We start from the raw sequence: 849768 nt of genomic DNA, 5'->3' as shown, positions 1-849768 counted from the left end.
GAGATAATGGGAATTGTTATTTTATTTTCCTTATGGTTTCTTTCCTGACTTTTTATTAACTTTTTTTTTCTGGTTGTCTTCATTCAGTCAAATTAGTATTTAAAAAAAGTCCATTTATTAGAATAAGCTGTAATTAATTTAGGAGAATAATGTACGTATTAGATTTTCATTTCTATAATATGTTATTCTGTCTTAATTGTTATAAATCATAGGAAGAACTTTAAACTTTGTTTTACCTGGAACTGAGCACTATTTTTTTTTTTTTTAAGACCACATAGTTTTTGCCCAAGGGGAAGGGTAGATAAAATGAACTTAAACAGAAGTGGCACGTGTTTGTTTCTCACAGAATTTTGCAGTAGCAAGTAAATGTTACAATGTACTACATGGAAAATGAGTTGGTAAAAAAAAATCATCCAATTCTAGAACCCAGAGATTATTATAAATAGTAAGTTGGTGAAGTATACTTATGAATTATGAAACATGTTGTGACAATGTGTTTAAATGCATTTTTATATTACTTACATATATTATTCTCACATTGATTTGTTGTGCAATAGTTCAGTTTATGAGAAATTTTCCTAGATCATTTAGTTTATTTTTATTTATTTTCACAAGTATTTGCCAGTGTGGTAGAATAAAAAATGATTATAAGCTTAATTTAAAATGTAAAAATTGCTTATATATTATTCTGAAAGTCATTAGCTTGAAAAAGTAAAATTATTATGGTTGCTGTTGTCTCTTGTTCACAGTTTTTTATTATAAATATTGTCTTCATTTTTGAACCTATTCAATAAAGATGAAGCAAAAAAAAAAAAAAAATTCCAGTCGGTCTTTATTAATGTCTTAGCTTTTACCCAGACATAGGTAGAAAGATAAGAGCACACTGAAATATGAAGAAAATATTCAAAGTCTAAATACAAATTTTTTTAAATGGCAGAAAGTAGCTTTTAATTGGCCATTTTTTTGTGCCATCAGCTTTTAAAAAAAATTGCTATTACTTTACTGAATTGCAGTGTTTTCTGACTTCAAAGTGTTCTAAATGTTTCATTACAAGATTTCTAATGCATAGTAAATTCTCTTCATGGCCAGTAAAATATAGCAGTTGAAAACATTAGTGAACTTAAGATTGATAGAAAACGTTGCGTGTGTATTTCGAATTAGGTAATGTTACAGTTAATGGCTAAAAGTATTGGTTTGTCATCAATACTTAGTAATTTTAGACTATCATATTTAAAATTTTAAACAGGAGCTGTCTCTAGTAAAAATATAATCAAATTAGGGGCACCTGGGTGGCTCAGTCGATTAAGCATCCCACTTCTGCTCAGGCGTGATCTGGCGGTTTGTGAGTTTAAGCCCTGCATTGGGCTCTGTGCTGACAGCTCAGAGCCTGGAGTCTGCTTTGGATTATCTCCCTCTCTCTGTCCCTCCTCTGCTTGCACTCTGTCTCTCTCTCAGGAAATGAATAAATATAAAAAAAATTTTTAATATAATTAAATTAAACATGTTTGATTTGTACTCAATGCAATATATTTGCATTATAGGTATATGTATTTTATGTGGTGGATATATTTTTAGTACTAAGATAATTTTTCCAACTGTGTTACTGAATTGAGCAGTAGAAAATCATTAAAACCAAGTTAATGATAGCCACACTTATTTTCAGAAGTTCAGAAGTTTTTTAGTTAATTACTACTATCAGAATACTCATTATATGGAAGTTTGCTTGGCTTATACGTGGATTGCTTTTTTTGCCACTAGAGGGTGCTTTTAGATAATTTAATATTACCAGCTTCCAATTTTATTTTAAAGGCCTCTCCGCAACATAGATATATCTATATCTATCTCATGACATTATGGAGGTTTATAAAAGATAGTTTTTATTCTTCATTTTGTTGTGACTTTAATAATTCATAAGCTGGTTTTTTTTAATGTTTATTATTTTTGAGAGAGTGAGAGACAGCAAGCAGGGAAGGGGCAGAGAGAGAGGGAGACACAGAATCGGAAGCAGGCTCCAGGCTCTGAGCTGTCAGCACAAAGCCCCGTGCGGGGCTCGAACTCACAGACCGTGAGATCATGACCTGAGCTGTAGTCGGCCACCCAACCCACTGAGCCACCCAGGTGCCCCCATATGCTGATTTTTAAGAACCTTAATCTAGCTCATTTTAGGCACCATTGTGGTAGTAATTAATAGGAATGTTTAATATTTAACCCTCACATTTTGTTAACAATTTATGCATCTCAAACCTATTACTCAAACATTACCAGATACTCTTTATGCTATTACTTTAATATTTCATTTTAGTTGTACAAGAGTTACAATCTTTTTTAAGATAAGAATTTTTTTTAATCATCTAGCCTAACTTAACGATATTTAATATAGGTGAGTGACATCTACCTATTTTTTGTTTTGTTTTTTCTTTTTAAATGTTTATTTTGAGAGGGAGAGAGAGAGAAAGAGTGGAGAGGGGCAGAAAGGGAGAGAGGAAGAGAACCCCAAGCAGGCTCTGTACCCTCAGCATGCAGCCAACACAGGGCTTGATCTCACAAACCACAGGATCATGACCTAAGCTGAAATCAAGAGTCAGATGCTTAACGAACTGAGCCACCCAAGCGCTCCTAAGTTTTTAATTCCAGTTAGTTAACATACCCTGTTATATTAGTTTCAGGTGTACACTATAGTGATTCAACAATCTATCCATACATACATCACACAGTGCTCATCACTGACAAGTGCACTCCTTAATCCCCATCACCTATTTTACCCATTTCCCCCATCCCTCCCCTCTCGTAACCTCAATTTCTCTGGTAGTGACTAGGGATGCTGCCAATCATTCAGTCATGCACCACACACCCACCCCCACAACAAAGAATGCTAATTTCTTGGTTTGGATAAATGTACCATGCTTATGTAAGATGTTAGTGTTAGAGGAAACTTGGTAAAAGGTATACAGGAACACTCTGTACTATCTTTGCAACTCCTATATATCTGAAATTATTTCAAAATATATAAATAAAGCTTATACTTGAGGGCAACATACAGCTTCAGAGTCAACAATCGATATTTTCATAATTTATTACAATGTACTATACTATAGTTGAAGTATTGTTTTGATTTTTTGCAAATTACTTGAATCAATGAAATTTATATTGCCAGTGATATATGTTGACATTTTTGAGACCAATAACATACTTTCAAATGTCTTCAAAGGGGTTTTTAATCATCTTACCTAAAATACCTCCTCTGTTGATCAATCTTGTTTTTTCTTTGTTTTCCAGAGAATTTGTTTTCTGTAATAATTTTGTTCATTTGTTGAGTGTTGCCTTTTTTGGAATATATGCTCCCTGAAGGCAGGGGCTTTCTTGTACCTCTAGGTCCAGAACTGTCACATTAGAGATGGATACTTAATAAATATTTGTTGAGTGAATTATCTGTATCTGTGTTGCATCTTCCTGTTAAGTGGTATTCAAAGGATGGGGCTTCTTTAAACCCACTGGGCTGTGAAGATAGAAGTCCCAACCATAGTATTTAACTTAACCTTGATGAAAGTAACTCCTCTTTCTTAAGTATAAAGATGTATTTGTCTACATATTTAAACTTTTTCACAGCTAAAGACAAATCCTTTCCTTTCTGCTGGGAATGCTGGGTAAGGAGATGATAAGGTAGATATCTGTGATTTTATACTTTCCTGTCAGATCTTTCTGATTTCTCCTAGAAAGCTTTTACTTCACCTGATGAGATGTTCTTCAAACCAACCGCCTTTCATTTGATAGGATTTGGACCATTTCCAGAACAATTTATAAGAGTTCCTGTCCAATTAAATTCTTAGGTAAAATGTTCCCATTTGATTCAGATTATTTTCAAACATAAAATTTGTGATAAGCATCAAAGGTAGAAATTGGCAAGCACATGCCCATCTCTCACATGGTGGCACCTGGTAGATTATTGAGTTATTTGTTGACCTTAATGGTGGCACAAACGAAAAAATCATCAATCCCACCCGGGAAGTGTGGAAAGGATGGGACCCTTAGTCTGTGTTTTAAAGAAAGAAAAACAGGAGCAGTGAGCCCTAAATTGTAAATGTTTCCACAATATTCCCCATGTAAGATACAGATAGAAAATTGATTCACTTTGATAATAAGATCTTAAAGTGTATCTAACCTCCCCCCTACTTAGAAAACTCGTTTTCTACGGAAAACCAGTTTTTTCTTACCGTTGTGTAGAAGAGGATGTAAAACAAATAAATGAAAATAAACCCCAGGTTATTCCAAACCAAAGTAACCATTTTGCGTCTTTCTCAAATACTAAATACTTGGTGAATCTAGGTGCATACATATATTTAGGTACTGAGACATAAAAAACTGTTGGAATTGGTGATTATCAATGTACCTACCTATTGTATTTTTTTTTGTCCTATAATATCTCCACAGATTCTATTATTTGGTCAGAATCAAGACTGAAAGCTGTTTCACAACAAAGTTTAGAAATGAAAATTCCATGGAGATGTTGAGAACACAAAGCTGTGGAGTCCTATTGGTTTAAATTAATTATGTTCTATGCTCCTAGCATATCTACCTTTAAGTAAGTTGTATTTTATTGCAGTAAAGTATTTTTTTGATAATTAGATTTTTATTGGTACACTGGTTTAATGCGATTTGTCTTTATGTATTAACCACCATATACCTAGCTTTTCCCATTAGAAACTTAAAGGAACGCAGAAGATCATATGCTTTTTCAGGAGAAAACATTTTAAACAAATGTGGATAGAAAACAAATTGTATAAATAATAAGTTGTATTTAAGATAAAATATTAAGATGAATCTGATCAAATAATAATGCCTGATACCGGAAATTAAGTGCTGGGCAACGAAAGGAAGAAATATTAACATTATCTAGAATCATCATGGAAGCCATAGCAATTGAGGAGAAAGGAATTGAGATGCCCCTTGAAGTTTGAGCAGGATCTGTAGTTTTAAGAGAACTGTCTTAATCCTGGAAGGAGTATTTCCTTCAACGGATTCCTTGGGAGCCTATTCTAAAAGACTTTTAATTGAGACCCTTTATATAACGCAATATTCCCCAAAGTGCATTTAGGTAATGGATTTTACATAAAAGTAGTGCTCTCTAGTCAAATTTTGGAAATGATTTTTAGTGTTAAGCTTTTTTTTTAAAGCTGTATGTGTTTATACATCCTTTAATATACTTGTATAAATTGTAAATCTCTGAAAGAAAATTTATCTGACTCCAGAACTCAGAATCCTCCCTCTTTTTATTTTTCTTTTTATATTTCTCCTCCTCCTCCTCCTCATCTTTCTTCATCTTCTGTGCCGTCATCATCTTTTTCTATAGCATTGATGAGGATTAGGATTACTTGGGACAAACTTTAGAAAATACTGCTTTAAAGCATTGTAAATGTACATACTGGAAAGAAAATGTTCATTGGGATAAAACAAGTCTCTAATTGGAGAGTAAAAATATAAAAATATAATATCCAAGTTCGTTATTAACTAGCCTGCCTTGTCTCCACTTACCTTCCTAGTGGGTAGGAAACAACGAAGGTAAATACAACCATAAATGCCTGGGTATTTTTTTTTCAAGCATTTGGTACACAGTATAGGCTGAATACTGTTTTGAGTGTGAATTTTCTCTAAAATTCAAACATATCATAAACAAATGAAAATCAAGGAAGAAAATTTTAATAACTTATTGCAAGCATTTAAAAATATTGTTCTTTATTTTGCCATAATCTCAGAATCATTTTCAACACTTGTTAGGGATGTTTGAGACAGGCTTCAAGGAACACTTTCAAGGACAGTTTGAAGAGCTTGCCTTAGAAACTTAAAATTCCCTCATTTCTACAGCTGATGGTTTACCGACAATACCAGTTCATCAGAGTGAAGGTGTACCACACAGTTGACCATGTTTTATGGTGGAAGGAAGCATAGCTTACTTGGAAAAGTCCATCTGAAGAAAGAGCTTGGTGAAGAATCATTTGCTCCTGAAAGTGTGAGCTCCCTTTTCTGAGTTAATAATGAAAACCAAACAAAAACATAATTGATTCAAAGCCCTATTAATGGAGCAGTCAGTGAATTCTGTACAACTGTCTGTACAATTCTACACAGCTACCTGCACCAGTGAGGGTGAAACGCCATAGGATTTAGGGAGAGGGAGAAAGAGAGGCAGGGACACAAACCTGAACCGAGAGGAAAGTCTTACCACCACACACTGGCACCAGAGCCTCATCTTAAGCTCAAAGCCGGTCAGCACTTTACCAGGTGGTAATGAAAGCATAAAAGAGCAGTAAGGCTGTGAGTTAAGCAAAGTGGTGGCTGTTGAAGGACTCTGGCCTGGCTAGAATAGGTTTTTCATTTCCCTTTATAAGTAAGCAAAGACTATTGGCAGACTTTTCTAAACTGGATGTGGTATACACAAAAGCTTCTTTTAAAAGACTAAAATTTAACATAGAAAGCAAAGTTCCTGTTCTTATATAGTTTTGGGTCCTGGTTTCATGCACATTCTGAGTAATAAGGTATTAAAAGTCACATTCAATGACAGTGAGAGATCAAATAGTGGTACAGTATTAAAATCTTGTTTTAAAAGGCATTAAGTGAATCTGACAGTGTTATTACATAGACCATTTATTATCAAAGGAGGAATGTTATCCAAACTAAGCAACGTTTGTAATACTGTATGAAAATATTTGTATATAATAAGATACAGTGTCAAAATTAAATATACACATTTCATTAATTAAAAGGTCAACATATATTATTCTGTTAAAAATATACTTCCCAAATTGCAAACTCATTTAGACAAATTTTATTACATATAAATGACCAAAATAACTCAGTATTATGGTTTAGCATCCTTAGAACAGGTGAGTTTCTATTTTGTGAAACTATCCTTTATGGTCATCTTAAAACATTTGCTATACCATCTAGTGAAGGCACTGTGTTATACATTCATGTATGATTACATGTCTTAATCTCTCTCTTAAATCTCTTGTACTCCTTCATACTGCTGCTGCTTTAAGGTATATGACTCCTCCTCTCATGGATGTTACCCACATCTCACTGTTAATTCTGAAACATTTTCAGCACAGAGACACCAATTTCCACTCTCATTGTAGTATGCTGATGCATAAAATTAATTTGATAATAAAGCAATGTTATTTTTTAATCCTTGCAACCTTTATATACTTCACAGATTTTATCTCTTCTTCTGAAATTGTAAAACAGGTTTAAAAAGTATTATTGCAACTAATAGTTTACATGGATTATCTTACAAAAATCACAGAATTAATACTGATTGATTATGTCCAAAAACATATAGTTTGTTGATTGCAGCATTTGGTTTCCACTGTCTGCGTCCATCTAGTTCTAGTTCTATTGTATGAATTTCTCAGCTGCTGTAATCCACTTTTACCAGGAGGCATTCTGTCACTTCTAGGGTATTCTACCCCCAAAAACTGTAGGAGCAAATAGATTCTTGGAAGATACAACTAAAGTCATATGTCTTTATATTGCCACTCCATATTTTTCAATGTTCTTTAGAGCCCCTCAAAATTTTATTCCAACAAGTTTTTATCTTTTGTAGTAGTATCCCTAGGAAACACAAGCTCTTCTGTTTTCTCTGTTCCTTTAAAGATTTGCTGTCTTCCTAGAAAAATAAATTTAAAAAGTTTCAAATTTACATTAAAAAAACACCTTTTAAAATATTCAATTATTAATTTCCATCCTATTAGGTTATGCTGAAAGTTTGGTGAAATTGAAAAGGGAGGATCTTGAATGATATTTTTTTTTGAACTATGATTTCTAACTATACTTGTGATAATTGATGTGGAGGAAATTCAAGATTGTTGTGGTTTAAGATTTAGGATTAAAGAGCTACATCAGGTGGCTGCCATTTTCACCACTGCAACAGTGTACATGCTATTGAAATTCTGCTGAAATTTACATGGAAAAGATATTTGTGGATTACTCAATTGTCTTGTTTAATATAGGCAAAAGTGTATTTTTTTGTGGAAGGAAGAATTAACACTGAAAACATTCAGGGTATTTTGGCAAAGTTGATTGATGATGATCTACCTGATTGAGCTTGTGCCCTAAGGTCCACCCTGACAATCTGGTTGGTTTTCACTAGAGTATAGAAGACACGTGCCTCAAAACTCGTTTTCAGACCCTGATGAAAATCTTACAAAAGGCTACCTGTACAACCTACAGAGAGTGGAGAAAGAAATACTTCACACGGAATAGATACATAAGGGAGCAGCTCTGTATACACTTGATCACATTCCAGTAAACCCCTGGAAGGGGGACATGGAGGGTAGCGTAATTCACCTTTTGGATAACAACCAATTATTGAGTGTTTTCTAGGTCACGTATTGCGTTCCATGCTTTACATACATTATTTCCTTTTATCTACTTAATGACTTTATGAAGTTGATGATTTTGCCTCCATTCACAGATGAGGGAACTGAGCTGCAAGAGGATAAATAAGCTACCATAGTCATGTAAGTATAATACCTGTGGTTTAAGATCATCTGTCCTATTATTAGTTTAGCCACAAATTGGGATCTCTCTTTGTTATATATTTAGTAACACTAACACATAGCCTTTAAATAATTCACTTAAAAGATTAAATAGATTTCAAAGAAAAATATGAAGGAGAATTTCTCATATTCATTTTATTGAGGGTCTAGGACATCTTCACAAAATACAAACTGAAATTCATAGGACTAAGCAGTTTTGAAATGCATAGATGTGAAAATTTAAGTGACATTTCCTAGGACACCAAGATTGAGCATTCATTAAAAAGACAAATGCAAAAAAAACATGATTTTACCTCTGTAATCCTGGGAACACAGATGTTATCTCCCTTCTCTAAGCTTTGTTTCCAAATTTTCTTAGCCAGAATCCCTCAGTGTATTTATATTGCTCGTGTTCATTTCCACTCTTCCAGTTCAGCTGGAATTCCTATGATTTCCTGAGTCCCAGAGCATGCAACTCCCCCTCCTTCTTTAAGAGAAATAAGGGATTTCCATGCTCCCATATATCTATTGGTAGAATAACATTATAATAGTAACAGAAATGTGAAATAACAGAAATAACCCATCATTGCTATGAATCAACTGTCTTCGTTTTCCATGTCCCACTCTAGTTAATATTTACATCATTTTTAAGTTTTGTATTAAGCTTTTACTTAAATTCTAGTATAGTTAATATACAGTGTTAAATTAGTTTCAGATGTACGATATAGTAATTCAACACTTCCACACATCACTATGTGCTCATCACAAGTGCACTCCTTAATCTCCATCACCTATTTAACTCATCCTCACACCCATCTCCCCTCTGGTAACCATGTTTCTTCTCTATAGTTAAGAGTGTTTCTTGGTTTGCCTCTCTCTCTCTCTCTCTCTTTTTTTCCCTGATGCATATTTGTTTTGTTTCTTAAATTCTTTCCTGCTTTGCTGAAGATTCGTTGACCATATAATTGTGGGTCCATTTCTGGGCTTTCTATTCTGTTCCATTGATCTCTGTGTCTGTTTTTGTGCCAGTACCATACTGTCTTTGATGATTACAGCTTTGTAATACAGCTTGAAGTTTGGAACTGTGATGTCTCTGCTTTGGTTTTCTTTTTCAAGATTGCTTTGGCTCTTCAGGTCTCTTCTGGTTCCATACAAATTTTAGAATTGTTTGTTCTAGCTCTGTGAAAAATGCTGGTGGCATTTTGATAGGGATTGCATTCAATGTGTAGATTGCTTTGGGTAGTATTGACATTTTAACAATATTTGCTCTTCCAATCCACGAGCATGAAATATTTTTTCATTTCTTTGTGTCTTCTTCAATTTCTTTCAAAAGCGTTCTATAGTTTTCAGAGTACAGATCTTTTGCCTCTTTGGTTAGGCTTATTCCTAGGTATCTTACAGTTTGGTGCAATTGTAAGTGGGTTCGATTTCTTGATTTCTCCATCTTCTGCTTCATTATTGGTGTATAGAAATGCAACAGTTCTGTATGTTGGTCTTATATCTTGCAACTTTGTTTAATTTGTGTGTCAGTTCTAGAAATTTTGGGGTGGAGTCCTTTGGGCTTTCTACATAGAGTTATCATGTCATCTGCGAAGACCGAATGTTTGACTTCTTCCTTGTCAATTTCAATGCCTTTTATTTCTTTTTGTTGTCTGACTGCTGAGGCTAGGACTTCCAGTACTATACTGAACAACAGTGGTGAGGGTGGACATCTTCGCCATGTTCCTCACCTTATACGATAGGCTTTCAGTTTTTCCCCACTGAAGATGATATTAGCTGTGGGGCTTTCATATATGGCCTTTAGGCTGCTGAGGTATGTTCCTTCTATCCCTACTTTCTGGAGGGTTTTTATCAAGAAAGGATGCTATATTTTGTCAAATGCTTTTTTCTGCATCTACTGAGAGGGTAATATGATTTTTATCCTTTCTTTTATTAACGTAGTGTATCATGTTGATTGATTTGTGGATATTGAACCACCCCTGCAGCCCAGGAATAAATCCCACTTGATTATGGTGAATCATTCTTTTATGATACTGTTGGATTTGATTTGCTAGTGTCTTTTTGATAATTTTTGCATCCATGTGCATCAAGGATATTGGTCTGAAATTCTATTTAGTTGGGTCTTTGTCTTGTTTTGGAATCAAAGTAATGCTGGCTTAATAGAATTAGTTTGAAAGTTTTCCTTCTATTCCTATTTTTTGGAACACTCCCAGAAGAATGAGTATTAACTCTTCTTTAAATGTTTGGTAGACTTCGCCTGGGAAGCCATCTGGACCTGGACCCTTGTAGTTGGGAGATTTTTGATTACTGATTGAATTTCTTCACTGGTTATGGGTCTGTTAAAATTTCCTATTTCGTCCTGATTCAGTTTTGGTAGTTTATATGTTTCTAGGAATTTGTCCATTTCTTCCAGATTGCCCAGTTTGTTGGCATATAATTGCTTATATTATTCTCTTACAATTCTCTGTATTTCTGCAGTGTTGGTTGTGATCTCACCTCTTCAATTCATGATTTTATTTATTTGGGTCCTTTCTCTTTTCTTTTGTTAAGTCCAACTAGGGGGTTATCAATTTTGTTCACTCTTTAAAAGAACCAGTTCTGGGTTTCGTTGATCTATTCTTTTTTAAAATTTCTGTATCATTTATTTCTGTACTAATTTTATTTTATTTTATTTTATTTTATTTTATTTTATTTTATTTTATTTTATTTTATTTCCCTTCTTCTGCTAGGTTTGGGTTTTAATTGCTGTTCTTTATCCGGCTCCTTTAGGTGTAAGGTTAGGTTGTGTATTTGAGACTTTTCTTGCATCTTAAGGAGACCTGTATTGTTACATACTTCATTCTTAGACTGCCTTTGCTGCATCCCAAAGGTTTTGGGCTGTTGTGCTTTCATTTTCATTTGCTTCCATGTATTTTTTTAAATTTCTTCTTTGATTTCCTGGTTAACCCATTCATTCTTCAGTAGGATGTTCTGTAACCTTGTCTTTCCAAATTTTTTCTTGTGATTGACTTCAAGTTTCATGGTGTTGTGGTCTTAAAATATGTGTGGTATGATCTCAATCTTTTTGTACTGCCTGAGGCCTGATTTCTGACCAGTATGTGATCTCTTCTGGAGAATGTTCCATGTGCACTCAGAAAGAATGTGTATTCTGCTGCTTTTGGATGCAATGCTCTGAATATATCTGTTAAGTCTATCTGGTCCAGTGTATCATTCAAAGCCATTGTTTCCTTGCTGATCTGCTTAGATGATTTGTCCATTGTTGTAAATGGGGTGTTAAAGTTTCCTACTATTATTGTATTATTATCAATGAGTTCTTTAAGTTTGTTACTATTGTTTTTCTTTTTATTACTAATTTTATTTTTTTCATTTACATCCAAATTAGTTAGCATGTAGTGCCACAGTGATTTCAGGAGTAGATTCCTTATTGCCCCTTACCCATTTAGCCCATCCCCCCTCCCACAACCCCTCAAGTAATCCTCTGTTTGCTCTCCATATTTGAGTCTCTTATGTTTTGTCCCCCTCCCTGTTTTTATATTATTTTTGCTTCCCTTCCCTTATGGCCATCTGTTCTGTGTCTTAAAGTCCTCATATGAGTGAAGTCATATTATACTTGTCTTTCTCTGACTGACTAATTTCGCTTAGCATAATACCCTCCTGTTCCATCCACATAGTTGCAAATGGCAAGATTTCATTCTTTTTGATTGCCGAGTAATACTCCATTGTATGTATATACCACACCTTCTTTATCCATTCATCCATCGATGGACATTTGGGCTCTTTCCATACTTTGGCTATTGTTGATAGTGCTGCTATAAATATTGGGGTGCATGTGTCCCTTTGAAACAGCATCCCTGTATCCCTTGGATAAATACCTAGTAGTGCAATTGCTGGGCCATAGGTAGTTCTATTTTTAGGGTTTTTTTTTTTTTTGATGAACCTCCATACTGTTTTCCAGAGTGGTTGCACCAGCTTCCATTCCCACCAACAATGCAAAAGAGATCCTCTTTCTCCACATCTTCGCCAACATCTGTTGTTGCCTGAGTTGTTAATGTTAGCCATTCTGACAGGTGTGAGGTGGTATCTCATTGTGGTTTTGATTTGTATTTCCCTGATGATGAGTGATGTTGAGCACTTTTTCATGTGTCAGTTGGCCATCTGGATGTCTTCTTTGGAGAAGTGTCTATTCACTTTAAGTTCTTTAAGTTTATTATTAACTGATTTATATATTTAGGTGGCTCCACACTGGGGGCATAAGTATTTACAATTGTTAGATCTTTTTGATGGATAGATGCCTTTATTATGATAGAGTGCCCTTCTTCATCTCTTATTTCAGCCTTTGGTTTAAAATCTAGTTTTTCTGGGGGTGCCTGGGTGACTCAGTCAGTTAAGTGTCCACCTCTTAATTTCAGTTCAGGTCATGATCTCGTGGTTTCATGAGCTCAAGCCCTCCATGGGACTCTGTGCTGACAGTATGGAGCCTGCTTGGGATTCTCTGTCTCCCTCCCTCTGCCCTTCCTCACTCACACTGTCTGTCTTTATTTATTTCTATTTAAAAAATAAAATGAAATAAATAAAATAAAATAAAATAATAAAATAAAACAAAATAATAAAGTCTAGTTTGTCTGAGATAAGTATGGCCACTCCAGCTTTCTTTTGATGCCCATTAGCATGATAAATGATTCTCCATATCCTCATTTTCCATGTTGAGGTGTCTTGGGCTAAAATCAGTCTTTTGTAAGCAGCATATCAAGGAGTTTTTTGGTTTTTTGGGTTTTTTTGCCCATTCTGATACCCTGTGTCTTTTGATTGGAGCGTTTAGTCCATTTCCATTTAGAGTAATTATTGATAGATATGAATTTAGTGCCATTGTATTACCTGTAAAGTCACTCTTCTTGTAGATTGTCTCTTTTCCTTTCTAGTTTTTGTTGTGTTTGGTATCTCTTTCCTGCTCATAGGGCCCCCTTTAAAAATCCTCACAGAGATGGTTTAGTGTTCACCAACTCCTTTAGTTTTTTTTGCCTGTCTTGGAAACTCTATTTCTCCTTTTCTGAGTGACAGTCTTGCCAGATAAAGGTTCTTGGCTGCATAGTTTTCCCATTTAGTATGTTGAATATATCATGCCACTTCCTTCTGGCCTGCCAAGTTTCTGTGGATATGTCTGATGCTAACCTTATGTGTCTACCTTTGTAGGTTCAGGACCTTTTGTCCCTAGCTACTTTCAGAATTTTCTCTTTACCTTTGTATTTTGCGAGTTTCACTATGATATATCATGGTGTTGACCTGCTTTTGTTGATTTTGATGAGAGTTCTCTGTGCCTCTTGAACTTGAATGCCTGTTTCCTTCCCCAGATTATGGAAGTTCTCAGCTATAATTTGTTCGTATAAACCTTCTGCCCCTTTTTCTCTGCTCTTCTTCTTGGACTCCTATGATATGGATATTATTGTACTTTATGGAATCACTGAGTTCCCTAAGTCTTTATTTGTGACCTAATAGTTTTTCCTCTTCTTTTCAACTTTATTATTTTCCATAATTTTATCTTCTATATCACCTATTCATTCCTTTGATTCTTCTATCCCCATTGTGATTACATTCAGTTGGTTTTGCCTTTCAGTTAAAACATTTTTTATTTCAGCCTAACTAGTTTTTAGGTCTTTTATCTCGGCAGCAAGCGTTTCTCTGGTGTCTTCTATGCTTTTTTCGTGCCCAGTTAGTATTCTTATGACTGTTGTTCAATATTCTTGTTCAGATACTGCTTATATCTGTTTTGAGCAAATCCCTGGCAGTGGTTACATCTTGATCTTTCTTTTGGGGAGAATTCCTCCATCTTGTCATTTGTCTAAGTTTCTGTCTTTTCCGTGTTATGAAAGGTTGTTGTTTCCTGCTCCTGAGAGTAGTGCTATATTAAGAAGGGATCATACATTGTCCAGGACCTGGTGCTTTAGGAAATGTTTCTGGTGTATGCTGTGTGCAGTCTCTACTTTTGTGATTTGGCTGCTCTTTCCCCAGGTCAGTCCTCTGCAGAGTTCCCCCTTGTTTGCAATGGGGAGTGTTTGGGCCTTTATAAATAGGTGTATTTGATTTGTTTGTTAAAATAAGCCTGATTTTTAAAAAAAATCCTCCAAAAAAAGAGAAAAAGAAAAGGAACAAAAACAAATAAGCAATGAAAAAACTTTATGCCTGATTCCAATGAGAAAGAAAGAAAGACCTGATCCAAAAATGGGAAAAGGAAAAAAACCCAAACAAACAAAGAAAAATTATAAGCCTAATTAAAAAAAAAAAAAAAGCCCAGTCCTATTTCCACCAGAACCGAAGCAGAAACTTTGGAGCACTCTATGATCAGTAGACCTGCTGCATGCGGGGTGTCTGTGTTGGTCCTCTGGGGAAGAGACCTGCTGTGCTTGCTCACAGACCTGTCCTAATAAAGATGCCCCTGCAGGATACAGGGGGGCAGGGTTTGGTGTAAGTGGCTCCAGCCTCCACTGGTGGTGCTGTATTGCTCACTGAATCTTGTTATGTGGCAAACACTTTTTAAAGCATATTATATAATCATATTTAATTCTCATATAACAGAGGTAGCTACTTCTATTAGTCTTAATGCAGAACTGAGGAAACAGGGATTCAAAGAAGTAACTTTTTAAAGCTCATTCCAGGAGCGCCTGGGTGGCTCAGTCGGTTAAGCGTCCGACTTCAGCTCAGGTCACGATCTCGCAGTCCGTGAGTTCAAGCCCCGCCTCAGGCTCTGGGCTGATGGCTCAGAGCCTGGAGCCTGCTTCCGATTCTGTGTCTCCCTCTCTCTCTGCCCCTCCCCCTTCATGCTCTGTCTCTCTCTGTCTCAAAAATAAATAAAACCTTAAAAAAAAATAAAAATAAATAAAAATAAATCTCATGCCATCAGTCAATAGTACAGTTGAGATTTGAATCCAGAGTCTGACTCCAGAGGCTTCACTACTGGTATAGAAGGGAGATAGAAACTACACTTGAATCAGCAGCTAGACAAGGCAGTAATCATTTCCTGCATTGGTTACCTTTGAGTCAGCTGAAAGAGGTTTGTCTGGAGAGCATGCCTCATGTTTAGGGTATACAGCAATCTCAAGGGTAAGATATTTCCTACCCCATACCTACTTCCCTTCCCCTTCTGGACATATTCAGTCTGAATTACAAATGTCCTTTTCAGTCTATCCAGAATGCATTCTCTTTCTAATTTAATGTTGAATATAATCTGAACTCAATCACTACATTGACCCTCAAAATGGGATTCTGAAAAAGGCAAAGAGGTTCTTTAGGTGTGGATCAGAGCAAGATATTCAGACAGATAGGGGTTTGAATCCCAATTTGTTCTTTTACTAGCTGTATATCCCTGGGGAAATTAAATATTTTGAAGCTCAGTGTCCTCATCTCTATAATGGCAATATGACCACCTCTCCTAGGGTTATAGAGAGGGCTAGATACATAGTGCTTAATAAATGATAGTACTCCTACTTGACTTACTAGGAATATCAATTCTGAAGGCATCACACCTAGCAAAGGATGGGGTGTGCTTTATTGAGGGGTAAGTTCTAGGAAATAATGCCAAAATGCACAGTCTGGGCTGGGCTTTCTCTTTGCACTTGTCAGTTCAGGTTCTCTCTCCAACTGGGGAGCCTTTTGGACTCCTGCTGCTCTCTCTCCAACTGGGGAGCCTTTTGGACTCCTGCTGCATACAGGGCTAGACTCCTGGGGAAGTGTTCAGAGTCCTCACTTTGACTTCAGGTCTAAGCCATGTTCTTCAATCCAGCTTCTCTGGCAATAAAGCCCCACTTTTAATTCATATCTGCCTTCTGTGTCTATTTCCTAATTCATTCACAGAATTTGGCCGTAAAATCGGACTACAGTTGAGGCAGTGTGGTGGCGTGAGAGATCATAGCGTCAAACCACACCAGCTAAATTGAATCCCAGATGTACCTCATACCAATCTGTGACCTTGGGAATGTTTCTAACTTTTTATGTGTTGTAGTTTCTTAATGGTACATACTTGCAGGATTTTTGTAAAGTCTGAGGTAATATATATATAATACCTAGAGCAGTGCCTGGTACTCTCTTAGCACTAAATAAGGGTTGTTAAAAATAACATATCTGGAGAATTTGTGTCAGGGTAAAGGACAAATAAGAATCCTACTTCCAAGCCCCATCTTTGCTGACCCCAATCAAGCTCTGCCACCATGAAACACAGAACTGATTATTTCAGTGCTATTTGTGTCTCCTTTCCAAGATCTCCCCACCCTTGGTAGCTATTTTGAAATGTCTCTTAATTCCATCGCAATCACTCAGGGGATCCACTTTAAAAGTTGAATTCCCATGGCATTCCCATGTCCAGCACTATGTTAATGCCTGTGAGATATAAAAACTAATATAGAAGGGTATACTAACCGGGACAAAAGTAGAATTTTAATCAACATGAAAATAAAGTTAGCATTAATTTATTAAATCCTGACCATAAATTTTAATAAGCTTTATCCATTGGAAGCAAAATGAATTAAATAACAATAAAAGCTTATAACATGCTTGACTCATGAAGGAAATTCACTGTAGCTAAATTCAAAATTTAACATTTTGCCTTATAATTTCAAGAAAAAGGTGGGCTGTATCAGGTTAGTTAACTTTGTAAGAATTTAATTTAATTTCAAGATAGAAATTATTTGTGTATTTTGTTCTACAATTAGTTGATTTTGGAACATAGTATTCCATGCAACTTTCAACACATGAGAGAAGGAATTGCAAATATATAGCATACCTCTAACCCTTACTGCTTCCTAAGCCAAGAGTTGATATCACCAGTTTTGTCTGCAGACTTCTCAGTTCAGCCCTGATTTGAGACTTTATGTTCAATATAACTTTTCCAACAATAGTCACTATTAAGCAACTGGATGTATAAGCAATAAGAAGCCTATCTGCCATTCCTCCATTAGACAGTGCTTTGAAATCACTCTAAATAAGGATTAAAAGGCAGTCGCCTGGAGTATATGCCTTCAAAAGATGTAAGCTTGGCCTTGATGGATGCATAGAACAGGATAGTCCAAAGTTATAGAAAAAAGGACAGTAGAAATTCCACATAAAGGACTAACATAAGTAAGGGGAAAAAATTGGAAATAAGCTTGGTAAATCCAGGACACCAAGAGGAGACTGGCTTGCATCAGGTAGATAATGTAATGATAAATGAAGTTCAAATTCCATTGTTTTTATTTTCATCACTGTCAATAGGGCTCAAAGATAATTTTACCATTTCACCTTCTGTGGGCAACTACTGGTATTAAAAAATAGAAATGCACATGACCCTTTCCCTATCATGAAAATGTTAAAAATGTCTTTTTAAAAAAGCATAAGAAACTTTTTGGCTTTCTCTCACAGCTGGTAAAATTCCTCAAGGGGGGGCAATGGTAATAATATATTTGTTGAAACTTTTTTTAGTACTAAGCACTTTACATGAATTATGCCATTTAATCCTTTCAACCTCCTATAACAGATAACTATTTTTTTCTCCATTTTGCACATGAAGAAACAGTTGCCTAGTGTCAAGATAGTGTCTTCCAAATTTTGTTTTGCTGTTTATATTTAATAACCACTCGCAGACAAGTAGGGGAAAATTAGCCCTATATACTTATCAAAATTATTTAAAAAAATAAAAAAAATTGTTGGACATATATATATGTCCAGTTTTAACATGTGAAGATATTTGTTAAATACATTAGATAATCTCTTTTATTGGCTATGAGTTCTTATAAATGTGTACATATACAGATTAAAATTATTAATGTGTTTTAGAGGTAAAAATTTATCACATTAGCCTCTTGGAAAGTTATTATAGAAATGAGGTATGCAGTCATTTATTTTTACTCTTCTTTCATAAACTATTTGCCCAGCTAAGAATTGGTAAGATTTTCCTCTACTAGAGTTGAGTAAATGTACTTAAACCTCAGGTAATAATAAGCACTTAGAATTCTAAGATAATAGATACATCCATAAGAGAATTATAGCACCCTATCAGAGGACTAGTTTGTATTTCTGTTCAAAGTAAACAACTTACCTTGGGGGTACAGTTCAACAACTGTAACATGCCCTGTGAAACTCTTGATAAGTGGAGATTGAATTCCTCACTGTTATTCACTTTGACAAAGTGCTTCAACTTGTGAGCAGCACGATATAAAAACACAGCTTCCTATTATAGAAAAAAAATCAGAAGTGTTGTGGTTCAAATAAAATATGAAGAAATGATAAGCTTTCGTAAGGAGCCTAAAGCCAGAGCTGTGCTGCCAAATAATGCCTCACCTCCACCCCAGATTTCCATTCCAGTTAATCACATGACTGACAAATAACTAGACTAAAACTGTGTAGCTCCTAAGTGACAGTCTGAAGTCCCTAGAATTTGGTTTAATGATTATTTGACTTTTTAAAGTCTCCTTTCTTTATAATATACATTTATGATCTCATCACTTATGAGTGAGCATATAATAAGATTATTCAATTTTAAATGAGATAACCAAAGGAGAGGGTTTCTGGAGGCAACAGTAATGAAAGGTATGTGGTTTCTCTTATTATTTTTGTACCTTTTGAGCTATGGATGAATAGCTGGCAATAAGAAAATAAAGGTCCATATTCACTTCAAACAAGTCTTTCAAATATTTAAAGAAATTAAAATTAAAAGAATTTATGAATACACTATGAGATACTATGAGGTTAACTTGGTTACTGTGAATTTAAAAAAGACTTGAATATCATACTGGTTTCTGTAGATGGAAATAACACATACTATTTTCTGTAGAAGGAAATGACACAGACTTTTGTTGTAAGGTTTGTAAGTTGTAATATTCCACCAACCAGAGGTAGTAGTTGTTTGAAGATAAACAAATATTGAAAGAAAAAATTTCAAAGCCCTAGAAGTAAATTATCATCATGACATGTTTGTGAATATGTAAGCAATCACTCTAACAAATATTTTGCTGCAGAAGAATTTCAGAAATAAGGGATATGTATGTCTTTGAATTCATCAGCTCTTCTAACAGTTTCAAAGTGAAAATAGAAATGCTAAAATAGAAAAAAATTATTTACCAAATAAGAATAGGGATCTTTGTAAAATAATTACAAAAGAAGACCACAGTATAACCTAATAGGTCAATGGGAACTGTCTGGTGAGAACCAAAAGAATATGATATGAATATAAGCAATATATTTATCTCTAACAGACATACAAATAATATAAGCTTCTATAAAGTCAAATTTGAATGACATAAATTCCAAGTAATTATTATTACCTTATTATCATCACATGCATGTTTTTTAAAAACGTTAGGTTCATTATTCGGGCAATTGGTACGATTTTTTATCATGGTGTCCTGTAGAAAGTAATTATATAACAGTATGGTTAAATTGGGGACTTTTCTAATATGTAGCAATTTTTAAAACAACGTTATAAAACTTTGTCTTAATATATGCATTTTAAGGAAAATAACTTTAGCCTGGTTCAGCTGACTAGGCATAAAGAATAGTTTTCTGTAGTTGAAGAATAAACAAATATATATACAACCCCTCACATCTTTAGAGCTTCCCCCAGACTCCATAATTTAATCCCAGAAGTCACTGAGAGAATCTGGTTCATTTGGGGAAATAAAAGTAAGTACCTATTTCAGAAGTTATGTTATGTAGACAAAATACTATAAAATTTGAAATCATGAAGTTGAGATGCATTTAAGAGGTTTTCCAGTCCGGTTTCCTGCCACTACAAAACAGCAACAAAAGAAACTTACATTAGAATAAGAGAAAACCTCTTGACACAGTGAAATTGTATTTATTCTACACAGCTTTTTTTAATAATCCAATTTGTCTGGGATGCTTGAGATAGAACTTTGCTAGAAACTATGGGATTGAATGTGTGTGTGTTGTAATGTAGGAGTACGGAGGCAGATAGTACATGTTCATTTTTCATTTCTAAGGAATGTAGTATTAAAATGTGGGGACTACTTGAATCAAGAATTTAGTTGAGGTATTAGGAAGAACTTCCTAAGGATTCAGATTCTCTTATGCACAGGATTGGACTATTCTGTCAAGCAAACCAGCAATTCCATGCTATGAGAGCTTCTAGAAAGACTTCAAGTAATTTTAGCCTATAGGTTGTCACCAAAGAAACAGGAGAAATGGAGTAATGGCAAACTTTAGTCATGGTCTTCTCTCAGAAAAGTGTGCATTACTCTAGTTACCCGTGAAAAGCATAAATGGTCTCTGGGTATATGTTGGCCTTAAGTGTAGTATATACTATCTATACTATATAGTATATATACTATATATACTATAGTAGTATATACTATCTATACTATAAAGCACTATATCCTGCTTTACCTGCAGGAATTAGTGTCTGAACATTCATTTAACCACTCAACACTTACTATCAGCCAAAGTGCAAGGTCCCTGCCCAGCCCTATGAGAAAAAGAGACTAAGAAAACACAGTCCCAGTTTCTTGTGCCATTTGATACAAAGGGCAGGTGCTGCATCCCTCGGACACTTTTACATCACTTTTTACCTTTGGAAAAGTATGCTTTTGTAAACAGAAAATTTGTTAGTGTCAACCACCCCCATTATACTGAAAATGTCTCAAGTGAAAATGGGTATATTTTCTATAACTCATGTCGCCATTATACACATTCTAGAAGAAGTAGTGAAGAATTGACATTTGCCTATTAAATCATTTTCCTATGGATATCCATTTAATTCCAAAAAAAAACCAATAAATCATACATATATTTCTCTTTGATAAAACACAGAGCATTTTTTTGTCATGACATTATTTTTAAAAAGCTATAGAAGAGACTCTATAGAGAACAAACAGGTTGCTGGAGGGGAGTTGGTGGGGGGATGGGCTAAATCGGTGATGGGTATTAAGGAGGGCACTTGTGATGAGCACTGGGTGTTATATGTAAGTGACAAATCACTAAATTCTACTCCTGAAACTAAAAGTACACTATATGTTAACTAACTGGAATTTAAAAAAGAACTTGAAGCATTTAACAAAAAAGAAAAAAAGAAGATAGACAAATTTGCGGCTAATCTGTAATGTTTTCCAATTTACCAAAAATATACAAAATATACACAATGAGTACATAATTAGTACATTTATTGGATCATTGTAACAAATTGCATGGCACATGAATATCTGAAAAGCCATTTGGTGAAGCCATTGCTCCCAGTATTAAAAAAAACAACTCATTGATATGTAGTCATATGTTGTTGTATGTATGTATAACATACAGAAAGCTAATGTTATGCCAGTTGATTTGTTTGCCAAATGCTTGTTATAGTATATAAAGAAGTGACAATACACTTAAAAAGTTGACTTCTATAGAGGTAACAATTATTGACTCCAGTGCATTTTATGAATACATTAACAGATGCACATGAGTGCCAATTACAGCTGGCTTCTGAAATTGTTTTTATGCAAACTTGATGAGAAGGATGGCTCAGACTAAGGTCAATGGAATCACGGAGTTGAAGAGAACCTTAGATATCCATCTCTTGAGTTACTTTACTTGATTTATCAATAATAATTTCTTATAGGCATCATGACATATTTGAAGATTTCTTCATATTTATTATGAATAGGTAAAATCAAAAAAGAAAAGCCAAGATCACATTGACTTTGAACTGCAATATTTTCCAGTATGAAACATGTTATATAAATTGTTCTAAAAATACATAATGTCCTTTCAATTATAAACTGACATGTCTTTCAGTATAATTTCCTTCTTGGGAATTTTTCCTATTATGTTTGTAACAGTAGCTTCTTCAGAAACACTAATTGTATATAAAATGGATTTCATCTTTTCTTTTATATATTTATCTTTGATTTTTAAAAATCGCATTTTTTGTGTTTTTCCCCCATATCTTCCGTATGCCTGTTCTAACACAGCACTTATTCCTTGTTCCATCTATCCTCCATTTTCCCCCTAAATCTAAAGAGCTCACCTTAATTTTCTCTATTTTCTCTTCTCTTACATTGTATTATTTTTAGATCTTTTTACTTTGGTTTCTTAGAAAGTGTTGAGAAGAAAAATTTTGACATTTTCTACTGCTTTCATGGATAATTCATCTTTGATATGAATTCATTTTTCTCATCTATGTATTCATTTGCTTATTTATGTGTTTATTTGTTCATTTATTTTGGTAGTATCAATACATAGTCTTTTTATTGTCTGGTTATCTTTTGAAGTGATGCTAAAGTAAATTAGATGATTTTTCAGCCAGTATACAACTCTTCCCTCCACCTTATCAGAGGACGTATTAGTTTCCTAGGGCTATTGTAGAAAGTTACCAAAAACTTGGTGGCTCAAAAAAATCAGAAATTTATTCTGTCACAATTCTGGAGGTCAGACGTCCAAAAGGAAGGTGTCAGAGATTCTAGGAGAGAATCCATTGTTTGCCTCTTCTTTCTTCTGATGGCTACCAGCATGCTTTGGCGTTCCTTGGCTTGTGGCCACAAGGCTCTAGCCTCTGCCTGCAACTTCATCAGCTTCTTTTCTATGTGTTTGTTAGATCTCCCCTTGTGTTTCTCTCTCTTCTTTTTCTTCCAAGTTTTTATTTAAATTCCAGTTAGTTAACATACAGTGTAATATTAGTTTCAGTTTATTTAATTAGCACTTAAATAAAATACCTGTTGCTCATCACAACAAGTGCACTCCTTAATCCCCATCACCTATTTAACCATCTCCCCATCCACCTCCCCTCTGGTAACCATCAATTTGTTTTCTATAGTTATGTGTCTGTTTCTTGGTTTGCCTCTCTATTCCCCGACAATGTTCATTTGTTTGGTTTCTTAAATTCCACATATGAGTGAAATCATATGGTATTTGTCTTTCTCTGCCTGATTTATTTTGCTTAGCATACTACTCTCTAGCTCCATCCATGTTATTGCAAATGGCAAGATTTCATTCTTTTTGATAGCTAAGAAATATTCTAGTGTGTGTGTGTGTGTGTGTGTGTGTGTGTGTGTGTGTACTATTTCTTATTTATCCATTCATCAGTCGATGACATCTGGGCTCTTTCCATAATTTGGCTCTTGGCTATTGTTGATAGTGCTGCAATAAATGTCAGGGTTCATGTATCCCGTTGAATTAGTATTTTTGTATTCTTTGGGTAAATAACTAGTAGTGCAATTGCTGAATTGTAGGGTAGTTCTATTTTCAACTTTTTGAGGAAGCTCCATACTGTTTTCCAGATTGGCTGTACCAGTTTGCATTGGCACCCCTACCTTCTTCTTATAAAGAGAATGCCACCTGTGATGGCATTTAGGCCCAACTGGGCCTAAATCCAAGATAGTTTCATTATGTCAAAATTCTTAATCACATCTGCAAAGACTCTTCTTCCTTATAAATTTCTGAAGATTTGAACCTGATGTCATCAAGTGACCATAGCCTCCTGTAGAGAAGTACTTCCCTGCCCATTGATGTTGAGTTTGACCAAAATACTGTGCTTTTGGATAGTGGACATTTGCAGATGGGACAAGAGTAGAGGCTTGAAATGTACTTGCACAACTGAGTTGGGCTACTTACACCAATGTCTTTCAACATGAGGAGAATAAGCCTCTGGTAGCAGCTTGTTCATTAGCTAATACTGCCTACTAAATTATCACAAAACTTAGTAGCTTAAAACAAGAAACATTTATTATCGTATAGTTTCTGGGGCCCAGAAATGTTGGAGGAGCTTAACTGAGTGCTTCTGACTCTGCATCTTCCATGGAGCTACAGTCAAGATGTTGGCCTTATCTGTAGTCAAGTGAGGCTTGACTAGGTCTAAAGGATCCACTTTCAAGAGGTCTTATTCACATAGCTATTAGCAGGAGGCCCCAATTTCTCACCACATGGGACTCTCCATAGGTGTAAGTATCCTTACCAAGATGGTGGCTGGCTTCCTCACAAGCATGCAGTTCAACACAGAGCAAGGAGGAGGCTACAAAAATGTCTTTTATGACCTGGTCAAAAGTCACACACTGCCACTTCCATCTTATTTTATCGGTTGCCAGTGAGTCACTAATTACAGTCCATACTCAAGAAGCAGAAAATTAAGCTCCATCTCTTCAAAGGAGCATCAAAGAATTTGTAAACATATTTTAAAACTACCACATAGCTGTTCCTTCTGGGTCCTGTGACCCACAATGAAGCATGTAGAGGTGATCGAGCCCAACCAAGTTGCATACCTGTGATTTGGAGATAAATGCATACTGTTGTATGTCTTAGTGCTGTTTGTTATGAAGTAAAAGCTGACTCACAGAAAACTATTGCTTCTTGGATCAATTAATGGCCAAAAATAAGGTGGAAGGGGCAAGGGTAATGGCCTGGGGCAGCTAGTACCTTCAGTTCACATATATTGTCTTAGAATATTCTTACTCAATTAGCATCATAAAGAGATAGTTCTCTTCTTAATTTTTCTTTTTCCTTTTTTTTTTTTTCTTTTAGGAGAGAAGGTCAGTCTGGCCTACATGGAATCTTCATGGTCACATGTGTCTAAATGAACTAATGTCTATTGCTGATAAATGATTCTGGTCATCAGCTCATGCTATTTCTTTTCTATCTTCCTATTCATTTTGTAGGACAAGGCTGATTCTAAGGATTGGGGTTTTGATGCAGAAGATAAAGATTCAGACTCATACCTTGCCATTCTCTGAAAATGAACTTGTTGCCTACAGAAATAGTCTTAATTTCTGATCAGCACTATCACAACCTATCCATGGTCTAAAGCCTTGTCCCATATAAAGATTCATTTGGAGGGCCTTTTCAAAGTGAGACTTATTTTTGGTGAAATCTGTACTACATCTGAAATTTGAAAAGGTGTATATTGCTCTTGAATCCTATTTTAATTGGGACAAATTTTACCATTTGTCAGGTAGCTTAGCAGACTGTAGTATGAATTGGTAGTTGATTCTTAGTGTAAATAAAATGTCATTCGTTTATTCTTCAATCAAATACTTGTTGAGCATCTACCATGTACTTTACAGTAGTAGAGACAGAACTGTGATCAAAATCATAAATGGTTGCAAACTTCAGGAATTTTACTGTCTGGTAGCAAAGACAGACATTAATCCAGTAATAATCACAATCAAATCCAAACTTGATAACTGTTAAGAATAAAGGGCATATGCAGCCATGAAAACCTATACGAGAACCTATACAAGATTTTACTTAAGAACCTCAGTGAAGACTTTCATGAGAAAGAAATACTTTAACTGAGATCTGAACCATGAGTGAACTAAAGAAAGAAAAAATAGAGGAGGATTTGTGATGTAGGAAACTGCATGTGTGGCTACATTTAAATGGGGGGGAGGGACAATGACAGATATGCTTCTGGAAAAAAAGAGTAAGGGAAAGCAGGTGTATAGCTGAGAAAGCAAAAGAAATCACTGGTTCTGCATGAAAACAGAAGGGCTGGAAGAGAAAATTATGCAGAAGCTTAAGAACATGTTAAAGAGCATTGTCTTGATCCTAACAGCAATAGTTAATGGCTAAATACCTTTTTCAGAGATTATATTAATAGCAGTCTGATGAACAGAAGAATTCAAGAAGGTATATGCATGAATCTTTAGGAAGCTATTGCATTGTCTGTGCTTGAGATCACGGTTTATTGGACGTGGTGGTGGGAGAGAATGTAGAGATAGGTGAATCTTTAGGAAGCCAATTTAACATGATTTAAAAATTAAAGTTAATGGAGATTGACATACCAAGGATGATTGATGGTTTTTCTGGTACTGTGTTGCAATTTACTGAGAAAGGGAATAGTAGAAAAGGTGGAGTAAATAAGTCATGTGTGTGATTTTAAACAGATGAAGTTTGAACTGATGTTCAGAGATCTAAGAACAGATGTCAAATAGACACATACATAGAAAAGTCAGAGAACTGTAAACAAAACCAGAAGAATAGATTGTTTTAAAGAGGTGAAGTTCCATTATCTAAAATGCCAACTAAAAAGTCAAGTAAGTGGGCCACCTGGGTGGCTCAGTTGGTTAAACGTCTGACTTCAGCTCAGGTCATGATCTCGCGGTTCGTGGGTTTGAGGCCTGTCTCAGGCTCTGTGCTGACAGCTCCGAGCCTGGAGCTTGCTTCAGATTCTGTGTCTCCCTCTCTTTCTGCCCCTCCCACACTCATGCTCTGTCTCTCTCTCTTTCAAAAATAAATAAACATTAAAAAAAATTTTAAAGGTCAAGTTAGCTAAGTTCTGTATGAAATTTATCCACATAAAAGGAGCAAACTAAAATAGAAAAAAAACTGATAATAAATGGTAATACTAATGATGGAACATAAAATATTAAGCAGATATTATATTTGTTTTGAGGTAATGTGTGTGAACAAAGGAATATGCTTATAATAAAACATCAAAAGAAAAAAATATTACATAAAGCATATATTCAAATGTATGTACATATGCACACATATGAACATATATAGGAGAGGCTCTCAACTGATCAACATTAAACTAACTTTCTAGTTTGGTCAATACTCTGTATTTTCTGTACAATCTGTACAGATTTTCTGTACAATCTCTATATTTTCTGTAAAAACATATTGGCCAATGCCACAGCACACTGAACACCCCCAACTAGTAGTCTAGTTCCTGACATACTCATACATTTTTGCTCTTATGACTTGAGTTGCACATTTACTAAGTCAATTCCTTAACACTGAGTTATAGTCTGGCATGTAAGGAACTTAGATGCTGCCACTCTGTCATAATAACAAGTAAAAAGCTGAACCAACCGAAGAATCAACAACTCTTTATATCTGTCAGAAAAGGGAGTTTACAGGGAAAACTGCTGCCCCAAATATTGGAGAGACAGACAGGTAGATACAAATAATCACAATTTATAGCGGCATAAATCTCCATGGGAGCCAGCTAGACAGAAAAACCTAATCCATAATTTACAATTTGCTGAATGCTGAGTGGACAAGTTTGAGAGTTAAAACTCCAAGGGTACCCTATCATCAGTGTGTGTGTAGTGGGGCGGGGCGAGGCACACTCTTCTGAGTTTTTCCTATAGAAGTTCTATGAGTTCCTCACAGTGAATATCTAAGAAAAATCCCTATGTGCTTCTGGCAGAGGGAAGGAAACAAAATGATTTTCAAATATGTCAGAGCATTATGTTGTTCTTAACAAGGCCTACCTCAGGAGAAACTAGTTAAACAGAACCTAACCTGATGGGTTTTATCAGAGCCCAACCTATCTGGGGTAAGGGAAATATCCAACTCCATCCTCTCTAGCCATCTTGTCTCACCTAACATGGGGAGATACTGAGAAGCATGGGGAAAGTTTACAGTCCAGGGGCACAGACTCATCAAAAGACTGAGACCTAATCATAGTGATATAAAATGTTCCCTTTCTCCCCACGTCTTATCACTTCATTACTCAAAGCCTATTTGCCACAGATGCCTGTTCAATACATCATGTCCATCCTTCAATAAAAAAATTACAAGGCATACTAAAAGGCAAAAGGCACAATTTGAAGAGACAGAGCAAGCATCAGAACCAGAATCAGATAGGGCAGAGATGTTGGAATTATCAGACTGGGAATTTTACAGTAAGGGCTTTATTGGGAGAAGTAGACAACATACAAGAAAAATGGATAAGGGGCGCCTGGGTGGCGCAGTCGGTTAAGCGTCCGACTTCAGCCAGGTCACGATCTCGCGGTCCGTGAGTTCGAGCCCCGCGTCGGGCTCTGGGCTGATGGCTCAGAGCCTGGAGCCTGTTTCCGATTCTGTGTCTCCCTCTCTCTCTGCCCCTCCCCCGTTCATGCTCTGTCTCTCTCTGTCCCAAAAATAAATAAAAACGTTGAAAAAAAAAAAAATTTAAAGTGTTGAGAGAAAAAACCACCAACCCAAAATTCTGTGCCCTGAGAAGTTATACTTGAAAGAGGAAAGAAACAAAGACTTTCTCAGACAAATAAAAGCTAAGGTAATTTGTTGTCAGTAGACCTGCCTTGAAAGCAATGTTAAAAAAAAAAAGTACTTCAGAGGGGAGGAAGATTATATAGGTCAGAAATTCAGATCCACATACATACACACACACACACACACACATACACACACACACACAAAGGGAAGAGCATCAGAGAATAAGTAAAGATAAAATAACAACTTTTATTTTCTTATTCCCTAACAGTTCGTTTAAAATAATATTAGCAATGATGCATTTGAATATATATACATATATATGTGTGTGTATACATATATATATACATATATATACATATACATATATATATGTATACACACACACATATATACATATATATAACTTGATTATATATATGTGTGTGTGTATGTATAATGTTTGCTTATAGCTGAAATGAATGAAAGCAATGATACAAGTGACAGGAGGAAGGAAGAAAAGGATTGAGAATATGTTGTTATTTTAAGGTACTTGTACCACCTGTGAAGTGGTATAGCATTATTTGGAAATGAACTTGGATTAGTTGTAAATATATATGGAAAACTCTAGGGTAGCTACAAAAAAGTAAAAAATGTGTAATTTCTATACTAACAAAGGAGAGAAAATGGAATTATATAAAATTTCAAATCACAAAAGGCAAAAAAAAAGGATGGAAAACGAAAATAGGAACAAAGAGAATATAGGAACAAAAAGAAAATAGTAAAAAAATATATAGTAGGCATTAATCCAACTGTATTAATAACCACTTTAAGTGTCAATAGTCTAAATACATCAATTAAAAAACATTGTCAGATGGATCAAAAGGACATAACTCAAGTATATATTGTCTACAAGAAATGCACTTTTTAAAAATTTTATTAAAAAAATTTTTAATGTATTTTTTTTTTTGAGAGACAGAGCATGAGTGGGAGAGAAGCAGAAAAAGAAGGAGACAAAGAATCTGAAGCAGGCTCCAGGCTCTGAGCTGTCAGACATGGGACTTGAACCCACGAACTATGAGACATGGAGCTTGAACTCATGAACCGTGAGATCATGACCCGACCCAAAGTCGGAGCTTAACTGACTGAGACACCCAGGCACCTCATCCCCCTGAACGCACTTTAAATATAAAGAGAAATGTAGATTAAGAGTAAAGTGATGGAGACATATATACCATGCCAACACTAATGAAAGGAGGGGTAACAGTATTAATTTCAGACAGAGATGACTTCAGACCAAGGAAAGTTATCAGGGAAAAAAATGGGCAATACATAATGGCAAAGGAGTCAATTCTATTCTTAGTGTGTATGTGCCTAATAATAGAGACAAAATAAATGAGGCAAAAACTGATAGGATGCAGAGAAATAAATGAATCCACTATTATAATTGGAAGCAATAACATCCCTCTCTCAGAAATGGACAGATCTAGCAAGCAGAAAATCAGTAAGGACATTTGAACACAAGTTGAACATAAGAGCACCGTCAGTTAACTGTATATAATTGATATCCATAGACCATTTAATCCAACAGCAGATTACATATTCTTCTCAAGCACACATGGAATATTATCCAAGACAGACCACATTCTGGGCCATAAAATAAACCTTAACAAATTTAAAAGAATAGAAATCATACAATGTCTGCTGTTAGATCACAATGGAATTAAGCTAGAAAGACAGCTAGAAAATCACAACATATTTGGAGATTAAACAACATACTTTGAAGTAATATATGGATCAAAGAAGAAATTTAAAGATAAATTTTAAAATATTTGAAATAAATAAAAATGAAAATATAATTTATCAAAATCTGAGATGCAGTGAAAGCAATCCTTAGTGGAAAATTTAAAGTATTGAATGCTTTAAATTTGTGTTAAAAAGGAAAAAGTATCTGGAAAAAAAAAGGAAAAAGTATTGATTTTGAATATATATATATATATATTGAAATCTAAGTAAAAATCTAAGAAAATCAGTAATCTAAGCTTCCACCTTAGGAAACTATAAAAAGAAGAGAAAATTAAATTCAAAGTAAGCAAAAGAGAAGAATGATAAAAGTTAGAGCAGAAATCAATTAAATTGAAAATAAGAAATCAACAGAGAAAATCAGTAACACCCAAAGTGGCTTCTTTGAAGAGTTTAATAAGATCAATAACCTTTAGCCAGTTTAACTAAGAAGAAAAACCACACAAATTACTAATATCAGAAATGAAAAAGAGGACATCGCTACAAATTCCATGACCATTACAAGGACAATTAAGAGAATTCTATTAATAACTCTATATCTCCAAATTGATAACATAGATAAAATGGACCACTTTTTTGAAAGACATAATCTGCTATATATAATTTCTTATGTGTTTGATAGAAGTCATCAGTGAATCTATCTGGGCCTGGTATTTCTGTTTTGAAAGGTTATTGGCAATTAACTGAATTGCTTTAATACTGATAGGCCTATTCAGGTTGTCTATTTCTGGGTAAATTTTGGCAGATTTGGCATTTTTCATATATAGTCTTATTATGTTGAAGTATGTTCCTCTAACCCCACTTTATTGAGTTTTTTTTTTTTTATCATGAATAGATATTGAATTTTGTCAAATGTTTTTCCTGCATCTCTTGAGATGATCATAAGTTTTTTAGCCTCCATTTTGTTGATGTGGTATATCATGTTGTTGATTTGCAAATATTGAACCCTCCACATATCTCCAAGAATAAATCCCACTTGATCATGGTGAAAAATCTTTTTAATGTATTGTATGTGGCTTTCTAATATTGTGTTGAGAATTTTTGCATCTGTGTTCATCAAGAATACTGGCCTGTAGTGTTTTTGTTTGTTTGTTTGTTTGTCTGTGGTATCTTTGTCTGGTTTTGATATGAGGGTAATGCTGGCCTCATAGAATGAATTTGGAAGCTTTCCTTCCTCTTCTATTTTTTTGGAATAGTTTGAGAATAGGTATTAATTCTTCTTTAAATATTTGGCATAATTCACCTGTGAATCCATCTGGTCCCAGACTTTTATTTTTTGCTACCTTTTATTTTAAATTGCAAATTCAATTCAGTTACTTGTAATTGGTCTGTTTAGAGTTTCCATTTCTTCTTGGTTCAGTTTTGGAAGATTGTATGTTTCTAGGAATTTATCCATTTCTTCTAGGTTGTCCAATTTGTTGGCATATAATTTTTCATAGTATTCTCTTACAATCGTTTGTATTTCTGTGGTGTCACTTGTTAATTTTCCTCTCATTTCTGATTTTATTTATTTGGGTCCTGTCTCTTTTTTTCTTGATAAGTCTGCCTAAGGGTTTATCAATTTTGTTTATCTTTTCAAAGAACTAGCTCTTGGTTTCATTAATTTTTTTCCCTTTATTCCTTTTTTTGTGTGTGTCTCTATCTCACCTATTTCTTTATATTTTCTTTATTCTACTCATCTTGTGTTTTGTTTGTTCTCTTTTTCTAGTTCTTTTAGGTGTAACGTTAGGTTGTTTATTTGAGATTTTTCTTCATTCTTGCGGTAGGCCTGTATCACTATATATTTCCCTCTTAGAACTGCTTTCACTGGGTCCTGAAGATTTTGGACCATTGTGTTTTCATTTTCACTTTTCTCCATTTTAAAAAATTGCTCTCTCTCTTTTTTTATTTGAGAGAGAGAGAGAGAGAGCGTGTGAGCAGGGACAGAGGGAAAGAGAGTGAGAATCTTAAGTAGGCTTACGCGTGGACCCTAATGTGGGGCTTGATCCCTTGACTGTGAGATCATGACCTGAGCTAAAATCAAGAGCCAAATGCTCAAGTGACTGAGCCACCCAGGCACCCCTGGAAAATTCTTTTTAAGAATTATCTTAAATACCAAAATTCATATACCAAAATTATAAAACATATGAAAAGAAGCATAAAGAATAGTATCTGACAGTAAGTATGAATCACTTTAAACTCTGAAATTGAGACTAACTGCACAAAAAAATGGATTATATGAGATATACAATGGAAATAAAACAAATTTTAAAAATATTTCTTATATAAAATGTACAAATTGATTATTAAAAGACAAACAACCTAAAAATGGGTAAGAATAGGCTTGATTAATATAAAAGGAAATGCACACCGTCAACATGAAATGATGGCCATTTTATAGTAGCAATAGAAATGCAAATTTAGCCTATAATTAGGCACAGATTTTCACTTATCAAGATTGGTAAAAATGTTAAAGGCTAATGACATCTGTTGCTGGCAAGGATGTGACAAAATGTGCTCCCTTATTTGCTGGTCAAAGTGTGAATCATTTTTCAAATGAATATACCATTTTCTTCAACAAATCTCAATTAGGGGAACCAATTTTACAGAAATTTAAGGATAAGGAGTAACTGGGTGGTTAAGTTGGCTGAGCGTCCGTCTCTTTGTTGCAGCTCAGGTCAGGTCACGTTTTGAGCACCACATCCAGCTCTGCACTGACAACGTTGAGCCTGTTTGGGATTCTCTCCCTCCCTCTTTCTGCCTCTCCCCTGCTAGTGCTCTTTCTCTCTCAAAATAAATAAACTTTGAAAAAAAGAAATTCAAAGATTAACTCAAAGGAGGTAATATGCACATATAAATATATATATATATATATATATATATATATATATATATATACACACATACAAAGATGTCTGTTGTAACATTGTAGGATTAAATATTGACTGATCACCAATAAGAAAACTGTTGGAAGAACTGTAGAATACACTAAATGTGGAACATAATGCATTTATGAAAAAACTGTTCTAGATATATTTGGCCTAGAATGATAGTCATGATATAAAGTGAAAATAATGCATAACAAATAGAAGAGCCATGAATATATTATGAACCCTCTATTAAAAATTGTAAAGGAAAATACCTTCATATGTCCTATATATGCAGATATGTGTGCGAATTTTGTATGTTTGTATGCACATTACATATATGCATAGCTTTTCTTGAGCAAGAAGGATATTTTCATCAAACTGCTAATATTAATTATTTCAGGTGCATGATTCTAGTGGGGACAGTGGAGAGAAATTAAAAAGGTTTCATACATCTCAGTACTGTTTGAATAATGGCAAACAAGTAACATATTTGACATTAAAAATATTTTTATGTTCAAAGTAAGTAAAAAATACAAATATAGTAAAGCTCTGTACCATGCAAACCAAAAATTAAAGTAGCATAGTACAAATAGTGTGAGCAAAAAATTTATTGCACAAACTAGAACACTTTTAAGAATGCAAGAGGAAACTAACCAAATAGGCTGCCATTCTGGTACAATCCAGAATGGTCCCAGAAAACTGGGGTATGTGGTCACCCTGTGAAAAAAATAAACTTCAAAAGTATTATCACAGAGAACAAAGAAGAATATTTTCTTTTTTTTTCTTTTCCAAGTTTTTATTTAAATTCCAGCTAGTTAACCAATAGAGCAATATTAGTTTCAGGTGTAGAATTTAGTGACTCATAACTTACATACAATGCCCGGTGCTTATCACAAGTGCCCTCTTTAATACTCATTACCAGTTTAACATGCCCCCACCCAACCACCTCTCCTCCAGTAAGCCTCAGTTTGTTCTCTATAGTTAAGGATCTGTTTTTTGGTTTGCCTCTCTCTCTCTCTCTCTCTCTGTCTCTCTCTCTCTCTGTCTCTCAAAATAAGTGAATCAAAATAAGAGAATCCTCTCTTAGAAATATGCCAATCTTCTCATTCCCTTCTGTCTTGGAGAAAATGCTCTTGAAATTTTATATGCTCAGACTCAATTTGGATATAATTAGTTGTTTATTCTTTTTCTTGAAACACTGGCTTTTCTACTAAAAAATCCCATTCCATAACAAATATGTCATATAACTGTTCCAAAAGAAAGCAGTTACAGCAATACAGTTATGAAAAGGGCTCTGGATTTAGATGGTGTGGGCATAATTTTATATTCTAGCATCCACTAGCTGTGACTCTGGGCAAATTATTTCATTATGCCTCAGTTTTTCCTATGAAAGAAACTGTATATTATATCCCAGTGTGGTAAAGGAATAATAATAGTACTGAACTCAAAAGATCTTTGTGAGAGTAGGAGAGATATGTAGTTAAACTTTGTGTCTTTTACAGAAACACACATTGAAAACTGTGAATGAAAGTATCATAAGAGTACCTTTACATCTGTGGATCTTCAGTCCCTAGAACCACACCTGAATCTTTAAGTTGTTTAGTAAATATCTGTTAAATTTAAAAATTCAATTATATTATCATTATTACTAAGATACCCCTCTTTATTTTCCTGTTTTCTCCACTTTTTCCATAAACTTTAATGTTACCTCAGTCCAATTAAAATTGTTTCTACCTCCTCCAGTCTACAAGCTGTTTCCTTTCAAATACAACAATCCTATCTCCAGCATGTTTGTGTGCTAGGGCCTGACATAGAGCCAAATATGCTCTAAAAATGTTGGATGCAGGGGGCGAAATGGGTGAAAGTACTCAAAAGGTACAAAATTCCCATTATAAAATTACTAAGTCTGGGGAATGTAATGTAAAGCATGGTGACCATAATTAATAGTGCTATACTGTATATTTGAAAGTTGCTAATAGAGTATATCTTATAACTTGCATCACAAGAAAAAAATTGTAACTGTGTAGTGATGGATGTTAACTAGACTTATTGTGGTGACCATTTTGCAATATACACAAATAGTGAATCACTTTTGGATGCCTGAAACTAATGTTGCGTGCCAATTATATCTTAACTAAAAAAAAGTGTCTAGGAGGCCGATACAGGTAAGGCAGGAATCTATGGTTTGACTGTATGCTAAGTCACTTCGTACAACCTTATGTGGTAAAAAAATGTTATAATTCTACATTGGTATTCATCCGGTCTAGGGAAAAATCACCTCTGGGTGGAATGGCATCATTTAAAGACACTTAGATTCTTAAGAAATTATTTACTGTGGCTGCAAGGCTAATCACAGGTGTAGTCATTTAGATGATAGCATGTGATAGCATGTTTACCTTCTGTTGATTCCCTGCTTATCTATGTGAAGAACCTTAGTAAAGAAGTCCCTAAAAACATTTATTTTGCAAACTTTGTTTTCAAAGACATAGGTATATGTGTGTGTGAATATAATAAATATGTAACTATATGTACACAGTGCTACAATAACATATGTCATATGTTACATATATCATAAATTACATTACATACATATATAAATATGAATAGTGCTACTATAATTACTAGGATCAGGGGAAATATATATATGTATATATACATATATATGTATATATACATATACATGTACATATGTATATATATGTATATATACATATATATTTGTATATATACATATATATGTATATATACATATGAATGGGTTTTGATTTTTTTTTAATTTTTTTTAATGTTTATTTATTTTTGAGACAGAGAGAGACAGAGCATGAGCAGGGAAGGGGCAGAGAGAGAGGGAAACACAGAATCTGAAGCAGGCTCCAGGCTCTGAGCTGTCAGCACAGAGCCCTATGCGGGGCTTGAACTCACAAGCTGTGAGATCAGGACCTGAGCTGAAGTCAGTCGTTTAACCGACCCTGGGCCAGAGCCACTCAGGCGCCCTTGAAAGTTTTGATTTTAATAAACTCCAGATTATCATTTACTTTCATTAACCATTCCTTTGGAATTTTATTTAAAAAGTCATTACCAGTGATGCTGAACATCATTTTATGTGTCTGGTGGCCAAGTGCATGTCCTCTTTGGAAAAATGTCTATTCATGTTTTCTGCTCATTTTTTAATTGGATTATTCATTTTTTGGGTATTGAGTTTTATAAGTTCTTTATACATTTTGGATACTAACCATATATATATATGTGTGTGTGTGTGTGTGTGTATTTCCAAAGATCTTCTCCCATTCCATAGGTCTTTTAGTTTTATTGATTGTTTTCTTTATTGTGCAGACGCTTTTCATTTTGATGAAGTCCCAATAGTTTTTCCTTTGGTTTCCCTTGCCTCAGGAGACATATCTAGTAGGAAGTTGCTATGGCTATGCTATGCCTGTATTTTCCTCTAGGATTTTTATAGTTTCATGTCCTATAGTTAAATCTTTAATCCATTTTGAATTTATTTTTATGTATGTTGTAAGAAAGTGATCTAGTTTCATTATTTTGCATGTTACTGTCTAGTTTTCCCAATACCATTTGATCATCAGGGAAATACCAATCAGAACTACAATGAGATATCACCTCACAACTGTCAGAATGGCTAAAATTAACAACTCAGGAAACAACAGGTGTTGGTGAAGATGTGGAGAAAGGGGAACCCTCTTACACTGTTGGTAGGAATGCAAACTGGTGCAGCCACTCTGGAAAACAGTATGCAGCTTCCTCAAAAAGCTCAAAATAGAACTACCCTACAATCCAGCAATTGCATTACTAGATAGGTTACCCAAAGGATACAAAAATACTAATTCAAAGGGATACATGCACCCCAATGTTTATAGCAGCATTGTCTACAATAGCCAAATTATGGAAACAAGTCAAGTGTCCATCAACTGATGAATAGATAAAGAAGATGTGGTATATATATACACAATGGAGTATTACTCAGCCATCAAAAAGAATGAAATCTTGCCATTTGCAATGACATGGATGGGGCTAGAGAGTATTATGCTAAGCAAAATAAGTCAGAGAAAGACAAATACCATATGATTTCACTCATATGTGGAATTTAAGAAACAAACAAAAAAATGAGCAAAGAGGAAAAAAAGGAAGAGAGAGACAAACCAAGAAACAGACTCTTAACTATACAGGTGAACTGATGGCTACCAGAAGGGAGGTGGGTGGGGGGATTGGTTAAGTAGGTGATAGGATGAAGGAAGGCACTTACTGTGATGAGCACTGTGTGTTTTATGGAAGTGTTGAATCACTATATCGTATACATGAAACTAATATTACGCTGTATGTTAACTAATTGGAATTTAAATAAAAACTTTAAAAAAAAGTCATCACCATACCCAAAGTCTCCTAGGTTTTCTCCTGTTACCTTCGGGAGCTTTATTGTTTTGCGTTTTAGATTTAGGACTGTGACACATCTTGAGTTATACTTTGTGAAAGATGTAAAGTGTGTGTATAGATTTGTTTTTTTGCATATGGATGTTCAGTTGTCCCAGCACATTTGTTGAAGGGACTGTCTTTGCCCCATCGTATTACTTTTGCTTCTTTGTCAAAGATCAGCTAACTATATTTATATGGCTTTATTTCTGGGCTCTCTATTCTGTTTCATTAGTCTATATGTGTATGTGTGTGTGTGTGTGCGTGTGTGTGTGTGTATTGCCACTTTCACACTGTCTTGATTACTCTAGTTTTATAGTAAGTCTTGGGTTGGGTAGTGTCATTCCTCTGACTTAATTTTCTTCTTCAAAATTGATTTAGCTTTTCTGGATTTTTTTCCTCTCCATATAAACTTTACAACCAGTTTGTTGATATCCACAAAATAACTTGCTGGAGGTTTACTAAGACTGTGATAAATCTTAGATCAAATTGGGAGAAGTAACATCTTGACAGTGTTGAGTCTTTCTATCTATGAATATGGAACATCTCTCCATTTACTTAGTTTTCCTTTGAACTTTCATCAATTTTATAGTTTTCCTCATACACATCTTGTACATATTTTGTTAAATTTATACCAAAGTATTTCATTTTGGTGGGTGCTACTGTAAATGGTGTGTTTTAAACTTCAGATTGCATTTGTTCATGCCTAAAGTAAAAAAATTTATAACCAAGAATATGCTACCCAGCAAGATTATTATTTAGATTTGAAAGAGATATAGAGTTTCCCAGACAAAAGAGAAAGGAGTTTATCACAACTAAACTGGCCTTACAAGAAATGCTGAGGAGAGATTTCTTTAAGTGCAAAATAAATGGTCATAATTAGACATAACAAAATATTGAATAAAAAAGTAAAATATGACCACATATACATAAAATATGGAGGAGGGAGTAAAAAAATGGGGGAGAAGAAAAAAGAAAAACAAAGAAAGGTTTTTTTCTTTTTCTGTTTGTTTGTTTAGAATGTGTTTGAACTTAAATGACCATCAAATTAATATAGACTGCTGTTTATTTAGGATTATATATATGTGTGTGTGTGTGTGTGTGTGTGTGTGTGTGTATACATATATATATATATATATGTATACACACACAAACCTCATGGTAACCACAAACCCAAAACCTATGCCAAATACACAGAAAATAAAGAGAAAGAAAGCCAAACATAACACTATAAAAACTCATCAATCACAATGACAAAGAGGAAAAGAAGAGGAAAGGAATTGAGAGGAGCTACAAAAACTACCAGAAAACAAATAACAAAATAGTAATAAGTACACACGAATAAATAATTACTTTGAATGTAAATGGTCTAAATGCTTGGATCAAAAAACATAAAGTGGCAGGATGGATTAAAAAACAAGATCCATCTGTATGCTGCCTATAAGATGTTTGCTTCAGAACTAAAGACACTTACAAATTAAAAGTGTAGGCTTGTAATAACATTTACCATGCAAATGGAGGTGGGAAAAAGCTGGGTTAAGGATGCCTGGGAAGCTCAGTTGGTTAAGTGCCCGACTCTTGATTTGGGCTCAGATCATGATCTGACTGTATGCTGGTTTGAGCATACAGCAGCGCATGCTTAGGATTCTCTCTCTCCCTCTCTGTCCCTCCCCCACTCATGCTCTCTCTCCCTCAAAATAAATAAAAAACATTTTTTAAAATCTTAAAAAGAAAAAACTGGGTTAGCAGTACTTATATCAAATCAAATAGACTTTAAAATAGACTGTAACAATTGTAAATATCTATGCACCCAACACAGAAACACATAAATACATAAAGCAAACATTAATGGACATAAGGAGAGAAATTGATAGTAATACAATAATAGTGGGGGACTTTAACAATCCACTTACATCAATGCATAGATTACCCAGCCAGAAAATTAACATGGAAACCGTGTCTTTGAATGACACATTGGACCAGATGGACTTAACCGATATATATAGAATATTCCATCCCAAAACAGCAGAATACATGTTCTTTTCAAGTGCATATGGAACATTCTCCAAAATATATCACATGTTAGGTCACAAAACAAGCCTCAATAAATTTAAGAAGATCTTTTCCAGCCACAACGACATGAAACTAGAAATCACCAGAAAAAAATGAAAAATCACAAACACATGGAGACTAAACAACATAATACTAAATGACCAATGGGTCAATAAAACAATCAAAAGAGAAAGTTAGGGGTGCCTGGGTGGCTCAGTCAGTTGAGCAGTGGACTTTTGATTTTGGTTCAGATCATGATCTCATGGTTACAGGACTAAGCCCCATGTCAGGCTCTGTGCTGAACATGGAGCCTACTTGGGATTCTCTCTCTCTTTCCCTCTGCCCCTCGTCCCCGCTTGCATGCTGTCTCTCTTTAAAAATAAAAAAAAGTATTTTCAAAAAAACTGTTAAAATTATATTCTTTCTCAATATAAGTGGTAAACATATTTGGTTATTCTGAAATGTGAAGAGGGATTTATTTATTTTTTTACTTCCTCTCAGTCCCTCTGTAATCACATGCTTTGAATATTTTTAGTTTTTAGGCAAAACATGTTATTGTTTCTAGATTTATAATAACCATCCAGACATCACCAAACAGTTCAGTTTTTAATAGTAGTCATTTTTATAGTATCATTTCTTCACTATTGAAATATATTAATACCTTCTTTTGTTGGACAATCGTGCAGTCAGGTTTTTGTTGTTGTTGTTGTTGTTGTTGTTAATATAAGAAAATTGTATCCTAACTGAGCTCTGTTTATCTTTATTTCCCTTGGCACATTAATTAAAATTTTCCTATGTGTAGGATTATGGATTCATGCTCTTGTTATTATAAATCTCAGTAGAGACTGGTCAACTGGAGGTAAAAATGAGTGAAAAAATGGAGAGGAGCCAAATTTTATTTTCTTTTATTGGAAACCTTTCCTCTTTATTCTTCTAGGATGAATGCTTGCTTGAAAAATTTCTCTTTGATATATCCTAGTGTTTGTCTCTCCTTATTACTGTTGACATAATCAAGAGACTTTATATACGTATTTTTAAATACAGAAATAGATCTTTCTTAAATTTTGGAATTTCTGCTTCTATTTCATTTTTTTTTTCTTCAGAATCACTTGTTTTCACAGATTAGCTCTCCGGACTATGTCTTTGGTATCAATTGCCTTCTCTTAAATATGTATACTCACACATACACAGATGAATAGGTAGTTATTTGTGCCAGTGTTTGTAAGACAGTGTTTATAAGTGGGTAGAAAAGTAATGTATATAGTTACATAAAGTCTTTGCTTTTCCTTTTTCTTTTTAGGAGATCTTTACATGTGTGTCCATCTAATGATTAAAACATAAATTCACTCTTCTTTTTTATAGATACATCATTATAATACAAGCCTTTAACTTCCTACCCGATTGAGATAAACTCCTCTCAAAGTGCCATGTTATTTCTGAAAGTCCTCATGGTATTATCTAATGTTTACTCTGTAATAACTCCTCAATTCTTCTGTTTGATCTCGTCAACTTTCTGTCAAGATCTTCCTCTAGAAATGATGATATTCATGAAATCACGACTTTGTTGGTAAAGCTGTTTGTCTAGTGACAACCACAATGTTCCCACCCAGTCGTGGAGAGGAATCACAGCTTTTTTGTGTAGCAAGCATTTTCTTGGCTGTTGGAACTCCAAACGCTCCTATTGTGTTTTCTTTCCATATCTTATCAATTCCTCCCCCTCTTCATTATTTAACAGTCACATGATTTTTGGGACTTAATCCACTCCCACTTCTTCTTTTTCCAACCCCTGGGGGCTATTTTAGTCCCACCTACTCCTTTGGAATCTTGCTTTAAAAAGCATTTTATAGCTTTCAGAGTACAGATCTTTGCCTCTTTGGTTAGGTTTAATCCTAGATGTCTTATGTTTTGGTGTAATTGTAAATGGGATCGATTCCTGGGTTTGTCTTTCTGCTGCTTCATTACTGGTGTACAGAAATGCAACAGATTTCTGTATATTGATTTTCTATCCTGCGACTTTGTTGCATTTGTGTATCAGTTCTAGCAACTTTTTGGTGGAGTCTTTTGGGGCTTCTACATAGAGTATCATGTCACCTGCAAAGTGTCAAAGTTTGACTTCTTCCCTGCTGATCTCAATGTCTTTTATTTGTTTTTATTTTCTGATTGCTGAGGCTAGGACTTCCAGTACTATGTTGAACAACAGTGGTGACAGTGGGCATCCCTGTTGTGTTCCTGACCTTTGGGGAAAAGCTCTCAGTTTCTCCCCATTGAGGATGATATTAGCTGTGAGCCTTTCATATATGGCTTTTATGATGTTGAGCTATGTTCCTTCTATCCCTACTTTCTGGAAGGTTTTTATTGAGAAAGGATGCTGTGTTTTGTCAAATGTTTTTCTACATCTATTGAGAGGATCATATAGTTCTTATCCTTTCTTTTATCAACGCAATGTATCACGTTGATTGATTTGAGGATATTGAACCATCCTTGCAGCCCAGGAATAAATCCCACTTGATCATGGTGAATAATTCTTTTAATGTACTGTTGGATCCAGTCTGCTAGTATCTTGTTGAGAATTTTTGCATACATATTCATCAGGAATATTTGTCTGTAATTCTCCTTTTTAGTGGGGTCTTTGTCTCGTTTTGGAATCAAGGTAATGCTAGCCTCATAGAATGAGAAAACTGTGAACTTCACAGTACTGGAACCCATTCTGCCAGACTGGTCTTTTTATACTTATGTTCAATATCTAATTGCTTGCATACAACCACTAACGGGCATTCCATAAGTGCATACAAAATTGCATTGAAAACCTTGGACTTCAAACTTGATTCAAGTAGTCCTCTATTCTCTTTCATTTGCCTCCTTAAGACCTACCATTCTTCAAAGCCCTATTAAAATTGTAATTTTCCATTCAGTCACTAGAGCTCTTAGAGAGAATAAGATCCATTTTTGAGTTGGAAGATTGCAATTGTCAGATGCTTAATGAATGTTTAACTGAACCACTAAGGAACAGAAGTTGCTATTTTACATATATCCGGAAAACCAATTGCAAACCTGCCAATGTATGCATATTAATCATTTTAGGAGATTTTAATCACTCACTAGTGTTGATGTTAATAGGCAGTAATGATTATATAACATCTTACAATTATAACAACCAGCAATTAAAAATGTGCCAAATATGAATTTGTAATCATCAGTGCTGATGCTAAATGATGAAAATCATCATTTTCTAACTGCCTTATTACTTGCCTGAACTTTATATATCACTTTCAACCTAAGGACACATCAAATTTTATTAATGAGAGAATATGAGTGAACCAAGTTCTAGATTGACTATATTTAGAGATTATAGTGAGCTGAAGTGGGGTGGTCACAGGTAGAACAAAGATGAAGATTTACTAAAGAAAAATGTCAGGCAAAGCAATATAATCAAGTATGGTGGAACAAAGTATCATGCAGAATCAGAAGGGAGTGCTTTAATTTACTCTGGCAGCATAACTGTAAACACTGCCTGGCCCACCAACAGTAAGCAAGACATTAGGTGGGTTACATGTTCTAATAGTGATAAACTAAGAGTGGTGAGGAGTCATGAGTACAGTCAATATGGTAAGTCATTTATATGTAAGTCATATTAATTTTACAGTTTCACTAATGCATATCAACATCTTTACACTATAATTTGAAATTAACATTTAAGATTTTTATGTAAATATAGTAAAGTATGTTCACTCAGTCAATTAATATTTTTGAGGGGGTCAACTCTGTGCTGGGTAATATTGTAGATTCTGGGGATACAGTGATTAACAAGAAAGCCTCTGCCTCACAGATAAGAAAATTTCAGATATTAGTAAGAACCATGAAAAAAATAAAAGAATACAATATATTTTGGGGAGAGGAGAGACCACTCTAATTTTAAAAGAAAGTACATTTTATGCTCATCAATTAACCTTTTGCTACTGTATCCTTTTTTCTCTTGGCTAGCTGGATTTTGTGGCTGGTAGTTTTTTTCTTCTTCTTCTTCTTCTTTTTTTTTTTTAATTTTTTTTTAATGTTTATTTATTCTTGAGACAGAGACAGAGCGTGAACAGCGGAAGGGCAGAGAGAGAGGGAGACACAGAATCTGAAACAGGCTCCAGGCTCTGAGCTGTCAGCACAGAGCCCAATGCGGGGCTCGAACCCACGAACTGTGAGATCATGACCTAAGCCGAAGTCTGACGCTTAACCGACTCAGCCACCCAGGTGCCCCTTTCTTCTTCTTCTTTAAGGCTTATAAGTGCTCTGTTCCCCTACAGTTTGGCATTGATGCATAGTTTTCTGTCTCTGCATTTTATGCATAAACAATAACTTGGCTAGGTATAAAATTCTTGAGTCACATTTTATTTCCTTCAGAATTTTGTGGTTATTATTCCATTATCTTTTGCATTTAGATGTGAAAAATCTGAAGCCACTCTGATTTTCCCAAAATTGATTTGCCATTTCTGTCTGAATGCTTGAATTATTCTTCCTTTATCTTGAAGTTCAATAACGTTACCAAGATATAACTCACTGACAATCATGTTATATCAATTTTTTATAGTACATGATATGCCCCTTTAATTTGTTAATTCCATTTTTTTCAGCCATTTTGGGGGAAATTTTCCTCTATCATAGGTTATTTTGCTCTCCCATTTGATGGGTTTTCAGGGATAATTATTCATAAATTGACTTATTACTGTCTGTGATATTTCTGCAGGGTAGCCATGTTGTTTTCATCTTAAGTTTATAGGGAACCACTCTATGCTGATATTTATTTGACCTCATATGTCCCTTCTCACCTATAAGAGAACACTGTCTCTTCTCAGTACTTGTAGATGAGGTCATGGTCTACTCCATAACAATCTTTTCAAGTCCATTGTGGGGGGTTTGGTGAGCTGCCTTTCTTGGAAAGAGAGTGGTCACTTCACTTTCAAGGTTCTCTTCCAATTAAGAGTGAGGTGTTTTGCTTTTAGTAGAGACTTTGATATTCAGGGAGTCCTCTGTCTGCTTCACTTGCCTTTCCCCAGCAGATATTTCCACTGCTTCTTTCCAAGATGGAGTTATTAGTGAGATCTTTTTCAGAATTATGTACACTTTTGCCACCATCTATATGAGTTTCCTATAGCTGCCATAACAAATGTTCACAAACTGGGTAGGTTAAAACAACAAAAATGTATTCTCTGGAGGCCTAAATCCAAAATCAAGGGTTAGCAGAGTTACATGCCTCTCTCCTAGCTTTTGGAGGCAACCAGCAATCTTTGGCATTCCTTAGCTTGTAACTTCATAACTCCAATCTCTGTCTCTCTTTACCTGGCTTTTTCTTTGTCTCTTCTCATATTCTTTACTTCTAAGGACACTTGTCATTGGATTTGGAACCCACCTAATCCAGATTGATCTGACTTTGAGATTTTTTTTAAAAATTTTTAAATGTTTATTTATTTCTGAGACAGACAGAGAGACAGAGAGACAGAGCGCAAGTGGGGGAGGGACAGAGAGAGAGAGGGAGACACAGAATCCGAAGCAGTCTCCAGGCTTTGAACTGTCAGCATGGAGCCTGATGTGGGGCTGCTCAAACTCACAAATGGTGAGATCATGACCTGAGCCGAAGTTGGACATTTAACGGACTGAGCCACCCAGGTGCCCCTTGAGATTCTTAATTATATCTGCAAACACCTTTTTTCCAAATAAGATCACATTTATATATCCCAGGTGTAATAGAGGTGCCACCATTCAAACCACTATACCACTTATATTACCATTTTTGGAGGGGTGTTCTTTTAGGACATGCTGTAAGTCGTGAGGGTTCCTGAAAGATCTTTCTCATTTGGGCGCTGACAGTTTTCAATGACTTTTTTGCATAAAAAGTGTCTTTTCCTTAGTTTGATTCTCTATTTTATACTTTGTAAGGTTTTAGGTACCCAATTTTAGCTCATTTTAATGTGCTTCTATCTGTCATCTCACCCCAGCAGTACATTTTAAATCACGAATACCAATGATACATATACCTTTAGACTCTATTGTGTGATCACCTGTTAAAGCCCGCTATGAAGGTTAGAACATATGTTACGTCATTTCTTTGTTGTATGTAATGAGATCATAGTAGTTTTCAAAACAGGTATGACACGCTTCAGCAGACTAAGAGGAGTCAGAATGTCACGTCTTTAAAAACTTTCCAACTAAACTAGCTCTATTTCCACTTGTTAGACTTGTATAAATCTCTCTTTTCAGTTTTCTGAATTAGCCAAGAATGTGGAGGGTTTATTCAGTGCAAACAGACTAAGTTTCCTTCCAAATTCCATGTAAAGAAAACAGGACCGTGTGATCCATCCATAGCTTTCTGCTTATGCTTTTTCTCTCTGTTTTAATTTCTGTTGTGGATATAAGGTATCAACACAGAAAATCAGTGCAACATAGTCTGATGTTCTTCCTGGTCCATATATGTGTATATGCTCCAACTGTGCACAGGCTTGAGGTCCCAAATTCACAATTTAATTCATTCTTGTATGCCCACCATTGTCTCCAAAGAGATCTACAATAGCGGGGTACTCAGATCTAAAAGTGATGCCAATCCTTACACTCTTCTCCAGAGTAAACTTTTCCTAACAAATGTCTTGAACAATAGTAAGTATCTTGTTGGTGTTCAGTACAGGTAACCAGTCAAGACTCCTTTCTCTCATGATGAATCTTCCTGCCAGTGGATATCAGCCAGGAACAATTCAGTCCTTCATAAAGAACCTATTTTCATTGGGCCTCAAAATATAAGAGGTTGAGTTCTTAATCTCATTTTGCCCAGGAAACTGTCTTTGGAAATATAATTATTTCCTCCCCAGCAACTAGTTGTACATACAAAAGGATGTTGGATTTGGAAAGTTTGTAGCCATAAAATAAGTACTGTTAGCCTTCTTTTATTTTTTAATGAATGAATGAATGAATGAATTTTGCTTTGTTTTAATAGACTTTATTTTTTATTTTTAAAACATTTATTTATTTTTGAGAGACAGAGAGAGATAGAGCACAAGCAGGGGAGGAACAGAGAGAGAGGGAGACACAGAATCCAAAGCAGGCTCCAGGCTCCGAGCTGCCAGCACAGAGCCTGACGTGGGGCTCGAACTCACAGACTGCAAGATCACGACCTGAGCCGAAGTCGGATGCTTAACCGTCTGAGCCACTCAGGCGCCCCTTAATAAACTTTATTTCTAGAACAGTTTTAGGCTTGCAGAAAAACTTGGAAAAAAGGACACAGTTCAAATATATCCACTCCTTCTATCCATCATTTCCCCTTTATTAATGTCTTGCATTAGTGTGGTATCTTTGTTAGAGTTCATGAATCAGTATGGTTACATTCCTATCAACTTAAGTTCATAGTTTACATTAGGGTTCTCTCTTTATGGAATAAAGTCTATTTTGACAAATGTATGTCATGTATCCACCATTACTGTGTCATATAGAATAGTTTCACTGCTCTAATTACTCTGTGCATCACCCATTCATTTCTACCTTCCTCCTTCCCCAACCCCTGGCAACCACTGATCTTTTTACTTTCTCCATAGTTTTGCCATTTCTAGAATGGTGTATACTTGGAATCATAAGGTATGTAGCCCTTTAACTGAATTCTTTTACACAATATGCATTTAAGATAACGTCATGTCCTTTTGTGGCCTGATAGCTCATATCTTTTAATCACTGATTATATGCCACTGAATCTAGGTACCACACTTTGTTTATCCATTCACCTGTTGAAGCATGATGTAGTTGCTTCCATTTTGGGCCATTATGAGTAAATAAAACCTTTATAAACATTAACATGACAGTTTTAACATGGACATTCATTTTCAACTTATTTGGGTAACTACCTAGAATCATGATTACATGGTGTGACTATGTTTAACTCTGTAAGAAACTGCCAAACTGTCTTCCAAAATAGCTGTATCAGTTTTCACTCCCATTGGTAATGAATAAGAGCACTTGTTGCGCTGCATCTCTGTCAGCATTTGATGTGTGACTGTTTTTAGTCATTTTAGTCATGACAGATTTTAGTCATTCACCGGGTGTGTAGTGCTACCTCACTGTTTTAGTTCACAATTCCCTAATGACATGATCTTGAGCATCTTCTTCTATGTTTATTTCCTATGTGTATTATCTTCTTTGGTGAGGTGTCTAGTCCGGTATTTGCCTCTTTTTTATGAAGTTGTTTTGTTGTTGTTGTTGTTGTTGTTGTTGAGTTTTAATAATTTTTTGGATATTTATCAGATATGTGTTTTGCAAATATTTCTCCCAGTCTGTGGCTTGTTTTTTCATTCTCTTAACAGTGTCTTTCTCACAGCAGAGATTTAATTTTAATGTAGTCCAATCTCAGTTTTTTGTTTGTTTGTTTCATGGGTTGCACTGTTGAGTATTGTATCTAAAAAGTTATCGCCAAATTCAAGTTTACCTAGATTTTTTTTCCTATTTTATTTTCTATGAGTTATATAGTTTTGTGTTTTACATTTAGGACTACTTTCTACTTTGAGTCAATTTTTGTCAAAGCTACAAGGTCTATTTGTTGAAAAGACTATCCTTTCTCCAACTGAATCGGCTTTGATCCTCTGTCAAAGATCAATTCTCTATATTAGTGTTGGTTTCTTTGGGGCTGTTTATTCTGTTCTACTGATTAGTCTATTATTTCACCAATAACACACTGCTATTATTACTCTAGGTTTATAGTAGTCCTGAGTTTGGACAATGTCAGGACACTTTGTTTTCCTTTTCAATATTGTGTTGACAATTCTGGGTCTTTTGACATTCCATGTGAATTTAGAATCAGGTTTTTGAGATCCACAGGATAACTTGTTATATTTTGACTGAAATGCTTTGATCAAGTTAGAAGAATTGTCATCTTAACAATATTAAGGCTTCCTACCCATGAACATGACATAAATCTCCATTTATTTGGTTCTTCTTCAATTTCTTTGATAATTAGGGTTTTATAGTTTTTCTCATATATATATTATACATATTTTATTAGATATATCCATGAGTATTTAATTTCTTTTATGCTTATGTAAGTAGTGTTGTAATTTCAAATGCAATTGTTCATTTATTGGTATATAAAAAAGCAATTGTCTTTTGTCTTTTTGTAACCTGCAACCTTGCTGTAATTGCTTATTAATTCCAGGAGCTCTTTTGGTTATTCTAAATTTTCTATGAAGATAATTATGTCACCAGTAAACACAAACCATTTTAATTCCCCTGAGTATATTTTATTTTCTCTTCTTATTTTATTGTATTAACTAGTTCTTCTTGAATAATACTGAACAGGGGTGATAAGAGGGTATATCATTAACTTGTCCTGTTAAAATTTTTTAACCTTTTTTTCTTCTTTTTTAAAATAATATATTGTCAAGCTAGCTAACATACAGTGTATACAGTGTAGTCTTGGCTTCAGGAGTAGATTCCCATTATTCATCACTTACATACAACACCCAGTGTTCATCCCAAGTGCCCTCCTCAATATTCATCACCCATTTTCCCCACCCCCCAACTCCGCACCTCCATCAACCCTCTGTATTTAAGAATCTCTTATGGTTTGCCCCCCTCTCTGTTTGTAACTTATTTTTCCTTCCCTTTCCCTATGGACTTCTGTTAAGTTTCTCAGGATCCACATATGAGTGAAAACACGGTATCTGTCTTTTTCTGACTGACTTATTTTACTTAGCATGATACCCTCCAGTTCTATCCACGTTGTTAAAAATGGCAAGAATTCATTTTTCATCACCGAGTAGTATTCCATTGTATATACATACCACATCTTACTTTTGAGACAGAGAGAGAGAGAGAGAGAGAGAGAGAGAGAGAGTGAGGGAGCAGGAGTGCGAGTGGGGGTGGGGCAGAGAGAGGGAAATAGAGGATCCGAAGCAGGCTCTGTGCTGTGAGTGCAAAGCCTAATGTGTCTCAAACTCACCACTCAGATCATGACCTGAGCCAAAACCAGAGTCAGCTGCTTAACTGACTGAGCCACTCAGGAGACCCTTCATCATTAACTTGTTCTTAATCTTAAGGGAAAGTATCTGATTTCTCACCATTAAATATGATGTTACCTGTAGGATTTTTGCAAATGAATTCTATAAGTTTGCTTAAATTATTTTCTAGTCATAGTTTTCTGAGAGCGTTTGTAATGAATCCCCGTTGGATTTTGTCAAATCCTTTTTCTGCATCTATTGATATGATCATGATTTTTTTTAATCTGTTGATATTATACTTTAATCAATTTTCAAATGTTGACCCAACCTTGCATACTTGGAATAATCCCACATAGTCATGATGTTTAATTATTTTAATACATCATTGGACTTAATTTGTTGATGTTTTGTTAAGGTATTTTTTCCCCATCTGTTCATGGAAATATTTACCTTCAGCTTTCGTGTCATGCAGTGTCATTGTCAGATTTTGGTATTAGGGTGATACTGGCCTCATAGATGAGTTGGTGAGTATTCCCTCTGTTTCTGTTTTTGAAAGAGTTTGTAGAATACTGGTATACTTTCTTACTTAAATGTTTGGTAGAATTCACCAGTGAAACCATCTGGATCTGGCATTTTGTATTCTGAAAAGTTATCAATTCTTATTCAATTTCTTTAATAAATAGTCTTATCCATGTCATCTATTTCTTCTTGTGTGAGTTTTTATCGTTTGTGTCTTTTAAGGAACTGGTGCCTTCATCAAAATTATCAAACTTGTGTCCATAGAGTTGTTCATAATTGTATTAGTCAAGGTTCTCCAGAGAAACAGAACCACCAATAGGAGATATAGATAGATAGATAGATAGATAGATAGATAGATAGATAAGGAGTAGGAGAGAGAGACAGGGAGGGAGGGAGAGGGAGGGAGGGGAAGAAAGAGGTGTGTGTGTGGGGGGGGGTGGTATTTTAAGGAATAGGCTGATTTGATTGTGGGGGCTGGCAAGCTCAAAATCTACAGGATAGGCCAGTAGACTGGAAGCCCAGGGAGGTTGATGTTGTAGTCTTGAGTCTGAAAGCAGAATTCTTTCTTCTTTGGGAGAATTCAGTGCTTTTTCTTACAGCCTTCAGAACATTGAATGATGTCTTAGTTTGCCCAGGTTGCTATAGCAAAATACCAAAGACTGGGTGACTTAAACAACAGATGTTTATTTCTCACAGTTCTAGAGGCTGGAGAGTCCAAAATCAAGGTGCCAGTCAATTTGGTGCCTGGTGAGAACTTTCTTCCAGATTTGCAGAGAGCCATCATCTCACTGTGGCCTCATATGGTGGAGAGAGAAAGCTCTGGTATCTCTCCTGCTTTTCTAAGGGCACTAATCCCATCATGGGGGCTCCACCCTCATGACCTCATCTGAACCTAATTACCTCCCAAAGTCCCACCTCCCAATAAGATCATCACATTGGAGGTTAAGGGCTTAAATATATGAATTTTTGTAGAATACAGCCATTCAGTCCGTAACAAATGAGTATCACCCACATCATGAAGGATAATCTGTTTTCTTCATTGTCTATGGATTTCCATGTTGACATCTAAAAAATACCTTCACAGCAACATTTATGTTGCTAGTGGACCAAATGGGTGTGTATTGTAGCCTAGCCACAATGACACATAAAATTAACCATCACAATAATATTCTTTTATTATCCTTTTAATATCCATGGTATTAGTAGTGGTGTTCTTTCTTTTATTTCTAATATGTGTAATTTGTGTCTTTCTTATCTTATTGGTTAGCCTGGCTAGAGAAAAGTTTACCAAGTTTATTGATCTTTTCAAAGAACCAGATTCTGATTTCACCGATTTTCTCTATTAATTTCTTGTTTTGAATTACTTTTTTAATTCTCATTATCTTTCTTCTTCTGGTTAATTTAGTTTTAATTTGTTCTCTTTTTATTTTCCTAATATGGAAGCTTCAATGACTGACTTACATCTTTCTTCTTTTCTAATATATGAATTCAATACTCTAAGTACTGCTTTCACTGTGTCCAACAAATTTGGTAATGTATATTTTCTCTTTAGTTCAAAATATTCTTAAATTTTTCTTGAGACTTTTTCTTTGACCTATATGTTATCTAAAATGTTGTTTAAACTCCAAATATTCCATCTATCTTTCTGTTATTGATTTCCAGTTTAATTACAATTATGTTTTAGTTTGAGAGCATACTTCACATGATTTCTATATGCTAAAAGTTTGTTAGGATGTGTTTTATAACCCAGAATATGTTCAGACCTGGATATTGATATTCCAATGATATTCCATGTCACCTTGCCCAAAATGTGTATCGTGCTGTTATTGGATGAAGTATTTTATAAATGTCAGTTGGGTCCAGTTTTTATAGTGCTTTTCAGTTCAACTATATGGTTACTGATTTTCTATCTACTGAATCTGTCAATTACTGATAGAGGGGTGTTGAAGTCTTCAATTATAATAACAGATGTATCTATTTCTTGCAGTTTACCAGTTTTTGCTTCACAAATGTTGATGCTGTTATTAGGCACATACACGTTAAATATTGTTATGCTGTCCTAAAGAATTTACCTCTTTATTATTATTTAATGCCTTACTGATAATCTTCCTTACTGCATGCTTTGCCTGAAATGAACATGGCTACTTCAGCTTTCTTTTGTTTAGTGTTAACATGGCATATCATCTTCCATCTTTTTACTCTTAGTCTATGTATATCTTTATACTTAAAGTATGTTTCTTGTACACAACATATAGTTGGGCCTTTTTTTTCCTTTTTTTTTTTTTTTTAAATCCACTCAGAAAATCTTTCTTTGAAGTAGTGTATTTTGATTTTATTTTTATAACTAAAATAAAGCATTAATAGAACAAAAAGACTGGCCTCTTAAAAGCTAACTTCTCTTGTTAAATTGCAACTGATTCAGTCAGACTGCTAAATTATATACACAGAGAATTTATCTTCTAGCATAATCTGATATAAAAAGAACTAATTTAAGGTTTACTTTAGCTCCTTTAAATCTTTTTTCTTCTGTTAATAACAGTTTTTAAACATATTTAGACATGTTTATAAGGTAATGTTTGACAAGACTTTGATCATTTATTTTCTTGGCTACCTTTATCAGCAAACCAATGAAATGAAATGCAAGATCAAAGTCTAATTGGTATCAGGTGAGAGAGATTTTTAAATGTTAAAGAGCTTTTTGAAAAGGAGAGAGAGTGTATCAGGTTTGAATTATGGAAAGATAACAAAGTGCCAGCAAAGAGGACAGATGCACTCTGGTGGCGGGGAGATCATACAGCGGGGAACCTCCTGATGGCTATGGAAGCCATCTCAGTGATGTTCGAGGACTGCCTGATCTAAAATTATACTAGTGGAAGTCAATAGATGAATGACTTAAACAGGTGTTAAGGAGGTATAATAATCTGTGATGGGTGAAATGAAGGAGTGAGGCGCCAGGGATAATTCCAGGCTTTCAACACTGATAGACTGGGCAAATGCAAATGATGTTACCTAAGATAGAGAATGTAGAAGCAGGAACAGGTGAAAAGTGATGATAATTAGTTTTCTGTTACGCATGATGTGCCAGTACAGTACATCTGAGTAAAGACTTCTAATTGATATTTAAATTAAATGGTGCTAAAGTTTATGAAAGGGGTGTAAACCTTAGGGCCATTTATGTATGCAAAGACGGAAGTTGAATCCGTGAAGGCCCCTCAAATAAAGATGGAGATGGAGTTAAGGACATTGGAAATTGTAAAGCCAGTTATCACCTATTCACATTTTATAACTTAATAACTTACAATAAAGAACAGCCCTTCATGTGCCTATAATCAGACTGACTCATTCCTAGAAAGTATGTGACCATATCTAGCAGCCTTTTTATTTTTTATCAGCCTCTGTTTTGGTGACTAAGAGTTATGTAACTCAACCATATGAATCATGTTTAGGCAAAATATTTTTTTATGGAAAAAACACAACAGTATTCACCATCTCAAACTAGTTCAGACTGAATATCAGGAAGGTACCCGACATTTGATTCATAACAAATTTCCAAAGAAACAGATGTTCAAGTAAAGAGACTTCTAGCCTATTTGAAACAAGGTCTGGGTTCTCATTAACTTATGGTACTGATTTTGAATTCATTTATTATTATCATATATTATTATAATTCATATAGTTACTTATGAAAAACTGCTATATGCAAGGTACTCTGTTAAACATTCTATGGGATACAAAGATAAATCAAGCATAAACTGTCCTTAAGATACTTACTGACTAGTATGGGGAAATAAGATATAAACTTAGGTAAGTGTACAAGGAGTACTGGGTTAAGAACCACAGACAATTTTAAAATGAAATTAACAAAACAATCCCATTAACAATATCAAGTGCATCAAAGACACATAAATTACCCAGGAATACATTTAACAAAAAAAGCTCAAAGCTTACAGTCTGAAAAATACAAAATATTTGTTCAAAGAAAGTGAAGATCTAAATAAAAGGAAAATCATCCCACGTTCATGTGTTCATGAATCAGAAGCACTGTTATGCATTGTTGAAAAGACAAAGCCCTCACATTTAGCTGCAGGTGCAACAAAATCCCTATCAGACTCTTGACTGACTTCTTCCTAAAAATGGAAAGCTGACTCTAAAATTCATATGAAATTGCAAAGGACCTGAAATAGCCAAAACAATAGCAGAGCTATTTTCTGTTTTTCCTCACAATAATGAGTATATTTTCTGGAACCAGATTGCTGGGGTTTGATTTCCAGTGTTGCCACTTTCTACCTATGTGATCCAGGTCTCAGTTTCCCCATTACTAGAGGTGTTTTAAGAATCATATAAGTTGATACACAGAAAGTGCTCACAGCAGCACTGGCACATTGTAAACCTTGTATTTGTATTAGTTATTATTATTATTACTATTATTATTATTATCACCTCATAGGGATATTGTGAAGCTCAAATAAGATAAGGTATGTGAGGGCACCTGGGTGGCTTGGTCAGTTAAGCGTCAATCTCACGGTTGATGAGTTCAAGCCCAACATCAGTCTTTGTGCTGACAGTGCAGGGCCTGCTTGGGATTCCACTGCTGTGTGGGAAGAAAATTTTAGAAATCCTATCTACATGTGGTTTTTATCTCATCCTTTGTAAATTTTCTTCTGATACATACATATATATATATATATATATATATATCTTAATGTATGAAAAAGATACTATGAAATGCTCTAATATGTAAATAAATGCTAAATGTGTATTTGTAGTGCAGGCTCCAAAAATTTTACTAACGAGTGTACTGTCTAAAGTCTGGAGATCAGTGCACTATCCCACAGCATGTTCTCTCTCCTAGGGCCACGCTAATCTATTCTCCTCCTCAGAGAACCCAGCTTATATCTTCTGATTCCCAAATCTAGCTTGCAACCAGTCTGTTTGTTTTGAATGACAGTATGGCAGCCGCTCCATATGAAGTATGCAAGTTGCATACTTCACACCAAGACTTAACCCATCACCAAATGAAAGCTTCTTTAAAAAAGGGTCCATACCTAGTCCATCATTATATCTACCCTGAAGCCCCCACCACTTCACCCCACAGAAAGGTTTTCCATAATAGCAGTCTCCAAATAGATGTTTGCTTCATGAATACGCTAACACAGATAATTGCTATCAAGAGGCAGGTGAGTGTGCTGGTTAACAGCAGAGGCTCATATCCGGGTTCTGACACAAACTGGGCGCCCCAAGCCTCAGGTTCTTCCTCTGTGAAATAAATGTGATAAAAGCACCTTTCTTATAGGCATACTGTTTATTTGGCTAGCACCTGGAACATAACAAACATTTCGTAAATATTAGTATTATTATGGTGTCCCTGAGACTCAAACCCAGTAATGTCCACAAAGCGTCTAGTACACACTGAGTGAATGAATAGTCTTCATGTTGATATGAATAATTCTTTGTGAATTCTTTCTCCTTCCTTCTGATTTATCACCTCACATTTACAAACAGCTTTCTCGAGATTATCATGGCACTATTCACTGGAATTGATTAGTTCATACACTCTTCCATGTCTTGTGAATTAATCTCTTAAGAAGAGTAGCCATATTTTGCTTTGTTTAAATAGCATCATTGCTGCTGCTGTTGTTCTTGTTGCTGCTGTGTGGTTTAATGAGATAAGCTCCTCTAAATTTCCAGGAAAAATGTGCTATGAATCTGGTAGATAAAACTCTCCTTTTGGATTGCTAGTAGCATTTTTTTCTTTTTTTGCAGTTTTACACACATAATAGTTATTTATAAATGTAGGACCAATTCTAGTTGATTCCTTGCCCAGATAATAAAACTTAATAAAAGCATTATCTTGACTCAAAAACATTAATTTAGTAGCATTAATGCAGAAAATGTCGTGTCAAAAATGAATGAACTATAAAATGATATAATTACTATTTAGTGTACATTTTTTTTTCCTTGTCAATGAGAAAAATCAGGGACCTCTGTGGTTCCTGTTCAATATTATCTTGAATTTCCCATATCCCTCTAAGAGGTAGAACAATGATTTTCTCTATGTGTCACGTGCTACTTTAGTATAAGCATGTGGAGAGGATGATAAGGAATGGCAGGAGGGGGCAGATTAGACAATTTCTCCCAACTCATGAACATTTGAGAGGGTTCTCCTTTGCCATTTGGGGCTTCAAGAACTGATTATCTGTTAAATCAACACATCTGATTATGTTGATATAGCTCTTAAATTGTCAAAAAATTCATTTTTTGTAGGTGGCATAATTGTGTAAAAAATCCCAAAGGATTTTTCCTCCTGGAGCTAGTAAAGTGATTACAGTAAGGTTTCAGGATACAAGGATAATATACAAAAGTCAATTGCTTTCCTACATATCTGCAATGAACAATTGGAATTTGAAATTCAAAACATAACGCTATTTACAATAACACCATAAATATGGAATACTTAGATACAGATCAGAGAAAATGTAAGCAGGATCTATATGAGGACAAATATCAAACTGATGAAAGAAATCAAAGAAAGCTCTAAATAAATGGAAAGATATTTCACAATAGGATTTAATATTTTTAAGATGTCAGTTTAGATGTGAGTTCAGATACTTCATCGATCAATATGTACAGATGGCAATAAATGTATGAAAAGATGTTCAACATGTTACGATATTAGGGAACTTGATTAAAACAACAATGAGATGCCATCACACACCTATTAGAATGGCTAAAATTAAAAACACTGACAACACCAAATGCTGGTGAGAATACGAGGCATCAGGAGCTTTCATCCATTGCTGGTAAAAATGCAAAATGGTATAGTCATTTTGGAGGACCCTTTGACAGTTTTATATAAAACTAAAGACAGTCTTACAATATGATCTAGCAATAACTCTCCTAGATATTTATCCAAATGAATTGAAAACATATGTCCACACAGAACCCTGTACATGAATGCTTATAGAAGCTTTATTCATAATTGCCCCAAATGGGAAGCAACCAAGACATGTGTTTCAATCAGTGAATGGAGAAACAAATGTGGTATATCCATTCAACGGAATTTTATTCAGCAAAAGAAGAAACGAGCTATTAAGCCAAACACTTACACAAAAAAAATCATGGATTAACCTTAAATATACATTGCCAAGTGAAAAAATCCAGTCTAAAAAAGCTACATTCTGCATGATTCCAACTATATGACATCCTAGAAAGGCAAAATTATAGAGACCATAAGCAGATTGATGATTGCCATGGATTCAAGTGGAGGGAAGGAGGGAGGGATGAATCAGTGGAGCACAAAGGATTTTTAAGGGCACTGAAACTATTTTCTGATACTGTAATGGTGGATACATGATACTGCATTTGTTAAAACCCAAAGCACTGGACAACAGAAAAGGTGAACCCTCATGTCAACTATGGACCTTAATGAATAATAATGTATCAATATTGGTTCATCAATTTAACAAATATACCACGCAAATGCAAGATGTTAATAATAAGGGAAATTGTACAGAGGAAGAATGAGTATGTGGGAATTCTCTACTTTCTGTTTAACTTTTCTGCAAGCCTAAAACTGCTCTAAAATATAAATATATTGTAAAAAAAAAGTCCACAGTAAATTAAAAAATTAATTCACAGCAAGTTACTTATATACATGGGTATAAAAATATCTGTATAATACATATGCATGTACACACAGTCAGATAAAATAACTATATACCTCTTTTCATGATAATTTTTTAATGTTGTATTGTTATTTTCCCTTTTCTTAAATTTTTTTTTTCAACCTTTATTTATTTTTGGGACAGAGAGAGACAGAGCATGAACGGGGGAGGGTCAGAGAGAGAGGGAGACACAGAATCGGAGGAAAACAGGCTCCAGGCTCTGAGCCATCAGCCCAGAGCCTGACGCGGGGCTCAAACTCACAGACCGCGAGATCGTGACCTGGCTGAAGTCGGACGCTTAACCGACTGCGCCACCCAGGCGCCCCTTCCCTTTTCTATTATAGTGTTCTACAGTGACTAACTGTCATCAGGAAGTGAGGAAATGCAGATAGTTATGCTAAATTATGCTTATAAGAAATTTAGTAGTGAATGGAACTGGGCTGAAATGGATAGTGGTGGGAATCTGAAGGTCTACTAAGGAATTATTTTAAAAGGATATAATGATGCCAACTATAAAAATATGTACTTAGTAGCTCATTAAATTTTGCTCTTTAGTTATTCCACTTTCTTCCAAGGAATACAGATGGATACTTGAATATAAAACTGTTAAAATGTGAGAAAAACAAACAAGCACATACCAAGTAATTGATGCTGATCATTAGAATGTGCTGATATTCTCTTCCGTCTTTACCTTCAATATCACAATCAGATGATGCTACTGGCAACAGAACAAGGATCAGGGGAGGAATTCCAAAGATATACCTAAAAGAAACTAAATTGAACAGTGAGTAAGAATAAGCTAAATGTTATACGTCATATTATATAGTTTGATTGTGTTGTTTCAATTGGCCTGACCATTTCTATCTTTCTTTTTAAATTTATTTTGAGAGAGAGAGCAAGCACAAGCCGGGGAGGGGCAGAGAGAGAGAGAGAGAGAGAGAGAGAGAGAGAGAGAAAATCCCAAGCAGACTCCAAGCTCTCAGCTAGAACTCCGCATGGGGCGTATCCCACGAACTGTGAGATCATGACCTGAGCCAAAATTAAGGGTCGGACACTTAACCAACTCAGCACCCCCAGGCACCCCAGACTGACCATTTATTTCTAGTAAGTTTTTAAAATGCATCTTGGCTTTTGGATAGTGTGGGAAGAACCCTAAAATTCAATATTATGTAACAGCCAAAGTAAGATTACATTTTAGAGTTCAGATTTCTTTTACTTTTTTTTTTTTTTTTTTTTTTTTTTTTTTAATTTTTTTTTCAACGTTTATTTATTTTTGGGACAGAGAGAGACAGAGCATGAACGGGGGAGGGACAGAGAGAGAGGGAGACACAGAATCGGAAACAGGCTCCAGGCTCTGAGCCATCAGCCCAGAGCCTGATGCGGGGCTCGAACTCACGGACCGTGAGATCGTGACCTGGCTGAAGTCGGACGCTTAACCGACTGCGCCACCCAGGCGCCCCTCTTTTACTTTTATATTTAAAAATTACTCTTTGGAAAAGTGCCGAACAGGCGTGATGAAAGCAGCCTCTTTGCCTCTGAAAAACACTCTAGGGTATAAATCAGTTTATTCAATTTCAGTTTATGTTGAACATTTCTACAAAAAAAGCATCTACAGGTAAACAAGTAAACTATAGGTAAAAAAAACAATTAAAATTTTTTGAAATTTTATGATTTGTGGCATGTATATTTATGTAAACCTTGATAGTTGCCCAGGTATCCAGCTGCTTCTGGAGGCAGCAGTGCAGAAGGTTCTGCACTGTAATTACATTCTTTCTTTTTAATACTGGACCTTAAAGGGTTTACCCTTCCCAGAACTGTGACAAAATTGGCATTTATATTTTGACATTTTATCTTTTCAGTTTCTAAGTGCCCAGAGACTCCTATTTCCTTCAAACACAGTTCTATCTAGCTTCTTGACATGTTAAAAAAAAACCCAATAAATAAATTCACACCCTGTTAGCTAATGATTTATATCTGTTTTGGGTAAGCCTTCCCAGTTAGAGACAATCATCTAAACAAAAGGAATGAAATTAAAAATGGTTATCATTTCAGACAGTAATAATGCACTGATGGAAAGCCAGTTATTCCCAGAGACATTAAAATCTGGTCATATACAGACTTATTCTTCGTAAGCCTGTGAAAATGTCTTGTTTGCATCTTTCTGCAAACTTTTGACCTAAGTTGACAATATATTTCCTGTGAATTTCCAAATGAAGTTTAATTGTACTTGTTGACTGCAAGACATTTCACATCTGTGCCTTTTCGGAGTAGTACTACAAACAATACTCCTTGGAACCCAAGGACCTAATATTATGACAATCTAAACACTGTTAAATACATCATAAAGTTCCCAATAACATTATCATCTATTATATCATTATCTGTCATATAAAAATCAATAGCACTCCCCAATAAATTATATGCTATTAGTGACCCAGATTTTTACAAATAGTGGAACTGGGCTAAATAGCAGGTGTAACAACAAATATGAATCCTATATCTCATCTTCATATATCATGGACACTTGACAAGGTTAAGAGAAGCAAAATGAGACACGTAATGTATTCATAGCTCTGCCGCTAAGTGTCTATATGCGTTCAGGCAAAATTCACATAGGAGATGAATAATGATGATGACGATAGTTATTTTTGAGTACCTATCATGTGCCAAGCACTTTGTTACCTTACATACATTATCTGTAAAGATCAAAAGAGTCCTGCAAATTTTTTTTTGTAAAAATCAGATAGTAGGTCCCAGGTCCAGATTCTAATCTGAGTTTACTGCCTCACCAGCATTTTATCAGAAATGGCCATAATCTTTTAATAACATGTAATTACATTAGTCCTCTGAATGAAACCCATCTCTGTGTAATATTACACAGCTTTGCCTCTCTCTTGTACTAATGTTCCTGCATCCTGAAGATTCTCAAACAATAATCAATTGCTATTTATTCACTAAATATACTGGATTTGTATAGATTGCATACAGCCAAATTTCATTTTTTCTGTCATTTTACAGGTGTCCCAAAGGTATTTGGAAAGAGTAGATGATAAGGAGAAGCTATACAGCATACAATTTAGGGGGAATATAATAAAATAATTAAATACTAATGAAAAAAGAGACATTTTTACTATTTAACATGAATGTTATTTCAAACGTCCACCTTTCATGTTTTAATAAAGGAGGCCATTTTACTTTCTATGAGCAGTATGTGTTGTGTCCTCTTCACCCTAACTTTCAGTAATTAGTGCTCCCCAAATTCGTATCAATTCAGTTATTCATTGAATGACATTTTATCAGGGCTTTCAATGATGGCTTGGTAGAAACCTCAGTCATTTTTATGTACTACAACTAATTTCTCAGTTCTGAAACATAATTTGCCTTGTCTGTAAAGAGTGTCTTTTGTTGCTGTTGTTAAACAGCTTAGCTCCAGAGGGACTAGAGCAATACAAAACACAGAGGGTATGGAGTATGGAGACTTGGGGGTTTTGTCTTGCTCTGACAAGGGGTTGTATGACAACGTGTTGTGAGACTGATTGAATGACAGCATCTTTTAAGTCTCGTTTAACTGACTTGTAAAAAGAAATCTTTAGACTAAATCATCTCTCAACGTCTCATTCAACTTTCAAGCACCGTAATTCTAAGAATCCCCCTGGCCATCCAAATAAGGCATTTCTTTAGACTTGACATCACCTCTGGACAATATTGCAAACACACCCAGGGCTTCAGACTCACATCTCTCAGGTTCCCACCTCTCGAATTAACAATTTGCAGTTTGGTCTGCAATTGAAGTCTTTTCTCCACACCATATAGAGAGTAAACATATTAATATTGCCTCGTGTGAGCAAGCTTTTGACATCGTTGTCACAACAGGAAACAATCTCTGCTTTTATTCTGTTTTGTTTCAGGTTATACATAGATATGCACCCTTTTCCCAACCCTGAACTTTTCTTCAGGTTACAGAAAAGACAAACCATAAGGAATAATGCAAGGCAAGCTTGGGCCTGTGGAATTGTCTTTAGATTTCCTGAAGGGATTGAAACTGTAGAATTTGTTTTCAGTAGGGAATTTGGTCAAACCAGAATGATGACTGTCTAAAAAATTCTTGTTGGTTTTTAATTTAAGCCAAATAATACATTCAATCCTCAGCTGTATAAGTTATGGGGTCAAAGTGAACGTAAAAAAATTAGTTTCTACAGAGGAGCCTGGGTGGCTCAGTGGTTTCAGCGTCTGACTCTTGATCTTGGCTCAGGTCAGGATCTCTGCTTAGGTCATCATCTCAGAGTTCATGAGATTGAACCCTGAGTCGGCTCTGTGCAGACAGCATGGAGTTTGCTTGGGATTCTCTCTCTGTGCCCCTCTCTCTCAAAATAAATAAATAAACTTAGAAAAAATTAGTTTCTACTGTGTATCAAATCCAATCTTTCATCAGTCTTTAAGACCAATAAGTGCTTATTTAATATCCATTATAACATTTCATAGACCCATTTTCACTGGGAATTAAAAAAAAGTACTCAAAAAACATTCAGGATGAAACAGAAAACATTATCTGAATATATAAGACTTGCCTTTAATATGAACAACTGGCGCAAGCAAATTGGTGCAATAAAGCAAACAAAAAATTAATAAACAGAAAACCATCTGATGTATGGAAATCATCTCGTTAAGGTTACAAACATAAGTTTGATTACAGCTAAAGAAATCTAATATCTGCCACAGCCAATATTAAGATTGCACTGTAAACTCTATCCACAAATCCCATGATAAACCCTTAAAGACATTTCTGCAGCTGTCCTATGATACTGCATACAATATTTCATTTAATCTCATAACCACTTCTGTAGGTAAGTACTACCAGTTACTCAGTTTTGCAGATGGAGAATCTGAGGAACAAAGCAACTTTGTGAAGAGTGAAGAATTTAGAAACTCAGCTTTTAGCCACCGAGCTACACTGCTTGCTACAAAAAAAAAAGTGTGTGTGTGTAGTTAGGGGGAATGTACAAAAACCCATCTTTTCCCACATGAACCTCACTAAGGTGCTTCCTGGCCAAGCTCTGAAATACTGTACCATAATACACTCTTATTTCAGAAAACAGACATTAAATATTTGTTCTTATTACACTAGGTTATGTGTCAGAGGTGAGATCCTAGAAAATAATCTCATGTGCATGAGTGTGAATATGACATGTAACTTGGTCCTATAAAATAGCCTTTTCATTTTTGTTTCAGATATGGAAATATCAATGCGGTACCATGTGTGATTGTCCTGTGTACCTGTTCAGGCTTTCTCATCTTTCTCGGTCCCCTGTCTTTATTACTATTCCACTTTTGCCCCTCAAATATGATTACATTACCTAAACTAGACAGCATAGTTGAGAACCACATAGTAGGGTCTCAACGACTTCAACTCCCAAAACAAATAGCAAAAAAACAACAAAAAACAAACAAAACAAAACAAAACAAAACAAAACAAAACAAAAAACCCTCCTTACAGTAACTCTGTCCTTAAGCTTCTAGTGAAATCTCTTGGAACAAAATGCAAAAGCCACACATTATGAGAAGTTCAGTTTTCTATTCTATTGTTTGCTAATAATACCTTATGGTAAATGAACAATATAGATACACTTCAGGAAATAAATCTCCCTGTTAATAATGCATACCCTAGCTTCCATTTCTTTTCTTTTCTCTTTGTAACCTCTCCACTTAAAATCAGAGGTGATGCAGGGATTAGAACCAAGAGCAATAAGAAAGAAAGAATTGCAGGCGATCCATGGCATTGTAAGGAAGGCAGGGATATACCTAATTTCTAATTCTATGCTGAACTTCTGGACGGCACCCATTACAAATCTTTTTCCATAATTGTCCTCCACACTCTATCCCCACAACCCCCTTTATTTTGGTACTGATCTGGTACTTCTTCGCTATGCCAATTCTTGATTCTTTAACACCTACGAGAGAGGAAGGAAAGGCTCCTTTGATCTAACGGTGTAGCCTGGAAAGCGCACAGACCAGGCATCAAACGGAAGAGCAAACTGCTCCCTACTCCCGCACCCTCCCCCACCCGTCTTTTTTTGCTTGAGGAAGTATTCACTATAAAGCATTCTAATTTCCCTCAACAGATCTTCGCCCCTCACATCTCGTCGTCTCCTTTTTCCCCTTCCAGTAAACTTTCTGGCTCTTTTCCTTGGCCATATGGCTGCCACCGGAATCCCGGTCCCTCGACTCAGCTCTGCCCTTGTCCTTTTTACTCTCTGTCCGTAGTCCGCACAAATAAAATATATCGGATCCTAGCAAAAGCCTAGAATTTGAACTTTTGCCTATTTAATCCTGCCTCCTCCAAGGAGTACCCATATAGGAAAAAACAAAAACCCGAAACTCGCCCTTCTCGGTGCCAGCTCAAGGACTCGGTTTCCCAGCAAAGGGCACGAGGTACAGCCCCAGTCGGAAACTCCCAGCCTCACTGAGGGGGCGAAACGGGGTTTTCCAGGGACCTGTCCCTTTAGGGTTTAAAAGCGCGTCCCGTGGGAGCTTCGCTTTCACTTCTCTAGAGAGTACGGAGCTACAGGAGCCCAGGTACTCGCCCCTCTCCAGGCGCCTGTGAGTAACTGGGCGCCGCCAGCAGCACGGGAAGGGCGGGCTGGGAGCCGGGTCGACCGAGGACAGCGCTGGCTCGGGAAGACTGACGGCGAGCCACTGGCTACCTCTGAGACCTGGTTGCCACCGCTGAGCGGCGCCGAGGCTGCAGCTCTAGGGCTCGGGACGGAAAGCCGGCGTCTGGGACGGCTTCTCGCAGCCGGCCAGGAGCAGCAGTCCCAAGTGCAAGTGGCTGTGGGCCAGGGTACTGAGGCGCGGCTGACGCCTGCCTGTGACAGAGCCAGTGCTCTCGGCAGGTCCAAAGTGCAAGGCTGGACTGTTCCCGGACGCGCCTGGGCGCCGGGCCCGGCAAAGCGTCCTGGAGTCCCCGGGCGTGCAGGGCGCGCGAACCGGTGCGCCTGGAATAGGAGTCCTTACCATGGAACATGGTCTGCGGGAGGCGGGCGTGGTCATGATGACCGCAACTGCAGCAGGAGCAAGCTCTCACCGCCCATAGTCGCTGCCAGGCCCCTGGTCTTCCGCGGAGTTGCTGGGAGCGCGTGCGGGGTAGGGCGGTCTCTGCGGCTGGTTCCTTTCACCCACGCCGCGCCTGCTGCTTCATCCATCCCAAGGGGGGCGGCACACACCACGGCCAGGCTCTGCGCTTTGCCTTTCCCATAACTTCCGTAGGATCAGCCGGCAATGTACTTTCAGTTTCTACTTTGCGCTGGGTCTGCAGGTTCGATCTTTGGGTTCACCACTCGGGCGCCTTCACCGCCCCACCTCTCTTGAGCACCTGCGTCCTCCCCCAGACGTTTCTGTGCACCTGAACCGGGACCAGAGGAGGGCGCGAATTTCCAAAGCACCACAGAAGGAATGAGATGGCCTTCTGAATGAGAACCATTCGAGGCAAAACACTCTCCAAGTGACCTCTGACTGCCTTGGCAAAGCTAGGCGACTGGGATCTAAAAGCGTTGGTTGCTAATGTGTCCACGGAAGCCGCAAATGTGTAGGGCGAAAGCTGGGCTATTGCAAGCCTACGCCACCAGGGAGGCGTCGCCACGGATGTAGTGATGCCAAGACGTCTTGGGGCAGGGGGGGGCGGGGGGTGGAAGGAAGTAAAGAATGTTTAAGAGGGTCACGCCCTCAGCCCCTCAACCTCTGTAATCAGTCTCTTTCTGCCCTGTGGTTTGTAGATGCACCTGCCCAGGTGAGACCTCAAAGAAAAATAATCCTGTGGGTGCATCTAATCTGGTAAGTGGTATGTTTGAACCCGACTATAACTTCCACGTATACGTTTGTCAGAATTGGCCAATAAATCATACTATCCATTTTTACCGTGTTTTACTGAAGAGTTAGTGTGTTTTTCTAAGCCTGAATTATTTTACTATTTCCTGTTTGAATTTGTTTTCTGATATTCGGCAGGAACCCTGCGTAAAAGAAGATGGGTACTGTAAAGTGACAATAATGATGATGATAATGGCTATCATCTATCTAGCATTTGCTTTGTACTAGTATTGTACTAAGCATTTTATATATATCCTCTCATGCAAACTTTTCTCTGAGTAGACAATTTTCTTATCTACACTTCACAGATGTGGGAACAGAGACTTCCTTAAGTAACTTGCTAGAGTTCACTTAGCTAGTTAGTAATAGAGCTTGGGCACAAACCTGCTGTATTTTGACTCAGAGTTCATGCTTGCAAACTCTGTGTTAGTGATCCTTGTGAATAGTGTAGAGATTGGTGCCAAGAGGGAGGCAGGGTCAGGTATCATGTGGGTGTGTCTATTCCCCACTGTAGGGACCTCTGGAAAGCTTTCTGGAGTTTCTGAGTTCTAAATGGAGACTTAAGCAGGAACTAAAGTAGGGATGTGAACCTTCCAGAGTCTATTACAGTGTGAACAAAGAAAAGAGGAAAAGAAAGAAGGGAGAAAGAAATAGAGAATAACAGTGAAATAGAGAGTGAGACAGAGTTGCTCAAGCCTGACAGCTGGATCTCTGATTCCTCTTTTAGTCTCACTTCTCACATCCAATCCATAAGCACGTCTTGTCAACTTTACCTCTAAAATGAACCCTGAACCAATCTATCCATTATGTGAATTGCCTATGGGCCGATCATTAAAACCCTGCTGTCTAGGGGATCATCCAGCTTTCACCCTTGCTGAAGACTCCTTCACTCTCCTCACAGCAGCAGGATATTTGATTTCCACAATGCCACCTTCTGTGGTCACCCTCTGGCCACTTCCCACTGTATACCGAGCCCTCCAGGTTCAGGGTGATCTGGGTACTGTTGCCTTCTCTGCTCTTCCCTGCTGCACATCTCACAACGCTCCCCACGCCTTTTCTTTCCTGTGCCCAGCCAAGCCTACATCCACTTAGAAGAACAGTACCCAGTACACAGGCATTCAGGAAGTGAGTGACAGAATGAGAGAGAACAATTGTATGAAAATGCATGAATGAGAACACACATGAAGAGGACGTACATAAAGGCAGAGGGAAATAGAAGAAAAGAGGAAGAGTGGAGGGAAGCAATAGAGACCAGGAGACAGAATGGGGTGGAAAAAGCCAAGTATTTCCATTTGAGTGGAACCTAGAGTGGCAAGTGGGGAGTGGAGAAACAGGAGGCTGGAGTGACTTTTAAAAATGAATTCTGTAACTGAACACACCTAGATTGGTCATTTATAAATTTAAAATCCCTGATAGCACCACTGAGGTATGCAATTGCACATAGCCTACACCTTTAAAAAAAAAAAAAAAACTTTTCAGGGACAAATAAAAGAGCATTCATCAATAACTTGCTCAAGAGGAAATCCGTCTTCCTTTTTCATGCAGTCACCATAAAACATGGCAGAATAAAGGCTTGTGCATAAATGAACTTTGGGGAATCATGAAGGGAAATTATGTAGAGCTCCAGGAGAGGACATGTAAATTCCTCACTAAATTTTGGCCCCAAATGTAAAGAATCACTCTGAAGAAAATATTCATAAAGAATTTGAAATTGCTATTGATATATGAAAAGGGATACATTGTCACTACATCAAGTTATTATTTTTCTGTGTATAAGAGAATAAATACTGTTTGGAAAAAATTCCAAAATGAAGTCAGTGGTTGATATTTTGATAAGCTGAACATTATTTTTTATCAAACAGATGGACAAGGATTAAACATTTTATGTTTTTTTTATATGCTCATGTTTTATAACTAGAGAAATGGAGTGGTTACTATAATGTTCACTCATAGAATCCATGAATCGTGCAGAAAAATCACCATGGAAACAAAATAGTACACAGTTTATAAATTACAATCAATAAATATTAAGAGGGAAGACATCATCTCAGAATGATTTAAACAATATAATAGAAAGAACTGAAATAAAACGATAGGAATGTCTACTTAAAGAGAGAATCGTTAAAGGTTAATCAATGTCTTTTTAGTTGTTCTACAATCTTCAGTCAAACTAGTTAGTTTGTGGTAAAGTTGAAAACATTTTCTTTATTAATTATATGAACTACTTTTTACCCAACTTAATATGACTATTGTTTATAGTCTGAGATCTGAATGCTAGCTATCTTTCTGTCTATGGATTCAAAAAAATTTTAATGTTTTTATTTTAGTTTGGCGGGGGGGAGGGGCAGAGAGGAGAGGGAGACACAGAATCCAAAGCAGGCTCCAGGCTCTGAGCTGTCAGCACAGAGTCGGACATGGAGCTCAAACTCGTGAACTGCAAGATCATGACCTCAGCTGAATTAAGATGCTTAACCAATTGAGCTTCCCAAGCACCCCTGTCTATGGATATTTTTTGAGGTATCTATGACTTAATTTTCCAGGCATAATACTCAACATATGTCAATCACAGACACACACACAGACTCACCACACACACATAAAGCCTTATACGTACTGTGCAGTTGCACAGGGGCCTATGCATGTAAGGGCTCCCTGCTTAATTTAATACTCTGCAGTCACTGTCTTGAAATTCTTAATTATTTTTGGATAAGGGGACTTTCATTTTCACTTTGCGCTGGGCCCTGCAAATTCTGTAACTGGTCACGCACACACATATATGCATGTCTTCAAGGTGGTTTCACTCTGGGGAGGGGGGGAATGTATGTTAAATGTATGATTTCAAAGATAAAGAATGTTATGAAAAGGAAAGGATGAGATGTATTTCAAATAAGGGTTAAGGCAATCTAGACCCATTTTAAAAATTAGTGAAACTAAAATCTAAAAAATGTTAATCTACCTGTCTGATGGAAAAATAGGTGTAAGTGGACAACCTATAATTCTAAATCATATCTGTTTTATTTTCAAGCCTGAGCTTGAGGATGGATTTTGAATTTTATCAAATGACTGCTGAGTATCCATTTACATGGTCATATTTTTTTCTTGTTGTATTCCTGAATCAAATTTACCATAATGCTAAATTCAAGTTGCTAATATTTAACTTAGACTTTTGCAGTTATATTTATAATTGGTATGTGTTTGGGTAGTGTGCCCACTAATTTGGCAGAGCAGAGTTTGTCTGTGGTTCTTGTGACAACGATTTGAGGGACAGTATAGAGAAAAGCTATATTCCAATTTGTGGGGTACCAGGGAAGATGCAAGGAGAAGAGACAGCGTTTAAAAGATCTTTGGTAAGATAAAAGAAATCAGGCTATGGTTTGAAAGGCATGTAAAGCATAATAGAAGTTTCTGTTTTCATGCATGAGTGGTACTAAAGCATATTTATATAATAATTAGTGAAATTAGGTTCTCTGGAAGAAGCAGGAAAGGATGGAACTGAGAAACCCAAGATACACGATTTCTTCATGTGATCCCTTCATTTCTCTCTCCTCTTTCATTTTAGTCCTTAAATTGTGTAATTCTAAACAACCAGAATCGATTATAAATCTGGTGTCTAATTTCATGTTTCTTATTGCAATGTCTTCTATGACCTCACCTGTGTACTCTGGATTGAGTATTGGCTAGGGTAAGGATGAAATATTGCCCAAATTGTCTTTCAGAGGGAGGAGCAGTAGCTTATGCAGGTTGCATCATCCCGTCCTTTTTTACACTAATGGGTATGTTGTTGGCAATTAGGGGTTTCTTTTAGGTACTAAATTTTGGAGGGACTGTGCTTTAACTATTGCCTTTATAGATGATTAATTAAAGAAGATTACACTTATGACAATTTTCCTCGTGGAAATTATTCGAAGAAAGTGGAAAAATATTTTCCCCTTATTGCTTTAAAATCCCTGGACAGAGTCCCTTAATATCAGCCAGTTGCTATGTGAAGATGTTGAGTTGTTCTTGTGAGCTCCATGGACAATAGCAACAGTATCTTATTCAACCTGGAATTCTCTGAAATCAATAGAATTCAAGTTACAGATTCTTTCCAAGTATGACTTGTAGAAAAGGGAGATATCCAATTGCACGGGTCTTGACTTGCTATTCTTACAGAGGACCAATGCTCTCGGCAAACCTGTGGTAATATCCAAGAATGTTATAGTAACAACTACTGATTGACATCGATATGTCTAGGGATCTGGTAGGCATGTCAAAATTCTTATATTTAATTTAAATTTAGACTTCTTTTTCTAGTATGGAGGACTGTGTGTCTTATTTAAATCCTTTTATTGTTATTAAATTACAAAGTTAGTTCAATCTGCTTCTCCTTCAGGCAAGCCAAGTTGCTCCAGCACATTGTCACTGTGTCGGATTCTGATTGGACTCTTAGAATATCCATTAACTTGTACATGACATAGAATGATTAAGTGTATTGCAGCAGTAATTAAGTTAAATAGTAATAATTAAAAAAGATCTTATATGTCCCTGAGTTCCCAGGGTATCAGTTGTTCCTCTATGCCAATAGTGTGTCGATTAATTAGCGACCCAAAAGCCTGGAACCACCACTGACATGCTTGCCTAAAAATTCAATATATTAGCTGGTAGTGACATATACACTTCAATGTTAAAAGCACAAAAATGGAAGTTTTTGAGAGATCAAAACACTGAGCTGTTGAGTTTGGTGTTTCAGGAAATGATTTCTTCAAACAATGGAGCAGAGTGTCATTGGTTTCTTGAGTAATATGGCCTATGAAATGGCGGTTATATGCTTTGATTTCCTTGTTTCTTTTACTATGTTAGCAATTCTCCCTAATGTTTAACTAACAAATTTTCTAATCATGTCTTCCTCATTACATTATTTCTCTGACAAACACTTTTGTTCCTGGTCTGTCCTGGATAAGACATTGTTTTTACCAGTGAAATGTAATATTTTCTATTTCTTTTTTTTAATTTAATTAATTTATTGTTTTAAATTTACATTCAAATTGGTTATCATATAGTGCAACAGTGATTTCACGAGTAGATTCCTTGATGCCCCTCACCCATTTAGCCCATCCCCCCTCCTAAAACACCTCCAGTAACACTGTTTGTTCTCTATATTTAAGAGTTTTGTCTTATGTTTTGTCCCCCTCCCTGTTTTTATATTACTTTTTTATTTTTATATTATATTTATTTTGTATTATTATACTATTTTTGCTTCTCTTCCCTTATGTTCATCTGTTTTGTATCTTAAAGTCCTTATATGAGTGAAGTCATAAGATATTTGTGTTTCTCTGACTAATTTCACTTAGCATAATACCCTCTACTTCCATCCACATAGTGGATGGCAAGATTTCATTCTTTTGGATTGCCGAGTAATACTCCATTGTATATATATACCACAGCTTCTTTATCCATTCATCCATCAATGGACATTTGGGCTCTTTTAATACTTTGGCTATTGTTGATAGTGCTGCTATAAACATGGGGGTGCATGTGTCCCTTCAAAACAGCACACCTGTATGCCATGGATAAATGCCTAGTAGTGCAACTGGTGGGTCGTAGGGTAGTTCTATTTTTAGTTTTTTGAGGAACTTCCATACTGTTTTCCAGAGTGGCTGCACCACCTTATATTCCCACCAGCAATGCAAAAGAGATCCTCTCTCTCTGCATCCTCGCCAACATCTGTTGTTGCCTGAGTTGTTAATGTGAGCCATTCTGACAGGTGTAAGGTGATATCTCATTGTGGTTTTGATTTGTATTTCCCTGATGATGAGTGATGTTGAGCTTTTTTTCATGTGTCGGTTGGCCATCTGGATGTCTTCTTTGAAGAAGTGTCTATTCATGTCTTTTGCCCATTTCTTCACTGGATTATTTGTTTTTTGGGTGTTGAGTTTGATAAGTTCTTTATGGATTTTGGATACTAACCCTTTATCTGATATGTCATTTGCAAATATCTTCTCCCATTCCATCAGTTGCCTTTTAGTTTTGCTGATTGTTTCCTTCACTGTGCAGAAACTTTTTATTTTGATGAGGTCCTAGTAGTTCATTTTTGCTTTTTCCCTTGCCTCCGGAGACGTGTTGAATAAGAAGTTGCTGTGGCCAAGGTCAAAGAGGTTTTTGCCTGCTTTCTCCTCGAGGATTTTGATGGCTTCCTATCTTACATTGAGGTCTTTCATCCATTTTGAGTTTATTTTTATGTACGGTGTAAGAAAGTGGTCCAGGTTCATTCTTCTGCATGTCGCTGTCCAGTTTTCCCAGCACCACTTGCTGAAGAGACTCTATTCCATTGGATATTATTTCCTGCTTTGTCAAAGATTAGTTGGCCATACATTTGTGGGTCCATTTCCGGGTTCTCTATTCTGTTCCATTGATCTGAGTGTCTGTTTTTGTGTCAGTACCATACTATCTTGATGATTACAGCTTTGTAATACAGCTTGAAGTCCAGGATTGTGATGCTTCCTGTTTTGGTTTTCGTTTTCAAGAGTTCTTTGGCTATTGGGGGTCTTTTCTAGCTCCATTCAAATTTTAGGATTGTTTGTTCTAGCTCTGTGAAGAATGCTGGTGTTATTTTGATAGGGATTACATTGAATATGTAGATTGCTTTGGGTAGTATCGACATTTTTACAATATTTGTTCTTCCTATCCAGGACCATGGAATCTTTTTCCACTTTTTTGTGCCTTCTTCAATTTCTTTCATAAGCTTGCTATAGTTTTCAGTGTATAGATTTTTCACCTCTTTGGTTAGATTTATTCCTAGGTATTTTATGGTTTTGGTGCAATTGTAAATGGGATCGCTTCCTTGATTTCTCTTTCTGTTGCTTCATTACTGGTGTATAGGAATGCAACCGATTTCTGTGCATTGATTTTATATACTGCCACTTTCCTGAATTCATGGGTCAGTTCTAGCAGTTTTTTGGTGGAATCTTTAGGGTTTTCCATATCATGTCACCTGCGAAGAATAAAAGTTTGACCTCCTCCTGGCTGATTTGGATGCCTTTTATTTATTTGTGTTGTCTGATTGCAGAGGCTAGGACTTCCAATACTCTGTTGAATAACCATGGGGAGAGTGGACATGCCTGTCTTGTTCCTGACCTTAGGGAAAGATCTCAGTTTTTCCCCATTGGGGATGATATTAGCGTTGGGTCTTTCATATATGGCTTTTATGATCTTGAGGTGTGATCCTTCTATCCCTACTTTCTTGAGGGTTTTTATCAAGAAAGGGTGCTATATTTTGTCAAATACTTTCTCTGCATCTTTTGAGAGGATCATATGGTTCTTGTCCTTTCTTTTATTGATGTGATGAATCATGTTAATTGTTTTGCGGATATTGAACCAGCCCTGCATCGCAGGTATAAATCCTACTTGGTATTGTGAATAATTTTTTTTGTGTTGTTGGATCCGGTTGGCTAATATCATGTTGAGGATTTTTGCATCCATGTTCATCAGGGAAATTGGTCTATAGTTCTCCTTTTTAGTGGGGTCTCTGTATGGTTTTGGAACAAGGTAATGATGGCTTCATAGAAAGAGTTTGAAAGTTTTCCTTCCATTTCTATTTTTTGGAACACCTTCAAGAGAATAGGTGTTAACTCTTCCTTAAATGTTTGGTAGAATTCCCCTGGAAAGCCATCTGGCCCTGGGCTCTTGTTTTTTTGCAGATTTTTGATTACTAATTCGATTTCCTTACTGGTTATGGGTCTGTTCAAATTTTGTATTTCTTCCTGTTTCAGTTTTGGTAGTGTGTATGTTTCTAGGAATTTGTCCATTTCTTCCAGATATCCCATTTTATTGGCATATAATTGCTCATACTATTCTCTTCTTATTGTTTTTATTTCTGTTGTGTTGGTTGTGATCTCTCCTCTTTCATTCTTGATTTTATTTATTTGGGTCCTTTCCTTTCTCTTTTTGATCAGACTGGCTAGTGGTTTAGCAGTTTTGTTAATTCTTTCAGAGAACCAGCTTCTGGTTTCATTCATCTGTTCTACTGTGGTTTTTTTTTTTTTGGTTTCGATAGCATTAATATCTGCTCTAATCTTTATTATTTCCTGTCTTTTGCTGGTTTTGGGTTTTATTTGCTGTTCTTTTTCCAGGTCCTTAAGGCATAAGGTTAGGTTGTGTATCTGAGATCTTTTTTCCTTCTTTAGGAAGGCCTGGATTGCTATAGACTTTCCTCTTATGACCGCCTTTGCTGTGTCCCAGAGGTTTTGGGTTGTGGTGTTATCATTTTCATTGACTTCCATATACTTTTTATTATCCTCTTTAACTTCTTGGTTGGTCCATTCATTCTTTAGTAGGATGTTCTTCAGTCTCCAAGTATTTGGTTGATTTTGAGTTTCATAGCACTGTGGTCTGAAAATATGCACACTATGATCTTGATTGTTTTGTACTTACTTAGGGCTCATTTGTGTCCCAGTATATGGTCTATTCTGGAGAATGTTCCATGTGCACTGGAGAAGAATGTATATTCTGCTGCTTTAGGATGAAATGTTCTGAATATAACTGTTAAGTCCTCTGGTCCAATGTGTCATTCAAAGCCATTGTTTCCTTGTTGCTTTTCTGTTTAGATGATCTGTACATTGCTGTGAGGTGTTGAAGTCCAGTACTATTATGGTATTACTATTGATGAGTTTCTTTATATTTGTGATTAATTGTTTATATATTTGGGTGCTCTCACATTTGGAGGATAAATGTTAACAATTGTTAGGTCTTCTTGGTGGATAGACCCCTTAATTACGATATAATGCCCTTCTTCATCTCTTGTTGGAGTCTTTATTTTAAAGTCTAGATTGTCTGATATAAGTATGGCTACTCCAGGTTTCTTTTGTCGACCATTCAACAAAAGATGGTTCTCCATCCCCTTATTTTCAATCTGAAGGTGTCTTTAGGTCCAAAGTGGTCTCTTGTAAACAGCATATAGATGGATCTTGTTTTCTTATCCATTCTGTTGCCCTCTGTCTTTTGATTGGAGGATTCAGTCCATTGACATTTAGAGTGAGTACTGAAAGATGTGAATTTATTGCCATTATGCTTCTTGTAAAGTTGGAGTTTCTGGTCGTGTTCTCTGGTTCTTTCTAGTCTTCGTTGCTTTTGGTCTTTTTTTTCCTTCTTTTCTCCCCTCAGAGAGTCCCCCTTAAAATTTCTTGCAGAAGAGGGCTGGTTTAATGGTCATGAACTCCTTTAATATTTGTTTGTCTGGGAAACTTTTAACTTCTCCTTCTATTTTGAATGACCGCCATGCTGGATAAAGAATTATTGGCTGCATATTTTTCTGATTCAGCACACTGAATATATCCTGCCACTCCTTTCTGGCCTGCCAAGTTTCTGTGGATAGATCTGGTGCAAACCTGATCTGTCTTCCCTTGTAGGTTAAGGACCATTTTTCCCTTGTTGCTTTCATGATTCTTTCCTTGCCTGAGTATTTTGTGAATTTGACTATGATATGCCTTGCTGATGGTCAGCTTTTGTTGAATCTAATGGGAGTCCTCTGTGCTTCCTGGATTTTGATGTGTGTGTCTTTCCCCAGGTTAGGAAAGTTTTCTGCTATGATTTGCTCCCATAACCTTTCTACCCCCATTTCTCTCTTCCTCTTCTGGGACCCCTATGATCTGATATTGTTCCTTTTTAATGAGTCACTCTTGTCTCTAATTCTTAAATTATGTATTTTCACCTTAGTCTCTCTCTTTTTTTCTGCTTCATTATTCTCCATAAGTTTGTCCTCTATATCACTGATTCCCTGCTCCACCTCATCCATCCTTGCCACCTTGGCATCCATTCGAGATTGCAGCTCAGTTATAGCATTTTTTATTTCATCCTGACTAGCTTTTACTTTTTTATCTCCACAGAGAGGGATTCTAATCTATTTTCAACCTCAGCTATATTCTTATTATCGTGATTCTACATTCTGGTTCAGACAACTTGCTTGTATCTTTGTTATTAAGTCCCTGGCAGTTGTCTCTTCCTGCTCTGTCTTTCGGGATGAATTCCTTCATTTCATCATTTTGACAGGAGAAAAGGAATTAATAAGGTAAAAAGAATTAAAAGTAAAGAATTAAAAACAACATACACACACACACACACACACACACACACATCAAATAAATGATGCTAGATCCTAGGTGTGTTTTGGTCTGGTTGTTGAATGGAGCTTGATAGATTAGAGAAAAAGAGGAAGGAAAAAAAATAGGAAAACATTTGAAAATTTGAAAAAATGAATACAATGAAATAGAATAATATGAAATTATGGAAGTAAAATCGAATTTGAGAAATTTACAAAAAAGTAAAAAATATACTAAAAAATAAAGAAAAGTATTTTTAATAAAAATTGAAAATAAAAATATTTTTTTTCTTTCTGTATTCAAGAAAAAGAAAAAAAATGAAAAGGAGAGAAAGAAAAGAAAATTGAATAGATGGACCAGCAAAGAGACCAAAGTACCATTGAAATTACATCATTTTCCCCTAGAAGTCAAACTATGAAGCAATTTATAGTCCGTATACTAAGCAGGCGGAGAGACTTGTGGTGTTCCTGAAGAGGGAGGTTGGCCCAGGTGGGCGGGGCTTAGTGTAACAGCTCTGTTCTCCACTAGATGGTGCTGCTTAGCTTACTGGAGTGGATTGTTGTGGCGCTTGTAGGTGTGTATGCACATGCGCGGGAGGGGTGAAAATGGCGTCAGCCAGTTACCGAGTCTGTAGTTACAGACCTTTGTTCTCCAGATCAGCAATCGCGCGCCTGTCCTTTGTTTCTGTTTTCTGTCCACTCCCCGCGTTTACACTGCCCGTGACCAAGTCGTCAGATTACCCGGCGGCACCTCCCTCCTGAGTTGTATCTCAGATGTGGCTGTGTTTCCCAACCCCTCACTTCCCGGGGACTGTGGCTTTATCCCGCTCTGACTTTCTGGGGGAGGTTCTCACCGAGCAATGGCCGGGTGCCGGCCACACCCTGGAACGTTTGCAGGACTGTGCTGCTGCTGGTGTCCAGAGACTGCTGCTGGATGCCAGCCCACCCCAGAAAATGTTCATGCACTTGTGTAGCAGCAGCATTTCGGGGATTATGGAAAATCACAACACACATCTGGCACCAGGCTTCACTCCTAGCGACTTTGTTCCAGCACCAGAGAATGTGTTTGTTCCCTGGGGTCTGCTGGCACCTTTGTCAGCTGCACAGCTTCTACCAAATGTCCTCCCAGCAAAGGAGCCGCTTTTCCCCATGTCGCCCGAGAACTGCCCGGACTTCACTCTGTTCCTGGGGATTCGCCCTTCTCATCAGAGCACCACCAGGTATAGAGCTGCGGAGTTGCAGACTCTCCGCTCCCCTTGTTTATAGAGTCTTAGTGGCATTTAAACCCGCTCTTTTCTCCTTTCTCCCTTTTCAGTTTAGTCCCTGTGGCTATTTCCACTTTTCCACTTTCTCTCCACCTGCTTTGGGGGGGAGGGTGCTTTTCCCAAGCTCCCCCATCCCTCACCCCGTCTCTGTCATCTTCCTGCAAGCAAAAACAGTTCCCTGCCCTCTGTGGGTTTCTCCCTCCCCTCGTTCACCTCTCTGCACCACGTACCTGCTGAGTTCTGTGGTTCAGGTTGTGCAGATTGTTGTGTTAATCCTCAAATCAGTTTTCTAGGTGTGCAGGATGGTTTAGTGTTGATCTGGCTGTATTTCACAGAGGCAAGATGCAAAAAAAACTTCCATGCTGTCCCACCATCTTGGCTTCTCCCCCCAGTGACCAATAATTTCTATTTCTTATTATTTCTTTCCTTTCAAAATGATGTTCTGTGTTATTTTCATTCTCTGAGACTTTTAAACTTTTATTTATATTAGAAAAGTGAGGATCTTTTGGTTCTAATTCCAAACTAACCCATGTTAGAACTTTTTTTTTTGAAAGAGAGAGAGAGAGAGCACGTGCACACACACAAGAGGGGGAGGGAGAGAGACAGAGAGAGAGACAGAGAATCCCAAGCAGGCTCCACACTGTCAGTGCAGAGCCCGACATAGGGCTCAAACTCACAAAACATGAGATCCTGACCTGGGCCAAAATCAAGAGTCGTAGGCTTAACTGACTGAGCCACCCAGGAGCCCTCAGAACTTTTGTTTTTTATCTTAAACTTTATGAAATTAGAGCTGTTTACCAAGTACAAATATGTCCTCAGGTATTAAATGATTTAAATGTACATTTAAACTTTTAAGAATATATATTTTCATTTTATATACATGATCTAAGTGGCTTCCAATGAGATCTAACCAAAAGACAAGACAAAAACAAATACTGCATGTGCTGGTGCATTGATCATTTAAGAATGATCCTTTGAGACTAGAAGTTTTTTCAAGCATCGTCCCATGGCCACATATAAATCAGTGACTTTAAAGTAAGATCCCCAAACAATCAGAACAATACAAAACTGAAGACTTTCAAGAGCCACAAGACACTATCAAAAGGCAAAAAAGATTAAAGGCCCAAAGAAATTTCAGGAGGTGATCTAGAAAAGTGCTAGGAGATATGGAGTAGAGCAAATTCATACTTTTGTTCTTGTTTCAGTTTGCAAGCAAGCTCCTAAGAACCTCCCAGGTGTAACCTAAAACTGGTCCATGTTCTCAGGGGTCAGGGAGAGACAGAAGAAAGAGGCAGGCCACTCCAGATTGGCAAGGGGCTTGTCCTGGGCAGAAGTAAGATGAGTAGATCTCTGCACCTGCCCACCAAATCTTAAAAGTTTAGACAGAGGCCTTAACTGAGTTCAATCACGTATACCATCCAGATGGTCTCAACACCACATCATTGTTTCAAGGCTGTATCTTTGAAGAAGCCACTGGGAAGGGAGAATGCAAGTGGAACCTACATTACAAGGAATGGGGGGAGGAGGAGGGCAGTGAGGAATCTCTGATTTGTGGTCCAGTTCAAGGTCAACCAGCAGTCACATCCTCCAACATATTATTATAGTTACTTTGTGTTAATATTGATTGAGACTACTATCTTTCTGACTTTAATTTCCTCTATGTCTTTTGATTCTCTTAATAAATATTTGTATTGTTGACTTTGACTTAATACAATTGCTTTTTTTCCCTCCTTTTAATCTTTATTGAATATTAAACTGTAAAAGGAAGTAAACCTTATGACACCCCTGTTCTTGTAAGCAGACCTTTTTGACAGTTCTCTTTTGGTACTTTTCCTTCTGTGTGCATGCAGTTGATTCAATATATCATATCATTAAATGGAATTAACTGGACCTTTGCTTTTCCATGGTAGTTAGTACCAACTCAAACAGCCTGTGTTTCTGAAATGCATGGTTGCCAAAGCAATGACTATCTTCCACTGAAAAAGCACCAACAAAATTTGGTATAGCTGTTCTGGCAGTGCATTTTATGTTACTAGAAATAAAAGCCAAATAGCAAGTACACAAAATGGTAATCAGTTCCACTCTTTCAATGGCATATAAGACATCCTGAACTGTTTTTATCTGCTTACTGCTATACATGTGATATATACGCTCTAGGAAGATACAAAGGAAATATCATAAAGATTGCTTTGCCGTCGTGAACTTCATTGATCAGGGGTTACCTTTCTTCCTTTCTTCCTGAGAATAGTTAAGATTAGCACATAAATGTGCTTAAGTCTTTCCCAGTCCTAAATAACCCTTCTTTTAATTCAAAACATAGTTATCAAGTAAACTATGTGGCATACACTGTTCTAGGTACTTAGAATATATCAGTGTATAAAAAAGACAAAATATAATTTCTGTTAAATTGACTTTACATTCCAGGGGAGGAGATAAGCAAGAAAAAGGTAAAAATTATATAAAATTTAGAAAATTATCAAGATCAATGGAAAAAAAGTAGCATCAGGGCAGGGGCTTTGTGCAAGTGGAAGAGAGGGTAGGGGAGAGAGCTGTGATTTTGAACAGACTTCAGTAGGAAGCTGACACTTGAACAAAGATTGAAAGGAGGTAATTGAGTGAGTCACATGGGTATGTCTAAGAAGCATCTTCTGGAGAGAGGAAATCCAGCACCAAAACTCTAGGGCAAAGAATGCCTTTAGCCTGCAGCCACCCCACAGGCATTTGAGCCTTTGAGAAGCCTGCTTCTAATTGCTCTCCTTCTTTCTCCCCTTCTTCGGCATGGGACTCCCGAATAGTTTTCACTTACAGTTTCCACTCCTGTTCATTCATCACTGCACTCTGGCTTCTGTCTACCATGTTCCAGATCTTCAGGGAACTAGTTGGTAAATTCTTGATGATGTTACTTCTTAAACTGACTTCTTAAAATTATAAAAGCAGAACATGTGGGGCGCCTGGGTGGCGCAGTCGGTTAAGCGTCCGACTTCAGCCAGGTCACGATCTCGCGGTCCGGGAGTTCGAGCCCCGCGTCGGGCTCTGGGCTGATGGCTCAGAGCCTGGAGCCTGTTTCCGATTCTGTGTCTCCCTCTCTCTCTGCCCCTCCCCCGTTCATGCTCTGTCTCTCTCTGTCCCAAAAATAAATAAACGTTGAAAAAAAAAATTAAAAAAAAAAAAATAAAAGCAGAACATGTAAAGTGTAAACATTGAATAAATGGAGACAAGCAAATTTTAAAAAATTAACACTCTATCTAGCCATCATACTTATGATGGTCATGCTGTTAATATATATTTTTAATCAAAGTGAGATCATACTATACATATTGATCTGCAACATGCTTTGTTTTCATTTATCTGTCTCTACCTTTATATTTCAGTAATTCATATCTAATATCTAGATATTCAAATTTCCAAAATTGACCCCAAACCTCTATTACACTAGAGCTTTGGGTTATTTTAGTAGGTTATTGTATTAGAGATCACATTCTGGGCACTAGAAGTGCCCATGTCTTCTAGACCTTTCAGTAGCCACAGCGGGGAAAAATTATGAGTTAGTCTTGATCTTTCTAATTACATTTTAATAGTTCAGCTTTTTTTCACTTAATTTCTTTATTTAGAATGTTATCACTTTTCTCTTTCACTGAAGGATATTGACTCTTGATATCCCTAATTTAATTCCTTGTTTTTTGACAACAGACATAAAGTAGTTGCAAAATATTAATACTAATATTATATTAAACAACATACCTTCTAATGGAATTTTAAACCGTTTACATACTTCTTTCTGTTCCTGAACACATCCCTCTAAGGACATATATAACATCAAAATGTTGCATTACAGGGTAATTTAAAATCAATCTTTTTTATTTATGGCTATTTTGCTGATTTAATATATGATAGGTTCAGTTGTTTCCAATGGTATTTTCTAAACTGAGATACATAGAAAAGCCTACTACAGAAGTTCTGTGTGGCAGAACTTCTACTTCTCTTTCCTCTTCTATCCGTTCTTTGCTTCCCCCAGTAGGTAAATATGTTCTCCAAACCAGAGCATAGAGACTTTGTGTGTGTGTGTGTGTGTGTGTGTGTGTGTGGTAGCTGCATTATATATAAATGGCTCATAATTTTTAAACATTATCTATTGCTGGCCACTTGGTTTGGATGCAGTCTTGTAAAAGCACTTTGTGTCCATTTTACTACTTAGCTTACTCGATGTCTCAGAAACATTGCCATTTAATCACTCCTTCTTGGAATATTTTTTCCTTCCTATGTTTTCATGGCCATCCTTAATTCTCATTTTGTAAACTGAAAATCTTTCCTTCTCATTCCTTTGCTTCTCTTCCTCTGCCTATTTGTTGTAACATTTCTATTCTTTTTTTTTTCAAGTTTATTTATTTAGTGAGAGAGAAAGAGAGAGCATGCATGTATACAAGCAAAGGAGGGGCAGAGAGAGGGAGAGAGAGAGAATCCCAAGGAAACTCTGTGCTCTGCACTGAGCTGGACACAGGGCTCAATTCCTTAACTGTGAGCTCATGACCTGAGCTGAAATCAAGAGTCAGATACTTAACCGACTGAGCCACTCGGGCACCCCTGTAACATTCCTATTTTTCAGGGTTCTGTTTTCACCTATCTCTTCTCATGCTACACTCACTTCCTGAGTTACTTTATTCATTCGGAAGGTTTTAACCATTACTTTCTGCTCATTGCCTACATTTTTTGTTTCTGGGATAATCCTACCTGACCTTAAATTCCAATCCCGTTATCCAACAGGCTATGGTGCATCTACCTGAGTTTCTCAAACATATCTCAAACTCAACATATACCATCATATGCTTATTTTCTACCTCATTATTCCCACTCTATATCCTTCCAGAATATATAAGTTAATTGTACGTTTTATCCCCTAGGCTAGAAACCTAGGAATGATAAAATTAACCACTAAACCCTTTGTGATACCATTTGCTTATTACTATCTTCTCATCCATTGCCTTTGTTTAGGCAATAGGAATCACTCTCTCTTTCCTCCACTACGAAACCTCCTAAAAGATGTTTTTGAAAAAAAATTGATTAGCTATGTCACTCCTTGCTTAAAGTTTTTCAGTGACTTCCTGTTTCTTAAGGGCTGTGTCAATAGACACTCTGCATGGAATACAAGATTCTTCATGATTTAGCTCCACCCTCCTGCCATCCGATCATTTAGACAGACACCCCACCAGCATCCTGAATCCTCAAGTCATTCAGATTCCCAGGCTTCCCTCTCTCTGCACCTGCTGTCCTTGCAGTCTAGAGTGCTCTTGACATTCTTCAGGTTAAGCTCAGTTTTTATTTCCTAAGGGATGTTCTATCTAGTGTCCCTTGTATGAACTAGGTCTTTATTTTATCTAACACTTAGCAGCTTTATTGTAATTGTTTTGATGATTTTGAGGCTACAGACTTCTTTTTTGTTTATGCTATCTTTTGAGCCCAGCACAAAGCTATCTTGCCTTAGGCATTTGATGTGTGTTGAATGAATGGATGGCTACTTCCACTGTTGTATGTTACACTATTAGACTTTCACAGTTTCCTGAGGATAGGCACCTATCTTATTTTTGGTTCTATTCTCAATATTTAGCATAATCCCTTGACATCACAGGCACTCAGTACACATGTAGCCAATATCATCTTAGAGGTAGGTGCATGTATTCATGCTGGTTTATTTACACATCAATTCATAACTAGGGTTTAGATTAATTGGAATATCTCACTCAGAAATTCTAAATACAGACAGACTCTACCTTTTAGACACATTCAATTTAGTTATATATTTGCACAACAAATGTATTATGATTTCATCATGCATATCTGATATCAACATACTAACATATTTGGCTATGTTAAAAATGTAGTATAAGAGGGGTGCCTCAGTGGCTCAGTTGGTTGAGTGTCTGACTCTTGATTTTAGCTCAGGTCATGATCCCATGTTCGTGGGATCAAGCCCCATGTTGGGCTCCACACTCAGTGTGGAGCCTGCTTAAGATTTTCTCTCTCTCTCTCTCTCTCTCTCTCTCTCTCTCTGCTTTTCTCTCTCTTTCTCCCTCTCCACCCCCCCCCCCATTGGCCCTTCTCCTCCACTCTCTCTTTCTCTCTTTCAAATAAAAAAAAATGTGCTATAAGAGACAATTACTGTCCTGAAAATTCAATATCTTTAAACCTCACATAATCTACATAAAATAACACTATAAAGATGAAACAACTTTGTGTGTGTTGTATGTGTTCTATAACTAAGAAATACATAAAGGAAATCGTAAAGTGATGGGGAAGAGAATTCAGTTAATTATGAAATAGCTTCTTTTGTCAAACATTTCCATTCATTCTATACTATTAAGTTGAAAATATTATGGATTTAGTTGTAAGATCTACTTTAGTTATTTTATCCTCTTCCTATTCCTTCCCACAAACAAACAATTTGAAATCAAGGAGACTGGTTCTAGAAATTATTCCAGAATCACTTGTTTTTATTTGCAACATTTGGTTTATGGGAATTATTTTGGTTATAGCAATATTTATGATGACTAATAGTGGTTTCTAGGCAGCATTGTAAATAAAATTTTTTAAGTATGTGTCTTGGCAGACAGAAGGTGATGTTGCATAAAGTGAGTCCAGAAAATTTGTTTTATAAATTAGTGTAGGTATTGGTTTTGCTGTTTGTTTTGAATTTTATTTGCATTCTGGAATTATTAATTAAAGAAATATTCTATCTGAATTGGATGGGCAGTAATTTGATATCCTTTATACTTCATTCATTGATGAAGTTATTTTCATTAATTTGTAATTAATTTTGTCAGACTTCCTCCATATTGTCTAATATATATTAAATACTTTCAAAGTATGAAATGCCACATGTATGTCACTATATTTTAGTAATGCTGACAGGGTAAGGGCAATCACAAGAAAAAACTATGCTCCAAAACTAACAATTTATGTTGAAATGGACACATATTGAAAAATATGAATATCTATATAATATTATATATCTTGATTACTAATAAAAAGTATTATGACTATTTTAACATTCTGGAATTTTTACTTCTTAATTTTTTTCCCTTTAAAGTGGCTATCTTGTGAATTTATAAATCAATTTTATGTTCATGCCATCATTTTTCAAAATGTATTTTAGAAACACCTTATAGAATAGGTTACAGAGCCTCATTAGTATATTACTTTTTAAAAGTTTGTGGTTTGATTTTCAAAGACAATGAAAAAACTGATTTGGAAACTAAAAGAATTATGGAATTCTTTTTCTTAAATGTTTATTCATTTTTAGAGAGAGAGCATGAGCAGGGGAGGGGCAGAGAAAGAGAGGGCAGAGAGTGGGACAGAGAAAGAGAGGGGGCAGAGAAAGAGAGGGGGCCAGTCTCTGGGCTGACAGCAGAGAGCCCGGTGTGGGGTTTGAACACACAAACCCTGAGAACCCGACCTGAGCTGAAGTGGGACACTCAACTGACTGAGCCACCCAGGCACTCCAGTGGAATCCTTAAAAAAATAATTTTTAATTAATTTTGGCAAGGTCAGGAATTCAAATGGCTTCAGGGGCCATTTGAAAGCTAGACAGCCTTTAAGGGACTGCAGTGACTGCCTGGGGAGATCAGGCCTTTGTAAAGGAAATCAGAATGTAGGATCAGCATTTCCTGGTTTTCCAGTCTTGTAGGCAAAACTGAAAATTTGCATATTCACTGGATCTTCCCAATTTTTAAATGGTGGGTCAGTTCTTTTCAACACTTCATTTGCAATCTCTGCTTAGGAGTAATACCTCTTCATAGTACTTATATTGTATGAAAGCTTCTTAAAGTTTTTATAAGTTCAACTCTCTACACACCAACTGCTTTTCTCTCTAATTTATCAAAAGCTTTATGGCAAACTGTGAAGATTAAATATATCATATGGTCTTTTATCAGTGAGGCCTTCTCCCCATATAAAATAGAAATCCCCCCTACCTTATCCCTATATATTTTTCTCTATATCATTTATCGACATTTGACAGATTGTATGTTTACTTGTTTTTGTTTATTCATTATCTTTTCCTCTCCATTTTAACATAAGCTCCATGAAGATATTTTTTGTTCATTGATGTATATTAAGTTCCTGGAACAGTTACTGGGAAATAGTAGGCCTTTAATAAATACCCATTGAATGAATGAATATTCCACATATAATCAACTGCATGGGGGAAATAACAAAAAATTAGGGATATTTAATGTTGGCAAGAAAAGACATGATCAGGAATACATCCAACAGTGTGTTGGTTCATACTGGACTAGGAGAGCTGACTGTATGCATCTCTTCTAAGCTGTGCATTTAGTGACATCCTATTGGTTGCTTGAAGCCAGCCACGGTATTTCTGCCACAGAAACTAGAAAATGATACAGATGTGTCATTTACCAGCACACCATTATACACAAGAGTTGTGAGATATTGGCTTAGCAGAAGAAAGTAGTTTTTAAACATTTAGGGCCATCACACAGAAGAATGGCCTAACTCACAGGAAGTGTTAACTCTATTTTAGAGATTTACTTTTTGATATGATACATTGTAAAACTTACTCAGGTAGTTTATAGTGCCCTGATGAAATATTTAAGCTTGGTGTTTTATTTTTTATTGAATAGGGGTGCCTGGGTGGCTCAGTCATTTGGGTGTCCGACTTTGGCTCAGGTTATGATCTCGTGGTTTATGAGTTGGAGTCCTGCATCGGGCTCTGTGCTGACAGCTCAGAGCCTGGAGCCTCCTTTGGATTCTGTGTCTTCCTCCTCTATCTGCCCCTCCCCCGCTGGCACTCTGTCTCTCTTTCTCTCAAAAATAAATAAAAAACATTAAAAAATTTTATTTTTTATTGAATAAAGTAAGCACGTGTGTTTTATAGTTTTCTTATACTTCCACTTATTTATGGTAAGGATAGTATGCTAAGTATTTGTGGGTATGTTTTTATCTACTGTTATTTCTGCTTGCTTTCACTCTTAAAGTCTTGTTTCTTTGTGTGCCTGGTTATGGTCCTATCATTTTGCGCTAGACATTGTTGTAGAAACCTTATTTGTAGGAATGACTGGAGGTCTAGAATGATAGACATCTTTCTCCAGACAGAACTTTTGTGTTCTTATGACAGGTAACTAGATGTACTTCCAGTTTGGGACCGTCAATCTGAGTTCCAGGTTTGAAGTTTCTTGGACCATCCAGATAATGAAAAACCAGACTATCAGTGTATATGAGGCTTGTGTTGCTCATAGTGCTCCTCCCGTGAGGGCACAACTTTTTGATGTCTCAGTTTAAAGTAATGAGTGATTAATTAAGCCCCAACTTTTGAGCTCTTATTTTCTGATTCCCGCCCCCCCCCCTTTTTTGTAGAGAAGCTTTTATTGATTTGTGGCTGCAATATTTTTTTTTATGTTGAGAGAGAGAAAAAGACATTTAATTGTCCCATTTTTTACCTACATTATCTGCACTTATTTGAGTCTTTCCCACCCCCTTTCTTTGTTTTGTTATCTGCGTCTCTTGCTAAAAGCAGAGAAGATTCTTCCTATCTCTTAGAATTGGGTGGTTGCCATAAATCTAGCTACCAATTTAAATAACACTAAATGCTAATCATTTTTAAGTACTTGACACATATTAACTAATTTCAGCCTCAACCCCATGAGATAGTGTATCAGTTATCCATTGCCATAATAGCTGTATAACAAACCACTCTAAAACTTAAAAATGTTAAACAATTTGCAACAATCGCTGTTTATTATTTTTCAGAAGTCACTGGTTTGGTGATCTGGACTAAGCCCAAAAGACCTTGACCTGGATCATTCACTTGTTTACACTCAGCTGCCTACTTGGGTTGAGTTGTGGGGTCTAGGAAGGTCTCAGAAATGACAACTTGGTCCTTTTCTGTGTGGTCCCCAATTTTTCAAAAGGTCAGCCTAGGATTTATTCTCACAGCTACGGCAAGATTCCAAGAAAGAAAAGTGGAACTTTTGAAATCCAAGCTCAGACTGCACACTATCACTTCCTATATATTCAAATGGACAAGGTAGGTCGAGACATTAGTCCAAGTTCAAGAGATGGGGAATAGAATCTGCTTCTTTATAAGAACAGTTGCGAAGTCAAATGCCAAGTGTATGGATCCAGTAAAGAACTGGAGCCATTTTTGCAACTTTTTCCACAGATGGGTATTATTATGCACATTTTAGAAGAAGCTGAGATATGGAGAGGCTAAGTAAGTGGATGAAGGTCATGGAGTAATTAGATGATGGCACTAGTGTTTGAATTCAAGCAGTCTGGTTCAGTCCGTGCTCTTAACTGCTACAATCTACTCTCTTCCAAGTGAGATATTAAATCAGTTGGTGGAATGATAGAGGAGGAAAGGCAAAGGGTATCAAAGGGGCTTTGCAATAACTCTATAGAGAGAAAGAAAGAACAAGCCATATAGAAAAAAAATGAGGATTACAGTAAGAAGGTGACACTAAGAACCCTCCTTCTGAAATCAAATAAAGGTTTGCATGTATTCTATGGATTTTGGAAAGGGAGAGGAATGCTGTTGAAGATAGATGGCTTACTGGGGGCTGCAGCTTATTAGAACCCATCTCATTACAGTAACTGGAAGGAGGGCACAGTATCCAAAAAATGTCACACACAAGGATAAGATCCCAGTGCTGTGAACAGTTGGGAAAAGGGTTTTGCAACTTCTTGTACCAGCTGCAATATTAACTTTAAATCTTATAGTTTGGTTGATGAAATTGGTTTTTAATGCTCAGTTTTTGTATGAAATTGACATGGAAATATGATCCCCCCTCCTGATTTAACATAATAGACATACCCAAATTTGTTAGGTGGTAGATATTCTTAATTTTTAATTTATACTTTTATTACTACCTGCAACAGTGCCTTCCTTGATCTCTCAGTTCCCAGTTTTTCTGCTTCCATTTTTTATAGAAGCCAAAGCAATTTTAAAAAATGCACATTTGATCATACCATTCTTCTGCTTAAAATTTATCAGTAATACCCATTATCTCCAGAGTGGAGCCTTTAAGGACCTTTATCAGGTGGCTGTTCTTTGCCTCCCAATCTATTTCTTATCTTCATTTCTCTCCCAGGCAAATACCTTGCAGAATTCCAAATGTGTCATACAGTTTCATGTCTCTTTCCTTTACTTGCATGGCTTTTTTTTTTATAAATATCTTGATCCACACAGGTCCTTCCTTCCTTCCTTCCTTCCTTCCTTCCATCCATCCATCCGTCCATCCTTTTTTTTTTTTTTTTTTAAATCTTTGCCAGTTTGAAAGGTTGGCAGAGAACAATGCTAAAATTGGAAAGGCATGTGATAAGTATCAGCCAAGGAAATTGTGAACAGAAGCGGCATGTGTTACTTCTAGGCTAAGCCAGAGAAAAGATTATGTGTGATTCTCATATCTCTTCTCATAATTCATTGGCTAAGAAGGGCACAGGTTTCAGATTGAAGAGCTGTGAGTTAGTGGGACCTTCTTCAGTGTAGATCTCTAAGTAACTATATGAAACAGAACTCCCCTCTAATCTGTGATAAATTTGTTGCATGAATGAGAAACCAGCTTTCTTTTGCTAAATTATGGAGATTTGGGAATTAATATAGTGCCACACCATAACCTAGGCTATCAAAAAAAACCATTCACCATTGGTTTTAATTTTCATTCTTCATAATACTAATGAGTTTGAGCTTTCATATGCTTATTGAACATTTAAGTGTTATTCATGGTCTTTAGTACTTCTTTGGTAAAATTCCTGTTCATGTCCTTTACCTATTTTTCTACAGGCTATTCATATTGATTTATAAAACATCTTTATATATTAGGTAACATTAACCCTTTTACTCATCTATGCTGACATAATTTTTCCAATTTATTAATTACCTTTTGATTTTATAATGTATTTTCATGTTCAGAAATTTTAAAATAATATATACAGTAATCTATAAAAATTTAAAATTATTCTTGTTTTAGGATGAAAAAGTCTTTTGAAATTTGGTATTTTGATTTTTTTCTCTAGCTTTTTTAAATATTGAAATGTCATTGACATATCATTGTATAAGTTTTAGGTGTATCATATAATGATTTGATATGTGTGAATATTGCTAAATGACTATCATGATAAGGTAGTTAACATCCCTCAGCACACATAGTTACAGAATTTTTTTCTTCATTGAGGACTTTTAAAGTCTACTACTCCTTTAGGGACTTTCAAACATGCAATACAATAGTGTTAACTATAGTCACCATGCTGTGCGTTATATCCCTAGGATTTACTTATTTTATAACTGAAAGTTTGTAAAATTCTGACCACTTTGACCCATTTCTCTAGTTAATTCTCTTTGTTATTTCTTATTTTTTAAAACATAAAATTCTGTAATCTGTGGTGATTTATGTTGATGTGTGTGCCAGATAGGGGTATAGCTTTGTAGTGAAAACATTGTCTTAAAACTTGGCTCTTTCCAAATTAAAAAGACCATGCTGGTGGTGTGCTTTTGAATTATTCCTCCCTAAACAACATCCTCATGACATTAATTATCCATTCAGTGCATTTGGGACACCTTGGCCAGTTAGCAGTGCACTAAAGATCTGTCTATCTACTACAGGGGCACAGAGCCCACCACAGGAGGACATGCAGGAAGCAGAGACGTTTCCAGCAGCAAGGGGAAATGGCCTGATTCTGTGATGCAAGCAGTCTGGAACTAGAGGGGAAACAGCTCTCTTCCTCAGTCGCTTTTTGGTTAGCACTTGATTTCTTCACTTAGTGATATTTCAGTCTTTTATGTGGTAGTAAAATATAGATTGAGGACTGAGAAGCATTTTGCTAGGCTCATGGGAAACGCTCTTGCTTTAAACATTTTTTTTTTTCAGTTTTGTAAGTGAAACAGTGTAGTAATTTACAGTAATGGAGACTTTCACTATGCTTGGAGATAAAGACGGTATAGATAGTGAAAAATTATCTCGTTATTTTTTTCAGTTACATGTCATATGTTCTAAGATTTATATTAGGATGTAATAATCCTCAGTTCTCTAACCAAGTACATGTAGATGCTCCCTTAACACAAAGGTCTGGTGAACACAAGATCTATAAGAATCCACAAAACTGAGATTCTACAAATCGCAATCAGAAATGTGTCTGAGTGATGGTGATGGTATAAAGGCAATGAGAAAGACTGAGAGTGAGAGAGAGAGATTGAGAGGGACAGAGAGAGAGTGAGAGAGCCTAACCAGATGCAGCCTGGCCAGAGGCAGGTTTATTTACATGGTCTACAGTCTTCTGCTTTAGCAGTGGGTCTTTTTCTTTCATGAAGTGGACCACATTCTCACCCTGTCTTAGCCTGACTCACTTTGCAAAGAATTTTAGGTGATCCTGGGCTACAATGGTTCTAGGAAAAAAGGAAGATGAGTCTTAGTACCACCAATGCAGAGTACTGGTAATAGTCACATTACCAGTTTTCTGCATTTGTAGAAATATCAAGTCCTACTGTGTCAGCTTAAAATACTGCTTCCATCATGGTTTCCCATGAAGTTGCAGTTGGAAATCTATGTAGAATTGATCTGTTGGTTTGATATTAGATAGAATTTTAAAAATATTGGTAATATTTCATCACTTATTGATTTTTGAAATCCATTGTATTTTAACATCTAGAACAGGTAGGGGAAAAACCCACCCATGCATCAGTGATGTTTTGTGCTTAAAGACAGGTGATCTAAAAATTGACAGGATCACATTTCTAAATTTCTCAAAGCACAGACCCATTCTTTATATAATCTGGTCTCATTTCTCCAATTTGGTATCTTCAAAAGCAGATTTGTATACTCTACAGATTAGAAAGCATTATCATCCTTTATCACAAATTGATATGTTATTAATACTGAAATGTAATTGCAACATGTCCACATACAGTCAGAAGATGATCTAAATACTTCCAATGTTGTGTGGGAAATGACCTTGGTGTTATTTATACTTAGAGCTTCAAGTGCACTACCAGGCAAGTTATCTGTACAAGAAAGAGGTCACAGAACAGATGGGTTTACAGACTAAATTATATTTTGAGCTACATGTTTTATTAGATAAATTTAAAATATACTGTGACAAGCAAAAGGAAAGAGTGGGTCAGTTAATAATCTAAGGATATGAGGCAAGCAGGTGGAAAATTCACACGCTTAAATACTGGGATATCACAAACCAAGGCTGAGTTTTAACAAAGATTCAACTATTTGGAAATATCTTGTTGATTATCTAAGCTTTAAATTGGAAACCTGTTTCTCTAGAAAATCATTTTGCAACTCTGAGTTGAGGTGAGTAACAGTGAGTAAGGTGCTAAGCAAATGTAAGATGTCATTGTTTTTGACAGTAACACCAAGCTTACTCTGGAAGCAAAATATTCTTGTTGTAAATCCCATTGTGGTAATGAGTTACTCAATTAGATTCATTTATTCATTCACTCATGTAATGATTTATTATGTTTTAATGTACTTTTAGATAGTGGGAATAAAACAGTGAACAGGACAGCAAATATTCCTGCTCTTACAGAACTTCTATTCTGGTAAGGAAAGAGAGAGAGACAGAGAGAGAGAGAGAGAGAGAGATAGAAACAATAAAACATAAACAATTAAGTTGCAAGGTATGTAAGAAGATTGTAAGTATAATGAAGAAAAAATAAAGCAACATAAGGGGGTTTGGGAATACCCAGAGGGTTAGGGGTTGCAGTGAGGGTAGGCCTCATTGGCAAGGTGATGTCTGAGCAGAGTGAGCCCTATAGATATTTGGGGTGGAAATGTGAGAACATTTTTTTGTTGTTGTTAAGAAGAGATAAGATTCTAGAATTAATTTGAAGATAGAGCCACCAGGATTTGTTAACAGGTTGGATGTAGGCTGTGAGAATAGCCAGTGCAAAGGCCCTGAGACAAAAGAGTTTCTCATTTCTTCTAGGAATACTAGTGGATCCATTGTAGCAAAAGCAGAAGGATCAAGGGGGAGAGCAGGACACCAGGAGGTCAGAGAGGCAGTGGTGGGGCCAGATATGTAGGACTTTGTAGGCAATTTTAAGAATTTGGCTTTTGCTCTAAAGTGGGAGTTATTTATTTTACATGCAGGGTTTCTTTTTTTTTTTTTTTAATTTTTTTTAATGTTTATTTATTTTTGAGACAGAGGGAGACAGAGCACAAGTGGGGGAGGGGCAGAGAGAGAGGGAGACACAGAATCTGAAACAGGCTCCAGGCTCTGAGCTGTCAGCACAGAGCCCGATGTAGGGCTCGAACCCACGAACTGTGAGATCATGACCTGAGCCGAAGTCGGACGCTTAACGAACTGAGCCACCCAGGTGCCCCTACATGCAGGGTTTCAAATGCATATTTATTTTACAGGCAGGTTTTAAGCAGAAGAGTAATTGGCTATGAGTGACATTTTTAAATGATCACTCTGGCTGCCTTATTGACAGGCTGGAGTGGGTTAAGGGTGAAAGCAAGAAAACCAGTTCGGAGGGTGTTGTAATAATCCAGGTGAGAGGAGCTAGTAACATAGTTCAGGGTGATGATATTGAGGGTGTTAGGGAGAGGTTAGATCCTATATATAATTTTTAGAATGAGTCATCAGAATTTGTTAAGAGAACAGATGTAAGGTATGCGGAAAAAGAGGAATCAAGGCAAGTCCAAGGGTTTTGATCAGAGCACCTGAATAGATGGTAATTGCATTACCAGGGATGGGGAAAAAGTGCAGCATTTGGGAAAGAAGAAAGCTCTGTTTTGGATATGTTAATCTAAGTTGTAAATGTCACATAAGGACCCTAGATGTATGAATATGTAGTTCAGGAAGATTGTGAGCTGCAGATATAAATTAAAGTGTTCTTCATGACAGGGTGATATCGAAAACCATGAATCAGGATAAAATCACCAAAGGAGTTAAGGTACTTTGAAGTGGGGCTAAAAGACTCAGTGTCAGGTGTTTGGGCATTAAAGGGTCTGGGAGGAGAGGAAGGGATGAAAAGAAAATGGAGGAGGAATAACCAGTGGGGGCGGGAGGGGTGCGGAGGAAGAAAATCTGGAACATGTCTTGAAAGCCATGTAAAGAACCATTTTAAAGGATTCTTTGTAGTGGATCAAATAAAATGAAAATTGAGACTAGGTAAAATTGGATTTAGTAATCTGGAGGTCATTGGAGATGTTGGTCTGAGTGTGGTTCAATGGAGGGGCAAGGCAGAGAGAGAGAGAGAGAGAGAGAGAGAATCCAAAGCAGGCTCCAGGCTCTGAGCTGTCAGCACAGAGCCTAAAGCAGGACTCGAACTCATGAACTGAGAGATTATGACTTGAGCTGAAGATGGACGTTTAACCAACTGAGCCATCCAGGCACCCCTTCTTTTTTGTTTTTTTAGATAATCTCAGTGCACAAGCATTTGGGGATGTGTGGGGGGCACCCTAACCATGGTAGCTCAGGGCAGTTCGGTGCTCTAAGGTCAGTCAAAATTGCTGGAGTTCTACCCTCAGCCTCTCTCCTCTTCTGCCTCTGCTTCTTGAAGAGTAAACCTCCAACTACGCTCCCTTTCCTTATCTAAACTTCACTGCTTGCACTTCTGTGCTTTACCTACTGTCCTGGGGCTAATTATTTGTACTTTTAATTTATTCCACTGTTGTATCAATAATTAAAGTTGACCATGGGGGTTATGTTTGGCTAAATGAGGATTTATGACTAGATTTAAAAGAAGGAACTGTTTTTGAGTCAAGTTTGTGGAATGGGATCATGGAAACATGATTATAAGTTAGTATAACCATTTGATGAATAAAGCAATATCTAACAGCTGGCCACAAAACCTTTACTTCTGTTTAGAGAGTTTCTGGAATGGGCAAGAAGGACGTGTATTTTTGTAAATGGACAAGTCCCTTTTATCTGTTCTGTTCTTAGATGGATAAGAAGGGGCCAAAGGAGTCCCTGGAAAGAGGAATATTTGCCCATTTTTAGTTTTATCATCTTAGCAGAAAATATGCATTGTTGTGGCTGTGGCAGAACAGTCAGTATCAGATGAGAAAAGATACACACAGGAATTTTCAGTGTCAGGCTTGACTGAATCCCCAAATCTCCACTGACAAATTTTTACTCCAGGCTCTCAGTATGAGTGACAGAGTTGAACAGAGAGTCAAAAAAAGTGTTTTATTAACACTCTAAATCTAAGTCAGATGAAACAAAGACCATGAAAGGCTAAGACTTAGGCATTTGGTATAATGGAGAGTGAGGTAGATAAGAGGAATCAAGGTAAAAGTAAAGGTAATAGGGACTCAAAATCAGAAGTCCTGGGTTTGTCATTGACTAGAAATCTTAAACAAACCCTTTATAGGGAGGCTCTAATTTCCCATTTGAAAATGAGGGCTTGAGGTAGACATATTCTTTTTTTTTTTTTTTTTAAATTAAGAGCAAGGAAGCCAACAAATATTCTTGCATGACTGCAAATAATTAACTTTATTATTTTTTTTTAACATTTATTTATTTTTGAGACAGAGAGAGACAGAGCATGAACGGGGGGAGGGCCAGAGAGAGAGGGAGACACAGAATCTGAAGCAGGCTCCAGGCTCTGAGCTGTCAGCACAGAGCCTGATGCGGGGCTCGAACTCACGGACCGTGAGATCGCGACCTGAGCGAAGTCGGACGCTCAACCGACTGAGCCACCCAGGCGCCCCGAGGTAGACATATTCTAAAGACTCTCCTAGTACTAAAAAAATAAAATAGTAATAATAAATAAAATGAAAATAACTAAAGCAATATTTCCATGAGGTGATTCTTAAATTCTATCACCTATTAAAACATAATCATAAAATTTATTGATGGATTTTATTTTTCAATTTTTAAAGAAATAGGTCTTTAGATTTTGACAATAAAATTGACAGTTCTTTTTAAAGGATGAGGCACTTAGGTGGCTAAGTCAGTTAAGCTTCTGACTGTTGATCTCGGCTCAGGTCATGATCTTATGGTTCCTGGAATGGAGCCCCACAGCAGGCTCTGTGCTGACAGTGTGGAGCCTGCCTGGGATTCTCCCTCTCTCTCTCTCTTTCTCTGTCCCTCCCCTGCTCTCCTTCTCTCTCTGCCCCTCCCCTGTGCTCTCCCTCACTGCCCCTCTTTTTTGTGTGCATGCATGCACACACTTTTTCTCTCTCAAATAAATAAACAAAAAAATAGAGATGTATAGAAAACTAAAAAAAAAAAAAAAAAGTTGGGAAAAGTCCATGTATTCCCATTTCTTACTATTTATATTTGATGTCTGTAAGACTATTGCCTAACAATTGCTATTGTCAATGGAATATGTTTAAGTAGTTATTTGCTGAAAGATAAAATATTAATTTTGAAAATGAATACCTTTGTGGAATTGTCTTATTTTCAGTTATTTTGAATCAATGTTCTTGTTTTCTTCATGTACAAAACTATTTTCTCTGCAATTGATAAATTTTGAGCCTGGGGTGCCTGGGTGGCTCTTGATTGGGCTCAGGTCATAATCTCATGGTTCATGAGTTAGAGCTCTGCATAAAGCTGTGCACTGACAGTGTGGAGCCTCCTTGAGATTCTCTCTCTCTCTCTCTCTCTCTCTCTGCCCCTCCCCTGCTCATGCTCTCTAAATAAATAAATAAATAAATAAATAAATAAATAAATAAATAAAAATTTTGAGGCCTATCAAATAAGGAATCTTTGTAAATATCAATACTTCATATTTTTTGAAAATATTTTAAAATAATTCCTTAGGTATTTTCTGAAACAATATGTCTAGGACAATATATCATTTCTAGAACAGTATGAATAGTAGGTTGAGAGTAAAAATTTCTGGCTATTACTGAGGGCTTTTTTTTTTTAGCCATGTTGTCATTTATTAAGAAGTTAAATAAAATGTAGAATAGATGTTTGATGACTTTTGGCACCTATGATGATTACAGAGTATTTTTCCCTTCATCCAATTTTGAGAGAAATGATACTTACAAAACTTCTATTATTAAACTATTCTTACATTCTGGAAATCAGTATCAGTTGGTCATATAATAGAATTTCAATATGTCAATTGATTACAAATGTTAACATTGTATCAGCAATTTTAGCTGTTAAATTTATAAAAGAAGAGTCTGTGATTTCATTTTTTTGTATGATGTTTTGGTTAGGTTTTGTTTCAGGATTACATTAACTTTGTGTAAACTGAAGCTTTCCTTCCATGTCCATGCTCATAGAAATATTCTTCCTTGAAATCTGAAAGAATTATCCTGTAATGCATACTTTGTTGTTGCATAGCAGCTTTGTCAGTGCTTTATTTTACCATTGATATGTTTTGAGGGGCTGTAGTTCATTTATGCTTTTCCAGGAAAAAAGGTCTTTCAAACATATTTTCACACTTCTAATCATAAAGTTGACTACATAAACTTAATAATTTCCTTGGGAACTTGAAAAGAAGGGGAATTACCTGTAGATAATAGTTTATATTATTTTATATAGTTATAATTATCTTGACATTTAAATCCCCTAAAATTTTCTTTCTTGGAATACCTTTTTTTGCAACCAATATCTTAATCTACATTTTGCATACTTTGCTTTCTGCCGTATTTTTTAACTTTTTATTTTAAAACAATAAAAGAGTTTGAGATTACTAAATTTCTATAAAGTGAATAATTTTTTAAAAATCACGCTATTGATGTATTATTGACATGTAAAAAAGCTGTATACAATTAATGTGTACAACTGAATCAGTTTGTAAATAAGTATATGCCCATGAGACCATTGCCACCAAGGCTGTAAGCACATCGATTGCCTCTCAAAGTTCCCTTCTTACCACTTTATTATTGTTATGAGCTTATTTATTTAATTTATTTATTTTTGTGATTAATTTATTTATTATTGTGATTAGAATACTTAACATAAGATCTATCATCTTAGCAAGTTTTGAGCATACAGTACAGCACTGTTAATTGTAGGTATCTTGCTATATATATCTCAAGAACTTATTTATCTTATGTAACTGAAATAAAGTGAATAATCTTATTACCATCACTTAGCTCAAGAATAGAACTTTAGCAGTCATCTCATAAGCCCCTCCATTTTCCATCTCTTTTTGGAGTTTTTGTTGAATTTTACATTTTTATTTATTTATTTTTTTATTGATATATAACTGACATATAATATTGCATCAGTTTTGTATGTACAACTTAATGATCTGATACATGTACAATTGCAAAATGATTATCATAATAAGTTTAATTAACATCCATCACCACACATACTTGCAATTTTTTTTTCTCTTGTGATGAGAACTTTTAAGATCTGCTCTTTTAGCAACTTTCAAATATATAATGGAGTATTATTAACTATGGTCACCATGCTGTGCTTTCTATACCTAGGATTTACTTATCTTATTTTCTCATCTTAATCATGGCTCTTCTCCCTCCAAAAGTACCCACTTTCCTGACTTTTAGCATACTTACTTCTTTGTTTTTCCTTATGATTTTATCACCCAAGAGTACATGCCCACTTTCAAAAACTTTATTTTACTACTGTCTTTAAATCTACGCATTCTTTCTCCTTTCTTTCCATCCTAATAAATATCTTGAAGAACCAGGAGAATTGGACTGACAGAGTTTTTTACAGCTTAGTAGGTTTTTTTTTTCTTCTGCATTTCCTATTAATTGGTAACTGGATCCAGATGCTTGATTAGACTCTGGTTTGATTGTAGCCGGGATGTAGTCTTTCATTAGGAAGTACATAATGTCGGCTTTTCACTTTTTTTTTTTTTTTTTTTTTTTTAATGTTAGCATCCACTGATGCTCAACACCTACATCCATTAAAACATCGGGAGTTCTAAAATGTTAACACTCAAATTCTCTCATTTTGTTTTCATTCAATAACTGGAACAATTTTACAAGATATTTTTCCTAAGCTACTTGATTGCTCAATGGTATAAATAACAGGAAAGTAAGGATAAATGCTTGATTCATTTCTTTTATTTAACCAATTAAAAAATTATTTTGTTAAGAGCACAACACGAGATCTACCCTCTTAATAGCCTTTTTTTTTTAAATATGAAATTTATTGTCAAATTGGTTTCCATACAACACCCAGTGCTCCTCAATACCTCTCACCCACCCTCCCCTCCCTCCCACCCCCCATCAAACCCTCAGTTTGTTCTCAGATTTTAAAGAGTCTCTTATGGTTTGGCTCTCTCCCTAACTTTTTTTTTCCTTCCCCTCCCCCATTAAGTGTGCAGTACAGAATTGTTATCCATAGGCACAGTGTTGAACAGCAGATCTCTAGAATAAGCCAGTCACAAAAAATGCCATATGATTCTATCATATTTTTAAACAAATTTTTTGCTTTTACTTATCTTCGTGTAAAGTAACAAAGGCAAGACTGCTATTGTTCCCAAAAGAGCTTAGGTAGATTTTTCATGGTTTCCCTTTCTGCTTATCTGACTCCCATTTTAATTCATCTTTAAAATTTAAAGACAAATTCAGTTATGCTACACCTGAGACAGGTAGTAAAAGAGCTGTGGCCATGGGAAACTTTATTTCTGTATGCATTACTCTCTGTATGTGTTGGGGAAAATGCACTGGGATTTCTCTTCTAGTGTGTGGGGTGAATTCCAGTGTGTATGGACAGGCAGGGGTGCGGTGGAAGAGGTGGGCAGGGTGGGGGAGATGAGACATTTGAGGAGGTAAGTAGGGAGTTGTATGTGTGTCCTGAATTGAGGGTGTAAAGGAGGACCCCTTTGATTCTGTATTATTTACCTACTTTAGCTAGGCAGGTATTATAGACTGAATAGTTATGTCCCCCAAATTCATATATTGATCCCCTAATGTGATGGTTTTTGAGGTAGGGCCTTTGGGAGGTGATTAAGTTTAGATATGGTCATAAGAGTAGGACTTTCATGATAGAATTAGTGCCCTTTTAAGAAGAGGATGAGAAACTATATTCATTTAGGTAAGGCCATGTGAGCTCACAGTGAGAAGGAAGCCCTCTACAAGCCAACAAGAGAGCCTTCAAGATGTTGCTATGCTGGCACCCTGAACTTGGTCTTCTGTTTTCAAGAGTGTGAGGAAAAAAAAAAAAAAAAAGTCTTGTTTAAGCCACTCAGTCTATGCTATTTCTTAAGTAGCCCAAGCAGGCTAAGACAGAAGATGGGAAGTCAGGTTAGAGAAAAACTATAGGGCCTAAGACCTTGTAGTTTGGTAAGGCCAAGTGTTTTTTGTTTTTTTGTTTTTTTTTTTTACTTCCTGTTTCTTTCATAAGCACCTTTGTATCTGTAAAAATTGCTCACCCTTACTTCTAGGGTCTTCAGATTATGAGGATCCCTTACCAGCAGCCAGGTTGGAGAAAATAATGTTACTTTTAAGTAAATGGCACCATTAAACAAATAACCATACCAGAGTAGCTGCTCATTCTTTCCTCCACCACCCACCACCCCCGCGTTAGCCTGGGGGCAGGGACAGATTAGGGCAGAAGTCTTTCTCCCAAAGCCTCTTGTGCTTCTAGTCTTGTTCTACATTTATTCACCATTAGTGGGAATTGGCAGAATTTGCCTTAGTTACTTCTCTGAAAACTGCACATTTTCAGGAAGGGAAGTTGCACATCAACCTTCGATGTTTTTCTTCACACTGATTCAAATTTACTGTATTTGGTAGTCATTCCTGCCAAAGATTTGTGATACATCCTTGGCAGTATTTACTAGTTTTCAGAACTGATAAACATTTTTTTCTCATTTTTGTTTCTTTTGGTTTTGTCAGTTTCAAGAAGAGGCCTTTATAAGGGATTTTCATAAGATTATTGCCCATTTTTTTTCTATCAAATAAAAATGAGTAAAAAGCATCCAGAAGGCACGTTATTATTTGACCCATGAGACAGTTAACACTTCACAAAGCAATTCTCAAAATGTGTTTCTCAAAACCGAATTACATGTCATGTTAAAAGGAAGCATAAGAGAAAAGTTTGTCATGGTCAGATAAATGTTAATAATACATATGAAGCAGGGTGCTTGGGTAGCTCAGTTGGTTAAGCGTCCAACTTCGGCTCAGGTCATGATCTCGCATTCCTGAGTTCCAGCCCTGCGTGGGGCTTGGTGCTGACAGCTTAGAGCCTGGAGCTTGCTTCCAAATCTGAGACTCCCTCTCTCTCTCTGCCCCTCTACCACTCATACTCTGTCTCTCAAAAAATAAATAACTGTTAAAAAATTAAAAAAAAAATAATACATGCGAAGCAAAACTAAACATGATTCTTTCCTGAAGGAATTTTCAGCACCTTTACTATACAAAAGGGCATTGTGAGTCCACAAAACAGCCATAATATGCAGTGTTTCCTAGAACTTATTTGAATTCAGTACCTTTTTTATTTTCTATAAAGCATTACAAGGGAAAAATGAATTTGTAGAACAGACTCTAAAATACTGGTATAACAACATGATTTCCTAATTGCAGGTGAAGAAGTTAAGAATAAACTCTTTTGAATGTGAGCCTTGCAAAGTTAAACATAAAGGCATCCCTCCAAACCCCCCTTTCTACTTCTTCCTTCCCTCCATTCAATGCAGCAAATGCTTAAATGTCCCTTGTGCAACACAGAACTGCTTACTGGGCTTTTAGTATGAAGGAAGTTATCTGTGCATCTCCCACTTTACAGGAATATTGTGAGAACTGAATGAAGCAATGTATATGAAGTGCCATAATAATCCCATTGCCCTGCAATGAAACCTATGGACCCATACTTTTCAAATATGCTCTTGTAACACATTGACGTGTTGAGATTCATTGTGAAGTATGTTGCAAGTTCCTTAATATTTCCAAGTCAGTGATATCATATAGTTTCCTTTTTAAAGACAAAACATACTGTGTTCCATGTTAGACTTATAATAGCATCATCACTAATTTGATTTATAACAGTTTCTTTTTTTAAAATTTTAATTATTCTTTTTTTTTATTTGAGAGAGACAGAGAGAGAGACAGAGAGAGAGAGAGAGAGAACAAGCTGAGGAGAGGGGCAGAGGGAGAGAGAAAGAGAATCCAAATCAGGTTCCACATTCAGTGCAGAGCCCAACGTGGGGCTCAATCCTAATGGTCCTAAGATCATGACCTGAGCCAAAGTCAAGAGTCAGATGTTCAACCAACTGAGCCACCCGGGCATTCCAAGTAATGTGATTTCTTAAGTGGAAAAAAAAGAGAAAAAACTCTAGGTCATCTTTTGGATATTGGGGATAGCTCTGGGGTGGGACTGTCTCTGTCATTGCATGTGGTATGTGAGTGTAGCCCATAAATGTTTTGAACTGAAGGAGACCCTGCACCTTGGAATAGTGAACATTCATCATTTTGGTGAATTAACACTTGCCCCAAAGTGCAATGATTTGAAATATTGCTGAGACAGGAATTTAATTACATGTGCTGAGAGGCTGGGTAGTTGGGAATGAGTCACTTGGTAGTGACTGAGTTTCGTGTCCCTTGGCAGAAACACAATCGGTAGCAGGGAGTTTGGGAAGCTGGTGGAGTAGGAGGACCCAGCCTTCAACCCGTCTGATGTTTTCAACTAGATAGTGTCCACATCCAAATCAGAGAGAGCTCGGAGAGAGCGTGCCCATGACTGCCAGGACAAAGTCCACAAAACTGAACATGGAGTAGAAGCTGGAGCTGAGAGGTTAGGAGGGTCTGAAAAGTGGAGGGAGGCTTCCTGCAGGAGGCAGGGAGCTGTGAGGGCAGACAGGGCAGAGAAACAGACCCTTGCACCCATGAGCTCACGTGGAAGACTAATCCCCATCACTTTTAGCTTTAAAAACCAGAAATATGATTTGGGAGAAAGTCCAAAGCTTATGCAAATATTCTTGTGAACAATATGGGATGAAGGCACAAGTTTGGCTGCTACAAGTGAAATGTGAACATTTAAAGAGAATTTTTATTTGCCTAAGATGATGTTAACAGAAACCATCAATCACTTTGGCACCCTAGAGTTTTCCTTTTGGGCTAAAGAATTTCATATAAGGGAAGAGTTATAAGCTGATTGGAACTAATGGTCAGTGCAGAGGAAATTAGAACTTACTGGAAAATATATGAACACACATGTCCAGTAAGGAGAAGTCAACCCCAGCATTTAAAGGGAAAAGGACACACTGATTTTTTACTTAGTTGCAGTGCAGCAGATTTTATAACTAAGGACAGACTTGCTCTGCTTTTCTAACCTAACTGCGTATTGGTGCTCTAATATATACAACTGTGACATGGCAGAGCCCCTTCTGGGCAGATTTCATTAGGGCTGTGTCTCTTGCAAACAACACCAGAAACACAAAGCCATAAAGGCTTTTTTGAGTCAATTCTCCACACTGAATTATCCCTTTTCATCTTGATTGGCATATATTCTTTTAGATACAGTAAAAAATACAAAAAAGATGACAAATCTTGTTTTTTAAGCTACCTTTTGGAAAACGTGTTGCCAAAAAAAGGACTTTTTACCTATGTCTACCAAGTGTCACTGGTTTTATAGTTTAATGAGCTATTTGGGGAGTCAAGCATGCCAATAGATGCTTTAGAATTCAATGCATTTTATTCATAGAACTAATCTCAGTCATGGTAATCAGTATCTCAGGAAGACCAATAGATCCTATTTAATATATATAATATACCTGACATGACTACTCTATTAAGGGAAATTCAAAGCTAATTGCTGTTGGGGCGCCTGGGTGGCTCGGTTGATTAAGCATCGACTCCTGATTTCTGCTCAGGTCATGATCTCACAGTTGGGTGAGTTCAAGTCCCTTGTCAGGCTCTATGCTGACAGCAGGGAGCCTGCTTGGAATTCTTTGTTTTCCTCTCTCTCTGCCCCTCCTGTGAACATGGCTCACTCGCTCTCAATCTCTCTCTCTCTCTCAAAATAAATAAACGTTTAAAAATTAAACATTAAATAAACTTCTATGCTAATTGCTGTTAATATATAATATGCTTAGTATTACAGTTTATAGAATGCTTTTCTCACACCTGCTCTGGATGTTTTTGTGATAGAGTTTAGAGTTATACACTTTGATGCAGGTGTCCTAATAGGCATTAAGCCTCCTAAGGTCTTGTTGGAAGCTGCAATCTGAGCCAGAACCAGGTTGGAGGACACTGATCTTGCTATTGAGGCTGGCTCAGTGGAGGGCAATCAGATGGTGATGAATCTATCTCATTCCTAACTCTGGAGGTGTGCATACCAAGCTAACAGTCCTATGGGTGGGGCATGATAGGTGTGATTCATGTTGTATTTGGAAAGTTGAAGCCCAGGTGGTTGGCATGTGTCTTCCCTAGAAAGCCAAGCCTTGACTCAGGTCCAACATCACAAGGTACACACAAAGGAAGGGCCTGACAAAAATTACCTACAGTCCCAGGATTTAGACACATTACCTAGAGTCCAGAAAATGCTTCAAGTCCTAAAGGGAAACCAAGAATATTAAGCAGAGGAACAGGAAAGACTGGGAGTGGGAATCAGCATTTTGGGAGATAATTGGTCTTATGCTTAGGAAGATCAACTACCAGGGCTAGGCTCTGGTTAATTCTTTCTGGCATCCTTGTTCGAGTTTGCAATCCCTGAGTCCAGCAGTCATGGTAGGACCCTATACAAGAGAGTGTAGGAGACAAGTGTTGGTCAAGTTGATGGACACTGGCTCTACAAGTGTACGTTAGACTCTCTCCAGGAGATTTCAGGGTTAAGAAATACATCACCTGAATAATCTCAGGACTGACCAAGAATCTGAAGTTGCATGTGGGAATCATGGGAGGAGCTGCCTGAGGGCTTGGAACCCTCCACCCTCAGGTGGAGATTAGTTCATAAGAGCAGTTAGGTCCCTCCTATCTCTCCTTATTTCCGCTTCTGTTGCCCCCATTACTCTTGCTCATTTGATTCAGTTCTTAGTGAAGGAGGAAAATGGTGACATTTTGTCAACAGCAATATTGGGCAAGAAGAGGAAAGAGGATGGAAAGAACACCAAAGAGCTATAACCAAGAGGGAAGGAGGTATTTTTTGACTATTCATCTTGAGTTTTCCACTTGACTATCTGGGTACTTCTAACTATATAAGCATTTGGGCCTCATCCTAGAACATTATTATCAGCCACTGGGTGTGAGATCCAGATATTGTTTTTGTTTTCTTAAAGCTCCTTGGGTTATTTTATGTACAGCCAGGATTAAGATCTAGTGACTTCTATCAATAGGCCAATATAAAGGTATGTATGAATTGAAAATTTGTCAGAAGAACTTGGATAGTAGTACTTGTTTATATACCTATATCTTCTTATTCATTGTTCACTTAGTTGCTATATTTATATGACTTACACTGTGAAGCTTTTCCAAATTATGCTCTGTGGATTGCTAATTCATGGAACATTTATAGGCTGCTGTTGACAGTGGGGGAACACCTTGTTTTCCCACTGTGGTCATGGTAATGGGTTGCAGGATTCAGCAGAGTAGGGTGGAGAACACTTCACCCACATTCATACATTGGAAATGGAATGTTCAGAATTCTCTCAGCCCCAACTCTCTTTTTCTCTCTTTTCATGTTCTCTATTCCCCTTTTTTTTTTTTTTCAACGTTTATTTATTTTTGGGACAGAGAGAGACAGACCATGAACGGGAGAGGGGCAGAGAGAGAGAGGGAGACTCAGAATCGGAAACAGGCTCCAGGCTCTGAGCCATCAGCCCAGAGCCCGACGCGGGGCTCGAACTCACGGACCGCGAGATCATGACCTGGCTGAAGTCGGACGCTTAACCGACTGCGCCACCCAGGCGCCCCTCTATTCCCTTTTCTAAAAAAATGTTTATTTATTTATTTTTGAGAGGGGGGAGGAGGGGCAGAGAGAGAGAGGAAGACAGAGGATCTTAAGCAGGCTCTGCACTGATAACAGAGATCCTGATGAGGGGCTTGAATCCACGAAGCCAAGATCATGACCTAAGCTGATACCAAAAGTTCCATCCTTAACCCACTGAGCCACTCACGCACCTCTCTCCCCTTTTTTTAGATTCAGTAAATATATACATACACATGTTTTTTTTTTGTCTTTTTCATCTTTGTCATCCCCAATAATATAATATTGAAACATTCCCCAAACACAGCTGATCTTCTATTTTTTTCTCCCTAGGAACATTGCTCTGCAAGTGCCCTATGACAACCTATTTAACACTCTAGGTATAGGCTGAGAGAAAGGATGAAATTAGCATTTGTACGGTAGGACCTTGCTACTTGTGGCTGCTTTCTTAAAATTTGCCATCTCAGGGATGGTTCTCAAACCACTTTGCTCTTAAAATATGAATAGCTCTTAAGATTTTAATGGCATTTAAATAATAGTCTGTGGTTTTTTTTTCCCTAGAAGAATCAAGTGTTCTAGTTTTTTTTTTCTCCCCATCAGTATTCTGTGGGTGTAGAATGGGAAAGGAAATTATCCAACTGTTCCTCACAGGCAGAGCAGAGGCCCCTACCAGGCTGGTTCTCTCCAGTAATGAAGGGTCCTGGATCTCCCAGAAATGTCAATTTTTATTTCAAATGTCAGGCATCTTATAAACAAGACTCCAAGTCACATTTCCCTGTCGCTTGCCAGGTACCTTTCAGTAGGACAATTCTTGGGAAGGGCAGTGCCTGGGAGCATTCTGGTGTTTATTGCCTCTCTACCTGATGCTAAAGATTCTCAAAGTTTTCTAACATAGTAACTCGATCAACCCTATTTTGTGGGTATGGAAATTGTTGTTCACAGAGGTTAAGCAAATTACCAAAGCCATGGAGCAGATGAGTGGGAGACCTGGGAGTGCTTCCAGGACTCTTAACTGCATTGGCTGGTATACTACCTTCCATTGCTTCACAAAGCTGCAAGCTGGCCTGTTTCTTTCCACTACATTTAATTAGAATGAGGTATTTTAACTTAAAAAAATTTTTTTAAGTTTATTTATTTATTTTGGGACAGACAGAGACAGCGCGAGCAGGGGAGGGGCAGATAGAAAGGAAGGGGGAGAGAGAGAGAGAGAGAGAGAGAGAATCCCAAGCACACTCTGTACTATCAGTGCAGAGCCTGGCACAGGTTTTGAACTCAAGAAACTGTGAGATCATGACCTGAGCCGAAATCAAGAGTCTGATGCTTAACCAACTGAGCCATCCAGTCTCCCCTAGAATCAGGTATTCTCATTTCTGAGTTCAAGTCAATGGTATTGCAGCAGCATACCTAGAATGTTGTCTCAATAAAAAAATAAATTATAAACATCTGAATAGTAGTGCCATCCATTCACTGAGAGTCAGCATTGATATATTCTTCCTTCTTCACCTCTTTTCCCCTCATTCTCTCCAGGCTGCTTACAAATGTATTCAGCGTGTGGGGCACCTGGATGGCTCAGTTGGTAAAGCATCTGACTCTTGTTTTTGGCTCAGGTCATGATTTCACAGTTCATGAGTTCAAGCCCTGCATCTGGCTCTGTGCTGACAGGATGGGATTCTCTCTGCTTCTCTCTGCCCCTCCCCTGCCTGAATATTAGCATTTTGGACAGAAAAATTCTAGTTGATGTTAGCATAATTTTGCTCTTTACCTAGGTATATATCTCTCTGTGGATTATTTTATTTTATTTTATCTTTTATTAATTTTTTAATGTTTATTTATTTTTGAGAGAGTGCAAGTGGGGGAGGGGCAGAGAGAGGGAGACACAGAATCAGAAGCAGGCTCTAGGCTCTGAGCTGTCAGCACAGAGCCCAATGTGGGGCTCGAACTCACAAACCCCAAGATCATGACCTGGCCAAACCTAAGAATGAAATGCTTAATGGACTGAGCCACCCAGGTGCCTCTCTGTGGATAATTTTAAAACTATTTGTAAATAAAGTAGAACATTAAATACATAAAGTCTCCAATTTGATTTACATTTTTCCACAGAGCACAACCTTTCTTTAACAAATTGGTATTTAGCAAATTGATTGATTGGGGTCTTCAGGCTAACCGAGATCACTTCTCTTTGAATCTAAGAGGCCTGAGCCATCATCCCGTCTCCAGACGCCTGGGGAAACAAGAAGCCAGGTACTCCACTGGGATTATTCCCTGGGCCAGGATTTCACAGTTGCCGTCATAGGAACCAAGGAGATAAAACAGATACTGCAACATTCTAGCTCCCCCAGAAGCACAGGGCATCCAGAGTGCTATTTTTCCCTTCTCTTAGTCCTCCAGTGACCCTGTCACACCTCCTTAAAAGGCCATAGGGCTGAATTTGTACAAAGTGCAGGGCCCTCGTCACACACACTCTGTAATATACACTAACATGTACATGCTATTGCTGCCTCCTCAGCTTACCACAGGGGGCAGACGCCGACTGGTAAAGTGTTTAAAGAAACAAATTCCCAAGGACAAGCAGAGAGCTGCAAAAATGTAAAAAGAAAAGAATACTTTTTAAAATGTGTTTTCTCGTGCCACCTTTAGTAGCACATCACTTGAGATGGAGTTTATTTCACTTACTGAAAAATAAACAACTCTTCCTTAACGCTTAAGTTGTATAAACTGAAGGTTTAAAGCTAAGGTGATTTAAAATTATTCTGCGGAAAAATACTTCTGGATAGTGCCTTTTTAAATTTTTTTTACATTTCAAAGTTCTTTTTTTTTGCATTTCACATTTAATAATTCTATGAATATATTTCACTCAAATATTATAATCCCCCAAATAAATAACAAAGTCCTAGGAAGGATCCTTCCCAAAGGAGAAAGCCCTTGAACATTCATTTTGACTTTCCTTGTCAGTCACTGATTTTCATTCTTTACTATACTGTCTAAAACCCAGAGCAAAGGCACATAAAGCATTGTTATTCTCAATGAGATGAGTTGCATGCAAAATTCAAAAATCTCAAATCTGTGGAAAGGAAAACATTATAAGGAACTATCACTATCGGTTATTGCTCTGTACAGATTGCCTATGCTGTTTTAACTCTTTTTTTCTCAATTTTTTTAATGTTTATTTATTTTTGAGGAGAGAGAAACAGAATATGAGTGGGAGAGGGGCAGCGAGAGGGACACAGAGAAACCAAAGTAGGCTCCAGGCTCTGAGTTGTCAGCACAGAGCCCGACAATGTGGGGCTCAGCAGGGGGTGGAAGGTGGGAGGGTAAGACGTGAGGGGTTGGGGGTACCTTGAACTCACCAACTGCAAGATCATGACCTGAGCTGAAGTCAGATGCTCAACCAACTGAGCCACCCAGGCACCCTTTAATTTTGCTTTTTAGCATGATGGTCATGACTATGAACATGGACACTGAAACCTGCCTGCCAGGATCTAAAATTTTGATTCACCACTTACTGAGGTATCTCAATTATAATTTCTCTGTGCCTCAGTTTTCTCATTTGCAAAACAGAGATAAGAATAGTATTGATCTTGGACTTTGGCTCAGGTCATGATCTTCCAGTTTGTGGGTTCAAGCCCCACATTGGGCTCTGTGCTGACAGCTTAGAGCCTGGAGCCTCCTTTAGATTGTTGTCTCTCTCTCTCTCTCTCTCTGCCCTGCCCCTACTCTCTGTCTCTCTGTCTTTCTCTCTCAAAAATAAATAATCATTAAAAAAAAAAAAGAATAGTACTTATCTCATCATGTTGCTGATATTTGTAAATTGTGGGTATTTATTTTAAAAAAGGATGGTGCCTGACAGTGGTATTTGTTTAAATATAATAAACATTTTTTTTTTTATAGAATCACTATGCTCTAGGTAACATGTTTATATTAACAATTAGCTCTCTTTTCTCCTATCCCTCCAGAATGTTTGGATAGAAGTTCTTTGATAGTGGGATGCAATGGGGAGCTGTCTGGGTCTCAGTTTTCTCATCAATGGAAAGGTGATAACCTTGCATTAGAGGTCTGATGTGAAATGGAGCAAGGTAGCACACATGAAATGCTTAGAAAAGGGTCTGATTGATAATGGGCACTCAATAAATGTTCACTGATAAGTAGAAATAACTATGTGCAAAGTCATCATAGAAACTCAAGTCATGCAGAGATTCAAGAAGATAAAATGGTTATCTCAGAAAAAAAAAAAAACAATTGTTAAAAGGTTTGGATTGTTTTAACCTAATTTGTTTTCTAATTAGAAATTTTCAATCCATACTTCAACAGGGATTATCCCAACAGAATTTCTGAAAATTTTCATCCCTTTTGGGATAAAATAGCCATTTCTTGATTTAAGCAGAATAAAAGTTGCCAGTATTTTATTATTTATTTTTATTAAAAATTTTTTTAATTGTTATTTCTTTTTGAGAGAGAGACAGACAGAGTGCAAGCAGGGGAGGGGGAGAGAGAGAGAGAGAGAGAGAGAGAGAGAGAGAGAGAGAGAATCTGAAGCAGGCTCCAGACTCTGAGCTGCCAGCACACAGCCTGACATTGGGCTCAAACTCACAAACCATAAGATCATGACCTAAGCCAAAGTCGGATGCTTACCTGACTGGGCCACGCAGGCGCCCCTAAGTTGCCAGTATTTTAATAATGAATTTTTAATTGTTGGAAAATATATGTAGAAATACTGTTAAAGTTTACTTAGAAGCATGCAAAACAAATGAAGATACTTGTATATTTCTTTCTTTGTACTACTCAGTGGTGGAGGAATAACCATTCATGGTTTCCTTTGTGAAGATGATTAGAGAAAAAATGCAAAACATGCCTAGAAACACTTGAATTATTTACATGCAAAAAAGAGGTAAAATAATGTGGTGTGAAGGAGGTATCATCTTAATTTGAATGAACTAAATTTCAGTTTCAGATGACTGGAAATATGCCCTCAAAAGCTCCCCTCATACATTATGGCACATTCCTTAAGTCACTGCAAATATTATTGCCTTCACCAAAGACTTTAGTCACTCAGAAGCAATTTCAGATAAAGTCTTGAGAATTGCCTTAGTTCTGGTGAAAAATAAGTATATTGTGTTAGAACTAAGGGCTTGGTGGATGGTAGGATAGATTGGATTTAGGAATGCAGGTTCATAGGGTTGCATAGGCCCACTGAGGTATGGCGGAGTATTTTGGAAAGCCTCTGAAGTGGGAAAGAAATGAGAAGGCTCTGAAGAGAGATACAGTCAATGGCCAAGAGATGCATGGAGAACAGGCTGAGAACCAGTAAGTGTGAAGAGCTATGTGAGGCCAATCCGTCTCATCCAGATAGCCATCATTCTATCATAAGAACAGGAATTTAGAGACAGCTTCCTAATACTTAGAAAGACTGATGAGGACAAGGCAGAACAAAGACCTTCTGGGAAGAAAAACCTTACTAGAACAGAATTCACTTAGTGAAACTAAGTCACAAGACAATAACCTAATTTTAGAGATTAGGATATATCGACAGAACAAAACTAAAGTTTTCTCTACTTTGGGACAAGATATGTTTTCAAACCTAGGTTAAGGCTGAATCTACAGGTGACAGCTTTACTGAGCAAAGTAATTAACACTATCTCATCAATATCTGCCAGTGAGTATGTTTATGAATTTCATAGGATGATTTCATTTAATATCCTTCACAAAGGCAGATGGCATAGAAAACCAAGTTCAGTTTCATAAAAGAAAAGTCAAAACAGAGTCACTCAGTATATATTCCACAGATACATGTGATCTGTCTTCACGCCAAGAAATTTTTGTTTTGTGCTGGTGGTACCAAGACTTAAGAGGCTGAGCCATACATTTCTTCTTATGAAAGAGCTAAAGTCAGATTCATGAGTTTACATGAATATTGAAAGATGGGGATGAAAAATAATATTTATATCTACATCAAGAGGTGAATGAAGGAGGCAAATGAGACTTGTAGCCTATGAAGAGTGCTGCACTTGGATTGCTTCTCTCTTTTTTAAACATGTAACTATGTTCCAAGCTCCACCAAGCAGAGAGTTGACAGCATGGAGAGTGACTCCTGACATGGTGGTCCCCAGTGCTTCCATGTCTCCTCTCTGGTATAGGCAGCTAGGCAAATGGTAAACCATGTCCTGTAGAGACATGCTTCTCTTGTAGACAAGGACAACAGGGAAGAATTGGTAGAGAGGCAAAGGCCCTACTTGAATTATGTGGGGATATGCTAACCTATTTCCCTGATGACAACTCGATCTCTGACCTGAGATATTTTTTAAATGATCCAAAGGAAAAAAAATCAGGCAATAAAATTATCCCTGCATTATTAAGTGCCTTAGGGGGAAAAATTGGGGCATAGTTTTTTTTTTTCTTTTCCTTTTTTCTTTTTCGAGGGAAAATGCTTCCAGTGAAACATCCTGTAACACAGACAGATTATTGGTCATGTGTTTTGGCAACAGAAAGTTCTTTTCTTGCATGCAAACTCTAAGAAAATACACTGCCCACATTCACTTCTGAAAAAATATTTAGCAGTTGAAAAAGAGATTAATTAAAATAGAGATCACAAAAATGGGGAAGTTATGGTATAAAATGACAGTCAGTAAGCATTGAAACTATTTGAAGATTGTTTTATTTGATACCCAGGAGCTATAAAAACAGCTGTAACAATTAATGTTAGCATACAAGGACAATTCTTTCAGATACATACCATGTATTAATACCAAAATGGACCTAAGAATCCAGATTATTTTTTATTAAAACTAAGCAGTGGGTGGGGTTGTTGGCAGGAGGAGAGGAAGTAGAGCACACTAATTTCTCGTCTTTCATAGGAGGAAGTCAACGGATAGCACTTCTGCACTGATGTAGAAAAATTTAAATATAGATATTTTCCACTGCATTTTTTAGATGTTAATTTGTAAGTGATCAGTAGAAACATAAAAACAACGTGACTTTTAAATCACTACAGAAATTAAACAAAATATCTAGATAGAGAAGGACAAGTAAAAGGAAACAGAAAGGAGGCACAAAATAAACAGAGCATGAAACACAGGGATGTTTATATGACTAAATATCTCATACACAACCATAAATGCAAAGGAAAAAGAAGTTTAACTCTCTTATAAAGCATAGAGATTAATAGAGAACAAACTGATGGTTACCATGGGGGAGGTGAGGGGGGGGGATGGGAGAAATAGCTGAAGGTCTCATAATGAGCAGTGAATGATGTATGGAATTGTTGAATTACTCTATTGTACACCCAAAATAATTTAACATTGTATGTTAACTATATTGGAATTTAAAAAAAGATTAGCATTTGGTCACCCCAAATATGTAAATATGTACCATACACAAAACAGTATAGCAGAAAAAAGTAAACAACAAAAGGATGAACAAAGGTATATTCAGCAAACAATAACTATTATTTATTAGGAGTGTGACTACAAATGTCCCCTGAAATATAATTCACAAACAAAACCAGTAAATGGAAGAAAGGTAAACATTACTGTCTGCACTCAGCATATAATAGAACCAAAATCTAAGCAGCAAATAACATGGCATTGACGTATACAGAGCAGAAACTACTAGAGAAAAGAAAAGTAAGTAAAATAGTACAATTTGAAACGTGTTGTTCTTATCACTTTCAATTTTTCACAAATGATAAATTATAAAATAAATAAGGACATAGAACATCCTAATAGATTTAATAGTAAATTCTAGTAGATTGATAATTGACATTTCTTCCCTTAAAAATATCTCATCCTTGGGGCACCTGGGTGACTCAGTAGGTTGAGCATCTGACTCTTGATTTCAGTCCTGATCTCAGGGTTGTGGGATCAAGCCCCACATCTGGCTCTCCACTGAGCATGGGGCCTGCTTCAGATTCTCCCTCTTGCTCTCTTTCTCTCCCCCCATCTCTTTCTGCCCCTCTGCTCCTCTCCCCTGTTCTCTCTCTCTCTCAAAAAAAATGCATATGTATGTGTGTGTGTGTGTATTTATATATATATAAATTTATATATATCTATATCTAGATATATATCTGTATCTATATCTATACATATATATCTATATATCTATATATACATAATCCTTTTCATTTTTCTTAAAACGTTGACCAAATTGATGATATTCTAGGCCACATAAGAAATCCCAATAAGTTACCCAATTGGGGAAACACACAGGTCATATTTTAGAATAACCCTTCAATAAATCTCAAAAATCGAACAGCAATACTCAACAACTATTTGAAAATCAAATATTATCTTCAAGGAACTCTTGAATAAAAGATGAAATTTAAGTGAAAATTTCAGGACTTGTATTTCTGGCAATGATGCAGAATCCATACTCAGAAAAACTTCACTACAGCATACATTTATGAGGATAAAATATAACAAACAATTTTTAATGCATTCATCAAAAGGTGAGGGAATCTCCAGAGATAAAAACCAAAGAGTTAGAAAACTGATTGGGAACTAGAACTGAAATTTATAATTCTTCTGCAGAAGAATCCCAGAAAACCAGGAAGCTTTCCCAGGAGACCAGGCCTTGGCTGTCTTTAGGCAAAGGGAAGGAGGTTGGATGTGAAGTTCTTGAATAGAGTTGAGAATCAAAAGAGTTAAATATTAGTAAAAGAATAGATGAAAAAAATAAAACAAACCAAAAATAACAACCAAAAAATTTTTATTGTAAAGAAAGAAGACAAAGAAAATTATCTGGTTTGGCTACTACTTTCAGTGGTCAAACAATGAGCAAAAAGTTTACATTGAGAATGTGTAATCGCATTGGTCTCTTGTGGTTTTCGGGAACCACAAGCAGAAACATGAATTTAAGTTGATCCGAAAGCAAATAAAATATAACACGTAATAAAAGAAAAGCAAAATGGAACAGAAAGAAAGAACAAAATAAACAGCATGAAATAAGATGCTTCACATATGTGGTCAGAAGAATATATATCCTCTGAAGAAGGATGCATCCCAGGACAGGTGAAAATTCCCCAGAAAAAGTCCACTGAATAGAAATCACAGTTAAAACTAAAACACTGGAAACAACTGCAACATAGAAAATATGAGAAAGATGCACATATTTTAAGAAGAACAAGTATACAAGGAAACAAAAAGAATCTGTAATAAAAAATATATTCAAACATATTTACCATGAAAGTTTTAATCAAACCGATAGGACTTTTCTTTAGAAGAGTATGGAATCAATGAAGGAAAGAATCTATTTAATAGATAAAGTCTAAGACTTTTCATAATTGATTAAAGACATTTATTACTGAATTACAGAAGGTTAAATGAATCTTAAGCAGATAAAAGGAAGATAAGATAAATTCCTAAATGCATTACAGTTTCCTAACTGACCTCCAAAGGTAAAGAGATCTTTAAGAAGCCATAGAAAAATGAACTTAATGTGAATAAAATTGACAGCAGATTTCATGACAGTGAAAGCCAGAAAAGAAAGGAAGGGTTTTTTCAAAGTTATGAGAAAAAAATAATCTAGAATATTTACTCTTTTTCAAGAATAAGAGTTTTTCATTCATTAATTTTTTTCAAATTAGGACAAATAAATACTGAGTTTATTCTTATACTCACTAAAAGAACTTGAAAAGGATGTACTTTGGATAAAAGGAAAATTATCCTAGAAAGAGTGTGAGATACATTAAATGGGCAAAAAATTAACATTAAAAAAGTGTTTATTTATTTTTGAGAGAGAGGGAGGGGAAAAGAGAGAGAGGGACACAGAATCCCAAGCAGGCTCTACACTGTCAGCACAGAGTCTAATGTGGGGCTCGAACTCAAGAACTGTGAGATCATGACCTGAGCTGAAATCAAGAGTCAGACCCTTAAATGACTGAGCTACCCAGGTGCCCCCAAAATTAACATGTTAAACACATGAGTAAATATAAACAATCATTGAATATATATAACAATAGTGCCTACACATTAGAATAAATCAACAGACATATAAAATATGGCACAACGATAGCACCAAAGATGAGATGGAAATGATCAGAGTGGAAACAACTCCAAATATAGCAATAACTGCAATAAATGTAAAAAGATCATTTTCAGCAGCGAGAATAAATAGGTTATATTTTTAAAAATCAGCTCTATGCAGTTTACAGCCGACAACTGAAGATGCAAAAAGATAGCAAAAAGAAAAGTTACCCAGAAGATATTAACCAAAGAAACTCATTACTTTATTAATATCAAAAAATTATTTTTTAAGACAAAAGAATTAGAAATAAAAAGGACCACTACCTACAGATTAAGTACTCAATTAATCAGATTATACCATGCTTTTATTGGTCACGTCCTTTGTGCAGTTGGTAGTTCATATGCCTTTGCCTATTTTTTCTTGTGGTATTAGTTTTTCTCTTACTAGTTGTAGAAATTCTTTTTTATGTTTTGGATATTAATCATTTGTAGCTAAATGCATTGCAAGTATTTTGTCCCAAGGTGTGTTTGTCTTTGCAAACATTTGGGTTGTCTTTAGGGATTGGTTCAATTTCTCTCTGAAGTAAACTTGAATGCAGTGCTACCATTCTTGCGAAAATGAAATGGGATCCAGATAAGTCATGGCATTCAGTGATGTCATGATTAACACATTTATCATCTCCAGTTGATTGTGTGGTAAAGTATCCAGTGAAACAAATGGTTGGAGAATTGAAGTGACTGATGTGTTTCGCTGTTGTGGCTCCAATGATGATCAAAAACGCTGTGGAGGGCGATGGCTGCTCCCCAGTGCATTGAAGTGCTTTCAGAAAGAAAATGGTACTTCAAATCTTTAAACTTTCAAGTGATGTGAATCTCAGTCAAGTCACAATCAGGGAGCCAGAGAACTTAACCATCATCTTTATTTCCTGAAGTTCTATGATAATCTCCCTGAAAAATCAGAAACAAAATTTAATTGTATGGATTACAAAAGGTGAATTCACAGCCTCATCAAATCTCTTAATGTGAAGGTCAGGACATTGATGGAGAATGTGTGGACCCTGAGACTTGGAATAGGATAATTGGGAAGACTTAGATATGTTAAGAATGTTGAACATTTGAACACTCTGAACTTTCTTTGCTAATGGAAATAGCCCTCCCTCCTGTTGTGAGGTTAGCTTTCTCTTACTAAAGATACTGTAATAACCTTTCCTGATTTAGTTGTCATACAAGTAATGCCCCTTCTTCTCAAGATTCATCCCAACCATCTTATAACTGGTGTCAATTCTCAGCATGCTCCAAGGGATATGCTCAAAGTGACCTGGAGGAAATAGCTTATACTCCAAAATCAATTGCAAAATGTGTATGAATAGATAAGGCCAAATTTACTGATATGGGTGTACCTATCAAAGGGTCTGAATGTAATGTATTCATTGTGACAGGTGGAAGGGCCTCTAACATTTTACCTGGTTTGTTGAGTAAAAATTTGTTTCCAGTAACTCAATAATAAGTTGGAGATACCAGAACTTCCTTGGTATAATATAGAGGAAAGAATTCAAGGACTTAGGGAAATAGGCAAATTGGAATGGATTTATCATGTGCAACCAGTCCTCCCCACATTGCTTTTTCTGTGAGAGCCTAAAGGACACTCCCTTCACTCAGTCATTGGAAAATTACATAGGTGAGAGGAACATACGTATCTTTAAAATATGGGAATGTCTTCGATAGGTTTAATGTTAGGATATGCCATCATTGAGCTGGGCTACTCATGAAGATAATGCAACATTTAATGGCCAGGGACTAAGTGAGAATATTAGTGTAAGTACATTAGAAGTTTTGACCCACAGAAATCTTTAGAAATAGCTAATCAATCTCACATCCTTAAAACAAAGTAAATGTACAGCATAGCAAAAACATTACCTGATCTAGAACAAGAAAAATTCCAGGTAGTGGCCTAAATTAATTATTTGAGTCAACACAATGGAGAATCATGTCATCTCCCCTAATTCCAAACCTAAGTCAGTTCACAGACCAAGAGCCTCTTCATTGAAGGAAGAGTTTGGGCTCACATTCAACACTGCCATGGACATCAACAATTTTTCTTCCTCCAGCCCTGTTAAAAGAAATCTGAGGTAAATTGCTACAGTAATTGTACATTGGAGAAAATGAGAAATCTAAACTCTTGGAGATTAACATCAATTCTTAGGGACTCAAAATATCAATGTGAGGTTTATAATAATCAAGTAATAAATGGAGCTATGTCCCAAGTTTGAATCATCAAGTGCCCAGTGGATCCACAGACCCATCCTGTGTTTATTTCTTCAGTTCCTGAGTGTATACTTGGAATGAGCATACTTGGCATCTGGAAGAATCCCTCCAGTGGCCCTATGATCCAGGAAGTGATGGTCATTATGGTAGGAAGGGTGCATGGAAGCCTTTGAACTTCTCCTGTCTTCAGGATGTTGAATTGAAAGTACACTTTACTTATGCTGGGAATTGCTGAAGTGTGTGCCACTATGAAAGGCTCAGAAGATGAAGGGTAGTGATGCTGTTCACATTCCCATTTATCTCTTCTTATTAGCCTGTGCAGAATGTGGTGCGTCTTTGAAAATGATTGCATTATTTTAAACTTTATCAGGTAGCAACTCCAATTCCAGCTACTGTTCCAGATACGAACTATTTTTTTCTAAGAAACTGTGACCAACCATCATTTTGAAGAATCTGTTACAGGTTGGAGTGAACTCAATATAAGATGGGAATGGGTGTGAGACAAGCAAGGCTTGTCCCAAAGGGGACAATATAGATGCCCTGTCATGATCTTCTCAGATCCTCTTTTATTTATTTTTTTCGGGAAAACATCTATTTTATTAAGTGAATAGCACTTCTATAGAAAATTGTATTTTCTATGATTTTTGTAAGTGAAGCTGACAGATTCTGTGCAGGAATCTTATGCAAAAGTCTCCTGTTACCTTTACTCCTTCTCAATCTCTGTTTGTCTGTCTCTCTCTCCCTCTTTCTCTTTTTATTTATTTATTTTTTGAGTATAGCTGACACACAATGTTACATTACTTTCAGTTGTACATAGAGTGATTGGACAAGTTCATACATTATGCTATGTTCACTCCAGATGAAGTTTGCACCTGTCACCATACAACACTATTATGATATTGATGCTATTCCCTACATTGTGACTTTTATTCTTGTGACTTATTCATTACATAACTGGAATCACTTATCTCCCATTTCCCTTCACTCATTTGGCCCACCACCAACCAACTCTCCTCCCTTTTGGCAACCATCAGTTGTTCTCTGTATTTACAGGTATGATTCTGCTTCTTGTTTGTTTATTTATTTATTTCTTAGATTCCACATATGAATGACATCATAAAGTATTAGTCTCTCTCAGTCTGACTTATTACACTTAACATAATACTTTCTAGGTCCACCCATATTGTTGCAAATGGCGTGATCTCATCCTTTTTATGGCTGTGTAATATTCCTTTGTAGATATATACCAATCTTCTTTGTCTTTTCATCTACCAATAGACTCTTAGGTTACTTCCATAACTTGGGTATTGTAAATAGTGCTGCAATAAATATCAGGATGCCAAATCTTTTCAAATTAGTGTTTTTGTTTCCTTTGGGTAAATATCCAGTAGTGGAATTATTGGGCCATATGGTATTTCTATTTTTTAATTTTTAAGGAACTTTCATACTGTTTCCACAATGACTGTACCAACTTACATTCCCATCAGCAGCGTATACGGATTCCTTTGTATCCGCATCCTCACCAACACTTGTTATTTCTTGTCTTTTTTATTTTAGCTATTCTGACAGATATATGGTGATATCTCATTGTGGTTTGATTTGCTTTTCTTTTATTTCATTGATGATTAGTGATGTTGAGCATCAGGTCCTCTTTTTACTGTTTTTATGTGCCATGGCTTTAGTATCTTTGATTTCCAGTAGGTGGATTTGTGGCACTTGTTTGTTGCATAACTGCATTCAGGTTACTAGTGTTTACATTTTCTCAATGAATATCTAGAAGTCTCTGGGAATTTATATTTCCTGGGTCTGTCCATTAACCATTGACTGACATTCATGGGCATATGAAAGCTCGAGTTCCTTGACATGAGTCTTAGCTTACATGTCATAGTTCCCCATAGGATCAAGTTGAAGGTACTTTAGGCAAGACTTGGTCTGAGACTGTATCCTTGCTGAGATTTTACCTCTTCTCTGTCCTCCTTAACCCCACTCTCTTGGGAATACATTTCCATGGGAATACTTTCTTAATAAATTACTTGCATATGAATATTTGTCTCCACATCTGCTTTTGGGAAACCAACCTAAGATATCATCAATGACCTGTTACAAAATACAATGGGAAAAAAAATTCCATTCATAATAAATCACAGAAAAATTTAAAATACATATTGGGCATGTGGGCGGCTCAGTCAGTTGAGCATCCAACTCTGGGCTGATAGCTCAGAGCCTGGAGCCTGCTTCGGATTCTGTGTCTCCCTCTCTCTCTGTCCCTCCCCAACTTGTGTTCTCTCTCTCTCTCTCTCTCTCTCTCTCATAAATAAATAAATAAATAAACATTAAAAAAAGAAAAGATATTTAAAAATGCAAAATACATATAAATAACAATATGAATTAAATTATAAACTGTTGGTGAGCAACATTAAAACATGAAAAGGGAGAGATAGGCTATGTGCTTTTGTGGAAATATTAAATATCATATAAATATTATTTTCATATATTTCCTAAATGTAAAAATTTAAAGTTATTCTACAACCATATAGAATAATTAACATGTAATAATTACTATTCACCATATTGAGATCATCATGTCAATTTATATTAAAATTACTATTTTTAATTTATTTTTTTTTTGAGAGAGAGAGAGGGTGAGCTAAGGGGAGAGGGGCAGAGGGAGAGACAGGAAGAGAATCTTAAGCAGGCTCCACACCAAGCGTGGAGCCCAACGTGGGGCTCAATTTCACAACCATGAGATCATGACCTGAGCCAAAATCAAGAGTTGAATACTTAAACAACTGAGCCACCCTGGGGCCCCTATAAAGATTATTATATTAATTTTACTTCTAGTAAAATTTATAACATTTTGAAAATATACTTAGCATGGTTAAAGGTATTAATTTACAAAGGGAAAAATAAAATAACTTCAGAGGAAACTCGTCACCAAGAAAAATATGAAAAGAAAGATGATCTCTAATTATTCAATAATAACAATAACAGCAAATTCTCATTTAGCATTTTATATATGTATGTTTATAGTATACACATGTATCTGTACATATATGTATAATCATTTGATCCTTACAACCTTTCTGTGAATTAGGTACAGAGATATAGAGAAAGAGATCTATGCACAGATGGGTTAAGTAACTTGTTCAAGTTCTTACAGGTAGGAATTGGTAGAGGTGGAATTTAAGCCCAGGTATTTTTGATCCAGATTCCATGTTCTTAAACACTTTTCTATGCATGCACATATATAAAAATATATTTCCAAAGACAATTAAAAAATTAGGACCAATTACAAACAAGTCACATTGTCATTTGAAAAATGCATTATTTCTACCAAAAGAGGTATTTCAAAATTGTTTTGAGCACTGACAATTACGGAGAATATTGTATATCTGCTCAGAGTGATTATCTTGAGGAACAACGCTCAATGGATGTAAGAATGGAACTCCATCAGATTATAGCTCCTGGGTTTATTAAAACCATCTGTCTCAGGATCATGTGCCAGTTATCTCTACGTCTTCAACAGCCACCCCTATATGATCAGTCCTCGATATGCAGCTTAAAACCTGAAGTGGCAGTTGCTCTTTCTTCTTCATCTTTTACTTTATCTCCTAAGGTGTTTACTGGCACTGAACAGAGATTTGTTGATTCATTCAAGTTTGGGACAACTATTGTAGATGTCTTGCTGAAAAATATCTCTGCTAGTTTCATCCAGATACAGAAACAGAACCACCATAAAATATTCTCGTCTGTTCTGTTATGCTATATGACTCATTGTGACTGCAGGTAGTTGAATGACCTACAGAATGATCATGGACATTTGGCCTTTACCTAACATTTAAACCATCAATTGAAGCAATGAAACAGGTGTTGGTCCCAAGGCCAGGTTAGATTTAGTTATAACATTTTACCTCCTTTTTTGGATAACATTTTCAATCACATTTTGCAAAAGGCAGCACTGAAAGAAAGCATATTCTTATTCAAGAGACATGCACCATGGTTCTAATCCAATATTATTTTCTTTTAAAAGTATTTTGATATCAGATGTTATTTATATTTTTGTAATTTTACTTCCCTTAATATCTATTTTGTCCTAAATTTAAAAACAATTCAATCATCTTTAAGTGTATGAATTCTTACAGAAAATGATGGCAAGAAAGAGTTATAATTTCAGTTATGGAAATTGACTATAAAAATTGTACCTATTAGCGCAGATATCACTCCTTGTTTGTGTGTATTGCAGTCATTCAAGTCAGTTGAGATCAATAGTTTTTCAATATCACTGTCTTTTCTTCCACATAATTAGTGAAAAATAAACTGGCAGTTAATTACTGACTATTCTCTCCTTTCTGAGGGTGATTCTGTTATAATCTTTGAATAGGAAGACCAGAGACGAACCATCTTATATCTGTTCTTTTATTCTGATCATCTTAATCTTAAAACCAAACTCATTGAAAAGTGAGAAAAGATGGGGTTAAAATACAGCAACAAAAATAAATATGTTTTTCATTTGGTACAGTGAGAGGATTACCAATGAGGGTGATGATTGTGTATGTCTGCTGATGAAAAATGACCGACTGCTGAGGAGAGAACATTCTGGCAGGAAACAGAAAGCAGACACATAATTCACAAACCAGACAGTGAGAGAGAAGTCTCAGAATAAAAATAAGCACAGACATATGTAGCAGTGGCAGAGTGCAGTCCTGGAGGCTGTCGCCCCTGTGGGAAGGGCAGTGGCGTTGAGTCTTTGAGCACGTTTCAACTGCAGATACTAAAGAGCCGCATAAAATGGGAAAGAATGTTTGGCTGTAGAAAAGTGATGCAATTGTTTCTGGGAAGAAAAATTAAGAGAGGCAACCTAAAATAGAGAAATTTGCTTCAGTTTCTCCTCATGCATACCTAATACAATTTGGACTTGTTTGGCATTTACAGTGAATAAACTGTAGACAGTCTGCCTAATCTGTGTGTGTATGTACAGCATTATGCATATGAGGAAACTGAGGCTCAGAGAAGCTAAGTGGCTTTCCAAGATCCTGAAGCTTGATGGTGGCAAAGCTGAGGCTAATGCCAGCATTTTTCGGATGACAGATTATGTACAAGTGTTTCGGATGACAGATTATGTACAAACACTTGTTTGTTTCACCTTCACTTTTTAATACAAATTGGAAACGTTTTAATTAGCAAATGGACTTATAATAATTACTCTACTTTTGTGTTTCTTAATTCAGTTCAACTAAAGACATTTATTGAATACCCAATATATTTAAGCACTATTTAGGAAACACAAAATTGAAAGAGGAACTCTCCCACATTGAAAATGAGCTTAGAAATTATTCAGAGACTCTAATATAGAAGTACATCCAATATACCAATAGCTTGTTTCCATACCTTCCTGTTGGTGAGATTTACCTAGGGCACTTTTTATGTTTTTTTTAATATTTATTTTTAATGTTTATTTTTTGAGAGAGAGAGCACAAGCGGGAGAGGGGCAGAGAGAGAGAGAGAGAGAGAGAGAGAGAGAGAGAGAGAGAGAATCTGAAGTAGACTCCAGGCTCTGAGCTGTCAGCATAGAGCCTGACTTGGGACCCAAACTCACCAACTTGAGATCATGACCTGAGCCGAAGTCTGACGCTTAACCAACTGAGCCATCCAGGTGCCCCACCTAGGACACTTTTTAACAATACAGATTACTATGTCTCTGCCTTGGAGAATCAGATTCTGAGGTTTGAGGAGGCTCTTTTAATTATTTAGTAAATATTCCAGATGCTTCTTTTGTGATCAGGAAGATTGGAGGGATACTATTGCCATAGTTCTCAAGTTTGTTTTCCCATTGGAATCACCTAGTGAATTTCAAAAAAAAAAATTACAAATTCTTCTGTTCCACCCCCAGAGATTTTGACTTGGTTAATTGTCCTGAGGTGTAACCTGGGATTTGGAATTTTAAAGATCCTCCATATGATTCTAATAAACAAAAAAAATTGATGGAACTACGTCACTATGTTACTGAGATTGGTGGTCAGAGGTGTCATGAAGGAAATGCCATCCAACTAATATCTTTGAAAATGTACCATATGATAAGCATTTTTCATATAAAAGATACAAATATTTTAATTTTTAAAATAAGTCTGCCAGGTTGATGTTATTATTATCTGTAGTTTATTGATAACAAAAAAGTCTAGAAAATATTCTCAAATTCATAGAGTTTGAAAGTGGCTGAACAGGTATTTAAATCTAGATTTGTCTGAATCTGGAGCCTGAGCTTTTGTCCCTGCCAGACTGACTTTCAGAGGCAGCTCAAAGGATGGAAAGGTTTGTAACTGACAGAAATTCGAATGGAAGGCATTCCAAGGGGAGGCACCAATGTCAGCAGAGGAAGAAGTATGATAAGCCAAGTTGGAAAGTATGTCTCCAGAAAATGGAGGGCCATGAATTCATTTATTGCTTGGCTAATCATCAGGAGACTGGTTGATTGATTCATTCATTTAACATATTGTTATTTAATAATAATATTACAAGTATTACCTATTAAAATTTTAGAAAAAAAAACACTTTTGGAATGAGTATATAAGTTAAACATTCACCTAGATTTTGAGGCTCAAGCTATTTCAATTTTATTTTCCTGTTAACATAATGTGGCAACTTATAATTAACACATTGAGGACCATGCTATCATTGCAGGTAGAGTGTTAAAGAGTGCTGAAAATTCACTTTTGCTGGGACTTTAAGACCAGAGGAGCAGGAGTAGGAACAAATAAGTTATGATATTCTTACACAAAAGGATATTCTACTGAAGTTAAAAGGAAAGAACTAGATATATGTTTCAGTCTTCATCAATCCTTTTTTTAAAGTTTATTTATTTATTTTGAGAGAAAGAGAGAGAGCAGGGGAGGAGCAGAGAGAGAGAATCCCAAGCAGGCTCCAAGTGGTCAGCACAGAGGTGGACTTGGGGCTCAAGCTCAGGACCTGCGAGATCATGACCTGAGCTGAGATCAAGAACTGGATGCTTAACCAACTGAGCCACCCGGGTGCCCCACAATCTACATCAGTCCTAAAACAACATTGAGGAAGGGCATCTGGGTGGCTCAGTCAGTTGAGCATTGGACTCTTGATTTTGTCTCAGGTCTTGATCCCAGGGTCATGGGATTGGGCCCACATTGGCTCTGTGTTGAGCGTGGAGCCTGCTTGGGATTCTCTCTTTCCCTCTGCCCCTGTCCCCTGCTTGTGCACACACACTCTCTCTCTCTCAAAACAAAAGAAAACAGAACAAAAAAAGCAACATTGAGGAAAAAAAAAACACAGATAGCTTGTGAAAAATATGTATAAAGTTTTAAAGCATAAAAATGTATTTTCATTTTTACATGCATATATACTAAACTTAAAAAAATACATAGAAATATCAAATACCAAATTCTGAGTAGTAATACTGCAGATTGTATATTCCAGGAATGGCTACAATAATATCTCTCATCCCACATATTCTTATAATGTGCCCTTATCATTTCTTTCATTTAGTGTTGGGTCTGTGCCCCTTCACCATGAACCTGGATGGAACTTTGTGACTGTCTCAACCAACAGAGTACAGTAGAAGTGACTTTATATGTCTTCCGAAGCTAGATTGTAAAAGTGCAGGCATTTCTGCCTTGTGGACTGGGGATACTTGCTCTTTCAATCCATGCTGTCACACTGCTGTAAAGAAGCCCAATCATTACTTGGAGAGACTTCATGTACCATAGAGTCCCAGCTAAGGTTTCAGCTGAAAGCCAGCATCAACCACTAGACATGAGTGAACAAGACTTCAAATGATGCCAACCTTTAGTCATCAACTTACCTCCAGGCTACAAGACTTCCTAGCTGAGGCTTCCCATATGGAACAGAGACAAGGCATTCCCACTGATCTCTTTCCCAATTTTTGGTGCACAGATAACATAATAAAATGGTTATAGGGTTTTTTTTTTTTTAAAGACCAAAGATATATGATTAAAAAAATACATGGATAATGTTTGTCCTTCCTAGAAAGTGGGAGCCCCAGAAAACTTTAGACTAGACAAATGGTGTTAGCATCTATCCCCAAGGAAAATGCTTCCTATATGTAACTACTTTCTGTCCAGAGTCCTCTGTTTTTTCAATACAGTTAGAGTTCTTCCAATTATCAAAGAGAAAAAGCAGTTGGGTGTTGATGGTCTAAAAACAGCTAATCTCTCTTTTTACAAGGAAAGGTTTGTCATAGAATCTGTAGACAGGGCCGCCTGGGTTGCTCAGTCAGTCAAACGTCCCAGTCTTGATTTTGGCTCAGGTCATGATCTCACGGTTTGTGAGTTTGAGCCCTGTGTTGGGATCCCCAGTGGCAGTGCAGAGCTTGATTGAGATTCTCTCTCTGCCCCACCCCAACTCATGCATGCACGTGCTCTCTCTCTCTCAAGATATATTAATAAAAACTTTAAAAAAAAAGAATCTGTAGAAAATAGAGAATGTTTGGGAACTAAAGGAAGGGATTTTAGAAGCTCTGAATCTTGAATCTTTGGGGGAGAAGAATTTTCTGGACACAGAATTATAGTTTCTGTGTTGATTATAAAGTTGCTGTCATTTTCATCAGTCATATGCACATGCACAGTCATGTGATACATACGGTATCAGTATCAGTAAACACACACTAAAATGTATGACAATCAAATAACTCCATAAAATTATTTTGCCAATTATCTTTTCCATCTGAAGGAATGAAATGTCAGTGGTATCATGATTTTAATGTTTGGTATCACATTTAGAATTTAGGAACTTGTATATGCATTCAATTATTGTTTACTCATAAAACATGTTTTTAAGTGTCTATAATGTGCCATGCAGTACACTACACAAAGGGGATACAGAGTGAACAAAAGACAACATTCCTTGTTCTCAATGTTCTTATAATCTAGTGGGAAAGACTACCAAATACAGTAGTCATACAAATACACAAGCATGTTCTCAATCTGATTGTACATATAAATACAAATATTTTCAAAAGAAAATTTAGCTATCAGTATTTATTAAAATAAAAAAAAGTATGCAAATATGTCAGTGTTTTAACCCAGCAATACCACATTTAGAAATTTCTACTAATGCACTATAAACATCTCTTGGTAAATACGTATAATGTAGGATTAGTAGTAATAGCAAAACACTAGAACCATTCTGAATATCTATTAACATGGCAACTACTGAATAAATTATGAAATATACTTGTTTTAAAATATTATGTAGGAAGGGGGTACCTGGGTGGCTCAATCAGTCGATTAAGTGTCTGACTCTTGGTTTTGGCTCAGGTCATGATCACTGACAGGGAAGAGCCTGCTTGGGATTCTCTCTCTCTCTCTGTCTCTCTCTCTCTCTCTCTCTCTCAAAATAAAGAAATAAACTTAAAAAATAAAAAATAAAACATTATGTGGCTGTTAAAAAAGAATAATTACATCTGGACATTTTGTTTGACTGTGAAACATGTTTTTGACATTTAAGCTAAGCAAAACATATAAATAGGCAAACTACAGAAAAAGAAACACAATAGAATAATAAAGACATATGAAAAGATGCTTAGACTCACTAATAATTTGGAAAAAACAAGAAGTTAGGACTTTTCCCCCTAAGATTGAAAAAATTACAAAGATTGATAATATCCTCTGAAAGTAAGTATGAGGAGAAAAAGATATTATGGGTTGGTACATAAATGAATATCATCTTTAAAATGATTTTTTTTGCAGTATGTATCAAAATTAACAGAGTATGTATCCCCATACCCATTAATTTCACTTTTAGGTTGTTAGTTTTCAAAATTACTCATACATGCATATATAGGTATATATGCTATTGTTATATGCAATATGTTTGTGACATTGAAAATTAGAATAACTGAAATGTTCACCAGCAGGGGAATGGGATAATCAATCGTATTTTCATTCCAGGAAAACAACTTCAGTAGAGTTGCATAGAGATAAAATTGAAACTCATTGGAGAGGTAGATGACAAGATGAGTCTAGAGGTACCATGTACCCATTAGGCAGTATTGTACTAACCCTGGCGATCTTACTATGGAAAGACACTGAGAACAGGAAGAACCAACACTTTTCAAAAGTAAAGCAAAAAGGAATTATAAATTGATTCGAATAGAAAGGAGATGAAAAAAAGGGGGGAGAAATTAACATGATTCTGAGCTTCCTAATATGTGGAATGAAGAGCAAAATGTCATAATTTCAGAAATAGTTGAATCCGAGTATGAAGTTCTCATATGCCAAGATTGGTTAAATGACTATTAGAAACGATACACAGGGAATGCATGGATTTTGCACTCTATGCAATGTATAAGCTACAAGTGAATCTATGTTTTAAATTTTATGTAAAATATTGGGAAACTTAAGAATATGAAGTGTATATAGGAAGTCAAATTACTTATTAATGTAAGCAAACACAAAGGGTTGACTTTGTAACACATTGTTCAGTGTCATGTCTGTGGAGAGGACCTAACAGTAGGAAAAAAGGTATGACAGAACAACTGCTTTGTCAAGTCCATCAGATTCTGTAACAGAGAAGAAGAATAAGGAGAAAATACAAAAGAACTATTTTTATAGTGCTGGATATATTTTAAATATAGTGAACTTCATCTACACTGAATGGATTTAGATTTACAAAGAACTTGACGTAGTTTGATCATTCTTTTCTTTTAAGGTTTTTTTTTTTTTTTCTTTTTTTAGGGAGAGAGAGAGGGAGAGAGGCAGAGAGAGAGAGGGAGACAGAGGATCTGAAGCAGGCTCCACACTCTGAACACAGAGCCCGAGGTGGGGGCTCAAACTCACAAACTGTGAGATGATGACCTGAGCCAAAATCAAGGTCGGCCGCTTAACCAACTGAGCCACGTAGGTACCCCTAATTTGATCATTCTAAGGATATGTGTTAGATATGTAGCTTGTTTTTAAATTAAATAAAAAATTAAATTCAGTTTATCTCTTTAATTAATTAACAGAGCACAGTGGCCAGTTATGATTTTTACACTACTTGGAAACTTGTTGAGTTCAATTTACTAAAGAGCTCAATCTAAATTCAAGTTAACTTCCTGCATTTTATTTGTCTGAGGCTTTGCAAAGATGTAATAGTAGAAAGCCAACCTTCCAAGATCAAGTTTCACCATGGATTTCAAGGGAGTTGCCACAAAACAGTTGCCCACAAAAATCTCTCAGGCTAGTTCCATAATATCAAATGCAACAGACTCTGTAATGGAGTCTATTTAACACAGAAATGAGATGGCTTCTGATCCAGTATTACACCAATAAAAACATGTCACTGGTTAGTTAGGGCAGTTAAATGAGATCAAGTACATGACCTGCAAGAGCACAAGCATGCATACATACACCAGCTTTATGAAGCTGAAACCCAAACATAGTGTTCACAGTGTTATCACAAATAGCTCCAAGCTGCAATAAATGTGGAGTGATGTTTCTGTCTCGAAGGTATTATAATGTATTTTGATACAAGGTAAGGTAACAGGATACATACATTCGGGTTTTTTTAATGTTAAAAAGATTCTTTTTTAAAAAAAAAATTATTTATTTTTGAGAGAGAAAGAGAGAGAGAGAGAGCGAGCATTAGCAGGGGAGGGGAGAGAAAGAGGGAGACACAGAACCTGAAGCAGGCTCCAGGCTCTGGGCTGTCAGCACAGAGCCCAACACAGGGCTCTGACCCATGAACCGCAAGATCATGACCTGAGCCAAAGTCAGATGCTAACTGACTGAGCCACCCAGGCACTCCAAAATGTTAACAAGATTCTTATTAACCACTGGATTATTCAGCTCTCACCAGGTAAGGTGGAAAGGCTGTGAAATAATAATAGAGCTGAAGAAAATGACAAAACTTTAAAACAAATAGTAATATGAACTCAGGTTGTCTTGCCACGATGATTGAAGATATCCTATTATCTTCCACCTTTTTAACGTACAATTGTGAAAGCAATAATGCTTAAAATGACTCCATATTCTGATGAATATAGTCGTATTAGATTGCTAGAAGCAGATGCAACATTGTCTACTTTTTCACAGAAGAAAAAATAATTCTAGTCAGATTGCTTCACATTCTATAGAGAACTCTCTAATGCAGTGTCTTAATTCATTCTCAAAACCTCACAAGCAAATTGCATGTAGCTGAGACATCATGGATCATAGGATCAAGCCCAGATTGGGCTCTGTGCTGGGCATGCAGTCTACTTAAGATTCTCTCTCTCCTCCCTCTGTCCCTACCCTGGTTGCACGCATGCTCTGTCTCCCTAAAAAGAAGTCAGAGAAAGCCAATGAGTTTCCAAATAGATGAGAACATGCCTTGAGGTGAGCTGTACTTAGAAATCCAAGAGCATAATTTCCTCCACACTCCTTAAGAGACAATATTTTCATATTTCAGACTGTACTCCTTGTTTTCTCAAATGTCCAGGGGCTATTTGTCATTTTCAGCAATGCAGAGTTTGATAAATGAAGGAGAGTAGATTCTAATTACAAATAATTGATCACTGTTAGGAGGGGAACATTTTTTTTTAATATGTGGAAGAAACATATTAATTGGGCAAAGTATGTAATTATCTTTACCTTATTTTTGTGAAGAGCAATTTAGTGTAGGCTATACTGAAATACTTAAGACATGCAAGGGTATAAAGAAGAATGACATAATCTCATTAACAGGGTCTTGTTTTAATTCTAAAGTACCAAATATCTATGTTGAATAAGGATCCTTTTCTTCCTGAATGAAATGTGCATGTGGGGTTGTGTGTGGAAGTGGACTTGGGGTCTGAATGTGGTATAGGGGAAGGTATATTAAGTGGGGCATAATAAGCATTTCAGAAGAACTAATCATCTGCAGATCATCCTGACTTGCTTTAGGGCCCTTATTTGCAATACAAATATGTCACGATGTTCCATCCTTAATTAAAGATAAATAACAGGAATCAGGAGGGCCTGAATCGGGAGGCCTGAACTTCCTCTGACCACCTAAATGAACTTACTGTGCCTTAGATTCCCCATCCGTGAAATAAAAGGTGTAAAATATAATGTTTTATATTCTACTGGTTTTGGAAAGTGCATGCTATGAGCCAACTCCTCATCAATGATGTGACACCACACAACTTCAGGTGGCACTCCCCATGGAGAGCACACAGCAGCCTGGATTTGATGAGTCAATATTTTAATCAGTTCCATCTTGTTCTCATTGCAATTAATTAGCATCATGGCCAGATTTTCCTAAGCATACCGACTTTAATTTATAGACACATAAATCACTGACAAAGTCCTTTGGCATTTCAATATAAGAGATACTAAGCTTTCTCAACAGATCTTTTGATGTAATTTCCATTTTGAAAAATGAATTCGCTAAGAATTATAAATAAAACAAATAAAAGCATGTGAAATGAGGAAAATAAATTGCTCTTAGTTTTGGTCAAGTCTATTTCTGAAGGTGAACAAATAAAGAGCAAACGTGAAACTAAGTGAAACATTCTTCATACCTTCTCCTGGGTAGTGTCTTGTTAGTTATTTCTTGTTTTGCATGTCATCCTTTCTTGATCAATCTATAGCAGCCCCCAGTTATTTTTGATCTTATGATTCTAATTTAATTCACCTCATAGAATTTACCACAATCCTATGTGGGATTTTTTGTTATTCATTTGTTTATTATCTGTATGTCCACTAAAATAAGCTTCATTATTAGGAGGACATCGCCTATCTTGCTCCTCACTGTATCCCCAATGTTTAGAATAGTGTCTGGAACATAGAAGACGTGCACGTGATATTTGTTGAGTAAATAAGTGTGAAAAGTTCCCTTTCTGCATGAAGAAAAAAGTAGTAGAGCATGGTGATTAATTGCAAGGTTGCCATAAATCAACAACCCATTTTCATATCCAAGCAGAATCAGCTACGTAACTTGTGGAACCTAACACAAAATTAAAATGCAGGGCACCTTACTAAAAAATGTGTTAAGAATTTTGAGACAGCCACAGTAGAGCATTAAAACAAGTGTGAGCCTTTCTAAATACAGGGTCCTTCAAGGCAACTATACTAGTTGCTTGCCCTTGAAGTTGATCCTAAGTAATCTTGGGCAAGATGCTTAACCTTCCAGTACTTTTTTATGTGAATCTATTCTATTTCTTTTTAAGGTTGTTGTAACAATTAAATGAAGTATTGTATCTAAAACTCTTAGAACAGTATATGGTTCATAATAGGCACTGTATAATATATGGTTCATAATAGGCACTGTATAAGTGTTGACTCTTGTTATGATAAACAAATATTATCAATATTATATAATGTAATGACAATAATCATATTATGATTGTTATCATTCTTTTCTGCTGTATTCCTAGAGGATTGACTAAATAGCAGGGGCATAATAAATTATATTGAATAAGAAGGGAAGAAAGAAAATCCATGATGTCAAATTGAAGCCATCTGCAAATATAGGACATGGCATACAGAGGCATAAATGCAGCTTGCAATGAGTTTTTTCTAAAAAAAAAAAGTTACTTATTTTAATAAATTTTCAGTAGATATCAATGAAATCTAGGTACTTTTCTTAACCCAGGACATCATATAACAGGAAAGGAATTAATTGAGGATGATTAAGTCTATAATTTTGGAATGAAATTTTATTTACTTTATACAATTACCTTTAGTATACAAACACATAGACAGGCACATTCTTTTTTTTTTTTTTCAATATATGAAGTTTATTGTCAAATTGGTTTCCATATAACACCCAGTGCTCATCCCAAAAGGTGCCCTCCTCAATACCCATCCCCCACCCTCCCCTCCCTCCCACCCCCATCAACCCTCAGTTTGTTCTCAGTTTTTAAGAGTCTCTTATGCTTTGGCTCTCTCCCACTCTAACCTCTTTTTTTTTTCCTTCCCCTCCCCCATGGGTTTCTGTTAAGTTTCTCAGGATCCACCTAAGAGTGAAAACATATGGTATCTGTCTTTCTCTGTATGGCTTATTTCACTTAGCATAACACTCTCCAGCTCCATCCATGTTGCTACAAAGGGCCATATTTCATTCTTTCTCATTGCCACGTAGTACTCCATTGTGTATATAAACCACAATTTCTTTATCCATTCATCATTTGATGGACACTTAGGGTCTTTCCATAATTTGGCTATTGTTGAGAGTGCTGCTATAAACATTGGGGTACAAGTGCCCCTATGCATCAGTACTCCTGTATCCCTTGGGTAAATTCCTAGCAGTGCTATTGCTGGGTCATAGGGTAGGTCTATTTTTAATTTTTTGAGGAACCTCCACACTGTTTTCCAGAGTGGCTGCACCAGTTTGCATTCCGACCAACAGTGCAAGAGGGTTCCCGTTTCTCCACATCCTCTCCGGCATCTATAGTCTCCTGATTTGTTCATTTTGGCCACTCTGACTGGCATGAGGTGATATCTGAGTGTGGTTTTGATTTGTATTTCCCTGATAAGGAGCGACGTTGAGCATCTTTTCATGTGCCTGTTGGCCATCCAGATGTCTTCTTTAGAGAAGTGTCTATTCATGTTTTCTGCCCATTTCTTCACTGGGTTATTTGTTTTTTCGGGTGTGGAGTTTGGTGAGCTCTTTATAGATTTTGGATACTAGCCCTTTGTCCGATATGTCATTTGCAAATATTTTTTCCCATTCCGTTGGTTGCCTTTTAGTTTTGTTGGTTGTTTCCTTTGCTGTACAGAAGTTTTTTATCTTCATAAGGTCCCAGTAGTTCGTTTTAGCTTTTAATTCCCTTGCCTTTGGGGATGCATGCACATTCTTTACAATGACATTAGGTAATGTGTGATAAGGTTTTTTTTTTTTTTTTTTCAACGTTTATTTATTTTTGGGACAGAGAGAGACAGAGCATGAACGGGGGAGGGGCAGAGAGAGAGGGAGACACAGAATTGGAAACAGGCTCCAGGCTCTGAGCCATCAGCCCAGAGCCTGACGCGGGGCTCGAACTCACGGACCGCGAGATCATGACCTGGCTGAAGTCGGACACCTAACCGACTGCGCCACCCAGGCGCCCCAATAAGGTTTTGATATTAGTTTATAATAACTTCCTAGTAAAGAATTTGTGATCTATGCTGTCAGATGAAATTAAGGGAAATATCTTTCTTTATCTGTTCTCCTCCTGCCATTTCTTCTATTGTCTGGCCCTTCTCATGTCCCAAAGCCATTTTTTAAAGCAGGTCTAATCTTGAATAAAGGGTCTTCATTTTTTTTTCAATTATAAAATGTAGAAAAATTCCATGATGACAGCACATAGACTTATCAAATATAAAATTTTATCATATTTGCTTTAGATTAAAAAACTGCAGATTCAAGAAATTCAACCAGTCAATAATTTTTTTAACTTCTACTATTTGACAGGTGCTGTTCTTGTTACAATAGGTACAAAAAACAATGAAGCACTATCCCTACTCCATGGAATTTGCATTCTAATGAGAGCATGCAGTAAAACCAAAACACCCATAGGAAATATACATATTATATAAAAAATACACAGTGTGTCAGGAGTTGAGAAATGCCATGGAACAATTTATGCAGGGGAAGGAAAGAGACTAAAAGAAGAGGGGATTTTAGAGAAGGGTGGTGAAGGCAAGCCATTCTTGACAATGTGAAAGGACAACCCATGTGGAAAGGTGTGTCTAGAAGATGGAAGGGTAAGCCCCAGGCCTTCTCCCAGACACAAGTGGAAATGTGTTTAGAAGGTTGAAGGAGCATTAAGGAGGCCAGAGCAACTAGATTTTAATCTGGATGTCATAGGAAGCTCATTGAGTACTTTGAGCAGAGAAGTGACATGATTAGGCTAATCTTTTAAAGGAATCAAGTCTGCCTGCTAATTAAAAAACAGATACCAAGGGGAAAGAGTGGAGGCAGCAAGATGAGTAAGAAAACTGCAGCAGCGGTCCAATCAAGAGATAATGGTCAACTTACCAGAGTGGGGATGAAATTGGTGGTGAAATTGAGCCATGAAAATTGGCCAGTGGATTGGATGCAAGGTCTAAGGATAAACAGAGGTCAGGGATGTCCTGAAGAACTTTCATCTGAGCACCTAGATGAATGGATTTATCCTTAAAAAAGAAGTATGGGGAATGCTGGAAAAATAAGGACTTTTTTCATATTTACATTTTTGGTGCATGTGGAATTCTTTACAAAATTATTTTTTAGTTTATTTATTTATTTGGAGAGAGACAGAGACAGTGTGAGTGGGGGAGGTACAGAGAGAAAGGAGACACAGAATCCCAAGCAGGCTCCACACTGCCAGCACAGAGCCCGATGTGGGACTCAGTCCCAGGAACAGTGAGATCATGACCTGACCCAAAACCCAGAGTCAGACCTTTACTGACTGAGCCACCCAGGTGCTCCATGGAATTCTTTTTTTTAAATTTAATTTTTTATTTTTTTTTAATTTACATCCAAATTAGTTATAGTGCAACAGTGATTTCAGGAGTAGATTCCTTAGCGCCCCTTAGCCATTTAGCCCATCCCCCCTCCCACAATCCCTCCAGCAACCCTCAGTTTGTTCTCCATATTTATGAGTCTCTTATGTTTTGTTCCCTCCCTGTTTTTATATTATTTTTGTTTCCCTTCCCTTATGTTCATCTGCTTTGTCTCTTAAAGTCCTCATATGAGTGAAGTCATATGATTTTTGTCTTTCTCTGACTAATTTCACTTAGCATAATACCCTCCAGTTCCATCCACGTAGATGCAAATGGCAAGATTTAATTTTTTTTGATTGCCAAGTAATACTCCATTATATATATATATATATATATATATATATATATATATATACACACACACACTACATCTTCTTTATCCATTCATCCATCGATGGACATTTGGGCTCTTTCCATACTTTGGCTATTGTTGATAGTGCTCCTATAGACATTGGGGTGCATGTGTCCCTTCAAAACAGCATCCCTGTATCCCTTGGATAAATACCTAGTAGTGCAATTGCTGGGTCGTAGGGTAGTTCTACTTTTAATTTTTTAAGGAACCTCCATACTGTTTTCCAGAGTGGCTGCAACAGCTTGCATTCCCACCAGCAATGCAAAAGAGATCCTCTTTCACCACATCCTCGCCAACATCTGTTGTTGCCTGAGTTGTTAATGTCAGCCATTCTGATATTTATAAGGTGGTATCTCATTGTGGTTTTGATTTGTATTTCCCTGATGATGAGTGATGTTGAGCATTTTTTCATGTGTCAGTTGGCCATCTGGATGTCTTCTTTGAAGAAGTGTCTATTCATGTCTTTTGCCCATTTCTTCACTGGATTATTTGTTTTTTGGGTGTTGAGTTTGATAAGTTCTTTATGGATTTTGGATACTAACCCTTTATCTGATATGTCATTTGCAAATATCTTCTCCCATTCTGTCAGTTGCCTTTTGGTTTTGCTGATTGTTTCCTTCACTGTGCAGAAGCTTTTTATCTTGATGAGGTCCCAGTAGTTCATTTTTGTTTTTGTTTCCCTTGCCTCCAGAGACGTGTGGCGTAAGCAGTTGCTGCAGCCAAGATCAAAGAGGATTTTGCCTGCTTTCTCCTTGAGGATTTTGATGGCTTCCTGTCTTACATTGAGGTCTTTCATCCATTTTGAGTTTATTTTTATGTATGGTGTAAGAAAGTGGTCCAGTTTCATTCTTCTGCATGTGGCTGTCCAGTTTTCCCAGCACCACTTGCTGAAGAGACTGTCTTTATTCCATTGGATATTCTTTCCTGCTGTGTCAAAGATTAGTTGGCCATATATTTGTGGGTCCATTTCTGGGTTCTCTATTTTGTTCCATTGTTCTGAGTGTCTGTTCTTGTGCCAGTACCATACTGTCTTGATGATTACAGCTTTGTAGTATAGCTTGAAGTCTGGGATTGTGGTGCCTCCTGCTTTGGTTTTCTTATTCAAAATTGCTTTGGCAATTTGGGGTCTTTTCTGGTTCCATACAAATTTTAGGATTATTTGTTCCAGCTCTGTGAAGAATGCTGGTGTTATTTGGATAGGGATTGCATTGAATATGTAGATTGCCTTGGGTAGTATCAACATTTTAACAATATTTGTTCTTCCTATTCAGGAGCTTGGAATCTTTTTTCCATTTTTTTGTTTCTTCAATTTCTTTCATAAGCTTTCTATACTTTTCAGTGTATAGATTTTTCACCTTTGTGGTTAGATTTATTCCTAGGTATTTTACGGTTTTTTTGTGCAACTGTAAATGGGATTGATTCCTTGATTTCTCTTTTTGTCGCTTCATTGTTGGTGTATAGGAACGCAACCCATTTCTGTGCGTTGATTTTATATCCTGCAACTTTGCTGAATTCATGAATCAATTCTATCAGTTTTTTGGTGGAATCTAGGGTTTTCCATATAGAGTATCATGTCATCTGTGAAGAGTGAAAGTTTGACCTCCTCCTGGCTGATTTGGATGCCTTTTATTTCTTTGTTGTCTGATTGCAGAGGCTAAGACTTCCAATATTATGTTGAATAACAGTGGCAAGAGTGGACATGCCTGTCTTGTTCCTGACCTTAGGGGAAAAGATCTCAGTTTTTCCCCATTGAGGATGATATTAGCATTGGGTCTTTCATATATGACTTTTATGATTTCAAGGTATGATCCTTCTATGCTTACTTTCTTGAGGGTTTTATCAAGAAAGGTTGCTGTATTTTATCAAATGTTTCACTGCATCTATTAAGAGTATCATATGGTTCTTGTCCTTTCTTTTATTGATGTGATGAATCATGTTAATTGTTTGCAGATATTGAACCAGCCCTGCATCACAGGTATAAACCTACTTGGTTGTGGTGAATAATTTTTTTAATGTGTTGTTGGATCTGGTTGGCTAATATCTTGTTGAGGATTTTTGCATCCATGTTCATCAGGGAAATTGGTCTATAGTTCTTTTTATTTTTTAAAAAAAAATTTTAACGTTTTTTATTTATTTTTGAGACAGGGAGAGACAGAGCACGAACAGGGGAGGGTCAGAGAGAGGGAGACACAGAATCCGAAACAGGCTCCAGGCTCTGAGCTGTCAGCACAGAGCCCGACGTGGGGCTCAAACTCACGGACTGCGAGATCATGACCTGAGCCAAAGTCGGCCGCTTAACTGACTGAGCCACCCAGGCGCCCCTATAGTTCTTTTTAGTGGGGTCTCTGGTTTTGGAATCAAGGTAATGCTGGCTTCATAGAAAGAGTTTGAAAATTTTCCTTCCATTTCTATTTTTTGGAACACCTTCAAGAGAATAGGTGTTAACTCTTCCTTAAATGTTTGGTAGAATTCCCCTGGAAAGCCATCTGGCCCTGGGCTCTTGTTCTTTGGCAGATTTTTGATTACTAATTCGATTTCCTTACTGGTTATGGGTCTGTTCAAATTTTGTATTTCTTCCTGTTTCAGTTTTGGTAGTGTGTATGTTTCTAGGAATTTGTCTATTTCTTCCAGATATCCCATTTTATTGGCATATAATTGCTCATAATATTCTCTTCTTATTGTTTTTATTTCTGCTGTGTTGGTTGTGATCTCTCCTCTTTCATTCTTGATTTTATTTACTTGGGTCCTTTCCTTTTTCTTTTTGATCAGACTGGCTAGTGGTTTAGCAGTTTTGTTAATTCTTTCAAAGAACCAGTTTCTGGTTTCATTGATCTGTTCTACTGTGTTTTTTGTTTTTGGTTTTGGTTTTTTTTGGTTTCGATAGCATTAATTTCTGCTCTAATCTTTATTATTTCCTGTCTTCTGCTGGTTTTGGGTTTTAATTGCTGTTCTTTTTCCAGGTCCTTAAGGCATAAGGTTAGGTTGTGTATCTGAGATCTTTTTTCCTTCTTTAGGAAGGCCTGGATTGCTATAGACTTTCCTCTTATGACCGCCTTTGCTGCGTCCCAGAGGTTTTGGGTTGTGGTGTTATCATTTTCATTGACTTCCATATACTTTTTATTATCCTCTTTAACTTCTTGGTTGGTCCATTCATTTTTTAGTAGGATGTTCTTCAGTTTCCAAGTATTTGTTACCTTCCCAAATTTTTTCATGTGGTTGATTTTGAGTTTCATAGCATCGTGGTCTGAAAATATGCACACTATGATCTCGATTGTTTTGTACTTACATAGGGCTCATTTGTGTCCCAGTATATGGTCTATTCTGGAGAACATTCCATGTGCACTGGAGAAGAATGTATATTCTGCTGCTTTAGGATGAAATGTTGTGAATATATCTGTTAAGTCCATCTGGTCCAGTGTGTCATTCAAAGCCATTGTTTCCTTCTTGATTTTTTGATTAGATGATCTGTCCATTTCTGTGAGTGGGGTGTTGAAGTCTCCCACTATTATGGTATTACTATTGATGAGTTTCTTTATGTTTGTGATTAACTGATTTATATATTTGGGTGTTATCACATTTGGAGCATAAATATTTACAATTGTTAGGTCTTCTTGGTAGATAGACCCTTTCATTATGATAGAATGCCCTTCTGTATCTCTTGATACAGTCTTTATTTTAAAGTCTAGATTGTCTGATATAAGTATGGCTACTCCAGCTTTCTTTTGTTGACTATTAGCATGAAAGATGGTTCTCCATCCCCTTAATTTTCAATCTGAAAGTGTCTTTAGGTCTAAAGTGGGTCTCTTATAAACAGCATATAGATGGGTCTTGTTTCTTATCCATTCTGTTACCCTATGTCTTTTGATTGGAGCATGTAGTCCATTGACATTTAGAGTGAGTACTGAAAGATATGAATTTATTGCCATTATGATGCTTGTAGCGTTGGAGTTTCTGGTGGTGTTTTCCAGTCCTTTCTAATCTTTGTTGCTTTTGGTGTGTATGTATGTATGTATTTATTTTTTCATCTTTTCTCCCCTCAAAGAGTCCCCCTTAAAATTTCTTGCAGGGCTGGTTTAGTGGTCACAAACTCCTTTAATTTTTGTTTGTCTGGGAAACTTTTTATCTCTCCTTCTATTTTCAATGACAGCCTTGCTGGATAAAGAATTCTTGGCTGCATATTTATCTGATTCAGCACATTGAATATATCCTGCCACTCCTTTCTGGCCTGCCAAGTTTCTGTGGATAGGTCTGTTGAAAACCTGATCTGTCTTCCCTTATAGGTTAGGGACATTTTTTTTTCCCTTGATGCTTTATGATTCTCTCCTTGCCTGAGTATTTTGTGAATTTGACTATAATATGCCTTGTTGATGATCAGTTTTTGTTGAATCTAATGGGGGTCCTCTGTGCTTCCTGGATTTTGATGTGTGTGCCTTTCCCCAGGTTAGGAAAGTTTTCCTCTATGATTGGCTCCCATAACCTTTCTACCCCCATTTCTCTCTCTTCCTCTTCTGGGACCCCTATGATCTGATGTTGTTCTTTTTTAATGAGTCACTGATTTCTCTAATTCTTAAATCGTGCCCTTTTGCCTTCATCTCCCTCTTTTTTTCTGCTTCATTATTCTCTATAAGTTTGTCCTCTGTATTGCTGATTCTCTGTTCTGCCTCATCCATCCTTGTCGCCGCTGCATCCATCTGTGATTGCAGCTCAGTTATAGCATTTTTAACTTCATTCTACTTTTTACTTCTTTTATCTCTGCAGAAAGGGATTCTAATCTATTTTCGACTCCAGCTAGTATTCTTATTATCGTGATTCTAAATTCTGGTTCAGACATCTTGCTTGTATCTGTGTTGGTTACATCCCTGGCTGTTGTTTCTTCATGCTCTTTCTTTTGGGGTGAATTCCTTCATTTTGTCAAAGGGAGAAAAGGAATTAATGAGGTAGAAGAATTAAAAGTAAAACAAATTAAATTAAAAAATATTAAAAATAAAAACTTGCACACACACACACACACACACACACAAAATCGCACAAATGATGCTAGATCCTAGGTGTGTTTTGGTCTAGGTGGTGAAAGTGGTTTGACAGATTAGAGAAAAAAGGGGGGGAGAAAAGGAAATCGTTTGAGAATTTGAAAAAACGGATACACTGAAGTAGACTAAAATGAGATGATGGGAATAAAATATAATTTGAAAAAAATTATACAAAAGTAAATAATATGGTAGAAAAAAATAAAAATATTTTTAGTAAAAATTGAAAATAAAAATGAATTTTTCTCTTTCTGTACTCAAGAAAAAGAAAAGAAACAAAAAAGAGAAAAAAGGAAATTGTTTGAAAATTTGAAAAAGTGAATACACTGTAGTAGACTAAAATAAAATGATGAAAGTAAAATAGAATTTGAAAAAAATTACACAAAAATAAAAAATATAGTAAAAAAATTAAAGAAAAATATCTTTAATAAAAATTTTCCCTAGAAAAACTTTGTTTTTCCTAGAAGTCAGACTATGAAGCACTTTATAGTCCATAAACTAAGCAGGCAGTGAGACTTGTGCTCTTGAAGAGCGAGGTTGGCCCTGTTGGATGGGACTCTGTATAATGGCTCTGCTCTCCACTAGATGGCGCTGCTAGCCTAATGGGGTGGAACATTGTTGCTTATAGGTGCATATGTGCACACGCAGGAGCGGTGAAAATGGCGCCACCCAGCTATCCAGTCTCTAGTATCAGAATTCTGTTCTCCCTGATCAGCAATTAGGCACCCCAGCTCCGTCTTCAGCTTTCGTCCACTCCCTGCTTTTTCACTGTCCGTGACCAAGCCCCAGGCAGTACCTCTCTCCCGAGTTTTGTCTCAGATGCGGCTATTTTCCCTGGCCCCTTACCTCTGAAGGACTGCAGCTTTGACCTGTTCTGACTCTCTGCGGGAGGGTCTCACCGAGCAATGACTGAATGCCAGCTGTACCAAGGAACACTTGCTGGACCCTGCTGCTGCTGGTGCCCCAAGATTGCAGCCAGATGCCAGCCCGCCCCAGAAAAAGTTCGTGAGATAGTGTAGCAGCAGCTTTTCAGGGATTATGGAAAATCACATCACACGTCTGGCACCAGGCTTCACCTTAAGGACCTTGTTCCAGCACCAGCGAATGTGGCCCCCTTCTGGGCTGGGACCAGGTGGCTTCAACAGTCTCTACCAAATGTCCTTCCAGCAGTGGAACCGCTTTTCCCTGTGGAAAAGCGTTCCTTGTGGCCCGAGAACCTCCCGGACCCCACTCTGTTCCTGGGGATTTGCCCTTCTCACCAGAGCACCACAAGGTAAGGAACTGCGGAGTTGCAGCCTTTGTGCTCCCCTTGTTTACAGTCTTAATGGAATTTAAACCCTCTCCTTTCTCCTCTCTCCCTTTTTAGTTTAGTCCCTGTGGCTGTTTCCAATTTTCCACTTTCTCTCCAGCTGCTTTTGGGGGAGGGGTGTTTTTCCCATATTCTCCCCCGCCCCAGTATTTATCCTCTCTACGCCTGCAAAGGCGGCTCCCTGCCCACCTCTGGCTTCTCTCTCCCCAAGTTCACCTCTCTTTGCCATGTACCTGCTGAATTCTGTGGTTCGGGTTGTGCAGATTGTTGTGTTAATCCTCCAATCAGTTTTCTAGGTGTGCAGGATGGTTTAGTGTTGGTCTAGCTGTATTTCATGGACGGGAGACACACAACAAATTTTCTTGCTGTTCCGCCATCTTGGCTCCTCCTCCATGGATTTCTTAAAGTGGTCAGTTTGAAAAAATATTAACTTTCAAAAATCTGAATTTCAAAAGAGTTTAAAAATGAGAGTTCAAAATGTTGAAGCTTCCCTCTATGATCCAGAAGAAACTATTATCCTTCATTTAGTGTTTATTATCCCCATGTATCTGCTTTATTATTACTATGTGACTGTACATCAAAAAACAATGTATATGTGATATATTTTTTAACTATTATGGATACCATATTAGATAGTGTTGTAATTTTTTCTCAACATTGTATCATATAAGATTTATCCAGGTTATATATGGGTTATTTCATTTATTTAAACTATGGTATTCTACACCACTCAATTAATAATATTAATACATTCTCCTTATGATAGATATTTAACCAGTTTCCTTTATAATAAAAATGCTTTTAGATATTCTTGTACATGTATTCTTGCGCACATGTGCTAGAGTTTGCTTAAGAGTTACATCTAGAAAATAAACGACTGACTTGAAGGATATAGACATCTTTAGCCAGACATGGTTGAATTGCTTTTGTGTGTGTTATATCAATTAACTCTCTCATTAGCCTCCATGAGAGTTCATAATTATCCATACCATCATCAGTGTGATTTTAATTTAGTCAGACATTTTTTTTTTGCCAGTCTGATGAGCTGGAAATTATACTCATTATGTTTTACTCTGAATTTTTCTGATTTCTATCGAGTTGGGCATTCTTTCTTATGTTCATGAATATTCTATTGTCTCCTTCTGTAAATTCCCTGTTCATATCCTTAACTGATTTCTTATTTGATTATTTATGGCTTTATTATAAATTTATAAGAGCTTTTGTTCTTTCTTTCTCACTCTCTTTTTCCTTTCTTCTGGATATAATTCTTGATTGGTTAGGTGCATTGCAAATAAATCCCTCTGTCCATTGTTTCTCTTATTTGGTAAATGGCTTAAATAGTAAGGAAAGTGTATCTTCTTATGAAGCACAATTACAGAGTAGTGGTCTTAAGGATCGGTCAATTCAGTGGCTTCAGTAATCATCAAGAATACAGTTTCTTTCCATCTTTCAGCTCAGTCATGCTTAACATTTCTCTTTTCCCCTTTGGCTTGTTTCCCTCCTTGTCACTGAGTGGCTGCCACACAGGCATCACAGCTAGACAGGGAAAAAACTACTAGAAAAAGAGCCTGTGTATACTTTTAAGAGCAAGTAACTCTGAGGGGCAGCCCTCACGTTTCCCAGCCACCACTGGCTTAGGGGCTGTCCCAAACCAATCATAAGCAAAGGAAATGCTAAAAATCAATAGCTGACTTAGTCTTTTTAGAATATACTCCTGAGCTGGGAGTGGTGTCCCTTCTGTCAGAGATAAGAATCTGAACACCATCAGACTCTTTTAATAAGGAAGATAAGGATAGATAGATGCTAATTTATAGACAACATAAAGTGAATAATATGGTTATAATAGTTTGTAGCCACAATAAATGGGACCTCTGGCCCACTGCATTTTCTAAGCATTTATTACTGAATTACAATGATACCAATAATTGTATGTTTTTTTGTTTTGTTTTTTTACTTGCAACCTTGCTGAATTCCCTTAGTAGCTCAACTAACACAACAGTAAACTTGATTGGTATTTTTAAGAATACTGTCATATTCTTAAATGGAATAATAAGGACAATCATATTTTCTTTTTCATTTTTTATTCCTTCTTAGTTCTTTTCCTTCTTGTATTGGCTAGTACTTCTGATATAATGTTGAATAACAGCAGAGATAGCGTCTTTGTCTTATTTCTAATTTTAGCAGTACTTAACTTATTTTCTAAATAAACTCATGTACTAGAACTAACCTACGTGTGTGGATATTTTCAAGAGACATATATCAGCCCAATATATATCAAATTTGTAAGAGTTGTTCATAGAACAAATGAGATATTTTGCGAAGCCTTCAGATTCTCATTGAAAGAAGTTTGCAGGTAATGGCTTTGCCAACTTCTTGGTAAGTATATTGTAACAATAATTCAACATTATCTCAAAAATAGGACCCTTTATTGTACCCAAAGCATTAGATATTCCCTTGATCCTCCCATATGAGTAAGCAGGGATCCATTTCTTGATAAATTCATCCATTTTCTTCATGCAACAAACTTTTTAATTAAAAAATTCCTAACTCTGGGCTAAAACTTCAGGAACAGATAATATAAACACATTGAGAACTTGTATCTTCCCTTCCAGATTACATTATCTATGTCAAAAATAAATATGTTCATATATTAATTAGTTACAGAAATACATATTAAGAGCTACAAAAAGCTATATGCAAAATGCCAGGAAAGGTGTGTTGAAAATTTCACCTACATGTGAAATTTAAGGAAAAAGATGATGGCGATGTGTGGGTGGACTTACTGTAGAGAGTGCACAGTGAGAGTGCCCAATAGCAACAGAGTCAAATGTCATAAAATTGGGCAGGTGGAAAATGGCATTCATGTTCTTTAGTGCAAGCTTAGACTTTCTTATTCCATCCAGGTTCTGAGGCTTCCATTTGTTTTGTTAAATCCAGCAACTATGCTCTGTCTTTTACTGCCATTGTGGTTGATGCTTCTCGTACAATGTCTGGGAGAAGAAAGAAATGGAAACGAGCCTGATAGGTGGTGGAGGCCTGGGGTAGAGGAGTGTGTGTGTGTGCGCGTGAGAAAAAGAGGAATTGCATTGTTCTTCTTCCTTGTGGATCCCAGAACGTGGCAGTTTGTCACAAATGACCCTAATGCTTCAGTGGTGGAGTGTGTCTTGCTAGTGTCAACCAAGAAAAGTGGCAGTGGAGCACGGGGGTGGCTCAGTCGGTTAAGCATCTGACCCTGGATTTCGGCTCAAGTCATGATTTCACACTTCGTGGGCGCTGGGCGCTGGGCGCTGCTGTGCTGACAGTGCAGACCCTGCTTGGGATTCTCTCTCCCTGTCTCTGCTCCTCCCCCACTTGTGAGCGCTCTGCCTCTTTCTTAAAATAAGTAAATAAAGTTAAAACCAAAGGAAAGCAGCAGAGCTGAAATAAAGCCAAAGTACTAGTTTGGGGTCTCAGAATTGTAGTTTGGGGAGCACAGATTTAAGTAGCAACACAAAACGTGTCCCCTAGGGAACAAAAGTCAAGGACTTTAACCCCTTTGTGTGTTATTTGCAAAGAAATTTGATTGATGTTGAAAACTAATGTTGGCTGAATGTAACCGGCTACCAAGGCTATCGCTAAGCAAAGTCTCGTACTGCAACGAAGTTGCAGGTGTTTGGGCAGAGTCTTTGGAAGAGTTGCAGTGCGGGCCCGTTCAAAGTTCATGCCTTCATCTGGTTAGGACATGATAAGGCCCATCTCCTTAATGACCCCCCCCCCAACCCTGCCCTGCTCCAGTTTTGAAGTCTGACATAAGTGATCCCTTTCTCTTTCATTTTTCACACTAAGTGACTGGTCAAGAGGTCCCCCTGCTAGTCTATGCGAGCCTAACACATTAAATCCAATTTAAAATTCTTTTATTCTGACAGCAAAAAGTCAGCTTTGAATTCTGCTGAAGTGTATTGCAACCACCAGTGACCCAGTCTCTTATAATTAATACACAGTAGTCACAATGGGCCCCATTCACAACTGCCCACAATAGGGCAGAAAAGATTCAGGCTAAACCTTGTATTTATAACTGAAACCCAGCAAGGGTTGCCATCTGAGAGTTTTTCATCCTGTGAATCCAAGTCCATCTGGACCAAAAGATAAAGATTTACATAGATCATGTAAATGGCACACATGGATTACATTCCAGAACTGTCATGAAAAGGCTTTTAACAAGTCGGAGATGCTCAGTGTCATCCAAAGGTTGTCACTATCCTGTGACTTCTTCAAGAATCAAATTACAATCTGAGAACTTCAATAAACCAGTGTTAAATTAGTTCCGTTGTTTGTTTTTCCTTAGCCTTGTCAACAGGAAGATTAATGTGAAGGTTTTTTTCTACACTCAATGCAGCTTTTCTTACAGAAATGTGGTACCTGAATCAAAATTCCATTTGGATGCAGAGAAACTCACTAGCGTGTGATGATCTTTCATTTTCCCTCCAGTTTCCCTCGCCTTTAATTTTTTTCCCAAGTAAGTAACCACTTACTCTGTTTAACTCTCCCTCCTTACCCTCCCCTCTCTGTGATGCTGAATACAGAATCTGGAGTCTTACTGCATAGGTGAAAACGAAAAGAGTTTGCAAAGGTGGAAGTTAAGAGAAAACACCGGTAGGATCATTTTATAAATGGAATCACTAAGAAGCAGTGCTTCTTGCTGGGTAATAGGACAGAACCTTTAAATCACAGAAATTAGAGACAGGAGACCCATCTGGTCACCTTGTCCACCTGCTATGGCAGCTTTATGTATTTTATATGAAATGACATGAACAGTGAAGCATTTCTAGCAGCCCTGGGAGACGCCACTCTTTGGTAACACATCTTCCTGTTGAGAAAATGTTCGTGAGAGCAGTTCAGCTTTTCTTTTACCCAATTTCTCATTGTTCTGCTTTGCTATACCCTTTAAAAATGCAACCACACTTTCTTTTGTTCCTCCAAAAGAGGAGGTTTGAAAACTGCAACCTTGTAATCCTACATTATTACTGTCTTCCTTTGTAATTATTTGAGCCAAGGTATACAAATCTGCCTCTTAAAATACTAACTTATAAATCAGTCTCCATTGCTAAATCCATTGCTTTTTCTAAAGGATTATTCATTGCACTCCCTTTCGCTTTGGTTCAGGAACTGTTTTTCATAATTTCGTGTGTGTGTGTGTGTGTGTGTGTGTGTGCTTATAGAATCCAGTTTTGCTCCATTCTTTTCAAAGACGAAGATGGTGCTCAAGCCAGTGACTGGACCTCACAATTCGACTATGATTCAGAGAAATTTGTAGCCAGCTCCTAAAATCATGATTTATTTTTCTCTAAGACATCATCAAGTTCAGTATCCCACAAATTGAAATATTTCCTAGAGTATCAGGCTGTCCAAGTATATATCTGAATAAACACTGTCATTTACTACCTCTTGCTCTGGGCAAAACCTCAGGATGGCTACATGATGACACTTTCTTGAATAAGCTATTTCTTCTATATGTATTTTATAATTTCACGCATTACACTACCTTCTATGAGATAAAACTTCACAGTCTGTAGTTACAAAACTCCCACTTCTCCTAGTTTGGAAATGGAGAGATAATCCCCACTGAAGGTGTTTGGGTGGGGAAAAAGTCAGTTGACTTTCATTCTAAGCTACCCTACCATGGAAGGGGGAGAGGCTCTTGGATTTATTTCTGCTTCTTCCACCAGCACCACTATGTCGGCCTCAAACAGTACACAGCTCCCTGTTGAACAACCCGCCCCAAGCATGAATGTGCAGTCTTTCTCATGATGTCCCAGGGCAAGGCTACAACGTTTAAACAGGTGGTATGTAGCAAAGGGTTTGGGGCAACCAACGAGACATATGTACAGAAAGACACTGACACAGAGATTATAACTTGAATTCTTGGGAATCGTAGGTCTCATTCCATGTTAGATTTTAGCGTATCTCCATTTAGAGATTTACTGTTTCATGCAGGTGCCCGAAGTGTAGACATTAGGATGCCTCAAACTTAAGACTCTTTTGAACCCAAGAAGAGTGATACTGAGACAAAGAGTTACTTATCTGGAGTTACTTACCCTCTGGAGACTTGATTAAAGGTAAGAGCTGGACTCTTGCTGACGTATGACAAATGAATAGTGATAGCAAACTTATAGGAGCTCTTTCAGAGGGGATCAGAATACTTTTGTGCCACTAAAACAAAAATAAGACAAAAACTTTAATGAACTTGTCTCAGGTTGCATGGTTACAAAAGGGAAGAAGGGAGAGGGGAGGGATTGCCAGAGCAGGGGGAGGGAGAGAAGAGCAGAGGGGTAAAGGGCTATCGGTCTGGAGAGATAGAGAAGTAGGGAGAGAATTATGTATTGAGTGCTTACTGTGCAGGTACATACTTGATGTACATTATCTTATTTACTCATGACTGAAACAATTTCCAGGTAGGTACATAGAAAACAGGTCTGTCTGATTCCCTGGTTCATACCCTTCCATCCTCCCAACGCTGCACGATTTTTCAAAGACATGAGATTAATGAGACAATAATGTTGGTAAAGTGTTCCAATTTCCTTTGAGAAAAAAAGCCATAAAGTTTTATTGTTATTGTTACTCTTATTATTGAAGCTCAGTGAATGCTTTAGTAGTGCCATTGATGTAACTAATATTACTCTCATTTATTTCACTTAGAGAAATAAAGTCTAAAAATAAGAACAAGCACATTTATTGGGTTTTAGATTCAGCCAGTTATCTAGTTCAACTGCAACTTTTTGCAAATCAGGATCTTAAGCACTAAATCTATGACCAAGGGCATAGAGGCTCTTAGGGGCGATTTGAGGACTGTGACCCCATAGGTGCTCTTTCTAATGCTTGCTTCTCCTAAGAAGTAAGAAAGGGGTGGATTCAGGTGAAAGTCCTGAACCATTGTCTTCTCACTCTGTAAGTGTTAAAGAAAGAATGCAGTAATAAATCCTCTCCTTGTTTGTGGAAATAACAATGGACTCGATTCAGATAATTGGCTTCACCAACAGGGCATTTTTTTCCCCTTTTCTATGAAAGAGAGGTAATTGTGCTAATTATGAAAAACAAAATTATGTAGAGGACAGGAAGGCCTTGTAAAAGGACACGGTGCTATGCACACATTCAATTCCAAACAAGAACATTGGCACGATTTACTTTACTTTTGCCATTTTTAAAAGTCTCTATATTGGGAAACAATTCAGTTTCCTCCCAAAAGTTACATTTATGCTCAATAATCACCAGCTGGGAACTGTAACTTGAGACTGGAAGACTGAGAATTTGAGCTGAGTTTTTAATGTGGCTATTATGTATAGTCCTCATTTGCCTAAGCTTGGACTTTATTATGTTCAGATATTTTCAACATACTCCTTATTTTTTTTAATTAGTTGAATTCTTCAGTTTGTTTGGTCTTGGGTCTTGACTGGACTTTAGGCATAAAACATTGTCCATGTGATCACCCTCTTTTTTTCGGAGAGGAAAACTGAAGGCTGGAGAAAACACGTGCCTCAACCAAGGTCCCATAATTAGTTAGCAGTACTTGGCATGTAATCTAGGTCCCCTTCCATTGCAACATTCTTTCATTTCATTGATGATAAATTTGGATAAACAAGCTTTTTAATGTATTTTACCTTGATTTCTCTAAACTTTTTCCTAAAAGGACACTATAAATAAAATAAAAAGGAGAGAGGAATTTCTGTGTGGCTGTTGCTAAGCCTAGGGAAGGTGGAAAGCACCCAGTAGACTTTGCTGAGCCTTTCCATGTCCTCATATGTGCTGCAGCTGTGGAATTTCAAACCTAAGCCTATGCATTGCATCGAGGCCAGCAACTATTACGTAGCCGTACATACATCTGGGGATAAAAACCCATTGATTACTGCAGATCTGCAAGGGCAAATTATTCTTCATTGCAATCTGTAAGACATGTCTCTAGCAGCACCTTTCAAAGTTTCTCTTTTCTTTTCTCAATCTTGCTACGACAGGTGCCCAGCTCTGAGATTTGGGGGAAAAAGAAATGGGGACATAGAAGCAGTGGTCAGGAGGAAAAGAGATACCCCAGCAAATGACTGTAAGAGTGTGTGGGCTGGGAATAACTTCATTGTTTTGGGCTCCTAGTACTTGCTTGTTATGTATGTATGTATGTATGTATGTATTTTGGTAAGCTAATACACACACAAAAAAATTGGTCCTTATCATTACCTCCTCTCCACACTCTTATCCACCTTCCCAGGAATCTGGTTTTCTTTAACCAAACTTCTTCCCAAATTGAAAGAAAAGGAAAGGAAATATTTTTGTTTTATAGTTGAGCAGCTTCTCACTTTACATAGGGGAACATTTTAATTTTCCTAGCTAAAACTAATACAGTATCTAATACAGAATAGATGATAAGAATGTCCATTGAGTGGGTTGATTGGATTTGGTGATGAGTTTAATAGTCATTTTTTTTAAGTATCTTCAACTGATCGGGCTTTGTGGAAGGGGGAGACACATCGCCCCTATAATTAAAGAACTGATTGTAGTCTAATGGAAGAGACATATGGGTGAGTAGTAACAAGAGTGTTGCCTGAGAAATGTCATTAAGAAATAGAAACAAAGCATGGTGGAATCATTGAAGGGAGAATGACAAATTCTTAGGGGAGTCAGGAAGGTCTTGCAGATGTGTCACACTTGAGTTGAATCTTAAAAGACAGCTAAGATTCTCTCAGAGTCGTAGGTAGGAAAAAGCTTTAAGGCTTGTGTGAAGACTTGGACATTAGAGGAACTTGACATATTTGCTGAACATTTAGTTCAAGGTGGCAGGAGCATTAAGGGGGGTGACAGGAGATGGGGAATGGGGTAGGACCAGGGTTTGAAAAATCTCATATGTTATACTGTGGAGTTGTGTTTTATTCTGTGGGTAGAAGGTAAGGAACGGAGGCTTTCAACCTGAGAAATAACAGGATTTTTTTTTAAAGAAAGGAGGCTTAGAGATAATATGTGAGGATCATGGCAATCTACTTGGGGAACTATTTCAATAGCCCAAGTCAGATATGATGAAGATTCTCAGTGGCAGTGGAGATAGGGGACAGAGGTCCTTAAAGCATGCACACAGATTTTGATGATTGAGAGGGGAGTTGCTATGGTGGTAAGTCACTAAATTAATGTGAGAACACAGGCTGCCAGTAAGATTTTTATTCAATGTGCCTTTCATGGATTATCTTCCATGTGACAGGAGCTGCCTAGGAACCTGGCATAAGATGACTGAGAAATGGTTGCTACCATCAGGAATCTCAGTGTTTAGTGGGTGGAGATGTAGGATTAAAAAGCTTATTATGTTCTGGTAAATGCAGTAATGACTAATAATGGCTAACTTTGGAGTGATTACTATGTACTAGACATTTGTGTAAGTCCCTTCAGGCTGTTATAATAAAGTAACATCGACTGGGTAGCTCTAACAACACAAGTTTATTTCACACGCTTCCTGAGGGATAGATTCCATGTCTGGTGAGGTCATGCTTTCCAGTTTTCAGATAGCTCACATGGTGCAGAGCAGAGAGACAGAGAAAAAGGTATGCTCTCTAATGCCTTTTTTCAAGGGGCCTGAATCCCATTCATGAAGGATCCACCCTCACGATCTAATTGCCTCCCACTTCCTAATACCATCACATTTGGAGCTTTGGATTTCAACATGAGTTTTGGGGAACACAAATATTCAATCCATAGGAACACTCTTCTGAATATTTTATACGAACAACTTCTTTACATCTTTATAACAATCTTAAAAGGAGCTGCCATCATCATCCCCAGTTTACATGTGACAAAGTGAAGCACAGAGAGGTTAGGCAACTTGTCTAAAGTCACAAAACTATCAGTGCTAGAGTCAATATGTAATCCCAAGCAGTGTGGTCCCAGACTCCATGCTATTGAACCTTAAATACACTTCCTGTCTGATGGAAGTATATGCAGGATAGTCTGTGTGTGAATATAGGTAGGTTAAGAATTTTATTCTGGATGTTAAGTTGGAGCTGTGTGAAAACAAAGTTTATTTTCTCAGGAGACAATTGCAAAATTGGATTTGGAGGCTGGGAAATAGACAAAAGCTAGAGACATAATTAAAATTTGCACAAAGTTAAAGCAATGAGAGTGTTTCTCCAGAGGAGAGTATTTGGAGCAAGATTAGAAGGCCATAGTCTGGGAGCTCTAACACACAGTGAATGTTCAAAGGGCAAGTCAACAGATGAAAGAGTAGAAATTGCCACAGGATTACTAGACAATGGAGAGGAGGGAATACAGAGATCAGGATAGAGTTTCTAGAAAGAGGGAATGAGGGTGAACAATGCCAAGTGTTACAGGAAAGTTATGTAGGGCCGAAATTTAGCAATTGATTGGATGTAGCAACTGGAAGAATAGTGATGGTTTTGGTGAGAACAATTTTTATTGCCTGACAGTGAAGGTAGCTGCACTATAAGAGGTTGAGAACAAAAGGTCATGTGAAGAGTGATTGATAATTTGCTTTAAGAAGGTAGTTTATAGAAAAAAGAAAGCTGTAGTTTGTTAATGCCAGGTCATCAGATAGAATTTGGGAAATAGTTTTGAGGAGGGAGGGAACAGATCATTGCAGCTACATTCTTACAGAGGAACGAGGTAGCCTACAGATTGAAGGTGGTCAATCCAAGTGTTCATTATTTGTACTTCAACTCTGTCAGATAACAACTTAGCAATGTATCCATAATACACTTTCATTAAACTCTGTCAAGTGCAGTGAGGCTAGAGTTTATGAGGGTTGGTGGCACACAGTGTTATTATGGGCAGAAAGTAGGAAAGCCAAAATCGTGACCTGATAAAAAGGGGCTAGATTGGATCAGAATTTATTTTTTAAAAATTAAAAACTGTCCATCTACATTACTACATTTTAAGATTAGTGTTAGTAATACTAACATCATATCCTATGGTTTTCTCTCTCTGTCGAAATATGCATGATCACCATATTTATGAACATGGGATTCATCATCCACACAAAAATCAGTTTATTGGCAAGTTTTAGTGTTCTCGAACTGATATTTCAACATTTTAGATCATTAATAGCAGTTGTCCGTGGTAATGAAGAAGCTGTGCAAAGCTGCTATTAGAGACGGTTCAAGGAATAGCAGACTTCTCCTTGGATCTTGATCCAAGGTGCGTGATATAACCACCTGTGGAGCAAATGTACTGCCTTGTACTGAATATACCACCTAAACGGCAGCAAATATGGCTCTATGAACCCTTTACAGCAAGCATTTTTTCAGGGAAGAGAGTTGAAAAATGAAAGAAAAAAACGCCATAAGAAGGAAAAGTGGAATGAATGGAAGTCAGGGAAAGACTAGAAAAAGAAGAGAGAGAGGAGGCCAACGGGAAGTTCTGGAAGATGAAGTGTGGAATGAGAACCTCTGTGATAATTGGCTTTAACATGATATATTTGAATAAACATGAAGTGCTTATTTTGTTTCTGGTTTTCCTATTGTGGCAGATGGCATGTGAAGTGTTAATTTTTTGTAGATTAAAACTTGAAACACCATATTTCATTCTTTCATATGTTTTCACTCTTATGTGGATCCTGAGAAACTTAACAGAAACCCATGGGGGAGGGGAAGGAAAAAAAAAAAAAGAGGTTAGAGTGGGAGAGAGCCAAAGCATAAGAGACGCTTAAAAACTGAGAACAAACTGAGGGTTGATGGGGGGTGGGAGGGAGGGGACGGTAGGTGATGGGCATTGAAGAGGGCATCTTTCGGGATGAGCACTGGGTGTTGTATGGAAACCAATTTGACAATAAATTTCATATATTAAAAAAAAAAAAACAAACTTGAAACACCAAACAGCATGTATTGTTTTATTTTCCCATGACAACCTTTGCCCTAAAGACAGACAGGCGTTCATCTTTTGCTCTAAGACAGTTCGCACAAAATAGCAGAAAACTAATATAGAATTTTCAGCTTCTAATGTAAAATGTGTGGGTATTTGTGTGGTTGAGATACAACAGGGTTCCCTGGGAAATATAGAGGAGAAGAGAAACAGACATGTTGTTTAATGAGGAAGCTGCCTACCACAACACCCAACCCCATTTGAAGATGGGAAGAAAGATGTTTCAAGGCGTACTCCAAGCTTCATTATAACTCTCACAAAGCGTGTGCCCTGATCATTTGGGAGATTTGGGGACAGGTCCCCAATTTCTAGGCTGGTTGGTTTATTGGTAACTAAGGAGAAAGGCCTCGTTGGGAGCCAGCCTCAACTATACCAGTGGTGGAATAATGGAAGGAGAGAGTACATTGAGATGACCCCACTCGAGAGGCCTTTCTGCCAGGAATGAGAGGAACACTTCAGGAAGAGCCTGGGGGGAGATTTCCAGATGTCGGAGCTGAAGTGGGGGTGCTTCACCTTGTAAGCTACCAGCCAGGTGGAAGGAGGCATTTCCAACTGCCTGAAATTGTAACCAGAGGTTCTCATTGAGGATAGATATTTCTGAGAAATCCAAAATAGCACCTATGAGAGAAAAACCAGAGGGCCATATTAAAACTTTACTAGTCTCTTAGAACATTTGCTGACCCTTAACCTCCCTGCCTAACCTCAATTTACACATTTAGAAGAGGCCAGAAACTAGAGCCAGCAGGAGAGAAACAATAAACCAGTGCATTCCACTTAAGACAGATTCAAGCTGGGGAGTGAAGATGTATTTAATTGGCAGAAAGTTGAGAGCTTTAATACTGGACTTGGCTGGTCATGTTAATAATTATGTGTTGTTCAGTAGCTAGTGTTAAAGGGAATGATTAGAGAAAATGAAATTGCTTTGCTTTGTATCCTACTAAATCTACCTCATCCAATAAATCGGTATTCTCTTATTATATCAGTAAGCATCTTATGTGTGAAAGATAAAAAGAGTAGTACAATGGGAAAATTCCTCAAATTATAAAAGCAGGAGCTGAAGTTTGAGAGTCAGATCTATTAGCTATAATGTCTCTCAGCCTTAATTTCCGCTTATGTAAAACCAGTCAATTTCCCTATTTCACTGAAATTTTAAAATTCCTAGTTTTTAGATTATGTTTTATTTTTAATGTACTAAAACCTATTAGAAAAAATATTCCTCTCTTCTCTGTTATGTGTTTTAGATATAAGAATCTTCAGTGTAGTTATCAGGTCTCATTTACTTTTCTTATCCTCTGGTCCTTGAAAATGTGTGCTTCACTCCTGAATCTACTAGATTTGTCTTTTGTGAGACTGGACCGTATTTCTTCAATGTGACCTGTGTCTGCATTCTGCATCTTTGATTTCTTTGAGTTTATTCCTAATTTCTAAAATCTATAGCAACCTAGCCATTTACCAGGGGCAGCAATTTTATATATATAATCTGATTAATCTCAAACTCCTGGTATCCATCTCTTCTCTCCCATACCTTCACCCCTTCCTTTTCCTTCCCTGTCTCTCTTTTTTCTCTTTCTATATCCCTCCTGACTCTTGATTGACCTCTTCAATATTCAACATTACCTCTAAAAGGATAATGATTTGTATTTCAAATCTTCAAAAGATTCATTTCCCTCACTTTCTTCCTTACCTACTTCCTTTCACCAAATGGTCCTCCTTCTCCTTCAAAGTGATTTTGTAGTCTACTTTTTCACCTCACAATGCTGGTTCTTTGTATCTTCCCTTAATTATTACCATAGACTGTAATGGACATTCTCATCTCTAGGGTTTCACGCTCAGATCTGTATAGCTGTGACATTTCTGAAATAACGCATCCATCCCTTCATTTTCTAGTTTAAAACCTTCATATTTCTCCACATGATATTTAAGATGGTTTCCAACTTCTTACTTAGCATGACATTTGAGGCTGCTTGCAGCATGACCACAAACTTGCCTTACCAATTTCATCTCTCATCTTTACACTCTGCTCAGATCCTTGTTTTTTCCCATGACATATCATGCACCCTCACCTCTCTCAGCTTTTACGTACGCCATTCCTTTCACCCAGATCCCAGATTGCCCTTTCTTTTCTTATCCAGTTGCCGAATTCCTCTTCCCCTTCTGCCCAAATATCAAATACCCTTCTCTATGAAGCTTTTCATGTAACTTTAAGTAAAATTAATCACTCACATCTTTGCTTCAGTACACTCTCCAACTCCCCATTTCTCTTTAGTTGGTAGTCCCTGTGTTTCCCCAAAGATTATCAGGGCCTGAGGACTGAAAATAGGTTTGCTCATCCTTTTAAACCCTTATGGGTAAAGGAAATGCTCTGGTTTAATTAAAATATCTAATGTGTTTTTAGGGTTTACTATGCATGAGGCACTGAAGACTTTACCTACATTTTTCTTAGTTAATTCCAATAGCACTCCACTGTGATTTCCTGAAGGAAGGCACTTTGTTTACTCATTGTAGGTTCTCTGGTGTCTGGCCCCTGAAGATGCTAAAATGATCTGCTGACTGATGGAATGAGTTAGTGAATGAGCAAAGAACTCCATGAGGAATAGATGATCACAATCCGCATAGGACAAATGAGGGACGTAAAGCAAGTGAAGTTAAGTGATTTGATTCTTACACGTAAAATATGTTGTAGTTGAAAACATGTCTACCAACACCATAGTCAATGCTTTTTAAACATTAATGCAATAGTGTTCCATTCAGTTGGGCTGGGCAATGGGAGTTATTTTAGAAGCAGCCTTTGGAAAAGAGACAGCAGGTAAACTAGTCCCTACATAAAGCAAAACAAACAACAATGACAGCAAGACAGCATCACACAACCAACCTCAATACTTTAATCAGAAATTAGGTTTAAGTGCTGTAAGGATTTTCAAAAGAATTTAATTAACACCTGTAGAAATTCCAAATGAGAAGATTTTAGATATTTTCCATTATAAAGGGAAGATGCTTTATAACCTAGAGCATGTGGATCCAGATCTGTGCATCAGATCAGGGCTGGACTTTATAGTAGAAACAGACATTGTTTTTTCCATTGCAGCCAAAAAAATATTTAATTATATGTTAGATACATACAATAAATACATGAAAAGACATTTAATTATGTCTTCAAATATTTTACTCCATTATATTCCTCAGATGTTAAGACTTCCAAGTGGACTAGAACTGGTAGAAATATTGCTATAAAGTATTATCTTCAAAAGGTGGTGCTTACCTCGCATTACTAAAGGTATTTGAAGTTTTCAGAGTTGAGTGCCATAAGAAAGAAGTTTGTTTTGATTAATAATAAAGTGGATCTCAGTGAAAAGTTATAGTAATCAAGAGAGAGAAGTTGCTTAGATATTGAAAGTGCCAAAATGTTTCAGAGGGTCCAATTTTGTCATTCTCTTTTAAACTCACGTGTGCCTTCAGTAGCCTAGTGGAATAATTGAGAACACAGCTGCAGATCCAGAACTGCATTAGTTCAAATCACAGCTCAGTCACTCAATAGTGGTAGTATGTTGGGCAAGTTAACCTCCTTGTGCCTCATTTGTGTAAGGGTAATAGTAGAATCTCATAGGGTTGTTCTGAAGATTCAATAAATTGGAATGTGAAGCACTTAGAATAGTGTCTGTCCAGGGGCCCCTGGGTGGCTCAGTCAGTTAAGCGACCAACTCTTGATTTCGGTTCAGGTCATGATCTTGCAATTCGTGGGTTGGAGCCCTGCATCCAGCTCTGCACTGACAACGTAGAGTCTCTCTCTCTTCCTCTCCCTGGATTCTCTCTCCCTCTCCCTGCCCCTCCCCTGCTAGTGCTCTCTCTCAAAATAAGTAAATAAACATAAAAAAAAGAATAGTGCCTGCCCTACGAAACCACTTAATAAGTTTAGCTGTTGTTTGTGAAGGGAGGAAATCAAATCAGACAAAAAAAATAGTTCTTATGACAATCCAGATCTCAGTGTCTGCTTTTACCTATTCAGATTTAAGTATTAGTAAATGAGACAATCTACAAGGAGACACCTTGAAAGGCAGTGGGCATGCAGGAATGAATATGAAGTGGGCCTTGTCTTCAAATGGCAAGCTGTACAGGTTCAGCAACCTGTAATAACATCAATGCTCAAAGAGGATGGGTTTGCAATTGTTTATAAAACCTCCATGAAATTCTCTGTGCTGACATGAAAATAGTATTCCACTAATTTTGATAGTATTCTAATCTCTTTCCTCTCCTTTTCATAGCAGTCAATGTAATGGAAAGAACATGCACTTACCACCTGTTATGCATTGTTCCTTATTTAATTCACATTTCCAGAATGAGGACCACTCAGCCAGGTCTCTGAATAATGACCCTAAAACTACCTATGCAATATTTTTATAATTAATTCAGAAGTTCCATCACTTCAGAGCAAAAGATAGTTGTTGCTGCAAACTTCTAGCAAAGCAGGTTTGTAAGCAGATCACATAGTCTATGCAATGTCACCAATCTTGCAACTTAAACTTGGAAAGACTGTGGAGCTCCTGGGTGGCTCAGTCGGTTAAATGACTGACTTCGGCTCAGGTCATGATCTCGGTGTTCATGAGTTCAAGCCCTGCATCCAGCTCTGTGCTGACAGCTCAGAACTTGGAGCCTGCTTCAGATTCCGTGTCTTCCTCTCTCTCTCTGCCCCTCCCCTGCTTGTTCTCTCAAAAATAAACATGAAACAATTAAAAAAAAATAAACTTGGAAAGATGATGTGTATCATGCATTCCCATTTGGACATTGTATAATTTACTGTTTTACATTTGTGAGAAAAGTCTTAGCTGGCAAAAATACCACTATGATTATCTCAATAGTTTTGAGTCAGATTGAGCTATTTGGTAGTGGCTATTAGGATCTATCAAAAGAGTGGCTTCCTCTCACCTGAGAGTACAGGAGTAGAATCTGGTGCCTCATATCCAAGTCATAGAGTTTCACTGGCGTGATGCGTTCTGTGACATGCCAGATCTTGGTAACATTTTGCTTGAGCATGAATAAGAAATTTGTAACTCTAATGCTGGCCAGGGACATATTTTTCACAGATTAAACCAGCTACATGGCCCACATTATATTAAAATATTGTTTGTTAGATTTGCTCTTTGCCTAAATGTTATTTTCCATTCTCTACAACACTAGAATTGTGTTGTTATGGTACCTTTTGACATTGTGATTTTACATAGTATAATTGTGCATTTCTGTGATTTTTAAACTTGGTTTCTTTGTAGAGTACGTAAGGGCATATAGAAGCACAATATGCCAAAGATATGGTAAATTTTCCTTCACCCTCAGAAATAAGATAATCACACATCAGGTCTCCATAAAAATTCATTCAGCAGAGCAGAGAGAGGTCTCACATTTCATATTTAGCCACCGCTGAGAATATGCTAAAAGTTTTTTCTCAGACAGACTGTCATTTCTACAAATTTCAGGCTTATAGACATGCCATGCTCCAGAAATTCACTTTAACTTTGATAATAACTAAGAAAGAGCTTGTCACATGCTAAGTCATTGGAACTATTTTGTACTCAATTCTGCAACAAAGAAAACAGCAACTTTGTCCCCAAGCCTCTTCTATTTTCCTCTCCATATCCCACCATCAAAACACACTATTTTATAGCATTCAAAAAAAAGTTTTGAGTATTTTAGGTCCCTGATGATACATCATTTTGGATCATTTTATTACTGTTATTACTGGCTTTTTCTATGCTACTCCTTAATAACGGCTTCTTAATAGATATAAAAGTCTGTCTCACTCCTGAGAAAGCATGAAATTACTGTATTAATATTTATTTTGCAAAGAAAAACAAGATATCAAGGAAAGACTATGTTGGCATTACATGTAGATAATGTGCAGAATCTTATGTATGTGCCATCAGTTTCCACATGGGTTTGATATTTCTCTTATGAATTCTGGGGACACTGGCTTAAAGATTAGATTCTTCCTCTTTCTTCCTACAGCTTAATATTAAATAAAGAACAGTATTGATTCTGAGTTTGTATTCCTGAGAATTTTAAGGCTTTATGCCCTTAATGAAACATGGTCACTGGAGGAATACATACTCCTGAGTTGTAGGCAATTATATGAGTGATTTTTATTTGCCACAAAGCAAGAGATGGCACATGCTTTAGGGATGTTTCCTTGGTGTTGAGTCTCAATCCCTCATTTGAACCGCTTCAGTATCTTCAATGACTACCCAAGGACCATCTGCCCATTGTCTATAACAATATACCCATTGTCCATAACCAAAGTCTGGTTCATAGGTAAGAGTGAAAAAACAGGACAGACATTGCTGGTAGAGGACATTCCCAGATTTTAGGCATTTTCAGAAGCCACATCAATGAAGGAACTTGGTTTGAGAAATGAGTATTCTAATCCAGTAGTTTGAACCTAAAGTGAATTTTTCCAAGAGTCAGAGGCAGGAAAGACCTATTCCAGGGGCAGTAGAGGTGGCGGCAGCATCTTTGTTTGGTATCAACAGACCCCTTGAGTGGATCCACTGTGACATGGTGGCAGCAATGATGTTCCTGGTGTTCTCACCTGACTGTTCTGAGGACTGGTCTGGTTGCTGGCCACTCGGTTTCCTTTAGTTCCTTAGTTTACCCAGGCCTGGAACTTCACCCATCTCATGGATTCTGGAAGGCAGCCAATGTGTTTATAACACATTCATTTCATGCTACAGGAGTATTACAACAATTTGGAGGAGGATACTCAAATAATTTGTGGTAAAGGACCAGGTTTATATTATTATTATTATTATTATTATTATTATTATTATTATTATTCAAAATCTGTTACAGACTGATCTTTGTGTTAAATTAAAGGGAAAAACATCTATAACTGAAGAAATGGAATAAGGAAATTAAAAACCTTCAAAAAACCCAAAACATCATGTCCAGGGTTTTACTGGTTAATTCTATTAAACATTTAAAGAAGAAATTATAACAAATGATATTCCTCACAATCTCTTACATAAAATAGAAGCAGAAGGAACATTTCCTAACTCATTCAATGTGGCCATCCATTATGCTTAACAAAGATTCCTTGCCTGACAAAATATGAGTCATGTGTCTGAACCTTCTCCTAGGCCAATTTGCTCACTTCCTTGTAAAATTCAGCTTTAGTAAGAATTCTGCTAAGTCAGTTTAACCAGAAGCCTGCTCCCCCAACCCCGCATCATCAATATCAAATCCCCCTTCATATCTCCTCAGGCTCCTCATCCTCCAACATCTGCTAGATGATGTCTAATTACCATGGCCTGTCTAAAAAACTCTAAAGAATAGAAATTATATCAACTGGCAAAAATAATTTGACAAAATCCAGTACCCACGCATGATAGAAAATGTCAGCAAACTAGGAGTAGAATGGGAACTTCCTCAACTTGGTAAAGGACTTAAATAAAAAACTGAAGTTAACGTCATACTTAATGGTGAGACACTAGACCTTTTCATCTAAGATCTAGAACAAGGCAAGGATGTCTTCTTTCACCACTCCTATTCAACATTGTACTGCAAGTCCTAGCTAATGCAATAAGACAAGAACAATAAATAAAACATATACATATTGGAAAGAGAGAAATAAAACTGTTTTTATTTACAGACGAGTTTATGTAAAACTCTTGATTTTTTGCAAGGTTGTAAAATATCAAATCAATATATAAAATCCAATTATTTCTCTGTATACCAGCAATGAACACTTGGAATTCAAAATTAAAAAAAAAGTCCAATACCATGAGGAATTAAAGTACTTTGGCACAAGTCTAACATGTATGCACAATTTCTGTGTGTGGAAAACTAGAAGACACTGATGAAATAAATAAAGACTAAAATACTGGAAAGATAATCTATGTTATTGGTTTGGAAGATTTTCCCAATTTTATATAGTGATTCAATTCAATTCTAATTAAAGTCCTATAAAGGTTATTTTTAGATACCAACAAAATCATTCTAAAATGTGTCTGTAAAGTCAAGAGACCTTGGACAGCGGATGCAATACTCAAGAAGAAAGAAAAAACTGGAGGAGGACTCACAGTAACATTTCAAGACTTACTCTAATGCTACAAGAAACCGTTTTTTGACAGGAATTCAAAGATAAGTCAATGAGGAATTGGTAGTCTTTTCAATAAATGGTGCTGGATCAGTTGGACATCCATGTGTAATTAGATACACCTTCATTATGTGACCATTAGAGAGACATTGGCTTGTACCCATTTATTTAAGCTTTCATTCTATTGATTGGATCTGTGCAAGAATGTGATTGGTTGAACTGAGCTGAGCTCAAAGATATCCTGACACTCTGGCTTCATTTCTATCTGACAAACTGTGTTTTTTCCACAGATTTTAATGTGCTCTGACGCATCCTTGTTCTAAACCTGTGAGGTGAAATGTATGTCATCACTCTTTCTGCTCTTGTTTTTAGTGATATAACTGTACTCCAACAGCTTTTCTTTCCCACAAGAGTTACAAGAGAATAGAATGAACCCATCTCTAGATCATCACCTTGTTCTGGTAGTGATCCAGGTGGCACCAGATTTATTTTCATTTAGAGATAACCAAACACAGTGAGGACATACACATTGTTGTCCTTTTTTGGAACCTGACTCAGATGCTTCCTTTTCTTCCTGTTTGTAAGCCTCAGTGGTCAAGAGGACCTGATACTGACCCAACACCCACAGTTATCACTCAGTTGCCAAGAGTGGCTTGAGTAGGAGACATATTTTCCACATGTTTTTGACAGAATGTGGCAGTCCTGGTATGTGTGATTCTTCCTGCTCTAAAAACAAAATTCCTTTATTATGATTCTCTTTCTTTTTTCCTTTGTGTTGATGGTATTTTCACTATTTTGACTAATCTTGCTCTCTTTCCCCTTTCCTAAGTCACATTTTGCCTATAGAGCTTCCCCCATTTGGGAGTGAGCCATTGCTGTGTGGTAGAAACAAACACTCTGAAACCAGCTCAGGTATTTTCTTTTGAGAGAGGAAGTCATCAAAGACATGTGTGTGCAGACCTTGTTTCTTAAAACTATTTAATTGAAGAAGATCTAATTTTCCATTTGAGAACCTGTACCCTTCAGACCATTTCAAATGAGTTGTAATTTTTTTTTATTGAGGGACAATTGAGCTTTTTTTTATTGAGGGACAAAGCTAATATATTAGCTTCAGGTGTACAACATTAATCTTTGATGCTTGTATACATTGCAGCAATGATCATCATGGTAAATCTAGTCACCATCCATCACCATACAGAGTTAAATTTTTTTTCATGTGATGAGAACTTTGAAGATATAGTCTCTTAGTAACTTTCAAATACGCAATAAGTATTATTACCTATAGTCACCATGCTGCACATTACATCCCCATGACTAATTTATTTTATAACTGGAAGTGTGTACCTTTTGACCCCCTTCCATCATTTCACCCATTTCCCACCTACCTTCTTCCCTGGTGACTACCAATCCGTTTTCTGTGTTTATGAGCTTGGCTCTTTTGTTTGTTTAGTTGGTGTGGTTTGGTTTCTGATTGTATTGGTCATAGGTGTGTATCACAGTGGTGTAGAGATTATGTGCCTTGAAGACCAACATCATGGCCACGTCTGCAATTGTTTCAGCTCATCATACATGGAAACAGAGGAAGGAGCAACTACATGATTTATTTCAGTGCCGTACCCATAATTCTGTCCTTTCACTGTTGACAAGCCCCCTTGATTTGATAGTTGGGAGCCTGACACTTTTATTCTACTCAGTGGAACTTTAACTTAAGGCCTTTGCCCCTGTTATAAGTTATTTATTTCTATTTAATCTGAAAGTAAGCCTGAAAGGGTAGAGGAAAGAAGGTGTAGGGAGGCTTGAGGGCCTGAGGTAAGAGGTTAGTGCTGCTAGGAGTAAGGGATGAAGTAAAGAAGAGAAAGCTGGGGCATAAATACCTTACTGCTTATTTAAATTTTTTAAAGTTTATTTATTTACGTTGAGAGAGAGAGAGAGAGAGAGAGAGAGAGAGCAAGAACACAGGTGGAGGAGGGGCAGAGAGAGAGAGAGAGAGGAAGAGAGAGAATCCCAAGTAGGCTCTGTGCTGTCAGCACAGAGTCTGACTCAGGACTCGAATTCACAAACGGTGAGATCATAGCCTGAGCTGAAATCAAGAGTCAGTCACTCAACCAACTGAGCCACCCAGGTGTCCTTTACTGCTGATTTTAAAACACTATGTGAGTCTATACTTCTCCTAAAATTGTCTTTGTTGTCTGGCAAACTTTATCCCTTCTTGCTGCCACAATAAAAAAAAAAAAAGTTTCTGTAGGCTAGCCCAGCAAGATCTGTCTCTAAAAGCATAGATTATGTCTTTTAAAGGAAGAAGAAAAAAAAGACCATTTTATTTGTAAGTGGCCTGAAAGTCTTAAATGCATTCAAAACTACCAATAATTAAACCTGAGTCTAACCTTCTACTGTTACCTGTCTTCAGTTTTGGTGTATCTGGGGCTACTTCAGAGATTTGATATGACTGTTAATTATTTTCTTTCTGTTCCCTTTGGGTGCAAAGAGGATCTTAACCCTTTGACTCCCTCTGACCTTAGTTCCCTCCACATACAAAACTACACATGAAAAGAGTATTTCTCTAAAAGAAGTATTTGTAGAGGCGCCTGGGTGGCTCAGTTGGCTAAGTGTCTGACTCTTAATTTTGACTCAGCTCATGATCTCAAGGTTGTGGGATCGAGCCCCACTACTGGCTCCATGTTGGGCGTGGAACCTGCTTAAGATTCTTTTATAATATTTATTTATTTATAAATATAATATTTATTTATTATTAATATTTATTTATATTATATATTTATAAATATTATAAATATTTATTTATTATTTTATTCGTGTCAAGGTGCACCTTAACCTTTGAAATTATTAGAAAAATGCCATAGTTCTCTTCCAAGAATAGATAAGTTCTGGCGCCTTTTATAAAACTGTAATGCTCTTTATTCAAATTTACTATTTTTTAAAGTTTGTTTATTTATTCTGCGAGACAGAGAGAGAGGGAAAGAGAGAGAGTCCCAAGTAGGCTCTGCACTGTCAGCATGGAGCCCAATGAGGGGGTTCAAACTCACAAATCGTGAAATCATGACTCGAGCAGAAATCAAGAGTCAGACACTTAACCAACTGAGCCACCCAGGCGCCCCTCAAATTTACTATTTCTTGCCAAAAGATTTCAGTTCTGGATTAAAAAAAATTATACCAAATCACATGATAGATTAAATGTGATTTAAAAACTGAAATGTTGCCATGATAAATTGAATAATAGGAAGAGAAAATTTGATTAATGTAAGAGAAAGGTCCAGTAGTTATCTTTTTGGAAACCAAGTATCTACTTAGTTGGTTTATTATTCTTCTTTTCAGATCTACCAAAAAGTAACTTTTCAAGAGAGTGTTCTAAGAGAGTTCATCTCTGTGTATTTATCCCAGGAACATCATTATTTTCAAAAGCTGAATGTATTATAATTACTAAACAAAAGTACACACTAATTTTTGGCAATCATGTTCATTTTTAGACAGGATTCAAAATGGTTTACAAAAAACAATCTTCAGTTTTAATAATTGTAAAAAATGGGACTGCCAAGATTATCTCCCTCTGCTGCCACCTGTTGTTCTACCAAAGAAATGACTCACTTGTAATATTTTTCCTTTTACATAAATTGCTAATCAAAATCATTATTTCCAAAATTAAGATCAGGTTATCTTTATGATACTTTTTTCTACGGGGAATCTTTTTGTTGCTAACAGTTGGGGAAACAGGTTTTCAAGTACTCACGCATGACCATACAGAGATTTAGATTTTCCTCCTGGCACAGGCAGTAGACATTTGAGGAGGTTGAATAGACAAAAACAAAGAAAGCCTCTGATTCCTAAACAAGCTCATGATACCCCAAAGAGCTTGTAAACTAATCTGTTTAAAGTAAAAGCATTTAACTTGATGATAGCACTCTTAGCCCTGGAAGCAAAATTTAAATTCAAAATCCCTCTACCCCACAATTGCTGTGTATTGGGCACACGTTCTAATATAACATTGTATATCAATTGCACTTCAATAATAAATTTTTGAAAATTAAAAACCTGGAAGTACAGACATGAACATATCATGGTTCCATTCGTTGATCATTTCAGAATTTAAAAGAGAAGACAAATTACGTTGAGAAGGAAGTCCCTTGTTTATGTTGACACAGGATGTATTGTACAGGAAATTGATGCATCGGGAAATCCAGCTAGGAGGCTGTGATAGCGATCCTGCTATGAGGTACCATCAGTAAAAAGGAGAGTGCTGGTGACGGGCACGGAGAAGACACAATGAAAGAGACAATTTGAAGACTGAGACCTAGTGACTAAAAGAGTTGGGATACAAGAGACCGTTTCAAGTTCAGAGAGAGGGAGGCTGGATGGCAGTGTTGGTTGGCAGGAATAAGAGGTTCTTTATCTGTATTTCACTTACCGGGATATCCATACAACTACTATAGCTATCTGAAATGTAAATCCAACAGACCACAATAATAAACAAATAGAAATCATATGACAAACAGTGGAGCAATTCCAAAATAGATATGACAAAGATATCTCAACTTAAGCTCTTATATTCTATCCACATTTTTGTTATTTTTGTCTCTGGCGAAGATGATACTAACTTTTATTTTAGAAAAAAAAATTGACTTAGTTAAAATTTTAATGCATGGTAGACAGGAAATAGGAAATTAGGATGAGGAACAAGGTGGGCGAAATAATTTCTGGAGGCAGACACACTGCAGCTTGTACGAGTCTGACAGCTTTCTAAATATCTGAGACTTCAACTTTTAAAAATTTCACCTGACTCCATGTTTTAATGTTATACTCTTTCCCTTCTCAGAATCTCTCGGTGTTCACATTGGCCTTAGACTGATGCTTTAACCGGGAGAGTTCAGTTTGTGAATATCCTGATATGAGTTGGCAAGGAGTTTCCTAGGAAGAGTGCTGGGTGGACTCTGCTTCTCACGCAGGATAGTAAGCCCACTTGCATGACAGCCAATCATGTTTCAACAACACTGAGGGCAACAAAAATAATGCGAACACCTACATAGCACTAAGTAAGTGCCAAGCACTCTTCTGAGTACTTCGCATATATTCATTTACTGAATCCTCCCCATTACCCTATAAGGCAAATGCTTTCTCTGCGTCTGTTGTACAGATAAGGAATGGGGCACTGAGATCACACAGAGAATGAGAGGTGGATCTACAATGCAAATCCAGAAAATCTGGGGCTGAGCCTGTGTGCTTCCCACCGCACCACGGTACTCTACAGCCAGTGAAGAGCCTTTCCAAAGGGAGTAGAATTATATTACTTTCAAAGTATTCAAAGTTTGCAAGCAGTAGACATGTAAAGCTAAAGATATGACATCGGGGCTGGTGCTTTGTGCTTCAAACCATCCTTTCGTTTATGGTGGAAACAGTTTACCCCATGGGTTATTTTCTCACAGTTGTCTTTACAGGTAGATATTTAATTCAATGAATTAATCTGTCTCTTCAGAAATGGACTATATACATCTGAAAACTGGTACTATATGTTATTTTTGCCAAATGACTCTTTTTTGGGGTTAGTAAGGCATTTTATTGAGCACCCTCTTCTCCCCAACTTCTGAATTAACCTGTTACATTACTTGAGATGGATTTTTCATACACATTCTTATTATTAAATTACTCTTCATATATAAGGAGTACCATATAATAAGAATATAAGTGAAATACAAGGAATAAAAATTGGAACATAATAGTATACAGCATAAATAAATTCATTTTCCCTTCAGTTTTGTCCTTACTAGATTATCTAGATAACTGATCATTTTAAAGAGAAAAAAATGACCAGATTTACTAAAAAATAACAATTCTTCAATTTCTACTCATCTGAAATATTGAGTTTTAATAACGTGGTCTGTGAAAGACGGGGAGAGAAGACTGGAAAACAAAAACACAAAAACAAAAACAGAAACACAAAATCAAGCCAAACCAATATCAAAAAAGATAAAACCTCCCAATATTTATTAGAACATTTGTGTTATATCCACTCAACTAAAATAGTATATGAACTAAAACAGAAGGAGAAAAAAGAAATACAGTCACACACACACGCACATGCACACACACACACACACACACACACACACACACACACACAAACTCACACTTGTATATCAGAAATATCCCTGATAGATTACTTGATAAAAATATCAAGTCACCAAGTCAAATGTGCAGCATGACACTAATCTAGTAGAAATAAGCAAACCATTATGTATGAACATATGCTTGTATATATTCATATTTGTTTAAGCAAGAATAAAGATGAGAAAGAATACATCCTGGGCTGTTAACATTTGTTATCACAAGGGGTGGCATTGGAGAAAGGGAATAGAGACATGAAGCAGGGGCAATAATTAGCTTTTCTTTGTGTAGTTTAGTATTTCATTTGCTACACCAAGAATATTTTACTTTTCAAAAATAAAAAAATATAATGTAAAAGAAGGTTTAAAATGGGAAAATATTGGGGCACCTGCGTGGCTCAGTCAGTTAAGTGTCCAATTCTTGGTTTCTGCTCAGGTCATGATCTCACGGTTTGTGGGTTCGAGCCCCACATCTGGCTCAGCTGTGACACAGTGAGGAGCCTGCATTCTTCCTCTCTCTCTGCTCCTGCCTCACTTGCATTTTCTCTGTCTCTCTCACAATAAACAAAGTTAAAAAAAATTAAAAAACAATAAAATGGGAAAATATCAAATAGCGACAAATACACGGTCTAATAGGTATGTCTTTTCACACTTTTTTTCCTCGTCCCAGAAGCATTTAAGCACATACATAGGATTTACTTTATATAAAAACTGAATCATATATACTTTACAAATTGATTTTCACATAGAAGAATAAAACATGTGCATCTGTATCACCAGGACAACAGACATAGCTCCAACACATTCTTTCAAATGGTCACATAATGTTCTATAGTTCTTCCACTGGTTAACATATAGTAGTAGGTTTATACTACTGAAGTTAATGCTGCAATGCAGCTCCTATATATACACACACTTAGTTCTAAGGGATAAATCCCGACGTGGCTTTCCAGGCATTAGTCATATACTTTTAATAAATTTTGCCATATTAAATCCCAAAGATTGCAGCAATTAATATTCTACCAACCCTAGATGTTATTATTCTTTTAAATTGTAGGCCAATTTAATGTCTTAAAAAATGATATCTCCCTCTAGTTATAATCTGCACCTTTCTGACCACTTGTGGGACTAAACACCTTTTTATTTGCTCATTTTCCATTTTAATTCCTCTGGCAAATAGTTTTTTGAATTACTTCAGTTATTCTGTTTTTGCGTCCAGGTTTGTTCTTTGATTATTTTGAGTATTCTGGAGTCCTTGACTTCTGGAAAAGATGTCTTACATGTTAAATTTATATACAAAATTTTCTGGATTTTATTGTAATATTTCAGTTTTTTTTAAGTTTATTTACTTATTTTGAGAGAGAGTGAGACAGAGACAGAATCCCAAGCAGGTTCCACACCCAGCGCACAGCCTGATGTGGGATTCAAACTCACAAACTGTGAGATCATGACCTGAGCCCAAATCAAGAGTTGTATGCCTAACTAACTGAGCCACTCAGGCACCCCTATTATATTTCAGTGTAAAAAAACATTTAAGTCATTTATTCATTTGCAGAGAAAGCCAATTTAGCTTACCCTTGCAAATTGATAGTAATTATTTCTATTTATTGTGTTGGAACATTAGGAAGTCTAAAATAATTTTAATTAGCAATAAAGATACACTATTTCTCATTTTTCATGATCCACTGGAATTGGTGACAGTATTTCACCATGCATAGTGTTTGCTATTGATTTTGGGTAACCTTTAACATGTTTAAGTAATTTATTTTTTAAGGTTTTTATTAGGAATGAGTTTGCATTTTATCATATGCTGTCAGCATCTATTCCTATAATCACATATTTTTCCTTCTTTAATTTAATGGTGCAGTGAGTGACGTTGACAGATTTTCTGCTCTTGAACCACACCAATAATTTTAGTAGAAAACTCAGTTGTTAATCTTCTAACATGCTACTGGATTTGATTTGTTGATATTTGGAGTCATGACCTAGTATTCATTAGTGAAATTGGCCTACAGTGTTGTTTTTGCAGGATCTTAGTCAAGTTGTGGTATCAAGATTTTTCCAACTTTATAAAACGAGTTAGAGAAACTTCTATTTATTTTTAAATAATCTGTAATATTTTAAATACTATGGTGATCATCTTTAAACATCAGGTAGAAGCCAGCTGTTATGTCTAGGTTTGTTGCTTTTTAAATTAGTAGGTATTTGACTGATCTTTTGTATGATTAGTGGTTTACTCAAATTTTCTCCTTCTTAATGTCAAATTTGGGGGGTCTCCTTGTTTCCTCTGTGCTGCCCCATACCCTATACAGTAGACACTAACCATAGGTAGCTATTTAAATTGAATGAAATTGAAAAAAATTAGTTCCCCAATCTTTTTTTTAATTTTATTTTTTATTTTTAAAAATTTACATCCAAGTTACCATATAGTGCAATGATTTCCACACTAGATTCCTTCGTGCCCCTTACCCACTTAGCCCATCCCCCCTCCAGTAACTCTCAGTTTATTCTCCATATTTATGAGTCTCTTCTGTTTTGTCCCCCTCCCTGTTTTTATGTTATTTTTGTTTCCCTTCCCTTATGTTCATCTGTTTTGTCTCTTAAAGTCCTCATACGAGTGAAGTCATATGATTTTTGTCTTTCTCTGACTCACTAATTTCACTTAGCATAATACCTTCCAGTTCCATCCACATAGTTGCAAATGGCAAGATTTTATTCTTTTTGATTGCTGAGTAATACTCCGTTGTATATATATACCACACCTTCTTTATCCATTCATCCCTCAATGCACATTTGGGTTCTTTCCACACTTTGGTTATTGTTGATAGTGCTGCTATAAACATGGGGGTGTATGTGTCCCTTTGAAATAGCACACCTGTATCCTTTGGATAAATACCTAGTAGTGCAATTAATTGCTGGGTCATAGGGTAGTTCTATTTTACTTTTTTGAGGAACTTCCATACTGTTTTCCACAGTGGCTGCACCAGCGTGCATTCCCACCAATAATGCAAAAGAGATCCTCTTTCTCCACATCCTTGCCAACATTTGTTGTTGCCTGAATTGTTAATGTGAGCCATTCTGACAGGTGTAAGGTGGTATCTCATTGTGGTTTTGATTTGTATTTCCCTATGATGAGTGATATTGAGCATTTTTTCATGCGTCAGTTGGCCCTCTGGATGTCTTCTTTGGAGAAGTGTCTATTCATGTCTTTTGCCCATATCTTCACTGGATTATTTGTTTTTTTGGTGTTGAGTTTGATAAGTTCTTTATGGATTTTGGATACTAACCCTTTATCTGATATGTCATTTGCAAATATCTTCTCCCACTCTGTCGGTTGCCTTTTAGTTTTGCTGATTGTTTCCTTCACTGTGCAGAAGCTTTTTATTTTGATGAGGTCCCAGTAGTTCATTTTTGCTTTTGTTTCCCTTGCCTCTGGAGACGTGTGGAGTAAGAAGTTGCTGTGGCCAAGATCAAAGAAGTTTTTGCCTGCTTTCTCCTTGAGGATTTTGATGGCTTCCTGTCTTACATTGAGGTCTTTCATCCATTTTGAGTTTATTTTTGTGTATGGTGTAAGAAAGTGGTCCAGGTTCATTCTTCTGCCTGTTGCTGTCCAGTTTTCCCAGCATCACTTGCTGAAGAGACTGTCTTTATTCCATTGGATATTCTTTCCTGCTGTGTCAAAGATTAGTTGGCCATATATTTGTGGGTCCATTTCTGGGTTCTCTATTTTGTTCCATTGTTCTGAGTGTCTGTTCTTGTGCCAGTACCATACTGTCTTGATGATTACAGCTTTGTAGTATAGCTTGAAGTCTGGGATTGTGATGCCTCCTGCTTTGGTTTTCTTTTTCAAGATTGCTTTGGCTATTTGGGGTCTTTTCTGGTTCCATAAAAATTTTAGGATTATTTGTTCCAGCTCTGTGAAGAATGCTGGTGTTATTTGGATAGGGATTGCATTGAATATGTAGATTGCTTTGGGTAGTATTGACATTTTAACAATATTTGTTCTTCCTATCCAGGAGCATGGAATCTTTTTCCATTTTTGGGGTATTCTTCAATTTCTTTCATAAGCTTTCTATACTTTTCAGTGTATAGATTTTTCACCTTTCTGGTTAGATTTATTCCTAGGTATTTTATGGTTTTTTGTGCAACTGTAAATGGGATTGATTCCTTGATTTCTCTTTCTGTCGCTTCATTGTTGGTGTATAGGAATGCAACTGATTTCTGAGCGTTGATTTTATATCCTGCAACTTTGCTGAATTCATGAATCAATTCTAGCAGTTTTTTGGTGGAATCTTTTGGGTTTTCCATATAGAGTATCATGTCATCTGTGAAGAGTGAAAGTTTGACCTCCTCCTGGCCGATTTGGATGCCTTTTATTTCTTTGTGTTGTCTGATTGCCGAGGCTAAGACTTCCAATACTATGTTGAATAACAGTGGCGAGAGTGGACATCCCTGTCTTGTTCCTGACCTTAGGGGGAAAGCTAGTTCTCCAATCTTACCAGCCACATTTTACGTGCTCTACAGCTACATGTAGCTAGTGGCTATCATGTGGGATGACACAGAGAGAGAACATTCTCACCCCTGCATTAGTATTAGGCACCACTGGTACCATTGCTCTGGCTACTTCAATATGTTGCTATGAAGTCACGTGGTATATTGTGATTCTTTTCATTGCTGCCTTATCTACAGTTATATTCCTTCATATTGCTTTCTTAAAATTTTTTATTTCCTCATTCAGGTTTTTTATCTATTTAATTCATCTCCAAAGAATTAGGTTTTGCTTTTATTATTCTTTTAATATTTTGTTTTCTATTTTAATTATTTCTCACTACTTACAGTATTTATTATGATTGATTCCTTGCTATTTTGTTTTTCCTTCCATTTTCTTAGATTAAACATTTTACTTATTTTCAGTATTTCTTCATATTTACTTTGGTGTTGTAACATGGGTTTTATTTCTTAAATCTTACTTAAGTTACTGTTTTTTTCACCGTTTTTTCTTTTTTCTTTTGCTTTTCCTTTTCTTGCCTTTGTCTTGACAAATTTCTCTTTTTGTTCCTCTTTATTCTTATTCATTATAGAGTTTGATTCCAGTCTTTAACAATCAAAATTAAACATGTATTTTTCTAATATTTTAAGAGTGTTAAATAATAACTATACTCTCTTCCTACAAGGTTTTCCTTGCTGTCTCTTCTACACTTCACACAAACATGAAACCTTTAGAAAATATTTTATTTCCTACTTCCTTCCATGCTTGGTTCAAATCCTTAGTTAAAACAATTAAGAGGGGCGCCTGGGTGGCGCAGTCAGTTGGGCGTCCGACTTCAGCCAGGTCACGATCTCGCGGTCCGTGAGTTCGAGCCCCGCGTCAGGCTCTGGGCTGATGGCTCAGAGCCTGGAGCCTGTTTCCGATTCTGTGTCTCCCTCTCTCTCTGGCCCTCCCCCGTTCATGCTCTGTCTCTCTCTCTGTCCGAAAAATAAATAAATGTTGGAAAAAAAAATTAAAAAAAAAAAACAATTAAGAATTTTTAGTCTCATGTTATTGTGAGACTGTCTCTTAAATTATATTTTCTTTTTCAATAATTATTTTTCTCAGTCTTATTGAGAAATAATTGACATACATCACTGTATAAGTTTAAGGTTTACAGCATGATGGTTTGCTTTACATCTTCAATAATTGTTTTAGAATGCATTTTACAAAATTCTGATCCTTCTGGCATCATCGAGACTTAACTCTTAATGAAAGATGATTTGAGAAGTGTGTCTTTCTTCTGTAATTTCCTCTCTGGAAGTTGTAAGATTTTTCTCTCTTCTTCCATTTCAGAAACATTGCCATGATCTGTCTAGACGTGAGTGTGTGTGTATGTGTGTGTGTTTATTAATACTGCCTATGGCATGGTGAACTCTTGATCTGAATATTCTACAATTCAGGGTAGATTTCTTTTTTTAAAAAAAGTTTTTTTCTAATAATTCATCTCCCATCTATACTCCACTGTCCTTTTGGGCATTCTTGTTACATTAGATCTTCTGGGTCTGTTCTGTGTGGCTCATGGCCTCTCACTCATAAATTCCAATTCTGTGAAACTTAATTTTTTTGTAACATATCTCTCTTAATCTTTGAGAACCCTAAATGGCTAATTAGCATACATCTTTCTTTTTTTCTTTTTGTTTTTAAATGTAAGCTTTAAAAAAGCAGAACCACATTTGTTAATTCTAGAAAGTCTTTTTGGAGCTCTAATTCTATTTCCTGAAGACTCTTGTTACTTTTTGTCTGAAGATTTTGTTCATCTCTTCTATTACTTCTGTTTCAATGAAAGCTACCAGTTTTTTGGGTTTTTTTTCCCAACATGATTTTCCAGTCTTAAGTGAATAAGTACCTTATACAAATTCTATTTCTTATTATTGTTTACCTGTAGATGTATTTCCCCTAAGTGTTGTGGGTCAGGCTGCTGGCTTCTTTATAGGTAAGGAAAATAGGGCTGTTTCTTTCCTGGGGCAAGGACTATGAATGTTGCCTCTGCTGACCACTGGGAAGGGTCTGCCCCAGCCTCTTAGGGTGTGTGCTACAGTTCTCTCCTGTCCAGCAGCCAGCTGAGGGGCTCTTTCACCCATTGGCATATTGTCCCTCCAATCTGCTATTGTCCGTGGGCTAGTGGTTTGCAAAGACCCACAGGCAGCAAGTGGTCAGAAACGTCTTCTGAAGCCTTGAAGAATCCTGCCAGCATGTCCCTATGGAGTCATAGAGAGAGAACTGAGAGAGAAAAGAAGCAAGTTAAAAAAATGTTTTGAGATGTGGATTCTATTTGGAAAACAGATAACTTGCACCGTTCAGTAAAAATATTTAACTGCAAAAGTTGTCGATAGCTCTCCAAGTCATATAGCTTCAAAATTTATGAAACACATAAAAGTATCATTTTACTGTGCTCTAAGCAATTCAACCTTCAACTTGTAAAAACTTTGTTTCCTGATGTGCAAAATAAGTCTGGTAAATTCTTCAAAAAAAGGGTTTGGAACAACCTCTGATGTGATTATGTGAGAACATTCATAATTTCAGTTATTTTCTAGGCATGGTTCAAGAGATCTACATTGGATTCAGCATATCTATTCACCATTTGTGGCCCCCGAATAAGTCATTTAACCTCTCATCTACAATACACACAATATGAACAGGATATTTGACAATTAACTGAGCTGACCCATGACCTATAAAACATACTCTTCAAAACAACCTGAGAAACTTTTTTAAGGCACCTGGGTGGCTCAGTTGGTTCAGTGTCCAACTCTTGGTTTCGGCTCAGGTCATGATCTCACGGTTTTGTGGGTTCAAGCCCCACATCAGGCTCTTTGCTGACAGTGCGGAGCCTGCTTGGGATTCTCTCTATCTCTGCCCCTCCCCCACTCATGCTGTCTGTGTCTTTCTCAAATAATGAATAAATAAACTAAAAACATGTTTTAAGAAAAGAAACTTTTTTTTTTACTTCAGCTAAATTAAAAATCACAAGCTCTCATTGTCTTTGAAATTTTGTTTTGTGAATACCAAAACCTAGGATGCTAAATCTGTGAATACCAAGAGTCCATGCTATAGTGCTGGTCTCATTTTGAATTTTCAGCCTGTGCATGTGAAGCATGTGTGTACATACATATGCATACAATGGGCCGTGTGAGAAAGTGATACTAAGCACTGGACCTTTTCAATAAGACTTTGCATAAGGTCTATGGTGGGCCAAGAAAATATTATGGAAACCCTACAGAGTAAAAACTCAGATTTAGGGAGCACCAATTCAAGCTCGCTTCTGTAGAAAAACAGTACTGGATGGGGGATACCAGAGACAGATGGAAGCTAGGGTAAGGTTTAAAGAAATTGTAGATTCATAATCTATAAAGCCAGAATGTTTCCCATCAGATTTTTTTTTTCCCTGAGATTCTCTATTAGCAGTTGCTCTCTGCCTTTGGGTGATTTATTAGAACTACTTGAATTTCCTCCTAGCTGTCACAGTTGAGCAGACTAATAGGCCTTTGGGAGGTTAACTATGTCCCATTACATTTATTGCTTTTTTTATCCAATTAGGATAGATCTGGAACAGACATTTGCATAGATTGCAGCAGGTGACAATCATGTACTTAAAAAGGAGGAGTGTGTGTGTGTGTGTGTGTGTGTGTGTGTGTAGGAATGAGTTTGGACCTTTGCTGAATACCTTGCTAGAGATTTGGAAAACAATATGTGTCATCCCTTACCGACCTTTACAAGCAAATCCTTTGATTTTTCATACACATACAAAAAAATGCGAATGATGCTCCTTGCTCATCTCTACACTGCTGCCTTTCCAATGGGAGGCTGAGGCCTTCCTTTACTGGCCTTAGCTTTTCTATCCTATGGTGAATAAAAGCTGCGACCCTTTGTAGTTCTAGCCACATCATATATTTCCTGCTCAGCAGGAGCATCAAGAAATATGCCTCTCTCAGTTCTTGCCTCCTAATGCTATGCTGTGGCACACACAGAGAAGTCACAGCCTGGCCTCTGACCTGATCAGTTACCACAGGTTGGTTTTCTCATGTCTGCATCACTGCCGTTTGAAAAAAAAAGATGGGGGGGGCGCATAGAGGGGGGATTGTTTGCTTTGTAAGAATCCATATTTTTGAAAAATCAATTTTATTAACACCTTCTCATTATTATATTCACCATCACAACAAATCTGTCATATCTAACCATTTAGAATCAAGGAGCTTTGTGTATTCTGTCTGCCTCCCTCACACACACCGCCTCACATACACTCTTATTTCTGAGAAATTAGATCTTTGTCCGTTGCCTGGCAACTTAATTTTATCCCGAAAGAGGCCCAAGTAATTGGACCAGGATATTTCTCAGCGGGGCTGCATTTATGTTTCTAAATATTGCATGTTCATTGCCAATTTCTCAATACATTGCCTGCACATCTATGCTGGAAAAAGGGAGAGATTTGGTGTTGAATAGAATATTCCTTTGTCATTTTCTTATGTGTGATTATATCACTAACACACTTCTTCAGCCTGGGATGCTTTCAGTCCTTGCACACCACCCATTAATCAGCAGTCATATGTTGAATCTTCTTTAAGTCCTTCTAACAAAATATGACAGATGATAAATATTTTTTGTGAAATGACTAAGTATTGTGTATGTTGATTCTAGTCAGCACTGATTTACATTGAAGTCAGTGCTGACAGCTTTTGATTTATAATTTCATTTATCTCTTCCTTTGATCTGTCAGCAAAGCCTCCTGACAATCAGCTGAAAAGTGAAGTTCTTTTTGTCTGTTAATTACTTTGTTTACACAAGACAAAAATACTAGTTTAGCTGCTTGTTTTGTCACCGTTAAATGATGCAAATTTTAGCAAGAATTTAATTTTGGGGCAGTTGCAGTGAACAATGAAGTTAACTTATGATTAAGGTAAAGATGTTTTAAAAAATAAATATGCAGATTTATCTGGTTTGCTATAATGATTGGAAGGAAAGATGGTGGCATTTTCTTGAGACTCAGAAAAAATGATATCATCTTTTTTACAGAAACGGCAGCTTAGGCTGTCTCATATTGCAATAGAAGGAAGTGACATTGCAGTTCAAACCTGGATTTCACTCCCTGCTGTGTCACAAGGCTGTGTAACTGCTGACTTTTAAAGAAACTGTACTGCTTTTCACTGTTATCAGTTTAAAGAAAATCTATTTTAATAGATCCCTGTTATTATTCGTATATATTGACTTATTGAGTCCATCTTTTGTGGCTAATAATAATTTGAAACCAAAAGGATTTTGTATCTAGGGAGGAGTAGACCTAGCTATGAAATACACAGTGGGGTACGTGTGATCCAATGAACAGATGCGTCTGGAAGTGATGTTTACATCTCATTCTGAGTTACCTGGACAATGTGCTAGCCAGGAGTGGGTTGTGGCTGAGAAGTCCCCTCCTCCTGGCTAGAAAGGTTGCATCTGAACTGAACTTACCACAGAATTGGAGAAAACACTGAACCTCCCATGAACTCCATGTTCTTCTACTGTTAGGCAGATGGCTTTTCAAGCCAACTCCTCTGGCAATGAATCCCAGACTAGTTGGAGCTGAATTCTTTGCTCATCCACATTTACCTTATAGGAAGGAAGACTAACAAAGAGGATGGGATTCTTCTGCTCAAGGGCATACCATGTCTCCAGCAGTGCTTGGGTCCTATTCCCCTCTCTGTGGGTTGATGGAAGGAATGAGAGGCTGAGCCCTGGGCATATAATCTTCCCCAATACAGCTCATTATTTAATCCATACCATGTGACATAGTAGGATTCACCTTCTTGCCCAGTAGTGGTTTTCCCAATCCATTTCCTTCCTCTCTTATCTTCCAGGCCTCATCCATTCTGTGTTTAGCTTTTGGGCAGCCAAGGAAGTTTGTGTTGCTGGATATGAAGAATATTTCCAGGCCTTGCAGGAGGCTCTAATAACCAGGGATCCAAGCTGCTTAATTTCTATGTTGCTGTAGACTATCAGGGCCAGAGTTTTTACTTTTCTCTCCATCTTCTGCTCCCAAATTCTACTTTTCTTTTTCTCCATAGGGACAGTTGACAAAAAGTACTTTAAAAAAATATACTAAGTACTATGGCAGAAATATATAATAGATGTATTTCCCCCTATACCTCTCATTATCATCACCTAAAATTCCTGGAACTTACATATAAAACAATATATACTATTAAAAATGGAGAGAAAAAGGCAGAGACAACCTAGAAACTACAGTACCTGAGGAACAGGATGGTGGAGAGTTTCTTTTTTTTTTTTTGCCATATACATCCTGAACTGGAGAAGCCAGCTACTCATCAATGCTAACAGAAACAAAAGAAAACACTAGAAAAAAAGCTTTGTCTATCTAGCCAAAGACCAAGAAAGTGAAAAGACAAAAAAAAAAAAAAAAATCGAAAAATCGAAACTGTATTCTTCCAACCAAAGACCACACAATAATTTGTGGCCCTAATTCAACCTACACCAGCAAAAGCTGAGTGGGGAGTATAGACTTTTACCCTCACCCTATGGAACAAAACACTCTTCTTGCTATGTTGGTGTCAAAAAATACCAAGGGGGTCTTTCATTCCTACCAGGCAGCAAGGGCTCCCTGGATCCCAGTGTTAGCGGAGATCTGGACTTCCATTCCCACATGACAGTAATGAGACATCCTTCTCTGTACTCGCTGGGATAATGTCAGAGGAAGCCTTGTAACTAGTCAGGGTCTCCAATGTCCAGTGATAATGCAGCCAGATGATACAACACCACTGGAGGCCACATAGGGAGGAGTAACAAGGCAGTCTACCTCTCCTACTTCCATGGTGGTATCAGTAGAGGCCTAGTGGGTGATGTGGGGTCAGTGAGACATTTTCAGTGCAAAAGGGTGGTTCTGTTATAGCATGGAGACAGGACCGTGGGCTGAAAGAGCTGCACTGGGATTGTGAGGAGTGACTGATTCTATACTTTTTAGTCAGCAGTGGTTAGGGATAGTATAAGTCTCCAAAGAATTTGTGCACGTTAAAAGTAAGGTCTCTAAGACCGTGGAAAGTTGGCTATTGTCACGATAAGGTTACTCTTTATTCTGTAGTAAAACATTAGTCACGAGACCCTTTAGGAATGTCATGTCCTGTATATCCCAGATGTGCATCGGTGGGCCACATGTTCTAAGATTCTTCATTTTTGGTTAAATTTCTCTTGCTTTGTTCTCCTTATTGGTAGGGAACCTAAATCCCGCCCCTGCCCACAGTAACAGGTTACCCCTCCCCACCTTCCAGGTGTCACTGGGGGTCAAGTGGGGAACCTGAAGTTCCTCCCCCATCTAGCAGTTAGGTCAAAGTGCCCCATTTTCTCACTGGTGTGGTGTCAGGAAAGGTCTACTGAAACAGCAGAGCCTCATAACATACTATTTCAAATGTTCATGGATTCTTGAAAATCAGCCATCATACCCAGAGCCAGGGCTAGCTAAATTTGAAGGAGAAAAGTCCATCAACAGATGCCAACACCAAGATAAAAGAGAGGTTATCATTAACAGGCAAGGATTTTTAATCAGCCATTGTAAAAATGCTTTATTAAAAAATTGTGAAGAGGCTTGGGTTGTCTGCCTGGCTCAGTCGGAAGACCATGGGACTCCTGATTTTAGGGTCATAAGTTCGAGTCCCACATGGGGTGTAGAGATTACTTAAATAAATAAAAATTTAAAAAATTATGCTTGAAACAAATGAAAAGACAGAAAGTCTCAATAAAGATATAGGATATAAGATATAGGATATGTAGGATATAGAGAGAATCAAACGGAAATCTCAGAACTTCAAAATAAAACAACCAAAAACCACCCTAAAACAAACCAAACACTAGCTGCTGGGTTCAACAGTAAAATGAAGAGGACAAGAGGAAAAAAGATAGAAGATAACTTGAAGGTACAGAAATAGAAATTACTTGATAGAGAAAGAGAAAGAAAATAAACTGAAACAAAAGGTAAACAGAACTTCAGGGGCCTTCAGGACTATAAGAGAAGATCTAACATTCATATCCTTGAAATCTTAGATGGAGAAAAGAATGAAAATGTGACTGAAAAAGTATTCAAAGAAATAATGGCTAAAAATTTCCCAATTTTGGCAAAATTCACAAAGGATTTAAGAGCTGAACAAACCAGGAAACAGACTAAATCCAAAGAAATCCATACCAACACAATTCATAATCAAACTTCTAAAAACTAAAGACAAAAAACCCCTTAAAAACAGCAAAAGAGAAACAATATCTTATCAATAAGGGAAACACTATTGAAATTACAGCACATTTCTCATCAGAAACCAAGGAAGTGGTATGATACTTTCCAAGTACAGAAACACTGGAACTGTCAACCTAGAATTCTGCATCTAACAAAAATTACTCTTCAAGAATGAAGGATAAATCAAGACATTTTCCGATGAAGGACAACTAAGATAGTTGTCAGCAGGCAATACTAAAAAATAGATAAAGGAAGTTCTTTTAGCAGACAGAAAGTGAAAAAAGCAGGAATCTTGGAATATCAGAAAGAAAGAATAGTAGAGTAAAAATATGTGTAAAAACAATACACTTTCCTTCTCTTCTGGAGTTTTCTTAATTTTATTTGTCATTTGAAACAAAAGTTATAATACTGTCTGATGTAGTTTTCAGTGTATAAAGAGGAAACCTTTAAGACACTTTTAGATAGTGGAGGGCATAAGGATGTAAATGGAAGTAAGTTTTCTAAATTTACTCATACTGGTAAAATGTCAATGCCGATAAACTGTGACCAAATGCTGGCAAGGACATGAAGAAACTGAATCTCTCATGTATTGCCTATAGGAATATAAAATGGTGCAGTCACTCAGGAAAATGTTTTAGCAGTTTCTTATAAAACTATATGTGTACTTATCATATGACCCAATAATTTCATTCCTGGGTATTTATCCCAAAGAAATTAAAATTTATAGCCACATAAAAAAACTACATACCCAGGGTACTTGAGTGGCTCAGTCAGTTAAGTGTTGAACCCTTGATTTTGGCTCAGTTCATGATCTCACCATTCACAAGATCAAGCCCTGCATCGGGCTCTGCACTGACAGCATGAGTCCTGCTTGAGATTCGCTCTCTCTGTCTCTCTCTCTTTCTCTCTCTCCCCCTTCCCCTCACATGTGCTCTCTTCTCTCTCTAATAATAAATAAAGATTTAAAAGATATATAGGAGTGCCTGGGTGGCTCAGTCAGTTAAGCATCTGACTTCGGCTCAGGTTATGACCTCATGGTTTGTGAGTTTGAGTGCTGTGTCAGGCTCTGTGCTAACAACTCAGAGCATGAAGCCTGCTTCATATTCTGTGTCTCCCTCTCTCTCTGCCCCTCCCCTGCTCACACTCTGTCTCTCTCTCTGTCTCTCAAAAATAAACATTTAAAAAAGTTATATATATATATATATATATATATATATATATATATATATATATAAAACAAAAAAACTCCTGCATACCAAATGTTCATAGTTCCTTTATTTTTAATAGGCAGAAAACTGTAAACAATCTAGATAGGCTTTAATGAGTTAATGGCTAAATAAGCCATGGTAGCTATGGTGCATCCATACAAAAAATATCACTCAATACTGTAAAGGAACAAACTATTAATATGTGCAACAACAACTTAGTTCTCAAGCGCATTATGGTAAATGAAAAAAAAAATCTAGTCCTAAAAACAATCACATATTACATAATTATATTTAGATAGCACTCTCAAAATGACAAAACGGTAGAGATGGAGAACCAACTAGTGGCTTCCAGAGACTGAGAAAAGAAAAACAAGGAAATGGAAGTGACTATGAAATGGTAAAATGAGGGAGATCTTTGGGGTGATGCAATAGTTATATATTTTGATTGTGGTGGTGGTTACACAAGCTGTCACACGTGATTAAATAGCATATAGTTACATACACATGGTACTAATGTCAGTTTACTGGGTTTGATGTTGGCAACAACTATCCGGGGAAGACTGGGTGAAGGGTACATGGCACTTCCTGTACTATCGCTGCAACTTCTTGTGAATCTGAAAATGTTTTCAAGTACAAAGTTAAAAAATGAATTTAAAAAAGAAAACGAAATAAGTAAAAATATCATGATCTCCTGTTGGAAAATCATATATTTTGGGGAAAAAGTGAGTAGTTAAAACCAACATAATACTATATCTAGTCACCGTCTTTCTTTACACTAACATTATATTATATGCTGCACATGGTGGCCGTGATGAGAATACAAGAGGGAGAAAACAGAGTCCTTGTCCCAGCTAATGGAATTTGGAGAAGGTGACACAGAGAAGTAAATAAGCAACTAGAACACTAAGTTAGAGCCTCAGGATAACTATGAAATGCTACGTCTATCTTAAAGTCTTTCTCTTAAAAATTCACCTCAATTCATTAAAAAAACAGATGAACATAAGGGAAGGGAAACAAAAATAACATAAAAACAGGGAGGGGGACAAAACAGAAGAGACTCATAAATATGGAGAACAAACTGAGGGTTGCTGGAGGGGTTGTGGGAGGGGGGATGGGCTAAATGGGTAAGGGGCACCACGGAATCTACTCCTGAAATCATTGTTGCACTATAGGCTAACTAATTTGGATGTAAATTTTAAAAAATTAAAAATGAAATTAAAAATTTAAAAAAGAGAGAAAAAAAGCATATCCTTCAGTGTTGAAAGCAACTGTAAATCTTTCTCTTCCCTTAATTATGTTAACCTCCACTAAGCTGTTTTTATGTGCTGGGCAGTGTGCTCAATATCTCACACACATTACCTCATTCAATTTTTGCACACCTATAAGGGAAGTATTACTGCTGAGGTACAGAAGTAAAAAGAAATTCTCTGAGTGGTTGCAGTGACACAGTAGGTGGGACATAAAGTCAGATTTGAAACCGGGTGGTCTGACTCCTGAAAACGTGTTCTTAATCCCTGTCCTACATTTCATGGTGTTTTGAGGGTAGTGCTCCTCATCTCAGCTGTTTGTGAGGGCACATGGCTTTCGATCTTACTTGGTCACCTCAGGCTTTACATTTTGTGATAGTTAATAAGGATACATTTATTATAAGACCATTTCTAACTGGAGGGTATTTCAAGTGCCATCTATTTAAATCCCTTTTGTCTACCCTATTAAAGGAGAACATTTAGTCAGTCAATACAGCTATACAAAGGTTTATCAGTGTCCCTTGAAAGAGTTAGGCTTATTATAGATGAGGAGCCTGGCAACTGAGTACCCGCTCTCATGAATCATTCAGAGTTAGAACTAGACTGCATTGGAAACCCATGGATATCTCTCAATTTAGGGCAGTGCTGTCTACAATTGCTATTTGTAGCTTATATTCCAAACCGAGAAAGCAAATTATACTGATCCTCTTCCATGTTGTACAATACCAAACATGACTGAGCCCTTCTCTCTGCTCTTTTATTTTTCTCCCACCAGAGTCATTATGAAGAACAGGTTTGCATCCTTGGGCTGAGGAAGAAGAACCATACTAGACTATTTCTGCTTGATTCATTATCTCCCTAGAGAAATTCAGCACTTCTAGTCTTGCTCAATATCACTCTATGTTCCTTTACCAGTCCTCTTTCCTAAATTTCCTCCCTTGAATGGGAAAGAATGGATGTCAGCCAAGGGAGGAGTCAGAGAGGAAGACGTACTTTCATACAAACAGGTACGGAGATGAAACAAAAGGTAGAGATAAAGAAAAGGAGAGAGAAGAGAGAAGACACATCTTCAAGAGATATTGAGCCATGGTGCTGCGGCATAAACCTCCAGTAAGTCTAATCTAGTAAAGGCATTAATATGTGTGAAGAATTTCGTTTCTTTCTCAAAAGGAAAAGAGGGAACAAGAGCTTCTCAGAGAGACATCATGGTCAGGAAGATGGGAACAGTGTTTATTTGTTTGTAAGTTTCACTCAGGCTCGCAATGACTGCATAACTAATCTTGACTTCAAGAAAGGTCTATACATTTCTAAAGTTGGGTAAGGGAGGCATCCACAAGTACTCTTCAAAAGTGAAATAATAGCAGCAAAGAAGTTCCAGGAAAGAGAAGGAAAGAAAGAGGGAAAGGCCAGTCATTAATTAGAATACCTGTCTTCGACTATTAAAATATTGGTAAGTCAAGAAAATTTTTTTATTGTTCTTAGAAGTTTGAAAACAGAATATATTCTGTCATGTTATGAATCAGGAATGAGAATGCTTTATTATGCATTATCAATTTTCAGGAAAAAACTTCTGGGAATACCAACAAAAACAAGCTAGTTTTGTTTGCTTTTGGAGTGAATAATACATTTAATGTATTCATCTTAAAAGTCAGTCATTAGGACATTAACCAATTATGAAATTAAAAATACTTAATTTCCTTTTCCTTCTAAATTAATCACAGTAACCCACAGTGGTTAAGAACATGAGTTCTACTTATACAGAGCTGAGTCTATTAGTTATGTGACCTGTGGCCAGTTATTTTTCCCTTCTCTGTGCTTCTACTTTTTCATCTATGAATTGGGAATAATGACAGTACCTACCTCAAAGGACTTTTGAGGGTTAAATGAGGCAATCACTATAGTGAATTTAGCAGAGCACCTTGCATATTGTAACCCCTCAACATATTGGCATCATTATTATTATTTTAAAGGAAATACAGAGAATTGTATTATGGCCATCATAAATAAGGTCAACAACTAAAGCACCATAACATAAATCATTTAAAAAGCACCCCAAAATAATGCAAATGATTTAAGCAAGGCCTAAAGCATTATTTATTTCTAAAAGTGAAAATCTGAGGAGCCTCAGAGGAGATTTAATAAAATCCTGATAAAGCCAAGCAGTGGACTGGGTTTCCCTCCATCATTGGTCAAATAAAATGCTTCCTGAAATTTGCCACATAAAAAATGAATCTGAGCTTGGCTTCATGCTAGGCAAGCGAAGTCATCTTAGAAATGAGTTTATAGAAAACAAATTCAATAACTGACAGATTCAATAATTTATAAGGCAACATGCCACCTCTTTGCTGGGATTTGCTTAATTTCCCACAGCTGAAGTTTTCAGAGGACGGTTCTCAGAAAGAAGACAAATTTGATCAAACCGTGCATAAAGAATATATTGTTAATAAATATTTTCATTTTTGTTTGACTTTTTTATCATCATCACTTCAGATTTAGTCTAGTCCCACAGTTTTCTCATACCTGTTGGTATATAGTCTACTAAGTTGTGATCACAGCAGACATGTGCTTCCTGTTTACATCACTTAGGAGTCAACCAGAGAAACAAAACCATTAGAAGATACATACTGAGGAAGTTACTGCAGTAAGTTAGCTTATGGGACATGTCTGGGCAATACCAAAGCCCATTGGGCAGGCCACTAAGAAGAGCAGACTGGGATTCTTGGGTACAGTCAAAGCTATTGTCTGCAGGCAGAATTTCTTCTCTTAGGAAACCTCAGCCCTGTTTTTAAAGCCTTTCAACTGATTGGCTCAGGTCCAGCTAGATTATCTAGAATAATCTCCCTTCCTTAAAATCAATTAATTATAGACTTTAATTACATCTACAAAGTACTTCAACACCAATACCTAGATTTGTATTTGAATACCTGGGGTCTGAAGCCTAGTCAAGTTGACACAACAAAAACACCACCACATCTATATGCATTTCCTTAACCCATACTTAAAATCCAAATAAAGCCAATAACAAAGTCATACTTCCACCTACCAGGATACAACTATTCTACTTAAAAATGAAAAGACACTTGGGGCGCCTGGGTGGCGCAGTCGGTTAAGCGTCCGACTTCAGCCAGGTCACGATCTCGCGGTCCGTGAGTTCGAGCCCCGCGTCGGGCTCTGGGCTGATGGCTCAGAGCCTGGAGCCTGTTTCCGATTCTGTGTCTCCCTCTCTCTCTGTCCCTCCCCCGTTCATGCTCTGTCTCTCTCTGTCCCAAAAATAAATAAACGTTGAAAAAAAAAATTTAAAAAAAAAAATGAAAAGATACTTTTCTTTTTCCACAGAAGAAGATACAAAGTTCTTGAGTGATATTCACTGTTATCCCTTGATATCCTGTAACTCACTGTTATATAAAGGTAACTAATAGTAACATCTCATATTTGATGATGAGGGATAAGAGAGGAAAAACAAAAATGTTTGGCTAATATATATGCATACTTATTCAAAATTAAATAAGTAATACTCATAGTATTATACTCCTTCTTCCTGAAACTGGTCTGATGATTATAGATAGTATTTATAATTACTTTTTTCCACTATCCATTCCATATTCCCTTTGCCCTCTACAAGCATCTCGGTTGGTCATAGTTCTTTGGCCACTGGGATGGCCTAAACTTTCATGTCTAAAGTGTTGGGCCATTAGCACACCTCCCTGAAACAGGTTGTAGTTTTTCATTTAATCAGAAAACATTGAAGTACTAAGAGATACTCTAAGGGATCTCCTGTATTCAGGATATCCCTTCCTTCCTCCAGGTATCAACCCAATGTCCTTGATAATAAGGATCCTTGATAATAAGGATTAATAACCTCAGCCAATAGGGTAACCCCTTTCTTGCCTGTTGAGGAAGAAGCATGAGGAGCCCAAAGTAGATGGTTAACATTCACTACAATGTAATTATTATTGTGTCTCCTGATTGAAATATTGCTCTTTGGAACTAAGATCTCTAGACCATCAGAGCTTACAGCTGAGAGGACAGGAAGCAATAATTTTGCTGGTAGATCACTCAGGATAATAATGAGTGGAGTTACTCCCATTTCTATCCCTTGATTTAGGGATTCATGATTCTGGGTATGGACATATATATTGGACAGTACTTCAGGGGATATACACCCTCCTGGAGAACCTTGCCCCAGTCTTGCAACATACCACCACCTAGCTGGAATATTTTTTTTTAAGTTTATTTATTTATTTTGAGGCAGGAGGGAGGAGCAGAGACAGAGGGAGAGAAAGAGAATCCCAAGCAGGCTCCATACTGTCAGGGTGGAGTCTGATGCGAGACTCAAACACATGAACCACGAGATCATGACCTGAGCTGAAATCAAGAGTAGGACACTTAAGCTGCTGAGCCACCGAGATGCCCCTGTAACTGAATCTATAAGGCCATTCCATCATTCCATCAGACTAGCTGCTTCAGGATGATAGGGAACACATCAGGGCTAGTGAATTCAATGAGCATCAGCCCATTGTCACATTTAACCGTTGTGAAGTAAATTGCTTGACCAAAGCAATGCTGTGTGGAATGCCATGATAGTGGATAAGATATTCTATAAGTGCACAGATGATAGTTTTGGTATTGCATGCAGAGAAAGAAATCTGTATCCAGAGTAAATGTCCATTTTGGTAAGAGTAAAGCACCTTCCATAATGGAAGCAGTACACTGAAATCAGCCTGCTATCAGGTAGCTAGTGGATCTTGGGGAATGGTTCCATATTGGCGATATAGCATAGGCCTCTGCTGTGGGCAGAATGGGCACTCAGAACTGGAGGTAGCCAGGCTGACCTTGGTCAAGGAGTGAAAGCCCATGTTGGTGAGCCCATGCATAACCTCCATTCCTGCCACCATGGTGACTGTTCTTGAGGCCATCGGGCAGTGATAGGAGTGGCTGGGGAAAAGGTCACTGGTATCCACTCAGTGGTCCATTTTCCATGCTTGATTATTAAAATATTTCTCTACTAAGGTCATTCTTTGACACAAATATCTTCACCTAATTTGCCCATTTATAGAGGTTCTTCCACATGCCTCTTCCCCATACTTTTTTGTCACCACTTATTCTAATTATGTTTCTTCCAAGTCCTGCTGTCCTCAGCCCATTAAACTATACAGATTAATACCTCTAACCATTTTCCTTTCCAAGGAAAGTGAACAACCAGGTGAACTATTCCTAGTTCTGCTCACTAAGAGGATTTTCCTTCCACAGTGTCTTTCAGCAATGTACCTGAAAAGCTGTAAAGTAGTACCACCACATAGGCCAGGAGTTATGAGGCTCAATTTGTTTGGTCTATGTGAATGGATTTGAAAAGGTTGATTCAACTTAATCTAAACAATGCTTTGTAAGTACATTTACTCCCTATATGTTATGCAGAAGTCTTCATTAGCCCTTCCCAAACCTCACAACTTGATGACCTCTCCCTCCTTCTATATTTTCTCTCATTATCATTGGCACCAAAATTCCACTTGGTTATCAAATCCAAATCTTAAGGGTCATCTTTAAGCCTTCCCTCTTTTTCAACCTTCTCATCTGTAAATTCCCTCCCATGCTCCTCATGTGAACAATTACCACTTTATCCCCTAAATTTGTCTGCAAATACTCCTGTCTATCACCACTGCTTCAACTTAGTTTAGGATCTCACTGTTTCTTGACCCCAGAACTAGTGTGATGTCCTTCTAAATGGTGTCCCAGCTTAGTATTGCTTTCAGCCAATCTGTCATCCAATGACTGTCAAAATGATCTTAAGTTATATAAATCAGTCACTGTCTTACTCCCTATTTTAACCCCAGTGAATTCCTGTATTAAAAAAGCAAAACAGGGGCGCCTGGGTGGCTCAGTCGGTTAAGCGTCCGACTTCGGCTCAGGTCATGATCTCGTGGTCCATGAGTTCGAGCCCCGTGTCGGGCTCTGTGCTGACAGCTCAGAGCCTGGAGCCTGTTTCAGATTCTGTGTCTCTCTCTCTCTGACCCTCCCCCGTTCATGCTCTGTCTCTCTCTGTCTCAAAAATAAATAAACGTTAAAAAAATTTTTTTTAAAAAAATAAACAAGCAAAACAAAAACAAACTTCTTGGGATAACATTCAAGTATGAACTCATTTAAGACTTACTCTCAAAGTTTACATTCAGAAAGTGAAAAACAAAACTAAAACAAAGCGGCTCAATTATGAATAATCAGTTTTCTCACTTTAAAAGAATTAAGCCCTTTTTGCTTCCTTTAGTCTCATATTCTGGTGTTCTTTCCTTTTTTAAGACTTGTATTCTCTTTATGCCAGTCTATATGAGGATCCTGTTACATAGGAATATTCATGAATACTCTTTTTTTCCAAGTCCTGAGGTGATACACAAATTATTCTTTAAGTCCCAAATGAATTATCAGTTCCATAAAGTTCTTTCCCAATCCCTCTAAGCAGATTTTATCATGTCTCCCGTAACACAAGAATAATGGATTTGATTTTATTATTGTACTTCACTTTTTTCATAATTTTATATTTCATGGCTATTGCTACCACAGCAAAGTGAAGTTGGTTTTTTTTATTATTACATCCTCAAAATCTAACATAGGTCTTGACTTATACGTGCTACATAAATCTCTGGTGAGTGACTAAATGATTGAATGAATCAATAAACAAATGAATGAAGTCAGATAGACTGGCAATAAGTATGTAGTTCAAACATATTGACAATAGGGAGGCAGACTTGGTATCTGAAGACGAAAGACTATGTATCTGTTTTTTTTTTTTTAATTAGAAGAAAGTAGCATAATAATTCCAGGGGAACTGAAATATGAGGCAGATCACCAAGTCAGTGGCTGCTTCTAAACACCTAAACTTCCTGGTCCAGTCATGTGATTATTTTTATATTTCCATTTTTACTGTATTATCTTTTTAGATATAATATCTGATATACATGATAGATATTAGAGTATGAAGCATAATCATTAAATGCATATTTCTGAACCCAACACACAACATTGGAACTACAACACCATAAAAGAGTTTTTCTAAATGTATACATATTTTTAATTATTTTTAAATTTTTTTAGAGAGAGAGAGAGAGAGAGCATGCAAGTGGGGAGGGGAGGGTCAGAAGGGGAGAGAGAGAGAGAGAGAGAGAGAGAAAGAATCTCAAACAGACTCCACTCTCAGCACAGAGCCTGATGCAGGGTTTGATCCCATGATGCTGGGATCATGACCTGAGCCAAAATAAAGACTTGGATGCTCAACTGACTGAGCCACCCAGGCACCTGTGAATATATTTTTTAAACTTGGGAAACATAAAGCTATTCTGGGACATGCATGGCTGCATTTCCCACCCATTTTTAAGGTAGATGTGCCCATATCACTTATTTTGAGCAGTAAAATGTGAAGAAAAGTGTAGTATGAGCCAATGCATGATTCCTCATGATTCTCTTTATCTACCACGATGCTTATAGAAACATCTGTTTGTTGAGATGGATCCTCATCAGTCCAAGTCCACAAGTGACCCCCGTGAGTAAATACTCCTTGCTGACCCACGTTGTACATGTAGTGAGAGTAACAAATAAACTCTAATTTAAATTGTGAAATTTGGAAAAATATTTGCTACTACAGTTTAACCCAACCTATCCTAACTAATTCATACCATATGGATGTAATAAAGATTTTTTATTACACCCCATCCATGTTGCTACAAGTTGTGCCAAAGTATTATTTTGACAGTCTTCTGTTGATGTGGCATTACTTTTTTTTTTTTTTTAAATTTTTTTTTTTTTTTTTTTTTTTTTTTTTTCAACGTTTATTTATTTTTGGGACAGAGAGAGACAGAGCATGAACGGGGGAGGGGCAGAGAGAGAGGGAGACACAGAATCGGAAACAGGCTCCAGGCTCTGAGCCATCCGCCCAGAGCCTGACGCGGGGCTCGAACTCACGGACCGCGAGATCGTGACCTGGCTGAAGTCGGACGCTTAACCGACTGCGCCACCCAGGCGCCCCTAATGTGGCATTACTTTTTTAAAGTTTATTCATTTATTTTGAGACAGAGAAAGAGAGAACACATGTGTGGGGGGAAGGGGAGTGAGGAGAGAGAGAGAGAAGAGAGAGAGAGAGAGAGAGAGAGAGAGAGAGAATCCCAAGCAGGCTCCACGCTGTCAGCGCAGAGCCTCACAAGGGCCTTGATTCCATGAATAATGAGATCATGACCCAAACAGAAATCAAGAGTTGGATGCTTAACCAACTGAGCCACCCAGATGCCACTGATGTGGCATTTTTTTAAAGAAGTTCCCTAATTGTGTGATTTTTAGATGTTTTCACATTTTTATATTTTGTTACTTTCCAACAAACCCCCTTAAGCTTAAATCTATGCATCTCTACTTATTTAAGAAAAAGGAACAGAAGTAGAATAGGTCAAAGCCAAGAGCTTGTCAAAACCTTTGACATAATTTGCTATTTTTTTCCAGAAATAAAGTGATTAAATTTATAATTTCACCATGTATGCATGAGCACACATCTAGTACCTTGTTTTTATAACATGTAGATTTGAATTATGATAGTAAATATCTTTTCCATGTACATGGTGGTTCTATTTTTATAAATTTGATACTTTACACACTTAACCTATTTTTCTTTTGGATTTATATGGCTTTAATATATTAAGTATATTAAACATTTTCTGTTACAAATTGGAAAAACATTTTTGGAAGTCAATTTTTGTTTTTAACTTGATTTATAGTATTATTTTTAATAAATAGAAATTAAAATTTTTATGTAACCAAATCCAACAGTCTTATACTTTGTGACTTCTATTATTTTTATTTTCATTATTTTTTGATGTTTAGAAATCTTTCCTCATCTCGAGGTACAAAAAACTCCCATAGTTTTACCCAGTATCTTGAAGTTTGATTTTTATTTCAAATTTTTGACATATCAAAATGTATCTAGTTGTAAGAAGTGAAGTAAATGTATTTCCCCCATGCAGTTAAGTAATTTTTACTTACACAAAAACTATAATGTTACATATTATATATTTAAATATTTCCTGGTTACATGTGAATATTTGTGTGAATATAATAAATGTATATATATGTATCTACACATGTATAAATACATGTATCTTAAATGATAAATGGTATACATATTTCCTGGTTAACCTTGTTTATCCTCCAAGGTATCTTTCTATGAGTCTCATGTTTTATTGCAATAGATAGAATATCAGAAATGTTAAATACTAGCAATGTCATACATCATATTATGGTTCCTGATTTGTTTTTTTAGAATTCACTTTTTAACCAAATAGTTTTGAGGGCCAGGTAGAGTTTTGAGGACCCGCATTTGAGGGTCTAGTCGATGTGCCAGGCAGTGTTTTGTGACCTGGGAATAAAGTGGCGAACAACACAGACAGTCTTCCTCTTCTGTAAAGCCCAATTTCTACTTAGGGAAGATAGTCCACAAGTAGACAAAGAAATTGACAAGATCATTGAAGGCAGTGATTGGAGATGTGAAGAAATAAAAATTCTAGCACCGTGAGATATTAGCATGACCGAGAAGCAGTACTATTGTTTCAGTGGTCCGGAAAGGGCTGAAGAGGCAGTATCTTAGAGGAGATAAGACAAGATGCTGGCCAGTAATGACCAGGGAACATAGGAATGAATGAGTAATAAATTCAGAAGCCTTAAGTCTTCTGGTATTGGAAAAGCAAGAGGATGATTGCAGTGTCTGCACTTTACTGGATAAGGAATGGAGAAAGGGAAGCGATAGCAGAAGAGATTGAAGTTTGGCTGAATTAGGCTTGTGTAACTTCTCAGAACACGGAAAGGATTTTGAATTTGGTTTAGAGCAGAAGTCAAGTTATTTGATGTGGTTTACATTAAAAAAATCACTCCAGTGATTTTACTAGTATGAAAAATGGATATAGGGACACCTGAGTGGCACAGTGGGTTAAGTGTCAGACTCTTGATTTCAGCTCAGGTCATGATCTCATGGTCATGAGATTGAACCCTCCATTGGGTTCCACGCCAGGCGTGGAGCCTACTTGGGACTCTCTGTCTCATTCTCCCTCTTCCTCTGCCCGTCTCCCACTCATGCACATACATACTCATGCTCGCTCTCTCTCTCTCTCTCTCTCTCTCTCAAAAAATGGATAAAGAAGTAAGAGGGAAGTAAGGAGGTCATTTATCTGTCTGTTAAAATGGCTAGGTGAATGATGATGGAACTTTGGACAAGCAAGCTAGCAACAGGCATGGAAAAGCAGAGGATTCTGGGGAGGTTTTGAAGGTAGAGCTGTCAGTGTACTGATTGCTTTGCTATTGGGGTTAGAGAAAAAGAAAAATCAAGGATAGTTGCTATGGGTTGACTCTTGGATGGATAAAGGAATAACATACTGAGATGGGGAAGATTTGGGAAAGAACTGGTGCAGTGGGGTGCAGCTGTGAAGAGTTTTGGCTCTTTTGAGGTTAAGACATCTTTTTGATATTCTACCTAGTACAGTATGGAGTATACACTTGTGTACAGAAATCTGGACCTCAGGGAAAAATTTAGAACTGGAGATAGAAATATTTATTTTTTGAAGGAGGTATGTGAGCTTTAGTATTATTATTATTATTACTATTATTATTTTAATATGAAATTTGTTGTCAAATTGGTTTCCATACAACACCCAGTGCTCATCCCAACAGGTGCCCTCCTCAATGCCCATCACCCACCCTTCGCTCCCTCCCACTCCCCATCAACCCTCAGTTTATTCTCAGTTTTTAAGAGTCTCTTAGAGTTTGGCTCCCTCCCTCTCTTTTTTTTTTCCTTCCCCTCCCCCATGGTCTTCTGTTAAGTTTCTCAGGATCCATATAAGAGTGAAAACATATGGTATCTGTCTTTCTCTGTATGACTTATTTCACTTAGCATGCCACTCTCCAGTTCCATCCATGTTGCTACAAAAGGCCATATTTCATTCTTTCTCATTGCCAAGTAGTATTCCACTGAGGACTGGAGATAGAAATATTTTTACTGCCTCTTGTGACTCACCATTAAGAATGAAGATTGTTAATAGCTAAGTTATTAAGTTATTATTATATTTTCAGAAAAAAATAATTTGGAGCCATTTTCCAATTTTTTCACTATACTCCTGAATATGAACATAAAATTATTTCTACATTTCTGATTTGTAGAATTTTGTTGAGGAATTGATTACACTGGTTTAATTATAAGTACAAAATGTATGTAGAAACACAAAACTATATGTCAAGTAGCAAATAGCAGAAAATTAAGGAAGTCAATCAAAATATGTAAAAGATCCAGATTTCTGGTTCTTAAGTAAAATATAGCATGATTCAAATTGGTGAACTAACTTATGGCCTTCACCACTAATAATACACTAATATATATACTATATATATATACTATATATATATACACATATATATACTATATATATATAGTATATATATACACATATATATACTATATATATATATACACATATATATACTATATATATATACTATATATATATACTATATATAGTATATATATATATACTAATATATATACTAATAATATATATATATTTTCACCCAAGATTCTTTAAGATTTAAAAAATAGTGTTTTTTTAAAATAATTTTCAAACATTTTCTAAGAAAATAATCCTGATAATTTTCCTCTTTTATTAAAAAACTCTATAAAAAAAGTATGAATCCTTAATCACTACACATTTTGTCTTATCACTTTTTAAAAAATACCCAATAACTAAGCATTAAAATGTATTATTCTGTTGTTATTTTTCAATGTGAAATATTTCAAGCACATAAATTTATAGATACTAAGGCACCTACTACTTGGGTTGAAAATTTTATTAACGTATTTGTCTCAGATCTTTTTCACCCCAAGAAACAAAAATTTACAGGTACAATTTGTGTATATTTATATATTATGTGTGATAGATATATATTTTTGAAAATATGATTATTTAATTATCCCAATATAATGTATGTCTGTCACATGCCCAGTTTCTATATATTTATGTATCTGCTTCAGTACTTCCTCCTTCTCCTATTTGTCTATTTGTCTATTCCTTTAACAATATCATGCTCTCTACAATGCTATAGCATTACATTAATTCTAGGGCACGTATTCCTTCATTCCTTTTCTTCTTCAAAATAATCTTATCTGTTCTTAGCCTTTAATAGCTCCATTTAGACTTTAGAATCAGCTTCAGTTCCATGATGAACTGTGTTGTATTTGGTTTAAGTTGAAATTTTTAAAGAATAATTTGGGAAAATTGCCACATTTTTTGGTGGCAATACAATTCTCATTCACTAATAAAATATGTATCTCCGTTTCTTCTTTTTTAAAAATGTTTATTCTTGAGAGGGAGAGAGAGAGCATGAGAGGGGGAGAGAGACAGAGCCTGAGTGGGGGAGAGGCAGAGAGAGACAGAGACACAGAATTTGAAGCAGGCTCCAGGCTCTGAGCTGTCAGCACACAGCCTGACATGGGGCTCCAACTCAGAAACCGCTAAAACATGACTGGGCTGAAGTCAGACGCTTAACCAACTGAGCCACCCAGGTGCCCCTCTTCTTCTTTTTTTAAAAATGTCTTTAAAGATCTTTCACATTTCTATTGGATTTCCTTGGGAATTTTATATTCTCTTCTTATTGTGATAGGTGCTTTATTATTGCATTTATTACACTTTTACCTGTTTTGACTTTTGTATGTTGGCACTGGGTCCAACAACATTGACGAAATCTCTCAGGTTACCAGTTCATCTGCAAAGTCACTTGGATTTTCTATGTACACAATCACATGATTTCTAAATAATGAAAATGTTGCCTTTCTCCTTTTGGACCTTATCTCATATACTGTATTTTTACCTTTTGCATTGGCCACAACTCCTAAGGGAAACTTAAAAAATGATGGGCGTTGGAATGAGAATAATAAAAGGGGAAGCTAGAAAGAGAGGAGGAAAGACCTGAGGACAAAACTTTAGAGAATGCTTGTTTTCAGGAATCCAAGGCTGAATCAGAGAAGGAGGTCAAGAATGCCCAGGGCAGAAAGGAAATCTGGGCATTATAGTGTCTCAGAAGTAGAGGACGATTTTTTTATTTATTTTATTTTATTTTATTTTATTTTATTTTATTTTATTTTATTTTATTTTATTTTATTTTTGAGACAGAGAGAGACAGAGCATGAATGGGGGAGGGTCAGAGAAGGAGGGAGACACAGAATCTGAAACAGACTCCAGGCTCTGAGATGTCAGCACAGAGCCTGACGCGGGGCTCGAACTCACGGACTGCGAGATCATGACCTGAGCCGAAGTCGGCCGCTTAACCGACTGAGCCACCCAGGCGCCCTGAGGACTATTTTTAAAAAGAAAGCAGTATCAAAAGTTGTAAAGTCACTATCATTTCTGAAAAAGGTCCACCGATTTTGTAATCCTTGCTGATCATTGAGAGGCCAGTTTCAGAAGAGTGGCTAGGGTGAAGTTAGCTTTCGATAGGTGAAGTACTAAAAACAGTGTAGAATTAAAGCTGGGGAAATACGATTCTTTCACATTGTTCAGGGGAAAAGAAATAAATGAAATGAAGCAGTAGCTTAAGAGGTCATATGGCTGAGGAGAAATTTTCTGGCTTTAAAAAATAGTGAAGACAGAATTTATTGTAGGCAGAAGGGAAAACGCTATTGGTGATAGAATGATTGAAGAGCGAGATCAGGTTCCAAGAGAAGATTGAGATGGAATAAAAAATAGGACAAGGAGTTAAGCCTTACAAATAGAAGGAAAACTGCTCTCACAAATGCTGGTAGGAGAGCAGAAAGGGAGAATAAGAATTAAAGAAACAGTAGGAACTGAAGACACACATTTGAAGGACTCAAGAATGATTTGTGGGGTTAATGCAAGTCACTGAAAGAACTGGTTTTTTTTTGTTGTTGTTGTTTTTTTTTAATTTTTTTTTTCCAACGTTTTTTATTTATTTTTGGGACAGAGAGAGACAGAGCATGAACGGGGGAGGGGCAGAGAGAGAGGGAGACACAGAATCGGAAACAGGCTCCAGGCTCCGAGCCATCAGCCCAGAGCCCGACGCGGGGCTCGAACTCGCGGACCGCGAGATCGTGACCTGGCTGAAGTCGGACGCTTAACCGACTGCGCCACCCAGGCGCCCCGAAAGAACTGTTTTTAAGATCATTCTCTAACCTAACTCTGTGGTCTCCTGCTCAAAAGAGGCTACACAAAAGTCCAGGCACTAAGCAAAAGCTTAGATTCATTAGCATCTCTCTAGGACCTTATGATCACAAGATGACCCTGGTGAATCCCAACAAATTTTAGAGCAAGATTGATAAGCCCTTATGTCTGAAGTGGTAAGGGACAAACACACTGGAAATGTATTTTCCATATAAAAGTATTCAAGTTTAACCGTCTTAGTAGGTGGCTGAAAGCAACATAAGAACAACAGTAACAAAATAACACCACCAACCACAAATTTTTGACCTGGATTTAATCACTAAGCAAGCAATTGCAGCCACTCTTTTGGAGGGAAAGGTGACTGGCTCAACGTTGGAGACTTAGAGGCAGCACTCACAGCTTTGGTTCATGTACCTGTAGCTTTATAAGGAAGTCCCTCCCTACTGTCTCCCTCATTCTCATTGTTCTCATCGAGCAAAGACTGGACAAGCAGGAGCCAGCATGATGGATTGAATTAGGGTTTGCTTTGGTATTCTCAGGGCAAGGATATCTGTGGGGAAGGATGAGGCTGGTCAGAAGGTTGTAACGGGTTTAAACAAAGATTCTTCCAGGGCAGCACCCAAGGTCCAAAGACAAACCAACATCAGGCTATTCATTTGAAGGAGACAGGCAGAGCAGAGTAACAGTACAGAACTCAGGATGGGAAGTATCCACAAGGAATTACGGACATTGCTGGAACTTAGCTAAGGCATTTTAGAGCAAGCACATCTATCAGCTTTATGCATCTTAAGGTGAAACTAGCTGTTGAGAAGGTAGCTTTCTCCAACACTTCAGATCAAGGTCATTTCTGTGTTTGAAAGGCCCCAGTGGCTTGACAGCAGGAAGAACTGGATAGCAGATGGCACGAAGGTATAATCACCTGAGGGATTCCTAGATGTAGTGGAGAAAAAAATTGAGAGGGCTGTAGACCACATAAGGGAGTGGAAACAGATGGAGAGGAGTGTTATTATGTGTCCTGTTTAACTCCAGGGAGCTGCGCCCCGCCCCGGGGGAAATATGGTTAGATTTCAATATGGATTAGAAAATGCAAGCTTAGAAGGTGGATTTGAATCCAGGATTTGTTACAGGGGGAGGAAATTATGAAATAGATAAACGTTAGTTAATGAGAGAAGTTGAACTAACCCTGACCAGGGACAGGTGTGGTATTAGAAGCCTGTCTTGTTTCTGAAAATCTAGCTTATTGGCTAATTCACAGTTTGGACAATGAAGGAGTAATTATGTTTTCTTTCTTTTTTTCTTTTTAACATTATATTAAGAAAGAGGTTGGGGCACCTGGGTGGCTCAGTCGGTTGGGCATACTGACTTCGGCTCAGGTCATGATCTCGTGGTCCGTGAGTTCGAGCCCCGCGTCGGATCTGTACTGACAGCTCAGGGCCTGGAGACTGCTTCGGGTTCTGTGTCTCCCTCTCTCTGACCCTCCCCCGTTCATGCTCTGTCTCTTTCTGTCTCAAAAATAAATAAATGTTAAAAAAAATTAAAAAAAAAGAAAGAAAGAGGTTAGCTTACTTCATTGTGGTTAATAATTATTATTGAACAATCCAGGGAAGTCATTTGATTTGAATTTTCAAATTTACTGAGTAAATATTGACATTGAATTATTGCTTTTATTTGTGGAATCGCTCTGTATGGCCCCCAAAGTCATAAGGCATGCCCCCTGATTATTTCAGTTTTCAATATATACAGACAGTTGCATGCAGTGGCTTTGGAATCAGTCAGATTTGATTTGAATACTAGCTCTGGAAGGTACTAGCTGTGTGACTTTCAGCAAGTGAGTCACTTAACTTCTTAGAACTTTAATTTTCTCTTTGGTTAAATGATGATAATAATATCTGTCTTGAAAGAGTCACTGCTAAAATAATGTTAAATGAGGCAATGTATATAAGGTGGTTGAAACACTGTAGATAATAACTTATTAATGCATATTATTTTTATTAGCATTATTATTACTGATTGCTACCCTTGCCAAAAATGTTTAAAATGTTCATTGCTTAAAGTCAAATATAAAGAATGCCAAAGACTACCACATCTATGCTTCATTGGTTAATTGGTCATATGCTCACTTATGTTTTGAGTTGTTCTCATTTTAGAACTAATTCAAACTGGAATTGAATTGAAGTCTTGGTGTCATACATTTGGCAATGTACCTTAGGCTCTAAAGAGGCTCCAGCAGGGTGCACAGCTCATCATATCTTGCCATTATGATATAGTAAAGAGAAATATTATGATGAGGTATTATGTTAAAGATAGTAGTGCTCACCAACACTCCATCTGCTTCCCAGCAACCTTGAATGAGTCAGGTCCATATCAGCGACTCTGGCAAATGTCCTGTGGTCAGAACTGATTTCTGCATCAAAGTATGGAAGAGCAGTTTGCAAAGCTCTCCTTGTCTCTGTCCTTCTCGCAGTGACCAGGAACATTCTAGAGAGCTTCAGATCAACTTGGGTGCCTCAGTGACTATGTGGCATAAACTTCCCTGAAGATTCATGTTACATACATAGCAAGACTAGGAAAGATCCTCTGTGGTATGAGGCCACTGAGATTTTGAGGGTGACTTGTTTGTGCAGCATACCTGGTCTATCCTATACACAGTGTATTTTTGCATGCAAAGATACTTTTTGTCTAATGCTTAAAAATTCATAGTCTCAAGATATAGTATGCACTCAGAATATTTTATTTACCTGCTTATCTCATGTATATATATATATCTCATGCATGATATTATATATATCATGATAGATTTTATTATAATAAATTATATATAATATGAAATTATATATCATCTATAGATACTTTAAATATCTATTTTATATGTATGCAAATTTATTTTATATTATATTTCCACATAATTATATGACAATATAAATTAATTTTAACATATGTAATTTATTACAAATACAGATATAAGATGTGTGTGTGTGTGTGTGTGTGTGTGTGTGTGTGTGTATGTATGTATAATGAGTGAGAGAAGCAACTATATAAAATATTTTGGAGTGCCCTGTCTTTTGAGACTATAAATATTTAATGAATGGAAAAATAGTATCTTTGCACACAAAACATTTTCATAAATATATTCATTCAAAAACATTTATGAGAACCTACTATTGTCTGATTGGGGAAACAATAGATAGGAACATAAAAATCAATGCTGTTATGGAGCTTATATTTTGAGAGAGGACACAGACAATAAACATCATTTTAAAGCAAATTATATACTAGGTATACTATAATTGAAAATTACATTGAATTTAGAAACTTGCCAGGAAGAAGATTAAAATGGGTCAGGGTAATAGTAAGTGTTGGGGGAATTGTGGGGTGTCTTGTTATTTTATTTTATTTGTTATTTTTTAAGTTTATTTGTTTAATTTGAGAGAGAGAGAGAGAGAGAGAGTGAGAGAGAGAGAGAGAGAATGAGCACAATTGGGGTAAGGGCAGAGAGAGAGGGAAAGACAGAATCCCAAGTAGGCTCTGTGCTGTCAGTGTGGAGGCTGATGTGTGGCTCAAACCCACAAACTGTGAGGTGAAATTACCTGAGCTGAAATCAAGAGTTGGATGCTCAATGGACTGAGTCACCCAGGCACCCCTGCCTTGTTCATTTAAATAGGGTGGATGAGGCAGGATCACTATGATGATGACACTTGAAAAAAGCCTAGAGGGAGGAGAAGGAAGTGCAGAAGCAATAAAAAGAGACTTTGGGGGAGTATACTGCACCAATTCAGACCAGAGATGAGAGTGGATCTGACAGGAAGGTGGCAGTGGAGATGGTGAGAAGCAGCTGAATTCTGGAAATACTCTGAAGGTCATTACAGAAGTGGCACATAAGATCAAGAGACTGATTAGATAGACAGGAGAAGTTCAAGGACAGAGTCCTGGGTACTTCAACATGAAGATGTCTGAAAAAGGAGGAATCACACTTGATCTTAGCCAAAAGGCCGAGAAGCGATGAAAAAGGAGGAATCACAAAGGAGGCTAAGAAGGAATCTAGGTAGGAGAAAAGTGCAAGTGTATGGGGAGCTTGAAGCCAAGTGAAGAAAGTATTTCCAAGAAAAAAGAGGGTTTTACTATGTTAAATGCTTTGGAGAAGTCAAATATGATGCTATTAAAAATCAACCATTGAATTTAACATGCTGAGAGAATTGGTGGCCGCAACAAAAACAGTTTTGGAAGTAGAAAGTGACTAGAGACAGACAATTCTCTGAAGGAGAGCAAACATGGGCCATAGCAGTTTGAGAAAGTGGGGTGAAGAGATTTTGTTTTGTTTTGTTTTCAAAGACAAGAGAAGTAACAACATACAAATAAATAGATGGAAATGTTCCAGTAGAGAGGATAAAATTAAGAGCAATGTTGGAGAAAAGTCAGAGAATGTCTGGAGACATGTTCTTGGGCAAGCAGGAGGGATAGGTTGTGGTGTTGCAGTTGGGAGAGAGATTAACCTTTGGAGAACTGACTGCTGGTATGTAATAAGGAAGGAACAGTATATGGGTACATATACTCATATTCTGGTGGAGAAACTCCTAATTGGTTAGGAGATGCCTCATTCTATGAGTATTCATACCAATGTTCTTTTTAGTATGAGCTGTAGGGGTGTTTTAAAATATAATTTGATTCCTATAAATCAACGAAAAGGTGAATTTTTGCATTTTAGATATAGTGAAATTAACTACCATAACTAAGTAATCTTAAGAACTAAATGTTATCAGGGTGCCTGGGTGGCTCAGTTGGTTGAGCATCCGACTCTTGATTTCAGCTCAGGTCATGATTTCACTGTTTTGTGGGTTGGAGCTCCACATCGGGCTCTGTGCTGACCATGCATGGAGCATGCTTGGAATTCTCCCTTTTCTCTTTGCCCCTCTCCTACTCTGTCTCTCTCAAAACAAACAAACAAGCAAACTTAAAAAACCCTAAAATGTTAAGAAATTTTAGAGCTTGACATTAGAGTGTTGTCTTCCCTTAAGAAAAAAATTCAAGGGGATTAGCATTATTAATATTTTCTTCCATGAGTTTCCAAGCAGTTCTAGTTAAGTGTTTGTTATAAAGATCAGAGTTTGGCAAACTATAGCCTGCTGGTCAAGTGGGCCTTCCATCTGTTTATGTAAATAAGAGTTTATTTTAACACAGCCATGTCCATTCACTTACTGATGTCTATGGTTGCTTTCATACTATGAAGGCAAAAGTGAGTGTGACAGGATCCTTATTGCCAGAAAGCCAGAAATATTAAGTATGGGTCCTTTATGAAATAAGTTTGCAGACTCGTGATTAAACCTATTGGCTCAATTGAGGCTAATCCTTGAAATTTTGGATGAAAATAATGAATTTCTACAAATATATAATTATATATGTATATTTATATATGAATAACTGTCATTCAATATTTCTTATAACCAAACCTTAAAAGAATGTTATTGTATACATCTTTTATTGTTTCAAACAATTACATCTTACAACTTTTTAACTTAATGATTGTAGCATTTCTTTAGTCTGTCACTGGTGGTAATAGTGGTGGTGGTAGTGTGTGTGTGTGTGTGTGTGTGTGTGTGTGTGTGTGTGTGTGTACTGAATTTTTTTTAAATTTTGCTTTGTTTGTTTTGGTGATTTGGCACTGAGATGCCATAGCTGGAATGAAAAGCCGTGGGTGCAAAATAAAAATGTTATCCAGATGGTGTTGTAGCAAGGAATATTAGCACATTATTCTTTCTTTAGTTTTATTTAAAAATTTAAAAATAGATTTAGCTTTTCAGAGCAGTTTTAGGTTTATAACAAAATTGAGTCAGAAGAACGGATAACCTCACATAACCCTTGCCCCACACACACACCATCAACATTTCCCCACCAGAGTGGCGCACTAGTTACACGAGCAATGAACCTACATTCACATATCATTATTTTGACAGTTTACGTGAGGATATACTCTTGGTGTTGTACATTCTATGGGTTTGAACTAATATATAATGACATGTTTCCACCACTGTAGTATCATATAGAATAGTTCACTGCCCTAAAAATTCTCCATGCTCTGCTTATTCGTCCCTCCTTCCCCATCTCCCCTGACACTCATCTTTCTATATCAATAGTACATCTTAGTTTTTCCCAAGTTTTGACAATTATTAATAAAGCTGCCATAAACATCCATGTGCAGTTCTTTGGTTTGGATATAAGTTATTAACTTCTTTGGGTAAATACCAACGAGTGTGATTGGATAAGAGTATGTTTAGTTTTGTAAGAAACTGCCAAGCCATCTTCCAAAGTGGGTGTACCATTTTGCATTCCCAACACCAATGAATGAAAATTCCTGTTGCTACTCATCCTTGCCAACATTTGGTTTTGTCAGTGTTTTAGATTTTGGTCATTCTAATAGGTGTGTAGTGGTATTTCATCGTTGCTTTAGCTTATGATTTTCTAATGACATATGATATTGAACATTTTTGCACGTTTATTTGACTTTTGTGTATATTCTTTAGTAAGGTGTTTGTTCAGGTCTTTAGTCCATTTTTTAATCAGGTTGTTCATTTTCTTATTGTTGAGTGTTGACTTTTTTTGTGTGTTTTAGATAATAGTCTTTTATCACATGAGTCTTTTGCAAATATTTTCTCTCAGTCTGTAGCTTGTCTTCTCATTCTCTTGACATTGTCTTTCACAGAGCAGAAGTTTTTAATTTTAATGAAGTCCAGCTCATCAATTCTATCTTTCATGGATTGTGCCTTTGGTGTTTTATTTAAAAAGTTATCACCACATTCAAGGTTATCTAGATATTTTCCCTATGTTATCTTCTAGGGGGTTTATACTTTTGCATTTTATATTTAGGTCTAACATCTATTTGGATTTAATTTCTGTAAGAAATGTAAGATCAGCAGACTGATCAAAGATCAGCAGACTATATTTGTGTGGGTCCATTTCTGGCTTCTCCACTCTGTTCCATTGAACATTTTTTACAAAATCACATTATAAAAGTATAGTAATATACCTTTATATACATATACTATATAGAAATAAATTTATATTACCACATTACATAAATATAACATAATGTAGTAATATAATAAATAACAATATATATGAATATGTATTACTTATTATATGTATAGTAATATACCTTTATAGTAAGTATTGAAGCTGGGTATTGTCAGTTGTCCAACTTCATTCTTCAGTACTGAATTGGCTGTTCTGAGTCTTGTCTCTCCGTATAAACTTTAGAATCAGTTTGTCAATATCCGTAAGATAACTCGCTGGCATTTTGATTGGGATCGTGTTGAATGTATAGATCAAGTTGAGAGGACTGAAATGACCATTTTAAACATTTCTACCTGTGAACACAAAACATCTTTCCATCTATTTAGTTCTTAGGTTTCTTTCATCAGATTTTGTAGGTTTCTTCATATAGGTATTACACATATTTTGTTAGATGTGTACTTAAGTATTTCTTTTTTTTTTTTTGGTGCTAATGTAAATAGTAATGTGTTTAATTTCAAATTCTACTTGTTCATTGCTGTTATATAAGAAAAGAATTGACTGTTGTAATTGAATGTGTATCCTGCAAACTTGCTGTAATCACTTTTTAGTTCCAGGAGTTTTTTCCTTTCTAATCTGTGAACTTTTATTTCATTTTCTTGTTTTATTATAAGAACTAACTAAGGCTGAGTGGTTAGTGGCATTAGCTTCCAAATCCTAGGAAAAATTGTGTTTTGGCCCTAAAATTATTCTTGGATGTGCTTTTGAAGGCCCAATCATTCCATTTTAGAGGGAAAAGGGAACTAGGAAGCTGTAAAAAGATACAGTTTGTTACAAGAGGTTAGCCTAGTTGACCTCCAGAAAATGAAAAGGACACACTCCAGTTAAAAGGATTCATGTCTGAGGGAAGAATTTGGAAGAAAGTAATCTCCAATGAATCATCAGCTATGGCATCAGCTATGGAAAGTGGGATTCTTCAGTCTCAGAACCATCATACTTGTTTCAGAAAAACCAAACAAAAGTGAGGAATTAGGCAATAAAGTAGTCAGTAAAGGATTACTTTTAAATGTTTTCCATTTGCTAGCCATGTCAACAGTATGAATTTTAATGTTATGTTTTAATGTTATTTTACTTATTTTGACAAACTAGAAATCATTTAAATTTTGCCAGTTATCCTTCTGGATTTTGGAATTAAGCATGTAGTATGTTAAAGATCTAAACATCATGTCAGGCATGCAGGACAATGTTCTGTTTTCTCTACAGACCTGTGGAAGAATATACCAAATAAATGTCAAAATCATCTTCCCAGAGTCCATCCTCAAAGATTGGGGAGAACGCAGTTTCTCTCTGAAGCCATTTAAGGTCATTATTCCTATATTCTTTTCCTCAAATCCATTTTGAATTCATTTCTATTCTCTGACAATGCCATTTTTTGAAGATCACAAGCTCCCCATGTTTAGTTATATGTTGCTTGAAGCACAATGTGCCTTCACATCTTTGTGACTCAGATTTCAGAGCTAACTCTTATTTAATGATTGAAGAGTTTGGTAAAGAAGTCTGTGTTCACTTTACGCAAGTCATTCAGAGTGTTATATATTTACATGGTTTCCCCTTCTTTTTCTTTGACTTTAAAGGGTTTCAACTGTGTAGGGAAATAGGAACACCCTTACCTTAAAATGTAAAATAGTTCATCTTCTTTGGGGGGGGGTATGTTTAGCATAATCTACTGAAATTTAACATGTACACATCATGTCACAGCCACTTATCTTTAACAGTAATGTTGGAACGAGTATTCTTTTTCTATGTATGTCTCTTGGCACACAAGTATGAATATTTATATAAGATAAATGCTTATATCTCTGCAAGTTCTGGGTGAATGGATGGATGTGTATATGTTAAGTTTCCGTAGATAATGCTAAAATGGCCCCCTCCAACATGTCCATTGACTGATGAATGGCTATATATATATATATATAGTATATGTATATAGTATATGTATATATATGTTATATATAACAGAATATTACTTGGCCATAAAAAAGAATGAAATCTAGGGGCGCCTGGGTGGCGCAGTCGGTTAAGCGTCCGACTTCAGCCAGGTCACGATCTCGCAGTCCGTGAGTTCGAGCCCCGCATCAGGCTCTGGGCTGATGGCTCAGAGCCTGGAGCCTGCTTCCGATTCTGTGTCTCCCTCTCTCGCTGCACCTCCCCCGTTCATGCTCTGTCTCTCTCTGTCCCCCCCAAAAAAATAAATAAATAAACGTTGGAAAAAAAAAGAATGAAATCTTGCAATTTGCAATGACATGGATAGAGATAGAGTATTTTATGCTAAGAAAAATAAGTCAGAGGAGGACAAATACCATATGATTTCACACATATGTGGAATTTAAGAAACAAAATAAACGAGCAAAGGGGGAAAAAGAGACAGGGACAAATCAAGAGACAGACTCTTAACTATAGAGAACAATGACAGTTACCAGAGGAAAGGTGCGTGGGAGGATGGGTTAAATAGGTGACGAAGGGGCACCTGGGTGGCTCAGTTCGTTGAGCATTCAACTCTTGGTTTTGGCTCAGGTCATGATTTCACGGTTCCTGGGATTGAGTCCCACATGCAGCTCTGCTTTGACAGTGTGGAGTCTCCTTGGGATTCTCTCTCTCCCTCTCTTTCTGCCCTTCCCCCAAATAAATAAATAGCTTAAAAAAATAGGTGACAAGGATTGAGGAATGAACTTTTGATGAGCACCAGGTATTGTATGGAAGTTTTGAATCACTATGTTGCACACCTGAAACTAATATTACACTGTATGTTAACTGACTGGAATTTAAATAAAAACTAAAAAAAATAGTGTTAGGTAAAAAGGGAACTTATATAAGAATAGCATAAGTGTATATAAAAATGTTTAAAACAATGGAAATACATGTGTGTTTATTTATCATGTTATATATACGGTTTATGAAATTTATTAAATCCTTGGGGATGGGGCCTAGGAGTCAGGAAGACAGTTTATGTTTTAAAGTTTTATATTTTAATGTTTTTAATTTGCATGTATTATTCTTACAATAAACAAATTTCATTAATATACTCCTGGTATACCATGATCCTACCAGAGAATATCTTTTTTTTTTTTTTTTTCAACGTTTATTTATTTTTGGGACAGAGAGAGACAGAGCATGAACGGGGGAGGGGCAGAGAGAGAGGGAGACACAGAATCGGAAACAGGCTCCAGGCTCTGAGCCATCAGCCCAGAGCCTGACGCGGGGCTCGAACTCACGGACCGCGAGATCGTGACCTGGCTGAAGTCGGACGCTTAACCGACTGCGCCACCCAGGCGCCCCTACCAGAGAATATCAACAGAAGGTTTTTAATTTCTTCTTTTTAACATTTATTAATTTTGAGAGATGGAGAGAGACAGGGCACAAGCAGGGGAGGGGCAGAGGGAGAAGGAGACACAGACTCTGAAGCAGGTTTCAGGCTGTGAGCTGTCAGCACAGAGCCCAATGTGGAGCTTAAACTAATGGACCCTGAGATCATGACCTGAGCTGAAGTCAGATGCTTAACCAACTGAACCACCCAGGCACCACTAATTTCTTTTTTCTTTAATGTTTATTTATTTATTTTGAGAGAGAGAGAGAGAGAGAGAGAGAAAGAGAGAGAGTGTGAACAGGGTTGGGGGAGGAGAGAGAGACGGAGAGAATCCCAAGCAGGCTCTTCACTATCAACACAGAGACCCACGTGGGACTCTATCCCACTAACTGTGAGATCATGACCTGAACTGAGATCAAGAGTTGGATGTTTAACCAACTGAGCCATCCAGGTGCCCCTTTAATTGTGGAGTTTCCTCAAAACATTAAAAATAGAACTACCATATGATCCAGCAATTTCATTTCTGGGTATTTATCTGAAGAAGATGAAAACACTAATTTGGAAAGATATATACATCCCCATGCTCAACGCAGCATTATTTACAGTAGCCAAGGCATGGAAACAACCTAAGTGTTCACTGATGGATGAGTGGATAAAGTAAATGTGGTTCATTTATACAGTGGAATATTATTTGGCCATAAAAGAGAGTGAAATCTTGTCACTGTGACAATGGATCATGAGATATGATGCTAAATGAAATAACTCAGAAAAAGATAAATAACATCTGGTTTCACTGATGTGTAGAACCTAAAACAAACAAAAACAAAAACAAACTAAAACCAAGACCAAACAAAATCAAGCTCATGGATATAAAAAACAGATTGATGGTCGTCTGAGGTGGGAGGGAGGGAATGAGGGATGGCAAAATAGGTGAAAGGGGTCTAAGGTACAAATTCGTAGTTATAAAGTGATTGCCATAGGGGTGTAATTTAGTACATTAGTACTAAATTTAATACATTAGTACATAGGGGTGTAATATTAGTACATTAGTTATAGTTAATAATATCATAATGCATATTTGAAAGATGCTAAGACAGTAGATCTTAAAAGTTCTTATAATCAGAAAAAATGCTTTGTAGTTATATATGGTGGTGGATGTTAACTAGATTTATTGTGGTGGTCATTTCATAATGTATACACATATCAAATCATGTACACTTAAGATGAATACAATGTCATATGTCGATTATACCTCAATAAAAAATAGTCAGGGATTCATTTTAAACTCAATAGTTTATTTTTCAATTTTTTTATTTTAGAGACAGAGAGAGAGCATGCATGGGAATGAAGAGAGGGGCAGAGAGAGAGAGGATCTTTTTTCTTAAATTTTATTTATTTATTTTGAGAGAGAGCGTGAGCACCAGGAGGGGCAGAGAGAGAGAGAGAGAGAGAGAGAGAGAGAGAGAGAGAATCCCAAGCAGGCTCTGCACTGTCAGTGCAGAGCCCAACATAGGGCTCAAACTCACAAACCGTGAGATCATGACCTGAGCAGAAACCAAGAGTTGGACACGTAACCGACTGAGCCACCCAGGCGCCCCTCAATACAGTTTATAAAGTTCAAGTTAATTTCCCATGGACTAGTAAGTACAATTGGTCATGTAATACTCTGTAGATTTTCTGTTGGATTATACACACTCTATCTTTCTTGGTTGAATTGTTTTCTTAAATGGTTTAATGTTATTAGATTACCTTTTGCAATTTATCATTATTATCACAGCAATGTATGGCCAAACTGTGTCATGTTTTTTTAAAAGATTTGATTCACAGAATCCAAACCTAATGTTATATTGGTATTCCATTATATTTTCTTTTTTTTTTACCTAAAAAGATTTTTATTTATTTTTGTGGGTTTTTTTTTTTTTTGGTTTTTTGGTTTTTGATTTTAATGTTTATTTACTTTAAAAAATTTTTTTTTATTTTTTAAAATTTACATTCAAATTAGTTAGCATATAGTGCAATAATGATTTCAGGAGGAGATTCCTTAGTACCCCTTACCCATTTAGCCCATTATATTTTCATTGTTATTTTTTTCTAGGAGTAAGTACAGATTGGCGCCTGATTCCTTCCATGGTCATTCCATTCCAATTCAGCAGATTAACAGTAGGTTTTGGCATAACAGTAGGATGAAAAGTACCTGCATCTTACTCATGTCTAGGTCCGGAGGTTAAAGTGAAATCATAGCATTTGGGGTTGGCGTGAGCTTTCATTTCTTCTATTCTAACCTCTTCTTCCACAGAGAGGGAAAAGACCAGAATGCAGTCTTCCTGACCTCCACTCTACCTCAACTACCAGCTGGTTTTGCAGAATATTCTTGGTCTGCCCCTAAAAAGATCAAGCTTATCCAATACTCATATCAGGCCTGTGTATATGCCCAGTAAGAGCTACAGCCAGTTTGCTGGGTGACTGCAAGTTATAAGCTCAGTGTTTAGATATAAATGTGAAAGAAACTGCTACATCCATAATCCCACCTAAGATCTGCAAAGCCCGTTTAAAAATGCAGCCTGGAGCACGGTCTTGGGGAGGGCAGGCATCTCTAGGCTCCAGCCAACACCAAATCAAACACACAAGAAACTGTAGAGTGACTCCACTCATTGTGCAAACCTAGTGCCCAGGAATGAGCAAACAATCCTAAATGGAAAACAAACCAGAAACACTTGCATTTAGTCACTGAGGTTTAAAATCCTTGGCAACAAAAAAGAAAATAAAAAAAAATTCTTCACACATGCACATGCACATGCACATAAGGAATGAAAGGAAGAAATCAATTTTTTCAGAGTGGTGGAATTGGATTAATCTTGTTTCTTTTGTAATTGTCTGTATAATGTAAATGCTAAATCTATACATAATTCATAAACACTTCCTTTGTAATTTACTATTGTTATCATGACTTCTGTGGATTCTACTGTTGAATATTCTGCTTTGCCTAGTTCTGAGCTTTTATAATCTCTGTTGTGCTACACGGCGTATTTGCATTCACAGCTGTACTTTCTCGTAGATACCAGGGCTTTATACTCTCAGGAAATGTAGGGCTCAGGGTCAATAAGCTGAACGATCACTGGTTGTTCTCACTTTCTAATTTAATGGACCTGCTGTGTTTATGAGTTTTGCTGACATGGTGTTTTGAACACTAAGCCTAGCTAGCTGCACTTCCTACGTTGGCCTCTCATGTTTCTTTGCACTATCTTTGTTGGATGGGCTCCAGGGTCTGTTCTCACTTCATTCCAACACTGGTGTGCCTTTTGTATCATAACGGAACTGGAAGGTTGCTATCCTAGTGTGCGTATCTTCCTCTCGATACATGATTTGAAGCAGGAAAGGATAACTTTAAGGAAAAAGGGATTTTAAAGTGTCTGCCTATCCTTTAGGAAATAACGGTATTTTTTCTCCACATTCTCTTCCAGGGCCACTTTTTTAGCCCTTGCCAGAACAGGGTATCAAGAATAAAAGTCAGAAAAGCCAGGATGAGGGGGACCTTGATGGCTCCCTTTAAGCATCTAACTTGATTTCAGCTCAGATCATGATCTCACAGTTTGTGAGTTCGAGCCCCAAGTCTGGCTCTGCACTGATAGCATGGAACCTGCTTGGGAACCTCCCTCTCTCTCTGCTTCTTCCCTGCTCATGCACATGCTCGCTCTCAGAATAAATAAATAAACATTTAAAAAGAAAAGAAAAGGCAGGCTGAAATTGGAAATCTATTTCTAAGATATTTTAATGTCATATCTGATTATTAATCAGTGTATGAAATTTGTTAAATGGGGTTAATTATAAAAAAAGAAAAAAATTAGATATTAGAGGTAATATCCCACTTTCTAGAGATAACTGCAGTTGTTATTCTCATGCATGTCTTCCCATGCATGTCTTTAAAGTCACTTTAAGGAAAAAGTGACTTTAAAAGTGTCTATTCCTTAGGATGTATGTGTATATATGTGTATGAGACTTGTTTTAAGTACATGAGATGATAATGCCAATACTTCTTAAAAGTCCTTCTCTGATTGTTTTTGGTGGATTTGAGATATAAGATTGATCAATTTGTAACCTCATAGGTTCTTCCTTTAGCCTTTTTAATGTGGGTTTCTGTTCATGGTGAAACACTTTAGGCTCTCAGTTTTTCCTTGAAATTTTAAAATATCCCTGGTGAGTGACATCTATTTGAATCGATTTATCTTCAATTTATTTTTCAAAGCAAATTGGAAAAGTATCAATATTAGCCAATATTTTCTCTAGAACTGCAATCTGCTTATTTCAGGAAAGGAGCAGAAGAAATAAATTAGTATTTATTGAGTACTGTGAGTCAGATGTGCTCTTGTATGCAAATTAGACTTCATTTTGGCAGCATTTAAGTCACTGTGCGGGTATTTTTCTCTCCATGAGGCATCTGACTCTGGGGAGCTTGTTGCTTTGCTCCAAAGTAGTGGAGCCTGATTCAGATCTCCAACTTGACCTTGGAGCCCAAGTTCTTTTCATACCATAGTGCTTCCATACACTGTCCCCTTCATAGTATATGAGTAAGGGAATCATGAAAACATTGACCTCAGTAACATTTGAAGAGTTACACAAGGCCACCAGCTACATTCAGCACGATCCTGCTAGTTCTCATGAACTCTCAAGCATTGAAGGATGCCACCTTTTCAATTATGTATAGAATCTTTTTTGTTCAATTTGAAGTAGTCCATAAAAGGTTCTGCAATTTTTTTTTTATCATTTGCTTCTTCCTCTACACCCATTTCCCTCATGCCTCAGTCTATCCTGAAGCAGTAGGTACCTAAGAGAAATATTTATCCTCTCAGCCACCATTGACATCCAGAACAAGGAGAACAAGATACTTCTAAAACTGTCCAGAATCTTGTGTGCTGTTTACAAAAACAAAAAAAAATAAGTATTATTTCTAAGGAATTTGTTAATGCAGTTTCACAATTCCTAGCATGAAAAACTGCAGGAATAAAAAAAATAAAAAGGGCAAGTTAAATCAAAAACATGAAATTAAAAAATATATATATAAGGTTTAGTCAGTTAAAATATTTTTCAATAAGAAATCAAAACATACTTTTTTCTTCTCCCATAATTCTTGCTGGTGAAATTTCAAAGCTAAAAGAAACTAGCTACTAAGGGTGTACTAACTTACAGATGAGTTTATAATCACTCATATTTGGAATGGGAAGGAGTTTAAACAGGCACTAGTCCAATTATTAAACTTGGCAAGAATGATTATATTATTTGTCCCAGGTCACATGTATTGTGTGTTATAAACATAGTTAAATTTGATGATTAAATAGTTATACTTCCTACAGCTAAAAAACCATTTAGTTAAAAATGACACAAAATACTGTCATTCTCATTTTTACTTTGCATAAAGTTTTTATTGAAGTATGACAAATATAGAGAAAAATGTGCAGATCACAATTGTGCAGCTCAATTAATTTTCATAAGGCATGCATGCAAAGTCAGCATCCCCAAAGACCCATTCGTTAGTCCTCCCAGTGACCACTGTTCTGACTTCTAACAGGAAAATTTAGTTTTTTATTTGGAGGCTATGGAGAAGAGTTTAATTAAGGTCTATTTAGTTATCACCCAGACTTGTCAAATATTAATATTCTGCCCTATTAAAATGCCTTTGAATAATACTTTAAAATTTATCTTTTATATTATATAGTAATTTTTTTGCTGTTTAGTTCTGAAATTTGATAATTGTGTAGAACCTCATCCATATCAAAAATATAGAACATTTCCACCCCACCTCCCCCACCAAAATTCCTTCATGCCGTTCTCCCTTTGTAGACAACCATCTTCTCTAGGCTTAACCCCTGACAAACCGATTTATTCTCCATTCTTAAATTTCTCCTTTTTTAGAATGTTATATTAATGAAATTGCACATTATGTATTCTGTGGAATCAGGCTTTTTCCACTTAGCATAATACATCCATGTTGCAGTATGTAGCAATAGTCCATTTGGTTTTATTGATGAATCGTATTTCATTGTATAGATGTACAGCAGTTCATCCATTTACCATCTGTAGGACATTTAAGTTGTTTCCAGATTCTGGAGATAATGAATAAAATTGCTATAAATATCCATATGAAGTCTTTTGTGCAAGCATATGTTTTTATTACTGTTGAGCATAGGATTTCTAGGTCATATGATAAGTGTATGCTTAACATTATAAAACACTGCCAAAATATGGTCCAAAGAGATTGTACCATTTTGCATTCCCACAACAATGTGTGAGGATTTTGGTTCCTTTCCATCCTTGTCAACACATTACTTTTTTGTTATTGTTCAATTTTACGTATTCTAATAGATGTGTAATGGTATCTAATTATGTTTTTAATTTGCACTTGATTAATAAGTAATGATGTTGAGCATCTTTTCATGTACTTAATATGTTAAAGAAGTCCTCTTCTATTCCTAGTTTGATGAGTGGGTTTTTTTTTTCTTAATAATGAATGGATATTGAATTTTTTCACAAGCTTTTCCCAAATCTATCGAGATCATCCTGCATTTTTTTTTTTCTGTTTTAGTACATTCACATAGTCAGTTACATCGCTTGATTTTTGAATATTGAAACAATTTTGCACCCTGGGATAAACTCCACCTAGTTGTGACATATTATCCTTTTAATATATTGCTGGATATGATTTTCTAATACTTTATTACATGTTTTCATTTGTATTCATGGAGAACATTTCTCTGCCATGTCCTTTTACTGTGTGGTTATTTATAAGATGCTGGGTGTTTCAGAAGTGACAATGAGCGAGCTATAGTTTTTTCCCTCCCGTAGTTTGTCCTCTGGCCAGTCTCCTGGAAAATGTGGTTCATGGGTTACATCTGTATGCACATAACTTACAAAGACTACAGTACCTTTGAAATATGTCTAGTTTGCTTAATGTCCAAGGCTTTTCATTTTTCTCAACTCAGATTAGTAATTTAAATTAATGAGAAACAAAAATGTTCTACACTACTGGATAGGGTGTTGCATTATATGTTAGTTGTGTTCTAATCCAGTCATACCCTGGACTATAATTCTTAAGCTAGTCTAGGCAATGCTATGATAATAAACTCCAAATTTGTAGTGCCTTTTCTGATCAAAAAGGTAATTTGTTGTATGGGAAAATGTTGGTTAGACTCATCAATACTCAAGACAAACTATTCTTGAGCAGTTATTCAGCAACCTAGGCTGCTGTGATCCTGCTGTATCATTTCAACATGAAGCCTCCACAGTGACTAAGGCAGGGCACGAGCGAGTGGAGTTAAAGAATTACTGTATTAGGCAGGAATCCATTTCTTGACTATTGTGGAATAGGGGACTTTCAGAGGAATGAGTCCTTACATATTTATGGGAGACTGTGGGTGGAGCTGGGGAAGTAAGTGTCTGAAAGGTGGACTTGGAAAATCGAGAAAAGTCACAAAAAATCCGACCTTAAGCACTGGCACGTGTGGGCAAGTTGTAGCCTGCAAGGGAATTTGCAAGCCAGGGCTATGTAGTTGCCACCAAATCTTTCCAGATCTTTACTTCTGGCTTCTAAATCATGGGACAATTCTAACTCAGAAGCATACAAAAAAGGCAATTCTTCAAAACATAGTTCCAGCTGAGCTAAGGGAATGTACGTCAACGCAGACCATTACTGTCACTTCCCAGTTATTACACGACGCGGCCTGGAACGAACACAGATTCATTTTTCTCATAGCCCATTGGACAGAACCAGTCATCTGACCGCACTAAGTACAAAGAGCTTGGGAAATGTGGGAAAATAACTGGACATTCATTCAGCGACCGTTAACTGTCCCTGCCACACCTACTATGTCAGGGGGAAGCATTTATAGATGTCACTGTACAACAACCTGTGTAAGTTACCAACTTGACCTCTAACAGAATGTTTCGTATGGGCGAAATTGTCTTCTGAAAAATTATACATTAATTTCAGAACTATTGACACTGTAAGCCAGGATTTTATCCAGAAATCTGAACCTGTTGTCACTCAGCTTTTTTCACAGAAAGCCTCTCTGTAGAGAATCTTCAGTTCCTCCTCACCTTTCTTGTTTTCTTTCTTAGGTGTAAGCATTAGTAAAACATTTTCCAGTATTGAGCTTTCCTAATTGCTATGCTCAGCAGCCTTTGGAGTGTAGTTTCGACTATATTTTCTTTGGTAGGTGGAGAGCAGGAAAGAGAAATAATAAAATGGAAGATTAAAGAAACCTTGCAAATTAGAAAACTAATAGAGCGTTTCTGTATGTAATCTTGTGGCCAATTTGATGTTACCTAGAGTGGAACTCTGAACATTTCGGGAAGGTATATATTTTTACTGCATCTGAGAAATGCAAAGCTTGGTCGTTTTTATGTGGTCTGAGTCATTCTGGACATTATGAAGAGTGTGCTATATTTTTCAGTATATCACTCTTCCATCTAAAGCTGTTATATAATAGCAATAACATGCAGCCAACATGAAGCAATTGCAGTTGTGGAATTTCTAGGTAAAAGGAAGAAAGAATTAAAGTTAATTAAAAAAAAAAAGACTTGTTACCATCAAGGCAAATGAAACATTTACAAATCAGTTGAGCTAGCCAAAGTTCATGTAATTACAAATTGGTATAGGACTTTATCCATTTGAAATTAAAATTAAACATAAATAAAACATAAAATGGATGTTTCTTTTACGAATTAATCTTTTGATGTTTAAAAAAGTAAAGATACAGCAGCATCATTGGAGGTTTCTTGCTGAAATTTTCTTATCCTCTTAGATATAGCACAGCATTTGCCAGCTGGCCATCAAGATATTTTTCTAAAACTGGACTGGAAGTCATAAGCTCTTGCACTTAATCCTGACTCTGACCAGCTGTGTTATCTTCGAAAAGTCCCTTAAACTCTCTGAACCTTCATTTGTCACCAGCAAAATTTGCTATTTTGATGATATATCTTCCTTAAGTTTTTAAAAAAATGTTTATTTTTGAGAGAGAGACAGAGACAGAGGGTGAGGGGCAGAGAGAGAGGGAGACACAGAATCTGAAACAGGCTCCAGGCTCTGAGCTGTCAGCACAGAGCCCCACACGGGGCTCAAACTCACGAACCGTGAGATCATGACCTGAGCTGAAGTCGATGCTTAACCGACTGAGCCACCTAGGTGCTCCTTGATGATATATCTTCTAAAGCAGCATGTCCAATGGAAATATAATTTGAGTCACATATACAATTTAAAATTTTCTGGTAGTATTTAAAAAAGTAAAGTGAAACAGATGAAAGAAATTTAATCATATATTTTATTTAACCCAAAATATCTTAAAGAGTATCATTTCAACATGATTATACATGATAATCATGTGATAAATACACAAAATTAGTGGTGATATCCCCTACATTCTTTTTTCTTTACAGTCTGGTGTGTATGTTACGCTTACAGCAGATCTAATTTTGGAAGCTCAATTTCATTGGAAATACCTGATCTGTATTTTGATAAAATTAAATTAAAGTTGAAAAAGTAGATCCACATACCCAGGTTTTTCCAAACATACAGAATGTTCCAATGACTGAATCAAATGTCAGCTTTTAAAATAAAATAAAATAAAAGTTCCCATTCCTCAGTTGCAATACCTGCATTTCAAGTGTTCAGTATTCCTGTGGGGCTTCTGATTATTGGAGAGCATAATTATTTTTATTTAAGTTTGTTTGTTTGTTTGTTTGTTTGTTTATTTAGAGTGCATGAGTAGGGGGCAGGGGCAGAGACAGAGAGTGAGAGAGAATCCCAAGCAGGAGCACTGAGCCAGATGCAGGGCTCCATCCCAGGAACCATGAGATCATGACCTGAGCCAAAACCAAGAGTTAGATGCTTAATTGACTGAGCCACCCAAGAACCCCTAGACAATGTAATTCTAAAATCTTTGGTACCGGCACTTAGGGCCCAGTACAGTCTTGCATGGGTAGTTTGGGTGCATTATGACACTGATTTGCAGATAAGGACCACACACGTGGTGTTTGTTCACTGTGTTGGCTGCTGGAGGCTACAAGGACTTGGATTTCTGGCTCAGCTCAGGGCTGGGGTGGGGGCATAGCAGAATCTTTGCTTTCTCTTCTGGCCTCAGCCCTGGCCCCTCAGCCCCATTCCCATTTATCCCCCTCCCCCACTTTTTAATCCCAACCTGAAGCTGTGATCTGAGCCTCCAGGGACAGAGAAATAAAAAAGAGTGCTTTGTTCCTATCTCATTAAAACACGAAACGTTTACTGTTGTAGAGAATTTGTCCTGTCTCCCCACCTAACTTGGGGTGGGATCGTTGATGATTTCTCTGAGAAGGGGGGTCCCAAGAGCTCTTTTATGCCTGGCCTATTGAGGTAAAACTGTAGTGTGAAATGGAGAAACCTGGTTGTTTGCCCTGGTTCTGCATTTATTTGTATTTTGTTAATTCAGCGCATAGCTACTGAGTACGTGCTGGGTACTGGGAGTACAACACCCAGTCTGGGTCCTCACAGAGCTCACGGTCAACCAGGGGAGACAGACACTAATAAAATATTATCTTAAATAAATGGGTAGGCTTAATAATTGCAAAAAATAATAAAGCCTCTGCTACCTCTACTTCTATCTTTGTGAAGCTCTTATGTGGGAAGTGCTCCTTTAAAGAAAAAGGAAGATCAACCTTTCTCATTTCAGGGGAAACTGATTATCAAAGGAGATATAGCTCCCTGTGACATATTTCTCCACTGAGGTTCTGTTTCTTGTGGATAAAGTTCATAAGTTCCCTTGCTTTTCTACCCAGCTGATTATTCGGTTTCATGAGTTTAGTAAAAATCATTAGCAGAAAAAACAAAACTTTCCAGCCTGTCTTTGATAGATACTTAAATAAATAATTGTTTCTGTTACTACTTTAGTATGAGATTTACTAAATAAGATGTGTACAAAGATATTTGTGGCAATGCTGCATGAAATAGCAAAGGAAAAACATAAATGTCTACCAATCAGAGAAAAAATACATAAAATGCAATATCTACTTATATTGGTTTATCATACATCAGTCAGAAGCAATGAATTCAATTTCCACAAAGAAATATGGATCAAATAGTATGTTCAAAAACATAAAATCGTATGAAAGACTTAGGAAGCAGAATGAAAAGCAAGATTGAAAATGCATATGTCAGACAATACTGTGGGTTGTTTGAGGACACACACACACACACACACACACAGTTGTTTGGACAGTGGATTGGAAAGACACATTTGTGATGGAAGAGAGTGGGTGCTTACAGAAACGGGGGCTGGATTGGACCGGGGGCTGGGGACATAAACAAAGAGGCGGTGTGGCTACAGGAAATATAACATTGTTCTACAAAACCTGAGAAGATGAGATTGCGCTGCAAAACAAGAAAGAAGATTATATCAGTATCTACCAAATTCTGTGCACTTGATGTCTTCAGATCAAATTTGAAATGCACAATAAAAGTTCTATAATGGGAATGTTATTTATTCACAGTCCTTCAAGGACTTAATACTCTATAGAGCGAAAAAGACATACCCACAAAATTATGAGTCTGCATAATAAACTATGACAGAATTAATGAATGTCTCCAATGGTTAAAACAACAGTATCTGACGGGGAAAATTAAGTGGAGCATTGGAAAAAATATAAAGTAAGCATAATATCCCATATCTATTTCTGATATTTTCAAAAAACACATTTAGATAACATCTAATGCCCATTTCATTGTCCTACACATTGCTATTAATAACAAGAAAAAAATCATAGGACAAAGCTAACATTTTGCGAGAACTAATATGTGCCAGATGGATTGTATACCAATTATTTTATGGATTATCTTATTTTATCTTTCCAGTGACTCTCTGTGGTAAACATTATTTCCATTTTATGCATAAGAAAACTGAAGTTTGAGGAGGTTGACGAGCTTGAGCAGTGTCACCAGCCAGTCTATTTTGGAGTAAGATTTATAGACAAGTGTCGCTCCAAAACCCGTGTCTCTCCCACCGCACTATGATAATGCCACAACAAAATTAATATCTCTGCCTCTGAACAAGAAGTGATAGGAAATCCTTTACTGTTAATGGCTGTCAGATACTGAAGAGAAGCTTCCGATCTAAAGAAAATTAGGGCTATTATAGAATTACTCCTCTCTGCCCTTTTCCCCAACCCAAAACTTTTCAAGGATGTTTCCTTAATACCTGTCGCACTAGTCCCCCTCCTCCAAGTCAGCCTCAAGGTCAGCTACCACATGAGTTCAGTTCTTCATCACTTACTGCCTTGATCATTGATTTATCTTAATTGATTTCCTTCCTTTCAGTGAACCCTTCCTTAATTCCATATTCAAAAGTGCTGCTAGAGTGATCTAGAAAGGCATACATCACCATGTTGTTCCTCTGCTTAAATCTGTCAGGAATTTCTTTTCAGAACAAAATTCAAAGTCTGTAATTACAAAGAAGAGGCTGCCCAAACACACAAACTTTCCTCCATCTCTTTTCTTTATTCCTACAATGGTTATTTCTACCTTTTTGTCTGATAATTCAGCTTTTGCTTTTCAAGGTATATTTGAGTAACATCTCCAGGAAGTCTTCTCTGCCCTGATCCAGGAAGATGGGTGTTAGGTCCTCTTCCTCTGTACTTCCCACTGCCTTGTCCATGCCCTTTATCATGCTGTGTATTGGTTTGTCTCTCCATTGTCTAAGTTCCTATGTTTTTCATTGTTATTCTTAAGAATTAGCACTGTGCCATAGTAAAGTTTCAATAAATGTTTCTTGAATGGTGAAATTAATTTAATGGAGTGTAACCTAAATATAAACTGAGTTTTCCTCACTTTTATTTGTCAAGGTTCTTTCTCTTGGATCTCTACCTCTCCTCCCAACATTCATTTGGCTTAAGGAAGAGTCTCACCATAGAACTCTTACTTTCTCCTTCTCTCCTTTGCTCAGTATATAGAATTGTGGTGGTAGTTTGCAGGGAAGGGGTAGTGAGGAGAGATTGGGATGATGGTTGAAGATGCCCGTGTTAGTTCTGCTCTCTGTTGAGAATTTCCAATGGAAGAGCAGCACTCAATTATTTTTTATAATACGGAATACTTAATGCATCATTCTCCTCAGCTTTGGGCTCAGTCATCAATTCTCATGTAGTGGGAAAAATTCCACTCTATATGCTGTTATGCCACAATCCTGAATACAGCTGTAGTCACGCTCTGTTCTCAAACGAGAACTTATCCACTTTGCACCCAGTACCATTCACAGGGATTATGGTCTCTAAACCTGCTCTGCAAGTCCAGGTCTACCCAGGAATATCCTTGCTTCCCAATCTGGGCAAGACGTCATCTTGATAAGCTCTAAATTATAAACCAAATGGAAACAACACTGTCACTACACTGTCAATACACAGATAACATAGGATGACTAAAGAGCAGAGACAAACTATAATAGAACAAGCTAAGAAATACAGGTGAGGCTACAGTTGTCCCAGTAGTTATTGCTGGCTTATTTATGACTGTTTTCATTACAATATTTACTCATTTTCCCTTTGACTTAGGGTAGCTCCTTGATTGATTGAAGTCCTTTGTCTTGGGAGGGGATCCAATGTTTCATTCCCGAAGAACCTACCTACACCTTTATTGGTCCTTCACGTATAAAATTGCAACAGTCTTTGGTCAAACTTTTCCCCTAATTAAGGCAATAGAAGAGGTGTGCTGGGGACCAAAATGTCCCTTTTATGCTTTCCTGCTCCATTCTTGAAGGTCAGGCTTAGTTTCCATAGACAACACAATTTATACTAGCTCTCTTAATCATATATTGGACATGACCAGATACTACTCATATTTCAATTAAGTGAAACCAAAACAGAATCAAGTATTCCGTAGAAATTGTTCCTCCCTTGGATTTTTAAATCTCCATAACAAAGGAAACTACCTCAATATAATGAAGTCCATAGATTTTAAAAACATAGCTGATACACTCAATGGTGAAAGATTTAAAACTTTTCTCTATGACAGGAACAAGATAAGAATACCCATTTTCACCACTTCTACTTAACATAGTATCAGAAGTCCCACCCAGAACAATTAGGCAAGAAAAAGATATAGAAGGCACTTCCTTTACTTCAGAAAGGACGAAGTGAAATTATCTCTGCTCACAGATGATATGATCTTATAAGTATAAAATCTTCTAAGTATAAAATAGCACCAAAAAGAATGAAATACTTAGGAATAAAATTCATTCAGGAAGGAAAAAGACTTGAAAACTACAAAATATTGCTGAAGGAAATTAAGGAAGACATCAATAAATGGAAACACATCTCATGTTCAGGGATCAGAAAATTTAATATTGTTAAGAAGGCAATAGTATTCAAAGCAATATTCAGATTCAATGCAATTCTTATCAAAATATTAATGATGTTTTTTTCCAGGCACAGAAAAATCCATTCTAAAATGCATATGGGATCTCAAGAGACCCCCATATAACCAAAATAATCTTGAAAAAGAGAAACAAAGTTGGAAGTCTCACATACCCCCAATTTTAAAACTTACTACAAAGCTACCATAATCAAAACAGTATGTTACAGACATAAAGGCAGAAAATATACACCAGTAGAATAGAACAGAGAATTAGGAGATAAAACTCTCACAAATATAGTCAAATGATTTTCAACAAGGATATCAACAAGAATATGCAATGGGGAAAGGACAGTATTTAGTAAATGGTCTTGGAGAAGCTGGATATTCACATGCAAAACAACAAAGCTGAACCCTTACCTTACACCATATGGAAAGTTAGCTGAAAATGGATCAAAGAGCTAACCATAAGAGTTAAAATCACAAAACTCTTAGAAGAAAACATAGGCCAAAATTTCATGACACTGGATTTGGCAGTTATTTCCTGGATATGAAATGAAGGCAACAATGCCACCAACAACAATAAAAATAGATAAATTGGGCTACATCAAAATTGCAAAATTGTGTGAATCAAAGGACACTATTAACAGAGTGAAGATACAATGCATACAATGCATAGAATGGGAGAAAATATTTGCAAATTATAAGTCTGATAGGGGATTAACATCATATATATATATATATATATATATATATATATATATATATATAAAGAATATATAAATAAATATATAAAGAATATATAAAGAACTCTTACATTTCATCAATTTAAAAAAACAAAATGAAACTATCCAACACAAATGGGCAAAAACTTGCATAGACATTTTTCCAAGGAAGAAATACAAATGGCCAAAATGCACATGAGAAGATGCTCAACATCACTAATCATTAGGGAAATGTAAATCAAAACCACAATGAGATACCAGTTCACACCTATGTAGCATAGCTCTTATCAAACAAAATCCAGAAAATAGCAAGTGTAGGTGAAGACGTAGGTGAGGAGAAATTGGACCCTGGTGCACTCCTGGTGGGAATGTTACTTGGTGCAGCTTCTATGGGAAGTAGTTCTAACTCAACACCCCAAAAATGAAAAATTCAATTAAAATATATGCAGAAGACACAAATAGACATTTTCCCAAAGAACACATACAGGTGGCCAATAGACACATGAAAAGATGCTCAATGTCACTCATCAGAGTGAGGTACCACCTCACAATTGTCAGAATGACTAAAATCAACAACACAAGAAACAACATGGGTTGGTGAAGATGTGGAGAAAGGGAGATCTTCCTGCACTGTTACTGGGAATGCAAACTGATGCAGCCACTCTGGAAAACAGTATGAAGTTTCCTTAAAAAAGCAAAAAAATATATGGGCACCTTGGTGGCTCAGTTGGCTGAGCGTCTGACTTCAGCTTAGGTCATAATCTCACAGTTTGTGACTTTGAGCCCCACATCGGGCTCACTGCTGTCAGCATGGAGCCTGCTTTGGATCCTCTGCCCACCCTCCCTCCCCGCCCTTCTTCCTCTCATGCTCTCTCTCTCTCTCTCTCTCTCTCTTTCTGTCAAACATAAATATTAAAAAAAATTAAGTCAAATATAAAACTATCCTATGATTCAGTAATTGCACTACTAGGTATTTACCCAAAGAATACTAATTCGAAAGGGCACATGCACCCTGATGTTTATAGCAGCATTATCTACAGTAGCCAAATTATGGAAACAGCCCAAGTGTCCATCAACTGATGAGTGGATAGAGAAGATGTGATATATGCGTACAATGGCATATTAGCCATCAAAAAGAATGAAACCTTTCCATTTTCAGTGACGTAGATGGAGGTAAAGAGTATTATGCTATGTGAAATAAGTCCGTCAGAGAAAGACAAATACCATATGATTTCACTCATATGTGGAATTTAAGAAACAAAACAAATGCACATCAGGGAAAAGAAAGAAAGAGAAAGAAAGATCGGAGTGTGGGGGGGAGTGGAGAGAGAGAGGCAAACCAGGAAACAGACTCTTAACTATAGAGAATAAACTGATAGTTACCAGAGGGGAGGTGGGTGAGGAGATGAGTGAAATAGGTGATGGGGATTAAGTAGTCCACTTGTTATAAACACCAGGTGTTGTATGGAAGTGTTTAACCACTATACTGTACGCCTGAAGCTAGTATTACACTGTATATTACCTAACTGAAATTTAAATAAAAACTTAAAAAAAAAATAGAATTGCCAATGTCCAGCAATTCCACTCCTAGGTATACACCCGAAAGAATTGATAACAGAGACTCAAAGAGATATTTGTACACTCATGTTCTTAGTGGTATTACTCACAGTAGCTAACAGATAGAAGCAACCCACATGTTCATCCACCGATGAGTGGATAAACAATATGTGGTACATACATACTATGAAATATTATTGAGTCCGAAAAAGGAAGGAATTCTGACCCATGCTGCCCACGTGGATGAACCTTGAAGATATAGGCAAATTCTGTATGATTCTACTTATATGAGGTAACTACAACAGTCAAATTAATAGAAACAGAAAATAGAATAGTGGTTTTCAGGAGCTGAGGGGAGGGAAAAATTGAGAGCTAGTGTGACGTGAGAAGATGAAAAAGTGCCAGAGATGGAGGTGGTGATAATTGCACAATGTGAATGTGTTAATGCCACTGAACTGGGCGCTTAAAAAGATTTAAATGTTGAATTTTATGCTATGTATATTTTACCATAATAAAGAAAAAAAACAAGACAAAATCTCTTTAACAGTATAACTTAGAATCCTCAAGATAGGAAACTATTAAGCATCATCAAGTGTAATTATAAACATATAATAGATTCAGGCTACTAAAGGATAATATATCCTGCAGAAGAGCACCCGGCTCTGAAGAATGTTGACTTTCAGTATGCTGCAGTTGGGTTTTCAATCATTATTGTCCCTGTTATCTGAACCTCGTCCTTTCAGATAATGAGGGTATAAGATAAAATCAGGAAACCCCACTGACATCTTTCCAATGCTATATTTCTTTCAGTGTTATAACACTAAAATGCATAAAACATGGTGGTAAGTTTGGATATGGTGGTGCTATTCCATGAATTACAAATAGAGAATGCTAATCAAAATCAGATTGGCTAAAGTGTTTATGCTAGAAAGGACAAATTGCTGCCCAGTCCTCATCTAAGAAGCTTGATTTAATCTGCTTTACACCACCAGGTGACATGTCCACCTCTGAAGGCAGCTGCCACCTTGGGAATCTGCAATTGTTGGCTGCTGTTAACAAATTCAACCCTCAGCAGAAGCAGCAGCCAGACCAAGTTTGTGAAGGGCTTGTCTCTGCATAGTTCATTTCTAAGCTCAGGGGAACACATATTGAAACCTCTGGAAAAATAGAAAGACCCCTGGAGAATGAGTCATCAGTCTTAACCACAGTTCTGCCACCAAAATCTATTGGAACCAACAGGAAGTCACTCATTCTCTCAGTTGAGTTTCCTGGTCTATAAATTGAGGTTTATGTCCATCCTTTTCATTTCTAAAAGCCCATGATCTACTACTGTTCCACCCATATATATTAGGAACCTTAAAGTGGTTCATGGAATAATAGTAGTGAGTCAGTCAGGCTGAACTGTAGTTTGTTATGAGAATAGGAATAAATCTATACAAAATATTTTTAAGTCTTCAGTAGAAGGACACATTGGCATAGAAACATTTAACTTGGGGTGCCTGGGTGGCTCAGTCGGTTAAGTGTCAGACGTCAGCTCAGGTCATGATCTTGTGGTTCATGAGTGCGAGCCTGACATCGGGCTCTGTGCTGATAGCTCAGAGCCTGGACCCTGCTTTGTATTCTGTTTGTGTGTCTCTCTCTGCCCACCCCCCCCCCCTTGCACTCTGTCTCTCTCTCTCTTAAAAATAAACATTTAAAAAAAGAAACATTTAACTTATAAATCAATGGATGTTGGTGATGGCTGACTGTTTTGATGAAGGGGCTTGAATAAATGTATACAAGCAGGTTTTATGTAGTTATGCTATGCATTTAATTTTCTTAGCACACATAAATAATGTTTTTTTTTTTTCCTTTTTGGTACAATGATTGAAAAGACCTCATAGAAAAGAAGGAGAATTTATTCTTCCCTTCTGTACAAATGGGCCCCACGATGGTAACACATCTCCATCTAAGACTTTCCTGGACTTATCCTTTTCAATAAAAGACTTCCTACTGTCCACTCTCCAGATCCTGATCCTGCCCACCCGGACTTGTGCTTAAAGTCCCATAGTTGATTCTCACTGTTACTTGCCCATGTTTGTGGGCAAGTCCCATCCACCCCCACGTCTAAATAGCACTTTCAGGAAAGCCAGATTGGCTTAGAGTCCCAGCTCCACATGCAGCACAGGAGAAATAGGAAGGCTCTCTATGCACTTTGTTTACCAGAACTTTCTTCTCATTCTTGGGATGTCTACAGAATGAAAGCATTTCCCCTGCACACTTTCTGTAACACCAACAGTATCTGTATCTGCAGCAGAGAATGTAGCACCATGAAAACATATTTTTTCCTTCTGTCCAAATAATTCCAAGAAATAGTGAATGCCAGCATTGGTATTATATCCAACAAAATTTACAGTTATGAGACCTAGTTTTAAGCATATTGACTTTGCTAGTTATTAGTTTCAAGACATTGGGAAAGTATTTTATCTTCTGTTAGCTTCCATTTCTTCATTTTTTATGGGGAATTAACTTGTGATGATGATTAGAAAGAATATTTTGAAAGTTCCTAGCACAATGTCTACACCTAAATAAGTATCCAATATGTCTTAGTTCTTCGTATTATAGAGGAAATAGAAGGCACCCTACTTTGAATTTGAATTTCACTAATTGTTCATCTTCTTCCTTAAAAAATTATTTGTAATACATAGGCTGCATTGAGGTCTGCTGCATAGTTGGGCAAGTTGTTCTCTGAACTGAAGTTCCACTTTGTATCATAGACACTTTTATTTTGAAGTTAGTATAAAAAAATTCCAACAAATAACAGCAGTTAGTTGTGGGCTTCTCTTTGAAGGTATTAACCTTTTATTTAAAAACAAAAAGGCTGGATCTTACTGTCTTCTTTTTGTCCAGTGCAGATCATGTCTGGGAGCTGAATTTCATTAAATCAGTGTTTCCACCCATGGACCATCTAAAACAATCCATGTGCCGGGGCCACACCCTGGGAAATTTTTATTCAGTGGCCCTGGGTGGAGTTTCCAAATATATAATTTAGAAATACTCCAGAAGGGGTTATGATTGAGCATCTCTGATTACCAAAAGCCAAATTAAATCAGGGCAGAAAAAGAGCATGAGCTATTACGAAGCCCAGCAGGTTTCTCAGTATCATTCTTGATTTTTGGACTCTTGTGCACAGTTTCATAGAGAAGAGAAGAGAATTTTAATTGAGGTTATAGTTCCATGGGAACAAGAAGCCCAGTGATCCTTCATGTTCCCAGTCATGTCTGTAAAAGGTATCATATTGTTCACTCCAAACTGCTGCAATGCAGCAAACACTACTAAAACTCATTTGCTGATTTACATAGCCTGTCAGAGTACAGCTTACACAGTTGTAATTGCAGACAAGGGTGCATCTTTGCAAGATTTTCCATCTCTGTGGATTATCTTCATAGCAAAGAATTTTGGAGATGACATCCACCATTCTGATCTTACAAAAAAAGAAATTGAAACCTATGGCGAATAATGATTTTTGCCTAAGATCACACAGCTGGGTGAAAAATTTTTTCTTTATTTAGTATACTATATGTAATTAGGTCTTGTTTTTGTTGCAGGGTAGAGAAATGAATACATTTTATAAAAAGTAGCAAAAAGAGAAAAATTTGTCAAAGCACAATAGAACTGTCAGCACACTTCAAAGGATCCAAGGTATTTATGTCACTCCATAGTTTGTAATAATTTTTGGTTACTTTATTTTTCTACAAATCTTCTAATTAAAATGAAACCTATTGGCAACCTGTAAAGTTGGAAGCACAACGTAATACGGCTCTGTTTGTTCTAGTCATAAAAAGAGCAACACCTTACCAATCACCTTTCACTCACGACACAGTAGGAAGAGAAACTTGGATTTTTTTTTTTATTATTTTGTTTCTAACCAATATATGAAACTTGTAAAACACACATAAAGTAATAAGTGGAATGCTTGGTTTTTGGAATCCAATGTACTGTTTTGTCTTTCATAGACATTTTCACAAAATGCTTGTCAGAGTGAGTTGTGAACAAAACAGACACAGATGTTAATATCTTTTCCTTTCTTTGTCTGGCTTTTACTTAATTTTGAGTATGTTGAAAAAGAGTTTATATTCTATGTATTGATATAAAAAATATAACAAACACCTGTGAAACCACCGCCACTTTTCTTATGAAAGCATAAGAAATAAAACAATTATTGTTATCTGAAGCTCCTCTGTCTTATTCTATTCTCTCTCCTTCTTCAGAAATAACAAATATACCAAGTTTGGGGCTTATCATTCTCTCGATTTTCTTTATCATTTTACCAAGCATGCACATGTTTTTAAAGTTTGTATAATAGGAGTCTTACCATATATGTTCTTCTATTGCTCACTTTTATAATTCAAAATATATTTGTCCTTTCATAGCATTGTTTTGTATAGAGTCTTGTTTCATTCCCACTTCTAAAGCACTCCTTTGGATGGATTTACTGTAAGTTATTTATTTTTTCTATTAGACATTTACTATTATAAGTGGTGCTTCTCTAATTGTTCTTGTCCGTGTCTCTTGGTGTGCACATGCAAGATTTCTTGAGGGTGTATTTACCCAGTAGTAGAAATGCTGGATCTTGGGACATGTGCATTTAACCTTAACTGATTTTTTTTTTGTTTGTTTTTCAAAGGTATTATGGTAGTTAACATACCTAGCAAATCTGTCTGAGAGTTGTTGCCCCACAGTAGGTGGGATAAGACAACTTATCGTATTGCAGGTTTAATTTGCATTTTCACAATTCTAATGAGACTAAATATATTACCAAATGTTTATTGGTCATTCCTGCTTTCACCTTTTGCAGATTCCTACTCAATTCGTTTGTCCATTTTATTTTTTACACTGGGATGTTTGTATTTTTTAAACTTAATTCATTGCAGGGTCACCCGGGTGGCTCAGTCGGTTAAGATTCTGACTTCGGCTCAGGTCATGATCTCACAGTTCGTGAGTTCAAGCACCACCCTGGGCTCTGTGCTGACAGCTCAGAGCCTGGAGCCTGCCTTGGATTCTGGGTCTCCCTCTCTTTCTGCCCTTCCCCCACTTGTTCTCTCTCTCTCTCTCTCTCTCTCAAAAATATATATACGTTAAAAAAAGTAATTTATTGGAGCTCTTAGTGTCTTCTGCATTCTCTTGACATTGGCAAATACATCCTAATTGATTGATTGATTTTCAATTTTAGGAATGTCTCAGTGAAACAGTTTTTAATTTTATTGTAGTTGTATTGGTCAGTCTAAGCCCCTCTCGGGTCTTACCGTAAAGATGTTCTCTTAAATTTTCTTCTAAATTGTTGCAACTGTCCTCCCACATATGAGTTGAATCTGATGTGAGAAATAAAAGCAAAAGAAAAAATTAAACTTCCTTACTACTTACAGTCCATTGATAAGTCCTTGCAACAGGCAGAGTGACCTTCCTCTAGGAACTCAATTGTCTGGATGTTAATACTTTGCCAAGGGCAAAAGGCAACCTTAGCTTAACATTATCCTGACCTCCAGGATCCTGTAAGTCTACTTTAACATATAAAAATTACTTTGGAAACTTCCTTTATCTCTACTCCTCAGGATATATGTTAGCAATCATCTTCCAAGCATATGGCCCACTGGTATACATCTGAAGGGTCTCATAACTAAGATTTTATTTGAAAGTGATAAATGACTTTTTCTTAAAAAGAGCTAGCCCCTCCAGGTACTGGAAACCTTGTTTCCAAAATCCCTTAGAGATTTACACTATCCCTGAACCCCTTCCCAACTTGAAAGTATATAATCAGTCACCCATCACAACCTCAGTGCAGCTCTTTCTGTCCACGGGTCCTGTCCCTGTGCTTTCATAAAACCACCTTTTTGCACCAAAGACATCTCAAGAATTCTTTCTTGGCCATTGGCTCCAAACCCCAACACATGTACGTCAACTCCATACGGATTTGCTTTTTCTGAATACTCCATTTTTTTCCTAAGTGAATAAGCAATTGCCCTAGCAACATTTACCGAAATATTCATCATTCCTTTGCTGAATTTCCATATAAGTTCTACTATAAATTAAATATTTGTTTACATACGGATTTATTCTGCATAACAGAATTTACAGCCAAGGAGCAGAGTGGAGGGCAGTTGACAGAAAATTAGGAGGAGGTGTTAGAGGTAGAGTGACCAGGTGATCAGACATCAGGTAGAGGAGGGTGGAGGATGAGGAAGCTGATCAGATATCAAGGGAGGTTTTGGCTAAACTCACTTGCACAGGTCTTGCTAAAGCTGGATTTTATGAGAAAGTACACAGATGGACCTAGGAGAGGTTCGAGAGCCTGACTAAAGTTTGGCCAAGCGAAGAATCTTTAACTTCTTGCCTTCTGATTTTGTTGCCCATGTTTCTTCTGCATCTCATTCACAATGATTTTGGGTTTTGCTGTATTTTGTGTGTGGGTGTCTTTCTGTTTTGTGTCTTTGGAATTTCATCCCTCAGCATCTTTGAGAGCCCTGTCACAAGTCTGATGTTCATGATTGGTCAGCTTGTGCTTTTCACATCAACCCAAGAGGTGCTTCTCACATGGCAATTATAGAATTCTTATAGAGCTACTACACAACCGGGTTCTCTGAAGGTGGTGATAAAGTTCTGGAAGAAGGGAAAAGTTTTGCTAATTTGTGCCAAACCAATTTGAACTAACTCTGAAGCTGGAAAGCTTTGTGTTTGTTTCTGCAATATGCCTCAGAGCAACATTAAGCCAGACCACTTTAAACCAGTTCCCTGCTGTGTGTGTGTGTGTGTGTGTGTGTGTGTGTGTGTGAGAGAGAGAGAGAGAGAGAGAGAGAGAGAGAGAATTTAGGTAGTATGAACCTATGCTGCAAACCTCAGAAAAGGCACCTGTGATCTCAACCTATCAAAAGAAATCCCCTCCCATCGCCCCCTCACCTTCACCCATCACCAGAGTTGAAGATAATGCAAATTTCCTTACTAAAGATTGAGGTTGGGGGGGGGGGGATGGGCTTATTTCTAGCTCACCCTTAAACTGATATGTTCTAGCTTTTTAGTGAGATCTCTGGTTAGATTTCTGATCTTGGCTGGCCTTAGGCTTTGTTCTCCATTTGATTATTTTAATACTCTGTGAAAGTGTTAAAACCAGCTCATAGCGGTGCACTGCACGCCAGAGGGCTAAAGACTACTTCTCCACGATAACTACTTTCTTAAAGTTATTTTATTTTTTTATTTTTTATTTTATTTTATTTTTTTAAATTTTTTTTTTTAACGTTTTATCTATTTTTGAGACAGAGAGAGACAGAGCATGAACGGGGGAGGGGCAGAGAGAGAGGGAGACACAGAATTGGAAGCAGGCTCCAGGCTCTGAGCCATCAGCCCAGAGCCTGACGCGGGGCTCGAACTCATGGACCGTGAGATCGTGACCTGAGCCGAAGTCGGCCGCCCAACCGACTGAGCCACCCAGGCGCCCCACGATTCCTAGTTTCTAATCAGCCCATGTATGAAATCACAGTTTTAAAAATCTTTAAAAATTACTGAAATCAGTAATTCATTTATAAAAAAGAAAACATCTGCTATTTTCAGAGAAACAGATGGAAAGAGGGACTTCAAAAAGGATATTTTGTTACCAGGATTTAGGCTTCAACTAGTTGTCAAGAACTTTTTAATATTATAGAATTGATTTAAAAAAAGACAATATTTTGAGATAAAATTGGTAAGGAGGAATTATAAGTATTTATGCTGACACAGAGCAGGTACTGAATACTCATTGATTGTTTTTTCTCATCAAGATTGTTCCACATCCCAAATGACTGTCATATACTGAAGCAGAATATAATGTAAAATGAATATATGAGAAAAGGCTAAAGATATCCCTTTAATATAGTCAGCATTTCCCAAACATGTATGAGTTGCTCAATTGACTTAGAATGGAGGAATTATAGACTTCTAAGATCTATAAAGGACCTTAGGGAAACTATGCCTCCACTCTTCGATTGTACAGACAAGTGAACTGAGCACCAGAGAAGATAAATAAACTGCCCAAAGTTATACAATAGTTTAAAGACAGAGCTAAAGCCTGAGGCCATGTCTCATACTTCTTAATTTGTTGCTTGTCCTGTCATCATGAGGCACAAAATTCTGGGTGGTCTAGATGTTTGCTAGGAAAATTTTCTGTCAGCATCCTCTCTGGAACTGTGAGATAGGCACAAATCTCAGTTACCATGTCAGGGAGAAAGCATAATTATTTATTTTTAAGTTTGCTTCTAGATCTCAAACTAGTAGCCATGTCTTTAATTGACTATAACCTTAGTTTTTTTTTTTTTCAAATATGACTGAATTTTCCCAAAATTCACAAGGGAGGTTGTGAATCAGAACATAAAAAGAATCAATAGGGTGAGTCTTTGGGGGAATAATCAGGCAGAGATTTGGGAACCAGATTATTTATTCATTATTTATTCATTGCAAGCCCATTAACTAAAAGGCAGATCTGGAGGCAACATGATGACTAAGTTCATGGTGACTTATGAGGATAAACTTTATCCTTTCATGCTACCATAAATCTGATGCCAGGAGGGGACTCTGGAGACAGAAGAGTGAGTCATCAAGGCAGTTCAAAGTTTCCTGAAAAAGAATATCTTAATACTGTCATTTATTGGGGACATATTTTGGAACTGTTCCCATTTTGTCTTTATTTTATTTTTATTGTTTCGGTGATAATGACTTTAATGCTTTCTAAGGGGTACCGACTCAGAACTAGAATCAGAGGTAAGTCAAGCAAGGCCTTGAAGTTCCTCTTCTGATACTGGGATTGAATGTATCTACCCTGTGTTTGCCTGGCCCGAGCACAGTGGCTGTGAAATGTAGCGCTGCTCTTTCTGTCAGGGTTTTACTGACAGGTTCACAGAGGTGTTTATATTTCGAAAAGTCTGAACATGCTGTGTCGTATTTAGAGTCAACAAATGTTTGCCTTGCTTACAATTAGTCAAGCAATCTATTGTGTGCTTTTATATACGCTTTCTCATTTGTTTTTCTTTTTCATTTCTTTTGCTTTATTTTTTTAAGTTTTTATATAAACTCCAACTAGTCAACATGCAGTGTAATATTAGTTTCAAGCATACAGTATAGTGACTAAGCACTTCCATAAAATGTTTAGTGTTCATCACAGCAAGTACACTCCTTTTTGGGAAGTCTCATAAGCACTGTCTCAATTTAAAAATAAAGACATGCTGGGGTACTTGGGTGGCTGAGTTGGTTACCATCTGACTCTTGGTTTTGGCTCAGATCATGATCTCACGGTTTCAAGAGTTCAAGCCCCGCGTAGAGATTTGTGCTGACAGTGCAGAGCCTGCTTGGGATTCTCCCTCTCCCTCTCTCTCTGCCTCTCCCCCATTCACCCTGTCTCTGCTTCCCTCAAAATAAATAAATAAACTTAAAAAGAATTTTTTTTAATAGAGACATGCTAAATTTTCTCAAGTTCACAGAGCCAATAAAAAGCAGAAATGGGTTTGAATCTGGGGCTTTTTGTTCCAAATTGTATCTCTAACCATGTGTCCAGCCACCTTTAGAAATGAAACTCCAGGGAGCACCAGGGTGGCTCTGTCGGTTAAGAGGCTGACTTCAGCTCAGGTCATGATCTTGCGACCTGTGAGTTTGAGACCCGCATCGGGCTGTGCTGACAGCTCACAGCCTGGAACCTGCTTCCGATTCTGGGTCTCCCTCTCTCTCTGTCCCTCCTCTGCTTGCTCTCTGTCTCTGTCTTTCTCTCAAAAATAATAAACATTAAACAATTTTTTTTAAAGGAAAAGAAAGAAATGAAACTCCAATATGACTTGTTATTTATTTATTTTTTAATCAATTTATTTACTAAAAACAAAAGCAATTTGCCCATTTCTCCCAACCCCCACTCCTGGCAACCACCAATCTATTCTTTGTATCTATGAGCTTTTTTTTTTTTTGTACATATATTTTTCAGATTCTACATATAACTGAGCTCATATATTTGTATTTCTTTGACTCATTTTACTTAGCATAATGCCCTCAAGTTCTCTCCATGTTGTTGCAAAAGACAAAATTTCATACTTTTTTTTATGGCTGAATAACATACATATATATAATCACAATTTCTTTATCCATTCATTCACTGATGGATATTTAGGTTGTTTCCATACATTGGCTATTTTAAATAATGCTGCAATAAACACAGGGATGCATATATCATTTCAAATTAGTGTTTTTATTTTTCTTCAGATAAATACCCAGAAGTAGAATTGCTGCATCATGTGGTAGTTCTTTTTTTTTTTTTTTAAATTAATTTATTTGTTTTGAGACAGGCAGAGAAGGAGTGTGGGGGAGGGGCAGAGAGCAAGGGCAAGAGAGAATCCCAAGCAAGCTCTGCACTGTCAGCATGGAGCCTGATGCCGGGGCCGGAACTCAGGAGCCGTGACATCATGGTACACAGTCCTATAGGTTCCCTTTTCTTCACATCCTCACCAACACTTGTTATTTTTTGTCCTAACAGGTATGAAGTGATACCTCATTCTGGTTTTGATTTGCATTTTCCTAATGATTATTGATGTAGAGCTTCTTTTCATGTACCTGCCAGCTCTCTGTACGGCAGCTCCATAGACGACTAACTGTGTGCCAAACCTGAAGTCTTCCCCTCAGGCCAAAGCTCCAGGACAACCAAAGAGGCTTCCTTCACACAAAGAGTTGGGAGTGTGCCTGAGTCCACTGTCTGTGTGGAGCCCTAGTGGTGGTAGCCTGACAAGAATTGTCTCTCGGATTGCCACAGTCCCGTGGGACCCAAGAATGCAAGTCCAACTGACCACCAGGGTCAGGCAATCCAAGAGCATCCCCTGGGCAGCAGGTGCAAAATCTGGTGTACCAGACATAAAAATCAGGGGAACAGATGTGGGTAAAGCTCCCCTCAAGGAGACACTGGCATCTATATAGTATGGCAGGAGGTGAGCTCAAACGTATCACCAGCCCTTGGAAGTCTCCGGAAATGATTACAGTCAGGCCCAAGGTGCATATTTAATAAGAAGCCTACCACTGAGACCACAGTCTTGATGGGTAGCTAATAAGTCTCCTTCACAGAAAAAAACTAAGCCACTGGGTCCATTGCTTCTTGCTATGCCCTGGAGATGGTGCTGTTTAAGGAAAATTTCCCCATTGGTTACAGTTCTATGGGCCCCCCGGGTGTCAGCGGCACCAACCAGAGCCAGGCCATGTGTAGAGGTGTCCTCTGGCAGCAGTTGTAAACTGGGGTGCCACACAAGGATATGAGTTCCTTTCTGGGTGATACTGATTATTATAATCCCTTGGGACCAGGAGTGCAAGCTCCCCTGGCCTCCAGAGCCTGGCAATAAAGAGATGTCCCCTAGGTGGCAGCACAAAGATCTGCTGCAGCAGATTCAGGTAAAGGCTCCCTTCCAGGGAGATTCTGGTGCTCCGGAGCTCGGTCAAGGGAACACGCCACGATGGTGCCCACCAGTCTCCCTCTCAGAGAGCGTTAGAGCAGCTCCTAGATGTGTGAGTTGCATTGGATGTCTGCCCGGCAGACCAACGCTTTAATACAAGCAGGTGAGCCTCCTTCACTTTAAGTCTGGGCGCCCTTGGCTGCCTCTGAGCTGGGCTCTGAGTAGGATGAATTCAAGTGTGTAAGCGTTTTAAGAGCAGTTTCTTGGATCGCTAGTCTTGCGGGGGGGCGTCTCATGTTTTGAGCTCTAGTGGTTTCCAAATGAGATGTTTTGAGGGTTTCTCACATGTATGTCTTAAAAAATTGGGGTGCCCAATGTGGGATTTGAAACCTTTTCCCCTCAGGGAGAAGCTCCTTTTGAGTTCCCTTCTGGTTGTGGGGCATCATGTGGGGGGTGGGGTTAATGGCGAGATTGTTTCCCAACCTCTTCTGCATCAACCTTATTTTCTTCTAGTTGCCTTTATGTGCAGTTGTCAGTCAGCCTTCGGGTGGTTTTGTGTGTGTGTGTGTGTGTTTGTTTTACTTTAGACAAAGAATGCACTGGGGGAGAGGCACAGAGGGAAAGAGAGACAATCTTAAGCAGGCTTGATCCCATGACCTTGGGGTCGTGACCTGAGCCCTGCTCAACTGATTGAACCACTCAGGTGTCCTCACTTTGATGTTATGGAGACAACTTCTTTTCTTAAATCTCATGAACCAGCCTCTGCTAGCTTCAAACTTTTCTTCTGCAGCTGCCTCACCTCTCTCAGCCTTCTAAAAATTAAAGAGAGTGGATCTTTTATCCACGCCACTCAAACTTTCTCCCTACTAGTAGTAAGGCTGTCTTGCTTTCTCGTCATTTGTGTGTTCACTGGAGTAGCACTTATAATTCCTTCCAAGAACATTTCCTTTGAATTCACAACTTGGCTAACTGTTTGGCACGCGAGGCCCAGCATTTAGCCTATCTCAGCTTTCAACATGCCTTCTTCACTAAGTGTAATCATTTGTAGCTTTTGATTTAAAGTGAGAGACTTGAGACTCTTCCTTTCACTTGAACATGCAGAGGCCATTGTAGGGTTATTGACTGTCCTAATTTTAATATCGTGTGTCCAAGGGACTAGGGAAGCCTCAGGAAAGGGAAAGAGATGAGAGAATGGCTGATCGGTGGAGCACTGAGAACACACACATTTATCAAGTTTTCTGACCTATATGGGCATGGCTTGTGGTGCCCCCAAAACAGATGGGAAGACGATGCTATATTTTCTGAAGAAAGATAATCTGTACTAAAATCAATTTTTTCTGTGCTTTTAAAGTTGCCAAAAAGGAGGTCTGAGGGAGGTAGAGTCCAAAAATATATATTAGGATTCACTTTTATTGAAGAAACAAATTAGTTTGCATGCACTAAGAGCTGACAACAAAATAATAAATTGCTGAAGGGTTTTGTGTTCAAAGTAAACTCTGGGAATTTTGACTAGTAAACATTTTTTAAGTTGTTTGTAAAGCTACAGACTACTCATATGTGCTTACTTTTAGAGGGCTTTTTTCCCCTAAAACAATTATCTGTGTTAGTTGTTAAGACTGTTTTGTAGTTTTAGGCAAGAATCAAGTATTTGATACTCAAATAAGTAAGAAAAATGTTCCATCAGCTTTAATTTAAATATATTATCTTCTATATTTCTCTTCATCTTGGAATTCCTGAATTATATCTTCAACTTCTAAATGATGAATAAACCTATTTTAAATGGTCAATTTGCAAAATCAAAAACCTTAGAGAAAGCAGATATAACATTTAACATTGTAATCATTATGAGGATGGCTTTCTGTGTCTTCCCCTGCCCCCCAATAGGAAAAAGCATAATACTATAGAAAATCATTAAATAACAAAGAAAGAGCAAGAGAGAAAGAAAGGAATTAAAAAACAATAAGAAAATTAACAAAATGGCAACAGTAAGTTCATACATGTCAATAATAACTTGAAACAGAAACGGGCTAAATTCTCTAATCAAAAGACATAGAGTGACTAAACGGATTTAAAAAAAAGGACCCAAGTTTATGTTGCCTACAAAAGACTCACTAAAGCAAATATTACCATATATGAATGGAGAAATACCAATAGAATAATATAAGGAGATTCCAATATCCACTTTCAGTAATGGACAAATCATCCAGATGGAAATCAATAAGAAAACATTGGATTTAAACTACAGGTTAGACCAGATGGACCTAACAGATATGTACAGAATATTCCATTCAACAAAAGCATAATACACATTCTTCTCAAGCACATGTGAAACATTCTCCAAGATAGATCACATGTTAGTCCACAAAACAAGTCTTAATAAATTTTAAAAGATTGAAATCATATCAAGCACCTTTTCGAAGCACAATAATATGAAACTAGAAATCAGTTAAAGAAAACTGTAAAATCCATGAACATGTGGAGATTAAACAACATGTTACTAAAGAACTAATGAGTCAAAGTCAAAGAGAAATATAAAAATAACCTGAGACAAATGAAAATGGAAACATAACATACCAAAACTTTTGGGATGCAGCAAAAGCAGTTCTAAGAAGAGAGTTTCTAGTGATAAATGCCTAGATTAAGAAAAAAAGCTCTCAAATAAACAACCTTTATAACTCAATTAGATAAAGAACAAAGCCCAGAGTTAGCAAATGGAGGAAATAACACTGATCCGAGCAGAAATAAATGAAATAGAGACTAAAAAGATAACAGAAAATGTCCATGAAACTAAGAGCTGCTTTTTCTTCCCAAAAATAAACAAAATAGACAAACCTTTAGCTAGACAGATTTACCGAGAAAAAAAGAGAGGACTCAAATAAGTAAAAATAAAAGGGAAGACATTATAACTGATACGACAGAAATACAAAGGATCATAAGAGGCCATCATGAAAATTATGTCAACAAATGGACAAGCTAGAAGAAATGAATAATTTCCTAGAAACATACAACCTACAAACACTGAGAGGCAGTGAAAAGAAATAGATGGTCTTATGAAAAAGACTAAATACGGGGCGCCTGGGTGGCGCAGTCGGTTAAGCGTCCGGCTTCAGCCAGGTCACGATCTCACGGTCTGTGAGTTCGAGCCCCGCGTCAGGCTCTGGGCTGATGGCTCGGAGCCTGGAGCCTATTTCCGATTCTGTGTCTCCCTCTTTCTCTGTCCCTCCCCCGTTCATGCTCTGTCTCTCTCTGTCCCAAAAATAAATAAAAAAAAAAAAAAAAACGTTGAAAAAAAAAATTAAAAAAAAAAAAAAGAAAAGAAAAAGACTAAATATTGTCTATGTCATAAACCTATCCATCACCTCTGAAAGTTTCCTCTCACCTTTCTTATTTATGATTCTTTTTTTTTTTTTGTGATAGACACATTTAATGTAAGATCTATCCTCTTTGCAAAATTTTAGGTATACGGTACAGTATTGTTAACTATAAGTGCTGTGTTGTACAGTAGATCTTTAAGACTATTCATCTTATATAACTGAAACTGTACCTTTGACCAATATCTGCCTATTTTACTCTCCCTCCAGCCCTGACAACCACCATTCTACTCTCTCATCTTGTGAATTAGACTATTTTAGATTTCTCATGAAGTGGTATCATGTTGGCCACTCATTTCAATCATATTGGGCTTTTTTTTTTTTAATTCTGACTCTAGGATTCCACCCCCAGAGACTATGCTGTATTTCATCTGATGAGCAGGATTAAGATATCAAGTCCTCAGATGGTTTTAACATGTTGACAAAATGGAAATACTGCTTTAGAAAAATATCTAGAGATGCATTTCTTTGCCCAAGAGATTACACATTTGGAAGCCAAATGGGTTTCTTGACGCATGTTTTTATATACAGGAAGACTTTGGATTGTGAGTAACTTGTTCTGCGAGTGTTCTGCAAGATGAGCAAATATTTCTAATAAATTTTAATTTGATAAATGAGCAGTGTCTTGCAATACGAGTAGTATGTGACATCAAACATCACATGATCACAACTAAGCCAATGGTTCTTCTCTCTTTCTCTCTGCCTGTCTCTCTTTCTCACTGTGGGATTGTGGGTGATCGTCTCCCATGCTTGGATGCTCTGTTTCAGGCCCCAGTGTTTGACAGAAATCAGTGATTTTTCAGAACATTGGAAGGTACCCGCATCTGACACTAGTGTATTTTTTGTCACTTCACAATACCTATGGACAGTCCTCTGCTTTTCCATACAAGAATAAGGTTAGGAATGGTTTGCTACATCTAGGTCAGGCTGCCTGCAGATATGGACTCTTTCCTCTGCTGACTTATTGCCAGTTACATTAAATACAGTAGATGACAAGAGTTTATTAATACTGTACTCTAGTCAGCATCCGTGCGAACGTATACATTGGCCCCCATGCAGAAAGAGTCCAATGAGCCAACAGCAGTGATTCCATTAGTGATAGTGAAAGTCATCCTACACAATAACCCTCCTCTCTCTTGTTTCCCTCACATCAGCCACTAGGGTTTTCAAATGCAGTTTAATATAGTTATTTTTCTTTATATTTTGTATTTCCTTTATTATTTTGTATTTTATTACAGTATTGTAATCATTTTATATGAATATTTTTGGGTGGTGGAACAAATCATCTGAGTTTCCATTATTTCTTATGGGGAAGTTCACTTTGATATACAAGTACTTTGAATTACAAGCATGTTTCCAGAACAAATTATGCTCGCAAACCAGTTTTACTGGATTTACATGTGACCAATGTAATTATGAGTATGAATAGTATTTAACCAATTCTTACATTTCTCCATATGATATAAAGTACATTAAGAAATTACACTTTTGTGTTAAGCAAGGAGAATATGAATATATAAATACTTGAGGACAAAGGGAGAAATGTGGACTTGAATAAAAAGAGAATTGATTTAATATCATCACATGTACTGAGAAACTCTTCCTCTGGCATGTTTAGAACTACTCATTAGTTGACATAGAATTGTTGGCTCTAATAATCTTTTTTTTTAATGTTTATTTATTTTTTGAGAAAGACAGAGTGTGAGCAGGGCAGGGACAGAGAGAGAGGGAGACACAGAATCCAAAGCAGACTCCAGGCTCTGAGCTGTCAGCACAAAGCCTGATGTGGGGCTCAAATCCATGAACCATGAGATTATGACCTGAGCCGAAGTCGGAAGCTCAACCGACTGAGCCACCCAGGCACCCCAAGAACTTCTTTTCAAAAGAAACTGTTAAGAGAATGAAAAGACAAGCCATAAAATGGGAAAACATATTTGCAAATCACGTATCTAGAAACTTGTATGTATGAAGAATATATTTTTAAAAAGTCGCAAAACTCAGTAGGAGAACAAAAACCCAATATAAAATGGATAAAAGATTTAAATAGACATTTCCTCAGAGAAGATATGCAAATCTCAAGTAAACATGTAAAAAGCTCAATATCATTAGCCATTAGGGAATTAAAACCAAAACCACAATGATATACCACTATATACCTATTAGAAGGATTATAATTTAAAAGACTGACCATCCCAAGTGAAGGCTAGGATGGGGGACAACTGGAAATCTCACTACTGTTGGGGATGGAAAATGATACAGCCACTCTGGAAAACACTCTGGTAGACTCATAATGTTAGTTATACACTTACCATAAGACTCAGCCATCTCATTCTTAGGTATTTATACAAGTGTAATGAAATTCTGTGCTCTCACAAAAATCTGTGCACAAATATTTATAGTGGCTTTATTTATAATTGTTCCAAATTGGGAACCACTCAAATGTCCTTCAGCTGGAGAATGCATAAACAAATCTGGTACAACCATACAAAGGAATAAAATTACTATTCAATAATGCATGAACTACAGACAACAACATGGATGATTCTTATATGCATTATACTAAGTGAGAGAATTCAGAATCAAAAGGTTACATTCTGTGATTTCATTTTTATTATATTCTTGGAAATACACAACTATAAGGAGATAAAACCGATTCGTTTTTGCAAGGGTCTGGGGGTTGGTGGAAGGGTTGACTACAAAAGGCCATAGGGAAATATTTTGGAGTGAGGAGCTGTTTTATGCTTTGATTGTGGCATTGGTTACATGATGGTGTGTTTTTCAAAAACTGCAGAATTATTCATTATGAAATAGGGTAAATTTTACCATATATAAATTGTATATTAATTCTGTAAGTGTAAAAATAAAGAACAAAAAAGTCTGTGTATGATGACAAGTTACTTCCCTGATGAAGACAATTCTTTATATACATGAAAATTACCCCACAATGATTCAACTCTTATTGGATTCCAAATCAGCACTCAGTAATGCCCTGGATACCAGCTCTGCTCCATGCTGACTTATTTGTACTTGAACATCTAATCCCTCCATTCTGGGCCTAACTTGAGACACTTTTAGGATAAACTGAAGGGTCTATGATGTTTAACCTGGAGAAGGTCAACGGTCAAAGCAAGGACAGTGTTCCATCGCTGTAGAAGTGATTTACATCATGCACAAAGAACTTCCTCACAGATGAGTAGTAGGAGACACTAGAATGGTTGCAGAGGAAACTAGAAACACTTTCCTAGAACCCTAAAGGAAGAATACGGGCATCTGACTCTCGTGAATTGTTTTATGCATCACATATTTACTGAATATCTCCTGAGCACAGGGTACAGGCAGGGCTCCAGGCACACTGATACAGAAGCTGAGTAAAATACTGCCCTCCATAAAAAGAGGTAAATACAGAAGCTGAGTAAAATACTGCCCTCCATAAAAAGAGGTAAGCTATGATACACAATTATGAAAATAAATCCACATGAGATAGCTCAAATTTTAACTTTGGAAGTGCCAGGTCAACATAGCCATCATTTGCAGACATCTAGCTCTCCCAAAAGAACACAATGTTGCAAATATTTTTAAATAAGTATTTAGGAAGTAAAGACGTAGCATGTTCCAAAACACTGGTGACTCAGGTCTGTTAGATAAGAAGTGCTCTAAGCCAGGCCAACAATATCTAGTCTTTTTCATAAAGCCATCTATTTCTTTTCACTGCCTCTCTAATTAGGGAATATATAGTAATTAATACAATTTAGCTGGCAGTTACATAGCACTGCCTGCTTTCCTGTAAGTTATGTATAAGAAAATCCACATACTGACTTACAAACATAAGATTTTGAGATTAAAATGCTCTATGATATGCTATATTTCGTAATAAGGTTAGTTTGTTTAATGCATTCTCTTAGAAACTTTTTAACATCCTGTTGAAATTACACTTTACATAAACATAAATCATTCAGTTAAGTCAATTAATGTAGAATATAAAGCAAACAAGAGTCCTAAACTACCGTTTATGGGCATGCTTTTCTATGTTTATGACTGTAATTCTCAAAGCACAAATTTGTATAGCCATCACTTCAGGAATCTGGAGACATTCTGGCATCTGCTGTAACGAATGTAGTATCCATGTTACTGCAAAGGTGTGAGCTGAATTCTAACAGATGCAAAGCAACCCAGACAATCTAGTCTGATTCAACACATACCTCAGTGGCTGCCAGTGGGGACACCATTACTATTCTCATTCCACATTTCTCCTTTAAACACTCAGGCTTATGCTGATGCACAGGAGGCATAGAGTGATTTATTGAGTCACATTAACGTCCTCAATCTGTGGTTAACAAATAGGTATAGAAGTCAGGGTTGATGGAAGGAGAAGGTAGATAAGGTGGGCAAAGGAGGAAAGGAATTGTTATGTGGCAGTCATGATTCTAAGAAGGTGGCTTGATGCATTGTTTAATTACCGCAGTAAACCATAAAAATAGGTAATAATATCTTCATATCATATCTGAGCAGATATAGGTACAACCTGTATGGTATAATTTGAAGGATATCAGCAGGAACGAGGAAGCGCCGCCCTCCAGTGCCTCTCAAAGTCTTTCTGGCAACTTCCCTTAAACCCCCAAGACTCTGTGGTTACCTCCATTAGGTTCAGGCAGTATTCTGCACTGTTACCCACCCAGGACATACACATTAGTGTGACCTATGATGTTTGTTAAAGATACAGATGTCTGCGTCTCACTTCTGTTTGCCGATTGCTAGGATTTGGAATTTGGGAGTGAGAAATTGATTTCCTTTAATCATAAAAATCTGTATTTTTGGTATCATTATATTCATGTGTTTTTAAATAATAATGAGTGACTATAATCATACATGAGGAATCATTTTTCTGTCATATGGTTATCTTAAACATTTCAGTGGTTTTCCATGAAAAAAGACCAGTAAATGCGTGGTTATTTTTTATTATTGATTAATATAGTGTGACAAGATTATATATTTCTGTGACATGCAAAAATATTCTGTATTTGATATAGACATTGGGAACAAGGAAATATTAAAATATGGGAACAGTAACACGAAATGAATATATAAAAATCATTAAAAATGGAAAGATAATACCACAAATATTAAATATTTTAGAATTACTTAGAATGAAATTTTAAAACATACAAAGCATTCATTGCCATGATTGTCTTTATTTTATTTTTTCTTGACAGATATTCTGGATGTAGAATTTCATTCTACATTCCATTTCATTGAATTGTTAAGAGGGCATCCAATATTCTTTTTAAAGCCATTTTCCTCTTATATTAGGGAAATACTTTGTCTTCTTGCTCTGACTGTATTTGTTTGTTTCTGGTTGAAATTTGTATTACTTCCATTAATTTATATTCACCTATAACAGATATTCAAATACAAGAAAATTCCAGGGAATATTATTGAGTAGGATTAAAATGACAAAACATATGGACCTCCTAAGCAAGATTTCTAGCAGAATAGTGAATTATGTGTCAGAAAGGACTAATTTTGCTTCCAAAACTTATTTCTTGAGAGTCCCTTCATAAAATTTGTACAAAGTATATTGTGCATAAGCACTTATTAATATTTATTTTAATTGCAACAATGACTCACTGGTAGCAGCAGATAGGAACATGAATTACACTCTAAATATGGCAGCAGCTCTAAGCAATACTGGCTGATGGGATCCTAACTACTAGCTGGTTCCCTCCTACCTTCTCCAGTCCTGGTTCCTAGAATTGTTGACCTTGACTTTCTGCTCTGAAGGTCAGTGTTTTCTGCTCTTGCTTGACTTGAATCAGTGGATTTCTTTAAACCAGCTCTATGTCCATTGTTAAGCTTTAAATCTTTCAAAAGATTTTTCTGTGTTCCTGATGTTTTTAAATGACTTTTTTCTGAGTTGGGAATGACATTTCCTGAGAAACATCAGGAAGGAATTCTCACATTGAAACTCCGTGCCTTGCGTCAGAGATTTCAACCGATTGAGGCAATACCTGAGAGTCTGCATTTTTAACAAACTGCCCAGGTGATTCTTGCAATTGCCAAAGTTTATGAACTACTGGATTGCCTTTTACAGACATTTTTCATTAAAATATAAATACATCCAGATGGGGTGGTAAAATAAATTATTATAAATTGCTACCACCTTAATGAGAATATATTACATAATAGCTCTACTTTAGGGCAGGAAGCTGAAAGATTTTGAAGGAAGGGGGTTTTTAAAGAGGTCTTGAAGAAGAAAGGGCAATTATGAGACCAGGTGTTGGTGAGCATTTCTTTGGACCATTCTGACCACCTATGGAGAGAACAAAGCACAGTTAATAAGAGGGAAGAAGGAGAGAGGAAGCTTATGTGAAACAGTGATTTTTAGAAGAGCAATTTTAGCTACATCACCATTTTGCCTAGGCATTTTCTAATAAAACTGAGAGGTTAGGGAAGGAAGTTAAAGGTCTGGGACTGTAACTGCCTGCTGGCAGGTAAGGACAGCAGGGAGCTGCTAGTGAGAGTAAAGCTCTAGTAATCTGGGTTATCAGACAACTGGAGAGAACATGTGGTCATCAGCCTCAAATTTAGGACTACAAATTAGGGGATTATATTGGGGAGGTGGTTACTTAAAGGAAATTAAGGTAAGCTTTTTGGTGAAAAGGCACTGGAGAATCCAGAGAAAGTTGCAACTGGGTTAGCTGCATTTAATCGCAACAGCATGGTGGTTTGAATCCAAAAGATCCTTTTAGAAGGTGTTTCACATCCTCCTTTTTTTTTTATTTTTTTTTGCTGCAAATGCATTTATGCATAGGTGTTCCCAATAATGGTAGGAGATTACTTATTCTGTACAAGGGCTAAATATGACAAAATGGATTGTATTCTGAAGGACTTGGTAATTTAGCCTTGATACTCAAAATGTGCCCCATGGACCAAGAGCATCAGCATCACCTGGGAGCCTGTTATAAAGGGAGAATCTCAAGTCCCATCCCAAACCCACTGAATCAGAATCTGCATTTTAACAGAACCCCCAGGTGACTGCATGTTAACTAAAGCTTGTGAAGCCCTGGGGTAGGACAGACAGGGGGTCTCAATGGCAGCATTTTTCAGAATTAGCTGGAAGGTGAATTCAAGCAGAGTGCTGAGTCCCATTTATAGGATTTCTGATCCAATCAGTTTAGGGTAGAGACCAAGAATTTACATTTCCAACAGATCATCTAGAAGTTGATGCTGATGTTGCTGGTTCAGATCCCAAATTAGGAGCCACTAGTTTAAGTAATACCAATTCTGTTATATCACCTCCTAGTTTCCAAATTTCTTTGTCTTTTTTAGGGACACGTGGGTGGCTCAGTTGGTTGAGCATCCTACTCCTTATTTTGGCTCAAGTTATTATCTCATGGTTCGTGGGATCAAGCCCAGCACTGGGGTCTGCACTGACAGTGCAGAGCCTGCTTGGGATTCTCTTTCTCTCCCTCTCTCTCTGCACCTCCCCATCTCATGCTCTTTTTTTCAAAATAAATAAATTTTTAAAGTTCGTTTTAAGAAAAAAAACAACTCTGTGTGTCAGCTGCCTGGTTCTCTTATTTCCTACTATATAATATGCCAGGTGTAACTGACTCTTGGTAATGTTTCTTTCAGTGTATAATTGAGATTTTGTTGTAGTATTAACACAAGCCTTAGAATGGCTGCCCTACCTACAGACTCTTCTTTTAAGGAGATCTCATCTATCCTGGTGATTCTTTCACCCCTGAATCTCTGCCCGATTTTCTATGACTCTCTTAGCTATAGTTGATTGGACTTCGGTAGGTCATGAGGCTCATGGATAGCCAAGTTACATATTAGAAAGGAGCTAGTGGAAACATTTTGTAAAGAAATCTCTATCCAAATAATAAAAATGGTGATGAGTTGGACTTATTAAATTCTCTTACTTGGAAATTTAAATTGGCCTTATAAGGAGAGAATCTTTTATGTTTTAGAAGGACAAGTCAAAAGAGACATTGAGAATGTAGTAAAGCTGAATCAAAGATGCAATAAGGGGTCTTCTAACAGCAGAATTTATGAGAAAAGATGAGGCTAAGGATAGAGTTTTGGAGACTTGGTTCATATTTACAAACTTCAAACAAACACTGAGATGTACAGGTGATTGTCAGTGATACTTACCTAAAAAAAAGTCTATACAAATATGAGCTCTATTCTTTATTTGGGAATTGAATTTGAGAATTGTCCTGTCTGTCCTGATCTTATTTTTACGCATGGTTTGAAAAATCTCACTGTAACAGGGACAGATTCTTAACATTATAGAATTAACCAGATAATAACTATATCTGGGGACTATGATGAAGAGAACATTCTAGTGGTTATTAGTGGTCTTATTCAAATACTTCTAATAGCCCTCTAGTTTCTGGAAAGTAGGCTGGATTTTGCTTTCTGGCTCCCTCTTATGTTAGTGGTAGATAAATCAGGATCCTGGGAGAAAAAAATGGCACAAACAGAATAATGAGAGAAATGTTTAATAAAAATATGACTTTTTATTAATAAAAATATGACATATTACCACAACTGTTAGGTTGTGGTAGAGTTTACAGAAACCAATAAATGACAAGGTAGAACTCTAGAGTTAGCAACAGAGAAATCTGTTAACCTTAGGTCTGAAGGGACAAGGGGGAGGGAATGGTTATCTGGTTTCAGAACCTGAAGAGTGCAGCTGAACATAGAGGGCTACCTGACTGGAAATTGGGCAGTCAGTGGAAGAATACAATCTATCCACAGTGACCCCAGAGTGAGGGACATGGCAGAACAAATAATTCAACCTGATCTCCTGCCTTCCAATTACTTACTGGTACCTCCAGTGCTTGAACCCAACTGGAAGTCCTAGGACAGGAAGGTAGCCTTCCAAGTCACAGAACAGTATGCAAAAGTGTGCAGAATAGATCTAGAGGATGTGGAGAAACAGGAGCCCTCTTGCACTGTTGGTGGGAATGCAAACTGGTGGAGCTGCTCTGGAAAACAGTGTGGAGGTTCATCAAAAAATTAAAAACAGATCTACCCTATGACCCAGCAATAGCACTGCTAGGAATTTACCCAAGGGATCTAAGAGTGCTGATGCATAGGGGCACTTGTACCCCAATGTTTATAGCAACCCTTTCAACAATAGTCAAATTATGGAAAGAGCCTAAATGTCCATCAACTGATGAATGGATAAAGAAATTGTGGTTTATATACACAATGGAATACTACGTGGCAATGAGAAAGAATGAAATCTGGCTGTTTGTAGCAACATGGATGGAACTGGAGAGTGTTATGCTAAGTGAAATAAGTCATACAGAGAAAGACAGATACCATATGTTTTCAGTCTTATGTAGATCCTGAGAAACTTAACAGAAGACCATGGGGGAGGGGAAGGAAAAAAAAAGGGTTAGAGAGGGAGGGAGCCAAACCATAAGAGACTCTTAAAAACTGAGAACAATCTGAGGATTGATATAGGAGGGTGGGGAGGGTGGGTGATGGGTATTGAGGAGGGCACCTTTTGGGATGAGCACTGGGTGTTGTATGGAAACCAATTTGACAATAAATTTCATATTAAAAAAAAGAATAGATCTAGAGAAATAAGATATTTAGCACAGGTGTAGTAGAGAAGCTAGTTTTCCACAGGGACTCCTGAGAAAAAGAAATATATATCACTTCTGGGACAGAGCATTTAACTGTTGGTGCAAGACCCTTCAGAGCTCAGAAATATTTCAGATTGTAGCTCCTTTGTTGGCCTGGGTTGTAGAGTAATGACACCCAGAACATAGCTTCTAGTTAACTTTTGATGGGCATATAATATGAATGAAAAATAAACCATCTAAAGCTACTAGAATTATGGAATTATCTGTTATAACAGCATAACCTATATCACTAATACAGATGTTGTTACCTATAACTGGTGTATTGTTTTTTTTTTAAGTTTTTTTATTTATTTGTGAGAGACAGAGAGAGACAGAGCATGAGCAGGGGAGGGGCAGAGAGAGAGGGAGACACAGAATCTGAAGGAGGCTCTAGGCCCTGAGCTGTCAGCACAGAGCCAGATGCAGGGCTCCAACCCATGAACCATGAGATCATGACTTGAGCCGAAGTCAGATGCTTAACCCACTGAACAACCTAGGCTCCTCAATTGGTGTATTGTTAAAACCAAATCCCTATAATGTCTGTCATTACTTAGGAAACATAGAGTGGAAAGCAAGGAAACTGGTATTTGAAGCTGGAAGAATGGTAATTCATATTATTTAGTGATGAAATATGCGGTAAAACGATAATCTACATTCATCTGATAGGCAGATAATATGCCAAATGCAGCTGTAATTTTAAAGAAAGGTGTTATAAAACAGAAAAGTGAAAGCATGTATGGAGTTACTATTGATATTTGACAAGGAGGGACGGGAAGAAAGAGGAAGAGAGAGAGAAATGAGAGAAAGAGGAGATATTGAGAGAAAAGAGAGAGAGAATAGAAAAGAGTTAACCAACTTGTAGACAGTAATTAAAGAGAATAGTTAAGAATTTTAGCCACCAAGGTGCCTGGGTGGCTCAACTGGTTAAGCATCTACTTCAGCTCAGGTCATGATTTCACAGTTCAAGGGTTCAGTCAAGCTCTGCATGGGGCTCTCTGCTGTCAGCACAGAGCCACTTTGGATCCCCGCTTTGGATCCTCTGTCTCCACCTCTCTCTACCCCTTCCCTGCTTGCTCTCTCTCTCAAAATTAAACAAAAATTAAGATAATATATTTAATATATGTGCTGCCGAAGCGAGCACTAAGATAATATATTTAAAAAGAAGAAGAATTTTAGCCATCGAACCTTGTAAGAGGCAGCTAATTCTCATCCAAAATTGGTGAAAGATAAAACTGAGGCAATTTTTGACAAAGAAAGGTCAATTAAAATTCATTCTTATGGCGAGTTTCAAATTTAAAATAAGGCTGTCACCTCTTTTATAAAAACTCTGAATGGATTAAAAAATCTTAGAACAATGGTCCAAATGAGGCTATAGTATCTAGGAGGCCTATTCATTTGAATAAAATGATTGAGAGAGAAGAGATTAAGCATGTGACTCTCCAACCAAAATCTGCAAGAATCAAGTATCTTATAATTAAGGCTGGAGGAAAAAGAAGGTTGGCGGTGATAAAATAACAAAGAAAGGTAATATATCTAAGAAAGGATAACTAAAAATAATGGTACACATGGATCTGACTTAAATAGGAAAAAGTTTACAAAGTCTTAAAGAGAGTTATATTGCCAAATAGACCATAATTTTGACTAAATATTCTGTGACAAGAGTGAGTGTGATTGTAGGTATTCTGTCGTTGTTCCACTGTTGAATATTGAGTTGACATTTGCAGATAACTGTTTAGTCCATTGGTCTTCAGATCAAGAGGAGCTAGACACACTTGATGCTGGGTTTGGGTTTGATGCCAAGCCTGGATGGGGTCTGGGGTCATGGAATTGATTCCCTGGGGGAGAGGCTAAATATTTCTTTTCTGAAGGAGGGAGAGAAGGTGAGTATTTGGTAGGCAGCATGTTCATTAATGCTATTTAGCAGTAGTATTTTTGTTTCTCTTCCTTCCAGGCATTCATTAACTTCTCAGGACTGGTAATCCTGACCCTGTAACTCAATGGAGCCATGTGACTAGTTTGGGCCAATGAGTTGTGAGGCAAAGATGAAGCATGAGAGTACCTGTCTGGCACAAGATTCTCCAGAGCTCTTCATCTCTGCCACTGGGACCAGCACTTTTCCAGAGAGTGAGCCCTTCAGTTTGGATTCAGAATAAGAACAATCCAGAACAAAGATCCACCTGGATTCATAATAGACAGGTAATATGAATGAGAAATTATCCTATAATGTTTTAACTCTCTGAGATTTGGGAAATAGCCTGTCACTGAAGCGTAACTTTTTCTCTGACTGATATAAAAATAGATGATTCTTGTGGGGAAGTAAGATTGGAGTAGAATATCCTTTCTGAAAAAAGTTACTTTTCCTCACTGTGTATTTAAAGTTGAGCCAAGAATTTACAGATTATGATTCTTTATGTATCATACAAATCTTTCTTCAGATTGTGACCCAATAGAATTAAAATTAGCTGTTTTCATTTCCTAGGTTAGTGTGGGATGGAGGTGGTTATAAAATTTTGTGAACAAAGTTGTTTATAAAACTGACCTTAGAAAGCGGCAGACTGGGGGCGCCTGGGTGGCGCAGTCGGTTAAGCGTCCGACTTCAGCCAGGTCACGATCTCGCGGTCCGGGAGTTCGAGCCCCGCGTCGGGCTCTGGGCTGATGGCTCAGAGCCTGGAGCCTGTTTCCGATTCTGTGTCTCCCTCTCTCTCTGCCCCACCCCCGTTCATGCTCTGTCTCTCTCTGTCCCAAAAATAAATAAACGTTGAAAAAAAAAAAAAAAAAAGAAAGCGGCAGACTGTAGCCCTTATATTTCACTTTTATGTTTTGAATGAATATATCACTTGGTGAAATACTGTTAATTTGCCCCTGATGTTTCTTTTAAAGATGCTTCCCGTTTCAAGGTATAGTGCAATCAACATGGACATTTACATGGGCGTCCACACTGAATGAATATGATGTGGGCTGTTTGCCTATTACTTTTGTAGTAGCTCTATCCAAGAGACATTCATCCACATAGAGACAAAATAAAAGGGTATCTCAAGGTTAAAGCATTCCTCCTCCTCAGCTAGAGTATAGATGAAGTAGATTTCTATCCTATACAAGTATTCTCTGAAATCATTACCATTGCTTCATCTCTATGAGACTTTAAGAGTCAAATTCTGGAAAGAAGATGTCCTTCTTTGCATTGGCTTCTTTAAGTCTCAGAGACTTGTTGGAATTCAGGACAGAATGAAGAGCATTTCAAATACTGCGTCTGTGGGCATGAGGAGGAAAAAAGGTTTTACTCCTCCATGAATTGTCATAGAAGGAAATGAAACTTGCTAAACACATATCTGCTATAAAACTGTGATGACAGAAAAGAAAAAAGAGCACTTCTATTTTTCAGAACTTTATCATTGTAATTCTTCCATGAATACTATTAAACTGAGATCCCTGCAGAAATGGCATAATTGGTCAATATATTTATGGTGTACTTGGCATAATTTTATAGAAATTATTTTGATTAGTGATGTGAAATATTTTAGTTGTTGCCTTTCTCCTCTTTTCTTCTCACAGTGTGTATTAGCACACAACAAGCTCTAAAACCTGTGCAACCAGGGGATATGAATATAATATGACTGGGAATTTTGAAATGAAATTTGCAAGAGTTCAGCACTGACTTATCTAAACATTTATCCTATTAGTGTTTTCTGGGGTAACAATTAGAGGTATTAAAATTTCTAATAGCATTTGATAGACATTTGCATGTTTGGAATAGTAAATATGGTTGAACATTGCAAGTAATGCATCATATCCCTTAACATTAAATATTTGTAAAGGATTATTATCTTGAATTTCTAATAGAGCACATAAAGCAAAAGTATTTTATTCTAACAAACACATTTTTCAGCATTAGGCACTTATGATTTCATAGTTTCAATAAGTAAACTAATATAATTTAAAATGAGAGAGATCTAAAAATTAAACATATCTATATATACTGAACTAAAGGAAGATCTACAATCTTAACAAAAATTTAAAAGCAAAGTTCCAATTAATGGATTAGTACCATACAATTCTTATGAAAGTAATATAATATATATTACATATTATACATTATACATACATTATATATTATATACAAATCTATATAGCTATAGATATATGTTTGTACATAAAAGGATCAAAGTAGTGGTTATCCAGGGGTGTGTACAGATTCTTAACTTTTTTTAGGTTTTATTTGTCACTGAAAGCATGTAATATCTTTGTAATTTAAAAAAAGGTAATAAAAAATACAAGCAACTGTAAAGAGAATAAGCAAAAAGATCAAGTATGCCCTATTATGTTTGTGTCTGATAAGGTGTGTCTGCTTTTTTTCCTTTTATTCCTACTAAGTATAATAAAAATCATTAGTAGTGATATCAACCCAAATATAATTATCTAAGTTACAGTTTTTAATTCATTCTTATTATTCAGAACAAATTTACTTAAGTTCCATGTATGATATTTTTTTGTGGTTTAAATAATTTAATGTTTAAAATTAGTTTAAAGATGCCCAGTTATACAGAGAATATATTATCTTTGCCCCCTTAAGCCTTGCTAACATTTTTTATTTAACTTAGCCTTTCTGCAAATCATAAACAATTTTCATTTTTGCCTTTAGAAGAACAATTTGTGTTATGAATATTTTGGGAAGTCGCTCAGCTGTTTAGATAATAGTAATGGATTTTCCTCAGCAATTTTGCTTTTTGGAGTTTAATCATGCTCTAAAGCACAGTTAATTTGTGGATTAGAGCTTTTTGAACAACACAATTACCAACACAATTACAGAGTGCTGTGGAAATTATTTGCAAGGCAAAGAACAAGAAGGTCAGCACAAATGTTCCAGACAGTATCATTGAAACAGACGTGGGGGATATGTGATCAGTAGCCACCAGACTATTTACAAACTTCATGTTTTTTGTATTCACTTATTTGCAGCATCTTTGTTGAGTATCTACTGTTTCATGCACTGACTATGCTAGACCATAGCTTTAACCTGATAAGCCAATGCAAACATGTCTTTGCCTCACAGAACTTTTAAGAATGAACCAAATGTAGTAGAAGCTTTTTCACCTGACCCTTTGTTAACTGACACCCCTCATTCCCTGACACTTTCCATTACTCTATAAAACTTCATGGCTGAGGTAGCAGCCATGCTAAGCACTAGCAAGGAGTAGGCTGCTCACTAATATGCTCACTTTTTGTTCCTACCCATTCTGTTGTGCCCTTATTACATCAGTTGCATTTGTTCTTAAACTTTTTATGCTATAGTTTTACTTGTTATTTTAATTATGTAATTCAATTAGTTATAGCCTGAATAAACATAATATGAATGCAAATAGAAAACTGTTCCTTTGAACTTCAAGTAGGATGTTTTAGAAAGAATTGGTATAGATGCTGGAGAGGATGTGGAGAAACGGGAACCCTCTTGCACTGTTGGTGGGAATGCAAATTGGTGCAGCTGCTCTGGAAAACAGTGTGGAGGTTCCTCAAAAAATTAAAAATAGACCTACCCTATGACCCAGCAATAGCACTGCTAGGAATTTACCCAAGGGATACAGGAGTACTGATGCATAGGGGCACTTGTACCCCAATGTTTATAGCAGCACTCTCAACAATAGCCAAATTGTGGAAAGAGCCTAAATGTCCATTAACTGATGAATGGATAAAGAAATTGTGGTTTATATACACAATGGAATACTACGTGGCAAAGAGAAAGAATGAAATATGGTCTTTTGTAGCAACGTGGATGGAACTGGAGAGTGTGATGCTAAGTGAAATAAGCCATACAGAGAAAGACAGATACCATATGGTTTCACTCTTATGTGGATCTTGAGAAACTTAACAGAAACCCATGGGGGAGGGGAAGGAAAAAAAAAAGAGGTTAGAGTGGGAGAGAGCCAAAGCATAAGAGACTCTTAAAAACTGAGAACAAACTGAGGGTTGATGGGGGGTGGGAGGGAGGGGAGGGTGGGTGATGGGTATTGAGGAGGGCACCTTTTGGGATGAGCACTGGGTGTTGTATGGAAACCAATTTGACAATAAATTTCATATATTGAAAAAAAAAAAGAAAGAATTGGTAAATGGCTATTACTTAGTTTCTATTATTGGAGATCAGAAAACATCCTTGAGCAAATGATACTTGAGTCAAGATGTGTAGGCCAATGGGCCAACTCAGCGGAGGTAATATCAGGGACATAAGTGGGAGACAAGCTTTCTGAAAAGAAGGAATAGCATGTGATACATTTCTATGCAGGAAAGTTTCTGTGACATCTTTGAAAGGCTAGTGAAATAAAGAGAGTGAAGGGACGAGGGATACAAAGTAATGAATTAGAGTAGGAAGGATCTAGATCATGTAGAACCTGGAGGGCCATAGCAAAGACTAGGCTCTTTGTCCTAGGGCTTTGGGAATCCTTTAAAGGGTACAATGTGATATGACTGGACTTGCCTGTAGAAAAGTGTGCTTTGGCTGTAGAATGCAGAACAGACTATGGAAAGAATGCACATACAACAATCAGTTAGTAATTTGCTAGAGGAGTCCAGGTAAGAAGTGAAAGACAAGGTTGGTGAGGTCGGAAGAGGTGGGCATATTCAAGAGGCTTAGGAGGATATGGATTTAGTTTCCTTACATCATGTACACACATATTCACCACCTCCACATGTATTAATATGCCACATCTATAAAACAGTAATCAATATTTTCACTATTATATGCAAACATTTTCATCACAATTAAGCCATGTAGTATACTGTTCTTCCTTTTTTATCCCATCTTTTCATTTTTCATGGTGTTGTTAATCATTACTTTTTTGGGCTATTCGCTGAATTAATCTAATAACTAAAACTAATTCATTGTCAAAATCTTTGCCAGAGTTACGCAAACTTCCTCAATCACTTCAAAATGTATCAGCTGATTTATCAGTTTCAATATCTTCTTTTGAATTTTTGTTTTGAAGCAATGTATTGTCCAGTAGCCCCTTGAGAAATGGTCTACAGGACTAATTGTTTAAAAACTTTCCATGTCGGTTGATACCTTTATTATAACTTCAGGGTTGACATTTTGTCTGGAGATAGAATTATAAGTTGGAAATAGTTTGTGTTTTGGATGTAAAATTATAGCTTTAAAATTTTAAACACATTGGCCCTTGTTCTAGCTTACAATATTATAGACAAGAAATCTGATTTCTGGTACTCTATTTTGTTTTTTTGTTTTTTTTTTTGTCTGAAACTTTTATTTTCTGCCCTAAAATTTCAAAAATAATTTGTATTGGTGTGGGTATTTTTATTCTTGAATTTAAGGTATTTCACAGGTCCTTTGAGTATTTAAGTTCTAAGAGTTTACTTATTTTATGCCCTTTATACATTGTTTGCTTTGGATTTCTCTAGTCTCATCATTAGGGACTCCCATTCGTCATAAAATTGTACTTCTATTTTGATTAATTTATTTTCTCATATATTTTCTTCTCTTTCTTTTTGGTCTGTTTCCTGGGAGATTTACTCTATATCCTATATGTATATTCTATATGTTTTATTGTATTTTATGTTTTTCTATTATATGTGTAATTTCCAGGAGCTCCTCCTTATTGCCTAAATATATGTTTTAAAAAATCAAGCATGCTGGGCACCTGGGTAGCTCAGTAGTTTAAGCAGCCTATTCTTGATTTCAGCTCAGGTCATGATCCCAGAGTTTGTGGGATCGAGCGCTGCATTGGGCTGTGCACTGAGAGCCCAGGGCCTGCTTGCAATTCTCTCTTTCCCTCTCTCTCTGCCCCTCCCACTCATGCACATACTCTCTCTCTCTCTCTCCCTCTCTCTCTCTCTCAAAATAAATAATAAATATTTAAAAAATCAACTATGCATATTTTTCATGTTTTTAGATATAATATATTGTCTTTATTTCTCTGAGACTATTAAAATTAGGTTTCTTTTCTTTCTTTCTTTGTTCTTTGAGGGAAGTTTTTTGCCCCCTGCATTAGCATTCTCTCTGCTTTAACATTCTTTTCTTTTCTTTTCTTTTCTTTTCTTTTCTTTTCTTTTTTAATTAGAGACCTTATGGTATATGACAGTGCTTTCTGTGTCCTACTTATAATTAAGATGAAAGCATTTATGAGTTAGAAGCTATTTTGCAGAGCTAGGATTTGTGGGCTGGTAGCATTACTGTATGGCTATAGCTTGACAAAATGCTTTTTCATTGGGTAATTGTGGATTTTTTTTCTTTGGAGTCTGTCAATTCTCTCAAAATTAATCTTTCATTCTTTACTCTAGCATAGAGATTGATTAAGCCGGTTTAAAAAAAATAAATTTAAAAAAATCATAAAAGCCTGTTTGTAGAAGTAGAGAAAGGCCCAGGAATTGGGCATTTTAGTGACCAGACTTTCCATTTTCTATCTCCCTTTATCAGCATCATTAGCCTATCTCCTTTAAACAAAGTGCCTAAATCTCAAACTCTGTTTCAACATCTCCACAAATCAAACTCTCCTAATATTTTTCACAGGACTGTATGATGACACTCATTTGCCTTCATGAATACCTTCCTCCTTAAAAAAATAAAACAAGAATTATACTTTATGATTGTGTTTGTAAAGAGAAATATAATCCAGGCTGAATGAAACTCACTTTTTAGCTCCGAATGTACAAGAAATTAAAACATTCTTATGGGTCTCCAAAAGAATTGTGGGCTTGTGCCTGCTGTGCGTAATACATAGGTTGGCTCAGGTTACCCACCTTCTTAAAATGGGGAAGGAAGTCTAGGTATCTAATTCTCACATTTTTATCAAAGCTTTCTACTAACTGTATTTTCAGCCCCACTCCCTACTGTACTCTAGTTTAGAACATTTCCTACTAGGGTACAGGGTAACCATTCTGAAACCACTATACATAGAATCCATGGATTAGAGGTGGATAAATCAATAAGAGGTCATGTTTATCTTAGTATAGATACAAATGGATATGCATTAGAGAGAAATATTTATAGATATGTGCATATACATGGGTTAATATAAACACATATATTTTCTCTGTCAGCTGAAAGGTCTTAAAAGCAATGATACCCCAGTAGCAAAAAGTATACTTAGCACCCACCTCTTAGTTTCTAATACCATTCCCCAAAAAAGAAACCAGGGCCTCATGGAGAAACGCTGATTTTAGGAATGTTGCAAAAAATATCCATACAAGATCATCCTGGAGCATCTTGCAGTGCTAGAAATTGAGGAAGAGTTCAAAAAAACCCCACAAGATAGGGAAATATCAAAGGGACACAAAGCCAGATGTAAAAGCTTTGCTGTGTAAAGCTGGAAATATGTAAGCAAGAAAACAAATTAGTATTGAATTATAACCTAAAACATAAAATAAATATCCACAGGAACATACTGATGTAAATAAATGGAGAAGGAGAGACAAATCAGTAGAATTCCAAATATTTGATATAGGTACTCCACCCTCAAGGAGAAAGAGCATATCTTGCCATTCCTTAAGTGTGAGTTGTGCACAGTAACTTTCTTCCCCAGAGTATAGCATAGAAGCAGCAAAAAGAGCAGAGTAACATACAGTGGAGAGATCTGACAAACCTTTGAGAGATCTCACTACCTTTGTGAGGTGATCAAGGTCAACATCAACAGTGATAAGTCATGTTGATAGTATGTACTTTGACATGATGTGATGAAAATGTCATTTTACCTCTTGATCTTCCTCTCAAATCCTAAATCCTAATCTAATCCTGGAGAAATTATTGGACAAATCGTAATTGAAGGACAGTTTACAAAATACCCGACCAGTGCTCCTCAAAACTGTTAAAGGCATCAAAAAACAAAAAAAGTCTGACAAACTATCATAGCTAAGACTAGCTTAAGGAGACCTGGCAACTAAATGTAATTTGGTATCCTGGATGGGATCCTAGAACACTAACAGTACATTAGGTAAAAACCAAGGGAACACTTAGGTGGCTCGGTTGGTTAAGCATCGGACTCTTGGTTTCTGTTCTGGTCATGATCTCATGGTTCATGGGTCAAGCCCTGTTTTGGGCTTTGCTCTGACAGCACACAGCCTGCTTGGGATTCTTTCTCCCCTCCTCTCTCTGCCCCTCTCCTTGCTCGTGTGTGCTCTCTCTCTCTCAAATAAAATAAAATAAAATGAAATAAAATAACTAAGAAAATTGGAATAAAGTGTGGACTTTAGTTGATAATGTATCCACATCAGTTGAACATTGTGATAAATGTACTTTACTAATGAAAAGATGTTAATAAAGGGAAAATTGGCAATGGGGAGTGTGGGAAGTTTTGATACTATCTTCACAATATTTCTGTAAATTTAAATCTATTCTAAAATAAAAAAAGTTTACTTAAAAAGTAAAAACAAAAAGTTAACATGAATTACTAGGTTACTAGGACATTTATTCCAGGACATTTAACCATGGTTAAATTGATGTGAAAGAATATGAGAAGATTTGGAAAATTATCTCTGAAAGAAGTTCATCAGGGGACCAGAGAAAGCACTGTTAAACATCTTTCCCTGTAAATATTAGCCTGGATTGATGTAGACAGATAAATAGATAGATAGATACTTATTTATATTATATATACATATAGTTATATGTAGTTTCTATGTATTCTAAATGCTACTTCAAATAGGATAAAATGGGCAAAATTACATGTTTCAATTATGGTTTCTTTGCCACTCTCGGAATAGTACAAATTAGGTGATTTGTTGATTCAGGAAATTTTTTATTCATCTCTCATATACCAGGAATAGGGATTGTTGGTTATTTTATTAGCAAATGTCAAAATTTAAGGGCTGAGATTAGTCGTGAATCTAATGGCTCATCTTTTGTGTTTTTTTAATGTTTATTTATTTCTTTTGAGAGAAAGAGAGAAAGAACACATGAGCATGTGGGGGGTGAAGGTGGGGGAGGCACAGAGAAACTCCTAAGCAAGCTCCATGCTGTCAGCGCAGAGCCGATGTGGGGCTCTATCTCACGAACTGTGAGATCATGACCTGAGCTGAAATCAAGAGTCGGATGAGTAACTGATTGAGCCACTCAGATGCCCCTGTTTTGTTTTTTTGATGATCAGGGAAGGGTGAAAATTCAGGGTAAGATAAAACTAGGTCAGTCTCTCCATTCTACTTTCTGCTATTGTGTGTTTAGGGATGGTGATTGTATTTTGACACATTTATTCTAAAATCAGCTGTCTCTTCCTTGGGCAGCATCTCTGCCAACAGCAAATATCCTTTCATGGCTCCAGCTCCTGCTGGACAAGTCATTGATTCTGACTTATATAATGTGACCCTGGTTTCTGGGTTTAAGCTAAACCACACCTTCTCATCCAGGAGTGGCAATGGCTTCCTAATGGCTTATTTCTCGGTTAATGACCCCATAAGTTCTTACATCATCTATGCATCTATTTTACTGTAATAAAATACCTTTTTTATTTCATTTTAATTTTTTCTTAAAGTTTATTTACCTATTGAGAGAGAAAGAGAGAGAGAGAGCATGTGTGTAAGCAGGGGAGGGGCAGAGAGAGAGAGGGAGAGAGAGAATCCCAAGCAGGATCCCTGCTGTCAGCACAGAGCCCAACCTGAGGACTTGATCTTACCAACTGTGAGATTATGACCTGAGCGGAGATCAAAAGTCAGGCGCTTAAGTGACTGAGCCACCCAGGCACCCACAAATCTCTCTTTTAAACACTTACAAGGTATTCTGTTTTTATTAGACCTTGATGAATATAGTGATTGATTACAAATGCTATCCTAATTAATGCATATTCAGTAACTTCATCCTCTGCTGCCTAGGGTTGCTCTATTTTCATTTTATATTATTATATTCTTAGTTATTATATTATTATCTTTATTGAATTGATAATCAGTGAAACAGAGATAAGCATGTTGGAGCTCCAAATTGAGAGTTGCACTCAATATACAAGATTCCATGTTAATTGGAATACTAAATACTGTGGCAATTAAGAGGGAAATGTGTTGATGGACATTGTCTAGGCCTCTTGCCTATTGTGAATTCTAAACAAGGTATTTAATGTATTCAACCTGTTTTTTGGAAAGGTATTTCCTTAAGGAGGTAACTATTCTTTTTAGACTTCAAAAGAGGCTGTGGAAATGATGAGTGGGAGAGGAGAACAAGCAGATGGGAAGGATTAGAACATATTGTGCACAATTAGAAGTGTACTAAAGACGAACTGTCTTAATATGGTGGAAGAAGGGAGAGAGGATGTTAAGAATGTAGTCCAGGCATCTTGACTGCAGCTATCACAAATGTTCCAACATGCCCAGTGAGCAAGACAAAAGAGGCAGGCCATCTCTCTCTTTTTTTCTTTTTTTATTCACAGTTTGATTGGTACTAACAATACCAGCGACATGGCTCTGAAGATTAGAGGCACGTCCAACATATTAAAAAGTATCGTAATGCTAGTCTATGTTCTCATGACTAAAAAATGATAAATAGATTTAATTTAACATTATGAAAAAAGCAGTTTCAGCTGAAAATATTTTCTATGTTGAAGCCATATTTGCTCATTAAATGCAGACAAACAGGAGGAAGAAAAATCGTTCCTAGCACCATACACGGCTATTATTAATAATTTAGTGTTTTATCTATAGATAGTTCTAATCTTTTAAACATTTAACCTAGATGTCCTTGACTCTAACAACAAATAAGGTTACAATTTTTCTCTTTCTTTAAGCTTTTCATTAAAATATGTATAGGAGAAAGGGGAAAGTAGTATACAGATCAGTGAATTTTCATCAATTGAGCACAACCATAACCCATAATCCTATCAAAAAAACAGGGTATCATCAGAACCCAGAAGCTTTGTTTATTTGTAGTTATCTACAACCTTCTTCCCCGGAAGGAGAACACTATTGTGATTTCTACATCCTAGATGATCTTTGCCTACTCTTATACTTTATGTACATGAAATCACACTATGTATTCTTCTGCTTGACTTCTTTCATTCAGCATTATGTTTATTTGGTTTATTTATATTTTTGCAAGTAATTGTCCATTTTTCATTCTTTAAAATTTTTTTAATGTTTATTTATTTTTGAGAGTGAGAGAGACACAGCGTGAGTGGGGGAGGGGCAGAGAGAGAGGGAGACACAGAATGCAAAGAAGGCTCCAGGCTCCGAGCTGTCAGCACAGAGCCCAATGCAGGGCTTGAACTCCCGAACTGCAAGATCATGACCTGAGCCGGAGTCAGAAGCTCAACCGACTGAGCCACTCAGGCACCTCTGTCGATTTTTCATTCTTATTGCTGCAATCGGCTATGTGAATATACAATAATTACTTATCTATTCTATTGTCAATGGGGTTGGGATAGTTTTAGATTTGGGCTTATTTCACATAAATGCTTTTATGAACATTCCAGTGCACATCTTTTAGTGAATACATGCACACATTTAGATCCTGCCGAACATTTTTCCACAGTAGTATACCAGTTTACACCCCCACCAGCAGCATATGAGGGTTTTGGTTTTGACATCCTGTCAACATTTGGATTTTTCTGTTTTGTTTTATTTTGTTTTGTTTCCTTTTAGTCATTCTGGTGGGTGTGTATTGGCATCACATTGTGGTGTAATTTGCACTTCTTTGATGACTAACAGAGGAAATCATGATTTTTCATGATTTATGTTGGCCATTTGGATATCCTCTTTTGTGAATAGTCTATTCTAACCTTTTGCACATTTTTTTTGTTATCTTATTCATTTGTAGTGTTCCTTATATATTTTAGAAATGGGAACACCAAGAGGAACCCAATAAGCCTTAGAATTCCATATATTGTCCTTGCTCCTATTATTTAGCAGAATTCTAGTTCTTTGTGAAAAATAGAGCCAATTATGATAGCTCCTTTCATTGACTGCTTGTTTTCTGGCATAAAAAATTCAGAATGACCACATGGTCATAGCTTTAAGTTTAGCAGAACACTTACTGCATCCATGATGGAAGCATTAGCTGCCATTTCCACCTCGCACCCACTTCCAGTATTTCAGGACCTCTATTCCCACGAAGGCTAAAGTTGCAGGAATAGAAAGCACAAATGTCCCACATGAGTTCTTGAGAGTGATGGTGAGAGGATAAAACTGTGTGTTTAGTTATCAATTACACAATACCATATAAAGACCATTGGCTTCAGATATATCCACATCACGGAGGGTGGTGATTATAACTGGCAGGATGCTGTCCCCAAACTGAAACCGTAGCTGAACCTCTAAGAGTCTGTTATAGTGCTCTATCAGGCTGACTATATGAATTATGAGTTTGGTAGAAACAGTAAGTCCTCTGATCTGTACCCATGTTTGCATCTCTGTAGGTGTAAGATGGGATCCTTAATCTGATGCATTCATATTATTTGGACACCTCATGTTGATCGGTTGGGCACATCAGGCCCTCTGTAAACCCTGGGATAGTGGTGTTAGCATAAACCCATATTTAAGATCTGTCTCCCGCGCGTGCTGTCTCTCTCCCTCTCCATGCTTTTGGCCCATTTATGGCTTCCATCCCAAGATTTGATAAGTCTGAAAACAGAGGTTAGCTGACTTCCACTGAATGAGACATCTTTTCTACCTGGTTGTTTATTGTCTCTTCTCTAGTCATTGATATGAGAAACAAAGTTCTGCACATTTTGTGCCCACTCTCATCTCTATATTCACACACATTTTCCCGAGATATGGTCATGTCTCTGACCTTCCAGTCTTGTTATTTTGATCCTTTCCCAATGAATAGTATTGGGGGTGGGTAAACTTGTTATATAAAGAACCAGATAATAAGTCTTTGCAGGCCATAATAGTTCCTCCTGCAGCTACCTAGCCTCTCCCATTGTAGCCAAAAGCACTTATAGGCAATATGTAAACAAATGAGTGTGGCTGTGTTCCTATAAAACTTTATTTATAAAACAGACATCAGGTTGTATTTGGCCCACAGGCTATGGTTTACAGACCCAGAACTACACTATTGGGTACTGCCCAAGAATCAGTGTGTACTCCTACCTCAGGGCCCCTTCTCTCTCCATATAAAAGAGATACCAAATATACTGCTCAAAATTCTGTGTACTTGGAGGGTTGCCTCTTACTATGGACAGTCTTTCAGTGAGCCTGTAGTCTTCCTCACTCCATTTTCAGCTTATACCTACACACATATTTGACCCATCTGTGAACTATACCCCAAATTGCACTGTTCCACCAGCTGGGCCTTGTAGAAGATAACCTAAAAGGTCTTAAATATGAAGCTGATAGAGAAGTATGTGAATGCAGGAGATAGGTGACTAAGGGGTCTTGGCCACATATTTGTGTCGGTTATTTGATCCATTGAGACCATCCTGGGCTTGATTCAAAATGTACCATTATCACAAGTTGCTACTTTGCTCACCTGGCATTGTACCTTGATGGACTTGACAATATCTAGTTACTTATTAGAAACTCTGGTTATATAGTCACTTGATGCCCATGGACTTTACTCTTTATTTGGGTCTAGTTACACTAATGCATCTGGTTTTCAAATGACAAATAGTTTTTTGTTCTTTCATGTGTTTGCTCAGGAAACCCAGAGCCTTAACTTTGACTCTTGTTGAGGCTTCTCAGACATGGCACAAATTGTTCTTATCCACCATGGATACTTTCAGTAGCATTGGATCTAATGGTCACATTGCCCAAGAAGCAGGGCAATTTGTACCATACTCTGAGTATGCTGCAGAATCCTTGCTTGGTCTGAACCCCATTCAACTTGGCATCCTTGAGAGTCACCCGATAATTAGACAGGGCAATATTTCTGAGGCAGTTTGTACTATCTCACAAATTCAAGGAATCCTACTAGATGCTATTCTTCCTTCTTAGTGGTAGATTATACAACATGCTAGATACAACATGTTTAACTTAGAAAGGATATTCTGGATATGCTTGACCACTGGACTCCTAAAAACTTATGGCCTTGGTAGGCTTCGGGAACTTTGTAGGATATATTCCAATCCCTGCAAATATGTGTTTCAGCAGTATATCCAGAGTATTTGCTACTTCTTGATCACCTTATACAATTAGCACAACATCATCAGCATACAGGACCAGCAGGATATTTCATGGAATATCAAGGCAATGAAGTTCTTCTTCAGACTGTATTATAAGAGAGAGCACATGTTAATACAGACTTGGGGCGATGTACTGAATGCATACTGACTGCTATCTTTTCTGGGTGAATATGAATTGTTTTGTATTTCTTTAATGATGGGAATTAAAAAGAATGCAAATATAAGATCAACTGCCACGTGCCAAATGCAAGAGACTGTGTTTATCTACTTAGTAAAGATCATACAGCAGCATAGGAGCTCCAATAGGGAGCTCTCAGCCCACTGTCATTTGCCAGGATTTCTTTTAACATTATTTTTCTTACCTAGTTGTTGCTATTATATAAGGATGCCATATGTTTTTCTAAAGTTATTTTTAATATAGATACTTTACTGAACTCTTCTATTAACCTTTTAGATTTTCAGTTAATTCCTGTGAATTTTTAGATATCCCATGTTATCTTTTTTTATCTTTTGCCAATGATATCTTATCTCTTCCTTTCCTGTGTGTATCCTGTTTTATGTTTTATAATATTTGCAGAATGACTAAAACATTGGTGAACAATGGTAATTGTACATGCCTTTGTATCATTCTGAACTTTAAAGGAAGTAATATTTCACCAGTAAGTATGATATTGGCTCTTGATTTAAAATAGACACTCTATTTCGGATTGATACAGTATAATTTTATGTATAACTATGAGGAAGTTCAATAGAAGATAACTAATTTGGGGATTTAATCCCTTTCAGGGAAATTTTTGCTATTTATTACATTTTTGAAGTAATGGTATATCATAGGAAAAGATTTCCCAGTATTGAGCCAACTTACCCTTCTTGAGATAAATTATACTGTGCCAATGGTGCATTATTCTTTCAAAACTACCATTAAATGGTATTCATTAATATTGTATTTAGGAATTTGTCTCAATAGCATAAGTATGCTTGACCTTTTTTGATTTTTTGTTTTTTGGTGTAGAATATATTTAACTCTATTCTCAAAACATGTATATAGCATGTGCATTACCTACACTTTGAAAGAATTTATTAATAAAACACCTTGGGTTTTAGAACGTTTGAGAACTTATCAGAGTATATCTTATGTACATTTCTATTCTAATACAATAAATGCTGTTAATTTCAATAAAATTATACTTCTAGACTTTGAAATGTATTCATAGGTCTTAGAATTTTTAAAAAATTCTTAAAGTTTGTTAAACTTAAAAAAATCAGAGAATTTGATGGTCAGCTGTTCTGAGTTTGTTTATTTGTATTTTAGTTTCTCCCTTGATAGAGTTTTCAGTTTGTTGTTTTCTATGAACCATTTCTTAAGTTAATCAATTTCATTTGTTTTTTATTGAATTCTTTTGTTTATTGTCTTATGATTTTTTCCTAATTGTTTCTATTTGAGTATAGTTGACACACAGTGTTCCAGCTGTACATCATGGTGGTTCAATATCTCTATACATTATGCTGTGTTCACCACAAGTGTAGGTACCATTTGTCACCATACAACACTCTTACAAGGTCATTGACAGTACTCCCTATGCCGTGACTTTCATTCCTGTAACTTATTCATTTTATAAATGGAAGCCTATCTCCCACTCCCCTCCACCCATTTTTTTCATCCTCCTATCCCCCTCCCCTCTAGCAACCATCAGCTTATTCTCTCTATTAATAGGTCTAATTCTGCTTTTTCTTTGTGTTTGTTTTGTTTTTTAGACTCTACATATGAGTGAAATCATATGGTATTTGTCTTTCCCAGTCTGAATTATTTCACTTAGCATAATTCCCTCTTCATCCAACCATGTTGTCACAAATGGCAAGATTTCATCCTTCTTTATGGCTGCATAATGTTTGTGTGCGTGTATGTGTGTGTGTGTGTGTGTGTGTGTGTGTGTGTGTGTACATATATCTTCTTTATCCATTCATCTACCAATGGACACTTAGGTTGCTTCCATATTTTGGTAATTGTAAATAATGCTGCAGTAAACATAGGGCTGCACATATCTTTTCAAATTAGTGTTTTTGTCTTCTTGGGGTAAATACCCCATAGTGGAATTATTGGAGCTTATGCTTTCATGGAACTTTTTAAGTTACTCCTCTTATTAAACTCTAGATTTTATTGTTTTTCTCCATTTAAGTACTGAACGTATACAAAGATGCATAGTTTCTCCCCATCTCCTATGCATAATATATAGACAACTAAAATGTATGAACTTCCACACTGAATTAATTTTCTCTTTTGCCCCCAAGTGAATGGCACACCTGAATTACGTTTAGTCTTAACAACCACTGCCTGAGTAAGCATAACTGTCCTTTTTATACATGGGAAAACTGAGGCTGAAAAGGTTAAATGACTTATTTGAATTCATTCATCTTGTAAGCTAGAATGTGTAGCATGCATGTGTCTATCTAAATATTTGCCTTAGGAAATAAATCGCTCCTTTCATCAGCTTTAGTATCTATTATAAATGCATTTTGTTATCTGATATTAAATACTTTTGCACCTCAATTGCTTATTCAATTATAAGTGAATTCTATATTTAATAATTTTCTAGGCTCTAACTATCTTAAGCAATTAAAAAGTTACAAATAAGTGGGATGGAAAAAAATTAAGTCTGAGTCTTCAAATAGGGAGAGAACATTGCCTGAGGATTCATAGCTACAGGCCTTGGGGAGAATGAATTGCTTTTGAGAAATTCAACTTCCCTTGTTCTGAACTACTATTTTGAGGAAAACCAGTAAGGAAACTTCAGATAAATAATTTTTAAAGCAGAACTTAAAGAATCACAATACAAAGGGCTTGATTTATTATTATGTTATTTGTTGTCCTGATATCAAGTATACATCTACTTGGTTGATTGGAAGCATATGCTTTCACATATTCAACATGAATTGTGGTACCAAAAAGTTTTTTAAAATGAAAGTGTCTGCTTGTATGATTATTTATTAGTGTATATTATTCAGTAGAAGTATAGAAATATTTGTATGGGATAATATGATCATTTTGACTTGAAACATGATAAATGCAAAAGTGAATGGTGAAATTTTAGATAATGATAAAATAAATGATGAAAGTCAACATATTTGACATTTCACCTTTTTTTAAACATATGTATTCAGGATATTACCTAACGCAACTCTCCAAACTTCATTTTTTTATGTTAGATTAAGGATATATCGAATTGTGTGAAATACTCCTGGCTTTCTTTCTTCCCCGACTCCATTGTTTCCCGCTTGCCCTGGCAATATCATAGAGGCCTTGAGCCTTGTTTCTTTCCCAGAGATATTCTGGCTAGAAGGGAATAGAAAAAAATTGAAAAGTGATGTTGCTGTGCAGAGAGGAGCCTCCTCCACACTTTTTCAGAGGGGAATGAGGAAAGCAGAGGAGAAAATCTTTAATCTGTCTAATTGCTAATGAGCAAAATCTTTCCTCTTGTCCAAGAGGGCATGTTTTTTGAGCTCTTCCCATTTGGAAATGTCACAGTACATTTCAATGTCGGTTGATCTGTTGAAGTGGCTTGGATAGCAACCAAAAACACCCACTGGACACTGTGCCTGTTCCCCAGAGAGGTATTTGTGGTCTTGGGAATGCTCACCATCTGCAGCCTAGAAATGTCAGTCTTCTAATGACTGAGGGAGGTCTGCAGCAGCTCCCCAAACTTCTACTCGAAGCAAGAAGGGTGTGCTACATTGATTGATAGAAACATCGGGCCTATTGGCACCTGCACATCCTATGTGTTAATCCAGCCAAGGGACATATGCATGAATACGCAGGCTTTATCCTGTCTGGTTCCAGGAAAGAATGGGCAGGAGGGAAGAACCCACTGGGCTGAATTAGAAACACATCCTCCACATGTCCTCTGCCATGCTCTCTGTGATTACTTCCGTGGAAAATAGTCATGGAAATATGAAAGTCATAACAAACATTTCCCAATCGGCACTCTTTTCCCTTCCTCTTAAGCTTTTGTCCATTGGGGAGAAAAATGTTTCTTGGTTTTTCAGAAATTGCGTACTTCTTTCTGCAGAAGGCAAATTCCAGGAGAATAAGAAGTAACCCTTTTTTGTTCACAGCATCCAATAGGGCTAGAGGTTACCATAATATAAATAATTCAACCCTAAATTCTTGGAAACTGAATTCTGATACCTCTTAGAGATTTACAATCACATTTCATTCAGTGAGGAGATGAATAGTAATTAAGAGAGTATAAATCTGAGCATCAGACCTGGGTCTTACTTTAACCCTACCACTGATGTGCTATGTGTCTTAACTTTTCTAAGCCTCAATTTTCTGAGTATAAATGAAAATTACAACTGGTACTTTGAAGATGAAATGAGATTTTATATAAACTTTATTAGATCATGCATTCGACATTTATATGTTAATGCCCATTAAGTGCCAAGCATTTGTCTCACTGCTTGGGGTATACCAATGAGCAACACAATCCCAAACGGTACTCACATCATTCTCACTATCTAGCACAGTTTTGTACATCAATTAAGCCCATATTAGTCAGAACTACTTCAATTGTAAGTGGCATACAGTGATCATGAACTAACTCATGCAAAAATTGGGGTAATTATTAGATCATTGTGGAGAGATAAGCAGGATTGTCCAATTTATGACCCTGCAATCTCAGATTGTCTGGCCACAAACAAGTGGGATCGTGCTCAAATTCAGCTTTCCAGTGGATGATTGATGGGCCGGATTCCTTTTTTTACAACTTAAATTCAATCTTCCTATAAAGTTGATAGATGTTAGCACACCGTAGAAAGCTGGCCTTGGGCTGCTAGGCTCCTGAGCCTTTAATATTTATTCTCTATACAAGACTATTCCCATGCCTGCAAGAAGTCAGCATTCTTCTCCTGGAGAAGAGATCTTCAATGCCCAGTACCACCACAGCCTCTATCCACATTTCCATTGGATGATAAGAGAATAATGGGTCACGTGCCTCCTCTTGTAAACTACTTTCAAGTTTTTCCAATTAAACATCCCCTCCCAAAGCACATGATGATGTAGTATTAACCTCCACCACATTTACACCACCAACTTACCACATTTACAATAACCCACCCACAGAAAGGGTAGGTCTAGAGTCAGCCTCATGCATGGCTGGATGCAGGGCCACTATTTTTTTCTCATGATTGCATTATTTTCTCATATTACTTCTCTCTGTCTCTTAATTTCATCTTCCAAGGCTCCAGATGCCTACTTGAGTCTGAAACATTGACTGTAAGCAACATCAAGCTTATATCACTAGAACTTTATATCAAAACGTGAGAATAGGGTCCTTTCCCATTATTCTCATTTCAATGAAAAGTTGTGAAAAGGCACTCAGACCAAACTTGGGTTATATGCCCATACCTGGATCTATACTTCTTTAGGTCCTCACTCAACAAATGCTGAGTGCCTATCATATCCAGATGTTGTGCTAGGACCTGGATGTATAGATACAAATAATTAGGGTTGCTCTCCTCAAGTAACCCCTGTCTTACTGGAAAAAGGAATGGTGCCATTTATTAAGTATCAAAATGCTGGGCCATCTCAATTATTATTGCTAACCTTAAAGAGTTCTTGGAATAGCTTTATTATCACCTTTTAATAGAAGAATAAAGTGTGGTTTTGAATGAATCCATTATTAGTAGCTATTTATTGAGTACCTATTATGTACTAGGTGAGGTTCTTAGCTGTGGTGATCAGAGGTAAACAGAGATTAAGTAACTTACTTCAGTTGTTATATTTAGTTCTTTTTCACTTAACCCTTCCTAATGCCCTGGTTTTTGTTGTTACTTGGAATTAAAATAATTAACCATTCTATCCAACATTAAAATGCGGTTGCTGTGGAAACATTAGAGCAAATGGCAGAGCTATGATTTGAACCCTGATTTATTTGGTTTAGCCACACTGTGAGTCCTATTATCATCTGTCCTCCAGAAGTGTTCTAATAAAAGTCATTCATACCATGTACATGACTGATAACTTTCTGCTAACGTCTTTTGAAACACACCTTAAGTCATCACGGGAAAAAAAACTATTTTGACTAAAGATCTGAGGCAAGCTTTTTTCACTATGAATATCAGTTCAAAGTAGCCATTCTTAGTACAATATATTATCTCTTTTGTTTTAACTAATTCAAGGTCATTTTGAGGCTGAGATAGAAATTCACTTCCCTGGGATATCACTCCCAAATCATGACGCTCCCCACGCCAGCTCCTGTATAGGACCTTGTGCTCAAATATATAACAGTGGGGAGAGGTCTAAGTGAAACGGTAGGGAGGTTTCAATCCTTTTTTATCAGGGAAGGGGAGTAGCAAGATGAAAGACTTAATTAAAGGATTACAAAAAGATTTTTTTAAGTGGGTTTTATCATAGGATATGGCATTGGGATAAGAATAAAGAAGCAGTATAGCTATGACCTAACAAAAATCTATTTAACCTCAGGTTCAGCACAAAGATACCTTTTCAGAGGATGTGATTATAAGTAGGATATATATACATATATATACGTATATATATTTGTCCAATTGTCTAGTATCAATTTCAAGGACTCAAGCTGTCCAAATCACTTTTTTGGAACACTAGGGTGGATATAAATAAATGAATCAAATATGACACAAGGATTAAACAAGAGCTTCTTGGCAGGTTTATGAAAACATTTAGGTGCCATTTTCCTTTCATACCCTCTTCAATTCAAAAACAGCACAGAATTGCACATGCTAATATGTCATGCTGTGTGCTCTTATATTGGCATTGAGTCTTTCGATACCTTCAGAAAACAAAAATCCCAGAACTCTGCTGTTTCCATGGCAACTGCATTTTAAGAAGGTGAAGTTTCCAGTTTGATAGAGCTGAAAGGCTATTAACATCAGGTCTCAATGATACTAAAACCATAGTGTAGGGAGGAGTCAATACACCACAGAGACTTAGCTTGACCCCACCCAGCATTCATTTTGCTGGGGGAATAAGATTTTTAAAAAACAATAAAAATTATTAAAATGGTAATTATTCTATAATCCAATATCACGTAACACTAGCACAAATATATAGACTGAAATTCTAGTGTAATGCCAAACTTGAGGAAATATTAGAATCAGAACCAAAATCCTTTCCTAAGGAATTGCATTGCATCAGATCTCATAGTGGTTTTATAAAAAGCAAAAATATGCATGATTAATGCTCCCTTCCCTTATGTGCTCCAAACTCCACAAAGACTTTTAGCTAAAGTTTGAATGTAGAAACTCAAAGAAGCAGAAATATACTCTAAAAGAGAAGTATTCTCTGGTCCAGGAAAAGAAAAAGACATTTCAGTTGAACACAATGTATTAGTTTGCTAGGGCTGCTTGTAACAAACATGGCAAACTGAGTGGCTTAAACAGCAGACATTTATTGTCTCATTTTGTGGAGGCTAGGAAGTCCCAGATCAAGGTATCATTAGGGTTGGTTCTTTTTGACAGCTGTGACAGAGAATCTGTTTCACGTCTCTCTTGTAGTTCTGGTGGTTTGCTGGCAACTTTTGGCATTCCTTGGCTCATGGACATATCACCCTGATCTCTGTCTTTTGTTCACGTGGAATTCAGTGTGTGTGTGTGTACTTAGATGTGCACGGCATACCTGTGCCCCAGGACACCAGTCATATAGGATCAGGAGCCCACCTCTAATCCTGGAGTAAAAGTCTGAAAGCTTCTGCCTGATGCATCTTGGTATTGGAGTAGCCAACGTAAATACAACACTGTCAAGCACTGGGTGGAATCAGGCTTTACTCTTCCTAGAAGGGACAGAGCAAGATGAGTTTCAGTAGTGGGTATGGGTCCCCTGTGGCCAGAAGCTCCCTCCCACCAGCCCCATGTGACCTGTACACAACTGTCCTGTAACAGGCTCCCGTACTACCACAAAAGGACCCCATCCCCTCCTTGAAGGGGACAGATAATGTAGAAGGGTTGGCTAGGTGCGTGTGACACACGCTTAAGCAGAACAAGGAAATACACGTTGAGTCTGAAATAGGGAGATAGTTTCCCACAAGATGATAAGCACAGCACAGTCTATGTGGGCTCTTTTTTTTTTCTATTTAAAATGTGATCATTTAAAAATACAAACTGTTCTTAGCTCACAATCTGTTTAGAAAAAAGAAAACCACAGGTGGTTTAAAGACCTCTGATTTATAAGGTAGCAGGTCATCCATAGAAAACCTAATGTAAATTTCTGAGTTAAATTGACCAATTACAATGGATCATAAAACAATGTATTATAAGGGAATTTACAATGTGTCCAAGACTGAACTGTAGATCAGAGTTGGATCCCAGAACTCCAAGCAGAAAACAGAAGTCACAGGTTGAACTATGGCACAAGAAGCTTTCTATTGGAGCTGAGACCCAGGACAATTTGCTTTTGGGAAATTCAGAGGCACCACGCCATGGAGGCACTTGCAGGAGGTAGAGTTCTCTTGATGGGATTAGTGCCCTTATAAGAGAGTGTGCTTGCTCTCTCACTGCTCTCTGCTATGTAAGAATACAAAAAGAAGACAGCCATCTGCAAACAAGGAGAAAGCCCTCACTAAACAGCGTGTGCTGTCACCTTGATCTTGGATTTGCAGTCTCTAGAAGTGTGAGAAATAAATGTTTGTTGTTTCAGCCACCCAGTATGTGATCGTTTGTTATAGCAGCCTGAGCTGACTCAGACAACTAACTATCTCTATCTCACTATCCACCTTCAAAATAGCTGTCATCCTCAGCCATGCTGCAATAAACCCAGTTAATGTTTTGCTGTGGGTAATTAAGTGAACTGAAATGAAAACAGTTGAAGGTCTTATTTCAAAAGCACTCTAAAGTTTTAGAAAACACTAGCCATACCTCCACTTAATAACTCTGTTTATGAAAGGAAGCGTAAAAACCTGGATTGGTAGAGATTTCAGTCATTATTATTATTATTTATTTGGAATTGGGGGCATGAGGGTGTACACAGTCAACTTTGCAGACACAGGTATATAGCTGCCTCCAGTAACAGGGATCTGTTCTTCCCATGCTACTTGGTGCCAGCATTGACATAGTGCACTACCCTGCCCCCATTACAACCCGATCCTTTCTGATAGTTATGTGGCATGGGGTGGGAGGCAGCGTGAGACGGAGGCAAAGAGGCAGCATTGATTGCAGAACTTGGTACCAGATGGACTCTCAATACATTTTTCTTTATGATGATAAAGATCATCAACAACATTTGTAGCTCATCGAATGTCACCATTTCCCAAAGTGGGTACTAGAAAACACACTCACTTTACTTTTCTGTTACCTAATGTTTTAGAAACTTATTTGGCCACAGATTTTTTTTTCCCATCAAGAATTATCAAAATCATACAGAGCACATATGAGGAAATATTGAATAACTAGAAACCATAGCTCATCAATTGCCAAGGCTTCTACTTTGTTTGGGTTTAGATATTTTTTTAGATGATGTGGTACCATGGCCTCATGAAGTTAATGGCTCCAGAGTTTCAATGGTACAGTCAAAAATCTAAAGGCAAGAAACTAGATGCTTTCTTGCTAAGATTAGGAACATGGCAGGGATGTCTTCTCTTAGTTGGCCAATTCAACATTGTACTGAAGCCTTAGCTAATGCAATTGTTTTCATGCATACCAGTAATGAAAAATTGGAATCCGAAATTAAAAATACAATTCCATTTACATTACAATTCCATTACATTAGCAAAAAAATGAAATACTTAGGTATAAATTTAGCAAAATGTGTATAAGATCTATATGAGGAAGATTAGAAAACTGATGAAGAAATTAATATTTAAATAAATGGAGATATTTTCCGCGTGTATGGATAGAAAGACTCAATATTGTGAAGGTATCAGTTCTTCTCTGTTTGATTTATAGATTCAGTGTAATCCTAGTCAAATCCCAATATGCAATTTTTGGGATATCAACAAACTGATTCTAACATTTATGCATAAAGGCAAAAGAACCAAAATAGCCAGTGTAATATTGAAGGAGAAAAACTAAGTTGGGGTCCTGATGCTATGTGGCTTCAAGACTTACTATAAAGCTACCTAATCAAGACAGTACGGTATTGGTGAAAGAATAGACAAATAGATCAATGGACAGGATAGAGAGCTCAGACATAGACACAAATATAGTCAAATGATCTTTGACAAAGAGGTAAAGGCAATCCCATAGAAAGAAAAGATAGTCTTTTTAAATAAATGATTCTGGGACAACTGGACAACACATGCAAAATAAGAAGAAGAAGAAAGAAGAAGGAGGAGAAGGAGAAGGAGAAGAATGTAGACACCGACCTCACAACTTTTATAAAAAGTAACTCAAAATGGATAATATACTTAAATGAAGTGAAAAACTGTAAAACTCCTTCAAAATAACATAGGAAAGATGACCTTAGGTTTGGTGTAAACCTTTTAGATTCAACAATAAAAACACAATCCATGAAAGAAAAATTAAGAAGTTAGACTTCATTAAAATTAAAAACTGCAAAAGAGAATGAAGAGAAAGGTCACAGGCTGGGAGTAAATATTTGCAAAACACGTATCTAATAAAGGACAGTTATCTAAAATATACAAAGAGCTCTTAAGATTAAAAATAAGAAAATAACCCAATTAAAAAATAGAACAAAAGTTCTGAACAGGTATTTAACACAAAGAAGATATAGCAAATAAGGATATGAAAAGATGATCAATATCATATGTCGTGAGGAAATTGCAAGTTAAAACAACAATGAATAGCATTACACACCTGTTAGAAAGGACAGAATGCAAAACACTGATAACACTAAATACTGGCCAATATGTGGAACACCAGGAATTTTCATCCATTTCTAGCGGGAATGCAGTATGGTACAACCACTTTAGAAGATAGTTTGGCTATTTCTTACAAAACTAAACAGATTCTTACCATGTGATATGGCACTCATGCTCTTTGAGTATTTACCCAGAGGAGTTGAAAACAAAACACAAAAACATATGCAGGTCCCCACAAAACCCTGCATATTGATTATTTATCAACTTTATTCATAATTGCCAAAATTTGGAAGCAACCAAGATTTTCTTCAGTGGATTAATGGATAAACTGTGATACATCTAGAAACTGAAATATTATTCAGCACTACAAAGAAATTAGCTATCAAGCTATGAAAAGACCTGGAAGACATATTAAGTGCGTATTACTAATTGAAAGGAGTCAGTCTGAAAAGGCTACATGTGGTTTAATCCCCACCATATGACATTCTGGAAATGGTAAATGTATGAAGACAGTAAAAAGATCAGTGGTTGCCAGGAGTTGCCAGGGGATAGGGCAAGGGGAGGATGAATAAGTGTAACACAGGGTGGTGAAACTGTTCTGTATGATATTACAGTGGTGGATGCATGGAATTACAAATTTGTCAAAGCCCATACAACGTAAAACACAAAGACTGAACTCTAAACTATAAACTTTAGTTAATAATAGTGTATCAATATTGGCTTACAAGTTGTGACAAACGTACCCCACCAAGGCAAGATGTTAATAAGGAAGACAAGGGGGTGGGAGGAGACTGAGCAGTACAGGCACTCTTTTTACTTTCTGCTCAAGTTTTCTGTAAATTTAGAACTACTAAAAAAAAAATAAGTCTGTTATATTTTTAAAAATCTAAAGGCAAAACCACACGGCCAGTGAGCTCTACTCTGAATTCTGTTTGAAGATAAACAACTTTTCCCTAGCCCACAGTAATGAATAGTTCTTTCTAATATTATAAAAGGAAATTTGAAGGTAAACACTGATTTTTAAATATAAAGCTCTCATTCTTCAAGAATAAAAGCTTTTTATTCATATTCTCAAACTTGCTTAACACTGAAGAGGATCCACTCTAATGAAATCAACCAAAAGAAAATAAAATTCATGATCAAATAATTTCCAGGTGAAAAAGCATGGAAAGAAAAAGAGTTTTAAATACAAAACTGGTACTTGTATCTTAACTCTTGCTGTGGTGGGGAAAAATATGCTAAAGCTGCATCAAACACACTGGTGAAATGCTATTCTGATATGAGCTTCAGGACTCATTTGGTTGACACTTTTTAACTACACAAATATTAATATAGAATGCATCAAATATATTCTTGTGAATGGTTGCTTTAATGTGAGTGGAAGTTTTATGTCTTTAAAACGGTGTATTTCTGATCAAATGATCATAATGACACCAAAGATTCCTAAGGGAGCTATAACACTGATTTACAAATCTATGTGACACTGCCTGGTAAAAAAATAAATCAAAAGATAACTGAAATGTGATGCTGAAGAGATCATCCACCTAATGGCTCAATCAGGTCCCACTCCTTTTAGGATTCCTTTGGAATCTTCCCCACAATGTCAGCCATCTTGTTTTAGGAAACTTGAAAAGAATGTATTAATTTAAGAAGCTGGAAATGATGGCAGCTCTATGCACTGTGTTTTAACTTAAAGTATGTGTATACACATACATAGGGAGAGAGACAGAGAGACAGAGAGACAGACAGAGACAGAAAAAAATATATGGAACAGAGCAAAATCTGGGTAGAAGGAATAAACACTTGATCAGAACACCTGATAAACTTAAAGCAATCATTTCACAAGCTACATTAGATGTTTAATCATTAAATTATATGACCCTGGTTTCTAGTTTGAATAAAATAGGCAATTTGTGGACTGAAAATAGAATATAGTTTTATGATATACACATAAAGTCCCTTCACTTGAGCAATATTTATTGGCTTTGTTTTTCCTTTCCAGTGCAAGCATTAGAAATATTAGAGACACTTATGTTGTATATTTAATGTTTACATGCTCTGATTTTGAGGGTTTTTATCTGTTAAAAAATTAATTCATCTCTATAGATATAACTAAATACCTGCTTCATTCTCAACATGTATGGGCTAGAAAAAAATTACTGTGTTTCCCCCAATTTTTTATCTTAATGCCATGCCTTGAATTTCTGCTCAAGTTGAGCTCAGGTGTACCAAGCGCAATGGTTTTGCAAAGCTCATTCAGATTGTCCTCAATTCCTACCAGATGGGTGGGATCTGTCCTGGTACAGACTCACTCCTGCACCTGAGGATAGGTATGGACAGGAGAAGAAAGGTGGAGTCAGGGCAGTTGGGTCAGTTATGGTAGCATCGCTCAAAGCCTACCCACATTGCCATCCTGTACTCTATTTACTACTATTTATTTTCTGTCATTAATAAAGAGCTGAAGGGTAGAAACACACATTTCTCTTTCCTCTTGTCGCACTTCACTGTGCCTAGCTCAGAGTTTTATAAATATCAACTAGTTAAGTAGAGCCAAATTGGGAGTGGGGTGGGGGAGGTACTACTTTAGATTTTAGAGGAAATATCAATCTAAAATATGCATTCCAAGTGAAATTCTTTGTGTACTTCACATTTCTCACTTCCTTTGAGTTTGGCATACATTTTAGGTGGAGAGAGGCTCATGCACATACTAATTAAATAATTACCTTAATTGTCAGATGTTTCTAGGAACAAAATGCATAATTGGCTTTTCATGATATTATGAATGTTTTTACAGTAACTATTTTTACAAATTAGAACAATGAGTCATTTTAGAGATTCTCAATCAAGTATTTCCAGGATAGTGGAGTCCTAGCTGCCACAGCTCCAAGGCTGGCTGCCTGTGGCCCAGCAGGCTTACCTGTGGTTCATGCAGGCTGCCTGACTGGAGCAGGGTCTGTTGCTGTTTCACATGGAACTTGCATTGTGACTGGTGCAGGGCCACCAGCCTTGCTGTTCCACACTGATGGGCAGTGCCTGTCCAGGAGGAACTTCATGGTCTTGGTCAGCTGCCTCAGTAGACAGTGTGGGGACTGTCAGGCCTGAGGGGACAGGGGCCTATGGAGCTATGGGAGGGTAGGGTAGGAAGACAGGGTAAGAAGGAAGGGTGGGGATTCCTGGAAGGCCCTAGACTCTCCATCTTTTCAGTATCTGAGGCTTCTGTTGTGGCTTCTGTGCCCTTTTGTGTGTGTCCATGATAGTTGAACAGTGATTGTTCTAAAATTGCATGTGCGTTGTGGAATTTATGGTTTCATCATTGTTTTGGGACACTTAATATGAAAAGTTCAGCCTCACTGAAAATGTATTCAGGTGCTAACAGAAAATGCCACGAAATGGATAATTACATTCATCCATTTTTTAAAGGTGAGAATATTAAATTTCTTAAATATAATTTTAGCCATAGTACAGTTTAAAAAAGTTGTGAAAAATGATTGAGAATTTTTATTGCTTATTTATACAGAAAAAGTTTGGCACTGATAGTGACCATCAAACATTTGAAAAGATCTTCAGTACGTGTTGTTCACTGGGATTTGTTTGTGGATGGAAATTCAAGTTTCTCATGAAAGTTTATGAAAATAGGTTTTTGGAAATCATACAAATTTAATATTTAATATGGTCCCATATTCTGCAATTGCATTGATAATTACAAAACATAAAGAATTTGCAAGAAAAGTTTTGTCAAGTGTCATACACTTCCACGTTCCCTCACTGTTCCATACAAATGTTATTGTCTTGGGGGTGCCTGGGTGGCTCAGTCAGTTAAGTGTTTGACTCTTGATTTCAGCTTAGGTCATAATCTCACTTTCTGAGTTTGAGCCCCATGTCAGGTGCAGAGCCTGCTCTGAATTCTCTCTCTCTCTCTCTCTCTCTCTCTCTCTCTCTCTCCCCGCCACCCCCCCGTCAAAAATAAATAAATAAACATTCAAATGTTATTGTTTTTATGTGTACCAGGCTATGATAAAGGTTGGAAAGTACCTCTTTAAAAGATAAGAATGCAAGCATTGTAAATAGAACCAGAGGCTATGAGCCACGTTAAGAAGGTAGCTAGTTAGCTTATCATCACTGAGATAATGGCCCATAGAGGGATCTCATGACTAAATTCTGAGAATGATTCTCACCTCACACCTTGCACTCTTTTGTGTGCTTCACAGTTCAATGCACTAGGGACTCGGGACTAAGGAAGCCTCTATTTCCGTACTGTAGTTTTATTTTTCCTATTTTGATGATCTAAAAATTTCATATAATATTTTGTGTCTGTATTGGTATCTCTTCAATAAACAAAGTAATAACAAAGCAAAGCAAAGCAAAGCTTTTAATCTTTCTTTACCAAATTACTGCCTGATAAAACTGTGGATTAAAAATTGAGGCACCAGCTTGCATGTACAAAAATATTACTTCAGTTAAATCTCCAGACCTGAATTTAACTTAGGTTGCCAGCTTTCATTTCACCAGTGATAGAGACATTGAAGTTAATAATTTGAAGAATCTTATGCACTTCTGGTTTAAGCATGATCAGAGATTTAAATTTGGACAACTCAAGATCTGAGGATCAGAAGATCTTTTCTGTATAAATAGGCAATGTTTTCTGTATTTTCTGTATAAATAGGCAATAAAAATTCTAAATAGCTTTTCACAACTTTTTAAGACTTTACTATGGTTGAAATTATATTTAAGATATTTAATATTCTTGCCTTTAAAGAAATGGATAAATGTTATTATGGCATTTCCTGTTAGCATATGAATACATTTTCAGTCAGGCTGAACTTTTCATATTAAGTATTCTAAAACGGTGATGAAACCATTTCAACCCTTCTTCTGTTTCACTCTCTCCTCAAGATAAAGGGTATGGGCATGGAGTCTGTATGTTATAGGTTGTGACTCATCATTCTGGTCTTGAATGTTGCACGTTTGCCTCCACTGACTTTCGGCTTGTCTGACCTTTGAGCATCACGCTCTGACATCCGCTGCTGGCAGTCATGATTGATGTCATGACCTCTGTGACAGCCATTACATTTGGTCACCGAAATCTGCTTCTCCTTGACTTCTGAGTTCCTGCATAACCACATTTCCTCACTTTTAGACAAGTATTGACTGTGAAGCCGATGAAGCTTAAGCTTTTGGGGCCTGCATTAGTTGATTGCTGCATATGCATAATAAATAAATAACCACAAACTCAGTAGCTTAAAGTAAAGATGTATTATCTCCCAGTTTCATGGGTCGGGAATCCAACATGTTTTAGCTGGGTTCTCTCGCAGGGTTTCCCGAGGCTAAAATCAAGGTGTCAGCTGGGTGCGGTCTCACTAGAGACCGCCAGGGAAAGATCTGTTCCAAGATTCCTCAGGTTGTTGGCAGCATTTATTTCTTCGCGGTTCTATGGCTGAGCACCTTGCTCCCTCACTATTGTCTGTGAGTACCTCTGTCTTGTCCAGGAGGCCAATCTCAGATCCTTGCCAAGGGCTCCCCTTCACAAAAGGCCCTCTCTTGCTTTGAATCTCTATGCCTTCTGGAGGTGCCCAGTCTGCTTCATGAAGTGATTAGATGAGGCCCACCTAGCTAACCTCCTTTTCAATTAACTCAAAGTTAACTGATTTGCAAACTAATCATGGGAGAGATATTGCATCCTATTTGCAGGTTCTACCTGCCTTACCAAGGAGAGGATTGATTATAGAGGGTGTGTGCACAAGGGGCAGTAATCTTGGACTTTGTTTGCCACAGTGCCCTTCACTCTACAGCCCCCTTCCAAGACAGAAAGACCCTAGCAGTGTGTTCACAGGGTCCTATGTTTAGATAAAGTTTGAAAAATTAATATATTTTATTCAAAATTTATTAGGACTGCTATCTCATTCCACTTGACTCTGTCTTTGTCATAATTCCCCTCATGCCAGATAGCATTACAATACTGACTAAACTTATACAAGTTTTCCTATATTTGACAACAGTCCAAAAAATTATATGATATTTTCACATGAAAAACAAGCTATTAACCTGAATGAAATCATTCTAAGCTATCAATAAAAAATATAGTCATGTGAGAATTAGTCATATGAGAAGACTAAAATGTCTATAGAAAATATTAAATTGGTACCAAATAAGCATATGTAGCCAAAAATAAAAAGGGAAAAGCATTATAAGGGTGTATAAAGTAAGTAATTAGTTAAAATATTCTGTCTGCTTTTTGTTTTAAAGAGAACCCATAAGCTTATATTATTAGCTTCTGGTCTGATGGAACCTTGATCTGTCTGTCCCTTCTTGCCATGGTAGATTATATATGTATTTTTAGATATTTCACCTTTTCTCTCCTTGATCATATTTCACCAGGTTTTTTTTTTCCTGCTGCCTCAAATTCAGATAAGTAAAAGGAAAAATGGCATGTGTCCCTTCTGGCTACAAACTTGTGATGGTTGGCACTCTGCTTACCTATTTTCCTTTCCTTGACTCAGAAATCGTAAATGCATGTGTTGAGAAAGGGTCATAATACCTTGAAGCCAACATTGTTCTAGTTCTCTGAGTAACTACAATGAACAGATCCCCCTGTTCCCACCCTTTATCCAAACTGCAGGGGACATGATTCATAATAATTAAATCTTAGTGTTTTAAGTTGCAGAGCTTTTTGGCATTGTTTGTTACTCAGTATAACCTAGCCAGAACTAACTGACACAGCTTTGATTATGAAGTCTAGCCACAGGCTGCTTTGGGTTCTGGCTCATGATTGTTGCCATATCAGTATTCTCAGTGGACAGTGACAACATTTTGGATGTTTTTCTGTACTAATCTGGGTGAGTAGGACACTGTGAAGCTGCTTTGTGGCAGACTTCACTACTGTAACATTAAACCACCAGGTTGAATCAGAAGCTTCTTTAAGAGCTCTTAGGGGCTCCTGGGTGGCTTAGTCAATTAAGCATCTGACATCAGCTCAGGTCATGATCTCATGGCTTGTGGGCTTGTGCCCCACGTTGGGTTCTGTGCTGACAGCCCAGAGCCTGGATCCTGCTTCGAATTCTGTGTCTCCCTCTCTCTTCTGCCCTTTCTCCATTCACACTCTGTCTCTCAAAAATGAATAAACATTAAAAATAAAAAAGAGGCTTTTAGTATGGCTGAACCACTCTTTCCAAAGCAAGATCCAAGTATCTGCAGTTCTTGGTTTTTCATAAGCCTACCTGGAGTTTTTCACCTAGTTTCTTTAGTCTTGGCCATCCTTTGGTATTTACCAGCATTTAAACCCAATTATATCTTCTGTGATTTTTCTAGTGCCATGTAATTATGCTAATTCTGTGAAAACTCCTATGGTAATGTACATTATATATTTATATACAAATCTATATTTATATAAATTCATACTTATAATTTATATTATAAATCTAATGCTCTAAATTCACATTGATTAACTATATGACAAGCATAAAACATCAGTAACAATAAAACAAAACACATTTATTCTTTTATTAAGGGTTTATCATGGGTTCTGTCAGTCAGGCCTTTGGCTTAGCTAATTTTTTTTGCCACCTTTTGGTTTAGCTGATTTTGACTGGGCTTCTTCATGCATATGTGACCAGCTGGTGGGGCGGTGGCAGGCTAGCTCTCTGTGATGACTTTACACTGCTCTGTGTAATCTCCTTTTGGAGGCTGACCTGCCTTGTTGTCATGGAAGAAACAGGAGTCTGAGAGAGACAAGTGTTCATGCCTCCTGAGGCATTGGCTTAGAATTAATAAATTTCCACTTTTGCTACATTCTCTTGGCCAAAGCAAGTCACAAGGCTGGTCTTTTTATGGTGAACCTGCTAAGGCTCAGAGCAGGAAAGATGAATTGGGACCATTTTAAAATTAATCTAACCACAAAATCCTTAGGTTCTGGTCTTTGGGAATACATAAACTGTTTTCCTGGTTTTTTTTTCTTTCTTTCTTTTTTTTTTTTTCCTTCTGAGCAAAGCCTGGATCTTGAAAGCTTTGCTTTATTGTTTTTACCATAAATTTTTAAAAATGCAATCAAGAATGTTAACTCCTTGCTTTTTTCTGGGGTGTGTTTGCTCTACTCTGAGGTTAATCTGTATAAAGTTATTGACATGGTATGAATAGTAGAGATGGGTAATTGGTAACAAGGAAACTTTTGCAGGAAACATCTTTTTAATGTCAAAATATTACTCCTTTATTTATGTGGATAATGTAGACATTTTAGAAAATATAAATGAACAAAAAGAAGGTAAAATCACTGAAATCATTCTTAATAATGTAATTACTGTTAACATTTAGATTAAGTCCTGTCTGGTGTGTGTGTGTGTGTGTGTGTGTGTGTGTGTGTGTGTGTGTGTGTGTGTGTAGTTAAAGAGAAAAGTAGACTGATGTTTTCATTACATAAAAATTGAATGATATAATAACTAGTACCTTGATTTTTAATTTTATATCATGAATATCTTTGCATAATATTACCTATGCTTCTATTGCACTGTTTCATTAGCTATATACTAAATACATAGTAACATGTTTAATCAATTTTTAGACTACTTTTTTAAGATTATTTATTTATTTTGAGAGAGACAGAGACAGCATGAGCAGGGGAAGGGCAGAGAGAGAGAGAATCCCAAGCAGACTCCACACTGTCAGTGCAGAGTTGGATGTGGGGCTTGAACCCACGAAACTGTGAGATCGTGACCTGAGCGGAAACTGAGAGTTGGATGCTTAACTGACTGAGCCACCCAGGTGCCCTTGACTTGTAGGCTATTTTAAATGATTCCTATACTTTAAGGGCATTCTTGTAGTTAAAACTTAATTAAATATTAAGGATAAATTAAGTGTAAAAAATTGTCTTACAAAACAGATATAAAACTTTAAATTTTTCATATAAAATTGCAAATTTCCCTCTAAAAGTTTTTCAAATGTGTATGCATACCAATGGTATGAGTTCTGGTTATCTGAACATAACTTGCTGGGTTAATATAATTAAATGATAAAACTTAAAAAAGTTATATGGATCTGGTAGTTCAAATAGTTATCCATACTTTCTTTGATTTCTGTGTATTTGTATTGAATATTTTCTCATCTGTTTTCTGGGCAATTTTATATCTTCTGTGAATTGTCTCTTCATAGCCTTTGCCTGTTTTAATTGTTGTGTTTATCATTTTGATTTTTAACTTTAAGTCAATTTATAGATCAAGGATAATATTTACTTACATTATATATAGGTGTATATTTTTCCAAAAGTTAATGAGTTTCTTTCTTAGGTTTAAATAAAAGTTTAAGTAGACTAAAAAATTTATAGTTGTCTTTGGACTAGATGCAAATCACTTAGTTTTGCCTCTATAAGACTATTTTGTCTTTTTAGCTAAAGGAAAACCATCTGTATCTGAATAAAAGACTGATTATTGATAGAGGACTGGATTCTTAAAAGTGAACTTACTGTGGGTGTATCCTGGGTATTTTTATTTATTCAGTGCATTGTGGGAAATATAAAGAGTTGAGTAAGATATCTGCAGGGTAACTAGGTTTAACTGTGCTTTTTGAAGGGACCCATTTCCTAAAATTTAAACAGTTGCTCACTATGCAACTAAGCTCATCTATGCTTTATTTTTTATGATCACACTTAAGAAATAGATGCCAGATACTATGAAGAGATTAAAAAGGAAAATAAAACAGGTGATATTTTTCCTTTACAATAAAAAGCATATTTTTTTAAATACAGCAAAAGCAAATTGTTAATAATTAGTTAATTTTCTATAATGGTGAATTTATGCATATGTCATGGTAAATATCTTGGCTGATCCCAACACAGAAGAATAAAGTAGCAAATTACACAACTATGTCTCATTTTTTATATTATTGTAGATTTTTAAATCCTACATATAATTATTAAAAAATCCTAGACTCTTCATTTATATTGGGATAAATCCTTTACTAAACATATAATTAGAGCTTGAAAATGGAAGTGTAAACAGAATGAAGAAAAAGAATAGAATTATTTTTGCTGCATGCAAGAATATAAGATAAAATTTCATCTGTAGAAAAAGCAACAGTTTTTCATGAAATAAATAATTATTATCAGGTATAATTGTTGTGACTAGATCATCTATAATAATCCATGAAGATTCCTTCATTCCAAATGTTCCATCATAATGCATGTTAAAGTAGCAAAGAATATTTACATTTTTGAAGCCATCTGCAAAGTTTATAATATATTTCATAGCTAAGAAAGTGAATAATCTCTACTTATCAGATGGTGAAAGTCTAAAACTGAATACAGGTAAGAGTACCATGAATTCAGTTAAGAGTACCATGCCTGGTTATCTGATCAAGGAATAAACACTTTGATTTATAACATTACTCATTCTACTAAGCATTTGCTGTGATCAATTGTGCTCCAGGGCAAAGGACCATCTGTCCAAAGGTGGAGTTTAATTTGAAAAAAAGAAACTCTGCTTAGAAATTAAAATGAACATGTCTATCTCTTGGAAAATGGCATGACTGAGCATTTGATAAATTTGTTTCACCATCTAAATACTTCTTTAAGCAATGATTTATGGTAGAACCTAGAAATTAATACAATATCTTTCCTTTGCCTTGCTGGATAATTACAGCAACGAATTTTCTTAACTTTAGAAGGACGAGTTATTTTATTTCAAAGTCGGATAGCCAGATCCTCAAACCTAGGTCCCGTTCTAGAAACTATAAGAAAGACCCATAATGTGAGAGAATGGGCCCACATTTCATTACAGGGAGAAAATAATATGCAGAAAAATTGTAACAACATAATTGAAGTAAAAATTAAAGGCTTTTAAAAAGCTAATTCAGTAAAAATTATTATCCCAGAAATGGTACTACCATTTTGACAGACAGATCATTTAACTGCATATAAATGGCTTTGGAACAAATGTTCCAGTAATGAAGAAATGAAAAATTACAATTTGATCTGATCTTAATGTAATGAGAAACTTTTAGGTGCAGTAAATGGGAAAAAAGATGACAATTTAGGTTAAATACTGATTTTTTCTTATTGAGATATAGTTAATATATGACATTATATTAATTTCACATGTACAACATAGTGATTTGTATACTGCAAAACAATCACCACAATATGTCTAATTACCAACCATGAGCAAAATTACACAACTTTTTTTTCTTGTGATGAGAACTTTTTAGGATTTACTTTCTTGGTAACTTTCAAGTATGCACTATAATTTGATTGACTATGGTCAGCGTGGTGTACATTACATTCTCATGACTATTTTATAACTGAAAGTATTTTTTGACTCCATTTTGCAAACATCATTCTGTTTTCTGTATCATGAATTTTGTTTTGTTTTGTTTTGTTTTGGTTCGTTTTGTTTTTAGGTTCCACATATAAGTGAAATCGTATGGTATTTGTCTTTCTTTGTCTTTAGCATATTACCATTAAGGTCCATCCATGTTGTCATAAATGGCAAGAACTTATTCTTTTTTATGGCTAGAAATATTTTATTTTCTATGTGTATATGCTGCATGTTGTTTACCCATTTATCCATTGATGGCCATTTAGGTTGTTTCTGTATCTTGGCTATTGTAAATAATGCTGCAATGAACACAGGAGTGCACATATCTTTTCAAGTCAGTGTTTTCACTTTCTTTAGATAAATACCTAGTAGTGGAATTGCTGGGTCATATGGTATTCTATTTTTAATGTTTGTAAGAATGTCCATGCTGTCTTCAATAGTAAATGGAATTGCTAGATCATATGGTATTCTATTTTTAATTTTTGTAAGAACTTCCATGCTGTCTTCCATAGTAAATGCAGTTTAGATTTCCACCAACATTGCATGAAGGTCCTCTCTTTTCCAGATTCTTAACAACACTTGTTATTTCTTGTCTTTGGTAATAGCCATTCTGACAGGTATCAGGTGATGGCCAAATGAGGTTTTGATTTGCATTTGATTTAGTGATGAATAGTGATACTGAGCGTCTTTTCATGTGTCTGTGGCCATCTGTATGTTTTCTTTGGAAAAATGTCTATTCAGGTTCTCTGCCCATTTTTAATTAGATTATTTGGGTTTTTTGATGTTGAATTATAGGAGTTCTTTATATATTTGGAATAGTAATCCCTTATTGAATATATCACTTGCAAATATCGTTTCCCATTCAGTAGCTTACCTAATGGTTTTGCTGATGGTTTTCTTCACTATGCAAAACATTCATAGTTTGATGTTGTCTCAATTATTTATGTTTGTTTTTGTTCCTCTTGCTTTCAGATTAAAAAAAAATTATCACCAAGACCTATGTCAACAAGTTTACTGCCTATGTTTTCTTCTAAAGTTTTATGTTTTCAGGTCTTATATTCAAGTCCTTAATCCATTTTGAGTTAATTTGTGTGTGTGGTATAAGATAGTGATCTAGTTCCTTCTGTTGTGTGTGGCTGTCCAGTTTTCCCAACACCATTTATTGAAGAGACTGCCCTTGTCCCACTGCGTAGTCTTCCCTCCTTTATCACAAATTGATTGCCCATATATATGTGTGTTTTGGGGGGAATCTCTATTCTGTTCCATTGATGTATGTGTCTGTTTTTATCCCATACAATATTGTTTTGATTTCTGTAACTTTGTAACAGAGTTTGAAATCAGGGAGCATGATGACTCCAGCCTTTTCTTTCTCAAGATTCATTTTTCTATTTGTAGTCTTTTGTGGTTCCATACAAATGTTAGGATTTTTTTGTTCTATTTCTGTGAAAAATGCCGTTGGAATTTTGTTAGGGATGGCATTAATTCTGTGGATTGTTGTTAGTGTCTTATAGTTTTTGATGTGCAGGTTTTTGCACCTACTTGGTTAAATTTATTCCTAGATATTTTATTCTATTTTTTTTTAGTTTATTTATTTATTTTGAGAATGAGAGAGTGAGAAAGTGTGCATGCACAATTGGGGGAGAGGGAGAGAGAGAGGAAGAATCCCAAGCTGACAGCTGACTGCACAGAGCCAGAGCCAGGGCTCGATCCCAGGAACCATGAGATTATGACCTGAGTTGAGGCCAAGAGTGGGACACTCGAACAACTGAGCCACCCAGGCACTCCAGTGTTTTATGTTTTTTGATGCAGTTGTAATTGGGGTTATTTTGTTAATTTCTTTCTGAAAGTTTGTTGTTATTGTGTAGAAATGCAACTGACTGTTGTATATTGATCTCATATCCTGAAACTTTACTGATTTTTTTTTATTAGTTCTAATAGTTTTGGGGTAGAGTCTTTAGAATATTCTATATACAAAATAATGCAATCTGAAAATAGTGACAACTTTGCTTCTTCTTTTCCAATACAGATGCCTTTTATTTTTTTCTCCTTGCCTAAATTCTCCTAAAGTATTAGGACTTCTAATACTGTATTGAATAAAAATAGTGAGAGTGAGCATCCTTGTCTTGTTCCTGATCTTACTGGACAAACTTTCAGCTTTACTCTGTTGAGTATGATGTTAGCTGTGGGCTTGTCAGCCTTTATTATGTTGAGGTACGTTCCCTCTATACCCACTTTGCGAGGGTTTTTATCATAAATGGATGTTGGCTTTTATCAAATGCTTTTTCTCCATTGATTGAGAGGATCATATGGTTTTTATCCTTTATTTTGTTAATGTGGTATATCTTATTTATTGATTTCTGGTTGTTGAACCATAACTTGCATCCCTGGAATAAATCGGATTTTATCATGATATATGATGCTTAAAATGTATTGTTGAATTCAGTTTGTTAATAGTTTGTTGAGGATTTTTGGATCAGTGTTAATCAGGAATATCAGCCTATAATTTTCTTTTTTTATGGTGTCCTTATCTTCTTTTGGTATCAGGGTAATGGTGAACTCATAAACTGAGTTTAAAAGCATTCCCTCTTCTTCACTACTTTGGAACAGACTGAGATGGATAGGTATTAAATTTTTGAATATTTTATCAGTGAAGTCTTCTGGTCCAGAGCTTTTGTTGGGAGATTTTTGATTAGTGGTTCAAAATTTATACTAGGAATTGGCTTATTCAGATTTAGTATTTCTTCCTGATTCAGTCTTGGAAGATTGCATGTTTCTAAGAATTTATCCATTTCCTCTAAGTTGTCCAACTTGTTGGTGTATAATTATTCGCTGTAGTCTATTATGATTCTTTGTATTCCTTTGGTATCAGTTGTAACTTCTCTCTCATTCTGGTTTTATTTATTTGAGCTCTCTCTTTTTTTTCTTGGTGAGTGTAGCTAAAGGCTTGTCAATTTTGTTTATCTTTTCAAAGAACCCAGCTCTTTTTTTTTAATGTTTATATATTTATTTTAAGGTGGGAGGGACACAGAGAGAGTGAGAGAGAATCCCAAGCATGCTCTACACTGTCAGCATAGAGCCTGACACGGGGTTCAATCTTATGACTGCAAGATCAGGACCTGAGCTGAAATCAAGAGTCAGACGCTCAGCTGACTCAGCCACCAAGGTGCCCCTCAAAGAACCAGCTCTGTCTCTTTAATCTCTATTTCATTTATTTTTACTCAGATCTTAGTTACTTCTTTCCTTCTACTAACTTTGGGCTTCATTTTTCTTCTTTTTCTTCTTCTTTTGAGTTAAAATTAGATTTTTTATTTGAGTTTTTTCTTGTTTCTTGAGACGGGCCTTGTATTGCTATGATCTTCCCTCATAGAACTGCTTTTGCTGCATTCCATAGATCATGGCATGTTGTGTTTCCATTTTCATTTAACTATATGTATTTTTAAATTTCTCCTTTGGTTTCTTCATTGATCCACTCACTGTTCAGTAGCATGTTGTTTATTTAATCTCTCTATATTTGTATCAATTATGATGTCTTGTTGCAAGTTATTAGTACAAGACACAGAAGAGAGACCAAAAAAAGTACTCTTTTAGGCAGGTTACTCTTCCTCCGAAGAGACCACATTAGCACACCCACTCCAAAATTACATCCAGAGTTCTCTTTATTTGCTCAAACATGCTGGAAATTATTGGACAGAATGGGGTTTCCCAGAATCGGATGAGCAGTGGCCCATCATGGTCAACTTCCTCTGGCTGCAGAGTTCGTGACAGGAGTCATACAGCAAACAGAAAACAGTCAATGGAAGTGACATATTGCCACATGTGAAAATATCAACTTTTTTTTTTAATTACATCACGGTCCCTTTATATTCACTATTCACAAAAAACTTAAATAACATATATATCTTATTGAAAATATTGCAGATATCGGATACAGCCTATATTTTGTCTAAGCCAAGCAGCATTACTAATGCTGTGACTTATTCTGTGGAAGTAAGGAAGTCTCGGAGCCCAGAGACCCCCACTAAAATCTCTACTTCAGCCATCCAGTTTGTAGGAAGTTTGCTTCTCTGCAGTGCATCACAATAATCTAACTTAATACCTCTTTATCTGGGTGCTCTGAGACTGAATTTGTTAAGGACCATGATCAAGACTCCCTACAGTCCCCTTGCTGACCCTTGGTGGTGATCATACATCTAGACACTACATATTACATACAGCTATCTTTCTGGCAATCTAGTAAAAAATTTGGCCTTGTTAGTACATATGACTTTTCTGTCACACATTTTATATAATTTGTCCCTAAAGCATTATTAAATATTTATAGGTGTTCATACATGAAGCTTGTTTCTCTTGATCATAACCATATTTCCTACTGTTCAGAATGCAGGCGATTTAACTCTTAGAATTGGCTCCTGTATCACTATGCTCAGAAAGCCGTGCTTTCTTCCAAGAAGTATTCTAGGTCCACCTTGTTTTTTTTATTTAGCAAACTTAGAATGTGTTACCCTTCAAAGAATAGATTTAGATACCAAAATATGAATGCCTAGGGTAAACATTATATGGTGTCTCATAATCACTGGGAAAAAGCAGGGTGACAGAAGATTCTAGTTACTTTAGTGAGAAAGCAACAAAATATTTTCCTTTTTAAAGTAACCATGAGTTTATGTTGAAGTTTTTAACTTTACCTCTATTTTTATAATTTTTGTGTAATATAATTATAATATTTTGACATTCACCTCAATTTTTATATTTTATAATCATTTAATTATAATATTTTAAATTAATGTTTGTGAATACATTTCTCCATTTTCCACTAATCTGCAAGATAACTTGCTATACTAATATCATACTATGAGGTAAATTTAAGTATTTTTTCCAAATTTATGAGTCCCTCTTTTCTTCTTGAAACTCATGGATCAAGCATCCTGGAGCAGGATAAAATCTAGATGACTCCTCTTAATGGCTTAGGGACAAGGCACTCCCACATTGAGTTGAGACATTCTGAAAGTGAAAGAGGGCTTTGTTAGTAATGACTGTGGGGTTACAAACATAAACAACAGATATCTCAGGCAAATGTGGACATGTGGCCACTCTTTCAAGTACCAAATGTACAAAGAAAATTCTCTACATGTGAAACTGCCATGTGATATATAGAGGAATAGAACACCTTGTATTTGAGGTAGAATCTCATGCAACCACAGGAAAGGAGACAAAGAAAGACTCAACATAATTTATCTTCAACTCTTCATTTTCATAGGCATAGTATTATTGTTAATTTTAATATAAGGATATTTAATATTGAACTCTAATTTCTTAAAAGCTTTAGATAAATAAATATTTATCATCTTAGTATTTCCCTTTCAAATTTCCAAACATCAGTTCTGAATATCAAAATTCATAACTAAATTTATATCAATAATTTTTTAGAAGTATAACTAATACTACATTGTGAAAAGCTAAATACTGACAAATTTCTTAAAAATTTTTCCATATGTATAAGTAATGTTCAAAATGTTGACTCATAAGAAAAACTCATGAATGACAAACATGCAATTAGATTATAGCATGGCTTAGATGCAACGTCATATTCAATACCAATATCCAATACCATATTCAATACAAATCCAGTTAATGGTATACTTAGGGGTTTTCTTATAAAGAAAGTATAGGGGGGCGCCTGGGTGGCTCAGTCGGTTGAGCGGCCAACTTCGGCTCAGGTCACGATCTCGTGGTCCGTGAGTTTGAGCCCCGCGTCGGGCTCTGTGCTGACAGCTCAGAGCCTGGAGCCTGTTTCGGATTCTGTGTCTCCCTCTCTCTGACCCTCCCCCATTCATGCTCTGTCTCTCTCTGTCTCAAAAATAAATAAACGTTAAAAAATTAAAAAAAAAATAAAGAAAGAAAGAAAGTATAGGAATTTCATACAGTTATAGCCATAGAAAACTTCTGTGCAAAACTTCAAATCTTTATATAAATTATAGCATATCATATTCATAATCTGAACATTTTAGTATACAAAACCATAATAATCACCAAAGATATAATAATTTGTCTATCCCTGTTTGGCTTTAATGACTTGGTGGCTAGGCTTTAATCAACAGTGTGGAATAGAGTTTCCCTAAAATCCAACTAGGCATTAGGCTTCTCACATGGATGGGTCCTTGAGATATCTGTCATACCCTATATTACCATCCCAGGTATTAGGGGAAGGTTATCCATTTTAGACACTTGGGCCACCTTAGACTACTCTTCACTTTGATTTTTAACTCCCTTGATTGGCATAGTCAAGAGAGTATATACCAGGAATTATGCTTTGAGTCATCATGCCCTCAACTCAGTCTCCATTCTTTAGATATGACCGGTTAGAGACAAGAACCAGTAGACACATTCTGCAGATAAAACTTCACAACACAAACTCTCCCTAACAACCTAATGATATCCCATAGACTATCTTCTCTCCACACTAGCATCCAAAGATTACTATTTCTTCCTTCAGCTTCATTTACTATCTTTCAATAATAAACTATGTATGATGATGGAGGAGGAGAGAATCTTCTTGCCATTTTCACTTGTATTACCAATAGCATCATTTCAAGTGAGTTACTTATTGGTAGCAAAGACTCATGTGCCCATGCACTCATGTGTACATGCATGCGCACACACGCACACACACACACACACACACACACACACACACATATACACATTAACACAATAACAATGGAAGAGAGTTTCTATTTAGATAACAATTTCCAATAAATCTTATCAGAAATGAAGCATTCACACATCATAGGAGCAGATACTGTATTGTGTATCAATTGACCTACATTTGTCACATAGAATTCCTACTGTCAGAGTGCTACTGGGGTATTGGTGTATGTACAGGAGAGAACTACTGAATCAGAGAAGCCTTAGTTTCATTGTGCCTCTGTCCTTTTATATTCAAAACTTTTATCTTTATTCGGGAAGATTTGAACAAATAGTTTATGCTCTTATAGAAGAAAATATTTACCTGGTTCTTGATTCAAACTCAGCCTTAGCAAAATCATATCCTATTCCAGGTGAGAAAGCAGAATTCCTCATTGCCCAGTTTTCAACTGCACAGTATCTGTGCCCCCAGCCTTTCAGTGTCCTAGAAAGCCCATTTCCCAGTAGAATTAATTTGGCCAAGGGCCTGCCAGATGAAAGATTCATATGATCCTTCCCAGAAGCTATTTTTAAAGTATTTCAGGAGTAAGACTTAATAGTGCTGTGAGATTTTAACCATATGAACACCTCTAGGAAATCTAGTTTTGGTGAAAGAATGCCTGATAAGTTATTATTCTTTGTTACTGAGAGGATTTATTCACCAAAGAGCAGAGGAAACAAAAGAGGATTTGCTTCTTTGAATTTAATTCTAAATTATAAGAAATAACTGAAGGATGGTGTGGTTGTGATAGAAACCTTGGGGAAAAGTAGCAGGTCATGTTAGTTTCTAAGTAGCTGAGAATGAAAATAATAGGCACATTTAGACACATATCTTATACTTTGGTTTTTGGCATATTTTAAAAGTTAAGAAGAATGAGAGCTATAAGCTATGGCAAGTAAGTTAAAGAAGCATCCTATTATAAAAGAATAGTGAGCCCTAAAATGAAATTACAAAGGACATACAAGAGGGAATAAATAAATAAGCCAATACACCTACAAAGATAGTTGTTTTATGATCTTTCATTTATGACTATGACATAATGGTCATATAACCAAGGGGAAAAGTAAAATAAAGGTATATTACAAACCCTATAAAATAGGTCAGGAAAGCTAAAGCTCAGGCTTAAGAAAAACTGTAAAGAAAAATGAAGAATGCTATTTTAGCTATTTTGTAGCAAGAAAATATACAAGTAAGGGATAAAACACTGGATAGCTGCAAATGGGAGAAAGAAGCAATGTTGAAGGAATATCTCTTACATACCCAATACTCAGCTATGAAACTGTATGTAATTGTGAGAGTAATAAACCCTGAAAGGACATTATTATCAGTCCCATTTTACAACTGAAGATCAGAGAAGTTAGGCAATTTTCCGAGGTTATATGACCAGTAAATGTGTTTTTGGAATCAGGTCTTCTTGACAACAAATATCACAGGGGAATAAACAACCAATGACTATTTTACTTTCATTTTTACTACCAAGGAAAATGGTCTTCAAACTGAAATGAATAAAAAAATTAAAACTGAAAAGAAATTAAAGTTTAAAATATACAAGAAGATAATGAAAACCTACTTTGTTTGGAATAATCAGTAGCTCAGATGGAATTACATCCTGGGCTACTGAAAGAACTTGACCTACATTGTCTCATGTAAGCCTTGCAATTATTTGGAAGATTTTACAGATCAGGAAACCAAAAGTTAAAAGATTTTAAAATTGTCAGGCACCCAAGAAACTAGGATCTGCTGTGGGGGGGCTGGGTTTCAAACCCATGGCTGTAATTGAAAGCACATACTAAAGTACTTACTTGCCAAATGATGTTGGAACAAGTTACTTAATTGCTCTAAGTTTCACTTTTGCCTTTTGCAAAATAATGACAGAACCTGACTTATAGAAATGTGGCAATTATCTGTGTTAAGAATACCCAAATTCGCATGGTACTTAGCAAGTGCTCAATAATATAAATAGTGTCAACAATTCATAATAATCAGAAGAATTACCTTTTTAGGTGGAGTGCTATCATGCACTATCAAGCATTAATAAAGTGACACTTTCCCATTTGGCTGTCGGTTTTTCCTTGTGTACAGAACTACTTCATAGGGAACACCGGAGAGAAGGGGCCTTCCACTGCCTCTGTCCTAAACCTTCATCGCATGGGGGGCCCAGTGAAGGTCAAATAAGTATTACAGCACCTCCTGCTAAATCTCCTACTGTTTAGCAGATAGATCTGTGCCTGGTGGTGTTAGAAATTATACATTGTTGCAGCTGAGTTTAGCAAGAAGTAATCATATGGGTTGAAGGCATACCTGGGCAGAAGCTAAAACAGGAATCTGGTGTTAGGTGGGGTCAGAGTTTTCTCCCCTTGAGAAAGAGGCTTTTTGTTAATCTTACTCTGCAGAGAGACTGTCACTTCACATGGGCAGCTTTTCATAGAGGACAAAGCTTTGCCAAGCAAACTTGACCAAGTACAGTGTATTCCTCAAGTGCAACTGAGTACACTCGCAGACCTCCAATGTGAGAGATTTCTTTGGAATTCTGAGTGATGATAGAAAAAAAGATCTAATGAATTTCTACTTCTTATTTCCCTCTATCCTTTTACTGCATTGACCAAGGGAAATCAATAGCAGGGTAAGTCTTTCTTCAAAGAGAAAACAGATTTTTGCTAATGTTGGGAGAGTATAAAATGACAAAACGCAGGTCATTTAAGATGCACCTGACTAGTGTGTCTTTGAGAGCACAGGCTTGAGGAATGTCAGCATCATAATACATTAAAGAAATACATAATACATAATACATCAAGATATACCTAATACATCAAGTTATTGTAAAGTTTTCGGAGACTCACTTGGCAGCAAAATTAAGTTCCTTTAAAAATTATTGAGGGGTGCCTGGGTAGCTCAGTCAGTTAAATGTCCGACTCTTGGTTTCCACTCAGGTCGTGGTCTTCCAGTTTGTTGAGTTCGAGCTCCGTGTTGGGCTCCGCACTGATAGCAGGGAGCCTGTTTGGGATTCTCTCCCTCTCTCTCTGCCCTTCCTCTGCTTGTTTCTGTTTCAAAAATAAATAAAAAAATAAGCATTAAAAAATTATTCAGATACAAATTATATACAGTGAAGTGTACAAATCTTACAAACACCACCCAGATCAAGGTATAGACTATTACTATGTTTCACTTTATTTCTTTTTTGTTTTTATGGGAAAATAAAGAGACTGGATTTTTTTTAATTCAAGTATAATTAAAATACATTGTTATGTTAGTTTCAAGTGTACAATACAGTGATTCAACAATTCTATCCATTACTTAGTGCTCATCATAAGTACTCTTAATTCCCCTCACCTATTTCACCCATCCTCCTACCCACCTCCTCTCTGGCAACTGCAAATTTTTTCTCTGTATTTAAGATTCCAGTTTATTGTCCTGGAATTACTGGATCATATGGCAAGTCTATTTTTAATGTTTTGGAGAGCCTCCATACTGTTTTCCTCAGTAAACAGCAAATTCCCTTTGTTCCTCTCAGTCTATACAATACCTCCAAAGAGGTAATTACTATTTTTATTTCTAGCGCCATAAATTAGTTCTGTGTGTGCTTGTTACTCATATACTTAGGATTGTGCAGGATGTAGTATTTTGCATCTGGCTTTTTTTTTTGTACTTTTTTAAAAGTGTTATTTATTTACTTTGAGAAAGAGAGAGAGCATGCACGTGCATATACACACAGGGGAGGGACAGAGAGAGAGGAAGATAAAGAATCCCAAGCAGTCTCCACACCCAGTGCAGAGCCCAACATGGGACTTGATCTCACAACCATGAGATCATGACCTGAGCTGAAATCAAGAGTTGGTCACTTAATCATATGAGCCACCCAGGTACCTGGCTTTTTTTGGCTCAGCATTATATTTTTGACTTCCATTTCTGTTACTGTATATTATCAGTAGTTAGTTATTGTTATCATTATTTTACTGTGTATTATTCCATTAAATGAATATATCACAATTTAAAAAATTCTATTCTCCAGTTTGTTCCCAGTTTGGGGTTATTGTGAATAAAGCTACTATAGATACAAGTACTATGAATACATAATGAGAATATGAACACATAATGAATACTGTGACTATTTTTGTATAAGTCTTTTTATTGTCATGAGTATGACGTAAGAGTGGAAGTGTTGGGGCACAGGATAGGTATATGTATAATATTATTGGAAACTTTAAGTGAACTTTATAATCTGACATTTTAAAATGGTCACTCTGGGGCGCCTGGGTGGCTCAGTCGGTTAAACGTCCAATTTCAGCTCAGGTCATGGTCTCACGGTCTGTGAGTTCGAGCCCCGCATCGGGCTCTGTGCTGACAGCTCAGAGCCTGGAGCCTGCCTCGGATTCTGCGTCTCCCTCTCTCTCTGCCCCTCCCCTGCTCACGCTCTGTCTCTCTCTGTCTGAGACATAAATAAAAACAAAAATAAAAAAATAAAATAAAATGGTTACTCTGCTTATTGAATTGAAAATAGAATATTTGTGAGGGTGAGAGTGGAAATACAAGACTGATTAGGAGTTGACTGCAGGAAATCAGGAGATGATAATGGTGGTAGTACTGAGAAGTAATCACATTCTGGACATATTTTGCAGGTAGATATAAGTAGAACTTCCAAATTATTTGAATATGGGTTATAAGAGAAAAGACAACTTATAGATGACCCCAAAGATTTTGCCTAAACAATTAGAACAATACAATCCCTGTCAACTGAGATCAAAATATGGTAGACAGAGCTGGGGTATTTTTTTTTTGAGGGAGGAGGGGTGGAGATGGAGGGAAGGGATGGTGTGGGGGTTTGAACAAGCTCCATTTCAAATGTGAACTAGATCTACATCCCAGTAGTGCTGTTGAGTAGGCAGTTGAAGAAATAAATCTGAGTATCAGGAAAGAGGTCTTCCTTAGCCAGAAATATAAATTTGTAAGTTGTTAGCAAAAAGATGGTAAGTAAAGTCAAAAGACTGAATGAGATCTCCAAGGGAGTATGTGTAGAAAGAGAAGAGACCATAACTAAGGACTGAGCACTGGACACTCAACATTAAGAGGTTGAGCAGAAGAGAAGGAAGGAGCATAAGAACTTTTGAAGGAGTGTCCAGGAGGAAAACCAAGGAAAAGGAAAGTGTTTCAGGAAGAAGGGATGAGCTGTGTCAAGGGGTCCTGATAATGAAGATAGGGAGAGCACTGGGGATCGACCGTTGGTTATTACACTGAAGGGTCATTTGTGATCTTCAGTAAAACAGTAGGACTGTGGGAATACTGACTCTTTTTAGGAATTGCTACTGCTATAGAGAAATTTAACAAGTTTTGTAATATTTCACATGATATATTTTGTTTTTATTTGGAGAGAGAGAGAAAGAGAGAAGGTGTGTAAGCGAGGGAGGGGGCGAAGGGAGAGAGAGAATGCTAAGTGGCTCTATGCTCAGCACAGAGCCCGACACGGGGATCAATCCCACGACCCTAAGATCATGGACTGAGCTGAAATCAAGAGTCAGATGCTCAGCCCAGTGAGCCACCCGGGTGCCCCACGTGATAGGCTTTTTGTCAACTTGCAAGCTGCTAAAAGCCACACACCTTCCGGTGAAGTGCTGCATGTGAGCTGTTCCAAACTCTATCTGGACACGTAGGAGAAATTCACCTGGCTGTGACCAAAGCATCAAATAAGGGAAGAAAATAATGATGAGCTTATATTTATTTGGCTTTTATTTTTTTAAGAAGAGGGGGAATTTAATTTCTAGCTTCTAATTTCTTTCTGGGAACCTTCTTATGGGAGAGAAAATTTCAAGGAACATCAGTTAACTAGTAGGCATATTTTAGAAATCAGACTTTTAGTCAGTTCACACCCAATAGTGTCAGATGCTATGATATTATTTGTGTCTTACAAATAATAAAACTGAGGCATAGATATGATAAGTTATTTGCCTCAAGTTACACAGCTAGAAGATGCAGCCAGTTGGCTCTGGGATTTATGCTCTAAAGCATTGTACTCCAATTTAATGGAGGTGAAATTTGAATATTTGACTGGGCACAAAAATACAAAAGGTATGAAATTCCAAAGTGAGATTCCTGGCAGATCAGCTTACAGGTTTTCAAAGGATGTAAGAGAGAACTGGTTTTACTATCCTAAAATGACTTATCCCAAGTATATAAAAGGATCAAAAGAGTTGCAAAAAAGAAAGGGGTTTTCTAGGGTGGATTTCTTTTTTTATTTTAAATTTTAATTTAAACATTTACTAAAAATGGTGTATATATTTAAGATGTACAACATGATGATTTGGTATACAATTTTACATAATGAAATGATTACTACATGTAGTTAACATACCATCTCCTGACACAGTGGCCATTTTTTGTTTGTGATGAGAAGGCTTGAAATCCTAGCAAACTTCCAATATTCAGCACAGTGCTTTATAGTCATCTTGCTATACACCACATCTCTAGACTTATTCATCCTATGTAACTGCAGCTTTGTTCCCTTTGATCAGCATCTCCCCATTCCCCCAACCTTGACACCCCTAGTAACCACTCTTCTACTATGTTTCTATGTATGCAGCTTTTTTTTTTTTTTTTTAGATTCCACATATAAGTGAAATCATGCAGGTTTTTTCTTCCTTCCTTCCTTCCTTCCTTCCTTCCTTCCTTCCTTCCTTCCTTCCTTCCCCCCTTCTTTTCTTCATCTTTCTTTCTTTCTTTCTTTCTTTCTTTCTTTCTTTCTTTCTTTCTTCTTTCTTTCTTTCTTTCTTTCTTTCTTTCTTTCTTTCTTGTCTGGCTTATTTCACTTAGCTTAATGTCTTTCAGGTTCATCCATGTTGTTGCAAATGGCAGGATTTTCTTTTTACAGCTGAATAATACCCCCTTGTACATACATATCACAATTTCTTCATCCATTTATACATAGATGGACACTTAGGTTGTTTCTATATCTTATCCATTGTGAATAGTGCCACAAGGAATATGGGAGTGAAAATATTCTCTTGGAGGTACTGGTTTCATTTCTTTTAGGTATATACCCAGAAAAGGGATTGCTGGATCATATGGTAGTTCTGTTTTTAGTTTTTTTGAGGGATCTTCATACTGTTTTCAACAATGGCTGTACTAATCTAGATTCCTATCAACAGTGTACTGGCATTCCCTTTTCTCCACATCCTCACTAGCACTGGTTATCTTTCTGATAATAGCCATTAAACATAAGACCTAAAACAATGAAACTCCTAGAAAAAACATAGGACACTGACATTGGTATTAGCAATGATTTTTTTTACTATGACACCAAAACGTCAGGAAAGAAAAGTAAAAGTAACCAATTATTAAGACTGAATAACCAAGTGGGACTACATCAAACTAAAAAGCTTCTGTGCAGCAAAGGAAATAGTCAACAAAATGAAAGGGCAATCTATGGATTGGGAGAAAATATTTGCAAAAAATGTATCCAATAAGGAGTTAATATCCAAAATAAATAAGGAACTCATATAACTGAATAGCAAAAAACAAACAAACAAAAAAATCAAAATCAAAAACAAAAAACAAACAAACAAACAAAAAAAACCAAAGAACTCCATTAAAAAATGGGCAAAGGACCTGAATAAACATCATCCAAAGAAGACATACAGATGGCCAATAGGTACATGAAATTTTGCCTGACTTCACTAATCATCATGGAAATACATATCAAAACTATAATGAGATATTAACCTCACACCTGTTAAAGGAAGATTTCTTTAGAGAAAGGCTAGTGTTTAATTATTAATCCTTAAGGTGTGTGTGGAGGGTGGTGCCTCTTGACCCCAAGTAGTGAGTGAAGCTTCAGGGGAACCATGTGAAAGTTCGGTGTGTATCCTCTATATTCAAGGGAACTGGCCCTTGATACACACAGAGAAAGCAAAGCAAACTGCGGTGTCAAGATTGAGACTGGATCTTGGCAATGATCTCTCATATATCCTACAGCCAGCCAATGGTGAGGAACCCCAGTTGGACTGTTAGGTTCAGGTTGTTTTAAAAGCGACTTCCTAAGAGACTGTTTTAAAAGCGACTTCCTAAGCCAAAGCAAGAGGATGTCAGAACTTAGATGTTCTGGAGAATACCCCAGATACAGAGCTCGAAAAGTCCTGAAGCTGTCTAGAAAGGTAGACAACACAACTCACGAGTGTTATTGATGCCCCATGTGAAAAGTTGCCCAACAAAAAAACACAAGTGAGGAAGTAGCCAGCAAATAAATTCTCATCCCTCTGCAGCCAGCTTGCTTTTGAGAGTTGTCAGTGGTTCAAGGAAGTCTGTCAAGAAGGTGACCTGTGTGTAAAAATCAGTTAGGATTTCATGCAGTTTTGGACCAGGTTAGTATTGAACCCACCATCTCTACTTGCTTTCCTTCTTACTTCTTCTCCCTCTGCTCCCCATCCCTTCCTCTTTTCCCCTCACTCTTGTTATCTTGGTATAGAATCTACCAGTAAAGTCTCACTTAAAAGCTTTGCTTCAGTCTGTTTTCAATCAAAGGTAGGCTCCTCCAGCATTGCTTTGGGCCTTTCCAAGGATGGCATTGCTTGAGACCAGGGGTGTGCAATAGGTCTGCCCTATTTGAACTTCATTTGCCTCCAGTTCTAAAGCTACAGCCTTCAGGTTGATTCATCATTGATAAAGCTGGCATTCTGATCTTCTTTTGTCCATATTCTGTGTTTCTTACTCAACGGGTCTCAAAATCAGTAAGAAAAGCATATTATTGGTCTCTTCCAACCCAATAGCATAGGCTGTTTCTCTCCTTGCTCTCAACTTTTAAATACCACTTACAACTCTTACAAATTTAATTTATATTGTGAACTATCTGAAGTGAGTGGTCCTAATTTAGACTTACATGAGTTACTTACAATGTCTAGTGCCATATATTGTATATAGTAGGTGGGCAACTACTAAACTAAGTCAAACTATTTCTCATTCCCCATAAAATCAAATTATTCATTTTAATAAAATGATCTTTAATATTTGGTACCCATTTAAGAAGACCTGAAACAATTGAGACCAAAGAAAAAGTGAATACAATGAATAATAAACATCTGAAATTATTTTAAAAAATCTCTGGAGCTGGAAACTCCAGCAGAAAATTGGAAGCAAATATCGGAGACTAAATTCTCTGAGGTGTGATGTTTAATTAAAAGGCAGAGCTTGTTAAAATAACCACAATGCAAAACAGTTCCAGTCACTAAATTTTACCTTTGAAATTAATGTTAGTTTTCATTAGATGATAGCGGAGGGTCCAGATTTAGAGGATATGGAAAAGCAGTAGAGCTTACAACCTATGGTCACATAGGTTGCTCTCTGGCATTAGCTGCTCTTAGCAAAGGAAGTCTTAATAAAGGTACTCCATGCTATTAGAACAGAATGCAAGTGTGTAAAATGGATGAAAGTAAATGCATCTTCCACGATGTGCGTGTGTATGTGTGTGTATGTGAGTATATGTTTTGTGTTTTGTGTTAAAAATGAAATGACATTTTTCAATTAGTCCTCCTCCTGAGTGACTATATAGATACCAGATAAGGCAGCAGAGAAATAGAAAGTGTCAAAGCTATTAACAGGATGATTTTATTTTTAAGATTCAGTCTAATAATTATCTTAATAACTACCAACACAACAATAATAGCTACCACTTTTAGAGCCCAAACAATATTCTAAGCATTAACCTAAGCACATGTGCACACACACATGCATATATTCACACATACACACACACACACACACACACACACACACACACACTCATGTAAAACTCAAAACAAATACATTTGAGGTTTCTTTTGAGGATGGTACCATTGTTTCCTCCATCTTATAGATGAGGTAACTAAGACACAAATGAATTAAGAGACTTGTCCAAGTATATACAGCTGAGTGTCAGAGTCAGGATTCACGCCAGGTACTCTGGCTGTAGGCTCCTTCCTATTCATCTTTAGTTTAAAATTGTTCTATAATAATTTTTCTTTTATCCTCAGAAGCATGCTCCAGTAAATATTTTCAAGCCGAACATGCCATTAGATTTGGCATTAAATACAAAGTAATTTAAACTTACTGAATCTTGGAAACATTTTAGTCTTTCTCATATGGCAACTTCCAGTTCTATTGTTAACTCATGATCCACTCCTAAAACCACCACCATGTGTGTGACCTTTGACCCAGAAAATTTACTTCCAGGAATATCCTGAGAAAAATACTTTGTATCTTTCTATGATGCTACTTACATCATAATGTAAAGCATTATTTACAATAGCAAATAATTACAAAAATCTATAATTTCATAGAATAGTAAGAAATTGTCTAATTTCAGTTACAGTCATTCCATGGAATACTAGACATCCAATAAAAGCACCTTGTAAAGTGACAGTTACCTAAATGTGAAATTTCATATATATTGCAAAGTGAAAAAATTACAAGATGTTATTATAGTATTTCCCTCTTTTGTTGGTATTAAACTGTATTTGACTGCACAACACACACACATACAGAAAATCCTTAAATGTGTGTACATTAAAAGGTTTTACATTGTTTATCTTTTGATGGACACATAGGAGTCATTTAAATTTTCTTCTCAGAACCATTCAATGCTTCTTAAATTTTTCATAAGGCATATGTATTATCTTTGAAATAAGAAAAACATGGATTAAAAGTAAAAACAACAATTTATATGTATCTATAGACATAAATATACATATGTAGTTCCTAATGAAATATTAAATTGCAGTGGTGTAAGCCAGCTTTTATGTCCCAAGGGTAATCCATCACCATAAATGATTTCTAAAAGTATATGTCAGAAAGCTTTTTAGGACTTCCTGCTCTGCATTTTGTTCACATCTCCTCACTTGGCTATAACTGAGAGAATTCTTAAATTTTTTTAAATGTTGATTTATTTTTGAGAGAGACAGAGAGTGAGCAGAGAAGAGGCAGAGAGAGACACACACACAGAATCTGAAGCAGGCTCCAGGCTCTGAGCCATCATCACGGAGCCCGATGTGGGGCTTGAAATCACGAATCATGAGATCGTGACCCGAGCCAAAGTCAGATGCTTAACCGACTGAGCTACCCAGGCACCCTAACTGAGAGAATTTTTAACCGTAAATGGCTCATTTTCTTATTACATGAGTATTTTACCTGTGGCACAGTAAGTTTTTACAAAGCTAAGACAAACTGCATTTGAAATGTATAGTCAAAAGTCAATGGAGGTCATTTTTATGTTGTTGCTGTAATTTCTATGGCAGCAAGTTGATTTAGTCATATTTCTCACCTGCTAGTGAATGATCATCTATCCGCTTTTAATTTTTTCCCAAATCCAACTACTATTTTTCCTCTCCTTTATTAATCACCACTTTCAATGTTACATCTGTGTCCCCAAATAGGTGTTTACCTTTTTAAAACACGTGGTATATTTTGTGATTGTGTTTAATTTATGAAAATGGTACACTATAGATCTTGTTCTGTTTCTTACTCTTTTTTTAGCGAGCACCATATTCCTGAGATGTATCTATATTCTACCATTACTGCATCATATCCCCTAATGTCTGGCTCCAGCACATTTTACTCATTCATTCCCTTATTGATGGACACCTGGATTGCCTTCCTCTTGTTCTCCTAGGAAAGACCTGGATGAGAGGCTTTGTGCATGCTCACTGAGAGTCCTGAGCCAGAGGTTCTCAATGTGACTGCTGGGTCCCAGGTCAAACCCAGAATTATTTCACAAAACACTGGCCAATTTCCTTCCAGAATGATTGTGTCAGTTTATATCCTAAACAAAAAAGAAGTGCTAATTAAAAAACAAGAGAGTTGTAACTGTTTTCTCATTCATGTGGGACAGAAGAATTCATTTTTCAAGAAAATTTTGTTTGGGAAAATATTTTAATGAGTCCATTGGGCTTATTTAGTGAGTACATAATCCATCTAGAATGGAAAGTTAGAGACAAAGAAAAGCTAAATGGCTTTGCCTGCTAATAGAAAAGACCTTTTATTTTGGCAAAGGAACTCGTTCTACATGATGATGCATTTAGAAAATGTATTTTTTCCTTAATGTGGGCAAAGATTATGCTATCTTAGAAAATTATTATTTGTTCTTGGAATTGGTGTGTGTGTGTGTGTGTGTGTGTGTGTGTGTGTGTGTGTGTGTGAAGCCACTCGGGAGGAAAGGAATAGAACCAAGAGGACTAGAGGAAGCATGAGGAAACTCATGTTTTTCTTCCATTAATGGGTCCTAAAGCTTACTGAACTTTAAATGCCAAGACCCACTACAGATATTCTGCTGAAGCTCTAACTCAATTACTTTAATTCTATACTGACTATGAAAATGAGCCTCCATTACTCTTGTATTTTCATTGTGCCTAAGAATTGTCTTGTTGTGAGCAGAAGTAGGTTCCAGGAAGTTTCTCCTTGGGATAGAATAAATCGGTTTCCTATACTGTCCCTTCTTTGAAACAAGGCTACAAATAACAGACATCCCAACCCAAGTGGGCTTAAGTAACCAAGTTTTATGTAGATTCGCTCATGCATCAGAAAAGTCAAGGGATGAGCCATGAAGCTGAATTCAGAACTGAGGCAATGTTCCTATCTATGTTTTAGCTCATCAGCTAATATTTTGGGCTGTGTGGTAGCAAATGTCAGTGGAGGCTTTAGTAATTATATCCATTTAGATTTTACATCTAGGAGAAAGGAATGAGATTCTGTTTATGAAAAATTTCAGCAAAGTCTCATTTTATCTCTCTGGATCTAATTGGACCACATGTTCATTCTTGAACCAATTGTGTAACTAGGGTCTTCTGCCATTCTTCTTTATAAGACTAATCAGAGCCTATGCCAATCTCTGGAGCAAAGAGTGACATTCACATGAAACATTTATGTTGATAATGGGGGCGGTGTCCTTACCTGAAACCAAAATCAGATCCTGAAATTGTATGCACAAATGCCAAGTAACAAATATAATATTTTCGTTCTCTCAGTAAAAGCTTGCCTCTTCTCATTTCCTTTATCATACGTGAAGAAATGAAACAGATGCTCCAGGAGTACCAAGATACTTGAAGACAAGTGGGTATATCTTATGCACAGAACACACATTTGGAAATGTTATCTTGGACAATTTGTCCATGGTAGATTTTCTGCCAAAAATGTTTATCTCTTAATCTGCTGGCCTCTCTTTTTCTTCATCTCAGTCGTTGTCTTACAGTTAGAGATCTTAAATATACAAAAAATTGATTAAATGAATAACTAAATGAAATCACAGTTCTATTCCACATGTTCTTCTAAATCAATTGCCTCATAGTTTAAGAAACAAAGCAGATAAACATAAGGGGAAAAAGAGAAAGGCAAACCACGAGAGACTCTTAACTATACAGAACAAACGAAGGTTGATGGAGGGAGGTTGGCAGGGGGATGGGTTAAATGGGTGATGGATATTCAGAAGGGCGCTTGTGATGAGCACTGGGTGCTGTATGTAAGTGATGAATCATTAAATTTTACTGCAGAAACCAATATTACACTGTATATTAACTAACTAGAATTTAAATAAAAACTTGGAAGAAAAAAAGTACTCATCTAGGTCACAAAAAGGATAATATACATGCTAATATTTCCCATTTATATTAGAAATAACTGAACCAAAAACAACCCCACGTATTCTTCACACAAATTTATAGCCAGAGAGTCTTAATTGGCTATCAGAAGTATCTGTCCCTCCAAATAGTCTGCACATAAAAAATATATTGCTTATTTTGTACTTTTATAATCTAAACTGGGAAGGAAATCGAATGTGACATATTTTTATCTTCCAACTAGGAAAGATTTTTAGACAAAGTAAGCCAAAACATTAAAATTCAAGACTCCGATTAACAAGCATTTGTTTGGTGATTATTTTTTCGAAAAGTTTCTTGCACGATCATCTGAATAGAATCAAAGTTTACATATGCTCTTTGAAAAATGTTGCTATTACAGAACGGTAGATAGCAGATTCTGCAGTATGTCTTCTTGAGGACTTGTAAATGATCACTATTCATAAATGTCTCTGTATAACATGGATCCTTACTATGCAATAAAGTTAGCATATAGGATCATTCCTAATGTTGAGTTTGTGAACAAGTGCTTAAAGGAGAAAAGAATCAATGATTAAATGCCAGGTATGGTGGCAGGCACTTAGCATTTAAAGTCTCATGGTAAAGATAATTAATCCCTGTTTGTAAGTGAGGGAACTGAAATTCAGACATTAATACTAAAGCAGAGTTAAATGCTTTCCTTTGTGTATAAATTGATTAAATGAGTGGATTAATTAGTGGCACAAAGGGTCCAAGTATGTGGTGGGTAAAAGGGGAAAGAGGCAGAAAATAAAATTAAAATTATTTAGCACATAATGATATGTCAGACATCGTGTAAGAAGATTTACATATCAGACCTCTTTAAATACCAAATTGTATGGAGTATGTCTTAAATAAGATAATGGAAGCAATAAATCAGGAAAGCAATTAACACAAAATAGGTTTTTAATAAATGCAACAATGTAGAGTGTATATCTCTTTAAATGCAAGGGAACATTCACCAAGATAGACTATATGTTAGGCCAATAAACACATATGTATTAAATTTAAAAGAATCGGGGCGCCTGGGTGGCGCAGTCGGTTAAGCTTCCGACTTCAGCCAGGTCACGATCTCGCGGTCCGTGAGTTCGAGCCCCGCGTCAGGCTCTGGGCTGATGGCTCAGAGCCTGGAGCCTGTTTCCGATTCTGTGTCTCTCTCTCTCTCTGCCCCTCCCCCGTTCATGCTCTGACTCTCTCTGTCCCAAAAATAAATAAACGTTGAAAAAAAAAATTTAAAAAAAAAATTTAAAAGGATCAAAATTGTACAAAGTATACAATTTGCCTACAATGAAATTAAATAGAAATCCATAACAATAAAATTATTTAGGAAAATATAAATTATCTGGAAATTTTAAACACTTCTTTTTTTAAAGTTCATTCATTTATTTTAAGAGGGAGAGAGAGATAGAGAGTAAGTCGGGGGAGGGTGGTACAGAGAGGGAGGGAAAGAGAATCCCAAGCAGGTGGTCTGCTCCACACTGAGCCCTACGTGGGACCCTATCTTATGACTGTGAGATCATGACCTGACCCTAAATCAAGAGTCAGATGCTTAACCTACTGAGACAGCCAGGCACCCATAAAACTCACTTCTAAATAATTAATGAATCAAAGATCGCATCACAGAGGAAATTTGAAAATATTTTCAGCTAATGACATTAAAAATAATACATATCAAAATTCTGTTGGATACTTTATAACAAAAAATTTATATGAAATGGACAAATATCTTTAAATGTCATGCAAGAATAAATAGAAAATCTGAATACCACTGTGTCTATTAAAAACTTTAATTTGTTATCTCACACCTTCTAATATCACATATAATAGTGAAATACCGTAGTATGTTTCTTCCTCAAATCATGAATAAATCAAAGATGTCCACCTTCACCACTTCTATTCAATATCGTATTAGGGGAGGTACAAGTCATTGGAATCATGCCAGAAAGAAAACTAAAAGGCAGAAATATAAGATGAAAGTAGAACTCTCCTGGGGCTCACTTGACTAAGCATCTGACTCTTGATTTCAGCTCAGGTAATGATTTCATGGTTCGTGAGTTCGAGTCCCACATCGGGCCCTGTGCTGACACTGCAGAGCCTGCTTGAGATTCTCTCTCCCCCTCTCTCAAAATAATAATTTAGTTATCTCTCAAAATAAATAAAACTTAAAAAAAATTTTTTAAGTAAAACTGTCCTATTTACCAATAGTATGATTGCTTAGTTAGAATACCCATGGAATCTACAAACCTAATTAATCAGTTTAGCAAGTTTACAGGATATGATGCTAATATGAAAAGTCAATTGGATCTTCAAAGTATAGCAGCAAAAATTGAAAGTTAAAATTTCAAAATACCCATTTATCATAGAATCAAAATTTTTTTAATATGAAATTTATTGTCAAATTGGTTTCCATGCAACACCCAGTGCTCATCCCAACAGGTGCCCTCCTCGATGCCCATCACCCACTTTCCCCTCCCTCCCACCCCCCATCAACCCTCAGTTTAGAATCAAAATTTTAACATAACTATGGAGGCATCTGGGTGGCTCAGTCAGTTAAGAGTCCAACTTTTGATCAGGTCATGATCTCGCATTTCATGGGTTTGAGCCCCACATCAGTGTGTGAGCTGACAGATCAGAGCCAGAGCCTGAGTCAGATTCTGTATCTGCCTTTCTCTGCCTCTCCCCTGCTCACACTTTGTCTCACTCTCTCTCAACAATAAATAAACATTAAAAATTTTTTGAAATAAAATAAAATAACTGTGAATAAATGTAACAAAAACATTCAAGACTTCTACGCTGAAACTACAAACATTGTTGATTGCAGCTAAAAATTCAAATAAATGAATGGAAGGAATAAATCCAAATATGTTAATGGACTGGAAAACTCAATGCTATTAAGATTACAATTCTCTCTAAACTGACCTACAGATTAAATGCAATTCCATCTTTATACCACTTTGGCAAGCTCATTTTATTTTTTTTTATAATTTTTTTTTAATTTATTTTTATTTATTTTGAGAGAGATACAAAGAGCAAGTAGGGGAGGGGTAGAGAGAGAGAGGAAGACAGAATACCAAACAGGCTCCCTGCACTGTCAGTGCAGAGCCCGACGCAGGGCTCGAACCCAAGAACTGTGAGATCATAAAGTCAACAAAGACTTACATGTAAGTGTACACAGCAGGTTTATTTATAATAGCCAAAAGCTAGAGACCAACGAAATATCCATTAACAGGAGAAACAAATTGTGGCATATTCATGAAATGGAATACTACTTAGCAATAAAAAAGAAACAAGAAAGTCTTCAGTATACACAGCAACATGGATAAATCTCAGAGTCATTTTAATAAGTGAAAGAAGCCAGGTAAAATGAATACAAAGTGTATGATGCCACTTATGTAAGATTCTAGAAAAGAAAACTAATCCACAGTGAAAGAAAGCAGATTAGTGGTTGCCCAAGGATGGAGATGGAGAAAAGAATGGATTACAAAGGTAGCCTAGGAAACTTCTGAAGGTAATAATATTCATTATCCTGATTATGATGATAGCTTATACATATATCAAAACATCAAACTCTGTATTTTTAATATTGGTAGTATATTATACTTTATATCTCAATAAAGTCATAAAAAGTAAGTATAGGGAGAAAGTAAGATTATTCCTTTCAGCATGAAATTGTGACACAAAAATATTCCATTGCCTTCCAGAAATCTGCAGAATTCAGTGCGGCATAACAATTTGCAAGTCTGAACAACTGCAGATGGTAGGAAGCTCTTTCTTTTCTCATACGCAGTGGTAGTCAAAGAATGCAAAATACTTCTACGCCTCACTTTGCCTATCAGCACTCCTTAAAATTCCATGCCCAGAAATACATTGTTTTCTTATTTGATGTCTACAGACATGAACATGCTCAGACCTGCAAACACACTGGCCTCTAACACTTACATGGCAATAACTGCAATTGAAATTATTTGGATTTGTGCTTTACAAACAACTTTTCTTTTTCACATGCTCTACTCAAAATTACCAATTTTTTCCATTTTGTTTAATAGGTAAATGATTCAGCACTATTGTCTCTGTGGCAACAGGTTTTCTTCAATTTACTTTTCCCACTTTTTTGTAGGTCTTTTTAGCATAATGCTTCTTCTGTTTTACTCCCTCCACTAAAGTTAGATTAACCTTAAAAAAATTGATGCTAAAGCCAGTGATTATTATGTGAACTGAATATCTGGTGTCAGTTCAGGTCCTTTGCTTTTGAATCTTCACTTAATTAGCACAGATTAGGGGAGGTGGGAACATTTATCTTGAAACACTATCAAAATTGTGCAGAAACGGAATAGATCATTGGTCTATAAGATTATCATTTTATATGAGACAAAGTGAGTTAATTAGTTAATTACTTGGTATGAAGGATAAAAGTCACTTCTGCTTTTATTGTATTTACTCTGGTAATAAACAGAGAGTTTCCGTACTTAATGTTTATTCACTCTTTGGCAGCTTTCCTAAATACCAAAAAATAGTTGCATTTAAAGTGCCAAAGATTTCCTGGCAGTAGAAGTCAAATAATTCCAGTAAAGGTCTTATATAACTTGGTTTTTAGAGTAATTAGACATCACTGAAGACAGCTTATAATTTTAGAGCTGAAAGTGGCTCCAGAGATTACCTGATACAGCTGTCTGGTTTCCCAGGTGAGTCAACTCCAGTCCATGTGGCAGGTGACTTACTCACACTGACACACTGAGTCATCTATTTTATTCTTCACGTAATTCTATAACTTCTTAGTGTGGCAAATAGTCTCATAAGTTATTAAATTAATACCACAGAGGAGCATGGTGAATAACTTATATTAAGGTGTGATATTTGAACTTTGACCACCCTAGGGAATAGAGAGGTATATGATGACACAAGACTGAAAAATAATCACACTCTCCCCAATCTGTGCCCCAAATATACACAACCCAATTCTATAAATAAATTAACATTTCCACTTTCTCCACTAATTTACCAAAATAGCTTCCGGATTTTAGTATCTTCATGCTTCTGAATAAATCAAGGTCAGTTTCCACATACATTACACATTCTCCATTTCCTTGTTTAAGAATCCAGTAAACACTAAGCACCATACAAGATCATTTCCTTTTTGAATGTGATAGAATCAAATTTAAGTTTTAAAACCCTAGTGGTTGCTTTTGTGTAGAGGATAAATTATAGGTGTGGCAAGAGCTGAAATAAGGATATAAATTTGGCATCCACTGCCTTAGTGTGTTGTGAAGTAGAATAGGCTGATAGCAAAGAAGTGGACATATCTGCATGGTATTTTGAATGTGAAATTGGCAGATTGATCATGAGTAGTAAGGAAGAGAGAAATTGTGGATGTCTTCCAGGCTTGGATCCTGGATGGATGAATGGGTGATGGTATAATTTAGTGAAACAGAGATTAGGGAGGTGGAAATAATTGCCTTGGAGGATGCCAATATAAAGAATTCTATTTTGGAAATAATAAATTTAAGATACAAATGGAATGAAAAGAAGTCAAGTGGGGGGGTGGGGCGCCTGGGTGGCTCAGTAGGTTGAGCTTCCGACTTCAGCTCAGGTCATGATCTCACACTCTGAGAGTTCTAGTCCCACGTCAGGCTCTGTGCTGACACCTCAGAGCCTGGAGCCTGCTTCGGATTCTGTGTCTCCCCCCTCTCTCTGCCCCTCCCCTGCTCATGCTCTGTCTTTATCTGTCTCAAAAATAAATAAAAACATTAAAAAAAATTTTTAAAAAAGAAGTCAAGTGGGTAGAAAAGGTCAAAGTTAAAAATAAGAATGTGGGAGTAATCAGCATATAAAGGATATTTAAACACATAGGACTAAAGGCAATCAGTTAGGAAGAGACTATAGATCAACCAGGACATTTTAATAGTTAGCATTTGGGCAGAAAAGCAGTGGAAGTTTCAGCAGTGAGACTGAGAAAAAGCAGCAGAAAGGTAGGAGGAAAAGTGTGTGGGGGGGTATTTTCTGTTAAAAAACAATAAACTAGCCATCAGGAAAATGTATATCAAAACCACAATGAGATACTACTTCATTCCCGCTAGGGTGGCTTTAATCAAAAAGATAATAACAAGTGTTGATGAGGATGTGGAGAAATGGAACATTCATAAATTGCTTGTGAGAATATAAAATGGTGTGGCCACTTTGGGAAAGAGTCTGGCAGGTTCTCAAAATGTTTTTATTTATTTATTTATTTTAATGTTTATATATTTGCAAGAGAGAGAGAGACAGACAGAGTGTAAGCAGGGGAGGGGCAGAAAGAGAGGGAGACACAGAATCTGAAACAGGCTCCAGGCTCTGAGCTGTCAGCAGAGAGCCCGACGTGGGGCTCAAACTCATGAACCGTGAGATCATGACTTGAGCCAAAGTCAGACGCCTAACTGAGCCACCCAGGCGCCCCGATTCTCAAAATGTTAAACATAGAATTACCCACGTGACTAAGCAATTCCACTCTTACATACCCAAGAGAAATGGAAACTAAGTCCATACAAAAACATGTACTTGAATGTCCATAACAGTATTACTTATAATAGCCCGAAACTGGAAACAAATGTCCACCAACTGAAAAATTGATTAATAAATGTGTTATATGTATGCAGTGGAATATTATTCTTCAATAAAAAGGAATGAAATATCAGTACATCCTATAACATAGATGAACCTTGAAAGCACCATGCTAAAAACCCAGTCACAAAAGATTACATATTGTATTATTGCATTTATATGAAATACCTAGAGTAGTCAGATCTATGGAGATAGGAAGTAGGTTAGTGAGTAGTTGCCTAAATGGTGGTAGGCAGTGGACGTGGGTAAAGGAGAGGAGAGGGAGGTAGAGAAGGAAGAGTGTTTAGATATGGGATTTCTTCAGGGGATTATAAAACTGTTCTAAAATTGATTGGGGTGATATTTGCACAACTTGCGGAAATACTAAAAACTATTAAAGTGTATACTTTAAAAGGGTGAATTAGATGGCATATGGATTATATCTTAATAAATTAACTATGTAAAAAAGGAAAACACAGTGTTTTATGATGGCAGAATGTTCAACTGTGCTGAATATTACTGAGCCTGATAAATTGGCCATTGTTTTCAGCAAGATCAGTCATGACTTCGACAAAGTAGTTGAGTATGGGAGCTTACTTGGATTGAAGAAAAATGATGAGCAAGTGGAAACATTATTTTAGGCAACACTTTAGTGTATTTTACTATGAAAAGGATCAGATAAATCAAATTATAGCTGGAAGTCAGAGTATAATTGTTGCTTTTAAGATATGAGATATTAAATCATGTTTTTATGCACCTATGCATAAATCAATAGAGAAAAAAAGTTTAGAATTAAGGACGGTGTAGTAATTTCAGAGATACCAGAGTGGCTAAGATGGCTATGAATATTGAATGCAGTGAAAAAAGGAGGACCTGGCCTTTAGAAAAGCAAACTATTCCTCCACTTTAATGGGAGGGAAGGCCAAAAACACGGATTCAGACTCATATTGGCTGATAGAGTTGTTGATAGAAAGGTGAAAACTTTTCTGACTGATACGTTCTAATATTTATACTATTTCTAACATAGTATAGTTAAATATTAGGCTAGGGGATTAACTGAAAGGGTTTCAGAGTAAGGAAGTGTACGTATTTGTTGTGGAGAATGAGAAAATTAAGTAAATTGGTATCCATTGTTTTTTGGGATGAGGATTTTAAACTGCAATTGTCAGCACAGATGTGGAAAAATTTTTCAATAATGTTTAACGTGCTATGGTGTAAGTAAGTAGTAAGTAAATAATTGGGTTTAAACTTAGTTTGGGTTTTTTTCCAACATACTTTCACAATGGAGGAAGCAAAAAACAAGTAAATATATGATATTTTGGACCATGGCAGGTAAGTAGGGAAAAGAAGACATGAGATGCATTATAGTGAAAGAGTGATAGAGTCAACATGTCAATGAAAAAATTTTTTGTTGTTGTTGTGGAAGTGTTTGCAAAAGTAAGGAGCAAATGTATTAGGTGGTATATTCATAGTAGCATTAAAATACACCATAATTTGAAGCATTACTGTTCTCTCCTTCTCCTCTTCCTTCTTTTCATCTTCTGTCTCTGCCTCTTCTATCAGTTGGCCTAATAATTAATTTCTAAGCAATTGTTCTAGGGAAACATCCAGATATGCTTTTTATTTAAAATAATCTCTCTGATAATATTTCTTTGGTGCGTCTACCAAATCATATTTCTAAGCTGGAGAAAAATATTCACATAGAAGTAATGAAGCTGTTTTATTAAGATTTTATTGATAAATAACAGTCTATGATAGAAAATATATTTTGGAAAAATATAGTGCCTTTTGATTGTTTATGGCTATTTCTTTTTTAAAATTTTTAAAAAAGTTTTTATTTAAACTCTAGTTAATGTACAGTGTTATATTAGTTTCAGGTGTACAATATAGTGATTCAACACTTCCATACATCACCCAGTGCTCATCACAAGTGGCCTCCTTAATCCCCATCACCTATTTTATCCATCCCCCCTGCCCTCCTCCCCTCTGGTAACCATCAGTTTGTTCTCTGTAGCTAAGAGTCTGTTTCTTGGTTTGGGTTTATGGCTATTTCTAATCAACTTGACTTAAAGAAATGTGGACAATATGCAGAGAACAAGAGTGGGAGTTAAAAAAATTTTGTTTGAATTAAATACAATGTAACTGATGTCTTTAGATGATAAAACTAGCATCAGGACAAAAAGCAAAAGGTTTATGAAGAAAACACAGCTTTGAACAAAAGTAAGCATTTCTGAAAGGCAACTAGAGATCTACCAGGAAGTCATTACCCACATTCAGTTATTTTATCCTAATCACAGCTGCCTCATGGGTTGGCAACTGAATAGTGACAGCACAATTACTTACAATAGAAAAAAAAATATCTGGATTGGTTTTTGAGGAAGGGAAAAAAGAAAATTTCATAATATTCCTCATCTGAAAGACAAATGAAAAGAATTAATGTCTTAATTGAAAGTAGTTTTTAAAAAGATTTCCAAATTGTTGAACAGAGAATTATCTTCCTTTATGGCGTAAGGAAATATTCTGCCCCCAATGCCAAGGAAGTTTAAATAAATTTATTTTTCTTTCTTTTTTTTTTTGGTTTTTATGAATAATTATATCTGTTTGCCCTTGTCTATTCTATTTTTGCAAGCTTTATAAAACTGAGTGTTTTATGATATGTTTGTTGTGGAAATTGTGATAGAATTATAAGGACATGAGGATTCTACTGGGTTTTATAGTTCTCTTTTATTTGTCAGAATTGTTATTATAATTTTCCACATATGGTAGGTAGATGCTTAATAAGTACTGTTGACTGCTAAAACATTTTTAGTCTTATTAGTTATGAATCTTACCAAGATCATTGCAATTAAATCAGTTAAGTTCAATATATACTGATCAGAATCTCCTCCATACTAGGCACATCAGGGATGAAGATACATGAAATCCTTATATATACAAGGTGTTTACATTCTAGTTTGGAGAAAGATAACTAATACTTAAGCAAGAAAAAATATAATTTCTGATTGTGATGTGTATCAAAAAAGGCACAAAGTGATAAGAACAACTGGTATAGATGACCTGAGGGAGAGGTCAAGAAAGGCTTCTAAAAAGTAGTATTATATGAGTAGCCATTTGAATAAAGTGGAATGAGACATAAAAATGTGTTGGGGAAGAGTGGTCTAGACAAGAGAATAGCAAATGTCAAGTTCAGAGCCAGCAGTGCGCCTGGCATATTTGAAAAACAGTAAAGTGGCTAATTGCCAGACTGTTCTGATCAAGAAATATAGTAGTAGAAAATAAGGCCAAAGGATTAGGTAGGGACTAGTCACATAAAGTCTTAGGAGAGAATATTAATGAATTTTAAGCTCAATTTTTGATGTGAAATCATTGCTTGTGTTTTGAGCAAGGGAATGGCATGATCTTGTTTGTGTTTTAAATAGATCAGGGGCTACTGGTTGGCTCAGTCCGTTCAGCAGCCGATATTGGTTCAGGTCATGATCTCAGTTTGTGAGTTCGAACCCTGCCTTGGGCTGTGCTGACAGCTCAGAGCCTAGAGCCTGCTCCGGATTCTGTGTCTCCTTCTCTCTCTCTGCCCTTCCCCTGTTTGTTCTCTCTCTCTCAAAAATAAATAAATGAACTTAAAAAAATAGATCATTCTAACTTCTGTATGGAAAATAGATTGTAGGAAAAGTGGAATCAAGACCAAATGGTAATCTAATGTGGTATCCCAGGCAAGAACAGATGGCTGGAATTAGCCTGGTAACTGGGACAGGGGATCAAGAGAAGCAGATTCAGGTATATAAGTAGAAATTAGTGCTGATAGGGTTTTCTTATTTCCTAGAAATGGGATATAAGTTAGCACGAGAGGACCAAGTGTGACTTCAGGTGTTTAGCCTGATAAAACAAATGTAAAGAAAATTGTGACCAAAAATAAAGAAATATTTATCTCAAAAGTAGAAATTTACCAATGAAAGAAATTTGGTTGACGTTAGCTAGTAGTTTAATTGTTTGGGAAGTATAATTTAGTCAGTACACATTTCTGAGCACCTAAAGTGTCAGATCAAGTACTATGTTAGGCACTCATATACAAGATAAATGAGGCACAGCTTATCTCAGGAATTCATAATTCATAAGTTAGTCCTAGGCTGTCATATTTTTTAGAAGATTGAGATCCTTGACTCTGGTTTACATAAAAGATAGAAATAAAATCAATGTTGCTTCAATATTCTAATATAACTTCCCTAAGTCTTAGCTGGCCACTTATTTTCTGGACTTCTCTTCCAATAGCAAGGATACAAAGAGTTGATTGGCTTTGAAGAGAAATCCAACATAAACAGATTTATGAGCTGTTTTCTTTATAGTTTATTGATACATATAAATTATTGGTTTGTAAACTCTAATGTCTAACCCCCAACCTGGTAAGAAGGAATGGAAAACAAGGAAAATAAAAAGTTATCTATATTCTATTCTATTTCTGTCTATGTCTATCGTCCATTCAGCATTAGGCTGCTAATGTTAATTCAACCTTAAGGTTGCAAACCGGTGATCCTTTTGGTTAAATCCAACATAGAGGCAGGTTTTATTTAGCTCTAAGTGGTTTTTTGAAAAAAAAAAAATTTTAATTGGTTGCCAACATTTAACAATCACAAGATTTTATATCTTTCTCTTTAAAGAAATCTGACGACACTAGAGATAAGATCTATATTCCTGTAAGACAGCTGGCTAGAGCTGATTAAATGCCATGTCTTTAAATTTAGCAGTTTGCCACATTCTCAGACACTCACTGTTGTCTCCCAATTCTTCAGACCAAGTGTCAATTTAAAGTTGTCTAAATTGAGGCTGATCCACTCATCTGTTTTTTTTGGCTGCCACTCTTCTCCCATAATCCATCCTCCACACCTCAGCATCAATTTGAATGATCTTTCAAAGCGGAAATTAGATTGTATCACTCCTCTGTTTAAAAGTCCAAGTAATGTCACATTGTACTTTAGAATAAAATCCAAACTAACTTTACAGCAAGGAATATTCTATTAATAAATATAATTCATGTGAATGTATTCTTCATTTTTAGTAAATGGTACTTTGTGAACCTAACAAAGAATAGTTAGAGAGAATAGAGAGAGAAGCAAGGCTCACCCGAAGTGGATCTCGAGCTCACCTGAAGCAGGGTCAAGCTCACAAACTGTGAGATTATGACCTGAGCCAAAGTCAGATGCTTAACCAATTGAGCCACCCAGGTTGCTGTTTGGTATATTTTAAACAAATTTAGCAATATGCTTTATTTGGTATTGTAAGGGAGAAGTTTTATTTTATTTTATTTATTTTATATAATACAGAATATGAATAGGGTCACTGGAAAAATTTCCAAGGTTATCCAGGAAGACAATTTATTTTGGATAAAAAAGAAGTTCTTCCACGAATAGACACTTCTCCAAAGAAGACATTCAGGTAGTTAACGGACACATGAAAAAATGCTCAGCATCACTCATCATCAGGAAATGCAAATCAAAACCACAATGAGATACCACCTCACACCTGTCAGAATGGCTAAAATGAACAACTCAGGCAACAACAGATGTTGGTGAGGATGCAGAGAAAGAGGATCTTTTTTGCGGTGCTGGTGGGAATGCAAACTGGTGCAGCCACTCTGCAAGACAGTGTGGAGGTTCCTCAAAAAATTAAAAATAGAACTAACCTATGACTATGACCCAGCAATTGCACTACTAGGTATTTATCCAAGGGATAGAGATGTGCTGTTCCAAAGGGACACATGCACCCCAATGTTTATAGCAGCATTATCAACAATAGCCAAAGTTTAGAAAGAGTCCAAATGTCCATCAATGGATGAATGGATAAGGAAGATGGAGTATTACTTGGCAATCAAAAGGAATGAAATCTTGCCATTTGCAACTATGCGGATGGAACTAGAGGGTATTATGCTAAGCAAAATCAGTCAGTCTGAGAAAGACAAATATCACATGATGTCACTCATATGAGAAATTTAAGATACAAAACAGATGAGCATGAGGGAAGGGAAGCAAATATAATATAAAAACAGGGAGAGGAACAAAACATAAGAGACTCTTAAATATAGAGAACAAACAGAGGGTTGCTGGAGGGGATGTGGGAGGGGGATGGGCTAAATGGGTAAAGGGCCTTAAGGAATCTACTCCTGAAATCATTGTCGCACAATATGCTAACTAACTTGAATGTAAATTAAAAAATAAATAAATCAATGAGTCAAAAAAAAAAGTTTTTCATATGGGAGATAGTGAATTCTTGAAATGGAAATTAGCCAAATCTCAAAAGTAAATTATAATCCATAATTTGTTGTAATTGTTTTTAAAATAGTCTTTACAGCATGACATTTCAAGTATTGGCTGAAATTTCAACCATGTAACTTCCACTAAAGGAAATTAATTGAATTGATATTTCCCAAACTAGTGTCTTGGAAATGTCTAGTCTGATTTTTGAGGTCAGAAGCTGAGATGCTTATAATATCTTACTTTTCTTTATTTCTTTGTCAAAACAAGAGCACTAGAAAAAGAGGATTTGTTTTTCTTCCTAGATGGAAAGTAATCATATGGAGGAAAGAATGGGAGAAATATAATTAAAGCTTCATGGTAGTCTCCCGCCCCCATCACTCTGCCTCTTTCATGTACCTATCCAAATCCAAAGAAACAAAGTTCCCATGGGCAAATGCATGTGAAGAAAGAAAAAAAAATCAGGTTCTGAAGTGACAGGGTCCTAGGCATTTAATACTTTTCATTTACTGCCTCTTATGTATAAAAAAGATCTACACTTAATGCTCTACATTTAGAGTTTATACCTTTCTCTTCTCTTGAAATTTTGTTAATTAGCCTCACCGTTTTAGCAGTAGTCATTGTATCTTTTTGTAACATTCTTCTGATATGTAATCATTCAATGGTAACAACTTTTATACATTTTAAAAGCAAGGACAAATAACTACCACCTATCATATAGCATAGTGGTATTGGTCAAATGAAAAGAGGCAGGTGATAAAGATATTTTGTAAACTACTGACTTAGGAAAATATTATTACTTGATGTCATTATCAAATGCTGATGTTTCAAAGATGCTTTGAATAACAATCAAGCAGCCAATATAAACATTGCTTGCCTAATGTTTATTTTACTTATTTTGATTATGTCCTCAAAAAAATCCAGTTGAATTATTTCTTAAATCATCTGAAAAGCAAAAGAACAATGTATGTGGTCACTATAGTCCAAAACAAAGCGCCTTTAATGGTAGAGACTTGTAATAAATACTTCCATCCATTCCAAGATCCCTAAAATTCTTCTGCACATAATCTGTAGTTAATAGAAATATCCGTCTTTTACTTATTCCTCATTTTTATTCATTCAAATGAGAGACAGATAATTTTGTGATATCAAGGTGAAAGTGTGAAGTAAAGTGTTAGATTCCTATGACTTTTCTTTGTATTCTAGATGTGTGTGTGTGTGTGTGTGTGTGTGTGTGTGTGTGTGTGTGTGTGCATACACGTGCATATATAATTTCTAGGACATATATTTAAGACATGTTGTGGTTGTTTGTAGGATACAGTTAGCAACTTGGATTTTATTCCATTGGCAGTGAAAGCCACTAAAGGGTTTTCAGAAGGGGCATTTTTAGATCTGATTTAATGTTTAAGAGATCATTCTGCCTACTATGGAGAATGTATTTTATATGAACAAATATGGGAACAGAGAAAAATATTTAGGAAGCAAATATAACAATTCAAGAGATTAATGCTGTGGCATGGTATAAATACCTAGAAAAGGAGCTGGAATGACAGTATATGGATGTATCAGATCTATTTTTGAAGTAGAGTAAACAGAACTTGCGGATTGCTTACAGATTCGAGCTTAACTGGAATAACAGGGCATTAACAACATTTTTCTTCGGCTTATGTAAAAATCCATTGATGATCACAGACTTTAGTCCTGAAATTAGAAAAGTCAACTTTTTCAGCAACTTCTACGCAAGGTAGCAAAACTTGAAATTAGATTTGCATTCTTCTTGCAATTGTATGAAAAAGAACTTGTTTTCATGATCTCATTAATCCCTGAGGGTCCCTGAAATTCTTTCAGAGGAATCCACACAAAGAAACAATTATTTTCATTATAACGCTAAGATTTTACTTGCCTTTTTAACTCGTGACATTTACATTGATGGTACGAAAGCAATGGTGGATAAAATTACCATTGTCTTAGCTCAAATCAAGATAGTGGCACCAAAATGTATTAGTAGTTATTGCATTCTTCACCATCAAATTGAATTAAAAAAATGGTGAATTTTGCTTAAGAATATCTTTGATGAATGAGAGAATTGATAACTTTACTAGATTGCTCCTTTGTACACCTTCTTTATATTATCTATGAAGAAATGGGGAGTATGCAAAATGTCACTTCTGCGGTATATTGAAGTTTGTTGGTTGTCTACATGAAAAGTATTTGTCTACCTGAAAAGTGTGGTTGTTTGACTTGCTACCTAAACCAGATGCTTTTACCATAGAACATCACGTCTATTTTAAAACTGTAACAGACAAACCATGATTATATAGACTTGGGTATTTGGCAGCAATAAATAAAGTGAGCCTTTTATTTCAAAGAAAACAACTGACAGTGTTTGTTGTTGGTGATAAAATTCATTCTTGCCTTTGGAAAATTTATATCTACCACCATTAGTTTGACATCTTGTAAATAACCGAAGACCTTTGTTGAGATCATTGGTGAAATTAACAAACATGATAGTTTTATATTGTATGATATTATATATCAACATCTGGAAGATCTTCATGGCTGAGTGAATGAAAGTTTTCAAAATTATAAATGCAAAATCATACAAGGATAAAAGATCTTTTCAATATACAATATAGAACAATGGATTTTAATGTAACAGTACAAAAGGTACTGATCTGGATTCAAATTTCACATTGCAATAAGCTATTAAGAAACTAACATTTGCTGAGTTTGATGTAGTATAAAACAATAGTCATAGGTCTCTCAAAAGTCTATGAAAATATTTCTCCTTTTCTAATTAGTATATTTGTGGAGCTTCATGTTCTTTGTATTCTTTAACTCAAACAGCATATCAAAACAGATTGAATTCAGAAGCAGATGAAAAACTCCAGATTATTATATTTATTTCATACCTGGTAAGCCATACATTGCAGAGATTTGTAAAACTAAAAATCATGACCCTTTTCTCATTAAGTTGGTTTGCTTTGGAAAATGTATTTGTTTTACATAATAATATGCAATTTATGATAACATGCAATAGGTTTATTGTTAGTATTTAAAATTATTAATTAATAGGGGTGGCTGGGTGGCTCAGTCAGTTAAGCATCTAACTCTTGATTTCAGCTCAGGTCATGATCTCACTGTTCCTGAGATCAAGTCTGCATCTGCCTCTGCGCTAACAGCATGAAGGCTGGTTGGGGATCTCTCTCCCCCTCTCTTTCTGCCCTCCCCCCACTTCCACATGCATGCTCTTTCTCTGTCTCAAATTAAATAAACATTTTTGTAAAAAGATAAATAAATTATTAAGTAATACACTTAAAATTTTTCTCACTTTTAATTTCTAACACAGTGCATATTAGAGATGGTATACCTATAGTTATAACCTGCATAACAAAAGAATTAATAATTCCAAGTACTGTAATGCGATACTGAAACCAAAAGATTTGAGAATTGCTTTATTGATTAGCACATGCTAAATACCTTCTATTCATTGGGCTGCTTATCAGGGATATGAAGATAAAAATACTATGATGTAGGACTCCAAAGAGCCTTTAGTCAAGAGGAGTGGAGAGACATAACTACAGAAATTCAGTGCAATGTGATAAGATGCTTCTAAATCTGGTTGAATCCAACAAATAATTTATTGAACATCTATCAGATGTCTTTAAACAGATAAAAATATTTATTTTAATTATTGTTTCTCTACCATTTTCACCAGTGATGCCAACATTTTTGGCCACTAATTATTGGTTAAATTGGATTCTTATTTTAATTGATTTACTTAGAATGAAAAGCATAATAATATTTACAATAGTTAAAAATTGAAAATGAAAAAAATAAAAATAATTTGATTTTGCAGCAATTTAGTTTCTGATACATATTTGTTTATTTTTACTATGGTATTATTTCTTTTTGTTGTTGTTGTGGTAGTATTTCTATTTTGTTCTTTCAAGTTTTTATTTAAATCCAAATTAGTTAACATATGGTGCAATATTAGTTTCAGGAGTAGAATTTAATAATTCATCACTTACATATAATACCCACTACTCATCACAAGTGCCCTTCTTAATACCCATCACCCATTTAGCCCATCCCTCACCCATCACCCCTCCAGCTACCCTCAATTTGTTCTCTATCGTTAAGAGTCTGTTTTATGGTTTTCCTCTCTCTCTTTTTTCCCCTATATTTATCTGTTTCACTTTTTTAAATTCCACATATGAGTGAAATCATATGGTATTTGTCTTTCTCTGCCTGATTTATTTTGCTTAGCATAATACACTCTACCTCTATCTGCGTTGTTGCAAATGGCAAGATTCCATTCTTTTTCATGGCTGCGTAATATTCCATGGTGTGTGTGTGTGTGTGTGTGTGTGTGTGTGTGTGTGTGTAATGTATTCTTTATTCATCAGTTGGTGAACATTTAGGCTCTTCCCATAATTTGGCTATTGTTGATAATACTATAAAGATCAGGATGTGTATCCCTTCAAATCAGTATTTTTGTGTCCTTTGGGTAAATACCTAATAGTTCAATTGCTGAATCTAAGGTAGTTCTGTTTTTTTTTTTTTAATTTTTTTTAACGTTTTATTTATTTTTGAGACAGGGAGAGACAGAGCATGAACAGGGAGGGAGACACAGAATCTGAAACAGGCTCCAGGCTCTGAGCTGTCAGCACAGAGCCCGATGCGGGCTCGAACTCACGGACTGCGAGATCATGACCTGAGCCGAAGTCGGCCGCTTAACCGACTGAGCCACCCAGGTGCCCCTAAGGTAGTTCTGTTTTTAACTTTTTGAGGAACCTCCATACTGTTTTCCCAAGTGTCTGTACCAGTTTGCATTCCCACCAACAGGGAAAGAGGGTTTCCCTTTCTTGGCATCCTCGCCAACATCTGTTCTCTGTTATATTGTTAATTTTAGCCATTCTGACAGGTGTGAGGTGGTATCTCATTGCAGTTTTAACTGGTATTTCCCTGATAATAAGGGATGTTGAGCATCTTTTCATGTGTCTGTTAGCCATCTGGATGTCTGTCTTTCTTTCTTTCTTTCTTTCTTTCTTTCTTTCTTTCTTTCTCTCTCTCTCTCTCTGTCTCTCTTTCTCTCTCTCTCTATTTCTTTCTTTCTTTTAATGTTTATGTTTTAGTTTATTTTTGAGAGAGAAAGAGAGAAAGAGAGAGAGAGAGAGGCAGGCAGAGTGTGAGTGGGGGAGGGACAGAGAGAGAGATAGACACGGAATCTGAAGTAGGCTTCAGGCTCTGAGCTGTCAACACAGCCCACACAGGGCTCAAAATCATGAGCCATGAGATCATGACCTGAGCCAAAGTCAGATGCTTAACTGACTGAGCTAACCAGGTGCCCCCATCTAGAAGTCTTCTTTGGAAAAATGTGTATTCATGTCTTCTGCCCATTTCTTCATTGGGTTATTTGTTTTTTTGGGTATTGAATTTGATAAGTTCTTTATAGATTTTGGATACTAACCCTTCATCTGATATATCATTTGCAAATATCTTCTCCCATTCTGAAGATTGCCTTTTGGTTTTGTTGACTGTTTGCTTTGCTATGCAGGTGCTTTTTATCTCCAAGTCCCAATAGTTCATGTTTGCTTTTGTTTCCCTTGCCTCCGGAGACATATCTAGCAAGAATTTGCTATAGCTGATGTCAAAGATGTTGCTGCCTATGTTCTCCTCTAGGATTTCTATGGTTTCAAGTCTCACATTTAGGTCTTTCATCCATTTTGAATTTATTTTTCTGTATGATATAAGAAAGTAGTTGAGTTTCATTCTTTTGCATGTTGCCGTCCAGTTTTCTCAATGTCATTTGTTGAGGAGACTTTTTCCATTGGATATTCTTTCCTTCTTTGTCAAAGATTAGTTGACCATATAGTTATGGGCCCGTTTCTGGGTTTTCTGTTCTATTTCATCAATCCATGTGTCTGTTTTTGTGCCAGTACCATACTGTCTTGATGACTATAGCTTTGTGATATAGCTTGACGTCCAGAATCGTGATGTCTCCAGCTTTGTCTTTTTTATTCAAGATCACTTTGGCTATTCAGGGTCTTTCGTGGTTCCATACAAATTTTAGGATTGTTTGTTCTACTTCTGTGAAAAATGCTGGTGGCATTTTGATAGAGTTTACATTAAATGTGAGGATTGGTTTGGGTAGTATAGACATTTTAACAGTATTTGTTCTTCAAATCCATGAGCATGGAATATTTTTCCATTTCTTTATGTCCTCTTCAATTTCTTTCATAAGCTTTCTATAGTTTTCAGAGTACAGATCTTCTACCTTTTGGGTTAGGTTTATTCCTGGGTACCTCATGGTTTTTGGTGCAATTGTAAATGGTATCAATTCTTTGATTTCCCTTTCTGCTGCTTTATAACTGGTGTACAGAAATGCAACAGATTTCTGTATGTTGATTTTATATCCTGTGACTTCACTGAATTCGTGTATCAGTTCTAACAATTTTTTGGTGGTGTTTTTTGGGTTTTCTACATAAAGCATCATGTTGTCTGTGAATTATGGAACCTTGACTTCTTCCTTGCTGATTCGAATGCCTTTTATTTCTTTTTGTTGTCTGATTTAAGGCTAAGTCTTCCAGTACTACGTTAAATAACAGTGGTGAGAGTAGACATCCTTGTCTTATTCCTGACCTTAGAGGAAAAGCTCTCAGGTTTTCCTCATTGAGGATGAGGGTCTCTCATACATGGCCTTTATGATTTTGAGGGATGTTCCCTCTATCCCTATTTTGCTGAGGGTTTGTTGGGTTTTGTTGTTGTTGTTGTTGTTGTTGTTGTTGTTGTTGAGGGTTTTTTTAATCAAGAATGGATGCTGTACTTTGTCAAATGCTTTTTCTGCATCTGTTGAGAGGATCATATAGTTCTCATCCTTTATTTTATTAATGTGGTGTGTCACATTGATTGATTTGCAAATATTGAACCACAATCACAGCCCAGGAATAAATCCCACTTGATCATAGTGAATGATTCTTTTAATGTACTGCTGGATTCGATTTGCAGGTATTTTGTCGATAATTTTTGCATCCATGTTCATCAGGGATATTGGCCTGTAGTTCTCTTTTTTTAGTGAGGTCTTTGGCTTTGGAATCAAGGTAATGCTGGCTTCATAGAATGAGTTTGGAAGTTTTCCTTCCATTTCTATTTTTTGGAGCAGCTTGAGACAAATATGTATTAACTTTTCTTTGAATGTTTGGTAGAATTCCCCTAGGAAGCCATCTGGCCTTGGACTTTTGTTTGTTGGGAGATTTTTTATTATTGATTCAATTTCTTATCTGGTTATTGGATCTGTTCAAATTTCCTACTTCTGGGATGCCTGGGTGGCTCAGTTGGCTGAGCATCAGATTCTTGATTTTGGCTCAGGTCATGATGCCAGGGTCATGGGATTGAGCCCCTGCTGGGATCCACACTGAGTATGGAGCCTGCTTGGGACTCTCTCTCTCCCTCTCTCTCTGTCTCTCTTTCTCTCTCACTCACTCTGCCCCTCTCCCCTGCCTGTGGTCTCTCTCTCTCTCTCTCTCTCTCTCTGTTTCTGTCTGTTTCTCTCTCTCTCACTCAAATAAATTTAGGAAAATGAAAAAAATTGAAAAGAAAATTTCTACTTCTTCCTGTTTCAGTTTTTGTCGTTTAAGGTTGCTAGGAATTTATCTATTTCTTCTAGATTGTCCAATTAGTTGGCATATAATTTTTCATAATATTCTCTTATAATTGTTTGTATTTCTGTGTTTTTTGTTGTGATCTCTCCTGTCTCATTCGTGATTTTACCTATTTGAGTCCTCATGTTTGCTATTAATTGTTTTATGTATTTGGGTGCTCTCAAGTGTTATGGTATTATTTCTAATATTTAGACATCTTCAGGTAAGTTTCATTCATATAAAAAACAAAACCTTGAATAGAGATGAAGAAAGTAATGATTTTTGCTCACAATTTTTCAAAAGGTAATATATTTCTGTGTTATTTTAACAATGGAATGTGAAATAAAAACGTTTGCTTATTTTTTGTTAATTTGGCATTCTAAAAAATTGTGAACTTTATTTGAACTTTCAACTTTTTAAAAATAACTTTGAATGCAATTAGCTAGTGTTAGTCTCTTCAGTATTTATTATATGTATACATATAATAAACATGCATACGGGAAACTATTTAGTTTGTATTCTGTAATGATTTTGTAGTCATATAAAATGGGTCAAGTTTTTGTCATAAGCAAATCTCTCTACCTGTCAAAGGTCAAGTAATCCCATGTGTTAAATCGTGGTTAATAGCATATCACTCTAATAAAATTGTTAAAACATTAATATGAGGGGCGCCTGGGTGGCGCAGTCGGTTAGGCGTCCGACTTCAGCCAGGTCACGATCTCGCGGTCCGTGAGTTCGAGCCCCGCGTCAGGCTCTGGGCTGATGGCTCAGAGCCTGGAGCCTGTTTCCGATTCTGTGTCTCCCTCTCTCTCTGCCCCTCCCCCGTTCATGCTCTGTCTCTCTCTGTCCCAAAAATAAATAAACGTTGAAAAAAAAAAATTAAAAAAAAACCAAAAAAACATTAATATGAAATAATAGTGCAATGTATTTATCACAATGCCTGGTACATAAAAAGCACTCAGCATCTTAGCAACTGAGTGTGTGTGTGTGTCTGTGTATGTGGTGTATGTATACAGGTGACAGTATACACACACACACACACACACACACACACACACATATAGTCATACAACCATATACAGATCCAAATATATATATATATATATACACAAATATGACCATATAACTGTATAACAAGTATATATGTATGTATAATAATAGCACATAATAGTGATATATACATCTGCAAAAGTGAAAACTTAATTAGTGACAAGAAATATTCACATTCTTGTAAATTCCAATTAATCCATTGGAAAAAATTTTCCCTTTGAATTATTCACTTTGAAGAGAATCACCTTTAAATTTAGATCATTTTAAAATATAGTAAAACAAAACAAACCCACAATCCCTGCACTGGCAGAATTTACAATCTAATAGGTAAGACTGATCACTTTAATCACAGTAATCCAGTGACAGAAATGATAATATAGGACTAACTGGAATGCTTTGAGAGCATATAGAAAGGGGCACCTAACAACAGGGGAATAGGGATAAAGAAGAGATGCTTATTCCAGGGAATAATGCTTATTCTTACTCTCAAAAGATGAAGAGTTGTCAAAAGAAGAAAGAAAGTGGTTTAAGGAATAGCATTCCAGGATAAGAGGGAAAAAATGCCATAACTTAGAAGTATGATGAATGAGACAGGTGTGGGCCAGGACCTTGAATCAGCACACTAACTAGCACAATGGTTAAGAAAACGAGTTCTTGGGGCGCCTGGGTGGCGCAGTCGGTTAAGCGTCCGACTTCAGCCAGGTCACGATCTCACAGTCTGTGAGTTCGAGCCCCGCGTCGGGCTCTGGGCTGATGGCTCAGAGCCTGGAGCCTGTTTCCGATTCTGTGTCTCCCTCTCTCTCTGCCCCTCCCCCGTTCATGCTCTGTCTCTCTCTGTCCCAAAAATAAATAAACGTTGAAAAAAAAAAAACAAAAAAACAAAAAACGAGTTCTGTGAAATGGTGAGAATTTTAAGAAATTCTTGTGCCTGAGCCTAATCCCATAGATTTTGCTTCTGTGGACAGTGTGTGCACACACATATGTGTCCATGTGTGTGCATTTGTTTAAATTCCACAGTAAACATTGCTGCATACCCTAGTGAAGGACTCAGTTGAAGGTAAGTTCATCAGGGATATTGCCCCATAAATATCAGTTTGGGGGCAGCTGAGAGCTACAGATGAGTCTGGGGAAACTGAAAATGGGAGATTGCAGACTGTGATTACTCTATCATGTAATGAATTAGAACTATATCCTATAGCAAGGAGCCACTGAAAGCTTTTAAGGAAGATCATGGCATTGTCTGAATTTGATTTTAAACACATCACTGCGGGAGTAGAAAGCAAGATGAACTTGAATGAGTTAGACTCCTGGCAGAGGCCCAGTGAAGAGACTATTTCAGTATACAGACTAGGAGAAAAAGATTAAAATCCAATCTAGAGTAGTGAGAGTGGGGACAAGTGCGAGGGAAAAGTGAAATTGTCAAGAATTGAAGATTGAGTAGATATTAAGTACTTAAAAGCAGAAGAAATTGTAAAAATTAACTTGGATATTACATTTTTCTGGTAGTGAAATAATAATAAAACTAATGGTGTTGAGTTCCTGTTTAAGAAGTATCAAGTGGTGAAATAGTGTCTGAAACTGGCTTGCAAGAGATAATACATTTGTTCAAATAAATTTTTTAGTGCTAACACACTATCAAAGAGGTAACTTCTCTGAGGAAAGCTATGATAACGTGGTCTAGATATCTCACTTTCTGAAGATCTGGTTTAGAGGGATGGGTATATGATGTAGTCATTGGACTCAAAAAATTAACGTTCAGACACTTTAGCAACTGCTTCATTGCAATCAATTCCTGGCTTGGAGAGGAGATAGTCTCATTTGTCAATTAAAGAAGGATTGATGTGTTTCCAAGAGCCAAAATTGGCCTTCTGTTGTATAAATTAAGGAGCCTGACTTGTAAGGATTATGTTACCTTCGCCTAATACAGAATGGAAAGGCGCTAGAAATCAGGGACAACATGTTTTTTCTATAATTCAAAGATATACTTTTTACCTCTCTCTCTCTCTGGATGAGTTTTACTCATCTTTAAGGCTGATGTCAGGTGCTACCTTTTTCAGGAAGCCTTCCTTAATCAGAATTTGTCTCTCGTTTGCATTAGGCACTCCTGATTTGCGTTTCTGTGCTACAGAGTGGATGTCACAGCAAATTACAGTGTTCTCTGCTCATGTATCTGCATTCCTAAACTGTTGAGGGGATAAGGAATGTCTTCGCTAAATGAGTATGAGACTTCATATTCCTGCACAATTAAAGTAGAATGACAGTCTTGACCCAAAATGTCTAATAAGGATGTCTCTGCTAAATTTTAAAAAAACCTACTAGAATAAATGTCCAAATGAGAACAGTTTAATAGATCCCTATTTAAATAAGAGCACCTATAAGTGTTTTTTTTCCTTAAGTCACTGAATGGGTAGTGTGGTTATTTGCTAATGTTCACCTCAGTATTTCTATCACACCTCAAACATCAAGCATTTTACTTTAGAACTCTAAATCCCTAACATATAATTTCCCACCTACAGTTCCCTGATCCCCAATTTTTGAGCTACTTCCTCTATTTTTATGGATACAGAGCAATTTAGGTAGAAACATTTTGGCCCCTTCAAAAAACGACCACCACTTCATCAATGACAGATAATAGATCCCTTAAATCATGGATTAAACTTTACGGATGCACAATCCCTCCTCAAATTTTCTCTTACCTGTGGCCTATGCTGCTGTTTTCTCTTTTCTAGACCAGCTCCTCTTCCTCACTCACCTTTGCAAGCTTCTATGTCTCAGCAAATCCCATAAATATCAGTGTACCTCCAATTTTATTCTACTGTCTCTTCTTTCACTCTATCTGTTTTTACAGGGTAGTCTCAGCAATTTCCAAGACCTCACTGATTTCCTATACCAATGACTCACATATTTATGTGCATGGTTTATTCAACCACCTGTTGTTCATGTCCTCTTGTAGGACCACAAGCTTAAGATATCAAAAACTAAGCTCATCTTTACCCATTCTTTCTCATCTTTTCACTGTGTCAGTGAGTCGTATCAAACATCCAGATACATAAGCCATATTTCATTTCTTCTTTCTCATCCCCACATTCATCCATCTCCTAAGTAAATAAAGCATCCACTTGTGTACATCTCTCCATTCTCACCATCCAGGACACTATTATGTCATCCTCAGATCATTGTTTATAATTGCCTCTGTCTGCTTAGTCTTACTCTTCTTTTGTCCTTCTCAAGCATATTCTTTTCACCAAAGCCATGTTGATAATTCTAAAAGGCAAACCTAACACTGCCACTTGCCTGCTTTCAACACCCTATCGTCTCTCCATTGCCATGCAATAAAGCCCAAATTCCTTAACAAGATTTAAAGATCCTGTAAAATATAATACTTGATGTCTTCAATTTCATATTCTACAATTTTCTACCTAACCCTTCATAATCCAGTCTTACTGAAACTTTAAAGGCATCTGAAAGCACCATGTTTGGTTTTCTTTCCAGACCTTCAAACCTATTGGTTCCATTGATACATCTAATCTCAGATGATATGCAGAAGTGTGATTCTAGTGACATGTAGGAAACCATTTATTGGACTTCTAGTATAGTCTATTTGAAGATAAATCTCAATATGAAATCAACACACATCCTGGATTTTTTTAATGTTTATTTCTGAGAGAGAGAGAGAGAGAGAGAGAGAGAGAGAGAAAGAGAAAGAGAGAGCAAGCAGGGGAGGGGCAGAGAAAAACAGAGACAGAATCCAAAGTAGGCTCCAGGCTCTGAGATGTCAGCACAGAGCTTAATGCTCAGGAGCCATGAAAGATCATGACCTGAGCTGAAGTCAGATATTTAACCGACTGAGGCACCCAGGTGCCCCACACATTCTGTTTATTTAAAAAAAATTTTTTTGAGAGAGAGATAGAGAGCACATGAGCAGGGGAGAGAGGCAGAGGGAGAGAGAGAAAGAATCTAAAGCAGATTCCATGCTTAGCATGGAGCCTGACATGGGAATCCATCCCACAACCCTGGGATCATGACCTGAGATGAAACCAAGAGTTCAATGCTCAACTGACTGAGCCACTCAGGCATTCAGCACAAATTCTGTTTAAATAATTTACCTCTCATCTTGTCCCATGCAACTACTCATTCTTTATATCTCAAATTAGGTGTTACTTTATCTTATAATCTATGTGGAGTAAATTAGATATTGCCATGATATTCCCTGTAGCACTTTTTAATTTGTGGCATTATTCTTATATTCCTTTAAAACTACAGGCTCCCCTGACAGCCAGTAATCTCAGTGAAGATGCAATGATGATGATGACCTTTATTACTGTATCCTCACTACCTATATATCTGGCACATGTAGAAGCTCAAGGCATTTTTTGTTGTTTTTGCTGCTGAAGGATTGAGAGTTAAAGTTAGGGGGAAAGCTTTTTTCCATTTTCTTTGGCCACAGAGGGTTCTAATGACATGAATCAAAGTAACCACTAGTAGTATATACCAAATCAACCCACCAGCTTTATATTATAATTAGGGAAATTCCTCCAAACCTGGCAACAGGTTGTCTCGGAATTAATTTCTGGTATTTTGTTTCATTTTCTTCTGTGATTCATGGACAGTTTTAAAGGAAGCTGGAAGAAGATATACCTCAAGGAAAGATTACTAAGTGTTATTTTAGTCCAGAAACCTTCTATCCTTTGATGTGTGGGCTTGTGTTTGGGCAATTAACACATTCCTCTCATACTTTGAGTAGAAGTGTGCTGTCACTTTTGCACTAATATATAGGAGCCTCTCTAGTTGCTTGAAAAGTGCTGGAGAAGAGACCTGACAGCTGCACAGGAAAATTACATGTTTATCATTGTGAGGACAGTATTAGCAACCATTCGAGTCAGGGTCACTGAAGGGGGAAAAAAATCATAGCAAGAATTAGGGCTATATAAAATGGAATGAATAAAGGATGTAGCCTGGAAATATTTGATGCCCGATGAGCTAATGATATTGCTAATCTCATCAGTTGATAGAACTATTTTTCAGTACTATTCGAAAAAATACACGAGACTATCAATTTAATGTTCATTAAGAGAACAGACCTATAGATAAATCATTAACAAGATGTAATTTGGGGAAAGTGATCAGATGCAGTATCAGTGAACCCAAGACATGTTAAAATCCAGGTCTTCTATAATTGTTTTTATATGTAAAAAATCTTCTGATATCTTTAAGGATATAATGAAAAGCACTTCAGCTGATTCTGGGATACAGGAATTTTTCTCATTAACAAAAAAAGGGGGGGTGCCTGGGTGACTCAGTCAGTTAAGCATCGGACTTCAGCTCAGGTCATGATCTCACGGTTCATGGTTTCGAGCCTCACATTGGGCTCTGTGTTGACAGCTCAGAGTCTGGAGCCTGCTTCAGATTCTGTGTCTCCCTTTCTCTCTGCCTCTCCCCTGCTCTTGCTCTATGTGTGTCTCTCTCTCGTAAATAAATAAACATTAAAAGAAAATTTTAAAAAGGAGATGTCAATGGTCAGATTTTGTAACAAGCCCCCTGTTCTAAATAGTTCCAGATATATAAATCAAGTCTGGATATCGTGGGGTTTTCATCTGGAAAGTAGATAAAAGAAGAGAAATATAGTATCTCTGTCTTAATAATTCTTCAAGCCAAATTTTTCTTGTTTGTTTGTTTTTTAAATGATAAAATGATGATTTGGGAAAGATAAAAAAGAGAAAAAGAGTTTGACATTCCAATAAGAAATGTACTGAAAGTAGGAAGAAGGGATTCTTAAAAATCACATGAGTCTCTTCTAATGTGTTTCTTTCTACCAAGCCCTTTAGAATGCTCTATAATTGCCTGATTATTTTTCAAGTTAAAGAAATTATGTTGATGGCAAGCTGTTATACAGGACAGAGCTTTTTTTTTGAGCTTGTACCAGGCACTGTGTTGATTCTTAGAAGTGCGGAAGTGAACTAAATAAGTAAGTCCATATTCTAATGGAGCTTTACAGTATGGTAGAAGATGGATATAAACAATCATATAAAAATAAATATATAATGATTTAAATTGTGATAACTGCTAGGAACTAAAATGCTGAACACTATGAATGCAGCTAACTAGAGAACTGATTTCGTCTGGGAAGGTCCGTTTAGGATCTGAAAAATGACAAGGCATGACCCAGTAGCATTCCAAGCCGAGGGGAAAGGCTGTGAGTTCTTAGGGACCATTGTCAATCCAAGGAAATAAAAGGCAGCCATTGTGGCTGGAATGCAGAGAGAGATGGAAAGGAGGACGTAAGATGAAGAGGCAGGAGTTGCCGGGAGCCAGATCATGCAGAGATTTATGGTCGTTTTATGGGTCAGGTCTTTATCTTAATAATGATGGGAAGCCTTGAAGTACTTAATACTAAAGTAGCACAGTAAGCATATTATGGACACGTAGGGTAGAGTGTGTAAAATTATTTCCAAAAACATTAAGCAATATTCAAAAAAATTCTTCCATTCTTGAATTGTATTGTTTACTTCTCAAATATTTTAATCCAGACGAACCCTAGAGAAACTAGACAAAGCATGTGGGAAAAATCCTTCATGTAAACATTTATTGAACAAATATGTTAACAAATATAGATTCAGGACTTTCCAATGATCCTGAGTCCATAAAAAACACAGGCACTTAGGATCAAAGGGTGAGCAAAACAGACAAATCTACTGCTTTCCTAGAGCTCACAGTCTGGAAGGAAAGAAGGGAAAAGGTTCTGTAAACTCTTGAACTCGTGGTAACAAGTTTGTATGACCAAAGCTAACTGACAAGCTGGACAGTCCTATCTGGCGAGAGTAGGTAACCTGGATGTGGGATCTGTACTTCCTTAATCATACTTCTTTTCAAAATTCAGCTTAACCACATTGCCCTTTGATTCAGGCATTTGTCAACCATTCTGTTGGGGGTTAGCAATTTTTAGACCATGCTGTATTAGCATGTTGATCAGAAAACTAATGAAACACATCATCTTCATCTTAAAACTTGATGCCAGGGGCTCAGTTGATGGCTCAGTCCGTTAAGCCTCTGCCTTTTGGTTTGGGCTCAGGTCATGATCTCAGTTAGTGGGTTCGAGCCCTGCATCAGTCTCTATGCTGACAGCATGGAGCCTGCTTCAAATTCTCTCTCTCCCTCTCTCTCTGCCCCTCCCCGACTCATACTGTCTCTCTCAAAATAAATAAATAAACTTAAAAAAAAACCCTCAATGCCAGTATAGTCACGTATTTCTCCAATCTAAGCAGTTCTGTCTTACCTTGGTGCGGGTACTGGAGATTAGAACAGAAATATCACTCCATGCTTTCCCACAATGCAGTCTGAATTTTGAGCCAATTTTATTTATGCTAAAGCAAAAAAGACAGACAACCTTTAAGAGTATAATCAATCCCTTTTTATATCAAAACAGTGACAAAAACTTGAAGATATACATATAAAAGCTCAACTTTTTTTTTAAAAAAAAAGAAAAGTCAAGTCTGGATACTCAAGCCATCATGACTACCGTAGAGTAAATTTACATGTGGAGGTAAAGGGTGTTTTTATTTTAAATAGTAATAATTTTGGAGATTCAGTCTTATGAATTCAATCTTATGCAATTGTGGTTGCATAATTTTATGCTTGTGGCCACAGATCACACTGACTGATGGTTATATTTCATAATACAAATAGTGAATTTTCTACTAATAACAAGCAGAGCATTTATAATTTGTCAAGTGCTTATTATGCATTAGAAACTTTGGATATTATTTTTAGTCTTTTATTATTTTGTCTATCTTAACAAAATAGACATCACGATAGTTTTTTGTTTTGTTTTGTTTTGTTTTAGTTGAAGTAATCCCAGAAATACAAGACATGGGGCTGGAATTTGCACACTGGACCTCAAAATTTTCAAAATTGTGTTTCTGTATTTTCAAAAGGAGACTGAGTCTAAGTGAAGATGGTGTTGTTGAAATGGAAGCAGACATTTCATGCAATGGTTTTCACCTCATGTACGGCTGCCTTCTACATGGGCTCTTTAGAATGCTTAGTCAGCCTGTGTGATAGATTGCAAAAATGGCCCAAATTCTGCATCTCCCCTTATATCCATACCCTTTTCCATAGTTTTTGTTTTGTTTTGTTTTGTTTTGTTTTGTTTTGTTTTTGTAGTGCCTTCTCACTGTGGGCAACGTAGCATACCCTGCTCCTTGACACTCAATCAAAAGTCTGACACAAGCTGAGACTTATAACAGGCTTGCTCTTGGGGCTTGCTTTCTCCTGTGCTTCTGCTCTCACCACGAGAACAGCTCCAGCTAGTGTGCTGGAGGATGGAAGACACCCAGAACAGGCTGAGTCACCACAGTTACTGCAGCTGACAGCCAGCCAATCCCCAGATATGTCGATGAACCCTGTCAAGATCAGCAAAGCTGCCTGGTCGACCACCAACAGACCAAAGATATGTGAGCAATAAATTCGGTGTCCTGTGTCGCTGAGGTTTTGTGGTCATCTTTAATACAGCATTATTGTGGCAATCAATAACTAAAACATCTGAAGTCAACATAGGTGTAAGGAGGGTGATATCTTTAGAAATCATCAACATCATCATTTCTAGCTTTGGCTATTCACGCACATGATTGTCTTAAATGTGTGTCTCCCAGAATCACAGCTTATATCCCCTGCACAAACCCCTCTGAATTCTAGACTTGGATATTGAACCACCAAAAATCTGCATCTGGATGTCTTAGTGGACAACTCTGACTTAACATGTTTCAATCAAAATTCTTCCCTTTCCCTGACTCCCTGCAAAACCACTTTCCTCAGTTTTATACGTTTCCGTAAATGGGACTAGCATTGATCTATTTAGTCAGGACAATACTAGTCGCCTTTGACTCCATTTGTACACAGTCTGTGTCCAAAACATCAGTAAATTCTGTCTTTCAGATTAGATACTAAATTCAACACACCTCTATGCTGTCTTCTCTCACCTAAATGACTGCAATAGCATCTGAACTGGTATCTCAGCCTCTGCTCTAGCCTTGATTCAATTAATTATCCTCAACACAAATAGATCAATCTTTTTGAAACTGTAAATTGGATCCCATTACTTTATGCTCAAAGCCCTTCATACTCAAAATTCAATGTCCTTAGTGTGGGTTATGAGACATTGCATGTTGTCTTCCCCAATCCCCCTCTGTTTTCTTATCTCTACTTTCACATCACTTAACTCCCCTGCTTGCTTATTAGGTGCTAGGAGTCTGGCACTCTTGCTATACGTCAAGGGTATGCGTATCAAGCTTGTTCCCACTTCAGATCATTTGCATTGCATTTCCTCTTCCTAGAATGAATTTCACTCAGGTATTTGCCTGACACACTCACTTACTTCAATTAAATCTCTGCTCTAATGCCTCTACTACAGAAAAGCATCCTCTGCTGACCTTAGTTAAAATAGCAACCCCCTACCACATACATACATATATGTGTACGTGTATATGCATATATATTTTTTCTTTTTAAACTTCATACTTGTATCTCACTAGAATGTAAGCATCATGAAGTCAGAGATTTTGTCTTGCCATGGCTGTAACTCCCAGCCCCCAAATAGTGCACCTTTCAATACAATTAATAAATAATAACTGAATGAAAGAATGAATGAATGAATGAATGAATGAATGTGTAAATATTATAGAAATAGCCCCAGTAGCTGCTACTCCCCTCTCCATAACAGATGCTAATGTTCATAAAGGCTCTGTATTTTGGTTAATTGTGATGGACTAGTCTAGCTCTTTTCTACCATAACAGAACCAATCCAAGGAATAAATCAAAAATAAAAATAAGATAAACAATTAACCCTAATGGCATCCAGGTTAACTGTATCTTCATGTTAGGGGCATTGGTGATTAGAGTACACTGTTACAGGGCATGAACCTACCTACATACAATAGGAGTTGCAGATTCAAAGCTGTGGTTCTGCAATGTTTGAGGTTTCCATGGGAACAACACAATTTCGTGTTCTGTTTAGAAGCTTAAAATATGTGGTGGCAAGCAAGCGCTGCTGTTAACATACCACGTGAGGGTGATTCAAAAGATGAAAGCCTATAAAAATTAATGATCAGAGAAAAATGTGGACTAGTAAATAAACAACCACATTATTAAAAACAGAGGAAATATAATTGGCCACATATGGTCACATTATAACAAAGCAAGAGTCATTGTACTCTTTAAGCCTCTTACATATTTACATCCATACCTTGATGACTCAACAGAGGGAGCAACTGATATGTCAACACCCTTACAGAAATGAAATCTTTCTTTTATTAATACTTTCCATGACATCTAATTAGCTATTAAGAAAATGGCTTAACAGTGAGAACAGGTACCTAAAATAAAACCATCCTAATGAATTACCACCATCACATTTGCTTAAAAGTAGAACTGGCTTTGGAAATAATAGACTCTAGGCTAGAGAGGTTTAGAAGCCAGGTAACAATTTAGATGAAATAAAATCACTGTGCATTTGAATTTCACTTAATTGCATCATCTTCTCAGAATTTTGAAAACAGAAAGAAACAAAGCTTTGTCTCTTTAGAGGTCGTTGTGCGATTTGAAAAAGAAAATGTTAATATATACAGCTACAAGAGATCTTTGTAAAAATTTTGTTTTCTGTAAGTTACCACAATCTTGAAGACTTCTGGTAAGGCTCAGAAATGATTCAGAGAACCATAAAAATGCTGTTAAAATTCTTCTCCTTGGCCAAGATGTTTACCGGCCCACAAAAGTTTTACAGTCTTTTCTCAGACTCATCAATATTTCAGAAACAAAATATCACTGATAGTGCAAGATGAAAAGATCTTTTCAAAAATTTTCTTGATGTATGACTTATTGAAAAATAGATTTTCCTACCTTCTTTGGGTAAGTTGTGGTACATCTAGACAACGGAATATTATTCAGCCCACATGCACAAAAAGAAATGAGCCATCAAGGCATTCGAAGAGATGGAAGAAGCTTCAATGCACATTAGCAAGCGAAAGAAGCCAATCTGAAAAGACTAAATACTGTATGATTCCAACTATTTGACATTTTGGAGAAGGCAAAACTATGGACAGTAAAAGATCAGTGGTTGTCAGGGGCTGGAGGGAGGGATGAAGAGGCAGAAAAGAGAGGATTTTTAGGACCATGAAAATACTCTGTGATACCATAGTGATAGATACATGCCATTATACATTTGTCCAAACCCATGGAATGTATAACACCAAGAGTGAACCCTAACATAAACCACAGACTTTGAGTGACAATGATGCATTAGCGTAAGTTTATCAACTGTGACAAAACTACCTCTCTTGTGGGGGATGTTGATAATGGGGGAGGCTATGCATTGGTGGGGACAGGGAGTATGTGGAAAATCTTTGTACCTTTCCCTCAATTTTGCCATGAACCTAAAACTTTTCTTTAAAAAGTCTAAAGTAAAAAAAGAAAAGTATGTATTCATCTTGTGCAGCACTGTCTCCCCAGTGCCTAACAGAAGGCTTGACAAATAGTGTTTAATAAATTGCTGTTAAATGAATTAATGACTAATTTGTTAGATGGACTTGGTTTAAATCCAAACTCAACCACTTTCTGGATGGAGAAATATGAACAAATTATTCCTATAAACCTCAGTTTCCTCATTGAAAATCAGGATATAATAAAATCTAATTCACTGAATTTTTGTGAAGAGCAAGTCATGTACTATGTATGATGTGCTTTGTTAACTATAAGGTGATTCAGAAATATTAAAAACCATTATTATCATGTGTAAGGATCAAAGCATGTAAGATTTCCCCAGAGTGAAACCCAGTTATAATATGTCTACCCTGCGCCATATAAACTCCCCAAACATTTCCTAGCCTTTATCTCTCAATATTGCCAGATTGGCAGAGAAAATTTATTTCCAACAAGCTAAATGTGTTCTGAAATCCAGAAGGTCTCAGCATGGACCATAAGATGACAAACTATAGACTTTATGGATGTCTGTGAACATACTAGACAATAAGTAAATGTGTGCATCCTATACCTGTTCAACCCAGCATTAAATTATACCATCCCACTTTGGGACCTTTCTATGAATCTAGATTCACTTTACAGATTATAGCTCCTTAATTTATGCCTCAAGATATACCATATACTTCTCTTGTCTCCTCTGCCCTGCAAATATGGATGCCATGCTCTATCCACATGAAGTACTAGTGGATGCAGAAGGGTATACAGTATGGACCATTTGGGATTATTTGTTGTAAGTCATATAAGTATTTGGTGCATTGGAAAAGCTATGGCCCTAAAAAAGTAAACATGGGTGTCCGTTTCCCATATATATGCTCTTTAAAGTATGTAAAAGAATCATCCAGGTTCAAGTGAGTCTGACTTTCAGCTAAACGTGCCTGGCCCAGATGCCCAGAATGAGAGATATATTGCTGGAGGAGGTGTGATATTGGATCTCCACAAAAGATATATGTTAAAGATGGCATGATATTGCATCTCAACTGCTTTGAAGGTATGATCTATATAAAACTATGAGGTACCTCCCTAGGAGGAAGTCTGTATAATAAAATCCACATCCCATTTTAAAAGATAGCATCAGACCCCCTTCACCCACTTTGTCCATCCTCTACCCCCCCTCCCTCTGGTGCTCATCAGTTTGTCTTCTGTGTTTATATGTCTGATTTTGCTTTTGTTTGCTTGTTTATTCATTTGCTTTGTTTTTTAAATTCTACATATGAATGAAGTCACATGGTATTTGAGATATAGGCCTCTTGTTATGGTAAGAATTAAGTCACAGGAATAAAAAGCATAGCACAGAGAATATAGTCAGTGATACTGTAATATTGTGTGTAACTATACTTAAATTAAAAAATTAAAATAAAATAAAGAATTAGAAACCAGTATGAATGGGAATCCATGGGCCTACATCATAACGATTGGATTAAAAAGTGATTGTAGTGAGTTGGAAACTTTGTAAATTAATTTTAAAAACATGATTTTTAAATGATACTCATGAAAGGAAGAGCCATAAACCCCTATTTTAGGACATGAAGTGGCTGTTACAACACCTTATTTTAAAGATTGATAAGTAGGGGCGAAAAAAAAAGTTTCTACCTTCCATTCATGTAGGCATTCTGGGGTGGCCAAATAGTCTCAGTTAATCAGAAAATCTCTTCTTTCTAAAAACAAAAGGAAGAAAGAAAAAGAAAGAAAGAAAAGAAAGAAAGAAACAAAGGAAGGAAGGAAGGAAGGAAGGAAGGAAGGAAGGAAGGAAGGAAGGAAGGAAGGAAGGAAAAGAAAAAAGAAAAGAAAAGAAAAAGGAAAAGAAAAAGCCAATTCATGGAAGGAATGGTAGAGCCAGAAAACCATCATTCTGTAACCCCTAAAGAAATGAGCATATGCAAGATTTATCAACTGGTCTAAAAAAAAAATCAGGAAGTAAGGTTAAAGAAGACCCAGACATCTGTTTAGTTCCACTATAGCTACCCCATGGATTGCTTTCTAGACTCTAGACTCAAGGGGAAAGTAGAACAGTGAAATGGAGGGATCAGACTGTCATCATTCTCATCCTGAGATCAATCTTATTGTCACTAATGATAATAATCATTATCAATCATATGTTAAAGTAGTTCGAGATATAATGTAATATGCAAACTGCAAAAACTAGGAAATATGCTAGTTGAAGTTGTTGAGTTTGAATCCATCAAGATTTAGGCCTAAGCTTACATTTCCCCGTCCATAGAAAATGTAGGGATGGAAGATTAAGCTGAGCACAAGGAAGCAACTAAATTTGTCCTGTACGGTAGCTTCTAGCCAATGTGGTAGCTACTTAAATTCTAATTTAAATGAAATTTAAAATAAAAAACAAATTACAAATTCAATTGCTTAGTCATGCTAGCTATATTTCAAGAGCTCAAGAGCCACATGTTCTTTGTCTATCTTATTGTTTAGCATACATATGGAAAATTTCCATTGTGGTGGAAAATTTTATTGGACAGTTCTGAAAAAGCTAAATGAGAAGTTAAGACCTTCCATAGCTGGATCTATTCAATAAATCAGTTTCCTGAGACTGAGAGAGGTGAGGAAACTGCAGAAGAAAAGTTTGAAGCTCCCGAGGCTGGTTCATGAGGTCTAAAGAAAGAAATCATCTCCATAACATCAAAGTGCAAGGCGAAGCAGCACCTACTGACATAGAGGCTGCAAGTTATTCGGAAGATCTAGCTAAGAGAATTAATTAAGGGAGTTACACTAAACAACATATTCTTAGTGGAAATGAAACAGACTTCTACTGGAAGAAAATGCCATCTAGGACTCTCACAACTGGAAAGAAGAAGTCAATGCTTGGCTTCAAAGCTTCAAAGGATAGGCTGACTTTCTTTTTAGGGGCTAATGCAACTGATGACTTTAAGTCAAAGCCTCTGCTCATTTACCATTCTGAAAATCCTAAAGCTCTTAAGAATTATGCTAAATCTACTCTGCCTGTGCTTTATAGATGGAACAACAAAGCCTACATGACAGCATATCTGTTTACAACATGGTTTATTGAATACTTTAAGCCCACTGTTGAGACTTACTGCTCAGGAAAAATATTCCTTTCAAAATATGACTGCTCTTTGACAATGCAACTGGTCATCCAAGAGTCCCTGATAGAAATGTACAATGAGATTAATGTTGTTTTTTATGCCTACTAACTAAACATTCTGTAGCCCATGGAGCAAGGAGTAATTCCAACTTTCAAATCTTATTACTTAATAAATACATTTTTTAAGATATAGTTGCCATATCTAATAATTCCTCTGATGGATATAGGCAAGGCAAATTGAAAATTTTCTGGAAAGGATTCACCATTCTAGATGCCATTAAGAACATCTATGATTCATTGAAAAAGGTCAAAATATCAACATTAAAGGAGTTTGAAAAGACTTGATTACAACCATTGTGTGTGGCTTTGAGAGGTTCAAGGTTTCAATGGAGGAAGTAACTGTGGGTATGGTAGAAACAGCAAGACAACTAGAATTGGAAGTGGAGCCTGAAGATGTAACTGAATTGCCACAATCTCATGTTAAAACTTTAACAGATGAGTTTTTTTTAACAGATGAGCAAAGAAATTAGCTTCTTGAGATGGAAACTACATCTGGTAAAGATGCTCTGAAGATTGTTAAAATGACAATAAAGGATTTAGAATATTGCATAAATTCAGTTGATAAAGCAGTGGCAGGTTTTGAGAGGATTGAGTCCAAGTTTCAGAGAAGTTCAACTGTGGTTAAAAATCTATCAAACACCATCACATGCTACAGAGAAATGGTTTGTGAAAGGAAGAGTCAATTGATGCAGCAAACTTTATTGTAGTCATATTTTAAGAAATTGCCACAGACACCCCAACCTTCAGCAACCCTGATCAGTCAGCAGCCAACACCATCAAGGCAAGACCTTCCATTAGCAAACAGATTATGACTCACTGAAAGCTTAGATGGACAGCACTTTTTAGCAATGAAGTATTGTAACTAAGTAATTAGGTATGTATATTTTTTTTGCACACTTGATAGACTACGGTATATCTAACCATAACTTTTATATGTGCTAGGAAACCCAAAAATAATCATTTGAATTGCTTCATTGCAACATTTGCTTTATTGAAGTGGTCTGGAACTGAACATGCGATATCTCCGAGCTGTGCCTATATAGTTTTTAACATCTTAGTTTCATGTCTTTCGGCAGTTTGGAAAAATATCTCAGACATTATCCCTTCAGATATGGATTCTCTGTGATTCTCTGGAGGTACTTTGTACCTCCAAGTGTACCTATATCAAATCTTTTTATGTGTTCCACATGTCTGTTAAGCTCTTTTCTGTACTTTCCATTAGTTACTAATTCTCTTTATCCGTGCCTATCTCCTATTAAACTCATCCGCTGAGGGGTTAATTTCAATTATTGGGCTTTCTTAATTCTATAATTTCTATTTATTTATTTTGTTTATAGAATGTAATTCTTTGTCAAAATTCTCCATCTTGTCATTAATTCCCTGAATCATAGTTAGAAAAAAAAAAACACCTCTATGTTAGAAAACTCCATTTACCATATATCCTGTGAGTTGTTCTTATTATCTGATTTGTACCTTATATTTTTGTCAAGTTGAATCTTCCAATATTACTGTTATAAAAACTGACTCCTAGGGGTGCCTGGGTGGCTCAGTAGGGTGAGCCTCTGACTCTCGGTTTCAGCTCAGGTCATGATCTCACAGTTTGTGAGTTCGAGCCCCACGCAGGGCTCTGTGCTGATGTCACAGAGTCTGCTTGGGATTATCTCTATCCCTCTCTCTCTGTCGCTTACTCATTCTCTCTCTCTCAAAATAAGTAAGTAAAAACTTAAAAAAAAACTGAATCCTAAATTTTATGTATAAAATTGGTGGTCCAGAACTGGCTGAACACATTTGAATATATATTTAAGAATATTTTACTTGCGATATGTCATTACGTTGAACTCCAATTTTAGAGGAAATCATGGAAAGCCAAAAATATGTATTATATTCATTGTTAATACAAGGAATGATAAATATATCTGTAAGTTCACATATACTAGGTCATAATAATACCACTTTAATGTTTACAAAAAACTTTTATATGTACAGTTTATTTTTTGAATAATTTTAGTAAAACATAATAATTTACATTTTAAAAACAAGAAAATGGAGTCCCAGAAAGAGTAAACAAATCTTCCAACATCATACATTTGCCTAATAAGGAGCATGACCAGTATTCCAATTCGGTTTTCTAGGTCCAGCTCCTGAGTTCTTTCTATTGTATGACATTTACCATTGCCTTCCTTATTTGAGAATAGATAAAATGAAGAAAAGCACTAAAGTTGTCCTCCTTCTTTGGTTTGTATTCATTGGATTGATTTTGGTTTGAAATTCTCCTTCAAGATCAAAAGCATGCAAATATCATACTGAAGGAAGCAACAGGTGCTTTCTCCCTCATATCCTTTTCTAGGATTATTATGGATTATTGTAATTCACATCTGAATTTAACTGAACTTATGATCTTCACTGTAGGAAAATTGTTGGTGGTTCATTATACATAAGGGACATTCTTACCAGAAGAGTCTAGAATTCAAATGGCTTTAGAGAAGACCATATAATGTATTTAACAGACTCCATATTATCCCCTGGCATATACTTTCTTCCTGTTTCTTTGCTGAGTTTCTTCTGTGTATATCCTTCCATCATTGTCTTTCAGCAAATTTCTTTAGCCTAAAACATTCTCTCTTCTATAAAGACTTTAAAAAAGTCAGCTATTATTTTTGCCCAGCGACTATCTAATCCACCTTCTACCAATAATAACATCTGATTTTCCTTTGGGCAACCATTTGTTCTCACCCACAATTCATGTGACTCTAGTGGGCCAATCCAATCCCTCTTTCTAGTCCCAGGAATTGTCGCAAGAACTAGATGTGGCCAATCAGAGCTTTTCTCACCCCCACCCCACCATGCTGACTGATAGAAGACTGTAAGACTGGATGTGTAATTCAATTAAGGCAATCAATATAAAGGCTAGGACTTTTTTCTGGAATTATGAGCCATAAAATCCCCATCTCTGATAGGCTTATTACATAGGTAAAGTATATACCTAAAGCTCTCTGGAAAGAGGAAGCTTATCTGAGGATGGAGCTGGTATAAAGGAAAGAATAACTGAGAGATGCAACTGTGAATGACATCATGCAGAGTTCTTGTATTCGGCTGTGCCTGAAGTTGCTGATCTACCTCTGAAGCTTATATGAGTCCTTCACTCTGTTAATATGTAAGCCAATTTAACCTAAGTATGTCAAATTCCACTTGACCTTGTATTCCCTCTGTTGTGTTCCTCATGGAACAACATATTTATATTTGTTGTATCCCTTTCCACAAATAGACTATGCATTCCTGTTAAGTCAAAGTAGTATGATATTAATCTCTATCCCATCAGTGCTTAGTAGTGTTTCTGCCTCATAAAATATGCTCAGTAAGTGTGGGGGAAAAAAAAGCAAGATAGAAGAACAAGATGAGGGAAGAGAGATTGGGATGATCATAGAGCCCAAATTTTAGGATGGCCATTTATTCCCTTTTATTCTATTTTCACATCACACAAAGCAAGCAAGGAAATCAAGAATTGCCCTTTGAATTTTCCACGCTGCTCTCACACAAAGGCTGATAATGTGCCATAAATTATATTGACAGAGTTGATATTATATATTCCATCTTATTGTCAGAACATATGCTGGATGATGCATCCTCAATTTTTTTATTCAAAAAATATGACCATTGTACTTACTCATAAGCGAGAGAATTATATTCACCAAGTAATAAATCTTGTCTGTCACTAAAACCCACAGGCCAATGCATTTCAGGATATGATGAAATCCCTCTTGTATTGACCCCAAAGTGCAGGATTCCTGTGAGCAGTGACAGGCGAGCTGAAATCACTTGAGCTTGTAAAAATAGTCAGAAGGAATACTTAAAAGCTTGCAGTCAAAGCCGGAGTAAAATGTTGCTAATGGAGAAAAAAATGCTTGCTTTCAAATACAGTTACTGAAAGAAGCTAAATTAAAGTGTCAGATGCAACAGCAGAGGCATCTTCTCTTTGGTTAAAAAATAATAATGCATAGCAATCATTCTAGTTATTAGCTCAGATACTCTCTTTTTTATCGATCTTTATATTGATCTGCTAGAACAGGCAGTAAAAGCAGTCTAATATTACTTAAATGTATACTCAGTTTTCTGCAAGACAGGAGTTTCTATAGAGAGCAATAGATGATCTTATACACTAAGTTTTCTTATTGTGTTAGTGTTTTTGTTTATAAACACTAACCACTAACATGCTTGTCACAGTGACTATTAAAACCCACAATTGAAAAAGTATATAATTTTACAGGTTGGGGAAATTAAATTTGAGGAATCATCTTCCTGGTTTTTCGTTTGCTTCCTGGTCAGTCATTAATTAGAAATATTACAGGAAATAGAAATTATAATATTGCTAATAGTAAGATAATTAGACCCTGGAGCTAGGCTGCTTGTGTTTAAAACCCAGCTCAACTATTATAGGACCCTGTTATATATATACAGTATGTATGCATATGTATATATACATATATGTTCTATATGCATATGTATATACACATATGTATGTTATATATATAACAAAAGCTATAGTATTTTGGGAAAATAAGTTAGGAACCTTTTATAACTCTTCTCAGAGGAGCAAGACCCAGTGGCAGAACACAAACCTACCTGAACGGAGGAAAAGTCTAACTTGTTCAGCTAATGACGCCTTCTTCATTTTTCAAGCGTCCCTAAAGAAGTAGCCTGAAAACACATGAATGTGATGATGCTCCTGTGGTCTTGCTAAACATGACTGACAGCCACAGGTTGATTGTTGAATCGTGCAGTCTTGAGAACCAGTGTCTGGACCCAATACCAAGCTTCACAGCTTACAAAATATACACCCTTATTAAATACATCACTTACTTGCCTGTGTTTCAGTTTTCTTATCGATAAAATGGAGATAATTAAGAATTTCTACCTCATAGGAATATTCCAGGAATTTAATGAGTTAACTCAAATGAAGAACTTAGATGACTTGACACATAATAATAACCAAATTAAGTCATTATTTTAAATAAGTACTTGCTAACTTATCATGATATGCAATTTTCTACTTGTCACCAATTTGAACATTGGATAATTGATAATACCACTGTGTATAAATCTGTAATATTAACAAACCATCATCATATACAGCCTCTCATATCCTTAAAAACAGGGTGATGTTTAAGCAATTTCCAATTCTCGGTGCGTAGTAAAAGAAAAAAAAAAAAAAGCAAATGTCCAACCAGCCTAAGTGGCCCTTAATTCCATTTTCACAGCAAATGGCTTTTAAATGAGCCATTAAATGCCATTTTCTGGTGTTGTCCTCCACCAGCAGTGAAGCCATACCTGTGTTCTTCAATGACAAATTGAAATCCTCTTATCAAGATTGTACAATTTCCAGATAGCAGAGAGCTAAACAAGAACAGTCACCAATGGTTACAATTAAATCTGTAGTAAGACTAATGGAGTCAAAGACTAGTTCTGTAGACTTGGGTTTTTCTCCATCCCAGCCCCCTCCATGGTATCCCAATGAGAGGGTCTAAGAGCAGCATAAATGATTAACATTTTGTTACAGCTTCCAGTTACCATGGATGTTTTCTTGATGATACAAAAATCATGGGAAATTATTGATTTGTCTCACTCACAGAATAGGAAGGGTTTTGCTGAAGCTGCAACCAACCTCACTTCATGAAGAAAAAAATTTAGTCAGCTTTACGATTTAGGTCAGTAAAAATAAACCATCAGCAACGACATAGGTGCTTAGCATATGTTGGCTGCCTTGCATGCGCAATTGAAGAGCCATGCATTAAAATCTAAATCAAGTATTAACCTTAGTTCTTTACACCCTATTTTTACCATTAGTTTATCTGTAAATAGATTCTCTAGGACCAGGCAGATGTAGATGGTAGAAAATGATAATTAAGCCAAACGGTTATATATTCAGAAAATTATCAGGATACAATGAGAGAGCTTTTCACATAAGCTTTTTTATGCATTTGGAATACTGACAGAATATTCTATTGCTGGATTTATCAGAAAATCATGTTCATTCCTGCAGAGAAATATCATTCCATGGCATTCAAGCACTCATGTGTTTTGGAATGACTGGTTTTACTAAGTAAATTGAACAATTCTGTATTAAGTAGCAATTAACAAAGGCAATGAAATATTTCCAACCAGCTTTTGATTATTTTGTGCAGTGTTGTTTGTATTACCCTATTCTCATCTTGATTAATACATTATGATAAAACAGGTGAAAAAAAGAGATGAATCTGGTGTGACTGAACATTTTATTTCTTTAGGTTTGTTAGAATATCTAGAATTTTCCCTGCCAGAGTATGCTTCTAAGCTAAGCTGCATTCAAATAACCAAGAATATACCTAAAGTGATTTTTGTATGCTAGTACTTTGCTGAAGTAATTAACTCATTTTTGCTAAAACTCAAAAATCATTGCAAGCATGAAATATTTCAACTGGAACAGAAATTTTAAGGGTCCAGGTTGAATATAACTTTCAGGAAAACCGGGGAGAACTAGCCTTACTGGCCATAGCTTACTTCCCTGGTTCTCATTCCATTTGGTTGCAATCTGGGGAAGGGCATTTAGCTCTGATAGGATTTGCAAGCGTAGCAATAGTTTCTCCTCATTGGAAAATGTGATTGAGGAGACGCAATCATGGTGGGGAAGAAGTCTAACCAAGGCAAACCACCAGTTACAGTATCAGCAGATTCTGTTGACCAAGAAAAGAGACAAAGCTGAAATACAACACAAAATTTATTTGAGGTCCCAGAATTACAATTTGGGGAATCTAGATTTGGGAAGGAGACCAAACTGTGCCCCCCTAGGAAACAAAAGTCAAGGGTGTTAAAAGAAAGACGGAATTTTGTATGTGTTGGTTAGAAAGTATTTTGATTGGTGTTGGTGGCAGAAAACTAATCTTCGCGAACTGTAATTGGTTGCTCAAGCTATCTCTAAGCAAAATTCCTTACTATAGCCAGCTGCAGGTGTTTGGGCTGAGTCCTTGGAATATTTGTGGTTTGGTCCAGCTCAAAAATTCGTGATTCCACTGGTGAGGACGTGCTTAAGGCCCATCTCCTGAATGGTCTCCTGGCTCCATATAAAAACCCCTTGACATAAGTGACCCTAGTCCATTTCATCCTTCACAGTTGAATCCGGAAATGGTGATCCCAGCCTAAATGTTGCTCTGTTGGGAAGATCCTGTATTTTGGGAACTAATGCTCAGTTGTCAGAAACTTAAAATCAGAAATTCCCTTTCAGAATCAAAAATACCAAAACTACCACTGGCTTTTGCATAGGATAGAATGAGGAACCGTACCATTACCTGAAAGATAATCATGTATAATACTTTCATTTCTGAAACTCGTTGCCTCCAATTCCTCCTTATCCTTAGCATCCTTTGGTGGCAGAAGAAACATGCTTTAATGGTAATAAAGATACTATGCTTTACCATCCTACCCAAAAATATCTGTTCTCTTCTACATAGGAAACATAAGAATGGGGAAGAGAGCTTCAACCTCCCTCTCCACAAACACACTTTTATCTGTCTCTGTAACTGATGTCCTTTGTTATGCATGGAAGAAAATAGGACACCCCAGGATTTGGAAAACAGACACAGGATGACTCAGATTTGGCACCTTTCCTCACATCTGCTGGTAACTTATCTGTGCAATGACTCCTCCTCTTTAGAAGTTCCATTCTTCTTCTCTGGAGGAGATTCCTTCCCTCTCTGCTTCCAACTTATCCTCCACCAAACACTTAAAAGTGTAAAAATATCTGTAATTAAGCCTTGCCACTTTCCTAAGAGGTGATTCTCATTTTCTCTCATTCCTAAAATTCGACTTGGAGCTCCACTCTGCCATTATTTTATTGTATTTGGTTTATTGCTCCAAAAAGTTGTATACTCATGCCAAAAATTCGGATTTAAGTAGACCCACCGGATTCTGACAAGGACAACTACCAAATCCCATACAGCAGCTTCACGCATTTATTCAAAGCATATTTACTGAGCACCTATACTGGGATTGGCACAGACCTTGGCAGAGGGGAAGCAAGTTTCTTTCATGGCACCATCTTCAGTTTCATTTGGAAACTTTTTCACCTGGTTTGATCTCACTGTGGAATTATTATTTCTGCCTTTATGGATCAACATGGTGCCACCGATAAAAGCAGATCACTGAAGATGTGCCAATAATCTACTTTTAATCTTAGTGCCACTGGGACTATAACCTTCTCTCTCATTAGGTTGAATATACATTTTTTGCCTTTCAGTTATCAAACAGTTTTATATTCACCTTTAGTGACTGGGTGGCTCAGGTCATGATTTCACAGTTTGTGGGATCAAGCCCTGCATCGGGCTCTGTTCTGACAGTTCAGAACCTAGAGCCTCCTTCAGATTCAGTGTCTCCCTCTCTCTCTGCCCCTCCCCCACTTGTGTTCTCTCTCTCTCTCTCTCTTTCAAAAATACATCGACATTAAAAAAATTAAACTGTGAGGTGCCATATTGACTCAACTTCAAGAGAAGCTGGCTTCTGATGGCTATAATATGACAAAAACCTTGTTTTCCTGTGTCACTGTGGCCATCTTAGGCAATGTGCTTTAAGAAAGAGAGATTTGTGATACATAATGTTTTTCATTGATTTATTCATTTTTTTGTTTTGCCATTTACCTTGAAAAAACCTTATCTAACAAGGAAGGATAAGATCTGCCAAAGAAACAGAAGTATCGAAGTATTTAGTGAGTTCATAAATTGGGTAAAAAGATACATGCTGGAATCCCTTTTTTATATAAATAACTTCCTATAAACCTCATTCTTCTCAGCTTAACTTTTTTATCAAAATTTCTTTCCTCTTAATCAATTCAAAACTCTCTTATTGGTGATCATCCTGCTTATTTCAAATCCTAAAATTAAACAATTATTATCCATTAATCATAGCCCTTTAGGGTTCAAGAGTTGTAACAAGAATGCAGCAATTTATCTGGCTCATGAAATCTTAGAAGATTTACGATCTCATAATATCCAACAGGACCCAATGAGAATGTATTACATATGCTTTTCCACATCTGACCCAAAGACACACATCTTCATGAATATTTTTAAGCTCCATATTACAATGTCTTCTCCAATCTTCTTTCTGCTTTTCTATTCTTCAATCACCAAAACAACCCGTATCCATATACACCACAGGAAGGGCACTGTTTGGTCTTTGCTTTCCATATTCATCGGTTTCCTCTGACATCTAGAGCTTATCTCACATAAAATTAAGTCATAGTTTCTGACCATACCAGACCTTCCAGGGTCTCCAGTAGTATACTCTGGAGATTTCCAGTTATTTCATAACATTAGGTGAAGAACTTGGAAAATGTTTATTTCTTCCTTTTCTTTCTGTCTCTATGTCAAGGTTACCAAAAAATGTAATTTTTAAAAACTTTCAAAATATTTTTCACTTTTTCCATTCCCTCTCCATTCCCAACTGGACAACCTTTAGCACCAAAAGTCTGTTACCAGACCTCTCACCGGATTTTTTGCGTCAAGGCTGTCCGGCATCTTCTCCACCTGTTTGTGCATAAATGCGAGACCAATGCTTCTAGACTATCACACTCAATATTTCACTTTCCTATTAAAACAAAAAAGTTACTTTGTTCTCCATTAATTTCAAATCCTTGTGCTTGGTTTAGAAGTGCACTGTATTCTGTCCCTACCTTTGACATCCCCCCCCCCACCCCCACGCAACACGCAGCTTTCTTTACTAGTGTTCCACTATTATACGTTATATTCCATCCACTATTATATTTCTTCTCTGCTTCGAACACACAATATTTATTTATATATTTATATCCCAAAATGTTTTCTCATTTTGTTTCCTCTATGCTCGTCTCTAAGCTTTCTGCCTGACCATTCTTCTCACTCTTCCCCTTCTTTAATGTGCAGTTTCCCTGTGAAGACTTTTCTAACTTTTCCAGTGCACACTATTCTCCCTGTTCTGTAGCAGGTGTTTTTCCCTGTTTCATGTGAATTCAATGTGTGTTCCTTAGTGTGATTGAGAGATCCTAGATTCATTCATTTATTCATTCAACACTTGATGCCAAGCATTTTTCAAGCATTGTGCAGGGAGTGAAGACAGCAGTTCCTAAAAGAACAATAGCTGTGATTGCATATACAAAGCATGCCACCCCCAACTGTTGAAAACATAGTAGGCATTGTGATATTATCTCAGCACTCTTTCTTGCTGAGCTTCAAGATAGCTTCAGAATCCTCAAACCAGTCATTACCAATCAATTGGCTAAGGAACAAATTGAAATCTATTTGATATGCCTTTCCTATAATCTAAATGAAAATGTGTGTGTGTGTGTGTGTGTGTGTGTGTAAATGAATCCTAATTCAGTTCTCTAAAGAGTTAAAAAGTAGGCTCATTTTTGAATTGCATATTAAACATGATACCAGGAGAATTTTAATAGAGATGTGGGAATAGTTTATTAAAATGGAAAACAAATTTTGTATTAATATTCAGGCCTCACAAACATTGTCTACTGCAAACTATGATTTACTCACATAGAGAATATAAGGACCAATAGTTCCACATTGATTTATTTCTTCAGCCACATGCAGGGGTACAGAGCAACATAATTAGTGGCAGTATCTTCAGACACAAAGAAAATCAATTCTTATGCATGCATACATGTTGATTAGGAATCTTTTAGAATTTTTCAGTCTGACTCAATAGACTGCATCAATAGTGAAATCTAAGTGCACCCTTTCGTAATACATCTTGGCAAATACTGCAAATGCTATAGACTAAGACAGAATGACAGTAAACAAAAAAATTCTATTACAGTACAATTAATTATTAGGAGAATTTGCTAGTCCAATTTCCAAACAGGAACCTTATGAAAATGGTTTGTATATATATGTGAATTTGTATCAGAGATGAAACTAAAAGAAAGTATGAAGGAAGGAAAGGGAATCAGGAGGACACGAGCAATGACTGTGTGTTAGGAGAAAAGAATAACTGAATATTTGGAGGTATTCTAATACACACATTCAAGTAGTTAGATTTTAGCATGACTGTAACAATTAGTAGGTGGTTGTGAGGAAAATAGAAAATACAAGAGCTGTTACATAGATATGCCTTCCTCCATAAATATCTTGAATGATTAAATGACAGAAGTTTCTTCTATAAAAAGGTTAATAAAGTCGAAGCGTATGCTTTAGCCTGATTTAGTTCTACAAGCTGTTCCTTAGGCTTTGCGGGAAAACCAATTTCCATTACCCACAAGCCTTCTGATTGTTCTGAGCTCCCTCGTTAGCCTGGGGAGACTAAGATTCTCCTGTTCTTACTTGAAGTGTCACCAACCGTCTAGGGTGGATACTACAAATGCCAAGTTGAAATATTCAGCCTTCTTTATCTTTTATTTAAATTTAATGGGAATGTCTCTTGTCTTCCACATTTTTTGTATGATTCCTGACTCTTATGGTTTGCACAGGCAGAGATGCACTCCTCAGAATAAGAGATCTTGTATTTTTTTTTTTTTAATTTTTTTTTTTCAACGTTTATTTATTTTTGGGACAGAGAGAGACAGAGCATGAACGGGGGAGGGTCAGAGAGAGAGGGAGACACAGAATCGGAAACAGGCTCCAGGCTCTGAGCCATCAGCTCAGAGCCTGACGCGGGGCTCGAACTCACAGACCGCGAGATCGTGACCTGGCTGAAGTCGGACGCTTAACCGACTGCGCCACCCAGGCGCCCCGAGATCTTGTATTTTTATCTGGATATGTGATTAATTCCAATGGACTCAGGGCTTTATCATAACTTTTTAGCTTATACATGCATGCCCTACAGATCATGGAAAGTGCTTATCACAGTAGACATTTAACATAAATCTGTGGAAGGGAAAAGTAGATAGTCACTCACTTTTTTATTGCCTTCTTTCGAAATTAAGATATGAAAATATAGCATTCAACTTTATTTTTAAAATAAATACTACTACTTATCCATAATAGCCTGGCCTCCTCCTAGAACTTTACAGACAGCAAATTAGTTATATCTTGCAGTGTAAACTATTCATCAAAAACAAAAACTATTTCTTCATCACAAGCACGTAGATAAGTAAATTTAATTTTTTTTACCTGAATTTATTTTTCTCTCCATCTTGGTATTTTAGTGCTGTAGAAGAGTTTGAATATAAATGGGAAGATCCTTAAAAGTTACAAGCAGAAACAATTTTACTACTTTATTTTTTTTCCCTTGGTGTAGTACAAACTGACCTACTTTGAAGCATTTGGAACATCAAATGCTCTTGCAATGCTCTAACCAAGCAGCTTTCCAAAGCTAAATGACTGAGCCACTTCATAATTGAAGGCCTTCAGATGAATGTAGTGCTGCCCTAGTTTCAGCTTTAGCCTCTCTGTCATTTTTTTTCCCCCTCAGAGTACCTTCTAGGTAAAGAGAAGAAAGCTCTATAAGCAAAGGGAAGGAGAGAATTACAAATTGATGGAAAAGTGGAGGAAATTAATAATATTGCTTTGGGATCCTCTTGATATTTTGATATTTGAAGGCAAAAGAAGATAGTTGGAATTCTTACTTTCAATGAGAAAGTGATTTGCAACTTAGGTGAAGACAGCAAGACTGATGGGACCTGCCTGACCTCACCCATCACATCCCAGGTAATCAGAGCTTGGGAGATAGGATGGTGTGCCTCTGAATTCCATATATCTGAAATTAATTTTACTCAAGAGAGGAAAGTGCATTTTTGAAGAGTCTTTGCCAATTAGAAACGACAAATACAATTTGGGGGGGAATATTTTTGAAATAAAATGGCCTTCAATTATCAATTATTATTATAGAAAGGTATAAAACTAGACTCTCTGGATTTTTATTCTGGTTCTGTCATTTTACTAACTGTATAAATCTTGGGAAGACTATTTTATTTTGAGACTATTTTCTTACCCTTAATTTGGAATGATCATACCTTGCAAATTGACTTCAGAGGACCAGGTGAATGTAGAGTGAGATAATGTGTATGAAAACACTTGGAAAACATAGAAAGCCATATTAAAGTATGGCTTGGTTGATAATGTTATTTTTAAGAAACACCTGAGGATTGGGCAAAGGGCAACCCCCATGGGCCAAAGCTGGAGACCTGTAGGCAAGAAGCCTACATTCTTCCTTCAACACCAGAGGAAAGCTTCTAGCACTGGCTCTTTTTCCTGCCCTTTCTTTTCTTTTTTTTTTTTCAAGGGAAAAGTATTGTTTTATTAATTTTATTTTAATTCCAGTATAGTTAACATATAGTGTTATATTAGTTGATTGATATTATTATATTGGTCATCACAAGATTAAACAAATGACTAACATTTGACTATGACTTTAACTGCAATCTCATAATGTGTCATGATCTTCAACAGAGGGACATGAAAGAAAAAACGTCCCAATCCACCTACAACACTATCCAATCAGTAATACTTGGAGGCCAGTTTTTTGTTTTTTGTTTTTTTATATTTTCCAAATGAGACCAATACTTATCTCACAGTAATCCAAAGAGGCTGAATACTTTATATTTACAGGCAATGTATAAGAATATAATGATTCAGGAGCACCTGGGTGGCTCAGTCAGTTAAATGTCCCACTCTTGATTTTTCAGCTCAGGTCATGATCTCACAGTTGGTGAGTTTGAGCACCGTGTCAGGCTCTGCACTGAGAGCCTACTTGGGATTTTCTCTCTCCCTCTATCTCTGCCCCTCCCCTATCTCTCAAAATAAATAAATAAACTTTAAGAAAAAGAATATCATGATTGAGGTTGCTTCTATTTGAAAAAGTAATTCAACACGATACATGTCATAAGAGCTTTCATTTGCAGACGACGTTACATTCTTGTGCAAACCACTTCTACTCACATAAAACCCAATGGCTTGACCTAATCTACATTTCAAAACAGGGATGAATCTAGCTAAGTCAAAAACTGATATCTGTATCAAATGCTATAGTCCCAGTATATTAGCTTCTCTGAGCACACTGATGGGAAGAGAGATGGAAACAGTGATTAGTGTGCAGGGATGGGAGAGCAGGAAAGCTACCATTTATTCAAAAATATATTTTCTCAAACTAGGCTAACATTTATCTGGTTGGTGGCACCAGTGGGAAACTTATGAAAGATTGGAGAGTTCTACTTTTGTTCTCAGTTTTACTGCATCTTTGAGTTTGCTAAATATCATTGGAAATCTTACTAAACTGGAGCTTATAGATGCAAGCCAGGACTCAGATAAAATCATCAGCCCTTAACTTCATAGCCTTTTGCACCTTGGTGTAATCCATTTCCTTCCTGTACCCAAGAAACCCACTATCTTCATGGCACTACAAATTCTTTCTGAAATCTGAAGTTTCATATTAATCTGGTAATGACTTACATTACTTTTTAAAGGCCAATTCATATTTTTAAAATATAGCCCTAAAAAGGCAGTAAATGGGGCGCCTGGGTGGCTCAGTTGGTTAGGCATTGGACTCTTTCAGCTCAGGTTATGATTTCACAGGTTCATGAAGTTGAGCCACTCGTCAGGCTCTGAGCTGAGAGTGTGGAACCTGCTTGGGATTCTCTTCCCCGTCCTCTCTCTCTCCCTCAAAATAAATAAATACAACTAAAAAAAGGCATTGAATAAATCTTAGACACGAATCTTTAGGTAATACTACTCACAGATGAGGGTAGATATTGTGTAGGGATCTTATTTTTCCAAACTATACAACCAACCAAATACAGATCAAAGTAATGCCCATTCACATAGTTGATTTAGTTGCAAAAACATAGTAAAATTAAGGCTTAATATAGTCCAGAGATTGTTAAGTACTGTTGAGATGTCTCTTGATGCTAAGTATCAAGACGATTATGGTGAGTATTCAAATATAAAAGATGGAGAGCTGAACAAAAACAGTAACATGCAATGGTAATAAGTTTGCAGCGCAAACTTAAGTATGCATGCACCATTCCACTTCTTCACTTTTGATAAATGAAAGTAAATCTTCCTTTAGACCAGAAAAGTCAGTCTCAGGCATTCATACTCTCCTGACCTCTTCGCCCCATTTACCTTATGCAGAGCAGAATATTCAGGAAAGCCTCGTCTCTTGCCAGTCTGCTGATTACTATTGAGACGCTGCTGTCCCTAACCACTGAACTGCAGTTTGGTGATTTTTGCTTTCCATCCATCTCTGGGCCTTTTTCTGAAGCTGTGTTTCTTATCTCGGGCCAGGGCTATAGGTACACTTGGATGCCACCTTCTCCAAGGTCTTACTCTTATCCCCACATGCCTCCACAAAGCAGGGTTCAGGTGAACGCCCCCCCCCCCCCCCCCAGAACCTGCGGATGTCCATCCTCCTACCAATTTGTAGGAAATCTCTCCTTACCTATTGCTGTTCTCAAAAATAATTTCTCTCTGGCCCATTTCCCCTCTTATCTCAGGAACCCAGCATAAATTTATCAGTACGTACGAGCTTTAATCTTTGCAATAGACACTAAAACACAGAAATAAGTGTCTGCCAACATGTTTGATCATGACCATGAAGGACAAATAAGGAAGTATAGCTACAAGTTAAAACCTCAATACATTAACCTTGACCAACACATTAAGTATTTTTTCCCCTACTTACAACGTGGAAGTTCTGTCAAGTTTGGATGATTTCCTTTTCTCTTTTTATGGCTAAAAACTGTACCTCTAGCCCTTGTTAGTGATTTGAAATAGATGTAATATTTCTTACTGGCACTAGCACTCTTAGACACACGAGAAAGACCCCTGCCCAGGACCCCATGCTTTAGAAGACCCTGAATATCACAAACATACCAAATTAAATTATGAAAGAATACATAATCACATCACTAGGGGCTGGTGCTCAGGGCTGACATGGCGTGACCTGGACGCCTAAAATCATTGCCTTCGCTCATACCGGTCAGGCCAAGAAGAGCTTCCCACCTCATATCCTATGTGCTTGAATAAAATACGCCCTTATCTGAACGCTTAAAGGTTTTGGGTTATCTCCCTGGATAAAGGTTTTGGAAATAGACACACAAAGGGTTTCAGTATTAGACGGTCTTAGATAAGAGGAAAAAACCTTGCCCCATTCTTCCTCCCACAGCACATGACTCTAACAGTTTATTTCATAAGGAAGCATCAATTCCCAGTGTACTGGGCATCCCTTTTCTTCCTTTCACTTGTATTTCAATGTTCAATGCACAATTCCAAAGCTGTCTGCACATTAACAGAATTATTGCAACAGAGGTGCAAGATGGCCTAGAAACAGTTCCAAAATTAATATATATTACTCTTACATTTACATATACATATGTTTATGACATTTATATATATCGTATAACACAATGGTAGCCTGACATTGATTCTTTATATTGGCAATGATATTGGATATTAGAAACTAGATTTGTGAGTAATTCCGTTTTGACAAAACTATTCAATAAGAATTAATAACATTTTCCAAAATATCTTCTTAACAATTTATATTTATTTTAATGAATTTTTCAATGGATATTTATTATAAGTTGTATTTTGCTTTTATACTTAATAGAACATTTGGATATTTGAGAAGAAATTAAGTTTTAAAATTACATGAATATCATTGTATTCTTTACGAGTACTTTAATTTACATTCTGCCCCCACCCTTTTTTTGAAGTATAGCTGACACAAAATGTTACATTAGTTTTAGGTGTACAACATAGTGATTCCATAACTCTATACAGTTATGCTGTGCTCACCACAAATATAGCTACCATTTATCACCATATGCTATTATATCACTGATTATATTCCCTTTGCTGTGCCTTCCATCCCTGTGACATATTTATTCTATAGCTGGAAGCCTGTGTCTCCCGCTCCCTGTCACTCATTTTGCTCATCCTCCCACCCCTTTTCCCTCTGGTAACCACGAATGTGTTCTCTGTATTCATGGGTCCGTTTCTGCTTTTTTTTTTTCTTTGTTCACATGTTTTGCTTTTTAGATTCGACATATAAGTGAAATCAAATGGTATTTGTCTTTGTTGAACTTATTTCACTTAGCATTATACCTTCTAGGTCCATCCATGTTGGTGCAAATGGCAAGATCTCATTCTTTTTTTTATATGTTATATTCAAAGTTTATATACGTTAAAAACGAGCATTTTGGGTTTTTTTATCTTTTATACCATCGCGTCAAAAGAATGTAAGTGTCTCAAAGTATCCATTATAAAATCATGATCAGGAGAGAAAGAAAAAAAACTATGAGATAAATACATAGTAACTTATAAATCACCAGTGCCTTTGTTTATCCTTCATTAAAAAATTTTTTTTAATGTTTTATTTATTTTTGAGACAGAGAGAGACACAGCATGAGCAGGGGAGGGGTAGAGAGAGAGGCAGACACAGAATCTGAACCAGGCTCAGCACAGAGCTGAGCTGTCAGCACAGAGCCTGATGCAGGGCTCAAACTCAAACTGTGAGATCATGACCTGAGCCAAAATCAGATGCTTCACTGACTGAGCCGCCCCTGTTGTTCATTTAAACATTGTGGTTCCATTAACAGAATACCTAGATAGGCACAATAAAAATTAAGTTCAATCAGAATTTAAATTTTGCCTACTTTTCATTTTATAAAGTCATAGCTTTCCTTTTGTTTTTCTTCATTTTTTGTTATGAAAGTATATTGTTTGATGAGCACAGAAAATGTATTTTATTTCACACTTTGTTGGTTTGATATACAGCTTTTAAGCATTTAAACATCTTCTGTGTGGTTTTCCATTTGTACTCTGGCCCTGGGCCTCTCCAATATTAGAAGCAGGCCTATAAACTAGAATAGTAAAAGAATGTGAACAGATCCATTTTTCCTGATCCTGACCTTTAAAAATAGCCAGCAGAGCTATTGTGATTGATTTGCTGACCTCTAAAGAACTATTGGTATTACAGGTAAATTTCCAGAACTTCCTTTGTCCTGTTTTCCTCCAGTTTCATTCAGATTTCACCTCTATTCTGTTGTTAACTCTCCGTTCTCTGACCCCAATTTAATTCTCCACCTCTGGCTTTTAAATGAACTCTTTGTGCATTCTCCATTGTATTTGGTCTTTAGCTTTTGATCTCAGGCCCTTCGATTCATCCCTTTAATTGCCAGCTTCCCTGATGGCTTGAGTTGTGAGGGTTAGTTCTGGCCACTTGGAAGGCTGTTCTTATCCTTGGAGACTCAGCTGGAACCGGGCAGAATAACCTGGACTTCTACTGTAGGCGGTGGGTCAGACAGATTAACACCAATCCATTATCACTATGGAAACAAGACAAAGGAAATAACTTTATCATACGAAGGAAGAACCTTTTTTCTGTATATAAAAATGCACATGGGCAAAATATGAGAGAATATGCAAAATTTCTCTATATCATCTACACTTACAAATGTATAAGCTTCCTTGTGGAATCTCATTTCTTTACTCAAGTTAAAGAAGGTTTCTATCTCTGAAAAAGACATGCTAAATATTATCTGTCACATATATTTCTGTACCCTGTCTTATTCAATTTTAATGTTTGATTGCTCGGTGAAATAACATTGAATAAATCAGTGCAAGTAAGTATCAGCATCTAAAATTTCATGTTTTGCATATATTATCTGTTACCTCGGCACTACTTTTCTGCACTCTCGAGAAATAAGAGATAATTCAATTACCAAAATACGCATGGGAAAAAAACAAGGTAGCAACTAAATGCCACATTTTTTGTGCGTGCATACTTGTCATTTTAGCTGTTGCAAATGCAACCCCTTCAGTATTCGCACACAAATCCCTTTTGTGTGCAGTTTTGGCCAAGGCTGGTGTCTTTCTGGTACTACAGAATTCCTGGCTACACACTCCCTAAATTCCTCCCGTGATGCAACCAAGAATGACCCAAGCACATCTAATGAAATGGTATTAAATGGAGCTTTGATCTTGAGCTAGAGATGCAGAAATAGGGGATAATTTGAGGCAAGATCTGATATCCAGTAGGTGTGCAACAGTATGGATTTTTAGCTAGAGACCATCCTGATGGTTTGGTGCCTGTGCTATACAAAGAGATGTGTTATTTTGAAAATCACCCGTCCCTGGTTAGAGATAATGCATTGCAGGAACAATCGTACGTGCTGCCAAACTACTCCAGGCATCTTATGTTTTTCCTGCCTCTTTGGGTCTAAGAGTTCTCCTAGATCTGTTTATTCCCTAAGCCTTGTCATATATATCTTATCATCTACATTTTCACTCGTCCTGTGGGCATGCAATGCCATTTTGCCTGAGACAGGGCTCATTTCCTTTTCTTGCAACCAATATCTCTGATCTATAGTTCAATACAATATTTCTGAGAAGTAATATTTTTAGAAAATGTTATGATAAACAATTTAAATTGATTCATATTCAAGGGTACTCTAGAATAACCAAAAAAAAATTATGTAAAAAAAAATCCCGAGAAATAATCCTAAAAAATAATAATGGAACGCACTCCTTTGGAGCATGGTTTTGTTTTGTTTTGTTTTGTTTTTAACCTGTTATCTTCTTTGATAATGGCAACAAGCAGGAGAAAGCAGAAGGCAGAATATGTTGTCCTGATTTTACACACAGACACAATAGGATTGAAAATTGGAGAGTCTAAAAGGTATGTTTTGACACAGAGACAGGTAGGCATAGGCCTAGCGCTGGAAAATAGCCCCAGAACTTCTGGTTGAGAACTCTTGAGAAAGAAATGCAATAGGTTTGATTTTCTGCATGCAGCCTGTAAAAGCATAAGCAACTACTACCTTTATTAGATGTGGAAGGAATGTAAGCAGGCTTCCTATATACTGGAAGCATTTTCTAATTGCTTAGAGTTTATATGCCCCTGGGCTGACAAGCACTCCAAGCAGCCACCCTGCAATCATGTTCCCGTTATCCGGTTAGATTCACCGGATCATTTGTCAGAGAATTTCAAACATCAGGCGTTTGACATATCTATTTATACAGCTGGAAGCTTGTAGTCAAGTGAACTTTGGGTAGAATCACAATATGTAAACAGAGAAATCTGATGCTCTGATGAAGCAAGATTTTTGAGACTTATAGACCTCTGATCCCCACACTTAAGGGCACTCTGTAACCCAGGGTTCCTTGGAAAAGAGTCTAAGCACTATTAATGTAGCCCCGCCCCCTGTTTTATAAGTGAAAATATCCAGGCACAGATAAATTATGCGTTTTTTTTTTGTTTGTTTGTTTTCAAGCCCAGTCCCATTTCGGAATTTTAGGAAAGACCAGGAACCCTGACTTCCAGATAAGTTTTTTTTTTTCAAATTCAGGGGAACACCTATAATTCCACCCCATTCTCCCAAACTTTACATCAAAGGAGGGGCCTGTTCAGCGTCTTGTAAAGATGAATATGAATAGCCATGGCAGTCATACCAAGCTTTATATTCCTAAAGTTACTTGTGTGCTTTTTGAGGGAAGAGCCAGTGCTCTCAAATATATTTCTATTCCCCATGGCTGAAGAGGCGATATAACTTACCTTCCAAATAAGAATACTTTTGAGGGGCGCCTGGGTGGCTCAGTCAGTTAAGCATCCAACTTTTGGTTTCGGCTCAGGTCATGATCTCAAAGCTTCGTGGATTTGAGCCCAGCTTCAGGCTCTGTGTTGGTAGCATGGAGCATGCTTGGGATTCTCTCTCTCTTCCTCTCTCTCTCTGCCCCTCCCCCACTCATGCTGTCTCTGTCTCTCTCTCAAAAATAAATAAACTTAAAAAAAAAAAAAGAATACTTTTGAAAGTGAAAGTATCTCCTTACACCTCAAAAGGGACCACAGAGCCCTGATCTTCTCTGCTGTGGGCATGCTCTCTGACTTTCCCCTTGGGACCTCCTTGAGGTGGTCACTAAAGGATGAGGGCCCAAAACAATTCGCATTCACTAGAGGGGGCGGGGACAACATCTGAAAGAGTTCAGGGGCAGTGAATACCCCGAGGGTGAATCTGTAGGTGTTGGTTTGGGAGGCTCAGAGAACTTGGCCTGGGGGCACCAAGAGGGGTGGGGGCAGAGCCTCAGAAAGTCAACTTCTTTAGGAAGGGCCCCAGGGTCCTTCCCCAAGGCTTCACTCTGGGCCTGTTTCCTCACCTTTAATTGTGAATAAAGACCTTCCCACTCCATCCAGGCCCAAGGCAGCCAGAGTCTTCCTGACATATACATGTGATCCAAAAAAGAAATAATAGTATAGTATATAGTATAGTATCGTAGAATATAATAGATAATTACACCTGGAGAGCAGGCCAGGCAAAGTAGGATGTATGATCGCCCTATCCATGATATGTAGTATTATATTTTACATAAAAGGAATTACTCTATGGAAAAGGCATTCAGCAGTCTCCATCTTGCCCTTAATTATTCAGAATGTCAAAATAAATTCTGCACCATATAAATATCTAAACAGTCCCTGCCTCACACAGAGATGTGGGCACATTTGTGGCAACGTAACTACCTCCCGTCTGGTCTGCTTGGAAGGCACACATGTGAGAAGAGGCTAAAAAGTGAGGGAATTTCATTCTAAAATAAAAATAGTAAGTTATATGAAACAAAATTAGTGACTAAAACAATGAAATTAATATCTGTTGAGTTCAGTTTTCTCGGAGAAGTTTCAGTGTTGAGGTCCTGGTTTCTCTCTCCCACAACACCATTTCCACTAAGGCCTTACTCTCTTGCTGTGGCCTGAGGCCACTACTGGGCTCTTCCTCAGCCCTTGCAAGTGCAATTTTGTAGGCTACTTTTACAAGATGCTCTTGCCCTCTCAACTACCTGTCTGTTCTCCTGAATTACAAGGAAAATGACTTTCTGACCTGTTAACTCGGGCCTTAGGTTTGAAATAATCACCTCTATTGCCATCCGAGTGACTTGTGGTCTCACATTTGCATTGGACAGCAATCATTCCAATTCTGCTTAATACCAAAATCAATTTCCAATCCAGGAGAAAAGAGCGATGTTTCACCTGGTCAGCGTGTGCTTTCTTGATTCCTAACAATTGTAAGTCTGTTAATGATATTGCAGAGATAAGGGAGAGCCTTACAGGGAACACAGCTAAATTTTCACTTCCTTCACTACTTCTTGGCACTATATAAAACTTATGATCAGAAAATGATCATGAGGCTCTATTGGAGAACATTTTGTAAACTGATGCCTGACATTTACAAATTTTGTATAATTTTGTGCTTCTTATATTTCACAATGAAGAAAGAAAAAAATTAAAAGCTAAAGTATGATAGAATTTTTTTATTAGAAAACGTTTGCATTACCTTAAAAGTCTTTATTTTCACTTTTTACACTCCTTACCCTTGAAAAGATTCTTAACTGGAACCCAAATTATTACTAGGTCTCCAGTCAACAGGTCATGCTGATCATGGGGCCCATTCTATTGTCCGGTCTGGGCAGAGAAACAAATCTGTAGCCCTGCCCAGGTGCTGAGTGTGTAACATCTAGTCCTACCCATCCAGGAAGCCCGGCCGGACAATCCGCCAACCTACATTTTTGTGTGGAAAAGCAAGCCAGCAGTTCTGCCCAACTGCTGAGCAGAGTCTCTGGCCCCACATAACCAGGGAGACCAACATTGTCTCTGGGCAGCCTCGGAACTCAGCCTACTCTACCACCACGTTTTTAAGCCCCACCTACGAGCCCACCCAACAGAGGATCCTGGCCCATAGCTCTGCCCAATTGCTGACACAGCCGGCAGCCTTGCCCAGGTAGGGACCCCAGCCAGTGACCCCACCCAGTTGCAGAGCACAGTCTCCAACCCCACCCAACTGCAGGCTACAGCTGGGGGGCAATAGCAATTTTTTACAGAAATAGGAAAAGACAGTACTAAAATTCATGTGGAACCATAGAAGACCCTGAATAGCCAAAGCAATCCTGACAAAGAACAAAACTACAAGGATCACACTTCTTGATTTCACACTTCTATATTACAAAGTCAGAGTAATCAAAATAGTATGGTACTTGTATAAAAAGAGACACATAGATTAATGAAAAGAATTGATAGCCTAGAAAAAAACCTCATGCATATATGATCAATTAATATCTTACAATAGAGCCTGTCTCTATCAGATTGTAAACTCCCTGAGGGTCCATATCGCTCTGTACTTTACCCACAATGCCTAGGAAATATCTCTTACATAGTAGATACTTAATAAATACTTCTCATATTGATGAACAGCTCTTCTTTGAGAATTTAATAATCTTATAGAGTTATTGTATTTCACAAAAGACATATATAAAAAGCCATTTCTAGAGTTTTCTTGTTCCTTTCATGGTGTTCACACTAAACCCCTATGTTAGTTTGGTACAGTAAGTACCACAAACTGGTTTAACCAAAAGAAATTTATTGTCTCACAGTTCTGGAGGCTAGATGTCTGAAATCAAGGTGTTGGTAGGGTTGGTTCCTTCTGAGAATATCTGTGAAGCAAGATCTGTTCTGGGACTCTCTCCTCCGCTATGAAGATAGCCATCTTCATGTTCAATTAATGTTTCTTCTTGTATGCATGTCTCTGGGTCCAAAGTCTCCCTTTAAATTTTTTTTTTAATGTTTCTTTTTTCTTTTTTTTTTTTTTTTTAGTGTTTATTTATTTTTGAGAGAGAGGGAGAGAGAGAGAGAGAGAGAGAGAGAGAGAGAGAGCCCCTGAGCAGGGGAGGGGAGGGACAGAGAAAGGGAGACACAGAATCTAAAGCAGGCTCCAAGCTCTAAGCTATCAGCACAGAGTCCGACTCGGGGCTCAAACTCACAAACTGCGAGATCATGAACTGACCCGAAGTCCATCACATAACCCACTGAGCCACCCAGGTGCCCCAGTGTTTATTTATTTTTGAGAGAGAGGGAGAGAGAGAGGGAGAGAGGCAGAGCTCAAGCAGGGCAGGGGCAGAGAGAGAGGAAGACAATGAATCTGAAGCAAGTTTCGGGCTCCAAGCTGTCAGCACAGAGCTCAACTTGGGGCTCCAACTCACAAACCATGAGATCATGCATGCCCTGAGCTGAAGTCAAATCCTTAAATGACTGAGTCACCCAGGCGCCCCTTCCCTTTTTATAAAGCAGTCATATTGGATTAAGGCCCATCCTAGCGATCTCTTTAAAGACCCTGTCTCCACATAAGTTCACATTCTGATGTACTGGGGGTAGGACTTTACCATATGGATTTTGAGGAGACACAATTTAACCCATAACAACCACTTACATTTCTATCATAGTACTTCCCTTACTGGTTACAATAATTTACTTGTCTTTGTTCATGATTAAACTTTGAGACAATTTGAACACAGAGAAGTCACCCAGAAAATGCTGAGGGTATGAGTGAATGTATTCTCTGAAGAATGATTATTGACCCTAACACCCAACTTCAGCCTTTCCCATAGGGCTTCTCAGAGGTGTTCAGACAGTCTCTTGCTTCAAACCTTCATCCAGGCCTAATTACCTTTTTCCTAGGCTTTGTGCTTGCTTTTTCCTACCTTGTACCGTGTTGTAGTGAATCTGAACACATCTGTGATGTCTACTAACACTGCAAAGACAGGGCCCTGAATGAATATTCTTCTTCATGCTCCTAATAACTAGTGCCATGCTTGGAGCATAGTAAATGTTCCATGTTTATTGAACTAACAGAAAAAAACAGAACTATGACCTAAGCCAAAGAAGTAAGGACAAAAATCATTTCCACATGGATATCTTAGGAATGGCTCCATGGGCACATGGATCTTTCACTGTTGTCCATTTATTGAAAATTGAAGTCGGTATAACCTTCAGATTGCAGCCGCCTCCTATCATTGTGTCCCATGAAAAGTGGAAATCAAGTTATAATGAAAGCAAAGTGAAACTACTTCAAGGTCTTGTCCCTGCTGTTAGTTCCCAGGAAAGGAAACATCACATTTCATTGTCTCTCTATCACAACAGCAATAAAAAAAACAATTCCCTTACGTTTAGAACAGTGGTATTCAGATCCTGAGGCTGCAGTGGCGTAGGATTTTGTGGGAAGATGCATTTTTAAGAGAATTTGGCAGCACAAGGAAATGCTGTAATCCAGTTTTTAATGCCATCTTGGCATTGTCTTAGTTCTCATTCCAGATGTTCCATTTAGAGGGGTAAGAGTGTGGACATTTTCTTTCCCTTGGAAATTCAGCAAATACCACAGCAGTATAGTTTGTCATCACGTCCAGAGAGAGATGCTGAAAGGAATGCCTCGCCTGGCACAAATTCAAGGACACTCATTATAATAGGAGAAATCATACATCACAGTAAAAGGAAATGTTAGATTTCACTTAATATCGTCCAGTTGCCTTAAGATATATTTTCATTTTAGACTCCTTCTGTGGAGACTGCATTGTTGGGAGAATAAATGAACAAAGAGATGGGTACAGATATATGCTAGGCAGTAAAATCTTATTTAAAGTATCAGATATACTACACTTTGTAGAAACTAAAGTAGGTTGTGCATTCCCCCCGTATGTGGAATAGATGAAAAGTGTGCTGAATCCTGAGCAATCTTTCAATCTGGTATTGAATTTTTGAGTTTTGTTTTTCTTTTTTCTTTTTAGTAAAATTTAACAACCTAGTATGACATCAAAATCATGTCTTCACAATTTCTATTGTCCCATCCTTTATTTTAGGCTGTAGGATCTCCTTATAGGTAAATCTGTAACTTAAAAATAAAAATCTCCTTTCAATATAATGATAACTAAGTCCTGATACAGACAGTTCTATCAAGTCTTGCCTCACTTTGAATTTGGTTAAGAGGTCCCAGGAGTATTTTGCTCCAAGACAGTCTCTCCAGATGTGTCTGGAATTCAATTTAGGATTGAATTCATACATGCTCATATTCATATTTGAGACAACCAATACCTCTGTAATGTTTTTATTGATCTTACTACAAAAAAAATAAATAAATAAATGAGAGCTTAATTGGTAGGAAGAGATTGGTTCTGTCTGCGTATATTTGATAAGGTAGACCCTTAGAGAAGATCTTTAGGCCCTAACGAAAAAATAATTGGTCTTACTGCTGTCCTCTCAAACTGTTTTCTGCTTATCTTATCATGAAGATGGTAGTGGGGCTCTGTGTTTAGGCATAAAGCTGAGCTGGATTTCATGGAATCACATGGGAGCCAGATGGCCAATGAGAGGCTGTTGCTAGGGAGAGTTTGCAACCAACATATGCTAACTAAATCAGAATTGATAGAAGTTGAAGAAAAAGAGGAGAAGATAAAATTCTCTTTGTGCATTTCTCTCTCTCTTTCTCTCTTTTGGTATTAGGTACTCTGTGTGTTTCTGATTATACCACTATTATTCTTACCTCTTATTTACCCAAACCTGTTTTTTTAATCTTTTTCTTTCCCTGTCTTATACACTTCAGCCATGTTTTTCATCTTAGCTACTCTACTGCCTTCTCTCTCTACCTATAAAATCACCATCTCTCAATTTGTCAGAGATGAATTGCTAGTGATTCAGTTCACAAGGAATCTAAGATTGTAAAAAAATATTTCATTAAATATCAAGGGTTCGAGGTGAAGTATGGTGGTCTGTGTCAGGGCAGCAGCTCAGGGAGATCTGGAAAGGATCTCAGAAACTGAAATGTCTCCTATTTTGCGTTCCCACAGGGTAACCCACTCGTGCGGGAGTCTACTTACTGGGAATCAACAAAACTTCTAAAATATGCCAAGTTACGTAACATCCTCAAATTAATACAGTGCTTATTTCTCAATAATTATTTGTTGACTATGAATGAATAGGAAATCAGTCCTTGCCCTTCAGAGAAAATAATATGGACCTTTATGCAATTCAAGAATGAGTAAGATGAATCATAAATTTATGAAAGCCTCAATGGTTAGAGAAAATACACCTTCATATATAACCACACCTCCTTCATATACTCACCTACCCCAGTTCACATTGAGAAAGCATTTCCTATTTTTCTCTCCTATTCCTATAATGAATGATGCTGTATCTTTAAAATAAGTACTACATGATTAATTATCTGTTAAATTTTGACATATTAAAATTTCTTTCCATGATACAGAAAACAGTCTGTATCATTTCCTCTAATTTTTCGTCTGTGCCTTGAGTAACATTTTAAATGTTTGCTTTGTAAGAAGGGCCTGGGATGGGCTCCATTTCAATCCCATTAAAACTGTTTTCTCATTTATTGTATGTTCTTCCTCGCATGGGACTCATAGTGTGCAATCTAGGTCCTGCCTACTTCCGATGGGACAGATCCACCAATGAAAGATGGCCTGACACCCTTTAATTTCAGGGAGAGTATCCACAATGTAGGAGTATGCAGTTTGGGGGAAAGAAGCAGTTTTGTGCTGTTATGAGAGGTGATCTCACATTTTATTTGCCAGACTATTGTTTCCACGTTTGGCTCTGAGCTGCCCTGGAAATGTGTGGGATGTTTACGAAATGCCTGATGTGTTTGTAATTTGCATTTGCCAACTCTATTTGGAAATCAATGCAAGAATAGAGAAAAAAGTAAAGGCAACTATCATGTTGCCAAATGTGTAATTACTCTTTTTCAAAATCCATTTTCCTTGGAAATGATTGTTTTGATATCAGGCAATGAGTTGTATCTATGGGGGAAAAAAAGAACCATCTTTGCTGTGGCTTATTTCCTAGGTTATGTTAACCAATGACTCCTATCATTGCTAATCCTTTGCCCCTGTTTGCCATTCTCAAAACACTCAGGACCTTACATTTCATTTTAGACAATGATCTAGTATTTGTTTCTGGCTGTGCAAGGAATGTTGCCATCATTTCTTAAGGCCCTCCATGGATGGCTTCACACTGTGGTTCTCGCCATTTATCTCACTTCTATTTATTCCCTGACTTATGTTATCCCTTGGCTGGTTTTCAATACATGCCATCAATTGTTCTGAATTATGCTGTTCTCAGCCTTAAAAGTCCTCCTTTAGTTCTTGCCTTCATCCAAATTCTTTCCATTCTTTAACATCCAGATCAGTTATTTTCTATTCTTAGAAGCCTTACCTAGACTTTTGCCTGCACTGACCCTTCTCTGAATTGTGTGTTTTGCCTTACCACCTAGATGGTAAGTTACTTGAGAGTGATGGTCATCTCATACTTTTGTGTTCTTCATGATATCCTGCACAGCACTGGGCACAATGCAGACAGACATTCACACTCAAGTATTCACATATTGGTGTTAAGCCATACATACATATATATAATATAGTTATAGTTAGTTATAGTTATATAGTTATAGTTATAGTTATAGTTATAGTTATAGTTATAGTTATAGTTATAGTTATAGTTATAGTTATAGTTATAGTTATATAAACCCCCAACTTAATGTTGCTTTCTTCTGGGTACTGTCATGACATGAGAAATGAGCACCTCTTCCCTTCCTGTCTTAGGGGCATTTGTGGTCTAAGGTAATGAAAATAATAAAATAACTATTATCTTTGTCATTATTATTTTATGTATTGCATGCCTACTATATGAACTAAGCTCTATATGAACTATAAGCTCTGCAAATATCATTTCATTTGATACTTACAACAGTCTAGCTAGAGATGTATTGATAACTGACATTTTAGAGTTAAAGATACTGAGGCTCAGAGAATTTAAATGATTTTTCCAAGGTCACAAAGGCAGTGAATGATAAAGCTGACCTGGAATCCGGGTCATCTTTCTCTATAACAAACAAAGAAATGTGTCTTCATTTTTCTTGTCTTATTTTGCCACGTTTTGGGGAGTGGGAATGAGGGGTCTTATGCACCATTCATTGTGTGCTCCTTCCCAGTCTCGCCAGGTGCCTGTGGCCCTCAGGCCCGTGACCACAGGAGCCTCCTTTGCAGTGCTTGCAAAGGGTCTTCCGATCCTTAGGGAAAATTGTGCCTTCTTGTACTCTTCTCCAACTCTTTCTTCTCCTGCCCTTACACCTTCTCAGTTGACAGGCTTACTCATCTCCCATAGATAGATTTTCATAGTGTACCAATAGATCATTGTGACTTCATTTTGGCATTCTTTCCAGAAAAATCTGGTGCTGAAAATGAGTTCCAAGACTCATAGTTTTCTATCCCAAAGTAGTGAAGTCCTAACAATGAGAATATTATGGTTATAAAAATATTTAGAAGCCTAAGCCTTTCAATAGTGCCTCTCAGACAATATCATGTACTAACTGCCTATGCAAGTTGACACACATTTAAGTCTAACTTTTGTTTATTTTCCCTAACCTCTTTCTCAGAATAAAGTGAGTTATCCGAAAGTGTGGTAAACTCTGTCTTCCATGCTTACAGCCTTCTTTGTATTATTTCACTCATCCTAGAAACCTAAAACTTAAGACATCCATTCCCAATGCCTTATATGACAGATGTTGGACTTGATGTCAGGGGTGTACCCCTATGAGAACAAGAACTTTGTCTCATGCTCGCTGCTATGGGTCAGAGTTTTGCCTGACAGACTAGGCTCTCAGGAAATCCTTACTGAGTTAATTGATGAAATTAGCATATATCAAAGTAGTGATTCCTAAGGATAACAATGAAAATAATATTTGTTAAACTTACTATATACCAGATATTCTTTATTAGAGGAGAGGGGTGGAGATCGAGGCAGAGGGGGAGGGAGAGAGAGAAAGAGAAAGAGAGAGAAAGAAAGAGAGAGAGAGAGAATCTTAAGGAGGCAGGCACCACACTCAGCACAGAGCCTGACTCAGGCTTAATCCCATGACTCTGGGATAATGACCTGAGCAGAAACCAAGAGTTGGATGCTCTACTGACTGAGCCATCCAGGCACCCCTATGCCAGATATTCTTATAAGCATTTTGCATACACATTACTTTAATACTTAGAACAACTTCTAATACCTACTATATAGCGGAAGAAATTGAGGCACCAAAATGTTATGTAATTTACCCAGTCAAGCAGCTAGTCGGTCTTGGATCTGGGATATGAAACCAGACAAACTCAGTCCAATAAAACACTTAACTACTAGGAAAAATTGCTCAGATACCAAATCCTCTGGAAATATTCCCTCATCCACAACCACTAAGACATACAGGGTAAAGTGTTCCATTTAAGATCATTTTATATCATATGCTTTGCATATATCACACTTTATTGTAATAATTTATTTATGTTTGTCTTTGTTATTCTTAACTGAAATGACTGGGTTTAAAAAGAAGGTTGTGCTGGAGCACTGGGTGGCTGAGTTGGTTAAGTGTCCAACTTCAGCTCAGGTCATGATCTCACAGTTTGTGAGTTTTATCCCCGCGTCAGGCTCTGTGCTGACAGCTCAGAGCTTGGAGCCTGCTTCAGATTCTGTGTCCCCCTCTCACTCGCTGACCCTCCCCTGCTCTCTCTCTCTTTCTCTCTCTCTCTCTCTCTCTCTCTCTCTCTCTCTCAGAAATAACATAAACATTAAAACAAAATTTTTAAAGAAGGCTGCGTAAAAAAATTGAAGCAAAATATATAATTAAAAATCAATTTGGGTTAAGGTCGGAATATCTGAGCGTTTTCTATCTGGAAAATTATCTTGATTATCATATCAAAGATATGGCTTAGTGCTGATTAGAATAACAAAAATAAACACTATCAGGATCCAGAACCCAATGATTCTCACTTTTTTTATTAATTTCTGCAATTTTAATTTGCTGAGCAAAAGCATCTGACTTTCTTTGTACATCCAGTTTTATTTTGTACAGTGCTATCTAGGTCAAATTAAATATAATTTGCCATAGATATAAATTAATTAACTCTCTATTAGGCTATTCTGCATTAGGTGCTCATTCCGCCTCATATTTATTTGATAAGTACTAACATCTTTGTCATTGGGAAATATGTTCTCTGAGTTAGCATTATGGAAATGCAGACAATGACCCTGATGTGGCTTATTGGGTCAGGTCAGAGATTGAAAGGTCCCAGATGGCTGCAGGATCTTGCAGTATGCAGGTCTGTTGCTAGGAGACCATATTGATCTTTTCTGGCCTCTTTGCAAATGACCTCGTCTACTTTCCAGTGATTGATTGCCATTATTTACAGCATTAGGTAGAAGGTTTGCCTTGTCTTCAATATTTATAAAGTTAAAAAATCTTATCATTTAAGCTTAAAATGCTTTATGGTATTTTTTTTGTACACACCCATAGCAGCCTATCATTAGGGATGCCTGCTCATTTAATGTGCCCAGTTTCAAATGTGATTAAATAGACATATAATTTCCTGCCTTAATATAAGTACAATATGATTATCAAAACCAATTTGCTTATATTAACCAAAGTCAATTTGCTTCTTACTGATCAAAACCAAGTTGTTTCGTGTCTGCCTTGCCCAGCTCTTTGTCTTAGGCACAAGGCTCCAACTAGAATGGCCTTCTCAAGATGATTCAGTTTCATACATTAAAATGTTCCACTTCTGGTGAATAACAGGAGACTTAATTGTATCTCAGGGCTTTGATGTCTGGCGCCTAAAGGTCAAGTTGGACAGTGCAGTCAATAACTCAACAGCTAGTCCAATGAGAGCACTGACTTTCTTCTCCCACCATCATGCCGATGGAGGAGTGCATTACATTTGAATGCTGCTCCAGTCAGTCAAGAAGGAAGTCTACACAAGTCAGGTTTCCTGATTACAGCTCTCAATGATTAAATGCCTGATATAAATATAGTGCTGTCTGATATTTTAGGATAGATTAAAAGAATCAGATGGAGACAGCCTTGATGAGGACAGCTTTTTATTAGACTTGTGGAAGAATCCATTTAAATGGCTACCCGAGCAGTATTTTGCCTAGGCTGCCGTGTCTGAGAGAGGGTCTTAAAGACCCTAGTATCCTATCAATCTTGACTTCTTTAAAATTTTCCAGGAGAAATGGAGATGTGATGGGAGTTTTCATAAAAATAATGGTAATAGATACTAGGTGCTTATTTTGTTTCAAAGATTGATCTCAGTAATACATAGGTACACACACTCAGAGAGAGAGAGAGATAATTATTACTTTTCTTATCCATCATAACAATCCCATTAGTTAGGTATTATTATTTAAAAAAAAACAATGAATATATTGAGGCATAGATGTTTCAAAAGATTTGCTGAGGTCTGTGCAGTTAGGAAAGATGGATGGAGCCAGGTTCCATTCCAGGGAGTTCGAAGGCAGAGCCACAACTCCTAACCACCACTACTACCCTGTGCCCTGCAGGAATGGTGTCTGGACCTAATTCAAAGTACTCTGTAATCATCAGATAATTCCAGCAACTCTCATCCCTCCACACACTTCATCGCTGGTGCCTTGCTGACATCTTGCTGACAGTAGTCTCCATCACATATTTTGCTAACCCAAGGGCGCCTCGGTGGCTCAGTCTGTTGAGCATTGGACTCTTGGTTTCCACTCAGGTGGTGATCCCAGGTTATGGAATCAAGCCCTGCATAGGGCTCTGTGTGGACATGGAGACTGCTTGGGATTCTCTCTCTCTCCCCCTCTGCCCCTCCCCCACTTGGGGTCTCCCTCTCTCTCTCTCTCAAATAAATAAAATGAAAAAATTTGTAAAATATTATGCTAACCCAGAAAATGGGTCTGAGGACTGGATTAGAGCAGCAGCACTTCAACCCACCAGACCTCCCCGGAGAGGGGTGAGAACAGGTTTCCAGATCATTCCGGATCACTGCTGTGTAGCAGGATTACCATCTCCTCCCCTGTTTGAACAATTATTGCAATGACTTACATTTCCATATTCCTATTCATTTATACTTCCTAATTAAGTTATAGTCACCTCACCTCCCTAAGTGCCCTTTAATCTTCTCCCATGGAAAAGAAATGATTAATATTTGTGAAACACTAAGAAAGATCTCTGGAAATTAGAAAGCATCCCATTTTTAGAGATTGGACCACATGGAGCACATTCCTAAGGATTTGGTTCACTTTCAATTCTATCAAAGTAATTTTTACTCAATAAAAGCTAATCCATATGTTCTTGACATATATATATATATATATATATATATATATATATATATATATATACACATATGCAGAGAGAGAGAGTGACAGAGAGACAGAGAGATACAGAGAGAGAAATATGAAGACAATTATATATAGGTGGCCATGTGCCACAGGAAGGGTTGAAGATTGGGCCCTCCCCAGGCCCAGAAGATAAATCCTAACCAACCTAAACAAATCATGATAATTACATTCCTCTTACTAGTAATTATAGCTGGCATTTAGCACAATTATGGCCAATGAGGTATGTTGGGGAAGTTAGAAAAGTTCTCCTTGTTGCACCGAATTAACCAACCTGGAACCATAAACCATGCTACCTCTGAACAGGTTGCTATGTGAGATAAATTTATCTTGTTGCTGTAAGCCAGTGTGATCAGATTTCCTGTTACTTACGCAATATAACTATCCTTTCATGGAATAAGTCCAAGAGAGATGATATACATTCAGGGTGAACAAACATTTGCTAAAAAAGGCTAGTAAGCAGTTTCAGCTTTGCAGGTCATACAATTTCTGTCACAATTACTCAACTCTGCCCTCATAGTGTGAAAACAGCAGGAGATAACACCATCCAAATGGGTGTGTCTGTGTTCTAATAAAACTTTATGTACAAAACAGATTTTACTTTTCTAAGTTTATTCATTTATTTATTTTGAAAGAGAGAGCATGAGCAGGGGGAGGGGCAGAGAGAGAGGGAGAGAGAGAATCCCAAGTAGGCTCCGTGTTGTCAGTACACATCCCGACATGGGGCTTGAACCCACAAACTGTGAGCTCATGACCTGAGCTGAAACCAAGAGTCAGACACTTAACTGACTGCGCCACCCAGGCGGCCCACAAAACAGATTTTAAGTTAAATTTATTGAACAAATTCCTGCTCAGTCATAAAATCAACAATTATAAAGCTGGCCAGAGACCCACAGATATTTCTTTGGGTCGCGTTTATAATTTTGAACCAGAGAGACAGTGGGAGGGAATCATAGATATGGAGTCTAATCCCAGCCCTGTGACTTCCTTTCTGTGTGACCTCAAACAAGTTACCCAGCTTCTCTGAGCCTTAATTTGCTTCTGGGCAACATGGGGATGATAAAGTATCTCCCCATAGTGTTGTGAGATTGGAAATGAGGTGTAAAGTTCTCTGCGGAGTGCCTGGCCCCTGTTAAATGTCAGCTCTTATTCTGTTGGTCCCCTGTGGTTTCTGAAGGATCACTACTGCTAACAGACTCCTTCTGAGTGGGAGCCTAGGTGGTCATTAAATGAAGTCGTTGCTGTTGTTGTTGTCGTTTTAAATGATGCAAAACCAGATTTATTCACATGTACAACAATGAGGATTAGGACTTTAGATAGAAAGGAAAGCAGTTGTCGGTCAAGTGGAGAGCCAGGTTCTTACATAGCTGAATTTGGGACCTACGACAAAGGGAAGACTTGTTTGGCCTTCAGAAGTTATGTCTCTTTACCTGATGCTTCATCAGGCTTTTTAAATATGCTTTAGTGCTAGGCTAGCTCTTCTAATTCCTTCTAATAGCCAGGATGACTTCAACTGCATTCGGTCTACTAGTCACTCTTTCTCAATCTCTGATTGAGTACTTACTGTTCTCATATATTTTGAATCAGAGTATGCTTTGGTGAATCAAAGTCTCTACACTGTTTTATTAGACAGTAGAACCCTTCTAATTGCACATGGGAAAAAAAAAACAACAACAACTAACTTTCTCAATGAAGGAGACTTATTAGCACATATAACTTGAAAGTCTGGGCATAAATTTAACATTAGTCTAGACTTGATCCAGGATTTCAAATAACATTATTAAGTTATTTCTTTCTCTCCATCTCTTGGCTTAGCCTTCTGCTGGTTGGGTTTATCCTCAGGGTACCTATAATGGCCTCCCACACTTCATGGTTCACTTCTTTCTGCCAATAGTTCCAAGGGAAGAGGCATCCATGCAAATCCTAGGATTCATTGGAATCAAACCAGTTTGGGAGATATGTGTATTTCTGCACCAATCGTTGCTGGACAAGACAATTGGAATTATGCTAATGGATCAATAATGTGCCAGTGATAAAATTAATTTTCTGATATATCCCTAAAGCTAAAAGTGGCACCATTGCTGAATCACATAGACCAAGAGTGGGCAAATAATGGTCCCCAAAGGTAACATGGAATACTGAGAAAGAGATTACAGGTGGTGAATCTTTGAATACAATTTCCATGAAAAGTCGTACTAAAATTATAGAATACGTAAGCAATGATTATCACCTTATCTACAAAGCCAGCCCTGACCTCTGAGACAGAAATGACTACCTCCTGCTCTGTGCCTTTACAGTTCCACCCTTACCATAGCATTTCATCATAACCCATTAATGCCTTAAATCACTTGATAACATATATTTCCCCACCTGTGACTGCCTTTTCCATAAGGGTAAATAAGTTATCATTTAATTGTGTGTCTCCATTGATGTCATAATGCCCAACCAATAGTAGAAACCATAATAAATTCTTATCCCTTTGATAAATTATCTCCAAAATTAATCATATAATAAGCAACAATGTTAAAAGGTATCAGATTGCATTAAGTAATCAACTCAGACCATCAGTTAGTCTGACACTCTACAATCGTTATCTCTGTCTCCCTTACTCCTCCCCAAATACTCCAAATAAAGCTGTGTTTTTTGTTCAAAATGGTTTGCATATTGTAGAGATTTACTGATCTGTGGGAGGAGAAACACAAAGAAATAGAAAGAGTAGTACGAAATCTGGGGTCCAGGATCCAATTTAGGGTTTTGGTGACACTGCTTAAAATTAAGATTGAAGAGGTTGTCAAAAATATAAGTTGCTAGGCAGTCATTGAATTTATAGGATGTTGTCAATTGGCCCAACCAAACTGCTTAATTCTTAAAGGGATTATATTTTATCCTAGGAGGCAAAAAGCTGTGTCAGGAGGAACACTGGAGAGAGAGTAGGAATATTTAGGGTCCAGTCTTAAATATTGCACTTGGTGGCTATATGATCTTAAGCAAGTCACTTAATATCCCTCTACTTTAGGTTCTTCATGAATGAAATGAAAAAAGCTTTTTCATTTCATCCATGAAATCATTCATGGATGCTTAAACTTTATTCCAGCTCAAATAGCTTATAATCTGGCCATATATCTAAGGTATAGAAAGTCCTCAGTCAACATTTATGCGGAGGAAATTGAATTGAGACGAGTATTTTCTTTAATGTTTATTTATATATTTTGAGAGAGAGAGAGCAAGGGCGGGTCAGGGAGAGAGGGAGAGAGAGAATTCCAAGCTGATAGCATGGAGCCGGACGCAGGGTCAGATCCCGCAAACCATGAGATAATGACCTGTGCTGAAATCAAGAGTCAGGTGCTTAACCAGATGAGCCACCTAGATGCCCCAAGATTTGAGTACTTTTTAAATACACTTTTTATTCTAGAATTATTTCAGATTTATAGAAAATTACAAAGATAGTACAGAAAGTTCCCAAACACCCTAAACCTAGTTCTCCCTATTATTATGTTACATTAGTATGATACATTTGTCACAATTAATGAGCCAATATTGATACATTATTATTATTAAAGTCCACGTTTTATTCAAATTTCCTTAGTTTTAACCTAATGTTCTTTTTCTGTTTCAGGACCCATCCAAGATAGCACATTATATTTAATTGTCATGCCTCTTTAGGCTCCTGTTAGCTATAACGGTTTTTCACACTTCTCTTGTTTTGATGACCTTGACAGTTTTGAGGAGTTCTGGTTGGATGTTTTATGAAATGTCGCTCAGTTGAGATTCGTCTGGTGTTTTTCATGATTAGACTGGAGCTGTAAATCTGGGGATGCAGACCACCGAGGTTAATGTGCCATTCTCATCATATTAGATCAAGGATACATATTATCAGTATTACTTATGACTGTTGACGCTGATCTTGATTACCTGGCTGAGGTAATGAGACTTGAACCTCTTTTTTTTATTTATTTTTTTTTTTAATTTTTTTTTTTTCAACGTTTATTTATTTTTGGGACAGAGAGAGACAGAGCATGAACGGGGGAGGGGCAGAGAGAGAGGGAGACACAGAATCGGAAACAGGCTCCAGGCTCTGAGCCATCAGCCCAGAGCCTGACGCGGGGCTCGAACTCACGCACCGCGAGATCGTGACCTGGCTGAAGTCGGACGCTTAACCGACTGCGCCACCCAGGTGCCCCGAGACTTGAACCTCTTTTTATTCAAAAGTCATTTTGTGCCTTCTATGTTTCAAGTACTATGCTAGATGTTGAACAAATAAAGATGGTGCTTGCCCTCATTGAATATATAGCTGAATAGAGAAACTTAACCAAATAATTTCACAACTAATTATGCCCGTACCTATACCAATACCTATATCATCATCTATTCCTGTATTTAAAACAGGGACACCTAATTTAAGTTGATGGGTCAAGAAAAGTCTTTCTAGGAAATGACATGTAGCTAAGAATGTAAATAATGAATAAAGAGCTAGACAAAGAGATTTATAAAGAGACTTTAAGACAGAGAGAATTGCATATCTGGACACCTGCTGAGCTGATTGGAAGGGAGTGAGAAAGGAAGGGAGGGAGGAAGAGGGAGAGATGCAGCAAATGGCCTGAAATCATGAAAGGAAGTTGAGGGTAACCAGAACAGTCTTAGTTCCTTGGACTTGATGAAACATTAGACAGGTTTCTTTCTGACTACAGACCCCTGGCCTCCCTTTTCTTAAGAGTGTTTACTTCAGAAAACTTGGAATTGTAAACTCTTTCTCTGACCCTTCAAAATGTAAGTCATTTTACAATCTAGATATGTCTTTCTGAAGGACCTGGGAACCACCCCCTTTGAAACATAATCACTGAAGCAGATAGCACCCCTATCTCCCAGTCTCTGCAGAAGGCCAGGAGTCTAACTTCAAAAAAGGAAAATTAGCAAACAGATGGACTGATCACACTGACCAACATCTCTCCTAATATCCTTCAGTACTTTTCCAGTAGCTCACCTCACAATTTAAATGTCCCATCCCCCATCACCTTCTTTCAGTAGAGTTGAGTTCAGTCCCTCTCCCTTACTGCAATGGTTTTGAATAAAGATTTTCTTTCCTGTTTAGTTGGTCTGGAACAAACCAAAAATACCTAGAAAAGTGGGAAAAAATGTTGAACAAATCTATTTAAAGACCACAGAGAGAAAGCCCATGAGGACCTGAGGTGCCAAGATGCCAAGAGGAAAGAGAAGCCAGCAATGGGCATCACTTTTGCCTACAGACCATGAATCAATCTATAGTAGTAACTGAGTGGTTAAGAATTTGAACAGAATGTTCAGAAGTTTCATCTGGTATGATTCTCCCAAGTATTTCTTGCCCCTCCCTATACACACACAAGGAACTTATCTCCCTTCCTTTGGTATCTGGGTTATGTCTGACTGCTTTGGACAATGGTATGCAGAAGTGATGTCTGAAATGCCCAAGCTTAGGTATTAAGGATACCTCACTGTTTCAATTTCTTCTCTCTTGGGACACAGCCACCATACTGTGAGGAAGCTCCAACAGCCTCATGGAAAGGTCCACATGGCAGATACATACAGAAGAATGGTCACAACTGAAGGAGCCCAAATGCTTATCAGCATTAGAATGGGTAAATAGACTGTGATATGTTCATACAATGAACACTAGAGAGAGTGAAAATAAACTGCTATGTGCAACAATAGGTATGAATCGCACAAACATAATATTGAGTTGAAAATGGGAAAATCTAATCAATGGCCTGTTAAAAGTCAGTAGATACCCTTAAAGTGGAGAGTAGGAATGTTCTGGCTGGTGGGAGCATGGGGATAACTTCCCTAACACTAGCAATGTCCATTTTCCTTACCTGGGTGGAGTTTATATGGATGTGTTCACTTTGTAACAATTCATTGAGTTGTTATATATGTTATAATTGAATTATATTTTTAACAAAAATAACTCCAGATTGACCCAAAGCAGAAAATCTTTTCTTATTCGTGGCTAATAGATTTTACCAATACTTGAGGGAGCCGGAAGAGAAAGTAGAAGTTTATGAAAGAAATAAGGAGCTCTAACTGTATGCTGCTATCTTTAGGCAATAACAGTTGATTTATCTTAAACAGTTTATTGTGTAATCTTATTTGCATTGGTGTCAAAAACCTGTCCCCTTTCCTGGTTTTTTGATCATTTCCCGTAACCTTTTGGAGTCCATATTACCAGAAGTCTTAGCTTTTTTTTTTTCTTCTTTATGGGGAGACCTCAGCTCCCTTTCCTTGTCATTCTCTGATCTCATTCTATTTCAGTAAGTGGATTGTCTTCTGGGCCAAAGCAGAAGCTCACGTGGAAATGCTCAATAGTCTTATCCTTCAGCATATTTGTTTTCTAATTTACATTTCTCCATCGAGTATATGTCTTTAAATGTCACACTCTGATGACTTTCAATCTGAGGGATAAAGCTTCTCAGCTTTCACAAAGCAAACAACCTTGTCTGCCCATCAAAGACGAAGTATCAGAGAGAAATGTGACTGTTTGTGGAGCCATTTCAACTGGTTCAGGGAGTTTGCTCTCACCTATTCACTTAGTGCCATTAAACCTGACAGCTTCCAGCCTTCAAATGATTCCTGTGGCGTTAAAAGTCTATGTGCATTTCATGTCATTCAGCTAGGTTACAATGCTTGCTCTGCTCTTTCCTCACCACAGAGATCCTGTGCAGCTCCCTGTCAATGGTAACCGTACATTTTTTCAACCTATTCTTTCACTGAGCTACTGGATGCATTTCTGAACCATTTGTTGCCATTTAAAAAAATTATAGTGACATTTAGCTGTTTCCTCTTGGGTTTTATAATATAGCACATTACTACTATACGATGCTAAAGCGTGAAGATACACAGCTGGAAATGCATAACTACAGAACACCAATGATTTACTAAGTGACTTTTGAGTGTGTGTTTTCTTTAGGAAGAGCTATGCAAAGCATTGTTATAATAATTGGGAAGCAATGACAGCCCTTAGGGACCTAAAAGAACAAATAAATTATGTTGAGGAAGAACTGCAGAACTTTCAAGCCCAACGACCTTAAAGATCCACCTAAAACATGCAAGTTTAGAGGGGAGTCAACTGAAGTCTAGTAAATGGATGCTTAATGCTTGCCACGTAGTGAGAAAGGGCAGACCCAACACTGAAAATCAGGCATGCTTTCTACCACACAACACATATATGTATAAACAAGTGTGAAATTCAACAAAAAGAGTTGTAAAGTTCAGCTAATTCTTATTCTCTACTGCATTTGACATCCATTGAAACAATTTTGCCATAGTTTAATTTTTCTCACTTATTAGGCAACCTCAATTTTCTTTAACAAGTGATAGTAACTACCCTGCCCTCACCTTAGATGAAAAACCAAGGTGACCTTCTCAGTACTAAATCCCTGAAAGCAAATGCCCTCCATAAATATCTTCTGTCACAACTTATTTAAAGAGGTTTGGACGTAACACAGGCCAAACTGTCCCAATGCAAATAATTTATGGAAATATGCCAAGGTGGAAAAACCTTAATATGGCCAAAAAAGAAAGGGAAAGTCGAAAAGAAAAAAAAAAGAGAAAAAGAAAAGAAAGAAGGTCAATGAGCAGTTGCAGAATGAAAGTGGAGAAAAGGGGAAAAAATAAAATCCAAATAGTCTCACTGTGAAGAGGTAAAGGCAGACTATTCTGTGAAATAGAGGGTCACCCCAAGAATGACAGAGCCCTATTGCAGGTATCTTTCGGGGACAACCCTGAAGCACATTTGCGGAATGATATACAACCCACTGATATCACTAGAATCACAAACAGATTTTACTACCATTGGAAATGAACGTAAAATTTATAAGAAAAAATAGCCAAACCAAGGAAACTTTCTTTTCCATATGTAAGCAAAGCCTCCACGTGCTAATAAAACCTGGGTTTATTTCCAAGGGTACTTTTATTTAATATGTTGACAATGGGCTACTTTGTTGAAAAACATTTCAATGAAACATTTCCTTTTGAATGCTGAAATGACACTGAATAATTTGGGAGAAAATAAAATGGACCAGTGCATAAATGATCAAGACATCTGTTATTAAGCCTGAAATGTTAGCAATGAATCCCAGATGAACTGACAAGACTAGACACAAGAATAATTATGGATACTTTTACATTTGGTAGACAGTCCCGAAGAGATGTGCTAACATCAAAGAGGCGTTAAACAGTAGCATGAAGTAAAGTGGGAAAAGCAAAGGGAAATCACATTATGTGAGAAAGATTTGAAGGATCAGGACTTTAATCAGAAATTAAAATATCAAAGAGGTTGACTTACAAAAAGCTAACACTTGAAAAATAAAACATCTATTTGATAAATTCTTTGGGACACATTGTAGGCAACCTTTTGGTTTTGCTTTGAATTTAATGAGTGAATTGAGCCTGTAAACCGATTATTTTGGCATCATATAAACAGAGCCATTCTCTTTCCTTTTCTTTTGTTTTCCTTTAGTCATCTAGGTAAACAAAAATTAATTAATCATAATCTTTGGTTCATAGTGCATTATCATTGTTGTGTGAATAGTCCACTTTTTTTTGTCCATTTATTCATTTACATTTAATTTTTTTTTTTTTTTTAAATTTGAGCAAGAGCTCAAAGGGAGAGAGGGAGAGGGAATGCCAAGCAGGCTTCATGCTGTCAGTGCAGAGCCTGATGCAGGGCTCAAACTCACAAACTGAGATCATGTCCTGAGCCGAGATCAAGAGTCAGACGCTTAACTGACTGAGCCCTCCAGGCACCCCTTAAAATTATTTATTTTAAAAACCTGTGATAAAGATGCAAAGTTTACATCTTATCATTTTAACAATTTTTTAACGTCTAGTTCACTGCCATTAAGCACATGGACATTTTTGTACAACCATCACCACAGTCCACCCACTAAAGGTTTGCCATCTTACAAAACCAAAACTTTACACCGCTAAGAATTACTCTTCCCACCAGTCCTTGCCAACCACCATTCTACCTTCTGTTTCTGTGAATTTAACTCGTCGAAGTACCTCATGTGAGTGGGATCAGACAGCGTTTGTCTTTTCATGATTAGCTTATTTCACTTAACATAATGTCGTCAAGTGTCATCCATGTTGTGACATTGTGTCAGAATTTCCTTCCTTTTTAAGGTTGAATAATAGGCATTGTATGTGTGTGCCACGTGTTGTTTATCCTGTCATCCATTGCTGGACCCTTGGATGGCTTCCATCTTTTGATTATTATGATCAAGTCTGCTATGAACATGTGTGCACTTTTCCTGTCCCTGCTTTTGGATATATACCTAGCAGTGAGATTCATGTCTGTGGTAATCCTATTTTTAATTTTTTGAGGAATCTACACACTGTTTTCCATAGCAGCTTGACCATGTTACATTCCCGCCAGCAGTGCACAAGGATCTCATTTCCACCTCATCCTCACAGACACCGAATTTTTGCTTTTTTGATAGTGGCCATGGTAATGGGTGTGAAGTGTCTCATCACCACTTATTTATTTACTTTTAATACTTACAAGAAACATCCCCAAATCTGTCACTTAATCAGAACTAAAATATTATAGCTGTGCACATGCTCCTCTCTCATTTCCTCCTCTGTCTCTCCCTAATGGCAATCTGAGGTAATTGCTTAGTATTTCTTATGGTTTATAAATATGTATGTAGTTTATGACTAAATTTCTCTACTTTCACTTGAACCATGACTGTCAATCCTGAAGAAAAAGAGAATTTAACAGGTATGACTCTCTCTAAGTAGGAACAAAAATAACCATGGCCACATAGCCACTAAGAAGCCAGTCACATCTATTCATTTCTTGTGGTTACAATAAGTTGATGAACATTTTTATATTAATTAGTTAATTGAATTGAAACAATTCAATTTAATGAATAGTGGCTAACTAGACCAGGCACTGCAGGATGTTCAAAGATGAGTATAAACGGTCCCTCCATCAATACTGCACTCAGTATCCAGTCATTTGTTTATCTACTTCATAAGTATGTGTTCAAAGTTGTGAGATACACAAAGAAGTTTAATAGACATTACCCCTTCACAACCTTGCAGGATTGTATGATCTGTATTCTTAGTCTGATGTCTTCAGGTTTTCATTAAACCTCTTTCCCTTTTCTTTAGAGCACATACCTAAAATATATTTCCCAGATCCTTTTGTAGTTACCCCTGGCCGTGTGCATGGGTTCTAATTAATGGATTTTTGGAAGGAAGTGATGCACATCCCCTCTGAGGCTAGAAACCTCATGCAAACTTCCACTCACTCTTTACCCCTGTCTGTTAGTCAAGGACACCGAAGCCCTAGGGGATAGTGGAAACAGAAGTTGGAAGGAGCCTCTGTCCCTGAATCACTTTATACATGTCTGCCTGCTGAACGGTCATGCGGAAGAGCTCTTGAGCAATCAGTAAACTTTCACAGCATTAAACCACATGGAATTATCTAGGGCTAATCTGTTACCAGGGATAGTATTTACTATATGTAATATTCCTCCTACTCCTCAAAGGCTCTAGATCCAAGCAATTATGAAAACCAGGATTTGAACCTCAGGTTTTCAGAACCTCAAGTTCTGTCATTTTATTAATTTACTCATGCAACAGATATTATTGTGCACAATTTTCTTTTAGTGTGAGTGTAATAGCAGGAAGGCAAAGGGACAGATCATTGTTTTCATGGACACTATTTTCTAGAGTGGAAAGAAATGGGTAAGCACATTAATATATAATATAGAGATGATAAGTGTTAGAAAAGTGCTTGGTGAGAGGCTAAGTGACTTGGGGAGATATTTAGATAAAAAAAATAAGCATTATACATAATGAATTGAATATTTCAGGGAAATAATGGGGGCACCGAGATGGCTCAGTCAATTAAGCACCCGACTCTTGATTTTGGCTCAGGGCATGATCTCGTGGTTTGTGAGTTAAGGGCCTGATGTCAGGCTCCACACTGAAAGCATGGAGCCTGCTTAGGATTCTCTTTCTGCCCCTCTCCAACTTGCTCATGCATGCACGTGTGCTCTCTCTCTCTCTCAAAATAAATAATAAATAAACTTTATTTATTCTCTCTCAAAATAAATAAATAAACTTTAAAATAAATAAATATTTCAGAGAAATATCAAAAAGCTGAATATCATCAAGACTAGAAAATGTATCTAAATTGTTTTCATTAAATATGAATCTATTTAAAATGTATTAACAGTTATGAGTCTCTTTTTCAGCATAGACAAAAAGAATAACAATATCTAACTTATGGTGGTGGAATTTTGGAAGAGTGCAGTTAATGAAATAAATGCCTGTCATTTGGTGGATATCAAAGAATGATAACTGATTAGGTAGAGAATTTTCTCAAGTATGTTATTCATAAACCTTGCATTGTTAGTACTAGGTAAGAAGAAGGAAATGTCCAAGTCAGCAGAGGAATAATTCCTAAATGGCTGATCCAGACAAAAAACTTAGAATTTAGAGGAGGAAAGCTGCAGAAAAAGATGGCATTGGGCTTGGTTTTAAAGGATGAAAAAGATTGGTTAGGAAGAGCTAAGGAGAGAGGAACAAATTGTGTTAATGAAATGCAATGAGGAGAAAAGAGAGGTGTAAACAGAGAGAGTGAGAAAACCAGCTGGACGAAGTAAAAACTAGTCAAGGTGCAGTGAAAGCTCAAGTTTTAAATATAGGCTTGATCCATAAAGCATAGGGCTTTGAATGCCGAGGTAAGGCATCTTGTAAACACAATTCAGCAGTAGGAAGATCACACCAAAATTGATGAATTGATTCTAGAAAACTTCTTTCAGCCATCTGACAGTTCTGTCAGCATAATGCTAATCACTGACATTCTTTCAGCCACTGGTACAGTTTATAAAATTAAACAACACATGTTTCATAGGGATCTTTAAGAAGTACCTGTCAAAGTGCCCTGCCCACAGTCTATATTTAATGCATATTGTTCATTACAGATTTATCTAATCACTTCATACACATGCCAGTTATCAAATGATTAAATTACTTTTTTATAGATTAGTATAGACTAATGTTTCTCTCATTGTCCCAAAATGAGAAGATACGAGAAGTGGGAAATTTCACAATACTGAAGAAATTAGCTCTGGTAAAGAAATATATTTAAGTTGACTCACTTTAATTAAAGTTACATTCTCATCTCTACTATAACTGAGTAGAATTTAAAGAGCCTTTATTTTCCACTAGCATTAAAAATGAAAATATGCTTAAGAACAGAAAGAAAAGAACAAAGGAATAAACAAAAGATGTTCAACATTATCCACATCTTCAGACAAAATAACTTCCAATTTCAAAGCTTTTATATAGACTCTAGCTACATTGCTCAATAATAAAATAAAACTCCTGGGCGTCTCTGTGGCTCCGTTGGTTGAGCGTCCGACTCTTGATTTCAGCTCCGGTCATGATCTTGCAGTTGCAAAACTGAGCTCTGAGTTGGGCTCTGCGCTAAGTGTGGTGACTGCTTAAGATTCTCTCTCCCTCTCCCTCTGCCCTTCCCCTTGCATAGATGCACACCCTCTCTGTCTCTCAAAATAATACTAATAATAATAAAAAAATTAAAAACAAAACAAAACAAAAACCAAAAAAGGCTCTAGTCCTTGCAACAATATAAAGGCTGGCTAGTACCTCTCTGCTTTATTCTACCATACAAGTGGGCAACCATGACAGGGAGAAAGATTTTGACCACAGCTGTAATTCCTTTAAGGGACATTGGTTAGTTGTACTTCAGCCAGGCTCCATTGAGATTTTTGAGGATGGTCCTAAATGGGGGCCAGAATGGTATACTCATTATCATATCTGTAATTATTGGTTTCCTTTTCTTCCTGTCCCTTGACAATAGAATACGACAAAAGACATATGGAAAGGGAAAAAAGGCCCTTAAAAAGCTGCACAACAGAGGATTCTGAGAAGATGGCAGAGTGGGTAACACCAAGATCCATCTTCCTACTCAACAATGACACTGGTAGAATGTGTCTGAGTTACCCTTTTAGAGCTCTGGACTCCACTGAAGGTTTGCTGCTTCCAGGGGAAGCCTTTGATAGTACATTGCAATTATTTTTGGTCCACTTTAGCTCTTCCTGCTACAGCAGTTACCTGTCCACCACCCACAGCCAGATGACAGGCAGCTGTGCATGTATTCTGGGACCAGCTTATATACAACTTGTAGGCTCCAGAGTGGCTGTTACAGATCCTGTCCAACAAATATTGGGGGTCTGTATTCTGATCTCTGATCTCTGATGGCTGCTTCAGATCATAGAAAGGGAGACACAGAGACTGACAGCCATTGTTGTTGCACCCCCCTCCCATTGTTACAATACCCTCGTCCTCTGGCTGAAGTGACTTTCATAGGACTTCCAGAACCTTTCTTCTTGCTTCAGTTTTCTCTTTTTTGCATTGTGGGAGTCAAATATTCAAAAGCAACTGCATGTACAAGGGAAATTAGAAAGTCATCATGCATGTTTAAGGAAAGCCACAATCTTGGAAAGATCTGAAAAGAACTTAATTTTATACCTCCGGCTGATCCTCAGCACAGAGATATAGCACCAAAACTAAAACAAACGAACAGAAAAACAGAAAACTCTGGGGAAGGAGGAAAATCCGATTTTCAGAGTTACTATAGTAATTTTAGATTTCTGGTTTTCAACAACAAAAAGTCACAAGGCATACAAACAACTGGGGAAGTATGGCCATTCAAAATAATTTAAAAAATGTTCCTAAGAGAGAAATGATCCCTGAGAAAGACTTGATGGCATATCTACTAGACAAAAAGTTTAAAAGTTGCTCACAAAATTAAAGGAAAATGTGGAGAAAGTCAAAAAGAAACTATGTATGACAAAATGGAAATATCACTAGAGATAGAAAAAAAATTTTTTAAGTTTATTTATTTATTTTTCAGAGAGAGAAAGAGAACACAAGCGGAGGAGGGACAGAGAGAAGGAGAGACAGAATCCCAAGTAGTCTCTGCGCCATCAGCACAGAGCCTGATGTGGGGCTTGAACTCACAAACCGTGAGATCATGACCTGAGCCGAAATCAAGAGTCAGATGCCCAACCAACTGCATCACCCAGAGATAGAAAAATTTTAAAACAAATAGAAAAACCAAAAACAAATTTTGTAGCTTAAAATGATTCCGAGTAAATAGTAATCAAAAGAGAGATATGTACAATGGAATACTTTTAACTTAAAAAGTGAGGAAACTCTGAGGTGCCTGGGTAGCTCAGTCAGTTGAGCGTCCAACTTCGGTTCAGGTCATGATCTTGCAGTTCCTGAGTTCAAGCCCCGCGTCCAGCTCTGTGCTAACAGCTTGGAGCCTGCTTCGGATTCTGTGTCTCCCTCTCTCTACCTCTTCTCTGCTCATGCTCTCTTTCTGTCTCTCAAAGATGAATAAATAATTTTTTTTAAAAAGTGAGGAAATTCTGAGATATGCCAAAACATGGATGAACCTTGAGGACACTATGGTAAGTGAAATAAGCCAATCACAGGAAGACAAATAGTGTATGATTCCATTTATATGAGGTACTGAGAGTAGTCAAAATCATAGAGACAGAAAATAGAATGTTGATTGCCAGGAGCTGAGGGGAGGGGGAAGGGGGGTTATTGTTTAATCGGTACAGAGTTTCAGTGGTGTAAGATGAAAATAGTGGTTGAAATTGATGGTGTCGATGGCTATGTAAATATGAATACAGTTAATACCACTGAACTATACACTTAAATATTGTTAAAATGGTAAATCTTAGGTCTATTTACCACCATAAAAAAATTGGAAAAAAATGCTGCATGTTTTCAAGATCTCAAGTCTGTGAGCACTCACACTTAATTTGCATATCGATTCATTTTGAATGGGTAATGGGAACAGAAATATTGATTTAATTGGAAGATTGCTTTTACTTTTTATTTTTATTTTATTTTTATTTTTTAATGTTTTTAAGTTTCTCCATTTATTTTGAGAGAGAGCATGAGCAGGAGAGGGGCAGAGAGAGAGAGGGAGAGAGAGAATCCCAAGCAGACGCTGTGCTGTCAGCACAGAGCCAGATGTGGGGCTTGATGCCACGAAACCATGAGATCATGACCTGAGCTGAAATCAATAGTCAGATGCTTAACCAACTGAGCCACCCAGGCACTCCGGAAGATTGTTATTAGATTATAAAAATATGTTTTTAATTTTTTTTTAATTTACACCCAAATTAGATAGCATATAGTGCCACAATGATTTCAAGAGTAGATTCCTTAATGCCGCTTACCCATTTAGCCAGTCCCCCCTCCCACAACCCCTCCAGCAACCCTCAGTTTGTTCTCTATAATTAAGAGTCTCTTATGTTTTGTCCCCCTCCCTGTTTCTATATTATTTTTGCTTCCTTTCCCTTATGTTCATCTGTTCTGTGTCTTAATGTCCTCATATGAGTGAAGTCATATGATATTTGTCTTTCTCTGACTGACTAATTTCACTTAACATAATACCCTCCGGTTCCATCCACGTAGTTGCAAATGGCAAGATTTCTTTCTTTTGAATTGCTGAGTAATACTCCATTGTGTGTGTGTGTGTGTGTGTGTGTGTGTGTGTGTGTGTGTGTGTATATATATATATATATATATATATACCACATCTTCTTTATCCTTTCATCCATCGATGGACATTTGGGCTCTTTCCATACTTTGGCTATTGTTGATAGTGCTGCTATAGACATTGGGGTGCAGGTGTCCTTCGGAACAGCACAACTGTATCCCTTGGATAAATACCTAGTAGTGCAACATAGAAGCCCGTTTATGTTGTTGCAAATGGCAAGGTTTCATTCTTTTTTATGGCTGAATAATAATATTCCATTATATATATATATATATATATATATATATATATATATATATACACACACACATATATATATTTATATTTATATATATTTGGTATATATTGTATATATAGTATCTATATATATAAATATATATATAATATATAATATATAATATATAAGTATATATTATATAATATAATATATATAATACATAATGTATGTATATAATATATAAAATATGCATACCACAATTTCTTTTTCCATTCATCCATTGATGGACATTTAGGTTGCTTCCTTACCCTGGCTATTGTAAATAATGCTGCAATGAACATGGGGATATATACATCTTTTTGAATTCGTGTTTTCATTTTCTTTGGGTAAATATCCAGAAGTGGAATTGCCGGATCATATGGTAGTTCTATTGTTTTTAATATTTTGAGGAACCTCCATACTTTTGGTGGTTGCACCAATTTACATCCCCACCAATAGTGCTCAAGGGTTTCCCTTTCTCTACAATCTCATCAACATTTGTAATTTCTTGTCTTTCTGAAAATAGCCATTCTAGAGGTGCCTGGGTAGTTCAGACAGTTAAGCATCCAACTCTTGGTTTTGACTCAGGTCATGATCTCGTGCTTTCATGAGTTTGAGATCCACATCAGGCTCTGTGCTGCCAGCACAGATTCTTGGGATTCTCTCTCTCCTCTCTCTCTGCCTGTCCCCCACTCCCACTGTCTCTGTCTCTCTCAAAATAAGTAAATAAACATAAAAAATAAAGTCTATAAAAAAGAAAATAGCCACTTAACAGGTGAGAAATGATGTCTCATTATGGTTTTGACTTGCATTGCCCTGATAAGTAATGACATTGACCATCTTTTTATGTACCTGTTGGCCATCTGTATATCATCTTTCAAATCTAGGCTTCCTCAAAATTTGTTCCTGAGAACACTATTTCCTTGAGATGCCAATCAGTGCTGTAAGGAAAAGAGACCTAAGTGTTAAATACATTTGAAAAATAATGAATTAAACAAAGGAATAACAGGGTTCTTTTTGTACAAGTTCTCACTGTGCTTTTTTTATGCTGATATAAATGGAGAATCCATAAGAGGATGTGTAGAATGCAGAAAATGTTCTAAATATGTTTGACTTTCTTGACCATAAAGTGTCATAATTAGTACTTCATTGGATACAATTTTGGAAATATTATTTCAAGCAGTTGTTATCAGAGTATATATAGAGTTTACAAATTGCTTTGATATGTGTCCATAATAAATGTTCTAACAGTGAAATTCAAGTCCATAAAATATTAAATACTGTGCTAGATTCCGAAATAATTATAAAAACTTGAGTCTTTCCTAAAAGTTACTAACAATTTATTTGGGAGTGTATATTGAAGTAAACAGGGCATTTCAATAAAATGTGAAAAGTACTATAGTAAGGGACAAGAAGATTTATGACAATTACAAGAAGAGTTTCTAACACAGCATAGGAGACTTTGGAAAGGAAGTGATATCTAAACTAAGATCTGAGGGCTGAAAAGGAGTGGTTTGGGGGAAAGGGGATAAGAACAGTGGGTTCACTACATAGAAGGGACAGGATAAGCAAAGACATGGGGCAAGATATGCTTGACCACTGTTCAATTTAATGTGCCTAATACACTTAACCACTGAACTAAAGTCAAAGATGTTTGATCAGCTTTTTACTATTGCAATTTTTGTATATTATATAGAAAGATGAAATGAACATATTTACCTGTATGAATTTTGTTACATTTTGGATTATTTTAGGGTGTATTTCTGCAGATAGGACACTGGGTGAAAATGCACAAGCATTTTTGTGGCCCCTGACATATACTGCCAAATTGATTTTCAAAAGAGCCATATGAAAAGTCACTAATGGTATTTGTGAACATGAGTTTGAATCTCCACCAGGACTACTATATTTACCAAACCCTTTTGCCTCTCACACTAATTAACACCTCGTGGGAATATTTAGTGTTCTCAGGATCACATTTTTATGAAGACTAGATTTTTTTAAATCATATTAAAAAACAATAGAAAAGTATGTGCAAAATTAAAATAAATGTAGCCCTAGGCTCATGCAATTATGGATTTAGTTTTTCCCCTTTATACCAAAGTGTCTATATACTCTATAATATATATGTATATATGTATATGTATGTATATGTATATATATGTGTATATGTACATGTATATACGTATGTATATATGTATATGCATATATATATTATATACCAAATTTTTGTAGTCTAAAATCAATTTTCTTTTTTAGTTTTTTATTTTATATTAAATAGAATTTATTGTCAAATTAGCTTTCATACAACACCCAGTGCTCATCCCAACAGGTCCCCTCCTCAACGCCCATCACCCACTTTCCCCTCTCTCCCCCCACCATCAACCCTCATTTTGTTCTCAGTATTTAAGAGCCTCTTATGGTTTGCCTCCCTCCCTCTCTGTAACTTTTTTTTCCTTCCCCTCCCCCATGGTCTTCTGTTAAGTTTCTCATGATCCACATATGAGTGAAAACATAAGGTATTTGTCTTTCTCTTCCTGACTTATTTCACTTAGCATAACACTCTCCAGTTCCATCCATGTTGCTACAAATGGCCAGATTTCATTCTTTCTCATTGCCAAGTAGTATTCCATTGTATATATAAACGAAATTTTCTTTATCCATTCATCAGTTGATGGACATTTAGGCTCTTTCCATAATTTGGGTCTTGTTGAAAGTGCTGCTATAAACATTGGGGTACAAGTGCCCCTATGCATCAGTACTCCTGTATGCCTTGGGTAAATTCCTAGCAGTGCTACTGCTGGGTCATAGGGTAGATCTATTTTTAATTTTTTGAGGAACCTCCACACTGTTTTCCAGAGTGGCTGCACCAGTTTGCATTCCCACCAACAGTGCAAGAGGGTTCCCATTTCTCCACATCCTCGCCAGCATCTATAGTCTCCTGATTTGTTCATTTTAGCCACTCTGACCGGCATGAGGTGGTATCTCAGTATGGTTTTGATTTGTATTTCCTTGATGAGGAGTGACATTGAGTATCTTTTCATGTACCTGTTGGCCATCTGGATGTCTTCTTTAGAAAAGTGTCTATTCATGTCTTCTGCCCATTTCTTCACTGGATTATTTCTTTTCCAGGTGTGGAGTTAGGTGAGTTCTTTATAGATTTTGGATACTAGCCCTTTATCCAATATGTCATTTGCAAATATCTTTTCCCATTCTGTTGGTTGCCTTTTAGTTTTGTTGACTGTTTCCTTTGCACTGCAGAAGTGTTTTATCTTGATGCGGTCCCAATAGTTCATTTTTGCTTTTCATTCCCTTGCCTTTGGAGATGTGTCGAGTAAGAAGTCTCTGTGGCTGAGGTCAGAGAGGTTTTTTTCTGCTTTCTCCTCTAGGGTTTTGATGGTTTCCTGTTCCACATTTGGGTTCTTCATCCATTTTGAGTTTATTTTTGTGAATGGTATAAGAAAGTGGTCCAGTTTCATTCTTCTGCATGTTGCTGTCCAGTTCTCCTAGCACCATTTGTTAAAGAGACTGTCTTTTTTCCATTGGATATTCTTTCCCGCTTTGTCAAAGATTAGTTAGCTTTCATCCCCCTCTCAAAACAGATCTCTCGGGACAACTGGGTGGCTCAATTGGTTAAGTGTCCAACTTCAGCTCAGGTCACGATTTCCGTTTCATGGGTTCGAGCCCCATGTGGGGCTCCATGCTGGCAGCTTGGAGCCTGGAGCCTGCTTTGGATTCTGTGTCTCCCTATCTCTCTGCCCCTCTCCCACTTGTGCTCTGTCTCTCTCTATCGAAAATAAATAAACGTAAAAAAATATTCAAAAGAAATCTCTCTCTCCATGTAGATATACATATAGACTATTTGTATCTATATATAGTGTTATAGTATGTATTATACAAAACATATATTATCATATCTAATGCAGTTTTACATATAATAATGTCACAATATTAAATGATTCACAATATTTACTCTACATATTGTATCATTCGAGACTTTGAGGAAAAAGAAAGTTTATTTATTTTTAATGTAAATGTCTGCAAATGGGCAGCCTGGGACTGGTATGTTGCTCTTCTCCTTGAGATCCTTAGAGCGCCAGGCTCTCCTCTTCTCACCACTCTACCATCCCTAGGCGGGTGGGTGGAAAAGGGACAGAAGGGTGGAGGAATACTTAGCAGCTATTTCTTATGAAAGGAAGATTGCTGGAAGCCGTTGCACACCTCTGTCCTCTCATTGGCCCGTGGCCATACTCCACTGCAGGGTACAGAAGCGTTGAGAGAGTGGGCAGGCTAAACTGGGGAGTCCATGTATCCAATGAACATTTCTTTCCTATGCTATGAAAGGCACAGCACATGAGTATTGACAGAAAACTAGTATATCTGCTGTACTACTACTAATGCTTCCCTATAGTTACCAATCAGTTTCTGTCTTAGTTAATCCTCGCAATGACATTGTGAGGTATTATTTGCACTTGGAAAACAAGGAAATTAAAATGCAGATACTAAATTCTTCCAAGATCATTCGGCTGGAATAGGGGGGAGAAATGCACTATTTGTCAGGAGAAAGTTTTGATCTGTGTTGTCATTTGCTAGCTATGTGATTTGGGGCGAGTCATAACTTCTGTGAACTATAGCTCACTCATCTGGAAAAGATAGTAAAAAATCCTACCTAGACGTTCTGTGCTGAACATTACAAGACTGTCTTGTGTCTAATGGTACTGAAAAATTGGAGGTGATGACGGTCACAGTCATGGTGGTAATGGTGGTAGATTCAGAAATAAGGGACAAACTCTAGATTCAGCCCTGGGTCTTTCTATTTTCTTCCCTACATTATACTGCCTTTCAGAGCCACTCACTGACCTTACAGTAATTTAAAAAAATTCTTTTCTTATATAACCGAGGCCAAAAAACGGGGAGATTAAGAACACTGCTTCAGTGATGGCAAAACAGCCTATTAATTCTATCAATAGTCTGATCAATAGACATAATTGACCACTGTTTAATAAACCGCAGTTTAATAAAAAGTCAGTCGATTTTACATTAAGATCCCTGATCCAGTGATCTACGTGAAATAACTTACTGCTTTACTGACTTCTCATTTTGCCCCACTGCCATTGCAGCTTTTAGATACAGCTTACATATTTCAACTACAGTAGTACAATAGTAGAGTTAAATGAGAACCTAAATCTCTAGTCTTCTTGTTATCTTTGTTGCCACTACACGCTTTTGCTGAACATTCAGCCTAAGTTGATTTTTTTTTTAACCTGGATTGTTTTTGTTTTTGTTTTTGTTTTTGTTTTAACATGAAGATTTCTGGGCACCACTTAAGCCCTGTTAAATTAGAATCTATCTGATGGACCCTTACCATCTGTCTATTAAATAATTTCCCCATGTTAATCTAACACAATCTAATCTAATGAAGATGTATTTCATCTTCAACCCTCCCTGCCTTTGTGTCTACTTTCCTAGCTATTCATGATAAACATACCAGGATTAGAACACTAATCAATGGTCATCTTATCTGAAGAGCTTTGCAAAGCTCTCTGCCTCAACTAAATTTTGAGAAATACCAAAACAAATAGAGAAATCAAAGCTGGACAGAATTCTTTCTTAAGGCTCTCTCCATTCACTGACAGACAAAAGCCTGATCACCACCAGGCTGTGTGAATCATAGGATCAGACTAGAAAAGACGGGAAATCTAGAGCCTCTAAAACAGCAAGAGGGCAATTTCAGACTTCGCCAGCATTCTACTCAAGCTATGAGCGGTACTTACTGGGCAAAGCTCAGCATTCCCTTCCTGCTGAACAGAGAATTGACTTTCAAACACATTCTGCTGAGTCATTTTGTAACAGCATATTTAACTGAATTGAGTTGCCTGATTTAGCAAGTACCTTCACTTCTGAGTCAAGGCTGTAGCTTCTAATCAGGACAGCACTGATCTGATAGCACTGACCACAATGACCACCTTATACCTACACCAGCATCTTAGGTCTGGTCCATAAACTGTCTTAGCATATCATAGTAACTAGATTAAGAGCTCTTTGAAGGCAGAGACCATGACCTTAATTAATTAATTTATGTATTTTTATTGTGGTAAAATATACATAACAACATTTTAATCATTTTTAAATGTACAGTGGCATTAAATGCAGTCACATGCCATACATACGTCTATGTCTACATCTATATTTCTATATTTCTCTCTCTTTCTCTCTCTCTCTATTTCCCTCTCTCTATCATCTGTTTATCTCTCTACAGACAGTGCTATATATAACTGCAGGAACAAAAATAAAAATGTATCTTTCAGTTTCCTGAATAGACACACTAAAATTTCTTTGCTTTTTGACGAGCCAGTATATTTTTTCTTATAACTCATACATAATTGAAAACAACAAACAGCTTACTGTCATAAAGAACTTTTATGTGATAGTAAAAGATCCTCTTGCACATGTTAGTGTTAGTCATAAACAGCACACTGAAGTCAAAAGTAAATGGCATGAGCAAGAAATTTCATTAGATTTTAAAATAGGACAAATAAAATTCCATCATGTTATGGCTGCTAATAAATTCAATTCAATTAAACACATATTCATCACATGTCTATTATGTGCCTGGCATTGTGCTAGGGAAAGAACACAAAGATCAGCAAACATTATCACAAACTCTAAAGTTCACAGTCTGGTAGAGGAGAACATGAACCCAATAATTACACTTCTGATTGTACATTATATATTGAGATAAAAGATATGAAGGATAGCAACATGCATCTATAAAAGTATACACTATTTTTTTTTTTTTAATAGCTGACTTAGTCTGAGAAGTCAGAGATGACCACCCTTGAAGTTGGTATGGAGAAGTTTACAAAGCAAATGGGGTCTGGGAGATCAATACTGTGTGTTTCGTAAACACACAGAAAATCCAGTGTATATAGAGAATTGAGAAGTCATGAGATATAAGGCTGTCAGCACTGTTGATCTTGCTTGTGTGATCTTTGTGAAATACTTAAAAATATTTGTGTGATTTACTTTTCTCACTTGGAAAACATTGTATTGTTGTTGTTGTTTTTATTATCTCAAAGATCCCTTTCATTCAAAAACCATAGAATTCTAACATTCCACTGCATAATTTTTGAAGCCAGGGGTGCTGTCCATGGTGCTAAAAAGTAGCTGTGAGGGTGATGTGATCTTAGCTGAAGTTCCTAAACCTGACCATGCTTTGGAATCACCAAAAACACCACACTCAAGATATACTGAATTATGATCCTCAGGGTTAGGGTCTTCAAGTTTGTATTTTTATATATATCAGAATATGAGTTTGAGAAGTCTATGTTAGACTCCAATTTAATATAATTTCACTATAAGTACTGAGCACTTGCTGAGAGTCAACTATTACTATATGTTGATGATATAAAAACCCCAAGTAAGGACACTTTACAAGTTGTAAATGTAGTAATAGTGGTAGTAGTGGTCCTGCTCTTGACATGAGTAGTAGCAGGAATAGTAATTTTAGTGAGTTTAATAATATTATAAAAATAATTTGGATATCTTATCGGACTCTAAGAACAAGGATATTAGATGGGCAGCTATTATATATCCTAATGTTTTAAATAGGCAAATTAAGATTGAATGATAAGCATATGGTAACAATATTCTAGTTCTATGAAGAATTAAAACTGGGAATTTAAAAAAAAAAATGTAATGAAAGTATACCCAAATCCAAAATAAAGTCCAAGGCACCAGGGGGCAAAATGCCATAGCAGAAAATCTCAGCATTAGGGCAAAAATCATAAACCAAACAAAAGTGAATAGATGCTGAATCAAGTTCTCCAGACTCATGCCTTAATTATACAGCAAATTAAACCATTAGCCTCAGGCATGGGCAAGTCCAGTTTGAGGGAGCACTGGGTCAGTGGGTTGCTACTCTACTGCCCTCAGCCATGGAATCTCATTTATCATCTCAGTTGTGTCTGCTAGTCCCTGAAGTACACTGGAGAAAGAAGAGAGAAATCTCGGGGACTGTATTTTCCTCAGAGCAAGGAGATATGTAAATGGCGTGAGTGCAAACTTCATGTTTTATTCATAATGGTTCAAGTGATAAAATTTTAAGGGAAGTGTCAAGTAAGGCAAATCAATGATTTTAAAGGTCTTGGGTACTTCTACTGTTGGTATAACTCCAGCTTTCCTGAGGAACAGCATTTAACCCCCCAAATTCCCCTTCAATACAATGGAAAAGAAGAAAATAATTTTTTTTCCTTACTAGGATGTTTAAGAGAATAATACAAATAATTGAAAACAACTTTTCAAGAATGATGTATTAATAAATACTTATGTCATGTATCCAACCAGTGGATACAGAGCTTCAGACCTCACATGAATATGAAGCCTAGAATTCAAGACAAAAGATGAGAAAGAGCAAGGTCAGGAAGCAAACTAGATGACCAAGACAGAGGAGGGCTACCTATCCTCTGTGATTGTGGCCAGCAAGACATCACATGCCCTGAATGAGATTAGAACATTTTTGTTGAGCATGGAAGTCTTCCCAGAACTTACTCATTCTACTGCATGATTCTGAATCATTTCACAAATGAGGGGGAAAAGGTCTCTTCCTGTATATCTTCCGGAAGCAGCAGGCCTTAAATATAGTAAATGGCAAATCTGTACAAATGCAGTTGAAACACTTGAAATTATACCAAAATGAAGAGATGTTATAAAAACAATTGCAATCAGAAAAATATTGTTATTCATGAAAATAGAAAGGGAAGACTTCTCAGTACTTTGAAGGGAAAGAAGGTTGAACATCAGAAGGCATTTTTCCATTCTTATTTGGCAGTAGGCATGCAGGTGAGAACTGCTCACTGGCTATCCCAACATAAAGGTAATTTCTCTTAAGAACATCTCACCATTGGAGCATAGGCTAAGAGTCCAGAGGAACTAGATTCAAACCTTCTTCCTCCCTGATTGTGCCTCCTCTTCAGCCTGATTCTGGTGGTTCACTCTGCAGTCATGCTTGAGAATCACCTCATGAGACTCCCCTTTTCCCCAGCTAGATGTCCAGTTCCTTCTGGGTCTAGTTTACATGACCCAAATGACCCAAGGAATGAATTAGGAAGGCTAACCTCAGAGTCCCCTGCTATGTGACTCAGGATTGGTGTGACTGGATTTCCAGGTTGGTCAAAGGAAAGCCCCAAATCTGATCTCTTTCCAAAGCTTTTCACGATGAAGTGGCCCAAGATTCTTTCTGCCCTTGCTATGATCTTCACTAATCTAGTGCAAGTATATATAGCCTTTTGTTCTCCTCCTTCTATCACCATTATACTCTTCCTCTTTTTTCAGTTAAAGCCTTAGGTCAAGCCTGCCAATTTTGGCTATTGAGTTGCTAATCATATTTTTGTATGTTAGACCCTCTCTTTCTTGTAGCATTCCTTCTGGATAACAAACTATAATCTCTACTCTGAATCCACAGACACACTCAAATAAGGGTCAGGTGCTCAGAAATATCAAAGGAATATTTACATTAATAATTTTCAAAATATTGCATTTGTAAGAATAGTCTCTGGAATATGTTCAACATTCAGTAAGTCACCCTCCTGTTGTTTTGAAAATTACAATCATCTATATTAAAAATAACATTTAATAGTAATGCCAACCTAGTAATAACCAACCAGGGAGTATAAATACCTTGAAACTGCGATATGTTTAGGTAAATTTTCTTACAAATTAATAAATAAGCTACCATAATTTTTCATTTTATTTAGACTGAAGCATCTAGAGCTTGCACTGCCTCATATGTACTAACAAAATCAGCCTTTGTGAACTCTGACGCTGGAGGCAGAAAGAAGAGAGGCCACAACAGTCTCCTGTGATCATGTCAGACTCTCTTAGGCATCATTCACTCTTATGACAATTGGCCTAAGGACCAGTCAAGAGCTACCATCTTCCACGGTCTGATGTGTCCTGCTGAATGACAGACAAAGTTTTGTACAACACAGGGATATTCTGGAGGCCATAATGAATCCAAAATTACCTTAGAGATAATTCCCCAAGTAACTAAAGCAAACTCTTGTAGACAGACCATGATTACTGAAAAAGAGGCTTGTGTTCTTAAAATATTTATTCCGTGGGGCCTCCTGCTTTCAGAGAGCGTATGTTTTTGATGCTTAATGAAAATAGAAGTCCTGTTGATGAAAAGAAATGATCTCATGAGGAAACTTTTCCTGTGCTGGTATAAATCCGGGCTCTAAGCTCAAGATGACAGTGCACTTCTGTGACAGGCAGTCACCGCCTGAATACCCAGTGGTGTTACAATAACAAGCTGGGCAGCAAATGCAGCTCCCCTGCCCTTCATGTGTCAGAATAGGTCAATGCAACTAAAAGTGGTTTTCCCAGTAGCCTGGATCAGCATTCAAAACCTAGTCGTCCAGCATGAAAAATGTGTCATTACAATGAGCACTTCCCATGGCAATCTAGTAGTCTCTATTTAGATTAATTGTGATTGTAGGAAGGGCTTCACCCAACTAGTGACCTGTATTTAAAAGAAAAAAAAAGACCCCATAAGGCTGTCTACATTATTATTGCTTGTCTCACTTGTTCACTCACTCTTCAGCTTGTTTTGAGACATACCCAGTGGGTGATTATGAAGCAGACAATTCCAGAAAGCCCACCATAGCTTTTGACGTACGTGAATGAAATGCTTTGTTCAGGACAATCTCCGTATCCCATTCTGACACTGTTTCATGATTCTTTCACTATACTTTTCTTACTTCAGGTCATCCGCCTGAGTAGAAATCAATTATGGATGGAAGAGAAATCAGAGACGATATGGAAATGCATTTTAAATCTTTGTCTTTATGAAAACAATGATAAATTATCCTCCCCAGCAGAGGGCAAGGAGAAGAGTGCCTGGTCTGACCACACCACTTTCCCAAATTAATTTTTATCCTTCACTTAAAAAATAAATCCTGATGTAAAGTGGAATTTACCTTGCCAATTAAATAGTAAGTTATCAAGAATAAGCAAGTCACCCTTATAAGACAAACTTGAAAATCTCCCTTCAGCGGCAGTGTGAAGTCTAAAGATGGGTCCTCACCAGTGGAAGTACAGACTATAGACAGTGAATGAGGTTTCTATCAGATGCCTACTTGAGAAGGAGGTACTCCATTTCCCCAATGGATATCTTCCGAGCAGAAATTTTCAAACTTTAGCTTGCATTAAAATCACCCAGAAGGCTCCTCAAATAGCAGATTGCTGGATCCCACCTCTAGAGTTTCTGATTTAAGTCTGAGGGGACCTATGAGTTGACCATTTAATAACTATCAGCTGCTGCCGCTGCTGCTCTGGGCAGCACACTGGGAGAACTACAAAGCTAGAGCGACATTCTTGACCATGCTCACACCCTAAGTCTCTCTTCCTTAATAGAAGAGGGCTAACTAATCTTGGGGGGAAATTATGGAACAGGTTTAGATCCACTGTTTCTTCTTTTTCTTTGAGTTTATCAGGGCAGCTTCTGCTCTTCAGAGAAAGGCTTAGGATGCCCAAGGCAGAAAACAGAGAACTATCAAAGCATAGTTTTCAAAAGTTAAAGATATGAGTCTATTGCAAATACACAGCTAACATGTATCAGAGGTTTATTTAAGGCAATAATGAAGGAAATGGAAGATTAGTGAAGCTGGTTCAAAAGAGTATAGAGTGACGGAAGTATTTATAGTTAAGGAAACACAGAACCTTGAAATAAGATTGCAGTGTAGAAAACAGAAGTAGTTAATGTCCTACGGTGAAATAAAATTGTAACATTTGGGGTTATCTTCTCTACTGGTTAGAAAACTGTTACATCTCCTTTGAAGAAACATCATTTATAACATATAAATCCATAAAACAATATTTCATTTTACAGAATCTAGGTTATTATCCAAGGTAAACAATAAATCAAGCAAAACCACATTCATCTAGAGTAGGAGTTAGCAAACTATAGCCAATGGGCTAAATCCAACCTATTACCCGTTTTTGTAAATAAAGTTTACTAGAACACAGCCACCCTCATTCCTTTACGTGGGTTTGTGGCAGTTTGTCAGCTACAACAGCGACAATTAAATCATCCCTAGATAGTCTTATTACAATGCTTCAATAGGACACTTAAAGGCCATGCATTCTTTTGTCTTACTTCCCACTCTTGCATAGTGTTCTTAACAGAACAAATAAGTACTAAATGAGACATTAGAACAGTAGGAGTTCAGAAAAGAGAACTGCTGGATTTGTATGGTATCAACTTAGCCAAGCTAAAACTACATTTCCTAGCATTCCCTTCCTGGAGACCAAGATAGCCTTAATATTCCCCCCAGCTTTATTACACCATAACCAGACATTTTCCTGATGCTAGGCTCCTGACCTCTCTTGTCTTAGAATATTTATTTCAGAAAACTTGTAATTGTAAATTCTTTCTCTGCCTTTTTGGGATGAAATGTTTTGAAAAGCTTCTTGCCACTTTTGTAACCTAAAACTATCTTTCTCAAGGACCAGGGAGCTCTCCTTTTAAAGAGTAATCATCAGGGAAGGAGATCGCATGCAGCCCCAGACTTTGTGGGAGGGGAGGAGCCTAACTTCAGTGGGCATCTTGCTCCAAGTTGTAAGAAGAAAAACCTCCTATTATGAAGATAAGAGAAAGTTTTCCTTTTGGTACAGCCAATTAGTAAACACGGATGCCCTGAGATCCTCCCAAACCAGCTCTTAAGAATTCCTGCCATTTGCTTCACTAGAGATGAGCTCAGACTTCTGATATGTCTCTCCCATTGTAATAGCCTTCCACAAAGTCTTCCTTGCCTGTTCAACATTGTCTGGTACAGTTTTTCTCTGACACTTGCATATTTCTTCATTAGCATGGGTGATAAGGAACATTTTGCATGACATTTGGAAGGCAGAGTGAGTCAGAAGCCATATTTTTTTCACATTCAGTGCAGGGCAATAAATGCTGTTGTAGCTCACATACATTGGTCCCTGATCTGCTGGCTCATTCTATTGTGCGACAGCAGCTAGTCCTACAGCTGCTTTAGCTCTGTTGAATCTCCTTCGGTGTCAGTAAATCTGTGGTTAGTGTTTACAGCAACTGGGGCAGCAGCTAGGAAAGCAGACCCTCAAACTTCTGCCAGATGTCCTTATGCTCTCTGAATCCTGGGCACCAGCTTCTCTGGCTGGTTACTGGCATCATTGAAGTTAGAAACTTGGTTGGAGGTTGTGAGAAATGGATGTATGTGACAGCCTATCCTTATGGCTTTCAGTTTGTCCTTGCCACCCCACTTTATGTCTGTGGTTTATTATTTTACTGCCTTTCCTACTATCTTCAGGCCCCAAACTAGAAACAGAAGTAAAAGCTGTATGTAAACTGTTTCACCAAATCACAAAATTGCACAGTTTAAAGGCAACTGAGTCAAAATCAAGAGTCAAAATGGTCTAATTGGCCAGTTGACAAGATGTCTCTAGAGCTGAAATAGATCTGTAGCATATCACAGTCTTGCTTGATTTGTATACACCAAAAAATTAGGCCTAGTGAACAGACGCCTGACTTAAATTATTGTAATTGAGGAATCATGCCCCTCAACAAGTTCTCAGACGTGAACTGGTTCACAGACCCAAAGCCCCTTAAATGTTACCCTTAGGAAAAACCTTATTCCATGATGAAAGTATATAATGTAAATATTCTAGCCTTCTTTTAAAGAGGTGTTCAGCCTTTTACCAGGGTGATTGTGCATTGCAGAAGAAGAAATAATCAGAGGGATTACTAGACATTGGCTCTAAACTTAAACCAACTCCTGAAGACCAAAAATTTCACTGTGGTGCAGCAGTTATAGTAGAGGTTAATGGAGGTCTGAAATAAATTGAGTTTCGGTCTATCTCACAGTGAACCAGCGAGTCTCCAAACTCACCCTGTGGGTAATCTCCCAGATTCCAGAATGCATGACTGTAATTGACATGCTCAGAACTAGTAAGAATTCCCACTTTGGTTTCCTAACCTACAGAGCGCAAGCTATTATGTTAGGGAAAGCCAAGTGGAAGCCACTAGAACTGCCTAGATAGTAAACCAAAAACAATATTGCATTCCTAGAGGAATTTTAGACATTAGTACCGCCATTAAAGACTTGAAAGATGCAGGGATAGTGATTCCTGTCACATCCCATTTAACTTGCCTCTTTGGCCTCTGTGGAAGACAGATGGATCTTGGAGAATGACAGTGGGTTTCTACAAACTTAACCAGATGGTGACTCCAATTGCAGTTGCTCCTTCAAATGTGGTTTTGTTACTAGAGCAGATCGACATATCCCCTGGCATATGGTATAGGGCCATTGATCTGGCAAATTCTTTTTGCTCCATACCTGTTAGTAAACACAGAAAGAAGCAGTTTATTTTTGGCTCTCTGAAACAACAGTACATCCCCATTATCTTACGTGAGGGTTATATTAATTCTCCACCTTTATGTCATAATCTAACCTGCAGGGACCTTGATTATTTCTTCATTCAGTGGGATATCATGATAGTTCATTTTATTTATAATATTTAGGTGATTGGGAAGGATGTGAAGATAGTAGCAACTACTCTAGGCATTATTTAGAAACATCTGTGCCAGTGTGTAGGAAACAAACTCCACAAAAATTCAGAGGATGGCCACCTAATGAAATTTCTAAGAATCCAAACAATGGCCCATGGCATGTCAAAATATCCCTTCCAAAATGAAGAGCAAATTGCTGCATCTGACCCCTCCTACCACTAAAGAAAAAGTACTAATTGTATATCTTTTATATTGAATGCAAAAGATGCCTCATTTGGATAGGTTACTCTCACCCATTTACCTAGTAACTCAAAAAACTTTTAGTTTTGATGGAGGTCCAGAATAAGAGACTTTGTTGCAAGGACCTTGTTGCAAGGTCTTTGCATCCCATGCAGAATGCCAAGCAAGTTGTCCTATCATTTGGCCTATGTGATCTATAAGATACAACAGGGCTTGGAGTCTCTTTATCAGACAGGAAGGCTGTGTGGAACTTCTGGCAGTTCTTAGAAGTGATTCACAGAGCAGATATTTAGGATTTTGAGGCAAAATTACACCTTGTTTTTCAAATAATTATTCTTTCGAAAAACTCTTCTGGCTTGCTACAGAGCTTTGATGGGAAACAAACACCTAACCATACGCCACCATATTACTATACGGCTTAAACTGTGCATCTGAGTGTTGTCTGAATGAATGAATTCATTGATTCATACCCTTTAGAGAGACAGTAGCATTCATCATCAAACAGAAATAGTACATGTGAGATTGAGCTCGATTAGTTTCTGAAGACACAGTAAATTGCATAAGCAAATGGCCCAAATTTCCATGGCCCATTTTCCTATTACATTACTTCCTCCTTCTCAGCCTGCACCTCATGGAGGGTTTCTTGAGGAAGAAAAAATGGTCCTGATTTACAGATGACTTTGCACTACTTGAAGGTATATGGCTACAACACTGCAGCCCCTCTCTGGGACATCCCAGACGAATAGTGGTAAAGGAAAATCCACCCAGTGGTCAGAACTTCAAGCAATGTACTTAGCTGTTCCTTATGCCTAACAGGAGAGATGACCAGAAATATAGATCTACACTAATTCATAGGCAGTAGCTAATGACTTGGTTGGATGATCAAGGACTTGGAAGAAACACAATTGGTGAAAAAGATGTCTGGGGAAGAAATATGAGATAGATCTCTCTGAATGACACAGAGAGTGAAGATATGCTCAGAAGGTCAATGCTGACACTAGGCTCTGTTGCCACTCATGCTCATTGCCACTGATCTGGCTCATCATGTTGGTGAAGAGTAGCAGCCAGGCCCATAGCTTCTCTAGCTCCCACTGGATCTCTTTATGCTTCTCTAAACCCTGCCCAGGTGCATATTACATCTGTGATGAAGGGGGGCAGCTCTTCTTCAGGTCACTCCATCAACCAAGTTACAGGCTTGGTGATAGTAAGAGACCTATGTGGGCTCATGCTTGCCCTTTTGGGCCCTATTGTCCTTGCTTCCACCACTTCATGTCTGTTTTTCCTTCTTCACTCTCTACTCTGTTGACTTTATTCTCAAGACAAGATGACGAACCAAAAGCTATGTATAAAATGTTTAACCAGCTCCATAATAATGTAAGATCAATAGAAAATAATGAATCCATATTCTGTATCATTCCAGATTTTTTTTTTAAATCAAATCTCATTGAACACAAAATCAATAAAAATGAGCAGGAAATGTTGAAGAAAACCTAATAATAGGAGGCTGATTTTAAGTCAGAATTTGAAAGAAATATTTGCAAAGGTCAAGATGGAAGATCCCTAGATGATAGAAAACAAATACTATGTATTTTAAGGTAAATAGCCATGTGTTTTTCCATACTAGGGAAAAGGAATATGTCAGAAAGAGAAAAAAAATGTTTTGAGGTAGATGAGGGTATTAGAATACAAAAATCTATGAAACTCAAGCTGAGAATATTTTACCTCTTTTGGTGGGCATCAATGAGATGGGCTAGTGGCATAGCATTTTTATCATGAGGGCTGAAGTGGCCAAGAAATGAGAAGCTTGCTCCAGAAAGTCCTATTAGAAAGTCCAAGACAGGGGCGCCTGGGTGGCGTAGTCGGTTAAGCGTCCGACTTCAGCCAGGTCACGATCTCGCGGTCCGGGAGTTCGAGCCCCGCGTCAGGCTCTGGGCTGATGGCTCAGAGCCTGGAGCCTGTTTCCGATTCTGTGTCTCCCTCTCTCTCTGCCCCTCCCCCGTTCATGTTCTGTCTCTCTCTGTCCCCAAAATAAATAAACGTTGAAAAAAAAAAAAATTTAAATATAAAAAAAAAAAAAAAAAAAGAAAGTCCAAGACAGAGGGAGGTTGGAATCTCTTCTTAGGAGCAAAGCTAGGGATGATTCACTAAAACATGGCATGCAGAAATGTGAGTCCAGAAGAAGGATAAGTCTCCATGATTAGAACCATTTTAATAGCCACCATTTACTTAGCCAGGTATAGTATACATTTTCTCATGAAACTTTATACAGTGGTTATTTTTGTTTCTTGTTGTGTGGATAAAGAAACTGACATCTACAGGTTAAATAACTTGCCCAAGTTTGCATACTTAAAATTCGAACATCTTACATTTAAACACAGTTCTCCCTGACTCCCAACTGTTTTGTTAAGAACTAGTAGGTATGCAGTCACAAGGCGCTTGATTCAATGCTAGGACAGTAAGATACAAGCTGTGGACCACTATATTTCTTTCTTTTTTTTTTTTTTAACTTTTTTTAATGTTTATTTATTTTTGCGATCAAGAGAGACAGATTGCAAGGGAGGGGCAGAGAGAGGGAGACATAGAATCTGCAGCAGCCTTCAAGCTCCAAACTGGCAGCAAAGAGCCTGACACAGGGCTCGAACTCATGAACCGGTGAGATCATGACCTGACACAAAGTGACCCCTTAACCGACTGAGCCACCCAGGCGCCCCAGGACCACTACATTTCCTGTGCCTAAAGCCTGACACTGTTCTGATGTGTATGAAGTTATGGATGAAAATATAAATGGATAAGCTAAAAAAAATTACAAAGGTAGATAAGTGTTAGCCAAGTAGGAATAAAAAAAATGCAAATTTTGAGCACACGAGTCCTGGGTGCTTATAGATACACACAGCTTGACAGAAGTCTGTCAAAACCTGAATAAAACCTACTCTCTTATTTATATAAATAATTTTCCAAATGGTATGAATTCCAATTTTCTATCTTTAATGAAATGGAGTTGAAAATTCTTTATATACATCAAGACAAAAAGAAAAAAGAAGAGAAATGTGGTTTTGAATGTCAAGCAGCTGCAGAAGGTGGCCTCGAAATCCCAGCACCCATAAGAAGGCAGTGCAGGGTAGTACTTGGGAACATGGATCCTGGGAGCCAGACTGCAGGTGTTTGAGCTCTGGCTCTGCCTCATTTTAGCTGCAGCAAAGTGCTTGGTCTTCTGCAGATCCTTGCTCTCATCTGGAAAATGGGGCTAATAATCGCTATGAGGATTATTTATGTTTACATTAGCAAAATGCTTAGAAGAGTACTTGGCACATGGTAAAATCCGTAGTAAAGTGTTTCATAATTAAGTTAAGTACTTGACACTTTTGCGAATTTACTACAGGCATGGGTCAAGTCTGTGAGGCTGTTTTCAGTAATTCAGTCAAGTACTTTTCACATGAGACTGCTTCCGGTGATTCAATCAACAAGTATGTTTTGAATGCTTGACAGGTTCAAAGTAGTGTTCTCAGTCTAAGATTAAAGTAGCTAACAGAACTAACATTAAACGTAACCTCACGGATATTTATTGTTCTAATCCTCTAACACCTTACTATTCTAATCTATCAGAGGATTCGCCATGTTTTGATAACATTTGTTACATGTGATTCACGTAATTATTTTTCTTACTTGTCTGTAAATTTCTCAAGAGCCTTGAAATGTATGCTTCTTTGAATTTAAGTTTAAAGAAAAGATAGATATTCAAGAAATACCAGTTGAATTAAGAAGGAAAAGGTGGCTTAGGAGGGAGGGAGGAGCCAGTGAGGTGGGATGGGCAGCAGTACTAATCCTGGGTTTCAACTGCTTCAGCCCAAACCTCAGCTACTACTTAGTTCTATGACATTGGGTAGGTTACTTAAGCTCCCCAAATCCCGTGCTATCAGCTGTTAATGAGGATGATGATAACAGTACTGACTTTGACGTGATTTTCTATGAGATTGAAAGAACTGATGATTTGAAACCATGTAGTATAATATATGGCATATAATAATAATACCATTTAATTTATTACTGTTATACACTAATGAGCAAAACAATATTTAGAGAAAACATTCTCTAAAGATGATGCTATGATTCAACATGTGTAGAAAGTGTTAAAATCACTTGTGCATGTGCATGCATGCATGCATGTACACAAAATAGTATTTCTAAGATTTCAAAATCCTATAAGTTTTACTTGAGCAAATAAAAAAATGATACCAAAAGATTCAGTCCATCTAACTTACTACATACCATTTTAATGTCATGTGAATAAAAGGATTGCAGTGCTGGGTCCCTGCCATACTGTTATACAGACCAATTGCAGCAAAGTCAATGAATCAAATGCAATTTAGTCTGGCTCAACCAGATCCAGCTGGAGGCTGTTTCTGCACATGAAGCAGAAAAAAAACATTATAGACCATAATTTCTGCTCAGATCAGTCAGTCTCAGTCATCCTACTTGGCAGGCAATTGGTCTGACTAAAATGATTCTGCGTGAACGACTCTGTAATGGTGGATAAGGCACAACCTTTAGCCTGTAATAAAGTAGACTTGGTACATTCTTCTTCACTCGACAGAGGGTGATCATCAAGCATTTAGGCTGTAACATCACTTTCTATATGCCTACCTAAGAAACTGCATTTGGATATGTAGAAAGTTATAAAACCAGATTATGGACTTTTGAACCTAGTGCCTTGACTGGATGAGTCTTTTAAGGGTCTTAGATAGAAATGAGTATATTTTGCAAGTGGGGATAATATTAACATTGAGGACCAGTGTGACCAGAGGACTGGATGTGGAAGAATGTGAAAAGAGGAATAAACTCTATCCCTACATCTACATTCTTACATTATGACATTGCAGATTCTTCCGTCAGGAGGTAGAGCATGTGTATCCACATCCTGAATCTGAGCCGGCTGTGTGGCTCACTCTATTGGGATTGTGACATGAGGAGGGCCTTTAAAATTTTTGTGTGCATTGGATCGTGCTATCTTGCTGTATTTGGAGCCCTAAAATCACCCAGAAGCTGGCCTGCTGGAGAATGAAAGGAAGAGAATTGAGGTATCCATTCAATGTTAAACCAGCTCACAGCCAGGAAGCAGCAAGACTGTAAACGTGAATGAGGCCAACACTGCTAGGTGAAGGCAGATAGATGGGTGACGCCAGATGAGCGCAGAAGATCACCATTCAGTTAATCCAACCCCAGTTGATCTACAGAATTAGAAGCTAAAAAACAGTTGAGTTAAGCCACTACATTTAGGGATGACTTACTAATACTAATACAATGAAGCTAACTAATACAGCTAACTGCATTACTAGTACAACAGCTAATAAAACGAAGAGGGGAGATGTGGAGGCGACATTGGTACCAAGGCCTATCCTTGAATCCCACATGTTTTTGACAACAAAGAGATTTTGGAGTATGGGCAAGTTGACTTAATTCTAAGCCCATCTATGTGGCAGATCCGGAATATTCCATACATTCCTCACCTCGAGACTAACGGGAGGAGGATGGAGGTTTCTTAACACTCAGATCTGAGAAACTGAGGAAGGTCAGGGCAAAGAATGAAGTTGGTAGATAATACTCCAGAAATTTAAAGAAGCCTATTTCATCACAGCAAAGGAGAGAGTCCAATCAGGGAAGACTTCATTTTACATTTCAATGTTCAGTGTGACCAGGAATTAATGAATTAGAAAATAACATGTGGCTTGGGCACTTTTCTAAAATTAAGGATGTTGTTAGTATTTTAAATGGAGCTTAGATAATTCAGTGCTTCTGTTGAGGTTTCTCCAGAGTGGCAGTGGACAATGACTTTGAACTGAGATCCAGATAAAAGATAGTAACAGGGTGTTTTCCTGGGTTATTTGATGGGACAGCGTGCTGGCCAGAATTGAGGAAACTGAGATCAGCCTCATTAAGAAACATGCCCGGGAGAGGGAAGATGGCGGCGTAGGAGGACGCTGGGCTCACCGCGCGTCCTGCTGATCACTTAGATTGCACCTACACCTGCCTAAATAACCCAGAAAACCGCCAGAGGATTAGCAGAACGGAGTCGCCGGAGCCAAGCGCAGACGAGAGGCCCACGGAAGAGGGTAGGAAGGGCGGCGAGGCGGTGCGCGCTCCACGGACTGGCGGGAGGGAGCCGGGGCGGAGGGGCGGCTCGCCGGCCAAGCAGAGCCCCCGAGTCTGGCTTGCAAAAAGCGGAGGGGCCTGACGGACTGTGTTCCTACAGCAAGCGCGACTTAGCGTCTGGGAGGTCATAAGTTAACAGCTCTGCTCAGAAAACGGGAAGGCTGGAGGACAAAGGGAGGGAGAGCAGCTGAGCCCCCTGACGACAGAGCTCAGTTTGGTGGGGAAGGAAGGCGCTCCCCAGCGCCATCTCCCCCGCCCATCCCCCAGCCAAAATCCCAAAGAGAACCAGTTCCTGCCAGGGAACTTGCTCGCTCTGCGCAAACACCCAACTCTGTGCTTCTGCGGAGCCAAACCTCCCTCCTGCTGCCACAGGGCCCCTCCTGAAGTGGATCACCTAAGGAGAAGCAAGCTAAGCCTGCCCCTCCTGCCCCTGTGCACATTGCCTACCCACCCCAGCTAAGACGCCAGATCCCCAGCATCACAAGCCTGGCAGTGTGCAAGTAGCCCAGACAGGCCACCCCACCCCACAGTGAATCCCGCCCCTAGGAGAGGGGAAGAGAAGGCACACACCAGACTGACTGTGGACACAGCGGTGGGCTGGGGGCAGACATCAGGTCTGACTGCGGCTCCGCCCACCAACTTCAGTTATACACCACAGCACAGGGGAAGTGCTCTGCAGGTCCTCACCACGCCAGGGACTATCCAAAATGACCAAGCGGAAGAATTCCCCTCAGAAGAATCTCCAGGAAATAACAACAGCTAATGAGCTGATCAAAAAGGATTTAAATAATATAACAGAAAGTGAATTTAGAATAATAGTCATAAAATTAATCGCTGGGCTTGAAAACAGTATAGCGGACAGCAGAGAATCTCTTGCTACAGAGATCAAGGGACTAAGGAACAGTCACGAGGAGCTGAAAAACGCTTTAAACGAAATGCATAACAAAATGGAAACCACCACGGCTCGGATTGAAGAGGCAGAGGAGAGAATAGGTGAACCAGAAGATAAAGTTATGGAAAAAGAGGAAGCTGAGAAAAAGAGAGATAAAAAAATCCAGGAGTATGAGGGGAAAATTAGAGAACTAAGTGATACACTAAAAAGAAATAATATACGCATAATTGGTATCCCAGAGGAGGAAGAGAGAGGGAAAGGTGCTGAAGGGGTACTTGAAGAAATAATAGCTGAGAACTTCCCTGAAGTGGGGAAGGAAAAAGGCATTGAAATCCAAGAGGCACAGAGAACTCCCTTCAGACGTAACTTGAATCGATCTTCTGCACGACATATCATAGTGAAACTGGCAAAATACAAGGATAAAGAGAAAATTCTGAAAGCAGCAAGGGGTAAACGTGCCCTCACATATAAAGGGAGACCTATAAGACTCGTGACTGATCTCTCTTTTGAAACTTGGCAGGCCAGAAAGAATTGGCACGAGATTTTCAGTGTGCTAGACAGAAAAAATATGCAGCCGAGAATCCTTTATCCAGCAAGTCTGTCATTTAGAATAGAAGGAGAGATAAAGGTCTTCCCAAACAAACAAAAACTGAAGGAATTTGTCACCACTAAACCAGCCCTACAAGAGATCCTAAGGGGGACCCTGTGAGACAAAGTACCAGAGACATCACTACAAGCATAAAACATACAGACATCACAATGACTCTAAACCCATATCTTTCTATAATAACACTGAATGTAAATGGATTAAATGCGCCAACCAAAAGACATAGGGTATCAGAATGGATAAAAAAACAAGACCCATCTATTTGCTGTCTACAAGAGACTCATTTTAGACCTGAGGACACCTTTAGATTGAGAGTGAGGGGATGGAGAACTATTTATCATGCTACTGGAAGCCAAAAGAAAGCTGGAGTAGCCATACTTCTATCAGACAAACTAGACTTTAAATTAAAGGCTGTAACAAGAGATGAAGAAGGACATTATATAATAGTGACAGGGTCTATCCATCAGGAAGAGCTAACAATTATAAATGTCTATGCGCCGAATACCGGAGCGCCCAAATATATAAAACAATTACTCATAAACATAAGCAACCTTATTGATAAGAATGTGGTAATTGCAGGGGACTTTAACACCCCACTTACAGAAATGCATAGATCATCTAGACACACGGTCAATAAAGAAACAAGGGCCCTGAATGAGACATTGGATCAGATGGACTTGACAGATCTATTTAGAACTCTGCATCCCAAAGCAACAGAATATACTTTCTTCTCGAGTGCACATGGAACATTCTCCAAGATAGATCATATACTGGGTCACAAAACAGCCCTTCATAAGTTTACAAGAATTGAAATCATACCATGCATACTTTCAGACCACAATGCTATGAAGCTTGAAATCAACCACAGAAAAAAGTCTGGAAAACCTCCAAAAGCATGGAGGTTAAAGAACACCCTACTAACGAATGAGTGGGTCAACCAGGCAATTAGAGAAGAAATTAAAAAATATATGGAAACAAACGAAAATGAAAATACAACAATCCAAACGCTTTGGGACGCAGCGAAGGCAGTCCTGAGAGGAAAATACATTGCAATCCAGGCCTATCTCAAGAAACAAGAAAAATACCAAATACAAAATCTAACAGCACACCTAAAGGAAATAGAAGCAGAACAGCAAAGGCAGCCTAAACCCAGCAGAAGAAGAGAAATAATAAAGATCAGAGCAGAAATAAACAATATAGAATCTAAAAAAACTGTAGAGCAGATCAACGAAACCAAGAGTTGGTTTTTTGAAAAAATAAACAAAATTGACAAACCTCTAGCCAGGCTTCTCAAAAAGAAAAGGGAGATGACCCAAATAGATAAAATCATGAATGAAAATGGAATGATTACAACCAATCCCTCAGAGATACAAACAATTATCAGGGAATACTATGAAAAATTATATGCCAACAAATTGGACAACCTGGAAGAAATGGACAAATTCCTGAACACCCACACTCTTCCAAAACTCAATCAGGAGGAAATAGAAAGCTTGAACAGACCCATAACCAGCGAAGAAATTGAATCGGTTATCAAAAATCTCCCAGCAAATAAGAGTCCAGGACCAGATGGCTTCCCAGGGGAGTTCTACCAGACGTTTAAAGCAGAGATAATACCTATCCTTCTCAAGCTATTCCAAGAAATAGAAAGGGAAGGAAAACTTCCAGACTCATTCTATGAAGCCAGTATTACTTTGATTCCCAAACCAGACAGAGACCCAGTAAAAAAAAGAGAACTACAGGCCAATATCCCTGATGAATATGGATGCAAAAATTCTCAATAAGATACTAGCAAATCGAATTCAACGGCATATAAAAAGAATTATTCACCATGATCAAGTGGGATTCATTCCTGGGATGCAGGGCTGGTTCAACATTCGCAAATCAATCAACGTGATACATCACATTAACAAAAAAAAAAAGAGAAAAACCATATGATCCTGTCAATCGATGCAGAAAAGGCCTTTGACAAAATCCAGCACCCTTTCTTAATAAAAACCCTTGAGAAAGTCGGGATAGAAGGAACATACTTAAAGATCATAAAAGCCATTTATGAAAAGCCCACAGCTAACATCATCCTCAACGGGGAAAAACTGAGAGCTTTTTCCCTGAGATCAGGAACACGACAGGGATGCCCACTCTCACCGCTGTTGTTTAACATAGTGCTGGAAGTTCTAGCATCAGCAATCAGACAACAAAAGGAAATCAAAGGCATCAAAATTGGCAAAGATGAAGTCAAGCTTTCGCTTTTTGCAGATGACATGATATTATACATGGAAAATCCGATAGACTCCACCAAAAGTCTGCTAGAACTGATACATGAATTCAGCAAAGCTGCAGGATACAAAATCAATGTACAGAAATCAGTTGCATTCTTATACACTAACAATGAAGCAACAGAAAGACAAATAAAGAAACTGATCCCATTCACAATTGCACCAAGAAGCATAAAATACCTAGGAATAAATCTAACCAAAGATGTAAAGGATCTGTATGCTGAAAACTATAGAAAGCTTATGAAGGTAATTGAAGAAGATTTAAAGAAATGGAAAGACATTCCCTGCTCATGGATTGGAAGAATAAATATTGTCAAAATGTCAATACTACCCAAAGCTATCTACACATTCAATGCAATCCCAATCAAAATTGCACCAGCATTCTTCTCGAAACTAGAGCAAGCAATCCTAAAATTCATATGGAACCACAAAAGGCCCCGAAAAGCCAAAGTAATTTTGAAGAAGAAGACCAAAGCAGGAGGCATCACAATCCCAGACTTTAGCCTCTACTACAAAGCTGTCATCATCAAGACAGCATGGTATTGGCACAAAAACAGACACATAGACCAATGGAATAGAATAGAAACCCCAGAACTAGACCCACAAATGTATGGCCAACTCATCTTTGACAAAGCAGGAAAGAACATCCAATGGAAAAAAGACAGTCTCTTTAACAAATGGTGCTGGGAGAACTGGACAGCAACATGCAGAAGGTTGAAACTAGACCACTTTCTCACACCATTCACAAAAATAAACTCAAAATGGATAAAGGACCTGAATGTGAGACAGGAAACCATCAAAACCTTAGAGGAGAAAGCAGGAAAAGACCTCTCTGACCTCAGCCGTAGCAATCTCTTCCTCGACACATCCCCAAAGGCAAGGGAATTAAAAGCAAAAGTGAATTGCTGGGACCTTATGAAGATAAAAAGCTTCTGCACAGCAAAGGAAACAACCAACAAAACTAAAAGGCAACCCACGGAATGGGAAAAGATATTTGCAAATGACATATCGGACAAAGGGCTAGTATCCAAAATCTATAAAGAGCTCACCAAACTCCACACCCGAAGAGCAAATAACCCAGTGAAGAAATGGGCAGAAAACATGAATAGACACTTCTCTAAAGAAGACATCCGGATGGCCAACAGGCACATGAAAAGATGTTCAGCGTCGCTCCTTATCAGGGAAATACAAATCAAAACCACACTCAGGTATCACCTCACGCCAGTCAGAGTGGCCAAAATGAACAAATCAGGAGACTATAGATGCTGGAGAGGATGTAGAGAAACGGGAACCCTCTTGCACTGTTGGTGGGAATGCAAATTGGTGCAGCCGCTCTGGAAAGCAGTGTGGAGGTTCCTCAGAAAAGTAAAAATAGACCTACCCTATGACCCAGCAATAGCACTGCTAGGAATTTATCCAAGGGACACAGGAGTACTGATGCATAGGGGCACTTGTACCCCAATGTTCATAGCAGCACTCTCAACAATAGCCAAATTATGGAAAGAGCCTAAATGTCCATCAACTGATGAATGGATAAAGAAATTGTGGTTTATATACACAATGGAATACTACGTGGCAATGAGAAAAAATGAAATATGGCCTTTTGTAGCAACGTGGATGGAACTGGAGAGTGTGATGCTAAGTGAAATAAGTCATACAGAGAAAGACAGATACCATATGGTTTCACTCTTATGTGGATCCTGAGAAACTTAACAGGAACCCATGGGGGAGGGGAAGGAAAAAAAAAAAAAAAAGAGGTTAGAGTGGGAGAGAGCCAAAACATAAGAGACTGTTGAGAACTGAGAACAAACTAAGGGTTGATGGGGGGTGGGAGGGAGGAGAGGGTGGGTGATGGGTATTGAGGAGGGCACCTTTTGGGATGAGCACTGGGTGTTGTATGGAAACCAATTTGACAATAAATTTCATATATAAATAAAAAAAAAAAAAAAAGAAACATGCCCAAGTTCACTCATGTATTTAATGGTTACATTCAAATCAATGTCTCATGTCTAAAATCCATGTTCTAGGCTGCTTCTTTAAGATTTGAGGAATTTATTACAAATTTTAAAAGTGGATTGTGGAGATAAACACAGTTCTTCAACAGCAAGCATTTCGGGACAAGGATAACATTAAGAAGACAGGAATAGACAGGGAAGAAATACAAGGAGCTCTGATCCTCCTGTTAACATCCCATTATAGTAACGTTTATTAGTGAATGATCATAATTAATTTTCCTTTCCATCTGCTTGAAAATGAGGATAGAAATTTAGAAAAATAGGAAAGTAAAATACGTTTTTACATAAATAGGATTGAAACTATTGGATTGCAGTATAGAGAATATAAATTTAGGTTTCTCACAACACTCAGCATGATAATAATTCCAGATAAACCAGAGAACAAAATGTAACTTTAAAAAAATGGCTTACAATATTGAGCTTTTCTGGTTCTTTTTCTCTAAAGGAAGCGATGGTCTGATGGATGGTGTCCCGGCCTTGAACTCAGAGGGTCAGAATCAATGCCCTAGATTTAGCTCATTTTACTTATGCAAAATTTGGTAAATTGCTTAGTCTTAAAGTTGCTGTCACAGTAGCCACTTTAGAATAATATCAGGATGGGGGCACCTGGGTGGCTCAGTCGGTTAAGCGTCCGACTTCAGCTCAGGTCACGATCTCACGGTCCGTGAGTTCAAGCCCCGCGTCGGGCTCTGGGCTAATGGCTCAGAGCCTGGAGCCTGCTTCCGATTCTGTGTCTCCCTCTCTCTCTGCCCCTCCCCTGTTCATGCTCTGTCTCTCTCTGTCTCAAAAATAAATAAACGTTAAAAAAAAATTTAGAATAATATCAGGATGTTCAAAAAATGCTGTATGAAAGACTGTGAACACACATGCGTGCACATGAATGCACGTGAGCACACACACACAACCCACACCTCAGGGCAGAGTCACTGCCAGTCTCTCTCATACCTTTGGAGTCCCTGACTCCACGTTTGGAGCATGAGCTTCTTAGATAATTAATTGTAACTGTCTAAGACTGTCTACATGAAATCAAAACAACTTACTGTATCAGTCAAGGTAATGAACCATCAATTAACATGCAAATCAGTTAAATAGGTTGCTCAGTACCAGGTAGTACAAACTTCAGTTGATTGACTGAATTATAAGCGTATTATATCATGTCACAGAGTAATATATGTAGACTCCCTCCTAAGTGCATGGCCAGCCCTGAGACTCTTAAGAAAGCAAGATTTTAATGGTAATGACAATGATGCTTGTGATTTCTCTGTATTTTATACTGCTTTTTGGCTTAGAAATTGCTCTCACATGTGTGACCTAATTTAAAGGCTTATACCTGACTACATGTAAGTTATTTGCCTTGCACACCATCTTTATTGAATAATAAAAACTAAAATTCACACTCATAACCTCTTAAGTTTTTTTGAAGTTAATTTTTATTCCTTTTGAGAGAGAGCTAGAGAGCAAGTGGGGGAGGGGCTGAGAGAGGGAGACAGAATCCCAAATAGGCTCCACGCTGTCAGTGCAGAGCCTGATGGTGGCTCTCACAAACCATAAGATCATGACCTTAGCTGAAGTCAAGTGTCAGATGTTTAATTGACTGAGCCACCCAGGTGCCCCTCTCTTAATTTTTTTTTAATCATATAACTTTATGATCTAATTAATCAGTTAAAAAATCATGTAAATTAAGCGGTGTTTGTTTATACTTAAAAAATTGTTTGATTAAAGGAACATTTACTTTGGGGTACCTTTAAATAGTGAGTATCTCTGTCCTAATAAAGTACATTTTCACTTAATAAAGTTAATTTTTTAAATTTTTTCAGTGTTTATTTTTGAGAGAGAAAGAGACCAAGGGCAATTGGGGGAGGGGCAGGGAGAGAGGGCGGTCACAGAGTCTGAAGCAGGCTCCAGGCTCCGAGCTGTCCGCACGGAGCCCAATGCAAGGCTCCAACCCACAAACCGTGAGGTCATGACCTGAGCCACAGTCGGATGCTTAACCGACTGAGCCACCCAGGCACACGTTAATAAAGTTAAGTTTATACACAGATTTTGTATATCAAGACATGCCTGTTTTAGTAACCAGTTATAGTGAAAGAGTCTTAAACAATAAAATATACTTCTCACATGCACAAAGTCTGATGTCAGTCAGATGTCTTTGCTTTTCTCCATATAGTCACCATGCTTCATGCTCCATATTGTCTCCATAAGTCCATGCTTATTTGCTGAGTACTACCATTTCAGTAAACTGCCTCCATGGTCACTGTCAAAGAGGAAGAGAGATTATGGACATGACATACTTGTTCTTAAAAAGTCTCAGCCTGAAATCAGATGCGTGGATTTGACTTGCATCTCACTGGCTAGAACTAGCCACATGACTCTGCCTAGTTGCAAAGGGACCTGGGAAGCAGATTCTTCCTGTATGGTCTGTAAGGAGAGAATAATCAGAGATGAAAAGCACTCGTACGTTACCACAGTTTCCTTGCAAATATTGAGCTAAAACCTCCTTTTTTTTAAATCGTTTTTTTCCACTGATTTCTCTACTTAGGATAATTCAACATTGAAGTGAGGAATTTTCTTACTTTTTTGCGATATGAAATAAAAGAATATTTGACAAGCTTCATGCTTTTACTTTTATCTACAAATTATATGTTTTAAACATAATGACAATGCTTCAAAACACAGTTTGGTACACGTCGGTAATAGGTTTTAATGACTCAGAAAGAATATAATAATCTACCATGATCAAAACTAATCTGCCATAAAGAGTACAGAAATATCAAATAGCTTATTCTGTGGAAACAAATCCAAATTAATTGCCTCATTTGTTACATCATATGTAATATGCACTTTAACATTGCCATGACTTTGTATAGACATCTAGCTTCTCAGAGAAATGTAGAAAAACATTATGAAATACGGTTTCATTGGAAAAGAAGTAACATGTGTAATGATGCAACTCCTAATTCTCTGTGGGTTTTATTTTAAAGAGGCAACAATTATTTATTGAATTATGCTATTCTAAGTATAACAAAAATGAAATAAAATGAAGCTTTCCACTACACTTCTTTGGGTAACCAGTGTGCATGCACGCACGCACACACATGCACACATACATGCACACACTCTCTTTTAATACAGGTAAAAAAAAATCCATGTAATGTAATTACCCTCCATAAAACAATGAATTAGATGGCTCCTCATCAAAAGACAGTACAAACTGTCCATCTTTCCAGAATTTGTGGAAATTTCATCCACCTTGTCTTTTTTTTTTCTTTCTTTTCTCTTCTCTCTCTCTCCACTCCCCCCACTCTCTCTATTATGCTTTGTCTCTGTGTGTTTGCAGTGTTGGCTGGGTTCGGGTTAGGTTAAGTCTTCTTATTCTGGAGCATCTGTGTTGGTGATGCTTTTCTCATGCCAGACTACAGGAACACAAAAGCACAACCAGCATAAAATGGAGCAGGACACTGGAAGTGGGTTGTTCCCCCCCCCCCCCACCAAAAAAGGTAAAAAATAGACGTTACCTGATGTGTTTGATTTGTAGATTGTGGGTAAAATAAGGATGCATAAGCAAGCTAAAGAAGAATGAGAAGGGGTCGTGGAGGATACAAAAAGAAAAAGAAGAGGAAGAAGGAGAAGGAGAAGAAACAGAAACTATTAACTACAGATTACACTAATTTTCAAGAGATGAATTTGAATATATATGCTTGTTTATTTTGAGAGAAAGAGAGAGAAAGAGACGGAGAGGGACAGAGGATCCAAAGAAGGCTCTGTGCTGACAGCAGCAAGCCTAATGTGGGACTTGAACCCACAAACCGTGAGATCCTGACCTGAGCCAAAGTCGGATGCTCAACCGACTGAGCCACCCAAGTGCCCCTTATTGGATTATTTTAATTCACTGAGGGACCCATGGACCTTCTTTCCGTAGGGCCTTGCACATCCTATTCTCTGATGGGAATGTTCTTCCTTCCTGTCCTCAAAGAATCTGCTTCTGTATGACCTTTGCTTCTATATCTCCAGAGAATCCTTCCCTGGATCCCTGATTTTAGTCAAATCCTCTGATTAATTCCACATAGGACCTGGTATCATTCCTTCATAATACTTGCAATCATTTTGATTTTCACTTATCTTGTAATTGTTTTCCTATTTCCTCTACTAGAGTGTCAATTCCATGAATTCAGGAAATACGTCTGCATTGGTTCACTTTATGTGCCAGATACCCTAGTACAGCATCTACCATATAGTGGGACCATGACCTGAGCCGAAATCAAAAGTCAGATGCTTAACCGACTGAGCCACCAAGCGCCTACCTAATGAATATTTGAATTGAAATTAATTGAACAAAATAACAAACATTGACACTGTCTTTAGTTTTCTGTGTAATAAAAGTACACTCAGCAAAAATACATTTGCATTAATACCAGCAAGTTGGTATGGCATGAATCAGTTTAAACCCAGGAGGGTAATATGGCATTTTTCAGGTTATCTCACTAAATGCTCAACATTCATTGTAGTTCTATAAGAAAAAGAAATAAATAAAACTGCATGGTATGATATGAAGAACAGTGACCTGTTAGCCAAAGAACCTGAAATTTAATTTCAGTTCTACCTCTAACTAATAGTTTGCTACTGAGCAAGTTTCGTCTTGTTTTTTGAAATCAGTTTATAAGATAAAGAAATTCCTGATTTCTACATTCTGCCACTTCCAACAGTGCATGAATAAATGATTATTCTCTTGATGGAGCCAGGATCTCTTGTTGAGGGGCCTGACCCTATGGCGTTCTACCAGATCAACTACTTAGAAATTGCCTAATCATACAGATGGCCTGTGCTACATTATTGCAAGGGAGAGGACATTTCAGAGCATGTTTGGTTTTGTTCTTGTTTTTGTTTTTTTTTTTTTAAATTTCAGTTCAATCATATGATGTCACTTCAAGGGAAATGGTCCCACTGCCCAAAGTATTCCTCCTGGATTGGAGTCTGGAAAATATAATTTAGAACTTTATTTTGGAACTTCCAACCAAGATATTATTGTTAAGTTCACCCTCTGATGCTCCCTCCACTCCAGAGGGATAAATGATAAATGATGAAACATTAAAAAAAAAAAAATAGCCATGTTAAAAGTGCAAGATAAACATGTCTGTTGGCCAGAAACAAATTGAAATGGGGCTGAAGCCATAAACCTGTTGGGCTCCAGATCTGAAAGCATGTTGAAGCAAACTGGAGTTTTAATTATTTAGGAAAATGGCAAGAATCAGGAGCCAGAGTTGCTTAATGTAACTAAGCACTAGATACAGTTTGGGGAAGTTACATAATGAAGGAGGTAAGAAGATACAGTCTCAAAGCAGAACATGGGCCTGGGTATCCTCTCACTCAGTGATTATAGCTGTATCATATCTCATATCACCTTACTTTAGGAACCTGAGCTTCCAATTCAAGAATGGGCCATTTTCTCAGAGCCCTGAGCACCTGAAAACCCGCTGAAATACCAGTAACAAAACTAAAATTCAGGAGAAACACTGATATCAAATCAAATTTGGAAATGACTTTAAATATGTAAATGTTCTTCAAAGAGACAAATTGAGAGTAGCATCCATGAATATGAAATTAAAAAGAGCATAAATAAAAAACAAGCAGAATAAAAACATAATATGCTAGAAATTCTAAATAAGAAGATACCTCACTGAGAAAACTTAAACTGGTATTACGAATTCTGTATTAGACACAGCTGAATAGAGAATTAGCAAGTAAATCTACATTTTTTGACAGGGTTTGAATAGTTGAAAGTATGCTAATATCTCCCTTACTTTTGGTGTTAGCTGTTTGAGACCAAAAACTAGCCATTCATTCATACAACAGATATTTCCTGAACAGATTTTTTGCTTTGTTACCTCAAAATGCAGTTTTCCAAACAGCTTCTTTTTACCTTATGGATTATCAAAAGCTGAAAGCTGGAAGCATGATTTCCTTCATTAAGTAACCACATTAAAATACAGGTGTCTGAAATATTTTTTTTTTTTTACTGTTCTATTACATCAAGTTCATCTTACAACTCCAAAATATGTAGTATTTCTCTTATTATGTTGACAGATGTTTTCATTTCTTGATGCAAACGTTCTCTATGTTTTAGGGAACACTGAATTGGTTACTCCTAAATGAACCCATTTATTTTCCAAATATTTTACTTTTCAACGTTATCCAGAGACTGGAAAACTATATGCTTCCACCAAAATGTAAGTTCCTTAAGAGCAAATGATTTTTGTCTTTTTTGTTCAAGTACATAAAATAGTACTTGGGTCATAGTAAACTCAATGCATATTTGTTGAAAATTAAGTGGTCTTTAACACTTCTGTTTTGAAATATAGCAGGAATTGAATTGGCTGGTGTTTTGATTATCGATCTCATTACATTTGTTTAAATGCCATAAAAGGATTCTTACATGTTTTTCTTTCTTAAGAATTTAATTCATATGCTAATTTGGATTATTTAGCGGAAGAAACTGTCTCAGGCTGACTTGAAAGAAGGATTTATCGTTAAGAGAACAGAGGTGCACAGTCCTGAGATTGAGAGACAAGGGCACACTGAGATGCCGAGTTACCTCTGTGTCTATTCCACTACATTATCTGCTTCTTTCTTTCTCCCTGAACTCCACTTTTGTCAACTTGTCAGATGCCATGGTGGAAAATGAGCCTTCACAATATGTGGCATTACATTCAAAGTTCTAGCCGCTGAAACTGCAAGAGCGTGGTAAAATATCCAAATTTCTGTAGACAGGCTCATTGTCCCAGCTTGAGTAGATGTTCATCCTTAAACCAATCAGGGGTGGCCAGAGAGACCAGGAACATGAGACTTCATTATCATTAAAGTTTATGGGTATTTGGTCAAATGTCTTAGCCATAAAGAGCTTCTGGGGAAAGTTAAGGGGGCTTTGGTAAAGACAAATGAAGATGAAAGGCCTTCCAGATATAAGGTCAAAGGTTTTCTAACACAGAAAGATAGAGGACCTGACAATGACATTGCTACTATTTTAGCCCTGTGCAGTGGAAACCTGTGTATCAGGCCAAAAAGATCTTGGAGCACACATTTCTCGTGGAGGGCGGGTGACTGGGCTAGTGCCACAGGCATTTTTCAGGGTTAAGGTTTTGTGGTTGTTACTGCCAACAGCTGTCTCTCTCTGTCTCTCTGTCTTTGTATGTATGTCTGTGTATGCATGTATTTATGTATATATAAGTGCCTGTGTGTGTATACACATACACATGTGCATACACAAATATATGTTTATACACACATGTGCACAAATGTGGAGTAACAGGTATATAAATACATAGATCCATAGAAAATATAGAAATTACTCTAAAACAATGGGATCATCTAAGATACATACTTTAAACATTAAAAATAATTAAATTTTATTTGAATTTAACAAAATAAAAACAACAGAAGAAATTATCAGTCTTTTCAGATGAATATATTTCATTACAAAATACATGTGATTCTACAATATCTAAATTTCAGAAAAAAATATTTTTCAAAATAACTGATATTAGACCAATTATGGCATTGAAAAGTACTTTTCCAGTTCTGACATCTTTGATTGTCTTTCTCTGATGAGAGAGGAACTTCTTAGCATCGTTACATTTCAGCCCATCTCAACTCCCACTCACATTTCCGTCCTTGATACTTGTATGATCTTCACTTTGGATGAATGAACGCCCTTTACATTCTGATCTGCTATCAGAATTTCTTTCAGTAGTTAGTCTTTTTTTTATATATGTTTTAGTGGATTAAATACTTACTAAAGGATTTGAATACTTAAAGTCATTCTACCATAGCTGCTATATGTTAAATTCTGTCTTTTGATATGTTCATGTTTGGCTGGATTTCAAGTTTGTTTGTTCTTCTTCTCCAGAGGGATTTATGGGTACCATATGATGATTTTTCTTTGAGAAAGCCTCTCTGTGGCATTTATTCTTAAAAAATGACTGGGATGAATACAATAAACATGTATTACCTTTTTCATCCCTCAGTACTTTGTAAACATTGCTCCACTGAGGGTTGCTCTGGAAAACAAATAAAGTTGCCTTGATATTCTTCTATCATGGGTGATATGTTGACCACATGACCAAAGACTTCTTTCTTCATCCTTTCAGTTCAATAACTTAGCTAGAATATGTCTCAGTTTCTGTAATTCTGAATTGATTTGTCTTTGTATACCAAGGCCCCTTTCAGTTGATTGATCTAGTCTTTTCATTTCAGAAAAGTTTTAATCAATTGGCTCTTTGAAAACCCCTTTCCCTATTTGAGAGAATTTGTTGAATTCTCTACTTCATGGACTTGCATTATCTCTATCCTGGCTTGTCCTTTTCTCCATCAGTAGAACATTATATATTATAGCCAATCACTCATTTAATCTCATTGGCTTTTTTCTGTACTCATTGTGATTGGTATGTGTACTTTAAAGCTTGATAGATATTATCAGACTATATACCAGAGCAATTTATACCACTGATTCCTAAATTGGGCTTGAAATACCATTGACTGAATGGTAGAGTCTCAGCTCTCCTCTCATCTGCCCAAGATTATTTGGGGGAAGGGAAACCTACATTTAATTAAATAAAAGAAACAAAAATTTATAAGGTACTTGGATTCTCGGTCCGACTATGAGTCACTGGCTTTTACCACTCTCTTTCTTTTTGCCCAAAGCCAGGGAACTTCTCTATGCCTCTCTAAATTAGCTGCCTAGCTGTATGTTAACACCACCCAAGAAACAGTCACCACACAGTCAGGTTAGCTAAATAATATCAAATGAAAATCAAACGATGTCACAACCAGAGCACTTTCCTCTGTGAGTATCTGAGAGGAATAGTAAGGGATACTGTCAATATCAATATGTGGAAATGGTCCAGAATCATATGGCTGGAAGGCACCAGGAAAAACACCATCCTCTTCAGAATTGTGCCTGGGCCATATTTTCTGATCCTCATAGTTCTCTATTAATACCTTGAAGTAATAGACATGTCAGGGTCATTATCCTTTCCTGCTTTATTAAAATATTTATCTAAAATGAAAGGCTGGGGTGACAAATCATACCAGATTTTGATTCAAAAGTTAAAAGCATTGCAAGGACGACTTTTTTCAGTGCTTTGAACTATTATGTTTAAATCTCACATCTCAAAGAGACAACAAGTCCAGCGGGGAGAACATCGTGCTCTGCTTGGCCAGCATTCATTATTGCCTGAGGTCACAGAGTCCTGTGGTCAGGGTCATTTCATGTTTGTGTGTGACCTTTCAGGACATTTGTTTCCTTTTTCTTTGATTGGATGTGCTCAGCTGTGTGATTCATGCGATCAAGTTTGTAAACACAACCTGCTCACATCATTCCTTGAAAGGGTATCATTTTAATGTTTCAGAGACATCGCTGTCCTGGAAAATGGATGACCGTCCTCTGTCTCAGCTCTGATAAGGTTTAGAAGATGACCAGTGCCCAGATTCCCTCACTGAGTCAATATGCTTGGGATTTTCTGAAGTTTAATTTCCCTTCAAGAGAAGGTTTCTACATGTTATATTATCTAAAGTCAACGTTGCCTTAGAGATAGGTAGACACAGGGAAAAGAAATGAAATCAGAATCCCAGAAAGCCTATTACCCAAGTTCTCCTTATTCACCTGTCTGATAGTTTTCAACATTTTTGAAATTTTTGTTTTTGCTCAGCATCTTGACTCTTACCATTTGGTATCATTGGAACAAGTATCCATGCTGAGCACTACACTGGTTGCCATAGGAGATGTGCAGCGTGGGGTCATGCCTGAAATTTATATGGACTTGAACTCAAATCACAATTCTTCCACTTGCCACATCTGTGAAATGCTGTGCGTGTCATTTAACTTCACTGGCATCGGTTGTCTTATACGGGAAAAGCAGCTAACTGAAAAAGAAATGATAAAGATGAAGGTGATGATGAAGACAATGGTAGAGATGCAAACCTGTACAGTGAATTTGTGCACATTAGAAAATGGCATCCACTCTTTCTCCCTTCGCTCTACATTCATCTCAGAAATGTGTCATATTTTGGTTTTGTTCAAATAAGCCACTGCATAGTCATCTGATGAAAAATTGTCATAAATGTGATGTGATGTTTATGATGAAAATAGTGCCTTTAGATGTGATGCCCTTGTAGAGTGGATGGCATGCACAACCAAATGCAACCGTCCTGAAGATCATGTGACATACTGTGTCTAAGAGCCCAGTGTGGGGGTGCCTGGGTGGCTCAGTCAGTTGAGCATCCGACTTCTGCTCAGGTCATGATCTCGTGGTCGTGGTGTTGAGCCCCACATTGGGCTCAGAGCCTGGAGCCTGCTTTGGATTCTCTGTCTTCCTTTCTCTCTGCCCCTCCCTTGCTCATGCTCTATCTCTCTTTGTTTCCTCCCCAAAATAAAATAAAATGTTAAAAAATGTTTAAAAAAAGATAAAATGCCCAATATGAAACATATATTGAGCACTCTAAAAATGTTGAGCATTATAATCAAAGTATTTGTAATTTGCTGTTCAGTACCAAGAATATCATCAAGACTCTCAGAGAATATTTTTTCTTTTAATATTTTTAAGATCGTCCCTATAAGTCCACTGCTTTCTGTAAAAATAAGAATGAATTGGCAGATGTTGGAGTGAGACCAAGATTAGCATTAGACACAGTAGACACAGATCATGTCATCCAAATTCGTGCTGTTTGGGGTGGTAGTACTATGTTTTGGAAGAAACTCCAAGTACCAGATGGCAAAACAGAGTATGAAGTGTCAGGAAGACCTAGGTTTAAGTTATATAATGAGAATGAAATAGATATCATCATTATCACCATCATTATTAATATTATTATCCCAAGGCTTCTGGGTGGCTCAGTCCATTCAGCGTCTGACTCTTGGTTTCAGCTCAGGTCATGATCCTACGGTTTGTGAGTTTTACCCTGCATCAGGCTCTGCACTTATAGCACAAAGCCTGCTTGGGATCTCTCTCTTTATCTCTCTCTCTTTTTCTCTTCCCCTTCCCTGCCCATTCTCTCTCTCTCTCTCTCTCTCTCTCTCTCTCTCTCTCTCTCTCTCTCTCAAAATAAATAGATAAACTTTAAATTATATATATTATTATCCCTACTTTACAAATAAATAAAATGAGACTCACTAACTTGGTCACAATCACACAGCCAAAAAGTAATGGGCCCAGAATTCAAAGCTCAGATCCTTTAAACACTAAGGTTGTTGTTCATAATTACTGATCTTTCCTACCTGGGCAAGAGATGCTGAAAGTCAGAGCTAGGGTAGAGACAATAGTTATGGATAGGAAAAGACAAATCAGAGAGATTTGTTAAGTAAAAACACTTGGACTTGAGAGAGGGGATGGAGAAAGAAGTGTCAGACATGATTTCTAGGTTTTAGACCACATAAATCATGTTTCTCTAACTGGAAAAAAAAAATCTAGAAGAACAGATGTGGAAGGAAGAGTTTTACTTAGGTTTTGCATGAATTTTAGGTACCTAAGAAACTTTCCAGTAGAATTGTCCATTGACAACTTTGTATTAAGTTCTAGAATATTTCAGGACAGATTAAGATTAGAATATGTATTTGGAAGTTATTGTGCATGGATGATAGGGACTGAGATCATTCAGAAAGATTTTGTAGAGTTAGGTAAGAAGTGCACTAGGACTAAACCGTGAGGAACTCCTTTTCCTAAGGAATGAATAAGGATGATCACGGATAAAAAATTAACAGTGGGAACTCGTGGTGTTAACAATGGTAAAAAGAGAGACAGAGAGAGAGACAGAGAGAGTTTCAAGGAGGCAATAGTGGCAAAAAGAGATTAACAATGAGAAAAGAAGCTGCCTAGAGACAATAAAAAGATTAACCGGGTGTGAAGGACCCAACTTAAATGAGAAGTCACAAACTGAAATGGCATAAACTCATATGATTCTGTAATCTTCTCAAACAGTAGTAAGTAATTGGACAAAAGATTTCAGAAGATTTACAGAGCAGAAAAGGATCAAAGTGTTGAGATTCAGGATAATGTGTTTAAGTGCTGGACCATGCCTGTCTAAGTAGGGCATTAAATGAGTTTAAAAATGGAGATTATATACCGGGTGGGTGAAGTGGGGGAGGGGACATAAAGGTTGGAAAAATCTCCATGAGTTTGGAAAGCATAAGAAGTTGAGATCAGTGTGTGGAATGTAAGAATTTTAAATTGCACACATAGAGAAATGCTTAGATGATAATAAAAGTTCAGGTATAACTTTACTAGTCAGGAAATAACGTGAAGTAAAAGTTAAGTTTTATAGAGTTAAGGAAGTTCAATGTTAGGTTGTCATTATGCATAGAGAAATCTCTCAGGAGGGAAGCTGTCCTTGTGCTGGTCAGGGATAACCATGAGTTAGAGGCCAATGTCTATAGGTAGACAACGGAGAAAGGAGGACGGTAACAAATCTGGAAGGAGTGAACATCATTGCAGGAAGGTGTTTTGTAAGAGGTCATAGGGATAAGGGTTTGAGACAACGATGTGGGTCTTGGGAGTTGCACACACTAACTATGGTCTTAGTTAGGCATAGGAAATGAAATCTGTTATTCAGGAAAATAAGTATGTTTTGCTTTGACTGAGAAGCGAGGAAAGATACCAGAAGAGGTGAAGAATTTAGGGGAATTTTTTTTAAAGGCAAAACATAATATCCAGAGAGAGCAAGAGAGACAATGGAGGGAAGGGCTGGAAAAGGAAGGGTAGAGGAGTAATGGGCTGGAAGGAGGATGGACACAGGACTGGGGTGGCCTGCCTCTTAGGCACTGACCGAGCACCATGAAGGTGAGAAGCCTGGAGACGTTTTCTGGTCTCAAATTTCCCAGTCATGGTAAAAGTGTTTTGGGGCCCCAAAACAACTTTTGGTGGAGAGCACCAGGTGATGTGTGCCTAGGTTTCTGTAAGCGTCTCCTTGCTGCCTGTTGAGATACTACATGTGGAATCCTGGGAATGCCTAAGGAGACAAAGTATTTGAAATCAGTGTTCCCAGTCATACTACAGAATGCCCAGTTGCTTCTGCTTGATATTGTGGGAACGCCTTGAAACTGGAGTCAGATAAACCTGGATATAAATACTAGCTCTGGGGTGCCTGGGTGGCTCAGTCGGTTAAGTGCCCACTCTTCTTGGTTTCTGCTCAGGTCATGATCTCACAGTTCCCGAGATCAAACCCTGTGTGGGGCTCTGCGCTGACAATGCAGAGCCTGCTTGGGACTCTCCCTCTCTCTCTGCCCCTCCTCCACTCACACATGCTCACACACACACACACACACACACACACACACACACACTCTCAAAATAAATAAATAAACAAACAAAAAATACTAGCTCCACAAATTTTGGAGCAATGTCCAGTGATTTACCAAATTTTGGAAACTTCCATTTTCTCCCTCACAGGGTTGCTACGGGGAGCAAACAAGAGCACATCCATGAAAAGCTGGCAGTCTGTAAATATTAAAGCCAGTTTGGGGAACTCACTTAATGCCCTCTCCTAAGTATCAGACAAAATGGACAAATGGCTAGGACTGCTGTTTTCATGGTATTTGGCCTTGGACAAAAACAACACAATATGTTTCTTAGCTTTACTGCTAGAAAACTTTGTTTTCGGGAAACTGTCAACAAATACACGTTAAGTGACTCCGCAGCTTACTCCAGACCATCCGTTATCCTCCTTTCTCTGTGCACACTCAGTGGTTGATTCTGGTGTTCGGTGACCTTCAAGGGATCAGAAGTCACTACCACCGCCACCACCGCCGTCGCCACACTCACTGCTGGGGGCAGCTTCACCATTTGAGACTCATTCAGAACAAAACAGCTCAGAGAAACCAATGAGAGTGACAGAAAGCTGATTGTGTTTGGGGAACATCGTGAACCTACTTAGTTCTGTGTTTCAGAGGCCGTTGTGGCCTTCCTGGAGCTTGTAGACAGGTAGCACACCCACAGTGTCCTCACTTTTATGAACAAATTCCTGTGTCCTAACTGCTAGACAAAGGCCTGGTTGCAATTTTTTGTACCATAGTAAGGGAAATCAAAATTTATTTATGTTGAGAAACTCCCTGTTATGGATTGAATTGTGTTCCTGCCACCCCCCCCCCAACAAATGTATATGTTGAAGTCTTAACTCCCAACACCTTAGAATGTGAATGTATTTGGAAACAGAATCTCTACAAAGATGGACTCCTAATCCACTATTGTGAGTGGTCCTTACAAAAGGGGGCAATTTGAACTTCAACACACATATGAGGAGATGCCATGTTAAGATGAAGGTAGAGATTGGATGATGCTTCTACATGCAAAGGAATACTGAAGAGTGCTAGAAAACCACCAGAAGCTAGCATAGAGAAACATGGAACAGATTCTCCACCACAGCCCTCAGAAGGGACCAACTTTTCTGACACTTGATCTCAGATTTACAGCCTCCAGAACTGTGAGATGATAAATCTCTGCTGGTTAAGCTATCTAGTTTGTGGTACTTTTTTTATGGCCGCCATAGCAAACAGATACATTCCCCATCCCACCCCCATTCCCACCCAACCCCCATTGAGATCACTGGTAATAAAATGGGATAATACCAAACCAGGAAGCTCCATGACATCCCATGCCGTGTTGTGTTTGTTTGCCAGTATGTCCCTTAGCACCTAGGACCATGCGTGGTACGCAGAGGTAGTCAACAACTATTTTTTCGGTGATTGGTTAAATTTATTCAACCTCTGTACCAGGTACCACACACATGATTTTTAACTTTCTCAGTTGTGCAAGTTAGGCATTGTTAACGTCACTTATATAACAGTAGAAACTGACTCAGGGAAAATAATGTACGAGACAGAATGAGGATAGCCTATTGGGAAGAAACGCTCCCGCACTGAGATCTGTCTCTGTCAGTTATGGTGTGAATTTAAGCAATTGGTTTAACCTGTGTGAGCTCATTTTCTTCATCTATAGTATAGGGATGATACCAAAATATGCTTCAAAGGGTAGTCATGAGGATGAAATAAGATACCCCATGAGAAGCTGCATGGAGCAGACAATACATAAAATTTAGTCTTTTTAAATTTTTCATTTTGAGAAGAACCATTAACGTGAAACCTACCATCTTCCATTTTTAAGTGTACGACACAGTATTGTTAACTATAGAGACAATGCCGTAGAGCAGATCTCTAGAACTTTTTTACCTTGGGTACCTAAGATGTATATGCATTGAATAGCAACTTCTCCTCTCCTCCTCCTCCCACCCCCTGGCAACCACCATTTCTCTTTTTTGCTTATGAGTTTGACTATTTTAGATACCTCATATAAGTGGAATCATGCAACATTTGTCCTCCTATGACTGGCTTATTTCACTTAGCCCAATGTCCTCCAGGCCCATCCATGTTGTTGAAATACGGCAGTATTTCCTTCTTTTTAAAGGCTGTATGTGTATACCACATTTTCTTTTATTGTCCAAAGTTACACAGATTAATAAACAGCTGAGCCAAAACTAAAACTCTGATTTATTGACTCCAAACCTTAATTATCCTCTTTAGAGCAAGCCACGAGGTTTAACATACCTAGTCTATTCTTTTCAAATGGCCAACCTCTAGGAATTAAAATCCCATAGGTACTGATATGAACTTAAACTTTCCACCTTCCTTCTGGAAAGACGTCACATGATTGAAAGTGATCTGTCTTCTTTAGCAAGGAGCTCCAACATGGGGAAAATACAAAACAGAAGATGAAATAAAAATAAGCATTGGTACAGCATGTGACTCTTGATCTTAGGGTTGTGAGTTCTAGCCTCATGTTGGGCACCATCAGCACTAACAAATTTTTTCAAAAATGAGCAGCTGGATCAGGACCCAATGACTAATACCCCATGTTTTGCGAAGTTTGATGAATGGGTCCCTAAGGTCCACAGAGGCCCATCTCTTTGAAGAGGCAGCTCAGCCAAAGGCAAAGAAATTTCAACCTTTTCTTTGTTCCAGGTCTACTAAAATGGAAGGATAAAGTCTCCTGGGATCTGGGTGAACTCCCACCATAAAATAAGCATAAGTTTTTCAACTTTGCCTATTTATTTTCATGCCAAAGAGCAACCTGTTGAAATACATTCGTGGGTTTTCATTAGTCAGTATCCTTCTCTTTTGTTGCCAAGAATTCTTTTACAAAAGATGAGTGAGACCAAAATTCTAGCTGTTGGATGCAAATGGGTAGTCATGAGTCACACTCAAGCTCAGCCAGAAAAGAGAATACAGGCTGCTTTATCATTTAAGTCAAGCATAACATTTGAAATGCAAAACATATATTGAATTATTTTCTCTTAAAAAATGGATCTAATGCACATTTAGGGAAGGTTCATTGAACAGATGAAGTATTTAATCGTGACTTTTCCTTTTCTCTCTAACATATGTCTATGCCCAAAAAGGTTATATCAATTCAGTACAAGCAACATCCCTGCCAAAATTAGAAGAAAAGAAGATCATTCCATACTTTTAGGTTGTTTTGTTTCTTTTCATGTCAGTAAGACTTCTGTGAAGTTGCTGTGTTTCTCCTGGTGCCCAAAATAGTGCTCCCCACGACACTTTAGAAAATGAGCTCTCTTAGAGAGCTGAGAACCTACTTTTCTTTAAGTTTTTATTTATTTATTGTTTTGACAGAGAGAGAGAGACAGAGACAAAGACAGAGAGAGAGTGCTGGTGAGAGGCACAGAGAGAGGGAATCCCAAGCAGGTTCTGCACCATCAGCATAGAGCCCAACCCTGAGCTTGAACTCAGGAACCATGAGATCATGACCTGAGCCAAAACCAAGAGTCAGATATTTAACTGACTGAGCCACCCACACACTCTGAGGACCTACTGTTAATCAATGCTTTCTCCCTGTGTGTGGAAAACACACACATCATTCTCTTTTCCTCATCCCCTTTGCCCTCCTCCCTCTTGCACTTCGATTTGGCCCAGTGTTACTACTTCCTCCGTCCTGATTTTCAGACTTCACAGGTGCAAGATATATGGCTATACAATACCGGTACTCCTTGTTTCATGATAGATAAGGAGTTTTAATAAATTCATAAGGAAACCGCTCATTGAATTTTAAAAAAATATTTTATGCAAAGTTACTGCCACCTTGTTAATGCTAAGAAGAAATGCTACGACAGCACCAGAGTTAATGCTCCTCCTGGCTCTGGCCTCCCCAAATGAAAATATAGATAATTGATAACAGGTTTGGGTGTGGGAAAAATTCAGCAGTGAGGGAACATCTGCAGAGTGTGATATGTCAGGGGATGCTATTAATAGACTATTGCAGGCTCCTGCCTGGGGAATGAGCAAGGAAGTTAAATCTTGCATATCTATAGAGGTTTCATTTTAAAAATGGCTTTCTCTATACCTCTGTGTTTGTGTGTTTCCATGTCACTCCAGTATTTATTATTATAAGTAGCAAATCAGGCTTTTGAGTGTAGCACAAACAGCAGTGACCGTGAGAAACAATATATGTATTCATTCAACTCTAACTGGTATGCCCCAGCTTTCACCAGCTTTTAAGGGAAGAAAATTAGTTCATATTTAATCCCCCCAATTATTTTGTTTCTGACTCTCCAAAGGCTCATGCCAGAAAGTGCAGTTTCTGTCCCAGACTCTTTTCAACTAGCTCCCAGTTCTTCAGAGTGCTCACACGTCCCTGACAATCAGTTCTAGTCATCTTTTCAAGCCACCAGGGACGTATGAGCTCCCCTTCACATTTGCCTTAATGGCATTGCTAGCAACCACTGGCCACCACATTAGCCATACAGAAAATTTGCTACTGCTGTGGCCACTGGAAAGGGTAGAACTTAGCACCCCCCAAATCCAGGCAAGAATGGGAGATGGAGTGGAGGAACAGGAGGAAAGGAATCTAAGATAAAGTTTCTTCATTTCTGATGGGTTTGTGGTAGGCAGAAGAGTTCCCCAAAATGTCTAAATCCTAATCTCTGGGACCCATGAAGAGATTACCTTACAAAGAAAAGAGGACCCTAATAAATGTAGTTAAGGTTAAGGACCTTGAGATGGGCACATTATTAACGTGGACCCAACCTAATCATATGAGTCCTTCAAAGCAGAGAGTCTTTCCCAGCTGAGATCAGAGTCAAATGGAGATGTGAAAAAGGAAGAAGGATCCAAAAGACGCAATGTTTCTGGGTTTAACATTTTTTTTAATGTTTATTTGAGAGAGAGAGAGAGAGAGAGAGAGAGAGAGAGAGAGGACAGAACATGGGCAGGGGAGGAACCGAGAGAGAGGGAGACATAGAATCTGAAGCAGACTTGGGGCTCTGAGCTGTCAGCACAGAGCCCAATGCGGGGCTTGAACTCACAAACTGTGAGATCATGATCTGAGCCGAAGTTACTGCTTAACGGCCGCTTAACCGACTGAGCCACCCAGGTGCCCCTCTGGCTTTAAATACAGAGGAAGGAGGCCATGAGCCCAAATGTGCAGGCGCTTCCAGAAGCTAGAAAAAACAAGGAAATAGATTTTTCTCCAGAAGGAAGTTCAACCCTACCCACACTTTGATTTTCACGGAGTGAGAACTTTAATTTCTGACCTACAAAACTGTACGATAATAAATTTGTGCAGTCCATACCACTAACTTTATAATAATTTATTACAGAAGCAATAGAAAAGGAAAACAAGGTTGTCATGATTTAGCGATTTGGCTCTTTTCTTCTGTCGTTATCACAGACGTGCTTCCAATCAGGCTTCCAGTCCTGCTGGCTCCAGGGCTCACTCATCAGAGGTCAGCCCACCATGACTAGGCACAGTGGGAGGAAGGTATTTTTTTTCCCTTCACAGTATAGTCAGCAGAGATGGCCACCAGCCAACGCGTGACAGCTCTTTCTAGTCACTTGCCCTGGAGCACAAGCTCGTCAATAGGGTGACTGACTGCCGGAAGAAGCAAATTACGGATTTCAAAATGAACACTGCCTTTTAACCTTCACCTTTGATGCCGAAATCCGTCTTCAATTCAAATTCTCTTGTGCTCAGCTTCGTCAGCGCAGCTATTCTCCTCTTTGCAAACTCTTTCTAGCTTCACTTTTAACCAGTAGAGAGTACTGTGGGAATCGTGCGGTGCCAGTTCCGAGCATCGCCCTTAACTATCTATCCCTCCTTGTTAAGCAGCAGTCCACAACCAGGACAGCACCATCTACCCAGGCATCTCCTTCAGTCACTTCTCATCTAGCGTGTTAGCACCATGTTTAACGTGCAGGTGTACCAGTTGTAGAGTTTGTCCGAGAGGCAAGGGGTATGACCAGGCTCCATCCAGGGCGTGATCCACTAGCAGCTAGGCACCCAGAGTCATCCAAACACATACGGGTACTTCCCCCACCCCTGTTTCTCTTATCTAAGAGTATTAGGATAATTTCATCATCTCTATCTACCTATCTACACACACACATGAGTTAGCACATCTGCTTCCGCTAATCAAGCCCACTGGATAATGACTCTGCCTTCCAACGTGCATAGCCTTAAGCATGGCATTGATGTGGATGTGTATATAAATGGTTATTTATTTGTGTTAGCATACATCTAAGTTTGATTTGATTTAACAGATACAATAACACCAAAGGCATGGTAGTGAAGTATGAGTGGCAAGGACGAATTCTAATTTAAAAAATATGCTCTGAAGAAGACTACTGTACTAGTATACATGTTTCGATCCCTACCATATCCCCTCGCTCTTCATGAGAACCATACGAAATAATTACCACTACCTCCAATTTTCAGGAAGGAAACATGTGCACAGAAGTATATGAACTTGTCCAAAGTCTCCTATTACTGATATTCATCCAGGTTTTCAGTCCTGGTCCTCCTCACACTTTATTTTAATATAATTGATTGTCAAATTGGCTAACATACAGTGTGTAAAGTGTGCTCTTGGTTCGGGGGATAGATGCCTGTGGTTCATGACTTACATACCACATCCAGTGCTCGGTCCTCCTCGCACTTTCTATAGCCCTTTCTGTTCCTTCACTGCTCTTGACCTAGTTCCACCAAAAGGTTGGATAGCCATCTATTTAAACAAACATCTTAAATAAACATGGTTAGGATCATGTTTTGTTTTTTTCATTAAAAAAATAAATCTTTATCTTATATCAAAGCAAACGAAATTTCTCTCAATCGGTTTGTAAAATGCCGGCGTTACAGATTCTTGCCAAAGACTGCAACCTTAAACTCTTGCGATCCAAACCTTATCCGAAGCCAGTCCAGGAGAAATGTTATTTCTGGAATAATTTTTATATGATGCATTCCATTGATTACCAGAGAAATCCACATTTAAACGGCACTGGTTTGGCTCAGTGATACAGGGCAATGGAAAAAACAACTCCGTCAAATTCATAGTCTAGTGTCAGGTGCTACGAAGAACAGTTTGTCTTTATTAGATCCCAGGAGAGAAATTTCTCTCGTAATTCAGAATCTGAAAACACTGTGGTCTTCTTGAATACTGCTTAGTTTTTCATCTTTTGTAGACTCTAAATCTTATAAGCAACTATATTACCTTCCTTTCGCTGGCCTTAAAGGAAGTTTTCAGTCAACTTCACAGACATATCGCAGGATTACGTGTATGTTTGGCTGCAGCATAATTGTATTCTTAGTTTTACTATCATCTTTTTCCTTCATCTTATCTACCTCATTTATTCTTCTTGTTCGATTAAAATAATTTCATGCATGTGTATAATCCTCAAAAGTTTAAAGGAACTTGGTGGCTAACGTTAAAAGAGATAAGATGAATTTTTGGTTCTGTAAAGCCAACTTAATAGCCAAATCATGTAGCTTTCTATATTTCTCACTGCATGCTGAAATGAAGCTTGAATAATCCTAAAATTACATGACTACTATTCTTAGGTGATCCTTTATAAATACCCACTGATCCAGCTGAACTTCGGGAGGAGCTCTAGGGAAAACTCCTCAAAATAAAGATTGCTGGCAGGAACCTAAATATCGACATTATCTAGGTCATGGTAAAACAGGATTGGTATACCCTTAAATTTTCCAAGTGTAGTTAAAAGTGTTGAGGTTTTGGGGCGCCTGGGTGGCGCAGTCGGTTAAGCGTCCGGCTTCAGCCAGGTCACGATCTCGCGGTCCGTGAGTTCGAGCCCCGCGTCAGGCTCTGGGCTGATGGCTCGGAGCCTGGAGACTGTTTCCGATTCTGTGTCTCCCTCTCTCTCTGCCCCTCCCCTGTTCATGCTCTGTCTCTCTCTGTCCCAAAAATAAATAAAAACGTTGAAAAAAAGTGTTGAGGTTTTATTTCGAACTGGAATTATAGATACAGACTTCGGAATTGGTTAAATTTGAGCCAAATCCAGAACATCACCCCCTTACTGTCTTCATAACACTCCTTCCTTGCATTTCACTTTCCACTATTAGAAGTTTTAAGTTGTTTAGATGATCAAGTGAGATAATGTATGTAAGCACTCAGCACAGTGCCTAGCATGGAGTAAGTCAACTACTACTATCATTACTGTTATTACCATTAGCATTATTGCTATCTCAAAATAATAAATATTGGCCATTGCTGTTGCTACCAGTATTATCTCAGAATAAAAAGTGGCCCCACAAGGACATCTAAAACCTACGATGGTACTTTGCTCAGAGGTAGCAATGAATCTACTTTAATGGTCACAAAGTATTTGTTAGAAACTCCAAGGTTTTCATGTCAGTATATTAAAGAAGCAGAAGCTTTTGAGTACAAGAGTTATCAAACACCTACCTGTATTATAGTTCCTATAAGGTGTGCATATGAATGCATCCTTAGAAACCATGAGGATCACTAGCTTTGAAATGAACCTCTGTATAACTAAGTGATTTAACTTGCTGGGTAGAGTTATTTACTTCCTCTACATGGTTGCCAAAGCAGTTGTGCCAAAAGTGATGTTAGTTTGGTACGTATCATACTTAAATATCCTTCCTGATTATTAACGATGGACTAATTGAACTGCTCCTGGAAAATATTAGAGGAACCTGGATATAGAACATTGTGTCTGTTTTTTCTCTGTTGTTTATCAATTTACCTACCTGTTCATCTACGTGTAGTTTTTTTTCACTCAAGTGAAATATAAGTGAGATATTTTGAGTCAGATTTTCAGTTTAGGAATTTATTTTCCCTAAGAAGTGAGAGTCCCAAAATATTGCAGGTCAGCTATGCTACACCTAAAAATATACCGATATGTTATCCCTCTCAGAGCAGATGTCATTTCCTGAAGACTTTTGGCCATTAACACAGCTGATGTTTATTTAAAAAATTGATTTTAGCCAGTGTGACACATCTATTTTTATATTTATGATTTTGTACTTAATTGATAATTTTATTCACAGTAGGGACTGTTTCTTCCTTTTTTGTTCACTTCTAAATGGCCAGTGCCTTGAATGGGTGTGATACTTGGTGGGCATTCTACTCATTGAATTACTGAATGAATGAATAGATACGTTAAATTTCAACCTGCGAAAGCAATAAATAATACTTACAATCACAGTTTTGACTAAAAATATTTTCAATAGTATGTAACGAGGGTCCCTTATGCAGCCAGTTCAGTAAAGCAACAAAATTTGATGTAATGCTGTTTTGCTCATTTCTATTTCTTGCAATGCTTTGTCTGAGAAGTCTAAGTGATGATACAAGCCATCAGTGTTTCTGGAATTGCAGGCATTGTGAACTTGGTGTATCTAGAACAAATCTTGACTTAACAAATCTAAAATATTCCCTTTTTAGGCCTCCAAAGTATAAATTAAGCTTCTAATAAATCATCTTTCTTATTTAGCCAGGTTTAAAAATCACACTCAACCAGATTCTGATTTTTGAATCCCATTTTCTTATCCTTATAATTGTTTAGTAAACTTCTAAATGATTTAAAAATCCTAGATGGAGGGACGCCTGGGTGGCGCAGTCGGTTAAGCGTCCAACTTCAGCCAGGTCACGATCTCGCGGTCCGTGAGTTCGAGTCCCGCGTCGGGCTCTGGGCTGATGGCTCGGAGCCTGGAGCCTGTTTCCGATTCTGTGTCTCCCTCTCTCTCTGCCCCTCCCCCGTTCGTGCTCTGTCTCTCTCTGTCCCAAAAATAAATAAAAACGTTGAAAAAAAATTAAAAAAAAATAATAAAATAAAAATCCTAGATGGATTTAAGTAATTCTAATTATTTGAATTCACTTTGCAAACCTTTCCCAGCCTATGACTTAAAAAATGTTTAATATGTCTTTTTTAAAGATAGCTATTAACTAAGCTGAAATATTCTCCACACACTTCATTATGTACAAAAGCTTCAAAAGTGTTCTGAATAAAAATGACTTGCTAAGATTCAGTAATATATTATCTCATATTTACATAATTCATTAATAGATTTACATATAACTATCAAATAATTGTTCTGGTTATGCTTAGAATTTAAAATTTTTCTCATCTTTCAGATAATACAAAATAATTTCCAGTGTAATTCTCTCAGTATTTGTCTTATCTGATTATGTGCATGTATAGTTGACATTTTTTGAATATTAATCATACTTGGAAAGAGCAAAAAATAGATTCTTTTTCATTCTAGGTATTACTGGCTTCTGGGTAATTATTGAACAGAATGATTTTTTTTCTCAAATTTACCACATAAAGGAAGATCTTCCATGTTTTCCTTCCAATCAAGATTCAAAGTATATCGCTATCAGGAACTCTAGTATAAGCACCATTGCTTTTATGTTTCACATAAATTCTGTTTTAAAAAAATGATGGTTCTGATGTTTGTGAAGATCAGCCCATCCTGGTTCTTCAGTAAGGCAATGTGATGAGTGGTCCTGGCTTTCTGAAATGCCAACAAACACCTGTGAAATGAATTATGTTGGAATTCCAGGCATTTCAGGTGGTATCCTGAGAATATGCACCAACAGGGCACGTTGAGAATATGTGCCAACAGGGCAAGAAGAATAGAATCTGTAGAACTGTCTTCATGCTTATCTGAGGACCATAAATCCCCACTTGCTATGCCCTGTCTTCCCATAAAGATAAGCATGAGAGAGACATGTGAGTCCCCATTTATGTCTAAATCTATGGGTTTCCAAATCACCAAATGCCATGAGATAATTGTTCTTTATTTATCACTGCAGACTTTTATGATTAGACACCTCTTCTGCCTCTGACAGATACACTGCAGCAGCTACTTGCAAGTTCATTTTTAAATGGTAAATGTCTGTGCAGAGCTAGATTTACTGGGAAACAAAATTAAAACTTTTATTAAAAACTGCCTATGTGGCAGAATTTAATTTAATGGGTAAATGTAGCATTAAGCTTTTTTTTCAAAGCCTCTGAGGAAACATATTTGTCTCCCCTAAATAAGGTGTTCTCATTAACATTCCTGTGATATTAGCTAATAACAGGTGACTATAGGACTTCTTTTGGAATAGAAAAAAAGCAAATCACAATAGCTAACATGGCCTACAACCTTTTGAAAATAAATACCTCTCAATATATCATTAAATATTCAAAATTATTTGACAAATAATTTTCCTTTAAAAAATGATACAATTTTCAAGGTTTTCTCATGGCCTGGTCATCTGATGATCCTACTAAATTAAGACTCACCTTTGTCGTCAGAAAATTATTATTTTGGCATCATGATACATAGTAGTATAACGATATATATCGCTTTCCCTGTATATTTTCTTTCTTATTTCTGAAATTAGACTTTAGAAACCAGCTTATATGATTCTGTTTATATTTTTAGGCTATTAATTAGACAAAATATTGATAAAGAAGGGAATTTCTGGTAAAGGAAAGAGATATTTCTTCCACACACATGCTTTTTATCTTAAGACCCTTAACTGTAAATTTTTCTTCTGCTCAACAAATGTGTTGTCATCTGCCTTGATGGCCTTGCCCAACATGTATACTAAGGCACGCCCTAGTGAAGTGGTCTGAGTCATTAGTGGCATGTGGGTTTCCATTACTCGAATTAGTGACTCAAATGGAACTTCTTGCATAGAAAAATAAAGTCCCCCACCCCAAATTCTTCTGCTAATGGCTGTAGGAATTTAATGATTTCACTATGTTCATTATCACCACCATTGTAAAGCACCAGTATCCCAGCAGCAAACCAAGAGAAGACTGTAACATGAGATCATAATTTCTAGCATAAATCAATCAGATCAAAAGAGGTTGGAGAGGAATGCAAAAAGTATTCTTGGAATATGTTCAAAATCCAATCATGACCAGTAATGCTCTGATTTACAGCATCTCCTGTCTGCTTGCTCTCTCATTTAAATGACCTATGCTTCCTTTTTAGAGTAAATGCTGGAAAGATTTCAAATAGGACAACATTCAACAGGAAGGAAGACATAAACAAAACCCAAATGGGTACTTGACAACCTTAATGCCTAAGCAACGTGGGTCAGAGTTCACTAGGTTATTTAATACAGCCATGCCAACTGGTTTATGTCTAGGGTCTGAAATAAATCAAATTGATCCTAAAGAAAATGGGACATTGGCTCTAAAAACAAATCTCCCCTTATTCCCTGGAATATGGAAGTTCATTCTGACTCTAGGACTTTGCATTCTCTGTTCTTTTTGCCTGGAATGCTTTTCCTTATAATTTCTCACTCATAATTCAAGCATCAGTGCAAGGGTTGGCATCCCTAAGAAATGTTCTCTGACTGAAGCCCCTCATTCATTTGTCTCTGTTTTACTTTTTCCATAACAGTTCCTACTGCAAGAAATTATCTTAAGTATTGATTTACTTGATTATTTGTTTATTATCAGTCTCCCTTTCCTCACCAGAATATACATTCTGTGAAGACAGGTACCTTTATCTGTTTTGCTCATCATTGTTTCCCAATGCTTTGAAGAGTGCCTGACATGGAGGCACTAAATAAGAGTGTGTATAATAAATGAATGAGAAAGAATGAGTATCTAGAGACAAAAATCCGTTGCTTCCATCCTAGTGTATTTGGCACTGAGTGAATGAAAGGCTGAAGTCATTCATTTGGTTTCTATGAAAAAAAAGCATTACTTTAAAATGAAATATGATAATTATCAAAAGAATAAATTGTAGTAAAATGGATAATATGGATAAAACTTGTTAACTATTACCATCCTGGAAGTTATTGTGATCATTTGTGATGCTGGGCTCAGTACAACATCAATAAAATGGGTCGCCTGAATTCCAGGACTAGGTTGGCTTGCGTGTATTAACAACATCAAGAAATTCTGTGAATTTCTGTCAATATTTCACAGAAAGGCTGGTTTTCTTTCCATGCTTGGCTCTCTGGGAGGGAGGAGGCAATATCGCATGGTGATTAGGTGTTGGACACTAGATTTAGTGGTCATGGTTTATTCCAGCTCTCTAGAAAAATGACTTTGTGAGTTACTTTACCTCCCCAAGCTTCTGTTTCATCTGTAATCATACAATACATACTTGTGTCTTAGTCTGCTTGGTTCACTATAACAAAATAACCACAGACTGAGTGCCTTAAATAAGAAAGATTAATTTCAAACAGTCTCAAGGCTGGGAAATCCAAGATCAGACTGTCAGCATGGTCATATTCAAGGTGAGGGTTCTCTCTCTGGCTTACAGTCATCTTCTGGCTGTGGCTTTAAATGGCAAAGAGACAGACAGAAGATTGGAAGCAATCTTTCTGACCTCTTTATCTAAGGGCACTAACCCTACCATGAGGACTGCCCCCTCATCATTTCATCTAAACCTAATACCACCTAAAGTCCCATCAAATTGGGATACCATCAAATTGGGGGTTAGGGCTTCAACATATGAATTTTGGAGGAACACACTCAGCCCATAACATCTCATGAATGTGTTATGAGCTTACATAAAATAACACATGTGCAGTGTTTAGGGCATTTCGAGTATATTATAAGCACTCTAAAAGTGTTAGCATCTATTAGTAAAACACATAGAATATTAATACGTTTTATACAGGATTCATAGAGAGTTTCTGAAGTAAAATGTAGATAGAAAGCTTATATGTTACATGTGAATTTTATTTCAGTTCAGGAAAAAACATGGTGATCCTATCACTTCACTTTCTGATTAAGATTCAGTTCATTTCAGGTGGTGAAACACATCATTTGGTTTACATTTACTAGCCAAGGATGATAAGGATGTGGTCCACTTTAGGGCCAAAGCAAGGGTTGTGGAAGGACAAATGGTAATCACCAGCTCTGGCTGGAGTTGCTTTGATTAACTCCCTGTGAGCTCAATAGACTGAAAAAAGCTTTTAAAAATGGTGTTTTGAGGGGCGCCTGGGTGGCGCAGTCGGTTAAGCGTCCGACTTCAGCCAGGTCACGATCTCACGGTCCATGAGTTCGAGACCCGCGTCAGGCTCTGGGCTGATGGCTCAGAGCCTGGAGCCTGTTTCCGCTTCTGTGTCTCCCTCTCTCTGCCCCTCCCCCGTTCATGCTCTGTCTCTCTCTGTCCCAAAAATAAATAAACGTTGAAAAAAAAATTTAAAAAAAAAAATAAATAAATAAATAAAAATGGTGTTTTGAAACCAATTCACACATTTTGGTTAATGATCACCAGCAGAGATGATGCAGAACAAAATACCCTCAGGGAACCCTGGTAATTTTTCAGTGGGTGCTCAAGAATTGACACGAAGAAAGCACTAGACAAAATTATGTGCAAGTACTAAATGGCAGTTAGAATCCACGACTTGAGAGGAAAAAATACCCATGTAAATATATGTCCCAAACTGGGAGAAAATCCGTATAAGAAGCCATTTGTTTTCCCTTGATATTGACACATATAACTAGAGGGAAGTCCCCTCACTTCCCAAAGTCCACGGTTCCTAGAACTAACTTTATAAGTATTCAAATAATATTGGGACACCTGCGTGGCTCAGTAGGTTGAGCTTCAACTCTTGATTTCTGCTCAGGTCATGATCCCAGAGTCGTGGGATCAAGCCCTGCACTGGGCTCTGCACTGAGGGTGAAGCCTGCTTAAGATTCCCTTTTTATCTCTCTCTGCCCCTCTACCACACTCACACTCTCTCTTTCAAAAATAAAAGTAAATAGGGGTACTTGGGTAGCTCAGTTGGCTAAGTGTCTGACTCTTGATTTCAGCCCAAGTGCTGATCTCATGGTTCGTGGGATCAAGCCCCACATGGGGCTCTGTGCTGACAGTGTGGAGCTTGGGATTCTCTCTCTCCCTCTCTCTCTGCTCCTTCTCAGCTCTCATTCTGTCTCCCTCTCTCTGTCTCTCTCAAAATATTTTTTAATTAAAAAAAAACAAAAAAAATAAAAGTAAATAAATAAGTAAATATTCAAATAGCATAGAAAGCATACTGTTGAGATATAAGGACTCAAAATGGAAAAATTAGTAATGACCCCAATTTTGTTTATATACTTGTATTTTTAAAACCTGGAAAATACAGCAGCATGCTAAACAAGAGGTCCTGGTATGATAATAGAAGCGAGTTTATTCCCTACTTTGTTAGGAAACATATGATTTGCTAATGAACATGTACTACTTTTATGATGAAAAAAATTGCAAACATTATTATAAAATTTTACAGCAACCTCATAAGTCAGGTAAAACAATGCTTATTTAAAGAATTTTTCAGTATTGGTATACTGTATCACAAGGAACTGTTTTCTCTTCATTGTTATCTGTGATAGTCATATCTAGATCATAAACTCCAAATTAGTAAAGGCAAAGGTTAGTCAAGCTGGCTCTATGATATTTGAGCTGTACGACATTTGTCCAATTTTATGACCTCTCTGTTTCCAGTTTTTTTCACGTATAAAATAGTAACAATTATACTGCCTACCTCAAAGAGTTGTGTCAAAAGACGGTAATAAGATCGCCTATTCCATTGGGTCACCAATTTGGTGAAGGATTTAGACTGAGACTAACACATAGTGAAAACTATTTAAATGTTATATGATGATACTGATGATGATGGTGCTGGTGGTGGTGGTGATTGCCTAGGGACTAATGTCATGGTCCTCAAAAGTTAGACAAAGTCCTGCTGCTTTGAATTACTTTTGTGATCTTAAATTATGTAACCACTTAAGATTGAGTACATACCCTTATCTACTAGAAGGGAACGATGATAGCAACCACTTGGCATCTTGTGAGAGTTAAGTGTGAATGTGCATGTATGGTGTGATTAATATGCAATCTGCCAAGCCCCTTCACATTCGGAGCAAAAGAATACCATCAGAGTTGGTATAATTCCTACAGGGTAGCATCATGCTTACCCAGTGTAGTTTCTCCTGTGTTACAAACTGAGATTGGGTTTAGTATAATTATGATGGGATTTATTTTTCTAAAAGGATCAAAGACAAGGTCATACTGATAGAATCTTCCCTCCCTAATACAAAGGCAGAGTGTACCATTTTTGAGCAAACATGATACAGTCTTGGTGAAATATACCAACATCCTGGAGATTTGGTAAGAAAGTTAGCCATGGCTATTTTGAAAGGAATTCCAGTTTGAGTTAGAACCAAACCTTCAGATCTTCTAGAAAGCCCACAGCATTGTGCAGAGCTAGTGATCAAGCCTAAGAGACCTTTTTTTTTTTTAAATTTATATATTTATTTTGAAAAAGAGAAAGAGAATGTGAGTGAGTGAGCAGGGGTGGGCAGAGAGAGAAAGAGAGAGAAAACCCCCAGCAGGCTCCAAGCCATCAGTGCAGAACCCAAGGTAGGGCTCAATCCTACAAACTGCAAGGTTACGACCTGAGCTGAAATCAAGAGTTGGACGCTTGACTGTCTGAGACACCCAAACGCCCACTGAGGAGACCTTCTTGAGGTGCTCCTCTTACGGTGCCCCTGTAGTGTCCACAGTACTGAAATGGACCAAGAGGATGAATCTTTAATTCATGTGGAGAGGAATGGAGTTTCCAAGGAAGCAGGAAGAGATACCAAACTGAGGGATTTTGAGAGAAGGATGTATGTTGGTAAAAGAGAAACTTGGAAGAGAAAGACAATGAGGATAAAGGAAGCAGACATTTCTTTTTGGAATGACTTCTTGATCATGAACCAGGCAGTACCTACCCCAGAAAAGTGCACTCTTTACCCTGATAATCATATGTTGAAATACCTATCGTGGACAGATAGACATATATAGAAGAATATAGAAGACATATATAAAAACATGTAAGAGTTTTCACTGCCACATTGTTGTAATAGTAGAACAAGGAAATGGTCTTCATTGCTACTAAGAGGACAATAGTTAGGGAAGCTAAGAATATTGACAGTATGGAATTCGGCAATCAGACAACAAAAAAACATAAAACACATCCAAATTGACAAGGAAGAGGGGCGCCTGGGTGGCGCAGTCGGTTAAGCGGCCGACTTCAGCCAGGTCACGATCTCCGGTCCGGGAGTTCGAGCCCCGCGTCGGGCTCTGGGCTGATGGCTCAGAGCCTGGAGCCTGTTTCCGATTCTGTGTCTCCCTCTCTCTCTGCCCCTCCCCCGTTCATGCTCTGCCTCTCTCTGTCCCAAAAATAAAATAAATAAACGTTGAAAAAAAAAATTAAAAAAAAAAAAAACAAAACAAATTGACAAGGAAGAAGTCAAACTTTCACTATTTGCAGATGACATGATACTTTATATAGAAAACCCAAAAGACTCCACCAAAAAATTGCTAGAATTGATACACAAATTCAGTAAAGTTGCAGAATACAAAATCAATACAGAAATCTGTCGCATTTCTGTACACCAATAGTGAAGCAGCATAAAAATATATCAAAGAATTGATCCCACTTACAATTGCACCAAAACGTATAAGATACCAAGGAATAAACCTAACCAAAGAGGTAAAAGATTTGTACTCTGAAAATTATAAAACACTTATGAAAGAAGTTGAAGATGACACAAAGAAATAGAATATTTAGAAATTTAAAAAATGCATTAACCTGGAAAAAATCTTAGCAAGCAAAATGCAACCATTAAAATCATTTTTGTGAAGAATGATTAATGATATGAAAAATATATACATGCATAAATATATATGTATGCATATATATGCAGAAAAGTAATAAACAGAATTACACGATACAGTATAATCTCAGCGACATAATTTTTAAATTGCACAGAAAAGAAGAACCAAGCTTTGTGCAGTGGCAGAATCATAGCCAATGAGGTTTATCTGAGGCGTGATTATTGCTAATAGAAAAAAAGAACCAAAACGTAATACCCATTAACAATGTTGCTTATGTTGCTTCCCAGTGAGGAGTTGTTGATTGATTTTTCTGCTCATTTACCCTGCTGAACCTCTGCTCTAAAAGATGCAGACCTCATAGGTCATTAAAGGCACAGAAGCGATCTTCATGGAAAGTGCCAAGAATGTTCAACATCCATACCAACTATATAAGGCAGTTCTTCTGACCCTGACCATGGTTCTTCTTCATATTGTTGCTGAAGTCAAGACAATGCTGTATTTTAGAGTTTAGAGGAGAAGCGATATGTTACCAGTATCCAGAGGTGTTTTCCTGAGCATCCCTTTATGGTGGAGCTGATTAGACTGTTGTGGCTCCACCTCTAATTACTGGCTGCATTTTGTGAAGATTAATTGATATGTCATTAGCAGAGAGAGAAATAGACTGGAGCATGCACAGTTCCACTGTAGTTGGAAATTACTTCTGGAGTGAAGATGCCACTGAATATTTTATCCTTCTTTCCTTGTTTTATTTCTCAGTAAAGTCTAGAAAACTTTGGAGTTTCTTCTGAATATTCCAACTTAATTATTTTTATTTATATTCATTAACTTTTATGCCTTTGCCATCTCCAATAATTCTTGTTATTAAATCCCTCCAACCCCCTCTGCCTTCACTCAAAACTCTTGGACCTACCCCCAGCAAGGAGTGAGACAGGAAGTCAGCATACACATTTTCATTTTTTCCCATTTCATGCCAAGAGCATGCTTCACTTTAATAATCAAGAAAACAGGTGATACATAGTCAACCAAACAATCACAAAGTAAAATTCTAAAAACATAAGGTGACTGAAGGTTTTCCTCAGATTTAGAAAGAAATATATTTTTATATATACATAAAATGAAAACAGACTTTTATACACAGATAAGTTAACTTGGAATATGCCTGGAGTCAAACAGAAATGTTAAAAAATTTATTCTAAGTTCTTTCACTTACATGTCCAACTGAATGCATTTTGAAGTAATCTTTCATTGACAACTGACTTTCTATGTAATTCCTGAGTCTATTAACTAGGGCTAAGCAGAGATTTTTTTATTTTATTTTTTAATTTTTTTTTCAACGTTTATTTATTTTTGGGACAGAGAGAGACAGAGCATGAACGGGGGAGGGGCAGAGAGAGAGGGAGACACAGAATCGGAAACAGGCTCCAGACTCTGAGCCATCAGCCCAGAGCCCGACGCGGGGCTCGAACTCACAGACCGCGAGATCGTGACCTGGCTGAAGTCGGACGCTTAACCGACTGCGCCACCCAGGCGCCCCAGCAGAGATTTTTTTTAAAATGCTGTTGAATCCACTTATCTTATTCAAAGATGCCAAAAGCAGAGTCTATAGGTTTACAGGAATTACTGATCTGTGTGCAATAATCATGAAAAATTCTCCCTGAACCCAATAAAATATTTATTAATAGAATCATAAAGTCATTGTTTTATTTCTAAATTCAATTGAGGACTCAGTGGAAAATTTTTAGCATTCTTGTTATTTTCTTACTATTTCAGAAAACAACTTTATTTTTATATCTCCCTCCTGCCCTTGATCTTTCTTGTAATCATAACATGTTGCAGAAAGACTTCTTAGCATCTCATAGCTCATAAGGCAACTTTTAGGAGGAGGAAAAAGAATGTTCCTTGTTGTAACAATTTCAGGGACATTCTTGTCATTTCCAGATAGAATTTTTGATAAACCATAAAACATTTTCTAACTGAATTTCGGTTGTTCATCTTCCTCCAGTCATGTTGCCCAACACCTACTTATGTGTCTGTTATTTTACTTCTAAAACAATAGACATTTTATATTTTGGTACTTTAGTTTGTGCCTTCAAATGAAATTGAATTCTGTAAGGACTGTCCAGGGACATAGCTACTTCCTCTCAATTTCCTAAATGTTCTGTGTATTCTAGTCCCTGTGACAGATTTTATATTTGTATCACTACACTGAATAGTTCTTCTCAAACTTTTGTATAGATTATGTGTCTACTGGGGAATAAATTCACTGCATTGAAGCAAATACCAGGTAATACTGTCTATTTAACATTCTAAAAATGCTTAGGGACATGTTAAATGAAGTTCTATAGAACAGCGATCGTATATTGCCTATTAGGGTAGAGTTTAAGAGCTAATTACATATTCATCCATGCTTAGTTACTGAACCATAGAAACACCTAAATAAGCAGTTTGGAGTTATCCAGTGTGAAATAGATGTCCTATTAAGACTAATTCAAAGCATAGCAAAAAAAAAAAAAAAAGGCTTTGTTAAAAGTAAGGGTAAAATAGAAGCAAATATTTTCTTTTAATGGCTAATGGAGCCAAATGCAGTTAAGCTACCAAGTGCAGCATGTTCTCTGCTAACTGTTGTGTTTTCCTGTTCACCAGAAAATTATACATCAAATTAGAGATTATTGTTAGGAATTTACATACCACCTGTTTTTATTTCCATTAACATTTCCTTTTAAACATTTTCTTTATACCTTCAGTCCTTATTACAGAAGCATTAATGTTTTTACCTTTTAGAAACTTGAAAGTAATGTAATTAGGAATCCTATTATTCCACCCCCAATGCTTCTTGGGGCGTGTTACCCACACTCATGAGCGTTCCTAATGCAGCACTGTCATTTATAAAACAAGGATACTCAGTGTTTTATTTGGCTGTCTTTGTTTGAGAAGTTTTGTGTAGTGTATCATGGTCTAAATGCAAAGTTTACTCCCCGGTCATTAGCTCTGATTATTAGCTCTGAGTGGACAGAACTGTATTACTTAAATTAGTGATTATACAGTTTCTAGGGCAAAGCCCTGACTTCAATTGTTTAACCGATATCCCTCAACCACTCACCGTTTTCCTGAGGTTAGAAGAGATATTCATAGCAAAGTGTCTTTGATGCAGTAGCTATGAATATAGAGAAAATGAAAAGTGCATGCCCAATGATAGTAGGAGATGATCGTCTTAATGTTCCAGCTTTGCCATTCACCAGTGCCACCACCGATACTCATGATCTTCAGGAGCACGCTGAAATTCTCTGGACCTCAGCGACTCATTTTTATTGTATTTTATAGAAGCACCAAGTCTATAACAGGTTAGAATAAAAAGAAACTCTCCCTAGGTTATTATTTGAGAAACAATATTACCTACATTATCACCAAGTTTCTTTGAGTAACCTCATTGTCTTCACTCTACCCAGTAACCAACAGGGCTGAAATATTAGTGCTCATAATTATATTAAACCTGAGAAGAAAGATTTCTGCAGAGACCCACAGCCCCTCTTAATTGCAAAACCACCCATAGATTCTCAGTTCCCTTAAGAAGTGAAGAGAGCTGGTCAGTGGGAGGGCACAGAATGTTCCTGTTCAGATCCCCTCCACATTGGTCATCAGTGTGGATTTCTTAATTCATCTTATCCTGTACATCAGTCAGAAAACCAAGCAAAAGTTAATAAAATTAATCTGAATAGCAACTATACTCACACTGTAACATGGATGTGCAAAGAGAATCTGCCTTCATTCCTTGAGACCAATCTTATCTTCCTCAAAGGCCCCTGAACCTTGGGTAGTAAAGGAAGAAGATCGCCTTTAATTAGTGCAGTACAGCCTGATGCAATAATGTAATGCTTTTAAACAAAATATGCAGCCACTCAGAATTTACATCTCTTTCTCCTGGTGGAGGTTGTGGCTCACATGACCTCATAAGTAAAGGAAATCTTGCATCCTCCTGTTGTCCTCTGATTCCTTTGGTTTCCATGGTGATGTTTTGTTCCGCTGGTTGCTGCTCATCTGGGAGACAGCCGGCGGCTTCTGTCAGCTCCTGGTTCTCTTGTGGTGGTGAGGAACTGAAGGCCTGACCCCAGCAAGCATGGCCTGTCCACATTCCTGGCCCCAGGCCTTACTTTAAACCCCCAGCAGTTCTGAGGAAATCAATATTTTTTTTTATGTCTGTTACTCATTCTTAACACATCAGTGTGAGAAGATACGGAGCTCTGCGCTAAGAGGAAAGAGAAGACCTTTTCCTTATATGAAAAAGCCTTCAAGTCTATTGTCAAATATTGCAAAACCTGTGTTGAATGCTTTTCAACCTCATTGTGGCAATTTATTCCCACTCTTGTGCCCATCTCATCGCCTCAGACCAAAGGGATGCCTCAGGCTAGTCAAAGAAAATGGCAAATAGCGGAAAAGCAAAAGACCTATTCATATTTTACTTACAAATATGAAAATAACTGAAAAGCTTAAAAGAAACGCAACATATTTCATCTCTCTTTTTCAGTTCATTTAGTAGCCCACTCAAGAAAGCGAAAGGACGAGGGGAAGAGACTGAAGAGTCCCCAGGAGCTGGAAAGTTATTGAATCAGTGTGACCAGGAGAGTAAGTCATCCACAGCTCTGTAATCTGGGATTGTAAAAGTAAACTTCCAATCCACCCAAACTCCCCCATATCCCTAAGGTTGTTTTTTCAAACTATTTGTGAGAATCCCTGATCTGTACAGTGGTAAACAAACTAACAAACAAACAAACAAATAAACACAACTTCAAATTAAACGTGATTCTGATTTTCTAGAAAATTGTAGAGATCATAACATGAGAAAATGTGTGTGTGTGTGCGTGTGTGTGTGTGTGTGTGTGTGTGTGCGTGTGGGTATACCATTCTCTTTCTCTACTGAACATTCTATGCAGCTATACTTTTCCCGAATGTACTGCAGCATTTGAGAGCACTTGCTCATTCTTTGTATCTTTTATTTCCTCTATATTTCCTCTGTGTCTTTCTCTCCCGGAAAGTCATATAAATCTGTTTTTTTCAATACCTTTTTAAAAAGATTTTGTCAAAATATGTTTTAAGAGGAAAACCTGTATTATATCTTTTTATTTTCTAGATGTACATTTAAGTTGATGTTTCTTTTATAGTAAGCTTCCACCCCTGGGAGTAAGGTAATAAATGTCCTAAATGTGTCCCAACTTGCCCTAAGCCTCTTGCACATAACAATTCTCAGAGAAATGTCAGTGCAATGTTTTCTGCCCCATTGATGGATATTTTTTTTTCTGGGGCTGCAATAAAAAGCACCACAGAATGGGTGGCCTAAACAACAAGAATTTATTGTCTCACAGTTCTGGAGGCTAGAAGTACAAGCTCAAGTTTTGCTAGAGTTTGTTCCTTCTGCAAATTGTGGGGGGAAATCTGTCCCTTGCTTTTCTCTTACCTTCTTGTGGTTTGCCGGAAATCTTGGGTTGTTGGGTTTTGTTTATTTGTTTTGTTTCATTTTGTTTTTTTGGCTTGTAGATCTCTTCCTGCATCTTCATATGGTATTGTCCCTCCGTATATTTCTCTGTGTCCACACTTCTCCCTTATAAGGAGGATACCCGTCATGTTAGATTAGGGCCCACTGTTATGACCTCATCACAACTGATTATATCTGCAATGATTCTGTTTTCCACTAAAGTCACAGTGTGAGGTTTGGGGGTTAGAACGTCAACACATGAATTTGGAGGGGCGCAGTTCAATTCATAGCACCGTGCATTCCACGGAGACACAGAGTTGGATGGTTCAGGCGTCCACCTCAAAGACTGTTTTCAGAAAGAGTTCTTTGTACCATATCCTCTTGCACATAAGCATTTGTGGTGTTCCTGTACTTAACCCAGTTCATGAAAAGGAAGGGGAGTTCTCATCTCCAAAATCATCTCAGACTCCTTCTTCAAGGTGCTCTGAGCATAAAAACTGGGTAATTACACTATCAATCTCTTTTTATCAAAACTATTTGTAAGCCAAATGCCCTGCGGAAACAGGCATTCACTTCCCTGTTTATAGACTGAACTGTCTTTGGAGGGCTTCTTCTAACCAGAGAAACATGTTAATCTGACCAGAAGGAAAAATGATTCTCAGGAGAATGAGTGAGTGCCCGCTAATGTGAGATCCGGGAGCACAGTCCCTAGCCCTAGGTCTGGGACAGAGTGGACTCTCAGTGTTCATTGAGTGACCTCGTTGACTGAATGATGGGTGTAACCAGGCTAAGAACACATGAAGTGCAGATCCATGAAGGAGAAATGAGAGCTTCCCCTGTAAAGAGTACAATATATACATAGAGAGAGATCTGCTATGGCCTTTTGATATCACCCTGCCACGACAGACTACTTGGGAGCTGTTCTATTGTCATCTTAGATTTCTTTCAATACCGCTGAGTCCTATCCTTGAATTTTACAAATAAAGAAACTAAGTGCCAGAGAGGTTTAAACAGGTGGATTTGCTTACTATTAACATAAAGGTCAGTACTAAAATCTAAGCCTCTGAAAACCCCATCAATTCTTCTATACCAGCAAGTGTCCTGATTTTTTCTCATTCTTCCACCTAGGTTAAGTTGCACAGTTATGGGCACCATTTGGAGCTGTGTCATGACAAAGACTGTCTCTTCTTGACCAAATTTCATATTCTGAGCCATCTTCTAGATCCCTACTGTTGGACTTCCCTGTTCGTCTTTGCATTGCCTGGTCTTAGAAAGAATCCTCCCAAGTTGACTTAGCCAGAATTCTCACCCTTGATATCTGATCGCCATTGATATCTGATCAAATTCTTCATCTCCATCATCCCCCAGATGGCATCTAATCACCTTGGCAGCCTTCAGCAAGAATCCTGTTAAGTCAGTTTACCCAGAATCCCACCTTTACCCCTAATGTCTACTTTTAGTAATTTTCCATCCACTCTACTCCTTGATTAGAAATCTCCACTAGTCCATTCAGGGCTCTGGATTGAGCCCAGTTGTATACTGAGGTCTCTCTTCCTCTACTGCAATAGTTTCTGATTAAAATCTGCTTCCATCCCTTTAACTACTATCCAGCTCTGGTTTTCTCTGACAGTCAGCTTTCTGGAGTTCCTAATGTCATCAGTAAGAGTTATTATTTTCCCGCAGGTGAATGTGTGTGTGTTTTTGCGTGTGTGTATATTTTTTTTTATTCTCAGAAATACCCGTATCACCTACAATAAACTTAATTATAAAGCATCTAACTTAACTGGTCAAGTTTATACTACTAGCATACTAGACTCCACAGTCTCTCTTCTTATAATTGTAGTTAGTGCCTTCACTCATTGATAAATTAGATTTGGGTATCTTTTAAGGGGAAGAACTACATATCATTTACCATTGTTATCAAAGGCTGACCCATGCTGATCCTTGAATAAAAATTAGTTGAAAATATAATTAATAAAGTATGGATGAATGGATGTGTAAATGAATGTATACGTGAATGATGTTTCTGTTCTTTAATACCAACACACGAATTGAACTATAGTTATTATAACTCTTTATTCAATATCCAAACTACTTCAGAGGGAATAAATGCCACCACATTTAGTTAAAGAGGGTGGATTTTAGAAGAAAATTAATACAGACACGACGGTAAGTAGCCAGCTACATGTCCTGAAAAATCACCTTTTGCTCAGCTATGCCTTCACATAGTACACTTTTCACTACATTCATATGGACTTGGTGTTGAGGGTACGAGCAAGGTTTTATATTCTTACTCATTTCTGTTGTAGCAGAAGTCTTCAAGGACAGTGACATGGTCTTCTCTTTCTGTTGTCTCCATAGCGACAAGAACTCTGCCTCTTGTGTCTGAGATACGCTGTTGACTGGATCTTACATCCAAGGTTTACTCTGGTGAGTAATGCCCTAGCCAAATAGCATGGATAGAGAATGGCACATTTTGTCTAGCAGATTTCAGCAAGTATTTTGTGTGATTCCTTGATTTCTGGGCTTTTGTCAATAATTCTGTAATCATGAAGTTTAGGGGCTTTGGCTTCACTCTATAAAAGACAAATCCTATGTAACGACAAATCCTACTGGAGGCTGCAGTATGTGGTAAGCAATTGTCTGCATGTTCTAACTTAAGGAATACTATCCTGTTTCCCTAACACTTTGATTGCTGGAAAATTCCTTCATTTGAATTTAAATGTCTCAGCTAAAAACCCTGTGAGGATAACACAGGCACATAATCAAAAAAATGGGTCACTGTGTAGGTACGACTCTGACTGAATGGAAAGAACGAGGTCAGTGTTCTAATGAGAAGTATTGGGTGGATCACTGCAGTGGGATTAGGCATCCAAGGGCAGCCACAAGATATGGGGTTCTTGGAAAGGGCAGTGGCATCCAAAAATAGAAAAAGTGTGAAAAAAAGACTGATCGGAGGAAGACTATTTTACACTTTCCCTCAAACATAACCTGAGAACTACTAGCTTTCCCATATTCTGGTGAATGATAAGAAAAACACTCATTTTCATCTCTAAAACAACTTGGCAAATGGTTTTCAAGAAGTTCCTTGCATGACCAATGCAGAGAGAAATTGCTTCACAAACTAGGATAGCAGGAACCAAGTTTATGTAATTTTCGTATTCTCCTATACCCACTACCCCATCCCCTGCCAGAGAGAGAGCGAGAGAGAGAAAGGGAGAGAGAGAGAGAGAGAGAGAGAGAGAGAGAAAATACAGGTATCCATCTCAGGTGTATAAAACCATAGTAAGAGAAAGGAGAAATGAGTATATTATTGTTCCCATTAGGCCTGCTTTCCTATTTCTATTTGGCCTACTCTGATTTCTTATTCCAGTGTTCATGGATAAGAAGGGAGGCAAAATGAGTTCTGCTCTCAAATGTAACTGTCGCCACAATCTATAATGGATCCTGACCATTTCCAGCTCTCAGACTTCAGTGAAGGCAGAGGAGGTGCAGCCTGTGAATAAGAATAAGACTAAGTTAAAAAAAAATAAAAAGAAAAAAAAGAATAAGACTAAATTAAAATCGAGTTTTTTCTACTATTTCCACTGGCTAAATAACTTTGGACTTCTCACAACCGAAGTTGGGTTACGTCAGTTTTCGTACTTCTTGGTCTTACTCTGATACCTGGCCCTGCACCAAGGATGTGCTTCCTTTGCAGTCTCCTCACATGGTGGTGCTCTCTCTTCCAGTCCTCGAAATCAGGAGGGGTGATCTAGGTCCTTCTCAATCTCGACCACTGTTTCTTGATCATCACTCCCAACTCTCGAAAGCAATCATTTTTGAGGAATATCTCATCTGGACATACCATCCTTTCCCCCTCTTTCTTGGTCTCATCTACAGACCTCAGTGAACACTCCTCATCCATAGCTGACTCCTACTTCTGCACCTGATGTAGACTTTGTGTTGATTCCATGCTCTACCGTAATCCTGGCAGAATTCAGCCCCCAGGTGACAACCATCCAACTCCCTGGCTTCTGGTTCCTCAAAGGCCTCACAACCAATGGCAGACCTCTACTCCCCTACAGATGTTCCCTTCCACGGCCTCGCCCTGGTCATTTTCCATACTTGTAACCACTCTAATTCCAAAATATCTTGCTTTATGATCACAAAATTTTCAGTACCAGCATTTAAAAAAATTACTTCTTTTATGATCCTCTAGCAATCTTTCTCCCAGTCCAGAAGTTATATACAGAATATTTCTTGAGCAAATGGATGAGTGAACAAACCCATGAAATGAATGCGAAAATGCTAGTAACCCAGTTATAATTGAATAGAAAAACTTAAATCTTGCAGTGACTCTGACCCCGAGCAGCTGGGCCAGATAGAAGCCTCTCTTTTTGCCTCCCAATGTCACTACTAAATACCTGACAACCGAGAATAAGCGAGGGTAGGGACAGATGGCACAGAGAGAATCAGGAAGAGGTCCCATAACGACATTAACACCATAGTAGAATTTTTTATTTGAAACATGAAAATACACCTTCCAACATGGCATTTAATAGTTGAGGAGACAAAAAAAAATGTATGGATGGATGGACAGAATAAGCTTCTGCTTCTTAATTTTCCCTAATTTATTTTCTCCCCATAGAAGTAAGATGCATAAATCTTTTCCCTTGACCAGGGGTGCTTCCAGCAAATGTAGGTTTAACTGAACTGAAGCTGTAGGAGGAATGGAATCTTGTAAGGGTCCAAAAGACTTCCTTTACTGAAATAAACACACATTGTAGCAAATAACTTCAGGATTTCTCTTGGTTCTAGACTGTGAGATCCATTAACTTGGTTGGCTGGGCTTCTGGTCATTTGCAGTGTTTTAGACTGAGTCTTCTTCCTTCACTTCAGAAAAAAAAAAATCCATGTATCTAAATCTCATGAAACTGGGGCATCTGGGTGGCTCAGTCATTTGAGTGCCCTGACTCTTGATTTGGGCTCGTGTCATGATCCCAGAGCAGTGGGATCAAGTTCTGCATTGGACTACGCCCCAAGTGTGGAATTCTTTGTCTCCCTCTGCCCCTCTCCCCTGCTCACACACACTCTCTCTCTTTAAAATAAATCTCATGAAACTATTAAAGACCGGTATGAGCACTGGGTGTTGCATGTAAGTGATGAATCACTGACTTCCACTCCTGAAGCCAATACTACGCTGTACATTAACTAACTTGAATTAAAATAAATAAATTTTAAAAATGATAATAATAAATAATTTAAAAAATCAGACAAAGTCACTTGCAGTGTGAAGCTTCTCCTGACTTCTCTTTCTCTCTCATTCTTCAAGAAGTTCTTCGTAAGTCTGTTATAGGCTTTAAACAATATTACAGTGATGCTTTAATGGTGTAACTAGTTTCCTAAGAAATGGTGAGTTCGTTTCTCAAGGACAGAAGACACATAGGTTATCTCTATAATGCAGTAACTAAATGCAACTCAATCATGTTTATGCTATACAATATGGTCTATAATTAATTAATTCAGTGAATATTTATGAAGCACCCACTATATGCCACTTATTATTTGAGGTGCTGGCAATATATCAATGAACAAAGAAGATAAAAAGCTCTGTCCCATCGACCTAGTAATTTTTGCATCTTAGAGGAAGAGGGTATGGCAGCCCTGTAGGAATGCCATTCAGATGTCCCTTCAAAGACAGCCTATCGCAAGTATCTGCCATAATAAGCTACTCTAGGCATGGGCTGTTTTTAGCCAATGACTGAACCCAGAGTGGGAACTACAGATGGGCCATTCCAGCCCATAAGAGATGCCATTAATGATTAATCTAGGCTCTGGGGCTCCCCATTGGGTGTCTTGGCCAAGACTTTGTCAGAGCTGTGTTGTAGTCTGAGGCTTTTCCTACCCAATTCTCCTTAACTTCTTTCCTTCCTAAGACAATAGACTTGCATGATGGTCTGAAGGCTCTCCATACCTACTCTACTCCTTTCCCTTTAGTTTGAGATGTACTCCCGCCCGCCAATAAGTCTCATACACCTCTAATTCTATGTTGGAGTTGGTTACCAGAGGCACAGAACTGGTACAGAAGATAACAAAGATTTTCTAATTTTAATCCTTTAAGTATAAAATGGATTTTTATACTTGTTTTGACTGCCTATGATATGCTTGCTACTGCTTTGTCTTCACTCAAGGTTTTTGGAAGTGCACAAAGTGAGAAGAAAAGGGTTCCTAATATGATTCTCAATAGTTATGCAGACACATTTTAGAAAACAAAGTCAGTATCATTCCAAATAATGCTTTGCTGAAGCTGGCTAGAACCAGTTCTGTGCTTCTCTTCCAAATTTCACCTTCAGTGACATCACACTGGTAGCTGTAAATCAGCCATGGTGGAAGAATTTACACCACCTAAACTGGCGAATTCTATAACTTGGGGTAGTTTTCATTTTGTGCATCTGTTTTCTCCAGAGAGCTAGTCTAGCAGCCCATCACTGCTCCCAGACCTAATATCCAGGCATACCTGTCCAGCAGTCCAAAAATAAGAGTAAATACTTTTTGAAAGCAAAACAAAGACAGACCCAAGCAAAACTTTGCAAAATGTTCTTGAAAATAAAGCCAAGTTGATTCTTGGTAAAAAAAAAAAAAAAAAAAAAAACAAACAGTTTAATAGGTTTCTCTGTTCCTGGTTTAAATAGTCACGTGTCCTGTGTTTTTATGCCTCTTGTTCTCTGCACACTTGTCCCCTTGATAGGACCTTCAGTAGTCTTTTCTGGAAGCAGACCACCACTATTTTGTCCCATTTACCTCACATTAATATCGAGGCTCCATCACATTATTCTGAGAATACGCTGTTTCAAGAAAATGTTTTTGATTTATTCTTTGTAAGTAAATGCATTCCCTTGCCTCCTAATTTGCACTTTGATATACAAAATTTTGATATCTGTGAATAGTATTGTTGCTAAATATTCAAAATATGTCATTCCTGACATCTGTGTAATTAATAAACTTTAAAACATTTGTGATTTTGCAAAATTCATTTCCTATAATTATTTATGCCTTTTCATGATCTTTCATGTTTTAAATTTTTTCATGTATTTTGATTTTTCATGTATTTTTTAAAATTTTATTATTTTTGAGACAGAGAGAGACTAAGTGGGGGTTGCAGAGGGAGAGAGAGGGAGACAGAATCTGAAGCAGGCTCCAGACTCTGAGCTGTCAGCACAAAACCTGAAGTGGGGCTCGAACTCACCTACTGGGAGATCATGACCTGAGCCGAAGTCGGACGCTCAACCGACTGAACTACTCAGGCGCCCTTCATGTATTTTTTTTTTTATGTTATCCCAGAGCTGTACTTGATATCCTCTTTTTCATGATTTTAAACTATCATGAAATGTATTCTGGTGCCCGCTCCCTCCCCCCCCCCCGAATGTTTTGCCTGTTTTTCTTCCTTTTCAGTTTATGCTTTTTGGTTTTTATTGTTATATTTTAAAAATGAAACATGTTGTCCTTTGCCCTTACAAAATCATATCAGGAAAAAGCTGGCTTTATTATTTTCTGTAGCCCTAATAAAATAATTTTAGCAATGATAATAAGAAGAGGTAATATACCTCTCCCATGATCTTTATGAATGCATTTAATAGAATGCATTTTTGGCAAAATACTAGTCAACTTCCTTGAAAGAACAGAAGAACCCACTCTTTATTTTTTTAGTGGCACTAATAAAATAGAAATAATGTTCAGAATACATTTTCTACATGTTTTCAACAAAGCCTAATATTTTTTATTATGTTCATTCAGAAGGATCCAAACAAAGTATTAAATAAAGGGGGAGCAAATGTGTGATCCATATGACTCCAGTCCCTTGTTTCCCCACCCAAGGCAAACATGACTCATTGTCATCACTATCCTCTCCAATGAGCAGAGAAGGCCTGTAATCCTTCTCTTCATGATTGAAATGTGTTAGGAGATAAAGTTATCTTTTTTACAAAGGTCCTTATTTTTAAATGTGCATTATAACACTTCTTTAATATTCTCACATGCTTGAAATCCTTCTTGAATTATACAATATTCTAGAGACTGAACTATTTTTCAATTTCTCCAAGTTCCTAGAGACCCTGGAGTTCCCTGTGTTTTATAGATGTCCTGTAACTTTCTCCTTTTTCTCTGGCTTTCTTCTTGTTCCACCTCCAATATTAAAATATATATGCAAACTTTGAAACAAATTTGAAATTTGAGTTAGAGATGTTTCAGACCACCAGCTGTTCAAGAACGCCTTCATAAATATGCCTGAAATATTAATATCAAGAGGTGAAAAGGAAGGGAGCCAACTACTTAGTATCATCAAGCCACGTTCTGTAAAAACAGCTGGTTAATGGGGCGCCTGGGTGGCTCAGTCGGTTGAGCGTCCGACTTCAGCTTAGGTCATGATCTCACAGTCTGTGAGTTCGAGCCCCGCGTCGGGCTCTGTGCTGACAGCTCAGAGCCTGGAGCCTGCTTCGGATTCTGTGTCTCCCTCTCTCTCTGCCCCTAACCCACTCACACCCTCTCTCGCTCGCTCGCTCTCAAAAATAAATAAACATTTAAAAAAAATTAAAAAAAAAACAGCTGGTTAATAAGGCATCTTTACAAATGATAGCTCTGGATTCATGGGTGAGGAAAAGCCACCCATTATTTGACTGAAGTTTACAGTCCTAAGAGAATAAGCTCAAAAAAGAATTTCACCAAAAGCTAATATTCTGGCGTGTCTTGCAACAGTGTATCCAATCATCAGAGTATTTAATCAGTTTTCTTCTGTGCATCTGATGGCCAACCTAATATCATAAGAAGACAGAAATTGCTAATATTTGCTCCTATCCTACTATGATAGGCACACCAACAATGTCAATGTAATCATTGGAGATTTTATGAAGTAAAGGAAGAAAGCAACTAAAGCAAAGAGAGATTTAGAAGTGCTGTGATTCCGACTTGGAAAATAGTAGAAGGGGATACCGGCCAAGAAACGTAGTTGGCCTATAGCATCTGAAAAAGGCAAAAGAATTGATTAACCCCTAGAACCTCCAGAAGGAACACAGCTCTGCCAACACCTTGGTGTTAGCCCGTGGACGGCCATTTCAGACTTGTGACCTCCAGAACTGTGAGATAATAAATGTGTCTTGTTTAAAGTTGTCAGTGACTTCATTGTCACTTTTAAAAAAGTGTTTGCTCTAGTTTGATGTTTATAACTTGGGAGTGCTTTGCAGTTCAACAGTGAGGGTGTTCCACATGAATTTCTACACACAACAAAGCTATCATTAGCGTGCATTTTCAAATAGACTGTTGTAACCCACTCAAATCAGGAGATCCAATGTGCTTTTGTGATAATAATAAATATATGAAGCACTTTAAAACTCACTGTACGTTAAAGCCTAGAATGCTATGGAATTTTTTATATGAGCCTAATGTGCTAGTCCATACAAATGCCATGTGGCTTAGCATTAAGAGGCAGTGTGTTTTGGGACAAACATTGCTCCTAAATTCCTTCAAGTGTGATTTGAAGGGTGTCATGCAAAATTCTCCTTCCTAAATATATCCCCAGGCCAACATAGCATAATACTGAAGATGCACAACAGAGAGACTTAAAACTGTATATTGCCAAGGGATCTATTTAAAAAATTTTTTTTCAACGTTTTTTTATTTATTTTTGGGACAGAGAGAGACAGAGCATGAACGGGGGAAGGGCAGAGAGAGAGGGAGACACAGAATCGGAAACAGGCTCCAGGCTCCGAGCCATCAGCCCAGAGCCTGACGCGGGGCTCGAACTCACGGACCGCGAGATCGTGACCTGGCTGAAGTCGGACGCTTAACCGACTGCGCCACCCAGGCGCCCCGACAAGGGATCTATTTAAAACAAAAATAATCTTTATAGTAGCATATTTACTCAACTACTCATTCACAAAAGATTTATCGTGCAGCAAATAACATAGTAAAAAAAAAAAAAAGCACAGATATTAGAATCCACAACTGGCTTAAAATTCAGGTTTAGGGGCACTGGGGTGGCTCAGTCGGTTGCGTCTGACTCTTGGTTTCGGCTCAGGTCATGATCTCATGGCTTGGGTGGTGAGTTCAAGACCCGCAGCAGGCTCCATGCTCACAGTGCAGAGCCTTCTTGGGATTCTCTCTCTCCCTTTCTCTGTCTGCCCTCCCCCTCTCATTCCCTCTGTCTCTCAAAAATCAATAAACTTTAAAAATAAATAAATAGGGGCGCCTGGGTGGCTCAGTCAGTTAAGCGGCCAACTTCGGCTCGGGTCATGATCTCACGGTCCGTGAGTTCGAGCCCCGTGTCAGGCTCTGTGCTGACAGCTCGGAGCCTGGACCCTGTTTCAGATTCTGTGTCTCCCTCTCTCTGACCCTCCCCCGTTCATGCTCTGTCTCTCTCTGTCTCAAAAATAAATAAACGTTAAAAAAATTTTTTTTAAATAAATAAATAAAATTCAGGTTAACTTCTTATGAACTGCTTTTGAACTATTTATGAATATCCTATCTCTCTCACCTCCAATTTTTTTGTTTGTAAAACGAAGACAGAGGAGAAAAACTATTAAACTGGACTAAGGCACAAATTATTCATTTATGCTCAGTTAATTATTTGACCATTCATTGAAAACTAGGAGCTAGTTACTGGGGGAAAAAAAAAGATGAACAAAATTTATTTTCTCCCACAGAGACTCACAATGGGTGAGAAGACAGATTTATTAACTAACAATTATAGCAGCAATAAGAAAACCCTCAATACATTTATGTGTAAAGTGTTATGAAAGCAGGTAAATGCAATGATTTACTAACTCTTGTTGGGAGAAGGGAGAAGTGACAATAAGGTTTTGAAGGATGACCATGTATTCTAGAGGTAGGGAATTTGAGCAGAGGGAATTACCATATGACTCAGCAATTTCACTCCTACTTATATATTCAAGAGAAATGAAAACGTATGTCCACACCAAAATTTATGTACACAAATGTCATAGCAGCCTTAGTGAGAATAGCCAAAAACTAGAAAGTACTCAAACACCCATTAACTGAGGAATGGATCAATAAAATGTGGCATCTACAGGTGATGGGATATTGAGCCATAAAAAGTACTGATACATGCGACAATATGAAAAGAACTTTGAAAACATTATGTTAAGTGCAAGAAACCATATTCAATTTAAAGAACACTTCTATGATATGATTACTATTTATATGAAGTGTCCAAAATAGGCAGAGCTAGAGACCAAAGGTAGGTTAGTGGTGATCTCGGGCTGGGGGTAGGATATTGGTGAGAAATGAAGAGTGATATTTAATGGGAACAGGGTTTCTAGGGCGTGTGATGACAATTTTCTAAAACTATTGTGGAGATGGATGCATAGGTCTATAAATATACTAAAAGCCATTCACTCCTGTACTTCAAAGGAATGGTATATAAATTGTATCACAATAAAATGGTTACACACACAGAAAGGAACAAAAAGCAATAGGCAACCCCAAATTTCCTCTAAGCTTCCATATGAAATGGTTACCACTAAGATATTTGTCCATTATATTGCAAAATAAATATTCTCAAAATAAACAGACAAACAAAGTTCTGCATGAGAGAGAGGGAGGGGAGAAAGCAGACAGAGGAGAAAATCTATAGACTGAGATCTTGGAAAAATTGTGAGCAGACGGACTGTTGATTCAGCCGCCAGAGTGACAAAGCAAATTTTCACCCGGCATTTCATTCTCTCAGTTGTGCCATTAACAGTAATACTAAAATAAATACAAGAAATGAGTATTTCAAGAAATGACAACCTTAGCATGAAGGCGTAATGTGAACAGAACTCCAGGAAACCGAATATCAGCTTTCATAGTAATCTTAACCTTGTCCTGTGAATTAAAAAAGTTAATCAAGAATATCTCAAAACACCTTCCATGAATATGATTCCATTTGCATGATTCCATGTTCCATGTAAACTTCGCTTTTGTTTAAAAAAAAAAGTGTAAGTTCCCTTTTATAAGAAACCAAGCTAAGAAGATAATCGTTTAGAATAAAGTAAATGAGATGGAAAATAATAAATAATAAATTCTAAAATAAGAACAAATGTATGAAAGCACAAATAATATTATTGAAATAGTAATAACTAACACTTTAAAAAAATTTTAATGTTGATTTACTTTTAAGAGGTAGAGAGAGAGAGAGAGAGACAGAGTGTGAACAGGGGAGGGGAAGAGAGAGAGGGAGACACAGAATGTAAAGCAGGCTCCAAGCTCTGAGCTGTCAGCACAGAGCCCGATGCAGGGCCTGGACTCATGAACCGTGAGATCATGACCTGAGCCAAAGTCCAATGCTCAACCTACTGAGCCACCCAGACACCCCTTAATAACTAACACTTTTAAGGGACTATATATCACACTCTGTGCTAAACCCCTCCCCATCCAGACACACATTCATTTAATACTCAAAATCCTATGGGTTAGGTTCTATATTCCCAATTCACATGAGTTAAAATGAGGGTAGAGCAATGATGTAGGTTAGCAAAACTCACACAGGTAGTGAATGTGAAAGGGGAAATTACCCCCAGGCAGTCATGCTCTGTATGCAACACAGGATAAATTGCAAAGATATGCCCAGGAAGTATCAGTTCTTTGTGGCTGAAATGAATACAGGTTTTGTAGTGAGCGATGTCAGAGATGAAACTAGAATGGCAGGCTGGGATGAGTTAGTTGGTGTCCTCAGCTATGGGGGCCACATTAGGGCTGCACTAACTGGGTAGTTGCGCGATGTGTTCATTTACATGGAGCTGTGAAAACTCACTGGGTGCTAGTAATTTATTGGAAATTACACCTGTGTAATTTTTGCTAATCTACATCATTGCTCTACCCTCATATTAACTCATGTGAATTGGGAATATAGAGCCTAACTCATAGGATTTTGAGTATTAAATGAATGTATGTCTGGGTGAGGAAGAGTTTAGCCCAGAGTCTGACATATAGTCCCTTAAAAATGTTACAGAAAAGCATATTTACTGAGATTCGTCTCAGAAAAAAAAAATCTGAACGTGTTAGCAGAGAAAACTGATTAGCTCCTTGGGACAAGGGATGATACCCCAAAGGAATACCTTAAAGCAACAATAAATGGCTCATAACTGCCTTTTTTCTGAGATACAATTAACATAAAATGAAGCACCTGCACCTTATATGTTCACTTGGATAGATTTGACAACTGTTTATGCCTGTGAAATCAACTCCCACCACAATATTAAGAATATCTCCATCTTCAAGGAAGTTCCATTATGCCCCTTCTAGTTAGTTCTTGCTCACACACACTAGCTGTCCTTTCACTATAAAGTAGTTCTGACTGTATTTTGTTTGATATAAAAAAAAGTATACAATAACATATATATATACATATATATATATATATATATATATATATATATATATATATATTGCACCTAGTTTCTTTCATTTAATGTCCCCTTTTTGAGATTTATCCATGTTGCTTTGTTCTTTTTATTACTGAGTAGTATTCCATTGTGTGAATGCATGGCAATTTGTTTATTCATTTTCCTGCTGAGAAACATTAGGACTTTATTTTCCAGTTTGGTGCAATTATAAATAAGATGGTTATTAATATTTTTATAGAAGCCCTTTTGTGAACATATGTTTTCATTTTCCTGGGCAAGCACATAGGAGTGAAATTATTACATGTGAGTTTAGCAAAACTCATGCAGGTAGTATATGTGAAAGGGGAGATTCTCACCCAGGCAGCCATGCTGCCTTCTAATTCCCTCTTACAAAATGTTGGGCTGGTTGATAATTGGACTTTCTTTTGACAGAATAAGGTATACAAGTTTGGAACCAGAGCTGAACTGAGGGTGATAATTGCAAGGAGGCTAAGTGCTTTCTTCTCCCCCTTTTCACATGGATGCTCAGCCTCCTTATACATAAATAATCCATAAACACATATTAAGACTATTGGTTGGAAAGAATAATAAATTATTAACTTAGTAGAAGCAGCAAAATGTCCTTGCCTGGCTTAAATATACCACAGTTATGAATGTAGATTTTGGTTTGAAGATTTTAAGTAACGGGATTAAATCTCTTCTAGTGATAGTAATTTTTGCATGCCGTGGAAGGTGGGCTAGGAGCTGGGAAGTAATTGAAGAGGCTATTGCAAAAGTTCAGGTGAAAAGTAATGAGGTCAGATCTCTGGAAATTCTTAGGAGGGAAATGAAATCAAAAGGTACCCAAACACTGCTTGCCAATGCGTATGTGTGTCTTTCTGTCTGTCTGTGTGCAATAATTTTGTAACAGTACTCACTTTGTTTCACATTCATTGCATTTACGGCATCCATACACAACAGATTCTATATTACAGTTGCAAGTTTAACCAGAATATTCAGACCAGCCAGTAAACTGAGATATCTGTCACCTACTGGCAAGCCCCCCTGTGTCACACACATTGGATGCATATCTAATGTGACCAATAACACCCTCAATATATTGTAGCTTTCCAGTTTGTTTCTCTTAGAATGTTTCTAAAACTCTCAACCGTTGCAACATAGTAGCTTGCCTTCACTGCTCTATAATCAGTTCTGAAAACTGCAGGAAAACAAAACATCCAACTGAAATAACATGTGAGAAGGACGTGAATACCAAACTCTGACCTTCATGGTACCTCTTTTATTGCGTTTCTCAACGATTTTCATATAAAACAGTAGTAAACAGAGATGAAATTTATAATATCAGATTCAGAGAAAGATCAAGCATCTATTATTTTTTTCAGTTCAGAAAGTCCTGGAAGAGATTATCTTTATCCTCTCTCTACTGTGACAGGCTTTGTCATTCTGCTGGCTGGCACATCCTTCTGACTGAAACAAAATTGGTTGGTCATGGTTTAGGTTACTTCCATAAAATGTACTGTCTCTCTGTTTAGTCAGCGGTATTGACTGAAAACTCAGAAAGCGACGAAAAATCTAAAAGAAAACAAGAATTGAACTGGAGAGCCATTTCCCACATGTTATCACCATCTTGTGACTAGTATATTCATAGAAACTGCCTGATCCAGCCTTCCCCCACAATTAACTTCGTGAATTTACTGTGGGTGGTTGGCCTCTTATTTATATTGTCTCCCCATTTTTTCTTGGGGAATCTCTTACTTGAGTGTTTTTCAAAATTGAAAATAGATCCTGAATCAATCTTTCATTACTAAAAATGTTAAACATTCCGTACTTGTTGAGCAAGACAATTAACCCCTGTTAATTGACTATTAAAAGTATTTATCAAAGGCTACAAAGGATGGGGGACTCTACAGTCTGTTTGTGCATCACCAGGTGGTCAGGACCATTGGGTTCTGGGATGTCTGGAGCCAAGAGATGTGTCTTCTGGGAAGGTGACTTTATTTCGAAGGTAATATACCTCAAGAACCACCAGGAGAAGTGCATGCTAACTCTGGCACTGACGTGCTTTCATTGATTTTGCAAACCATTGATGTAGCAGCTGTGAACACGAACTGCACTATATCAGAGTCAACAGGAAAGACAGGCTTTCTATATATCAGAGGGAATTGCTTACCTTAGATGGCTAGCTCAGCACACTCTGATGTACATCCGCACAGTGAAAAGCAATACATGAGGGTTCTAGTTTAAAACACACACACACACACACACACACACACACACACACACACACAAAAAGGCTCTCTCTGCAATATAAAACTTGATGCAGGATTCTTCATCTTGGCACATCTTTCATCAAATTAAAACTCCAGGCTTGAAATAAAAATTGCTGATGGGAATATTAGTGCGCTTCAGGCACTGCTCTCTGTAGGGAGAAGGCTGCAAACTGATCATAAAATCAGTTATTCATCTAATTAGGTGGGAAAGGAGTCAAGCTTTTACTGCTAAAAGAAATAAAAGCCTATATTGGCCCTCTTCCTTGCAAGTAGGTCAATTTACTTGAATCTGAGTATCCAGGAACTTAAGTGGCATCTCCAGAACTCTAATGCCTCCTCTGTGCTAAGTAGGATGTGTTCAATATAACCCAGCCCCCACACATTATGTCCATAAGGGCTGAAAAAGGCCAAATTCTGTGAAACAAACTACACTAAAATGTTGCAAGTCTGTTCAGAATGATGGTAATCTGTCAGCCAGTTTCTAATAGAGAGAACTCATTTTATATTTCTCATTAAATTGTCTTCACAAAAATATAATGAATAATGGCTTGTTTTGAAGACACTTTATGGTTAGGAATCTAAACATAAGAAACAATATTTGTCTCTTTAACAAAATTGGTTATAAAGGTACTTATAAACAAGATTCATTTTTATAAAGCTATTTCTTAAAGAATAACAGAAGGATAATTTTGGGGATATATCTTAAAATATTCTTGAAGGATAATCAGAGGCCAGAAAAATTTGAGGTGGGTGTCTTCCCGTTAAAAAAAATCTTTTTGAGGGGCGCCTGGGTGGCTCAGTCGGTTAAGCATCCGACTTCAGCTTAGGTCACGATCTCACAGTTCTTGAGTTCAAGCCCCACATCAGGCTCTGTGCTGCCTGGAGCCTGCTTCAGATTCTGTGTCTCCCTGTCTCTCTGCCCCACCCCATTCATGCTCTCTCTCTCTCTCTCTCTCTCTCTCTCTCTCTCAAATACATAGTAAACATTAAAATAAATTAAAAATGAAGAAATAAAGAAATAAAAATTAAAAAAATCTTTTTGATAGTGTTTCTCTAGCAGTCAGTGCATTATTCAACTCTTCTGCAATACTTGACCCCGTATGCCAAAAATCTTCCTATTTTAAGTTTCTTGAGACCTACCTACTGAAATGCTATCATAAACACAAGGTGGAGTGAATTTGAGAGTTAATTTCTTAAGAAAAAAACTACCCATTCTACATAAAATACAAAAAATGTTTTTAAAAATCACAGTGTTTTCATTTTGTTCGCATAGTTAGGATTAAATTTTATGTCAATTTCTTATTCTATGTTTATAAAAATATTATTGTAAAGAATTAATAGGGGTACCTGGGTGGCTCAGTTAAGCATCCTACTATTGATTTTGGCTGAGGTCATGATCTCACAGGTTCATGAGCTCAAGCCCCATGTCAGGCTCTGCTTGGGATTCTCTCTCTCCCTCTCTCTCTGTGCCTCTCTGGCTCACACACCCTCTTTCTCTCAAAATAAATAAACTTTAAAAAAGAAGAATTAAGCTGGAGGAGTTAATATGGTGAAGCAGCATGGGGAACCTGAGCTTGTCTCATCCCTAAAAGGCAGCCAGATCAGCACCAAACCATTTTGAACACCGAGGAAATTGATCTGAGAATCAGATCTTCATAACTTGAGCCATGGTTATGCCATGCAGAGAGGTGAACTGGGAGAGAGAAAAGATACAGAGGGTAGGGAGTTGTTTTTGTGGTGAGAGGACAGAAATGGGAGAGTGCAGCACGTCGGAATCATGCAAGAAAACTACTCCCCTGGAAATAACTGGAGAGAAAGAATAAGTGAAAACACTCATAAGGCTCTGAACAAGAAATCTGTTCCCCAAAACCACTGACAGAAAGAAAGAAAAGGGTTTCAATACCACCAGGATTCTCCAAACAGTGGAGCGCAGAGTCCGAGGTTCTGGAACACAGTGCTGGCGTTGCTTGATAACGAAGCAGGGCAAATCCTGAGAAGCAGGCAGCAGGGTCTGAGGGATCCATGTACCACACTGGGAGAAACAGTTCTCCCACTTGAAGTGCATTTGGTAGAGGCCATAAGACCTCTCCGCAGGCAAAGGTCCCAGCAGACCCTGGAGAGCAGCCACCTTTGCTGACATCGGGACAAAGACACCAGATTGCGATGACACCCGGTGCCAACTGTGTGTTGTGGTTTGCCATAATCTCTGAACCTCTGCCACTGCATGATCACGTGAACATTTTCTGGGGCAAGCCTGCGCACACAGCTATTGCTCAGTGAGACCCCTCTGCCAGAGAGTTAGCACGGGTCCAAGCCGCAGGGGTCTCTGAAGTGTGGGGTTTTGAAACACAACTCCATCTGAGATAAAACTCTGGAGAGATGTGCTGCCTGACACGCAGACAGCTTAGACATGGGCAGGGTAGAGGCAGGGAATGGACAGAGGCCTGAGACAAAGGAGGGGTGCTTGATTGCAGGTTGGTGAAAGTGCGAAGTTCCCATGGCAGAGACTAGGGAGCTGGGTGAAGCCACTTCCACCTCCACCATCCCGTGCATGTGCATGTGCAGGGGTGCCACACTGATCCACCCCAGAATAATAAGCTAAGAAGCTCTACCTAGTGGAGAACGAAGCTGTTACACCAAGCCCTGCCCAACTGTGCCCTCTAAGCACATCTGCTAGAAGACCACCTGCAGAGTGTATGGACTATAGAGGGCTTCATATTTTCAGTTCTGGGGGAAATTGGATGTAACTTTATTTGGGTCTCATTCTGTTGGCTGGTTCATTTATTTGTTCATTTTCTTTGCTCCTGTTTTTGCTTAAATTGTTTTCTTTTTTTCCTCTTTCTTAGATACAGAAAGAGAAACATTTATTTTTTTCTTCTTTTTAAACTTCTTTTATTCTATTTCATGTTATTTATTTCATTTTCTTTTATTTCATTTTATTCTATTTTATTATAAAATTTTTTAATTTAAAATTTTTTCATACCTTTTTTTCCCCTTTTCTTTCTCTTTTTTCTCTATTCTATCAAGCTTCTCTCAACAAGCAAACCAAAACTCACCTAAGATCTAGCTTCCTTTATTTAATTTTTTGTTTGGTTTTTAATTTCTTTTATTTTTAATAATTATTTTATTAATCTTTTCTTCCTACAAAATGACAAAATGAAGGGATTCACTTCAAAAGAAATAACAGGAAGAAATGACAGCAGGGGCTTAACACAGATATAAACAAGATGTCTCAACTCGAATTCAGAACCACAATAATGAGAATACTAGCTAGGGTTGAAAAAAGCATAGAATTCCTTTCTGAGGAGATAAAAGAAGTAAAATCTAGTTAGGACTAAATTAAAAATGCTGTAACCAAGGTGCGATCTCGAATAGATGCCATGACGGCAAGGATAGAGAAAGCAGAGCACTGAATGAGCAATTTAGAAAATAAAATTATGGAGAATAATGGAGCTGGAAAAAAAGAGGGAAACAAAGACAGAAGAGCATGACACAAGACTCAGTGCACAGTAAGAACTCAGTGACTTATTAAAGGACAAACATCTGAATCATAGGAGTCCCAGAAGATGAAGAGAGAGAAAAAGGGGTAAGGTTTATGTGAGCAAATCATAGCGGAAACCTTTCCTAATCTGGGGAAGGACACAAACATCAAAATCCAAGAAGCACAGAGAACTCCTATTAGATTCAACAAAAACTGACCATCACCAAGGCATATCATAGTCAAATTCACAAAATATACAGACAAGGAAAGAATTATGAAAGCAGCAAGGGAAAAAAGTCCTTAACCTATAAGGAAATACATACAGGTGAGGTCCACAGCAGACCTATTCACAGAAACTTGGCATGACAGAAAGGAGTGGCAGGATATATTCAATGTGCTGAATTGCAAAAATATGCAGCCAAAATTTCTTTATCTAGCAAGGCTGTCATTCAAAATAGAAGGAGACATAAAGAGTTTCCCAGGCAGACAGAAACTAAAGGAGTTTGTGACCACTAAACCAGTCCTGCAAGAAATTTTAAGGGGAACTCTTTGAGTGGAGAAAAGACAAAACAAAACAAAAAAGATCAAAAGCAACAAAGACTAGAAAGCAACAGAGGACATCACCAGAAACACCAGCTCTACAGGCAACGCAATGGCACTAAATTCATATCTTTCTGTACTCACTCTAAAGGTCAATGAACTAAACATTGAAATCAAAAGACATAGGCTATCAGAATGGATAAGAAAACAAGACCCTTCTATATGCTACTTACAAGAGACTCACTTTGGACCCAAAGACAACTTCAAAATGAAACTGAGGGGATGGAGAACCATCTATCATGCTAATGGTCATCAAAAGAAAGCCAGAGTAGCCATACTTATATCAGACAAACTAGATTTTAAAATAAAGACTGAGGGGTGCTCAGTCAGTTAAGCATCTGACTTTGGCTCAGGTCATGATCTTGTGGTCTGTGAGTTTGAACCCCACGTCAGGCTCTGTGCTGACAGCTCAGGGCCTGGAGCTGTTCGGATTCTGTGTCTCCCTTTCTCTCTGTCCCTCTCCCACTCATGCTCGGTCTTGCTCTCAAAAATAAACATTAAAAAAAAAAGAAATTTGTTTAGAAAAAAATTCAGAATCAACCACAAGAAAAAATTTGGAAAGACCATGAATACTTACAGATTAAAGATATCCTACTAAAGAATGAATGGGTTAACCAAGAAATTAAAGAGGAAATTAAAAGGTACATGGAAGCCAATGAAAATGAAAACATGACAGCCCAAAACCTCTGGGAGGCAGCAAAGGGAGTCAGAAGAGGCAAGTATATAGCAACCCAGACCTTCTTAAAGAAGGAAGAAAGGTCTCAAATACACAACTTAACCTTAAACCTAAGCTGGAAAAAGAACAGTGAATAAAGCCCAAAGCCAGCAAAAGAAGGGAAATAATAAAGATTAGAGCAAAAATCAATGACATTGAAATCAAAAAAACAGTAGAACAGATCAACAAAACTAGGAGGTGGTTCTTTGAAAGAATTAACAAAATTGACAAACTCCCAGCCAGACTGATCAAAAAGAAAAAGGAAAGGACCCAAATAGAATTACGAATGAAAGAGGAGAGATCACAACCAACACCACAGAAATACAAACAATAATAAGAGAATATTATGAGCAAACAAATTGGGCAATCTGGAAGAAATGGACAAATTCCTCGAAACATATAAACTACCAAAACTGAAACAGGAAGAAATAGAAAACTTGAACAGACACATAACCAGTAAAGAAATTGAATCAGTAATCAAAAATCTTGCAACAAACAAGAGCCCAGGGCCAGATGGCTTTCCAGGGGAATTCTACCAAATGTTTAAAGAAGAGTTAACAACTATTCTTTTGAAGCTGTTCCAAAAAGTAGAATTGGAAGGAAAACTTTCAAACTCATTCTACAAGGCCAGCATTACTTTGATTCTAAAACCAGACAAAGACCTCACTAAGAAGGAGAACTATAGACCAATTTCCCTGATGAACATGGGTACAAAAATTCTCAACACGATACTAGCAAACTGGATCTAACAATACATTAAAAGAATTATTCACCGCAATCAGGTGGGATTTATTCCTGGAATGCAGGGCTGGTTCAATATCCGCAAATCAATCAATGTGATACATCACATTAATAAGAGAAAGGATAAGAACCACATGATCCACTCAATAGATGCAGATAAAGCATTTGACAAAATACAGCATCCTTTCTTGATAAAAAAAAAACCTCAAGAAATTAGGGATAGAAGGATCATACCTAAAGATTATAAAGGCCGTATATGAAAGACCCACTGCTAATATCATCCTCAATAGGGAGAAACTGAGTTCCCCCCTAAGGTCAGGAACATGACAAGGATGTCCACTCTCACCACTGTTATTTAACATAGTGTTGGAAGTTCTAGCCTCAGCAATGAACACAACAAAGAAATAAAACACATCTAAATCAGCCAAGAGGAAATCAAACTTTCACTCTTTGCAGATGACATGATACTCTATGTGGAAAATCCAAAAGACTCCATCAAAAAACTGCTAGAACTGATACATGAATTCAGCAAAGTTGCAGGATATAAAATCAACATACAGAAATCGGTTGCATTTCTAAACACCAGTAATAAAACAGCAGAAAGAGATATCAAGGAATTGATCCCATTTACCATTGCACTAAAAACCATAAATACCTAGGAATAAATCTAACCAAAGAAATAAAAAAATCTTTACACTGAAAATTATAGAAAGCCTATGGAAGAAATTGGAGATGACACCAAAAAATGGAGAAACATGCCATACTCATGGGTTGAGAGAAAAAATATTGTTAAAATGTCGCTATTGGGGCGCCTGGGTGGCGCAGTCGGTTAAGCGTCCGACTTCAGCCAGGTCACGATCTCGCAGTCCGTGGGTTCGAGCCCCGCGTCGGGCTCTGGGCTGATGGCTCAGAGCCTGGAGCCTGTTTCCGATTCTGTGTCTCCCTCTCTCTCTGCCCCTCGCCCGTTCATGCTCTGTCTCTCTCTGTCCCAAAAATAAATAAACGTTGAAAAAAAAAAATTTTAAAAATGTCGCTATTACCCAAAGCAATCTACATATTTAATGAAAACCCTATAAAAATAACACTAGAATTCTTCACAGATCTAAAACAAACAATCCTAAAATTTGTATGGCACCAGAAAAGACCCTAAGTAGCCAAAGCAATCCTGAAAAAGAAAATCAAAGCTGGAGGCATCATAATTCTGGACTTTAAGCTGTATTACAAAGCTGTAATCATCAAGACAGTATGGTACTGGCACAAAAACAGACACATAGATCAATGGAATAGAATACAGAACCCAAGCCAACTAATCTTCCACACGGTGGGAAAGAATATCCAATCAAGAAAAGACAATCTCTTTAACAAATGGTGTTGGGAAAACTGGACAGCGACATGCAGAAGGATGAACTTGGACCACCTTCTCACCATACACAAAAATAAACTCAAAATGGATGAAAAACCTAAGCATGAGACAAGAAGCCATCAAAATCCTGGAGGAGGAAACAGGCACCAACCTCTTTGACCTTGGCTGCAGCGACTTCTTAGTTGACATGTCTCTGGACGCAAGGGAAACAAAAGCAAAAGTGAATTATTGGGACCTCGTCAAGATAAAAGCCTTCTGCAGAAGGAAAGAAACAATCAGCAAAACTAAAAGGCAACCAACAGAATGAGAGAAGATATTTGCAAACGACATATCAGATAAAGGGTTAGTATCCAAAATCTATAAAGAACTTACCACACTCTATACCCAAAAACCAAATAATCCAGTGAAGAAATGGGCAGAAGACAAGAATAGACACTTTTCCAAGAAAAGTGGTTATCTACATGGTTAACAGACATATGAAAATATGCTCAACATCACTCATCATCAGAGAAATACAAATCAAAACCACAATGAGATACCATCTCACACCTGTCATAATGGCTAAAATGAACAACTCAGGCAACAACAGATTTTGGCAAGGATGTGGAGAAAGAGGAACCCTTTGTCCTGCTGGTGGGAATACAAACTGGTACAGCCACTCTGGAAAACAGTATGGAGATTTCTCAAAAACTTAAAAATAGAACTACCCTACAACCCAGCAATTGCACTACTAGGTATTTATCCAAAGAATACAGGATTACTAATTCAAAGGGTCACATGCACCCCAATGTTTATAGCAGCACTATTGATAATAGCCAAAGTATGGAAAGATTCTAAATGTCCATCAGCTGATGAATGGATAAAGAAGATGTGGTATATATATACAATGGACTATTACTCAGTGATCAAAAAGAATGAAATCTTGCCATTTGCAACAACATGGATGGAACTAGAGTATATTATACTAAGTGAAATAAGTCAATCAGAGAAAGACAAGTAACACATTATTTCACTCATAGGTGGAATTTAAGGGAAGAAAACAAAAATAATATAAAAACAGAGAGGGAGACAAATGATCAGAGACTCTTAAGTAGAACAAACTGAGGGTTGCTGGCAGCGTGTTGGGTGGGGGATGGGCTGAATGGGTGATGGGCATTAAGGAGGCACTTGTTGGGATGAACACTGAGTGTCAAATGTAAGTGATGAATCACTAAATTCTATTCCTGAAATCATTATTACACTATATGTTAACTAACTTGGATTTAAATTTAAAAACTGATTAATTTAAAAACTAATGAATATAATTTTTAATATTGTATAATATTTCAATGAGGAGCCATGATTTATGTTCATTTCATTCCTACTATGGTGATGAAAGTCTGACCATAACATGCATCATGGCATGATAGAAAAAGACTGAGGTCTGGAATCAGACAAATACAATTTCAAATTTTGGCCACTTCTTTGAAAGAGTATGTGACCTCGGACAAGTTATTTTAGCCTTTCACAATGTCAGATAGCTCACACTTCAAATGGATGTTATATCTATCTGGTCAGGCTATTGTAATAGTTAATTATGGCAATATTTTTAGAATACCCAGAAAAAAAGCCTGATCTCTATTATTGTGGTTAAATTATTTCATTTATTGCTCTTAGCATTTTCATTGTCATTTATTGCTATTAGCATTTTCATTGTCATAAAGACCTAGGATAGATTCCAGACAGTCAGCATCACTGAAGGATATCATTAGTAATTTATCATTCATAAGTGCTATGTCCTTAGAATCCTTTTTATAAACTTGATCTGAAATGTTGATTTCTCCTTGTATTTCTGCCTGTTGTTGCTTTATATATTTTAATATAGTTAATATATTTTAATATGAAGTTTGACACACTGGAGTTAAATTTTGTTAAGACTTCAAAATGGATTATAAATTTATAGTGAACATTCTACTTAATATTTTGGTCTTGGAAATGTATCTGGTGCACTTTTACGGTGTTTGCCAAATATATCTTTACCTATCTCTTTATCTGCAACCATCTTGCACCATGTGTCTTAATTATTCACAGCATATGGCTAAGTTTTATTCTTTAATTCATATGAGTGCTGTTGTCTTTTAATGGGTTTTATTTTACATTTAGTTTAATAACTTTTTATAATATTTTGACTGCCAGGGAGTAAGTAGGAACACAGTTATTGGGACTGATGCTTTAGAGGGCTCTAGAAGTCAGTCCATGCAATGCTGAGGCATGATTGCCCTCATCATAGTTGATGTCTCCAGGAGCCAAGACTGGTGCAAAAAGATAACACTATGAAATAGAGATGGATGGAGAAAATGGAGAGTGGGACCAAAGGATGTGTGAGAAAAGGCAAGCTTCTATTCTATTTTAGGACAAAGTCTGAAAATATGTAATAAATAGGATTCCCCTTTTATGCTGTTCCTCATATATAATTTGAAATGCAGTAACATTTAAAAGACTCATTTTCATTTAGACATTATTATCTTCATGTGACATATTTCTTAAAGACTACACTTTTTTCCTTTTCTGAGTCTATTTGACAGGAAGGGGTCTATACAAACTGTCTATTTTGTCTATAATGTCTGCAATAATTTAGAAGGTATGGATTCAATTTTTAATTTCTTAGTGGATATCTTGTATTTTTAAATTCTTGAAATTATATTTATTTAATTTTGAAGCCAAACAATAAGCAGATTTTTAAAGTTTATGATTATTTAAGGAGAATCTCAGGGCTTTGTTTTCTTTCTATGTCCATCTTGTCATTATTTCTCACTCCCTTGCAATTTCCCTTGTTTTCTGTAATGTAATTTGGGGGTATAAATCTGTATTTCTATAAAACTCTTTCCAAACACTGTTTTTTTTTCCCACATAATTTTTATTGACTTAATTTTGAAACCAAATTCTATAAATACTTAAGTAATTCGATTGGCTTTTCTGGCTTAAATATTTGTTAGTCTCTTTTATCTACAATCCCCTATTCTTAGACTAAACTTTGATTCATTAATTGAAAGGCATCTACGTAGGAAGGATAACTTGATAGAAATTCTGCTTTTATTTCTTCTATAAACATCTAAAACATCTTGCTGTACATTTTACCTTTGAAAATTAATTTGCCTACCCAATGATATTGCGGGTGGAAATTTTTATTTTATTGTTTTCTGGAAGCTAACCCTGTGAAAAGAGATCTAAAGTCAGTATAAGTTGTTCTCATTTTTTAATTTACTTGGATGCTTATAAGATATTTTAAAATATATTCTGAATATCACTAGATAATCAAGCTTTTCTTAAATTTCTTGAACCATGTTATTTTCAGCTCAAGAGCTATTTCTGCCATTATTTTCTTGGTTATAGAGTCTGTTCATGAATTCTACTATCTCCTTATGCATTACTTTTGCCTCATATTCTCCATATTTATTATCATCATTTTATCTGTTTATACTTTTTGTCTGTGATCCAGAGATGAATCTCCAGTTAGTCTTTTACATCATGAATTGGAATTTAGTGTTTCTGATTTACTGACCCTGAATATGCGATTCAATTACAAGCAAACTTTGCCCATAGTACCTTGTTCTGATGATCTTCTACTATTCATAGAGTTGGTATCTATCTATTTATATTGTGTTGCTCTGAATCTAAAATGCTCTTATGTTGCTTGTGGTAAATTTATTTGAGAGAGATGATTATAACTGAGACAATGGATCTTGTCTCTTGTGTTCCAATCCCTATCATTTCATTTGCCATCTACCATTCTCCTCCATTCCACACTTCATTTCTGTATAAAAGGAAGGTTCTATTGAATCAAGGTTTTGGTGTATGGGTAAGATTAAAAGCTGTAAAGGTTGTCCTGGGCTCTACAAGAGTTTTATGTGGGGCTTTATACAAATTCTCTAATCAACAACTCAGTCTGGCATGTTATAGGATCAGAGATAAAGTATTAAGGGAGTGTTCTGAGATTGGATACTCAAGTCATGTCTCATCACAATTCCCACCGGATGATCTAGATAAGGGTCAGCAAAGTACAGCCTTCAAGCCAAATCTGGCTCACTATCTGTTTTTAAAATAAAATTTCACTGAAATGTAGCCATACTTACTCATTAATACATTGTCTGTGGCAGCTTTCAAACTGAAATACCAGAGAGGAATGGTTGCAGCAGAGACTGTAAGGTCCTCAGAGCCTAAAATGTTTACTATCTGGCCCTTTATAGAAAGAATTTGCCAACATGTCATCTAAATTCCCTACCCCCAGTGTAAACAGGAGTGCTAAGGAAATCTGACTCCCTTTCATCTTCACTGTCATCCATAAGTAATATGGTCTTCTTTTCTAATAAACAGCCAGAATAGCCTTGGGCACCAAAAATATCAATTTATACCTTATCACCGAGTTATCCTTGTTAGGATTGCCAGATGAAAGATGGAGGCTAAATTCAATTTAAATTTCAGTATATATCCCATGAAATATTTGTCCACCTGAAATTCAAGTTTAACTGAGTATTCTGTATTTTTATTTGCTAAGCCTGGCAACTCTATTTCTGACGTATACCCAGTGGATATATGCAGATCAAATAAAACACTAGGTCCCATTGTGCTAAGGGAACCAAAATAGTCCTGGATAAACTATTCATGAGCTGGTATTTTTTTTACTCCAAATAAGAAAAGACCCAGTTCCAGTTGGATTAAACAATAATAAAATGTATTATTTTACAACATGGAGTCCACAGCCAGGGACTCCAAATTTACATTTCTATGATTTCTGTTCATCTCTTTTTTGTGCTGGATTGATCCTCAAAGTGTTGTAAGATAGCTGCAGAAATGTCATGTGTGAAATACAACCAGAGCTACAACTTCCAGAGTCAGCAACGAAACCATGTAATTTTTACATATCTCAGGAAGAAGCAGGCAACCATTTTAAAGTGCCGTAGCAATATTCCACTGAAGTTTCACTGCCTAGGACTGACAAGGAAATGAGATTATCATGACTGACTTGTGCTAATCATTTGGAGTGGGATATTGAGAAGTCAGCCTTGATGACCATTACAGTTCACCTCTTTGGCTGCCCAATATCTAAATATATTTTTAGAAATGCTAATACCTATACAAACATGTTTATATCCTTCCTGAAGAAAGTCTAAAACCTCTTCCTCACCTAGATCCAAGTACAAAATCCCTGGCTTATGTGCAGTCCTCTTCATCAAGTGCAGATATGGCTTCTTCCAGCATAGGGCTAAAAGATGAGGGAGCCAACCCTAAAATAATGAATACAAAAAGGACAGAAAGAACAGGTTAACAGTAATAAAATTTAACAGTAATAAAATAACAAAAGAAAAGGGAGAATAGGAAATTAACATAATAAGTATTAGTCCACACTGTGTACCTTCTGCTGACGAGAAAAGGAAAGATTCCCTGTCATGGGAAAAGAATACTGTCTTGATCAGCCAATCTGACAGCATTGTTCTGTTCTGTGTATATACAGCCTTGTACATTTTTCTGTATGATCATACCTGAGGTAAGTGGTATAAAAAGAGACCTTACAGAATATCCCATTGCTTTAGCAGACCATTTTAAGCTGCTGAAGTTTTAGTGGCCAGGATATTTCCAAAGGAGGATACAGTTCTCCTAACAAGTTATTAAACGTCAGGTATTTTTGCTTCCAGGCCATAATTAAAGATCTTCATTTAAATATGACCTTTGATTATAAAAGTATTTGGTTTCTAGCTACATATTTCTGTCTCCTTCCCTTCTCTCTTGGTCTCAGATCAATCTCTGCCTTGAAGGAGTCTGAAACAATTGCCTTCAGTGGGGAGGCATCATGAAGAATCTGATCTTTTACCCAGGATTAGCCTTTTTCCAGGCAGAATGAGCAATAGCTCACACTTTAATAAAACCCAAATATTGTGACCTGCTAAATTTCTGCCCTTCTGTTGCTATTTGGACTAATGTTAGCTAAGCTATAGTAGGTGGCTACACTAACCATCATTGGACTTGGTGATAAATCAAAGGTACAAGTGACCTCTTCCTGAAAACCCATATTTCGTTCCTATAGTCATTTGGTTGGACCACTTTCATCCAAATCTCGTCTTCTCTTTTAGGAATTTACCAATAGCACTAGGAAGAATTAAATCATCTCAAATCCTGAACTTTCCTTGTGGTTTTCCTAACACTAGAACCTGTATAGGAATTAATGTAAGTCTCAGTGTATGGCAAGCAACAGTTTCAATGAATGCTAGTAAATGCTTCACTTCAAATGCCTGCTCCCTAGCTTAGAATGGTGGTGTATTCCGAGCTGGGTACTCTCACTTCCCACCGCTACTTTCTCCACCCAACAAATACCCCCCTTAGGGTGTGCCCTTTGTACCTTTCCAATTCATCTTGCCACTTTCTGTGTCACCTCGGAAGATTTCAACATCAGGAAACAGAAAATGCTATATGCTCGCGTTGCTCTTCTATCCATGGCAGCTCAATTTAAAAAGAAAATATGTAATATTAAATCCAAATAGAGAAGCACATTTTTGGTGGCAAAATAACTCAAACATTTAGAACACATTTGCAAAATCTTTCTTTTGGGATTTAGGGGGAAGAAAGCAATATTCAACTTCAGAAGTTATAGTTTCGTTATAAAGAATGAATGAAGAGGGAGACTTAGGGAGCTTCTAATTCATAAAGGTAATTCTTTTCTCTGGTAAGCAATGTTCACTACTGTGAGGTACATGACATGTTTCCTTTGGATTTTATTCTGACATTTTTCTATTATGTTGATTGATTTCCACAAGCCCCCACATACTGCGCATCAATTCAAGACGCTGAAAGCTTACATACTTGATATGGCAGAGACATGGCCACCAAACTGCAAGATGCTAGGACAAATAGCTAAGTCATGGAGGCCTCCAGAATGTGGAGGGTTATATGTGCCCCCAGGGAGACACTTCCTAAGCTGGTAATGAGCATCCTTTGACATTCCACACATCTAAAGTCACTTTTTATAAGAAGGCAAAATCTTAATGGGCCCATCACACTATGTGTAGTGGGAGCTCACAGACTTGCTTTATGAATGGATTGTGGAAGAGGTACCTGATACAGCCCTCAGACTCTGGCTTTTTCTGTGGACAGAATCCTCCTTCCTTGGTCAAATCACACCTTAAATAGGTTAATTACACCACTAACCATAACACATTTAACAAGCATCCTTGAATGCAACTATATAACAAGTGCTGTGTTAGGCACCAGGAATACAAAGGAGAGAGAAATGAGGCTATTTGGCCCTCAGGGAGCTCATATTCTAGTAAGGGCGTGGGGGGAAGTGTTGGTAAATAATCACCATAGAAGAGGGCAGGTGCTGTAATGGTGCCATGTTGGGGCCACAGGGGACTAGGGAGAGCCTGATCAGAGAGGGCTCCACCGAGGTGCTGATTCCACTTGAACTGAGTCTTGAAGGATGAGGAAGATTCTCCCCAACCTTTTTGCTTTACAGCACGTTGTTCATACCTCGATCACAGATCTCGTACCCAGTATGAATGGATGAATGTATGAATGTACCCATTACATGTCCACCTGAATTAGAATCCAAACATCCAAAGAAAGAGGATTTACTACTTACTAACTGGATTGCTGGTCAGTTTTATGCCCAGAGCTTATGCAGTGCAAGACCCTTGAATGTGCTCATTGCCATGTCTGCTGAATCTGTGAATAGTGAATTTTAGTCTGGAACCCCAACTCTGTTTTTGGTCAATTCAAATTCAACATGTTTAATGTAAAAATAACCCTCTTTCTAAATTAAGGTCTCTCTGAATTTCCAATTTCTGTGATTTCTGCCAATGCAGTCACTGTCTGCATGACCCTGTCTCAAAAATCTCTGTGTTACCTTTGGTTCCTTCATCTCCTTTACTGCCTACATCCGGTTACCATAAGCATCTTACCTCTTCAGAGTGTCTCTCCCGCCTCCCGGGCAGGAACCCTGCTTGAGGTCACTCGGGATGTCATGGTTATTTCAATCATTTCCTACTTTCTCTCCACCTGGCAGTTCTTTTCCTTCCATTCCATTCTCAGATCCTCTACCATGTTGAAGGACCTCCACCTCTGGCTTTAATCTATTTGCCATCTACTCAAACAAAAATACAATCCCATGAAAGATCTTTTTTTTTTTTTTTTAAATCAGACATCTTTTCCTCACATGAAAAGATATAGGCAGAGGTCTAGGAAACAACTGTCATGCTGTGGTGTATTAGTCATATTATCCGTATTAATTATTGAGGCATATGACACCATACACTTGGCAGCTTACAACAATATACATAAAGTATCTCATGGTTTTCGTGGATCAGGAGTCTGGACACTGAGTTTTCTGCTTCAGGGTCTCATAGGCTACAATCGAGGTGTTAGCTGAGCTGGAATCTCATCTGAGGTTTGGAGTTATCATCCAAGTTTATATGGTTGTGGCTGTTGGCAGAATTTAGTTCCTTGGACAGGAGTCCTGAAGCTCTTGGCCCTAGAGGTTGCCCACAGTCCCCTGCATGTGGCCCTCTCCAGAGACAGTTCACAGCATAGCAGCTTGCTTCTTCAAGCTCAGCAAGACAGGAGAATGAGTCTGGGTGGAGTCAGCATATATGTATACGTGTAATGTGCTATTAATCACAGGAGTAACATCCTCACCTTTACCAGGTAACAATCACAAGAATGATATTCCATAACATTTTATATATTCTATTGGTTCAAAAAAAGTCCCATGTCCCACCCACACCAGAAGGGGTTCGTGTAAAGGCATGTTAAGAAATAGCCTGGCTGCATTTTTGATGTTTGATTAAAAACAACTTTTAGGCCTCACTCCTTCCTCTCCCCTTCTGCCCATATCTGAGTGATAGCAAAGCCTGGGTGCTCAATCCTGTGCAGCCATGAGGGATTCACACCGCAGAATCCCTGGCTACATGTGAGAACCATGACCCCAGTCACAGCCTTTAACTACCACAACAACCTGAAGCCAATTTTCCTTGCCTGCTTTGCTGGCCCATTTCTAGACCAGCCTGAGAAAGCTGCCTTGCTTTCCCACAATGAATTATTACACGAGTCATATACCTTTCATACCCTCTTGGTGTACATATGACATCATTATTCTTGAATTCTGAACCAAAGTTTGTTGTGGGTCCATCCTGCTTCTGCAGGATGTTCACAACAGGTAGAAATATCAGGAGATGGGGCTGCATGGCAGTCACCCTGGGGTTTATTCATCACCCCAGATTTAATGTTGCCACAATTAGAGAAAGTGCATAGTCTCTCTACATGAAGTCTTTTTCAACCCTTCTGTTGTGGGAGGCATAGAAACCATGCTACCAGGAAATTCTGCCTTGCTGCTGTGAAAATATGTTGGATTACTATAGATGTGAGAAAAACATTTCTAAGACTACATATTTTCAGACCCCAGAAGGAATAATCGCAAACTTGATTGTATGTGCCATGACAAAGAATATTTTGAAAATTAAATAATGAATTAGCATGAAATATACGTATAAGTGTAACACAGGTAAAAATGGATTACAGAAGACTCAAAAAGCAATAAAAATATGGTTACATATGATGTATTGCTATAAAAATTAAATGTAGGAGCACCTGGGTGGCTCAATCAGTTAAGCATCTGACTTCAGCTCAGATCATGATCTCACAGTTCATGGGTTCAAGCCCCACATCAGGCTCCATGCTGACAGCTCAGAGCCTAGAGCCTGCTTCGGATTCTGTGTTTCTGTATCTCTCTCTGCTCCTCCCCCGCTCATGCTGTGTGTGTGTCTCTCTCAAAATTAATAAATAAACATTAAAAAAGTTAAATGTAGTATTACTATGTCCCAAGCTGTACCCGGTCATAGGAAAAGTCCAAATGGATTCTATCAGTCCCACCTTGGTCAGCAAGTGATGTGCATTTAATACTCTCATCTCTGCATAAGGTTTCCAAGGCCTCCAGTTTCCATTTACTGAAATTTACAGTATCCAGAATCGTGGAACTGTGGTTTGTCCACAGGCCATGGGTGGCCAGGGAGGAGGGGAAATACATATTGGAGAATAACCAGTAATGAGTCTCTTTAGCTCTGTTCCCCAGTGCTAGAAAATGGAAAAATCGACCTTACCCACCACCTCCCCTTTGAAGAAGGAGACCCCTCTCCTCCTCCTTTCTATGTAGTCTCACTTTCCCACTGCCCCTGCTACTTATCTTTGGTTATTAAAAACATACCTCCTCATGTACATATGTGTCTCTTTCTGACTTTCTGAACATGTAATTTTTAATCTTTCTTCCATTTCGGTGTTGGCTTAGGAGATAAAATTAGCACCAAGCATACCAATAGAGAGTGGAAGAGAGGGAGAAAAACTCAGAAAAAACAGAGATTCAAATATTCCAAGCTATAACTCTGCCTCAAAATATAGATTTGTCTGTTTTAAGTTAGATGTTCTTCCTAAATCAATTATAAGATATAAACTAGTTAAATTACATGAACACAGTGTTTTGAATATACCAGGTGTAAGGGGAGTTTTTTGTACACAGGGGCTACTTTCTTCCTTATACTCACAGTGCTCATGATGATGTCTGGCACTGATAGTGCTTATTTTGTATTGCATACTTGATAGTAAATAATTTAATTAGAATAGAGGTTCTTGGGGCGCCTGGGTGGCTCAATCGGTTAAGTGTCCAACTTCTTCTCAGGTGATGATCTCACGGTCTGTGAGTTTGAGCCCCTCATCAGGCTCTGTGCTGACAGCTCAGAGCCTGGAGCCTGCTTCCGAGTCTGTGTCTCCCTCTCTTTCTGCCCCTCCCCGACTCACACTCTGTCTCTCAAAAATTAATAAATGTTAAAGAATTTTTTTAAAAAGAACAGAGGTTCTTCTTTATGCTAACATAAAATAGGTTAATTATCCAAATCTTAAAACTGAATTCATTTTCACAGAAAAAATTTAAAAATATGTTCTCTTGGCAAGGTTTAGGAACTGTAATAGTCTAATTTTTTTTTATCTTTTCATTGGTAATTGATTCACATGATATACTGACTTGTGACCCTGACACCCAATATTCACCTTTTCTTTATTGCAAGGTTGTATTAGATAGCTAATGCTGCATAACAAACCACCTCAAGACTTAGTTATTTAAAATAAACATCATTTATTGTTAAATCTCATATGTCACAAGGCTGAGTGTTAGTTCATCTTGATGGACTTGCTCACATTTCTGCAAGTTAATTTTAGTCCATGTGTCTTTCTCCTCCTCCTAACACCTGCGGGCCAGTCTAGGCATGTCCTTTGTACAGTATGACAGAGTCTATAAAGAACACAGTTTCTCCACTCCAACACTATTGATATTTTTTTAAGTTTGTTTACTTATTTAGAGAGAAAGAGAGAGAGAGAGAGAGCACAGGAGGAGCAGAGAGAGGGGGAAAGAGAATCCCAAGCAGGCTCCGCATTATCATCGTGGAGCCCGATGTGGGGCTCATACTCATGAGCCACGAGACCATGATCTGTGCTGAAACCTAGAATCAGACACTTAGGTTCCCCGACACTATTGATATTTTAGACCGAATAAATTTTTCTTGTGGGGAGCTGTCACATCCATTACAAGATTTTCAATAGCGTCCTTGGCTTTTCCTTACTAGATCCAGTAGAATCCCCCAAGTTGTAATAACTAACAATATTTCCAGATATTACCAAAATTGCCCCCAGTTGAGAACCACTTCTCTGGAACACACACAGAAATGTATAAGGCTTCATGAGTCCTGTGCTTCAAGCTGGCACACTATCACTTCTACTTCCTTCCATTGGCCAAATGAGTCACAAGGAGAATGAGTCAAGAGGAGGGGCAGGCCATCCTGCTCATGGGAAAGTTACACAGGAAGAAATTTGAATACAAGGAGGTAAGAAGACCCAGACTATTAAAACAATAAATTTACTTCAACAGTTATGAGTTCAGGAACTTCACTGATAATAGACTTTCTTCTAAGGCTATTGTAACATTTCCATTATTTGCAATCTTCTTAGAACAAGTTTCTAGGACTTAGGTCTTGTACTATGACTACTTCTCTTTTGATCTGATTATTTGCAGCACCTTCTATCCGTAATAGGTATCACATACATAAAATAACATGAACACTATCATACTTTAGATATTAGGGTTTTCCAATATAACATGCACAAAAAGTCCAATCTAAAAATTCTTTGTCCTGTATGTAATGTTAAGTTCTAGAAATGATAACAACTATCTCTCACCCTTAAAAGGTATATTCATATAAAACTGTGTACATTTTAAAAAAATTTTTTAAATGTTTATTTATTTTTGAGAGAGACAGAGTGAGAGTGAGTGAGGGAGGGACAGAGAGAGAGGGAGACAGAATCTGAAGCAGGCTCCAGGCTCTGAGCTGTCAGCACAGAGCTTGATGCAGGACTTGAACTCACAAACCGTGAGATCATGACTTGAGCCGAAGTCGGATGCTCAACCAACTGAGCCACTTAGGCATTCCCTGAAACTGTGAACATTTAAAGAGCAATATAGAATGGCCTGCTTAATATAAAACAATACAAATATAGTGTGTATGCCCTATGAATCAGAAATGTATGCACGTGCAATATACATCCAGTAACACAATTTAAGATCTCATTGTTTTCAATTTAGGGGAAAAAAGAAAACAGGTTGCAAATGTTGGTAAATACTTTTTTCTAAAGAGAAACAACTATGGTTTAAGGGAAAGAGCACATTGAAACTGATTCTGTCTGTTACATTTAGGTAACCTTGAGCAAAGTCACTTAATCTGTCTGGGGTTTGGTTTATTCAGCCACTAAGTATATTGGGCTAGATCATATGAAATTGCCAATATTCAACTCTGGTTTTTTTTCACCTTTAAGCACACCAATACCGTGTGATTGAATATGACAGAAAGCCACTTCAGCCTCACAATGTGTTATAGGGTTAAAAGAGTCAATATTAGCTGATTTTGAATCAAACGGGGACATATACAATGGTAAATAATCAGAGATACAGAAATCCACGATGCTAATACAGAACAGTCTCTAAAGCAAAGACACAAAAGCATTTTCCAGGAAGCATCTGCTCCTCTTTTTCATAGCTTTTATCAAATTCTAAATTATAAAAATGAAATCACATAAAAATTAGAGTGACTGAAAACGTTGGAGGTGGTGAGGAGAGGGAAGGGGAATAAGAGGTAGAAGGAAATTTTCTTTACAAATAGAGCAAAGAATAGCACAAAAGAGAATAAAAATGAAATCAGGATCTGTTTTTCAGAGATATTCCTGTGGGGGGTGGGGGGAGATGAAGCTATTGTTTTTTTTTTTTGATTCTCTAAAGCAATCAAACCTTACCCTGGAAATGAAACACAAAGACTTAACTGCTTTCTTCTGAAGCTGAATAAAAGATGAGTCATGCTTCAAGGCAAGTTTCCTAAAAAGAGAATTTAAAAAGAAGGAGGTGATAAAGAGACAGTATGAGCATAAGATTTTATTAAATTCCTTCTTAATTATAGGTGAAGATGGCTCAGATATGAGTCGGTTGACCACCGTGTGTTATGTTGTTATGCCCATCTTAAGAAGAATAGAAAAGGAAAAATACCTTTCTTTAAAAAGCAATAAAAAGTCAACTCTGTAATACTTAGATTAGTAGTTCCAAAACCCAACTCATCATCAGAATTATTTGGTGTGCTTGCTTAAAATAAAGCACAAAGACCCTACTCCGGTTGACAAAATTAGAATCTCTGGGCTTAAGGTTCAAGAGTTTGATTTTTTCAGGACCTCTGCAATGCCTTTTCATCACTTAAGTTTCAAAACCTTCAGATAAAACTTATGCCCTTATGTTAGTTTCATTTATTTAAACTGATCTTATTTCCACACATCAGAGGCCACATCTTCTTGTAGATTCTTATACCTATCCTTGCTTTGTCTCTTCTGTGCTCTGACGTTCCGTCTGACATTAGGTTAGTTAATAACTGTTAATCTGCTCAGGTTGCTGTAGCAAAATACAACAGAGTGGGTGGCTTCACCAACAGAAATGTATTTTCTCACAGCTCTGGAAGCTGGACGTCTGAGAGCGGGGTGGCAGCAGGTTGGTTCCTGATGAAACCTCTCTTCCTGGCTTATAAACAGATAGCTCTTCTCTATGTCCTCACATGGCCTTTTCTTTGTGCCAGTGGAGAAAGAGAGAGACAGCAAGAGAACTCTCAGGTGGCTCTTCTTATAACAACATTAATCCTATTGGATTGGAGCCTCACCTTCATGATCTCCTTTAACCTTCACTACTTCCTTAGAAGCCCCATCTCCAAAAAAACCACATTGGGGGGTTAAGACTTCAATGTATGAATTTTTGGGGTGGAGGGGCACATAAACATTCAGGCTCTAACAACCAATGACTTCATTCAAAAGAATCAAATTTGTTGTTTTCAGTATAGGCTTAAAAGTACCACTTGTAATGGAGAAAAGAACCTTAAACCAAAATGAACTGTATTTATATCTTTTGTCTAAAATGCACAGGTATCCAGAAAATTGTGCAGGGCCGAAAACATTAAACAAGTGGTTGTGTATTAAATAATTTTATTCCCCTTAGCGGACCAAGGATAATATTTATGATGTCTCTCCCTGAAACACTAGCCCTGTTCTCTGGCCTCATATGCTTTAGAACCCTAAACATCCCTCTTAGGCAGGAGGTGGAAGCTGTTGTGTTCCTTATGGAGGATTCTGAAGAAGGAGCATGTGGAAATGCATAGGCATTTGGAGAAGTCTCCAATTTACAAAGACAAGTTTTTTACAAGCAATTTACAAAGACAAGCTATTGAATTTTGGGGGAGGGACAAAGAAAAGCTATAGTAAAAACGTCTGCTGGATTTAAGCCATCCATGCTATCTTCCTGATTAGTCCCAAATCAGACTGAATCTTGGTTGAAGAAAAGAAAAAAAAATCCCAACTTTAGTCACAGCAATTTCTAGGACTTTATTTGAAGAAAATAATCAAACACGAGATCAAAGATATAGGTAAAGGACATTCATCGAAGAGCAATCTCCTCCATCATTTATTGTTCCCAGCCTCTCCCTGAGTGCTGGCAGTTCTCAGAGTTTGGTTCTTTGCCCTGTCCTCTCATCTTATAGGATTTAAAAGCAGAAAAATAAAATTAGAAATATCTAAAGTACCAACAGAGAGATAATAATGAGATAAATTATAGTATGTCCAGACAATGGTACATTGCAGTCTCTGAAAGTGGTAATTACAGGAAATTTTAATAACATAAAAATATTCCCTATATAATATTAAGTAAAAACAGCAAAAACAGTACTTTACTTACTGTTGTGGTTATTTTACGTGACTATAAATAGATAAGTAAATAAATGGCATTCAAACAAGTACATTAAATATATATGTGCATAGAAAAGAAGATCAGAATGAAATATAATTTAATAATTGACTTGTTAGGATTTCTGGATGGTGAACTTAGGAATAATTTGTATTTTTCTCTTTTTAATTTTTTCCCCCAATTCTTTGGTAATAAAATTTTATGATATCTATAATTAGGACAAAATGTTTATAAAACAGAACATAAATGAAAGAGTCTAGTATTACTCCTTCTGACACTTGGACAGGTAGGGTGAATTTTAAACCTTCATGCATCTATTTACCTTTCCTATGGTAAATTAACATTTAACTTTCATAAATCTTAATTTCCTACATTCTAAATTCTTCATCTTTCTTGGTTATTTCTTCATCCTGAGGCAACAGAATTGGCCTAAAGTGTTAAGAATGTAAAAATAACAGCCTTCCATCTCCCATTTCTGTAAGTCAGCTTTGAACATCCTTCGTCTGAAGTACCTTGCAGAAGAGATAAATGGCTCCATTAAAGAAACAATATTCTTCAAGACAGATGTTAGGAGTGGAGACACAGGGGTGGGAACCATTGACTAGACACAATCGTTGAGAACAAGAAGTAGTACAATCAACCAAAGACAACCCATGAGACAAGAGGACAGACCAAGAACTGAACCCTGATAACTGCCCGACACTCAGAGAGGCTGAAAAAGGAAAATAAAGTGAAGGAGGAGATTGCAAGATTGACAGAGTATGAGGCAAAAAACAAAAAAATAGGCAAGAAAGGTGCAATGGTAGCAAAGAGAAGCCAGGAAAAGCTTTGCTGAGGAAGGAAATATGAGCAGATGAGGCAGGTGGAGAGAAGGGCATTTAAATGTAGAAAAATGGTGTTAATAGGAATAAAGAGATGGAAATCTGTTTGGATACAGCAACTTGGAAAATGGAAAGATAGGTTGGAAATCAAATTGTGAAAGATGTTGAATTCCAGGTTAAAATGATGAGTCTTCATTCTCCAGGCAGTAAAAGCTGGACTGTTTAATTATAGTGAGTCTTGAAAGCCTGAAATTGATGACAGGGAGAACAAAAAGTATCCTAAATTCCACATTTTCCTTTTATGCATTAAGAACTAAGCTTAGGTGTCTAAGAATATAATTACTGTAAGTAATATGCTACATAGGAGACGTTGAGAAATGCCCTTCGGGTATGACAGGAGCTTGAGAAAGATTTTGAGAAGATGCATTCATGTAAAGATATTGCCTGGGTCTTTGCAAAGGGGCATAGGAAGCATGTGGGAAACACTGACAGAGACTCCAAATAAGTTTAGAGAGAATCTAAGAACACCTTGATAGCTCCTTCGCTTCCTGTCTCTTCCAATGTGGCATAAGAGGATGGTGTCTAGGATGGTGTCTGCCCCGTGTGCAGCTGTGACAGGAAGCTCACACAACACCAAACGGACTGCAGAGGTTTGAAGAGACTGGTGAGGGCCATGAAGCCGGGGAGTGGAGAGACATCGACGGGAAGCCTGAGGCAGGGGCCACAAATTCCAGCAATGGGTGTCAGCATACTATCTAGAAGAGGATGGGACCACATGTCAGCGGAACACAGCAAAAGATGCCCGGGAACCAAGAGGAGTGGAGGCAATTCTGTGCCCATGAGTTTAGACAAGAGGCCTCCTTCCCCACCACCATAAAGATAGGTGAGCTTCCACCTAAACCCATTTGCAATCTTGGAAAGAAGGGAAAGACAAATCCCTGAAAGAAAAAATAGACTCAAGAGGGGGTTTCAATTCACTAAATATTTATTGTGAATAGAAACTTGTAAATGAGACTGCTTTTTTTTTTTTAATGGCAAAGATGAATTTCCTGCTTTGGGAAAGAAAGAAGGTTTGTGAATTAGGCGAGATCAGCTATTGAAAATATAGAAAATGGCAATTTCAATAGTCTGACGTGAAATAATCATGACATGGACCAGACAAAAGTCAAAGGGAAGTAAGTATATGTATAGAAAAAGAAAATGAACAGTTTTGAAGACCAAGGAAGTGATACTTGAATTAGAGAGTCTGTTTAGAAGAATCATATTTTTCTACCAAATATTATTCATAGTCTCAAACAGTTCAGTGTCTTTTAGCCATGTGGCCTTTTGAAAGTTCCTTATAGATTTTTTGGAGGGATGAAATTACTTTATGTGAAGCATTTGGAATAATAATAACTATAATATAGTAAGTATTCAATACAAATAAGCTTCCATTAATATTAGAATTATATCTTGATCATGTGTAGATGTGAATGCAATTTAGTCAAAACGTTGGAGTCAGAGGAACTAGAACTGAAGCTATCTACAAAACTTCTCCGTTTCTCATTTCCACAATGCACAGAAAAGAGTACGGTAAATTCCATCACCAAGGAGCTGAAATACCCATGAATATCCCCAGGGCAGTAGCCTGAGTGATGAGGCCATTAAATAAAACCGAGGAATCTTCATACTTAAACATTATGTATATGAAACATTCTAACTGCATCCATTTGCACATAACTAGGAATAAAATAGAAAGCTTTTGAGGAGGATACTTTGCCAACAAAATCGCAGGCCTGGCTGCAATAGCTTGTGATTTTTGAACCCTAAATCCATCTCTTGGTCCCCCAGATGGCACCCATGGAAGAGGCCTTAGAAAGCTGATCAAACCAGGAAAAGACAGCCTCCCTTAAGCCCTCCTCAGAAGTAGTAAAAGAAACGAGCAAGCAGGAACAACCCGCTCCAACCCGACCCCCCACCCCAACACACACATAGGCTATAAGAAGCCAAAGGAAACAAAAGACGAGACTTTTTTAAAGAGAAGAACTGGGAGTTGCCAGGATAGTTGGGTGATGATGCCGTTTGCTACCTGCCCAGATCTCCTTAGAGACACGGCTGCTGTGCGGTTGATTGCTAGTGGCTGACAGCTGAGCCCTCCTCCCGCAACTTGCTCTCTGCGAGAGTCGATGGATCCAGAGATGTCTGGGTGATTGCACAAAACCCTGCAACGGAGTGGTGGCCTGCCACTAAGGACTCACTGATACTTGCCCAAAGTGGGACAGCTCTGTGTGCCATTCATACTCCAAAACCCCCTGGGGAGGAACGTGAGGCAAGGGTTCCATGTAGAGGTCATACTTCATACAGTAAGAGTCCTACCATTCTTTCATAAGTACAGTTATAGTTGCAATTCAGAAAAGGGGACGATAGGAAACACACAGTGGTTACTTTTTCATAACAAATATCAAACCCTTCGGGGCAGCCATAACAAGGACTTGATGGATGTGTTGGAGAGTGATAACTCATTTTTTTAGGTTTGTAGGTCACCCCAGACCATGAGGAACCTTACAAGGAATGCTTCCTTGGAATGATGCTAAATAGACTCTATGTATGGGAAGATGCACAGCGTTGTTAAGGAGCAAAACTGGTGTAGACCGGAAGATTTTGCTGCTGCCAACGTAATTCACTCTTCCGTATTTCCTTATGAATAGAACTCCGCTTATGTTTGAAGTGGCAATAATATAGCTACAGTCTCTGCTCCAGAGAAGCTAGGGGTCACTACCTGACCTAGTTCTGAACAATGAGATAGAGGCAGAGGTTACAGGACAAAGCTTCCAGAAATACTTTTAAATTGGGGCAAGTATACTTGGTATAAACCTTTACCCCATCTTCTTCTCGCTGCTGGAGATAGAACAGCCATCTTATATCAGAAAGTGACAATTATGAGACAAAAGCCACGTGTTAAGAATGTCATGAAATAATCTGGAGTCACAGTATCAACCCTTACACTATTTACATCTCTCTATACCAAATTTCTTATACATCAAATGCAATATTTAAAAAAAATTTTTTTTAATGTTATTTATTTTTGAGACAGAGAGAGACAGAGCATGAGCAGGGGAGGGGCAGAGAGAGAGGGAGACACAGAATCCAAAGCAGGCCCCAGGATCTGAGCTGTCAGCACAGAGCCTGACGCAGGACTCGAACTCATGGACTGTGAGATCATGACCTGAGCCGAAGTCAGATGCTTAACTGACTGAGCCACCCAGGTGCCCCTCAAATGTAATCTTAATTCATAAATTATGTGAAAAGAAAAATTATCAAAGGTTATAACAAATCAATTTACCAAAAAATCCCAATACAAATGTATAATAAATTTACAATGCAAATTTCCAGCAATCAATACAATTTTTTTAAAGTTTTATTTTTGGGTAAAAGATTGGCAGAGGTTAATAAGGAAAAGTGTGCAGTGTCCAAAAAGCTATGACAAAGCAGCTATTAGGAAGATACACTGATATAACATTTCTGAGGGAAGATTTAGTAAAGTATCAATATGTAAAATGTGCTCACCAGATTTCTGGTACAAGAAGTCTAAGAAAATGCATTTATGTTTTCTCCCACTGAAAACCTTCATAAAATAATTATAGAAAAATCACTATTCACAAACAAACTCTGTAGGTAGAAAATTCAAAAGAATGTACAGATAAACTACTAGAATTAATAAATGAACTACAGGGATGCCTGGGTGGCTCAGTCGGTTAGGCGTCCAACTTCGGCTCAGGTCATGATCTCCCGGTTCGTGAGTTCGAGCCCCATGTCAGGCTCTGAGCTAATAGCTCAGAGCCTGGAACCTACTTCAGATTCTGTATCTCCCTCTCTCTCTGCCCCTTCCTTGCTCGCACTCTGTCTCTCTCTCAAAAATAAGTAAGCATTTAAAAAAGTTAATAAAAATTAAATGGGTTACAGAGTCACTATTGATAAAAGCCAAAAACTGAAAAAATGTACATTAACAACAAAACAGATGAATTAAATTGTGGCATCTTATGCCATGTAGTAACATAACAAAGAGATTAATCACAAATGTTGTGGCATGACTGGTTCTCACAAACATAACCTCCATCAAAAAGAGCCAGAAGCAAAGTACATACGCCATGGTTACATTAAAAATAATTCAAAAGCAAACAACATTAATCTATGGTGTTTGAAGTTAGGATAGTGGAAGGGCTTCTCCGAAGATAACTGAAATTGGGGCTTTTTCAGTGCTGCTAATATTCTGCATCTTGATCTAGGTACCGCTTGTATAGGTGTTTTCGCTTATGAAAATGCATCGATTTGAAAGATCTACATTCATTTCTGCAACGATGTTCTTTAAAATGTTTACTTAAAAATGATAGCAAAGACATATTAAAAAAATCATAATATAAAACCACACAGTGGAAGCTTAGAAAATTCAACAAATTTCTGAAGAAAGAAATCAGCTGGGGTCCAAACCACATGAAGAAGCCGCGTGTAGACGAGCCGGCTGACAGCTCCAACTGAGCTCCGAGCCAACAACAAGCATCGGTTACTACCTTCTGGTTAAGTTATTTCCAACGTCCAGTCTCGCCGATCAGATGACAACAAACCCAGCTAAAATCTGACTGCAACTGCATCAGATACCCCTAGTGAGAACTGCCTAAGTAAGGTCTTTCCAAAAATTCTGATTTACAAATTCACGAGCCAAATTGGGTTGTTTTAAGGAGCTAAATTTTGGTGAAATCCCTTACATGACTAGAGTAACTGGAAAAAAAAATAGCATCCAGGTTCTGATTCATAGGACTCCCATAAAGAGAAAGGAAAGAAAATGGCGAAATTATTTTTTTTTATTTTGAGAGAGAGAGAGCAAGTGGGGGAGGGGCAGAGAGAGCGGGAGAGAGAAAATCCCAAGGAGGCTCCAGGCTCTGAGCTGTCAGTGCAGAGCCTGATGCGGAGCTTGATCCCACAACCATGGGATAATTACCTGAACTAAAATCAAGTGCCAGATACTCAAACAGTTGAGCCACCCAGGTGCCCCAACACTGAAATCATCAATTCTTTTCTAGTTTACTTATTTACTTTGCGAGAAAGAGAGAGAGAGAATCCCAAGCAGGCTCTGCACTGGAAATACAGAGCCCATTGTGGGGCTCGAACTCATGAACCATGAGATCACGATCTGAGCTAAAACCAAGAGTTGGACACTTAACCAAATGAGACACCCAGGCTCCCCAAAATTATTTCTAAATAAGGATGATAAGGAAATCTTTCTGTTTATGACAATATGGATGGACCTTGAGAACCTTATGCTAAGTGGAATAAGTCAGACAGAGAAAGACAAATACTGTATAATCTCCACTTACATGTGGAATCTGAAAACAAAAACAGAAACAAAACAAAACAGAAATAAGCTCATAGATACAAAGAACAGATTGAATGTTGCCAGAGGTGGGCGGAAAGGGGTTAAGAGGTGAAAAGGTACAAACTTCCAGTTATAAAATACATAATTCATGGGGATGTAAGGTACAGCATGGCAACTATAGTTAACAATACCATATTGTATATTTGAATGTTGCTAAAACAGTAAAATCCCGAAAGTTCTCATCACATACGTGCACACACACACACACACACACACACACACACACACACACCAAAATGTAACTATGTGTGGTGATAAATGTTAACTAGAATTATTGTGATTGTCATTTCACAATATCTACAAATATCAAATCGCAATATCAAATGACTGAAACTAATGTCATTTGCCAATTATTATATATCAACATTTTTAGTGAAAAAATGATAGTACCATGATAAAATTCTCCAGTGCTCAAGGAAAAAAAGAGTTTGCAAAATAAAAAAATCAACATTTTCTAGAGAAAGTGATAAAGTAAGGAGCAAATAGGCTTAGTGGTAAAAGAAAACAGTAGTGATCAGGTATTCAACAATCTTCTAGGCTAGAATTGACCATAGAGCATACTGATCAGACTTGGATCAAGGGGCCGGAGACCTTGTATCTAATAGGATCTAATATGTGGTTTTCCATCAGTTATTTGTGTGTGAGCAAGTTGGGAAAACCTCTCAGACACTGGAGTCCCTCGTTTGTAAGATGATAGAGCTGCAACTAATGAGTCCACAGGAAAGAAATTCTATGTTCCTGTGATTGAAAGAAGTCACAGGGTTTCCCCAACATTGGCAGTATTGAGGAGTTTCTGGGAGGAGTAGACTCCTTCCTTAATCACCCAAGAAATTTGCACCTACCAGTGTCCTGAAACACTATTATCCCACCACTGTAGCTACCAGATGAGGTAGGGTTGAAAACTGATGTCGTTACTTGGGTAAATCAAGCCGATCCCCTGTGACTGCTTAGTAGAAACAAATAACAAATTGGCTTCGTTCTCTATTCAGCCATATATTTAGAGTTCTAGATATATTTTTTGTAACACACAAATGCAAATTACTTTCATAACTTTACACTATCTTGTGTCAGAGATGAAATGATTGATAAGGCAAAAAGTTTCATATTCTCTCTTTCATGCTACTGAGGCTTTCTCTTTATAAGAAGGTCCGGGTACACGCCATAATTTAAGTGAAATGAAGGAAAGTAGAAGAGAAATTAAAGGTTAAAAAAGCAATTACAGATCAGGTATTGCAATTTAAAATACTGTACACCATTTAAAGTTTGTGAACTGTATCAAAGTATGAGTATTGACCTCCAAGTCTTACTTGCTTTGTCAATTACCACAGAAGCTCTCCTAGCCAACCACAATTTAATTAATTTGTCTCGTTAACTAACACTTACTATTTCATATGTAAAACTTAAATTCTGATGCTCACAGCACACGAAATGCTCTCCAATCCTAAAATGCCCATTTGTATGCCTGAATACTTCCTCTTATAGTTGAATTGTACGCCTATTAAGAGTTTATCATATACAGCCCCAACCCATTTTATGTCTGTTACATTTGTATTAGGATTACATTAATCGATGGAATATTACATATACACATGAAATACGAGTACAAAAATAAGGGGAGAAATCTAGAAGCATCCTGAGCTGAGATTTATTATGCTCCATTTCTTTTTTTTAAATTTTTTTTTCAACATTTATTTATTTTTTTGGGACAGAGAGAGACAGAGCATGAACAGGGGAGGGGCAGAGAGAGAGGGAGACACAGAATCGGAAACAGGCTCCAGGCTCTGAGCCATCAGCCCAGAGCCCGACGCGGGGCTCGAACTCACGGACCGCGAGATCGTGACCTGGCTGAAGTCGGACGCTTAACCGACTGCGCCACCTAGGCGCCCCATATTATGCTCCATTTCTAAGAAATCATAACTATATAGTGGATAATGAATTGTAGGGTTGATTTATTTAAGAAAGATGGCAAAGACCTATAACCACTGAATCCATACCCAGGGAAAATGCCTATTGAAATAGGGTAAACGAATTTACCTTTCTATGCTTTAAGTCAAAGCCAAAGGTTTTATTTTTGTGTGTTTATTGTTCAGATATCTAGGTTATACTGGAGTAACAATCTTCAAATCCCAGTCATTCAAGTGATAACAGTTTATCACACACACTATATATCCATTACAATATGCCTAGAAGGAGGAGACTTTAAGTGTTTATGGATATGGCTAATGAACCTCTGGGTTGAATTTAGCCCACTGCAAAGTTAGAAGGAACACAGTGTACAAAAGACTACCCCCACTTCTAAGACCAACTTCAAATGTGATAAGGGGGGAGCACAGTCCCAAACCACTCTCAGGTTAAATAATTCACTAGAAGGATTCACAGAACTCACTAAAAGCTGCTATATTCACAGTTATGATTTACAACAGGGAAACAGTGCAGGCCAAAATAAGCCAAGGGAAGAGAGCATAGGAAGGGGTCCAAGAAAAGCACCACTTGCGGAGTTTCTGTTCTCCTCTCCCCATGGAATCACAAACGTGTTACTTCCTCAGCATTGATATATGGCAGTACACACAGAGTATTGCCACCCAGGGAGGCTCACCCATACCTTTTGGTGTTCAGAGTTTTTATTGGAGCTCTATCACATACCGCCCACATAGCTGTCTGTTAGTCTCTGGCACCTACCAAAGGTTCAAGCTAATACCTTTAGTCTTCAGTCTTTTCCCCAAGGCAAACAAAGACACTCCTACTGGGAAGGACTCCCCAGAAGACAAGAAATCATCTCCTGGTAGCCAAAGGCTGAGGCAAGAACTCTCTTTGAGTTAACTTAATTCTTCACTGCACAAGACTGTATTATTTCACATTTGACTGACTTTTGGGTTAATTGGTCAAACACATGGCCCAATTTCCTTGGATAAAAGGACTCTTGCTAACATCAATTTATCCTAATTAACCTTTTAGTGTCAGTTGCATGCTAATTATCTCAAACACACATTGTCCACACAAAATGAATACCAAACATGCTTCTCTACCCCAGACTGGGGGCAGGAGGTTGTTTAGTAGAGTAACTTGTGCACTGTAAAGAAAAGTTTCCTAGACAGCGTCCAATCTGGTAGCTGTCTCTTAACAGTAAAAGCCACTATCATCTTTGTTACAGCTCATACTTCTTGACTTCAATTCAGAAAACACATTACAGGGAAAATAAAGTCACTCCTAAGTAAAAGGCATTTCAAAAATAATGCATTGAAAGAAAAGAAACCTTTTAAATTGAACATTGCATGAATCTGTGAAGAAGCAAATTAGGGACCATAAAGAATTATGGTTAATGAAAACTCAGCCTTCAAAACATGAGCAATTGCAGATAGAAAAACTGAGACCTCTTTGCAATTCAAATAAAAGCCTTGATAAAAGCATAGCCCGATTGTCCACATGCCAATGAATATATAGCTGTCATTTCCAGGAGTTATGATCAGGGTATTTGGAGAAAGCTTTATAAACCATGTGTGACATGAGTATGGATTTTGAAAGAGATTTAGAATCAGACAGACAGAAAGGAAAGGAAAAGATATTCCAAATTAGAAGAGTATTATGGTCCAGACAGAGAGGTAAGTTCTGTCCGAGTGTCTGTAAGAAATCTAACAGATTTATTTGGGTAAAAGGGAGGATCTTTCTGGGGGATGGAAATGGAAATTGCAGTTAGGGTCGGAGAGAATTAACTACACAGATGCCCAATGTGGAAGGTTAGCATAAAGTCTGGATCTTAGCTATAAACTAAGGGAAACCCTGAAGTTTGGGCAGATTCGGTGATGTGTGCAAAGAAGTATTTTCTAAATATTCTTTAGGCGGTAGTTTAAGGGATAGGTGCAGCAGAGAAAGACTGCAAGCCAGAATATCACACGCACTTCTCGTAAAAATGCTATTAGTTCCCACTGCTCCTCTGTCTCTTGCATAGATACATGTAGCATAACTGAATGTCAAAGACATAAAACTCTGGAGTTCAAAAATGCAAATTTATTTTCCTTAACCAAATTGCTTCCCTCAAAGTCTCCATTATGCTGTTGGAGCAGGATTTAATCTCAATTAGTGTGTGTTTAGGCATTGTTAAAGTCTCAAAATCAGGATTCTCCTGCTCCCTTCATCTCCACACGACTGATTTCATGTTCCCAGACAGCCTGATGAATTAGCATGCCACGGCTGGGAGAAGAGGAGGTCTGTGTTTCACGCCGGCACGGTGTCCGCTCTGAACCTTACAAGATGTAGTCTTCGTTGGCGTTGATCCACGTCGCCATCTACTCCTGCTAGCCCAGCCTCTTATGGTGTGGGCTCCATACACCACGGTCATAGATGGCATCACCCCACCATTACCATGGAGTGTCTTCGAGTCTGCAGAACTTTCTCAGACACGTTTAGGGTCTTCTCAGAGCAACGGGAAAATTCCGTATACTCTCCCATGCCACTTTGCGATTAAGGTGGCCCACTTTAGGAAGTGGAGTGATAGGGATGTCTCAGCAACAGCCTCCGCCAAATATCCCCTGAGGTACGTGTAGTCAGTCTCTGCCTGGATTGTCCATCCTGACATACCAAACTGGTGTGCAAATTTCTGTGTGAAGCTACTCCCTGGCAGGTGAAGTGTCGGTTCACTCTGTTGTCAGATATCCCCAAATCCATCTAGGATTTCTATCCCCATTCTTCTCACCTGGACTTGTCTCTTTCTACCTGTGTGTTTTATTGTTTTCCCCTGGGCCATCAAAAATCATCTCCTTTATGACTGGAAAATAGGCTTTTACAGAATCATTCATTCCTCCCAACTATTTTCTTGATGGTATAAACTTCATTTTCTGAGGACCACAGGCCTTTTGCAAATTCTCTCCAAACGGTTTTCTCTATCAGTTTTACTCCTGCAGTTGAAGTCCTGAAAACAGGTCAGAGTGGTTGTGTAAATAAATTCTGGAATTAGATATCCAAGGGTTGAAGTCTAGCTCCATCACTTGCTATCCATCTGAATTGGTGCAAGCTGTTTTACCTTGTCATTATAGAATGAATATTATAATTACCTATATTCATTGGATTGTTCTGAACATTAACTCATATAAGTATAGACAAATCTTCAACTAGCATATTGCACATATGTACTCAATAAAATTGAGCCTTCTTTTTTTATCAAAGAGTTTTGTGCCAAATCTTTTTTTTTTTTTTTTTTTTTTTCAAAAATCTCTAGATCAGAGTTTTTTAAACTCAGCGCTATTATAATTTGGGGTCAGATAATTCATTGTGTGGGAAGCTGCCCTGTGTTTGTGGAGCATTTAGCCTTCTACCATCAGGTTCCAATAACATTCCCCTCCCTGGTATGACAACCAAATAGGTCTCTATACCTTGAGGCACCTGGGTGGCTCAGTGGGTTAAGCATTTGACTCTTGATTTTGGCTCAGGTCATGATCTCACAGTTCAGAAGATCAAGCTCCACATCAGGCTTCATGCAGTCAGTGCAGATTCTGTCTCTCCCTCTCTCTCTGCCCCTCCCTGGCTCATGCTTTTGTGCTCCCTCTCTTTCTCTTTCTCTCTCAAAATACATAAACTTAAAACAAACAAAAAATATATCTCTACACTGTGCCAAATATCTTGTGAAGTGGGTAAAATCACCCCTAGTTGGGAACTACTACATTTAAATGGAAGTCAAAAACCAAGGATTTTAATCTTTTTTTCTCCTTTTAGCCTTTCTTTTACGTGACAAGCCTTGCACTTGCAATCCAATTTCAGTGGATAACTAAAAGGCATTATGGAATCACAGAGAAAAATCAGTTAATATTTCAACTTTATAAACCTTTACTTGGTAGAATTTTAAATTATAATCCTACTGGAAAGCAGTAAATAGACAAGACAGACCTAGTTCTCCCGGTTTTGCTTTCTTTGGTTGATTCACCATGAAGTTAATTGTAATATTTCCACGTGATGGTGGACATTTAAAAAAATGGATAACATCAATGCTGCCCGAGATATAGTATTATAAGGCATTAATTCATTTTTAAAGTTCACCTCATTGTAATGACCACCAGAATTAATTAGAAATTTCATCTACATGCATATTAAACAGCCCATCCATATTTCATGGCGAAACAAGACCCTGCTTAATAATATTTATACTGCAATAACGTAAAATCAGTTTCTAAATGTTTCTGATGGTTTATAACGTACTTCACTAGTAATGTTTTTCTTGATGTATTATTCATTTAAAAATTCTGAACACAAATTTATTTTCAATAGTTGTGTTCGGTGTACGAATCACTGGGGTTTGAAATAGTTTATTTCTTGTTCCCAAAAAAGGATTGTCGTAATGATTTGTGTCCAAATGACTCTTTATTCTAGTTTTTTTAAATAATTTTCTATGCATTTTTCCTTTTGAAGTCTTCTATTTCTTTCATCTCAATATTGTGCTATCATCTGCAGTATGTAATATCCCTAAAATAAGAAATCAAGGGCTCAAAAGTTGGGATGACGAGTGAGGGGAGAATGACTTGATCTGTGTGACATTAGTCATGTCCTTCTGTTCCAGTCTACTCATTTATAAAATAGGGGAAATAACAATGCCTACTTCAGTGTTGTTATGAAAGTTGAATACGTGAATTAGTGTATGTAAAGTGATTTAGACTAACACCTGGCCCATAATGTGCATGATATGGGTTAATTATTAAAAGTAAAAAAGAGTTGAATGATAAAATTCCACAATTAAACATATCGAATTTTAAGCCTTTATATCTAAACTAAGACTAATCCAAAACAGTACCACACGCCTCTGGCTGCCCATTCAAAAAAACTCAGGAGGGTTTAAAATATACCAATGCCCAAGCACTCCTCCTGGATAATTGAATTAGAATTTTACTGGGTTCCCCAGCACTGAACTTGCAAAACCTCTTCAGATTATTCTAATGTGAAAATACTTATGGAAAACCAGGATGGAGGCAATAATTACCAAACTCCTCTCTTACACTATTATTTCATGTATTTCCATGGGGTGATTCCTATTTGAAGACAGGTTAAGTGCTACAAACATCAGTATGTTCACAAGAGGACATTCTCCACTCGAACTTCAGTGATACTACTTCTCCAGGATAATTATTCCTGCACTTCAGAAACAATATAAAGAAAAGACATTTTTCATCAGCTCCATTTGCCACGATCAAAGCCAGTGGCTGGAAATCCCAAGGCAATTTCCATAAGACATTTATTCCATATGTGACCCCAAATAATACAATGAATTTTGTACATTTTGTAATTCGCTTTCACACAAAATAGTTTATTTAATCTTCAAAAATCCCTGTAAGATAGAAATAATTCTTACTGTTATCTGTCAAATATGAGGCTCAAAGGGGACTAAAGAACAATTTTTAAATTTGCATTACTTCTCACCAAAAAACCAGAACATACCCCCAAATGTTATGACACCTACTCCTATAGATTTTCCCAACCCACACACAGCCCTGTATGTTCTAATGATGATGCCAATGGCAAAATAAAATGAAAGTCACCTCATAGATAGTAAGTGTAACCAGTGCCCAAATAATTAAAATGTAAAAATGTTAATCCCACTATTTAACATAACAGACATAAACTATTGTGGTTGAATGGATCCAACACTTTTTTAATTTTTAAATTTTTATTTATTTTTGAGAAAGAAACAAAAAGAGTGAGTGGAGGAGGGGGCAGAGAGAGGAGAGAGAGAATCCCAAGCAGGCTCTGCACTGCCAGTACGGAGCCAATGCAGGGCTGAAATCCATGAACCGAGATCACAACCTGAGCTGAAACCAAGAGTCGGACACTTAACCGACTAAGCCACCCAGGCACCCCGAGTCCAACATTTAAAAAACAAAATTTAGTCAAGCTTATTTTTATGGTTTGTCTAGGTAAAAACTTTTGGTGTAATGTAGATGAACTCTGTTGGAACTTCCCTGGGGTTTTCCCTAAAATGCACATGTGATCTAACACATCACATTTTCTTTTCCTTTCCACTTGTCTCACTTTCACATCTGCAAAAAATATTAATGAAGAGTACACCAAAGGGGACAAATGTCAGATTGAAGACAAGTCTAGGCTAAGATTCTATACATATTTCTGTGCCCGAAACAAACAAACAAACAAAACCCTGATTTTTATCTGTAGGGATTTAAAATTTTAAAAATATTTGTTTGAGAGAGAGAGAGCAGGGGGAGAGGGGCAAAGAGAGAGAGAGAGAGAGACAGAGAGAGAGAGAGAATCTTAAGCAGACTCCATGCCCAGCACGGAGCCTGAAGCAGGACTCCATCTCACAATTGTCAGATCATAACCTGAGCCAAAATCAAGAGTCGGACACAACCAACTGAGCCATCCAGGTGCCCTGAAAAAGTTTTTTAATTCAACACAATTAGTGAAATATTTGTCGAGCACCTACTTGATGAGAGGCGTTATGAGATATGCCTCGGGGGATGCAAATATGAGTGAGACATTACAGACTTAATATCCAGCAAGACAAGCTGTGGAGATAAGTACACTGGTAACTATGGTACAAGGCAGCATGTGAACCATTTTTCAAGAGTTTGTAAATAGAAAGATTGTCTCAAGCCTTTTAGAAATTAGAAAAGGATTTATGAAGGAACTAACATTTGTTTGGTCCATTTAGAGGTAGGATTTTGAGAGGAATGGAGGAAGGGTATGTCATACATAGGGAGCTTGCTGGAAAGACTGGCCATGAAAGCAACAGGGACTGAGAAGGACAATGGGCCAGGAGGAGCACTGGATTTCCTAAATGGGACTTAGATGTAGATTTTGGAAGTAGCTCTTATTGAGACTAAAGAATAAGATTTTATAAGACACAAAAGCAAAGACAGGAACTTATCACAGGGGTAGCAGTAGCAAATGTACTGTACCATTATTGAAGTAAGAGAAAGATATGGCCAAGAAGGAGGCTTGTTAAAAAGTGATGCCATTTAGCAGCGTGGTTCAGGGTTTTCCTTGGTGGTTAACCACTCGGAGGTCTAACCTGGTCTTAAAAATGTAGAATGTTCTGGTTTCTCTGAGATAGTGACTTATTGGTCCATTTTCCAAATTTCCCTTAGTTCTTTGACGATACAGAATTGTTTTCAAATAGTTAATAGGTTTTGGGGGAATTCAAAAATCTACCGATGTGCTGAGTCTAGTCTCTCCTCTGAAGCCCCAGCTGAGGTTCCTATAGGGTGTTTATCCAGGGCCATGGACAGGAACAGCCTGAGAGAAAGACAGCAGGAAATCTTTGGGCAAGCTCAAAGAACAGCATGTGGCTTTGCGTGTCTGCAAGGTAGGGAAATGTCGGTTGAGGTTGAACTAGGGAAAAACATATAAGGCAAAGGGGTTTCAAAGTTGATTTGGGGGATAGTGGGTAGCAGTTGGAGTTTTGTGTATTTTATGTTTGTTTTGGGAGGTGAGTGGTATCAGAATCATCTATTTTCAAGAACTGAAATATTAACCAAAAATTTCAGCTTTTATTTGGATCTTTGACACATCAGATCATAACCTAGGAAACCATGAAGAATCTTATAAAGGTAATATTATTAAGTAATAGAAGTATTTATAGAAAAAGGGATAATAACCATAATAATGAACATTTCTAGGGTCGTGGTGATAATAAGAAACCTTTGAGCACTCAATATATGCCAAACGCTTTATTAAGTCCTTTATATTCATTATCTCAATCACTATTTCACAAGGAGTCTGTGAGTAGGTGTTGCAAGCCCCATCTTCTGAATTGGAAAAATGAAATTCAAAGGTAAAATAATTTGTCTAGGATGAGACAAAGCAGTGGGACTGGATGAGCTCCCAGTAGCCTTCTTCCTATCAAAATTTATTAATTTTAACAAAAAAGCAAACACTTTGCCCTTACAAAGCTTTTATATTTCTGTTTGACTGGTCCTCAGATAGACTTTCTAATACCTCAAACTTAAAGATGCTTTTAGAGTTGATAACATTTTGCTTTATTAATTTTGGTATGGTTTATAGGTTATTTATCTTCTAAAGATTAGAGGTGAACAAATGATCTCATGTACAATGATTCAAACAAAGTCAATGGCTAAACAGTAGCAAATACAAGATCCAAATGATTGATTTCCTATAAAAACAGAATCCAGATTACAAGTAAGACATATATATTTTGCATCCTGTGTGTGTGTGTGTGTGTGTGTGTGTGTGTGTGTGTGTTACTTACAATTTCAAGTCATATTTTGCTAGTAAGTTCTGACTATGGCATGTTTTAAATTTAAGCCCATCCCCTCCCTCTTATTATGTGTTTCAAGAATTTTTAAAGAATTATTTCAGGAAAATAGCAAATAAGGTCTCTTCTTTCTAAGATCTTGAAAGTTTCTGAAATCCCCTATTCCAGGACTAAATTTTTATTTCTTGCCTTTGAAAATACCAAAATGGCCAGAAATAAAGTATGTCATAAAAAGATTAAGTTAAACTATTTAAATATAGTATATGAATAAACTTCTTTTGATATTATAGTTCTCCTTGTTGAAAGTAGAATACAAATCAGAAAATACATTATAACCATGTAAATTATCTAACTGTATTCAAGATTAAAAGAAATGTGTGAGCTACCCAATTAATATTCACAAAATATATCTTTTTATATAATTACTTTGGAAGTAATTGCAAGCTTAAACATGTCAGTCAAACCTAAATTTACTCTATGGTTTAAAATATTTTCAATATCTTACTATATTAAAAAGTCTATTTTTAACAATGAATTTGTAGGAGAAAAACTCTCCAATTTGATCTTAGTTTTCATTGCTTTTTTGGTGTATTTTCAAAACTCATTAAAGCAAAGAATTTCACAAAGTGCTCCTTCAAATTCTACCCTATTATCATAAATTTTAAAGTCTTTAAAATTCTAAACTTTTTTAACTTGTTTAAGAATTATACCCTCTTTTTCAAGGGTCTTCTTAACCTGATAAAGAAATTAATGTAAAAAAAAAAGACTTATTTACACATAAATTTTAAAATGTTTTACATTTCCAATTCTATTGTTATCTGTAGAATCCAAAATATCTGTGCTTTTATTATCCAATGAACCATGACCTTATACTGATAACATTTGCACAATGGAGATTTGCAAAGGAGATTATCAGAAACTTGATCACATATAATTTATCACTGAATCAAATTGAATTTTTAAATTGAATCTTCAAAGATAATTTATTTACAATAGCACCAAAAGAGAAATTGCTTTATCTGATTATACAAATAAATAACAAATACTAGAACTTCCTTTGGATTCATAGATGGCTTAGTCTGTTGAGCATCTGACTCTTGATTTTGGCTCAGGTCATGATTCCAGGGTTGTGAGATTGAGCCCCACATCAGGCTATGCTCTGAGTGTGGAGCCTGCTTAAGATCCCCTCTCTCTTTCCCTCTGTCCCTCTTCCCCACTCACTCTCTCTCTCTCAAATTAAAAAAAAAAAAAACTAAGAAAAACTTTTTTGTATTCTATAAAGATTATTCACGAGTGTAAAACACTTAAAAGATAAGCATTATGTGTTTTGGAATTACTCTTATTTTTTTATTTGTGGAAAAAGGAAAATTCATTGTTTGGCTTGTTTTCTTAAATTAAAAAAAAATCAAGCTACTTTTTTTCAAATATTTATTAAAGACTAAAGAGGAAATAATATTTTAGCAAGGGAAATCCATCATATAAAGTCAAAATATTTTTGTAGATATTTACTGATTCATATCATAATAAGCATGTCACTAGGCATGGGCTAGCATAAAATATCATAAATTTTCCAAAGGATAGTCTTGATAGGTTATCTCCTAGGGACTGCTCTTCCCAAGAGATTGGCCATGCTGCTTGCATTGGTTTCCTATTGCTGCTTACAACAAATTATCACAAATTTAATGGCTTAAAACAACATAAATTTGTCTTACAGATCTGGAGGTCAAAAGTCCTAAATGGTTTTCACTGAGCTAAAATCAAAGTGTCAACAGGACTTTATAGGAGAGAGTCTACATTCTTGTTTTCTCCAGCTTCAGGGGCCACCTGCACTCCTTGGCCCGGGGCCCTTCTTCCACTTCAAAGTCTGTGCCTTCAAATCTTTCTGATTTGGCTTCCATCAACACATCTCCTCTCTAACTCTTTTAAGGACCGTGTGATCACATTGGTCCCACTTGGATAATCTAGGATAATACCCCAGTGTCAAGGTCCTTAGCCACATCTTCAAACTCCCTTTTGTATATAAAGCAACTGATTCTCAGAGGTCTCAGAGATTAGGGTGTAAACATCTTTGGGAGGGCCATTATCTTGTCTATCACCTTGCCACGATTCTACCTTGCCATGATTCTGAAAATGTTACCTAAAGCTTTCAGGTCCAGGCATTTTTCCTGGGCACTATTTGAAGTTGCTCCCATTTTTGTTTTATTTTGTTCTATTTTATATTGTGGTGTTATAAGGTCAAAAACAAAAAAAGTAAACTCCTAATGGAATGTAGTTTGTGGAACATTTACATGAAACAAGTTTTATGGCTATGTGTAGGTTTGTTTATGTGTGTGTGTTTATGTCCATAACTCATTCTATGCATCCAGCAACAACTTGCAGTTGATATACAAACATAAATAAGGTGTAGTTTCTGGGAAACATAAAAGGAAGGGGCTAAAGAACATGTCTCTGTGTTAATTCTGGTCTCAATCTCCCTCCATCTCCCTAGTTCTCTTCCATCTGACTTCTTCCGGGCCATCTGTTGATTGATGCCATTTCTTTTCTTTTTTTTAATATTTATTTATCTTGTGGAGCGTGAAAGTGGGAGAGGGGCAGAGAGTGGGGGACAGAGGACCTGCACTGACAGGTTGACAGCAGCAAGCCCAATATGGGGCTCGAACTCACAAACCCTGAGATCATGACCTGAGCTGAAGTCAGATGATCAACCTACTGAGCCTTTCAAGTGCCCCGATGCCATTTCTAAACTAAAAACTTCTTTGTATCAGAGCTGATATACCAGCTGCAAAAATTTCCCTCATGTGCCTACCATGACTCAAATTTAAGTCCTGTAGTTCATCACTTATCCACTTTTAAGAAGGAGACAATATGAAGTAGAGGTTAACGAGCATGGAATTTGGAGTCAGTTCCCTGGGCCTGAATCCATGTGACTGTGTGTTGTGGAGCACATTAATATAGCTCTGCCTCAGTTCTATTTAATCTGTAAAATAAAATGATAACAGTCACTTTACAGCTTATTGTGAGGATTGAATGAAACGGGTACTATCTTTAGCTAATCGCTAGCACTCATTAGTTCTAAGCTAACGTTTCTTTCCCTATGTGCTACCACCCAGATTCATGTAAATGTGAATGCTTGAGTAGGGGCTGCAAGAGACACAACACACATTTATAAACATACATTTTGGAGTTCAGGGAGGAAGTCTAAAGACTAAAAGATGAAGGTTATGTATTTTCTATGAAGTGGCCCCTTCATATTACAGTTTGTATTTGAAAACTGGCATTTGAAATTTGTAAACTTGACATTGCTTATTACAATTTTAGAAGATTCATTTAAGCCAAGAATATTATAATCATGTAGGCAGACAAAATAATTAGGCTATACCACTTCTTTAATTCTAAGATGGAGTGAAAAAACTGGTCCAACCAGAATTGGAGAAGTGGAATGGTCACAGTGAAGCATCATCCATTGCAAACACATTATATATACAAGCAAAATTAGAAAGTAATCAAAACCCAGCCCTGGACACCACTGCACCATATAAAGCTTCTCACCTTTTTTAGTCCCAATCATCACGAAACCAGGTCATATATGTGCTTTTGAGTACAGGTTCTGTGAGGAAGCCATTTCCAGGAGGGTAAGAGATGTTGGTTTATTTCAACAAGTAGGGATCCTTTAAAAAATTAGGTGTCAAGCTACGTTGTGCCTCCATTTTACCAAAACAGTGACAAAAGGCAAATGAAGAAGAATAAAAGCATGTCCATATTTGCCAAGGAGGTGGAAAAAGAAATCAGAAAGGAATTTTTCTCTCCAGTCCCCTTAAAAAATAAATTAGGAAAAATAGAGAAAGAGAATTTTTGTTTCTTTGTTTACTTCACTGAAAGCCAGAGGCGTTTTCCCAGTCATTTGACAATGAATCTAGAAAGAAATCTAGAGATGGGTTGAATCCATAGGTAACCCTTATATTGGACAAAGTGCAAACTCAAATCCTGTTAGTCATCAGTCACGTGAGGTACGTGAGTGAAAGTGCTAGATCTGAGTCTACAGGAGTGATGGGGACTGTATGCTGGAAAACGCATGCTCCATCTGAAGGTGGCAATCACCCTTTAGCTCCAACTCTTCATTGCTTTGTTATGATACTTTATAAGTATCTCCTGACATTCAAAGTGTTTTAAGAGAAGCTAGAAATCTAGATTTCCATTTAAATTCTCTGACATTTTTTAATGATGGCACCACTGATATCTTTTTGGAATATTGTAAGGGCCGAGATACTGAAAGACAAATAAAAGGCCTGTGGGTCATGAGTTCACGACCTGTGGTGCCTATGCTAAATAACCTCAAAATTAATTGACATTTATGCATAAAAAATCAGTTATAAAGGGTTACTTTCTTTTCTTCTTTGCATATATAACAGAAATGGTTATTCTAGATATGTTTAAATATAACAATTTTCAGCAATAAACCAGGGTGCATCTCTACCTTGCAATTATAGTGAAGAAAAGGTATGTAAGAAGGTTATTTAAATAAGTACCTAAATAGGAGCTCCTGCATGGCTCAGTAAGTTAAGCATCCAACTCTTAATTTCGGCTCGGATCATGATCTCACGGTTCGTGGGATGGAGCCCCGTGTTGGGCTCCATGCTGACAGCACAAAACCTGTTTGGGATTCTCTCTCTCGTCCTCTCTGCCCCTCTTCCCCTTTTCCTCAAAATAAATAAATAAACTTTAAAAATAAGTAAATAGATTTTCTTTCCAAACAAATAATTTTCAAAATGTGCATGCATTTCTTCATGCCACCATATATATAAGATTTTTTTTTAATTATGAATAAAAATAACAACTAAACTATCAAAATTAGCTTATATGAGAATTTCTCCTTCTAGTCATGATGGAGTAACAGGGACAGAATTTTCCATCTTGCCTGAAAAAACTTAAAATACTGACAAATTATATGAAACAATGGTTTTTCAAGTCAGTGAACAGCAGGCAATGAAAAACAGTGATTTCTGAGAGATAGAAGAAAAAAATGAGTTAGAGCTCTACTACCTAGAGAGAGTTACCAGGTCACAAAACAGAGAGGAGAAACCCAGGAAGAGCCCAGGGAATTCTGAAAGGTGAAGAGATGGAACCAGAAGTCATGAGAATCCAAGATATATCAACAGTGACATACAATATAAATAACCTAACACCCCAGTTAAAAGGCAAAGACTGTCAGATTGCATACAAAAGTAAGATCGAACTATATGCTGCCTAAAACAAACCCACTTTAAGTATAAACATACAAATAGATTTAAAGTAAACCATGCCCTATCTATATACAATAGAATGTAGCCAGCAATAAAAAAGAATGAAATCTTGCCATTTGCAACAACATGGATGGAGCTAAGGAGCATGATACTAAGTGAAATAAATCAGTCAGAAAAAGACAAATTCATGGAGCACCTGGGTGGCTCAGTCAGTTAAGCATCGGGCTCCTGATTTCAGCTCAGGTCATGATTGCATGGTTCATGAGATCAAGCCCTGTGTTGGGCTCTGTGCTGACAGCAGAGAACCTGCTTGAGATTCTGTCTCTCTCTCCCCCTCTCTCTGCCCCTCATCTGCCCATGTACACATGCTCTCTGTCCCTCTCAAAATAAATAAATAAACATTAAAAAAGAAAGAAAAAAACAAATACCATAAGATTTCACTCATATGTGGAATTTAAGAAACAAAACAAATGAGCAAAGGAAAACAAAAAAGAGAGACATAAAAACCAAGAAACAGACTCTTAACTATAGAGAGCAAAGTGATGGTTACCAGAGAGCAGGTGGGTAGGGATATGAGTGAAATAAGTGATAGTGATTAAAGAGTGCACCTACCATGATGAGTACTAAGTAATGTATAGAACTGTTGAATCACCATATTGTACACCGGAAACTAATATAACACTCTATGTTAACTATATTGGAATCAAAATTTTAAAATAAATAAACTATGCTCACACTAATCAAAACAAAGCAGAAGTAGCTATATTAATATCATAGTATATATTAGTATATCATTACCCAGTCAGGATAAATAATATCCTAAATACTAACATCTTACATCTTACTAATGTAATATGGATATGTTAAGATGAAAAATATAGACTTTAGAACACAGAATATTATCAGTGTTTAAAAGGGCCATTTCACAATATAAAGGTGTCAATTCATCTGAGCAACATAACAATTGTGAACATTTATCTACCTAATAACAAGATTTCAAAATACATTATAGAGGGGCACCTGGGTGGTTCAGTCAGTTATGCATCCAACTCTTGGATCTCAGCATCCAACTCTTGATTTTGATCTCATCTTGAAATCACGGTTTGTAAGTTCTAGCCCAACATCAGGCTCTGTGCTGATGGCACAGAACCTGCTTTGGATTCTGTCTCTCCTTCTCTTTGCCCCTCCTGTTTGTGCTCTCTCTCTCTCAAAAAATAAATAAATAAACTTAAAAAATGCATTATAGAAATGCAAGTAGATAAATGCAAAATAATAGTATGAGATTTCAACATTCCTGTCTCAATAATTGATGTAAGTAGACAGAACATCAATAAGGAGATAGAAGTCCTGACCAATACTGTCAACTAACTTGACCTAAATAACATTTATAGAACACTCACTGAACAACAGGATATATTCTTTCCAAGTACACACAAAGCATTAACTTATATATACCATAAACTGTGACACAAAACATGTTTGAATACACTTATAAGCAATTAAATCATATAAAGTATATAATTGATCACAGTAAAATTTCATTTCATTTTATTTTTTTAATGTTTTATTTATTTTTGAGAGAGAGAGCATGAGCAGGGGGAGGGCGGAGGAGAGGGAGACACAGAATTCGAAGCAGGCTCCAGGCTCTGAGCTGTCAGCACAGATTCTGACACGGGGCTTGAACCCATGAACAGTGAGATCATGATGTGAGCCTAAGTCAGACACTTAACCGACAGAGCCACCCAGAAACTGTAAAATTTCATTTTAAATCAATAATAGAAATATACTGAAAGATCCCCAAATATTTGTAACTAAATTGCACATTTCCAAATTTACATTTAGAAAGTATCTTGAACTGAATGAAAATAAAAATATAACATATCAAAATTTGTGGGATACAGCTAAAGCAAAAGGGAAAGGGAAATAGAGATTTAAAAAAAACCCATATTAGAAAAAAAAAAGATCTCAAATCAACTACTTCAGTTTTAATCACAAGAAACTAGAAGAAAAAAAAGGACAAATGAAAATTGAAGCAGAAGAAAGGAAATAATAAAGATCATAGCAGAAATAAGTAAAATAGAAAACAAAAACAATATGATTTTCTTCCAGAAGACTGAAGAGGAGGGAATACTTAGCAACTTGGTGTATGATACCATTACTTTTATACCAAAACCTGATAAAGACATTCCAAGAAAATAAAACTATAGACCAATATCCCTTGACAACCTTAAAATAAAATAAGCAGTTGGTTTACTAGCAAATGAGGTTGTTCAGAAATAGCAGAGAGATTGCAATTCAGAACATGCAAATTATGCCAAGCTACAAGCAAGTCCAGAGAACAAAGAGGAGTGTTCTTTTAAGAGGAAAAGAGGGAGATGAAGGAGCTGCGTAGAATGACATGTTATTAGAAGAGAACTATATTTCAGGGTTATGGCAACTTCTCATTGGCTGAGTTACGATGGTTCTTATTGGCTGGGTTGTTGCTGGTCAAGAAGAAAATCTCTTTTCCTCCCGCTGGGGTAGTCAAGTAAGCTTTTTCCTGCTGGGGTATGTAAAAGAAGCTGCAAATGTGGTACATGCATGAAAATACCCCATTCAGACTTCCTGACTCCATTTTGAAGGAGGTTTCCCTTTACTAATTTTCACACCCTCTTAAACCTAGATGGTAATTCCTTAACAAAATTTTGTCAAATGGCTGAGGTAGATTTATTTCAGGAATGAAAGTTGGTGTAACATTAAAAAATCAATCAATATAATATAATGCATTAACAGATTAAAAAAGAAAAACCATATGACTATCTCAATAAATGTGGAAAAATATTTGATGAAATTGGACATCAATTCCTAACAAAAGCTCTCTGCAAACTAAGAATAGGACTTCCTCAAATAAAAATACCTACAAAGAGATTATAGCTCACATCGTACACAGTGGTAAAACACTACATGCAAAAATGAAAGAAAGAGCAAAGATGTCAGCTCTCACCATTCCCACTCAACCATGTGCTAGATATTGTCATCAGTGTAATCAATCAAAATAAAGAATATGTTTTGATAAAAAAATTAAAACTGTATTTGTTCACAGACAGGTACATAAGAAAACTTTTGGGAGATAGATATGTTCATTATATTGATTGTGTGATTTCACATTAGGTGCAAATGCCAAAACTTCCCAAACTGTACACCTTAAAGTACAGTTTATTGTATGTTAATAAGACTTTAATAATGTTTTAAATTTTTTGTATATAATAAGGTAAGTTTATTAACTCACATAATAGGAAGTCCCAAAGTAGAGCATCCATTAAATCAGCTTTTCTGATATCAAGATTGCTCTATTTCAACAACTGTAGGCTTCACCTGTCATTGTATTAGGATGACTACAGTATCTATAGCCATTGTGTTCCTACATAACAAAATCCAAATGTAAAACAAAACAAAACAAAACAAATCAGGGAGGGACATGTGTTGTCCTAAGTATCTTTTTAAGAGTGGAGATCATTTTTGTAAGAAACTGCTCTTCACCTGTGAATCAGCCAGAATTTCATAAATGCCCAATCTAGCAAGGACAACAGAAATATATATTGGCTTAAAGTATTTATTTCATCTCCTAAAATATATGGATCCTCCAATTTCTGAATAAAATCAGAGTTCTGATAACAAGAAGATGAATACAAATGTCTTTTAAGAGAGCTATATCATCAGTGACTGACAATCATTAAGTGGCTACTTAGGATATTGCATCATCTCGTTGGTTGGGCTAAAAGAATTCTTGCTAACAAAAGATATATGCATTTTTGAAACTCTGGGGGAAAATGTTAGAATGGCACAGCTTTTGAGAATTCCTAATTTATTCAAAATTATATTTAGTGGGGATCTAATGAATTTTGAGCAGCTTTTTTCCACACTCCAAAGATGAATCACTGCTTACATACTATTTGTATATCCTCCTGATGTCTAATATTAATTGGAATTATGGCATGTCTCAAAAATATAAATATGCACTAACCCAAAATAGTTGAAAATAGAAACAATGGAAACTCACTTTTAGAATATTCTTTTGTGCATCGAATGCATCTATTAGATCAAATGTCATAACCAGGAAAAATACAAAGAGTCAAGAGAATTTGATGAGTATGCTTTGGAGGGCATTCATAAATTACAAAAGGTTCCCACTGAGCAAATTTGAAGAAAATACAGAGATATTTATCAGACAAACTTTAGAAAGCAAATAAATTCCCAAAGTGGAAGGTCTGAGAATTAGTAATAACATTAATGGATATACTGTCAAATATGGGACAATTTCCAGTTTTCAGCACAAATCCTAGATTAGAAACTGGCAAATGTTTAATCCAGCTTCCATCTCTGACCTCAACAAAGCAGAAAAAAATCAGGCGACAAAATCTCTGTGTTAAATCCAGTGGGCAGGGCCAGGCAGTTGGGATCTCACCAACCTGTGGAGATAAGAGCCATTCCCATCTCATCCTCCTTCATTTCCCCCATGAGACAAATATCTTGGAAGATCCAGAAACCATCAGGTGACAAGAGGATCTAACGAGACCAATGTCAACACCTTTTCCTCAATTAGCAAGTATGAAAGCCTCAACAGACCCTCCTGACTCTTTCTCTTCAAAATAACGACTACTAAGTCTCAGAGCTGGAGAACAAGAGAACATACTGCATGTCTTGTTTTGACCATAGTAACCCAAACAAGTGAGTTTCTCTCCTTTCATACTCTTTTACTTCTTCAAATATAAACTGCTCTTTTAATTTCAAAAAGAAGCTGTTGATTTGGAATGAATATATCTGAATAACTGCTCTGATTCTGCACCTCTCTTTGCTCTGCATTCTTCATGCTATTTGATTGAGTACCTATCTCTGCAGAGTGCTATGATTGGTGAGACAGATTAGGCAGCAGGTAGAGGAGAGCAGGTAATACACAGTGTCTATCTTTAGGAAGCTTCACATAATGAGAAATGATGCTTTAAGTTTCTGCTAATAGAAAGCATTCCACAGAGAGGAAAATATCTGACTATCTCTAGTTTAACCTCAGATGACCTTGAATGAGGGGTTCCATGGCCTCCTTTGTTCAAATAAACATGTTATTCCTGGGTTTGACATGGTAGAGATTCTCTTTCCAGATTTGCTACTTTATTCCCTTCTTTTGAAAAGGAGTTGAAAAGGACTATAATATATCCAAATTTTAAGAAGTTTGCACTGAGACCCACTGAATTCATATGTCCTTCAGAGGTATAAGTACTTTAATTTGCTTTTAAATTACCACACAGCACTCTGAAATCACTGTGTGGACAGGAACCAACAGCTCTTGGCTGGTTAGAGCCTGAAACCATCTGCTTCCCTAGTTCTCCCATGTTGCTATCCTCGACACTTTCTAGTTTCCTGGTCAGAGGGGACAAATTCTTCTTTATATTCCAATATTCCTCCCACATACTCCACACGTCTTCAAAATGCCTTCTGTCAAATGCAGGCATTATTGAAATGACTTATCAAGTGAGGTGGGCAGGGGAAGCTAGTATCCCAACTCTCGTGCCTGGCTAATGGGAATGTGCTCACCAATTCCACTCACTGGTTTAATAATAGACGTTACAATGCTCCCTCCCCTCATGCTTAATCCCCATCTTCTCCATCTGAGTTCACAGTTATTGAAGAGACGTCTATTTCCCTTTCACTCACTTACCCCTCCTCTTCAAAAATTTCACCTCCCTAACATATATGTGTTTGTGACAAAAAGTCTTCAAATCAGTCCTTGATTCTCATTCATTTTTCTAAAGGATGCACCATATAGTATAATGCATGGATACTTATTATTAAACAATAAAGACTTAAGCAATTCTAAGCATTCTATGGTTCTAAATATAACTTTGTGTAATAAAAATTTAGCTTGTAATTTGTTTGGGAATTCACCATTTAACTGTCTGGGAATGACATCCATTCTCCAGATGTCCTCATCCCCATTGGTCACAGCTTATTATAAATGACCATCAGTGGAATACTCATCAAGGCAGTTCGCCTCCAGCTTTGTAAAAATTTTAAATAAATAAATAAATAAATAAATAAATAAATAAATAAATAAGAATTATTCTCCCTCTTCGGGGAGATTGTAAACAATGGAATATTTCAGTTGCACATGTCTTCAGCATTAAATTCTTCCCAAAGAAAAGTGTCATGATATAAACCAACCCACAATAGTAATAAACTTCTGACTACTCCTAGAAACTACAAGATAATAACTTTTTTTAATTTTATTTTTTTAAATTTACATCCAAATTAGTTAGCATATAGTGCAACAATGATTTCAGGAGTAGATTTATTAGTCCCCCTTACCCATTTATCCCATCCCCCCTCCCACACCCCCTCCAGTAACCCTCTGTTTGTTCTCCATTTTTATGAGTCTCTTATGTTTTGTCCCCTCCCTGTTTTTATATTATTTTTGTTTCCCTTCCCTTATGTTCATCTGTTTTGTCTCTTAAAGTCCTCATATGAGTGAAGTCATATGATATTTGTCTTTCTCTGACTAATTTCACTTAGCATAATACCATCCAGTTCCATCCATGTAATTGCAAATGGCAAGATTTCATTCTTTTTGATTGCCGAGTAATACTCCATTGTGTGTGTGTGTGTGTGTGTGTGTGTGTGTGTGTGTGTGTATCTTCTTTACCCATTCAAGATAATAACTTTTATACATGTATTCATTCAAGAGAGCTAGAGTAGGTGAGAACCCACCATTTGCTGTCCATTAGACAATTTCCATAAAGCTGTTTTTTGTTACTGTTTTTATGAAAGCATAGGAAAATGCAAAAGACAACATGCATTAGAGACAACATACATTTGACATCATACCATGTATTGTGAAGAATATTTTTCTTATGTTATATATATTATACACATATATTATATTACTTATATTTTACTTATGGTTATCTTATTTAGTCTTTATAAGAAGCCTGAGAGGTTGGTAATAATGCACATTTTACAGAAAGGAAAAAGCTCAGCAAGCTCAGGTAACCTACCAACATCACACAACCAGTGGTGACTCCAGTCTATCTATTCCACAGTGCACATGCTTTCCACTGTATTGTGGAAGAGGACATGATCCCTGGAGAAATTTATCTAGTGAAGATCAGTTAAACGTGTTCTACTAGAGTCATTTCATTGGCCACATCTGAGTTGACTCAGACTCTGGGGGTGTTCGAAAGACTTTAGCTCTCTGCCAACTATGGTTGAATCAGAAACAAACAAGCAAACAAAGGAGGAAAAGTCTCAAGTATGGGGAGTGAATTAACATCCAGCAGCTCTAAGAATGGGTTAACAGGACTACACATCAGTCTGTCTGATACAAGATATTTACAAAAATAATTAGCTTAACCTCCAAATTAAAGGAGGAACATCACCATGACTTAAGTGTGCCTATAAAAGATCCAGTATGGTGTTTTCCTTGCAAAAGAAAATCTTAGCAACCTCTGCAGTATCCTGGGTGTTTACCCACAATATGTTGGGGAAAGCAGGAGTTTAACTAAATGTAAATATCTATAAATCATCTCCTCCAAATGACAAACAACAAAGATAATTTACTCTATTTTTCTGCTGAAGTGGAATGTCCACCAACAATAAAATATCAAGTAGTACAGAAAAACTCTGAAAGAAAGATATCTTAGAACATAGTTACTGCTAAAGCCGTAAGAAAAGCAACCGCAATCAATGCAAAGCGATAATTATAGCATTCTTTCAAATCACCCTTAATGACAGAAAACACAGCCTAGCCTCATTAGTAAACCACGAGCTACAGTCCAACTAATGGAACCCACTGGCAATCTCAATAAATATTCCATTTCTGAGAGCCTTTGTAGAGAAAATGGTTTAAGGGAGAGGAAGGGGAGAAATAATCAATGTTCTGTAAAGACTCTTGCTGCTTATAAAATAATAAATCAATCACCTATGTGTTGCTTAAGAGGCTAAGACAATGGAAACAAATGGGAGAAAATACTGTTTCGAAGACACACGTCTATTGTTAACTTAAGACAACAGATCATTTAAGTAATCTGAACCACTGCAATTTTTCCCAAATGCATAAAAACATCAGAGCTAATCAACTGTCATATTGTCAAGCTCAATCATACACAATCCTATCTTCACTACTTAAGACATTTTCTTTCTCTCCTGTTATTTCAAACATTTCCTTTGAAGTTAAAAAAAGAATAAAATCATTTTTGAAGGGTGCCGAATGTATGGGCCTTTTAACAGAAGGACATTTGCAAAAGGGAAAAAAGCATGTGGCACATCGAAGGAGAAATAACTGACTCACAATCTCTTACCAAGTTAGAATTTTTAGGAAAAAAAAAAGTTTTAAATTAAAGTCACAGTAACACGGTTCAGATAGAAAGGGCCTCCATTACATTTCCAGGATATTTCTTTTCTGAATCATCTGAAATCTAGTATACTTTCATCTTACCCTATGGCCTTCTTCTGGAAAAGACATAAAATAAAACCCTGCAATTAGCTTAAAAAATATGACAAACTCAATATCATGAAATATAAATAAGAACTAACTGGCAGAGCATGACAAAACAAAAAGCTTCAAAGACAAAAACTCAGCAGAAAGATAGAAATTTATCTTCTTCTGTGGTCAGACATTAATTAGTTTTACTTATTTCAGTGCCTCTCTGAAAATATCTATGATCTAGGTTGAAATAGACTATGCAATTTACTCATCAAAAAGAAATGTACATCTTATTCTTTTTAGGCTTCCACTGATTCTGATTTACATATGCTTAGTACATAAAAAGTGTTGCAAAAGTATTTTTTCCTAATACATATAACATATTCTGAAATGCTCAATACCTAGCAGGCTAGATAGCTCAGAATTCTGTTCCAGTGTTTTGCAAACATAAGACATATGGTCCATGAAGTTTCTTCCGCACATTTTGGACCAAAGCTGTTAAAGAAAGCAACTTAAATAAATTCTCTAAAATAACTTTTCAAGTGATTCCGAAATTTGTGAAAAATAACCCAGTGCAACTGGTTTCAGATTTCAGAATTAATTTTAAATTGAAGAGTTTGATCAGGTATGGAATTATCTCTCATTAAACTTTTTAATCCTGATTAAAGCTAGCCAAACCTATAGACATAAACCAATAATTTACATTTGGTTTCAAACTGGCTTCAAATTCCATTAGATTTAAAATTCCTAGTAAAACTTGTTTAGTAGATGCATTAATTTTCTGTTGCTATATAGCAAACTACTACAAATTCAGTAGCTTATAACAACATCCACTTCCTATCTCAGTTTCAGAAGACTTAGAATCTCTGGGTTCTCTGCTCAGGGTCTCCCTAGACTGAAATCCAGGTGGTGAATGGGGGTGTAGACTCATCTGTATCTCAAGATCCTCCTCCAAATTCATTCAAGTTTTGGCCAGCATTGGGATCCTTGCGATTGTAGGAATGAGGTTCCTGTGTTCTTGCTGCTATCAACTGGAGGCTATTCTCAATTCCTGGAGTCTACCAGCTGTTCCCAACCACACAGCTAACTTCACAACACAGAGGTTTGCTCCTTCAAGGCCAGCATACGAATCTCCTTTACTTATGGGACACCTGGGTGTCTCAGTCGGTTAAGCATCTGACTCCAACTCAGGTCGTGATCTCATGGTTTGTGGGTTTGAGCTCCAAATCGGGCTCTGTGCTGACAGCTCGGAGCCTGGAGCCTGCTTCAGATTCTGTCTCCCTCTCTCTCTCTGTCCCTCCCCACTTGCGTTCTCTCTCTCTCTCTCTCTCTCAAAAATAAATAAACATTAAAAAGATATTTTTAAAAAGAAAAGAATCTCCCTTACTTTTCATATCTTTACCTCTTTGAAGGACCCACCTTATTAGATCAGGTCCACCCCAATAATCTTTTCGGTAATTCAAAGCCATTAGAGAACTTAATTATATCTGCAAAATTCATTCTGCTATATAACATAATATAATCATGGGAATGACATTCTATCATATTCACAAGTCCCAATAATAGTCAGTGGGGGAGAATTTTATACATTGTATACACAGGGGGTGGGTATATTTGAATTCTGTTTACCATAGATGCTTGTAAAAATAACACTACCATAAAATGCTACTATTTTTATGAGAAGTTAGATTATTTTTGTTTCTTGAAACAACAAGGTTATTTCAATAGAATTTACTCATACATACAAACAGTACAAATCGTTGCAGTTCATTTCCACAAGACTTTGGATGTCACAGAATTTGGTAAAGCTTCTGTAGCCTTCCTGCTATGAAAATGTTTTTAATGTATAGAATGTTACTCCACCAGGACAAAAAGAAATCAGCTGTGGTTAGGTTAGCCTTTCCCTCCCAGGCTAGCTCAACCACAGGTTCTAAAGCTGCACACTCAAAATATCTAGGTCCTTTGTTAGTCTGGAATAGATGGGGAAATCACTGGGAGACTTAGTCCATCATAGGGTGGAAACGGGGATTCAGTTCGGATCCTATATATAGATCCAGTACCTGGTGTGGATTGGATCCACAATGCCTACTCTCTTCCCAACGCTTCTACATGTGCTTGGTCCATTTAACTGGATTTCTGACACATTTCTTTGGTAAGATCTATGTTTTGCCTTCGAACAAGCTTATTGGCGTGAGTGTCTGACCACCTGTCTCAGATTCTGCCAGGCCCTCACTGGGCCTTGTCCTCTGTGTCCTTGGCTGCTGGACACATGCTCTTTCCCTGGTGGTAGAAAAACTAGAACCCTTCTTTAACTATCACCTCTTATCTGAGGATTTCTGTTATCTCACTCTTCTCCTGGAATTGAACCTTAGTTAAAAATACCAATCAGAATAGCAAAGTAGCCACGATTTATTTAGTGTCTGCCATATGCCAGGTATTCAGACGGCTACTTTACATTTATATAAGCTTTTCAACAACTTTCAAATGAATTATTATTTCCACTTACTGATAAAGACCGCAGCTCAAAGGGATTATGTAATTTGCACTAGGTCATCGATCTGGTAAACATCAAAGTTGGGATTAAAACCAAGATCTCTCTAGTCCCAAACCCCATATTCTTGCTCTTCACATTTTTTTTAACGTTTATTCATTCCTGAGAGAGACAGAGAGAGAGAGAGAGAGAGAGAGAGAGAGAGAGAGAGAGAACGAGCAGGGGAGGAGCAGAGAGAGAGGGAGACACAGAATCCTAAGCAGGCTCCAGGTTCCGAGCCGGCAGCCCAGAGCCTGATGCGGGGCCCGAACTCACTGACCGTGAGATCATGATCTGAGCTGAAGTCGGATGCCCAACCAACTGAGCCACCCAGGCGCCCCATATTCTTTCCTCTTTAAATAGAGGAGAATATTATTTATTTTCCAAACTAGGTCACTTTTGAGACTAAAAGAGAGTCCTATTAATAATTACAATTAATAAAAATTATTGAAATTAATAATTATTATTACAATAATAATAATAATCAACAACATAGACACAAGCCAAGCCTGTACCAGACACATCAAAAGGTAAAATTTCTTTAACTTTAGCTTTCATATCCTTTACATCTTAAGGCCTGATTTTATGGTAAGTTGCCTCTTAGTAGCCAGTCCAACAATGGAAGTGACTTCTCCAAGTGGATATCAGCTTTCTCCCCTTCCCTGTTGATCAGTGATGCACACAGGTCAGAGCATGCTTCAAGGCTATGCTTACCAAGCTATTTCCTGTTAGTCTAACAAAAAGAGGAGTCTGAACTTCCGGGTTGTAAAGCCTGACAAGTCGATTTCACTTTCTTCAATTCGTTTACATGTAACTCCTCTTCCTGATCATTAACAAGATTTCTCAGTTGTACCTTTAGAGACCAAAGAAGCCTCAAAGTAACTGAGATTTTTCTCAATTAAATCTATATACTCAGTTCCCAGAACAGTAATAAACACAAAAGAGGTTTTCAAAATGTTTACTGATTATGATAAATATGGATATCTACACAACTACAATATTTTGGAATATGCAGATGAGGGCATGTACATGTAGGTGGTTTTTACACAGACTCTCTCCTATCTCATTCACCTGTAGCATATATCTTTCTATATTTCCTTTTTAAAATCCTCCAGTATTGAATAGAAGCCTCATGAATGGAGGCTCTGGTACAATCTACACAAAGCTCAGTATGTAGTGAGAACACAATGAAGCATACTAAAAAACTGATTTCAATTAACATGGTGTCCCAAAGTCTACAGTTTTCCACAAAGCCCATAATTATATCCACAATTAATTTTTAACTTTCATATTCATTAAATAACTTTAGAAAGGAATTCTGTGGATCCCTAATCCTTTCAGATTCTCTTCAGAAGAAGTGTTATGTAGCCTTTTAACTTAGATAATTCTCATTCAAGTCTTTGCACTTTCAGACTCCTGTGCGGACACATACAAATGACTCTGAGACACTTCTTACTGATTTGGCCCTGCCTTCCTGAGAGGGCAAGAACAAGGTGATCGAATTGTCTTCATAAACTCTGGCGTGAAAATATAAATTTGCCATACAATTTCCCAACATATTATTGTAAGTAAATGTTGCTTAAAATTCTCCCATGAGAAGATAACCTATATTTAAATAAATTTGAGAAACACTATACTTTCCATTTCATCTCTCAATGCTTATTAGCATCTCAAAGACTGTAGCCTGTGGCTATGTCTCCTACCATGAACAAGGAGACCTAAAGACAAAGACATGCCCAGGTACATTTATAACGAAAGATCCCCTCCTAGCTAACCCCTAAGGGGGAAAGTTGGGCCATAGACTATAGACTGAGGAGCAAGTTACTAACTACCCTGAAGACTCCTTACATTGAAAACTCCTTTCTGGTGAGGTATGGGTAATCCCATAAAGATATTTGCCAGCTCTTCTGGGGACTGGCATCCTCAAGTAGACACTTTAATATCAATTCCCCATTCTTTGAAAGTAGAGCTAGAACCAGAAGCCCTGTGTGGACTTTCCCACTTCTCTAAAAGGCAATCAGAAACAATTCAGCAAAATGGCTATGGTAATATTAATTTATGTAAACATTATGGGGAAATATGGAGAAGTTTGTTTTCACTATAATACTGAAAGAGAAACTTTGTACCAACCAGTAGTGATAGTGATGAAGCAAACATAGGTTGGTAAAAGACATATTAAGTGGGTCAGAACTTCTAGCTCTGTCCATTCATTGACATGTACCTTAGCCAGGAAACCCAGCAGCCAAGAAGTGAGCATTCATATGTCAAAATAGAAATAAGTCATCAGAAAGATAGATAAGAAGTTCACAAAGGACGTTTCTAGGCTTAACCACAATGTGTCATTTGGTACTGAATCTATTTAGAACCAAGAGAAATCAACATCCTCTCTTTCCCAGAATCCACCTTGAGGAGGGACTTGCCAAAATGTAAACAATAGGCTACGTTTTCCATGCTTGGCACTTGGCGGCCACTTGCATTTGAATTGGCCTTCCAAATGTGGCGCCTCTGTTCATTTAAAAGAGAAAGGTCTAGAGCAGGACTTCTGAACCTCAGCACTTCTGTGGGCTCTATCATGGGTTCTATATAAGAGCAGTGGCAGTTCTATCTTAACCTCTGTCCCATGGGAATCCCAGTTAATGTCCAGGTGACATTCCACACATTTGTAGAATCCTGTCTGGCTTCTCTCCTTGGAAGGTATTTGGAGAAGCTATAGTGAGCTGAACTATAGTGAGAATGCACACGTCTGCAGGATCATCCAATCATCACACTCCTTCCCTCCTCATATTCTTAAGGAGAATTTGCAAGTTTCCTAGTGCTCTTTCTTGGCCTGTAAAATGTAATGAACTCTCAGACATTTCAATATTGCAAAAAAAGAATTCAAAAGAAATGGAAAACCTCTTGTGTTTCCCCAATTGATGGACTAACTCTGCTAAATGATACTTTATCAGGTTAATTTTGAGAGACAACCCCTTTATTGATACAAAAAATCTTCTGTCTCCACTGATTCACTTAATTATTGACTAAATTCAAGATGCTTGGGAATGAGAAGTAGATTTACAAATACTGGAGTCTTTTTCATACAATTAAAAGCACACTTAATGGTACCACGAAAAGTCTTCTCTGTGAGCCAAGTGACCGCATAATGTGCATTAGGTGAAATTCCAGAGGTTTAACGATTGATTTTCCCTGCAAATTGTGCAAAGTGAGTGCAACACTAAAAGCAAGGAGTGCTGTCAAGTAAGGACTATAATTAACAAAACAAGCTTATGAAAAAATAAAAAAGATGAAAATGAATCCAGTTCACCTTGAGAGAAGCCCCTGAGTAACAGGTTAAGTAATATATTCAGTAACTTAGTACAGTTGCTAAGGAAACAATTGTTTGCAAAAGAGGATTAATGGTAAGAAGGAACCAGACTCAAATACCAGACTGAATCTCATGTTTTCATTATGCAGGAAAGATCACAAATCGATAAGGGCCTGTCAGTTGAATCTGCAACATCCAAGCAATGCTACACCTAATTGTATAATACATGTAACAGATGTGGATTCCCACTGGAAAACAAAAATATACCAGATACAGGTAGAGAAATGTACGCGCTTAAATGGACATTAAATGACATGTTAAGATGACCTGGAAAATAATGCCATATACCCAATATATATAAAATGTAGATAAGACTAAAGTAAACATAAGTTTGTCTAATGAAATTCTAACACCTTGCAGAAAGAGTTTTTATTTTTCTAATTTTATCTTCTTATAGTTTGGAATACTTAAAAGTCTCATTTAGGAATGTCATTAAAGGGTGAAACTTAGAAGAAAAGCTAATGCTTTAACTTCCAATTCTTTCAAACAACAAGCAACAAAAATTCTGACTTGTAGAATCACCCTGGTCCATAGGACACCTTCATCTTTGGCAAAGACGGTGGAGGTTTCTATGAAATGCAATGTGCAAGGAACGCCTTTTTACCTTAAAGGATAGATCAATGTGTATCATCAGCCCATTTCTGGAGGGGGAGTTTATGAAATGGGCTTTACCATCTCTCTGGGGTTGTTTGCTGGTCAATATCCTCAGCCTGGTAACCCAGCTGGAGGTAAGAAGGACAAGGAGCCCTGACCTTGACCTCTGACAGAGGTTTGAATAGTCTTTTACAGAAAGATCAAGTAAGCATCTTAAAAGACTCTAAAATAAGACCAGGAGTGGTAACCTTATTTAATTAACTCATTCCTCTGAACCAAGAAAAAGCATCAGAAAATGCAGCTCTTCCATCCAGGCCTTTGGAGGACCTCTTACCCCATGGGAATTATCTTGTTCCCTAACCCTACATTCCCAGAGGCCCCATTCCTTTCCCACTGTGACACTTTGATCCTTTCTTCCCTTGGAAAACTCACCTTTCCTCAGACTCCCTCCCCTTCGCCCCTAGGAAAATTCTACTTCTCTCCCATGAAAAGTCTATGGATATCTTCATCTCTTTCTGCACTACCGCCAAGTCTGCTACCTCAGACTTCAGCAAACTTGGAATAGACGTTTTTCTTTGCTCAGGCTTTTGCTGGTTCTGAGGGGAACCATCGGCTGTGCACCCATGAGTAGAAGGAGCCAGTAGAAGCTGTTTAGCAATAATGGCTGAGCCATGTCCCTCTAGAACCATCTAAGAAAGGGGAGTATAATCATATAGAAGAAAGCACATTCTTCGCATTCATGGGGTCTTCCTCCTACTCTTTGAGAAATAAGACCTTGGTGTTCAGAGACACTTGCTTCTTTCCTGCCTTGCAAAGCACTCACCTTTCACATGAAAGAATAATGGCTCTGCCTGAGCCGTCATCATAGATTGTGCAGTTATTGAATGCATTCTGTCTCAGATCCCATTCGCTTCCCTGGTGGTGAGGAGGGCGTAGTGGTTAATTTTTCTATATACAGAGAGTCCTCTTTCTGGGGTCTAAGATCATGTTTTTGGAAATACAAAAATACCTCCACAGAGCTGCTTGGCCTACAGTCATTTTTATTAACTAGGTTTTGTCTGACCATCATAGCTAACTGTTACACAATTTTATGACAATTGGACATTAAAAAAAAAACCTATCAGGACTATAGATGACAAAAAAAAATAGACAAAATACTTATCATACCATTATTGCCAATAACTTAATTACTAAAGTAACTGTAGTCGAAACCATTACACCCCCAAATATTTATTCATTCCTTCAACACATATTTAATGGACACCAGCCACATGTTAAGGGTGGGGTATCGGGAAAGAAAAGCCACCAGACAGAGACACAGCAGCCCGCCCTTGGTCGATGGAGCCTTTCCTCTGGTCTCCCACCACTGCCCCACCTCTTTCTCCTTCCTCATCTGTTTTATTGCTCCCCAATGTGGGAAACGCAGCACAGGAGCTCTATCTGTCTGGAGCAGATAAGTACTGAGTTGGCTTCTTCACACAGACAAAGCTGCAGCCTGGGATCCTGAGTAGCACATGCCTCTCCTCCCTCCCTGTGTCCTCCCCGGCACTCGCCACCCACCACTCCACACTGTTCTAAGTGGCGCTGGGCTTCAGCTTTCTAGACAAGCATCGAACTTAGACGTAACCAGCCTGGGGTGATTTCCTCTTCGAATGCAGGTGGTGCAGAACACTCTCCACAGGTCTTCTCCATGACAGTGTGGCCACAACGCACCAAGCGCCCATTATCTTCACCGGTAGAATGGCAGCCAGTTCCCATGGTGAACACACGGCCAGCTTGACTGGATGGGAAACAAGGCGCTTTCCACTGAGGGCTTTCGTTTTTGTTTGTGCGTTTGTTTGTGTGTCTGTTTTTCACTTGAGTATAGTTGACATAGGTTACATTAGTTTCAGGGGTACGACCGTTGTAATTCAACTTCTCTGTGTTATCCCATGTTCACCACAATTGTAGCTACCATCTGTCCCCATGCAACGCTATTACACCAGTGATTATACTCCCTAGGCTGTACCTTTTATTCCCATGACTTACGTATTCCATAACTGGAAGCCTGTATCGCCCACTCCCCTTCACCCATTTTGCCCATCCCCTCCCCCTCCTTCCTCTAGCACCCATCAGTTTGTTCTCTGCATTTATAGGTCTGATTCTGCTTTTTGGTTATTCATTTGTTTTGTTTCTTAAATTCTCAATTTAAATTATTAAATGCTTAATTTCTTAAATCCCCAAATTTCGTATAGGTGAAATTGTACGATATTTGCCTTTCTCTGTCCGACTTATTTCACTTAGCATAATACACTCTAGGTACATCCATGTTGTTCAATAATAAAATGGACCAGGAACCTATTCCACCTTGGAACAGGGAGGGTGGGGCACCCAAAGATAACAGAATGATTCTCTCTGTCATGACAGCAATGACTTCTGTTGCTCTGAGTATAGAAACGGTGCCCTTGTGCTGCCCTCTGGCTAAGCTGCCAGTAACACAGGAGCAGAGCAGCAAGGGTGAGGTTTCCATGTGAAAGAATCTACCTCAACAAAGGAAAAAAAGCTTTTAAAAATCTTATAGAATTCTCAGCTCTCCAGGGAGTTAGACATTGCTCCCGAGTGCTCACAGGTCCACACAAAGCACCTGTATAAGGCATATATTTGACTCAGTACAATCTTCCACGAAACATATTCCCCCTGGCAGGGGAAATGACAGATAAGCAAACTAGTATACATTTTCCACAAGAAAATTGTGGCCACACTTCCACTTTTTCCCTTCTCTCCAACTAAATCCTTAAGTCTTTTCCACCTTTCCTATATTTTCTCCATCCCTTTCCTCTCTCTACGTGTTTGATATCTGTTCACTAAGCTATGAAGACTCTGCATCCTTACCCCCCAGAATAACTTGGGCCTCAGAAGACAAGGCAAGTGGTTTTGGGAGCTGACAGAACTTCTGATGCCTTCATAATCCTGTGAGAAATGGGTGTTATCTGACATCTGTCTGAGGGTGTCCGCAGACATATTTCTAGGTTTGGTATTGTCTGCTTTGTCTCTGGGGCAAGCAATAGAGAAGAGCGATATTGATGAACAAATTAGGGAAAGATAGAAGTAAACCGGAGGAACAGAAATGCTTCCATCACAGATACCCCGATGTGGTAAGGTAAGAAGGAGAGAGAAGGAGAAAGACAATCCCCTTCTTCCCTAAAGGTACCTCATCTCCAAACCTCCGTCCACACAAATATTGAGAAAGCTACTGTGATGAGCACAAACTTTAGGCAAAAAAATTAATGTGAAGAACTGGGGCGTTATTTTTTCAACTCAGTTTATACTTTGAATCCTCATTCTCCTGAGTTGAAAACCAAATTTTTTATCAGTTCTGCGCCCTTCCTATTCTGAGGTAACATGACAATTCTGGAGCATTGGCAGAGTGCCAGGCTTGGAGCTATGGCCTGGGAGAACAGACATCTGAGTCAGAGGAGTCTGTTCCTATCGGCCCACCAGCCAGGTGTCATCCCTGCCTCTCGACTGCAGGTGCCCTTAGTCCAGCTCAGCCTCAGCTGTCTCCAACTGCTCATCCTGCAGTTTGGGCCATGGAGACTATGCTACCTACAGCATGATCTAACCTCTGTGCCGCCGCAGGCAACCGGAATTGCTCTTTGGCGCCATATCACCCTGGGGAAGTGAAGGTCTCCCTGGCCAACTAAACCTCCTCTGCCTAAATCCACTTGAAGACATTAATTCCTTCTATGGAGTTCTGCTATCCTCCCAACTCTGTCTGAGAATCACGGCCCAGCCTATCTCTGCTCTGGGTCCCCTAAACGTATCTGGTCTTTTATTACCCTTCTGAGCCTTGGCCTCTTAGAAGCACAGGAAATAGCCCCTCACCTTAGGGGAAATAGCCCCTTTCACCTTAGAAGCACAAGAAATAGCCCCAGCACCTTATCAAGGGCCCAGTGCTCTTCTCACTTGCCTTCTGACACTCTGTCCTATGGATCAGAGGACATTTATCCAGTCAGATCATCAGGGGAGACAGGTTTGTTTTCTTTATTAGGATCTCCCAAACTTAACGTTCATGCCTTTTCTCCTCTGAAGGCTATGTTTGGTTTTTGAAATTCAAAACCCAAAGGAAAATTCTGGGTTTGTTTCTCTCTCTTTCTGCTGTCTTAGCCCTTCTCTAAGGAGGTAATAAACTGGAAATAGCATCAGGAGTGCTGAGGAAAAGGAAATACTAGAAGAACACACACCCATACCCACATATATATATAGATACATATATATGTGGGTGTGTGTGTATGTTATATATGTATTTTTATGCGTCATATAATATATATTTAGTTATGGTTATAATGTTTGCCTGACACACTAGTTTTCTGATATGACACCAGCATATTCTCAATAAACCTAAATTGCCAGACAGGGCCCCTGAGTGGTTCCCTTGTCTATTGTCTCTCTGTCATGGTGGCAGGCTAGGAAAATAGCAGTAGTAGGTAGCAGAGAATAGATTTTATTTGTATTTCTTAAAGTTTATTTATTTATTTTGAGAGAGAATGAGTGAGAGAGAGAGGGGAGTCAGGGGAGGAGTAGAGAGAGAAAGCGAGAGAGAGAATCCCAAGCAGGTTCTGCACTGGCAGCACAGAGCCTGATGTGGGGCTTGATCTCACAACTATGAGATCATGACCTGAGTCAAAATCAAGAGTCAGATGCTTAACTGACTGACCCACCCAAGTGCCTCAAAGAAGACATTTTCAAAAACCAAACCACTTCACATGTGTTCATTTCTTCAAATAAAAAATGTTTGGGAGTTCCCTGGGAGACCCTTGAGAGAGAGCTGGTTACAGCTCCCTGCACCAGGGGAGAAGCATGGGCTCAGTGTATAATTAAACACTAGGTGCATCTAAAAGCTCCAGAAAGGGGTCTTGAGAAGTCTGGATAATATTTGAATCAAGGTTTCCAAACGCCTCTTCACAAATAACCTACTGCTCTTCTGGATTTGTATGTTTATCTAATCATGGTAAATAATTTTTACAAATCCCACCTGACTGGCCATTGTATTTAAAGCCAGTGCCCCAAGGTTTTGCCGTCCTGCTTTTCTTTGCATCTGCATATTCTAACAATTACACATATTCTGTTAACATCAGACATTTCTCTCTAACATTTCAAAAGCTCCTAATGTGTGGCCATCTGGCACATGGACTCCAATAGACGGCTCTGCTGTATGTTCTCATTCTATCAATGTATCTTTCTATGTATCAACTATCTATCATCTACCAATCTCTCAACTGTCTATCTACCTACCTAACTGCCTAACTATCTTTGTAAGATTCATGCCTCTCTTCCTGTAAGATTCATTGGACCGTCATACTTGTTAATGTATGACAGTCACGCTGCCTCCCCTGAGAGCCCGTAGGTTCTGTTGGGACATGGACTGTGTCTGTGGTGGGCACCACTGCTCCCTGGGGTCTAGCCGAGGAGGTAGCATATGCAAGGGATGAGTAAATATTTGTTCAATGAGTACATGGTCCTCTCTGAGAGCAGATACCTGTTACCGTTGGTTATCAATTACCTGGGATTCTGACTCTGCGAGTCAGTCACCTCTCACAGTCACAAAGCGCGTGCCTCCCCCCACGGGATCCCATCACAATCGCTCCGATATTTGCAATGTGGCATTGCACATCCCTATCTCTACAGACCCACCTCGATGCTTCTTCTTTCACTCAGGAAATGCACATGAATTTGAGTGCCGGTACCGTGTGAAATAGTTCACATTTGCTCGTTTTCTTTAAATTGTTCAGCAAAGTGTGTACTTGATCATTACTAATGGTGTATTTGCATTCACCTCGCAGCTCATCTTGACCCATCGGCCTGCTGAGACCTAAAAATTGAGGGCAGCTGCTCTAGACCTGTGCTTTCAAACCACTATGCATACAAATCACCCGGGGTTTTTGTTAAAATGCAGATTCTAACTCAGTAAACCTAGAGTGGGGCCTGAAAGTCAGCATTTCTAACACACATACCCCAAGAACCTGCCCCTCCCCTGGCCCATGGACCACACTTTGAGCTGGAAGGATATGATTCCTGCTCATCCAACCGACTGAAATAAAGCTTAAAAAGTGTACAGCCTAACAAAATATTTACATCTGTCTTAAAGATTTTTTTCTTTTCCACACTTTTGTATTGTTTACTTTTTTTCTCTCCTCATTTCATACACATCTAGCCATGGAAAGTAAGTTTGGCACAAATGTTTTTAACAATAAAAATAATTTCTAACTAAGTAATTTTTATTGCTTCCAACAATGCTGCAATGAAATGGACATGTCTCCCTGTGCAAACCAGCAAGATTTGCTCTGGGCTTACACCCTGCGGTAGAATCCCTCCTTCATGACAGAGCTACATCGCCAACTTCATGCAGCATGGCCAACCTGCTCTACTGAGCCGTTTACCAAGCTGCAAACCTGACGGCGACATATGTAGGATTCTCTTTGCTCATGAAGTTCCCGCGTGGGAAACTTAAACATAAAATTCATAAGAACCATTTTTATCTTTGGGGAGAGAGGGGATGGGATCACAGCAAGGTAGCCAAGAGTCTTAACCTTCTCTGTAATTTATGATTTGAAGAAAAAAGAAGAGAAGGTAAAATGTCAATATTTTAAAATACTGGGTGATGGCTAAGTATCAGTGTCTTATATTATTCTCTGCACTTTTCTGTCAGTTTCAAATAGTCCAGAATTTTTGACAGCTTCATTGAAGTGTAATTTATATAGCAAAAACAAAAACAAAAACAAAACCCCTGCACATATTTCATGCACTATTTCATGAGTTTGGGCATATGCAAACATTCAGGATACCATCGCCACAATAAAGACAACGGACATATCTATCGCCTCCAAAAGTTTCCTTGTGTCCCTTTGTTTTTGTTTTGTTTTTTTAATAGAACTCTAGAATGTATTCATCTTGCATAATTAAAACTTTATTGGACAACAGCTGTCCATTTCTCCCACCCTCCAGCTCCGGCAACCACTATTTCATTCTCTGCCTGTATGAGTTTGACTATGTTAGATCCCTCATATAAGTAGAATCATGAGGTATTTGTCCTTCTATGACTGGCTTATTTTACTCAGCATAATGTCCTCCGGGTTCATCTATGTTGCCACAAATGGCAGGATTTCTTTCTTTTTTGAGCCTGAATAGCAGTCTATTGAATACATATACTACATTTTCTTTATCCATTCGTCTGTCAGTGGACACTTGAATTGTTTCCATGTCTTGACTATTGTGAATAATGCTGCGATGAATGTAGGACTGCAGATATTTCTTCTAGAGTCTGATTTCCCTTGGATTTATGCCCAGAAGGGGGATCGCTGGATCATACGGTAGTTCTAATTTTAACTTCTCAAGGAATCTGCACACTGTTTTCCACAGCTGCTGTACCATTTTTCTGGGATATGACACCAAAACCATAGGTAACAAAAGCAAAAATAGACAAGTGGGACGATATTAAACTAAAAGGCTTCTGCACAGAAAAAAATCAACAAAATGAAAAGTCAACCTATTGAATGGGAATAAATATTTGCAAAACCATATGTGTAATAAAGAATTGATTTCCAGGGGTGCCTGGGTGGCTCAGTCGGTTAAGCGTCCGACTTCGGCTCAGGTCATGATCTCGCAGTCCGTGAGTTCGAGCCCCGCCTCGGGCTCTGTGCTGACAGCTCGGAGCCCGGAGCCTGTTTCAGATTCTGTGTCTCCCTCTCTCTCTGACCCTCCCCCCGTTCACGGTCTGTCTCTCTCTGTCTCAAAAATAAATAAACGTAAAAAAAAAATGTTTAAAAAAAAAAGAATTGATTTCCAAAATATATGAAGAACACCAACAACTCAATAATAAAAAAATAATAACTGGATCAAATACTCTATAATATCTTTAAAAGCCTAAAACCATTACCATACTGTAAGTGACATCTTCTTGTTCTTTTGTTTTTGATCAAATTCCCGTGGTGAAATGAGAAACAAAGGGAAGGAAGAGGCCACAGAAAAACATGAAATATGAAAATTTTACAAGCAAAATAAATTCTATTATCCTTTGGATTTTTACATTTACATTCAATATTGGGGGGGGGGATTATCTCACATATTTTAGATTTTCTGTTCCCTAAAAACTTACAAGTTCTCTACTCTAGAATGAAAGAAAAAAAAATCAAGAGAGTGGATCCTTTCACAAAGTGCCTTAATCTGGGAATTTTTCTAGAAGGAAATAAAATCGAACCCAAAAGAGGAAGGTGTCTCCTGGCAAACACCATATTTCGAACACTTCCTTGGTGCGAAGCTCTAATTATGTTATCACTGACTTGCCCTTGGTACTAAGGGGAAAACTGATTTAATTCTGAGACTCTGAAGTTTACTAGCAAGTGACTCACCTTTCTTAATTCCTTCTGCATATTTCTCCCTTTTTACTTCCTATTCCTAAACTTAGAAAACTGTTTTCTTTTACCTATTTTAAATTCACTAGAGAACAAACTGTGTTTTAGAATAAATTGTTCTAGAGAATGGAACATCTAGAAGTCACATTATATATTCTCGCACTGAACTAAAAAACCCACAAATGAAAGGAAACTGAAATAGCTCCTATTTAGAAGCAATGAGTCACTTTTCCAGCTTTCACTGCTTCACCCGGTATAGGAACACCCTTTCTTCTATGATATCTGCCTTCCAGTAATCTACGAGCACAGTGTAGTTAGCAGAGTTGTAGCTGGGGAACACACAAAGAATTTTCCTGCTAAATCCACAATATGTCACTTCATCTTCTCCACATTTCTCTTCAACTTAAAATTGTTCATCCTGATTTCTAAGCATTAGAAATCCAATTACGTCTACGTTTAAACTTTGGGACATCGTTCCCTTGATGTTTTAGAATTTGAAATGGTCTAAAGAGTCAAAAAGGTCATCAGTGAGCACAATCAGAATCCATTAAACCGTAAAGACATATTCTAATGCAAAAGTAATTTTAAAAATCACATCTGAGGATCAAATTAAATGTTTATTTTCCATTTAATTCCAAACTTTCAATGATATAACCCTCTTGGGCCAATTTCACACTCTTGGCTATACAGTAAGTTAAGCCTTCTGGACGCACTAGTTTTCTTTGCTTTTCATGTAGCTTATTATTCATCGCCATCCTGCTCTTCCTTTCTACTCATTTATCCATATGGAAAATGTGTTGACATAAAAAAAATTGTATTATGGAAGAAAAATCTTTGCACGATTCCTTCTTCTCGTGCAGCTATGAGAGGTACATGTTCTATTGTTACACTCCATTTCTCATATATTCACTCTTTGTCTAGGAAACCCCCAGATTATATTTCTTCATTCTGAAGTATCAGAGCCTCTGTTTCCATTAAAAATTCACAAATGCGGGTGCTCCTGGGTGGCTCAGTTGGTTAAGCGACCGGCTCTTCACTTGGGCTCAGGTCATGATCTCACAGTTTGTGGGTTCAAGTCCCACAGAGGGCTCTGCAACAGAAATATGGAGCCTGCTTGGGATTCTCTCTCTGCCCTCCCCCTCTGTCTCTGCCCCTTCCCCACTTGTGTGTGCACACTTTCTTTCTCTCTCTCTTTCAAAACAAATAAACTTTTTAAAAAATTTCACAAATACAGACTGAGTTATAACACTAGTAGAGTAGATTCGAGAAAATTAATAAATTAGATCATGGAGTCATAAGCTGTCCTAAAAAGAGCCTGAAACTTGTTACTCCCTTTTCTTTTTGATTTGTTTTGGCAGCTTTTCATTCCCTCTCCTCTGTACAGAAGTCTCCCCATCGCCACCAGCATTCCAGTTGGACCTCAGGAACCTAAAGGTATGAGAAATACTTCTTCCTTTCCCAGTATGAGAAATACCTCTCGGCACTCAGTGTCAGCCATTGTCTTCCACTGCACTTCGTACCCTGTTTGTCGCTAAATAAAATCTGTGATGTTGCCCTCATATTCTTGACATCTGAATACTATATAGAAAACATGCCCTGCGTCAGGCATTCAGAAAAGAAAACATCACGAAAGCTGCAGCCCTCCAAGTATGTTTGGGTGACTCTTTAATTCACAGCTTTCGAGCTTTCAGATGGAGAGAATGCAGTGCAGCAATGAGAGCATGGGTGGGGGACCAAGAAGGATCTGGATTCAAACCCAGTCTGCACCTAATTTCTTGACCTTGAGAAAGTCATTTACCTTCTTGGGTCCTCTCTATTAACTGACGATGATTGAATGAGAGGGGATAGCAAAAGTACCCAGCATGTACTAGACACATGAGCCACATTCTATTGCCTTCATGCCTCCATAATGTACTTTATAAGAACATGTAAATACTGTTTCCTTTTTTCTCATTACCCACAACTCTCATTCCTTCAGTTGCCCTATTCCCTGAAGGCTTTCTATTCACTGTGAAGGCACAGTTTTAAATCCTCTGACATACCTTTTAGCTTGGGTTCTAAATTTACGTTCTGGTAAAAATATGTGTCCAAAGTAAATGAAATACAAAATAACTGAGACAGAGAAGTAGACATGTATGTGTCTCATTTGTGCTCTTGGGATTTAAATTTATGGAAGTGACTGAGTAATAACACCGAGGCCAATGGTACTGAAAGAAGAATTCATTATTTCTATTTCCCTAGAGAAGGAGGCACATCATGTTATGCAGGGCCACATGGAAAGCACCAGGGTTTGGGCAGGAGGCAGAAGAGGGGAAAGCCTGGGCTGTAGCCTTTTTTCGTGTTTCCACACGAAAGACCAGGCAAGGCTGGGAAACAATTTAAGATTGTCTATTTTGAATAATTCTGGAGGTTTTAAGCTATAGGAGCAGTCTCTAGCTGCCTGGTACCCAACCCTGGGATGATTTAGGGCAGGAGAAATATTGGCTTGATGTGTAAGTTAATAGAATTTGTTGGGTGAATACATTTCCCAGATTGGTTGATTTGCATTTGAAAGGTACACTGCCTGCCAAGCTGTCTCTAAGAATTGGCTAGCCCTGGGAGGGGGAGTCTCTCAGCAGCCAGAAAGATTTTTTAAGATGGCAAAACATCATAAGATAATAAAAATTTTAAAATATGATTAATACAATAGGGAAAAGAAAAAGGATATCAGTTATATGACATTAAAGGGAAACATTTCAAAAATGCAAAAAAATTAACTCCACTTTTAATAGAGAAATATATTTCAGCCATGAGGCTTTTTTTTAAGCATAGTGAAAATACTAAATACATATATTTTTAAATTCTAGTGGTTTTTTTTAAGGCTATTTATTTTCGAGAGAGTGAGTGTGCATGTGTGAGTGGGGGAGGGGCAGAGAGAGGGAGAGAGAGAATCCCAAACAGGTTCCATACTGTCAGCACAGAGCCTGACATGGGGCTCGATCCCATGAATCATGAGATCATGACCTGAGCCAAAATCAAGAGTCCAATGCTTAACCAACTGAGCCATGCAGACCCCCCAAAAATGCTAACTATTTTTAAAGAACTTTTTATCAGTGGCTCCAAGCAACTGTATTTATACCAATTCCTTGTCTGTGAATATTTGATATAAATATGAGGATGAAAGGAATACTGTTCACTTTTTTTAGTCACATTTGCTTCAATGGGGATAATGGGAGCTATTCAGTCTCCTAAGTCAGAACTGAGTCAGGCTAAGAAGTATACACCTTTCCTTTCCTTCCCACACCTACCTCCACATCTCAAACGTAAGGACAGGCCCCCAATCAGCATTCTCTGCTTCACCTGTGTAACAATCTTTTTTTTTTTTTTTGAAGACTGAACTTCTGTTAGAAACTCTGCCATGCCCTAGAGCTTTGAACATCAGTAAAACCAGGGCATCTTCCTAGGAGTCAAAGTCACTGAAAAGGCTAATATGTTACAATAGAATAAGAAGATTAGGAAAGTTTCTTTAAGAAAGTAGATTAACAAAAGTCGATTAGCAGTAAGTAGATAAGTAAAAGTATACCCAAGTCTGTGCTGTCCAACAGAATAGCCACTGGCTAGCACATGTCACTAATGTGCACTTGAAATATGGCTGGTCCCAACTGAAGTATTCTGTTAAGTATAAAGTACACACTGGCTTCATAGACTTGGATGAGAAAAAAATGAATGAAAGTATCTCGTCAATATTATACTGATTACATGTTGACATTATAACATTTTTGATATTTGACTTAAAAATTATTAAAATTAAACTTACATTTTTCTTTTTTTGTCAATGTGCCTATTAAATTTTTATTGCATATACGGGTTGCATTTATGAGTTTAATTACATATTACATTTCTATTGAATAGTGATGATTTAACTCCTACAAGCGCCCCTTTAGACACCAAGCATCGAAAAACAAAACAAAATTAAAAAAAAAAAAAAAAAAACACCTGAGGGCTCCAGGTTATGACCAAAGTCTTCAATGCCAACCTGCTCCTTATCTCACCCTTCCATATTCACAATGACTGACCTAAGGAAAGCTTCTGTTACCTCCAATATGAATGAAACAGCAGATCCCAAATGAACTCTCTTTTTCTGTTTAAGCAATTCATGCTCTCCGTCGTTTCTCGAGTTGTTTATCTTAAACAACAAACTTAAAACCACATCCCCTATATAAGAACACTTGAGGGGCGCCTGGGTGGCTCAGTCGGTTGAGCGTCCGACTTCGGCCCAGGTCATGATCTCGCTGTCCGTGGGTTCGAGCCCCGCATCGGGCTCTGTGCTGACTCGGAGCCCGGAGCCTGTTTTGGATTCTGTGTCTCCCTCTCTCTCTCTGACCCTCCCCTGTTGTTCATGCTCTGTCTCTCTCTGTCTCAAAAATAAATAAACATTAAAAAAAAAAAAAAAAAGAACACTTGATTCATAGGGCACCTGGGTGGTTCCGTCAGTTAAGCATCCGACTCTTGATTTCAGCTCAGGTCATGAGCTCACAACTCCTGAGTTCAAGCCCTACATCTGGCTCTGTGCTGACCGTGTAGAGCCTGCTTGGGGTTCTCTCACTCCCTCTCTCTCTGCCCCGCCCCTGTTCGTGCTCTCTCTCTCTCTCTCTCTCTCTCAAAATAAATAAATAAACTTTAAAAGAAAAAAGAAAGAAAATCAGTGAAATACATCATTTAAAAACAAGAACATTTGATTTGTCACACAATAATGCCCAAATTTTTGTCTAAACACTAACTCTAACATAAATGCCCAGTGTCCTATAACCATTCAAATCCAACCAGTTCAGATTACTTATCATCCTCCAGAAACTTCTCTCTGCTGCTATGCTTTTACTCTCTATTTTCTTTGCTTGGAAAGCCCTCTCCACAAAATGTACCTATGACTGTCCTACTCAGACTACAACATGTCGCTCTGATTCTCTTCTCTCTTCCGTAATTTCCAGCTCAGAATTAATCTTTCTCACTTTAAGTTCCTTGAGGCCTTTGTTGGCCTCGCTTTTCTGGCACGCACAACATGATATTTTGTGGTACAGCTGATGGTGTACGTTTTCTGTCCCTTCTCCAAACTGTAAGTATCTTGAAGGCAGGATACATTTATACAGCCCTCAGGACAAAATCTTACACCCAGTAAATGTTTGAAAGTAGAAGTAATTTGAAGTTTTCAAGGCTATCAGAAGAGAGAGGGTCATTCTGTGACACCCACAGTTTGACCCAGAGCTCAGAACAACCCGAAATGATTTCCAGGCAACCAGGAGTCTTAGCCAATCCACCTGCAGATGATGTATGGTAACACAGCATTAAGGAACTCATACAGCAGTCATTTTTCATCTTGGCTTTTCAGTGAAAAGCATTCACAGGCTGATCATGAGTGACACAGAAGGTAATACAGAGATCATGACTGGCAGGGCAATCCCAACATCTCTCAACACCTGCTTGTTTATTCGGCTGGACTGTATCACACTTGAAGAAGTGACCCATTTGATATGTACAACAAAGCAAATTGGAGCAATCAATCAATTAAGCAACAACATGTTAGAAAACTAACTCAGAAGAAATATTCTAGAAAAGCTGACTATAAAGAAGGCATTTTGAGGTCATGAATCACAACTAGTTTTAATCATAGAGCAAGGATGCATTGAGTGTTTTTGCGTGTCGTGTCTTCAAGCAGACTATCCACTCCAAGAGGCATGAAACCATGCCTAACATGTCTCTTTGCTTAAGTACCCATCACACGGATGGGTACACAGTAGGGTGTACAAGACTTTTTGAACAGGGAAAATATATTTCCATCCAGCTGGTGGCCATCTGAAATTACTTGAGATGTCACACTTAGGTGTACAGAATAAATGAATTTAAATCAATTTTAGTTGATTTAAATAAACATTTGCCTTAATAGAGTGTGGATTATGAACCATCATAACCTCAGAAATCTTTTTAAGGCAAAGATATTCTTTTATTTGTTGAGATAGGATGAGATGTCAAAGGCCAGCTATGGAAAAGTAGAAAAAAAATGTAAAAAGACAGGTTGATTTTTAAAAAGAGGGTCAACTGGTTCAAGTTGCAGTCTCCATAGAGCTGATACAGGTTGGTTTATATTTCTGAGAGTCCAGTCTTATGATGGAGGCATTGCCTCCTGAGTCTGATGGGGATGATAGACAGTTGAAAAAAATAGTCTTGATTCTAGGGCTCTCATGTGTATCTGTCTTTCATGATAGAAGCCAGTGGCTTAATACAGAGGTCAGTGAGGGGAAAGTAACAAAAAGGGTTCACCCAGGTATATGGCCTTCACCAAGTATTATTGGATTTGAGGCAGGCTTCTGTCTCGGCAGAAATTTCAAAACAAACCGGGAATGACATAGAACCCTTTCTTATAACCTCAATGAAAAGAGTAAGGGTTAGAGGAGTATCTGCCTCCGTAGGCTGAAAGATAGAGGAAGGATGTGATGAAAGGCTCTCAAAAGAGTATATATTTTAGTGGGAACTCACAAAAGATGGAATAATTCTACATATAAGGATCAGAGAAAGCTTCATAGAAGGAGCACAGCAGGGATCTAGTACAGCAAAGCTGTCTTATTCTTAGCTCTAGTCACTTGTCTGAGTAGAGCTTGGCACTCATTAGTCAAGGACAAATCCAGGATTTGAGTAAAGTCTTCAGAGCCAGGGTAGGCCAGTACTCATGATGGGATTCCTTCTTGACAGAGTAAGAAATCTGCCCTCACAAATACGTGAGAAAAAGCACATGTCCTTCAATTCAAGCTTTGCATGGAAATTGCATTTTCTCTTAAAGAAGTAGAAAAAGAGGTTGAAGTTCTTCCTAGTCAAGCAGGCAACACGTGTAATGTCTGTCTACCAGGACTGGCTATTGTGATAAGGGCCTTGAAGGGATTGTTATGCCCTGTAGAACAAAAATACTCTTTACCAAACAAAAGGCATAGAGATTGGAAAAGAAGAAATACAACTGTCTCTATTTGCAGATGACATGATTGGCTATGTAGAAAATACCAATGAATCTACCAAAAAAAAAAAAAAAAAAAAAAACCTCCTAAAATAAAATTTGTCAAGGTTACAGAATGCAAGATCAATCATAATTCTATATACAGGCAACAAATAGGTAGAGAGCAAAACTTAAAACACAATGTCATTTACAATCACTCCCCAAAAATGAATTAGGTAAGTGAAGCCTAAAAAGAGGAAATGTAAAAAAGTATATACAAGATCCACATGCTAAAAATTACAATATACTGATTCAATAAATCAAAGCTCTAAATAAATGGACATGTTGTGTACATGGATTGGAAGATTCAACATAGTAAAGATGAAAACTTTGCCTAAATTGATATGTAGGTTTAATGCAAGTTCTATGAAATCCCAAGATCTTTACACATATAGAAAATCTCAAAGTTTATATGGAAAGGCAAATAAGAAAATAACAAACAATTCTGAAAAAGCTACAGTAGCCAAGACAGTATGGAGGAATGTAGATCGATGGAAATAGACCCACAGAAATATGCCCAACCGAATTTGGACCAAGTGCAAGAAAATTCAGTGAAGGAAGGATACGCTTTTCAGCAAATGGATGTTAGAGGATAAAATGATAAGTTACAGGCTGAGAGAAAATACTTGCAATCCACATATCTGGCAAAAATGTATCTGGAATATATAAAGAACTCTCAAAACTCAACAATTAAAAAAAAAAAAACTCTTCATCTAGCAAATGGCCAAAGACATGAACAGAGATGAATGGCAAATGAGCATATAAAAAGATGGTAATCATCATTAGCCATTAGGGAAATGCAAAAATTAAAACCACAATGAGAAATAACTATACTCCTATTAGAAAGGCTCCAGTGAAAAATGGTGTAGGAGGTTGTGACAGGAGCAAATCAAGACACAAGATGGCAGAAGAGGAATTTCCAGCACTGACCTCTTCCCAGAACATCAGTCTGAACAACTATTTACTTCTGAAAATATGATTAAGAAGCTGAGGATTCCAGGTGAGAGATTACAGGACCTGGGTAGAGCACAGAAGTTAGAAAAGATGCAATCAAATGGGCAGGAGAGAAATTTTCACATTACCCCAGTCATTCTTCCCCCAACACCCCACACACCCCAGCATGGACAGGGAAACCCTCCTTCTGGGGGAGAGGGGGGGAAGGAAAATGAAGCAAGTACTGTTTCCCCAGGTGGCTCCTGTGGCCCCAAGCTCAAGGCAGGCTGCTGTAGACTCTCTCTCTGGGCCCACTCCAGTGCCACCAGGCTCCAGGCAGCTTTCCAGGGCTTTCCCAGCCCACCCAACACCAGGCTGGCCCAGGCAGCCCCAACCTCCTGGCCAGCAGCCATAAACCACATGGCAGGCCCACCCCAGTTGTCCTAGGTCCTCAGCACCTGGGCCTCCCACAGACCCAGAACTCAACCTTGCCTTGTGGACCATTTGGATTTCAGGTAAAATTCCACATAACAATTGACTGTTATGCTGACTTTCTTTGCTAAATATTTCTCTCAGAGACCCTAGAGGGAGGCATTGCTATGTTTGGGATTACATTCATATATTCTGGGCTTCCCTGGTCATAAGACAGACATAACAACATTGTGATTTAATCCCAATTCTAATGCAATCACTTGTCCTGTTTAAACAAACCCATGTTGAACTGTTCAGAAGAACAATTGTTAGGTGGAATTTTACCTGAAACTCAAGAGAAAGGAACTCTGGTAAACCAGGCTGGGCCATAGAGAGCAGACAGTGTTCCTAAGTCATTTGCATTTTACTTCAGGGATTCTATCTCCTAAGTATAATTATAACAATTTCTTGGAATATGTCTGTCAAATTAGTGTTTCTCCATCTTGGAAAGAAGCAAGAAAGAATAGAATGAAGAATTTGATAGTATTTGCTCAAGAACCTACAGAATTTTCTATTTGAGATTTTATTTTAAAATGAAAGGAAAATAATTACTTGAGAATAGTTTACTCTGCATTATGAACTGTCTTCCTTTACTCTCTGCTCATCAATTGCAGCTAACGATCATTTCTCTCTAAAACTAAGCCCAGTTGTGGTCTGCTTCCTTCTCATCACTCTTGCTCTGAGTCATTGTTTTTGATCTGCTTTTGGGTCCTATGCTGATCTGTGTCCCAAGCTGACCCACGGTGGTTCATTTAAGTGAATCGGTGTTGTTGTGCTTTTTGGAAACAATTCTTGTTTCTTCTTTTCTTCTTGCTCAACATGCAATCCTTAAATTCTCGTGTCTTGTTCTGCATTATTCCTGCTGTGTTTCCTATGATCTCTGCAATGCTGTAGTGATGAGGCACATCTACATCACTGCATGTTCCCCTCTGGTAATGTCCACTATGAAATGCTGCATGTCCTGATGGGGGGCAAAGGGGGGATAATTATGAGTCCCTAGATGTAGGGAAAGAAAAATTACTTTGGATGCTACTTAGAAAACTATCCAAGGTCTTTAGATACAATGCCCTCCTCCTACCTGACCCTGACTCATTCACTGGGTAGAGACAAGGGAAGAAAATCAAGGAAGTTTTTTTCTTTTATTTGAGACCTATATTTTATTTGGGACACTCTTACCTCTGTGCAATTCTTAAGTTGTTGAATACTGACTCTACCTTGTCTCGTCTCCACTCCAGAAGCTCTGGAGAAATATGTGCTACTCTTAAGACATCAGGTAATTCTATGCACATCATCTGCTCTGGCCCCTATGGTTGGTTGATGTTTGATATTTACCACTAAACTAAGGATAATATTAGTGATATTGGCAAAAAAGTGAAATCCTGAATCTAACAGGGATTGAGGTCAAATGAAAGGCAAACACACACGACTTGTAAGTCGGAGATGAATGACAACTATAGTCTTAATCAGAGTTTCAGAAAAGATTTTGTGTGACTTCTGACTCAGTCAATGGAAGGCAATTTACATTTCATGTCTGAGACAGAACAATCTGTCACTTAGAAATATTTGGGTCAGTAATATTGGCTGAGAATGAAATCATGATGAGAATATGAGAATGATCCTGAATAAACTGGATAACCAGAAACATTCCAAGACCAGAAATACATATATATTTTGTTGTATTTATATATTTATATGTATTTACATAATACATATATATGTATTCATATATTGTATTTATATAATTTTATTGTATTATATAATATTATTGTCATTTATTATATCATACACTGCCACTATGAGACTGATAGATGATATGTAGCTTGAAAATTTCATCTGGATTAGAAAATAATTAGATTCTCTGCATCTTTACCATATGATGGAGTTTTACTTACAAACATGTAGAATTGTTAGCAGGAAAAAAAATATGGTTTCTTAAGGAAATATATTGTGACATGGAGAAAAGATAATTTAGGCATATACAGGCATGAAGAAAAAGAGAATAAACTGAAATACCGCATGTTTCAACAAGATGACTACAGATGTGCCTTTCAAAGGATTTTCTGTTTAAACCTATCATTTAAAAAAATAATATACTTTATAGATCTTTGGGCTCAAAAATAATGGTTGTTGCTATATTCAACCATTTTGTGATAAAAATTAAAATCACATGTGTGTAAACATCGAAGCCTGGTTATTGGTGGCACAGCTGTCTCTGCTCACCATAAAGCTCAGACTCAGATTCTTACAAATCCATTTGTGCTAAAAAAGGATGTCACACTTCAGTTCATTACATCCTTACAGTGTGGCTAACAGAGATTTTTGCCCATGACCTCTGCTGCATTGTCTAAGCAATGCTTTATTGTATCCTAAAGCATCCCTCCTACAGAAAAAGAAAAAAAAAAAAAAAAAAAACTGAGCTGCCTCATTTTTCCTCTGGAAACTGCTCAGTGGTCCCGCAGTTTTCTATTTGCACTCTAGGCTGGGGATGTTGCTAAGCAGCAAGTGCTTCTCTGCTCTGAGACCCGCTGTTTCAGGAGCTCTTTGCTCTAGATTTTTTGTTTCATGATAAAGAGAATTCATAAAGCAACACTGGTCAAGCTGTTGTTTCAAATCTGTCCAATGTCCTTGATATAGTGACCGTTTTAGTAACAGCACTTCATTTGTGTTAGGATCATAACATGTTAGATTTCCAGTGTTATTCAATAATTATCATCTCCACATTCCCAGCCCACAGATGAAGACACTAGACCTCAGAGAACCAAACTGAAATACTCAATTTGTGGGAAAATAAATTTCTCATTCTCTTTAGAACCCAGACTCCAAGTATTAACTCCTCTGTCAGGAAAATTATCAGGGAAAGTGAGTTGCTGAGAGCAGATCAGCAGTGGAGAAAGGGCTCCCTTGGATGTAACCCCAAAAAGCCCTTCTAAACAGCCCTTCTTTTTTTTTCTTGGTCTCAGATCAAGAAAGGGATGAACATCAGAAATACAGGAAAATGCACATAACACATATGCATTTAAATTCATTTAAACTCAGAGTGCATGGGTTCTCTGAAGCTCATCTAAAAATACTGTTTGTGGGGCACCTGGGTGGCTCAGTCAGTTGAGCATCCGACTTCGGCTCAGGTCATGATCTCGCCCTCTGTGAGTTCGAGCCCCACATCAGGCTCTGTGCTGACAGCTCAGAGCCTGGAGCCTGCTTCCGATTCTGTGTCTCCCTCTCTCTCTGTCCCTCCCCTGCTCACGCTCTGTCTCCCTGTCTCTCAAAAATAAATAAACATTTAAAAAAAAATAAAGAAAAATAATAAAAATACTGTTCATTAGGAATCCCTATTCTAAGTGGTCTAGATATCAAGACTATTCTAATATATTCTGAACTAATCATTGCTTTGTCCTTGTTAATATTCATGAAGTACTTACTATGTTCTAGAAGCTTTACATATGTTGAGATATTAAATCCTCTTCAAAATCCTATAGATCATTACTATTAAAATCCTCATCTTACAAATAAGGAAATTGAAACACAGAGACAGCAAGTAATTTGACTAAGGTCAAAGAGCTAATAACTGGTAATATCAGGATCCCAAGATTCTAATTCGCATGGTCTGGCTCCAGAGATGGAACATGATTTTAACCACTGAGTAATGTGATTGATCAAGCATCTATAACATCCCAATCGCTTTTGCTGACTATTTTAAGTTTTCCAAACTTTCTGAAGGAGGTTAACATTATTTCCATTTTCTAGATGAGGAAACTGCAGTTTATAGATATAAAATCCAATGTTGTTAAAGCTAGTAAGTTATAGAACTGAGAAATGGACCCAGCTCTTCTAACATAAGTGCAGTATTACTATCTTTACAGCAGCACTGTCTAATAGAACTTTCTACATTAATAGAAATGTCCAGTATGGCAGACATACAAACAAAAGACCTGATTTTGTATGAGCAAATGAAGCATGAACTCCAATCATTAAAATAATATCAACTGAGCTGTTACCATAAACATCATTATTCTAAATAAATCAAAAACAAAATAAATCAAAGACCAAAAAAACACAAAAATTTAAAAAAAATTAAAAGGGTCAGATCTACTGCTACATTTTCCAAACATAAGAGAAATAAAGTGATGTTCTTTCCTGATCGTATGTGCTCTATACATTTTTTTCTTGGAATCTTTTATTTTCCCCCAAGTTAGACCTCAGGACACCCTAGCTGATACTTTCTTTTAGATCTATTGCTCAGGTCTGCTCTCTCAGCATTCACAAGTCAGCTATCAGGGCAGCTCAGCTTTGTGGTTACCACTGCACAGACTTCTGAATCGGCCATGTTGTATACAAAATGTGTGTGTTCTCCATCTTCAACTGAATGCTGAGACCCTAACCCTCAATGTGCCTGTACTTGGAGATGGAGCCTCCAAGGAGGTAATTAAGGTTAAACGAGGTCATAAGAGTAGGGGCCTGATCTGATAGGGTTACTGTCCTTATAAGAAGAGACAACGGAGAGAGCTTGCTCTCTGTTTCTTTTCTCCCTCTCTCTCTCTCTCTCTCTCTCTGTCACACACACACACACACACACACACACACACACACACAAGCTCAGAGGAAAGATTATGTGAGGACAAAGCAGCCATCTCCTAGCCAGGAAAATGAGCCTCACCGGGAATGGAACACTGTTGGCACCTTGATCTTATACTTCCCAGCCTCCAGAACAGTGAGAAAATATATGTCTGTTGTTTTAGCCATGCAGTCTATAGTATTTTGTTATGGTAGCCAGGTAGCATAAGATAGGCCCCTTTCTGGCTTGGGCAGAAAGTGGTTGACATGAACTCTCAAGGAACAGAGATCAGGGACCAGTCCTCTTCACTTTTCACATCTGGAAGATTGGAAGAAATGGACTGATTGTCAACCAAGCCAACAAACAGAAAGAGGTCACCCACAACTCTGAACCCTTGGAGCAGACGATCAGGAGCGGGCACTCACTGTGCTGCTCACAAACTTAATAAGCTTCTAGAAAAAGCTCGATGAGGACCAGCACCTGGTGGAGGAGTAAGAGGCTGCAATAAGGGTCCAGGTCATTGGGGTGGACATGGCACATCTAGAGTGGGAAAGGCTCACTACCATATGTTGATATTTGAACCCAGTTTTAACCAGACACGGGTTACCAATATCCCCAAGAGAAATTAAGGAGAATAAGCAATGCTAATTCAATTCCACACATATTTATTGATATTAACCCTGTACCAGAACAGCTCATAGCTACTACAATTATATATATTTAATGCACAGAGTATAATGCATATATATATATATATATATATATATATATATAATGCATATATATATATATGCACAGAGTATTTATTATTGGCTCACAGAAGAGAAACAACTATGGTAGTTGTGGAGGAAGGAGTTAAGAGATGCTCTTGAAGGAGGTGACATCAGAATTCAAAATGCAAAGGTATAGAGAGATAGCTACCATACCAGACTGCTATGTTCATTTCCCTTTTTAAGCTTATCTTCACATTGTCATCTCTGCCTGCCCTTTTTACCTTGACCTCAGGCAAATTGATACCACTGAAGGCTACATCGTAACATGGAGATTAGTGATCTCCATAACATGCAGATCTAGGTAAAAGATCATGAAGAGATGCGTGTGTCCTGCTAAGAAAGTTGGATGTTATCTTATTGGTAATGGACATCTTTAAAGAACATTAAGCAGATGAGTTACATATTACATACAGTTGGTTCCAGTGGGAGTATGAAGAAGGTACTGGTTCAGAGACCTACCCAAATTTTTTTACCAAACCGGGCAAGAGATAATGAGTGGTAACTAATAAGAATATTAAAAGTATTGAGAAACATTGTAGTAGTGGTTAGAATAGAGCATAGGGAACAAGTTCAAGAACTATTTATAGAAAGAATGGACAGCATTACATGATTCAATGTGGAAGACAAGAAAGAGAGAAGATCAAAAATAAGGTGACTAGCTTGAGTGACTACATAGGTTATTGCCTCCAGGGGACATGGAATATAGGAGGTGGTCACACATGTAAGTTCAGCTTAGAAATACTGAATTTTAATTGCCTTTTGCATTGGTTGGAGGACATGCAAGGAGCAACTGGATATACAAGTTTAAATTTTATTAGACATAGTTTGGGCTAGAGGATGTAACTTTTGGGATCAACAAGGTTTAGGAAAATACTGAGATAGATAATAGCAGTCAGGAAGAACATGCAAAGCGGAAAGAATTTTCCCGACATTTTAAAGAGGTTGTGGAGGAAGAAGAGAAGCCTGGCAATGAGCAGCTACAGTACATGGAGCATGTGGGATCTTACAAGCCAAGAGAGTGGTTTGGAGTGATTGGCAGCATCAGCTGAAACAAAGACACCAAAAAGACCATTTTAGTTTTGCAATTACTTGGTCACAGAACAGTTTCAATGGAGTGGCTGGGATGGAAACCAGTGGCTGAAGAATAAAAAAGTAAATGAGAAGTAAGGAAATTGGGGCAATGAGTAGAGACTCTTCTTTGCCAAGGTTTATATAATTCTACACCAAGTATTACAGATCAAGGAGATTAAGAGAAACAGGCAAACAGCCCAATTAGCCAAGCTCTGTCATCTCCAAGGGAAAAGCAACATTCTACTTATTTGTGAATAGCCCTTGTACTGGCACTGCATGGAAAGGGAGATCAAAACTAAATCAGACCAAAAGCAGCAGGTTTGAACACTGCAGAACAAAGCTGTATCCTGAGTGGTGGATGAGATATAAAGAGATGCCAGATGCAATCTGTGGTCCCTCAGGCTTACCAGAACATGTAGGGACAAGGCCCAAAATAATCAAGAACTAAATGATCAGAAAGCAGCTGAGAGTCAGATCTTAAACACGAATTAGGCACCAGTGAATGTTTACTTCTTTGTTCATATGGAATTTAACGATTCCCACTTGTATCTCTGTTGGAGGAAGTCACTGAGAGGATGTGACCACCGGTTGACCTGTGAGCTGGACCCCCAGCAATCAGAGGCTTCTTGTCCTTGGAATGTATGATCTGCCCACTGTTCTGACACTAGAAGCCATGGCAAGGATGCAGCCTTAAAAGAGTAATGGGTTATTGAGACTACCCCACCTGGACTAGGTATATAACTGAATCCCACCTTAATGGGTGGGATTCAGTTATATATCCTTCAGATCCTGGTGGACAGGTACTGAGATCTATTCATCTTGTGGCCACCAGAGACAAGCTTTGTATGTAATTTCCTTTGCTTATTCAAACTGCTGTCTACTAGTCTGGGATAGCCTGACTCTTCTTCAGTCTCTTTCTGCCCTCCATGTACAGGGGCCAATTCCAGATTGTATCTGAAGAACTCTCCAGGTTTTGAACCAACACTCATCATTTGAAAACCTGCCTCTTGACAGCTAAACACCCAGTCACACTCATTTGCAGCCCCTAAACTACTAGGTAGAATCAATACCATTACCTCTGGCTCCAGGGTTTAGAGGCCCTTTGATCTCCCCAGCAGAGACCACTTAGTACTCCCGCAGGACCTGCTCTTTACCATGACTGGGCACCTAAAGAACCCTAGGGCAACAAGAGAGCATAAAGGTCATGTGACCTCTGACCTGCTCCAGTCTTATGCTCACATTTCACTATGATTTGCTTCTGTGATCAAACCCAACCCAGCATACCAAATCAAAAATTAGGGCCCCAGACTATTTCCTTTGCAATACTACTTGAGTCTTCACATTAGCACCCTTCCGGGGGCCTGTTTAATCTGAGTCTAGGCTCCTGTCTTGTGTTCACCACAGGATTAGGTTTCAGCCCCAAGAAGTTGGAACCAGGAGTTGGTTTAGCTATGAATGTGCCCTTGGATCCTTCCTGTAGAGAAGCCAGCCACAGCAAGGGGTATCCACAAACATGGGTGTGCCTGGGTGATCTTGAAGCTGACACAAAGACCTAGCATATGTCAGAGGTTCAAATTGTTGTTTGCTTCATGAAGAATGTACATGTATATATCTTTATGTAAATCAAGAAGTCAGTAGTGTGCATTCTTACATTGCTAATGTTCAGGGATCTTTGTGCTTTCTGCAGAGACACCTGCCTAAAAAGGTCTTTGGAAGAAGAATCTATGCAACGTGCAAATACTAGAAAGTTTTAGATTTTATCCATTATTGATCATAATATCATGGAAGGAGGATTTATCCTTCAAGGCTGTAGGCAAGTCACTTAAGGACTCTTAGGTTTGGTTTCTTTAATTGTAGTAACAATACCTGCCTTAGGTCACTATTGCCATAGGGTTGTTGTAAAGTTAAAAGAATATATTACTTATATTACTTAACTTCTCTGTGCCTCAGTTTCTTTACCTAAAAAACAGGAATCATAAAAGCACCTACGTCATAAAGTTGTGTTGAAAAAAATAACTTGAGGGGCATCTGGGTGGCTCAGTCGGTTAAGCATCCAACTTCAGCTCGGGTCATGATCTCACGGTTTGTGGGTTTGAACCCTGTGTCAGGCTCTGTGCTGACAACTCAGAGCCTGGAGCCCGTTTCTGATTCTGTGTCTCCTCCTCTCTCTCTGCCCCGCCCCCCCCATGCTCATGCTCTATCTCTCTCTGTCAATAATAAACATTAAAAAAATTAAAATAAATAAATAAATGAATAAATAAATAAACTGCTTGAGTATATAAAATACCAAAATACTTCTAATATCCAAGGATATTTTTCCAAGAAGATATACAAATGGCCATCAAACATATGAAACTAGGTTCAACATATTAACGACCAAAGAAAATACAAATAAAAACACAATGGAACACCTCTTACCTTCCAAAATGGTTACTGTAAAAAGGAAAAAAAAAAAAAAAAAGACAACAAGTGTCGGCAGTGGACAAGGACATAGAGAAATTGGAATCCTTGTGCACTGTTGGCAGGAATGTAAAATGGTTCAGCAACTGGAGAAGATAGTTTGGAGGTGTCTCAAAAAGGCAAAAATAGAATTTCTATATGACCCATCAGTCTCACTTAGGGTATATATCCAAAAGAATTGAAAACAAGATGTCCAAGAGATGGTTGCACAACTCTGTTCACTGCAACATTATTCACAGTAGGCAAGAGGTAGAAGAACTTAAATATCCATCGATGGGTGAGAAGATAAGGAAAATGTGGTATATATGTACAATGTGATATTATTCAGCCTTAAAAAAAAAAAAAAAGGAAATCCTGTCACATGCTACAACATGGATGAACCTGGAAGACACTGTGCTAAGTGAAATAAGCCAGTTCCAGAAAGACAAATACTTCATTATTCCACTTATATGAAGCATCTAAAATGATCAGACAGAAAGATGAATGTGTACCAGAGACCGGGGCAGGGGCAGGTGGGACATTTTTGTGTTGGGTGAGTGTAGAGTTTCAGTCATGCAGGATGGGAAACGGGGGCAGGTTTCTGGGCATCTCTTGCACAATGTGCATGTGGTCAACAATAATGTACTCTACTCTTGGAAATTGTTGGAAGGGTGAATTTTGTGTTATGTGGAGTTTTTGCCACTTTTTAAAAAGTTGAGAGAAGTAAACTTTCTGTGGCAGAAATTAACACTTGACTATACCTAAATCTCCAGAGCCTAGTCTGAGATTTGGCAAAGAGCAAAGGTTTAAAACAAATGATTCTTGGAGGAAGAAAGCCAAATGAATGCAAGAATGACCTGAGACTAAAATTTGAAATATATTCAGCAAGTGGATATTTGCTGAGGATACTTGCCTCTCAACCTTGAGCTTGGTGTCCATAGTGGTGACTGGAGGATTAATGGTCACCAGAGAATATCCTTGTGATGGAAAAAAAAAAAAAAAAAAAAAAAAAAGATCAGAAGTGTCATTTTCAGATAAAGAGCTATGTGGGAAAGGTAGAAAATTCCAGACTCACTGAATGCCCTTTTCCTCCAAGAAACTTTGTCTAAACTGTCCTACTTTCTCAGCTGTTATTGTCAGCAGTTCTTGCTTCCTCAATTCTTCATTTTTATTATCTTGGCTTTCTGAAAACTGATGTTTCCCTATACTGAGATAATTTCTCTTCCTATTACACATTTGAGTTTAATTCTTGAATTATAAAGTGATTCTAAATGTAGGTCACTTCTCTCACATACTGCAGAAGCTAGAAGGATCTTAAGCAAGAGCAGTCAGAAGCTGAGTCATGCAAAGCTGGCCTCCTCGGTGCAGGAAGGTCTCCCCAGCAAGTTCACCCAGTGTCCTTGGACCAGAAGTCGGGGGAGCTGTCCTCTTCTTGGTCCAATCAAAAGGGGTAGCAAGAGACAAAACATATTTGTTCATTCAAAAAATGCGAAGCAAGCCTCAGCATCAGACACTCAAGTACTAGGATAGGCCAGAGAGACAGAAAAATCAATGATTAATCCCCGAGAGATAAGCATAGAATCCCATACAGGCTGCAAGATAACAGAAGAGTTGCCACTATCTCCTCTAAGAATGGTTGAAATTGCTCAGTAAATGCTTTCCACAGAAGAACTGGTCTAGATAAGGTGACCAAGAGTTAGCCAGGCTGAAGGGGCAAGGAGTTGGGTGGGGGCCAGGGAAGGAAGCAAGAACATTAGAGGGGGAGGCAGCAGCTAGCTCATATCATTTTGCTACAGGAGAATTGCTACGTCCGGAGAAAAGAGTCCAGGTGGAAAGACTGCAGGAGATGACAGGAGAAGGCAAGGGCTTAACGCAAAAATAAGACCAAGAAGGTGCTCGTGTGCTTTCTGATAAATTTGAAACTGCTCTTGAAGCTTATGGGAAATGAAGTGCCACAAAGGGACTGGCTCTTCAGAAAGACAACTTAGCAACTGTGTGCAGGGTGGATTAGAGAGAAGGAGGTACAAATGTGGAGGAAGCTAGTTACATGGCTATTGTTACTCTTCAAGAGAGACGTTATTAAAGTCTGAACTGGGAGAAAGGTAGTGGGAATGAAGAAGGTAGAAAAGATTCAGAAGCCTTTTGTTAGGGAAGTGGTAAAAGGATGCATTTAAGACCATATACTCTGAAGTTAGACTTCCTGAATTTACCACTTACGTGTTTTGTGGAAATGTAACTTCATCGCTATTTCTTATAATTTCATTTAATTTTGTAATGATTATTATTCAAAGCATGAAGGGAAAAATACCTACCTATAAAATACTACCATCCCAAAATAACACACCATTAACATATCACTGAATATTTTTTTGTACCTTATATGTTTTGTTTTACAAAGTCAACAATGCTCTATGCATTTGTTCTACAACCCCCTGAAAAGCTAATCATATTTTTTAAAGAAATTTCAAAACTACAACTAATTTAATTAAAACTTAAACAAGCACCATTTATGACTGACAATTGTTTTCTTATATGGGTTCAAGTTTCTTTTTTTATAGAACAAAACAGCAAATACGTTCAAAGCCCCACTTGCTTGGTGATCCTAAGCACCACACCTCTTTGTAGGCATCCACTATCATAAATTTAGTATATATAGTTCCATGTTTCTTACACCTAGAAACATGTATTTTAGCTGTGAATAATATATAACAATGCTCAGTATGTGTGTCTTTAATTTTATAAAAGTGTGAACTATGAGAACACAGCATAGCTTCATAGCTAATGCTTGGACTCCAAAGTCAGACTGCAATTCAACTGAGGAAATATTAAAAGTGACGTATAGGAAAAAAAGTCACAAAATACTTAAACGTCAAACTCAATAGGGCCTGGCTGTGAGTTAAATAGAACTGGAGAAGTGAAAAATGTGGGGAACAAGGGACACCTGGTCTACATGCTCGGAACATGGATGACTTATGTGGTTGTAACATTGTCAAATGAGGTAAAACATTTATAGGAAAACAGTTAGCTTTAGAGAGCAGAATACTGAATTTAGCAGTAATTATTACATTACAGTCATCCAAGAGGCGTGCTGGTTACATTGGCCGATAGGAAATTAGATACTCAAGTCTGAGAGTCTTTAGAACCTTTAGGCCCAAGAAATCAATTTGCAAGTTGTCAGTAGGTAAAGCAGTTAAGGCTCTAGGACTAGAGGTGATCACCCAAGAGAGTGCACTGATGGACAGAAGAAACTTCCCCAGATCTAAGGAGAAAAGTGGAAGAAGGAAAACTAGAAGGTGAAGGAAGATACAAGGAAGGTAAATGGCAGCATCAGCTGGGACAGAATGTCCAGAAAAACATCCCTTGGATTTCACATTTTGGAAACTGAAGGTAATTTACAGAGTAAAGTTTGAGCCTAGCTGCTAGAATAGAAGCCAGATTGTGACGAGTTACTAAGTGAATGAGACGGAATTGGGACACTGGGTGTAGGCAATCTAATTGAGAAAATAATATCTAACAGCCACTCAACGATTATGAAGAGACAAACTCAACAGTCCAACATTAAGTTTCAAACTCCTAGTCCATGAGCTTAGCTTGGTTCACTAGCCTCAGCGCCTCACGGAGTCTTGCACGGACTTTGTGAACTTATTCCCATAGATGACCTCAAGTTCTAACAAATTTGTCATCTTCTGCCCACTAAGCACAGAGTGGTTGCCAGGGAGCTTGGAAACTAAGCTCCCCCAACCTTACAACCAAGGAGGCTGAGCACCCCCAACAGGCTTAGTGCTGCTTCCAGTCCTGTGACCATCCTGTTTGTTCTAAATGGACGACTGTTTCCACTAGAGGGTCTGCTAGGACGGTTCTAGCTTCACGCTCACTCTAGCAACTGGGCCCCTTCCACGCTCCTACCGTGGAGCCTTTCCCAAGAGCCAGACGCAATCTTGTTTCCCTATGGTTCCTGCCTGACAGTCTTATGTTAGTAAGTTTCCCAGTCAGGACTTAATGCTCACCAGGCTTCCCAGGGCTTGCCTCTAATCCCTTGAATGATTCTTATAGGAAGTGAGACCATAAAATGTACCTTCTGACCTCTGTAATCTGAAAAGCTGCTTGGATCTGTTTTCTGCCTACATCCCATCTTCCTATCGCTATATTTCTTTATTTCTACCTTCTGGTCTTTCTGCGACCCTCTGCTTGCTCTGACAAAGCTTGTGAAAATGGAGATCTTCTGTGCTCTGGGTCACGCCCATGGCACAGCCACTGAGTTCTGATTGTTCAGGTAGTCTCTTAATTAGTGAAGGTGTTTTTTTTCTTTTCTTTTCTTTTTTTTTTTACTGACCACCAAGTCCCAAAGACTATGTATGATTCTATTGGTATGGCCACTATCAATTATTTCAAAAGGCAATTAACAAATTAAGATGTATATTGACACACACTATATGTTTGTGTCGTGCTGCCTAATATGAGAGTTACAGAGCCAAGAGAAAAAAGACTTGAAAACATAATGACAAAAAATTGAATAAAACACGTAAGATTTTGTAACAATAGCCAAAGGCTCACCTGAGTCACATATTTCCCAACGAGGGATACAAACTATAATAAAAATTCTTGGCTGTAAACAACTTTAAAGTATGCAAGAGAATTTTAGATCATTTTATTTGAGCTTCACAATGAGAATGCCAGATGGAAATCAGGAATTACCATCAAGGGAATTTTTACAAATGAGGAAATTTCAGTGTACGTAGTTCAACTCAACTGCAAAACTGCACTTGAACCTTTATGTTGTTTCTAAACCCCGAATGTGATTCCAGTCTGGATGAAGTCCAGGCTGCTAACCTGATGTAAAGGCCCTGTACATTTGTTGGCTGCCCCCAAATTCTGCAGCCATGCCCGCTGACTTTTTCAAACCTTTGTAAACATTATTCTTTATTTCTGCAATGCCCTTCCCTCCTTCTTCCCCAATTAAATGCAGTAAATATTAACCTTTCTGTCTTTTTCATCAAAATCTGTTACACCCTTTTCTGCGCTTAGGCAGCATTTTTGTGATATCTTCGTTAAACTATAATGTTTTTGTTGTTTTTTCTTTGGTCCTTTGCTTTTTTTTTGTTTTTTGGTTTGTTTGTTTTGCTTTGCTTTGTTTTTGCTTTTTCAAATGTACAATTGTCACATGTGACCTTTTTCTCCTCAAAGGAACTTAGTATAAGACCTGGCGAAGAAATGAGCTCAGGGCAATATTTGTTGAATGAACTAACGTTTAAAGACAAGTCATGAGTGGAAGTTTGTTCAACTACTGGATGTTTTCTGGAAAAGTCTTGCACTTCAAAATCAGTCTTCATCCTGTAGAGCTTGGGCCCAGTATCTACAGTGAATGAAGAGTTAGTGGCAACGGCGAAATCCTTTATGAGCCCTTGTGCCTGAGACTCTGAGGAAAGAGGGTGGATCATAGACAATATACCTCTGCTTGGTGATATTTCATGCTCCTTTTCCTTTCCAGCTGTTTCGAACGCAGCAGCCCTCCACATGACATTGGGAGCCTGGGTTAGATGGTAGAGCTACAAGTAGGACGGAGCCTGCATTCCTGAATCATTACTTGCAGAAACACCCAACCAGAAACATCTCCATTACACCATTGTGTGATCAAGAGATTTAATTGAGTTTGGTCACTAAAACTCTGGGGGTTATCTGTCATTGCTACTAAATTACTGTAACTTAGCACAATAACCTAATACTACTTAGATACATTAAAAATACATGCACAAAACAAGGCACATTTTATAAAACACATACAAACAAAAAAAGTCGATGTGTACTAAATAGAATGGTTGCCCAGGAGAAAAGATGGGAAAATGAAATTAGACCCGGAGCGGCAGAGACCAGCAGCGATGAGGCACCCTCTGAAGCACCAGTTGGGGAGTGTAGCTCTGGTCCTGAGGTCCAAAGAAAGGGTAAATACTGTAATTGTGCAAGAAAAGTGAAGGAATTTGAAACTTGTTTGATCAAGCAGTGGAGGTAAAGGAGCCAGCCCTGTAGTTTGCATTAGGTGGGGTGAGATGGCTCCATTGCTGAAATGCCTTCTCTCAGATCGCATAATGGTGAGGAACTGTGGTACTCTCTGGAACTGGGCTGAGCTGGGTGGTAAAGAGCCAGAGGCCCAGATCGCAGCTAGGAACACTAGTGAAGCAGGTGATGACTCTGAGATGCCGGGAAGCTAGGTCTTAATCTTAACTGTCATAAATTTCTGGTGCGTTTTGGGGAAATTCACTGTATGATCAATAACATAAGTGGAATCTCTACTTTATCTATTCTAGTAGAGTGCATGACACAGCATAAATGAATCTAAAGTATTTCTGTTCAGGTATGGGCACCTCATACTGATGGCGAGGCATGTATATCTGTATTTGAGGACAGAAAGCAGCCTACAAGTCCACATGGATAAGAGTGCTTAGCAGCTGCAAGAATCTGGCCACCTACTCATTTAATTATCTCACCCATGCAACATCTGTTTCTGGAAAGCAAATCTAATGTCCCTTTGCAGAGCTAAACCTAGTGAGGAAGCCTCAAGTAAGTGCAGTGTAAATAGTTCGTGATGTTTCTGCTGTAAATTACCTAGAAGACATGGTGTCCAGGCGATCACAAGATATAAGAGATTCAAGAACACTCAGGAAATGAAAGCAAGCCCAAGACCGACATTTTCAGAACAAGAAGAACTGGCCTGGAGAATGTTCCATTAATAGACTCCCTTTCTGTGGCCAGTTACCTAAGTGGGTAATATCTCTAATTCATGGCTTCTAAATATGGGGTCCTTGGATCCCTAAAATCCATGAAACGGTAAGCAAAATTGTGTGTATATGTATTTATGTGCATTTTCTTGGGGAGAAAATGACTCTCCTCAGATTTTCGAAAATAATTACTAAATTCAAAAAGGCCTCGAATAATGGGGTTTAGTTTCTAGCTAGCAATTTACACGTGTACTTAGTATGCCAAACACCGAATGGGAAAAACAAGTCGTCTTGAATCAAGGGCAATACCGGGCAGGAAAAGATGTCAAGGTCAGGCTGGAAGAGTAATTAAGTTAACCTCTGAGTGGCATTTATCATCCTGGATTTATCTGCAAGACTACTTTTCTGTTTAAGGAATATATTGCTGCTCTGACCCTCCTTTGGCCTTTTTGGAGAAAAACATTCTTTTAAAACTGGAATCATTGCATTGAATACTAAGTCCATCCTTCTGTCCTTCAAAAACTTGTTACCAAAATCTGTATCTATGAACCTAGTTAAGCAGCCCCTTTGGGAATGATGGTCACATTCCATGTTGAATTTTTGGACTGGTGATCCATTTACTCATTTCTGCCTTAAATCATTTAGTCACTCAGGAACAAGTTGAGATTGGGATTTAGGCGAGGGTCAGGAGTAAGGGCAGGGTTACTAGATGATATTAAAATTTAAGAAAAGTGATAAACCTCAGAAAGATGGATTATGTTAAAGGATGGGGTAAGTCTTGGGCGCCTGGGTGGCTCAGCCAATTGAGTGTCTGATTCTTGATTTTGGTTCAGGTCATGATCCCAGGGTCATGAGATAAAGCCCCGTGTCAGGCCCCACACTGAGTGTGGAGCATGCTTAAGGTTTTCTCTCTCTCTCCTCTCTCTCTCTCTCTCTCTCTCTGTCTGTCTCCCCTCCCCTTTTTCCCCCTCCCTTACTCACTCTGTCTCTCTCGCTCTCTCTCTAAAAATTAAAAAATGGGGGGGGGTGGCGCCTGGGTGGCTCAGTCAGTTAAGCATCTCAGGTCATGATCTCGCGGTTCTTGAGTTCAAGACCCGCGTCGGGCTCTGTGCCTTCAGCTCAGAGCCTGGAGTCTGTTTCAGATTTTGTGTCTCCCTCTCTCTCTGCCCCTCCCCCACTTGTGCTCTGTCTCTCTGTGTCTCTCAAAAATAAATAAAAACTTCAAAAATTTTTTTTAAAAATGGGGTAAATTTCAGAGTTAGGTGAAACTCAGATGTGTGTCATTGGGGATGTGTGTGCCTGTTGCAATAAACTACTTTCTAATATACAAAAGTGGAAATTTATTGGGTAATTAAGTCAAGAAAGAAGATAGGATTGCCCAAATGTCTTGGATATTAAATCGTCATCCCCATTAAATTGATAGATGCCCCATTTGAGGCAGAAGAGGTAGGCAACACTAATACAAAAAAGCTAAAAGACATTAAAAAACTGGCCTTATTTTGAGAAGTATATTACAACTGAAGGGTAGGATAAATGTGGAGAAGACCAGGCTTTTATTTTTTTTTTTTTTAATTTTTTTTTCAACGTTTTTATTTATTTTTGGGACAGAGAGAGACGGAGCATGAACGGGGGAGGGGCAGAGAGAGAGGGAGACACAGAATCGAAACAGGCTCCAGGCTCTGAGCCATCCGCCCAGAGCCCGACGCGGGGCTCGAACTCACGGACCGCGAGATCGTGACCTGGCTGAAGTCGGATGCTTAACCGACTGCGCCACCCAGGCGCCCCAAGACCAGGCTTTTAGAAAGAGGATTTATCACAAAGTCTTTAATATTCTGAAGATCTTTATCTTGATGGTGATGGCAGTGAAAATTACCACAAAGGTTTCCCCATCTTCCACCTCTAGAGTCTGCAGCCCTTTGGAAACCAAAGTGGGCGATATGGAGGTGATATGGACCAAAGTGGGTGATATGGACCTCTAGTCCTCCTAGATACCCAAAGAGACTTGGCAGCATCAGAGATCCTGTGGCATGTGACCTTTCTCTCAGCCCCACAGCTGCCTTCAGGAGCATCTCAACTGACAGCAGACAGGTGCCCTGCATAATCTGTCATGTATTTAATAAATAATATGTATTTATTAAAATATAAATTTAATAAATTCTAAAAGCACCTGAATCTACCTGAATTAGGCAGTTGTGCTCACTGGAGCTAAAAGAACCAGACCCACCATAGGAATCTGGTTCTTCCACAATAGAGTGGAATTGTGTCATGACCAAAGCACTATCTCCTTGGAGGGGAGAGCAGCAAAGTCTCATGGAGCAACAGCAGCTGTTTTGGGCCAAGGCAGGCAGGAGGAGAAACAAACACCTGATAGGGAGTGTGAAGCAATATGGAGGGTGACCATTAGGTATTTGTATGCTATATTTCTGTTCCATTTATTCAACAAATAGATAATATATGGATTTATAGACAAATACTATATTCTAAGTCTGGGGATACATTGGTAAACAAAATAGACAAAATCCCTGCTCTCACGGAACTCTCAGTTGTCTTAACAGCAGTGGCAGGTACTTTCAAGAGCTACCTAGAGAAAGAAATGGTTCCTTAAGTGTTATAATGCTCAAAGATGACACACACTTCTGCAAGGCAAGAAATTGCCTGAGCATTTTTCATGGATGATGCTCCCCTATGAGCCAATTAGTGAATGCTGAGTATCTTCCATTTGCCCCTGTAGATCCACACTCCACACTTCTCTATCTTGTTGTCTCCTGTGAGAGTTTAACTTCTGTAGGCTCAGTCAATGGGTGCATGTGCCTAATGGCTTCCAGTTGGCTTTAGCTGATGTGAAACCAGATTGGAGAGAAGAAGGGTGGCATCAGGATGTAATTCCCCTGACTCCTCCCTTTAAAATTTGCCTCAAGCCAGTGGTGCTCCTTAAAGGGTGGTAGGGAGGGGGGGGATAGAGGGAGCACTCTGTTTCTCTCAAGGAGTCTGGTCTCCATGACTCTGTCCTCCCAGGTCCCAGTAACCACACCTCTTCTTGCCCCTTCAGGCCTAAAGGTTGAAGCAGAGGCTCTAATCCTGACCAGTGGTTTCTAGACTACCCCATGTGGTTCTCCTACCAGACCTTGCCTGCTTTGTAAATACAGTAAAACCTTGAATTGTAACTTGTCCTTCGAGTGTTCCTCAAGACAAGCAAACGTTTCTAATAAATCTTGAACAAGCGATGTCTCGCAACATAAGTAGTATGTTACGCCGAATGTCGCATGATCACAACTAAGCCAATACTTCTCTCCTCTCTCTCTCTCTCTCTCTCTGCAGGATTTTGGATGATCGTCTCCCATGCTCAGATGCTCGGCCTCAGGCCTCAGTGTTTGACATAAATCAGTGATGTTTCAGAGCACTGGAAGGTGCCCACAACTGACACTAGTGTATTTTTTGTCACTTCATTACACCCATAGACAGTCCTCTGCTTTTCCATTCAAGAGTAAGCTCAGGAATACTTTGCTTCATTCTAGGTCAGGCTGCCTGCAGATAGAGACCCTTTCCTCTGCTGCCTTATTGCCAGTTACATTAAATACAGTAGATGACAAGAGTTTATTAATACTGTACTGTAGTCAACATCTGTGTGAGTGCATACAATGACCTTCATGCAGAAAAAGATTCCATTGAGCCTATAGATAGCAGTGATTCCCTTAGTGATAGTGAAAGTCATCCTACACAATAAGCCTCCTGTCTCTTGTCTCCCTCACACCAGCCACGAAGGTTTTCAAAGGTAAGTGCAGGTTAACTTGTTTATTTTTTTATTTTGGATTGTCTTTATTATTTTGTGTTGTATTACACTATTTTTTAATGTTTATTTATTTTTGAGAGACAGAGCACAAATTGAGAAGGGGCAGAGAGAGAGAGAGAGACAGAATCCAAAGCAGGCTCCAGGCTCTGTGCTGACAGCAGAGAGCTAGACGTGGGGCTCGGACTCGTGAACTGTGAGGTCATGACCTGAGCCGAAGTCAGACACTTTACCGATGGAGCCACCCAGGTGCCCCTTATAATACAGTACTGTAATCATTTCTATATAAATACCTTTGGGTTATAGAACAAATCATCTGAGTTTCCATTATTTCTTCTGCGGAAATTCGTTTTGATACACAAGGGAGTGTGAAGCATGTTTCTGAAATGAATTATCCTCACAAACCAAGGTTTTACTGTAGTTCCTTTGTGTAGTAGCCTGAATAATGGCTACCCAAAGACATCCCTGAAACCAGTAAATGTTATCTTATAAGGAAAAAGTGCCTGCAAATGTGATCGAGTGAAGGATCTTGAGATGGAAGGATGGTCCTGGATTATCCAGGTGGGCCTGAATATCGTCACACGTGTCCTTATGACAGACAGAAGAGGAAGCAATGTGACCACTGAGGCAGAGACAGCAGCGATACACCCATAAGCCAAGGAATGGCAGCGGCCATCTCGGAGAAGACAACCGATTCTTCCTCAGAGCCTACGGAGAGAAAGTAGGCCTGCCAAAAACCCTGATTTCAGTCCGGAGATACTGATTTGGACTTCTGACCTTGAAAACTATGAGAATAAATTCTTCTTATGAGGCACCAAGGTTGGGTAGTTTGTTTCCTTGGTCATTCCAATATAATACACTTTGCTAATAAATTCTCCTAAATGTTCCTGATTATCCTAATGAGGTATTATCCTGTTAATAATCGGTACAGAGCTCTTACCATGATGGTTTGTAGAAAAACAAAGTCCCTGATATTGCATACAAAATTGTGGGCATACCTAGAAAAATCTTTTGCTAAAAAGAGGCTCTCTAATTTTCATCAGACTCTCAGAACAATAAGTGTCTCAATAGGTTAAAAATCAAATTACTGAGCCAAACGATAGCAGTTAGCCACTGTACCACTGAAAAAGAACCAGATACCTTGATTCCATAGGGTATGTTGATAAGACACAGCCCACAGGGCCAGCCTTGAAGAACAAGTTGGCTTTTTAATGACATTTATCATCTTGGATTTTATGCAAAGCCACTCTTGTGTTTCAGAATTCTTTATTACTCTGACCTTCATAAGATGTTGTCCTGTTTCAAGGAAACAATCTCTTATACTCTAGAAAATACTTTGTTTAAAGTTCAAGCTGTGTCTTTCCTACAAAATTTGAGCCAAACCTACTGTATCTAAGCAGGCCAGAAGGGGCAGCTCAGTTACACACAGTCACACACTCACCTTTAAAACATTTAGGGTATCTTTTCTAGAAGTGTTCACGCATTTATCTGTTTATTCTTGTAGTTCGAGAAATGGAAGCAAAGACAAATAGGATACAGTTTTTGTCAGTTACTCAATTTAATAAGTGGGCTCTAAAGCAGTGGTCCAAAGCAAGCAATAATAAGGGCGCCCGAGTGGCTCAGTCGGTTAAGCATCTGACTTCGGCCCAGATCATGATCTTATGGTCCATGAGTTTGAGCCCCGTGTTGGGCTGTGTTGACAGCCCTGAGCCTGGAGCCTGCTTCAGATTCTGTGTCTCCCTCTCTCTCTGCCCACTTGTGCTTGTCTCTCTCTATCTCTCAAGAATAAGTCAATGTTAAAAAAAATTTTAAAGCAATAATATTTATTATGAGATCAAGAAGTGGGGACATTGCCAAAGAGAGACGCCAAAAGCAGGATCTCAGAGCATAAGAGTTTGCAGGTTGCAGGAACACATCAGGTCAGCTGCAAGAGAAATATCCCATACTTAAGCTGTCACCTTTGGGTTGTTTTTGACCAAGTCATTTAAATCTGTATTGTTGGGGTATTTTTTTTTTTAAGTTTTAGGTCATGAAATCACTAGTGGGAAATGTATGAATATACGATATATAATGTGTCTACCCATTTACATATCGATGGACATTGGGGTTGTTTCCACTTTCTGTCTATTACAAATAAAGCTGTTCTAAAGAGTCACGTACAAGTCTTTGAATGAGTATATGAATTTCTCTTGGGTAAATACATAGGAGTGGAATAGATATTAGTCTTATTATTATTGAGCAGCTAAGTGTTCTTTGCATGTTCTATGTATGTGTGTGTTCTATATATGCTTTGCAAAGATTTGCTTCTTTATTTCCTTAACAGTGTATTTTGAAAAGAAAAGTTTTTAAATGTTGATTAAATCGTGTGTGTTTGTGTGTGTGTGTGTGTGTGTGTGTGTGTTCGGTAGAAGTTAGTAAGAAAGTAAAAAGACAGGATAGACAATATCTTCATCAATTCAGGAGAGAAATGGTCAAAATAACGGTAGCTATAGGGGCACCTGAGTAAGCAACCGACTTCAGCTCAGGTCCTGATCTCATGTCCGTGAGTGCAAGCCCCACACGAGACTCGATGCAGTCATCCTGTCAGTGCAGAGCCAGCTTCAGATCCTCTGCCCCCCTCTCTCTCTGTGCCTCTCCCACTTACATGCTCTCTCTCTCTCAAAAAGTAAATAAAAAAACCATAAAAATAAAAGTTTATAAAAAAGTAAACGTAGTCGTGTATGGTGGCATGAAGGTATAGGAGAAATTAAAATACCACGAGTGCAGCCTAAATTGTTTCTGTGTAATAGGATATGAAATTATGCCACTGTAAGGAATGGAGACGGACGCGAGGCAAAATTACAGATATCATAAGAATAATAATAACTGGTATTTTGATATATTTACATATATGTGTGTGTGTGTGTGTGTGTGTGTATATATACTTACTTAATACTCCCTTGATTACAGAATGATGAACTGAGCAATTTAAATGGTTGCTATAAAAAGGGAGTTCTTACAATTTTTAAATTAAAAAAAAAAATTTGAGAGGGGTGCCTGGGTGGCTCCATCGGTTAAGCGTCTGACCCTGACTCTCAGGTCATGATCTCAGGGTTCACAAGTTAGAGCCCTGCATCTGCCTCTGTGATGACAGCTCAAGCTTGGAGCCTGCTTCGGATTCTGTGTCTCCCTCTCTCTCTGCCCCCTCCCTCCACTTACGTGCTGTCTCTCTTTCTCTCAAAAATAAATAAACATTTAAAAATATTTTTTAATTTTTTTTGAGAGAGAGTGCACATGTGAGTTGGGGAGGGGCAGAGGGAGAGAGAGAGAGAGAGAGAGAGAGAGAGAGAGAGAGGATCTTAAGCTGGCTCTACATTCAACCTGTGGATTGACATGGGGCTCAATCCCATGATGATGAGATCATGACCTGAGCGGAAATCAAGAGTCAGATGCTTAGCACTCCTAATTTTTTTTTAAAATCAGTATCTAAGGGGCACCTGAGTGGCTCAGTTGGTTGAGTGTCCGACTGTTGATTTAGGCTCAGGTCATGATCTCATGGTTTGTGGAATCCAGCCCCACATCGGGCTCTGTGATGACAGCCTTGGTTTGAATTCTCTGTCTCCCTCTCTGCCCTTCCCCTGCTTGTGTACACACTGTCTTTTTCTCTCTCAAAAGTAAATAAACATTTAAACATAAATAAATAAATCCATTTCTATGGATGAAAACTTCCCAATCAAAATTCCAAAAAGAGCTTTTTTTTTAATAGAAACTGAGAAAATGATTCTTAAATTTATATAAAATTGCAAAGGACTGGAAAATCAAAAACAACCTTAAAAAATAATTCAGTGGAATTATACTGTTCAATTCTAAGACAGAGATGTAAACTTACAGTAATCAAGTCAATGTTGTATTTGACTATAAAGACAGACAAATATATCAATGGAACAGACTAGGGTGTCAAGAAATAGACTAATACATAGACAGCTAATTGGTTTTGACAGCACAATTCAATGGTACTGGAACAATTGGATAAACAAATAAAAAGAGAAGTGAATTTCTACCACTATTTCATATAATAAAATTAATAATGCAATAATTTGAGATGGAGTATAGCTACAAATGGAAAATTTTAATCTATAAAGCTTTTAGAACTATGTTGTCCAATACAATAGCTACTAACCACGTATGGCCATGCAAACTTTAATTTAAATTGATTAAAATTTAAGTTAAAATTTGATTTCCCATTCACACTAGTTATATTGCAAATGCTGCACCACCAATATAGATAGCTAAAGGCTACAATATTGGATAGGACAAATAGAAATTCTATTGGAAAGTGCTATTCTAGAAGACAACATGAGAGAATATCTTCACAAGTTGAAAGACAGCAAATATTTCTTAAGTCGGACACAGAAATCAGCAACAAAACTTAAAAATCAATAAATTGGATTTCCTCAAAACTAAAATATCTGCTCATCAAAAAACCCTGTCAAGAAAAATGAATAGATGAAGCACAGACTGGAAGAAAATATTTATAGCACAGGTATCTGAAGAAGGGCTCTGTCTGCAGAATACATAAAGAACTCCTATGATGTTATAAAAAATGGCAAACAAGCCAATAAAAATTGAGGAAAGACTTGAACAGCTAGAAAATAAAAGAAAATATACAAATGACCGATAAGGACACACACAAAAAAGTGCTAACATTATCAGTCATCAGGAAAATGCAAATGAAAACCACAAAGACATCACTGGACATCACTCCTGTGGCTGAATTGAAAAAGAATGACACATCTCTTACTGATGAGGACCTGAAGCGTTCAGAACTCTTAAAGGTTACTGTTGAAAGTCTGAAATGGTACAGTCATTTTGGAAAACTTCCAAAAATTATTTTGGCAGTGTCTTATGAAGTCAAACATATACATTTATGGTATAAGATTGCGATAGCCTGGCAACGTCACTTGGACGAAAGAAAAACAAAGTCACGTTGCCACACAGGTGTTGGCACATAAATGCTCCTCAGCAACTTGATTAATGTTAGTCCCAAATTGGAAATAACCCAAAGAACAAATAATCAAATTTTGGTATATCCAGAAAATGAAGTACTATTCAGCAGTCAAGTTGGACAACCTACTTACACACAGAAGAACATGGATTAATCTCAAAATTTTTTTGCTGAGATAAAGAAGCTGTATCTAAAGAATAAACGTGGTACGATTTCATTTACATGAAGTTCTAGAAGAAGCAAAACTAATCTATGCCTCTAGAAGAAGGAAGCTTACTGGAAAGGGTCATGAGGGAATTTTATGGAACAATGGAAATGTTCTATATTTTGTTTGAGATGATGTGTTCATAAACAGATGCATTTGTCAAAAATCACTGAACTACATTTAACATATTTGCATGTCACTGTAAAGTTATCTCGGTTTTTTTTAAGTAGGGATACTACTGGAAGGATAAAAAGAGTCCATGTGTGTAAAGGGGTATTCTAGATGTCACTTTCCTCTCAATGTCTGCAATGACTTTAACTGTAGATGTGCCCCCTGCCCACCCACACCGATTTGGTGTCTCATAAGACGTTCATTATGTAATGTTCCATTATCAAGTTTCAGAGTGGAAATAGAGACCTTGCCTCCTATGGTCTCCAAAGCCTCAACTAGCAGAGTCCAGCCTGTTCTTCATGCTTCTGCCTTTGCTTTATTGAACATAACTCATCACAGAGTCTAATAAACTCAATATGTCATAGACAACTAGAGTTTTTCTCATTCTGGAAGTACAAGTCACCTATTACTTATCTCAGAGATCAAAAGTCTACTGTTCCGTTCCAAGCTCGTAAACCTGAGCCCAGATCTTTGCAGACATCTTAAAGCCTGCTGTCCACAGATTTTTTCCTCTTATATTCTATACACTAACAATAAATAAATAATAACACTCCAATATCCACTTTGCATTTGCTTTTATTATTGCAGCTAGACACATCTTTTGGTTTTCAAGTGACCTGAATATGCTGAAACATATACTGACATCAAGCATGTTGCCATGGGAACTGAATGCAGTTACACATTGAGATTTACAGGCAGGTAATTTAAGAAGTCCTGGAGCAAAGTATGAGTGCTTCATAGTGTCCTAAAACCCTCATACCAGGGCATATGAAAATTGAATAAAGCACCAAGTCTTGAAGTAAGGGGTGACCATTATATAGTGAACAGTAACTGAAAGAATAAAGCATTTCCCCCTAAACATCAGGTTATTAAAATATGCATTATTATATTCATTTGATGAGAAAAATCAGGTCTAGATTCTCTCTGTGCTTACTCACTATGTCAAAAAACATGATGGTTTTAAAATCATTGAGTATGTGCTTTAACAATATTATTTGTCCTCAAAAATGGATTAATCATAAATATAAAAAGACAGAACCATAAACTTAGAATTAAAGGAATCCTTAAAAGTAATTCACAGATTAGGGTTCAGTGACCCGATGATGCCCTGACTCCAGAGAAGGGTCCGATCCTGTGTAACATTGACAGCCCCAGTTTGGAAACTACTGATACTGTTACTCTTCCTAAACAACAAAAATACATCCATGCCAAATCATGAATAAGTGGTTTTCTGACCTCTTTATAAACACATCCAGTCGCATGATGCTCATAGCCTCACAAACTTAATAGTTGTAAAATATAATTCTTGCAAGAGACCTAAATATTGGGAGGTTTGATCTTCAATCACTATCTCTTCTGCAGATCAGCAAAACTGAGGGAAAAGTGAATTTTATCTTCTTTACCTTCCTACCTACTTACTAGCATGGCCATTTTCCTAATGTTAGTTTAAAACACTCAGGTTGTCAAAATCAAAATTCTTAGGGCGCCTGCGTGGCTCAGTTGGTTAAACTTCCACCTCACTTTTGGCTCAGGTCATGATCTCACAGTTTGTGGGATCAAGCATAGCGTTGGGCTCCACTCTGACAGCATAGAGCCAGCTTGGGATTCTCTTTCTCCCTCTCTTTCTCTGTCCTCCTCTCTCTCTGTCTCTCTCTCTCTATCTTTCTCTTTCTCTTTCTCTCTCTCTCAAACTAAAAAAATACATTTTTTTTAAAAAATCAAAATTCTTAATAATGACAAATTCCTCATACTCTGTAAAATGTTTCCTATAAATTGTCTGATTTTGGGGAAAAAAAGTGTTTGATTGCAAAATGTACCTGATTCTACAAAAAATTTAATACCTTCTACAAGTAAATTGATAATTAAATGATACACTAGAAAGAACACAAGATTTTAAGATTTCAAGTCAGAAGAACTCATCTTGAGTCTTGAGCTTGTTACATACCAACTGTGTGATATTGGCCAAGACTTTTAATTTCTCTATATTAAAATTTCTCTCTTTGGAAAGTGGTGATGGTAATCATGCTTAGCTCCCAAGGTTAATGATTAGATTCCAAATGATAATGCACATAAAAGTTTTTAAGGTCATAAAATAATAGACAATTATAATATTTGATATTTTGAAGCTGAAAATTATTACTTGTTCCCACCATTTCTTCCCTGACAATGGGGAGTAAGCTTAGATAACATAATTGTAATATGGGATTATAAAGATAAAGATCACAATTCAATGATGAAGAAAGCTTGCACAGTTAACACAGCTCAAGTAATAATAACGGTTATCATTTGTTGAATGCCAATCAAATGCCAAGAAGTCTACATTCTATCATTCAATCCTACTAACAACACTATGAGATAGATCTTAGCTCCATTCTGGGGATATTACAATTGGGTATTGTGAGCATATTGTTTTTATCCACCAGCGTCACATCCTTGAGGGAACCACTCATCCCCATTCCATGATGTCCTGGAGAAGTCTTCCATTGCAGCTTCCTGGCTTCCCATGGCTTTAGGAGTGGAAATATGCAAAATGAGACCAATAAGTCATCTCTGTGGATAGCTATACGAACTTTGGGAGGAAATCGCCCTGAGTTGCTAAAGGATTAGAGTCCAAAGTTTTGATCTGGTGGTCACCTTGCCTACTGTGTGCCACAAACCTCCATGCAGAATACACTTGATCTTAGCCAAAAGGCCGAGAAGCGATCCATGCAGAATAAAGTTGAGCAGAGACAAGCAGGTGAAGCCCTCGTAGCATCTTTATAACCTGATTTAACCAAATGGAATCTGGATGGACCTTTCTCTCAGACCCAAGTTATAGTAGTAATGAATTCCATTTCGGTTGAGCTTATATGAATTACTGTGAAAGGGTCCTGGAAGGAAATAGAAATTCCTGTGGCATAGTAAAGCTCTCATGCCTGAAGCTCTGCCCAGCTCATGAAGTAGACATTGATCTTTGCTATCTAATACTTTACTAGCCTTGGTGATATTCTATCATTCTGGCTTCATCTTCGGGATGACACTGTGAGTCTGCTGACTCGCCAAGGCATCAGATAACACAAACCGGCCACACCTTTCTCTTCACCACATCAAGGAAGCAACATTGTATCATTCAATTCCACATTTCTTTCTGAGTGAACTAAGTTCCCAAATAGTTTGGTATTGTTTGGGGACAAAAAGAGGAATCTAAATGCAACATGGGCAGAAGAAACCTTTAAAAAGCACATTGAACATCAGAATAAAATGGGAAATGTAATTATAGAAGGCTTAAACTAAAAACTGTGCTATGAAAATGCATTTGAGTTTAAGATTACTAATGGCAGAGGTTTGAAATAAAGGATGCCATTTTGGAGATGATGTATTACAATGTATACTTAGAGGCAAGACTGGGCTTTATGTCTTCAGAGGAATGAAGTATGGCCACAGTCGTTCTTTTAATTCATACGACAAATGGTTATCGAGCCCCTATTATGTGCTAGGCACGGACTTTCCTGCCTGTGTACAAATCAACCTCATCCTACAGAGGATTACTCTTACAATGTTAAACCTACAAAAAAATTGGGGTCACTTTTGAAAGAATGTTGGGGATAAAGTGTCAAGAATCAAGGATAGAAAGATTTTAAAGGACTCTAAAATATTTCTCAAATTTTGGGACAGGATGCATTTCATGAACTTCACGAGAAATTCTGACAATAGGCCATGATTTTTCCTCATGCTACGACATGCACTTAGACGGAAAGAAGAGAAACAGAAACCCCATTGGAAAACCAGATTATGCAACTGTGGGCAACTTCAAGAGTTCCAGATAAGACTTTCTGAAAAAAGGTAGTAGATGTTTAAAGAGCATTAGAACAAAGGCTAATCTGAGTGACTGAAGGCAGAATCCGTGATTAAACTTCAGAGAATGAGCTGGAACTCGGTGGGAGGAGGAGAAAGGGCAACAATTACGAATATGTGTGAGGTTGTCCAGTTCAAAAAACATTTTGATCCCGAGTCTGTGTGAAGTCAGTATACATTTGGCCTTAATTTATAGGAAAGGAAATTTGTGTTGCAATATATTGAAATTTTCTTTTAAGCTCTTCAATAAAATGTTTTTCCTTCAGTGTTTACCAGCACTAACATGGGTAAGAGTCCCTGAACTACAAAAGGCAGGGTTTCAAACATCAAACATTTTGTATCCTATTTTTATTCACACGTTTTTTGCCCTAATTTCTAAGTATAGTTGAGAAATTTACTTTAATTATCTCGGTTCTCCTCTCTGTTATTGTCAGCCCCACGCTATTCTGCAGTGTGAAATTGATAATGAGAAGAAAGCTGATAAAATATGTAGGAACAGAGGCTGAAATCAAACTCAAGATGTTGAACTATTTTTGCAAGTAAAATAACATAGATTTTTAGGGAATTTTGGATTTGTTTTATTTTTAGGATTTTTTAAAAAATTAATTTCTATTCATGCTAGAACCAGAACAGAGTCCTAAATCAAGGTAACAAAGTCAAAGCTGAACTAACAAGTCTTGTAATTCTATAAGAGCCAATAAATAAGACATCTCTCTGTTGCTACCTGGTGTACCATGGCAGATTGTGTCTGGAATGGCCTAGAAAGATGGGCTCTTTTATACAAATTCGAAACAAAATCCTCTAGACTACTTAACCCAAGAAGAGGCATCATCTTTACACCAAGTTTATGATCTCTCACTGGGCACAATTTTTTTCCATTTTTGTTTAAATCCAGACCTTAGACACTGACGAAGTCAAGGGCTGGGTTCTGCCTCTGATGCACATAATAAAAATCTCTTTTGGATGAGAAGAGACAGTTAACATAAATTTATTCTGACATCCTCCAGTCTGCCACAGTAAACAATCCAAATATGTGCATAACAGGATCATTTTTTTAAATATTAACATATCTTCCCAAGTGTATTCCCTTATTTGACCTTCAAACTTCCCCGCATCCCACATGCTTGCAGGCAGAATGAGGCTGCTTCTGCTGCATGATTTGTCTTAGTCTGTCCAGGCTGTTATAATAGAAGACCATAGATTGAGAGGCTTATAAACAACAGAAACCTGTTTCTCACAGCTCTGAAGGCTAGGAAGCCCAAGATAAAGGTACCAGAAGATTCACTGTCTGGGGAGATCCTGCTTCCTGGCTTACAGATGCCCATCCTCAGCCGTCTCCTCACCCATACCTCACGTGGTAGAAAGGGGCAAGGGAGCTCTCTAGGGTCTGTCTTATAAGGACACTAATCTCAGGGCGCCTGGGTGGCTCGGTTAAGCGTCTGACTTTGGCTTAGGTCATGATCTCACAGCTCGTGAGTTCGAGACCCGCATCAGGCTCTGTGCTGACAGCTCAGAGCCTGGAGCCTGCTTCAGATTCTGTGTTTCCCTCTCTCTCTCTGCCCCTCCCCCGCTCACTCTTTGTCTCTCTCTCTCTCTCCTTCAAAAATAAATAAACATTAAAAAAAATGTATAAGGATACTAATCTCATTACGAGAGCGGCAACCTCATGACCTAACCATCTCCTTAAGGCCTCACTTCCTAATGCCATCACACTGGGGATTAGAATTTCAATGTGTGCATTTGGGGGGACATATATATCCAGTCCATCGCAATGGTTGCCTTAGAAAAGAAGCGTCAAGGCAAAAGGTCTGAAAGAGCCTGCAGACTTTTTGGCTTTGGCCTCCAAAACGGAAGCAGAAAGAACTTGGGACTGAGGCCTCACTTTTGAAAAAAGTGAAGATTAGAGAGAGGGACACTTACCTTTGAGTCTCCACAATGTTCTCCCAGAGTGCGAAGGGAATTTGGGGAAAGGAACAGGAAGAGAGGGAAGAGGGGTAATGAAAATGGATACACTGGGGATATTGGAGGTTGGAGGAAGTGCTAAAATAAAAGGCTCCTCAGAAAGGCGTAGTTGAGCAACCAGAAGCTGTGCAGGACAAGTTAATCATCATTTCCATGCTTCCCGTCACTACTCAAGTGAGTGTGAACATAACAAATAACTGCCTTTCTTACTGGCTTTCTGATGGGACTTCCCTCTGACAACTGCCAGTACTTTAGAAGATGAACCATCAGGAAGAAGACCACCTCCAGTGTCCTGAGAATTTGCTCAGTCCCCATCTAACTTACTCCATATGGACCAAACGCTAAATGCATGCTTTGCTACATATCAGAAGAGTAAGTCAGAAAGAAAGGAGAGTAGTGTCCCAGATGCAGAGTGACCTGGTGAGAGGAAGGTTATGGGAAGTACCATGAGATACCCATCTGGCAGGAGCAAGGTCTAGAAAGAATAAGTTCCTTTCTCCCCACTGGGATCCCTACCAATACCACTCCTCCTATCCAGCCACTCCCAACCCTGCTCCCCTCCCTGGCCTTGCTTACCTGTGCCAAGAAGAAACGGTTATGACAACACTCGCCACATTTCATAGTGTACCAAAGGCTCTTTCATACACAGCTTCATCTATCTGCACAACTCTACAAGATAGGTCCATTCGCATTGTTGTCTCTAATTTACAGATGAGTGAAGGTAAGACCTTGGAAGGTTATGTAACTTACCCAAGAGCACACAGGCGCTAGAACATGACAGAACTAGGACTCACCTGGTCTCAGTGTGTCCATTCTCTGTGGTTACATTGCTCCTTTGCTACTGCTTTGGCTCTGCTCCAGGATAGGGCAGGCGTCCCTACGGTTTAAGAAGCACTGGCAAGCCTTTCTTCCCAAATGTTCCTTCCCAGACCTTCTTCAGTCCCAGAATACCCGGCCTTACAGACATTCCTCTAAGTTTAGGCAAAGTCTCCAGGAGCCCCTTGGTAAAATAAGGCAATACATTAAGCCATTCATTCAATCCAGGCTCCCTTGCCTAAGACTTCTATGGGACAGAGGGCTGCTTAAGAAAGTTAAATGGAAGTCACCAGGCAACGTGACCAGTATGGACTAGGTGCTCAATAAATTCGGGGGAATTTTTTTCTAGTTAAAAAAATTTCAGGAACGTTTTGACCCCATGAGATAATCCCCATGCTTTTCCCAAAAATAAACAAACAGAATAGCCATGGGTAATATAACTTCTTATAACTCTAATAAGAAAATGAAATCTCAGGGAAAAAAAATTAATCTCAACAAATCCGAGTCTCTCTGAACACAATCAGCACGTGAAATTAGAATCCTAAGGGAAAACAGTTAATTTACCTTAACTCTGTTATCAGTAGTAAAATACTAAAAATTGTTTTCATGGAAATTGCTGCATTTATCAGGACCCCCAGCTCTTTGGCATATAAGCATAAAGAATAATGCACCCTGGGAATATGCAAAAACCTAGATTAATATTGAATGAACAGCAAAGGATAAACAGGACTTTCTGCTCTGCTCTCACTAAAGATAAACACAAACAGTAAGCCAAGAAGCAGGCATGAATCAAACCAGTGAACGCATGCATCGGCTACTGCAATACCAACAGGGCTTTTAAAATGTCAAAAGAAAAGTATACTTTAATAAAAATACATAAAAACTGTGCTGAAAAATTAATGTAACACACTGTGTGCAAATAAACCCTGCATGAATAGAAAGTCAAGATTAACTTCAGGCATCAGTGAACTTAAGGTAATAAATCACTGATGGCAATTTCACTCCCCCTTTCAGATATGATTAGAGGTGTTTGGGGGATAGTTGATACAAAACGCTGCTCAAAAATTGTAATGCACACCACTTGGATAGGCAGAGAGAATTTTTGTTGTTGTTTATAGTTTTACACATGAGACCCCATCCTCTGGCTGGGGGAAATTTTTAAATACGTCTCTAACCCAGTTTAAGCCTAGTCTGATTTGATTATTTCAATAATCTCTTAAGGCAATAGTCTTCCTAAGAGTAGAAAGAAAGTTCAGTGTCTCAGTTTTCCTCTGCCTTCTCCTACTCAGCTCTGAAAGAAGGCAGTTGGGTGTATGAAATGGGAGGCAAGGAAGGGAGTGTGTAATGGAGAGACACAGAGACCTTGAGCATGGTGTTCTTCTCTCCTGGATGATGTTGTCTTGTCCATCTGGCTGCTGTCTTGCCATTCATGGCTAGAGTCTCTAACTGGTCTTATTCTCCCAATTTGGTTACAGCCAGTTCACTCTCTGGCCAATTCGGTCTCACTTTGGCACCTGCCGGCCCTGAATGCTGAGGTTCCTGGCCGGTCTCTGCTGCAAAAAGACTTCCCTGTGCCTCAGCAGACTCCAGGCCAACTCCAACGCCCGGACCCCAATCACCTTGGGAAGCCCAAGGAAGCAAGTCCTCGGGCTCTGGCTCACGACAACACTGCACAACTAGAGGAATGAAGGTGTGTTCAGTGTAGGAAGAGTTGGAGTTCTGCCTTTGTGAGCCTCAGAAGGGAGTCAGGACCGACAGCCTCCTCCCTGTACCTACCTCACAACCAGGGTCCTGCATCTACCCGCAGTCCAGAGAGTTGGAGTGGAGGTACACATCTGACCAACACGCTCCTTCCTTCTCTTCCTCTCTCTCCCCTTCCCACTATCCTCCTCCAGGCCTGGGAAAGATGTAGGCTTTGCTTCTCTTTCTCCTACATTTCATCTCTGTCAAGAGCAGGGTTTTGCTGTCATGGATGGAAGGGTACTTTCTCTGCTATGGGATCCTCTGGGTTGAGTACCTGATATGTTAGAGGGCAAAAAACAAAAATATTTGGGAAACCGTCTCTCGGGATCATCGTCTGGCTTGTAATGCTTTTATGTTGCCTTATCCCTGCTTTGCATGCCAGGAATTATATATTGTTCTGTTTTTCTCTTCATAATTTTTATAATATATTCTCTTCCCCTGTCAGGCAGATTTGCTGTCTCAGATTGACTGGGCCAAAGGTCATGGACTCTGAAAGGTAGATGCATTAGTAATTTCCAAAAATGATACTACACACCCCCATTTCCATAGATAGATAGATAGATGATAGATAGATATGGTTGGCTGTTCTTATATGTCAACATTACATGTTTAAGACAACATAGATGGGTGTGCAAAGCTATCATTTCATATGAAAATTTAGTTATGTAATATTTATTAAAAAGTGTTTCTTCTATTATTTGTTTTTAACATATGGCATCTATAGGAGATGATTTTAATGACTATCATTTCTGTGGCATTACCGTGAAGAAAGACAAGTTCTTCATTTTATGGCAGATATGATAAACTTATGTGTTAACAAACATTTGTTTTACAGGTGACTGGAGTGAATGGAAAATTTATCCTGATAAGGAAACGTTGGGGGTGGGAAAAGTGTATTGGAGAATAATACAGCTGCCTTCAAATGTATAAGGGGTTTAGAAGTAGAGAAACTAACTTTGTTACACATGACTCCAAGCGACAAATTTAAGATTAAGGAAGAAGTAAACGGGTAATACACTGTGGTTTGGCTTTCTAATAATCAAAGCTGTCTAAATATGGAGTGGGTTGGTGCCTGGAGATTCAATTATTATACAATTGGGATTGTTCAAGGTGGGCCAGGTGACCATTTAGCGAGAATGTCACGTCAATTATTTAAGGATGTTAAGCTTGTTTCCAACACCCTGAATTTCTATACTTAGAATCTTCAGGTCTGAGAACTACAGAAGTTAAATAAAAGAATAAAAGAAAGATTCATAGGAGCATACATGGCACTGGCAGAAAAATTGACCATGGCCATTTGGTGATGATAATCACTCAGTAAATAGGAAAAAGTCCAAATTGCCTATTTAAAACAGAATCCAAGTTTAAATTACAGATTATGGCAAAATTGGTGAAAGTAAGCCCATAGAAGAAAAACCAGAATGTTTTGGCAATGGATAGTTCAAAGAATTGAAAGAAACTGAATGCAACTGATTTCCTGGTTTGGTAAAACAAGAGAGAAAAGTCGTCACTAATAAGGGTTCTATAAATAGGGAAAGAAAGAGTATAAGGTGCAAAGCTAAAATGGTGTTGCTGTTAAATTTAAGATGATGCCATTTTTGAAGATTTTACTTATTTTAGCAAGTCTCAAGACATCTCAGCTTATATCGTTACGGATTCTTTCCTGTCCTCCTTTAGTGTTCTGCCAAGAGAAATAACGGTAGAAAGGATAGATGTGTAACTGATAACTGTCAACAGGTAGTTAACCAAAAACAGGTAGACAGGTGTTAGGAAGAAGTGTGGAAGGAGAGGACAATTTGAAGGCTATGGATAGGTAGTCGCATCATCGGTCATCCTTGTCATAATGTCATGACCCACAAGGCCACCGTCATCAGAAAGAAGGCTGGGAAAGGAAAGAGTCAAACTGGCCAGACAGGTCTCTAGCTCCTGGAAAGTCAGTGAGCTTGGCCAGCGCAGGAGGAAGTATACATGTCTCTGGGAGTGGAGGTCAGGAGAAAGGAAGTATATAGGCATCGAGCTTGTGGTGGGTACCAGCCACTGTGATAAAAACTGTATACTGTTAAGTTATGAATTCTTCACTTGTATCCTAATAGGAAAGTATTAGTATTCTTTTTTTTATATTTAATGAAAATGAAACTGAAGCTCAAAGAGCTTACGTATCCCAGGTCACACAGCTAGTAACTAGTCACTGGTATTTCAAATCCCAAAGCTCACAGTCTCTCCACTAGATCACACTAGCAAAATGTGCTTAGGCATGAGCAGATAAAGATAAGTGACAAGTGATACCAGGGGCAGGAGCCAGGTGGCAAAAATAAATCAAGCTGGAATGAATAAAAACAATGAGGCACGGGGTGGGGAGGGTAGAGACATAGGGAGGGCTGGAATGTCTAAGATTCACAGCCACTATTTGAGTCAATTTGAACTAAGCAAGAATTCTACCCAAGAGTCAGAAAGATACCAAACATGGAAGATGGTGGGGGGTTGAAAAAGCAAGGATGTTTTTAAAAAGGAACCCCACACAAAATACTCCTAAACATTTGGGTACTGTTACTACAGTCTTGTCTTTTATTAATTCTTCATTCTCCTTTATTAGGGGTTTCCATATGCTGAACTGAGGGGAAGAAGGAACTTTTGGCTTCCTCATATCATCCTGCATTCTTACTTGATCAGCACTACAATCTGTGATTATGAGCTATTCAAGGTCAAACTGCAACAAGAGGTAAGAATTGAAATGGAAAGACTTTGGAGAGATTTCAGAAAGGAGTCACCACAGTGTTTCTTGTTCTCAAATTTTGGGGATTCATTTTTCCATAGAATCCATGAATTTCCTCATCATGAGTAGTTCGCAAGTCACCAGTATCATCTGAACAGCAAGAAAGAGGAACAGAGGCAAAATGAGCAAGAGGAAAAATCCTGCCATTTTATAGGCTGCAGCTTGCGTGTCAGATTTAGCAATTTTTATCAACCGGAAGAAGCCCTTTTTGCATTTGGACAACAAAAGTCCTTGTTTAGTCATTTTCCAAGTGGAAGCATGAAAAAGAATGTCTTAAAACTAAACAAGTCAAAGGATATACTATGTGAGACACTCTCAGAGAATGCAGTAATTACCACAAATATAATAAACTACAATTATGTTCTCAGAAAGAGGTCTATTCAAAGAAGTCATTCGAATATGTGATAACACATGACAGCAAAGTGAAGGCGGCGTTAGCAAGCGTTGTCAATATGCAAATGCTTTGTTGCTACCAGGCCATTCTGATATTGTTTATCAAATGGAATGAAACACTGGAAAAGAAATAGACTTCTCTTATTTCCCTAACACACAGCAAAGTCTCTATTTCCAGACACGTGAAATAGTCTCTTCCTTTATCGCAATACCTTGCTAATAACTAGACTCATCTTCTTTGGATTTTATTTTTAAGGGTAAAATTTTTCATAGTTACTAGATTTTATTACAATCTAAAAACAACTCATTTAGAAGTTTTGTATTACTGGGAAAGTAGAATTACCAGTTAGAAATTGCTTTGCTGGCCCAAGGAGTATATTTTCAGACATACCAATCCCAAATTAGCTCCTATGAAAACATCTAGGGGCACACATATGTCCAAATACACGCGTATACATCTACCCGCACACTTTCTCTCTCTCCCCATCTTTCAGAGGAAATCCATAATATCTTTTACTAGCTACCCATTATAATTTAGCTCCATATGATTGAAATATAAACTTAACCATTGAGTTAGATCTCCTACAGACATCATTTGAAAGCTTCAGGCTAAGGGCCCCGTGGCATATTTGTACAGATGTTACCTTTGCTGGCTTTTCACAAATGGCTCCATCAAAGCATAACATGTGACTCCCATAACTGAATGCTAGTAATATCACACGGAAAAGGGGTTGTGTAACCATAACATTGCTGAGGCCCATGATTTTTGTGTTAGTGACTAAAGAAAACTCTTCTGTTTCCAGGAAAGTCGTCTCCTGGTTAGTCCTGGATTTGATTAGCGATCCCACTCATGGGTGGGTAAAGCCAGAGAGCGTTCCGTGTGCCCAAGCATAGGCATCACTTAAAAGCAAGAGGAAGAAAGAAGTCTGGAGCTTGGACCTTAACGACATCCGCATCCCACCCCTACAGAGGGGCAGACCCCGTGCTGTAAGTGCCAGCCACGTGAGACTCTTGAGGCATGTAAATGGGGGTGAGTGCACAGGTCCAGGAATAGGAAAGTAGAATCATATAGTAACAGCTTGTAAATGAGCACAGGAGAAAATTTTATATGCGGGCCATGGACTCCCCCTCCCAGGTTTCCAGAGTCAATGTGAGGAGCACACAGGGCCATAGAAGAGGAAAGCCAAAAACAAAACAAAATCTTAAAGGAACAACTCTCACATGCTCACAAGGGGCCCAGCACCTTCTAGAGGGAATCCATTTTGCCCAAAATTTGGGGTATTCCTCAAAGCCAGGAACTATAGTTTCTTCGTATCCATTTGTCTGCCATAGCAAATTGAAATGTGCTAGCTTCAGAACTTTGTGGGAGCAACTTCCTTTGCATTACCCATTATGTCTGTCTCTGTCTGCCTCTCAGTTTCATTCAGTATTTGTGGAACACCTGTTATATTCCATACCTCTGTACTAGGTATTATGAGGACACCCCAGATAAATAAAACCTAGTCTCTGGCTTCCTAGAACAGACTGCTTGGTAAGAGAGACAATCCTGTAGAGAACCAGTCTAATCCAGTCTAGTAAGAGAGATATATATTTTTATAACTGTTTATAGTACAATAAGGAGCAGCTTGATTGCTTAGGAGAGCCGACAGACTTCAAGTAAAGAACATCAAATCCCTGGTTCCATCAAAGCTCAATCCCTGATGTGTAATATAGGGAAAATCACTAATATCTGTTGTTTTTTCTCAAAAATGGAAATGATCACACCCACCTTCCTTTTTCCCTCATTGTCTTTGGGATCAAATGAAATGTATTGACAGAGTCTTTAGAGATTGGACAGTGATTCACAAGCCTAGAAAAGCTAATGTTAATTAATTTGTCTGTGCCCCACACTGTGTTAAATAATTTAAATATTTTCTGTTTTAATCTTCATAACAACCCAGAAGCTTAAGGAACATGCTTGAGTTCACAAACTGACTCCTAACCACACTGTTATACAACTTATTCTCTGCCACTGATAAGCTCAATGACTTTGGGCGACTCCTGTAACACTTCTGATTCTCAAATGTTTTCATCAGTAAAATAAAATTGGCCTCAATGAAATTGTCTTTTTTAAAATGTGGTGCATATAAAATGAGATCTACTCTTTTAACAATTGTTTAAGTACACAGTACAGTATGGTTCACTATAGGTACAATGTTGTATAGCAAAGAGTAAGTATAGAACTTACTCTTCTTTCCTAACTGAAATTTTATGCCTGTTGAACTGCAACTTCCCATTTCCTTCTTCCCCAGGCCCTAGCAATCACCATTCTACCTTCTGTTTCTATGGTTTTCATCATTTCAGAGACCTCGTGTACATGGAATCATGCCATCTTTGTCCTTCTGTGACTGGCTTCTTCTACTTAGCATAACGTCCTCCAGGTTCATCCACGTTATCGCATATGGCATAAGGTTGTCACGTATTTCCTTTTTTAAGGCTGAACAATATTCCATTATGTGTATGTACCACATTTTCAAGAAAGTTTCTTAGACTGAACAGTAGTAAATGCTACAGTAAAAGTTTATCTTTTAATGTGTATTTATTTGGGGGGAGGGGAGCAGAGAGAGAGAGAAAGAGAGAGAATCCCAAGCAGCCTCCGCTCTGTCAGCACAAAGCCTGACATGAGGCTAGATCTCACAAACCGTGAGATCATGACCTGAGCCAAAATCAAAAGTTGGACACTTAACCGACTAAGCCACCCAGGCGCCCCTACCTCTATGAGGTTTAAACGGTTTGGGGAGCACACAAAGTCCCTATTAGTCAAGAGTTTATTGGTGTGACATAAACCCCAACTCATTACCCCACTTTTGATGTGCCTGCTTGATCAGAGCATCCTTTTATGGTTTTACTGACACTCTGAGTCCTACTGGAAGCTAAGCCTTATTCATTGTTATCACCTTCCTGAGACCCATGCAGATGTTTGTCGAAATGACTAGATGAATAAGTGGGTAGCTGGATCATACCTGATAACCTGGCCAGTGTTGGTCTTCATTATCTTTCTTTTTCTGATCCCTTCTTTACCTTCCTAAACTTCTGGACCAGGTAAAGTTCCCTTGCTATGTATCCCTATAACTTTTTGTACATTAATGTGATTGTCTATGGATGTTTGTCTCCTCTACCAGATTTTAAGTTTACTGAGATGAACACCATCTGTCATGTTTACCACTGTGGCTCCAATGCCTAGCTCATAGCAGGTAATCATTAAATATTTAAAAAGCAGTGAATGACTGAATGAATTTTCCAAAGCCCATCTTTTTCAGTGACCTAGTTTTTGGCCATCCAAAAATAAATTTTGCTCTTAAAAAACCTTACTGACCTGGTATTGCTGCTCTATTTAAGATAAAATACTTAGCATACTTTATTCAATACTTGTAAATATCAGAAGACTAGATATGTTATCCTTTTAAAATCTATTTTCGTGATAAAATACATATACACATGCAAACACACCACATACACCAGACTGATAAAAGGATGGTTTTTAAGAACTGCCTCAGAGTTGCAAACTGAAGATGAATTATATTTTAGTCCAACTATCTGCAGATTCTATTTTAATATCTCGATACTAGATACCCCGAGTGACACTACAAGAATCTAAAGCATCAGAAGAAGTAAACAAAATTCAGTCTTGTTTACTAATGCAGGAGAAAAGAAAGAGACATTTCAGAAAGATTTTTAAAGATTTTAGTTTCTAGATACCCTTGAGTTAAGCGGAATGTATCTGAAGCGGAGTATTGCTCAAGCCCCATGTTTTTACTAGAAAAAGCTAAATAACGTTAAATATTTGAATCGTGCAACCAAACTGCCCTTTATCTTATTCCCTGCCTATTCCATCATTTAAGGTCCAACCAGGAAAACAGAAGACGATACAAGGCATTCAAAACACAAGGGTATTTGATGCAGAGTCCTGGTTGCACAGATGTTAGAATTGCCGAGAAGCTGGGGAGGAGTTGGAAAGGCAGATGGAGGGATTGACAATAGCAGGAAGCTGCAAACACTGCTCGGCTAAAGAAACAAAGGGAAGAGAGCCTGGTGCTGGAGCCTGAGGGCCAGGACACTTCACGGAAACTGGAATCAGGCAGGAGACAGCCACCACCAGCGAAGCCACCTATGGCAGAGATAGATGAGGAAACAGAACTTAACTTTTTCCCCCTCCTGACCTCTGATGTGAGGAGTCAGCTCTTCTGTGACACGGAGAAGAGAAAGAGAAGGCCAAGGAAGCTGTGAGGGCACACGCCCGGCCCGAAACCAGAGCTCCAGTCTCCTGGTGATGTGCTTATCTAGTTGCAGAGTCACGGAAACAAATATCAGGTTGACAATTGATTTCCCATTAATATTAACAAACTGACATTCTGATTTAAAATATTGTATTATTGCTCAAAAAAACCTCTTCTGGAACTGTTGTTCTTAAGTTCTTTTCTTTTATATTCATTTCACATTTAATGTTTCTGTTTCAAAAGACAACACTAACCTGCACATTATTATGTAAAAGACACATTACCAAAAAAAAAAAAAAAAAAAAAAGCACAACTATTCAATGTTAAGGATTATTCATAATAAGAGCAGAGGAAATCTGCCATGAGGAGAGGCATAATAACATTGAAAGAGCTAGAATACTAAAAACAATTTCTGACAAATTTCTGATGTCAATAAGAATCATTTTGGAAAACAAAATCTTTTGTCTTTAATTTATTTTAGAAAAGGAGCATGTGCAAGTTGGGGAGAGGGGCAGAAGGAGAGAAAGAATCTTAAGCAGGCTCCACGCTCACCATGGAGCCGGACACAGGCTGGATCCCTGGACCCTGGGATCATGACCTGAGCTGAAATCAAGAGCTGGACATTCAACCAACTGAACCGCCCAGGCACCCCAACAAAATCTTTTTTAAAGTATGCCTAAAGTCGTCATTGTCAAAGAGGTCTTATAGAAATTTGGAGTACCTGGATGGCTCAGTCAGTTAGGCATCCTACTTCAGCTCAGGTTATGATCTCACAGTTCCTGGGTTCCTGAGTTCAAGCCCTGCATCAGGCTCTCTGCTGTCAGCACAGAGCCTGCTTCGGATCCTGTCTCCCTCTTTCTCTCTGCCCCTCCCCCTCTCTCACATGTGCTCTATTTCTCCCTCAAGAGCAAACACCAAAAAAAAAAAAAAAAAGGTCTTACAAAAATTTAAATCACTTGACTATTCAGGAAACATATCTTGGAATATACAACTTGCACAAGACTTGCCCAGCTCAGATTAAATACCCGTTTTGATTGGCTAGCTCGGTCACTCCACTTGCTCCAGACTTGCTCATGACCGAATTCCTTTGGTCCGTGACCTCATCAGATCTTACAAGCCAAATGGTGGCCAGGTGTTGCCATCACCGTTTGGGTGGGGTCTTTCCTACCCACGTAAACCATGGTACAGGTTGATCCTAAAGAATCTGTAAGACGACCAGATTTGGTGTCAGTGCTTTCTCATTCCCCACTACAGCTGACTCTTCCAATCTCAAGACCAATTTTCTTTTCAAAACAAAACAGAGCATGTGTTGTCATTAAAATCACCAGGAAGCCTGCTTAGACATGCCCAGTCCCCACTCTGCTGAGACGAGCTCAGTCTTGTGAGGCGTGTGAAATTCAGAGCTCTAAACCACTAGTGACCATTAAGGATTTTCTGGCAATTTTCATATGATTAGGAATGGCCAAACTGCAGCTGGGGAAATTACATTCTCACTCCTCCCAACCCCCCTGCGGTTTTAAATACATTAGATCTTTTCTGCTTTTCCTGCTTTAGAAAGGTAAATTAAGCAGTGCGGTTGTGCACTACTAACCAGCTACTGTACTCTTTCCCAGGAGGGCAGAGTAGAAGGGGAAGGAGTCTCATTAATTCAGCACAATTCTTAGCCATTACTTGTCCCTATCACAACAAACCAAGGAGCACGGTTTACCTCCTTAGAACCACTTCCCTCAGAAATTTTGACTACTTAGATGAGGTCAAGAACAAATCAATTTTTGTCCTAAAATGTGCCAAAATGCCTCAATAATATAGTTTCATTATTTAATGTACCTTTAAACAAAGGGGTGACTGGATGGCTCAGTCGGTTAAGCACCCAACTTCAGCTCAGGCCATGATCTCACAGTTCATGGGTTTGAGCCCTGCATTCAGCTCTGTGCTGACAGCCCGGAGCCCAGAGTCTGGAGCATGCTTCAGATTCTGTGTCTTCCTCTCTCTCTGCCCCTCTGCCCCTCCCCCATTCATGCATGTCTATGTGTGTGCGCTTTCTCTCTCTCTCTCTCTCTCTCTCTCACTCTCTCAAAAATAAACACTGAAAAAATTTAATATGCCTTTAAGCAGAAACAAAGGTGAGAAATGCACACCATGGATAAGAAAATACTCAGATATGTCAACATAGAGATCAGTTTTAAATCAGGCCAAATGATGAAAAGAAAATAGAACTGAGAGGAAAAATGAAAATTTTTACCCTAGAAGTAAACTCAGATGTGCGTATCAGAAAATGTTCTTTCTACTAGTTTTAGAATGATCCCTACAAATTTTTCAACTTTGATAAAAATTGAAAACCCAAGGCAAAAAAACATAGGGGCTGTTATTATTGGTATCCTGTGGTCTCCCCCCTCTGCTTAAGGGTAGACAAAATTCTTTTGCACACTTTTCACAAACTTAATAAAACCAGACCCTGATCCCACATCAAGAAAATATTGTTACTGAAGTCACTACTATTTCTTAGTGGGCACCAGGCTTTGCATATACCTGACACACATACACTAATCTAAACTCTTCAGCATGAATGATGATAACGATCGAGTAACTTGGACTTCCTACTGGCCAGTCTAGGTATGTGCAATAGCCAATACCTCTGGCTACACCTGGATTAATGGCATATTTAACTGGGTTTGCTCTAGCTATGAAGCCTGGCTATATTTATTTTCCAAGGAGTCCCTGGTTACTGTACTGCAATCATAGTCATAATCAGACTCATCAGATGTCACCTAAGACAAACAGATTTGGCCCACGCACTGATTGTATTGTATTGGCATAAGGATAAGCAATCGATGGAACCAAATGGATAATCTAGAAATAGATCCACCCATATCAGTTGTTTTTTGACAAATGTGGCTGGGTATTTCAATGGAAAAATGATTGCCTTTTCAATAAATATGTGACATCTATGTGAAAAAAAGAGAACTTCATCCTTCACTTCATACCATATATAAAAGTCAACTCAAATGTAAACCTTAATACTTATACTATAAAACTTCCAGAATTAACCATAGTAATATATTTTTTCAAATGTGGGCTAAATAAACATTTATTAAGGAACCAAAAGCACAAACCATGAAAGAAAAAAAGTTGATGAATCTTGATCCTCACCAAAGCTAAAAGCATCTACTCTTTAAAAAATAGCCAAGAAATAAAAAAAAAAAAAAAAAAAGAGTGTGGAACAAAATATTTGCAAAACACATATCTCATGAAGGACTGTGTCCAGAATATATAAAGAAAGCTTGCAAAACAATAATAAAACAAAAATCCAATTTAAAAATCTGCAAAAGAAAAAAATATATTAAAAATAAAAATATGCAAAAGAGTTTGACACTTTACCAAAAAAAAGAGATAAGGATAAAAGCAACACATAAAAAGATGCTTGCCATCATTAGTCATTAGAGAAGTTCCTAAGAGCCACAATGAAAATCAAAATTCAAATGTGCAAGAATTTTCAAACAGTGGTGGTTGGACTGTTTGGTTGGTTATTCTCAAAAGAGAATAGCTGTTTAGAAAACACACGTCCACACAAAGACTTGTACTCAAATGTTCTTAGCAGCTTTTTTCAAGATAGCTGGGAAGTGGAAACAACCCAAACATCTACCAACAGGTAAACAGAATTTAGTAAATTCATGCAATGGACCACTGCTGAGCAATAAAAAGGCAGAGAAACACTGATATATGTGAGATGAGAAAATCTGAAAATCATTATGCTGAATGAAAGAAACCAGACATCGAAAAACACATACTATATTTTTTTCATTTGTATAATGTTCTAGAAAGTTGCAAACAAATCTAGAATGACAAAAACAGATCAGTGCTTGTCTGGGGTAAGGGTAAAAGGAAAGATGGACTGCAAAGGGGTCCAGATTTCTATCTTCTGGCATGATGGAAATGTTCTGCATCATAATTGGAGCCGTGATTTAATGAGTATATGCATATGTATGATTTCTTGTATATTGTAAAAACTCATCAAATTGTAAACCTTAAACGGATTTATTTTACATAAATTATGCTTCAATAAAAATGATTTTTAAAAAGCCCAATTGTAAAGGGAGGCTTAAGTTAACGTGATTAACTCAAGGTCTCCAAAGAAGTTTCTGAGTTTCAACCCAATAGGTTTCTCTTTTCTGAGTTGGGAAGATGTTACAGGATCAACACCCAAAAAGCTAATAGTCCAACTGCTACTTACAAAGGATTCGCTGAAAAGGGCAATACTCTTGATGAAAGCAACATCACTTCTGCATGAGGAGAAGGACAAAAGCAAAGTCTAGCAGCACATCGTCTTTCCCATACCGGTGGTGCAGCACCCACAATGGCTCCTGAGGCCCTGAGGTCAGCATGGCAGAAAGCGCCGCCTGTAAAAGGCTTCTGAAGCCCAAACAGTTCCACTATTCCGCAAGGTCGTCCCTCAAACATCCAAATATGCCAACCTAGAACTGCAGTATACTGCCATCATTTCGCTTTTGAGCGGTTGAAATCGAAGAACTTGCACAAGTCCAAAATTTGTCTCCTAAGATGGCCTCCATTTCAAGTCAATACTTCAGTAAGTTCAGTATTCTAGATGAAAGTGCACAAAAGAAATTCAGTACAGAGGTGCCCTAAAAGTTCTCTCCTTCCCTAAAATCAAGAACAACTTTTCAAAACCTTCTTTTAAAAAATGAACTGCCTAACTTTGGTGCAGATATATAGAGATTTGGCTTTTCCATCTTTATGGTCTTTATGAAACCAAAACATCCTGATAGAAAACAAGCTAATTCAATTATTCAATTATTCATAAACTGGAACAGAGTTTCTAGATTTTCCTCCCAAATATCCAGAATTCTGTTATCCTAGGAGAGGAAAAGTGTTCTAAATGATTTATTTTCACTTTTAGAAGAAAATGATTTATTTTCCCTTTAAGAGCAGCTTCTGTATATTGTAGATACAGTCATGTAGCAATGTATCTTCTTACTAAAATGCCCCACATTTAAGAGCATCTTCCTGCAGGATGTGGTTTGTTTTCCTAATCGTCCATCATAGTGATAACCCTCTCCTCCACTGCTTCCCAATGTGGTCATGGCTAAAATAACAATGCAGTTGAAGCAGTCTGTTGGCTGCAGGAGCCCGTTTTGAAAACTTAGCAATTGGTCTAAGTTTTAGTTTAAGTAAAAATGACTTAAACATTGAAATGGTTTTCTTCTTACTATTTGAGGATCTAACTAGACTAGACTACAGAAAGATCAGGGAACAAAGTGCTAAAGGAAGCACGCATTTTCTGTGAGAGAGAAAGACAGAGATGGAAGTTCTCACACTGCCTGGATGAGGAAGGATGACAAGTGGTAGGAGATTGATGAGCTGGCCGGCGTTCCCTGTTCTAGATTTGCAAACAAATCCTTAAAAAAGAAAGATTTTTGATTCAAAATTCAAGTAATAGCCACCTAGGGAGACATAAGGTGTGGTATGTATGCCCCCCAAAATGGAAAAAATAGTATGAAAGAATATTAAGTGAAAATGATTTGACAAGAGACAGAGATCAAGAAATGGTACTTTCACAGGTCCAGAATCTTTGAATTATTCATCTTCTTCTTTTAAATATGTCGGTTGTAGTGAACTTCACCAGAGCTTTTCACACCAAAGCTTTTTACACCAGAGTCATTAATGGGGCATTATACTGAGAATAAAAAGTAAAATTAATACCCTTTAAACAAAAGTGTGTTTTCCTTTAAATTATTATTTTTAAAAGAAAATAAATTAGATATTTAAATTAATGAATCCAACATCTTAAACAATTTAGCCACCCATGTGTCTATCAGTTCTTTTAATAAACCATGGAAATAAACATATTGTCCAGTAACAAAATAATAAGAAGCTGAGGGGAAAAGGAGCCCCTGGCTGGCTCAGTCAGTTAAGCATCCGACTTCAGCTCAGGTCATGATCTTACTGTTGGTGGGTTCAAGCCCCACGTCATCAGGCTCTGTGCTGACAGCTCAGAGCCTGGTGCCTGCTTCAGATTCTGTGTCTTCCTCTCTCTCTGCACCTCTCCCCTCATACTGTGTCTCTCTCTGTCTCTTGAAAATAAATAAATGTTAAAGAAAAAAATTTTTTTTAAAAGAAGCAAAGTGGAAAAGCATAGACTGGACTGCAAACAGCGTAAGTCTAAAAATGTCCCCTTGTAAAATTCAGAAGCTGGGCCAAACATCTGTTTGGCTGGCTAGTGGCCATCCTAAGCAATGATCCATGCCTTTTACTTCCTGGGAAAATAATTAAGCAGTAAATCCAACAGTTCCTTCCAGCTCCCCCAAGAGCTGAAAGTGCCAATGACTCAGGAGTTTGTTATAAAATTTTTTTTTAACTATGGACCTTGAGTAACAAGGCTGCTCAGAATCAGAAACAAGGCAGAGATGTAGGCATGGCACAGAGCCCAGCCGAGTGACTTGTGGGTTCTGTTTTTGGTGTTTTGGGTTGTCACGAAGCCTCCCCAAGGCCTGCATGAATGACTTACCATCGTAGGCTTCTCTCCTTTCTTTCAATCCTTCCTCTCCTCCAAAGGGATCTAGATGAAGCAGAGACCTGCAAGGACCAGTCCTGACTCTGTGAAGCCCAATTTCCTCTATGAAAACAAAACATGTGTCCACAGGAGCTGAGGATGTAAGAAGAACAAATTCATCTGCTTTTGCTTAGATTATCCTAATCAATAAGACAAAACACACCGATATAGTTCCAGCTCGTAAGAAAAGAAGGGAAGGAAGGCCACAGTTCTATGGTACCTAATTAAGCTTTCAGTGAGTAGAGTAGGGAAAGTCTCCTATCTATGCTATGCACTAATATATTAGGGATGTTACTCCATTAATGCGTAATGTAAAAGAGAATTAAACCTGTTAAGAGAAAGATTTATTCTACATTATCATTTAATTACCAACAGGTCTCTATATTCAATTATAGGACTATCGTTTCATTAGGCACATGCGCTAAGATTTTCTAATTAAAACCTTCCCAGATAACCTGATGCTTCAGCAGATTTGATTAGCATTTTTATCTTTCTTTTCCTCATTGAAAGCAAAATAACCTATCTTTGTGTTTAAGTCAAAAATAGCAACCTTCTTCCTAGGTCTCTTTTGCACAGACACTATTCACCACAATTTCATGCAGGTTGTCTCTAGGGACAATCTCACCTTGCACAATTCTTTTAGAGGAGGCTATGACTTTATGGAACAGAATACTGAGTCTCCCTGCACTAGTACGGGTTAAAAATTTAAAGGCTTTAGGGGCGTCTGGGTGGCTCAGTCAGTTGAGCATCTGACTTGATTTTGGCTCAGATCATGATCTCATGGTTCCTGAGATTGATCCCTGCATCTGTCAGTGCAAAGCCTGCCTGGGGTTCTCTCTCTCTCTCTCTCTCTCTCTCTCTTTCTCTTTCTCTTTCGCTCCCTCTTCTCTGCTTTTACTCTTTCTGTCTCTCAGAATAAAAACAAATAAACATTAAAAAAATTAAAGTACAAAATTAAAAGGCTTTGGAATCACCTCCACCACTAACTTGTTACACTTCTTGCAAATTACTTGATTTCTGCAACAGTTCCACATTTGTAAATTGGGGAGTGTTATGAGGAAAAAACAACAAAATACGTGACATATTTAGCTCAGCATCTGGCACATAGTAAGTGGTAATTTTTACTGTTGCTATGGTCATTTTTGTTGTTGCTGCTGTTACAAAGTATGGATAAGGAAAATATTCAGAGATATCAATTATGGTGCATGTTCTCAGGCAACTTAGTTTCTGGAAGTCTATATTATAAGCATCTTGCTCCATAGACTGATTGACACCCATCCATTTAGTATTAAGGTTTGAGCAAGTTATTTGTTCTGGTTATTCTCTGTACCACTTATTCGTTTATCTGCCCCTCCTGGCTCTGTTTTGTATCCCTGGGGACTGACCCACACAGTTTTCATCACCGGAGCTCTCCTGCCTCTGGCTTCTGGTTGGGTCCAGCCATTATGAGGCATCAACTGGAAGTCTGAGAGTGAGAAGACAGGTTAGGAAGATCTTCCTTCACTGCCACCCTGGGGCCATTGTTCTAGCAAGGGTCACATTCCTCTGCACCCATCACCCAAGGCCCTTCCACATCTCCAGCTCTCGCTAGACTCTGCTAACAACCCTGTTTCTTCCCGTTGTTCCTTCAGACCCACAGTGGTGTTCGCTTCATCTCTTACTAGTAGTTGGGTTCAGAACACTCCTCACTGGTTTATCTATACTTTGTAAATAGTCTCTTCATTAAATTCTCATTAGAACTTCACCCAAGTATGCTTCTGTTTCCCGTTGGAATCATAAATAAAAGTGGCCCTTGCTTAACATATTTTCCTGTAGCCAACAAGATTAAGGTTAATCTTAAAGCATTCAATTAAGCCCTTACTATGTGCTAAGCACTTGGCTAAGTACAAAGTGCCAGGGAACAGTAATATATCTATACATTTAAATGTGCACGTGTATGTGTGTGTGTGTGTGCCATAGTCTTTCTTTTCAAAGACTTCAGTCTTCACAAGAAGCTAGATCTATAAGCTATAAGTCATAATCCAGTATAACAAATGTGGTATGTGTATATACAGAGTACTATGAGTATATAAAGATTTATATTCTAACTTATTATAAGGATGGAGGGTCAGTCAGGAAGAATAATACAAAAAATCTTTCAGTTTGACCCACAGGAGAACAATTTAAGGGGCAGAATCATGAGAAAGTGGTATTTGAGGCATAGAGAATGTTTAAAAGTCATGAGGACATGAATATACACAGCGCGTTTAGTGAAAAGCAAAGTCATGCAGGGTAAGCAGAACATAGTGCTAAGATTGGAAATGTAGCAAGGTGGGTGGAAGTCATCATGAAGTATAGTGAAGTGGCTGGAGATCGCCAGGTTTTGAAGGACATTACCACAACAGGAGCAAAAGAGTTAAGGCTGTGGAATGATTTGACCCTAACTAAAATTTGAATTGATAATTTTGAAGATAATGAAAATAGGGTGAACAGTTCAATGGATTGTAATAATACAGATGGAAGATAAAAGTCTAAAACAGTAGCCACTGGAAGACATACTGAACAAATATTTCAGAGAAAATTAGCAAGATTTCAAGACCTTTGAATACAGGAGGCAGAGGGGGATTAGCTGAGATGTCTTGTTTAAACCATGTCATAAACAGTGACTTTGTTAACTGAAATAGGAAAGAGAGGAAAGGGAGAAGATTAGGCAGAGGTAGATGAGTTCCTTTTGAAAGAAAAAGTATCACCTGTGGGGGTTACAATAATTGGTTTTAAAAAAAGATATGAGTGTCACTTTAAGAGAAAAGGAAATAATCTCACGATTTAAAAAAAAATATTCATCGGGCACCCAGATGGCTCATTCGGTTGCGCATCCAACGCTTGGTTTCAGCTCAGGTCATAATCTGACGGTTCGTGGGTTGGAGCCCCACCTTGGGCTCCACTCTGAAGCTGCTCAGGATTCTCTTTCTCCCTGCCCCTTCCCTGCTTGCTCTCTCTGTCTCTCTTTTAAAATAAATAAATAAACTTAAAAAAATAATAAAATCAAAATCACCTTAGAACTGCACCAAATGCCTCTCAAGTGCAAGGGACTTCAAAAGTAAATGCTTTAGAAGTTTTGAGTCAGACATTCACTCTACTTTGAGATCCTCCTTGTATACCAAGCACAGTTAGCCTCCGTCTATGCTGCCCTTCCACAGCATCACCACATTGTACTCGTTTGTTACCCGTATCTTTCTGTCTCCCTAGCTTACTTTGACATATATCCATAGTGACCTATGCAGGGCTTGGCAAGTGGTAAGGGCAGTTAATAATCAGTTTTTAGAGGCACCTGGCTGGCTCACTTGGTAGGGCATGCAACCTTTGACCTCAGGGTTATGATTTCAAGCCCCAGTTTGGGCATGGAGCTTACTTTTAAAAAATAAAATAAGGGAGGTGGCGGGGGTGCAGGGGTGCGGCTGGGTGGCTCAGTCAGTGAAGCGCCTGACTCTTGGTTTCAGTTCAGGGCATGATGCAATTTCTTGAGTTCGAGCCCCACACTGGGCTCTGCCCTGGCAGTGCAGAGTCTGCTTGGGATTCTCTCTTTCCCTCTCTCTCTCTGCTCCTCCCCAACTCATGCTGTCTCTGTCTCTCTCAAAATAAATAAATATACTTTAAAAAATAATCAGTTTTTAGGATCATACTTTGGTAAATGCCAAAATTATGACACCTTCCTGTGTTTTAACATTAAATTCCAAAATAATAGGAGACATGTTATTTTTTTCTTATCAAGTATTCTAGTCATCAGTAATTTTTTAAACTACACGGATGCTTCCTCCCACTTATTACAAAAATAGTTATATAAGACAGATATTTTACTGAAGTACAATTAAGCTTTTGAAAACAAGATCACCTATGACAGTAAATCTCAATCTGAAAACCCAATAATTTGCTCAAAGAGTTCCCTTAGCAAAATTTTTTACAGTTAAAACTGTCAGGCTTTAGAATCTACACACATTATAATTATTGTTTTCTCCCCTCACATTACCATGTTAAGAAATATCACTGGATTTTTGAGACTGGCAATATGAATATTAAACCCCACTTTATTCAAGTGAAGAGTGTGGACACACACACACACACACACACACACACACACCGTAATACATTCCAGTATAGCAATCATGTCACCACATCTTGGATCTTATGCAGAAACATCCAGGACTTTACCTCCAGGTATTAGAAGTGTGTTCAAGTAATTTCAAACACAAAGTATCTCTCTGTGCTCAGAGATAATTAAGTGATCCATATGATGGAAATGTTGATTGCTAAATTAGGATAATACATCACTTCTCTAGGGGGACCTATAGAAGGGGAATAAAAGGCTAAATGGATTCATTATTCTTGGTTGTTCTTATTCTTTTAATTAAAACCAAAACTAAAAATGAAATTATATTTGACTCTGCTTTGCCATTAAATTCATTCACAATTTTACTTTCCTATTTGCCTTTTCAGAAAAGTCTCAACATTCTGTTTTTGTGACGTCTTGCTAAAGGAAGTAGAATCTAGTGAAAAAACCTTGAATTCAGTGTTTAAAGACCTGGATTTACTTGAAGACTAATAGCGGGGAAAGGGAGTTAGTAGCCCAACCAGATATAAACATATCCTAAGGCCTCTATAATTAAAACAATGTGGTGTTGACATATGACTAGCCAAGTAGATCAACAACAACAACAACAACAAGAACCCAGAAATACACATGATTAATTGTAGTATTCAATGAAAGTGAAATCACGAATCAAGTGGGAAACATGGGCATTTTAATAAGTGGTACAAAAATAACTGGACAGTAATAGGAAAAAATAAACATGGGATTTATTTCTTACACCCCAAACTAGTGAAAATTCCAAAGAAAACCCCAAGAAATTTAAGTGTAAAATATGAAACTACACAAGTACAAACATTTGTGAATTTCTCTATAACCCAGAAGTGAAGAAAACTCTCTGACTCAAAATCTTAAAGCAATAAAAAAAAAAAATAATTAATAAATCTGACTACATAAAGGTTAAAAATGCATGGCAAGTACGATTTCATTAGCAAAATTAAAAGATCAGCAATGCTATTAAAAAAACAGTCTAGAGATATGAACAGTTTCTAGAAAAGAAAATACAGGGACACTTGGGTGGTTCGATCTGTTAACCGACTCAGCCTCACTCAGGCCATGATCTCGCGAAGTGTGAGATCGAGCCCTACATCGGGTTGCATGCTGACAGCTTTGAGCCTGCTTGGGATTCTCTCTTTCTATCCCTCCCTCTTTTGTGCACATGCATGTGCACGCACACCCTCCCTCCCAAAATAAATAAAATAAACTTTAAAAAAAAAGAAAATGCAAATGGTCCTCACATGTTTGGGACTCTCAAGTACATGAGGCTCATAATTAAGAGACTAGCTCATAGAGAAATACAAATTAGTATCACACAGATATATTTATCTTATTTATCAAATTGACAGAAAAACAAAAGCTTGACCACATACTTAGTTAGAAAGCATAAGGGGAAATAAATACATATGCATTATTTAAAAGAATGCAAAATGTTACAAATGTTAGGGAGACCAATTTGACACTATTTAGCAAAATTGCCTATTATGTATGTTTACCTCTTCTCTAGGAATCTATCTCAAAGATAAAACAATAAAATGTGAAAAGATATACATACATAGACATTTATTGTAAATTTTAAAATGGTAAAAATCCAGAAACAACTTAAATTTTCATCAAAACAGATGAATTAGATTAATTCTGAGTTACTTACAATGGAACGCTATACAACCGTAAAAAAAAAAAATTATTACTTTCTCATGTGTGATCCTCAGTATACACCATTAAATGAAAACAGCAAGTTGTAGAAGCAATATGTACATATACACCGTATGACCATTTATCTAGGAAAGGGAGGATATGTCTGTGTAGGTGTCTGGACATACACACAATGGGATATTACACTATAATTACATGAAATTATCACATGTGATAAGAGAAAACATAAATCAGATATAAAATTCCGGAGCAGGAAATTTATGAAATGAATCTGAATACTTTGCTATTCCATAAAGCAAAGAAGTTATCAGTATCTGAATATTGTCAGAAGGATTCATGAGCCATCTTGAAGCAGCTCCCACTGTTCAAAGATGAGTCATTTACAGCATCAACAAGAGTAATAACATCAGAGGATACAATGAATCAAATATGTTAAAATCCAGGAATTTGCAATGATCATTTTGAAAAAAAAAATTGATCACCTTTGGAGGATGCTGGGAAAACCAGCTCATTATTCTAAATACTAGTAAATATTATTGGCCTATTAAATATTTTTACATGTATGATTTTTTACCTTACCCATTTCCAGTCAGAATTAGACACCATTAATCATTCTGGATATTCCCAACCTATCAGCATCGAGGGCAAATGGCCATTAAAATAAATAAATAAATAAATAAATAAATAAATAATAAATAAATAGGTAGATAGATAAAGTAAAACTTTATTTACAGTAAATAAATAACCTTATTACATTAAAAACTGTAACACAGGGTATTCAAAATGTTGATGAGAAAAAAAATTCCTTCTACAGAAGTAGCATGTAAGGATGTAATAAAATAATTGGAATGTCACCATTTTGCAAACACCTAAGTACACTCTGAAGCTGGGGAATGATTCTTAATGGCAGTTAACATCACAGCAGAAGACAGCTGGACATTATGCATCTCTTGATGACAATTCACAGCACCACTTAAGAAATAGTCTTGCCAAAAAATATAACCTAAATACGACCAAGCCTTTTGATCTAACCCACAGGACAGAAGACTATGAGGAATGGAGAAACAGATTTGGGGGGTGGGGTTGTTTTTTGGCTTTTGGTTTTTAAGTGAGAATGCAATCAGCAATATACAGAATGTAGGAAAGTTCACAAGACAAATTACTCAGTTTCTTCAACAAACCAATTTCAACTAAAAAATTTGAAAAATAAAAGTTAAGTAACCTATGAAATAAAAAATCTGTAAGAGACCTCCCAACAGAGTGCAGTGTGCAGCCTGTTGGATACCAGTGCAAACAAATCAGTAATGTAAAATCTTTAGACAAACAAACAAATAAAACTGTGTATGAGAAAATACCGACTGGATATTTGATGATGTGAAGACATTACCAGAATTTTTTTATGTATGAACATGGCACTATGACTGCACTCTTTAGCAGAAGCTATTTTTTGTTAGAGGCACATACTCAAATATTTATGGATGAAATACGTCTGGGAACTTGTTTCAAAAGAATTCTGGGGGCAGAGACACTAATGGTGTGCAAATGAATGCAAGTATGACTGTGAACAAGTGTAACTATGTTAAGTCTGAATAACGGGTACGGGCAGATGCCTCGTTCCTTTCTCGCCACAATGTGTGTTCAAAATTGTCCAAATACACTACTGGTGGGAATGTAATATGATGCAGCTGTTATGGAAAGCATCATGAAGTTCCCCCCAAAATTAAAAATGGAATTACCATATCCAGCAATCTGACTTCTGGGTATCTTTCCAAGAGAATTGAAATCGGAATCTCAAAGACATATGTGCACTGTACATCCATTGTAGCATTATTCAAGAGCCAAAACATGGAAATAACCTAAATGGCCAGTGGTGGATGAATGGATACATAAAATGTGGTATATACATACAATGGAACATTATTCAACTTAAAAAAAAAAAGACATCCTACTATATGCAACAATATAAATGAACCTGGAGGACATTATGCTAAGTGAAATAAACCAGTCACAGGAGGACAAATACTGCATGATTTTACTTACATAAAAAAATTGAAAAAAAATTGATCACCTTTGGAGGATGCTGGGAAAACCATTATTCTAAACACTAGTAAATAAAGGGAATCTTACAGATAACTTCTGTTTCCAGTAAAACCTGTACCTCAGGTATTCAAAACGTTGATGAGAAAAAAAAAATTCTTTCTACAGAAGTATTCCAGCTAGCATATAAGGATGTAATAAAATAATTGGAATATCACCATTCCAACTGGGGATTGGGGATTATGAGGGAAAAGAGGAGGTGGGAATCAGGAATTACCTCACTCAATAGGTATAAATTTCATCTATGCACGATGAATTAGTTCTAGAGATCTGTACAACACTGTGCCTATACTTAACAATACTGTATTGTGCCCTTCAAATGTTTGTTAAGAGGGTATATCTCATGTTAAATGTTCATAGTACAATTTTTAAAAAAGAAAAAAGTATCCATAATAATAAAAAAAATATTAAAAAGGACCTAAGTACAAATCCTGGATCCACCACTTGTTGTCTATTTAATACAAACCAGGCCACTTATACAATTTGAGCCACCATTTTCTCGTATGTAAAACAGGATATAATACTAACAATCTTATAGATTGGTTTGGCACCTCTACTCTTGGAGCTTGATAATGGTTAATTGAAAAAAAAGAAGAGGTTCGAGAGTCAAAGATGACCCCCACTATGATATTATCCTTCTATGACGTTAGGCAAGTACCTGGCTTCCCTGAGCCTTATTTTCTTTCTCGTTAAAATGGGGATCATGCCAGCATCATACCGTTATTATGAGAACTATGTAAAGTTGGCACCATATAAATAGCACTTTCTCTCCTCCATGAATCCAGTTTGACTCCCAGTTGGAAATACTCTCTTGATAAATATACTTTGGTTATTATTATACCATTAATCTCCTCTGACTTATTACTTAATAATTTTTTATTACAAGGCTCTGGGCCCCTTAAAAACAGAAACTATTCATATCTTCCCCCTCATGCAAAGTATATCGTACATAGTTGGAGATCAATAAATTCCGATGAATTAAATCCCTTAAATAGATTAGATGCTACCTTCACAAACTGATTAATCCCCTGAAAGTCCTGACCCTAAATGCCGTTGCCAAGTATTACTTAACAATTGTAAGATGTACATAAGAACCTGGGAAAATGTCAGATAATTTCTTGGACAAACCATGAATGTGATAGGTGAAAAACAGGGTAGGATTTGTAGTCCACGTTGATCAACACGGTGACCTGGGCAATTTATTGACAGGTGACAAGCTATAGGATGACTGTCTGCCCCAGGTTTGTCAGCTCCTACATGCCATACAAACGTGTCGTGGATCCAGTAGAATATTGTTTGCAGCATAAAGTGTCAGCTTTGTTCCAAAACTCGTGTGGCTGTGAAGAATCACCTCACACAGCTCCCTGCCGTCACAATGGGCAGCGGGAATGGAGCAGTGGAGTTTCATACAGGTGCCATTCCCCTCAGGTCAGGTCACTAATGAACGGGAAAATGAATGGGGTCTCCAAAACACAACAGACTCCAAAAGAACCTAAGGTTGGTGATAAAACAACCAACCTTAAATGTAGTTTAAACGTATTTCCACTGGGGGCTAAAACTCAATTCCAGCATTTTGACAACGTCTTGACAACATAGTTTTTACTTCTGAGAATTGTTAAGGCCGTTTCCTCACAAAACCTGAAGAAAGCCAAAAGCAGTTCAATTAAAATGTCTAAATGTGGTCATCTGTTATCCACAGCTCAGTGGGACAGCGCAGCTCAGCTGAGGCCGATGGAGCGGAGCTGTGCACTCTTTCCAGAGTATTCCCGAAAGATTCTCTGAAGCTATTAATTGTGCAGGTCACTGTAGCAAAACTCACTCTTCAGTGCTCTCCCTTGATGTTCACAAGCAAATACTTGAGTATCGCGGAGATAAATGAAGGCTTTCTCTCTAATTAAAGGAAAGATCGTGATCTATAATTTCAAAGCCTGTCAAACATAATCCTATAAAAATATATGAGCTACGCATTAAGCAATGGGGTCTATATCCCCCCCCAAAAAAAGATAATAAAATTAAACAAAGCTTAGTTTACACCTTACAATATAAGACATTTGATAGGAGATCATTGCAACATCTTTAGTCCACCATAAAGCAATGTTTTGTAAGACCAGGACTGTACTAAAATCTTTAAAGTCTCCATGCAATTGTGTCAAAGCATGTTTGATGCCGTAACTCACAATTTTATTAACGTTCTTAATTTACATCAAATATTTTACATAGTGTGATATGGGGATTTTATTTCACTTCCTGGAAAATGTTATGCTTAAGAAGGGATGTGGAGCACTTGCAATATATTCCGTAGAGTTTTCCTCAATTTACATTATTACATTCTGGAGTGAGTTGAAATATGCCAAGACTTTATGTAACTGAAATTGTCTATTATTTTCATGACTTGAAATGGGAAAGGGAGTGAAAAATCAGTCTGTAAAAGAACAAAACATAAATCCATTGTGGTCACGTGTTGCCATAATCAGGAAAACCCTGTAGAATTGCTTAAGAAAGAATCTGAACAAATGACTGCATATATTTCGCAGAGGCTGTACTCGTGACAACAAACTAGAGTTTAATTTCTCCTTTAAAAAAAATCTGTTAAAAGTCAAGATAAGATTCATTATCCATGAACCAGAAATCATAACTCCTGCCATACATGTCACAGAAAATGCTTGTGACATTAAAAAATGAGCTAATATACATGGGAATGGAGAAGCTTTGTAAAAAGCAAAGGAGCAGATGCATATAAGTGATAACCAAGAGGATGATCGTTACCTGCTTATTTGACAAAAATAGATGATATTACACCCAGCGTGTGGCAAAGTACTTAGCACAGAGTGTCTACTATGTTTTTTTAACTGAAATATTAATAGATATTGGGCAGGCACATTGTCGAACATACTTCTTTAAGTAAAATTAAACACAAAACGAATCTGGAGCATCTTGCAATGCCAGAATGTAAGGACATACTAAAAAAATAAAAACAAAAAACAAAAACCACCCCACAATGACATGACATAGCATGCCAAGGGAACTCCGGAACCAGAGAAACAACTTCCAGTGGCCAAAGCTGCAACAATCTGAGCATCAAAATAAATAAAAGAGCATTGGACTATAACCCAATATAACCCCAAATATAAGATAAAATCAGTCAGCCCATAGTGTAATTAATAAACAAATTTAAAAATGAATGGGGAGAATTAACAAACTCTTAGGCAAAAGAATTCCGAATAATTTATGTAGATATTTCAACCTTAAAGAGAGGTAGCATAACTCCCTACTCATTAAGTGTGGGCTGTGGACAGTGTGGGAAACAAAGGCCAGAAGGAGGAAATTTCCAGTGGAGAAATCTGACACCACCTCAGCCTGCGATCAAGGTTAACATTAACAGTGATGAGTCATGTTGGTGGTGTATACCCCTGATATGATGTGATGAGAATGGCATTTTGCCTCAGTGGTCTTCCACCCCAAAACCCATAACCCCAGTCTAGTCACAAAGAAAACATCAAACAAATCCCAATTAAAGAACATTAGATATGGAGGGTGGAGTGTCAAGGAGTATATGGGAATTATCTGTACTATCTGCTCATGTCTTCTATAAATCTAAAATTTTAACTTAGAAAGAGGCCTATCAAATATGCCTTTTTCTTTTCTTTATAGATGGTGCAAGAGACCGCAGCAACTTGCCTTCCAACTTGAAGAAGATATCGCAATGTGTTCCTGAGCATTGGATTTCCAGAAACTTCACTAAGACGACAGTCTTCTGAAAGATGGTAGGATTTTATCTCCCTGCTCCTGGTTGACACATGTCTTTCTAAGGCATAAAAAGTACTTTATTAAGAAACACGCTAAGGAGGAAAGAGTCTGGGTAGTGCGGACACCGACCCTCTGGGAGGTCATGGGGGGAGGAGGGGTGGGTGGCCTTAGTCTGCAGCCTAGGAATCCCCGATGATCTTTGTCCTGTGCTGGGGCTGGTGCTGGTGCTGGAGGGCTGAGGGGCGGCAGAGCTGGTGCAGGGGGTGTAGTTCTCACAGCAGAGCACATGGATGTGGGAGTTGAGGGAAAGAGAGAGTGTTATATTACACAGCCCTAAAAAAAGACTGGGATCATGTCATTTGTGACAACATGGATACACCTAGCAGGGATTATGCTAAGTGAAATAATTCAGCCTGAGAAAAACAGGGGCACCTGGGTGGCTCGGTTGAGCAGATCATGATCTCACAGTTCGGGAGTTCAAGCCCCAGGTAGGGCTCTGTGCTAACAGCCTGGAGTCTGCAGCCTGCTTCAGATTCTGTGTCTCCCTCTCTATCTGCCTCTCTCTCTCTCTCTCTCTTTCTGTCTCTCAAAAGTAAATAAACATAAAAAAATTTTTTTAATTCCATATGATTTCACTCATAAGTGGAATCAAAAAAAAAAAAAGAACAAAAGAACAAATGAATTGAATAAACAAACAAAAAGCAGAATCAGGCCTCTATATACAGAGAAGAAACCGATGGTTGCCAGAGGAGAAGAGGGTAGGAGGATGGCAAAACGGGGGAAGGGCAGCGGGAGGAAAAGAAGGTACTTGACCACGTGTTGCATTATATCCGAACAGCATGATGTCCTCAATGTAGTGACCCCAGTGACATTTGGTCCAATTTCAAAGCAATAATGATCTCTGAAGGCTATATTGCAGCAGAGAGCAGGTAGGCTGACAGGCAAAGCAGTGAAGGTGTAATACTAGCTCAGGTTAAAGCAAATACCTTTGGTGATCCTTACAATATGAAAAAAAGAACACTGACCAGGTCAATAACTGCATATCCAGTGCCAGAAGCTATGCTAATTTTCTTCAGTAAAGATGCTCTATCTTGAACAACAACTGCTGTCTCCATCTGATAAAATTTACAATAATCCACAGTCATTCTCCAAAATCTATCCAACTCCTACATAGGCCAAATAAGCAAGTTAAAAAAGAATGTGATAGGTATTACCCGCCCCCCTCACTTTTTGCCTTTGATGGTATCACTAATATGTGAAAATCCTCCCAGAGATGCGGTATTGCTTCTGGTTTACTACTGTGGTGAGAAGCAGAAAAGTTCAGAAGTTTCCGTCAGCCCTTCCTACCATGATGGCCCTTAACCGATGGGTCACAGGCCAATGTGGGGATTCTTCCAAGTGCCAAGTATTTCTAATCCAATTCAGAAATTAGTGAAATGATAACAAAGTGGGCCTATGAACTAGCTGGTTATGCTGTGGGTCACACGTGGGTTGACTCCTTGTGTCACCTGATCACAACTACACTGGGGTCACCAGGAATCAGCAACAATTTAGAGACAGTGTTTAGCTATTCCCAAAGGTCTGAGAATTTTTCCCTGATGCAGAGTCACTCTAGTAAATGTATGCAAGCTTGAAGATAGATCCATAGTTTATACTTATGGCAATGTTTCAGGATTCTTCCTGAAAAGAACTTGACTTTCCCTTCAATTAAGAAGCTCTGGATCTATGAACAGGCTTAGGTCTGGACACCTAGGGAAAGGCCATGACCCTCCTCAAGCATTTAATCACTAGTCCTAAAGGGTTTTCTGTTATAATTAAGCCATTTTCTCATAGACTTCCCATCTACTCCATTCCTAGGAAAACTGTGATCAATTTTCTATAAGTTCTGATTATCGTTATGTCCCTGCTGACCTTTCTAATAAATGTGACAACTTGTCTTTCCTCAACTGGTCACTTGACTTCTGATACTCTAAGATCCTATCATCTCTATTAAAATCAAGGAATTGGGGCGCCTGGGTGGCGCAGTCAGTTAAGCGTCCGACTTCAGCTCAGGTCACGATCTCGCGGTCCGTGAGTTCGAGCCCCGCGTCGGGCTCTGGGCTGATGGCTCAGAGCCTGGAGCCTGCTTCCGATTCTGTGTCTCCTTCTCTCTCTGCCCCTCCCCCCTTCATGCTCTGTCTCTCTCTGTCTCAAAAATAAATAAAAACATTAAAAAAAATTAAAAAAAAATAAAATAAAATCAAGGAATCTATGCCAATGATAACATTACCTGCATTCATGCTTGGCTACAAAGGACAGTGAGCCCAGATCTTTTTTAAGGATGCAGGTGATCCCCTCCTTAATGTATTTGTCATCACCTGGGTAAAGAGATTGAATTCTGGGCATTTTAATTCCTAATATCATGCCATATAAGCACTGGTATCTCAGCATCATTAAACATAAGCCACCACTGACTTTAGAGTTTGGTCAACCAACCAAAGAAATTGTTAGAGTCACTTCCAACTCCATGAGCTAGCACAGTCAATGCAAAATTTCAGCAATTGCACCTATATCAATGTACTTAGTCCCACCCTTCCAGTGTCGTTTCTGTCCTTCTTGGTCTAACACCCCCAGAATCCACTTCCACATACATTCCCCATGTTATGGATTATAATCAGCAAACTTTGAAATTCTATTTCTTCTTGACTTCTGTACCTGAGTTCTGAAGCATATTGAGATTTGGCCCCAGTTATAGGTCAAGTGGCAACAAGGGGTGGATATGAAAAAGCATGAACATCCCCCTTGCAAGACCTGTGCCCAAGGTAAGTTTGTCATGGATTTTCCAGCAAAGAAATTCTCATACCCTTAGACACAGGAGGGAAAGCTATTTACACTGGCAAGAAAGACTCAGAGTAACATGGGGAGTTCAAGACTGTTTTATTCGATTCCAACCAGATGTCCTGATTTTAGTTTTTAGGGTCTCATTTTTTTATAGTTAATTACATAAATTTCACATGAGAAAAGTCTGAGGCTTTTGGCTCAGCTGATGTTGTAATTCTGCAATGCTTAAAATTAATTTTGTGTTTGATTTTCAGCCATGAAATTTCTCTGGTTCTGAGATCATGACATAAGCAGAGAATTTAAAGAAGGACCTTAGCTTATCACTTTTTATTTTTCTGCAAGTGATCCAATTTCCTTATGAAAAACACCATAGTTCTTGTAGTCACCACTGCTGCCCTAACAGTCAAGTACAGCAGCCACTTGGGCTCTCAAGGCATTTGGTTCAAATTGGCACTTCATCACAATGACAGATGATGGATGGCTTCATTAATCGTGATGCTACCGTATGTCATGGACTATCATCCCATTTTCTCCTGATAAAAAGTGCAGCACTGCACCAGATCCCAAGGACATGACCAGACCAATCTCTAAAATTCCATCTTTAAAGCTTTTTCTACGAGGACCATTCTCATCATCAGTTCTATAGCCGCTCATGTCCAATCAAAAACCAGAAGCCACACAGTAATTAGAACACAGAAATTTTCATTCAAAAATAATCGACTAGTAAAAGGTTGTTAATTGTTAAAAGGAGGAAATAGGACTATAAAGGGTTCAGAAGTAGCAAATACAGAAAGCAAGAGGAATATGCAGACTGACAATGGCCGGAAGACAGGTGCTTGAGCTGGTCTACAGAAACAGCCGACCCAGGTTTGGAGAAACTTGCCTGAGGGTCCAAGTAAGGCAGAGGACTGGTGGCTATTTTTAAAGGGTGAGCTGTATAGGCAAGAAAGCAGAGACCTGGAACTAAACAGGTACACAAACTTGGGCAGGAATTATACGTGGTAGTTGCATCCTCTGGGATGTAGACACCAAGATAGACTTAGAAGTACATATATGCTGGGAGCAAAACCTGTGAAAGATGAAGGAAAACTGGGGCAAGGTGGGCAGAGAAAGGCTTAAGACCATGATGCAGGTCCAACACAGGTGACAGGGAAAAGGAAAGGAGAAATGGCAGGAAAAGACTCAGACTGTGGTGAAAGTCCCATTTAGCCCAATGGTTGTCCACAGAGGAGTTCCTCACAGGCCAGATATAGTGGGCCCTTTTGTCACCACCAGATTCAGTCATTAGTTGAGGGTTGCCTTGAAAGCACAAGACTTCAACTCAAAGCAGAAGATCCTAAAAGCATCTGCAGTCAGGGGTTTTCGGCTAACTGCACTCCCCACAGTAAGATCTGAGCACAGTCCTCCATGACTATCACCTAAGTTAGGTCCAGTTGCTACCAAGAGAATAAGTGTGACCATAGTGGATGGAGTAGGCTGGGACTAGAGAGAGCGAAGAGAGAAGAGAGGCACACAGGGTGCAAAATTCAAAGAGGCACTTGTTCGCAGGGGCCCGCCATGTACTTGCACGAGTCTAAAGTGAGTGTCTCCAATCTTGCAAGCAAGCTCTATGCCTCCCTTGCCTCTCCTGAGTCCCAGCCCTGCACAAATTCACTATTCAGATACTACAGTTCACTTTATTATATTTGCTTTTTCATATTTTTATCCAGCCAACAATTCATCTTTTTTAGAAAAAAATTTTAACATTTATTTATTTTTGAGAGACAGAGAGAGACAGAGCATAGGCGGGTAGGGCGGAGAGAGAGGGAGACACAGAATCCGAAGCAGGCATCAGGTTCCGAGCTGTCAGCACAGAGCCTGATGCGGGGCTCAAACTTACAAACCGCGAGATCGTGACCCGAGTGGAAACTGGACGCTTAACCAACTGAGCCACCCATGCACCCCTCACCCAACAATTCATTTTAATTTTTTTATGTTTTTTGAACTATGCTCATTTCTGAGTATTTCTCCTTTTGTTTTATTAACTAGAGTTTACCATTTTTATGGTTTCATTTTTGAGATAAAATTATATACAGCAAAATGTAAAAATTTTCATTGGATGTTTACTGAGTTGTAAAAAATGTAAACATCAATGTAGCATAAACCTCTGTCAAGATACATAACAAGATAGCTCCCAGACAGTCCCCACACACCCCTTGCCAATGAGTGTCCACCTCCCCTGCAAGAGGCAGCCACTGTTTTAAGTCTTTTTTTATTGTTAGGGACTCATCTTACCTCTTCTAGAAATTCGTATAATAGAGTCCCATAGCCTAACTATGCTATGTAGAGATGGCATGTTTGTGATTCTGTACAGAGTTTTTTGAACAAATTTTGCTGAAACTTGGTACCTGGGTTAAGAGTTTGTCATTACAAAGGAATTTATACCAGTTTACCTAGAAGGATTGTCCCTACTCCAGAGGTATTTGTCTACATTTCACAGGGGATGAGGCCCAGACCTTTAGAGTCACTGGATTCTGTTATTTTCCTCAAAAGTATAATGGTTAGTTGGTTCGTTGATTGGCTGCTTGATTGGTCTGTGTTAGCAAACAGTTTAGCTGGACTAAAATCCCTTTGATGAGTGGAAGACGAAATCTGTGTTAAAGTGTTTGTTTGGCTCATTGGTTGGTTTTAAATCCTTAGTTGGTTTGCTTATCATCCACCCCTACATACGGAGCTCAGAGGTCAGCCAGAGAATTGAAAAGAGTTTATATGTAGAATGTAAATGGCTCTCCTCTTCCTGAGACTGAATTCCCTTCTACTTTCAGTCTGCTGTGGTCATCCAAACCCTATCCTCTGGTTTACCAAGCCAGTAAGACTGCACATTTCTACCAGAGTGTCAGTTATCTTTTATGATGCTGACAGGGCTCTGCACTCAGGCAAAGGGCCAACCAGTGTCATTCCCATCTTCAAACAGTTGTTTTTTACCCTTTTAAGAGAGTTTATAACTGTTATCTGTAGAATACAAAACCTCCTCCGCACTGAGTTTTTTAAAGGCTCAGAAAAAAATAGCATATGTCAAATCTATTTTTCATATCATTCAAGCAGCATATTGTGTTTTCCTAAATGACTGCAACATTACCCACACCCCCCCCCCCCCCCGCCGCGCCCCAGCCCTCGTTTCTTTTTCAAAGTGACTTTAGCAGTCCTCACACCAAGAGCTTTCATCTATGGGGATGATGGGGCTTGTGCCCACTCTGACCACTACAGTACAGTGAAAGTAAGGCCGTCTAACTTCAAGTCTAGGTCTTTACAAGGATGTGCATCCACATGTCTTTCTCTTGGGCTGTTAGGTCTGGGGGACTGAACCAGCCAAAACCCCTGATCTACCACCAAATAAGTGAATGAATGAGCCTTTGGATGATACCAAATTCCAGCCTTCGAGGCTTCCAGCTGACCCTAGACATCACGGAGCTGGAACAAGCTGTCTCACTGTGTTCTCTCCAAACTACTGACCCATAAAATTCTTGGCTGGTTTTTACTAGTAAGTTTTGGGGTAATTTATTACAGAACATAAATGACCACAATGACTTAGATGTTAGGATTATCCAGGTATGACATCTGTAACACCAATGATTTCCAGATTTATTTGGGTTGATATGGATGCTAAAAAAGATGCTCCCTTTTTCTCTCCCAATTTCCTCTTAAAGTGGCAAGTTAAGAAAACGAAGTTAGGGGCGCCTGGGTGGCGCAGTCGGTTAAGCGTCCGACTTCAGCCAGGTCACGATCTCGCGGTCCGTGAGTTCGAGCCCCGCGTCCGGCTCTGGGCTGATGGCTCAGAGCCTGGAGCCTGTTTCCGATTCTGTGTCTCCCTCCCTCTCTGCCCCTCCCCCGTTCATGCTCTGTCTCTCTCTGTCCTAAAAATAAATAAACGTTGGAAAAAAAGAAAAAAAGAAAACGAAGTTAAATTTTCCAGATAAAAGAGGACTGTTGTTGACTGAAATGTATTCCTTCATTGGGATTTCCTGCCCCTTGAAAATTTTAAATGATTTGAACCTGAATTCTCTGTTTCTAAGAATCAATAATTCAATTTTTATTTGAAGTATTTATGATTAATTGTAACACTTCCTGTAATATCATATATGCAAGGTCAATCTTTTACTATACAAGCCAGTATTATTGAATCTTAAACAGGACATGAATGCTTTTAGAACAAATTCAACAAAGGAAGAGTTTAGTAAATTCTATCTTTTGTCAAATAATAAACTGCATATTAGTAAACAATTGCAAATAATAATAAAGTATACATACATAGCTCCATACCCAGGGGGGAAAAGGCGAAGTTATAGATAAACCCCTTTTTAGAGGAAAAAAATTGAGAATGGATTCAACATCAAGGGGAATTATGTAAAATCTGTTGTATAAAAGTGGATTAATGTTTTGAAAGAAAACAATTTCCATGCTACATTTCTTTTGATTTATTCACATTTTCTTCAAAAGTTATTGACATACATGATCTAAAATCTATCTAAAATCTATCACGTACAATTACAGGAGAAAACAAGAAAGGTAGATAATGGGATATTAATGCTAGATTGTTAAAGACAAACTCATTTATCACTAATGGCAACATAAACTGGTACAATGCTTTTGGAGAGCCATTTGGCAACGTCTATCAGGAGGAATAAAACTGTTCATACCCGATGACTCAGTGGTCCCACTGCTGAGATATAAAAGCTATAAGTATGAAGGTTTCTATTACATAAAACTTCTAAACTAAAAAATGGCAACAATCTAAATGTTGAACAATTAGGGAATGATTTTAAAAAGCCAGTGGACTTTTATGTAGTTATTAAAACTAATAATTTTAAAGGCTATGTAATGCCTAGAAAATATGCTAGTTTATGATAAAACATTAAATGATAATATAATAATACAAAGACAGAACACTATTAAATTAAAAAATAAATATAAAGGTAGACAAGTACTAGAAGGGAAAACATAAAAATAAAAACGTATTGGTTTTTAGGAGTTGTGAGCATCTTCAGTTAATTTTACCTTTTAAAATTCTGATACTGTTTAACTTAGAAGCAATGCTGATTGTACAATCAATTATAATAGACTCATACTCTTTATTTTGTTTTTTAAAAAAACAATCATTTATTTTTGAGACAGGGAGAGACAGAGCATGAATGGGGGAGGGTCAGAGAGAGAGGCAGACACAGAATCCGAAACAGGCTCCAGGCTCTGAGCTGTCAGCACAGAGCCCGACACGGGGCTCGAATTCAGGGACTGCGAGATCATGACCTGAGCCGAAGTCGGATGCTTAACCGACTGAGCCACCCAGGCACCCCTAGACTCATACTCTTTAAAACACTGTTGGCTATTTACTTAGACCTCTGTCATTTCTGACAGCATTAATAAAAAATTATGCTAACCATTCAGCATGATATCTCATTGTGGTTTTGATTTTCATTTCCCTGATAACTTGTGATATTAAACATCTTTTCATGTACCTGTTGGCCATTTGTATGTCTTCTTTGGGAAAATGTCTATACAGTTCCTCTGCTCATTTTTTAATTTGATTGGCCTTTTATGTTAATGAGTCATGAGTTCTTTATATATTTTGAATATTACCCGCTTATCAGACGTATGACTTGCAAATATTTTCTTGCACTCTTTAAGTTGCTTTTTCATTCTGTTGATTGTTTCTTTTGCTATGCAGAAGCTTTTTCATTTAACATACTCCCTGTTAGAATGACTATCATCAAAAAGACAAGAGATTACAAGTGTTGATAATGACGTAAAGAAAAGGGAACACACTGTGCACCGTTGGTGAGAATATAAACCGGTACAGCCATGATGGAAACCAGGAGGGAGGTTTCTCAAAAAATTAACAACAGGATGATCATATGATCCAGAAATCCCACTTCTAAGCATATATATAAATGAAATGAAAACAGGATATCAAAAAGATATCTGTACTCTCATGTTTTTTATTGTCGCAGTATCCACAATAACAAAGACATCGAAATTGTCTGTTGATGGGTGAAGATGCACCTTATATACATATATACACACACTGTATATACCCAATATGGTGTGTGTGTGTGTGTGTGTGTGTATATATACACACATACATACACATATATATATATAACACATATATATATATACATATATATATATATATATATACATACACACACTGTATATACCCAATGTGGTGTGTGTGTGTGTGTGTGTATATGTGTATAATATATACACACATATATATACCACATATACATATACACATATATATACCACATATACATATATATATATATATACACACACACTGTATATACCCAATATGGTGTATATATATACACACACATATGTACACATATATACACACACATATGTACACATATATACTCACACATATGTGTATATATATATATATATATACACACACCCAATATGGTGTATATATATACACACACATATATATACATATACACACACACACACACACATATATATATGTGTGTGTATATATGTGTGTGTATATATATATGTGTATACATATATTATGTATATGTATATGTATATTGTAAACATTGTATATACACACACATATATATACATATATATACACACACATATATATGTATGTGTGTGTATATATATGTATATATATGTGTGTGTATATACAATGTTTACAATATACATATACATAATATACAATATATACAATATATGTGTGTGTGTGTATATGTATATATGTGTGTGTGTGTGTGTGTGTGTGTGTGTATACAATGTAATATTATTCAGCCATGGAAAAGGAACTCCTGCCATTTGGGACAACATGTATGGACCTTGAGGAAATTATGCTAAGTGAAATTATGCTTAGTCAGACAGAGAAAGACAAATACCATATGATATCATTTTTATGTGGAATCTAAAAAGACTGAATTCATAGAAATAGAGAATAGAATGATGGTTAACAGGGGTTGGGGCTGGGGGAAGTGGGGAGATGTTGGTCAAAGGAACAAACTTTTAGTTAGAAAATGAGTAAGTTCTGGGAATCTACGGCATAGTGTTGTCATTTTAGTTAACAATACTGTATTGTATACTTGAAAAGTGCTAAGAGAGTAAGTCTTAAATGTTCTCACCACTAAAAAAAGGTAATCATGTGATGCGATGGAAGTGTAGTTAATGCTACCGTAGTAATCTTATATACTCTTATATACTCTTATACTAAAAGAGTATCAAATCAACACATTGTGTATCTTTTTTTTTTTTAATTTTTTTTTCAACGTTTATTTATTTTTGGGACAGAGAGAGATAGAGCATGAACGGGGGAGGGGCAGAGAGAGAGGGAGACACAGAATCGGAAACAGGCTCCAGGCTCTGAGCCATCAGCCCAGAGCCTGACGCGGGGCTCGAACTCACGACCGCGAGATCGTGACCTGGCTGAAGTCGGATGCTCAACCGACTGCGCCACCCAGGCGCCCCAACACATTGTGTATCTTAAATTTGCACAATGTTATAGGTTAATTGTATCTCAATAAAACTCGAAAAAAATGTATGCAGCAACTCAGACATAGCTGTGAAGGGAGTGAACTGTTTAAGGAGCCGAAATTTCCTAAAGCTGAAAGTTTTCAGCTTAAATAGATAATACATATACACATGGCAGCCCTTGCCTCTTTGAAGCCCTATGATTTGAGTAGATTATCCTAGTAAATGAAAAATACTTTGTTCCATAGTCCTCACTCTGCTCCAGATTTTACAAGCTTTTTCCAATTTTTTTCAGAATCTGCATTTTGTTTTAACATAGCGTTAACTAATGCTATCCTGGTTTGACAAGAGATTTTTCAGGGAGAGGTAAAAACGCAAGTGGCTTGGAGTTACAGGTAAAAGACACAGTTAAGCAAATATTTAATAAAAAGGAGACTAAGTTTCACCTACTTGATAATTTTGAGATGGACCTATTGATGGTCCCATAGTACAGGGGTTCTTAAACTTCACTATATTTAGGAACAGCTTGAGGTATGGAGTTTTTAAAATATAACTTGTACACCAGTCCACATGCCTAAAGAAGGTGCTTGTATTTATGAAAACTGGCCCAGGATCTACATTGTAACCAAGTTCCAAAGTGATTCTGATACAAGCGGTCCCAGGACCATGCCTGGGAAACTTTGATATAAAATTTAAATGGATGTGCCTGGCTTTTCTTTTCAGATAGTCCTGGTCTGGTTGAAAAATGGGGGGAAATATACATTATACATATATATAGAGAGAGAGAGAGAGAAAGAGAGAGAGAGAGAGAGAGAGAGCCTCCATGATATTCTTCTTTGTTTAATTTCATTGCTTTGCCCCAAGTGGAAGAGAGCACAGAAAAACAAAATCCATTTTAAATTTTTTTTTTTTTTTAAATGTTTATTTATTTTTGGGACAGAGAGAGACAGAGCATGAACGGGGGAGGGGCAGAGAGAGAGGGAGACACAGAATCGGAAACAGGCTCCAGACTCTGAGCCACCAGCCCAGAGCCTGACGCGGGGCTCGAACTCGCGGACCGCGAGATCGTGACCTGGCTGAAGTCGGACGCTTAACCGACTGCGCCACCCAGGCGCCCCACAAAATCCATTTTAAGACAGAAAGATGTTACTATTTGCAAAATGTTCTCCATGACTGACTAAATCATAATAAGGTTATCTATAGAAAACAGTGGGAATTTACCTGGTAAGCCCCAGGATGGAGGCATGCTGGGAGATAGGCTACTGCCCAGATCTCTCTGTCCTCAGTTCTCCAGACTCCCAGGTGGACCAGAGTGAAGGCAGCAACACTGCGACCGGTTCTTCGCTCTCTCACCTCCTCGGATTGTGCTTTCCATTTAAGAGTTATCGCTTTGATATATATATCAAACCTGATATGTATCAGAAATAGGCCTTCGAAAAGAAAAAAAAAGAAACCCTGAGAATTCTGGCAAAAAAAAAAAAAAAAAAAAATGGAGTCAATCTATTTAAAAATTCCATAGTCATCAAGGAAAACCAACCAAACTGGTGGACGTCATGGACATTTATGTCTTTCCTGCTCCCCAGTTTCCATGGGTCATTAATACTGAGAATTGTGAACATTCTCACCTTCTAAAGAAAATTTCAAAAAGCTTAAAACACATGATAGGTTTAGCACTTCCATGTTTTGGCCTTCACATTAGCTGTGTCTGGAGCCATTGAAGCTTAGTACATGCAAAGCCTGTAAAAAGAAAGAAAGAAAGAAGAAAGAAAGAAAGAAAGAAAGAAAGAAAGAAAGAAAGAAAGAAAGAAAGAAAGAAAGAAAAGAAATATTTAAGAAAAGAAATATTTAAGAACAACCTATGGCAAAAGGAACACTGAAGATGTGATGTGTTGCAGATTGCCAAGAGAGAACTATAAATGTCAAATTGTGTCACACCAAAGCCCTGAACTGCAAAGGGCAAAAAGACTGAGAAGAGTTAAGAAGAGAAATTAACAGAGCGAAGGAAAGGGAAGAGAGTGAAGAGGAACAGAAATGGAAAAGGGAAGAGTCAGGGGCACTGCTACGAACAATGGGGAAGGCTGCTGCGGGTACATAAAAACAACTGGGCAAAATAAAAGACATGTTTTAGGAGAGAGAAAACTACCAAATAGAACTTGACAGTCTAGAACATTCAAGGAAGAGCAAGTGGCGTGAACTCTCCTCCACAGTCCTCGAGGACTGATTGCATCTTCCGTGAGAAACTACAGAAGAAACATGGCTCCAGTTCAGCAACGGAAAAAGCTGTGTTAAAGGCTATTCTAACCTCTCTGCAGACAAAGCCTGGAAGAAATATAAAAAGATTGGTGTCACCTTCTCAGAAAATGGAGATCTACCTGCATTTTGTAACCTAAAATAGGAAAACTTTGAAAGATCAATAAAATATCGATTCAACATTTTATATGACATTGAGAGCCATAAAGGAGATATTACATTCTCTGTAGATTCTGAGGCAAATAAGGTTCATCAACATGGCCCTTTCATGAAGTCAAACTAATTCAAAACATTCCTTGTTTGGTCTCATTAAAAAAATCACTCTGTCCAGCTTTGTCCCAAATGTGCTAAACATGTTGCAGATGATGTTTATGATGGCAATGAAGTGCATATTGGAGTAAAAAAAAAAAATATCCTGACTTTTAAATTATACCTTCCACATTCCTAAGGTCAAGATGGGGAAATATAAAGAATTCAAGGAGTGCTGGGTGGCTCAGTCAGTTAAACATCTGGCTTCAATTCAGGTCATGATCTCACGGTTGCTGAGTTCGAGCCCCACATGGGGCTCTCTACTTTCAGCCCAGAGCCCACCTCAGATCCCCTATCCTCCTCTCTCCCTGCCCATCCCCCCATCACATGCACATGCATTCTCTCCCTCTGTCTCTCTGTCAAAAATAAATAAAATTTTTTTTAAAAAAGAATTCAAGAGAAGCTCCTTTAAAGAATAATTGCTTTTGCTGACTCTCAAAAACAAATTTCAAGGGATTCATCTCTGTGTTTTGGGTTTTGTTTTAAAAATATTTCAAAATGTAAGATAAAATGTGAAAATGGAGTCACTGGCAAAGCATTTCCCATTCAAAATTCTTCACAAATATTTGTAGCAGTCATGTGGCTCTCTGACCTGCTGCGGGGCATATTATAGATCGCAGTTGAGAAAAAGACTTAAAAAGGTAAATGAATTTTTAACACCAGGGTTTTATCAAATTGCCTCAATTTTTGTGTAATTGCCGGACCCTGAGTGCCTTGCAGATGTCTGTAATTTGCAAAGTTATAAAATATTCTGAAAGTCAACAGGAGGTTGACTGCATAATGAAAGTTTTGTGTCCTTCCTGACTTACAACATGGCTGCCCTGAAAATGCCAACTTTGGCTGCGATGTTTTCAGAGATGTCTGAAGCTAAATACTAAAAACATAGGCAAACAGGTTCAGCTCTGGACTAGGCTGACCATATGCTAAATATGCTATCAGCCTTGCCGGGCATGTTTTCACCTTTATATAAGAATTTTTTTTTAACTTAATGGAATTGACTTCTCAACTGCAACTATTCAAATATATCCCCAAGTCTCAGGATATATCCTCTATAACTGGATAATTCCTCTAGTCTTCTTCATATCCACTGTTTGGCAATCAGTGTGTTGGGACATTCGGTTAAAAAGCAGACCTCAGTGGGGGCACCTGGGTGGCTCAGTTGGTTAAGCGTCTGACTTTGGCTCAGGTCGTGATCTTGCAGTTCGTGAGTTCAAACCAAATATCAGGCTTGCTGATGTCAGCACAGAGCCTGCTTCAGATCCTCTGTTCCCCTCTCTCTCTGCCCCTCCCCTGCCCATGTGCACTCACTCTCTTTCTCTCTCAAAAATAAATGAAACCTTTTTTAAAAAAAATAATAAAATCTAAAAAGCAGACCTCAATGTCATGTATACAAAAGGGTTACATTTAAAGAGCAGGACAAATGACCCAGTCTTATCAACTGGTTAGTGTATACCACAAAACTAGATCTTCCAGCCTCCTGGAAGATCATAGGTGTTGAAGTTCACAGACTTAGATCTAACCCATCCCGACATGTACTAGCTGAGCGACCTTGATTAAGTTACTTAATTTCCTTGTGCCTCAAGTTTCTCATGAATAAAATGGGGCTATATTGTGTAAAGTTGCCGTGAAGATTTAATGAGCCAATGTGTGCACAAAACAGCCCAGGGACTAGCACCAGACAAGATCTCAATAAGTATTAGATACTAATTTCAACATTTTAACCAGATCGTTGTAAGTTATTTGGGTCCCTTGGGACTACTGTGGTTTAACTGAGCACTTAACCACCAGACAGAACTTCAAACTACAATAAAATATTAGCCCAATATTAAAAATGCTCTAACGGAAATATAAAGTGAGTAGCAGGAAGTGATGTGAATAAATGTACGATTCCATGATGGGTGGTGGAAGGGGGAAACTTTCCAAATTGATAGAGTTACCAGATGCAAATTTCAGGTTAGACTCATGTCAGTCAGAGTGGCCAAAATGAACAAATCAGGAGACTATAGATGCTGGAGAGGATGTGGAGAAACGGGAACCCTCTTGCACTGTTGGTGGGAATGCAAACTGGTGCAGCCACTCTGGAAAACAGCGTGGATTTCTCAAAAAATTAAAAATAGACCTACCCTATGACCCAGCAGTAGCACTGCCAGGAATTTACCCAAGGGATCCAGGAGTACTGATGCATAGGGGCACTTGTACCCCAATGTTTATAGCAGCACCCCCAACAATAGCCAAATTATGGAAAGAGCCTAAATGTCCATCAACTGATGAATGGATAAAGAAATTGTGGTTTATATACACAATGGAGTACCACGTGGCAATGAGAAAGAATGAAATATGGCCTTTTGTAGCAACGTGGATGGAACTGGAGAGTGTTATGCTAAGTGAAATAAGCCATACAGAGAAAGACAGATACCATATGTGTTCACTCTTATGTGGATCCTGAGAAACTTAACAGAAACCCATGGGGGAGGGGAAGAAAAAATAAAAGGAGGTTAGAGTGGAAGAGAGCCAAAGCATAAGAGACTCTTAAAAGCTGAGAACAAACTGAGGGTTGATGGGGGGTGGGTGATGGGTATTGAGGAGGGCACCTTTTGGGATGAGCACTGGGTGTTGTATGGAAACCAATTTGACAATAAATTTCACATATTGAAAAAAAATTTCAGGTTAGACAATTAGTACCTCTATCTAGAGGGGTTTTTTGTTTGCTTGTTTCAATCTCCAAAAGCTTTCTGAACCAAAACCTTATAAAGGCATATGTATATTATCTACTTTGTCACTCTCCAAACAATTTTCTGAGGGTTTGAATGGTTATATTAATTTGGCCTCATATAAATCCTTCCTCCACAACTTCTAGGCACCACGAGATATTACAATAAAAATTAGAAAGTGATCTCAAAACATAAATGATGCCACTTACAAAGATTCAGATGCTACCTTTGACAGTAAGGACTTGGCCAGTAATTGATAATTCTGACTTCTCAATGTATTAGCATCTTGAATATTCTGAGCAGTGGCTGTATAAATGTATCTTGCTGAGCCTCAGGGTTCCTCAGGGGAGACTCACGGGCAACACCGGGGGTGGGGAGAATGGGTGGATTTCGGGGCTGTCCATACATGCCCCACTTTCCCAAGCCAGTTCTAGTTCCACTTTTATCTATTTTATATATGACGGTAATTCTCCTTAGTGGAAAAAAATGGTTTTACTCCTATTCAATAGTTTGACATCTCTAAATATTACCATGAAATTCTAAATAAAAAATATTTTCATTCAAGAACCCCACTTCTGGAACTTCTCTTGGCTATACTTCTTCCTGAGTCTTGCCCTTCCAAACAAAAGTGTCTTTTCCAAATGTAGAAAATTGTAAATTTCAAAGTTTTAAGCCTAACTCATGCTTAAAGGCATTGCTAAAATCTCTAGGCCACCTTGTACTCTCCCTTCTCTGATCTGCTAAAGAAGTGAGTGTCCACACCTCTCCCAGGGCCCCCAGTACTCCAACAGCAGTGTTGGTCTTCTGTTGTTCCCTCTCTCCTGGGTGCATGCTTCCTTCCTCCATTGAGACCACACATTTTCCAATGTCAAGACTATGCCTTAGAATTCTTTAGTAGATTTTACCTTCTCTGCCCATTAGACGTGAAGAATCCAAAAAATATTGGCTGAACAAAATTCAAACATTAGCTACAAGTTTGCAGAAAGTCTTCGGTGGGAAAAATAAAAGGCAGAATTCAGTTTTAGCGTTTAAACACACACCCCTGAAAAAAAAAATTAGCAAAAATACAAAAGCATGGAAGCTGGAAGCTTTAATATGTTCTTGAAAGGCAACAAAGTAGCAAATGTAAATCAAACATCAGTCTCCCTGTAGTGCAGTAGGGTGGTAATAGTTTTCAATTTCTAATAAACACACGGGTTTTTTTGGCAGACTGTAATAATCGAAAAATTGGGTAAGGTACCCAACTGGGGGAAAATGACAATGTAGGCTTGGTCTTCCCAATTGTTTCTATGATTAATGATTACCATCACATAAACCTCCCAGCAAACTAACCCTAAAACTCTGAGAAGTAAAGACATGACTCAAAAAAATATATAAATAATGGAACAAACAGATTGGGGATGCATTAGTAAACTATTTAATACCAAAAAAAAAAGTGTCCAATAAGAATCGGACAAGAGATTTGTTTTTTATTACCTTCTCATTATTCCAGGGTACCAAGCAAAGCTCAACACAAGCAAAATTTTTCTTCTAGGAATCTCCTCAGTCCCTTTATTTAGGTAAGAGCAGAACTTCCTCTTCCATAAAAAATGCACTTGAATCCGGCTGTGATCTAATTGTCTCCTGTGGCTACACGTGCATAAATGTTTGTGCACATATTCCTATCAACAAAGTTATGAATCAGAAATGTGTTTATGCATTTTTTGAAAATAGTAATAAATGTTTACAGTGGTAAGACTGTATGTCCTAATGATTATAATAATCCTTTCAATTTGTGTTGAGCTTTACAGTTTATAAAGTGGTATTACTTAGTTTCATTTTATTCTCACAGTTACCCTGTAGGTAGGTGTAACGCAGTCACTGGCAGATCCACGGGGTAGATGAAGGTGCTGAGACTGGTGGAGCTGGAACCATCTGCACAGTTATATGGGGACAATACACATATGTCCTCAGCACAGTCAGTGAAAATGATGTATAGACGCACAAGGGAAAGTCAACTCTTCTGAGTACGGACCTGCTGCCACATGAGCACTTTTAGCTGCCATTATTTTTAAATATATTCTGAATCTACATATCTGATACGACACACAAAATAAAAATTTCAAATACAGTATCTTCCAGTGATATTAGAACTATAGTAACAAGCCACTGATTAGAATCAGTAAAGCAAATAAAATAATGAATCTCATTTATCTTCCCTGTTGCATTCTTAACTTTATATACCTATGACATCTTTCTAAAGTCTATACGTTTGTTTTCTTTCATGCATGCAGTCACTCGGCAGATGTTTACTTGGTCTTCTACTTTTCCAGCTAGGTGCTTGAGATACAGAGCTGAACAAAACAAAGCCACCCCATGTCAGGGAGCTGATAGTCTGCTTACAGATGCAGACATTAGTCCAACAGACAAATGCAGAAGTTGTGAGATTGGTACAAAGGAAAAGAACAGAATGGTCTGAGATAAGATAGTGAGGGTCTTAGACTGGAAAACAAGCAGCCTTCTCTGGGTATGTAACATTTAAGCTGCTGCCTGAATGGTTTTTCTGTTTCTTTAACACTATTCCCTACATACATTCACTGTGCCAGCCAGAGTTCCCAACGGTGCAGTCCTACAAATGCTGTGATGTACAAGGCTAAGCAGGACAGCTCTCAGGGAGTTCATTGTGCAAGGGTAACGGTGCAGCCAAACTTGATTTGGAGCTTGGAAAACATATATTTAGCTATTGAGCTCGAAATAATCAACACAGCACATTCTTGCTGGATAGATTATTTTAAAACCTAAATCCAGACCTAACTCATTCATCCCATAAGATTGAGCAGATCTTCACCCTTCAGTATCATCACTGAAAGAAATGTCCCATGGGAGAATATTGGGATAAAGCTTTGCAATAAGCAAAGATCACAAGAGACACCATTATCTTATTAACCTTACCCATTCTTTTCTAATTGTAAATGTAATGTCTTAATTTTTTATACTTCTCTGACATAATTTCATATTTTCCAATGAATCATATTTACCTAAATTGGATTAATTAAAATTAGCTGTCATATACATATCCATGTATCAGTCTACCCAACTGAAGAATATTATCATAAATATGTTGATAATTATAAGTATTGAATCATGAAAACAGTCAATCTTAAAATATATTGCAAACTATGATAATCTATTTTATTTCCATAATTTTTTTCTCCTTTTAGCCTGTCTTTATTATTTAGCTATTTTTATTTAGCTATTTTATTTTTATTTAGCCTGTCTTTATTATTTAGCTATTTTAGCTACTCAAGAATAATGTCTTTGGGGCACCTGGGTGGGTCAGTTGGTTGAGCAACTGACTCTTGATTTTGGCTCAGGTCATGATCTCACAGTTTATGAGATGGAGCCCCCTGTGGGTCTCTGCTCTGACAGTGCAAAACCTGCTTAGGATTCTCTCTCTCCCTCTCTCTGTCCTTCCCCTGTTTGCATGTGCACACACAAGCTCTCTCTGAAACAAACAAACAAACAAACGAATGTGTCTTAGTCATGAATCAAAATAACAAGAAAAGAGATATATATCCCTAAAGTTATTATGAGAACAGAAGCATAAAAAAAAAATCACTATGGCAATGCTAGGCTTTCTTGCTCTAACTGTAGAAGTTTACCTGGGCTTCTATTTCCACTCAAGCTTATTCTTCTAATGAAATACTATCTGCATACAAAAATAAAGAATAAAAAATCAGTTATCAGATCCATTACTTACGATTACTGGAGATTTTGTGACTCTTTGTATTCCAAAAGTTTGTTTAATTCTCTTTATATGGCTTGTCTAGAAGAATTAATACACAGTTTTCTGGTAATCAACACTCAGTCTTCAAAAAAAAAAAAAAAAAACAGAGCACAAATCATAAATTAGGTGTTAAAGGTATTTTGTGTACTTGGGGCGCCTGGGTGGCTCAGTTAGTTGGGCATCCGACTTCAGCTCAGGTCATGATCTCATAGTATGTGAGTTCAAGTCCAGTGTCGGGCTCTGTGCTGACAGCTCAGAGCCTGGAGCCTGCTTCAGATTCTGTGTCTCCCTCTCTCTCTGCCCCTCCCCTGCTCATGCTCTGTCTCTGTCTCAAAAATAAAAACATTTTTTAAAAAAAGATAGTTTGTGTACTAAAAAAAAAAAAATCAAATATGTTGAAACAAAAGAACTTTAACAAATCCCATCAGGGGCACCTGGGTGGCTCAGTTGGTTGAGCATCCAACTTTGGCTCCGGTCATGATCTCATGGTTTGTGGGTTCAAGCCCATCATTAGACTTGCTGCTGTCAGCACAGAGCCCACTTTGAATCCTCTGTCCTCCTCTCTCTCTGTCCCTCCCCAGTTCTCACTCTGTCTCCCAAAAATAAATAAAACGTTTTTTTAAATCCCATCAAAGTTTCATTTTCCAAGTAGTTTTTTCCAACTTTCAGCACGTGCAATGAAGATTGATGTCTATTTCAGTTTGATTAGAACCTAATCTTGCCTTTTGTTCTCAAATACCATGTTCCAAATTTATATTTCAGTCTCAAACACTCATGACAAAGCACTTAATTCAAAACATCAATCCTCTTTTTCTTAGTTTTTATAATTATCGATTAGTTTTACAAACCATTGAAAATGTGACCCAAAAGTATGTTGCTTCTCACAATAGGTGGCACCTTTGATTCTGTGAAACGTATTATGTGTTATATACCTTGACATTTACAAATAATCTAACATAAATTGAGAGCAGAGGGGAAATGAACCGAGTTAAAATAAGTATATTAATTTCTCCATCTTAACAACTAGAATTCAAAAGATGTTGTTAAAGCCTTCAACTAAAATAACAAAGCATAAACGTTTATCATTATAAAGTACTAAGAATGAAAAAATTAACTAAAATATAGTGGAGAAAAGAAGAGAAATACACTAGTTTTATGATTGTTCATAGCAGGGAAGTAAAAGATAATGTCTAAAGTATTAGAGAATTAACAAAAATATATAACATAATAGCTATAAGTTAACTACTGGAACAAAAATGCAAATCTTCTTAAATATAGGAATTATTTCCTATTCATAAAGAATTACACAATGAAAGTGAAGAATAGGGACTATACATGATTTTTGAAAGAGTGAAAGCATAAAGTATAAATAATTTCAAAGAACTAGCTTCAAATATACCTATCGTATCAATAAATATAAATGGATTAAACTCATATTTTTAAGAAGAGAAAACTGTGGACAAAGTTATCTAAAGCAAATGTAGAAAAAGAAAGAAAGAAGCGGGAAGAGGAAGAGAAGGGAAAGAGGTAGGAGAGGGAAGATGGGGAAAGGAGGAGAGAAAAGAGAGAGAAAGGAAAGGAGGGAAGAAAGAAAGAATCCATTGTAACCTTAATATCAACTCGTTTTAATTCATGTCATAAAACATAAACAAGACAAAATGTCACTGTATAATGTTAAAAGCAGATATTCATAGTAAAGATTTTAAAAGGTCAAGACTATCAATGCATCAAAAGATATATCACAAAACAAGAACTATAGGCATTACAAAGAACAACACAAAAGTAGAATTTTAGTCACCTCTCTTAGTCTTTGACAGACCAGAAAGAAAAAAAATTAAGGAATAATATAGAAGATCTAAGTGACATAATAAAGTAGGACTAACTATAGATCAAACTCTGTTCCCTGAAATAAAAACTACGATCTATGTTTACATAAAACCATCATAAAATGACCAACAGCCCCAATAAAAATCACAATTAATTCCAAAATGTTAAAATAATACAAGCAACATTCTCTGATCGTAATGTAAAAACCCCTAGAAATTAATAAATAAAATCAAAAATAAAAATATGCTTATTAATTATGTGACTTTTTACAAGTTACTTATCTTTCAAAGCCTTCATTACATCAACAGCAAAATGAAAATAATACTGAAATCATAGGGTAATTTTGACATTTTTTTAAATTTTAAGACATTATTCAAGTAAAATATTATCCATGAAAAATCATATTCCTCTTCACACTTGAGAAGTGACTTATTTGGCAGCTCTGAACATTTGAGCAACTTGGTCTATACTGTCTACATATGGCTATTTAAATAAATCAAATTGGGGCGCCTGGGTGACGCAGTCAGTTAAGCGTCCGACTTCAGCCAGGTCACGATCTCGCGGTCCGTGAGTTCGAGCCCCGCGTGGGGCTCTGGGCTAATGGCTCAGAGCCTGGAGCCTGTTTCCGATTCTGTGTCTCCCTCTCTCTCTGCCCCTGGCCCGTTCATGCTCTGTCTCTCCCTGTCCCAAAAATAAATAAACGTTGAAAAAAAAATTTAAAAAATAAATAAATAAATAAATAAATTAAATTAAATTATAAAATTTTAGATTCCAACATTAGCCGCACTTAAAAAGCTCATTAAAAACAGTATGCCAAATGAAAGAAGCCAGTCACAAAAGACCACATATTGTATAATTCCATTAATATGAAATATCCTGAATAGGCAACTCTATAGAGACAGAAAGTATATTAGAAGTTGCCCAGCACTTGGAAAGGGTGTGAGAGAGCAGTGAGGGACTGCTAATGCATACAAGTTTTCTTTGTAGAGTGATGGGGCTGTTCTAAAATTAGATTATGGGAATGGAAGCACAAATCTGTATACTGAAAACCATCAAGTTATGCACTTTAAATGGGTGAATCTTCTGGTATATAAATTATATCTCAATAAAGCTGGGGTTTTTTAATCGTGAAGAAAAAGTTCACTAGCTACATGTGGCTAGTGGCTACCATCTTGGACATCATAATATTTCCGTCATTGCAAACAGTTCTATTAAATACTACTCACTTAGCTGATACTGAACAAATCAAACAAATATCCAGAAGTTCACAAAAATTATTTAAGCTTTACTTCAGCAAATTAACAAGGTCCTTCTAACGAGAGCCTCAGATGAATTTTTTTTTCTCACTTCACTTACTAATTATACTAAAAGATCATCCTCTCACTTAATATAATCCAAATACATTAAGGTGCTAATTGAATATGCTGAATAAGCTGTGCATACTAATTGTCACTAATAAGTTTAATGCTGATTGCTTAAGTTTATAACAGCTACTCACCTACATAGTGGTTCAAGTCAACTTGATATCCCTCACTCTTCATTAAGAAAATGTGTTTCATTAACTTGATGTCATTATATGTGAGCTCAGAGGATTTACACCATGGGTAGTCCTTTTAACGTTCAAAAGTATACTAAATGTGAATCCTGAACAAACTGCTCATGCAGTTGAAGGTGACTCTTACATCATCCTCAGTCTTCCAGTGATGCTTAGAGTATTCCAATATGGTAAGCTTTGAATCAATAAGTACTTCTATGTCTATTACAATTCTTTACTCATTCAGTATATTTTTAAATACCTAGCATTAATTATAGTCTTATGATCCTAGACAATTCTTCTCTGGGCTTCAGATTCCCCTTCTCAAAATTAAGGTGAGGGGGAAGGGTAGAGAAGTCGGTAGCCTAATTACAAGTTTACATCACCTTTTCCCTCCCAGTTGAGGAAACTCTACCTAAAAAATACTGGAGATTAGAACTTAATTGTTCTCACCATGAGTAGAGAAATGATAATTATATGACATGATAAAGGTGTTAGCTAACACTACAACAGTAATCATATTATAATATATAAATGTATGAAATCAACACATATACCTGTTATTTACACATGTTATCTTTTAATTATATATCACCAAAAAAAGTAAGGCTCACCTGGGGAGCTTGGAAAGGTCACAAATATACCTAAGAAATGATTTTTTTTTTTTAATGACTATGTACCATTGTGAGCAATGTCAGGGAGAAGAAAGGAAGACCAGCTGCTCCTTCCCTGCTTCAGTACGAGGTAAAGACCACAGGCCCTGAGACAGCCCAGAAAGCAGAGCATGCATCTTTCTGCAAATGAAGAACTCCCTCAAATGCCAATGTAAGAGAGGTTGGTTGACCCTGCATGGGGGGCGGTGCTAAAGGAAAATGACCATCTTGAGCTAATTCAATAAGCACTGAACAAGACTGTAACAATCTGATTGTTCCTTCCCCCTCACAGCTTAGAAACCTAAGAACAGAGATTTTCCATCCCTGACTTGATACAGAGATTCCATCTTGTCTGTCCTTCTGAGGTTGGCGGGACTACTGGAAAATAAATATCTGTCTTACTTTTCACCATCCCTAATCCACATCCATTTCACCTTCCCAGGAGCAAAAAACTACAAGATCTGCCAAAAGCAATAGGAGAAAAGGCCAGGTGAGAGGATTCAGGGACCCAAAAGAGAAAGATTAGGAAAGCCAACCTGTATATGTGTCCCCACTGGGCCAAAGCTAATGGAAGAAACAGAAAAAACCCACTAATGAAGCTGGCAGTAAGAGGATATGTGATCAAAACAATGAGACTCTAAAACGGGCAAACAAAAAGCTAATAATTGAAAATTAAAATACAATGGAAGAATTAGAATTAGCAAATTACAATTAGAAAATACATTGGCCAAATAAATAAATAAAGAAAGAAAGAAGAAGAAGAAGAAGAAGGAAGAGAAGGAAGAGAAAGAGAAAGAGGACTGACAAAACAATTTTATGTCCTGGAAAATCAAGTGAAGTTGTTTCATCGCACATAAGGAAAAAAATTTAAATAAAATTATGAATAAAGAATTTAGAGAAACCACCATACACCTATTATAATGGCCAAAATCCAGAACACTGACAATATCAAATGCTGTGCGGATGTGTAGCAACAGGAACTCTCATTCATTGCTGACAGGAATGCAGAATGGTACAGCCACTTTGGAAGACAGTTTGACAGTTCATCAGAAGATTAAACATATTCTTACCACACAGTCCAGCAATCACGTGCCTTGGTATTTAAACAAATGAACTGAAAACTTACATCTACACAAAAAACTGCACATGGATGTTTATAGGAAAAACTATATTCATAGTTTCCAAAAATTGGAAGCAGCCAAGATGTCTTTTAGTAGGTCAATACATAAATAAGCTCTGGTACAACCAGAGAATGGAATATTATTCAGCACTAAAAAGAAATGAAAAGACATGAAGGAAACTTAAACGCATATTATGAAGTGAGAGAAGCCAATGTGAAAAGGTTACATACTATATGATTCCAAATATGTGACATTCTGGAAGAGTCAAATTATGGAGACAACCACAGCAACAAAAAAATCAGTGGTTTCCAGAGGTTAGAAAGGAGAAAAGGATAAATAAGTAGAGCACAGAAGATTTCTAGGGAGGTGAAAATACTCTGTGTGATACTGTAATGATGGGTACATGTCATTACAAATTTCTCCAAACTTATAGACTGTACAACACGGAGAGTTAACTCTAATGTAGACCATGGACTTTGGCTAATAATGATATGTCAATGTAGGCTCATCAGTTATGACAAATGTAGAGCTCTGAAGGGAGATGTTGATAATGAGAGAAGCTACACACATGAGGGAGGCAGTGGGTATGTGGGAAATCTCTGTCCCTCCTGCTCAATTTTGCTATGAACCCAAAACTGCTCTAAAAATAAAATCTATTAAAAAATAAGTTTAGAGACACATGAAGAAAACAACTTCTGAAAACATAATATGAAAGAGGTAACAACCAATTAAAGAAATAATAGTACATTTTACTGAATTGAAGAAAAACTTGAACTCAGAGTACAAGAGAATCTCCAGGTAATAGGTGAGTCTAAAGAGAAAAAAAAGATCTATATCTAAATATACCTTTGTGAAATGTCTTAGATTTAACAGTAAAGAGAAAATGATATGACCAGTCCAAAATAAAAACTGGCTTTCAAAGTAAAAAGAATCAGCCTTCTCACTGAAACCTTGGATGTCAGGAGACAGAGAGATATAATCTGTAATATAAAAAAACATCTAGGAGTCTTAGTCCTGGGCAAGAAAATGTTTGCAAATAAAATAAAACAACACTATTTTCAGTAATGGTAAGAAATATACCAAAAACAAAAGAAGATAAATGGTTGAACATAAAAGAAACAGGCAAAGTGTATCAAGTAAATGCAAAAATGATATAGAGATAGAGCCAAAGAATATAAAGTGAAATTCAAAATAGTATTTTATGCTTTAAAAATTATAATCTCTGAACAATATGTAAAAACTGCATATTTATGGAATAAAAATAAAAGCAAAATACATAAAACAAAATGAATATTAAAAACAGGACACTGATAAACTATGACAAGAATTAAGTATTTGAGATCATATAAATGAAAACTATGTAAAAATATGCAGAATTTGAATAATGTAATCCTAAAGTTGGACTAAAAAATACACATTTTTTAAAGAGAGTATTTTACCCTTTAAGAGACAATAAACATCCTTCCTTCATTACTAGAAATATTTGCAAAAATGTGATCATTTACTAGACCAGAGAGAACAACCCTATTTCACTCAAGAAAAAAAAAATGTGTGAAAAATTTTTCACTCAAGAAAAAAAAAATGTCATTTCTTGGACATTATGCAATAAAACTTAAAATCAGCAATAAAAAACATTACCTATGAGAAAGTTCCAGAATCATAAGTATAGGAAAATACATAACTTCACATGCTTTTATATTTAAGAATGAGAGACTGACTATAAATATCATTAATATTAAATTTAGGAAACTAGAAAAATAATAAAACAAAAGGAAATAAAAGAAGGAAATTAATATAAATAAAAGTTAAACTTGATAATATAAGATTGGAGACGTACACCTACAGACTCTGAAGCCAAACCGCTGAGTTCTGCAGGGGAGGCAGAATTCTGCCTCTACCGTTCAAGGTCTTCCAGCTAGACTAAGAATTCAATTACATGAAACAGATTAACAGGAGAAAAAAAAAAAAAAAAACACAAAGTTTTATCACACGTGCACGGAGGCCCAATAGTAAAATTGTGACCCCAAAGAAATGACCAAGGCAAGCAGTTTTTACACACTTTAAACAAAAAGATGATATTTTTTTTGAGGAATTTACAGGATAAGGAAAACAGGTGTTTGGGAGGTTTAATTAGTAAGGAATTCTAAGTAGAATTTGGGCCTAGGCAGTAGTTTAATAAAAAAAAAAAAAAAAGTGAGAAGGTTAATTTCTACAGCTTTCTCCAAAATCCTTATCTCTGGTGATAAGGATGTCTTTTTACTTAGTACAAGGAGGGTATTTTTCATATGGGAGATTTGTTTCCTGCTTTCGGGGAGACAGATGAGAGTTTGAGTGTCCTTACAATGGCTATTACCCAAGCAGCTTTAATTCAGAATGATAAAAATATGCCATTGGAATACATTTGGGGGCAGTCTGCCCTGGGCTCCTGTATATCTAATTGCAGCTGTACCAGTTTTTGCTGAGTAACTTGGGCAATAGTTTTAATCTCCCTGTGCCTCATTTCTCTCATATATAAAGTGGGAAAAAAATAACAACTAAAATGTAGAGCTATTAAGAGAATTAAATGAATTCAAAGTTGCAGAGATTTTGGACAATGTCTGACAAATGTGTTTATATGCACATCGTTAAATAAAATCATAAAATAAAATAAAAGTAGCGAATAATGATAAGTCAAGCACATTGATGTTTTTAAATATTTAAAAATAAATATATTTGATATGAATTGACATATTAAAATAAAGTAATAAAATAGACAAGTTCCTAATGATGTGGCCAGATCTCCTTGTTTTATAGGGCAAAAGTAGGAACTGTGTTTTAAGACTCAGGACAAACAAGAGTACTTGATTCCAAACAGAGTAAGCCTAAGAACAAACAGGCAGTTCAGGCTGGGGAAACCAGATGTCCAGAACCCAAAGACCCTGAAAACCATAGAACCACAGCTCTGGTGAGGGTGAATTTGAACACAGCCCCTCCTAATGCAGTCCCAGATGCTTGGCCAGAGAGAACTCTGGAGTCATGTACAGGACAATCTACTTTATCACCCTCCCGACATCTACCCCACCTTCAATGAGTAAGTAATTACTGTGTGTTTCAACCTATTCCTGCACCTAGAGAAGGACAGAAAGCTTCCCAATTCATTTACAATAGCTTGATAAAAGTACAGAAAAGGAAAGGAAAGGAGAGGAGAGGAGAGGAGAGGAGAGGAGAGGAGAGAAGAGGAGAGGAGAGAAGAGGAGAGAAGAGAAGAGAAGAGAAGAGAAGAGAAGAGAAGAGAAGAGAAGAAAAAAAAAAAACCATAGGTCAATTTCACTTCTGAATATAAAATGTTAAGTAAAATATAACAAATTGAATCAAACAGTGTATTTTAAGAAATAATACACAATGACTGTGCAGGGTTTGCCTTATGACTGAACGGATGAGTAAACATTAGTTGATCAATCAAAATAATTCATTATATTAAAAAGCGAAGGAAGAAAATGTTATGTAAAAAGATGTGAAAACAATCTAATTCCTCAGCTATTCCTCAAAAATTATTAAGTAGCAACACTATGCAAGATGCAAGTTTTTATCAGATACTATCATTAAAATTATTTACATTGTGAAATATTAAGAATATTTCTCCTAGAATCAAGAATTAGATAGAGATGTCTTATGTGACTGGTAGTCAACATTTTTAAAGATCTAATGAAAAAGAAAATATAATTATTTTTATAAATGAAATGCTTATATACATAGAAATCCAGGAGACTCAGTACCAAACCAGTTAGCACTGAAAAGGATAGAAAAATGAAGGAGGGAAATCTTAATTCACAGCAACAAAAATTATAATATACCCGAGATAATCCAAATCAAAATAACCTATATTTCTAAAACCACAATAGTTTATCAAAGAACAGAATGTAAAACCTGAATAAATGAGGTAAAATAAAAGCAATAAATCTTCCTAAATTAACAGAGAAAATTTAGTGCAATTATAAACAAAATTCCACACTTTTTTTTTTTACTTGTATGTCTAGGTATGTCTAACATGTATATGGAAAAATGAAGGCATGGGGTCTGTCAAAAAAATTTTGATAATGAAGATTAGTGACCAGGGATTACTTACATATTATTAAAACTTACTATGAATCTACAACTACATATTATTAAACTCACTACAAAACTGCAGTATGGTATGAGCACAGGAATAGGCAAAAACATCAGTGAAGCAAATTCAAAAATCAGGAAGCAATCCAAGTATATGAAAGACCTTCATTTATGATAAAGGTGGCATGTCAATTCATTGGGGAAAAAAATAAATTATTCAATAAACAGTGCTGGAAAAATTGGCTAGCGGTGTGGAAGAAAACAATCAAATCTAATACCACAAATAATCTTCAACATCAGGATATTTAAATATACAAATATAAAAGTAAAATAAAATACTAGAAGAAAATACTAAGAAAAGTTTTATAATATTGTGATGTAGATGACCATCCAAACAATATAAGAAATGCTTAGCTATAAAAGAAAAAAATTGACAGATTTGATTAGATAAATATTAAAAAGCTTCAGTATTGAAGGGAAAAAAACCTGAACAAAGTCAAAAGATAATATTAATTATAATGGGATAAGAACCTATATGCTATTAAGAAAAATGCAAACCACCTAATTTTTAAATGGATAAATTATATGAATAAGCAAAGAGAAAATATGAAAAACTATACATAAAAAAGACATTAAATGTCACTAAAAGTCAGATAACAATAACATAACATTTTCTGCCATCACTTAACAAGATTTAAAATGACTGATAACATCCAGAATATTAAAAACATAGTTTAAAGAATACTTGCTTATATTGCTTATAAAATTAATATTTTAATATATACACCCTTTAACCCAGCAATCCTACCTATGTAAATGTATACTACAGAAAAAAAGCGTTAATACTTAATGCAACATTGATTCATAACAACAATTTAAATGTTAGTCATCCAAGTGATGTGATATATATACATATATATAGCATAAGACAAAGATTTGTTGAGTGTAAGAAGAAAGAAGAGGAGAGAGGAATGGAGGAAGACAGGGAAGAAAGGAGGGAGATGCTAACACAGAAACCAACACAAAACAGAATCCATCATTAATATTATTGCATATCTTTCTTCATGCTTCAAGGAATTAGATAATGCACCAAATGTAAAAGACGTAATTTCCCTGGATTCAGAAGAAAAATCATCCTGTGTTTGCATGTTTGCAATAAATTGAAGCAGAGAATTAGATTTCTTTTTTTTTTTTTAATTTTTTATGTTTATTCATTTTTGAGCTACAGAGAGAGACAGAGTGTGAGCAGGGAGGGGCAGAGAGAGAGGGAGACACAGAATCTGAAGCAGGCTCCAGGCTCTGAGCTGTCAGCTGTCAGCACAGAGCTGGATGCGGGGCTGAACTCAGGAACAGTGAGTTATGGTCTGAGCCGAAGTCTCGGATGCTCAACCGACTGAGCCACCCAGACACCCCTAGAGAATTAGATTTCTAAGCAGAGAACAAGATTCCTATTCCAGCTGCGGACTCCTGCGGACCTGGGTTTCTGCCTGGGACAATATGTGGAGAAGAGGGGCTCTGCTCCTCCGCGACAAACAAGTCCTCATGTTCTCCACTGCCAGTGCTAGCTCTCCTCCACATCACTTGAACGTGAGGTTTCAGCCCTGGGCCCTGGTCCCCAGTCCCCAGCAAAGATCACATCCCAAGCCAGAGCCCCTTCCATCTACACAGGAGGGAGTGTGCTCAAGTTTCCTCGGCCACTAGACACAAGAGGAGAAGCATGGCTAACTCATAGAGTCCTTTCCCCTGCAGCTGTATGTAGTTTACTCCAAAGAGTAGAGAATCGGGAATAAGCCCAGATGTTGAAGTTTAAAACAAATAATTTGGGAAGTTTAAAATAATCAATATATTGGAAACAATATAAAATCCCAAATACCAAATTAAGTATAAAAGCAAAAACTGATTTAAGGTCTCTTTTTCCTTTTTGTTATCTATTTTTGGGGCTGTGATTTTTTTCCTTAATCTTCATGATTTTAACCATCGACATTTTGTTTTCTTTGTAGTGTTATAAAAGAGTTTTTGGCATCTTGAAGCTTCTGCCAGATTTATTTTGGTTTGTATTTCCACTGAATTTTTCCATCATGTTTGAATTTTCGTAGGGTTAATAATTCCAGAAAACATACAAATTAATTTGGATTCAGGCATACACGAGAGCAGCTCAAATTGAATTTAAAATCACCATTAAGTTACACTGAACTATAAAATGTGATTAAATCGTTCTATAAAAAATACATTACTTTCCTGAGGAATACACCCAGGAGTTTTGTCACTGGGACATTTGCTTCTTCAGGCCTTTCTGCTGAGTGTGGTTTTATCTGGAACTGCCAGATTTCATTAGGAGAAGATGCACTGATAAACTTAAGACACAGTGCAATGCACCAAGAGACATAAAACATGCAACTTTACACACAGAGGTACACACTATTTGTAGTAGTCCAAATTGGTACCCTAGAAAGAAGAATTCTGGTAAATTCTGTTTCACACGTCTCTCACCAAATGAAGTTAAAAAACAAAAGGTATTTTCTACAGTAAATTCCTGACAAGAGTGAACTTCCCTTTTACCTAGGCATATCTGAACACCAAATCCTCCACTTTTAATTGTATACATTTGATGATCAGAATATTTTTCTGGACTAGCTTCCAGCCCTGTACAATTTCAAACCTTATTTCTCCTCTAGGTATCCTATGGCCAGAGACAGTAGAACATCACAGAGCACGATGCAGCTTCTGGTCTTGCAATTTCTGATGACCCAGGTAAGTTGGCCCAAAATGTCTTAAGAGAATTCCTGGAAGTCACAGCACAACCTGAACACGGATAGATACATGGAACTGACTGCAAATCATATAAATAATCCCACTGAACCCACTGAAATCTATGCCCCGCTGAAGTTCTTATTAGTCAGATCCCAAAAACGCTTTGGCCAGTCCACAGCCACCCAACATAAGGGTACGTATGACTGCAAGAAAGTTATGGTGGAACTAGCCAGCAGCTCTGATTGTAAATAAAATATTTAACTTTTGCAAATTAAAAAAAAAAAACTGTATAATCACACAACACATTGCTAGCAAATCTTCCCAGGATCTTGGAAGAGCCCTAGCTAAGTGAGGGTCTTGAAGATTGAGCTTTGTAAGTGTCACAGTGAATCTGCCTCTGGAGAGAAGATAACATATTTTCATATTGACAAACTTGCCCATTCATCAAATCTGCTTACTATTAACTCTCTATCCTTAGATTCATGTCCCATTATTACCATCCATTACCAATCAGCAGTTGGTTGATATACCAACCAACAGTTCCGTTCTTTCTGAGAGGAAAGCAAAATCTTTAGTTTGATTTCATTATACATGTTTTTGGGTTTTTTTTTTTTTAATTTCACACAGTTGCAAGATGCAAAGGATCATTTAAAAATGAAGTATCTGGCCCCATTCAACTAAGGGCAGTGTCACCCAGTCTGAGGCTCAATGGTAGAAGGCACATAGGGGCCAACTTTGTGGGGACAAGAACAAAGGATGTGTGATGGTAATAGGTCACCGTGAGCCAGAGGATGAAAGAGGCCTCACTGAGTTTAGGTAGAATTGGAGGCTCTGAAGGAGATAAGCAGCTGCCTCTGCGGGGGGGCCTCTCTCTTCCGTGAGATCAAATTGCTGAGGCAGCAGAGAGTGGGTGTGTCTGGCTCCAAGGTGAGGTCACTCCCCAGGCCACTCCATGCCTCATGCCCCAGGCAGGACTCCATCTGGGTCCAGGTGACCAGAGAGTCCCTGGAAAACATGGTTGAGTGTTCTGTAATTGGTGCCCCTGGTCCCCCACCCATTTTTAGTCATTGTGGGTGTCCCCTCCCTCCTGGGACCCTGAGGCAAAAGGAGGATGGTGGGGAGGCTGGGGAGCTCAGTCGGTTAAGTGTCTGACTTCAGTTCAGCTCATGATCTCATGGTCTGTGAATTCAAGCCCTGCATAGGGCCCTGTGCTGACAGCTCAGAGCCTGGAGACTGTTTCGGATTCTGTATTTCCCTCTGTCTGCCCCTACCGGACTCACGCCTCTGTCTCTCTCTCTTTCTCTCAAAAGTAAATAAACACTAAAAAATTTAAAAAAGAGGGGGGAGGGTGGCACCTGGGGATGACAAGGTTTACCCACCTGCAGTGAGCCCAGGGCCATGAGATGCCATGCATCCTTCTACATGGTAAGAAGGAGCCTCTAGGAGCTGTCTTGATAAAAATCCTGAATAGCATGTGGACATGCTTAATATCTCCAGGAGGAAACTGCAGCCACAATTGTGCCAGAGAGTATGCTATGTTCAAGTAGGCACCAACATTTCAGAGTAACTTTATCCAGATCAACAAAAAAGAAGTGATCAATGTGTACACCCACGTGGGAATGCTAACTCTGAGTGTCACACTCCCCAGGGTCAAGCTTCGTCCTCACCAGCTCCACACTGGGAAAAGAACATGCTAAAGTGGTGGGGCCAACCAGGGCAAAAGCAGCAAGCCTAAGAAGACCTTAGAGCTAACCAAGCTGCTTCTCTGGAAGTGGGTAAAGTTATCCACTCATGACCATGAAAAAAAGCTCCACCTGAAGCTTGGCCTGATTACTCTTCTAACTTAAGCTGTGTGTCCCTTCAGATACAAGAGATCTTTTCATTTATTGGAAAAAAAGTTATTCACCTCCTAAAACCAACAGCAAAGGATTATGTCAATACTCAGGCCATTTCATCTGGGGACAAAATGGACAGTACTGTCATTAAAAAAGAACAAGCCCAGGGTGCCTGGGTGGCTCAGTCAGTTAAGCTTCTGACTTCAGCTCAGGTCATGATCCCAGGGTTGTGGGATCAAGCCCCACATTGGGCTCTACACTGAGAGTAGAGCCTGCTTAAAATTCTTTCTTTCTTCCTCTGCCCCTCTCCCCACTCTAGTTTACTCTCTCTGTCTCTGAAAGAAAGAGAGAGAGAAACAGAGAGAGCTCAAAACAGAGTTATTTGCCCCCATGACAGCAAACCAAGATTTAATTACAGTTTCAATTGATCATAGGAAAATGTGACCTTTTAACCAGCAATCTAAAATTTCCTGAGGAGCACTAGTGATGGAATCTGCATGATAAAAACCCCCTTTGTTCCCTTCCCCCCAAAATGAAGATGTTCTGGCCTGAAACAATCCTTTCTTTTCTTTTGCTGATAATGTTTTCAGCCCGTTTTCCTACCTATAAAAACCTTCCATTTTGTACAACTCATTGGAGCATCTCTCTATTTGCTAGATGAAATGCTGCTAGATTCATGAATCACGTGACAAAGCCAACTAGATCTTCAAATATACTCTATTAAATTTTGTTTTATAACACTGTGTTTGAGGCAGAGAGGCATCTAGCAGTTATCTCAAAAGTTGGGCAGGATCCAATCTATGACTAGCTCAGGGTCCTCCATGAGTCCAAGAAAAACTGCCCTTTGTTGAAGAACATTAGAGTCCATTTGACCACAGTGACCACAATGTCTAAAAATAAGACACCCAGCAGGACTGATTCTTTATTAAAGAACCTCAAAGCCCACCATGCTTCACATGCTTCAGAGGTGAACATTATGTCTAAGACTGTGGAGGAGAGCAGCATGGCAGAAATCCCTTGTACCATGACACCTGAGACCAAGGAGACAGAAAACTTTGAAGCCCATCAGAAGGACTGAAAGCATAGGAACCAAGCTGTTTCCAGCTTAGTCTCCTTAGTTATAAATAAATAAAATCATACAGTCTGAGAATGAAATGTTATTTTTTTTGAAGTGCTCTCTTTTTAAGTTTACATATTCCATAGCATAGTAGAGACCTCACAGTGGATTCCATGACATCAACTGTGCTGCAGTCTGACACCCCAGTTTTCTAGTAGAGCAGAGCCCTACCTCACACCCATGTCAATAGAGACAGAGGAGTGCCCAATCTGCCTCAACCATTATCTGCCTTTGGTTCCCCCCAGTTATGGCTGAAAGTCATTCTGTGGGCTGGGAAGCACCACCACCTCCCTCTCGTATTCCTTGTTTTACCTCTGCAAGTACCTGAATATAAAATTAAATCCTGTCCACTAATAAAAAAAAGAACAGGATTCATGTCCGCTCCAGAATATTCAGGGAAGGGAGGATGTACACAGCATTTGTTGACAATCAGATTAAGATTACCATCTAGACTCAGCAATTCCATTTTTGGATATAAACCCTCACACATTTACCTTAGAAGACAACTGTGAAATGTTTTTAGCAAAATCATTTATAAGAACAAAACATTGGAAATAGCCCTAATTGTCCATCACCTGGAAAATGGGATACTATAACAACAATGGCAGCTACATTGGAATGAATGAATCTCACTGTTGAGTATCAAAAGCAAGTCACATAAGAACACCTGTGTTATAGTTCTATCTATAAAATAGTTCAAAATAGACTATTTAAAGCATATAGTTGGCAAAATTAGAGGAACACAGTTATCTGTAGGTGGAAAGGAGGGAGATATCATCAGAGTTTGTATGCAAAAGCTGCAATAGTGTTAGGAATTGTTCTCCGTGATAAGCAACAAGGAGGGTAGTCAAATATTGCTTAATATTTTCACCTTTTGACACTTCTGAAATCAGGAGGATCTTAAAAGATACCTACCATTGTCATAGAAATCTTAACCAATTTCTGTGTTGACAGTATGTGATATTAAATAGAAGTCTGAGAAATATTTGTAATAAGTACAAAATAGAAACTCAAAGGGACAAGATAAGATGTGTCCATAGGTCATGGTCTTAGACTTATAGTTCAACTGAAACATCGGCATTTATTCTGATTCTCACATCAAAGCGGCCACCAAAAGTATTTCCCAAGTTGTTTATAGCTTTGGATGGAAACTTAAGAGTAATCTTCAAAGACATTTTTGAGTATTCTTTTGGCATAAGTAGATAAATAAGCAGTTGAAATATTGCCCATAGTTCTGTGAGATTTACTAAAAATCTAAGTTTAACAAAAGAATTTTGAGTACAGTGGTCACGTAGTTACTAGAAAAATGTAAACCCAGTGACATCCAGCTGAAGGTCACATTTTTTTCAGAGCTTCACATACTGCCCAGCAGGGGTAAGTAAATCTCTTTGTGTTTCTGAGAACCTTCAGTTCCTTGGCCACTATCCCAGTATTACAGTAGAGTTCTACTATAAAATATAAATAAAACAATTTCATTCAAGGGTTGCTCTGCACACCAGAGTTAGGGAAAAAGAAAAAGAAGCCCTTTTTTTTCTTTAGCTTTAAGCCACTATGTTGTTTAATGTCTAAAATATAAGCTAAAAATCTCTTTCCATTTAATACCAATTCAAGTATAAAGACATTCTCTGGCACTTTTAGGTCCACGTTTCATTTGTGGGGAATATTCCTGGAGTAGTAGAAAGCAATTCTTTGTACATTATAAGAAAAGATGAAGAGAGGTGTAGAATTGGTGAAGAGGGATACAACTGGGAAAATAAAAGTGAAAGAAAAAGTAACTAACCATTTTCTTTGTCCACAGAGGCATAAAAAAAAAACAACAACAACAAAGGTACCAGAAGCAAGACAGAGTGATAGCTCACTAAGAAACACCCAAATAGAGGGCACCTGCCTGGCTCAGTTCATAGAGAATGTGTCTCTTGATCTCAGGGTTGTGACTCTAAGCCCCATGTAGCACTTACCTTTAAAAAAAACCCTCAACTGAACTGCTGAAATAAACAAAAGAGTTACTTTTGATTTTTTGTAAAATAATTATTTCTATTCCATTCAGAAATAACCTGGGCATAGATCTGGTACCTTCATTCACATGACCCACATCCCTACCTTCCCTAAATAGACTTATAACACATAAACATAAAGGTAAGTTGTTAAACTTCAAAACCAATCTGTTCTCATAGGCATGAGGAGGATAATTGTTATGAAAGAGAAAGAAAGAAAGAAAGAAAGAAAGAAAGAAAGAAAGAAAGAAAGAAAGAAAGAAAGAAAGAAAGAAAGAAAGAAAGAAAGAAAGAAAAAGAAAGGAAAGTGCTAGACCTTGTTTATAAAAACCAGTGTGGTCACCTGCAGGAAGAGGTGACATCACATGAACATAAGGCAAACAGAAATGCCAGCCAAGTGACCAGCCTTATGTTAGCCAAGAAAAGTCTGGCCACCAGATTTTACAGGAAGAACTAAAACAGAATATGGGAAGTGGACCATCTCTCAGAATCCAACACAGCTCAGCAAAAGGGTTATCCCATCCCTAAGCAGAAAGTGTTTACTGATCTTTTTTCTTCGTTTCTACCCTTAACAAGACTCAAGGGTTCCACCTGCCACCACTACTGTGCACTTCTGTCCATTCTCTCTTAGATGGCTTCCACTCCATCACAGTTTCTACCTCGAACTCTCATCTGATTTTTGTGCTGTCTTCTCCTCAGACATCAAGCCACACTATAAAACTGCTACCAAATCACCAATGGTCTCTCTGCATAAAAATCAAGCTTCCATTGGCCGAAGTTTCATTCTGGAACAATTTAAAAGGTTCTGGTCAGGCTATGGACTGGCATCAAATGCCCTCTCTTGGTCAGACCAGCTCTGGACAGAGGCGATGGTGCAGGATGGGGCCTATCAGCTCTATGCCTAAGCAGCCTTTCAGAAGAGAGTTTTGTATGAGGATTGGCCTCTTCAATGCAGAAGACACAGTATACATAGCATCCTCCATCACACAATTTCACATTCTGATATTGAATGGGGCTCATCAAAACTTCAATTTGCTTTTAAGCCTCAATTCTAGCTTGGGTTTTTCGTCTTTTAATATTTTAAAGATCTATTGAATTTCTATGCTAAAGAAAGTAATGTACTAGGTATTGGGCATGAGGGGTAGGAAGCAAAACATTCTAGCAAAAGAGATATTACAAAAAAAAAAAAAGAAATGAAAGAAAAAAGGAGGGGAAAATGCCAGGTGTGGGAGGTGCAGTGTAGCCTTCAAGAAGAGGTCACAAGTTAGTCTCAGGCTGAACGGGGTTCAAATTCCAGTTTTGACATTTCCTAGCTGTGGATTTTGGATTTTGGACAAGTTGCTTACTGTCTCTGAACTTTAGTATCTTTGCTATAAAACAAACATAATAATAGAACCTATTACAGGAATCCCCAGGATTGGCATTTAAATACTTAAGTGAACACACACACACACGCACACACACACACACACACACACACACGTATATGCATACATACATAGATCCTGGGATATCACATTCACCCAGAACTTTTTTTTTAATTTCTTTTTAATGTTTATTTATTTTTGAGACAGAGAGAGAGACAGAGCATGAACGGGGGAGGGTCAGAGAGAGGGAGACACAGAATCTGAAACAGGCTCCAGGCTCTGAGCTGTCAGCACAGAGCCTGACGCGGGGCTCGAACTCACGGACCGCGAGATCATGACCTGAGCCAAAGTCGGCTGCTTAACCAACTGAGCCACCCAGGTGCCCCACCCAGAACTTTTAAATTATGTTTTGCAAAGAGGAAAAAATGCCTTAGTTCTTGGCCAAGTCCAAAGGGATAATGGAGAAATGTCTCAGCAAAACACGAAGACTACTTCTTTCCTTTTGACAACATTTATTCTTTACCACCTACATACTGTACCCACTTATGGTCCAATCAGTGAGTGAGTGTCACAGCCCAAACCAACCCTTCCTATAGCCTGAACTCCATCCAGGGAGTGGTTTTACCAATCTCTCATTACCAACAATTACAGGATCACTCGCAACAAATGCTTAGACCTGTAATCAGTAAGTATTCAGGAGCCATTTGGAGTGTGTGGAAGAGAAGGCAGTGTTAAATATTCCATTTTCTCCTCTACATTTCCTGGCCCTTTTATAGTTAGGTAAGAACATGTTCTAGTTCTGGAGAATTAAATGTGAACAAAAGTGACATGCATCACTTCTGGGTTGAGGTAATAAAAAGTTTATGTGCTTTTTTTCTCTGTCTTTTTTCTCTGTCTCTGTCTCTGACTGGCAAAAATCCAATGGGAATAAATCTTTGTTGGGCTAAGCCCCAGCAATTTCAGGCTTAATTTGTTACTAAAGAATAATCTGGCTTCTACTGACTGATAAGAATGGCTTTCAGTGCTACAGAAAATTATTACTTTTTATTTTTTTAATGTTCATTTATTTTTGAGAGAGAGAGAGGGAAAGAGACAGAGCATGAGAAGGGGAAAGGCAGAGAGAGAGGGAGACACAGAATCTGAAGCAGGCTCCAGGCTCCGAGCTGTCAGCACAGAGCCCAGTGTGGGGCTCGAACCCACGAACTGTGCAAATTATTAAACTGATCTAAATAAAGATGCTTTTTGAATTCCAGGAGGCAAACAATGTAAATTTTCTTGTCACCTCACCAAAATCACCAGACTAAGGGCACCTTAAGCCAGTTAAGCATCCAGCTCTTGATTTCGGTCATGATCTCATGGTTCATGAATTCGAGCCCTGCGCTGGTCATCCCAGAGCCTGCTTGGGATTCTCTGTCTCCCTCTCTCTGTGCCCCTCCCCCACTTGCATACTCACACGCTCTTTCTTTCCCTCTCTCAAAATAAATAAAAATAAGCTTAAAAAAGTTATAAAAATAAAAGATAAAAACACCAGTCTCAATTCCCTTTTTTAGCTGCTTCAAGTCCAGGGGCTGCAGAGGCTGGACCACAGATGGCGATGTAGCAATGTCAAGAAGACAGAAGACAATGTGTCATGCATTCCACAAACCATCAAGGTTAATAACGCACAAAGTATTCTTATTGTGCCAAGTTCTTCTCCAGCCAAAATGTCCATTATTTAGGTTACTTTTGGGTTCAGCAGTTCCATTAACAGCTAATAACCGTAGAGCACTTGTGGTTCTACGCACTTTGCAGGTAATAACTCATTTAATCCTCATAACAACCCTGTAATGTTGATACATTATTATCCCCATTTTCAAGATCAAGAAACTGAGGCAGTGTGGTCTCTCATCGTTTGGAGGAGACAAACTGGTTCATGGTCAAGTCAGAAGCTAATTATGTAGTATTGGGTCTGCAGACAGATTCACTTCACAATGTTGTTGAGATACTAAACAGCATAGCATTTGTAAAAAAAAAAAAAAAACAAAAAAAAAACACCTCAACCACAGTAAACACCCAACAAGTATTTGTTATGATCATGATGATACTGATGCCAATGACTGAGAATGGAGCCAGTCATCCTTGAGTCTTCCAGACAGAAATGTGTTCCGTTGCCACTTGGGCACTGTGGTCTGTGCTCCACTGATATGAACAGATATAATTCCAAAGACAGGAACTAAACTCCAATCAAGCTGAAAGAAAAGGCATCCAAGTAAGACTAAAAGTGCCCATAAGTTCTGTGCTATGTACCATTTAGGCAGTTGCTGGTTAATGTATTTCTCATGTTCCTGTCACTAACATAAATAATTTATACTAATAATCACTATAAAGACATTGTTATTATCTAAAATGACAGATAACCATATGGATGCAAGAAGTGTTTCCTGTAAAGGACTGTCTGGTGTCCTGGGCAATGCGTACTTGAATATCAATTCAAAAGTGATGACACATGAAGTTAAGTTTTAATTATTTTACTCAGTAATCGGAACATACAACTTGTCAATCCTAGGGAATATAAATCCCTTGTCAATAAACAAAAGGGAAGCCATGAAATTGAGGGAGGATGTCAGGCAATGAGTGTGATTTTTAGATCTTAGACGTATATCACATAGAGTATTATAAACAGCATCAAGTAAATCTGCACGTTGAATACTGAATGTGGGAATAATATAAGGGCTCCGGTTTGCTGTTCACAAATTATTCTGTGACATTTTAGAAATATTTCATAGACTAGGGGGCTTGGGTGTCCCAGTCAGTTGAGCATCTGATGATCGGTTTCAACCCAGGTCATGATCTCACCGTCATGGGATTGAGCCCAAGTTGGACTCTGCATTGACAATGCCGAGCCTGCTTGTGATTCTCTCTCGCTCTTTCTCTGCCTCTCCCCCGCTCTCTCTTTCAAAAATAAACGAATGAACATTTTAAAAGGAGAAATATTTCAGACAATGATTTCTGACACCTGCCACTTACACAGGTACTGTCCTTTACTTTGCCATAAGCGCCAACACAAGAAACTAGTCAAAAAGCCAAGAGAATAACCAACGTGGCTTGTGCGTCTCTCTGTCTGAGCATTTTGTCATAATTTCTAAAGAAGCTGACTTTCTAAAATATTTATTTATCTTGGGGAGAGAGCAAGTGGGGGAGGGGCAGAGAGAGGAAGACAGAAGATCCGAAGCAGGCTCTGTACCGACAGCAGTGAGCCCGATCTGGGGCTCAAACTCATGAAACCTCTTGACATGACCTCATGACCTGAGCTGAAATCAGAAGCTCAACTGACTGAGTCACCCAGGTGCCCCTAAAGACGCTGACTTTTAATATAAGACTGCATATTATATATCATGCCATCTTAAGTAAAATGGAGTTTTTTACCTTTTCAAATATAAAGATATAGCTTTTAGTTCACAAGTCAACTGGGAAAGGGAGGGGAGGCAGAAGGCCATTGTGGCATCTATTTTAACGCATTTTTTTAGTATATCATAAGCCTTCTTTTATTTCAGTTTATATGTTTCTTTATTTCTTCACTGTTATTATCCAAAGACCCTTATAAGAATTAGTGAGTTAGACCAGAGTTGACCAGATGGCCTAATTATTCTATAAAAATAATTTGTCATTAAAAAAAATCGCATTGATCACAATTAGAGGATTCTAGGCAACCACAGAATGAATCTGAAAACTGCTAAAGAGAATGAACACTTACCCTGCTTTTCCTGCATGACCTAAGCATCTGAATAACAAACACTTAATGAGAAAAGCGTGTCTTTAGAGAAGCACTATAGCTAACAAATGAAAAAAGAATGATAGATTTTAAATATGACTATTTTACAAACACTAATGAATTAATGGATCTATGCACTGATCATCAATGACAGCCAACATCACTAAAAGAAAGCAAGATATTTTGTAAGTATACATTACCTATGAAGTAGCCTTGTCATGAAAGTCAAACCTGAATTTCATCAAGCCTCTAGATCCTACCACCAACTTACAGAAAAGCAGGGGGTCAGAGGGAAGTGTTAGTTTCACAGGTATGTGATCAGGAAAATCCAGACTGTAGGAAATTCTATAGAACAAAGGAACTCACCCCTTCCACAAATACATTGCAAGTGGAAAAAAAAGATAATGAAGATATAGTTAAAAGGCACTTGAGAGCTATATCAAACAATTGCAATGTATTACATTCATTTAGAACGTATTCAAACAAATTGTATATTAAAATAATTTAAGAGGCAGGGAAATCTGAACAAAATTATAATTAATTGTAAAATCAAGTTTACTCTTAAGTGTTACAATGGTATGTAATTATTTTTAAAGCATATCTTGGAGCTAGAGATTTTTAAATGATACAATGTACAGAATTTGCTTCAAAATAATCTAGGGAATTGGTGAGGATAGAGAGGAAATATGATTGACTACAAGCTGGTGATTATTGGAGCCGGGCACAGAGTATATGAAGGTTCTGATGCTATTCCATCCATGTTTGTGTGTTTCACATTTTTCATAGTACACAGTTGAAAAACATCTCTTTAAAATTTTAAAACTCAAAGGAAATCAGGCTGACCATAAAAGTTTGAAGGTGATCTGGAAGCTCAAATCCATTGCCTAAAAAATGATGAGTTCTTGTTATTTTCCCCTGCAAATCATAAGCAAAAGCCCAATTTTGTTTCCATTTCCATTACACCATATGGTTTGGATGTTTGCAGAGGAGGAATTTTTCTCATCCAAACTCAATTTCAAGAAATGTCTTTGATCCATTTCTCTGTAAATTCAAGCAAGAATTTAAAAATTAAAGAAAATATATGCAGTACAACAGGTAGCTAGGGAAGTCTGCAATGATAATAGTGATATTCATCTTTTACCATCAAAGGAGATATATAGATGGTGTTTGCCTTCTCCTGAGGAAATAATAATTTTACCTTGAAGCAGATAATGTGCTATTTCACATACACGGAGGAGATCTAGATAAGACACAGCCCTGCAGCCTTAGTGGCAATAAGGAAATTCAGGTGGATTTTCACTGACCAAAAAGAAAACATTTATTTAATCAAAAAATCAACAAGTTTCTTACACTTACAGTGTACTTTATCTTTTTAGGCAATGATTTTCTATATAAAGCTTCACTGGTTATGTTTATCCTTTGATTCATTGGAAATAAAATAATAATGTTAATCACACTTTGTTATGTCAATATTTATAATTTCACTTTTGAATTCTGAAAATTTGGATGGTAGGTAAGCTGCATTTTACCTACACCTCAAAACCTTTCTTCAAAAATCTTTAATTCACTGGTTTATTCATTAAAACAATGAACTAAACGTGGTGTTAGATATACATTGGTGAATAATAAATAGTCTGTGCTTCTTTGAGCTTATGGCATGGTTAGAGAGATAAATAACCAAGTAAGTAAACTATAAATGCACATTTTAAACTGTGATAAAAGCTTTGAAAGAAATAGTCAAGGTTAAGTGATATATACGATGAGTGAATTCTCTGACATTTATTCATTTACAAATGTTCACTGGGACTTCTGTTTCTTGTCAAGATTGAGTAACAGGGACCAGATTTTTCCTCCCACCTGGGAAAAAATTAAAAAAAAAACATATATACATAAAAAAACAGTGATGTTGAAACATTGAATATCAAGAATTCAGGACAGTTGTTTCTGAAAAAAGGGAAACAAATGATGTGAGCCCTCTGATTACCTCAGCTGATTGCTCAGAGATTTCCAGGCAGCAGCAGAGGAAGCTGGAACACAAGTGGATTCCAGGACTCTCCCTGAGTTGAGGAGTCAGAGCCAGGAGCCAAGGAGGCCAAAGCAACTAGAGTTCACAGGGAAGAGTTGCACAGAGATTGAGATCTGCAGACAGAGCTCCCGAGATCTGCAAATGGCACCTAGCCCTTGAGTCTTCAGGTAGTACCAAGCAGTATATCTGAATAAAGACTGTGGGTTGTACCCAAGGCAGGAGAAAAAAACCAAGAGGAGTGGAAAGAAGAAACCCTGTCACTCCCCCAAGGCTGAGGATGTCATATGTTCTCACTCACTAGGGTAGAAAACTTCATAGCACACGACGCATCAGGTAAAGGAGTCAGAGGCAATTATTCCAATACTGGAAAAAAAAAATTAGGCAAACAATAAAAGCTGCATTGTCCCAACTAAAAAAAAGAAATGAAAGCAAGCTTTAAAAAGATCAAGATGTATCCAAGAAACTTACTTGTGACCCAGAAAGTTCAAGAGAGTTTATAAACCACAAAAACATGTAGAACATAACAAAGTAAAATTCATATTCTATAAAAGGCATATTATGGCATTCAATGTTAAAGTTACAAGGCATGCAAAGAAGCTAGACAATATGACTCTTCAATTGCAATAGACCTAGAAATAACACAGATAATAAAATTAACAAACAAGGACTTTAAAACAATTATCATAACTGTATTCCATAGCTTACAAAGGCTAGAGAAATTATTGATGGTGTTAAATAAGGAAATAAAAGATCTAATAATGACTCGTCAGACTTGTAAAAATGAGATACAATGCTTGAAATGAAAATTACAGTGGATGGGATTAACAGCATATTGGGAAAAGATCAGTGAACTTGAAGACATAACAATAAAAACAAATCAGACAGAATGAAACACAGAGAGAAAAAAGATTGAAATTTAAAAAGTAAACAAAACTCCAGAGATGTGGACAAATACAAGTGACATAACATACATAAAAGAGAGAAGGGAGAGGGGAGGGGAAAAAAAAAGTTTGAAGAAATAATGACTGATGATATTTTTGTAATTTGATGAAAATTATTAGACCACAGATCCAAGAAGCTAAAGCATGAATAAAACTACATCAAGGAATGTACAGTCATGATCAGATTGCTTTAAACCATAATAAAGAGAAAAATCTTAAAAGTAGCCAGAGGAAAGACCATTACATACAAGAGAGCAAAGAATAATGACAGACTTCTCAAAAACTATGTAAGCCAGCAGACAATGGAGAAAGATTTTTTTAAAGTACTAAATTCTTAAAATATCACTAACATAAAACAACACTCACAGAGATGAAGAAAAGATTAAGGGCTCCCAGGGCTAAAGACAGGATGGGTTGAGGCATGTGTGTGGCTGTGAAAAGACTGCATGAGGGAGCTTTGTGGTTACATGTGATAAAACTGCATACAATTATATACTCATACAGGTGCGTGCAAAACTTGTGAAAATATTAATCAGGTGTATGGACTGTATCAATGTCAGTTTCCTGATTTAATATTGTACTATAATATGCAAGATGTTACCTTTGGGAGAAACTGAGTGCAGGGTATAAAGAATCTCTCTACTATTTGCAAGTATCTGCAGTCTATATTTACTTCAAAATAAAAACGTTAAAAAATAAGACAATATACAAAAATTAAAAGAATTCAAAATTAATAGAAAAGCACTTTAAGAAAAGGCAAAGGAAATCATTTTAGCAGAAAGAAAACAATACAAATGGAAATCTAGACCTACACAAAGGAGTGAATAGCCCCAGAAATAGAATATGTGAGTCCATTTTAAATCCATTTCCTATATTTGCATATCTTTAAATAATAATGGTCTGCTTTAAGGAAAAATAAGAACGCTCTATTGTGAGATACGTGACATGAGTTGCATATAAAACGCACATATAAGAACCCCAAAGATGAGGAGGGAGGAAATAGAAATGTATTGCTATAAATCTCTTATACCATACATGACATAATACAATATTACTCAAACATGGTCTGTGATAAATTAAAGAATTATATTGAAAAATTTAAAATATTGATTTTTAAAAAGAAAGGTTGTAGATGGGGCACCTGGGTGGCTTGTTCAGTTGAGCGTCCAACTTCAGCTCAGGTCATGATCTCGGGGCTCATGAGTTCGAGCCCCATCTTGGGCTCTGTGCTGACAGCTCAGAGCCTGGAGCCTGCTTCAGATTCTGTCTCTGTCCCTCTCTCTGCCCCTTCCCTGATCACACACTGTCTCTCGCTCTCTCTTTCTCTCTCTCTCTTTCATATAAGTAAACTTTTAAAAAAAATTTTTTTAAGTCATAGAAAATATGCCAAAAGGATAATAAAAGTACTTAGTCCAAAAGAAGGCAAAAGGAAAGGGGGGGAAGAACATATAGGACAAATAGAAGGGAGTCAGAGCTGAAACTGTAAAATAGTAACATTGGCATTAAATGTGCATGCACAAAGACACCTGTTATGGATCAAATGTGTCTCTCTAAAGGATATATTGCAGTTCTAACCCCTAGTGGCTCAGTGTGAGCCTATCCAGAAGTATGATGGTTGCTGAAGTAGTTAAGATGAGGTCATACTGAAGTACAGTGAGTTCTTAATCTCATATGACTGCTATTCCCATAAAATGAGAAAAGGTAATGTGAAGACACAGACACACAAGAACTCCAGGTCAAGACAGAGGCAGAGATTGGAGTTATGTGGCCACAAGCTAAGGAACACTTGGGCCTACTAGGAGCTAGACGTGGCAGAGGAGGATCCTCTCCTAGAGGGAACAGAGGGAGCATAGCCCTTGTCATACCTGGGTTGGAACCTCTAGTCTCCAGACTGTGAGAAAAGACATCTCTGTGATTTTATATGCTTCCAGAATTGTGGCACGTCATTACGGCATCCCTAGAAACCAATACAGTATCCCGATTATAAAGCAGAGAATGCCAGATTGATAGGCAAGTGCCGACTACATTCTGCCTGTAAGAGACCTATTTTAAATATAAAAACAGAAATCCAAACAGAATTATCCCAAAAAGTTAAACATAGAATTACCATAGAATTGACCCAGCAATTTCCCTTCTGGGTATATACCTAAAGGTATTCAAATCAGGGACTCAAATAGATATAAGTGTTCCCTGCAGCATTATTCACAATAGCAAGAAGGTGGAAACAACCCAGATGTCTATGAAGAGATAAACGGACGTACTAACAATTATGCCAATAAGGGCTTGAGTAGACACTTCACCAAAGATACAAGATGACAAATGAGCATGTGAAAGTATGTTCAACATTATTCATCATTAGGAAAACACAGATTTTAACTACCATGAGATAAAACTCCTAAGATCTTAGAATGGCTAAAATAAACTTTAAAACAGCAGTATCAGGGGCACCTGGGTAGCTCAGTCGGTTAAGCATCCCACTTCAGTTCAGGTCATGATCTCCCAGTTCCTGAGTTCAAGCCCTGCATTGGGCTCTGTGCCGACCACCCAGAGCCTGGAACCTGTTTCAGATTCTCTGTCTCCCTCTCTCTCTCTCTCTGCTCTTCCCCCCGCCTTCTCTCTCTCTCAAAAATAAATAAAAGTAAAAATAAATAAAAATAAAATGACAATGCCAAGTGCCGGTGAGAACAGAGAGCAATAGGAACTGTAATATAGTGCTGAAGGGAATGTAAATGCAACTGTTGCCTTAGAAGGCAGTTTGGCATTTCTTAAAAAAAAAGTTAGTGACAGCTCAGAACCTGGAGCCTGCTTCTGATTCTGTGTCTCCCTCTCTCTGCCCCTCCCCCACTCACGTTCTCCCTCTCTCTCTCTCTCTCAAAAAAAAAAAAGTAAATAAACATTAAAAAAAAATTACACACATACCAGGAAAGGATCTCTTCCAGCCATCTCTTGTTAATTTCTTGGCTTGTGGCCTTTTGGCCATGTAACTTCAATCTTCACGTGTGTTGTCTGCATGTATGTTCATCTGTGTCAAAATTTCCCCTATTTGTAAGGACACTAGTCATGTCACATTAGGGGCCCATCCTCCTCCAGTATGACCTCACCTTAACTAATTACATCTGTAACTACCCTATTTCCAGATAAGGCCACATTCTGAGGTCCTGGGGGTTAGGACTTTGTGGGGGAAATAATTCAATCCAGAATAGCCCTTATTAGAATGGCCAAAATCTTCTGTTCTTCTGGAGATCTATTTGTTTAGTTTTCAATTAACAAAGAGTGAAAATGAAAAACCTTTTCTGACATTTTTGCTTGGAGTGCTGGATTTAAAAGTAAGTCATTTATGTTCGATACATTTCATTAAATGTTTGGCATGAATTTACAAGGAACTACTATTTATTTTAATCAGTTTCAGATTGCAATAGGTCATTTAAAATTCCACTAGAGATTATTGATGACATTAGTATTTTTAAAAAGCACATCTGATAGGATAAAATCTCTCTATTGCCAATTTTTTTATTCTTCTTTGATATATATACATTTTTTAATCTGGTAAATGTGTTAACCTCATCATCTCTTAGTGATTTCCTGATTTTGTAGTTTATGATTCAGATAATACTATTCATTCAGTGTGTCAGACTAATCAACTCATGCTCACTAAAAATAAATAAATTAAATTAAAAAACAAGAATAGATAAAATAAAAAAGGCTGACCATACCAAATATGTGGGAATATAAATTGTACAACCACTTTGGAAAAACAGTTTAGAAGTTTCTTTACAGGTTATACATATTCCTACCATAGGACCCAGCTATTCCACTACTAGGTATTTACCTAAAAGTCATGAGAGTATACATCCATGCAAAGATTGTACAAGAATGTTCATAGTAGCTTTAGTCATGCTTTCCAAAAACTGGAAACAATCCATATCCATCAGCAGGTGACTGGACAAACTGTGGTATATCCATACAGTGGAATACTACTCAGCAATAGAAGGGAATGTACAACTGAAACACAACTTGAATGGATTTTAAAATAATCATGCTGAGTAAAAGAAACCAGGCAAAAAATTAGTATGTAATATATGATCCCATTATGCACACCTCTAGAAAATGCAAACTAGACTACAGGGGGATAAAACGAATCAGAGGCTGATAGAGGACAAGAGAAAGATGGGCAGCAGAGAGGATTAAAAAAAGTACAAGGAAACTTTTGAAGGTGATGAGTCTGTTCATTACATTGACTATGGTCGTAGTTTCACAGGCGTATATATATATTTATATATATAAAGTCATAAAATTGAACGCTTGAGAGAAGTTCAGTCTCCTATACCTCAATAAAGCTGTAAAAAAAATTCTGACTTACTTAAAAGGGTATTGTAGTTATCATAAATCTACAAAGTGCCTAGCAAAAAGCCAGATACACAGAAAGTATTCCCTGTAAACACGATAGCTGAAAAGAATACTAATTAAAAACTGTGAGTAAATTTTAAACTACCCTCAAAAAGTCTGCATTTATTAAGTATTTACTAGTCTGCGCAGGTACATAGCATAAACAAAAGTATAAGACAGACTAACATCAGCTTCTAAAAGCACCATTTACACAAAAATCACCTATTAAATGCAACTCATTTTTACCTGCTTTTTAAAATAGTTTCTCTAAAGATTCCTACCAGGTGACACTGCTAATATGATTTATTTAACATTTAAAAAATAAATCTCTGTAATCCATAACCTGAATTATATGCTTAGTTGCTTTATTACCACTATTACTATTATTATTATCCATTTAAACTACTTGGGCTTTCTCCCTGTTCCCTCTCTGAGGAAATTAAAATTAATATAGTTCTTTTTCTGCCAAATGAATACTTAACAAGTCAGTTTCTACAATTTTTCCTTCTTGCACTTGTTCCACTCACCAGAAATGAGTACTTTGCCACATCCCACTTATCCTCGGGCCCCATTCAAGTACTTCTTTAGCACATGCATTAGCAACCCAGTGTCAGTTTGGCTAGGTCATCTTAAAATACTTCTAAATGTGCAGTGACAGTTTAACCTTTATTTTATTCTAATCGCCTATAATTTAGAAATATTTGAAGCTATCTTCCCTTCCCAGAGCATCTATTAAGAAGCCAAAAGATTTTATAAATCAGTTAGTGTCTTACTACAATTATTCTTATTCCAGCGTAGTTTCTCTATTAAAAAATAATCTTAGTGAATTTTATCTTTAGTCTTCCCATTTGACTTATGTGGTAGATTTTACAATGGCAACTTTACCAAATCTCAATTTACAAAATCTCTGGCATGTGATATAGCATAATAAAACTTTGACTTGAGATATTAACTAGGTGATAAAATGCTACATAAGATTCATTTGTAAGGTGTAAACGGCTAGTTCTAACTTAATGCCCTGTAATTAGAGGGAAATATAAAACTCACGCCTGTGCCGTGAAGGGAAAAAAAGGCAGAAGAACCAAGAAATTTGCCTTTTCATTATTCCAGCAGCCGGTATGATGACATAAGATGGTGATCTTCTAAGTAGAAATCAGCAGAAAACCATTGCTCCTCCTGGGACATAGGATTCCCTATTCCTCTGTCAGGTCCCCAAAATCCAGGGCAAGGACAAAAGATCGCAACAACTCAGTGGAAATCAAATCTCAATCTGACACAAAATACAAGTTTTCTATCTGTCATTGTCTCTTCCCTTACCATCTCTCGCCCACTTTAATTTGTTGTACAACTGACCTGACCTGACCTCTGCTCTTTTTTTTTTTAATGTTTATTTATTATTGACAGACAGACACAGAGCATGAGCAGGGGAGGGGTAGAGAGAGGGGAAGACAGACTCTGAAGTAGGCTCCAGGCTCTGAGCTGTCAGCACAGAGCCCGACGCAGGGCTCGAACTCACAAACTGTGAGATCATGACCTGAGCCAAAGTCGGTCGCGTAACCAACTGAGCCACCCAGGCGCCCCACCTGACCTCTGCTCTTAAATATTAGTGGCAGCAGCAACTTCCTTTAAGAGACAGACTCCAAAGAGAATGCTACTTAGCTCAAATAAAAGTGAAAGGATGGAGATTTTGTGTTCAATTATTCCATTCTCTTCTTAGACTAGAAGAAGCTGTCTTAGGGAGAGTATTTATATCATCAGACCTTTGATGCACCCCTCACTAGGAAGAATTTACACCCCAATGGAATCCCTACTCTCTCTCCTTAAACAAGCTTAAGGAGAATTCCAGTCTTCCCTTTATTTTACTAGCCTGGAAAATCTGTCTTTCCTATTCATTCAATATCTGCGTCATACTTCAGTATCCTGTCATGTAATGAACATGAGTAATACTCAAAAATAAGAACTAGACTCCAAGTTATATTTTTCCCTGCATGGATTATCTTGATATGAGTCATTCATCAATGTAGTAAGGCAAAATATCTGATATCTTGGTTTCATTGAAAAAAATCAAGATGCTCTGGACTGAATTTGTCATTTGTTGCTCACTAAAGCGGGCAAATATAGTTCACGAAATGAATTTCTAATGTTGTCCTTCAGCAAAAACTCTACTCAGGAGAAATTTATAGTTCTAAAAAGCTGGAACTCTGTGATTTTACTTCATTATCTGTAAATGGGTACTAGAACACCTAGACTATTTTCCATAGGTATCTGAAAGAATGACCTATTATAACTTAGGGAGTAGGGAAGATAAGGAACAAGAAACACTAATATGCATCCAGGAATCCCAACCCATCTATATATCTCAAAACCAAATTCTCTAAGATCTCTTTTCTCAGGGTCAGTTCAATTCAAAGCGCAGCTAGGACGTTCCATGTGCTTATTGAATTGAATGACATACATGTTTTTTAAAGAAAGAAAGCATTTAAAAAATCATCGTATACAAAATGTAAAGACAAAAGACAAACAAAAAACAAATTCACAATATACGAGACTGAGAAAGCCTTAATATCCATATTACATCACAGAGTACAAAGACATCATTAAGCAAAAGATAAATACTTCCATATTAAATTAAGCAATGTAGGGGCACCTGGATCTGGATGGCTCAGTTGGTTAAGTGTCCAGCTCTTGATTTTGGCTCCAGTCATGATCTCAAGGTCATGAGATCCAGCCCTGCATCAGGCTCCACACTGGGAGAGGAACCTGCTTAAGATTCTTTCTTCATCTGCCTTTGCCCCTCCCCAGCTCTTGTGGGCTCTCTCTCTCTAGCTCTCTGTCTCTGTCTCTCAAAAAATAAAAAGATAAAATTTTAAAAATAGGCAATGTATATGAACTATCAACCTCACAAGACAAATCCTCAAGATATTTTTAAATGATCACAGTAACAGAGGTTTGAAAATTAAAATAATAATAATAATATACTTTTCTCACTTGTCAAAGTGGAAAATATTTTTCCAATGATAATTCTCAGTGTTGGCAATGGAGTAGGAAGGAAGGCATTCTCATATGTTGCTGATCACAAGGCAGCTTGCTCTTCGTAGAAACAATGTTTATTTGTACGATGTGTATACTAATTTATATGATTGCAAATGTATACATATTTTAAAGGCAGGTATTATATATTTTAAATACATGCATATATTTATATAATGTGTATTAATTTATATTATATATTATTATGTATGTATTTTAAAGCATAAACATTAAAATTATATGTATTATTATATATGTATATGCATATATATGTGGATTTTTATATTACATGGTTAGTTTTAAAGGCATATTTCTATTCCACTATTATTTTCTAACCAGCTAATTGAAGATATGCTGATCTAAGATTCTGGCTTTCCTAAAGTGGATGGCTTGCATGGTACATAGACAAGACTCTGGGGATTCTTCTCAGAATCTCTGATGCCATGTATGCTAACAGAGAATGAACAACGGACATCATTCTTCAACAAACCAACAAAACCAGATGTATTTTCAAGCATTACAGACACTCCCTCTACAGGCAGAGTAAATGGAATTTTCTTCCATTTGAATTTCTTCTTAGCAAAATAATGATTTAGAAGAAGTCAATTTTGCAATTTCCAGAAAAAAAAAGCCCACAAAATGATATCAGTGTATGCATAATATGTGAAAATCCAAAAATGAGGTCACTAAGGCATCTGTCGTTTCCTCCAACTGTATGTTGAAGGAAAACGGAGTGGCTTCCAATTCCTTCATTACCCACTTCAAATTATTAGAATAAATGTCAGCAATTCTGGAGTATATGACATCATTGTAAAAGACTGATTTTGTTCTCATTCTGCTCCAAGTTGCAAATAAGTGCCACCATTTCCAGCACAAATGGATTCGCCAAAGTCACTCATTATGTAAGGCTTCTTTTATTTGACATTACAAAAAGCAATTTTGTAGAATGGATCAAAAAGAATATGGATTGGAGAAAACTTTAGTCTTGGTAAAATTCCAGACTTTAAATTGAAACTTCTTCAGATCACATTTTTTATCTGTGTTTTTGACTGACCGATGTAAGGGGCTCGTTGGTTCCGAGAGCTTTACGTTTCCATTGTATGAGTTTTTCCATAAAGAAGTAGCTTTTGTGGCCCATCACATTTAATGATAAAAGCAAAACAAGTGAATGCATCAGCTAAATTATGCATTCTTTTGCCTTGACATTTTCAGCATCACCTCAAGCACAATACAAATACAGACTGGTCTCCATAATACGATCTCCAAGTTGCTCTTTTAAAAACCGTCTTGGGGCGCCTGGGTGGCGCAGTCGGTTAAGCGTCCGACTTCAGCCAGGTCACGATCTCGCGGTCCGTGAGTTCGAGCCCCGCGTCGGGCTCTGGGCTGATGGCTCAGAGCCTGGAGCCTGTTTCCGATTCTGTGTCTCCCTCTCTCTCTGCCCCTCCCCCGTTCATGCTCTGTCTCTCTCTGTCCCAAAAATAAATAAACGTTGAAAAAAAAAAAATTAAAAAAAAAAAAAATAAAAACCGTCTCAATGAGAAGCAATCATAGACATCATAACTTAGCAAAGTGTTGACTGATGGTTCTTGATTGTGTACTGAAGAATTCAATAACATACTTATGTAAAGTTAAACTATAACTTAAATAAAAGAATACATTGTTAAAGATAATTTAACAAAGGAAATATTGAAAATTCCAGAAGGGAATAGGAAAATTTTTCACCTGGCGCAATATGTATCTGAGCTTATCCTGAGAAACAATAGAAACCGATAAAACCCATAGACTAAAGTCCAAAGTCCTCATCATTTTCTAACAACCCAAATGACCAAATGTTTATTGAACACCTGCAGAGATAACACAGGCATCTATGTCAATTACAAAATTGAAGGACACGGCCCTACCCTTTGAAAAGTTGATAGTCCAGTGGGAGATACGAGTATCTAAAGAGATAATTTTAATATAATATGGTAACCACTAGGATAAAGGTAAGTAAAGTAACACAAAAGCCTCGAAAAGGAATATTTATCCCTCAAGAAAAATCTCCTTGAGGAGCTGATGCCTCAGCTAAGTCTTAAAAATGAAAAGATTTCTTTTATCTTTTCGTACTCAGACCAAAAAAAAAAAAATTACCTCATGTCTTCTTTGATAGGTAACAAATTCAGATGATAAATTATTAGACGTGTACTTTAAAACCATGCAATAATAGAGGCTAAGCAGTGCCTTTAATATCTGGGCCCAGCACAGGGTGTGCCATCAAGAGGCTTGGCCCTGGAGGAGAAGTGCAGTTTGAAAGGAATGTGCAATACAAACGGAATAAGAACCCGAATAAGGCACATAAAAAAAATTTTTTAAGTGTATTTATTTGTTCTGAGAGAGTGAGCGAGAGCAGAGAGGGGCAGAGAGAGAGGGAGAGAGAGAATCTCAAGCAGGCTCTGCACTTGGGGCTCAGACTCACGAACCGTGAGACCATGACCTGAGCCAACTGAGCCACCCAGGCACCCCTGATGAGAAAAATATAAGAGAGAGTAGGATTTGGTAAGTAATTGGATATACAAAGAATTAAAAAGCAAAGGACACAAATTTGTCTCTCTGGGTGACCTGGAAAGAGACAGCGATGATACATCATTAATTAAAGACAGATGTCTCATGATGCAAAGGCAACCACCTTTGGAGAAAGCTGCTAAGTCTAGTGAAAACGTGCAGGCCTACTTCATGAGATCAGTCAGCCTGAAGGAAGAGGGACAGTGATACTGGGAGCTTGAGGAGAAAAACATGACAGCTCAGGGAAAGTGATCCATGAAACAAGAGAAGAAAGTAATGGTAAAAGCCCAACTAAAATTGGAGATCATCAATCTACAGTGTAATAAATGATTTCACCATTGCATGACTTTCTTCAGCAACATTCCATGACCTAGAAGCAAAAGCACGTAGAACAAGTGCTGCTCAGAGAAATGGTGCCACGGAAAGGCAAAGAGGTAAATAAATCTATGTGCCCCAATTAGTTTCCAACTAGTAGCTCATTCAGTTCTCACCAAATCTGATCCTGATCAGACCTACACTTGTCAAGCCTCCTAGAACCTTCCACAGGCCCACAAACATGGCATCATTTTATAGTTGCAACATGAGTAGACATACTTGATGACGACTCATTACGGTACTTTGTTTAAAATGTTACTTTTGTTCTTATAACAGCAAATAATAGCTTCAATAAGATTTATATATGTGTTCAATAATCTTCACCAGGAGTTCAACTCCATCCTTTGAGAATCCACTTCATCTTGTGAAATAGATTTTTATTTTGTTTCCATTGCAGGAAAAAGTAAGTCGAGACCCAAAGCAGTTAGCTAAGATCATTCCACTACCATTTGGTGGAGGAAGATTGAGGCTCAGACTCTCTGAGTCTTACTCTTTCTGCTGCACCAAAGTAGAAATGCAAAGTAGGCAAAGGAGAGAGAAAGTGCCCGTTCCTGAAGAAGGTAAGAATAAGATTTAGCAGATGTAAAGAAATGTCAGGTGAGTGTCAGATAAAAACAAGTTAGTAATCTGTGAGACGGGGCGGGGTTGATCATGACAAAATCCAGGATATGAGAGTGATAATGAGCAGTATTAGGAAGTGGAAGGTAAGGTTGCTGGCAGTATATTGAGTAACAAACTGATTTGGACATTAAGGTTGCTAAGTACTGAGTAGGAGATTAGAAAAAATATGAGAGAGTAATGTGAGCAGTAGCATGGTTACAATGTCCAAGCAAACCAATGGCAGGAAATAATTGAAATGCAAAAGGTATTGAAATATAGAGAATAGGCTAAGCCCTTTTGGGTTTACCAGAATAACAAAAGAAGGCAAGATAGATAGATAGATAGATATTGATATAGAGATATATAGTTATATAGCTATAGAGTTATTTATACACATATATATTTCATAATTGTTAGATATATGTATAGTTAGATACAGTCTTATTTGAAGAAGCCACATTTCCACTGAAGGAGTAAAGAAAGTCTGAAGATGACAGAAAGTTTCAAGCAGTGAAGTAAAACTTACATTAAAAAAACAAATAGGGGCGCCTGGGTGGCTAGTTGGTTAAGCATCCGACCTTGGAGGCTCGGGTCATGATCTTATGATTCCTGGATTCAAGCTCTGCGTCTGGCTCTATGCTGACAGCTCGGAGCCTGGAGCCTGCTTTGCATTCTGTGTCTCCCTCTCTCTCTGCCCCTCCCCTGCTCATGCTCTGCGTCTTTATCTCTCAAAAGTAAACATTAAAGAAAAATTTTAAATAATAAGATAAAATAAAATAAAATAAAATAAAATAAAATAAAATAAAATAAAATAAAATAAAATAAACCATGGGAAAGGTTAAGTGAGAGAACAGGAATGGGTAGCCTATGAATGAAATTATTGGATGAGCTGAACTTGACTGAGTGTGTGTGGAGGAATCAGCAAAGAGGAAGACAAACCAGAGCGACAGCAAAGAATGATGTCAGAGCTTGGAAAGCACAGAGGAAGAAAGGAATATTTTTGCAGTAGTTTAATTCCAAAGTAAGTACACTATCACAAGAGTAGTTAGGCAGAGACTCTCATAAAATTTCACATAAGGTGCTATCTGACTTTAATGAGCTCTCTTTGGTCATGTACTTTGTACTTTACAGCAAGATCAAGCATTTACCCCGCCTGTTTTGTTCTTAAATATATTGCACATTAGAAGCAAGGTGTGTGCTTACCAGGAACATGTGGTACATCAAACTCTAGTCTATGAATTTTTTATAGGCAGAGAAGAATTAAAAGATCAGATTAAATTCAGAGCAATAACTGAAACCCTGCTCAGAATTAATGGGCCTCCTTATTTGAGTGAAGGTTTCAAGAGTAAATACTGCTCATTTCGCAGTCAGAGCACTGAACTGGTGACATTGCTCAAGCAATTCACTCATACTTTAATATGATATTTCATAATTATGATAAAATATTCTAGGATGAAAATTATGTTTGGCCATTTATGTGCAAGTTTCATTTTGTGCAAGTTAATACAATTCATGACCTGGTATGCCTCAGGGCTTAAATATTTAAATGATGTTTAACATAATCTTTCCCAATGGATAAAACCCTTTTGGGAAAAAAAGTAAGATCTAAGTGATATTAAAAAATGTTTACTTAAATTTATATTTGCTTGATGCTTAGAATAAATGCTTCAATTCATTTTAAAATCTACTCTGTTCCTCTATGCTATTTTTTATTTTTAGTATATTTGCCATTTGAATTTCTCTGTGTTTTAAATAACCATATATCAATCTTTATTAACTACGGTAGGTCATTTGCAAAGATGACCTCTAATATTCACACATACTTGCAATGTTACTCTCTTCTCCCCCCATGGAGAAGTAAAGTTTTTTCTCCACCCTTTGAATCTGGCCTTGGCCATTTGACTTGCTTTGGCCAATGGGATATTAGCAAGCATGAGATGAACAAAGACTCAAAAAAATACTTGCACATTAGGGCATGTTCTCTTTTGACTCCATTTGGAACCCTAAGACCACGGTGTGAATAGCCCTGAACTAGCCTACTGGATAGACCATTTGGAGTGGAGCAGAGAGCACCCCATCTGGATACACTGCTAACCACCTCACTTGTGAGTGAGCCCATCTTAGGCAATTGAGTCCTAGTTAAGCCACCAGAAGACTACAACCAAGTGATTGACCCAGAAAAGGCCATCAGCCCAATTGAGCTCAAAAGTTGCCCAAATTGATGACTCATAAAATCATAAGAATATAAAATTATTTTAAGCCTATAAATTGCTATACAATTTGTTACACAGCAATACCTAACTAATACACTAATATACTTTTATCTTCTGAAAATAGGTAGCAATGGTTCATTTAAAGAAGAGAGGTGGGGGGCGCCTGGGTGGCGCAGTCGGTTGGGCGTCCGACTTCAGCCAGGTCACGATCTCGCGGTCCGTGAGTTCGAGCCCCGCGTCGGGCTCTGGGCTGATGGCTCAGAGCCTGGAGCCTGTTTCCGATTCTGTGTCTCCCTCTCTCTCTGCCCCTCCCCCGTTCATGCTCTGTCTCTCTCTGTCCCAAAAATAAATAAACGTTGAAAAAAAAAAAAAAATTTAAAAAAAAAAAAAAAGAAGAGAGGTGGTTAGCGGGGCGCCTGGGTGGTGCAGTCGGTTAAGCGTCCGACTTCAGCCAGGTCACGATCTCGCGGTCCGTGAGTTCGAGCCCCGCATCAGGCTCTGGGCTGATGGCTCAGAGCCTGGAGCCTGTTTCCGATTCTGTGTCTCCCTCTCTCTCTGCCCCTCCCCCGTTCATACTCTGTCTCTCTCTGTCCCAAAAATAAATAAACATTGAAAAAAAAATTTAAAAAAAAAAAGAAGAGAGGTGGTTAGCAAAGCAGTGCTTTAACTGGAAGAAAATGAAATAAAAGTATAGGTATTATGTTAATTTTCAGTTTCACCCAATTTCAACTTATACTACCACTGACGCTTTCCAGCAAATGCTTAGTCTTCTAAATAAGCTCACAGTATTCAAAAACTCTAGAAACATGTAACTTCCAAACGGTTTCCATTTAAGCTATCCTATTATTCTAATAATCTATTTGTTAAACACTATTGCCTGATTTGTTAATAGTGGAATGCTGGGAAGCAGCCTCAGTGCTGGATTAGTTCATTGCTACATCCCTAAGTTGATCACCAGATACCTGTCTCACTGTCATTCACTTTTATCATGCACAGGAAAGGCTGCTGGGGGAGAAGTCTCCACCAAGAGTTAGACTGAGGTTAGGCCACGCTTTCACTAAACCCCGTACCACAAGATAAGGCAAAAATTCATTACTGGTCAGGATCTGTGACAAAGATATTTTTTTTAATTTATTTAATGTTTATTTATTTTTGAGAGAGAAACAGTGTGAACAAGGGAGGAGAAGAGGGAGAGGGAGACACACAGAATCCAAGCCAGTCCCCAGGAGGGGAAGAGAGAGAGGGAGACACAGAATCTGAAACAGGCTCCAGGCTCTGATTTATCAGCACAGAGCCTGACGCGGGGCTCAAACTCATAGACTGTGAGATCATGACCTGAGCCAAAGTTGGACGCTTAACCGACTGAGCCACCCAGGCACCCACGTGTGATAAGGATTTTTAACCAGGGATGGGCATGATAATCACCAGTGGACTTTTTTAAACTACCAATTTTTTCCCATCTACTGGAAATTTTAATTTAAGCCTGAGATGGGGGTGGGGGGGGTAACAGCTGACTTGTTTTAATGTCACACATAATTGCCATTCACTCGGCTAACTAAGAATCACAAGTAAAAGCAAAGGAAAACATTAACAATGTGATATGATTTGAGGGGTAACGAGGATTTTTTAATAATATAACCCCCTTTGGGCGCCTGAGCAGCAGCTCAGCCGGTTCAGGTCAGGTCATGATCTCGCATTCGTGAATCTGAGCCCCACATTGGCTCCTACACTGACAGTGTGGAGCCCACTCCAGATCCTCTGTCTCCCTCTCTCTCTGCCCCTCCCCTGCTCATGGGCACATGCAATCTCTCTTTCTCAAAACTAACAAACATTTAAAAATAATAATATAATTTATAATAATAAAAATATATAATAATGTAACTAATATAGTGCCTGAAGTTACATCGGCTTTTTTCTTTGGTTAAAAATATATTATCCATAAACAGGACAGTTTATTCAAGGGAAAAGCCTTGCATCAAAAGACCTGGATTCTCTTGTAATTACTTATCTAACCTTGGTGGAGTCATGTAACCTCTCAGTTTCTTCCCTGGAAAAATAGGGAAAGAAATATCTGCTTTCTAGGTTACTGTGAATGTCAAATGAGATGCATGGGAAAGTATTTTGCAAAGTCTAAAATGTCATCTAAAATAAGGAATTACCACCTTTCAGGAGCAAAAGCCATTAACTTCTCAGAACAACCTCACTTATTTGAATCACTAGCCTATTACCTAATAAAATGATGAGACTAGGCATGGGTAACTTTGGATTGGGAGGGAGGAAACCTCTGAAGTGGAATAATATCCAGGAAGGAGGAACCAAGCTTTTCACCTCAAGGGGGAATCTTCCTCAAGTGGCTTGAGGACAACACAGATTAATGGAAGAGAGTAAGGAAGGTTCAAAAAAAATAAATAAATAAAGCCAGACGCAAGCATTCCCAACTTCCTGATTTAGCCTCAGATCAGCTCAACAAATGGCCCCAGATCAAAATGGTTGAGTGGCTTCATTTTATTCTTAAACGATGGGACAGACAGTGAGAGAAAGAATAAAATAAGATATACTTCCGAGTAATGCATTTGACTGGATATGTTTGATTTTATAGGCAGTTCTTCTCTTCATCTTTTTCCATTTGAAAATCAGGTTATATCCATTTTTCATATTTGGAAGCACAGACCTATAATAACAGAGTCAGAGGAGGAATTTTGCAAATACAGTAAAAATAAAACTGAATTGCTTTTCTAATTGCCTTGCAGACTTAGGTTATATGAATAATTATTCATAATCTTCTTTGATGCTGTGGTGAAATAAGTTTTTTTTTTTTCTTTTGATGGCAATGAAATAGGTCCATTCATTTATTGAGGTTATAATGATCAAAATGAAAACTTGAAAAATGATGGGCTTGGGCACTAGAGAGAAAAGAGTTTGAGTATTTAAAAATACTAAACAGTAAAATTAAGTTTTCTGACTTCAAGTTTTCAAAAATGTTGGATGAAGATGAATCCTGTGCACTTGGTTTATTTTTTTATGTTAATATATTTTTATCCAACCCATTATATCCAAAATATTATTTCAATACGCAATCAGTCTAAAAATTATTGAGATATTTTATATTCTTTTTTCACACTAAGTCTTCAAAATTCAGTGTGTATAGGCCTGCCGTGTATTTCAAATTGGATTAACCATACTGGGGATGCTCAGTAGACACAATGATGCTACCATATTGGAAGAATAGCACAGATTTAGAATATAAGAATATTCTTGGGTGAAGTGACAATTTAGCAAAGAAATTCAGGCAATCTACATAATTGAGAGCTCAGAGATATAGGGCAAGTAGAATAAGGACAAATGCCTCTACACTTGAGCTTGAAAGAGGGGTGGGTAGGGGAAAAGATAGTGGGCTTTGAGGGGATAAGGTGCTGTGCTGTCTGGCTAAGTTGAGCAGTCAATAGGAGATGAAAAGGAGGATTTTATGACTTTATGAAGTATTAAGGGTCCATGGGTCCTTTGCATAGGGTTAAAAAAAAACCCTCAAGGTTGTTATTTTATAATATTTAGGTTTGCATGGACCTCATTCTTTGTTGAGAGAATTGCTGTAGATTACAACCACAAGGGTTAAAGCTTGAAAACGTTAATAAATACTTTAAAGGAGGAGGGCTTTTAGTCAAAGTACTGGAGTGGGGGTGGGCATTAAATCCCTAATCCATCCTTGTTTTCAGTTCCATCGAATATGGCAGTGAACACTTCCTGTTGCCTTCTCTACGATTACCCATTGGAAGAGAAGCAACTAATCTGAAGGGTGAGAGTCTGACACTCACTGGGGCTCTTACTTCTGGCTGTGACCAGATGTTCACAGCCACTGGTCCAGCTCTCTTCCTCAATGCTGTCGGCTGCAGCATGGGCTTTCCCTTTGTGTTCCTCCCATGCTTGCTCTTGCTCAGCCTCTCTCGGGTGGTGGTAACAGACATGAAATTCCAGTACAGCACAGTAACTGCTTTACTGAAGCCTTATTCACAGTAGCATAAGAGCATAAAGGAAGGAGGAAGTCAGGGGTTTGGAAGTCATTCTTCACGTCAGAGGGCTGTCTTTACTACTCATAACACCTTATGCCATTTTCTCATTCCACATTACTATGGAAATGTACTTTTCTCCCAGCTTTATTGAGATATAATTGACATATAATATTGTATGAGTTTAAAGTCTACAACTTAATGATTTGATATATGTATATGTTGCAAAATAATTACCACTAAAAACATTAGTTGACAGTTCCATCATCTCACACAGTTACAAATTTTGTATGTGTGGTGAAAACTTTTAAAATCTTCTCTTAGCAACTTTCAAATATACAAGACATTGTTGTTAACTATAGTCACCACGTCGTACATCATATCCCCAGAATTACTCATCTTACAACTGGAAGTCTGTACCTTTGACCACCTTCACCCATTCCACCACCTCTCACACCCTGATTTTGGCAATGACCATTCTATCTCTGTTTCTGAGTTTGGCTTTCTTAGACTCCGCTTACATTATTTGTCTTTCTCTGACTTATATCATTTAACATAATGCTCTCAAGTTTTATCCATGTTGTTACAAATAGCAAGATTTCCTTTGGTTTTATGGTTGAATAATATTCCATTGTATATATAACCATTTTTCTTTATCTATTCATCTGTCAGTGGACACAAGTTGTTCCCATGTCTTGGCTATTATAAATAACCCTGCAACGAACATGGGGGTGAAGATATCTCTTCAAGATAGTGACTTTATTTCTTTCGGATCTATATTCCAGTAGAATTGCTAACTTATATGGCAGTTCTATTTTTAATTTTTTAAACATTTTTTAAAGTTCATTTATTTACTTTGAGAGAGAGGGAGGGAGGGAGGGAGGGAGAGAGAGAGAGAGAAAGAGAGAGAGAATATCCCAAGCATGCTCCACGCTGTCAGCATGGAGCCCAATATGGGGTTCAAACTCACAAACTATGAGTTCATGATCTGAGCCAAAATCTAGAGTCAGAAGCTTAATCAACTGAGCCCAGGCACCCCTCTATTTTTAATTTTTTGAGGAACCTCCATACTGTTTTCCATAGTGGCTACACCAATTTACATTTCCACCAACAATGTAAAAGGATTCCCTTTTTCCCTACATCTTCCCAACCTTGTTACTTCTTGTCTTTTTGAGAATAGCCATCCTAACAGGTACAGCTCTGGTTGCTATAAGAAGGGGGGCAGCCCTTCTCTGTTTCTATCTGATTCTCAACGGTCAAGGCCCGTGAGTGATTCCTCTGAAGAAATGTCCAAGTGGGCTCCCTGGAAAGTGCCTGACAATGATGGGGAAGGTGGATGTTCACCTTGGGCTCTTTGTTCTCTGCTGTAGAAACCATAAGTCCAGGGGCCCCTTGATGCAGCACAATGCAGTCCTGGAAGAGGGACAACAAAGTCAGACTTTAGGGGCGCCTGGGTGGCGCAGTCGGTTAAGCGTCCGACTTCAGCCAGGTCACGATCTCGCGGTCCGGGAGTTCGAGCCCCGCGTCGGGCTCTGGGCTGATGGCTCAGAGCCTGGAGCCTGTTTCCGATTCTGTGTCTCCCTCTCTCTCTGCCCCTCCCCCGTTCATGCTCTGTCTCTCTCTGTCCCAAAAATAAATAAACGTTGAAAAAAAAAAATTAAAAAAAAAAAAAAAAAAAAAAAAAAACAAAGTCAGACTGTAGCCTCTCCTATTATCCTTCTAATGCAGTCCTTCCAGATTTCTGTGATGGGGGAGGGGGTTTGCTTCAGACCATACCTGGGTTTCTGGGATTTCACAATGGTGTCCTATCACTGGATAGTGGCTAGTTGGTCTTCTTGTGAGGATAAGTTGGGAACAGCCCATGTCATCCTCTTGCTCTGTTTCCACTGAAAAAATGAGATGTTTATTTGGGGTAAATATGAAATTTTCTATTTTCTAAAATAAAAAAGCAAAAATTATATTTCTTTCTTCTAAAAGAAGTTCATAGCAATGCTGAACATTTTTCAAATAAGCAAAAAAAACTGTTCACTCACCTTATGAAGAAATATTTTTCCTTCATACATTTTTATCTTATAAACTATCAAAATATGCCTTTTTTACCCTTTCTCTCCATTCCTACAAATGGACACAATGGCATATATTCTTTTCTTCATGGGATACAGTTAAGGGCAATAGCAAAAGGTACCTGATAGTAATGTCCAGCTGGACAAGGACTGAGACTTGAGATGTTACCTGGCCAAGTGGTTTTCTTCGCTGCTAGATGTTCTACAAATACGTGTTGCTTTATATGTCTTGATTCTCTGCCTAGGTGTCTATTATAACCTGGGGTCATCAAACTAAGCATAATAAACAGACAAGTTAACAATCAATCACAATATAGTCTGATAGATACTTTCATAAAAGTATTATAAAAGTGCAGCAATATGACAACACATCATAAGGGCAGTCAGGGGCATGTTGGTGCACTACGTCCATTGAAGGAGGTGCTACAAGTTTTCTATTGCTGTGAAACAAATTACCACAAGCTTAGTGGCTTAAAACAACACGTAATGATTATCTCAGTTTCTGGGGGTCAAAGTCCTGGCTCAGCTTAGCTGGGCCCTCTACTCGGTGTCTTATCAGGCTGAAATCCTGACATTGGCCGACTTGCCTTCTCATCTGGAGTTCAGGGTGCCTTCCAAGCTCACGTGGTTATTGGCAGAATTCAGTTCCTTGTGGATGTAGGACCGAGGTCCCTGTTCTCTTGCTGGCTGTCAGCCCAGGGCTGCCCTCATCTCCTAGAGGCCGCCTGCAAGGCGGTGGCTACCCAGGCCTCTCACCAGCCTTCTCAGATGGGGCGGTGTGAAAATAAGTAAAGAATACCTCACTTAAAATGGAGTCAGAGCCCTGATGGGGGAGATTTCATGCAACTACAACTCATGGCAGCCTGCTTAACCAGTAGGATGAGGTAAGATAATAATTTTGACCAGGGAGAACATTTTTCACATAGCAATTTTATCTCCTGCTTTTAAGGAAAAGAAGGAAGATCCCTCTCTGCCTGGCAACACACAGGAACCACAGCTTGCTGCCAGTGAGAAACCTCCACAACCACCAACGTTCATTCTTCTCCAGTGAACTAGTTCACATCAACCCTCCCCCACTTTCCTCTTAAAGTCTAAGAATAGCTGAACTTCCCTTTGTTTCTTCAGACTTGCCTGCAGCCCACCATAGCTGGCTTGTCCCAAAATTGCAATTCCTCTGCCATTCCAGAATAAACTTATTTTTTTTTTACTTCTATAAAATGTTTTTCGCTCTATTCAAAGTCACAAACAGTTTACTTCGTCAAAACCAACAAGACAATCTCTCTCCAGTCTGCTGAGGCAGGGTCTCCTATAACTTAAGGTAACCACAGGAGTAACTCTCCCATTCCTTCTCCGTATTTTATTGGCCAGAAGCAAGCCACAAGTTCTGCCTGCACTTCAGAGGAGAGAGTTACACAGAAGCATGACTCATTTGGAGGTCTTTTTAGGATGTGTCTGCCACGAGATGACACACAAATTTCATAAAGATGATGTCTGAGATGAGTGTTGTAGGTTGCCTTCGATTGGACGACAGGGGAGTGAGTGGGGAAAGACATTCCGAGCAAGTTGAAAAGCCTTAGCAACAGAGCAGAGGAGGGAAGGCGCCAAACACATTCTGAAATAGGAATTAGTCCTTAGAATGGAATAAAAGGACCTCTGTTCTTTCTACTTGGGGTGAATTTTGAGGAATTCCCAAAAAGAAGGTAGAGTTTCTGCCAACCCATGTGATGTCTTTGTGTGGATTAGATAAAGACACCCCTTCTCCCGGTGCGTACCCACCACACCCTAGACAGCCCGGTGCGTGGATGGCTGTGGCTGGACTTCATCCCTCATCCCCTCTTCCCAGTGGACGGGCTGCCCAGTTGTCTGCAGTGGCCTTCGGGGACGAACTGTAGAGGAATTTGGGAAGTGGGTAACCTGGTGCTAGTTCCATCATGTAGATTCTTCCCCAGCTGCCTGGCCACAGACCCCTGGGGAACTCTCTGGTGTGGCTCCTTCCAGGCTTTCCACAGGCACCCAGAAGCCGGGCTAACCCTGGGGCACATTTCAAAACTGGCAGAGCCAAGTGAGGAAAGGGATGGCAGTGGGGATACAGAGAACGGACACAAGAAGGAAAGTGAATTTAAAATTAAAGAATGGAAAACTAAAGTTCTGGAGATTATTTCACTTTTTTTTTATAAAGGGGCAATTTTCTCCAGGCCTTTGTAGCTTAAAACACAATTGTTTCAAAAGTTGGGTATCATATATTTGAATATTCATTAACAAAAATGATTTCAGATCTAACTCTGCACATGGGATTAAGGACCAAAAACATTTTTATTTTTCCAAAAAAAAAAAAAATAATAACACTATCAAGTACCTATCATATGCTAGGCACTAAACTTTATAAACGTTGCTTTGACTAATCCTTATATCCTTGAAAAATAATTATTAATATACGTATCTTACGGATAAGGAAATTGAGATGCCAGGATACGAGGTCCAACTCAGGGGGTTCCATTCCCACGTATTTCATGTGAACTGTGAAGAGTTCACATGAAACAGTTGTACAGCCTGCTCAGGTCAAGTGTACCCATTTAAATGGAAAAGGAAACCCTGGTCCTTTGGCTCATTCTTTGTACTACACTAAAAAGTAAATGTTCATTGCTTCAGAATTTTGGGGAATTTAACTTTTCTGATTTGAGCTGTAATTTACAGTTACATAATTATTAGGTACCTATGGAGCCCTTACCACATGCCAACACAGTATTTGGTGTTCTACATGTTCTTTCACCTAATCTTCATAGCTTTATGCTACAGATACTATCAAAGTCCCCATTTCACATACAAGGAGGCTGAGATGACAGGTTAATAAAGCTGCCCGTGATAATCAGGCAGTAATTGGTGGATTCAATATTGAACCCAGGTAATCCTTGACTGATTGTGCAAAGCTAATCTGAGAAACTATGGGGGACATCACACACTTCTCAGGTTGACGTCCCCACAGTAGTTAATCTGAAAGTATCTTCACATTTATCTCTTTCCTATTTAAACTGTCATGCTACTTTGCAATGATTTATCATCACACATCAGATTTTATAGTCACCTCCACACAAATCCGGGGCTGATTAATTAACTAAAATTGGAAGACATTTTGGTGATGAAAAGTGCTAAGCATTGCTATGAATAATAATTAGTATGCTACTCCAACTAAATTGTGTATGTCCGCATTGGGAATCAATCTGCAGGAGGAGGGTCCGACCTCAGATGGCCGAACTAGATAAGATGGATTAGTCAGAGCAACAGAAGTGACTCCAAGAGATATTAGCAGGAAAATAAAAAATAAACAACAACAACAACAACAACAACAACAACAAAAAGCCTCACCGAACACCTAGTATATGCCATGCACATTTAGGATCCTCAAGACACAATGTTGAACACGACAGAGCTGGCGCCTGCCTCGGGGCGTCTTACAGTCCAGAACACAGCAGACATGAGCGATGGTCCCAGCACAGTGGTCCACTGTGTTGAGAAAGTCTTGCAGGCTCCAATAGAAAGCAAGTACATGGCCAGGGTCGCTGAGATTCAGAGCCCGCTCTCCAGTCCCTACAAGGGTTGGGATGGGGTGAAGTGTGGTTGCAGTCTTAGAAGGGAACCAGGACAGGCAAGGCTTTCCCTGGGATTCTGCAACAGAAATAAGGCAGTGACCTGCCCACAGGAAGTAGGCAAGAGCTTGGCTACTAGAAACAAATTAGGGCCTGATCATCAGGAAGAGTAAAATAAAGTTAGTCTTCAGGTCTGGAATTTTATAAAGCTCTCTGCGGCCTTCCAGAAACAGAAGTGAACCCAGAGGCTGAGGTACACTGTCAGTCCATCTTCTCCAGGGCAGTGACTGCTGCTGTGGGAACCAGGGAGCCATGAAGGGAGAGAGTCCAATAAGCCACCCCACTTTCCCGTGCTGCTTTCCTTCGAAGACGGCTCACAACATTTATGTAGCTATAATGAGAGATCCCGCCACCAGAAGTCCCAAATTGGAAGTTACCCAAATGATAGTCACACATAGGGCTTTCCCCTTCCCTACCAAAGAAACCTTTTCTGAGCATGAATTAGATAGAATTCTCACAAGCTTTCTTGCCCAGTAATTCTGCCAGGAAGTAATTGCTTCCTTCATTTCTGGAAGCTGGACTCCCAGTACTTGTTCTAAGCAGTGAATTTACTCTAAAAAAGGAAGCAATCCTGAAGCAGGTGTGCATGCAGATATGTGGTCTTGGATTTCAGGACGCCCCTATGACCCACTCAGTTCTCTGATTTGAATTCTTATTGGGGAGTCAATTTCTTCCGAGGTGCCATTTCATCCATATCTAATTCTATGACTAATCCCCTTCTATACTGCATAAGGCAACTGCATTTCTTCGCTTTTGCCTTATTCTCGATAGTTTTTCAGGTGTGATAGGGGATCATTTTCCTTCTCTGATGCCAGTGGTGACAGACACAAACTACATTTATTTGATCAAGCAAATTAGAACAACCGCCTTTTGCAGTGAGAAGCAATATTTTTTCAAAGAATGAGATTTTATTTTTATTATTTTTTTAATGTTTATTTTTGAGAGAGAAAGACAGAGTGTGAACACAGCATCTGTGCTAAGCTGTCAGCACAGAGCCCAACATGGGGCTCGGACCCACAAACCATGTGATCGTGACCTGAGCCAAAGTCAGATGCTCAACCCACTGAGCCACCCAGGCACCCTCCAAAGAATGAGATTTTAAAACAGGATGTTTCAAGTGTCGTTTCCCCCATTTTCTTTAAAGACATTTCTTCTCAAGAGGGTAATTACAAACAATAAACTCCTTTGCATCTAAGCTTTGACCCAGACCTAGGTGTTGCCAAAGCTATCGTTCAAAACGTGTATAAAAAAAGCTAAGTGACTCTTCTGTGAGCATATGGTAAATATTCAAGAGTCAAGTATTCTACGCAACTCCTGATGACCAATAACTTACAAGGTTCTTTCATATAGTTCAGAGTTTTTAATCAACAAAACAGATCAGAGTTATGATGTCCAATTGGCATTGACATGCTCATGTTTATACACCTGGACCCTGACCACAGCCCAGATCTCCTGCCATGAGTTCATATTCCTTTCTGAAGTGTACATGTTCAAAAACTATTATCTAAAATACAAAGAGGTATCTGTATCTCCCAAAGTCCCCACCTCCTAATACCATCACCCTTAGGGGTTAGGATTCAACACATGAATTTGGGAGAGGGAGGGCACACTCCAACTATAGAGCAGTCCTTTGCAATCCTCTTGCTAGGCTTGTTAACATTCTTCATATGTGAATCTCCTTATTACCATAAAAGAATTTCAAAGAAATCCAGACTTACAGACACAGATAGAAATTCGGAGTAGTACAAGAAGTTGTTTATATTAAAATAGAGAAAAAAAATAGCATGGCAGTGAGATAAATTGCTGTTATCCTTAGAGTGGCTGAGAAAGGTGAAGTTATCTCTTGATAAAAATTCACCCTGAAGTTACTGGGTTCTTTCCAAGAATGCTTATTAAGTTGGAAATGTTTAATATCAAAATAGACCCATAAGGACACCCAAAAGTAGGCTAAAACTCTTGATTTTCTTCCTCACCCATCTAGTGCTTCTCAGGTTTCAAACTGGAAAGGCTCATCAGCAAAGACTCCTTGCCACAGAAGGTGACCAAAGAGTACAAAGCTGTCCGGCTCTTAACCACTCCACCATCCCACTTCTCATTGTGCTGTGTAAGTAAGCACACACAAACACACCCACACACAATGTGACTTTCACATGCCAGTCACCGCGGTAAGGACTTTGGCATGGTATTTCACTGTGTCGCCATTGTAAGTGAGGCATAATTTCATTATTTTTATTTCTATTTTTTCTAGCAAAATTTTCCTAATTTCAGAAATACAAATTTGAGATCTATTAAACTCTCTCTCATCTCTCATCTCGTAAATGAGATGGGTTCTATAACTGGGTAGGTAATTAGGCTTTTTTAAAGAGTTAAAGAGGACACTGCCCACAAGAATAAAAATCGATGAGAGTAAAGACCTGACAAAGAAGAAACTTGTACGTCCAAAGTCCATAGATGAGAGTAATTCAAGACCCTGGAATAATGAGGCCATGGAGGCAGTTTCCAACAAGATTTAGGAATAAATAGCTCTGCAAAAGGCTTTGCCATAAACTTCAGAGAAAATAAATCTATAAATAATTTCATTTTCATTTCAAAGTGTAAGTATTTGGAAGTACAAGGTTGCCGAATTTCTATTAAAAATCAGATATAGATAACCTCAGATGATGAGTGATCGTAAAACACAGCTTTGCAGTTCTGAACCATGATTGAAAACAATCATTGTTCTCTCCCTTTCTCTCTCTCTCTCTCTCTCTCACACACACACACACACACACACACACACTTGCACACTAACACACAAAATGTAGTTTGCATTTTTATCCTATTTTCCAATATTCATAGGGTAATCACTGGTCACATTCCTGCATCACCCTGTTTTGTGCTTTCGTTCTATTCTATTTTTTTTAAGTTGATTTATTTATGAGAGATAGAGACAGCATGAGTGGAGGAGGAGCAGGGGGAGGGGCAGAGAGAGAGGGAGAAGGAGGCTCCAGGCTCTGAGCTGTCAGCACAGAGCCCAACGTGGGGCTCGAACCCAAGAACTGTGAAATCATGACCTGAGCCGAAGTCGGACGCTTAACCAACTGAGCCACCCAGGCACCCCTAATTTCTTTTCTTTAAATAAAAGTCACAAAAGTTACGTTAGGGTATTATTTGGATACACAAAAGAGCAATCTTTAAAATGTCTACACAGACTTTGAGAAATGCTAAACTATGTGAGCACCTTTTGAGACAACAAATCCCTTCCTACTATGTGAGTTGCCTTCCTCCTACATGCAAGGCATTTAGGAGAGTGCATGGCTCATAGTAAATGCTCTGCAAGTGTTTGTTGCTATTGTTGTTGTTTTTTATCCTCCCCAGCACCTCCTCCTCCTACTCCTCCTCTTCCTCTAAAACTTGCCTCACTGCAATCTTCAATAATGGACTCTTGCAGCCATCACCCTGCCTCTTCCTTGGCCACAGATGGTTGAACCAGGAGTGGAAACCTGACTCGAGCCACTCAGATTTCCTCTCCCAGGAATTTATTTGGTGATTCCGCATTGTCTCTGTTAGCATCAAGCCGAGTGGATAGATAGGGGTCTGGGAAAGCCATTTTACAATATGTGCACAAGTAAGTCAACCTGCTAAGTGAGAGGAAAATGAAGGAGCTGAGAGAGAAAGAGAGCAGAAATATCTTGTGGACCCATAGGAGGGGAGACAAAGAGAGAATGCCGTGAATTGGAATGACTTTCCATTTCTGGTTCCAGCTCTTTGTGAGCTGTGACTTCACTTCTTTCACTAGGTTGGTGTTACTTTCAACATGTTTCCATTGTTGCTTAAATTAATATGAATGGATTTTGATAAATGGCAAAAGTGATTGCTGATTATAACAAGAATACACTTCAAAATAAAAGGTGGCTAAGAAAATTTGAGGAGAAGCCACAAGACCCACATTCTAATTCACTTATTTTAGGAGAAAACACAAAAGTAATTTTAGATTGAAGTTGTTCTTATAATGTATTTGATAGGAATGATTCTACTTTGAGAGCCATTGAGTATACTCTAGTAGTTTGAGATTTAGATCTGTATACTTTCTTAATGGCTTTCTGGAACATTTTTTGGGGGTAAGCAGTGCTAGTGTAATGCACAAAATTGTATCTTGGTGTACTGAAAACATTAAAGAGCTTCTTTTATTAACCGACTTTCTACTAAGAAATGACTGGGGTACTGGTCAAAAGACAGAATTCTAACAAAGACTGCAAATACCTGATACTATTGATGCAACCGTGGGAAGTATTAATATAAATTTTAAAGCAATAAGTTCTTCAGGGAAGCATATATAAACTGGGGAAAAAATAAAATATCTTCTGCTTCTTCTAGAGTTACTAACAGTTTTTGGTGTCAGTACTGGTAATTACAAACAAACCACGTGAGCCTGTCCCCAAGCATGCCCATCGCAGGTATCCCGTTTCCTTGGATTTTATTTGTCTTACAAGTCATCATTTGCGTACACGGAGCTCTTCTCAACAAATATGCATGAATCCAAAATGGACTAAGTGCTTTATTTTCCTCAGATTTTGTTAAATGACATTGTCTGACTCACAAATCCTTAGTCTGGTATAGCTGAATTCCCTGTCTCTTGTAAGAATTCTTCTTATGAATGGTTTGGGATTTGAAGTGTGAAAACATATACTTGTGCTATGGCTATAAATGGTGAGACTGATGTTTATTATGAATTTACAATAAAAATATTTTCCCATTGCACGTGCATGCACACACACACACACACACACACACACACAGCATCTTGATTTACATGCAATTCTTCCATGCTGAGGGCCAGGCTATAAAAGTTCTTCTTTCCACCCCACCCTAAGTAAAGATCTCCTAGCCTCCCTTTCTTCTACACATGTGCACCTGCTCTGACAGTCCACCACCACCTCCTATGCTTCTCCAACATCCCCTTCCTGTAGCCTCTACCACCAACCTCTGGGATCCCCTGGTCAACCCTTCATCCAGGCCTGCTGGAGACCTCTTCCCAAACTGTGAAAACTGGATCAGTGACCTGATGAAGGGTCTCCACTCATACTTCTGTGTATTCAGGAAAGGAGAGAGGAAAGAGAAGTTACAGATATCTCAAGTTAGAATTCTGAATGTATCTTCCAGTGGAAGCAATAATAGAAATAATAGTATATGTGTAACATAATTGGTATTATTCTTCGGGTTTCTTTCATTCATTTACTTATGCACCAAAATGTTTTTTTGTTATCTACTATATTTCAGGTACCACTTATGAGTCCAGGGAAATGTCCATAACAAATAGATAAAATTATGGGTTTTTTATGGATTGGTCTTAATACATAAACATGATGAATAACATTGATCCTATAGGAAATCGTGCACTGAGTTCATAATAATCTCACAGAATGCAACCATCCCATCAGTCAGCTGAAGAATTCCTATATATATCTATATCTATACATGTATAAATACTAATTTCTTAGTCAAAATCTTAAAAGCCTATGTATTCATTCATAGACACATAGCTAAATAAATATGCATGCTTAGTCTCCATTTACTATGCCATAGAAACTGGTTTCCAGACCTTGAATCACTGAAAGTGATTTCTTCTCATTATTCCCCAAAATATCACATCAAATTTCTAACATATATTTTAAGTCTAAAATAAAGTTCCAAATCCAAAACATTGTTTAGGTTTCCACCTGGATAAAGCATAGTTGCTAAGGATGTATGCTTTGGAATCAGACCTACTTCCAAATCTTAGTACTTTTGTCACTCTGTGCAAGTTACGAAACTCTTAGCCCTTAAATTTCAGAACTGTAATGAGGATAATGGTACATGTCATATAAGATTAACATGAGTATTAAATGAAATTAAGCAGTGTATACATTAAGCCCACCATGCCTAGTACAAGGTAAGTACTCAAAAACTTATACTTATTAATATAAAATGGCTATACTTCATCTATCTCATGAGCCAAAGAATTAGTTGAAAAATTCGAAAAGAATTAGCTGACTTCAAAGCCCTTGAGAAACAATAGGCTACCGTGTCCTCTTCTGATGAGAGTATATTTAGAAGGTGAAAGTACAACAAATCACATTTTGTAGACAGGTGTTCAATTATATTTTTCTTTCTATCTTTGTTTCTTTTGCTTTTATCATGCCCCATGGTACGTGTTCAAATATTCCCATCTACCATGCTAAGGAAGCAACTATAGTAATCCCATTAATATAAATACATCAGCCTGGTAAGTCATATGAACACTCCAACCAAACTCCAAAGGAGCAACTGAAGGTGATTTTTTAAAATTACATCTCTGAATCCATCTGACCAAACCTAGGGGGCAGAAATGGATCAAATGATGTATGAACGGGCAGGTAACCATTACCCATAAATAATTTCCTTTCAAGACTTAGAAATGACATTGATTGAGAAATGACATGCTATTTCTCACATGAGCTATTAGCTAGACGTCTCTTTAACATTCCTTTTTTCCGCCTATCTCCCCAGGGGAGCATTTTAACATACAATGCTAGTCTGGAATGGGCATTTGTTCAGAAGGAGAAATACAGTTACAAGTAGCTCTTCCTGAACAGCTTCTCCGGTGAGGAAACAGCTCATATGCCTTTGTCCCAGGCATCCATCCTCCAATTAGGATGCATCCTCCAGTTAGCGGAGAATTAAAACCATCCTTTTCCCAGTAATAAAAGTCCTTCTAATCCCAAGTGGGAGGCGCAGGGGGAAAGGAGGGTTAATTAAAAGTTAAAAGCCTCAGGCAGAAAGTAAGTCCACATGACCACATCGTTGAGAACTATACCATCTAATTTTTTTTTATGTTTATTTATTTTTGAGAAAGAAAGTCAGAGTGTGAGCAGGGGAGAGGCAGAGAGAGAGGGAGACGCAGAATCCAAAGCAGGATCCACAGTCAGCACAGAGCCTGATGCAAGGCTTGAACTCACAGACTGTGAGATCATGACCTAAGCCAAAGTCGGAAGTTCAACTGAATGAGCCACCCAGGTGCCCCGACAAGTATGCCACCTAATCAAGCAATGCAGGTGCTGGAGGTGAGGATTCACCCAAAGAAGGAAACATTGACTTCCATGGGAAAACTTTCAGATAATAAATAGATAATTCAAAGTTTTTCTGTTTTCTGGCCTTAAGTATGAAATGCAGAGCTGCTTCTTCACTAGAACCTAAAGAATTCATTATCCTTGGGCTGTAACTCTCACACGTGTAATTTTCTTTCCTTATTTGCATCTATTCAACCAAATGTGCAGGACTTCTAGTGCTACTTTGGAAATAAGAATGAAAACAGGACCCCTGGGTGGCTCAGTCGGTTAAACGTCCAACTTTGGCCCAGGTCATGATCTCACGGTTTGGGAGTTCAAGGCCCACATGAGGCTTTTTGCTGTCAGCACAGAGCCCACTTTGGAGCCTATGACTCTCTCTCTGCCCCTCCCCATGCTTTCACATGCTCTCTCTTTCCCTCTCTCTTAAAAATAAATAAACATTTAAGAATTAAAACAAACAAGGCTAATAATAATCAAGGGGTAGACATAAAATAAATATAACTGTTTTATCTTGCCCTCATTGTTTCTTTACATCTTGTTTTTGAAGAATCCAAGTCCACGTATGTATCTTTGCAAATGCTGTGCATAGATCAGTAAACTTTATATTGAAAATACATTGAAATGGTCTCTATATATCTATCTGTCTCTCTTATTAGACTATAAGTTCCTAGTTACAGAATCTATGACTTATACGTCTTTGTAGTATGGCATAGGATAGTGTCTTGGAAATTTTGCCTCAGTTTTTAACCTGTTTACATTTAGATAAGACCTAACATGAAACAAACGTAGCCAAATTCAAGGATGAGTTTGAGTAGGCATTATTTGAAATGAAGGCAGTTTTTGTCTGTCAAATACTAAAGAGAACTTCTAGCTCTGAAACCGGAAATATTTGTATGAACTTTTGACCTTTAAAAATATATTCTTTTACAAAAACAAAGACGGCATTGCAAATTAGCGAGGAAAAGATAGACATTTCTAAATGACATTGGAATAAAGGATAGCCATGTGGAAAAAGAAATTTCATTTCGCCCTAACACCACAAACATCTGAGATCTGAAATACAAAAAATTAAAGTAAGGAAATTATACAATAGAAAAATAAAATCAGAATAAGTTTCTTTACAACTTCGGAGTTGGGAAACTATACCTTATTCACAACTTAGAAACAATAAAAGAAAAAATAAGTTTGACTACACTAAAATAAAAAAAAAATTATATAAGAAAAAATATCATAAATAAAAAGGACAAACTAAGAAAAGATTTATAACTTATAGACATAGTGGTGATATTTTTATAACATGAAGATATCCTAAAATTTGAGGCAAAAAACTCTACAACAAATAGAAACAACCAATGTGAATGAACAATATACAGAAGAATGAAACATATGACAAGATCCTCAACACCATCCATACATTAAAATTTTATTAAGATCTCACTTCCAATTGGCAAAAATGCAATATGTTGGCAATGTATTATTTTATTTTAATGGAACAACCCCATGATAGGTGAGAATACAAATAGAGGTAACAACAATAAAGGATGATTCGACAGTAACTAAAAGAACTACTTATGTGCTCACTTTTTGACTCAGCAACTCCACCTCTAAGTATCCATCAAAAAATGGCAGAATTATGAAAGATTTTATGTACAAAGTTATTCATTGCAAAAAAAAATTTTTTTAAACCAGAAACAACTTAAATGCTCATCCATACAGACTGGTTAAATAAATTATGGTAAATTAAATAGTGTGCAATCAGGCCACCTGGGTGGCCAAGTAGGTTAAATGTCCAACTTCAGCTCAGGTCATAATCTTGAGGTTCTCAGGTTCAGGCCCCATGTCAGGCTCTGTGCTGACAGCTCAGAGCCTGGAACCTGCTTCAGATTCTGTGTCTCCCCCTCTCTCTGCCCCTCCCCGGCTCATGCTCTCTCTTTCTCTCTCTCCCTCAAAAATAATAAAAACATTAAAAATTTTTAAAAATATAGTGTACAATCATAAAAAGGACTGAAGAAGATTGCTATACATATGAAATTATATGAAATGATATGAAATGATCTCCAAGATACATTAAGTGGAAAAAGAAAAATTCAGAATAGCATATATAGCATGCTATTTTTTGTATAAGAAAAGAATTTGGTTTATTTAGCAAATTACATTTGTAAAAAGAATTTTTTGTACTAAACCTGTACGAATTACAACTTGTTACAAAAAAATTAGTAGCTATAGAAAAAGAGAAGGAACAGAACAGAATAGATTGGAATGGAAGCAAGAGCCCTAAAATATGAAAACTAAAAGAAAAAATAAATTTAATTGTATATCAAGTTAAAGATATAAGCGTGCACGCGCGCACACACACACACACACACACACAATTCTTTTTTCACATAGCATTTTAACTTTCAATACTTAATGGAATAGAATATATTTCATGGACAAATACAGTTCAAAAAAATCTTAATGGTAGTTCGTTTGTTGGTAATATTATTGGTAATTTTTTTTGACATTATCTGTATATACACACAAATATATAATTAAATTTAATATTATTATATAGTAAAATACTCCATGTAAAAGAAACACAATATAAGCACATAATCAAAAATTTGACTCAAATATTTTAATGTTAATCCCGAATTTGAAATATCATAATAAATTCATGATTTCTTCTCCTTTGAAAAAATACAAGTGCCCTAGCTCTGCCCACTGAGGAGGCTGGAATTAATGACCACCAAATGGCCCTGAGCACAGCTAACACCCATTGAGCATATCTAGCATTATGGTTTCCAAACGCCATTTCCTTCTAAAAGTACTCAGACACCAAAAATCATAAAATACCTAGGAATAAACCAAACCAAAGAGGTAAAAGATCTGTATGCTGAAAACTATAGAAAGCTTATAAAAGACATTGAAGAAGACACAAAGAAATGGAAAAACATTCCATGCTCATGGACTGGAAGAACAAACATTGTTAAATAGTACCCAAAGCAATCTACACATTCAATGCAATCCCTATCAAAATAATAGCAGTATTCTTCACAGAGGTAGAACAAACAATTTTAAAATTTGTATGGAACCAGAGAAAAGAATCTGCATAGCCAAAATAATGTTGAAAAAGAAAACCAAACCTGGAGGCATCACAATTCCAGATTTCAAGCTGTATTACTAAGCTGTAATCATCAAGACAGTATGGTACTGGCACAAAAACAGACACATAGATCAGTGGAACAAAATAGAGAACCCAGAAGTGACCCAACAGATGTATGGCCAACTAACCTTTGACAAAGCAGTAAAGAATATCCAATGGAAAAAAGACAGTCTCTTCAGTAAATGGTGTTGGGAAAACTGGACAACAACACGCAGAAGAATGCACCTGGACCACTTTCTTACACCATACACAATTAATAAACTCAAAATGGATGAAAGACCAAAATGTAAGACAGGAAACCACCAAAATCCTAGAGGAGGAAACAGGCAACAATCTCTTTGACCTCAGGCACAGCAACTTCTTACAAGATATGTCTCCAGAGGCAAGAGAAACAAAAGCAAAAATGAACTATTGGGACTTCATCAAGATAAAAATCTTCTGCACAGTGAAGGAAATAATCAGCAAAACTAAAAGGCAACTGATGGAATGGGAGAAGATATCTGCAAATGACATCAGATAAAGGGTTAGTTTCCAAAATCTATAAAGAACTTATGAAACTCAACACCCAAAAAACAAATAATCCAGTGAAGAAATAAGCAGAAGACATGTTTTCCAAAGAAGGTATCCAGATGGCTAACAGACACATGAAAGGATGCTCATCACTCATCATCAGGGAAATACAAATCAAAACCACAATGAGATACCACCTCACACCTGTCAGAATGGCTAAAATTAACAACTCAAGGAAACAACAGATGTTGGCAAGGATGTGGAGGGATTTTTGCACTGCTAGTGGGAATGCAAACTGATGCAGCCACGCTGGGAAACAGTATGGAGATTCCTCAAAAAATTAAAAATAGAACTACCCTACAACACAGCAATTGCACTACTAGGTATTTATCCAAAGGATACAAAAATGCAAATTCCATGGGTCACATTCACCCCAATGTTTATAGCAGCAGTATCAACAATAGCCAAACTATGGAAAGAGCCCAAATGTCCATCGACTGACAAATGGGTAAAGAAGATGTGGCATATATATATATATATATATATATATATATATATATATACAATAGAATATTACTGAGCAATCGAAAAGAATGAAATCTTGCCATTTGTAACAACATGGATGGAACTAGAACACATTATGTTAAAGGAAATAAGCCAGAGGAAGATAAATATCATATGATTTCGCTGATATGTGGAATTTAAGAAACAAAACATATGAACATAAGGGAAGTGAAGGAAAAGTAAGATAAAAACAGAGAAGGAGGCAAACCATAATAGATTCTTAAATACAGAGAATAAACCGAGGGTTGCTGAAGATGTATTGGGTGGGGGATGGGTTAAATGGTTAATGGGAATTAAGGAGAGTACTTGTTGGGATGAACACTAGGTGTTATATGTAACTAATGAATCACCAAATTCTACTCCTGAAACCGTATATATATTAAACACTATATATTAACTAACTTGGATTTAAATAAAATTTTAAAAATTAAATAATAAAAAGTAAAAGGACTCAGGGACTTCTGAAAAATATCTGAATCTCAATGTGAATCTGGAAATTTACAAGATGAACATTCTGCTTTGTCAAGGAGTAAGGAAATTGTCAAAGTCGAAGGGTCATTTCCAAAGGTCACAGAAGCCAGTATGAAGGAGTGCCTATTGGCCAAACTTGAAATGATTTGAGTGTCAAGTATAATGAATGTAATTGTTTAAGGCATTTAATATAGATGTATTTTAAATGGGTAAATAATAATAAAAAAGGAAGAAAGCAAAAAAAAATCTAATACACAGCATTTAAAAAATCCTTACTTCAAAAAATGTCAATTAAAAGGATGGAATTAAGTGTCCATCTTGCCTTTACTCTATTAACTATATTTCAGAGATCCAAAATTATTCTTCTTTATGCAAGAAAGTTCTTTACCTAATGGTGGGGATGAAATTATAGGAGTGTGATATAGAAATTACAGATTTCTCAAAAACACATTTTATAACCTGAAATGAAATAATTGATTCAAACCTCATCAATAGATAAAATCATTGGATGACAGGGATATTTACAATGGAGGGAGGGACCAGGCTGCCACCATCCAAAATCCCCTGATCATTCACTCTTTGCATCACAAAAATGTAAGTAATCCGTTCACCTTAATGTGTTGTGACATAAGACACATTATGCCATCTATAAGAAATTCTTAACAAAAAGTGTGAGGGAATTACAATAAGGGAATAGGACATTCTTGCCTTAACTGGGGTGGACACCAAAAGCATTACCAGTAGCCATCACCCAGAAATTTACATACCACACACATTCCACAGTCATAAAGTTTTTTGAAAAGAACTGAAAATACCCTCCCTGATAACTGTCAGCTCTAGGACAGGTAGCTGTCTCTGAGATCTGCAGTCAAGCAGAAGGAAGGAAATAATAAAGAGAAAAGTACAAATCAATGAAATATGAAACAAAATACAATAGAAAAAAATCAATGAAACCAACAGTCAGAATGATACAGAAAAAAAGAGCAAAGACACAAATTACCAATGTCAGTAGTGAAAAAGGACACTTCAATAGAAATCTGAAAAGACATTACAAAAATAATAAGGGAGTAGCAAGCGTTTGCATTACTTGAAAAGCAAAGAACTATAATTGTTTGTATGAGACTTTCACAAATACACTTAGGAGGGGATGTAGATGGAATGGGATTAATTGCTTCTGGCTTGTCTGAAGACTAAGGACCTCCCAAGAAATCTGCAAGGTGCAAGACTTTTTCTTTCTTCGGAAAAGAAATAGGAATCCCATAGAAAAATACAAAATGAGGCAAATCAAGATGTAAAAACAGCTTTTTCATGCCAAAGGCAAAATATTAATAACACCTCAAAGTGAGCCCATAGCTGGACTTGAAGAAGTACTCCTGGAAAAATACTACTAAAAAGAGCACACAATGAAAAAGGGGGAAATCCCAACTTTTTCCAGGAATGTGATAAGGTTTTTCCATTGAGTATGAAATACATTCTTTTTTATATATATATATACCACATCTTCTTTTTTTTTAATTTTTTTTAAATATGAAATTTATTGTCAAATTGGTTTCCATACAACACCCAGTGCTCATCCCAACAGGTGCCCTCCTCAGTGCCCATCACCCGCCCTCCCCTCCCACCCATCCCCCATCAACCCTCAGTTTGTTCTATGTTTTTAAGAGTCTCTTATGGTTTGGCTCCCTCCCTCTCTAACCTTTTTTTTTTCTTCCCCTCCCCCATGGGTTTCTGTTAAGTTTCTCAGGATCAACATAAGAGTGAAAACATATGGTATCTGTCTTTCTCTCTCTGACTTATTTCACTTAGCATAACACTCTCCAGCTCCATCCATGTTGCTACAAAGGGCCATATTTCATTCTTTCTCATTGCCACATAGTATTCCACTGTGTATATAAACCACAATTTCTTTATCCATTCATCAGTTGATGGACATTTAGGCTCTTTCCATAATTTGGCTATTGTTGAAAGTGCTGTTAAAAACATTGGGGTACAAGTGCCCCTATGCATCAGCACTCCTGGATGCCTTGGGTAAATTCTTGGTGGTGCTACTGCTGGGTCATAGGGTAGGTCTATTTTTAATTTTTTGAAGAACCTCCACACTGTTTTCCAGAATGGCTGCACCAGTTTGCATTCCCACCAACAGTGCAACAGGGTTCCCGTTTCTCCACATCCTCGCCAGCATCTATAGTCTCCTGATTTGTTCATTTTAGCCACTCTGATAGTCGTGAGGTGATATCTCAGTGTGGTTTTGATTTGTATTTCCCTGATGAGGAGCGACGTTGAGGATCTTTTCATGTGCCTGTTGGCCATCTGGATGTCTTCTGTGAAATACATTCTAAGGAAACGTATTGATATGCCATTTATACCAGGGAATATTAATAAATTATATTATAAATTCTCTCAATTTGAGAGGAACTCCTATTATGATTGGTTTATAAAGACTAATTACGCTCTTATTTAAACTAGCCTAGGGAAGCAAACTCCAAGAAAGGAAAGTAAAAATGCTTTTGAAATGCTGGCCCTTTAAGAACTTGAAAAAGTTGAAATTCGTGAGGAAAGAAAGAAAGAAAAAGAACAAGTTCACCTGAATCATATTAATGGATTTAGTTGCTACATTATAAGATAAAGAGAAAATAAATGCCGGTTTAATCAACCTATCAAAAAGTTTGTCTTTTTTTTTTTTAAGTAGAACTTTAGTTCTTTTAAGTGAAGTTTAAATATTGGTCATGTAAATACAGAAAAATTCCATAAGGATAAGTTTGGGTAATATTCCTAAACAAAGCAGATCCTGCTAAGGTGCTAGTGTGTGACAATTCTCAGTTACCTACTTCCCAGTTTTCTCTATAACTGAATGACTAAAAGTTGCTTAGGTTTTTTTAAGTTGAAGCTACTATAGATGATATGGTAGTTGCAAAGAGATACTGGTATGGTATGCTAGGTGTGTTTTACATGTTTCTCAAGGCAACCAAGGCAATTTTATTAGGATGGCAAATTCAGTGAGGGTAGCAATTGTCCTGGACCGGCTGATGAGGCTAATATTTTTTTTTAATATTAAACACCTAAGTAATTTTATGCCTATTTGTGCATGTTTAAATACATGCATATATAAATGCATACATTAGAAAACAAAGAAATCTTAAAAATCATAGTTCAGAAAAAGATTGATCTTTGAGTATAATTTTTGTGTTTTTTATGCTCTTAAACCATTTTTTAAATTGTTATTTCTGTTTCCAATTGTGGTAAAATACATACAATTTAAGTCATTTTTAACATGAAAGTTCTTTGTTTCTGAAAAGCCTGTGGTTTCAAATATCTGTTATACTTGCTATTATATTTACTTTAAATATTTTAAATATTATGCCTTTTCTAAACCAAGTAATAGTTTCCTAACTTTAGGCATCTGTGATTGAGGCTGTATCGATGTAATGACCAGTTTCCTCTGACAAATCTCTTTAAAACTGTCTTTCCCAAGTGTAGGCCCAAATTCAGAATGCTAAAATTCTTAACAGACTTTTTTCACTCAAACAATCCTTGGTGCTCCTCAGATAGGCCACTGAGTTTACTACTTTACCTTATAAAGGATGGATACTGGATATAATTGAAATATTATTTCTACATATATTAACAATCTCAATCACCATGAAAGCTAACTAATATAAATGGCCCAGAGACCCTCTCTTGGCATCTAGAATCAGAAAATTCCTTTTCCTTTCTTAAGTAGACCTTACAACAACTCTCGAATTCAGGCACCCCATTTATAAAAACCCTTCTCATTAAAGGTAGAAGAAAAAACTGTGCTTTGTGATGCTTATCTCCCAAACTGGAACCTTGTCATAAACCCATTGTTTTCCTTGGCATTTTTCTTGATCTTGTGTGTTGACTCATCATGTTTACAAGTGGGAGGGCAGCAGCTCCACTTGTTAAAGTCTCCGTAGAAGGTATTCTGGCCTCGCCGGTCCCACTCTGACTCTCTAATAGAGTACAGGCCTCATTACTCCAAACTAGCACCCAGCACTTCCGGGCCAGTCTGACTACCACCAAAAAATCTACTTTGTCTGTTTCTCATATAATTGTCAACTGCTGACCCAATGTAAATCCAGCCACATTACTACTTTCACTTCCTGGTAGAGACGACTTCCATGACCATTTAACAGTTTTCCAATACTCTGTTATATCTGTTATATACTTGTAAATCGCTTAAAGAGTTGATCTTAAAAACTCTCACCACTGTAGAACCAAACTAAAACAGAGTCACTAATGTCAAGGACAAAATAGAGGTGGTCAGCACAGGTGCATGAAGGAAATGTAACCTAACCTAACACGAATTTATGGCTCTTCCCAGAAATCAGCAGAGGATACCAGCTCGTCCCCGAACATCACATCTGTTCATGCTATCTCTGGACTTTCTTGTTCCCCTGACTCACCTACCCTGATTCAAATAGGGGAAAAAACCCACTAGACAACCAATTAGCTGCAAAATAATGTCCTCACTGACCCCATAAAAATCCCTTTGTGAACAACTCAGGGTTTACTGCTCCCATAGCCTTGAGTTTTGCAGCTTGCTGGTGGAAAGCCTTGCAAGAAACACCTTTCTTCATTTTATTCAGTATGCAGAGTTTGGTTTTTGACACCACAAAAAAGAAATAGTAATCATGTGATGTGATAGAAGTGTTAGCTAACACTGTGGTGGTAATCATTTTGCAATATATAATTATATCAAATCAACATATTGTACATCTTAAATTTACACAATGTTGCATGTCAATTATATATGAATAAAGCTGGAGGGAAAAAAGAATTTAAATTAATAGCTGTTCATAATGCTCCATCTTGATTCAACTCATGTTCTCTTAAAAACCCTGATACATTATTTGTTGATGGCACATACCTTAAAAATAATCAATGTATATTTTGTGCTGGGCAGTGTTTATAGAAGCTACCTCATTTAAAGCTTTAAGTTAACAGCTCTGTTGATAATAGATAAGACTTAGAAGTCATTCATGATTGCAACTTTGTTGGGTCCCCAGAAGCACATTCATTTGTGTAGAATATTTATTAGAATGTACACTTGCCACACGAAGCACCCACAATGACAAAGGCAAATTGATCCAGACTTTTCAAAAATATTGGAGGGGGGTATTTCCCGAGAGATGTGACAGGTGACCAAATCTTGCCTTTCCTGTAATTATGTTGACCCAGGAAAAATGATAAAAGTATGGTATGACTCCCCTCAAGGCCAGTTTGAGCATTTACAAGATTTCATTTAGTTGCCCCAAAAACAAAGCTTTAAGTTTTAGAAATATATATATATGTGTGTGTGTGTGTGTGTGTGTGTGTGTGTGTGTGTGTGTATATATATATTTAATTTTCTGGTGAAATTGAAGCTTTCTTTGCTAAAAGTCTAACATTCTAATTTTTGAGGGGGAAAACTTACCCCCCCCTTAACAGGTGAAATGCTTAAGAAGTTATACAAGATTCTTCTTTTACTTTTTTAAAATGTTTCTTTATTTATTTTGAGAGAGAGCGCACATGCACGTAAGTGGGGCAGGGCACAGGGAGAGGGAGACAGAATCCCAAGCAGGCTCCACGCTTAGCGTGAAGTCTGATGTGGGGCTCGATCTCACAACTGAGAGATCATGACCTGGGCCAAAATCAAGAGTTGGGTCCTTAACCAACTGAGCCAAGAAGGCACTCCCAATACTCTTCCTTCAAAACAAAACTCATTGGCGGCAACGGGACTCAGCTTTGACCTCCTGCCACTTCCTCTCAGCTCCATTGATACCATCACCGTGGTCCCAGCTGGTAGTGCACTGATTGGAACAGCTGTCATGAGCAGAACTTAGTTTTGAACATGAATAACCATGGCTTTGTGGTGTGTACTTTTAATGGAAAAGTCTCCAAAGTTGGTGATTTCTTGACCAATGGGGCAAAGGCAACCAAAGTGGTTGATGCTCACTCCAGGCTGAAGAAGTGCAGGCCGATCAGACTGTTTGTGATGGCTGGTTAAGCTGTTGATGATTTCATTGAAAAATTAGTACCATTGTTAGACGCTGGTGACATCATCATTGATGGAGGAACTTCTGGATACAGGGATACCACAGTGTTGAGACCTCAAGGCCAAGAGTATCTTGTTTGTGGAGAGTAGAGTTAATGGTGGAGAGGAAGGGGCCCAGGATGGCCAAGAGGGACAAAAAAGGCTGGCCACACATCATTTTGTGACTGGGTGGGAGATGAAGGAGCAGGACACTTTGTGCAGATGGTGCACACTGGAATAGAGAACGGGGAAATGCAAACTCATCCATAAGGCTTACCGCTTGATGAAAGATGTTCCAGGCATGGAGCACAATGAGATGGCAAAGGCATTTGAGGAATGGAATAAGACAGAGCTAGGATTGAAATCACAGCCAATATTCTTAAGTTCCAAGACAGCAATAGCAAACATCTGCTGCTGACGATCAAGGACAATGAGAGGCAGAAGGGCACAGGAAAGTGGACCACCATCTCAGCCTTGGAGTACCATGGTCCTGTCACCCTCCTTGCAGAAGCAATTTTTCTTGATGTTTATCATCTCTGAAGGATGAGAGGATTTAAGTTAGCAAAAAGCTGAAGGGTCCCCAAAGATCCAGTTTGAAGGTGGTAAGAAATCATTCCTGGAGGACATTCAGAAGGCCCTCTATGCTTCCACGATCATCTTATGTGCACAAGGCTTCATGCTGCAAAGACAAGCAGCCACGGAATTTGGCTGCACCCTCAACTATGTTGGCGTCACCCTGACATGGAGGGGGTCTGCACCATTAGGAGTGTGTTCCTAGGAAAGATAAAAGATGCATTTGATCAAAACCCATAACTTCAGAATCTACTACTAGATGACTTTTTTAACTCAGCTGTTAAAAACTACAGGACTTCTGGCAGCAGGCAGTCAGCACTGGTGTCCAGGCAGGTATTCCCGTGCCCTGCTTCACCACTGCCCTTTCCTTCTATGATGGGTACAGACACGAGATGCCACCTGCCAACCTTATCCAGGCCCAGTGGGGTTACTTTGGGGCTCACACTTATGAACTCTTAGCCAAACCTGGGCAGTTTAATCACACTAATTGGACAAGCCATGGTGGCATTATGGCATCATCTTCATACAGTGCCCAATCAGACTGGTTACCCGCCACAATGCCACAGACTGGGACATTCCACTTACCACACAGCACTGCTCACACAGCCCTCTGCCCTATTTTCTGATCAGACCTCTTAAAATAAAGTCTCATAAGAGACTCCTGAAGGAGCCAACCTGAGTTTACTTGTAACATAGATCTGTGAGAACCACCTTGCCCTCTGCCCTTGCTTCTTAAGACCAACCAGGAGCTGAGGCACTTGGGTGGCCCATTCGGTTGAGTGTCTGACTTTGGCTCAGGTCATGATCTCACGGTTCATGAGTTCAAGCCCTGTGTTTGGCTGTGTGTTGACAGCTCAGAGCCTGGAGCCTGCTTCAGATTCTGTGTCTCCCTCTGTCTCTGCCCCTCCCCATTTGTGTTCTGTGTCTGTCTCTCAAGTATAAATAAATGTTAAACTTTTTTATTTATATTAAAAAAAAAAAGACCAACCAGGAGTTGACCGTGTGTGAGGTAATGAGAATCAGCTCCGGGAAACAGTTTTCCAAGTATCCCCTGTGGTTAGGGAGTCAGTGGCAGTTTCACTTGATAGAAGCACACATAGATGGGTGCAGTTTCTGTGGAATTTGCTCAAATTGAAGTGGAATTCCTTTGTTTCCTTACTTAATAAAAGATCCATTGTAAAAAACAAAAACAAAAACAAAAACAGACACTCATTGGCCTATTAGCATAAAAGCTCTGAGGAGGTAAAAAGAATTAATAATATTTTTAAGTTTTTTACATTTTTATTCTTAAAAAATCCATAGTTACAGGAAAGTCCCAAGAACAGTTAACCCCTATGTGCCCTTCATCTGTATTCACTAATTGTTAACATTCCCACATTTGCTTTATATCTCTCTCCTTTCTCTGTCTTTATATATATTATATATATTCATAAAAATAATAAAATGATTATTATTACTAATGCTAAACCATTTAAAAGTTGATTACAGATATTATGACCTTTATTTTTATGTTTTTAATTGTTGACCCTATATTTTTAAATACTCTTATGTTTCTCTTTTAGGAATAGGCATATTTTTTTACAAAACCTCATTCCAGTGATCAAATTCAGAAAAATCAATATTGGTTTGGTGTCATAATATAATATACTACTCATCTCCTATACATCATTCTTGATCTAGAATCCATTCCGGAATCACCAGTTGCAATCACTGATTGTCACGTCTCTTTACTTTATCTGTCACAGTTTCTCATGTGTCTTTACCTTTATGAGATTGATATTTTTTAGGCATACAAGCAAGTTGTTTTATGGACTCTCCATAATTAATTTTTAGATGTTTGGCAGGAGAACCAAGTAACTAATGCTGTTTGTAGTGTACCACATCTAGAGACACATGATGGTCATTTATCACTATTGCTAGTGATGTTAACTTCAATTGCTTGGCTCAGTTGGCTTCCACAAGATTTCAAGGTTCCATCATCAATATTTCCTTTGTAATTAATAAGTAATCTGTGAGGAAATACTCTAAGACAGTTTAATTATCTCTTCCTCATCAAACTTTCACCTAGTCATTTCAGCATTTAATGATTATTGCCTAAGTCAGTGATCATTATAGCACTTGCAGAATGATGATTTTTTTCCAACTCTATCTTTCCTCCTACATTTATTATACAATATTCCATGATAAAGAAGAGCTTTTCCTTTTCTCCCATGTATTTATTTATCATAAATACATAATTAATTATTATTTGATTTAATGTGTTTTTTTTTTTTTTTTGAAAGAGAGAGAGCACACACAAATGGGGATGGGACAGAGGGAGAGGGAGAGAGAGAATCTTAAGTAGGTTCCATGGCAGCGCAGAGCCCAATGCAAGGCTCAGTCTCACGATTGTGAGAGTTGAAATCAAGAGTTGCTTGGGGCGCCTGGGTGGCTCAGTTGGTTGAGCATCCGACCTCGGCTCAGGTCATGATCTCACAGTCTGTGAGTTCGAGCCCCGCATCGGGCTCCGTGCTGACAGCTCAGAGCCTGGATCCCGTTTCAGATTCTGTGTCTCCCTCTCTCTCTGACCCTCCCCCGTTCATGCTCTGTCTCTCTCTGTCTCAAAAATAAATAAACGTTAAAAAAATTAAAAAAAAAAAAAGAGTTGCTTAACCAACTGAGCCACCCAGAAGCCCCTTTGCTGCTATATTTGTATTATTATATTTGCTGCTATATATGATATAGCATATGATATATGATATATATGATATTTAGATTGTCCCAGATTTGCCATTGAGATCCCTTCAAGCTGGCTCCTATGTCCTTTTTACAATACCCATTAGTTTTTAGAGCTTCCTTTTTTTTTTTTTTTTTTTTTTTTTCATTAAATAAGGTCCTTCAGACTTATCTTGAATTTTCTGTGTCCCAGCCCTGGAATCAGGCAAGTCTCTAATCTATTGAGAAACTATCACATGGTTTGTTTAATGTTTATTTATTTTTTAGAGAGAGACAGACAGAGTATGAGCAGGAGAGGGTCAGAGAGAAAAGGAGACACGGAATCTGAAGCAGGTTCCAGGCTCTGAGCTGTCAGCACAGAATCCAATGGGTCTCGAACCCATGATGTGAGATTATGACCTGAGCCAAAGTTGGACGCTTAACCAACTGAGCCACCCAGGCACCCCTTATGTGGTTTGTTTAAATCTACCTAGAGTGTTTGTTCTGTACAATAATATCAATAAGTTTATGTCTCCTCAACATATGCTCTCAAGGAATCTTTTTCCTACATTTATGTTTTCTCATGCTGACTACATGAAAATGTGGTATATACTTTGACAAGATCATCCTGCCCTAGCTGTTTTTAGTGGAGAATGGTATTTCAAAACCAAACTCTGGGTGTTAACTGCTCATTATACCAGTGTGTAATTGCTTCTTAGCTCAATCAGCAGATAAAACTAAGAAGCATAGACTTTTATTATAGATACGGTGTATTTTAAATCATGAATTAGGAAATGCGTATATATTTTTATACTATGAATTTTTAGACATCTAATTCCAATCTAATACCACAATATTCTTTATTTTTTTAATTTATTTTTATTTATTTTGAGAGAGATAGTGAGAGCAAGCAGGGAAGGGGCAGAGAGAGAAGAGGGAGACAGAATATCAAGCAGGCTCTGCATTGTCAGTACTGAGCCCAATTCAGGGCTCAAACTCAAGAACTGTGAGATCATGATCTGAGCTGAAATTAAGAGTCAGCCACCACCCAGGTGCCCCTAATACCACAATATTCTTTTCTACCTTTCCAAATTCTATATTTGTATCTCTCTTCCGCCTCAGAGACAAACCTGACTCCCAATAATAAGATTATATTGACTCAGTTCTCAATCCTACTGTATATACAAAATGGTTCCAGAATTTCCACACCCAGTACTATACAAACAAGAACAATTTTGAAATGTTCAAGGAGCAGGTTTTGGTTTTTTGGATTCGGAGTTGTTTTGGGTTGTGGGGGTGGGGGAGTTTGTAGTTTTGTTGTCTTTAAATTGAGGGTATATAATCAAAGCACTGTGTTTAAAAGTTACGAACTAAGAGTATTTAAAATTAGAACAATTAATATTTACAGAAGAATTTGATCCTCCTTATCTTAAAGTTCTTCCCTAACCTTAATTATGATATAATGTACATCACAAAATCCCCATAAATTCTCACGTTTTTACTAAGTTATCCTTATTACATCTTGATCTTGACAGGTATTTTCAAAACCTAGTATCATATACAATCATACCCAACAGGTGCAAACTGTACTTCCTAAAGAGATACCTGTGCACACACCCCTATGTAATACACAACCGGTAGATTGGTTATATGGGGAAAGACACCGATGAAAATCAGTTTTAGAACTGTATTGAAAACAGGGTCATTCAAGTGTTTCTAACCACTAATGCTGTTCTTAAATTCCAGAACACATAATCCATGGATTTATACTTTCCAATGCAAATGTACCAAGGATTTTTACAACCTAAATATCCATTCCCATTGGAGATCTAATTCAGAAGCAGGAAATTTACAGAAATAAAAAAGACAACTGCCACAGACCATTGCCACGGCTGCCAACATTGCCAATTGTGGAATTTTATATCTGGTCCAGATCCTCCTAAAAAGTATTAACCCAAACACATCTAATGCATACGTCTCAATCGAACTCTAGGCCTCCCACAATTACTGCTGTTACATATATACCCAGGGCCTCACAATCACCCATATGACGTCAAAAATGGGAAGGGACATGTCACTAATGATGCAAATTATAAGTCAACTGTTTTGTCACAAATCGGTTCAGAACCATCACGTGATTTGTTTAAAGCTACCAAAAATGTTTGTTCTTCACAATTAGACTAATTACAACTAGGCAGAAACTGGTACCGACTGATTATCTTTATGCCCTCTCAGTACACACCCAAGGGACTATTTTTCCTATATAATTAGATGGGCCTTCCATGCTAATGACATCAACATATGACCTATACTTTGAGAAAATCATACTGCTTTTCTAAGGATTCAAGACAAATCCCTCTGCATCTCATATTTGTGGTGAGAAACCTGGCAAGGTAGCTTATCAAAAAAGATCCAAGACACCAGGTACCATGAAAATGTCGTCCTCAGACTGAAATGTGTGATCCACAATTTATAACCGACTATAACTGAATGACAAATAAAAGAGCTTAAGTACTCGACCCACAAAAAAATTGTTGGCTAGACTAGTTCCAGCTAATAAAATTGTCCCTGACTATTTACAGGCCAACCAAATCCTGAATCAATACAATAACTAACGCCCAGGGAAACACTTGAAGAAAAGTGGAATCGTTAATTTGGGGGAGAAGGAAGGGGTTGGAATGGTACATAGATTTTAGGGTTGGCCAAATTTATCCATGAGACTTATACTCCTGGTTGGTTCTAGGCCAATTAAAAATTTGAGACGAAGTGGGATTGCAAATATTTCTTTTAATATTATGACTGTCCTCATACATCTTCCCTTTTCTACTGAATCATATTGCTTAAAAGCTATTCCATTGCCACTATGCCAGAGTGACAACTAGCTGATGCTACCACTGTCAAAACAACTGAAGTCACTACAACTCAGTTAGCCCACTTTGACCAAAAGGAGGACAGTATTATGATAAGCAAGAAATAGTACAGTCATCGTTTCACTAAGGAGGGGTGTTCAGCGAAGTCCAGGCAACAGTTCAGCAATAGTCATACCCAGAAATAAAACACATCATTTTCAGAGTTTTCAGAAAGAGTTTTCAGAAAACTCATAAATAACTACAGTTACCTTCCCTGACAAATGCCAGTTTGCTTCAAAGAAAATGTTCCCCCTAAGTTTTAACTAATAGTTAAATACACATTTGAGCTCAAAGCTAATGTTACTGTCAAATTGAATTTTTGATGAAATAGCTTTTTGAAAATATTACTTAGATCTATTAATTCAATTTCATTTGATAATAAAGCAGAAAGGGGTGGGGTAAGTTCAGAGGGTCAGAGAACGAGTTAATAAATGATTAATGGAAAAATATCCCTGGAAGGCAGTATGATAAAATGTTTTTGCTTTTTTCTTCCCTAATTCCTCCTCTTCATCCTCCCCTTCCTCCTCCTTCTCCTCCTCTTCCTCCTCCTCCTCCTCATCCTCCTCCCCCTCCTCCTGGCTGTGATTTAAAATAAACAAAGTTCTTGGGCAACTAATGTTAATTGTATGTATAGTACTGTGCTCATTGTGGGGCTTCTGTTTAAAAAATAAAATAAAATGGGGCCTATGGGATAAATACAGTGAGTCATACTTCTCCTAGATTTCTCCTCCAGGCATTTCGGTATTATCTCCATTGTGTTCCCACTTGAGTGTTGTAAGCTAAAATGCTGAGTGGAATCCCAAGGGGAATCAACTTCCCAGCTTCGGTGGTGTCCAACTAATGTTCTCCTTGAACTCAAGTTGTAAATCAACTCACAGAGAGAAGGAAAGAGTCATAGTAGTTGCTGCCAAGAGAGCAAACAGTTTTCAAACACTACCAATTTAATGTAAAGATTCAACTTATTAAATTTATATTGTCCCTTTTATGATTAGGGCAAGTTCGTTCCCAAAAAAGTTCAATTATAAAACTATCAATAGGGCTCATTCATCTCAATAGGTCATTTTGTTTCCAGGTAAATTATACTAATTATTAATATGTACAAGTCCCATTTGTACATAAAGAAAACCTTAGGTACAAAAAAAAGGAGATAATAATTAACTAAACATCCTTCATATTTAAATAACTGATCTAAGAGGAAATAGTAAGATATGTTCATTCGTCATTTCAGAAAACAACTCTAAAACGTTGGAAAATTCCTGAACTATATAGATTTCATTATTAATAAGGAATACTCCCCTTTCTCAGGATGACTTCCTTTTAATTAAACCATATTAGATAGTGCTATTGAAGGGCACCTGATTCTTTTTATTCTTTATTAATCTATAAAAGTTTAAATATAGCAAAATAGTCAAAATGTTAGCCAATTAACTATTTTTTCATCTTACTGTTTTAGATGCATTACTAGATATCTTCAGTTATAACTGCATTCCCAACTACCTAAAAAGAAATTTTATGGCTTCCTCTGCTGCCCCCCCAAACTTCCTTTGTAATCAACTAATGTCAGATCAAAACAATTAACTCAACTCTAACAATATTTTTTGTATCTCACTAGCTTCTAATAATTACTTTAGAATTCCTTCCCAGACACTTGATTATTAATAGCAGAAAGTCATATGACTACATTAGATTACATCAGCTAAACCTCCAAAGCAACTGTTCCTCTCCACTTTGGAAAGAAATCAACACCTCAGGCTTCCTCACAGAGATAAAACACAATACACTGTAACCCACAGTAATTAAAATCTCTGTTAGCACATCTTTCATTTCCGCAGCTTCCTTTTACTACTGTTAAAGATTTTAAAAAATTGACAAAGGTTTTATCCACCTCTGTCCTTTAGGGAATGGGGAAGAATATAAATAAACAATAGTAAACAGCTTAGTAACTGCTCCTGACAGGAGCTATGCAAAGAAATGTGGTTGAAAGCATCACTATGGCTTCACCAGGTTCAATCATTTTGAATTATTTTCAACCGTATTTTATTATCGTCACTGTTAATTCACAAGTATTTATGGACTTTCAACTGTGTGAATCATGAAGCCAAGCACTATAATGGATATAAAGATATACACTATTCAGTCCATACCCTTAAAAAGTTTAAATGTATTGGAAATGGTAAACATAGTAGTTATAATTTATTAAGTATCCATAGTGATTTAGGCAGTTTATACATGATAACCCTACAGTCTACCCCAAATCCTGGAATACAGGCCTTATATCACATTGTAGAAACTTAGTACTTATTCCTTAATTTGGATATCCACCCATCCTCATCAAAATCATTTGTTTCAGGGAAAGCTGATTTTATCTCCAGGCTTCTGGGGCCTATTCTATCTCTGTAGTTAGATGAGTCAAAAATCCTCTTTTTTTTTTTTTTTTAATCAGAGCAACTTGATTGTGTTTTCTATACTTTGCAACCAAAAGCAGTCTAACTGATACCCAGGATATTTATCCTCCAAAATAAATATAATTTTCTTAAAGAGGTGAAGGTTACACTTTCTTTTATTGTGCATTAAAAAATTTAAACATTAAGGAGAAGGTTGGTGGTTTCATAATATAAAAGCCTGAAATTTCACTAAATAAATATTTGTTGGGTGAATAAATTGGCTGAACAAGTGAATGAATAATGAATAAACTATTGAATATAAAATAATTCTCTATTCCTATTTGCCCCTACCCTCCCAGGCCAATATCCATGATTCAAATTGTTACGTTAGAAGAAAAGAAAGAACAATAATTGATTAATAAGTCAGCTTTTTTAATTTATTTAGGGTTTTTTTTTTTTAGCCAGTTGATGATAGCCTACTATCTCTGTATACTATAGTAAATCATACTAACCTACCCTCTTCCCTGCTTGACATTACTTAAAAATCACACAAAGCTGAGGTTAGGTGGCTAGCACCCAAAGAGTCAGAAATAGAAAAGAGTCACACATCTGACACTTGCCCCTATGTATACAGACCTCCTTCTCACATTTCTATCCATCAGTAAGTCATGTTCCCCAAAGGATGAGAGATTAGACAATAGAATGTGTGCGAGTTTTGTTCTGTTTTGTTTTTTGTTTGATCAAAGTGCAGAAAAAGATCTCACTCAACTGCCAGTGGTAGTTGTTACAGACATTAATGTCATGACTTAGGGATCCTGTTCTCCAAGGAAGCTAGAGAATATGTAAACAGGGTACATAACCTGAGGGGAAAAGGTGTGGTGGGGAGAAGAGGAGTACCATAAAGATTTGAGTCACACAGACCGGCTGAAGATCTCTCATCTCATTACTGGTAACTACTCCACTGAGAAGGAATCAGCTCTCACATTTAAAGTGGGAAATGACCCTAGAAAGGGAGAAAATGGCTATATATTTCCAGACCCTGCCAACTTCCATAGTGCTCTCTTGCTGTGTCATAGTCACAGACCTGTACAATGACAGGAAAAATAATTTCTAATCTTCCTGTTCAAGAAGTAATTTTATTGATCTCCACTTTATCTTTTATTTTTCCTATGATTCAGCAGGTCAGAATTGCTCTAGTTCCAATAGTTTTCTATCACTCAGCAGATGTCCATGGGGTTTAAATGTCTTACAAGTTAATAGGAGGTGAAGAAATTTATTTCAGCACCAAGGAGAGTGCCTGTTATTTTCAAATAGTTTTATGTTTAAAACTGCATATTATTCATAAGCCTAGAATTTTTGATATATGACTTAATAGAAAGCTGCTAAGAAATTATTTCATTCATTAGAATAATCCCAATCATTTCTATAAAATTAAAAATTTGCCAGGATTCTGTATGTATTCATGATTTCAACAATGTGCTATTCTTTTAGCTATCAACTGCAATGGAATTGGCGATTCTTTCCCTTTTTTCAAATGTCAAAAACCACAGTTTCCTGAATGGATCTAGACTAGAGGAAGGCTCAGAGAAATCACAGAAGTGTTAAATTAAAATCTCTATGAGAACAAGGTCTAAAATCTTTTTCACTGTTGTGTCCTCAAAGCTTGGCATATGATAAACGCTCAATGAATATTTATGTGAGTCTTCTGAGAAAGAACGAATTAATGAATGACACTCATTAAGTCAATAAGAATGAATTAGTGAATGCCTTCTCTCTAATCAAAGGTCGCTTTTTGCACCTGATCTCACAGATCCTCACATACCACATCGCTCAGCCTGAAACTTTTAACACATCTTTCTGTGACCTGTATCAATTGGGTCTGCAGATCTCTGAAAAATCTTCCCCCAGATCACACCTTTCATTGCCACTAAGCTTTCAGCATGAAGGTTTCTTCTCTGAAACCTGAAAGAGTCACTGGGGTTTCAATCCAGAGATGCAATTCTACATCTCCAAAGTAGAATGGCATTACCCATCTATGGTCCTCCAATACCCAAGCCAATCAGTCAACCTGGTTCTGCCATGTAACCAGATGGAGAGGTCACAGACACTGGAAGATGACTCTCCCCTTCCTCCTTGAGGTACCCAGGTGGACCATAACTATTTGTCCCTATTCCTAAGTAACCCAGACAGCCCCTTCCTTCTGTGCCAAGAGTAGAAAACACCAGGCCTCACTCTGCCCAGAGACCTTCAAGAGTCCGAGACATCTGAGTCCCACTGTGCTGAGAGACAAAAGTCAATAATGCAATTCTGCTTCAAGTTGCTACCATAGCCAGACATGGGGTCACTCTGGGGGACTAGAAACTACCAAAACAGGGTCAAAGGTGAAAGAGAAAACATGAACAAGTAAAACCACAACGTTTAAACATATGTTTTCACTAGTCGGCATGCTGTGAAGACTTTTCAAAGCTTTAAATCCCTTCACCTTTTTAATGTCTATTTGTGAGATAAAACAAGTGTGAACAAAGTCAATCCTCTTGGCTCCCAGGTAGGCACAGCCCAGTTCTTAGCTCCTAGGAGGCTTCTGGGCTAAGGCTCCACTCTACTTGGACTGTACTATCAGGCCCCCAAAACGGGGGGGAGCTGCTAGGGAAGGACTGATTTCCATTTCAAACTGCATTCTGGTACTTTGTACTCCAGCACCATTGGTCGATCAATATTTAATGCTTGGAGATTCTGACTCTGCGGGAGTCATGTCAGGGGACCTTGGGAGCCAATCTGCTTGAGCTTCTGAGTGATAATTATTCATGGGCTCCTGCCTCTTGCTCTTTCTCTCGCACGGTCCCACTCTGCAGACTCAGTGCCTTATTCAGTCTTCTCTCTCGCTCTCTCCGCTGCTGTAGCTGGACCCTTCGCCTTCTCCACCGCTCAGCATCTGCACATCCCTACAATGGCTAAAACAGCAATGGGTAAGGCATCGCGCCTCGTTCTCCCTCGGCTCGACCTGGAGCCCACCTCTCACCTTCTCTCTTAGAGTTTTGAAGGCATTCAGAGATATTTTATAGAGAAAAAGACGTTAAGGGTAAAACAGGAACCGGGAAGGACGAAGGCAGTTCTGGGGGTTTGGGAAGGGCAAAGAGGGTGTCTATGGAAATCTAAAACTAAAATTTTCTTTTGAAAGGTAGAAGCAGGTAAGTTGCCCTCCCATGGGTAGAGAATTTATTCTGTTTCCATGTTTAAAATTAGGGCTCAATCGTGGGGGGTGGGGGAGCTACCTTTACTGTTTGCCTTAAATGGGGTTAAGGGACATTTTGGAAAGTGCTTTGTAACATCCTTTATTTCTTCTCTAGTTAAAAAAAGAAAATGGGGAAGAGGAGGGCAAGGTGAGGGAAAGAAAAAACAGAATGCGAAGTCAAATCGGTCCCTTCTAGGCTGTTTGAAAGATGGGTGGAGACTGGGGGGGGGGGGGGACGGGTGGAGAACGGGGCAAATTTTATGGTATTGTCTCGTCGGAGAAACCGCTAGTCCTGGGGCGCGGTGCGGGGAGGTTAGGGCGGGGGTGGGGGTGCTACGCTCCTTTGTTTTAGGGAAAGGGAGGGGAAGGAGAGAGGAAGTCGGGGAGGGCTTGGAGGGCGCGGGTGGGCAGCTGCAGGGGCGGGGAAGCGCGCGGTGGGGAGGGGTGGAGGGACAGCGGTTTCGAAGGCACTGGGGTGGGGTTTCTTTGTGTGAGGACGAGCGGTCCCAGGGGGAGGCACCTGCAGCGCTGGGCGCACAATGCGGACGGCCCCACCCTGTGCGAAGCCGCGCCGGCGCCCTCACCGCTGCGGGGTGCAGCAGCATCAGCCGAAAGAGGGCCGGGTGGGGAACGCAGCGCGACGCCCAGGAGCCCAGCCCAGGAGGGACAGCAGGGCCACGCCCCGCGCTTCGCGCTCCTGACTCCCAGCCTCGGTTTCCGAAACAGACCCGACCATTGCCCTAGCCTTCCCGACCCTGGCCTCATTGTTCCGTTTTACAGAGAGAGGAGGGAAAAAGTGGGTTAACATTTTTCTTTTCAAAACCACATAGGGTGGCTAGACATTGACGCCGATGAAGGCTTCTTTGAACTCATTGATCATTTTGGGTAAAAGCTTCGGGAACCTAGGTGTGTGTAGATATAATCATAATACAGATCCAAGAGAGGCCAACTTCTTAAATTGAGCCACGCGAAATACCCGTCTTGTAGGTCAAACAGGGCCGAAAAAAATGGCAATTTTCATAGGCTCAACCTGTATCAGAGGAACAGTCCAGACACAGAGATCCCCCACCGGTCGTGCGCCTCTAGTGTCCCACGGTTCTGGCGCTCGGTGGCCCCGGGGGTGGACAGGCAGGGAGGGACCCGAGGTCTGGTGGCTGCTGGAAGCACCCCTCCCCCGGGACCCGGTGCTGGTTGCGGAGAAGGGAAAAAGCGATGGACAGGGCTCTCTCTGCACAGCTCCGCCCTGCCCCACCCTTTCCGTGGTGCTGGGAAGACCTCGGGCTCCGAGGCTTGGCAAGGAAACGGAGCTGGGGAAAGGCTGTTGAACGGTCTGCAGTCCTAGAGCCCCTTTTTGCAGCCCCGCAGTCCAGAACAGCCCAGACACCCCTCGAGATGCGCAGGCACCCGGCTTTGCTCTGGGTCCTGGCGCCGAGCCCCTCCCAGCCCGGAGGGTGGCTCTGCAGAAAAGCTGGCTCGAGCCCCGCCCGGCCACACAAAGGCGCGGCCCCACCCCAGCCGGCCGCAAGACCGCAGAGGTGACCCCTGCCCAGGGGTGCGGGAAGGGTTTTTCTCTTCTCGCTCTCCCCCAGCCTCGGAGCTCAGGCACTTTCCCCTAGCTGAAACCCTCGGCCCACGCGCGGTTCTCTATTATTTCCCGGGACGAAGACCCTTTGGAGAGTCTAGGAGGACCCTCACTAATCCAGCGGGGCGCGGCTCGGCCCCACCCCTCCCAGCTGCGACCTAGACCAGTCAGCCGCTGGCCGGATGGGGGCGCACTGGGCGAGCCGGCGCGTGGAGCGCTGCCAGCCCTGCAGAGCCCAGCGCCGCGCCCTGTACTCCCCTCCCCCGAGCTGGGCGCTCGCCCCCGCGGGTGCAGCCCGGGAGACCGGTTTCTGCGCAGTGTCCTGAGCTACCCCCGCTTCGCACAGTTCGCGGTTCACCCGCAAGTCCAGAAAGGTTCTCAGAATGAGGGACGGGGGCGATCTCGCTCTGCGCTCTGCACCCCCACCAAGAGGTTTCTGCTGCAGGAGGGCGGCTACAAACTCATCATTATCAATATTACTTTAAATCATTATCATTATAATATTATTATTTCATGACTCAACGGCCTTATGTGTTCAAAAGGTTCAAGTGATTGAATCTGATTAAGGATTATTAACCTTTGTTGCACTCACTTTTCTTCCTTCTACTCCTCCCTGCCTTCTCCCCCACCCCTTAAAAAAAGAGTTTTTTGTCCTGTTGTTCATTTTACATTATAAAGCGAATGTATTTTCAATCCCTGTCCGGATCACGTATGTTCATGTGGGTCGGATATTACGTGCAGGTGCTTACTAAGAGTAGGATTTGTGTGCCAAAGATTGCTGGAAAATTCTCCGCACATAATTGTTACTGCAATGGGTAAAATTATACATATACAATTAAGAGGTTATGATTTTCACTGTATATTCCATAAGGTTATATCTATCAATATATAAATACAGGTTATGCAAAAAATCTTAACTGTTTTTTTTCTTTTTCTTTTTTTTTGAAACTGATCTTCCAATTGCTGATTCTTGATACAGTCTCAATTCTGCACAGAAACCTGGATCTTGAAATGGTAGCCACTATCCCATTAATAAAAATCCCACCCATAATATGACAATGCAAGGGTCCTTTCTGCCATGAGTAAGCTGTATTTGCAAAACATGAAAAGAAGTACAACCTCCGCAATATTAAAATCACGGATTTTGACATCGTATCAGTTGCAAAGCCTAATCAATTAATCACCAGGGCGGGTGCTTTTTCCTGATTCATTAAACAATTATTCAGCATGATTGTACTAGGTGCATATAGAATTCCCCATTATCTTCTCCAATGAAGTGGGCGCCTTCTAAATGGATATATAAATAACCAGAAGTGGAAAAATGAGGATTTGGTCAGGCTTTCAAGATAAAACTAAAAAAGAAACAGCAGTACCTTATCAATTAATGATACATGTGATTAATACCTGCTGAGTAAGCTGAGCCTGCAATAAGGATTATGTGACCCAGTGTATTCCTAATACACATGGCTAGTATGAGGGTACAAATTAAAATACCTGGTGATATTTGTCTACACATGTTAAAATTCTCTGAAAGTACATTTTGAAATAATGAATAATTAAGATTGAATGGTTTTTAACATTAAAATCTGGAATTTTGTTCAGTTACAATTCGCAATGGTTTTGTGAAGTAATTTGTAGTAAATTATTCCATCCTAAGGGGGAGGGGAGTATTTTTATTGTTAGAACAATTGCCTCTGCTCTTAACCATTAACATTTTTAGCAGGATTTTATTTGTTGCACTAAAAACACGTTTGCTCACTTTGGGGATTTTTTAATTATTAATGGATAGATTCTGGAATAAGCATTCAATCGTGTGGCCCAGTATGTCTTCTATCAAATAACCCGTTCTCTGTGATGAAAAGGCTGCAAGAGGTTACATTTTACCCAGATTCAAGAGTGCCCTTCAGCCATTTCCGAGTGCCAGAAAGCTGATTCACACAATAAGATAGTTTTCCTCCCTACACTTTAGGATCGAAATAGTTATTTAATTCTGTGAATATCTAGTAGTTGCTATCATCCAGAATTTTAGGTTAAATCTGTATACTTAAAAATGAACTGGGAGATGAATCGATTACATATTTAACTGAGCATTTTTCTCATTAATGAATCCAGACCATCTTTAGGAAAATTCCTGATTTAGCGATCAGCACTGTTTTTTACTCCAACTGAACAGAACTGACTTATATGCCCTATTCCCCTGCAATAGCTCCTTGCTCACAAGCCTGGATGAAGCTGGCCCAAAGCTACTTGCTTTGGGTGTGGCTGCTCCCAAGCTGCTGATACCTAATTCCAGCTCACATCAATTTCCTATTGGTTCTTGGGACAATACACACTATTCTGTTGTCTCAGGGTCTGTGACCTTATATGCAAATGCAAGACATCTGTCAGACAAGAAGAAAAGACCAAATCAGAGAACTGAGGCTAGTTCTCTTTCCTACTTCTCTCAATTGGAAAACCTTGGAGTCCACATTACCTTTCACCCCACTAGAGGGCAATCAAGTTCTCTTAAGAAATAGATGATTGATTTGTGTGTGTGTGTGTGTGTGTGTGTGTGTGGGTGTGGGTGTGGGTGTGGGTGTGTTTATTTTTGAGAGAGACAGAGACAGCGGACAAGCAGGGGAGGGGCAGAGAGAGAGGGAGACACAATACCTAAGGAGACTCCGGGCTCTGAGCTGTCAGCACGGAGCCCGACACAGGGCTTGAACTCACAAATGGTGAGATCATGACCTGAGCAGAAGTCAGATGCCTTACCAACTGAGCCATCCAGGCACCCCTGATTTTTTTTAACCCAGTTTCAAATGCTATTTAACAAAATCTTTTTTTTTTTTTTTTTAATCTGGAACATTCAGTTGCTTGTTCAATAAATTAATGGCATACTTTACCCTAGTGGATGAAAAGAGTTTGTTCACCTTTTCAAGGAGACCTACTTGGAAGTAGGTGTAGACCCTGGTTAGTTATTCTGTTACGATTTTACTTTCTAGTTTCATTACCTTGCTGTTACATCACTTATGTTACTTTTGGGAGTTTGTAGTGGATGAATGGTAGAAAATAGTGGTAATAGCAAAATTATTTAGGAAGAGAATGTTTTAATGTTTGAATAAAGGAATAAATTAAACAAAAACATTATTTACTTATTCATTTGTTTAAAATGTGCTTCAGATGTTGTGGACACACCTGAATGTCAATGTCCACCTTCAGGGAGCCTGCAGGCTAGCAGTTAAAACGTAGACACAAAGTGATATCTGAGGAGAGGTACCAAAAACAAGCAGAAACTAATTTTTAGGATCATCAAAAGTGGATTTTTTTTCATGTTTGCATTGGCAAGGATTTTTTTTTCTCTTATGTTTCATGAAACTATAATCCATCTGTAAAATATTTAATAGTTTCATATTACTGTGTTCTGCTAATTTTAATCTGCATATGAATTACCTGTGATTTGCATTAAAATGCAAATTCTGATCCAGAAGGTCTCATTGAGGCCAGACATTCTGCATTCCTAACAAACTACCAGATGATGCTGATTCTAACCACCAAACATACCAGATTTAGAAGTAGAGAACTGTGATATACATGTTCCTCCCACAATAAGCTTTGATATTAGGTCTTAATATTTTCAAATGCATGGCAATCCTTACAAAATATTTCGTTTCCATACTCATTCTTTTAGGGATTGTATACCTCTGGGAGTTATGTGTTCTCTGTCATCACCTTCTCTTAATTGGATTTTTAAAAATATATTCATATTGTAGCACTCAGCAGAAGACCTTCAAGAGAAAGGTGGAAAATGAGAATTTGGCTCTGTGTGTGTATCTAACACAAAATGAATATGGCTTGTGGCACAGTTGGGAAGATGACAAATCAATATTGCTAGCTTACTATTATTAGCAAAACAATGTGCAGAACAAGAAGTTCAACACACAACCTTTTAGTTATGGGATAATCTAAAAGTCTGTAACCCGTTTGCCATATAGCTAATTTGCTGCAAATACTCACATATTGTAGAAATTAAAACAGAAGATGGAACAGTACTAAAATTGCTTTTCAACATATCCCATACTTATTACTTACCCAATTGAATTTCTTTCTGGATAGCACATCAGAAAATTATTAATAATTTAGTGAGTGTGGGTGCATCATTGGAAACAGATTACACATGTGTTTTCTCCTTACTTAAGCCAATAAAGGGCTTCCATTATTTGATACTATTCAATAAAGTCAACCCAGAGGAAAAAAAATGGTCTTTGAAGAATACTATCAAAAATACCATATGTCAGTCCTCCCATGCAGTGGGTGGCTGACCATGCAAACATTACCACATTTCTGGAAATGCAACCTGAAAAATTATACTACATAAAATATCTCCAATTAGAAATACAACATTTCCCAAATAGGGCACTAAAAGCATAGTCCCAAATAGAACTGGCCACAAAGTTGGTAGGATATACTGTTAGTCAACACAAAGTTGGATTAAGCCTCAAGGTTATCCCTTCCTTTGTTGTTGTTGTTGTTGTTGCTGTTGTTCATTAACAGGTTTTTCTCTGCCATTGTTTTCTTTCAAGATTCATTTTTCTGGCGTAGACCTAAACCTTATAGAGTGTCTATGAGAAATGACTTTTATTTATTGATTTGACCCTTATATAGCATATATAAAAGGCTAGGAACTAAGCACTTTGCACATATTAGTGATGTTAATCATCCAATAATCCTAAAAAGTAGGTACTTTTACAGATGAGGAAACTGAGGCACAGACAGATAAAGTGATTTTCACCCAAGGTCACACAGTTAGATACAGAATTTGAGCCCGGGGCCATCTGGTTCCAGAATCTGTCCTTTTAACCAGTACTAGCCACTCTTATATGCTCCGTGGCAGAAGTGTTCCCACCATGGAGGTCAAACCTGTGAAACCTCCATTTTGTCTAACAACCCTGAGATGTTCTTATCCTTTGCTAGCACAGACACACTTTGAAGAGGAAATACATTCAACCTGATGATTTCTTTTAAGACCTGACCCGGGATTCATTAAGAATAATTGCCATGATTTAGGCTTTGAGGGAAAAAAAGCTCTGAGGGGGTATAATGTATGGAACACATGGCTGTCTGAAGGCTCAGCTAAGAAATCAGCAGGGACTTTGGGTGGGGACACAACAGGATGACCAGGTCTGGGGGGGAAACAAACAAACAAACAAAAAAAATCTTGACTTAATGTAATCAATATCATTATGGCTATCGCATTTTAAAATGGGCCCTTACCTCCTTCCATAAACACCAGATATTTAACTTCAATATTTTGTTTTATGAAATAAATCTAGAACTAAAGGAGATATACAACCCAGGCATCCACAGTTAGTATAATCATTAGATGTTCTCCAAGACTCTTCATCTTATTACGTCAAAAGCAAGCAAGCAGGAGGAAGGCTCTGAATCCCTTGTGAAACATTGCTAATTATCTTTTAATAAAGGAATCAGGTCCTGTCATTTGTCAAGGAGACATTTGCAGTAGTAAAACCTGTGTTTATATAACCCATTTTTATTAACCATGATTAAAGATAACATTTTGTGTACATTTGTTCTCACAAAACACTTTTATGTGAATATAAAGGTTAATTAATGCATTTCAGCAATCATTTTGCTAGTCATCTGGAAATATAGCTTCTCTAGGAGTTGTACTTAAGAGAAGCAGCCATACCTTAGACTATAAAACCATAACAAAAATTTTAAGATTTTTCTCACTTGCTGGGCCCCTGGGTAGCTCAGTCAGTTGGGCATCTATCTGACTTCGGCTCAGGTCATGATCTCACATCACAGCTCATGGGCTCTAGCCCCGTGTCAGGCTGTGCGCTGACAGCTCAGAGCCTGGAGCCTGCTTTGGATTCTGTGTCTCCCAATTGCTCTACCCTTCCCCCACTCATGCTCTGTCTCTCTCTGTCTCAAAAATAAACATTTTTTTAAAAACATTTTTTTTAAAGATTTTTCACACTCACAATTTTGTTGGCCTCCAGATTAAAATACTTAATATTTGGAAAAATTACAAAATTCAAAAAGGTTGACCAGAAGTAGATAATTTTAGTGTAGTACCTTAAAATAATATTGTCTGGGACTGATTTTTTTTTAACCAAAACCATAAAGCAATGCCTGTAAAAGTGCTTATTTAACAGTTATTCTTTTAGAATAATTGTACTTTCGATGTCAGAGTTTGTACATCATCCACAGCACAAGTAATTATGTAATTACAAACAATAGATCATCAGAATAAAAAAAACAATAGATCATCAGAATATGAATCTGTTAGTCTTTCAGTTTTTCAGTGGTAAGTCTTTATATCAGGATAAAAAGACATGGATGAAATTTATCTAAACCTAGTTCTACAAATACTCACACAAGAGAGCATTTTAAACTTTACATTTTTATTAGCACTCTACTCCCTCTTTAGGGAATTTTTTTTTTTCCTATAAACTGCAGCCACAGTTTGATTTCCATTCAGCAAAACCACTCACAGTAAACCTAATGATAATCTTCTAGTTCAGGCTTCCTAGTAGATAGAAGCCTAATGCACATGACAAAGCTCAACTTAACAAGATATTGACTGTTGCAACACTGGGACCCGAAAATTTTATCAAAACGTTACTTGCTAGTGACTCTACTTGCTAGAGTCACTTCCAGACTCTCACAGGGAGGGGCGCTAAGCTAGTCAGGCAGTTGAGCTGACACTAGAGTTTCTGAAGCCTCTTTGGGAACTCTGCTTCCAGACATGTTGTCTTTATGACTGCAAAGTTCTTTTTTATTCCCAATACCAATATCTACTGTGTTATTTAAATCTTGGCAGCTTTATCTGAGAAGTGCCAGTTAGCATCCTTCTCATTATCCTCACTCAAACACATGAAAAATTATGAGTCAATTCTAGTCTTTTGATGCACAGATTACATGATCCAAGACTCCTGTCACTTGAAAATCCTCATTCTACTTCAGACTCACTTTTTCCTTTTATATTAAAACAACAACAACAACAAAAGAGCAGACAGACACAGAAGATTGAAAATGTAAAGTGTTCAAAAGAAAAGTTAGATGGCATGATCTATGTTGGACCTTGTAGTTCTTAGAAAATATTTACTTGCTGTATCCTTCTTAATCTTCATATAGTCCCTATGAAATGGGAATAGTATACATGTTGCTCTGTTTAAAATGAATAAATTTAAGCTCAAAAGAATTTACTGGGTCTAGTTCATATGTGTAAGCTTCAGGCCATATACATATACATTTTATATATAAAATATAAATGTATATATATATATATTATTATATATATGTAAAATGTGTATATATATGATTATAATGGTGTAATGTGTAACATATAATATGTGTAATATATATCATATAATTTAATATGTGTGATATATATTACATATTATATATAATATATTATTATAAAGATTTTTTGATAAAAAATAAAACTAATAAAGTTTAGCACTTAGTCCTGTAAGTCCTATAATCAAATATGTCCTGTAATCAAAGATGCATATGTGAGGGAAGTCACACACTAAACATATTTGTCTTTAGTCCAATGTCGTTAATAGTTAATGGCAAGATTTACTAAAGTAAAATAGATTCAAGCACCAATTCTCCTCTGAAGCCTATGCCAAGTATTGTGAGAATAGAAATGAACATGATTCTCATGCTTGGGGAATTTAGTCTTTTGAAGAAGACAAAATTCTGTACTTACAAAAAAGTTGAATACCAATAGTAGTAACTTAAACCATCACTGGAAGCCTCCACCACTTTTAAGTTTATTTATTTACTTTGAGAGAGAGAGAGAGAGAGAGAGCGAGTATAAGCAGGGGAGGCAACAGAGAGAGAGAGAGAAAGAATCCCAAGCAGGCTCCACTGTCAGCTCAGAGCCCAATGTGGGGCTCGAATTCCTGAGCCATGAGCTCAAGACCTGAGCTGAAATCAAGAGTCCCAACGTTCAACCTACTGAGCCACCCAGCTGCCCCTGGAAGTCTCCACCACTTTAATAATTTTGTTATACTACCCTACAATTATTACAAGACAGTACATAATTATACACAAAGAACATCAGTTAGGAAGTACTGTGATCTACCCAAAGGACAAAATTAAAATATTTAACTAATCTCCTCTATCAACCAGACCAGCCAGGAAATCCCTTAGTTAAAATGTTTCTCAAATTTTACTGAGCATCAGCAGCACTTGGGAACTTCAGATCCCACCCCCAAGAAGTTCTGATTCTGTGGGTCTGAGGTGGGTCTCCTTAATTTGCATTTCTAACAAGCTTCTGGGTGGTGCTGATGCTTCTGGTCCAGAACCACACTTGGATTAAACCTAATGTCAGTGACCAGTGAGGTATCTGAAGTAGTGGGGGAAGAAGCATGGCCCTCTGGTGTGAGTTCCCTCCTCTGACCAGCTCAGCAAAGTGGACCCAAAAGAATAGAGGACTTAAGCCCCAACAGCTCCACCCGTCTCCACATGCTGCTGGTGCTGCATTGCAGGAAGAGGCCAGAAGCAGGATCCTGACGCCCTGAGCTCTAGTCTTTACTCTCTCAGCTAACCAACTTTGGTCAGGTCACTTTTTCTCTCTCTGCCTCTACTGCAGCATCTGTAAAGTGGCAACATACTGCCTTGTCTGTTTCAGAGGGTCCTTTTCAGAACCAAGGAAGCAAACGTGAAAGTGATTGGTACCTGTCAAGTACTCTGTAAATATAACCCATTGCATTTTTTTGTCATTAAATAGAATGAGTGGATATTTTACTCGTCAAGATACCAATGCACATTTAGAATGAGTAACAAGGAAACGAGGAGTGAAGAAACTGAGACTTTTGTTTTTTGAAAAATACTTTCTTTTTTTTTTTTTTTTTTCCAACGTTTATTTATTTTTGGGACAGAGAGAGAGACAGAGCATGAACGGGGGAGGGGCAGAGAGAGAGGGAGACACAGAATCGGAAACAGGCTCCAGGCTCTGAGCCATCAGCCCAGAGCCCGACGCGGGGCTCGAACTCCCGGACCGCGAGATCGTGACCTGGCTGAAGTCGGACGCTTAACCGACTGCGCCACCCAGGCGCCCCTGAAAAATACTTTCTAAATAATAAATTGAAATAAAATGTTGAGTGATTTGCTTGGACAGCAGTATCGGATATTTTGAGGGGCTTGTGCTTAGGTTTCATCCAAGATTCTTCTTTAGAATTCTTAAGTGAGCATTGGCTGAGAAGCAGCAACTAAGTCACCCGAAGTTTAATTTATTACAGTCCCCAACCCAAGGGAACGGTGGTAAGTAGTGACCCAAGATGGTACCCTCAAGCTAAGAGGGCTGCTGGGCAAAGCAGGGGTGCCCCTGCAAAGAGAAATAGAAAATGTGAGAGGGTTGACAAGGAAAAGGTAACACTTAGTACAGATTTTTCTGCTGGTTCCATGATTGCCCCTTGCCAGCACCACCTTGACCTTCTCTACCCTCTGAGTCTAAGTCTTCCCTCTTGAGCAACTATACAAGCAGGCCCACCTTAGACAAAGCAACCCAAGCCCAGATGTTCAGGTGTGCTGAAAGCTTGGTTTAAAGCTGCCTCCAAAAGTTAAAAACAAAAAGGAAAAGCTCTGTGTAATAGGAAATAGCAACTTGTCATGGAACTTAAAAGAGTGCAAAATGGTATGAAAATTTAAAACAGTAATATAAATTCCCCCTTCACCCCCCCCCCCCGCCCCAAAAAAAGCTTAGGTCAAGAATGTTGCTGTTATGTGTAAGAGTGCATTCTGGCAGATTAGAAGTGGGTTTTATATTAGATGGACATAGTTTTGAACCCTGCCCCACTCGTCATTATCAGATACTCCTTGTGCAAATTATCATTTCTATACCACAGTTTTCTCAGTTATGGATGGGGAAAATAATACCACTTAAATCACACGGTCGTTATGAGGATTAACTAATCAATTGAATATCAAGCACTTTTAATAAAAAAAATTAATCTCCATCCAAGACTCCCTGAACAGATGATGGAAATATTAAATAAAAATAACCGTTTAAAGTAAACATCTAAATTCTTGGACTTTGTAAATTTCCACATGTAGTAACAAATCTACTAGAAATTACTTGGAATTTAAGAAATGATCGCTACTCAGTAATTCTTTGTGACAGAGGGAGAGCTGATATATTTATGATGCAGCTGCCAGTATAGTATATCTCCAAAAGCAAATCCGTTCTGGGGAACATGCCAGAATTAAAAGTACACTTCTCTTGCATTTATTTCTCATTTTATGTTTCACTGTCCTATTTCATATCTCATCCTACTTCAAATACATATAAAATATCAAAAAAAAAATGACCCTTGCCTGCCCAGTAAGGTTCATCTACATAAGATGTCACATTCCATAGAAATAAAAACTGATTCCAGAAACATTAAGATGTAAAAGTCTACACTGAGGTCTCTTAAAGGGCAGGAAAGGGGGGGATTATATGACATAACACACACACACACACACACACACACACACACACACACACACACCAGACACACAGAGTCTCTTGTCCTTACATTCTTATTAAACCATCAAGTTCATCTGAACCCCATCACTCCCCATCACTGGGCTGTTGCAAAATCCTTCACACCTGATTCTCTAGTCTTCTCCCTACCTGGCACTCTCCTGACCTATTACTGCCATTTCCAACACCCTTCTTCCAATTAGACCTTTTCTTTCAGAGATAACTCCAGGAGCTTTTCTCTCTGGATCAATTTAGTCTCCCTCTTCTCCTTCCATTAGTAGATAAGTACAACAAAGACACGAGAGCCAAACAATATGAACATAGTATTCCTTAAATGACTGTGGTGGTACAAGGCTATGAATACGTAGAGTTTCATATTATTCTTCAATCATTCATGACAGTAACACCTTTTCAGTCAGTAGTGTTTCAGGTACCAGTCATTATAAATGTAGAGGATGTTAGCAGAATGTAATGACTAGAATAAAGAAACTAAGAAATCAAATTAACATTCGTTGGGTTTCTGACTTTACAAAGGCTTAGTTAATAATTGACTACCAATCTAAAAGATCATTTAAATATTTTGCCTCTAAAACTTAATATAAATGTGTGGTATATAAACTTGCAACTGTATTTATGACATAACTGAGAACATGATAGAAATATGTGCTTACATTTATAAGTGCTACATAGGTCTTTTTCAAACTAGATTCTGTTGATTATAGCAATCTCCATTTCTCCATACTTTCTCACAAACATAGAATAATGACAAAGGAGGAGCTTTACATGAAAGCATTAAAATAACATAAGTCCTTACAAGCTCATAATACAATGTACAAGTTCATTGCACAGGGTAGGAAAGTTCAGTTTTAAAGAAAATGTAGGCATTTCCTCATTAAAAAAAAAAAAAAAAAAAAAATTCTAGCTAGGTTCTGAAATACCTAGCCAAAACACAAGGTGGAGAGAAAAGAACTGCATCTCTCCTATCAACCAAAAACTTGGCTTGGAAAAAAAGAAAAAAGTTTTGTAGTAGAACAAATAAAAGAAAATGAAACTCAATATTTAGGATGAAAATTTTTTCCAAGTGGAAGAAATACTGAATTAGGGAGCTTTGAAAGAATTAGATTTCAAATTTTGAAATTTTTCTTAAAATGAAACCTTAAAATGGTGCTCCCAGTTGCAGTCTGTATTGGTCACAAATTGCAGTATATGTTCCAACATATCCTAGAGAAGAAATGCAGAAAAGTGTAACTTGAGAAAAACACTGGACTTTGTGCCCTGCCTGCCTGGCCAAATGAAAGCTCACCCATCTAAATAGAAAGGGAAGATGTCGCTCATGAAAAATAAACAACAAATAACGAATAACCCTGAAGTTCTTCTATCCAGAAAACTGCATGTTTTATCACTTCTGATAAATTTTAGAAGTGAGTGGGGAATATGTATTATATAGGGTAGTCAGCTAAGAAGTCAAGTAGGATTTCTCAGAATTGCTTCTGGGAAAGGATTTGTACTCCTTGAAACAAGTAACAGTAGGTTTCTCAAGTCAACCTCCAGTCCAGCTTTTCTTGATCTTTCCTTCCGGTGAAGTCTTCGAACAGATTTCCTGTCTCCTAGTATATGGCCGTTTATCACCAAATAGCACCTTCTGCTATCACCTACTTTGTCATTTATTGTTCCCTTACTATGCATGAGCCACCCACAATTCACATGTCCTCCCAGTGCTCTTTTTTCTCAATTTTTATGGCAACCCTCAAGCAGGTTTCATTATCCCCACCTGACAAGGAAGGAAAGTAGAAGCCAAGGAAGTTAAGTGACTTGCTCTGTAGTGCAAACATTCAGGGCAGATCTAGGTTTCAAATCTAGCGCTCACTTCACTGCACTCTGGCTTCCTCATCATGAGCTGTTCTTACTTTGTTTTGCTGCAGACACTTCTTTGTCGTAGATCCAACTATATTGAGGGCTGTTTTTTAGTACACAATTATGTTTCACTCACTTTGTCTCCCCTGTAATCACCTCTGTGGCTGACAATAATAATACTACTATTGTCTAACATGCATTGAATACTTTGTCAGGTTCTGTGACTATGCCGAACACTTTACAAAGGGTATTATCATTCCCATTTCCACAGGTGAGAAAGGGAGAGAGAAAAAGTCACACACAGCCAATAGGTGGTGGGTCAGGATTTAAGACAAATCAGTCCAATCCCAGAGTTCAGCTGGTTAACCACTATATCTCTCCTGGACATCGTAGGACCTCTGTGTTCGTTGACTCGATGACATAAGGATGAACTAAGAGAAGCTGGCAGAATTGTACCAAATAAGGTTCCACAACATCTCACTATAGCCAAGCCCAGTAAAGCTTCAAAAGGTCACTCAAAGAATAAAGATTAATTTGCAGAAGACTCATCTTCACTAACAATATCATATCAGTACAGCATTTCAGTTTCCTAACACATACCTAATTCAATCCTCACAAAAATATCCTGTCTCCATTTTGTGGATAAATAAACTTCTGTTCAGGTTTAATAAATTGTCTAAGGTTGAAAAGATCCTGAGCTAGAGCATAAGTCTTCAGCTCCTATTCATATTCTTCCCATGGGGGAGGTGGGGGGAAGCAACACAGCATATAAATGTAGAGGAAACATTGACCTCTTTTTCTCCTTGAATAGAGAGAGTTGATTACCTGCTATTGTGAAGGATAAAGGTGGTGGAGCTTTCTTAAATTCTGCCAGGAAACTACACAATTATGGTTGTACCACTCACTAGTGCCATTTTGAAACTATCCACATAGCTATAGCTAGGGCTGTAGGGAGAAAAGCAACCAACTTCAAGTATGCAGAAACACCAGTCTGTAGCAGAAAATGAAGCTAATGAATTTAGTGGGGAGAACAGTTGAGCTCAGTGTGGCTCTAACATCTGGGCTCTTAACTCCCACTCTATACCTGGTTTCAGTGGGAAAGCCAGCTGGGCCACTGACTGATTCAAGTATCCTTTGCAGCTGATGAACAGCCCCACCCTGCTCAGCAACCCATGGATAAGTGTTTACAGCCCATCTTCTAACAGCTATATGCACTCCTACATGTGGGGGGAAATACAGAAAACATTAAATAATAAGTGTTTACAGCCCACCTTCTAACAGCTATATGCACTGCTACATGTGGGGGGAAATACAGAAAACGTTAAATGATAAGTGTTTACAGCCCACCTTCTAACAGCTGTATGTACTCCTACATGGTGGTGGGGGGGGTGGAATACAGAAAACATTAAATGAGACACCTTCCCTCATCCTCAAAAAAATTTAAATATAGTTGGTAAGAAATAATTAGCAGCAAACAAACAGGCAAATAAGGGCCAACCTCTGTGAAACAAGACAGGAGAATGATTGTCTTTGAAAGAAGAAACTCAAAGGCCCTAGAGATGGAAACCATTAGGCTTGATTCACTTCTGTTTTTAGGAAGGTACAAACCCAGCCTTACGGAATTGCATGAGTCACAACTGTTGGAGACATTTCTGAATTGGCACCACATCCTAGGACACAGATCTGTCCTGCTGTATTATTACTTGGCAAGTGTTTTGAAGATGTGAGCAATATTCCCAACCACAAGTCTACTCTTTTATGAATAATGTTCAGGCAGAATAAGTCTATAGAAAATAAACCATCAAATAAAATCAACATGATGCCTTTGCATATTATGTATCACCACGTTGTGATTTTCAAAATAACATCAGCAACTTATGCCAAAATCCAATCCACATTTGTCTATACAGACCAAACACTTGATTCCCTTTTCACCTTCAGTTTTTTAGTATTTATCACCGAATCATGTGGTATTTTCTGCCATAAATAAATAAATAACTGCATAAGTCATTCCAATCTCATTCCATCAGTATAGCAACATGTAATCTTCTTCACATCTTAAGATGAGTGTTACGAATTCAAAAGGAGTTCTAGCTGGTATCCAAAAAGTTTCCTTATGTGCACCATTTATTCTGGCTAATGTTATACATATTGAAAGCCAAACTGAATCTTGTAGTATGTGGAAAAGTGAAATTTTCCCTAATGGTTTGAGAGTTTGAAACTTAAAACATGAATTGCTTTATGAAGCATGTTCTATATTATACTATTTTATGTAATATAAATATTATGAAATGCCAAAATTTGAAAAAAGGAAAAATTTTGCAAAGTGGAAATATCAAGAGTAAGTTTTCCGTTTCTTTAAAATGTAATACCTTAAAATAATCTGTTTAAAAAACATCAGTACAGAAAATGCTTACTGCAGAAAATGCAAAAAAAAAAGATGAATCTGTATGTAATGAGAAAGTTACTCTATTTAAAGACAAAATTTGCTAAATTCGTAGAATCCAAAAATTCCAGAGCTTGGAGCTATTAATTGTAGATGCGGAAAAGGTCCAAATTGCTTAAAGGACTTGCTCAAGGTCTTAAAAAGCCTGAAGTTCTAAGAAGATCGTAAAGGCCCTGTGATGCAGTCACCATGTCAATGTTTATTTTCCTAGCTCTCACATGGGATTAGTTCAGACTTGTGTCACTACACAAGATCATAGTTTCACTTGAAAGAGTCTCAATCCATTTCATAATTTTTTAGAGTAAAAGGACAATCCATTGTTCCTGACAATTTTGTAACTGGAAGGAACTCCAGAAGTAATAACAGTACACCTATTGCAACAAGTACCATACATCCCAAGAACTTTGTGTCCGTACCTGAGTTTGTCGTCTTCACATGAAGTGAAATTTGCTTCCCAAGAGAAGCTAAATTGTGTGGCCATCTTTGAAGGGCTGTTCCCAAGTGCTCTGAAAGAGGAGATTAAAGATTTCCCAAGTCTGGGGTGAGGGGCAGGGGTTAGAGTGGAGAACTAGGAACTGCCACAATGCAAAATAAATGCTTTTTAAAGAAAGACACTGATTTTTTTGTAAAGTCTACCATCACTCCATTTATGACACCCCTTTCCCACCTCTGTTTTCCATTCTGTCCCTGCCACCAACATCGCCCCACCATCTCTCACCCCCACAGGGGACCTTCAAAGAAATAAAGGTTATTAGATCTGGTTAGATCTCATTAGAAATGAGAATAACATTAAATGATTTAGGAGCACGTGGTGGCTCAGTCAGTTAAGCCTCCAACTCTTGATATTTGCTCAGGCCATGAGTTTAACAGTTGTGAGATCAATCCCTGCATCAGGCTCTGTACTGACATGGAGCCTGCTTGGAATTCTCTCTCCCTCTTTCTCTGCCCTTCAGCTATGTTCTCTCTCTCTCTCTCTCTTTCCCTCCCTCCCTCCCTCCCTCAAAAACAAACAAAAATGATTAGATGATTTCAATGATTTCAAGGCTTCCTTCCAGTTCTAAAATTCTGTGGCTGGTGATTCCAATTGCATTAGACTAAGTTGTCTTTTACATTTTAATCCTGTTTGTAGCAGTGGTGACACAAACTGACTGTGCATTGCAGAGGCTTCAGACACCTATGTACTTGCTTTGTATGTTGCTTTACGTGCCCTGCAGAAAATTATTACTAATTCAAGTTCTAGTATACAATCTGATGAATCCTATTTCAGAAAATGAGCCTCTACGTGGCAGAACTTGAGGAAGTAGCATTTAATTTCCAAAACGAAAAAGCCATTTTCATCACACAGCTCGATTAACCTGAACGGTTTCTTCCATGCTATTTGGCTGCCTTGAAAAAGGGGACCGAAGATCATCATGCTGTGGAAACTGTAACATTAAGATGCTTCGTTTTCATCTCAAAGGCTCTGTTACTCTCACAAATTCCCAGAGGCACCCAAGAATAATATCACTATAATAATTTTTTTTCATATCAGGTAGTTCTAAACCTGAGGCACATACTGTTGCATTTTACAAAATTTCATTAAATGAGACCCTGGAATTCTCATTACATTTTTGGAAGCAAGCAAAACGACTGCTCTCCCTACATGAGATTTTTGTGGACTTTGCCTGAAATGGTTACTTTCTGTTAGTTATTTATGTGCCATTCATTTCCTACGAAAACATTTAGGAATACTAGTATAAAGTATAGATTGTATACTATCCAGATAAGGATTCTATCCAGCGAAACCTTAAGAAATATTATGTGGCAATAACACCAAGCTAAAATAACTTTTATTCTCAGTTGATGCTAGTAACTATTCTCAGTACTATGTATTTTGTAAGACATACTCAGAAATAAAACTGCAATAGGGAGCTTTTCAAATGCAGAGAAACTTCACACTATTCCAAGAAAGTACAAGTTTACGTAGAAACTCTTCAAGAAATACGCTTTCATCTTTTAGCAAGTTTTCAGACGGAGAGAAGAATTAAATCAAGATTAATTTATAGGGCTTGTCACACAAATTGCTGTTGAGTCTCTGCTTAATCCTACTGTGTTTTCATACAGTGTTTTATATAAATTAACGTATTCCAATATATGAAGATGAACAACCCCGTCTTGTGACTGATATATAGGATTTCCTTTGAATTCATTTTCTGTGTCCTCATTTATGTAAACCACTGGTCCATTCGAGGGGAAAGCCAACTGGCCCATTAACAGAGGTAAAGTCATCTGAATCTTATATGACAGGTTTTTTGTGTTTTTTTTTTTTTTGCAGTTGTGATAACAGATTTGCATTTTTCCATTTCTGAAAGTTCTTGCTTTCACTGAGAACATAATAAGTAATTTACTGTATTTGTAGTTTTGTACCACTTTATTCAATGCAAAGACACAAGTCATGGACTTCATTCTAAATCCATATGAAATAGAAGCAAGAACTTCTTTTTCTGGAGAAAGGTCACACATTACAACAAAGTGAAGAAGGAAGCTAACATCCTTATCATTGATAACCAAAACATTATTTATTCTAGAAATTGAGCCCACAAATGCAATAATTAGTCTGCATAGGCACTGTGATCTTTGCTGAATTAGAAATGAATGAAAATGTTTTTCTAGTCTTCCACCAAAAATATTAAGAAGTAATGGGGAGTGATTTAAATTACTTAGGTGCCACATTAAGCAATTATGGAGACACAATTCAGGTCATGGCAGCCTCAAATGACAGCTGCATCCGGCTCAGGAGACTACAGGGCAGGGAAGAGTCATTCCTATGTGAGAACTGTACTTAGCCAGATGGACCAACTCTCCTGAGTGTCTGAGATGGCTTTCTGTCATTTAAGTGCCAATCAATCGAGCTATCATTTTAAGCTTATTCATATAACCTGGCCATGTTGAGGGCTTAAAAAATATATCCTTTAGTACTCAAAATTAGCTTGGTAAGAAAGTCTTGAAATATAAACAGAATAAAGTGCTTTCATTACTCCTATAAACCAGTGTAGTTTTATCTCCATGTAGGACTATAAGAATTTCTTTCATTAGAGAGAGGGAAAAAAAGGACCAAACCCTGCACGATAAGTAGGATTCTTATTAAACTCAGCCAGAGCTGTAACTGGAATGAGGGTAAGGTAAGGTCTCAGATTGGTACAATTTACTGCTCTTATTACAGTCTTGATCACAAGGACTGATTCATGTCATCCAATTTCTTTTCCTTGTCACAATTGTTTTGCCAAGAATCAACTGAATTGAAATTTAAGAACCTCCTATGTTTCTGTACAGCCCAGTGATGGGTTGTACAGCTTTGACCTTAAATGTCCCCTAATTTGATTTGATACCTATTCCTGCAGAAAAAGTATGCTGTATCAGCTGATCAAACATTAATCTTTCAAACCCTCCTTGGTCATTATATCTTAGGAAGCCATAATTTGGGGGGTGGGGGAGCGGTGGGTAGAATGAATATAGACTGAATCCATTTCTGTACTAAGCCAATTAGCATTACATCATCATAGCAGAAATATCTAGAACATTATCTCATATCAGTGATCTTCTGGGATGTTAAAATAGATCTTCAAAAATGTGAGATTTATTTTTTCATTTAAATGTTGAATCTTAAATTACATTTTCATCAACCATATTCATCAACCTTTTTTTAAGGTCCAAATTCAAGCTAATGTACTATATACAAGTGTTTTAAATAAAGTCCTTTTAGTCTGTTTCATCTTTCAAGAAGCAAATCACAGTGGTAGAGTTCCCAAAAGTATTTCTAAATGGGATGACAGATTTGATTTTTAAAAAATAATCTGACCTCAGTCTCTAGGATCCCAAAGCAATCGAACTACCAAATGCAATACACACACACACACACACACACACACACACACACGATATGGTCAAAATCAAGTTAAAAGGAGGATGAAGAGTTTAATTTATGACCTGGAAAAGAAAGGTACCAGAAACAGAGCTGGAAGCTTACTGATTCTGATCTATGTAAAGATTATATATTTAGAAGAGTAGGGAAATAATTATATATGTGTGTTTGTCTATTTCATATTTTACTAAATAAACATAACCTCTCTGCTGCTTTAATCTAATCTAATCCAAGATCTAATCTGACCATGAAATCTCTAGTATTGATCATATTGTTCTCCTTGATGCTCTTTGTTCCTCAAAGGAAAAAATACTCTTCAGATTCACATACACACATACACAAAGGAAAAAGAAAAAAATAGAGAAAACTTGGTAGTTGTCTGCCAAAATAAATCACTCTTAAAATATTCAATAACTGAATCATGGGAATCTACTCCCAAAGCCAAGAGCACACTATATACACTGTATGTTAGCTAACTTGACAATAAATTATATTTAAAAAAATATTCAAAGGAGCTTTTTCCTTAAAATACCTAGGTAACTGCCACTTGCTCCACTTGCCTCATTAGCTGTGATACGAATGTTAAAGATATATTCAGTCGTATAAGAATATATACACTCAGAGATCCTTTTGAGAAACTGTTCCTGACTTTTCTAGCCATCTCCGCACCAACATTTACTATCCAAGCAAAACACACAAGTGAGGAAAAGTTATACTTTCTTTCTGTAAATCTCAATCCTGAATTTATAGTCACGGAGTCAATAAGTCACACGTGGGAATTAATTAAAGAATAAATGCCAAAGAAAAATGGGAAGAGAAAAAAATCTTGGATTCTTTATTTTAAAAGTGGGTAGTAGTAATATACATCATTTTCTTGTTAAGCACAATTTGTAGATGGCCAAGATGTGTGTAACGCGTCTGAACAAATTGTTGGAGGAAGTGAAGAGCATTAAAAGCAGGACACATAGAGTCAGACAGACCTACATTCAAACTGAACTCCACGCTTTATGATCAGTTGGATGTTGGGCAAGTTACTCCACTTCTCTGCATCTTTTTCTTTCATCTGTAAGTCTAGTCTAATTATAATACCTTCTCATAGCATTATTCAGATGATTGAATGAGAAAATTCATGCAAATATCTTAGCCCAGAGCCTGATATATTGTTTGTGCTCAATAAACAGCAGCTGTTACCATTGTTCACAGTTCCTTGTAGCCATTTGGAAGAATGGAAAACAATGTTCAAAAATCATTAGGTCACAGGGATATTGCAATAGAACCGTTATACATCATATGGGTTACATTTTAAATGAATTCACTAGACAAATGCACAAACTTGCACACATTAATAGTTAATAGCAAATGCGACCAACTATGAGAAAAATTATATGGAATTACCTGTTGCCTCCCACATCCTTACAAACATGCTTACAATTCTACTTCGTGTTGGGATGTAGTGAAAAAATTAATATATGCCGAGTTCCAAACACTGATGAACGGACCTATCAATTTAAAGTATGAAATAGCAATAGTGAAATGTTATTAGCACATTTCTAATAGCCTTCGCATTTGCTTGGGATTTTTCATTGTTGGTAAAAGACGGTTATCCAAATTACATATATTTCAACCCACACTCCATATTCTGCTAGGCCAACTCATTTTACTGGGCTCAGTTTTAGTGACACTTGGAAAGCTTCCCTGACCACCCAACCACAAGGATTTCTTGCTCTCTTCCCTCTACCCTTGGTTCCAAATACAGTTATTATTTACTGTCCATTCTTCTTTCCTAAAGCCTCTTGGATCTTCCCTTTCTTTTTCCGTTGCCATTTCCTACTGTTTTCTTAAGCCACGCCACATTTCCTGCTGAACTTCACTCAGTTGTGTCTTAAGTGTATCCCTTGGTAACAGATCTTTCCTGTATAAAATGGCTAGATAAATCCAGTAAGAGGCTTTCATCAGGTCACCCTCCCTTTCAAAATGTTCAGTGGCTCCCTATTGCTAAGATCATGGTGATGGCCAAATTCTAAGAGTGAAAGAAGAGATTTTTAATGGCTTCAACCAGGACTTCCAGCTAACTCACTCATTTTCATCTCCGTGCCTCTCAAACTTCCCCACAAAAAATATTCCTAAGAGTGGACTCAAACCTGATGCTTGAGCTTAAATTTCTTTTAAGTAACCTGTTTAAAATTCATGCTATTCTGACGTTCTAGTTAACAAATATAACTGTGTTTGCTTTAATGTGAACATATTTTAAGTCACCTCCCTCCCTTGCTTTCCTCAACGCTGTTCAGTCCTTACAATCCAGGTCCTTTTGCTGTGGTTGCTGTATAAAATACAAGTCACCCAATTAAATTTGAATTCCAGAAAAAGCAAGGAATGGTTTTTAGTGTGTCCCATGCAATTTTTGGATTAAAACTTAACTGGGCTTCCTGTATTTTTACTTGAGAAATCCGGTAATCCTAACTGTAAATCCATTTCCTGCCACTCTCCCCATGGCACCAGGGCTTTGAGATTCTTCTGAATTTCTAATACAAATCACCTGTGCCTCCCCCAACACCCTATTTTCCCCATGATCTCTGTTTTTATCCATACACTCCATATTTTTATATCCAGATACCCCACTTCCCAGATGCAAAAGCTTCTTGAGAATGAGGATACTATTATATCTCTTTGTGATTCCATAATGCCTCACAGAAACTCCTGATGATTTATGGTCATCAATGGTGACCATAAATGCTTGTTAATGGAGAGATCGACTTAAAATCAATAGGCAATAGCCAACACTATTTATTAAGAAATAGCTTTCTGGGAGCGCCTGGGTGGCTCAGTCAATTAAGTGTCCGACTTCGGCTCAGGTCATGATCTCATGGTTCGTGGGTTTGAGTCCCGCATCGGGCTCTGTGCAGACAGCTCAGAGCCTGGAGCCTGCTTTGGATTCTTTCTCTCCCTCTCTCTCTGCCCCTCCCCCTCTCATGCCCTGTCTCTCTCTCTGGGTCTCTCAAAAATAAATAAACATTTTTTAAAAAATAAAAACAATAGCTTTCTTTTTTTTAAACAATTGCTTTCTGTTCCATCCAGACCTGTGCTGTGAAATTTTTCATACATAAGTAAAATGTAGCATTTGCCCTCTAAGAACCTATAGTTCTGTAAACAAAAATTACACATCAAAAAGTAGTAATGAATGACCCTAGACAATATAGAATCACGTAAAACGGTATATAATCAAGTACAGCCAACTAAAGGCAATAGGAGATCAATGTGGGTAGCACCCCCCGAGCGAGGGAAACGCTGGGAGGGAAGATCTGAATTGGGATTGAAATTTTGGCAAGAATTTAGATGAGAGGAGAGGATTAGGAAGGGCAATGCCACCTGGGGGAAAGTTTGGGAAACTGCACCCAGTGAAGAGGAAACTTCTGCCTTTACTGCAGAGCAACAGTCAAGAGTTGTTTGGGTTGTAGCTGCAACTGGTTTTAAGCAGCTCCCTAGGATTCAGAGCAACTATATGAGTGAGAATCTAAGCAATGGCTGCTACTGGGTAGGTTCATGCCATGTAGAGTGAAGAATAAATCCAAACCAGCAATAAATACAATGTAAAGGAGCGCCTGGGTGGCTCAGCCTGTTAAGCATCCCACTCTTGATTTTGGCTCGGGTCATGATCTCTGGGTTCATGAGATTGAGCCTCACATCAGGCTCAGCACAGAGCCTGTTTGGGATTCTCTTTCCCTCTGTCTCTGTCCCTCCCCTGCTCACTCTCTCTGTCTCTCTCAAAATAAAAGAACTTATGTAAAGAGTCTCTTAAGTAATCACCCACAAAGGTCAATGGGGTTTTGTCCCCAGATCACGTAGCAGAGGAAAGAAGAAACTTTTTATCAATCATGGTTATCATACATTACACATAGGGCTTTAAAGTATTGGCCCTGACAACTTTTATATCCCCTGCCTTTATTAAATTATCAAGCTTAACAGAGCAGTGGCTTTACTGAAAATTATTGAATTTTGTTCACAAGAAACTGAAGACAGTTATTGAGGAGTATTTTTTTTCAGTGGGAATTCCTATTCTCCTATAGCTTTAATCAGTTACTACTCTATGAGACGGAAAATCTTTTATTTTATTTCTATTCTTTGGTTGGCCCTCCCTAATAAAGTTGGTATCTTTAACATATGCTCCTAATATGAGCTTAATTTTGCAAATTACTCTCGATGCCATATTGCTTTATCTTACAAAAAGGCACAGCCTATGAAAACTTGCTGGTTTGGGTTTTATTCTTCATGGAATTGAATGTATTAAATCATCAAATGTTTCTATCCAAAAGAAACTGTGGGGTACACTGAGCATCCATGTAAAGACCTGCTTGGACCTTCATAAGTGACATGATTTCATTAACTAAATAGACAAAAAAGATGAAGAAACATAGTTTTTGCCTTCTAAAGTTCCAAAGGCATCTGATAAAATCTCTCAGAGTGGGTGTCAGGACTGTTATGGCAAAGGGCAAATTGTGTTGCTTATTTTAAAGGAAATCAGCTAAATAAGGAGGGAAATTCTCTTAAAGAGACCCTCTGGATGTGGTAGGTTGAACCACATACACAGTATGACAATATTTGATCTTTGCATATGGTTCAAAGATGTGCGAATATTTGCAGCCCTCTTGGCACATTGAATCTCCTCCCAAAAAGAGAGGTCGAAAAAGGCATCTTGGCGAACTTGACATTGATTCATTTCCTGCATTTTTATCTGGAGGCTGCATATGACTTTATCCTCTGTGGGCCAGTGTTATTTGCAAAATTGTTGGTGGCATGGGTGGACAGTTCGCTAAATGATCTTTTAGGACCCTCCTAATGTAGCATTCTGTAGTTCTAAAGCATCTGGGTGTTGAATCTGTTTCCTCTTAGCCAACAAAAGATGCACTTGTCAATAATGCCCAAATTAACCTTCCGGGAATTCCCATCTCCCCAAGGTACTCGCCCTCCCTTGGGTTGCTGTAATGATCAGAAGCCCCTCCCACGAGGTGAATGTTACCTATGAGACTCAACATGTTAGACCATCGCCCTTTGTTTATACATTTTCACAAGTTAGTGCACAGTATACCTTCATTTTTCTTTCATTTTCTTAACTTACTGATAATCAACAATAGTGAGAAGTCCCCACCTCCTTGTCCCCATCTGGTTGTCGTTCATCCTGGGAGGGAAGGAGGAAGGGAATCAGTCGCTGAATTCCTGCGCCTGCTTGGCAAGGTGGGTGCCCAAGCTGGGTCATACAGAGGGAAGGGGAGCCTCATCAGATCTCAGATCTAGGTTTATGGTGTGTGTGGAAAGAAGTTGCTGCAAGAAAGTGCACTTGGGGATGAAGGGAAAGCAGCAACACGGGTCCTTGGAGGATGTACCTGCTTAATAACCCTCCTGATGGGTTCTCTGCCTATCCCCAGCTGAATACGTGGCCACTGAGGCCGAAGCGGCAAAGGACACCTCCTGAGTCATACTTGTATATACAGTAGACCTGCCTACATTTGTGCTAGAACAGACCTATCTCTCTGCTAACTTTGTCTGTTTTTGCTTCTTCCATGGCTTTTCTGTCTCTCCTCCCTGTCCTGCTGGATCTCAATTCCTTCTACTTTCCTTTCTTTCTCTAACTTCCTTTCTCTCACTTTATAGTTAACCTGCTATAACATGTAATTTATGCCCTCTGTAATAAGGAATACACACTTGAAAGTCCCGTTTCAGTCTTTCTTTTTGCGGAGCGGGGTCCCTGGCAATATTCATTCTGCAGGAGGCTGTAATATTATTTGGGCTAAAAGAAGCATTAAGAGGCAATTCAGGAAATGAAAGACACTAATCTTGAGCCTCTCTTCGTAGCCTACAAGGAAAAAATGAAGGAACTGTCCATGCTGTCACTGATCTGCTCTTGCTTTTACCCGGAACCTCGCAACATCAACATCTACACCTACGATGGTGAGTTCCCTGCAACAGAAATGCTCCTGCTAACAACATCATTTGGAAAAGCTTAGATACCTTTGTTTCTCTCTCACAGCTCCTGGTATAATTAAATCGATATTTTGTAGATCTCACTATCGACTTGTTGTGTCTAGCTATTAGGTCTCATTAATTGCCTATTGCTTGAAACAGCTTGAGGGGCTTTTTTTTTTTTTTTTAAGTAAATTCTACTCCCAACATGGGGCTCAAACTCACAACCCGGAGATCAAAGGTCACACGCTGCACTAACTCAGTCAGCCAGACGCCCCTGAAACAGTTTGAATTTGATGCTAACACCAGCACATTAATGTCTCTTAAGACACATGACTAGATTGTTGTTAGCAGCATAGCAAGACCCACAGCATGTTCAAAACTTTTCTTTGCAAATAATATAATATGTTGAGCTTTAGTGAGGCCGGGTCGTAATTTGCAAGAAAATGCTTTATACTAAGGAAACTTCAAGAGTAAAAATCAACAACCACCACTGTTTTCCCCTTATCACTGTCTTCATAAAGTGTGCATATTTTGTGCATGCATGTCCACAAGCTGACAAGTTTCCATGATAAATGTGACCTAGGACTAAGGCCCCAGATAACGAGAATTTTAAAAGAAAAGCCTAAAGCATTGGCATGACTACGAACTTCATTTGTAGTGCAACATTTTCAGTTTGATTTATCCAAATTCATTCTATTTAGTGCGGTTTTCCTCCTGGCTCTGCCACTATCTGCCTGACCTCAGGCAAGTCACTTTGATTTTTCTGATGTTTACTTGTCTTTAGTATTTTCCTCCTGCAGTTGTTGTAGGGTTTAAGTGGTCAAATTCAAGTCAGATGCTTAGGCACCAAGCCTGATCTCTGGTAAGCACTCAAAAATAGTAGCTATCACGACCAAACAATATCATCCTCACTTAGTTCAGTCAATTTAATCCAATGGTTTGATACCGTTATGTGTGTAGCAGATGGAGCTGAGGTATATTTTACTACCTGTGGACCGATCGTTTTTCTTTTCCATATGTGGAAACACATACATTGAAGATAAGCTGAAGGCATTTGTAGCAGCTAACCCCTTCTGTGCCTTTACAGCCTGTTCTAGGACTCGGGCTTTCTCCTCCCAAAGTTATTCTATCACAGCACACGTGTCATAAATGCAATCATCAACATAACAATTAGCAATTTCATAAGGAGATGTCCTTCATGTGAAAAGGTTTTAGTTGCCAACCCAAACTTTCATTAGAACGCAAGCCCAGTGTCTGCTTTGTGTAAGTTCATTGAGCCAACAAATAAACCAGGGAGATTCTTACTCTGCTGGACACCAGTGACCAGTAATCCAGCCATGTTTATTCTGAGATTCTAATATCTCACTACGTGTTGTCACAGAGGCTCCAAAGATAAGTACAGAACAGGCCTGTCCTTGGAGGAACTTAAAGCCTGGAAGAAGAGACATACGTACAACATACAAATAATCAGTAAGCAGAACACAGTGTGGTTAAGTGTGCTGACCCAGAGGTTACACGAAGTGCACCAGTAAGACAGGAAAGACAGTGACAATGACAATTGCTGCAGCTTTAGGGATTGAAGCCGGCGGAAGTAGAAAGTCAGAAGTTATGTATAAGTTGAGTCTCAGAAGCTAAATAGGTAATTCAACATTGTTCGTGCACTGCGTCCTAGAGAATTTCAAATTTCCAATAAATCTTTGTTAACCTTTTTCTTCATCATTTAGCCTGAAAAATGCTCCAGCCATGGTAATTTTCAAAAAATAAATCTAAATCTGTACCACTTTATTTTCATGTGAAGTTCATGTTTATTCAAGAGAAAAATAAAGTTTAGCTTAAAATCAATTCAGGCTATTTTTTCCTAAGTATGCCTACCATTATTCAACTCCCTATGGATGCTGTTGAATTTCTCAACACTAAATATTTATTCTGTTAAAATATATCTGTCCTTATACTAATGAAAGACGTCTAATATGTTCAGAACAATGTAGAGCAAATAATCCCATGCAGCATTTTGCTATTTGCCAGAATAAGAACGCTGCTTTCAATTGCCTGAATTCAAATTACTTAAATAAACACATGCTTCACACTCTGTATGTATGTTAACATTCTCAAATAATTCATTTCTCAGATATGGAAGTGAAGCAAATCAACAAACGTGCCTCTGGCCAGGCTTTTGAGCTGATCCTAAAACCACCATCTCCTATCTCAGAAGCCCCACGAACTTTAGCTTCTCCAAAGAAGAAAGACCTGTCTCTGGAGGAGATCCAGAAAAAACTGGAGGCTGCAGAGGAAAGAAGAAAGGTAACTTTTTCCATACATTTTTAAATTCTGTCTTTACTCGTTTTCTTCCCTTCCCTCCTCTTTTCCCTCCCTCCCTCCATCTCCTCTCCACACACTCCCCCTCCACGCACACACATGCTGGCAGAGGTTCCAGGAGACAGCCACCTCTACACCTGCAACATCCCCAACACGTGTAGGTCTTCAACAGACACAGAGCCGGGCTAGTTCAAGTAAACATTGCTGCTTTTAGGCTAGTTAAAGCCAAAGCCCTTAGACACTAAAAGTACCTTTCTCCCTCTCCTGGATCCCTTATCATAAAATCTCCCTGCTGTAATACACGGTGCATAACTGAGAAAGCACAGCCTTAAGTAACTTTACTCCAGTGTTTGGAGGTGGGGAGGGGTGCAGGAGTGGTGATTCCTCCTTCTCAGGGTCTGTGTCCTTTCCCCACTGGAACACATGGTTTTCCTTGAAACTACAGACCACCAGATCTTCTGAAATATTTCTTCCCAGATGCTGTTCACCCCGGGATAGGGGCCCCGAGCTTGACCCTGTCCTCCTAAAGGCCTCACTTCCTGCCCTTTTTGTGCTTCTAAGATCAGGACCCTCTCTGGGATCTATTAGGATCCTCCTCTACTCAGTTCCAAGCCTTGATGGCATCTTTTTCCCTTTTTTCCATTAGCCCTTCTTTGTATTAGAGCACTTTTCTTTTTCCAAATCTCCAATTTTTCACAATCAGGTGACTAAGAAGCCAAAGGTACTAAAAAGGAGGGGCACTCAGAAATCCCAAGGACTCTGCGCGTAAAGATAGAAGTTATGTCTTAACACATCTGTACCAACCATGTGATTATTAGAGTTCATCCCATCAAGATGCTCTTAATCAACCCAAATGGAGTTATTTTTAGGAAATTCATTCCTACGTTGTATTTTCCACTGACTTTATCATCATTTATTTTTAGAAGCATGTAGTCACTAAAAATATGCTCCATGCATAGTCTTATTTGAATGGACAGTCCGCATTTATAATAATGTATAACTTTATTAGTATATTGCCTATAAAAAGTTAGCCAATACATCCAACACCTCTATGTTGGATAGTTACAAAGAAAACAAAGATACTCTTTCTCCTAAAAACTGAATTCTCTAACAGTCAAAGCGGGACAAAACCAAACACATGTATGTGTATGTACCGTTAACAGATACAGTATGTGTATCTTCAGATCAGGAAGAAAGAGCCAAAGATTAGAAGTCTTCAGATTACATTTTCTGAACTAAAAATTACGTTCTGTTCTGACCTTTGTAGTTGAAAAATCTTCCTGTGTCAGAAAACATCCTAATCACATTTTCAGTTTTCACTGAAGAGTGAGGTTCTCCAAGCATCTGACAAGTATTTCTTTACATGTATATTTATTGTAGTTGGTCAATTACTGTTGTCATAGAGGTGGATTTTAAAAGGAGGAAACTGAGCTACTAACTCAAATCTGTGTACAGGAAGTTGTTTTAACAAATGTTGTTACTTAGAGCTTTCTTCTCATAGTAAAGCTAACTTAACTTGCATTTACAATCCATCAAGACTTTGCTGCCAACAGCTCTAAGTAACTCCAGCAGTGACAGTGGGTTGCATCAAAGCAGCTCAAGTCCTCTTAGAGGTAAGGGGCACCAGGTACAGATCCTAGGTTGCCACATAGAGATGCTGTGACCTGATTAGAATAGGAAGTCAGTGACTGAGCTGCAATTGAAACTTTGAGATCATGGTTCAGAATGCTGCTGGTGTTTCTAAGGTAATGTATTTGATTTGAAGGATATTATTAAAAGGAAAAGAACGACACAGAGATTATCAAAATTAACTCGCTGTTCTCACAAAACTCCCTGAGTTGGCTAATGACTGATTCCAGTAAAATTCCTACACCCTGGCAACGATAAATTATCAACAATTACACGTTTATACAATTGAATGGAACTAGAAACCGGCCACATGGCTAAAAGACATTTACAAATATTATCTAACATTATGACACTAGGAAAAATGTTTTTTGAAACCCTTAAAATCAGTATTCCTTCACGTGTCTGGTATTGTTAAAATTTTCAAGGCAAAAATCATTATATAGATTATGTCCTTGTAGTAGGGTTTTAATTAGAAGAAAATATAATTAACAGAAAGTGCCAACTTACAAAAATCATTAATTGATTTTATTCTGTTGGGTTGTGCTGACTTAATAAGTGCTCATTAGAAGAACTGTTAATTCTCCTCAAAGAGCCTCCAGCCAGTGCATATGTCTCAGTGATTACCTTAGTGAGGACATGCATGTAACCAAAACTCAATTCAACTAGCTAGAATACAAAGTGGGTATGTGACTAAAAAGTCTAGGAATGGTTACAGCTTCAAAAACAGCTGGATCCAGATCAAGCAATAAGGTCAGAAAACCTTCTTTTTATATCTGTCATCTGTCTCTTCCTGCATCTAATTGGTTTCAATACCAAGGAAGTTTAGTTTTCAACTGTCAGTCCCCATTTCTTTTCCTCAAAAATTAGCAACTCCGGCAGAAAGAGGGCTTTTCCTTCCCAATAGTTCTTTTTTTTTTAATGTTTATTTTTGAGAGAGACAGAGCACAAGTCGGGGAGGGGTAGAGAGAGAAAGGAGACAGAATCTGAAGCAGTCTCCAGGCTCCGAGCTGTCAGCCCAGAGCCCAATGCGGGGCTTGAACCCGTGAACCACGGGATCATGACCTGAGCCAAAGCAGATGCTTAACCGACTGAGCCACCCAGGCGCCCCTCAATAGTTCTTTTTTTTATGTGTATTTATTTATTATGAGAGAGAGAGAGAGGGAGAGAGAGAGAGAGAATGCGTGGGGGAGGGGCAGAGAGAGAGAGAGAGAATCCCAGTAAGGCTCCATGCTGTCAACTCAGAGCCAGTCACAGGGCTCCATCTCATGAACTGGGAAACATGAAATCAAGACCTGAATCTAAATCAAGAGTTGGAAGCGTAACCAACAGACTGAGCCATCCAGGCGCTCCCCGAATAGGTAAGATCTCTGCAGAGAAATGTGGAGGTATAGACCCCTAAAAGCAAATTGAGATGTTCTCATCCAGAGAAGGGGAAATAGAATTTAGATAAGCAAAATTGCAGATATCCACAATTTTATCTGTAAACGTTTAGTGTTAGTATAACAATTATAGTAACTATTTAGCTCATAACTGTACAATCGGTGAGCTTGTAGCCCTGCCAACATGGAAAAAAAATAAATGTCTGCAGCTATATAGAATAGTGCTGTCCGATAGAAATACAATGTGAGCACATTTGTATTTTCAGTTTTTCTAGCAGTTGCATTTTTAAAAGTAAAAAGAAACGTGAAACAGCCATATGTAACTAGTAGCTACTGAGTTGGACAGCACAGAGACATATGATCAGACCAGAAAAATTTTAGGGAACGATGGAGGAATTTTAGGCCTTTACTTTTTCAAATTGGCACCAGATAATTATTCAATTTCAACTTTACTATTTTTTAAAATAGTTTCTAATAATAGATGTTCAGCCGAGCCCAGTGATCAGCAACATTTTGCCCTGGATCCATTTCCTTTCTCACAGTTACAAGTTTTTAAAGATTCTGCCTATCAAACATACTATTAATATTAATAGTAGTATAATAATAGTATAATAGTATGAATACATTAAATAGTATTAATAAATTCCTTTGTCGTGGTTACAATCCAAGGAATCTATAAGCGCCAGTTAATATTTTTATTATCATAAAAATAAGCATATTCTCACTAAATTAACTTAATTCTAACTCAAAGTAAATGTAAAAATAGACAGAGACATACAAGCAAAATAAGATTTCTGATAGGCTTTTAAAACATAAAAAAGTTTGTGAGCTTCTCTCGCCTCCATTGGTACCATTGAAAGGCCTGCTTCTGGGAGTTTAGGGACCACATCTGAGAACCCGTGACCCAGGCTGTGTTGCCTGTGTGAGTCCTTCTGGATTTACAGCTGGAGGACTGCCACGAAGTCATTTCCACGTGGGCCCAAACTCACTTGGTGACAAATGTTTTGGCAGTGTCCCCAGTCCCTCACTCCATCTGTTGACACTATCGCAGCACTGACCATCTGGTTACTGGGTTGGACAACCCTCCCTCAGGCTTCTTTGAACCAGAATTAATGCCCCTTTGATTTGCTGGTAGAAGAAATTTGTTATACAAGAAATAGCCCTTTTTCCTGCTTTTACTGCTCTCTTTGATTATCTCTGGGAATCAGCTTTCACCTCCATGAGACTATATTATATTGTGAGGTCAGCTTGTAGCTCACATTTTGAAATCAAAATTTCCATACCACAACTGGCCCACAAGGGTGAAGCAATATAAAGACTTTAGTCAGCCAGCCAGCCAGCCCGCCATTTATTCATTCAACAAACATTTAGCAAGTAACAGCAGACCTAAGCTAACCATTTCCCAATTGCCCCAGGACAACTCCTGTTCATTCCTTTTTTTGATATCATCATTATCATTTCAATGTCATAAGTGGCCAGTTTGGACAATAAATTATATGGTCATCGAAGCCAAGCAATAGTTTCTAAGAGCATCTTTAAAGCACAGTGGTTAAGAACATGCTTAAGGCAATACCTGTAATCAAAGTCTGGCTCTATCACATAATAGCTGTGTGACCTTGGACAAGTGCCTAACCTGTCCATCTATGTCTTATTTTACCCATCTGTAAAATGAGCCTAATGATAGGACCTGGGTCATGGAGTTATTGACCATGGGTCAATGAGAATTAAAAGACCTATCCTACATGAAGCCACAGGCAAGTACTGTGAGAGACAACCAGCTATTATGCAAAACACAGCTGGTTCCTGCCTGCAGAAACTAGAGTCCAGCAAACTCAGAATCATATAGAGAAAAGAAGTTTCTTGCTAAAAAAGATACTGAGATGTTACCATACATTTCTTGAACATTTTTGAATGTTATAAAATATTATGTATCAAGTTACAAAGGAGAAATAGTTTGACAGGTGACAGGTATATAAATGGGTCTGCCCAACTAACAGTGGCTTGAAAAAAATAAGTATTATGAAAAACAGATGGCAATTTAAGAATTTTAATGACATTAATAAAATCTCACCCTAAAACAGATTGAATTAAGAAGAGTACTACACAAACAGTACTCACAGTTCAGTGAGATAATTGACACACTAACGATATTGGTACAATCAACTGCAAAGTCCCTGAACCTCTGAAAGAAAGATGCATTGTTTATTTATTTATTTTTTTTTGAGAGAGAGAGCATGCAAGTAGGGGAGGGTCGGGGTGGGGGGTGGGGGGGTGGGAGAGAGAGAATCCCAAGCAGGCTCTGCACTGTCAGCATGGAGCCTAATGTGGGGCTCAGACTCACAAAGCCATTAATTACATCATGACATGAGCTGAAGTTGGACACTTAACCCACTGAGCCACCCAGGCACCCCTGCATTGCTTTTTTTTTTTAAATAAAATGGTGTAAACTGGGCCATGATTAGTCACCAAACCTGATAGACTTAACTTTCTTGTTTGTTGGCATCTCACATTATATATGGTAATTACAGTCACATCCAGGAAAAGAGGGGGTGGTTTGTACGGCAACGATTATAAACTCAAGTGCTGGCTTATTTGTGATTCAGCATTCGGGAGGCATCTGCTCCTTGGAGGATGTGACACTTGGTCCACAGAACCCTCACATGTGTCATGTGTTGTCCCTCAGTGAAGAGCACCCCCGTGGTTCTTTTCCTAGGAGTTAACCACAGTAAACGCATTCCAGGCTTTAGCAGAAGAGCTCATTCTAAAGGGCTTGGGTTTTAACCATTTAAAATGTTTTATTATGCTTCTCACTTCAACACACAGTGAATATTGCACACTTTTGTTTTGCACAATTATATTCAATTATGATATTTTTTAATGTTTGTTTATTTTGAGAGAGCACAAGCAGGAAAGGGGCAGGGCGGGGGGGGGGGGGGGTGGGGAAGAGAAAATACCAAGCAGGCTCTGTGCTGCCAATGCTGAGCTCCACTCAGGACTCGATCTCACCAACTGTGTGATCATGCCCTAAGTCGAAATCAACAGTCAGATGCTTAACGACGGAGCCATCCAGGTGACCCTCAATTATCATATTTTAACAAGACATTATTTATGACTCTAACTGGGTTGCTAATGGTTTTTCACTGTTAACAGTAAAGCCAATAATTAGAGACACATCCTTTAAAGATACTTAGATACTCAGAGATCTAGTGTCTGATAAATTGTTCTAGTTAGTGGCAAGTAATATATCCAGATGATGAAAGGGGACAATAAAATAAAGGGTTAGAAATGTGTTCACTCCAGAAAGAAATGGAACACTAGTACTAACTAAAATATAGTCTTAAATCTCATAAGAGTACATAAAATAAAATTGAGTTTTATATATCACTTAACTCAAATTTATCTTCCATTTCATTTGTATAGTAATTAAACTCTTATACTCAGTAATATAAGGCACGGTAATGAACCTCTCTGGAAAATGTTAAAGTGTTCCTAAATGTACAATAACTCTTGTCCCTGTCTCATTATTTTTCCCTTCACGTACCTCTCATGTAATCATTTCGGTGATGCTGAGTTCAGTGTATGCTTAGAAAAAGTGGGCACCAATTCTGCGCCTCCGTTATTACAATAGCAAGGTGGAGAAGGTTCCCTGGTCTCCCAGAATGTCATGTTGGATGTCTTAGCTCTATAAATAGTTTGTCTTGACATTTGCATTGTATCAGCTGATCGTTATCATGCCCTAATTTTCCATTTCAGTATGTCAGTGACCTTCTATGTTAGGTACATGCCATTCAGAGATGGTCCTCCGTGGTCAGATCCTTTGCCCTTAAACAATTTATTTTTAACAGCTTTCAGCAAATCCTACCTTTTAAGCCTCCCAGTCAAGATTCTTTTCTGCTAATCTGCCCAAGCGAGGAAGAAAATAAAATCACCTCTTCAACCATGTGGTGAGAACGTTTACCAAAATGAAGAGAAATGCTTCCACTTTTGTCTAAAACATATTTTTATTCTGGATCCTCACGCATGTTATGTTTCAGGGCAGTTTTCTGAACTAAATGCTTATGTGCTCACTGAAGCGTAACCAGTTTTCTTCCTTGAGGCTGTGACCAGGAGATTAAAAGGTGTATTGATGACAGAATCAGTCTCTCCCCAGGAATAAAGTCAGAGAAGCTGTAGGCAGTGACATCTGGATGCTAGGGTGTGAAAGAAGGAAAAGGGAGAAGTGCTGTCTTCAGCAGTGGAGACCTTAAGAACTGAGGTAAAGGCCCCGAGACTATTAGCTCCACAGAAGAGTTTGTCTAAGAGTTGAGTGCCTGTGGGGAAAAACCAAAATAGGGTGCCAAAAGTTATCTTCTCAGTGTGGGATCCTTTCCGTAATCAATGTATTTTTTTTAACGGATGTGGCTTTAAATATTCGAAACATAGATGATCAATAGGTCCCAAAAATGTATCAGTGGAGAGGACGGTGGATGCAACATTCCCTCAGTATAGGAAAAGGCACCACAGAAATGTGCAGCCCCGAAGTGGGCTGGCCCAGTTTGGCGGGTCTCCGTCACCTATCAGCAGCCTCACGTGAGAACGCTCTGTACTGCCTTCTGTTTCTGTTTCACCCCATTAATTGTGCTAAAGAAATACACTTGACACCTATGCTGGGTAATCTCATTTAGCCCCAATGGCTGCAAAAGTACTAACGCCATTAATTGAGGCACCTCAAACAGAGCCAAATGCTGCGCCCAGTAAAGCAATAGGCCTCTCTCTCCATTACTGGTAACGGGGCCGGTGGGAGTGTTTGTTCACGCAAGCCAAATGTGCCCCACCAAGGCAAGACATTTGAAAAGGTATGTGCTGCAATATTGCCCTTTTAGTCCCCAGGGTTTCCCTTCTCGATTCCCTTCCTCTGCTGTCTCCTGTCTTTAAGTCTCTCACAAAAGAAAATTAAGAATGCAAATGTGAACTGTAAGTTAAAATACAATTTTACAAGTGCCTCAGTAAATTTGAGCCCCTGAAAATTAAAAATTACTCAGTTGCTCATTGATAACCATCCTTGGTAACTTTCTCTGTGAGCTGATATAGTAAAGAATGGCAGGCATATGGCCCCTTGCCATGAAGTCCATCAGAGAGAAGCTTTTACACACACACACACACACACACACACCCCTTTAGTCAGTCTGTCTCTCACATTGAAGTCAGTGGTCCTAGTAGCAGTAAAGAAGCAAATCAATGTAGGATGCTTTACCAATAGTCCCACCTAGAGGCAGAAGGATGAACCAGCTAGAAAATATTTTTTCAGGTTTTTCTCCAGAAAGGTGCCGTTTGATTTTGAATTTATTCCGTGTTAACATTTCCCGTTGTTTTTCATATTGGGTTCTACCGTAAGCTATAACAAAGCAAGTAAGTGATGTAGTCTCCTAAGGATGTCAGTGAAACCATTTGGGGACTAAAACAAGATGCGGGGCTAGTTCCCCAAATTTTCTAATCTCCCATGAGTCACGAGACCTATTCCTGATAAACTTCAGGATAAACATATCAGCAAACAGTCTCAAGGCTGTCTGATTTTCCCCTTCCTATCTGAAGAGAAGTTTCTTCTCCGTCAAGCCTCATACTGTATGCATACCAAGATCTCTCCTGTGAGACCCCATAATGGCTATCAACTAAATGTTTTCCTATTAATGCTTTTAACATTAACATTAATTAATCAATATTTGACAAGCCATGAGACACGTTTTTAAGCTGCCATTGTTTAGGTGTTCAGAGTTACAGTGACTCCTGCAAAGACTCACCTCAGAGCACCAGCCAGTCGTAAGGAATTACCCAGGAACAATGCCTGTGTAATAATTTAGTCTTCAACCTGGATAGCTCAGCATTGAGTAAGACTTCTCTTAGCTGCATACTGTGAAAGAAACAATGAATGTGGGAAGAAGTTAAATAGCACATCCAGGTCACCAACACAGGCCTGACACCAGAAGCCATGCCAGTGCATTTTCCAAAAGGTACCCTGAATAGCCTGCATTAGAATCACCAGGGTTACTTATCAAACATATAGATTCCTGGGGGTGCCTGGTGGCTCAGTCAGTTAAGCATCCAATTCTTGATTTCACCTCAGGTCGTGATTTCATGATTCATGAGCTCAAGCCCCACATGGGGCTCTATGCTGACACTGCAGAGCCTGCCTGGGATTCTCTTCTTCTCGCTCTGCCTCTCTCCCCATCCTCTCTCTCTCTCAAAATAAATAAATAAACTTTATATATTACATACATACATATATTACCTATGGGTCTTAACCAAAGAACCACAGAATCAGAACTTTGGGGAGCGGATACCAGGCCTCTGCATTTTTATCAAGCACTTCAGTGATTGTTAATATACACTGTACAGAGTCATACAGCCTCCTGATGCTGCAGGGAAACTGCAGTGCACAAAATGTGGGGGGATGCTAGGTGGGGTGCAACTGCCTCTGGCGTTTCTACTCTAATCACTAAGTAACCACAGGGTTTCAAAGATTACCCGAGTGACCTTGGCATGTTCAAGAGGGGGCCAGAACAAGGACTTTCTGTTTTCTGTGGCCAAGTGGACATTACCTTTACACCGTTCACACGTCTCCAAAGAAAATTTGGATAATGAAAGTAAAACAGGCAAGTGAGGAGAGGTGCGTGTGGAATAAAACGAGAAAGGACATTTGGAGATTTGATTGGCTAAAGTTGAAAAGCTCAGGACTTAGCCTACAGCTGATGAAAAATGGGGCAGGGGAAAAAGGTGCACTTGCCCCAATCCTCCCATATTTTCCTTAGGTTCAATGGATGCTGCTATCCAATGATTAATTATAGCATTCCCGGTTGCACAAATGCTTAGCATCAACTTATTCTAAAAAACAAAACAAAACAAAAACTCCTCAATGAGGGTTAAATGCTTCTTCTAAGACGGTATGTCCAAAAAATCCCCAGCTGAAAATTCAGCTAGCCACATTCAGTAGAAAACTCAAAGCCATGTAGATGAGTACTGAATTGACAATAGTGCTTAAGGCTAGAACAAGTGTTCATTGGAAACTCAAATCAGTGGACCATTATTCTGCCAGGTTTGCTTTTGGGTGATTATAAAATGGATATGTTTTTCTTCCCCAGTCTCAGGAGGCCCAGGTGCTGAAACAATTGGCAGAGAAGAGGGAACATGAGCGAGAAGTCCTTCAGAAGGCTTTGGAGGAGAACAACAACTTCAGCAAAATGGCGGAGGAAAAGCTGATCCTGAAAATGGAACAAATTAAAGAAAACCGTGAGGCTAATCTAGCTGCTATTATTGAACGTCTGCAGGAAAAGGTAATCCCGACAAAGTTCTAGGCATAAGCATGCATTCATACGAAACACAGCTGGGTGAAGTTCCAAATGCCCGGGCACCAGGGACTTAGTCAAAACTTGTTTCAAGTACAGAGACAGCTAATGCCTTGGACAGGTTCTTCCACTGTAGCACTGACTCTGTGGGCACTGCGACATGGGAGAGGAGTGGGAATCCAACGTTAAAGCTAGAATTTGGTGAAATGTTTTAGTAGTGAATGGATTCAGGGAAGCTGATTCATGCTTTTCAAATATATAAAAGACTTGCACAAACTTTAAGAACCAATCCATTAGAAAAATATTAAATTGGAAATATGAAACATGCCATAAAAATATCATATTAATAAGTAACAATAATATATAACAAAATAATACATTCAATATTTACTTTACTATTTCATTGAGTGTAATATTGAATATATAAATAATAACTTGGAAAAATATATTCAAGAAATGACAGACTACCTAGGAAAAATGGAAAGCCCATTCTGTCTATGTAGGAGAATCTACATGGGAAACCAGGGTATAGTAACATTCATGGAACCAAAGGGAAGGGAAGCTAGTAAGGGATGTTTATTTCCTCACGTTCTGATATCCTGGTGTCTTTCTCCTCACCAACCCTGAAATATACCCATTCCCATCAATCAGGATGAGCAGAGCAGGAGATCCTCTGAAAAGTATTCTCTCTTTCCCTGTTGTTGACGCTATGCTATCTATCCATCACCACCACCACCACCCAGCAAAGTTTCCTTTGAAAATGTGTAGTATAGATATGAATAGTGTAGCTTTTTCCATCTCCAGAAATTGGATTAAGCATTGAGAAATATGATTTTTGAGAAACAATGCCTCAGTCCTTTTCTGAGCCATTGCCCTCTGCACCAGTACTGGGTACTATTACATGTTGGCACTGGAGATACAGACGGAAGTAGGACTGTCCCTGTCATCAAAGCACTAAGAGTTTAAACAAGATCAGCCTCCTGTTTTCTGAGTATTTCTTAGGAAGACCCAGGGATCAGGCAACTCTGTTCTGAAGTTCTGATGACTCTGTTTTTACTTGCATTCTCTGATGACAAATATCAATCCAGAACCAAAGGAAATCAGGCACAAAACATAAATATGTATATATATATATATATATATATATATATATATATATATATATAATTTCATGGAGATTTTCATGGGCATCTGTGCTTTTGAGGGATTTTTTAAAGCATTGCCTAGGGAAGGGCCTATGGGCTCTGACACAGCAGTAGGACACTGAGGCTCTCAGAGGTATGTGGAGAAAGTACTAGATGACCTGGTCAGGAGCAGAGAACCACTGAATGCCTTGGTCAGAACCTTAAAGTTAAAATTTAATTTATGCATATAAGCTGGTGCTTCCATACTCTCAGAACAATGTCATTGTGTTACACCCAAGTGCATCAGGTCAGGATTTCAAGGAGGCAGTTCAGCTCTCTGCATGTTACACATGGTGGTACCATAGCAAGTGCTTTGCTGAGATGCAGGAGAGCGGAGTTCCATTGGGCAAAATTTATGTGCCTCACCTTGAACCATTCAGTCTTCCTCCATTTGCCCTCAGTTCACACGTTTCTGTACAACCAAGGAGATTCCTGCTGACTGGTGCTCATACCACGGATAGCAGAAGACCACTGTGTGTTCTGTTTGGGATAATTATGACTCAAGCATCTCATATCCTAGGCCCTAAAAAAAAAAAAAAAAATAAGTTGCTAGAAATGGGGCATGCTGATCATATTCCAGGCTTTTCAATTAGACCGTAATATCTAGTGCAAGATTTATATCACTGACAACCAGGAGCATTATTGTTTTTGAAATTACACATATGCAAATATATAGCATATCCCTCTTGATTTCAACTATAAAGTGGTACATAAAATTTGCATGTTTTAACTAGTATTTCCAGAAGTGTTGGATTTTAACAGGTAATTTCTTTTTCTCTGTGTATTTCTCTTCACCCACTCCCCAGCCCAGCACCTTTTAGCACTCTTTCCCATTCTCACCCAGATTTAGTCTCCACCTCCTTTCAGACACACTTGCATACAGACATGCAATTTGTCCTAGAAATAATCAGCCTGTGGACGGGTTAACATCCTGACACCAAGCTGCAAAATCTCCCAGTGAGACGCAGGCGTCTATATTTTTTAAAACCCTCCAGATGATTCCAATATTTGGCCAGGTTTGAGAACTAGGGGTTTATAGCCTATTCTGATTTAAATCCCAACTGACAGTATTCTATCCCACGCTGGATAATGCAGCCCAGATCATTTTTAGGACCACATTCCCCTTGGAATTTCATAGCCACAGAGATGCTTTTCAAATCTAATGGGACCTTTGGCCGGTGTCCTCCAAGATTCATTATCATCTCCATAAAGTGGAGGTACTCCTTGGGGAGTATCCAAATTTACTTCCTTTTGATGTATTTTAAATATGTTTTCTTTTTCCTAAATAAGACAGAGTAAGGTTTTTATCATGACCAATATCTAGCCTTTTGTTTGAATGAAATTACTGCAGTAAGATTAAATTAAAAAGAGAATCAATAATAATACTAATGCTGAAAATGCATGAAACTGCTAACATATATAAGCTGTTCTGGAATCCGATGCATCGAAAGATGATTACTACTGAAAATGACACCGATTAATCAGTTAATCATTCAGTGCGTATTCGTGGAGTACCTATGTGCTTAGACACCTGGAATAATATCAAAGAGCATTTACCAACCGTCTCTTTCCCTATGCAGATAGTATAAAACCAGCAACGAATAGCATAGCACCAAAAATTAGAGAATAAGACAACACATAATATGGACCAATATAGATAGTTAATACAAAAGCACTGAAAAATGTTAGTAAAAATGAAATCCATGTCAAGGCTAGCACACTAAATTCTCACAACTGTGACAGGCCTCACTTCACTGAGCCTGTCAATTAGCCAGACGACGTGATACAGAGCCATGGTGTCCGCGGTTTCCTCAGTGTCATTCACTGACAAATTCCCACAAACTTCTTGGAGATCCAGCCATGTTAGCTCAAAGTCTTTAGCTAAAACTGAAAGCCTAAAGCAAAAACAATCTCAGTTGCACTTTAGAATCTAGTGAAGTGCTCTTTAAACTAAGAGATTTTGATTTAATTGTCTGGAGTGACACCCAGAGATCAGTATTACTTCTAAAGTTTACCAGTAGATGCTAATAGCAGGAGTTGAGAACCACTGAGCTAAAGACTTCTTAAATATGCTTTGATATATTGTCGTAAATTATATTAAAGTATTTTTATCTTCGTTCCATAGAAGTGTTCTTTTCTCCTTCAGAAAAGAATGTTATGCTTTTTTCTTTCAATGTCTGTTTCCATAGCACCTCGTCTCAACACCCCAGCTTATTATAAAGGAAAGAATCAAATGTGGAGAAAGGTGTGAAAGAAGGAATGCATCTGCCACCGAGAGTTACCCTAGGCTGATCTGTTTATGTCACTCACATTGAAATTACAACTACCCAACAGTCTTCAAATTGAGTGACATAAATAGTCATACCCAGGACTCAAAAGTATAGTCTGTGGACAATGATTGACACTCTGGTGAAGTTTAAAATGTTCTTGTTCATGGAATAATATAATAGAAAGAGACACACTGAGACAGAGACTGAGATGGAGACAGAGACAGAGAGACAGAGACAGAGATAGAAAAACACCTTTTCCTGCCATGCGAAAGGATTAAAGAGACACTTTCTTCTTCCCCCAACATGTCCTTTCTCCCCTAACGCATTCAACAGTATCTAGCAGAAAATTCACTGCCTGGCCCATCAGGAACCCTGAGTAACAGCAGCTCTGTCATCAGACCCAACCAGGATCTGTAGTGGGTATTTTTTTTTTTTTTTTTAATTTTAACGTTTATTTACTTTTTGGGACAGAGAGAGACAGAGCATGAACGGGGGAGGGGCAGAGAGAGAGGGAGACACAGAATCGGAAACAGGCTCCAGGCTCTGAGCCATCAGCCCAGAGCCCGACGCGGGGCTCGAACTCACGGACCGCGAGATCGTGACCTGGCTGAAGTCGGACGCTTAACCGACTGCGCCACCCAGGCGCCCCTGTAGTGGGTATTTTTTAAAAGCCAGTTAAAGCAGGTATAATCATTTTCACAATATTGCATACATTCATAATACATCTAACTTTAACATCAAGCATTTAAAGGTACAGCCAATTACCAATCTTTTCACATAGGCCAAGACCATTTTGAGAGATGGATCAGTTAATTGGGGTACCATGTCCCCCTTTTCCCCATTATCCACCTATATCATATTAGCTATGATTGACAGTTTCAATTTCTGTAAAATTGGGTAAGGGCTAAAGATATCTGCAAAATAACATGAATATAGGACCTTAACAACTTTTCTTTTTTACAAATTTCCCCTAGCTTTTATACTTGATCCAATATCTGATCATACTGCCCTTTCTCAGGTATTTCCAAAGCTTTTCCTCCACCCACACTAGCTTCTATTACTGTATCTTTAATTAAATTATGTAATTAAATTCTCAACTAGCTAGCCGAACAGGGTGGAAATATCATTGACTACAAGTAAGCATGTAATTCAGCCAGTGAGAGGAAAAGTATGTGGAAATAATAGGGAAGAGCCTACTAGCCTCATAAGCAACCCAACATTTAGGTGATACCAGGATGATGGCGGGAATGGAGAGTGTTGGTTAACCTACCAGATCAGTTAAGAGGACTTCTAGTGAACCTTGTTGAATTCTCCACTTAATTCAAATTGTGTCACATCTTCTTGCCTTTATAGCTCTACCCCACGATTCACTAGCCAAGGCCAAGACCGCCCAGATCATAATATTGTAACAAATACCAAAGGAGCTTCCCATGGTGTTCAGGAGTAAGAGAAGCAAAAAAACACAGACAACCTTGACAGCTACTTTACCTAGCCAACCACAAAGGACAGTACTTAGTCAGTAAGAGATGTTGTTTTAGTATATTGATCATCTCACCTCTAACAATATAGAAAAGTTGGTGCAAAAACATTGTAGTCATTATTTCAGTGACAATAGCATCCCATAATATGACACAGCTTAAAACAATAAAAATATTTTGAGGGAATAAGATTCTGTGGTTCTTTTCTGAAAAGGTGATTTTGATGTTATATAACTCCTTAGATACAGATTTCAACCATTATTAATTTTCATCTGTCATAAAGTTTTCTTCTCCTCTGACTTTTGTTTGGGGGGAGGGGTCATTCTTGTTCACGAATGCAATTTATGTAACTATTTACTATTGAACCTGTCTGAGGAATGAATAATGAAAGGAAAAGGGGACGTAAAACTAGCTGTTCTTGATTGCTGGCTGTAGGCCAGCCATTTTGCATGTACACTGCATTTAATCCAAACAACAACCCTGAAAGGAGATACTGTTATTGTCTCCATTTCATATCTAAGGAATTTGTCCTTAGAGAGATTTAGTCAAGATCACAAAGCTAAATAGACGACAGAGTTTAGCTCTGAACCCCTGTCTTTTTCATTCCACCCTTTATACTAACCTTTATACTAAGCTGAAGCTGCAATTCGTTGACGATCATCAAACACCACACAGTAAGCAGGCTTAGCAGTACCATTGGAAGTTTACGCTCCAATGACCACAATCATCTCGATATATGAAAACGTTCTTTCCTGGCACTCACAGCTCACTCCTGACCCCTCTTTTGTATTGCAAGTGCGTAGCCATTTATAAAAAGAATTTCTGATGATTCTGACCGCAATCCTCATCTTGCATTTAAATCGACTCATGCAACAGAATTTCACAGATGGAGCTGATACTCTAGGTCATCTAGTTCAGATCCCTTGTTTGTATTTGATAACTAGTGAGGCAAAGGAGACCTTAAAAGGTAAAAAGTATACATATAATTAAATTTAAAAAAAAAAAAAAAGGAAAGAAGAAAAAGAAAGACCTCATATTTCTTGGCTTCCAGTACAGAAATCTCTCTAATCACATCTTCTTAGGGAAACGGAATGTTTCCTAAAGCCATCTTTCATACATTTTTGCATACCAAGGAAGTAGTTACATACAATGCTAAAATATGATCTATTACACTTCCCTTATATTGATGGGAGGAAGGAAGGTAAGACTGGAAAGGTCACTGGGACTCAAGTTTTGAAAGGCTCTGACTAATAGGTTAAGCATTTAAGAAGCATATAAAAAAGTCTTCTTCCTGCGTCTAATCCTCTCAAAGTGTCCACTGATAATTGTAAAGGCCTTAAAATATTCAGGAAGAGGAAAAACCATTAAAATAGGGTAAACAACAGTAGGATGTTCTATTGCCATTTTCTGGATTTATATAGCGATCATAATATTCTGGATTCTCTTGATCATATGACCTTTTTAATAGTTTTACTCAAATACAGTATTAAGGGTTTTTTTAGGCACTGTAAGTCTTATAAGATCTTCTGTTATGTTATACTTACTGGGTCCCTTGTCCTTTCTCGTGAAGTGAAGAGAATTCCTAATGATAGACATCAAACAACTGGGTGACTTCCAACGAGGCATGTATTGTGTAAAGAAGTAGGCAAGCCTTTCCGGTTCTCTGTGGAGCAGACACCCAGGCTCTGTGACATTACTTCTCCCTTTGGTGTCTTCCAGGAGAGGCATGCCGCGGAGGTGCGCAGGAACAAGGAACTCCAGGTTGAACTGTCTGGCTGAAACGATGGAGGGTATGGCACGCCCCACCATTAGTAAATCCCCCTGCCTATATTATAATGGATCATGCGATATCAGTATGGGAAATGTATGACATGGTTTAAAAAGAACTCATTATAAAAAACAAAAACAAAAAAACAGAATCAAAAATTAAAAAAAAAATCAATGCGGTCTCTTTGCAGAATGTTTTGCTTGATGTTTAAAAAATACCTTGGATCTTATTTTGTAAATACTTACATTTTTGTTAAAAAATACAAGTATTGCATTATGCAAGTTATTTCATAATCTTACATGTCCTGTAACAGGCTTTTGATGTTGTGTCTTTCCACTCAAATGAATTTGCTAGGTCTGTTCTTTTTGAAGCCCTCATGTCGAACTCCATTCCCTGCCCTTTTCATTCCAACAGAAAAATGAGGTCAGTAGACAGTCTATGGTGCTAGAAACCCACCATTGCCTAATGACCTAGATGGCTTTGTAATCTCTGAACTTGACTAAGACCACACCTAGGTTACAGGTTTTATGACTCCACACGAACCTCCACATTTGTTCACTCATAATCTACTAACTGCCTAGAAACTACAAAACCAGGCTAAGAAAAAAAAAAAAAACAAACACCAATCATAGCATTTACTTCTGCTTCTCCTGGATTATGTGCTACAAATGTGCTTTGGCTTTAGAAAGGGATGGATGAGAAGACAGAGCTGAGATCAACCTGGGTAGAAGCAGAAAGTTAAACCCTTTAAAAGCGCTGAACACAGATTCGAATCCAAATGGTTCAAGCAGCCATGAAATCGCTCTTCATGAAGTGGGCTTAATTCTCTAGTTTAAGTTCTTTTGATGGAATGAATTAATTAATGTGTCAGGTGGCTTATTTGTGGATGCCATGATTGATGATGTTCATTTTAAGCTCTTACCTATAGTACAAGTACATGATGCTACTGAATATTTTTCCACTTGGAAACTGTGAGCTGGTTGTTGCATTGAAACACACATACAAACGAGATCAAAAACACTGCGGACTTTCACTCAAGCTGGTCTTTCTTCCCCAGTGTGAGGCAATCCTGCCTATTAAAAAAAAAAAAAAATTACTCCATCTGTGAGGGCTGATACAGCTAAGGGGGCTAGGCAGGGCATTTGTGCCAACTAAGAATCACCAGACACCCATCATAAGTACCTATCGCAGTTTTGAAGTCGTTTCTCCCCCAAATCCCAACTCCTGAAGGTTGCTGCCTGCATATTTACTCTTCATTAGTGCTATTTTCCTGTATGTCATTGTGAGCAAGCTGTGATTAATAAAGAATTGGAGTTCTGTGAACTAATAAAGGTTCAGTCTGTTCTCTTGCCCCTTCATGTATCTGACCTGGAGTTCAGATTTTAAAAGGGTGGCCAATGGATTAGACAATCTCATAAGCAAAGAGACAATAATTAGAGTTTGAAGGAAACCAGTGCCCTGCTGATTCACTTCCCTTCTGGGGCAGCAGGCAGCATCTCTTTTCTCTCTGCTTCTGACAGGCCAACGCAGCAGGAGAGGTCTTCAATCTGTTTCCCTTGAAAACATTCAGGACTGCAGGAGATACCACAGGTTCAGACTGACGGTTCTGAGAACGAGACCCCCTTTCAAAACATTTGGAAGGTTCCTGGCACCACCTCGTGCTCTCCCATGTGGCCACAGAACACCTTCACCGGCCTGTTAAAATGAGATTTCCCTGCCATAGTGCTGAATTTTGCACCACCAGTAAGCATACTGCACACATGGACACAGCAGGGTCCTGTCGATGACCCAGATGGATCTTACAGGACCAAAGGAACCCCATCCAGCTTTAGCAGAAAACCATAAATAATTGAAACCATGCAGATTTATGAATAAGTAAACTGGGCTATAGTCCATAGGAGCACTAGTGAGCCAGGTTTGAGGATGAGGCCACCTGGTCCCTCTCTTTGTGGGAATCTAACACTGCAACGATCAATACACATGTTTGCAAGGCTGAACGCCACGATCTTCCTTTGGGAAGTCAGTTGGAGCTTCTGATTAGCAGAAACCAATCTTCATTTTCGTACTGATTTCTATACAACTTAGTTTGTAATGTTTTCGTAAAACATTATTTGAAGGGCTTCCATGGGACCAGACCCTGTGACTGAGTCCCGGAAACACGAAAATGAATGACCACAAGAAGCTCACAATCTACTTGTGAGCCAATGGGGATATTTTGATGTGTCCCTGCAGCATACTGAGGGGAAGCATAACATTTCTATGAAGCTTTCTGAAATAACTAGAAATAGTTGAAAAACATCTCACACTACTTTGTGGGTCCCTACATTGGAACTGTTGACCAATCCAACTGAAAATCTCAAAGGTGGAGAAACTAAGGCCCAGAGAGACAGAAGATAAGTGACTTTGCTCCAGGTCACAATTCCCACTTAGCGTGATTTCTCTCCTTATTGGTAGCTCATCAGCAGACCATCCTCAAATCTTACCACACCAGCAAGGATGTGTTATGTCTATAAAGTTCCCCTAGACTAATGTTTTGCAATATTGGCATGCTTCATAGTCATTTGGAGGACTTGCTAAAAACAGATTGCTGAGCTGCAACCCCAGAATTTCTGATTTCTGAGGTCTGTGGAAGCCTGAGAATGTGCATTTCCATCATGTTCTCAAGCGGCACTGGCATTGCTTGCCTGCAACCTCACTTGAGAGGCCCCGCTGCAAAATGTAATCGATACAGATGTGTGGATTCTTGGTGATGGCCACAGTGGTGGTATTGTTTCATTCAGGGCATATTCCATGGGAGTGGGGCGTGAAAAGAAACTCATTCATTCAATATTGTTCAAAAAAGTGGAACCCAAAGGAATCCAAGAAGAAGAAAAAAATGAACTAGACCTTGCAAGTTCATAAAAGAATAGAAAGAAAGCATCTAAGAGACAGATGAGGTCAAGGAACCAAAAGCGTTGTCTCTCTCACAACATCTTATTTCAGTAAGGCTTAAAATGCCTCAGATGCTCCTGACCCTTTAAGAGTTGAACTAAGAGATCTTTGCAGAGATGATGTCATTTTGCAAGTTATCCACAGTTTGGTAGTCTTGTTCCACTTATAATTTTTTTTACAGAGAGCCTGGTATCCTCGGGACTATGTTTAAATTGAATATATGACTTTAAAATGCACTCTGAAGAAAATTCACAGAAGCTCATCGGTTTACAGATTTACCCTCCTCTCCTATTTCTTCCATACCCAAAATATATGGAACAACTGACGGTGATAAATTCTGTTTTCTCTGGAGGCAAGCACCAGCCTTTATAACATTTCTCAGGAGATAACATATGTAAGAGTGTACTGACAGTCATACTCTGCCACATCCACCCCCATCCCACTGAGGGAGAGAAGAAGGAGGAGATATGGCACCCGTGATTTTAGCAACCAAATAATCGATCATTTTGCGTTCTCAGCCCTGAATGAGACAATTAGCCTTGACTTCTAATCAGGCCATTTGCTGAAAATTCCTAAGGCAAACACACAGCCCCAAACAAAACTGAGATTCCCAAACTCTTCCCCCAAATTACCATAAAGTCATCTTGGATCCTTCACTGCCCCCACCACCCACTTCCAGTTAATCATCAAGTATCATCAGTTTGACCCCCAAATTGTCCCTCATTTCTTGCTTCTTTTCTATTTCCATAATCACTCCCCTACTTTGGGTTTTATTAGACTCTTACAGCAACCAACGTATCTCCTTCACTCTAATCTGCAGGCCCCTCTCCACTCTGACCACATCTCTCCAGTCCTCTACCACCTCGTCCCCCTTAGCAGCAGACTAAAATCTACACTCCTCTGCATGGCGGTAAAGTGCCTCACTAGCCCCCTCCTTTCTCAAGAACATTACTCCCCTTGGGCACCAAACTATTCACTTTAACAAGAACCTTCTGGTCTCTATGCACATGCTGTACTCTCTGTTTAGAATTATGGTCACTACAAATTAGTTAGGAGATGCTAGACCAGACTGTGATAAAACCTACAAAATCAAAGTGGGGCTAGTAAATCACAGAGGCTTATTTTCTGCTCCTCATACATGTCCAGCATGGGTCACTGTGGACTCTGTCATTCCTCACTCTGCACTAAAGGCCAAGGAGCTGCCTTTATCTGAGATACTGCTGGCCCCTATGGAAAAGGGAAAGTGGGAAACCGGCCAATTGTGCACTGGCCCAGAAGCAGCAGACATCACATTTCTTTGGACAAAGCAAGTGATATGACCACATTTAACTCCAAATGGGCAGGAAAATACAATCTCAACATAAGCTCTAAAGGAGGAAAGCCATAAATATTTAATGAACAGCACCAGTGACTGCCACCCTACTGGTCACAAAACATTCAGTCACCCTCCTTCCCACATGTAAAGTACGCTCACACTGTCCCTAAGGTAAAATCTCCAGGTCCATTTGATCACAGCAGCAAGCTCAACATCCAGGGTCTCTGGGTAATGCACAGTACTCTCTCTGATAGATGTGGACATGAGTCCTCTTGACCAGAGACAAGTTAATGAAGATGACAAGTTACTTTCCCCAACATAATCAATACACAATGATGAAACATTTCTTGCTTCTGTCTCTATTCTGATTGCCAGAGAGGAATTCTCCCATCTGTGGCTCTAGGCTCTGTCTTCTAAGGAGATGTGCCTGTTCCTTCATTCTCCTTGGCCACATCTTACAGGGTATAGAGAATATGCCTTCCTTGGAATCCGAGGAACTCTCTCGGCTAACTTGCTGCCCATCATGTGGTTCCAAGAGATGCTAAGTCTTTACTGATCTAAAATTGGTCCATATCTTGGCAAGAAATGGATGATACATTATTATAAATGGGTAGATGAAGAGAAATGAATGAAGATTCTATCAGACAGAATAGAATGGTATGGACAGATTAAAAGAAACCAGCTAAAGATGGTAAAGCACTTGGGGCGCCTGGGTGGCTCAGTCGGTTAAGTGTCCGACCTCTGCTTAGGTCATGATCTCACGGCTCATGGGTTCAAGCCCCGCGTCGGGCTCTGGTGCTGACAACTCAGAGCCTGGAGCCTGCTTCCGATTCTATGTCTCCCCCTCTCTCTGCCCCTCCCCCATTCACACTCTGTCTCTCACTCTCTCAAAAATAAATAAACACTTAAAAAATTTTTAAAAAGATGGTAAAGCACTGAAGGTGTACCAACAGAGAGAAATAATTTCCTCCTATGACGTGAAGACCCAGGAGACAGCTGTACCTGTAGAAGAAGGCTGCCTAATCTGGGGGCTATGACCTTCTGGAGATGAATTCAGCCTCTAACAAATGCAATCTGGCAAGGAGGGATTGGGGAATAAGTGTCTCAACAGTAACTGTCTCCACTCTCACCTTTCAATCTCTAGCCAAGACCCCTCATTGGCCAAATTGAACCATAAACCAGAGGGCAAAGGAGCCCAGGTGATGCCTGCATAGAAGTCAGCCTCTGGGGCTAAGCAAGAAGAGGAAAGGTAGAGAGAGACCCTGGAGGGGCAAACAGAGAATGTGGCCACCTGCAGTACAGGCCACAGACTGGTTTAGTGAACAGCACTAATGACAGTTATGGTGCCTTGTCACTTATTTGTCATTAGCACTGTTCACTAAATATTTCTGTGTCTTTCCTTTCAAGATAGCTCTCTCCTCACACCTGGAATCAGGTAAGGTTTTGTGACTTACTTTGGTCAGTGAGATGTGAGCACAAGTAATGCGTGTCCCTAAGAGTGGAAGCTTTAAGAGCACATTCATGATTCACCTTCCTGTTTTCCCTCCACCTCTGTGACCTGGAATAAAGATGAAGTAGAGCACAGTTCCCATCTGTTAGAGACACAAAGCATGAGGTTCAACCCTTTTCGTTGAACCCTAAGATCAACCCTTTTCGTTTTAAGCCTCTGAATTTTGGAGTTGTTTGTCATTCATCAATAAGTATTCATGGATTGAAACTCTTCACCATCACACAGGTCTCTTATCATCCTCAGTCCAAAATTGAATGTTCCAACAGCTTCTGAGTGGCTTCCATATCTTCAATTCATCTAAATGCTAAGTGCCAAGGAATCCAGTTAAAGCCAGGATATTGGGAGGGAGGCCTGATCTAAACACATGAACTCTTTATCTCAGATACTAAAAGGCAAATTAATTTTTTTCATTGGTTTGTTATGATGGCAACTATTGTCACCCACATCGCTTTAAAGGGTAAAAGAGCAAAGAAGTAACAAAAGAAAACTCAAGCATACAAAATGTTCACATGTGTACTTCTGTCAACTACCTCTAAACGTTATCATTTCCTAACACACCAATTCCCGTGACTGAGGTTCAGTAGAGCCTTTTGTGTATTAAAGGGAGACGCAAGGTGTATTAACATTTCATGTAAATCCGTGGGTACTTTGGGAAAGTCCTTTCTCCTTGTAATAAATATGTTACCTCATACCCTGAATACCAGTTAGATAAATGTGTCAGTTCAGTTCTGTAAGCTATACGACAGATACTAAGCTAGACCACATGTTAGTACACAGTGACGTACACAATCATGAATATGATCCCCTCTCTCTCGTTTTTGAGTCAAATCCAACTCTTCTTTCTTCCTTACCCCCTAATAATCCATCTTGTACCAAGGGGCAAGGATGTGGTGGATATTTTAGAGGCCAAATCCAAATCCAACAGGGCCTCTCTAACTTTCAGGCTAGCATTAAGCACTCAGGTCTTTGAAGAAAAAAAAAATGCTATCTTTTACCCTTTTCCAATCCTAGTGTCATAGTTTTTCTTATCCATCTCAGTCAAGCTTCCAGAAGCCGTTTCTCTTCCTTCACTTCCCATGCACGCTTTAGCCTACCACCATCTGCCTTCTGTTCTCACCTGTCCAGGAAAACTACACTCTACTACTCTATCTATGGTCTCTTTGGTGCTAAACCAAATAGATACTCTTAGTCTGGCCAAATACTGCTAGGGTCAGCCCCACATCTTACCTTCCCTACGAGCTTTCCTTATACCCTTCACACCCCACTAGGCTGACAAGACACCTCTTATGTGTTCCCAAAGCACCAGTGCAAAAATATTGTGGTGGTCAAGGGCATGGTCTCTGGGGTTTAAGGTTCCTAGCCCTCTGATCCTGGGCAAGTTGCTTATCTCCTTTAAATTTCCTTACATGTAAGTTGGGGATAGTATAATACTAAATGCCTATGGCTGATTGAATCACTGTTCTCAATTTGTCACTCTCTCCATGTGTCCTTGCAGGACATTTGCCATGTGACTTGCAGGACCTCCAACTAGAGGAGGCAGAGTATATTTTCCCACCCCACTGATGTTTGGTTTGACTATGTGTCATACTTTGGCCAATGGAATAATAATAAATTTGACGTGAGTAAATTCTCTAAATGTGCAGAGGCTTGCTACCTTACATTCCTATTAATCTGTCATGAAAACATGTCACAGAGGAACTGCTATAACAACAGTGGAGACACATGAGCAGACCTAAGTCCAATCAAGGAGTCATGGCCAGCTGACTGACAGCCTAAAATACACACACACACACACACACACACACACACATATATATACAAGAGAAGTAAGTATTTGTTGTCATGAGCCACTGAGGTTTGAAATGGCTTATAACACATTATTATGAGATGATTAATACAATGTCTGAGAACATTGCTGAGAAGAGAAAATGAGCTAATATAAAAGATCTCCACACAGCACATAGTACATAGTAATATTAAATAATTAGTCATTAGTAACCTATATCACACTGCATTATAATTTGTTTGCTTAGCTCCTTTAACCGTAAGCTCCTCTAAGATGGAGTTTCTAATTTATTGTTGAATCCCTAGTATTTAGCAAGTGTTACACACACACACACACACACACACACATGTGCACACACACACACACACATTTCTGGTGAGTTAGTAAGTCAGTGAACAAAATGAATTTATGAATCCAAATGACAAAAATATTTACGCAGTGCCTGGTGTATAGAGACATTTTAATAAATATTAGTTCCCACATCTTTCCTCCTATTATAGTCTGATAGCGTCTGCTTGATTTTTATTTGAGCTTGAAATTAAGCTTTATATCATACAAAGGACCATTTTAGATGATCAGAAAAACAAACTTCTGTGATGAATGGAAAAACTTCTTTACATCTAACCACAAGGAAAATCAGAAAAAAAAATCACTTGGGGGCAACCCTTTGACCATAACTTTAACACCAAAACTTTCAGCCACACACCATCAAACCAACGCTGGTCCCAACAGACCACACCACCGGGGCTGCTGATTCTGCTCACAAGTTATGCCATTTCAGGCAGCTCCTAGTACAGTTCCCTGAAGCCAGAAGCTCCCATTTGTTCCTGAGGAAAGGGAGTCTAGCTGATCTAAACTCTCTTCAGAAATGGGAAGGTATAGCATCAGCATAGTTCTTAGGGTTTGGCAACAAATAAATCCCTCACATTTATGTCCTGAACACCAGATGTGCTTTGTCTCCTTCAAACCACAAATTCCTTCTGTGAACGTCTTTCCCAATAGAGACCTCTCTCCCCTGAGTACACTTCTTCTCTGCAGGTGTCTCAAGGAAACATGGTAAGTATCTACCTTGCTCTTGTTTGCCACTTCTAGATCATTCTACTTCCTCTCTAAAACACCCAGTCTTGAAGTTCATGTCACCCTACTGTTCAACCTCTTCTCTTCATTGTTGGCATTCACTGCCAACCTCCAGGTCACACTCCCTCATTTCTCTATGATTTTTAGTTCCTGGATCACTGTAACTCTCTTCAACTCTACTTCTGTCCCAATGATTGGCAATTTTAATATTCACACAGTTGAAGCTTCCACGGTCTGCTTTGGGTTGCTTGGCCTCCCCTTCTTGAGTGATCATGCTCCTCCACTTTTCCTGAGTCACTCAGCCTCATGGTTATTCCCTAGGCCTTATCATTATCAATAATCCCAATCCCTCCATTATCTCTACTCCTTGCATCTCGCTCTTTGACCACCACCTCCCATCTTTCCAGTTGAAGCTCTTTAATACCTTGACTCCTCTCCTCAACCACACTGGGACTCAAGTCCCTTGATCATAACTTTTCACATGCCTTTCCCTCCTCAGTCATCACTTCCTCCTTATCAGCCTATTTTCCAAGGGCAATCATTGCCACCTCTCTCTTATATATCCCTACAACCCCCTCCTTTGATGTGTTGTGCTTAGTTGGCCAAACCCATAACCCCAGGTAAATTAACCCTCCTATGGTCCATGCTTGTACCCATCCAGATGAACAGAGCTGCAGAAACCACACAACTATTCTGACTTGTCTTCTTTAAATTCATGAACATGAACTTCAGTTGGGCCCTTAATTTTCCCCAGCAATCATACTTTATTTCTCTGGTTTTATCTTTATGTTCTCTCAAACCTCCTCAAACTTCCAACATGGCTTCCCCTGTGTTCACACTTAGCTGATGATTCTCCTGCCTTCTTCACTGAGCAAATGAAGTAATCACAATATAATATCCATCCACTCCCAACAACACATTTATCTGCCTACCACACTTATGTTCTGCTTTCCTGACCATTACCACAGATGAGCTGTCCAAAGCCAGGCCTTCCATTTGTGCACTAGAGCACATCTCCTCTAACCAGCTCAGATATATTGTTTCAGGAAGTCTCTCCTCTCCCTCTTATTTCATCATTTTTTTTCTACAATGTCAGCATACAAACATGCTAATATCTTAAAAAACATCTTAAAATTTTTTCTATTCTGGGACACCTGGGTGGCTCAGTTGGTTAAGCATCCAACTGTTCAGTTCAGCTCGGGTCATGATCTCACAGTTTGTGGGCTCAAGCCCCATGTCAGGCTCTGTGATGACAGTGCGGATCCTGCTTAGGACTCTCTCTGTCTCCCTCTCTCTGCCCTGCTGTCCACTCACACATGTGCTCTCTCTCAAAAATAAATAAACATTAAAAAAAAATTTTCCAACAGCTACTAACATATTTCTCTGCTTCATTTTGCAGCAAAATTCCCCTCACTATCATTTCTCTCCCTTTCTTCTCTCATGATCCCTCTCCAAAAAGGCTTTACCTCATCCTACTGTACCTACACTATTCTTGTCAGAACCGACTAAGTGCTAAGCAGAGTGAATGACAAAAGACTATACCCATACAAATGCTGAAATTTTGAAACATCCTATCATTTGTATTATCAAGGGATGTAAAAACAATGTACCTACAAAGGAATAAAAATCAAATTGCCTCTGACCTCCTGTTGGCAACTCTGAATGCTAAAAGCTAATGGAATGATATTTTTAAAGTCTTGAGGAAATAATATAAGATTCTATATTCATCAAGTAATCAATCAAATGTGAAGGCAAAGTAAAGATATTTTCAGACATATAAAAACCCATAAGAATCTTTGTTCATTTCTGAAAAAAATTACTCAAGGATATACTCTGTTGATATAAGAAGCCAGTAAGATTTATGGATATTCTGGGGCACCTGGGAGGCTCAGTTGGTTAAACATCTGACTTCAGCTCAGGTCATGATCTCACGGTTTGTTCAAAGCCAGTGTTGGGCTCTGTGTTGACAGCTCAGAGCCTGGAGCCTGCTTCAGATTCTGTGTCTCCTTCTTTCTCTGCCCATCCCTTGCCCCACTGCCTTATACTCCATCTCTCTCTCTCTCTTTAAAAAATAAATAAAACATTTAAAATGAAAAAAAAATTATAAATATTCTAATTATTGTCAAAGAATATACTAAATATCATCAAATGTCATTCAGCATCATTCTTGTTCCCTCTGTACTATTCCCAGAGACTAGAAACTAGTCCCGGAGACTAGAGACATTTCCTTTGCCAGCAGTGTTCTTGATACTCTATAGATCCCCATATGTGGATCTATATGGGGTGGAAGGTGGAAGAGGAGGACAAGGAATTTGTTCCCCTCTGGAAGTAACAGTGAATGTGTGAGCTTCTGTAAACATGATCTTTTGTAGCGGTCACATACCCGTGACAGTGCCTCACTTCAACACAACTTTGACCATGGACATTGACCTTTCCTGCCATCTCCTGGCTCCTGGGTGGCAACAGCCAGTTTGTGATTTTCTGGAAAACCCAGCTAAAGGCCTTCCGACTTTCATTCTTGCAGGACTTGTGAAGTTCTGGTAGACACCGAATTGCCTTAAATTTCTTTCCATTTGACATAACTAGAGTGGTTTCCGACTGAATTGTGGCCAATAATGGCCCGTTTTGAAAGTAATAACAATTAGGAAGTAAGTAAACAAATAATAAAGTAATAATAATTAGGAACTTTTTTAAAAATGTTACCCAAAAAGTATTATTCATAAAGAGAAACTGTCTGGATTTCAAGTTCAAATTAAGTTTCTTTTCAAACCTCTTATCAGGCTCCTCCCATGCAGTCTCATCACTTAATAATTTAGTAAATTTAAGAATACAGGAAGCCTTAGTAAAAAAAATAGATTGTTTCTTAAAATTTTACAAAATCTAGAATACTTACAAAGTGTGGTGCTAGATTCTTAAAATTTCATGTCCTCCAGAAACTGCAGTAAATTCTAGAAAGTTTTTGCCATGCAGTGAAACTCACTTTGAGTTTTACTTTGAGTAATATATTGGTTAAGAGACCCAGGAATCTCAATTGGTCTCTGCAAAGAGAAAAACTTGTAAGGAAAATTACTGCAAAATGGATTTTGCCGTATTTATCAATTTAGGCTAAATTCCTACTGTATGATAAGCAGGAAGATAATTTTCACGGCAGCACATCAGGAACAAAGCTTACGCACTTTGAAGTAGGAATCGAATTTTAGGAGTGATACTCAGAGGTCAGGGGGGTTTTTTGTCCCGCAATCATTTTACAGATGAAACCTTATGAAATGTAGGTCAAATCCAAGTATATCAGTGGTGTAGGTCTTTGCGTGGCGCCCACAATCAAGACACTACAGGGTGAGCAGTGCAACACCAGACAGAACAAAAATAGGACTTGATTAATGCAACGAAGGAACACTGAAGAGATGTCAGGATCTGTAGGATTTCACTGCAACAACTCCAGCTCACTTTTTTCTCTGGCGACTAGTCCTAAGGTTCATTGATTCATTCAGCAGTCACTGGGGATCTACCATGCAGTTCACGCAATCTGAGCAAAACTGTCACCTTCTTTCTCGGTTCTTTGCTCTCTCTTCCACACACAAACATACGGCCATTCTTTTCACTTATCTTCCACTTGCTCCAATCACCCTCATGACTGCTCTCATTTCACTTCTGTTCTTACTGATTCATGTTTGCATTTGACTTTTATGGAGTGCTTCTTGCACACCAGGCCCAGCATGGAAGAGAATCTGATCCTCGGCTCAGAGGCCAGCCTTATGGTGGTCTGCGTAAGAGACAAATGTAGCTATCCCATGTTCTTGTAGCGGCTGCCGGTCACCCACTGGAGAGTCTCAGCCATGGCGCCTTCCGACATTACTGATCATTGCAGCCCAAACTCTACATGCGCCTTCCAAGGCCCATGGTCTTGGTCATGCTATTCGCTCTGCTTGCTTGCCTACCACCCTGTCTGCACAGGCATCCAATGTTCCATTTCCCGAACATACCTCCATCCTCTCCCTTCTCCCTAAATTGGCTGGCTTTCCCCTCTGCTTCTATAATCTTGTGTGTTTGCTTCTATCAACAATTATCACATTACAAGTTAAATGATTTAACTTATCTGTTCATTCAAACATTATTGACAATGCCAAATGCATGGCTAGGTCCTAAATAGACAACAGTGAGCAAACCAGAAATGATGCCTGCTTTCACAGAGCTTAGATGATTGTGAGAAGAAATCGACAACAATTAAATATAAACAAACACACACACGCATTCATACAACTTGGGAAAATGACCATGAAAATGATGAGATTCATGCTCTGTGAGAATAAAGGGATAGATAAGATAAAGTTGTCCAAAAATTTCTGTTGGTAGTGAATCCTGGCACATAGTAAGTACTCAACAAATGTTTCCTTGACTATCAAACTGAGCAAGTAAGACTTCAGTAGAATTATAAAAGTGTATGTGACAGTTATGGTGATTTAAATAACACGGTAGAAAAGGAAGGACAGTAAGAAAGAAGGTGTGTGTGTCTGTGTGTGTGTGAGAGGGGCACGGGGGGGTGCAGAGGGAGAGAGAGAGAGAGAGAGAGGGAGAGAGGTGCTCAGGTATCTCAGACTAGAATGTGTTGCATTCAGATTTTCCATTTCTGGAGGAAATACCAGATCACTTTGGACCACGAGGGGGCAATGTCTGATCACACGTAAGGGCAACTCTTGCCTCAGGCAATCTTTGTGTTCTGGAGACACTCCCTCCTGCTCCATCTGTTAAAAAATAAAGGACTTGAACATAACTGCTATTTATTTTTTTACATTACTAATGAAATACACATTCCTCGAAGATAATAAATACTGTAATTAGATTAAAATGTATTAAAATGGAAAAAAAGAGGCGTTTCATATTCATAATTCTATAATTATCCTTATCTAACGGAACAAATCTCCACTTCCTAATCATTTATAATTTTCATCACTCAACTACAGGTCACAGCAGGTATTAATATTGGGTGAAAGGAGTTTTCCGGTTTCTACTCTGCATTTATGCTGTTCAAGCACTTCCAACCGCTGCTTCCTTCATATTGAATAGTCTTGTTTAGCCTCATCATAACTCATTGAGATAGATGAGAGGCAATTATCATTTTTGCTTGGCACATAAGTAGACACAGAGGAGTTCTCAGCTGGTTGGGGCAGAATAGAAAATGGCCACCCAAGTTTGACAGGCTGCCCAGAACTCAGCTCACCACCAGCCAGAATGAACAGGCCCTGGAGCACTGCCATTTCCTGGCAAAAGTCAACGACCAGGTGGTTTCAAGAGTGTGTTATTTGAGACACCTAGAGATGTTATTCCTGTCGCAGCACATCAGGACGTGTATAAAGAGCTTAGAGCCCTTGCTTGGCCCAAAGTAGGTTGTTCCCAGAGGCCTCGGCAACATCTTCACTAGGAACCTTTAATGGGAGAGGCCAGATACTGCTCCAGGAAATAAAACAGCCACAAAAGTTGGAAGGAAATAATCCAGGCTTTGCTACCTGATTATTCGATCAATGGGCATTCATCAAACAGTACTGCAAAAGTCACTGTGCAGTTAGCAATGCATGAAAATTGTCCTTACCCTAAAGGAACTTAAATCTAATTATGAGAGCATCGCATAGATGCATGAAAACATTTGTTAATAATAATATAAAACAGACCTACGTGGCAGAGCTCATCAGAGGTTGTTGATAGATATTTGTTGATTGCCTACTAAGTTCCAAACATGACTGAGATGCAAGAGTATATATAAAAGGTACTCTGCTTGCCTTTGCAGACTTTACTCTCTAGTTGTAAAGAGATGGGTTATTCTGTTTATTAATCTATTCAATAAATATTAATGAACCACCTACAACATATGAAGCATAATGCTAAACAAGAGGGATATGAATAACCCACAATCCCACCCTCAAGGAACTCAGTCTGCTAAGGGAGGCAGACCTGTAAACAAATAATTTACTTTCAATATAGTGTATATGTGTAATTATATACATATATAATATATATAAAGTATATACATAAAGATTGGATTAGATTAGATTAGATTTTATCATTTATATTTATTGAGTATACATATATTTGTGCGTTTATATAATTTATAAATCATATTTATATTTTATTTTATTATTTTATAATATATGAAGATTGAATTATTTATAGATAGATGATAGAGATAGATAATGCTTCAGATGAGCATGAGAGCTAGAAAAAAAATCACGAAAAAGTGACACTTAAGGGGAGTCTTGAAGGTGTTTTCCAAGCAGACTCATGAGTGAAGAGTCTTCCAGATAGAAGGAACTAAGTGTGCAAGGGCACAGAGTCAGGAAATGGCATGATTCAGCAATGGCTGACGCTCATAGTAAAAGTTGAGCAATGAAGGGAGAATAGTAGAAGACTAGATGGCAAAAGGGGAAGGGATTTTATCTTTCCACAGTAGAAAACCTTTAGAATATCAAAAGAGAAGACTGAGACAATTTCATTTGTGTATTAGAAAAATTATTATAATTGCTGTGTGGAGAATGGTTTAGAATAGAATAAGATTAGAAGCAAGGAAATAATTAGGGGTCTATTTCAGTAATCAAGACAAAAACTAATGAGAGGGAGGAAATACAGAATGATTTAGGATGTAGAACCAAGACAACATGGTAGCCAATCGATATTTGGAATAAGGAATGAGAAGTGTCAGTGATGATGTATTTCTATTGGGTGTTCTTAATTTCTATTGGGCCATGATTGGGTGTTCTCAACTCACATGCTGGCAGGCAGCAATAGGAGAGGAACTATAAGAAACCAAATGGGAGGAATGAGGGACAAACAGCTCAAAGCTAAATATGTTGAGTCAAAGAAAGGTACATGTGAAACATCTAATATACATCCCATAAAACATCCCATAATTTTTTTTAAGTTTTTATCTATTTATTTGAGAGAGACAGCATGAGTAAGGGAGGGGCAGAGAGAGAAGGAAAGAGAGAATCCCAAGCAGGCTCCCAGCTGCCAGGGCAAAGCCCAATGCAGGGCTCAAAAACGTGAGATCGTGACCTGAGCTGAAACTAAGAGTTGGATGTTCAACTGACCTAGTCACATAAGCACCCCAGAGATGACCCATAAGTAGTTGAAAGCTAAGATAGTCATAGAATATGTCCTGGAAACATTTGCATTAATTTAGATCTAGAAGAATAGATAGTATTTGTGGAGTGGAGGTGGAAATGAGGGGAAGAGTTGGGAATGAAGGATCTTCCAGGTAAGGGAATATTCTTAATGAAGTCAAAGAGGGAGGAACAAGGGTAATTATGAGACCCACCTGAACAAAGCAAAGCATAAGAAAAAAGGCAATGTTTCACAGACATAATGAGTCCAACATCATGGTGGAAGTGAGCTCTGAGAAAGAGTATTCTGGGAGTGAGATGCAGTCTATGGTTTACAGACTAGAAAATCTGGACCAGGGTGGCAAATGGAGGTGAGTGATTTTTCAGGGCGTGAAGAATATAAGGTAATAATGTCCTTTCCTTTCAGAGAGTAAAGTACAGAACCTCCAAATTTTAGTTCCTAAAGTAGAGTTTCCTGGTGAAAAGCAAAGGTTGATATAATATGTATTATATGCCAGGCACTGTTTTAAGCACTTCACATGTATTAATATATTTAATCTTCCCAGCAACCATATTGAGTGTATATCATTTTTGTTGTCACTTTAATTTTATGGCTGAGGGAACTGAGACACAGAAGTGTCCGGTAACTTGACAAAGGTCATACAACTAGTAAGTGCTGGACAGAAGTCTGGCTATGCAGCCATACCTTCAATTGTTTCACTACGTTGCTTCCCAGAGGAACTGCTCTGACTCAGTTCCTCCCCTTTGAGCCCACCCACCACCACCACCATGCTAATTCCAGGAAGGGTCTGCTCTGTTCCCTTGCAGCACTGACACAAGCCAAAGCTTGTCAAAGTTTTCACTAAATCATAAACGAGAGTAGAGTGGAAACACAGGAAGAATATTTAGAAAACCAACCTGACTTATGAAACACAAGTCTCTAATCCTTTTACAGCTAACTAGCCCTGTTTTTCATGATCTCCTCTGCACACCACACCACCCCAAAGGCTGATATCCCTGCACTCCTTCCAGCTTGTTCCATATGGCTAAACCATCTTTCAAACATGTGGTACGGAGCAACTATCTAGACGTCTGATTTAAAGATCTTTGTTAGTGGAACTCTTGCCGCATTTCCATAGACTTACCTGCAAGACCTGTTCCTCAAGTGATCAATATCACACGTGACTTCATTCCACCAGTGAGATTTCCTGTCCATCGCCCCCATGTCTACAACCTTCACTCTGAAGTGTATCTCCAGTCTCCCCTAGCACAAGAGCATTTCCTAATACACTACACCATTGTGTCCACATGGGAGGAACTACACATCCGTAAAAATGGGAGTATTTCCTTACAAGGTGGCAGGTGTTAGGCCAGGGAGGGGCCAGCAGGCATAGGGAGGAAAGGATTGGACTGGAAAAAACTTGGATGAGTTCCTTGCCATCAGGGTTGAAGGCGATCCCAAAGTTTCAAGTCCAGGTAACAGAGAACGAATGTATTGAGAAAGTCAGGAAAGTTGGTGGAAGAAACTGGTTTGGGGAGTTAAAGTAAGTGTTCTTACCCAAGTTGTCTGTAAGGTGAGGAAGACAGATCCAAGTGCAGATGTCTGATGGCCAACTGGAAACCTAAAACTATATATAGGTTGGTGCCAGAGATATAGATCAGGGCATCATCAGCATAAAGGTGAGAAATGAAAAAGAATTGATAAATGTTCCAAGATTTTAAAAAGGAAAAAAAAAAAGACTAAGTGGTCAGAACTCATATCTATAGGGAAAAATGAAGAAAAAGAAGAGGAAACAAGGAGATAAAAGGAAAAAGAATCATTCAGAGAAGAAGGGAAAAACCAGGGATACTGCAGCACCGCAGAAAACAAGGGAAAGATTTCTAAAAAGAGAGTGAATGACTTAAAAAAATCCATGTGACAAGAGATACCATAAGAGCAGAGAGCAGACTGGGAGAAACCATCTGAACTACATGTGGCAAATGAGTTAATATTAATATGAAAAGGATTTGCTGTAGGAAAAAAGGTGAAGAGTTGAATAGGAATTTCACAGAAATAGAACGAAAAATCACCAGTTTATGCATGAAAAAAATACTCATATTCATCAATAATCAAGGAAACACAAATTAAAACCTGTCAGAAATGTTGATGGCATCCATGGAGACCAGTATGTGGGGAGTCAGGCCTTTCCATATATTACAGGTGGAAGCATGAATTGCCATAATCTTTTGACAACAATCTGACAACATTTAATACACTTTAAAATGCACTTTCCCCTTTGACCTGATGACACCTCTTTGGAAAATCTAACACATAGCAATAAAAGCACCAATATACTTTAAGATACTTGTATTTGAGTATTGCAGCATTCTCTGAGAGTGGGGGGAGAAAAACATGAAAAATTGAATCAAGATAAATAAGACAATAATTGAAGAAATTATGGCATATCGGTGTGGCAAATGCCATATGAAATATGGTGTATCCATTAAAAAGAATATGTGTGTTTTAACCTGAAGGAATATGTTATATTTTAAAGCAAAATGCAAGTTTCAAAGTAATAGTTATTGTATGACTCTCTTTTTATAGAAGATAAAATTATTATAGAATATAGAAATGAACCCATATTCACATCAGGTGTGTTCACATAAGCACAGAGAAAGAGGTAGCATACACATTAAAGGTTAAATCTGGGGTTGGAGGGAAGGGAAATCGATTCACTTTTACTTCACACACTTCTGGATATTACCTGATCTGTTACTCTACCCGTATATGTTGTGATTTCTTTTTTTTTTTTTTAATTTTTTTTTTCAACGTTTATTTATTTTTGGGACAGAGAGAGACAGAGCATGAACGGGGGAGGGGCAGAGAGAGAGGGTGACACAGAATCGGAAACAGGCTCCAGGCTCTGAGCCATCAGCCCAGAGCCTGACGCGGGGCTCGAACTCACAGAACGCGAGATCGTGACCTGGCTGAAGTCGGACGCTTAACCGACTGCGCCACCCAGGCGCCCCTGTTGTGATTTCTTTTAAATCCAAATAAATGATTACAACAAGAAAACTTGAAAAGTATCAGAAGTCACAGTCTTCTAGAAATGACCATGAAGACAAAACCACTAGAGATGACAATAAGGAGAACAGAGTTCTTCAGGAAAACAATTTAGGAAAGTGAGGGTCAGTGGATGGGGCAGGCAGCTGAAAGAATCCTGTTTTTAAGAAATGCCAAAGGAAGTGAGTGGTAGATAAACAGATTCTTAAAGAATGTTCATATTGAACACGTATATGTTCCAGTTTGCATAGGGTTTTTCGTTTATAAAAATAAACACATGCAATTTTTTTTTTTTTAATTAAAACACTTTCTGGTGAGGGTGCCTGGGTGGCTCAGCTGGTTGAGCGTCCGGCTCTTGATTTCGGCTCAGGTCGTGATCTCACAGTTCATGAATGCAAGCCCGGAGCCTGCGTAGGACTCCGTGCTGGCAATGCAGAGCATGCTTGGAATTCTCTCTCTCTCCCTCTCTCTCTGCCCCTTCGCTGCTCATGCTTGCTCTCTCTCTCTCTCTCTCTCTCTCTCTCTGAAAATAAATAAACTTTAAAACACACACACACACTGTCTCTCTCTCTCTCTGTCTCTGGTGTATTATCCCACTTGGCCCTCACAGAAACTGTCCTGTCATCATATTGCGTTCCCATTCTACACATAAGGAAACTGAATCTGACAGTAGAGTGACTTTCCCAGTACCACACAGCCACTATAAGGCTCCACTAGCCTGGCAATCAGCATTCCTGGAACAAATCCCTATATTTTCTTCAGCAAAAGGCCCAAAGTACAAAGGTTCTTTCTGGACCCCAAGGAAAGCAGGCTGGCATAAGAGTCATTCCTATTGCCAGATAAAGAATCGATCAGAGGAACCCACTCTGAATCAAAATCAGCCTTTCTGTACCCAAGCTGAAGGCAGGAAGCCGTAACCAAGAAGGCAGCCTGCTAGAAGTTTCCGTTCCTATCTGTCACATGCTCCCCATGACCTTAAGAAAATAACGTCACCCATGTGTCTCAGTTTCCCTCCCTTTAAATAGGATACCCTACCTTCTTCCAAAGAAAAGTGTGTTGAGATAAATCTCAACATCTTTGTCTACAATAGCTTTGAACTTGCTGGTGGAAAGTACTACACAAGCGGCTATGATCTTGGTCCCTGAGAAGTAGCTCTTTGAGAACATGTTCAGGAAGATGATTTACGGTGTGGCCATACCACCATCACTCACCTCATGGTGAGAATAAGCCTGCGAAGAACATCTAAGAGACTAAATACAAATTGAAACCACACCTGCTGAACTCTGCTGGGCTGCCAGGAGCTGTTAGGAAAGACCTGATATCTTTAGTAGTCACTATGTGTGCGAAAGGATGTGACAAACCTCGGGCAAGGCCAAAGGGGACCCACCATAACCAAAGAAACCACGCGTGTGTGTCCGTGTATAAAATACGGCCATGCAGACAGGAACCTGTAGGTCCCAGTTCCATTTAGAGACATTTAGTTTATCTTCCATTGCTTCAGGAAAACACATTCTAACAGCCTCAAACCAGCTTCTTTGGAGTCATTGACGAGCTAAGGAGTGAACATGTGGTCAGGTGGTGAGAGATGGGGGGTTTGCAAGCATCTTCTATTCACTGAGCAAGATGGTAAGTTCCTGAAGTCCAAAGAACCTGTCTTGTGATTGTCTTTTTGCTGTATGCTCTTCTTCCTGCCCTGCTCACCCCTCAAATATGATGTCTAATTCAGGGGTCTGCACACAGAGACTCATGCAAGGCTGGTGTTCGTATGCTAGTTATTCACACAGCACAAAGATTTCTGGAGAATTCCACAGGGAGATGTCAAAGCAACGGCAGTTGAATTATAAAACGGGATTGTAATTAAACTGTTACCCCAGCTAGTAGCATCTCTTTGGATAAGTTATAGCCCAAGATACACTATCTTGGTGCCCTGTCATTCTTTTTTTTAAAAAGTATTTTTTATAGTTTATTTATTTATTGTGAGAGAGAGAGAGTGGGCATGAGTGAGGGAGGGGCAGAGATAGAGAGGGAGAGAGAGAGAGAGAGAGAGAGAGAATCCCAAGCAGGCTCTACTTTGTCAGCATGGAGCCCGATATGGGGCTTGAACTCACAACCATGAGATCATGACCTGAGCTGAAGTCAGACACTTCAGACTGAGCCACCCAGGTGTTCCCTGTCATTCTTTTTTTTAAACTGTAGCAAAATAAACAGACTGCCCAATACTCTGTGCCCCTTTATCTACATACACATTCTCAAAGGCAATCCAGGAGCTGTGTATACACCTCAAAAATAAACACTCTCATCACTTGTTGAGCACAGATCCTGTATTGTAGTTTAACTATTGTGCTTTATAATGTTTGTATGGGACCTAAAGTTTGAACTGTTTTTTAAAATATTTATTTCTGAGAGAGAGAGGGAGTGGGGGAAGGCAGAGAGGGGGGCTGGACAGAGGATCTGAAGCGGGCTCTGCACTGACAGCAGAGAGCCCGATGCAGGGCTCGAACTCACTAACCATGATCGTAACCTGAGCTGAAGTCGGACGCTCAACCAACCAAGACACCCAGGAGCCCTTTAACTTGTTTTTAGGACATGGTTGGTTCTTTCCTTCCAGGATGTCCCAATAGAGTGAGGCAGCCAGGCAGTTTCCATCTCCACGGTCAGAGGTGAGTGGGCATCCCCACTGTGGGAGACACTAGGCTACACGTGACGGGACATGACTGTGCATGAAGGAAGGCCTCTCCTGGAAGGACGGAATTAAGAGTCCCCTCGTGCGGTTTTAAATTGAGTTTTAAATGCCTGGTACACCACCTCCTTTCCAAGTTTTCTTTCTTGTCTATTAATGTGGAAGCCAAGGCAGTACATGGCTTAAGTATGAAGTGAATACACATAAAAGGCAATTTTTCTTAATCCCTATGCCCATAATCCTCGATAGGCATCATAAAACAGCAATGTGGTATGAACAGAGCACCAGGGTCTCGTAAAGTGTAATGGTTCATTTGTGCACATCCTCTATTTTTCAAGAAAGAAATGACTTTCTTTGGATTCTTTATATTAGGAAATATTGGCAAGAGAGAAAAAAAAAAGAAAGAAAGAAGGGAGAGAAGGAGAAAGAGGGAAGAGAGAAGGGAGAAAGGGAGGAAGGAGAAAGAAAGGAAACAAACCAAAAGAAATCTTTCCATTGTTTTGAAAACGGAATCAATTCTTTTTAAAAAAATGCTATTGATTCCCAGCAGAAACAAAGTCAGTGGATCATCCCTCTGCTTCTGGTGGAGCTACTGTAGTTTAGTTCCAAGAAATATAGGCTCCTTGCTTACGTTAGAGGAGTTCATTATTAATCATCTCAGCCCCTGAATTTCTGTCACCGAAGCTGCTTCCTACCCCTAATCATTGCCTCTCAGGTACCTGTGTCACCGAATCAGTGCCAGGTTTCAGCTTGACAACCTGGTTAAAATCAGAGGCTGTATGGAATATTAACCCAGTTTGAAACTTACCCACTTCACAACTAAAAATGGGACAAGAGACTACATTCTTTTTTTCAAGTTTATTTATTTATTTTGAGAGAGAGAGAGAGAGAGAGAGAGAATCCCAAGCAAGCTCTGTGCTGTCAGCACAGAGCCGGACTCGGGGATCAGTCTGTGAGATCATGACCTGAGCCAAAACCAAGAGTTAAGATACTTAACCGACTGAGCCACACAGATGCTCCAAGAAACTAGATTCTTATCTAGGAGGGAGTAGGGAGAGGTTGGTAAAAGGGCACAAACTTTCAGCTGTAAGATGAATAAGGTTGAAACTCTAATGTGAAACGTGGTGACTATAGGAAGGAAGGGAAGAGGAGAGGAAAGGAGGAAGGGAAACTAGGCCTCTGGTTGAATGGGGAGCCATAGGGACTTCTGTAGTGCCAGAGACAAAACAGAGGCTGGGAGGAAACTGGGACATCCCTGGTGTATTTCTGCCAGTTTAAAGAGGCAGAATGTGCCCTGGCATTCGGACTTTGAAGAACCATAGCTGGGCCTAAAAAGCAATCTGGAACTGAGCACAGCAGCCTCTTCAAACAGTTTTTGTCAAAGTGTGGCTGTCACAGGACCAGGTCACAGGGCCAAGTCCCGGCTCAGGCAGTAGACAGGCTATCCATCAGCACTTACCTTTGCCCCTGTGAACCCTGACGCTTTGCATGCCCCCTTCCCCCCATCAACCCCAGTTCAGACAGGCTCAGAATTCCTACAGTTATAATTCCATGTCATCTCAAGCCCGAAGATAAAGGAGAGGCAGAAGGAATGAAAAAGCAGAAGGCCCCGGGCGTAGGACGGAGATCACTGGGGAAAACACTGCAGACCCCAAGAAGATTTTACTCCCAATGTTCAAGCCATGAAAGAGTTCTCCTGAAATATACAATTCCGGCGGCGGGGCGGGGAAGGGGGGGGGGGGTGGAACTCCAGGAGATGGAAACACTTTTATTGCCAAAATTGAATCCCTTACCATTCCGACACCCTCAGAGCATTAAGGTTTGCAGTTTGACACCTAAAGCACAGGAAGACGTCAAAGCTTTGACAAATAGCCAAAGGTCACACCTTAGTCTCCGGTGACAATTCCACTAGTGGTCAGAGAGTCACCACCAAGCCCAAAAAGTCAATGAATGTTTTTTTGGTTTCTTTGGAGATATTGATCTCAAATGATTAAGGATCCTAATGGCAGAAAAGAAGAAGTCCCAATGTGTGTTTGGCAGCTGGAAAGTTGTTTCCAAAATAATTTAAGTAGCCAGTTGTCTTTTCACTGGATTCCTTACTTCACAGCACCTGGCGGGAGGCTCCATTGTTGCCCTCTGTTTCCACTTCCACCTGCTCTGTGTGACTAAATTCCTGTTAGTATCAGATATATCCCTTTAGTCCTTGAGCAGTCTCCTATGTCTGTTCAAGAACTCTCTCATTTTTCAAAAATTTTAATTCAAATACTTATGAAAGTGTGGAACAGGGGCACCTGGGTGTCTCAGTCGGTTGAACATCAGACTCTTGATCTTGGCTCAGTTCATGATCTCACAGTTCGTGAGTTCCAGCCCCACATCAGGTTCTGTGCGGAGTCTGCTTGAGATTCTCCCTCTCTCTGTCTCTGCCCCTCCCCACTCATGCTCTCTCTGTATCTCTCTCTCCCTCTCTCTCAAAATAAATAAACTTTAAGAAAAAAGAAAGTGTGGAACAAATACCAACTTCTATTAATTTCTCTGCATCTCTGCAAAGAATATCACAATTTGTAATAACGAGAGGGAACCACAGCCCTTATTTGATCAGTTAATTTAGCAGATGCTAGGATACTAGAGTGACAATATCCAAGGATGGAAACAGGATTTGAATTCTTACCCCATGTTCTCCTCCTAGGCATTGTGTGATTTCCTCTACTTGTCACCTTGTGCCCACTTTTCTTCCATCATTGAAACTACTCTTCAGGGTCTCCTCCATGATGTGATATCTCGTGCACAGCAGCGAATTAGACATGCTCAGAGGACTTTTAGATGTTCTCCCGGGGGAACTCAAAGCTTCCCTGAGGAGGGGAACTGGGCTTCAGGAACCATCCTTGATCTGCCTTTCATCATCCCTCAAACTGGATGATACAAACTCTCCAGGACTTGCCCTCATCCTTGTAATCATCTTAGGAATGTTCCCAGACGTTCGGCAGAAGTTCTCCATTACAGAGCTGGGTGTGGTAGCTTTGTTTAAAGTCCACTCTGAGTTACTCAGAAAGTTTCCAGGCAGAAGGATGTCAGGAACGACCTAAGGAGAAGAAAAAGCTGCTAGTAAGAGAGAGTTTATAAGACACCCCCTGTTACTTGCTCTCCCCTTCATTACCATTATTTTTTTTTTTTACATTTATTTAAAAGAGAGAGACAGAGCACAGGTGGGGGAGGGGCAGAGAGAGAATGAGACACAGACTCTGAAGCAGGCTCCAGGCTCCGAGCTGTCAGCACAGAGCCCGACGCAGGGCTTGAACTCACAAACTGTGAGATCATGATCTCAGCCAAAGTCGGAGGGACACTCAACCGACTGAGCCAACCAGGTGGCCCCCCTTCATTACCACTATTAAGATAACCTCCCAGTCAACTTTCCTGTAACATTCCGGTAATTCATAGGCCACAAAAATCATAAAGATGGAAAAGATGGCAACAGTGTATTAATTTAATATGCTCCCCTTCCAGTTCACAACACTGTAACCTAATTCTTTTTAAGAATGAAAGCATAGAAGGGAAGGAGAGGAGAGAAGGATGAAGAAACGGTGATTTTTAAATAAAATGTTTGGAGTTGGATATAGTCTAATGTAAAGATGTATAACCTCTAAGGGTTAGAAAGATCATAAAGATATCTCCTCCTAGAACATCTCCCTTGTACTAACATCTCCGTTACCATTTTTCTGCCAAGGGGTCCATCTCCTATGTGTGATTGCTACCTAAGGAAAAAATACCCACAGAGGCTGCCCATTCTATCCCTGCTGCTGTGGTCCAGCGTCTCAAAAGGGCACAACCCTGGGGTGCCTTGGTGGTTCAGTCGGTTAAGCATCTGACTTCGGCTCAGGTTATAATCTCACAGTCCATGAGTTCAAGCCCTGGGTCAAGCTCTGTGCTGACAACTCAGAGCCTGGAGCCTGGTTCAGATTCTGCGTCTCCCTCTCTCTCTCTGCCCTTCCTCTGCTTGTGCTCTGTCTCTCACTCCCCAAAAAAATAAAAGAAACATTAAAAAAAAAGAAAAGGGCACAACCCTGAGGACGAATCTGGACCCACTACCATTACACTGCTGTTTTCAGCATGCAGCCTGAGTTCCTTTTCCGAAGTACATTTCTTTCTTCCGTGTTCTAAGTCAAATACAAATGGCCATGGTCTGTTCTTAAAGAATTGCAGTGTATTCTAGAGTCAACAACCCTGCCTTCTTTCTTGATCCTTCTCAACTGAGCTATGAGCTATGCATGAGGCTCTCCTTAGATTTCTAATCATAAATCAATACCTAGTTCCTTAAAGTAGTAGTAGCCACCTTATGGACTTGTTATGAGCTCTAAACTAGGCACAAATATAAAGTGATATATAGAGTGGTGTCCAACACATAAAAAACCTCTGTCAATATCAATGGCTATTATTAACCATTTTTATGTATTGCGTTTCTCGTTTTATTCCACATACATGAGCCTCTTTCGAGGATGGAGCGCATAAGTCTGAAAACTGGACCTGGCATTCCAAATGCACCGGCACCTATAAGATTCTTAAAGAAAGACTGGCCCTCCCTCCTTCGTGAGGCATCCATCCAAAACAGTCCTGCTCTTTCCCACTGGGAGATCACACTGCGCACATGGGTCACATTAGCTTCCCATTATCACCGTGACTGCTTTGACATTCTTGTTCTTGTCATTGCTCCTAGAGCTTAATATGTACTTTGAATTCTTTTCCTTGAAAGTAAACAAAAGCCAACTTCAAAGGTGTTCTTTTGTTTTTTGTTTTGTTTTGTTTTGGTTCTGTTTGGTTCAAGTCCTTTGCTAGTGTTTGCTGCTCCTTTAGCATCACCTACAAGTTGTGATATACTGATTATATTTATTTTATAGGTTACAAAGGTGCTAATTGGTGTAAATACACATGAAAGCATATATAGAAATATTTAATTAAAACACATTAGTCAGTGGCAGTTGGTGCCCAGGGAGTGTAGAGCTCTGTTTTCGTAAAACCCGACTGATACTTAACAAATATTGATTGGTTCCTATCATGCACAAGTTACTGTAGTAGGTTTTCTTATATGGAAAAAAATGTAATTTTATGGGAAAAGATAGTTTTTAATTGAAAATAAATGTACATAAAATGTGTAAGATGCAAACATATACTTGCCATTAAGAATCATCTGAGGGGGCATTTGGGTGGCTCAGTCGGTTAAGTGTCTGACTCCTGATTTCATCTCAGGCCACGATCCCAGGGTCGGCATTCAGGGTTGGCATTCGGTACAAAAGATATCCCCGTTCCTGACAGGGACTATCCTTGCGCTATTACATCTTCTCCCTTAGAAGATGTAAGATGACAGACGCTTCCTGTCTGCTAATTCGAAGTCACCAGGACTTGAACTTCTGAGTGAACAGAGTGGTGATAAAAGGGTAGTCTCGATTACACACTAGTCAAGATGTCTTTGGTGACAAGTTAGCAGAAAATCAGTATAAGCTCATTCTAAATGGTAAAGAAGTTCATTGCCTCACTGTGTCAAAGATTGTGCTGTCCCATAATACCCCATGGTCATATATCCCCCATTATTACCCCAGTGTTTGGCTACCCAGAATAAAAACTACTTTCCCTCACACTGAGTTTTAGCCAAAAAGATATAAGCAGAAGTGTATCTGGCAGCGTCTAAGAATCTTCCCCAAGAGACAGATGGTACATAACACTGCCTTCTTCTTCCTTATGCCTTCCTCTTTCTAACTGCCTGGAAAACAGATGCCATTATCTTGAACCTTAAGGGTAAGGGTCATATCGTAGAAGTATTGGGCTGATGATCTAGAAGAATCCCGGTTCTCTGACTCTTTCAGAGAATGTGGTCACCACACCAACCCTGACCTGCATTGCTACAGACTTTTACATGAGAAAGTGTTAAGCATCTATCCTGTTTAAATCATTGTTTCTTTAGGAATACATGACTCTCAGCAAATCCTGACCTTAATGATATACTCATGTGTTGGGAGGTCCTGCATCTGGGGAAGTTTCAGGAACGGTGTAAGCTAGTGTTTCTGGCTCCATTCCTCTGTGATACTTTTGGCCTCTGTTCTTCTCCATAAGGGAGGCTCATCTCAGGCTCGTAATAATATCGGAGTGGTGGTTCTGGACCTCAGGTCTGCACATTTCAAAAATCTAAAAAAAGATAGATAAAGTGGCTCCCAGAAGTTTTCCCAGAGGAGAGAAAAGAACAAACCAAGTAGTCCTCAACAAACCTCTCTCCTCTTGTACTAGGGCTTGAACTGAATCCTGAAACTATCCTTTTCAAGTGGATGGGAATATCCTTGGGTTACAGAGAGCCATCCCTAGAAGTAGGGATGGGGCCAGCTCCCTCCAGGTCGGGCACGCGAGGTGGTGGGCAAGGGCTAAAGATATGAACAAAACCGAAATTGTGTTAGGAAGGAGGAAGAGTAATGCTCTGGTTGCTTATTAGTATAGCAAACCACCCAAAACTTGGTGGCCTGAAAACAATCTTAATAGCCATCATATTTAGCTTACAAGTCTGCAATTTGGGCAAGACTCAGCAAGGATGACTCATCTCTGCTGCATCTGGCATCAGCTGGGGGAGGGGCTCCTTGAAGAGCACAGGGGGCTCCTCGGCATCTCTACTTCTCACTATATGGTCTCTACTTAGTCTCTCCAGCACTGCAGCTTTCAAGCTGCTGAATTTCTTACATAGCAACACGGGGCTCTGAAGGTACATGTCCTAAGATAGAGTCAGGGGGAGGCTGTGTAGCCTTTTCTAACTTGGCCTCACTTTTGTCACATTCTATTTGTGCAAGAAGTCACAAAGGCCCACCCAGGTTCAAGGGGAGGGAACATAAACTCCACATCTTGATGGTTCCATGGCAAGACTCTGGAAGAATACACAAGACTGGAACTATTGTTGCAACTTCTTTTTGGAAAATACAATCTGTCACAAGCTGAAGGAAAGGTTGATAGGCCGCCAATAACATCCACCACTAGGAGATAAGACATATCTACAGACATCCACCTGCTTGCTGTGCAAAGCGATAGATGCTTTAAGACCTAGGCTACAGGCCCTAGAGCAGCTCAGAAATGCAAGAGATTATATTTCTGACGGCAGGGCTGTGCTGAGAAGACAGCACTGGTAGTGGGCCATGAAGAATGGGAAAGGTACGTAAACAGGGAAATGTGGATAAGGGGGTTGGGTGAGACACCAGGTAAGTAAATCCTGAGATGTAAGAAAGGGAATCCCAGAATATGAGACCAGATAAATAAATACAGAAGAGCAAGGACCAGGAACATAAGCAACCACTCATTAATGTCTTCTACTTATTAAAGACTTATAATAATATTTTCTGAGGACTCCTTTTTAAAAAAACTATTGGGAAAATAATATAAATAAATTAATTCAATGACAGGTAGGCAGGCAGGAAGACAGTCAGGGCACAGAAACATGTGAGAGAGAGAGAGAGGTTGAGAAATGAAGCACACACACAGCAGATGACCTCTGTTGGAAGCTGCCAGCTTACAGGGTTGACCCAAATGGCTGCTTACATTGACTGCTGTTGGCATTATGGCACTCATGTTGACTTTCTGTACATGGAAGAATTGATTTTAAACCACCAGGCGCTCTCAGTCTGTGTCACATTTGAGGCCAGAGGTGACACAGCACTGCCCATGGTACAGATCTGAGAAGATCTGTATCCCACCACCCCTGTGACCCGGTTTCGATTTTATAAGTTGGCCTTAGACAGCATGACTCACCCTACAGCAGTGGGCCCAAGCCTTGATTGCACACGGGGATCCCTTAGAGATGTGCAAAACTAGCGATGCTGAGGCCTCACCAGAGACTCTGATTCAATGGGCCTACAGTGCAGCCTGGCAAAATGGGAAGAGCTCTATGCTGGAAGGGAAAAGCTGGCTCTTATGGCTAGATTATGCTAAACTTCCAACGATACGGAAATAACTGGATGATTTTTTTTTTTAATTTCTAATCCAGATGTGTAAGATTCCCAGGGGAAAACTCTCTATGGTCTGGCCTTCCTACCGGGAAGAGACATCTTTGTTAGTAGACACTGAGGAATTTGAACATAAATAAACCCAGGCCGGAAGTGTTCTTTGTGCGTAAATCTACTTTTCCCCCAAATTCGTCTCTGCCTGTAACAAAACACGTGTAACATATGATTTTCACCAAGTCCACAGTCCACTTTCCAATTGTTAACTGAGCAGTTGGCATGACTGAAGTTATTTTAGTAGCATGAGCACCTGAGAACATTCCTGGTCCATTGGTACAATCATATCAAGAGTTAAGAAATGATTTCTAGGGCCACATGAGCCAGCAATCAACCATGAATCTTCCACAGCTATTTCAGAGATATCCAAATCAGCACTGAGAGAATCAGAGAAAAGGTCTTAGAGCAGTGGGTCCGTAACTCCTGCCTGAGTGATTTGGAGACTTACTGAAACCGGTATGTATGAGCACTCGCTTAAATGTCAGCTTAGGAATGAGGCAGAAATCAAGAAGTGCGTTCAGAAAACAGGGCTCGCCGTGATCTTTGGCTGGACCTACTTCCTGATAGATGTTGTCAATTCTTGACTCACCTGGGCTTGGTATGTGCATGTGCCAGACCCTTTCTACCGCATACCGTCAGCTCCGCAGTCCGGTGGCAACAGGTGCTGTGGAGAACCAGACTCAAGCATCACCCAGCGGTGCCCATCTCTTACAGAGGTTGATTCTGACCATCTGACCCCACGGTTTCGCCTTCCCCCTCACAGATAGCAGACGGACTCCACAAGCTCTTCCACTTGGAGATTCCTTTCCCTTCCAGGCAGCTATCCTTCCTCCTCACTGACCTTGGAATGACCATGGTCTAGTAAGTGCTGCCAACATGGCGATTGCCATGCCTATGTCCCTCTACCCATCTGTCCCAGGTTCAGACCTCAGCATGTGCCCCAAAGTAGGGATTATGTCATCCCTCACCTCACCTCCAGTTCCTTCTTTTTCCAGTTCCCTTTCTTTCCTCCTTCTTTCCCTCCTTCCCTCCCTCCCTCCCTCCCTCTCTCCTTCCCTTCTTCCCTCCCTTTCTCCCTCCTTCCCTCCTTCCCTCTTTCCTCCCTTCTTTTTTTCTTTCTTTCTTTCTACACATTGTCATGATTGTCTTCCCAGCTCTCTTTGTGTTTCATATAGTCGTACGCCTGGGTCACATGAGCTGCAAAAACCTGGGCCTTTCCATTCTCCACCTTGCCTGTGCCCTGGGCAGGAACTGCCCCCAAGCCCACCTGTTCCAGAGAGGAGGCCCAGAACCCCACTGCAGCAGCCAGATGCTCAGACACTGGAGTCAGCAGGCTGCAGCTCGCTGGTGCAGAGCACACAAACAGAGAACCAAAGGGACGTGGAGCCATGCCAAGCAAATAGGTTTAAAATGAAACGCTTCCTCGGTGGGAAAAATGGACTAACCACTGATTCGCAACCCCTCCTGGCTGCACATCCTGCAAAGAATCGCAAAGCCCACCTCGTTATTCAAACCCACATGAACACTGGACCGCAGTCACACCTGTGGGCCCCATGCTGGCCTCCTGCTCGGCATTGCTGCAGAAAGCTAGGTTCAAACCTCATGCAGGGGCCACGTCACAGGCGAGGCCTGGCAGAGTGAGTGATCTTCCCACAAGTAGTTAATGAGCCCACAATCATTTATTGTTTTATATGAAGTGAGATGAACTCAACAACAAATTCAAAAAGCAATCAATTGGGGCCCTAATGTTAAGCCAGTCTAAAGAGCTATCCACCAAGGCGCCATGAGTATGGCCTTCTGAGTCCTCAGACCAGGACTCCCGGCCTTCAAGTGTGAGGGTATCACTGCATCCTTGTTCTGTAAAATGAAGGGTCCAAACAACGCTCAGTTAGGAAGTTAACAATGAGTCAGGGGTTGGGTTATGAGGAAAACAACTTGGGCTTCGGAATCAGTCCATTCCCAGGCTGAAACTTCTTTCACTCCAGACCGGTGATCTTTTTCTAACTGATACAACCTCCTTCAAAACTAGCCTTAGCCTCCCACACTCCATGCATGCTTTCCTTGCAATATTCCCAAAGCCCGGGCTAGCCAGCCTATCAGCAAGTGAGAGGCAGGGTGGCAAGCCGAGTGATTACAGGGAAACTGACTTAGCGGCTTCTGGTGCTACACCTGTCAAAATGGCACTGCCTCATCCCTCCCAGAGCAAATGCAAAGGTAGCAGCCCCTGGCCAGGATCTACAAGCACAGATAGCACCCTGCCACTCTTCAGGTTCCAGGGAGCTCAGCACTGTGCCACTCCGATCCCTGACCCCCTCACTCCACCAGAAGGTTACGGTTTTTCCAGATAACTCTCAGCCAGTTAGGTGCCCTTGGCATTCTAGTCATGTGAACAGCAATATGCATCTCTGCTTTTATCACCGGAAGTTCAAAAAGGATCATGTCCTTTGGGGTGGTGATGTTGGCTGCTGGCTGTTGACGGAGATACCAGCTTCGGAGTGACACTGTAGTGAGGCTCGGGGGAAAGGGGGCTGTCTGCAGTCCATAACTTGATTGTAAGATGTTATAATGCATTTGAAGTCAGAATCCCTGGGTTCATGTCCTGGCTTAGCCATTTACTAGGTATACGTTGGACAAGTCACTACAACTTTTTCAGCTCCAATCTCCTCATCTGCAAGGTGTGGTTTCATCATTAAGTTTTGCCAATGATTCAGAGATAATAAAAAGGAAACAGCAATTATAGCAGTTTGGTTTCAATATTAAGCTCACCTAAGGGCCAACATACTATAGAGCAAAGCCAATGAGCTTTTGAGTCACAGAATAAAGATAAGGCTCAGAACGACTCTGAGCTTTCGTTTTCTCCTCTATAAAAGGGTAGTGGCGGGTCAAGGGGAGGGAGCTGGGCAATCCTAGAGTCAGAGACCACGCTTGCACTTAGCAGTATAGCCTTGGGAAAGTCATTCAGCCTCACAACACATCAGTTTCCTTCACTGTTCAGTGTGACTAATGTTACCAATTTTTGCACGTGATTATGATTTTTAAATGGAATAACGAATGCATGTAAAAAATCTTCTAGAGAGGTGACTAGCATGTAAGAGACACTTATTAAAAATAAAATGGAGGGCACCTGGGTGTCTCAGTTGGTTAAGCGTCTGACTTCAGCTCAGATCATGATCTCACGGTCCATGAGTTTGAGCCCAGCATTGGGCTCTGTGCTGACAGCTCAGAGCCTGGAGCCTCTTCAGATTCTGTGTCTCCCTCTCTCTCTGCCTCTCCCCCACTCATGCTCTGTCTCTCTCAAAAAATAAATAAACATTAAAAACAAATAAATAAAATGGAAATTATTATTATCATTATATGTAAATATGCCTTTTAATTATGTAAAGGGTTATACGCATATCAGCTATTATTAATTTTTCTCTCCCCTCCTTCACAATGCCTAAGGATACAGTGGAGTGCCTAGAATTATTACCTTATAAAAATAAATAAATTAAGCTGTAGTCAGAACACCATAATTCAAATAAACATATTTGGAGAGTCAATAGTTTGAGCTAAGAATCATGTTGCTTGAGCTAAATCCCAGCTGTGTGACCCCAGACAAATCACTTATCCATCCTGCACGTCAGTTTTGTCATCTCTAAAATGGAATGATAATTGCAGGTACCTTGCATTGTCATTGCAAGAATAAAATAACCTTAATAAATTGAAACATGAGAAGTCCTTAAAAAGTGTCTAATTCATAGCAAATGTTTAGTAGGTGTTGGTTATTTTATTGTTTTGTGCCAATAGATATGCTAATAGTTGAGTAAATCACAGGTCACTATGGCAGGTTAATTCATCCCCTGAAGGACTCACAATCTACGGAGAAAATAGACCTTATATAACCAGACTTTAGGCTATCCCAAATGGTGCATTGTGCAATTTTGAAAAAGTTGCCTTTTTCTCAAGACACTTTCCTGTCATCTGCCAGAAATTTTTCAAAATAAATGTGCAACAATTATTAGTGTGAATGATGCCCCACAGTCTTGTACAGTACACAACTTTAACAACTATACCCAGGGACCCTGTATAACTGAATGTAAAAGTGTGTGTGTGTGCGTGTGTGTGTGTGTGTGTGTGTGTGTATGTGTGCCAGAGCACACATTTTATTAGTAATGAGATAAAGGATCAAGTAAAAGGGAAGGCTAGGGAGAGAGCAGAAGACTGTGCAGAAAGTGACATTTAAACTGGGCCTTGAGTGATGAGTAGAAATCTGCCAGGTAGAATTGAGGGCTAGGAGGGGACTTTGAAAAAGGAAATCCAAGCAGAGGAAACAAAATAAGCCAAGTTCAGAAGCACGAGCACAACTATGAAGTTTGAGGACCACTGTTGCAAGGAGCAGGGAGCCATCCCATGTTCTGAAATGCAGGAAGACTCCAGAATAAGTTAGTTTAACCTGGCACTTCTCTCTCAGTAAATGGAAGGGAAACTTTATATGATAGCAGGTGGTCCAGTGGGCTTAGTGAGTACTACTTGGCATCATGAGGACGATGGACCCTAATGGGTCCCTGGGTCCCGTGTGGACCCTGGGAGCCCTAAAGTAGAAGGAATTGGCCAATCTGTGGAGGTAGGGAAGAAAAAGGAAACTGGACACAACATCCCTGTTCACTAAGGGCAGAAGGGCTAAGTCAACTACTGTGTGCACACCAAACCAAGGAATATACACAGCTATTAAAAGGAGTAGTATGCATATAAAAGATCTCCAAGAAATATTGTTGATTGAAACAAGCAAGTGACCAAACAAAACACACAGTACGATCTTCCTTTTTATAAAGCAAACAAACAGATATACACACAAAACAATGTCCCATAACCCCTATGTGTGCATATATATGTATGTGAATGCATAGAAAATGTTCTCAGATGGATCCTCGATGCACTGATAAGAACAGTGACCTCTGGGAATAAGTTAAACTTGAAAAGAGTGGTCAAGGGAAACTCAGACTCATCATACCATTCCATTTTTATGAGGAGAATATACTCATGTATCACTGTATAATTAAAAATTAACTTTGAGAAGAAATCAAAGATTAATATGGAGCTGGCTTTGAAGACGAACGTGTCCCTCTTCCCAGTTTTGCTCCCAAGGTGACATTAACCAACCCCTACCAAGTGTCTCCACCCAACAAATCAGAGATAGAGACCAGACAGGACTAACCCAAGGCGTTCTGGCTCACAATAAACCAAAGCAGCCTGAAGCTACTAATCTCAATAAACACATGAAATAGAGGATTCTTAAGAGTACCATCTCATTCCACACAGGACTGTTTCCGTAACGGTGTGAAATAGTCCTCATTTACTAAGGTTCAGCTGTTGCTGGGCAACGTGGCAGGAAGGATTTTCATTGCAGCAAAAGCTTTACAGCTTTGAAAAAAGGAGTTCGTGACCACACCACCAAGGTAATAAAGAATGTAAAGCCCAAGTGTGCTTTTTTCCCCCCTCATATGTTTTAAGTTCTCTCTCTAGTATCATGGAACTGGAAGGATATCCTGCTAGGAATTGTTCGTGGAGAAGTAGGCCTTCCGTTGGGATTTGCACCAAGGGATATAGCAGCATAAATAGCAAGGTAACACTTAATTTTCTGTGCACAACCATCATTAGTTGATGCGGTACTCCATACAAATGTGCTTAGTCAACCCAAGAAAACCTGTTGAAGTCACACACAAGAAACTGCCTAGAAGCCAAACCTTGTTGTTAAATTGAATTAAGTGTTTTATGTGTCACTTTTTGAAAAATAAACTGCATGACACGTTTACCAGACCAGAAACTGCAGAAATACTTAAGATTCCACAATTGAGACTGGTACTTGTCTTGATTCTGTAGCAGGAGGTTTTCCATAGAGGGATTACAAAATAGAATATTTAGGTAACTATGAATTATTATAAAATGGGTCAAAAAATGCTGTTGGTCTGTTTTTCCGTGATACCCAAGGCAGAACGGTTCTGCCCAAACAAGCTCCTAGAGGTGAATCATTGCTTTGCGAATTCTATTCTCATTGCTCTGAAATTGCCAGCATCATTGTTTCTTCCTCTTTCTCCTCTGCTCATTACTTATAACAAAGTGAAACAAAATAAACCTTTAAACAAGAAGGTATTTTGTGCTTTCCTTTTAAGTTACCTTAGTCCATGTTACTATGGATTTTATAAATAAACACCAAGCTTTTCAATACTCATGAAATACAATGAAGTAAGCACACAGAGACATTTTACCAGATGGTACACTAGGAACCAAAAAAGGCAACAATTAAAATTTAAATATTCACGGTTTGAGTTCAGATGCAGAAGAGATGAGCCTTTTAAAGGCAAGATCCAATTAGTTGATGAGATTGTGTACTTACACTCAGTAAAAGTTTTGAACCAACAGTTAAATAATACATGAAGAAAGTCCAGGTCAATTTAGGCCACTGGATATGAAGATGTTTGCAAACAGGGCTCTTGAGAAGTAAGGTAGGCTTCTCCATTCAAGAGTTCATGGAAAGGGGCCCCTGCGTGGGTCAGTTGGTTGAGCGTCTGACTTCAGCTCAGGTCATGATCCCGCTGGTCCTGACTTCAAGCCCTGCATTGGGCTCTGTGCTGATAGCTCAGAGCCTGGATCCTGTTTCGGATCCTGTGTCTCCCTCTCTCTCTCTGTGTCCCTCCCTGCTTGCCCTCCCTCTCTCTCAAAAATAAACATTAAAAAAAAAAAAAAAGAGTCCATGGAAATTGTGACCTTCTTTTCAAAAGGCAGTTCTCTAGTAAATTAGCTACAAGAGCGTGGGGTTAAATAGAAGATATCGAAGTATCCTCTACTCTTACTTTACTTTATTATTTTTTTAAATTTTAATTAGGTGCCACACCCAATGTGAGGCTTGAATTCATGACCCTGAGATCAAGAGTCACATGCTCTACTGACTGAGCCAGCCGGCCTGCCCTCTTACTTTTACTTTAGAGCCCTTTCCTCTAGGGGATGCTTTTAAGCAACCAGTAACAATATATGCCACAGAGAAGTAGGTACTAGTCAGGAAAAAAGTGTGGTTGGGTATTCCAGACAAAGAAAGTAAGGTGTGCAAAGGCCACAACGTGGGAAATAAAAATATTTCAAGGCAGTGAAATGTGAGGTTCAGGTAGAGGCTGTGACGGGACGGGACTGGATATTCTAGACTTTATCTTGAGAACAATGGAGAGACGTTGAAGAGTTTTAAATCAGTAAAAGCTATAATTAGGAGTTTTTTAAAGTGCCTTATTCAGCAAGTGTTTATTTTACAATTCAAACTGGCTTAGCCCATCACATAGATGTATTGATTCATGTAAAAATCCAGAGATAGAAGGGAATTAGGTACAGTTCTTTCATGGGTCAAACTGAATTTCTGTGTGTTTCTCTTGGTTGTTCCACAGGTCCTATTGACCTCATCTGATGCTAAACTCCTTCAGGGATCCAAAGGGCTGCCAGGAGAAGCCAGAGCTACTCGCAAGCTCACTCAAATGTGGGAGAAAGAGACATCTAGCCACATGAACTAAGTATAGCCACACCCTGAACCATTCATTGAGGCAAAGGGATAAAACACTACTAACTGACCTCTAACAGAGTCTAACCTTGAAGCACATCCAAAGTATGTAACTACTACTACACGGGGAGAAAGGTGCCCAAAGGAATAGATCCATAAAGGAAAATCCAAAGAAAGCAAGATGGGAAGCAGACAGACCAAGTTGATGTTATAATGTGGCAGACATTGTTGATGTCTAATCCAATAGGCATTTCCTCCTCCTTTGTTGCCAATATACCTCTACTTTGTTCAGGAATTACATGACCTTTTGCTTCAGGGGCCCGTCTCCACTTCTTTTTGTAATGACTGGTTTGGGCATGGATATGCAACCCAGTCTTAGCCAATGGGAATGGAGAGAGAATATGCTTTGGGGTCTTTTCTTTGCTCATAAAAAGACATTTACTGAAGCAAACGCCACTTTTCTTCTTCCTTTTGTGTTGTCCTGTCTGTGTGTGACACCTGCAACCACCACAGCCATCTTGCAGCCGTGGCGGGATAACACTGAAATGCTGAGCATGGCACAGCAAAAGGCTGGAAAGCACCTTTACACCATTATGTAATCACACCAACCCCAGAACTGCTCTGGCTCCAGACATCCTGCTACGGGAGATAACAACCCCCTTACTGTTTATGCCACTTTTGTTGGGTACCCTTCCTTGTAGTTCAGAACATCTTACCTGAAAAAATTGTGTTCGCTCTATTTGTTCTTTCTCTCCTCTCTGTCCTCCTCCTCCTCCTCCCCCTCCTCCTCCTTCTCCTGTTCCCCCTCCTCCTCCATCTCTTGCTCCTCCTCTTCTTTATTCAGAGCTTGGATAGCTGAATTTCTCAAACTATGTTCAGGAAAACAGATCAAAGGTCTTAAGGTCAAAATATCTGGAGAAGTTTGGAGGGATCCCTTTTCCTCCATGCCAAATCACAAAACAGGATGCTACTCCAATTCCTTATAAGCTGTGGCTACTTAACAGGTAATATATAAAGAGCCAACCAGAACATATTACTAGCCATTTTCTACATCCAAGACACAATGTGGAAGGCAAAAAGGAATAAATCCAGAAACCAGTACTATCTGAGCAGGGTAAAGTTAGTTGTGTATTATTACAGATGTTTTTAATTTAAGATCTTTGGCTATTGTGGTAGTCCTTATAGTTCTACTTCAATCTTCTTCAGACAGATTTCTAACATATAGGCTGCCACGCTTTTTGCAGATGACCCCACCTGACCACGGCTTGAAGAACAGCTCTGAGAACCAGTAGGCCTACTAAGTGCCCTGGCTTAGAGCTCCACCCCTCCTACAGAGGCACATCTACAGAATCAGGTCTGGCCAAACCAATGAGTTCTCCTATCAGTGGGAATTTTCACATGACCCATACAAAAGGAATCAACAGACCAGAGAGTTGTAAAGTTCTCAGAGGAGAAGCAACGATGTCAGAATTGTGATTAGTGTAGAAGAAACTGTTCTTGCATTTTGTTTTCTTAAATGGGTCGTGATTTTGTTGGATTATATTCCGTTGGAGTCATTAAAATGAGTGATGTGCATGTTTTATTTTTGTGTCAACATTTATAAAATACTAGTAACTAAATCTTTGACAACTATTTAAAATTATGATGAAAAAAGTTACATCCTTATTTTTAATGTTCAAAATTCAGTTAGAGTATATGGGAGAAAATCTTGAAGATTGGTGGTCAAATTGAAAAACTATGACCCGAGAGATAAAAAGGGAATTTATTGCAATATGGAGAGGCTGATCAACAGTACACTAACAATAGAAATCAGGGGCACCTGGGTGGCTCAGTCAGGTAAGTGTACAACTTCAGCTCAAGTCATGATCTTGTGGTCCATGATCTTGTGGTCCATGGAGTCCCCCCCTCCCCCATCCCCATCAGGCTGTGTGCTGATAGCTCAGAGCCTGGAGCCTGCTTCAGATTCTGTGTCTTCCTCTCTCTCTGCCCCTCCCCTGTTCACACTCTGTCTCTCTCTCTCTCTCTCTGTCAAAAATAAAATAAACATTAAAAAAATAATAATAAAATGCTTAACAGTGACCAAGATGGTCATTTTCTCACCCTCAACAAAGAGATAAAACTATATTGTTCACTAGCTTCACATGATATGTTTCATTTGCCTGGGAAGACAATGTATTATAAAACAGTTGGACTTGTTATAACCAAAGTCAGCTGACACCAGAATGAAGAATGGAAAAACCTCCCAAACATTTCTCTAGCGAACTCAAAAATGAGTTTGAGTCAATCAATTTAAAAAGAAAAGTAATTTGCATGTAGCCAAAAGTCTGGCAGTCACTTTAAGCTTTTACAACTCAAAAAAAGGAGGGGGAGAGAGGGAGAGAAGCGGGGAGTGGAGAAGGAAGGAAGGTAGCAAAGAAATGGGAAATAAGAGACATGCTAGATTTTAGGACTCTATGGAAAACTATTAACAATTAGTGGGTCTAGATTGTCATTTATTTCTATAGGTATTTCCTTCCCATTTGATATTACATCCCCTAAATATCTTGCCAACAAGTATCATAGACAGTTCATTATATATATAATTATACAGAGAATATAATCATGTTATATGCTATATATTATATGTGTAACATCCATAACATATATTATATATAATATAAAAACTGTAAAGTATTTTATATCATATAATAATATATATGACACAGATAAGTAAATACATCTTGCAACCAGGGAAATAAGAGTAGTGAAAATAAAACAAAAACAGAATTTAATTTAATATACCTCATCAGACCCTGTACACTCACTAGAAATAGGCTAATGATTTGGGTTTAGCAGCCTAGCAGCTAATACAGAAGAAACCTGATCCAAGAAGCCTTACAGATGCCATGGAAGACCTTGCAATCCGAGAAACCTACATTTGGTTCCCAGCTCTAATCAGCTCTGTGGCCTTGAGAGCAAGTCATTGAACCATCTAGGTCTCAGTTTCTTCCTTTACAAAATGGGAATGATGATAGGAATCCCTTAGCTACGAACTACACAAGTCAAGTACAGGCGTACCTCAAAGATATTGCCAGTTAAGTTCCAGACCACTGCAATAAAGCAAGTTAAAAGAATTTTTTGGATTCCCAGCATACATAAAAGGTATGCTTACAGTACACTGTAGTCTATTAAGAGTGCAATAGCATTGTGCCTAAGAAAACAATGTATTCTTAATACCTTAATTAAATACCTTAATACCTTAATTAAAAAATACTTTATTGCTAAAAAATGTTAACCGTCATCTGAGCTTTTAGCAAGTTGTTATCTTTTTGCTGGTGGAAGATCTTGCCTTGACATTGATGGCTGCTAACTGATCAAGATGATGGTTGCTGAAGGTTGGGGCGGCTGTGGCAATTTTTAAAATAAGACAACAATTAAGTTTGGTGTATTGATTCACTCTTTTTTTCACAAATTGTTTTTCTGTAGCAATGTCGTTTGATAGCATTTTGCCTGTGGTACAACTTCTTTCAAACTAGGAGTCAGTCCTCTCAAACTTTGCCACTGCTTTCATCACGTTTATGCTTTTGTTTATTTTATTTGCCTAGAATATTTATATTCTAAATCCTTTATTGTCTTTTCATCAACCTTCACAACATCTTCACCAGGAGTAGATCCTATCTCAAGAAACCACTTTCTTTGTTCATCCACAAGAAGCTCCACCTCATCCATTAAATTTTTACCATGAGATTGTAGCAATTCAGTCACATCCTCAGGCTCCACTGCTGGTTCTGGTTCTCTTGCTGTTTCCACCACATCAATGGTTACTTTTGTCACTGGAATCTTGAACCCCTCAAAATCATCCATGAGGATTGTTGATCAACTGCTTTCAAACTCCTGTTAATGTTGAAATTTTGACCTCTTGCCATGAATCGTGGATGTTCTTAATGGCATCTAGAACGGTGATTGCTTTTTAGAAAATTTTCCATTTCTTTTGCCCAGATCCATCAGGGGAATTACTATATATGGCATCTATACCTTACAAAATGTATTTCTTAAATAATAAGGTCTGAAAGTTGGAATTGTTCCTTGATCCATGAGCTGTAGAATGGATGCTGTCTTGGCTACATTACATGTAGAATGTAATGAAAACAACATTAATCTCATTGTACCTCTCCATCAGAGCCCCTGGGTGACCAGGTACATTGTCAATGAGCAGTCATATTTTGGAAGGAATTTTCTTTTCTGAGCTGGAGGCCTGAATAGTAGGCTTAAAATATTCAGTAAACCATGTTCTAAACAGATGTGCTATCGTCCAGACTTTGTTCTTCCATTTTTAGAGCACGGATAGAGTAGATTTAGCATTTTAGAGTGTTCAGTTTTGGGGATGGTCAATGAGCACTGGTTTCAACTTAAAGTCACAGGCTGCATTAACCCCTGACAAGAGTCAGCCTGTCCTTTGAAGCTTTGAAGCCAGGCACTGACTTCTCCTCTCAAGCTATGAGAGTCCTAGATGGCTTCTTCCCATAGAAAGCTGTTCCATCTCCACTGAAAAAGTCTATAGTTTAGTGTAGTTACTCCCATTAATTATTTTAGCTGGATCTCCTGGATAACTTGCTGCAGCTTCTACAACACCACTTGCTGCCTAACCTGCACTTTTATGTTATGGTGATGGCTGCTTTCCTTAAACCTCATGAACGGGGCTCTACGAACTTTATACTTTTCTTCTGCAGTTTTCTCACCTCTCTCAGCCATCATAGAATTGAAGAGAGTCAGGGCCTTGCCTTGGATTTGGCTTAAGGGAGTGCTGTGGCTGGTTTGATCTTCAATCCAGTCCACTCAAACTTTCTTCATATTGGCGGTAGGCTGTTTTGCTTTCTTGCCATTCCTGTGTTCACCAGAGTAGCACTTTTAAGTTCCTTCGAGAACTTTCCCTTTGCATTCACAACCTGGCTAACTGTTCCACATAAGAAGTTTGGCTTTCGACCTATCTTGGCTTTGGACATGTCTTTCTCACTAAGCTTAATCATCTTCAGTTTTTGACTTAAAGTAAGAGACGTGTGACCTTTCTTTTTACCAAAGAGGCCGTTGTAGGGTTATGAATTGGCCTAATTTCAATATTGTTATGTCTCAAGGAATAGGCAGGCCCAAAGAAAGGGAGAGGGACAGGAGAATAGCCAGTCAGTGGAGCAGTCAGAACACACACAACACTTACTGATTAAGTTTGCTATCTTATATGGGCACGGTTCATTGCACATCAGAACAATTCTAAAAGTAACATCAAATATCACTGATCACAGATCCCTATAACAAATGTAATAACAATTTTAAGAGTCTGAAATATTGTGAGGATTACCAAATTGTAATTGTAACACAGAGACATAAAATGAACAAATGACGTTGGAAAAATGGCACAATAGACTCACCTGAGGCAGGGTTGCCACAAACCTTCAATTTGTAAAAAAACAAAACAAGGGACGTCTGGGTGTTTCAGTCGGTTAAGCGTCCGACTTCGGCTCAGGTCATGATCTCGCGGTTCATGAGTTCAAGCCCCGTGTCGGGCTCTGTGCTGACCGCTCAGAGCCTGCAGCCTGTTTCAGATTCTGTGTCTCCCTCTCTCTCTGACCCTCCCCCGTTCATGCTCTGTCTCTCTCTGTCTCAAAAATAAATAAACAAAAAACGAACAAACAAAAGAACACATCTGCAAAGCACAATTTAAAAAAATGACACACAATGAAAGGAGGTATGCCTAGGGGAGCCTGAGTGGCTCAGTCATTTGAGCGTCTGACTCTTGATTTTGGCTCAGGTCATGATCTCACAGTTTGTGGGTTCAATCCCCGCATGGGACTCTGCACTCATGGTATGGAGCCTGCTTGGGATTTACTCTCTCTGCCCTTCCCATTCATGCTCTCTCTCTCTCTCTCTCTCTCAGAAAAAATAAATAACCTTGAAAAAACTTTATTTAAAAATGAGGTATGCCTGTATCTAATAGGACACCTGGCATTCAGCAAATGTTTAACACAAGTAATCAATTAAACAGCTCATATGGTGCACAAATAAAAAATAAAAGTTGCTCAGGGCCAGGTAGCAAACAGCTAACCCTCTAATACCAGCAGAACTTCCGCAAAGCTCAAGTAAAGACAGGATGAAGAGCCTCTCCAATTTCTTTAGCAACACTTGAGTTTTGAACCAATCATTGTGAAAAGTAAAATAATTTACACATGGCCAGAAGCTGGCCAGTGGTTCCAGGCTTCACCATAAGGCATTTGGGTTTGGTTGCACGTGTGCGTTTGCGTGCGTGTGTGCGTGCGTGTGTGCATTATGCTATCGTTTTAATTGAGCAGTCCCTTGACTAAAAGTATTTCATCCCTTCACAGAGTTGCACAGGTGGCTTCAACATTGGCCTTCTTTTTTTCTATTTACTTCAGAAATAAACTGGACTTCCCGGCTCCGCTTTCCTCTCCCAGCATCACTGGAGACTGTGAGCTTTCTCTGGCTGAGAAGCCAAGAGAGGCCACTGAACCAGATTAACATCATTTTAATGGATCAACCAGTGACAAGTGCTAGACTCACTAACTAGGTGGCAGACTTCCCTGCCCAATCTCCCGGGAGGATTTCAGATTTCACGCACACCCAGCCCGTTTGGCTCACCACATCTTTCGGCTCCAGATCTTCTGGGATTCCAGTCAGCAGGCCCATGTGTCTCGTTCTACCTCTGAAACCCCCAGCCACTGAGCCATGATGATTTTTCCACACCTCACCCCGGGGTGTGTCAGCACACAAAGCCAAAGCAGAACTCTTTCGAACTCACTAAAATACATGTACAACTGGGGTCTGCTAACTCAGCATCCACTACTCTCGCTCCCCACACCCCATCGTCCCCCCAAACTCACAACCCCAATAGATCCCATGAATAAAGACATGTGTGACTGTCTCTGATGGTCTGGAAACAATACAGTCATATTTAATTCCCACTTGTGCCTGATTATATTTTCAGTAGAGCAATAGCCCATGCTGCCTCCCACATTAAGCATCCCTCTGAGGCCATAAAAGATGTGACTGGAGGCCAAAGTCACACTTTCCCACAGGGGCCAAAATTGCCACATTTCTCAGAAAGCTGTATATTTTTATCCAGAACTGATTTGAAATGCTCGGAGAAAGAAATGTTTAAAAGTGTGGTCAGAAAAGTAGAAATAAGAACAACTAAATGTCCTTTATTTGGTAAGAGCTTCTTGAGAAAGAGATACATTTGGTGGGGAGAAAAATCTCTGGGCCTCAGAAGACAACAGCATGAAAGGAATGCATCGCGATTATCAGAGAAGTTAGAAGACGATGGAGGGAACACTTTTAGCCAAGCTTGTGACAAAGAAACACATTCCCTCAGCCAACCACACAGTTTGAATGTACTCCCAGCAATGCTCATGATTGGACAAGCAGGCCCAAGGGCTTGGGTTTTGGAATAGATGTAGGGGTCATTTTCCGGGGTCTGGCTCTCCCACATGCTAACTGCAGGTCTTGGGGTGAGTAATTTAAGAACTTAAACCTCAATCTCTTCCTTTGCAAAATGGGCTAATTATGTCTCTTCCTTAGGGCTGCAATGAGCTGAACTGACAGCTTAATATTGCACGTAGAATAAGGGAGGGCAAAGACCATTTCTAAGCGCCCATCATGGGATGGACGGTGGTAAAAGAAACGGTCACTGGCCTCAAAGTGCACGGTCTAGTGGAAAAGGAAAGCACACATGTCTAATTGTAATAGAATGTGCACCTGCCTTAGCTGAGGTTGGACATACGTCTCTAGGAGCACAGAACAAGGGACATTTTCCTGGTGGAACCAAGATGCACATGCTGGTGGTCTTCCCCCAGGGCCTCTGCACTTTCTCATCACATCCTGCGAGAGAAGTCCTTGAGCGAGGAAACGGCAGGATGATGAGTCTGGCTCCCGACCTTGCATTCAACGTGAGAAGATCCCAAATACAGTTGGTCACGTTCTGTGACCCCGTTGGGCCCCCTGAACCCAGTTATACCTGTGCCTTTTTCAAAGTCTGGAAGACTCTCATAAAATAGATTCTTCCTCAAAGGACCTTGGTCACTTCATTTATTTTTCTCGAGGACTTTTGAGTCCACCTCAAGTCACACAGTCATTCAGCTGTACGGAATGTCTTCCATCAGAATCTTCCCGTGAGAGTGGAAATGTCAAAATCAATTTCCTGGAGAAGAAACAAAAAAATGCGTTTTTTTTCCCTCCCTAAAATTGTCTTGATAGCAAAATTTACGAGCATAGAAAAATGCCCTGAGGGATCAGATGGAAGGCTCATTTGAAGGGTCATTGTCATCTGGACCAGCGAAAGCCCTGGAGAAGCAACTCCGCTGGGCCCCAGAGAACAGGCTCTATGTCGAAATTTTTCCTCATTTTTAACAGCTACGATTCTTTTGCAACATGCTAGTTGCATCTCAAGGCTAGTGGGTTGGCAAGGTGTTTTACATGGGAAAACTGAACAAGCTGGAGTCACAGACAGAGGCTGGCATGACATATTGCAGACAGCCTGGCGATGGGTGAGGTATGTCCAGGTGCCAAAGATATTTGGAAAGGCCCAGAGCCCTGTTAAGCTGTCTGGAGCTTCAACTACAAGGAATGCTAAGATCTTACTGGAATATATCTGCAAGTGTGGCCCATTGGAACTCAGACCACCACTCCAGACTCATTACAGAACGGTCGAAGGTAAACTGTGTCCCTTGCCACAAAAGGAAACAAGGTTCTGAAGTAAAAATCAGAAACGGCTCTCTTCCATACTGTCCCTGTCCCCACTAAATAAGTGTTGAGCGGAATTTAAAGATCGTCGGCTTGAAGAGATGCCAACTCTGTATCCTTCCTGTGCGCCCCAACCCCACCCCAGCCAGCTGGTTCAGAAGTACAGGCAACCGTTACTGAGTCTCAGAATGGAAAGACTGAGCACAGCGTGGGCACAGTGCAGGCAAATCACCAGATCTGACAAACAGGAATGATTGGAACAATGATCCCACAGCAGATCCCGGGGCAGAGCCCTCGAAAATAGGAAGCCAGGGCCCATCGCGGCCAGAGCCCTGATAGCTGGGCTGGATGCATGTGTGAGGGCACTGGTCAGGGCTTGGGTTTAAGGAAACAGTAAGGTGAGTCCCATTCAGAATGGTGACTCCAGAATGACAGTTCAAGAAGGGCTTAGGGGCAGCAATTTTGTTGGAAGAGGGCTAGAAAAGCTGAAGGTAGCTAGTACTTTACAAAGGATTGAGAAAGTGTCAGTTACGTACATCAAAAAATGTAAGTGCTGTGGAGATTTGGAAGGACAGTCAAAGCCTCCCCCAAAACACACTGCAAGCCACCCCCGACCCTGCAGAATCGGGAAGTTGCTTGGATTCAGAATTCTCTATTGTCACTACTCTAAGGTCCCAAAGGCCGACTTAGAAACCAGGACCCCCAGGGGCGCCTGGGTGGCTTGGTCGGTTAAGCCTCCGACTTCGGCTCAGGTCATGATCTCACGGTCCCTGAGTTCGAGCCCCGCGTCGGGCTCTGTGCTGACAGCTCGGAGCCTGGAGCCTGCTTCAGATTCTGTGTCTTCCTCTCTCTCTCTGCCCCTCCCCTGTTCATGCTCTGTCTCTCTCTGTCTCAAAAATAAATAAACGTTAAAAAAAAAAATTAAAAAAAAAAAAAAAAAGAAAGAAACCAGGACCCCCAGTGGAGGACGGACTCAGATCTGCAAAAGTCAGCTGCCAGTGTCCTTCCCCAACAGACGGGAGGGAGGGAGACAGGAAGGGCTTGCCGCAGTCCCCAAGCCATGAGGCACTTCAGCAGTCGGCAGAGGGACGTGCATCCTCGGTGAGCAGGGTGGGGACGGTGTCTGGACGTGTCCCCTGACAGTGTGGGCCATGAGCACTGGGGGCTGCTTAATCGTTTCCTGCCTACAGCCCAGACAGTTCTGGGAAGGAGGCGGGGCGGGCTAGAGTTGCAGCTGGGAGGTCTGTGTGGCCAGCTGTGATGAAGCTGGAGGGGGCGGAGGCAGGGGAAACGCACGGGGGTGGGGGTGGCGAAGGGCAGGACACATGGAAAGGAATCCTCGAATCCTCGACTGTTCCGAGGAAGAAGACGGGCCACTCAGTGTGGGGAAGGAACTTCCTTCCACCTTTCTGTGTTTTCCTTCCTCCCTCTTTCCTCCCAGGCAACCGGCTAGAGGCAGGATGAGCCGTCTCAAGGAAGGAGAAATAGAAACAGCTGCTAAATTACCGGAGGTCACGTCCTGTTCGAAACCACAGCAAGAGGACAGCGCGCCACCTCGGTCACAGAGGCTGCCGTGATCCCCAGCCAAAGGCATTACGTGATACGTTGGCGGTGGCGTCACAGCCTCGAGTCGGGACGCAAATCCACAAATCACCCTTCCTTTAGAGAAACTGCTAAAGCGCTTCCGTGGCAGCCACTAAAGCGCAGATGCTCCAGATGAGTCTGGGAGGTTTTCCTTTGAGAGCTGCGTACGCCTACCATAATCCAAGACGTGGTCCCCGGGACTCTTGTATCTTGAACCCACGTTCCTGCACATGTGGCCCAGAACATAAAGAGGAGAACCCCAGTAAGGATAGGACAGCCAGCGAGTGAGCAACGGTAATAGTAGCTTAGCCCCATTTTTCAAGTAAAATCGTTTAGAATTCACTAATATCCGAAGACACAGCCACTGTTTTTTTCATTTTCGGGTGAAACAGAATGGTCTTCAGGGTGTAAATCTTCTGAAGGCCGCCCTTCTTGGATCCAGTCTTCAATCTGGGGAAACACTCCATGCTGTCTGTAGCGAGACAGGACGCGGCAGCACTCAGAGAATGCTGTTGTCCGTATTTAGATGCACACCAAAGAAACTTTAAAACAAAGATGTCAGAGAGACTTCGAGAGAGAAAATATAAACCCAGTACCCGGATAAATAGGCCAAGTACTTTAATGAGTCAGAACACCTCCCCGAATATGCGGATCATTTGCAGTGCTGGGTAGAGAAGCAGCAGGGCTGGTTAACCGGCCACAGGACCGTGGCCATGCCTGACAAGGGAGAGGATGGCCTGTACTCAGCACTGGCTTGTGTGATCCAGAGGCATGCAGAGCTCCATGGGAAGACAGGTGCATCAGGCTGACTGGAGCCCAAGGCATGAAACACGCTGTTTCTTTAACTCACCAAGCAACCTCTGCTGATAATCAGGACCCTCCCGTAGGCCCACGGTGGGAGATGGGAGAGCGTGCTGCTGAGGGTCAAGAACTCCACTCTAGATCCTTCAGTGATTCTGCTTCTTATTTTCAATTGACTTGTTTACTTAATTTACAAATAATTTGGTTACTGTAAGTCTGCCTTTGAGAGACTGGGTCTACTGAAGAATTTAGTGACTATGGTAAACTCAGTCAATATTAACTGAGTGAGAAAATGAATAAAATTAGGCTCCTTTGCCCTGTAGATTGAAGGATTGAAGGGAAATCCCTATAGGCAACGCCTCTCTGTGAGCAGCTGGAGAGGTAGTCTGCTGGCCTCTCCTGGGCTGTGAACAGCCTGCCATAATTGTTTCTGGATCAAACACGCAACTAATATGTTCCTAACAGAGACAAGTGCAAATAAAACCAGCTTTTGGGCCGGAGAGGTGGGGGCAGGGGGGATGCAGGGAGGAAGCCAGGGGAACTTTCACACTTCAGAGAATAATATAAGGCAACAAACAACCAACTACGTTTCATAGTTCGTGGGCAGGCAAATGACAGCAGCTGACGCTGGGCTTCACTTGGCTTTGTAGGTTTACAAGGACAGAGGATTGGCCCAAGGTATCCCAGATAGGGATGGAAATGTCTGTGAACTAGGAAGAAGGTGGGACACTTAAAACAGGAAGTTTAGGTTCTGAAGGGCTAGATATGATGCTGGAGACCAAAGGACTGACCAGATCTCACAGTGTCCCAGATGCCAGGCTGCTACAGGTTCATAAAGCAGAAACAGGCCTCAGAAGACCGACCAGGTAACAGTGCAAAGGCTGAGTCCCCAGAGCAAGGGACGAGAATTGAGAGAACAACTAAAATATTGATGCAGAAGTCTGATGAAAAGGGCGATTGAGTCTATTTGGGGAACTTTGTCCCTCCCTTCAACTCTCTAAATTTTTCTCCCATGCTCTATTATGTCAACTCAGCCCACTATATTTTACTGGCTTCTGCTGTACACATATGATCTCACTTAACCGGACGGTTAACAGATGTGAGGTACCTACTCTTCCCCAATTTGTAGGTGAAGAACAAAGAGGCTATTCACAAGGTCAGAAAGTTGCCCAAAGTCATACAGCTGATACCAAATAGCTGATCAGAGGCATAGCCCTGAATTCAAACACAGGTCTGCTGTGCTGAAAGTCAACAAGTCTCTGTGTGTGTGTCTGTCAGTGTGTGTGTGTGTGTGTGTGTGTGTGTGTGTGTGTGTGCGTGTGCGTGTGTACAGTTTTCCTGCTAGCTAGGGAAATTAGAGAATATGATTTCTTAGCAGAAGCTTTTAAAAGTCAAGTTCTCTCCTTGGCACCTGGGTTTTTAAAATTCTTTTATATAAACATCACATTTAGTCCAGGAAGCATTTGCTTTCAACAAGCATTAATTACACATTAGATAAGTGAAATTCTCGAATATATTCAATCCTCAGTCATACGAACAGGGCCAGCACTAATTAACACAGTAAATCATATAGGACTCGTGGCTTAAACCAGATAAAAGCTTATTATTCCTTTACAGGAAGAAAGTCCAGGAAGAAGCAGTCTACAGTGGTGTTAGTGGAACCACAGAACCATCAAGGACCCACACTCCTATCTCCCTGCTCCACCATTCCTAACACAGGACCCTCCATCTGTAAGGTCACTTCAAAACCAAATATATTACCAAAGCTCTAGCCATCCAGTCCATGATCCAGGCAGGCATGTGAGGAAGTACGGATGGGCAAGAAAAAATGCCCTGCCTCCATCTGTCCTGGTCATCAGGGGCACTTTCTAGAAGACGCTCTCAACAAATTCTACTTGGAACTAATTGGCCATTCCACGCCACAGGGGGATCTGGAAATGTGGCTCATGCTAAGCAGCAATGTGCTCTGTGAAAAATCTGTCACTCAGGAAGAAGGAGAGAATAGATCCTGAGTAGGCAACCAGCAGTCTGTGCCACCTAGATAACCTGAATCAGCAAGGAAGCCAAGAATTAATTTAAATTCAGGCAGTATTCTAGGATTCCATTTGCATGTGGATAATGGAAATCTGAACCTCTTTACAGCACTGTTTCTGCAGGCCAAAGAATGAAAACATTGGAAAACATATTTGAGGCTCTTTAAAAGTTTGTTTTTGATTTTTTTCATGACTTTTGGTATTTTAATGAGAGGTTGCTCCTGTCTAATAAACTTAATTTCCTGAGACCTATCAAAATTTTCTCTTACTGTGTTTCCAATATACGCTCTTAAAATAATGAGAGCAATATATGAGATGTGAGAAATACAGCTGTAAGGGGTGGGAAGGTTGAAGCTGGGTCTAGGAAGTGTTAACCCGTGAAAAGATGCTGCTGTTACACAAAGAACCCCCAACCTGAGCCTTTTCCCTGAGACCTCAGCTTGTCCACAGAACTGTGTTTTACCCTGAGAGTTGCAGTGTGAAAACTGTGCAATATTTTAAAAATCAACCCCGAAAAGGGGTATCTCAATTGCCTAGGACCATCAGAAATGGCCTCTTACTGGTCAAGTACGCTTCCCTGCACCCTTTAGCTTATTCCTAAATCAGCCAATGTGGTTAGGATTAAAGTGACATTGAAAACATTTCAGGGTTAGAGTCCAGCCATTATGAAGCAATTCTGATTATGAGAACAGGACCAGCTATATCCATGATTCCCCAGACTTGGCTAATTTAGAGTGACTACATGAAACTACTCCGTAACCATGATTCCACATTTTCTTTTTTTTCATTTTTTTAATGTTTATTTATTTTTTGACAGAGAGGGAGCCGGGGAGGGTGAGAGAGAGGGAGACACAGACTCCAAAGCAGGATCCAGGCTCTGAGCTGTCAGCACAGAGCCTGACACGGGGCTCAAACCCACAGTCCGTGAGATCATGACCTGAGCCGAAGTCGGTCGCCTAACCAACCGAGCCACCCAGCTGTCCCTCCACATTTTCTGATTAGAAAAGAAAATTCTGCAGAATTTCCAATACCTGCCATTTTTGAAACTTTAACAATAATCTAAGACCATTTTTCAACTAACACGAACTTTGGAAAACCATTGTCAGACAGTGCTGAGTTTGGGTAAACAGTTCCAGTTCACCTCTAAGTAAAATTGTGACCTATTTTTAGAGACCAGGGGTTTCAGTGTTTTGCTGTTCTAGAAATAAACACCATCATCATTCCTTCTCTTTCAATGAGCACAGCTGTCTGGGTGGGGATGTAAACATCCCCTGGCCGTGTTGTGAATCCAAACACAACAATGTCAGGCTGGTGTGTGAGAACCAGGAAATGAGGCTGACTCCAAATTGCACAAGAACTGATCTATTCTCATGATCAAATGAAGTAAGACCTACAAGATACACAATACACTTGGGCCTCTTAGCAATTAACCTTTTTTTGGTCAATCCAGGCTTCTTCTAGAACTGATGGAACTCTATATTAATCTTATTGTTTATTTTCTATGTCTTATGATGCCTTGACATTTTCGGGGGCCTAATTAGCCAGGGAGAGACTGCCCCTCCCTGGGTTGGTCAATTCCTAAGATAATTGGAACACACCTTTCATACGCACCAACACTGGTGAATCCCCACGTGGCCGTGCAAAGCGTGGCAGGCCTCCTCCTCTTAGGAAATATAGGTAATAAAAATCTTCTTTCACCACGAGAATCTACCCCCAAAACCAAAAGCACACTGTTAGCCAATTTGACAATAAATTATATTTAAAACAAAAATCTTCTTTCAATGGCATTCGTCTGTCTGTGCTGTCACTCAGTCACTTCTATAAATTAAAAATCCCATGGGCACCATCATGATACAGGCTCCCATTCACCAGTGCTTCAAAACATGGCAGCAAATGAAGATGGGCAAAGTCCCAGCTCTGTCTTCACCCATCATCCAGTCTGCCGGTTCAGTCTGTGTAGAGTTGGGGAAGTATGACAGCTGACAAGAGAAAAATATTTTCTCAACTGTGTAAAGATATCAGGAAAATCTCATCTCGCAAGGATCCAATACAGTTTTCCTCCAGCTTTTCTCCTATGCTGAGAACAAGAAGGAGGTTCCTTACAGACAGCACAGCTCTCCTCACCAGGATGTAGGGTGCAGACTCAGACCCTCTTTTACTCCCCGCCGGGAGCACTGTGGCCTCCCAGACTCATCTAGCGGTAACCAACCATGGCCTGTGGGCCAAATGTGGCCCACGGATCTGTCTTATTTGGCCATCACCGATCGTATGTTTAAATATATTTAAGTCAACATTTTAAAATCATGAAATTTCACACACAAATCTAGATTTCCAGCCTCTTATAAAATTCGATTTCCCACACAGCAACCACAAGCTAGAGCTGAGGAGAGGGTGCCACTTAGCTGGGACGTGTCCTCTCCAGGCCCGCACAGGCCCCCACGCACTAACAGAGACAGCCTCTCTCGACTCCCCAGTGAAGCAGTGGGAGGTGAGTCATGGGAAGCCGTTAGGAATTAGGAGGAAAAGAAAGCATAACACAGTGAAAACTGGGGCACATTGAAGTGATTGCCAGAATAGGGAGGAATTTTCTCTACATCAGGACCAATAAGACTGGAGGCAGACACATGAATCCTGGCACACAAATGCAAGGCCACTTGAAACAGTAAACCTGCCCACCTGGAAGAAGGTGGGAAGATTTTTTTAACCCTCTCACCCTCTAAAACATGGTCATAAATGAAAATGATGAGAAAATAGAACAAAAGTAACAATATAAAAAGGTACAGCAACCAGGGAATAAATTAAGAAAGCTGTCAATAAAATAACACTCCCTTCTTGAAAAATTGCAAAGACAAAGGCATGAAAAATATGAAATTGTTGGGGTGCCTGGGTGGCTGCCAGTTGGGCCTCCGACTAGCTCAGGCCATAATCTCACAGTTCATGAGTTCAAGCCCCGCGTTGGGCTCTGTGCTGACAGCTCAGAGCCTGGAGCCTCTTTCGAATTCTGTGTCTCCCTTTCTCTCTGCCCCTCCCCTGTTCAAGCTCTCTCTCTCTCTCTCTCTCTCTCTCTCTCCCTCTCTCAAAAATAAATAAACAGTAAAAAAATTTTTAAAGAAATTGAAATTGTTGAGATTATGAATATTTTTCCCCTCTTGTGCTGATTTGTATTTTCTCGTTTTTCTAGGACTGCTTTTGTGATAATAAAAAAAATGTAATAAAAAAATAAATAAAAATATCATTACTAATTCTAATTTTTAAAATACAAAATAAAATGACATGAGATATCATATTGCCCATTACAACAGTGAGCTAGACCTTTTAACTACCGACTATCTGGATAGCCAACATTTATTAAGTGCTTACTATGTACTGAATAATATGCTAAATGATTTATTACCAACTCAACTTGTCCTCGTGCCATCCCACTTACATTTGAGAAACCGAGGTTCAGCAAAATTAAATAACTTATTTCAAGCCCCGCAGCTAGTGTTGAAGAGACCCCCTCAGGTTCCACAGCTCAGCTCCCACCACCAGCTACACTGCCTCCTCAAGCACAGGCCTGCAGGGGGCGCTAGGAGATACCATCGCGTGCTGTTGAGGGAAGTGAACTGGTACAATCTTTCTAGAAAGCAACGGTGCAAGACAAGTCAAGGGCTTTGAAAATGTTTCCAATTCTTTGCAAATGATATCTCCAGGATACATGCTGAGAAAATAAGATTGGTTAAAAAATTTGCGAGCAGGATGTTCACAGTATCATTATACATTATAATGAGAAAATGGAAATAACTATATGTCAAAGCAGGGAACTAGTTACATAAATCATGCTGTTTCAATTTAAAATTGTTTTCCATGACTTCAATGACATAGCAAAATCTTAAATAGCAAAGCATGATATAAAAGCATATTTCATAGGATTCCGTCTTGTAAATATATAAAAAAAAAACCTCTGTACATATACATGCATAGAAAAATGACTAAGAGAAAAATCACAGTTATTTATTGTGATGAGGTTATAGATTTTTTTCAAGTCTGTGCTTTTCATGTTTATTATGAGGAATGCATTCATATTTATACAAATGAATTTTCTTATACAAGTCATTCTTTAAAAGCCTGGTTTATATTCAACTTTCTGGATTACACCTGTTGCCTCAAACACACCTTTATTTAAATTTTTTTATTACATTTATTTATTTTTGAGAGACAGAGTGAGACAGAGTGTGAGCACTGGGAGGCTCAGAGAGAGAAGGAGACACAGAATCCGAGGCAGGCTCCAGGCTCTGAGCAAGCGTTCAACACAGAGCTCGACGCGGGGCTCAAACCCACAAACCGTGAGATCATGACCTGAGCCGAAGTCGGACACTTAACCGACTGAGCCACCCAGGCGCCCCAAACACACCTGTATTTAAAAGGAATATTTTCTGGGGCGCCTGGGTGACTCAGTGGGTTAAGTGTCTGACTTCGGTTCAGGTCATGATCTCGGAGTTTGTGGGTGAGTTCAAGTCCCACATTGGCTCCCCACTGACAGTGCAGAGCCAGCTTGGGATTCTCTGTCTCTCCCTCTCTCTGCCCCCCTTGCTCCTTCGCTCTCTTTCTCTCAAGATAAATAAATAAACTTAAAAAAAAAAATTCTCTCTCCCTCTCCTTCTGCCCCTCCCCCACTAGCACTCTAAATAATAAATAAATAAATAAATAAATAAATAAATAAATAAATAAATGGAATGTTTTCAGGTTTTTAGAATGTATGGAATATATAACTAAATTTTAAATATTCCATATGGATAACATTACGTGATCATGTAACATAATAAACTTAACTCACATGGAGTCTAAAAAAATAAAATGTGGTCATTATTAGAAATAAAATTAGAAACTGTTTTATTTGCAGCAAAGGTCTGTTTATTTTGAATCCAATCTACTAGAAAACTAAGATAAACATAATTATTCCGTGCTATACAATCGAAGCGTGATTACTGTTCATAATGGTGACTTTAAGGCATAGCAAGATGCTGATGTACCTTCTAAGTCACCAAAGAAAGATTGCATTACATTTAGAATAGCTTCATTGTTAACACTATTTCATTGTGCTGAATTTTCTGAAAATTAGTTAACCCACCTTTGACAGGTGTAGTTACTCTCAGTAAGCTAAAATTGTTTGTTAACCGGAATACCCTATTCCCGAGACTTGGGAAGAAATTGGAGTACACTATATATTCACTGAAAATTGTTCAGAAAGTGGAGAGCACGAGGGGTGCCTGGGTGGCTCAGTGGGTTAAGCGTCTGACTTTGGCTCACGTCATGACCTCCGGGTCTGTGAGTTCTAGCCCCTGTCAGGCTCTGTGCTGACAGCTCAGAGCCTGGAGCCTGCTTCGGATCCTGTGTCTCCCTCTCTCTGTCCCTTCCCTGCTCATGCTCTGTCTCTCCCTCTTAAAAGTAAATAAACATTTATAAATTTAAAAATTTATATTTTTAAAATATAAAAAATATTTAAAAATTTATATTTTTAAAAATTTTTTTTAATTAAGAAAGAAAGTGGAGAGCATGAAATACCTCTGGGCTCTTCACACTAAGCTTACCCTTATGACGTGGGGGCTGGGAGTTATAAAGAATTTACAGAACTGGTAAAAAGAGAAAGAAATCCTGCAGTGGCTCAAGAGAACCTGGGAAGGTCCTGTGTAAAGATAATGTGATGTTGGGACTGTCAGGTTCCATTAGCAAAGGGATATGAAGGGAAACTTCAACACAACTGCTAAAAAGAGGTTAGAAGCCAGAAGGATTTTGGCAGGCGCTGGGCTTGGAGCGGGTCCCGCTGTGGGAACTGCAGGATGCTCTCTGCAGAGGACAATGGCAGGGAACTATTCTTCTCAGGGTTCCCTGGTAGAAACACAATGTGCCCCCACGCTGAGACATGGAAAACAAGGCTGCAAAGCCTTCAGGTTTGGGGCAGCAGCCCAAGCAGGGATCACCCATGCTGCCCTGAGGAGCTTCTTCAGGTTTCCTGAAATCACAGGCTTGCTGCCTGGGACCGGGAGGCTCGTGAAGTGTTGTGCTGACCGAGACGCAGAGAAGCCGCAGGTTTCACCGTAGGTGAGTAGTGCCTGATGGTGGTGGTGTTTCCCTCCCCTGAGAGTCAAGAGCCACAGAGAGAATGGCAGGATAGCCAGCATCGCAGATGCATTAGGGCCTTCTGGATTTATTCATGAACAACCCAAATTGAGGAATTAGGGGAGTACTTGTTCTCAGAAATAACACTCTAGTACCAGGAAATCCATGAAGCCAGTAGCTAAATGCACTGTTTCTGTCTACGGCCGCACTGTCCAATATGGCAGCCACTAGCCATGTGTGGCTATTCAAATTAGTTTAAATTAGATATAAGTAAAAATTCAGGGGGCACCTGGGTGCTCAGTTGCTCAGTAGGTCAAGCAACGGACTTTTGATTTCAGCTCAGGTCGTGATCTCTTGGTTCACGGGATCAAGCCCTGCCTCGGACTCTGTGCTGACAGCACGGGTCCTGCTTCGGATTGTGCTTCTCCCTCTCTCTCTTCCTCTCTCTCTCTCTCTCACTCTCTCTGTGTGTGTGTCTCTCTCAAAATAAATAAATACACATTTTTTAAAATTCAGTTCCTCGGTCACTCTCGCCACATTTCAAGTGCTCAAAAGCCACATGTGGCTAGTGGCTATGGCATCAGACCGTGCAAATACAGAATATTTCCATCATCACGGAGAGTTCTATTAAACTTGTATCGAAACCAACATTGACCTATAAATGGAGCAGAATACAAGGGTCTTATGATGAATGTTTAAGACAACATGCAAAACTCAGTAAATGTTTGTGCTTGCACCTGGTGCTTTGAGCTAACCCTCCAGGGCCTCCAGGTATACCAAGTCATCCTCCCCTTGCTGCGAGTGATTCAGCAGGAAAGGCTGAGAAGCACTGTGATAGTGGTCAGCACCTAGAACATTGCATCAGGCACCTATCACATACTGCTTAATCAGTTTCATGAACCAGAGGGAACACGAGATTTTGAGGTAAAGGCTATTCTCTTGGACTCCTTCTGCTTCTGAGCAGCTCCCTACCCACAGGCAATAATAATCAGTGACTTTCAAAGGCAGAAAAGTAAGTTTGACATTTTTTTTTCCACTCCAGGTCTTCAGGACCCCGGCTTCCCTTCCCTCCCATCATTTGGCTGAGCTAAAAGAACTGGTGGAGAATCACAGGCAAGCTTACCCAGTTCCCTCCAGCTTGAAGACAGGCCAGCTCTTCTCAGAAAGGGGCAAATGTTTTTGACTCAAGGGTTCTTTCCCGAGTAATTTTAGCATTTATTAGTCATTGTGTGCTCTAGAATACTCGGGTGTCTCTAAGGACCTCCTGCTTCCTGCGCCCGATGTTTTAACCTCCACCCCACCTTCATGAGGTTCATGCAGCTCAAGAAGAATGCACTCTAGTGCAACAATTGACTGTATCTTGAGCACAATAAGTCAATCTTTTTAAAAAAAAAAAGGGGGGGGTTGAAAGTCAAACCTTGTAAAATAATTCAGACATTTTATAGTGTTGTTCTGATTACATACAATTCCCACAAGAAGGGAAGTACCTTTAAAATAAGGACTATTCAATACTAGTACAGGATTTCCTCTTGTTGTTGATAATTTCCTCCTAACAGAAGACACGACGTAGTCCAAACCAGATTCAAAGGAGGTGTCCAGAGACAACGCGGCATCTACATTCTGCAGGGAACATTGTTCGATCTAATTGATGTTTTCCTTGCAAGGCAATAGAGTGACTGAAACTATTTTTATCCAGAACAAAATAGGTTCCCTCACAACTTATGATTCCTGCATCCCCCGCCCCCAGCTAGTTTTATATATAGTCAGAATCACAACGTGTACCTTTCCAAAGTCAAACAATTCCATGAAACAAGTTATAAACAATAGGAAAACTGAAATGCCAAACTATGTTCTCACTCAGCAGGCAAATCTTTACCAGCCATTGAGTTTTGAATTGTAGAAATTCTGGTCCAAGCATTATATGTTCAATGGATTCTGTCTTCTCAGCCGATATGGTGTCTTGAAAAGGATCCTCAACCTTCATGAAATTGAATATCTTTTTCTTTGCTAGGGACATGGCAGATATATCAATCAGTTTAAGTTACCTGTAGAGGTCAATGCCTTTAGTTATATACGGTCAGTTTCTCTCCGCAGACAATAAACCTTGACTCTTGTACATGCAAGGGCAGTAAATCAGTAAGCACGTTTTGGAAGAACATTTTTCCAATTTCCTCCCTTCAGTCAGAGAGACACAATTCAACCTTCACAATCTGGCCTGACTTTCTAGAAATAAACTAAGGTCAGCCTTTTGTCCAACTGCATAAACATACCTTATGAAGAAGGTGGTTCTTACTTGAGCTTGAATTAGATAAAAGCTATGGTGATGAGAAATACAACTGCCCAGAAAGGGGGGGGGGGGGGGGAATGCAGCAAAATAGTAATAGGAAACATTTAAGGGCCTATCATCACACATACTTTTTAGAATGTTAACACGAGAATGTCATAAAGTAGGACACCAGTCAGCATGGCCCAGAGTTCAATTCTAGGCATTCAAGAAATGTTTTTGAATGAATAAATGAAGAATGAATGCATAATCTGATTCATTTTTCCAGGCATATTATGTTTTCCAGGTTACACCAGCAATCCGGTGGTTAAAATAGACTTACAATAAGAGCATAAAAACATTACTTCTTTGGCTTCATTTACTCCCACTACCATGTACGTAAAAGCTAAGAAGCGGGGCTCGAAATTCAGATAGAATATTACTCGCTGTAGTCGCAATACTTACTCGCTGTGGTCGCAATACTTACTCGCTGTGTGCTAGCCCTGGGCAAGTTACTTTCTCTGGAAACTCAGTTTCCTCATCTGTAGAGCAACTATAATCATGGAACCTACTTTATTGTTCTGTGAACATTAAAGGAAATAAGGGTGTAGAGAGCCAAACCAGATGCCCGGCCCATCATAATCATATGCTATTATAAACTATTACATTATTATAAATTTGATTATGTATTATTAAACTATTGTTTTGTGCTGATTATGGTGGCCCCTCTCAACCCCGGTCCCCCCTGGCTGGTTTGTTTTAGTGGCCCAGAGAAGGCTCACATGTTCTTTTGGCCTCAAGGTGATATTGTTCTCTCCTACTTAACAGCTGCTACCAAAGTTGTCCCTGTCACCACAACACTGCCAAGACCACAGGAGCATCGTGTCTTCCCTGCATCCCTTCCAGATACTTTGCACTCAGAAGACTCCCTTTGCAGGAGCAGGGACTGTTCCATCGGGCTTTGACGGTGACCTGTGGAGAAAACATTCTTCATCCCAAATCATACCGGGCTGTAGTTGAGCCTGGAGTTCTCAGTGCTATACGATAATTTCAGTGAAATGCCTTCTTAATATTCTGGACCCTCTTTATTGCAGACCCGACATGGACCCTTGGGGATGGAGCTGGAAGAAAATCTAGATGGCAGATACCACGTTGTGTTCAAAACAACCATTGTCTTCTAAGGCTGTTGTCCTTGTCTTACTGTTTCCTCTTCCCCTGAGTTCTGCTGGGAAGTCACCTGAGTCCCTCCTATAAATCATCTTCTCTCCCCTAGACCCCCGACTGGACTGCATCCTTAGGCAGAGCCAGCCTGGGGACCCTGACTGAGGCCTATCACCCGGACCCAACCCTGAGGTCAAAATGAAGAGCAGTTCTTCAAGTTTGGAATTATTTGGCCAAAATATCGTGAAATACTACATGAGAAAATACCAAAGTGCAAGCCCAGATCCCTGCAGAGGCTGCAGAAGGTTTTAGCAAGTGGAAGATGCCATTTGTCCACATTACTAGTCTTATGCAAGGGGACCGCTGACCTCAACTCATCAAGGTCCCACAGGTTACAGCTTTTCAATCTTCTCACTCCCCAAATAATACTTTTTGCCCCAGGGCAGCTTTGTCATATTGGACTTGCAGCCTCGGCTACACACTGTACATATGTCATTGTCACCCTTGCATCCTGAGAGCCGAAGGGATTTATCACTCAGCAAGAAAGGACTTTTAGTAGAAACCTTAATGAAGCCCACTTAGGTACAACCAGAATGTATAGGGCCTGAAGCTTATATAATTTTGTAGGCTACTTTAAGCATAAGAAAATAATTTCTTGGGGCGCCTGAGTGGTTCAGTCAGTTAAGCAATCTACTCTTGATTTCGGCTCAGGTCATGATCTCCTGGTCATGAGACCAAGCCCCACGTCAGCCTCCACACTAAAGCTTGGAGCCTGCTTGGGATTTTCTCTCTCCCTCTCTCTCTGCCCCTATCCCGCTTGTGCTCTCACTCTGTCTCTCAAAATAAATAAACACAATTTTAAATAATAATACTCTCTTTTTACAAGCTTTACAAACATACTTGACCAGGTAGACACATGGCCCTCCCCGGCTTCAGAAGGGGCCCGAGCAGTGCAGAGCCCTGAGGCCCTGCCATGCACCCACCTCCCACTTAGCTCTTTGTCCTTGCTGCTGCCGCCACCCCCTCCCACCCCCCATCCCTGAGTAAACGCAAACACAAACACTCAGTCCCTCAGTTGATTGTTTTAAAGCTGGAGATAGCCTTGTGAGTCGTTGGGGGTGGGGTGCCCCCCCATCATTCATTCTGCCAGCCGTATGGAGGCTGATCACAAACACACCCACAAGTAACATTTTTGTGTCATTTTAACTTGATTTGGTCCAAATTCCTAATTTTCTAGTAGTCTGGAAATTTTCTTTTTGTTTCTTAGCTTTAAATTTCGTTTCTCTGCTGTTATGTATGCTGAGAAACAATCTTTTTTATCTTGTTGCACTGAGCATCCTTGCAGACCCCTCCCCTGACCGCAGAGGGGAGGGGTGCAGTATTGTTTTGTTTTGTTTTGTTCCTAAACCCTACAAATAATAGAAGAAATGATATTGTTTGTATTGGGTGCACCTGCTTCCCTAAACCAGGGTGAGGTGTTTTGTTTTTTTTTTTCCTCTCCACCCCCACTGTCCTTTTATCTCGGCTACGCATGCTTTGTTGTTTGGTGGGAATTTAAGTGGCTCCTGCTTTCTTAGGGAACTTCCTATCCCAGGGAATTCAGAGATTCTCCCCAGGGGCCCCCAGAGACTGTATTGTTTTATTGCTCCCACCTTACCTCACCCCCATTCCACATAAATCACATAAACACGCACCCAAATATACAAGATGTTTTTAAAGGAGCAAAAGAAATGCAATTTTGAAAAGGTTTCCTGCATGTGTGTGTGTGTGTGTGTGTGTGTGTGTGTGTGTATGGTTGAATATGTGTTTACATACATGTGTGCAGGTTACAAAAAGAGAAAATATAAGTGTGTGTGGTTTTCTGTGTGCATTCTCTTAAGCCTTCAATACAACAAAAGTAAATCTGATCATTTTTTCTATTGCTACCTTTGCTTTTCTCCAGGTTACAAGACAGCCCGAGGTGATCAGCAACTTGTCACACCCTCTTCTTTGTTCCAGGCACTTCTTTCCCCAGCGCCAGTCTCAGCCCCTGATTTGGAGTCTCTGGATAGCACCTACCACAAAGCCGACCCCATAGACTATGCTGGCTGTACAGTACAGCGAGAAAGGCAGTGAGCCCTTCTAATTCCATTTTGTGAATCATGCCAGAATCATGCCCTGCGTCATTTTTGCGCCCCCAGCTCCTGGCAAAGAGCCTCACACACAGGACATGCTCGATATACATTTGTAGAATGAATATCGAGTGATATGACTTTGGGCTACTCACTTTGTGGCCCTGGCTCTGATTTTCTTCCTGGTAAATAAGTCAGATGATTCCTTGAAATTTTGTTTAACACAATTATGATGCTCTTTGTCTAAAACGGATTTGGATTTACCTCTTCATATCAGGAGTAGATGCATACAACAGAAAAAAAATAAAACTGTATCTCAGGTAAGATGAAATTCCCTCTCATGTAAAACAAGTCCAAAAGCGGGCCTTTCGGAGTTCCAAGCTCTCATCCGGGACCCAGACCACCATCTTTCTGCATCGGCATCCTCAGTCTAGGAGAGATGCGATAGTTAATAGCCAACATGTCCTCCTACTAGATCAGCAGGAGGAGAAAGTGTAGGAAGATAAGAGGTCCCCCTTTGCAGCTGAGCCCCAGTGCTCTGTCCTGAAAATGTCACCCAACATTTTGCTTGTATCTCATGGGCCAAAATGTTGTCACATGGCCAACCTTGCCTGCGAGGACCTATATATATTCTTTTAGGTGAGCACAATATTGCCCCAAATAAAAACTGGGGTTGTATTACCAAGGAAGAAAGGGAGAATGGATATCAGTAGCTAGCAGCCATCTTGCCATACCTGTTCATCACTCTTTGGCCAGATTTGCCTCTGAGGCAGCTTTTCCACTATCTGCCTCTTCTTTAAGATCTTTTTTAAAAAAAATTTTTTTTAACGTTTATTTATCTTTGAGACAGAGAGAGACAGAGCATGAACGGGGGAGGGTCAGAGAAAGGGAGACACAGAATCAGAAGCAGGCTCCAGGCTCTGAGCTGTCGGCACAGAGCCCGACGTGGGGCTTGAACTCATGGACCGTGAGATCATGACCTGAGCCAAAGTCTGCCGCTTAACCGACTGAGCCACCCAGGTGCCCCTTTAAGATGTTAAATAAGGTTTCTCAAATCCTGATGACATTTCGCCAGTCCTTGAACAACATGAGCAAAAGGGGGGAAAATGCATTGTACTTTTCTGTCTCTCTCTCTCTCTTTCTTTCTTTCTTTCTCTTTCTTTCTTTTATTTTTTGCATTGCACTTTTCAAATACTAAGTTTATAATTAAATCTATTTGGCTTAAAGGACTGCCCATTATTTTGTGGGTATATCATTTTTTCCTATCTTTCGCATGAAAAGTCGTTTTCATCAAATGTTGTTCAGGGAAGGTGATAGTTTATTTTTACTGATGACCTTAGTGTGAAAAATAAAAAATTGTGAACTGTATGTCAGTCACCTGATTTTTTTTTTTTTTTTACCCTGGTCCTTCAAATTTAAAAAGTCCTTCACATTTATTTATTTTTTTTAATTTTTTTTCAACGTTTATTTATTTTTGGGACAGAGAGAGACAGAGCATGAACGGGGGAGGGGCAGAGAGAGAGGGAGACACAGAATCGGAAACAGGCTCCAGGCTCTGAGCCATCAGCCCAGAGCCCGACGCGGGGCTCGAACTCCCGGACTGCGAGATCGTGACCTGGCCGAAGTCGGACGCTTAACCGACTGCGCCACCCAGGCGCCCCAAAAAGTCCTTCACATTTAAAAACAAGCGATGCTTAGGGCTTCTCTCCCCCACCTCCCTCCTCTGAGGAAGAAGGATGAGGAAAGTAGATTAGAAAAGTCTGTGCCCCATCAGTAATAATAGAGAAATAGAGAACAGAGTTGTGGTTCACCCCAGAGGAACATAAATCTTCTCAGCTCTTGATGTCAAGGGAACTGCATGAGAGGGATGTCCTCAATATACAGAAATGAGGGCCTGGTTCCTGAATTCTGCCTACCTCAGATCAAATGCCGCCCCCAGAACATACCCGCTGAGTGATATTAAACAAGTTACTTAACTATGCCTAATTTAAAACTGTAAAAGGGGGATAATAGTCAAATCTCTCAAATGACTTTTATGAGGATTAAATTAGAAAATACACATAAACAGAGGCACCTGGGCAGCTCAGTTGGTTAAGCATTGGACTCTTGGTTTCAGCTCAGGTCATAATCTCGCAGTTTGTGAGATTGAGCCCTGCTAGGGATTCTCTCTCTCCCTCTTTCTCTGCCCTTGTTCTGCTCACTCTCAAAAAATAATAATAAAAGCCTCTGAGGCCAGGACATTATTTAAAAAAAGAAAGAGAGTGCATATAAACAGTTTAGGGGTGCCTGGGTGGCTCAGTCGGTTAAGTGTCCGACTTCGGCTCAGGTTATGATCTCACGGCTCCTGAGTTCGAGCCCCGCGTCGGGCTCTGTGCTGATAGCTCAGAGCCGGGAGCCTGTTTCAGATTCTGTGTCTCCCTCTCTCTCTCTGACCCTCCCCCATTCATCCTCTGTCTCTCTCTGTCTCAAAAAAAAGTAAATAAACGTTAAAAAAAAAAATTTAAACAGTTTAGCGTGGTGCCTGACACATAGGATATAGTCAACAAATGTTATGTATTATAGAATTTGAGTCACCTGTGAATAAGCAAAAAGCCAAAATTATCAATGGCTCAAATACATAAATGTTTACTTTTTCTCTCCTGCAATGTAGGTCCAGAGGCGGTCAGTCCAAAGACTGACTGGAAGAACAGTTCCTGGGACACCAGAGACCCCAATCCTTCTATCTTTCTGTTCTACGGCCCTCTGCTCCTTGCCGCGTGAGCCTACATAGTTCTGGAGCTCCAACCAACACATCCACGTGCAAGAAGCAGAAATGGCCTGGGGCGCCTGGGTGGCTCAGTCGGTTAAGCCACCGACTTCGGCTCAGGTCATGATCTCATGTCTCATGACAGTTCATGAGACAGCATGGTTCATGCTGACAGCTCAGAGCCTGGAGCCTGTTTCCGATTCTGTGTCTCCCTCTCTCTCTGCTCCTCCCCCCGCCCCACTTGCGCTCTCTCTCTCTCTCCCTCTCTCTCAAAATAATAAACATTAAAAAAAAAAAATCAAAAAGAAATGGCCTAAGAAGATTGCACCTCTACCTTGACTTTCGAAAGCTCTGCACAGCACTTCTGATTCTAGCACACTGAGCGGAACTTAGCCTCATGATCACACCACACCCAGAGGCTTAGAAGACTGGGTGTATTGCTGTCCTATAAAAAAAAAACCCTGAGATTCTGTTAATTAAAAAAAAAAAAAAAAAAAAAAGGACAGAGAGAGAAGGAGGGGTGTCACAGGCATACAGTAACCTTTGCCATCGATAGGATTGTTGATGGTGTTATTATTACGGAAGACAGGACTCTGGGAAAGGGGAGCAGGTGGAAGCCAGAGATTCTGCGAGTCACCCGTGTCACAGGTGGTGAGGAAGCTGATGGGGGCAAGAAGAGTTCTGAAGGAGTGACAGGATCACATATCCCAGAATCATCTAGGGGCTAGTTAAACACATAGGCCTCCAAGGTTCAAACAACTCCTCCCGCCCCCCACCCAGTTCAAATTCAATAGATCCGGGCTCAGCCAAGCGCCGCAGAGTCTGATGCAACAGGCCCATGAACCAGTCTGGCTCAGGTGCAGGTTACTTCTTTGCCGGCAGTACCTACGGGATTTCTGCTCCAATGCAAGTACAGAGTTAGGACTGACCCCAGGCCACGGGAAGGCGTGATTATAGAAGAGTCTAAGGGCTTTTTCCCTCCCCTAAAAATTCACCTAGAGATCGAATTTTTAATCAACTTAGAAAGGATAGGCATATGTATTGTTATTTAATTCCAAAATAATTGATCTAATTATATTACATTGCTCAGAGTGCCTGATATAAAATAGCAAGAATATAGAAACACCTTTATTACCATAAAGATATTTATGTAAGTGTAAAGAGAAACCACGGCAGGGGCGCCTGGGTGGCTCAGTCAGTTGGGCGTCCGACTTCAGCTCAGGTCACGATCTCGCGGTCCGTGAGTTTGAGCCCCGCATCGGGCTCTGGGCTGATGGCCCAGAGCCTGGAGCCTGCTTCCGATTCTGGGTCTCCCTCTCTCTCTGCCCCTCCCCTGTTCATGCTCTGTCTCTCTCTGTCTCAAAAATAAATAAACGTTAAAAAAAAAAAAAAAAAGAGAAACCACGACAGACTTTGCAAGTTTTGCTCAAACACCAATGACAGTCACTGCAAAGTGAGGGTTGATGAGACCAACGTTTGCCCACACTACACAGAGCAGTTTGCTTTTGAAGAGATGTCCCAGGGAAAGCAGGGATGTCAGAACTCTTACAAACTGGGCCCGTAGTGGGGTTCAGATTCTTCTGCATGGCTATCAGGGCAGGCTCTTAGGGGGCCACACCCTCCATAGTAATAACTTCCTCACCGCCAAACCCCCAGTGATGCTACCCACAGCCAATGAACGAAGTTGGCTCTGTCCTTACTGATCTACTGCCGGACGACAGGCCTCAGCTAAGAGAACTGCAGGGTTTTCTCCGGACTCACAGGTTTGGTGCCGAACCCCCTCCTCAGTCCGTGTTCTCCTGCTCCTGGCGGCCCTGGCATCTGACATCGCTTCTCCATCTCCCGTTTCTGACCTCCCTTGGCCCTTAATACTTCACACCCAGGCACGTTTGCTCATTGGCCCCTTTGTAATCAGTAAGTTTCCAGTCTTTCTGTGTCACTTCCCAAATTTAAACCAACTCTGTCTGCCCCCCATCTCGACGCCACCATGCTTTGTGCGATGTATCTGCCTGGGTCAACCTGCCCGGTAAGCAAGAATGAGATGCTTTCAGTAGTGACACAACAGGAAGAGCAGGCATACGTTCGTACAGAAAAAATTCCCCAAAGCACCATTGTTCCTTTTTTTTTTTCTGCACACAGTTTTCACTGGTGCTCTACACATAGCACTGTCCTCATAACAGAGATAAGCACAGGAAGGAAGGAAGGAAGGAAGGAAGGAAGGAAGGAAGGAAGGAAGGAAGGAAGGAAGGAGAGAGAGGGAGAAGAGGAAACAGAAGAAGGAGAGTACAAAATATTTACCAAAAAATAGATGTCATTCTCTTTGGAGGTCTTGCAAACCCTAAGCCCCAGAAAGCTAATGTTGCAGTTCCATGATGAGATAAAGCATGTTCGCTTGAAGTGGCTATTTAACCAAGTCACACATTCCTGTATCCAAATGATACATGCTTTCATGGAAAAGGAAAGTTAGGTCAACTCAAGGGAAGTGCCAGTGAAGATCAACGTTGACAGTGAGAACCGCAGCTTATGTCCTGGACATTAAATGTGACAGGAACACAGAGCAAAGTGAAGAAGCAGTCTGGAGAAGACAGGAAAGGAGGCAAATCTTCTAGACCAGATTACGAAGAACTCAAGGTAGGTGGGATCTTTTATCAAGAATTGGACTAATCCTGGGACATCTGGGTGGCCCAGTTGGTTAAGCAGCCGACCTCGGCTCAGTTCTTTGATCTTACCATTTGTGGGTTCAAGCCCTGCGCTGGGCTCTGTACTGACAGTTGAGAGCCTGTAGTCTGCTTCAGATTCTGTGTCTCCCTCTCTCTACCCCTTTCTCTCTCTCTCTCTCTCTCTGTCTCTCTCTCTCTAATAAATAAACATTAAAAAATAAAGAATTGGACTAATCCTGCATGACTCCTTTGTTAGCTGTTTACCACTTGGCCCCACTTTCCTCTTCTGACAGTCTATCTCTGCAGGGAGTGCTTAGCTACACACAGTGGACCCTTCTGCCGTGTTTCCTTCAGAGGGTAGCTGTTGACTTCCCTCTGCCCAGGAGAAGATGTCTACAAGCCACGTGTCTGGAGCTGGGTAAGAGGGCCAGTTTCACAGCTCCTGATCAGCAGCCACAGGTCACTGTCTTCAGAAGGGAGTCAACTCCAAATCTACAGAAAAATGAACGTTAGGCCAACTCAAGGGAAATAGCACTGAAAATCAACATTGACATTGAGAACCATACTTTATGTCCCACCCACCCCGATTGCTGAGCCAAGTATGTTGCTCTTTTACAAGCGTCCTGAGTAAAAGCCCAACATCCACAGCCTGCTTGGTGTACTTGTGATCACCCTCACCGGCAACCTGCCTCTCAGCAACCGGCCTCTCCCTTGTTGCCTGCAGAGTTTGCCCCAAGCTCTGCACCACTCTCCTTTCATTTTCCTACAGCACTGAGTGACAATCTTGGCTGCGCGTTGTTTGAATCGTGTGAACGATTTTTAAAAATATTAATGCCACCTCTAGAACATCTGATTTAGCTGGTCTGGGGTGCAGACTGGCCATCGGGGTTCTCTCAGTCTCCCCAGGTGACTTTCACATGCAGGCAAGTTGAGGTCAGCCATCCAAAAAGGCATCGTTAACAGGAAGTTAGTGTTTTCAGATTCTAGCTGAGGTTTGAGGGGGTCATGAAGACATAATTAATGTCAGAAGATGAAAAACAATTCGAAACTCTTGTGTCCTTGAAAACATCCCTCAGTCTGTCCCCTCCTTTAGGCAGTTCTTCCTGCTGCAGAGAGATTAACACCAGCCACCACTCAATTTCACCTCTGCAGGTCCCTCTCTGCCCCACAAGCCCCCTTTCCTCCCCAACCCAAGTGCCCTGCCTTCAACTCTGGCATTTCTTCACACCAACCTCAGCCATAATATAATAAGCAACGCCCCACAAAACCACAGGAACAAGAAGCTGTGAGGTTAATGAAGGGACTGGTTGAACCTCTGTAGCGGGCCAGCTGGGAATCTGGAAATCTGGGAATCAAGCTGTGCCTTCCAAAGACATTCCACCTGCTCGTGGTTTCATGGTCCAATTACAATATATAGGGATAGATTTGGATGCTCTGACTGGCTAGGACTTCCAGGAGTACACAGGGGTTATAGGATCTCTGGTTAGCTGGCACCTCTTTCTTTCCCCCAGATCTGGCGAGATTGGATAGGAGAAGGAAACCCTCACCTCCCAACATTCTGGAATGGGGTGCCTCCCTTCCCTCATCTGTTGTCCCTGCTCCCATGCACCCTGTCCCTCTGCTTCTCTACCCTTTCACCCCAGCCCTAACCACAATGCAGAAGCTGAGGACTTTCGGTGGCCCAGGTAAAAATGAGAGGTGAGCAGGCAGAAGACAGGCTTCGGTTACTATGCTTTGTCATGAAGAGCACATCGAAACCGCCATGCCTCACGTGTCACAGCCACACACACCCACCACCGTGCTGCCCCCACCCACCACCACACCAGAAGACGCCCTCTCCTATGTGGAATTTGGTGTTCCTTGGAGGCCCTCCAGATCAAACCCAAATAACTTTTTCAATTAGTACTCGTTCTCGTTTTTCTTCCTGACACCCCTATGATATGCCAGCCACTGCACTAAGTACTTTAGACACATCATCCTCATTTATCCTCACAGCTACCCCAGCCCCACGAGGAAGCTTCTGTCAATACCGCATTTCTCAGAGGAAGATTAAAGCTTGACAAGTTTATGTAATTCAGTCGGTGTTTCAGCTGGTAATCTGAATTCGTGCCAAATTTAATTCCAGACATTTCTCTATAATAAAAGAGCTTTAGGTTTAAGACCATCTAGATCAGTGGTATTAAAGCTTTTTGGATTGTGTGATATTGTTACTTATTATAAGATATACGTGTGTCCTATATTTGGCAGAGTTCCTAAAACCCTTGAAATTCCCTAAGTGATAAGTGCATTAAAGGTCTTCTGATTTCCATAACAAGCCCTTTTCAACCACCCCTGCATTTATGTTAATAAAATGACTTCTGGAAAAAGCACCTAAGGATGTAGGCTGGTTGCCAGAACCAACCAAGTAATTAGACAGCTGAAACTTTCAATCCCACCCCCAAACTTCCAAGGAGGGGAGAGAGCCTGGCTATCGAGTTCAGTCACGAATGGCCAATGATTTAATCAATCGTGCCTATGTAATGAAGCCTTCCTAGAAACCCAAAGGGGTTTAAATGCTCCTGTACGCAGGCTCCTTGTGTACCTTTTCATCTGGCTATTTGTCTGTATCCTTTATAATAAACTGATAAATAAATGTTTCTCTGAGTGCTGCAAGCCACTCTAGCAAATTAATGCAACCAGAGAAGGAGGTCATCGGAACCTCCAGTCAATAGCCACTAGGTCAGAAGCACAAGTGACAAACTGGACTCGCGATTGTCATCTGAAGTGGGGCAGAGGGTTACAATCTCTTTAGGAATGAGCCCTTAGCCTGTGGGACCTGACACTATCTCCAGGGAGATAGCGTCAGGATCGAGTTAAAGTGTAGGACACCCAGGCAGTGCCCCCTGAGAACTGGAGAATTGTTTGGTGGCATGGAAAACACACACATTGGAGATTGCTTACTCTGTAGGATGATTTTGAAAAATTATCTCTAACACATTTAAAAATTGACATCTAAAATTTTTCCTAGGTTTAAATAGTGCCAAATTTTGCAATTTTTATGGTATATCATTGATGTCTAAGGTGACATTCAAGGGCGTCAGGGAAAGCAAGATACTATGATGACTCGATGCCAGCCATTGCCTTTGTTGGAAATTCAAGAACAAGTTCCTCTTAGTGGGAAATGATACAACATTCCATTTTCTCTTTGAATTCCTACTGCCATTCCACTTCCCCACAGAATTTGATCCTAGTAACATTTTTATGTTTGGAAGTATTTTCTTGATCTAGCATAATTTTCTATTTCCACTTCCCCACAGAATTTGATGCTAGTAACATTTTTATGTTTGGAAGTATTTTCTTGATCTAGCATAATTTTCTCCATTACAGATGTGCACATATCTGTTTTTATTTCTTGTGACCATGAAGCTCTAAAGCATGGAAAGAATGGAAAGAAGGAAGGAAGGAAAGGAGTGAGGGAGGTATAAGGGATAGGAAGAAAGGAAACAAGGAAGGAAAATTCTAGATTGAGTTATTAGTACTATACCGTTGATCAAATAATGTTTTGATAACTTTATTATTAAAAGTAAAATGCTATTATATGTGCATCTCTTTGCCATAAAATGAATAAGGCTTTTGCCCCCAAAGTAGCTCATGTAAAAGTAGATGAAGATTGCCAAAAGTCTCATTCTGATGATTCATCATCAAAATTATTAGTAACGTCCCACCAGCTGAAAATTTAGGTCAGTCTTCATTTTAATGAAAGCAAAGAATCGTAAAGTACCTAATTTTCAAAAATATTTGTTACACAGTCATTAGTCAGCCCCTTTCCCAATTTCCAGGAAATATACTAAAAAGATTTACCAAGTCTTATTAAAGGAACTATTAATTATTCCAGTTTCTCTTCTACCTAGAGGGACCTAAAGGCAGAGTATTGAGAATAACCGGAAAGAACTACATCAGTTTAAGGCAAGGGGGGCGGGGGAGCAAGAAAGCCTTCTGGCATTCACATTTCTTACTGATGCTCTCTCTGCTTTGCTCTTACCTGACTCCTCAGAGAGGCTGCAACCTTTAACAGCATGTTGAGGATGTAAGAAGCAAGGTTATTAAATCCTCATTGCCATCATTCCCACCACCCCCTCGATATCTCAGAATTCAGAACATATGAACATGAACCAAAACACCCTATTTTATAGCTCGTGTTCTGCCCATAACAAAATACATGTTAGACAGGCAGAAATAGGAAACCAAAGGTAAGTTGATGGTGCCCCAGTTATCGTTAAGGAAGACTTCCCTGAAGCCAAGTTTAAGAACTGTCCCTTTGTTTGGTGTCCTGTAAGTTTCTGTGTCCCCAGGTCTGGGATGGGTAAGGGGCCCGGCTTTCTTTTGTAATACAGGGGGAAGGCTGCCAAAGGCAGGGAGGTGGGAAAGTTGAACTTGCAAGTCAAGAATTGTATACCTGTGGTGGTTTAGCATTTGGGGATCGATGCTTACAGAGCATGTGTCTGTGTATCCTTCGCCCCTGGGAAGTCTTAGAAGCCCTAGTCTATTTCCACCTGAAGCTTTTGCACAACATCTAAGGTGGACCAGTGCCCGCTTCGCTGCCCTCTGCTCAGGGAGCTCATCTTCTCCCAAAGGAGTCCGTTCCATTTTCAGGTTACTGAAGTCATTAGGAAGTGTCACAGGAGACCCTCTACCAAGTTGAAACCAATCAACCGATGAACTGAGTTTGTGGGTTTAAAGGGCAACAACACAGATTTCTGACCTGCCTGATCGAACCCTGGCTTTGCCTCCTAACATATGACTTCGGACAAGTGTCTCCATCTTGCAAAATCTCAGAATCAGATCCTAATGCTGACCTTTCAGGATCACCGCTCTGAAAGATTGAAGATGATGCATACAAAGCCCCGAGCCCAGCCTCTGGCATATTGCAAGCATTAAATAAAGAACTGTTGTCATTCAACAGATCACTGAACTTTTTAACTGCTCCATCATCCAGCTCACATTTCTACAACTGTTCCGGAAGACAGTGAGACACTTAGTGAAATAGCTCCCTGAAGCACAGGTACATTATTCTGCAGGATGCCCCAATGGCCCAGCTCGGAAGCCTTTTCAAAAAGAATGAGGTATGCAAGGAACAGGAGCAAGTGTTTTTCTTTGCTTTTTATACGTGCTCCAGGTGACGAAGTGAATAATTTGTCTTAAAATTTTGCCTTGTATTAACATTAAACTCAGTGATTTACAGTATAGAAAATCCATTTTCTTAAAAAGATCCAAGATTCTAGAATCTCTTCCTGAAAGACAAAGGGCTCCACCGTTCCCCCAAATCACCAGCACTAGTAAGGCAATCTCGTGCATAAGCTCCTTCCATTTACTGAGGTCTCCTTCCTTTAACTGTGTGTGCACTTCTCCATGAAGTAAGGAACAATTAATAAATACTTTGGGGGATTGGAGGGGGGTGTTTGTTTTTTTTACAATAACTGCCTTCAACCATATTCTGACAAATCTTCTGCTTTCTTTTTTTTTTTAATTTTTTTTATAATGTTTATTTATTTTTTGAGAGAGAGAGACAGGGCATGACTGGGGGAAGGGCAGAGAGAGGGAGACACAGAATCTGAAGCAGGCTCCAGGCTCCCAGCTGTCAGCACAGAGGCCGATGCAGGGCTCGCACTCAAGAACTGCGAGATCATGACCTGAAACGAAGTCAGATGCTCAACTGACTGAGCCACTCAGGCTCCCTTCCTTCTGCTTTCTTTTAAGGACATCTTAGACAGAATAGTTTCTCGTCATTTTCCATAAAGGAAGTCAGTCCATGTTAAAATGCCAATCTCCTTTCTCATCTGAAACTTGCCTCCCATCCCATGATCAGCTTGAATGTGGAGAAGGGCCCCTGGGAAAGGGAGGGAAGGCACTGTCTGCCCTTTGTCTCCTTCTCCTCCTCCAGAACCTTGGAAGGTAGGAGTAGGGGTGGTCCATGTCCCAGGCCAGCTCCGCTTCTAGCATCCCTTCACCCCTTACCTTCCCGAGACTGACTACTCTGGTGTTGAGGGGGCGAAAAGAGAGAACAAGACATCTCATATAAGTAGAGGGGAGGGACAGGAGCCCGCTGCTCACTCTGACTCTGATGCCAGAGGCCTCTGCTGATGCGATGCTTTCCAAATAGATGATGTGTGGTATTTGGGGGGAGATGTTTAGCTTCACTCTAGTCCCCTTCATCTCTAAGAACCCTGTCCCATATAGGAGGCAGCTGGCTCTGCCTCCAGCTCTGACAGTGTTCCAAGCCCCAAACCCGATTTTTGTGAATCCTGTAACCTCAGGAGAGCCACTACAATCCCTCATGAAACCTTCCAACTTGCCGACTCCCCACAGAGAAGGGAGAGAAAAGTACCCCCAGGCCAGGTCCACATACAGGCATTCCTTTGCTTTTCTCCTCCCTCAGTCTTTTTATGTAAACTAGGATGGGGTGAGCTATGGGGGCTATTGTGGAACATGGCAGGGATAGTTTGGCCTCCTATTAAAAATTGTGAAGGAGTGGGGGCACCCGGCTGGCTCAGTCTGTCGAGCATCTGACTTCGGCTCAGGTCATGATTTCACGGTTCGTGGGTCCAAGCCCCACTTCAGGTTCTGTGCTGACAGCTCAGAGCCTGGAGCCTACTTCAGATTCTTGTTTCCCTCTCTGTCTGCCCCTCCCCTGCTTGCGCTCTGTCTCTCTCGCTTTCTCTCTCTCTCAAAAATAAATAAACATTAAAGAAAAAAATCACAAAGGAGGTATTGGGCCCCAATTGGGCTTTGGTTCTTTAGAATGTGGGGTACCTACTGCTCTGTGCCCTCAGCAGAAAAAAAGCTGCACTCGGAATCCTGCCTCAAACCCATTGCTGCTTGATGGTCAGAATCAAGGTCATGAATGACCTCCCCACACAATCCAACATTGTCTCTGTTCTCTGTGAGAGTGTGGGTCTCCACCTGAGTACCACTGGCCTCTACTTATATAAGGCTCCGTCCTTGCATCTTAAAGCAAGAATTTTCATGTCAGTCCCTCAGCCTCCAACTTATTCCAGACTGTAGTTCCTTTGAACTTGTCACATTGAGTCTAAATATTTCATCCGTGTTGCTCTCCTGTGCACCCTGGGTGGATGTGGTCTGTCCCCGCGGTAGAACTTCTATTCTCTCCGTTTCTATGAATGCAGATGCTGTGCTCCCCCACCCCACCTCAAATGCTTGGCCTGAAATGTGGCAAGATCCAAATGCTTAGACCCCTTAACTGGCAAGAAGGTGGAGGCGATCTTGAATTCAGAACTGAATGCCTTCAGTGAAGAGTAGGGTCTTTTGTGGGGAATATAAAAAAGTGGCCAGGGGCGCCTGGCTGGCGCAGTCGGTTGAGCGTCCGACCTCAGCCAGGTCACGATCTCGCGGTCCGTGAGTTCGAGCCCCGCGTCGGGCTCTGGGCTGATGGCTCGGAGCCTGGAGCCTGTTTCCGATTCTGTGTCTCCCTCTCTCTCTGCCCCTCCCCCGTTCATGCTCTGTCTCTCTCTGTCCCAAAAATAAATAAAAAAAACGTTGAAAAAAAAAATTTTTTTTAAAAGTGGCCAAAGTCCTTCAAACCCCACTAAGCATACACAAAAAAGGAAAGAGTCTTGAAGAATGGAGATCAAGTTGGATTTTTTTTAAAGCAGAATTTTATAGTAGTGATGAGAAACTACTGAAGTGAAACATGAGATTACCTTCCCTGGTAGTTTTTTTTTTGTTTTTTGTTTTGTTTTTAACATTTATTTTTGAGAGAAAGACAGAGTGCAAGAGGGCGAGGGTAGAGAGAGAGGGAGACACAGAATCCAAAGCAGGCTCCAGGCTCTGAGCTGTCAACACAAAACCTGACACGGGGCTCAAACTCAGGAACCGACAGATCATGACCTGAGCTGAAGTCGGATACTTAACCAACTGAGCCACCCAGGTGTCTCCCTGGTAGTTTTGAAGATAAAAGATTGCAGGGGAGTGGTGGATAGAGACATCTGTTTGGATCTGCTTTGCTCTGCTTCTTAGTGGTAACAAAGGGGATGGATTGGAGTCACTAATTCATCCAACAAATATTTATTGGGTGTCTCCTATATGTTAGGCACTGTTTAAGGGACAGACCTCTAAAAGTGAACAAATCAGGCAAAACAGACATTAAACAGATAATTGATGAATTGGATATTGGATGTTCTTTCAGATAATGCTACCTAAGCACTCTGGAGAAAAACAAAAGGGGAAAGGGGGTAGGGGGTGGCAGGAGGGGACAGAAGGCTCAGTGGTGGGTTATTGTTTTAAGTAGACTTCGAGGAAGACTGCATGGGAAGGCAGCTTTGAGCAGAGTGCCAAGTAGACTACAGATCATGGCTGGGTTAGAAGATAGCCGGGCGAGGGGAGAGAACATTCCAGGCATAGGGAAAGCCAGTGTACAAACCTGGAGGTGAGCACATACTTGGCATGTTCCAGCAACAGCAAACAGTGAGTATGGCTGCAGCAGAGGGGTGGAAGGGTGAGCGATAGGAAACAGAGTCTAAGCGGATGATTAAAGGCTCAGATATGTCATTCTTTAATTTTATGATTCAATTCCACATTCATGAACAATCCTACGCACCACAGACAAAACCATGCCCTAGGGGAGATAGTAAAACACACACACACACACACACACACACACACACACACACACACAACTAACCTAGAAGTCACTACAGAAAATTTTTAGTAATCAACTGTCTCAGGGGGACCCGTCATCTCTTTCAGCCTAATATGAGGTTTTTCAGTTTCTTCTGCTAAATCAAGCCATAGACCACCCTAACAACTGCTAGGAATCATTAAGTTTTCAAATTTAGGCATGGTCTTTTAACTTGAGTTTATGCCAAAACCCAACATACAGCACTTAATGAAAAATACTAATGTAGTAAATAGTAACATAATGGGCAATTTTACAACACAACTCTAAAGAAGCATAATATTACAGCCTATTAACACAAAATCCTGAAACCTGCCCATGTTCCCCAGACCCACCTCAGGACCGCTGTTTACCCTGGATTTCTCTGGGACTTGTGGATCTGGGGCAAGGATTCTGCTACAAATACACGTCAGTCCGTACAGACAGCTTAAACAGAGAGGCCTGGGTTTCTTTTTCTTTTGCTTCCTTCTCCCCACTCACTGCCCCTGCCCCACAACAGAACACTAAAGCATCTGAGCGAAAAGCCCTGCAGTTCATCAAGATCAAGGCAGGCATCATGTTTCAAGTTGAGGTTCAAAACAGCTTGCTCTTTGCTGAGACTTCTTACTTCCTGAAATCAGATGGCGCCTTTCAGGACTTGAGCGTGCTGAGTCATGGCAAGGCACACACCCGCTCTTTCATGCAAGGCCACCGGGCTGAGACCCCATCTTCCTCCCTGGTATAAAGTGAACACAAGGACCCTGTGGAGTGCACCTTCAAAAGAAGTTCCTGTGAAGTGCCAGACTTACAAGGAGAAGAATGATTTTACCTTCTCTCTCCTTGAGGAAATTTGACAACTCAGAAGTAAATAAGAAAACCTGTGCCCCTTATCTTTACATGATATTCTTTACACGAAACCACCTTCAGCTGCCTGATTACTGCGTTGTTTATGTTAAGCAAGTGTTTACCCATCAAGCATATTCATAGGCCATGCATGACAAAGATACTATAAAATTCTAGCCATTCAGATTAGAGCCTAGAGCCAGAGAAGCTGAGAGATGGCTGCTGCCCACAGGCCTGTTCTTACCTGCAGGTAGGCTTTGGTGAATTAGTTACCAACCCATATACACTGGATTGTTTCACATGAAAATCTAAAATTGGACATGTTCTCAAAAACTCGAAAAATCTGGCAACACCGAACCAAAATTCCTATGTAGGAACAACAGGTGTGGCCCTTCAGGCAGACCTTCAGATGGAAAGTGCTGGGAACATGTGGTTGGTCGGCACCCACCGGGCCAATGGCCCTGCATCTTTCCTCAATAGTGCCTGTCCTTGTGAGCATGCGCCCAGGACCCCATCGAGTCCAGCCACTCTGACAGATGAGGAAAGCAGGGGCCAGAGAAGTTTAAATGTCTTGCCCAAGGTCATTCAATTAGGTAAAAGCAGAGCAGGAATCAGATTTGGGTCCTCTTCCCAAGGCACCCCCATTCCCCAGAGCTTCGTTCAGAAAGAAATTGGGCCACATTTGAAGCAGTGTCTCAGATGATATTAGCTCTGAAGTTATTTTAATTATAAATCATCACTGGAAACTAATGAAGGCATCAAAGCTGTGATATTCCTATAGACCAGAAGGGCTGGGGAAAAGTATAACTAGGAGATATAACATTTTCTGAGGGATTTTAAATATAAGTAATCTATATTTAAAATATCATGATTTTAGCGAGTAACAGAGCAGGGCAAAAAAAAAAAAAAAGAGCTGAATAAAAATCACATCCTAATTTAACTATACTGAATAAATTAGAAATGACACTTCTTGGATTTTTCTGTAAAAGTTTTTTTTTTTAATGCAAGAATTCTGCCCATCTATCGTTCATGTCATTAATTCATGGTAATACATATAATAATGAAAATAAATGAGTAATTATTGAGACCTTTCAAGATTCTTTGTGATGAGTGATATTATTTTCCTCATAAGGGAAATTTATGGGCCATCTAAAAAATTTTGTTTACAAGGGTAGAAATACTATAAATGTATATATAGTATAAAAGTATGCTGATGCTAAAGACCCTGATGTTCTTTTTTTTTCCTTACTGTATCAGTTCAAAATAGAAATGAGTTTTCCTACATTCATTTTTCTATATACCCCCGGCTTATCATTATAATTCCATCCTGTTTCCCGGGAAGACCTCATTCCACCTGCATTATTATTTCTACAAACCGGTCACCTTGGAGGGGTTTAAAAAGACACCAAGGGCACCTGGGTGGCTCAGTTGGTTAAGTGTCTGACCAGCTCAAGTCATGATCTCATGGCTTGTGAGTTTGAGCCCCGGGTTGGGCTCTGTGCTGACAGCTCAGAGCCTGGAGCCTGCTTCTGATTCTGTGTCCCCCCTCTCTCCCTCCCCTGCTCAGGCTCTGTCACTCTCTCTCTCTCTCTCTCAAAAATAAACATGAAAAAAAAAATTTTTTTAATAAAAAGAAACCAAAATATTTCTTTGGAAAACTGTGTAATCTCGAAAATGACTGCCCCGCACCCCACCTCCAAAGACAAAGTACCAGGCAGGTGATGATACAGGGATCACAGACGTGACAAGCGGATGGTGCCACATGTGTTACAGCGCCACAGCGCTTTCCGCACAGCCACCAAAATGACAGGCTTTCCTTCTTACCGCATAAGCAGCCATCTAAGCCTAGGTATGAGTAAGACAACCTAAGGCAGCCTGAGCACAATGCTGCTCAGTAATGCTTTAATGCCATTTGAAATCACGGGGCTAAAATTAAACTGACACTTGGCAGAAATTACCCTAACACTTTCCATCACAGCATTATGATGGGCAGAAAGTACGTGGCCCAGGCAGCGCTGAGAACAGAACCGTGCAGCCCCAGAGGGGCCAACATGCAAGGCCACACAGAGAAACTTGGAGTGAGAGCTAAAGTTGGAGACCCACAATCACAAAAATGTTGCAGTCTCTGGTCTCTTCCCAGAGACCCAGAAGGCGCTGCTCAAGTTCAGAGTCCAAACTTTTCTCTGCCTTCCTGTCTTCGTTTTTCAATCAGAGCAGGGAGGAGGAGCTCTGTGGCTGGGCAAAGAAAAGGCAAGCTCTATTTTGTCATCTGCCAGAGTGGGTTTTCTCCCTCTCCTCCCCACCAACCTCAGGATCAAGGCAAACTTCTTCCAAGCCAGGAGACAGCACTCCTCAGCTGGCGGGATACTTTCAAGGCAATAGGAAGGCACCCCTCTCCCCCGGGGGCCCAGATTACTGCCTCTGTTCTGGTAGCGTTTTGTTCTAACCTAAAGCATATGTCAGCTTTGTCACTACACAGCTCAGTCAAATGCATCTAAAGGGTTAAGCAAATTCCTTGAAACAAGACAAGGAAAGACTCCTGGAGCTGTGCAGGTGCAGAATTACAGCCTGCCACTGCTCATCAGGCCAGATTCCCCAGCCCCTGCATGGGCTTTCAGAGATGGCAGTGTTAGCTTTTCTTGTGCTACAGTTAAAAAAAAAAAAAAAAAAAAAAAAGGAATTTTCTGTTCTCTTAGCACAGGACTATGCACACAGTAGATGCTCTCAGAAAAAAAAAAAAAAAAAATGTTGGTCAACTCGGTTTTAAAAGATTTCAGCAGAGTTCTCTCCCACCCTGCAACTCCCAGCCTGACTTGAGTCTCCCTAGCCCGCTGAGGGCCAGATCATCTGACATAACAGTGAAAGGGCAGGGGCTTCTTGTGGGAGTCAGGCTAAAGCCCTGCGCTGCAATGAAGTCACCTTATTCAGTAGCAAATTCACACAGTTTAGAATTCCCAAAATAATGAATAAGAAAACTGGTAACCAAGCAAAATGAAAATGAGAGGAAAATTTATCTTCTTTTAGCCAACAGAGGGAAAGGCCAAGGCATGTAAGACATATACAGAATAGTTTGTTCTTCCTTTTTTATTTAGTCACAACACATCGGTACAACGGAGGTCAAACCCAGTTCAGTGGAGGTCGTTTAAATTACACCTGCTAAAAGGATAAACCTGTGAACTGATGCTTTTATGAACCAAATTAAACCAAAAGAAGGCAGCACACCTTTTTAAATACCTCAAGAACCACGTTGCCATGCACCAAAAAGGAAAACACAACATAAAGATTTCCAGTTAAAAGAAAACATAGCAGTTTCAGGAAGAATTAGGTTATGCATTTATAACAGGTTCCACTGGACTATTCGATTGGACCACTTGCACACCGTGATCATTTATCCATGTTAATGTTTGTGAATTTGAGATCCGTGAGATTAAAAATTCATTGCATTGCGTGGGGCTGGTAAATGCAGGCATATCCTATGCAGTCTCCTCCCCACCAACTCCAAATGGAGATCAACCCCCAAGTGGCTCTCTCCTAACTAAGCCAGAACTGCAGTCCTGGAAGGTGGTCATATGAACTCAGGGCCCCTGATGGGTTATACATTCACCTTACTGCTGCAGGAGGCAGAGAATGAACTCATCTTCTTTCTTGGATAAAGCTGATTGATCATCTGATTTGTCAACGCTTTGTTCAGAAATATAAAATTCAACATAGTTCCCCCCACAAAAGAGTATTACCTATACAACACCTTAATTGTCAAACTATTAACAAATAGCATCATGTTAACATTGAACTTAGTGGTTTGGAAAATTAAATCTAAAAACAGACTTCAACTACACAAGAAGAAAAACAGACCAAAATACTAAATGTTAAAATTCCCAAAACTCTGAGGCAAAAATGGAATCATTCTTCGACAGAGAGGTGTACAAAGTAATTAGGCACAGAACAAACCTATTACCAAGTGCTGGTTTATACTCACTATTTCAATTTAATGTTTGGAACAAAATTTAACAACTAGTTTTTAAAAACTGCTAATACATATGATAAAAAAACATTAAAAAAAAGGAAAAGTAAACCAACAAACCTTTAGTCTTTCAACAAAATTCCTCTGAAAGTGTACCTTTTTCCTTTTTACTTTTACTGACGACTTTAAGGTGATGTTGGCAACAGCCCAGCTCAGCTGGGATTGTGAGTGTTCCCCTCCCTCATTCTACAGCATCAGTTCTTTAAAAAGCTCCAATCTCTGTCCCCCAAGGTCTATAGGGCTTGCCAAGGTTTGCCGCCTGCGTGGGTGCCGAAGGGCTCAGTGCATTGGGAGACAGTAAGTGAAAGGAGCCAAAGGAGAAGGGGAAGGCCGACAGGGAAGCCACGGAGGAGAGCAGGGGCGGCGAGAGCTTGGAGGCGGAGGTGACCACAGGGAGCACCGGTCCGAGGCCGCCGCTAGGGGGCGCACGCAAAGCGGGCGCCTCCGGATGTGCCGAGGTCAACCTGCCCTGGCGGTGTGGTTCCGTGGGCGAGGCGGTGGTTCCAGTGTTCCCGTGGCCGTTCTGGGGCAGCAGCAGGGGGTGCGCGACGTGCGGGTGATGTCCGAAGGCGCTGCCCCAGGGAATGTGTCCAAGACCTGCGTGGGCGCCGCTGGCCGCTTCCCGCTGGGAGGCGTAGTTGTTAAGATGTGAGACCAGTCGAACTCGAAGCGGGTCAGAGGCATCTAGTCCTTCAATGATGCTCAGATAACGGGCAACTTCCGCCAGGCACTCCCGAAACCCCAAACTCCGATAGTCCATAGCCAGGGCGTGTGCGTCAAAATAGCCTGAGGAAAAGAACAAAAGAAAAACCTCAGGCTTTGCTGATTTCCCGCATTTCTTCAATACCAAAGGCAGCCCTTCCTAACAAATACCTACATCCTTAAAAACGGCATACACGGGCTCTTAACGAAGGTCCAAATATTTTGGAGTTGACCGAAGTCTTTGCATTAATCAACATGAGAAGTGTTTGCTAATGTAAGTTCAAAGCCCAATTAGAAACTGCTGAGCAGAAAGTGGAATTATACCCTACCAGCAGATGAAACTATGTTCATTCCTTTAATGTTTTCCCCCAACAACAACAAAAAATACATCAAGGACAGAGAAACCACAGAGCAGTGAAATTCATTAGACACACAGATGTAAGTTATCATCATGGAGCTTTTAGCCACTTGGTCCTGAGCAAAGCATTTTCCGGCTGGAGACAGACACACAGACCCTGGTCTCCCACCTTCTGTTAGGTTTTCTCTAACCACAACAGGTTTCTTTCCTCAAGAGTCATAGGAGCTTTTTTTTTTTTTTTTCAATCCTGTAGATAAAATTAAGACCATAACTTTTTTTTTTTTTTAAGGCTTTTTCTCAAAATGGCAATCAACAAACGTGGTGAGAGCTACCTGATTTTAATCAGGGCTGTCACAGCTTTCGGGCACCTCGCAGATAAGAGGTATTCTCCAAAAGAAGGTGCATTAGCTTAGTTCGAAGAGGACTGGGGTGATGCATTCACTGGAGAAAATCCTATGTGCATTTGCAAATGCACTGACAACTGTACACAACACAACATTCTCTCCCCACCCCCAAAGCACACAGGAAAAACAAGGCAGCGACTGCACCAGGGCTGGCCTGCCGCATCTACTCATTTTACCCAGAGCCCTCGGCCGCCACCAGATTAGTGATATGTACCTTTCCCTCCTGCAGTGTGCAGCATTTTCAGGTGATCCACTGTCATCTGCAGAATTTCGGCTTTTTCTAGCTTAGCAGATCCCTGGAGAAGAGAATGGGGGAAAAAAATTGATATGGCACCAAGTGCCTTTGGGGAACAACTTAAAACAGATATGCACCGTATGCAGTATGCTTCCTAAATCATAGAAGTACAAACTAAAACAAAATGAGTTGTCTTCAGAAAATATGTTGGAATCTGTATATGAATTTATCTCTTCCGCAAAAGCAATACGGTTATTTTTCGAGACACGGATGAGGTTCAGATTAATGAGGGGAGGGATTCAGAAGGTGTGGATGGCTACACGGAGAGCTCTACCCACTTTCTCCATTACCTGCTTCTCAAAAGCACTAGGCACCAGCCTCCTCAGCTCAGACAAACTGTTATTAATCCGGTCCCGTCGGCGTTTCTCAATGATCTGCAGAAAGCAGGCAAAACAAAGGAGGGTATTTCCATCAAGACTGTAAATTTCAAAAATGAAGAAAGGTAGTTCTTTCCATTAATTAATAACAAAACAAAACAAAACAAGAAGCACTGTAATGAGACTCACGCCTCTTCGTCTTTTCCTGGCCAAGATCTGTGAAGATGTAGTTGGGGACATAGAACCGAGAGCCGAACTCAAGTTTCTGAATGGGGGGAAAAACAGGAATCGCTGTAAGCCAGGGGAGGTGATATGAGGGGTCCCCCTCATCCTCCCCGCACTCAGATTGTTTTGGCAACTTGGGTTTGAAAGGGCCTCCGGCGTCCCTCACCCCGGACAGGGGCATAACCCAGATGCGCAGAGGTCAGTGGAGGGCACAGACGTGCCCGGGGCCCTCGCCCGCTGTCAACCGTGGCCAGCCGGCGCTCGCCTCCTGCCCGGGTTCCGCTCTGCCGCCGCCAACTCACCCATTCTCATCCGCACTCTCCTTTTCCACTTCGATGGTCTCGTCCAGCTCGCTATCCGAAGAGCTGTACTCGGGGTGGGCTCGCTTCATGTTGGTTGCGCGGGGGCTCCGGGGGAGGGTCGGTTCGGCGCGGCGGGCAGGGAGGAGTTAACAGCAGCGGCGCCTCTCCGCGCTCGGGGGCTCGCGTTCCGCACACACTGATCCCGCTCACGCTCTGCCTCCGGTTAAAATTCAACCATCCCTTTCCCACGCTGCGCCCCTACTCAAGTCCCCTGGGAGGGCAGGCGGGGTGTAGGAGGCGGAGGGGCGGAGCGGCGGCTCCTGGGCAACAGCCTCCGCTCCGCCAACCCGGCTTCTCGCTCCGTTGATTGGCAGCCACTCCGGGGAGGGACCGGAGCGAGGCTAAGATCCAGGGCGAACCCTGCCCCCGCCCTCCTCGCCGGCCCCTGCCCGGCGGCGGTGCGTCGGCTCCGCGGGGGCTCCGCTGGGTCTCCACTGCGGGGGGAAGGAGGAGGCGCGGGCGGCGGTGGGCCGGCGGCGGGCAGGCGAGGGAGGCCGGGCCGGGACACAAGCCCGCCGGCGGCCGCGGCCCCGCCCCGCCCTGCGCGCCCCGATTGGCCTGGACGCACGCCAGGGCCGCGCCTGCAGCGCCGCCGGTGAGCCGCACGCGCCGCGGGCCGTGGGAAAGTGCCGGCGCCACGGCCGCCAGCCAATCCGGGCGGCCGGCGGCGGCGACGGCGGCCGCGCTGGCGGCGGCGGCGGCGGCGCTGGGCGTCCGCATGAATGGAGAAGAATGGGCAGGCGGGGGAGCGGGGCCGCGCGGGGGCGCTCCGGCGGGGGCTGGGCGGCCGCGGGCCGGGCCCCCCGTGTGAACCTGTAATCGGAGCCCGGGCGCCGGGCGGCCCCGGAAACCGCCGCCCTGCGCCGCGGTAAATCTCGGCTGCGGGGCCACCCGTGCCCGGCGGCGGGAGGCGCGCGCCGCTGGCGGAGCCGGGCCCGTTGCACCTGGCCGGGTGGCGCGCCGACAGTTGCGCGGAGGCTGCAGGGCTCCCGCAGAGCGGAGTTCGTGCGCGGCCACAGTGGCCACCACCTCACGGGCCGGCGCTTGGAGGGGCAAGACGAGGTTTCTGGGAATGTCCTCTTTCGGTTTGGGGGACCGTGTCCCCACATACAGCCAGTCTCGCTTCTGCAGCACTTCTCATCTTCCCGAATGGAATGAGTTGCCTTGTGCATATAATTTCCGCACAAATTGGAACGTTCCACAAAGTGGAACGCGTTTTTTCGGGGGGGGGGGAAGACCCCTGGGGATATCCATTATGGAGGGGGGTTTTTTGTTTGTTTTGTTTTGTCGTTGTTTTTTGTTTCCTGGAGTTGGCGGCCAGATCCTCTCAGCGGGCGACTGGGTGGCGGGCCTGGGCATTTGCGTCTGAGGCCGCCCTCACTGCGGGAGCGCACGTCTCTGACCCTTGGACACACAGCACACACATACACACACTGCACACCTCCGGTTTGGGTTCTTGGTGTTTACTGGAAGCTCCGTGGAGTTACGCAAGTCCTCCGTAAGATATTGGCGGAAAAAAATTCTGTATCTCTGGACTGATTCCCTATTCAGGGATTTGTAGAAGCAGCCGGATGGGTGTTTTGAATTTGGAAATCCAGGCTTCTCTATCCCTTACAAAGGAGCAGAGCGATTGGTATTCCTCTCAGGTCCATTCTTGTGGCTGCTGACCTTGCAGTCCTGTCAGTGAGGGAGCACTTGATATAGAGGATAACAAAAATGTTCTCACTTGTGTGAATAGCTTCTCCGTGTCTACCTCTCCTTAATTAGTGATCTCAGTGCCATCTTAACACATTTTAGACGCCAATCCTCTGTATGGCCTGAGCCTAATATGTCTGTTCGATTCTCAGCCCCTCACCTCCCCCAGTATTTCACCTCCTGGCTCCCACTGAACTCTTATTTCACTTCACCTCCACCTCCAGCCCCTCAGCTCTTCATTAGGTCTCCTCTGCTTCCCTGTCTAGGCCGGTCCCTCCATCAAGCTATGTTGGATTTTTTCTTGCTGGCATACCACATGCCCTTGCTCCCTGAAATTCCCCGGCATGCCACTTGTCAGTTGTCCATCCAAGATCAATGCCTTTGTCTGCTTACTCTGCCCCTACTCACAGGCAACAGCTCTTTGGGGGTTGCTAGAGGTTCAGCCTCCCAGGCTCCTTTCCAGCCTCCACAGTCTTCAGCCAAGCACATCACTCACTGCCACCTGCCTCTTCCCCCACCTCCAGAACTGAATGGTCCAGGCATAGGAAACCATCCACTACTCCCCTCTGCCTTTCAGAAGTCCCTCTGACACCATTTCTTTCCCCAAAGTGGCAGGCCACCCTATCCTAGAAATTAGTGTGTCCACTAACCCTCTGTGGTTCTGTGGTTGCCAACCTCTGGAATCTACAGTGAGCGAGACTTTCCGGCTTTGGCCTATTTCTGCTGCCTTGTACGGACATGGATAGGTGGATGAGAAGAAAAGACAAAGTGGGGTTGAGGATTCCTGACTCCACATTGGTACCTAAGCAAACTATTAATCCCACATTCAGTGTTACTTTGCTGTCAAAAATGAGGTCTACATTAAACTGTTAAATCTCTCCTGCTTCTTAATCTTGACTCTCACTCATCCATCCAACTAATACTGAGTGCCTTCTGTGTGCCTGGCCCCGTGCTAGGGCCTGAGAATGGAATGATGACCCCAAAGTGCTATGGCTCCTGCCATCCTAGAACTCACATCCTAGGGGGGAGATAGACAATGAACAGGTAAAATTGTTATAAATGGGTTTAATGCTTGGAAGCATCTTTTGACAAGGAAAAACAAGGGGTGAAGATACTTCATGGGGTCTGGAAAGAACTTTTCTGAGCTTGGGAAGGCACTTAAGAACTAGGTCAGAGTCTAGTTCTGGTTCTAGGTCTAGCTATTTCAGTTAGAACTACAAAAGAAGGGGCTGAGGCCCTCCCATCAGTAGTAGAATCAGGCAGACTGAGAGCATGAGGCCCAATTTTCCAGCACCTGCAGAGTAGAGGGGCTTTAGCCCTGGAGGCCTTGAGTAGAGAACTGCTTTAAACTTCTTGGCAGTCCCCTGAGCAAGACACAACCTGCAAAAGCAGCCTTGTCTCCAACCTGAGTGGGGCTGCCTAGGCCTAGCCCCTTAGGAAAATGTTGCTTTTCATAACTCATCTGTCCTGTGGGACCAGCCTTTTCAAATATGCACAAAGGCCCATTTCCTTACCTGTCTGTGGAAAATGGGTTTACTTATCTACTAATAATAATCCATCAGGTTGCCTTTCTCTGTGTTCTCTTGCAGAAGGGATGCTCAAGATGCCCCAGAAGAGACACATACTACAGATTTAGGAATTCGCTCCCAAGGCCAGGCCCAGGTGGGGCCTTCCCAGAGGTGAACCAGTGATATCTCCAGAAAGAGCCCATCCTCAAACTGCAGTCCCAGCATTTCCATCTGAAAGATTAAGGCCACAACTGGCTGGAAGGGACACAAGCAGTAGCTGGGCAGGGGACCACCCAGGAAAAGGCCCTGAATCTTTGATTCATCAGGTTTGGCCACTGTCGAGGTCCCTACCGTGGTGTCCTGGATGAAGCCCTTTCTCTGTTGGTTTGCTGGTGGGATCATGATTAAATAGGTATGCAGGAGGGCCAAAGACTACACCTGCCGCCTGGATAAAGAGAGGGGCTGCCTCTGTCTGGGCTCTTAAGCAAGTTGCTTTATCCAGTCACAGGCAAAACAGCTTTGTTAAAACCACTTTTAGGTGAATCCAGCCAATGTATGAGACACCTGAGTCTTGCTGGTTCATGCATTCACTCGACACACTTGTGTAAAGCCCCTACTGTGTGCTGGCCACTGAGCCAGGCGTGAGCGATGAGCCGAAAAGCTCCAATCTTTATCAAGCTGCTCACAAGACTGTGTGGTAAAGACACAGATCAGTCTTGGCCACACAACAGTGGGCAAGTTACTCAACCTCTTTAAACCCCGATTCTCCTATCTATAAAATGGGGAATTAATAAAAACAATTTCCCAACGTCATAGATTATATAACATCAGTTATATAAAGCATCTTAATGGTGCTTGGCCAAGAGGAAACACATAATAAACAGCAGCTATCATTATTAGCTATTAATATACCTGATTTACCAATGAGTAAACCAAGCATTGGGTTACCCCTCAGTTTTCTTCTGAAACTGTTACACATCTAATGAGGTTGCAAGGGGGGGGGGGGGGGGGCGGAATCTAGTAATTGGATATATTCAAAGCAGTGTCTCCAGAACGTAATATCCTTGAAAGGTGACGAGAAAGAACCTGTGCTCTTGCTAACAGCACTAGCTTATTTTGAGTAGAGCTTAAAAATAAGCAACTGCTATTCATTATTAGTGAAAGTTGTGCTTTTTGAGTTTCTTAGGAAGGAAGAGCCCCTGAGCATGCAGTGCTATAAATATATGTATAAATAAGTTGCATACTTCTGGAGTTCAGAAATGGCTTCTTTCTGAGAACATCCCAAATCAGAAACCACAAGACAGAGTCTCCCAAAATTGTCATACCAAACTTTTGACTAAATGCCAGTTTCCCTCTGTTCTTCATGCTTGCTGCTCTGTAGATGCTGTCTCAATCACCAGATTGCCTTGTGGCACGTCATGCCACGCAAAAGTGCACTTCCGCTATCAACTCCCTTGGTTGAGGTCAGATGTAAGACACCTTGGTGTTCACCCTGAGGGAATTGTTTAATTGGAAACCCAGCCGGCAGCAGTGTGGCCCAATGGGAGGAGGAGAGGATTCCCAGTTGCCTGCCTGGGTTTGAGTGATTCTTTCCCAGCTATGGGCCCTCGGGCCTGTGATCATACCTCTCTCCTCTGAGCCTCCATTTTCTCATCTGTAAATAAGAATAGTCCCTCAGCTTTTGTTTTGGATTTATTGTGAGAGGTAAAATGAGACAAAGCATTTTGTAAAACACTATACAAATGTTATGTCTTGTGCTTGTGAGTTATGATGACGATGATGGTAATAACACGGGCTCCTTCATCCTGACCTTTGCTGGGCCACCTAAAAGGCCCACCTGTAGGTCTTCTTGTTCCTGCCAGTGAATTCCTCAAGATGGTACTGTCTTTAAAAGGTGTGGGGGGGGGGGGGGGGGGGAGGCGGGGGAGGGGTATTTAAAATGCTGAAGTGCATTTCACAGACCATTAATCCCTCAAGACTCTGTAAATAAAAGAATCTGTTTTCAAATACATTTGGGAAATTCTTGGAGAGCTCAGGACACTTGAGCATGCATGCTCTGAGAAGTCCTTAATAAAGAATCCTCATTTACATGTGTCTAACTCAGCACTTCCCAAACTCATTAGCCATGGAACCCTTTGTTCATATAATATCTGCTAATAGGCCACTGAAATAGCATACCCAAGAAACAGACTTTGGGAAATTCTGTCCTAGCTTAAGGACAGATGCATTTTGCTTTCGACCCATAAAAAAATTAAGCATAGGGGCACCTGGGTGGCTCAGCTGGTTAAGCATCTGACTCTTGATCTCCACTCAGGTCATGATCTCATGGTTCTTGAGTTCGAGCCCCACATCAGACTCTTCACTGACCGTACAGAACCTGCTTGAAATTCTCTCTCCCCTCTCTCTCTGCCCCTCTCTCACTTGTGCTCTCTCTCTCTCTCTCTCTCAAAATAAATAAACTTAAAAAATTTTTTTTAATTGAGCATAAGTAAAAAGCAACTTAATAAAAAGTATTGTTGAGTTCTGGTAATATAACTTCTGCTTTGAAAGTTCTTTGCTCACTAATTTGAGAGACCAATTCCTTCAAGAAATTTATGTTGTTTTTTTTTTTTTAATACAGAATCTTCATGAATTTGTATGTCATTCTTGCGCAGGGGCCATACTAATCTTTTCTATATAAATACTTTTTTAAATTTATTTTTTACTATTTTTTTAAATGTTTATTTATTTTTGAGAGACAGAATGCGAGCAGGGGAGGGGCAGAGAGAGAGTGAGACACAGAATCTGAAGCAGACTCCAGGTTCTGACCTGTCAGCACAGAGGCTGACGTGGGGCTCGAACTCATGAACCGTGAGATCATGACCTGAGCTGAAGTGGGATGCTCAACCGACTGAGCCACCCAGGCACCCCCTGTATAAATACTTTTTGATAACAAACGTTTTTATGGCACTTACCATATGCCAGGCACAGTTTTAAAATTGTTATATATAAGTAATTTAATCCTTACACTAAACCAGAAAGGAGGAATTATTATTTTTCTTAGTTTTCAAAGAGGAAGACCAGGCAGAAAAAGTAGGAAATTTGCCCAAAGTCATATCTGAATCCCTGCTATTGGTTTGATTCCATGAAGCCTTCTTTTCCTCCAAAAGTAATTTATTGTAAGTATTCTCCTCTCAATTAAAATGATGCAAATAGCAATTTACAGCATATTATTTTCCAATTAAAGTAATTCAAATACTAATTTGTAGTGTATTCTTTTCACAATTTAAATCATTCAACTCCTTTTTATTTCCGTACTTTCAAGACAACTCCGGATATAATTGAGATCTATCTTATGGTGTCCCAAAAGCAAGTCTATGGATCACGACTCCTCAGAACTCGCTCGGAGTTGTCTTCAGTGGAAGTGAGGGTCTTTTTCCTAGTTGCCTAGATGCTCATCCAATACTGCTACAGTGCGTCAGACGACTTCTCTAGGTCCTGTTTCTAAGTATTTCACATTTTAGCACTTTTGTGCTAAAATATTTATTATAGATATTTATATGAATATTTGATATTTATTTGATATTTATATGATATTTATTATGAATAGGTCTAAAATGATTTTAAGTTATTAAAATTCGAAGTGTGGCAGGAGGTTCCAGGTGAACCCCCAACCGGAACCCACGGACTCTGTCTTTGAAAATAGTACGCTGCTGGCCCCCTAGGTTGTCTGAGTGCCTGAACTGATATACACTGGAGCTTTGGTGTGCTTTTTTGTTAGTTCTGTTTTTAATTTTTCTTAATGTTTATTTATTTTTGAGAGAGAGAGTAAGCACACGAGCGGGTGAAGGGCAGAGAGAGAGAGACAGAGGATCCGAAGTTGGCTCCACGCTGACAGCAAAGAACCGGATGTGGGGCTCGACCTCACATAACCTCGAGATGATGACTTGAGCTGAAGTCAGAAGCTTAATGGACTAAGCCACCCAGGTACCCTTGGAGCTTTGGTTTTAGATTGAAAGGAATGTTGTTGGTTTTCTGTTTGTTTTGTGTTGTGTTATTACCTTTCAATTTAGGGGCCCAGGGCAGAGATGAGGAAGAAGAGAAGAACTGAAGGGACAGATTTTGAGTCTCAGTAGAGAGAAAGATGAGGACCAGAAGCTGAAGGAGGTGTTTGTATGATTAGTCCGGTGAAAAAAATAATGCTGATCAGCACCCCAGTAACAGCATGATTCAGGGTTGGGACAGGGTTGTTCTGCAATACCTACCCCACCCCTACATGCACACTTACCACCAAATGGCACTGTGAGGGTGCAGGGTAATGCACCGGGGTGGGGGTGGGGGTGGGGTGGGAGGTGGGGGTGGGGTGGGGGGGTTTGGCCAAGCAGCAGTCTTAGGGAGCACCTGGCAGTGGTGAACTCAGCCCTGAACAGCTATGAGGCACTGCCCAGGCGGGGCTGAGAACTCAGAAAGGAGTCAAAGTCTGACAGGCAGGAAGGATTAAGAATCATTATAATCTGGGTATTAATGTGACTTTATTTATACTCGAAGGCTAATGGGCCCAGGCAACATTCCAATTACAAGAGGAAAAATGAAGTGAAAGATGGGCTGAAGTGCATCCCCCATAATTCATCTGATGAATCCCTAACCCCCAGTGTGATGGTATTTAGTGACGGGGCCTTTAAGAAGTAGTTAGGTTTAAACGGGGTCACAGAGAGGGGCCCTGATGACTGGATTAGTGCCCTTATAAGCAGAGACCCCAGAGAGCTTGCTCTGTCCCTCTGCTCTGTGAGGACACATTGAGAAGGCAGCCTTCCACAAGCCAGGAACTGTGACCAGATACATTTGTGTTGTGTAAGCCACCCAATCTGAGTGGTTTGCTCTAGCAGCCCAAACTAAGAAAACTCCTGTTTCAAAACTTACACAATGTGAATATATCTTTGTAAGTAGGCATTTCTGTTACGGTTTCTGTTATGGATGTGTCCCTATTTCACAGCTGTTAGAATATATTTTCCTTTTCAGTCATTGAAAGAGCCAACCAAAAGGTTTTTACAAATTTTTCCCGCTTAAAAGGCCCCACATGGGGCGCCTGGGTGGCGCAGTTGGTTAAGCGTCCAACTTCAGCCAGGTCACGATCTCGCGGTCCATGAGTTCGAGCCCCACGTCAGGCTCTGGGCTGATGGCTCAGAGCCTGGAGCCTGTTTCCAATTCTGTGTCTCCCTCTCTCTCTGCCCCTCCCCCGTTCATGCTCTGTCTCTCTCTGTCCCAAAAATAAATAAATGTTGAAAAAAAATTTAAAAAAAAAAAAAAAAAAGGCCCCACTTTTACAGCATCAAAGATATTTTTCTATTTTTCAATGACTTGTCTTTTTAAAATGCCTTATTAATTATAAGTTAATGAAATAGGACAAGTTCCCCCCCCCCAAACAAATGGCAAAGGACTTAGTATTTCTGGTTAGTATCACCATTTAACAAGAGCTTGGGTCTTCAGTCCAGAATCTTCCTTCCTGTCCCTCTCCTTTTTGAGCTACTCATCAAATGACAATGAAATGAAGAGATGGTTTATCTCTGCTGCAAGTTCCCACTGTAGAGACCTGGCCTTCCTGACCCTCTCACTGGCACATGAGACAAATGAATGCAGGACCCCCTCTTTAGGTCTTCACCTCATCTCCCTGTCATATGAAATCCCCAGAAGTGGTAGTGAGGTTTCCTTAGGCCAGTCTTACAACTGTGGCCATCCCTCTGTGGACAACCTTCCTGAGTGCAGCAGGCAGATCCTTCACCCTCCTTGAAAGCATGCTCTGGAGAACACAACTCACTTCCTCAGATTTTCATAAGATGTACAATTGAATAAACTTTTGTTTTACCATCTAAAACCACTATAAAAGAGGGGCATCTGGGTGGCTCAGTCAGTTAAGCACCTGACTTTGGCTCAGGTCATGATCTCAGGTTCGTGAGTCTGAGCCCCACATCAGGCTCTCTGCTGACAGCTCAGAGCTAGAGCCTGCTTCACAGTCTGTGTCTCCCTCTCTCTCTGCCCCTCCCCTGCTTGTGCTCTGTCTCTGTCTCTCTCTCTCTCAAAAATAAGTAAACATTAAAAACATTAAAAATAAATAAAAAATAGGGGCGCCTGGGTGGCTTGGTCGGTTAAGCATCTGACTTCGGGTCAGGTCATGATCTCGCAGTCCGTGAGTTCGAGCCCCGCGTCGGGCTCTGTGCTGACAGCTCAGAGCCTGGAGCCTGTTTCAGATTCTGTGTCTCCCTCTCTCTCTGCCCCTCCCCCACTCATGCTCTGTCTCTCTCTGTCTCAAAAATAAATAAACGTAAAAAAAATAAAATAAATAAATAAATAAATAAATAAATAAATAAATAAATAACAAAAGATAAAACGACTATAAAATACTTCACTATTTTGGCTGTTTGGGTTTTATGTTTGTTACATTGTATTCATAATATAATACATAGCACATAGACTAAAACTAATGTATTTTTTTCCACTGGGTGGGGGGGTGGGAGCAGGAAACAAGTAATAGAAACAGAAATATGAGTTGGCAGAATTTTTCATAGGGTTTAACACATGCCATAATTTTTGAAAATCAGAATGTATTTGGCTCTTAGGTAGCTTGATTTGTCTTGGCTTCCTTTTTTTTTTTTTTTTAAGTTTATTTATTTTGAGAGAGGAGAGAGAGTGAGTGAAGGAGGGGCAGAGAGAGAGGGAGAGATTGAGAATCCCAAGCAGACTCTGCATTGTCAGCCCAGAGCCTAACATGGGACTCGAACTCACGAACCACAAGATCGTGACCTGAGCGGAAACCAAGAGTCAGACACTTAACAGACTGAGCCACCCAGACGCCCCAATTTGTCTTTGTTTCTATGTGCTATCACCCATCACTGATTCAATTCATTTGCAATTATCATAATATATACTAAAGCACTTCTTTAAAGTTTTTAATCAAAAGCATAAAATCTCCAAGTGTAGCTTTCTGAGAATCCACAGCTCTGAGTTAAAAGTTTTTGTCCTCTGTAAAATATATGACTCTCAGTAAATTTTCACACCCGGTTTTAAGAGTTAATATTTTGCCAGTGTTAGTTAAGCAAACCCAAAAATGTTAAGAAATTTCAAGTATTCCTTAAATTGGTGACCCTAACCAAAATTTCTGTTATCAGCCCATGGTAAATTTTTTAGTGCTTAATCCATACTGCCTTAATGTCTAAAAGTTCCATTCAAAACACGAAGGTTTAAAATACATAAACCACACACACACACACACACACACACACACACACACACACATCATACTCTCTTGGTACCATTTATTGCTAATTCGCAACACTTACTGAGTTTTTCTTCTTGAAATTTGACTAGAAGAATTAATTTTTAAATCAGTGTTGTCTAATTGATAAATATGACCTTCTTTCATTCTTTCCCCCAAACTCAATCCTTACTGACAAGCTCCAGAGCACTTTGATGGTACAGCAGATCCCTATTATATCTTACAGAGTTCCTGCTAGGACACATTGCTAGTAAGTACATAGTAGGCACGCATGCTTAACAAGTTGAGGTGCAGTGAAGGGGAGTTGAGAACGTTGAAAGAGAAGTTTCACAACCAGTTCTTTGTGTTTCATCGTTGTGAACCTTGAGCCCCTTAAAACACACACACACGCACGCACACAAATTTTGCTTTACAGTTATTAAACATTACGAATTGGTTACACCAGTCACCATATTATAGACTAGAAATATTATTCTTTCTTGAATTGGACAGTCTGGCCCACAACACGAAGCTGTGTGAACACTAAGAGTCTTAGAGAAGACTGCAAGAGCACATCAGAGTGTCATCTTTCTCAGCATTTTCCCTCTGTCTCTGTTTGTTTATGGGTTTTTTGTTCGTCTTTGTTTTGTTTTGTTTTGTTTTGTTTTGTTTTGTTTTGTTTTGTTTTGGAAAAAGACCGACAGGTAAAGAAACTACAAGCGCATCCAAATTGTTCTCTAGGAGGAATTTTCACACTGCTGCTTCTGCGTGTTTATCAATGAAATCTGGTTTCTAGGACTCGCATGTGTAAGTGCAAGCCAGGGAGGAAGAATATGTGGATAGTGAATGAAGAAAGAATTGTGCTGGAATAGACACTTCAACACAATGGGTCAAGAGCAATTTGCTGCCTTTATTCCCTCTCCCTGTGCTGTGCCATTTATGGAGTCAGGAGAGAAAACAGGAGAGGGGGTGGTGTTCTGTGCCTCAGTGGGGAGAAGAGGGTCCCGAGTGTACAGAGTCAGGGCAGGAGACGGATAGTGCAGCACAACATGATTTCCTCGCCCATGAGGACAAAGAAAGTGACACACGGGGAAAGACAATCCAGTTGGGTTCAGAAACAGAAGGGGGAGATTTTGAATCCCCATCACACACAGTTGAGGTGATATCGAAAGAATACACACATAGGAGGAAGAAGGCCTAGAGCTGGAGAATGTGCTAGGAATGAACCTGGATCAAGGCTGTGGTTTCAGGGAGGGAAAGAGGGAGGGAAAGGAATTCTGAAATAACCTGGAACAATAACTTGGCATGTCATTAGGTGGAGAGGAGAGGGCCCCGCCAGGCAGCGAATCAAGAATCATTCCCAGATCTCTTGCTCTATGATGGTGGTTCTCCACTTTCAGCATGTATCCAATTACCTGGAGGGCAAGCTGCTGCTGCTGCTGCTGCCGCTGATCCAAGGACCACACTTTGAGAACCACTGTTCTAGAAGCTGCTTGTCTTTGGTAAGAGAGAAGCTTGGCTCCACCAGAGGACAGTGAAGGAGAAATGTGGTGTACCTTCCAGTCCATCGAAAGATCGTGATGGGATACACAGTATTCGACGATGTTATCTCTGAGGCCAGTCGGGCTCTTTCAAATGGTAAGAACTTCATGCTTTTCTAATTAATTCAGGATGTATGTTAAATTCCTAAATTGAGCTATTTGAATGTGGGGATGGTTTTCTTGATAGTGGTTTGATGTTTTAAGAAAGTCACTGCCTACTCCAAAAACCATGGTCTCCCAACGTAAATTTCCCATGGGAAGAGCTCCACAGAGAAGAAAGGGACCCGTTGTTCCCCCCTGTGTCAATTGAAATGTACAGACACCTGAAACCCAAATAAATGAGCAAATAAAAGATGAAAGCATACAGGAGATCATCCTTCAAATCCACAAAGGCGAAATAATTAAAAACTAGGTGCACATTACAGTGGTAATAATAAAACTTAATAATATGTAGTAATTACATAAACAGAGAAACTGTGTTCCTCCAGGGCCTACTCCATCATTTTGTCTTGAATTATGATTCACCTAAATATATATATATATATATATATATACATATATATATATATATATATATATATATATATATATATTCCAACTTCAGACCCTAGAACTATGTTTATATCAGTGGTTCTCAAACTTTAGCAAGCATGCAAATCACAAGGAGGCCTTACTAAAACACAGATTCTGGGGCACCGCCCACAAAGCGTCTGTTTCAGTAGATCTAGAGGAGGCTCAAGAACTTGCATGTCAAACAAATCTCAGGTGAAGCTGATGCCGATTGTTCAGAACCATACTTTAGGAATATATTAGAATTATCTGGGGTGCAATTGTTAAAAATCCCAATTCTTGGGGCGCCTGGGTGGCGCAGTCGGTTAAGCATCCGACTTCAGCCAGGTCACGATCTCGCGGTCCGTGAGTTCGAGCCCCGCGTCAGGCTCTGGGCTGATGGCTCGGAGCCTGGAGCCTGTTTCGGATTCTGTGTCTCCCTCTCTCTCTGCCCCTCCCCCGTTCATGCTCTGTCTCTCTCTGTCCCAAAAGTAAATAAAAAGCATTGAAAAAAAAAAAAAAAAAAAAAAAAATCCCAATTCTTATACCACACCTCAAAACAATCAAAATCAGAATCTGTGGGGTTGGAGCCCAGGCAGCCATCAGTATTTTTTTTTTTTAAGTTCTCAGACAATTCCAATGTACAGCCAAAGTGGAGAATGTCTAGTTAGATCGGTAGTTCTCAAACTTTGGCACACGTCAGAATCACCTGGAGCACGTGTTAAATCCCAGAGAGCTGGCCCTTCTTCTAGAGTTTCTGATTCAGTAAGTATGGGTTGTGTTCAAGAATAAGCATTTCAATCAAGTTCCCGGGTGGTGATGCTATGAATCCTGGACCACACTTTGAGAACGATGGGTTAGACCGACTTCAGTTTGACTGCACTTGGTCTGTTGGGGGATCTGGTACAAAACACTGAAGTTAGCTTCCCCTCTGACCCTCCAAAAAACAACAAAAACTGGGCATTGGGACTTATATCTTCTGAGATGGTGTTTGGCCTAAGTGTGCTGTCCATGCTCTCCAGGTGATTCTAATGTGCCCCCAGGAGTGAGAGCCACACAAAACCAAGGAAAGGCAGGGATGCAATACATGTGTCACCTGCAATGCTTGCTGCTCATCGGGTTAAATATGACTTCTTCCAACTAAAACATATTCCTGCTTTAATCACTATATGCAACATACATCTTTGCCTAAGAAAAGTACTACATTGAAATAAATGCAAGATTATGACAGTCATTTCTGAATTTGAGAAATAACTAGGTTAAGCCAGGAGGGGATCCCCCCCCCTTGGTTGCTATAAATACAACTTACTGTCTGAATTTTTTTAATGTAACATGGTAACCCACCCTTTTGGTGATCTGTAGCTAGTCATGTAAACAGAAACATTATAACTGTTATTATAAAAGCAGTTGCCTATAAATGAGAATTTATGCTTATATCTAAATAAACTTGAAACCTGATCAAACACCCTGGCTCCAGGAAAATAACTTTGGGTTTGGACAACACAAACCAGAGTAACGTTTTACTGCCAGTTGAAGTTTTTGAATATACAGGGTCATTTTTAATCACATAGTATGAGAATAGCTTGCCTGTCACAGACAGTAGAAGCTAAGATTTGTAAATGGGGTGGGGGTGTGGATGGGGAAGTGGCAGATGGGGTGAGCTCTTAACTGGAGCTTTCTTGGCCAGCTCTATGATATCAGACACAGGTTGGTAAATAATTACTTTTTACTTCACTTTTCACCGGAAGCAGTAATACTATTGTGTTTTAGCAGCTGATTCGCTGTTACCATTCATGACCCTTCTAGGATATACTATTCAAGGTCCAGTTCTTACACTGAGAAAGACTTCAGAAATTTAGCACTGGAAGGGCTGAGAAACCACTTCACACCCATTGGAGTCGATGTAATTAAAAAAAAAAAAAAGACAATAGCAAGTATTGGGGACATCTGCAGAAAGTAAAACCCTCATACATTGCTGGTCGGGAATGTACCGCCAATCTGGAAGCTCTTTGTTGGGGTGCGTGGGTGGCTCAGTTGAGTAGGTAGAAGCTCTTTGTCAGTATCCTTAAAAGTTAAACACAAATTGACCACACCACTGAGCAATTCTGCTCCTACGTATTCACCCAAGAGAAGTGAGAACGTGTTCGTACAAAAAACTTGCATGTGAATGTTCATAGCAGCATCATTCACAATGGCTAAAAGGTGGAAACAATTCAAATGTCCATCAGCTGATGAATGGATAAAGAAAATGTGATTATAGCCCATGCAATATTATTCAGTAATAAAAAGGAAGTCTTGATATATGTTACAACATGGATGAACCTTAAAAATATGCTAAGTGAAAGAAGCCAGTCACAAAAGGTGACACGTGATTCCATCTAGATGAAGTGTCTAGGGAAACCTGTAGGAGACAGATGTACATTAGTGGTTGCTTAGAGCTAGGAAGTCAGGGAGGGGGGGTATAGAGGGGGTGAAAGCTAAAGGATGGGATTTTTTGAGAGGATGAAAATATTTTCAACGTGACTCTGGTGAATGTACTAAAAACCACTGAATCGCCCACTTCAAATGCATGAATTATATGATATGTGAATTATAGCTCAATAAAGCTAACCTATATGGAATATAGCGTACTGGGTAAGATCAGAAGCAAATTTCCATCAGCCCATCTCTCAAACCACTTTGGACAAGACCTCTGGGCGCATGCGCGCACAGCGGCTTACAGCTGGAGCCCGGGAGCCCCGTTTAGCGGTACGGGCTCTCTCCCTCCTTGGTCTCTGGCTTGCCTTCGCTGCACTCAGGCCCCTGCAGTAGCACGCGTGGAAGGCGGGCCACTCGTCACACACAGAATAGGACCCGAGGGCGTTCCTCGAGGGAGCCGGCGGCTCCCTGCAGAGGTCAGCGGGGTGCCCAGCCCTCACGGCGCAGCCGGCGCTCCTAAGCTGGCGGGTCCCTAAGCTGTCCAAGGAGGCTATGTGATGACCGTCTTTCTTCCCTCTCTCTTCCCCAACAAAGGGTAACTGACCTGCCGCATGACCTGGCAAGAGCTGAGATTCCCTAAACACGCTTTCCCCCTATTGTGTGCGGACGTTCCCAGAAGCAGAGGAGCGGCGGGACCACTGGAGGGACGCGCGGGACAGGGAGGCCCCGGGCGCCGGGATCCCGCTGGCCCTCCCCCGGGGCGGACAGCGAGTCGCCCGCCGCCGGCCTGGGCGGGGCGGGGCGGGGGGGTGGTGTGGGAGTGGAGGAGGGGGGCTGTAATTGCGGCGCAGTCCTGGTTCCCACGCTCCTATTGTTGGCGACTTTGTTTCCAATTCCCATCACGTGTGCTAATTAGTTAGCGCTGCTGGCTGGCTGGGAGGCGTGTGGCTGGCCTAAGAGCAGAAAGATCACTTCCTGTAGGGAGCCGAGCAGGCTGAATAGTAGTGGGGTTCTTTCTCCTTCTCCTATGGGCCTCCTTCTCTGCCTCCCAGGAGGGTGGGAGTGGGAAGGGAACGGGAAGAAATGCTGATTGTGGCGCAAATGCCACTGAATTGCAATAGCAACCCAAGGGGGGGGGGGGCGGAGGGGACTAAGGGAGGGAATAGTGGAAGGAGCAGGATTAAAGGAGAAACTCTCGTTAGACTCCCGACGAAATGCTTTACCAAATTACCTTCACAACTTTGTACAGGGAGTCTTTTCCAGAAGGGGATAATAAACGAAAGGTATTTCAGTGCGTTCATTAAAAAAAAAAACAAACAAACAAAAAAAAAAAACAAAAAACACAAGGAAACAAAACAAAACAAAACAAACCTTTCACACTGTAAATAAAACCAGCTCAGGCATCAGTGTATGATAGGAAAGAAGGATGAAATGTAGTGAGTCATGACTTTGTAGTCAGTGACTTGTCCTTGAATTTGAAATTCTGGGTTTTTTGCACTTTGGTACTAAGCTCTTAGAAGGGGTGGAAAGAGGTGTTAGAGACCACTGACAGAAGATAGTAATAACCTGGACAAAATACATGGGCTCAATTAAAAGAAAAGTGCTTTCTATATGGTCTTTCAGTGAGTTACAAGATTTAGTAATGCTTTGATTTTCACATAGAGGTCTCCACTTTGAAGATACAGTATTATCCATACTTCTTCCCTATAAATAAGAGGAAAGCTGGCTTTTATAAGGATTTACCGAATAACCTTATATGCTGTAGCAACAGGGAGAACGTTCTACCCTTTCCCATGGAAAGTGGCAGCGAGGTGGAGGAATAAGCTCAAGGGTGACTTCATTCAATATGCATGATTCAGCAAGGATATTTTTGAGTACCTCCTGTGTGCCAGGGACTGGGCTAGGGCTGAAGATGGAGAGATGAAACATCCAGAACCTGTTTTTAAGTAGCTTGCAAATCTAGTGGAGAGACAGATAAGTATGTAAACCAGTAATTAAAGATGACTCAGAAGTGGAGGTCTGTACTGGGGACTGTGAGGGCCAGAGGAGGGACACCAGATCCAGACTGAGGAATTTGGGAAGGCTTCCTGGAGAAGGAATGAGTCCTCTCACACTTAAATGGCAAATAACACATGGCCAAGAGAAGAAGGGAGAAAAGGGCATTCCAAAAGGAGGTAACAATATGTGCAAATGGCCTAGGGGTCTTGACAGAGTATGAGGTGCTCTGCAAACAGGTATGAATGGCTGCAGCACAGGGCTGGAGGGGTAGGCATGGATAAGCTGGAGGGGCGGGGATCGTGAAAAGTCTGATTCAGGACTTTGGACTTTATCCTAAACACCATGAAAAATTTTAAGCAAGGGAGTAGGATCATGAGATCTGTCCTTTAGGAAGGTAACTTGGGCAGTGGTTTGGATAATGGGTTGAAGGGAATCGGTCAGGCTTGAAGCAGGGAGAGGAGACTGGGGACTAACCCAAAAAGAGACTGAAATGAGACACAGGTTGGAGGAGGTAGGTCAGGTTCAAGAGGTGTGTAGAAGGTGGAATGGATAGAACACGGAGACCAGTGTTACTTTGCCATAAGCAACTCGCAGGAGTCCGAGACCACTCCAAGTTTCTATCTTGGATACGTGGATGAAGGATGGCAGGATTCCCGGAGATAGGCAACTTGGAGGTCAAAGGACAGGCGTGAAATGGAATGAGATGATGAGTTTGGTTTTGGCCACGTTGTGTTAGAAGTGACTGTGGGGTATCTGAGTAGCGACATCTGAGAGGCATATGGTTATATGACTATGGACCTCAAAGAGGGTAGGGTGGGGCTGGGGTGGATGAGGTAGCCGTAAGGGGCAAGAGGTCAGCATGGTTTGCCCTGCACTCACAGCGGTCATACTCAGGGACGGGTTCTCCACAAGTAGTTTCCAGATACGCTGCTCCACGAGGGACTTTGGAGACTGTATGATCCCACACATGGGAGGTATCTGAAGTGTAAAGTTCACAGAAACAGAAAGTAGATGATGGTTGCTGGAGGTTGGTGGTGGAGGGGAGGGAGAAAAGGCGAGCTGTTGTTTAGTGGGTATAGAGTTTCAGATTTGCAAGATGAAAAATTTCTAGAGATCCTGTACATAACAATATGAACATACTGTGAAACGTTTTGTTTTTAAATCACAGTAATTTTTTAAAAGGAACTCAGGGGGGAAGGAGAGAGCAACCCTGCCAGCTACCTTTGGACAGCACTAAGATAAAATCATTTTACCTCCCGCTAGTGCACTCCCACCCATCCTTGGTGGGAAGGTTAAGTTGGAACCAGACATTTTAAGGTTTTTTTTTTTTTTTAATGTTTATTTATTTTTGAGAGAGAGAGAGGGAGAACGAGCAGGGAAAGAGCAGAGAGAGAGGGAGATACAGAATCCAAAGCAGGCTCCAGGCTCTGAGCTGTCAGCACAGAGCCCAAAGTGGGGTTCAAACCCACGGACTGCAAGATCATGACATGAGCTGAAGTCGGAGGCTTAACCGACTGGGCCACCCAGGCACCCCTGGAACAGACATTTTAGAATAGACAATATGAGGGTTGCCTAGATGGCTCAGTAGGTTAAGCGTCTGACTTCAGCTCAGGTCATGGTCTCATGGCTCAAGAGTTCAAGCCCCTTGTCGGGCTCTGTGCTGACAGCTCAGAGCCTGGAGCCTCCTTCGGATTCTGTGTCTCCCTCTCTCTCTCTCTGCTCCTCCCCTACTCATGGTCTGTCTCTCTCTTTCTCAAGAATTAATAAACATTAAAAAAAATTAGAGTAGACAATATGAATCAAGAACCTTAAAAATGTTTATGGCTTATGACCTACATATTCTACTGCCTAAAATCAGTTATAAATAAGAAACCAAAAATACTGGAAGAAAACATAAAAATATTAGGTATAATTTTTTAAATGTTTTATTTATTCTTGAGAGAGAGAGAGAAGGCATGAGCGAGGGGGGAGCAGAGGGAGAGAAGGACACGGAATCCGAAGCAGACTCCAGGCTCTGAGCTGCCAGCACAGAGCCCGACGCGGGGCATGAACCCACAAGCCACAAGATCATGACCTGAGCTGAAGCCGGATGCCCAACCAACTGAGCCACCCAGGCGCCCCTTAGGTATAATTTTTAAACTAATTGTTCAATAATAGAAAAACAGTGAAATACCATACAACTGTCATAAATTTTTACAAAGAATTTACCACCACATGGGAAATATTTATAAAGGTAAGTGAAACAAAATTCAGAACACAAAATTGTATCTATGCTTTGATCACAATTATGTCAAACACAACCTGTATACAGAATAAAGGCCTGGAAGAAAACAGACTAAAATGTTGATAGTAGCTATCTAGTTGGGGCCATTGGTGATTTTTTTCCCCATATACTTGGCTATATTTCCATATTAAGTGTATATTCTTTTACAATTATATAAAGTAGTCTGTATAAATTCTCTAATTTTTCTGCAAAATATTCTATGATTCCTTCGACTTTAAAAGACGTGATTTGCATTTAGTTCAGAGCTGCAATAGATTATTACATAACTGATTTATAAATGTGTCAAAAGCCAAAGGGAAGGAGAAATAATCGTCCAGGAAAAACTTAGAAAGTTTCTGAAAATTCCTCCATTTGAATATCCTTTTCTTTTTGATGCTCTTGTGTGGGAAAGAGGAAGCATCAGGAAGTGATGTTGAACATTTTAGCTGATTATAAGTGCTAGAAAGGCAAATTAAGCCCTTCCCTTTAATTGGCTGTAATCAGTTAAACAAGGTAATAGACCACCTGTGGCCGAGATGGAGCCAAGTCTTAAGGAGCCCCTGAGACCACAGCTTTGGCACTGAGCTGCCCTAAGGTCGGCTGGG

The 849768-nt window shown here is 38.3% G+C and overlaps 4 protein-coding genes, 4 long non-coding RNA genes and 3 pseudogenes across 14 annotated transcripts; 8 read left to right on the top strand and 3 right to left on the bottom strand.

The window, feature by feature from the left end:
• Window positions 1-5713: 5713 nt before the first annotated feature.
• On the bottom strand, window positions 5714-65288 carry IL7 (interleukin 7). Of its 2 annotated transcripts, XM_025922659.2 has the most exons (5): window positions 64677-65288; window positions 58304-58437; window positions 19814-19894; window positions 18589-18720; window positions 5714-7657 (listed from the first exon to the last, which is right to left on the bottom strand). In XM_025922659.2, the coding sequence occupies exons 1-5, from the start codon at window positions 64684-64686 to the stop codon at window positions 7538-7540; spliced, it is 477 nt and encodes a 158-aa protein (XP_025778444.1). In that variant the 5' UTR covers window positions 64687-65288; the 3' UTR covers window positions 5714-7537. The 2 variants fall into 2 exon arrangements, with proteins under 2 accessions (XP_025778444.1, XP_025778446.1); XM_025922661.2 differs by lacking the exon at window positions 19814-19894.
• On the top strand, window positions 59132-661924 carry LOC147572031 (uncharacterized). Of its 6 annotated transcripts, XR_015246950.1 has the most exons (11): window positions 59132-64262; window positions 65435-65492; window positions 183024-183698; window positions 227026-227119; window positions 249819-250063; window positions 453382-453479; window positions 456688-456756; window positions 538567-538642; window positions 564497-564950; window positions 573980-581399; window positions 582650-583946. XR_015246950.1 is itself a non-coding variant. In XM_086695886.1 (8 exons), the coding sequence occupies exons 5-8, from the start codon at window positions 249917-249919 to the stop codon at window positions 564556-564558; spliced, it is 354 nt and encodes a 117-aa protein (XP_086552012.1). In that variant the 5' UTR covers window positions 59132-64262; window positions 65435-65492; window positions 183024-183698; window positions 227026-227119; window positions 249819-249916; the 3' UTR covers window positions 564559-565277. The 6 variants fall into 6 exon arrangements, 3 of the variants coding, with proteins under 3 accessions (XP_086552012.1, XP_086552013.1, XP_086552011.1); XR_015246948.1 differs by lacking the exons at window positions 453382-453479; window positions 573980-581399; window positions 582650-583946 and adding an exon at window positions 565053-565277; XR_015246949.1 differs by lacking the exons at window positions 453382-453479; window positions 573980-581399; window positions 582650-583946 and adding an exon at window positions 565049-565277.
• Window positions 316103-327386, top strand: LOC147572035 (uncharacterized). Its single transcript, XR_015246957.1, has 2 exons — window positions 316103-323627; window positions 323852-327386. It is a non-coding gene; the product is annotated as an uncharacterized LOC147572035 (long non-coding RNA).
• LOC147572034 (uncharacterized) lies at window positions 327628-342057 on the top strand. The gene is made up of 2 exons (XR_015246956.1): window positions 327628-328426; window positions 328667-342057. It is a non-coding gene; the product is annotated as an uncharacterized LOC147572034 (long non-coding RNA).
• LOC147572033 (uncharacterized) lies at window positions 438067-440457 on the top strand. The gene is made up of 2 exons (XR_015247065.1): window positions 438067-439001; window positions 439227-440457. It is a non-coding gene; the product is annotated as an uncharacterized LOC147572033 (long non-coding RNA).
• LOC112859809 (U4 spliceosomal RNA) lies at window positions 449027-449109 on the top strand (annotated as a pseudogene).
• LOC147572032 (uncharacterized) lies at window positions 462908-464751 on the top strand. The gene is made up of 2 exons (XR_015246629.1): window positions 462908-463927; window positions 464165-464751. It is a non-coding gene; the product is annotated as an uncharacterized LOC147572032 (long non-coding RNA).
• A 26759-nt stretch (window positions 661925-688683) lies between the features above and the next one.
• On the top strand, window positions 688684-690530 carry LOC147572030 (6-phosphogluconate dehydrogenase, decarboxylating pseudogene; annotated as a pseudogene).
• Window positions 690531-700579: 10049 nt separating this feature from the next.
• Window positions 700580-747957, top strand: STMN2 (stathmin 2). The gene is made up of 5 exons (XM_025922757.2): window positions 700580-700804; window positions 727181-727276; window positions 729420-729592; window positions 739731-739922; window positions 746586-747957. The coding sequence occupies exons 1-5, from the start codon at window positions 700786-700788 to the stop codon at window positions 746643-746645; spliced, it is 540 nt and encodes a 179-aa protein (XP_025778542.2). The 5' UTR covers window positions 700580-700785; the 3' UTR covers window positions 746646-747957.
• Window positions 747958-826345: 78388 nt separating this feature from the next.
• On the bottom strand, window positions 826346-830152 carry HEY1 (hes related family bHLH transcription factor with YRPW motif 1). The gene is made up of 5 exons (XM_086696076.1): window positions 829904-830152; window positions 829566-829641; window positions 829350-829433; window positions 828979-829060; window positions 826346-828086 (listed from the first exon to the last, which is right to left on the bottom strand). Exons 1-5 carry the CDS (start codon window positions 829990-829992, stop codon window positions 827503-827505), a joined length of 915 nt encoding a protein of 304 aa, XP_086552202.1. The 5' UTR covers window positions 829993-830152; the 3' UTR covers window positions 826346-827502.
• A 5623-nt stretch (window positions 830153-835775) lies between these two features.
• Window positions 835776-835859, bottom strand: LOC112859845 (U6 spliceosomal RNA; annotated as a pseudogene).
• Between the last annotated feature and the right edge of the window lie 13909 nt (window positions 835860-849768).

Source organism: Puma concolor, chromosome F2, assembly GCF_028749965.1.
Source record: "Puma concolor isolate L17-30 chromosome F2, mPumCon1.1.hap2, whole genome shotgun sequence".
Classification (NCBI taxonomy): Eukaryota; Metazoa; Chordata; class Mammalia; order Carnivora; family Felidae; genus Puma; species Puma concolor.
This window is presented reverse-complemented; position numbering and strand designations above follow the sequence as displayed.

Coding starts and splice junctions, on each gene's coding strand:
- STMN2 (XM_025922757.2), top strand. Junction 727,277..729,419: donor CAACATCTACACCTACGATG/GTGAGTTCCCTG, acceptor TTCATTTCTCAG/ATATGGAAGTGAAGCAAATC. Junction 729,593..739,730: donor CTGCAGAGGAAAGAAGAAAG/GTAACTTTTTCC, acceptor TTTCTTCCCCAG/TCTCAGGAGGCCCAGGTGCT.
- IL7 (XM_025922659.2), bottom strand. Junction 19,895..58,303: donor TGATCAGCATCAATTACTTG/GTATGTGCTTGT, acceptor TACTTTCTACAG/GACACCATGATAAAAAATCG. Junction 18,721..19,813: donor ATGCATGTGATGATAATAAG/GTAATAATAATT, acceptor TTTCTATAATAG/GAAGCTGTGTTTTTATATCG.
- HEY1 (XM_086696076.1), bottom strand. CDS start 829,992: ATGAAGCGAGCCCACCCCGAGTACAGCTCTTCGGATAGCGAGCTGGAC. Junction 829,061..829,349: donor CTAGTGCTTTTGAGAAGCAG/GTAATGGAGAAA, acceptor TCTCTTCTCCAG/GGATCTGCTAAGCTAGAAAA. Junction 828,087..828,978: donor GCACACTGCAGGAGGGAAAG/GTACATATCACT, acceptor TCTTTTCCTCAG/GCTATTTTGACGCACACGCC.
- LOC147572031 (XM_086695885.1), top strand. Junction 634,900..635,524: donor CTTCTGCCAGATTTATTTTG/GTTTGTATTTCC, acceptor TTTCTCCTCTAG/GTATCCTATGGCCAGAGACA. Junction 643,566..659,360: donor GCATTCCACAAACCATCAAG/GTTAATAACGCA, acceptor TTTCCATTGCAG/GAAAAAGTAAGTCGAGACCC.